This window comes from Schistocerca cancellata, chromosome 2 (assembly GCF_023864275.1).
Source record: "Schistocerca cancellata isolate TAMUIC-IGC-003103 chromosome 2, iqSchCanc2.1, whole genome shotgun sequence".
Taxonomy (NCBI): domain Eukaryota; kingdom Metazoa; phylum Arthropoda; class Insecta; order Orthoptera; family Acrididae; genus Schistocerca; species Schistocerca cancellata.
In genome coordinates, this window is record NC_064627.1 from 1,129,053,450 (window position 1) to 1,130,206,882 (window position 1,153,433).

General features: G+C 43.8%; 1 protein-coding gene across 1 annotated transcript; it reads right to left on the reverse strand.

Annotated features, from left to right (window-relative positions):
- Window positions 1-143,703: 143,703 nt before the first annotated feature.
- On the reverse strand, window positions 143,704-811,596 carry LOC126161269 (brain-specific angiogenesis inhibitor 1-associated protein 2). Its single transcript, XM_049917008.1, has 13 exons — window positions 811,333-811,596; window positions 565,136-565,211; window positions 426,355-426,447; window positions 333,999-334,060; window positions 267,251-267,322; window positions 247,511-247,711; window positions 240,950-241,144; window positions 231,587-231,794; window positions 225,103-225,237; window positions 221,448-221,550; window positions 172,697-172,949; window positions 158,457-158,671; window positions 143,704-143,838 (listed from the first exon to the last, which is right to left on the reverse strand). Exons 1-13 carry the CDS (start codon window positions 811,375-811,377, stop codon window positions 143,766-143,768), a joined length of 1,731 nt encoding a protein of 576 aa, XP_049772965.1. The 5' UTR covers window positions 811,378-811,596; the 3' UTR covers window positions 143,704-143,765.
- Window positions 811,597-1,153,433: the final 341,837 nt, after the last annotated feature.

Genomic DNA, 1,153,433 nt, shown 5'->3' on the forward strand with positions numbered 1-1,153,433 from the left:
TTTGTCTGTTAGGCTCATCGAGCTCGAGGCGCAGGCGTCGGCTCGTAGTGGCGTTGGGGCAACTGTGGTGAGACCTATGCCTACTTCGGTGGCCTTGGAATCACATGGAACCCCTGATGTCGCTGCGTCTTCCGGCAGTGAGCATCTTACCGGTCAGCCATCACTCCAGGGTGAATGGCGGACAGTGGTGGGCTCTCGCGTGCCTGGCCGAAAGGCGAAGGTGGGATCTGGCCGCGTGGCAGCTGCCTTACCCCTTTTCAACAGGTACGGGGTGCTTCCTAGTGGTGATGACATCGTTTCCGAGCCACCACAGGATGCCTCGCCTGTTGGGCCAGTGGCCGATTCTCCGGCAAGGTCCCGACAGTCACAGAGGGCGGGCCTATTAGTTATAGGGAGCTCCAACGTTAGGCGGGTTATGGAGCCCCTCAGGAAAATAGCGGGTAGGTCGGGGAAGAATGCCAGTGTGCACTCGGTGTGCTTGCCGGGGGGTCTCGTCCGTAATGTGGAGGAGGCCCTTCCGGCAGCTATTGAACGCACTGGGTGTGACCGGCTGCAGATAGTAGCACATGTCGGAACGAATGACGCCTGCCGCTTGGGTTCTGAGGCCATCCTTGGTTCCTTCCGGCGGCTGGCTGATTTGGTGAAGACAACCAGCATCGCACGCGGAGTGCAAGCTGAGCTTAATATCTGCAGCATAGTGCCCAGAGTCGATCGCGGTCCTCTGGTTTGGAGCCGTGTGGAGGGTCTAAACCAGAGGCTCAGACGACTCTGCGACTATAATGGTTGCAAATTCATCGACCTCCGTTATTGGGTGGAGAACTGTAGGGCCCCCCTAGACAGGTCAGGCGTGCACTACACACCGGAAGCAGCTACTAGGGTAGCAGAGTACGTGTGGCGTGCACACGGGGGTTTTTTAGGTTAGAGGGACCCCCCCTTGGGCGAAACGATAAAATACCTGACGGCTTACCAGAGAGGACATTATCATCGTTGATAAAGAACGTCCGTCCTCAGAGACCAAAAACAGGAAAAGTTAACGTAATATTGGTAAACTGCAGGAGTATCCAGGGCAAGGTTCCTGAATTAGTATCTCTTATTGAAGGAAATAGTGCGCATATAGTATTAGGAACGGAAAGTTGGTTAAAACCGGAAGTGAACAGTAACGAAATCCTAGACACAGAATGGAATATATACCGCAAGGATAGGATAAACGCCAATGGTGGAGGAGTATTTATAGCAGTAAAGAATTCAATAATATCCAGTGAAGTTATTAGCGAATGCGAATGTGAAATAATCTGGGTTAAGCTAAGTATCAAAGGTGGGTCAGATATGATAGTCGGATGCTTCTATAGACCACCTGCATCAGCAACCGTAGTAGTTGAGCGCCTCAGAGAGAACCTGCAGAACGTCGTGAAGAAGTTTCGTGATCATACTATTGTAATAGGGGGAGACTTCAATCTACCAGGTATAGAATGGGATAGTCACACAATCAGAACTGGAGCCAGGGACAGAGACTCTTGTGACATTATCCTGACTGCCTTGTCCGAGAATTACTTCGAGCAGATAGTTAGAGAACCAACTCGTGAAGCTAACGTTTTAGACCTCATAGCAACAAATAGACCGGAACTTTTCGACTCCGTGAATGTAGAAGAGGGTATCAGTGATCATAAGTCAGTGGTTGCATCAATGACTACAAGTGTAATAAGAAATGCCAAGAAAGGAAGGAAAATATATTTGCTTAACAAGAGTGATAGGGCACAAATCGCAGAATATCTGAGTGACCACCATCAAACGTTCATTTCTGAGGAAGAGGATGTGGAACAAAAATGGAAAAAATTCAGAAACATCGTCCAGTACGCCTTAGATAAGTTCGTACCGACTAAGGTCCAAAGCGAGGGGAAAGATCCACCGTGGTATAACAATCATGTACGAAAGGTACTACGGAAACAAAGAAAGCTTCATCATAGGTTTAAGAGTAGTCGAATCATAGCTGATAAGGAAAAGCTGAACGAAGCGAAAAAGAGCGTAAAGAGAGCAATGAGAGAAGCATTCAACGAATTCGAACATAAAACATTGGCAAACAATCTAAACAAGAACCCTAAAAAGTTTTGGTCATATGTAAAATCGGTAAGCGGATCTAAATCCCCTATTCAGTCACTCGTTGACCACGATGGCACCGAAACAGAGGACGACCGAAGAAAGGCAGAAATACTGAATTCAGTGTTCCGAAACTGTTTCACTGCGGAAAATCGTAACACGGTCCCTGACTTCAGCCGTCGCACGGACGCCAAAATGGAAAATATTGAAATAAACGATATCGGAATTGAAAAACAACTGCTATCACTTAGTAGCGGAAAAGCATCCGGACCAGACGAGATACCCTTAAGATTCTACAGTGATTATGCTAAAGAACTTGCCCCCTTTCTATCAGCAATTTATCGTAGATCGCTGGAAGAACGTAAAGTACCTAGCGACTGGAAGAAAGCGCAGGTCGTTCCCATTTTCAAGAAGGGTCATAAATCAGATGCGAATAATTATAGGCCTATTTCGCTTACGTCAATCTGTTGTAGAATAATGGAACATGTTTTGTGTTCTCGTATTATGACGTTCTTAGATAATACAAATCTCCTTCATCATAACCAACATGGATTCCGCAAACAGAGATCATGTGAAACTCAGCTCGCCCTATTTGCCCAAGAAATTCACAGTGCCGTAGACACTGGCGAGCAGATTGATGCCGTATTCCTGGACTTCAGGAAGGCATTTGATACGGTTCCGCACTTACGTTTAGTGAAAAAAATACGAGCTTACGGAATATCGGACCAGGTTTGTGATTGGATTCAGGATTTCCTAGAAGAAAGAACACAACATGTCATTCTTAACGGTTCAAAATCTGCAGATGTAGAGGTAATTTCGGGAGTACCGCAAGGAAGCGTGATAGGACCTTTATTGTTTACAATATACATAAATGACTTAGTTGACAACATCGGTAGCTCCGTGAGGCTATTTGCAGATGACACGGTTGTCTACAAGAAAGTAGCAACATCAGAAGACTCGTACGTACTCCAGGAAGACCTGCAGAGGATTAATGCATGGTGCGACAGCTGGCAGCTTTCCCTAAACGTAGATAAATGTAATATAATGCGCATACATAGGGGCAGAAATCCATTCCAGTACGATTATGCCATAGGTAGTAAATCATTGGAAGCGGTAACGACCGTAAAATACTTAGGAGTTACTATCCGGAGCGATCTGAAGTGGAATGATCACATAAAACAAATAGTGGGAAAAGCAGGCGTCAGGTTGAGATTCATAGGAAGAATTCTAAGAAAATGTGACTCATCGACGAAAGAAGTAGCTTACAAAACGCTTGTTCGTCCGATTCTTGAGTATTGCTCATCAGTATGGGACCCTTACCAGGTTGGATTAATAGAAGAGATAGACATGATCCAGCGAAAAGCAGCGCGATTCGTCATGGGGACATTTAGTCAGCGCGAGAGCGTTACGGAGATGCTGAACAAGCTCCAGTGGCGGACACTTCAAGAAAGGCGTTACGCAATACGGAGAGGTTTATTATCGAAATTACGAGAGAGCACATTCCGGGAAGAGATGGGCAACATATTACTACCGCCCACATATATCTCGCGTAATGATCACAACGAAAAGATCCGAGAAATTAGAGCAAATACGGAGACTTACAAGCAGTCGTTCTTCCCACGCACAATTCGTGAATGGAACAGGGAAGGGGGGATCAGATAGTGGTACAATAAGTACCCTCCGCCACACACCGTAGGGTGGCTCGCGGAGTATAGATGTAGATGTAGATGTAGATATCCTCCAAATTGGTTTTTCACTCCGCTGAACGATACAAACTTATCCTGCGTAAATGTATCTCCCTGAATTACACCGCTATCCCAACATAAACTCTCTTCCTCCTTACCTTATGTGGGATCATAAAGCGTAGGCCAGGTGCAAACAATTTCACACCGTCGACTTTCATCGGAAGAAGCAACGAACCTAGCTACGTCTACGGTGGTATTAATATCCAATTGTTGCTCCTGCAAGCGCGGACGTCCAGGGCGAGATCGTAGTGTTAATGGTATAGATTCTTCCGGATCCTGAGAGCAAAATGCTTGCAGTTTAGTTTTATGGGATTCCCCCGTTCTTTTTTTAATAAACCCTCTGTGAGCCGCGGCGCGGCTGGCTCCAGTGTTCTCGCACTTAGCATGGCATCGCTGCCATCGATTATAGGGTCACCATCTTTGCCTTCCGCGATTCAGGCTGGTGGTCGGGTGGTTAACGGAGAGATAAAAGAGACAGCGTGGCCTGTTGAAGTTCACCGTGATGCCTGTGGTACGACGCCTGTACGCTATGGGCAGGGTCAGCGAGAGATCCCGGCAGTGACTTGGTGGGACCTCGGGTTTGTTATCGCGGTGGTGCACCGTTGTGTTTCGGGGCTTTTCTGGTGCGAGGGCATGTATAGGTTCTTGTTACTGGCCATTGAAAATGAGATGTGTCTGTGGCGTGACGGAGGAAATGTGTGATGTTCGCCGCTGTTGCATGTGAAAACGCTTCGTCTGCCTTGTGTCTGTGCAGGAAATTATGTGAAGTAAATAGCTGATAGCACGGCGGCGTCTTGCTCTCACGCGTTGTTGAATATATTTCGGAATTACTGAATGGTGAAGACATCCCACGTGTAAAGCTAATGAAGCGATTTGCGCCATACTAAGGTACTGTTTTATTCTGCTTAAATCTATGTCAGTTACGTTGTTGTTGTTGTGGTCTTCAGTCCTGAGACTAGTTTGATGCAGCTCTCCATGCTACTCTATCCTGTGCAAGCTTCTTCATCTCCCAGTACCTACTGCAACCTACATCCTTCTGAATCTACTTAGTGTATTCATCTCTTGGTCTCCCCCTATGATTTTTACCCTCCACGCTGCCCTCCAATACTAAATTGGTGATCCCTTGATGCCTCAGAACATGTCCTACCAACCGATCCCTTCTTCTGGTCAAGTTGTGCCACAAACTTCTCTTCTCCCCAATCCTATTCAATCCTTCCTCATTAGTTATGTGATCTACCCATCTAATCTTCAGCATTCTTCTGTAGCACCACATTTCAAAAGCTTCTATTCTCTTCTTGTCCAAACTATTTACCGTCCATGTTTCACTTCCATACATGGCTACACTCCATACAAATACTTTCAGAAATGACTTCCTGACTCTTAAATCTATACTCGATGTTAACAAATTTCTCTTCTTCAGAAACGCTTTCCTTGCCATTGCCAGTCTACATTTTATATCCTCTACTTCGACCATCATAAGTTATTTTGCTCCCCAAATAGCAAAACTCCTTTACTACTTTAAGTGTCTCATTTCCTAATCTAATACCCTCAACATCACCCGACTTAATTCGACTACATTCTATTATCCGCGTTTTGCTTTTGTTGATGTTCATCTTATATCCTCCCTTCAAGACACCATCCATTCCGTTCAACTGCTATTTCAAGTCCTTTGCTGTCTCTGACAGAATTACAATGTCATCGGCGAACCTCAAAGTTTTTATTTCTTCTCCATGGATTTTAATACCTACTCCAAATTTTTCTTTTGTTTCCTTTACTGCTTGCTCAATATAGAGATTGAATAACATCGGGGAGAGGCTACAACCATGTCTTACTCACTTCCCAACCACTGCTTCCCTTTCATGTCCGTCGACTCTTACAACTGCCATCTGGTTTCTGTACAAATTATAAATAGCCATTCGCTCCCTGTATTTTACCCCCGCCACCTTCAGAATTTGAAAGAGAGTATTCCAGTCAACATTGTCAAAAGTTTCACTAAGTCTACAAATGCTAGAAACGTAGATTTGTCTTTCCTTAATCTTTCTTCTAAGGTAAGTCGTAAGGTCAGTATTGCCTCACGTGTTCCAGTATTTCTACGGAATCCAAACTGATCTTCCCCGAGGTCGGCTTCTACTAGTTTTTCCATTCGTCTGTAAAGAATTGGTGTCAGTACTTTGCAGCTGTGGCTTATTAAACTGATTGTTCGGTAATTTTCACATCTGTCAACACCTGCTTTCTTTGGGGTTGGAATTATTATATTCTTCTTGAAGTCTGAAGGTATTTCGCCTGTTTCATACATCTTGCTCACCAGATGGTAGAGTTTTGTCAGGACCGGCTCTCCCTAGGCCATCAGTAGTTCCAATGGAATGTTGTCTACTCCGGGGACCTTGTTTCGACTCAGGTCTTTCAGTGCTCTGTCAAACTCTTCACGCAGTATCGTATCTCCCATTTCATCTTCATCTACATCCTCTCCCATTTCCATAATATTGTCCTCAAGTGCATCGCCCTTGTATAGACCCTCTATATACTCCTTCCACCTTTCTGCTTTCCCTTCTTTGCTTAGAACTGGGTTTCCATCTGAGCTCTTGATGTTCATACAAGTGGTTCTCTTATCTCCAAAGGTCTCTTTAATTTTCCAGTTGGCAGTATCTATCTTACCCCTAGTGAGATAAGCCTCTACATCCTTACATTTGTCCTCTAGCCACCCCTGCGTAGCCATTTTGCACTTCCTGTCGATCTCATTTTTGAGACGTTTGTATTCCTTTTTGCCTGCTTCATTTACTGGACTTTTATATTTTCTCCTTTCATCAATTAAATTCAATATTTCTTCTGTTACCCAAGGATTTCTACTAGCCTTCGTCTTTTTACCTACTTGATCTTCTGCTGCCTTCACTACTCCATCCCTCAAAGCTACCCGTTCTTCTTCTACTGTATTTCTTTCCCCCATTCCTGTCAATTGTTCCCTTATGCTCTCCCTGAAACTCTGTACAACCTCTGGTTCTTTCAGTTTATCCAGGTCCTATCTCCTTAAATTCCCACCTTTTTGCAGTTTCTTCAGTTTTAATCTACAGGTCATAACCAATAGATTGTGGTCAGAGTCCACATCTGCCCCTGGAAATGTCTTACAATTTAAAACTTGGTTCCTAAATCTCTGTCTTACCATGATATAATCTATCTGATACCTGTTAGTATCTCCAGGGTTCTTCCATGTTTACAACCTTCAGTTGTTCAGTGTCAGTTATATGTGCATTTATATGCCCTTCTTTAGTTGCAGAAGTTATAGAAGTGTGAAAACAGAGAGCTATGTGGAAAGTGAAACCCTCCCAATAAGTGAGTACACTCGAACTCTGTATTACTGAAGGTGCCTTTCGATACCAGCACCTGCTTTGGGTAATAAGTGTTATTCAGAGGTTGTCATGGTACTGTAAGTAATTATTATACACAAAATTGTTTATTCCGATTATACTAAATTGGAGGTGTAAGATCGGTTGTGTGCTGCTGTAAATTACTATTGTCTCCTCTGTGTGGTAGCCTAGCACTGTCAGTGGCTTCAGTCATTATTCCTGTCATATTTCGAGTTTTGTATTCGCGGGTTTGCTTAAGCAGACACTGTTGAGTTGTAAGACCTATAAACAGGCAAGTCAGACTGAGTATTCTATGAGCTCAAGACGATATTCTATTACGTGGTACCTTAGTTCGTTATAGGTTAGAAGTATCTTACGTGTTATTAATACTCTGCTCTTTGCTTTATCTAAAGACGAGCTAGTTCTGTGATGTAGTCGTTTATATTTTATTTGTGTGTTACGCGTTGTGCCTTTTCGTGTTAATTGTTTTTAAGAAGCTACAAATGACTCTGTGCATGTTGCAGGTAGCCGAAACTGACATGTTCACTGGGGTCGCGTCCTGACGGGGTTGACAGTGGCCCTTTTTACTGCGGCACATCCGGCTATCACCGTTCAGTACATTTGTGTCGCTTGTATCGTTACTACGTTTGTCGAGTGGAATTAGGGCTTACTGTAATCACCTTATACGTTGAAGTTAAGTATCTCCCTTGCCAGGGCACGAACCTTCGTGGATATAGTCGTATTCTTATCTGTAAAGGTAGATAGTGTTATTCATTGGTTCTCGTCACATGTATATTATATTTAATGTCAGTAAAATGTAAGTGTTAGCGAGGTCCGAATTGGGACATTGCATTCTCCTCTTGTGGAAACAAATTTAAGTAATTTTATTCCTTTTTTAAGTAGCTTTTAGATGTGTACTGTGGTGTCACCGCCAGACACCACACTTGCTAGGTGGTAGCCTTTAAATAGGCCGCGGTCCGTTAGTATACGTCGGACCCGCGTGTCGCCACTATCAGTGATTGCAGACTGAGCGCCGCCACACGGCAGGTCTAAAGACAGATCCTAGCACTCGCCCCAGTTGTACAGCCGACTTTGCTAGCGAAGCTACACTGAAAAATACGCTCTTATTTGCCGAGACGATAGTTTGCATAGCCTTCAGCTACGTCAATTGCTACGACCTAGCAAGGCGCCATTACCAGTATATTGAGATTGCACTTACGTATCATCAAGACCGATGTTCTCCAATTATGGAATAAAGTTAAGTATTACATCAACTACGTACTTTATTTGCTATATTAACTACTTTACACTGTTCCAGACCTCACGCAAGCCTGCGTGAGCTAAGCGCGTGCATTTCAGCATCCTCGCTTAGTGACTTGGTTGTCTTGCCAAGTCACAACATGTACATTTTGCCTCCATGTTTGGTGTTTTTATGGCTTCCACGTTAATTAAAACTACAATGGAGGTAAATTTGGCAACGGAGGGTTTCGTCTATTTATTAGTTGCTAAGTGGATGCAAAGTTAAGTGCAGGAACCCTACCAGTCTGCATTTGTTTCTTTCAAGCGTTTTTTCACATTCATCAATTTCCGTTGCAGCTCTGTCATTTTATGCTCCCTGCCGTCAGAAATTAATTTTTTTTTTTGCAAGGCTCTTTACGGTCAAGTTTAGTACGAAGCTGAGAAATCTTCTCCTTGAACGGGTCATACACTGGCGTATGGCGTTTGGGTGCAATTGAAGAGGTGCCGATTTAATATTCATCTTCGCTCATTTGAATAGGTTGCATTTTCTGTGTGTTAGAACTAGAAAATTTAAAATTTTACTTAAAAATGGAAAATTAAGTCACTGATTTATCCGTGAAAAAATGTTACATTGGTTCTCCAACAAGTCACCCTGTGTTAAACGTAAATGTAGAAGTGTTTACGGAAACATAATCGACTTACATGAAGGACCCTTTTTCATTATCATTATCTATGTGCATAAGATCAGCTGACACAGAGGTTAAAGGATTTTCTTTTGTAGAAGATTACTCAGAGATTCTCGCCTGATCTCCATTCGTGCTTCTTGTTGAAGACTCTTTCTCCTGTAGTCGAAAATCGTGAAATGACAGTAATAAAATCATTAATTTGTTTGTTGTTTATTTAGTATGTCTTTTGTGCAAATTAGAATGTAATATTAAAGGTGACCTGGAGAAAGTAGGAGCGTCAAGTACAAACTCGTGCGGTGTTTGTGGAAGTTTCGCAGCGACATGACCAGCCCTGGATTAACACAGCTGTTGGCCATGTGCACAAGTAGTAGAGCAAACTGCTTTTGACTGAAGCAAAGTTTCAAATCTTTGCCGTGTCTGTTGCTGCCATTGGGAGATGGGGATACACTAATCATGGCCTTCACCCGAACAGAAGGGAGACAGAAAGTTTAACTGAGCATCTTGCAGAAAACGCAATGGGGGCTACAAGCACAAAAGACAAAACCCCTGTAATTGCTAGAGTCAACATAGCATACTTTTTAAATTAGAGTCAGGTAACAAACATACAATATTAAAATGACACTGGGACAGAATAAGGCCGTAATATAACAGTTTCCAAAAAAATAAATTAATTTGTTTCATAAGAACATTTGAGGGTTAGGAAAAAAAGATAGATCAGCTTCTTGCATGCCTAGAAGATGTGGAAAATTCTGAAGTAATAGATGTTCTGTGGCTCAATGACACCATGAAACCACAGGGCTGGAGGAGTTAAATATCATTTATGCATAAAGTTATCATGGAAAACGGAAGAGTTGGAATACACTTAGTACTTTTCCTTTTAAGGGCTTCTGCACTCTTCAGCTTGTTGCCCTGTATTCCCATTAGCCAAGTTTCACAATCAAGAGAGTCTTCCTCTTTCAGACCTCTCTTCCTCATCATTGTAATACTCTCGCTCTCCACGTCAATCTCGGCCGCCCACGCTTCCACCTTCCTGGCGACTACCATCCCAGGATTGCTTTTGGCCATTGCTCCATTCGCTGTACATGGCTCCATTCGTACTTGCTACATTCCCTGTACATGCCCTCAGTTGAAGAGTTCGACTTTCAGTTCTTTGGACGAATGGTTGTTCCATACCTATTATCTCCCTCAACTCCTTATTTCTTCTCCACTCTGTTATGGGTATCCTGGCTGCCCTCCTTGTTCCATCCATCTCCGCTGCCTGTACTCTGCTTCTCTGCCGCTCCTCCGGTGTCCACCATTCTGCACCGTATGTTAAAATACTTTTCACTACTGTTTGCAGAATCCTATTCTTTGTTTCTTTTGATATTGGCTGGCTCCGCAGTTCTCCATTTAGCATTTTTATTGCTCCTCTTGCCTGCTGGATCCTGCATTCCACTTATGCTTCACAACTTCAGGAGGAATGGATAACCAATCCTACATATTTAAACTGCTTTAGAGATTTAATAGTTCCTTGCAGCAGTACTATACTCCTTCCAATCCCTCCCACTACTCGATGTTCTGTTTTGCTTGTATTTGTTCTAAGCTTCCATTAACCTCTTTATCATAAATTTGACATCATCTCCACTTTGTGCTATTAGTACTTGATCATATGCAAATAAAAATGAGTAGTTACAACCACGCAGCAAAGACATTACGTTGACTGATTCCACCACTTCAGTACATACTGAATTAGAGATGGGGGATCCGCTCTTGAACTAATGCATAGAGTTGCATCTTTCAAAGGAGTGAACAATCAGTGATTCAGAAAAAAAGAACGGTAGCTCCAAACGTTTCCCACGGCAGAGAGAGAGAGAGAGAGAGACGGAGCATATCAGCAGCGCCTCTGCTGGTCAGAGCACAGTGCACGCCACACAACACAGCCAGCGCCGGCCTCTGCCCTGCTTCTACCTTGGCTGCCTGCATTGTGCAGTGCCCCATTGGATTTTGTGTTTCACATATGCCGTGCCGTCTCTGTGCGTCGTCTGCCGCCTGCAGTGTCTGGCGCAGCGTAACTTCGCATCGCACTCTGTCGGCGATCGTTTCAGTCGCACGTCCTGCCCTCTGGGCAGTTGATGCGAGCAACAGGACAGAGAACCACCTAGCGGATAACATAGGAACTACTTGCAACAACCTGCTAGCAAGGGAACGGACGATTTGTCTCGGAGTGGGTGAGTTCACCGCTCCCCCCCACCCTCGGAACTCGCCCGCTCACCGCTCGCTCCACCGTCTCGACTCTAGCCAGAGCGTTGAGAAAAGCGACTCAGGTGTCACTCTGGTCTCTGCGGTCTCAGCTCACGCAGTAATACAGCTCGCGGCTCGACTCAGCGCCTCTGCATCGGAGTTCGTCTCTACTGGATATTGTTCTTCGTAGTAATACCGCTATGTATATTACATTATTATGTTATGTATACATCAATTATTTTATTTTATTTTTCTTTGTTTAAACTGATTAGATTAGGTTCCTGACGACTCCTCTTACTATAGAATTTTTATTATGGACACTCGAATTTACGCTTTAATTACGAGTGAACCGATAAACGTATCGCAAAATGTGATACACCAATATTTTCCTTGTTTTATTCTGCGTAAGGCTATATGCAGCACTTTAGTTTTACAGTCAAATTTATATTTTTTTTTCTTATTCTGGTACGGATTTTGCGATTTTAGGCGTCTTTGGAAGGAAACGTTCACTTCAAAAATATATTGCTTGCGATGTATTTGTATGAGGTTAATGAAATTTTAATACATTATAGCCAAATATATTGTTAATGTAAATCTCAAGTTACAACATTTTCCGATCACCCAAAAAACCACGATAGTGCAAAATAAATCAATAATCCAAAACTTTGTCATATCGTGTAAATTTCAATAAACAATACAAATTTCTTACTCATTATTTGTGTTACTTCAAAATAGGATCAAATAAGATCAAAATACAGGTATAGTACTGGAATAAACCAAGTTTAAAGGGCAATGTGCCTTCCATTTATTTTCTATTGTAAATGAGTGGTGAGTCATGAAAAAGAGCTAATTCATTTCAGGGAGTGAACAGTTCTGATCCAATCTCTGAAAAGAACAGTTTTGCCCATCTCTATACTGAATACATATTTTAATCAGCGTCGGCGACATACTGAAGCCCTGTCTAAGTCCTTTCGATTTTTGGAATGCTTCACTCAATTTTCTCCCTACTGTAACAGCTGCGTACGGTTGGTGGTATGTTCTCGAAATTGGGGATATCTGTTGAGTTTGTTCATCTATATATTCCATCGTGTCCAATAGTGCACTGATGATGCTGTTCCTAAATCCACAAATACTAGGTGTACTTCCTGTTCTTCAGAGTACGCCTTCTCATATGTCCAAGGTTAAAAATATGATTCATACAAGATCGTCTAATTGTAAAACCTCCATATTTCTCTCGCATCTGCCCCTCAATCTCACTCTCCAACTTGTTTTTCTGTATAGCGCCAGAACATCTGCCGATAGATGCTGTAACACTAATTCCCCTATAGTTATTTGGATGCTTCTTGTTTCCCTGTTTATAGATAGCAGGTATGTATGATACACGCCACTCTCCTTGAAATTTCCTCCCCCTCTACAATCTGATTTAATAATTTGCATATAAGGCTCATAATTTGAAGGGGCCCATATTTTCACAGTTCCATCACAACTCGTTCTGGTCTACTTGCACTTTCATTTCTTGGACAGAAAGTCATAAAGAAAAGTACAAGGAGAGACATTAAAAAACAAGTAAGCCGCGGAAATTGATTTAAACGTCAGAGTAAAAGAAGATCCGACATTACTTGCATATGTCAAAGATAAACGTACGCCAATATTTTAAGGAAAGTCAAATGAAAACGTCCAGAAGTTTGCACATCGAGAGAGATATAACTTACACAGACATTGAAATGAAAACAATATGGTTTATTGTCAAATGGGAGTGAGGACAGCCAGTCAGTACACAAGATACCATTACAAGTAAACTAAATGACATCGTTGTGCCTGTTAATTCACAAGTTGCAAATACCTTTAACAATAAATTTGTAAATATTACAGCAAAAAATAGGAGTAAATGGTTCATTTTAAGAAGCAAGAGAATGTATACAATAGAAATGTCATTTCACAAAGCTTTAAGCGACTAGAGGTAGCACCATCATTCTACAGTGATAGTAATAGAATTATAAAACAATACAAAAAGTGCATGTATTGTTAATGGAATTCCAAACGGAATTCTGAAAAGTTGTTCAATCATAATAAGTAATGTCCATACTTATATACATAATGCATCAGTGGCAAAAGAAATTTTTCCAGGCATGTTAAAATATACAATTGTTAAACGTTTTCATTAGTAGGTTGACAAGACAGACTTAAACAATTATCAAAAAATTTCCATTCGAATAACATTTTCCAAAACATTCAAAATGCGATGTACTCAAGAGCATTTGCACACTTAGTTCCAAATAATTTAATCAGCACTTCATAGTTTAGATTCCAGAAGGGATACTAGACTGAAAAAGTTATTTATACATTCACTCAACAGATAGTAGAACCCATAAATAATAAAATATGGCCAGATGATATTTTTTGGGAACTTACCAAGGTGTTTGTGTAGATCATGTTACTCTTGTAGAAAAACTCATGTTTCATGGAACTGACTGCTCTATATACAGCTGGCTTGAATCATACTTATCAAACAGAGTACAAAAGGATGTGCTGAATAATTCAAACAATGTTGGAAGAACAGAAAATTTTAGTGACTGCAGAGTAATCACAAAGGAAGATGAGATGAGATGAGCGTATGGCATCGTTGGCCAGAAGACCCCATCCAGGGAAGTTCGGCGATCAAGTGTAAGTCTTATTTCAGTCGACGTTACATTGGGCACTTGCGCACCGGTGATGAAGATGAAATGATGATGAGGACAACACCCGGTCTCCGAGCGGAAAAAAAATCTCCAATCCGGCCAGGAATTGAACCTGGACCTACGTGCATGGGAGGTGAGCACACTGCCACCCTGCTAAGCAGGCGTGCATCACAAAGGGAGTGCCACAGGGATCAATTTCGTGTCCAATCCTATTCCTTATGTGTTAATGAGTTCCACTTAACATCCAACAAGCAGGATTAACATTTTTGTGGAAGATGTTAGTGTTGTAATAAATTCCTTTGAGAGACATCAATAGAAAATGCAGCAAAAGATATGTTCCTAAGACTTATAAAGTGGTTCTCAGAAAGTAGTCTCCTCCAAAATTTTGAAAAAAAAACCACAATACTCACTTCTCTACAGCAAATAACCATATGACCTTTGATTTAGCACGTGAACCGAATTCAGCAAATAGGATAGAATGCTCCAGAGTTGTAAATGTATATACTGATGAAAACTTGAACTGGAAGAAGCATATTACAGAACTTCTCCGCAATTAAGGTCATCTACTTTTGCTTTTAGTATAATTGTAATTTTGGGAACATCCTGACATATTTTGCAAATTTCCACTAAATAATGTCATAAGAAATAATTTTCTGGGGTAGCTCGTCACTTAGAAAAACGGTATTGATTACACATAAGCCATAAGTAAGATTAATACATGGTATTCACCCATGGACGTCATGTAGATGCTGCTTCAAGGTGATAGGCGCCGTCATTATACACATATTTGCTAAAGAAATTCGTCACAATTTGAGAAGAATAGTGATGTCCATACTAACAAATCTAGAGTGTAAAATGACTTATTACCGATTATTAGAACTGTCAGTGGCTCAGAGAGGAGATCAGTACGTACAAACAAACGTTTTTATCATTTTCTCATAAAGATAAAAATCTGACAAGTCGCAAAGGAAGTTTGAAATCTAACTTAAAATAATTTCTCCTGAATACCTCCTTTTCCACTGACGAATTTCTGCTTAAAAACTTGTAGCCAGTAAAAACACATTTGTTTTTATGTGTGCGTGCATGAGTAGGACTAAAACCGTTGTGTGTGGATTACTGTTCACACCAGTCAAGGTCCCGAGTTCGAGTCTCGGTCGGGCACACGGTTTTTATCTGCCAGGAAGTTTCATGTATACATATTTTGCATGCAGATTTGTTCCATATCATTTCGATAAAGGATCGTTCAAATGATCTGTAGAACATATAACTAAGTAACTAAGGGTGGCACTACACCTACAACGACTTTTTAGCGTCCTCTATCTTGCATAATTGAAGTAAAATGGAAAAGATATAAATAATAAAACTTGATTTGTACAGAAATAAATAAATGCTGTTAATAACTATCTGTAGAAGAAAGTACATTTACAATGCAAATAGTTTTCCTATGTATTTAATGGTTTTCTTAAATCTTTATTGAAACATTCTACTAATAAACATTTTATTTAGAAAACCACTCACCTATAACGGATTGATGCACAAAACTCAGAAACATATAACAAAAAACGGCATTCATACCAGTTTTCGAGCAGTAGCTCTTTTTGCATCGATAGTGCACACTTTGATACACACAACCACACAGAAACCCAAACGTACACCCACGTGGCTATGGAAAGCCTAATTATTCATGCTCGAGTCTTGAAAACATTTGCCTGATGGAGTTAGAAAGAGGGTAGGGAAAGACAGATGACTCGGCGCCCCCACAACAAGACGAAAAGACTCGTAGGAAGAGATAAAGGAGTTGGGGGCAGAGTAAGGATAAAAGAGGGGTCGGGGGAAAAGGGAGAGAAATGTGAAGACTAAGAAGAAGTGAAAAGAAATGGAAGAGAGAAATGACAGAGGATAAAAAGGGGAGAGGGGAGGGACAGAGGGGAGAGGGGCATATTTTCGCATATTGCTATTACTCTGTGACACCAACTTAAGGAATGCCTACACTGCAACAGAAACTCTTTCCCTCCGACAGTTGGAGCAGCATTCCTTGCATCAGGAAGGTATCCCAGTTACTCCTGTCTTATGCCAGCATGTAACTGCCTATAGCCAATAAAAAGCCTACCACTCTGATCCAACCCCTGTCAACCACTCACAATTGGCCGACCATGACTTGCACCACCTTCCACCTCCCAAAAGACTTTCCCCACCCTCCAGGAAAGACACTACCGCTGATCAGCCATTTTGTAACACTTTTTCCAATTTCTCTGCAGAAACTCTGACCTCTGCAGAAGTCTCAGTACTTTAAAACCATTACTTAATTTCAAACATAATGCACTAATTAAAAGCTTTTTTCCCTTTATTCGTGGTAACATTCTTCGTCATACACCCCACTGACAACAACCAACCAAAATTCCGTATAGAATTTGTTTACAACAGTTCCAATCAACCAACCGTCATCCTCCTCCCCATCCTTCCAGTCATCCCCTGGAAATCTTTCAAGAATTTCTCACTTCTAACCTGGCCTAGAAAGAGGAAGCCGCGAGGTAGAATTTTGCACAGAGCACAACTTAATCATAGCTAACACTTGGTTCAAGAATCATAAAAGAAAGTTGTATATATGGAAGAAGCCTGGAAATACTGACAGGTTTCAGATAGATTATATAATGGTAAGACAGAGATTTAGGAACCAGGTTTTAAATTATAAGACATTTCCAGGGACAGATGTGGACTTTGACCACAATCTGTTGGTTACGAACTGTAGATTATAACTGAAGAAAATGCGAAAAGGTGGGAATTTAAGGAGATGGGACCTGGATAAACTGAAAGAACCAGAGGTTGTACAGAGTTTCAGGGAGAGCATAAGGGAACAATTGACAGGAATGGGGGAAAGAAATACAGTAGGAGAAGAATGGGTAGCTTTGAGAGATGAAGTAGTGAAGGCAGCAGAGGATCAAGTAGGTAAAAAGACGAGGGCTAGTAGAAATCCTTGGGTAACAGTAGAAATATTGAATTTTATTGATGAAAGGAGAAAATATAAAAATGCAGTAAATGAAGCAGGCAAAAAGGAATACAAACGTCTCAAAAATGAGATCGACAAGAAGTGCAAAATGGATAAGTAGGGATGGCTAGAGGAGATATGTAAAGATGTAGAGGTTTATCTCACTAGGGGTAAGATAGATGCTGCCTACAGGAAAATTAAAGAGACCTTTGGCGAAAAGAGAGCCACTTGTATGAATATCAAGAGCTCAGATGGAAACCCAGTTCTAAGCAAAGAAAGGAAAGCAAAAAGGTGGAAGGAGTATACAGAGGGTCTATACAAGGGCGATGTACTTGAGGACAATGTTATGGAAATGGAAGAGGATGTAGATGAAGATGAAATGGGAGATACGATACTGCGTGAAGAGTCTGACAGAACACTGAAAGACCTGAGTCGAAACAAGGCCCCGGGAGTAGACAACATTTCATTAGAACTACTGATGGCCTTGGGAGAGCCAGTCTTGACAGAACTCTACCATCTGGTTAGCAAGATGTATGAGACAGGCGAAATACCCTCAGACTTCAAGAAGAATATAATAATTCCAATCACAAAGAAAGCAGGTGTTGTGAAAATTACCGAACAATCAGTTTAATAAGTCACGGATGCAAAATACTAACATGAATTCCTTACATACGAATGGAAAAACTGGTAGAAGCCGACCTCAGGTAAGATCAGTTTGGATTCCGTAGAAATGCTGGAACACGTGAGGCAATACTGACCCTACGACTTATCTTAGAAGCTAATTTAAGGAAAGGCAAACGTACGTTTCTAGCATTTGCAGACTTAGAGAAAGTGTTTGAGAATGTTGACTGGAATACTCTCTTTCAAATTCTGAAGGTGTAAGGGGTAAAATACAGGGAGCGAAAGGCTATTTACAATTTGTACAGAAACCAGATGGCAGTTAGAAGAGTCGAGGGACATGAAAGGGAAGCAGTGGCTGGGAAGGGAGTGAGACAGGGTTGTAGCATCTCCCCGATGTTGTTCAGTCTGTATATTGAGCAAGCAGTTATGGAAACAAAAGAAAAATTCGGACTAGGTATTAAAATCCACCGAGAAGAAATAAAAACTTTGAGGTTTGCCGATGACATTGTAATTCTGTCAGAGACAGCAAAGAACTTGGAAGAGCAGTTGAACGGAATGGACAGTGTCTTGAAAGGAGGATATAAGATGAACATCAACAAAAGCAAAACGAGGTTTGTGGTGTCACCGCCAGACACCACACTTGCTTGGTGGTAGCCTTTAAATCGGCCGCGGTCCGTTAGTATATATCGGACCCGCGTGACGCCACTATCAGTGATTGCAGACCGAGCGGGTCTAGAGAGACTTCCTAGCACTCGCCCAGTTGTAGAACCGACTTTGCTAGCGATGGTTCACTGACAAAATACGCTCTCATTTGCCGAGACGATAGTTAGCATAGACTTCAGCTTCGTCATTTGCTACGACCTAGTAAGGCGCCATTACCAGTTACTATTGATACTGAATCATGTACCGTCAAGAGCGACGTTCACCATTAATGGATTAAAGTTAAGTATTCCACCAGCTACGTCCGTTTTTTCTAAATTCTAATTTCCTTGTCCTGTTCCAGACCTCACGCCAGCCTGCGTGAGCTAAAACGCGTGCCTTTCGGCTACCTCTAGTAACACGGTGTTGGTTCTCCTGCCAACCACAACAAGGATAATGGAATGTAGTCGAATTCAAATTTTCAAATGGGTGTGAAATTTTATGGGACTTAACTACTAAGGTCATCAGTCCCTAAGCTTACACACTACTGAACCTAAATTAGCCTAAGGACAAACACGCACACCCATGCCCGAGGGAGGACTCGGACCTCCGCTGGGACCAGCCGCACAGTCCATGACTGCAGCGCCTAAGACCGTTCGGCTAATCCCACGCGGCTGTGGTCGAATTATGTCGGATGATGCTGAGGCAATTAGATTAGGAAATGACGCACTTAAAGTAGTAAAGGAGCTTTGCTATTTGGGGAGCAAAGTGACTGATGATGGTCGAAGTAGAGAGGATATAAAATGTAGACTGGCAATGGCAAGGAAAGCGTTTTTGAAGAAGAGAAATTTGTTAACATCGAGGATAGATTTAAGTGTCAGGAAGTCGTTACTGAAACCATTTGTATGGAGTGTAGCCATGTATGGAAGTGAAACGCGGACGATAAATAGTTTAGACAAGAAGAGAGTAGAAGATTTCGAACGGTGGTGCTACAGAAGAATGTTGAAGATTAGATGGGTAGATCATATAACTAATGAGGAGGTATTGAATAGGATTGGGGAGAAGAAGAGAAGTTTGTGACACAACGTGACTAGAAGAAGGGATCGGTTGGTAGGACATGTTCTGAGGCATCAAGGGACCACCAATTTAGTATGTGAGGACAGCGTGGAGGGTAAAAATCGTAGAGGGAGACCAAGAGATGAATACACTAAACAGATACAGAAGGATATAGGTTGCAGTAGGTACTGGGAGATGAAGAAGCTTGCACAGGTTAGAGTAGCATTAAACCAGTCTCAGGACTGAAGACCACAACACCACCAACAACAACAACAACAACCTGGCCTCACCTTCCTTTAATAAAATACTGCCTGTTCGTTCCGGCGTTACTCCTATGGGACACACTGCTATTCGTAACTTGAAAAATAATTCAGACATTATTGTTCTTTCTGCAGACGACTGCTCCACGACTGGTGTCATGAATGGTAGTGACAATGTGGCTGAAGGTCTCTGCCAACTTTCCGGCACCACTGCATACGAACCTAACAACAGTGATCATATTACAAGAGTCCAAACGATTTGAAAAAGCTTCTCGAGGCCTCAGGTCTATCGCAAAACCTCACACTTGAACCCAGCTGTATTTTATACCCTGTTCTTAACGTACTACCACCTCACTAAGTTAATTTAAATTACTGCTGTCACTGAGTTGCAGCTTTGCCTGACCATTAGCGGCGCTAGCAGCGCATATCGATATATCCCCTCTCGTAGCATCTTTGCTCGACTGCTATTACTTCCCGGTCGTTGTCTGTCGTAAGGGAGTTCGTCGCGAGTTCTGGTTGCGAGTTCGGGTCTGCCAGTCAGTTGGAAAGCGTCTGGAGCGCGGTCCGGGATTATAATACGGTACTAGTGCAGTCGGGTTAGAGCAGCAGTGAGGTCTTCGGCGACATGGCTCGCCCGACCATTGCCGCCGCGCATCACTTGACCCGGGCCACGGTCTTGGTGGAAAGTCGGTCGATCCTCCTATCGGAAGACGGGTCTTGGCTCGACCATCATTCATGAGTCGGCTGTTGCTGCTGCTGACTCCGTGTGGGTCACATTGCTGCTGCTCGCTGCTACTCTCGTTCGCCGCGCCAACATGTCTGGACGCCCGAAGGGAAGACGAGGAGAACTAGTTGCCGCGATCGTCAGCCTCCTGGGCCAAGCGCTCGGTCTGGACAGCAAACGGAAGAGGAAGAAACTTGTACAGTGCTTCCGCTGTCAGAAGCTGGAGCACTTCGCCGCGGACTGCACAGGAGTACTCCCGCGTTTGAAGTGTGCAGAGTCGCACCTCATACGCGAGTGCACGAAGCCTAGCGACGCCGCCGCTACGTGTTCCAACTGCCGCTGCCCACACGCCGCCAACCACCGTGGCTGCAGTTATCTCAAGAGCTGTGGCCGCGGGAAGGGGTGGCACACACGCCGACGGCGAATTACCGCGCAAGAAGAGGTGGCAATGAACCAAGAAGCGGTAAACGCTCCGTCCGCGCATCATGCCACTGGCACTTCTGCTGGTTGTTGATATACTTTCCGGGATGTGAGGTCATGGTCCAAGAACTTTTCTGCTCCTTACGTTTCGTCCAGGACAGCGCTGGACTTCCTCAGAGGCGCTGCTTCGCTGAGTCTTGCCGACTGACTGGTCGGGTGTCTGAGAGCGACTTGTATATTGTGAGAAAGGGGGGCGTGGTTCAGGTGACACGTGATGAGCAGTGATAATCCATAGCAAAGATAAGGTTGACTTTCGATTACCACCTTGTCAAAGATAAAAATTGTTAGCAATTTTGTAGAGCCAGTGTCCATATATCGCTAAGTTTCATAGCCTCCTCTTTCCTATTAAAATTATCGTGATGTTTATAAATTTCGATAGCTTCTCTATATAACCGTGGATAGTAATTTAACGTTGTAGATAAAACTTCGGTATCCGAAAACTTCACTTGGTGGTTGCCTGGTTGAAGAGCATGTTCCGCTACAGCTGACTTTTCTATTTTTCCAAGTCGACAAAGACTTTTATGCTCTTTCAGTCGCGTGTTTACGCTTCTTTTGGTAGTACCAATGTAAACTTTACCACAGGAACATGGCATTTTATACGCACCACATGTTGACAGGGGAGGGCGTTTATCCTTCACAGATCGTAGTACTTGACTTATTTTCTTTGTTGGTTTAAAGATCGGTTTTATGTCATGTTTTCGTAAAATCTTACCGATCCGATCTGTTACTTTTTTAATAAAAGGGAGAACTACTGTATTTTTCTGTCGTTGTGGTTCATTCTTATCTTTTGGGTTTCTGTTCCTTGGACGCAAAATTCTATTTATCTCTTTTCTTGAGTAGCCGTTTTTTTCAAAAGCCTGCTTCAGATGTTTCACTGCAGCATCCAAATGTTCAGGTGTACATATCCATTCCGCTCGATCGACAAGACTTTTTATGACACCTCTTTTTTTTGAGAATGATGATTAGAATTTTTATGTAAATATCTGTCCGTATGTGTTGCCTTCCGAAAAACTTTATATTCCAAGCTTCTATCGGACCGTCTCATAACTAAGACATCCAATAAAGATATTCTGTTATCCATTTCTATTTCCATGGTTAACTGTATTTTTGGGTGAATTTTATTTAGATAATCAAAGAAACCGTCCATAGCCTTTCTGCCATGGGACCAAACCACAAATGTGTCAACTACATATCGATACCAACGAGATGGTTTGTTATTAGCTTTGTCTAGGGCTGATTGTTCAAATTTCTCCATATAAAGATTGGCAATCGCAGGGCCTAATGGATTACCCATTGCTACTCCATCAAGTTCATAAAATCCATTATGGCACTGGAACTGACTTGATGTAAGACAATGTCTGTCAAATTTATAAACATAACGATAATTTTAATAGGAAAGAGGAGGCTATGAAACTTAGCGATATATGGACACTGGCTCTACAAAATTGCTAACAATTTTTATCTTTGACAAGGTGGTAATCGATAGTCAACCTTATCTTTGCTATGGATTATCACTGCTCATCACGTGTCACCTGAACCACGCCCCCCTTTCTCACAATATACAAGTCGCTCTCAGACACCCGACCAGTCAGTCGTCAAGACTCAGCGGAGCAGCGCCTCTGAGGAAGTCCACCGCGCTGTCCTGGACGAGACGTAAGGAGCAGAAAAGTTCTTGGACCACGACCTCACGTCCCGGAAAGTATATCAACAGCCATGTCACCCGGTCGTGAAAGCCTTCATTCTACTTCTTCCGGTGCCGGCGCGAGTGGAAAATGTGCTGCTGCAATCCCGACAGCATTCGCAAGATCGACGATGCTGTCGCCAACGCTGTTGCCGCCCTCAAATCTGCCGTGACAGTTGAGAGGGCTGCACTTGTGGACGAGGTGGACGAGGTACGCCTCCAGCTCGTGCAGCTCCGCGAGTTGCTGGCCTGCAAGTCTCGCAAAGAGCGAGACGTTACGACTGCCAGCATCACCACGCAGATGGACGCTCTCCCGGCTTCTGCGGTAACGCAGGGCGCTAAGGGCGTGCCCACTGGCATCGAAAAGCCCGCCCACCCTCCCGAGGACAAGGCGGAACAGACGCTGCTGGAAGATGAAGACACAGCTGCTGCGCCCATCCTAGACCAAGACACAGAAGAGGTAGTCAATAGGCCGCCAGCAGAGACAGACATGACTGCGCCAGGACTACTGAAGATGGTCGCAAAATCATTGCGTGAGAAGACGTACGCGCATCACAATACCCCGTACTCTTTTACCGATTCCAATATTCCTAAACCACCTCTACCCCATAAGCGTTATGATTTCGTTTGGGCAATTGCCGATCTAACCGCCGTCGTTCCTAAGAGGGAATTGCACTTTATAAACTGCTTCCCTATTTTTACTGCCGGCCGGAGTGGCCGTGCGGTTCTAGGCGCTACAGTCTGGAACCGAGCGACCGCTACGGTCGCAGGTTCGAATCCTGCCTCGGGCATGGATGTGTGTGATGTCCTAAGGTTAGTTACGTTTACTTAGTTCTAAGTTCTAGGCGACTGATGACCTCAGAAGTTAAGTCGCATAGTGCTCAGAGCCATTTGCTCCATTTGAACCTATTTTTACGGAACATGACTGGCAGCGCATAATCGCCGCTATTCCAAGAGTCAAGCAGGAACAGGAGAACCAGCCTTCCTCTTCCTCGCACCGCTAGTTTCCTAGCAATTACTGTATTTTATCGTGTCGTGCTCAGACAAGTTTTAGCCAATCCATTTTTCTCCCAGTCAATTATACCTTACGAGGTGCATTCAAGTTCTAAGGCCTCCGATTTTTTTTCTAATTAACTACTCACCCGAAATCGATGAAACTGGCGTTACTTCTCGACGTAATCGCCCTGCAGACGTACACATGTTTCACAACGCTGACGCCATGATTCCATGGCAGCGGCGAAGGCTTCTTTAGGAGTCTGTTTTGACCGCTGGAAAATCGCTGAGGCAATAGCAGCACGGCTGGTGAATGTGCGGCCACGGAGAGTGTCTTTTATTGTTGGAAAAAGCCAAAAGTCACTAGGAGCCAGGTCAGGTGAGTAGGGAGCATGAGGAATCACTTCAAAATTGTTATCACGAAGAAACTGTTGCGTAACGTTAGCTCGATGTGCGGGTGTGTTGTCTCGGTGAAACAGCACACGCGCAGCCCTTCCCGGACGTTTTTGTTGCAGTGCAGAATGGAATTTGTCCTTCAAAACATTTTCGTAGGATGCGCCTGTTACCGTAGTGCCCTTTGGAACGCAATGGGTAAGGATTACGCCATCGCTGTTCCAGAACATGGACACCATCATTTTTTCAGCACTGGCGGTTACCCGAATTTTTTTTGGTGGCGGTGAATCTATGTGCTTCCATTGAGCTGACTGGCGCTTTGTTTCTGGATTGAAAAATGGCATCCACGTCTCATCCATTGTCACAACCGACGAAAAGAAAGTCCTATTCATGCTGTCGTTGCGCGTCAACATTGCTTGGCAACATGCCACACGGGCAGCCATGTGGTCGTCCGTCAGCATTCGTGGCACCCACCTGGATGACACTTCTCGCATTTTCAGGTCGTCATACAGGATTGTGTGCACAGAACCCACAGAAATGCCAACTGTGGAGGCGATCTGTTCAACAGTCATTCGGTGATCCCCCTAAACAATTCTCTCCACTTTCTCGATCATGTCGTCAGACCGGCTTGTGCGAGCCCGAGGTTGTTTCGGTTTGTTGTCACATGATGTTCTGCCTTCATTAAACTGTCGCACCTACGAACGCATCTACGACACCTACGACACATCCATAACTCCTTCACCACATGTCTCCTTCAACTGTCGATGAATTTCAATTGGTTTAACACCACGCAAATTCAGAAAACGAATGATTGCACGCTGTTCAAATAAGGAAAACGTCGCCATTTTAAGTATTTAAAACAGTTCTCATTCTCGCCGCTGGCGGTAAAATTACATCTGCCGTGTGGTGCTGCCATCTCTGGGACGTATTGACAATGAACGCGGCCTCATTTTAAAACAATGCGCATGTTTCTATCTCTTTCCAGTCCGGAGAAAAAAAATCGGAGGCCTTAGAACTTGAATGCACCTCGTATATTCGTGGAGTAAATGTCAATAGACGGCACACTCCGATATTGCAGACCACCTCAGGGAAGGTTGTCCATACCAGAGAGCAGAGAGTGAGGCGGCTGTGTGTATGTGTGTATGCATCAAATCCCGATTTGTCTTCGTGCGTGTTTAGTTACTGTGTCGTATCGTTCAGGTCTTCGTGCAAGTGTTTGTCAGGTTGTGTGTGTAGTTGGCATTACTTCCACTGACGACTATTTTACATGTTGTCGGCATTCTGAAGAGGAGTCAGTCGGTTGTTGAGGACGAGGGAAGTTATCTCCGCACGGTGCAGTCGGCTGGGGCCACTGGCAGTCCTGCTCAGTGTTGGAGCGTGTGTGGAGCTGTCCGATCGCTACGAGCTTCGTGGGTCGCCGACCCAGTACGTCAAAGTTGAGCAGAGGTTTCAACAACCCAACCCATTCATGGTGTGGTGGTTCGTTCCGGTTGTTTCCTGTTGGGGAGGTTTTAGGTTTTCCTGTGAGCAACACCGAGTGTTTCTACTGCTGATATTCAGCCTCCATGCGGTGCAATTAACTATTTTGGTCGACTACGATTTGAGTGCACCAGTGGAATTTTCTGACTTGTGGCCGTTAGTGTTCTGGTTACCTGCCCTTGGCACTGACGTACAATTCAGGCAGTGTTCTTTTCAGTGATGTTAACTATATTACCGTGTTTCAAATTCAATGGGGTGGGATTTCGGGTCCCGCTGGATTGGTCAGGAGTCCACTACACACAGCAGGGGGCTACACGGGTAGCAGGGGTTGTGTAGCGCAGTCTGTTTTTTAGGTTAGATGGCCTCGGGAAAGTACACAAAGGGCAACAGCCTCAACGGGTGCGGGGCAAAGTCAGGACATGCGGGGACCGAGCAGCAATCGGTATTGTAATTGTAAACTGTCGAAGCTGCATTGGTAAAGTTCTGGAACTTCAAGCGCTGATAGAAAGCACCGAAGCTGAAATCGTTATAGGTACCGAAAGCTGGCTGAAGGCAGAGATAAATTCTGCCAAAATTTTTACAAAGGCACAGACGGTGTTTAGAAAGGATAGATTGAAGGCAATCAGTGGTGGCGTGTTCGTCGCTGTTAGTAGTAGTTTATCCTGTAGAGAGGTAGAAGTGGATAGTTCCTGTGAATTATTATGGGTGGAGGTTATACTCAACAACCGAGTTAGGTTAATAATTGGCTCCTTTTACCGACCTTCCGACTCAGCAGCATTAATGGCAGAACAACTGAGAGAAAATCTGGAATACATTTCATATAAATTTCCTCAGCATGTTGTAGTCTTAGGTGGAGTTTTCAATTTACCAGATGCAGACTGTGACACTCAGATATTTAGGACGGTTGGTATGGACAGAGCATCGAGTGACATTATACTGAGTGCACTATCCGAAAATTACCTCGAGCAATTACACCGAGAACCGACTCGTGGAGATAACATCTTGGACCTACTGATAACTAACAGATCCGAACTTTTCGACTCTGTAAGTGCAGTACAGGGAATCAGTGATCATAAGGCCGTTGCAGCATCCCTGAATACGGAAGTACATAGGAATATAAAAAAAGGGAGGAAGGTTTATCTGTTTAGCAAGAGTAATAGAAGACAGATTTCAGACTACCTAACAGATCAAAACGAAATTTTCTGTTCCGACACTGACAATGTTGAGTGTTTATGGAAAAAGTTCAAGGCAATCATAAAATGCGTTTTAGACAGGTACGTGCCGAGTAAAACTGTGAGGGAGGGGAAAAACCCGCCGTGGTTCAACAACAAAGTTAGGAAACTACTGCGAAAGCAATGAGGGCTTCACTGCAAATTTAAACGCAGCCAAAACCTCTCAGACAAACAGAAGCTAAATGATGTCAAATTTAGCGTAAGGAGGGCTACGCGTGAAGCGTTCAATGAATGCTAAAGTAAAATTCTGTGTACCGACTTGACAGAAAATCCTAGGAAGTTCTGGTCTTACGTTAAATCAGTAAGTGGATCGAAACAGCATATCCAGACACTCTGGGATGGTAATGGAATTGAAATAGAGGATGATACGCGTAAAGCTGAAATACTAAATACCTTTTTCCAAAGCTGTTTCACAGAGGAAGGCCGCACTGCAGTTCCTTCTCTAAATCCTCGCACAAACGAAAAAATGGCTGACATCGAAATAAGTGTCCAAGGAATATAAAAGCAACTGAAATCACTCAACAGAGGAAAGACCACTGGACCTGCCTGGATACCGGTTCGATTCTACACAGAGTACGCGAAAGAACTTGCCCCCCTTCTAACAGCCGTGTACCGCAAGTCTCTAGAGAAACGGAAGGTTCCAAATGATTGGAAAAGAGCACAGGTAGTCCCAGTCTTCAAGAAGGGTCGTCGAGCAGATGCGCATAACTATAGCCCTATATCTCTGACGTCGATCTGTTGTAGAATTTTGCAACATGCTTTTTGCTCGCGTATCATGTCATTTCTGGAAACCCAGAATCTACTCTGTAGGAATCAGCATGTATTCCGGAAACAGGGATCATGTGAGACCCAGCTCACTTTATTTTTTCATGAGACCCAGAAAATATTAGATACGGGCTCCCAGGTAGATGCCATTTTCCTTGACTTCTGGAAGGACTTCGATACAGTTCCGCACTGTCGCCTGATAAACGAAGTAAAAACCTACTGAATATCGGACCAGCTGTGTGGCTGGATTGAAGAGTTTTTAGCAAACAGAACACAGCATGCTGTTCTCAATGGAGAGACGTCTACAGACGTTAAAGTAACCTCTGGCGTGCCACAGAGGAGTGTTATGGGACCACTGCTTTTCACAATATACAGGGTTAGTCACCTCAAATTACCGCTGGATATATTTCGTGAACCACATCAAATACTGACGTATCGATTCCACAGACCGAACGTGAGGAGAGGGGCTAGTGTAATTCGTTAATACATACCATACAAAAAGGCACGGAAGTATGTTTTTTAACACAAACCTACGTTTTTTAAAATGGAACCCCGTTGGTTTTGTTCGCACATCTGAATATATAAACAAATACGTAATCAGTGCCGTTTGTTGCATTGTAAAATGTTAATTACATCCGGAGATATTGTAACCTAAAGTTGACGCTTGAGTACCACTCCTCCGCTGTTCGATGGTGTGTATCGGAGAGCACCGAATTACGTAGGGATCCAAAGGTAACGGTGATGGGCCTTAGGTGCAGAAGAGACAGGAACAGCACATTACGTCCACATGCTAACACCTTTTTATTGGTCTTTTTCACTGACGCACATGTACATTACCATGAGGGACGAGGTACACGTACACACGTGGTTTCCGTTTTCAATTACGGAGTGGAATAGCGTGTGTCCCGACATGTCAGGCCAATAGATGTTCCATGTGGTGGCCATCATTTGCTGCACACAATTGCAATCTCTGGCGTAATGAATGTCGTACACGCCGCAGTACATCTGGTGTAATGTAGCCGCAGGCCGCCACAATACGTTGTTTCATATCCTCTGGGGTTGTAGGCACATCACGGTACACATTCTCCTTTAACGTACCCCACAGAAAGCTGTCCAGAGGTGTAAGATCAGGAGAACGGGCTGGCCAATTTATGCGTCCTCCACGTCATGGTAATGTACATGTGCGTCAGTGAAAAAGACCAATAAAGAGGTGTTAGCATGTGGACGTAATGTGCTGTACCAGTCTCTTCTGTACCTAAGGTTCATCACCGTTCCCTTTGGATCCCTACGTAATTCGGTGCTCTCCGATACACACCATCGAACAGTGGAGGAGTGGTACTCAAGCGTCAACTTTAGGTTACAATTCCTCCGGATGTAATTAATAAAATTTTACAATGCAACAAACGCCACTAATTACGTATTTGTTTATATGTTCAGATGTGCTAACAAAATTAACGTGGTTCCATTTTAAAAAACGTAGGTTTGTGTTAAAAAACATACTTCCGTGCATTTTTGTATGGTTTGTATTAAACAATTACACTGGCCCTTCTCCTCACGTTCGATGTGTGGAATCGGTTCGTCAATATTTGATGTGGTTTACGAAATATATCCATCGGTAACGTTAGGTGACTCACCCTGTACATAAATGACCTAGTAGATAGTGTCTGAAGTTCCATGGGGCTTTTCGCGGATGATGCTGTAGTATACAGTGATGTTGTGGCATTAGAAAATTGCAGCAAAATGCAATAAGATCTGAAGCGGATAGGCACTTGGTGCAGGAAGTGGGAACTGACCGTTAACACAGACAAAGGTAATGTATTGCCAATACAGAGAAAGAAGGATCCTGTACTGTATGATTATATGATAGCGGGAAAAATACTGGTAGCAGTTACTTTTGTAAAATATCTTGGAGTATGCGTACGGAACGATTTGAAGTGGAATGCTCATATAAAATTAATTGTTGGTAAGGCGGGTGCCAAGTTGAGATTCATTGGGAGAATCCTTAGAAAATTTAGTCCATCAACAAAGGAGGTGGCTTACAAAACACTTGTTCGACCTATACTTGAGTATTGCTCGTCAGTGTGGGATCCGTACCAGGTCGGGTCGACAGAAGAGATAGAGAAGATGCAAAGAAGAGCGGCGCGTTTAGTCACAGGGTTATTTGGTAAGCGTGATAGCGTTACGGAGATGTTTAGCAGACTCAAGTGGCAGACTCTGCAAGAGAGGCGCTCTTCATTGCGGTGTAGCTTGCTCTCCAGGTTTCGAGAGGGTGCGTTCCTGGAAGAGGTATCGAATACATTGCTTCCCCCTACTTATACCACCCGAGGAGATCACGAATGTAAAATTAGAGAGATTCGAGAGCGCACGGAGCCTTTCCGGCAGTCATTCTTCCTGCGAACCATACGCGACTGGAACAGGAAAGGGAGGTAATGACAGTGGCACGTAAAGTGCCCTCCGCCACACACCGTTGGGTGGCTTGCGGGGTATAAATGTAGATGTAGATGTAGAATCTTGTTGATTTTTAAGATTTCTTGTTGTTAAACATTCTGACCTTCTGCCTTTAAAAGTCTATGGTAATATATTCTAAAATTTTGAAATTTGATTGTGTCTCTCAGCCATTTGTATTTCACTTTGCGTATCTTTGATGTTATTTTAGATTATTTTATTGCTATCGTAACTGGATTTTTATCTTGTTGATTTGTTAAGATTTCTTGTTTCGAGGCCTCCAGCCGTGAAAGAGTTGCATTCGGTAAAGGTCCGGCTATTTGCCACTTTGGTTGTAAACGTTATTAAATTACAATAAATGACAAGTAGAAGGAGAAACTGACCTCAACCCGCCGGCCGGAGTGGCCGACCGGTTAAAGGCGCTACAGTCTGGAACCGCACGACCGCTACGGTCGCAGGTTCGAATCCTGCCTCGGGCATGAATGTGTGTGATGTCCTTAGGTTAGTTAGGTTTAAGTAGTTCTAAGTTCTAGGGGACTTATGACCACAGCAATTGAGTCCCATAGTTCTCACAGCCATTTGACCTCAACCTTTTGCCCTTTCCACAATCCTATTACCTGTTCGGCCCAGACGCTTTAGCGGGCGTACCAAAGATTTTTGTGGGTGGACCACAAAAGATAACGATATACCCTCCATGACATTCTAGATCTTTTTGAGATATACAGTAGATTACTAGGCACAATGATGGAGCTCTTACGCTTTACACAGCGTGTTGCAAGAGAGGAAGCTGGCTGCAAACTTGTGTACTTTATATTCGTGTTTAAATAATTTCACTTGGTCGTATGATTATTAAATACGGCATAAATTGATCACAGAAACGTTACCAATAAAACTGAAAACACCTCATCTGAATAGGAACATTAGTTTTTGCGTGGTCGTGACACGGCCAGGAATTAGTAGATACGCTATTATTTGGAAGGATTAATCGAACTTACATGGAAATGAACTTATTAGGAAAGTGTTCACTATTAGACCTTTCATTTGGTAACAAATGGTACATGACTATCTTCATTCTAGAGTTTAGACATGTGAAATTTAGTTTATAAGATGAACCATCCTGAATGTAGTGCGACAGTAGTACACACCCTATGACACGAGGATCGACACATCGAACGACACTTACTGCCAAATCAGAAAATTGAACTAGTTGAAAGGGAGTTCAGCGAGGTAACAGATGAAATAGCTACGTACATACGTACACAGACTGCTAAAATCATATTATAAACCTCTTTCGGTTTTGACGTACTCGGGTAAAAATACAGAAAAATGAAAAGTTTTTGTTGTAAATATTGATTAAAACACTTTAATAAAAACGTGTTTTAGTTATAAAATGTATTAAACAATGTTTTTAACAGACGATTAAAACAGTTTGTTTTAAACATACCAACCCTGAGTAGTATTTGGAACGACAGACATACAGACGGACAGAACAGCACTGCGAAAATAGTATTGACCGTTTTGCCGAACCCCTCAAAAATTGACCTTTTATTTATAGGTTATACATTGTCATCGAAGCTTTATCACTGAACCATTACATACTTTGCAGATGAAAGACATTGTTCGTACCTTCCTTGGAACGGTATGATTTCGTAGCATTACAACTTCTGGATTTATATGATCACAAAGAGAGTTCTTGCCGGTGAATTTCATCTAAGAGGAACATTTAAAATCTTGTTGGCTCGTTTATATCGGCTTGTCAGCACACTACTTAACTTGCTCGTTGTACACTAGGCCTATATGATCAAAAGTATCCGCACACCTGGCTGATAATGACTTACAAGTTCGTGGCGCCCTCCACATCGGTAATGATGGAATTCAGTATGGCGTTGGCCCACCCTTAGCCTTGCTGACACTCTCGTAGTCATACGTTCAATCAGATGCTGGAAGGTTTGTTAGGTAATGGCAGCCCATTCTTCATGGAGTGCTGCACTGAGGAGAGGTATCGATGTCGGTCGGTGAGGCCTGGCACGAAGTTGGCGTTCCAAAACATCCCATAGGTGTGCTACAGGATTTTGGTCAGGACTCTGTGCACGCCAGTCCATTACAAGGATGTTATTGTCGTGTAACCACTCCAGCACAGGCCGTACATTATGAACAGGTGCTCGACTGCGTTGGAAGATGCAATCGCCATCTCTGAATTGATCTCCGATAGTGCGAAGCAAGAGGGTGCTTAAAACATCCTCCACCACAGGCCGTGCATTATGAACAGGTGCTCTACTGCGTTGGAAGATGCAATCGCCATCTCTGAATTGTCTCCGACAGTGAGAAGCAAGAGGGTGCTTAAAACATCAATGTAGGCCTGGGCTGTATAGCGCCACGCGAAACAACAAGATCCAAGCCTCATCCATGAAAGACACGACCACACCATAACACCACGGCCTCCGAATTTTACTGTTGGCACTGCACACGCTGTTATATGACGTTCACCGGTCATTCGCCATATGCACACTTTGGTATCTGATCGCCACATTGTGTACCGAGATTCGTCACTCCACACAACGGTTTTTCACTCTTCAGTCGTCCAATGTTTAGGCTCCTTCACCAAGTGAGGCGTCGTTTGGCATTTATCGGTGTGATGTGTGGATTATGAGCAGCCGCTAGTCCATGAAATCCAAGTTTTCTCACCTCCCGTCTAACTGTAATAGTATTTGCAGTGGAGCCTGATGCAGTTTGGAATTCCTGTGTGATGGTCTTAATAGATGTCTGCCTATTACACATTACTACCCTTTTCAACTGTCGGTGGTCTCTGTCAGTCAACACACGATGTCAGCCTGTACGCTTCTGTGCTGTACGTGTCCCTTCACGTTACCACTTCATTATCACATTGGAAACAGTGGACCTAGGGATGTTTAGGAATGTGGAAATCTCGCGTACAGATGTATGCGCAAGTGACCCCCAATCACCTGACCACGTTCGAGTGTCCATGAGTTCTGTGGAGTGCCCCATTCTGCTCTCTCACAATATGTAATTACTGTTGAGGTCGCTGATATGGAGTATCTGGCAATAGGTGGCAGCACAATGCACCTAATATGAAAAATGTATGTTTTTGGGGGGTGTCCTGGTACACATTAATCGCGACCACCAATCGGGTCCATATCATCACGTTAAGCGCAAAAGGCTTGTCAGACTGGGAAGTTTCTCCACTTGGGCACTGGGGTGAAAGTGATGTGGTGCATCCATGGACTCGGTTCCAATGGACTGGCAGTATTGAGGGCTTACAACGCACAGGCCATTCACCTTCGACAAGTGCATGGGATCATCGAAATCTACGACTTTTGAGTCAGTGGGTTGAATCCTCAATAACTGAATGCTCTAGAACTGATTCATCTTTGGAAGAGGCTACAGGAAGTCATATAACTCATAAAACTGCTATGATACGGTTGCATGATGGGAATGTCCATTCCCGATGAGTACGACGTGCACCAAGTCGTACGCCACAATACCAAGGACTCTTTCACAAATGGGTAGGAAATCATGCAGAATAGACGCCCAACCATGGTTTAAACTAGGATATGTAGTTATCCTAGTACGAACTGCATTCAAGTTCTAAGGCCTCTGATTCTTTTTCTCCGGACTGGAAAGAGATAGAAACATGCGGATTATTTTAAAATGAGGCCGTGTTCATTGTCAATACATCCCAGAGATGGCAGCACCGTACGGCAGATAGAGTTTTACCGCCAGCGGCGAGAATGAGAACTGTTTTAAATACTTAAAATGGCGACGTTTTCCTTACTTGAACAGCGTGAAATCACTCGTTTTCTGAATTTGCGTGGTGTGAAACCAATTGAAATTCATCGACAGTTGAAGGAGACATGTGGTGATGGAGTTATGGGTGTGTCGAAAGTGCGTTCGTGGGTGCGACAGTTTAATGAAGGCAGAACATCATGTGACAACAAACCGAAGCAACCTCGGGCTCGCACACGCCGGTCTGACGACATGATCGAGAAAGTGGAGAGAATTGTTTTGGGGGATCGCCGAATGACTGTAGAACAGATCGCCTCCAGAGTTGGCATTTCTGTGGGTTCTGTGCACACAATCCTCCATGACGACCTGAAAATGCGAAAAGTGTCATCCAGGGTGGGTGCCACGAATGCTGACGGACGACCACACGGCTGCCCGTGTGGCATGTTGCCAAGCAATGTTGATGCGCAACGACAGCATGAATGGGACTTTCTTTTCGTCGGTTGTGACAATGGATGAGACGTGGATGCCATTTTTCAATCCAGAAACAAAGCGCCAGTCAGCTCAATGGAAGCACACAGATTCACCGCCACCAAAAAAAAATTCGGGTAACCGCCAGTGCTGAAAAAATGATGGTGTCCATGTTCTGGGACAGCGAGGGCGTAATCCTTACCCATTGCGTTCCAAAGGGCACTACGGTAACAGGTGCATCCTACGAAAAAGTTTTGAAGAACAAATTACATCCTGCACTGCAACAAAAACGTCCGGGAAGGGCTGCGCGTGTGCTGTTTCACCAAGACAACGCACCCGCACATCGAGCTAACGTTACGCAACAGTTTCTTCGTGACAACAACTCTGAAGTGATTCCTCATGCTCCCTACTCAGCTGACCTGGCTCCTAGTGACTTTTGGCTTTTTCCAACAATGAAAGACACTCTTCGTGGCCGCACATTCACCAGCTGTGCTGCTATTGCCTCAGCGATTTTCCAGTGGTCAAAACAGACTCCTAAAGAAGCCTTCGCCGCTGCCATGTAATCATGGCGTCAGCGTTGTGAAAAATGTGTACGTCTGCAGGGCGATTACGTCGAGAAGGAACGCCAGTTTCATCGATTTCAGGTGAGTAGTTAATTAGAAAAAAAATCGGTGGCCCTAGAACTTGAATGCACCTCTTAATGTCAGTCAATGTGAATGTCTCCAGTACTATGTCCCATGTGTGCAACAAGATGGTGGGAATGTTCTGGGGTGGCATTACATAGAACGACTAAAAACCGCTGGTTGTTGTTGAGGGAAATCTCACTGCTCTGCAATACACAAACGAAGTATTCAACTAATAGTAGGATCGTATCAACAACATTTTGAAGATAGATTATACACTCCTGGGAATGGAAAAAAGAACACATTGACACCGGTGTGTCAGACCCACCATACTTGCTCCGGACACTGCGAGAGGGCTGTACAAGCAATGATCACATGCACGGCACAGCGGACACACCAGGAACCCCGGTGTTGGCCGTCGAATGGCGCTAGCTGCGCAGCATTTGTGCACCGCCGCCGTCAGTGTCAGCCAGTTTGCCGTGGCATACGGAGCTCCATCGCAGTCTTTAACACTGGTAGCATGCCGCGACAGCGTGGACGTGAACCGTATGTGCAGTTGACGGACTTTGAGCGAGGGCGTATAGTGGGCATGCGGGAGGCCGGGTGGACGTACCGCCGAATTGCTCGACACGTGGGGCGTGAGGTCTCCACAGTACATCGATGTTGTCGCCAGTGGTCGGCGGAAGGTGCACGTGCCCGTCGACCTGGGACCGGACCGCAGCGACGCACGGATGCACGCCAAGACCGTAGGATCCTACGCAGTGCCGTAGGGGACCGCACCGCCACTTCCCAGCAAATTAGGGACACTGTTGCTCCTGGGGTATCGGCGAGGACCATTTGCAACCGTCTCCATGAAGCTGGGCTACGGTCCCGCACACCGTTAGGCCGTCTTCCGCTCACGCCCCAACATCGTGCAGCCCGCCTCCAGTGGTGTCGTGACAGGCGTGAATGGAGGGACGAATGGAGACGTGTCGTCTTTAGCGATGAGAGTCGCTTGTGCCTTGGTGCCAATGATGGTCGTATGCGTGTTTGGCGCCGTGCAGGTGAGCGCCACAATCAAGACTGCATACGACCGAGGCACACAGGGCCAACACCCGGCATCATGGTGTGGGGAGCGATCTCCTACACTGGCCGTACACCACTGGTGATCGTCGAGGGGACACTGAATAGTGCACGGTACATCCAAACCGTCATCGAACCAGGAATGTGTCAATAAAGTTTCCCCTTCCTGGGACAATGAATTCACGGTGTTCTTATTTCAATTTCCAGGAGTGTATATGTTGCTCGCCACCTTCTCGCCATGGTAACCGTAAGGTGTTTGTACACAAAGACTTGTACAATTGCTCTCACGTAATGTTGCGAACAGACTCAGTCAAATCGCCTTTACAACCATCATATACGGGCCCATTTCAGGTGCTGAGTAGAAATAAGCATACCGTGGACATAATGTACAATGGCGTTCCGACAAAGTTATCGATTGAACGTGTCAAACCTCTGACACCACGCCTGTGCATCAACACATGATGGACGCGGAGCACACCCAAACACCGCTCAGTACATCGTCCAAGACAGGTGAATCACCACCACAAACAACAACGTCACCGCCCCCGAGACACCCGACGCACACCAGAGCTGGTCGTCGAATAAAATTCAAGTATCAAGATATCCCTGGGGCTCCGCACTTTAAGGGGGGGGGGGGGGGCTGTGTGGCAGTGATATTTTTCATGTCTGGTGTCTGGTGCAAAGTGAGATCAAAAGTGCGCGAGAGTTTTTTTTGGTCATGTGTTGTTTTTTATCTTTGCCGTAAGACTATAGGATTTCCTAGTTTTTGTTACTTCTCTGATGTTTTTAGTTTCTTCTCATTGTGAGTTTTCACGAATAAATATTACTTCGTTAACTCATTATACCGGACGGCTATGCAATTATTTGTTGTAGGCAAGTCGCCTACAGACTCTTTGCTAGTTGCAGATCGTTTATTAAAATTAACGCTACTGTTATCTCGAGGTGGCAACACTTTTCTTTAATCAAAATGAACAGTTTCGTCACACCGTACCACACGTACACAACACTTATGTTTTTTTCCTGTAAAAATATTTCATAAAAGTTGTTACGCTTCATACGTCAGCAGATAAGAATTTATATCACGTAAGATTCTGTTTGCATTCATAGAAAGCGATTTATTCACAGTCTAAATGATATTTATTATCTTACAGTGGTCTTCGGCCACTAGTACACAATTATTACTGCAGTTATAACCAACAACATTTAAGTCTGTATAGAAAATCAATTTAAAACTGCCACTGCAATATTTCACTAAGATGGCGGCTAATATGAGACAGTCACTTATCGCTTCTGCTTCAGGCTGAGCTTCACCCTTAATAAATAATATATATTAAATCTTTTCGCACCTTCGCTATATGCATTGACATTTGAAAATACTTCTCAATGTTACAAGACGCATTAATATTCACCATTGGCCAATAAACTGCGCTGTAGATCAATAGCGCTAATGGCTGCGTTCTTTGGTAGATGCGCAGAACACTGAATATTTATATAGGACGAGAATTACAATAAAATAAAACTCCAAACATAGAAGATTCATTTCAGTAATATATAAACTCTGTTTTGAAATATCGGTTAGCAACAAAACAATATTTTAGCACAGTTTTTTACACACCTTTGTATTAACAGCAACGGCCTTGCCGCAGTGGATACACCGGTTCCCGTCAGATCACCGAAGTTAAGCTCTGTCGGGCGTGGTCTGCACTTGGATGGGTGACCATCCAGCCGCCATGTGCTGTTACGATTTTTCGGGATGCACTCAGCCTCGTGATGTCAACTGAGGAGCTACTCGGCTGCGGTCAAAGAAAACAATCGTAACGACGGCTACGTGGGGTTTCCTACCGTGGGGTTTCCTACAAGGGTGCAGCAGGTACCGAAGCTGTCCCAAGCACCCGGTTCACTAACGAGGTGTTTGCGAACAGAACCTCCCCCACTGCTTTTCTACCACAGTCGCTCACCCGCAGTGCAGGTGTTGTCAACGTTTCTCAGACAGCGTCGTCGTCGATAGCTTTCATTCCGTGAGTTTTCCCGTACGACTTCTGTTCTGTGCAGTGTACACGATGGAAGTGATAACAACAACGAAAGGGAGGCCGTGTGTTACCAAGGATGACCATCGCTACCGTATTTATAGGAAAAATGAAGAATATACGAACTGTATATGCGTCAATTAGGAACGGAGTAGGCGCAAAGGTCGTTTAAAAATTGCAAATTATGAAATCGTTGCTCAACAGCAACGTTCTTGTCCACCTGACAAAACAGATGTGGAGATAAAGAATTCGTGGCTTATATTCCGAATTATGACAGCTCCAAGACTCAATTGCGTAAGGCGAGAAGAGGAGCTATTGGGACAACCCACAACCCTGTCTCCAGTTCGGAAATTCACCTTAGCGAAGACCTTTAGAAATTGACGGAAAGTAATAGTTTTTTGAAGATTGATGATGGCTCTGTTCCAGGCAAGAGACTTCTAGTATTTGCTTGTGAAGAAGCAGAGAAAATCGTTTGTGACAATGAAGCTGTGCTTGTGGATGGGACATTTCACAACTGTTCGAAACAGTTCAAACAATTGTACTTAATCCATGTCGACATCGTAAGTACAAAAGAGGCAAATGAGGTATTTCCTGATTTATTTGCTTTGCTGCCAGACAAAAGTAAAAATTCATATGAAAGACTTTTTTCTGGATTGGAATCTAAGATGCCTGCGTAGTCACCAAAAACTGCAGTGCTAGGTTTTGAAATGGCTACAATTAAAGCAATGAATTCACTCTTCCCTGAAACACAACTTTCCGGTTGTAATTTTCACTTTAACCAGTGTCTGTAGAAGAAGATACAGGAACTGGGATTAACGGAAGACTATAGGAATAGGGAGGAAGTCCGACTGTTTTGTCGTATGTGTGCTACAGTGGCACATCTTCCACTTAACACTGTCGACGAAGCGTGGATTTTAATAATGGAACAAATGCCCAGCGGAGAGAAAATCACAGCATTTGCAGACTAGATGGTTGATCAGTGGATGGAAAATCCTAATATACCTATCGGAATGTGGAATGTTTTTAACCAACGACACAGAACGACTAATGCTGTCGAAGGTTGGCATAGAAAACTGAACTCCTCAATAAATCAGAAACATCCAAATGTGTACTTTCTGATTCAAAAGCTGAAGGAGGAGGCAGTGAATGCTATTTTTGAAATTAAAAAATATTCCATTGGCCTGCCTCTTCAAAAAAGAAAGGAAAGGTACATAGATCTTGACATAAGATTAAAAGACATTATGAAAACGTATGAAGACTCTTCATATTTAAAAAGGTGTTTAAAATCTCTAGCCTTTTTACAAAAAATTGAATAAAAAATTACGATTGATTAAAAAAACGTTATCAGTTTGCTACTGTAATATTGAACAACAACAATAACAACAAAAACATCAAAAAAATAAACAACAACAACAACAACAAAAACAACAAAAAACAACAATAACAACAAAAACAACAAAAATAAATAAAATGGAAAAATGGAAAAAAAAACATTTAAACATGCCTCTGTACTACGTGCATAGCCAGTCCTAAGCCTGGATAAAATTTAAAGGGATGTTGTTATTTTCATGTCAGTCGGAAAGTTCACGGTTACGATATTTATTTGTAGTCGGAAACACGAACGTCATCACAGACGGGGTCTAGAGATTCGAAAAGTTGGATGATAAAAAATTTACCGTGGTGTTCTGTGTGAAAAATTCTAGGGTTTGCTGTGGGCCTTAAAAATATTGATATTTCAAAACGGTATGTGTAAATACAGCACACATTCTACCGGCATCAATAATTTCGCAAAGTTAACTTGCCGAATCTGGAGTTTCGTCATATATGTCACACGAAACTAATTATCTCATTAACAAAAGTACGCTTTTAACGGTATTTCTGAAGTTCTAATACAAAATCTGTTATTTATTGAATTTTTAACTCAACAAAAGTGAACACCTAAACTGGGAAGAACAAACAGTCACAGCTTGCCAGAAATCGCTCTCCTCCCTACATGCAATTCAAAAATTTAGAAAAATGTTTCCAACCCATGTTAAACAAAAATTAGTCCAAACACTAATCTTGCCTAATCTTTACTACTGTGATGTAGTTCAACACGGCACAAATAGTGAAAATTCGAGATGCCTCGAGCTAGTGATGAATGCTTGCGTTAGATACGTATGCAATATACGGTTGTATGATCATATCAGTCCTTCATACTCCCAGCTAGGTCGGATACGCCCACATAAGGCACGCGATCTCCACACGATGTGCTTACTTCATCGATTTCTTAGCCACTGGTGCCCCAATACTTATCTTCTCACATTAAACACCTATCATCATTCCACAACCGCAATACCAGATCGGATACGTCTAGCATCTTGGCTGTACCTTTACATAAAACAAAATCTTTCTCTGTGTCATTCTCCATCTCAGCCATACGACTATGGAACGCGCTCCCCTGTGATCTGCGTCTTATCCAGAACCACTTAACATTCAAGAGGGAACTCAAGACTTACATATTAGGGACGGTATAGCCACCATTGTCGTGCCCCTCTCATCTTTTTCTTTCTCCTCTCCATCATAGCTTCGAATTTTACCAATCTATTTCTCTTCCTCTAACCTATCTACTTCTTCTATATCTCTTTCACCCCATTCTATCGTCTTATGTCTCTGCTTGATGAGAATAACTCACAAGCTGCAAGAATATAACGAGAAAATTCCCAACTAGCAATAGGACTGACATTCATAAAAGAAAAAATATGTTTACTTTCCTATACATAGTCATTACCATTATTATTATTCTTGATTATTATAATTATTTTTTGATTGTTATAATTATAATTGTACTACTTTTATAATCTCTAATTTTTTCTGTAACATTAATACTGTATAACATGTTATATGTCCTTAATGTTCTGTAGAAACTGAAATTTGTTGAATCTGAGTATGCCTGGTTAGGTGTAAGAGAGGGCCTGAAGGCCCTAATCTTGCCGGGTAAAATAAATGCATAAATAAATAAATAAATTTCACTTGGTAAATTTCTTACATAACATGGTCACTCGTCCTGTGAAACTTCCAGAATTTTTTGTGAAGAAGGCGGAATGAGGACTCAGCCAGCTGGTTGCCCACTTTTCTGTCAGAGACTTTTAAACACGATCATATTTGCCTTTATTGTGCTCCAACAGGACCATTTTTCAGATGATTATTATGTAGTTCATTTTATAAAGATGAAATTCCAACTAGATGAACTTTGGTGGAGTTATCTATATTAAGCACCGAATTTTATCATCTGTAGACATCAAGAACAACATTCCAGTTATCGAGACTTTATACGCCGCATCTAACCATAAGAAAATATTCTGTAATTTCTTTCAGATGAACACACCCATTGTCGCGTAAATTTTTATCTAATTACTAACAGTAAACTCGGTGTTGCCCGGATATTTATTAATCCCAGTTTTATGTCAGTTCATCCCGTCTTCTCTCACCTCTCTTGTCCATTTAGTCTTACCGCGTCTCTCTATCCACCTCCTACTTCCGCCCACCTCCTTCATCTGCCCCCCTCTCTCACAACACTTCCTCCTCCTCTCCATCCTCTTCTCCATCCATCTTCCCATCTCTGTCCACCGCCGCCTCCGCGTTTTCTAATAGTACATCAAATTCACAATAACACCCCTAATTTATGTATTTATTACGGTGTTCCATTAGTCATTCACCACCTTCCCCCTTTCTCTGTTTACCTGCTGCTCCCTCTCTCTTTTAATCTTCTCTGGATGCACCTCCTCCCCCTTCCCTGCCCCCATAACGTTCTCCTCTCTCCGTATATCTCCTCCTCCGCCTCCGTCATGCCATCTCCCCTTTCCCCGTCTATGAAAAAATACGTATATCTGCCAACTTTCATGCTGACTGACGAAACTATGTCGAATTTATTTAAAGGTAGGCCAATCCTCCGCCATCCAGCATACGTTGGCTTGTATAAATGCCTTCATCACGAAAACATACATGCATGAGCCAACTCCCAAGCTGATCACTTAAACGGTGTGTAATTATGTTGTAAGGGACCCTCCGCCATACATCGTGTGAAATTTCACGTAGATGGTGAGGTTCCCCTTGTTTTGAAGATCAAATTTACAAAATTTCATCAAGATCGGAGCAACACTGTGGTTTTTGTTGAAATTCGTAAGTGAAGTACCCTCCACCACGCATTGAACGAAGTCTTATGTAGACAGTGACCTTCCTTTTGGTTTGGGAAATGGGGATTCATTTTTATACACTCCGCTCCCTCTATGCCGACTTAGTTGCGAAACATAAATAATAGATTCGAACAACAGCAATCATGTAATGATATCTGTCGTATAAGGGGCAACATAGCTATTAAATAATAGCAAAGAGATTACGAGAGCAGTGACTGTCAGTGTTACGCAGAATAACGTTATATCTTGTAAATTATCACGACACAAAATGACGATGATAAGCAATGTGGGACTTCCTTCCGTTTGCGTTTGAAACTCTCGGAGAACTCCAGTGCGGAGAGGAGGGTGGGAGGGGGCAGCAAGGGGAGCCTCAATTTGTGTTGCCGGCCCAGGCCTCTGACAGGTTTAGCGCGCCACTGCTCGTAGGAAACCCCACGGTAGGAAACCCACGGTAGGAAACCACACGACACCATAACGACTGGGAGAGCGGTGTGGTGACCACACGCCCCTCCTACCCATATACTCAGCTGAGGATGACACGGCGGTCGGATGGTCCCGATGGGCCACTTGAGGCCTGAAGACGGAGTGCTTTTTGTGTTAAGAGACATCAAGCACATTCGACGAGTTCAATAGTTCGAACAAGAAGACAGATTTTTCTACAGAATCATATATAACAAAAGATTAGGATTTTAATTATCTTTTTACATGGTTACTGTCGAAGCCACAAGTTTGTACAAACTATTGAATTATATCGTTGACAATAATTACTTATTATTTTACTAACGATGTAATCCTTTTTATTAGTATTACGAGAATAAGATCAAAGTTCAGGCACATACCACATACAATGCAGTCGTGAATATTATTTTGAATAAAATGTAGGCGTGGCTATTGCATTGTACACGGAGCGTTCAGTAAGTAATGCAAAACCTTTCCTGAAAGACGGTTGACTTTGTGCAGGATTCCAATACACCCCTTTTGGCTACAAAACCCTATTTCGCAATATAATCTCTGTTCAGTGTGACGGTCTTACGCCACTTTACTGGAAGAGCCTGTATATCCGCATTGTACCTGTTGTGGATTGGCAAGACAGCCAACCCACTAGGAAGAAGCCGAAAGGCACGCGTTTAAGCTCACGCAGGCTGGCGTGACGTCTGGAACAGTTAAAGGAATAGAGACTAGCAAAAAAGGTACGTAGCTTCTGGAATACTTAACTTTAATTCATAATTGGTGAACATCGCTCTTGACGGTACATGTTTTACACCACCAATAGTAACTGGTAATGGCGCCTTGCTAGGTCGTAGCAAATGACGTAGCTGAAGGCTATGCTAACTATCGTCTCGGCAAATGAGAGCGTAATTTGTCAGTGAACCATCGCTAGCAAAATCGGCTGTACAACTGGGGCGAGTGCTAGGAAGTCTCTCTAGAGCTGCCGTGTGGCGGCGCTCGGTCTGCAATCACTGATAGTGGCGACACGCGGGTACGACGTATACTAACGGACCGCGGCCGAGTTAAAGGCTACCACCTAGCAAGTGTGGTGTCTGGCGGTGATACCACAGTACCAATCCACTGGTCGACGACGAAGCCAACGTCTTACAGCATCAGTAACTTCCCCATCATCCACGTACTGCTTCCCGCGGCATGTATCCTTCACTGGGCCAAACGTATGGAAGTCGGAAAGTGCAACATCCGGGCTGTAGTATGGATCAGGAAGAACAGGGCAATGAAGTTTTGTGAGCTCCTCTCGGATGCGCAGATTTGCCTTGTGCTGTCATGGAGATATTTTATTGTGATCTGCCGATCATCTCGAACGAGAATGTCCGCACGTTCCAGCATTACAAGACTCAGCTGTTTGCGGCCGTCCAGCACGCGGGAGATATCGGACAGGTTCGCGCGACCTTGCGATGACGACCGACTCCGCGCCCAACGACTCACCGTGTTTTTTCCACTTCTAGGTCTCCGCAGACTTTCTGTTAAGTGCCTATGAATATCAGCCAAAACAAAATGACTGCTCTGCTTGGAAGGCACCTCCTCCTTTACAGACGCCGTACTGAAGGCTTCGTATAGCGTCGACACCTTGATACATTGAACAATTTTAATAAACATTTTTGGAACAGCGATCAAAAAATTTTAAAAATTTTTCTTTTTAAAATTCAGTCTTGATCGCACCACGTATGCTACAAGAACATAGGTCACCGGTTTCGGTCATATCACACGACCGTCATCAGACCCACGGCATCCTTCGACGATGGTAGGTGGAGCACTCTTCTCAGCTGCTGTGGAAATGGAAATGAGCGTTTGGCGTCATTGGCCGGGAGGCCCCTCGCGGGGCAGGTCCGGCCGCCTTGGCGCAGGTCTTATTACATTCGGCGCCACATTGGGCGACCTGCACGCCGGATGGGGATGAAATGATGATGAACACAACACAACACCCAGTCCCTGAGCGGAGAAAATCTCCGACCCAGCCGGGAATCGAACCCGGGCCCGGAGGACGGCAATCCGTCACGCTGACCACTCAGCTACTGGGGCGGACTCAGCTGCTGTGATGTCAACTGGTCTGTCCATCACAGTTGACACCACAGCAGCTGAGAAGAGTGCTTCGCCTACCATCTTCGAAGGATGCCGTGGGTCTGATGACGGTCGTGTGATATGACCGAAACCGGTCAGCTATGTTCTTGTAGCATACGTGGTGCGATCGAGACAGAATTTTAAAAAGAAAATTTTTTTACCTAGAGACTTAATGAGGGGCTGAAGTGGGAATATTGCACGATGTCCCATATCATATTCCATACCTTTTCGACCCAAATTGTCCGAGAAAAAATGTCTTGCGTTACTTATTGAACGCCTCTCGTCATGTCACAAATAAACCTTAATGCCTCACTATTAATGGCACACGGAACAGAAACGTTCGCTCTCCTATTTTGACGGCAACTGAAGTTTTTGACACTGTGGCTGTGTACAAAGTACAAGGTGATTGTTGCTGAGAAGGTAACAGCATCCGGCCACTGTTAATAGTGCTATTTATTTACAGAAATAGGCCCGTGTTACTGTTGAGAACCAGGAAATTCGTCTTCAGACGGCAGTTCACGCGTATATTGCATTCGTTGCTGGTTACATTATTGTTGTAAACAACAGCCAACACCTCTTTTTTTTGTAAGAATCAGCCTGTAAAAAAGAATGAGATTTTCGCTCTGCAGCGGGGTGAGCGCTGATATGAAACTTCCTGGTACATTAAAACTGTGTGCCGGATGGTGACTCGAACTCGGGAACTTTGCCTTTCGCGGGCAAGTGCTCTACCAGCTGAGCTACCCAAGCACGACTCACGACGCGTCCTCACAGCTTTAATTGCGCCAGTACCTCTTCTCCTACCTTCCAAACGTCACAGAAGCTCTCCTGCGAAACTGGCAGAACTAACACTCCTGGAAGAAAGGATACTGTGGAGACATGGCTTAGCCACAGCCTGGGGGATATTTCCAGATGGGAGTTTTCCACTCTGCAGCGGGATGAGCGCTGATATGAAACCTCCTGGCAGGAGTGCTAGTTCTTCAAGGTTCACAGAGGAGCTTCTGTGAAGTTTGGAAGGTAGGAGACGAGGTAATGGCGGAATTGAAGCTGTGAGGACGGGTCCTGAGTCGTGCTTTGGTAGCTCAGCTGGTAGAGCACTTTCCCGCGAAAGGAACAGGTCACGAGTTTGAGTCTCGGTGTGGCACACAGTTTTAATCTGCCAGGAAATTTCATCTTGTGAAAACTTTCTTATTGGCACCATGAACCAGTCAGTCTCTTGTTATGACGCTTAAGATATTCGTGATAAACTATTTATTATTTAATTAGTTTCTTTTTTGCGATGGTGCAGTGAACAGCATAGTTCTTTTGTATCGGAATATCTTCTCCGATTTTTGGGTACAAATCCATTACGTACGGCACATTTACGTTGTTCTTTTCATCCTCCTGACAGATGTGAGATAGAAAGTTCCCCATTTTCGCTCTTTAAAGATACAAATGAAAAAAGCAGACGAGGGATTCTTCGAACGCTACTGAAGGGGATGAGATACCTCTTGAAGTAAGGTTGTAATTTTGTAACTTTATTTTTAGGTGTAAGCGGAACTGATAGACTATAAAAGCGGGTTAAAAGCTGTGAGCTGTCTGGGGAAGTTAATCTTGCATTACTAAGCAACTGTTTCTCCAGGTATTTTGTCTAGCTTACCAAATTCCCAACCAGACGAACATTAATTATAATCTTTTAATAGTCATACGACAACCGGTGATATATATATATATATATATATATATATATATATATATATATATATATATATATATATAAAAGAGATAATTTAAATAAAAAGAAATAAATCAGTTTATATTTGGAAATTTATTTTAAGATTGATCATTGAAATTTGAGCATATTAAAATTGATTCCTAACTAAACTGGTGCCTTATTTAGGATTGTGAAAATGTGAGATTGCAATCTTACGGAACACATCAATTATGGAGCCAAGATTAGGAGACTACATACAACACTGCATTCATAAAACAACACACAAAGAACGTTGAAACATATGCAAGAAGAAATTAACCAAAACCAACCGATTCAAATTTTCACCCAAACAAATTACGTTTGTAGCACAATCCTGTCCGTCATGTAATTACCACACACTGGTATACTAAATTCATATTAACTCTTCGTGAAATCTTCGCGAAAAGAATAGCTGAGGGCTACTTTGATGATTACACCACATGCTTCACGTGGTCAACTTGGTTTACACAAAGAGTGTAACTCTACAATAATTTAGATAATTAAAATAAATTAGATCTAAAAGCAATTTACAAAAGAAAAACCTCGAACTGGTTACTAACGTCTTACTGTTAACCTGACGGGTCAAACAGTTATATAAGCACGTGGTACTGGTCTCGCAAAGTACACCCCACGTGGGTTGAACATAAAGAAAAGTTGCTATATTGAAAAATATTGTCAAGACGAGATATTATAATCACACAAGCATTCGCATTTAAGATTGATCTTAGTTAGAGTTACTGATCAACACGTGGTTCCACTTTACTCACAAAGTAGTGACAAAGCAACTACCGGAAAATAATCTGAACTTCACACGAGAATTACACTGACCTGCAATTTAAGATAACATTAGATATTTTAGAGCTAAACCTGAAATAAAGGTGATTAAATTTTCAGTTAGGCTGAACTTAAGAAATCCATTGTCCTACGGACTTAACAGACACGCGCTTAGCCGGAGATCTTACCACTTCAGACGCTCGCCACGGCCACACTGCAACTGCCCTACTGCCGAGCGTGCTTCCTGAGGGGTGGCTCACAAAGACCAACGGAAGTGGCCAGAGGGGCAGCTTCCTATACCAACATGACAACGGACGGACAGGACCATACTAAGGACAGAAACCTCTTTGCTTTTAGGAAGCGTAGCTACCTGTTCCGACGTTGGTCCTACTGTTCTCTAGCAGACAGCCTTGTCTGCTACCCTCAAGCATGCAACTAGAAATACATATGTTCATTCATCCTCTCACACAAAAGGGAAGGGGGATGACAGTATCTTATCATATACAGTATATAAAAGAAAGCGGATGTAGGTTCCGTATGAGACTGTGTGACATGAATTACATATAAGAATTACATATAAACTGTGCTTTAAAGTGTAGTAGTGTGATAGATCGTTCTTTTTTATGTGTAAAAGTAACACGTTCCACTACTCAGTCTCCTCCCAGATAGTCAGAAACGCCACAGTAAATTTAGAAAAGGAATTTATGCCGTAAATGACAACAGATTTAAGAAATCAACATGAAAGGAATCCAACAGAGACCTTTCAAGGTATGGCGAGTGACGTATAGCTTGTAACGCACTCTCTGGCGGACAGGACAGCGGTAGTACATCGGGACGGTCCACGTGTTTCCGCCGACAGAACATCGGAGAGCGGCTGGCGCACAGTGATCCACCCTTGCGGGGGTGGCGCGGCAGCCGCCGCAGCGGCAGCAGTTAGCGGCGATTAGGGGCCGGCGGCGGTCGCCGCTGCGGCGGCGCTGATCCCGCCTGCACGGAGTTCAGCAAGTCTGGCCGCTTTCACGCCCGAGATAGCGGCCAGGCCACGCGGAGCCGCTGGTCGCTATCGACCGCCGCATTGACTGCCCGCCTCTGTCCCGGCCACGCCCCCGCCTGCGGACTGACGCGCCCCCCGCAGCTGCCGAGCTGCAGACCCCACCGTCCTGGCGTCGAACCACGTGCCCGCTCGCGGGACCAACGCGGTAAACCCGATGATGCCACAAAACTGCTGCATTTACCTAGTTGTTGTTGTTGTGCTCTTCAGTCCTGAGAACTGGTTTGATGCAGCTCTCCATGCTACTCTATCCTGTCCAAGCTTCTTCATCTCCCAGTACCTACTGCAACCTACATCCTTCTGAATCTGTTTAGTGTATTCATCTCTTGGTCGCCCTCTACGATTTTTACCCTCCGCGCTGCCCTCCAATACCAAATTTGTGATCCCTTGATGCCTCAGAATATGCCCTACCAACCGATCCTTTCTTCTAGTCAAGTTGTGCCACAAATTACTCTTCTCTCCAATTCTATTCAATACCTCCTCATTAGTTATATGATCTACCCATCTAATATTCATCATTATTCTGTAGCACCACATTCCAAAATCTTCTACTCTCTTCTTGTCTAAACTATTTATCGTCACGTTTCACTTCCATACATGGCTACACTACATACAAATTCTTTCAGAAACGACTTCCTGACCCTTAAATCTATACTCGATGTTAACAAATTTCCCTTCTTCAGAAACTCTTTCCTTGGCATTGCCAGTCTACATTTTATATCCTCTGTACTTCGACCATCATCAGTTATTTTGTTCCCCAAACAGCAAAACTCCTTTACTACTTTAAGCGACTCATTTCCTAATCTAATTTCCGCAGCACCACCAGATTCAATTCGACTACATTCCATTATCCTCGTTTTGCTTTTGTTGATGTTCATCTCATATCATCCTTTCACGACACTGTCCATTCCGTTCAAATGCTCTTCCAGGTCCTTTGCTGTCTCTGACAGAATTACAATGTCATCGGCGAACCTCAAAGTTTTTATTTCTTCTCCATGGATTTTAATGCGTACTCATTTTTCTTTTGCTTCCTTTACTGCTTGCTCAATATACAGATTGAATAACATCGGGGATAGGTTACAACTACTGCTTCCCTTTCATGTCCCTTGACTCTTATAACTGCCATCTGGTTTCTGAACAAATTGTAAATAGCCTTTCGCACCCTGCATTTTACCCCTGCCACCTTTAGAATTTGAAAGAGAGTATTCCAGTCAACATTGTCAAAAGCTTTCTCTAAGTGTACAAATGCTAGAAACGTAGGTTTGCCTTTCATTAATCTATTTTGTAAGATAAGTCGTAGGGTCAGTATTGCCTCACGTGGTCCAACATTTCTACGGAATCCAAACTGATCTTCCCAAAGGTCGGCTTCTATCAGTTTTTTCCATTCGTCGGTAAAGAATTCGTGATAGTATTTTGCACCCGTGGCTTACTAAACTGATAGTTCGGTAATTTTCACGATTGTGTATACAAGGGTGATGTTCTTGAGGACAATATTATGGAAGAGGATGTAGATGAAGATGAAATGGGAGATATGATACTGCGTGAAGAGTTCGACAGAGCACTGAAAGATCTAAGTGGAAACAAGTCCCCGGGAGTAGACGACATTCCATTAGAATTACTGACAGCCTTGGGAGAGCCAGGCCTAACAAAACACTACCATCTAGTGAGCACCATGTATGAGACAGGCGAAATACCTTCAGACTTCAAGAAGAATATAATAATTCCAATCCCAAAGAAAGCAAGTGTTGACAAACACGGGCTTTGTGCTTCATATTATAATTTATGACGACACAGTGCTACAAGAATTAGCACTTTAAAAATGTGATAGCGATCCACATGAAATCACGGTGAAACCACAAATTTTACATACCGACTATAACTAAGGAAAAGAAGGTTTATAGCAGACAAATTTCATAGAGCTTAGATGATAACTATACTAGTTAACGCATGAGTTAGAAAACTTAGCTGGCTTTCTCGAATTTTCACGTAATTTAATTCCAGAAGAAAGAACCTGCAGTTAGTTTATAAATTATTGGAACTTGTGAAAGGTGTGATAGCAAGTTCACTACAGTGAACACATTTTAAAAGTAGTAACAATAATTACTAAACTTCAGGTAGAGAACACTTTGAAATCAAAAACTGAATGCAAAAATACAAAGTAACGTAAATCTCAGTCACACAGCTTTTTCAAACAGTTTCTACCATAGGAGCCAACGCATCTCATTAGAAAGAGTGGCAGTTCGAAGAAAAACATTAACTACACTCCTGGAAATGGAAAAAAGAACACATTGACACCGGTGTGTCAGACCCACCATACTTGCTCCGGACACTGCGAGAGGGCTGTACAAGCAATGATCACACGCATGGCACAGCGGACACACCAGGAACCGCGGTGTTGGCCGTCGAATGGCGCTAGCTGCACAGCATTTGTGCACCGCCGCCGTCAGTGTCAGCCAGTTTGCCGTGGCATACGGAGCTCCATCGCAGTCTTTAACACTGGTAGCATGCCGTGACAGCGTGGACGTGAACCGTATGTGCAGTTGACAGACTTTGAGCGAGGGCGTATAGTGGGCATGCGGGAGGCCGGGTGGACGTACCGCCGAATTGCTCAACACGTGGGGCGTGAGGTCTCCACAGTACATCGATGTTGTCGCCAGTGGTCGGCGGAAGGTGCACGTGCCCGTCGACCTGGGACCGGACCGCAGCGACGCACGGATGCACGCCAAGACCGTAGGATCCTACGCAGTGCCGTAGGGGACCGCACCGCCACTTCCCAGCAAATTAGGGACACTGTTGCTCCTGGGGTATCGGCGAGGACCATTCGCAACCGTCTCCATGAAGCTGGGCTACGGTCCCGTACACCTTAGGCCGTCTTCCGCTCACGCCCCAACATCGTGCGGCCCGTCTCCAGTGGTGTCGCGACAGGCGTGAATGGAAGGACGAATGGAGACGTGTCGCCTTCAGCGATTAGAGTCGCTTCTGCCTTGGTGCCAATGATGGTCGTATGCGTGTTTGGCGCCGTGCAGGTGAGCGCCACAATCAGGACTGCATACGACCGAGGCACACAGGGCCAACACCCGGCATCATGGTGTGGGGAGCGATCTCCTACACTGGCCGTACACCACCTGTGATCGTCGAGGGGACACTGAATAGTGCACGGTACATCCAAACCGTCATCGAACCCATCGTTCTACCATTCCTAGACCGGCAAGGGAACTTGCTGTTCCAACAGGACAATGCACGTCCGCATGTATCCCGTGCCACCCAACGTGCTCTAGAAGGTGTAAGTCAACTACCCTGGCCAGCAAGATCTCCGGATCTGTCCCCCATTGAGCATGAGCTCTGCTGGGGGGCTGGTGTGCGAGTATCGGCAGTGTGAGATGGAGTGACGTGGGACTGTGTTCGTTCGCAGCACGGCGAGAGGTCCAGTCGGCAAGACGTAGGATTGTGGGCAACCGCTATTGCGAGTTTAACCGTTACAATGCAAATCTTCGTCCTATGGTGACTGGGATTTCCTCGAGGTTGGAAGGGCAAGTTCCGTCGAGTTGGTTACAAGTTACGCAGGCCGAATGAATTGGAGTCGTCGAGCTGCTTCGGTGGGTGGTGTTCATGTTAACTAAATATTCCAGTGCACTAAAAACCATTTGGAATTGTTCCAGTTGCTTATCACTGAGTTTGGTGTCGTCACTTGGTACCTTGACAGCATTTAAGGAAGTGTAACGATGCCTACCAACCAGAAACGAAGCATGGCTAAACACATAGCTTGAAGTGTAACTAAGTAGTGCTTAAATCTGTGTTTGGCGTTCCAAGCTACGCTGAAGTATTTTTCCCATTCTACCTGATATGTCCTATTTTAGTCTGGCCTTTAAATGTGCGCCGAGATTATTCTTGCTATTCTAAATTTTATGCCATTATTTTAGTGATGGTTTTAAGGGGTTGACTAAGCAAAATTTAAGAACCGTGACTGCCCAATTAAGTCACGGAGGTTAATTCTGTTGGTTTCATTTGTGGAGTATATCAGTGAAAGATATTGATAATTAGTTGTGCAGTTAGGATTGTGTATTTCATGCCTCAGAATACTGTCTGCCGCTGATGTGTTTGATGTTGCAGATAACTGGTACGGCAGACTGATATAGAGTGATATTTAAGGCCCTCACCCCCCCCCCCCCTTCGTCTCGGGTGATGTTGTTACTGTCTTGTAATTCCATCCTTTCGGTGAAGAGTTATCGTTGCTGGAGCTCAATCGCAGTGCAAAGTTGAGTACCTTTTATTTCATTTCTGTGCCGTGGATTTCTTGTCTTGGTTAAAATCTTTTGGTGAGCTCGCGTCCATCACTAATTCTCCTGTGGAGTGGAGGCGGCCTGTGTTAAGTTTTTCTTGGCAATATCTTCTCGTTATAGTCAGGTAATGAAATCAAACGAACCTGGTATATGCAAGTAGTATTGTTCTAATTAATCAGAAGTTGGCCGAGTAAACTTTAAAAATTTTGTGGCTTGTTGAACTCAGAACTTTGATGTGAGTTAGTCCTATTTTATGAATCAGGATTTTATGAATATTGTATTACTTAATGAAAAGTTGGCCAAGTAAACCTTAAAATTTTGGTGTTTTTGAACTCAGAACTTTTATCTAAGATAGTTACGTTAGTCATTTTTACGAGCATGCTCTTATGAATATTGTCTGAATTATGAAACGTTGGCTAAGGAAGCCTAGATTGCTTTCTGTTCAACACTGGGTTGGTTATGTCAGGCAAATTTATCTTAATAACTGTTTTATGAATAGTGTTTCATTTAATGAAAAGTTGCCCGAGTAAACCTTAAAAATATTGTTGTTTGTTGAACTCAGAACTCTTATCTGAGCTAGGTGGGTCAGTTATATTTTACGAAGGATGCTTTTTATGAATTTTGTCTTTAAATCATGAGAAGTTGACCAACGAAGTCTTGGGTTTCCATGCAAGTGAAGATGTAGGTGTGATTTATTTGTCAGTCATATTGACTGAACCCCATGAACCATGGACCTTGCTATTGGTGGGGAGGCTTGTGTGCCTCTCAGCGATACAGATAGCCGTACCGTACGTGCAACCACAACGGAGAGGTATCTGTTGAGAGGCCAGACAAACGTGTGGTTCCTAAAGAGGGGCAGCAGCCTTTTCAGTAGTTGCAGGGGCAACAGTCTGAATGATTGACTGATCTGGCCTTGTAACACTAACCAAAACGGCCTTGCTGTGCTGGTACTGCGAACGGCTGAAAGCAAGGAAAAACTACAGTCGTAATTTTTCCCGAGGACAAGCAGCTTTACTGTATGATGCATGGAGAGTTGCATCAAACCAGTCTCAGGACTGAAGACCACAACACCAACAACAGGAACTCATTGAATCAATTACGGGTCCATGGACATGGTTTACATTAATGTGAGTGGTTGAAAGAAAACGATATGTGGAAGATACCGTAAAAGATTTTTGTGTTCTATAAGACAAGCTTTGTTTTAATTATGGTTCCTGTGAATGTATTATGAGCATGGTATTTGTAACAAAGAAGTGTGTGGCAACTACAACTGATTTCGACTGTCATTTCGGTGTGTCCGTAGGGACCACACACCAGTCAGTATTGCTTCGCTTTTTCCATCATTTCTCTCACACCCATACTGACCTTCCCCGAGGTTGGCATCAACGCATTTTTTAATTCTTCTGTAAATTATTCGTGTCAGCATTTCGCTATTTTGCAACTAGAACTTATTAAACAGATAGTTTTGGAATATTTGCACAGGTCCGCACCTGCTCTTTTCAGAACTGAAATTATTACATTATTCTTGTAGCCTGAGGATGTTTCCCCCGTCTGGTAAATCTTTCACTCAAGGTGGAATAGTTTTATCTTGGCAGCCTCCCTCAACATTGTCAGCATTCCTGAGGTTATGTCGACAATAATCAAATAACTTCGGTTTTAACAGTCATGTAAAACCATTCGCTTGACGAAAAATCCGTACAGAAAGACTCAAAGTTGCACTGATCACAAGAAAGGAAATATAAGCTAGCTGCTGAATTACAGATCCATATCGCCGACATCGGTTTGTCATAGGATTTTAAAATGTATACTGTGTTCCTACGTTATAAAATACCTATAAAGGAAGCGGTGTATCGAAACACAAGCAGCACACATTCAGAAAACTCACAATAGGCTCTTTATTTACACGACATAAAGAGTTATAAAGATAGAGGATCACAAGTTGATTCACATTTCTGAACACCTTTGACAGAGTTCTTGACAAGTGGCCTCCATTCAAACTGCATGCTTATGGTATATCGTTTCCGCTGTGCAATTGGAACTGTCATGTCCTGCCAGAATGGTCGCAGTTTGTAGTCAGTGACACCAAGTCATGGAGTGAACGAAGTTACGTATGCCATACCGCAAGTAAGAGTTGTAGACCCTGTATTGTTCTCAATCTATATGAACGATGTAGGAGACCATTGTTTGTTGGTTAGAGATGATACTATCTTAATATTTTTTTTATTTCAATCCATATCTGCATTTGTGTTTGCAATTATTCCTAGTTTCGTTCTATTTCAGATCTATTGCACGTGCAGAGCTACCCTTCAGTTACATGTGCGACTTATGGAACATGAGTACAGCATATGCAACTCATACGGTGCTATGCAATGGAACGAAAGCGGTAATAAAAACAAATGCGACTACAGACTGAAACGTAAAGAAATACAAAAACGAGACTTGGAAATTTAATAGTGGCAACTATTTATTTACAGCTCGTACTAAACAGATACGTGTTTCAAAGTCTTACTGAACTTTAAAGTAGTCACCATCATTGTGTATAACCCGTTGCCAGAGATGTGGAAGTCGTAAGATACTCTTAGCAGTGCCAGTTGTGTTGAAAGCTCGAGCAGCGCGATCTATTGCCAGACGAATTTGTAGCAGTTCTGAAGTGAATGCCGTGAAGTGTTTCCATCAGTTCAGAAATCGAGTTGAACTTACGAGGGCTTAAGTCAGGGGAGTGCAGTAGGTGGTATAGCACTTAGCAGCCCCATCAGTGAAACAAATCAGTAGCAGAATGTGATTTTCACTCTGCAGCGGAGTGTGCGCTGATATGAAACTTCCTGGCAGATTAAAACTGTGTGCACCGACCGAGACTCGAACTCGGGACCTTTGCCTTTCGCGGGCAAGTGCTCTACCAACTGAGTTACCGAAGCACGACTCACGCCCGGTCTCTCAGCTTTACTGAGATACTGGCAGAAGAAAAGCTGTGAGACCGGGCGTGAGTCGTGCTTCGGTAGCTCAGATGGTAGAGCACTTGCCCGCGAAAGGCAAAGGTCCAGAGTTCGAGTCTCGGTCGGTGCACACAGTTTTAATCTGCCAGGAAGTTTCAAATCAGTAACAGCTTGCACTGTACGTGGTTCAGCGTTGTCCTGCAAAATGTTGATAAGGTTCTGCAGAGAGTGTTACCATTTCTGTCTCTATGCTGCTCATTTTTGGAACTCAACCTACGAGCTGACTTGCGTAGGACCTCTATATCTATCAAAGGACTGTTATCAATTCTGTCGTGATGATGGGAACGTTGGTGCGATCCTAGTCGACAGTCGGGAATGGTGATAAGTTCAAAATGGTTCAAATGGGTCTGAGCACTATGGGACTTAACTTCTGAGGTCATCAGTCCCCTAGAACTTAGAACTACTTAAACCTAACTAACCTAACGATTCGAACCTGTGACCGTAGCGGTCGCGCGGTTCCAGACTGAAGCGCCTAGAACCGCTCGGCCACAGCGTCCGGCTGTGATAAGTACCATACGCATCTTCGAGCTTGCGTTTGAGCTTCTGGAGTAAAATGTGGAAGACCCCCTTCGCCTTTGTGGGCCGATTTCTGATGGGTTGAGTAAACTGTGGCTTGAACTCAGGAAGAACGTTTCGTCATATCTGTATGTAGGAGGATGCCGAGTGATCATAATCTATGATGGGCAACCAAGCACATGTTCTGTGTGTAGAAGGAGGGACACCAACGCTCGGCCTGCGTCCAGCGACGACTGGTGAAACTGCTGGTGGATGACCCCGCCCGACTTTGCGAATGACGGAGCTACTAGTGATTTATTTGCAGGCACTGCGCAACTAAGTGGGGGAAATCGCAGAAGGGCAACAGCAGTAGCGACCAACGGAGTCTACGAATAACAATGGGACGTCCCCCCACCCGTTCTTCCCAGCTCACCAGCGGCAGCGATTGGACCAACTTCGCTATCTACGGATGCATATCGCCCCCGTACGATCGGCGGCGACGTCAAATACGCCGTCTGCGTATGCGGCAGCACTGGCAGTAGGCGGGAGAAGTGACGACCAACCTGTGGATGTGGAGATGAGACAACAAAAACAACGTGCGTGAAGAAGGAGTAATAAACGGAGATTACTTTCTTCTAACGATCGTATCAGTCATGAGGGGTCGACGGACGACAACGATGATGTCGACCCACGCGCCGGTGGATAGCGAGTCTACAAAGCACGAGCCGAAGAGAGACGACAATCTGGATGTACGAACTGGTGGAAAGATTTCGGACGTACAGATGACGGACACCCCACACAATAGTAGCGCTGTCGCGGACTGTCATCTCCAGGCAAAACTGAAACATGTTGGGGGACAGGGCAACGGAAGTGGAACAACATCGAGGTGGTGAAGTTAAAGCAGAGGTATACGCAGTCCCTCCACACAACACGCCACAGGGGACTGGTACATGACGAGGCAATTGCGTGTGGAGAGGTTCAGCCGGAGGAATCGGCAAGGGAATGGCGTCCTGTTCGACAGCATCCTATGGTGGCATGCTGTACCTACTAATGGACCTACAACCAAGAATACCGAATTTCGAAGATCATTATAAATGATATACGGAGACTGCTTAAGATTCAAATACAGAAGGACACGTTGAAAGCGGCGGACGTGGACACTGCAGTCATGAAAGAAGTGCATTTCACGTTTCGGCCGGAATTTTATGATTACGAGCCACATTACTCAGTGTACGACGAAGGTGGATACGGTTCGGCGATTCTCATTTGGGAAGCTATACGAGTGGAGGAAACGATCTCCCTCCCTTCAGCACGAGGAATAGCTTGTTCTGTCGACGGTGTTAGCTGCATCAGCGTATATGCCCCGTCTGGTTGCACGAAAGGAGGGCAGACTTTTATGCCCTAGGCTGGTCGCGGTGGCCGAGCGGTTCTATGCGTTTCAGTCTGGAACCGCGCGACCGCTACGGTCGCAGGTTCGAATCCTGCCTCGGGCATGGATGTGTGTGATGTCATTAGGTTAGTTAGGTTTAAGTAGTTCTAAGTTCTAGGGGACTGATGATCTCAGATGTTAAGGGGTTCAAAAATGCCCTGTACTTGCAATGTTAAAATAACGCTTATAAATATTACATCTTTCCTCACAAAGTATTTGAGGTAGGAAGTTGAACTTTTTACAGATTATTTATTGGAATATGGGCTACAACTTAACACAGGGATTTTACAAAATTTTAGTTCAGTTATTAAAGATAATTTTTTTCAATTGTAATGAAAATGCACAACATCTTTTTGCAATTTTTTATTTATATATTCAAAAATATACAGTTATTTGGAGAAAGGCTGTGTTAAATTATGCAGAATGTACTGTGTAACATTTACTGAAAGTTTGAAACAAATATGTTTGGAAGATCCTTAGAAAACATGTAATTAGCATGAGAAAATAAAAGTTTTGGGAATCGAGCGACAAAGATTGGATTAACTTTTTAGTGCATTGCAGGTCCATAGGATGGATTATCTTCATCCTCTGCAAACTACTCCTCCATCTTCCTCTTGTTCCTCCTCCTGTTTACTCTTGCTTGTATTTCTAGACTCTTTACAGCCCTGTCTGCAGCCCGAAGGCATTCCTTGTCTAAAGCAAGCATCGCTCGTACCATGTTAGAACCTATCTTCATTCCCATATTTCTAAATACCTTGCACCTTACAATGTTGCCATCATTGAAAGTCGCAACAGAAACTTCACTTTTACTCATTATTATACTTCAACAAAACAGAGACTCAAGAAACAAAATTAATTACGAATATTTTCGAGATAACGACAGAGTAAATAAACATGAAACAATCGACAATCACACCAGCGATATATATTGAACCATCACAGGTTAGCCACAACACATACTTTATCTCACATCACTAAAATGTACCTGATGAACACGGACGTTAATAATAACACCATCTGACAGCAGTTTAACAGCGCCACAGTGGGTCACGCCCATGTAGAACAGATTTCAAAGAAAAAATTTAAAAATAGTTGTAGTCTTCGGAATTGAATAAATTATACATCTATTAAAAGGTAATAGTCTGCAGATTCAGAAAACGCAAAAAAGTAAAAATTGAACTTTTCATGATTTTGAGCCTTTCCGGAGCCCCTTAAGGCCCATAGTGCTCAGAACCATTTGAACCAATTTATGCCCTAGGCATAACGCCATTGTTCGCCGGACGATACGACGTCTGCGAAGTGGGAGGTGACTAAATTTGTGTCGTCGCCAGGAAGGATCAGACAACAATTCTCACTCAAATGCGAGGAACTGCGTACTTTGGTCACTGAGATGGTACCTTTAGACACCTGATAACTGCTACATGGTGACGATCTTGTCTATACTAATGTCATGGGACACTTGACGAGTAAGCTCGCTAGTGTGTACGCCACGCGCGGCCTACGAAGGGCGACTGCGCGCCGAAATCGGTTCAAATGGTTCAAATGGGTCTGAGCACTATGGGACTCAACATCTGAGGTCATCAGTCCCCTAGAACTAAGAACTACTTAAACCAAACTAACCTAAGGACATCACACACATCCATGCCCGAGGCAGGATTCGAACCTGCGACAGTAGCGGTCGCGCCGTTCCAGACTGAAGCGCCTAGAACTGCTCGGCCACACTGGCCGGCGCCGAAATCGGCCCACGGCGTTCACGGTATGCCTCAAGCGGAAGAAGATGTAGCGGAACTGGGGACAGTAGAAATTGAATATCACGCTACTGCCTGACGACGAAGGCTGACGTTACGTAGATGAGAACTGGGAAACCTGTGAATGGCGACGAGGGATGCACTCCTCAGTACTACGATGATCGCTCTAGTGTGTGAAACGAACTTTTTATGCGTTGCGGGTAAAAGAGATCTCGGTGGCATCGAACGACGGTTGACTTTTAGTTTACGCCCCTTAGAGAGTTGACGGTCCACCTTGCATCGCCGGAAGGGACGCCAGCATGCATAGAGTTCAAGCCCCGATTTTACAGTTAACGACGGAAGGAAGGGCTCGTGGTGAAGGCGAGGGTGATCAACGCCGTCGTTACAGAACCCCCTTGATGCATTCACGTCGTTCGAAGACGCCGACAACGCCGTAGGACGTTGATAAGGGAGGTCGACGCTCAAGACGGCAGGCTCTGCATGACAGCACGACGTTGCGCGAATGTTCACTGACCACTTCCGTCAGCATTATGGCAACGAGATTGTGGACCACGAGACAGTGCACGGAGTACGATGGTAAGTCAATTATTATCCGGAAGTTAGTTATATTTTTGTTTATTTTAATAGTACTGTCGTTTTACGTTGACGACTCGTACTTTATTTATTTGTTGTTATATCTTTGCAATTTTCAAGCTGCTGGGGTAGTTTCGTTATCGCTGCCGTGCTGTTAATCATGGCTGCTCCGCTGTCCATTTCCACCAAAGAAGAGCAACGTTCATTGATCCGTTTTTTGTGGTCGGAAGGTGTATCAGTGGTCGAAACTCATCGAATACTTTCGGAACAGTAAGGGAACAGTGTTTTGCTACAACGGAGTGTCTTCGAATGGTTTGAAAAATTCCGAAATGGTCGCACAAGTGTTACGCACGATGAATGAGCCGGACAACCGTTTACCGCCACAGATGAAGAAACCATTGCGCGTTCACGTGAAATGAGTCTCTTAGATAGACGATTAACTAATGACGAAGTGGTACATCGTCTGCAAATTAGTCGCGGTTCTGCATACGGAATCATCCACAACAGAGTTGGGTTTCATAAAGTTTGAGCAAGATGGGTCCTAATACAACTCACACAGTTGCATGAACAAACGCGCTTGGACATCTGCAAAAAACGTTTAGATTGATATGGTAACGAAGAGGAGAACTTCTTAGACAGGATCATTACTGGTGACGAAACATGGATTCATCATTACGGGCCGGAGAGTAAACGGCAGAGAATGGAATGGAAACATCCAAATTCACCGTGCAAGAAAAAGTTAAGGAACCAACCGTCCGCGGGAAAACTGATGATTGCGGTTTTTTGGGACGCACAAGGTCCGTACTGCAACATTATGGGGAAATGGGCGCAAAAATAAACAGTGTACGTTACAATGAGATACTTACTGCCTAGCTAATGCCTGCATTTCGAAGTAAACGACCGAGGATTGCTGTCAAAAGCTGTTTTGTTGTTGAACGACAATGCCCGTCCGCATACTGCTGCCCACACTGCTGAAACGCTCCAGAAACTCAAATTCGAAGTACTGGATCATGCTCCATATAGTCCCGATCTTGCCCTTTCTGTCACTTGTTTGGTCCACTCAAATTAAGGGGCTGTCGATTTGCCTCGGACGAAGGCGTGAAAGAAGCGGTGCATTCCTGGCTCGCAACTCAACCGAGAACCTCCTTTTATGAGGGCATCAGGGAGCTTGTACAACGATGGACCAAGTGCGTTGAAGCGCAGGGAGACTATGCCGAAAAATGATGTTCTTGTAAGTTTCCTATTTCATTACAATAAAATTTTATAACAACTTGGCGGATAATAATTGACTTACCCTCGTACTCTCCGATTTGCAGGCAGCGGTCTCCCACTGGAGGAGGAGACTTCCTTTACAGCCATCAAGCAAAACAAACTAACGGATGACATTTCTAAGGGGGCACAGAATAAATCGCCGCTGCAGGACTATTTATTTATTTTTAATTTTTATTTATTTATTGTTCCGTGGGACCAAATTAAGGAAATGTCTCCATGGTCATGGAACGAGTCAGTACATGAAATTATAACACGATTGTAGAAACAGATAAAATGAAATATAAGAAACATATTCAGGCGACAATTCGTAAGTTTAAATAAAGAAAATCAAAAGAGTTTGGGCTACTGCTAAGATTTTTGAGTTCTTGTCGTAGCTTATTGAAAATGGATGCAGCAGAATACTGCACTCTTTTCTGCACAAGAGTCAAGGAAGTCCTTTCCACATGCAGATTTGATTTCTGCCTAGTAGTAACTGAGTAAAAGCTGCTAACTCTTGGGAATAAGCTAATATTGCTAACAACAAACAACATTGAAGAAAATGCATACTGTGAGGGCAATGTCAGAATTCCCAGACCATTGAATAGGTGTCGACAATAGGTCCTCAAACTTACACCACATATAGCTCGAACAGCCCGTTTTTGAGCCAAAAATACCCTTTTTGAATCAGAAGTATTACCCCAAAAGATAAACCATGCGGCAGAATCGTATGAAAATATGCGAAGTAGACTACTTTTCGTGTTGAACTGTCACTTATTTCAGATACTGTTCTAATGGTAAATAAAGCAGCATTTAGTTTCTGAACAAGATCCTGAACATGGGCTTTCCACGACAGCTTACTATCTCTCCGAACGCCTAGGAACTTGAACTGTTCCGTCTCGCTTATAATATGCCCATTCTGTCTGATCAAAATATCGGTTCTTGTTGAATTGTGAATTAGAAACTGTAAAAACTGAGTCTTACTGTGATTTAGCATCAAATTATTTTCCACAAGTCACGAACTTATTTCATGAACTACATTACTTGATACTGTTTCAATATTACAGACAAGATCCTTCGCTACCAAGCTGGTATCATCAGCAAACAGAAATATTTTTGAATCACCTGTAATACTGGAAGGTATATCATTTATATAAATAAGAAACAGCAGTGGCTCCAGCACAGACCGTTGGGTATTTTATCGTATCTTGCTTATCTCAAGGGCCGCACATGGACTGCGATGTGTAATGAACTTCTGTCGCTGAATTTCGAAATGCCTGCAGAATATTCGGACGGTAACGTCACACCAGGTCAAAGTCATGACTAGGGGACTGCAGGGCGCTTACCCTCTTGAGTTGCGACTACAAGATCTCCATGTGCGTTCTTTCAGCCCGTATGAAGTCATGGTTTCGGATCGCTTGTGATCAATAAAACCTGCCTCGACTGTAGGAGTAGCATTCGCAGAGTTCTGGTCGGTTACCGTGACGCCATCGCACTGGCGACGGCTTGCCTACTACGAGCAATGTTGATGTCGGTCGATTTTGACCACACATTTCGTAGGGTCGATCACGTGTTCTTGGCGCAGTAATGGAAGGATTCGGGGGAGGACGCTCCGCTCACGTTGGTGCCAACCATTAAGTGGTTGCGCCGCACATTCCACGCTGATGTACAACGAACGGCTGCGGTTACCGGCGCCTCTTGAAGATGATACAGACTTTGTTACATCTGCAACGTTGACGAATGTTAGACCTGGTACAAAAAGTCGCCTAGGAAGATGCGTACTTGGCACCAAGATTCACACATGCAGCTCACATAGTACCTGGAAGGCGCACGACGACGATGACACTCCATAAGTGCGGGCCACCTCTTTAAAATCCAATACGCAACGCTCACGCTGCAACCAATCGAAGGTGGCGTCGGACTCGCGGACGTGTATAACAAGGTGCGGGCCTTATACGTCTACATGATGTTCTGCCTGTGGCGTGGGAGGCGTCACTACCTTGACATTCTTATATGCCGAAACATTGGCTCCCCCATCAGTGGTGGTAGCAACAGCTGTGGGTCATGTATCCCTCACTGCAAGACGTCTATCTGCAGCTAGGCTATGTTGGGTGGACAACCCAACAGCTCGATCTGCGACGTTGCGCAATGTGTACCACATCCTGCAGCGACGCCGAATGTTATGAAAAGGAAATACTCGGATAATAATTGGAGGCAGATGTAGCGCATATTACAAAACAATTACCTCCCGACAACGACTCGGTCATGGTGGTATGTGGTGGTTAATCGAAAATTCGCCACGAACCAACAGCGCCATGGGTTTCATTTGGTGGATTACCCATTACGTCTCGTCTGCATAACTGTCGACACTGATGGACACCGCTTAGTCTCCATTGGATCGGCCGATGTGTAGCATCTAGCACTGAAGATATCGGCTCCCCCCCCTCTTCCCCCCCACGCGATGTCACCTGATTTTCTTTGTTTTCCTCATGAGATATTCTTGGGTAAGTGGGATCTAGTCGGTTACGTACATACCGACTCGGTCAAGGATAAGTTAAGCTTTCGACCTTTTCTTCAGGAAGAAAACGCGCAGCTACAGGGTCGTTGAAGATAATACAGGCAAAACTTTGCTACCTATGATAATTTACCGCCCCGTCACACAAATGGGGTGTAGTGGGTGAGAGATGACCAAGGATTAAAAACGAAATACTTTTCTCTTTCGCCGACAGCTGTGACCGAGCGGTTCTAGCTCCTTGAGTCTGGAACCGCTACGGTCGGAAGTTCGAATCCTGTCTGGGGCATGGATGTTTGTGATGTAGTTAGGTTTAAGTAGTTCTAAGTTATAGGGGACTGATGACCTCAGATATTAAGTCCCTTAGTGCTCAGAGCCATATTTTTACTTTTTCGATCCTACACACGGGGCCCGAGTTTTTCATAACGTGAAGATAACCCAATCGTGCTTCCCTTCTGGCAAACGAGTCGGTAGAGGGTTCCTTGTTGTATCAGTTTATGGTAAGTGTGGGAGGGAGGAGGGTGATGGGGCGGCACAGCCCCAGAAATGAACGTTGCTTGCTGAAAACGTAGGTTTTTTGTTTTGTTCTACGCCCGCGGTTCTTATATTTATCTTTTCCTTCCCTGTCAGAAATTTGCTGGAAAAGTACATAGCCTTCAATGTTGGTACTACATTTATGTTTATACAACAAAAGTTTTTTTCTTTTATTCTTATTCACAACGTTGCCAAGTGATTGAGCTGTTGGATTTAGCTCACCTTTCTTTTTCTCTTTTGTCATTTCAATCAAGGACTTTTCCCTTAAAAAAATGTCGGTTGCGTACTAGCCCACAAAATGTGAAGGTCCCGACTTCGACTCGTGGTCGGAACACGTCTTTGATCTGTTAGGTGAAAAAGTCATCCTAAGATATTAAAAATTAAAGAATTATCTCGACCTAGCTTTGACACCAAGGGTATAAATGCTCCACTAGATTTAAAGATGTCTATTACCTTAAATACGACAATCAGTTCAAAAGGGAACTTACAGAATCCAGTATGATTTAGATCGCTATAAGAAACTAAAATCTTTTAGAAAAACCGGTATTCAAAAGGATTTAAGATTTATAGGACGGGTTTTTATATCTCATGAAAATTCTCTATGGTTAATGAAGAAGCAGTTTACTTATTAATGTCAATGTTTTTCCTTGTAAAAATCTTTGGTCTCGGTATACAAAGACATTGTTTATTGAAGAAAACATAGGAATGAAAGTTGGCCTTGTCATGGAGCAATCTTCATTTTAGTAAATTCATGGCAGTTCCTGGAGAACTACTTACACTTTTGTATCAAGTAAAAAGAATCTTTTCATTGGAAAGAACAAACGGTGAGGTCAGTTCAAGGATTCAGACCCGGAAGAAGAAGTCTTAGCTACAGTAACAGTAATTACAGAAATATCGGTACCAAATTACTTTACTCAAAAGGAACTATAGCATTTTCTGCCGCTAGCGTCTAGAACTAAAAGAGACAATTTCAACGGTGTTTCAGTGTTCAGATTCTGATACATAGTTTCAAAGAAAGTATAGCACATAGAATTTTCTTGTTCTGAAAATTATGCTCCGAAGCAAAGCCTTTAGAACAGTCACATGTCCCGTTGCGTATAGGTTATTCATATAGCATATTTTTTTAATTAAACACGACTTGTCTCCTTCCTTTTGCCAAATTTTTATTGTAGCTAGGCATAAAGTAAGATGTCTGATTGGTTTTATTCATACTGGATGAGAGGTCGTGGTTGTGAGTGTCAATGTTAAAAAATATATCGGCTCAACCACTTGATTATTGTGTAAAACACTAAGATTGACGCGTTTCGGAAATCAAGCTTCCATCATCAGAATAATAAAAAAATTAAAAGAACCTGTTAAAACTCGCTAAAATGGAATATGCACCAGGCACCATAAAATTGATAGTAAAATTAAAACATCGTAGCTACTTCCCTTGTTGCAACCGTGTCTTCCACGGTGCATCTCCACATAGTCGCCAAAATATAAAAAAACTCTAAAACTCTTTTACTTTTTTTATTATTCTGATGATGGAAGCTTGACTTCCGAAACGCGTCAATCTTAGTGTTTTACACTATAAACAAGTGGTTGAGCCGATATATTTTTTAACTTGTCTGATTGGCTTTTACACATTTGATAATATACTTGTGTAACGCAGAATTGCAATTAAAACTATTTTTTTAGTTGTGTAATTATAAATTTTTAAAATACAAACTTCATGATCCATTTGTCATACTTATATGCACCAAACTGGTTGCAGGTAACTGCCCCAGCGACGTGTAGGAGCACTTTCAGCCTGAAAATGACGGTAAAACGTGATACAAATGACCTTGCGAGCCACCGAAAAATTTGGGAGTCTTTCTGATCAATGACGTTCAAACGTGGCTCGCATCATTTCGCGGAGGATGGTTCAAAATGGTTCAAATGGCTCTGAGCACTATGGGACTTAACATCTGAGGTCATCAGTCCTCTAGAACTTAGAAGTACTTAAGGGGCTCCGGAACGCCCTATACTTGCAATGTTAAAATAACGCTTATAAATTACATCTTTCCTCACAAAGTATTTGAGGTAGGAAGTTGAACTTTTTACAGATTATTTATTGGAATATGGGCTACAAATTAACACAGGGATTTTACAAAATTTTAGTTCAGTTATTAAAGATGACTTTTTTTCAATTGTAATGAAAATTCACAACATTTTTTGCAATTTTTTATTTATATATTCAAAAATATACAGTTTTTTGGAGAAAGGCTGTGTTAAATTATGCAGAAGGTACTGTGTAACATTTACTGAAAGTTTGAAACAAATATGTTTGGAAGATCCTTAGAAAACATGTAATTAGTGTGAGAAAATAAAAATTTTGGGAATCGAGCGACAAAGATTGGATAAACTTTTTAGTGCATTCCAGGTCCATAGGATGGATTACCTTCATCCTCTGCAAACTCCTCCTCCAGCTTCCTCTTGTTCCTCCTCCTGTTTACTCTTGCTTGTATTTCCAGACTCTTTACAGCCCTGTCTGCAGCCCGAAGGCGTTCCTTGTCTAAAGCAAGCATCGCTCGTACCATGTTAGAATGTTATTATTTACAGTAATAACACATACCTTTGGCTTTCCAACATTTCTCCTTTTCTTAAAAGCCATCAGAGGATTTTAATAACTTTACTTTTACTCATTATTATACTTCAACAAAGCAGAGACTCAAGAAACAGAATTAATTACGAATATTTTCGAGATAACGACAGAGTAAATAAACATGAAACAATCGACAATCACACCAGCGATATATATTGAACAATCACAGGTTAGCCACAACACATACTTTATCTCACATCACTAAAATGTACCTGATGAACACGGACGTTAAAAATAACACAATTTGAGAGCAGTTTAACAGCGCCACAGTGGGTCACGCCCATGTAGAACTCATTTCAAAAAAAATTTAAAAATAGTTGTAGTCTTCGTAATTGAATAAATTATATATCTATTAAAAGGTAATAGTCTGCAGATTCAGAAAACGCAAAAAAGTAAAAATTGAACTTTTCATGATTTTGAGCCTTTCCGGAGCCCCTTGAACCTAAGTAGCCACAGCGGCCGGCGGAGGAAAGTCGGAGCTGTATCCAAGACTGGTACAATTCGCTCTATAGAATTCCAGCCTTGCTCAGTGTGACCTGCGACGCCACACAAGCTCAGTCTCCTCCATCGTGTGTTCCTTAATCTATTGCAAGTGCAGTTATGGGGCGATATGGTGGTGCAATGACTTGTTCCGCAACGCACAAGTTCCATCTGATGTTGTAAGTGAATAAACAGACGCACCATCATGTTTGTTAGCGACTGACAGTGGCATACATTTCAAGGCCCCGCTTTACCCTGTATAAACATTCCACCAGACGAGAATAATCACATGCGTGTACGGTGGGCCGCTGACGTACGCAGTGTATCGGCTTGTGTGGTTCGGCGTTTGCGCCTTTAGGAATGCGTAACGCAGTACTTCACTTCAAGCGATCCCCTTGCATAAAGCGACCAACGCGATTTTCCTGTCCCTATGCTTATCTCTGTTTCCTCTAATCTTCGGTGAATATAGGTACTCCTGTGGTGTGTTGATTTCTGTACACCATAGCACGGAGATTTTGGATGGTATGGTTTCTTGGACATTTTGTTGCACAGTTCGTGGTTTAGGGGGGAGCAAGTTTTCCTTATCTGTACGAGAATCCACAATTAAGTTTATTCTTTTCCACCTACGGTGATTAAGGCGAACGGCCAGGATGGTGCTTTTGGAAAGGTTGCAGTCACTTTTTTTCCAACCTTTTCCCATATGAGCTAGATATCTGTCTCTAATGGCCTTATCTTTGATGGAACTTGATTCTTCTTTTTATGTTCTTGTCCTCAGATATTGATATGGAGGGTGATTTTCTGCATTTCGGTAATTCTGCCTGCTTTTAAAATCCTTGATAGTCGATGGCAATCCCTACCATCAACACGTTGATATTCAAAGAAGGTGACTTTGGCTGTTGCGAGCTGAGGAACTCACGGTAAACGATTGATGCAGTGGCCCTTAGAAAAGTCAGTATTAAATACCCTGATGTAGCATGTCATGGCCGTGCTACGATAGACTATCGTGCTGAGGGCCAATACAACTTCCGTCATGCTTGGTACAAAAATGGTTCAAATGGCTCTGAGCACTATGGGACTTAACATCTGAGGTCATCAGTCCCCTAGAATTTAGAACTACTTAACCTAACTAACTTAAAGACATCACACACATCCATGCCCAAGGCAGGATTCGAACCGTCGACCGTAGCAGTCGCGCGGTTCCGGACTGAAGCATGCTTGGTACACTCTTCGTTGTAAGATGAGCTCGCGGTCTGTTCAATTGAAGCTTAGTTCAGATTTCATTTCTTTTGTCAGACATTCTTACTGTGTTGCATGCTGCCATGTGTGTCACTCAACGTTCTTAATTTTACTTGGTCAGTTTTGATACTTAAATCTGCAAGGCATTTTTCACGGAAACATTCTAAGCATTTATTCTTTCAAAATTCAGTTTGTAGTTTTACGCAGGCTTTTGTACTATTAATTCTGTGTGTTGCAATTGAAAGTCGAGTACTGTGACGTCACTTATTGTAACACTGTCCACTGCACTGTTACAGGATAGCTTCTTTAGTATATAGTTTTAAGTTTTCAGATCACTTTTAGTAAAAATTAATTTGAATACAATTACACTATTTCAGATAGATTTGGTTACTCTTTTCATCAGATAGCATTTACGTCAGCGCAAGTTGACAGATCGCTCACATTAAAATATATACACACTTGGGAGTTAAGAATAAAAGACCTGTAAACGAAACAGAACAAATAAAACAGTTACAACTTTGCAGAAAATTAAAAAGCAATGGTTTGTGACATATGTCACGTGTTCCTATGATGTTTTCAGATTTCAGAATTCCTCTTATGATTAATGATCTGAAAAGAATTTCCCATTCATTTTTCGAATAGTATCATTTTGGATGATAAGGAATGGAGCAAGGTTTTGTGGCGACCGCGTTTTGTGCTGTTGATACTGTTACAGACGGAAGTTGTGCAGTCTCCTAGAAGCTGTAACTGTAAGACAGACGTACAGTCCCCTAAGTCCATAATGCGGAAGTATTATTCGTTGAAAACTGCCTGTGACATATGTCTAATTTCAGATTATCATATTTACGCACCTATTAACAAGCAGGCACATTTGCTAAGGTAATCTGTGCCCACTAATCGATGTCTGCGGCGAAGACAGTCTTTGCTCAGCCGATATGCGAAGTCTAAATGACGATGGTGAATGTCTCAGCCGGTAGAAAATCTTCGTGCCTATCCCAGGGCAGCGTATTCGCTATTCGAATGGGACGCAAAGTAGTCTTGTCTGGTCTCATTCTATGGTAGTTTTGGTTTACGTGGACGGAGAGGTAGGCTGAAGGTTGCAGTTTGAACTTGTATCTGGAAACTTGCTGTGAGATTTGTTTCCTGCATTCTGCTGTTACGAGCTGCAAGTAGCGAGGTAACTAACTGCATAGAACTGCAAGGAGTGTTCTATTAGCGCAAAGAGTTGACGTCTTTCCTTAGCAATTGTGAGTCATATTATTCAATTTCTACTACGAGGCTGCCAGTCCCAATTCAAATAGACTAGAATTCGTTTTCTTTATATTGCACATGTGAACCATAGACAAACTGTATAAATCCGTTCGTCGCTTTCTTGAATACTTTGTGAATAAATTCTTTGCTAAGCAGTGGTACAGAATGCCACGTTGTTCATGCAACATTAAATATGTTCTTCCACTTAATGTGAGCTGTGGTTTTGAGTTGAAATAGTAACTTACACATGATCTCTCTGAACTTACTTACGCTCTTTGTCATTATTAAATTGATAGCACACGTTTAACGATTCTATCTAGTAAGCCACTTGCTCATGGGGTTTACAAAACATACGGTAGTGGGGATTCTACTACGATCACTTGACTTCAGAGAATGTGACTTGCACGTAGGTACGCATTTATTGAGCACAAAATTGCTATCAGCGTTTCCATATAATTCTTTCAGGCTGCTGAAGGTGAGTTTACGTCACGATCATTGGAGCAGTTAACCATATTCCAGGAACTACGCAGTATCTTGTATCAAGCAGTATTTTCAGTCTTTGTTTGGAATGGTATTTAAGACACACTTGTGGGCCAAGCATGCTCATACCACATGTTTCGACTACGAGGCCGAGCATGTAGACGTTTCGTAAGTCAACTGATTGATCCGTTGATAGGCAACTAGAGAAGCATTTAAATATTCATTTAAATCCATTGATTAACCATTGCACAGAGTAAGTGATTCCCGTGTTAGCTTGTTCTTAAAGTCAGACAGAAACAAAATAAAACTTTCATCAATCTGCGTTCACAGTTTACAAGTGGGAATTTTAATCAGGGAAACTGTCTGTAGACATTCTTACACGTACTCGGAGTTTAACAACAATCATGGCACTTGCAAATTTAAGTACTAGCGAGAAATCGCCACGATTTTGAAAACCTTTCGAAAATTGCGACTGTACAAAGGACAAGTAGTAGGTTAGAAGAAGTAAATGGCGCCTACAGACACATCAGGAGGTGGCCCAAAGAAGCACACAAAAGTTACGGCGGAGGGGAGGACATCCGGCACACTCCAGCTTGATTAATGGACTGCATGATAAATTGATTGATAAAGCAACTTTCAGATGTATTAATTATTCCTCGTCGTCGAAGTAAGGGGGAGTAAGGGACCGGATGGTACTACGGAAATACATTAGGGCACTGAGCGGCCGCCGGAAATGATTCCTATCGTCCGTAGCAGGCAGAGGAGATTAATTTGCTGGCAACTGAGACACACAGCTATTAGCCGACATAGAAATCAGTAATGTGACAGCAAAAATGTATATCTCCAGCTCTTTGACTTAGACACAGCACACAGCTTTTGTAAGTAGTGAGAGCCAAGCATGTACGTTAAATTTGTGAAGATGGCAAGCTGTACCACTTAATCCGTAATTCCCTCATCTAAACTAAGGAAATTAGCTAGGTAACAAAAAAAAGGAAAGCTCCCAGATTATAGGTATTAAGATAAGAACAAATTTATGGGGTTGAAATACTGACTGGCAGAGAAATAAAAAATTCACAAAGAAAAATTAATATAAGATATCAATCATCATTACGTCAGTAATGTTTCATTTCATGTATCACGTTCCGATGTTTATGTGGAATACGGGAAAACATTTCTGGCTCCGTTCATGTAAAGTGCCATGTTTCAGCAGATGCTGTATCTACTCCAGATATAAACGCACAGGTAATTCAAATATTTCAAACAGAATTCATTTGCAGATGACGGAAACTTAGAGGTTGGAAGCTGAAAAGTATAATATAGTAGACAATGTTGTTAGATGTCACATTAAATGCTCATTCAGTCATTAAGGAAAAACATATTTTGTGCTTGTTGCTGAAGATACATGGGAAGGTCTTGAGAGTCATATTTCTTGTTGGTCTGATTGCTTGAAAACCAGATTTTACTGAAACAATGATTACATACAAAACAACAATAATAATAATAATGATAATAAACCTTTGAAACGTATTGTGAATAAATAAATTTGGGCTTATTTCTTCTTCCCGAATTTCATTTCCTGCCTAATCTAGTATGCAACAGAAAAAAATGAAAACAGAAGGAAGCTGCTTCTAAATGTAGCTACAATTAGAGTTGAAAATAAATACCCTTCAAAAACAACACGTTAACCAATTTCCTTAATACGAAGATATTTGTTTATTCCACATGGTCGCAATTTTAGAAGTGTACTCAACTGCTCATGTATCCACATAGCTGACTAGAATAATATAAAGAGGACTGGAAAAAATGCAGGATGTGTTAGATGTCCATTAATTTTATTTTACGAAAGGTAAAGGGACCAGAGAGGCAGTTCTGACGTTGCTACTAATAATGGAAATAAGACCTAAGGAAAATGAAACACGTGTGTAGGATTTTTCGACCTAGAAAACACGTTCAACAATGTAAAACGGTGAACAGTTTCGAAATTCTCAGACAAATAGGTGTAAGAATTAGGAAAAGACGCGTGATATACAATATGTATAAAAACAAAGATGGAACTACAAGAATGGAAGACTGTAAGTAGGCTGTTTATATTTTCTTATTGGCAACGTTACGTAGCGCTCTGTATGAAAATCACTGACTGTGCTGTGTGCAGTCTGTGGCTAGTTAGCATTGTTGTCTGCCATTGTAGTGTTGGGCAGCTGGATGTTAACAGCGCGTAGCGTTTCGCAGTTGGAGGTGAGCTGCCAGCAGTTGTGGATGTGGGGAGAGAGATGGCGGAGTTTTGATAATTTTTAATACTGGATATCATATATTATGACTATTAAGGTAAATACATTGTTTGTTCTCTATTAAAATCTTTCATTTGCTAACTATCCCTATCAGTAGTTAGTGCCTTCAGTAGTTTGAATCTTTTATTTAGCTGGCAGTAGAGGCGCTCGCCGTATTGCAGTAGTTCGAGTAACGAAGATTTTTGTGAGGTAAGTGATTTGTGAAAGGTATAGGTTAATGTTAGTCAGGGCCATTCTTTTGTAGGGATTTTTGAAAGTCAGACTGCGTTGCGCTAAAAATATTGTGTGTCAGTTTAAACACAGTCATGTATACTTGTTCTAAGGGGATGTTTCATATGTCGACCCTTAGCCGAGGATACCTCACTGGAATCTTCTGATTTTTTTCTTGTAGTTTGTGTAATTAGTGTAGATTTTGTTTATTGCTAGCGCGTAATTGTAGAGAGAATCTCCTTTGTAGTTGCAGTCTTTCATTGTTGTTGTGGCATGCATGTAGATTTGCACCAAGTATTTCGCAGCTGCGCTTGCAATTAACGAGATATTATTTTCAGTGCTATGTTAATGTGTTCTCTTATTGTTGCTCTTCAAATTGTGTTTTTCTGTGTTATCGTGTGAAATATTGTGACAATATTGGGGTGTGAAAAACGTAATACTAGGCTCCAAAGTAAACTGAGAAATCACAGTGAAGACGAAAGCAGTGTGTTAGCGCCACCGAGTAATGAATTAACTAATGTTCAAAGTAGTAATTTGGTAATTGTACATAGGGAAATGGAGTGGGCTGCAAACAATGGTGTAGACAGTGAAACAATTAGTGAACAGGGAAGCATTATCGATCGATCGGTCGGCAACAGCTTGCCTCAGGAATCCGAAATGACAGGACACAATCTTGCAAATACTGTAGATTCAGGTTTTGCGTCCTCACCCTTTTCTCAAATAAGTCAAGACACATTTTCTGCTATTCAAACTGCGAATAATGCCGGTTCAAATGCGTTGCCGAATAGCACTGAGGAACATGTTTCAAACACCAGTGCACTGTTATTACAGTTAATGCAACAAATGGGACAAAGGCTACAAAAGTTAGACACAACGCTTGAACAAAATCAGAAACTAATGGGACAAAATCTTCAAAAGTTAGACAACAATGCTAACTAGCCACAGACTGCACACAGCACAGCCAGTGATTTTCATACAGAGCGCTACGTAACGTTGCCAATAAGAAAATATAAACAGCTTACTTACAAGACTAAGAACAATTTACTCGCATTAAAATGTCTCTAAGAGAGGGATGCAAGCTTCGCCTCTATTTATCACTTTACATCGAAGAAGCAATGCTGGAAACAAAAGCTGTGTTATGTACTGGGATTAAATTTTAGGATGAAATAATACTAACGATAGGATTCACTGGTGACGTTTCTCTCTTCAATGAAAGCAAAAAAGCAGTGAAATGAACAGTCTACTGTGCACATACTACGGATTAACCGAAGAAAGCCGAAAGTAATGAGGAGCAGAAGAAATGAGATTAGCGACAAACTTAACTCTAGGAGAACATCACTTAGACAAACTGAAGGATTTCTGCTGCCTTGGAAGCAGATTAACACATTACGTACAAAGTAAGGAGGACAGGAGAAGAACGCATTCCCGACCAAAAGAAGTCAACTGGTATTAAACTTTTGCCTTAATTTGAGGATGAAATTCCTCAGGATGTACGTTTAGAGCATAGCGTTGTATGAAAATGAATCAGGGGCTTCGAGAAAACCGGAAAAACATACGTGTTTACTAATATAGTATGGCGGCTGACGTACCATAGCCGGCTGGTGTGGCCGAGCGGTTCTAAGCGCTTCAGTCTGGAGCCGCGCGACCGCTACGGTCGCAGGTTCGAATCCTGCCTCGGGCATGGATGTATGTGATGTCCTTAGGCTAGTTAGGTTTAAGTAGTTCTAAGTTCTAGGGACTGATGACCTCAGATGTTAAGTCCCATAGTGCTCAGAGCCATTTGATTTGACGTACCGTAATACACTCTTGTGACGCATACTTTTGTGTGATGTGATAGAGGATTCGTGGTTCTGTGCAATCACAATGTAGACATGGCAGCTTACCCTATTTGTGTCAGGACTATGCACATAAGCCACGATGGTTCATGGCATTGACCACGCTTTGCGTGGTAGGTCAAATCTCACTTGTTATTTACTGTCCAGTCCATTCTTGAATCCAAACGTTGAATTCATCTTCCACAACGATCCTTGGGGATCGCAAAGGGCGGATTCGGTTATCGTTTACATGTTCAGTATCTTGATTTTTACTATCCTCGATCCTTCCGTACATATTCGTGAGAGCATTTAAGTGTCGTAATTGAGAAGGTGAAATGTGAGTTAGTACTGGTAGCTATTGCGTAGGAATTGATTTGGTACCTCTACAAATCATTATCATGGTGTTATTTAAGTCGAATTCTGTTTTTTTTCTGCATGTGGGTGTATGGTCAAACACTTGTTGGGAAGAAAAGACGCACAACAGAGAAACACAGGAAGGATGCCGATGCTTCCCAGGTTGAACCTCATAGTTTCTCGATGAGGCAGTTTCTTGTTTCCACTTTTCTGGTTGTTTATGTTAGAAACATTTGATACATGGTGCTACGGAATGAGGCTAAGAATTAGGTTGACTGATGAGAAATGAAGACGTTCTCTGAAGAATCAGCAACGAAAGGAACATGTGGAGAGCACAGACAGAATGATAGGACATGAGTTAAGACATCGAGGAATGATTTCCATGGCAGTAGATGGAAATGTAGATAGTGAAAATTGTAGGGAGAGGCAGACGTTGGAATATGTCCCAAAAATAGCTAAGAACGTCGGGCGCAACTACTACCGTGAGATGAAAAGGTTGGCACAGGGGAGACGTTCGTGGGAGGCCGCATTAAACCAGTCATAAGACTGATGACATTAAGCAGGAAAGGAAATGAAACAACTTCAAATAGTATATTCCACTCAATAAACGCTGTAAATGTTGGTCTCTATTTCATTACTATAAGTCGTAAAGACAGTATTATGTCAGATGATCCATATGCTTCCACAACCATCCGCAAATAATTACGCCAATCGTCGGGTTCGCCCTGCAACCCGCGTAATAAATTTATGTGCGAAAACTGCCTTCGCTTAAGCTGCCATTGCGTAGACAATTTTAATCGGTCTTTGTGTTTCTTGCACTTCGCATTTTTATGCGACGAAATTTGTGAACAATGTATTTGTTCACATATCCCTGTCTGTCTAATCTTTCTCGAGGTCAGCTTCTACTACTTTTCCTATTTTTCTGTCCTACTATTGGCAAAGACAGTTGCGTCATCAAAGATCCTGATCTACAACTTATAGAGAGTGTTATCATATGCGTTGATATCAAACATAGTAATAACATTATTCTTTACTTCTGGTCTGGCACTGGCCTCAGTCTGTGTCGCCTGGCCACCAAGAGCTGTTGCAGGACGATTTGATTCACGGATCCAGTTGTATGGCTCCTTCTGTGTATAGCGATTTTACGACTATGACGAGTGGGGCCTGAAGATGGCATCAATGTAATGCTGAAACTGGTAGCACATAGAAGTTCATAACATAAAATAAATTTCTACAATGCATACGACTGTTGGTAAATTATTGCATCAAGAAAAAAATATGAAGATAAGGTGGAAGATATAGTACTCCGGGAAGTGTTTTATAGGGCAGTGAAAGACCTAAATCGAAACAAGGCCCGACGTTCCGTCAGAACTACAGATAGTCTTGGGAGAGCCAGCCACGACAAAACTCTTCCATTTGGTGTGCAAAATTAAGCAGACAGGCGAAATAACATCAGAATTCAAGAAGAATGTAATATTTGCAATTCGAAAGAAAGCAGGTGCTAACACATGCGAATATTCCCGAATTATAAGTTTAATAAATCTTGATAGCAAAATGCTAAGATGAATTCTTTACAAAAGAATGGGAAGACCGGCAGAAGCCGACCTCGGGACAGATCAACTTGGATTCTGGAGAAATGTAGTAAAGGAAACCAAAGAAAAATTTGGAGTAGGAATTACAGTCGATGAAAACGAAATAAAAACTTTGGGGCTTGCCAAGGACATTGAAATTCTGTCAGAGACAGCAAAGAATTGGGAAAAGCAGTTGAACGAAATGGACAGTGTCTTGAAAGGAGGACGTAAGATGAACATCGACAAGTGCAAAGAAAGGATAATGGAATGTAACTAAATCAAGTGGTACAGAGGGAATTAGATCAGGAAGCCATATATTTAATGTAGAAAGTGAATTATGTTACTTTGGCAACAAAACAGCTGATGTTGGCCGAAGTAGAGAGGATGTGAAACAGACTGGCAACGGCAATAAAAGCGTTTTTGAAGAAGAGAAATTCGTTAACATCGAATGTAGATTAAAATTTACGAAGTCTATTGTGAAAGTATTTGTACCGAGTGTAGCCACTTATAGAGGTGAAACATGGGCGATAAACAGTTTAGACTAGAACAAAATAGAAGCTTTCGAAATGTGGTGCTACGGAAGAATACTAAAGTTTGGATGAGAAAATCACGTAACAAATGAGGAGGTACTGAACAGAATTGGCAGCAAAAGAAATTATTCGCGCCACGTGACTAGAAGAAGGGATCATTTGGTGGGACACTTTCTGAGACATCAAGAGATCAACAGTTTAGTATTGGCGGGAAGTAGGGAGACCAAGAAATGAGTACAGTAAGCAGATTCAGAAGGATGTATGTTGCTGTAGTTATTCGAATGTGAGAAGGTTTGCACAGGATAGAGTAGCATGGAGAGCTGCATGAAACCAGTGTTCGGTCTTAAGGCTACAACAACAACAACAACAACAAATGATCTATATTGCTATATTGCTGTCCCTGAGCATTTTTGTACTGCCTTCCTACTTCACGCAACGCAAGTATATCTTCAGTAACTTAAGGTTTCATCATAGCTACCTTCTTTGCATCTACGTTTGTCTGTTCACCATTTGTGATTCCCGAAGTACATACGAGTATTGTCATTCCTTAATACTTCAGTATCTCACTTCCTTTTACACTGATCCTTTCAGATAATTTTCTTGAACTTCTGTCTAATCTTCATCATCACTAAATTTTGACGTCCCCTGGGTACGCCTTGCTGTCCAATACCTGATTTCGAAACCTCTACCTGACCATGTGATCCACTTGGAATGTCCCCGTGTCTCTCGGCGTTTTCCATGTGTACCACTGCTCCTGTGATTCTTAAACAGAGAATTCTCTATTAGCACCTGAAATTTGTTGCATAACTCATTTAGTCTTTCTCCTTTCTCATTTGTACTGCCAAGCCCACATTCCCCAGTAATCCGTTCTTCTAATCCTTGCCGTGCAACCGCATACCAGTTCCCAACGATTATTAACATTCATCTCCTTTTACACGCTAAATTACACGTTGAATATCCTCATATACTTTCTCTATCTCTTCATCTTCTGCATGCGGCTTCGGCATATATACCTGACCCATCGTTTTTGGAAATGGTTCACTGTCGAATCTGATGAGGAGAGCCCTATCACTGAACTGTTCACAGTAGCCCTAATCCCCTATTTGTAACAAATCCTACTATTTTCTGCTACTGTTGACCAGAAATTCTTATCACTCTTTCCATTTCATTTCACTGACCACCACTATATGTAGACTGAGCATTTGCTTTTCCCGTTTTTAAATTTTCTTGCTTTGTTACTACGTTCAGACTTATAGCATTCCACGCTACGACTCGTAGACGTTGTCATTTCATTGGCTGTTCCATTTTTGCCTCATGTCACCTCCCCATGACATCTGAGGTCATCAGTCCCCCAGAACTTAGAACTACTTAAACCTAACTAACCTAAGGACAGCACACAACACCCTCCCCATGACAGTCTCCTCCCGAAGATCCGAGTGGGGAACTAATCAGGAATCTCCTGCTAACGGAGAGATCATCACGACTCTTTTTCAGTTACAGGTTCCATGTCCTGCAGTGATACATTATGTATCTTTAATGCGGTGGTTTTCATTACCTTCTGCTTCCTTTTGCCACTGGTCATTGATGACCGTTCCGCCTTTTAGGAAAGTTTCATACCGAAAGGGCAAGAGTGCACTGAACCTCTGTCCACTGCTCTGCCATCCTTAACATGGCCGTCATGAGGGTGACTCCTTATACCGGAAGAAAATTGCTGATGACTTTTATTCGAAGCTCAAGAAGGGTGGGTCCCTGGACGTTTTGATTACTAATTAAAGGAGATACCTCTGCACAAATGGTATACACCTTCTTTCATGTGGACAGTTAAGTCATACCTTGAAACAGAAGAAGGTCTTTTACAATGGAACACGTGGTATTTGCAAATTAATTGTGTTTCTTTAATGTCCTAACAATTCCACCTGTCTTGAAAACTTAAATTTTTCTTAGTGTAGAATAGCTTCTATTTCAGGGTGTAATTAATAACTGGTTTTTGATAATACTTCTGCTTAATCTGATGTCACTTACTTACACCTGTGTGTAGTGGAGTAATAATATAACAGTAGGATATTAAATAAAGTATTGACAAGATTATCTCGATTGCTACTATTTAAATTTCAATCGCATATTTATTGCTGGCTACGTTTCATATTCTACCGTGGAACGATATTTCACATTTGGAAAATATCTTAAATTTCCAGAATAATTTTTGTAATTTCATGAGTAGGCTGCCTCACATAGAAAGTGAATGTCATCTTTTAAAAATGGAATACGAAAATATATTAAACTTTAAATAAAGATTTGGCTTGAGGTGAAAGATGAAAAGTGTTCCACAGTAAAGCACTCTTCCCTACGACATTTTTCTGTTGGAAAGGCCTCAACGCTCCGTACAGGTTTAAAACAAGTCCAGATGAGGAGGGGTCTGTTCCAACGGTTCGAACGTACAGAAAATAATTAATACAAGGACAATTAAGGAGAACTACATGAGCTAAGTAAGAGTACCTGGGGAACGGCCGAAGAGAAAAAATGGCTCTGAACACTATGGGACTTAACATCTGAGGTCGTCAGTCCCCTAGAACGTAGAACTACTTAAACCTAACTAACCAAAGCACCTCACACACAAAACCATGCGCGAGGCAGGATTCGAACCTGCGACCGTAGCGGTCGCGGGGTTCCGGACTGAAGCGTCTAGAACCGCTCGGCCACAGAGGTCGCCCGTCTCAAGAGACCCGCCTAGCAGTAGTTGTAGGTAAAGGTTACAGCCATTTGCAGATTAAAGCTGACGTCGTTGGAAACGATGTCTCCAACTATTCTGAGGTCATAAATGGTTCTTTATGACGTCTGGCAGAGAACGATGAAACGGCTTGTCCACTGTGTTTATTTATTTATTTATTTATTTTAATCTCATTTTGTTCGCTTCCGCTCGTGGCATTGGCTCGGGGCGGATGCCGTAAGACATCCGTTTCAGTTCGTTGTTGATCGGTGCACTCAGTTTTTCATTACAGAGGGCAGCTAACCCTCTGACCGAACACGCTGAGCTACCGTGCCGGCGGTGTTGAGAGCTCATAGTCCACGATATTATTCTCTCAACTGATCCTGGAACGCTGACTGTGACCCGACTGAAGGAGCTGTACCAGCGATTTTGGCTTTCCTGTGTTGTAGGCCACACGCCCACACCATGGTAGAATGCTACGGGTGTCATAGACAAAGCTTTTTTCCTGTATCCAAGTGTCGTTAAAAGCGCTAGAGACTTTCTAGAGTTACAGATATTTTTGCATGCTACACGATTCCCACCCTACCAAAACCACTAACAGCGCTAGGAGTGTCTTACGGTCACTGTTATCTTATTTGAGTAATTGCGTACCAAATTTTTTTGAAGACTTCCCGAATTACGTCCAAACACTCACACTTTCATCCATCATGTATGTAATGTAGTCTCTGTGACGTTATAGCTTTTTAGCACAGTTTCACCTACTTTACAAGTTACTTTAGGTGAGACATCAGAAGATGTTATTTTCAAATTACTTGGTTGTCATCTGAGCTGAAAATAGTTAGCGAAATTTAATGCGATTCAGCACGTTGCAGGTTCCGGGACAAGCGACGCAATCAAGTTACCGCGGGAGGCATCAATTCTGGGTTAAGAATACGGAGGGCGGGGAAGAAGTGGGGGACTGGAAATCGATTACGAGGAGTAAAATTTATGCATGGGACGAGGAGCTCAACAAAGGGCTTAAAAGTTAGCAACAACGAAGCATAACAAACGACATCTGGGCAAGGGGGAGTCCAAGGCATAAATTTCGGTAACGTGACAGGCATCTCACTGTTTGCCATTCGTGTCTGCAGAAGCGCAGTTTTCCTTATGGGAGAAAGTCGTCTCGCGTTGGTCGTAAAGGAGACACGAGAAATGCCAGGGTTTTTAGAGGGCGGTAGTTGCACATAATACACGAAGTATGGAGCCGCAGCGAACTCGAGTATTTACGACGAGTACTCTAATTATTCAGTACAAGACGTGAATAAGGACATGCAATAGAAAATGTAACTAGTTGAAACGTCTCTGTGGAGTCGTTTCATAGACGCTTGTCTCAATGGATTCTGTGCATCCTATTCTGTCCACCGCAATTTATTAACTCTCCCAGAAACACTGAGCAATCAAGCTAAGGCTTATTAAATGATAATTATTATGTTTGATCTTTTGTGTTCCATAGGAAATCATGCCCTGTATTTATTACGTTTTTCCTTTCAGCCTACCCTGTGTGTGCGTGAATGTGACTGAATGAGTGTTTTTACGAGTGGTTCCGGGTTTCTTTTGTGGGGGACGCTGAGTTGGTTGTCGTCTGCTAGGAGCAGGTGATGTTTGCTTCTCGTTTGGAGGGCAGCGCAGGATGGCCAACTTAGGATCCCGGTACTTGGACAGCCGCACGGGATTAGCCGAGCGGTCTGAGGCGCTACAGTCGTGGACTGTGCGGCTGGTCCCGGCGGAGGTTCGAGTCCTCCCTCGGGCATCGGTGTGTGTGTTTGTCCTTAGGAATATTTAGGTTAAGTAGTGTGTAAGCTTAGGGACTGATAACCCTAGCAGTCAAGTCCCATAAGATTTCACACACATTTGAACATTTTTTGAGTACCTGGACAGAGAGGTTTACCAATTTTAGTCTGAGGTTGGTTTGTCTATCAGGTTGGTGGCGGAAGCCTACCCCTCTGGTAGCTTCCGTTGCACCTGTAGTTAGGCGAAGCTCGGTGTAGAAAGGACACTCTGCAGCTAGCGGTCGGTGAGTAGAGTTCGTAGCTCTTAGAGAGGGTTTCTGCGGTGCCGAGTTAATTTTATTTCGTGACGGCAAAATCATTCTGCTATTGCACCATTAAAATTTCTTACATTTGTACCTGGTTTAATGTCTAATTTCTGAACAGTTAACTCGTAATCAAGTTTACAACGTGTTGAAGTTCGGCTGTTCGTAAACGGCAGGCGCGGATTCCATGTCGTATATCTACTATACAAACCTTGCGAATCGGATAAACCTCTTTCCAAGCTAGTGCATGAGCATAATGGTGAGAGGTATCTCTCTGCACTATTTCTGTCGTGGGTATGTAGATGGAATGATTGAATTATTGTGTTCCACTTCCCTTTTCTGTGTTTTTCCTTTTTTTAATTGCGCTATTCTACCATTTTTTGGAAAATTATTTAGTTAAATTTTTCATTCAGGCACTAGTCACGTGTATTCATAGGATGTGCATCATATTCAGTAATGAAATAAATGTGCTACGTGAGTGATAAACTCTGCGTACTTTATCTTTCTCATTGATGCCAGTTTTCAAATTAATTTTCTATTCCCTGATTTCTTTAAGTTAATCTGCTTGCTTGTGATGAAAAAATGGGAGGAAAAATCAATTTAATTAAACAATCACATTGATATACGACATTCAATGCTGTTCGTCAGGGTAGTGTCTTTAAAAAAATTGCATTCTTATAATTAAATTCTTAATTTAATTGAACTGATAATTTCCAGTTCGGTCTTTTCTTAATTGTTAGGACGGGCTTCGGCTGGTGGCGAACCCTGTAATTTTTAAATTTATAATTGTCCTTGTGAGGTGGCTTAACCAGAATTGCGCACAAGGGTTACATCTCCATTATTCTTGGTATGTAACGTATGTCGAGCCTTGGCTACGATCCGTTTACAGTTCTACATACATACTTTACACAGTTTCTTTCTTTACTTTCTTGAGGTGCGTCTAAACGCTCTTTATTCATAAACAACGATATGTCTGTATCTTTGAAATTTTTGAGTAACTGGATGGCATACACAAGAGTCAATCAGCACACGAAAGACTACGAGACATCTACATCTACATCTACATCTATACTCCGCGAGCCACCTTACGGTGTGTGGCGGAGGGTACTTATTGTACCACTATCTGATCCCCCCTTCCCTGTTCCATTCACGAATTGTGCGTGGGAAGAACGACTGCTTGTAAGTCTCCGTATTTGCTCTAATTTCTCGGATCTTTTCGTTGTGATCATTACGCGAGATATATGTGGGCGGTAGTAATATGTTGCCCATCTCTTCCCGGAATGTGCTCTCTCGTAATTTCGATAATAAACCTCTCCGTATTGCGTAACGCCTTTCTTGAAGTGTCCGCCACTGGAGCTTGTTCAGCATCTCCGTAACGCTCTCGCGCTGACTAAATGTCCCCATGACGAATCGCGCTGCTTTTCGCTGGATCATGTCTATCTCTTCTATTAATCCAACCTGGTAAGGGTCCCATACTGATGAGCAATACTCAAGAATCGGACGAACAAGCGTTTTGTAAGCTACTTCTTTCGTCGATGAGTCACATTTTCTTAGAATTCTTCCTATGAATCTCAACCTGGCGCCTGCTTTTCCCACTATTTGTTTTATGTGATCATTCCACTTCAGATCGCTCCGGATAGTAACTCCTAAGTATTTTACGGTCGTTACCGCTTCCAATGATTTACCACCTATGGCATAATCGTACTGGAATGGATTTCTGCCCCTATGTATGCGCATTATATTACATTTATCTACGTTTAGGGAAAGCTGCCAGCTGTCGCACCATGCATTAATCCTCTGCAGGTCTTCCTGGAGTACGTACGAGTCTTCTGATGTTGCTACTTTCTTGTAGACAACCGTGTCATCTGCAATTAGCCTCACGGAGCTACCGATGTTGTCAACTAAGTCATTTATGTATATTGTAAACAATAAAGGTCCTATCACGCTTCCTTGCGGTACTCCCGAAATTACCTCTACATCTGCAGATTTTGAACCGTTAAGAATGACATGTTGAGTTCTTTCTTCTAGGAAATCCTGAATCCAATCACAAACCTGGTCCGATATTCCGTAAGCTCGTATTTTTTTCATTAAACGTAAGTGCGGAACCGTATCAAATGCCTTCCTGAAGTCCAGGAATACGGCATCAATCTGCTCGCCAGTGTCTACGGCACTGTGAATTTCTTGGGCAAATAGGGCGAGCTGAGTTTCACATGATCTCTGTTTGCGGAATCCATGTTGGTTATGATGAAGGAGATTTGTATTATCTAAGAACGTCATAATACGAGAACACAAAACATGTTCCATTATTCTACAACATATTGACGTAAGCGAAATAGGCCTATAATTATTCGCATCTGATTTATGACCCTTCTTGAAAATGGGAACGACCTGCGCTTTCTTCCAGTCGCTAGGTACTTTACGTTCTTCGAGCGATCTACGATAAATTGCTGATAGAAAGGGGGCAAGTTCTTTAGCATAATCACTGTAGAATCTTAAGGGTATCTCGTCTGGTCCGAATGCTTTTCCGCTACTAAGTGATAGCAGTTGTTTTTCAATTCCGATATCGTTTATTTCAATATTTTCCATTTTGGCGTCCGTGCGACGGCTGAAGTCAGGGACCGTGTTACGATTTTCCGCAGTGAAACAGTTTCGGAACACTGAATTCAGTATTTCTGCCTTTCTTCGGTCGTCCTCTGTTTCGGTGCCATCGTGGTCAACGAGTGACTGAATAGGGGATTTAGATCCGCTTACCGATTTTACATATGACCAAAACTTTTTAGGGTTCTTGTTTAGATTGTTTGCCAATGTTTTATGTTCGAATTCGTTGAATGCTTCTCTCATTGCTCTCTTTACGCTCTTTTTCGCTTCGTTCAGCTTTTCCTTATCAGCTATGATTCGACTACTCTTAAACCTATGATGAAGCTTTCTTTGTTTCCGTAGTACCTTTCGTACATGATTGTTATACCACGGTGGATCTTTCCCCTCGCTTTGGACCTTAGTCGGTACGAACTTATCTAAGGCGTACTGGACGATGTTTCTGAATTTTTTCCATTTTTGTTCCACATCCTCTTCCTCAGAAATGAACGTTTGATGGTGGTCACTCAGATATTCTGCGATTTGTGCCCTATCACTCTTGTTAAGCAAATATATTTTCCTTCCTTTCTTGGCATTTCTTATTACACTTGTAGTCATTGATGCAACCACTGACTTATGATCACTGATACCCTCTTCTACATTCACGGAGTCGAAAAGTTCCGGTCTATTTGTTGCTATGAGGTCTAAAACGTTAGCTTCACGAGTTGGTTCTCTAACTATCTGCTCGAAGTAATTCTCGGACAAGGCAGTCAGGATAATGTCACAAGAGTCTCTGTCCCTGGCTCCAGTTCTGATTGTGTGACTATCCCATTCTATACCTGGTAGATTGAAGTCTCCCCCTATTACAATAGTATGATCACGAAACTTCTTCACGACGTTCTGCAGGTTCTCTCTGAGGCGCTGAACTACTACGGTTGCTGATGCAGGTGGTCTATAGAAGCATCCGACTATCATATCTGACCCACCTTTGATACTTAGCTTAACCCAGATTATTTCACATTCGCATTCGCTAATAACTTCACTGGATATTATTGAATTCTTTACTGCTATAAATACTCCTCCACCATTGGCGTTTATCCTATCCTTGCGGTATATATTCCATTCTGTGTCTAGGATTTCGTTACTGTTCACTTCCGGTTTTAACCAACTTTCCGTTCCTAATACTATATGCGCACTATTTCCTTCAATAATGAGAAGTAATACGAATAGTATTTTCATCTATGTAGTAACAGCGTGGAAAAGGTCGCGGGCAGAGACGCTGTTTGGAGTTCTTGATGCTCGGCTCCTATTTCAGCTAGGAACGTGGGGTAAAAAGTTTTTAGTTTAGTCTGGAACTGTGGCCATTTTTATAGCCGTTCAAACATCCCTCTTACTGCAGCTCCGTTACAGTACATTAAGCAAGGCTTGAAAGACAAATCGGAGCTACAATCTAGGCAAAATGTACGAATCGATAATTTCTATTTCTAAAGATTTCAGGTGGTTTGAAATTAATGCTCAGCTAATGGCCCCATTTGTAAGTGCACCGTTCGGATTTTACGTGCGAAAACAGTAACTATCGTTTGAATTTCACGTAGAAAAACAGTCAACCTTAAATAACAGCGTTCTGCAGCGAGACTGGTGTTCCACATTTGGTCCACCGGTGTATCGAAACTTGCACTAAGACTTAACCGTTTGAAGAAATCTTACTTCGTTTGCCTTTAGCGTCTAAAAAACCGGTTTTTTGGGCTGTTTTTGAAGAACGCCACGCCTACACATTAAAGTTCTACCAATCGGTTCACACTTTGAAAGGTAAATAAACGGATAAAGAGAAAACGATTTTTTTCCATTCGATAATTTTTAACCGTTGTCGAGAAACAGTAGTTTTAATCGTTCTAAATACAGCACGTAAAACGTGAATTGAGTGCGCGGAAACGGTTTAAAGTGAATCAGACAAATAAAAAATGCATTTTTACGATAAAACTGAAAAGTAGGTCTCAAGAATCTAGTTTCATTCGGATTTTACGTGCAAAAACACTTTTTTGTAAGTTTTTTCACGTGAACCACTTCTATGTTTCAAACTCGTGCAGATTGGTTAAAATTTTGTAGACCAATACACGTAATTAATTGCCATATTGTTTTGTGAGAGCTTTATCCGATGCCACGATGTAAGCAACATGGTTCGAAAGACAATACAAAATCCTATACCGGATCAGTCGTCACCAGAGTCAACAAAAACCCACATTGGTTGCCAAACTGTGTCCAAATTATGGTAGACTAAGAGTTGGGAACTGGAATGAAAAATGCTGCCATCTTAATCCAAATAAGCGAATCTATCCTGGGCAGTGTTTGGAATGTAAAATTAGGGAGCTAGCTTTCCTACTTATCTGGAAGCTTCAAAGACATTTGAAACCAAACACCTTGAAATATTCGTGCTTTTTTCACGAGTTAACCCTACTTCCGCAGCGCAGTGAGTTCTCTTAGACCTACCCTGTGCTGCATGTATGGTGTGGTGTGTAAGAAGAAAAAAGACACAAATTTATTTGCTAATGGAGGGTGGGATTCGTCTACAATAGGAAGTATCCGAGAGCGGGGGCTCATCTGTAATAGGCAGTATCCCACAGAGGGGATGCATGCATCCTAAACTTTAATGATACATTGTGTCATACTGCACGACATGACAAATGCCATGTTGGGCGACATGATGGCATGTTTTACTTTATACGACATGGCAGCATGTGTCACGTTCCTTTACTTGACACGATGCATTATATTACGTGACATTTATACTGATACAAGTAGAAAAACGGTAATATGTTAAGCTGTTTTGTTTTAAAAAGTCTTTGTAGTTGGCAGATAAGGCTAAAAGGTAGTACCTTTCTTTTACAGCCCTCACTATGCCCAGGATGTATTTACGTTTTTTGTGCTACAATACGAGCATTTTTCTTTCTTGTCATAAACATAACTGAAGTAGCAAATAAAATGAGAAAGGATGCGTGCAAATGTTAAATACATGGTATTAATGTATAACCGAAAACGAAGACAGCTTTTCTTCCGATTCTTGATGCTCCACCACAGTGTGTACAGAACACCATTCGGTAACTCTGCACCACATTAATGAGGTCAGCAGTGCCATCATGAATGATCTTCTTAATTTGCGTCTTGTTTAAATGTGAAAGTTCCGTGTAATTTGAAAGTTATTACGTTCATGAGTTTACGCAAATACGTATATGTATCCAAGAGTACGTTTTAAATAAATATGTATGTTGCAAATACCTCCGCCTCCATATATTGCGCTTTAATAAACCGTAGACGTAAGAGGAATCATGTCGCCATGTCTCATTCCTGCGTTCAGTCTACACTAATACAGATTAATCTTAATGACATTATTAACCTGTAAAAGTAGCAGCTACAATTTCCGTTTTGTAAATTTGCTATGTATTTTCAAAATGATTTTAATAACCAGTTATGATTTTTAGACTTGCGCCTGAGAACGTCAGAAAAAACCGGTGGATATTTGCCATAATTTATTGATACTATTGTAAAAACGGAACCCCAATACGATCACTTTGTTGTCCATCTGTCTGTCTGTCTATCTGTCTGTCTGTCCCACAGTTACAAATCCATCTTCTCGGGAACAGGTAGACGAATCAGGCTGAAACTTATGCCACATACCGAGGTATATAGCCGTTTGGCGGTGTAGTAAATGTATACTTCTAAATCAGCGCAATCAAAAGATACGTATTTGGATACTCGCAATCTCAGTCATCAAAACAATAAAGTGCATTTGCCGTTGACCTGGAACCTTGAAACTTGCCAAGAAGCAAGGTTTCACAGTACAATTAACAGAATAGATTGGCAGACTATTAATTTGTCGTGATATGACAGGAAAAAAATTGTCATTTGTTATCCGACTCTTCTCTCTGGCCCTCCGTCTCTTAAGAAACCATTTGCACAAGAAGTGGTAGACGTATAAACGTGGAACTTGTTTGTTGGCGGTTAAATGAACGTCAGCTTCTAAGCGAATACAATGGTAAGATGGAGTCATTAATGTCACACTACTTATACTCGCAAATTCAGTCATTAAATCCTAAAGCATTCTTCACGTTGGTCTCTAATCTTGACATTTGGCAAGAAGAAAGACTTCACTGTGCAAGTAAATATAAAAATCCGAAATTGTCAATTTGAGATTATAACATAGGAGAAAATGTCTTTCTCATTTGTGATCCGACTGTCTGTCAGTCCGTCCGTTAAAACGCCGGTTTTTCTCAGGAAAGTATGAATCTCAAAATTTATGTCACATACTAAGGTCTAAGTCCCCCTGCTGGTGTAAAACAGCTGAACTTCTAAGTTAATGTTATCAAAAGGTACGGTCATTTACGTCACTACTTTGATACTCGCAAACTCATTCACCAAAAACTTATAGGGTTCCTTCAGTTGCCCTACCATAATGAAATCTGACCGAAAGCCAGGTTTATCAGAACAAGTAAAGAAAAAAAAACGGAAAAATGAAAATTTATAATTCCATCACACGAAAAAAATATTCCTTTTGTCATTTTTATTCCACATAAAATGCAAAATTAAAACAGTCTCGAAAGTCTAGGATTTTCCAGAACCGATGTCTCGCCAGTATCAGTGTCGATAACGGGCAAAACCCGAGGAAACTTTCGATTCACGGGATGGATCGACTGTTCATGTACAACGACAGGCAAAAACCGAGGAAGCTTTCGATACCCGGGATGAATGAACTTGTCATATATACAATTAACTTTGTACGGCATCTTCAGTGCACGAGTCCTACTTACACGTGATCAATTTTTGTATTTCATTAGGCTTCTTAGGGTAGTTTCAAGGAAAGCGCATATGAGGGATAGGGCTTTGACTCGATCAACAAGAAATGACATGCCTTGATGCTGAATTCATGGGATACCTCCCAACATCGTGTCGGGTCTCCTTTTGCACGGCGTAGTGCTGCAGCTCAAAGTGGCATGGAGTCAACAACTCGTTGGAAGTCCCCTGCAGAAATACTGAGCCATGCTTATTCTGTAACCGTCAATACACGCGAAAGTGTTGCCGGTGCACAAAGTGACCTCTCGTTTACGACTTATAAATATTCGATAAATTCATGTCGGCAATCTAGATGCCCAAATCATTCGCTCGAGTTGTACAGAATGTTCTTCAAACCAATCACGATATGACATCGTTGTTTGGGAACGTGAAGTCCATGAATAGCTGTAAATGACCTGCAAGTAGCCAAACATGACTATTTCCAGTTAATGATTGGTTCAGTGGATGAGGAGGCCCAGTCATTTCCGTGTAAACACAGCCCACACCCCATTATGGACCGACCACCAGTTTGCACAGTGCCTCGTTGACAACTTGGGTCCATTGCTTCGTGGAGCCTGCGCCACACTCGAACTAACCCAACTGAAATCGGGAATCCAGTTGTCTAAGGTCCAACCGATGTGGTCATGTCGTGCGTCTCGCTTCGATTTCTGATGCTATATCACGCAGTGTTGCTTGTCTGTTAGCACTGACGGCTCTAAGGAAACGCCTCTGCTCTCGGTCGTTAAGTGAAGGCCATCGGTACTGTGTTGTCCATGGAGAGAGATGATACCTGAAATTTTCTACTCTAGGCACGCTCATAGCACTGTGGGTCTCGGTATATTGAATTCTCTAACGATTTACGAAATGGAATGTCCCATTTTCATAGCTTCAACTAACACTTCGCGTTCAAAGTCTGTTATTTCCAGTTGTACAGCCATAATCATGTCGTAAACCTTTTCATCTGTACCAATGACAGCTCCGCCAATGCACTGGCCTTTCACAGCTTATGTCCGAGATACCATCGCTAGCTTTACATGTTGATATCGCAATCCCATGACTTTTGTCACTTCTCAAAATAGGATGGACGCCATCCATATTCCGTATACAAGTAAAAACTACGCAGGCGCTTCCTACTTCAGAAACAGCGTTTGATGCTTGTGAGAAGACTGTGTTATGCCTTGTGTAAGAAGAAGAAACGTCTACAAGACAGAGTTAGGACTGGCTTGTCGAGATGGCAGTTTCCCCTTCCACGATATTGCTGCTCGCGTCGGTGGGTATCATACAACTGCTATTAGAAAACAGAGACGTTGGGCTGAGGATGGGGACACTCAACGCCTTCTCAACAGCATCAGACAACTAACATACGCAGATCTGCGTACAGCATCACGATAGATGTATCCGGATATGTAGGCTCCGAGGAGAGCGAACATTGCTATACTGCATTAGTCATTGTCAAACTGGCTCACAACCTGTCACGATGGTAAGGGGTTCCAATGGGTACGTAACACGACCGCCTCTGATTCGCATAGCCGATAATTTCGACAGTAAGCGTTGTATTTCTGAAGTTTGGTGCTGTGTGCTATCTTCGACATATGCCTTGCGGTATATTTCAGTAAGACAACGTAAGTCAGTGTGTTACCTAGCATTATCCTGATTTGCCGGCCGCGGTGGTCTAGCGGTTCTGGCGCTGCAGTCCGGAACCGCGGGACTGCTACGGTCGCAGGTTCGAATCCTGCCTCGGGCATGGGTGTGTGTGATGTCCTTAGGTTAGTTAGGTTTAAGTAGTTCTAAGTTCTAGGGGACTTATGACCTAAGATGTTGAGTCCCATAGTGCTCAGAGCCATTTGAACCATTTATCCTGATTTACCTCGGTGTTCGAATTGTGCCTTGCATTTCTCCGGATCTCTGAACCACTGGAAACCTCTGGTCGTGGGCTACCGAGATACTGGCACACCACCGCTCGCCATCCGCCGTGACTGATAAGTGGCATAGAATTGGAAAGTTTAGTGCTTTTACTTGGCAACTGTGTGTGATAAGACATCTTACCTAAGGATCTTCCTTATTACCTTTACTGTATATTTTGTACACTTTAGCAGTATTGCCTCAGTGTATTGCTAACAATGTGAAACCTAGTGGACTAAATGCCACTCGCGGAGTCGCCCATGTACTCTGATCAAGAATAGCCTTTGCTATCCTACTTTTAAATACGAACATTAATTATGTAAAACTTCCTGGCAGATTAAAACTGTGTGCCCGACCGAGACTCGAAAACGGGACCTTTGCCTTTCGCGGGCAAGTGCTCTACCATCTGAGCTACCGTAGCACGACTCATGGCCGGTACTCACAGCTTTACTTCTGCCAGTACCTCGTCTCCTACCTTCCAAACTTTACAGAAGCTCTCCTGCGAAACTTGCAGAACTAGCACTCCTGAAAGAAAGGATATTGCGGAGACATGGTTTAGCCACAGCCTGGGGGATGTTTCCAGAATGAGATTTTCACTCTGCAGCGGAGTGTGCGCCGATATGAAACTTCCTGGCAGATTAAAACTGTGTGCCCGACCGAGACTCGAACTCGGGACCTTTGCCTTTCGCGGGCAAGTGCTCTACCATCTGAGCTACCGTAGCACGACTCACGGCCGGTACTCACAGCTTTACTTCTGCCAGTACCTCGTCTCCTACCTTCCAAACTTTACAGAAGCTCTCCTGCGAACCTTGCAGAACTAGCACTCCTGAAAGAAAGGACACTGCGGAGACATGGTTTAGCCACAGCCTGGGGGATGTTTCCAGAATGAGATTTTCACTCTGCAGCGGAGTGTGCGCCGATATGAAACTTCCTGGCAGATTAAAACTGTGTGCCCGACCGAGACTCGAACTCGGGACTTTGCCTTTCGCGGGCAAGTGCTCTACCATCTGAGCTACCGTAGCACGACTCACGGCCGGTACTCACAGCTTTACTTCTGCCAGTACCTCGTCTCCTACCTTCCAAACTTTACAGAAGCTCTCCTGCGAACCTTGCAGAACTAGCACTGCTGAAAGAAAGGATATTGCGGAGACATGGTTTAGCCACAGCCTGGGGGGATGTTTCCAGAATGAAACCTGTGAGTACCGGGCGTGTGTCGTGCTTGGGTAGCTCAGATGGTAGAGCACTTGCCCGCGAAAGGCAAAGGTCCCGAGTTCGAGTCTTGGTCGGGCACACAGTTTTAATCTGCCAGGAGGTTTCATATCAGCGCACACTCCGCTGCAGAGTAAAAATCTCATTCTGGAAACATCCCCCAGGCTGTGGCTAAGCCATGTCTCCGCTATATCCTTTCTTTCAGGAGTGCTAGTTCTGCAAGGTTCGCAGGAGAGCTTCTGTAAAGTTTGGAAGGTAGGAGACGAGATACTGGCAGAAGTAAAGCTGTGAGTACCAGGCGTGAGTCGTGCTACGGTAGCTCAGATGGTAGAGCACTTGCCCGCGAAAAGCAAAGGTCCCGAGTTCGAGTCTCGGTCGGGCACACAGTTTTAATCTGCCAGGAAGTTTCATATCAGCGCACACTCCGCTGCAGAGTGAAAATCTCATTCTGGATTAATTATGTAAATTAATTTCGATTTGTGTGATGCCATTTATTCTAAACTGAATCCGACTATTTGTAAATGCTACTGAATACAAGGAATAGCCATCAACAGTATACAGAATAGCGTCCCCATCAAGCAACTGCAAAACACAGGCTAGCTGTGGCCTGTTGACACTGTGCCCTGTCAGAAAACGCATGTACTGAACTATATAAAAAATTTTCAAATGAATACACATTCCTAATCCCATGTCAGAAGGTTTGTTTGGGTCTTAAAATTGTTTCTTACTTCCAACGAATAACTTTTCTGTTCTCCATCTGTTCGATCATAAGAATGTCAAGTGCTGCGCTACATGACACTGAATTAAATCACAGCGTGGCTAGTTGCCATATCATTTGTTTTAGTCTGCTTTGGCAGATGAGAATATTACAATCTTTCCAAAAAACGTAGCTAGTTGTCCAAGCAATCGTGCAAATCACAACGCGTGACAGTGCATTTGCGTTACGATTTGCGTTCGGATGGTAAGAATAAACTTTAGTGAAATGTTTGCAAATTAATGGATAAAGTTAAATTGACATTATATTAAGACACTTTTAATAAACAGAAGTGATGTAGGGAAGCAGCCTACTCACGCCTTATAAAATTCACATCAGTCTTTCCATTGTGTGCCAGCCAGTCCGCTGTAACTAGCTCTGACGTCATAAATGTTGCGCAATACTTTAAAAATCAAGTAAATAATCTGAAACGTTTCTACCATGTCAAGAGTAATACTAAATCAATATGTGTTGAATATCAGTTCCATAACTTTAACCATTTTCGAAATTTGGACGTTTTTCTGTAAAAATCATTGGCGCAACAGAAAAGAGCTAGAAACTTAAAAATTTATATTTAGATTCCTTTTGCATAATAATTTAGTAGAAACAGTATTCTGTATCTCACAAATTTTAGTTGAAATTCATGATTTTTCAGGTTTTTATCTTAAAAATTAAGGAAGCAAGATAGATTAAGTAGGCGAATAAATAAAGCTAGGATTATTAAATATTAGCAGAAGGGAGATCCGCTATAATCATAAAGATGTGAGAAGTTTCAACAGAATAACTATAAAACTATAGCTATAGTGTATCTCCAAAGAGCGAGTTCAGAGCTCTCCTACTGCATGTAGTGTAATTAAATTAATTCTCTCGCCCAAAATATTTGACTAAGCCACGTCAGAGTTTTATTATGATTACTTACTTGTGTGCTGATTGCACAATTAAATTGAAATCTTCATCGGCCATCAGCGAAGGAAGCAATGATTTATTCGATAACTTAAAGTGGTGCATTACTAGCCCAGCGGCTAGTCGGGAGAGCAGATTTGATTAGGCGTTCCCTTAGCCGTCCGCACCGCGGCTTTATATGTAAGAACGCTGCGCGAGAAGGAAAAAGGCCCCAGTTCTCTCCAGACGCTGATTAGCACACTACCTGTGCCGGGAGTCGCGTCGCGTCGGTATCGTTGATATAAACAGCCTCGGGTGCAGTAATAAGTTACTCGGGATACGCGTGACCATGAAATCGTTATCGAGTGAAATGTTAATTTTGGGATGACTTTAATGATCTATCTTTAGTTTGCGTATGTCGTATTTTCAAGTGCCGCTGCAGGACAGACATTCTACCATTATTAGCGTGGCGTTTGATGAACATTATCATCAAATTATGGCGAGCATTCACTTAAACATATAATTTGAACAGGTATAGCTGCACCAGCGCATTAGACTCTGAACTGCTCTGGTAGTTGGATTGTGTGGATTCTTTTTGGTCTGTGACTTTCAGAATATAGTGAACATTTTAGAGAGAATGGTTTTTGATTATGAATCCCAGACAATCCCCTAATTCCTCAGAGCTATAAGCTGTAGCTATAAATGTATTTCTCAGATGAAGTGGGCACTAGGAATTCTAATTACAGGCTTAACGTTTTGCTAATCCCTTTCTGGTTGCCAATATTGTAGTTAGAGAGCCAGTGTTGAGAACGACAAACAACAGCATTAAATAAATAATAGGAACATTAACAATTATTCCACCCGCCGCCCCACAGTGACTTGCACTAATACGAAACTACGATCTTTCCTTTCAGTCTCTTACACAATGAACACTTGATTCCGACAAGTAATCTCTCTGCTTTTCCTATAAAATACTTTTAAGTAGAAAAACGGTGACGAATAATAATTACTATTCTGAACACATGAACGATAATTCACCCTAGATACCAAACGTGTATACTGTTGAATAATAATCACACTACAATAATCACTCGGCTAGCCCTTGCAGCAAATAAACTCTTTTCATGTTACCTTTTGGTGTGTTGGCAGAGGAGCCAACACCGTATAGCTAGAGGAGGCCGAAATGCACGCGTTAAAGCTCACGCAGGCTGGCGTGAGGCCTGGAACAGTGTAAAGTAGTTAATATAGCAAATAAGGTACGTAGTTGATGTAATACTTAACATTAATCCACAATTGGTGAACATTGCTCTTGTTGATACATTATATAATCTCAATATAACTGGTCATGGCGCCTTGCTAGGTCGTAGCAAATGACGTAGCTGAAGGCTATGCTAACTATCGTCTCGGCAAATTAGAGCGTATTTGTCAGCGTAGCTTCGCTAGCAAAGTCGGCTGTACAACTGGGGCGAGTGCTAGGAAGTCTCTCTAGACCTCCCGTGTGGCGGCGCTCGGTCTGCAATCACTGACAGTGGCGACACGCGGGTACGTCGTATACTAGCGGACCGCGGCCGATTTAAACGCTACCACCTAGCAAGTGTGGTGTCTGGCGGTGACACCACACCTTTTCCCAAATGTGCTGCCACTCTGTGAGATTATCTAAACCTTATTCTCCTTCTTCAGTCACATCAGAGAACATCTCAAATAAAAATCGTCTTCTGTTCTGCACATCCCTCTTGAAAGTTCTTCACTCACTGACGAATCTCACTTTCTCGCTGGAGATTTACTCTCTGCCTTTCTACTAATACTACTACTACAACTACAACCTCTGGTTGCCACATATCATCCACGTGTTCAGGTAACCAAAGACATTCAAAATGGCGAGTATTCCAAACAAAACTTCTGTCACTCATGACATATAAACCTTTCGCGTTGAAGCTACATGCAAAGGTATACACATATCTGCCACCCAAAGTAAGTTCGATTCGTTATACAATTGGGTTTTCCAAACAAAACTTCTGTCACTCATGACATATAAACCTTTCGCGTTGAAGCTACATGCAAAGGTATACACATATCTGCCACCCAAAGTAAGTTCGATTCGTTATACAATTGGGTTAGAGCCATTTTTGCTGTCAGACATGTCAGCACTGAACTGGAAACATCGCACCCTGCCTACGTTCCCTGGAACATATAATCCAGTCATGTAATTTTGCTACTATTTATGCCCAACATGAAAAATTTCGTTTTCTATACTTCCTGGTGTTGCTATTTTAACGGCGTGCAGTAGTAAGGCAGGAAGTGCACCACATTCCTGCGAGAAACATTAGGTCTGTTATTGGCAGAAGTACCTTTAGGAACAAGGAGCAGAATGTGGTATCAGCAAGATGGGTGACCGGCACATTTTTCGCTGATGGCTAGAAATGAGTTGCGGAGACAATTTCCAAATCGTTTGATTGGACGCGGAGGAGATCTGTCGTGACCGGCTCGTTCGCCATACTTGGCGCCTCTGGATTTTTTTCTTTTTGGGAATTAGTAAAAGACATCGTTTATAAAGACGTCCAACTACACCTGAAGGTATAGGAGAGAGAACTGTCAGAGCATGTGCAGCGATAAGTGCCGATGTGATAAAGAATACCACTCAATCATCCCACGCCCGGGTTCCCGGGTTCGATTCCCGGCGGGGTCAGGGATTTTCTCTGCCTCGTGATGGCTGGGTGTTGTGTGCTGTCCTTAGGTTAGTTAGGTTTAAGTAGTTCTAAGTTCTAGGGGACTGATGACCATAGATGTTAAGTCCCATAGTGCTCAGAGCCATTTGCACCATTTTTGCACCACTCAATCAATGAGAGGAAGATTGCAGCTCTGCATTGATACCAATGGTCATCACTTCGAACACTTTCTGTAAATGGACGTTCATTCCACCTTTCTCATCTTCGTTGACCTTCACACATCATTGGATTCGTCTCGATAGTCGCTGTCAGAAACTAAGTACCAAATTACAGCATCCCTTTTAAAAAGAACTAAGTTGACCGTCATATCTCTGAAGAGGCCCCACTTTGCAACAAAAAACCACGTCATATTCTGGCCCCCTTTGTCCCATGCAACTTTTGTTCGACAAACGTTTAAGCTACTATCATACTTTCGGAGTTATTCTACGTAGCAGTATTTAGTGACTCACCCTGCATAAGCACGATATGTGGGGAAGGGACTAGTATGGCACTCCTGTCTCTCCAGCGTACGCGGAAATCTGAACTGCGGCGACGTTACTAACAGATAGACGTCTATCGAGAAAATGAAGAATGTGTGTGGGGCAGCATGTCTGTCGGAAACCACAGTTGTGGAAAACTACAACAAGGGAGACTGCTGCCTCTTACTAAGGCACGTCCCCAGATCACAAATGTCTTAATACACTAGTTATACCAACTGAAGTGGGTGACACTCGAGCACCCGTCCTATAGTCCAGATTTCTCCCCACGCGATTACTACACATTCTGACCGTTAGAAAAAAAGGCCTTGAATGGTCGACGATTGCTGTCGCATGAGAAAGTGCAGCAGGCAGTTACGGATTTCTTCACGGGAAACCACACTTTGTTTTACCAAACGGATATCTTCAAAAAATGTTCAAATGTGTGTGAAATCTTATGGGACTTAACTGCTAAGGTCATCAGTCCCTAAGCTTACACACTACTTAACCTAAATTATCCTAAGGACAAACACACACACCCATGCCCGAGGGAGGACTCGAACCTCCGCGGGACCAGCTGCACAGTACATGGATTTCTTCAATCTAGTGCGTCGATGGGATGAATGCCTTATTGTCTGCAGCGATTTTGTCTGATTTACATACCAATCCTTGACTCTACGGCCTTCAAACGGACGTTTTTGATCACCCGTTACAATATCTCTTTGACAGGGGTACTAACGGATTTGATCAGAGAAGGAATGAGGTGGTACCTTTTCCAGGAACCAACGCAGCATTCCTTGAAATGCTTAGGGAAACCACAAGAAACCACAATCTAGACGGTTCAGTGTAAGCATCTTTGACCAGTTAGTATCTACTAATGTCTACATTACTCTATGCGTTGCAGTTCTCCATGTTTATGAAAAAAAATGTTTTTTTTTCTTAAAAAAAACAGGAACAAAAGATTTTAAAGGTATACAATAAGTGAGAACACCGGGTGGTGTCGACTAAAAGAGCATGAGTAAAAGACTTTCAGAAGTGTAATCTCGATTGCTGTCTTATCCGTTCACACTGATTACCATTCTCCACCATTAAATTCATTACTTTCGGGCTGGCGAATGGTAAATTTCACAATTTGCTCTCTAACGCCACCTTCATACACTATACCTTCATCGTCTCATGACCGGTAGCAAAATACTGTGGAAAAGAACGTTTACACAAGCTGTGAACCAATTTTCGTACACAAAATCGGTTTCACTCAGGTACACTGTCTATGATAGTAGTGAAACACAAATTAAAGAGGAAGGGTAATATTTATCTTCACCAAGTTTTAATTAAAAATTCGTTTATAGAACTACTGCCGTTGTCCAGAACAAAATATATGTGATTGCATTTGAAATTAGCTTTGCTGTCACACTTTTATTTCTATTTGGTAGAGAAATGTTCTGATTGTATGTTGAACATTTGTATGAGTCTCTGAAGGCTTTAGTAATAAGGCAATTCAAACAACGTTTTTCTAGTGTCATAGGTACGTTTCTCCAGCGTTACAGTTATGCAGATTACCATTCGCCTCAAATTGTGATCAATTGTTTGTAACGGATTTCATTCTATGCGTGAAAATTATTGTGAGTAAGGACCACATATTACTTCCACTGCTCGCTTTTGTGCATTCAGTATTTCGTTTCTCCACGACGAGTTACGCCATTGAAATATAGTATAAGACATGGATGAGTGGAATTACGCAAAATGTGTTGGGATGTTTATTTGTTTGTTTTAGAATCCAGCAGTTACAATTAAAGCAGAAGTTGCTAAGGTTAACTGAGGCAGGTCTGGTGATTTCCCGTCAGAGAAGTCACAGTTTGTAGTAATTGACGGAAAGTCATCGAATAAAACAGAACAGATTCATGGCGTTCCTCAAAGTAGTGTTATAGGTGTTCTGCTGTTCCTTATCTTTATAAAATATTTGGCAGACAATCTGAGCAGCCGTCTTACATTGTTTTCAGATGATGCTGTCGTTTATCGTCTAGTGAACTCATCATGAGATCAAACCCAATTGCAAAACGGTTTAGAAAAGATATCGGTATGGTGTGAAAATTGGCAATTGAGCCTAAATAATGAAAAGTGTGAGGTCATCTCCACTAAAAGAAGTCCGTTAAACTTGGGTTACACGATAAATCAATCAAATCTAAAGGACGGAAATTCAACTAAATAGCTAGGAATTGCATTTACGAACATAGAAAATGTTGTGGGGAAGGCGTGCCAAAGACTGCTTTTCACTGGTAGAACACTTACAAGATGAAACAGTTCTACTAAATAGACTGCCTCCACCAGCCTTGTACGTCCTGTTTTGGAGTACTGTTGGGCAGTGTGGGATCGTTACCAGACAGGATAAACGGAGTACATCGAGAATGTTCAAAGACGGGCAGCGCGTTTTGTGTCATCGATGAATAGTGGTGAGAGCGTCACGGACTTGATACAGGATTTGGGGTGAAATTATTAAGACAAAGGTTTTCTTTGTTGCAGCGGGATCTTCTCACGAAATTTCAATCACTAACTTTATCCTCCGAATGAGAAAATATTTTGTTGACGCCGACCCAAATACGCAGAAACGATTGTCAAAATAAAATAAGACAGACCTAGCACAGAATGATATAGGTGTTCTTCTCTCCGCAAGCTGTTGAAATAAGTTCTTCAGCTTCCACCAATATCGTAATAGAGAGTTAGTGTGAAGATGGTTCGATGAACCCTCTGCCAGGCACTTAAGTGTATTATCCAGAGTACCCATGTAGTTGTATAGATGTTCAGTAATGTTGTGTTAGCAGAAGAGCCAACACCGTGTGGAGGCCAAAATGCACGCGTTTTAGCTCACGCAGGCTGGCGTGATGAGGGAAGAACTACACTGACGTGAGGTCTGGAACATGACAAGGAATGAGAATTCAGAAAGCGGACGAAATTAGTTTGATACTTAACTTTAATCCATTAATGATGAACGTCGCTCTTGACGGTACATGATTCACAATATTATCTGTTCAGAATACATTATTGAAATAATTCTAGTAACTGAATATGGCGCCTTGCTAGATCGTAGCAAATGACGTAGCTGAAGGCTATGCTAAACTGTCGTCTCTGCAAATGAGAGCGTATGTTGACAGTGAACCATCGCTAGCAAAGTCGGCTGTACAACTGGGGCGAGTGCTATGGAGTCTCTCTAGACTAGACCTGCCGTGTGGCGGCGCTCGGTCTAATCACTGATAGTGGCGACACGCTGGTCCGACGTATACTAACGGACCGCGGCCGATTTAAAGGCTACCACCTAGGAAGTGTGGTGTCTGGCGGTGACACCACAAGTAACATGTTTCTTTCATATCAAATTTTATTCCTCAAGCACGCCTAAAAAATAATATTTACGTAGTACTGTTCAAGTGCAACGTTATTTGTTAGCGTCATTCTTATGTTGTACGTATTTGAAAGGAATCGATTTGTAGTGGAACACCTATAAAATTCATGAAATGTGTTATTACCAAGTTCTGCTGTTCCTGTCTCTTTAATAAGATTAAAAAACCTTTATATACAAGGGTAATCCCAAAACTAAGGTCTCCTATTTTTTTATAAGTACATAGACCTGTTTATTTCTACAAAGGTTTACGTCAGTTTACAGCTTGAACATGTAGCTATTTTTCGATATAATCACCATTTCTGTCGATGCATTTTTGTAGACGCTGTGGCAGTTTTTGTATGCCCATGTCATACCAGCTCTGCGCCATGCTATTCAGAAGATTATGAACCTCTTATTCCACCTCGTCAACGGAGCTGAATCGCTTTCCAGCCAAATGTTCTTTTAACGTAGGGAAACGGGCGCCAAGTCAGGACTGTAGGATGGGTGGGTGATTTACGTTCCACAAAAAATTGTTGCAGGAGAGCAACGGTTTGGCGAACGATGTGTGGGCGATCGTTGTCGTGCAGAATGTGTACGCCCTTGCTCATCATTCCTCTTCTCCTTTTCTGAATTGCCCGTTTGAGTTTTCTGAGTGTCTCACAGTACCTATCAGGGTTAGTTGTGGTCCCAGCGATTCAGCTCCGACGACGGGGTGGAAGAAGAGATTCATAATTTCTGAACAGCAGAACGTCTAAAAAAATACATCGACAGAAATGGTGATTATGTCGAAAAATAGCTATATGTTCAAACTGTAAACTGATGTAAACCACTGTAGAAATAAACAGGTCTATGTACTTATAAAAATATAGGAGACCTTACTTGTGGGATTACCCTCGTAATTAGAAAAAAGACTAACTTTGCATTATGTATGTTCAGTGGAGGGTTATTTTCTGTGAACCATGTGCCAGACACTTCAGTTTGATTTGCAAAGTAGCCATGTCGATGTATCAGGTACTGGACTGGACAAAAAATTGGACCCTATTGGATACCACTGGAGATTTATTTCAACTTTCTTTCCTACGAACACAGTCTGATTTACTCAACACAACTTTCTATATTCTTTCAGTCGGTTGCAATTCGAGTCAGTACTTTTAGGCGTTATTAATTTTATTGAACTGAGTTCGTGGAACACGTACCTTTGCACTGTGAGAAAAGTTTGCAGTCTGGCTGACTACTCCGAATGTGTCTGACCTGTTGTTCGTGTGAACGAACAATTTTTCACCACTCTGTGTAAATCCAATTCAAGCCTTTGCTACGAAGGGCCACAGCTCGAACGGCTACCCTGTACCGACCACCCATCTACAGCGAAACCATGTCACAGCCGAACGAAGTACTGCCAGCATCGATGCAGGCGAAAGTCAAAGAGCACTCTGGTGGTGATAAACAAAGCAATCCAGAGACTGCGCAACCGCGGCCACAAATCCCGGCCTCCAGTATCGGGCCGATCGTAATCAACGCTCCCAGCAATGGCGAGCCGTAAGCGTTTAGCGCGGACGGCTTCCATTTCCTCGAACCGCGGCAAATCGACTTAGTACAAATTATTGAACAAGAGCAAAGCCGTGTTATCCTGGCGGGAGTCCAGGTTCGAGCCCGGGGGAGCCCCTTTGTGACGCGGCGCGCGCACGCCTCGCCGCGCACGGTCGCTTCATTAACACTTCATTACTGTCGCACAAAGGCCGGGAGCAGCCCGACGCACTGCCCGCCCCGTGAGCGCGTGCTTGTGCGTGTGCCAGTGCGTGTACACCTGTTTCGAAAGACCCGCCCCACTCGTTGCGTGTGAAGCACGGATTTGCGCGCGGCTACCAGAGTGGCTGCAGACGTCCGGCGTACAGGCCGTACAGGGACGAATCAGTCCGGCTTCCATGTGGTGTACCTCTCCTCCGAAGATTCGGCGTTCTACCAAAGGTGGAAGATACCTCGACAAAATATTGCAGGATGCCATTCCGCACCATTTTTACACTACTGGCCATTAAAATTTCTACACCAAGAATAAATGCAGATAATAAACGGGCATTCATTGGACAAATATATTATACTAGAACTGAGATGTGATTACATTTTCACGCAATTTGGGTGCATAGATCCTGAAAAATTAGTACCCAGAACAACCACCTTTGGCCGTAATAACGGCCTTAATACGCCTGGGCATTCAGTCAAACAGAGCTTGGATGGCGCGTACTGGTACAGCTGCACATGCAGCTTCAACACGATACCACAGTTCATCAAGAGTAGTGACTGGCGTATTGTGACGAGCCAGTTGCTCGGCCACCATTGACCAGACCTTTTCAATTGGTGAGAGATCTGCAGAATGTGCTGGCTAGGGCAGCAGTCGAACATTTTCTGTATCCAGAAAGCCCCGTACAGTACCTGCAACATGCGGTCGTGCATTATCCTGCTGAAATGTAGGGATCAAATGAAGAGTAGAGCCACGGGTCGTAACACATCTAAAATGTAACATCCACTGTTCAAAGTGCCGTCAATGCGAACAAGAGATGACCGAGACGTGTAACCAAGGGAACCCCATACCATCACGCTGGGTGATACGCCAGTATGGCGACGACGAAGACACGCTTCCAATGTGCGTTCGACAACCACGGATGCGACCATCATGATGCTGTAAACAGAACCTGGTTCAAATGGCTCTGAGCACTATGGGACTTAACTGCTGTGGTCATCAGTCCCTTAGAACTTAGAACTACTTAAACCTAACTAACCTAAGGGCATCACACACATCCATGCCCGAGGCAGGACTCGAACCTGCGACCGTAGCGGTCACGCAGCTCCAGACTGTAGCGTCTAGAACCGCATGGCCACTCTGGCCGGCAAAACAGAACCTGGATTCATTCGAAAAAATGACGTTTTGCCATTCGTGCAGCCAGGTTCGTCGTTGAGTACACCATCGCAGGCGCTCCTGTCTGTGATGGAGCGTCAATTGTAAGCCGCAGCCATGGTCTCCGAGCTGATAGTTCATGCTGCTGCCAACGTCGTCGAACTGTTCGTGCAGATGGTTGTTCTCTTGCAAACGTCCCCATCTGTTGACTCAGGGATCGAGACGTGGCTGCATGATCCGTTACAGCCATGCGGATAAGATGCCTGTCATCTCGACTGCTAGTGTTACGAGGCCGTTGGGATCCAGCACGGCGTTCCGTATTACCCTCCTGAACCCACCGATTCCATATTCTGCTAACAGTCATTGGATTACTACCAACGCGAGTAGCAATGTCGCGATACGATAAATCGCAATCGCGATAGGCTAAGTCCGACCTTTATCAAAGTCGGAAACGTGATGGTACGCATTTCTCCTCCTTACACGAGCCATCACAACAACGTTTCACCAGGCAACGCCGGTCAACTACTGTTTGTGTATGAGAAATCGATTGGAAACTTTCCTCATGTCAGCACATTGTAGGTGTCGCCAACCTTGTGTGAATGCTCTGCAAAGCTAATCATATGCATATCACAGCATCTTCTTCTTGTCGGTTAAATTTCGCGTCTGTAGCACGTCATCTTCGTGGTATAGCAATTTGAATGGCCAGTAGTGTATCGTTTACATTCAAGAATACACGCCTAAAGGTAAAATCTCCTTGGTTGTTAGGCCGTGCGATTATTCTACAAACAACTTCTCTTACTGTCTAGAGATCATGGCCGCCAACGGTAGCCCAGGATTTTCACCCAATAATCCTACTTCTCCAGCACAAGCGAGGGAAAATTCCCATTTATAAGAGAAGGCGGCACTGGTCTGCTGACAGTGCTCTGTCTGCAGTGGTCGCCGCAAAATCCTGAAGAAGATCGCAGCAGAGCGGTCGAAACGTCGATTGTTCGAAGAAATATGAAGCGGCCCCTAACTATCCAGAACATTTTAACTGCAGTGACAACTGCGACAAAAGCCTGCAGACTTACGTAATAGACGCTTACGTTGCGCCAGAGGGGGAGGGGGCACACTGTATGTTGATGTGACTGTTTGCGCACCCTCTACAGTGACGCGTATGTCATTTAGTGTGAATTTGTTGTCATATAACCTTACAACGATGAACTAGCTGCCAACTCATTTGTCAGTGAAATGACCTTGTTCATGAAATGCTGCATTATTTCCCGGTAGTGTAGTTACAGCTGAACAGAAAAAACTAAGCAAACATTAAACACTTATCCATGGCTGGTTACGTTAGAGACTAAGTATTTTGTGATTTTTACTGGGTAAAATATGGACGTTAATTTGTTAAGTTAGAAAGCATGGCACAGCAGCAGCTACACTCACCAAAACAGGTTTACTTACAGGAAAAACTCGGCGCCGTCATTGCATTTCCGACCAACGGCTATTTGCAACGTTTTGTTCGATTCCACACCCCCTCCCATGTTCTCACCTTCTTAGATTTTTCTCCTTCACCCTGAATACCGATTCTTGACCACTAATAAATTATCAGTACATGGGCACCATGGGCACATATTTGGTTGGAGGGGGCCCCAACGAAACCAAGTAAACAATTACATATCGGATTTCTAGTACATTATTATAGAATCTTAAACGTCACAGTTCATAGTTCAACTGAATTTTCTCGCACACTATTTACTAAAACACTCATGTCCAAAAGTTGTGGGATACACGCTATTCACAAAATGCAACACAGCGGTAATATACGCAGCTAAAGGCCCTCCTGCAACAATGGACAGAGTGATACGCAAACAAGGTAATCCAGACAACCATCCATGAGCAGGAGGCGGTCCTTTGAATTACTGTTCCTCCGCCAGTGGCATATCGAACGTCAGTACGGGATGTGGTTCCCTCGCTTGGCAGTACGGGATGCACAACGTTTCCGTATACGGTGTGTCAGGTTTTCCAGCACGGTTGGCAATGATACCTCCCCTCTGTTGTGGACATGTAAGGGCGAGAACGTTTCACAGACAATGATTTTTTCTTGCTGCAAGTAATCGTCCATCTGCCGAGCCGTGTTTAAAACTTATTTTTCGTTCCTTCCTTTTTTTCAGGTTAAACCGCCATACGCTCATGACCATGACACTATGTACTCGTAAATGTTATATATATATATATTCACAGTGGACGAGGTATTACAATCGCCGAACCAAACCACGACCCGCCTGCTTGTGACCAGAATGCTTGTGGTGCATCACTGAAACTATAAACCAAGTCGTAGAAACAGACAGCATACTGTGAAGAGTGTCCTTAGTTTCCAGCGCCCCAAAATGTTCTCCAATGTCGAATTATCGGTGCAAGTCACACAGCTGCATGCCGCTTTACTTCTGTTTGTTGACGTCACAGTATTGTCACAGGAACGTTCATTCTGATTTTGTGGAAGTTGTCGGCTTTACTTTCCGCCGTCTGGTGTGCTGCAATCCTCTCTGGTGAGCTGATTGGGCTTTAGGAGCTATTGGGTTGCTCGATCCTAATCGTAAACATGTATCACTTTACGGGGTGATTATTATTAACATTTAAAAAGCAGGTGACGTACCACGCCGCACGTGCAGTGGATGAGTCTACCTGTCTGTGGCACCAGACCATCCCAACCCAAGAAGGTATTCACATAGGTGTGGCTCCGCTCGAATGTGCGGCGGGGGTCAGGGTTCGAGCCACGCGTCTAGCAGGCAGTATCTTTTTCATTTCGTGAGACTATTATATATTGAAAGGTTTCTGGAAATTACTGGAACCAATGCCTTTTGTTTTGTTCTTCAATTTTTATTCTCCCATTACCGGTTTCGAAACGCCCAGCGATTCATCATCAGATGGTACGTATGTATTGATTGTCTGCAGCAGTGTGTGAGTCGTGTATCTGTGGTAAGAAATATAAATGAAACATCCAAGTGCTGTATGTGACAAGAATTATTCACGTTATGGGATCGATATACAATACGTGCAAGAATGAAGAGGGAACAGTAAGTCTGAACAACCAAGGACGCAGTGCTCGGATTAAAAAGGGCGTGAGACAGGGATGTAGTCCTTCGCTCCTACTCTTCACTTAAAACTTCCGGGCTGATAGGCCGTGGTCGAAGTATAAAACACTCTCCTGACGTTTCGTTTCCAACTACGGGAGTCTCCCGCAGTTGGAAACGAAACGTCAGGAGAGTGTTTTATACTTCGACCACGGCCCATCAGCCCGGAAGTTTTAAGTGAAGACAATACCGGCCGTGAAAGCTTACATTGTATGATCAGACGCCTTTACGGGGAGGATATGTCAGCATCGGTTCGACGATTTGAAGAAATGCGCAAGAAGAAAGCTCAACAACTGTGTACCCTCACCTTCCTGTTACGCTGCAGGGACACTTCGACGGTTCCGAAATTTCTGAAGGTGAAGAGGATGTTTCGCTCGGCCCAGGCACATCGTATTTACAACCGTATGGAGTCTGCAATGCTACGTCAGAGGATTCATCAGACGCGGCGAGCACTGGCGGTAACCAGCGGTAAACTTTTTCATCTCCACTTGTTTCTTAGTAATGCTATGCAGTGTGGTGATTGGAACAAGATTGACGGTCTAACATTCAAAACTATGGAAGTTGAAAGGTGGCTACACTGAGCCACAGCGCCAAAAATCGCGCCAGAGAGAGTATTGTTTCGCCGCCTCCACTGGGAGTGCGTGTTGAGAGGTAGTGGCAAGCAGTTCTTGCCGAGAGTTCTTGCCGAGCAGTTGTGGTGGACACTGCTTGTAGCGGAAGTTGAGATGAGATGTGGTAGTGCAGAGTGTTGTTCCATGTTTTATGCAGTGGTTTGATGGGAGAGATAGCAGATGTTGATCCAATGGAGATATTGTAATGATCTGAGTGCTTTTCGTCAATATAAATTAAGGTAACTAACTACTGTTCTTTATTTTCTTATTATTGTGTGTCCTGAATAATGTGCCATTACAGGTTCAGTCAACAAAGCATCTGGCTTGTGTTCTTGTATTAGAGTGTAATTCTGCTTTCCTTACGCAATTGTAGTATTTCTAATTTTCTTTTATCACGTCAGTATAATTGGTATTTAAAAATTCTTGTTTTGTTGAAGAAGAACCGTGCCAGATGTGCGTTGAGTCACACTACCACACACAGAACAGCTACACTTGTGCTAGGTTGGCTTCGTAGATTTTATAGTTGCTGGGGACTTAATTAATTAATTGTGTTAATGAAAAGTTTCATTTCATTCTTTGTTGTGGTTCTATGCAGTCAGATAGCGTAATAATAGTTGTCAGGGCCAGCCGTTTACGAGACTTGAGTAATCGGACATACAGCTACCAAAATTATGTGCATTAGCATTTTAATAAGCCCCCATGCACGTGGCGACCGCTGCTTCGGATCGTCCCTTGGAATCTTCTGATTGCAAAAATAGTAGACAGTAGTATTGTTGTAGTAATTTGTAGTTTGGTAATTGTAGTCCATTTTGCATGTGTAGACTTGGTAATTGGTATTCTTCTAATGGTATTTTTCAAAAGTTATTCATTTTTTTTGTTGTCTTGTCCACGGGTTTGATAATTTAGTGCAATTATTTCAATTGTTCGAGTAAACGTGTTTGAGGGAAGCATATCGTGTGAATGGTATTGTTGGTGATAACGTGTTAAATTCTCCGTAATTTTCATATAGTGACGAGTTTTGTATATTTTGTAAATGATTACGCGATCAATGAAAAAGGCAAAAATGATGGATAGTGAAAATGACGAAATTGTTAACATGGCGAACTCGCCAACACAGGAGAACAGTATGATGGATAATGAAGTGGAAAACAATGTAATAAGTCGGGAAAATAGTCCGGAACCAGTTCAAGGTTTTTCTCAATCAGAAAATTCACAGAATACGAGAGTAACGATAGAAGATTCTAGAATTGTATCGAACACAGATAGCCTTATGGCTATGCAGAAGGAAGTTAGTTTTGTGGGAAATGTGAGGGGTGAAAAGAATTTTGAAACAGTTACTTTGGAGCAGTTGATGAGTGCTATATTAAATATGGGAACAATGCATACTCAGTTTAGATCTGAATTAAAAACAGAGATAGGAACAATTAAAACTGAGATGGGAACTTTGCGATCTGAAATTAAAACAGATAGGGGAACAATGGAGCAGTTTCGATCTGAATTAAAAACAGATAGGGAAACAATGGAAACACGGTTAGACTCATTGGGATTACAGTTAGGATCTGAATTGAAAACGGTGGCAACACGGCTAGAAGCAGAGATGGAAACAATGGAAACACGGTTAGATTCACGAATAGGGACATGTTTCAAAAATATGAAAGATGAATTAAGGAAAGAAATTAGAGAAGAAGTACAACCGATTTTGAATTCTCACAATAATAGATTAATTGCAGTAGAGATTAGACAAAGGGAACAGGATAGAGAACAGGAAGAAAGAGATCGCGTGATAGTACAAAAATTTTCAGAGTTAAATTTACAACGTGCACACGATAAGGAGGAAATATTTGAGAGAATCGAGAAATCCGTACCAAATGACAGAATAAATAATCTAACACAACAGTATGAACAGTTAACTACTAAATGCGTTAATACTGAAACGCGAGTCGCGACACTTACGGAAGACGTAAATAAACAGAAAGAACAATTTGGTGATTTATCGGAAAGAGTTGAGGAGATTTCAGACAAATTGACAAATCTTAGTTTAAGTGGGGACAGAGATTCAGATGATACAGCACCATTGCCATTTGCAGAAACCGAAGAGTACCAGAGCATAAATAAACATGTTGAAAATCAGGGAAAATTTAATGAACGCGTTAAAAAGGAATCTGAGGCATTAGAAAAGCAAGTCAAACAAATTGTAGGCGAAATCGTAGGAAAAGACAGCAGAAGGAATTTAGAATCACAGATAGCAGAGGGGTTTGAAGAAAGTAATTTGTTTCATTTACGAGATGCAACAAGAGAGCGACAGGCGCGCGAACTTGACAATAATCGACATTCGGACTGGGACAGACGCGGTAGGTCTTTGTCGCCACGAGGCGAAAACTTTGACCATAAACACTTTTTGACTGTTCGGAAATTTAAGATCTTCCGTAATTCTAAGAATGAGATACATCCATGTTCATGGTTAGCTCAATTTCTGTACGCACTTCCGCTAAATTTGCCACTAAGTCACAAACTGAAATTAATGTGCAGCCATTAAAGTCCTCAGGGGATTCACTACTCTTAAGTGAATATGTGTCGTAGCGAGCATAGGGCCCCGAGCTGTAGTGGTGCTGTTTCTCTTTTAGTTTTCTGCACCGCTGCCTACTCTTTCACTATTCTTTGCATCTGTCAAAACAACTCTTCGACTATCGATCTATCTAGTGAGTAAGAAAACAATAACCGGATATGACTATTTACCTAAATGTGATTTCGTAAATTACCATTTGGACTTTACCTTCAGCGGCATTCATTCGTAGTTTAAATGAAATTTTACCTGTTTATCTTCGTAACAATAGTACTTCATATGTTGACGACATTCTTATTGCTAAACGTTCTTGGAGTGAGCACAACAGAATTTTGGATTCATTATTACGTATTTTTGCACGAGTTGGCATTACAGTGAACTTGGAAGATCTGAATTTGGTCGTTCTACGGTGAAATTTCTCGGTCACATTATTTCTACAGAAGGTATTCTTCCTGATCCAGAAAAAACTTGACGCTATTTGTAATTATGCTGTTCCTACCACAAAACGTGATGTTCGTAGTTTCCTTGGTGTCTGTAATTTTCTTAGACGCTTTGTTAAATTGGACAATTTGGCCACACCTCGTTTTTGCGATCTATCTGGAAAGTTCTTTTTAAACGAAAATCGGTCGACAACTCTGTTTGGTTAGTTTGTATTCCTGATGAGTGGGTTAATAAGCTGATTTGGTATACGCATTTCAGTTATGCACACTTTGGTCCCAGAAAATGCTTTCATAAATTACGAGAAAATTGCTACTTCAATAATATGGAAAAACGTATTCGATTTGTTCTTGCCAAATGCAAATTATGTCAAAAGGCTAAACCGCCGACAGTTTCTCACAGAGCACCGTTGTTTCCTATCATTCCAGCAAAATTAAAGGACATGGCTGCAGTTGATTTGTTCGGTCCAGTGGTTCGATCTACTAATGGTTTTGCGTACATTTTCGTAGCAGTGGAGTTGACATCAAAATATGTGTGTTTTACACCGTTACGCAAAGCAACAGCTCGTTCAGTATCTAATGCTTTCATTAACCATTTTCTTAAAGAAGTGGGTCATGTTGATAAGGTTATATCAGATAATGGATCACAGTTTCGTTCTAAAATTTGGCTTCGTACTCTACAGCGTCGTAAAATTAAACCAATTTTCATTTCACTTTTTCACCCCCAATCTAACGCTTCAGAGAGATGGATGAAGGAAATCAATAAATTTTGTCGTCTTTATTGTCATCAGAATCACAGAACGTGGGATCAGTATCTTCATATTTTTCAAAACATTCTGAATGAACTCCCTAATGATTCAACTTCTTTACCGCCTATACTGATATTAAAAAAACAAGCACCGACAAATCGGATTTCTGAAATAGTTCCTTTTCCGCCTACACGGAAACTGCGGCATTCTGAAGTTGTCAACCTGGCTCTACAAAATATTGCATCTGCGGCTGCTAGAAGAGAGAAATCAGCTAAGCGTCCTGGTCGTTCAAAAATCTTGTCAGTTGGTCAGAAGGTGTTAATTAAGGCTCATCGTCTGTCTCACAAAGGAAAGGGCTTGTGTCGCAAATTTTTTCTGCTTTATAACGGTCCATATAGAATTCGCAAAATTATTCATGATAACACTGTCGAAGTAGAAACTCTGAAATCACGACGCTCTAAAGGAATACATCATGTATCTAACGTTAAAATTTTTGTGGAATGATATACTTTTAAAATATTTTTTTAGGAATGACATACTGGTGAGAAACTAACAGCTACATGTAAACATGCGGGGTGAGAAACTAACAGCTACATGTAAACATGCGGAGAGTGCAGGGATGCCGCGCTGTGTTTTGGCGGCGGCGTATACTCAAAGCAACAGTCAAGTCTGCGCGCCGCAAAGGGCAGTCGTTGACCGCAAACAATCACTTCCTACGTCACGCGCCTACAGCTGATCGAGCGCTCAGTGCGAATGCACTGACAGCCGTAAATAAACACACAGTCTAATTTCTCCGACTAAATTCAGTATAAAACTATAGTTACTTGTTGAATTCTGTTATTAACATTCAGTATTTTTCAGGATACGGTTCTATAAGGTATTTAAGAACTTCAGGTAAATTCTGTGCGTGTCCGACGTTAAGACGACTTGCTATCGAGAAAATTTTAGGAAAAATGTCATTTCGAAGAAGAAAGTAATAAAACTAAAAAGGTAATTATTAATTGAGTTTATTTTTCAGGTAACATATTTCCACTTAGGTACGTACCTTAGACGTAATTTGCTGCGCGATTACGTGATTCATACTTTGTGCTAATTACATGTTCTATGAAATTACTTGTGAAGCGACGTGCTTGCATACGTTAACTGATTTTGACAATTTTTATTAATGTACTGGATTGTAACTTGTGTATACTATGCATCGCTTGGCTGCACTGCTTTTTCACTGATGTCATATTTTTAATTATGTGCCTGCTGTGCTTATTTATTTAAATTATAATTGTCACCTGATAAATTGTGCTGATGTGGTTAGGTATGTAAGTTATACTTTGTGATTTATCTGCTTGCGCCTTCATGTTTACTTATTTGCTTGCGCCTTCATGTTTATTTATTAGATTACATATGAACATTTATTGCTTACGGTTATACGATGCTGATGACCTGTTTATTACGTAAGATATGTTTGCTGCTATGCGTATGGATTGCACATTTACACATTTCTGCTTGTTGTCATAACTATACTTTAATTTGGTATATAGCAATGCTGATGTACAGTGTATGAACATAGAGTTTAGGTCACACTATTGTGTTAATTACAGATTGTTTGCTTGGCAGAGCCTCGTTGTAAGATTTGTGCTGCATCCACTTGTTCACATTCTGTTCTCTACTGGTATATTTACTCGCTATTGCTTGTTTTGCTTACGCTCAGTGCTTTATATTTTAACATAAGAAAATGAACTGCAGTCATTCGACGAGCGACTTTAGTACAAGAAACGTCATAGAAGCCACATGAGCTGGAGGTTTTATTAAAGCTGTATAAATGTATGCCAATAGGAAGGAAGCTAACGACATGACATACCAAAACTAGGTTTAGACCATTGACAGTTATTACACTGCATTTTTTTGTGAGCAATTGAAATAGGAAGTGACACTTGACACAAGAAATACTCCACATGTTTGCTTCTGTTTGCCATAATTCTTGAAGTGGTGTACACACTGTGAAATATTAGGATCATTCACACTCCGTAATCGTACTTAATTACTGAGAGTTATTCGAACTAAGTCTGTTAGAGGTCATGTATGCATTCTTTGTTTATAATTCATAATGAGTAGAAGAATTTGGTCAGATGGATTACACAGAGGTTGTGTGTTGACAGTGTGTCTTCGGATTGTATGGGATGAGGAGATTTGCATTAGGATTTTATCGACGATACTGACTAGAGGAAAGAGTTGTTATGGAAGTGAAATGATATTGGTGCTAAGGTTTATATGTCGACGTATTGAAGAGGTATTATGGAGGTATTGAGATTGTATGAAGTTGATTGGAGTATGGGTATAAGAGGTAAAATAAGTGAGGTGCATATTTTTTGTTGTTGTTGTTGTTGGTCTATATGGAACAAGGAGGATGAAGATAGCAGACTAGAACACTAAAATGGAAGGAAGATTGTCTACACACACTTTGTTAAATCACTAAGCAGTATGTATTTTTTTTTTTTTTTTTTTGAAAGAGGAAGTTGCATATCTTGGCACACTGACAGTTGTTCAACAACCGTACATTTTGATCTGGCTTGGCAAACATTGGTCTTGACATGATGACTATGACGTTGACTTAACTATTATTGATTGTTATACATTGCTGTCACTACTACTTGATACACATGATGAACATGAAATTCGACAGAAGTGGATTCAGACAGTTAACACTATACAATTACACAGTAGTACTTAATGTGGATGAAAGATGAGTGAGTGTGTTTTGTGTGTTTTCCTTTCCTAATCCTACCCACCTATCTCCTAAATAATATTTTATTTGTTTGTAGTGGCTTGCACTGACACCCATAATTATTAACTGATGTTTGTGTATTTGTAATAGTAATATAACAATTATCTGATATCATTTGTGTGTTGTTATGATTTGTATGTTTAGTGTAAAAGCATTGTAAAAGCATTTGTAAGTGTATTCAAACTATTGTTCATGCTTGAACTGTCTGAGTAGGGATGAAATTATGGACTGTTACTTGTACTGTTTCTACATGATTGGTGCCACTAGGACATGTTTAATTTGTGCTTAGGAACAGTGTAATCAGTGATAGTTGTTTAATGTCATTTGTTGGGGTCTGCATCTACTCCACAATGCTGGGTGCCATTGATGAACTGCTTCTACTGAGGAATGTGACTTGTTGCTGTGTGCACCTGTTCAACATTGCTGGGTGCCATTGATGGACTGCTTCTACTGAAATGATGTCACCTGTTGCTGTTTGCACCTGTTCCACAATGCTGGGTGCCACTGATGGACTGCTTCTACTGAAATGATGTCACCTGTTGGAGTCTGCACCTACTCCACATTCCTGGGTGCCACTGATGAACTGCTTCTACTGAGAAATGTGACTTGTTGCTGTGTGCACCTGTTCAACATTGCTGGGTGCCACTGATGGACTGCTTCTACTGAGATGATGTCACCTGTTGCTGTTTGCACCTGTTCCACAATGCTGGGTGCCACTGATGGACTGCTTCTACTGAAATGATGTCACCTGTTGGAGTCTGAACCTACTCCACAATGCTGGGTGCCACTGATGAACTGCTTCTACTGAAATGATGTCACCTGTTGGAGTCTGCACCTGTTCCACAATGCTGGGTGCCACTGATGGACTGCTTCTACTGAAATGGTGTCACCTGTTGGAGTCTGAACCTACTCCACAATGCTGGGTGCCACTGATGGAACTGCTTCTACTGACATGATGTCACCTGTTGGAGTCTGCACCTGTTCCACAATGCTGGGTGCCACTGATGGACTGATTCTACTGAGATGATGTCACCTGTTGCTGTTTGCACCTGTTCCACAATGCTGGGTGCCACTGATGGACTGCTTCTACTGAGATGATGTCACTTGTTGCTGTCAGCACCTATTCAACAGTGCTGGGTGCTACTGCTGGAACTGGGAACTACTTGTTGTGAATATTTGTATTAACTGATTTTTTGTGTATTACTGTTAGTGAAAAGTTATAAGACTCTTACCTGCTTATATTCGTCATTGCTGACGTTATCGATTGAATTGTTTAACCACATGAACTGATTTTTTGTGTATTACTGTTTGTGAAAAGTTATAAGACTCTTACCTGCTCATATTCGTCATTGCTGACGTTATCGATTGAATTGTTTAACCACATGATATTTCTGTAAACTATTATGTAAAGTCACATGTATGAAAGAATTTGTATTGCTTAGTGTATTTTATATATTAGGCTATTGAAAGGTCAGTGCAAAGCCAAAATTTTATCTAGTTATATGATATTTACGTATTAATATTATCTTTTATTTTTGTCTGTATTTTTTTTTGACGAATTTGGTGGTATTTTGACCACCAATGCTGGCAAAAATACCATCAAATTCTAGCCCGTGGAGGAAGGGCATATGAAAGGTGGCTACACTGAGCCACAGCGCCAAAAATCGCGCCAGAGAGAGTATTGTTTCGCCGCCTCCACTGGGAGTGCGTGTTGAGAGGTAGTGGCAAGCAGTTCTTGCCGAGAGTTCTTGCCGAGCAGTTGTGGTGGACACTGCTTGTAGCGGAAGTTGAGATGAGATGTGGTAGTGCAGAGTGTTGTTCCATGTTTTATGCAGTGGTTTGATGGGAGAGATAGCAGATGTTGATCCAATGGAGATATTGTAATGATCTGAGTGCTTTTCGTCAATATAAATTAAGGTAACTAACTACTGTTCTTTATTTTCTTATTATTGTGTGTCCTGAATAATGTGCCATTACAGGTTCAGTCAACAAAGCATCTGGCTTGTGTTCTTGTATTAGAGTGTAATTCTGCTTTCCTTACGCAATTGTAGTATTTCTAATTTTCTTTTATCACGTCAGTATAATTGGTATTTAAAAATTCTTGTTTTGTTGAAGAAGAACCGTGCCAGATGTGCGTTGAGTCACACTACCACACACAGAACAGCTACACTTGTGCTAGGTTGGCTTCGTAGATTTTATAGTTGCTGGGGACTTAATTAATTAATTGTGTTAATGAAAAGTTTCATTTCATTCTTTGTTGTGGTTCTATGCAGTCAGATAGCGTAATAATAGTTGTCAGGGCCAGCCGTTTACGAGACTTGAGTAATCGGACATACAGCTACCAAAATTATGTGCATTAGCATTTTAGTAAGCCCCCATGCAAAGTTAGTGCAGAAATGTCAGCAAAAAGGCAGAAGAAGAAGTTCAATAACTTACAGAACAACATTTCTGGAGGTTCAGTTGAGGACAATTCTCGAACTGTTATTAACCTGTCTGATAAAGGTCAAAAGTTGAAATTTCTGTACTAGCGAAAGGAGGCAATTTTGCTGTGACGCCCCAAAACGTACCCACAGAGGATATTGTAGCAAATATTGAGGCCGGTATCTGTCAGCTGCCACAGCAGTCCGCTGACGTAATTAGGATGGAAACGGCTAGGATTTTGCGTACGTGTAAGCCACCTAAAAGTAATTTGTCGCAGGCTCAAAGGAAGGCGCTGAGGGATATAAATGGAGATAAAAACATTATTGTTCTTAATGCAGATAAGGGTAATGCCACCGTCATACTGAACAGTGAGGACTATCACGGAAAAATCAAAGACATTTTGGTTCCCTCCAATTACAAAAAACTGCAGAAAGATCCGACTATGAAGATTTTAAGAATGACAAATCGACTGGTGAAAGCATCTTCATTTGGCTCCGAAGATAAGAATGTGCTTTGTAAAACAGAAGCATATCCACCTAGACTTTATGGCTTACCCAAAGTTCATAAACCTGGGATTCCGTTGAGGCCAATTGTCAGCGCTATAGGCGGACCAACACACGAGTTAGCTAGACACCTTTCCTCAATGCTGCAGCCTCATGTTGGTAGGACGGACAGTCATATTAAAAATTCAGCTCATTTCATTGACAAGTTAAAGGAAATGAGCGTGGGCCCGGATGATATCCTCGTCAGTTTTGACGTTGTGTCGTTAATTACCATGATTCCGGTAAACGAAGCTATCTGGAAGCTATCTTATGCATAGCGGATATTTTTCCTACCGATATTGTGGCATTATTCCGACACTGCCTCACCACAACCTACTTTCAATACAATAATAACTTTTATGAACAGATTGACAGTGGCTATGGGCCACTGGCTATGGGCTATGGCTATGGGCAGTCCTCTCAGTCCTGCTGTGGCTAACTTATTTATGGAGACTTTTGAACAACGGGCGTTACAGACTGCCAGTAAGAGACCAGCCAGATGGTATCGCTACGTCGATGACACGTTCGTAATACGGACAGACGGAGCAAAGGAGTTGGATGCCTTCCTGACACATTTAAACAGCATTAATCCGAAAATCCAATTCACTATGGAGACGGAAAGCAATGGGCAATTGAACTTCCTGGATGTGTCTGTGATTAAACGACGGGACGGAACGTTGGGCCATAAGGTGCATAGAAAGCCCACATATACTGATCGTTATCTACACAAAGAATCAAACTACCACCCTAGACAAGAAAGAGGTGTAATGAAAACTTTGGTAGACAGGGCGTACAAACTTTGTGAACCTGTTTATTTAAAATATGAGATTGAACATCTACGGCCAACGTTCGTGAAGAATGGCTATTCTAGCAAGGATATAGATCGAGCACTTCGCTCTAGGTAGAGAATCAGGAGTATCGACGAACAACAGTCGTCCAAGGGCAAAGTTTTTGTTCCGTTCATTAGTAATGTCACAGACCGCATTGGGAAAGTTTTACGCAAGTATGGGGTGGAAACTATTTTCAGACCCACCAGAAAAATAAAAGAATTTTTAAGGTCGGCAAAAGATGCACGAGACCCTTTGGCTACACCGGGGGTATATAAAATTCCTTGTAGTTGTTGACAGGTTTACATCGGTACTACAAAGAGAAGTGTGAACACCAGTCTTGTTGAACATAAGAGGAATTGCCGCCTGGGTCACAAGCATAAATCGGCCTAGCGGAACATGTTTACCAGGAAGGTGATCATGAAATAAAATTCAGCGAGACGAGCGTCGTATCAAAAACCTCGCATTATTATGCACGCTTGTATAGAGAGGCTATCGAGATTGATAAACATCGTAATAATTTTAACAGGAAAGACGAAGATGTTAAACTGGATAAAATTTGGATGTCAGCGTTGCACCGCAAGCGTGACGATCGATTACTTTCAATCGAGAATGTTGGCATTACCAGAGACAATCTCATAGCCGACGCAACGTGATCGACTGTGGCGCCCTCTGTACTGCCTATATAATCAGCGCTTCGTCGGGTACTCTTCGCAGTTCGCCGCTTTACCTCCGAGGATGTCTCCCGCAGTTGGAGACGAAACGTCAGGAGAGAGTTTTATACTTCGACCACGGCCTATCAGCCCGGAAGTTTTAAGTGAAGACAATACCGGCCGTGAAAGCTTACATTGTATTTCGCTCCTACTGTTCAGTCTGTACATCGAAGAAGCAATGACAGGAATAAAAGAAAGCTTGAAGTGTGGGATTAAAATTCAAGGTGAAAGGATATCAGTCGATATCAAAAACAACTACAGGAGCTGTTGAATGGAATGGATTGGGAACATATCGCAGAAAGACAAAAGTAATGAGAAGTAGCAGAAAATAGAACAGCGAGAAACTTGACATCAGAACCTAGGCAGCAACATCGCCCATGGTGGACGCAGCACAGAGGACATAAAAATGGCAGTTCTGGCGAAGAGAAGTCTACTAGTATCAACATTGGTCTTAACTTTGGGAAGAAATTTCTGAGTATGTACGTTGGGAGCACAGCATTACATGGCAGTGAAACATGTAGTCAGAAAACTAGAGCGGAAGAGAATCGAAGTATCTGAGACTTGGTGCTACAGAGCACTGTTGAAAACTGGGTGTATTGATAAGGAATGAGGAGGTTTTCCCACAGAATCGGTTAGGAAGGGAATATATGGAAAACACTGTCAAAGAGAAGGGACAGGACGATGGGATATCTGTTTAGACATCTGGTAGTTACTTCTGTGGTACTAGTGAGAGCTGTAGAGGGTAAAACTATAGAGAAAGACAGAGACTGGAACACATCCAGGAAATAATTAAGGATGGGGGTTGCAAGTGCTACTCTGTGGCGAAAAAAAAAATGGTTGGCATGGGAGAGGAAGACGTACGAGGCCGCGTCAAACCAGTCAAGAGACTGATGACTTAAAAAACAAAACAAAAAACAAAAAAAGCCATACTGCAGTTACATTAAGGACATTGGAGGCAGTAACAGAGAAGTGGATGAAATACAGTTGTAATCTACAGCCACGTTATTTAATCTCTACCTAGTGCAAGTTAGGAGGGAAACTAAGGATAAATTTGAGAACGAAATCCAACGTTTACACCGACTGTTTCTTCCCTGTTGCTTTATTCTCCACAGGCGTGAAATGACGGTAATGTCGACAATGAGCTCTCACGCCCACCCCTCGCTGACTGTGGCGGCCACTAATCTGCAAGTAAACTGGCCTGCACAGCGTCATCTCATTGTGTGCGCTGGGGTATTCTGCTTCCCTACAACAGGAGTACAGTGCTCCACACAAACATGCGATACACACAGAACATACTATTGAACACATTGTGCGCAGAAACCTGTTGCAGGCTCACTAAGTAGCCTCCGACTAGTGTACTGGCTATGCTCCATGACGTGTTTGAGTAACACCCCCGCCACAATAAGTACGACTATGAAGCAATGTGTATATTTTATCTCATTGGGAACTTTTTTAGACTCTCCTTCGACCGCAGGAAATTCCCATGTTGAGAGAAACCTGTCAGATCCCTCTCATATCTTTCTGCATTTCTTAGCTGTGCATTTGCTTTTGCCATATGATATCGGTGATTGCCATGTGGTATCAGTGATGGTGTCAACCTCTCGGAAAGAAAAGGGTCATTGTATTCTTTGTTTCCATGATTCACAAATAATGATGTAGAATCGCACTCCTAACTCCATTCCGAAAACACTAGTCAGGAAATCGATTGCAACAACGGATAACAAAAAGGTAAATTAGTAAAGGGAACATATGAAGATGCTGGTGTACGTCTCACTACTTGAACTTTGAGTGATACATGCCCCTGCTGTGATGAACAGTCGTTTGTTTCAATGTAAGCGCGAGCACAGCAAAAGGAACTGCAATCACCCTAGTAGCTAGGCCCCTTTTTACTGACATTTATACACTGAAGACCCAAAGAAACTGGTTCAGCTGCCTAATGTCAAGTAGGGCGAGCACGTAAAAGTGCCACAACACGACGTGGCATGGAGTCGACTAACGTCTGACGTAGTGCTGGAGGGAACTGACGCAATGAATCTTGCAGGGCTGCTCATATATCCGTAAGAGTACGAGGGGGTGGAGACCTCAACAGCACGTTGCAAGACATCCCAGATATGCCCAATAATGTTCATGTCTGGGAATTTTGGTGGCCAGCGAAAGCGTTTAAACTCAGAAGACTTTCCCTGGAGCCGCTCTGTAGAAATTCTGGACTTGTGGGTGGTCGCATTGTCCTGCCGAAATTACCCAAGTCCGCCGGAATTCTCAATGGACATGAATAGATGCTGGTAATCAGACAGATTGTTTACGTACGTGTCACCTGTCAGGGTCGTATCTGGACGTACCAGGGGTCCCATATCACTCCAACTCCATTACAGAGCCTCCACAAGCTTGAACAGGCCCCTGCTGACATGAGGTTGTCTCCATACCTGTACACGTTCATACGTTCGATACAATATGAAACGAGACTCGTCCGACTAGGAAACATGTTTCCAGTAATCAACAGTCCCATGTCGGTGTTGACGGGCCGAGGCTAAGCATAAAGCTTTTTGTCGTGCAGTCATCAAGGGTAAACGTGCTGGCCCTTGGCTCCGAAAGCCCATACCGATGATGCTTTGTCGAATGGTTCGCAGGCTGACACTAGTTGATGGCCCGGCATTGAAATCAGCAGCAATCTGCGGAAGGGTTGCACTTGTGTCACGTTGAACGATTCTCATTATTCGTCGTTGGTCCCGTTCTTGCAGGATCTTTTTCCGGCCGCAGCGTTATTGGAGATTTGATGTTTTGCCTGATTCCTGATATTCACGGTACACTCGTGAAATGGTCGTACGGGAAAATGCCCACATCATCCCTACCTCGGAGATGTTGTGTCCCATCGCTCGTGCGCTGACTGTAACACTACGTTCAGACTCACTTAAATCTTGATAACCTGTCATTGTAACAGCAGAAATCAATCTGACAACTACGCCACACACTTGTTGTCTTACATAGTCGTTGCCGATCTCAGCGCCGTGTTCTGCCTGTTTTCGAATACACATGACTGTACCAGTTTCTTTGGCGCTTAAGCATATATAACTAGAGAACCCGACAATGCTTCGCAATTGCTAAATACATCCTGTACATCTTCTTCTTCCTTCTTCGTTTACTAATGCCTTGGTCCCGCATTTTGCGGAGGATCGGCATGGTTAAGATCGGATTGGGCATGTTTAATTTTAAGGGGTGGCCAGATGCCCTTCCTGTCGGCCCCCATACCCCCCCCCCCCGGGATGGAATGGGTGTACCCAGCTGTCTCCGGCTGGTGTAAACCATGAAATAGTGTGAATGTTCTTCAAATGTCTGCAAGGCGTGCAACTGTCGCGGGATGTGGGGACCAGCCCCGTATTCACCTTGTGGGATGTGGAAAACCGCCTAAAAACCACATCCACGCTGGTTGGCTCATTGGCCCTCTCCGTTAAACCGCCAGGCGGATTCGATCCGGTGCCGGCACGCCTACCCGAGTCCAGGAAGCAGCGCATTAGCGTTCTTGCTAACCTGGTGGGTAAATACATCCTATATATCCTACATCCTAAATTTCTTGCTCCCCATCTCTCTGCCCATCTTCTAAACCCCCCTCTCTCTCCGTACACCTACTCCACACCGTGTGCATAGCCACCTCTCCCGCCTCTCTGCCCATCTTCTCTTCCTCCCGCTCTCCCTCTGTGTCCACTTCTGCCTAACTTTTCAGCAGATTATCGTGTGAACATTTGAAGTAAATCCGTCAACATCGTTACGAGATTTCTGTTAACAATGTGTCTTCTTTATATATTACATATGTATTTATATGTGTACTATATTCCACAAACATGTAGCCTATATATATATATATATATATATATATATATATATATATATATATATATATATATATGCTGATAATTTTTGCACAAATGGACACAGAGGGAGGGCGGGAGGGGGAGGAGATGGTCAGGGATGTGGGAGAGGAGGTTATGAACACTGAAATGGAGTGGAGTAGATGTATGGAGAGAGAGGGGGGGATAAGAAGACGTGCAGAGAGATGGGGAGAATATAGGGTGTTACAAAAAGGTACGGCCAAACTTTCAGGAAACATTCCTCACACACAAAGAAAGAAAATATGATATGTGGACATGTGTCCGGAAACGCTTACTTTCCATGTTAGAGCTCATTTTATTACTTCTCTTCAAATAACATTAATCATGGAATGGAAACACACAGCAACAGAACGTACCAGCGTGACTTCAAACACTTTGTCACAGGAAATGTTCAAAATGTTCTCCGTTAGCGAGGATACATGCATCCACCCTCCGTCGCATCGAGTCCCTGATGCGCTGATGCAGCCCTGGAGAATGGCGTATCGTATCACAGACGTCCACAATACGAGCACGAAGAGTCTCTACATTTGGTACCGGGGTTGCATAGACAAGAGCTTTCAAATGCCCCCATAAATGAAAGTCAAGAGGGTTGAGGTCAGGAGAGCGTGGAGGCCATGGAATTGGTCCGCCTTACCAATCCATCGGTCACCGAATCTGTTGTTGAGAAGCATACGAACACTTCGACTGAAATGTTGCAGGAGCTCCATCGTGCATGAACCACATGTTGTGTCGTACTTCTAAAGGCACATGTTCAAGCAGCACAGGTAGAGTATCCCGTATGATATCATGATAAGGTGCTCCATTGAGCGTAGGTGGAAGAACATGGGGCCCTATCAAGACATCACCATCAATACCAGCCCAAAAGTTCACAGAAAATCTGTGTTGATGACGTGATTGTACAATTGCGTGCGGATTCTCGTCAGCCGACACATGTTGATTGGGAAAATTTACAATTTGATCACGTTGGAATGAAGCCTCACCCGTAAAGAGAAGATTTGCACTGAAATGAGGATTGACACAGTGTTGGATGAACCATTCGCAGAAGTGTACCCGTGGAGGCCAATCAGCTGCTGATAGTGTCTGCACACGCTGTACATGGTACGGAAACAACTGGTTCTCCCGTAGCACTCTCCATACGGTGACGTGGTCAACGTTACCTTGTACAGCAACAACTTCTCTGACGCTGACATTAGGGTTATCGTCAACTGCACGAAGAATTGCCTCGTCCATTGCAGGTGTCCTCGTCGTTCTAGGTCTTCCCCAGTCGCGAGTCATAGGCTGGAATGTTCCGTGCTCCCTAAGACGCCGATCAATTGCTTCGAACGTCTTCCTGTCGGGACACCTTCGTTCTGAAAATCTGTCTCGATACAAACGTACCGCGCCACGGCTATTGCCCCGTGCTAATCCATACATCAAATGCGCATCTGCCAAATCCGCATTTGTAAACATTGCACTCACTGCAAAACCACGTTCGTGATGAACACTAACCTGTTGATGCTACGTACTGATGTGCTTGATGCTAGTACTGTAGAGCACTGAGTCGTATGTCAACACAAGCACCGAAGTCAACATTATCTTCCTTGAATTGGGCCAACTGGCGGTGAATCGAGGAAGTACAGTACATACTGACGAAACTAAAATGAGCTCTAACATGGAAATTAAGCGTTTCCGGACACATGTCCACATAACATCTTTTCTTTATTTGTGTGTGAGGAATGTTTCCTGAAAGTTTGGCCGTACCTTTTTGTAACGCCCTATATATATATATATATATATATATATATATATATATATATATATATATGAAATTATTAGCATTTCCGTCACCTCAATTCAGGATAGACGTAGGGCGTTCATATTCACAGGTCATGTACATTAGTAAGCTCTGCCGAAATGATTAGCATTCAGTCACCTCAATTCAGCATGTGTCCTCTTACATACACTATGTGATCAAAAGTATCCGGACACCTGGCTGAAAATGACTTTCAGGTTCGTGGCGCCCTCCATCGGTAATGCTGGAATTCAACACGGTGTTGCCCCACCCTTAGCCATGATGACAGCTTCCACTATCGCAGGCGTACGTTCAGTCAGGTGTTGGAAAATTTCTTGGGGAATGACAGCCCATTCTTCATAGAGTGCTGCACTGAGGAGAGGTACTGATGTCGGTCGGTGAGGCCTGGCACGAAGTCAGTGTTCGAAAACATCCCAAAGGTGTTCTATAAGACTCAGGTCAGGGCTTGTGGGGTCGCAGGTTATTACGCGATAGCATTCAGTGCAACATAACCCGCTGTATTGGAGCTGAGGCAGCTGCAAACTTGTGTCTTAGCCATGACTTCTAAGCACAGCTGTCGCTTCTAGGCAGCGTGGGAACGACTCCTGTGACACTTCGACCGACTGTATATTCACACCTCCTACGAATATAAACAAAACATGGGCAGATTATTGTCAAATTTGAGTGAGAGGCAGTTTGAACAAGAGTCGCTCTTCAGTTTCGGTCGCGGTAGGACATGTTAAATGTGCTGTTTCTCATTATGTGTAAGATGAAGAAATATTGTATTCCACGCTTTTAAAACTAGTTACGAACAGTTTGATGAAAGTTGGTTTTGGAATTTCTTTGTTGGAAAGTTTCGAGCAGTTGAACTTTCGGCCTTTCTGAACATTTCCGCGTGGCATGTTCCGTATTCATATATGAAGTATTTTGGTGAGCAGTTTCTCTTAAAGAAAACCACTGAAAAGGGCCGAATGTGAAACTCACTATTAGTAGCGGAACTGTGGCTTTGAGGTCTCGTAGTCAATCTGGCCGGAATTATTTGTATTTCTGACTGCTTTGCGTGTGAAGTTGTTGTATGAACTGAGAACTGAGAGTTGTAGATTCGTTAGTTAAGTAAATGTGGACTTGATGGCCGGTTTAAATGTGTGCTTCAGGAAATAAAAAAGACTTGGTTTCGAATTTTGAACAATTTCTAATGACTGAAGCACCAACATTACCACCCGATATGTATTATGAGATAATTGCAGGATAGCAGGCTACTAGAATTTAGGCGGACTTTACAACGTACGTATGAGTGACGTTTTCAACAACGCTGCTTTTCCGACGTCTAAATGGTATGTACGTTTGCAGAGAAAAGGGATGGTGAGCAGACGCCGTACTGAGGTAGGTGGAGTTTTGCAGTTGAACCGTGCACAGTACGACAAACGAACGAAAATTTAACTCGCTCCGCAGCAGACTCTGTGCAGGCCAGTCCATTACAGGGATGTTATTATCGTGTAAGCACTCCGCCACGGGTCGTGGGTTATGAACAGGTGCACGATCGTGTGGAAAGATGCAATCAACATCCCCGAATTGCTCTTCAACAATAGGAAGCAAGAAGGTGCTTTAAACATAAATGTAGGCCTGTGCTGTGATAGTGCCACGCAAAACAACAAGGGGTGCAAGCCCCCTCCATGAAAAACACCACCGCCTCCGAATTTCACTGTTGGCACTACACTAGCTGGCAGAATGAATTCCACCGGGCATTCGCCATAATCACACCCTGCAATCGGACCGCCACATTGTGTACCGTGTTTCGTCACTCCACATAACCGTTTTTCCACTGTTCAATCGTCCAATGTTTACGCTCCTGACAGCAAGCAAGGCGTCGTTTGGCATTTACCGGGGTGATGTGTATCTTATGAGCAGCCGCCTGACCATGAAATCCAAGTTTTATTACTTTCCGCCTAACTGTCACAGTACTTACAGTGGATCGCGATGTAATTTGGAATTTCTGTGTCATGGTCTCAATAGATGTCTGCCTATTACACATTACGACGCTCTTCAATTGTCGGCGGTCTCTGTCAGTCAACAGACGAGGTCGACCTGTACATTTTTGTGCTGTACGTGTCCCTTCACGTTTCCACTTGACTGTCACATCGGAAACAGTGGACCTAGGGACGTTTAGGAGTGCGGACATCTCGCCTACAGACATATGACACAAGTAACACCTAGTCACCTGACCACGTTCGAAGTACGTGAGTTCCGCGGAGCACCGCATTCTACTCTCTCACGATGTCTGATGACTACTGTGGTCGCTGATATGGAGTACCTGGCAGTAGATGGAGGCACAATGCACCTAATATGAAAAACGTATTTTTTGGGGGTGTCCGGATACTATTGATCACTTAGTGTAGCAGGCATAGGGTCCGCCATGGGCCCTGACAACTTGTACCACGCGTGACGGCATCAACGCGTATTAGGCGCAGGAGAGCTTCTGTAAAGTTTGGAAGGTAGGAGACGAGATACTGGCAGAAGTAAGGCTGTGAGGACCAGCTGTGAGTCGTGCTTGGGTAGCTCAGTTGATAGAGCACTTGCCCTCGAAATGCAAAGGTCCCGAGTTCGAGTCTCGGTCCGGCACACAGTTTTAATCTGCCAGGAAGTTTCATATCAGCACACACTCCGCTGCAGAGTGAAAATCTCATTCTCGAAACACCCCCCCAGGCTGTGGCTAAGCCATGTCTCCGCAATATCGTTTCTTTCAGGAGTGCTAGTTCTGCAAACCCCAAAATCATGGGGGGAAGTGGCAAAAAAACGACTATTCACGTTGGTGTGTAGAATATATGAGTCTGGCGATATACCATCTGACTTTCGGAAAAGCATCATCCACACAATTCCGAAGACGGCTAGAGCTGACAAGTGCGAGAATTATCGCACAATCAGCTTAACAGCTCATGCATCGAAGCTGCTTACAAGAATAATATACAGAAGAATGGAAAACAAAATTGAGAATGCGCTAGGTGACGATCAGTTTGGCTTTAGGAAAAGTACAGGAACGAGAGAGGCAATTCTGACGTTACGGCTAGTAATGGAAGCAAGGCTAAAGAAAAATCAAGACACTTTCATGGGATTTGTCGACCTGGAAAAAGCGTTCGACGATATAAAATGGTGCAAGCTGTTCGAGATTCTGAAAAAAGTCGGGGTAAGCTATAGAGAGAGACGGGTCATATACAATATGTACAACAACCAAGAGGGAATAATAAGAGTGGACGATCAAGAACGAAGTGCTCGTATTAAGAAGGGTGTAAGACAAGGCTGTAGCCTTTCGCCCCTACTCTTCAATCTGTACATCGAGGAAGCAATGATGGAAATAAAAGAAAGGTTCAGGAGTGGAATTAAAATACAAGGTGAAAGGATATCAATGATACGATTCGCTGATGACATTGCTATCCTGAATGAAAGTGAAGAAGAATTAAATGATCTGCTGAACGGAATGAACAGTCTAATGAGTACACAGTATGGTTTGAGAGTAAATCGGAGGAAGACGAAGGTAATGAGAAGTAGTAGAAATGAGAACAGCGAGAAACTTAACATCAGGATTGATGGTCACGAAGTCAATGAAGTTAAGGAATTCTGCTACGTAGGCAATATAATAACCAATGACGGACGGAGCAAGGATGACATCAAAAGCAGACTCGCTATGGCAAAAAAGGCATTTCTGGCCAAGAGAAGTCTGCTAATATCAAATACCGGCCTTAATTTGAGAAAGAAATTTCTGAGGATGTACGTCTGGAGTACAGCATTGTATGGTAGTGAAACATGAACTGTGGGAAAACCGGAACAGAAGAGAATCGAAGCATTTGAGATGTGGTGCTACAGACCAATGTTAAAAATTAGGTGGACTGATAAGGTAAGGAATGAGGAGGTTCTACGCAGAATCGGAGAGGAAAGGAATATGTGGAAAACACTGATAAGGAGAAGGGACAGGATGATAAAACATCTGCTAAGACATGAGGGAATGACTTCCATGGTACTAGAGGGAGCTGTAGAGGGCAAAAACTGTAGAGGAAGACAGAAATTGGAATACGTCAAGCAAATAATTGAGGACGTAGGTTGTAATTGCTACTCTGAGATGAAGAGGTTAGCACAGGAAAGGAATTCGTGGCGGGCCACATCAAACCAGTCAGTAGACTTGTAAGTAGGCTGTTTATGTTTTCTTATTGGCAAAGTTACGTAGCGCTCTGTATGAAAATGACTGGCTGTCCTGTGTGCAGTCTGTGGCTAGTTTGCATTGTTGTCTGCCATTGTAATGTTGGGCAGCTGGATGTGAACAGCGCGTAGCGTTGCGCAGTTGGAGGTGAACCGCCAGCAGTGGTGGATGTGGGGAGAGAGATGGCGGAGTTTTGAAATTTGTAAGACTGGATGTCATGAACTGCTATATGTATTATGACTTATGAACACTAGTAAGGTAAATACATTGTTTGTTCTCTATCAAAATCTTTCATTTGCTAACTATGCCTATTAGTAGTTAGTGCCTTCAGTAGTTTGAATCTTTTATTTAGCTGGCAGTAGTGGCGCTCTCTCTATTGCAGTAGTTCGAGTAACGAAGATTTTTGGTGAGGTGAGTGATTTGTGAAAGGTATAGGTTAATGCTAGTCATGGCCATTCTTTTGTAGGGATATTGAAAGTCAGATTGCGTTTGCGCTAAAAATATTGTGTGTCAGTTTAAACACAGTCATGTATAATTTTTCTAAGGAGACGTTTCAGACTGATGACCAAAAAAAAAAAAAAAAAGTTCTGCAAGGTTCGCAGGAGAGCTTCTGTAAAGTTTGGAAGATAGGAGACGAGATGCGGCGGCGCGGTTCTTTCCGTCCCTTTACGACGAACCTGCACCTACCTGTGAACATTGTCTCAGCAGATCATCAGTAGGGAAGCCGAGTGAAACCTACTGTACTTCGACGTGAACCAGGCTGCAATTAAAGTCACTAATCTACGTTTCGGGAGAAAGTTTTCATCTGAAATGAAAGGTTGGAAATTTTGTCCTCAATTAATAAATTCTGAAACTTAGGTGAACAAGTATCACTGCCACGCCCGTGCTAGTCTTAACACAGTCACTCACGATCCCTTTCACTCACGTTAGCAAGTTTATGGTGTTGCATTTCCCGGAAACGTAATAGCTACAAAAATACTGATTGTTTTAGATCGATAATGCTCGCCAAAAATTAAGTGTGTCTGTACCAAATGCAGTCAAAGTTCTTAGCCACCGACCTGCTCAATACGCCACGCGGAATATATGTCTTATCTCGTCACAAAATTCACTTAAAAATTCCGAAATTTCTACACACACGTCGGAATAATTATGCCGTCACTTTCCAACACTTTTGATGTATGAAACACTGCTATATCCGGCAACTTATCGTTTCCATCGGAATTACTACTACACACGTCCGATCTCTTTCATGGCTAGGCTTTGACTTCTCTCTAGAATACGCTAAGCCTTCTCTACCAGCAGAGAAAGGCGCGCGAAGAATATTGCTTTACCATTGGTCAGTTTACTTAACAGCCAATAGCAAAACAACATTCTCCCGCATCAGTCCGCGCTTTTCATCCATAACCAATCGCAAAATAGTAAACCTCACGACTGCACTTTTTACCGACGTAATTATCTAACACACTGAAGTTTTGCTTATGCATATAGTTATTTACTATTGTTATTTATACCCGGATTAACTTTCCCTTTACCATAAACTTACTTTACAAATCTATTCTACAAAAATCTCCTTTGTCCATATCCATACTTCTTCGAAATGTTCCCACACTAAATCCTACTGCATAATTCGTTAAACAATTATCTTCATATGAACCCTAAACCACACTCACGCATCATTCATACTACTAAAACACAATTATGACATTTTAAATACACAAAAAGACATAATAACACTTTATGAAAATACTAGAACAGTTTATGAAAAACGTACTATTACATCAGTGCACTCTACTGTGCACAATTGAAACTAAATCAGTCCCCTATCCAATACTGTCCTCTATCGGCTGATACATAAACTATGTGCGCATCCAATCTCGCGTCACCATCTGTCACTACACAGCTCTGAGACACATCTCCCACTTAACCGAGAAGTAAAGGTGTGAGGATGGGGTGTGAGGGTGTGAGTCGTGCTTGGATAGGTACTGGTACCTGGTACTGATTTAAGTTTTCCGTGAGTTCCCTAAAAAAAAAAAAAAAAAAAAAAAAAAAAAAAAAAAAAAAAAAAAAAAAAAGTTGGCAGAGCACTTGCCCGCGAAAGGCAAAGGTTCCGAGTTCGAGTCTCGGTCCGGCACATAGTTTTAATCTGCCAGGAAGTTTCATATCAGCGCACACTCCGCTGCAGAGTGAAAATCTCATTCTGAATGAAAAACGTCTTTGCATCAGTTTAATTAAAGTAAATTGGCCACATAATTGTCAGATGCAGTATTAATTGCTATCCCAACAAGACCTAAGTTTTATCTGTGAACTGGTACTGAAGGTTACGTTTAATGCAGTGTCGGAAAAATCATTAGGTATGAGTAGGAACTCGGTTTGTACAAGCGTGGAGAAATATTTTTCTCAGTGACACTGTACTGCATGGTTTAGATGGCCATACAGAAATTTCAATGTGAGGTCATTGCTTTACCGACTACACAATCTTGTTAATTAGCAAGGTAATAAAAACTTATTAAAAATGAAGTCCTTCGGGAAACTGAATTACGCACCCACAAAATCTGACCAGAATAACTGCCAACATCTCCAAGATCTTTTTATAAAATATCATGAGGCGTTTTAAGTAAACACATTTTCACACCTGTCCTCTAGGCAGACCTTAGATGCTTTTTCTTCAAGTTACTTACCTTGGAATGTTCCTCAAACACATTTTCACACCTGTCCTCTAGGAAGACCTTAGATGCTTTTTCTTCAAGTTACTTACCTTGGAATGTTCCTTTCGTCAGTGCATTATAGCTTTCATGGTATACTGCAAAATCACACTTGTGGCAATAGCCAGAGTCCACATACTGTCGGTGAAGTCCGGCATTTGAGATGACCTGTTTAACATACTGCTCCGCAGAATAATTGGAAGCGTTTATTAGTGGGCGCAGATTAACTCTACGCTCTACTACGCAAGTAAAATGAATTTAAATAAGCGTCGCCAGCCTCACATTAACAGGCGATGTAGGGTTAAGTTTATCACAACTTCAGCGTCAGTAATTAAGAGTCCTGTCGTTGTGTAACTACTCTCAGGAATGATTCTGTGATTCAACAATGGACTGGAATATTCACTGCTAACAGATCATTACAATGCCTTCAACTGACTAATAGGGACTCCTGACGATAATTGCAAAGAATTAAGCCTTTCTCGGCCTGACACCTTTGTGAAGTAATATATAAGCCGATCAAATCATTATTATTTATTCAAATAAAGAGGATTATGGCAGTCAATGCGTAGATCAAGTCATATTTATTATTCACCTTTTCGACCTGGTAACCGGGAATTGATGCATCTATGTATAATACTCGTTTGCAAACTGAAGCCGGAGCAGACAGTGGTAACAAAGAGCTAGGGGCAGTGACCGGCACTCCTTGCCCTGAAGCTCCCAGGGCACCCTTGAGGCAACTTGCAAGCGAGCCACCGACTGAGGGCGGAGGTATGCTGTGAGTGGTGTTGTGTTTGCGCCGCTTTGGCGGACAGAGCCGTCGACTACTGACAAATCTGGAAAGCGAAGAAATGCACGTGGTCGTGGTGCATACTCTAAAAAGATAGCCTGTGGTGGCTGCCTCCCGTATAGTGGACCTTTTATAATGTATACCTATCCGACAACATGTTATCTGCAGAGGGCATTGTGCATTTCCCACGCCCGGGTTCCGGGGTTCGATTCCCGGCGGGGTTAGGGATTTTCTCTGCCTCGTGATGGCTGGGTGTTGTGTGATGTCCTTAGGTTAGTTAGGTTTAAGTAGTTCTAAGTTCTAGGGGACTGATGACCTCAGATGTTAAGTCCCATAGTGCTCAGAGCCACTTGAACCATTGTGCATTGGCTGGCGAGTTCGTAGAAGGCAAGAGCAATGATAGAAAACTTTTCCTTCCCAAAGTCATGGAAAATATGCCTTGAGTGTTTTGAAAAGGATAGTTAAGAAACGGAGGTCATATACCACTTCCCAAAATCTTTTGAGGGGAGACTAATGACTGTGTAACACCGAAAATGCAGCATGCATGACACCTGTTGCCGATACATAATTTTTTTAATTGTATGTAAATATTTGCAATTAAAATGCTTTCTTTTTGATAAGTAAGGACATTGCTTCACTGTGTGTGTGTACATTTAGGTAGAAGTCTGTTGACGTTTAATTGTATTTATCTGTGTTCTACTGTGAAACTTATAAGCTCTGCAAAAAAGCCAAAGGAATTGTTATTATCATCGACTAACAGTGCTTGTGCGTTGTAAAATCTTTGGGTAGGGGGTTGATGCGCATAGCGCGCGGGGAGAGAGAGAGAGAGTGAGAGAGAGACGGGTTCCTGCGCTTGTAGTGTGCGGAAGTGTGGTGGTAAAGCTCTCGCAGTAGAGAGTACCATTTCGGCGCCATCATGTACGCGCGCCGACCAGATGACTAGTAGCAGGAGGAAGGACAGTGGACGGGCTCAAGAGTCTGTATTAATTACGATTGCCCGTTCCTGTAATTAGCCGTGGCCCCACAAGATGCTAACGTCTTCAACAACATCAGCAGTTCCAGCAACACAGATTCGTCGTTGGCTACGAGTTTCGTCGCACGCACAGCACTGAAGTAAGACTGTTCATTGGTAGAAAGTATTAACGGCTAACCCAGCAGCATATCTGAATGTGATTTGATTAATGAACTTTATTTAAATAATAATCACTTAAATTCAGGGCGATTGAGTCCTCATTGCCTCCAGACATTGTTACCAAGCAGGGTCCTTGTTCCCTTATATGCTAACCGAAGTTTGAGAATCTATCACTGGAAAAAAATACAAATCTAAAGAAAATGCACAAATTAAGAGTGCGGAAGTTTTATTTATTTTAACTATTGCTTGGAGCACGTGGCTGTTTGGTTTGGTACGTATTCTAGTATTTAATTCTGTTCAAGTCCGTAATAAAGGCTCAGTTGTTCAGACAATAATATGAAATACAATTTGAAAATTAAGAAACTGCAAAGTAAAAAGTGCTTGCCCTTCTCTAAATTTCTTTGATGACGTTGTTGAGGTCTCTGAAAATCATTGTTCACGTAACGAAGTTCAATACTAACATACAGTTTAAGTGGATATTTTCAAACCATTACTCGATTGCCTTTTTCAAAATTTAATGACAAACTTAACGTAAAAGTGACTTCTCAGTTTTCTTTATCATTACATACTCACTTAAAATTAGTGTCAAAAAACGTGACAATCTTTAGTTGCCACGTCAGTGTTTAATAATAAATGTTTTTCCTTCCCATTATCTTGTACAGGATTTTGGATGTAAATCGCCCTAGTGGGCTGGCGACCGTAATTATTTCCTTTCCGTTCGTTAGTGTAACTTTTGGATTCATGAGCAGTGGTACCACTTTTCTGTCCAGCGTTGTTCGTGAGTGAATGCACAAAACAGCTTCCATTTTTCCAAATTGTATCCTAGTTCGGTTTAATTAATTTTTTTAGTAGACTTTTCTATCAGTTGTACACTTTCTCCCTACTTATCGGTATTACTTCTTCGGGAAAGATAGCCTTATCCGATTAGAAAAATTCCATTCAGTATACACACGATCCCCGGTCATATTGTATATCGCAAGTAGGATAGGCCGATCAGTAAGGGGGAGGTTACAACTGGTCTTTAAATACATAGACTTTGACGTAGTCCCTCTTCCCTGTGATTCTCAGAATGATGCACATAGGAGAACGACGATTAGAGGATGATTTTTAGGATGTTTATGGTGTAAGTAGTTAGGAACTTAAAAATTACACGGTTGGCTAGCGCCAAGACAACTTTATGCTCATTGATGTGTGATGTTCTTTCGAGGGAAAATCTGAGCAATAAAACACAGGGGAGTTGTGCTGTGATTCACTCTTGTAGCATTCTCGCATTCATTCTCACAGTGCTCACTTTCGGAGCACATTGTGGCAGATTGAATTCGAGTAGCTGTTTTTCTCTCAGGTGGCGGACTTCACCTCTGGCAGCAGACGGCTTTTGGATGGATGACTTAGAAAGAGAGAGACAGAGTTTACTTGCAGAGCAGACTGGGCCAAGACATCCATTTGCAACAAGCAATCTGCACGTCCACACGCATATAATTGTGAGGATATCAGACGGTACGCTGGTTAAATATTAGAGTTAAATATTACCTAATGTTCCAGCAAATTCACAATAGCTTTTCATGAATAGGCAGAGGTAAAAGTTGCTTGTAAACTCACGTTCTCTTTCGACTTGACAGTGCAGTCACTGGTTTCACTTCGCTGCCATTTTGTAAATTATTTCCCTGTTACATTATTTTTGCGCCCTGTACCTTTCGATATTTTTCTGTGTGCCTCATCAGAAATCTTGTAATGTTCTTCATAAATTTGTACACAAGAAGATTTGTAATTAGTATTGATATTTACCGCGGCCAAACTTTTCATTTGTAGATAAATTTAGTTAGATGTAGATGAATTTAGTTAACAGTAAATTAGGCGAATTCAAAATTAAGGTCACCCTTTTGCACCAATTGTGTTCGTCAGATCCGTTGCCTGACTTATATTAAGCATTGAGTTTGGGGAAGCGATTTTCCACACGGGAGGCCGCAACTGATGCAGATCAATGAAGGCTCATGCTAGTATTTCGCATTATCACCACAACAGTAAAACAGGAATTCAGTATACAGTTCAAAGTCAATAACGAAAAAGTCCCACAAATACACGACACTCAAATTTATACGTAGACAAATGAAAATTATAGGTACCAAGTAACCTTAGACAGATTCGTTACTTTATCCACCTCTACCTCCAGCTGACTAATAGCTCGACGCTCAGCTCTGTGGCGTCTTTTCACTAATCTGCAACACTCACCGAGGAGAACAGGAAAGTTCGCCAAGTAGAATACGAGCGCCCGCACAAGGAAACTCACTTTCAAATACTTGCTTTCGCGTGCCAGAAAAGTAACATCATTGATCACGAAGAACTCAGAATTCCGAATTAACAACCACTTTGAAACATAAACTACGGCCCAGAGGTAAGCAAAAGTAAGCTTGTGTATCCATGTGCGCTGGAGTCGGGTCTCTTCTTCCTGTCTTCAGTGCTCTGCCTATTCTGAGTATTGGTGGTGTTGGTGTAGCTCTTGGCGGATGGAAGAGATTTTGAGGACTGTGGTTCCCGTTTTTAAGATAAGTGACTATTTTCATTGCTATATTTCGGTTATCTGTGGTATGTAAGGAATGGTATCAGACAAACGCTTCATGGTAATTTCGATTACAGAACGTCCAATATAACTAGATCCTACTGTGTGTTCGTCGTGCAGTACCAGTCTTTCAATATCGTCCAGAAGTAGTTTCAATTTTTAAATTACATTTTCTACTTCTAACTTACATTTAGAGGAAATGGCGGAAAACGATAAGAATGAAATAAGGTCGCCACCGAAGAGAATAGATTAAAGGCAGAAAAAATAATGTCTGAAAAGAGCTTGAAGATCGCTGAACTTAAATCGGAATTGAAAAAAGTAGAAAAAAACGGGAAAGTGTGGACGAAAACTGGACTTCACTTGAAATAATGGGCCAACAGAAGAGACTGAGAAGTGTATAATGTTTTTTCAGCCTTTCGAAGAAGACTGGGTGCTGTGTATACAGACTCGGCACATGTTGGATGTGTGGATCATGAGATTATTTTGTATTGGTGAACTGAGCTGAAATAGTAACAGTAAGTTCCAGTGCTTGCGTTCTCTCTTATTCTTCAATATGAATGAGTGCACTGTATCATTAACAAGCGATATTATCACAGAAAAGACAATACTTGATACTGAAAAATACTTTGTACATGTCTTGTAACTGTAGCTCTTTCGCTTACGATTTAATTAAGTACTTTAAATTGAAATTAAAAATCATTATACTGTTGTATTAATAGAATATGCCGTGACGTAAGAAAATGGTATATTAATATTCCGATTAACCTCGACAGTTACACAGTAAAGATAAAACACGCGAATTTTTTCGCCGGGAAATGAACAGTCAAATAATGCTAAAATGCAGCCATTAATTGATAGAGGAACTTCAGATAAATGTGTTAACTGCATTAGTTTGAGGTTCAATCATGTCATAATGAAGTACAAGAATATAACTGGTCGTAATTCACCTCAGTGTGTACGGAATATAACGCTCATCAGTGCGCAAGACTTGACCTCGTTCTGTAGCCCATTTAATCCACCTTTTCGCCAGAAGTTGACGTACTACAAATTTGTAAGGAAAGAAACCCGAGTGGAACTTATGCGTTAAAATGGCCGGGTCAGCCGTAATTTGTTGCTGCGTGACGGGCTGTAGCACATACTCAAGTACTTAGGTGAGTGGTCGTGAGTAGTACTGTGCCACCGGTCCTTTAACTGAAAGAAGACCGTAGAGTAGGACAAGACGACTGGGACTGGAAACAATGCCAGAGACACACTAATGAAAATGAGTTGGGCGGACTGAGTGTGGGAGAAGGGGCAACTGGGAGTAAATAGGTATGAGCGACTTACAACAATGGACTAGGGTGCCAGTGAGTTACTTTTAGAGGGGATTGTGGGAGTTAGAGGTGAGATGCATCTTAGAAAATACACACGAATATGTTCGAATGATTTTTCCTGCACCTCCGCCCACGCCGCGCCGCCGTGAACCATGCACCTTGAAATCGAAGGTCTTCTTACGTGTCTCAGCGATACTGATATCCTTGCCACAACGGAGAGGTATCTGTTGAGAGGCCAGAGAACTGTGTGGTTCCTGAAGAGAGGCAGCAGCCTTTTCATTAATTGCAGGGGTAACAGTCTGGATGATTGTCTAATCTGGCCTTGTAATATCTACCAAAACGGCGTTGCTGTGCAGGTACTGCGAAAGGCTGAAAGTAAGGGGAAACTACAGCTGTAATTTTTCCCAAGGGCATAATACTGTGTGGTCAAATGACGATGACATCCGCTTGGGTAAAATATTCCGGAGGTAAAATGGTCCTCCACTCAGGCCTCCGGGCGTTTTCGTAATAATTGTTGTTGTCTATGATTTATATTGGTCTTCTGTCTCTATTTTACACTACTCATATTATCATTGTTACTATGGATATGTGTTGTTTAGAGTCACTGATATTATTATTTACCCGTTTTCCCGATTTATAAAGTGAATTCGCCATAGAACACGAAACTAACAAAACAATTAACTTCCTCGACCTAACTATTAAGAACACTAACATAAACATTGCTTCCAAATTTATGGAAAGCCTACTACAACAGACTGTATTATCAATGCACACTCACGTCATCCAAAAGCCCACAAACTCGCATTCGTTCACACAGTGCTGAACAGATTAATAAACTTGCAACTGGAAGACGAAGCAATTCATAGGGAAATAAAAATCTTAGAATACATACCCCAGCAAAACGATTATGACCCTAATAAACACAACCTGAAAGGCACAATATACATAAAGAAATAACACTAACCATACATACAACGAAAAAGAAGGAAACAAAATACTTAACCACGACCTATCTATAAAACATCTCGAATAAAATTAACAAATCATTCAACAAAACCGACATCGCATTTGCATTTCAAAACACACACAGCCTCAAACACAAAATTCACAGAGGCATCTCGAAAATTCCCATACACAATAATAAAGGCGTTTACAAAATTTCGTGTAACACATGTCAAAAATTCTACATAGGACAAACTGGTAGAAACTTCAAAATTAGATATAAAGAGCACACCAGAGAAAGTGAAAATAACCCATCTACATTTTTTCAACATTTACAGGCAGAGATAGACTATGTAAAACCCATAAATGAAGCACTAGAAATCCCCCGTAGTACGCAAAAGGGAACATTGTTGGACATCCTTGAGGAAATAGAGATATATTCACATGTATAAAGCAACCCAACAAATGTACTGAACGAACAAACCGACCAAAAGCATAAAAAAGTATATAGAAAACTTTCTACACATTATAAATCGGGAAACGGGTAAATAATAATATCAGTGACTCTAAACAACACATATCAATAGTAACAGCGATAACATGAGTAATGTAAAACAGAGACAGAACACCAACATAAATCATAGGCAACAACAAATATTACGAAAAACTAAAAACGTGAAATAAAACTAATACTAACTTTAGGCAAAATCATAATTAGAAACAAACCTATATGAAAAAAATAATAATAAACAACTGAATTTCACACATCACTTATTGATAATGGTAACTATATAAACATGTAACATCGCTGACCCATTGTCAGCCAACTGTCAGAAAAGTAGCATATTTGGAAAACAAGTAACATCTGATATACGTCTCCACTCTACACCTGGGAGAATGTAATAATTCCAAAACAGACAGAACATCACAGCAACGATGTTACGTGTAAGGTAAAACACCTAATGATATATTATAAATTTTCAGATCATAATTACGAAACCATTACATTAAGACCATCGCTTATCTATGTACTTACAGAGCACCTGACGATGGCAATTTGCCGAAATGAGATCATTGTCAATGAGATAAAATATAAAACCTTACATAGCAGTGTAGCTGGACATTATTCATAAATAATCATGTCATTAAGAGACATATTTTGCACTGCGGTCCCCAAAGAACAAAAGTTTAAGGTAGTAGTTGACTTTTGCCACTCGGGCAGCAATATAACTGATGATGGCCGAAGTAGAGATGATATAAAATGTAGACTGGCAATAGAAATTCTGACTAAGAGAAATTTGTTATCACCGAATATAGATTTTCTGAGGGTGTATTTTGGAGTGTAGCCATGTACAGAAGTGAAACATGAATGATATACACTTTAGATAAAAAGAGAATGGAAGCTTTCGAAATGTAGTGCTACAGAAGAATGTTGAAGATTAGATGGGTAGACCACGTAACTAACGAGGAAGTAATGAATACAACAGGGGAGACAAGAAGTTTGTGGCGCAACTTTACAAAAAGAAGGGATTGGTTGATAGGACACATTCTGAGACATCAAGTGACCATAATTCAGTACTGGAGGGATGTGTGGGGGGTGAAAATCATAAGGGAGACCGAGAAATGATTACCGTAAGCAGATTCAGAAGGATGTAGATTGCAGTAATTATTCGGAGATGAAGAGGATCGCAAAGGATGGAGCATCATGGAGAGCTACATCAAACCCATCTTCGGAGTGATGACCACAACAGCAACAACGTACGCATACCAAAACTTTTGAGAAATTTTTTAAAGGTGCCGAGGAAGGTGGAAAGAGGCAGCTGGTACCACACTTTACAGTCAGAGTCTTCTAACAGGAACATTTTAACATTTTCTTTGTGGTCCGATAGGAGCATAGGATGTACGCTGGTAATTGCCTGTATTTTGCAGGGTTGATTGTTGCAACAGATACGCCACGAGCGGATTGTTGAGATGATGCTGGAGGGATTGTCGACATTAATGGAGGACTGATTGGCCGCAACATGGAAGGCGGCGTAGTCATCACACTGGAGTAGGTACACCTGATGGACTGTGCTGGCTGAGGTTATGCGGCGTTATTTATCCGCCTGGTACGGCTGGCGTATCCTTCCAGAACGCTCAGCTCCGTGACGCCGTTGATCTCCATCGTGCTCCACAGAGCTGTCTGCGTGATTCTTCATCAGACTTGCTGTCGCTATACTCAGAAACAATATTCAGGCCGTCTTGTCTACGTTCTATAGCACATGACGCAACATTGCTGAACGCTAGTGAAAGGTAATGTCTGCCATTCTGTGTATTCTGCCTATACTGCTGCCACAGACGTAATGTTTACTGTCGGGTATATTCGACGCCACACAAGAAATTTAACAGTAAGGAAGTGCAAACCAAGTTATAATTTTCTTGTCTTCCATTATTTCCTCATGAAATTGTTGACAGACTAGTGGATTCAAGTAAACACCCACGGGAATGGTTCACTTTAGCCATAATTTACTTTTTACTGGAAGTAGGTGGTATATTCCTAACCATTCTATGAATTTTAAATACTAAAAACTTTGTCTATGTCATCTTTTTTTAATTCACAATATCGTTACCCAGTTGGTAGGTTCTGTCGTCAGAGTCCACAGTCTCAAAGACAATAGCGTCTCATCTATAGACAATCTAAGATATTAGCTAATTAGTACATCAATATCTAAATCAATCATTTCAACTCTATTTTTCCGCAGACACCTATTCTGACGAAGCCCCACCCATGCAAGTTTGAAATTTGTGATAAAATTGTACTATGTATGGTCCGTGAACTACAGACGGTACCTAAGGCGCGGTTCTCACCAAGGAGATGCGGTATGATACGCAATGCCACTTACAGTACGATGCAGAAGCAACTCGCATGGATGGAGCGCATAAGGTTCACTGGCTCACTGTGTATTGTGCTGCTACTGTGAGTCTTTACTCCGAGGATCCAAAATGTATTTTATTATCTACTTATTAAAATAAAAGCAAATTTTATTTTAACACATGCATTATTCAAGCCTTCCAAATGACATGTGTTTGTTAACTTGGCTCTGTCTTTTGTAATATACAAATAATAACGTAAATATACAGTGTGCAATACACTTTGAGGTTTTTTTCCCATACTCCGCAAGCCACCTGACGGTGTGTGGCGGAAAGTATCTTGAGTACCTCTATCGGTTCTCCCTTCTATTCCAGTCTCGTATTGTTCGTGGAAAGAAGGATTGTCGGTACGCCTCTGTGTGGGCTCTAATCTCTCTGATTTTATCCTCATGGTCTCTTCGCGAGATATACGTAGGAGGGAGCAATATACTGCTTGACTCTTCGGTGAAGGTATGTTCTCGAAACTTTGACAAAAGCCCGTACCGAGCTACTGAGCGTCTCTCCTGCAGAGTCTTCCACTGGAGTTCATCTATCATCTCCGTAACGCTTTTGCGATTACTAAATGATCCTGTAACGAAGCGCGCTGCTCTCCGTTGGATCTTCTCTATATCTTCTATCAACCCTATCTGGTACGGATCCCACACTGCTGAGCAGTATTCAAGCAGTGGGCGAACAAGCGTACTGTAACCTACTTCCTTTGTTTTCGGATTGCATTTCCTTAGGATTCTTCCAATGAATCTCAGTCTGGCATCTGCCCTACCGGCGATCAACATTATATGATCATTCCATTTTAAATCACTGCTAATGCGTACTCCCAGATAATTTATGGTATTAACTGCTTCCAGTTGTTGACCTGCTATTTTGTAGCTAAATGATAAAGGATCTATCTTTCTGTGTATTCGCAGCACATTACACTTGTCTACATTGAGATTCAGTTGCCATTCCCTGCACCATGCGTCAATTCGCTGCCGATCCTCCTGCATTTCAGTGCAATTTTCCATTGTTACAACCTCTCGATACACCACAGCATCATCTGCAAAAGCCTCAGTGAATTTCCGATGTCATCCACCAGGTCATTTATGTATATTGTGATTAGCAACGGTACTATGACACTCCCCTGCGGCACACCTGAAATCACTCTTACTTCGGAAGACTTCTCTCCATTGAGAATGACATGCTGCGTCCTGAATTACATTGATTACATTTGTGTCTGTGCGTGTGTGTGTGTGTGTGTGTGTGTGTGTGTGTGTGTGTGTGTGTGTGTGTGTGCGTCTATGTATGTGTGTGAGTGTAACAAATCATACACACTGAAATGTATTCCATTAAAGTGTCTTTCAATCCTTAATTTTTACCAGTTATTTTGCTTTACGATCGAGGAATCTCTTTTGCGCTGTTTTAAAACTCTCTTCTAAGGATTACACAAGTGACAGTACGAAAACGCTTTCTTACCACTACATCCATGTTTTTTACGTTACTTTTGCGCAGCTATTTGACAACTGCACTTGGCACTGCGAGGTTTGTGTGAGTCGTAGTACTTTCTGTTACTTATTCAGTCTTTGAGAGTATTGTATGTAATATCACACTTATGTAACTTTTTATTGTTGTTGCTTATTTCCTAGTCAACGGCGTTGCTGCTGTAATAACACCGGTTCCCGTCAGATCACCGAAGTTAAGCGCTGTCGAACTTGGCTGGCACTTCGATGGGTTACCAACCGGGTCTGCCGAGAGCTGTTGGCAAGCTGCTGGGTGAAAACAGTCCTTGTGAGGCCAATTCAGAGGCCAGTTGATTGAGAAGTGGCGGTAATGGTAGAGTGGTGTGGTGGCGACGTGCCCCTCCGTGTCTAGTTTCAGTGTTACCTAAGGGCTGAGTATTACACGGCAGCCGGTCGGTACTGTTGGGCCTTCGAGACCTGTTGGGATGGTATTTTTTTTTCCCTCCTGTTCCATCCTCCAACTGAAGATGATCTGCAGTGGAGATTGTAACCGGTAGTTGGAAATAAAAAGTTATGATGCAGGCAGTATTAGTGTATTTATTATAGAGATGGAAATTATGCTTCCTAGGACATGGCGCCAATTATTATCCACATAATTTTTAAAAAATCATTAGTTGTATAGGCGTCCTTTCTGTATCTTGTGAGAGTTTTCAAAAATCGGGTGAACTTTTTAGTCTTCCGGAACTTCAAGCTCATCATATGTTTTAAACCATTCAGCTCAATGAAGTACTTTTTTCCGTTGGTTACAAAAAGACCTCCCTCGGCAATCGATGTTTCAGAAGTTTCTTTGATCGGCAAGAAACACGTAACAATTCTGAAATTCACGTGTAGCCTACATATCTGTACCGTCTCAAGGTATATGAATGACATGTTCTTAAATTAAATTAGTGCCTAAGTTCCATTTTTCTTCAAAGGGGCGTAATTTTCGCATTCGGAACAATGCTTTTCGCAGAGGACTAACCGGGAAAGTCCTTGGGCTCGAACAAACACAAATACACCAAAATCGTGTGAGAAATAATGTAAAGGTGTCTTATTGCACTAGTGATACTCCCGCATCTGCAAAACTCTGCAGTCGTCCGTTAGAGGCCTCTGCGTATGCCGTGCCGCATTGCACACTGACCTGCCGCTACGCCAGCGGGGACCAGTAGGGTGCCTCTGAAGTTGTGTTTTGTGGCATTATTTGTGTATTGAAGCGTCAGATGGCTCGACGATTGGTAATCAATTGCGATTGGTCTGGACATAAGGATGAACGAGTACTACTGGAAGCGTCTGGCGGAAAACACGTAGGTTTAAAAATCATTCCGCCTAAAACTACAAAATATGCACAACCTCTGGATGTGTATTTCTTCAGGCAATATAAAATGTATGCCAAGGGAATAACAGACTTCATTAAACTACGTTCCAGTAATATGCAGCCGAAATTGCACGACAGATTTTTTATCATGAATATGTATTCTGTCATTTACAATCAGTTATCTGCGGGAGTATGCAGACCAATGGTTCGTTACGCGTGGCAGAACGCTGGCTACGATATTGGTGAACCAGTGAAAAACTTCAAAAGTGTCATTGACGTGGCGTTTAACACTGATATGATAGAATGTGCAAATACGCCATGCGATCAACTTGCATTTCTTCACTGTGCGTTTTGCAGTCATTCGTATTGCTCGGAGCATTAGACTGACATTCCGCATTTACATTTATAGTTAAGACTGCAGCATTGCGTATGGCGTCTACAGTTACATCTACAGTGATATCTAGAGCATGACTGCAGAGTTTTGCAGAAAAACGACACCCACCAGCACATTCAGAGGTACATAATGGTCCTGTAGCCAAACGTTTATACACATCTGTTTGTTCGAGCCCAAGTACATTCCTGGTAAGAGAACTGGCTGAGTTCTTTATCTGAATTGGTTGGTCAGTGCTGCTGCTACAAGAGTGTTTATATATGAGATAAACTTTTATTAGGATATTTATTTACAGCTAATTTACAATTCAACAGTTTTCCTTAGCTGTAAACTGGAACACTTCCAGCCACTTACAATGTATTTAACCCTAAATGGTTTCTATTCCCTCTGCACCCTTTTTCTTCACGGTTCTTCGTCGCCTGTGTGTTGTAGGAATCTAATTTAAAAATATTTCCCTCTGAACCCTCCGCCTCACCCCGCCGGTGTCACGTACAGCCAGACGGGAACAGAGGGACTCGTTCTAGCGCATTCTACGTAATAGCTGGTCGGACTCGGAGAAAACAGCGAAGCTATGCAGCGCGGGACAGCCCCGCGGTTCTGCGGCTGGCAGGAAGAGAAACAGGGCAGGTGTGTGGTCGTGTGCGCCGCCTACAGGATGAGCGGGGCCGAGCGGTCGTTCGTCTTGGTTTTCCGCAGCTTCACCGTGGCGAACACGTTGCTCCTGCCGACAGACAGAAAGACGGGCGAGCCGTATGAGGCCACTCCATTTTTTACACATTTGCATGCTGCGTCACTGACACGCGCTGCATAAGCGAGAGACATTTATTTTATTTAAATTGCACTGCGGGAAAATTCGTACCCTGCAAGGCCACCTTCCATCTCTAGCATAAATTGCAGCAAACGAGAAAACATATGATGCAAGCTTGTACACATTACTTGGAAACCCCTGGAAAAGAAAATAGTGGAAGAAAAATCTTCTCTTATTCTATACATGGATATGGCGTGAGATAATTGCTAGCTTATATGTTTCTCTCTGAAGCACTATTGGTGTGCCGGCCGCGGTGGTCTAGCGGTTTTAGGCGCTCAGTCCGGAGCCGCGCGACTGCTACGGTCGCAGGTTCAAATCCTGACTCGGGCATGGATGTGTGTGATGTCCTTAGGTTAGTTAGGTTTAAGTAGTTCTTAGTTCTACGGGACTGATGACCATAGATGTTAAGTCCCATAGTGCTCAGACCCATTTGAACCATTATTGGTGTTATTTGCTTTCACGAATACGGGTGCTTTGAAATCTGCAGGTGAAGCTGCTCCAATGCTTTGAAAATAATGGAACAAAAATCTTCTCTTCTTCTATACATGGATAAGGCGTGAGATAATTGCTAGCTTATATGTTTCTTTCTGAAGCATTATTGGTGTGCCGGCCGCGGTGGTCTAGCGGTTTTAGGCGCTCAGTCCGAAGGCGCGCGACTGCTACGGTCGCAGGTTCGAATCCTGCCTCGGGCATGGATGTGTGTGATGTCCTTAGGTTAGTTAGGTTTAAGTAGTTCTAAGTTCTAGGGGACTGATGACCACAGATGTTAAGTCCCATTGTGCTCAGAGCCATTTGAACCATTATTGGTGTTATTTACTTTCACGAATACGGGTGCTTTGAAATCTGCAGGTGAAGCTGTTCCAACGCTTTCCCATAGTAGACCGCTCAACAAACGAAAGTTAGAAGAAAAAATTCTTGCTGTCTCAACCTGTTGTGCAGTGATAGGAAGGCGCGTCATGAACAACATACTGAATATTCTGACCGGTGCGGTGTGATCATGGGGGTAGAGGAAAGGGTGGAGCATTTAAAGGTCAGTTTTTTTACCTTTCTGCATACTTCCAGCAGGTGGGATGTCACGGAGCAGCAACTCTTATTCGCTATCTATTTATTCGTGTCAGAAGCGTTTACGATGTACAGGGTGTTTCAAAAATGACCGGTATATTTCAAACGGCAATAAAAACTAAACGAGCAGCGATAGAAATACACCGTTTGTTGCAATATGCTCGGGACAACAGTACATTTTCAGGCGGACAAACTTTCGAAATTACAGTAGTTACAATTTTCAACAACAGATGGCGCTGCAAGTGATGTGAAAGATATAGAAGACAACGCAGTCTGTGGGTGCACCATTCTGTACGTCGTCTTTCTGCTGTAAGCGTGTGCTGTTCACAACGTGCAAGTGTGCTGTAGACAACATGGTTTATTCCTTAGAACAATGGATTTTTCTGGTGTTGGAATTCCACCGCCTAGAACACAATGTTGTTGCAACAAGACGAAGTTTTCAACGCAGGTTTAATGTAACCAAAGGACCGAAAAGCGATACAATAAAGGATGTGTTTGAAAATTTTCAACAGACTGGGAACGTGACGGATGAACGTGCTGGAAAGGTAGGGCGACTGCGTACGGCAACCACAGAGGGCAACGCGCATCTAGTGCAGCAGGTGATCCGACAGCGGCCTCGGGTTTCCGTTTTCCGTGTTGCAGCTGCGGTCCAAATGACGCCAACGTCCACGTATCGTCTCATGCGCCAGAGTTTACACCTCTATCCGTACAAAATTCAAACGCGGCAACCCCTCAGCGCCGCTACCATTGCTGCACGAGAGACATTCGCTAACGATATAGTGCACAGGATTGATGACGGCGATATGCATGTGGGCAGCATTTGGTTTACTGACGAAGCTTATTTTTACCTGGACGGCTTCGTCAATAAACAGAACTGGCGCATATGGGGAACCGAAAAGCCCCATGTTGCAGTCCCATAGTCCCTGCATCCTCAAAAAGTACTGGTCTGGGCCGCCATTTCTTCCAAAGGAATCATTGGCCCATTTTTCAGATCCGAAACGATTACTGCATCTCGCTATCTGGACATTCTTCGTGAATTTGTGGCGGTACAAACTGCCTTAGACGACACTGCGAACACCTCGTGGTTTATGCAAGATGGTGCCCGGTCACATCGCACGGCCGACGTCTTTAATTTCCTGAATGAATATTTCGATGATCGTGTGATTGCTTTGGGCTATCCGAAACATACAGGAGGCGGCGTGGATTGGCCTCCCTATTCGCCAGACATGAACCCCTGTGACTTCTTTCTGTGGGAACACTTGAAAGACAAGGTGTACCGCCAGAATCCAGAAACAATTGAACAGCTGAAGCAGTACATCTCATCTGCATGTGAAGCCATTCCGCCAGACACGTTGTCAAAGGTTTCGGGTAATTTCATTCAGAGACTACGTCATATTATTGCTACGCATGGTGGATATGTGTAAAATATCGTACTATAGAGTTTCCCAGACCGCAGCGCCATCTGTTGTTGAAAATTGTAACTACTGTAATTTCGAAAGTTTGTCTGCCTGAAAATGTACTGTTGTCCCAAGCATATTGCAACAAACGGTGTATTTCTATCGCTGCTCGTTTAGTTTTTATTGCCGTTTCAAATATACCGGTCATTTTTGAAACACCCTGTATAAAGTGATGTGCAATACTTACATGTCGCGTGTATATATACAGGGTGTTACAAAAAGGTACGGCAAAACTTACAGGAAACATTCCTCACACACAAAGAAAGAAAATATGTTATGTGGACATGTGTCCGGAAACGCTTACTTTCCATGTTAGAGCTCATTTTATTACTTCTCTTCAGATCACATTAATGATGGAATGGAAACACACAGCAACAGAACGTACCAGCGTGACTTCAAACACTTTGCCACAGAAAATGTTCAAAATGTCCTCCGTTAGCGAGGATACATGCATCCACCCTCCCTCGCATGGAATCCCTGATGCGCTGATGCAGCCGTGGAGAATGGCGTATTGTTATCACAGCCGTCCACAATACGAGCACGAAGAGTCTCTACATTTGGTAGCGGGGTTGCGTAGACAAGAACTTTCAAATGCCCCCATAAATAAAAGTAAAGAAGGTTGAGGTCAGGAGAGCGTGGAGGCCATGGAATTGGTCCGCCTTTACCAATCCGTCGGTCACCGAATCTGTTGTTGGGAAGCGTACAAACACTTCGACTGAAATGTGCAGGAGCTCCATCGTGCATGAACCACATGTTGTGTCGTACTTGTAAAGGCACATGTTCAAGCAGCACACGTAGAGTATCCCGTATGATATCATGATAACGTGCTCCATTGAGCGTACGTGGAAGAACATGGGGCCCAATCAAGACATCACCAACAATGCCTGTCCAAACGTTCACAGAAAATCTGTGTTGATGACGTGATTGCACAATTGCGTGCGGATCCTCGTCAGCCGACACATGTTGATTGTGAAAATTTACAATTTGATCACGTTGGAATGAAGCCTCATCCGTAAAGAGAACATCTGCACTGAAATGAGGATTGACACATTGTTGGATGAACCATTCGCAGAAGTGTACCCGTGGCGGCCAATCAGCTGCTGATAGTGCCTGCACACACTGTACATGGTACGGAAACAACTGGTTCTCCCGTAGCACTCTCCATACAGTGACGTAGTCAACGTTACCTTGTACAGCAGCAACTTCTCTGACGCTGACATTAGGGTTATGGTCAACTGCACGAAGAATTGCCTCGTCCATTGCAGGTGTCCTCGTCGTTTTAGGTCTTCCCCAGTCGCGAGTCATAGGCTGGAATGTTTCGTGCTCCCTAAGACGCCGATCAATTGTTTCGAACGTCTTCCTGTCGGGACACCTTCGTTCTGGAAATCTGTCTCGATACAAACGTACCGCGTCACGGCTATTGCCCCGTGCTATTCCATACATCAAATGGGCATCTGCCAAATCCGCATTTGTAAACATTGGACTGACTGCAAAACCACGTTCGTGATGAACACTAACCTGTTGATGCTACGTACTGATGTGCTTGATGCTAATACTGTAGAGCAATGAGTCGCATGTCAACACAAGCACCGAAGTCAACATTACCTTCCTTCAATTGGGCCAACTGGCGGTGAATCGAGGAAGTACAGTACATACTGACGAAACTAAAATGAGCTCTAACATGGAAATTAGGCGTTTCTGGACACATGTCCACATAACACCTTTTCTTTATTTGTGTGTGAGGAATGTTTCCTGAAAATTTGGCCGTACCTTTTTATAACACCCTGTATATTTGCAAGGCAGTTATTTACAGTTTTGCCGCCTAGAAGTTAGCGACCTCTGTTCCATTTGGCGTTGCATGTAGCAGGTCTTCTGTTGTGCAAGTTGCTGGACATTGGGTACACTGGAGCACGTGGAGGGTCGTCTGCGTTGCTCCACGCTCACGGAGTGGCGGCTCCAGTAGGAAACCCCATTTAGTCAAATTGCTCTTACATTTCGTGACACCCGAGGGATCTCCATGTACTCAATTTCTCTGTGTAGCCGGGTGGTAGCCTTTTGCTTGGTGTAATCCATCCGACAGTACTGGTAAGCCTTGCACGCCATAGTTCGACTCGGCATTTCTGTGGCGCCCCAACAGTAAATAGTGAAGGCATGTCTTAGTCGCTTACGTTGGAAAACAACAACGACAGTAGGAAATAAAACGGAAGTTTAATCCATAAGTGACCATTTTAGGGTTAATACCAATTTTCGACCCAAGCTATGTAGAAGAAGTCAAAATTACAATGTATCAACACATCTGTTTGCGTTAAGTATGAGTGCAAAGTATAAATAGACTGCATATCGCCAAGGTTTGCAAAGTTGAAGGTACGTCCAAAACAACATTAAACAATGCCGATACATATACGTCCGGACCCAAGTGAACATTACTGAAGTTCGTTAATGAATGACACAGGCCAAGTTAGAAGCCACTGGGAGAACTACAGGAGGTGGCGCCTTCATCGGGCCCTGATTCTTTTATTTCTGGATATGTTGTTTCCATAGTAATCCACATTCTTACAACCAAGCAATAAACAAAATATGATTACACAACATAAATGGCTCATACACGTTTCTTTTTTAACCTTTTCGTCCCATCTTCGTTATCCACGTTCCTTTCCTTAACACTTTTATTTTTCCTCTTCCTGTTTCCCCTCCTCCCCTCCCCCCTTTATTTCCCCTCTGTTCTTCTCCTATCCCATCATCCTCCCCCCTCCTCCTATCCCTTTCTTGTAATTGTACTAACTGCCCATGAAAAAATGAAATGAGCATCTGGCATTGTTGGCCGGGAGGCCCCATGCGGGGAGATCAGCCGCCGTATTGCAAGTCCTTTTTGGCTGACGCCACTTCGGCGACTTCGAGTCAATGATGGTGAAGGACACACAACACCCAGTCCCCTGCCGGGAATTGAACCCGGGCCCATTACGTGATAAGCGGATACGCTAGCGCTACGCTACGGAGCCGGACTAATTGCCCATATTCTACTGTTAATATCATTACGGTATATTTTATTGGTTTATATGTTGCTGAAAGTGGTCTTGTTTTTGTATATGACTTTATACACGACCCGTATTGGTCTATTTTTACTTCAGTTAAATTGCAGAAATGTGTTTCTTTGTGAACATCTTTTATTTTCATACCAGTTTTGAAACAATTTTTTGTGCTGGTATGTTTTTTGCGCAATTATGGTACGAAGTAGCAACGCTGTGTATGCTACGATATGGAAGTGTTGTACATCGAACTTCCGACGACGACGTGTTGATATCTTTCACGTCTTACGACACTTGCGTCCTACCCTCTTTGGTTTTATGTTTTAGCACTCATTATTGCAAAGTATTTTATCTATGTAGATTAGTACACTTACAAAATCTGTGCATGTGCGACGTATGATGTGTAACTTTTGTATATCGCTTGTTTTTAAAATTCTGGATTACTGCAGAAATAACATTTCCCGAAGTAGAAGAATCAAGGCTCGATGAGGGCCTCATCTCTTCTAGTTCTCCTAGGAGCTTCTAAGTTGATCTCTATCATTCGTTAACGAACTTCAGTGATGTCCACTTTGATCCGGACATGCAAGTATCGGCATTGTTTAACGTTATTTTGCACGCACATTTAACTAGGCAAGTCTTGGTATGTACAGTTGACGATATGCAGCCCATTTATGCTTTGCACTCGCAGTTAGGGTAAACATGTGTTCAAAAAATGGTTCAAATGGCTCTGAGCACTATGGGACTTAACTAATGAGGACATCAGTCCCCTAGAACTTAGAACTACTTAAACCTAACCAACCAAAGGACATCACACACATCCATGGCCGAGGCAGGATTCGAACCGGCAACCGTAGCGGTCTCGCGGTTCCATACTGTAGCGCCTAGAACCGCTCGGCCACTATGGTCGCCTAAACATGTGTTTTTATGTTTTGTAACTTCGACTTTTTAGACATATAATGGTCCGAAATTGGGTGTTACCCCGAAACCGATAACCTACTGAAGAAATGCCTGCTTCATTCGCAACTCTGGCTGTCCTTTAGTATCATTTTACGTTTTCATTTAACAACCCGAAACTGCGGTCTCTAGCGAAAATGTTTTCAGGAACAAAATTAAACTACATTAAATTTCTTGAGAAATCTCCTGTTAATTTTTGGTTAGGACTAATAGTTTCCGCGTCCCATTGGATGAAAAATCGGACGTTATTAAAAATATTATTTAAATGATATAAAATTAGGTTCTATAGATGAATGAATTGGGTTAAGAACACTTATTAAATGGATGAATCACATCTAAATGGAATTTAAATGTATTGAAAAATTGTGTTCTGGGAGTGTAATGGTCTGGAGGAAGGTCGAGGATAGAATCGTCACGGAAGGCAGGTCACCACATTGTGGTCCTGCAATTATCTCCTTTGCAGGTCCGCGAGCTGAAGAACGAGCAGACAAGTCCCCACTCTCTTTACCCTACTACGTCACAAAACGCAACTACAGGCTGTTTCAGAAAGTTGTACTGGAATAAGAGCAACCTGGAACACACGTGGACAATCCCACATGCCTGTGTGCCGTGCTGAAGAGACAGATGACTTACAAATATCATTACTAGAAGATCCGCCGGATGGTGGCCACCAGGAACAACATCTTGACTGAACTAGTGGATAGTGAACGAGGAGCCAGGTCCGATGAATTCAGCATGAACATACAGATAAATTTGCTTAGACTTCGGATGAGTGCCACTCTCAACACGGTGCTTCATGCAGACCACAAGAGATTCCTTAGTACTTAACTGTTGTGAAATACAGAACATCGAACATCTTCATCAATGTCCCTACTACCCCACGAGATGTACCCTTGACGACCTATGACTTGACAAGGAAGAAGCGTTGGATGTAGCCCAATATTGGGCTGAAAAACTACTAAGAAATTTTCCGGACACGAAGAATGGAAACTAAAGTTTATATCTGAGACTATGTGATCAGCTAAATATGTAGCACCGTTCACAATTATTGTCTACTATTTGTGTGCTGTCACGGACTCCATTTTGGCCACAGTAACCGTACAGTCAAAAATTCCTTAATATTTACATTAAGGGTACTGCAGGACTGTTCGTTTCTTTACATTGAGAGTTAGCTGCCTTTCTATTACGCTTTCGTTTTCCGAAGACCTGATTAGTCATCGCTGCCATACTTTCTTACAAACATCTTCGGCATATGCAACTAGCCTGAGATGGCTACGAACACTAATGGTAAGCTTCATCGCATTTCCCTGTAATCTTTTCCCTTTTATTGTTATTTCTATTCTCTTGTCCCTCACAGCAGCATGTAGGCTGCCAGCAGTAATAAATAGGTCCTTCAGTTAGAAAGACTTTAAAAACTATAAAAGTGACTTAAAGACACTGGAATGTGTTGAATTACATAAGAATTACGAGCTCAAAAACCGTTTAATATCATGAAATTTTCTGTGAATGTAAAACCTTATTTTCTATTGATTACGTAGATAGAGCCTGATATATTCCGCTAATGGTGCAGGAATTTGCGAATGTCTGGAAGAAGGAATGGATGAGAAACAGGATTTGTTATTTTTATGAAGAAAGTGAGAAATAGAATGAGATTTTCACTCTGCAGCGAGGTGTGAGCTGATATGAAACTTCCTGGCAGATTAAAACTATGTGCCAGACCGAGACTCGAACTCGGGACCTTTGCCTTTCGCGGGCAAGTGCTCTACCAGAAGAGCAGAAGAGCTTCTGTGAAGTTTGGAAGATCGGAGACGAAGTACTGGCAGAATTGAAGTTGTGAGGACAGGTCGTGAGTCGTGCTTGGGTAGCTCAGATGGTAGAGTACTTGCCCGCGAAAGGGAAAGGTCCCGAGTTCGAGTCCCGGACCGGCACACAGTTTTAATCTGCCACGGAGTTTCAAGGTGAGAAGTACACAATGAGTATTCTTGTGGGCGAGTGATTTTGAACTAATGAGAAACTGAAACGTTGGGGATACAGGCACATGACGAAGCTGTTGGAAAGGAAGAAGAGTAGGTAGAAGAGTGACCCTGACGTAGAGAGGAAAATAGGAATTTTGTTGAAGCTTTAATGATAAGTAGATCCCTAAGTGTATTTCGTAGTCATGAAGGGAGTCAGCGGGAGATGGTTGGTATAGGATGCGGAGAGTGTGTACGTGTAAGGTTGGGAACATAGAAAATTATTAGAGTGCCATCAGGAATGAAACTATTGTGTAGTTCGTGTGAAGTTTCCCGGCAGATTTCAATTTCCCTGTGACACTTCCTAAATTATTTCAGTTTCTATGCGTGACCCCTCTCCGTTGCCTAGCCCACGCTTTCAAACTGTTGTTCAATGTCCCAGCGCTACGTACCCGTTGTACGCCTTGTATAACAATCCATAATGCATAATTCTACGTGGTCCGTGACCGACGGTGGAGCACGCCACAATGGCTCCATGAATAGAGACAAAGGCATATGCATCCGTTGCAAAAGGCATTATTGGAATTCCCATTTGTCTCGGATAGCAGCGATGGCCATATTCATATCAAGTGCTTGCTACATTTCCCTCTGTATTTTCGCGTGATTTAGTCAGCGTCTCAGTATTAGAAAGCGTAGAAGAATTCCATATAGACAGAAAAGTTAGAGAAAGTAGCGGAAAGTCCGCAGCTCGTGGTCGTGCGGTAGCGTTCTCGCTTCCCACGCCCGGGTTCCCGGGTTCGATTCCCGGCGGGGTCAGGGATTTTCTCTGCCTCGTGATGACTGGGTGTTGTGTGATGTCCTTAGGTTAGTTAGGTTTAAATAGTTCTAAGTTCTAGGGGGCTGATGACCATAGATGTTAAGTCCCATAGTGCTCAGAGCCATTTGAACCAAAGTAGCGGAAGAAAAGTTATGGCCAAAGCATAGGCGAAGAACTGCCGAAATAGACGAGAAAGGACAAATTGGTATAATATGAAGTAAGGCTTCCAGAATATTTGATTTGCTCCTCCGAAGAGAAGCGGAGGGAATGATCACAGAGCCGACTGAGACGCTGATAACTGATGGGACAGGATGAAGAGGACAGGGGAACTGCGATTGACTTGGTCAACCGTAGTGATACAACATAGAATGGATGGCTTCCTGCATCTAACCTGTTTATTATCAGAAACCAACTGGAAACAGTCAAACCCTAAAATAACTAAAAACAAAACAAAGTTCAAATAGATCTGCGGCTTATCAGCACTGTTGATTAATTAGCGTACCGAAGATGCAACGAGGAAAAAAAAAAAGACTGACAAGATACCATTTCTGACCGGAAGAAAACTCAGAAAGACAGCTGAAATAACTATCTACAATAACAGTGCTCCCATTTGCTTCAACAAGTGAAGTTCACCATTCGAAACGACTGCAAGCAAATAAATTGAATTAACATACAGATACATATTGCTGCACCACAAACTGAGGTCCTTGCATTTTTGTTGCATCGATTTCGAAGTTTCTTAAGACTGTATAGTCACGCATCGCTCTACAAAGTAACGAAGGAAGATGGGCCTTAATGTCCCGTCGACATCGACGTCATTAGAGATGGAGCACAAGCTCGGATTGTGCTAAGGATGGGGAGGGAAATCGGACGTGCCCTTTCAAAGGAACCGTCGCGGCATTTGACTGGAGCGATTTAGGGAAATCACGGAAGACCTAAATCTTGATGGCCAGACGCGGGTTAACCGTCCCCCCCCCCCCCCCCCCCCAATGCGAGTCCAGTGTGCCAACCACTACGCCTCCAAGCTCGGTGTCGCTGTGCAAAAAGTTATAAAAGGCTCTGAAACGCTAAATGTTAAAATACACTGATGTGTCACAACATCATGATTAACTGCTTGGAACGAAATTCAGAAGCGATTCTGCGTGGCATGGCTTCGACAAGACCTTGATAGGTTTCTGATGGTATGTGGCACCAGGTATCTACGTACAGGACATGCAATCCAATAAATTAGGGGTCAGTGGTTTCTGGGCGCGGAGATGGCGCCCTGTATGACCCCAGATGTGTTCCACCGGGTTAAGATCAGAAGAATATGGCGGCCAAGACATCAAGGTAAGTTGGCTATCATGCCCCTCAAATCAAGGTAGCACGATTTTCCGCTTGTAACGCGGACAGAAAGCATGAGCGTTGGGTAAGAGACCAAGCATGAAGGGATGGAGGTGGTCAGCAATAATGACCACGTAGTCCATAGCTTCAGTGGTGCCTTCGATTACTACCGCTGGTCTCATAGGAGCTCAGATGAGTCTCCCGAGGAGTATAACACTGCCTCCCCCCCCCCCCCCCCCCTTTCCCTAGGCCTGTGCTGATGGGGCGAGCATTTTTAACTCCATTTTTTATCTACACTCCTGGAAATGGAAAAAAGAACACATTGACACCGGTGTGTCAGACCCACCATACTTGCCCCGGACACTGCGAGAGGGCTGTACAAGCACTGGTCACACGCACGGCACAGCGGACACACCAGGAACCGCGGTGTTGGCCGTCGAATGGCGCTAGCTGCGCAGCATTTGTGCACCGCCGCCGTCAGTGTCAGCCAGTTTGCCGTGGCATACGGAGCTCCATCGCAGTCTTTAACACTGGTAGCATGCCGCGACAGCGTGGACGTGAACCGTATGTGCAGTTGACGGACTTTGAGCGAGGGCGTATAGTGGGCATGCGGCAGGCCGGGTGGACGTACCGCCGAATTGCTCAACACGTGGGGCGTGAGGTCTCCACAGTACATCGATGTTGTCGCCAGTGGTCGGCGGAAGGTGCACGTGCCCGTCGACCTGGGACCGGACCGCAGCGACGCACGGATGCACGCCAAGACCGTAGGATCCTACGCAGTGCCGTAGGGGACCGCACCGCCACTTCCCAGCAAATTAGGGACACTGTTGCTCCTGGGGTATCGGCGAGGACCATTCGCAACCGTCTCCATGAAGCTGGGCTACGGTCCCGCACACCGTTAGGCCGTCTTCCGCTCACGCCCCAACATCGTGCAGCCCGCCTCCAGTGGTGTCGCGACAGGCGTGAATGGAGGGACGAATGGAGACGTGTCGTCTTCAGCGATGAGAGTCGCTTCTGCCTCGGTGCCAATGATGGTCGTATGCGTGTTTGGCGCCGTGCAGGTGAGCGCCACAATCAGGACTGCATACGACCGAGGCACACAGGGCCAACACCCGGCATCATGGTGTGGGGAGCGATCTCCTACACTGGCCGTACACCACTGGTGATCGTCGAGGGGACACGGAATAGTGCACGGTACATCCAAACCGTCATCGAACCCATCGTTATACCATTCCTAGACCGGCAAGGGAACTTGCTGTTCCAACAGGACAATGCACGTCCGCATGTATCCCGTGCCACCCAACGTGCTCTAGAAGGTGTAAGTCAACTACCCTGGCCAGCAAGATCTCCGGATCTGTCCCCCATTGAGCATGTTTGGGACTGGATGAAGCGTCGTCTCACGCGGTCTGCACGTCCAGCACGAACGCTGGTCCAACTGAGGCGCCAGGTGGAAATGGCATGGCAAGCCGTTCCACAGGACTACATCCAGCATCTCTACGATCGTCTCCATGGGAGAATAGCAGCCTGCATTGCTGCGAAAGGTGGATATACACTGTAATAGTGCCGACATTGTGCATGCTCTGTTGCCTATGTGCCTGTGGTTCTGTCAGTGTGATCATGTGATGTATCTGACCCCAGGAATGTGTCAATAAAGTTTCCCCTTCCTGGGACAATGAATTCACGGTGTTCTTATTTCAATTTCCAGGAGTGTAGAATCACTCCATGAATTTTATGCACGCAGTTGAAGTTGGTGACATGCTCACTGAGGTGAGAAGAGCCATGGGACACCCCTAATATCTTGCCGGACCTTCTTTTGCCCGGCGTAGTGCAAGAGGTCTACGTGGTGTGGACTCAACAAGACGATGGAAGTCCCCTACAGAAATACTGAGCCATGCTCCTCCATTATTGTGAAAGGGCTGCCAGTGCAAGATTTTTTGCACGAACTGACATCTCCATCATGTGTCATAAATGTTCGGTGGGAGTCATGTCGGCAGATGTGGGTGGCAAATAATCCGCTCATATAGTCCAGAATATTCTTCAAAGCAATAGTGAACAGCATGGCCCGATGACATTGTGCGTTCTCATCCATAAAAATTCACTGTTGAATGGCTGCAGGTGGTCTCCACATAGCCGAACATAGCTGTTTCCATATGACTACGAAGTCTTTCGCAACGGAGTCCATGCATAAAAAGTTCTCGGTTTACTTGCCGCGTCAAATTTGGATAAAATCCCGAGCTTTCGATGACTACCTCCGTCATCTTCGTGAGGGGTAAAAATTACTGTCGTGGACCGGTGAGGTTTCCGCTTTTATAAGCAGTGGACGGCTTTTCATTAGCTGGATGACGTCACGGTGAAAACGGCGCGTACGGAGGTGGCAGCCTGTATGTCCATAGATTTTGTTTGCACGCTTTAGCGAGCATTGCTTGCAGCACCATCCATCGCAACAGGAGGAGAACGGCGAGGAATGTAATAAGTCTCCCTCTATGTGGAAATGATTTCAACAGAGACTCCGGATATGCACTCAGCAATGCATGGAAGCGCGCAGTTGATAAAGAAAGAGCGCATAGGGAGACTTCTTACATTCCTCGCCGTTCCGCCTGTTGCAATGGATGGCGCTATAAGCAACGCTGGATAAAGCGTGCAAACAGAATCTATGGACATAGAAGCCGCCACCTCCGTACGTGCCGTTTTCACCGTGACGTCATTCAGCCAATGAAAAGCCGTCCATTGCTTATAAAAGCGGAAGCCTCACGGGTCCACGACAGTCAGTTTTACCCCTGACGAAGATGACGGAGGTAGTCATCGAAAGCTCGGCATTTTATCCAAATTTGACGCGGCAAGTAAACCGAGAACTTTTTATGCAATAACTGTTTCCACTCAACTATCTGTTTAGACATAGCAGAAGATTCGGTCTATCCCATGCAAACACAGTTCACACCTCATGGAGCTATAACCTTGCACAGTGCATTGTTGACAACTTGGCTCCAGGGCTTCGTGAGGTCTGAGTCACACTCGAACTCTGCCATCATCTCTTACCAACTAAAATTGGGACTAATCTGATCAGGCCACGGTTCCCCAGTAGTCTAGGGTCCAACCGATATGGTCAAGAGCTCCGGAGAGTCACTATAAGTGACTTCGTATTGTCAGTAAAAGCACTCGCGTCGGTTGTCTGCTGCCATAGCCCATTAACGTCACATTTGGAAGCATTGTGCTAACGGATACTTGCGCCGTACGATTCACATTGATTTCTGTGGCCGTCTCAAGCAGTGTTGCTTGTCTGTTAGCACTAAAACCTTTCGGTTACCAATTGTAGGATGTAGGTCACTGCATTGTCCGTGGGGAGAGGTAAAAAAAAAATGGTTCAAATGGCTCTGAGCAGTATGGCACTTAACATCTGAGGTCATCAGCCCCCTGGAACTTAGAACTACTTAAACCTAACTAACCTAAGTACATCACACACATCCATGCCCGAGGCAGGATTCGAACCTGCGGGCGTAGCAGTCACGCGGTTCCGGACTGAAGCGCCTAGAACCGCACGGCCACCGCGGCCGGCGGGGAGAGGTAAGCTATAAATTTGGTATTTTCGGCAAACTCTTGATACTATGGATCTCGGAATACGAAATTCCTTGACGATTTCCGAAATGAAATGCCCCATGAGTCTGGCTCCTACTATCATTCCGCGTTCTATATCTCTTAATTCTTGGGGACTGATGACCTCAGATGTTAAGTCCCGTGGTGTTCAGAGCCATTTTAACCTTCTGTTAATTCCCGTCGTGTGGCCATGAGTCAAGGGAGTACAAATGAAAGCACCAATGGACTGTCCTTTTACAGTTTGTGTACGCGATGCTACCGTCTTCTGTACATTTCCACGTTGCTACCCCACGACTTTGGTCACCTCACAGTAAACAGATGAGGATTGTCGAGAGCCGATCGTGCTCACCTGACGCTGTCGTCGTCTGAGAAGTCGGCCTCCGGGGTGGGGTTGCTGAAGCCGCTGTCGTTGCTACTGTGCAGGCTGCTGGTGTTGGTGGCGCCCATGCGGAAGGTGGGCGGTAGCGGGGGCGGCGGCACGCGCCGCGGGACGGGCGCCGGCGGCAGCGGGGGCGGCGGGCCCGCTCGGCCCCCAGCCATCATCCCGCCCCCGCCCGTCGGCGTCTGCAACACACACATGCTCTGTTTCAGCTACGCGCCGATGCAGTCTACATCTTTGTTCACTCGAAGACCGGGAGATCCCGTTAACAGCAAATTTAAGGGCAGTCAAACGAAAACATGACAGACAGAAAAAATGTAAGTAAATATTTTGTAAGCGCATTATACTACAGCCGTCTGTAAGGCATACGGATGTCGATAGTCGCCACTCTGGTGAGCACAGCTTGCGACTGAAGAAGAGTGGTGGCTTTTCTTCAGAGGTGTGTCATCATGCAGTGTTGGTGCAGCCGCTACTGAACGCCATTTACATTAAATATGTCGAAGTAATTAGAAGTCTTTCCACGGCAGTTGTTCAAAAAAAATGTTCAAATGTGTGTGAAATCTTATGGGACTTAACTGCTAAGGTCATCAGTCCCTAAGCTTACACACTACTTAATCGAAATTATCCTAAGGACAAACACACACACCCATGCCCGAGGGAGGACTCGAACCTCCACCGGGACCAGCCGTACAGTCCATGACTGCGGCGCCCTGGACCACTCGGCTAATTCCACGCGGTGGCAGTTGTGTATTTGACGGTTCGGTATTGGTGATTTATGCGAGATTGAGCCGCGGTGGGTAGCCGCGTGGTCTGTGGTGCCTTGCCACGGTTCGCGCGGCTCCCCCCGTTGGAGGTTCGAGTCCTCCCTTGGGCATGGGTGTGTGTGTGTGTGTGTGTGTGTGTGTGTTGTTCTTAGCGATAAGTTAGGTTAAGTTATAATAAGTAGTGTGTAATCCTAGGGACCGATGATCTCAGCAGTTTGATGCCATAGGAACTTAACACACACACACACACACACACACACACACACACACACACGACATTGATGACTCTATAATTGAGTGTCATGTCGCGAGAACAACAATGAACCACGGAACAAATATTGTAAACTGAACAATTATTCGGGTGAACATTAAAGGTGACAGAGAGTCATGTAGGCACTTCGGAAATTCGCATTACAAAAAACTTCTCGTACTTGTAGAGGAGCGTAAGTGAGGGACAGGAAAAACCCACCGTGGTTCAACAACAAAGTTAGGGAACTACTGCGAAAGCAAAGAGAGCTTCACTGCAAGTTTAAACACAGCCAAAACCTCTCGGACAAACAGAAGCTAAACGATGTCATAGTTAGCGTAAGAAGTTCTATGCCTGAAGCGTTCAGTGAATTCAAAAGTAAAATTCTGTGTACCGACTTGACAGAAACTCCTAGGAAGTTCTGGTCTTACATTAAATCAGTAAGTGGTTCGAAACAGCATATCCAGACACTCTGGGATGGTTATGGCACTGAAACAGAGGATGACACGCGTAAAGCTGAAACACTAAACACCTTTTTCCAAAGCTGTTTCACAGAGGAAGACCGCACTGCAGTTGCTTCTGTAAGTCCTCGCACAAACGAAAAAATGGCTGACATCGAAATAAGTGTCCAAGGAATAGAAAAGCAAGTGAAATCACTCAATAGAGGAAAGTCCACGGGACCTGACGGGATACCAATTCGATTCTACACAGAGTACGGAAAAGAATTTGTCCCCCTTCTAACAGCCGTGTACCGCAAGTCTCTAGAGAATATCCAAAGAAGAGAGGCGCGTTTCGCCACAGGGTTATCTGGTAAGCGTGATAGCGTTACGGAGATGTTTAGCAAACTCAAGTGGCAGACTCTGCAAGAGAGGCGCTCTGCATCGCGGTGTAGCTTGCTGTCCAGGTTTCGAGAGGGTGCGTTTCTGGATGAGGTATCGAATATATTGCTTCCCCCTTCTTATACCTCCCGAGGAGATCACGAATGTAAAATTAGAGAGATTCGAGCGCGCACGGAGGCTTTCCGACTGTCGTTCTTCCTGCGAACCATACGCGACTGGAACAGGAAACGGAGGTAACGACAGTGGCACGTAACGTGCCCTCCGCCACACACCACTGGATGGCTTGCGGAATATAAATGTAGATGTAGATATGGAAGATTTTAAATAGGAACCAATGTCCGGACACGTAACGCTTCCGTTCTACGACGGTTTCCAGTCAAATGTTTAACTCATCCGCTTCTGCTTGAGGAATTGAATTAAACGTAAAGCAGTATAGTAATCAGTTAATAATTCGAAAGAAGAGGTAAAGAAACATCTATTTATTACTTAAGTACTTTGTATTAACATTTAAACATTATGTGTTCACAGTATTAAAAAACAATTGAAAAGAAAGAAAGAAACAGAGAACGAACGTACAGAACGGTATTGATTCCTTATAGCAGCAGCTCAATGTGACGACCACCAATTTCGTTATAAACATTACTCCTACGAGACATGTTCTGGTACACACTCTTCATCCCACCTGATGTCTCTTCAACTTTAGTATAGCAGCCAGAATCCGTGCCAGCAGATCTTCCTGTGTTTCTACAGGAGTCTCGTAAATTAAACTTTGCAGACGTTAAGTGACATTACACGATCGTCTGACGTTCTACACGTCATCCTGTCTATCATACTCCAAACAAGAACCAGCAACTCTGAGAATTTTCTCTTTCCCTCAGCGTACGTGTATGCGTTACACGTGCTAATTGAAACCGTCGGGGAAAGGAAACGATACGTTTCCGGGCATGAGTTCCTGTTCAAAATATTATCTAATCACTCCCCTCTGCATAGCCTAGAAGAATGAAACGGAATTTTCCGAACACACTGTATAGTCGGTTTGACAAAAATCACTAACGTAGAGACTTTTCATTCGGATATCGTATCACTAAATCATCAAACAGCTGCATCGCGATGGGACACGGGTACCTCGTGAAAATAACTAGTAACGCCACGATAAAGGCTTAATGCGAACTGCAAGAACTTTGGCACTCGTCTAAATTGATAAGAACTTACTTGAACGGTGTATTTTACGAGTATGTGTTTGTGCTCCAAACATTTCAACTGAGTGATTAATGTTTCGCAACTACAATGCAACATTTTAGGTGGCTGAAGTGCCAATGAATGGTTACGTCGATTATTTGATGTGTTAGTTGTGAACAGTGCAGGCCAGAATTGGTTGAGTATCTTCCGAAAACACAGTCACTGCAACATCGTACTTATCCGCCGGTACTGGGCAGCGACTTTCAATAAAAATGTCCTCCCCTGCTCGGGAATTACATAAAGTGTGTAACAGCACAGGTTGTGACACAGGAACGACGACATATAGAGGTTTGGGTCTCGCTGTGAAATCGTGCACGGGTAGACAAAGCGATTAAGGCGACCGCTCGCGCGATGTGCGAAGCCCGGGTTTGAGCACTGGTCCGACACAAATTTCTATACCCGTCATTCCCTTATACAGCTGATGCTTATTCGTATTCGCAACCGCAAATACATTTCATGTAGAGCTACTACAGCTTTGAAAAAAAAAAAAGTTCAAATGGCTCTAAGCACTATGGGACTTTACATCTGAGGTCAGCAGTCAAGTAGACTTAGAACTACTCAAACCTAACTAACCTAAGGACATCACACACATCCATGGCCGAGGTAGGATTCGAACCTGCAACCTTAGCAGCAGCCCGGTTCGAGACTGAAGCGCCTAGAACCGCTCGGCCACAGCGGCCGGCCCAGCTTTGTACGGAATAATGATAATCGGTAGGACACCAAGACAATATTTCACAGTGGTGGAGAACATCTTTATGGAGCTGAGATGTGGCCTCAAACAAGGAAAGTTATGGGGAGAATGAGAATAATGGAAATGGACTAAATGAGAAGATTGTTTGTTGAAGTTTTCCCGGTGGATCCAATATTCCGTCATTTTTCTGGAGTGCATCCCGGATGTAATTAACTCTTGTACTGACATTTTGGTTGACAACTTATCGCTCATTCTCGTACAGAATTTTGCTCAGTGGAGTAAGTGCCCATGCGTCAGAGATAACAACAGCGTCAGTCACAGATAAAATTTTGTGCTTCTAAGACAAAAACAAAACAAGCTTGAAGTAAGCGAATCCACATTGCTTAGAAGTATTTAACTGATTTATGGATGGCATATGTTGAAGTGTCATGCAGAGGAGATCTATAACAGTATTTCCTTTGAGAGCTCGAACGCAAAATGATTTATTTCCATGACATGTCGAGCTGAAAACCCTCGTTTCGGTTGAGCAGGTCGTCTGTTATGTGTATTTGCGCAGATTCCTTAACCATAGAGTTCCAGTGGGCTGAGGCTATGGCCAGTATCTTAACTCTCACGAAATCCATGGAATGGCAAGTGGGAATACAGCTTTCAACTGTTGCAGATTTGCTCGGCTGTAGTAGGCGAGTGAATCTCTGGAATTCAATGCAATATCCTTCTACAGTGCTTATTGTTTGTTCAATGCACCGTTCATTGCATGGATTACGGGAAAGCTTAGGTACTGGGTGCAGCCTCTTTCTACTGGGATACAAGTGGTCAAGGAAGCTCTGGAAATACAATCAGTAGGAAACCTGCTCAATCGAGACAAGAGCTTCCACCTCAAAAAGTCAATGGCACCCCTCGTTTCACGTCTGCGATCTCGAAGGAAGACAATAAGATCCTGAAAATAAATTATGAATATGTTTGTACTGACCTGGGAATCCTGTCACAACAGTTACCTTCCTGGGAGCTATCCCCAACGACGTTTAATATGGTGTCATTCACAAGGAACAAGGTATGCTCATGTTTAAAATAGAAATGCCATCATGGAAAGCTTGTGACAGGGATGCGAACCCAGCACCTAATCGGATTGTTAACGAAGTACGTAAAATCAGAAGTTAAATATCAAATGACGATAGAATTGTTTTTGCCTGGCTGGGATTCGAACCCAGCATCTAGCGCCGTCGTTTTCTATCCAGGAACAGACGATAAACAGCTATTGTTGGTTCACAAGTAGCGAGATGTGCGCATATTTAGCTAGACAACAGGCGACGAAAAGTTCTGTGCTGAATGGAATTCAAACCCCGCACACGTGGACATGAAGACACTTTAACTATCAAATTATTTTCCAATAATAGCTAGGAGTGGTATGTTTGTACTTTCAATGATGTGATGGAAAATACTCTGCTGGCTAGAAGTTGAATCCACAGCATATCGTCGTTGGTGATCATAGCGAACACAACGTCAAACACAAATCCGTTTTCGCCAGTAGGATGGAGAGGAATGTTTGAACTTGAAAAGATGTAAGGAAACGTTTGATCTTGTAATGTTGTGATAAAAAGTTAACCATGTGGCTGTGAGTTGAAACGAACACGTTACAGCTGACAACACACGAAGAGACGTTGAAAATGCAACTACTTTTCACTAGTAGTTCGGAGCACACATGCTAGGGCTTGAAATGAAATAATGAATATTTTGTGCTGATCAGGATTCGAAATCAGATAGTTGCCTTTCGAGAAGGCCTAGAAGAGTTTGCAATCTTGGGGAACACAGTGAAATCGAATTCGAATCCTAGTCCAGCACCACAATTTTCAACGTCTCAGTTTCAAATAAAGCAAGAGCCTTGTGAACTTACATGGCCATTGGTTCATTAAATACGTTTTCTAGTTTACGACGGCTTGCTGGTGACAGAGTTTCTGCCTTCCGGGGTTTCTCCATCTGTCACAGCTCAAACGAATGCCGTTCTGCCTCAGTTATCAGCGAAGGGATGTTATCTTTACTGCGGATATTGAACTACGGAGCTTACTGGCGTTCTGCACTTGGCGTTACTAGGGGAGCAGGAGAGTTACTTGTGTGTGTTAAAAATCTACGCCTGACGTGAGATGTGAACCTACACGTTTTACACATCAATACAAGGTTAATCCACCGGCAACAGAACCCCCTGCCAAGCACATAATTATGAATTGCAGAGGATTCATTTAGAGGTAGATGCAGATGTCAAGGGACGGGTAACAGGAAGGAGGGCGGGATCTGGGAATGAATAGAAGTGCAGAAGTGCAAAATATAAGCGTGAAATGAAGTATTGATTACTTAGATGTGTGCCACAGTTCGTTTCATCTTAGGACCGAGGGATAAGGAAGGACTGTTTCCAGAACGACGAATGGGTTATAGGGAAGGGGAGATCAAAGAATACGGTTTCATAGGTGTTGAGAGGAATGATAGAGGGTAAAGACAGCAGCAATTAAAAGAGAAAATGTAGCGTCAATAGAAACCGCTAGATTTGCTTATAAAGTCTTGGGGAATGGATTAGAAGGGCACTTGTGGCGATAGTGTCAGAGAGAGAGAGAGCGTGTGAGAGAGAATAGAGCAGATATTAACAACGAGTAAACAAAATATGAAATCGTTTGCGTTTTGTGTGGAGGACGCAGGGTTTAATCATGGATGGAGGGGAAGTAAGAGATTTTTTTGAAATAACAAAAACTACTGTGACACAGTCCATCTACGCTGATTAGTTTGTAAGTATCTAAACAGGATATAAATGAAATCAGAATAGAATATTTAACAAACTATATATTCAAAAGAAACCCATTTGAATTAAAAAGGCAACTGAAAGAAGAACTAACTCATATTGTATCTTTTCTGTTGCCACGCGATCTTCCGCTAACCCCCAATGAGGAAAAATGACGAAAAAGAAGACATAACAAAAGATTTTAAGGACTCTAATATTTTATCCAGAATCCTTCATTATTTTGTACTTGTATCATGCATAGAATGTATAATCCGTCGGACTTAACAGCCCGAAGAAGCAACTTCCTCCCAGACTTCCAGGACGCAGTCGCAAAGAGCATCCGCAGTAGTTGGTTGGTTTCGTGGCCAGTTCTCTGTTAATGTTCTGGCGACCTCAGCCCACATGTTTTCCATGGGGTTCATATCAGCCGCCCGTGGCGACCAGTACATGACGTTGACGCCAATCGTGGAGAGCCGCTGCTGCACAAATGCAGGCTTGTGAATGGGAGAATGGTCCTCTTGCAAAGTGACGTCCCCTTCTGCGTACAGCATTCGCACTGACGGAAGCATCACGTTTTCCAGTACGTGGGCACACTGCACGCTGTCCAGAGTTCCTTCTATCCTGTGAAGAATTCCCGCCCCTTTCGCAGAATTCCAACCCCAGCAGGTAACAGATAGCCGGCCACTTCTTCTCGTCGTGGTTACATATTCGGGTCGATGGCGAGTCACTTGCGGCCTGTAAACGATTCGTGGACCGTCGTTACTGCTAGAAAACATCTTCTCATCAGTGAAAATGACTTTGTCCCACGACGCCCTCAGATGGAGCTCCGCAAATGCTAGCCGGTATAAAACGTTGTCTTCGCTGAACTCTTGTTTCACGGCGGATCGTCGTGCGTGCAGTCCAGCGTCCCTCAGCCTTCGGCGAATCGTGTCACTGGAGCCGGGGAAGTTGGTCTCCCTTCGCAACCGCTTCGCGTTCAGAAAGGGATTTTCTCTCCTCCTAGACACTAGGTCCCTGTCTTCCTGCTGTGAGCTCACTCTCTTCCTGCCTGAGCCAGGAGCTCTGTTGATGGTGCCTCTTTCAAGGCAGGTCCTCCACCATCTCGTTGCAGTGGTATGCGGTACACCATACCGTCTGCCAGCTTCTCTGATGCAACATCGTCTTTCTTCAATGAGAGCGACGACTCTATCTACAGTAGACCTCTAGCAGTCAGCCATTACGGAAGACAGCCTGATGTGTATTTCTGCTTGCCGCTCTTGTACTGATTCCAGGAGAGGAGGTAAACATATTTACGTCAAACGGAGCGGCAGAGGCAGAGGCATGAGGCGCAGCCGTGCTGGCTCGTCCCGGGCTGTCGGCCCACCAACGCCACCGCCAGCTCGCTCACTTGCGTCTCGCCTCGGCCAGCCTGGCTGGCCCGTAGCTCGCGAGCCGCGGCTAGTACAGACCCGGGCCGCATGGCCACGATCACCCCTTGAAGGATCAAAAGTTACACCGAACCTACCCAACTCTGGAGTACAAACTAACGCAGCTACAGCTATTATGCTATAACCTGTGCAGGCATACCTACAGTTGACGATTCACTCAAATACACTCCTGGAAATGGAAAAAAGAACACATTGACACCGGACACTGCGAGAGGGCTGTACAAGCAATGATCACACAAACGGCACAGCGGACACACCAGGAACCGCGGTGTTGGCCGTCGAATGGCGCTAGCTGCGCAGCATTTGTGCACCGCCGCCGTCAGTGTCAGCCAGTTTGCCGTGGCATACGGAGCTCCATCGCAGTCTTTAACACTGGTAGCATGCCGCGACAGCGTGGACGTGAACCGTATGTGCAGTTGACGGACTTTCAGCGAGGGCGTATAGTGGGCATGCGGGAGGCCGGGTGGACGTACCGCCGAATTGCTCAACACGTGGGGCGTGAGGTCTCCACACTACATCGATGTTGTCGCCAGTGGTCGGCGGAAGGTGCACGTGCCCGTCGACCTGGGACCGGACCGCAGCGACGCACGGATGCACGCCAAGACCGTAGGATCCTACGCAGTGCCGTAGGGGACCGCACCGCCACTTCCCAGCAAATTAGGGACACTGTTGCTCCTGGGGTATCGGCGAGGACCATTCGCAACCGTCTCCATGAAGCTGGGCTACGGTCCCGCACACCGTTAGGCCGTCTTCCGCTCACGCCCCAACATCGTGCAGCCCGCCTCCAGTGGTGTCGCGACAGGCCACCCAACGTGCTCTAGAAGGTGTAAGTCAACTACCCTGGCCAGCAAGATCTCAGGATCTGTCCCCCATTGAGCATGTTTGGGACTGGATGAAGCGTCGTCTCACGCGGTCTGCACGTCCAGCACGAACGCTGGTCCAACTGAGGCGCCAGGTGGAAATGGCATGGCAAGCCGTTCCACAGGACTACATCCAGCATCTCTACGATCGTCTCCATGGGAGAATAGCAGCGTGCATTGCTGCGAAAGGTGGATATACACTGTACTAGTGCCGACATTGTGCATGCTCTGTTGCCTGTGTCTATGTGCCTGTGGTTCTGTCAGTGTGATCATGTGATGTATCTGACCCCAGGAATGTGTCAATAAAGTTTCCCCTTCCTGGGACAATGAATTCACGGTGTTCTTATTTCAATTTCCAGGAGTGTATTTGGCGAACAATACGTTCAAAAATACATTCATTTTAAACATAGCTACCACAAAAATATTTCCCCTAGCTAGCAATATCATGACGCAGGAAACTATTATTTCTTGTAAGTGCTCTGCATTAGGTGTAGCCTTAAGAAAACGTGTATTCAACCACGACAACTAAGCGGAATGTAAAAGTACGGTACGAGGGAAATTACTTTCTGCTGAGGCACTTCATTTACATCTCAATGATAAACGACTACTAGAGAACATTGGTCTTTACGGCAGTCAATCCACTTGTAAATTAACCTCATGATATCGCAGATATTAGGCAACACGTTACTAGGGATGAGAAAGCCCTTAAGCTTTGCAACTAAACATGCTACTCCTAGCTACTACTGAATAAGACTTTGATTATTAACGTGTCTTCATAACCATGTGTGCGGCGTTCCGCCCTGTTAGCATAGACGTTTTCGTCGCCTTATTTCTAGTTAAACGTGCGCACATCTCTCTAATGGTCGACCAACATTGGACATTTCTCGTCTGTTCCTGGTTAGACAACGACGGCGGCAGGCGCCGGGATCTAAACCCGCTCAGGCAATACAATTTTAGTCGTAATTGAATGTTACAACCTCACTATTGGAGACAAATTGTGATATCTACATTCTGATTTTACTTACTTATTCAACAATCCAACCAGATGCTGGGTTCGCATCCTTGTCACCAGCATTACATGATGGAATTTCAATTTTAAACATGTGCATCCTTTGTCCCTTGACACTGCAACAATATACAACGACTTTCGAGGTTAATTACCAAGAAGGTAATTGTCATGTTAGGGTTCCTAGTTTCGTACAAACATTACCGTCATTTACGTTCAAGGTGGGAATTAATAACTAATACTGATGCAAACGTCAATATTTGACGTCTCTTTCTGCCTAGTGATCGAGTCTAGATGGGGCACAAAGCTTTGCTTGATTAACAATGGCTTTATGTTATGGGTTTGCATCCAGATCCAGAAAAAGACGTTGGTCATGTCATTTAAAGTACAACTTCGTGTACAAGTAACTGTTGAGTAATGTGAACAATGATATTACTTGTGATTCGCTGTTAATGGTGGGATTTCCGTAGAGTGCTTGCCGCTGTTAATCACGTTTTCTTTTAACTGCTTAGTATTACATAAAGTTGATGCGAAACCACTCCCCGTTGAACGTTGAACGACGTTCAGCATGTGTTGGGTAAACCTTTTAGACAGCAAAGAACTTGTTTCCAACTGCCATCAATTGCCATACAACTTTATAAGTCCATATACTGTCTCAAATATTTAATTGCGCCCAAGGATTACGGAACGATTTATGTGACAAAATTAGTTGTCCCATAATGTTTGAAATGTCACTTATTGTAATCAAGTTTAGTTTACAAACGTCAAGGACTGCCCGATCTCTTCTGTACTATTGTGGTGTTACTTTACATCTGGATGGACTGTCATAAAGACCAGAGTCCTCTAGTAGTCTCTAGCAGTACCCATTGTGTATCTTACAACGACTGTACTGTGGAGGGTTGCGACGATGTGCAACACAGCTATTTTATGTTGGTTGCGTACATTCAGGTGAAGCCTACACGTAGGAAATCAGGCGCGACCCACTTTTTTGCTGTCAACTGTGTGTTTACCGAAATGTAGCCAAACACGGATGCGACCATCATGATGCTGTAAACAGAACCTGGATTCATCCGAAAAAATGACGTTTTGCCATTCTTGCACCCAGGTTCGTCGTTGAGCACACCATCGCAGGCACACCTGTCTGTGATGCAACTTCAAGGGTAACTGCAGCCGTGGTCTCTGTGTTGATAGTCCATGCAGCTGCAAACGTCGTCGAACTGCTCGTGCAGATGGTTGTAGTCTTGCAAATGCCCCCATCAGGGATCGAGATGTGGCTGCACAATCTGTTACAGCCATGCAGATAAGATGGCTGTCAAATGGTGCTCTGAGCACTATGGGACTTAACCTCTGAGGTCATCAGAACCGTAGAACTTAAAACTACTTAACCCTAACTAACCTAAGGACATCACAGACATCCATGCCCGAGGCAGGATTCGAACCTGAGACCGTAGCGGTCGCGCGGTTCCAGTTGTAGCGCCTAGAACCGATCGTCCACCCCGAAGATGCCTGTCATCTCGACTGCTAGTGATTCGAGGCCATTGGGATCCAGCACGGCGTTCCGTATTACCCTCCTGAACCCACCGATTCCATATTGTGCTAACAGTCATTGGATCTCGACCAACGCGATCAGCAATGTCGCGATACGATAAACAGCAATCGCGATAGGCTACAATCCGAGCCTTATCAAAGTCGGAAACGTGATGGTACGCATTTCTCCTCCTTACACGAGGCATCACAACAACGTTTCACAAGGCAACGCCGGTCAACTGCTGTTTGTGTATGAGAAATCGGTTGGAATCTTTCCTCATGGTACCACGTTGTAGGTGTCGCCACCGGCGCCATCATTGTGTGAATGCTCTGAAAAGCTAATCATTTGCATATCACTGCATCTTCTTCCAGTCGCTTAAATTTCGCGTCTGTAGCACGTCATCTTCGTGGTGTAGCAGTTTTAATGGCCAGTAGTGTATTTTGTTGACGCCGACCTACATGGGGCAGAATGATCACCAAGATAAAATAAGGGAAATTAGAGCTCGTAAGGAAAGAACAATTGACAGGAATGGGGGAAAGAAATACAGTAGAAGAAGAATGGGTAGCTTTGAGGGATGAAGTAGTGAAGGCAGCAGAGGATCAAGTAGGTAAAAAGACGAGGGCTAGTAGAAATCCTTGGGTAACAGAAGAAATATTGAATTTAATTGATGAAAGGAGAAAATATAAAAATGCAGTAAATGAAGCAGGCAAAAAGGAATACAATCGTCTCAAAAATGAGATCGACAGGAAGTGCAAAATGGCTAAGCAGGGATGGCTAGAGGACAAATGTAAGGATGTAGAGGCTTATCTCACTAGGGGTAAGATAGTTACTGCCTACAGGAAAATTAAAGAGACCTTTGGAGATAAGAGAAACATTTGTATGAATATCAAGAGCTCAGATGGAAACCCAGTTCTAAGCAAAGAAGGGAAAGCAGAAAGGTGGAAGGAGTATATAGAGGGTCTTCACAAGGGCGATGTACTTGAGGACAATATTATGTAAATGGAAGAGGATGTAGATGAAGATGAAATGGGAGATATGATACTGCGTGAAGAGTTCGACAGAGCACTGAAAGACCTGAGTCGAAACAAGGCCCCCGGAGTAGACAACATTCCATTGGAGCTACTGACAGCATTGGGAGATCCAGTCCTGACAAAACTCTACCATCTGGTGAGCAAGATGTATGAAACAGGCGAAATACCCTCAGACTTCAAGAAGAATATAATAATTCCAATCCCAAAGAAACCAGGTGTGGACAGATGTGAAAATTACCGAACAATCAGTTTAATAAGCCACAGCTGCAAAATACTAACACGAATTCTTTACAGACGAATGGAAAAACTAGTAGAAGCTGACCTCGGGGAAGATCAGTTTGGATTCCGTAGAAATACTGGAACACGTGAGGCAATACTGACCTTACGACTTATCTTAGAAGAAAGATTAAGGAAAGGCAAACCTACGTTTCTAGCATTTGTAGACTTAGAGAATGCTTTTGACAATGTTGACTGGAATACTCTCTTTCAAATTCTAAAGGTGGCAGGGGTAAAATACAGGGAGCGAAAGGCTGTTTACAATTTATACAGAAACCAGATGGCAGTTATAAGAGTCGAGGGACTTGAAAGGGAAGCAGTGGTTGGGAAGGGAGTAAGACAGGGTTGTAGCCTCTCCCTGATGTTATTCAATCTGTATATTGAGCAAGCAGTAAAGGAAACAAAAGAAAAATTCGGAGTAGGTATTAAAATCCATGGAGAAGAAATAAAAGCTTTGAGGTTCGCCGATGACATTGTAATTCTGTCAGAGACAGCAAAGGACTTGGAAGAGCGGTTGAACGGAATGGCTGGTGTCTTGAAGGGAGGATATAACATGAACATCAACAAAAGCAAAACGAGGATAATGGAATGTAGTCAAATTACGTCGGGTGATGCTGAGGGAATTAGATTAGGAAATGAGATACTTAAAGTAGTAAAGGAGTTTTGCTTTTTGGGGAGCAAAATAACTGATGATGGTCGAAGTAGAGAGGATATAAAATGTAGACTGGCAATGGCAAGGAAAGCGTTTCTGAAGAAGAGAAATTTGTTAACTTCGAGTATAGATTTAAGTGTCAGGAAGTCATTTCTGAAAGTATTTGTATGGAGTGTAGCCATGTATGGAAGTGAAACATGGACGGTAAATAGTCTGGACAAGAAGAGAATAGAAGCTTTCTAAATGTGGTGCTACAGAAGAATGCTGAAGATTAGATGGGTAGATCACATAACTAAAGAGGAAGTATTGAATAGGATTGGGGAGAAGAGAAGTTTGTGGCACAACGTGACCAGAAGAAGGGATCGGTTGGTAGGACATGTTCTGAGGCATCAAGGGATCACCAATTTAGTATTGGAGGACAACGTGGAGGGTAAAAATCGTAGACGGAGACCAAGAGATGAATACACTAAGCAGATTCAGCAGGATGTAGGTTGCAGTAGGTACTGGGAGATGAAGAAGCTTGCACAGGATAGAGTAGCATGGAGAGCTGCATCAAACCAGTCTCGGGACTGAAGTCCACAACAACAACTACAACAAGGAAAGATATAGGTGTTCATTCTTTCCGCGCGCTATTCGAGACTGGAACAGTAGAGAATTGTGGAGATGGTTCGATGAACCCTCCGCCAGGCACTTAAATGTGATTTGCAGAGTATCCATGTATATGTATATGTAGATGTAGATCCTATCCCGCACGATGTTCACGTGACGGTACAGGATATAAGGGACATCCCCAGGACAGGGATCGGCACGTGTAATACTGTGTAGGGAGCAGGTGGCGGGTAGCAGGTGCCGGGTGTGGTGTGCCCCAGGAAGCGGCTGCGCTGACCTGCAGTGGGGGCCGGCTCCTGGCAGGCGGCAGCGACGCGTGTGCTGGCGGCGCGCAGCGTCCCGTCAGCAGGGGCAGGCTGCGCGGCCCGCCGCCCACGCCTCCTCCCCCGCCGCCCCCACCGCCGCTGACGGAGCTGCCGGTGGGTGAGCCGGGCGTGGTGGCGCTGGCGGACGAGGACCCGGCGCCGCTGCTGCCGCTGCCGCCGCTGCTCACGCTCTGGCCGTCCGGCGGCCGCCCGTGCGTCGGAGACCTGCCACACAAAGGAGCCGAAGTCAGCACAGCTTGTAACACCGTAGCTTAGACACTACATACCTTTTGTTGATTCGTATAGCTTTCTGTTTTGTTCACCATCCCATCACTGACCTTCTGTGATTAGTGTATGATTAATTCAATACTGTAATGAAATGTAATCTCTGTAAAATGCACAATATGAGCAAATTATATGTTTTGTCTCCAGAATGAGATTGTTCTCTCTGCAGTGGAGTGTGCGCTGATGTGAAACTTCCTGGCAGATTAAAACTGTGTGCCGGACCCAGACTCGAACTCGGGACCTTTGCCTTTCGCGGGCAAGTGCTCTACCAACTGAGCTACCCAAACACTACTCACGCCCCGTCCTCACACCTTCTGCCAGTACCTCCTCTCCTACCTCCCAAACTTTACAGAAGCTCTCCTGCGATCCTTGAAGAACTAGCACTCCTGAAAGAAAGGATATTGCGGAGACATGGCATAGCCACAGCCTGGGGGATGTTTCCAGAATGAGATTTTCGCTATGCAGCGGAGTGTGCGCTGATATGAAACTTCCTGGCAGATTAAAACCGTGTGGAAGGTAGGAGACGAGGTACTGGCAGAAGTAAAGCTGTGAGGACGGGGGTGAGTCGTGCTTGGGTTGCTCAGTTGGTAGAGCACTTGCCCGCGAAAGGCAAAGGTCCCGAGTTCGAGTCTCGGTCCGCCAGCACAGTTTTAATCTGCCAAGAAGTTTCATATATGTTTTGTCTTTGTCATATAATCTCTTTGGTTATCTTTAATCATCATCATCATCATTTAAGACTGATTATGCCTTTCAGCGTTCAGTCTGTAGCATAGCCCCCCTTATACACTTCCTCCATGATCCCCTATTCAGTGCTAACATTGGTGCCTCCTCTGATGTTAAACCTATTACTTCAAAATCATTCTTAACCGAATCCAGGTCCTTCTCCTCGGTCTGCCCCGACTCCTTCTACCCTCTACTGCTGAATCCATGAGTCTCTTGGGTAACCTTGCTTCTCCCATGCGTGTAACATGACCCCACCATCTAAGCCTGTTCGCCCTGACTGCTACATCTATAGAGTTCATTCCCAGTTTTTCTTTGATTTCCTCATTGTGGACACCCTCCTGCCATTGTTCCCATCTACTAGTACCTGCACTCATCCTAGCTACTTTCATATCCGTAACCTCAACCTTGTTGATAAGGTAATCTGAATCCACCCAGCTTTCGCTCCCATACAACAAAGTTGGTCGAAAGATTGAACGGTGCACAGATAACTTAGCCTTGGTACTGACTTCCTTCTTGCAGAAGAGAGTAGATCGTAGCTGAGCGCTCACTGCATTAGCTTTGCTACACCTCGCTTCCAGTTTTTTCACTATGTTGCCATCCTGTGAGAATATGCATCCTAAGTACTTGAAACCGTCCACCTGTTCTAACTTTGTTCCTCCTATTTGGCACTCAATCCGTTTATATTTCTTTCCCACTGACATTACTTTCGTTTTGGAGATGCTAATCTTCATACCATAGTCCTTACATTTCTGATCTAGCTCTGAAATATTACTTTGCAAACTTTCAATCGAATCTGCCATCACAACTAAGTCATCCGCATATGCAAGACTGCTTATTTTGTGTTCACATATCTTAATCACACCCAGCCAGTCTATTGTTTTCAACATATGATCCAAAAATAATATGAACAACAGTGGAGACAGGTTGCAGCCTTGTCTTCCCCCTTAAACTACTCTGAACCATGAACTCAATTTACCGTCAACTCTAACTGCCGCCTGACTATCCATGTAAAGACCTTTAATTGCTTGCAAAAGTTTGCCTCCTATTCCATAATCTCGTATAACAGACAATAACTTCCTCCTAGGAACCCGGTCATATGCCTTTCCTAGATCTATAAAGCATAGATACAATTCCCTGTTCCACTCATAACACTTCTCCATTATTTGCCGTAAGCTAAAGATCTGGTCCTGACAACCTCTAAGAGGCCTAAACCCACACTGATTTTCATCCAATTGGTCCTCAACTAATACTCGCACTTTCCTTTCAACAATACCTGAGAAGATTTTACCCACAACGCTGATTAAAGAGATACCTCTGTAGTTGTTACAATCTTTTCTGTTTCCATAATTAAAGATTGGTGTGATTACTGCTTTTGTCCAGTCTGATGGAACCTGTCCCGACTCCCAGACCATTTCAATTATCCTGTGTAGCCATTTAAGACCTGACATTCCACTGTATTTGATGAGTTCCGACTTAACTTTATGCACCCCAGCCGCTTTATTGCACTGCAATCTATTGACCATTTTTTCCACTTCCTCAAATGTGATCCTATTTCCATCATCATTCCTATCCCATTCTACCTTGAAATTTGAAACATTACTGATCGCATTTTCACCTACATTGAGCAACTCTTCAAAATATTCCCTCCATCTGCCCAAGGCATCCACAGGATTCACCAGCAGTTTTCCTGACCTGTCCAAAATACTTGTCATTTCCTTCTTACCTCCCTTTCGAAGACTGCTAATTACACTCCAGAATGGTTTTCCAGCAGCTTGACCCATAGTCTCCAACCTGTTTCCAAAGTCTTCCCACGATTTCTTCTTGGATGCTGCAATTATCTGTTTGGCTTTGTTTCTTTCTTCAACATAACTTTCTCTGTCTACCTGGGTTCTGGTATGTAGCCATTTTTGATACGCCTTCTTTTTCCTTTTACAGGCTGCCTTGACTGTATCATTCCACCAAGCTGTTTGCTTCATCCTACTTTTACAGACTACTGTTCCAAGACATTCTTTAGCCACTTCTAGTACTGTGTCCCTGTACCTTGTCCATTCCTTTTCCAATGACTGTAATCGACTACATTCAACTAACTGGTACCTTTCTGAGATCGCTGTTATGTACTTGTGCCTGATTTCCTTATCCTGAAGTTTCTCCACTCTTATCCTCCTACATATGGACCTGACCTCATGCACTTTCGGCCTCACAATCCCAATTTCACTGCAGATTAAATAATGATCAGTGTCATCAAAGAATCCCCTGAATACACGTGTGTCCCTCACAGCCTTCCTGAATTCCTGATCTCTTATTATATAGTCAATAACAGATCTGGTTCCCCTGCCTTCCCAAGTATACCGGTGAATGTTCTTATGTTTAAAAAAGGAGTTTGTGATTACTAAGCCCATACTGGCACAGAAATCCAAGAGTTGTTTCCCGTTCCTGTTGGCCTCCATATCCTCTCCAAATTTACCCATAACCTTTTCATACCCTTCTGTTCGATTTCCAATCTTGGCGTTAAAATCACCCATGAGCAGAACACTGTCCTTGTCCTTTACTCTAACAACTACATCACTGAGTGCCTCATAAAAAGCATCTTATCTTGATCTGTCCCTTCACAATGCGAATATACTGACATAATCCTAATTTTCTTGCTAGACACTGTCAAATCTATCCACATCAGTTGTTCATTTACATACCTCATTGCAACTACGCTGGGTTCCATTTCTTTCCTGATGTAAAGCCCTACACCCCATTGTGCTATTCCTGCTTTGACTCCTGACAGGTAGACCTTGTATTCTCCCACTTCCTCTTCTTTCTCACCCCTTACCCGAATGTCACTAACAGCTAAAACGTCCAGCCCCATCTTACTTGCAGCCTCTGCCAGCTCTACCTTCTTCGCAGAGTAGCCCCCATTGATATTAATAGCTCCCCGTCTCATTACCATTTGTTTGCCAAGTCATATCTTAGGAGTCCCTGGTTTGTCAGTTAGAGGTGGGACTCCGTCACCTCCAAAGGTCCGAGGCATTTTGTTCTGCTTGTTGCCAGCATCATATTTAAAGTACCAGGGAAGCAGGTTGCTAGCCTTACTTGCCCCGAGTCCCATTGGGTTTTACCCCTAACGGCTGAGGGACTAGCCGGTGGATTTGGTAGTCTTTGCCGTATGAGCACAAAGGTGACCACGACTCAGAATATGTCCGAGATGCCCAGCCTTATTCCAAAGTAACTGGTATCCCGACTGCCGGGACCACTTACTTGGCCACTCATACGTTGCCCGAGGTTCATGAACTAGGACATGACTACAGGAACCCACACCATGAACCACTGTTATCTTTAAAATTAAATAATTTTATTTAAATAATTTTGTGTAGAACTACGAATATATGCAAATGGTCTGTTTTATTTAAAATGTTTGTTTGCTGTTATGAAAACTGCTGACCTCCACTTAGGGTTCTTAGTTATTTCGTATGTAAAAGTTGTTTTCCCCTCGCGAACGGAACTGTGTAGCGCGCTCTACTTTTGGTTGGCCTACGTAGAAAATGTGGAACCAAGAGTCAGTCGGGGACGAGCTACCAAACTGTCAACTGCTCATGTAAAAGTTGTGTATTGTGCTGGTGCTGAGAGAGGCTTTCCGTGCCGCTGTCCAATGCCTCGGATGGATGGATAAAGAGCTGGAACTATTCTGGAATTGATATGTATCATCGCCACCAAGAAATGACAGAGTCCAGCAGTTCTACCTGCAAATCTACCTACCAACTTGCAATCGCCACCACATTGCGCAATCACTGAAAAGGAACCAAGATATATGGTATAAATGTATGGTGAAGGATCAGCTTATTGCATGTTTTAGTGTACGCAAATATAAGGTAACTTAAACTCGAACTCTTATACCTACCCTGATTTTTTATCCCTAGTCACACAACCACTTAGGGTCCTTCTCATGTCAACAATGGTTATCGAGTGTCCATATTGTGAAAATAGGAAAGCCCAGTGTTTTACTAACTGATGGCACTTGAACATAGTAAAAAGAAAGTTAAAGTTTATGTAGCACAACTGAGTAATATAGTAAGTGACACTTGTTGAAAATAATTATTGTATTAAAACTGTGTATTAATATTTGTTGCCTACTTCTAACGTGAATGTTCTCAAAACTGTGGCTTATAAAGTTTTTGGAAAGTTATATACTCATGTTTGTTAAGTGCTTGTCTCTCTTATGTATTGGAAGTGCATATTAATTGTGTAACAGGATCCACAGTTCGTCTATTGTGCTTATGCTAGGTAACAAGTAACACAAAAACCACTATCTATGAAAACAGTAACTTCTTTATAAAAAGACAGTGAGAAGTAATTTGTTAGTGATCTCCATTTAATTTTCATTCTAAGTAAAAAGGTGTCTGGTAGTGAGAGAATTAATCTATGTGCAGTAACTAAATTTGATGTGAACCATATACATATTTCATGTCAGATAGGGATTTGTTTTAAAAGTAGTACTAAACCTATGTCCAACCTACGGTGAATATTAAGAGTAACGTTATTGAGACCATTCAGTTTGACTAAGTCCTCAAGGTAATAGTGTGTTTTGTTATCTGTTATGTTTATGCAAATAGTTTGTTCTGATATGTTAGCTCCAACCTTAACTTGAACATACTGTATGCAAGTGTCAGAGTTCATTGCACTCGCGTGTGGCAAAGTATAGGTTGTGTTTGTCCGTTGAAGTTACTCATACCTATTTTCTTGAACAAGAATGTCAATCATTCTCTTGCCTAATTAGGCTGGCGACCGTTTTCTTTATTCTTTGAACTGTTTAAATATTTACGTAATTCTGACTTTCATTTCCGATAAGCCACCTCCGTTAGGAACAACACAGTCAACATAACGAAATTCCTCTCAGAGGGTAACACTGCTCAGTTGCTTTATACCATAATTGCTTTAACAAGATTGTTTTATTTCACGACCTGCCTCCAATTTTAAGGTTATGGTATAGCAGTAGCGGACGGAAGTGTTATACGTGGCTTTTGCGTGACAGAACTATTTGCTCTGTTCGGGCATAGTACGTAAAATACCAAATTTGGTAATTGATTGCACAAGCTACGTAACACCGGTTGCAGTATTATAAGCTCTAACACAAACCCCGTGTATTCACTACATATTAAATGAAAAGCGACTCCATGAAGGTCTACATCGATCGACCATAGTCTTTAGCTGACTGCATAAATACGTGATTACAATAGTTATGGACACGTTAGCTACCTTCAACAAGAAAAAGTGGTAAATCAAAAGCGACAAGAGAAAAAGCTCAAATAATTCCTTATTCACTAGCACTGGTTTCAACCTTCCAATTACTGTGAGCAGCTGCACTATATTTACTGAAAGATATACTGGGTGATTCCGTCATGATGTTGCAAACGTTCAGGGACGAAACAGAAGGGGAAATAAGTCGATTTGAGATACGGAAACAACCGAGACGAAAGTTATAAGCGAAAATCGTTCTGAGACCTGTGACGGTGGAATTTGTGTCCCGGTGCCATTGTCACAAAGGCTTTAGGGTAGGTAACTTTCAAAGGAGGTATACAGGGGCTCTAAAATGCATACTTTAACAACAATGAGCACTAGTTCGTCTACGATACTGTGAAAGACATCACTTGTAGTGAAAAAAGTGCCCATAGCTCGTAAGGCATGCGTTTTGTAGCCCATGTTTTTAGTCTATAGTACCGTCTTCAAAAATACGGACACCAAAGAGCTTGTAGTACAAGAGAAGGGTCGAAGACAAACAAGTGATCACAGCTACTAAAGTATGCGTTTTAGAGCCGATATTTAATAGAGTATTTCGCTTGTTGTGGTCCCTATTATCCCCTCCGATAATTTCCCACCCTTTAGTAATAGCGGCAACAGTACCTTTGCATGTATTCCACTGTCAGACGTATCAGGACGATTTTCGATCATAAATTTCGACTCGGTCAGTTGCGGCCCAGGGTCCCTTACCTGAAATTGATACATTTACCCATCTCCATGATCTCTGAAAGTCTGTAACGTCATCACTGAATCACTCCGTATGCAGTCAGCGGTTGCGTAAATTGTACTGAGATTTGCTACTGGTCTATATGGAACATATTGTGACACTGGACCTAAAGCCGTTTTAACATTTTGCTTTCTAATGGATTAAACATAGTTCCCTTAACAATGAGTTCCACACACCAACATCGGTATTGATAGCAGTGGCATATGGTATGAATAACCGATCAGAAAGCAGGATGATAAAACATTATGTACAGCGCCAGAAGGTGGTCATGTAGACCTGAACTAACACCACATCGCAATAAAGTTCTCACCGCACGTGATATGTCTTTCATTAAACTTTGTACAATGTTACGTACCTTCACAAACTGACACAAGAGGGATTTCACTTTATTCGGTAGTAATAAGGTTCCCATGTAGATTGTTGTAAATAACTTTATGGAAGGCTACCTGAAGAACATGGAAACCGGCAGTAAATAATATAAAAAAATTCTGCTTCTCTTCGTGGTTTTGAAATACAGTTCTCGTTTACCTGAGTCAAACCGAGCGAGGTGGCGCAGTGGCTAGCACACTGGACTCGTATTCGGGAGGACGACAGTTCAGTCCCGTGTCCAGCCATGCTAATTCAGGTTTTCCGTGATTTCCCTAAATCGCTTCAGGCATATGCCAGGATGGTTCCTTTGAAAGGGCACGGCCGACTTCCTTTCGCATCCTTGCCTAATCTGATGAGACCGATAACCTCGCTGTTTGGTCTCCTCCCCCAAATCAACCCAACCCAAGCCGGGTCAATGTAAAATCGAGGTTGCATGGATAACCAAGAAAAACTAGCTCTTAACGTAAACTACTGTTTAATGACCAGAACGATTTTTTCACTCTCAAATGGAGTGTGTGCTGGTATGAAACTTTCTGGTGGGTTAAAACTGTATGCCGGATCCAGACTGTAACCCCGGACCTTTGCCTTTCCACTACTCCCTATTCACTATATTTGCAGAACATGCTACATGCCATTTCTGAATGGCCACTACATTACTTACGCTTTACCTGTCGGAAACTGACACTTCCTTACAAAATTACACTTCGAAACGACACTTTACTTCATATATTTTGCTTTTAGTTAATGTTCGGAATATGATCGTTCAATTTCTCCTGTTTCTGTTTTTCACTTCCTTTTTTCCTGATGCTTCGAAAGCTGGGTATGGTTCCACATCACCTTCCTGTGGTGAAGTACAACTCTAAAGAAAATGGTTCAAATGGCTCTGAGCACTATGGGACTTAACATCTATGGTCATCAATCCCCTAGAACTTAGAACTACTTAAACCTAACTAACCTAAGGACATCACAAAATACGCACTCATCACGAGGCAGAGAAAATCCCTGACCCCGCAGGGAATCGAACCCGGGCGTGGGAAGCAAGAACGCTACCGCACGACCACGAGCAGCGGACAGCACAATCTATACGAAAATATTTGTTCTAATTATAACATAAAACAATGTTTTTAAGTTTCTCTAAAATCGCTGAATTACCCAAGTACAATCCGCAAACAGGATTATACATGCCTGGATGATTAATAACTTATTGTACGTGGGATGTTCCGAAAGTAAGATCCTGGTCGCGAAATGGAAACCACTGTCAAAACCAAAAGTATTTTATTTGCAACAGTTAGCTACACCTTCCAGCTACTTCTCTCCGAGTGTGCCAAAATGTTGTCCTCACCGGCAGTCGTTCCTGTGAGCCAAGATGAAAATCAGAGAGAGCCACGTCCGCGCTTTATAGTGGGCGCTCAAAACCTGCAGGAACTTTTTCGTTGCCCCTATAGTGTGCCGCCGAGAATTATAATGAAGAAGGAACTTCATGACAGTTACATTTTGTAGGCTCATGAAATCAAGCGAAATCTTACGGCAGGCGCCCACACTTCGTGGGAGACACTACGTAACGCCGGAAATGCATATCCTCCTATTTCCATGTATTGTAGTATAATTTTTGTCCGTGTTTTGTTACCTCAAGATATGACATTTCTATCTCTTTATATATTGTAATTGTTTTACTGTTTGTATATATATATTTATGCATTTATGTCGATGTATAATTGGTTTGTTTTGTGAATATTATTTGTATTTATGCGCTGGGTCTTGCCTAGGGAAAACTATGCTATCGAACGAATACATCGATAGGTCGTGTGAAGAACCAGAGTGTTTAGGATCTTTGGGAGTGTTAACTCTGTCGCGTGGAGCGCGGGCAGAGGGGGAGGGAGGCTGGAGTAGCGAGTGGAGCAGGTGTGTTGTGTGACGCTCCCGCGAGTTGCCGCGCTTTCGGGGTTTGGCAGCATGTAATTGCGCTCGACTTGCGATGATAGTTTCTGACATGGTGTCGCGGGCGGGAAGCATTAGCTGGCGCACATCAAGAGCCCGTTTCGTCTGGTGACCGTGTCGAGAAGAAGGCGCGCCAACATCCAGCTTCTCCAACAGCGACGGCCGACAATGAGTGACTGTCGCCACCTCCTCGATCGACGGCTTCAAACCTCCAATCAACCAGCAAGGAAGACTGGAAGCAAGTAAAGTTTTAGAACTGTATGGCAGACCTCAGCTTATCAAACTTTTAAAATTGTTGCATCACAAAACTACAGCAACTTAGCATGAACGTTTGTTGCTCATTGCCCCAACTGCATTACCAAGCAGGGTCCCTTCCTTTTCCGAAATGAGCCCGAGTGCCGTTGAAATTCAAACGCCTGCATCATTCGATTTCACTGCTTTAATTTCAAAGTTCAGTTAAGGTATTCTTTTTTTTTTTTTTTTTTTTTAATGGACTTGTAGTCCGGGGTGATAGGTTACAATACAGCATCACCGGTCTATTGCGGTCTAACTGTGTTGGTGAGCCAGTAAATTTCCACTGTGCAGTGACTGCGTCACTGCAATTCACTTTGGAGGTGTGGCGGTGGGACTCGTGGTCCCGTACCACCCTCTGGCGGTGATAGTACTACATGAGTCAGGCAGAATTTATTGCCTAACATGTGCAGGTGAAGGTGTGGCGGTGGGACTTATAGTCCCGTACCGTGGGTGGTAAGGTATTCATAGCTGGCTACAATATTTAGATTGCACAAGCACAAATTAAGAGTGCGAGTTTTGTTGCCGTATTTTAGCTTACCTGTGACTGCAGCTAAGCTTGGTACGTACTAAATTTTACTATTGTTAATTGTTCAGAATCATTTAATTCAAGATCAAAGTTAAATCTCTTATTTCTAAATTGCGTAGATTCAAGTAGCTTTTGAAATGATTGTTGAGGTAGTCCAAGACTAACAGTATTGTACTGAATTTCGATGTGCTTCACAAAAAAAGCTCACTATTAACTTCAGTCACTAAATTAACTTTCGATTTTCCTGTTTTATTAATTCTTTTGCTAATTTAAGTCAGAGTGTAGCGATATTTATTACTTCTGACAAACTTTCAGTTTTCACACTGCACGTGTCAACCTTCAGTTGCCACGCTACTAGTGCTAATTATATGTGTAATAACCTTTCTTTTTCAGTTACTGTAGTAATTGTCCTGAGGACTGGCGACCGTAGTTTTCCCCAAATCTCAAATATCTAATTACCGCTAGTTAATTGTTAACGTAACGGCCGCACATTTACTTTCTTTATTAACTTTACCCCTTTTCAAAATTAATTTCCACCAGTTTCATTTGCATTTTTCCTTTCATTTAGATGTAACCCTTTCCTCCCTCTTTACCGACAGATTAACTTCGGTGACGATTGCTTTTCCCAAATTTCCATTAGGCACACGCGGTTTAATTTTTCACCGTCATTAAGGTCGATAAGTGAGGGGGAGGTTACAACTATTTTCTGGATATCTTGCTCACTGTGTGCTCAGAAGTTCTGAGTGGAGAACTGGAGAGGGCGGCGTGACGCGATCGGTGGGCATACGACAGACGTTGCCCAACACGTCTATGCAAAGCTTTGGGCCCGATCGGACCTTACTTTCTGAATAGCCCTTTGACATTAGATCAGGTCCTACATTGCGATTCCATCCATCTACCTTCTCTTCCTTTTTCAAATACTTACGAGCTGTAGAGAACCATCTGCAGCCAAAGACTTATGATTTGTGGTGGACCACCTGCACAAAATACCAACAGTTTTTGACGGATAATGACGATTTTGTTGTTGAACATGATTTTGATGATGATGACAATTGGGATGCTAACCTGCAACATCATCAGCGTCCTAATATAAAGTGAATGGAAACGAGTGTATTTCGGTTGAAAAAACAATAAGATCTAGAAGCATACGGCAGCAACATATATACACAATAAACAGGATCCAAAATACAATACTGAACAGAGAAAAAGATAAAAAATAATTCGAGGTACGGATAAGAAAAACGATGAATATCTGTTGATCAAATCCGTAATAAAATTGCAGGATAAATACAGGGTTCTGATTACTGCGACTACCTGACAACTTATTTACGCTAAAATGTCACTCAGGCTAAAATGGTTCAAATGGCTCTGGGCACTACGGGACTTACTATTTGAGGTCATCAGTCCCCTAGAACTTACAACTACTTAAACCTAACTAACCTGAAGACATCACACACATCCATGCCCGAGGCAGGATTCGAACCTCCGACCGTAGCGGTCACGCGGTCCCAGACTGAAGCGCCTAGAACCGCTCGGCCACAGCGGCCGAAGGAGGCTAGGCAACACGCAAAATATAAAATTCCCGTATCACACCCGCCTCATTGTAATTCACAACATTGAGCTTGTCGAGTGGAAGATACAGACGGGTCCTAAGCTGGGTGTATCTGCCCAACAGCAAGAAGGGTACTTTGCGGATTGATGCACATAAATTTCTTGACACGATATCCTCTCCGTTTTTTCCATGTTCTGACTGTAGCAAAAATTCTGAGTAATAGAATACAACTCAGGGAGCCGAAGTATGAGGCTGCTTCCAAAGAATACGACTGAGAAGAATTTCCCCTACTTGATTTCAATAAACACAAAAAAAGTGGTTGACGATTTAAAATCATGTAAAGTTTATTTAAAATAAATTAACTTAGGATACAGCCCATCATACTGCCAATCAATGTGTATTGTGCTGCTATGTTCACACACATGAGACCTCAGCTTGTCCTTTACACTTCACCACAGCTTTGAGGCTACTGGTAAGTTCATGTGATCGAGTGGAATGTGGATGCGTTTAGGTTGATAAACATCGCTAAATGATCCCCACCAGGCTCAAGTTGAACCCTTTATTTCTAGATCTGTCTCTGGAACTCATTATTAAAGTCAAGGTTATTACTAACCATCATTGCATCACTAGTATCAATATTTAATGTTTCCTTCGTAGGAGGTCGTCATGCAACATCCTCAACATATTGATTCAATGACACTAATTTCTGCCTCAGGCGTTGAGACTAAAATATAACAAAGCTGAGTTGTTGCTCTTCCAGAGGCCGTTGACGAACATCTACAACTATTTTCTAAAATTAGTGAAAATTATTCTGCTTCTGCGAAAGAGGTGGTACGCACAATACAGAATACACTGCAGAGCTCGTATAATGATTCTGGGTGTAATGTGTACGACGAAATGGATGTTTGCTGAAATGAGACAGCGAAATTTATGAACAGCCTTTCTGTACTTATTTCCCTTTATAATTTATTGTCTGTTTTATCTTGGGGAGAATTATTTATTTCTTTTGTTTGGAATACGCTATACACGGACAAAATGGAGGAATCAGTAACAATGAGAAAGAAAGGATTTTATTTTTTTTGTCGTGGTTAGTGGCACTGAAGAATTATCCCCGTTTGCCAGAGATTGGAAAGAGAAATCGGCCGTAGCAGTATGAGTTATAGACAGATACGGCCCGACCCCAAAACTTTAAGAAACAGACGCAGCCGTGCGCTTGCGACTTATTTCGGCGGTAAAGGAGGCGTGACAGCCAAGGGGGGGGGGGGGGTGCTCGTGCTAGTCTAGATTCACGAGGCGGCGGCAGCCATAGAGTCGTTGTGTTCGCTGGTAGATGGCGGTAGGTATGAGTCACCAGATTTCAGATTGGTGACTGGCGGAAACTGTAGCACGAGAATACCACGGCCGCAGGAATGCAAGCTTAACTACTGGTGTGGCACGTGACCTGTAAAAACCCGGCGGCGTTCTGCCATTGGGGCCATTTCCTAGGCGGAAGTAAAAGACTACTACATTGTCTAAATAAATCAATATTGTGCAAAACGGGAACCAAGCCGGGTATAAAATAACTAACAAGGGAACCTCCCCATCGCACCCCCCTCAGACTTAGTTATAAGTTGGCACAGTGGATAGGGCTTGAAAAACTGAACACAGATCAATCGAGAAAACAGGGAGAAGTTGTGTGAACTATGAAAAAAATTAGCAAAATATACAAACTGAGTAGTCCATGCGCAAGATAGGCAACATCAAGCATAGCGTCAGCGCAGGAGCGTTGTGGTCCCGTGGTTAGCGTGAGCAGCTGCGGAACGAGAGGTCCTTCGTTCAAATCTCCCCTTTTTTTATTTTCAGACAGTTATTATCTGTCCGTCCGTCCGTCCGATGCGAGGTAACTGCGCCTAGTATGGGGACGCTACACCTAAACAAACATCGAAACACACGACGTCAGTCGACTACAGCGCACGGAAGAGAGGTTATTCCTGCTAACGAGGCTCCCTGGCTGGCAATTGACTGTTCGCTACTTTGGACGAGAGTGCATGAAATACGTGAGATGTATTCCGTGGACAATATGTTTTCGGTTCCCATTGGAGACGCACGTCGTTTCGTCTACTAATCACACGGTTTTGCGGTGCGGTCGCAAAACACAGACACTAAACTTATTACAGTGAACAGAGACGTCAGTGAACGAACGGACAGATCATAACTTTGGAAAATAAAGAAAGTGAACTTCTCACTCGAGGGAAGACTTGAACCAAGGACCTCTCGTTACGCAACTGCTCACGCTAACCACGGGACCACGGCGCTCCTGAGCTCAGACTCTCCTTGATGTTGGCTATCTTGCACATGGACTACTCAGTTTGTATATTTTGCTATTTTTTTGCATAGTTCCACACAACTTCTTCCTTTTTTCTCAATTGATCTGTATTCAGTTTTTCAAGGCCTATCCACTGTGCCAACTTATAACTAAATCGGGGGGGGGGGGGGGGTGCGATGGGGAGGTTCCCTTGTAAGCAAATCTGCACAAAAGGGAAAATCAGACGAGTATGTGCATGTAAACGAACCCTCGATCAGACCAGTAGTTAGCAGTTTCGAAACTGCTTCGACCCTTAGGTCGAAAGCCAATAATCAAGCAGTCAGGTAAGTCACTCGGTTCACGCATTACGAGAACCACTACACTGTTTTCTGCCTCTCCGGACAGGCTGTGTGTCCCCTTCACTCTTAGTGCTGCCACCTGCCGTGTGTGAGTGGTTACTACACGTTGACGCCGAACTTGTTATCGGACCGTGCAGTTCGTACATAGCAAAAAGTCGTAATACAACGATTATACTGACAAAACTGTAATTTATGAGTGAAGTAAAAGGCTCAGCCAGAAAAACCAAAGACATTATCGGAAAGCTGAGAAAATTTAGATCTCGTTTGATATGTTTTATGTATGTTTAATGTAAGGTAAATGTTTATAAATTTCCTTCCCCCCATCTGCCTTAGGCATCTTCTTGTCTACTCTATAGTGCAGTGTTGAAGTGAGTGTTAAGTGTTGTGCGTCCCTTTTCATAAGTGCTGCAAACAGAAACCAGACTGTCCCCGTGTTTTTTAATTGTGCCTGTCTACTTACTGTGTGTCTTCATTAGCATCACCAACCATTTTGTTTTTATTTTAACCTCCACAACGTTCCACCATTTTACAGTTTTAAAAATTCGCCGTTCTATCGCCTGTTTTTATTTGTTTGTTATCTTCTCATTATGTTTTTAACTCTTCTGTAGGCCGAAGAGCGGCATATTAAGTTGCTGCCAGCCCGCCCATCTCCCTCTGGGGGGGAATCGAAATTCAGTATATGAAACAAAAATAAATTTCCTTATCTTTGACGATTTACAAATTTACAACCTTCTAGGATGTACTAGCTTACGACAGATATTCCATTTCCTTCCTCGTCGGTATTCTTCTCATTCCAAGTTATTCCAAGAACATCTATTGTAAAAGTTAGAGTACAATATGCATGCCGATAAAACTCAGAAACGAATGCCGGTACGATCAAGCGAGTTACACGGTGTGCTAGCCCTCTATCTCCTATCCGTGAAGAAGCTTCCCGTTTTTGCCGAAAGGGCGTGCTTTAGAAGATATAAGACTTGGGAAGTTTCACCCTTCACAAATTTGTAGAGCATTTCAGAACATTTGGCAGTATTCTAGAGCATTGCACAACATTCCACAATGTTCCGGAATGTTCAACAATAATCCAGGAAGTTCTGGAATGTTCGCGAATAGTTTGGAATATTCTGGAAGATTCCATAATTTTCGGGATCATCCCAGAATATCCCAGATCATTGTGGAACATTTAAGAACACGCGTGAATGTTGTGGAATGACCTGGAATATTATGGACCATTCAAAGCCTGTTTGGTATCTTCCGGACTTCGCCACTGGTGCGGCTATCCATTGGTAGAGGTACCCGTCGTGGGTTCTGACGTCAATTTCTTATCAGTGACGAAGGGAGGAACGGAAAAAGTAGTGCAGTGAGTGGATAAAAACGAGCAGTGAAGTGTGAGTATTCAAAGTGATACAGTGAATGAATATAAATCGAAGATATTTACTTGGACGCTCCAAGAGGCACCGGTAAAACGGTTCTAGTAAATCTAATGCTGGCAGCAATACGTACTGAACAACACATCACACTTGCACCGGCATCATCCGGCATTGCAGCCACACTTGTGGAAGGAGGACGAACTGCCCATTTCGCCCTACAACTACCTCTGAATATGGCCGAAGAACAATTCCCGGAATGTAAGGCATCTGGACGGGGTGAACTTCTAAGGCAAGCTGAAATTATCTTCTGGAACAAATGCACAATAGCAATAAAAATCACTCGAAGCCATGGACAGAACGTTACAAGACGTGCGAGGAAACTCTGAAGTGATGGGAGGAGCTCTATTCATAGTCTCAGAAGATGTTTAACTAACACTTCCAGTTATCCTCGAGTCAACACCAGCAGACGAGATCAGTGGATGCTTAAAAGAATCACATCTCTGGTCACAGACACAAATACACAAAAAGTATGAGAGTTGAAGTATAGAAAGACGAAACAGCAGCACATTTTGCTCAACAACTTTTACAAATAGACGAAGGCACATATCGTAATGACGAGACGACTGGCGTGTTTAAAATCAACAGATTTCTGCAGGGTAGCCTTGCGGAAGACGAACTCATCGACCAAATACATCGAAACGTTCTTGACACTATACCAATCCTAACTGGCTGTCTGAAAGGGCATTTTGTCAACTAAATATAATTTTGTCGATGATATCAACTATCATATTCAAAACAAAATTCCTAGTGAAGAGAGCATATAGAAATTGATCGACACGATGGTAAGTAGAGTCTGAACTTCCCTACAGAATTTCTAAACTCTTTGCGAGTTCCAGGGATGCTATTACACTGCTTTCCATTTAAAACTGCACCGTACTACTCAGAAATCTCAACTCACCAAAACCATGTATTGGAACAAGGATGATCGTCAAACAGCTATAAAATAACATCGTCTAAATCGAACTTATGACTGGAAATTACAAAAGATACACTCCATTTATCCCCAGAGTTTCACTGATGTCTACTGAACTGCCATTACAATTTAAAAGACTGCAATTTCTAATCAAATTAACGAAACGGAAGGACAAAGTTTAAAATGTTGCAGCATCAACCTCCATGACTTCTGTTTTTCTCATGGTCAACCATACGAAACTTGCTCTCGCGTATAAAATTATAAAAAAATGCATATACACTCCAGATAACAAAATGAAATATTTTTTTATGTCTAAGTATTTTAAAAAGTTAGCATGTTTTCAATAAAGTTGTTTGCCACTTATACTTTAACAAGTATTGAAAATAGTTAGAATATGTTTTAATAGCTTTTTACCTCATTTACTTTAAAAATTATTGAAAATATAATATGTTTTTAGTAAAATTTTTAACTCTTATTCTTTACAGTTTATTCTTTTATTCCATCTACCACACTATCTCATTTCAACTCCCTGAGCGAAGCCGGGTATCCCAAGTATTTCTTCATAAATGGCTTAGAATGTGTAACATAACTTCCTACTTTTCGTAAAGCTTTTCCATAACTTCCTTTTTTTTAGTATCATATGTATCCAATTGAATTTTAATACCTTTCAACAGCACTGTATTCCCAACTTTCTACTTTTTCCGTCACCAGCCACCCTTAGTTCACTTTAACTTCCACACTACACTTCCTTTCAGAAAAGAAGTTTCATACACTTATTTCTCAACTATTGACTATTTTGATGTATTTAAAATTGCCTGTTCATTTAACACTTTCATATCCTACATTGTTTTTCATTTTTAGTAGATCATGGTATTTATCTTTTCAATACTCTGAGTCTGCTACAATCAGTTTGCTTGGTCAGTAAAGCACTTTTCCGTGATTGTGGAACCAGTTTGTTTGCGGCCAATAGGAATTGTTCGCAGGTTGCAGTTCATGAGGTCCTTCTTGTATGAAAGGTAATTCGTCGTTACTTTATTTTCGAGTCTATGTGCTGTTCCGGGATGGTAGAATACTATTCGGTGGAGCTGTGTTTGGAGAGAAGACTTCATTTATGTTGCGGAGGTTCATGTTGTACGATTCTACAATGAATGAAGTTTTGGATGAGACCATTTCAGTTTACTTTCCGTGGTGATGCTTAGTTATTGTGGAGAGGTTAGACTGGCTCAGTACGTTTGCGATGACTTTATGAGTGGTTATCGGGCATGCGCTCACATAATAAAACGGATGGTCATTGGCTGCTCATACTTTGCTGAATGGGAGATGCTTATAGCTTCGTACATTATTTTTCACTTCGTCGTGTGGTAAATTCACACTGCCCCTCCTGAAGTACTCATTTAAGAATTGTCGGATGAGAATATCACGCTCCTAATGCTTGTCGTATATCCTAATCTTGTACTAGTAGGTTCGAGTACCCCTGCTAGGATGTGAAATCATTTCCGTTGGTTCAGTTACAACGTGCATATTGCTTATTAAGCAATTCTTGCCGATTTATTGCATAGTATACCTTATCATTCTTAGTATTATGCCACTGAACTGTGCCACATCGCAGGGGTACCATCTTGTTCAACCTTGCGGCATCACTTTAGAATCCACAAGACATTAATAAAAGCGTCTTTCCTTTGCATGTTGTTAGGCTTCAGGTACAGGTTGTAATGGTACTTGAATTACGTAACCATTACGGCACCTCAACTTAACTTCTCGATATCAGCAATATTCTATTATGTTTCTGTAAAGTAGTTAACATATTTCTGATACAACATTCAGATTTGATTTGATTAATGTAGAGGTGCTTTGATACATCGATATGTTTATATTGCAATGATATTATTTTTATTTGTTTTGTTTCTTTTGTCATTATGATCTTTGTCATACTTGTAACTCTGATTTTTGTGCGCGTAAGCGATTATTAGTTTGTTAGAGTGTCGGACCTAGGTAAGGTCAAGTCTTGAACGTCATATTGGAAAGACGCATATTGTAGTCAGCTTATAAAATGTGAACTTTAACAGTGAGGAAGATGTTTCCAAGTATGTTTTGTATTGTGAAGTGATGTTTTGTGTGTTACGTGATATTGCAACAAAACCAATAAAAAGGAAGTGTAACTTAAATTCGGAGTGCTGATTATTTTTTTACATCACCATCGCGCTAACTTTCTAAGGTTTAGTCTTCAAGAATGGTTTGTGAAAAACATCTATAAAACTTTTGAATATAGTAGAATAAAACCTAGGCCTCTTTGCATCCGAGCTTGGAATCATCACCACCTAGATTTTCGACGATTGAGCCATGATTTTACGAGACCAGCGTGGGAAACACGAAAAGATGAGTGCCTAGTTTTTTCATTATTACATGAAATGACTTTATTAACTGTGCTCTAATGACACCTGCCACATGATAACTTTGTTGTTGCCCGAAAATGCAGTATTTAGCAGCGTGAGTAACACCACAATCCTTATTAAATTTTGACCTTTGTTGTGGTAGGGATTTTAGAAGGTACAGTAATGGTAGGTCAAGGAGCTGTTTAAACGACTGCTGTCGATTATACATCGTGCGGATAGATTTCGCTGCGTAAAAGTGACATTCATAAATTAACTTTTGAGTAATATGGTTTACATAGACCTTATATTCTCAGGCAAAAATTGTAAAACGGAGGATACGTCTGGTGGACGCTGAAGGGAGAAAGCTAACACATGTTCAATTTAATTCACTGCCCTTCACGAATCAATCCGCTGTGTGAGATATTCAAGAATAACCAATGCAAGCCCCATTTAGGTTCCGTTTGCAGGGAAGCAGCCTACTCACGCCGTATAAAATTCACATCAGTCTTTCCATTGTGTGCCAGCCTAGTCCGCTGTAACTAGCTCTGACGTCATAAATGTTGCGCAATAGTTTAAAAATCAAGTAAATAACCTGAAACGTTTCTAGCATGTCAGGAGTAAAACTAAATCAATATGTGTTGAATGTCAGTTCAATAACTTTAACCATTTTCGAAATTTGGACGTTTTTCTGTAAAAATCATTGGCGCAACAGAAAAGAGCTAGAAACTTAAAAATTTGTATTTAGATTCCTTTTTCATACTAATTTAGTAGAAACAGTATTCTGGATCTCACAAATTAATATTTTAGATGAAATTCATGATTTTCTGGTTTTTGTCTTAAAAATTAAGGAAGCAAGATAGATTAAGTAGGCGAATAAATATGGCTAGGATGTTTACATTTAAGTAGAAGGGAGATCCGCTATAATCATAAAGATGTGAGAAGTTTCAATTGAATAACTGTAAAACTATAACGATAGCGTATCTCCAAAAGGCAAATACAGAGCTCGTCTACTGCGTGTAGGGTAATTAAATTAATTCTCTCGCCCAAAATATTTGACTTAGCCACGTCAGACATTTATTATGATTATTACCTGTGTGCTGAATGCACATTTAAATTGAGACCTTCATCGGCCATCAGCAAAAGAAGCGATGATTTATCCTATAACTTAAAGTAATGCATTACTAGCCTAGCGGCTAGTCGGGAGAGCGGAATTGATCAGGCGTTCCCTTAGCCGTCCGCACCGCGGCTTTATATATAAGAACGCTGCGCGAGAGAAAAAGGCCCCAGTTCTCTCCAGACGCTGATTAGCACACCACCTGTGCCGGGAGTCGCGTCGCGCCGGTATCATTGCTTTAAACAGACTCGGATGCCGTAATAAGTTACTCGGGATACGCGTAACCATGAAATCGTTTTCGAGTGAAGTGTTAATTCTGGGATGACTTTAATGATCTATCTTCAGTTTGCGTATGTAGTATTTTCACGTGCCGTCGCGGGATAGACGTTCTACCATTATTTAGCGTGGCGTTTGATGAACATTATCATCAAATTATGGCGAGCATTCACTTAAAAATTTAATTTGAACAGTTATGATTGCATCAGCGCATTAGACTCTGAACTGCTCTGTTAGTTGGGTTGTTTGGATTCTTTTTGGTCTGTGTCTTTCAGAATATAGTGAACATTTTTAGAGAATCGTTTTTGATTATGAATCCCAGACAATCTCCTAATTCCTCAGAGCTATAAGCTGTAGCTATAAGTGTATTTCTCAGATGAAGTGGGCACTAGGTATTCTAATTACAGGCTTCACGTTTTGCTAATCACTTTCTTGTTGCCAATATTGTAGTTAGTGAGCCAGTGTTGAGAACGGCAAAAGACTGCATAAATGATAGGAACATTTTTATAACAATTAATTCCACCCGCCGCCCCACATATGGTTAATCGACCGGGAAATGCATCCTTCCTACATTACACTCTACATTATTATTCTCAATCAATATCCACCCGCTGCCCCACATATGTTGCCAATCGGCCGGGAAAAACAAACAAAACATTATTTTAAATAACAATAATTCCACCCGCCGCCCCACACGTTGCACTGAATTTACGAAAGTACATATGCGTGTATAATTTCACGAATCAGACAGCATTTGAAATTGTACCGGGTGATCAAAAAGTCAGTATAAATTTGAAAACTGAATAAATCATGGAATAATGTAGATAGAGAGTTACAAATTGACACACATGCTTGTAATGACATGGGGTTTTATTAGAAGCAAGAAAATAGAAAAGTTCAAAAATGTCCGACAGATGGCGCTTCATCTGATCAGAATAGCAATAATTAGCATAACAAAGTAAGACAAAGTAAAGATGATGTTCTTTACAGGAAATGCTCCATATGTCCACCATCATTCCTCAACAAAGGCTGTAGTCGAGGAATAATCTTGTGAACAGCATTGTAAAGCATGTCCGGATTTATGGTGAGGCATTGCCGTCGGATGTTGTCTATCAGCATCCCTAGAGATGTCGGTCGACCACGATAAACTTGCGACTTCAGGTAACCCCAAAGCCAATAATAGCACGGACTGAGGTCTGGGGACCTGGGAGGCCAAGCATGATGAAAGTGGCAGCTGAGCACACAATCATCACCAAACTACGCGTGAAAGAAATCTATCACGCGTCTTGCAATACTTTTTTTGGTTCTAATAAACCCCCATGTCATTCCATGCATGTGTGTCAATTTTTACCTCTCTGTCTACATTATTCCGTGGTTTATAAAGTTTTCAAATTTATACTGACTTTTTGATCACCTGGTATTTCTGGGGAATGGGAATTATACATTTCACGTAGCGTGAAGGTTTCAGGAATTGATAATCACAGTTTACGGGAGTAATCTTTGCTTTTCATTTTTTATTAAAGGAATCTGTTACCTACACCAATATGTTTCACTTGTTTTCCTTGTTTCTACATTCTTGTGCTATCTTTATTCTTGACAGCTGTATTCATTAACGTCTTTGACGATGCATGCAAGTTCTTTTTTTGCTCATGAGGTCGTTAATGTCCTTTCTTGTGACTCGATAAAGTGATCTTTCTGTCGTTTAAGTAAATGCTACAAAATACATCTCCTTAACTTTCCTACTTATTTTCAATTTTAGGAACCCAACAAAGCAACGTGTTGCTCTTGCACATTTGAGTCGGAAATTTTAATTCATTTATGTGAGTGACAAAATAAAATATTCCCAGCAAAAGTAACGAAATACGACGTTCCCTTAAGCTGTTTTCATAAGTATCTCGTATCCGTCATATCCTTTGATTTCCCTGCTTTTAGACATGTGGTTCAAAAGGCTGTGAGCACTATGGGACTTAACTTCTGAGGTCATCAGACCCCTAGAACTTAGAACTACAGGGCTATTACAAATGATTGAAGCGATTTCATAAATTCACTGTAGCTCCATTCATTGACATATGGTCACGACGCACTACAGATACGTAGAAAAACTCATAAAGTTTTGTTCGGCTGAAGCCGCACTTCAGGTATCTGCCGCCAGAGCGCAGTGAGACAAAATGGCGACAGGAGCCGAGAAAGCGTAAGTCGTGCTTGAAATGCACTCACATCAGTCAGTCATAACAGTGCAACGACACTTCAGGACGAAGTTCAACAAAGATCCACCAACTGCTAACTCCATTCGGCGATGGTATGCGCAGTTTAAAGCTTCTGGATGCCTCTGTAAGGGGAAATCAACGGGTCGGCCTGCAGTGAGCGAAGATACGGTTGAACGCGTGCGGGCAAGTTTCACGCGTAGCCCGCGGAAGTCGACTAATAAAGCAACGAGGAAGCTGAACGTAACACAGCCGACGGTTTGTAAAATCTTACGGAAAAGGCTAAAGCAGAAGCATTACCGTTTACAATTGCTACAAGCCCTGACACCCGATGACAAAGTCAAACGCTTTGAATTTTCGGCGCGGTTGCAACAGCTCATGGAAGATGATGCGTTCAGTGCGAAACTTGTTTTCAGTGATGAAGTAACATTTTTTCTTAATGGTGAAGTGAACAGACACAATGTGCGAATCTGGGCGGTAGAGAATCCTCACGCATTCGTGCAGCAAATTCGCAATTCACCAAAAGTTAGCGTGTTTTGTGCAATCTCACGGTTTAAAGTTTACGGCCTCTTTTTCTTCTGGGAAAAAAACGTTACAGGACACGTGTATCTGGACATGCTGGAAAATTGGCTCATGCCACAACTGGAGGCCGACAGCGCCGACTTCATCTTTCAACAGGATGGTGCTCCACCGCACTTCCATCATGATGTTCGGCATTTCTTAAACAGGAGATTGGAAAACCGATGGATCGGTCGTGGTGGAGATCACGATCAGCAATTCATGTCATGGCCTTCACGCTCTCACGACTTAGCCCCATGCGATTTCTTTCTGTGGGGTTATGTGAAAGATTCAGTGTTTAAACCTCCTCTACCAAGAAACGTGCCAGAACTGCGAGCTCGCATCAACGATGCTTTCGAACTCATTGATCGGGACATGGTGCGCCGAGTGTGGGAGGAACTTTATTATCGGCTCGATGTCTGCGGAATCACTAAAGGGGCACATATCGAACATTTGTGAATGCCTAAAAAAACTTTTTGAGTTTTTGTATGTGTGTGCAAAGCATTGTGAAAATATCTCAAATAATAAAGTTATTGTAGAGCTGTGAAATCGCTTCAATCATTTGTAATAACCCTGTACTTAAACCTAACTAACCTAAGGACATCACACACGTCCATATCCGAGGCAGGATTCGAACCTGCGACCGCAGCGGTCGCGCGGTTGCAGACTGTAGCGCCTAGAACTGCTCGGCCACACCGGCCGGCTGCTTTTAGACACCCGTGTAATTTATATATATATGTGTGTGTGTGTAGTTACAGTATAGTTTTGAATTTCTGATAAGAAAATAGTTTTACAGGTTATACATGATTATTTTTGGAAGTATTACAGTTTCTAGAAGCAGAACTGTGTTCATTTACAGAGCTCTGAGTGACAAATTGTTCAGCTGTGAGATGTTCCATAGCTTTCGGGGTGCGGCGTCGATTATCGACCCGCCCATATTAGCACATGAGTTTTGAACGGTAGCGCAAAAGTGGCAACGAAACTGGTATGCCGTCCAAGTGTCGCATTCCGTGACGCAAAGTCTGACAAATAAAAAGTTGCTTTTCAACACTCGTTTCGGAAAACCGTGAATATTCAAGCGTAAAATAGCATTCGGTAGCCGTAGAGTCGCCGCTAGAACAACACGCCGCCCGTCACCCGTCCGCCATCCCCCCCCCCCCTTTTTTTCGCGCGCCACAGAGCAGACCAGACACTGAACAAACTAACGGGACGGCGCAACACGCCTCGCGGGACATGTGGAGACAGCCGCCGCGCGTCCGCATTTTTCGCATGTTTGTTAAATTTTATAGCGCAATTTTTTTTACCCTTTCCTCGTATTTGGCTGACACGAGCTGAAGGTCGCGCGCTCCGCTGAAATGTTCCTGCAGAAATGGTGCGGTTGAAAAAAAAAATTGCTACTGTCACATGTCGCTGCAGTACTATACTTTTCGATACCCTCTTTTTCCACGTAGATGCAACTGTCGCAAATTCTCCTCATATACAACAAATAACTAATGCGTATTTTCATCTTCCTTTTGTACCACTGTATTCAATGATTCCCGCGCGTAATGCTCTTGTCTACTATGTTTTGGCTCACAATAATACGAGAAGTAGTAACAAATTTTAACTATCACCTCGAGAAGAAGTTACATAATTAATTATTTTGTTTGCCTGCAGGTACATTTCTGCAGTGCTGGTGAACAGTGGAATGCCAGCGTACCGTTACACGACGCTAGAGTGAGTGGCCAAAACAAAATGAGACTGACCTCTGATGAAGTGGAGTATCGTGTTATAGTTAGTTTTCGGCAGCCGCGGAGAAGAGGTTACAAGACGAATGTCGAATAAAAAGTGAAGATAAGGGTAATGTAATGTAAATCTGTTGATGTTGTGGATTTTCAATTAGGAACGGAGACACTAAAAGCTGTAAACGTTATTTGCTATTTGGATACGAAAGTAAAGGACGACCTCAAAAGCAAAGAGGATATCAAAACAGACTTGCAAAGGTAGGCTAAGGAAATTTTTCCTGGGAAGGAGAAATATGTTAACATCGAATATAAATTTCAGTCTTACAGTGTCTTTTCTGAAAGTGTTTGTCTGGGAGTGATCTTGGAAGTGAAACGTGTGCCATAGGTAATATATTCAAGTAGAGAATAACAGGTTTCGAAATGAGTTGCTACAGAAGAATGTTCAATATTAGATGGGTAGATTGGTTAATGATGAGGTGCTAAATAGAGCAAGGAAAAGTAATTTAATAGCGCGACTTGGCTAGGAGATGGAATACGTTAATAAGACGTTTTCTGAGGCATCTAGGAATAATGTTTGTGACAGAGTGGTAACGCACTCTAAGACAAAGGAAAACGCACCAGGAAGGAATTACCCGAAAGGGACGCGAATTGGTAGATGTGACGTACCTGTACAAAAAAACGAATAATTACAGATCCAGAAATGGTGGATGATTTATTCAAGTTACAGAGCTTAACAAATTGAGCAACTCAGAAACGCGTTGATCCTCCTGTGGCTCTTATGCAACGTGTTATTCAGCTCAGCATTATTTGACAGCTTTGTTGGATGTCCTCCTGAGCTATATCGTATCAAATTCTGTTCAAGTGGTGCGTTAGATCGTCAAAATCTCACGCAGGGTGGAGAGCCACGACTGTAATGCTCCAAACGTTCTCCCAAAGTTTATCGGGGTCCCTTGGTTTGGAGCCGAGTGGAAGGTCACAACAAAGGCATCGTCGGCTCTATGTCGGTATTGGTTGCAGATTTCTAGACCTGAGTTGTCGTGTAGGGATTTCAAGGTGTCCCCTTGACAGGTCAGGTGTTGTTGTTGTTGTGGTCTTCAGTGCTGAGACTGGTTTGTTGCAGCTCTCCACGCTACTCTAATCTGTGCAAGCCTCTTCATCTCCCAGTACCTACTGCAGCCTACATCCTTCTGAATCTGCTTAGTGTATTCATCTCTTGGTCTCCCCCTACGATTTTTACCCTCCACGCTGCCCTCCAATACTAAATTGGTGATCCCTTGATGCCTCAGAACATGTCCTACAAACCGATCCCTTCTTCTAGTCAAGTTGTGCCACAGACTCCTCTTCTCCCCAATTCTATTCAATACCTCCTCATTAGTTATGTGATCTACCCATCTAATCTTCAGCATTCTTCTGTAGCACCACATTTCGAAAGCTTCTATTCTCTTCTTGTCTAAACTAATTATCGTCCACGTTTCACTTCCATACATGGCTACACTCCATACAAATACTTTCAGAAACGGCTTCCTGACACTTAAATCTATACTCGATGTTAACAAATTTCTCTTCTTCAGAAACGCTTTCCTTGCCATTGCCAGTCTACGTTTTATATCCTCTCTACTTCGACCATCATCAGTTATTTTGCTCCCCAAATAGCAAAACTCCCGTACAACTTTATGTGTCTCATTTCCTAATCTAATTCCCTCAGCATCACCCGACTTAATTCGACTACATTCCATTATCCTCCTTTTGCTTTTGTTGATGTTCATCTTATACCCTCCTTTCAAGACATTGTCCATTCCGTTCAACTGCTCTTCCAAGTTCTATGCTGTCTCTGTCAGAATTACAATGTCATCGGCGAACCTCAAAGTTTTTTTTTCTTCTCCATGGATTTTAATACCTACTCCGTATTTTTCTTTTTTTTTCCTTTACTGCTTGCACAATATACAGATTGAATAGCATAGGGGAGAGGCTACAACCCTGTCTCACTCCCTTCCCAACCACTGCTTTCCTTTCATGCCCCTAGACCCTTATAACTGCCATCTGGTTTCTGTACAAATTGTATATAGCCTTTCGCTCCCTGTATTTTAACCCTGCCACCTTTAGAATTTGAAAGAGAGTGTTCCAGTCAACATTGTCAAAAGCTTTCTCTAAGTCTACAAATGCTAGAAACGTAGGTTTGCGCTTCCTTAATCTTTCTTCTAAGATATGTCGTAGGGTCAGTATTGCCTCACGTGTTCCAACATTTCTACTGAATCCAAACTTATCTTCCCCGAGGGGTGCACTACACAAAGGAAGCAGCTACTCGGGTATCAGAGTACTTTTGGAGTGCACAGGAGAACTTTTTAAGCTAGGCAGCAGTTTGAAGTGCTCTGATGAACACTTACGAGTCGATATGCATCAAGTGAAGTCAAACGGCGTTCAGAATAAAGACAGGTCGACTGTCACAATTTTACGAGTAAACTGTCGAAGTATGGGACTTTAGACATGTGGTTCAAAAGGCTGTGAGCACTATGGGACTTAACTGCTGTGGTCATCAGTCCCCTAGAACTTAGAACTACTTAAACCTAACTAACCTAAGGACATCACACACATCCATGCCCGAGGCAGGATTCGAACCTGCGACCGTAGTTGCCGCATTATGAAAGTGTCATATATCACATACGTTATATATATTTCACATATAATTGTACATGTAGTTCATCTGCATCTGTAGCGAGTTTCATCCTCAGTTTCGGTTTCACCCAGCTCACTGTCTCTCTGACTTGTTATCTCCTGAACACTGTGGCGTACAATGGTACAATCTTACGGGTACATTCAGTGGAATATTATTATCCTGTCCGAGAAATGTGTTGCTAATAGAGACAGTAGTAAAAACATAATAAATTAAAACGTCGTACATGTTGCGGTAATTTTTCACGCATGTGAGTATTACAGGATCTTATCTCCTGAACTATGTCTCATGAAATGATGTAATTTGGTAATACATTCCGCGGTATATGTGGAAAACGTCGTGCGAAAAGTGTAAGTAACGGAGAAGTAATACATTTACACTTCATGTACGATGCGACAATTTTTGACGGGTGTCAGTGCGTATGAAGTCATATCTTCTGAAATATGTGTCGTGCAGTGATATAATTTAGTAGGAACATTCAGCAGCATCTGAATTTCCTCATCAATGCGATCAGTAGAAAAAAAAAGAATAAATTTAAACTCCATGTCTGATGAGGCAATTTTAGTGCATGAAAACCGAAAATGCAGTAAGCGATAAACATTTATCCTTTCGTCGTTTTGTGGGAGTTGTCAGTTTAAAAAGTTTGCCAAAGGTTAGAAATTATTTGAATAGTTTGTGGCAAGTCACTAAGAGATTATTCTCAAATACTGGATGAGTCTGGGTGGGTGGTCCTCTCCGCCACTGCGATCCTCTCCAGACATTGACTGATACGTTTACCAAGTTTGGTTTCAATCAGTCCATTGGTTTAGGAGATGTGGAACATAAGTAGATACATATACAGGGTGAGTCACCCAACATTACCGCTGGATATATTTCGTAAACCACATCAAATACTGACGAATCGATTCCACAGACCGAACGTGAGGAGAGGGGCTAGTGTAATTGTTTAATACAAACCATAAAAAATGCACGGAATTACGTTTTTTAACACAAGCCTAGGTTTTTTTAAATGGAACCCCGTTAGTTTTGTTAGCACATCTGAACATATAAACAAATACGTAATCAGTGCCGTTTGTTGCACTGTAAAATGTTAATTACATCCGGAGATATTGTAACCTAAAGTTGACGCTTGAGTACTACTCCTCCGCTGTTCGATCGTGTGCATCGGAGAGCACCGAATTACGTAGGGATCCAAAGGGAAGGGTGATGGACCTTAGGTACAGAAGAGACTGGAACAGCACTTTACGTCTACGTGCTAACACCTTCTTATTGGTCTTTTTCACTGACGCACATGTACATTACCATGAGGGGTGAGGTACACGTACACACGTGGTTTCCGTTTTCAATTACGGAGTGGAATAGAGTGTGTCCCGACATGTCAGGCCAATAGATGTTCAATGTTGTGGCCATCATTTGCTGCACACAATTGCAATCTCTGGCTTAATGAATGTCGTACACGCCGCAGTACATCTGGTGTAATGTCGCCGCAGGCTGCCACAATACGTTGTTTCATATCCTCTGGGGTTGTAGGCACATCACGGTACACATTCTCCTTTAACGTACCCCACAGAAAGAAGTCGAGAGGTGTAAGATCAGGAGAACGAGCTGGTCAATTTATGCGTCCTCCACGTCCTATGAAACGCCCGTTGAACATCCTGTCAAGGGTCAGCCTAGTGTTAATTGCGAAATGTGCAGGTGCACCATCATGGTGATACCACATACGTCGACGCGTTTACAGTGGGACATTTTCGAGCAACGTTGGCAGATCATTCTGTAGAAACGCGATGTATGTTGCAGCTGTTTGGGCCCCTGCAATGAAGTGAGGACGAATGAGGCGGTCGCCAATGATTCCGCGCCATACATTTACAGTCCACGGTCGCTATCGTTCTACCTCTCTGAGCCAGCGAGGATTGTCCACGGACCAGTAATGCATGTTCCGTAGATTCACTGCCCCGTGGTTTGTGAAACCCGCTTCATCGGTAAACTGGTAGAACTGCAACGCATTCTCTGTTAATGCCCATTGACAGAATTGCACTCGATGATTAAAGTCATCACCATGTAATTGCTGATGTTGCGACACGTGAAACGGGTGAAAGCGGTGACGATGCAGTATGCGCATGACACTACTTTGACTCAGTCCACCGGCTCTCGCAATGTCCCGTGTACTCAGCAGCTAACGCACCAACTGCACCCGCTTCTCCTGTGACGGGCCTGTTACGGACCCGTTAGCGTGCTACGACCATACCTGTTGCATACAGTTGGCGGTAGATGTTTTGCAATGTGCGGCACGTTGGATGCTCTCTGTCCGGGTACCGTTCTGCATACACCCTGCAGGCTTCAGATGTATTTCGTCGACACTCGTCATAGATGAGTATCATCTCCGCCTTTTCAGGGTTCGAATACACCATAGTCACAGTTCCTACAACACTACACTATCACAGACGTCTGGTAGCACGGTGTACTACAGTTGTCTGCGTGCGGAGACGAATGCAGAATAACAATAGCAGCAAGCGCTACATGCGGACACTGCGACAGCTAGACCAAACCACAACAGTGCACTACAGCCACACTCGTAAACACGGTCGTCATCGTAAACATGTCCCTGCAGATGCTGCTCGCCGACCGTGGCCCGTGTTTGTTACAACACGCAACTGAACGTCGGAGGTTTCAAGCGTCAACTTTAGGTTACAATGTCTCCGGATGTAATTAACATTTTACAATGCAACAAACGGCACTGATTACGTATTTGTTTATATGTTCAGATGTGCTAACAAAACTAACGGTGATCCATTTAAAAAAACGTAGGTTTGTGTTAAAAAACATACTTCCGTGCATTTTTGTATGGTTTGTATTAAACAATTACACCAGCCCCTCTCCTCACGTTCGGTCTGTGAAATCGGTTCGTCAGTATTTGATGTGGTTTACGAAATATATCCAGCGGTAACGTTAGGTGACTCATCCTGTATACATAAGTACACATGTCCAACCGTTTTAGTAATGTATATGGATGTTAATGTTGCATTGAAATGCAGTTTAATAATATATATTGTAAAAACTTTGACAACTACAGTATTAAAACTTGAGTTCAGAAAGCGGTGTAATGGGTATGTAGATATGCAGGGAATAAGAGGCTTCCACAGAGTAGGCTAGAGTGGAGCTCTGCCTTAGATCAGCAGTAATACTGAAGACCACAGCCTCTCGCACCTTCATCCCTTTTTGCAGATTTTGGGTTAGCAGGTCACTGTTGGTTTCTTGATTTCACTCACATGGCTCACTGACCACGTTCCGAGATCTTTTGACAGCTGCAGTTTTCACTGCCACCACTTTGCCTGACCCGTTCCACGCAGGTGCTCGCAGCCTAAGAATGATACACAAACGTGAGTGGCTACACGATATGAAAACAAAGCAGAGCAGTCTACGGCCACGTTACCAGAGCTCTCCTGCTGTAGGTCACCTGTGCGGTATGCTCAGCGACGTACGGAACGACCCAGAGCCACCAGCCAGAGGAACCTGACTGCGCCCTCGCCACAAACGTGCTAACCGCTTTAGCATAATACCTGGCGCCTCCATAAACAGAGCGCCGGCACCCGCCGCCCTTATCTGCAGCGGCGGCTGTCCTGCGGGCCCAGGGCCGGCCACCGGCCATTAGGTGGGACAACGGCGCGCGCCCTGTCCTCGCCCCTGGCTAATGGTCGCTCCGGAGTGCGGCCGCGAGGTCGTACACAGCCGCATTAATTCGGCGGCGACGGCGCGGCTCATACGCGGTCTGCCCTAAAGCGGACCCTACCCTCCCGTAACGAGCCATGAAGGGCGGCTGTCCGTGAAGGGCCGGCTGCCATTAGGCCCAGCGGTGCGACGCTGGTTGCTCTAGCCCGAATGGAGGACCTGACAGTCCTCCCAATGGCCCGTCGCTGACTGGCTGTCCAGGAGACAATGGCACGTCGTTGTTAGCGTACCGAAGCCACCCAGTCGTCTCTACGCATTGAGTGATGCAATGCGGTAAAGTTATACGATAGGCTATTTAGCGAAAGCAACCGTCTAGATCACTTAATATACTGTATGTCTTTCTTTATGACGCTGTTTCGGCCACTGCCATCGTCAGATCAATACGTAGCGCTTGTAAAAGAAGGGTTCACTGACAGTAACTATAAAACATATGCCTTAGCAAGGCTGAGTGACGCCCCACTAAGCCAGATCGTATACGTGGTTAGCATTCGTCTTTTGTTACGGAGGCGTAGCGCCGTATAACGATCCTGCCTTGGAGGCGGTTGAGTGGGAGATGTGTCTCAGAGCTGGAGAGTGACAGATGGTGACGCGAGACTGAATGCGCACGTAGTATACGAGGTGCATTCAAGTTCTAAGGCCTCCGATTTTTTTTCTAATTGACTACTCACCCCAAATCGATGAAACTGGCGTTAGTTCCCGACGTAATCGCCCTGCAGACGTACACATTTTTCACAACGCTGACGCCATGATTCCGTGGCAGCGGCGAAGGCTGCTTTAGGAGTCTGTTTTGACCACTGGAAAATCGCTGAGGCAATAGCAGCACGGCTGGTGAATGTGCAGCCATGGAGAGTGTCTTTCATTGTTGGAAAAAGCCAAAAGTCACTAGGAGCCAGGTCAGGTGAGTAGGGAGCATGAGGAATCACTTCAAAGTTGTTATCACGAAGAAACTGTTGCGTAACGTTAGCTCGATGTGCGGGTGCGTTGTCTTGGTGAAACAGCACACGCGCAGCCCTTCCTCGACCTTTTTGTTGCAGTGGAAGGGTGCACCTGTTACCGTAGTGCCCTTTGGAACGCAATGGGTAAGGATTACGCCCTCGCTGTTCCAGAACATGGACACCATCATTTTTTCAGCACTGGCGGTTACCCGAAATTTTTTGGTGGCGGTGAATCTGTGTGCTTCCATTGAGCTGACTGGCGCTTTGTTTCTGGATTGAAAAATGGCATCCACGTCTCATACATTGTCGCAACCGACGAAAAGAAAGTCCCATTCATGCTGTCATTGGGCGTCAACATTGCTTGGCAACATGCCACACGGGCAGCCATGTGGTCGTCCGTCAGCATTCGTGGCACCCACCTGGATGACAATTTTCGCATCTTCAGGTCGTCATGCAGGATTGTGTGCACAGAACCCACAGAAATGCCAACTCTGGAGGCGATCTGTTCAACAGTCATTCGGCGATCCCCCAAAACAATTCTCTCCACTTTCTCGATCATGTCGTTAGACTGGCTTGTGCGAGCCCGAGGTTGTTTCGGTTTGTTGTCACACGATGTTCTGCCTTCATTAAACTGTCGCACCCACGAACGCAGTTTCGACACAGCCATAACTCCATCACCACATGTCTCCTTCAACTGTCGATAAATTTCAATTGTTTTCACACCACGCAAATTCACAAAACGAATGATTGCACGCTGTTCAAGTAAGGAAAACGTCGCCATTTTAAGTATTTAAACAGTTCTCGTTCTCGTCCGCCGCTCGTGGTCTCGAGGTAGCGTTCTCGCTTCCCGAGCACGGGGTCCCGGGTTCGATTCCCGGCGGGGTCAGGGATTTTCACCTGCCTCGAGATGACTGGGTGTTTGTGTTGTCCTCATCATTTCATCATCATCCAGGAAAGTGGCGAAATTGGACTGAGCAAAGGTTGGGAAATTGTACGGGCGCTGATAACCACGCAGTTGAGCGCCCCACAAACCAAACATCATCATCCTCAGTTCTCATTCTCGCCGCTGGCGGTAAAATTGCATCTGTCGTACGGTGCTGCCATCTCTGGGACGTATTGACAATGAACGCGGCCTCATTTTAAAACAATCCGCATGTTTCTATCTCTTTCCAGTTCGGAGAAAAAAAATCGGAGGCCTTAGAACTTGAGTGCATCTCGTATGTGTCAGCCGATAGAGGACAATATTGGATAGGCGGACTGTGATTTTAGTTTCGATTGTGCCCACTAGAGTGCACTAAAGTAATAGAATATTTTTCATACACCGTTCTACTAATTTCATAAAGTGTTATTATGTCTTTTTGTGTATGTAAAATGTTATAAATGTCTTTTAGTAGCGCGTGAGTGTGGTTTAAGGTTAATATGAAGATAATTGTTTAACGAATTATGTAGTGGAATTTAGTGTGGGAACATTTCGAAGAAGTATAGATACGGACAAAGAGGATTGTTGTAGAATATGTTATAAATGTCTTTTAGTAGCGCGTGAGTGTGGTTTAAGGTTAATATGAAGATAATTGTTCAACGAATTATGTAGTGTAATTTAGTGTGGGAACATTTCGAAGAAGTATGGATACGGACAAAGAGGATTTTTGTAGAATATATTTCCAAAGTAAGTTTATGGTAAAGGGAAAGTTAATTCAGGTATAAATAACAATAGTAAATAACTTTATGCATAAGCAAAACTTCAACATATTAGATAATTACGTCGGTAAAAAGTGCAGTCGTTAGGTTTCAAAAATGGCTCTGAGCACTATGGGACTTAACATCTATGGTCATCAGTCTCCTAGAACTTACAACTACTTAAACCTAACTAACCTAAGGACATCACACAACATCCAGTCATCACGAGGCAGAGAAAATCCCTGGCCCCGCCGGGAATCGAACCCGGGAACCCGGGCGCGGGAAGCGAGAACGCTACCGCACGACCACGAGCTGCGGACTGTCGTTAGGTTTACTATTTTGCGATCGGTTATTAATGAAAAACGCGGACTGACGCGGGAAAGTGTTGTTTTGCTATTGGTGGTTGAGTAAACTGACCAATGGTAAAGCAATATTCTTCGCGCGCCTCTGTCTGCTGGGAGAGAAGACTTAGAGTATTCTAGAGAAGAGTGGGAGCCTAGCCATGGAACAGTCGGACGTGTGTAGTGGTAGTTCCGAGGGAAACGATAAGTTGCCGGATCTTGCAGTGTTTCATACATCAAAAGTGTTGGAAAGTGGCGGCATAACTATTCCGATGGGCGTGTAGAAATTTCGTGACGAGAAAAATATATTCCGCGTGGCGTATTGCGCAGGTCGTTGGCTAAAAACTGTGACTGCATTTGGTACCGGCAGACTTAATATTTGGCGAGCATTATCAATCAAAAACAATCAGTATTTTTGTAGCTATTACGTTTTCGGGAAATACAACACCATAAACTTGCTAACGTGAGTGAAAGGGATTATGAGTGACTGGGTTAAGACTAGCACGGGCTTGGCAGTGATACTTGTTCACCTAAGTTTCAGAATATATTATTTCAGGACAAAATTTCAAAACTTTCATTTGTGTGAAAACTTTCTTCCGAAACGTAGATTAGTGACTTAAATTGCAGCCAGGTTCAGGTCGAAGTACAGTAGCTTTCACTCGGCTTTCCTACTGATGATCTGCTGAGACAATGAAAGATTCGCGCCGCCGTAGTTACTGACACGAAACGCCGTTTCAAGAGTTCTAAGATTTGATGTGATGGTGGCGGCAGCCGGAAAGACGTTACAAATGAAGACACATGTTAAGTGACCAAAACGCTTTACACACTAATTATCCACAATGATCACAGACTCATTATTTTGTTTACGCATCCATACTAATACTATAACGAGCGATCAAAAAGTTTCCGTTCGAGGGTGTTGCAGCAGCTTATGAGCAACATAGAGCGAGTCTGATGCAGGTATGTAAACACCGACATGTAGCAAGGGAATAGTGTGGTATTCATGTCTTTCCGATGTGTGTGAGATAAACGCGAAGACGTGAACTATGTTGTTGTTGTTGTGGTCTTCAGCCCCGAGACTTGTTTGATGCAGCTCTCCATGCTACTCTATCCTGTGCAAGCTTCTTCATCTCCCAGTACCTACTGCAACCTACATCCTTTTGAATCTGCTTAGTGTATTCGTCTCTTGCTCTCCCTCTACGATTTTTACCCTCCACGCTGCCCTCCAATACTAAATTGGTGATCCCTTGATGCCTCAGAACATGTCCTACCAACTGATCCCTTCTTATAGTCAAGCTGTGCCACAAACTGCTCTTCTCTCCAATTCTATTCACTACCTCCTCATTTGTTATGTGATCTACCCATCTAACCTTCAGCATTCTTCTGTAGCACCACATTTAGAAAGCTTCTATTCTCTTCTTGTCCAAACTATTTATCGTCCGTGTTTCACTTCCATACATGGCTACGCTCCATACACATACTTTCAGAAACGACTTCCTGACACTTAAATCTATACTCGATGTTAACAAATTTCTCTTCTTCAGAAACGCTTTCCTTGCCATTGCCAGTCTACATTTTATATCCTCTCTACTTCGACCATCATCAGTTATTTTGCTCCCCAAATAGCAAAACTCCTTTACTACTTTAACTGTCTCATTTCCTAATCTAATTCCCTCAGCATCACCCGAGGTGTTATTGCATTATTCTTATCAATTAGAATCTTAATAATTTTACCATTTTATAATAAAACACCATTTCGAGGTATTCAATTCTATCCTATTAATTCGACTACATTCCTTTACCCTCGTTTTGCTTTCGTTGATGTTTATCTTATATCCTCCTTTGAAGACACTATCCATTCCGTTCAACTGCTCTTCCAAGTCCTTTGCTGTCTCTGACAGAATTACAATGTCATCGGCGAACCTCAACGTTTTTATTTCTTCTCCATGGATTTTAATACCTACTCCGATTTTTTTCTTTTGTTACCTTCACTGCATGCTCAATATATGAATAACATCGGGGACAGGCTACAACCCTGTCTCACTCCCTTCCCAACCACTGCTTCTCTTTCATGTCCCTCGACTCTTATAACTGCCATCTGGTTTCTGTACAAATTGTAAATAGCCTTTCGCTTTCTGTGTTTTACCCCTGTCACTTTCAGAATTTGAAAGAGAGTATTCGACTCAACATTGTCAAAAGCTTTCTTTAAGTCTACAAATGCTAGAAACGTAGGTTTGCCTTTCCTTAATCTTTCTTCTAAGATAAGTCGTAGGGTCAGTATTGCCTCACGTGTTCCAGTATTTCTACAGAATCCAAACTGATCTTCCCCGAGGTCGGCTTCTAACAGTTAACGCGAAACGTAGCGGCATTATTGCCACATCCGTCCAAACAGGACCAACTCGCTGTTGGTTTTTGCTACCTGCCGAAAGACATACACCGATAGAAATCCATTGGAAAATGAAGAATGTGTCAAAAACCGCCATTCTCGAATGGTGCATCAAGGCGTGTTGCTCCCTCGTATTAAAGGACGTCCCTATAAGACCAACGTCGTAATACAGTGGAAGTGCGAGGCCCCCGAGCGCCCGACCTATAGCCCTGATCTCTCCCCACACGATTATCACGCAGACAGTCTCTTAAGGTCTTGAAGTGTCGATGATTACTGTCAGAGGAGGATGTGCAGCAGGAAGCTACAGATTCCTTCATGTAGCACGACACTGTGTTTTTCCAAACGATATCTTCAACCTCCTGCGCCGATGGGATGATAGCTTCAACGGACACTGAGCTTTTATCTGACTGGCATAGCGATGCCGGACCATTTCTCTTGCGAACGGAAGCCTTTCGATCGCCGCTTGATTTGATTTTAACAGGGAAGCTAAAACAGCTTAGGTCTAACACGCCACTGCTCGCACCGAAACTAAGTTTATTGCGCGGTATCGCTCCCTGCCTATCTAGTAAAGCTAACCAATGCCCTTAAAAAGTGCAAGGAGCCCCTCTACCAGTTTTTTAGTAGACACAATTTATTCAGGTCTAGTTGTCCCGAAGATTCTGTATCTTTTACTCTCCAATGGCATGCATTCGAAGATTAGGTGTGACGCAGTATCTTCACCCTCATCACAGATCCTACATTTAGGGTCCTCTTCCGTTGTACCCATTGTGTGTAGGTGTTTTTTGAAATTCCCATGGCCGGTCATCAGTCCAGTCATGTGATATCTTTCCTGTTCAATCCCAGGATTACAGAGCTTCTTTTAAAACATGGCTTAGGTATCATTACCTTACCATGTTTTTGTTTAGGGACATTGGTCCAATATCTGGCTCCTAAGCCAGTACCGTAATTCTAATTTGATCATAGCCTTGGAGATTGACAGGAGAGGTTCCGGTCCAAAAAATGAACTTGTTACCCCCATCCCAGCCAATCTGTCGGCTTGTTCATTGCCACAGATCCTTGAGTGGCCAGGGACCCACACTAGGTTTACCCTATTCCTTCCCCCTAGCTCCACCAGATCCCTGTGACATTCTGTTACACTCTTAGATCTTGTTGCACGAGCTGCCAGTGATTTCACGGCAACCTGGCTGTCTGAACAGATGTAGATGCTACGGTCCTTGTAAGCCCTATGCATATTCTCCTCCACACATTCCCTGATTACAGTAATTTCAGCTTGGAATACAGAGGCCAGTTTTCCTAGGGAGATGATGCCCTCCAGTCTTGGCTGAACCCCGCACAACCCTGCCCCAGCGCCTTGGTCTATTTTCGACCCATCGGTGAACCAAACGATGTACCCCGTACGGTGTCGAACTGTTTTTTCCCACTACTCCCTGCTTTCAGTTATTATGTTGTAAGGCTGATCGAAGCAGTTGGGAGTTATTATACAGCCGACAGACATTTCCCCAGCCATTACTGTATTTACCTCAGTCATTATGTTAGTGTGTGGTTCTGGATATCCGTATGAGACCCAGTTTTTGCCGCTTTTAAGTCTGTGTGCTCCAGCTTACATAAAAGTGAAAGTAACTCTGTCTCTTACCTGACTAAATCGCTGAGCTTATTCCGAGGAAATCTGGTAAGGAAATAGCTTTATAGCATAGGAAAAACGTAGGCTAGTTTTTAAAGTGTGCGGTACAAGGCATTTATTGATTTTAAGAAAATAACGCGAATCACAAGAAATATTTCCTTTTTGAAACAGCTATTTACTCTTTTATCTTTGAACTTTATCATATTTCTGGAAATGCTTTTACTGGTTTATAACGTGGTTTACATAATACGATATTAAATAATCAATACGATGCGTATACAATCCTCTACGCATTTAATCAATACTTCCATAGTAATATTATTGAATGGGATAGTATCTCTGTTGCGTTTCCGGGACTAAACCGCTGACCCAATTTCAGCGAAATTTAGAATTGAGTTAGCTTGACCCTAAGGAAGAACATAGGCTACCTTAGAAAGTAGGGAAAAATAGGTCGCTGAGTGAGTGAAGTAAGGATTGGAGCGTCTTCTATTACACAGTGAACGTAAAACATTGTAAGATGTTTATATTTCTATTGTCTATTGTCAAACCACAATTTATGAAAGGTGTTCATATTTTATTAATAGGAGTAAGTAGGAATAATTAATATTTGTCATGTTAGAAATAATTGTGGTAGCAGGGAATGTCTGCACCAAAGTATTGTTGACAAGAGAGACCGCAAATTGATATAGTTTTAAAAAGGGCGGGAGAGACCGCATATGGATACATTTTAAGAAAAGAGCGGGAAGACCGCGCATTGATACATTTTGTAATGGTAGCAGGGATTGTCTGCGCCATAAAGCATTGTTGGCAGGGGAGACCGCACTTTAGCGTTCGTAGGAAGTCAGTAGTAAGCGAGACGTCAACCGAGTTGGTAGCAGGTCTGAAGCGAGAGGTTGAGAGGAGTAGTGTGCCTGCCAGCCACCAGCTACGATTTACAAGAGATTATAAACGGATGTACAGAGATATAAACTAACTATTATCATAAGAGGAACTAATATTATTGAATTATTTTCTTTGCGAAACTCAAGACTACTGAAGGTATGTTTGCGCAATGCTAGTGGTAAGATTATTGTAAAAAGTAAGTCCCATTTGAACGTTTGTAAAATCATTTCATTACCAACAGTAAATATCTGAAGCTTTTTCAGAATATAATTAATTTTTGCCAGCAATGTTGGAATGCAGATGATAATCCATACCAAAAACCATCAACGTAAAACTTTGCAAAATTTTATTGTTGTCAAGAAACTATGAATTACGTAACGTCAGTCAAATTAATTAAAGATAAATGTCAGCTTTGCTATTACAGAATAACGTCAGCTTTGATAATAAATACAGCCACTTATTATGACAGCCCACCAGCAGCTGATAGAGTACAGCAAAACAGAGTAAGTATATTCATGTCGCAGTTCGATGTAGCAGTCAGATGGCGATCCAGTAACAGTTAAAAAGGTGAGGCAAAGTTTTGGGTTATTGCAGATAACGACTGAGGGCCGCGACGACGACACATTCTATGTTTCGTCGAAATAATCAGAAAGCCACTTTTAATAAGCAGCAATTAAATTTGTATGCGAAGATTGAGAAAGAGAATTAATTTCAAACGGGAGATTTCATTCGTTATTATCAAGCAAGAGGTAGATATCCTGAGGGACAGTTTCATAGGTTACTGTAGAAGAGAAGGTAGCGTAACAAAAGAGATATAGATGAGACGGGAAGGTTTCACCATGTGCAAAAAATACTAAATTTGTTGAATAACGTACACGTTGTATAACGTATAGCTACTCGAATAGCACGTTGGTGAGATGCAAGTTTCTCCCCAAGCCCCTCTGCACGCATCACCGCTCAGCAGCTACACTGGGTGTGCTGCGGCGTCATGCTTTGGGGCAGGGTTAGCCGTGGCGGGGGGGGGGGGGGGTGGCGAAGGGGGCGAGGAGGATGAGGAGGGGGAAGGGGTCACGCACAACGAGCTGTGCTTGTCTGAACAGACATGTGGGGGACGCCTGACTGTATCGCACGTATGTACAGTGCTATTACAAATGATTGAAGCGATTTCATAAATTCACTGTAGCTCCATTCATTGACATATGGTCACGACACACTACAGATACGTAGAAAAACTCATAAAGTTTTGTTCGGCTGAAGCCGCACTTCAGGTATCTGCCGTCAGAGCGCTCGAGAGCGTAGTGAGACAAAGTGGCGACAGGAGTCGAGAAAGCGTATGTCGTGCTTGAAATGCACTCACATCGGTCAGTCATAACAGTGCAACGACACTTCAGGACGAAGTTCAACAAAGATTCACCAACTGCTAACTCCATTCGGCGACGGTATGCGCAGTTTAAACCTTCTGGATGCCTCTGTAAGGGGAAATCAACGGGTCGGCCTGCAGTGAGCAAAGAGAAGGTTGAACGCGTGCGGGCAAGTTTCACGCGTAGCCCACAGAAAATTTGCTCATGCCAGAACTGGAGACCGACAGCGTCAACTTCATCTTTCAACCGGATGATGCTCCACCGCACTTCCATCATGATGTTCGGCATTTCTTAAAACAGGAGATTGGAAAACCGATGGATCGGTCGTGGTGGAGATCATGATCAGCAATTCATGTCATGGCCTCCAAGCTCTCCCGACTTAACCCCATGCGATTTCTTTCTGTGGGGTTATGTGAAAGATTCAGTGTTTAAACCTCCTCTACCAAGAAATGTGCCAGAACTGCGAGCTCGCATCAACGATTCTTTCGAACTCATTGATGGGGACATGCTGCGCCGAGTGTGGGAGGAACTTGATTATCGGCTTGATGTCTGCCGAATCACTAAAGGGGCACATATCGAACATTTGTGAATGCCTAAAAAAACTTTTTGAGATTTTATATGTGTGTTCAAAGCATTGTGAAAATATCTGAAATAATAAAGTTATTGTAGAGCTGTGAAATCGCTTCAATCATTTGTAATAACCCTGTACGTATAGCAGCTTGCTAACTCCCCACCGCTCGTCATAACAGAAGTACTTAGGGCACCTCTGGGTAACAGCTCGTATATGATAAACGTAAATAATGTTAATGGTAAACAAAACAATGGATTTAATTAATTGTACTATGCTGCAAGGGCTATGCTCAATCTACAGCATACGAATTTGCGTAGTTGCATTACTTGTTTCAAGATTTGTCACATGGCAACGATGATTGCCTTTCGGTGTCTCGATGTCGGATGGAACTCTAGCTCATTGCTTATATATCAGCGTGCTATATATCAATGAAACAGATCTCAATGCTGTTATACAGGAGTATACAGCTCTGCCTGCCTACAGGTTGATGTGAGTACATAGAAAGAAAGATCCTCTATCATTTAGCTACAATGTAGCAGGTCAGCAACTGGAAGCAGTTAATTCCATAAATTATCTGGGACTAGGAATTGGGAGTGATTTAAAACAAATGATGATATGAAGTTGATCATCGATAAAGCAGATGCCATACTGAGATTCATTGGAAGAATCCTAAGGAAATGCAAACCGAAAACAAAGGAAGTAGGTTACAGTACACTTGTTCGCCCACTGCTTTAATACTGCTCAGCAGTGTGGGATCCGTACCAGATAGGGTTGATAGAAGAGAGAGAGAAGATACAACGGAGAGCAGCGCGCCTCGTTACAGGATCATTTAGTAATCGTGAAAGCGTTACGGAGATGATAGATAAACTCCAGTGGAAGACTCTGCAGGAGAGACGCTCAGTAGCTCAGTACGGGCTTTTTCGAGAACATACCTTCACCGAGGAGTCAAGCAGTATATTGCTCCCTCCTACGTATATCTCGCGAAGAGACCATGAGGATAGAATCAGAGAGATTAGAGCCCACACAGAGGCATACCGACAGTCTTTCTTTCCACGAAGAATACGAGACTGGAATAGAAGGGAGAACCGATAGAGGTACTCAAAGTGCCCTCCGCCACACACCGTCAGGTGGCTTGCGGAGTATGGATGTAGATGTTGAGGTAGGTTTTATGAAACACCCAACACCTACAAACATCACATGCAAATTTTCGTGTTCTCCCGCTCGCTAGGCGCAAATTATTAGTCGTACAGAAAAAAATGAACAGAAAGTTTTGGACCAAATTTAATGTGGTTAAATTTTGTACTGGGATATGTTTTCGCTGTAGACCACGGTTTTCGAGTTATTCAAGGACAACGCGTAGGGTCTTCTTGAATAATTCGAATACTATGGCCTCTAGCGTAAAAGTATCTCAGACAAAACTTGACTGCATTAAATTTCGTACAGAAAAGTCCTGTTCATTTTCTGTGTAGGTCGAACAGTACCCGCGGAGCGAGCCAGAGAATATGAAAATTTGCTCGTGGCATTTGAAGCCATTGCGGGTTGTATCAAGCCAATAGGTTTGGGCAGCTGAATCACACTGTATACAGGATGTTCGGAAAATCCCGTTACAAACTTCAAGGACTTGTAGAGAGGAGTGGGTATACAATATTTTGAATAGGAACCCCTGCCCGGAAACGTGCCGTTTTCGTGCTACAGCCGTTTGACAACATATTTCCTAGGTAGTTATGCAACAGGGTAGTCATGATGAGGAGATGTTACGTCGGATTCTATGACGCAATTTTTCTCTTGTCCTACGTCTCTGACTAGGTTCGAGCTTCGTTCATGTGTCTGTCAGTGTTAGAGAAACACAGTTGAGTACACATTTCCAGAATACACCGGCGCGACCCATCTGAACAGCGAACCTCATGAAGATGGAAAAGCTGCTCTTCGATCTCCACAACGTCCGACTCCACCGTATACCCTCCGCCACAATTACGCAGCGTCTTCGAGAAAAGGGTACCTTCAGCTCCAGCAGGCTTGACTTTGGTGCTCCAAGGAGACCCCGCACACCCGAATTGGAAGCGGCCGTACGGCATCACGTTGAAGTGAATCCGTCAACGAGAACACGAGCAATTTCTTTGGCTATTAATAAGTGGATTTGTAAAACAAGTGATGGAGTGGGTAACACCTAATCAGTTACATAAAGATGTGGTCACATTGTCAACAAAATGGTCGTATTACGGAAACGGTACGTATCCGCAAATGAATTCCAGTTCGAAGTATTATCTACTCACACCCCTCTACAAGTCCTAGAAGTTTGAAACGAGAATTTCCGAACATCCTGTGTAAAGTAAAACTTTTCCTCAAGAAAAAAATTCTACGAGAAATTGTCACTGCCTTCTGATGGTAGGCCTAGGCTGTATAGCTACAGTTTAGTTTTCCTTCAGTTGTATTAATCAGACAGTATTTTTCGACGTCGAACACGATGCTGGACTCGGAACGGCAAGACACGGAAGTGTTATAGTTTTTGACGAAGTACTCATTTCAATCTCACTTAAATATCTCAGCTACTATTAGACAAATCGGCGTCGTGGAAAAAAATAAAATAAAAAATAAAAACGGCGAGAGAAAGAGAGGAAAGGCTGAATTTTATGACGGTTCTACTTCCAGGAGTGCTAGTACTCCACTGTTTCAGAAGAATTTCTGTAATACCTGGAAGGTAGGAGGTGAGGAACTGGCTTTAGTAAAGCAGTGAGTATTGGTCGTGAGTCTTGCTCGGAAATCTCAGTCGTTTCGGCAACTGCCCGCGAATGGCAGAGGTCCCAGCTTCGAGTCTCCGTCAGGTGCACAGTTTTAATGTGCCAGAAGGTTTCAAATTAGTGCACAGTCGAGCGCAGAGTCAAAATTTATTCTTGACTGTATATGTTGCAACAGATGGCGAGCTTCAAGCATGTAACTCAAAGGTTCAGAAGCATGGGTGGCTCTCAAGTTTGAAAATTGAAAAATTCGTAGATTTATCAAAACGCGGAAATATGTGCCCTAAATATAACTAGAATATCGGGTGATAATGTATAGAGCGCAAAAATACCATTAACAATTAAAGTGGAATTGCCCTAATGGACCCAAAAATGAGCAGTAAATCTGAAAATACGAGCAATATAATTGACCTCGGACACCTCCTGCACTGTATGACGAGCCAGAGTACGGATGTTGACTTCACTGCTGCTGCTGATGGGGAAAACGTAACGGGGGCAGACCGAGGTCCACAAGACATATGCAAACAGCCAGCGGTGCAACGTAGCGGAAATGAACAACCGAATGGAAGCTACAATAAACTCAATAAATATGGACTATAACGTTACAGCAGTTGCAAATGCCACAAGTTACATAAAAAGAGAAAGTAGCAACAAACAACTTGAAAATAAAAATTGCAACTAACGCTGTAATTTATTTCCGGTTAATTACCACAGTTGCATATATATCAAACCATAATGTTCAATATTATGGACACAATGGGACTTCAAAAATGGTTCAAATGGCTCTGTGCACTATGGGACTTAACATCTGAGGTCATCAGTCCCCTAGAACTTAGAACTATTTAAACCTAACTAACATAGGGACATCACACACATCCATGCCCGAGGCAGGATTCGAACCTGCGACCGTAGCTGCAGCGTGGTTCCGGAGCGTCTAGAACCGCTCGACCACAGCGGCCGGCGCGATGGGATTCCGAGATACTACAGCAGAAACACTAGCAAGCGTAGTGTACGGCGTTTCCGAGAATCATTTTACACGATAAATGACTGCTCAGTGCATCGAAGACTAAAACTCTTTAACCATAATCCAAGAAATAATGATAAAGTACCACAAAAACAATATAGGACCAAGTCAATGGGAATACTTCGAAGAATTGCAGGATAATGTTATTCATTTGTGCTACAGCTAGAGGCGGCGCCAGTGTAGGTCCGCTGCATTCTACACATTCACAGTGCAGTTCGTTCGAAACGAGTGGGACCGCCTAACCTACTGAACATTAGTCTTTGTTTACACCATTTCGTGGAGTATTTTGTAACATTTGGGAATACGAAATTCAAGATACTTTGTCAAGCGGCTTGACCAAAACCAAAAGGTTTAAGAGAAGCCTAAAGGATTTACTGGTGGCCAACTCCTTCTACTCCACTGATGAATTTCTCAGTAGAACCAACTGATTTTCTGCAGAAATTTCATTGCACTAATGTGTTCATTGTAAATAAGTGTGTGTGTGTGTGTAAGTACGTACAATCTAACTTCTTCACCATTTCAGTGCTTCATTGTAAATAAGTATTATAGTAGTTCTATTACATGTTTATTACCTTATACATAAATAAAAACTTTTTTATTTTAAATTCAGTGCATTAGTGTTTGTAAAATAATTCTTTCATATGTTGTTGCTGTTGTCGTGGTCTTCACTCTAGAGAATGGTTTCATGCAGCTCTCCATGCTGCCCTATCCCGTGCAAGCTTCTTCATCTCCCAGTACTTACTGCAACCTGCATCCTTCCGAATCTGCTTAGTGTATTCATCTCTTGGTCTCCCTCTACGATTTTTACACTCCACGCTGCCCTCCAATGCTAAATTGGTGATCCCTTGATGCCTCAGAACATGTCCTACCAACCGGTTCCTTCTTCTTGTCAAGTTGTGCCACAAACTCCTCTTCTCCCCAGTTCTATTCAATACCTCCTCATTAGTTATGTCATCTACCCACCTAATCTTCAGCATTGTTCTGTAGCACCACATTTCGAAAGCTTCTATTCTCTTCTTGTCTAAACTATGTATCGTCCATGTTTCACTTCCATACATGGCTACACTCCATACAAATACTTTCAGAAACGACTTCCTGACACTTAAATCTAAACTCGATGTTATCATATTTCTCTTCTTCAGAAACGCTTTCCTTGCAATTGCCAGTCTACATTTTACATCCTCTCTACTTCGACTATCATCAGTTATTTTGCTCCCCAATTAGCAAAACTCCTTTACTACTTTAAGTGTCTCCTTTCCTAATCTAATTCCTTCAGCATCTCCCGACTTAATTCGACTGCATTCCATTATCCTCGTTTTGCTTTCGTTGATGTTCATCTTATATCCTCCTTTCACAAGTGTTCATTAAAAAAATGACGATCATTCCACTTGTGGACCTGTGGAACGTACATTAGCTTATTTGTTTCAGTTGTAAGTATTTGTCATGTATTATTGTTTTTCTGACATGTTCTACGTCCTGGAGGACCTCCTCATTACGGATCTATCGGAATGAAAGTAAATCTAATCTAATCTAATCTAATTCTAATCTAATCTACCTTGCTGTCTTAAGAGACACTCACTGAAATATTTACGTAAGTAAAATTTTGAAATTTGCTGTTCTTTATGTAGAAAATTATCTCAAAAAAAATTACGAACGACTGATGTTTTTGTAATTTTTCAGGTATTTTTTCTAGGTTAAATATTACAAATATTTAAGATGTAACACAATGATTTCGATACCACGTAGATCTAGGTAACTGGAATCTGATAAAGACTCTAGTGGATTTTTGTAATTTTTTTTATTGTTGCTTGGATTAAAAACAAGCATTTTTAAATAGCTGCAGGTACTAGTTGTATCTAGAGACGTACACTCTTCCCATCTTCATCATCATCATCATCATCATTTAAGACTGATTATGCCTTTCAGCGTTCAGTCTGGAGCATAGCCCCCTTTATACAGTTCCTCCATGATCCCCTATTCAGTGCTAACATTGGTGCCTTTTCTGATGTTAAACCTATTACTTCAAAATCATTCTTAACCGAATCCAGGTACCTTCTCCTCGGTCTGCCCCGACTCCTCCTACCCTCTACTGCTGAATCCATGAGTCTCTTGGGTAACCTTGCTTCTCCCATGCGTGTAACATGACCCCACCATCTAAGCCTGTTCGCCCTGACTGCTACATCTATAGAGTTCATTCCCAGTTTTTCTTTGATTTCCTCATTGTGGACACCCTCCTGCCATTGTTCCCATCTACTAGTACCTGCAATCATCCTAGCTACTTTCATATCCGTAACCTCAACCTTGTTGATAAGGTAACCTGAATCCACCCAGCTTTCGCTCCCATACAACAAAGTTGGTCGAAAGATTGAACGGTGCACAGATAACTTAGTCTTGGTACTGACTTCCTTCTTGCAGAAGAGAGTAGATCGTAGCTGAGCACTCACTGCATTAGCTTTGCTACACCTCGCTTCCAGTTCTTTCACTATGTTGCCATCCTGTGAGAATATGCATCCTAAGTACTTGAAACCGTCCACCTGTTCTAACTTTGTTCCTCCTATTTGGCACTCAATCCGTTTATATTTCTTTCCCACTGACATTACTTTCGTTTTGGAGATGCTAATCCTCCCATCTTCATTTGTAAAGCAATTAGGTCTTGAAAAACTACTACATGTCAGCAGACACTGTAACTGGGTCAATCTGTGCTACTTTATCTGATTTACAGAACGCTCTCGATAAATTTAACTGTTTGCACTGACCTCACAAGGGGAGGCCGCCAATTGTGAAATTCAGATTCGATTCATACTGCGCATAATAAAAGCTCATGGCCAGAGGTGTAATGTGGCAAAGCACCAAGATGCACTTCTCAGCCGTTGTCGAGGAAATCGACAGTTAAAGTAAACCGTTGCCATGAAATACTCTCTACGATTAATGATTTTCTACAGCGTCGTGGCGCAGCGGTAAGCGCCTGGGTTCGTAATCCGAAGGTCGCCGGATCGAATCTCGCGCCATGCAATTTTTTTATTATTATTTTATTGTAATTCATATATATATATATATATATATATATATATATATATATATATATATATATATATATAAACTATTAATGAATTGCTTATGCATGTTGGTGAGGGCGGATCGCTCTCCAATTGTACCGCCTCCATTTTTCCGTTTGTTTAACAGGGTGTACCAAAGCTCTCACGTCCGCACTGATTTTCGACGATGTTATAAGTTGTGCTAGGGACCGCATCTACCTTCTTTCGAAGTTAGCAGGCAACTACGCTGTTATGCGGCGGCTCGTTTCGGCCCATTCAGCATCTGTCCTTCAAGTGTAACGAGCGAGTAACGGAGTTTATATTTTATACCTGCCACAGAAAATTTGAGTTCGTGCGGTTTCTATTCTAATTCGAACGTTTGACTTACGCTATACGTATTCGTTTCGGAATATCGTTTCTACGTCTTCCGTTAACTATACATGGTTAACATTATGAAGACAATTAATAACATTTGTGAAATAAAACTTTGTTTGCGAAAAACATAATGATGTTCGAAGTCGCCAGTTTTTCCACGACAAACGACTTTCAACAACTTATTATATGCATCACTGCACCACGACGCTGTAGAAAGTTATTAATCGTAGAGAGTATTTCACAGCAACTGTTTATTTTAACTGTCGAGTTTCTCGACAACGGCTGAGAAGTGCATCTTGGTGCTTTGCCACATCACACCTCTGGCCATGAGCTTTTATTATGCGCAGTATGAACTGAATCTGAATTTCACAATTGGCGGCCTCCCCTTGTCAGAACAGTTTCAAATGTCACTCAGAGTATAGCGCTGTGTGGGGGAGTGCTGGAGACGCGCTGCCTACCTGTCGACGCCGTCCAGCAGCAGTTCTGTGTAGGCCAGCGGGAACCAGCCGGTGCACTGCGTCCGCAGGTTCTCGCCGAACTGCCACCCCTTGTTCCGTTCACCTGCCGACGATAACAGAGGAAAGACCAAAGTGTCGAAAATTAGCAAACTTGAAGGTTCCGTTGCAATATCACTAAAAGGATAGACTTTGGAATAAGTGAAAACTTTGAAGCACTTCACAGGCAGTTAGGTGACAGATAATGGAATCTTAGTGGAGGATGTAAGGAGGTAGACTGTCGATAGGTTATAGCGTTTTTACAAATGTAGCTTGGAGTATTGGACAGTAAAAAGCAAAGAAGGAAAATACACTGTCCGGCCATACTAATGTGACCACCAATCAAAAGCTTGAATAAGCAGCGCGAACCGCTGCGAGACTTGCAGGAAGAGAGAGAGTGAGGTTCTGGAAGGACCCGACAGGGATGTGGAGCCATGTCGACTTCAGCCTCGTGGCCAGGTGCGCTGGATTTTCCCAGCTGAGGGTCCATGGTGCGAACAACCTGATCGAGGCGGTCCCACACATTCTCGACTGGGTTTTAATCCGGGGAGTTTGGTGGCCAGGGGAGAACGGTAAACTCATCCATGGTGCTCTTTGAACCGCGTGCCTAGGCTGCGAGCTGTGTGACGCGTTGCAGTGTTCTGTTGACAGCCGCTCTCGTGCCTAGGGAAAACAAACTGATACTGATGGCTCCAAAATTCCGCAAGAAGAGTGTACAGGATGCGCTTTTTTCTGCCCTCAGATCCAGATCCGCAAAACCTTCAAACTGCCTACGAGCACTTCTATTTTTACGGCGGAGACAGTGGCAGTTTTGGAAGCACTTAAGTTTGTCTCTAGCAGTTCCTTCCCCAAGATATTGATAGTATCTGACTCGCAAAGCGTTCTTAAAATCATTCAGTACAGTCGATGGAACAAAACGACCAACAGTTATATCTTGGATGTGATATCTGAATATATTCGCAGCACACGCACGGGCCAGACGATCCATTTGTTGTGGGTACCTTCCCACTCTGGTATCGTCTATAATGATGAAGTCGATGCATTAGCCAAACAAGCGGCAACGTCAGGCACCGTACTGGATCTGCAGCTTCCTTATACAGACTACTTACGTGCAGTCAAGGATCACGCAAGACAACAATGGGAGGAAATGTGGAACGTTTCTCAACAGACAAAAGGCGGTTATTACGCAGTGCTACAACCTCGGATTCCTTCACAGCCATGGTTCATGAGGACACATCTGGACCGATCCACGATTTCTACCATCATAAGACTCCGCTTCAATCATGCCTCTTTCTCACAGCATCTACATCGGATCAACGTTTACAGTTCACCAGCATGTGAGTGTGATCCTGAGTCGGAAGCTGATGTCAATCACATCTTATTTATGTGCCCCAAATTTGACCGTGAACGGTTGGTCTTTTTGAAGATATTGCTGAGTATGGGCTACCATCTTCCTCAATCAGCTTCTTTTCTTTTGTGTACTAAAGACGTGCGTCTATATAAAGTGATCGTTAACTTCATCAAGAGTACTGGTCACAATCTGCAGGTTTCAATGGTGTACGTGAATTATAAATATGTCTTGCTGATGAAGATATTCCAGAACTGGTGTGAATTGTACGCCAAGACACTTTTAATTATTTTTCAATTCAATTCAATTTTTAAAACATTAAGTACAAAACTGTAACAGTTAAGCTTTTTATTCTTGTAAATATGCATTTCTGTATTTGTTAATTCAGTTATGTGTACATTGTCATTGTGTTGCCGATGGCTAAATTGAGTACACACTCAAAGGCCAAATAAAATAAATAAATAAATAAAAAAAACAAACTGCATGCAGGGGTGGTGTAGGACAGATGCGTACTCGTTATTTACTGTGTCTTCCTGAATGACGTCACCCAGGGAATGCCATGTAAACATTCTCCAGAATATAAGGCTTCCTTCTCCGGCCTGGACCCTTCCCATTGTTGCAAGGTGTTTGCTTTCAGACGTTTCACGCGTGAAGCATAAAACGTGATTCGTGTGAAAATGACACCTGTCACCGCTCAGTGGACGTCCAGTTCCAGTACGGGCTTGTACATTCCAGCCTTCGTCACCGATGAATAGCAGTCAGAATGGATGCTCGAACCAGGTGCCTGCTGCGCAGGTCCATACGCTGCAACGTTCACTGAATGGTCGTTGAGGAGACACTGTTCGTGGCCTCGTGGTTCATCCGGGCGGTCAGTTGCTGTCCGTCTGTACACATTTCCGCAGCCGTCGTTCACCCCGTCATCTACGGCCTGCGGTGAACCAGAACTGGCTCGGCAAGCAGTTTGGATAGCGCCATTTTGCCGTGCATGGTATGCTTTAGCCACGGCGGCACGCGACCAGTTTACAAACTTAGCCATTTTGGAAATGCTTCCACCCGTGTCCCGAAAGCCAATGATCATCCCTTTTGGAAGTCAGATAAATCGCCCCTTTTCCGCCTCATGGGGAGTCTCCATTGTCCCACGGATACGCTTCGTGTACCCTTCACTGATAGTGTTGCCAATTACCCTCTTTGAGTGGTTTTAGCACAATCCTATTTAGCTACAATATAGCAGGTCAGCAACTGGAAGCAGTTAATTCCATAAATTATCTGGGAGTGATTTAAAATGGAATGATCATATAAAGTTGATCGTCGGTTAAGCAGATGCCAGACTGAGATTCATTGGAAGAATCCTAAGGAAATGCAATCCGAAAACAAAGGAAGTAGGTTACAGTACACTTGTTCACCCACTGCTTCAATATTGCTCATCAGTGTGGGATTCGTAACAAATAGGGTTGATAGAAGAGATAGACAAGATCCAACGGAGAGCAGCGCGCTTCGTTACAGGATTGATCATTTAATAATCGCGAAAGCGTTACGGAGATGATAGATAAACTCCAGTGGAAGACTCTGCAGGAGTGAACGGGCTTTTGTTGAAGTTTAGAGAACATACCTTCACCCAGGATTCAAGCAGTATATCGCTCCCTGCTACGTATATCCCGCGAAGAGACCATGAGGATAAAATCAGAGATATTAGAGCCCACACAGAGGCATACCGACAATTCTCCTCCCCACGAACAATACGAGACTGGAATAGAAGGGAGAACCGATATAGGTACTTAAGGTCCCCTCGGCCACACACCGTCAGGTGGCTTGCGGAGTATGGATGTAGATGTAGATGAAGTGGGACATAGACGGTTGTCAGATCAATGCGACTGGACTGTGTATTTGAATAGTTTTGAAATGCAGTTGTGGAAAAAAAATGTTGAAAGTGAAATAGACTGGCAGAATGATGAATGAAGAAGTACTCCAAAGAAAAGGAGCGGAGAGAAAAGTAATGGAAATGAGGCAGGAAAACGGCTGCGACATATACTACAAAGATATTGCTAGTGACAAACAATTAGTGACGGTGTAGGATGAGATGGACAGGAAGAAGGACTGCCGAATGACACAAAAGCATACGAAATTAGCAGCAGATTGAGGAAGAAGTACAAGATAGAGGAAAGTGGAAAGCATTAGCCGGTGACTCTCTATATTGCAAGACAGATAATACCTAAGGAGAAAATTTAGTATATTTATTTACCGTCTGTTGGTGGGACTGTGGTGCACACTCACCTATGAGGGCGATGAGGTCGCCCTCCAGGAAGCTGAGCTGGTTGTCGCCGCTGGAGAGGTAGGCGTACAGCGCCCGCGCCAGCTGGTTGTCCCACCCAGACGCCACCGCCATAGACTTGGGTCGCGGCTCCGGCTCTGTGCATAAAAAGGTAGTCGCTGTACCACCACATTATGTCTCTGCATCCAAATCCACATCTACGCATGTCGGAGTGTGATGGAGGGTGCTTCGTGCACCACCGCTATTACTCTTCTTTCCTTTTCCATTCACGAATGGCGAATGGCTCATCAGCTTCGTGGGTGACTGACAGATTAGAAATCCGTAGGTCCAGCGTTCGATATATAGTGGGTCTCATGTTGATTTTTTCTGTGACTTATCGCCTATTTCATCATCAATATCGTCATCATTACTACTTACAGTCACGGGTTAGGCTCGAGGTACCTGTTCCAGCTTCAGCCACGTAGCTCCATTGTTTCACAGGCCGACCTACGGCTTTACCGCTCTGCGTAACTATTGCAAAGCTTTCCCAAATACTAGCTGTTACCCATATCTGCACTAGGGCATCAGTAAAATGAAATGAAATGTGCGGTTGGTCTTATTGGCTGGGAGACGCTGTTCGAGATGTTCCGCATGCAAATGCAAGTCTCTTTATTTGACGGCACTTCTACGACTTGCGAGTCGATATGTTAACATGATGATGACAACAACACACACACGGAGTCCCGAATGGAGTACGACCAGGCCAGGAATGGAATCCGGGGCCCTGCGAGCGAGGGTCAGAAATGCTAACCACAAGAGCACGAGATACCAGTAGTTTTGTTGTTATGACTGATCATGACGATATTAAAATAAGACGTTAAACAGAAGAAAGTACCGGTATATAACTTGTAGTTCAGTGCAGCAAAGTCGGCTGTCCCAACATGTCTTACCCGCGACTGTGTCCATGTATCAACCTCACTGAAAGCCTCCCAAATTGTAAGTGTAAACGCACGATATTTCTGTGTTTGTCGTACAGCTTTTAAACGGAGACGACCTAATGTGTCATCAAGGGTTTCAGAAGCTACAAGGATGGCATGACGCTCAGCAGTTAAAATGGCTACGGGCATGTGACTGATATTAGCATGGAAGTATGAATTAAAGACGGTGAGGGTTTTATAAGGACTGTATTCATTACAGAGAATCATATTAATATAGAACATATCAAACAATTAGGCATTTTCGCAGATACGATAAATTTAGAAATACAAAGAGTAAACAGCTTTTTCAGAAAGTAATTATTGTTCCATACTTCACGTTATATTCTTCAAATCAATAATATCTCGTACTACACAATTTCTAAATTAGCCTGTGTTCTTCTTCGGCGTTCGAGCTACCTATAAGCCAAATTCCATTAAAATTGATTCAGCGGTTTAGTGGTGAAAACATAACATGCAGAGTTCCTTACTGCTATGGATATGTCTTGTTGCATTCCGTTTACACCTATATTCTGCTTTGCATCCTTTAACTGATCTTTTGGATTTCATTTCTGGCTTAACTACCCGACTTGTGTCACAGAATTCCACATGTGTTTCTTTGCTTGTCTTTTGTTTAATGTTTTTTATTGTTTCACAGAAATCATTAAATTTTATTGTCGTATTCTTTGTATCTTTATTATAATCAAAACAAGTGTATCAGCTCAGGCAGTTAAAGTGAGGTTTTTTTTTTATTATTTCCTTTACTATCGCTATTTCTGAACGCATATGTAGCTTTCCTCGGGATATCATTACCTTTGCGTTTTCTACAGATGTTTTGAAGTTATAATTTTGAGCATCTAGTTTTAATTCTCACTTACCATATACCACAGCCTCTATCTGAAATACTCTTCTTACATCTTCCTTATTATTGTTTCTTCACTAATTTTTCATGGTGTTGATATAATGATGAAGGTTTAAATAACAAGTTATCATTAGATTAGTTATATTGTGCAAGAAACCGAAAATCTGTTTGGCGGTTTTCAACTGAGCGAAGGATGCCATTTTAGGTTCTGTGGGCTTTTCAGTCAGTTTTGGGACAACGGCGGTGTCCGATATTACCAAACAAACGATGTGTGCCAACCTTTGCGCATGGCATTTACCTCACCTGCCTGATTTCTGAATTTTACCTTCTTTTCAATGCTGTTTTTTCTGCAAACTATGAGTGTTGGTTAAAGCAAAGTCAGTGAGAGGAAGACAGCTTTCTCAGTTTCATCGATTGTGTTACATCACATCCATTACAAAGGATTGGTTTGTCCATTATCATGCCGATTATCATTACTGTTATTGTTAACTTTTAACTACTACATCGTTAATTATTGCACTACATGTGAAATTAATTGAATTGCTTTTGGCTTAAGTAACTTAAACTAGTTCAAATCATCTTGAACTCAAGTAATTTGGAGGAGACACTCTCCCACCCGGTTGATTTCTAATTCAACAGCAGAATGGTAGTCGTAGACACATTATAATTTATCTGAAGGGAGCAACGATTCAGCTTTACAGCTTTGATCAGATAACGACGGGAAGGATACGCAATATCATCTATTACACGTCCTCTTCACCGCTGTTTCTTAACATCTGATCAAGACTGCGAATTCTACAAATTCTTCAAATCCGTTCTTCAGTATCATTATTTCTGTTTAAGATATATTTATTCATCATTATATTTATTTAACCATGATACAGAAGTTATCTGTGTATGAAACGCTGACATAATTGATAGATAGACGGAAGACCCTCTTTCGATCAGCTAAAGGCAGAAAATTGAACTAAAATCATATATTCACCCTCTTTTAAGTTGCCAAAGTCGACAACCAGTTCTACTAAACATGATGATGAATCCAAAAACCAACGTTAATTTCAATAACCGAGACGGTTACATTTTGATACCGTGCCTAAGGGATTTCTGAGATTGGAAAGCACACTTTCCTCCATTCTTCCAGTACGTGCATGAAGCATAACAATCAATTATGACACTGCTAAATGTATGTTTCTGGGTACCCCGTGTTGTACGTTATGTATTTCTTGCAGTTTTATTGGTCTATCTTCTGCTACGACTCTCTCTGTCCATCTCATCTGCCCCCTCTCTTTCCATCTCCTTTCCCTCCTTCGCTCTCTCTATCTGCTGCTTCCACCTTTCTCTGTCTTCTCCTTCTATTCCTTTTCTCTGTCCATTTCCTCCTCTCGCTCTCTCTGTCCAACTTCTCCTTCCCTCATACCTCCTGAATTATGTGTAGTAAAATGATATAATTTTGTAGACATATTCAGCAGCATACGTGGATAATGCGATTAGAGTTAGTACAAACGAAGCAATAAATGTAAACACCATGACATTATGCCTGATGTGACAGTTTTACTGCACGGAAAACAAAAATTAGTGATAAAGTTATTTCTTTCATCATTTTGTGCATGTTATGAGCTAGAAAATGTTTCTTAAATATTTGAAATTATGTGTATAGTTTGTTGTAGGGTCAATAACTGCCCTCGGTCTTAAACATAGGATTGAATAAAATGTGCGTATTCGCGCATCGTGGCCTTTACTTCTTTTTACCGCCATCCCTTTGACTGTTAAGTGATTCTTACTCTCACTGTGATTCTTTCCAGACAGTAAGTTTGGTTGTAATCGGTCCAGCGGTTTCGGTGCAGATGTGGGACATACATACACACACATGTTTTTGTAATACGTATGAATATACACTACTGGCCATTAAAATTGCTACGCCACGAATATGACGTGCTACAGACGCGAAATTTAACCGACAGGAAGAAGATACTGTGATATGCAAATCATTAGCTTTTCAGAGCATTTACAAAACGTTGGCGCCGGTGCCGACACCTACAACGCGCTGACATGAGGAAAGTTTTCAACCGATTTCTCATACACAAATAGCAGTTGACCGGCGTTGCCTGGTGAAACGTTGTTGTGATGCCTCGTGTAAGGAGGAGAAATATGTACCATAACGTTTCCGACTTTGATAAAGGTCGTATTGTACCCTATCGCGATTGCGGTTTATCGTATCGCGAGATTGTTGCTCACGTTGGTCGAGAGCCAATGACTGTTGAGCGGAATATGGAATCGGTGGGTTCAGGAGGGTAATACGGAACGCAGTGCTGGATCCCAACGGCCACGTATCACTAGCAGTCGAGATGACAGGCATCTTATCCGCATGGCTATAACGGATCGTGCAGCCACGTCTCGATCCCTGAGTCAACAGATAAGGACGTTTGCAAGATAACAACCATCTGCACGAACAGTTCGACGACGTTTGCAGCAGCATGGACTTCCAGCTCGGGGACCATGGCTGCGGTTACCCTGCGCCTTCGATGGTGGACTCAACGACGAACCTGGGTGTACGAATGGCAAAACGTCATTTTTTCGGATGAATCCAGGTTCTGTTTACAGCATCATGATTGTCGCAGCCGTGTTTGGCAACATCGCGGTGAATGCACACTGGAAGCGTGTCTTTGTCCGCAGCTCGTGGTTGTGCGGTAGCGTTCTCGCTTCCCGCGCCCGGGTTCCCGGGTTCGATTCCCGGCGGGGTCAGGGATTTTCTCTGCCTCGTGATGACTGGGTGTTGTGTGATGTCCTAAGGTTAGTTAGGTTTAAGTAGTTCTAAGTTCTAGGGGACTGTTGACCATAGATGTTAAGTCCCATAGTGCTCAGAGCCATTTGAACCATTTTTGAAGCGTGTCTTCGTCATCGCCATACTAGCGTATCACCCGGCGTGATGGTATGGGGAGCCATTGGTTACACGTCTCAGTCACCTCTTGTACGCTTTGATGGCACTTTGAACAGTGGACGTTACATTTCAGATGTGTTACGACCCGTGATTCTACCCTTCATTCGATCCCTGCGAAACTCTACATTTCAGCAGGATAATGCACGACCGCATGTTACAGGTCCTGTACGATCCTTTCTGGATACAGAAAATGTTCGACTGCTGCCCTGGCCAGCACATTCTGCAGAACTCTCACCAACTGAAAACATCTGGTCAATGGTAGCCGAGCAACTGGCTCGTCACAATACGCCAGTCACTACTCTTGATGAACTGTGGTATCGTGTTGAAGTTGCATGGGCAGCTGTACCTGTACACGCCATCCAAGCTCTGTTTGACTCAATGCCCAGGCGTATGAAGGCCGTTATTACGGCCAAAGATGGGCGTTATTGGTACTGATTTCTCAGGATGTGCGCACACAGACTGCATGAAAATGTAATCACATGTCAGATCTAGTATAATGTATTTGTCCAATGAATACCCGTTTATCATATGCATTCTTCTTGGTGTAGCGATTTTAATGGCCAATAGCGTATTTTTTTTCGTCATCCGATTTTTATGAAATATGGTGTATGCGGTGCCCTTAACTACGCCGAAGTTACCCGTTAAAACCCCATAAAAATCCGTTTGCCGGTTTTAGAGATTAGCGTGTTCAAAGACCAACAGACGAGACAGTTTTACAGGCTTATTATAACATTATATATATATATATATATATATATATATATATATATATATATATTGTAAGTAGGCTGTTTATGTTTTCTTTATGTAAGTAGGCTGTTTATGTTTTCTTATTGGCAACGTTACGTAGCACTCTATATGAAAATCACTGGCTGTGCTGTGTGCAGCCTGTGGCTAGTTTGCATTGTTGTCTGCCATTGTAGTGTTGGGCAGCGGCAGCTGGATGTGAACAGAGCGTAGTGTTGCGCAATTGGAGGTGAGCCGCCAGCAGTGGCGGATGTGAGGAGAGAGATGGCGGAGTTTTGAAATTACATATATTATGACTTTTGATGATATTAAGGTAAATACATTGTTTGTTCTCCATTAAAATCTTTCATTTGCTAACTATCCCTGTCAGTAGTTAGTGCCTTCCGTAGTTTGAATCTTTTATTTAGCTGGCAGTAGTGGCGCTCGCTGTATTGCAGTAGTTCCAGTAACGAAGATTTTTGTGAGGTAAGTGATTTGTGAAAGGTATAGATTAATGTTAGTCAGGGCCATTCTTTTGTAGGGAATTTTGAAAGTCAGATTGCGTTGCGCTAAAAATATTGTGTGTCAGTTTAAGCACGGTCATGTACAATTTTTCTGAGGGGACGTTTTAATATATATATATATATATATATATATATATATTATAACATCAGACTTATTATAACATCAATGGATCACAAATTTTGCATTGGAGGGCAGCGTGGAGGATAAAAATCGTAGAGGGAGACCAAGAGATGAATACACTAAGCAGATTCAGAAGGATGTAGGATGCAGTAGGTACTGGGAGATGGAGCTTGTACAGGATAGAGTAGCATGGAGAGCTGCATCAAACCAGTCTCAGGACTGAAGACCACATCAACGACTACATTATCAGTAGAGATATCAGCTACAGAGTTTTTTCTCATTTTTAACCACATCTTTCAGGAACGTGTAACTGTCTGTTTACAGATTATATTTACACCCTGCGACGGAGTCCACCGCCCTACCTTGCTCGAGCGAGTGCGTGGAGGCGGCCAGGTTGAAGTCGGACTTGGCCCTGGACAGCGGCTTCATGGGGCTGTGGTTGACCGCCTCGCCGATGGACCGCATGTCGAGGCACGACGCGTCCATCGACTTGGTCTTCCGCAGCTGTGACGTCAGGGACAGCCTGTCGTCCTCCATGCCTCCCGGACTGTCCTCTGGCCAGAAGCTCACCTGCGGTCAGTTTGGAACATTGAGTCTGAGTACATCCGGTGATTAATCCTTATTGTCGGACGTTGCAGAGCAGATGTGGAGGAGATAATTCCACTGAAGCGGTTTTAGTTTTGAAACTGATTAAATAACATAGGTTTCGACGAAATAAATATCGGGTGAACAGCCTAGTATGAGTGTGCATAGGACACAATATTTCGGCAATCGACTACGTTGCCATCATCAGTTGCGCTGATGTACAGTACATCTGCGCACCCGATGATGGCAACGTGGTGCATTGCCGAAATATTGTGTCCTATGCACACTCATACCAGGCTGTTCACCCGGGTTTATTTCGTCATAAAATACGCCTGGTGAATTTGAAGGATCACAACACAGGTTTCGACTATCCCGACAAGAAAGCACTAAAAATGGCTTCTGTGGTTATCTGAGCAAAACTTGTAAGTGTAATTCAAGAAGGGATCCTAAGGATAAATACCATAACATAATTGCTCCTCGAAAACCTTAATCTTGGGTCGCCACTGCTCTTAAATATATGACTAAATGATTGCTTAGTTACTATTACATAAGTGGATGTAACAACTTTTCAGACACATTCGAACAATATTTCATATTGTGGCAGAACTCTGAAATAGTTTATTATGTGAAGTGACTTTTCCTAAGAAAGTACTCGAGTGTATCACGTTTTTTGTACATCGTGTTGACTAATTTTATTTTCAGCTTCTGTCAACCAAGAAAGCGATCAATTCATTGCATCCACAACTACTTACAAATTACTTTTGAATACATTATGGGAGTGACAGTGATCAATGTGTTACAAATATTTACTATTAAAAGCAGTCACTACACTAGTGATTCTCCAGCAGAAAGAGGTTCCTACTAAATGGTCTGAAGATGACCACAATAGTGGTCGAAATCGGTCATCTTAATAAATAAATCGTGATCAAGACTGCTTTTAATAGTAAATGTTTGCTTACAATTTGTTAACACTTCATTACAATGTAGTGTCCAAATCGCAATTTTTCTGCATAACTTTCCCCAATATCTGGTTTCTCGAATAACTAGTATGGATGTGTGTTCATCATCAGATTCATCTTGTCGTTATTACCCGACACAAACTATTCCATCAAGTATGCGATACAGCTGACATACTCAAGGGATTTATGTGAATTCATTCGACTGAAACTCCAGAAGAAAAATATTCCTGCTGAAAATTCTCACAGCGATGCGAGTAATGTATCTTTCTGGAACTTTCCTCAATGTGCACTTCTGCTGTGACGGAATCAATATGTGCATCCTCGAAATCATGATCCATCTACTTTAATTACAAAACTATGCCCTTCTTCAAGATGTCGCAGAGGCCTGATACTGCTTCACAGCCGTAGATTTCGCTGCATCATTGTCATCGTCTCTGAAAGTCCTGAAGTATGACAGGACTTGTTGAATGGAATGAATAGCCTTCTGGACCACAGAGTACAGACAAAAATTAATCACGGTGATACAAATGAGTTGCAGAGTAGCGTAAATGAGATTTGTGATAAATTTAACATCAAAACTGGAAAGTATGCAGGAGATAAAGTGAGGGAGACGTTCGGAAGATATACGAAGGAGCCTAGCATTTGCTATGAGAGCATTACTCGCTGAAAGATCTCTATGACTATCAAATGTAGCCGTTAAGAGAGAAATTTCAGAGAATGTACGTTGCGGTAACAGCACTGAATGGCAGTGAATCATGGAGTATAGGAAGACCGAAAAGGAAGAGAAGCAAAGAATCTGAGATCCAGTGCTAAAGAAGGATACTAAAGATTAGTAGCAAATTTTTCGATCGTACACTGAAACTTATGACAGACATTTTCATGTCATGATCAGAGCTGAAAATTGTCGAATAAGATTTTGAAGATGGAATAATAGAAATATTTTAGGGGAAAGACTTTTAGTTACAAAAAATGAAATAATAAGAAATAAATAAAAATATAAAATATTAAAAAGGCGTTTTGTTTCAGCTGTGAAATAGGTGGACAAAACGCTCACCATTCTGTAGTTAAAGATGATGAATAAACGACAAATACAACTGAAAATATTGGTTGTTCTCTTGTAGTCCTGGAGTCCAGTGATAGGGAGTGGTTTCACCAGCCAGCAGTGTCGGAATGTGTTTCTGACCAGCGCTCTTAGTGTCGGCACAGGTTTCTCTGCCACATTCAGCTACTGCCAACAGCTTCATAATACACTCCTGGAAATGGAAAAAAGAACACATTGACACCGGTGTGTCAGACCCACCATACTTGCTCCGGACACTGCGAGAGGGCTGTACAAGCAATGATCACACGCACGGCACAGCGGACACACCAGGAACCGCGATGTTGGCCGTCGAATGGCGCTAGCTGCGCAGCATTTGTGCACCGCCGCCGTCAGTGTCAGCCAGTTTGCCGTGGCATACGGAGCTCCATCGCAGTCTTTAACACTGGTAGCATGCCGCGACAGCGTGGACGTGAACCGTATGTGCAGTTGACGGACTTTGAGCGAGGGCGTATAGTGGGCCGGGTGGACGTACCGCCGAATTGCTCAACACGTGGGGCGTGAGGTCTCCACAGTACATCGATGTTGTCGCCAGTGGTCGACGGAAGGTGCACGTGCCCGTCGACCTGGGACCGGACCGCAGCGACGCACGGATGCACGCCAAGACCGTAGGATCCTACGCAGTGCCGTAGGGGACCGCACCGCCACTTCCCAGCAAATTAGGGACACTGTTGCTCCTGGGGTATCGGCGAGGACCATTCGCAACCGTCTCCATGAAGCTGGGCTACGGTCCCGCACACCGTTAGGCCGTCTTCCGCTCACGCCCCAACATCGTGCAGCCCGCCTCCAGTGGTGTCGCGACAGGCATGAATGGAGGGACGAATGGAGACGTGTCGTCTTCAGCGATGAGAGTCGCTTCTGCCTTGGTGCCAGTGATGGTCGTATGCGTGTTTGGCGCCGTGCAGGTGAGCGCCACAATCAGGACTGCATACGACCGAGGCACACAGGGCCAACACCCGGCATCATGGTGTGGGGAGCGATCTCCTACACTGGCCGTACACCACTGGTGATCGTCGAGGGGACACTGAATAGTGCACGGTACATCCAAACCGTCATCGAACCCATCGTTCTACCATTCCTAGACCGGCAAGGGAACTTGCTGTTCCAACAGGACAATGCACGTCCGCATGTATCCCGTGCCACCCAACGTGCTCTAGAAGGTGTAAGTCAACTACCCTGGCCAGCAAGATCTCCGGATCTGTCCCCCATTGAGCATGTTTGGGACTGGATGAAGCGTCGTCTCACGCGGTCTGCACGTCCAGCACGAACGCTGGTCCAACTGAGGCGCCAGGTGGAAATGGCATGGCAAGCCGTTCCACAGGACTACATCCAGCATCTCTACGATCGTCTCCATGGGAGAATAGCAGCCTGCATTGCTGCGAAAGGTGGATATACACTGTACTAGTGTCGACATTGTGCATGCTCTGTTGCCTGTGTCTATGTGCCTGTGGTTCTGTCAGTGTGATCATGTGATGTATCTGATCCCAGGAATGTGTCAATAAAGTTTCCCCTTCCTGGGACAATGAATTCACGGTGTTCTTATTTCAATTTCCAGGAGTGTACAAGCGAAGATCAGCTGTAAATCGACGTTACTCTTACCAAGTAGTAGATTTCAGGATATTCTCGTACAGATGCAGCGGTCCCTATTCCCCGTGCAGAACGGATAGGGACCACTAACCTCTTGACTTTGATACGTGGATAAGGTGTCATTTTGAAACACCGACATGCTAAAGGCTACATGTCATGTACCTTTTCGTGTTTCGTTACTTTTGATAAATTTGTCAGGCAGCACTAAAGTGAGGACGAGTGTTCTGTGACGTCTTAATAGCGTTAACGATGACCGTTTCTTTATTTCAGTAACTATTATTTTCAAAATTCGCGTTTGGGCGAGCATGCAGTATCTATTAATTACAATAGGGTACATTGGTGTTATTTCTTCCACCTGCCGTGGAGGATGTTGGGAGCTATAATGAGAGTATGCCTACATGTTATTGGGTTTGATAACTACGGCAATTCGTGTATAGATTGAAAGGGTCCTGTAGTCCCCTTTCATTATCATTTTATTTGCTTTCCAGTGATACAGAACTCTCTGGCATGCGTGAGTGGAGGAATGTGGGTGTCTTTCATTTTGCTATACAGTGGTTTAGTCTGCTACCGAGAATCAGCGGTAGTCGTACACTATGGCCAAGCGTTGCACTTTTCAGGTAGGCAAAGAGGTTTGTTCCCCCTGTGTGAAAGTTACCGGTGTTAGGTAGGTGGCGGAAACCTCATCTCTGTTTTTCCCTGGAGTGTGTGGGATGGTCAGTCTGCTTCCAGCTAGGCTAGGGTCTGCAGCCGAAGTCTCTTCGAAGAAGATTGAGTTGACTTAACCGTGTGGCGCGTTGTCTCACAGCAAGAGGGGAGCTTTTAGCTTTTTGGTCTCGCGTTTCATCTTATATAGATTAATTTGCTGGGTCGAAGCAGGGAATGCGCGGCTTTGGCTGACTTTTAGTTTGAGTCCTAATGCAGACTTGATTTTGATCCGTAAGAAGAACGTAGCACAAAGGTGTTGCATATGTTGAAGCGTCTTCGGTTCAGTGTGAATGTTTGCGTGCCTGCAACTGCGTATGTGTGTGCATTCTAGTCTTTTCAGACTCTTGGCAATTTTTGCTTCATTGTGAATTATCTTTGTCTCATTACTAGTCTTTTCAGACTCTTGGCAATTTTTGCTTCTTTGTGAATTATCTTTGTCTCATTACTTTATGTCCGGTGAAAACCATCCACATGGATTAATATTAGAGTTTGTTGGCCCTCTGGCATTATCCGTTGTCTATTCAAATGTGTCCTCTGTAAAATGTTAACTGATCGCGACTGCGTGGTTTTGTTGTTGTTGTGGTCTTCAGTCCTGAGACTGGTTTGATGCAGCTCCCCATGCTACTCTATCCTGTGCAAGCTTCTTCATCTCCCAGTATCTACTGCAACCTACATCCTTCTGAATCTGCCTAGTGTATTCATCTCTTGGTCTCCCTCTACGATTTTTACCCTCCACACTGCCCTCCAATGCTAAATTTGTGATCCCTTGATGCCTTAGAACATGTCCTACCAACCGATCCCTTCTTATAGTCAAGCTGTGCCACAAACTCCTCTTCCCTCCAATTCTATTCACTACCTCTTCGTTTGTTATGTGATCTACCCATCTAATCTTCAGCATTTTTCTGTAGCACCACATTTCGAAAGCTTCTATTCTCTTCTTGTCCAAACTATTTATCGTCCATGTTTCACTTCCATACATGGCTACACTCCATACAAATACTTTCAGAAACGACTTCCTGACACTTAAATCTATACTCGATGTTAACAAATTCCTCTTCTCCAGAAACGCTTTCCTTGCCATTGCCAGTCTACATTTTATATCTTCTCTACTTCGACCATGATCAGTATTTTGCTCCCCAAATAGCAAAACTCCTTTACTACTTTAAGTGTCTCATTTCCTAATCTAATTCCCTCAGCATCACCCGACTTAATTTGACTACATTCCATTATCCTCGTTTTGCTTTTGTTGATGTTCATCTTATATCCTCCTTTCAAGACACTGTCCATTCCATTCAACAGCTCTTCCAAGTCCTTTGCTGTCTCTGACAGAATTACAATATCATCGGCGAACCTCAAAGTTTTTACTTCTTCTCCATGAATTTTAATACCAACTCCGAATTTTTCTTTTGTTTCCTTTACTGCTTGCTCAATATACAGATTGAATAACATCGGGGAGAGGCTACAACCCTGTCTTACTCCTTTCCCAACCACTGCTTCCCTTTCATGCCCCTCGACTCTTATAACTGCCATCTGGTTTCTGTACAAACTGTAAATAGCCTTTCGCTCCCTGTATTTTACCCCTGCCACCTGTTATGTTACTGAAATTTCGCCACGGCAGGTAGAAAGTGTGTCTCAGCGAACCACGTGGGCACACGAGTCTGCTGTGGAACGTGTAGGGTTTTACAAGCGATTGTACTTAGTTACCAGGCAACAGCAGTTCTATAGATGCATTACTTCAATGTTTTAAGGAATAAATAATTTTGCCTCCAGTGTTATCCAGTGTATCGATGTTACGTCTCCGTTAAATACGCTATTTAGCTTGTAGTTTTCCTTGTTAGCCCATCCATAGAGTTTTCATGTGCACAGGTCCAATAAATAGTGTCCTTTTTTTTATTTAAAACAAATGCTCTAGAATAGATCTTGTTTTCAGAAATGTTGCTGCAAGCTGCACTTATGCACTGTTTTCGCGCACTCTTCACTTTATTCGATATTTGATTCACGGGAACAATGCCTGGATCATATTAATAATTACATCCCAGTCTTTATCAGTGACTTTACTATTAATGTTCTTTTGTTAGTTTTTATTATGAATACATTAAGTAATTTTCCGAATCAGCGTCACCTCTTATTTGTCGTGTGGCTAGATTTGGTGACGACCCAATTTTTTACGTTGATTTAAATGTCAGATAGCAATTACTTATTCAAAGTGCGCGTGGCTCTTTTAGCTATCAGGATACATTCAAAGTGCGCTTCACGCTTCTTACACATAGCAACATTATATTCACGCTACTTACTAGGTGAGTAAATAAAAATGATTGAAACTCAGGCAATAACAGCCGAAATTGACTATGTCCCTAGCATTTACTAATTAATGACTCAGCGCTAGACCTAGTTTTGTTGTCAGTATAGCTGGCTGATACTCACCTGGTTATTATTAACTGTATCCATCATTTAAGTGAAATGCAGAGACTAAGTCTGTTATCAGCAACTTACGTAATCAAGGTCACTCGTTTTCTATGTAACCGGGCAGTGCACGCCAGCTGAATCATTCCACTGTGAGCTCTATCTGCAACAGCGTTGAAGCACTATGCCTCGTTGACGTGTGTATCGTCACCGCCGCCACCCCATGCCAGTTTACAAACACATAATCTGCCTGGAATATAAACATGGAGGAAATGGCGGTTTGTTTATATGAAGAACAAAAGTATTCTTTTTTTTACTTGCCTCCGTATTTGATGCAGATAACAGGTATTGGATTAGAAGAAACATGAAGTGGTATGAAAACCGTGTGAGACTGCTAAAGAAGGGTTGGTTTATGTAGGCTGCTAATACAGTAAGACGTCCGAAGATGAACTACCAAACACAAAATGTAAGGGAAGAAAAAGAAAAACTCGGAAGTAGATGATCAAAAAATCAGCGACGATGTCTCACAAGGTTGGATTCGAATAGAAAAGACAACGAAAGCCTTATAAAGAAAGAAATAGATTGAACTTGTGAGACAGGCCTGTGATAGATGATGTTCTGAAAGCATTTCTCCAACTTATAGCAGAACTCAGATGGAAACCCAGTTCTAAGCAAAGAAGGGAAAGCAGAAAGGTGGAAGGAGTATATAGAGGGTCTATACAAGGGCGATGTACTTGAGGACGATATTATGGAAATGGGAGAGGATGTAGATGAAGATGAAATGGGAGATATGATACTGCGTGAAGAGTTTGACAGAGCACTGAAAGACCTGAGTCGGAACAAGGCCCCCGGAGTAGGCAACATTCCATTGGAACTACTGACGGCCTTGGGAGAGCCAGTCCTGTCAAAACTCTACCATCTGGTGAGCAAGATGTATGAGACAGGCGAAATACCCTCAGACTTCAAGAGGAATATAATAATTCCAATCCCAAAGAAAGCAGATGTTGACAGATGTGAAAATTACCGAACAATCGGTTTAATAAGCCACAGCTGCAAAATACTAACACGAATTCTTTACAGACGAATGGAAAAACTAGCAGAAGCCGACCTCGGGGAAGATCCGTTTGGATTCCGTAGAAACACTGGAACACGTGAGGCAATACTGATCTTACGACTTATCTTAGAAGAAAGATTAAGGAAAGGCAAACCTACGTTTCTAGCATTTGTAGACTTAGAGAAAGCTTTTGAAAATGTTGACTGGAATACTCTCATTCAAATTCTAAAGCTGGCAGTGGTAAAATACAGGGAGTGAAAGGCTATTTACAATTTGTACAGAAACCAGATGGCAGTTATAAGAGTCGAGGGACATGAATGGGAAGCAGTGGTTGGGAAGGGAGTAAGACAGGGTTGTAGCCTCTCCCCGATGTTATTCAATCTGCATATTGAGCAAGCAGTAAAGGAAACAAAAGAAAAATTCGGAGTAGGTATAAAAATCCATGGAGAAGAAATAAAAACTTTGAGGTTCGCCGATGACATTGTAATTCTGTCAGAGACAGCAAAGGACTTGGAAGAGCAGTTGAACGGAATGGATGGTGTCTTGAAGGGAGGATATAAGATGAACATCAACAAAAGCAAAACGAGGATAATGGAATGTAGTCGAATTAAGTCGGGTGATGCTGAGGGAATTAGATTAGGAAATGAGACACTTAAAGTAGTAAAGGAATTTTGCTATTTGGAGAGCAAAATAACTGATGATGGTCGAAGTAGAGAGGATATAAAATGTCGACTGGCAATGGCAAGGAAAGCGTTTCTGAAGAAGAGAAATTTGTTAACATCGAGTATAGATTTAAGTGTCAGGAAGTCATTTCTGAAAGTATTTGTATGGTGTGTAGCCATGTATGGAAGTGAAACATGGACGGTAAATAGTTTGGACAAGAAGAGAATAGAAGCTTTCGAAATGTGGTGCTACAGAAGAATGCTGAAGATTAGATGGGTAGATCACATAACTAATGAGGAAATATTGAATAGGATTGGGGAGAAGGGACGTCTGTGGCACAACTTGACCAGAAGAAGGGATCGGAAGGTAGGACATGTTCTGAGGCATCAAGGGATCACCAATTTAGTATTGGAGTGCAGCGTGGAGGGTAAAAATCGTAGAGGGAGACCAAGAGATGAATACACTAAGCAAATTCAGAGGGATGTATGTTTCAGTAGGTACTGGGTGGTGAAGGAGCTTGCACAGGGTATGGTAGCATGGAGAGCTACATCAAACCAGTCTCAGGACTGAAGACCACAACGACAACATCATAGCAGTGCTCCGGCTTTGATGCCTCCGACGTCGAGTGGTCCTCACCTGAACCGCCTACCCCTACGCACATGGCACTCACCTGGCGGAGCCTGGCGGTGAGGACGGCCTCGACGCCCTCCGGCAGCGCCTCCCTGGAGTGCGCCACGTCCTGCCACGAGTCCAGGCGCTCCTCCAGCGCCTGCTTGCCCTGCGTGTGGTGCAGCAGGTAGTGCTTCGCCAGCGAGCACTGGCGCTCCAGCACGAACCCGTAGCGCCTCCGCTCCTGCGTCATCGCCTGCAACACGTGCACCTTGTTTTCAGTGAGGTTAAATCACGCAGCACGGAACACAAAGGCATTGCGGTCACGTAACGTTGCTGAGCTAAAGATGTCTGCGTGCCACAATTTGCCGTCACCTTACTTGTTGCTATGATCTTCAGTCGGAAGGCGAATTTTGCTGTAGCTGTTCACGCTAGTCTATCCTGTGCAAGCCTCTTCATCTCTTCACAACTTACAGCCAACCGACTTTACTTACTGCAGCTAAGTCTATGTCTCGTTTCGCAATTTTATGCCCCACCCCCTCGCCCGTTCTCCCACCTCTTTTTTGAAACTGACGATTCTTTGATGTCTCAGAATATGTGCCATTAACTGATCTCTTCTTCTAATAAAATTTTCCCATAAATTTAGACTTCTTGATATAAATCGCTCAAATGGCTCTAAGCACTACGGGACTTAACATCTGAGGTCTTCAGTCCCTTAGAACTACGTAAACCTAACTAACCCAAGGACAGAACACACATCCATGCCCGAGGCAGGATTCGAAACTGTGACCATAGCAGCCGCGTGGTTCCGGACTGAAAGGCCTAGAACCGCTCGGCCACAGCGGCCGGCCTCTTGATATAAATAGTCTAGATGGCTGTAGTAGGTAACGTTGAAGACCAAATCCAAAAACACTTTTCTGAAACATTCTTCTGACCACGTGGAGGGAGTGTGGCGGGCAGACAAGAAATTCTACGCACAGTTTACTGTACCAGATTTCGCCTCCTGATATCCTAATTAATTCCTCCAATATTGGTTAGTAAATTTCAGATACTTTCCACTGTCCATATCTTACTTTTATTTATATACATTTTATAGTACATTTCCAAGACATTGCCCATAATTGTAATCCAATCTTTCAATTCCTTTGCTGTCTCTCACAGAATCACGTCATCGGCAGATCTCATCGTATTACTTTCTTCTCTCTGAACATCAATTCCTTTTCAATGATTCTTCTTGGCTTCCCTTACCACGTGTTCTACTTACAGACTGGATATCATGGAGGATAAGTTACGACTTATTTCATTCACTTCTCAACCAGTCTGTCTGTTTCGTGCCTTTCGAATCATCCCTACAGTCTCATTTCTCCGAAGGGTGTGCACAATCCTTCACTCCTTGTATTTTTTTCGAGATAACTAGTAACTTCAAATAGGCAATGCAGATATCATTGCGAAATCTTCTTATAAATCTCCAAATGCTATAAATGTAGGATCGCGATCCTTCAACCTGTCCTCTAAGACAAATCGTAGAGTCAGTATTACCTCACGAATTCATACATTTCTCCGGAATCCAACTGATTCTCGTCACGATTAGCTTCTGCATGTCCTACTATGGTATATGTAATTTGTGTTATTGGTTTCCATTTTTTATTAAGTCGGAAGTGTCTGTCAGAACCTGCCTTCTTTTGAATTGAGATTATTACACTCCCCTTGAAGCCCGAGGATATTTCACCTGTCTCATCAAGACTAGATGTCGGTTCAATCAGTTTTGTCATAACTGGTTAACCACCTATCTTAGTAATTACTTGGAGAAGTCGTCCATTCAAAATCTTTTGTTGCGACTGAGGTCTTCTAGCGTTGTGTCAAACTCGTGTCGTAGTATAGCATTCCCCATCCCATATTCATCAACTTCCTCTTCCCTTTCAGTAATACTGTAATTAATTTTACTTCTTTTCTATAGTCCCTCTCTACTCTCTTCTACCTTTCAGCCTTCTCTTCCTAGTTTAATACTAGCTTTCCATCTAAGCTACTGATGTGTATACACCTCAGTGTATTTTCTTCAAATAACTCTTCTTTGTTATTGTAAAGCATTTTACTACACTAGCCATTCCTGCTTTACCACTTTTCATTTATTGTTTATGCCAGTTTTAGGAGTTTATGTTCTAATAATGATACTTATACCTTTAAAACATAAACCAACTATCCAGTGCAAATATATATGAAAATGAAGTTCTGATTTACGATTGCATAAATAATTTGTAGAAAATGTCACAAAGACGAAGAACGTGTTCGTTTCCAGGCCTCAACATAATTTTTTTTACAGATGAGCATTCACAGTACCTTTAAAGTACATAGAAAAGGAAACAATAGGAATTTTATTACTTTAATGAAACGCCGTCTGGTTATGAAGATTCGTGTGGCTGTTACGAAAATGATTCATATCATTTGATAACATTTACCTTTAATGTAATTAAGTGCTCTATGAGAGGAATAATAATTTCCACAGTTAAAGAAATGAATGACAAACTGAAATTGATTGTTCATTATTAAAGTTAACTTAAGCTCTGATTGAAAACGTTTTATATTAAGCATAACAGTTACTTCTGTTGATATCAATTGACAGATATAAATAACTGTATTTAGTAACTTTATTTAAAATGCCACTACGCCTTTCGAAGTATATTACTACTTCATCGGGTGATTTTATTGAAATTTAAAGTAACAAAGATTTTCTGGTAACCAATGTGATGTTAATCCAGCGGTCACGGGATTACGCATACAACCGTCTATGTTATGCCGATTTTAAATGAAACTATGTGATGATACAAATGTAATCCTCCGAAACGCTTACAGGGAATAGTGAGTGACTGGTTATAATTACTCGCATGTCTCAATTACATTGACATCTGAAGGCGACGAACGGTTCTAAAACATAATTAAAAAATTCTTACGCATCAATCTTCTCCGCTGCTGCTCAGCTACGCGTTAAACATAAACTAGCCATGTACATAAACATCTTCACTCGCTATGTTTTCTTAGTTACTTCACTCTTCCTGTAGGCAGTTTAAATTTTTCCTGTGAGTATTTCTTTCTTCAGTTTGTCAGTTTATTAACTCATTTATATCGATTTCGCATTTTTACATATGTTGTTGACTTTATTACAACGTTACTTATACAGAGTGAGCCCGAAGTTACACAACCCGAAATTTAAAAAATTCAAACCTTTATTAATACATTCAAAATTTATTCACTTGCAATAGGTATTTTCTCACTATACATGCTGGAAATATCCTTCATATGCTCCTACACATATCTCAACACGTTTCTTGATGTTAGCTGCTACTTTTTGGATGGTCGCTGTACTTATCCAGGTTGTTTCGTTATCGATGTTGTGCTTCAGTTGGTCGATTGTGTGACGGTTGTTCTCATAGACATCGTTCTTCAGATGTCTCCAAACAGAAAAGTGCGTGCGGAGATAAACCTAGGGTTGTTGGCGGCATTGGTCACCTAAATGATGTGTTCCCCATAGAACTCAAACAACATTATCATTCTGCTATTCACCCTCACCACTGTTGCACCAAACTACTGCATTCAACAGTGTAGTTCGGCAGGCTCTAGCAACTCTAAGTATTGCATGATAATGCTTTGGTAACGTTCAGCTCTTCCCAATTCCGAAAAAACTAGGGCCTACTATTCATTTGCTCGAAACTGCACACCAACTTCAACCCTCTGTGAGTGCACTGGGGTCTCATAGAAAGTGAAAGGGTTTTCTGAGCTCCAAACTCTGTCGTCCTGCCATAGGTGAAACCTTGCTTTATCAGAGTAGAAAACATAGTCCTACACCGAAACACTGCTTCGAATAAAACGCAAATAAAATTGATAGTAAAGTAGTCGTTTTCCACTGTTCTCGAAGTTCATACAACGTGAATGCATTACGGACGGAGTTTGTCCTTTGTGGTTGTACAAAGACTCCCATAAGACATTCCAGTTTGCTGACACCGTTTTCGTGGCGACTTTCTTGGTTAAAGTAGCAAAGATGCGTGGATATTTTCCAGTAGGGCATAACTTAACGCCGAAAGTCAGCCGGAACGTCCACATACATTCGCCCTACTAGCTTCTCTGAGACAAGCGACTATCATCGATTTGATAGGCAACCTTGTTCCAGGAAAAGTTACCCCAGAGTCTTCTCGACATTTTTGCAGTCTGAGGTAACTTTCAAGGTTGAATACATGTTCAGACTGAGAAAAACACAGCTAATTCTACACTGAATCAAAACAGTGGGCAAGTGTTTGCATATCATTTGCTGTGCGTCTCTCACAATGTCATCCGTTGTCGACAGAAACATTACCGCCGGTAATCAACTCAGTTTCCTAAAACACAGAGCTGAAAGTCTACAGCCATCATCTGACTGGGGTCGCCAAACGATGATTTCATCAGAGGAGTCCAAAGGAAAACTATACGAAGGCTGAATAATGTCATGCTGAGAACGTAAAGGGAGCAATCTATGTTTTACTTAGGAAAAATCTTTCAATAGTCAACATCGCATAAAATAGTCTTCATCGTTCACAATCGGTTTCGACACTTGTAACTGTCATCTTCAGGTCTCTAAGATAAAGCGTAATGTATCTTCCATCAAAATTCATGAAAAAATATTTGAGAAAGGAAATTTTATTTCACGTTACAAATACAGAAATGGAAGCTGTACATTTACATATCGTCAAAAAATTTTGTTATAAAACATGTTCCACTGTGAATTAGTATCTCATGCCATGTTGTCATTATGGAGGATAAAGTGCAGCAAATTATACACAGGTCTGTCAAAAATAAAACCATTTACAGTTAAGAAGCATGTTGTGCACGTGCGTGCTTTGGCATACATACACTATGTGATCAACAATATCCGGACACCCCCAAAAACAAATGTTTTTCATATTAGGTGCATTGTGCTGCCACCTACTGCCAGGTACTCGATATTGGCGACCTCAGTAGTCAGACATCGTGAGAAAGCAGAATGGGGCGCTCCGCGGAACTCAAGGAGTTCGAATGTGGTCAAGTGATTGGGTGTCACTTGCGTCATACGTCTGTTAGCGAGATTTGTACACTCCTAAACATCCTCAGGTCCACTGGATCCTATGTTACAGTGAAGTGGAGACGTTAAAGGACACGTACAGTACCAAAGGCCGACCTCGCCTATTGACTGACATAGACCGCAGACGGTTGAAGAGGATAGTAAAGTGTAATAGGCAGACGCCTATCCAGATCATCACACAGGAATTCCAGACTCCATCAGAATCCACTGCAAGTACCATAGTAGTTAGGCGGGAAGTGAGAAAACCTGGTCGAGCAGCTGCTCATAAGCCACACATCACGGTACATGCCAAACGACTCCTCGCTTGGTAGAAGGAGGGTAAACATTGAGCGACTGAACAGTGGAAAAACGTTGTATGGAGTGACGAATCACGGTACACAATGTGGAGACCCGATGGCAGGGTGTGGGTATGGCGAATGCCCGGTGAACGTCGTCTGCCAGCATGTGTAGTGCCAACAGCAAAATTCATAGGCGGTGGTGTTATGGTGTGGTAGTGCTTTTCACGAAGGAGGCTTGCACCCCTTGTTGATTCGCGTCGCACTATCACAGCACAGGCCTACATTCATGTTTTAAGCACCTTCTTGCTTCCCATTGTTAAAGAGCAGTTCAAGGATGCCGATTGCATCTTTCAACAAGATCGAGCACCTGTTCATAACGCACGACCTGTGGCGTTGTGGTTACACGACAATAACATCCCTGTAATGGACTGGCCTGCGCAGAATTCTGACCTGAATCATATAGAACACCTTTGGGATGCTTTGAAACGCCAACTTCGTGCCAGGCCTCACTGACCAACATCGATAACTGTTCTCAGTGCAGCACTCTGTGAAGAATGGGCTGCAGTTCCCCAAGAAACCTTTCAGCACCAGATTGAACGTATACCTGCGAGAGTGGAAGCTGTCATCAAGGCTAAGGGTGGGCCAGCACCATACTGAGGTCCAGCATAACCGATGGAGGGCGCCACGAAATTGTAAGTCTTTTCAGCCAGTTGTCCGGATACTTTTGATCACCTAGTGTAGTACTTACAGAAGCTTGTTAATTCTCAAAACGCACTATGTAAATTTGTACATATGTTTAAGTCTGTGTGACATGTTACACAAATCGTGGCTCCATCTTGGCCAAAGTATACGGTGCAACTGGATGAAAGTAATCCAATTCGTTCATTTGGTGTTGACAAACTGAAGTAAGTGTAGAGCCAACTTCAGCACAGCTGTGCCGTATGCCTCAAGTGAACGGACTGCCCTTCGATGTTATATCTATAGTTTACTAGATGGGGAGGGTCCTGTAGGAGAAATTTCGTTTGGAGAATGGGAACAGCTGGCATAGGTGGACTGTAGTTAGCGAGAGTGATGAAGAAATGTGATTGAAACAAGTGGTAAATACAGAAGTGCTTGGCGGTTGAAAATTGCCACTTCAGATGTATTTGATGTAGGTGATGGTGGTGGACTGTTGCTATAATAAGTTCGACGACTACAGACAAAGTGGCTTGTTCGCGGCAGACTCGCAATGCCGATGATATCGCCGCCAGCTACTCACCGTCTTGAGGCTGGCCTCGCAGAAGGCGTCCAGCTTGGCCCGCTCCTCCTCCAGCGCCTGGAGGCTCTTCACCTCGCGGTCCAGCGCTACCGACGGCGGCTTCGTGCGCGTCTTCTTGCGCTGCTTCTTCACCGCCGCCGCCGCCTTGCTGTACGTCTCCGACCGCTGCTTGTGCTGCTGGAGAAAGCGCTTCTGCTCGCTCTGAAACACAGCGGGCACAAATTCCTAGTCTTCTCAACTTACGAAGCTAACATTACGAGGCATATACATCGAACTACAGACCTATATCATTGACGTCGGTTTGCAGTAGGGTTGTGGAGCATATACTGTATTCAAACATTATGAATCACCTCGAAGGGAACGATCTATTGATACGTTATTAGCATGGTTTCAGAAAACATCGTTCTTGTGCAACGCAACTAGCTCTTTATTCGCACGAGGTAATGGCCGCTATCGACAGGGGATCTCAAGTTGATTCCGTATTTCTAGATTTCCGGAAAGCTTTTGACACCGTTCCTCACAAGCGACTTCTAATCAAACTGCGGGCCTACGGGGTATCGTCTCAGTTGTGTGACTGGATTCGTGATTTCCTGTCAGGAAGGTCGCAGTTCGTAGTAATAGACGGCAAATCATCGAGTAAAACTGAAGTGATATCAGGTGTTCCCCAGGGAAGCGTCCTGGGACCTCTGCTGTTCCTGATCTACATAAATGACCTGGGTGACAATCTGAGCAGTTCTCTTAGGTTGATCGCAGATGATGCTGTAATTTACCGTCTAGTAAGGTCATCCGAAGACCAGTATCAGTTGCAAAGCGATTTAGAAAAGATTGCTGTATGGTGTGGCAGGTGGCAGTTGACGCTAAATAACGATAAGTGTGAGGTGATCCACATGAGTTCCAAAGGAAATCCGTTGGAATTCGATTACTCGATAAATAGTACAATTCTCGAGGCTATCAATTCAACTAAGTGCCTGGGTGTTAACATTACGAACAACTTCAGTTGGAAAGACCACATAGATAATATTGTGGGGAAGGCGAACCAAAGGTTGCGTTTCATTGGCAGGACACTTAGAAGATGCAATAAGTCCACTAAAGAGACAGCTTACACTATACTCGTTCGTCCTCTGTTAGAATATTGCTGCGCGGTGTGGGATCCTTACCATGTGGGATTGACGGAGGACATCGAAAGGGTGCCAAAAATGGCAGCTCGTTTTGTACTATCACGTAATAGGGGAGAGAGTGTGGCAGATATGATACGCGAGTTGGGATGGAAGTCATTAAAGCAAAGACGTTTTTCGTCGCGGCGAGATCTATTTACGAAATTTCAGTCACCAACTTTGTCTTCCGAATGCAAAAATATTTTGTTGAGCCCAGCCTACATAGGGAGGAATGATCATCAAAATAAAATAAGAGAAATCAGAGCTCGAACAGAAAGGTTTAGGTGTTCGTTTTTCCCGCGCGCAGTTCGGGAGTGGAATGGTAGAGAGATAGTACGATTGTGGTTCGATGAACCCTCTGCCAAGCACTTAAATGTGAATTGCAGAGTAACCATGTAGATGTAGATGTAGATGAAATAAATGCCGCTAATGAGCTGAAATGGAAAGATCGCATGGCACTGATGACGGGAGTCCCCATCCGGAGAAGTTGGGCCGCCGTGTTTCATGTCTTTTCGGTGGACAACTTGGGTGTCGATGATGATGAGGAAACAAAACACCAGTCCCCGAGCGATAAAAAATCTCTGCTAGGTTGACAGAAGAGCTTCTGTGAAGTTTGGAAGGTTGGAGAGGAGGTACTGGCAGAAATTAAGTTGTGAGGACGGGTCGTGTGTCGTGATTGGGTAGCTCAGATGGTAGAGCACTTGCCCTCGAAAGGCAAAGGTCCCCAGATCGAATCTAGGTCCGGTACACAGTTATAGTCTGCCGGGAAGTTTCAAAATCTCTCTGATCCGTCTGGGAATAAAACCTGGGTCAGATGCGCTGACCATAAGGCTACGGGATGTAACGCCGGAAATGCATATCCTCCTATTTCCATCTATTGTACTATTATTTTTTTTCCTTGTTTTGTTACCTCAAGATATGACATTTCTGTCTCTTTATATATTGTAATTGTTTTACTGTTTATATATATATATATATATATATATATATATATATATATATATATATGCACTTATGTCGATGTATAATTGGTTGTTTTGTAAATATTATTGGTAATTTTACGCTGGGTCTTGCCTAGGGAAAACTATGTTATCATACGAATACGTCGATAGGTCGTGTGGAGAACCAGAGTGTGTAGGATCTTTGGTAGTGAACTCTGCCGCGTGGAGCGCGGGCAGAGGGGGTCTGGCTGGAGTAGCGAGTGGACCAGGTGTGTTGTGTGACGCTCCCGCGAGTTGCCGCGCTTTCCGGGTTTGGCAGCATGTAATTGCGCTCGACTTGCGATGATAGTTTCGGACATGGTGTCGCGGACGGGAAGCATTAGCTGGCGCACATCAAGAGCCTGTTTCGTCTGGTGACCGTGTCGAGAAAAGGCGTGCCAACATCCAGCACCTGCAGCAGCGACGGCCGACAATGAGTGACTGTCGCCACCTCCTCGATCGACGGCTTCAAACCTTCAATCAACCAACAAGGAAGACTGGAAGCACGTAAAGTTTTAGAACTGTATGGCAGACCTCAGCTTTTCAAACTTTTAAAATTGTTGCATCACAAAATTACAGCAACTTAGCATGAACCTTTGTTGCTCATTGTCCCAATTGCATTGCCATGCATGGTCCCTTCCTTTTCCGAAATGAACCCGAGTGTTGTTGAAATTCAAACGCAGGCATTAACGGAATATAATTCAATTTCGCTGCTTTAATTTCAAAGTTCAGTTAAAGTATTCATAGCTGGCTACAATAGTTAGATTACACAAGCACAAATTAAGAGTGCGAGTTTTGTTACCGTATTTTAGCTTACCTGTGACTGCAGCTCAGCTTGGTACGTACTAAATTTTACTATTGTTAATTGTTCAGAATCATTTAATTCAAGTTCAAAGTTAAATCTCTTATTTCTAAATTGCGTAGCTTCAAGTAGCTTTTGAAATTATTGTTGAGGTAGTCCAAGACTAACCGTATTTTACTGAATTTCGATGTGCTTCAGAAAGAAAGCTCACTATTAACTTCAGTCACTAAATTAACTTTCGATTTTTCGGTTTTATTAATTCTTTTGCTAAATTAAGTCAGAGTGTAGCGAAATTTATTACTTCTGACAAACTTTCAGTTTTCACACTACACGTGTCAACCTTCAGTTGCCACGCTTCTAGTGCTAATTATATGTGTAATAACCTTTCTTTTTCAGTTACTATAGTAATTGTCCTTAGGACTGGCGACCGTATTTTCCCCCAAATCTCAAATATCTAATTACCGCTAGTTAATTGTTAACGTAACGGCCGCACATTTACTTTCTTTATTAACTTTACCCCTTTTCAAAATTAATTTCCACCAGTTTCATTAGCACTTTTCCTTTCATTTAGATGTAACCCTTTCCTCCCTCTTTACCGACAGATTAACTTCGGTGACGATTGCTTATCCCAAATTTCCATTAGGTACACGCGGTTTGATTTTTCATTGTCATTAAGGTTGATAAGTGAGGGGAAGGTTACAAATGAATCTTCATACGTTTGGACAAATACATGTTAATTAAATCTTCTGTTTTCTGTGATACTTGTTCACTAATCATTTCTACTCCTGTACAACTTTCCTACGAAGACAGTTGCTGCAGCGTTGTGTAGACAACCTCCGCTCACCGTTGTGTTTGCTGTCGTACACAAGAAATGTTCTGTTCAAATCTGATGTTATTCTGAGCAGTGGTTCTCTTCCTGTGTCTTGAAACCAGAAATTCAATTATGGACGCCCTTTATATAAGCAGCAGAGAAGAGACTAATGCGATATCATTCTCGTGACAGTACATGTCGTAGATTGGGAAATAACTGACACGGTAGTATCTCCGACACTTTTCAACACATAATGCTTCTCTTTCTGGCACAATAGCCATAATTAGGCACTTAGCAAATTAGCTATGCTACGTAACTTTTCTTCCTCTAATGAAATCGATTTCAGCACATAGCATCGTAAATTATTCATCTGTTACTAACAAATAAAAATGTAAGATGAGGTAAATAATTCTATTAAAATTTCGATGTAAGTTGAAGTGTTACACTAAAGGGACGTGACAATTGAGAATCTCGAATGTAAATTTAAGTGATCGGTTGCTTCTTTTCAGATACTGTCATAAATCACCTATTTAATGCGTATTCAATGTGATTTGTTTATTAAGATAAGTCAGTGTTTTCAAATATTTCTAGAGTAACGACAATATTTTTTAATCGTAAATTCTATCAACAGTGATGTTCTTAAAATACGTCAATGGGCACTTAACATGGTTTTCTTTCAAACTGAGTACACTCAACGTGGGTTAGCATTAAGTTACCACTGTTTACTTGCTGATTGTGTTAACGAAACAGCCGGCCAGGGTGGCCGAGCGGTTCTAGGCGCTACAGTCTGGAACCGCGCGACCGCTACGGTCGCAGGTTCGAATCCTGCCTCAGGCATGGATGTGTGTGATGTCCTTAGATTAGTTAGGTTTAAGTAGTTCTAAGTTCTAGGGGACTGATGGCCTCAGAAGTTAAGTCCCATAGTGCTCTGAGACATTTGTTAACGAAACATTACTTCAATACCTATTAAAAAATTTTATGAGGCCCAAAGTGTTTTAGTTCATGATACCAAGATTTGCATGACCAATTTTGTACTAATATGGTATAACAAACTTATAAATTAAAATTCATCCCAATATGTAATCAATTATATTATTGCCTTACTACAGCGTGTGAACAGTGTTATGGAGTATCCTTAACATTTCTTCCACCACTCTGTCATGTGTGTTCATGTAAATTATGGTAAGGGACACAACATTGTTTATTAGCTTAAATAATTATTCACTTTAACATTATTAGCAACACCTTTCAAAGAGCATTTGTATATTTTTTTTTCTTTTTTTTTTTGGAAATTTGTTGTAAGATATTATGAGAATAAAGTGCTGAGGTCATCGGTCCCTGAGCTTACACACTACTTAATCTAACTTAAACAAACTTACGCTAACGACAACACACACTCCCATGCCCGATGGAGGGCTCTAACTCTCGACGGAGGTAGCCACGCGGACCGTGACAGGACGTCCTAGACCGTGCGACGAAGCGCATTTGTGTTCAGGAAAATATTCAGCAGTTTTGGCTGAGTCGTAGTCATCTCTTTCACTCTCAGATGTGTAAAAATGGCCCCTTGAAAGCATTTTCCTGGCACGAACACAGCACACGTTACTGTTACTGGTAGTAGTGTTTCTGGTACACATCCTGAGAATGTCATCATTAGTGAGGACGACGGTTCAAACCCGCGTCGGGTCATCCTGATTTAGGTTTTCCGTTTCTTTCCCTAAATCGCTTCAGCTATTGCCAGGATGATTCCTTTGAACGAACACGGCCAGCTTCCTTCCCCATCACACCCCAATCCGACGGGACCGATGGCCAAGCTGTTCGGTCTCCTCTCCCAGATCATCCATCAAATGGTTCAAATGTCTCCAAGCACTATGGGACTTAATATCTGAGGTCATCAGTCCACTAGACTTAGAACTACTTAAACCTAATTAACCTAAAATCACACCCATCCATGCCCGAGGCAGGATTCGAACTTACGACCGTATCAGCAGTGCAGTTCCGGACTGAAATGCCTAGAACGGCTCGGCCACAGCGGCCGACAAATCATCCATCCATCCATTAGTGAGAATATAAGTTAGAAATGGAGCTGCCACTTCTCAATCTATAGCGGAACAGTCAACGCGCTATGCTCTAAATACAGGGTGTTACAAAAAGGTACGGCCAAACTTTCAGGAAACATTCCTGACACACAAATAAAGAAATGATGTTATGTGGACATGTGTCCGGAAACGCTTAATTTCCATGTTAGAGTTCATTTTAGTTTCATCAGTATGTACTGTACTTCCTGGATTCACCGCCAGTTGGCCCAGTTGAAGGAAGGTAATGTTGACTTCGGTGCTTGTGTTGACTTGCGACTCATTGCTCTACAGTACCGGCATCAAGCACATCAGTAAGTAGCATCAGGATGTTAGTGTTCATGACGAACGTGATTTTGCAGCCAGTGCAATGTTTACAAATGCGGATTTGGCAGATGCCCATTTGATGTATGGATTAGCACGGGGAAACAGCCGTGGCGCGGTACGTTTGTATCGAGACAGATTTCCAGAACGAAGGTGTCCCGACAGGAAGATGTTCGAAGAAATTGATCGGCGTCTTAGGGAGCACGGAACACTCCAGCCTATGACTCGCGACTGGGGAAGACCTAGAACGACGAGGACACCTGCAATGGACGAGGCAATTCTTCGTGCAGTTGACGATAACCCTAATGTCAGCGTCAGAGAAGTTGCTGCTGTACAAGGTAACGTTGACCACGTCACTGTATGGAGAGTGCTACGGGAGAACCAGTTGTTTCCGTACCATGTACAGCGTGTTCAGGCACTATCAGCAGCTGATTGGCCTCCACGGGTACACCTCTGCGAATGGTTCATCCAACAATGTGTCAATCCTCATTTCAGTGCAAATGTTCTCTTTACGGACGAGGCTTCCTTCCAACGTGATCAAATTGTAAATTTTCACAATCAACATGCGTGGGCTGACGAGAATCCGCACGCAATTGTGCAATCACGTCATCAACACAGATTTTCTGTGAACGTTTGGGCAGGCATTGTTGGTGATGTTTTGATTGGGCCCCATGTTCTTCCACCTACGCTCAATGGAGCACGTTATCATGATTTCATACGGGATACTCTACCTGTGCTGCTAGAACATGTGCCTTTACAAGTACGACACAACATGTGGTTCATGCACGATGGAGCTCCTGCACATTTCAGTCGAAGTGTTTGTACGCTTCTCAACAACAGATCCGGTGGCCGATGGATTGGTAGAGGCGGACCAATTACATGGTCTCCACGCTCTCCTGACCTCAACCCTCTTGACTTTCATTTATGGGGGCATTTGAAAGCTGTTGTCTACGCAACCCCGGTACCAAATGTAGAGACTCTTCGCGCTCGTATAGTGGACGGCTGTGATACAATACGCCATTCTCCAGGAGTGCATCAGCCCATCAGGGATTCCATGCGACGGTGGGTGGATGCATGTATCCTCGCTAACGGAGGACATTTTGAACATTTCCTGTAACAAAGTGTTTGAAGTCACGCTGGTACGATCTGTTGCTGTGTGTTTCCATTCTATGATTAACGTGTTTTGAAGAGAAGTAATAAAATGAGCTCTAACGTGGAAAGTAAGCGTTTCCGGACACATGTCCACATAACATACACTCCTGCAAATGGAAAAAAGAACACATTGACACCGGTGTGTCAGACCCACCATACTTGCTCCGGACACTGCGAGAGGGCTGTACAAGCAATGATCACACGCACGGCACAGCGGACACACCAGGAACCGCGGTGTTGGCCGTCGAATGGCGCTAGCTGCGCAGCATTTGTGCACCGCCGCCGTCAGTGTCAGCCAGTTTGCCGTGGCATACGGAGTTCCATCGCAGTCTTTAACACTGGTAGCATGCCGCGACAGCGTGGACGTGAACCGTATGTGCCGTTAACGGACTTTGAGCGAGGGCGTATAGTGGGCATGCGGGAGGCCGGGTGGACGTACCGCCGAATTGCTCAACACGTGGGGCGTGAGGTCTCCACAGTACATCGACGTTGTCGCCAGTGGTCGGCGGAAGGTGCACGTGCCCGTCGACCTGGGACCGGACCGCAGCGACGCACGGATGCACGCCAAGACCGTAGGATCCTACGCAGTGCCGTAGGGGACCGCACCGCCACTTCCCAGCAAATTAGGGACACTGTTGCTCCTGGGGTATCGGCGAGGACCATTCGCAACCGTCTCCATGAAGCTGGGCTACGGTCCCGCACACCGTTAGGCCGTCTTCCGCTCACGCCCCAACATCGTGCAGCCCGCCTCCAGTGGTGTCGCGACAGGCGTGAATGGAGGGACGAATGGAGACGTGTCGTCTTCAGCGATGAGAGTCGCTTCTGCCTTGGTGCCAATGATGGTCGTATGCGTGTTTGGCGCCGTGCAGGTGAGCGCCACAATCAGGACTGCATACGACCGAGGCACACAGGGCCAACACCCGGCATCATGGTGTGGGGAGCGATCTCCTACACTGGCCGTACACCACTGGTGATCGTCGAGGGGAGACTGAATAGTGCACGGTACATCCAAACCGTCATCGAACCCATCGTTCTACCATTCCTAGACCGGCAAGGGAACTTGCTGTTCCAACAGGACAATGCACGTCCGCATGTATCCCGTGGCACCCAACGTGCTCTAGAAGGTGTAAGTCAACTACCCTGGCCAGCAAGATCTCCGGATCTGTCCGCCATTGAGCATGTTTGGGACTGGATGAAGCGTCGTCTCACGCGGTCTGCACGTCCAGCACGAACGCTGGTCCAACTGAGGCGCCAGGTGGAAATGGCATGGCAAGCCGTTCCACAGGACTACATCCAGCATCTCTACGATCGTCTCCATGGGAGAATAGCAGCCTGCATTGCTGCGAAAGGTGAATATACACGGTACTAGTGCCGACATTGTGCATGCTCTGTTGCCTGTGTCTATGTGCCTGTGGTTCTGTCAGTGTGATCATGTGATGTATCTGACCCCAGGAATGTGTCAATAAAGTTTCCCCTTCCTGGGACAATGAATTCACGGTGTTCTTATTTCAATTTCCAGGAGTGTATTTTCTTTCTTTGTGTGTGAGGAATGTTTCCTGAAAGTTAGGAAGTTAGGCCGAACCTTTTTGCAACACCCTGTATAGTAACTGTTTCTCATCGCCGTGCCCCTTATCCATCCTTTGCAGTCGATATCTTCAATTCCGGCCAGACGTTGGCGAATTGCGCGGCTCGCCATCCTCTCTCAGGAGACATTCCTGCTGTCTTGATCGGAGAAACGGGGAAAACTAGAGAAGGGCTAGAGAACGGCGGTGCCTGTGAGGAATGGAGATGAAAGCACCCAGTGGAGAACAAAATGGATATCTCCCGGTGGGCGCGCACCATTTCGCAAATGCGATTTTCGGCTTTGTCTCGGCCCGCAGGCAGCAGGGTACGCACACAAGGAAGTGGACGGACGGCGGCGCCCCTCCCGGCGACAGCAGGTGTCACAGCCCGCGTGGGGCGCTGAGGCGGGCCGAGCAGCTGGCGGGCCGCCGGTAAGCGCCGTGGGAGGCGCAGCTGGCCAGGGGCTCAGCCACGCGGCCGGCAAACAGCGGCCTCTTAAGCGCGGCGCTCAGCGTCCATTACCTGTCCCAGCAGGGGGCGACGATCCGCCAGAGTGGACGCTCCTTCCCAGCAGCGAGCGCCACCTACACCGACCTTATCGATTCCGTCTTTGAAATACGTCCGAGCTTCGCAAAACGTAACTGCGCAAGGGTCTGTTGTAAACTCCACGAGGCCGGCCGCTGTGGCCGAGCGGTTCTAGGCGCTTCAGTCCGGAACCGCGTGCCTGCTACGGTCGCAGGTGGTTCGAATCCTGCTTCGGCCATGGATGTGCGTGATGTCCTTAGGTTACTTAGGTTTAAGTATTTCTAAGATCTGCTGAACGGAATGAACAGTCTAATGAGTACACAGTATGGTTTGAGAGTAAATCGGAGAAAGACCAAGGTAATGAGAAGTAGTAGAAATGAGAACAGCGGGAAACTTAACATCAGGATTGATGGTCACGAAGTCAATGAAGTTAAGGAATTCTGCTACCTAGGCAGTAAAATAACCAATGACGGACGGAGCAAGGAGGACATCAAAAGCAGACTCGCTATGGCAAAAAAGGAATTTCTGGCCAAGAGAAGTCTACTAATATCAAATACCGGCCTTAATTTGAGGAAGAAATTTCTGAGGATGTACGTCTGGAGTACAGCATTGTATGGTAGTGAAACATGGACTGTGGGAAAACAGGACACAGAAGAGAATCGAAGTATTTGAGATGTGGTGCTATAGACGATTGTTGAAAATTAGGTGGACTGATAAGGTAAGGAAATAAGGAATGAGGAGGTTCTACGCAGAACCGGAGAGGAAAAGAATATGTGGAAAACACTGGTAAGGAGAAGGGACAGGATGATAGGACATCTGCTAAGACGTGAGGGATTGACTTCCATGGTACTACAGGGAGCTGTAGAGGGCAAAAACTGTAGAGGAAGACAGAGATTGGAATACGTCAAGCAAATAATTCAGGACGTAGGTTGCCAGTGCTACTCTGAGATGAAGAGGTTAGCACAGGAATGGATTTCGTGGTGGGCCGCATCAAACCAGTCAGTAGAATGATGACCAAAAAAAAAAGTTCTAAGTTCTAGGGGACTGATGACCTCAGATGTTAAGTCCCATAGTGCTCAGAGCCATTTGAACCGTAAACTCCTCAAGAGAAGTTAGGCTCATGGCCACAGAGGATGATGCAACAGTTTTTGTAGCTAACGACTGGTTTTTGTTGCCCAGCGTAGAGAAGTAGTGCAAATGTACGCATTTTCTTTTTTGTAGTATGTTTATCAGAGCTGCATTACTTGACGACACTTGTTAGTTGTCATGAGGATCTTCCGCTCCGTGCGGCGGCGAATCCTGCAAGCGGTTGCCTCGAAGAGTGCCGGAAGTGTCGAGGGTGGGCAGTTTGTTGTGAGTCTAACAAGAAGATGGCACGACCGTGGGGTCGGGGAATTGTCCGAAATTTTGTGTGGTGAAAGAGGAACTCTAACACCCCACATGGTTAAAGTATTAGGACGCACTACTCAGAAAATCACGAGAAAAATCGATCCAAAGTTTCTTAGGTACCGTATGATAATAAAATGTTAGTCCGGTGCCGAGCCGCCGTTTGGCCTACGCGGTTAGCGCTCGGACCCTTACGCAAGAGGTCTCGGTTCGATTCCTCCTCCGGCACTTTTTTTTCTGTTTCTTGCAAAATTGCATATGCGGATGACTTAGTTGTGATGGCAGATTCGATTGAAAGTTTGCAAAGTTATATTTCAGAGCTAGATCAGAAATGTAAGGACTATGGTATGAAGATTAGCATCTCCAAAACGAAAGTAACGTCAGTGGGAAAGAAATATAAACAGATTGAGTGCCAAATAGGAGGAATAAAGTTAGGACAGGTGGACGGTTTCAAGTACTTAGGATGCATATTGTCACAGGATGGCAATATAGTGAAAGAACTGGAAGCGAGGTGTAGCAAAGCTAATGCAGTGAGCGCTCAGCTACGATCTACTCTCTTCTGCAAGAAGGAAGTCAGTACCAAGACTAAGTTACCTGTACACCGTTCAATCTTTCCACCGACTTTGTTGTATGGGAACGAAAGCTGGGTGGATTCAGGTTACCTTATCAACAAGGTTGAGGTTACGGATATGAAAGCAGCTGGGATGATTGCAGGTACTAGTAGATGGGAAAAATGGCAGGAGGGTGTCCACAATGAGGAAATAAAAGAAAAACTGGGAATGAACTCTATAGATGTAGCAGTCAGGGCGAACAGGCTTAGATGGTGGGGTCATGTTACACGCATGGGAGAAGCAAGGTTACCCAAGAGACTCATGGGTTCAGCAGTAGAGGGTAGGAGGAGTCGGGGCAGACCGAGGAGAAGGTACCTGGATTCGGTTAAGAATGATTATGAAGTAATAGGTTTAACATCAGAAGAGGCACCAATGTTAGCACTGAATAGGGGATCATGGAGGAACTGTATAAGGGGGGGCTATGCTCCAGACTGAACGCTGAAAGGCATAATCAGTCTTAAATGATGATGATGATGATGATGATGATGATGATGATTGCAAAATTACAGCGCATTGTTACAGGTGAATCGTGAAATTAATTCCCGGGAAGATTGTATAAAAATTCATTCTATAATTCACCATCAATTATCGTCACCAATATTCCGAGACATGATTCAATATTCCTGCTTTGCCTCAAAATTATCAAAAACTCAAAACATTTTCGTAAATGTCAAGGGGGCATGTTTTTGTACAGATTTATTACAAACACCCTGCAATTGTAAAAAATCCGCTTTTATATGTTGCGCAAGATGTCGCAAGAATTATTGCTTTGTTTGTTTCTACGATAATTACCACCGCAGTTCTTGTTTATAGTTATTATATGTATAAAAATTGAATGTTTCCCAATCGACTTTGTTATTCTGATTAAAAAGCCAATGTTTCTCCTCATATACTTTACAATGAAAAATGGAAACCCACCGCCATGAATTGTGTTATTGGACAAAAAGAAAATAATTTTTATTCGATAATGTAACTAATATGTTAAAGATAATGTAGGTTTGGGAAACGTTCTGAATAATTGGTGGAATAACAAAGGAAAATGAAACAGAAGAAAAAAAAAGTGCCAGAGGAGGAAACGAACCCGAGCCCTCTAGTGTAAGAGTCCGAACCCTAAACATCTGGGACAGACGGCCGCTCGGCAATGCACTAACAATTTATACTCTATGGCACCTAAGAAACTTCGGATCGATTTTACCCGGGATTTTCCGGGTAGTGCGTCCTAATAGTTTAACCACGTGAGGTGTGAGGGGTCCTCTTTCACCACACAAAATATCGGACAAATCCTCGACCCCACGGTCGTGCCGTCTGCTTGTAAGACCTAGAAGGTACTAGCAGTACTTGTAACATGCCGGCTGCCGTTAACTGGTGGAGTTACGGGAAGTGTACCGTGGTAGTTGTAGGAACGCTGGCTACTTTTTCTGCAGCTCGTCGTAAGGCATGTAATTATACCGGAATCCGGATTATCACCCAACACTGCATGATCTGTAATTATCTACGATACCTCGGAGTATTATACAAGTACAACTGAACATTCAGGAGGAGAAAATGCTACGTGAAAGGATATGGTTAGGCATAGCAAGGAATATGACATACAAGCGGTACATTTCTTCTATTACCTAAAGAGGTTTGTTTACTCTAGAGTGTCTACGAGAGTATTCCCGTTACTAGATTGTGTATTTCATACTGGCTCTCTGAGGTTTCGTTTCCTAACTCGTATAGTTGCATTTAAGTATGTAAACTGGTTCAGAGCTCTCAGGCGGCGCCTCTGGTGTGTGTGTGTGTGTGTGTGTGTGTGTGTGTGTGTATGTTTGTGTGTGTATGTTTGTGTGTGTATCTGTGTGTATGTTAATTCCTAAGGGATCAAAGTGCTGAGGTCATCGGTCCCTAGACGTACACACTATATGAACTAACTTAAACTATGTTAAGAACAACACACACCCATGCCCGATGGAGGACTCGAACCTCCGGCGGGAGAGGTCGCAAAATCCGTGACATGGCGCCTCTAATCGTGCGGCCATTCCGCGCGGCCCTTCGATTTAGTTGTGGCTGTTTCTGGCATAGCTAACTAGGCACAGTATCTCGTGTTTGTGAAGTTGTTACCTCTTTGGGTGTTAGGCGTCAATGTTCTACGAGCCAGCTCTAACGAGTGGTAACTTGACACAAATTTTACACTGGCCCTCCACGTGTTAAGCTGATTTAATATTCTGTGCCACAGTGACGGCCTGAGGGTGTGATGTAAATTTTTATGTATTATATTTTGAGAAGTATCTTTTAATGGTTAGCAACTCTGTCTTGTAAGTTATTTTATATCTACCAAGGTTTTGTTGGGGCTTTAGAATATAACTAGGCCTCTCCATAATGGTGTAATGGCTCCATGTGAGCCGGTACATGGCTTGACACCACAGTCATATACTCAGAACACACCTGAGTGTCCCTCCGACACTCAGGGAAGATCAATATAAGATTCATTATTCGAATTTGTGTTTAGTACAGATAATTACTAACATTATCATTCTTAGTATTGTCTGCAAGTGTGACTGCGGGTCGTCTGCTGATGTATGCGTGGACCGTCTGCTGTGGGTTCTATGAATGGATAGATGCAGTTTAGCCAACCATGGTATTAAGTGGAGTGCGACTGCACTGGAGGCCGGCCGGAGTGGCCGAGCGGTTAAAGGCGCTACAGTCTGGAACCGCACGACCGCTACGGTCGCAGGTTCGAATCCTGCCTCGGGCATGGATGTGTGTGATGTCCTTAGGTTAGTTAGGTTTAAGTAGTTCTAAGTTCTAGGGGACTTATAACCACAGCAGTTGAGTCCCATAGTGCTCAGAGCCATTTGAACCATTTTTGAACTGCACTGGACCAGAGAGATATAAGTTCCCCGCGCGTTAGGAGGTCCCGTTAAGTTGGCAAATAGCCGCTCTGCAGACTCTCTGAGCCCTTCTGGCAACCATGTGTGTGTGTGTGTGTGTGTGTGGGGGGGGGGGGGTGGATCCCGGACGAGGGGGGAGGGGAGACGGTTAGGCATTCCCTGCTAAGACTCTGGTGAGTATACACGCTCTGCGTGATGGCTCCTATAGTCATCTTGTGAGAGACAGTCAGATTGGATAAAATTGCTATTTTTATTTCGTATTACTTATGATGGGCCAGCATTCCATAGAATCGCACTATTAAGTAAAGTGAGTGATTATTATTTTCATGTTTTCTAGGAAATAAACGTTGTCGTTATATAGAATTCTTAACCTGGTTTCTCACAGAAACGCCATATTTCCGTCATCATTTCAATCAAGTTATTCAAAATTCAAACTTCAAGCGAACCACTGAGCAGAAATTTTGTGTGGTGATACTTGAGCGTAAAAACGGTCGTAGGCGTCTTTCGCAAAAGACACAGGTGTCATTTTCAAGTTGAGGACTCCTCTCAAGGCTTTGTGGAAAGCAAGTATCATGCAATAGTAATCTAATGTGGTGTTATTTTAACATGTATTACTGACATGCTTGTTAAATTTTGAGCCATGGTCTGAGTGGGTTTTGTTTTAAGGTATCTTCTCGAGTAAGTGATAATTATTTAATAAGGTGTGGTTTGTCGATTGTTAATGCATTTTGAAGAGTTTAACTTCCAATTGGGGCCGTTTTGTAACCTTTTTATGTACGGCGGGCTGGAAAGAGTCTGACAGCCACAGGCCACTGGACAACAACTGGCCAGTGGCAATACATTTTATTTTTCAGATGACATGAGTGACTTTGATATAGGCCTCCAGCCCGTAACAGAGTAGCCAGCATAGGACGTAAGTACTGACGACTTGCACCTTGTAGATGTGCCCTTGCCTAAGTAGTTACCAGAGCCACTTTTTGTATTACTGTGCTTATGTAAGTTGTTTCACTCTCTTCCTTGGCATACACGCTTTGTTTCTTTTAAAAAATATATTAAAAAGCCTTAAGCGTTCAGTTAATAAATGTTGGAGATGTCACTTTGCGCTTTAATAATCTAGACGTTGCTTGACTACACTCTTTGGTACTGGGCAGAGGTAAACGTTGTTACTGCGAACGATACCTTTGACGGTCTGTAGTTGTATTTGAAAGGCAGATTTAGACAATGGAACCGATACGAGGCGATGCATCATCGAATGGAAAGCTGCATATTTGTGGCTGTGTGATTGCTGGAATCTTGCAGGATTAGCGTATCTGTTTTTCTGTAAATGCTAAACAACTGCTAATATCTACGTTAAGGTTCAATAAACTTATAGAAGAATCACCCAGATAAATTGTAAACTGAATTTTCTTTTGTTAGGAATTTATATGTTGTAGTCGTGGTTCCGGTCCATAAACATATATTGTCAAATTGTTGTTTATTTTCGTAAGAAAAATTAAAGTCTCGTAACTACAAACCTGCATTTTGTCATACCAACAGCGAATCTAAATTTTTATTCAATAGTAAATACAAACTGGGTCCCTTGGTCCTGAGTAGTGTGTAAAAAATCACGTGCAAACACTGGAAAAGTCTGTATTGGTTAGTCAGGCAGAGCTGTGGTAGATACGTTGTTCGAACGTGAGACAAGCTGGAGATTAAGAAAGAAGGATTGCTGATCATCTTTTAACAAATCACTCATATGACGTAGATTATAAAGTTTTAAGTTGTTAAGAGAAGCAAATAGATTATACTACTGGTAATCAATAAACATATGTCACTGAATGCCAGCTTCGCAACAAATGACCACAGTCAGCTTCCTTCTTCAAATGGTTCAAATGGCTCTGAGCACTATGGGACTTAACAACTATGGTCATCAGTCCCCTAGAACTACTTAAACCTAAAAGTCTCGTAACTACAAACCTGCATTTTGTCATACCAACAGTGAATCTAAATTTTTATTCAATAGTAAATACAAACTGGGTCCCTTGGTCCTGAGTAGTGTGTAAAAAATTACGTGCAACCACTGGAAAAGTCTGTATTGGTTAGTCAGGCAGAGCTGTGGTACATACGTTGTTCGAACGTGAGACAAGCTGGAGATTAAGAAAGAAGGATTGCTGATCATCTTTTAACAAATCACTCATATGACGTAGATTATAAAGTTTTAAGTTGTTAAGAGAAGCAAATAGATTATACTACTGGTAATCAATAAACATATGTCACTGAATGCCAGCTTCGCATCAAATGACCACAGCAGCTTCCTTCTTCAAATGGTTCAAATGGCTCTGAGCACTATGGGACTTAACAACTATGGTCATCAGTCCCCTAGAACTACTTAAACCTAACTAACCTAAGGACAGCACACAACACCCAGTCATCACTAGGCAGATAAAGTCCCTGACCCCTCCGGGAATCGAACCCGGGAACCCTGGCGTGGGAAGCGAGAACGCTACCGCACGACCACGAGCTGCGGGCTTCCTTCTTCCGCTGTGTTAAATTAAGTTTTTGTTACAAATACCGGATTAAAACTGTAAGTTCAACTTTATTTTTCATCTGTTGTTAAGTGTATTTCCACATTATAAAACTTTGACTCCCTTTTGTCGATAGGTAACTACTTCTGCGTCTCAGAATATGTAAAGATTTCTCATGTAAACGCTTTACATTCATATTTGTATGTTCTGTATAAACAATAACTGTATATGTCGCACGTAACTTTATCTGTGTTTGCGATATTCAGTTGTCACCTGAAGATGGCCTAAGAAGCCGAAAGTCTAGAGTCACCAAATAAACATTGCAGAGCATTAGGAAGTGTTCCCTATCTAACAGTACTAAAATATTCTGAGAAGCACCGACGGAAAACTCATTTGTGTTGACTGTAAATGTTTTACGACGTCGTTGGCTGGCATGAACCACGGGGAGCGTTACTCCTCCTGTCGGAAGAGGTGTTCTTTCCCCGTGTCCATTGGCCCCTTTCCTTGTGGATGTATGAGAGCCGTGCCTTATGCGCGTTTCTAGAAGCTTGGTAAGCGTAATGGGTGAGTGTCATGTTATGTTTGTGTTTTATGACGATGAGAAGTAGAGGATGAAACACAGTACCGCCTAATAACCCACTCGCCTCGATTAGCACCCGTCGAGATTAACGTCCCACAAAAGTGTCAGATGCCTTCATTTCGTGAGACACTGCGGAAGGGGTTTTGTATTTAATCCAGGACATTGGCGCAAAGACTGGTGATCAGAAACTTTACGCCACCATATCTTCTATGATTGCTTTCCAAATACTGGCAGTGAACATTTCATCCACCACCAGGATTCGAACCAGCTAAACTCCGAGTCGCGTGCCACTGTACGGGTGTGTATACGGAAGATAATTCAGCAAGGAGCTAAAGACAGGCTGAGATGAGTTGTTACAGAACGCTGATCAGCAACCCACAGACCACGAAATCATTTCACGTGGCCCTGAGCACCAAAAGTGTTTTGCGAAGGACGACATTTCACTGGAGCTGAAGACGTCCAGTGACTGAGTGGTTCGAAAACAGCTTATTGTGCGGCGCAGTCCCACTACATGAGATTACATTTGAAATTATTGTAACTGTCTAGGGCAATAAATTATTGTCATAACGAAGTTGACAGTAATGAAACAGCTGAAAAAGTAGATTACGTGCACCTAGGTTTCCGAAAGGTACGATAATACGGAGTATTTTCGTGCATTTTTTTACCCAATCAGTGAGAAGTTAATCAATTCTAGAATATAGTTCCAGTATATTGAGTAACTGTCAAGTAGGCTTGACCTCAGACATCGGCTGAATTAACAGACACACCGCTAGGATGATTACAGGTCGGTTTAGCTCGTACGATAGTGCAACAGCAATTCTCGGGGGATATTAATAAGAACATTGGAAAAGACACAGCGAAGTCCACACGAAAGAATATTTGGTAAATTTAGAGAGCCTGTTTTCGAGGAAGACTGTTCGACACATATGCTGCATCCAACGTATATCTCGCTTAGGGATCATGAGAATGAAGACAGATTAGGCCACATACAGAACCATATAAACAGAAATTTTTTGTAGCTCAACACGTGATGGGATAAGGAAAAAATTTTTAATATTGGTCACATATACACTTCGTCGTGTACTGAACAGTGCTTACGAATTATATCGAAGTAAATATGAAGGTGTAGAACGGCCAGACATTTTATCCTTTCTTTCGTACAAGGAAACACATTTCGAAACAAACAAATAGAAACAGGGTCAGGTATTTGCAGTGTGGTCAGCGAGTTTAACTGTTGAAAATTAAACTGCGTTTGCTTTATTATTTATTGAGCAGATAGGCAACATCGGTTTTGTCGTGCTCTCCACAGCGTAAAGTCTAACATTACATACAAATCCTATTTGACAACTCTAACTGCATATATCCCTTTTTATAAACAAATTTCAAAATACAACGATTATCATCTGTGGTTTCACTCAGATTCAAGGTACCTAACCTGTAAAAGTTTATTTATTGCTGTAGGTTACAATCAGAAACGGCGCAAAGATTAGGTTTGAACATGTATAGGTAGGAAATCAGAAACATCCTCTATCAAGAAGCTACCGGAAGTATCCTTGCACGTGGGAACATTACGAATTTATTAAATAATATCGTTTTTCCTGGAAGGCTACTAATTTACACTTCAACATAGGTGCATTAGGACATTACTGGCCAGTGGAGCTATGCTAACAATGACAATAGAATTGTAAGACAGAGTCTTAAAATGATACGAAAACTCAATTGTCACAAAAACCCCGCAAACAACTCACTAAACGTCTCGCGACTGTGTGACGATGATGTTTTAACAGATATAAAGTGTAATACAGAATATATCCTAAAAGAAAGGCGTTTTCCACTATTTTAGTGGATTTGTCAGGATATTTAAATGCCTACTGTAGTTTTCTCATTTTTTTTCAAATTTACTTGCGAAGTAATCCGCAGGGGAGTGCTGGAATAGTTCGTTAACAAAGGCCAAAATCGATTCCCATCCCTCAGATGTCACTCAGACGCTAGTCTATACAAAACAAAGTCATTCATACTCTGAGATAGTGTCTGTAATACTGGAAAACACCTACTCTTAACATTCATCAGCTTGTCAAAAGTTTTCTGGATGTTATTTTCTACTTTAACAAAAAATGTGCGGATGAGATACAGAAACTCGTTTTACAATTGATGTAGCATACGGCTTTCTCCCAGAAAAGTTTCCCAGACTTGTGACTCGCTTTCCATGATCCAGAATCACAGCAAATGGGAAGAAAACAGTCTGTCAGATAGAGAAACAAGAAGCTCTTTTCCCTATACTAGCCCCAACCGTCAGTAATAAAGTTCCATTAAGTAATATATAGTCATGGTTTCGAAAAATTTAAGTTTTCTGATTCTGAGTAGAACTGAGACAATAAATATTAATAAAGTATTTATTTCACTCACCTGTACGACTTTGGTGTCCTTTTCGAGGTTAGTTTCCAGTGGGACGAGGAGGTCAACGTAGAAGGCTTTCAACTGTAACATAAGTAGAAACTATTAGCTAATAATTTGTATGCATTCATTTCATGAGTCTTTTGAATAATAAACAAGTAAGATGTAAGAATAGCGTTTGAATTTCCTAGGTTATTAGCTATCTACAATCGCATTGTAGTACCGTTTACTGACTAACGAATAATTTAACATGTATGAAATCATAGATTTCAGATTGATGCAGAAAGAGAATGAGAGAACAGGAACAAATAACGTAACTCTTAAGCAACTATGTGGTAAACGACTAATCCACGCTTACTGAACTGTGCGTTCCTTTCATTCTGCATCATATCCGCTCACATACGATTCATGAAAACGTATGTCACTGAAAATACACGTTCTGCTTGACTTTCAGCATAAACGTTAACGTTTTTGTCACCCTTCGAAGCTGGCTTACAACCGGAAGCAGTGTACTAGTAGACACAAAAAACAGGCTCAAAATTGGACTTTTTGATCATAACCTGCAGATCACTGAAGTCGAAGCTCTAACAGATTCTTGTAAGTTATCAAAACTTGTTTTCAGCGTAATGCATACAGTGTAATGATACATCCGTATTTACCAAATCTGTAATACTTGCAAACGGTGCTGTATCAGTGGAACAGCAAGACATGTACGTTAGCAGTCAAGCTGCAACAATATCGCTCCGTTTTAAGAAATATTACTTATTATGAATTCCAATTCGTAAATGGACAAAGTAAATGCGTGCAAAAAAGTTTGAGATACAACATTCTGGTTTTCATGTTTCCAAGATATAAGCTATTCAACATGCTGAATTGAAAGCTTAAAGGATTGTTAAGCGCTTTCAGGAATGAACCGCTAGAAAATGCCTTTTCCGATATCTATAAATATCGACAAATAACTAAGCATCACTAACGACGGTTAGAATTTCGTCTTGTTATGTATGGATATCATCTATCAATAGTTACGGTCAAAGGATTAAAGTAAGTAGTATTTTCATACAGTTGTCAATATTAGGACGAGAAGATACTGTTTTCTATTTCGTGCTACTGATTTTCTTAAATACAGAATACTCTATGTTACATATTCAATTGTTTGTAGCCTCCTACAATCCTCCTACTTTTCCTGACCTTCCTACAGCACATTCCTTTGCCTAGTTGCCTAATCCCAGATGCCTTAACTATGTCTCTTGTTCTTGTAGACTTATTCCCACATACGTTTGTTTCTTTATTTCTTGATTTCGCTTATTTATTATGTCAAGATCACCTCTTAATCGTTATTTCAGTTACCAGTGTCTGCTATGTGTTGCCATCTTCAGATGTGACAATTAATCCACTAACAGCTTCGTTGATATGTATAGAAGTTTAAGTTATGTGCTTTGAACACCAAGCAACGAAGTAGTTTAACTAAGTGATGACATGATGCATAATTCATTGACATATTACATATCCCTTTATGATGTTCAATGTTAATAACCTGAATTTTAATATATCATGACGAAGCTGTTAGTGGGTTAACCACATCTGAAAATCGATATAAAATACCGAAATCGCTAATATAAAATTATTATTATAAGGCAATAAAGACGTAATAACGTGATAGGGGAATGCTCACCAGATATGGTGGGTACCGGGGAAATAAAATACCCGGGGTGGACCAAAACTAGCAACTGCTGCCTTGTAGTATGATATTGGCTTATCAAAGGCTAAAGGAAGAAAACTTTGAGTAAAAATTACCTGGTCCTCTGGGTTGGGGGTTGTGCATTGGGCCAGCTCCTCACTCACATAAAAACATAAAAATGCTAAAAACCTAATAATATGCCTCGGAATAATTGGAACTTTGGACGACGAACTGGCAATGGGAAACGGAAAATGATGTTTGGATGCTGGAATGTGCAAGGTATTTCCACTAAGAGAAATTTACTACCTGCAGAACTTGACATGTTCAACATGGATGTTGTCGTACTCTCTGAAACAAAGAAGAAAGGTCAAGGAGAAGAAGAACTTGATAATTATGTACATATCTGCAGTGGGGTATCAAAAGCAGTAAGAGCCAAAGCAGGAATCTCCATTATGATAAAGAAATCATGGAAAGAAAGAATCACAAATTGGACATTCATCAATCAACGTATTATAACTGTTGAAATGACATTATCTGTTAGGGAAGTTGCGATTATTGGCGTATATGCACCCACGAACGACAGAAAAGATAAGGAGAAAGATACATTCTGGGACACCCTCAGGGAGACTATTGATAAAAATCCCTAGAAGAAAGGAGCTGATTATCATGGGAGATCTGAATGGAAGGTTAGGTATTAGAGAATCCTGTAGAATAGTAGGAAAACATGGAGAAGACGAATATAATGACAATGGGGAACGATTGATCGCAATTTGTGAACAATTTGATCTAAAAATTACCAACACTTTTTTCAAACATAAGGACATCCATAAATATACTTGGCAACAGAACACTAAAGAACTTCGCTCTATAATAGATTATATTATCATTAGGCAAACAAGTAGTTTCAAGGCAGTAGACGTCAGATCTTATAGAGGAGCCCAGTGTGGGTCAGACCACTATCTAGTAAAAATGAAGTCTTTCTGGCCATGGAAGAATGCAAGGAATGATACAAGTAATATAAATAAAATGAACCAAACTGAGAAAGATGAAAATTTACTTTTTAATATTGACAGCCTACAAGACGAAAGTATCAGAACACTCTTTGCGGCCAGGATAGAAAGGAAACTGGTTGAATCATTTGAAGGAAGTACTGAGGATATACACTCCTGGAAATTGAAATAAGAACACCGTGTATTCATTGTCCCAGGAAAGGGAAACTTTATTGACACATTCCTGGGGTCAGATACATCACATGATCACACTGACAGAACCACAGGCACATAGACACAGGCAACAGAGCATGCACAATGTCGGCACTAGTACAGTGTATATCCACCTTTCGCAGCAATGCAGGCTGCTATTCTCCCATGGAGACGATCGTAGAGATGCTGGATGTAGTCCTGTGGAACGGCTTGCCATGCCATTTCCAACTGGCGCCTCAGTTGGACCAGCGTTCGTGCTGGACGTGCAGACCGCGTGAGACGACGCTTCATCCAGTCCCAAACATGCTCAATGGGGGACAGATCCGGAGATCTTGCTGGCCAGGGTAGTTGACTTACACCTTCTAGAGCACGTTGGGTGGCACGGGATACATGCGGACGTGCATTGTCCTGTTGGAACAGCAAGTTCCCTTGCCGGTCTAGGAATGGTAGAACGATGGGTTCGATGACGTTTTGGATGTACCGTGCACTATTCAGTGTCCCTTCGACGATCACCAGTGGTGTACGGCCAGTGTAGGAGATCGCTCCCCACACCATAATGCCGGGTGTTGGCCCTGTGTGCCTCGGTCGTATGCAGTCCTGATTGTGGCGCTCACCTGCACGGCGCCAAACACGCATACGACCATCATTGGCACCAAGGCAGAAGCGACTCTCATCGCTGAAGACGACACGTCTCCATTCGTCCCTCCATTCACGCCTGTCGCGACACCACTGGAGGCGGGCTGCACGATGTTGGGGCGTGAGCGGAAGACGGCCTAACGGTGTGCGGGACCGTAGCCCAGCTTCATGGAGACGGTTGCGAATGGTCCTCGCCGATACCCCAGGAGCAACAGTGTCCCTAATTTGCTGGGAAGTGGCGGTGCGGTCCCCTAGGGCACTGCGTAGGATCCTATGGTCTTGGCGTGCATCCGTGCGTCGCTGCGGTCCGGTCCCAGGTCGACGGGCACGTGCACCTTCCGCCGACCACTGGCGGTCAGAGGAACTAGAGGTCCTTGTTAGAAAAAACGAAATGCGTTCCTTCAGTGGTTGAATGATAAATCAGAAGAAACAAGATCAATATACAAGGAAAAGAAGAATGAAGTCTTGAAAAAAATAAGGATGGGAAAAAATGAAGCATGGGAAAGAACATGTGCCAAGGTGAATAGCAAATTAGGATTTGGGAGAGCATGGTCAGTATTAAAAGGGATTCGACAGGATACGAAAAGCAAAACTAATCTCCAACTAATAACACAAAAGGAATGGGAAGAGTATTTCCAAAAATTATTAAATGAGGACAGAGAAGAATATCTAGAAGAAGGAACAGCTGAAGAAAAAGGACATGAAGTTGATGAGATCCAGATTTTAGAAAGTGTAGTACTTCAGGCGTTGAGAACAGGAAACAATGATAAATCACCGGGACCAGGCAATATCAATCTGGAGTGTCTGAAATATGGGGGTGACAAAATTCTGAAACTGATAACACAGCTCTTCAACAAAATGATACATGGAGCTTCAGTACCCAACGAGATGAAGCTAGGTTACATTAATACAATATTTAAGAAAGGGGATCGCAAAATTTGTTCAAACTATCGAGGAATTTGTGTTACAAACACATTAATGAGACTTTTTGCGAAAGTAATTAAATACAAACTGGAAAAAAATTTTAGAACTCAAGAAGAACAATGTGGATTCACGGCTGGGAGATCATGTGTAGACCATATTTTCACATTAAGACAGATTTTGGAGAAACATAGAGAAAAATCAAAAAGTATAGGATTAATTTTCATAGATCTAGAAAAAGCGTATGATACTGTTCCAAGAAAATCACTTTGTAGAGCACTACATATGGCAAACATAAACCCTTCCTTGATTAAAATAATACAACAGATGTATAAAGATAAAATTTGCCAAGTGAAAGTTGGTAATAAACTTTCACAGAAATTTAGAACAAGCAAAGGCCTTTTACAGGGCTGTCCCATGTCACCATCATTATTTAAAATCTATATAGATATTAGCCTTAGAACATGGTCTCGTAAATGTAACAGTATGGGATTAGAAATAAGAGATGGAGTTTACCTGCATCATTTATTGTTTGCTGATGATCAAGTAGTCGTAGCACAAGATGGAGAGGATGCTAACTATATGTGCAATCAACTAGCAGTAGCATACAAAACTTGGGGTTTGAAGATTAATTACCAAAAAACAGAATACATGACTAATGATTCAGATGAACTGTACATTGAAGGAAAGAAAATCAAAAAGATAAACACTTTTTGTTATTTGGGATCCATTTTAGAAATCGAGGGAAAATCAGAGTCAGAAATCAGTAAAAGAATTAGCAGCGGACGGAGGGTCATTGGGAAGCTTAACTCAGTCTTATGGAGCAGGAATGTAATGAGCAGAACTAAAAAATTAATATACAAATCCATATTAGAGAGAATGGAAATAAAAGAAAGAATATATGACGTTATGGATAGGAAGAAATTACACTGGTACGGACATGTACGACAAATGAAGGAAGCCAGAATACCAAAATTGATACTGGAGTGGGAACCGGAGGGGAGAAGGAGGACGACCTGTGACCATCTGGCTCCAGAATGTACAGCACACAACGAGGAGAATGGGCGCAGAGGAAGAGGACACACAAGATCGAAACACCTGGAGGAATATTTTTAAAATATAGTTTAAGAATGTTTATTGTTGTATTGTAATTTCCAAGTAAATTATTATGTTGGAGAGAAGCCTCTGTACTGAGGAAAGCTCAAAATAATAATAAATAAACGTGATATATCAGATTTATAAGTTCACATACTTTGATTTAATAATATATCAATTCTTAAATATTTTGATTTCGTATAAATTGATCTCTTAGTTTCCAATATATATCTGCCACACCACACCTCAAATTCTCAAACTTTTTATTTTGTCTTTCTCTCAACCCAAATCGAAGGAACCATTTCGTATTTACATGGTGTGGTATAGGGAAATCACAGAAAAACGGTACCCTTAAACACAGTGGAACAGATCTCTACCATAAACGATCCCATTGGGTTCCAGTGAGCTATATGTGATTAAAAGATATGTAACATATATATGCTACAGAAAAATCATGAGTTACATTTGAAGGCAGCATTGACATAAGAAATATACTATCGTAAAGTAGTGAAATTTGAAAACGAAAGATAGTTCTACAACTCCTTATGACGGTATCATCAAAAATTACCATTTAAGTGGATACGACAAACATCTCTATTATAGATGACAACAAAACAGATCCTTCTGTGTCAAAAATAACTCTGTAAGAGCCACACCTATTTTCTGCACCCATCAACTGCTTTAGAAGTGTTGAAAGAGTATTAGCATTTTCTAATGGGTAAGGGTTTCTTAATGAAAACGCTATCAGTAACTGACACAGTTTATCGTTTCAAATTCTAGCAGAGGAGCACTATTCTTACAGTATTTCTTTCAAGATAATGTACAATTTCGTTAATTAGTATAACTTTCTTCCAAACTCAATAGTGCGATTTCAAATTTCATGCTTAAATCCTCAAGATTAATTTGCAACATTTGATTAGATTTGAGTCCACCAGACTTAAAATCCATAAGATTATATCAGAAATCTCTTTATTTAGACGTTTAAATTTCGACTGAGGCTTCTTGTTGTTAAGTTACTCTAAATTATTAGGAATCACATTTACTACGCATCTTTTTAGCATCATCCATTCAAGCTCGTAATTGAAAGCAGTACGAACGCCAGCGTGCTAGAAATTAACAGCCAGGAGATCATTCTGAGAAGAATCTTGAGCGTCGTCGGATGTGCGCCAGTAGAGGCATGTCTCGTGCTAGGTTTTGTGCTCCATGGAAGTGCGGTGGCACCAGTAGCCTTAGCTGTCTCTAAGTTCATTGGTTAGGATTTAAATTACTTGGAGGGTGGATTTGCCCTTCTAGTTATTTAAATGCTTCAAATATCTCTCAGCACTACGGCACTTAACATCTCAGGTCATCAGTCCCCTAGAACTTAGAACTACATAAACTTAACTAACCTAAGGACATCACACACATCCATGCCCGAGGCAGGCTTCGAACCTGCGACAAATGCGGTCGCGCGGTTTCAGACTGAAGCGCCTAGAATCGCTTTAGTTATTTACTGTAAATGTAGCAGGATGGTATGATATAAGCTTATAGGAATAGGAAATAACATTTTCATGTGCTGACAAAATGACTTTCATAATAGCACGACAATACACGTCATCTTCGTTGTTAGAACTTTAGTATGAAAACCATTCGAGCTTTATTTCCTTATTTTCTAAGTGACAAAGCCTAGTGGTGACCCTTATGTTTAACATCAGTTTAACTAAAATATATTCCAGTGTCACCCTTTGCGTTGTAAAAGGGCCAAACAAACTCGCACACAGTAATATTGGGGCAGAGTGCGAGGGAAGTCAATGAGTTCAGAGGAGATATTAGACAACACAAGAAAACTGGTAACCACACATATGACAACTCTTACTAGGATGAATCCAGTAACCCGATACAACCTAACTGAACTTTCTTCATTCCCTTCCATGACTTTCAAAGAAGAACCTTATATTTGCTCTGTATCTGATAATGTGTTTCGTAAATGGAACTTCCATGGATAAAATGTATTAATTTTTATTTAATCTCTTTCTGACTATTTCTGGGTTTACAACCACATTTTGACATGCTCATTCTTATAATCAGCCAAGCTGTTCAAACTGCAAGCAATGATGACTCCAGATTCCAGCTAAGCTGACTCGCTGATTGCCAATGAAAATTTCTAAAAGCCTAACTAACCTGAACCTCTTTATCACATTCGCAGTTTCTCTTGTCTGTATGATTGACCCGCATTATATATTTTGCATTATTTATTTCCGGAGACGGACTCATTTTCTGTACTTACCGGGGCTTTTACAATTAAAGTGATTGAACTTTTCCTGGCATGAATCTCATTTTCGAGATGTGTGTCTCACTGTTAGTTATACATCCTGAACTCGGCAATAATTCTACTTCTCCAAACGGTTTTTACCACGATCTCATTTTCTGTAAGAAAGTGAAGTGTCGCTACTTTCCACGACCTGTACAAATGATCTGGGATGGTGTCTACGGCTCATTAAAAGTGAAACAAAGCGACACAGTTGCGCTTAGAAAAATCAAGCCATTAGAAATTTGTTTGGAAATGTATGAAATCTTGTGGGTGATCACCGATTTTTACAACAATTGATGTCTGAATCTAATCACAAATAAATATAAGGGAGTGTAACTAAATAGCGGAAATATTCGACACCGTTTCACTAAACAGTCGGCTGTTAGTAGCAACAGTAACAACTTTCAAGTGTTCGCACGGTTAGCACTAAATATCTAAGGCCGGACGACTTCACTGACGTACCGGTAACAGCTTGTATACATCAACATCTACATCTACATCCATACTCCGCAAGCCACCTGACGGTGTGTGGCGGAGGGTACCTTGAGTACCCCTCTATCGGTTCTCGCTTCTATTCCAGTCTCGTATTGTTCGTGGAAAGAAGGATTGTCTGTATGCCTCTGTGTGGGCTCTAATCTCTCTGATTTTATCCTCATGGTCTCTTCGCGAGATATACGTAGGAAGGAGCAATATACTGCTTGACTCTTCGGTGAAGGTATGTTCTCGAAACTTTAACAAAAGCCCGTACCGAGCTACTGAGCGTCTCTCCTGCAGAGTCTTCCACTGGAGTTTATCTATCATCTCCGTAACGCTTTCTCGATTACTAAATGATCCTGTAACGAAGCGCGCTGCTCTCCGTTGGATCTTCTCTATATCTTCTATCAACCCTATCTGGTACGGATCCCACACTGCTGAGCAGTATTCAAGCAGTGGGCGAACAAGCGTACTGTAACCTACTTCCTTTGTTTTCGGATTGCATTTCCTTAGGATTCTTCCAATGAATCTCAGTCTGGCATCTGCTTTACCGACGATCAACATTATATGCTTATTCCATTTTAAATCACTCCTAATGCGTAGTCCCAGATAATTTATGGAATTAACTGCTTCCAGTTGCTGACCTGCTATTTTGTAGCTAAATGATAAAGGATCTATCTTTCTGTGTATTCGCAGCACATTACACTTGTCTACATTGAGATTCAATTGCCATTCCCTGCACCATGGGTCAATTCGCTGCAGATCCTCCTGCATTCCAGTACAATTTTCCATTGTTACAACCTCTCGATACACCACAGCATCATCTGCAAAAAGCCTCAGTGAACTTCTCATGTCATCCACCAGGTCATTTATGTATATTGCGAATAGAAACGGTCCTATGACACTCCCCTGCGGCACACCTGAAATCACTCTTAATTCGGAAGACTTCTCTCCATTGAGAATGACATGCTGCGTCCTGTTATCTAGGAACTCCTCAATCCAATCACACAATTGGTCTGATAGTGCATATGCTCTTACTTTGTTCATTAAACGACTGTGGGGAACTGTATCGAACGCCTTGCGGAAGTCAAGAAACACGGCATCTACCTGTGAACCCGTGTCTATGGTCCTCTGAGTATACACCAACCTTCCTCGAGAGTCAGTCTACTTATTAGTGAAAATCTTGTCAAAATTCTTAAAGTACATCCTGAGATAGCTTCCACATACAGATTGTAAAACGCGTTGGAGAACTTTTAATTCATCATATCCAATCTGGATGAAACTTTTGTAAATCATTTACACAAAGCTGCCTCATGAAGAAGTGTAAACTTTATCAAAATCCCTATAGTAGTTTCTGAGTGTAGCATTCGCATACAACGGAATAAAAAATACTGCAGGGAAGGAACTTCCCGACAGAGTAAAAGAATGTGACTGACCGAGACTCGAACATCGGATATTCGCCTTTTGCGGGAAAGTGCTCTCGCGACTGAGCTACCTGAGCACGACTCACGACCTCTCCTCACAGCTGTACACTCGCAGTGCCTCATCTCCAAGCTTCCTAACTTCACAGCAGCTCTCCTGCGATACTTGTATGACTAGCACTCTTGGAAGAAAGGATACTGCAGAGTAATAATTTCATTCTGTAAGCATCCCCCAGGCTGTGGCTAAGCCTTGTCTCCGCAATATCCTTTCTTCCTGGAGTGCTAGTCTTGCAAGTTTCGCAGGAGATCTTCTGTTAAGTTCGGTATGTGGGAGACGAAGTATTGGCAGAACTAAAGCTGTGAGGAAGGGTCGTGAGTCGGGCTTGGGTAGCTCAGTCGGTAGAGCACTTGTCCACGAGACGCAAAGGTCCGGAGTTCGAAAGGTGGGCCGACACACAGTTTTAATCTGCCAGGAATTTTCTTATCAGCGCTCACACAGCTGCAGAGTGAAAATTTCATTCTGACTGTAAGGCATATTAATAACGTGTACAGCAATGTCTACAACGGTTTAAGATGGGATTACCACTTAAGTTTAGACTTGGTGAAGTCAGATGCATTGCTTGTGTTGGGTAGCGACATAGGAGCACTGCACATGTCGAACAAGAAAACTCGTAAACAAATACACTTTCGCGTACACCAGGTTATTTCCTTTTTTTGTTTGAGACATATTGTCGCAGAATCAAATTAAAAACACCGGATGGTTAAAATTAAAGTGCAGCTACTTGCAGGGGTCCAGTAGAGGCTGTAATGAACGGTTCAAAATGGCTCTGAGCACTATGGGACTCAACATCTTAGGTCATAAGTCTCCTAGAACTTAGAACTACTTAAACCTAACTAACCTAAGGACATCACACACACCCATGGCCGAGGCAGGATTCGAACCTGCGACCCTAGCAGTCCCGCGGTTTCGGACTGCAGCGCCAGAACCGCTAGACCACCGCTGTAATTAACGTATTGCAGCAAAATTGGATAGTGTTAATGCGGAATCGATTTACGCTGGATATAAATTAGTTCCGATTTTGGCGTACAGGTGCGAATCTGACGGTGCTTTGCATCCTGTCGAGGTCTCCGGTGCTCATATTGAACAAATTGCGTAAGCTGCGGTTCATAATAATATCAACATTAGGCCTTTCTCATTTGCTTGACATTTTATGTCCACGTCATGCTCCTAATCCATTACAAATGGAAATATTTCTATATTTTTTAAAATTAAGTACGGTTACTGTACCAGACAACTTAATCTAATGGAAGATGTTTTATTTCTACACGTTGTTCTTGCGTTCACAGCGCCAAATGTGCACCTCTTGGCCTAAATTGGAACCGACTCTTTTTTCTAATCATATAGCTGTTCCACATTAGAATATCTACGGCGTTTTGCTGCCATGCGATAATTACAGCCCACATTGGACCACTGTGAATAGCTGAACTGTTGTTATAACCACTTGGTAGCTCTCATCCTCGGTTCTCAGCAATCTATCCCGAGGTTTCCCTTGGTTGTAAGGCGAATACTGGAACTGGAAATCTCCTCTTATGTGTTCCCAACTGGACTAATAGGCTTACTGCGCTCCCGATTTCATCGCTTAGTGAGTTTGACGAAAAGGCACATGTTTCGATGTTTGTCCTCCTATCACCTTCTGGTAAAGGACTTTAACTCGCCGAGAAACACTACTGGTGGGTATTCCAAACTGAGACACCCATTACCATCTCCCCTAGTATTTGGTTGAAACGTCCCTGCCTCAACATGTAACAGTAATTGAACAGTTTCCTTTACCCAGAGAATGAAATTATACAGACTGTAAATTACAGCTGGTTAAAACATACCACAGTGGCGTAAGGGAAGTCGAGGAATTTAATGTGTACTCCTCTACATTTACAGACGTGCTAAGCAAGTCACCTTACGGTGCGTGGCAGAGGGTACCGTAACAAAACTAGACATTTACCTCCCTCTTCCACTCACGAATACAGCGAGGGAAAAACGAATATCTACATGCCTCAGTACGATCCGTGATGTCTCGAATCTTATATTCGTAGTCCTTGCGCTAAATTATGTTGATGGCACTAGAATCGTTCTTCGTGAACTTCAAATGCCGGCACTCTGGTATTCTACAATTTGTCAGTAGTATTTATGGAAAAGAACTACGCCTTTCCTCCAGTGATTCCCATTTGAGCTCCCGAAGCACCTCCGTAACTCTTGCGTGTCGTTCTAACCTACTGGTACCAAAACTAGCAGCCCGCCTCTGATTAGCCTCGATGTCTTCCGTTAATACGACTTCGTGCGAATCCCAAACACTCTTGCACTACTGAAAAACAGGTCTCCTTTACAGATGAAACAGACTTCCCCAAACTTCTCTCAATCAACCGATGCCGACCATTTGCCATTCCTACCACCATCTTCACATGTTAGTTCCATTATATCGCGCCATGCAACGTTGCGCCCAAATATTTAAACGAAGTAACCGTGTCAACAGGACACTATTAATGCTGTACTCGAACATTATGCATTCCTTCCTTCCTACTCGTCTACGTTAACTTACATTATTCTAAATTTAGGGCTAGCTGCCACAAAACTAGAAATTTTGTCAAAGTCCGCTTGTGCCCTCGTACAGTCACTTAACTACGACGTCTTCTCGTAAACCACAGAATCAACAGCAAAAAACTACATACTGCTGCGCACACAGTCAGCCAGATCATTTAGTGACCTACAAGTTCCTAAACAACCTCATACTATCCAACAATAGCCATCCAAGTAACGGTGCACGTGCGCCACGCGCAATTTTGAATATAGTCTCGCTCTCTTCTGCTAGCGACTGGGGTATTTCGTTCACATTATACACTGAAGCGCCAAAGAAACTGGCATAGGCATGCGTATTCAAATCACAGAGATGTGTAAACAGGCAGAATACGATGCTGCGGCCGGCAACGCCTATATAAGACAACAGGTGTCTGGCGCAGTTGTTAGATCGGTTACTACTGCTACAATGGCAGGTTATCAAGATTTAAGTGAGTTTGAACGTGGTGTTGTAGTCGGAGCACGAACGATGGAACACAACATCTCCGTGGTAGCTTTTAAGTGAGGATTTTCCGGTACGATCCTTTCACGAGCGTACCGTGAATATCAGGAATCGGCAAGACATTTAATATCCAATATCGCTGTGGCCGGAAAAAAGATCCTTCAAGAACGGGACCAACGACGACTGAAGATAATCGTTCAGTGTGACAAAAGAAAAACCCTTCCGCAATTTGCTGCAGATTCCAACGCTGGGCCATCAACAATTTTCAGAGTACGAACCATTCAACGAATCGTTATCGATTTGGGCTTTCGGAGCCGAAGGCCCACTCACATACCCTTGATGACTGCACGAAACAAAGCTTTACGCCTGGGCCCGTCAGTACCGACTTTGATGTTTACTGGAAACACAATGCCTGGTGAGCGAGTCTCGTTTCAAATTCTATCGAGGGGATGGATGTGTACGGGTATGAAGACGACCTCGTGAATCCATGGAGCCTGCATGTCAGTAGGGGACCGTTCAAGACGGTGGAGGCTCTGTAATGGCGTGGGACGTGTGCATTTGGAGTGATATTCGACCCCTGATACGTCTAGACACGAATCTGACAGGTGACACGTACGTAAGCATCCTGTATGATCACCTGTATCTATTCATTTGGGCAATTCCAGCAGGATAATTCGACATCCCACACGTCCAGAATTGCTACAGAGTGGCTCCAGAAACACTCTTCTTAGTTTAAACACTTCCGCTGGCCACCAGACTCCCTGGACATGAACATTATTGAGCATATCTCGGATGCCCTGCAACATGCTGCTCAGAAGAGAACTCCACCCCCTCGTAGTCTTGCGGATTTATGGACAGCCCTGCAGGAGTCATGGTGTGAGTTCCCTCCAGCTCTACTTCAGACAATATTCGAGTTCGTGCCACGTCGTGTTGCGGCATTTCTGCGTGCTCGCAGGGGCCCTAAACGATATTAGGCAGGTGTACCAGTTTCTTTGGCGTTTGTGTGTGTGTGTGTGTGTTTGTTTGTGTGTGTGTGTGTGTGTGTGTGTGTGTGTGTGTGTGTGTGTGTGTGTGTGTGTGTGTGTGTGTCATTTTGGGAATCAAGGACGTGGGTACGATCTTTTTCTGTCTGCGTTATTCCTCCGCCCACAAACTAGCGCTTTTCGTGTAAATTTGTTGGAGGGAGTCACGTGTTCTTTCACGCCGTGTTGCAGTCCCCAGCGCCTGCAGGGCGACAGCCCTCCAGACGTCACGGCGCCATCGGCAGCGTGCCTCACAGGCGCGGCCGTTAAGTAACGGAAACATCGGCGGCTCTGCCAGAGAGCACTCCAGTTAAGGGAAATAACTTCTCCATGCCCTACTCAGACACCAATCGAACGTCGGATGACATTATCTCGTCCGAAGAGCCAATTAGCGGGCAATTCGTCATCGCGACCTGTGGCAGCCAAACACGGGGAGGGAACATATCCTTCCGCGTGATATTGTAATCAGACCCGCCGAGCCTGTGCGTCAGTGCTTAGCGAGCCTGCAGCGGTAGTCACAGTGAACGTCACCGCCGACGATTTCCGGGACGTCTGCTCGGAAGTGTATTTGGTGGCTGGGCACTTACCATGGGGCTATGTCGGACTGTTTGTATCCGTCAGTGGTGAACTTACGTGCTAGGAGGGACTTGTTCCAGGAACGTTCATTTTATTCAATTCTTACGAGACTGAGTGAATAAATAGTTCTTAAACAGGTAGTAGTTCCTGCACAGTTGTTCCTGGGCAGTCGTATTGAGGCGATGTGCTACCAGACCGACAGCCACATCAAAACACTGTCAATTACTGTCATTCATAGTGAAATACCTGTATTACAAGGCGTTCGATACAGTTCCCCACAGTAGTTTAATGAACAAAATAAGAGCATATGGACTATCAGACCAATTGTGTGATTGGATTGAGGAGTTCCTAGATAACAGGACGCAGCATGTCATTCTCAATGGAGAGAAGTCTTCCGAAGTAAGAGTGATTTCAGGTGTGTCGCAGGGGAGTGTCATAAGACCGTTTCTATTCACAATATACATAAATGACCTGGTGGATGACATCGGAAGTTTACTGAGGCTTTTTGCAGATGATGCTGTGCTGTATCGAGAGGTTGTAACAATGGAAAATTGTACTGAAATGCAGGAGGATCTGTAGCGAATTGACCCATGGTGCAGCGAATGGCAATTGAATCTCAATGTAGACAAGTGTAATGTGCTGCGAAACAGAAAGATAGATCCTTTATCATTTAGCTACAAAATAGCAGGTCAGCAACTGGAAGCAGTTAATACCATAAATTATCTGGGAGTACGCATTAGGAGTGATTTAAAATGGAATGATCATATAATGTTGATCGTCGGTAAAGCAGATGCCAGACTGAGATTCATTGGAAGAATCCTAAGGAAATGTAGTCCGAAAACGAAGGAAGTAGGTTACAGTACGCTTGTTCGCCCACTGCTTGAATACTGCTCAGCAGTGTGGGATCCGTACCAGATAGGGTTGATAGAAGATATAGAGAAGATCCAACGGAGAGCAGCGCGCTTCGTTACAGGATTATTTAGTAATCGCGAAAGCGTTACGGAGATGATAGGTAAACTCCAGTGGAAGACTTTGCAGGAGAGACGCTCAGTAGCTCGGTACGGGCTTTTGTCAAAGTTTCGAGAACATACCTTCACCGAAGAGCCAAGCTGTATATTGCTCCCTCCTACGTATATCTCGCGAAGAGACCATGAGGATAAAATCAGAGAGATTAGAGCCCACACAGAGGCATACCTACAATCCTTCTTTCCACGAACAATACGAGACTGGAATAGAAGGGAGAGCCGATAGGGGTACTCAAGGTACCCTCCGCCACACACCGTCAGGTGGCTTGCGGAGTATGGATGTTGATGGATGTAGATGTAGATGAAACGGTGCTAGAACACAGGTGCAGGCTGCCTATATAATGCCTTGCAGAAACAGCAAAAAATTAATTTCCAGTAATTCATACAACATTACTGGGTAAGTTTGAAAATTTAAAATGTTATCATAAGCTTCCCATTAAGAGGTAGAATCTTACGTTAAAGCATTAACGCAATAAGTCAAATACTGAAATCTGAAACTGCCAACATGTCTTCAGCCAACATAACTTACTGCGCGCAAATTACACTCATTTTCATGCAGTATTTGAAAATGTGAACACTTAGTGACATGTTTTTTCTCTAACGGTTTGTTACTATGCACTACTTGCCAAAAAGGTTTTACATGAACATGTAAACGGGTTATCAATTTTTTGGTTTACCAGTTTCGATTTCGACTCTTTCAATTTTCTGTGGGTGAATAATATAAAATTAATAGAACCAGTATAATTAGGGTTTTGTGTGTTCAAGCATGAAGATTTCGAGATGCTTAATGTGAAATATTTGACATTAAGCATCTCGAAACCTTCATGCTTCAATACACAAAACCCTAATTATACTGGTTAAAATGATAAATATTTATCATTTTAACTCATCTGCAATCAGACGTTTGAATCTGTTTTACACATGAGATTTCGATTCTTTCAGCATTGGGTGGGGGTTTGTGGTTTAGAAGAAAATACGGTAGTCGTCGTTGCCGCAACTCATTTCGTCATTCTTTCCAGTCTCATAACTTGTCCTTGTTTCTCTTCACATTTCTAATTAAGCTGAGTAGCCCCCTCACGCTGCCTTTGTCCTTCTTCTTTGATCTTTTCTGGTGTCACGCTGTGGACTTCTGGTTCTTTGTGGGTCTTTAAAGAGTTTTTTGAATGCGCATCCTTGCGTTCCCTAAGTTTAAAGCAGCTACAAATTCTGCCTTACAAATGTTTCGCCATTCTCTCAACGATAAAACGCTCCTAACCCAAACTGTTTCACTAGTACTGTATAAACATGTTCCTGAACAGCTGTTGTACCGAATTTTTTGCGTTCAGACACATTTCCTCTCCTTCCCGTTTCTCGTTTTCCTTTTAAACATCGTATATAATGAAGGTCTTATGGAAACAGCTATATCTAAATGTCATGCTTCAAAAGGAGGACAAAATATCGATAGGAGTGAATGTTACCCTTAGATAAGTTTTGCCAACACAATCTCAAAAATATTTTGCTTGTTCATAGACAGTGAACAGTTGATCATAGTTTTCTGCTGCATACATAAAAACTATTCTCTCACCTTTCTAAGCATTTTTTTCAAATTTTCATTGAATAGTGATATTCACTGAATAGTGGTATTCGACATAAGGGGATTACAATAGTCCGTGAACGAGATTTCCATCATAATATGGCAGCAAAGTGCTTTTCTTCATTGTAAGCGTTTTAAAGGTATACAGAGCGAGTCTTTGATAGCTGACTTCACTTAGAGATTAAAGAAATTGTTACCAATTATAGTTAGAAAAAAGGACTACTTTAGCTGAAGGCTTAGGCATAGATTTTTGTGGCTGATACTCCACGTGAGAATCGCATGTCATCAAAATCGACAGTATTTTGTTTCTCTCGGTAAACGGTGCGATAATTCCTTACCTAATCTCACTGAATGCTCGTTTTTATATTGTTTCCTCATTTATTTATGTTTAGGGTGCATGTAAACAATACGATTGCGTAGGAAGAAAGTAGACTCCGTTAAGGTACGGGCGACATGACAAATCAGCCACAATCAGTTTTAAATATGTGTAAAAACTTTACATCTAGTAAACAATGTTTCGATTCTCTTTGGCGCTAATTCAAGTTTGCGTAAGATGTCAGGATTCAAACCATACAACAACTTTTCTGTCTTTGTTAATTTTTGTCACTGTTTTCTTCGTTTGGGAGATCAGGCTGCCGAAGAAAATCACACTACATTTTACGGTATTAATATTTCTTTTCCATCATCTTTTCTCCTATTATGACACTTATTACCACTTTTACATCTGCTAGGGATCAACACTACCCTACTGCATTTTGAGAACCACATATCCTCACCCAACTGCGTGCTGTCTTCAAATGAAATTTTATGGATCTGTACTACTTCGTACATTCTTGTACCGTCCTTCACAATTTGCAGTTTACTAGAAACGTCGGTAATAATCATATGAGTCGATATTCTAAACATGCTGTATGTGTTGTGACAGTGATCTGCAGAAACGGAGCGAGGTGGTGCAGTGGACTTACTTTCGGAAGACAACGGTTCAAATCCCCGTCCGACCATCCACATCTAGGTTCCCCATACTTCCCTTGAACTGCTTACGGCAAATTCCGGAATGACTCCTTTGAAAGGGTACAGCCGATTTCAATCCCCACCCTTCTCTAATCCTGGTTTGTGTTCCGTCTAATCATTTCGTCGTCGACGAGACGCTTAACCCTAGTCTTCGCTCTTTCCTTAATCTGCATGAGCAATATAAGTAGCCGCTTTCGGTGGTCTCCCGTTAGTAGGGGAAAAGTGTCGTGAGCAGTAACGATGTGAAAAGCTCTCAGATGAAAGGCATTCCTCATTATCAACACAGTGAGGCAAGTATTACAGCTAGAAACTGTGTATGTCTGAGACAGCGTAACTCACAGCGCCTAAATACCCAGACTATATTCATGAAGCGTCTGAGAATGAGAGCACACATAATACCAAACCTTTCCTAAATTTTTTCTCTCTTCTTTTCCTGACATCAACTACTGAACATATTAACTCATTTGTAAAGTAATCAGAAGTTTTATACGGGGCTATTCCGAAAGTAATGGCGAAATGGGAACCACCGTAAAAATCAAAAATGTATTGTTTGCAACAGTTAGCTACACCTTCCAGCTACTTCTATACGTTGTCGCCGCTCCGACTTAAACATTTGACATAGAATTACGTCAATTTTCCGATACGATCGTCACAGAAGGTAGGCGGCTGTCCTTTCCGACAATTCGCTACGCTGGTTTGCAGGTCGTTGTCTGTGCCAAAATGTTGTCCACACAGCCAGCGGTTCATGTGGGCAGAGATGAAAGTCGGAGGGAGCCACGTCGAGGCTGTACGGTGAGCAATCAAAAAACATCCCATCGAAAACACTGCAGGAGCGTCTTCGTTGCACCTTCAGTGTGTTGTCGAGAATTTTCATGGAGAAGGAACTGCGTGACAGTTACATTACTTGAGATGCATGAAATCAGGAGATATCTCATGGCCGGCGACAACAGTTGGCGGGAGATATTATTTTTCTAGGCATCTTAACGAGATAACTGTGCTCCTAGTTCTGAGTCACGTGATGCGACCGGTGGGGATACTAGAGAGATTGGCCAACACAGCTGTGCAAAGCTTCATCGGATTTTCAGTGTGGTTTCCATTTCACGTCCGTTCGGACCTTACTTCACGAGCAGCCCTCGTACATGGTGGTGCGATTCTTTAAAGAACCAGAGATTTACTGTTGGAATACTAGTAAGCGCCATTTCAAATGGCTCTGAGCATTATGAGACTTAACATCTGAGGTCATCAGTCCCCTAGAACTTAGAACTACTTAAACCTAACTAACCTAAGGACATCACACACATCCATGCCCGAGACAGGATTGTAACCAGCGGTCGCACGGTTCCAGACTGAAGCGCCTAGAACCGCTCGGCCACACCGACCAGCAAGCGCCAGACAAAACCTGTCTGATTCTCAAGTCATAATAGAGCCAACAAGACTTCAAATTTATGAGCGTTACAGAAGACATTGAGCTACCACTGTACTACATGTAGACATTGTTAACGAAACTACCTGAAGGATTAGGTATTAGTTTTTCCATGTGCAGATCCTGCTTGTTCAGTTGTTGAAGTGCCGCTGCAGTTGCTAATAAGAAATTTACTAAGTCCACGATCATTTTGCGACCTTCAAACGGACCTCAAAATGGTCTAACGTAAAGGCCAAAACCGCCATGTACTTAGCAGAATTATTATTAGCATCCGCTACGGCATCGCATTAATTGATGGCTTAGTGTTCCACATAAGAATCGAAACTGGATCATTTTGTATCGTGAGCAATGTTTTAACCAACCGAGCTTCCTATGACGACCACTTGTCGTGACTCAAAACTGCAGTAAGTCTGATCTTCCAAACTCCACAGTATTCCTCGTGCATACCTTGTTGTACTTGCACTCCTGATATTGTCCAATCAAATTCCGGCCTCAGCGTAGCAAACAATGACCATCTCTTCGATGATGTGCTCTTGTACGCCAGTAAAATATTGTTCTAGGTGAAAAAAGTTCATATATCTACGTGTATACTGGGTGTCTATATGACGAGGCAATTTTTATGGACAAATGAAATGTATTCTTTTGAGGTAGGGTGCCCTCGTCCTGAATCACATAGTCGACATTTATAAACGAAAATGAGAAGTTGTAAAATTTGCTATTGGTTTGCGGACGATGCCAAAAACTCAACTACATGAATTTCTATAATAACTTTGTTATAACCACAAGTGGCTACACTGATAATAATCCAGTGCCATACCTGTTCGAGCACCTCAGTGTTAATTGTGTCTCTTATTGCGGTCTACTGTAACATCTACCTAAGGGCTCCAACATTGAAACTTCCTGGCAGATTAAAACTGTGTGCCCGACCGAGACTCGAACTCGGGACCTTTGCCTTTCGCGGGTAAGTGCTCTACCAACTGAGCTACCGAGGCACGACTCACGCCCGGTACTCACAGCTTTACTTCTGCCAGTACCTCGTCTCCTACCTTCCCAACTTTACAGAAGCTCTCCTGCGAACCTTGCAGAACTAGCACTCCTGAAAGAAAGGAGTACTGGCAGAAGTAAAGCTGTGAGTACCGGGCGTGAGTCGTGCTTCGGTAGCTCAGTTGGTAGAGCACTTGCCCGCGAAAGGCAAAGGTCCCGAGTTCGAGTCTCGGTCGGGCACACAGTTTGAATCCGCCAGGAAGTTTCATATCAGCGCACACTCCGCTGCAGAGTGAAAATCTCATTCTGGCTCCAACATTCTTCAGTAAAGCACTGTACTACTGTTGTCGCGGGTTGTTTCCACTATCCTGGAAAACAATGGCCCAGAAAGAAAGATTTGTTGAGGGCCTACTGTCTTACGTATAGACAGCTGCCTCGTTCACAAAATATTATCTACCACCCGACAAGAAGAAATCAAAGGGAATTATATAAGGCAAAAAAACTGACAAGGAGAGAGGATCACTACTTCCTATCCAGCTTCTTCAAAACGCCTAATTGTCTGAGAGTAGTTGTTTACTAGCAAGATGCGCAAAGTGATCTCTAACAACTACTTTCACCTCAGCACTCGCATAGTCATTGCACACATCACGCCAACTTCACAGAATTAGTGGAAGTGCGTCACACGTTGACTACACTACAACATTCGCACCAAGTAATGGGCGCTATCGACAGGGGATCTCAAGTTGATTCCGTATTTCTAGATTTCCGGAAAGCGACTTCTAATCAAGCTGCGGGCCTATGGGGTATCGTCTCAGTTGTGCGATTGGATTTGTGATTTCCTGTCAGGAAGGTCGCAGTTCGTAGCAATAGACGGCAAATCATCGAGTAAAACTGAAGTGATATCAGGTGTTCTCCAGGGAAGCGTCCTGGGACCTCTGCTGTTCCTGACCTACATAAATGACCTGGGTGACAATCTGAGCAGTTCTCTTAGGTTGTTCGCAGATGATGCTGTAATATACCGTCTAGTAAGGTCATCCCAAGACCAGTATCAGTTGCAAAGCGATTTAGAAAAGATTGTTGTACGGTGTGACAGGTGGCAGTTGACGCTAAATAACGATACATGTGAGGTGATCCACATGAGTTCCAAAAGAAATCCGTTGGAAATCGAGTACTCGATAAATAGTACAATTCTCAAGGCTGTCAATTCAACTAAGTAGCTGAGTGTAAAAATTACGAACAACTTCAGTTGGAAAGACCACATACGTAATATTGTGGGGAAGGTGAGCCAAAGATTGACTTTCATTGGCAGGACACTTAGAAGATGCAACAAGTCCACTAAAGAGACGGCTTACACTACACTCGTTCGTCCTCTGTTAGAATATTGCTGCGCGGTGTGGGATCCTTACCAGGTGGGAGTGACCGAGGACATCGAAAGGGTGCAAAAAAGGGGAGCTCGTTTTGTATTACCGCGTAATAGGGGAGAGAGAGTGGCAGATATGATACGCGAGTTGGGATGGAAGTCATTAAAGCAAAGACGTTTTTCGTCGCGGCGAGATCTATTTACGAAATTTCAGTCACCAACTTTCTCTTCCGAATGCGAAAATATTTTGTTGAGTCCAACCTACATAGGTAGGAATGATCATCAAAATAAAAAAAAGAGAAATCAGAGCTCGAACATAAAGATTTAGGTGTTCGTTTTTCCCGAGCGCTGTTCGGGAGTGGAATGGTACGGAGATAGTATAATTGTGGTTCGATGAACCCTCTGCCAAGCACTTAAATGTGAATTGCAGAGTAATCATGTAGATGTAGATGTAGATTACTAAACAATTAAATACTATGAAAGTTTACTACAAAGAAGACAGTATGCTTCGCAGGTGATCCTGTTCCATATACAGTATTATCCCACAATAAGTGACAATGTTGAGTGTTTATGGAAAAAGTTCAAGGCAACCGTTAAATGCGTTTTAGACAGGTACGTGCCGAGCAAAACTGTGAGGGACGGGAAAAACCCACCGTGGTACAACAACAAAGTTAGGAAACTACTGCGAAAGCAAAGAGAGCTTCACTCCAAGTTTAAACGCAGCCAAAACCTCTCAGACAAACAGAAGCTAAACGATGTCAAAGTTAGCGTAAGGAGGGCTATGCGTGAAGCGTTCAGTGAATTCGAAAGTAAAATACTAGGTACCGACTTGACAGAAAATCCTAGGAAGTTCTGGTCTTACGTTAAATCAGTAAGTGGCTCGAAACATCATGTCCAGACACTCTGGGATGATGATGGCATTGAAACAGAGGATGACAAGCGTAAAGCTGAAATACTAAACACCTTTTTCCAAAGCTGTTTCACAGAGGAAGACCGCACTGCAGTTCCTTCTCTAAATCCTCGCACCAACGAAAAAATGGCTGACATTGAAATAAGTGTCCAAGGAATAGAAAAGCAACTGGAATCACTCAACAGAGGAAAGTCCACTGGACCTGACGGGATACCAATTCGATTCTACACAGAGTACGCGAAAGAACTTGCCCCCCTTCTAACAGCCGTGTACCGCAAGTCTCTAGAGGAACAGAAGGTTCCAAATGATTGGAAAAGAGCACAGGTAGTCCCAGTCTTCAAGAAGGGTCGTCGAGCAGATGCGCAAAACTATAGACCTATCTCTCTGACGTCGATCTGTTGTAGAATTTTAGAACATGTCTTTTGCTCGAGTATCATGTCGTTTTTGGAAACTCAGAATCTACTATGTAGGAATCAACATGGATTCCGGAAACAGCGGACGTGTGAAACCCAACTCGCATTATTTGTTCGTGAAACCCGGAAAATATTAGATACAGGCTCCCAGGTAGATGCCATTTTCCTTGACTTCCGGAAGGCGTTCGATACAGTTCCGCACTGTCGTCTGATAAACAAAGTAAGAGCCTACGGAATGTCAGACCAGCTGTGTGGCTGGATTGAAGAGTTTTTAGCAAACAGAACACAGCATGTTGTTCTCAATGGAGAGACATCTACAGACGTTAAAGTAACCTCTGGCGTGCCACAGGGGAGTGTTATGGGACCATTGCTTTTCACAATATATATAAATGACCTAGTAGATAGTGTCGGAAGTTCCATGCGGCTTTTCGCGGATGATGCTGTAGTATACAGAGAAGTTGCAGCATTAGAAAATTGTAGCGAAATGCAGGAAGATCTGCAGCGGATAGGCACTTGGTGCAGGGAGTGGCAACTGACCCTTAACATAGACAAATGTAATGTATTGCGAATACATAGAAAGAAGGATCCTTTATTGTATGATTATATGATAGCGGAACAAACACTGGTAGCAGTTACTTCTGTAAAATATCTGGGAGTATGCGTGCGGAACGATTTGAAGTGGAATGATCATATAAAATTAATTGTTGGTAAGGCGGGTACCAGGTTGAGATTCATTGGGAGAGTCCTTAGAAAATGTAGTCCATCAACAAAGGAGGTGGCTTACAAAACACTCGTTCGACCTATACTTGAGTATTGCTCATCAGTGTGGGATCCGTACCAGATCGGGTTGACGGAGGAGATAGAGAAGATCCAAAGAAGAGCGGCGCGTTTCGTCACAGGGTTATTTGGTAACCGTGATAGCGTTACGGAGATGTTTAACAAACTCAAGTGGCAGACTCTGCAAGAGAGGCGCTCTGCATCGCGGTGTAGCTTGCTCGCCAGGTTTCGAGAGGGTGCGTTTCTGGATGAGGTATCGAATATATTGCTTCCCCCTACTTATACCTCCCGAGGAGATCACGAATGTAAAATTAGAGAGATTAGAGCGCGCACAGAGGCTTTCAGACAGTCGTTCTTCCCGCGAACCATACGCGACTGGAACAGGAAAGGGAGATAATGACAGTGGCACGTAAAGTGCCCTCCGCCACACACCGTTGGGTGGCTTGCGGAGTATAAATGTAGATGTAGATGTAGATGTAAGTCTAGTTACATAATTTTGAGTCCAGACGTTTCCAGATGATCAGTTCGGTATCTGAAATTGATAACTTCCCCTTCTCCATCATATTTGAAAATCTGTATCATTAAAGCCACGACTTTTATACAAGCTAATCTCTGTATTTGTGCAAAGTGGTTTCACTCCACCTTCCTCCTTCTGTCCTTTTTTAAGGAGAGGGGAAAGGTGAGCGGTCGTCAGTCTCCTGACTACTTTGATTGGCCCATTTTAATTCCTCTTCCGTGCCAACTTGATTCATGTCGGAATAACACCATCACAAAACGTACTCATTTACGATCGCGTGCTGAAAAATTGTGTCTTCGAATTTTTCACGTCAAAACTCTGGAATACTTTAAAATAAAACTAACGCTATTAACATTCTACATCTTTATTTATCATGCCTACATACACTCCTGGAAATTGAAATAAGAATACCGTGAATTCATTGGCCCAGGAAGGGGAAACTTTATTGACACATTCCTGGGGTCAGATACATCACATGATCACACTGACAGAACCACAGGCACATAGACACAGGCAACAGAGCATGCACAATGTCGGCACTAGTACAGTGTATATCCACCTTTCGCAGCAATGCAGGCTGCTATTCTCCCATGGAGACGATCGTAGAGATGCTGGATGTAGTCCTGTGGAACGGCTTGCCATGCCATTTCCACCTGGCGCCTCAGTTGGACCAGCGTTCGTGCTGGACGTGCAGACCGCGTGAGACGACGCTTCATCCAGTCCCAAACATGCTCAATGGGGGACAGATCCGGAGATCTTGCTGGCCAGGGTAGTTGACTTACACCTTCTAGAGCACATTGGGTGGCACGGGATACATGCGGACGTGCATTGTCCTGTTGGAACAGCAAGTTCCCTTGCCGGTCTAGGAATGGTAGAACGATGGGTTCGATGACGGTTTGGATGTACCGTGCACTATTCAGTGTCCCCTCGACGATCACCAGTGGTGTACGGCCAGTGTAGGAGATCGCTCCCCACACCATGATGCCGGGTGTTGGCCCTGTGTGCCTCGGTCGTATGCAGTCCTGATTGTGGCGCTCACCTGCACGGCGCCAAACACGCATACGACCATCATTGGCACCAAGGCAGAAGCGACTCTCATCGCTGAAGACGACACGTCTCCATTCGTCCCTCCATTCACGCCTGTCGCGACACCACTGGAGGCGGGCTGCACGATGTTGGGGCGTGAGCGGAAGACGGCCTAACGGTGTGCGGGACCGTAGCCCAGCTTCATGGAGACGGTTGCGAATGGTCCTCGCCGATACCCCAGGAGCAACAGTGTCCCTAATTTGCTGGGAAGTGGCGGTGCGGTCCCCTGCGGCACTGCGTAGGATCCTACGGTCTTGGCGTGCATCCGTGCGTCGCTGCGGTCCGGTCCCAGGTCGACGGGCACGTGCACCTTCCGCCGACCACTGGCGACAACATCGATGTACTGTGGAGACCTCACGCCCCACGTGTTGAGCAATTCGGCGGTACGTCCACCCGGCCTCCCGCATGCCCACTATACGCCCTCGCTCAAAGTCCGTCAACTGCACATACGGTTCACGTCCACGCTGTCGCGTCATGCTACCAGTGTTAAAGACTGCGATGGAGCTCCGTATGCCACGGCAAACTGGCTGACACTGACGGCGGCGGTGCACAAATGCTGCGCAGCTAGCGCCATTCGACGGCCAACACCGCGGTTCCTGGTGTGTCCGCTGTGCCGTGCGTGTGATCATTGCTTGTACAGCCCTCTCGTAGTGTCCGGAGCAAGTATGGTGGGTCTGACACACCGGTGTGAATGTGTTCTTTTTTCCATTTCCAGGAGTGTATTTGAAGACCTATGCCACAAGAGAGCTGTGACTTTTAGCATGAAACATGACGGTGTGTAGATTTACTATCGGTGCGTGAGAAACTGCGTTCTGTAATCCAGTTTCAAATTCAAAGAGTTCATCAACACATGGATCACTCTCTCCTGCAACATGACAATGCCATACCACACACGAGTGCTGTGATATCTGCAACTATTCACTCTGAACGGTTACCCTCTATACAGTAACCACTTGGCCCCATCCGATTTACGTCTATTCCCAGAACTTAAAGAACAGCTTCGAGGATTTCACTTTGATGGTGACGAAGCGGCGAAAACAGATTTGACGTTTTGGATCACTCAACAAAGTCAAATATTCTACAGTGACGGTGTCGACAAACTGGTCTCTCGTTGGAAGAAATGTGTTCGTCGCCAGAGTGACTATGCTAACAAATAAATACATAGAGAAGAATAATAAAGATGTAGAATATTAATAACGTTTATTTTACTTAAAAATATCAAGAGTTTTCTCATAAAAATTGGAGGCTTTACTTTGCAGCACGCCCTCATACTTCTTGGAGACGTACCAAACGCAGCCTTCCCTTACGGTATATATTCTCCGCAGCTCCTATAGCACTATGGAAGTTGTTCCCTGATGTCTCAGTAACATGCCCTTTCATCTTATCTCTTCTTCTTGTCGTGTATTCTGTACGTTCCTCTCGTCCCCGATCCTGCGGAGAATATCGTCATTCCTTATCGTTCATATAAATTTCAAAATCCTTCTGTAGCACCACATCGAGACGCTTCGATTGTCGTCTTTTTCGGTTTTCCTACAATCAATGATTAACCTCAATAAAATGCTTTTCTTCAAACGTACATTCCTAGAAATTTCTTCCTCAAATTAAAGTCAATGTTAAATTTTACAGGATTTCTTTTGGCCAGGAATGCTCTCTTTACGTGTGGTAGTCTATGTCTGTGTAGTCTATGTCCTCCTTGTCTCGTCCGTTATATATTATTTTTTCCAAGGCAGTACAATTTCTTAACATCGTCTATTTCGTGATCACCAATTTTGGTATTAAACTGATCGCTAGTCTCATTGCTGCTACTTTTCATTACTTCCGTCATTTTTTGGATTCCTCTAAATCGATATGGTGTGTACATTACACTGTTCGTTCCGTTCAGCAGCTCCTGTAATCTTCTTCACTTTCATTGAGATGATGTCATCAGGGAATCTTATCATTGACATCTTTTCACCCTGACTCTTAATCCCACTCTTGAACCTTCCTTTTATTACTTTATTACTACTTGGATGTATAGATTGAATATTAGGAGCGAAAGAGGACATACTTGTCTTATAGTTTTTCCTATGCGAGTACTTCGTTCTTGGTCTTCCACTATTGTCACTATTGTCACTATGTCACTATTTTATACTGTAGGACGCTTTTCGTAGAGCGACATATTCTAGAAACATGTCACGGTTTTTCTTAATTCTTGCTGCAACCACTAAGCACGACATCAGAACTGCCTCTCTGTCGCCTTTAACTTCCCTAAAGCCAAACTGATCGTCTAACAGATCCTCAGTTTTCTTTGCTATTCTTTGGTACATCACTAATCATCAGCTTCGGTGAATGAGCTATTAACGCTGATTGTACGACAGTTCTCGCACTTATCTGCCTTTGCTATCTTCTGAATTGTGTGGCTGTTATTTCTCCGAAAGACAAATGGCCTTTGTCCAGACTCACAGATTTTACAAACTAAGCTGAATAGTAGTTTTGTTGCCAGTTCAGCCAAAGGCTTCAGAAATTCTGTACTAATGTTAGCCTATCACTGGCAGATAACTAGCAAATACACTACTGGCCATTAAAATTGCTACACCAAGAAGAAATGCAGATAATGAACGGGTATTCATTGGACAAATATATTATACTAGAACTGACATGTGATTACATTTTAACGCAATTTGGGTGCATAGATCCTGAGAAATCAGTACCCAGAACAACCACCTCTGGCCGTAATAGCGGCCTTGACACGCCTGGGCATTGAGCCAAACACAGCTTGGATGGCGTGTACAGGTACAGCTGCCCATGCCGCTTCAACACGATACCACAGTTCATCAAGAGTAGTGGCTGGTGTATTGTGACGAGCCAGTTGCTCGGTCACCATTGACCAGACGTTTTCAATTTGTGAGAGATCTGGAGAATGTTCTGGCCAGGGCAGCAGTCGAACATTTTCTGTATCCAGAAAGGCCCGTACGACACCTGTAACATGCGGTCGTGCATTATCCTGCTGATATGTAGGGTTTCGCAGGGATCGAATGAAGGATAGAGCCACGGGTCGTAACACATCTGAAATGTAACGTCCACTGTTCAAAGTGCCGTCAATGCGAACAAGAGGTGGCCGAGACGTGTAACCAATGGCACCCCAGACCATCACGCCGGGTGATACGCCAGTATGGCGATGACGAATACACGCTTCCAATGTGCGTTCACCGCGATGTCGCCAAACACGGATGCGACCATCATGATGCTGTAAACAGAACCTGGATTCATCCGAAAAAATGACGTTTTGCCATTCGTGCACCCAGGTTCGTGGTTGAGTACACCATTGCAGGCGCTCCTGTCTGTGATGGAGTGTCAAGGGTAACCGCAGCCATGGTCCGAGCTGAAAGTCCATGCTGCTGCAAACGTCGTCGAACTGTTCGTGCAGATGGATGTTGTCTTGCAAACGTCCCCATCTGTTGACTCAGGGATCGAGACTTGGCTACACGATCCGTTACAGCCATGCGGATAAGATGCCTGTGATCTCGATTGCTAGTGATACGAGGCCGTTGGGAACCAGCACGGCGTTCCGTATTACCCTCCTGAACCCACCGATTCCATATTCTGCTAACAGTCATTGGATCTCGACCAACGCGGGCAGCAATGTCGCGATACGATAAACCGCAATCGCGATAGGCTACAATGCGACCTTTATCAAAGTCGGAAACGTGATGGTACGCATTTCTCCTCCTTACACGAGGCATCACAACAACTTCTCACCAGGCAACGCCGGTCAACTGCTATTTGTGTATGAGAAATCGGTTGGAAAATTTCCTCATGTCAGCACGTTGTAGGTGTCGCAACCGGTGCCAACCTTGTGTGAATGCTCTGAAAAGGTAGTCATTTGCATATCACAGCATCTTCTTCCTGTCGGTTAAATTTTGCTTCTGTAGCACTTCAACTTTGTGCTGTAGCAATTTTAATGGCCAATATTGTGACTCAGTTACGTTGATTTCATATGGATACACAGAACAGTGGCGACGTATTGCGTAATATTATTGAGTCACTGATACAAGGTCTCTAGACCAAGCAAAGAGGCCTGATTGTATAAACACTGGCGCGATGCTGCATCACAGCTTTAGCTTTCCTCAGCTGACATCAGGCAGCAGGATGGAATCTAGGAGTGTATGGGCACGTAATCAATGCTCAGCCTGTTAGAGCGGCCAATGGAACCGTCTGATGACAATCGCCGGATCGGATCATTTACTCGCCGAGCCGCGGGTAATTCCACGCAGTTTGTTATGCGCGGCACAAAGCGGCCAGCGTGACACGGCAGCACACGCGCGTGCGTGCACGCACAAAGGGCGGCCCGCGGGGTAGGGCGGAGGGCGGAGGGCTCGTTGTCCCTCTCCGAGAGCTCTCGCCGGGCTTCGCCATCCGACGTACAGCTCTGTGTCGTGAACACACGCTGCCGCGCCACAGCCCTGCTCTGTCCTGACGATTACTAAGACTGTTCTACACGCCACTGATAGATCGCAGTCAATCCGTCTTTCACCTAAGTTAGTTGCCTTTATAATTAAGTGGCTTCATCGCGTTCGGTACAGTGTCTTTTCTGTGCCTGTATTGTCTCAATTTTTTCTCAAGCCAGAAAGGAAGCCCACGACGGGAACCGAGGTTCTGTCTTATTCTCCTTTTTATTGCATTTAATATTAATCATACTATGTATTTGGTTTACCTTTGCGGCAGAGGCCTGGAAACTTTCAACTTTCAAAGCTGGCTTTGGCTGCCGGTGCGTCGAGGCGTTGCCTCATCTGGATTTCGTAGCAGGGGATGCGGTTGGCTCTCTTACAATGTGTCTGTATGAAATTCACTTCACCGTTTTCAATCACATTAGTAGCTGTGTGTAGGGAACAACTAGGACTTCAACATACATAAACACGGAGACATAACACTCAACTGTAGCTGGCCGCAGTGGCCGTGCGGTTAAAGGCGCTGCAGTCTGGAACCGCAAGACCACTACGGTCGCAGGTTCGAATCCTGCCTCGGGCATGGATGTTTGTGATGTCCTTAGGTTAGTTAGGTTTAACTAGTTCTACGTTCTAGGGGACTAATGACCTCAGCAGTTGAGTCCCATAGTGCTCAGAGCCATTTGAACTCAACTGTATGAAACGTCCTCTTAGAACATTTTCTGGATTACTGTGCTGATAAACCTCTTACATTATTTGCTTTTCAAACAGCTGAGCAAAACTGAACGTACTCAAACATTCACTAAAGCGACACAGAATATTTTTAGCGCAACGCAATCTGACTTTCAAAAATCCCTACAAAAGAATGGCCCTGACTAACATTAACCTATACCTTTCACAAATCACTTACCTCACAAAACTCTTCGTTACTCAAGCTACAGCAATACAGCGAGCGCCACTACTGCCAGCTAAATAAAAGATTCAAACTACGGAAGGCACTAACTACTGATACGGATAGTTAGCAAATGAAAGATTTTAATAGAGAACAAACAATGTATTTACCTTAATAGTCATAATATATATAGCAGTTCATGACATACAGTCTTACAAATTTCAAAACTCCGCCATCTCTCTCCCCACATCCACCACTGCTGGCGGCTCACCTCCAACTGCGCAACGCTACGCGCTGTTAACATCCAGCTGCCCAACACTACAATGGCAGACAACAATGCAAACTAGCCACAGACAGCACACAGCACAGCCAGTGATTTTCATACAGAGCGCTACGTAACGTTGCCAGTAAGAAAACGTAAACAGCCTACTTACAACTGTTTTGGGGCAAGCTAGTTTGAAAATTTTAGGCGTTCATGTACACTCAAGTAACAAACGTCAAGAGAAAACGATGTGCTCATACAGGGTGGTCCATTGATAGCTACCTGGCCAAACAGCTCACGAAATAAGCGTCAAACGAAAAAACTACAAAGAACGAAACTTGTCTAGCTTGAACGAGGAAATAAGATGGCGCTATGGTTGGCCCGCTAGATGGCGCTGCCTTGGGTGAAACGGATATAACTGTTTTTTTTTTTTAAATAGGAACCCCCATTTTCGTGTAGTACGTAAAGAAATATGAATGTTTTAGTTGGACCACTTTTTTCGCTTTGTGACAGATGGCGCTGTAATAGTCACAAACATATAGCTCACGATTTTGGACGAACAATTGGCAACAGGTAGGTTTTTTAAATTAAAATACGGGACGTAGGTATGTTTGAACATTTTATTTCGGTTGTTCCAGTGTGAAACATGCACCTTTGTGTACGGGTGCAATCGATGTTGATGTAGCATTCTCAACACCGACTTTTTTGAGATTCCCGATTCTCGCGCAATTTGTCTGCTACTGATGTGCGGATTAGCCGCGACAGCAGCTAAAACACCTACTAGGGCATCATCTTTTTTTGCAGGTCGTGGTTGACGTTTCAGATGTGGCTGAACGCTTCCTGTTTCCTTAAATAACGTAACTCCCCGGTGAACGGTCCAGACACTTGGATGATGTCGCCCAGGATACTGAGCAGCATACATAGCACACGCCCGTTGAGCATTTTAATCACAATAGCCATACATCAACACGATATCGACCTTTACCGCAATTGGTGAACGGTCCATTTAAAAACGGGTAATGTATCACGAAGCAAATACCGTCCGCACTGGCGGAATGTTACGTGCTACCACGTACTTATACGTTTGTGACTATTACAGCGTCATCAATCACAAAGCGAAAAACGTGGTCCAACTAAAACATTCATATTTCTTTACGTACTACACGAATATGTATTAAAAAATGGAGGTTCCTATTTACAAAAAAAACTCAGTTGATATCCGTTTGAACTACGACAGCGCCATCTAGTGGGCCAACCATAGCGTCATCTGGTTTCCCGCTTCAATCTAGATAAGTTTCGTTCTTTGTAGTTTTTTTCCATTGACGCTTATTTCGTGAGATATTTGGTCCGGTCACGATCAGTGGACCACATATTGAGTACACAATGTATAAAATGGCAGTTCTTTGGCGGTGCTCTCAATTTTACTTAGGTTATTCATGCGCCAAAGGTTCCGAAGTGATTACAGCCGCGTGACGGGAATTAACTTACACTCCTGGAAATTGAAATAAGAACACCGTGAATTCATTGTCCCAGGAAGGGGAAACTTTATTGACACATTCCTGGGGTCAGATACATCACATGATCACACTGACAGAACCACAGGCACATAGACACAGGCAACAGAGCATGCACAATGTCGGCACTAGTACAATGTATATCCACCTTTCGCAGCAATGCAGGCTGCTATTCTCCCATGGAGACGATCGTAGAGATGCTGGATGTAGTCCTGTGGAACGGCTTGCCATGCCATTTCCACCTGGCGCCTCAATTGGACCAGCGTTCGTGCTGGACGTGCAGACCGCGTGAGACGACGCTTCATCCAGTCCCAAACATGCTCAATGGGGGACAGATCCGGAGATCTTGCTGGCCAGGGTTGTTGACTTACACCTTCTAGAGCACGTTGGGTGGCACGGGATACATGCGGACGTGCATTGTCCTGTTGGAACAGCAAGTTCCCTTGCCGGTCTAGGAATGTTAGAACGATGGGTTCGATGACGGTTTGGATGTACCGTGCACTATTCAGTGTCCCCTCAACGATCACCAGTGGTGTACGGCCAGTGTAGGAGATCGCTCCCCACACCATGATGCCGGGTGTTGACCCTGTGTGCCTCGGTCGTATGCAGTCCTGATTGAGGCGCTCACCTGCGCGGCGCCAAACACGCATACGACCATCATTGGCACCAAGGCAGAAGCGACTCTCATCGCTGAAGACGACACGTCTCCATTCGTCCCTCCATTCACGCCTGTCGCGACACCACTGGAGGCGGGCTGCACGATGTTGGGGCGTGAGCGGAAGACGGCCTAACGGTGTGCGGGACCGTAGCCCAGCTTCATGGAGACGGTTGCGAATGGTCCTCGCCGATATCCCAGGAGCAACAGTGTCCCTAATTTGCTGGGAAGTGGCGGTGCGGTCCCGTACGGCACTGCGTAGGATCCTACGGTCTTGGCGTGCATCCGTGCGTCGCTGCGGTCCGGTCCCAGGTCGACGGGCACGAGCACCTTCCGCCGACCACTGGCGACAACATCGATGTACTGTGGAGACCTCACGCCCCGCGTGTTGAGCAATTCGGCGGTACGTCCACCCGGCCTCCCGCATGCCCACTATACGCTCTCGCTCAAAGTCCGTCAACTGCACATACGGTTCACGTCCACGCTGTCGCGGCATGCTACCAGTGTTAAAGACTGCGATGGAGCTCCGTATGCCACGGCAAACTGGCTGACACTGACGGCGGCGGTGCACAAATGCTGCGCAGCTAGCGCCATTCGACGGCCAACACCGCGGTTCCTGGTGTGTCCGCTGTGCCGTGCGTGTGATCATTGCTTGTACAGCCCTCTCGCAGTGTCCGGAGCAAGTGTGGTGGGTCTGACACACCGGTGTCAATGTGTTCTTTTTTCCATTTCCAGGAGTGTACTTTGAATTCGGAATAGCAGTTAGAGCTAGGCGCATTGGATATTCCGTTTCTGAAATCGTTAGGAAAGTCAATACTCCGCGAGTTAAAGCGTCAAGAGTGTCCACGGACAACACTGTGGCCGACTGTTTTCACTTAACGACCGAGCGCAGTGGCATTTGCTAGGGTTATCAGTGCTAACACACAAGCGACACTGCGTGAATGACCGCAGAAATCAATGTGGGATGTACGACGAACGCATCCATTTGAATAGTGCTGTGATATTTTGCGAATAGACTAGGACAGCAGACGACCAACGCAAGTGCCTTTGCTAACAGCACGGCATCGACTGCGGCATCTCTCTCTGGTTCGTGACCGTATCGGTTGGACTCTAGACGACTGGAAAACCGTGGCCTGATCAGGCGAATCCCGATTTCAATTGATAAGAGCCGATGGTAGGTTTCGAGGATGCCGCAAACCGCACGAAGCCTTAGATTCAAGTGGTAAACACGGCACTGTGCAGGGTGCTAGTGACTGCACTCGGACTTGGTCCTCTGTTCCAACTGAATCGACAGTTGATTAGGAATGGCTGCGAAAAGTTAAATCAAATCACATTCAGCCGCCTAAATTTCCGCTTGATATTTTATTTGGGCAACCAGCTTCAGCGCTACATTACGCCATTTTCAGGCCAGGTGACCGACATGTAGGAAGAATCCCACCTCTGGTCCTGTGTAAATAGAGGCCAGAATTCAGTGACTGGTATCCGTAGGTATCTTTTTAACACGGCGATCTGTTTGATCAGCACTGGCGTAATGTAGCGCTGATACTGGTCGCAAAAAATTAAGTGACAACTGGAAAGGCCGGCCGCGGTGGTCTAGCGGTTCTGGCGCTGCAGTCCGGAACCGCGGGACTGCTACGGTCGCAGGTTCGAATCCTGCCTCGGGCATGGGTGTGTGTGATGTCCTTAGGTTAGTTAGGTTTATGTAGTTCTAAGTTCTAGGGGACTTATGACCTAAGATGTTGAGTCCCATAGTGCTCAGAGCCATTTGAACCATTTGACAACTGGAAATATAGAGGAAGAAGATTTTTTTTGATTCGACATTTTGTACTGAACAGCCGAGGTCCTGCAACCATCTTTATAAAAATGGACTTACAGAGGTAATGGATATATTCGGCTATTTGGAGACCGTTAGCATCCATTCATGGACTTCCAAGTTCCCAGACAACGACGGATTTTTTATGAATGACAATGCACCATGTCACCGGGCCACAACTGTTCACGATTGATTTGAAGAACATTCTGGACAGTTCGAGTGGAGATTTGTCCACCCAGATCTCCCGATATGAATGCCATCGAATATTTATGGGGCTCAGTCGAGAGGTCAGTTCGTGCGTAAAATCCTGCAGTGGCATCGCTTCCGCAATTACGGACGTTTATAGAGGCAGAAAGCCTCAATATTGGTGCAAGGAACTTGCAACGACGTGTTGACTCCATGCTACGGCGAGTTGCTGCTCGACGCCGAGCAAGAGGTGGTCCGACACGATATTAGGACGTGTCCCATGACTTTTTGTCATCTCGGTGTAGACCTCACATGGTCGTTAGCATTCAAGGAATCCGCAGCTGAGCGAGTAAGCGGGCAGTTTAATAACCGCGAGGTCTACAAATAGAATCACTCCCACGGTCCTTTCCTTTTTCATTCCACGTAATTCTAGCAAGGGATATGCGTGGTACGCGACGAAATTGTGGGAAGACGGAGAATTTCTCACGAATGTATACCAAGTTTGTTTTGCAAAAGACACATTCAAAAGACTGTACCCATGCAAAACGCAGCTTTCTATATGTGTGCTTTATGTCGCAATAATTATTTTCAGATGTTTCTATGATGAGTGTCACTTGGATTCGTACACCGCTCCATAGATTACACATTATATTCACAAATGTAGGTACAATAATACAAATAGAATGGCTACACTGATGTGATTGAAAATTCTTGTGTATCCTGTTTTTATACCCAATCTCCTCACAAAAGCTTCTGCTTCCTTTTTCCGGATAAATATTATGAAAATAATATATCAATTATTAAATATTGAGAATTTGCACTGTCATAATAAATTTTTTGTTAGAATAATCTGAGAATCAAAAACAGGATGTACCTGCAGCGAGATTCAACGCATAAATCTAACTAAATGCTTACTCGTTAGGCTTGGAACACCTTGCTTAATAGTGATCATAAAAGTACGTAAGGACTCCTAAAATTACCAGACTCAATTTTCTTCAAAACGACAGAGGGTTGCATATCCAGTTTACATATGCTGAAGTACTAGTATGAATCAAACCATTGAAGGGACATTCGTAAGGTCCCCTTGTTAGAACCAAGTTCACGCCTTCCTTCAAATTACAGACGATGAACCGATGAAAAATCGTTGAGAACGAGTAAACATGCCTCGTCGCTCCAGACTTTTTATTGGAGATGTCTGACACCACTAAAGAATTCGTCTTCTTGATTGGTTAGTTCGCCTCTACCAGTTTTTTTTTTTTTTTTTTTAATTTTGGGGAGGAGTTACTAGGTCGCGGAAGAGTCGGTTCGCAGGCGAGTCGCGGTGCTGGTAAGATGTGTTACTTCTTTGTCCACTATAACGGTAACTGTGCATGGTAAATCATTGGGAGTTTTCGAGTAATGAACTTTGCGTTACTTAGTTACACTCTAGGACAAAAACGACGACTACGATGGAATTTCCGAATGGGACAGAAATCGGCAGATGCACTGTATATTTGCAAACAAACAAATGATTACAATTTAAGTAAAACTGATTTATTCAGAAAGAAGAGTTTCTCACAGGAGTTTCAACAAGAGTTTCAAGTCAATAACTTGTCGGTTCAGCTCTGACCATTAAGCAAGCAATTAATCTGCTTGAAATTGATTAGTAGAGTTATTGGATGTCGTCTGGATGGATTTCGTAACAAATGCTGTCCAGTTGGTGAGTTAGAGTGTCAAAAACTCGAGTGGTTGGAGGCCCCTAACTATAAAGATTCCAACGTTCTCAATTGAGGAGAGAACCAGTGATCTCGTTGCAGAGGTATGGATTGGTAAGCACGAAGAGAAACAGTAGAAACTGTCTCCGTGTGCGGACGCGCGTTATCGTGCTAAAATGTAAGCCCAGGATGGCTTGCCATGAAAGTCAACAAAATGGGGCTTAGAATATCGTCCAATCATCGTTGTGCTGTAAGGGTACTGCGGATGACAACCAAAGGGGTCCTGCTGTGAAAAGAAATGGTATCCCAGACCATCCCTCCTAACTGTCTGGCCACATGGAGGGGTTCAGTTCGGTTGGTATCCCAACACTGTACGGGGCGTCTGCAGAAACCTCTTCGATAGTCGTAGGGGCTCAGTTCGAAGTGAGACTCGTCACTGAAGACATTTCTCCTCAAGTCAATGAGCATCAAGGCCGAAGAAGTGACTGCCACACTTTCTATAATAGACGAAGATTTAGCCGATCTGAGGAAGAAGTAGGAACTATTTACTGAGCATGGAAACGCTGAGATCGTGACTTTAATATCTGATGACTGACCCATCGTACTGGACTAATAAGCACGTAGACATTTCTTCGAGACAGTGTGTCACTACCTAAGCACATTACCAAGCCCTGTCGCCAAGGTGTCAGCCTGAAATACTGTAGTGAAAGATTCAGCTGGTGAGGTGTATAGAAAGAATCGCTGCTTAGCAGTGAAAGCAGCTTAGACGATTACATTAATTGTTGGGTTGTACTAACTGTCGGTTTAAGTGTTGGCGTCAACCAGAAGAACGGTATACTGTATAATGGATTGTAGCAGGCCGTAAAAGAGAGCGTTTTATCACATACGCTCACAAAATTTTACAAGGATTAAATAACAAAACCAGTTGGTGTTTACTACGACCTGTCTAAGGCATTTCACTGTATAAATCATAATAGTAACCGGTTTTCGGCTTACAAGGCCATCTGAAGATGGTCTTGTAAGCCGAAAACCGGTTAACAATAAAAATAATATTGTATAACAAAAGCAAATTGGTGCTTTTCATTTATTATAATGTTGTTCTACGAAGAACCGACGGAAGATTTTGTTAACATAATATTCTCCTGGTGAAACTGAAGTTTTATGCGATTGATGGTATAGCCAACCAATAGGTAACGTCATATCTAACCTAAAGTAGTCAGAAAGTTGACCTAAATAATTCAACCAATTTAATCGGCGGAAGTACTTAGAACTGCCGAGAAATTACGTATGAGATTGGCAAAGACTCAGTTTTAGCACTGATCTTGTCCCTCATGTAAATAAACGATCTTCCATCTAATAGACAAAGAGTGGACTTAGTTCTTTTTGTGGATGCCATTAGTATTGTAATCAATACCAGCATACATACAGCATAAGGAAGAAACGGTAAACAATGTTCTTAAAAGTATCGTTGGTCTTTAGCAAATGGTCTCATTATCGTTTTCAAACATTTACAACATACACTCCTGGAAATTGAAATAAGAACACCGTGAATTCATTGTCCCAGGAAGTGGAAACTTTATTGACACATTCCTAGGGTCAGATACATCACATGATCCCACTGACAGAACCACAGGCACATAGACACAGGCAACAGAGCATGCACAATGTCGGCACTAGTACAGTGTATATCCAACTTTCGCAGCAATGCAGGCTGCTATTCTCCCATGGAGACGATCGTAGAGATGCTGGATGTAGTCCTGTGGAACGGCTTGCCATGCCATTTCCACCTGGCGCCTCAGCTGGACCAGCGTTCGTGCTGGACGTGCAGACCGCGTGAGACGACGCTTCATCCAGTCCCAAACATGCTCAATGGGGGACAGATCGGGAGATCTTGCTGGCCAGGGTAGTTGACTTACACCTTCTAGAGCACGTTGGGTGGCACGGGATACATGCGGACGTGCATTGTCCTGTTGGAACAGCAAGTTCCCTTGCCGGTCTAGGAATGGTAGAACGATGGGTTCGATGACGGTTTGGATGTACCGTGCACTATTCAGTGTCCCCTCGACGATCACCAGTCGTGTACGGCCAGTGTAGGAGATCGCTCCCCACACCATGATGCCGGGTGTTGGCGCTGTGTGCCTCGGTCGTATGCAGTCCTGATTGTGGCGCTCACCTGCACGGCGCCAAACACGCATACGACCATCATTGGCACCAAGGCAGAAGCGACTCTCATCGCTGAAGACGACACGTCTCCATTCGTCCCTCCATTCACGCCTGTCGCGACACCACTGGAGGCGGGCTGCACGATGTTGGGGCGTGAGCGGAAGACGGCCTAACGGTGTGCGGGACCGTAGCCCAGCTTCATGGAGACGGTTGCGAATGGTCCTCGCCGATACCCCAGGAGCAACAGTGTCCCTAATTTGCTGGGAAGTGGCGGTGCGGTCCCCTACGGCACTGCGTAGGATCCTACGGTCTTGGCGTGCATCCGTGCGTCGCTGCGGTCCGGTCCCAGGTCGACGGGCACGTGCACCTTCCGCCGACCACTGGCGACAACATCGATGTACTGTGGAGACCTCACGCCCCACGTGTTGAGCAATTCGGCGGTACGTCCACCCGGCCTCCCGCATGCCCACTATACGCCCTCGCTCAAAGTCCGTCAACTGCACATACGGTTCACGTCCACGCTGTCGCGGCATGCTACCAGTGTTAAAGACTGCGATGGAGCTCCGTATGCCACGGCAAACTGGCTGACACTGACGGCGGCGGTGCACAAATGCTGCGCAGCTAGGGCCATTCGACGGCCAACACCGCGGTTCCTGGTGTGTCCGCTGTGCCGTGCGTGTGATCATTGCTTGTACAGCCCTCTCGCAGTGTCCGGAGCAAGTATGGTGGGTCTGACACACCGGTGTCAATGTGTACTTTTTTCCATTTCCAGGAGTGTATTTTGTTCTGCACATCTAGAAATACTACACCAACGATAAGTGTAGAAGATGGTAAAGGAAAATAAATAGCGTGGAAACAAAAAATTTCAGGATTCCATGTTCTTGAGATTTTAAATTGGAAAAGCACATTTTGGAACTACTCCAACAACTTGGTTCAGCCACACGGTACAGTGTTCGTGCTGATTATTATTTTCACTTGTGAGATATATTTTGACATTACATTGTCTAATTTAAAATTTGGTGTTTTTCAAAGGTTTTTGAGCCCAAAGTAGACCTTTGTGACACTTGTAGAGAATTTCCTTAATAGCGATGTCTGATCCAATTATTGGCGCCCTTCTAAATAAGAGTGTGTCTATGGTTTTCCTGAAATTTTACAGTTTTTTACGAAAATGTATCGACTCGTTGTTCATAGACGTCACTTCCTTCTTTTTGTAATTAGTTTTTCGATATACTCATATACTTACGTCAGTGTTTTCGTTAACACTGTTAATTGATATTTTATTAATTATTTGTTAGCTTTTAATATTAACAGCGTACATTACGTCTATGTCAATGACAAAGCACCGCAGAAGTGGTGACCTTGATTAACACAAGACGCGCCTCGCACAGAGCAAAGGTCGTTACTGTGGGCAACGCGAGGAAGAACGATGTCCTATTAAAACAGGAGTGGAGCGAACCACCATAAACACTGCCTGTTTGTCCTGTGCAGTACCTGACACCGTCTGCAGACAGCTCTGAATGGTGCTTCAGGACAGTCATAGACCTGAAGTGGGTCGCCCAGCCAAGTGATACCGTCTGCTCCAGCTCATGAAGTGTGGGCTGCGCCTGGGTCCAGTGCTGAACTGCTGCCTTGCAGCTGGAGAAACATCGACTGGTTGACTGCTGCTGCTGACATCAGGACGCCTACCTGGCGGTCCGCAGTTCACACCTGGGGCAGACCAGCTGCCGAGAAGTACGCATGGGAAAAACCGAACAGTTAAAACCGATACCGGTATTTCAGTTCTGTGTATAACCGCTATTTTTCGGTATTTGTTTGGTCTCGGTTATAACAGCTGTTTTTCTTTTTTTTACTGGTAACCGAGTAAAAAACTGAAATATCAATAAGCCATAGCAGCAGTGCCAAAACTTTTTGTTTCGGAGAAGAACTTTTTTAAATAAAGAAGTAATTTTTATTCGTAAAATTTGCCTTATTTTGAAGTGTTGCGTTATTGTAGAAAATGGGGAAAGCAATCAGGGCTATTCTAACAGCATTGCCGACAGAAACGCTCCACAAACGTGTCATAAGAATTGGCACAGCACTGCTGAGACTATTCCTCGTTGCCGTGTTTCGTGGCTAAAGATAGGGGTGTATATGCAGTGTCCAAGTCCTGTCCCCACCTGGACTCTACCGTAGTTTCGCTCTGTCGTCTACAGTCATACTTTGTATTGCAAAATTGCACCAAACCTAGCTTGGAAATACTTTTACGAAGTAACGTAGCAAAAAAATAAAGATTACAGATTTGTCCGCCACTTCTATGAAACAATAAAAGAGGAAGGAAATTATGGTAGCACTAAGAAATAAAAAAACTTAACAAATCACTCATAGCACAGAATAAAAATAGAAAGTAGCTGATATGCTGCCTCTGTCTACGTAATACATCTTTATTTGCTTGTAGAAAACGGTGAAATTATCACGAAAAGCAGAGTTCTTCAAATTCAGTTTTCACCATTTAGCACTGACTATCCGTAATATCCAAATAGTGCTGTCCAGTATTACAATATGATTTTTGAAAAGACTTTCAAAAGATTAGAATCAGTTGGGGAATGCTGCATTTTTTTCTGCAGGCCACTGTCGCTGTTTCCTGCCTGGCTCCGTCTGACCTGATCATCACAGATTTAATAGTCTTAGGTAAGCTTCAGACGGACCTGTCCTCAGTACCTGAGTAGCAACTATTCATGCGACGGCCTCTAGTTTCCGAGAAAATCGATGTTGAAGTTTCGAGCACACCTTGTTTACCTGTAACGTTAGTCGTTTTGGCCACGCACAGCTAGCGCCATGGCTAAGGTTCCTGACCGTTACGGTGGGATATAGGTTCAAATGCTACCCGTATACATCCTTTTCTTCTGTTTCATCGTACAGAATATCATTAAGTCATATATGTAGTGCAAAATTACTGAAAAATGGTCATTTTCACCATAGTAATTTCATTCACAAATCAATCATTATAGCAAACTTTCATCAAGTGTGCATGCCGTTTGTTACAGAATAGCCTGCAGAGTCCTCTTATCTTGGCTTGCGTCACTTGCTGTGCTAGGACAGAATTTCGGATGGTATTTGCCGTTGAAGTAATCGAAACATGATTTCGGAGAGCACCAAGCACATTTAATGTAAGCCACCGTCTTGCAGGCACACGGAGTTTTCAGAAGCGACGCCGGAAAAAAAAGAGTTCGTTTGGATACAAAAAATATTGTTCTTTCATCGGTAAATATCCGTGACTAGAACGCGTATTTTATCAACCCTGTGATAGCACTAAACTGGGGCAAAGTTAAATACTGCATTTTTGTGGAAAATTCACTCGAAGCGAATTCTCTATCAGTCTTTAGGAAGCTGGACATTTTCGTGAAAATTTTAACATCGCAATACTGTCAAAGTGATGTACATATCACTGAGATAATTTTTACGGTCCATGTCCATGCTTAACTTTCATCTACAAAGATCTGATCGTAAAGTATCTGATCGGTCTGCCCACCCCTCGACTCAAACAAACGTTGTCCAAATATTTGGAACTCTATATACGAACCACAAAATGGAATGTTCATTTCAAGAAGGCTTGCTAGTTGTAACGGTTGATGTACAGTGTTAATGAAAATATAACGGGAAAAATCAATTTTTTTCAGTCCTAACATCATGTCGGACCTCGTTTTGCCCGGCGTAGTGCAGCAACTGGACGTGGCATGGACTCAAGAAATCGTTGGAAGTCCCGTGCAAAATACTAAGCCTCCCTGCTTCTATAGCCGCCAATAATTGCTAAAGCATTACCAGTACAGTATTTTTTGAACAAACTGACCTTTCGATTATGTCCCATCAATATGCGATGGCACTCATGTCAGGCGATCTGGGTGGCCAAATCAATCGCTCGAATTGTCCAGAGTGTTCATCTAACCAAGCGAGAACAACTGTGCCCCGGTGACATGGTGCACTCTCATCTATAATTGTTCCATCGTTGTTTGGGGACATGAAGTCCACGGAAGGCTGCAAATGGTCTCCAAGTAGCCGAACATAACAATTTCCCATCAATGGTCGGTTCAGTTGGACCAGAGGACCCAGTCCATTCCATGCAAACACAGCCCACATCATCATGCTGTCGCCACCAACTTGCACAGTGGCATGTTGACAGCTTGGCTCCATGGCTTCGTGGGGTCTGCGCCACACCCGAACCCTACCATTGGCTCTGAACAGCTGCTTTTCAGTCATCTATGGTCCAACCGAAAAGATCACGAGCCCAGAAGAGGAGCTGCAGGCGATGTACCGCTGCTAGTAACGGTACTAGCGTCGGTCGTGTGCTGCCATAGCCCGTTAACGACAAATTTCGCCGCCCTGTCCTAATGGATACATTCGTCGTACGTCCCAGATGATTTTTGCGGCTATTTCAGGCAGTGTTGTTTGTCTGATGACACTGACGACTGCAACGCCGCTGCTGTCGGTCGTCATGTGAAGCCCGTCGGCCACTGCGTTGACCGTCATGGGAGGTAATTTATGAAATGTGGAATTCTTGGCACAAAAATGGCTCTGAGCACTATGGGACTTAACATCTGAGGTCATCAGTCCACTAGAACTTCGAACTACTTAAACCTGACTAACCTAAGGACATCACACACATCCATGCCCGACGCAGAATTCGAACCTGCGACCGCAGCAGTTGCGCTGTCCCGGACTGAAGCGCCTAGAACCACTCGGCCACCGCGGCCGGCAATTCTTGGCACACTCTTGACGCAGTGTGTCTCGGGATATTGCATTAGTTAATGATTTCCGAACTGGAATGGCCCATGCGTCTACCTGCAAGGACAATTCCGCGTTCAGAGTCCGTCGTGCGGACATAATCACGTAGGAAACCTTTTCAGACGAATCATCTGAGAACAAATGACAGCCCGGCCTGCCCTTTTATATTTGCGTACGCTATACTGCCGTCATCTCTGTACGTGGGTATCATTGTCCCATGTCTTTTGTCACATCAGTATACTATTTAATTATATTCTGTTCGATGAAACTGAAAAAAAAGACGAAAGAAAGTACACAGTTAGGTGTCACCGCCAGACACCACACTTGCTAGGTGGTAGCTTTTAAATCGGCCGCGGTCCGCTAGTATACGTCGGACCCGCGTGTCGCCACTATCAGTGATTGCAGACCGAGCGCCGCCACACGGCAGGTCCAGAGAGACTTCGTAGCACTCGCCCCAGTTGTACAGCCGACTTTGCTAGCGATGGTTCACTGACAAAATACGCTCTCATTCGCCGAGACGATAGTCAGCATAGCCTTCAGCTACGTCATTTGCTACGACCTAGCAAGGCGCCATGTTCAGTTACTATTGATATTGTAAATAATGTACAGTCAAGAGCGACGTTCACCATTTATGGATTAAAGTTAAGTATCCCAGCAGCTACGTACGTTTCTTGCTAAAGTCTAATTTCCATGACCTGTTCCAGACCTCACGCCAGCCTGCGTGAGCTAAAACGCGTGCCTTTCGGCTTCCTCTCATAACTGGTGTTGGCTCTCCTGCCAATCCACAACACACAGCATAATTTGTACCTGTACTGCCGACGTGACAATCATTAAACTGAGCCATTGCGCTACTGCTGCAAGGTGGAAACGTGTCTAACGGTTACAGGTATAGTAGGAAACCAGGGCCCGTTGCATGGAGAGTTGCTAGCCAGGTACTCGCTCTACAACGTACCTAAGACTCATGAAAATGCTGACCGCAGAAAAACATCGTGACGACTGTTGTACTTTACTCACGCAATAAATAAATGTTTTACTACGCCTATGAGTTTTCGCCAGAAATCCGCCTGACCTCACCTACTTGCTGCCCTACTAATCAACTCGCAACTCCATCGCAACCACTACAGGGGTACCTAAATACACGAGCCATCCTGACCCCTGCTACGCTATCAATATTATGTACGCCAATTGCATTTTTGAGTTTCTTTATTTTTGGCTGACGAGAATTCTTCCGGGTTGTATGGCCGCGGTCCATGGAACTCTTCTATCCCTGGCGTTTCGTCCAAAGCTACGTCGGACATCTTCCGAGGTGCTCCTGGTTGTGCTGAGTCTTGCCGACTGACGAGTCGGACGTCGGAGACCGGCCTAAATACCGTGGAAAGTGGGCGTGGTCTGGATTTCACGTGATAGCAGAAATGAACCTTGTCAAGGATAAAATATAACTATCGATCATAGTACGTCAAAGATAAAAACTTCTCATCGATTCTGGTACGTCGTGATTATGACGTAGAGATGGTCGATCAAACCACAAATTATTTGACACATACCCACACAGTACAATTGTTCTCGGGTCTCCAGCAGGGTGCAGCCGTCTTGGGAACGCGGTATTTCGACAGCGCGCCCTGACGTCATCTTCAGGTGATATCTTAGAGCAGGGCCGACCACGGCGTGCCAGATTTCACACGTGCATCATGTGCGGGCCATGTATAGGCCAACGTCCGGCCTGTCACTCGGCTTTGTTCGGTTGTTCTCGGAAGTACTCGGAAATGTGCGACAGTTCATTTAGCACTGCGGTGCGGCATTTTTCGGTCTGCAAAGTTCTCTGAGTTCGCCAGAATCGTGGTGTCATCGGTATATAAATGACCTGGGTGACAATCTGAGCAGTTCTCTTAGGTTGTTCGCAGATGATGCTGTAATTTACCGTCTAGTAAGGTCATCCGAAGACCAGTATCAGTTGCAAAGCGATTTAGAAAAGATTGCTGTATGGTGTGGCAGGTGGCAGTTACGCTAAATAACGAAAAGTGTGAGGTGATCCACATGAGGTCCAAAAGAAATCCGTTGGAATTCGATTACTCGATAAATAGTACAATTCTCAAGGCTGTCAATTCAACTGAGTACCTGGGTGTTAAAATTACGAACAAATTCAGTTGGAAAGACCACATAGATAATATTGTGGGGAAGGCGAGCCAAAGGTTGCGTTGCATTGGCAGGACACTTAGAAGATGCAACAAGTCCACTAAAGAGACAGCTTACACTACATTCGTTCGTCCTCTGTTAGAATATTGCTGCGCGGTGTGGGATCCTTACCACGTGGGATTGACGGAGGACATCAAAAGGGTGCGAAAAAGGGCAGCTCGTTTTTAATTATCACGTAATAGGGGAGAGAGTGTGGCAGATATGATAAGCGGGTTGCGATGGAAGTCATTAAAGCAAAGACGTTTTTCCTCGCGGCGAGATCTATTTACGAAATTTCAGTCACCAACTTTCTCTTCCGAATGCGAAAATATTTTGTTGAGCCCAACCTACATAGATAGGAATGATCATCAAAATAAAATAAGAGAAATTAGAGCTCGAACAGAAAGGTTTAGGTGTTCGTTTTTCACGAGCGCTGTTCGGGAATGGAATGGTAGAGAGATAGTACGATTGTGGTTCGATGAACCCTCTGCCAAGCATTTAAATGTGAATTGCAGAGTAGTCATGTAGATGTAGATGTAGGTGTAGATTTGCCCTTCGCTGTTTGTTCAAGGTATGAAGGACATTCACAGATCCAGTGGCTGTCTGGGTAAAGAGAAGCAGTTTAGCGATCTGTCTTCACAATCCTTTAAAATGAATGCCAATGACAGAAGAGAGGGATTAGAATTCACAATACGCATGAGCGACAGGTACTGCATATTTGTTATAAAACAAGATGACAACGTCATACAGAAAAAATTTAAAGATTTTGATGACAGTGAAACAGCAAAATATTACAATGATCGACAGATGGGATTCATTGTTCTGTACATCAATAAACACTTTGTCCTAAATTTGCAGGCATTGAGAGCGAGAACAAATTGGTGGTACGAACAGCAATCTTTCTGAAGTCGCACGCATTATACCATTGTCATTTGCAACGGTGTTCAATGGAGCGAATGAAGAGTACAGAGGCTTCATAAATTACTGCAAACTATGTTGGTTAAGTCAAGGGCCAAGCAAAGAACAATTTTTCGATTTAAAACTCGCTGTTGTTGAATTTATGGAGAAAAAATGAGTGCAGGATGAAAATTGGAATATTTGAAAATTGGAATATTTGGAATGGATGCCGGCCGCGGTGGTCTCGCGGTTCTAGGCGCGCAGTCCGGAACCGCGCGACTGCTACGGTCGCAGGTTCGAATCCTGCCTCGGGCATGGATGTGTGTGATGTCCTTAGGTTAGTTAGGTTTAAGTAGTTCTAAGTTCTAGGGGACTGATGACCACAGCTGTTAAGTCCCATAGTGCTCAGAGCCATTTGAACCATTTGGAATGGATTTGAGACTTCATATTTTAAGTGGACTTGACTGCACACTCTCCGTAGTAAGACATCACGTGTTACCTTCTTTCTGATTTGATGGAGACGCATTTAAAAAGGCAATCACGTTATACAAGGGACACACTCTGATAAAGACAATCCAGTTCCCGAAGCTCACTGCCGTTAAAGAAAACATGAGGTTTGAAGAATTGGTGGCTGGTGGTGTTGGTGTGTGTGAAATCTTATGGGACTTAACTGCTAAGGTCATCAGTCCCTAAGCTTACACACTACTTATCCTAAATTATCCTAGGGACACACACACACACACTCATGTCCGAGGGGGGACTCGAACCTCCGCCGGCACCAGCCGCACAGTCCATGATTGAAGAATTCGTTGTGTCATTGAAGGAGTTGAAATGACAGTTTTATAAAGGTCTTGGGGACACAGTCAATCTTGTATCTGTTTTCGACACCATTTTCTATGTAAGTCGAAAGCACCCCTGCCCATGGGCAGATGTAACTGGATGAACTGCAAAGTAATTCCACTTTTAATAACAAATATTTTTACATTAAAACTGTCGAGGGTGTCTACATTGCTTTCCTCACGTCAAGTTCCCAAGTCTCCGCAATGACCTGCAAAAGTACTACAATATTTCGATCGACATACGTGTGCAAAAGACCTTCATAGATTATGACATTAAATAAGTCACGATTATACGGCAACTTGAGTGCGAAACTTTGTGAAACTGTCTGTGTCTGTCCATATGCTGACAATTTGTACCAGATAAAAATTGTATTACGCCTTTAGCACACCAAAAATAATTAAATACAGGGCTATTACAAATGATTGAAGCGATTTCATAAATTCACTGTAGCTCCATTCATTGACATATGGTCACGACACACTACAGATACGTAGAAAAACTCATAAAGTTTTGTTCGGCTGAAGCCGCACTTCAGGTTTATGCCGCCAGAGCGCTCGAGAGCGCAGTGAGACAAAATGGCGACAGAAGCCGAGAAAGCGTATGTCGTGCTTGAAATACACTCACATCAGTCAGTCATAACAGTGCAACGACACTTCAGGACGAAGTTCAACAAAGATCCACCAACTGCTAACTCCATTCGGCGATAGTATGCGCAGTTTAAAGCTTCTGGATGCCTCTGTAAGGGGAAATCGTCGGGTCGGCCTGCAGTGAGCGAAGAAACGGTTGAACGCGTGCGGGCAATTCACGCGTAGCCCGCGGAAGTCGACGAATAAACCAAGCAGGGAGCTAAACGTACCACAGCCGACGGTTTGGAAAATCTTACGGAAAAGGCTAAAGCAGAAGCCTTACCGTTTACAATTGCTACAAGCCCTGACACCCGATGACAAAGTCAAACGCTTTGAATTTTCGGCGCGGTTGCAACAGCTCATAGAAGAGGATGCGTTCAGTGCGAAACTTGTTTTCAGTGATGAAGCAACATTTTTTTCTTAATGGTGAAGTGAACAGACACAATGTGCGAATCTGGGCGGTAGAGAATCCTCACGCATTCGTGCAGCAAATTCGCAATTCACCAAAAGTTAACGTGTTTTGTGCAATCTCATGGTTTAAAGTTTACGCCCCCTTTTTCTTCTGGACATGCTGGAAAATTGGCTCATGCCACAACTGGAGACCGACAGCGCCTACTTCATCTTTCAACAGGATGGTGCTCCACCGCACTTCCCTCATGATGTTCGGCATTTCTTAAACAGGAGATTGGAAAACCGATGGATCGTTCGTGGTGGAGATCATGATCAGCAATTCATGTCATGGCATCCACCCTCTCACGACTTAACCCGCAGCGATTTCTTTCTGTGGGGTTATGTGAAAGATTCAGTGTTTAAACCTCCTCTACCAAGAAACGTGCCAGAACTGCGAGCTCGCATTGACGATGCTTTCGAACTCATTGATGGGGACATGCTGCGCCGAGTGCGGGAGGAACTTGATTATCGGCTTGATGTCTGCCGAATCACTAAAGGGGCACATATCGAACATTTGTGAATGCCTAAAAAAACTTTTTGAGTTTTTGTATGTGTGTGCAAAGCATTGTGAAAATATCTCAAATAATAAAGTTATTGTAGAGCTGTGAAATCGCTTCAATCATTTGTAATAACCCTGTAATACTGAAAATTTGTTTTGTTTGTGGTCTATGTCGTTGAGAAATGTGAATCATAAAACCAAGTCGTATGCAGTGTGACTGCACTACCATTTACGAGGCGGTGCGTTCGCAGTTTTGCCCTCTTCCCCCATTAGGCGCTCAGACAGCATTCTGTGGTTGTCAGGGAAACGTGCTGCGAGGCTGAGCCCCTTGGCACTTGGGCAGAGGCATGGCTCATGAACCGCCACTGCCTTAGGAGTGTCTTCGCTACAGGCCGTTTCCTTTATAACGCAATCGCTCCCCAACCGTCTCCCCACTACCTGATCACACGACATGCCAACGTTTCGACGTGGGGATGGCATCGCCGAAGGCTGGGCAGCAACCCTGATCCCTCAGAGCTTCTTTAGCCCCCATCAGGAGTGAGAGTGACTCTCAGCCGACACTGTGCTTTTAGTTGGCTAGGTGCTGGGTTGCAAGCTTTACTTAGCTTGTAGCTACTGCTTCTGTTGATCAGCCGAAAGGTTACTCAAAATTCAATAGCATTTTTCAGAAACAGTCCCAACACGACCTGGCCTGTCTTAACACTTGCATTTCTTCATACAGTTGTTTAAGGGGCTCCGGAAAGGCTCAAAATCATGAAAAGTTCAATTTTTACTTTTTTGCGTTTTCTGAATCTGCAGACTATTACCTTTTAATACATATATAATTTATTCAATTCCGAAGACTACAACTATTTTTAAATTTTTTTTGAAATGTGTTCTACATGGGCGTGACCCAGTGTGGCGCTGTTAAACTGCTGTCAAATGTTGTTATTATTAACGTCCGTGTTCATCAGGTACATTTTAGTGATGTGAGATAAAGTATGTGTTGTGGCTAACCTATTTTCAGAGACTTAGCAGCAGCTGAACTGTTGAAAAAGTGTATTCACGGAAAAACTCAAAACCCCAATGAAAGTGTAAATTGTGTTATATGGTCGAGAATCCCCAAGACTGTATTTGTTGAAATAGAAACACTTCACTTTGGTGTGTATGATGCTGTTGCGACTTTCAATGATGGCAACATTGTAAGGTGCAAGGTATTTAGAAATATGCCAATGAAGATTGGTTCTAACATGGTACGAGCGATGCTTGCTTTAGACAAGGAACGCCTTCGGGCTGCAGACAGGGCTGTAAAGAGTCCAGAAATACAAGCAAGAGTAAACAGGAGGAGGAACAAGAGGAAGCTGGAGGAGAAGTTTGCAGAGGATGAAGATAATCCATCCTATGGACCTGCAATGCATTAAAAAGTTAATCCAATCTTTGTCGCTCGATTCCCAAAACTTTTATTTTCTCATACTAATTACATGTTTTCTAAGGATCTTCCAAACATATTTGTTTCAGACTTTCAGTAAATGTTACACAGTACCTTCTGTATAATTTAACACGGCCTTTTTCCAAAAAAACTGTATATTTCTGAATATATAAATAAAAAATTGCAAAAAAATGTTGTGAATTTTCATTACAATTGAAAAAAATGTTGTGAATTTTCATTACAATTGAAAAAAAAATTATCTTTAATAACTGAACTAAAATTTTGTAAAATCACTGTGTTAAGTTGTAGCCCATATTCCAATAAATAATCAGTAGAAAGTTCAACTTCCTACCTCAAATACTTTGTGAGGAAAAATGTAATTTATAAGCGTTATTTTAACATTGCAAGTATAGGGCGTTCCGGAGCCCCTTAATGAGACCGTTGTGGACGTGCAATGCTCTAATACAAAATATTTTGTTGGTCGTTTAAATTCAGTGTGATTCTGGTGTTCCTTGCACCTTTCCTCGATTGTCTGCACAATCAGTCCGATATATGTCTTACCGCATTTACATGGAATGTGCAAAATACCCGGCTTACAGACCCCACTTCTTCTCACACCACACCTAATAGTGCATGCAGTTTCGGACATGGATGGAAAACACATTTAATGTTACCTCGATCCAGGGTTCTGCCGATTTCCATATTCCTTCTGAAAAGGATACATTTGGCAGTTTGAACAGACAATCGAAGAAAGAAAAATGCCAAGGAAACAGAAGACACACTGAACTTCAACAACCAACAAAATCTGTCATTTCTGAAAATTGCATAGCCATAGACACGAAATGATGCACGAAGAAACTAAAGTGTTAAGACATATCTCGCCGTTTTCAGAGTGTGTTCTGAAGAAGGCTATTGAATTTCGAATGGTTGATGGGCTGATGAACAGAGACAGCGGCTAGACCCTAAGAAAAGCCTGGGACCTAGCGCTCAGCCGAATAAAACCTCAGTGTCGACCGAGACCTACTTCCGTGCCCGGTGGCAGCTGCAGGAGCACTGAAGGACTGGGGTTCGCGCCCAGTCTTCGAGAACGTCATCTGCCTATCTCTTCACCCAACAGGTCATGTGACCAGGTAGCGGGATGAGTGGGGTCGATCGCAGTACAAAGGAGGCGGGATGTAGCGAAGGCACTCATTCTGCAGGTATCACTGACTGGGCACCCGAGAACAGTAAAAACAGTAGATTCGCCAGGAAAGCTTAAGATCATTCTTAACATATACAAGCGACATCCACACGAGCCGTTTTAGCAAACAGCCAACAGATTATATCAAGACCTGGCTGACTTCCATACCTCACAGGCTTGAAAGTCATCTATCTTATGTGAAAACAATGTGTAAAACTTGCACATTCTGCCAACAGCAACAGCTATCCTGCCACACATTAGGTAACTGCAAATCGTTCTGCCTGTCTGATTTGACACGTGCCAGTAAATCCGTCTGCAGTTCACATCAAATGATGTTCGAGCATGACGAACAGTCTGACAGACATATTTTCTTGTGTCGGCGCTTCGTGGTAATAACAGCCGAAAGTGCGTCAGACGGGGATAAAATATCGCCAATCTCTTAAATTATCGCCGCTCTATAGAGATTAACAGAATAAAATTGGAGCACAGTCGTAAATTATCGCACAGTGACACGTAATACCCCTTGAGCGCAGAACCTGGTCCCCTGGCGGCAGTCGGCTGAGATTTAGTGCGGCTGGCGCCAATCGCGGGCCCGAAGCCGCGGGGAAGGGTACCGCCAGGGGGTAAAGGGGTGGGGTTGAAGGGGAAGGGGGGGGGGACGGGCAGGGCTGCAGCAGCGCACGGCGCCACGAGACTGCACTCGCTGCCAGGAGTGAATCGTTTTCTGCCATCGCCAGGTCAGAATGGTAGTTTACATCAAGGAACAGTAGGTTAGTGCATACGGAAGTTGCCTTTTTTCTTCTTTCTGGGACTTTTAGCTAGCAGACACAATAGCACCTTTCTTAGCAATAATATACAGGGTGTCCGAAAAGACTTTCCCTGATTACATAAATTGATAACTCAGGCTAGAGGTAAGATACAAATATGAAACTTGTGTCGAATTGTTTACAACTATCAAAGTTTTTTTTCTGTTTTAGGTTCGCAGTACGTAAGTAGTGGATGAGGTGCAGTGTCCAAGAACCCATGTTAACCAATCAGGAGAAGGCACAGTGTGTCCTGTGGTACCATGAGACACGATCACCAACCACAGTGCAGACACACTTCCAGGCAACATTCAGAAGGAATCCACCTGATGTCAAGAGCATTAAAGCCTGGTATGAGAAGTTCAAGAACACAGGATCGGTTGCTTACCTTCCGAGGTCTGGTCGACCAAGAACCTCATCAGACAGGGTGGAAGCTGTGAGGCAGTCTTTTCTGCGACGTCCGAAGAAATCGGTGCGCAGGTCCTCACGCGAGTTACAGATGCCAAAAAGCTCTCTCCATGACATTTTACACAAACTTTTATTGTTTCGTGCATACAAAATGCAAATGTTCACGCCTTGTTGCCCAATGACAGTACACGTCGATATGACTTTGCGGTCGAAATGCTGTCACGTATTGAGGACGATGATGGTTATCTCAGACGAATTGCCTTTTCCGACGAAGCGACCTTTTTTGTCAGTGGAGTAGTGAATCACCATAATGTGGGCATTTGGGGTTCACAATCCCCTCGCGGGGTCATGGAGTGCACCAGAGGCAGTCCAAAGGTGAATGTTTGGTGCGCGCTATTGCAGGATGGAATTATCGGGCCATTCTTCTTCGCTGAGGCTACCATCACATCTGCAGTGTATCTGGACATGTTGCAACTGTATACTGTTCCTCAGCTGCTTCAGTATCACCCCGATGTCTTGTTTGAGCAAGACGGTGCACCACCTCATTAGGGTTTGGACGTCCGTACCTATCTTGATATGACATTTCCTGGGCGATGGATTGGTCGTGATGGGCCAACGGTTTGGCCTCCACGCTCTCCTGACATAACCCCATTAGATTTCTTTTTATGAGGTTATGTCAAGGGCAAAGGTCTACCGAACACGTGTACCAGACCTTGAAACCCAGCGGCAACGGGTAACCACAGTCGTTGAATCGATCCCTCCAGTGATGTTGGCTAATGTGTGGCCGAAAACTGAATATCGCCTAGATGTGCTACGTGCTACCAAGGGTGCTCATGTGGAAGTTTACTGACGTTTGAAAAAAAACTTTGATAGTTTGTAAACAATTAGACACCAGTTTCATATTTGTATCTTACTTCTAGCCTGAGTTATCAATTAATGTAATCAGGGAAAGACATTTCGGACACCCTGTACAACCGCTCACTGTCGAAAGGTCTGTTCCTAAAGATTGGAATGTAGCACAGGTCACATCAATATTCAAGTAGGAAAATATGAGTAACCCATTGAATTACAGACCCATATCACTGACCACAATTTGCAGTAGGATTTTGGAGCATATACTATACTCGAACATTATGAATCACATTGAAGAAAATCACTTACTGATACATAACCAATACGGATTCAGAAAATATCGTTCCTTTGCAACATTATTTTGCAACACAGCTAGCTCTTTGTTCCCATGAAGTAATGAGTGCTGTCGAAAAGGGATCTCAGATCGATTCCATGTTCCTAGATATCCAGAAGGCTTTTGATACCATTCCTCACAAGCGAATATTAATCAAACTGCGTGCATATGGAGTATCTACATCTACATACATACTCCGCAATCCACCGTACGGTGCGTGGCGGAGGGTACCTCGTAGCACAACTATCATCTTGTCTCCCTGTTCCACACCCAAACAGAACGAGGGAAAAATGACTGCCTATATGCCTCTGTACGAGCCCTAATCTCTCTTATCTTATCTTTATGGTCTTTCCGTGAAATGTAAGTTGGCGGCAGTAAAATTGTACTGCAGTCAGCCTCAAATGCTGGTTCTCTAAATTCCCTCAGTAGCGACTCACGAAAAGAACTCCTGCTTTCGTCTAGAGACTCCCACCCGAGTTCCTGAAGCATTTCCGTAACACTCGCGTGATGATCAAACCTACCAGTAACGAATCTAGCAGCCGACCTCTGAATTGCTTCTATGTCCTCCCTCAATCCGACCTGATAGGTATCCCAAACGCTAGAGCAGTACTCAAGAATAGGTCGTATTAGTGTTTTATAAGCGGTCTCCTTTACAGATGAACCACATCTTCCCAAAATTCTACCAATGAACCGAAGACGACTATCCGCCTTCGCCACTACTGTCATTACATGCTTGTCCCATTTCATATCGCTCTGCAATGTTAGGCCCAAATATTTAATCGACGTGACTGTGTCAAGCGCTACACTACTAATGGAGTATTCAAGCATTACAGGATTCTTTTTCCCATTCATCTGCAGTATCGTCTCAGTTGTGTGACTGGATTCGCGATTTATTCTCAGAGAGGTCACAGTTCGTAGTGATGGACGGTAAATCATCGAGTAGAACAGATGTGATATCTGGCGTTCCTCAAGGTAGTGTCATAGGCCCTCTACTGTTCCTGATTTACATAAATGATATAGGTGAAAATCTTAGCAGTCCCCTTAGATTGTTTGCAGATGACGCTGTAATTTAGCGTCTAGTAAAATCAATCCCAATTACAAATTGATGTAGAGAGAATTTCTGTATGGTGTGAAAAGTGGCAATTAGCACTAAACGAATAAAAGTGCGAGGTAATCCACATGTGTACTAAAAGGAATCCTATAAATTTTTTGTATACGATAAATCGCACAAATCTAAGGGCTGTCAATTCGACTAAATACCTAGGAACTACAATTACGAGCAACTTAAATTGGAAAGACCACATAGATAATATTGTGGGGAAGGCGAAACAAAGACTGTGCTTTGTTGGCAGAACACTTAGAAGATGCGACAAAGCCACAAAAGAGACAGCCTCCATTACACTTGACCGTCGTCTGCCGGAATATTGCTGCGAGGTGTGGGATCTTTATCAGGTGGGATTGACGGAGCACAACTAGAAAGTGCAAAGAAGGGCGGCTCGTTTCGTGTTATCGCGCAATAGGGTTGAGAGTGTCACTGATATGGTAGGCGAGTTGGGGTGGCAGTCATTGAAACAAAAGCGGTTTTCCTTGAGGCGAGATCTATTTACTAAATTTCAATCACCAACTTTCTCTTCCGAATCCGTAAATATTTTGCTGACCCGCACCTACGTAGGGAGAAATGTTCATCATAATAAAATAAGGGGAATCAGAGCTCGAACGGAATGATTTAGGTCTACCTTTTTACAAGCGCCATTCGCGAGGGGAATGGTAGAGAAGTAGTATGAAAATGGTTCGATGAGCCCTCTACCAGGCAGAGAAACCATGTAGATGTAAATGTAGATGTTAATTATTACACAACCAAAGAAAATGAAATAGCAAACAGAAAGTAAAACAATCTTTTCTTTTTGAGGTTCATAGACGAGAAAAGTCAACGGCGTGGATCGGATCAACTGTATCGTACGCGACGGGAATACCGCAGCAGAAGGTTGTTTAACTTCAAGATTGGTCCATATTTACGAGGTGCATTCAAGTTCTAAGGCCTCCGATTTTTTTTCTACGGACTGGAAAGAGGTAGAAACATGCGCATTGTTTTAAAATGAGGCTGCGTTCATTGTCAATACGTACCAGAGATGGCAGCACCGTACGGCAGAGGGAATTTTACCGCCAGCGGCGAGAATGAGAACTGTTTTAATTACTTAAAATGGCAACGTTTACCTTACTTGAACAGCGTGCAATCATTCGTTTTCTGAATTTGCGTGGTGTGAAACCAATTGAAATTCATCGACAGTTGAAGGAGACATGTGGTGATGGAGTTATGGATGTGTCGAAAGTGCGTTCGTGGGTGCGACAGTTTAATGAAGGCGGAACATCGTGGGACAACAAACTGAAACAACCTCGGGCTTGCACAAGCCGGTCTGACGACATTATCGAGAAAGTGGAGAGAATTGTTTTGGGGGATCGCCGAATGACTGTTGAACAGATCGCCTCCAGAGTTGGCATTTCTGTGGGTTCTGTGCACACAATCCTGCATGACGACCTGAAAATGCGAAAAGTGTCATCCAGGTGGGTGCCACGAATGCTGACGGACGACCACATGGCTGCCCGTATGGCATGTTGCCAAGCAATGTTGACGCGCAATGACAGCATGAATGGGACTTTCTTTTCGTCGGTTGTGACAATGGATGAGACGTGGATGCCATTTTTCAATCCAGAAAAAAGCGCCAGTCAACTCAATGGAAGCACACAGATTCACCGCCACCAAAAAAATTTCGGGTAACCGCCAGTGCTGAAAAAATGATGGTGTCCATGTTCTGGGACAGCGAGGGCGTAATCCTTACCCATTGCGTTTCAAAGGACACTACGGTAACAGGTGCATCCTACGAAAATGTTTTGAAGAACAAATTCCTTCCTGCACTGCAACAAAAACGTCCGGGAAGGGCTGCGCGTGTGCTGTTTCACCAAGACAACGCACCCGCACATCGAGCTAATGTTACGCAAGAGTTTCTTCGTGATAACAACTTTGAAGTGATTCCTCATGCTCCCTACTCACCTGACCTGGCTCCTAGTGACTTTTGGCTTTTTCCAACAATGAAAGACACTCTCCGTGGCCGCACATTCACCAGCCGTGCTGCTATTGCCTCAGCGATTTTCCAGTGGTCAAAACAGACTCCTAAAGAAGCCTTCGCCGCTGCCATGGAATCATGGCGTCAGTGTTGTGAAAAATGTGTACGTCTGCAGGGCGATTACGTCAAGAAGTAACGCCAGTTTCATGGATTTCAGGTGAGTAGTTAATTAGAAAAAAAATCGGAGGCCTTAGAACTTGAATGCACCTCGTATGTCACCAGCTATTCTTTAGATTCTAGAAGGCCTCTAGGTCATAACGAGTGCCTTCCAGGCAAACTGAAATGTTTTGGTGTCTGGTTTCTAGAGTGGTAACACGCTATTGGTTATTATTTCGATGACCTATCATTTGCGCAGATGCATTTTGTGACAGTTTACCGTAGTACTCCGCTCCCAACAATGTTGACTTTATTTCATGCGAAACGTGAGGAAACACATGAGACTTTTTGCACATGTTTTCGCTGGGTAAGTATTCACTAGGTTTTCGCTCGGTACGTATTCACTACCAGCACTTCAGGCTACAGCAGAGTCTTTATTCTTACTGACACAAAATATCGACAGACATAGCATCTTGTACCATTGTCTGATTGTGATGCGATTCTGAATCATCAGTCTTCTCACTGGTTTAAGCAGCCCGCGGCGTATTCCTCTCTCGTAGCTACTTATTGACCTCAGAGTGCCGCTTACAACCTACATACTCAACAGTTTGTTGTGTTATCTCAATTTCTCTCTTTTTCCTGCGGGTTTTATCCTCTACATCTCCCTTTGATACCATTGAAGTTATTTCCTAATGTCCTATCCTGCTGTTCCCACTTCTTGTCAGTGTTTTCAGTATTTTCCTTTCTTCGCCGACTGTGCTGAGAACCTCCCCCTATTCAATCATCTCAACTGCTTCGATTCTCATTTTCCCCGGTTTTCCCAGAGTTCATGATTCAGTTTCAAGCAATGCTGTGCTTCAAACGTACGTTCTCAGAAATTTCCTCCTCAACTTTAAGCCTATGTTTGATACTGGTAAATTTCTCTTTGCCAGTAATGGAATCTTTGTTGTGTTAATCTGTCTTTTATGTCCTGCTTGCTTTTTCCGTTATGTGTCGTTTTGCTTCCAATGTGGCATAATTTTTTAATTTCATTTTCTTAGTCAAAAGGTTTGATGTTACGTTTATTGATACTCATTTCTACTATTCCGAATTACTTTCGTCTTGCTACTGGTCACCATTAATCTATATTCTTTACTCATCAGACTCTTCTTTCTAGCCATTTGGTCCTGTAATTCTCCTACACTTATGTTAAGGATAGTAATTTCATACGCGTATGTTGTCATTGATGTCCATTCGTCATTAATTTTAATCCGAGACTTCGTTCTTGGTCTTCCATTCTTATTGCTCCCCTCTGGTTTTGTACATGTTGTATATTACCTGTCTTCCCCTATACTTCTATTATTCTCAGAATTTTATAAGTCTTGCACAATTTTGCATCGTTGTGCGCTGTTTATACACTCCTGGAAATGGAAAAAAGAACACATTGACACCGGTGTGTCAGACCCACCATACTTGCTCCGGACACTGCGAGAGGGCTGTACAAGCAATGATCACACGCACGGCACAGCGGACACACCAGGAACCGCGGTGTTAGCCGTCGAATGGCGCTAGCTGCGCAGCATTTGTGCACCGCCGCCGTCAGTGTCAGCCAGTTTGCCGTGGCATATGGAGCTCCATCGCAGTCTTTAACACTGGTAGCATGCCGCGACAGCGTGGACGTGAACCGTATGTGCAGTTGACGGACTTTGAGCGAGGGCGTATAGTGGGCGTGCGGGAGGCCGGGTGGACGTACCGCCGAATTGCTCAACACGTGGGGCGTGAGGTCTCCACAGTACATCGATGTTGTCGCCAGTGGTCGGCGGAAGGTGCACGTGCCCGTCGACCTGGGACCGGACCACAGCGACGCACGGATGCACGCCAAGACCGTAGGATCCTACGCAGTGCCGTAGGGGACCGCACCGCCACTTCCCAGCAAATTAGGGACACTGTTGCTCCTGGGGTATCGGCGAGGACCATTCGCAACCGTCTCCATGAAGCTGGGCTACGGTCCCGCACACCGTTAGGCCGTCTTCCGCTCACCCCCCAACATCGTGCAGCCCGCCTCCAGTGGTGTCGCGACAGGCGTGAATGGAGGGACGAATGTAGACGTGTCGTCTTCAGCGATGAGAGTCGCTTCTGCCTTGGTGCCAATGATGGTCGTATGCGTGTTTGGCGCCGTGCAGGTGAGCGCCACAATCAGGACTGCATACGACCGAGGCACAGAGGGCCAACACCCGGCATCATGGCGTGGGGAGCGATCTCCTACACTGGCCGTACACCACTGGTGATCGTCGAGGGGACACTGAATAGTGCACGGTACATCCAAACCGTCATCGAACCCATCGTTCTACAATTCCTAGACCGGCAAGGGAACTTGCTGTTCAAACAGGACAATGCACGTCCGCATGTATCCCGTGCCACCCAACGTGCTCTAGAAGGTGTAAGTCAACTACCCTGGCCAGCAAGATCTCCGGATCTGTCCCCCATTGAGCATGTTTGGGACTGGATGAAGCGTCGTCTCACGCGGTCTGCACGTCCAGCACGAACGCTGGTCCAACTGAGGCGCCAGGTGGAAATGACATGGCAAGCCGTTCCACAGGACTACATCCAGCATCTCTACGATCGTCTCCATGGGAGAATAGCAGCCTGCATTGCTGCGAAAGGTGGATATACACTGTACTAGTGCCGACATTGTGCATGCTCTGTTGCCTGTGTCTATGTGCCTGTGGTTCTGTCAGTGTGATCATGTGATGTATCTGACCCCAGGAGTGTGTCAATAAAGTTTCCCCTTCCTGGGACAATGAATTCACGGTGTTCTTATTTCAATTTCCAGGAGTGTAGATCAAAAAATGCCATTAAGATTTTTTTAAAGTCTTGGTTCCGTTATGAACTGCTTCGTCAGAAATGCTTCTCTAGTGCCTCTATTCTTCCGAAAAAACCGATAGTCATCTAAAAGACTCTCCATTCTTCTGCATATCATTCTTGTTCGCAATTTCGAAGCATGGACTGTAAGCTCACTGTGTATTAGTTTTCGCAATCATCTGCCCTTGTTCTGTGTCCAAAGTCTGATGATATGTGTCCAGATCCTCAGATTCTACAAATGAGATTGAATAGTCATTTATTAGCCACTTCTCTCAATGATTTCAGAAATTCCGAAGGAATGTTTTGTGTATCTCCCGCAATATTTCACCGCAAGTCTTCAAAAGCTCGGTCTTCCATATCCACATTCGTTTCTTTTCTATCAATTCGTCGTCCTCATAGAGGTCTTCATTGTACAGTTTCCACCATCAGCTGTCTCCCTTGTGTTTATCGGTGGAATTTCCATTGCACTCTCAACGTTAACGCACTTGCTTTTAATTTCACCGAAGTTTATTGTGACTTTGCAGTACGCTGAATCATTCCTTCCAAATAATACTTTTTTGTTTTCAGAACGTTTTTTGCTGCTATTTCACCTTGGTTTTCCTGCACAACTTATTTATTTCATTACTAAGTGACGCACATCGCTTTATTCACATCTTTCCCTCTACATTTTTGTACTTCCTTCTTTCACATTTTCACATATTTGTTGAAGTACTTCTTCTGTTACCAAAGGTTTCTTTGCATTTACCTTCCTTTCCCTATATTTGTCTTTGCAACTACCGTGAATACCCTTCATAGAGACGTCCATTCGTCTTCAGCTGAATTATCTACTATCTACTGTGGTATTCATTACCGCAATCTCTATAGCCTCCGAGAACTTCAACTGGATCTCATCATTCTCCAGTACTTCAGTATTCCACTTCGCACGCTGATTCTTCTCGACGAATCTCTTCAAAATCATTACTAAATTGTGATCTTAGTATGTATCTCCTCCAGAGCATGTCATTGAGTGTAGTATCTGGAATCAAATTTTCACTCCGAGGCGGAATGTGCAGTGATAAGAAGCTTCCTGGCGCACTAAAATATATATCACATCAACAATGTGTTAGTCTCGTACTATAGCATGCCTCATAGTACTAACGGGAAGGTAAATGAAAGCCGGTCCTCGTCGACTCTGAAACAGGATGAAAAACAAGAGCACGTCACGTTACGTGATGATGCTCTATGGTGCTACTCGCTGCAGAATTACCAACGCATGTCTTCTGGTATCAATGTCGTTGCCTTTTGTAGTTCAATTCTAACAAAATAAAAAGAATTCGTGTTTCAACTTCTCCGGTCATGGATAGTCCAGCTGTTGTGTGGGCTATGGAACGTGACCCAGAAAACGTTTCAGAAGTATTGATGATAATAGGAGTTCTGTATGATGGCACAGATTAGTTCGGTGAAGTAGTGCCAAAATACGAGAACTGCCTTCTCACCGTCACCAAACAAGTAATGGAGGATGTGGCCGTATATATATGTCACAGAATTCGATTTTGCCTTCGAAAAATACACTCCATCCGGGAAGAGTAACGACTGTGCAGTTATCAGCGAGGAAATCAAACGTGTGAGGAAAGCCAACATCTGACGCACCAAATGCCAAACATCCTTCGCCGATCCGCAGAGCAGGACATGGTCATCCGTATCCATCACTCGGCAGGTGACACGCAATGGAGAGTCCGAGAGGTGAATTTGATCTAGGCGAGACTGGCATAACCGCTTCCCGTTAAGTGTTACGTACCAAGCGCACTGAACGTCCGTATCAAGGGAGGCGGCGCTCTCCGCCTGCCACACAACACGCCATTCTATGTGGGCGCATTTCCTTTCAATCGTATTCGGTGCCCTACTTAGTTCTTGTTGTCGTGTATCGCTCTCTCAGGTGCAGGGCATGTGGGTAACAGTGCAGTGTGGATGTAACTTATTTCAAGGAAGAGGTGGCTAATGTTTAAAAAGGCGCTGGTATGTCCAGGGAGGGGGAGGGAGGGGTCTGGAGGGAGGGGTGGGAGGGGGGGAGGGGGAGAGAGAGAGAGAGAGAGAGAGAGAGAGAGAGAGAGAGAGAGAGTAGCGTTCTCGCTTCCCACGCCCGGGTTCCCGGGTTCGATTCCCGGCGGGGTCAGGGATTTTCTCTGCCTCGTGATGGCTGGGTGTTGTGTGCTGTCCTTAGGTTAGTTAGGTTTAAGTAGTTCTAAGTTCTAGGGGACTGATGACCATAGTGCTCAGAGCCATTTGAACCATTTTTTTGAGAGAGAGAAAGAGAAATCGGCACTAAGGCCTCCTGCAGCAGGCTTGTAAGACATGTCGAACAACGTTACCACATCTTCATGTGAGAGCTTATAAGTAACGCCTTCACTTTGTCCTGAACATGACAAAAGACATCCTCTGCCCCTTTGGATGGTGAGCTACTCGTCCTGGATATTAAAAAGCATGCCCATACTAACAAAGGATCCCAAAGCCACCAGCATAATGCGGAGCAGAGATGGTAGAAACTGAAGTGTCTGCGCAACATAGGGAATGAGCGCTGACAAATAAAGGTTGGCATATCGCGTCCGTTGCAGACGCTAGGGTCCTAAGACGGTCATTAGTTAGAGCTGCTCTGATCTGGTTTAACAGACGCCTGCAGCTGATGGCTATCATGCGCCCAGGCAAAGCATCGTGTCAGTTACTCATATGGGGCGACGCGCATATCGGACTGCCCATTATCTACAGAAAGAGCATGTGATTTTTAGACGTTAACACTACTGCCCGATTGCACGAAAAAGTCACCACTAATTCCAAATCAGCAGTCGTCAGTGGCCACAGAGCAGCGTTTCCAAAGCGAAGGCGTATAATATCGCTGAAAGAGGACAGTCCTGTCTCTTCGAGCGCTGGATCAGGATCGGCGGCGTGGAACGGACGTTGTACAACACCCTGGACATCGCGTCATGAAGAAGACTCATCACTACCTCAACGATGGCGGCCGGGTACCCCACTTGCCGTAGCACTACCGTCGAAAGCGTGTGGCTAACTCTACCAAAAGCCTGGCTGAAGTCGAGGGAGGCCAATACCGCAGGCATTAGACGGGTCTTGGCATGTGTTATCATGTCGCGATACCGACAGATTGCGGTGAGGGTGTTTGGGTCACCTTGTAACACCACAGCTCTTATGCTGTATGGATTTATTTTGCTTTATTTAATGTTACATTGTTGATCTTCTGTAAATGTGTTTGAATCGATAACATAAAATTGTGTACTCTTTTCTTTGTCAAACCTTTGATGTCGTGATTTGATTCTATGCAAAGTAGTGTATCTGCAATTTACATTCTTTGTCCCATTTGGAGGGAACAAAACTTACTGTATATAATTGTAATTTTGTGTAAATAATTTTTTGTAGAAGTGTCAATATGTGAAAATGTTCTGATTTATTTAATGTATTTGTATGCTGTTATGTAAACTACTGACCTTCACTTAGGGTTCTTAGTTCATTTATATGTAAAAGGTGTAGTGGTTCCCCTCGGGAACGGAACTGTGTAGCGCGCGCAAATTGTGGTTGGCCTAGGTAGAAAAGGTGGAACTGATAGTCAGTCGGAGACGAGCTACCAGTCGGTGACAAGCTACGAGTCGGAGACGAGCAACGAGTCTGTGCACTGCCAAGTAACAGATGCATATTGTGATGGTTCCGAGAGAGGCTTTTCCTGCCGCTTTCCAATGCCTCGGAAAAATGGATAAATAGCTGGAAATATTCTGGAATTTGTATCAATCATCGCCACCAAGAAATGACACAGTCCAGCAATTCTGCCTGCAATTCCACCTACCAACATGCAGTTGCCACCACATTGCGCAATCATTGCAGCGTAATACTATAATGATGTACAGTGAAGGATCAGCTTAATGGATGTGCTAATGTGCTGAAATATAAGGTAATTTGTATCTGAATTTATGTACCTACCTTGATTTTTCTCCTCATCATAACACCTCTCAGGTTCCTCTCCGTTTGAGCTAAAGTGATATCCGAGTGTCCTTACTAAAAGAAATTAAAGCCTAGAGTTTTGCTAATTAATGCCTCTTGAACTTAGTAGAAAGAAAGTTAAAGTTAATGTGGCAATAGAGTGAGTTAAAGTAAAGGTTGTTTGTTGAAAATATTCCTATTAAAACTGCTTACTAAAGTGCTGTTGCCAACTTCAAACTTAAAAGTTCTTAAGACTGAGTCTTATAAAGTAAATGATCACATTGTTGTCTGTGGTAAATTCTAAAAGGTGAGTCAGTTTCTTGCAATTTTGTCAACATTGTGTTTCGCTGTAGTAAAAAGTGGGAAATTGCAATAGTAGAAAATTATACACTCATGTTTGCTAAGTGTTTGCCTCTCTTGTGTATTAGAAGTGCATATTAATAATAATGTTATAAAGACCATTCACTTTGTGTAAACCCTGAAAGTAATAGTGTGTTTCGGTATCTCTTATAATTTAGCAAATAGTTTGTGCTGCTCCAGTTGTTAGCTTCAATCTTAAAACATATGTGTGTCAGAGTTCATTGCAGTCGCGTGTGGCTAAGTCTAGGTTGTGTTTGTCCGTTATAGTTACTTATACCGGCTTTCTTAAACGAGAACGGTAATCTTTCTCTTGCCTAATTAGGCTGGCGACCGTTTCCCTTATTCTATAAACAGTATAGCTAGGCAAAATTTTGTTTGTTACTATTCAAATATTTACGTAATTCTGACTTTCATTTCCGATAAGCCACCTCCGTTAGGAACAACACGGTCAACATAACAAAATTCCTCTCAGAGGATAACACTGCTCTGTTGCTTTGTGCCATAGTTGCTTTTACAAAATAGTTTTATGTCACAACCTGTTTCTAGCATTGAGGTTATGGTACAGTAGTAGCAGACAGGAGTGTTATAACCTCCTAACGATGCCTGGCCCTGTGAAACGACATAACGGACCCTCCGCCTGAGACACACCGCCCGTAGCCGAGTGAAAGTCTTAACATCACTGCTGAGAAAGATCAACGACCGATAATCCCAGATCATGGGTCACCTTGTGGTATATGTGTGGGTACGAACAGTCCTTCAACGAAGGCTCCAGGGAGCTGCGCCATGGGGAACAGTAGATCGCTGCAGACGTTCGTTCAGGATGGCGCCATCAATTGCTATAAAGCCCAATAGAACTGTACAAAATAAACCATTTTTTCAGCCTTCAGTTGCAAGTTAATTTTTACTCGTTTACCTAGGTTTCGATTCCAGTAATAGAATCTTCTTCAGAACCTATAAATTAAACCACATACGGACATATATTACTCACTGAAATGCATCATCAGTCTAATGATTGAATAATAAAGAAATCGTGATACTTACAAAAAATTAAATTATTTTGAGAGCCAAACACTGGCACTGCGATACTGAATAGTGGGTTTATGTCTGGAATTTATAGTCAGGTCCGTAATGTGAAGTCTTTGAAATCATGCGCAATACTCCATGGATATACGAAAGTATCCAGGATTCAATGTAGCTATGTATTGATGCCAGCATCGAAAGTAAATGTGGGTATTTTGAACATATCGTGTTCGAATGAGTTGTTTGGACACTGATACGTCTAATTCTGTGTGGTTCATATGATTAACGTAGTATGGGGACTTGTAGAAAACTGAGTTTTACCTCGGAAAAAAGACACAATTTTTTCGATGGTTTAAGAGATTCAGATGTAGTGTACTCATATTTCACTATTCTCACTAACCAAAGCAAGTAAATTTGAATTTTAAGAGCAGATATTAGACCCACTATCTGCTATACGTAATGGCCTAAATGTGAACCTTATGTAGATGGGGTGGAAACAACCGACGTCAGTTAAGGAAAACAACATAATCTTGGTAACATAAATAGTGACTGTAAATGCCGGCCAGACTGGCCGAGCGGTTCTAGGCGCTACCGTCTGGAACCGCGCGACCGCGATGGTCGCAGGTTCGAATCCTGCCTTGGGCATGGATGTGTGTGATGTCCTTAGGTTAGTTAGGTTTAAGTAGTTCTAAGTTCTAGGGGACTGATGACCTTAGACGTTAAGTCCCATAGTGCTCAGAGCCATTTGAACCATTTTTTGACTGTAAATAAAGTGTTTTGGACCCATTTCAAATAAAATACTTTCATATCTGTTTGTGAGGAATATGTCCCTAACGTTTGGCTGGAGCTTTTGGTTACGTCTCGTATTTAATCGTGAAACTAATAAACTTGCCTGATCCTGATATATATTTTCATTTTTATTTTGCGATATTCATCGATTTTTCAACAAAAACAGAAATATGAAAGTTTGTTAATGCTTGTTATCGTAAAACGGTAATTGAGGTATCTAAAGTACTCTGTTATTCAAATTCACTAATTTAGCCAGTAACGTGTTTTTGTTACTTACAATATTCATCTGTTGCGCGTGAGTCTCCTTGTAGACGTCCACAATCTGCATCAACGCCGAACCTGCAAAGTAAAATAAACAGTACTGATTAATAAGGAAAAAAATTGTGCCATTTTATTAGGCGAACCAGATCTAGCACATTAGAAATGATTAGACTGTTACAGTAAATTAAATTGAGCCCTAAGAGATACTGATCTCTTCTCTGCATACGTTCATTACATGTAATTAAGGTACGAATCTTACAGGTGAAAGAAATTTTCATCTTCATTATTTGAGATACAAAGGGGAGGTGATTACGTGTTTTCTTCTATAACCGGATGATGCGCCACTGTTGGTTAAATCCCAAACGTCACACTTTCGTTACATGGATAAAGCGCATTTTGTGTCTTTGACTTCCACAAACCGTTTGATTCCAGTACCATATCAACGCGTATTAATGGAAGAACGATCATATAGGCGATCAAACGAAATGTGTGATTGGACTGAATATGTATTCGGTGGACGCTGCATGTTATCTTGCATGGAGAAGTAAGATTAAAGTTTAACCTACCGAAGTTTAACGTACCACGTCTTTTCCAAACGGCTTCAATACTTATCGTACAGATGTTGTACAGTTCACAGAACAGATTCGAATTTCCCACCAAGAACGTCAATGCACTTTTGAGCTCTAGCGATAACATGTTGTGTTGCATGTTCAGTTGCCTGTGCTTGGTTGCTAATCAATTCAGCCGCGTCCATGGTGCGACGAAGCAGTCCATCTCGTGTATTTACCTTCACTTTGTGCACTTCTGATTTCATCCAACCCCATTAACAGAAATCTAAATGTGTAAGTTCAGGTGATCTTGTAGGCCAGGCAATAGCACCGCCACTGCCAATCCACCGATTAGGGTAGGCGCGGTTGAGATGCTCCTTCACACGTAAGATAACATGTGGAGGGTCATCGTCATGTTCAAAGTACATTCCAGTTCGCTTGGCTAAAGGAACGTCTTTCAATAGTTCCACAAATGAATTTTCCAAAAGAATGCGGGTACCTCTCTCCCGTCAATCGCTGACTGATAATAGCTGGACGTATGAAAAGGTTACCAATCACGCCACACCAAACATTTATGGCAGAACGAACTTGGAAACTGGTATCCACTGAAGCGTGTGTATTTTCCAGTGACTATGGATGATTATTGCGTTTGTTGTTTATTCCATGTCGTGAAAACTGAGCTTCTTCAGTCAATTGTATGTACGAAAGCAAATGACTATTGTCAATTAGCCAGTGACAGAATTGAAGTCATTGGGCATTGCCACCAACGTGGAGATTTTGAACACGCTGTTACAGGTTTTCCGCATGTAATGTTTCCCATACACCTGTATGTGGGACATTCATACGCAGGGACATTCTTTGTATGCTCGTACCGGGACTTCGCTCAACACTTGAGATAATGTCTTCCTCTTCTTGCAATGTTTGTTGACGTGCATGCTCGGACGAAAAATGTCTACTTGGCAGAGAACCTATTGCACCCAAAGTGATAAACACTTTGGTTAAGATGGTTCAAATGGCTCTAAGCACTATGGGACTTAACATCTGAGGTCATAAGTCCCCTAGACTTAGAAACTACTTGAACCTAAATAACCTAAGGACATCACACACATCCATGCCCGAGGCAGGATTCGAACCTGCGACCTTAGCAGGTGCGCGGTTCCGTACCGAAGCGTCTGGAACCGATCGGCCACAGCGGCAGGCAAACACATCGGTAAACACCCTGCGATCAGGTAATCTTCGAGTCGGAAAGCACCTGTGGTATAGTTCTCCTGCAGCGGTAGCACTACCGCCGCAGAAACTATAAACGTACACCGTATCTGCGTATTCTTCACTAATGTAGACGTGTGGCATTGTTAACAGCGCTTTTACGAACACTGTTAACTCCATACACTACACAGGTAACCGATCCGTCGCCGGTAATTACTCAATGCCGCTTACACGGCACAACTGCGCAAACAACGGGAGATGATTGTACTACGTACGTCACATGGCCATAATACGTCGTAGGTTGCATAGCGTAAACATGAAATGCACTCTTACATTGTTTTCAGGAAAAGCTCGTTTCGGTGCAGTTGTATTGCATATACGTTCACGTTGTGCACATCAGTTTTGCAAAATTAAAGTTCCTTTCAATACCTATACCTCCCTAACGAAGCATGTGCGGACCTATGTTCATTTAAAATTTTTTGTTCAGAATTACTTATACTATCACTGTGTAAAATATTGACCTTTCCTCATCAAACACCCCATACACACACACACACACACACACACACACTAGTTAATGATTTATTAGCATCTAGTTAATATTCTGTAAGTGAAAATGAACTATGTACCTATTATTGTAGACGAGTGCGCTACACAGATATTAGGTTGGTGCATAAGTTCGTAGCGTTTTTGTTTTCATGTTGGTTTTCGGGTTGCTATGGTTTTATTCCACTCAACATTGTCAAAAGCTTTCTCTAAGCATTTGTAGACTTAGTGAAAGCTTTTGACAATGTTGACTGGAATACTCTCTTTCAAATTGTAAAGGTGGCAGGGGTAAAATACAGGGAGCGAAAGGCTATTTACAATTTGTACAGAAACCAGATGGCAGTTATAAGAGTCGAGGGACATGAAAGGGAAGCAGTGGTTAAGAAGGGAGTAAGACAGGGTTGTAGCCTCTCCCCGATGTTATTCAATCTGTATATTGAGCAAGCAGTAAAGGAAACGAAACAAAAATTCGGAGTAGGTATTAAAATCCATGGAGAAGAAATAAAAACGTTGAGGTTCACCGATGACATTGTAATTCTGTCAGAGACAGCAAAGGACTTGGAAGAGCAGGTGAATGGAATGGACAGTGTCTTGAAGGGAGGATATAAGATGAACATCAACAATAGCAAAACGAGGATAATGGAATGTAGTCGAATTAAGTCGGGTAATGTTGAGGGTATTAGATTAGGAAATGAGACACTTAAAGTAGTAAAGGAGTTTTGCTGTTTGGGGAGCAAAATAACTGATGATGGTCGAAGTAGAGAGGATATAAAATGTAGACTGGCAATGGCAAGGAAAGCGTTTCTGAAGAAGAGAAATTTGTTAACATCGAGTATAGATTTAAGTGTCAGGAAGTCATTTCTGAAAGTATTTGTATGGAGTGTAGCCATGTATGGAAGTGAAACATGGACGGTAAATAGATTGGACAAGAAGAGAATAGAAGCTTTCGAAATGTGGTGCTACAGAAGAATGCTGAAGATTAGATGGGTAGATCACGTAACTAATGAGGAAGTATTGAATAGGATTGGGGAGAAGAGAAGTTTGTGGCACAACTTGACCAGAAGAAGGGATCGGTTGGTAGGACACGTTCTGAGGCATCAAGGGATCACCAATTTAGTATTGGAGGGCAGCTTGGAGGGTAAAAATCGTAGGGGGAGACCAAGAGATGAATACACTAAGCAGATTCAGAAGGATGTAGGTTGCAGTAGGTACTGGGAGATGAAGAAGCTTGCACAGGATAGAGTAGCATGGAGAGCTGCATCAAACCAGTCTCAGGACTGAAGACCATAACAACAACAACATGGTTTTATTTATCGATGGTGATTTTTTTATCTGCAGTTCACTGAGTTTACATATTGTCATTTGCAGATAGTGAGTAGAGCTGTGGACGCTAGAAAATGGAGTGTCAAGTGGAGAAATCGGAACATTTTTCGACGTATGTCTCTGAGTTCAAAGGCCGCCAAAAACATGTGTGCGCCGTTTATAAAAATAATGCCACTGCACAGAGAACGGCAAGAAAATGGTTTTCTCGTTTTAAGGAGGATTGTTTTGACGTGAGGGACTCTCCACGTTCAGAAAGACCTCCAGAGTCTGGTGAAGATCGCTTACACGCATTAATCGACAATGATCCACGTGAGCGTTCTCGAAAATTGGCAGATGTGGTTCACTGTGAACATTCCCCTATCGTGCGGCTTTTGAGTGCAATGGAGAAGATCCAAAAACCGAGTGTGTGAGTACCGTAGATTCCAAGCAATAATCACAAAAAAATCTGCTGGTGTGACCATATGAACATCTCTGCTTGCTGGTCGTCTCTTGGATGCGAACAACATCCACTATTCCTATCCTGTATGACGCTGGTGACGAGAAATGGCGTCTTTATGCTAACATAAGGGAAAGAAAGCACTCTTTGAGCCCAAACAAAGCAGTAACTTTCCGTACTGAGACCTGCTTTCATCCACAACAGATCATACTATGCGTCTGGTGGACCAGTGACGGTGTGGTGTATTAAGAATTGCTTCCCTGAAGTGTAACGATCACTGCTAACTTTTACTGTCAACAACTGAGTTATCTAGCAGACGCAGTCCAATAATAACGGCCGTGAAGTGATGCTATGCCACGATAACATGTGCCTGCATTCTGCTACACTGACAGAAAACACCATACAGGAATTGATGTGGGAAGTCACCCTGCAACCACCTTATTCATCTATCCTCAGATTTTCATCTTTTCCGCCCTCTATTGCACAACTTCAAGGAACTACCTTTTCGGAAGAAAATTTGCTCCGAACACGCTTCGACGAGTTCTTCGCCTCAAAATGAACTCATTTCTACAGTCGCGGTGTCGAACAGTAAACCCAGCGTTGACAGATTGATGTAAATAGTGAAGGAGAATGTACTACTGATGACTAAAGTCTCTATTATGTGTATATGTTCTGTTTATTAAACTTATGGAAAAGCGCTACGAAATTTATGCACCAACCGAATGTATATGTGTATACTAGATATTTGACTTCAATGAAATTATCTCAGGTTTTGAATCCAAGGATGAATGTGAAGAGTGATCTAGAAAAAGAGTAACCTAAGCTCATCTATGCCGGGACACAACAAAAGAGGAAGTCGATGAAAAAGAAATGTGAAGATAATGTTACACAAAACAAATATTTACAAGGACATGGTACAAGGGCATGAAAGGTGGACAGTTCAATCTGCTGATTAGAGGTAATATAGTTAGAGATTAATTTTTAGTGCTTAAATCTTGTTGCATTATCACAAATAGAACGTAGTGGCGTAAACGAAGAATGATAAAGTTAACCTTCTATGATGAATGGACAAACTGTTCGTGTAGACACCTAACTTTCTTAAGGGCGATGGAAACTGAAGTTCATTAGTACGTGGAAAGCAGGAGACTTAAGTGAAAGCTGAGCAAAGTAAATCGCTATTAAACCGATAAGTGTTGAATTAAAAAGTGAACTGAGAAAAATTCTAAGTTGAGCGATGTAGTACAGGCTAGATTTCAAGTTTAGATCCAGAGTTGATCTGATGTTTTCCAGTTCGACTTGTTTAGCTGATTCGATTCCTTTAGTTTATCTTCAGGTCACTTGTTTGTTTCAACGAGCTTGATACAAGTAGAATCAGTATGAAAGAGTAAAAATGCGAAAAGACGCACTCTGAATTGTTCATGTTTGTGTGAAGGTGCTGAACCAGTAGACAAGAGAGCCACCCAGGACAATGTGAAGCAGAGGTGCGAGTGGAATTTGAGAGGTTATAATTACATGATTCGGTAGTGATAAATAATTCATTTTAATTCAGTGAAAGATGATCTGCGGTGGCGAGACAGTTGGAATGGTGGTCTAGGGAAATAATATTGTAGCCATGCGATATGAATCGCACGGGTTGATATACGCAGAACGTCTGTGTGAAAAGGTAGTTGCTAAGCTGTGGAGTAACTAGTAACTGAACTGACATTTAAGTGAAAGTAAGGTACTAAGCAACAAAAGATGTGTACATATGACGCAAGCAATAAGTGACATATACCTTAAAAATATCAATTTCACCTGGAAGCATGTGAAACTCAAGAATGTGTGCCTGTGTGTGGAAGCAGTCCCAGAAGTGAACGCGAACCCATACGTGTGTGAGAGAAAAACACTGTGCATAGTCCGCAGCTCGTGGTCGTGCGGTAGCGTTCTCGCTTCCCGCGCCCGGGTTCCCGGGTTCGATTCCCGGCGGGGTCAGGGATTTTCTCTGCCTCGTGATGACTGGATGTTGTGTGATGTCCTTAGGTTAGTTAGGTTTAAGTACTTCTAAGTTCTAGGGGACTGATGACCATAGCTGTTAAGTCCCATAGTGCTCAGAGCCACTGTGCATAACTCACACAAACACAATCGTAAACGAACTGAGGCTGAGCAGCGTGGGCGGAGCGGCAATCCAGGTTGCCAGCTGCCAACATTATTGATGTGACGTTATCAACTGAGGTGACAGAGTAATGGCATAGCGATATGCACATACACAAATGGCGGCAGCATCACCTACGCGAGATATAAAAGGGCAGTACAATGACGGAGCTGTGATACGTACGAGGGGCCTTTGAAAAGTCCGTGAAAAAATAAAAACACATGTTTGGGGTAAACCTTTTTTTTATTTTTAGACATAGTCTCCTTTTAGACCTATACACTTCGTCCAACACTGTTCTATTATGTTGATCCCTTCCGAATAATAGGAATTGTCCAAGTCTGCAAAATAAAATCTTTATGGCGCCAGCCATTTCTTCAAATTCGGGAGCAAATAGTAGTCCGAGGGAGCCAAGTCTGGAGAATAGGGGGATGTAACGAGTTTGAATCCTATTTTCAATAATTTTGTGACCACAATTGCTGAGGTGTTTGTTGGTGCATTGTCGTGATAGAAAAAGACATTTTTATGGTCCAATCGACGGCGTTTTTCTTGCAGCTCGGTTTTCAGACGGTCAAATAACGCTGGAAAATATGCACCTGTAGTAGTTTTACTCTTTTCCAGATAGTCGATGAGGATTATCCCTTGCGAATCCCAAAAGACAGTCGCCATAACCTGAAACGTCCCCTTAAAACAAATTATACATATGAAACGTCCACTTAGAACAATTATACAAGCCTGTGCTTAACCTGACACACAATATTATTTAGCGCAACGCAATCTGACTTTCAATAACCCCTACAAAACAATGGCCCTGACTAACTTTAACCTATACCTTTTACAAATCACTTACCTCACAAAAATCTTCGCTACTCAAGCTACTGCAAAACAGCGAGCGCCACTACTGCCAGCTAAATAAAAGATTCAAACTACTGAAGGTACTAACTACTGATAGGGATAGTTAGCAAATGAAAGATATTAATAGAGAACAAACAATGTATTTACCTTAATATTCATAATTGACATTCAGTCTTACAGATTATCAAAACTCCGCCATCTCTCTCCCCACGTCCACCACTGCTGGCGGCTCACCTCCAACTGCCCAACGCTATCTGCTGTTCACATCCAGCTATAGCAGTTCATGCCAACAATGGCAGGCAACAATGCAAACTAGCCACATACTGCACACAGCACAGCCAGTGATTTTCATACAGAGAGCGCTACGTAACGTTGCCAATAAGAAAACATAAACATCAAACTTACATAAAGAAAACATAAACAGCCTACTTACATAGCCCCCATGCTCCCCACAAAAATTTTTACAAATGGTGTTGGGCACTGGCCAATACAGATTTGACAAAAATTTTTCACAATTACAGTAACAAAGATATAAAATGCACACACTTATTTATACAATGTTGGTCAACAGCTAAAATTTTCTCACAGTCCATAAAGACAGTCCAGATTGTTCATCATAATAGTAATTACAGTTTTTGTTTTTCACAAAGTCTCATTAGTAAAAGAAATTGCACATAGAAGTAGTGGATTTCCATGCAGTCTTGAAGAAGTAGTGTTGTCCTTCCAACGGAAAGACAGTGCTGACTCTTGAAATGCTGACAGGTAATGGGCCACAATGGAGCAAACCCACAGCAGAGTCATTCGAAGTTCTGACGAATATTGGTAGGTAGGTCATCACTGAGCAGACCCACTGCAGTCCTGGTAGAGAGTATGGTATTGATGGGCCACCAGAGATGCAGACCCACAGTAGTCCTTGTAGAGATAATTGTATTGGTGGGCCATCAAAGATGCAGACCCACTGTAGTCCTCGTAGAGATGGCCAGCAGCCATCTGCTGCGACTGTGCAGGTGCACAATCACCATCGAAGAGTCTTGCAGAGAAGATAGCAAGTCCATAAACCACCACTTGTGCACGCACAAAGTTTTTTGGGAATTGTCCTTAGAACCAGCAATGCTGTTATCCAGTCCCTTGCTGAATTATTAACACACGTGCAAACACTAACAGTCCCTACTTCTCACATATTGTCCATATACTATGACCAACAGAAATGTGTGCAGTGAAATGAATGCTTACAAGTTACTGAATTTGAGTAACTGGTGTCAATTACAATTATATAACATAAGAATACAATTACAAAGATACAAAATACATCATTAAAAACATAACAATACAGATAATATTTGTAGTGCAGGCTTTACAAAACAATAGAAATAAACATATACATCAGTGTTACAGGAATGATGACATGAGTACATACATAAAAGATCAGAATCACTCTTAAAAATTCAACTTCACACATGAGCATTAAAACAAAACAGAATAAATAATGTCTAAGCATCTTTACAAAGAAAATAACAGAATATTAGAAAAATTCTACAACATAGCTCTCATCAGCTAAACACATAAAGACAGGAAAAACACAAATACACACGGGTACCCAAACACATAGTGGGATAACACAAAAGGAAAGGACAGGGTTTGTTTTCAGTGTAACATTTGGTACTGCAGTCCACCCCACAACTTCATTCGATAGATCTTTCGTCTTATTTCAACATTTGTTTCCACCAAAAAAATCCTATCCAAGCATGCTTTCTGTATTTATATGTTCACATATTGCTTACCTCATCATTTATTTCCAAGAAAATCCTACCTATACCTCCTTCCTGTATTCTATTCATATTTCTTTCAAAATGATTATTTCTGATTGTACAACACTCATTTGGGCCCAAATCTTTTTTCATGTAACCTTGCAATGCATACTTTACCTATTCTCCATAGTCAGTTTCTTATATAGTCTACCCCCTCTTAAGCTAACTTAAATCTACTGAGCTCAGATATATATACCAAGGGACGAGGCAATGCAGCATCACAACAAATCAACACAAACAGAAATGACAAAAAATGCAAATTGGCAAAGCTAGCAGCATAAATTAGCAAAAGTCAAATTCAATAACACTATGCCTTGCAAACAGCAGCAACTTATACCTAAACATGACATAGCTCAAGCAGAAAAAATATTACAGTAAAAACAACAATGCAGACAAGGGAAATGCATATTCACATCTTAATGTCTATGTAATTAAAGTGGTCATCTTAATGTCTATGTAATTAAAGTGGTGCACCATAACAACTTATTGTAAAAAAAATATTACCATGTACCTGAAAAGAAAATTAAGTGTTACTGTTACGAGTTACTTCTTATTGTTCTTTCCTTTCCAAGTGCTCCTTTTTTAAAGAATGTGGATTACAAAATTATCATTTAATAGATCTGTTGACAGAAAGAGTTCACATTAGCAAATGCATCTCATTTTATAAAAGCAATGCTGCAACACAGCTGGAAACCAGACATCAAATGAAATAAGCAATTACGCAAACCAAAGCATAAAAATATCATTCAATAGTCATGTGGCATTTCGTAAGTCAGTAGCACTCAACTCTCGGAGAAAGACACTTGTCATAATCAGGTGTGCAGATGTACGAATATTTCCCATCAATTCATAAGCATTTCAGTAATTAGCACAAAGTGCGAGTAATCATATGTTTTCAAGTAACGAGGGTGTCGCATTAGCGATGAAAGGCACACCCTAATGGCTTGTTCTCCAGGTGTTTGACACAGCTGTGTGCCCACAACGCATTACAAAACTCATATGTTTTCAAGTAACGAGCGTGTCGCATTAGCGATGAAAGGCACACCCTAATGGCTTGTTCTCCAGGTGTCTGACACAGCTGTGTGCCGACGACGCACGTGCAGGTGGTCACTTAACTTTCTTATGGAAATATTTACGACATTTTTCCGCTACAGAGACAGTCTCATATAAACATTTGACAGGTCGAGAATTTACGTTGCAAAAGTGTATAAACAAAATCCTATGAATATAACATTGTCCAAAAAAATTTTTCGCCGCCATTGTGATACATTCACGCATTTACACGCACATTTCATAACTCTTAAAGTACGATTCTCGGTTTCCAACATCCTTTTTCACAAGTCAAGAGTCCCTAACTTCTATTCATTATTCATATACATATAAACACGTAATCACATTCCTCATATATGGTAGCATCATCTTATTGACATAAACATACCTCAACAGCATAATACACATCGTCGTCGTGAAAATAACATCATAACACCTCAGTCAAATCTCAAAATCGTCGTAGCTTTCTGCAATAATTTCAAAACCTAAAGAAAATTCTCTGCTCATGTCAATAGTGTCATCTACCTCAAACGTACTTTAAAATCATGCTCCCTTACCAAATACATCATTCAAAGCTCTCATAATCACAATGGGTCTGAAAAAATATGAACAGTTCACAAAGTACAAACAAAATACAATTTCGTAAGTGTGAAGAAATCCAACTCTGTAATTGCGTAAAAATGTGTCACTGACCTAGTAAAAAGATGTTTGTTTCTCTGTTAAATGAACAGATAGCTGTGTAATTTATGTGTTAGAGAAACATGGTACCGATGTGTTAAATTGTATAAGCAAATACCATATTAGGTAGGGCTCCTTGTGCTTGCCAAACACATGGTACACAAAGTAAGCGTGTACCCCCCTGAGGTTTATTGTAATTGTATCCTCAGGTATAATAGCTTACAGCAATGGAATGAAATGTATCACGAAAAACTTTCTTTGTAATTCAAAAATCTCTAAAAATAAATGTTTTAAGTACAAAATTAATCATTCAAATACGTGTCCTGTAGCGCTAAATATGCGTCTTGCTGTAAGATAATCTCTGGGAAGTGTCGTAGTTATTGTCCTCCGAAAGCTAAGTTCTGCAGAAGTCAATGTACTTACCTCATGATACACAAAAGTGAAATGCTTTGCGTATAGATAACTTAGTTATTATGCTTATTGTTGCGATGAAGAAATTAGTGTGCTGTAAAGTATTGTTGTGCTACGGAAAAGGCTGTCTCATTGTAGCTATACCACAAAAGTTACTACTAAAACATAGTTTACTTTCCAGAATAATTCAGAAAAACTGTGCAGATAAAAAACAGATACACCACAAAAGCAACATTGTAAATTGTCACTCATTAGTAACGTCGTGATATAATCGTGTAGCTGTCACACAAACCAACCACTGTGTCATCTGGCATTTCACAGAAAGCACCTCAAATCCAGAATCCACTCGTAAGCAAACCAAAATGTTGCATGTTAACAGTTTCTTAAGTCTGACAAATTGTACAAGTAGCGTTAAGTGAAAATTGCAAAGACTAAGTTAAAAAGCAGATTATCTGTCAATAAATGGTTTTACATGAGAAATGTGGTGTAAACCTTTACTCTTCCTAGTACGCAGAGTTTCAACTTCAACGCAATTATCATGTGGTATACGTCGGATTCTGTAAGGTCCATTGTAAACTAGAAAGAATTTGTGACTCAAGTGTTTCTTCTTGTGTGACAATGAATGAGCTTTAATGAGAACTTTCTGACCAATACATAATTTCTTTGCATTTGCTTTACCGTGTAGTTTTCTCCTTTTGTCTGCTGCAGATTTTATATTTGTAAGAGCCAAATCAATTATGTCTTTGTGTCGAAGTTTACGTGTATTCGGGAAAGGTACAAGCTCTCTGATTCTGTTCGGAGGTTCTACATTCTTCAGTACAAGAGTAGGTGGTAAAGCAGTGGAATCATGAGGCATTTCATTCAGCACATTTTGAAATAAGTGTAAATATCTGTCCCAATGCTGATGCTTTCTGTGACAATAAAGTCTGCAAAGCTTATTGATTTCTTTCATAATCCGTTCAGACGGGTTACAGTGTGGTGAATACAATGAAATAAAAACAGGTTTGATTTTATGATTCCGAAGCATGCGTGACCAAACAGCAGATCTGAATTGCGGTCCGTTATCTGAAATGACTTTACTAACGTGTCCCACTTCACGTAAGAAATTTTTAACAAAGGCGTTGGATACAGACCGTCCAGTGGCTTTACGTAACGGAGTGAAAGAAACAAATTTTGAAGTAAGTTCAACAGCGACTAGAACGTATGCAAATCCATTAGATGTTCTGACAAGCGGTCCCAAGAGATCAACAGCAGCAAATTCTTTTAATTTAGAAGGAATGATTGGAAACAACGGGGCACGATGTGAGATAGTAGATGGTTTCGCCTTTTGACAAAGTTTACAAATAGACAAGACTCTTCGAATTCTCTTTTCCATATTGTTAAAATAACAAGTCGTTCGAAGAATATGATAACATTTTCGTGGGCCAAAATGTGCGTAGCTGAAATGAATGTACCAAATGAGCTTATTAACAAAATCGTCTGGAATGCAAAGTACCCATAGCTTGTCATCAACAGTGCAGCGTTTGAAGAGTATGTTGTTTCTAACCAGGTAATAATGCCGAATCTGAGTGTGTGTCTTTTCATGCCATTTACTTTTGATATCTTTCCAAATCGGATCTTTATCTTGTTCATGAGCAATGTCCTTTAAAGATGTGGTGATGAAGTTTTCAAAGGCGACTTTCTGAATGTAAAGAATACTGAAATTTTTCTCGAGGTTGCCTTCTGTGTTACTTTTCTCACGCCCAGCCGGTGCGCGTGACAGCGCGTCCGCAACAATGTTCTCCTTGCCGGGAATGTAGACTATTGTGAAGCGGAATTCTTGCAGAAACAATGCCCAACGTTTTAACCTATCATGATTTAATTTTGAAGACATAAGAAATTGTAATGCACGATGATCACTGTATACTTTTACGTGCTTACCAGAAAGAAAGAAACGGAATTTGTTAAATGCCCAAACGATAGCTAAAGCTTCTAATTCAGTAACGGAATAATTTTTTTCAGATTTTGTTAGCACTCGGCTAGCAAAAGCAATGGTTTTCTGTATGGTAGTGTCATTTTCTATGGCTTCTTGAAATAAATGGGCACCAAGACCAACTTTGGAAGAATCCGTGCTAAGGCAGAAATCTTGTGACAGATCTGGATGGGCTAGTATTGGCGCGTGAAGTAACGCTTCTTTCAAAGAATTGAATTCCAACTGTGCTTGTTCGTCCCAGTTCCAAATAGTATTTTTTCCAGTGAGAGAACAAAGTTTTGGTGTAACTAGAATTTGCATATTCAGAAAACGACGGTAAAAATTTACGAGACCTAGAAAACTGCGGACTTGTTTTTTTGTGGATGGAACTGGAATGGCTCTAATTGCTTCTAACTTTTCAGGATCCGGCTGAATGCCTTCAGAAGAAATAATATGTCCCAAAAACTTCACCTTTGTCCTACCGAATTCAGACTTTTCCAAGTTAACTGTAATTCCAGATTCTGCAAAAATACGTAACAAACTGTTGAGGATGCGGTTATGTTGTTCCCATGAGGCTTCTGCTATTAGAATATCGTCCACATATAAGGTGATGTGACGTTTTAAGAACTCAGGTAATATGGAATTTAACCCGCGAATGAATGCTGCTGAAGAAATGTTCAAACCAAAAGGAAGTTTCCGAAACTGATAACAAACGCCGAAACAAAGGAAAGCTGTGTATTTTCTACATTCTGGATGAAGTTCGATCTGATAAAAGCTGGATCTGAGATCAATGGAAGACAACACTTTTACACCATTAAAATTTTGAAGAAGTTCTTCCATCGTCTGCGGCCTGTCTGTTTCAGGAATAATGATAGTATTGATTTGTCTCGAATCTAAGACAAGTCTGATCGATCCATTTTTCTTCTCAACAACATGTAACGGATTGTTGTATGAGCTTACTGCAGGCTCAATAATGCCCTCGTCAAGCATAGATTGTATTTCTGTTCTAACACAGTCCCTATAATGTGCTGGAATTACGTATGGTCTAACACAAAATTTAGTATGCTCACGAACACGAAATTGGTATTGAAACCCCTTGATTGTTCCTGTTTTGTGAGTAAAAACTGTGGAATGTGCTTGTAAAATCTCAAAAAGGTCCTGCCTATCAGTGTCATTACAATTCTCAATTGTCTGAATTTTATTCTGAATTAACTCATTAATTTCAAATATGCCGTCGATGTCATCCCTGTCAGTACTTGCAGAGTGATTGTTAGTGTTTAGTTCCGTAGAAAATTCCGAACTGTTGTCTAACAGAACGTAAAGCCGATTAATTTCCTCATCATGGTTTGAGAGCCAGTCTTCAAATTTCAAAGCTATTGACTTACCTTCTTTCTCTAAACTTATTTCAGCATCGTGAAAGCTTAAGATTGCTTTATATTCATTCAAAAAGTCTACTCCCAGTATAATTTCCGTCGACAATAATGGAACAATAAGGAAGTTCATAGAGAAGCTGTGGCTTTGGCAAAAGAATTCTAAATTGGTTTGTTGGCGTACATCTACACTTTTTCCAAAGATTGCACCTTGTAATTTAATCTTACGTAACGGAAGTGTGGGGCAATCGTTCGATTTGTTGCATTTGCTAAAAGCTGTTTCACTAATTACTGAAATAGGACTGCCAGAGTCAAGTACTGCCGTAAATTTTACGTCATTTACAGTAATGTGGATCACAGGATATGCAATGTTGTTATGTTTTACGTCGTGTTCCTGGAGTAAGATGTCTCTAATGTCTTCCATTTTTACGTAATTACTAGCTACGGCAGCAGCGTCATCAGTTTCATAAGTACATATTGTGGCTGCCAGCGGTGTGAGTCATCGCCTATTGTCTCTTTGTTGGCGCGCGTCGTTATTGGGATTTGGAGACCTAACTTCCACAAATTCGCCTTGCCCAGAGGGCCCAGCTCTGTTTAAAACTCGCCAGTTCTGATGCAATTCAGGTCTGTCGTTACGATCATATCGTCTGTCGTCATGTCGGTAGGTTCGATAGTTTCTTTCTTGTCGGTCATGTGGTGGAGAATTTCTGCCTGAGTCGTAACTGCGTGCTGGACCGTTGCGTCTAAAGTTATTCTGTCTCCCTTGATAATAGTTATTTTGGTTCCCATATTGTCTGTTTCTCTGATTACCGCGGAAAGGTGATCTTTCCCTGTAACTATTACTCTGCCAGTGGTTATCATATGGGTGGTGTCTGTTTTGGTCACGATTTACGTTGTAAGAATAGGTTTGTCGTGGCCATTTATTGTTTCTGTCGTCACGGAATTGAGACGGATGTGACCTGTAGTGATTGTTTTCCTGTTTTCGCATCCCGCGACTGTCTGTGTCAATTTCCAGTTCTTGTAACAATCCCTGAAAAGCTTCAATGTCGTCTTTGCAACGTCCTGCCAAAATAATATGTCGTAAATGTTCAGGCAGTTTGATTAAGCAAATGCGGATGAGTTCTGAGGGGCTGTATGGGTTTGATAGGTACTGATTCTTGTGCAACATATCTTCAAAATATTTGACAAGACTGGAAAATTCAGATTGTTCAAAGTGTTTCATCATCATGATGCTATGTTTTACGCGATCTTGTGTAGCTTGTGACCAATATGCTGAGAGGAACGCATGGTAAAATTCTCCTTCACTGTGACAATCGTGAATGACCGATCGCATTCTTACAGCTGGTTCATTTTCTAAGTAGCCACACATAAATTCTAATCTGTGTTCTAATGACCAGTTGGGAGGAAAACAATGAGAGAATTGATGGAGCCACGCTTGTGGATGAATGTCGTTGGCAGAATTCTTGAATGTTTTGAATTTACGTGTAGTAATGAACAGCTTATAGTCAAAATCATCATGTCGGCGAGTCACATATCGGTCATTGTTACGTCGTTTCGGCGGTTCCATCTCAAAATTCGGTGTACCTTGCCAATTTCTTTCATAATTACCGAAATGCCCTGTGCTATTATTTTGTGGCTTTTCCGTATTTCTAAGTTCCTCTTCCCGTGTTGGAGCGCGAGTATCCTCTGAAATATGTAATTCTTGTATTACCTGTGTCAACTGATCTTGTACTTCCCGGATTTCTCTTTTGTACTGTGTATTGATTTGATTTTGATTTTGTTTGAATTTTCTAATTTGTTCATAGTCTTCTGTGTCAGTGAAGGCTACGGGTCTTGTGTCATTCAGATCATCATCTACCTTTGTAGATAAGTTAGTGACCTGATCCGAAAGTTCGGCTACTTTCTCCGATAGTGAACACATTTCCTCAGTGTGTTTTTCTGAACCAAGTTTCAGAGTGTCCATTTGTGTTGAAATCGAATCTACTGTGTTCTTTAAGTTTTCCTGAGTTTTTGCCAGTTGCGTAACCGAATCGGTAGATGCAACTGAGTCAATTTTAGCCCACAAGGTCTCATGATTTTCATGAACAATGGTTTGCAGCTCTTTTATGGCTGCTTCGTGATTCTGTAATACATTCTCATGACGCGAAAAAATAGGTTGGAAATGCTCACAAATTTGTGTTTTTACGTCATTACAGACTTTCTGACATTTCGATTCTATTTTATGTAACTCAGTAGTTAAATCTTCACGTGTTTGTTCAAGCATATGTTCCACTGAGTCTAACTTTTGAAGCTTTTGTTCCATTGTGTCTAACTTTTGAAGATTTTGTCCCATCTGTCTCTGATTTTGTTCCATTTGTTGCATTAATTGCAATAATAATGTATTAGTGTCTGGAATCTGTTTCTCTATGCTTTTTGGCAGTGCGTTTTCACCGGCAGCATTCACATTTTGACAAGCAGAAAATGTGTCTTGACTCATTTGAGAAAACGGTGAGGACGCAAAACCTGAATCTACAGTATTTGCAAAATTGTGTCCTGTCATTTCGGATTCCTGAGGCGAGCTGTTGCCGACCGATCGATCGATAATGCTTCCCTGTTCACTACCTGTTTCACTGCCTACGCCATTGTCTGACGCCCGCTCCATTTCCCTATGCACAGTTACCAAATTACTACTTTGAATATTAGTTAACTCATTACATGGTGGGGCCAACACACTGCTTTCGTCTTCACTGTCATTTCTCAGTTTACTTTGGAGTCGAGTGTTACGTTTTTCACACGCCATTATTTTCACAATATTTCACACGATAACACAGAAAAGCACAATTTGAATAGCAAAAATAAGAGAACACATTAACATAGCACTGAAAATAATATCTAGTTAATTGCAGCTGCGAAATACTTGGTGCAAATCTACATGCATGCCACAACTGTTTTACTGTGCAACAATGAAAGTCTGCAACTACCCAGGAGATTCTCTCTACAATTACGCACTAGCAATAAACAAAAGCTACATTAAATACACAAACTACAAGAAAAAATCAGAAGATTCCAGTGAGGTATCCTAGGCTAAGGGTCGACATATGAAACGTCCCCTTAAAACAAATTATACATATGAAACGTCCACTTAGAACAATTATACAAGCCTGTGCTTAACCTGACACACAATATTATTTAGCGCAACGCAATCTGACTTTCAATAACCCCTACAAAACAATGGCCCTGACTAACTTTAACCTATACCTTTTACAAATCACTTACCTCACAAAAATCTTCGCTACTCAAGCTACTGCAAAACAGCGAGCGCCACTACTGCCAGCTAAATAAAAGATTCAAACTACTGAAGGTACTAACTACTGATAGGGATAGTTAGCAAATGAAAGATATTAATAGAGAACAAACAATGTATTTACCTTAATATTCATAATTGACATTCAGTCTTACAGATTATCAAAACTCCGCCATCTCTCTCCCCACGTCCACCACTGCTGGCGGCTCACCTCCAACTGCCCAACGCTATCTGCTGTTCACATCCAGCTATAGCAGTTCATGCCAACAATGGCAGGCAACAATGCAAACTAGCCACATACTGCACACAGCACAGCCAGTGATTTTCATACAGAGAGCGCTACGTAACGTTGCCAATAAGAAAACATAAACATCAAACTTACATAAAGAAAACATAAACAGCCTACTTACAAACCTTTCCTGCCGAAGGAATGGTCTTCGTCTTTTTTTGTGCAGATTCTCCCTTGGTAACCCATTGTTTAGATTTTTGTTTGGTCTCAGGAGTATAGTAATGTATCTATGTTTCATCCACAGTGACGAAACGACGCAAACGACGCTTAAAGTCCTGCGGATTCTTCCTGAACAGCTGCAAACCATCCTTGTAACACTTTACATGATTCCGTTTTTGGTCAAGCGTGAGCAATCGCGGAGCCCATCTTGCGGATAGCCCTCTCATGTCCAAATGTTTATGCAAAATATTATGCACCCGTTCATTCGAGATGCCCACAGCACTAGCAATCTCACGCACCTTAGCTCTTCTGTCATCAACCACCATATCATGGATTTTATCAATGATTTCTGGAGTCGTAACCTCCACAGGGCGACCAGAACGTTCAGCATCACTTGTGCCCATATGGCCACTGCGAAAATTTTGAAACCACCTATAAACTGTTCTAATCGAAGGTGCAGAGTCACCGTAATGTTTATCAATCTCCTCTTTAGTCTCCTGAGGCATTTTGCCTTTCATAAAGTAATGTTTAATCACCACACGAAATTCTTTTTCGTCCATGTTTTGACAATCACTCGACTTCCTTGATTCACATGAATGCCAAACACAAAGAAATAGCCCAATATGTCCGAAACTTGGTGTGCGTTCTTTCCAAAGATGCTACTAACTAAATATGACGCTGATACGTGCCGGTGGTGCCATCTCTCGGACTTTGCACGGACTTTCCAAACGCCCCTCGTACGTAGGTAATTCACTTGAAAGGTTTCCGACGTGATTACGACTGCACCTTTGGAGGTAACAGAAGCTGAACGCGGAATAGTTGTTGGAGCTATATGCGTGGGATATTCCATTCCTGAATTCAGTATTCCGAGATCCACAGTGTCAATAATACCGTGCCGAGAATACGTCATTGAGGCGTAACCACCTCGTCAGATGAGTCCCGATTTCAGTTGGTAAGAGCTACTGCTGGGGTTCGAGTGTGGTGCTGATCCGAGCCAAGTTGTCGACAAGGCACTGTACAAGCTAGTGGCGGCTCCATAATGGTGTAAGCTGTGTTTGCGTGAAAGGGACTGCGTCCTCTGGTCCAACTGAACCCACCATTGATTGGAAATGGTTATGTTCGGCTACTTGTAGGCCATTTGCAGTCTTTCATGGACTTTATTTTTGTGGATTACTGTGCCCCATGTCACGGGACAATTGTTCGCGATTGGAAAAATTCAAGTGAATGATTAGGCCAGCCAGATCACCCGTCAAGAATCCCATCGACACTTATGGGACACAATCGAGAGGTTAGTTTGTGCACAAAATCCTGCGCCATCAACATTTACGCAAATATGTGTTGGTATCCAGGAGGTGTGGCTCAATATTGCTGTAGGGTTCTTCCAACAACTTGTTGAGTCCTTGCAGCATCCTTTTGCTGCTTTACGTCAGGAAAATTGGAGGTCCGAGACGATATTAGGTGGTATGCCATGAGTTTTGTCGCATTACAGCAGCGAATGTAATGCTTTACTATCCACAAATTCTAGCGAAAGGCAAGACTACAGAGACGCTGAATTATTGCTGTGTGTAAGTGGCGAATATTTACAAAACCAGAGAATTGAGTGGGGACCCAAGCCAAATGAGGAAACTGGTCTGGAAAGAAGGAGAACTTCGTGTAAAGTCATTAGAAATGTCCTTACGGACCGCTGACATCTAAAATTCATGATTGTAGGCTCTATGGTAGTGTCATTTTGAGATGAGATGTGGCAAGAGATCATACCTCTACCTCCTGTTTGTGTAATCGTTTCCATTATTTCTTCTTCAGAAAGCCCATAATTTTATGCCTGTTTAATTATTTTTCATACCCTTAGTTCACGGCCATCTGCGATCGAGGGCCAAGCAGTAACTTCGTCTTTGCTGAAAACCCTTGAGATGTCTTAACCAGTCACATCCTCAGAACAGCTTGCTCAATGCTACAAACTCAACTGACTGCCGATCAAGATTACTTACGCCGGCCGCGGTGGTCTAGCGGTTCTAGGCGCGCAGTCCGGAACCGCGCGACTGCTACGGTCGCAGGTTCGAATCCTGCCTCGGGCATGGATGTGTGTGATGTGCTTAGGTTAATTAGGTTTAAGTAGTTCTAGGTTCTAGGGGACTGATGACCACAGATATTAAGTCCCATAGTGCTCAGAGCCATTTGAATCTTTTTTTTTTTTTTAGATTACTTCAAGACAGCATATTTACCAAGCAACAAAACAAAGAGTAACTTACCTGTGAAAGCCTGTTAAAGACTAATGCAACAACGAATCGACTGATAAAACAAATAAATTCGGTAAAATTCCTGATGAACGAAAGTGTCACATCTCCGCTTAGCTATTAAAACGTGTCACACATGAGTATATAGGTATTGTAGTAAGGAGTATGTAAATATTTTGTGGATTGCAAACTACAATATCAAAGGACTTTTTCCAGAAGAAACTAAATCGCTTATTAAAAGAAACCTCATATTTAAAAATCTGAAATAATTTGAAGCATATCTTGGAAAGTAAAATAGTTCATTGTACAAGAAATGTCTCATGAGGTTGCAGGCGATTTTCAGTTTTGCTCAGTTTTCCGCGGAACAAGCCATAATGGGAAAGCATAAGCAATAAATATACCCCAGACAGAAAAAGCTGTCCAACCTCATTAGTAGAACGAGCAGCGATAACGCCAAACTTTTCAAATGTAACGAAATAACTAACAAAACTTTTCTGTGCTTTGTTCCACTATTGGAAATTTCTTGGACCTAATTTTGAAAACTCCAGACTATAAAACTCATTCACAAAATGATAAAAACTTGCGGTGGAAGAGAAATATTTGTTTCACTCTAAAGCCAAATAACAAACGGAAAAAATTATGTATCGTACGAAAATCTTTTCCTGAAACATGTATACTCAGCCAAGGTGAAACCATATTCAGACTCGAAATATATTTTGACTTGTAAAAGCAACTGGAATAGAATGGCGCCATACTTATGCAGTCGCCATTGAGGGTGATGTACAGTGAGGCGGCAAATGTGACGGTCCAGCTTCTAATACCATGCCGGACACACGTCTGCCCGGTGTAGTGCTGCAACTCAACGTGGCAGCGACTCAAGAAATCGTTGGAAATCCTCTGCAGAAATATTAGGCCATGCTTCCTCTGTAGCCGTCCATAATTGCGAGAGTGCTGCCGGTGGAGGATTTTGTGTACGAACTGACCTCTCTATTTTGTCCCATAAACGTTCGACGTGTGGCAAAATCTTTGCTCGAATTGTGCAGAATGTTCTTCAGACCAATTGCGAACAACTGTGGCCTGGTGACACGACGCACTGTAATCAAAAGTATCTATCGTTGTTTGGGACACGAAGTCCATGAATGGCTGCAAATAGGCTCCAAGTAGCCGAATATAATCATTTTCAGGCAATGATCGGTTCAGTTGGGCCAGAGGACCCAGTCGCTTCCATGTAAACACTGGCCACACCATGATGGAGCCACCACCAGCTTGCACAGTGCTTTCTTGACAACTTGGGTCCATGGCTTCGTGGTATCTGCGCTACATTCTAGACCTGCCTTCAGCTCTTACCAACTGAAATTGGGACTCATCGGACCAGGCCACGGTTTTCTGGTCGTGTATTAGAGATGGGCAACTCATTCATACTTGGGAGCTAGTTCACTGGTGATCGCTGTTTTTTTGGGAACCGTTCATTTTTACTCGTTCACCGTTCATATGAGCGTGTTATATGGTTTTTAGGAAAAATTGAAAATTAGTAGCATAGGTGACTGAAGATGGAAGGCGCCAAAAGGGGGCTCTTGTCTCCCCCCCTGGAGTGCAGAGTTTTTATTCAGTGCAGAATTCTCATACACTTGTAGAAATAATTTTCGTGATTCTGCAAAACCTCTCGTTTACCCAATTGTAGCGTTATGTGGCTGATCGTGGTGGAATAATAAAAGGTGATGCATGTAAAACCAGCCTCGAGTACAGACTAGCTCGCCAATAACGCACGATTTGTGACCGCCACGAGCAGAATAGATAAACATGTAATAATGGTTCAAATGGCTCTGAGCACTATGGGACTTAACATCTGTGGTCATCAGTCCCCTAGAACTTAGAACTACTTAAACCTAACTAACCTAAGGACCTCACACACATCCCTGCCCGAGGCAGGATTCGAACCTGCGACCGTAGCAGTCGCGCGGTTCCGGACTGAGCGCCTAGAACCGCTGGACCACCGCGGCCGGCTAAACATGTAATAAGTAGGCAGTAAAGAAATAACAAATAAGCTAATGCAAACAACAACTTCGAAACAATAGATGACGATTGGTGGGTGACAATGAGCAGTGTAGTACTCGGGGTCGATTTTTCGTGCGCCGCACTGCACCACTGAAATAATATTGCAGAAGTTATCACACTCTCTTTATAAAATGTGACACCAGACACACTATTATGGAGCGCGGGCTTCATTAGGTTGTAAGTCAGTCTGCCTGCTATAACAATGAACATGCTGTTTAACATTGGATGAAAAAAAGACGGAAAATGGCCACTCGTGTGTGCGATGCCGACTTCTTTTGCATGTGTGATAACAAAAAATGTCCCGTTTTTATAAACTGTTTATCGAACTAGTGAAGTAAGCTGATAACCCCTTTTGTTGCCTGAAAAGATGTATGTATTTTCATGGAATTTACGTAATTACAAAATACATTTTAGTTATTGGTCTTGGACGCTGAGTAGAATATGAAAAGAACCAGAAGTCCAGAGTTCAAGAAAGTTTCGAAACAGATCTAGAATGGTCGTGCGCAGCGAACGAAACGCACAGCCACTCGACACTAAATTAACTACGAGCAGTCGGCAGTGGAATTTCGGGAAGTGGCCACGCGAAGAAGGACAAGTCCGGCCGACAGAGACCGAGAACGAGACAGAAGCGAACGAGACCGAGGTTGGAATGAGACCTGCCAACGTGCCGTTGCGGGAACGAGACCGACCATTTCCCATTCCCGGGAACTGTAAGTACGGGGTTATTACAAATGACTGAAGCGATTTCACAGCTCTACAATAACTTTATTATTTGAGATATTTTCACAATGCTTTGCACACACATACAAAAACTCAGAAAGTTTTCTTAGGCGTTCACAAATGTCCGATATGTGCCCCTTTAGTGATTCGGCAGACATCAAGCCGATAATCAAGTTCCCCCCACACTCGGCGCAGCATGTCCCCATCAATGAGTTCGAAAGCATCGCTGATGCGAGCTCGCAGTTCTGGCACGTTTCTTGGTAGAGGAGGTGTAAACATTGAATCTTTCACATAACCCCACAGAAAGAAATCGCGTGGGGCTAAGTCGGGAGAGCGTGGAGGCCATGACATGAATCGCTGATCGTGATCTCCGCCACGACCGATCCATCGGTTTTCCAATCTCCTGTTTAAGAAATGCCGAACATCATGAGGGAAGTGCGGTGGAGCACCATCCTGTTGAAAGATGAAGTCGGCGCTGTCGGTCTCCAGTTGTGGCATGAGCCAATTTTCCAGCATGTCCAGATACACGTGTCCTGTAACGTCTTTTTTTTCGCAGAAGAAAAAGGGGCCGTAAACTTTAAACCGTGAGATTGCACAAAACACGTTAACTTTTGGTGAATTGCGAATTTGCTGCACGAATGGGTGAGGATTCTCTACCGCCCAGATTCGCACATTGTGTCTGTTCACTTCACCATTAAGAAAAAATGTTGCTTCATCACTGAAACCAAGTTTCGCACTGAACGCATCCTCTTCCATGAGCTGTTGCAACCGCGCCGAGAATTCAAAGCGTTTGACTTTGTCATCGGGTGTCAGGGCTTGTAGCAATTGTAAACGGTAAGGCTTCTGCTTTAGCCTTTTCCGTAAGATTTTCCAAACCGTCGGCTGTGGTACGTTTAGCTCCCTGCTTGCTTTATTCGTCGACTTCCGCGGGCTACGCGTGAAACTTGCCCGCACGCGTTCAACCGTTTCTTCGCTCACTGCAGGCCGACCCGTTGATTTCCCCTTACAGAGGCATCCAGAAGCTTTAAACTGCGCATACCATCGCCGAATGGAGTTAGCAACTGGTGGATCTTGGTTGAACTTCGTCCTGAAGTGTCGTTGCACTGTTATGACTGACTGATGTGAGTGCATTTTAAGCACGACATACGATTTCTCGGCTCCTGTCGCCAATTTGTCTCACTGCGCTCTCGAGCGCTCTGGCGGCGGAAACCTGAAGTGCGGCTTCAGCCGAACAAAACTTTATGAGTTTTTCTACGTATCTGTAGTGTGTCGTCACCGTATGTCAATGAATGGAGCTACGGTGAATTTGTGAAAACGCTCCAATCATTTGTAATAGGCCTGTAGAAAGCCAAGACCGAAGTGAACTATGAAAGACCGTGCCTTAGAATTCGTTCCTCGTTCTTTCTGTTCATCTTGGTGAACCATTCCTTCGGAACCGTCAGTACGCGAGCGACCCATCTCTATCGTGTACGGTCCAACCGATATGGTCACGAGTCAACGAGAGCCGCTGCAGGAGATGTTGCGGTGTTAGCAACGGGGATATCGTCGGTCGTCTGCTGCCGTAGTCCATTAACGCCAGATTTCGCCGCACAGTCCTATCGGACACGTTTGTCGTGCGTCCCACGTAGATCTCTGCGGTTGTTTCACGCAGTGTTTTGTTTCTTAGGACTGGCAATTCTACGCAAAGCATCGCTGCTCTCGGTCTTTAAGTGAAGGTGGCTGGTCACTGCCTTGTCCATGGCGAGAGGCAATGCCTCAAATCTGGTATTCTCACCACAATCGTGGCAGTGTGTGTAACGCCGGAAATGCATATCCTCCTATTTCCATCTATTGTACTACAATTTTTTTTCCTCGCTTTCTTACCTCAATATATGACATTTCTGTATCTTTACATATTGTAATTGTTTTACTATTTGTATATATATATACATATATATGCATAAATATAAATATATATATATATGCATAAATATATATATATATATATGCATAAATATAAATATATTTATATTTACATATATGCATAAATATATATATATATATATATATATATATATATATATATATATATATATTTATGTCGATGTATAATTGGTTTGTTTCGTAAATATTATTTGTATTTTTACGCTGGGTCTTGCCTAGGAAAAACTGCTATCGAACGATTACATCGATAGGTCGTGTGAAGAATCAAAGTGTGTAGGATCTTTGGGAGTGTTAACTCTGCCGCGTGGAGCGCGGGCTGAGCAGAGAGAGTCTGGCTGGAGTAGCGAGTGGAGCAGGTGTGTTGTGTGAAGCTCCCGCGAGTTGCCGCGCTTGCAGGGTTTGGCAGCATGTAATTGCGCTCGACTTGCGATGATAGTTTCTGACACAGTGTCGCGGACGGGAAGTATTAACTGGCGCACATCAAGAGCCCGTTTCGCGTGGTGACCGTGTCGAGAAGAAGGCGGGCCAACATCCAGCTTCTGCAACAGCGACGGCCGACAATGAGTGACTGTCGCCACCTCCTCGATCGACGGCTTCAAACCTTCAATCAACCAACAAGGAAGACAGGAAGCAAGTAAAGTTTTAGAACTGTATGGCAGACCTCAGCTTTTCAAACTGTTCAAATCACAAAATTACAGCAACGTAGCATGAACCTTTGTTGCTCATTGTCCCAATTGCATTACCAAGCAGGGTCCCTTCCTTTTCCGGAATGAACCCGAGTGTCGTTGAAATTCAAACGCCAGCATCAAAGCAATATTCTTCTATTTCACTGCTTTAATTTCAAAGTTCAGTTAAAGTATTCATAGCTGGCTACAATATTTAGATTATACAAGCACAAATTAAGAGTGCGAGTTTTGTTACCGTATTTTAGCTTACCTGTGACTGCAGCTCAGCTTGGTACGTACTAAATTTTACTATTGTTAATTGTTCAGAATCATTTAATTCAAGTTCAAAGTTAAATCCCTTATTTCTAAATTGCATAGATTCAAGTAACTTTTGAAATGATTGTTGAGGTAGTCCAAGACTAACCGTATTTTATTGAATTTCGATGTGCTTCAGAAAGAAAGCTCACTATTAACTTCAGTCACTAAATTAACTTTCGATTTTCCGGTTATATTAGTTCTTTTGCTAAATTAAGTCAGAGTGTAGCGAAATTTATTACTTCTGACAAACTTTCAGTTTTCACACTACACTTGTCAACCTTCAGTTGCCACGCTTCTAGTGCTAATTATATGTGTAATAATATTTCTTTTTCAGTTACTATAGTAATTGTCCTTAGGACTGGCGACCGTAATTTCCCCCAAATCTCAAATATCTAATTACCGCTAGTTGATTGTTAACGTAACGGCCGCACATTTACTTTCTTTATTAACTTTACCCCTTATCAAAATTAATTTCCACCAGTATCATTTACATTTTTCCTTTCATTTAGATGTAACCCTTTCCTCCCTCTTTACCGACAGTTTCTTCGGTGGCGATTGCTTTTCCCAAATTTCCATTAGGTACACGCTGTTTAATGTTTCACTGTCATTAAGGTCGATAAGTGAGGGGGAGGTTACATGTCGATCTCGGAGTATTGGATTCCTTGACGATTTGCGAAATGCAATGTCCCACGCCTCTAACTCCAACTACCATTCCACATTCAAAGACTATTAATTTCCGTCATGCGGCCGTAATCACGTAGGAAACCTTTTCACATGAATCACCTGAGTACAGACGACAGAGCCGCCAATGTACTGCCCCTTTTTTACCTTGTGTGCGCGACACTACCGCCATCTGAATGCGTACATGTCGCTGTCCCATGACTTCTGTCACTCCACTGTAACTGATCACGTTACGTGTAATTATTGCAATGTTTTATGTCTGCTTGTGCTCGAGCAGAGATCTGATGGCAGTATATGGGCGGGAATTTATGGTTTCTTGCCGTTATTCTTTTCAGCTCGCTAGAACAGTTAATGAATAAAATACGTATTCGCATATCAAAATACGCCATTCTGTCTCTCTCTGTAAAACCAGCGACTAGACGTCAAAAGATACTGTATCATTTCCATATTTACAGGGAATGTTCATGTGAACTTAAAAGTGACTTCGTCCCTGATTGCAAATAACCGAATTGTTTATATTAAGGGTAAATAGTCAATTGATGATTTCCAGTAAACCATCTAACTATTTTCTTTCGTGACACTGAAAGTGCAACTTCGGTAGAGACCTTTTTTTCCGAAGATTAACTTCATCTTAGTTTATGTAAAGTAAGATTTATTTACGAATTTTACTAGCAGGTAGGACAAGTACATAGCTGGCCATAAAAACTGATACACCACGAAGATGACGTGCTACAGACGCGAAATTTAACCGATAGGAAGAAGATGCTGTGATATGCAAATTGTTAGTTTTCCAGAATATTCACACAAGGTTGGCGCCGGTGGCGACACCTACAACGTGCTGACATGAGGAAAGTTTCCAACCGATATCTCATACACGAACAGCAGTTAAACGGCGTTGCCTGGTGAAAAGCTGTTGTGATGCATCGTGTAAGGAGGAGAAATGCGTACCATCACGTTTCCGACTTTGATAAAGGTCGCATTGTAGCCTATCGCGATTGCGATTTCTCGTATCGCAACATTGCTGCTCGCTTTAGTCGAGATCCAATGACTGTTAGCAGAATATGGAATCGGTGCGATCAGGAGGGTAATACGGAACGCCGTGCTGGATCCAAACGGCCTCGTATCACTAGCAGTCGAGATGACAGGCATCTTATCCGCAAGTCTGTAACGGATCGTGCAGCCACGTCTCGATTCCTGAGTCAACAGATCGGGACGTTTGCAAGAAAACAACCACCTGCGCGAACAGTTCGACGACGTTTGCAGCTGAAAGGACTATCAGCTCGGAGACCATGGCTGCAGTTACCCTTGACGCTGCATCACAGACAGGAGGGCCTGCGATGGTGTACTCAACGACGAACCTAGGTGCACGAATGGCAAAACGTAATTTTTTCGGATGAATCCAGGTTCTGTTTACAGCATCATGATGGCCGCTTCCCTGTTTGGCGACATCGCTGTGAAAGCACTTTCGAAGCGTGTATTCGTCATCGCCATACTGGAGTATCACCCGCGTGATGGTATGGGGTGCCATTGGTTACAAATTCGGTCACCTCTTGTTCGCATTGACGGCTCTTTGAATAGTGGACGTTACATTTCAGATGTGTTACGCCCAGTGGCTACCCTTCATTCGATCCCTGCGAAACCCTACATTTCAGCAGGATAACGCAAGACCGCATGTTGCAGGTCCTGTACGGGCCTTTCTGGATACAGAAAATGTTCTACTGCTGCCCTGGCCAGCACATTCTCCAGATCTCTCACCGATTGAAAACGTCTGGTCAATGGTGGCCGAGCAACTGGCTCGTCACAATACGCCAGTGACTACTCTTGATGAACTGTGGTATCGTGTTGAAGCTGCATGGGCAGCTGTACCTGTACACGCCATCTAAGCTCTGTTTGACTCAATGCTCAGGCGTTTCAAGGCCGTTATTACGGCCGGAGGTGGTTGTTCTGGGTACTGATTTCTCAGGATCTACGCACCCAAATTGCGTGAAAATGTAATCACATGTCAGTTCTAGTGTAATGTATTTGTCCAATGAATACGCGTTTACCACATGTATTTCTTCTTGGTGTAGCAATTTTAATGGCCAGTAGTATAGCATATAAACATTATCTGTTTGCACTTGCGTTGCACAGTGTATGACGGCATCATGACTTTCTATAAAGACAGTGTTGACTGCCCATTTTGCTGCCCCCCGCGAAAGGTTTTACATGGAAGTACGAGTGGATAAGTGTGCGTGCGTCCGTGTGTGTGTGTGTGTGTGTGTGTGTGTGTGCTGCGATACTGCTTGCTTCTCCTCCGCAGGCCGCGTTGGAACCTCCGCCCGCAGGCAGCAGCAGGCAGGGCAGGCAGACACAGAGAAGATGTCCGCAGCGGGCTTGCGGAGGCTCCCAAGTTTGCCGTCTGCGCGGCAGCGAGCGACCAGTCCATTAAGTTTACGATGGGAGCTGAGACGGGACGGGACATTGCGAGCACAGGCTGCCAATAAAGTTCTCTCCCAATCCGGGGAGCGCGCCGTTCCCGCCTAAATAAGATGGGGCTCGGTCCCTCCGTCTCCCCGCCAGGCAATAACAATAGCGGCCCGTTCCAGCAAGAGGACAAGCCTAGGCGCCATCTTCCGGTCCGCTCTCTCTCTTCCCTGTCTCCTCTATAGAATGAAATGGCCTGTATTACTGATACTTATTGAAGTAAACAAAAGCTGAACGGCCACGAGTCGCCCCTATGGAACAGTGGAAACTTCCTCTGACACAATGGACCATCGCTCGGCGTAAATTTCAGTGCTGTTCTACTTTAAAACTACGAACCGGTACCGGACGCGAATGGGAAATAACGGGTATAGAGGAAGGAAGGAAGGAAGGAAGGACGATCACAGCTTAATGTCCCGTCGACATCGACGTCATTCGAGATGGAGCACGAGCTCCGATTGTTTCTAGTGTGAGCGAGAGTATCGGCCAAGCCCTTTCAAAGGAGCCACCCTGGAATTTCCCCGGAGCGATTTAGCGAAATCGAGGAAAACCTAAATTTGGATGGCCGAACACGAATTTGTACTCTCAGCCTCCCAAATTCGAGTCCATTGTGCTAACCATTCCACAACCTCGCTCGGTGTGTTTAAAGGAATGCTTCACTAAACTCGCCCGAAGGACGGAGGAACGACTTCTAAGTACGGTTACGGTCCCTCGCCGTTCTCTTCAGGTATATCTCGTACCTGTCTCGGTATCGTTCGTTCTGTCCCGTTCCGTTTAGAGTAGTCAGGTGTTTCTCATTCACGTTCCGCCGTTTATTGCTCCAAATTCGATTTCATTTCTTTTGGGACCGTCAGTAATTCTTTTTTCCAGCCCCACCGTTCTTTATTCAGTATATAGATCCTTTCCTTCATTGGGATCTCTCGTTCTTATTCAACTTCAAACCCTTTACGGCTTCTGAACTTTTAGCTCATTTCGTACGTCGTTCGGCTTCCTGGACCAGTACCACCTTGTTTTAGTTATACATGAAAACTGAGACAAAAAATCCTATTGCGCTGCAACTCCTCTTTCGACATGATGGTCTGTGTTCTTGGAAACGAAGTGCCCGTCATCGTACTTTACCTTTCACAGATGATTTTGCCACTGACAACGTTTGAGTTTGTATATATAGGGTGTTTGTAAAATAATGTAAGGAATGAGATGGCTTATAGAATTGGTCATAACAAACACATTTCACGGGGCAACCGATATCTGCAGCCCTTATCGCACAGCACTAGGTGTCATTTAACAGCGTCGGGTGGGAGGATAGTTATACAACCCTTATGAAATTGGTGAATGTGTAAATTATCTTTATTTCATACAACCCAGGCCTTGGAAAAGCTCTCGAGCAACACTCTGCCCGTTGATGGCATGTTTGGCATCATTGCTGACGTCTTCTCTTAAAACTCTCGTGTACGCACTGTAGACTGACGACCACGTCCGTCCAGCCCTGGCAGCTGTATCACAAAATGAATGCATTGGGTTTTGAAGCAGGCGTTAAATGCACATGTACCATTACGAAACCTTGTCACTGGACAACTGAACCATAGTGCACCTGTCTCTCGTAGGGACTTATGGATGGCGGTGAACATGTGTGGACCTGCCACTCGACGATTCGGAAACAATTGAATGTACACCGTTGATCGGCAAGAGCATTTCCACCTTCGCCCATTAAGCACAGCGCACATCTGTCCTTTCCATCCACGAAAAGTGCTAGTTACCCGCCTGCTACGCACAGTATCAGACACAATAACGTTCTCGCTTGTTGAAAAGCTGATGCTGGCGAACCAGATTCTGTTGTGCGCTCAGTTGCAGCTGCTGTACACAGAATTCATGTCAAGCGCTGCCACGCATACATACATACACTCCTGGAAATGGAAAAAAGAACACATTGACACCGGTGTGTCAGACCCACCATACTTGCTCCGGACACTGCGAGAGGGCTGTACAAGCAATGATCACACGCACGGCACAGCGGACACACCAGGAACCGCGGCGTTGGACGTCGAATGGCGCTAGCTGCGCAGCATTTGTGCACCGCCGCCGTCAGTGTCAGCCAGTTTGCTGTGGCATACGGAGCTCCATCGCAGTCTTTAACACTGGTAGCATGCCGCGACAGCGTGGACGTGAACCGTATGTGCAGTTGACGGACTTTGAGCGAGGGCGTATAGTGGGCATGCGGGAGGCCGGGTGGACGTACCGCCGAATTGCTCAACACGTGGGGCGTGAGGTCTCCACAGTACATCGATGTTGTGCGGAAGGTGCACGTGCCCGTCGACCTGGGACCGGACCGCAGCGACGCACGGATGCACGCCAAGACCGTAGGATCCTACGCAGTGCCGTAGGGGACCGCACCGCCACTTCCCAGCAAATTAGGGACACTGTTGCTCCTGGGGTATCGGCGAGGACCATTCGCAACCGTCTCCATGAAGCTGGGCTACGGTCCCGCACACCGTTAGGCCGTCTTCCGCTCACGCCCCAACATCGTGCAGCCCGCCTCCAGTGGTGTCGCGACAGGCGTGAATGGAGGGACGAATGGAGACGTGTCGTCTTCAGCGATGAGAGTCGCTTCTGCCTTGGTGCCAATGATGGTCGTATGCGTGTTTGGCGCCGTGCAGGTGAGCGCCACAATCAGGACTGCATACGACCGAGGCACACAGGGCCAACACCCGGCATCATGGTGTGGGGAGCGATCTCCTACACTGGCCGTACACCGCTGGTGATCGTCGAGGGGACACTGAATAGTGCACGGTACATCCAAACCGTCATCGAACGCATCGTTCTACCATTCCTAGACCGGCAAGGGAACTTACTGTTCCAACAGGACAATGCACGTCCGCATGTATCCCGTGCCACCCAACGTGCTCTAGAAGGTGTAAGTCAACTACCCTGGCCAGCAAGATCTCCGGATCTGTCCCCCATTGAGCATGTTTGGGACTGGATGAAGCGTCGTCTCACGCGGTCTGCACGTCCAGCACGAACGCTGGTCCAACTGAGGCGCCAGGTGGAAATGGCATGGCAAGCCGTTCCACAGGACTACATCCAGCATCTCTACGATCGTCTCCATGGGAGAATAGCAGCCTGCATTGCTGCGAAAGGTGGATATACACTGTACTAGTGCCGACATTGTGCATCCTCTGTTGCCTGTGTCTATGTGCCTGTGGTTCTGTCAGTGTGATCATGTGATGTATCTGACCCCAGGAATGTGTCAATAAAGTTTCCCCTTCCTGGGACAATGAATTCACGGTGTTCTTATTTCAATTTCCAGGAGTGTACATGGCTTGGACAAAAATATGGAAACACCGTAACAAGTGCATGCGTGAACATAAATGCAGATTATAGCGATGCTTGCAGTTTGCGCAGTTGTATTTGAACCAGGACTGGCACCTGTGCCATGTCCAAATGGAAGTGTGGAAGTGTTAGTACTGCAGAGAACAGTGTTGTGTGTAACTGTGAATGCGTTTTGTTGGAGTTAATTGAATTAGAACGTAGCTACTAGTTGGTGGCTGTAGGTAAGTGCATCCATAACAAAAGTAGCTGGATTGTTTGCTGTTTTAGAGGCACCGCACGCACGCCAAAGTAGGAAACCTCATCCACTAAGTCCTAACGCAAAGAAAGTGTGACGAGTAATTGTGACAGATGGTCGTTGAAGAGGACTGTAACGATAACTAAGGCTACAGCTGAAAAATCACTGCGGAACTGGACGGCGCCCTCGAGAACCCTGTCAGTGCCAAAGTAGCAAGAAGGGCGCTCCAAAAGTAGGGAACTGAAAGGCGAGCTAGAATTACAAAACAACTCATCAATGATGCAAATGTCCATTACCTTAAAGCATGGTGCAGAAGTCATAAATGTTGGACTATGGAGCAGTGGAAGGATGTCATTTGGTCGAGTCTTTATTCACACAGTTTCCATCTTCTGAACTAGTTTACTTTCCAAGAGTGAAACACGGCGGACATTCATTGCCGATATCAGCAGCTACATCTAAGTATTCCACGGGCCCTGTGATTACTCTGCAAGGTCGCATTACTGTCAAAGATTATGCGATCATTTTGGCTGATCAGGTCCATCCCATGGCACAATGTTTGTTCTTCAATGGTGATGCTGTGTTCCACGACGGCAGCGCCTCTGTTCGCACAGCTCGCGTGGTCCAAGACTCTCATTGTGAGCACGAGGATGAACTGTGACATGTCCTCTGACCGCCACAGTCACCAGATCTCGAAACGATTCGGTTGGTCTACTTTGGAGAGATGAATGTGTCACCACTATCCATCACCAGAATCTTTACCTGGACTTTCCGCTATTTTTCGGAAAGAATGGTATAAAATTCCATCGAAAGCCATTTCGAGACGATTGGAAGCTCTTTTGAACGCTACAGGGGGACCTGAATGGAGACACCTCTATGTTGTCAGGATGGACAAATGGACCTGTAGAGCATCTTTATCTCTCAGCACTATGGGACTTAACATCTGAGGTCATCAGTCCCCTAGAACTTACAAATACTTAAACCGAACTAACCTAAGGACATCACATAATCCATTTCCGAGGCAGCATTCGAACCTGCGACCGTAGCGGTTGCGCGGTTCCAGACTGAAACTCCTAGAACCGCTCGGTCAGAACGGCCGGCTAGAGCATCTTTCGGTAGTAATGAAACATGATTTAAAAATTAACATTTATTCGTTCAGATTTACAGTTCTGTGTCGTTTGATCAGCCTCAGCTGATGCGCCCTGCTAGTGACACGATGGAATTCCACTGATTCCCTCCTGGGGAGCAGATCGGGCGCGTCTGCTGCAGTTCTATAGGGCTTTCGTCCGGTCGCGTCTTGACTATGGTTGCACCGTGTATGGGTCAGCAAGGCCGTCGTATCCGAAGATTTTTGATGCGGTACACCATGAGGGTATCAGGCTGGCCACTGGTGCCTTCCGTACCAGTCCCATCCCCAGCCTGTGTGCTGAGGCAGGGGAACCGCCGCTCGCCATCCGGCGGAAACTCCTCATGGTTCGACGGGTATGTCAATTCCTTGCCTGTCCTACCTCCCCTGCGTACCCTACCGTTGCCCGACCGTCTATGGAACGTCTCTTTTCCAGTCGTCCCAGGGCAACGAGACCATTTGGGATTCGTGCCAAGCATTTGCTTGCGTCCCTTGGTGTGGAGCGTGTGGCACCCCAACGACAAGGTTTTACTCGCCTGCCTCCCTGGTTGCTCCAGAGGCCCAGCGTCCTTTTAGACTTGTCGGAGTACCGGAGGAGTTGCACTCCTGCGTTTGTTTTTATCTCCTTATTTTATGATATTTTATACCAGCATCCCGACCATGTACCAGTATTTACGGATGGCTCTAAACAGGGGGACTCTGTTGGTTGTGCTGTTGCTTTCCCTGATAGAGTCGTCAAGTTGCGCCTTCCTGCGGCGTTTACCATCTTTGATGCCGAATTGTTTGCGATCTTGTGGGCATTGGAGCAGATGAGGTGTGTTCCCAGTCTTAAGTTCCTCATCTGTTTTGACTCCCTGAGTGCCCTACAGACCATGCAACACTTGTATCCAGCGGATACGGTCGTCCAGAACATCCATGATGCCCTCCTCCACCTGCAACGGCAGGGGAAGGAGGTGTCCTTCTGCTGGGTGCCGGGGCACGTGGGTATTAGGGGAAACGAACTGGCGGATGTGGCTGCCAAAGATGCATGTTCCCTCCCTCACGTTGTTGAATGTGCCGTCCCCCTCCATGCTGTTACCTCCCTCCTGCCTTTTGGTGTTATGCGTCAGTGGGAAGAGGAGTGGCTGGCAGTCGGTGACAATAAGCTGCGTCTGGTCAAGACTACCACGCGGCCATGGCGTACGTCCTACCAGTCATGCAGGCGGGATGAGGTTCTCCTCACTCGCCTCCGCATCGGGCACAGTCCCTTAACGCATGGTTTTTTACTTCGGCGGGAGGACCCCCCAATCTGCAGTTCTTGTGGCGTCCAGATTACTGTCCGCCACATTTTACTTGACTGTCTTTTATTCTCTGACCAGAGGGCGGTGGTTTCCTTGCCACCGGATTTGCCCTCTATTTTACAAGATGACGCAACGACTGTAGTTAAGGTCTTACGGTTTTGTGTCCTGTCCAATTTGTTGCCTCGGATTTTAGGGAGAGGGTTTTAATGTGCTGCTGGGTGACTGGCTCACCCAGGTTTTAGGTAAGAGGTCAGCCAGTCACGATTACCTCCTTGTTTCCCTTCGGTTTCTGTTCTCTTTTCCTTGTGTTTCCTTTCCTTTTCAGTGTGTCCCTTCTCCTCACGTTTTGCCTCTGTGTGTGAGGATTTGGAACTGCGTCAGGTCTGTGTGTTTTAGCTGTTCTCCTTGTTCGCTGTTTGTCTTAGTCCCTTCACTGCATGTGTTCCTGTTTTTATGCGTTTGGGCACTGATGACCACGTTGTTTAGCGCCCGTAAACTTCAAACACACACACTCCACTGATTCCTGTTGCCGGCAGCTCTAGCTGTTCGCCGAGGCCGCTATAACAGCTACTCGGCTGAAGTCTTGCGGGCTGCCGCCTGGCAGTCTGCAGGCGAACCCATAGGGTGAGAATATGCTCCCACAGGCAGTCTGCAGGAGAACCCATAGAGTGAGAATATGCTCCCACAGGCAGTCTGCAGGAGAACCCATAGAGTGAGAATATGCTCCCACAGGCAGTCTGCAGGAGAACCCATAGAGTGAGAATATGCTCCCACAGGCAGTCTGCAGGAGAACCCATAGAGTGAGAATATGCTCCCACAGGCAGTCTGCAGGAGAACCCATAGGGTGAGAATATGCTCCCACAGGCAGTCTGCAGGAGAACCCATAGAGTGAGAATATGCTCCCACAGGCAGTCTGCAGGAGAACCCATAGAGTGAGAATATGCTCCCACAGGCAGTCTGCAGGAGAACCCATAGAGTGAGAATATGCTCCCACAGGCAGTCTGCAGGAGAACCCATAGAGTGAGAATATGCTCCCACAGGCAGTCTGCAGGAGAACCCATAGAGTGAGAATACGCTCCCACACTGTTGGGGCATCCTCGGCCCCGGAAGATGAAACTGACCCGTGATGTCCCATCATGATGTTACATACTGCAGGAACTCGCGTAGTCGGCTGATGCTGTCCCCACCGTACAGGTAGGTCTGGGTCCCGGTAGAGCCTTTAGCGACAATCAGGTACAAAGGTACCGGATGCCCCTCTCACCCAACAGTGACGATGATGTCAGTGCAATAACCATCGTGAGACCTACAGCGTTGGAAGACACTAAGTCTGCCCATGAGCAATGTGGTAGGTGGTAGCCAATGCAACGTCACACGAGCTGTAGGTCATGGTTACTTAGATGTTATCATCTGTGGAATGGTAAGCAGTGTGTTCATGACAAAGTCCAGGAAAACTTACACACACACGTCACAGCACTTTAATAACAGGGTGCTTCAGTGTGAATGCGATCAGTCCTAATGACCAAATGAATTCAGAGCCGGAGAACTGCGTTATTTATGGAGACGGCCAGGAGGTAATTATGTGAGGCTCTGTTCGTTACAACCGAATGTGGGCCGCTTCTGTACTGGTGGTTAGCAGTCCTAGTTCTGCTGTGTTTGCTTAATAATTTGTTACTACATTTTAACTGCTTCAGATGTGTTATCACATCTGAATTAGTGCTCATGTATGCGACCAACTTACAGTGTTGGTTGTTTCTTTCTGCTGCAAAGCTCTGTCGCCGACTGAACCTCGTGTCGCCTGTCCTTAAGGTAGTGCGCACTAAAGAAAAATTTTAATTTCTTCCCTTCTTCTAGTCTGTGGTGTAACAATGCCAATTGGTTTCCTACACTGTTGTAAGTATGGCAATATGTTGTGCTTTTCTTGTCTCCATATTTTTGTCCAGTTTCTGTATGTATCAGTTGAGTCCCAACCTACAGCTAGGCAGAACATGTAATGGACACTGACAAGTAACAACTGCACCTAGAACCATCTCTCACGAAATCTCAAAGCTATTTCGCTTTTCACCACAAAACCAATATGAACTCCCCACCGCCTAACCACCACCCACCCTAGACCCCCTTCACTTCCCCAACTCGTATCTTGGATATGCTCTTAAAAACGGAACTGTGAATCAGTCAAACTTAATAGGTTCTAGAAAGGGCTGGCTATCAGTGAACTAGATCCCAAACATACTAGGTCACCCACCTATAATTCTCAAAATCTAAGATAATTGGAAGAAGTTGATACGACATAAGAACAGTGATAACAGGAACATCATAACTGACATGGCGTGGATACGAATATCACGCCTTGTCAGTGACAATTGCAAACCACTTTCCAAGTGAACATTGCGATGCGAAGTGCTTGCAATGAAAGTTTGGAGTCAGGCACCTTACAAAAGACCATTGCTCACAATGACACATTGAGCAGTACTTATTCCATTGTCCATACAAGACAGAAACTGGAGAATAGAAGACTGGAGGTATGGTTCAAATGATTCAAATGGTTCTGAGCATTATGGGACTTAACATCTGAGGTAATCAGTCTCCTAGAACTTAGAACTACTTAAATCTATCCAACCTAAGGACAGCACACACATCCATGCCTGAGGCAGGCTTCGAACCTGGGACCGTAGCTGGAGGCATGTAGTGTGGTGTGACGAGTCGCGAATTTGCCTCTTGCAAAGACATCGAGTGCACCGACAGTACAATGAGCCATTTAAACTATGGTATGAGGAGTATTTAGTTAAAGATAAAGGTGATTCTGTGGCGTTTATTTGTACCGTGACTTGAGCCGAATCGTTCAGATTTTTGCAAACATTCACACGCTCCTTGTTCGACGAATACTTAGTACCCTATACCCTATTGCAGATTGACTGGCTCACTAGATTACATGATTTCAGTCCCATAGAAAAATTTTAGGACGATTTGGAAAAGCAGGTGAAAAATAGCTACCAACCCAACCGCCAATAAGTTGCTTAGCTGGATGTAATCATCAATGTGAGACCACAGCTGGGTATGTAGTACCTGAAAATGTTTGATGACTCATCCCCACCAAACTGAGGCCACAATCAAGGCTAGAGTCGGTGTTACACAGCGTTAGTATGATGACACATGGCTACAGCTAATTTTTTGCCCAGTGTACTTACAATACCCCCTATAGATGATCTGGTTGAAATTATGGAAATTCTGAGCCACTCTGATGTGTGGTGGCTTCTTCATATTCCTTAACCCAACAACAACAGTCACTTTAACTAATTAACAGAGAATTGTCGTCGTGGAAGACATGACTCGAGAAGGTTCTTACTGACTCCAGGTCAGCAAAAGCAGTTTGTACAAGCTCACGTAGCAGTCCTGATACGAGCTACCTGACACTTGAATCAAATAACACACTATCTTACAGGGAGATTCAAAAAGGACTTCACAACTGTCAAAATTCATATAAATTTATTGAAGCAAGATACAGAGCTGGGTCTAGTGTTGTTTTGTAGGGAAACATATCAAGTTTTTTTTTTCTTTTTTACCTTATACTAAACATGTTGCCTGTGGCTTCCGCTGGTTATCATGCAAGCATCCCATGAGAAGTCAATTACTTCTCAAACTCACTGTACTATTGCAGGTGTAACTTGCTCAGTGTCGGCGTAAATTCCTGCTCTAAATTCAAGTAGAGAAGCCAACACAGGAGGAACAATCACGATATCTTCGATGAATCCCCATAAAAAAAATCGAGTGGTGTCACTTATGGGGAACGTGGGGGCCAGGCAATTGGCACATCACGACCAAGCCATTGAGCTGGAAAGCGGTCACTGAGAAAATCCCGGACGTCAGCCACGTACTGGGGAGGTGTACCATCTTGCGTGAAGTAAACATTTCGTTATTGGTCATCCTCGTCAATCGGTGGTACCAAAAATTGTAACATATGCAAGTACACTATCCTGTTGATTGTTCTCTCACGGAAAAAAGGAGCTGTACATTTTGTTCTTGCTCAGAGCACAAGAAACATTCAGTTTAGAGCTATCATGAACATGTTTCAATGTTTGATGTGGATTTTCACTGCCCCAAATCCCACAATTACGTGTATTTACCTTCACACTTAAGTGAAAAGTCGACAAGTCAGAAAAGATGGTTTTGTCCAAGAAATATTCATACTCATGTATTCGATTGAATATATCCGCACAGAAGATGTTGAGAGCAATTTTATGAATGTCTTTTATTGCTTGTACGATCGTCAGTTTGTACGGTTTCAAATGTAAACTGTCACACGCCGCACAGTCGTATGTGGAATTTGCAATTCGCTAGATGCAGCCCAGGTCGATTTCGTAGGGCTGTTGACAAAACGTTGTCTCACTCGCTCAACGACGTCGTCAGATGTGCTTGGACGGCCTGATGATTTCCCATGTCTTACCGAGCACCCTGTTTCTACAGAACTTTTATGCCACTCATAAACTATAGGCCTACTAGGAGGATCTTCATCGTATGTGATACGGAAATTACGCTGAACTGTTGTCGCTGACTTCGATTCTTCAAACCAAAACACACAGTATGCACGCTCGGGACCAGTGAAGGCAGCCATGTTTAACGAAACTGCCACTAGCGCTCCTTACGTTGCGATTCGGCACTAGTGAAGTACGCGAGACAAAACTTCATGTATTTCCCTAAAAACTGACACTACAGTCGCCTGTTTAGGTACTATGAATTAATTTATATGAATTTTCAAAGTTGGAAAGCCTTTATTGAAACACCCTGTATAATTCACTGCCTGAAAATTAGTCCTTAGAAAGTTATCTGAGGTCTGAGACACACGCAATTCAGACAATATGTAGTCCTTCCAAAGTCAACGGCTCGTGTCTGTTCGCCTACTAGGTAGTCTCTGTGGAACAAATGTGGCTCTCTTGTCAGGCTTCGCCGTATCAAGCCTTTAGGCTGTTCACTTAAACAAGCATATGTACAAAATGTTGAAATGGTTTTCCTCAACCCTTTATGGTACGCCAGAAGTTAGCATATTCGTACATTTCCATTCATGACTGTCCTAGTTGGCCTTGTGGCAGTGTAGTACAAATGTTTTACCAAGAGTAAATGCGTTTTGTCTCAGTAGCTACGCCTATGTTGTTCTTGTATATGACGACGGAAACTGGAATGAAGGACTCACACATAACATATGCTAAGGGTTTTGGGACATCTTCACAATTTTAGGCTAGAATTCCTAGTAGTTAACGTTTGATAGACTTTTGTATTATCATAAAATTTTTGTAAAAGACGAAGGAAATATTCGTGAATTCCAATCAAGAACAACTGCCAAGATTAGAAACATAAAAGTAGATACCCTCGGTGTAACAAAGCAGCTTAAACCACTTAATAAAGTAAGGCCTCCTGTCCACATTGTATACCAGTCAGGTTCCTCTCAGAGTATGCTGATAAAATAGCTATATATTTAGCAATTATATACAACCACTCGCTCACAGAAAGATACGTACCTAAAGACTGCAAAATTGCTCCAGTCACACCAATGCCCAAAAAGGGAAGTAGGAGTAATCCGCTGAATTACAGGCCTATATCACTAATGTCGATTTTCAGTAGGGTTTTAGATCATATACTGTGTTCGAACATTATGAAGTAGCTCGAAGAAAACGACTTATCGTCAGCACGGATTCAGAAAATATCGTTCTTGTGAAACACAACTAGCGCTTTATACTCGTGAAGTAATGACAGGAGATGTCAAATTGATTCCATATTTTTAGATTTCCAGAAGACTTTCGACACCGTTCCTCACAAGCGTCTTCTAACCAAACTGCGTGCAGGGAGCGTGGATGCGCGGCTATCCCTTCGCCTCAGTTGGCCGACTGGATTCATGATTTCCTGCCAGAAAGGTCTCACTTCGTAGTAATAGACGTAAAGTCATCGAGTAAAACAGAAGTAATATCCGGCGTCCGCCGAGGAAGTGCTATAGGCCCTCTATTGTTCCTGATCTATATTAACGACATAGGAGATAATCTGAGTAGCCGTCTTAGATTGTTTGTAGATGATGCTGTCATTTACCGTCTTGTAAAGTCATCATATGATCAAAACGACTTACAAAATGATTTAGATAAGATATCTGTATGGTGCGAAAAGTGGCATTTGACCCTGAATAAAGAAAAGTGCGAAGTTATTCACATAAGTACTCATGAAATTTCAATCACCAGTTTTCTCCTCCGATTGCGAAAACATTCTGTTGGCACCCACCTACTTAATGATAAATTATCATCACGATAAAATAAGAGAAATCAGGTCTCGCATGGAAAAATGTAAGTGCTCATTTTTCCCGCGTGCCGTTCGAGAATGGAACGGTAGAGAGACAGCATGAAGGTGGTTCATTGAACCCTCTGCCAGGCACTTTATTGTGAATAGCAGAGTAATCACGTAGATGTAAATGTTTTCGAGATTATATTTTAATTTTGGATGGTTTTCAGCACGACCTCATAGTTTTACGGGTGAGGCAGCGTGCTAAACAACACTAGCGATGTACGTATTTTGTCGTGAAATGTATCAACTCATGCGTAGTGGTTTTTGTGCATTATTTGATGTGTGTAATCGTTTTATTTAGTAACTTTGTTTCGTTTGTTGATAATGAGTATACAGGGAGGTTTCCTGATGGTACAAAGTCAGAAGTTTCAGGGATGCAGAAGAAGGGCAGGTGTATCAATTTGAGGCGAGGAACCCTTGACCGGGAAAAGAGCGATCGAAAGCTATAAGCAAAAATCAATGCACGTTCCGTGTTACCTTCGCTCGACGCTCAAAGTAATGGCCCCAACAACCCAACCCCGATCATGACTTGCAGACTTCCTGCTAAATACTCCCCTATACCATTAGATAATATCCGCTGTTGATGGACTAGTAATGGCGCATGTAACTTGATGTCGGAGAGAACTAAAATCCTACAGTACTTTAATAATGGATTCCGCTTACCAGCACAAGTTTCACACGCTATTATATGAACAACAGTAGTTCAAAATGGCGTCCTCCAATTCAGGCGTGGCATCGTCGAACAAAGTTCTCCGGTACCTGTTCTAATAACTCCGGTGCCGTTTGGGCACTGTCGCAGGCAGCGATAATTATTGCCAGCAGATCCTCTTCAGTCTCGAAAGGCATTTCGCGCACAAGACTTTTCACAAGGCCATGCAACAAGAAATCAAGTCAGGGAAGATCAGGTGAACGAGCTAGCCACGAAACAGGATCCCCTCTGACTATCCACTTTTCAGGGAATTTCTGATCCAGGCGTTCACGAAACCTCAGTCCAAAGCGAGGCGGGGCTCCATCATGTTTCAAACAAGTGGAATATGTTTCAGGAACCAGAATACGATACCGTTACATGTATTCCAATATCGTATCAGACCAATTTCGTCTAATGACTTTCGATTCAGTTGCTTCCCGTCGAGGGTACCTTACCTGAACATTTGAAGCATTTGCCCTTCGCCATCAACCTTGAAACTTCGTAACGTCATATGGGAATTACCCTGTATAAAATATAATTAGTATAAATTTTGGAAGATTTTTCATCTCTAGACGTGGGTATTTGTAAAATTTCGAACATATTTTTTTGTTTCTAAATAGTCTTCACGGGTCTGCCGCCGGATCACTTCGTGCAAATTCCACAATATTGCTCCGAGGAAATATTGTGAAATTTTCACAACGTGATCCGGCGGCAAAACCCGTGAAGACTGTTTACAACACATCCTCCGGGAAAGCTTGAAGAGTCGCATAGTTTTTGTTTCTCAGGTCGGTTTGCTCGCTTAGAATAATACTCGGATCTTTTTCCATGGCCGTAGTGATGTTTGTTTCTTCGATAGTGTTTAGATATCTGCCCTACTCCCCCGCTTTCGCTTTCTTTCTCTCCCTTTCTCTCTCTCCCTCGCTATTTCGTTCACAGTAATATACTTACTTTCCTTCACAAGTTCTTCAACTGCGACATTGTTCTCGTTCATCACAACTCGGTGTGCCTGGTCCGGGCGCTTTTTGTACCACTCGTACAACTGCTGCGGGACACACACGCACACACACACTCACGCACGAGTCACCGCACTGTCCTTTCATCCTGTGATAAATTACCGTAAGTTCAACAGCTTCTCGTATCATAAATCGCTGCACCATCGCGGCACAAGTCGACGGTGGAGCAGCCAACGTTGCACTGATGCAGTTTCCTTTTCTGTAATGCACCACATTATTGCTAACTGTTGGTCTTTTAACGGGATGCAACAATACCTACTGGTTGGTGCCGAATCAATAGTACAACTTTCGGGACTTTTATTTTAATTTTGGGGCTGTCATTTAACTCACCGTCATATTTATCAAACTTGACATCTACTTAAGGGGCTCCGGAACGCCCTGTACTTGCAATGTTAAAATAACACTTATAAATTACATCTTTCCTCACAAAGTATTTGAGGTAGGAAGTTGAACTTCTTACAGATTTTTTTTTTGGAATATGGGCTACAACTTAACACAGGGATTTTACAAAATTTTAGTTCAGTTATTAAAGATGATTTTTTTTTCAATTGTAATGAAAATTTACAACATTTTTTTGCAATTTTTTATTTATATATTCAAAAATATACAGTTTTTTGGAAAAAGGCTGTGTTAAATTATGCAGAAGGTACTGTGTAACATTTACTGAAAGTTTGAAACAAATATGTTTGGAAGATCCTTAGAAAACATGTAATTAGTATGAGAAAATAAAAGTTTTGGGAATCGAGCGACAAAGATTGGATTAACTTTTTAGTGCATTCCAGGTCCATAGGATGGATTATCTTTATCCTCTGCAAACTCCTCCTCCAGCTTCCTCTTGTTCCTCCTCCTGTTTACTCTTGCTTGTATTTCTAGACTCTTTACAGCCCTGTCTGCAGCCCGAAGGCGTTCCTTGTCTAAAGCAAGCATCGCTCGTACCATGTTAGAACCTATCTTCATTCCCATATTTCTAAATACCTTGCACCTTACAATGTTGCCATCATTGAAAGTCGCAACAGCAACTTTACTTTTACTCATTATTATACTTCAACAAAACAGAGACTCAAGAAACAGAATTAATTACGAATATTTTCGAGATAACGACAGAGTAAATAAACATGAAACAATCGACAATCACACCAGCGATATATATTGAACCATCACAGGTTAGCCACAACACATACTTTATCTCACATCACTAAAATGTACCTGATGAACACGGACGTTAATAATAACACCATATGACAGCAGTTTAACAGCGCCACAGTGGGTCACGCCCGTGTAGAACACATTTCAAAAAAAATTTAAAAATAGTTGTAGTCTTCGGAATTGAATAAATTATATATCTATTAAAAGGTAATAGTCTGCAGATTCAGAAAACGCAAAAGAGTAAAAATTGAACATTTCATGATTTTGAGCCTTTCCGGAGCCCCTTAATCGAATACTTCCAGCGACAAAGTTGAAACAAAAATTTGAACGTTATTTTCTATATTCAGAGCTCTATTAGAAAAAATTATGTTCAAGTAGGGTGTCATATGCTTTAACAATTCATCGATTTGTTGAGGAAAAGCCCAAAACAGTCTTCATCACTTGCTACACGCAGCTCGTTAATTAAAATTATCAGACCTGAAAGGGGTACTAGGACACGGAATGCGGTTACAAAATACTCTTCCACGATGCGATGCACTTAAGCGCCTTTAGAGGATTAATTATAGCCCTTACGTATAATCGCTCGACGGGTTTACCGCGTCCTGTCGGCTGGGGCACTCTTGAGAGTGCTGTTCGCAGTAATAATCCCCTTACAAGTGCGATAACATTAGGGATTACAAGGCGCTTAAATGTCGGAGTTTATTTCCAAGTTCCTCGTCGCAATTTTCTCGAGTTACTGCATTCATTATACGGGATTACTCTTTTAACCTCATTTCACGCTATTACTAAATTCCTATTATAAAATACACTGAACTAGAATTACCATGGTTATTACCATTTATTGACAAGCTTGATAAGTAAAAAGGAAATAGGTTGTTACTGCATACATGTTGAGAAAGAAATCTCTTGCCAAACACAGTTCCAATTCTTGTACACCAAGGTACGTCACTGGGGAACACAGTTCATGCTATACTGGTGCACGAGAGGGCCGGCTGTACCAGACATTTTTCTAGTATTCATGTTAGGCATCTTCTACGATATTTAAAAAATATTTAATGTTAGATATTTTCTTATGAGGCTTGTAGTGATTCTTCGGCAGTATTGTTTAAATTTAGCTATTTCTATCTATAGCCATACGGTTGCTTTTTTCTTTTCTTTTTACTTATATTCATTTTGTGTCCGGTTCATGCAACGATTTGTTGTTCTATATTCGCTAGATGCACATAGTAGATGTTTCTTCCAGTAAACATTTTTTTTTGCACGTAACCTGTACTATAGTGTACTGCACATGTCTGCACTGCTTGGTCACTTGCTTTAGAGCTGACTGATGGATCATGGGACCTGTACAAGAGGACCGTGGAGCGGGGTGGGTATGGAGGAAAAGGTTGGGTAGTGGGGCACCGTGTGTGTGTGTGTGTGTGTGTGTGTGTGTGTGTGCTTTGTGTTTTTATGTATTTATCTTTTTTATGGTAAATTGTGAATTAGTATGAATAATGGTCTTCTGTTATTGCTCTTTTGGCCACTAAGATCGTTTCCATTTTTATTTACGGCCTTCTGATTGAACTGTTCTTCCTGTAGAATAATCGCTCCCTTCCTTTTATTGTTATGAGATAAGACCGATATGTCTGTGTGCATCCCTCTGTGATGTAATTTTTTCTATCACGTGTTCAGCATTTGTGCCGTGGGTACATTCACTCTTCAGTGATCAAAAGTATCCGCACATCCTACAAAACATACGTTTCTCATATTACGTGCGTTGTGCTGCCATTTACTGCTAGGTACTCCATATCAGGGTCCTCAGTAGTCTTTAGACATCGTGAGAGAGCAGAATGGGGCGCACCGCGGAACTCACAGACTTCGAACTTGGATTGGATGCCACTTGTGTCATACGTCTGTACGTGAGATATCAACACTCCTATACATCTCTAGGTCCACTGCTTCCGATGTGGTAGTGAAATGGAAACGTGAAGGGACACGTACAGCACCAAAGAGTACAGGCCGACCTCGTCTGTTGACTGACAGAGACCGCCGGCGGTTGAAGAGAGTCGTAATGTGTAATAGGTAGACATTTATCAAGACATTTATAGCAGCATGGAATTCCAAACTGCAGCAGGATCCACTGCAAGTAATATCACAACTAGGCGAGAGGTGAGAAAACTTGGATTTCATGGTGGAGCGGCTGCTCATAAGCCACACATCACGCCGGTAAATGCCAAACGACGCCTCGTTTTGTGTAAGGAGCGTAAACATTAGACGATTGAACAGTGGAAAAACGTTGTGTGGAGTGACGAATCACGGTACAGAATGTGTCTATCCGATGGCGAGGTGTGGGTGTGGCGAATTCCCGGTGAACCTCATCTACCAGCGTGTGCAGTGCATAACAGTAAAATTCGGAGGCGGTGGTGTTATTGAGTGGTCGTGTTTTTCATGGAAGGGGCTTGCACTCCTTGTTGTTTTGCGTGGCACTATCACAGCAAAGGCCTACATTGATGTTTTAAGCACCTTCTTTCTTCCCACTGTTGAAGAGCAATTCGGGGATGACGACTGTATCTTTCAACACGATCGAGAACCTGTTCATAATGCACGACCTGTGGCGGAGTGGTTACACGACAGTAACATCCTTGTAATAGACTGGCCTGCACAGAGTCCTGATCTGAATCCTATAGCACACCTTTGGGATGTTTTGGAACGCCGACTTCGTGCCAGGCCTCACCGACCGAAATCGATACCTCTCCTCAGTGCAGCACTCAGTGAAGAATGCGCTGCCATTTCCCAAGAAACCTTCCAACACATGACTGAACGTATGCATACGAGAGTGGAAGGTGTCATCAAGGCTAAGGGTGGGCCAACACCATACTGAATTCCAGCACTACCGATGGAGGCCTCTACGAACTTGTAAGTTATTTTCTGCCAGGTGTCCGAGTACTTTTCATCGCATAGTGTATGTTCTTTGTACCTGATGATAAAATTTTTGTAGTGATCAATATATTTAAGGGTGCAGCTATTACAAGGTAAGTGATGTATTCTTCAGCGTATTTATCTCCCTCTTCTGTATCATTTTTTATTTTCTTTTGTATTGTGGTAGTTGTCTTGAAGGTTGTAATATTTTTATGTTTATTGATGATGTTACTAATCTTGTGTGTGAGTTGGCTGTGATATGTCACGGTGTGCCATTTTCTATTGTTCAGGGGTATGTCTCCTGGAGTGAGGATGCATTGTGTGTCGTTGTTATTTGATGATATAGCTAGACTGCTTTTAATTTTGCTGTCTGCTATATGCATTTTCTTTTTAATGGTGTCATGTGATTTGTGTAGCGTGCTGCTGCTGTTTTCATTGTCTTGTGCCATGTTAATGGTAATGTTTATTTCTTCTTGATAGTTCTTTTTGTCCAGAGGATTTTACACAGTTTGTATACGACTTGATTCGCTTCCAAAGAAATCTAAATTATGTCTGATGTTCATATTAAATGATTTTGAGGTCAAGGTAGTGTATTGTGTCTTCTGTTTCTGTTTCTATCGTGAACTAAATGTTCTACATCTACATCTACATGACTACTCTGCAATTCACATTTAAGTGCTTGGCAGAGGGTTCATCAAACCACAATCATACTATCTCTCTAACATTCCACTCCCGAACAGCGCGCGGGAAAAACGAACACCTAAACCTTTTTGTTCGAGCTCTGATTTCTCTTATTTTATTTTGATGATCATTCCTACCTATGTAGGTTGGGCTCAACAAAATATTTTCGCATTCGGAAGAGAAAGTTGGTGACTGACTATTCGTAAATAGATCTCGCCGCGACGAAAAACGTCTTTGCTTTAATGACTTCCATCCCAAATCGCATATCACATCTGCCACTATTACGTGATAATACAAAATGAGCTGCCCTTTTTTGCACCCTTTTGATGTCCTCCGTCAATCCCACCTGGCAAGGATCCCACACTGCGCAGCAATATTCAAACAGAGGACGAACGAGTGTAATGTAAGCTGTCTCTTTAGTGGACTTGTTGCATCTTTTTAGTGTCCTGCCAATGAAACGCAACCTTTGGCTCGCCTTCCCCACAATATTATCTATGTGGTCTTTCCAACTGAAGTTGTTCGTGATTTTAACACCCAGGTACTTAGTTGAATTGACAGCCTTGAGAATTGTACTATTTATCGAGTAATCAAATTCCAACAGATTTCTTTTGGAACTCATGTGGATCACCTCACACTTTTCGTTATTTAGCGTCAACTGCCACCTGCCACACCATACAACAATCTTTTCTAAATCGCTTTGCAACTGATACTGGTCTTCAGATGACCTTACTAGACGGTAAATTACAGCATCATCTGCGAACAACCTAAGAGAACTGCTCAGTTCATTTATATAGATCAGGAACAGCAGAGGTCCCAGGATGCTTCCCTGGGACACACCTGATATCACTTCAGTTTTACTCTATGATTTGCCGTCTATTACTACGAACTGCGACCTTCCTGACAGGAAATCACAAATCCAGTCGCACAACTGAGACGATACCCCATAGGCCCGCAGCTTGATTAGAAGTCGCTTGTGAGGATACCCCAGAGATTCCCCAGAAGTTGCCCACTAACGACTGTTCCATCTCAACAGCCATACATTCCATCAGCGCACAGCACACCTCGAGATTGAGTTTTTTTTTTTAAAGTAGAGGTTTATCTCGTTCTCGCAATCTGGGCAGTCAAGCCAATATCCCCGCTTCCTGAGACACACAACATTCCACTGCCACACGGTGCTTGCTGAAGTATGCCCACAGCTTACAGTGAAGGGGGATTGGTGGCACTTACCAGTCCGCAGCTCAGGAACCCCAGGGTTGCCAAGCCTGTACACAGCAAATCAATGCTGAGCCCCTGAGGGCGACAGTGGAGGAAGTTGCAGTTCTGAACAGAGACACTGCAGGCCTGCAGCAACTATAAACCCAGTTCTGAGTCGCTGTTGTGGAAGATGGAGCTCCCTTCCAGAGAAAAGGACACAGTAATTGGGATATTCACGGAAGCTACAAATGCATGTAGTGTAATTCAGTAGCTGCTGTTGGTGTCTGATAGGTAACAGAGGGACTCTAGCCTTGACTATTAGACTCTTCACAGGACTACTTCGGAAGGCTCCTGTCATAGGCCAGACCCCATAATGATGAATGAAGAGGGCTAGTACCCACATGTTGAGTGTGATGCTGAACCATACACATGTTGTGATCCATGTTATTTATCTGTCCTTGCAGACTATTTATATGTTCTTGTGATTCATCTATGAGGCACATATCGTCCACATATCTATAACAGAATATTAAAATATATTCTTTTTTTCTATTATTTCTGAAAAAATCTTGTTTTCAGTGTGATTCATTTGGATGTACGAGACTGACTTTCCCGTTGGCAGGCCTCCATATTTTAAATGGAATTAACTGTTAAACTGAAAGTAGTTTTGGGCTACAACAATGGCCTAGATCGAAATAATATTTCATTAATGAACGATTTTGACTTCATGTAGAGGTCATCTTAAAAAAGTGTGTATCACCTGTCTGCTGCTGGCACCTCCTCGGATGCTCCCGTGGAAACACAACCGCAAACTGCCAGATTGTGCTCGTCTGCTGAAAACGACTTCTATACGAAGTTGAAATCAGTCGTTAATAAAATATTGTATCGATCTAGACTGTTGTTTTAAACCAGTTGTATCACCAGATCGATGTTCCTTCTTTGTATCAAAAAAATGGTTCAAATGGCTCTGAGCACTACGGGACTTAACATCTGAGGTCATCAGTCCCGTAGAACTTAGAACTACTTAAACCTAACTAACCTAAGGACGTCACACAAATCCATGCCCGAGGCAGGATTCGAACCTGCGACCGTAGCGGGTGCGCGGTTCCCGACTGAAGCGCCTAGAACCGCTCGGTCACACCGACCGGCTCTTTGTATCATATTGTCTAAATGTATGGAAAGTAGTTTTGCTAATTGATCACTTCTGTGGGTTGTAAATGTTCTTCCATATGGTTTGTTTCGAGATTTTGGGTTTCCTGTCAGTTGCTCGCTTACTGTGTTAAGATTGTCATCAAGTGGGAAGAAGAGTGCAGTCTTTCACATCAAAAGAGATCATTTTTTCAGCCATGAGGTATGTTTATCTTGTAATTTTTGGAATAGCTCTAACGAGATTTCTACTTTCCTCTGCTTTTATAGCTATTGCCCCTGTTTCCAAAGTTTGCAGTTTATTAACTCAAATGTTAGTGCTACTTGGTTATCTTTTTTTGTTTCTTTGGATTACCTTGTTTCTTATGAAGCCATTTATTCGTTTTGATATCAGTTCAGTAATTAGTCCTGCATTTATGTCATTGTCTCAGTTTTTCTTCTTGTGCTACAGGTTTTTCTGTTTCTGTTATGATGTCCCTGATTTTAGTATTTGGTAGTTCAATCTTGTTAATGTTGTATTTAAGACTTTTTGCTAGCAAATTTGTTTCTGCTTCCCTCATTTGTGTGTCTGTGAAATACAACGTCCTCAGGTAAAATGTATGTGCCAGGTAAATTGTTATCTGCTGATCCAAACTGTACAGTTTTTTGTTTAGTTCAAGTTTAGTGCATTTTGATGCCTAATTTCATTATTTATCAAAAATATCTACCCTGTTAAGTTGGGTTTTTCACTGCATGAGAATCATTACTTTTCTTAAAATGAATACAGAAATTTCAGCATCAGGTAAAAGAACATACAAGGACACTGATGAGTGAATGTAACTACTCCACATCTGCTGAACACTCAATGAATAATAGTCACAATCACACTGGGACAAAAAAATTGTGGCAGTCTTATGCCATAACAACAGCTGAAAGGGAAGGCTCATTCTGCAGGAAGAACAGTTAATACTGATGACCTCAAATAAAAATGAAAACATTCACAGTTAACAAAACAACAAAAAACACGTGTCCAATATTCCAACTAATTTACAGTCTACGATAAAAAAATGGTAAGAGATAGATACACGAAAATAAAATAAAAAATTACACACTCACCCTTCCCCCAACCATACCTCACTCTCGCCTTCTACTGCTCCCATGATCGTTCAGTCAGCTCTAAAGCACAAGACGAAGTAGTGTATCCATTTGCTGTATGCTTTTGTATAGAGTATGTAAAAGGAAATGTTTCTGGAAGAAACCTGTGCTACGTGCATTTTGCATATATAAAACAAAAAATGTTTTCATGAACAGGGTACAGAACGAATATAAATAAAAAACACAACCATACTGTTATAGAACATGGTCGTTTTAGCGATACAGGCTTTATGGTGTGGGGAGACGCAATGTTGCATGGAATTACTGACCTCCAAATCTTTACACGTGGTACACTCACTGGGCAACGTTATTCTGGCACTGTACTCCTTCCCCAGGTGTGTCTTGTCAAGGGTGCAATCGGCCCTCCCTTCATTATTATGGATAACAATGCGTCACCGCATCGAACAGCGCATTGGAGAAGTTATGGGAACAAGAGGATATTCGGCGAATAAAATAGCCTCCCGGTTCCTCCCCCTCCCCCCCCCCCCATACACACAACGCCCCCTCCGCCGAACCGACTTTAATGCCATTGAGCACAATTATGGAATACGTTGTGGAGGCATACTGCGGCAGATTCACGTGCATCAATGACCATGCATCATACTGTCGCAAATGATAGAAAATAGAGTTAAAACTCTATTGAGATGTAGGCTTGGAAATTCTTGTTACCAGCGAGGCGGACGTGACAGGCTGTGGCTTATGTGTAATGTTGATTCTGCTAACAAGAACAGACTATGCCGCATCACGAGGCTTGACAGCCGTCGCAAGACGCAACCCTTGGCCATTACACAACTTCAATTTTTTTTTTTATCTCTATGTAAATGTTGCCCTTCATACACTTTTACTTATTCTACCCACTCTCCCACCCTTTTAGTGATACCGTAAGATACTTGTGACAAGCGGTTACTGTGTAGAAAATTAGTGGTCGCTGCATATTTGGATATACTGGGTGCCCCTCGGAAGAGATGTCAGGCGAATTTTCTCTAGTGTTCCTGTAGATATTTAGAATTTTGTTTTCGCCAGGAGTAGCTGTAGTCTGTCCAAGTAAATACTCTTCATCTCGTGTTTCATGTGACGCCCATTGTCAGCGCTTGTTTCCAGTTACAAACAAGGTGATTTTGTAAGAGGAATTTTTTACGTGTCCATTCGATAGAGCAGTCTCAAATTAGTTTTGTGCGACATTCGTTTTATCCATGTGTGTTAAGGGAGACATTATAAAACGACGAATAGCCAGTACTCCATCAGCAACAGCGCCACACTGGCCAGCACTTCGCCGGCAGCTGTGACCGAGCTGTTCTAGGCGCTTCCGTCCGGAACCGCCCTGGTGCAACGGTCGCAGGTTCGAATCCTGCCCCGGGAACAGATGTGTGGGATGTCCTTTGGTTACTTAGCTTTAAGTAGTTCTAAGTCTAGGGGACTGATGACCTCAGATGTTAAGTCCCATTGTGCTCAGAGACATTTTTGGCCAGCACTTTCAGCTACCGTCATACGGCAGCGGTGATCAGTCACTTTGGATTAATGGTTCAAATGGCTCTGAGCACTATGGTACTTCACATGTGTGGTCATTAGTCCCCTAGAACGTAGAACTACTTTAACCTAACTTGCCTGAGGACATTACACACATCCATGCCCGAGGCAGGATTCGAACCTGCGACCGTAGCGGTCTCGCGGTTCCAGACTGAAGCGCCTAGAACCGCACGGCCACACTGGCTGGCTTGGATGAATGATTATACTTTGTGTTTTACTGCAGCTGTTCATAAATATTGACAAAACTGATATTGCACTAGACTAATTCGGGAGCGCTCTATCAAACGTGTATATGAAATTGCACTTCAAAGACTTTTTTTTTTTTGTAACTGAAAAGAACCGACTTTTTTCGTCGACACTGGGCTTCTCATATTATACAGAGTGATTCAAAAAGAATACCACAACTTTAAAAATGTGTATTTAATGAAAGAAACATAATATAACCTTCTCTTATACATCATTACAAAGAGTATTTAAAAAGGTTTTTTTTCACTCAAAAACAAGTTCAGAGATGTTCAATATGGCCCCCTCCAGACACTCGAGCAATATCAACCCGATACTGCAACTCGTTCCACACTCTCTGTAGCATATCAGGCGTAACAGTTTGGATAGCTGCTGTTATTTCTCGTTTCAAATCATGAATGGTGGCTGGGAGAGGTGGCCGAAACACCATATCCTTAACATACCCCCATAAGAAAAAATCTCAGGGGGTAAGATGAGGGCTTCTTGGAGGCCAGTGATGAAGTGCTCTGTCACGGGCTGCCTGGCAGCCGATCCATCGCCTCGGGTAGTTGACGGTGAACCAATTTCAGACGATAAGGTTTCATAACTAACCTTTTTCGTAGGACTCTCCATACAGTTGATTGTGGAATTTGCAGCTCTCTGCTAGCTCTGCGAGTCGATTTTCCTGGGCTGCGAACAAATGCTTGCTGGATGCGTGCTACATTTTCATCACTCGTTCTCGGCCGTCCAGAACTTTTCCCTTTGCACAAACACCCATTCTCTGTAAACTGTTTATACCATCGTTTAATACACCACCTATCAGGAGGTTTAACACCATACTTCGTTCGCAATGCACGCTGAACAACTGTCGTCGATTCACTTCTGCCATACTCAATAACACAAAAAGCTTTCTGTTGAGCGGTCGCCATCTTAGCATCAACTGACGCTGACGCCTAGTCAACAGCGCCTCAAGCGAACAAATGTACAACTAAATGAAACTTTATAGCTCCCTTAATTCGCCGACAGATAGTGCTTAGCTCTGCCTTTTGTCGTCGCAGAGTTTTAAATTCCGAAAGTTGTGGTATTCTTTTTGAATCACCCTGTATATCTCATGTTATGAGCAGCAATTGTTTGGGCTGATGCCAGCTACTCGTAGCAGAAACTAAATTGAAAATACCAGCCGAAACTGCAGAGGTAATGCGCCTGACGAATCTTAGGGACACCCGATATGAATGAACACTGTTGTTCTGAGAGGTTGTTTTTTTTATCTTTGCGCCGGAGAGGTACTAACTTTGGAATGAAGTTTATGAATTCGCCGTCGTCCCTGTAGCGTCGCACTTCATTTTGTTGCTTCCAGTAGGCCACCGAGTTCTGAAACGCTGCGGTGACCGCCGCTCTCGTGCACATTCCACATTCCTCTCTCCATTTTACGGCTCTTCCTTTTTTAACAGCGCCCCCCTTTTTTTTCAGCTCGCAATGTACGTGACACGAGACGACGAGAAGCGGGCGGCGCGCAGCCCCGGACGTTCATTAGCACGCGCTCGCAGCGCCTCGGGCCGGAAAATTCGCGCCGCGGTGCCTCCCCAGCTGGGCGTCCACCATTTGCCAATACATAATTATGGCGCGTGATCTACGGTGGGCAGGCCACGGGCCGACAACCCTTTGTCCGGCGCCGGCCACCCTCCTCGCCGACGGCTGCGCGCGTCCTGGCACGGTCGCCAAACCCCGCGCCGCCACTGCCCTCCGAAAAAATTGCCTCTCCCGCTGCCTGCATTCCGTTTAAACGGTCTTCCGATACGCCTGTATAGGAGTACGCAGAGTGACTACTCTGGAGGTCGGTACAACTACAGGGTGTTTCAAAAATGACCGGTATATTTGAAACGGCAATAAAAACTAAACGAGCAGCGATAGAAATACACCGTTTGTTGCAATATGCTTGGGACAACAGTACATTTTCAGGCGGACAAACTTTCGAAATTACAGTAGTTACAATTTTCAACAACAGATGGCGCTGCAAGTGATGTGAAAGATATAGAAGACAACACAGTCTGTGGGTGCGCCATTCTGTACGTCGTCTTTCTGCTGTAAGCGTGTGCTGTTCACAAAGTGCAAGTGTGCTGTGGACAACATGGTTTATTCCTTAGAACAGAGGATTTTTCTGGTGTTGGAATTCCACCGCCTAGAAAACAGTGTTGTTGCAACAAGACGAAGTTTTCAACGGAGGTTCAATGTAACCAAAGGACCGAAAAGCGATACAATAAAGGATCTGTTTGAAAAATTTCAACGGACTGGGAACGTGACGGATGAACGTGCTGGAAAGGTAGGGCGACCGCGTACGGCAACCACAGAGGGCAACGCGCAGCTAGTGCAGCAGGTGATCCGACAGCGGCCTCGGGTTTCCGTTCGCCGTGTTGCAGCTGCGGTCCAAATTACGCCAACGTCCACGTATCGTCTCGTGCGCCACAGTTTACACCTTTATCCGTACAAAATTCAAACGCGGCAACCCCTCAGCGCCGCTACCATTGCTGCACGAGAGACATTCGCTAACGGTATAGTGCACAGGATTGATGACGGCGATATGCATGTGGGCAGCATTTGGTTTACTGACGAAGCTTATTTTTCCCTGGACGGCTTCGTCAATAAACAGAACTGGCGCATATGGGGAACCGAAAAGCCCCATGTTGCAGTCCCATCGTCCCTGCATCCTCAAAAAGTACTGGTCTGGGCCGCCATTTCTTCCAAAGGAATCATTGGCCCATTTTTCAGATCCGAAACGATTACTGCATCTCGCTATCGGGACATTCTTCGTGAATTTGTGGCGGTACAAATTGCCTTAGACGACACTGCGAACACCTCGTGGTTTATGCAAGATGGTGCCCGGCCACATCGCACGACCGACGTCTTTAATTTCCTGAATGAATATTTCGATGATCGTGTGATTGCTTTGGGCTATCCGAAACATACAGGAGGCGGCGTGGATTGGCCTCCCTATTCGCCAGACATGAACCCCTGTGACTTCTTTCTGTGGGGACACGTGAAAGACCAGGTGTACCGCCAGAATCCAGAAACAATTGAACAGCTGAAGCAATACATCTCATCTGCATGTGAAGCCATTCCGCCAGACACGTTGTCAAAGGTTTCGGGTAATTTCATTCAGAGACTACGCCATATTATTGCTACGCATGGTGGATATGTGGAAAATATCGTACTATAGAGTTTCCCAGACCGCAGCGCCATCTGTTGTTGACAATTGTAACTATTGTAATTTCGAAAGTTTGTCTGCCTGAAAACGTCCTGTTGTCCCAAGCATATTGCAACAAACGGTGTATTTCTATCGCTGTTCGTTTAGTTTGTATTGCCGTATCAAATATACCGGTCATTTTTGAAACAACCTGTATATGTTGAGTATGCAGTCACTGACAGCTGAAAGGTACAACGTCTCACGAGTATAAGTGAAGACACTTCTGTCCAGACACTCTGTGACCAAAATGGTACTGAAACAGAGGATGACAGACTAAAGGCCGAAATACTAAATGTCTTTTTCCAAAGTTGTTTCACAGAGGAAGATTGCACTGTAGTTCCTTCTCTAGATTATCGCACAGATGACAAAATGGTAGATATCGAAATAGACGACAGAGGGATAGAGAAACAATTAAAATCGCTCAAAAGAGGAAAGGCCTCTGGACCTGATGGGATACCAGTTCAGTTTTACACAGAGTACGCGAAGGAACTTGCCCCCCTTCTTGCAGCGGTGTACCGTAGGTCTCTAGAAGAGCGTAGCGTTCCAAAGGATTGGAAAAGGGCACAGGTCATCCCCGTTTTCAAGAAGGGACGTCGAACAGATGTGCAGAACTATAGACCTATATCTCTAACGTCGATCAGTTGTAGAATTTTGGAACACGTATTGTGTTCGAGTATAATGACTTTTCTGGAGACTAGAAATCTACTCTGTAGGAATCAGCATGGGTTTCGAAAAAGACGGTCATGTGAAACCCAGCTCGCGCTATTCGTCTACGAGACTCAGAGGGCCATAGACACGGGTTCACAGGTAGATGCCGTGTTTCTTGACTTCCGCAAGGCGTTCGATACAGTTCCCCACAGTCGTTTAATGAACAAAGTAAGAGCATATGGACTATCAGACCAATTGTGTGATTGGATTGAGGAGTTCCTAGATAACAGGAGGCAGCATGTCATTCTCAATGGAGTGAACTCTTCCGAAGTAAGAGTGATTACAGGTGTGCCGCAGGGGAGTGTCATAGGACCGTTGCTATTCACAATATACATAAATGACCTTGTGGATGACATCGGAAGTTCACTGAGGCTTTTTGCAGATGATGCTGTGGTGTATCGAGAGGTTGTAATGAAAAATTGTACTGAAATGCAGGAGGATCTGCAGCGAATTGACGTATGGTGCAGGGAATGGCAATTGAATCTCAATGTAGACAAGTGTAATGTGCTGCGAATACACAGAAAGATAGATCCTTTATCATTTAGCTACAAAATAGCAGGTCAGCAACTGGAAGCAGTTAATACCATAAATTATCAAGGAGTACGCATTAGGAGTGATTTAAAATGGAATGATCATATAATGTTGATCGTCGGTAAAGCAGATGCCAGACTGAGATTCAATGGAAGAATCCTAAGGAAATGCAATCCGAAAACAAAGGAAGTAGGTTACAGTACGCTTGTTCGCCCACTGCTTGAATACTGCTCAGCGGTGTGGGATCCGTACCAGATAGGGTTGATAGAAGATATAGAGAAGATCCAACGGAGAGCAGCGCGCTTCGTTACAGGATCATTTAGTAATCGCGAAAGCGTTACGGAGATGATACATAAACTCCAGTGGAAGACTCTGCAGGAGAGACGCTCAGTAGCTGGGTACGGGCTTTTGTTGAAGTTTCGAGAACATACCTTCACCGAAGAGTCAAGCAGTATATTGCTCCTTCCTACGTATATCTCGCGAAGAGACCATGAGGATAAAATCAGAGAGATTAGAGCCTACACAGAGGTATACCGACAATCCTTCTTTCCACGAACAATACGAGACTGGAATAGAAGGGAGAACCGATAGAGGTACTCAAGGTTCCCTCCGCCACACACCGTCAGGTGGCTTGCGGAGTATGGATGTAGATGTAGATGTAGATGTAGACTGGGTAGCAATATACCTAAGTATTTACATCATTTGTAGAATAATAATTATAGCCACTAGCCGAAAAACGCTCCTACTGGAGCATAAAAAATGAACATGTTCTTCTGTATTGAAAGACTGCGACGGAAAAGTAGGGTACCAACTGCCTCATTCCACCTTCCTCAGCACTTTTAAAAAATTTTTCGCAAGGGTACTGGCATGCGAATACATCTGCACTCTTTTCAACATGCATCTCACCTCTCATTCGCACAAGCTGCTAACTGTAACTCGCGTTCGCCCACTGGTCCAACGCTATATGTCTCGGGTGCCGATCCACTCCCAGTTGCCCATTCTCACACATTCACCCCAGCTCACTGTCATTATCTCTCCAAATATCACTGTCTCCTAGCCACAGTAGGCTTCGTCCTGTCCCACTACCACTGTCTGCTCTCACAGTCACTGTCTCCCTCTTGTTCTTTCTTATTGCTAATATCTCCTTTATTGAAGTTCCTGGCAGATTAAAACTGTGTGCCGGACCGAGACTCGAACTCGGGACCTTTGCCTTTCGCGGGCAAGCGCTCTATCGACTTTTTTTTTTTGATGGAAGGTAGGAGAAACAGAAAACTTTATTATTCACAAAATAAACATAGTACGTCCTGACACATGATAACTGTCCTGTTCAAGCCTGTGTTTTTCTTAGGTCGCATACTCGCATAGTGTTCTTAGTCGATCACATTACGTGGTCGGTTTCACAACGAAAGCACCGCCGCTCATCTTTGCGCACCGGCACACCCCAAGTATATGGCGGGTCCGCAAAAACCGTTACTACGAAATTGGCATACCAATCCTTGTACTTTTGTAGCCGTAATAGTTTTGTGTGTCCATCTTGAAAGTATTGCCAGTAATCCAGGACGTTCAGTACGCTCGTACGTGTTTCTCTATAGATGTGATGGACCGTCATACCTGTGATCCACGCCACTGCGTTCGCCTTATGACGCGGAAAATACGTTTCCTCTGGAAAAAGGACTATGTCAGAACAGACTGCTGTATAGATAGTGCGCCGCATGAACGCTGTTATCTTTCTTGCGAGAGTCCAGACAGCCAATGCCTCGCCGCAGACCAGCCGATGGTCGTCCGTATCCAGCACGCCGCATTGGTGACACAAGGGCGAATCCGCCAAATGTATTGTGTACTTTTTATCGTTTGTAGGGTATTTTCTGTTGACGACAATGTACTATGTTGATCTGACTGATGTAGGTAGGTGGGGGTGGTGGACCGTGCGCCACACCACGTGCCAATTAACAGCTGGATGTTTGCGTTCCACCCTATTCCGGGCGATCTGTCGAAGAAGCAGATGCTACACGTCCTTCGATGTCGACTGTCGGGTCGTCGGTAAACGCTCGATTTAGCTACCCAAGCACGACTCACGCCCCGTCCTCACAGCCTTAATTCCGCCAGTACGTCGTCTCCTACGTTCCAAACTTTACAGAAGCTCTCCCGCGAAACTTGCGGAACTAGCACTCCCAAAAGAAACGATATTGCGGAGACATGGCTTAGCCACAGCCTGGGGGATATTTCTAGAATGAAATTTTCACTCTACAGCGGAGTGTGCGCTGATATCCTTTCTTTCAGGAGTGCTAGTTCTGCTTGGTTCGCAGGAGAGCTTCTGTAAAGTTTGGAAGGTAGGAGACGAGGTACTGGCAGAAGTAAAGCTGTGAGGACGGGACGTGAGTCGTGCTTGGGTAGCTCAGTCGGTAGAGCGCTTGCCCGCGAAAGGCAAATGTCCCGAGTTCGAGTCTCGGTCCGGCACACAGTTTTAATCTGCCAGGAAGTTCATATCATTGCACACTCCGCTGCAGAGTGAAAATTTTATTATATCTCCATTATTCCTTCCCACTGCTATCGTCTCTTCTCACTGCCAGTATCTAGTTATTCCCCTTGTCATTGTCATCGACTCTGTATCTCATTATCACTGGCTCTCAACTGTTTCCAGTTCCTCCTACTCTTTACTCCTCTCCCACTCGCACTTATCCTTCACCCTTCTCCTACCACTGTTCTCTCACTGTCCATAATTTTTCACTGCCACTGTATTCCTCTCTTTCTCCCACATTTCCATTGTCTCCTTCGCTCTTTCTACACCACAACTACTGTCTACTATCTTCCAGTATTTATTACTTCTTTGTCTCTTTCACGCTGACCGCGTCTGCTTCTCATATAGCACAAGTAAGTGCAAACATGTTTGGATGCCAGTATTTTCGTGAAAATCTTTAAAGGTTCTTGGCAGGGACAATGAAGTAGGTGGTACCCCATTTTTCAGTCAGTCTTTTAATAAATAGGAGCACACTCGTCTTTTTTGTCCACTCATAGGAGTGTTTTACCGCTGAGTTTCTTCTTTCCATGCTATAGCATATGACAAGAACGTCATAGGGCAGCAAAATTTTGATAGTTTATCTGAAATTGTAAAAATCAAAACTGATTTTACACCTCAGACGAGTTTTACCTGCACTAAAATATCGCATGTACCTAGTATTACAACGTATAGTTCCCAGAACCCTTTTGGTGATAACGGAGACTTTTTACATCAAATTTCTCCATGAAACGTCACTTTATAAACTACATGTTCGCCTCCGCCGCATTTCACGTGCACAGATGTGGTGGCTTTGGAATCTGGTACGCATATCTAGAAAATTTTCTACGCTGTTTGAGGCCGGAATTTTAGAAACATAACGTAAAACGTTCATCCATTTGCTGTGCATGGTCATCTTTGAATCCTCAGCTGGGGTTTCGTCCGCTGCAGACGGCAGAAAGATGGTGAAAACGCCTTTTGAGTGGGGGGGGGGGGGGGGGTTCTCAGGAACTGTTCACGAATTTACGCTGATGCATCATTCATCCGTTCATTCATTCACTCATTCATTCAAGGGTACACCCATCACTTACAATAAATGACGGGTTTATCACGTCTACACCTCTCATCGATCCTCCTATTGTACTTTTACATGCGTATTTTACAAGAACGCGTAGGGTAAATTTTCACTCTGTATCTGGGAAACGGATAAAGATGTCAAGAAAATTTTCAAATCTGTTCGAGATCGGGGTCGTAGGCATTTATTGTAAAAGTTTGAGCCATTTCTGAGCACAGACGTCATGGAATCCTGGGCTGGGTTTTGGTCCGCTGGTGAGGCAAAAATATTGGGAAAAATACCTTTGGTGGGAGGGGGTTCCTAGGAACTGCCTATGAATCAATGGTGCCTCCATAAGGCCTATTATACCCATGTAGACCACATGAATCGAAAAAAGAACTACACGCTTTGCTCTATTTCCTTAAGTAGGGCGAAGTGTATAATACTCGTCCTTGACTCTGTACTGTAGGACAGTGTGGCTAAGATGGTTCTTCAGTCTGTTGTACAAATGGTACCTTGCCTAAGGGCTATCCAAAACATTTGACTAACTTTTTATAACCAATAGAATCTGAGGTATGAGCACCAGAAGATCACTTATTTATTAGTGGTGTTTTGGAACAGATTGATAAGTATGTTTACTGATTATAGATCGTATGTTTTTAGATAGGTTAGTATTTCTATGTACGTAGAGCGATAGCAAGCCGTCAGTGCTTTTATCGCCTGTGCAGCAGGAAAGGTGTTGAAGTGTGGATGTATGGACGCAGAACGGCTAATCTATTCTGACAGGCATTGTCCACTTAGAGGACGACCATGCAGAAAACATCAGGTCGTAAAAATTGTGACATTTTTGTGGGGAGGTTGTTCGACGCATTGAAAAACAACTAACACACTGACGTGTGTACATATTAAGGTACCACATATAGAAATGTCTACACTTATGCCCGTTACACTCTGCATTTAAGGAACATCAACACTGTATGTGGCACACGTTGTTTCCTTCCTTTTTAATTTACCAGTTAGTAACCGATTTCGGTCTGCACTGAAACATCTTCAAGGTATATACACTACTGGCCATTAAAATTGCTACACCAAGAAGAAATGCAGGTGATAAACGGGTATTCATTGGACAAATATGTTGTACTAGAACAGACGTGTGATTACATTGAAATGCAGTTTGGGTGCATAGATCCTGAGAAATCAATACCCAGAACAACCACCTCTGACCGTAATAACGACCTTGATACGCCTGGGCATTGAGTCATAAAGATCTTGGATGGCATGTACAGGTACAGCTGCCCATGCAGCTTCAACGCGATACCACAGTTCATCAAGAGTAGTGACTGGCGTATTGTAACGAGCCAGTTGCTCGGCCACCATTGACCAGACGTTTTCAATTGGTGAGAGATCTGGAGAATGTGCTGGCCAGGGGAGCAGTTGAACATTTTCTGTATCCAGAAAGGCCCGTACAGGACCTGTAACATGCGGTGCTGGATTATCCTGCTGAAATGTAGGGTTTCGCAGGAATCGAATGAAGGGTAGCCACTGGTCGTAACACATCTGAAATGTAACGACCACTGTTCAAAGTGCCGTCAATGCGAACAAGAGGTGACCCAGACGTGTAACCAATGGCACCCTATACCATCACGCCGGTTGATATGCCTGTTTGGCGATGACGAATACACGTTTTCAATGTGCGTTCACCGCGATGTCGCCAAGCACGGATGCGAACATCATGATGCTGTAAACAGAACCTGGATTCATCCGAAAAAATGACGTTTTGCCATTCGTGCAGCGTCAAGGGTAACCGCAGCAATGGTTTCCGAGCTGATAGTCCATGCTGCTGCAGACGTCGTCGAACTGTTCGTGCAGATGGTTGTTGTCTTGCAAACGTCCCCATCTGTTGACTCAGGGTTCGAGACGTGGCTGCACGATCCGTTGCAGCCATGCGGATAAGATGCCTGTCATCTCGACTGCTAGTGATACGAGGCCGTTGGGATACAGCACGGTGTTCCGTATTACCCTCCTGAACCCACCGATTCCATATTCTGCTAACAGTCATTGGATCTCGACCATCGCGAGCAGCAATAAAACCGCAATCGCGATGGGCTAAATCCGACGATCAATGGGGCATCATGCGAAACAATCTTTACAATATGGCCATTCCACGGCATACAAACATTTTCCAGAAGTCATGTATAAAATGTTCCCTGGCTGCGAGCAGAACATGAAAGACTCCCAGGGAATTCCGTCAGTTTCAGTGGAACGACGTCCAGACAACTTCGTGAAAGCGTTGTACAGTAATTTTAAGTACATGTGTGAGTATAGTTTTATGTGGTTTTCAGCTCTTTATATTTATATAGCCTGAAGATCGTCCAGTGTAGACAGAAATCGATTGGTGATGAATAAATAAAGAACTAGTTTATCTTTTGTGCATACAATTAAGCTCCTGAAATCTACTTACAACTCTGACAGTCTTTAAGAAATAGACAGTTACATATCAAAAACTTGCTCACAATACTAACTTACACACTAAGCTTGTAGAAATGCACTACATCAGGACAAACAGGCAAAATTGAAGATATTCACACATAGGAATAATTCATGTAAACAAAAAAACCTCTAATATATTATATTGTAACTAATATTTTAATGAGGTGATTTCCTAAAGCTGTCAGTAACGTGAAGAACTGAATGTTAGCCTTCAGCTCCTTGAATTACTCGTCATCCTTCATCGGTTTCGGTACTTGACCATCGTCACTGGGAGAGAAAGCAGAACCTGGATGGTAAAAACAATTCATGTTTCTATGAAAACTAAAGGTAGAGGTGGAAAGAAAGGAAAGGAAAGGGGCGAGAGCACTGGTGTCAGCTACATCGGGACATTACGCGGAATCAGCGACGACGAACGAAAATAGGACCGGACCGGGATTCGAACCCAGCATTTCCTCCTTACTAAGCAGGTGAGTCAACTACTGGGCCATCCGTGTCACAGTGTTCATGGGAACAGCAAACACTATGTCGGCATGCCTCACAGACGACCCACAGTCACACCTAGCGCCAACCATCCACAGTTCCCGTCCATTTCCTCCATGCTCGCTACTGTGAGATTCCCGTACGAGATCGTACGTATTTGTGCATCCGCAGTGAAGAAGGTGGATCCATTGCTCATCTAAGCGAATCAGATGAATACAAGCTGTCTGTGTTATTGGACATGTCCGAAAAAACAGACACCACGCATTCATATAATTTATCCTCCCTTTAGATGAACTGAAAGTCCTCAAAGTGACAAAATGTTTACAAAATCGAACGTAATGTGTTGTGACTCTAAACAACATAAAATTTGTCTTACAATAATTTGCAACTGCGTATGAAAGAAATAGCGTGTGGATTGATCTGATTTAAGACTTTCCTCACCCTATCTCTTTCATACTTGGTTATGAGTTTTTGCGAGACTAGCTTTATGCTATTTAGTCACGGTATGTTACGTACGGTTTTGGGAATATGATGCAACTTTGAAGACTTTCAGTTCATCTAAAGAAAAGATGAAATGGTTTCCCATCTGATGCATAGCGATTTTCTTCCTGTGCTGTTGGTCGGTACGACCAAAACCGTTAGAGAATAAAGCTATTGGTAAAATGCAGCTTTTCAAGAAAATGCATTGAATTGTATAATTGCGGTACATCATGCTGAGGAATATTTTCTGCTACCTGCATTTATAAATGTACAGGATGGCAGCCAGTGGAGGAATATTCTAGGGAATTAGTTTAAAAAATTTATTTGAAAGGCCCAGTGGAACCTTTACAAGTTTTCTCCCAGAGTAATTCACGCCGTGTCTACGTGACACAAGTCCCTTGCCTTTCAAAACCGAGGCAATTCTGTCCAGTTAAAGCTGCTGACAGGAGACACCCTGAGACCTCTGCTGAAACTGCTAGCAAATTCACGCCATTGGTTTTAGCCAATACCATGAACAGGTTACCGATCACGTGTATGGAAGCTGGAGTCTTCTGCGGTGCCGAACACAGTTGCTTCCCTCTCTTGTAATCCAGACCTCGAGCAGAACAGACGTCTTTTTGGAAGACAGAGCCTCTGGCTTTGCTCTTCGCGACCGGCCACCAACGTAAATCAACATGAACCGCTTCCCCTTCTGTTGCCCATTTGATTTAACTGTCCGACCTCCTAGACACGCTAATTTCCGACCCTAGGCGCATCCAATGCACTCCGTATATTGAAATATATCCTCTTTATTATACTTAACTTCCTCTTTTGTCATCTAACGGCAGCCATGGATGCCCACTATCAAATCCTGACAGCTCGGACTCCTGCACACTGCCGCCACGAGGCATATTCAACAACCTTCTTCCCCCTTCCCTGCCATCGAAATCAAAGTGCAGGACGTTTCTGATTTGTAGTCAACTGTGGTCTAGAGCTAGATACTTCGAATAGTAGTCAAAACATCCTGGGTCCCGAGTTCGAATCTCGTTGTTGCTTCAGTTTTGAATAAAAATTATCAGCAGTGGTGGTCGAAGACTCCCGACATAAGAGGTCACTCACTCAGTCAATGGCCTTATCGAAGATGACTGAGACACGGACAGAGGTTCAGTGCACTCTGTTTCCCTTGGGGTGGGAAACTTCCCCTAAAAGCAGACGAATTGTCAATGGTCAACGGTACGAGGATGCAGAAGGAAATGGAAACCATTGTATTAAAGATACATAATGCGTATCCACAAGACAAAAAATTCAAATGGCGCTGAGCACTATGGGACTTAACTTCTGAGGTCATCAGTCCCCTAGAACTTAGAATTACTTAAACCTAACTAACCTAAGGACATCACACACCTCCATGCCCGAGGCAGGATTCGAACCTGCGACCGTAGCGGTCGCGCGATTCCAGACTGTAGCGCCTACAACCGCTCGGCCAACCCGGCCGGCTATCCACAAGACACATGGATTGTAATTGAAGAAGTGTCAAGATGATCTCTCCATTGGCAAAAGATTTAGGACCAACCCCCATTTTGGTATGTGGGCGGGGATTGGCATAAAAGGGAGGTGACCTTGAGAAAAAGATTGAATAACCAAAGAATGGATAACGTTCTACACGCCAGGGCGTGGAATATCAGAAGTTTCAACATAGTATGGAAGTTAGAAAACTTGAAACGGAGAAAATTGCAGTTCAGTCTAGATATGGTGGAGGTCAGTCAAGTGGAATAGAAAGAAGACAAGGGTTTCTGCGTAGACGAGTGTAGTATCAACAGCAGCAGGACTCGTTACAAATAGGAAGGTAGGACAGAGAGTGATTTACTGCGAAAAATTTAGTGAGAGGGTTTTTCTGGTCAGAATCGACAGCAAACTAACAACAACAGCAACAATAGTGCAGTTATACATGAAGGAGTCGCAAACAGAGGATGAAGAGACAGAGAAAGTATGAGAGGAGATTGAATGTCTAATTCAGTATGTAAATGGATACGAAAATGGCAACAACCACTATTCACCTTGGTGTGTAGAATATATAAGACTGGCGAAATTAAACTTTCGGAAAAAAACATCATCCACACATCCACAGTATCTCAGCAAGAGCCGAAAAGTCCATGAATTATCTCACAATCAGCTAAACGGCTCATGCATCCAAATACTCACAAGAACAATATACAGTAAAAATGGAAAAGAAAAGTGAGGATGTGTTAGGTGATGATCATTGTTAAAATTCATGGTGAAACCTTCAGCTGTCCTTTATTTTGCCAATTCGCTACCAAGTTCGGTCAAAACACCATCGTCAAGCTAAGCTGGTATAAACGGCAGGAAAGTTATACGATTATTTACTTGGCCGCTAAATAGCCCCATCTACAAACATACTTAGATGACGCTCAGTTTCTTTAGGAAGATAGAGGCTCCAGTGAGGCATTTCTGACACTGCGTTTTATAATGAATGCAAGATTAAAGACAAACCACGTTCATAGCATTTGTCGACCTATAAAAAGCGTTCAACGCCGTAGAATGGTGCAAGATGCTCGCAATACTGAGAAAACTAGATTGAGCTATAGATAAAGACGGGTTACGTACAATATGTATAAAAACCAAGCGTGAACAATGAGACTGAAAGGCACAGAACGCAGTGCTCGGATTTGAAAGGATATAAGACAGGGATGCAGTATTTCGCACCTTCTGTCCAATCTATACATTGAAGAAGCAACGACAGAAGCAAAAGAAAGATTCTAGAATAGGATTAAAATTCAGGGTGAAAAGATATCATTGATAAGATTCACTGATGACACTCCTCAGTGAAACTGAATAAGAATTACAAAGATGTTGAATGGAATGAAGAATCTAATGAGTACAGAATATGGACTGAGCGTAAGAAACACGAAAGTAATTAGAAGTAGCAGAAATGAGAACAACAAGAAACCTGACATCAGAATTGGGGATACACGAAGTAGATGAAATTAAGGAAGCCTGCTACCTAGGCAGCAAAATAACCCGCGATGGACGGAGCAAGGACGACATGAACAGCAGACAAGGGCATTCCTGGCCAAGAGAAGGCTACGTAGTATCAAACATAAGGCTTAATTTCAGGAAGAAATTTCTGAAAATGTACGTCTGGAGAACAGCATCGTATGATAGTGAAATATGGACGAGGAACTTGGAGCATTTCAGAAGTGGTGCTATACAGGAATTTTGAAACTTAGGTGGTCTGGTAAGGTAAGGTATGAGGAGATTCTTCACTGAATCGACGAAGGAAGGAATAAATGGAAAACACTGACAATGCTAAGGGACAGTATGATAGGATAATTGCTAAGCCATCAGGGAATAATTTCCAGTGTACTAGAGGGAGCTGTGCAGGGTAAAAACTGTAGAGGATTGTTGAAGTTAATAAGCAACATCAGGCTGAAATTAATAATGTTAGCCGGCCGGTGTGGCCAAGCGGTTAAAGGCGCTACAGTCTGGAACCACGTGACCGCTACGGTCGCAGGTTCGAATCCTGCCTCGGGCATGGATGTGTGTGATGTCCTTAGGTTAGTTAGGTTTAAGTAGTTCTAAGTTCTTGGGGACTGATGACCTTAGAAGTTAAGTCCCATAGTGCTCAGAGCCATTTTTTAATAATGTTATTGATTATTCTTTATGTGACTTTTAGGTAGTTTTCGCATGTAGTGCTTGAGGATGCACGCCTTCCTCTTTCCCTGTTGACCTCGAACTATACACAACTTATTTTTATTTGCCATATAACAAACTGGCATGTGACACAAAGACAAAACTCAAACCCGAAAAGTAAGAGGTACCTTCTCCTATGGCATACGAAATGAAATCTGTTGTTAAGTTAGTTAAACATTTGTAGACAAAAAGTTCGACGGTGCACGTATGACCATGGTCAGGTGACAGGTAGAACTACCACGTTCATTGAGAGTAAAGCCAACCATCTTGCAACTGCTCATCGCTGCGGTACGGTAATTCATTTTATGCGCTCCACACAGGATTTTTTTACGCTCCCCGACGTAAACCAAGTGAAAAAAAATTGAGTACGGCGAACAAAGAGGAACTTTTTTGCTGATAAGGTGAAAGCAAGGGAACACGAGTGGACAGCCGGAGCAGACAGCTGTCTCTCTGCTGCAGCGCCACGGAAACGTGCGGGCAGCGCCGTGGCGAACTCCCGCGAGGGAGGGCTTGGTCGTACACACGAGCGGAATTCTCGTCTGTTTCTGGAGCGGCTGCACGCTTTCCGAAGCAGAAGACCAACACGTCACGCCCACTTCACTTCTTAATGTTTGAAGCAAGTATTCTATCTCCACGCGTTGCTGAAGAAGAGAAATTTGTTAACATCGAGTATTGATTTAAGTGTCAGGAAGTCGTTTCTGAAAGTATCTGTATGGAGTGTAGCCATGTATGGAAGTGAAGCACGAACGATAAATAGTTTAGACAAGAAGAGAATAGAAGCTTTCGAAATGTGGTGCTGTAGAAGAATGCTGAGGATTAGATGGGTAGATCACATAACTAGTGAGGAGGTATTGAATAGAATTGGGGAGAAGAGGAGCTTGTGGCACAAATTGACTAGAAGAAGGGATCGGTTGGTAGGACACGTTCTGAGGCATCAAGGGATCACCAATTTAGTACTGGAGGGCAGCGTGGAGGGTAAAAATCGTAGAGGGAGACCAAGAGATGAATACACTAAGCAGACTCAGAAAGATGTAGGCTGCAGTAGGTACTGGGAGATGAAGAAACTTGCACAGGATAGAGTAGCATGGAGAGCTGCATCAAACCAGTCTCAGGACTGAAGACCACAACAACAACAACATCATTGTTGGTCAGTAGTAATTTATTGTCACTAGTACTGTACTACAACTAGTACTGATTATCCAAGAAATTACGTGTACGCAAGAAAAAAATGTCCTAAGATTTTCTGCGTACGTTTCAGAGACAAACAGCATAGAAGGGCCGACATACAAGGCGATAAGTGCTTGCTTTCGTCATTTTAAAGAAATTGATAGTGTCAAAAATTTTAAACGCTTCAGAAAGCATCTACATGTACAACTACATCCATACTCTGAACGACACCTTCTGGAGCTCGTCGGAGGGTAATCTGCTACCACTGTCATTTCCCCACTTTCCCCTACCAGTCGCGCGTGGATCGAAGGAAAAGAAACTGCTTTTAAGTTCGCCCGATCGCTCGAATCTGCCTAATTTTTTCGTCATGATGTTTTCGCGACCTAACGTAACAGAAAACAATTTGCTGGTTGCATGTTCTAGGAAGGTATGCTCTCTGAATTTTATCAGTGAATCGCACTTTGATCCACAACGCCTCTCTTGTGCCGTTTGCCACTGGAGCTTGGTGCACACCTTTCTGACGTTTTTTCGCCTGCTCAAACGATAAAACGATACGCCCGGGCTCTAGTGATAGCGTCTCTGGCTATTAATTGAAATGTCTCGGGTTACAACCTAGACGCTCCTTTAATTCTGAATAAAAGTCATCAGCAAAAGCGGCCGAAGACTTCCAGGATAAGAAGTTACCCCCGTTCTGCTAAAGAGGGTGGAGGAGCAGAGAGAGATTCAGAGCACTCTGTTGACCTTGGGGTAGGTAACTGCCCCTAAAAGGCGGAAGAATCATCAATTATTAACGGCATGTTGACGCAAAAGGCAATGGAAAACGGTGCATTAAAGACACTTCATACGTATCCACAGGACAAGTGGCTTACACTTGAAAAAGTATCGTCATGACCTGTCCATTGGCAAAATATTCCAGAGTAGTCATCCAGCCGGATATCCATGAGGGTACTGCCCAGTGGGAGGTGACCATGAGAAGAAGATTGAATAGCGAACGTAAGTTTCTAGCCGACGGGAAGAAGGTTGGGCTGTATAGGGAAGCTAGGTTACCTGAAACGGATGTTGCTAAGGCTCAATCTAGATATAGTGGGCGTTAGTGAAGTGAAATGGTAAAGAGAAAAGGATTTCTGGTGAGGTGGGTACTGGGTAATATAAAAGCAGCAGAAAATGATATAACGGTAGTAGGATTCGTTATGAATAGGAAGGCAGGGCAGAGAATGAGTTGTTGTGAACAGAATTATTATTAGAATCATTCTCAACAGAATCGTCTGCAAACCAATATCAAGAACAATGGTTCAGGTATACACGCCGGCGTCACAAGCAGATGGTCATGAGGTGGAGAAATATGTATGAGGATACTGAATGACTAATTCAGTACGTCAAGACGGAAGAAAATCTAATAGCTAGGGGGGTTTGGAATGCACTTGTATAGGAAGAACTGAAAGGAGTTAGGGGAGAATATGGGCTTGGTAACAGGAATGAGAGAGGATAAAGGCTAATTAAGTTCTGCAATAAATTTCATATGTTAATAACCAATACTCCGTTCTAGGATCACAAGAGGGGGAGATATATGAGGTGCATTCAAGTTCTAAGGCCTCCGATTTTTTTTCTCCGGACTGGAAAGAGGTAGAAACATGCGCATTCTTTTAAAATGAGGCCGCATTCATTCTCATTACGTCCCAGAGATGGCAGCACCGTACGGCAGATGGAATTTTATCGCCAGCGACGAGAAAGAGAACTGTTTTAAATACTTAAAATGGTGACGTTTTCCTTACTTGAACAGCGTGCAATCATTCGTTTTCTGAATTTGCGTGGTGTGAAACCAATAGAAATTCATCGACAGTTGAAGGAGACATGTGGTGATGGAGTTATGGATGTGTCGAAAGTGCGTTCGTGGGTGCGACAGTTTAATGAAGGCAGAACATCTTGTGACAATAAACCGAAACAACCTCGGGCTCGCACAAGCCGGTCTGACGACATTATCGAGAAAGTGGAGAGAATTGTTTTGGGGGATCGCCGAATGACTGTTGAACAGATCGCCTCCAGAGTTGGCATTTCTGTGGGTTCTGTGCACACAATCCTGCATGACGACCTGAAAATGCGAAAAGTGTCATCCAGGTGGGTGCCACGAATGCTGACGGACGACCACATGGCTACCCGTGTGGCATGTTGCCAAGCAATGTTGACGGGCAACGACAGTACGAGTGGGACTTTCTTTTCGTCGGTTGTGACAATGGATGAGACGTGGATGCCATTTTTCAATCCAGAAACAAAGCGCCAGTCAGCTGAATGGAAGCACACAGATTCACCTCCAGCAAAAAAATTTCGGGTAACCGCCAGTGCTGAAAAAAATGATGGTGACCATGTTCTGGGACAGCGAGGGCGTAATCCTTACCCATTGCGTTCCAAAGGGCACTACGGTAACAGGTGCATCCTACGAAAATGTTTTGAAGAACAAATTCCTTCCTGCACTGCAACAAAAAGGTCCGGGAAGGGCTGCGCGTGTACTGTTTCACCAAGACAACGCACCCGCACATCGAGCTAACGTTAAGCAACAGTTTCTTCGTGATATCAACTTTGAAGTGATTCCTCATGCTCCCTACTCATCTGACCTGCCTCCTAGTGACTTTTGGCTTTTTCCAACATTGAAAGACACTCTCCGTGGCCGCACATTCATCAGCCGTGCTGCTATTGCCTCAGCGATTTTCCAGTGGTCAAAACAGACTCCTAAAGAAGCCTTCGCCGCTGCCATGGAATCATGGCGTCAGCGTTGTGAAAAATGTGTACGTCTGCAGGGCTATTGTGTCGAGAAGTAACGCCAGTTTCATCGATTTCGGGTGAATAGTTAATTAGAAAAAAAATCGGAGGCCTTAGAACTTGAATGCACCTCGTACTTGGAGAAGGGCGAGAAATAAGGGAAGATTTCAATTAGATTACATCATCGTCAGGCAGAGATTCCGAAATCAGATACTGGGTTGTAAAACGTACTCAGAAGCAGATAGAGACCCATATCACAAATGTGTTAACGATGAAGAGTAGGCTGAAGTTTAAGAGACCAGTCACGAAGGACCAGTGTATAAAGAACTGGCATACGGAAGTACTAAGGAATAAAGCCCGCCCGGTTGGCCGTGCGGTCTAAAGCACGGCTTTCCGGGCGGGAAGGAGCGCAGGTCCGCGGCAGGTAGCCGCCCGGCGGATTAGTGTCGAGGTCCGGTGAACCGGCCAGTCTGTGGATGGTTTTTAGGTGGTTTTCCATCTGCCTCGGCGGATGCGGGCTGGTTCCCCTTACACCGCCTCAGCTACACTATGTCGGCGATTGCTGCGCAAACAAATTCTCCACTTACGGGTACACCACCATTATTCTGCCACGCAAACATAGGGGTGACACTCGTTTGGTGTGAGACGTTCCCTGAGTTCGGTGTGGGGCGGCGGAGGGATGAAGTGGACTGCGGTAGTCGTCGTGGGGTTGTGGACCACTGAGGCTGCGGCGGGGACGGAGCCTCTCCGTCGTTTCTAGGTTCCCGGTTAACATAACACAATATAACATAACTAAGGAATAAAAAGATAAGCTCGAAGTTCTCTGAGGCTATAGATACTGTGATAATGAATAGCTCAGGATGCTGGACATCTCTAAAAGAGGCAGTCACGGAAGTTGAAAAAAGAACATGTTTACAGGGAAGGTAACTGAGAAGGAACAATGGGTAATAGAAGAAATACTTCAGTTGACTGACGAAAGAAGTAAGCGCAAAAATTTTCAGCGAAATTCAGGAAGTCAGCAACACAGGTCACTAAAAAATGAAATAAACAGGAAATGCAAGGAAGCTAAGGCGAAATGGCTGCATCAGAAATGTCAAGAAATCGAAGAAGGAATGATCATCGGAAGAACTGACTCAGCATATAAAAAGTCGAAACAACCTTCGGTGAAATTAAAAGCAAGGGCGGTAACATGAAGAATGCAACGGGAATTTCACTGTTGGATTCAGAGGAGAGAGCGGAAGGGTGGAAAGAGCACATTGAAGGCGTCTATGAGGGAGAAGATTTGCCTGATGCGACAGAAGAAGATGCAGGAGTCGATTTAGAAGACATAGGGGATCCAGTATTAGAATTTAAAAGAGCTTTGTAAGGCTTAAAATTCAGTTTAACAGCTCATGCATCCAAGTTGCTGACAAGAGTAATGTACAGAAGAATGGAAAAGAAAGTTGAGCGTGTGTTAGATGATGGTTATTTTGGCTTTAGGGAAGATGAAGGCACAAGAGAGGTAATTTTGACGTTGCGATTGATACTGGAAGGAAGACTGAATTCAGGAAAATCAAGACACATTCATAGGATCTGTCGACTGGATAAAGCGGTCGACATTGTAAAATGGTGCAGAACGTTCGAAATTCTGAGGAAGATATGAGAACCAAAAGAAAACCAAGAGGAAACCAAGAGAAGAAACTAAGACTGAATGACCAACAACGAAGTGCTCGAATTAAAAAGGGTGTTGGACAGGGATGTAGTCTTTCGCCTCTACCGTTCAATCTACACATCAAAGGAGCAATGACGGAAATAAAAGAAAGTTTAAAGAATGGGATTAAACTCAAGGTAAAATTGTGTCAAATATAAGATACCCTGATGACATTGTTATGCTCAATGAAGGTGAAGAAGAATTACAGGATCTGCTGAATGGACTGAAGAGTCTAATAAGTACATAATACGGATTGAGAGTAAATGGAAGAAAGACGAAAGCAATGAGAAGCACCAGAGATGATATCAGCGAGATCTTAACATCACAACAGGTGATCACGAACGAAAGGAAATTCTGCTACCTTGGAAACAAAATTATCCACAACGTATGATGCAAGCAGGACATAAAAAGTAGACTAGTACAGGCAAGGAAGGCATTCCTGGGCAAGAGAACTCTACTGTTATCCACATTGGCCTTAATTTGAGGAAGAAATTTCTGAGAATGTACCTTTGGATCTCAGCACTGTATGGCCGTGAAATGAAAATGAAGTGATCGAATGACATTGATGGCCGGGACTTACCACGCGCTGAAATTAGGCCACCGAGTTGCAAGTCTTCTCAGTTGACGCCACACTCTCCGACTTGCATGTTGATGATGATAAAATGATGATGCGGGTAGCACAATACCCAGCCAAGAGCGGAGAAAAATCTTCTACACGGCCGGGAGTCAAACCCAGGTCCGCTCATGGTCACCAACCGCACTGACCATTCAGCTAAGGAACGGACTGTACCGCAATGAATCGTGGACTTTGAAAAATCGGAACAGAAGCGATTCGAAGCGTTTAAAATGTGGTGTTAAAGAGGAATGTGAAACATCAGGTGGACTGATAAGGAGTGAGGAGGTTTCCCGCAGAATCGATGGAGGAAGCAACATACGTAAGGCACTAACTAGAGGAAGGAACAGGATGATAGGACACGTGTTAAAGCATCAGGAAATAATCTCCGTGGTACGAGAGTGGTTAAAAAGTATAGGAGAAGACAGGCATTTGATCATGTCCCACAAATAATTGATGACGTAGTGTGCTAGTGCTACTCTGGGACGAAGAGCTTATCGCAGGAGAAGAATTCTTTTCGTCAAACCATTCAGAAGACTGATGGCTCAAGAAAAAGTAGGGCCCTCTGGAAAAAAAAAATGTCATAAATTTAAATTCCTCGCATATAATCATTTTATACGTTTCCTTCTCTTCCAAACACATGACAAACCTCTCAGTACAGTCAGAGACAATCTTTACGAACGAAGTGCAGCGCAACAGCACAGAAGACCAAATATAAGTTAATTCCAAGCGCATGAGTGACGAGAATGGCGGGAGGAGATGGGGCTGTGAGGGTATAGGAATTGTTTATTCAAATGCAACGCGTCGTGTTCTACTCAGATATTTATATAGGATTGACACTTTTATTCGACAGTAACACGCCTACGCATTTGGCATAAGTAGCTGTTTACAGAGGTTTTTATTTGTTTGTGCTTGGCTCGCTAGCCCCGGTGATTTTTCTTGCCAAGAAGAGGTGTTGAAGTGAACGGAAATTTATGATAGAACTCTCTTATTTATGCTCTTACCCAATGAACTTTTCGAAGCACAGCCTCAACTCCAGCAGGACCTTCACTGTGATCTCAACGCAGCAAAGTCGTGTTTCTATGATAGCTTATCTTCCTTGGATATGACACCACGGAACTATTTGTAGACAAAACACTGCGCCTGCAGCATAAAGTAAGGAGTACCTACACTGTTGTGCCATATTCAGGGTAGCTGCTACTTCAAAGATATCTATGAGTCTTCTAACACGATCTCGCCAACGTGACAACAACGGACCTATCGATAAATACTGGAGTACCGATTGATGTTAATTACATAAATTTGTTTTTTCTAACTGGTAATTAAAATATTATGTCTAGCCCTTGGAAAGTGGGTATACTTTGTAGGCTGACCACTGAAAACAATACGGCCCTCTGAAAATGAGATGTGAAAGTATCACAGGAAAAGATATGTTTCGTAAATAATACGACTGTGAGGGCAACGTACGAAGGAATACATGTGGAAGCAGAGTCGCGTAGACATGCTCCGCAGTAGTTTTAAGATTTGTTGACGAAAGATGTCAGATCACCCATCATAGACCTTGCGGTCATATTGCTTGAGATATTCCAGGCGAGGAGGCTTTTGACAGCGGAAGCAGTGTATTATAAATCCTGTGTTTTGGATATGTTTAACTTATCTCCCTCAAATTCTGTTATTATATAGTGCTGTACATGAGCAACAAGTTGGAGTCTTTTTTTTTTTTAGTATAGATATAAATGTACTATGAGTGGGAGAGTAACTAAGCTGAACTGAAGAGATCAAACGTCAGAGTGAGGTATTGTAACTTATGTTGCCTCCTGTTTCTCTTCTGCCGTGTAATAATTGCGACACAGTTCAGCCGTTTTGCACTGGTAACTCACTGCCAGTGGGCAGTATATTAAGTCACAAGAGTGTTACGACATGTGGCGTTTCCCTCCATCCCCACGGTCGCTTTTTTTTATGTCAGCGCTGAATCACGTTATTTTATTGGTTCGTTTTAGCGCTTCGTCAACAACACGGACGTGAAGAGAGTAAGATTGCTTTTTGTTTGCGACTAAAAGACAGGCATTTGTACACAAACCGAATGAAATTATCGGTCTTTTAGGCATGTAATTCTTCATTTAACAGTAACTAGGTTAACTGGTAATATCAGAGGCGAACGAAGTTATCTCGATCTCATTTTAGCGTCACGTGATCAAATTACTGACGGAGGATCGCTTCCTCGGTACCCGGCAGTCCAAAAAACGTGATCCTCCGTACCATCAAGTGCAGATCGTGTAATGAAACGTGTGAAAAGTGTGGCTACACGATTCATTTTTTCAGTATAAATAATCGTTAGAAATGTTTTGTGTGCCTGTTTATGCAATTCAGAGGGTGAATGCTTAACCCGAAAATTATTTTTTACTTTATTTTGTTTTATTTAATCTTGTACCTTATTGCCCGATACGAATTTACTCAGTGGGCGGCTTGCGTGCAAGATGTCTTTGCATATCTCTGCTGTAGATGACTATAATCAGAGCATGTTAAGCGTAGCTTCGTGTTTGTCTATGAAGATGATGAGAGAAGGGAGAGGGGAATACCAGACATTGCAACAAATTTTATTCGACGCTGTACTCAGTGCTTACCGACTGCGTCGCAATGGAAGACTAATAATTCGACACCACTGCTACATTCTATACTGCCCAAATTTTAAATTCAGGCCCTTTGTGACGTCCTAATTTCTACGAACAGTTGTATACACTAACAAAACTGCAGCGTGTTAGTTAACGAAACAGTGGGACTTTGGTGAGTTTCTGTGTAGCATCTGTGTTACATTCCATATTTACATGCGAGCGGTTTCGATTATTTAGGCCATAGCTCCACATATTTGATAAACACACTCAGTTAAAAATGAAATTAAAGGTATTACGCTGACAAAAACATAATCTTTGTCAGCGGTGAAAAGTAATTAACGGTAAAATAGCTTCGTTGTTTTATTCGAACAACCACAGCAATAAATTAATGTTTTCCAGTATGCTACATTCGTTTTAATTCTCATGTATTTATTGTAACACAGTTAAAGAAGAACATCACATCGCTGCAACAAATTTTACACAAACTTTCGACAGATACTAAAATAATGAAACCTACGTCCACTATCGCCAGTTCATCAAATCATGTTGATTACATCGGCGCAGATAGACCGCAGTTAAGACAGTGAACACGTATTTACGTAAATACCTCATCATGTGTCGTGGTTCTAACTACCCGAAATCCCTCCTGAATGATTAAGGCGTGTGAAGCAATCCTTTTCTAAACTACACTCCAACCGACCCGTCCATAATCCGCATCTAGTGTGAGTAGGATTACGTATATGTAGTTGTCTGTGGTTGGTGCGTCCAATAAGTATCGCCTTGGGTCTGGAGGGGTTAAACTTAAGGAGCCAGTGATTACACCAGGAGGTAAACTGACAGATGGATTCGGATGGATCGTTGGGATTTCTGGAGCGTAGGACAGAGAGCGATGAAAACGGTTTCATCAGCATACTACAGGACGTGGACGGGAGGTGGTGGTTTGGGCATACCGGCATTGTATAAGAGGTAAAGAAGAAGGGAGAGAACGAAATCTTGGGATGGAAGGTATGGGGATTGATCTTGTTAACAATGTCATGAGATGCGCGACTGGAGACGAAGGATGAGATAAGGCGGATATAGTTGATTGGAAGTGCATAATCTGGAGTTTAAAAAGGAGACCGGAATGCCATACACGGTCGTATGCTTTCCCTAGGTCAAGGGCGATAAAGATGGCGGATTTATTATTGTTGAATTGTTGGGATATGAGATGGGTGAAGTTCAGGAGTTGATTATCAGCATAGAAGGAGAGACAGAAGTCACACTGGGTAATAGGAAACAGATGGCGGTGGATGCTTCGGAAGTGGATGGATTCAAAGACGTTGCTAAACGCTGAGGTGAGGCGGATGGGGCGGTAGGAGGACGTACCAGGGCTGTAGGAGGGCGTTCCAGTGGTGGGTTTGTTTGGTTTGGATGTTTTCCACACGTCTGGATTGTAGTCTGTGGAGAGAATGATGGTATACAGGGTTGCAAGAGCGATGAGAAAGAAGATAGGCCATTCTCTGAGGTGGAGACAGCTAATACGGACGTGACCACGAGATGTGTTGCGTTTTTTGTTAAGAACTTGCTTTACGTAGTGTGCTGTGATTCTGTTTCTGGTATGTTGTTCAAGTACCGTAAGTTAGGAGCCAGGGGTGGGACTGTGGAATCGGTGCGTCCATGATCAGTAGGGGAGTTGGAGTAATCAATGCGAGGGTCGTCAGGTATGGAGAAGAGGTCAGAGAGATAGGATGCAAAGTGACTGGCTTTGCTCAGGTCGTCAAGAAAGGGCAGGTTGTTTTGAAGGATCAGGTAGGGAGTTTAAATACGCGCGGGCTCATGCGTAATTTTATACAACAAGGGCTCTCTCTGTCGGAATGCACACTCGCGAAGTTAAAAAAAATAAAGGGCACAAATGGCTCTGAGCACTATGGGACTTAACATCTGAGGTGATCAGTCCCCTAGAACTTAGAACTACTTAATCCTAACTAACCTAAGGACTGAAGCGCCTAGAACCACTCGGCCACCTCGGCTGGATGCAAAGTTAAAATTCAGCTGTCAGAATTAATAAAATTAAATGTAGTTAAACGTGTCATTCGTCGTTTTCCTTCTGAAGAAATTAAATAAGTCACCGGGTCCCATGCCTAATCGAGTTGAAAGCCGCCAACACCATTAATAAGATCTGCGCTCAACGTATTTCTACCGATTCCTTAATAATTGAATCCCATAAGGATCTCATCGAGGCCAAGATTTCCGTGGCAGACTAATCCATAGCATTTCTTGTGGAGGTACAACGCTTGGCTATGGCTGACTTGCTCGGCGGCGAAAGGTGAGTGTGGCGGTCGCGTTCGACGCATCTTTCACGCACTGTGCGCATCGTCCTACCCATGTACGCTTTGCCACACTGGCAAGGTCTTCCCTAGATTCCAGCCTTCCGCAACTTCAGTTCGTACTTTGCCGAACCGAGAAAAGCACAAGACCTTGTAGATGGGCATAAGATTACTCTAACATGATGCCTTCTTAAGATTCTGCCTAATTTCAACGAAATACTGCCGATGCACGGGAGGAACGCCCGGGCAACGCTCCTTCTCCTTTTGATCTTGTGGTTGGTCATGTTCCTTCTCCCTTAAAACTGGGGTGATTTGGTGTGGAGAATATTTACTTCCTTTGAACAATGACTGTAAGTGTTCCACCTGCTCTGCAAGACTATCTCCGTCAGAAACAACATGTGCCCAGTGCACTAATGTTCGAAGTACGCCCATAGTTCGTGATGGGTGGTGGCAAACAGACTTCTGCAAATACAGGTCTGTTTGTGAAGGGTTACTGTAAATAGAATGCACCAATGATCCATCCACTTTCCATCTGACCAAGACGTCCAGAAACGGCAGGCAACCGCGCTTCTCCACTACAAACGTAAATTCTATATTCTCGTGGACTGAATTCAGATGTGACTGATATCCTTCACCTTGGGCCGCACTAAAAAAGTTGAAACTAAGTGGGACCTAAAATCATCACTCCTGCTTGTTAGGCCTTTTGGAAGGCGACAAAATGGTTCAAATGGCTCTAAACACCATGGGACTTAACATCTGACGTCATCAGTCCCCTAGACTTAGAACTACTTAAAGCTAACCAACCTAAGGACATCACACACATCCATGCCCGAGGCAGGATTCGAACCTGCGACCGTGACAGGAGCGCGGTTCTGGACTGTAATGCCTAGAACCGCTCGGCCACAGCGGCCATCTGCAAGGCGACAGTCAGGATGGTGTTTCACTGCTGTCTCATGCGCCTCCAGACATGTCTTCACTGGTGACTGGGCCTCAGTTCGAAGCAGTATTCCTCATTAAAGACAGTGGCACTCCGGTCAGTGAGATTCCAGGAGTCTCCCTGACTGCTGTAGACTTGTCTTCAGTTATGAGACCCACTTCTAACTGTGCCCCAGTCACCAGTGAAGACATTTCTGCTGATGACCCGAACACCAGTGGAATATCAACCTGTCGTCTGCCATACAGCCTGACAACCAGGAGTGATATTCTGGGGTACCATTTCATTGCAGGGCCTCTTTGCTTGTCATTTGCAGCACCCTTGCTGCACGGTGTACAGCAACGATATTTTGTGCCCCAGGTTGTTACCCTTCACTGCAAAACATTCTGGGCTTACAGTTCAGCAAGATAATGCCCGCACGCAAATGGGGAAAGTTTCTTCCGTTTTTCTTCATGCATACCGAACCTTGCCTTGGTCAGCAAGATCGCCAAACCTCTCTCCAAATGAGAATGTTTTGAGCATTATGGGCAGAGCTGTCCAACTATCTCTGGATTTTGCCAGTGTAGTACGCCAATTGGACAAACGTTTACACGCTATTCCTCATGAGAACATCCAAACATCAGTGATAAGTCTAATAACTGCTTGCATAAGGGAGAGAGGTGGACAAATGCGTTTCTGACTTGCTCAATTTGTAAAGCTCTTTCTCTTCAATACATGATCCAATTTGGCTGAATTGCAATCATTAGTTTGTCTGTGTGTTTATATGACATCTAGCGATTTTTGTAGCATTTGCCCAACTGTTTCATTGTGAGTAATTTTTTTCTTTAGAGTGTATATGAAGTAGAGGGTATGCGTGTATGTTTGGGATCTCCTCCAAAACCACTGATTGGATTGCAACCAAGTGCCACACAGAAAAAGCTGGCCTCACAAGTATCAGCACTGTGGCATTTATAGCCTCCTACCTCCTATAGAAGTGGAGAGGCAGACAAAGACATGTTTTACCCTCACTTTGGCATACATCATGCCCTGCATAACAGGCTTGTTGAGTGGGACCATATCGGCCTGCAAAAAGAACTTGCTTTGTATGGCAGCCTACATGTCAGGGGTAACAAACTGTTTTTGTGACCCCGACATGTAGCCTGTCCTGCATGACATAGGTGTTGTGGGACTGGTATTTGCTGTTTTATTGAACTGTATTGCAGGGGCTGCATGTGCCAGTGAATGTGGCTGGGGACAGGCTGAGATGGACATAGGAGGGCATGGACAGAGTGAATGGGAGGAGGAAATGGACAGAGGGATGTGAGGAGGGAAAGATGTATGAGGCAGCTGGAGAGTGTAGAGGAGTAGTGAGCTGGGGGAAAAGGAAGAGGGGAAGGCAGTGATGGAAAGAGAGAGGGAGAAGGCGATGTGTTCAGAGGGAGGGAGAGAAAGTTTTGGTCATTGGGAGGGTGTAAAGGAAATGGACAAAGAGAGGGGAGGAGCAGATGAGACAGAGAGAATGGGGAGGAACAGATAGCGGTGGCAGGAGGGGGGGGGGGGTGATGTGGATAGTCATAGGGAGAAAGAGTGGACACAATGAGAAGGACGAGGAGGTGTGTTCAATGTATCTGTTGAAAGTATGTGTGATGAAGCTGCAGGAAAAAGGCTAGTAATATATAAAGGGGAAACGTTGTTTTCAAAAATCCTGTGCTGTTCTTGAATTATTTACTTCAAATGTTTTCCCTACACTCTAATAAACATTCAGACAGACTAATGTATGTAAAGTGCAAAAATATCGAAATATTTTTCATTGCTTTACTTCAGATTTTTACATGATATTCTAATAAACGTTCTTAAGGACATTGGCTACAAAATTTTCCAGACATATCTGGTATGTACAGCCTATAAAGGGGAAGCGTTGTTAGCAATAATCTGAAAATTTCTTGACAGATGTACTTCAAAGTCTTAGACAATACTCTAATAAACATACAGAAGGACATGGGCTATATTTTTTAAAACAAATGTGTACAGGTTTTCTGTTAAAACCGACTACGTGGAAGAAAATGCTATCCTGTGCTGCGAAAATGTATGGTTTCGTTTTCTTTTTCTCAGTAGTTTTTAACTACTATAGCAGAGTATTTAAAACATTAGATAAATCGCTTGTTCAACATGTATTCTTTCTCATTGGATGTAATTTTACACAAAAATTGCATACACTGCAATATGGTGATTTGCTTTCTTCCTTGCAGTCGGTTGTAACAGAAAACTATGCGAAATACTGTCATTGAAGCTACCATCCTCACAGAAGCAGCAGCTTTACAGGTCTTCCACAAAATTTGTATCCCATTGAGCCCAACCGATATAGCCATTCATTTTATACGGCTTCAGTTCACAACTCAGGCTTCGTTTGCAGTAACACCAGGGTGAAGGTCATATAAGGGGAAAGAGGAGAGTGACATAGACGGGGCGAGGGAGACAGAAAATGAACATAGAAAGGGAGAAGAAGGACACAGAGAGACGAAGGAGCGGGAAATGGTAAGGGAGAGTGGGGAGGAGGCGATTGACAGGGAAACGGTGGAGTAGGTGATGGACAGAGGTAGAGGGAGCAGGAGACTAGGACGTATATCCAGTTCCCGTTCATATTTATCACTTGCGAAGCATTCTGTACCCGCAGGCTGTAACATAATATCAGTGTGATACATATATATTTTGTTGTGTTCTTACTTACACATTCGAATTTTCTGTCCTTCGCACAATTGACTTCCATACACTAAATAAATTTAGAAATCTAAGTTGATCTAGGTTGTACAAGTGAATTTTTGACGATGTACACCACAGACAAGAAAAGAGTAGATGCTTCTGAACCGTGTTGCAGAATATTATATGGCTGCATACATTATCTAATGAGGAACTCAATCGAATCGGGAAGAGATAAGGTTTGTGCCACAACCTGACTGAAAGATGTGATACATTCAGGCATCAAGGTGTGAAATAATAACAAATTTGGTGATGGAGGAAGCGTAGAGCGGAAGACAGTGGTATGTATGTGCCAGCCAGCCAGTTTATGGACAGGAGGACAAGGAAAGCGGGTAGAGGCAGGGATGACTGAATGACTAAGAATTTTTAATGTCAAAAACGAACATTCATTCTGAATCTTTATTCTTCATGTCTAGATATTTACAGGGTGTTTCAAAAATGACCGGTATATTTGAAACGGCAGTAAAACTAAACGAGCAGCGATAGAAATACACCGTTTGTTGCAATATGCTTGGGACAGCAGTACATTTTCAGGCGGACAAACTTTCGAAATTACAGTAGTTACAATTTTCAACAACAGATGGCGCTGCAAGTGATGTGAAAGATATAGAAGACAATGCAGTCTGTGGGTGCGCCATTCTGTACGTCGTCTTTCTGCTGTAAGCGCGTGCTGTTCACAACGTGCAAGTGTGCTGTGGACAACATGGTTTATTCCTTAGAACAGAGGATTTTTCTGGTGTTGGAATTCCACCGCCTAGAACACAGTGTTGTTGCAACAAGACGAAGTTTTCAACGGAGGTTTAATGTAACCAAAGGACCGAAAAGCGGTACAATAAAGGATCTGTTTGAAAAATTTCAACGGACTGGGAACGTGACGGATGAACGTGCTGGAAAGGTAGGGTGACCGCGTACGGCAACCACAGAGGGCAACGCGCAGCTAGTGCAGCAGGTGATCCAACAGCGGCCTCGGGTTTCCGTTCGCCGTGTTGCAGCTGCGGTCCAAATGATGCCAACGTCCACGTATCGTCTCATGCGCCAGAGTTTACACCTCTATCCGTACAAAATTCAAACGCGGCAACCCCTCAGCTACGCTACCATTGCTGCACGAGAGACATTCGCTAACGATGTAGTGCACAGGATTGATGACGGCGATATGCATGTGGGCAGCATTTGGTTTACTGACGAAGCTTATTTTTACCTGGAAGGCTTCGTCAATAAACAGAACTGGCGCATATGGGAAACCAAAAAGCCCCATGTTGCAGTCCCATCGTCCCTGCATCCTCAAAAAGTACTGGTCTGGGCCGCCATTTCTTCCAAAGGAACCATTGGCCCATTTTTCAGATCCGAAACGATTACTGCATCACGCTATCTGGACATTCTTCGTGAATTTGTGGCGGTACAAACTGCCTTAGACGACACTGCGAACACCTCGTGGTTTATGCAAGATGGTGCCCGGCCACATCGCACGGCCGACGTCTTTAATTTCCTGAATGAATATGTAGATGATCGTGTGATTGCTTTGGGCTATCCGAAACATACAGGAGGCGGCGTGGATTGGCCTCCCTATTCGCCAGACATGAACCCCTGTGACTTCTTTCTGTGGGGACACTTGAAAGACCAGGTGTACCGCCAGAATCCAGAAACAATTGAACAGCTGAAGCAGTACATCTCATCTGCATGTGAAGCCATTCCGCCAGACACGTTGTCAAAGGTTTCGGGTAATTTCATTCAGAGACTACGCCATATTATTGTTACGCATGGTGGATATGTGGAAAATATCGTACTATAGAGTTTCCCAGACCGCAGCGCCATCTGTTGTTGACAATTGTAACTACTGTAATTTCGAAAGATTGTCTGCCTGAAAATGTACTGTTGTCCCAAGCATATTGCAACAAACGGTGTATTTCTATTGCTGCTCGTTTAGTTTTTATTGCCATTTCAAATATACCGGTTATTTTTGAAACACCCTGTATTACTCAACATAGTCACCGTGGCGTCGAACACATTTCTCCCAACGAGAGACCGGTTTGTTGATACAGTCACTTAGAATGTTTGACTTTGACGGAGCCAGAACCTCACATCTGATTGCACCCCATCGTCGCTGTCGAAGTGATGTCCGCGAAGGCGTCCTTTAAGTTCTGGAAACAGATGAGAGTCAGATGGGGACAAGTCTTGACTGTAGGAGAGTGATCGATGACAGTGAATCCTAGGCGTCGGATTGTTGTAGCAATCGCAGGGCTCGTGTGTGGTCTGGTCAGCGCTGGAGCACATTGCAGAGTATACACTGCCGTCTGTGGTGATCTCACGTCCAATGAAGAACCGTGTCATGTCTTTTGTAATAACAATGGAACCAACATGAATCGCGGTGACTTCAGTGTAACTATTGTCTTTGACTAAAAGTGTCATTTCTGTTTGCCTTGTTGTGTTTTTCTTTCACTCCCCTTCTGCACTATACTGTAGCTATTCTTTCTGTGTATTGCCCAAGCTACATAGAGCAATGTTACATGGTTCTGACACAGCAGACACTTTCGTACCTAACTCTTGGACACCAGTGTATTTACTGTCGAGGTAGTTCATTGGCTTGATTTTTGTAACTGATAGCGTTATTTGTTTTCTCAGAGATGCACCAAATTTCGCATATACTGCTGCCCATTAAAACTGCAGCACCATGCAGGCGAAAGGCGACAAATGACAAACTGCATCATGTTTAATGCAAGCTTAGAAATGTAAATGAAATGAAATGTCATGTGGCTAGGGCCTCCCGCCGGGTAGAGAAATCGCCTGGTGCAAGACTTTTTTTAGTTGACACCACTTCAGCGACTTGCTGGGGATGATGAGGTGATGATCAAGGCAACCTCCGACCCAGCCAGGAATTGAACCCGGGCCCCTTTTCACGCCATTCCGTCGTGCTGACCACTCAGCATTCTAGCGCAACTGTCCCAAGAAGGTAGAAGTAACAACATATACTGATCTTCCAGAACATTATGACCACCGACATACTATCGTTATAAACCCGTCGAGGCGATGGCTGCGTCACCTGGCCTGCTGGTCAGACACACGAACGCTGCGTGTATTGCCGGTGAGCATGGTGCTCGTCTGTGGAAGGGGCAAGGCGCGCGATCTATATGAGTTTGAGCGAGGGCAGATTGTGATGGCACGGAGGCTCGGCAGGAGATGTGCTTGGTGAGTGACTTCAACGTGTGGCGAAACCGAGGTGGAACCACATCCACACGTCGGGGGGGGGGGGGGGGGCTGGACGGCCACACATCATTACAGATATCGGACGTCGAATGCTGGGCAGACTGGTAAAAGAGAACAGGCGGCTAACTGTGGAGTAACTAATATCAGACTTTAATGCTGGGCAGAGAACAAGTGTGTCTGAACACACAGTGCACTGGACATTGCTAACGATAGGCCTCCACAACCAACGAACCACGCATGCGCCATTATTAACACTACGACATCGGAAGGAGCGGTGCTTAGCGCACTGAACTCGTATTCGGAAGGACGACGATTCAAACCCGCGTGTGGCGATCCTGATTTCAGTTTTAAGTGATTTTGCTAAGGCGCTCGAGGAGAAAGCTGGGATGGTTCCTTCGAAACGGTACCGCAGATTTCCTCCTTCATCCTTCCCTCATCCGGGGTCGTGCTCCGTCTCTAATGACCTCGTTGTCGACGGGACGTTAAACACTAGTCTTCTCCTCCTATGACGACATCGGCAACTACTACTGAAATGAGCACGAGACCAACGGCACAGGACGATGGTGCAGCGGCTCAGCGTTGCATGGTCTGACGAATCCCGATACCATCTTCATTATACTGATGGAAGAGCGCGAATTCGTCCCCTTCCTGGAGAACAGCTCCTTGACACTTGTACTGCGAGGCAGAGACAAGCTGGCGACTGCTCCATTATAGTCTGGGGAACAGTCACGTAGGCATCCATGAGTCCAGTGGAGCTCGTGCAAGGCACCACGACGGCCAAGGAGTGTCATACACTGGTTACAGACCGCGTACACTCCTTCAGGTCGGTCATGTTTCCCAACGGCAGTGCGTTTTTCAGCAAGATAATGCGCCATGTCGCAAGGCCAGAAGTGTGATGGGGCTATTCAGGGAACATAGTGGCGAGTTCCAGTTGATGTACTGGCGCCCCAACTCACCATATCTGAACCCGATCGAACGCATCTGGGACTTGATTGAACCTGGACTCAGAGCTCATCGCACCCCTCCCCTGAATTTACGGGAATTAGGTGACTTGTAGAATCAGACGTGGTGCCCACGCCCTCCACTGACCTACCAAGGTCTCATTGCTCTCAGGCCACGATGCCTCGTCGCAGTTATCCATGCCAAAGCCTATTATCTCGGTGGTTATAACGTTCCGGCTGATCAGAGTGTATACATTCTGGGTAGAAGAACAGGCTATGCAAACTCACTCAGAAATAGCATTTTAATGCTGTTTGTTTGTGAGAGGATTGCGTTATGCCTCCTTTAAGGAGGAGTCTAAAAGCACGAGACAGAATTAGAAAATGGCAAGGTTGTGCCTTTTCAAGACTGAGATTTACGGTTCCTTTGGAATTCTGCTCACATTGGTCGAATTCACACGATGTAGATATGGAATCCGTGGATCCTGCAAGCCCATACTTAAGACCAATCAGGATTTCAGCGGCTCCCAGCATCTAGCACCTGAGAGGACAGGACAAACAGTCACTTGACCGTGCACGATCGTACAGCTACAATATGTACGAGGGCGTGCGGAAAAGAGATACCTCCGAATTTTTTATTCTGTTGCCAATATCGCTTGAAGTATTACACGCCATACTTATTACTCGGTCGACTCTCCCGCTTCGCTGACGCAAGTTGGAAAGCTGTTCCGCTAGGGAGTTCCGAATTGACGTGCATAAAGAAGCGGCTTGAACGCAACTATGTCGATGCGTGAGAGAGCCTCAGAAAACTGAAAGCACGAATTTAAAGAGTTGGTCCAGCCATGGAGCACCCTCTGCGCCAGCATTCTAATGCCAGAGAACACATGAGCCCTGCGATAGCTGCAACAATCCGCTAGCACGGTTGACAACTCTTGGACGGTGGGTGGTGCGTGCGGACGTTCGGCGATACGTCCCCCAACGCATACTACACGTGCTCGTTGGGATTTAAGACGGGCGATTGGACAAGCCATTCCATTCGTGGGCAGTTCTCTCGTTCCAAGAGCTCGTGCACAGGCGCTGTACGATTGTCATCAATAAAAATGAAGTCAGATCCGAAAGCATCCCTGGAAATAAGTAAATGTGGAGTATGTACAGTGGCAAAATAGCGTGGACCGGTCATTTTACCGTGTTCAAGGATGTGGAGGTCAGTTCTCCAAGGCACTGTTATGCCTCCCCACACCATAACACCTGAACCATCGAAAGATCACTTTCGACTGTGTTCCTGGGTGCATTACGTGTCCCACATCGCGTCATAAGGGAGTACCATAGCTGCGACATGAAGTCGCGAAGGGGAAGAATACACTGTGTGATCAAAAGTATCCGGACACCTGGCTCAAATTGACTTACAAGTTCGTGGCGCCCTCCATCGGTAATGCTGGAATTCAATACGGTGTTGGCCCACCCTTAGTCTTGATGACAGCTTCCACTCTCGCAGGAATACGTTCAATCAGGTGCTGGGAGGTTTCTTGCGGAATGGCATCCCATTCTTCACTCCGTGCTGCACTGAGAATAGGTACCGATGTCGGTCGGTGAGGGTGAGGCCTGGAACGAATTCAGCGTTCCAAAACATCCCAAAGGTGTTCTGTAGGATTCAGGTCAGGACTCTGTGCAGGCCAGTCCATTTCGGGGATGTTATTATCGTGTAACCCCTCCGACACAGGCCGTACATTATGAACAGGTGCTCGATCGTGTTGCAAGATGCATTCACCATCCCCAAATTGCTCTTCAACAGTGGGAAGCAAAAAGGTGCTTAAAACATCAATGTAAGCCTCTGATGTGATAGTGCCACGCAAAACAACAAAGGGTGCAAATCCCTTCCATGAAAACGCCCACACTGTAACACCACTGCCTCCGAATTTTACTGTTGGCACTACACATGCTGGCAGATGACGTTCACCGGCCATTCGCCATACCCACACCCTGTCATCGGATCGCCACATTGTGTACCGTGATTTGTCACTCCACACAACGTTTTTCCACTGTTCAATCGTCCAATATTTACGCTCTTTACACCTAGCGAGGCGTCGTTTGGCATTTACCGGCGTGATGTGTGGCTTATGAGCAGCCGCTCGACCATGAAATCCAAGTTCTCTCACCTCCCGCCTAAGTGTCAAAGTACTTGCAGTGGTTCCCGACGCAGTTTGGGATTCCTGTGTGATGGTCTGGATAGACGTCTGCCTATTACACATTATGACCCTCTTCAACTGTCGACGGTCTGTCAGACAACAGACGAGGTCGGCCTGTATGTTTTTGTGCTGTACGTGTCACTTCACATTTCCACTTCACTATCACATCGGAAGCAGTGGAGTTAAAGATGTTTAGGAGTGTAGAAATCCCGCTTACAGACGTATGACACAAATGACACCCAATCACCTTACCACGTTCGAAGTCCGTGAGTTCCGCGTAGCGCCCTACTCTGATCTGTCACGATTTCTAATGACTCCTGAAGTCGCTGATATGGAGTACCTGGCAGTAGATGGCAGCACAATGCATCTAGTGTGAAGAACGTTTTTTATCGGGGGTGTTCCGATATTTTTGATCAGATAGTGAATATACTCAGTCCACAGAGTGCTGAATAGGTGACAGGAAAAAATCATTGACCGAATGCAAACTGACTTTTTTATTCCAACATCAGGTACTGGACATCACCATCATCGGATACCCTGGAACATCATGTTGCACGTAGATACGAAAGTTGCACGTTGTTATAGCTGATCAGTCAGTTTAAGATGGTTACTGTTACAACATGTAACTTTTGTATACATGTATAACATGATGCTGCAAGGTTACCTGATGACAGAAATGTCAGAAACGCTTAATATTGGAATAACAAATTTAGCATGCTTACAATCAATGGCTTTTTACCCAGCAACTTGGCTGGTTCAAATGGCTCTGAGCACTATGTGGCTTAAATTCTGAGGTCATCAGTCGCCTACAACGTAGAACTAATTAAACCTAACTAAGCTAAGGACATCACACACATCCATGCCCGAGGCAGAATTCGAACCTGCGACCGTAGCGATCGCTCGGCTCCAGACTGTAGCGCCTAGAACTGCACGGCCTCTCCGGCCGGCTTACTCAGCAACTTACCCAGCATTTTGCATACTGCACATACACTATGTGATCAAAAGTATCCGGACATCCAAAAGACATACATTTTTCATATTAGGTGCATTGTGCTGCCACTTATTGCCAGGTACACCACATCAGCGACCTCAGTAGTCATTAGACATCGTGAGAGAGCAGAATGGGAAACTCCACGGAACTCACGGGCCTTCGAACGTGGTCATGTGGCTGGGTGTCATTTGTATCATACGTCTGAACGCGGGATTTCCACACTCCTGAAAATACCGAGGTTCACTGTTTCCGATGTGAGAGTGAAGTGGAAAAATGAAGGCACACGAACAGCACAAAATCGTACTGGCCGGCCTCGTTTGTTGACTGACAGAGACCGCCGACAGTTGAAGAGGGTCGTAATGTGTAATATGCGGACATCTATTCAGACCATCACACAGGAATTGCAAACTGCATCAGAATTCACTGCAAGTACTATGAAAGTTAGGTGGGAAGTGAGAAAACTTGGATTTCATCGTGGAGCGACTGCTTATAAGCCACACATCACGCCGGTAAATGCCAAACGACGCCTCGCTAGGTGTAAAGAGCGTAAATATTGGACGATTGAACAGTGGAAAAACGTTGTGTGGAGTGACAAATCACGGTACACAATGTGGCGATCCGAAGATAGGGTGTGGGTATGGCGAATGGCCGGTGAACGTCATCTGCCAGCATGTGTAGTGCCAACAGTAAAATTCGGAGGCAGTGGTGTTACTGTGTGGGCGTGTTTTTCATGGAAGGGATTTGCACCCTTTGTTGTTTTGCGTGGCGCTATCACATCAAATGTTTACATTGACGTTTTAAGCACCTTTTTGCTTCCCACTGTTAAAGAGCAATTTGGGGATGGTGAATGCATCTTGCAACACGATCGAGCACCTGCTGATAATGTACGGCCTGTGTCGGAGGGGTTACACGATAATAACATCCCCAAAATGGACTGGCCTGCACAGAGTCCTGACCTGAATCCTACAGAACACCTTTGGGATGTTTTGCAACGCTGACTTCGTTCCAGGTCTCACCGACCGACATCGATACCTATTCTCAGTGCAGCACGGAGTGAAGAATGGGATGCCATTCCGCAAGAAACCTCCCAGCACCTGATTGAACGTATTCCTGCGAGAGTGGAAGCTGTCATCAAGACTAAGGGTGGGCCAACACCGTATTGAATTCCAGCATTACCGATGGAGGGCGCCACGAACTTGTAAGTCATTTTCAGCCAGGTGTCCGGATACTTTTGATCACATAGTGTATGAAAATACGTCCAGGTGCTGTGATATCCGAAGGAATACTGTTTCTTAGTTGTCCTGACCTCCAAATCTTTCACCACAGCTCACCTGCCGATGTTCTTGTGACACTGTACTCCTTCCGCATGTGCGGCTTTTCAGGGGTTCTTTGGCCCCCGACTTCTTGCTTATGGATAATAATGTGCGACCGAATCGAACAGTTCAGTTGGAGGAGCTTTCTGAACGATATGATATTCGGATAACGGGCTGTTCTGCCCGTTCCCCCGACTTCAGCACTATCTAGAACGTGTGGGTTGCGTTGGGGAGACACACTGCATCACATCCGCATGTAGAAGCGACCAGCCAGTGGTTGTCAGCAGCGCTAGTGGAGGAACGGGAGGAGCTAACACAAGAAGTCCTTACCAACCTTGCGGCCACCATGGGAGCACGATGCAGAGCAAGAAATGAAGTCAGTGGTGATCACACACACTATTAAGTACCATGTCTCGCCTTTTATAATGTTCATGGGGCATCATGAATTGCGGTGACTTCAATATAATTAATGAATTTGAATAATAGCATCATTTCTTGTTGTCCTACTGTGTATTTCCTTCATTTACCTTCTGTAATGTACTGTAGCAGTTCATTCTATGTAAGGCCCAAGTTTAGTCGATGTACGTTGCTTGGTAGAGTGACACACCATGTGAGAGTACGTTTCGTCCTTAACTTTTGCTCAGCAGTCTGTGTAGTGGATGCGTAGCCTCTTAGCCTCGTTATCGTATTGGTCTCTAAACATGAAACTTTTATGACACAACGCGCGCACTCACCGACATCGGCGGAGGCTCCCCAGGTGCCCTGCTGCGCCTGCTTGGCCAGCTTGCTGATGGCGTCCACGTACAGCCGGGACGCCGCCGCAGCTCCTGAAACATTGAGGACACGCTGGTGAGATGGAAGGCTTGCAGTGTTCTCCCAGGCCGCCGTCTGCTGCCAGCCCGACACCAGTAACATCTCAGCTGGATGAGGACATCACCGACAAATGTAAAAACACTGTAGGACCGACAAAGTACGCAGTTGGAGCAATGATTTAAAATTATTTTACAGGATCCACACACTTATCGCTAAAGAATCTTAACGTGTTACCAACTGTATGCAAAACAGATTACAAAACTGAAAAAGAAAATTAGGAAGCATATATTAGGAGACAGAAATGTGTATGTAACCGCTGATGTTACAACAAATTTCATAAGCACAAGCTACTGTCATATAAATTCGAAGAGGGCTTTGTATATTTTTAGTACATTCGCGGCAAGACAGAAGCTCTTGTTCGTAGGTGTAATTTCATTTTCAAAAAAGGATCTGTAGTAAGACGTTTTCTGTGTTTTTAAGAAACTGCAGTAAAGCAGCAAGTGATTTACATCATCTTCCTTCTTCTGACCGTCTTGATTCCCTGATACCTGTCTGATGTAAGTAGAAATGGTTTGAACCAAGGTTAGTATGTGTTCATACCTGGATAACTATCAGCAGTGGCACCCGGCTCGCATAACAACGATGTCACTCTACGAATAAAAGCTTTTAAAACCAAAAAAATACGAGTCCAATTATGATCTTAAGTAATCAAACGAAAGTCATTAGAGTCATTAATAATCAAATTGGAATATATAATATAATAGTATCCTTTATTTTGAATTTTACGTTATTATAAAGTATTACCCACTATACAGCGTGCTTCATCTCATGGGTTTTATACAATTTGCAACACCTTCAAATACCACTCACATAATTTTCATATTCCGCCGCTCTCTACACGCAAACTATTAGTCCTACAGAAAAATGGTTCAAATGGCTCTAAGCACTTTGGAACTTAACATCTGAGGTCATTAGCCCCCTAGACTTGGAACTACTTAAACCTAACTAACCTAAGGACAGCATAAACGTCCATGCAGGAGGCAGGATTCGAACCTGCGACCGTAGCAGCAGCGCGGTTCCGGAGTTAAGCGCTTAGAGCCGCTCGGCCACAGCGGCCGGCCCTACAGAAAAAGACGATATTTTTGTAAGAAATTTAATGTAATTAAATTTTGTACTGGAATACGTTTCCGCCAGAGGCCCTATTTTCGAAATATTAAAAACATACATCGTTGTTACAGGTAGTCTGCCAAAATCAATTCATAGATATTCGCCACCGATGAATCATGCATACGATTAGAGTTAATCCCCTCAGCATCAGTTATGGACTGAAAATGGTGTAATGAAGCACCGAACTGGTAGCCATGCATTAGATAACATCTTAACGATAGCTGTAGGTGTCTCAGTTTGTTGTATACAAAAGTGACCTTAAAATGAGTCCTTATTGAATAACTCGAAAATCGAGGCGTCCAGCGAAAACGTAGACCAGGACAAAATTTAACAACATTAAATTTCCTGCAAAAAAGGTACTGTTATTATTTCTGTAGGTCTAGTAGTTTGCGCGTAGCGATCGAAGGAGTATTAAAATCTTGCTTGTGATTGTTTTGCATAAAACCGCTAAGTAGGGGCAGCTGAGTCACCCCGTGTATTACTACACGTTCTTCAGAAGACTAACTGCTGAAGCCAGATACAGACACTTAAAATATCTTTCTAGCTTCAACAGCTGCGAACTCTGAAATCACAGTTGCAAAATTAATATTTTATGTTGTTCCATGTTCGATAGCTAACATGGTAAGCCTGTTTAGCCTCGTGTTGCTTATTGTTTATCGTAAATATTTTTTGAATTAATTTTGATTTACTAAAACTCCTCTCACACGAAGCAACTGACACGCAAATTGCCGGGATTAACTTAGAGCGAGTTTGAGGATTGATGAGAGTCTGTAAAGTATAATTCCACGATGAATTTAAGGAAGTCTAGATATACCAAATTAGAAACTAGAACATTTTCCCCTTTTAAATGTGTTCTGAGCCTTGGAATAAAAAAGAGGAGTTCTGCTTCTGTTATTTTATCATGGAAAACCAGTAAGTTTTTAAAGATCTAATCTCAGCTCCTCCGTGTGTGACAGAAGAATGCCCCACAACGCAAGCGAGCACATACAGGGTGTAACAAAAACGTGAGTGACAAATTGCAGGACAAATTCCTCACACGTAGACGAAGAAATGAACACGTGTCTTAAATACTTTGTTTCCATGTTAAAAGAACAGAACGTAAGAATCACGGGGAACATGCATTCTTGGTCACGTCTAGTTACATTCGGTACCGCAACTGTTTTGATTTACATGTCCTTGTTGCCATGCGACGTATGTCATTCCTTGTTTACAGGTAACTTCAACCGTTCTAGTGATCAATACGACCGTTGCAAGCCCACGGGCTACTTCGTGAGGTTAATTACAAAAATGGTTCAAATGGCTCTGAGCTCTATGGGACTTAACATCTGAGGTCATCAGTCCCCTAGAACTTGGAACTACTTAAACCTAACTAACCTAAGGACATTACACACATCCATGCCCGAGGCAGGATTCGAACCTGCGACCGTAGCGGAAAACGACCGGGGGATGCCTAGAAGCACTAGGACACGGCAGCGGGATACGGCAATACTTCATGCAGCTGACGACGACCCTACGGATACATCATTCGATCCGAGAAAGAGTTGCCCGAGATATGCTTTGCATTCTATTTATGTGTGTTTCCAATGATCAATAAGTTGGATAAAATGAGTTGTAACAAGGAAACAAAGTGTTTCCGGACCCATGACTATATAACACAATTTCTTCGTCTTGGAGTGAGGAATGTGTCACGCAATTTCTCCTTACATTTTTGTTACATACTATATAGTGTCGTATAACGTGGCATGTTATGAAGATGACTACTACTGCAAGCAGTAAGCGTTCTGGTAATAATCTGACGTTAGGACGTTGTTGTTGTTGTTGTTGTTGTTGTGGTCCTCAGTCCTGACACTGGTTTGATGCAGCTCTCCATGCTACTCTATCCTGTGCAAGCTTCTTCATCTCCCAGTACTTACTGCAACCTACATCCTTCTGAATCTGCTTATTCATCTCTTGGTCTCGCTGTACGATTATTACCCTCCACACTGCCCTCCAATGCTAAATTTGTAATCCCCTGATGCCTCAGAACATGTCCTACCAACCGGTCCCTTCTTCTGGTCAAGTTGTGCCACAAACTCCTCTTCTCCCCAATTCTATTCAGTACCTCCTCATTAGTTATGTGATCTACCCATCTAATCTTCAGCATTCTTCTGTAGCACCACATTTCGAAAGCTTCTATTCTCTATCGTCCATGTTTCACTTCCATACGTGACTACACTCCAAACAAATACTTTCAGAAACGACTTCCTGACACTTAAATCTATACTCGGTGTTAACAAATTTCTCTTCGTCAGAAGTGCTTTCCTTGCCATTGCTAGTGTACATTTTATATCCTCTCTACTTCGACCATCATCAGTTATTCTGCTCCCCAAATAGCCAAACTCCTTTACTACTTTAAGTGCGTCATTTCCTAATCTAATTCCCTCAGCATCACCCGACTTAATTCGACTACATTCCATTATCCTCGTTTTGCTTTTGTTGATGTTCATCTTATATCCTCCTTTCAAGACACTGTCCATTCCGTTCAACTGCTCTTCCAAGTCCTTTGCTGTCTCTGACAGAATTACAATGTCATCGGCAAACCTCAAAGTTTTTATTTCTTCTCCATGGATTTTAATACCTACACCAAATCTTTCTTTTGTTTCCCTTCCTGTTTGCTCAATATACAGATTGAATAACATTGGGGAGAGGCTACAACCCTGTCTCACTCCCTTCCCAATGATCAGGACGTTACCTACTCGATTTCTGATCGGCTACATCCATAGTTTAATATCGTGATAATTCTACGACACATCAACAACTATTGAACTTGCAAATGGCCCTCAAGTCCGACACTGGCCAGTCTTATAACATACAATGAACTCAATAGTTATCGAAAAAAGCGGAGGTGAAAAGCTGCAAAATGTCCTTTAACAAATAGATAGCTTCGGTACACACCATGAAAAAAAAAAAGATTGTATTTTGAATCTCACTGAGGGGTATCCAATACTGTACGTTACTAAAAGCTACTAAAATTATGTGTTGTTGCTACTGTCAGTTGCCTAGATAGGTTTGCAGCTCAATTTTCTACAACAGTAGTACTATTATTATTAGTAGCAAGTAGCTGGTGGAGGTCCTAGGTACTGGACATAGATTATATTGCGATTATATTCATTCATTGTACTATGCTGAGTTGGCCATCCGAGTGTAAAGTTATATGGTAGAGAGTGTGAACATTCCATACTCTATTTGTTGTTCTTGCTTGGTATCAAATTCAGTTTGATGCTACTTAAAGGGTTTTCTTTTGTTTATTATATTATTGGCTGATGCACGCATGTCTGAAGGAACTTTGTTTAGTTATTCGGAATAACAAAGCCACTGCAACGTCGCATTTATCCGCCGACACCGCGCAAGCGACTTTCAAGTAAAAGGTCTCCTCTGTAAGGGAATACACACAATGGATGTAAGAGTACAGGCTGTAGACACATGGTTGACGACATATGGAAGGTTGGGTCTGGCCGTGAGTCGTTCAACGTCAGCGAAATGGTAAGACGATCAGTCGCGGTAAACAGGAAATCGGGGTTCGAGTGCTGGTCTGGCACAAATTTTCATTGTTATCATTTCATTATACAGCTGATGGTTGTCCACATTGTCAACTGCCAATACATTTCATGTATGACAGATGTTTTGGTAAAATGAGCCCACGTCTGCACGAACTCAACCTACACCCCACTCTACCAAAACCTAGTCCGTCCGAACAGGCTTCGGGAGGCCCAACGGTACCAACCAAACGCTGTGTCATTCTCAGCCGATAGGCGTCACTGGCTGCGGATATGGAAGGGCATATAGTCACCACATCGCTCTCTTGTCCGTTGACAGTTTTCGTGACTGGAGCCGCTACTTGCCAAGTAGCGTCTCAATTGGCCTCACAAGGACTGAGTGTACTCCGTTTGCCAAGGGCACTTGGCAGACTCTGACGGTTACCCGGCCAAATGCTAGCCAAAGCCGAGAACGCTTACCTTCGGTAACTCCTGGTCTTACCACTACGGCGACGACGCTGGCATCAAATCCCACGGTACTCCTTAATTATGCTGTCCCAGAAACGTTGCACAACGATACTGGTGTCATATTTCCTTCGATGTTCATATTCGCAGCACGACGACAGCTAATATCGTTGGTTGTTTTAATCCCTTGTTTCGCTCATTTTTCCCAGCTGTTCTCCTCTAGTGTTGGTATAGCCTGCTACACATCAGACAGCTCACGGGCGCAAGGAATTCCATATACACCGGGCTTTCGGGCACCTAGATCGTGTGTCGTGTTTAACATTAGACTTCTTATATGTATTGGTGCAAGTGATACAAACTGGATGCTATGTTCCCGTAGCGGTCTACTAACGTTTCCCGAAATTGGGCCCCCATAAGGCAGTCAAGCGACTCGTGTCTTTTCTTTTTTCTTTCTTCATCTCTTCTTCTTTAGATATTGATGAATAGATTTCAAATTCGGCCCAGTTTGTCATTTGCTTCGAAAGGCTGTTCGCACATGCTGCTTAATCATATATCTCCTTCTGCAAAAGCATTCGAGCCGTGTGGATCAGACTTTTATACCGACAGCGCGACTGCAGGGACTATCTCGCACACACCTCCCGCGAGACGCACATTCTCACCTTATATGTCCACACACTACATCCATAGTGTCCCTACCCAACACACTCACTACTCGTGGAAGACATTCTTACCAAGTCCCGTATGAGTTCGGCTAATATGTGTGCATCTGCACCGAAGAAGAAGGTCATGGTCGGTATTGCCAGAACCATATACTTATATGGATATGGTGTCTGTTCTTTCGGACATGTCCTAAAGAACAGACACCATATCCATATAAGTATAAACCTGTCATCTACGGTCTGCAGTGCACCCCAGCTGCCTCTGTGCAGGCTTTCGATAGAGTCATTTTGCCATACGTGCTATACTTTAACCACAGCGGTACGCCAAGTTTACATACTCTTGGTCTAAAGGAATTACACAACGACTGCACTGATTCTGCGTCCCCGTGTAAGCGTTTTGTCATACCGCTTGCTTGGTTTGTGGAGCATCTTTGCGGGTGCCGCGTTTTTACAGAGTCGAGCACGGGACACGGAGCTGTTACGTTGTGCTGTGGGCTCAAAAATGGTTCAAATGGCTCTGAGCACTATGGGACTTAACAGCTGAGGTCATCATTCCCCTAGAACGTAAGAACCACTTAAACCTAACAAATCTAAGGACATCACACACAACCATGCCCGAGGCAGGATTCGAACCTGCGACCGTAGCGGTCGCGCGGTTCCAGACTGAAGCGCCTAGAACCGCTCAGCCGCTCCGGCCGGCTGTGCTGTGGGTAGCTCTACATGTGCAAGGTATTATTATGGACATTCAAGTATTGCTACAAGTGCTATTACAGTGACGTGATGAGATATGGAAGCGAATTCAGTGAAAAGGGGTGCAAAGAAGTAATTAAATATGAGCAGTGCCGCCAATAACGTTTTGAGTATCCGTCCGTTTGCGTGTCATACGTGCCGTGTTCGGTCTCCTGGAATGAACTAATGTGAATCAGTAAAAATAGTTACCACAAAGAAGTGCAATCAAGTGCCAGTGTCTTGTAGCGAGCGTTCAGTCATCGCGTTTCATCAACGACAATCAGCCGCACGCTCGTGCAAGTGAGGACTGAGAACTGAAAATTTAACTGTATGAACAGTGTTATATTATTGCAAGTGTCAAGGAGGACTGGTACCAGATATCTGTGTATGCGTGACGCCCGTAAGAATTCTCGTTCGATTATTCGGCTTCCGCATCATGAACAATCACCCGCGTCCCTTCGGTTATGCGTACGCTCGTCCAAGTGATATTGTGGCCAGATAATCATCAAGAAGGTTAATTGGGATACACACTTATGATTTAGAATGTAAACAGTGCAACATGCGATTTTCTTATCGTATCAGAATATGGTAGTTCATACCAGACGTAGGGCAGTGTCGTGTTAAACGTTGAGTGGCTCGCCTAAACCCGCTTGCATATTTAGAAACATAAATTCAGGCAAGCTAGCAGCAGTGTGGAGCAGAACAATAGGACCGCCGCGATAGTATGAGGTACGTGGTGTGGACAGGGCGCACGGTCAAAAAGCGAGAAAAGAGTTTAAGGGACACCACCCATTTGTACCCCCGGACGTGTTACACCCGGACGCGATTTATATACCTCCGCTGCTGGTGCTGCCACCTGCCATGTGTGAGTGGTCATTGCACGGTGACGCCAAACGTAGGCGGAGTTCACGTAACGTCACTGGACTGTGTATAAAATTCCAAGTATTTTAGCTCAGCTCCTGTAAAACCGAAGAACTGGGCCGAATGTTACCTTACCATTCCCATTTACCAAAGCTCCAAAATGTATAAATAAAGTGCTATCAAACTCTCGTTTTACCCGCAAACAAGAAGTAAGGTAGCCCAAAGGCGATGAGACTTCCACCACACACCCACAAAAAAAGAAAAAGAAACACCACTTCACAGTCAGCAGTCACATGTCGGAAGAGCACATATGCTCATGAAGTTTAGATATCTAACGGTGCCTTGTCTTATACATGCTCGTGGGGTACTCGGTGTAATTCATGCGACAGGCCTGAAGATGACATCATCGGAACGTCGAAACTGGTTGCCTAATAGAACAATATCAAATAAATGCTGTTGGTACAGTATTATTACATTTCGTCGACCAGTCGCTGTGCCACTGTCCTCCGAGATGAATTTACATTTACTTCACAGTCTCGTCCGGACAGCCAGTACAGGTAACAACACAGCTATTGATACCTGAAAAAGAGGAAGAATATAATAATTTCAATCTCAAAGAAAGCAAATGTTGACAGATGTGAAAATTACCGAAGTATCAGTTTAATAGGTCACAGCTGCAAAATACTAACGCGAATTCTTTACAGACGAGTGGAAAAACTGGTAGAAGCCGACCTCGGGGAAGATCAGTTTGGATTCCGTAAAAATGTTGGAACACGTGAGGCAATACTGACCTTACGACTTATCTTAGAAGAAAGATTAAGGAAAGGCAAACCTACGTTTCTAGCATTTGTAGACTTAGAGAAAGCTTTTGACAATGTTGACTGGAATACTCTCTTTCAAATTCTAAACGTGGCAGGGGTAAAATACAGGGAGCGAAAGGCTATTTACAATTTGTACAGAAACCATATGGCAGTTATAAGAGACGAGGTGCATGAAAGGGAAGCAGTGATTAGGAAGGGAATGAGACGGCGTTGTAGCCTCTCCCCGAAGTTATTCAATCTGTATATTGAGCAAGCAGTAAAGGAAACAAAAGAAAAATTCGGAGTAGGTATTAAAATCCATGGAGAAGAAATAAAAACTTTGAGTTTCGCCGATGACATTGCAATTCTGTCAGAGACAGCAAAGGACTTGGAAGAGCAGTTGAACGGAATGGACAGTGTCTTGAAAGGAGGGTACAAGATGAACATCAACAAAAGCAACACGAGGATAATGGAATGTAGTCGAATTAAGTCGGGTGATGCTGAGGGAATTTAGATTAGGAAATGAGACACTTAAAGTAGTAAAGGAGTTTTACTATTTGGGGAGCAAAATAACTGATGATGGTCGAAGTAGAGAGGATATAAAATGTAGACTGGCAATGGCAAGGAAAGCGTTTCTGAACAAGAGAAATTTGTTAACATCGAGTATAGATTTGTCAGGAAGTCGTATCTGAAAGTATTTGTATGGAGTGTAACCATATATGGAAGTGAAACATGGACGATAAATAGTTTAGACAAGAAGAGAACAGAAGGTTTCGGGATGTGGTGCTACAAATGAATGCTGAAGATCGGATGGGTAGATCACATAACTAATGAGGAGGTATTGAACAGAATTATGGAGGAGTTTGTAGCACAACTTGCCAAGAAGAAGGGACCGGTTGGTAGGACACTTTCTGAGGCATCAAGGGATCACAAATTTAGCATTGGAGGGCAGCGTGGAGGGTAAAAATCGTAGAGGGAGACCAAGAGATGAATACACTAAGCAGATTCAGAAGCATATAGGTTGCAGTAGGTGCTGGGAGATGAAGAAGCTTGCACAGGATAGAGTAGCGTGGAGAGCTGCATCAAACCAGTCTCAGGACTGAAGACCACAACAACAACAACTGCCTTGTCTTATACATGCACGAGGGATACTCGGTGTAATTCATGCGACAGGCCTGAAGATAACATCACCGGAACGTCGAAACTGGTTGCCTAATAGAACAAGAACAACATAAATGCTGTTGGTACAGTATTATTGCATCTCGTCGACCAGTCACTGTGCCACTCTCCTCAGTCCAAGACGGATTTACATTTACTTCACAGTCTCGTCCGGACAGCCAGTACAGGTAACAACACAGCTAAAGTGCGCGTCATTTATGACGGTGGCCGAGTTTAGATTCGTTTTGAATATCTGACGTCACAAAACACAGTCAGCCAATGAACAGAGAACGACGTTGCCAGAGCACGGACGAGTGTCTTCAGTTTTAGAAACGTTCAGTCATAAATAAAGTAATTGAACAAAAGCAATGTCTTGATAGCAGACTTTCTTTTATAGAAAATTTGGAAAAAGCATTCTTTATACCAATTGCTTCATACTCTATTAATTAATTAAAACAAACAAGCAATAAATCTCCTAATTCAGGCGATTGCAAGGAAAGGTGTTTCAATCATTCTCACTAACCGCTTTTTCGCAATGAAGAACAGCGGTAATTGTTTATTTCCTATTGTACTTCGAGGAAACGTGAGTAATTCATAGTCATACCAACAGTGTTTGTCGGTATTTTGCGTGATATGTTAAAGTTCTCCGGGAGACATATTGAATGCCAACCTGGGTTACAAATAAAAAAAATAAATAAATAAATAAAATAAAATATGTTCAAACCTTGATCTAGCCGGCCGCGGTGGTCTAGCGGTTCTAGGCGCTCAGTCCGGAACCGCGTGACTGCTACGGTCGCAGGTTCGAATCCTGCCTCGGGCATGGATGTGTGTAATGTCCTAAGGTTAGTTAGGTTTAAGTAGTTCTAAGTTCTAGGGGACTTACGACCACAGATGTTAAGTCCCATAGTGCTCAGAGTCATTTGAACCATTTGAACCAAACCTTGATCGGTGATTAATATTTTAATTATTTTAAAAACAATATTGAAGTGTTTTACGTCATGAATTTTATTGATTTAAATGTAATTTTTTGAAATTTCTAGTGGCAACTAAAATCGACCATACGGAAAGTATACGCTATGGATAATTACCTCTGCAAAATTTCGTGCAATGGTTTACTACATCTAATGCTGCACAATAACTGCGTTGAACATCGAAACAAAATTAAGTCATTTATGGGGGGAAGGTATCAGTCAAGAAGATGTGTAAAAATCAAATTTTTGGTCCAAATAGTTTTTGTGAAATCGAATAATGAAGTGTGTCAAAGCAGTCGAAACACCATGCGTCTGTACAGGCGAGCAGTGCAATGATGACAAAATTGCGCACATCGCGGAATGCGGGAGCACGTCTCTGTAGCAGCGGAAGGGTTAATGCGGCCGTGGTGGCTTTACTTCATAAACTGCGCGCTCCCCCCTAAACGTAAGTTTGCGAACTGTACTATGGCGCTGCTTCTCTTGGTGCGTACAACTGGCAACGCAGCAATCTCCCGCGACTGGGCGGGCATGAGCGAACCGCCGAGATAAAAGAATTGAACTATAGTAGTACCACTGAGGCACTGCTTCTTACAATGATGCGTAAACGTTGCTTTCGTCGCCGTCGGCGAATGCTTATTTACAAATCACTTGTCAATGTGGACGGCACTCTAGGTGTCTCGACATCTTCTGGGAAGGGTAAAAAGAACGAAACTAGAGGAGTTGGTAAAACTACTCAGTTTATTCTTATTCATGGACCTACTTTATTTTGTGGTGCGAGGTTAAATTTTTCTTTAGTGAAAGTTTCTTCTTCCTCTAGTTTGGGTAACGGATGGCTAACTGTAGCTTTCGTTGCTTGTAACAATGCAGGTAGACCAGGTTTCGAATCCTTTGAAACTAGGGAAATCTTAGCTTACCGTACTATACCTGTTTCTGAGATTATTATTGGTAGTGAGGGTTCCTACCTTTTTCCGCACGGGAGTTTGTCTTTGTCTTGTCGTAGACGTTGTAAGATAAATTCTGATTGTAGCGTTCACTTGTGGGTGAAGCCAAGTGGTCCTTCTTCTTTGGAAGATTGTCGCATTGTGGGTGATTGTACTTTATATAACCACTGAGAGTAGTAGTTCTCAACAAAGGAGGAAGTATGGTGCGGAAAATGGAATCAACAGCTCGGACGAGCACCGAGACCTCGGAGTGAGGCGTGTGGCGGCAGCCAGCAGCTTCCCGTGACGTCACCGGGCGGACAAGGCGCCCCTTGACGGCCACCAATCACGTCCGGTGGGATAAACGACGACAGCGGCGCTCCGACCGGCGATGCCCCGGAAGAGATTTACAGGGCCGGCTTACAGCGCTACACGCGGCGCGGCGCGGGGTCGCGCAAACAGCTGTAAATTACAAGGGCGCGGGCGCCTCCCCCACTAACGGCAACAACAACAACACAGGACATCCATCCTGAGATTACATCTCCTGGCTTTAATTAAAACCGCGAGCAATTTTACAATTAGCCCTACCGGCCGCAGCGGAAAGCTGCCGCTAAGGCGCTTCGGCGTGCGCTACACGGCGCTGCTCCGTCGTGTTCTGTCCCGAGTCCTTCAGGTCGCCTCCGGTCGCCGGCGAGGTGTTGCCGGACCCGACGGGCCGACCTCGCCCTGTCCTTCACGCGGCACGGTTTCAATTACGGAGCTCCTCCGTCGCGCCTTTTGCTCAATTAGGCGCTGGAACGAAATTAATGCGAAAGATGTTTATCATCCGTGTAAGTTATTTGCCTCGTGTGCCTTAATTATCTTTCTAAGGTCGCGGCAAATCAGACCACTAAATAATGCCACCGAGGTAGGTGGCAAGGTGAGGGTCGCTGTGCGCCTCGCAGATTTCATTAAGACCCAAGTCTGTTGCTCTTCTTTGGCAAAATTTCTTATTGCGGAAAGGAGTAAATTTAGCTGCGACCGTTCAGCGACAGATTTACGGCCAGATCCCTAGTAAATTGCCTCTCGAGGAAAACGCTTCTTTCGAGTATTACCTTATTAATTATTCGCGTGACCGGTTTCGACACTTTTTCTGTCCATCTCTGTCACATAACCACCGCATCCTAAGAGAATCTTTGATTTTCAAAAATTGGCTGCACAGCCGGTTTAGGTTTTCACTTCCATTCTATATAATCTCACGTTCGCTACCTAGCATTCGGTATTTTTCTTTTTTTCTGGTTTTCACAGCGTCAGAACACACATGATTGAGATTTCCATTTTTTTGGGTTTTGGTGTAAGGCTTTAGTGAGTCGCCTCAGAATTTATTTAAAAACAATTTCTTGTAAGAAATGTGCAAATCTTGTAATAATTACACTACTGGCCATTAAAATTGCTACACAACGAAGACGTCGTGCTACAGGCGCGAAATTTAACCGACAGGAAGAAGATGCTGTCATATGCAAATGATTACCTTTTCAGAGCATTCACACAAGGTTGGCGCCGGTGGCGACACCTACAACGTGCTGACATGATTGTTGTGATGCCTCGTGTAAGGAGGAGAAATGCGTACCATCACGTTTCCGACTTTGATAAAGTTCGGATTGTAGCCTATCGCGATTCCGATTTATCGTATCACGACATTGCTGTTCGCGTTGGTCGATATCCAATGACTGTTAGCAGAATATGGAATCGGTGGGTTCAGGAGGGCTATACGGAACGCCGTGCTGGATCCCAACGGCCTCGTATCACTAGCAGTTGAGATGACAGGCATCTTATCCGCATGGGTGTAAGGATCGTGCAGCCACGTCTCGATCCCTGAGTCAATAGATGGGGACGTTTGGTAGACAGCAACCATCTGCACGAACAGTTTGACTACGTTTGCGGCAGCATGAACTATCATCTCGGAGACCATGGCTGCGGTTACCCTTGACACTGCATCACAGGCAGGAGCGCATGCGGTGGTTTACTCAACGACGAACCTGGGTGCAATAATGGCAAAACGTCATTTTTTCGGATGAATCCAAGTTCTGTTCACAGCATCATGATGGTCGCATCCATGTTTGGCGGGATCGCGGTGAACGCACATTGGAAGCTTTTATTCGTCATCGTCATACTGGCGTATCACCCGGCGTGATGGTATGGGGTGCCATTGGTTACACGTCTCGGTCACCTCTTGTTCGCATGGACGGCGCTTTGATCAGTGGACGTTACATTTCAGATGTGTTACGACCCGTGGCTCTACCCTTCATTCGATCCCTACATTTCAGCAGGAAAATGCACGACCGTATGTTGCAGGTCCTGTGCAGCTGCTGCCCTGGCCAGCACATTATTCAGATCTCCAATCAATTGAAAACGTCTGGTCACTGGTGGCCGAGCAACTGGCTCGTCACAATACGCCAGTCACTACTCTTGATGAACTGTGGTACCGTGTTGAAGCTGCATGGGCAGCTGTACATGTACACGCCATCCAAGTTCTGTTTGACTCAATGCCCAGGCGTATCACGGCCGTTATTACGGCCAGAGGTGGTTGCTCTGGGTACTGATTTCTCAGGATCTATGCACCCAAATTGGGTGGAAATGTAATCACATGTCAGTTCTAGTATAATATATTTGTCCAATGCATACCCGTTTATTATCTGCATTTCTTCTTGGTATAGCAATTTTAATGGCCAGTAGTGTATGTTGTGTAATACACAACTTTACTATTTCTTTTTTTTTAAATAATTGATTTCAGTCATAAATCTGACCATGCTCGGCTCCCGAAAAGGTATACAGTGATGCTCTGCACAGCTGCAGTGCCAAATGAAACTCCATTCTTCAGTTGCATATGTGTAACAGTGATGTGTCCTCGGAGTCTTTCGCGACGGCATACATGAATAAAACGTTCTTAGTTTTCCAGCTGCGTCAATTCAAATAAAATGCTCGAGCTTTCGATGGCCATCTCCGCCATCGCACGGTTGCGGAGCGTTGTACTGAGCACAAGCGCCATATAAAACAAAGGGAGCTTGACAAGTCGGCCACAGCGGAGCATTGCCTAGAAAACGGACATAAGATACAGTTCGATAGTACAAAAGTGCTGGCTCATGCTTCTACATATTGAGACTGAGTTATAAAGGAAGCGGCCGAGATTCGCCTGAACAGAAACAATTTCAACCGAGACCAGGTATACACACTCAGCAGGCCATGGGGACGTTCGTTGGACACCGAAAGAAAGCAGAGACAGATGCGCGACGCGGGAGCGGCAGTTTCAAACGTGGCGCCTGCCCCTGGCGCCACCTGACGTCACCGGTGCTGCCCCGAACTGCCCGGGTCGACTTACGCGCGCGCGCCACATTGGATCGATCTGATTGGCTGCTGATGATGTCATCATGCCTATATAAGCGAGAGACCGTAACAGCCCCAGCAGTCAGTGAACTCCTGACGACGATGGCGGAGATGGCCATCGAAAGCTCCAGCATTTTATGTGAATTGACGCTGCTGGAAAACCGAGAACGTGTAACAGTGATGTTCTACAAATATCTCTGAGCGTGCATTACGATCGTTATGACAGACTGAGTACACAACGCGGTGGGCAGTGATGTCGCTGGTGAAACTGGAGAACTCGGAATCAACTGTTGCCACGTTTGTCACAAGCCGTGGCCATCAGAATACTCGGTCGTCTTAGTTTTGCGCAAATGTTGAAAATGATGAGGTTCCACGAATTAACGAACTCGTATCCGCTATCATGGTTCACCAGGTTATCCACAGTGCGTATTTTCACGGATTCTGTAACAATGGATGTTACTGTGCCTAGAATTATTGTGGAGATAAAATTTTCAGCAATAACAGACTAGGAATTTTTGGCAAAAGGCGACTCCAGCAATGATATTCGCAGCAGCGTTCTACCATGGTGCTCGTGGTCTGTCCTATGTAAGCCGTACTAGACTGGCGAGGTATTTTGTAAATTCCGGACATGTGCAATGAGAAAGCGTCCTTCACTGATCGTAAAAATTCTGCTGTCCTAGGTGGTGGGTGTAAAACTATCTTAATCTGAAATTTACGGGGGATTCTGTCTTGAATGAAAAATTGACAGCAAAGGGAACAAATACTGGAGCACATCATTGCATGGAAGTAAATCTTGGATAGTGTGAAAACAGGAAAATAAAAGAATGTGACTGTTTCAGAAGTGATATTACACAAGGATGCTGGAAATTTAGTGGTCTTACACGATAAAAGCCGGAGTACAAATGTTGATGGTGTTAGGACAGCAGCCAGCCACAAATTTACTTTCATTTCCTTTATTCAAAGGGTACCGTTACCGGTTTCGAATCGTTGTGATTCATCCTCAGACGGTTTACACGCTTTCTTTATGACATGTGGTGAATTATAAACACGCCACACACAGATGGTTGCGTTACAGATTTTCGTTGCATGTGACTTACATGAAACGTCGGTTTGGAGTGTTTGTCTTCATAACATTCGTCCAACAGATGTGAATGCATTCCCACTGCATTCTTATTGTTGCACACGTAAATTGTTCTCACTGAACACTTTAGATTTGTCACTGAGAAGATTTCTACCACGCACCACGTGTTTTGATACATACAAAGAGCTTACAAACATATGAGTATCAAAGATGCTATGATATATTGTAACATTTGGCAATGATGTCCTATGTTTGGAAAGGATCATATATTCATTTACGCAACTGTAATGCCTTTTACACTAGTACAGAGACACTGAATTTTTGATGTAGAGGTAAAATAGTATATTATTTAATTACATTTAGCATCATGAAGGTTGGAAAATAATTTTTGGAAATTTTTCAGGAAAGGGGTGTTAGCTAACTCTGTTTCTTCGTTAAGGATATAGTCTGGGGTGCCGGAGTATCTCTGTGTAATCGTCGGAGTAATGATACGTAAAAAACACCGACTTGAGGACGTGACACGATGAAATGATATGTGCTAATAATTCAGGGAATAGTGCATGAGGAAGTAAGGAGACTGTGAGAAGCTTTCATACCTCGACCTTCCCTAATGGCAAGCTGATTGTCACCCAATTTCTTCACTGTTAATTAAGTGGCGGTATTTGAACTGAACTTTGTGACTATTTTTCAAAAAATTTTCCCTGTATTACGTGTTGCTGAAGCTGGAGAATCAGCCGATTGTAGTACTGTATTAATAACCCTGCAGAATAGTGGTTTATTTCGATATGGTGTTCTCAGCTGACACGAACTATGTTAGGTTTTTATACTATGTAGCTACAGCTGTACCTGCAATTCATACCCTTGTGTAGATGAAATTTTCAATGAAACTGGTACTCGTGTTTAGACTGTGGAGCAAAGGAGAGGAAGTGGAGCCGCATCAAGAGTTTCCCCGAAAAGCTGCGAGGAACAGCGCGTTGCATAGCCTCTGTAAATCATTTCGCCAAACAAGGTTCGCCGCCAGAGAATGACACATCGATGACCGGTGTTTGGCGGCGCAAGGCCGGAGCGCGCTCTTCCAGCTTATTTACCCTCTGCCACCCTTCCCCCACCCACCCCCGCGGCCTCGCCCACCCGCACCCCTACCCCATCCCACAACCCTGCTGCTATTTGCTCTGCCATATTTTCTGCGGGCGTGACGTATGGCGCTACACTGACACATTTATCCAGTTTTGTGACTCTGCATCGCAACTCAAACAAACGGTGTAATCTCAGTGTGCCGCTCCACTGCATTCGCGTATTTCATTAATTTTATTTCGCGTTAATATTTATTATGCTCTGCAACTAAACATATTCACTTCCATTAAACGAGAGTGATTCGCTGGCATGCCTCACACTGAAACCGTTTCGAGACGCGGTATCATTTTAACGAATCGCCATGGATGTGGCTGTTGACACATATGTCTCAGATTCGATACTTTGTCAAGGCTTCAGAGTATTTTTTTTTCATGAAAACGTCTGGTACGGGATGCACTCATGTCTATGAGGGCAGCTGAAAAGTTGCCGAAGTGAATGAACAGAGACAGTGACATACAAGGCGGCGAAATGAGACTCTCGCGCAACAGCATGCACCAGTCTTACAGCCATAATACACATTCTGAAACCATTGGAAGAAGATATCGAGAGTACTTACTGATACTCGTGTTTGGACTGTGGAGCAAAGTAGAGGAAGTCGACATTGACTGAAAATATTCCTGTTTTTGTATTATCAAGGAAATGACATACGATTGTCATCCAAAGTGTAGGAATCAGTCCAGTTGTATCAACTGGCTAATTTATATGTTGAAGTAGACGAAAGGAAAACACGAAGTAATAGTAGTAGTAGTACCAGTAGCAGTACGAGAAGAAAAAGTGGCATTGTGGAAATGAAGTGAATCATATTTCGCTAAAAATATTTCCTCATTTCCTGGTCTTTGAAGGTAAATAATACCTTACCACCTACTACAAAGAAGTAAGAGCCTCTGTGGGACGAATTAAGTGTAAATATTAAGAAAAAGGAAACGTAAAAGACGAGAGGCAGATAATGAACGTGAAGGCTAAGAACGATTCAGTAGATAAAAATATGACGGTACTTTTCTAATCAGGAAACGATACAAGAAAAGGAAGAAAGACATAAAAAGAACTACCACAGGGAAAGAATCATTATTTTGAACAAAACAACTGGAGTTATTGAACTGTGGTCTAGGATTAAGATTAAATATCCTTGAATAGCTTATTAAATTGTCAGTGTGAAAGCCGAAAGCTAACTACAGTGGTGTACTGAAGTGAAAAGAACTGAGGAAGAACAGCGTATACTAATAACACTAATTAAAAATAGTACCAACACCAACAACTATCTCCTAAGAAGTGAATAGATCTTCCCGTGAGGGAAGGGATATAGATTGAGATTCTTCATATATATACGATTGCATTTCTTCTTCTTTTATCACGTTAAGATATTTCTATTCAAAGTAACCAACAAACATAAAGTAAACCTGATCTTAGAATTTACTTCTTTGTCTTATTCATTATTCAAATGTACACTCCTGGAAATTGAAATAAGAACACCGTGAATTCATTGTCCCAGGAAGGGGAAACTTTATTGACACATTCCTGGGGTCAGATACATCACATGATCACACTGACAGAACCACAGGCACATAGACACAGGCAACAGAGCATGCACAATGTCGGCACTAGTACAGTGTATATCCACCGTTCGCAGCAATGCAGGCTGCTATTCTCCCATGGAGACGATCGTAGAGATGCTGGATGTAGTCCTGTGGAACGGCTTGCCATGCCATTTCCACCTGGCGCCTCAGTTGGACCAGCGTTCGTGCTGGACGTGCAGACCGCGTGAGACGACGCTTCATCCAGTCCCAAACATGCTCAATGGGGGACACATCCGGAGATCTTGCTGGCCAGGGTAGTTGACTTACACCTTCTAGAGCACGTTGGGTGGCACGGGATACATGCGCACGTGCATTGTCCTGTTGGAACAGCAAGTTCCCTTGCCGGTCTAGGAATGGTAGAACGATGGGTTCGATGACGGTTTGGATGTACCGTGCACTATTCAGTGTCCCCTCGACGATCACCAGTGGTGTACGGCCAGTGTAGGAGATCGCTCCCCACACCATAATGCCGGGTGCTGGCCCTGTGTGCCTCGGTCGTATGCAGTCCTGATTGTGGCGCTCACCTGCACGGCGCCAAACACGCATACGACCATCATTGGCACCAAGGCAGAAGCGACTCTCATCGCTGAAGACGACACGTCTCCATTCGTCCCTCCATTCACGCCTGTCGCGACACCACTGGAGGCGGGCTGCACGATGTTGGGGCGTGAGCGGAAGACGGCCTAACGGTGTGCAGGACCGTAGCCCAGCTTCATGGAGACGGTTGCGAATGGTCCTCGCCGATACCCCAGGAGCAACAGTGTCCCTAATTTGCTGGGAAGTGGCGGTGCGGTCCCCTACGGCACTGCGTAGGATCCTACGGTCTTGGCGTGCATCCGTGCGTCGCTGCGGTCCGGTCCCAGAACGACGGGCACGTGCACCTTCCGCCGACCACTGGCGACAACATCGATGTACTGTGGAGACCTCACGCCCCACGTGTTGAGCAATTCGGCGGTACATCCACCCGACCTCCCGCATGTCCACTATACGCCCTCGCTCAAAGTCCGTCAACTGCACATACGGTTCACGTCCACGCTGTCGCGGCATGCTACCAGTGTTAAAGACTGCGATGGAGCTCCGTATGCCACGGCAAACTGGCTGACACTGACGGCGGCGGTGCACAAATGCTGCGCAGCTAGCGCCATTCGACGGCCAACACCGCGGTTCCTGGTGTGTCCGCTGTGCCGTGCGTGTGATCATTGCTTGTACAGCCCTCTCGCAGTGTCCGGAGCAAGTATGGTGGGTCTGACACACCGGTGTCAATGTGTTCTTTTTTTCCATTTCCAGGAGTGTATTTCAGTATGATAACAGAAAAATTTAAAGAATGAATACGGACGAGAAGGAAAAGAGGGTAAAGCAAGTTCACTGATCACAGTTAAATTTGGAAGACGATAGGAAGGAAAAGCGTAAAATCTTGTAACGTTTTATATTTTCTTCAGAAATTTTTCATTTTTAACGTGTCGTTTAGTGGCACTCTAAGCTTGCGAAATTAAACTGATTCCGGAACTTGATTTGTAGAATAGTTACATGATACTGAAGTAAGGTACCGAGATAATATAATTTGTGCAACGGAGAAACAGCCAAAGTAGCAAATTTAATTTTATTTACTTAATGACCAGCTTCGGGCTGAGACCCATTTTCAGATCATCCAGATAGTCGTAATGATATTATGTAAGAACCATGTCAAGATAATAAACATATACATAAACAAAGTGCACTTTGATGTATGTACATGTTCGTTGTCTTGGCATGGTGCCTATATTTTGGGAAAAAACATTTTGACTATGTGGATGATTTGAAAATGTTTCCGACACGAAACTAGTCGTCAAGTATGTAACAGTGAAATTTCCATCTTAGGATGCTTTCCGTTATATTGATTAACACAAGTTGCTGCCCTGCAATTACTCCAGCCTCCTGAAAGTTCGTATAACATTTATAATTCCAGGTACTTCACAAAGTTAACAACCATTATATGCAGTTCCAAAGCGTTTTAATATCTATCGGCATGCGTATTTCTCTGTAAATTCCGTCCAAAAAGCTTCGAGATAGGATTGATAACGAAATCGAGAAAACTTAAGATGGTGGCTCTAATGCTTCAGGTGTTCTTTTCACCCTCACAGAACGTTCATAAAATGATGTGAAACTGTCAAAAATTTATTCTTTAGGATGTTGTGCAATTCACACGTCCGACTGATTTGAATTTACTTCATGACCAGCTTCGGGCCGAGACCCATTTCCAGATCATCCAGATAGCCGTAATGGTATTATGTAAGAACCATGTCAAGATAATGTGATCTTTCATATGAATTTCTGCACTTTGTCGTTCGCTGGTAGGTTCTTATTGGTAATACCAAGTCGACTCAGTAAACATGGTGTTCACAGAAAAGAATTCTTCTCTTTTCGTATTTGAATCAAGTCGCGGCAGGCGTCCACGCGTTGTTGTTTATGTGCGGGAGCCAAAGTTCACGGGACAAACTTTCAGAGACTTTTATCTTCTTCAAAACATTCTCAAAATTGTTTTGAACACTTGATTTAGAGATCACTTGTAAAATTTAATAGAACTCGTGCAGTCTCCTGTCAAACTGTGGGTTGGCTTGCTAAAGTGTGAATAACTTAGAAATTTACTGAATCTGCACTATGTTGCCTCAAGGTCCGATTTGCAATACGCGGCCTTCACGTATTTCAAGGCTACGACACGACTATATTACGTAACGTCTGGTACACGTAGAAATCTAGCTGCCAGGATAGAAACCTGGAGATGGTAGCGGAGTCAGACTGACACTTGATATCAAAGAAATAATAGTCCACTGGACAACCGATGTATAGCAAAAATCGTTTTGTATTCGCACTCAAGAAACCTATATAACCTGGAAGAAATGGCAGAGTAGAGCTTTGCGAATGTATCAGACCGTTTCAGGAGCAGTTTCTTGTCGGGAATGTAGAATTTTGTACATAAACAAAAATTTGCAACTGTGCATTTGGTTAGTTCGAATTCATGACGAGCGTCCAAATTCCAGCACCAAATCAGCGCGAGAAATCCTAATCACGAGGTACTCGTGAGAGCTTTTGTGGTTTCTGACCGTTTTGCATATCTTTTTTTCTCTTAATTGAGATATTTATTTCGCTACCCTAGATTTCTTTGTAGTTCCTGATTACACAGTTTTTAGGCGCTATTTCTCCTCAACTGAACTGCAATCTGTGTTATTCATTGTCGTCGGATCTACATCCTTCGAACGCACCTTATCATCAGTACCTCAATATCGTCTTCAACGTACGTTGACTCTTTCTCATGATTCTATTGAAGTTCAGCTTGCGCTTTAACATTACTAAAATGTTGGTTGATGTTCATGTGCTTCTGCACACAGCTTGCGATCCGATAACTGGTTTCGAGATACCTGTCTCATCATGATGTAATCAAGCTGCTATCCTTCCATGTTTTGAGGACTCTTCATGTGTACCACTTCCTGCTGTGATTCTTGAGCAGCGTATTTGCTGTTACTGGCCGTAGCTGTTTGGGAAACTAAAAGTCTCACTCTCCTACTTCGTTCCTACTGTCTATCCCTTACTCTCCGGTTTCATTGCCTGTTCCTATTCTGCTATAGCGTTCCAACCCCTTACGAATTACTATACTTCATCCCCCTTCATATATTCTGCCATCATCTGCCTGAGATGTTGGCATACATACCTGCTATATAGTTATAGGCTTTGCTGTGGATTCGATTATGATTACATTTATTCTGTCACTGAGCTGTTTTCAGTAACTTACTCTTTGCTTTTTCTTCGTATTCATAGCGAATCCTAAACCACTGATATCATTTTGCTATGGTACTGTTATTACTCAGTATTCGCCAGATTAAAAATACTTATTTTCTTTCCACTTCACTTCACTGACATCTAACGCATCTTTATTTAGACTGTATTATTCCCTCTTCAGATTTTCTAACTTTCTTACATCGTACAGACTTTGATATTCCGCGTTGCAAGGCGTAGGAAGTTACCCTTTCGTTAGTTTTCCGGTATATTTCTCATGTTTACCTTCCCCTTTGCGGTCCTCTCCAGAAGATACGAACAGGGGACCAAGAACTAATCTGGAAATATCATACCCTTTTTCAGTACTAGGGCACATTTGCTACGGCTTCATAGTATGTGTCTTTTATGCACCATTTTTCACTGCATTCCTTACCCTCATGCTTTTGATCGTTGTTGATTCCTCTGCCCTTGAGGGACGTTTTCCTACATGTATTCAAACAGTATCCATCGCTAGAACTTGTGAGATTGTTAGTCTACGGAAATGCCGTATCTCTTAACTGTGACAGTAGTACTAACACTATTAAAACTGAAATCCATGTCATTCTTTTCCTTAAGTTTATCTTTAGTTTACTGCTACTCACCAGCTATAAACGGCTATCAAGGTTCAAATTTTCTTTCACGAACAGGAGGCATTTTACCCGGAGTTACATTGTAATCCACAAAGAGGATTGTTCCTTGCCTAACACTTTCCTGGGATGTATTAATGGATATCAAGTACAATAATGGCCCACAGACACTATCTTCAGGGACATCTGTGTTATTGTATCTGGGTTTCTTAAAGGTTTTGTTAAAATTCTCTCATTTCTTTGAGGATTTTTGTTTTTTGTATTACGCAGTATTACGCAATTCAGTAAGTCTACGAAAGAGATCACTTACAAACCACCTGTGCGACTCATCGTAGAATATTGTTCAAGTGCGTGGGATCTGTACCAGATAGAGCTATCAGGGGATACAGAAGGTGTATAGAGAAGGGCAGTACCACTGTTCAGAGGTTTCTTTTGACTCGTGGGCGAGTGTCACAGAGATGTGAAAGAAAATAACGATGCGAACTATCCAGATCAAGCCTACTTACGTAGCGTCAAGGATCAGCTTTAAATGATGACATTAGGAATGTACTACACCCCCTACGTATCGCTTCCATTGGGGTGGTGAGGACAAAATTTGTTTAATTTCAGAGAGCACAAATGCATTTGAACAGCCATTCCTTCCACGCCCTATACGTTAACTGAAATGGAAAAAGAACTAATAATGGGTACAACGTGACATACCTTTTACACTACACTTTATGGTAGTCTGCACAGCATGGACGTACACGGTTGAATCACAGTAATGTGGTTATCAACTGTGTTCGACGTCAACGTGCAATAAACACTCACAAACGGTAGGCAGGCAATAGCAGAAGTGGAAGGTAGTGATTGGCGCTCCTACCGCGTGGCCACCCAGTGGCGAACAGTTTCCGCCAACGCGCAATGATTGGAACTGTTCCACTGACTGGCCCGACTGCACGTTGTGTATTACGGACACAATAATTTCATACACCTGAAGATGAGATTTTAAGTCCCGAAATTGGTCGTGGTTTAAATAAATACTAGTACAACTGTAACGGTAGGCTGCAACCTGTCTCCACTGTTGTTCATATTATTTATGGATCATATGTTGAAAAGAATAGACTGGCTAAGTCAGATTAAGATATGTGAACACAAAATAAGCAGTCTTGCATATGAGGATGACTTAGTTGTGATGGCAGATTCGATTCAAAGTTTGCAAAGTAATATTTCAGAGCTAGATCAGAAATGTAAGAACTATGGTATGAAGATTAGCATCTCCAAAACGAAAGTAATGTCAGTGGGAAAGAAATATAAACGGATTGAGTGCCAAATAGGAGGAACAAAGTTAGAACAGGTGGACGGTTTCAAGTACTTAGGATGCATATTCTCACAGGATGGTAACATAGTGAAAGAACTGGAAGCGAGGTGTAGCAAAGCTAATGCAGTGAGCGCTCAGCTACGATCGACTCTCTTCTGCAAGAAGGAAGTCAGTACCAAGACTAAGTTATCTGTGCACCGTTCAATCTTTCGACCAACTTTGTTGTATGGGAGCGAAAGCTGGGTGGATTCAGGTTACCTTATCAACAAGGTTGAGGTTACGGATATGAAAGTAGCTAGGATGATTGCAGGTACTAGTAGATGGGAACAATGGCAGGAGGGTGTCCACAATGAGGAAATCAAAGAAAAACTGGAAATGAACTCTATAGATGTAGCAGTCAGGGCGAACAGGCTTAGATGGTGGGGTCATGTTACACGCATGGGAGAAGCAAGGTTACCCAAGAGACTCATGGATTCAGCAGTAGAGGGTAGGAGGAGTGGGGCAGACCGAGGAGAAGGTACCTGGATTCGGTTAAGAATGATTTTGAAGTAATAGGTTTAACATCAGAAGAGGCACCAATGTTAGCACTGAATAGGGAATCATGGAGGAACTGTATAAGGGGGGCTATGCTCCAGACTGAAGGCTGAAAGGCATAATCAGTCTTAAATGATGATGATGGATGATGAACTGTAACGGATTCTCTCTAAGTCAAATATCGTGTCTCTCAGCTGCGGATGTCCTACGTTCCAAATCTTGAGCATTAAGGAACACATTGTTATTTTTGGTCCTACCAATGCCACTACACTTAAATTCGCCAGTGGAATAGAATGTGTTGCCCAGAAATTTTGTGTTACTGGGCAAATGATCAAAAATTTTTGTTGCAGCACACTGAACTCCTTTATGGGCCACTGACAGCACAGCTTTAAAAATGGGTAATGAAGGTCATTTTTGTCTCTAGTGTTGCAGATATCGACATCTCTGTCATTCTGTAACTGCAATAAGTTATTTATGACGTAATTCATTAGCGAATATACGTAGTGTGACGGCAGAGTTAAAACGCCCAGCACCTTGAAGATTTGCCTCCATAACGTCTGTGGGTGAACACTACATATTATTATTACTCCTCGCTTTCGTACAATCAATACTTTCTTTTTAAATGATGAGTTACGCCATAAAATTATTCCTCAAGACATTATTGAGTGGAAATAAGCAAAATATATCGCGAGGCTGATACGTTTGTTTCCAGGATACAAAATTTTACGAGATAAAAAGTAGATGATTTTTGGATTGTTTTGGGGATGGATGGGAAATCACGGAAAACCTAAATCAGGATGGCCGGACGCGGGATTGAACCGTCGTCCTCCCGAATGCGAGTCCAGTGTGCTAGCCACTGCGACACCTCGCTCGGCAAAAGTAGATGAACGTAGGTGTTTGAGAAGCTCAGTAATCTGCTTCTTCCATTTCAAGTTTTCATCAGTATCTGCACTCAAAAATTTAGAATATTCTATCCTATTTACTGATTACTGCTCATGTCCTATATTAAGTGTTGGTATGAATCTACGTTTTTCTTTTTTTTTCTTTTCTTTTTTTTTTTTTTTTTTTTTTTTTTACAAAAAGGAATGTATTCTGTTTTTTAAATTTTAGGAAGAGTTCATTTCGAGAGCACGACTTAATAATTCTCTCTAATGGGAGTTATTTTAACACTAGTACCGTCTGCAGAAAGCACCAATTTCGCTTGTTGAATTTTATGTGGAAGCTCATTCACGCATATAAAGAACAGGAGAGGACCCAAAATTGAACTTCGTGGGACTCCTTTTGTGATTTTTTTTTTCCCAGTCACTAAAGGTTTCTACCTTTCTGATACTGTCTGAATTATTATTAATTACCTATAACGGATAAGAGGTCGTTGTTGTTACAGTAGTGTTAAAATTTCGGCTCAGCTACTTGTTTACAGTGTAAAAAACTTAAATTTATACACGTCGAAGCTCTAGAAATTCTTCTGTTCAATGCTGATGATGAAGTCTTGACCTTAGAATGGTGTCAATTTTAGTGTTTTTTTACACTGTAAGTAAGTGGTTCAGCCGACGTTCTAACATTTCCACTATCGGTAATTAACCTGTGTTTCGCAGGGAAGTCTACATTTGTTGGGATCAGTACTGAGAAACTGGAACTGGCATAATCCTCACAACAGAAACTCCTACGCGTACATAATTTATCGGATTGGTGGCGCCGGAACTCCGGAAAATGGTTGTTAGCCGGCAGCGGCAGAATCTGCGACGAGATGTCAGGCGTGTCAATGATTGGCGCGTGCGGAGCGGGCTGCGGCGGCGGCGGCGGCGGCGGCGCCCCGCGACCCACTGACAGCTTCATTAAAACTTGTGCCGCTGGCCGGCGACTTAAGCAGCGGCCGCTGATTGCGGAGTAAAGTCCAATTTGGGCCGCCACACCTGGTTACCATTAGGACCGGCCGGGGGCGCTCGTAAAGCCAGCCGCGGCCCTGGATGCAGCGCCTCTCCGCGGCCAGTGGTGTACCACGCTGCCCAGACTAACTGTAAATAGCTGCTTCTCGACCGAGGCAGCAGCATCGGCTGGCGTCTCTCTTCATTAGGGTCTGTACAACATCTGGTGGTGCTTTCTTTCCCACGGGCCACACTTTCCCAAACAGGAACGTACTACGCTTCAGGGAGAGTATTTCAGGCTACTGTCGTAGTACGAAGAAAGGCATCATTACCATCAAGCTGTTTGCTTCGAGGAAGTAATTTCTGTATCTAACGCTCCCCTCCGTCTCATACCACTAATAATTTTCATTTAGCATTCGCAAATTTGAATTAAAGATGATTGTAAATTATTTAACTGTGGATGAGGAAGTTACAGACAGGAGAACGAGGGAAGGTTAAAAGATGTGACCATGTGTCTGCTACCAATCCCATGTCGTCCTTTCCCTTTTTTACTACTATTTAATGCGATGTTCAGAGTAAATTAATAAGTTATACCAGATGATTCCGCGTTGATGTTACAACTTTCAGGGATATTTGAGAATGGTAAAGGTATCGATCTGAGGTATTGGTCCCTGATCCGGAAATTAGCCAATGAGCAATTATAGGCGAAAATCGTGCATGTACCTCTGACAGTAGAATGCATATAACAGTACTACTGTTGCCAGATTGTAGGATAGGCAACTTTCAGAGGTGGTGGAGAGCTACTCGGAAAGTACACTACTGGCCATTCAGATTGCTGCACCACGAAGATGACGTGCTACAGACGCGATATTTAACCGACAGGAAGAAGATGCTGTAATATGCAAATGATTAGCTTTTCAGAGCATTCACACAAGGTTGGCGCCGGTGGCGACACCTACAACGTGCTGACATGAGGAAAGTTTACAACACATATTTGAAAGGAACTTGAAACGACCTGCCGACGTAACGTTCATCTGGAGGTAAGCAGAAGTGGAAAGTGACTAAAGAACACGTGAAACGTTTTCTAACTTCAGTCCTTGGTACTTCTGGAAGGTGGAGACGAGGTACTGGCAGAAGTAAAGCTGTGAAGACGGGCCGTGAGTCGTGCTTGGGTAGCTCAGTTGGTAGAGCACTTGCCCGCGAAAGGCAAAGGTCCCGAGTTCGGGTCTCGGTACGGCACACAGGTTTAATCTGCTAGGAAGTTTCATTAACAGCACTTGTCGGGTAGGTGAGATGTCCTCCACATTAGCGAAGATGAAAAGGTGCTCATAGCTCTTATGATGTGCACTTTAGACCCCATATTTACTGGGCTTTTTTTGTTTTGGTCCGTACTACCTCCTCCAATAGTACAGAAACCAAAGATCTGGAGTAGAAGACCCGCATTTACTGGCCTTTTCTTTTGGTCCGTGCTACCTCCCTCAATAGTACGGAAACCAAAAATCTCGAGTAGAAGACATGTGTTTCACAGTATCGAAGATGATCAAGTGTTCACAGCTCTTAAGGTACGCATTTTAGAGCCCATGTTTATTGTACTGTTTTCCTTATTTTGGTCCATAATATCACCTCACGAAGTTGCCTACACAAAATCCTTGCAACACCGGTACTGATGCGTATGTTCCACTGTCAGAGGTATCAGAATGACTTTCGCTTATAACTTTCGACTCGGTTGTTTCCAGACGAGGCTCTGTTACTCAAATTGATACATATACCCTTATCCATCGTCACGGATTCGTCCTGCATAGTGTATTTGGTTGCATTTAATAATTAAGTAACGGCACTAACAATTAAAGTCACAGTAACATCATAAGAACACTTTAACCTACAGTCAGACTCGTAATTTCCTTCACAAAACTATTTTTAGTCTGATTACTGTCACCCAGGAATATCCCCCGTGAATTTTCTGACAGTTACATCAGACTACCTCGTACTACGGCTCTGGGGTTCGTTCTGTAGGCACATCACAGACAACGTCAGAGAAGAGTCATTTCTGCTGTATGTAGTTGTGTGGATATTCATCCAGGGGCATCATATTTGAGTTCTGTTTTGTTAATAAACAGTATTTCTTTCAAAGTGTCTTAGATCACTCCTCAGGACGAGGATACTTCAATAATAATTAATATAACTTTGATACACACTATATTTTCTCTACCTCTGCTCACGACGCCCTTCCACACTGGGCTCCAACCAAATGACTACAGAAAATCTCAGCGCTCTCGGATCGAAAACTCACAATGTTGACAGGACATTGCCCCAAGAAAGTGCCCGTCCCCTAAAGAATGTGGCACCTCAGTATCATTTCATTAAGCACAGCTCGTCATTTCAAGTACAGCTGCAAAATAAAAACATACCAAAATAGAATAGAAATCAAAAATACAAAATTCTCTAGAACTGGACTGGATACAGTGTTTCAATATAAGTTGTAAATGTAATGAATGATCGATGGAATGTTTCACAAGATATAGCGAAATTATTTACAAATGGATCTAGGTGCATTCTCCTTATCACTACGTATCGAAAGTCACATGCCATACCCACTTACACATCGCACGGTCTTCAGCGGACACAACCTGAACTTTAACGGGCACGTAATATACACGGTGTATCATTAACAGCTTAAATTAACATATGTGGAAGCATATGTTTCTAGAAGCGATAGCCGTTCCAGTAAACATGGACCATACTGCTGCATCGAATGTCTTACATTGGCAGCAAAATACGCTAGTGTCCCAACAGGCATGTACCGCATTCTTCAACCACGGGACATAAATGACGTTCAAAACGAGTTAAATGGGGACTTTACCGAAAAGTTCCGCTCCAAATACAATTGTACTTAGGTGTGCCAGATTTCCTACTGAAGTCAGTTGCGACACACAACGAAACATTTGCAAATCTCTGGCTAATGGCTCGTTTCGTAACCACGTAGTGGAAAGATTTTGCTTGCATTACTGTGCACTTTCCCCGTGTCAGTTTTCACTACTAGTGTCGCCAGCAAACAATGAAGTTTTATTTCTTGTCGCTGAACCATAATTCCTTCCCACATTCCTTCCTAGCTGTTTGACTACTCACTCAATATGCAAATACACTAACAATCTATGTCATTCGTTATTTTTTTCATTACTATCTCCTTTTCGTGTCCTTCTCTCTTACTCTCGGGCCTGGTGGTCCAACAGAAATCGGAACGGTAATCATTGTGGTTCCGTCAGGGGCCTGTCCATCAGGGTGCGATTTGCCTTTTACCAGTGGGGGTGATGTCTTAGGGGGTTAGTAGAATTATATATGTTACTAGCTTGCACCGTGGCGTTACGCATGGTTAAACAGCTATTTATAAATAGATGTTAATGCAGAAACTCACTATTCACGCGTATGCACTATCAGAAAAGCCATCCCTTGTTATATCTTTAAAAGTACATTATAGGTAAAGTTTATTTACAAAATCATCTACATACAGGTATACGAGAGGAATTCAAAAAGTAGAGGCACATTTGTGAAAAGCTGTACTTATTCTGATGTTAGAAAACTGAAACATATTAATACTATTAATAGTAAGACTTACTAAAAACTTTCAGTGTTCGGCTCCACAAATTTAAATTATATGTAACGTTTTACTCCAGTGCGTAGGAAATAAACATCCCAGGTTGGGATGCATAAACTAAAACCAGAGGAGGGGATGGTCTGATGCAGAAGGGGGGAAATCCCCCCCATCCCACCCCCCCTGCAAATCGCACACTGCTGTCCATCCTCTACACCAAAAAACCGAGTGAAGTTTTCATCGACGAAATCTGAGAGGTGTCATGCGACATTCACTTAAAACTGCTAACGACAAGTGACGAAGCAACAGAGACAGATAGAATCGAAAAAAGAAAAAAATATCGATAAAGCGCGTGTCTGGACACTGAGTGATCGCGGGATCGAGTCCTGGAGGGACGACGGATTCTTCAGTCTACTTTTTAGCCAAGTCTTCGTCTCTCAAGGTTGTAAGAACTCGCCGGAAAAGTCACATGAACCGGATCATGCTACATTGTAGATGCCCTTCCCCCAGCCGAATAACTGAAGACTACATGTCGCCGATGTGCTATACAATTGAAATACTTTCACCAGAGCAGTAATCCACACGAAATTGTTATAATTATAGCTCTTAACATCTACAGGCTAGTTTCTGTACAATTTGCAGATTACCTTTCTCTCCCTGTACACTCTCCGTGTTGCCTTAATATTTTCAATCTGTGTATTCCAGTCAACATTGAAAAGCGTTTTCTAAATCTGTGAATGTTATGAATGTGACTCCGCTTCTATTTACCTTCTCGGATGTGTATAGGATCAGTACTGATACGCGTGTTCCTATATTTCTCTGGAACCCAAACTGATCTTCCGCTACATCGGCTGTTCTTCTATAGATATTGCTGTTAGTATTTTTCAGCCATGACATTAAACTAATGGTTCAATATACAATTGCCAGCACCTCCGTTTTTCTGAATTTGTATTACTACATTCTTCTCAAAGACCCAATATATCGCCTAGAACAGTGTAATCACGGCTGGTTCCTTCAGTCTATTTCCCTCTTGACTAATAGCATTGTCATCAACTAATTGTATATACCAATTCCCCCGACTCTTAACACATAAATGTCTACATTTCTTTGATCAGTGATACTTCATTATATGGCGCCAATCATCACTCTCTTGTGAAGTTTTCATCCAGTGATAACTCGTGTGAAGACATTTATGTCTCCGGCTTAACCAGATCAACTGGTTATTTATACAGTATATTCTATTCACAAGGGCCACTTTGACCTCGAACGTTCGGAACCACACGAAATCGTGCTTAGACTAACACTCAATCATAAGCACAACAGTGGTCTGTGTCATTTCCATGCAAGACTCCGCACTTGTCTGCTGGCGGCACCAGAGGGTGGCATGTTGTAATTGCACTAACAAGTACTCGACTTATGTTAATGGTATAGCTTCAATACGAATGTGTCTCTCCGAGTGTTCATATGTGGGTTGCTGTGCAAACTGTGGCATCATGAAGAGAAGTAATCCTACGGATGTGGACCAAATGTTAGGGACAAAGTTGCAAATTTCTGAATACGGAAACGAAATCGGGATCGAGGACAGAAAGTTAGCGGATAATTCAGAAATATAACGAGGATGACACAGAAATACATGATTTTTATGTTGGATAGATATACTGATTTTGAAGGACAGGAAGGACTTGAATCTGAAGTTTGCTACTCCAGTAGTACACGATGTTCATCTCCAGAGTAACACGCACTATCTCCAACCATATAGTCGAGTCCCAGTGTATTAGAAAATATTGGTGAAGGCGTAGTAAAGAACGTTTATGATGACTATTATAATCGTGACTTCAATTCCTGTAGCATGCCAATGAGGCGCTATAAGTGCATTAAAAGTAAATCAAATTGCATCTTAATTCTTAATTATGCGTCTAGCAAGAGGTTAGCAGGAGCTCGTTTCAGAAGAAACAGGCTGCCGCAATTAGAAATTATAAAAGAGCATCTAATATCGCAATTTGGAAGAGCAAGGTTATAAGGATCTACAGTTCACTATAGGCATCTGTAAATGTGGGCACTAGAGTCATGTAAGATGGTTGGTTTTGAAAATTTCAAAGCTTCGATTTCTTTTATTTAAAATCTTACGACTGAGTATGCTATTTCATTCTGACATATTACTAAATTTGTCGCACGAAAGGACGTAAAAGACGATAATAATATACGACAGTTTGTGGAGGAAGTGAACAGGCTGATAACAGGGAAGGGTGCAGGGTAAGGAAGTGTTTGGGACAGTGACCAGAGTCAATTCCAGCATGAAATGTCTTCATCATCAACACTGCCTCATAGAGCAGAGAAAACTGCAGATAGTGTGCTGTAGTCCGTACATACAGTAGCTCTAAGCCGCAGCTAAGCAATTTACATCTACATCTACATTTATACTCCGCAAGCCACCCAACGGTGTGTGGCGGAGGGCACTTTACGTGCCACTGTCATTATCTCCCTTTCCTGTTCCAGTCGCGTATGGTTCGCGGGAAGAACGACTGTCTGAAAGCCTCTGTGCGCGCTCTAATCTCTCTAATTTTACATTCGTGATCTCCTCGGGAGGTATAAGTAGGAGGAAGCAATATATTCGATACCTCATCCAGAAACGCACCCTCTCGAAACCTGTCGAGCAAGCTACACCGCGATGCAGAGCGCCTCTCTTGCAGAGTCTGCCACTTGAGTTTGTTAAACATCTCCGTAACGCTATCACGGTTACCAAATAACCCTGTGACGAAACGCGCCGCTCTTCTTTGGATCTTCTCTAACTCCTCCGTCAACACGATCTGGTACGGATCCCACACTGATGAGCAATACTCAAGTATAGGTCGAACGAGTGTTTTGTAAGCCACCTCCTTTGTTGATGGACTACATTTTCTAAGGACTCTCCCAATGAATCTCAACCTGGTACCCGCCTTACCAACAATTAATTTTATATGATCATTCCACTTCAAATCGTTCCGCACGCATACTCCCAGATATTTTACAGAAGTAACTGCTACCAGTGTTTGTTCCGCTATCATATAATCATACAATAAAGGATTCTTCTTTCTATGTATTCGCAATACATTACATTTGTCTATGTTAAGGGTCAGTTGCCACTCCCTGCACCAAGTGCCTATCCGCTGCAGATCTTCCTGCATTTCGCTACAATTTTCTAATGCTGCAACTTCTCTGTATACTACAGCATCATCCGCGAAAAGCCGCATGGAACTTCCGACACTATCTACTAGGTCATTTATATATATTGTGAAAAGCAATGGTCCCATAACACTCCCCTGTGGCACGCCAGAGGTTACTTTAATGTCTGTAGACGTCTCTCCGTTGATAACAACATGCTGTGTTCTGTTTACTAAAAACTCTTCAATCCAGCCACACGGCTGGTCTGATATTCCGTAGGCTCTTACTTTGTTTATCAGGCGACAGTGCGGAACTGTATCGAACGCCTTCCGGAAGTCAAGAAAAATATCATCTACCTGGGAGCCTGTATCTAATATTTTCTGGGTCTCATGAACAAATAAAGCGAGTTGGGTTTCACACGATCGCTGTTTCCGGAGTCCATGTTGATTCCTACATAGTAGATTCTGAGTTTCCAAAACCGACATGATACTCGAACAAAACACATGTTCTAAAATTCTACAACAGATCGACGTCAGAGATATAGGTCTATAGTTTTGTGCATCTGCTCGACGACCCTTCTTGAAGACTGGGACTACCTGCGCTCTTTTCCAATCATTTGGAACCTTCTGTTCCTCTAGAGACTTGCGGTACACGGCTGTTAGAAGGGGGGCAAGTTCTTTCGCGTACTCTGTGTAGAATCGAATTGGTATCCCGTCAGGTCCAGTGGACTTTCCTCTGTTGAGTGATTCCAGTTGCTTTTCTATTCCTTGGACACTTATTTCGATGTCAGCCATTTTTTCGTTGGTGCGAGAATTTAGAGAAGGAACTGCAGTGCGGTCTTCCTCTGTGGAACAGCTTTGGAAAAAGGTGTTTAGTATTTCAGCTTTATTATTATTTATGTGGCTTTACCAATAACAGGCAGACAAGCAAACAAGTTGTACATTTGTTTTCACTTTTGGGCCACATATTTGAAACAACCTGCCAACGTAATGTTCATCTGGAGGTAAGCAGAAGTGGAAAAATGGCTAAAGAACACGTGAAATGTATTTTAACTTCAGTCGTTGTCGCGCATGTGACATTTACGTGACTACTCTACTATTCCCAATAAACTGCCTGGCAGAGGGTTCGATGAACCACCTTCAAGCCGTCTCTCTACCGTTTCACTCTCGTACGGCACGCAAGAAAAACGAGCACTTAAATTTTTCCGTGCGAGCCCTGATTTTTCTTATTTCATCGTGATGATCATTTCTCCCTATGGGGGGTGGTGGTTAGTATTTAACGTCCCGTCGACAAAGAGGTCATTAGAGACTGAGCGCAAGCTCGGGTTAGGGAAGGATTGGGAAGGAAATCGGCCGTGCCCTTTCAAAGGAACCATCCCAGCATTTGCCTGAAACGATTTAGGGAAATCACGGAAAACCTAAATCAGGATGGCTGGAGACGGGATTGAACCGTCGTCCTCCCGAATGCGAGTCCAGTGTGCTAACCACTGCGCCACCTCGCTCGGTCATTTCTCCCTATGTAGGTGGGTGCCAACAGAATGTTTTCGCAATTGGAGGAGAAAACTGGTGATCGAAATTTCATGAGAACATCCCGCAGCAACGAAAAAAGCCTTTGTTTTAATGATTGCCACTCCCAATTCACTTATCACGTCTGTGGCACTATCTCCCCTTTTTCGCGATAATACAAAACGTGCTGCCCTTCTTTGAACTTTTTCGATGTCATCCGTCAGTCCAATCCGATGCGGATCCGACATCGCACAACAATACCCCAGAATAGGGCGGACAAAGGTGGTGTAAGCAGTTGCCTGTAATTCAAGGGATTACTGCTGTATCACTTTTTGGGTAATGGTGTGACTTGAGCAATTTTCCAGTCTTTAGGTATGGATCTTTCTGTGTGCGAACGGTTCTATATGACTGCTAAATATGGAGCTATTGTATCAGCATACTCTGAGAGGAACCTGACTGGTATACCATCTTGACCGGAGGCCTTGCCTTTATTAAGTGATTTAAGTTGCTTTGCTACACCGAGTATATCTACTTCTAGGTTTCTCATCTTCGCAATTGTTCTTGATTGGAGTTCGGGAATATATATCCTTCGATGAAGGAGTTTCGGAAAACCATGTTTAATAACTCTGCTTTGGTAGCATTGTCATCAGTGACTTCACCGTTGTTATCCCGCAGTGAAGGTATTGACTGCGTCTTGCCACTGGTGTGCTTTATATATGACCAGAATCTCTTTGGGTTTTCTGCCAGATTCCGAGACAGAGTTTCGTTGTGAAAATTAGTAAAAGCATCTCGCATTGAAGCAGGCGCTATATTTCGAACTTCTGCATATCTTGGCCAATCTTCGGGATTTTGCGTTCTTTTAAATTTGGCATGCTTTCTTCGTCGCTTCTGTAACAGCGATCTGACCCTTTTGTGTACCATGGGGGATCAGTACCATCACTTATTAATTTATGTGGTATATGCCTCTCAACTGCCGTCGATACTATGTCTTTGAAATCTTTCCACATCTTTTCTGCGCTTACATGATCAGAGTGGAGAGTGTCTCTTAAAAAGGTCTAAAGAGCATTTTTATCGGCTTTTTTAAACAGATGTACTTCGCGTTTCTTTTTGATGGTTGTAAGTGTTACGGTATTAAGCTTAGTAGCAGCTGCCTTGTGGTCGCTAAATCGTGGATTCGTCACAATACTCACTATTTGTCCAGGATTACTTTTTGCTACAAGGTCAAGTATGCTTTCGCAACCATTTACGCTTCGAGTAGGCTCATGAAGTAACTGTTCAAAATAATTTTCTGAGAAAGTATTCAGTACAATTTCGGCTGACGTGAAGGGAGGGGAAGAGTCTTATCTCCGGCAAACGGACTGAATAAAGAAGATGCAAGCTGAATTTTGTAACCGACACTGAGCTGTTCTAACTAAAATAAACAAATGACTGTACGGTACGAGGGTCGATACCTGGGTAAATAACAACAGCGGTATTGTATGCTACACTGTTATTAAAATTAAAGGTTGTGCCTAGTAACCACTGAAACACGTAATGAATTACAAATATAAACTAGTAACTACACAGATAATTGAAAATAAGTCGCTCCTGTTTGAAGCTCGTAAAACTACACTCCTGGAAATTGAAATAAGAACACCGTGAATTCATTGTCCCAGGAAGAGGAAACTTTATTGACACATTCCTGGGGTCAGATACATCACATGATCACACTGACAGAACCACAGGCACATAGACACAGGCAACAGAGCATGCACAATGTCGGCACTAGTACAGTGTATATCCACCTTCCGCAGCAATGCAGGCTGCTATTCTCCCATGGAGACGATCGTAGAGATGCTGGATGTAGTCCTGTGGAACGGCTTGCCATGCCATTTCCACCTGGCGCCTCAGTTGGACCAGCGTTCGTGCTGGACGTGTAGACCGCGTGAGACGACGCTTCATCCAGTCCCAAACATGCTCAATGGGGGACAGATGTTGCTGGCCAGGGTAGTTGACTTACACCTTCTAGAGCACGTTGGGTGGCACGGGATACATGCGGACGTGCATTGTCCTGTTGGAACAGCAACTTCCCTTGCCGGTCTAGGAATGGTAGAACGATGGGTTCGATGACGGTTTGGATGTACCGTGCACTATTCAGTGTCCCCTCGACGATCACCAGTGGTGTATGGCCAGTGTAGGAGATCGCTCCCCACACCATGATGCCGGGTGTTGGCCCTGTGTGCCTCGGTCGTATGCAGTCCTGATTGTGGCGCTCACCTGCACGGCGCCAAACACGCCTACGACCATCATTGGCACCAAGGCAGAAGCGACTCTCATCGCTGAAGACGACACGTCTCCATTCGTCCCTCCATTCACGCCTGTCGCGACACCACTCGAGGCGGGCTGCACGATGTTGGGGCGTGAGCGGAAAACGGCCTAACGGTGTGCGGGACCGTAGCCCAGCTTCATGGAGACGGTTGCGAATGGTCCTCGCCGATACCCCAGGAGCAACAGTGTCCCTAATTTGCTGGGAACTGGCGGTGCGGTCCCCTACGGCACTGCGTAGGATCCTACGGTCTTGGCGTGCATCCGTGTGTCGCTGCGGTCCGGTCCCAGGTCGACGGGCACGTGCACCTTCCGCCGACCACTGGCGACAACATCAATGTACTGTGGAGACCTCACGCCCCACGTGTTGAGCAATTCGGCGGTAAGTCCACCCGGCCTCCCGCATGCCCACTATACGCCCTCGCTCAAAGTCCGTCAACTGCACATACGGTTCACGTCCACGCTGTCGCGGCATGCTACCAGTGTTAAAGACTGCGATGGAGCTCCGTATGCCACGGCAAACTGGCTGACACTGACGGCGGCGGTGCACAAATGCTGCGCAGCTAGCGCCATTCGACGGCCAACACCGCGGTTCCTGGTGTGTCCGCTGTGCCGTGCGTGTGATCATTGCTTGTACAGCCCTCTCGCAGTGTCCGGAGCAAGTATGGTGGGTCTGACACACCGGTGTCAATGTGTTCTTATTTCAATTTCCAGGAGTGTATATAAGAAACGAACGGTGTACTCGCCTTATTAGCAGCAGGAACTCGAGGTGCCCTGTCACTGACGGTCTATCTGACACAGAGCTATTCTAACCAAACAAACAAAAACCTGTAAAAAGAGAAAAAAGCCTATTCCTCTCTGATTCCTAGTCCGGCTATACCGATTGTACCCTTCTAGCTGCAAATTTTCCAAACAAAGGTGTTATGGCGAAGATATTTCCACCGAAAACAGAAAAATATTGCCAACTCCTTGATGTTTGCTTCTTTTGGCAATATAAGCTCTATATCAGAAGTATTGACTAAAATGTGCCAAACCACAAGCGAAGACACATGATCGTTGTTTTATCATGAACTCGTCTATGTGATGTTCAATCAATTTTCTGCACCAAAGTATATGCTTGTATCACAATATGCTTGATAATAGACAGGTTACGACACAGACATACCGATATCATCATTTGAAAAGTGTAATTTGTGTGAGTTTTGGTACTGGGCTGTTAGAATGCGAAAATGATTTTGACTGTAAAATCGTGGTTTTAGTGAGACATGCACATTGTTCTCTTCCACATTGTTTTAACCATTTCACCGAAATCCCACTTCTGCATTATGGGGACTAATACAAGCACTATCAGGCGTGTAGGATATTTGTGTTTAGCGCTATTATAATTACTTTAAGCAGAGGGTTTTTGGCTCCGTTCGTTGAAAACGTAACGGTACACTGACGTCACTGAATTAAGCACATTTTCCCTCCAGTGGTATTGATATCGATTTACTTTGTTAATCTCTATTAAAATGACAGTTGTTGTGGAATACAAAGCTTAGCACAGAAATGGCACAGACCGCTGTTTTTTATGATCGACTGTTATTCCAAGCATGGTTTCGTGCGTTTGAGAGCGTTCGAGGTCAAAGGTGTCCCTTGTCAGCTGTTTCTCTAGCCCTTAAGTCTGCCACATCATTCACGAGCTGAAACAGCACGCTGTCAGCAATTATCGCCTTGTTAAGTAGCAGATCCCAGAAACATCGCTACAGTGGAACACCAGCTCGGGCGCATTTAGCTGTTTGCTCCGGGACGACCGACGGCTCATAGCCTAAGAGGTCTCTGGCGAACAGGCGGGACTGGCTAATAGGAAGGGCGCTGCTAGCGGAACCAATACAGACATCTATGACTGATTAACGTGGTATTACCGCCGTGGGAAGCGGATCACTCGCCGCCAGTGAGAAACCCATATCACGCGCTCCACATGATACGCTACAAGTTGCCTGCCGGAATAATAGCAGATACAGTCTACGATTCTGGATGCACAACGTGAATAACATTGAATGAAACCGTATACTTTTTACGAATAAATGTTTTCACGGGACATGTGAATCGTTACTGGAGTGAGGATTTCACGTGGGAGATAACATGATAGTATAACAGGGTTGCAAACGAAGACACCCCCTTCTTGCAGCGGTGTACCGTAGGTCTGTAGAAGAGCGTAGCGTTCCAAAGGATTGGAAAAGGGCACAGGTCATACCCGTTTTCAAGAAGGGACGTCGAACAGATGTGTAGAACTATAGACCTATATCTCTAACGTCGATCAGTTGTAGAATTTTGGAACACGTATTGTGTTCGAGTATAATGACTTTTCTGGAGACTAGAAATCTACTCTGTAGGAATCAGCATGGGTTTCGAAAAAGACGGTCATGTGAAACCCAGCTCGCGCTATTCATGTTTGGTTTGTGGGGCGCTCAACTGCGTGGTTATCAGCGCTCGCGCTATTCATCCACGAGACGCAGAGGGCCATAGACACAGGTTCACAGGTAGATGCCGTGTTTCTTGACTTCCGCAACGCGTTCGATACAGTTCTCCACAGTCGTTTAATGAACAAAGTAAGAGCATATGGACTATCAGACCAATTGTGTGATTGGATTGAGGAGTTCCTAGATAACAGGACGCAGCATGTCATTCTCAATGGAGAGAAGTCTTCCGAAGTAAGAGTGATTTCAGGTGTGCCGCAGGGGAGTGTCATAGGACCGTTGCTATTCACAATATACATAAATGACCTTGTGGATGACATCGGAAGTTCACTGAGGCTTTTTGCAGATGATGCTGTGGTGTATCGAGAGGTTGTAACAATGGAAAATTGTACTGAAATGCAGGAGGATCTGCAGCGAATTGACGCATGGTGCAGGGAATGGCAATTGAATCTCAATGTAGACAAGTGTAATGAGCTGAGAATACACAGAAAGATAGATCCTTTATCATTTAGCTACAAAATAGCAGGTCAGCAACTGGAAGCAGTTAATACCATAAATTATCTGGGAGTACGCATTAGGAGTGATTTAAAATGGAATGATCATATAATGTTGATCGTCGGTAAAGCAGATGCCAGACTGAGATTCAATGGAAGAATCCTAAGGAAATGCAATCCGAAAACAAAGGAAGTAGGTTGCAGTACGCTTGTTTGCCCACTGCTTGAATACTGCTCAGCAGTGTGGGATCCGTACCAGATAGGGTTGATAGAAGATATAGAGAAGATCCAACGGAGAGCAGCGCGCTTCGTTACAGGGTCATTTAGTAATCGCGAAAGCGTTACGGACATGATAGATAAACTAGTGGAAGCCTCTGCAGGAGAGACGCTCAGTGGCTCGGTACGGGCTTTTGTCAAAGTTTCGAGAACATACCTTCACCGAAGAGTCAAGCAGTATATTGCTCCCTCTTACGTATATCTCGCGAAGAGACCATGAGGATAAAATCAGAGAGATTAGAGCCCACACAGAGCCCACACAGAGGCATACCGACAATCCTTCTTTACACGAACAATACGAGACTGTAATAGAAGGGAGAACCGATAGAGGTATTCAAAGTACCCTCCGCCACACACCGTCAGGTGGCTTGCGGAGTATGGATGTAGATGTAGATGTAGATAAAGACAGGAAATAAAGACAGGATCACAAGTGTTGAAGTTCTATGTAAATGAATCCAGTTGTGAAGTTTCGTTTTTATGTAAAAGTGGAAAAAATAGCAGTACCTTTGGTGTACTCCCAAAAGACTGCGGTTTACTGGCAGAAAACTTACAAGGGAAACTTTCTATTGTACCCTGTCAGATTTAGTGATAAGATGGCTCAGTCGACAGCACGTTGAAAACTGAACACAGATCAAGCATGAAAGCAAGAAGAAGGTGTACTGAACCGCGCAAAAAAAGCAAATTAGAAACTGTGAACAGTCGAATAACAAGAAGTAGAATATGGAGCAGTCAGTGACATCAATGTCGTTGTGGCTAAGTGTTCACTGTGTTGAAGTGCCGTGCGTGCGACCCGGTTTCAAACCTCGATAGTGCTGTTTCCTTTTTCCCGCCGGTCGCCGTATTCAAATTTGTATCTGTGTAGTGGTGTAAAGTCCGTTTGCAAAAGCGAGGTGTAAGGAAGGGACCTATAATGACAGATGATTCTCCAACGCTACTCTATCAACCACCGAAATAGAGTGGCTTTAGAATGGGGACCGCATACGTTTGATGTCAAGGTGACAAATCAACGGAATCCTCCACCGAAAAACACGGCTGGTATGTAATACACGGCACTAGTGATAGTACGTGAGTCATATGGCAGCGGTCTCTTACCGGCGCATCTAATTTGTACGTCTTCTGAGTGACTAGGATATGCCGCCTTGTCCAATTCAGGTGTTCGTATGATTTTGTTCACTCTCAAGGAAATAGTTTGTCATACAAGCTGCAACAAATTAACGTAACAGTTTCACAATCACACAGTTTCTCTGTGCTCTGCCAAAACATATGTTTCTAGTGTTTTTGCCGGCCGGGGTGGCCGAGCGGTTCTAGGCGCTTCAATCTGGATCCACGCGCGCGACCGCTACGGTCGCAGGTTCGAATCCTGCCTCGGGCATGGATGTGTGTGATGTCCTTAGGTTAGTTAGGTTTAAGTATTTCTAAGTTCTAAGGGACTGATGACCTCAGATGTTAAGTCCCATAGTGCTCAGAGCCATTTGAACCATTTTTTTCTAGTGTTTTTGAAGTTGTGTTACGTTTTGGAAGTTTTGACTCCTGAATTTCTTTGTTTTAACATAGTTCACACCCGTCTAGTCGTTGTTTTTATTTCTGCAAAAAGTCTATGTGATATCTCTCCTGTTCTCACTATTCAATACGTTCACTTGCGACGGTAACGTATACTTACCACATGACTTATATTGTATAACTAGTGTATATTACGACAACTACCAAGACTACAGAAAGCAAACAAACATTTCACTTTCCGGAAGGACAGTTCATAAGTTTGGGAAAAAATAAATAAATAAAAAGCACGAGAGAGGTCAGAACATGGTTCACACGCACGGTAGTCGAACATCGTAGCAACTACACATGGCGCCGTTATGTTCCCGGCTGCTCTCTATTGGACTTCTTATACTTCGGCCGTTCACTGTTTCTATTTTTCTTAATTTTCACCGTTCAGTATATCTTCTTCCTGTTTTCATGCTTAATCTGTGTTCAGTTTTTGGCGGGCTATCCACTGAGACATCTTACGACATAATCTGAACTGGGTGTGATGGGGAATTTCCTTTGTTAGAAGATGTAACAGTTCCACTAGAGGGACTGCCTACACTACGCTTGTCCGCCCTCTTCTGGAAAACTGCTGCGCGGGGTGGTATCCACAACAGACAGGATTGACGGTGGAAATTGAGAAAGTTCAAACAAGGTCAGTTCGTTTTGTATTATCGCAAAATAGGTGTAAGAATATCACGAAAATGAAGCGCAAGGGAATATAAAAATGGCGTTTTACGTTCCGGCGTAGTCTCTTCAAGAAATTACAGTCACCAACTTTCTCCTCCGAATGTGAAAATATTTGGTTCACTCCCACTTACGTAGGCAGAGATGATCATCACAAAGAACAAGAGAAATCAGAGCTCCCACGGAAACACGTAATTGTACATTTCTCCCGCGAGCTGGCGACCTGTTGGAGAATGGAATGATGAGATAAAAACTTGAAGGTGCTTCGATTAACCATCTGCCAGGTACTTCCGTGCAAACTGCAGACTAGGCATGTAAATGTAAATGTTTTCACCGATATTAGCCAATATGAACTATAACAAAAACTTCTGTCAATAAATTATGTTTATTCCCACCTCCCCCACGCGTGTCATCCAACCACAATTGAACTCAATTACGCTCCTGACAAACTTACTCTGCGAGCAGGAGGAACTTACACTACATAGGATTTCTATGCTGCTCAAATAGTAAACACACCACCCTGATGAAGACCACTTGCAACAGTGGCTGAGACGTCTACTTAGGAAACATGAAGATGCGATCACATAATCGGGAAAGAAGGACAGCTGAAGCCATCACCTGAACGGTTTTCACGTGTTACAAATTTTCTAAACTGCGGAAACTGAGATCAGTAATCGCGGAATAGAAAATAAAATGAAATCGCTCTTCAGTGAAATAGCAACTGGATCGGGTGAGATGCATATGAGGCTCTACAGAGAATATCCCAAACAATTTGCTCCCCTTCTTGCAGTAGTATATGGTAGAAACGAAGATACAGAAGGACATTTTTCTCGTCTTCTGACTGGTCTGATACAGTCCACCACAAATAACTCTACCTAGCGATCCATGAAAAAGTTTAAAACATCGCTGTTTTCATGAAGTGAAGTCCAACCGAAGCACATATTATGTGCAAATATTAGAACGCAGCATGTCATTCTCAATGGAGAAAAGTCTTCCGAAGGAAGAGTGATTTCGGGTGTGCCGCAGGGGAGTGTCGTAGGACCGTTGCTACTCACAATATACATAAATGACCTTGTGGATAATATCGGAAGTTTACTGAGGCTTTTTGCGGATGATGCTGTGGTATATCGAGAGGTTACAACAATGGAAAACTGTACTGAAATGCAGGAGGATATGCAGCGAATTGACGCATGGTGCAGGGAATGGCAATTGAATCTCAATGCAGACAAGTGTAATGTGCTACGAATACATATAAAGAAAGATCCTTCATCACTTCGCTACAATGTAGCAGGTCAGCAACTGGAAGCCGTTAATTCCATAAATTATCTGGGTGTAGGAATTAGGAGTGATTTAAAATGGAATTATCATATAAAGTTGATCGTCGGTAAAGCAGATACCAGACTGAGATTCATTGGAAGAAAAGCAAAGGAAGTGGGTTACAGTACACTTGTTCGCCCACTGCTTGAATATTGCTCAGCAGTGTGGAATCCGTACCAGATAGGGTTGATAGAAGAGAGAGAGAAGATCCAATGGAGAGCAGCGCGCTTCGTTACAGGATAATTTAGTAATCGCGAAAGCGTTACGGAGATGATAGATAAACTCCAGTGGAAGACTTCGCAGGAGAGACGCTCAGTAGCTCGGTACGGGCTTTTGTTGAAGTTTCGAGAACATACCTTCACTGAGGAGTCAAGCAGTATATTGCTCCCTCCTACGTATATCTCGCGAAGAGACCGTGAGGAAAAAATCAGGGAGATCAGAGCCCACACAGAGGCATACCGACAATCTTTCCTTTCACGAACAATACGTGACTGGAATAGAAGGGAGAACCGATAGAGGTATCCAAAGTACCCTCCGCCACACACCGTCAGGTGGATCGCGGAGCATCGATGTAGATGCAGATGCTTCGGTTGGAGGTCACTTCATGAAAACAGCGATCACTGACGACAATCTGTTGTAGAGCTATGGGACATATTTTACGCTCGCCTATTATGACTTTTTGAAGGACGAAAATCTCCCGTATTCCGCAAACGGAGAACTTAAGAAATTTACTCGCTCAGTTCGAGCACAATAACAGAAGAGCTGTAGAAAAACGACGCAGAGGTTCATGCCTTATTCCTTAACTTCTTGAAGGCGTTCGATACATTTCCGACCTGTTGTTTAGTGGAAAGTATACTAGCTTATCGACTATTGGATCATATTTTGATTCAGCATTGCCTTACATATGGAATTCAACGTGTTGTTCTCAGCTGAGCTGTACCACTAGACGTAAAGGTAGTTTCTTGAACACCACAAGAGAATGTTATTGGTCCACTACATTTTAGAATTTATATTAATGATCTTGACGGATAAAGTTGGAGGGTGCCTGAAACTATTCGCGGAAAATGCTATTATCTTTGGGAAGGCTGCAACGACAGGAAACTGAAGCGAAACGAATTAAGACTTGCTAAGGATTGACAACTAGAGCAGGGTTGACAGTTGACTCTGAACTAAATAAGTAAACGTGTTTTGTGTAAATACGCCAAAAAAACTGCTACAGTTCGATTACGATAAGTCGACAAACGGCTATACGAAAATGACTACCACAAAACATGTAGCAGTAGCTATTCAGAGAATCTGTCTTTGTAACTGAGTGATCAGAGCAGCTGAATACCAAGCGGGGAACCCGACTTCGTTTTTCGGTACCACCCAGGAATTTTCCTTGGCTAGATGACTAGTATGGGCTGCACTAACCGTCATAAGGCCAACGAATAGTAGCTGCTCCAAGGTCAAGAAACCCGACACTAGCGGAAGAGAGGAGAGCTGACCTCATGCCCCTCCATACCGCTTCCGATGACGCTATTGGCAGAGGATGACATGGCGGTCGGTCGGTCCCGAGTGTCCAGACTAGTACCGGATCGTGGAACTATCCAGAGAGGCGTAAACTAGGATTAACACGTAAAACAAAATATAGTGAAAGTTGATGCCAGGATGAGATTCCTTAAGAGGACTGTATACACTAAAGAGGTTTCATAATAATCACTTGTTCAACTGATACTTGAGTATTTGTCATGTCCAAGATCTCTTATTAAACAGGATTACTGGAAGCAATAGAGGAGATCGATGAGATCACAGGGTTTTGTGACGAGAGCGTTTAATCGACACGAGAGCGTTAAGATGACCTAGAAACTTAGAAAGGCAGATGTTACAAGAAAGTTATTGTGGATTATGGAAATGTTTATCATTCAAATTCCGAGATCGTACATTCGAAGAACAGTCCTGCGAAATGACCGCCATATAGAAATGAAAATCCGAGAAATTATTTGCTAGTACGGTGGTTTAGCGACACCCATTCTTCCAAGATACCATTCGTGAATGGAACAGGGAAAAAAGAGAGTGATAGAAGTTTCTTTTCGGAATATAGATATAGATGTAGTTGAAGCAGTAAGTATCTTGCCTACTTTCGGGAACTGTACCAATTTATAAAATCGGTTCGGTGTGTAACCTATGTCTTTCCTGTTCTCGAGGTGTGAATAACGTCGCCTCTTCAACGTGCAGCGACCGTGACTACTGGCCTCCGCTCTACCTGCGATGCAGCTCCGTAATGTGGGTTGCCGGCTTTCAGGCGCGGTGAGGCAGCTTGTTGGTCCGCGGCGAACCGGAACTGGGCACGTGCCAGGCCGCGAGAATTCACGGAGCTGGTGTGAAAGCTGCGCCGGTATTTATGTGCTTCACTACACGTGCTGCCAGTTTTTAAATACAGAACGGCTGCGTGTCGTTGGCGATTGGCTTGTACTGACTGCGGAGGCGAACACAACGGTGAACCTCGTTCCAGCAGGCAGGCTGTTCTGTCAGAAAGCCAAAGCTGATGCATGCACTCCGCAACTCAGTGGAGACAGCTGTGTCGGTGACGGCGTAAGCCTATATTCAAATGATGGGTGAGGTACACGCTCCGCGTCATGTTGCGGTCGCGCACCGCGAGATTTGCATGGAACAGTTACTGCGTCTGGTTACACTGGCGGGAAAAATGGAATGCAGCCTGTTTGATACAAATGTTCACGCGAGAAACTTGTGGATGTATTCGGGGATTCAGTTTAGTGAACATTATTATATTACAGATAAAAGACATTTAATACCTATTTAAATAGACGCTTTGAGGTTGGTAAATAGGTAACTGCGAGATTACAAAACATTTTAACATTACTATTTGTTACTGCGTTAACGTATCAGACACTAAGCTGTCTGCTTAATGTACTGGTCGATATATTATGTGTGTGTGTGTGCATGCATGTGCTCTCGCTTTATAGTTTGATGATAAATTTGGTGAAGCTGATGTCGGCGAGTATATTTGAGCTGAAAGGAAGGTGTATTAATGGGGTTGAGAAAAACAGATGACGATCGTAGTGTATTAATGGCTGAAATACAAGTAAAGAATATGAAAAGTAAACGATACACTTAAAGAAGGTAGTACAAAAAACTTCAGAATGACAGGCAAAGATGTGCTCAGAAAGTGTGAAGTAAACTACTGGAACTGAATGTAGAAAAAGAAATTGTATTCGTCATATATTTACGAAGCGTAGAAAGTTCATAAAAGATATAATATTTATATACTTATTATCAGTTTAATACTAACGTATTTCTTTCGAAAAAGATAGAGGACGTAGGAGTATTGTTCGGAAAGAACTATACGGCAGAATGACAGAAGTTTTTACGATATGAAAATTTCTAGCATGATACCTATCCTTAAATCTCTTCTTCGCATTCTAGAAGCAAGTAGCAACAACTGAAATCATGTTTTGTAGACGACATAATTTTTAAAGTATTTGTAGCTCTCATACCAACCTAACTTAACGCTTATTCAAATTCGAAGGAGTTCCCCATTTTTATCGTGAAAGGCGTGCACTTACCTTTCCCAGGGGTGATGACTTTTTTTAAATGTCTCCTCCGATCCAAAAGAACAAGTTTTTTGTCAGTAGCGGTCTATGGACAAAAGATTCGTGGCAGCGTAGTGTTGCTGTTTTTGCGTAAAGACATCCTGCAGGCTGTGAAAGGATTTTATTTGTGTTTCTGGTTAACATGTTATGATCAACATATAACACTCAAGGAACAATACTTGAATACTTTTTGCATCGACTTTGCCGCTACTTGTAGTGCTGACACCGTGATTCCGATATGTCAGCGCCGTAATCAGATTTCGTTTACACATACTTACAAATGTAGATGTATACAAAGAGGGAGGAACACCTTATAACCGGACCGTCAGCGCCTTTTTGTATGTGTGAGAAATGATGGAGTCAACCACGGTTCTGATTCCACATTCAACACTATATCTCCTCTAAAATTGACTGGCTGATACCGAAGTAATGACACCTCTAGTGATCGAAAGGTCTGGTCGTCACACTATTAACAACCCAGTAGAATTTATCGGAATCAAATTTTATCGGAACCTCAGTGCACAGAACCATTTCAAACATACTGACATACACACAATATTACAAAACAAACGATTACTGCTCTTTCATCCCACCAAGGTTGTCGTATAACATTTGGCTGTGACTGGTGAAGTTCTGCTGAAAGTACTTGCGGTTCTCGTTCCCACAAGCGCAATAACTACAGCGTTGGAGACCGTAGATCAGGCAGCCGATAACCGCAATCTGTGATGTGTGGAGCAGTTAACGTGAAGAGAAATGGCTTACACTCGTCTCTCTGGTTATTTGTCCTGTCCGTGTATAGGCCAGTGCACAGTATTTGCCTCTCCCTCTAGGGCACGAATGAATGTAACTCGAAAGTCGGCACTCTGGTAGCAGAACTAAAACATTATCATCGACAGATTAGAACTTATATTTGTTTATGCTACGAATGTTTTCAGGTTCCACAGTGGTCGTCGTCTCAGTGACGTATTTATTTCTTCAGCTTTATCAAGTTCGGGTACTAGCTTCCAAGTTAATCTCTCATTGTTTCAATGGGGTAAATACACTGCGGAAAAAAATCGCAATACCAAATAATAATTAATGTAGAGTAACGAAACTTCTGGAATACGTTGGTCTAAGTAAAATATTTAACTGATTAACATTGCAAAATCACAGGTTAATACAAGGGCGAGTTAAGACATTGCAGAAGTGAAAAGCTGGTACATTAATAATCGACGTAGCTGGCAGAGAGTTGAATCTAAGCAAACAAACGTGCATGCAGTGTGTTGTGCAGGTGTCGGATGTCATTTTGTGCAATGGCGTTCCACACCAGTTGCACTTGGCCGGTGAATTCTAGGACGGTTATTGCGGTATTGCGGTTTGTGGATGACGTTGTATTTGTCACCCAATGATGTGCCATATATGCTCGACTCGGGACAGAACTGATGATCAAGCAGGCAAGCATGCTGGGTTACAACATCGGTATTTGTAGAAGCGTTATATACACTCCTGGAAATGGAAAAAAGAACACATTGACACCGGTGTGTCAGACCCACCATACTTGCTCCGGACACTGCGAGAGGGCTCTACAAGCAATGATCACACGCACGGCACAGCGGACACACCACGAACCGCGGTGTTGGCCGTCGAATGGCGCTAGCTGCGTAGCATTTGTGCACCGCCGCCGTCAGTGTCAGCCAGTTTGCCGTAGCATACGGAGCTCCATCGCAGTCTTTAACACTGGTAGCATGCCGCGACAGCGTGGACGTGAACCGTATGTGCAGTTGACGGACTTTGAGCGAGAGCGTATAGTGGGCATGCGGGAGGCCGGGTGGACGTACCGCCGAATTGCTCAACACGTGGGGCGTGAGGTCTCCACAGTACATCGATGTTGTCGCCAGTGGTCGGCGGAAGGTGCACGTGCCCGTCGACCCGGGACAGGACCGCAGCGACGCACGGATGCACGCCAAGACCGTAGGACGTCGCATTATTATACACGTATGTATAGAGAGGCAATTGAAATCCACAAACATCAATACAATTTTAATCGTAAAGAAGAAGGATTAAAATTGGATAAGATATGGCGGTCGACGTTGCATCAATCACGTGACAATCGATTGCCTGCAATCGAGAGAACAGACGATAGCCAGAGATAGCTGCACATCGACGCCACGTGACGTGCGGTGGCGCCCCCTACGATATTCATATAAGCGGCGGCCCCAGCTCCTAGCAGCCAGTCGTCGACTCACCTCGGAAGATGTTCTCCGTAGTTAAGAACGAAACGTCAGGGAGAAGAAGTTCTACAGATCGACCACGGCAACTTAGCCCGGAAGTGTTTACTGATGAAGACGCCGGCCGTGAAAGCCTACATGGAATGACATATCGTCCGCTTCGTTGTACAGGATCGTTCAGCCACGTCACGTACCTTCAGTTAGGGAACGAACTTGTTTGGAGCAAGACAAGTATCGATACACCTACTTCTACATCTACATGATTACTTCGCACAGTGTGACGACTTCTCGAGCACCGCGCTATCAGTATAGTGACCATTCCTGTGGCTTTCCTTAACGCGACATCAGACACCTGCTTGCTGAATGTGGTCTCCCAACGACAACACTGGACAAAGCATTGAGGTGCAACGCGTGATCTTTTCAGACGAGTACCGATTCTTCGTACACCTACAAGACGGACATTACCGCGCGACAAAACTTTGAGGAGAAGGTAAACGTTGCCACCTTGCATTCATCGTAATACGGGTCCATCGCCTGGACTTGTGGTACCTTTGGGTACACGACACGATCACCTTTGAGTTGCATAGCTGGCAATTTAGACAGCAGGAGCTACGTTTAGGTCGTGTTAAGATCGAGAGCTCTGCCCTACCTTCGAGGTTTCCGCGACGTTACCATTTAACACGATAACTCATGATCGCATTGTATCAATGCTGTCCAAACCAGTCTGCTTTGGCCATACATTCTACAGATCCCTCACCCGTTGAATATGTCTGGTCATGGGTTTTCGAGAGACTGGCACCAAATTATTTGCCTGCCACCACGACTGATAAAGTTGGCAGCATGAAGCGACGTGCCCGTATCATCATTCAGGTTCAGGTCGAACCGATTTCCACTTGAGTTACAACAGTTGTTGCTGCCAGGGGTGGCAACTCTCTGTACTAAATTTCCTAATCATTGCGCTCAAAATCAACGACGAATTCGTTAATTCTTCCTTGAGAACTGTATACCCACAATAAGTAAATTTTCATTATTTTCCACCCTCGCTGTAATTGATTTTTTAATATGCAACGCTGCTGTATGACAGAATCATTTATAGCTTAATTTTTAGAGCTAATCATTATCCGTAAATGTCTTGTTATATCCTCCGATTATTAATGAGATCGAGAGATCGTCCTAGAAGTCGAAGAATGTATTCACTGTGTTTCGAAATACTCTACGTACGCCCGTTTAGGGAAAATCCGCTATCAGTTCAAAAAAATGGTTCAAATGGCTCTGAGCACTATGGGACTCAACATCTTAGGTCATAAGTCCCCTAGAACTTAGAACGACTTAAATCTAACTAACCTAACGACATCACACACACCCATGCCCGAGGCAGGATTCGAACCTGCGACCGTAGCAGTCCCGCGGTTCCGGACTGCAGCGCCAGAACCGCACGGCCACCGCGGCCGGCTATCAGTTCAAGTTCTGTGAGTTTACAGTGTCTTTGAAAAAAAAAACTCCCGCATCTCTTCTTATTGCTCTTAAAATCACTCAGGATCGAATACTTACTTCTCCGACTCCTCATTTCTATTGAATTGCGTTCTGCCACCAAAATTAAGGTTTTCCATGGTTTCTGTGAGTCACGAATACAGATGTGCTGGAAGTCCTTTGAAAAGAATTATAAGGCCGATTTCCTGCAAGGTTTTCCAATTCGATCTCTTCGTCGACGGAACGTTAGACACTGCTTATTAACTCATTAATCTTTCATTTGGTGCAAATGTCAGTTTTTTAATTAATGTACTATATTTGTTAAACGCTATATTTAATCAATATACGGCTGCAGCTACATCTATATTGCACAAGACACCGTACGGAGTGTTGCGAAGGTGTCCGTTTAAAAACCTTGCACTGCTTTGTACTTCAACACTTAATTTCGTAATAGACTACGCTCCTGATTTTTAATGGCCTGAAAGATTACCCCGTTGCAAAGAGTCCGACCCACGTCTGAATAAACGCAGACTGAGTTTGCTTTTAAAATTTTTAGTGTAGAAATGTTTCTCATTGCGCAACGGATTAATTAAAGGCGGGAGAAAGTATTCAGGATTTAAACCAAAACCAAAACGCTTACAACAGATCTCATGCAGCTACCCGACTATATGTGTTTGCATGTAGAGATATGGTACACATGACAGGTTAACTTGAATGAATATCAGTCGGATGAAAAATCTATTATTGTTGACTGATGATCGCGAAATAGGGGAGAGAGTACCACGAATATGATACGCGAATTGGGGTAGTAGCCATTAAAAAAAGAAAGCGTTTTGCGTTGCAGCAGGATCTTCTCAAGAGATTCTCCGGCTTTAGCCAGCTTCCAGTGCCTACAACGATTTGATCATCAGTGCTTTCTTTTAGCGCTTGGAGCTCTAGTACTTTTGCTACACAGCTACGACAATTTACAACTGTTATATCGATGGTTTCTAGATCTACGTTCTTTCTGTGTTCGACCTGCACCCTTTGAATTCTTTGATGAGGCGTAGATGTATCCTACGTCATTCTCACGAATGTATCTACAACTACATCTAAGTGATTACTCTGTAATACACAATTACGTGCCTGGCAGAGGGTTCATCGAACCACATTGAAAGTATTCCTCTACCGTTCCGTTCTCTAACAGCGCGCCGGAATAACGAACACTTAAATGTTTCGGTGCAAGCTCTGATGTCTCTTATTTTATTATGATGGTCACTTCTTGCTGTGTAGGTGGGCACCAACAAAATATTTTCCCACTCTGGAACGAAAGTTGGAGTGTCTTAGTAGTGAAGAACAAATGTATTAAAACATATGTGGTGCGGCATTTTTTCACGCATCCCAAGGATTAGCAAGTCATATATTTTAACTATATGTCGTACAATGATAGGTAAATCCAGAGGTATATGTGGATACTGTCTGTGAAATACTCTGCGAATACAGAAGCAAAGAAGTAATAAATCTACGTCATGCACGATGAGGCAATTTTTCACCCATCTCAATGTTTATGACGTCATATCTCCTCAATTATGTATGGTACGATGATAAAAAAATTTTGCTACATTTAACGGCATATTTGGATACTGTTTGAGAAATTCATTGCGAATATAGTACCACAGAGTTAATAAATTTAAACGCCATTCATCATGAGACAGTGTTTCACGGATCTTGTTTATGCCGTCCTATCTCCTGAATTATGATAGGTATGTGGTGTTAACTTCGCCTCGATTGCTGCCTGACGGTAAGGCATGTGTGTATTAAGTTTGGTTGAAATCGGCCCATTGGTTCAGGAGGAGATGTGGAACATACACACATACATACATACATTTTTGTGATACGTACGAATGTATGGATTATGTAGTCACACCAAGTGTGAGAAATGATGAAATTCACCTGGTCTCTCACGAAAAATTGTAATGGTTGTCGAAAATCCCATAGATACGAAATGTGCTGATATTTTGCATCCAAGAACGTTCTGGAAAGATCCGCGGTTTACGAACGGCAGTTCTGCAAACCAGTTGGGCAATTTCCAGCTTCGCCCCAGTTCCGTGAGCTGCAGCGGGGAATTAGTTGAGCAATTTATAGCGGAAATCCAGGACTAGACTCCAGATTAAAACAGTGAACGGCTGCTGTGTAAACAATCCGTAATCCGACAGAATCCGTCAGAGCGCCACAGGAAGTCTGGTCTAAGCAGAGTGGGGAGGCTCGGGTCACTTTAATTTATTACCTGTGTTTAAACGGGGAGACACGGTCCTAATTGCGGTGCTCTGGGACTACAGACCTGCTAAATCCTAACACTAAATACCGACTGCACTACTACCGAAAAGTAGAACTGTCCCGCTTGTCTTTACGAACCATAATTTAATTCGGTTCTTTGGTTTTGTATTGACGTAAACGTTCACTTCAAATGGTTTGTAGATTTAGAAACTGGCCGGGACCAAAATATTTACGTATCCAATAGCTCGATAAGAATACTGCAGGCTGAATTTCATCCGACAATGTTCCCAATCATCTACACGTGTACAGCAAAGCCGCTTCCGAACAACCAGAGTTGCTGACGCTAGCGGTGCACGAATCCACAAAGTAAACTGAAATATACACAATTCTGCCATGCTGGTTTAAGACGTCAACTGGAAAATACAAAGCCATAGCCTCGTACACAGTAGGAATTTTGAAAACTGATGTACTGCATTCCCGTGGGAGGCTGGGAAGACTACAAGGATAGATATATAATTCTTATAACTGCTGCTCCTCTGTGTCAGTATTTTAAACTTCTAAATGAGAAGTAAGCGAACGGTTTTATGTTCGGATGTTCTACCCAGAGGGTATACCTTTATATGTTCAAATGGTTCAAATGGGACTTAACATCTAACGCCATCAGTCCCCTAGAACTTAGAACTACTTAAACCTAACTAACCTAAGGACATCACACACATCCATGCCCGAGGCAGGATTCGAACCTGCGACCGTAGCAGTCGCGCGGTTCCAGACTGAAGCGCCTAGAACCGCTCGGCCACATCGGCCGGCACCTTTATAGTTCCAAAGACAATCCTGATGCAGAAATTGAGCTACATGTCCACCATTCCTATGGTCAACAGTTCCAAAACGTTATTATCTCCGTAACAAAGAAAAGGAGGGACGAAAAACTAGGTAGATTAAGGTTAAACGTCCCGCCAGAGATGATGACCGGTCTCGAATAGGACAAAAAATGGGAAAGATGCAAAGTACGTACGTTTTAAAGAAACCAACCCGGCATTGATATTAGGCTATGGTAAGAAAACGACAGAAAACTTTATCTAGATTGGCAAAGGTGAATGTCAACTCTGCTTTTCCTTAATGCGAGTCCAGTGTTTTAACCACTCTGCCATTGCGTTCGCTAAGTAGTACAGTACTATTTTGACTGCTGAAATTCTACAGCATTTAATTTACACGTCGATGACACATTTAAGAAACTAAGATGGTTCGAATGGCTCTAAGCACTATGGGACTTAACATCTGATATCGTAAGTCCCCAAGACTTAGAACTACTTAAACCTAACTTAACCTAAGGACATCACACACATCCACGTCCCAGGCAGGATTCGAATCTGCGACCGTAGCAGCAGCGCGGTTCCGGACTGAAGTGCCTAGAACCTCTCGGCCACAGCGGTCGGTCAGGAACTAAGGAAATCATTATAGGAACGAAGAGCAACGATAAGTTTGAAGAGTACCATTTAGGGAAATCACGGGCGTACGTTGCCACGACGTCGTTGATTTTAAGATGGCGCCACTTCCCTTTGTGGTGGCGATCATTATTGAAGGTTCTCAGCTGAAAAAGACGTTCCTCGTGCCATGTCTCCCACACATCGTGTTAGTCAATCTTCAACTTTTATTGAAGTAACTTATATAAAGAACAGACATTATATGACACAATATCGACAGCTTTTTGTGGCGAAATTCTTGAGTAAAATTTTCTCTGTGTTCATACCGCGTCAAGTCTGAGTTATAGCTCAAATTATCGAAGATAATCATTTTCGTATTCAGAAGATGACGAAAGGTGTTGATTATCTTCGATAGCTTGACACAAATTAGGCGTGGTGTGGCCATCGAGAAATTTTATACATCATGTGCCATACACAAATTACGGAGTCGCAATAGAGGTGACCTGTCCCCAGAATTATTTTGGCCGACCATCTTACAACTTTAATGAAACGACGACTCCCTTTACGCTTCTGGAGCGCGGGTGCTGTGCGCCGTGTAAGTAATGAAGATCATACACCTTTCTAAACTTATTTTTACCGGTTGTATTTCTTTATTTCATTTTCAGAGGACCCTGATATATTCCAGGAACAACCTACAAACTAAAGAGCTCGTGGCCAGTATGTGACGAATCAGTATATTGACAGATAAATCCTGGGGTCCTGTATACTTCCTCGTACACCATCCCAAAAAAACATCGTGTTATGGTCCGTTAACTCAAAACACCAGCTTCAACGAGACCTTGAATTCTAATTCTCCTTCCTTCCAGCAAAAGGAAACTAATGTCATGAAATTAAGACTAACGCGTGTCGGTAAACATCTACCGTGTATTTACCTCATTGAGTTACTGTTTCGCGAAACATTTCACCGAAAACAACAAGGAGTGTCTTTTCAAGACGTGTCAAATGCCTCGAAAACAAATATTTCATCCCATTAAAGTAAAAACAAACAATACCTTATTGCTCCTGTTTCTCAATAGATAAAAATCAACAGTGAGTACAATGAGTTTAAAAAACTGATTTGCTAAATACAATTTGCTGAAGACTTTATATGAATATCTTGAGCCCCTTTTAAAATATTCAAACGTCATCGTCAAATGTAACTCCTGCATACAAAAACCAGAGACAACCGGAATCCATGTTTCAGTCTTTCATGTATGCTTACAGGACGAAATTATATTTGCTCTCTTATATTTATTCCTCTTTCAAGTATACCAACATCTTACGTTTACAGAACTTCACCATATGCACCAGCCTGCACCACTAATCTATTGCTCTCCATTTAAAGTACGTAATCACACAAGTCGAACCTCTCTCTTTTTTTTTTTTTTTTTTGTCCTTCAGAGAGGGGACTATGTGACCCCCGCACTGCCGTCGCGTGCAGCGTTCGCAGTCATCTGTCACTGCGTTTTCCAACCTATTAAGTGGATTTCTCAGGAAGTAGGGGGAGCTTTATGGCTTTACATTCTACACGGAGCAAGTATGGCTTGTCGTTCGCCACAGTAACACAGGGTACATCGTTTCCAAACACAACGAACCACTTAGTGGGAGTAATCTCTTTAGACCGACACACGGTGGATTAGTTCTTGTTAGATGTTTCCCAATTCGTAAACTGTGTTTAGAATAACTATGATATCAGCCGATGGAGATTCCATTATCATAGCATGTAATGTAAGGCAAACCATCTTCACGAGACGTTCTTGCCATATCATACAGTAGAAGAGACAATATTCACAATTACATTTCCATCACACTGGTTAGAACAACAAAGTACTGGTGGAAACAAATACTCTACGCACAATTAAACTAGGTTTGTGAGTTTACTCGCTTATTTTTGTATCCCTATGGTACATACGACCAATAAAATGGTTGTTTTCGTTTGTAAACTGCTACATTAATACAGAAGTTGCAAACTAGGAGTCAGATCAAAGGGTTCTCTCCACACAGGAAAAATGCCTGTCTCAGTGCGTGGGTCATCAAACTCTACAAGGTATCCCGAGCCCTAAATGTAATGATAATACAGACCTTCGAGATCACTAAACATCTATATCTACATCACTACTCTGCAATTCAGACTTGTGGTACAAGATTCACAGAAGCACTTTATTTTTCATTCGTTCCACTATCGAACACCACATGGCGAAAATGAGTACCTACATCTTTCCATATTACAATAGTCATTGCTCCCTGTGGAGGTGGTAGTCAACGAAATATTTTCAAATTCGAAGAAGACAGTTAGCGATTGAAGTTCCGTGAACATATTTGACCGCAAAAAAAAAAAAAAAAAAAAAAAAAAAAAAAAAAAAAAAAAAAAAAAAAAAAACCAAAATTATAATAAATAAATAAAAACACTTTAATTGAATCAACTGTGTGTTCTTGGTGAAACATTGTAAATTAAATAAACAAACACTGTGAAACAAGACTGAAAACAGCGTTTGTTTAGTTAAAAAAACACTTTTGTTTAAATTATTGCCACCATAACTCTCGTATCATATCCAGCGCACACTCTCCCCTATTATTTTTATTGTTATTATTTTGAGATTTTACACATTACAGAGGCTTATCTCCAACATAATAATTTACTTGGAAATTACAATACAAACAATAAAAGTTCTTAAACTATACTCTCAAAATATTTCTCCAGGTGTTTCGATCTTGCGTGTCCTCTTCCTCTGCGCCCATTCTCCTCACTGTGTGCTGTACATTTTGGAGCCAGGTGGTCACAGGTCGTCGTCTTCTTCTTCTCCCCTCCGGTTCCCACTCCAGTATCAATTTTGGTATTCTGGCTTCCTCCATTCGTCGTACATGCCCGTACCACTGTAATTTCTTCCTATCCATTACGTCATATATTCTTTCTTTTATTTCCATTCTCCTTATTACTTCGGTGTTCCTTATCTTTTCTTTCCTGGAGATTCTTGCCGATCTTCTCCAAAAGTTCATCTCTAGAGCTTGTAATTTTTTAATGTTCTTCATGTTAATTGTCCAGGTCTCCGTTCCATACAGAACCACACTCTCTAATATGGATTTGTATATTAATTTTTTAGTTCTGCTCATTACATTCCTGCTCCATAAGACTGAGTTAAGCATCCCAATGACCCTCCGTCCGCTACTAATTCTTTTATTGATTTCTGACTCTGATTTTCCCTCGATTTCTAAAATGGATCCCAAATAACAAAAGTGTTTATCTTTTTGATTTTCTTTCCTTCAATGTATAGCTCATCTGAATCATTAGTCAAGTATTCTGTTTTTTGGTAATTAACCTTCAAACCCCAAGTTTTGTATGCTACTGCTAGTTGATTGCACATATAGTTAGCATCCTCCCCATCTTGTGCTACGACTACTTGATCATCAGCAAACAATAAATGATGCAGGTAAACTCCATCTCTTATTTCTAATCCCATACTGTTACATTTGCGAGACCATGTTCTAAGGCTAATATCTATATAGATTTTAAATAATGATGGTGACATGGGACAGCCCTGTAAAAGGCCTTTGCTTGTTCTAAATTTCTGTGAAAGTTTATTACCAACTTTCACTTGGCAAATGTTATCTTTATACATCTGTTGTATTATTTTAATCAAGGAAGAGTTTATGTTTGCCATATGTAGTGCTCTCGAAAGTAATTTTCTTGGAACAGTATCATACGCTTTTTCTAGATCTATGAAAATTAATCCTATACTTTTTGATTTTTCCCTATGTTTCTCCAAAATCTGTCGTAATGTGAAAATATGGTCTACACATGATCTCCCACATTGTTCTTCTTGGGTTCTAAATTTTTTTCCAGTTTGTTTTTAATTACTTTCGCAAAAATTCTCATTAATGTGTTTGTAACACAAATTCCTCGATAGTTTGAACAAATTTTGCGATCCCCTTTCTTAAATATTGTATTAATGTAACCTAGCTTCATCTCGTTGGGTATTGTTTCTCCATGTATCATTTTGTTGAAGAGCTGTGTTATCAGTTTCACAATTTTGTCACCACCATATTTCAGACACTCCAGATTGGTATTGCCTCCCCTATTTCGCAATAATACAAGACGAGCTGCCGTTCTTTGAAGTTTTCCGATGTCCTCTGTCTACCCTATCTAGCATGAATCCCCTATCCAGCAGCAATACGCCAGAAGAGGATGGACGAGATTGGTGCAAGCAGTTACGTAAGAAGACCCGTTGCATGTTCTAGGTTCAAATGGTTCAAATGGCTCTGAGCACTATGGGACTCAACATCTTAGGTCATAAGTCCCCTAGAACTTAGAACTACTTAAACCTAACTAACCTAAGGACACCACACACACCCATGCCCGAGGCAGGATTCGAACCTGCGACCGTAGCAGTCCCGCGGTTCCGGACTGCAGCGCCAGAACCGCTAGACCACCGCGGTCGGCGCATGTTCTAGGTGTTCCGCCAAAAAAAGGCAGTCTCTATTTCGCTTTCCCTACAACATTTTATCTGCGTGGTTCAAATTTAAGTTGTCCGTATTGGTATTTATCTGAATTAATATCATCTTTATTGTTTGGCGTAATTTGCGACGTTTAGCACCACTCACCAACTGAGTAGTTTCAGGTCAAATTTCCGGATGTATGAGGTATTGAATGGGCATAACTTGTGAGACACGCATTTGTAAACTAATAACGTTTCCTAACAAAAAAGTGGTTACCATGAAGACGGTGGTAGAGTTACATCGAAATTTAGCAGACAATCGTCTGCGACGCGTCCAGGCTGATATCTACGTTATTCATGGAAATGCATTGAAAGCCTCTATGAGGGGGAAGATTTTACTGATGTGATAGAAGAAGAAACAGGAGTAGATTTGGAAGTGATAGGGGATTCAGTACTAGAACCAGAATTTAACAGAGCTTTGGAGGAGTTAAGATCAAATAAAGCACTAGGGAGAGATAACATTCCATCACAATTTGTAAAATCATTGGGGGAAGTGGCAACAAAACGACTATTCACATTGTTGTATAGAATGTATGACTCTGGTGACATACCATCTGACTTTCGGAAAAGCATCATCCACGCAATTCCGAAGACTGCAAGAGGTGACAAGTGCGAGAATTATCACACAATCAGCTTAACAGCTCATGCATACAAGTTGCTGACGAGAATAATATACAGAAGAATGGAAAAGAAAATTAAGGATGCGCTATATAAAAATTAGTTTGGTTTTCGGAAAGGTAAAGGCATGAGAGAGGCAATTTCACGTTTCGCTTAATAATGGAAGCAACACTAAAGAAAATCAAGACACGTTCATAGGATTTGTCAACCTGGAAAAAACGTTCGATAGTGTAAAATGGTGCAGGATTTTCGAAATTCTGAAAAAGGTAGGGTAAGCTATTGAGAGAGACGGGCCACGTGCAATTTATACAACAATCAAGAGGGAATAATGAGAGTGGGTGACCAAGAAAGAACTGCTTGTATTAAAAATGGTGTAAGACAAGGATGTAACCTTTCGCACCTACTGTTCAGTATGTACGTCGAGGAAGCAATGTTGGAAATAAAAGAAATGTTCAGGAGTGAAATAAAAATTCAAAGGATGACATTACTATCCTAAGTGAATGTGAAGAAGAATTAGGTGAGCTGCCGAACCGAATGAACAGTCTAATGAGTACAGAGTATGGACTGAGAGTAAATCGAAGAAAGACGAAGGTAACGAATTGTAGTAGAAAAGGGAACAGCGAGAAACCTAACATCAGGATTGATGGTTATGAAGTCAATGAAGTTAAGGAATTCTGCTACCTAGGCAGTAAAATAACCAATGACGGGCGGAGCAAGGAGGACATCAAAGGCAGACTCGCTATGGCAAAAAAGGCATTTCTGGCCAAGAGAAGTGTACTGATATCAAACATCAGCCTTCATTTGAGGAAGAAATTTCAGAGAATGTACGTCTGAAGTACAGCATTGCATGGCAGTGAAACAGTTGACTGTGGGAAACCCGGAACAGTAGAAAATCTAAGCGTTTGTGATGTGGTGCTACAGACGAATGTTGAAAATTAGGTGGACTGATAAGGTAAGGAATGAGGAGGTCTGCGCAGAATCGGAAGGAAAGGAATATGTGGAAAACACTGATAAGGAGAAGGTACAGGATGATAGGACGCCTGTTAAGACATCATGGAACGGCTTCCATGGTACTAGAGGGAACTGTAGACGGCAAAAACTGTAGAGGAAGACAGAGATTGGAATACATCCAGCAAATAATTGAGGACGTAGATTGCAAGTGCTACTCTGAGATGAAGAGGTTAGAACAGGAGAGGAATTCGTGGCGGGCCGCATCAAACCAGTCAGAAGACTAATGACAAAAAAAGAAAAAACAGCATAGCACTCAAAAAGTTGAAAAGGACAAAAGTTCATAATAGAAATGTATCACTGTGGATAGATGCTTATTTCCACAAATTGGGTGGTTTAACTTCCAAGCTGTTGGTCTAATTGCTCGGCAAATATTTTCACTAAAAAATTTGAGAAGACGGACTCATACAGTCTGGGAGAAGATTTCCAATCAGTATTCGTCCACGTGCGTGTAATATTCATACTGTAGAAAATCAGGCATGAAAAGTACTGCAGCAAAAGTTGTTACAACTGTATAACAAACAGCATAGCACACAAAAAGTTGAAAAGGACAAAAGTTCATAATAGAAATGTATCAATGCGGATAGATGCTTATTTCCACAAATGGGGTGGTTTAACTTCCAAGCTGTTGGTCTAATTTCTCGGCAACTATTTCCACAGAAAAATTTGAGAAGACGGACTCATACAGTCTGGGAGAAGATTTCCAATCAGTATTCGTCCACGTACGTGTAATATTCATACTGCAGGAAATCGGGCATGAAAAGTACTGCAGGAAACGTTGTTACACCTGTATAATAAACAAGAATTCTCCCGAAGATGACAAGGGTAGATAAGTGCGAGAAATATCTCAAACAAGCTTAACAATTCATGCATCAAGTCGCTAATAAGAATAATACACAGTGGAATGGAAAAGTAAATCGAGGATCCGTTAGCTGACGATCACTTTGAATTTATGGAAAGTAACGGCACCACAGACGTGGTTTGGCGTTGCGTTTGATGACGGAAGCAAGGCTTAAGAAAACTCAAGAGTCGTTCATAGCTTTTGTCCACCTATGAAAAGGTGTCGACGATTTAAATGGTGTCATATCAATAGCTGCGAAATCAGGAGTAAGCTATAGGAAAAACAGGTAATATTCAGTATATACATGAACCAAAAAGGAACAATACGAATGAAAGATTAAGAATTTTTCACATTATAAAGAGTGTAAGACAGGGATGCAGTCTTTCGCCCCTACTGTTCAATCTATACCTAGAACAAGAAATACGGAAATAAAGAATAAGTTCAAGAGTGGGATAAAAATTCGGGGGACGGGACATCAGTATTAAGATTCGCTGATGACACGGTTATACGCAAAGAAAGTGAATAGTAACTGATTCTGTCGAATGTAATGAAAAGTCTAGTGAACACACACAGTGGACTGAGATTAAACCACAGGCAGGCGAAAGGATGGTGTTGTAGCAGAAAGAAGATTTGCGATAAACTTTGCATCAACACTGTTGATACTCGTGATGGCTGGGTGTTGTGTGATGTCCTTAGGTTAGTTAGGTTTAAGTAGTTCTGAGTTCTAGGGGACTGATGACCATAGATGTTAAGTCCCATAGTGCTCAGAGCCATTTGAACCATTTGAACTGTTGATACTACACACAGGATCACAAGGAATTAGGATACCTTGAAACCAAAGTAACAAGTGAGATACGAAGCAAGGGAGTCATGATAGGCAGACTGGCACTGGGAAAGATGACATTTCTGAGCAAAAGGAGGCTACTAGTGTCAAATATTAGCCTTAATTTGTGACGATTTTTTTTAGAATGTACGTTTAAAGCACAGCACTCTATGGCAGTGAATCTTTGAATATGGGAAAACCGGGAAAGAAGAGAATATAAGCAGATGATATGTGCTGATATATATCTCTGTCTTTCCAAACATTTATCCCGACTTGCTGGGTCTGCTGGTTAATCGGATGTGGCATGCTTTCTTTTCTTCCTGTCGCCACCTCGTACCCCCCGGGAAGGACTTAGTGGACCCAAACTGTCTGCGTCTAGTATAATCCATGGAAGAGTGCGAATATGTTCAGATGTCGGCGAGCCGTGTAACTGAAGCGGAACGTTGGGACCAGACCGATATTCACCTAGCGGGATGTGGAAAACCGCCTAAAAACCACATCCAGGCTGGTCAGCACACCGGCCCTCGTCGTTAATCCGCTGGGCGGATTCAATTTAGGGCTGGCGCGCCCACCCGAGAACAGGAAGCAGTGCAATAGCGCTCTCGGCTACCCTAGTGTTTGATATGTGGTGCTACATGATTACATTGAAAATTGGGTGGACTGATAAGATGAGGAAAGGCGAGGCTCTCCGTGTTCTCGACGAAGAAAGGAACATACGGAAAACACTGACAAGAAGAAGGGGCACGACGATAAGTTAAAATTTCAGGGAGTAACTTTTCTGGAAATCGACGGAGTTGCAAAGGTGAAAACTCTAGGGGAAGACAAAGACTGCAATACATCCCACAAAAAATTGAGGGCATCGGGTGGTAATACCACTTTGAGAGGAAAGGGTTGGCATAAGAGAGCAATTCGTATGAGGCCACATAAGATCATCAGAAGAATGAGACCTGAAGAAGAAATGACGTTACAATGCTTACATAGAGATTCGCAGTAACCACCTTAAGACTTACCATAATTTGTGCATATAACGTTAATTCTGACAGGTTTCAGATAGATTATATAATGGTAAGACAGAGATTTAGGAACCAGGTTTTAAATTGTAAGACATTTCCTGGGGCAGATGTAGATTCTGACCACAATCTATTGGTTATGAACTGCAGATTGAAACTGAAGAAACTGCAAAAAGGTGGGAATTCAAGGACATGGGACCTGGATAAACTGAAAGAACCAGAGGTTGTAGAGAGTTTCAGGGAGAGCATTAGGGAACAATTGACAGGAATGGGGGAAAGAAATACAGTAGAAGAAGAATGGGTAGCTCTGAGGGATGAATTGGTGAAGGCAGCAGACGATCAAGTAGGTAAAAAGACACGGGCTAATAGAAATCCTTGGGTAACAGAAGAAATATTGAATTTAATTGATGAAAGGAGAAAATATAAAAATGCAGTAAATGAAGCAGGCAAAAAGGAATATAAACGTCTCAAAAATGAAATCGACAGGAAGTGCAAAATGGCTAAGCAGGGATGGCTAGAGGACAAATGTAAGGATGTAGAGGCTTGTCTCACTAGGGGTAAGATAGATACTGCCTGCAGGAAAATTAAAGAGACCTTTGGAGAGAAGAGAACCACTTGTATGAATATCAAGAGCTCAGATGGCAACCCAGTTCTAAGCAAAGAAGGGAAAGCAGAAAGGTGGAAGGAGTATATAGAGGGTTTATACAAGGGCGATGTACTTGAGGACAATATTATGGAAATGGAAGAGGATGTAGATGAAGATGAAATGGGAGATAAGATACTGCTTGAAGAGTTTGACAGAGCACTGAAAGACCTGAGTCAAAACAAGGCCCCGGGAGTAGACAACATTCCATTAGAACTACTGATGGCCTCAGGAGAGCCAGTCATGACAAAACTCTACCATCTGGTGAGCACGATGTATGAGACAGGCGAAATACCCTCAGACTTTAAGAAGAATATAATAATTCCAATCCCAAAGAAAGCAGGTGTTGACAGATGTGAAAGTTACCGAACTATCAGTTTAATAAGTCACAGCTGCAAAATACTAACGCGAATTCTTTACAGACGAATGGAAAAACTGGTAGAAGCCGACCTCGGGGAAGATCAGTTCGGATTCCGTAGAAATGTTGGAACACGTGAGGCAATACTGACCTTACGACTTATCTTGGAAGAAAGATTAAGAAAAGGCAAACCTACGTTTCTAGCATTTGTAGACTTAGAGAAAGCTTTTGACAATGTTGACTGGAATACTCTCTTTCAAATTCTGAAGGTGGCAGGGGTAAAACACAGGGAGCGAAAGGCTATTTACAATTTGTACAGAAACCAGATGGCAGTTATAAGAGTCGAGGGACATGAAAGGGAAGCAGTGGTTGGGAATGGAGTAAGACAGGGTTGTAGCCTCTCCCCGATGTTATTCAATCTGTAGATTGAGCAAGCAGTAAAGGAAACAAAAGAAAAATTCGGAGTAGGTCTTAAAATCCATGGAGAAGAAATAAAAACTTTGAGGTTCGCTGATGACATTGTAATTCTGTCAGAGACAGCAAAGGACTTGAAAGAGCAGTTGAACGGAATGGACAGTGTCTTGAAAGGAGGATATAAGATGAACATCAACAAAAGCAAAACGGGGATAATGGAATGTAGTCAAATTAAGTCGGGTGATGCTGAGGGAATTAGATTAGGAAATGAGACACTTAAAGTAGTAAAGGAGTTTTGCTATTTAGGGAGTAAAATAACCGATGATGGTCGAAGTAGAGAGGATATAAAATGTAGACTGGCAATGGCAAGGAAAGCGTTTCTCAAGAAGAGAAATTTGTTAACATTGAGTATAGATTTTAGTGTCAGGAAGTCGTTTCTGAAAGTATTTGTATGGAGTGTAGCCATGTATGGAAGTGAGACATGGACGATAACTAATTTGGACAAGAAGAGAATAGAAGCTTTCGAAATGTGGTGCTACAGAAGAATGCTGAAGATAAGGTGGGTAGATCACGTAACTAATGAGGAGGTATTGAATAGGACTGGGGAGAAGAGAAGTTTGTGGCACAACTTGACTAGAAGAAGGGATCGGTTGGTAGGACATGTTCTGAGGCATCGAGGGATCACAAATTTAGCATTGGAGGGCAGCGTGGAGGGTAAAAATCGTAGAGGGAGACCAAGAGATCAATACACTAAGCAGATTCAGAAGGATGTAGGTTGCAGTAGGTACTGGGAGATGAAGAAGCTTGCACAGGATAGAGTAGCAGGGAGAGCTGCATCAAACCAGTCTCAGGACTGAAGACCACAACAACAACGTTAATAGCGATCCCAGCAATGCATTGCACATGCTAAATTTGTATGGGTTGTGGATATATGTCTTAATCTCCTTTGCCCCTTCTCTCTGCCCATCTACTCTTCCTCTTTATTTTTCCATCTCCTGCTTGTCCTCTCTCTCCGTCCATCAGTAGCTGCCCCCTCTCCTTGTCTCCTCCTACTCCCTATGTCTCACTACCTTCTCCTATACCCTCTCGAGGTCTAACTCCTCCTCCCTCCCCCCTCTCTAAGTCCATTACCTTCCGTCCTCTCTCTTCATGTATTTCCCATCCTCTCTCTCTCTCTCTCTCTCTCTCTCTCTCTCTCTCTCTCTCTCTGACCTTTGAGCCTTACTTTTTGTTATTAACAATGAAACTTTGATGGGAATTTATGTAGCTTCAAATGAATGGGTAAATCGCTTGGGATTATTTGATACACGAGGCATGAGAGACCGCTCCTGCTGCTGATAATCTGTGAAGACAGTAGCTTCGATGACAGCACTTTGCACAGTTTTACTCTGCAAACTTCTGAACTACAAAGTTTCGGACCATTCAGATTCCCTAATAGTTTTCTATTAACAAAAAAATGGTTCAAATGGCTCTGAGCACTATGGGACTTAACATCTGTGGTCATCAGTCCCCTAGAACTTAGAACTACTTAAACCTAACTAACCTAAGGACATCACACACATCCATGCCCGAGGCAGGATTCGAACCTGCGACCGTAGCGGTCACGCGGTTCCAGACTGAAGCGCCTAGAACCGCACGGCCACACCGGCCGGGTCTAATCACACGCCGATGAGCCTTAAATACAACTTCTCTGCTTTCTGCTAAAAACCACTGCAGGAAGAAGAAAAACAGCACATAGTTGTTATACAATTTTCGTTTAAAATTGTATATAAGGAGTAAGAACATACACTCCTGGAAATGGAAAAAAGAACACATTGACACCGGTGTGTCAGACCCACCATACTTGCTCCGGACACTGCGAGAGGGCTGTACAAGCAATGATCACACGCACGGCACAGCGGACACACCAGGAACCGCGGTGTTGGCCGTCGAATGGCGCTAGCTGCGCAGCATTTGTGCACCGCCGCCGTCAGCCAGTTTGCCGTGGCATACGGAGCTCCATCGCAGTCTTTAACACTGGTAGCATGCCGCGACAGCGTGGACGTGAACCGTATGTGCAGTTGACGGACTTTGAGCGAGGGCGTATAGTGGGCATGCGGGAGGCCGGGTGGACGTACCGCCGAATTGCTCAACACGTGGGGCGTGAGGTCTCCACACTACATCGATGTTGTCGCCAGTGGTCGGCGGAAGGTGCACGTGCCCGTCGACCTGGGACCGGACCGCAGCGACGCACGGATGCACGCCAAGACCGTAGGATCCTACGCAGTGCCGTAGGGGACCGCACCGCCACTTCCCAGCAAATTAGGGACACTGTTGCTCCTGGGGTATCGGCGAGGACCATTCGCAACCGTCTCCATGAATCTGGGCTACGGTCCCGCACACCGTTAGGCCGTCTTCCGCTCACGCCCCAACATCGTGCAGCCCGCCTCCAGTGGTGTCACGACAGGCGTGAATGGAGGGACGAATGGAGACGAGTCGTCTTCAGCGATGAGAGTCGCTTCTGCCTTGGTGCCAATGATGGTCGTATGCGTGTTTGGCGCCGTGCAGGTGAGCGCCACAATCAGGACTGCATACGACCGAGGCACACAGGGCCAACACCCGGCATCATGGTGTGGGGAGCGATCTCCTACACTGGCCGTACACCACTGGTGATCGTCGAGGGGACACTGAATAGCGCACGGTACATCCAAACCGTCATCAAACCCATCGTTCTACCATTCCTAGACCGGCAAGGGAACTTGCTGTTCCAACAGGACAATGCACGTCCGCATGTATCCCGTGCCACCCAACGTGCTCTAGAAGGTGTAAGTCAACTACCCTGGCCAGCAAGATCTCCGGATCTGTCCTCCATTGAGCATGTTTGGGACTGGATGATGCGTCGTCTCACGCGGTCTGCACGTCCAGCACGAACGCTGGTCCAACTGAGGCGCCAGGTGGAAATGGCATGGCAAGCCGTTCCACAGGACTACATCCAGCATCTCTACGATCGTCTCCATGGGAGAATAGCAGACTGCATTGCTGCGAAAGGTGGATATACACTGTACTAGTGCCGACATTGTGCATGCTCTGTTGCCTGTGTCTATGTGCCTGTGGTTCTGTCAGTGTGATCATGTGATGTATCTGACCCCAGGAATGTGTCAATAAAGTTTCCCCTTCCTGGGACAATGAATTCACGGTGTTCTTATTTCAATTTCCAGGAGTGTATATGGGAGAAACCATTTGTCTAGCGTTTTACATGCCCTGCCGCTGTAGTTAAAACTGTGTGCGGGGAAGAAAACGAAATCAAGCATTTTCACATCATTGCATTTTCTTTCTTGCAGTTATTTGTAATAGACAACCTGTACATTGTTGTTTGAAATATATGTAGATCCCATCCGCATCCGAATGTTTGTTAAAGAATCGTGTAATCATTTGAAAGAAGTCAGTCAAGAACTTTTCGAGATTTCTGCTGAAAACTTTTCCATATAATGTATTGTAGGCCACGTCCATCCGAAAGTTTATTAGAGCACTGCGTAAAAACTGGAAGTAAATCGTCAGGGACTTCTTTGAAATATTTGCTCACAAAATTTCCACTTTACATACCGCATACATTCAAAAAATACGTAGCCTATGTCCGTCGGAACATTTATTAGAGTATCGTGTCAAAATACGAAGTAAATCTGTCAAGGACATTTCGGATTTTCGTAACCACGTTAAACACCGTCTTGTCTTTATATAGTAGAACAGATACAGATTTGCGTAACAATTGGGCGGGGGGGGGGGGGGGCGTGGTAGTTGATCATTAATTCCTTATCTCAGAATACTCGGTTCAGATGCTTTACCATTAGAATAATTCGACGTTGAGCAATTAACACAACAATCTGTAGAACTGTTTTAGAATGTAATTTACTATCTAGAAAGATGATTACCAATAGTAGGATCACAATCGACTTGTAGCAAGAGATATTTCATGTTATCATTATTCTGCTGTTAATTTCTGTGGCTCTGTGGCAACGTCGTTGCATCTGACCGCCTTGTCCGTTGCAGAGGTGCTTACCTTGAGAAAAGAGGTCTCGGCTCGTAGCACGCCGACGAGCAAGCTTCCTGATGCATTAGCTTCAAGGTCAGGTCTGGTTGAAATCGATCCAGTGGATTAGGATCAGATGTGGAACGCTCATCCATTTTCATGTATGGATATAGACAGATGTAGGTGAAATATTTCAGTGCAATTTTTTTTTTTAACTGTTAGTGGTGAGACTTGGAGAGGAAGAGGAAAGGGGGGAGAAGTGCTCAAAATTCTATCGTCAAAGAAGCTCCCTTGGATCATCCAAGTGGACGATGCCATCCCCTTTGGAAACCATTAGCCCAGTTATAGATGGTATGATAAGGGCGTGCAGAGTGCTGTGTTTATGTTGTTGACGGGGGGCACAGTGGGGGTGGGCGAGGAGCGCAGTGGCGCCGTGCAGCGTCCGCCTCTCAAATTACGGCTCGGGGTCGTCGAGCTTATCGCTTGACATGAATAATGCGGCTCTTTAAACCCTAACGATCCTCTCAACTTCATAGCAGAGCAATTTCTCTCGTGTCCGCAGGGCCCATCAACAAACCGCGAACTGTCGGGTACGTCATCATGAGGGACAAAAATTACTGTCAATGGTCGAAGTGCAGAGCTCGCCGCCTGTTCCAGAAGAGATTCTACAACGGCTGCATAAACAGCCTGTCACCATGTTAACCTAACACGAAATAAGGACGCAGCTAACTAAAGAAATCGTATTCTCTGAACTGAATCATAATTCCATATCAAATACTTCTTACACACGAAGTTCACACGCCATCGTGCTATTGGGTGCGCAGCGTATGTGATACCTTTACTCTTATTTTGGCCTGACCATACTAACGAAGAGGTTGAAAAGTAGACGCAATAACATAACGAGAAATGTCTGATCTTAAATAATCAACAGTAATTTGCACCCTCTCATTATATTTGTATCTCTAAACTTTTTCCTTTCTTTTTCCACAAATATATTTCGGTTTAGTACGTCATCTCTTTCCAGCTAGTGCTAATGTTTTCACTCTTGTTTGCAAGTGTTGGTACAATTCTTCCTCCTTACTGCTCCGTCCACTGTGCAAGTAATTCTTCTTGAATGCCTATAAGCTCCCCTCTGACAGTTTTCCTATTCCGTTTTTCTCATTGTCCATGATTCGCTTTCTCACAATACTCAATTAGAGACATACTATTTCTAGAAAACTTTCCTAAGCCACTTATCAGTAACTGTCAAGAATACGGCCATACTGTTGAAGAAATATTTGTTTGCCCATGTCGATCTCCTTCTGTCTGTCTTCTACAGTCCTGCATCTTATGTAGAAAATATTTCACTACTTTTGCTGCTACTTTTGGTTTTCTTTAATTAGTAATTTATCTTTCACCCCGCTGATCAATGGTGCTTGTATTCGATTCACTTGCACTTATCTGCACTGGCACTTGATCCCCTCCAATTTTCGTTTCTTTTTAGGTACACAGATTTACTTTTCTACTTTCCGGTGCTTTTATAACTTCATACGTTGGCGTACGTATTTCCTTGTACTTATTTGAGCTGAAACATGCAAGTATTCATCAGATTTTTTCAGCAATACCAATCACTTATTTCTTCCACATTAACGCCTTCCTCTCTACCGCACTTTGGAATAACGTTTCCATTGTAAGTAATTTTGAACGTCCAGCTGACTCACACCTTTTTTCTGGGCTTAATAGGGTATTACCCCGTAAGCTAATAACATACAGATTTAATTTACCGGAAAGTGCGTTTAATCAACTAGTACAATGCCTTACGTTAATTTTTTTTCAGGTATTTCCATCTCAGTTTCTCTCTTCCTGTTAATGTCGATAAGAGATTTCTTTCACTTTTTCTAACGTCTTCCACAGTTTTCAAGTTTACCACGCCAGATTTTACTAGTACTCTTCATCACGTTCTTCTTTGCTTTACTCTAAGCCCAATGTACACGGGGTTGGACAAAAATATGAAAACTTTGCGGAAAATGCAGTCCTGAGTATAAACGCAGATTCAAGCCAATCCTGCAGGTTTCACTGTTGTATTTGACCACGAACGGCATCTGTGGTATGTCCTCAAAACGTTGCAATTGTCAGTTACGGTCAGAACAGTGTCCTGTGTAGTTGTAAGTGCACTATGTAAGAGCTAAGTGAATTCGAAAGTGGGAAAGTTGTTGGTGTTCGTATGGTGGGAGCTTCCATAACGAATGTAGCCCAAGTGTTTGGTGTTTCAAGAGGCACCGTATGGACTATTTTACATGGAAATCGGTTCAAAATGGTTCAAATGGCTCTGAGCACTATGGGACTCAACATCTTAGGTCATAAGTCCCCTAGAACTTAGAACTACTTAAACCTAACTAACCTAAGGACATCACATACAGCCATGCCCGAGGCAGGATTTGAACCTGAGACCGTAGCAGTCCCGCGGTTCCGGACTGCAGCGCCTAGAACCGCTAGACCACCGCGGCCGGCTGGAAATCGGAAATACATGATTCACTCAGTCACTACCCGAAAGAAAGTGTCTGTTGATAGCGACGGACGGTTATTGAAGAGAATTGTGGCGAAAAGTAAGAGGCTGATAGCTGGAAAAATCGCTGTCGAACTGAATGTCACTCTTGCGAACCCTGTCAACACCAAAACAACACGAAGGGATCTCAACCAGCGCGAGCTGGATGTCCAGCACCACTCATCAATCATGCAGATGCACGTAACAGGACAACGTAGTGCCGAAGACATAAAACTTGGACTACGGAACAATGGAAGGATGTCACTTGGTCGAATGAGTGGCTGAGTTAACGTCCTAAGAGAGAGACATCTCCTGAAGAGAACGGACAAGTGTAGCGTAGGCACGCTCTTTCGTACACCTGTAGCGTATTCTAAGTTCAAATGGTTCAAATGGCTCTGAGCACTATGGGACTTAACATCTGTGGTCATCAGTCCCCTAGAACTTAGAACTACTTAAACCTAACTAACCTAAGGACATCACACACATCCATGCCCGAGGCAGGATTCGAACCTGCGACCGTAGCGGTCGCGCGGTTCCGGACTGAGCGCCTAGAACCGCGTATTCTAAGTGCTACCAGTATAGCGGAGTCTTTGGTTCACTTTCCTCACATTGTTGTCTATGCGATCGTTCTAGTTTAAGTTATTCATAATTATAATCATAAGTATTTAGTTAAATTAACAACTTTTAGATATGTGATTTATCCAGTACCTGAAATTTAGCGGAGTCCCTTTAGTATGGCACTCCTGTAGATGACTACATACTTTTAATTATTTTTTGTGGAGCCAACTGCCAAATTTCGCACCTTACAGATATGTTGTCTAAACCATTTTGCAATTTATTGATCGTCTGATGATTTTATAAGGCGGTAAATGATAGCATTCTCTGCAAACAATGTAAAAGGGCTGCCCAGATTGTCTCCGAAATCATTTATGTAGATCAGGAACAGCAGACAGCATTTATAACTTTGTTAGTGAACATCAGATATTACTCGTTTTACTCGATGACTGTGACATTTTTGAAAGAACAACACGAATCCAGTCGCACAACTGCGACAATACACCGTAGGCATGCAGTTTGGTTGGAATTCTCTTGTGAGGAACCGTGTTAAAAACTTTCTGGAAATCTAAAAATATGGAATCAATTTGACATTCGCTTTCGAGAGCACTTATTATTAGTATGAATGAAGAACAAGTTGTGTTTCACCAGAAAGATATTTTCTAAATCCATCTTGGCTGTTTGTTAGGAAGCCGACCGTTATGGCCGAGCGTTTCTAGGTGTTTCAGTCCGGAACCGCGCTGCTGCTACGGTCGCAGATTCGAATCCTGCTTCGGGCATGGTGTGTGATGTCCTTATGTTAGTTAGGTTTAAATAGTTCTAAGTCTAGGGGACTGATGACCTCAGATGTTAAGTCCCATAGCGCTTAGAGCCATTTCAACCATTTGTTTGTTAGGAAATCGTTTTCTTCGAAGTACTTCATAATGTTCCAAAGGAACAGGCATTGCGTCGAGTAGACTACAGCAGTTATGAAATACATTAAATGTATTTGCAACTACGAATATGGACAACCAAAAAAAAAAAGAGCTCTGAGCACTATGGGACTTAACATCTGAGGTCATCAGTCCCCTAGAACTTAGAACTAATTAAACCTAACTAACCTAAGGACATCACACATATCCATGCCCGATGCAGGATTCGAACCTGCCACCGTAGCGGTCGCGCGGTTCCAGACTGAAGCGCCTAGAACCGCATGACCACTGCGGTCGGCGAATATGGACAACCATCAGCTGTCGAATGGAATGACGATAATTAAAATTTGTGCCATACCCAGACTCGAACCCGGATTTCCCGCTTATCGCTAGCTGTCCTTGCCATTTGTCTATCCCAGACCTAAAGGTCCAGATTATGTCAGCCATGCGTCTACATTATAGACGTATATTACCGTACAGGTGAGACATTTTACATGAAATTCGCTTGTTCGGTGTTGATGGATAAATAAGATATTTATTGTGTCTTGCTACTAGTGTACATTACATACGACCAGAATCTTTGAATTTTCTCCCAGATTTCGATACAGAGTTTTATCATGGGAATTATTAAAATAATCTCGATTTGAAGTTAGCTATAAATTTCGAGTTTCTGTAAAACATCGCCAGTGTTGAGGGTTCTGGGTTCCTTAAAATGTGACAAGCTTTATTCGTTGCTTCCACAACTGCCCTCCTTTGTGTACTATGGAGCATTTTTACCAGCCCTCGACATTGTTCCTTTGAATTTAAAGCACATTGGCACCACACTGTTTCAGAGGTTGGCCAGCCGCAACCAAACTTTTCATGGCGAATAAAATCTTCCGCACTGGATGTTAAAATACTTTTATTGAAAAGTCACGACCGGTTTCGCATCAATGGTGATGCATCTTCAGGTGGTCTGTATAAGAATGTGAAACAGTAAAGAATTACAATGGTTTTAAAAAAGACAGGATTCAGGAATTTCAATATGTCTAACAGGGTTCTTATCACTTATAGACGCAGCACGATCCCAGTCAGTCTAATAATAAACAACCGTTTATAGCGTGATGGTGGTTGAACGATGGGACTTGGCTCTAAGCAATCACTTTGACGTACCATTATTATTTAAAAAGTAACGTGTGGGTACTTGGTTGTCATTGATATATGGAGCTTTATGGTAGGACACATTGTAATTCTTTAATACTTCAATTTCTTGCACAGATTACGCGAACATGCATCTCCTCTCATGCACTGATGCGAAACCGATCGTGACTTTTCAATAAAAGTATTTATGCAGAATCTGAGGGGAGTCAAAGGGGTTGCCTGCTCATAGACACCTAGAAATCGGTCAAAGGTTTCCTCGGTACAGGTGCTCAACAAACGTGTGAGGGTACCACCGACGGCGTTGCTGGCCAGGTGGTTTTAAATAGACCCTTAGCCGCGTTTTATTCTTCCATGTGTCAATGTCACTAGTCACCCCCCCCTCCCCCTAATTAATGACACCAGATAACATAGCAACATATGGGAGCTGAAAAATTATACACAGGCTTTGCAGCTGAAAGTATCTAACCAAAATTGTTTCATTTTTTATTTGTGAAAGTATCAATGATAAAATTGTTCCAAATTAATTATTCAACCAACCTGCATCTGACTGTGTCTGCAAACTTGTTTCTTGCACTCCTCTATTTTGACAGTAATGAAACATGTATTTAACTCAGCAACCAAGTTTAAGAGACTAAGGCCGTTTGTGCAGTGGCATTAAAATGGTACTCAAAAATTAACTTTTGGCCCTGATGTTTAATTAATGAAATTATATCTTGGCTTGAATAATGCCAGTTGTCCAACGGCGTAAAATTTTTTATTTGAAATAACTTTGCTCTGATAACTTTAGTTATATCAAAATCGATTTCAAACCATGAACTACACGTATGTTTTTGTCTATAGGCCTCATTTTCTTTACGTTCTTTCATTGGTGGGTAACTTTACTTTATTACTCATTTTCATATTGAATACAAGCAAAGGATGAGGATTATGATTCAGGCTGTTAGATTTAAACACAATGTTGATCTCAATATACAGGATGAGTCACCTAACATTACCGCTGGATATATTTCGTAAACCACATCAAATACTGACGAATCGATTCCACAGACCGAACGTGAGAAGAGGGGCTAGTGTAATTGGTTAATATAAACCATAAAAAAATGCACGGAAGTATGTTTTTTAACACAAACCTACGTTTTTTTAATGGAACCCCGTCAGTTTTGTTAGCACATCTGAACATATAAACAAATACGTAATCAGTGCCGTTTGTTGCATTGTAAAATGTTAATTACATCCGGAGATATTGTAACCTAAAGTTGACGCTTGAGTACCACTTCTCCGCTGTTCGATCGTGTGTATCGGAGAGCACCGAATTACTTAGGGATACAAGGGGAACGGTGATGGACCTTAGGTACAGAAGAGACTGGAACAGCACATTACGTCCACATGCTAACACCTTTTTATTGGTCTTTTTCACTGACGCACATGTAGATTACCGTGAGGGGTGAGGTACACGTACACACTTGGTTTCCGTTTTCAATTACGGAGTGGAATAGAGTGTGTCCCGACATGTCAGGCCAATAGATGTTCAATGTGGTGGTCATCATTTGCTGCACACAATTGCATTCTCTGGCGTAATGAATGTCGTACACGCCGCAGTACATCTGGTGTAATGTCGCCGCAGGCTGCCACAATACGTTGTTTCATATCCCCTGGGGTTGTAGGCACATCACGGTACACGTACCCCACAGAAAGAAGACCAGAGGTGTAAGATCAGGAGAACGGGCTGGCCAATTTATGCGTCCTCCACGTCCTATGAAACGCCTGTCGAACATACTGTCAAGGGTCAGCCTAGTGTTAACTGCGGAATGTGCAGGTGCCCCATCTTGCTGATACCACATACGTCGACGCGTTTCCAGTGGGACATTTTCGGGCAACGTTGGCAGATCATTCTGTAGAAACGCGATGTATGTTGCAGCTGTTTGGGCCCCTGCAATGAAGTGTTTGTTACAACACGCAACTGAACGTCGGAGGTTTCAAGCGTCAACTTTAGGTTACAATATCTGCGGATGTAATTAACATTTTACAATGCAACAAACGGCACTGATTACGCATTTGTTTATATGTTCAGATGTGCTAACAAAACTGACGGGGTTCCATTTAAAATAACGTAGGTTTGTGTTAAAAAACATACTTCCGTGCATTTTTGTACGGTTTGTATTAAACAATTACACTAGCCCCTCTCCTCACGTTCGGTCTGTGGAATCGGTTCGTCAGTATTTGATGTGGTTTACGAAATATGTCCAGCGGTAACGTTAGGTGACTCACCGTGTATATATTGTTAAAATTATAAGTAATACACAAAAGCTATCATTTCCAACATTATTGTAGCACGAACCACTCTTACAAAAAATTTTACAAACTGCTTACATCGTCGAACCTTGGACATACAAATCATAACTCTGAACATTATCTAACAAAAACTATTTTGAAATCATTATATGTCTTCTCTCATTTTCGTGCTAAAGTTTGCTCAGTGTTAATTGCGCACCGCTAGTCCTACCTTAAAGCTGTCACCACACGTCTGCTTCCTCCGGGCACCTAGCTGCGACTCCCGAGTTTTTTACTGCGCACGCCCGGCTCTCATAACCATCAAAGATCCTCCTTCTCATATTGTACTCATTCCACCTTGCGGTTGGCAACTACCGACTTCATTTTCTGGATCTACCCTGATCATACCTTAGCACATACCTTTCACAGCGTCAGATCACGTTCACATTTCGTGATTTTGGGCTGTGCCCTCTATAGCAGAGCAAAAATTGCAGTCAGATGACGTTCAGTGTTGCTGAACTGGGGGGGGGGGTCACAGGTGAACCCTCAGCACTATTATTCGTACACGTGTCAATGTCAACCGCCACGACACCGCCCCTTGATCACGTGACATAAGATTCCAAAATATGACGGCTGTAAAAGCATAAACACTCTTTGCTGCGTCAGACCACGTAGATATTCCGTCGAATGGTTTGGTCAGTCCCTATTGGTTCCATCATTCGTGGCGGAGCAAAAATTGCAGTCATGCTACACTGATCACGTTCACATGGGTCACAGAAAAATGACGTCCTTAGAGAAATATTGAGTCGCCTGGGGGTGTCAGCAGTGGCAAAGTCTGTTGATTGTAGAATGAAGGCTTTCACAACCGGGTGACATGGCTGTTGGTCCAAGAACTTTTCTGCTCCTTACGTTTCGTCCAGGACTGCGCTGGACTTCCTCAGAGGCGCTGCTCCGCTGAGTCTTGCCGACTGACTGGTCGGGTGTCTGAGAGCGACTTGTAAATTGTGAGAAAGGGGGGCGTGGTTCAGGTGACACGTGATGTGCAGTGATAATCCATAGCAAAGATGAGGTTGACTATCGATTACCACCTTGTCAAAGATAAAAATTGTTAGCAATTTTGTAGCGCCACTGTCCGTGTATCGCTAAGTTTCATAGCCTCCTCTTTCCTATTAAAATTATCGTGATGTTTATAAATTTCGATAGCTTCTCTATATAGCCGTGGATAGTAATTTAACGTTGTAGATAAAACTTCGGTACCCGAAAACTTCACTTGGTGGTTGCCTGGTTGAAGAGCATGTTCCGCTACAGCTGACTTTTCTATTTTTCCAAGTCGACAAAGACTTTTATGCTCTTCCAGTCGCGTGTTTACGCTTCTTTTGGTAGTACCAATGTAAACTTTACCACAGGTACATGGAATTTCATACACACCACATGTCGACAGGGGAGGGCGTTTATCCTTCACAGATCGTAGTACTTGACCTATTTTCTTTGTTGGTTTAAAGATCGGTGGCTCTACAAAATTGCTAACAATTTTTATCTTTGGCAAGGTGGTAATCGATAGTCAACCTCATCTTTGCTATGGATTATCACTGCTCATCACGTGTCACCTGAACCACGCCCCCCTTTCTCATAATATATAAGTCGCTCTCAGACACCCGACCAGTCAGTCGGCAAGACTCAGCGGAGCAGCGCCTCTGAGGAAGTCCAGCGCAGTCATGGACCAAACGTAAGCAGCAGAAAAGTTCTTGGACCACGACCTCACATCCCAGAAAGTATATCAACACCCAAAAGCTGTAGAGATTGTTTTTCTGTTGCTAATGGCACTGTAAAATATCGTTTTCGACAGGAAAAAGTGTTCAGTGAATACCCCAAGAGCAGGGGTGGTTTCCTTTACGGCTTTCCTGTCGCCTCCTTCAGCCTTTTCTTTTCGATTCTAAACAGCGCTGTGTCTGAAACGCTTTGCTCGGCCACTTATAAGAAAACCGCCTAATTTCGACGCTGCCCTTCACCGTTCTGACCTCCATGGCAGAGGCACCAAGAGAACGGGTGAGAGAAGGGTAAGCGGGGCTGTGACGAACTTCGCATCATGTGACACGTCAACGGAGAGCTTGCGGCGGTGCGGTTCTTTCTGTCCCTTTACGACGAGCCTGCACCTACCTGTGAACATTGTCTCAGCAGATTATCAGTAGGAAAGCCGAGTGAAACCTACTGTACTTCGACGTGAACCAGGCTGCAATTAGAATCACTAATCTACGTTTCGGGAGAAACACGAAATGAAAGGTTGGAAATTTTGTCCTCAATTAATATATTCTGAAACTTAGGTGAACAATATCACTGCCAAGCCCGTGCTACTCTTAACACAGTCACTCACAGTCCCTTTCACTCACGTTAGCAAGTTTATGGTGTTGCATTTCCCGAAAACGTAATAGCCACAAAAGTACTGATTGTTTTTGATTGAGAACGCTCGCCAAATATTAAGTCTATGCCGGCCAGTGTGGCCGTGCGGTTCTAAGCGCGTCAGTTTGGAACCGCGTGACCGCTACGGTCGCAGGTTCGAATCCTGCCTCGGGCATGGATGTGTGTGATGTCCTTAGGTTACTTAGGTTCGTTAGGTTTAAGTAGTTCTAAGTTCTAGGGGACTGATGACCTCAGTAGTTAAGTCCCATAGTGCTCAGAGCCATTTGAACCATTATTAAGTCTGTCGGTACCTAATGCAGTCACAGTTTTTAGCCACCGACCTGCTCAATACGCCACGCGGAATATATGTCTTTTGTCGTCACAAAATTCAATTAAAAATTCCAAAATTTCTACACGCTGATCGGAATATTTATGCCCTCAATTTAGCACACTTTTGATGTATGAAACACTGCTAGATCCGGCAACTTATCCTTTCCATCGGAACTACTACTACTGCACAAGTCCGATCTCTTTCATGGGTAGGCTTCGACTCCTCTCTAGAATACTCTCAGTCTTCTCTACCTGCAGAGAAAGGCGCGCGAAGAATATTGCTTTACGATTGGTCAGTTTACTCAACAGCCAATAGCAAAACAACATTCTCCCGCGTCAGTCCGCGCTTTTGATCCATAACCAATGGCAAAATAGTAAAACTAATGACTGCACTTTTTATCGACGTAATTATCTAATATGCTGAAGTTTTGCTTATGCATAAAGTTATTTACTATTGTTATTTATACCTGAATTAACTTTCCCTTTACCATAAACTTACTTTACAAATTTATTCTGCAAAAATCTCCTTTGTTCATATCCATACCTCTTCGAAATGTTCCCACACTAAATCCTACTACATAACTCGTTAAACAATTATCTTCATATTAACATTAATCCACACTCACGCATTATTCACACTGCTGAAACACATTTATAACATTTTACATACACAAAAAGACGTAATAACACTTTTTGAAAATACCAGAACAGTTTATGAAACACATTCTATTACTGTAGTGCACTCTAGAGGGCACAATCAAAACTAATTAAGTCGCCTATCCAATACTGTCCTCTATCGGCTGATACATGAACTACGTGCGCGTCCAGTCTCGCGTCACCATCTGTCACTATCCAGCTCTGAGACACATCTCCCACTTTACCGCCTGCAAGGCAGGATCGGTATACGGCGCTACGCCTCAAGCTGGGCGGAATTGTGATGCCAATGTGACATCATTAACCCACCATACAGCTCACATGAACGTCTGAACTCGCCCCCCCCCCTTTTCCTTTGCTCTTTCTCTCTCTTTATGTCTCTCTCTCTGCTTTCTTTTTCACCATGTGTAGGACCCTTGCGGATAAAGAACTGGAAATACCGGCATTGAAATGTAGGACGCCACGAACTTACACCGTTACTGGTGAAGGTCGTAGGCACCTTTGAGCCAAATTTTAAACTTAGGCGTCGCTATGGGAGACATGGGGGGGGGGGGGGGGTTCGAAGAAGTAGCCCTTTAATTCTTTTCTGCAGTTTAGGTCTCTGCGAAGTTATCGACTGCTTGTAGAAGTGTGTCGTATTTAAGAGTGAGTAAGTAGAAATGAACAAACGACACAACCAGGTTTCATTGTCGAATCTCTACTTTTTTCGAGGTGATAATTAGAACTTTATGTCACGCCTGGAGGGTTGTGTAGGAGAGTGTAGCTAACGTCGTAACACAGTGGCTTTCCCTCGAGAGAGATCGGAGGCGCAGCGAGCGGCAAGTACACGGGCAGCCGGGGTCTGCCCCGCGAGGGATCGTCTTCCGGAGCCGCGGCAGGGTGGAGTGCGGTGCGGTGCGGTGCGCTGCGGCGAGCTGGCTGCGCCGGCGGCGCTGAGCGGATTAAAGTTGGAATTCCTTTGTGGCGCGCTCCGGCTTAGCGTTTAAAGCCTCATTAATTTCATTTAGAGTCACACGTGAGGCTCTTTAATTACGGCGGCCGCTAAACTGCCCGCTGTCGAGGCGGCGGCCGCGACGCGACGCGAACAGACAGCCCGGGGTGTGGCGGCGCGAATTAATGAGAGCTCCTCGCTGTAATAAGAACTCGTCGAGGAAAAGCACCTCGTTATGGGCAATTTTCTTTCAGACGAACGTGGTCTGAGGTGCCTTTCTACACGGTTCCACTCCCTGAAAATTCGTGTACTTTATTTTAAACCGTTCTCTCCTTAATGTGAGGTATGAATTAGAACCTGCGTCATCTCTTAAATTTATAACCTTTAACGCTATCTCCATTGCAAAATATTTTAGCCCCTGTGCTGTCGGTCGTGTCTTCCTCTTGTAAGGACCATCAAAATGATCTTTTGGATAGGGCGGTTAGCAATGTACGGCTGTTTGCTGATGATGCTGTGGTGTAGGGGAAGGTGTCGCATTTGTGATTGGTGTAAAGAATGGCAGCTAACTGTAAATATAGATAAATGTAAATTTATGCAGATGAATAGGAAAAAGAATCCTGTAATGTTTCAATACTCCATTAGTAGTGTAGCGCTTGACACAGTCACGTCGATTAAATATTTGGGCGTAACATTGCAGAGCGATATGAAGTGGGACAAGCATGTAATGGCAGTTGTGGGGAAGGCGGATAGTCGTCTTCAGTTCATTGGTAGAATTTTAGGAAGATGTCGTTCATCTGTAAAGGAGACCGCTCATAAAACACTAATACGACCTGTTCTTGAGTACTGCTCGAGTGTTTGGGATCCCTATCAGGTCGGATTGAGGGAGGACATAGAAGCAATTCAGAGGCGGGCTGCTAGATTTGTTACTTGTAGTTTTGATCATCACGCGAGTGTTACGGAAATGCTTCAGGAACTCGGGAGGGAGTCTCTAGAGGAAAGGAGGCGTTCTTTTCGTGAATCGCTACTGAGGATATTTAGAGAACCTGCATTTGAGGCTGACTGCAGTACAATTTTACTGCCGCCAACATACATTTCGCGGAAAGACCATAAAGATAAGATAAGAGAGATTAGGGCTCGTACAGAGGCATATAGGCAGTAATTTTTCCCTCGTTCTGTTTGGGAGTGGAACAGGGAGAGAAGATGCTAGTTGTGGTACGAGGTATCCTCCGCCACGCACCGTATGGTGATTGCGGAGTATGTATGTAGATGTAGATGTAGAAAACGTGTACCGAAGAAGGCGGTGCTGCATAAGTGAGGTGTTTCTAACCTTACACTTGCAAGCAATGGAATTATAAATAGCTGTTACCTCAGGTAATGGGATACATCGGCAAGTCACGTGACTGAGACGACGCCAGATTTAGTATTAGCCAACAGCGTGAGAGTCAAGGGCAGAAGGGAGAAACGAGGCGACATCAGCGTTGTTGACTGTGGGCATAATTAGGGCATCAGATTCATATGTCACACCACCTACGTGACGAGCAAAGAAAGGAGTTTTAAAAAATCACTGTGTCAAAGAAAATCAGAGGGCCAGCTGATGTAGGAAAAGTGTTGGTGACAATATCTGCAGTAGACTGTATCGGAAAGTGACGAAGGTACACACTCAGCATGATATAGCAACTTACTCTATGATCATGTGCATCGATTTCTCGTCTACCTGCCCATATGGCTTAATGCACTTTTCGCAGATTTTATCGGGATGGACATGAGACTAATTTAAAGGTCATAAAACATGTCAGAAGACCTCAGTCACAAGGAGGACTTCTGGGACGCCATTGACCGAGATGTGTGCGCCTCTGAATTTTTTTTCAGATGGTACATCTGGAGCATATCATTTATGAAACGCATTCACGGACTTAGGGAGAAACGAAAAAAAAAACAGAAACAACGTTTGAGGTACGTGCTTCTTAAGAATGTTAAAAATTATGTGCACCTATATGCAACTATCTCAGTATCCTGCGATGACCATTGATCGTGATGGGCCAAATATCTCACGAAATAAGCGTCAAACAAAAATACTACAAAGAACGAAACTTGACTAGCTTGAAGGGGGAAACCAGATGGCGCTATGGTTGGCCCGCTAGATGGCCCTGCCATAGGTCAAACGGATATCAACTGCGTTTTTTAAAATAGGAACCCCCATTTTTATTACATATTCGTATAGTACGTAAAGAAATATGAATGTTTTAGTTCGACCACTTTTTTCGCCTTGTGATAGATGGCGCTGTAATAGTCACTAACATATGGCTCACAACTTTAGACGAACAGTTGGTAACAGGTAGGTTCTTTAAATTAAAATACAGAACGTAGGTACGTTTGAACATTTTATTTCGGTTGTTACAATGTGATACATGTACCTTTGTGAACTTATCATTTCTGAGAACGCATGCTGTTTCAGCGTGATTACCTGTAAATTCCACATTAATGCAATAAATGCTCAAAATGATGTCCGTCGGCCTCAATCCATTTGGCAATACGTGTAACGACATTCCTCTCAACAGCGAGTAGTTCGCCTTCCGTAATGTTCGCACATGCATTGACAATGCGCTGACGCATGTTGTCAGGCGTTGTCGGTGGATCACGATATCAAATAACCTTCAACTTTCCAAACAGAAAGAAATCCGGGGGAGTGAGATGCTTCAACCGCACGCGAGCTATGTGCCGGACATCCATCATGTTGGAAGTGCACCGTCATTCTGTCATGCAGTGAAACATCTTGTAGTAACATCGGTAGAGTATTACGTAGGAAATCAGCATACATTGCACCATTTAGATTGCCATCGATAAAATGGGGGCCAATTATCCTTCCCCCCATAATGCCGCACTATACATTAACCCACCAAGGTCGCTGATGGTCCACTTGTCACCACCATCGTGGATTTACCGTTGCCCAATAGTGCATATTATGCCGGTTTACGTTACCGCTGTTGGTGAATGAGACTTCGTCGCTAAATAGCATGCGTGCAAATAATCTATCATCGTCCCGTAATTTCTCTGTGCCCAGTGGCAGAACTGTACACACGTTCAAAGTCGTCGCCATGCAATTCATGGTGAATTGAAGTATGATACGGTTGCAATCGATGTTATTGTAGCATTCTCAATACCGACGTTTTTGAGATTCCGGATTCTCGTGCAATTTGTCTGTTGATGATGTGCGGATTAGCCGCGACAGCAGCTAAAACATCTACCTGGGCATCATCATTTGTTGTAGGTCGTGGTTGACGTTTCACATGTGGCCGAACACTTCCTGTTTCCTTAAATAACGTAACTATCCGGCGAACGGTCGGGACACTTGGATGATGTCGTCCCTGATACCGAGCAGCATACACAGCACTCGCCCGTTGGGCATGTTGATCACAATAGCCATACATCAACACGATATCGACCTTTTCCGCAATTGGTAAACGGTCCATTTTAAGACAGGTAATGTATCACGAAGCAAATCCCGTCCGCACTGGCGGAATGTTACGTGAGACCACGCACTTATACGTTTGTGACTATTACAGCGCCATCTATCACAAAGCGAAAAAAGTGGTCCAACCAAAACATTCCTATTTCATTACGTACTACACGAATATGTAATACAAAATGGGAAGATCCTATTTAAAAAAACGCAGTTATTATCCGTTTCACATGTGGCAGCGCCATCTAGCGGGCGAACCATAGCGCCGTCTGGTTTCCCCTTTCAAGCTAGACGAGTTTCGTTCTTTGTAGTTTTTTCGTTTGATGCCTATTTCGTGAGATATTTGGCCCGTTCACTATCAATGGACCACTCTGTATATGTTTTTATTCAGATCTTCAATTAGTCAATCTCTTCCTCCCCTCTGTCCTTCTCCTCCGCGTTGTCTCTCTGCTTATCTCCACTTCTCCCTGTTCCTCCCCCCTTTCGCTCTTCATATCCTCCTTCATTCTGTCGCTGTCCATCTCCTGCTCTTTTCTTTCTCTGAGTATCACCTCCTCACCCCTCCGTCTGTCCATCTCATTCTCTTCCATTTCTGTACCTATTTCTTCCTGCCTTCCTCCCTCCCACTCTGCCTGTCTTCTCCTCCCCCTCTCTTAGCCCATCTCTTCCTCACACTGTCTGTGTCCACCACCTCCTCTTTCGTTTTTCTGTACATCTCCTCCTCTTCCCTTCCTCTCCACTCCCCTCCCCCCATTCACACCTTCTCACTATCCGTGTCTTCCTCCCTCATATCAGTGTCCACCCCCTCCCATCCCTCTTTGTCTGCCCATCTCCTCCTCCTCCTCCTCCTCCTCCTTCTCTCTTCACGTTATCACCGCCACCCCAGTAAGGGGCTGGTGGTTCTTACTGCTACAGTATTTCTTTCCAGACCATAAATAATATGTGTACCAAATTTGGTTGAAATAGTTCCAGGGGCTTACGACGAGCTTTTTATCCTTGGTTTTGCCCGCATACGTACATTTTAGATATATTTCACACATATTTCACACGTATTTGTACACGTCTCTAGTGAATTTCGAAATCAAGTGGTATACTGGGAAATGCGAATACAGTTAGAAGCAAATAAACAATAAATTTAAACGATATGCATGCTGCGACATTTTTTCACAAATCTCAAAGTTTACGACATCATGTCTCCTGAACTAGGTCTCGTACAATGGTTTTTCTGGTACATACCGTGGTATATGTAAATTCCGTCCGCAAAATTTTTTCCGAATACAGTTAGCAGTAAAGAAGTGATAAATTAAAACGTCATACTTAATGCGGCAGTTTTAAGCCTGAACAGCGAAAATGCAGTAAGAGATGAACATTTTTCCTTTCATCATTTTGTGTGGTTTATCAACGTGAAAATGTCTCGTAAATGTTTGAAATTATATGTAAAATTTGTTGCAAGTCAATAACTCCGCTCCTCCTCGAATACTGCATGAATCAAGTATGGATATTCGCACGTCATGGGCTATGCCGCTTTTTCGCTCTCACCCACATCCGTGTAATACGTAGGTGATTCTTAAACCCACAGCGACTCTTTCTAGACAGTAAGTGATATTTGTACCAAGCTTCGTTGAAATCCGAGCAGTCATTTAGGAAGAGATGTGATATACACAAAGACACATACATTTTCAAGATGTATGGATGAGAAGGTTCTCTACAAAAACGGGGAGGAGAGAACTCTATGTAAAGTGTTAAGAAAAATAAAGCACACAATAGTAGGATATATGATACATCAGGTAGTAACTTCAATGGTGTCAGCGAGAACCGCATGTGGCAAACACTGTAAGGGATAACAGAGACTCAAATGTATCCAACAAATAATAGAAGTCGTTGAGTTTTCTTTTCTGAAATGAAGAGGCTGTCGCAGAAGAGGAAATCGTTGAGGTCCGCATCAGACCAGTCAGAACACTGAAGAAGATCTCTCACGAATCTCTTAATGCCTCGTAAGGAATAGCGCAGTAGGCAGTACAGTTGAAGAGGAATGGACATCTCTAAAAAGGGCCATCACAGAAGCTGGGAAGGAAAACATAGGTACAAAGAAGGTAGCTGCGAAGAAACCATGGGTAACAGAAGAAATCCTTCAGTTGATTGATGAAAGGAGGAAGTACAAACATGTTCCGGGAAAATCAGTAATACAGAAATACAAGTCGCTAAGGAATGAAATAAATAGGAAGTGCAGGGAAGCTAAGACGAAATGGCTGCAGGAAAAATGTGAAGACATCGAAAAAGATATGATTGTCGGAAGGACAGACTGAGCATACAGGAATGTCAAAACAACCTTTGGTGACATTAAAAGAAACGGTGGTAACATTAAGAGTGCAACGGGAATTCCACTGTTAAATGCAGAGGAGAGAGCAGATAGGTGGAAAGAATACACTGAAAGCCTCTATGAGGGTGAAGATTTGTCTGATGTGATAGAAGAAGAAACAGGAGTCGATTAAGAAGAGATAGGGGATCCAGTATTAGAATCAGAATTTAAAAGAGCTTTGGACGACTTACGGTCAAATAAGGCAGAAGGGATAGATAACATTCCATCAGAATTTCTAAAATCATTGAGGGAAGTGGCAACAAAACGACTATTCACGTTGGTGTGTAGAATATATGAGTCTGGCGATACACCATCTGACTTTCGGAAAAGCATCATCCACACAATTCCGAAGACGGCAAGAGCTGACAAGTGCGAGAATTATCGGACAATCAGCTTAACAGCTCATGCATCGAAGCTACTTACAAGATAATATACAGAAGAATGGAAAAGAAAATTGAGAATGCGCTAGGTGACGATCAGTTTGGCTTTAGGAAAAGTAAAGGGACGAGAGAGGCAATTCTGACGTTACGGCTAATAATGGAAGCAAGGCTAAAGAAAAACAAGACACTTTCATAGGATTTGTCGACCTGGAAAAAGCGTTCGACAATATAAAATGATGCAAGCTGTTCGAGATTCTGAAAAAAGTAGGGGTAAGCTATAGGGAGAGACGGGTCATAGACAATATGTACATCAAGCAAGAGGGAATAATAAGAGTGGAAGATCAAGAACGAAGTGCTCGTATTAAGAAGGGTGTAAGACAAGGCTGTAGCCTTTCGCCCCTACTCTTCAATCTGTACATCGAGGAAGCAATGATGGAAATAAAAGAAAGGTTCAGGAGTGGAATTAAAATACAAGGTGAAAGGATATCAGTGATACGATTCGCTGATGACATTGCTACCCTGAGTGAAAGTGAAGAAGAATTAAATGATCTGCTGAACGGAATGAACAGTCTAATGAGTACACAGTATGGTTTGAGAGTAAATCGGAGAAAGACGAAGGTAATGAGAAGTAGTAGAAATGAGAACAGCGAGAAACTTAACATCAGGATTGATGGTCACGAAGTCAATGAAGTTAAGGAATTCTGCTACCTAGGCACTAAAATAACCAATGACGGACGGAGCAAGGAGGACTCGCTATGGCAAAAAAGACATTTCTGGCCAAGAGAAGTCTACTAATATCAAATACCGGCCTTAATTTGAGGAAGAAATTTCTGAGGATGTACGTCTGGAGTACAGCATTGTATGGTAGTGAAACATGGACTGTGGGAAAACCGGAACAGAAGAGAATCGAAGCATTTGAGATGTGGTGCTATAGACGAATGTTGAAAATTAGGTGGACTGATAAGGTAAGGAATGAGGAGGTTCTACGCAGAATCGTAGAGGAAAGGAATATGTGCAAAACACTGATAAGGAGAAGGGACAGGATGATAGGACATCTGCTAAGACATGAGGGAATGACTTCCATGGTACTAGAGGGAGCTGTAGAGGGAAAAAACTGTAGAGGAAGACAGAGATTGGAATACGTCAAGCAAATAATTGAGTATGTAGGTTGCAAATGCTACTCGGAGATGAAGAGGTTAGCACAGGAAAGGAATTCGTGGCGGGCCGCATCAAACCCGCCAGTAGACTGATGACCAAGGAAAAAAAAAAAAAAAAAAAAAAGGAGTCCACGACATGATGCGTCGCTACCATCTTTTAGACGAAACGGCTTACCACACACAATGCTGTGTGTGTCTTTATCATTTTTCATGAGGTTACACACGATCCAGTCACAACAATGAGACCATCTGCCAAAAGCATGGATAGCCACCTTTCGCAGCGTGGACAGGCAGCAACAGAATTAGTGAGGTTCTGGAAGTTACCGATAGAGATATGGGGCCATGGCCGCTCCATCCATGGCGCGAATATCCCAGTCGAGATGGTCCCACACATTCTCGACTGGGTTTTAATTCGGTAAGTCTGGTGGAAATTGGAGTACGGTATCTCATCCTGGTGCTGTTCGAAACACGCACGTGCACTGCGAGCTGCGCAAAACGTTGCATTGTCGCGCTGGCAGATGCCATCTCGCCGAGGAAAAGCAAACTGCATTTAGGGGTGGACATGACCACTAACGACAGATGAATTCTTCTCTTGCTCCACTGTGCCTTCCGGAATAACGAGACTACCCTGCGAGGCCCATGAAAACGTTTCATAGACCATGACACTCCCTCTTCCGACGATTGTTGCAGGGCCGTACAGGCCCACGTCTGTCTTTCTGCTGGAGCATAACAAGTGGTTCATCTGAAAAAGGGACCTTCCGTCACTCTGTGGACGTCCAGCTACGATGCTGACGTGCAAATTCCAGCCTTCGTCGCCTATGAACAGCGGTGTGTATCGGTGCTTGAACCAGCCACCTGTTGCGGAGGCCTGTATGCAACAACGTTGAGGAGACCCTGTCGGTAGCCCTTTCATTCATCTGGGCGGTCGTTTGATCATTAGTTACACGTATATTCGCAGGCAAACATTTCGATAGCCGTCTTTTACCCCTGTTGTCTGTTGTGGATTGGCAAGACAGCCAATCCACTATGACAGGAAGCCGAAGGCACGCGTTTAAGCTCACGCAGGCTGGCGTGAGGTCTGGAACAGGACAACGAATTGAGACTAGCAAAAATACACTCCTGGAAATTGAAATAAGAACACCGTGAATTCATTGTCACAGGAAGGGGAAACTTTATTGACACATTCCTGGGGTCAGATACATCACATGATCACACTGACAGAACCACAGGCACATAGACACAGGCAACAGAGCATGCACAATGTCGGCACTAGTACAGTGTATATCCACCTTTCGCAGCAATGCAGGCTGCTATTCTCCCATGGAGACGATCGTAGAGATGCTGGATGTAGTCCTGTGGAACGGCTTGCCATGCTATTTCCACCTGGCGCCTCAGTTGGACCAGCGTTCGTGCTGGACGTGCAGACCGCGTGAGACGACGCTTCATCAAGTCCCAAACATGCTCAATGGGGGACAGATCCGGAGATCTTGCTGGCCAGGGTAGCTGACTTACACCTTCTAGAGCACGTTGGGTGGCACGGGATACATGCGGACGTGCATTGTCCTGTTGGAACAGCAAGTTCCCTTGCCGGTCTAGGATGGTAGAACGATGGGTTCGATGACGGTTTGGATGTACCGTGCACTATTCAGTGTCCCCTCGACGATCACCAGTGGTGTACGGCCAGTGTAGGAGATCGCTCCCCACACCGTGATGCCGGGTGTTGGCCCTGTGGGCCTCGGTCGTATGCAGTCCTGATTGTGGCGCTCACCTGCACGGCGCCAAACACGCATACGACCATCATTGGCACCAAGGCAGAAGCGACTCTCATCGCAGAAGACGACACGTCTCCATTCGTCCCTGCATTCACGCCTGTCGCGACACCACTGGAGGCGGGCTGCACGATGTTGGGGCGTGAGCGGAAGACGGCCTAACGGTGTGCGGGACCGTAGCCCAGCTTCATGGAGACGGTTGCGAATGGTCCTCGCCGATACCCCAGGAGCAACAGTGTCCCTAATTTGCTGGGAAGTGGCGGTGCGGTTCCCTACGGCACTGCGTAGGATCCTACGGTCTTGGCGTGCATCCGTGCGTCGCTGCGGTCCGGTCCCAGGTCGACGGGCACGTGCACCTTCCGCCGACCACTGGCGACAACATCGATGTACTGTGGAGACCTCACGCCCCACGTGTTGAGCAATTCGGCGGTACGTCCACCCGGCCTCCCGCATGCCCACTATACGCCCTCGCTCAAAGTCCGTCAACTGCACATACGGTTCACGTCCACGCTGTCGCGGCATGCTACCAGTGTTAAAGACTGCGATGGAGCTCCGTATGCCACGGCAAACTGGCTGACACTGACGGCGGCGGTGCACAAATGCTGCGCAGCTAGCGCCATTCGACGGCCAACACCGCGGTTCCTGGTGTGTCCGCTGTGCCGTGCGTGTGATCATTGCTTGTACAGCCCTCTCGCAGTGTCCGGAGCAAGTATGGTGGGTCTGACACACCGGTGTCAATGTGTTCTTTTTTCCATTTCCAGGAGTGTAGTATGTATCTGTTGGAATACTTAACTTTAATCCACAATTGGTGAACATCGCTCTTGACGGTACATGTTATACAGCATCAATAGTAACTGGTAATGGCGCCTTGCTAGGTCGTAGCAATTGACGTAGTTGAAGGCTATGCTAACTATCGTCTCGGCAAATGAGAGCGTAATTTGTCAGTGAACCATCGCTAGCAAAGTCGGCTGTACAACTGGGGCGAGTGCTAGGAAGTCTCTCTAGACCTGCCGTGTGGCGGCTCTCGGTCTGCAATCACTGACAGTGGCGACATTCGGGTCCGACGTATACTGACCGCGGCCGATTTAAAGGCTACCACCTAGCAAGTGTGGTGTCTGGCGGTGACACCACATTGTCTATGGCCCGTAGAGCACCACAGTTCCCTCATCGCCGGTTCCGGACAGCTCCAGTTTGCCAGGCGCCGTATACTTTAAACGCAGCGGCAGGTGAACAGTTTACAAACTTATCCTCTTAGAAAATGCTTCCATCCTTGGCCCAAAAGCCAATTATTTGACTGCAGACAAATTTCTCCATTTCTGCATTACGACAACGACAGTATTTCTTTCCTCCACTGCTAGTGCTGCCACGTGCCGCCTGTGAGTGGTTACTGCGCGCTGACGTCGAACATAAGCGGTGGTCACATTAACGTGCCTCGACCGTGTATTACCAGTTAAGACCTGAACAGCCAAAACAGTATGACCACTGCCCATCGGGACGTTAGATGCCAGCCAGTGGCTTTGCAGGCACGAGACGCGGTAAAAAAAGTAGTATATAAGCGGAGGAGACACCGATGTGGGATCACTGAGCCGTGGCAAATTTGCTGTTTTGAAGAGCGCGCCGCAGCGCGTTGTGTGAAGCAGCCGCTTTCCGTTTCTGGCGGTGGCTCCGCTGTGACAATCGCAGCTTTGGTGTCTCCCTCTGGTGGGAAAGGTAGCCTGTTCACGTTCATTTAAGGGGCGCTATAAGCTCGCTAGCGGGGCACCTCACCTGGACCCCTCATCTCCAGACCATCCAGCAGAAAGCCCATTCCCGCCTCCGCCTTCTGAAACTCCTGTCTGGCCGGACATGGGGATTGCATCCTTCTACCATCCTCCACACCTACAAATCCCTCATCCGTCCTATCCTCTGTTATGCCAGCGTTGCCTGGATCTCCGCCCCCACCCGCTTTTACAAGGCCCTCCAAATCCTTGAACGCCATGCGCTCCGCCTTGCCTTCCGTATCCGCCTTCCTTGCCCCGCACGGCTCCTGTATGAACTGTTCCCCTTCCCCCACCTCCTCCTGTTCCTCCAACATCTCCGCATCCTTTACATTGTCCGCAGGCTTGATCCCCGCCACCCTCTGGTTTCCTCCTTCCTCTCCACCCTACGCCCGTTGCCGCGCCTCTATCGCTGTATCCCTCCCTCTCTCCACCTCCACACCCTCCATCTCCTTCATCAGGGCAATTTCCAACGCCTCCCCCTCCCGGATAACGAACTTCGCCATGACATCTACCCTTCCTTCCAACCATAACCTGGCCTTGTTCCCCCCCCCCTCCCCACGGCTCCCTTTTTACCTCTTCCCTCCTTCTCCCAGAGCGGACTTTCCTCCTTCCCCCCCCCCTCCCCTGAGACCGTGCACCCCATACTTGCCTCTTTCCTTCCCACATCCCTCCCTACCTGGCCCTCTACAGCGCCCCCCCCCCCTAACGCTCATCTCCCCCATTTCTTCCCCTCCCTCCCTCCCTCCCTCCTTCCAGTCTCCCTCATCTCCTTGCACCTGGCAGATCCTCTGTTTTGATCATCGTCAGTGTGCCACATCAGTGTTGTGTTTAGTGCTGTTTCTCCTGTGTGTCAAGAGGTGTGATTTTAATTGTGTACTGCCTTGAGGTTCGCCGTCATTGTTTGTTATGTGCTACACCATCCGTCGATACCTTTCATGCTCCAGTCATACTGTGCCTAGTGTCCTTTTAATTGTTGCAGTGTGTGGCTTTTTGTGTGTGCTACTTTTAAACAGTTTTTTATCTCCATTTTACAGTCGCCCCTGGTTTTGTCTATTGCCTTCCATGGTGTTCCCCCTTTTTTATATCTATGTTCACCATATTCTTTCCTTTGTTCTTTTTAAATGTCTTCTCTTGTTTGTTCTATGTCTTTCAGCTGAAGAGCAGCGCATATGCTGCTGCCAGCCCGCCCCGATGGGGAACTGAAATACAATAAAAGAGAAAAAAAAAACTCGCTAGCGGCGAGTCTGGTCAGTTGGTCAGCCGGGTCAGTGTGGGGCAGTCAGTGTCTGTCTGTCGTCCGGAGTGCTAGTATGTGTTAGGCCGCCAGTCTGCTCGAGTTGGCTCAGGCAACGGTCATTGGCGGTTGGATCGATCGGTTGGTCGGTCGCGCACTGAGACACAAGATCACTTGTCCGTCTTGAGCGTCGGCGCATGTGAGGTCGCCACTACAGTCCAGTGGGCCGCGCCGTATAGCGAGAGGTAGTGGCTTCGCGGCCGACACGAGAGCAACAGGAGTCAACCCACGACATCGGGCTGGCCGGTGCGAACTGCGACGCCGTGAGACGGGAGATCGGCGCGCCTTCCTGCGTCCGTTGAAGCGGCTGGCAGCGGACGGTTCGGGAGAGCGTTTTGGGGCTGATGCACCAGGTCTTCGCCAGAAATCGCAGTCTATTAGAAGTTAAGTGATTCGTAATATGTTCTTTCATTTACTTGTTAAATTCTACTTCTTTTCTTGGTCAGTCATCGTCCCCAGCTTGCTCGTCTGTCTCTCGTCCGCATTTGTTAGGCAGTTAGTGTCTGTCTGTCTGTCTGTCGGTCAGCCGTACGTTAATAAATGGTTCAAATGGCTCTGAGCACTATGGGACTCAACTGCTGTGGTCATAAGTCCCCTAGAACTATGAACTACTTAAACCTAACTAACCTAAGGACATCACACACAGCCATGCCCGAGGCAGGATTCGAACCTGCGACCGTAGCAGTCGTGCGGTTCCAGACTGTAGCGCCTTTAACCGCTCGGCCACTCCGGCCGGCCGTACGTTAATAGCTGCCTCTGTAATGCTTGTCGGATTCGGTGTTAACGAATTTATTGCTTGAATTGTAACGGCCGAATTCCTGAAATATGTTTTTGTTTGCCTATCATCTTCAGAGGCGGTATATGTGTAATGTATAGCATGTTTGTATATTTTATGTAAGACTGAAATTCATGGGTTTTATTTAAATGGTCATTTTAGTATATAAAGTTGCCGCCCTTCCACCGTTTTTTTTAAATCAAGTTGCACCTTCGGTGGCAAGTTAATTTTTTTAATGTTAGTGTTTTGTACCATTTCCATCCCTCCTACGGGGTCCATAGTTTATGTTCTTGTGTGAGTTATTAAAATTTTTAGTTTAAAGTAATTTGGTGTGCTGCAGAATTTACACCAGTGTAGTGTTTCAGAGGTTGCTGTGAGCGGTCGTGACTACAGCCGCGTCAAAAGGTAGCGGCAAGGTTCTCAGGTCAAAAGCTCATACTGTCAATATTTGTTCTTTCTGCCTCTGAATAAAATTGTGACTTGATATTTTTAGGGTACATTCTGATTATAATTTTAAATCTGTTTTTAAAAAATGCTTTTAGGAATAAAATATCCGTTTGTTGAAAGAAATTTTATTTGTTTTCATCAGTCACCCACTGGCAACTACTTCCACGCTTACATAGTGTGATTAAATGTGTTAATGTTCTTGATGAATCGCTGGTAAATAATGTATATTCTTAAGAAAAAGTTTTGAAAGTAAATTCACGGTTCAATCACCCTAACGAAGATACGGGGAAATCCATTGAGATCAACGACTACACTCCTGGAAATGGAAAAAAGAACACATTGACACCGGTGTGTCAGACCCACCATACTTGCTCCGGACACTGCGAGAGGGCTGTACAAGCAATGATCACACGCACGGCACAGCGGACACACCAGGAACCGCGGTGTTGGCCGTCGAATGGCGCTAGCTGCGCAGCATTTGTGCACCGCCGCCGTCAGTGTCAGCCAGTTTGCCGTGGCATACGGAGCTCCATCGCAGTCTTTAACACTGGTAGCATGCCGCGACAGCGTGGACGTGAACCGTATGTGCAGTTGACGGACTTTGAGCGAGGGCGTATAGTGGGCATGCGGGAGGCCGGGTGGACGTACCGCCGAATTGCTCAACACGTGGGGCGTGAGGTCTCCACAGTACATCGATGTTGTCGCCAGTGGTCGGCGGAAGGTGCACGTGCCCGTCGACCTGGGACCGGACCGCAGCGACGCACGGATGCACGCCAAGACCGTAGGATCCTACGCAGTGCCGTAGGGGACCGCACCGCCACTTCCCAGCAAATTAGGGACACTGTTGCTCCTGGGGTATCGGCGCGGACCATTCGCAACCGTCTCCATGAAGCTGGGCTACGGTCCCGCACACCGTTAGGCCGTCTTCCGCTCACGCCCCAACATCGTGCAGCCCGCCTCCAGTGGTGTCGCGACAGGCGTGAATGGAGGGACGAATGGAGACGTGTCGTCTTCAGCGATGAGAGTCGCTTCTGCCTTGGTGCCAATGATGGTCGTATGCGTGTTTGGCGCCGTGCAGGTGAGCGCCACAATCAGGACTGCATACGACCGAGGCACACAGGGCCAACACCCGGCATCATGGTGTGGGGAGCCATCTCCTACACTGGCCGTACACCACTGGTGATCGTCGAGGGGACACTGAATAGTGCACGGTACATCCAAACCGTGAGCGAACCCATCGTTCTACCATTCCTAGACCGGCAAGAGAACTTGCTGTTCCAGCAGGACATTGTACGTCCGCATGTATCCCGTGCCACCCAACGTGCTCTAGAAGGTGTAAGTCAACTACCCTGGCCAGCAAGATCTCCGGATCTGTCCCCCATTGAGCATGTTTGGGACTGGATGAAGCGTCGTCTCACGCGGTCTGCACGTCCAGCACGAACGCTGGTCCAACTGAGGCGCCAGGTGGAAATGGCATGGCAAGCCGTTCCACAGGACTACATCCAGCATCTCTACGATCGTCTCCATGGAAGAATAGCAGCCTGCATTGCTGCGAAAGGTGGATATACACTGTACTAGTGCTGACATTGTGCATGCTCTGTTGCCTGTGTCTATGTGCCTGTGGTTCTGTCAGTGCGATCATGTGATGTATCTGACCCCAGGAATGTGTCAATAAAGTTTCCCCTTCCTGGGACAATGAATTCACGGTGTTCTTATTTCAATTTCCAGGAGTGTATGTCAAAGGGTAGATTATTATTATTATGCAGAGGCTGTGAACGAGTATCTCGAAAACGGCGTAGCTGGTTGAATATTCTCGTGCTTCTGTCGTGAGCATCTACGGGAAGGGGAAGGACAGTAAAGCTACCACTAGGCCTCAAATATTTGCACGTCCACGACTCTTTACAGAAAGTAGAGTTCGGAGGCTTGTCTGTTTTGTAAAGTAGGACAGGTGGTGACCTGCGTCATCTCTACCGAAAGAGCACAATGCTGGTGCACTCTCAAATGTCGGAACACCCCGTTCGTAGAACACTGTTGAACAGCTGTGCAGCAGACCACCCCTAGGTATCCACATGTTCACCCAACAATATCGTCAGTTACGATTGCATCGGGGGTTCAACTGTCGATCGATGGAAACGTGTCGGCCCTTGCTACACAAGGTCGATGCTCTTTTCCACAAACGCTGTCATCGAGATGAACGGCGACTCGAAACATCGAGCGCGCCACTGACGCAGGCTGACAGGAGCAGTATTATGCTATAGGAGACATTTTTCTGCGCTTGCATGGGACCTGTGGTAGTAATTAAAGACGCGCTGACAGCTGCGAACCAACTGCATCCCTTCACTCTTGTTATCTTCCCTGACGGTGATGTCACCTTCCAGCAGTATAATTGTCCGTGTCTCGGAGACAGAACTCTGCTACAGTGGTTTGAAGGGCATTATACTGAACTTATGTTGATGTCTCGGCGACCACATACTCCTGATGTAAATCCTATGAAATCAATATTGGTCGCTATCCGGCCGCATCAGCGCGTAAGCTGCTTAGCAGCCCGTTATATACGCGAATTACATGACCTGTGCGTAGACATCTAATGTCGTGTACCTCCACAAACATACCAACAAACTGTCGGATCCCTGATATGCAGAATCGGCGACGTGTTTCGTTCCAAAATTTGAAAGACAAGCTATTAAGCAGGTGGTTATAATGTTTTGCCTCATATTCAATTTTCAAAAATTTTCCGGCTATTTTGACTGGATACACAATTTTTAAAAAAGTCTTCCATATTTTGTACTCATAAGCAGATGGAGCTGTAACTGACGTACAAAGAGAGCTGTAACATATGATAGCTTGTCGCACTCTTTAAAAAAAGAAAAGAACAAAAAAGTGACTACAACTGTTTGAGTTCCACGGACAACAAACCTCCATCACTGTGTACAGTTCTACAGATACGTTATATATTTTACTGATTTTAGAGCCGCCCGCGGTGGCCGAGCGGTTCTAGGCGCTTCAGTCCGGAACCACGCGCATGCTTCGGTCGCAGGTTCGAATCCTGCCTCGGGCATGGATGTGTGTCATGTCCTTAGGTTAGTTAGGTTTAAGTAGTTCTACGTCTAGGGGACTGATGACCTCAGATGCCGCGCGGGATTAGCCGAGCGGTCTGGGGCGCTGCAGTCATGGACTATGCGGCTGGTCCCGGCGGAGGTTCGAGTCCTCCCTCGGGCATGGGTGTGTCTGTTTGTCCTTAGGATAATTTAGGTTAAGTAATGTGTAAGCTTAGGGACTGATGACCTTAGCAGTTAAGTCCCACAAAATTTCACACACATTTGAAGATTTTTGACCTCAGATGTTAAGTCCAATTGGAACTGATTTTCGTTTATTTCATTTATTTATTTATCTTTACCTACGTTTCTAACATTTATAGACTTAGAGAAAGCTTTTGACAATGTTGACTGGAATACTCTCTTTCAAATTTTGAAGGTGGCAGGGGTAAAATACAGGGAGCGAAAGGCTATTTACAGTTTGTACAGAAATCACATGGCAGTTGTAAGAGTCGAGGGCATGAAAGGGAATCAGTGGTTGGGAAGGGAGTGATACAGGGTTGTAGCCTCTCCCCGATGCTGTTCAATCTGTATATTGAGTAAGCAGTAAAGGAAAGAAAAAAAAAATTGGGAGTAGGTATTAAAATCCATGAAGAAGAAATAAAAACTTTGAGGTTCGCCGATGACATTGTAATTCTGTCAGAGACAGCAAAGGACTTGGAAGAGCAGTTGAACGGACTGGACGGTGTCTAGAAAGGCGGGTATAAGATGAACATCAACGAAAGCAAAACGAGGATAATGGAATGTAGTCGAATTAAGTCGGGTTATGCTGAGGGAATTAGATTAGGAAATGAGACACTTAAAGTAGTAAAGGAGTTTTGCTATTTGGGGAGCAAAATAACTGATGATGGTCGAAGTAGAGAGGATATAAAATGTAGACTGGCAATGGCAAGGAAAGCGTTTCTGAAGAAGAGAAATTTGTTAACATCGAGTATAGATTTAAGTGTCACGAAGTCGTTTCTGAACGTATTTGTATGGAGTGTAGCCATGTATGGAAGTGAAACATGGACGATAAATAGTTTAGACAAGAAGAGAATAGAAGCTTTCGAAATGTGGTGCTACAGAAGAATGCTGAAAATTAGACGGGTAGATCACATAACTAATGAGGAGGTATTGAATAGAATTGGGGAGAAGACGAGTTTGTGGCACAACTTGACTAGAAGAAAGGATCCGTCGGTAGGACATGTTCTGAGGCATCAAGGGATCACCAATTTAGTACTGGAGGGCAGCGTGGAAGGTAAAAATCGTAGAGGGAGACCAAGAGATGAATACACTAAGCAGATTCAGAAGGATGTAGGTTGCAGTAGGTACTGGGAGATGAAGAAGCTTGCACAGGATAGAGTAGCATGGAGAGCTGCATCAAACCAGTCTCAGGAGTGAAGACGACGACAACAACAACATTTATTTCCAGCTAGTTCTGGGTTCACTGCACCCTTCTCAAGCTCTCATTCTTGCAATCACCCAACCTGTCAAACCGGAACACCCGACTCCCGGGACCTACTGTGACTATTGATGATGCCAGCTTGGTTGTTTTGTGTCATTTGAATAAGAATGAACGGATGCAGATGGGGCTACGATCCCGAAACTGGTCGCAAAGAAAGAAAAATAATGAAAATGAAAACAGTGGAGAGTGTGTGTAGGACTGGTGTTCTCAGAAAAATACTTTATCAGCTACTGATCGAGAAAGAAAATTGTGCTTGTATAATCAGGAAGAAGAACATGAATAGATTCGCTATTCATTTCTATCATCTGTGGAAGGAACATTTGAAATTTTCCTTGACGAAAGAAGGAAGTTCCTGAGTACTATTTGTGGTATTTCATTTTCTCGTAAACAATTGCAGGTGTTCATCCGTGTCTCTTAGGGACAAACACGACAAAGCAGCGAGCCTCGCCGTCCGCGTGCTGCCTACTTGTTCCCGCGCTCGTCGCACAGTGGTCGCGCAGTAGCGACGCAACAAAGCGACACGCGGCGCTCACAGGGAAGGCCGGCGGGGCTACACGGAGCTCGGCGCTTGGCGCGCGTCTATAATTAACAACAAACACTCGCCCCGGGGACGAAACAGGGCGACCGCAAGCCGCCAAGGGGAGGAGTGTGCGCGTGCGTTTGTACGACCCCATAAACACTGCGCGCGGGGGCTGATTTGCAGGCTCGGCCGGGATAAATTGAGGTCCGTGTTACGACGCGACTCGACGGCGCAGACCGTAATTCAGACTGGCAGTAATTCGTCCGGAACACAGCTTCTAACCAATATGTCGCGTATATTTTGAATTCGGCAAGCGCGCTCAGGCCGTGCATCGCGAGTACGTGTTATAGCCCACACTGGCACGCCGCATCGGCACATATCTGCATGCGCTCACTACGTCACGTACTTCAAAATAATTTCTGAATTTTAATTCCGGCAAACATTCCCCTCTCCCCCCCCCCCCCACCTCCCACCCCAGTTTGTGCATATACGCCGCGCTGTATCCACGGCGTGATTTCTAATGGTCCGTTGATTTTCTTTTGCATCCACGCTCACAAAACCTTTAAACTGTGTAAGTATGCGACCTTGTTCTTTGGTTTTCTTTATCCGTCTTGCTTTCTCTACGTTGTCAGACATCCTTGTTACAAAAGTACGCTTTCCACCAAGTATCACGGCCCCTAAAGTGGGAACGTTCATGAAACTGACAGAAAATGGCAATTTTCAATATATTCTTTATTAATCAGTAGAACTCATGGACAATAGCTTCCAAAGTTTCCGTGACAAAATCACTTCTAAAGTGTCTGAAAAAAATAAATGAACTTCCCATTCATCATCTGTGCCACATAAGCTGGTGTAAATGTCTACCGGCTCAGATGGATAATAACCCCTACGTTCACTAGGAGAGGCTTCCAAATTGTATACTGGGTGTTGTAAAGCCCACTTACAGGCTTCTGGCCGATCCTGCACTTCTAAACGAGCGTGTTTAAGGCAAATTCCAGAATCCAACCGAGTCTCTAAATTCACTCATATGAAGACGACGCCCTAAAACCACATTTTCATCTGCAACAGTTGTCAGAATTGCAACTTATGATGACGTCCTTGTATTTAATGACGGGAATTTAGAGAGGATGAAAGTATTAGAGAGAAGGGGCTTTAAGATAGGAAATTTCACTCGAGATATCTTGAGAAAAATGGATTTACAGCGCCTCTATGTACCTGGAAAGTCAGATGAGCACCTGGTAACGGAAAGAAGGCGGAAAACAATAAACCGAAAGAGATGCCTCGAAAGGAAAGCGGGGCCTCAGTGCAAATCTGGGGCCTTCTCAAGATGTGGAATAAATTTATTATTTTTTGAAAATAAAATTTAAATGAAAAAGTAAAATGTCTACAATACAAGGAACTTAACAGTAAACGTGTTAATTTCTTCCAAGCGTGGTACAACATTTTATTACGGTATTTTCAAAATTGTGGATTTGGTGCACTTTTAAAAAGTGTGTGGTTTTCATTAACATCGCCACATAAAGCGGTCAAGGCGAGTGATGACTCAGTTGTGTCTGCATATGTTAATCGGTACGTCTCGAATGAAAAACAGCCCACAGCTGCACTAAATTATGTTTATTTTAAACCTTGACCATGGTTTCTGTAGATTGCATCACTGTTCTAGTTATTTTGATCATTTTTAGGACTTCTGAAGAAGGCTATATTATTATAGCAGAACCGATGTTCGAGGTTTAAAATAAAGATAATTTAGTGCAACTGTGGGCTGTTTTTCATTCGAGACAATTTCGTAACAGTTGCTGTTGTCGCTGCCATGATGAAAATAATCAATCGGTTCGGTTTGGAGCCACTGTTTAACACCCGCCTCCGTAGCCAAGGTCGCTGACGCAAGCGTGTGCGGTGGCGCCGAGTTGGAGATACGTCAGTTCGACTTTTGATGAAGGTGGTATTTGACCGGTCAGGGGAGGAATGTTGGTGGCGGTAAATTCCCAATCATCAGTCTATGCACCAATGTTCTGGAATAAATTCCAAACCTCTCCGCTGCCACTCCTGAAGTGAGGGCAGGTGACACTGTCGTCGGTGATCCAACCGTCCGACGGGGACGTAAGGTTCGGTTGGGTTGCTTGGGGGAACAGACCAAAAAGCGAAGTCATCGGTCTCATCGTATTAGGGAAGGACGGGGAAGGAAGTCGGCCGTGCCCTTTCAGAGGAACCATCCCCGTATTTGCGTGGAGCGATGTAGGGAAATCATGGAAAACCTAAATCAGGATGGCCGAACGCGGGATCGTCGTCCTCCCGAATGCGACTCCAGTGTGGGGACGTAAGATTCGATGGGTTGGAGAGGAGTCGGATATGTGCCAGCAGTGCGTTTCACCCTCGGCCGTTTATCATCATTATCAACATAAACGTATCACTAGACTGTGCACGCATCTATTTCGTATATACTCTACGTTATTCTACTTTGGAGGCGATCTAGATTGAAATGAAAATATGAGGGGCAGTTAAATGAAAACCGAACACCCGCCACAATGGGACCATGGAATGGTTCCATTCAAAACTAATCAACATACGCTTTAAGACATTTGTCCCTCTGGGAGATGAGATGATCGATTTCTCTTTCGCAGAACACGGTCGGCCGCTGTCGGATCCACAGCCGCACCCACTCTTGCACTCGCTCGTCCGACTGAAACCGTCCTTGCATGTCTTTCTTCAGGTCGCCAGAGATGTCAAAACCGCAAGGTGAAAGATACAGGCTGTACAGAGGACGCTGCAGACTTTCCCAACCAAATCGCCCAAGCATAGCCTTCGTCTGGCTGTGGTTCCACACCCGGAGAACTTGTTTCATATGACCGCCTGAGGCCGTGTTGCAGGTGGGCGAGGAATAGAGGCCGGCCACGGTGGCCGTGTGGTTCCAGACGCTTCAGTCCGGAACCACGAGACTGCTACGGTCGCAGGTTCGAATCCTGCCTCGGGCATGGATGTGTGTGATGTCCTTAGGTTAGTTAGGTTTAAGTAGTTCTAAGTTCTAGGGGACTGATGACCTCAGTCCCATAGTGCTCAGAGCCATTTGAAGCATTTTTTGAGGAATTGAGCCCATTTCTGCAACACATCTGTCAGAAGGGTAGTGGAATCAGAGGCGCTAGCCGGACGATACCATGACAGCTGAAAAAACACACTAGACCAGTCCGCCAACTTCGAACGTCAAACCCATCTGCCTTCAAATGGTTCAAATGGCTCTGAGCACTATGGGTCTTAACATCTGAGGTCATCAGTCCCCTAGAACTTAGAACTACTTAAACCTAAATAACCTAAGGACATCACACACATCCATGCCCGAGGCAGGATTTGAACCTGCGACCGTAACGGTCGCGCGGTTCCTGACTGGTAGAGGGTTCATCGAACCATTTTCATAGCACTTCTCTACCATTCCACTCTCGAATGGCGCGTGGTTAAAAGGAACACCTAAATCTTTCCGTTCGAGCTCTGATTTCTCTTATTTTATTATGATGATCATTCCTCCCTACGAAGGTGGGTCACAACAAAATATTTTCGCATTCGGAACAGAAATTTGGTGATTGAAATTTCGTAAATAGATCTCGCCGTAAAGAAAACCGCGTTTGTTTCAGTGATTGCCACCCCAACTCGCTTATCGTATCAGTAACACTGTCACCCCTATTGCACGACAACACGAAACGGGCTGCTCTTCTTTGCACTTTTTCGATGTCCTCCGTCAATCCTATCTGGTTCAAAATTGGTTCAAATGGCTCTAAGCACTATGGGACTTTACATCTGAGTTCATCAGTCCCCTAGACTTAGAACTACTTAAAGCTAACTAACCTAAGGACATCACACACATCCATGCCCGAGGCAGGATTCGAACCTGCGACCGTAGCAGCAGCGCGGTTCCGGGCTGAAGCGCCTAGAACCGCTCGGCCACATTGGCCGGCAATCCTATCTGGTAAGGATCCCACACCGCGCAGCAATATTCCAGCAGAGGACGGACAAATGTAATGTAGGCTGTCTCTTTAGTAGGTTTGTCACATCTTCTAAGTGTTCTGCCAACAAAGCGCAGTCCTTGTTTAGCGTTCCCCACAATATTATCTATGAGGTCTTTTGAATTTAAGTTGCTCGTAATTGTAATTCCTAGCTATTTATTCGAATTGATAGCCCTTAGATTTGTGCGACTTATCGTTTAACCCATGTGGATGACCTCGCACTTTTCTTTGTTTAGTGCCAATTGCCACTTTTCGCACCATACATAAATTCTCACTAGATCATTTAGTAATTGGAATTGATCGTCAGATGATTTTACTAGACCGTAATTTACACCATCATCTGCAGACAATCTAAGGGGGCTGCTCAGATTATCACCTAGATCTTTTATGTAAATAAGGAACAGCAGAGGGCCTATGACTCTACCTTGCGGAACGGCAAATTTCACTTCTGTTGTACTCGAAGATTTACTACGTACTGTGACCTCTCTGAGAGGAAATCACGAATCCAGTCACACAACTGAGACGATACTCCATATGCAACGCAATTTGATTAATAGTCGCTTGTGAGGAACGGTATCAAAAGCCTTCTGGAAATCTAGGAGTATAGAGTCGATCTGAGATCTCTTGCCGACAGCACTGATTACTCCTACTAAGCTGTGTTGCACAAGAACGATATTTTCTGAATCCGTGTTGGTTATGTATCAATAAGCCATTTTCTTCAAGGTGATTCATAATGTTCGAGTAGAGTAATGCTCCAAACTCCTACTGCAAATTTAGGTCAGTGATATGGGTCTGTAATTCAATGGGTTACTTCGATTTCCTTTCTTGAATATTCGTGTGACCTGTGCTACTTTGCAGTCTTTAGGAACGGACCTTTCGTCAAGAGCGAGCGGTTGTATATGGTTCCCTGAGAAAGGTGCTATTGTGTCTGCATACTCTGAAAGGAACCTGATTGGAATACCATCTGGACCAGAAATTGTGCCTTTCTTAAGTGATTTGAGTTGTTTCGCAACACCTAAGATTCAGGGTCTTGGAAGTCAGTCCGAAAAGGCTGTCGCAATGGCTGCTGTTGCCCTGCAGCCGCTAGCTCCGGGTCGCGGTCGGGGACACGTGGCACTTTGCAGAAAGATTTCGTCTCGCAGAGGATTAGGACGGCGCTATCGGGGGAGTCTGCAGGTGTCAGGGGTGCGGCCGACCCGTGTAAATCTTGTATTGAGGCCGCGCGACGAGTATTGGCGTCGCGGAGGGGGTGTCGCCCGGAGCCGGCGGCGGGATAAGCCAGACAATAGGAGGGGCGCCGTGATGTATAGCGCCGAAATGTGTTAAGAGCCCTCCCGCTGCTCCCTCCCCTCTACTCCCTCACTGCGGAGACGGGGGTGGCGTGTCATTAACATTTCCAGCCACCCCACCCCGCAGAGATGCATTCATCCGCGGTTCGCGTCTCCCGTTCCTGCGGCGCAGAGTAACATTTTTCAATTTGTTGTCCTTGAGAGTTCGAGGGGCGGCCTCGCTTCAGGAAAAATGCTGCTCAAATAACTGTGGGATGTGACTGACACACCCCATGACTAACACGTTTACAGGGCATAGTGACAGTGCTGTTTCTCAACAGTTCAAACTAATGTGACTCTGGACTTTATCTGGCGTAATGAGTATAGCATGAGGTTTCGGGATTGAAACTGGATGACGTCTTCATCTTGCCTTGATGTTTCGGCTGACGACAGTTCACTCGTCCTCAGGTGAGAGTTTTAAACTGGAGATTGCTTGTACACGACGTTTAGTTTGCACCGAAAATTGGCGCGAAGGCGAATGCGGGTATGTTACTGCTGCGTGAGCGCCCTCTGTCGCGTATTGACAACGGCTTTCAACTTGATAAGGTGGTGATTTACTTAAGGGGCTCCGTAAAGGCTCAAAATCATGAAAAGTTCAATTTTTACTTTTTTGCGTTTTCTGAATCTGCAGACTATTACCTTTTAATAGATATATAATTTATTCAATTCCGAAGACCACAACTATTTTTAAATTTTTTTTTGAAATGTGTTCTACATGGGCGTGACCCACTGTGGCGCTGTTAAACTGCTGTCAAATGGTGTTATTATTAACGTCCGTGTACATCAGGTACATTTTAGTGATGTGAGATAAAGTATGTGTTGTGGCTAACCTATTTTCAGAGACTTAGCAGCACCTGAACTGTTGAAAAAGTGTATTCACGGAAAAACTCAAAACCCCAATGAAAATGTAAATAGTGTTATATGGTCGAGAATCCCCAAGACTGTATTTGTTGGAATAGAAACACTTCACTTTGGTGTGTATGATGCTGTTGCGACTTTCAATGATGGCAACATTGTAAGGTGCAAGGTATTTAGAAATATGGGAATGAAGATAGGTTCTAACATGGTACGAGCGATGCTTGCTTTAGACAAGGAACGCCTTCGGGCTGCAGACAGCGCTGTAAAGAGTCTAGAAATACAAGCAAGAGTAAACAGGAGGAGGAACAAGAGGAAGCTGGAGGAGGAGTTTGCAGAGGATGAAGATAATCCATCCTATGGACCTGGAATGCACTAAAAAGTTAATCCAATCTTTGTCGCTCGATTCCCAAAACTTTTATTTTCTCATACTAATTACATGTTTTCTAAGGATCTTCCAAACATATTTGTTTCAAACTTTCGGTAAATGTTACACAGTACCTTCTGCATAATTTAACACAGTCTTTTTCCAAAAAACTGTATATTTTTGAATATATAAATAAAAAATTGCAAAAAATATTGTGAATTTTCATTACAATTGAAAAAAATCATCTTTAATAACTGAACTAAAATTTTGTAAAATCCCTGTGTTAAGTTATAGCCCATATTCCAATAAATAATCTGTAAAAAGTTCAACTTCCTACCTCAAATACTTTGTGAGGAAAGATGTAATTTATAAGCGTTATTTTAACATTGCAAGTATAGGGCGTTCCGGAGCCCCTTAATATACTGAGAAAGAAAAAAAATTAGGGCTACTGACACGTTTAGCGACGGTTAATTTTACTATTTTGAGGCCTGAATCTTAACTCCGCGGGCCCGAAATTTGACAGTCGGCACAATTACGGATGGGCCTACATGCCTCAAATGGAACAATATTCGTTTTGTTAATAAAAATCGAATTTCCTTGATTCAATGTATTTTATTTCTTCCAGAAGCGCTAAGCCTTTTTCTTTAAGGTATCTTCAGTGTACTCTAGAATGATACAGTTTTGTTTTGATACGCGAATTTGTAGATCCGATAGAGGGCGGTAACTCGTCAGAGGGAGCTTTGCACATGCGCCTCCGTGCAAATTTTTGGTGTAAACTTAGCGATGAATTTTCATTACAATTGAAAAAAATCATCTTTAATAACTGAACTAAAATTTTGTAAAATCCCTGTGTTAAGTTGTAGCCCATATTCCAATAAATAATCTGTAAAAAGTTCAACTTCCTACCTCAAATACTTTGTGAGGAAAGATGTAATTTATAAGCGTTATTTTAACATTGCAAGTATAGGGCGTTCCGGAGCCCCTTAATATACTGAGAAAGAAAAAAATTAGGGCTACTGACACGTTTAGCGACGGTTAATTTTACTATTTTGAGGCCTGAATCTTAACTCCGCGGGCCCGAAATTTGACAGTCGGCACAATTACGGATGGGCCTACATGCCTCAAATGGAACAATATTCGTTTTGTTAATAAAAATCGAATTTCCTTGATTCAATGTATTTTATTTCTTCCAGAAGCGCTAAGCCTTTTTCTTTAAGGTATCTTCAGTGTACTCTAGAATGATACAGTTTTGTTTTGATACGCGAATTTGTAGATCCGATAGAGGGCGGTAACTCGTCAGAGGGAGCTTTGCACATGCGCCTCCGTGCAAATTTTTGGTGTAAACTTAGCGATGAATTTTCATTACAATTGAAAAAAATCATCTTTAATAACTGAACTAAAATTTTGTAAAATCCCTGTGTTAAGTTGTAGCCCATATTCCAATAAATAATCTGTAAAAAGTTCAACTTCCTACCTCAAATACCTTGTGAGGAAAGATGTAATTTATAAGCGTTATTTTAACATTGCAAGTATAGTGCGTTCCGGAGCCCCTTAATATACTGAGAAAGAAAAAAATTAGGGCTACTGACACGTTTAGCGACGGTTAATTTTTTGAGGCCTGAATCTTAACTCCGCGGGCCCGAAATTTGACAGTCGGCACAATTACGGATGGGCCTACATGCCTCAAATGGAACAATATTCGTTTTGTTAATAAAAATCGAATTTCCTTGATTCAATGTATTTTATTTCTTCCAGAAGCGCTAAGCCTTTTTCTTTGAGGTATCTTCAGTGTACTCTAGAATGATACAGTTTTGTTTTGATACGCGAATTTGAAGATCCGATAGAGGGCGGTAACTCGTCAGAGGGAGCTTTGCACATGCGCCTCCGTGCAAATTTTTGGTGTAAACTTAGCGATGCGCAACAGTAGTCTCCAGACTAAAACACTGACTCGAAGAAGACTGCAAGTTTGTCAGCCGAAATATATTGAAAAGACATCGACACCATCCGATTGCAATGCAGAAGAGGTCATCAAAACGTTTCCTGCAGACTATGTACATGGGCAGGAAGAGGGAATAAGATGGTTCCATCCTGCTTATGATGATAATTTACAGGAGGTCGAGCGGTCAGGACTTGTGAGGGGGCAAACAGCGTTGCCGTTAAGTGGTAGAACAGAAAATTAGGTAAAAGAAACAGAATATATTTGAATGTACGGTTTAAATGGGGCGCGCCTAGGGAAAAAGTTAACAGGTGTAGGCCAGCGTAGGAGGATGAGCAACTAAATAAATGGGCAACGAAAGGGGAGTCGGTTCATGTTAACTTATGTTGGCGGTCGGTAACCGGGTGCAGGAGCTGAGGCTCTGCCTCCCAATCAAGACATCTGTGCTAATGAAGGTCTGGATCACAACACAGCGAAGTAAGTGTGTGCTGCATTGCATCCAGAGTCCACACACGTGACACCTATCTATCCCACGCACGCTGTTGGCTAAAACCGATGGCGTGAATTCGCTAGCTGTTTCAGCAGAGGGCTCAAGGCGTCCCTTGTCGGCAACTTTAACTGGACAGAACTGTCCCGCTTCTGAAAGGCAAAGCAACGCTTGTCGCACAGGCACAGCCGAAGTTTCTCTGGGAGGAAACTTGTAAAGATTTTGCTGGGCGTTTAAAATAAATTTTTTAAACCATTTCCCCAAAATATTCCTTGACTGGCTGCCACCCTGTACAGGTATACAGGGTGTTACAAAAAGGTGCGGCCAATCTTTCAGGAAACATTCCTCACACACAAAGAAATAAAATATGTTATGTGGAAATGTGTCCGGAAACGCTTACTTTCCATGTTAGAGCTCATTTTATTACTTATCTTCAAATCACATTAATCATGGAATGGAAACACACAGCAACAGAACGTACCAGAGTGACTTCAAACACTTTGTTACAGGAAATGTTCAAAACGTCCTCCGTTAGCGCCCGCATCTCGTGGTCGTGCGGTAGCGTTCTCGCTTCCCACGCCCGGGTTCCCGGGTTCGATTCCCGGCGGGGTCAGGGATTTTCTCTGCCTCGTGATGGCTGGGTGTTGTGTGCTGTCCTTAGGTTAGTTAGGTTTAAGTAGTTCTAAGTTCTAGGGGACTGATGACCATAGATGTTAAGTCCCATAGTGCTCAGAGCCATTTGAACCATTTTCCTCCGTTAGCGAGGATACATGCCCTTCGTCGCATGGAATCCCTGATGCGCTGATGCAGCCCTGGAGAATGGCGTATTGTATCACAGCCGTCCACAATACGAGCACGAAGAGTCTCTACATTTGGTACCGGGGTTGCGTAGACAAGAGCTTTCAAATACCCCCATAAATGAAAATCAAGAGGGTTGAAGTCAGGAGAGCGTGGAGGCCACGGAATTGGTCCGCCTCTACCAATCCATCGGTCACCGAATCTGTTATTGAGAAGCGTACGAACACTTCGACTGAAATGTGCAGGAGCTCCATCGTGCATGAACCACATGCTGTGTCGTAAAGGCACATGTTCTAGCAGGACAGGTAGAGTATCCCGTATGAAATCATGATAACGTGCTCCATGACCTACAATGCCTGCCCAAACGTTCACAGAAAATCTGTGTTGATGACGTGATTGCACAATTGCGTGCGGATTTCGTCAGCCCACACATGTTGATTGTGAAAATTTACCATTTGATCACGTTGGAATGAAGCCTCATTCGTAAAGAGAACATTTGCACTGAAATGGGGATTGACACATTGTTGGATGAACCATTCGCAGAAGTGTACCCGTGGAGGCCAATCAGCTGCCGATACTGCCTGCACACGCTGTACGTGGTGCGGAAACAACTGGTTCTCCCGTAGCACTCTCCATACTGTGAGTGCTCAACGTTACCTTGCACAGCAGCAACTTCTCTGACGCTGACATTAGGGTTATCGTCAACTGCACGAAGAATTGCCTCGTCTATTGCAGGTGTCCTCGTCGTTATAGGTCTTCCCTAGTCGCGAGTCATAGGCTGGATTGTTCCGTGCTCCCTAAGACGACGATCAATTGCTTCGAACGTGTTCCTGTCGGGACACTTTCGTCCTGGAAATCTTTCTCGATACAAACGTACAGCGCCACAGCTATTGCCCCGTGCTAATCCATACATCAAATGGGCATCTGCCAACTCCGCATTTGTAAACATTGGACCGACTGCAAAACCACGTTCGTGATGAACACTAACCTGTTGGTGCAACGTACTGATGTGCTTGATGCTAGTACTGTAGAGCAATGAGTCGCATGTCAACACAAGCACCGAAGTCAACATTACCTTCCTTCAAGTGGGCCAACTGGCGGTGAATCGAGGAAGTACAGTACATACTGACGAAACTAAAATGAGTTCTAACATGGAAATTAAGCGTTTCCGGACACATGTCCACATAGCATCTTTTCTTTATTTGGCCGTACCTTTTTGTAACACCCTGTATACAACGTAGCGTGACTGCGAAGCGGAAATGCATGGTGGTCGGAAAGAGTTTGAAGAGCTTTGTGAGGATGGCTGTTTGAGAGTAGGCTGTGCTGAGACAAAATTCTTAAGTGAAAATTCGATACGCTGCGTCGTCTGCCAGTTAATTAGCTTTGAAATTACACAAACAGGCCGTTGTACATACACACACACACACACACACACACACACACACATTCAAGCGGCCCGCCAGAGACGGTGATGTCAGACTCGTTTTTCGTGTGGTTTTTTTAAAACCAAACAAAAGAGCAGTACAGAAACTGGACTTGGGATGGTAGTAAGGATCGAAGCTAAGCCACAGTCTGAGCAGTCTCGTACGCTGTATCCTACGCTGTCAGTGCTCAGCCAAGATGCCCAGTGGAGACCTATCTTGAGACGCTCCGGACAAGGGTGGGGTATCAACCTGATTGGCACCCTGTCATACTGCCCTGGGGAGCCATTCCTTTTCACAGATCTTTCCCTTTGGTTGTCATCAGCGTCCCCGTTACAGCACAGCAGTAGGTCGACGATATTCTATGCCCCATTTTGTTGCCCTTCGAGTCATCCTGGGCTTATATTTCAGCAAGATAATGGCCGCCCAAACACGGTGTGAATTTCGATATAACGCGCCAATTGGACAGAATTTGGCACCATGTCCCTCAAGAGGACAGCCAACACCTCGCAAAGCCGAATAACTGCTTGCGTAATAACCTGTTGTGGACAAACGCTTCATTGTCTTGCTCAATTTGTCAAGCTGTTTCTCTTGAATAAACTATCCAGTTTTTATGAAATTGTATTGTTTGTCTTTACATGCATATTACATCTGCCGATTTCTGCACCATTAGTTTTTTTATTAGTATTATTGTTGTAGTGTACGTTCACCCAGACTGAAAACAAATGGTTTCTGTATCTCTTGTGACTGAATATCGTCACTGTTTTTCTGCGGTTGTTAGTCTCATGTGAAATCATCTTTCTCCGTGTTCAGTAAGTATCACTTCCTATCCAATTTTTTTTTAACTTCTGAACTTTTGAACCGCACGGGTATAAACGATAGCAATTGCTGTTGAGCGAAGGTATTTTGCGCTGTACGACCTTAGGTCAAATAAGGTAGAAGCAATAGACAATATTTCATCGGAGTTTATAGAATAATTGGTGAAAGTGGCGAACAAAATACGTATTAGCCATACAGTTCTGAAGTTAGCAAGGTCAGATAAGTGCGAAAACTAACGCACAATTAGCTAAACATCTCATGCATCTAAGCTGCTCACAAGGATAATTCACACAGGAAGAGAAAAGAAAACTGATGATCTGTTACATGACTATCAGTTTGACTTCAGGGAAGATAGAAACACTAGATAGGCAGTGTGACATTGCGCTTAATAATGAAAGGAAGACAGGGAAAAAAATCGAGTTTATTGGCTATGTCGACGTAGAAAAAGCGTTCGACACTATAAAGAAGTGCAAGATCTTTGAAATTCTGAGAAAAAATGGGAGTAAGCTATAGGGGAAGGCAGGTAATTGGGCCGTGCACGATAGTGCATGGTCCCAGTATGTTCCAAATTGCCGAGCGCGAAAATGCAGCTCTTTAGGCGGTAATACATCAGGTTCCATTGATCACATAGATATGGGGTCGGAGTGCTTAGGACAGCCCTTGGCCTAGTGACGATTTATGCATAGTGTAGCAATCCCACTTCCTTCAGCCCAAGTAAATTGAGCAAATTGCTTGGTCCTTTTGCATTAGATGTGACTTTTGGGTGCCAAAAGTAGCAATTGTGTGGACAGCCACTTCTCTAATTTGTATTGAGGGCAAATCGTTAATATTTTTATCATGTATTCTTAAGATGATGTTCTCGAGAAACCTTGAAATTTTTTCGATATCTTTATTCGTTACCGAGATCCACAGTTTCAAATTTACCGTTGTTATTCACGTAACCTCCAGTCTGAGGCGTAAATGCAGTTATGCCTGACGTGTTGAAGACATGAGAAGCGTTCTGGGGCCGCTGCAAGAGTTCTGAGGTCTCCAAACGATATTTGTAGTCGACATTCTTTCATCAATAAAACTTTATGACGCGCATATAATAGGCACTTCGCACTTGACCTGGAAATTATTCTCTGATGCCACCTGGTGGCGTAGAGACCTTACAAAAAAACTGTTTTGTCACACGAAATCCTTTGTATTTGCTAATCAAACACCCCATTTTTGTGCACTGTAGGTGTATCCTAAATATGTTGTACATTTCAAAGTAAAATAATGTGAAGGCAACTTATATTGGATGGGAGTCGATTTTCTTCAACATTTGTTATCCATTCCTACTTGTTGTTTATTGTGTCAAACTACGTAATTGTATCGTAGTATAAAAAATAAACTGTCAAAACTTACTGATCTTCTAAATTGGTTTGATATGAGCAGCACACCCTGCTGTAACAGGGAGAAGAAGGAAACCAGCTATGGTGCTCTTTAAAAGACTCTGATAGAACAGAGGGAAACCAGATGCTTCGATCCTCATATCACCCTCCTCCGCAAAAGTTTTGGCAAGCGAAAATATTCGCGCATTTTTATGCTGAAAAAGGGTAGCACACAGTATCATACAGACAGTCACAGTGGAAGAGCGAGTAGAGAGTGCCAGTAGGAGAGAAAGAGGGATGAGACAGTGATGGAGAGAGAAAGTGACAGTGGAAGAGAAAGAGAAATGGATGAAAACAATAGCAGTGGGAGCCAAAGAGATAGGAAATAGTGATAGTCAATGAGAGACAGTAGGAGGAAAAGAGGATGAGAGGGAGATAGTAGTAGTAGGAGCAAAAGAGAGAAGAAAAAATGAAAAAAAAGAGATGAGTGGAGACACATACAGGGTAATTCACGAAGATATGCAAATATTTTAATATGTTATTCTACAAGTGAAACTAAAAAAAAGTTAATATAAACATAGGTCCGCAAATTTTTTAGTTACGGAGTAATCGCTAATAAAAGATTTTGCCTGAAATTTAGCAACTTCGCTAATATGAAGCCATCGCAAAACTGTACGAGATTACAGTAAAGCACATTTATTTTGTTGTTATTGGTTTGGTGAATCTAAGAAAACATGTCCCAGACGTGTATTTGAAGAAAATAAGAACAACCCTGTGAAACTGAAACGAGCAACAAAATCTGTTCATACGCAGGCAGCTAAATGTATTGAAACCGGTGGAGGCATTTTGGAACATTTATTGTGAAATTGTATGTACAATGTACAACTTCCGTACCCACTGAGCTTTGTTTTTCCGGTTTAACATAAATTCAAGTGTACTATTGTATTAACAAAAGCTGATTCACACAGTTTCCGTTAACGTTATTGTCATAATTTTTCCAAAATTAAATTCTCTATAGCTTCTGTTCAAAACATTGTGCAATTTTCTGGAATTTAAAAAGCAAATTGGGCCAAACAGTTAACAAATAAAAAAAATTACAAAATTACTTCTTTGCTTCTCTGGATGTTCTGGAAAACTACTTCAGATACACGTCTGGCACACGTTTTATTAGATTCACAGATCAGTAACAACAAAATAAATGGAAAAGATGCTTTACTTTAACCTCGTACAGTTTTTCGATGGCTTCATGTTAGCCAAGTTGCTGAATTCCGGCAAAATCTTCTATTGGCTCTGAGCACTATGGGTCTTAACATCTGAGGTCATCCGTCCCCTAGAACTTAGAACTACTTGAACCTAACTAACCTAAGGACAGCACACACATCCATGCCCGAGGCAGGATTCGAACCTGCGACCATAGCTGTCGCGCGGTTCCAGACTGAAGCACCTAGAACCGCTCGGCCACACCGACCGGCTAAAATCTTTTATTAGCAGTTACTCCGTAACAGAACATTTGCGGACCTATGTTTATATGAACTTTTTTCTTTAGTCTTAATTGTACAATAACATATTAAAGTATTTGCGTATCTTCGTGAATCACCCCGTATAGCTTTGACGTGTCTGGATACCCACCACATACCCTCTCCCACACCCCTCCAAACCGCCCCTCCCCCACTCCAGTCGGCGAACTGTAACACGAGAAAAATTGTTCACTATCCCCTATACCCACCTGCTAAATTTATTTATTTAGCTTATGGCATGTAACACATCATATAAAAAAAAGACATAAAAATCATAAGACACAGAAACAAAGAGTAGTCACAGTGTATAATATATAGTTGTAGATATAAAAGTGTTTAAAATAGTGTATATAACAAACAAAAGTTCACAAACAAACATCCACATTTGTGACATAGTCTATTGCACTTTCAGTCGCGGTCAGAAACTCATTGGGGTCTCCTGCAAAACGTCTCAGAGGGCAATCTTCCACGATGTGACGAATCGTCTGCCGGTCCGCACCGCAGTCACATCTCGGGGAGGTGATTTTACCCCACCTGTGGAGGCTGTCTGCACATCTGCCGTTATTTGTCCGAATTCGATTCAAGGTCGTCCAAGTTTTCCTTGGAAAATTGAATCCTGGTGGTTGGACATTGATACATGGCATATTCTGCAGGTTTTGGGGCACAGATTCTCTCCACCACGTTTTCCAGAGGTTACCATAATCCGGGTTGAGAGGATGCGTATTTTTTGCCTTTTTTAAAGGGGAGTGTCTGGAGCGCAATCTGTTCATCTCCAGGGGAGGAACATCCTTATGGATTGGCAGTTTCTCGTTGTTCAGCACTTTTCCATACTCGCGTAAGAGAGCGTTCTGTCTGCGCAGGTCCGGTGGGGGAATGTTGCTCAGTATAGGTAGCCAGTGTAAAGGCGTTGGCTTTATTGTTCCTGATAGCATCCTCATTGTGTAGTTTAGTTGAGCATCGATCAAGCCTGTGTGTTTACTGTTTAGCCATACCGGTGCGGCATATTCTGCTGTTGTGTAGACAAGTCCCAGAGCCGAAGATCTCAGTACAGCCGCGGAAGAGCCCCATGTAGTCCCACATAGCTTCTGTATGATATTATTTCGAGTTTTAAGTTTTGCGGCTGTATTACGTAGGTGTTCCTTGAATGTTAGGGTTCTATCAAAGGTGACGCCTAGATGTCTGGTGTAATTATTATGGTTTGGCAGCCTGTTTTCGAAATGAACGTTGAGCTTTCTTTTTGCTTGGGCATTGTCGAGGTGAAAGCATGTCACCTCCGTTTTTGTCGCGTTTGGCCGTAATCTCCACCTTCGGAAGTAATATCCCAGCTTTGTTAGATCCGCAGTTAATGTGTTTTCCGTTGCCTCCATTGATTTGCCTCTTGCAGCTATTGCCCAGTCGTCGGCATATCCGAATTTTTGAGAAGTGGTTTCAGGTAAGTCAGATATGTAGAGGTTAAACATCAATGGCGCCAGAACGGAGCCTTGTGGTAAACCATTGTTGAGCTTCATTTGGTCACTTTTTAAGTCGCCCATTATGACTCTGAAACTTCTATCTGTGAGCATGTTATCAATGAGGTTGGCCAGCTTGTTACATGGTATGACCCGCAGCAACTTAAATATCAGGCCTTGTCGCCAAACGGTATCATAAGCGGCTGATAGGTCAATAAAGGCTACTGATGTTTTGAGTTTTTTCTGAAAGCCCGCCTCTATGTGAGTTGCTAGGGAGAGGATCTGGTCGGTGCAACTGCGGTTGGGTCGAAAACCTGCCTGTTCAATCGGTACCATTTCAAGAATTTTTCCGCTTATTCTGTTGTAGATGATACGTTCCAGCAACTTATAGACACAGTTCAGCAGAGCGATAGGGCGGTAATTTTGGGGCATGTCATTAGGTTTGCCTGGCTTTAGTATCGCTATAACCTTTGCTCGTTTAAGCTGGTGTGGGATATTACCCGATTCTAAAATATCTGTTAAGAAGTTTGCGAGCCATGTTCTAGTATATTTTCCACAGTGAAGTAGGAATTCCGGGTGGATGCCATCGAAGCCGGGAGCCTTGCCACTTTTGATTTTTGACACGGCTGCTGCAACTTCTTCCGCTGTGATAGGCTGGGAAAATTCGGAGGTAGGCGATGCCCTTTGTTTTAAGGATCTTAATTCACGTTTGACGGTCGTGGTGTGTGTTCTGTCCCTGCTAAAGTTTTCTGGTCTAGGAGCCAAAACCTGGGGCAAAGCATCCCAAAGGACAAGTGTAAAGAGGAGACAGTATTGGTTGAAGAGGAATGCACAACTCTATATGCGAGAAAGAAAGAAAGAAAGAAAGAAACAGTGGCGATGAGAGAGAAAAAGAATGGGTACAGACAATGTCAGTGGGACAGATAGATAATGAAAAGGGAGGGAAGGAGACGTTGGTAAAGAAGAGCGAAAGAAAAGTGACACTGTGAGAGGCAGACAACACGGGAGGAAAAGGAGACAGTGATATGGTGTGAAGAAAAATTAGCGCAATTCCTCACTTATTAGCACTGCAAATACGTATGCCAAAGAATTTCGTCTTGCGCATATTTCCGACAGTAAATGGACGTTGAAGACTGGCAATCTGGCAATACTCTAATCACACGTACAGTGGAAAGAGAGAACCTGTCTCCCGAAAGCGAAGCTCCAGACGAGGGAAAACATTTTATCTGGATTACGTCGACCAGTACATCTAGCAGCGCATCCACGACTGTCTACACCAGTCCAGTTACCAGGCGCTCCAAGACCAGAATTATATTCACATATTCATCGTTTGTGTATGTCATACATCTGCCACATTGTTTTAGAATAACATAAGAAGAAATTACGATATGTCTAGGGATGTATATAGAGGCTGTCACACACGTTAGTGCGCTACCAACTAGTCCTTGTCTGGTGACCAGCACATACAGTATAAACACCTAATTAGTGGCAGCGGGCTGCTCCACATAACGCGCATTACCTGTCTTACAGCTTTTGTTCTGCATGATTCATCCCGTTACTGCTAACTCTGAAATGTTCGTTTTCGAATTACACTGTTTCCCTAGCGGTAGGGACGTGATGTTTCCACATTTTCATCGATAATAATAATAATAATATTAATATCCCCCATGGACCATGAACCTTGCCATTGGTGGGGAGGCTTGCGTGCCTTAGCGACACAGATAGCCGTACCATAGGTGCAACCACAATGGAGGGGTATCTGTTGAGAGGCCAGACAAACGTGTGGTTCCTGGAGAGGGGCAGCAGCCTTTTTAGTAGTTGCAGCGGCAACAGTCTGGATGATTGACTGATCTGGTCTTGTAACACTAACCAAAACGATGTTGCTGTGCTGGTACTGCGAACGGCTGAAAGCCGCAATTTTTCCCGAGGGCATGCAACTTTACTGTATGGTTAAATGATGATGGCATCCTCTTGGGTAAAATATTCCGGAGGTAAAATAGTTCCCCATTCGGATCTCCAGGCGGGGACTACTCAAGAGGACGTCGTTATCAAAATGGTTCAAATGGCTCTGAGGACTATGGGACTCAACATCTTAGGTCATAAGTCCCCTAGAACTTAGAACTACTTAAACCTAACTAACCTAAGGACATCACACACACCCATGCTCGAGGCAGGATTCGAAACTGCGACCGTAGCAGTCCCGCGGTACGTCGTTATCAGGAGAAAGAAAACTGGCATTCTACGGATCGGAGTGTGGAATGTCAGATCTCTTAATCGGGCAGGTAGGTTAGAAAATTTAAAAAGGGAAATGGATAGGTTAAAGTTAGACATAGTGGGAATTAGCGAAGTTCGGTGGCAGGAGGAACAAGACTTCTGGTCAGGTGAATACAGGGTTATAAATACAAAACCAAATAGGAGTAATGCAAGAGTAGGTTTAATAATGAATAAAAAATAGGAGTGCGGGTAAGCTACTACAAACAGCATAGTGAACGCATTATTGTGGCCAAGATAGACACGAAGCCCACACCTACTACAGTAGTAGAAGGCCCCGGGAGTAGACAACACTCCATTAGAACTACTGACAACCTTGGGAGAGACAGTCCTGACAAAACTCTACCATCTGGTGAGCAAGGTGTATGTGACTGGCGAAATACCATCAGACTTCAAGAAAAATATAATAATTCCAATCTCAAACAAAGCAGGTGCTGACAGATGTGAAAATTACCGAACTATCAGTTTAATAAGTCACAGCTGCAAAGTACTAACGCGAATTCCTTACAGACGAATGGAAAAACTGGTAGAAGCCGACCTCGGGGAAGATCAGTTTGGATTCCATAGAAATATTGGAACACGTGAGGCGATACTGACCCTACGACGTATCTCAGAAGATAGATTAAGGAAAGGCAAACGTACGTTTTTAACATTTGTACACTTAGAGAAAGCTTTTGACAATGTTGACTGGAATACACTCTTTCAAATTCTGAAGATGGCAGGGGTAAAATACAGGGAGCGAAAGGCTATTTACAATTTGTACAGAAACCAGATGGCAGTTATAAGAGTCGAGGTACATGAAAGGGAAGCAGTGGCGGTTGGTAGAACTTGTTCTGAGGCATCAATGGATCACCAATTTACTATTGGAGGGCAGGGTGCAGGGTAAAAGTCGTAGAGGGAGACCACGAGATGAATACACTCAGCAGATTGAGAAGGATGTAGGTTGCAGTAGGTACTGGGAGATGAAGAAGCTTGCACAGGATAGAGTAGCGTGGAGAGCTGCATCAAACGAGTCTCTGGACTGATGACCACAACAACAACAATATTAATATTAATAAGAATAATAGTAATAATAACAGTAATGCATGGAGATACTAAAAGAATACGCTTATCAGACTCGATGCTGAAAGGCACAATTAGTGATTCCATGGCGGTAATACATGCAAATAGTAAACGAGTTTGGAAATTATTTGCAAAGGAAGTTGCTAGCCCTAATAGTGGCGTAAGGTGCTAACGAAATGTAATGGACCTGAACTGGTAAAAATAATAGTCGGTACTAATCGACGGGACCACAGAAGGAGGATACAAAGATAAAAGGTTTGGAATATAGTTGATACAGTGGTGCGAAACAATTCGCGTCCACGACGTGCAAACGGGTTCTTTAAAAGCTGACCACCGAAAAGATTCTACTTCCATTCCTACGTTTGTAGTGCGTAAGTGCAAATATTTTGTAGAAGATCCACTGTAATCGCTGTATGACGATTAAGAGGACAAAGGCCGTACCATGCAAACAACATTTAGCAAACAAAAACAAATACGCCTAGATCCAGAATCTAACCGTCGGTCTCGTAGATGCTAAACCAAAACGCTAGCCGCTGCACAAACTGTACAACATTACTCCTATATGGTGAAGGAGATAGTCACCGTAAATGTATTTAAGGTGTTGCCAGAGTGGCAATGTTTAACGTCTATTTACTGTCGGAAATATACGCAGGAAGAAATTTGTGAGAGACTTTTTTCTATTGCTGGTATGTGGGGAATCACGCTGAGAAGTCCGAGTGCGCGAATGTTTCTTCACTCTGTATAGCGGCAGTGAGAGGGGGATACTGAGTATGAAGGATTCACTACAAAGATAGAATGGGAAGAAGTTGCAGAATCTGCTGCGTTGAAAGACTGCGAATACGTTCGCACTCCAAAATTTTTAGTGAGGGAGGTGGAATGAGGATGGAAGCAGCTGATTTCCTTTTTTCCTGACAGGTTTTTTTTAAAGAGCAGCGTATTCGCCGTTTACGTACGGCGACAGGAGCATTTTTCAGCTGAACATAATATGTGCAAGAACTAAGAGGGAACAATAAGACTGGAAGACAAAGAACGAAGAGTTCTGGTTCAAAAGGGTGTAAGAAGGGATGCAGTCTTTCATCCTTATTGTTTAGTCTATGCAATGAGGAAGCAGTGACGGAAAGGAAATAAAGTTCCAAGCGTCGAGTGAAAGTTGAAGGTGAGAGGATTTCAATGATAAGCTCCGCCGACGACATTGCTACTGTCAATGCAAACTAGTAAGAATCATAGGATCTGTTGGATGAAAAGTATAGTCTAATGAGTGCGGTATATGGTCTGAAAGTAAACTGGAGAAAAATGAAAGCAACCTTGAGTAAGATATCGAAGAAATGATAACAGCGAGAAGAACGAAAATTGGTGGTCATGGTGTAGATGTAGTTAAGGGATTCTGCCACCTAACAAGCAAAATAAGTCATGACGGACGGAGCAAAGAGAACACAAAAAGCAGGCTAGCACATGCAAAGATGGCACTCCTGCAAGAAAAGTTTACTGGCATCAAAGATGAGCTTTAATTTGAAGGAGAAACTTCCGGGGGTTTATGTTTGGAGCACTGCGTTGTATGGTATCATGAACAGTGGGAAAACCAGACACAGCAGAATCGAAGGATTTGAGATGTGGTGCTACAGAAGAATATTAAAAATTAGGTGGAATGATAAGAACTGAAGAGGTTCTCCGCAGAACCGATGAAGGAAAGAACATATGGAAAACATTGTCAAGAAGAAAGGACAGGATAGGGGAAAACCTCCATGGTACTAGAGGTAACTGTAAAAGTTACAAACTGTAGGGAAAAATGGAGACTGGAATACACCCAGCAAATAATGGAGGACAAAGAGTGCTAGTGCAATTCTTGGTGGGCCGCCTCAAAGTAGTCAGAAGACTGATCATGCAAAGAAGTTGCTGACATGTCACTAACACAAATATTAAATACTAGTGATGCAGGTTCAGCGAGAAAATGGATATATGACTCAATGAAATTACATGGATAATAAACAGGTAACTTAAAAATTACGCTGCCACCACAGTTTATCTGGTTATGCCACCTCAGCCACGACTAACAGGCAGGTTTGCGAGTGTGAAAGAAATTCCATGACCATAACCCACCGCAAAACTAGGCTTCCCATACGAGCAGAAACCTCTGCCACAACGTCTGCTGAAGTTCTGAAAAGCAATTTGGTAAAATATCAGAAAACCAAACTTCAGCATTAGTAAAATGTAGAGTATGAGATGGGCAACAATTAGTTATGTATCGAAGATCCTGTACAAGAACTCCCAGGAACGAATTTCCCTACAAACGCGTGGAAAAGCTGAACACGGCCGTTGTAGCCGAGTGGTTGTAGGCGCTACAGTCTGGAACCGCACGACCGCTACGGTGGCAGGTTCGAATTCTGCCTCGGACATGGATGTGTGTGATGTCCTGAGGTTAGTTAGGTTTAAGTAGTTCCAAGTTCTAGGGGACTGATGACCTCAGCTGTTAAGTCCCATAGTACTCAGAGCCATTTGAACCATTTGAATTTTGAAAAGCTGAACAGGCCAAGCGCGATGCAGCTCCAGCTCAGGTAGGTAGGGTTTATCAACTCCTGCGGCGTGTGATTTTCGGTAACCTGAGCAAACAGTGGACCGCATAATGCGAAAGTGCCCAGCAAGAATATATCAAGGAACTATGGGAGTTCTAATCGAAGCAATCGATTCATAGCCAGGTTGATAGCAGTGGACTTACAAATCTGAAACGAAATTGCATAGCTTCCAGTAATATATTGTATGTTGTATTTTTAAGATTTTATATTTGTATATTTTCAGATTTTATGTACTGCTGCCAGCCGCGGTGGTCGAGCGATTCTAGGCGCTTCAGTCCGGAACCGCGTGACTGATACGGCCACAGGTTCGAATCCTGCCTCGGGCGTGGATGTGTGTGATGTCCTTAGGTTAGTTAGGTTTAATTAGTTCTAAGTTCTAGGCGACTGATGACCTCAGAAGTTAAGTCGCATAGAGCCATTTGAACCTTTTTTTTTTTTTTTTTTTTTTTTTTTTAATCATATGTACTGCTACTGTGCACTGCCAAACATAAATGACTTCGTCTCCAGACATTTCGTAGCCATAAAGGCGAAGGATGGACATACCCTGTATTAATGCCCAGTAATAGGTGTCTACATACTTTTATTCAGACAGTGTAGTTGCCTGCCGTCTGCAGTACAGCTATTACAGATAACAGTAATTTCTCTAGACCACATTGCTTATATGGAGCGAAAAAGTTGAGCCTGAAATAAAAATGTTGTGTTTGGCTTTTTTGCCGTTCATTAATGTTATTGTTATCTTACTGCTATTAATGCGTTATTATTTTCTGCGTAAACAGTGCTATGTTAATTATCCTTCAACTTTTATTAGATTACTGTAATTGTTCGTTGTGAAGGCTTTGTAAATTCGTGTGTAGGTGCAGGTGGTATACCTGCTTTTACTTACTTTTTGTGGTTTTAACGTTGGCTGTGAAACTGTACTCACAAACACACACTGTCTCACTGTTTACGAAATGTTCGGTCATCTCATTTTACGTTTTCCGGGAGGATATTTCGTACTCTGTTTTGACAGCATCATGCTTTGAAGTTTGTGTGTGTGTGTGTGTGTACGAGTGCGTGATAGAGAGAGAGAGAGAGAGAGAGAGAGAGACAGAACTTCAGTTTTGTTTTGTGTTATATGAGTTTGGATCTTCTGACAGTTCTTTGAGAGCAGACAACAGAGTACCATTACAGAGAGGCGTGTATTCATTTATTTGATTCTCTGCTGTTATGACTTTCTGTATGTGGCAATTTTCGTCAGTTATTAAATTCTATGGAGGGCTGTTGCTGAATTTAAGAATTTGTAAGTCAGTGTTAATGTCTGTTGACTCGGCGTTCATGTCCATAAGCTGCTATGCAAATGCTGAATAACAGCTGTTGCTATTTAGTGGCCTTCTGTGTTCTGTGTTTCTAAGAGACTGTTTGATATAAATCGCTTTGTAGTTTTAACATGTGACCTGGTAACTGCCGGATATATTGTCTTCGTCGGTATTTATTAAATACGTCCTCAGTTCCTATGGTATTGACTTATCTATCCAGTAGGCTATTTTCCGTCCTTGTTTTGTGAGGATGTTGCCAGCTCTGTGTTTGTGTTCTGTGTATTTATGTTATAGTTTCCATATTCGCTTATTGGCAACGTTCTATTTATTTTTGTTCTTCAGGTGTCCATTTCATCTTTGTTTTAATTTTGTTGTTCGCTTTTCGCATCACGTTAGTTTCATATACATTATCAACAGCTATTTGTCTGTATGTAGGTCTTTTTTACAGCTCTTCTCATTGAGTAAAGTTTTATTCATTATGCGTAAGATGTATTGGAAATTGGCTTCACAGAGGATACTTGAATTTCCATTGTACTCTGTGACTAGGCATTGTTTGCGATGTCCCAGCAAACAGCTCCAAGGGATTTATTTGTTTACCACTTTCCCTATTATTATTATACTAACATATTTTCAAAACAAATTGCGATAGCGCATGCCTCATATTAATCTGCAGTCTAGATTTTGTTGCATACCATATTTTTCTAATTCAGTGATTAAATTTTCTATAAAACACGACTTGTCTGCTGACTGTGACTATCATTCAGATTTCTATACTCTGGAAGCCATCCTTCTGTGTCTGGTAGCTTAAACATGTCTCATATTTTGTCTCCTAACATAGAGTGTAATCTTGTGAGTCGGTTGTTATTGGAGAAGTCGTAATTCCGATGAATGGTTTGATGCAGCTCTCCACGCTTCTCTATCCTATGAAAGTCTCTTCGTATCCGAATAACTTCTGCAACCCACACCCATCTGAACCTATTGTTAGTATCCTTATACAATTTTTATCTTCTACACTCTGTTCCAGTATTAAAACTGATAATTCCTTGATGTCTCAGAATGTATCTTGTCAAGCAATTCCTTCTTCGAATCAAGTTATGCCCCAGATTTATTTTCTCCCCATTTCTATTGAACACTTCCTCATTAGTTACGCGACCTACTCATCTAATCTGTAGTATTCTTCTGTAGCACCACATTTCAAAGGCTTCTTTTCTTGTCCGAATTGCTTATTGTCCTTATTTCACTTCCGTATAAAACTATATTCAATACAAAATTCTTCAACAAACACTTTCTAATATTTAAATTTTTAATCAGTGTTGAAAAATTTCTCTTTTCCAAAAAGGCTTTTCTTGCCATTGCCAGTGCAAATTTTATCTCTTCTCTACTTAAGCTAGGATGAATTATTTCGCTGCTGATCTGCTACTTCTACTGCCTCCTTTGCTAATGTGATTCCCTCAGTATCATCTAATTTAATTCGACTACATTCTGTTTCCTTTGTATTGCTGTTGTTGATGTTCATCTTATATCTTCCGTTCAAGAAACTGTCGCTTCCGTTCAACTGCTCTTCTAAGTCTTCGCTGCCTCTGACAGAATAACAATGTCATCGACGTACCTCAAAGCTTTTCTTTGTTCTCCCTCAACTTTAATTTACCTCTTATTTCCTCTACTGCTTGCTTATTGTAGAGACTGAATAGCATTTGGGATAGGCTACAACCCTGTCTCACTTCCTTCTCAACCACCGCTTCCCTTTAACATCCTTCGACTGTTATAACTGCCTCCTGGTTTCCGTACAAGTAGTAACTTACCTTTTACCTCTGTATTTACTCCTGCTATCTTTAGAAGTGCAAAATGGCTAAGCAGGGATGGCTAGAGAGCAAATGTAAGGATGTAGAGGCTTATCTCATTAGGGGTAAGATAGATACTGCCTACAGGAAAATTAAAGATACCTTTGCAGAAAAGAGAACCACTTGTATGAATAGTAAGAGCTCAGATGGAAACCCAGTTCTAAGCAAAGAAGGGAAAGCAGAAAGGTGGAAGGAGAATATAGAGGGTCTATATACTTGAGGACAATATTATGGAAGTGGAAGAGGATGTAGATGAAGATCAAATGGGAGATACGATACTGCGTGAAGAGTTTGACAGAGCACTGAAAGACCTGAGTCGAAACAAGGCCCCCGGAGTAGACAACATTCCATTGGAACTACTGACGGCCTTGGGAGAGCCAGTCCTGACAAAACTCTACCATCTGGTGAGCAAGATTATGAGACAGGCGAAATACCCTCAGATTTCGAGAAGAATATAATAATTCCAATCCCAAAGAAAGCTGGTGTTGACAGATGGGTAAATTATCGAACTATCAGTTTAATAAGTCACAGCTGCAAAATACTAACGCGAATTCTTTACATACGAATGGAAAAACTGGTGGAAACCGACCTCGGGGAAGATCAGTTTGGATTCCGTAGAAATATTGGAACACGTGAGGCAATACTGCCCTTACGACTTATCTTAGAAGAAAGATTAAGGGAAGGCAAACCTACATTCCTAGCATTTGTAGACTTAGAGAACGCTTTTGACAACGTTGACTGGAACACTCTCTTTCAAATTCTGAAGGTGGCAGGGGTAAAATACAGGGAGCGAAAGGCTATTTACAATTTTTACAGAAACCAGACGGCAGTTATAAGAGTCGAGGGGCATGAAAAGGAAGCAGTGGTTGGGAAGGGAGTGAGACAGGGTTGTAACCTCTCCCCAATGTTACTCAATCTGTATATTGAGCAAGCAGTAAAGGAAGCAAAAGAAAAATTTGGAATGGCTATTAAAATCCATGGAGAAGAAATAAAAACTTTGAGGTTCGCCGACGACATTGTAATTCTGTCAGATAGTCAAAGGACTTGGAAGAGCAGATGAACGGAATGGACAGTGTCTTGATAGGAGGATATAAGATGAACATCGAGCAAAGCAAAACGAGGATAATCGAACGTAGTCGAATTAAGTCGGGTGATGCTGAGGGGATTAGATTAGGAAATGAGACACGTAAAGTAGTAAAGGAGTTTTGCTATTTGGGAGCAAAATAACAGATGATGGTCGAAGTAGAGAGGATATAAAATGTAGACCGGCAATGGCAAGTAAAGCGTTTCTGAAGAAGAGAAATTTTTTAACATCGAGAATAGATTTACGTGTCAGGAATTCGTTTCTGAAAGTATTTGTATGGGGTGTAGTCATGTGTGAAAGTGAAACGTGGACGATAAATAGTTTGGACAAGAAGAGAATAGAAGCTTCGGAAATGTGTTGCTACAGAAGAATGCTGAAGATTAGATGGGTAGATCACATAGCTAATGAGGAAGTATTGAATAGAATTGTGGAGAAGAGGAGTTTGTGGCACAACTTGACAAGGAGAAGGAATCGATTGGTAGGACATGTTCTGCGGCATCAAGGGATAATCAATTTAGTATTGGAGGGCAGCGTGGAGGGTAAAAATCGTAGAGGGAGACCAAGAGATGAATTCACAGCAGATTCAGAAGGATGTAGGTTGCAGTAGGTACTGGGAGAAGAAGAAGCTTACACGTGATAGAGTAGCATGGAGAGCTGCATCAAACCAGTCTCTGGACTGAAGACCGTAACAACAACAACATCTTTAGAATTTTGAAAAATGTATTCAGGTTTTTTCCAAGTCTATAAATGCTATAAATGTGCATTTGCCTCTCGTTAACCTATCCTATAAGACAGTGGTTCCGAACCTGGGGGTACTTGCCCCCTGTGGAGTAAAATTAAATTTTCTGAGGGGTAAAATCTAAACGTTTCGATTCTGTTTCACACATGAAACTAAATTATTTTCAATATATCATTACTATTATCACCATTTTATAAGGCTCTAATACAGATTACATAAGTAATCGATAATTACTTTTTCTCGGTTAGTAACATTAATGCGATGCAGATAACAGGTTTCTCACTATGCCCACGAACTACACACATAAGCTTAGTTTTGCCCTGTACATCCATGACGAGAAAAGTGAGACAAATACCTAACAAATGCTAAGTACCAAAAGAAATTGCTGCAGTACTCGCTTCGAGCGAGGTAAATGAAGTAATTGACAGCACAGCACAGCTGTAATTACATTAGGGCTACATAGTGCTGTACACAATATTATTATTATTATTATTATTATTATTATTACTATTACTGGGAGTGTTCAGACACAAAGCATTAACATCCTGAAGTCTTTTAATTTCCGCCAGTACGGAAGTAAGGAGTGCAGCAGTCGTGATTTAGGAACGGTAAGTATGGCGCACACATTTTAACTTTGTTGATTTTAAATGGCGTAGCAGTGTGCAGGTCAAGAATGTGCCGCAATGGAGAGTAATAATGCAGGAGTAGTATGTTACGTAACAATGGTCTACTTTCACTCTGGGTAGCTTTCTCATCTGAGAAGCAGTTTTGACTAGCACTTGCAATGTACCAGTAATTCCTTCGCCGCTCATTCTAGTATACACACATACAAACTAAATATCATTCACATTTCATCATTTTAAAAATAAAAGTGTTCCAGGAAAAGTCTTTCATTCTACAGTTAGGTACTAAAGTTGGTGATAATGTTGGGCAGGGGAGGGGCCATAGTCAGTGGGAGGGGGGGGGGGCAGAGCGGACAAGCGCATGAGTACTAACTAACGTCTAATTGCACTCAGGGTAATGGTCTAAGGAAGGGTGGGAACCACTACGTTAAGGTAAGTCGTAGGAACATCATTACTTCACATGTTCTTACATATTCCGGAACTGGTCTTCCCCGAGGTCGGCTTCTACCAGTTCTTCCACTTTTCTGCAGATAAATCGTGTCAGTGTTTTACAACCACGACTTATTAAACTGACAGTTCGGTAATATTCACACCTGTCCACAACTGCTTTCTTTGGAACTGGAATTATTACGTTGTTTTTTTTACGTCTGAGGATATTTACCTTCTCTCGTATAGGATGAATTAATTTTATCACAGAGTACTCTCTCAAGGATGTCAGTAGGTCTAAAGGAATGTTGTCTACTCCTTGGTCCTTGTTCCAGATTCTCTTTCAGTGCTCTGTCAAATTCTTCTCGCAGTATCGAATCTCCTACCTCATCTACTTCCTCTTCCCTTTCTATAATATTGCCTTCATTTCCCTTACAAAGACCGTCTATATACACATTTCACCTTCCAGCTTTCCCTTATTTGTTTAGCACCTGTTTCTCATCTGAGTTCATGATATTCATGAAGTTTAATTTTCTTATAGGCAGTTAGCTATTTGTTACATTCTGTGAATGTCATTTTTAGATGCCTGTCTTCGCTTTCATCTGCTTCAGTGGCAGTATTTTTATGTTTTCTCCTTTCAACAATTAAATTCAATATATGCCTTGATATCCAAATACTTCTACTAGGCCTTGTCTTTTTACCCATGTGATACTCTGCTGCCTTCATTATTTCATCTCTCATTAGCCTAAGAAATATAAAAAACTAAATTGAAGAAGGAAATAAATTAAAGAAAATAACAAAAAACAGCTAGTAACACTCCACTAAACGACTACACCCTTCCTGAGTTCCACTGCAGGGCGCTGTTCTCACCGAGACAACACGACATCGGGAAGTACAGGGTGTTTCAAAAATGACCGGTATATTTGAAACGGCAATAAAAACTAAACGAGCAGCGATAGAAATACACCGTTTGTTGCAATATGGTTGGGACAACAGTACATTTTCAGGCGGACAAACTTTCGAAATTACAGTAGTTACAATTTTCAACAACAGATGGCGCTGCAAGTGATGTGAAAGATATAGAAGACAACGCAGTCTGTGGGTGCGCCATTCTGTACATCGTCTTTCTGCTGTAAGCGTGTGCTGTTCACAACGTGCAAGTGTGCTGTGGACAACATGGTTTATTCCTTAGAACAGAGGATTTTTCTGGTGTTGGAATTCCACCGCCTAGAACACAGTGTTGTTGCAACAAGACGAAGTTTTCAACGGAGGTTTAATGTAACCAAAGGACCGAAAAGCGATACAATAAAGGATCTGTTTGAAAAATTTCAACGGACTGGGAACGTGACGGATGAACGTGCTGGAAAGGTAGGGCGACCGCGTACGGCAACCGCAGAGGGCAACGCGCAGCTAGTGCAGCAGGTGATCCGACAGCGGCCTCGGGTTTCCGTTCGCCGTGTCGCAGCTGCGGTCCAAATGACGCCAACGTCCACATATCGTCTCATGCGCCAGAGTTTACACCTCTATCCGTACAAAATTCAAACACGGCAACCCCTCAGCGCCACTACCATTGCTGCACGAGAGGCATTCGCTAACGATATAGTGCACAGGATTGATGACGGCGATATGCATGTGGGCAGCATTTGGTTTACTGACGAAGCTTATTTTTACCTGGACGGCTTCGTCAATAAACAGAACTGGCGCATATGGGGAACCGAAAAGCCCCATGTTGCAGTCCCATCGTCCCTGCATCCTCAAAAAGTACTGGTCTGGGCCGCCACTTCTTCCAAAGGAATCATTGGCCCATTTTTCAGATCCGAAAAGATTACTGCATCACGCTATATGGACATTCTTCGTGAATTTGTGGCGGTACAAACTGCCTTAGACGACACTGCGAACACCTCGTGGTTTATGCAAGATGGTGCCCGGCCACATCGCACGGCCGACGTCTTTAATTTCCTGAATGAATATTTCGATGATCGTGTGATTGCTTTGGGCTATCCGAAACATACAGGAGGCGGCGTGGATTGGCCTCCCTATTCGCCAGACATGAACCCCTGTGACTTCTTCCTGTGGGGACACGTGAAAGACCAGGTGTACCGCCAGAATCCAGAAACAATTGAACAGCTGAAGCAGTACATCTCATCTGCATGTGAAGCCATTCCGCCAGACACGTTGTCAAAGGTTTCGGGTAATTTCATTCAGAGACTACGCCATATTATTGCTACGCATGGTGGATATGTGGAAAATATCGTACTATAGAGTTTCCCAGACCGCAGCGCCATCTGTTGTTGAAAATTGTAACTACTGTAATTTCGAAAGTTTGTCTGCCTGAAAATGTACTGTTGTCCCAAGCATATTGCAACAAACGGTGTATTTCTATCGCTGCTCGTTTAGTTTGTATTGCCGTTTCAAATATACCGGTCATTTTTGAAACACCCTGTACATGTTTAAGTAAAGGTCGCACCATACCACAGTTACCCGCGTGACACTCGTGTACCCACAGGAGTGATGCGGTAAGCAACAACACACAGCAGACGGCAAGAGCTTTGCGAGTATTGAGCCATTGCCAGCCTCGTCGCGGACAACTTCCAAATACGTCAAGCACTTAAAAAAGAGTCTGGATATGTTAGCTACATTTGGTATCCGGTATTGTATGACCTAAAATGCACCAATCGTAAACTAGCCGGCGACTACATTTTCTACTGCAAACTTTTCAAAATATGCGCTGTGCTTTACTTCATTTCGAAGTAAGTTATCACAATAGATGTTTTCAATAGCGAAAGGAAAACCAGTTCATTATCAAGCTAACTAAGATGCAAAAGAGATCAATTTTTAACTCGGGAATTGCGCAACGTATTGCACTTTTTCTTAACAATTATTTCTCAGTACTATCTCTTCTGCAACGCATGCTTTTATGGGTGATAGTGTTGGTGATTCGGAAGAACCTTATCCGACATACAGCTGTTTGAACGTCACAGGCGTCGTTCACATGTCCTGCTTCCCCAGCACACACATACGAATACAACGAAAGTGAAATTAAGCTGCCCTATGTTGTCTTTACTGAGAATTTCAATGCGCACTTCACTTGCGTAGGGCGGGTCGACAATTCCTTCAAGTCGGCACGTTGTTTACCTAATGTCTTAGTACTACAGTGTTGTTACGTGTACAGTCAAAATAGTACGGGTCAGTGTAGCGAAAATGCCACAGCTCTTCACACATGCGGAGTATGCTCACATGATCGTTGCCTATGGGTTTTGCAATGGGACTTTGTAATCTCCCTCACCCCCTTCCTAATTCCAGTTATTGTCCACAATAATCAAAGTCTTTTATGAAAAATTTTTGAGGAGCGAAGATTACAATAAAATTTCTAGTTTACTTTGGTTTTCGTGTAGAGTTGGCTCCAGTTATTCTTGTCAAGGGGTCTGATTCTTCAAGCTGAAATTCTCACATTTTAGATCATCGTCGTTGAACTGATCTAAATAAAATTGAAGATTGTTGTTGCAGAATTTTTCTTGTTACGTTAATATAATTTGTCATCTTTTGGTATAACGTACAGTCTTTTGAATTTTCACATTAACAAAACCGAAATTACACTGTTCACACAAAATACAAAAACACATCCTATCACATCAGAGGCATGCTTACTACTACTTCACTCTACGGTAATAACTATATTCCAAAGAGTCTACTATTTTTGTTGACAAATGAATTTCTGTTAGTTTCGATTATTATTCCATAATTCCATAAAGAAATCGAGAAATAAAAATAGTAAACAGTAGATTGGATTATTAGTAATAGATATTTTAAGTTTAGCAAATAATTCGTAATTTCAAATGTTTCTACAAAAAAATAATTTTAACTGTACATCAGAGCTAGTACTTATCGATTGTAACATCGAAAATAAAGTAGTTCCTTGTCATAAATATTAGCTTGAAATATATCATATATAAAATTATATAAAATTTTTCAGAAAAGCAACTGAAATAATGTTTACCTGTTCAAAATTGGAAAAACAATTATCGTATCGAGAACTACAGTTGAGGAAAAGTAATGCCAGAAGAGGATGTCCCGTTCCAACTTCCAAAACCACTGAGCTCAGATCAGTAACACAGCAGCTGTCTGCAAGAGCTGCAAAATGCACTGCAGTTGACGGTGGACTTTTTGAACTCCTTTTATGAGGAAATGTACACAATCAAATGGAACATTACATCACATTGTTTCATTTGCTATCACCAGCATTTACCCTGTTCCCCATTGTTTTCCTCAGTTTGCTCGGAAACCGTTAGGAACAGATATTTATATGAAGATTTTCGTTCAGAATTACAAAGACTATCACGTCTCAAAGTATGTACCTTTCCTCCTGACTCATCCCGTATAAGAACTTAATTCAGAATAAATTCAGTGATTGCGAATATCTTGGCATCAGTTCCGTTAAGTATATATGTGTATTACTATCTATTGGTCACATGAAAATTTGTATTGGATTGGGACTCGAACCCGGATTTCTCGCTTATCGCAAGCGTTCGTCTTTATTTCGGACTGCTGTCAATTGTCATTAACGTCTGTTCATCCAGACATGCACGTAAAAATGTAAGAATACTGTGTACACCCGCGCTGTGGAGAAATCTGATATACTCTTGGCTGTAAATCCTCTCACGTTGAATGAAGATCAGTCTGATTTGGCACTGAAGTTATCCAGTCAGGACCTCGCGCGCGTTAACTCAATCATATGTACGCGCTAAAATGGGATAGTGGCAGACGTATGTTGGTCCATAAGCTGCGACTCTTTGAAACGCACATTATCAGTTAAAATGAGCATCTTTCGCAAGCGATAAATTTAAGCTAGGTGAGCAACAGATACGTCGGTTTTGTTTGAGGAAACCAAACGAAGAAAGCGTTTGGCGGCACAGTCTCCAGCAAGCTGCTTGGATTCGCGCGCGCAACGTCGTCATTGGCTAGCTTCAGTGACAAATAACGCGGGAACGTCGCAACGTGTAATGAGAGCAGAGCAAAAACGCAGTCGGGGTACCTCTTACAGGTGGCGCACAGAAAATATGGGGAGATAATTCGGGCGCGGTAGGGGTGTGGCGTCGGCCGCGTGGCACAGCTCATAAAAGTGGAGGTGCCTCCCGCCCAGAAAGATGTATTCGAGGGGGCGCCAGCGCGATTAAGGCAATTAATCCTGCGAAGCCACGGGGAGCGCCGTAACTCTCCAGCCCTGGAGTTATGCTCCAGCCGGAGCGACGGAGAGCACACTCCCTGGAGCGACGGCGGGGCGCCGCCGAGAGGTGCTATTAACTCCCGGGGCGGCCTCTGGAGCGCTCCTGGAGAAGCGCTCTATCGAAACTTAATTCTGCGCAAAAAGAAAACCTCTACCTCGCGGAATGTAGTAAACCTTCTCAGGAGAAATAGCACCTCGCGAAGGTAGATGAATGAGGCAGTCCGGACCAAATTACAGAGTAATTTATGCAGCAGTAGTTTCCTTCTCGCCTATTTAATTAAATGAGGGTGCAAGAGGTCTATGTAGTGTCACTTTTTCAGCGATTATCATATTTTTTCTGAGGCGAGAATAAGATCATCTTTGTCCCAAAAAAATTTGATACGCCTGACGCAGTAGTTTCACGAAGCGTCTCGATCGGTTGTTACAGATGTTTCGCGGATGATGCTGTAGTATACAGAGAAGTTGCAGCATTAGAAAATTGCAGCAAAATGCAGGAAGATTTGAAGCGGATAGGCACTTGGTGCAGGGAGTGGCAACTGACCCTTAACATAAATGGTTCAAATGGCTCTGAGCACTAAGGGACATAGCATCTGAGGTCATCAGTCCCCTAGAACTTAGAACTACTTAAACCTAACTAACCTAAGGACATCACACACATCCATGCCCGAGGCAGGATTCGAACCTGCGACCGTAGCAGTCGCGCGGCTCCGGACTGAAATGCCTACAACCGTTCGGCCACCGCGGCAAGCTGACCCTTAACATAGACAAATGTAACGTATTGCAAATACATAGAAACAAGGATCCTTTATTGTATGATTATATGTAGCGGAACAAACACTGGTAGCAGTTACTTCTGTAAAATTTCTGGGAGTATGCGTACGGAACGATTTGAAGTGGAATGATCATATAAAATTAATTTTAGATAAGGCGGGTGCCAGGTTGAGATTCATTGGGAGAGTCCTTAGAAAATGTAGTCCATCAACAAAGGTGGTGGCTTACAAAACACTCGTTCGACCTATACTTGAGTATTGCTCATAAGTGTGGGACCCGTACCAGGTCGGTTTGACAGAGGAGATAGAGAAGATCCAAAGAAGAGCGGCGCGTTTCGTCACAGGGTTATTTGGTAAGCGTGATAGCATTACGGAGATGTTTAGCAAACTCAAGTGGCAGACTCTGCAAGAGAGGCGCTCTGCATCGCCGTGTAGCTTGCTGTCCAGGTTTCGAGAGGGTACATCTCTGGATGAGGTATCGAATATATTGCTTCCCCCTCCTTATACCTCCCGAGGAGATCACGAATGTAAAATTAGAGAGATTCGAGCGCGCGCGGAGGCTTTCCGGCAGACGTTCTTCCTGCGAAACATACGCGACTGGAACAGGAAAGGGAGGTAATGACAGCGCCATGCAAAGTGCCCTCCGCCACACACCGTTGGGTGGCTTGCGGAGTATAAATGTAGATGTAGACGTAGAACAGATTCGCCCTATGCTGTTGGCTGCTGCAGTGCGACTAAGCATTCACAGTGTCGATCACAAGAGGATGCACAGATGGTTTGCAGAATATGTACGAGGACTGTAGAGCGCTCTTCGTATCTTCTGAGAAGAATCCATCTATGGCAGTACTGAGCATCAAATCAGGAATTGCTAAAAGTAGTATATATAATTTTGAAGTACACGGCCTGAAAAAATGGGGGACGCACCCTGAAAACATGGAACATAGTCGGATGTCAAAGCAAACCTTAGGCGGGATTGTAAATGATTATATTTGCAACCATTTATGATAGACAAAACGAACAGCAGAGTACTTTAATGTTTTTCGTGTTTAGTGTTGCTACAAGGCCTAGAAAGGTGTTAAGGAGGGTGAACAGCGTCAGATATTGAGTAAAAAGAAATGTCGTCTGACTGGGGCCTCCCGTCGAGTAGACCGTTCACCAGGTGCAAGTCTTTCGCTTTGACGCCACTTCGGCGACTTGCGTGTCGATGGGGATGAAATGATGATCATTAGGACAACACAACACCCAGTCCCTGACCGGAGAAAATCTCCGACCCAGCCGGGAATGAACCCGTGCCCTTATGGTTGACAGTCTATCGCGCTGACCATTTTTTTTCTTTCTTTTTGGTTTTACAAAAATATTAGAAAAACATTAAATACAACAAAATAGAAGATATTCTGTGTTTATTTTATTTATTTATTTATTTTTCTTTATTTGTCGATGCATGAGAGCGTGGATAAGGGTGTTGCATCATGTGACGGGTAGGCATGGCACACCCCAACTTTGAGGGGCTCAGGGAAGACGCTGCGGAGATAACCAGCAAAAATTTGTCGGTAAGATAGTTTTCGGGTTAGGGTGCTATGCGCGGTCACAACTTTGTGCCAGAAGTCGAGGACTGTAAGCGGACCACTCTGAAAGAGGTATTCTAAAGCCTGTCCTCAAAACCAGATGAGTGTTTGGTGCTTTGCAAGAGGGTACTGAAATGTCTGAGGCAACAAAAGAAATCTGGGGTTACCGACGTTGGCGGGGCACGGAGGTAAAAGCCCAAAAGCCCACGATTCGTTGGATGAGGAGCCATACGTTTCGTTTCAGGGGCACGTAAGACGGTGCTCGTCAGTGTCTTCGAGCTGACAGTCAGGGCAGAGTGGGGAGGTGGTCAGTTCTATGCGATGAAGTCGACTATTAGTCGGGAATTTGCCATAGACTAAAAGATACCAGAGTGCAGACAGTAAAAAGGGTGCATGCACACACCCCCAAACCGTTCGCCAGTTAATGTCAGGGCGCTGTAGCACCATGGGGTCGCAAGTGTTGGACAGCATAAACAAACGATAACAGTCTTTTGTACAGGGAAGACGGGTGACTGGAAGATCGGCCCGAGCGTAGCTGAATTCTATGAAACAATTGGCGACGTGGTACAATAATGTAGAAATAGGTGCCACATTGATCGGTGGATCGAGAGAAGCTGGTCGGAGGATATCTAAGAGACTGCGTGTTAGAACGGGACCGGTCCCCGCCAGTGCCGCAACAGAGTGTGGACAGAGAGTGCAGAAGCTCGTGCCCGCACGTTGACGAGTCCGAGGCCACCTTTTGCAGGAGGCAGCGTTAGAGTGTTGTAGCGGACTTTGAAAATTAACCCTGCTGACATGAAATATCGAAAGGCTGATTTGATGCGGCTGTCAAGGAGTAACGGCATTGGGAGGATCTGGGTGACGTGTACCAGTTTTGGGGCGACATACATGTTGACATAGGAAACACGTTGAAGTTGGTTTTAGTTACGGTCCACTTGACCGCGGACATGGTGCCGAATCGACAGCAAAAGCCACCGGTAAGCGAGGTTCACTGTGCGGTGTGGAGAGCTCGTAAAAACTATACACGAGTAACGAAGGATAGCACTGACTGGGAGTGGGGTCGGCACCATAACCGGGAGGCCGCGCCCAATGTGCACCATAGTCGATTTGCGGACATTGAGAACGCTACCCGAAAGACGCCCATACTAGTGGATCCATTGGATAAGACCGGTGACCCTGAATGTTTGAGTCAAGCCTAATGGTTAAGGCGAATGTCCACGTACCACTCAGCTACCGGGGGTGGACAGATATTGAGTGATCACAAATTATTGAGCAACGGGGATTCGAGGAAACGGAGTTATTCCAATGAGATGGCGTTATCAGTACATGAGATAGTTTGAAAGTCGCCTCATCGTGGGTCTCCTTCTGAACGCCTTACGGCAAAGTAGTCTTACTCCCGGCGTTATGATGCGGGGAACGATAGGCGATAGGGTACGATCTCAGATCGTACCTGGTAGTGATTTAGAGACATTTGACGGCACATCGGTACGTCACAGACACCTTGCGTCTTCATATACACTCCTGAAAATTGAAATAAGAACACCGTGAATTCATTGTCCCAGGAAGGGGAAACTATATTGACACATCCTGGGGTCAGATACATCACATGATCACACTGACAGAACCACAGGCACATAGACACAGGCAACAGAGCATGCACAATGTCGGCACTAGTACAGTGTATATCCACCTTTCGCAGCAATGCAGGCTGCTATTCTCCCATGGAGACGATCGTAGAGATGCTGGATGTAGTCCTGTGGAACGGCTTGCCATGCCATTTCCACCTGGCGCCTCAGTTGGACCAGCGTTCGTGCTGGACGTGCAGACCGCGTGAGACGACGCTTCATCCAGTCCCAAACATGCTCAATGGGGGACAGATCCGGAGATCTTGCTGGCCAGGGTAGTTGACTTACACCTTCTAGAGCACGTTGGGTGGCACGGGATACATGCGGACGTGCATTGTCCTGTTGGAACAGCAAGTTCCCTTGCCGGTCTAGGAATGGTAGAACGATGGGTTCGATGACGGTTTGGATGTACCGTGCACTATTCAGTGTCCCCTCGACGATCACCAGTGGTGTACGGCCGGTGTAGGAGATCGCTCCCCACACCATGATGCCGGGTGTTGGCCCTGTGTGCCTCGGTCGTATGCAGTCCCGATTGTGGCGCTCACCTGCACGGCGCCAAACACGCATACGACCATAATTGGCACCAAGGCAGAAGCGACTCTCATCGCTGAAGACGACACGTCTCCATTCGTCCCTCCATTCACGCCTGTCGCGACACCACTGGAGGCGGGCTGCACGATGTTGGGGCGTGAGCGGAAGACGGCCTAACGGTGTGCGGGACCGTAGCCCAGCTTCATGGAGACGGTTGCGAATGGTCCTCGCCGATACCCCAGAAGCAACAGTGTCCCTAATTTGCTGGGAAGTGGCGGTGCGGTCCCCTACGGCACTGCGTAGGATCCTACGGTCTTGGCGTGCATCCGTGCGTCGCTGCGGTCCGGTCCCAGGTCGACGGGCACGTGCACCTTCCGCCGACCACTGGCGACAACATCGATGTACTGTGGAGACCTCACGCCCCACGTGTTGAGCAATTCGACGGTACGTCCACCCGGCCTCCCGCATGCCCACTATACGCCCGCGCTCAAAGTCCGTCAACTGCACATACGGTTCACGTCCACGCTGTCGCGGCATGCTACCAGTGTTAAAGACTGCGATGGAGCTCCGTATGCCACGGCAAACTGGCTGACACTGACGGCGGCGGTGCACAAATGCTGCGCAGCTAGCGCCATTCGACGGCCAACACCGCGGTTCCTGGTGTGTCCGCTGTGCCGTGCGTGTGATCATTGCTTGTACAGCCCTCTCGCAGTGTCCGGAGCAAGTATGGTGGGTCTGACACACCGGTGTCAATGTGTTCTTTTTTCCATTTCCAGGAGTGTAGCTTCAGGAATGAACTGTGGTTCAAAGTTCCCATTCACCAACTACAATGTTTATGATCGTCGCTGAAAACTATTTCCCTTCTGAAACTGAGCAGGTTTCTGCAATCGGTGAAAACTTTACAATTAAGCTGAGCGTCTCGCTTGATGACTGGAACTCGTGTCGGGTGATGGCAAAACAGCAACATCGTAATCGGCCAACAACTTTTCGTCTCATAACCTGTCTGCCTGAGTTAATGAACTGAGTTGTCACAAACGTTCCCAAAGATCAACTGTCTGCGAGCTCTGTTGATCACTTTTCTGTACACTACCCACATGTTTCGTGGAGAAGACGTTTTTCCATGACACAATTTTTCTGTATAGAGAGAAAGCTACCATGAAACGTCTTTAATTTTAAGAAATATCTGAAGTACAGAGAGAGTATGTCGCTGGCAATGCTCTTACAAGCCATATCTCATTCCAGCATCCTATGTTCATTCCGCCGGTATCATTTTCCTACCTCTACGATCTTCGCAGAAGCGTACCTAAGGATGTTGCTCGAAAACGAGATTTCAGTTAGCCGCTTTATTATTTTTTGCAGAATACCTGTAGTGTAAATGAGAAACCAGATTTTGTTTCATTTAATTTCGTCTTAATCGCTGTCTTGTGAATGTTCACCACAAATTTCATTTTCTATATTTATCTTCATGTTAAATTTATGCATTACTAAATTGCGGTATGTCGAGTTAAAAATTGAGAGATTCGAAGCGATTGAGTTTTATAACATGTACAGTATCTTACTAGAAGATTTTATCTTAGTATTTAAAGAAGGAGAGACCTCCATTACTCACCATGCAGGGCTTTGAGGTATGCCTTTCCAGCCTGAATCAACTGTCTCGCTCCAGGGTTGAACTTGTCAAGGATATTCTGGAACAAACAATATCTTCCTTTTATTTCCGTCCTATTAAAGATTATAATTAGTGAATGTACTACTTACAAAAAATCGCATATACATGTACAACTCGTGGACAAAAGGGTTTATTCAAATAATTTACGGGTTTGCTGCCGGGTGACGTCGTCGACCACCGCCGATATTTCGAGAGGAGCACACCTTGCCACTTTCAAGGCACAACTGCAAGGTGGAGGCAATGTGCAAGGGAGTTTAATACCTCGGTTCACAGAGCAGAAACAAGGAAGATACCACACACAGAACAAGTAACCGCAAAGTCAACACACAACCAAAGATAACCAACATCAGAAATAGCGGTTATCTTTGGTTTTGTGTTGACCTTGCGGTTACTTATTCTGTGTGTGGTTTCTTCCTTGTTTCTCCTCTGTGAACCGAGGTATCTAACTCCCTCGCACATTGCTTCCTCCTTGTGCCCCCCCCCCCCTAAATTCTATAAGTCCCTCCAGATCCTTGAGCGTCATGCAGTCCCTCTCGCCTTCCGTATACGCTTCCCATCCCTCACGCAGATCCTCTACGACCTCATTCCCTTCCCCCATCGGCTCCTATTCCTCAAACATATCCACATACTCTACACCTCCCGCCGCCTTGATCCCTCTCACACCCTGGTTGCTCCTCTCCTCTCCTATCTCCACCCCCTGCCACGTCTTCACTGTTGTGTCCCCCCAACCCTCCAACTCTACACCCTTCATCTCCTTTCCCGAGGTGGCTTCCATCAACTCCTCCTCCCGGATGATGCCCTCCCTTCCTCCATTTATCCCTCCTATCAACTCTGATCCTCACTCCCCCTCCTTTCCTCTGTCCTTTTCCCGGGCTCCCTCTCCCCCCTTCCATCCTCTTTTTTCCCCGCCTCCCCTCTCTCTGCCCCCTTCTCTCCCCCGAGTCCTTTTGCATTTCCCTCCTCTGCCTCTTCCCATTCCCTCTCGCGTCTGCCCTGCCCCTCTCCCCCCTTATGAGTCCTCTCCCTCCTTTGGTTCCCCTCCCCCACACACATTTTCGTTATTTCCTCTCCTCCCTCCTTGTTTTCCCCCTCCTCCAGGTCACCCACCCCCCCATCTGCCCTTGGCTAGGGAGTGTCATCTTTGTGCCAGCATTTCGTGCAGTATTTTACAGTGAGTGTTCCGTGTTGTGTGTCTTTTGGGAAGTGTTGCGAACAGCCATCGTACTAACGCTGGGTGTCATTTTTTATCTGTTGCGAACAGAAAGCAGACGGTACCATGTTTTTTAATTGTGTGTCTACTATGTTACTTGTCTGATTCCTGTGTATTTTATTAACATTGCCAACCCCTTTGCTTTCTGTTTTAACTTTCCACAATTTCCCGCCATTTTACACTTTAAGTCACCGTTTTATCGCCTGTTTTTCTTGTTTCTTCCGTTTTTTAAAAAAGTTTGTAGGCTGTAGAGTAGCGTACTAAGCTGCTACCAGCCCGCCCCCTTCGGGGGGAATTTAAATTCAATAAAGGAAAAAAAAACTTCCTCCTTGCAGTTGTGCCTTGAGAATGGCAGGGTGTGCTCCTGCCGAAATATCGGCGGTGGTCGACGACGTCACCCGGCAGCAAACCTGTAAATTATTTGAACATTCAACTCGCCGGGAAAAGTTAAGGTCTCACAAAGTGGGTTTATATTTTCGTTCAGCTCTTGTTGGGGCAAGTTTCCTTTTAAATCTCTAACCGCATTCCAAAGACAACACACAACTTGAGAAAGGGGATACAAAAGACTCTTTCGTACTGCTGTGTGAAGCGTGTCGGTTCCTATCCGTTTTGTGGGTGGTTAGAGTCTTTTACTGTTACTAAGCAACAGCTTCGCGCGTGTCGCGACAAATTGTGTGCGCGTCGAGTTCCCAGCCGTTTACAGAGGTACCGGACTCGCAAACTGGAGCGTTGGTCTGGTGGTCAAGAAGCAAAGTAGTGACTTTCACCTACAGGCGGATAAGGTGAGGAGGGCGTGACTGAGTCCATGAGCTCTGCGCCGGCTCCGGCGTGAGCGTGCGCGCACGAGGCGTAGGCGGCAGCTGATACACTGACGTGACAAAAGTCTTGGGCTACCGATATGCACAAATAAAGTTGGTGGTAGTATCGCGCACACAAACTAAAAAAGGCCGGCGCTTTCTACACCTACATCTACATATATACTCCGCTAGCCACCAAGCGGTGTGTGGCGGAGGGCACAATTCGCGCCAAAGTCAGTTCCCCCCCCCCCCCCCCCTCTCTGTTCCACTCGCGGATCGCGCGAGGGAAGAACGACTGTCTGAACGCCTCAGTACGAGCTCTTATTTCCCTTATCTTTTAATGATGATCATTACGCGATTTTAAAGTTGGTGGTAATAATATATGCTCTACATCCTCGGTGAAGATCGGATTTCGGAATTTAGTGAGCAGCCCCTTCTGTTTAGCGCGTCGTCTATCTGGTAGTGTGTCCCACTTCAAACTTTCTATGAGATTTGTAACGCTCTCGCGATGGCTAAATGTACCAGTCACGAATCTTGCCGCACTTCTTTGGACCTTCTCAATCTCTTGAATCAGTCCCAACTGGTAAGGGTCCCATACAGACGAACAGTACTCCAAACCTGGACGAACTAACGTATTGTAAGCTATTTCCTTTGTTGAAGGACTGCATCGCTTCAGGATTCTACCAATAAACCGCAATCTAGAGTTCGCCTTACCCGTTGCTTGTGTAATCTGATCATTCCATTTGAGATCATTTTGAATAGTCACACCCAGATACTTGACTGATGTTACCGCTTCCAAAGACTGATCATTCATTTTGTACTCATACATTAATGGGGATTTTCGCCTTGTTATACGCAGCAGGTTACACTTACTAATATTGAGAGATAACTGCCAGCCACTACACCACGCATTTATTTTCTGCAAATCCTCATTGATTTGTTCACAATTTTCGTGTAATACTACTTTGCCGTAGACTACAGCATCATCGGCAAACAGTCTAATGCCGCTGTCAATACCATCAACCAGATCGTTTATGTAAATCACGAAAAGCAGCTGACCTATTGCGCTGCCCTGGGGCACACCTGAAGTTACGCTTGTTTCTGTTGAAGTCACCCCGTTCAGGATGACATACTGCTCCCTGTCTGTTAGAAAACTTTCTATCCAACCGAATACGTCACTGGATAGACCATAAGCGCGCACTTTTTGTAGCAAGCGACAGTGCTGAACTGAGTCGAACGTCATTCGAAAGTCGAGAAATATGCCATCATCCTGAGAGCCGGTATCTAGAGCCTGTTATATATCATGCACAAAGAGGGCCAGCTGTGTCTCGCATGACCGATGTTTCCTAAAACCATGCTGGTTTCTGCAGATGTTCTTCTCAGAGTCTAGGAAGGGCATTATCTCTGAACACAAAATATGTTCGATGATTCTACAACAAATCGATGTCAGTGAAATTGGTTGGGGGTTGGGTTGGGTTGTATGGGGGAAGAGACCAAACAGCGAGGTCATCGGTCTCATCGGATAAGGGAAGGATGGGGAAGGAAGTCGGCCGTGCCCTTTCAAAGGAACCATCCCAGCATTTGCCTGGAGCGATTTAGGGAAATCACGGAAAACCTAAATCAGGATGGCCGGACGCGTGAAATTGGCCGGTAATTATGTGCATCCGATTTTCTACCCTTTTTATAGATTGCTATGACCTGGGCCTTCTTCCAGTCCCGTGGAGCTTTCATTTGCACTCACACTCACGTGATTCATGTCAAAAAGTTTGAGTCGTCATTATGGTCGCACGGTTACAGAAAGATGCCGAAAATTAGTTAAGTAATGAGGATGTCCTCTACAGTGTCATAGAGGGAAGAAATAAATACAGGGTTTATGGTGATAGGACGTGTAATTAGATGTTGTTGTTGTGTTGTTGTGGTCTTCAGTCCTGAGACTGGTTTGATGCAGCTCTCCATGCTACTCTATCCTGTGCAAGCTTCTTCATATCCCAGTACCTACTGCAACCTACATCCTTCTGAATCTGTTTAGTGTATTCATCTCTTGATCTCCCTCTACGATTTTTACCCTCCACGCTGCCCTCCAATACTAAATTGGTGATCCCTTAATGCCTCAGAATATGCTCTACCAATCGATCCCTTCTTCTAGTCAAGTTGTGCCACAAATATCTCTTCTCTCCAATTGTGTTCAATAACTCCCCATTAGTTATGTGATCTACCCATCTAATCTTCAGCATTCTTCTATAGCACCACATTTCGAAAGTTTCTATTCTCTTCTTGTCTAAACTGTTTATCATTCACGTTTCACTTCCATACATGGCTACGCTCCATACAAATACTTTCAGAAACGACTTCCTGGCACTTAAATCTATACTCGATGTTAACAAATATCTCTTCTTCAGAAACGCTTTACTTGCCATTGCCGGTCTGCATTTTATATCCTCTCTGCTTCGACCATCATCAGTTATTTTCCTCCCAAATAGCAAAACTCATTTACTACTTTAAGCGTCTCATTTCCTAGTGTAATTCCCGCAACATCTCCCGATTTAATTCGGCTACATTCCATTATCCTCGTTTTGCTTCTGTTGATGTTCATCTTATATCCTCCTTTCAAGACACTGTGCATTCCGTTCAGCTGCTCTTCCAGGTCCTTTACTGTCTCTGACAGAATTACAATGTCATCGGCGAAGTTTTTATTTCTTCTCCATGGATTTTAATTCTTACTCCGAATTTTTCTTTTGTTTCCTTTACTGCTTGCTCAATATACAGATTGAAGAACATCGGGGATAGGCTACAACCCTGTTTCACTCCCTTCCCAACCACTGCTTCCCTTCCATGCCCCTCAACATTAGGATAATGCGGCAAATTTTGGCGTTGATGGGCTATTGCAGCAGACGACCGACTCTAGTGCCTTTGCTAACAGCACGAAATCATCGCCTGCAGCGCCTCTGCTGCGCCTCGCTACCATTTCGGTTGGACCCTAGACGACTGGAAAAGCGTAACTTGATCAAATGTGTCCTGATTTTAGTTAGTTAGAGTTGATGATAGGGTTCGAAGCTGGCGCAGACTCCACGAAGCCAAGGACCCACGTTATCGACAAAGCACTGTGGGAGCTTGTAGGGACTCAATTTGAACCGATCATTGACTAGAAACGGTTATATTCGGCTACTTTGGGGCCATTTTGAGCCATTCATTGACTTCATGTTCGCAAACAACTGTGTAATTACACCGGACCAAAATTGTTCGCGATTCATTTGAAGATCGTTGTGGACGATTCGAGCGAAATCACCCGATATGAATCCTATGGAACATTTACTTGACATAACCGAGAGTTCAGTTCGCGCCCAAAATCCATCAAGGGCTTTTTCGCAATTATGGAGGTCTATAGTGGTTACGTGGCTCAATACGAATATTTCTGCAGAGGACTTCCAACGAACTTTTTGAGCTCTCGCCACGCCCAGTTGCTGCACTACGCCGGATAAAAGGACGTCCGACGCGATGTTAGGACGTGTCCCATGACTTTTTCCCCTCAGTGTATACTAAGGAAGAAATTGCCGGCTCGCGGCAGGTGGCCACAGCGTGTACTAAAGGTCATTTTGGGGTAGCCGCTGTTCAACTCAAAGATCTATACCCGGTGAGCATGTTTCAGGACTCTGCCTGCCATAGTGTGTTTGTGTCTCGAAGCTGTCTTTCAAATATAGTACAATCTGTGTAAGTAGGCTGTTTATGTTTTCTTCATGTGAGTAGGCTGTTTAGGTTCTTATATTGGTAACGCCGCCGCCACGTAGCGCTCTCCGTATGAAAACCACTGGCTGTGCTGTATGCAGTCTGTGGCTAGTTTGCATTGTTGTCTGCCACTGTAGTGTTCGGCAGCGGCAGCTGGATGTGAACAGCGCGTAGCGTTGCGCAGTTGGAGGTGAGCCGCCAGCAGTGGTGGATGTGGGGAGAGAGATGGCGGAGTTTTGTAATTTGTCATGAACTGCTATATATATTATGACTATTAAGGTAAATACATTGTTTGTTCTCTATTAAAATCTTTCATTTGCTAACTATCCCTATCAGTAGTTAGTGCCTTCCGTAGTTTGAATCTTTTATTTAGCTGGCAGTAGTGGAGCTCGCTGTATTGCAGTAGTTCGAGTAATGAAGATTTTTGTGAGGTAAGTGATTTGTCAAAGGTATAGTTTACTGTTTGTCAGGGCCATTCTTTTGTAGGGATTTCTGATAGTCAGATTGCGTTGCGCTAAAAATATTGTGTGTCAGGTTAAGCACAGTCTGTCAGGTTAAGCACAGTCTTGTCTAAATTGTTCTAAGGGGACGTTTCATCTGTTTAGTGCTATTTTCCAAACCTTGTTTCCATTAAGTGCAGTCACCTTTTACTTAGTGGTTAATACTTGTCGACAGCCTGGAAGGCAGTGGACTATTTTTCATATTAAATGGTTTCCACCCATTGTAAGTTTTTTTAACCTTCCTGTTGGAATTAGATGTTTTTTCTTACGATTTAAATTGACCATTTATCAGTTTGTGTCCCAGGGTAAATTATGAAAAAAAAAATAGTTTGATACAGCTGATCTGGTCTTTCTTAGTGTGTCTGGCTCTAAATTTTGGTAATGTGGTTTTGTTAATTTGTTTTATTTGGCGCTCTGCTAGGCATAATGTTATACGATTAGTCTCCCATCATTTTCACTGTCTTTACAAGTTTCAAGCTAGCTGTGTTACTGTTGGTCCATGTTCACCAGGACTCCCCATTTAACTGTTCAAGAGTTTACAGCCATCGCCATAAATTATAGCTGTTAGTGTTTCAACGTATCCCTGTTTTTTTAAGTATTATTTAAAAAATGCCGTCAGACAGAAGCACTGCTTGAAATTATCCTGGTTTTTATTTGTATTCAAGTACTTGTTGCTGATGCTTGGCTACTGCAGAGTTAGCAGCTGCTGTCGTAACGTACAAGCAGTGTTTAAATTATTTAATTGTGTGTTGAATGATTATTACAAAATTTTTTCTGAATAGATGCAATGCAGTCTGTAATTTTGGCGAATTTAGAAGAAGAGTTCGCTTTGTAAACAGATTTTTTTGTTTACGTTAAGTACATTCCTATTTTACGTTTCAGAAGTATCATTAACTGCGCTACTTAGGCCGATTTTGTAGTACAACCAATTTAGTATTGTGAACTGGTGCCAGCTTTGAGTCCTGCCCACATTTATATTATTGTAATATCTGATTTATTGAGCATCAGCTGGAACTGAATAGTATTGTTATTTATTGTTGTGCGCAGTGCTGAGAAACTTAAATAAAATTTTCTTTATTGTGGGAATAATATTTGAGGGCTTGTAACCACTCCTTAACTAACTTGCTCTTCGACCGTTTCACTATGAATTTATCTTACTTTCGCCAACAACGTTTATCAGAGAAAGGTGTGGTTCAAATGGTTCAAATGGCTCTGAGCACAATGGTACGTAACTTTTGAGGTCATCAGTCCCCTAGAACTTAGAACTACTTGAACCTAGCTAACCTAAGGACATCACACACATCCATGCCCGAGGCAGGATTCGAACCTGCGACCGTAGCGGTCGCGCGATTCCAGACTGTAGCGCCTAGAACCGCTCGGCCATCCCGGCCGGCAGAGAGGTGTGCTTGAGGCTGCAGATCTCTGGCTTTCTAAATGACTTAGAGAACACAGTCCTCAGAGCAACCTTCAGTCTTATTATTTTAACACAGTGGGGTATTATTAGAGATAAGATTCGCACCTACTAGGATAAGCTACATCAGAACGCTCAAGATCGTGAGATGAGAAGTGGTACCTTAACGACCATTGATCTGGTACAACATCCACCCAGAACATAAGGTTTGGATAGATTGTTTAAGCAAATGCTGGGATGGTCGCCAATCTCAGCTTCAGATAATATGATGTGTAGGGTCAACCGTAAGCACCTCTGTGGTTACAAAAGACGAATACGCGAAAACTACAAACCATACCGAAGAATGGAATATATCACTGGTTAGAGCATATCTTCAAGTTTCGATTCTGCATTACAACCCGTATCGATATCTAACTCGATCACATTGTCAAGTACAGCCTCATTCAAGTTTAAAGTAGTGTACGTTGGGATGATGCAGTGATTGCGAAAAGTATTTTCGCAGGCAGTTGCAGTGACAAACTTTTGAACTCATTAAATATGTTGATGATGAGAAGAAGAAATTAATGGCACTGCAAAACAAAACGTGTAAAAATGTTTGAAAATTGAGGAAGGAGTGGTTTATTGCCAAGGATCGAGGTATTCAAGTATCTGCTGCAAAGAAGAAGCAAAGTGCACACAGTTTTTGCTTGGCCGTATGGATAAATGTGTTATTAGCCAGCAATTTCTTCGGTATTATGAACCACAGGAGAGAAAACCAACATCGAAAGAGCTTCACTGCTTTTGGTGCACAGAAATGGGGTTTCATTCCGGATCCATTCTCAGATGCAACGCGAAAAACACACCTTCACTACATCATTCAGAAACGAATTGCGGAAACTTCTTGTAAGTATAGTCAAGCTTTCATAATGAAGCTTATCTCAACATACAGGTGAATACACGATCTTCTACTACGACTTTTCCTTGGTTATGGGCCACAGTCGTTGTAATTCGTCATATGCATGGCCACGCCATCGTTGCCGAGGGAACAAGTAGAGGCAGACGTGTCAGAACATTAAGACAAATCACCCACTCCGTCTTGTCACATCGAATTAATTTCCGCCTGCGGATGGGCGTCCCAATGAAAATATTTCCAAAGCAATCAGCTGTCACTGTGCTTTCCGGCCAGCAGTAGCATCGACGTGTGGTGCGTAGCAAGCAGTGTCCATATTGGGCACCTGTAATGGGAGTCAAAAACATTTAAAACACGCTCTCTCCATCGACACAGAGCGTCCAGCGAAGGAGTCCCTAAATTTCAAAATTAGATATTTCGAAAACTAAGATCGATAGCCGAGTGTATCAAACGGTGCGTTTATTGTGAAAGGTGTGAGAATTTTATACAGAAATTTCCAAATAGTTTGAAAAGCTGGTAACAGATGGTGCTGAACGCTGTGCAGCTCGTACAGTATCAGTGTGCATAAATAAACCCACCCCTGCAAGCATTCTTCACAATCACATCACAATCTTTCAGAAATGTCCACCACTAGCAGTATGGGTGTGGCGAAAACCGACAAATTTTGCCATATTTGCTGTAGTGAATTAACGGATTTAGATGCCATGCAAACCGCCGATTCAAGCACGCCCAGGACGGTGGGATGGTTTCGGTAGGCAGTGTCTTAATGTGCTCCACAAAAAGTGGTCACAAGGAGTCAGATCAACAACACTGTCAGAAATTGAGTCCACCTTGATGCAAAACACCTTGTTATTCGTTTATTTCTTTATCTTCCCAACCTAGTTTCGGCGACAAATATCACCATCATCAGTGGGTTTTTTAATCTAAAACATACAGAAATTAGCATGGTTATAAAACACATTTTTACTATTCGTTTTCTGAAATATAGTTTTCTATGGATATTTTCATACTACCTTATTTATTGTATGTTACGGCATGTTTATGAGAATTATTGTCGCTGTTTCCGACATATTTTCTGTGCTCTTTTTTTTGTTGCCATTTTAACTCAGCGAACATCATATCACCTGCAACAGTGTGAGTGGCTGTTAGTAAACAAAATACTAAAAGGTGAACTTCGTATGTCAGCAATATACACTTGAGGTTGCGGTAGTGTTGTGGAATCCATTTATTTGGTGTGTACTGAGCTGTTATTTAGCTATTCGTATACTCACGTTCGTTGGATGGTATGTATCTGATTCTATACACATAAAAATGAAACTTTCGAACTTTGTTTATGATCAAGAATATTACGCCATCTTGTTGTTTTCGTGTGTCGCGAGAGGTGTATCGCAGGTGGCGAGAAAGGCTATGAAAATTAGGGCGCGAATTACGATGACTTCTGTTCCTTATTTATGTCTCCGTGTGTGATGCGGAAGTGGTTCTTTTGCTTGTGTGTGCTTTCTGTTCTGTGTCCTTAGTTCTCTCAGAGCGGTAAGGAGTGTGTTGTTGCAAAGTCTTGTGTTTTCGTTTATTACATTTTCAGATGGGGCAAACATCAACAAAGTGATGCCCCTGTTAGGTGTGATGTTGCCTGGCCCATTCTTCGATGAACTACTCGGTGCCTGGTCGATCCCACAGCGCTAGCTGAGTGTCAGCATTTTTTCTTCAAAATTGCAATATAACGTTGATAGTTTCTATCACGAAAAACGTTGAAATAATGCCTCTGCTCCATACTGGAGCCCAAACAATAACTTTGTGGGAATGCTGTGGTTTCGCTTCGCTAAAAATGGAATTTTTGGAACCCCATTCTGGTGGAAGTGTGCTGCACCTGTGATCCAGTTGCATCAACATGAAATCCTTCATTATCAATCAATAATGTGGTTCGCATGGCAAGCCCTCTCTCGCACAACTAATGCCGGTGGAACAAGCTGGCTTTACATTTTGAACTGGAAACCTGTATAGGCTATGTCTCAGTATTTTTGCATGCTGGAACGTTCCAAACCAGTCTCTGCTGCAATTCTTCGGACGGCTTTCCTTAGATTTTGCTGAATAACTCTGCAAACCATGGCGACGTTGTTAGGTGTACAGCAGTCGGCCTACATTCTCCGCTAGATCATTGGCCACGCTGTCTGTGCGTTGGAATCTGGCGAAGAGCCTGTGAATGGTTTTCGCATCAGGTCCTTTTGTAACATCAAATTGTGCTTGAAAACTGCGCCCCGTTGCCACAGGACTGTGTTCTAACGTTTTGTATTTATAATTTAATTCTCTTAATGTTCTACTATAAAGAAGAATTCAATTTTGTGTGCATATATTGTTCTAACTGTGTAATAGTTCTGACAATGTTTAAATTATTACGTAACGGAAACTACATTACATTATCAGATAAATGTTACTTATCTTTCAAAGTCTGTCTCAGTGCCTGGGTTGGCTTCATTGTTCCTATATAAACTGTTACAATATACGGATTAGGTCTTTTCAGCTAAGGAAATCGCTGGAATATTATGTTGCTTTTAAAGACAGTCTTCATTTATTTCTATGTTATTTACACACTTTTTACAACACAACTTCTCAAAAATACATTGTGCTACATTCTTGAACTGTAAAAAGAACTTGGTCATCAGAGAGAAACACGTACCAACCTTATTATCTGTTAAACCCATTCTCTTCATCTTAAGATATCTGAAACAACTGTGATGCACTTGGAGCCAAAATCTCTACAAGTATTATGAACCTAGGTTACATCACCTACTAGAACAGGAGGTAGTACAAATTAATATTAACATGACTGTCTTAATTGAAATTATTTTTTCATATTTAATTTGTATAGTGTTTTCTGAAAATAATTATTTACGTAAAGATTTATAATAAAGATTAAAAATTTCGACAATATGGAGAATAGCAGTTTCCTGCAATTTTATCAGATCGATTTAATTATCGATAGTGAAATTAGAGAAATTATAAACATTATTATGTACTAATTATATTTATTTTATATATATTGTTATATACTACACATTTCATGTATATATTAACTATAAAATTTGAAAAAGTCAAAAACCTCGATATAATGAAAACTTAAGCATGTTAATATTGTCTTTACTGTAGATTGGTTATTAGATCAATTAGGCGGACAACTATGATTACTAATTTTCGTGGTTCAAGATCGACATTACGAAATGGATCGTTCTGAATAATAAAAAAATATATTATCAGAATAATAGTCTTATGGTAATCAAATGACTTCAAAAACATCTTCAAATGTGGAATATTTCGTTTAATTGTGAAAATTCACCCAAACCTGGCCAGAATCTGTACGAAATCGAACACTTTAATTGATGTATGCAAGTTCCAACGAGACAAGATTCATTACATATTTCAGTACCAGAAAAACGCTTTGTAGCGGAGAATACATTATTTAAACCTCTTCCTTCTTTACACCCTCATTTCACGTTTCAGCGGTGGAATTGATCGTTCTCGTCTTATAGACACCACATATTGCGGTTAACGCGCCACCTTTTAGCAGCTTTTCGAATTATTTCGAAACTTCTGATTAAATTCTGTGTAAAATTGTTACAGCTATCTCAATAAACACCCTGTTTGTTGCACTCATCTATCGATATCATTTTTCGAGATATCTAATTTTGAAACCAGGGCTCCCTTCGCTGGACACGCTGTACGTCTATTTCCCGCATGTGTTGTACTTTTGGTGCAGTTGTATTCCGAAACACCAGAGGTACTTATGAATAATCTACATCTACAGTCATACTCCGTAAGCCACCCGACCGTATGTGGCGGAGGGTACCTTGAGTACCTCTACCGGTTCTCCCCTTCTATTCCAGTCTCGTATTGTTCGTGGAAAGAAAGATTGTCGGTATGCCTCTGTGTGGGCTTTAATGTCTCTGATTTTATCCTCATGGTCTCCTCGCGAGATATACGTAGGAGGGAGCAATATACTGCTTGACTCCTCGGTAGCCGGCCGGAGTGGCCGAGCGGTTCTAGGCGCTTCAGTCTGGAACCGCACGACCGCTACGGTCGCAGGTTCGAATCCTGCCTCGGGCATGGATGTGTGTGATGTCCTTAGGTTAGTTCTAGGGGACTGATGACCTCAGATGTTAAGTCCCATAGTGCCCAGAGCCATTTGAACCATTTGGCTCCTCGGTGAAGGTATGTTCTCGAAACTTCAACAAAAGCCCGTACAGAGCTGCTGAGCGTCTCTCTTGCACAGTCTTCCACTGGAGTTTATCTACCATCTCCGTAACGTTTTGTGATTACTAAATGATCCTGTAACGACGCGCGCTGCTCTCAGTTGGATCTTCTCTTCTATCAACCCTATCTGGTATGGATCCCACACTGGAGAACAGTATGCAAGCAGTGGGAGAACAAGTGTACTTTCAGCTATTTCCTTTGTTTTCGGTCTGCATTTCCTTAGGATTATTCCAATGAATCTCAGTCTGGCATCTGCTTTACCGACGATTAATTTTATATGGTCATTCCATTTTAAATCACTCCTAATGCCTACTCTCAGATAATTTATGGAATTAACTGCTTCCAGTTGCTGGCCTGCTAAATGATAAAGGATCTCTCTTTCTATGTATTCGCAGCACATTACACTTGTCTACATTGAGATTCAATTGCCATTCCCTGCACCATGCGTCAATTCGCTGCAGATCCTCCTGCATTTCAGTACAATTTTCCATTGTTACAACCTCTCGATATACTACAGCATCATCCGCAAAAAGCCTCAGTGAACTTCCGATGTCATCCACAATGTCATTTATATACACTGTGAACAGCAACTGTCCTACGACACTCCCCTGCGCCACGCCTGAAATCACTCTTACTTCGGAAGACTTCTCTCCATTGTGAATTACATGCTGCGTTCTGTTACCTAGGAACTCTTCAATCAATCACACAATTGGTCTGATAGTCTTATGCTCTTACTTTGTTCATTAAACGACTGTGGGGAACTGTATAAAACGCCTTGCAAAAGTCAAGAAACATGGCATCTACCTGGGAACCCGTGCCTATGGCCCTCTGAGTCTCGTGGACGAATAGCGCGAGCTGGGTTTCACACGATCGTCTTTTTTTAAACCCATGCTAATTCCAACAGAGTAGATTTCTAGTCTCCAGAAAAGTCATTATACTCTAACATAATATGTGTTCCAAAATTCTATAACTGATCGACGTTAGAGATATAGGTCTATAGCTCTGCAGATCTGTTTGACGTCCTTTCTTGAAAACGGGGATGACCTGTGCCCTTTTCCAATCTTTTGGAACGCTACGCTCTTCTAGAGACCTACGGTATACCACTACAAGAAGGGGGCCGCGTTCCTTCGCGTACTCTGTGTAAAATCGATCTGGTATCCCATCAGGCCCAGCGGCATTTCCTCTTTTGAGCCATTTTAATTGTTTTTCTATCCCTCTGTCATCTATTTCGATATTTACCATTTTGTCATCTGTGCGACAATCTAGAGAAGGAACTACAGTGCAGTCTTCCTCTGTAAAACAGCTTTGGAAAAAGACATTTAGTATTTCGGCCTGTAGTCTGTCATCCTGTGTTTCAGTATCATTTTGGTCACAGAGTGTCTGAACATTTTGTTTTGATCCGCCTACCGCTTTGACGTAAGACCAAAATTTCTTAGAATTTTCTGCCAAGCCAGTACGTAGAACTTTATTTTCGAATTCGTTGAACGCCTCTCGCATAGCCCTCCTCACACTACATTTCGCTTCGTGTAATTTTTGTTTGCCCGCAGGGCTTTGGCTATGTTTATGTTTGCTGTGAAGTTCCCTTTGCTTCTGTAGCAGTTTTCTAACTCGGTTGTTGTACCACAGTGGCTCTTTTCCATCTCTTACGATCTTGCTTGGCACATACTCATCTAATGCACGTTGTACGATGGTTTTGAACTTTGTCCACTGATCCTCAACACTATCTGTACTTGAGATAAAAATTTGTTGAAGCCGTCAAGTACTCTGAAATTTGCTTTTTGTCACTTTTGCTAAACAGAAAAATCTTCCTACCTTTTAAAATATTTCTATTTACCGATTAAATCACCGATGCTGTAACCGGATTATGATTGCTGATTCCCTGTTCTGCGTTAACTGTTTGTCACCAGAAGGTCTAATATGTAACGGCCACGAGTCGGTTGTCTGTTTAACTGCTCAAGGTAGTTTTCAGATAATGCACTTAAAAGATTTCACTGTATACTTTGTCCCTGCCACCCGCTACAAACGTTTGTGTCTCCCAGTCTATATCTGGTAAATTAAAATCTCCACCCAAAACTATAACATGGTCGGGAAATCTACTCGAAATATTTTCCAAATTTTCGTTCAGGTGTTCTGCCAGAACAGATGCTGAGCCAGGGGGCCTATAGAGACATCCAGTTACGACGTTTGAGCCTGCTTTAACCGTGACCTTCACCCAAATTATTTCACATTTCGGATCTCCGTCAATTTCCTTCGATACTATTGGACTTCTTATCGCTATAAACACGCCTCCCCCTTCACAGTCCAACCTGTCTCTGCGGTATACATTCCAATCTGAGTTTAGAATTTCATTACTGTTTATATCTGGTTTCAGCCAACTTTCCGTCCCTGGTACTATGTGGGTATTGTAACCGTTTATTAATGAGAGCAGTTCTGGGACCTTTCTATAGACGCTCCTGCAATTTACTATTACTACATTAATATTGTCATTCGCTGTTGTGTTTTGCCTACTGATACCTTGTCGCGTCTCGGGAGGCGTCTCGTCGGGCCTAGGGAGGGAATTCTCTGACCTAAAAAACCCACATGTGCACTCCACACGTACTCAGCTACCCTTGTAGCCGCTTCCGGCGTGAAGTGCACGCCTGACCTATTCAGGGGGACCCTACATTTCTCCACCCGATAGCGGAGGTCGAGAAATCTGCACCCCCAGATCTCCGCAGAATCGTCTGAGCCTCTGGTTTAAGCCTTTCACTCGGCTCCAAACCAGAGGACCGCGATCGGTTCTGGGAACAAATAGCTCAGATTCCACCCCGCGAGCGAGGCTTTCCGCCTTCACCAATTCCGCCAACCGCCTGTACGAACTGAGGATGACTTCTGAACCCAGACGATAGGAGTCATTGGTGCCGACATGAGAAACAATTTGCAGTCGGGTGCACCCAGTGCTCTCTATCGCCGCCGGTAGGGCCTCCTCCACACCTCGGATGAGACCCCCCGGCAAGCAGACAGAGTGAACACTGGCCTTCTTCTCCGACCTTTCCGCTATTTCCCTAAGGGGCTCCATCACCTGCCTAACATTGGAGCTCCCAATCACTAATAAACCCCTACCGTGTGCCGAAATTTTATTACTCTACATTTATTATTTTTTGGTATTGCGATTTTCTTTCTGTCATTGTATGTATCGCATATTTATTTACAAGAGCGACAAATTAATCCTTCTCTATCAGTTGCTGCAGTACTGGTTAGTGTGTTCCGCTGCTTACGTCTTAGCACTGGTAGCCACAAACAGGTCAGACTCGGTGGATACCAGGTGGCCGCTCTTCCGCCACGGAGTCGGGAGAGTGAGTTGCCGGCGGATGAAAAGTGAGGAGCGGAGTTATTGGGATGCGCAGAGCCGTGTATCTCGCGGCGGATGATGGATTCGCGAGGTCGTGGGAACGGCTGCCGGTGTCCGCGGCTGCAATCAATCAGCGCAGCGCAGCCGGTGGGCGGCAACCTGTTCCTCTGCTCCTCTGGTCTGCCTGCCAGCTGGCCACGTGGCAGGCCGCCAGCCAGGACCCTGAGTGTGTCCGGGGCTGCAGGGGTCGAGGCCCGGCACACGTCTTCCTGCCGGCCTGAGGAACACTCAGAGTGAAATACACCGTAGCCGCTGCGTGGGCTCTTGCAACACCGGAAATGCATGTCCTCCTATTTCCATCTATTGTACTATAAATTTGTTTTCCTTATTTTTGTTACCTGAATATATAACATTTCTGTGTCTTCGTATATTGTAATTGGTTTACTATTTGTATATATATATTTATGCATTTATGTCGATGTATAATTGGTTTGTTTCGTAAATATTATTTGTATTTTTACGCTGGGTCTTGCCTAGGGAAAACTGCTATCGAACGATTACATCGATAGGTCGTGTGAAGAATCAAAGTGTGTAGGATCTTTGGTAGTGTTAACTCGGTCGCATGGAGCGCGGGCAGAGCAGAGGGGGTCTGGCTGGGGTAGTGCAGTGGAGCAGGCGTGTTGTGTGACGCTCCCGCGAGTTGCCGCGCTTTCGGGGTTTGGCAGCATGTAATTGCGCTCGACTCGCGATGATAGTTTCTGACATGGTGTCGCGGACGGGAAGCATTAGCTGGCGCACATCAAGAGCCCGTTTCGCCTGGTGACCGTGTCGAGAAGAAGGCGCGCCAACATCCAGCTTCTGCAACAGCGACGGCCGACGATGAGTGACTGTCGCCACCTCCTTGATCGACGGCTTCAAACCTTCAATCAACCAACAAGGAAGACTGGAAGCACGTAAAGTTTTAGAACTGTATGGCAGACCTCAGCTTTTCAAACTGTGCCATTTTCGTAACTATAATTACAGCAACTTAGCGTGAACATTTGTTGCTCATTGTCCCAATTGCATTACCAAGCAGGGTCCCTTCCTTTTCCAAAATGAACCCGAGTGTCGTTGAAATTCAAACGCCAGCATTAAAGTACTATAATTCGATTTCAGTGCTTTAATTTCAAAGTTCAGTTAAAGTACTCATAGCTGGCCACAGTATTTAGATTGCACAAGCACAAATTAAGAGTGCGAGTTTTCTTACCGTATTTTAGCTTACCTGTGACTGCAGCTCAGCTTGGTACGTACTAAATTTTACTATTGTTAATTGTTCAGAATCGTTTAATTCAAGTTCAAAGTTAAATCTTTTCTTTCTAAATTGCGTAGATTCAAGTAGCTTTAGAAATGATTGTTGAGGTAGTCCAAGACTAACTGTATTTTACTGAATTTCGATGTGCTTCAGCAAGAAAGCTCACTATTAACTTCAGTCACTAAATTAACTTTCGATTTTCCTGTTTTATTAATTCTTTTGCTAAATTAAGTCAGAGTGTAGCGAAATTTATTACTTCTGACAAACTTTCAGTTTTCACACTGCACGTGTCAACCTTCAGTTGCCACGCTTCTAGTGCTAATTATATGTGTAATAACCTTTTTTTTCAGTTACTATAGTAATTGTCCTTAGGACTGGCGACCGTAATTTCCCCCAAATCTCAAATAGCTAATTACCGCTAGTTAATTGTTAACGTAACGGCCGCACATTTACTTTCTTTATTAACTTTACCCCTTTTCAAAATTAATTTCCACCTGTTTCATTAGCATTTTTCCTTTCATTTAGATGTAACCCTTTCCTCCCTCTTTACCGACAGATTAACTTCGGTGACGATTGCTTTTTCCCAAATTTCCATTAGGTACACGCGGTTGAATTTTTCACTGTCGTTAAGGTCGATAAGTGAGGGGGAGGTTACACTCTCTTCATGAAAAGTTCAAGTGTAGTCATTCAGTTTCCGGTCATACTTAATTTTGTTCTAGATGAACAACGACTAACGTTTATATATGTACATCAACAAGCATATTTCGCAGGACACCGTATGGTGCGTGACGGAGTGTACCGTGTACTAGTACTAGTCATTTGCTTTCCTGTTCCACTCACAAATAGAGTTAGCGAAAAACACTATCTATATGCCTAATCTTTCTAATATTACCATCGTGCTCCTTACGAGAAACGTACGTTGGTGGCAGTAGAATCGTTCTGCAGACTACCTCAAATGCCGTTTCTCTAAATTTTCTCAATAGTGCTCCTCGAAAAGAACGACGCCTTCCCCAGTGATTCCTATTTGAGTACCTGAAGCTTCACCGTAATACACTACTGGTCATTAAAATTGCTATACCAAGAAGAAATGCAGATGATAAACGGATATTCATTGAAAAAATATATTATACTAGAAATGACATGTGATTACATTTTCACGCAATTCTGGTGCATAGATCCTGAGACATCAGTACCCAGAACAACCACCTCTGGCCGTAATAACGGCCTTGATACGTCTGGGCATTGAGTGAAACAGGGTTTGGATGGCGTATACAGGTACAGCTGCCCATGAAGCTTCAACACGATACCACAGTTCATCAAGAGTATAGACTGGCATATTGTGACGAGCCAGTTGCTCGGCCTCCATTGGACAGACGTTTTCAATTGGTGAGAGATCTGGAGAATGTGCTGGCCAGGGCAGCAGTCGAACATTTTCTGCATCCAGAAAGGCCCGTACGACACCTACAACATGCGGTCATGCATTATCCTGCTGAAATGTAGGGTTTCGCAGGGATCGGATGATGGGCAGAGCCACGGGTCGTGACACATCTGAAATGTAACGTCCACTGTTCAAAGTGCCGTCAATGCGAACAAGAGGTGACCGAGACGTGTAACCAATGGCAACCCATACCATCAAGCCGGGTGATAAGCCAGTATGGCGATGACGAATACACGCTTCGAATGTGCGCTCACCGCGATGTCGCCAAACACGGATGCGACCATCATGATGCTGTAAACAGAACCTGGATTCATCCGAAAAAATGATGTTTTGCCATTCGTGCACCCAGGTTCGTCGTTGAGTACACCATCGCAGGCGCTCCTGTCTGTGATGCAGCGTCAAGGGTAACCGCAGCCACGGTCTCCGAGCTGATAGTCCATGCTGCTGCAAACGTCGTCGAACTGTTCGTGCAGATGGTTGTTGTCTTGCAAACGTCCCATCTGTTGACTCAGGGATCGACACGTGGCTGCACGATCCTTTACAGTCATGCGGATAACATGCCTGTCATCTTGACTGCTAGTGATACTTGGCCGTTGTGATCCAGCACGGCGTTCCGTATTACCCTCCTAAACCCACCAATTCCATATTCTGCTAACAGTAATTGGATCTCGACCAACGCGAGCAGCAATGTCACGATACGATAAACCGCAATCGCGATAGGCTACAATCCGACCTTTATTAAAGTCGGAAACGTGATGGTACGCATTTCTCCTCCTTACACGAGGCATGACAACAACGTTTCACCAGGCAAAGCCGGTTAACTGCTGTTTGTGTATGAGAAATCGGTTGGGAACTTTCCTCATGTCAGCACGTTTTCGGGTCACCACCGGCGTCAACTTTGTGTGAATGCTCTGAAAAGCTAATCATTTGCACATCACAGCATCTTCTTCCTGTCGGTTATCGCGTTGTAGCACGTCATCTTTGTGGTGTAGCAATTTTAATGGTCAATAGTGTACTTGCATGTTGTTCGAACCTATTGGTTACAAATCTAACAGTCGCTTCTGAACTGCTTCGATTTCACTTAAACAGTGCTCAACTGTCGGTCACACTAGTGTCTCACACGCAGTCTCCTTTACTATACTTTCCTAAAATTCTCCGAATAAACAGATACCCCAATACAATCCTTACTTGAGCACTCAATTTCACATTCCTTAGCAACGTTATAGCTGGATTTTTCATCGATGTGACTGGGTCAAAATGGTTCAAATCATGCTGAGCACTATGGGACTCAACATCTTAGGTCATGTCCCCTAGAACATAGAACTACTTAAACCTAACTAACCTAAGGACATCACACACACCCATGCCCGAGGCAGGATTCGAACCTGCGACCGTAGCAGTCCCGCGGTTCTGGAGTGCAGCGCCAGAACCGCTAGACCACCGCGGCCGGCAATGTGACTGGGTCAAGCGGGACGCTACGAAGCGCTTTATCCCATCTTTAAGGATTTGTTTTTCCTGCTCATCTGCATTAACTTACATTTTTCTATATTTAGAGCTAGCTGCCATTCATCACATCAACTATAAATTTCATCTAAATCATCTTGTATTCTCCTGCAGTCATTCAACGACGACAGCTTCCCGAACGCCACAGCATCATCAGCAAACAGCCGCAGACTGCTGCTTACCCTGTTTGCCAAATCATTTATGTACACTGATGAGCCAAAGCATTATGACCAGCTACATAAAAGCTTGTCTGCCCCATCTTTGGAACGAATTACACCGCTGATAGTGCGTATTGGATCCGACAGTTTGTAGCTAGTTTTGTGGAGATATGTGGCATTAGATGTCTACCCACAGGTCATGTAATTCGCGTAAATAACGCGCCGCTGATTTGCTTACGTTTGATGTTGCTAGATAGCGATTCAGACGGGTTGCACAGGATTTACATCAGGTGTGATTTCGTAGCCGAGATACCCAAGTAAATTCACTATAATGCTCCTCTAACCACTGTAACACGATTCTGGCTCCGAGACACGGACAATTATACTGCTGGAAGATGACATCTCCGTCGGGAAGACATCAAGCGTGTACTCATGCAGGTGGTACGCAGCTGTCAGCGTGTCTTCAGTTACTAGCACAGGTCCCATGGAAGCACAGGAGAATGTCTCCCACAGCATACGAGGTGCGGCTAGAAAAAAACCGGACTGATGCTGGAAAAAACATTTATTTACAATTATTTACAATTTCATGTTATCTCCTTCAATGTACTCTCCTCCTCGGTCTCTACACCGCTCCATACGAATTTTCCAGTGTTCATAGCAATGCTGCAGATCATTTTCGGTAAGTCCATACATTACTTCCGCTGCTTTTTCTTTTACTGCTTCAACAGTCTCAAATCTAGTTCCTTTCAAAGCTGACTTGACTTTAAGGAAAAGAAAAAAGTCACAGGGGGGCCAAATCAGGTGAGTAGGGTGGATGATCTAAGATGGGAATGTTGTGTTTTGCCAAATACGTCTTCACTGACAACGCACTGTGAGGTGGGGCATTGTCTTGGTGAAGGATCCATGACTTTTTTCTCCACAAATCGTTCCGTTTTCTCCGTACTCGCTCACGTAGCGTAGCCAGGACGCTAATGTAGTAATGCTGATTCACTGTTTGTCCCTCTGGTACCCAATCAATGTGCACAATGCCTTTGATGTCAAAAAAAACAATCATCATTGCCTTGAATTTCGATTTTGACATTCGTGCTTTTTTTTTGTCGTGGAGAACCAGGAGTTTTCCAATGCATCGATTGGCGTTTAGTTTTGGGATCGTAAGTGAAAAACCACGATTCATCGCAAGTAATAACATTTTGTAAGAAGGTGGGATCACTTTCAATGTTTTCCAGGATGTCAGAACAAATCATTCTTCGGCGTTCCATCTGTTCAATTGTGAGACACTTTGGAACCATTTTTGAACACACTTTGTTCATGTTGAAACTTTCATGAAGAATCTGCCTAACACTTTCCTTGTCAACTCCTGTTAACTCAGACACTGCTCTGATTGTTAAACGGCGATCTTGTCGAACAAGTTTACCGATTTTTTCAATGTTTGCATCAGTTTTTGCTGACAATGGTCTGCCAGTGCGAGTGTCATCACTGGTGTCTTCGCGGCCATCTTTAAATCGTTTAAACCACTCAAACACTTGTGTGCGCGATAAACAATCATCGCCGTACACTTGTTGTAACATTACAAACGTTTCACTTGCAGATTTTCCTAGTCTGAAACAAAATTTGATGTTAACACGCTGTTCTTTCTGTACACTCAACATTTGCCGACGCACAGACAAAACGTCAACTACTTAAAACAGACGCCACGGGCAGACTGAGTGCAGGAGGCAGATGAAACTCGAGCAGTAGGCGGAGCGAGAGTCACGTGACAGGCCACGCGACTTTCAGCCTTATTGCATTCGTTTTATTGTTTCACCAGTACCATTCCGGTTTTTTTCTAGCCACACCTCGTAGTACTGGTCCCACCAGCCCGCGTCCGTGGCGAGCTGCGCATTTCCAGTCACCGTTCACCTCGGTGACGGCGTTTGTGAGGCGACCACCTACCTGGTGCAACACAAATGTGATTCGCCCTGAGAGGCGACACGTTTCCATTGATCGACGGTCGAATGCCGATGGTCCCGTGTCCACTACAACCATAACTGACGATGTCGTTGGGTCAACATGTGAACACATAAGGGTGGTCTGCTTCGTAGCTCCGTGTTCAATGTCCTACAATGAACGGCGTGCACCAGCATTGTACTTTCTCGACAGAGATGCCACAGATCACAGTCTATTCTACTTCATAGGGCAGACTAGCCTCCGAACCCCACGGTCTGTGAAGAGTCGTGGACGTCCATCCATTTAGCGTCTAGTGGTAGTTTCACCTCCTTCATCTTTCCGTAGATGCTCACGACAATATTCGATCAGCTTAATCGTTTTCGAGATACACGTTCACAGGCTCTGTGTAATAATAATCTGCCCTTTGTGAAAGTCTTTTATCTCAGTGGATTTCCCCATTTTCACCCCATATCTTTGCTAGCGTGATCCCCCATTCGCGTCTGCTCCGCTTACATAGTTTTTCTATCGCGCCACGTGCTCGCTACACCACCAGGTGGCATCCGACGTTGCGGTGGGCAGTGGTCAAAATGTTTGTCTTATCAATGTATACAGATGATAACAGCAGTTCTACCACACTACCCTAGGCCACTCCTGACGCTCCATAACTAGAGATAGAGACATTTTCTCATGTACTTCCAAGACGGCAGGCCCTCTGGCTTCTTCATGCACTTATTAAGGGCTATAAAACCAACCCATCTTCCATTTCTAAAATCTGAATTTGCATAAATGCAAATTAACGTTATTTGGCTACTGTATTACACTGTCATGCACGGTAGGTAATCGGATGCTATGTACCAAGATGTTGGTTGTAGGATGCATGCATATCATAATTCTGTTCATTTCATGTTGGAGACGAGAGAGAACTTCTGGACCAACCCGCTCACTATAGCAGTGAGTGATCAAAAGGCAGAGAAACATCTGGTCGCTGGGAATTTGCAGACGGACTTCCGATCCGTGGCTGGCGTCTTTCTCCTTTGATGTCAGGTCTCAGGGGCCAGAGCTACGGACGATCGCTATTTTTACAGTGGCTAGGGCAATTTAATCGCGAAAGCTTCATGTTTTTTGGCAGGAAGGCGTCAGCTCTGTGGCACATCTGCGCTCCCGTTTTGGAAGTTTCGGATAAATGGTCCTCGCTCCACGGGATAGCCGACAGACCATCGTCACCTGTATCACCCCAATTATCATATTGGCACCCATCGGCAGACAGCTTCTCGCACAACGTCCTTGCAGTGGCTGTGATAGGCTGTAAGGCCGTAATTGGCGAAAACTTCGTTTATCGCGGCGATTGGCCGAGTTATGCGCACAAGCGGAGCAGTCGCTCTCTGGGCGCAAGCGGAAGAGATTTTTGAGGAAGTTGGTTCCTGTATGCCACACGAGTCGGTCGCGTACTTTGCCGCCCTTGCTGCACAGTAGTTTCATTCGCAGTTTCACTTGTCTGGCCACCCGGACAAACTCTTAGAGTTTCTCCGTGCTTGCGCTTCGATTGCTGTCCAAGTGGGAGCCCACTTCCACGTACGGGAGGCGATCTCGAGTAGCAACTGTCGTCAGCACACCGCCTTGCGCCACACTGATAGTAAAATACTCAGCTCCGGTCTGTAGGGTTTCAGACGATTTTTCAGCCAGCCAAAATTCGAATTGAGGTTGCTCTGCGGTGACATCCATAGTACTACTTTGCCTCCTTACGTGATATCATGGTACTGCATCCGATTACTCACTTATTTTTCGATACTACACATTTTAACTGGTCTCTTAGATCCACCTTCTCGTAGCAGAGAAGCACACTAGATTCCGTGCAGTGTCGTTTGTACTAGGTTCTTCCCAGCACCTCTATCAGGTGAGGCTATTCACACATTTCGTTTACGTTAATATATGTGATTGTTACTTGTGCAGATTCGTGCCAATTTTGTGTTCCATTTAAAGAAAGTAAACGTAACTGTAATTTTTTGGGATGACATTTATCTGTTAAGCAATCACACTCACCATAATCCTTTCCTATCGTCATTATTGGAGAGTAAGTCCTTCAGTTAATTTAATGAATAAATTATATGAAAGGCTAGCCTCCCACATAGCACTTATATCAGGGCCATTAAAAGATTGCGTTATACACTTTGTGCAGATTAAAAAAAACCACTTAGATGTGATTAGTGTAACATCTTGATTCTGCCCCCTTCATTGCTTGTCAGTTGAGGGTCCCACGGTAACAAACACGTGGGCAGTTTCCGTACGAAAGAGTTTCATGTTGCAGCCAGGTGCGTCCTCAAAAATGGCTCTGAGCACTATGGGACTTAACATCAGTGGTCATCAGTCCCCTAGAACTGAGAACTACTTAAACCTAACTAACCTAAGGACATCACACACATCCATGCCCGAGGCAGGATTCGAACCTGCGACCGGAGCGGTGCGTCCTCACTCTGACATAAAACTTGTCCAGAAAGCCTCTTTACAGTTTCAAAAATTTACGACAAAAGCAATTGTTCAGATTTCATTTGTGAAATTCACGTATCCTGTTGATCGATGAGATACTATGAAACGAACTCCATAATTGGCTTCTCCTGAAGAGAAGGCTTTATGCGTGTGTGTCATTTTTTATTGAAACAAAATCGGACACGCAGACTCAGCGAAACTTCAGAACACAGTATGAAAGAGCTCCACACTCGCGCTCATCAATTCTAACATGGCACACGAAATTTATGGAGACGGAGAGAATGGGAAAAGTGGACGGCCATGAATGTCTGAGGAAAACTTCATGTAAGAAAAGAGGATCATTCTCCGAGAAAGTCACACCGTATTGCTGTCAGGCAGTTACAGCTACAGCTTTAAACAATCTACAAAGTCCTGCACCAAAATTTGTGATTCTGCATTTTTAATGCGTCACTGTTAGAGGAATTTGTGCCTACTGATAAACTAAGACGGAAAGAGTTTGAAGTAAACGTGCTGGAATGACTATCCACGCGTGAAATATTTCTCACCCAAGTTCGTTTCACTGATGAGGCAACCTTTTGTCTTTCGCACTGTGAGAACCCGGGAATTAGAAAACACCAGTGTAGAAAGGGAACTTCAGCGATGTAATAAACATGCGTGTAATCACACCATTGGCCCTTTTTTTCGGTGAGATGTCTGCAAATATTCATCGGGAACTTTTTTAACACATTACGAGACGCCAGAACTACATGATTTTCAACAGACCATCATTTTCCAGTTTGATAAGGTTCAAAATGGTTCAAATGGCTCTGAGCACTATGAGACTTAACTTCTGAGGTCATCAGTCGCCTAGAACCTAGAACTAATTAAACCTAACTAATCTAAGGACATCACACACATCCATGCCCGAGGCAGGATTCGAACCTGCGACCGTAGTGGTCGCTCGATTCCAGACAGTAGCGCCTAGAACCGCACGACCACTCCGGCCGGCCCAGTTTGATGAGGAAGCATTGCATTATAGAATGCATGTTAGTGAGTTCATAAATAAAACACATTTCCATATCAGTGAACTGGAAGCGTAGCCCAATGCCCTAGTTACCTCGTTCACCTTACATCACTCCTTTCTGTGGGGTTGTGTTAAATAAATACTGAACTTAAGCACAGGATTACAGATGCCATTGCCAAAATTGTTGAGCATCTGCTACAGCGAACATGGCAGGAAAACGAATATCGTACTCATGAACTTCGTCCATCTAACCGTGCCTATATTGAGGTGTAACGGTTATGGTCAGAAACCTTAACACATATAAATTTCTTTTCATTTTCCTGTGTAATGAGTTTTTGAATATGAAAAGAGACTTCACGCATGTCTTGTATTTTCTCTGTGTGAGGTATATGTCCTAAAAATTTCTACATACCTTTTTGTTGTAACTTGTAAATTATTGACGAGTCACCTATCACGAAAGAGGAAAATCTAGACACAGAGTATATTCCTCACATACAGAATTACGATGACTGTCATATTTTTAGATTGTCCATACGTTCCACTAACCATTATCACCTCTGTCGAGTTTGTTCTTCCCACAAGACTCTGCAAAGAGTTTGGGTTGTTACCCATGACATCGTAAAATAAATATCTTCTACTTGTTCTACGTCTGCAAAATAAAGTCATCGACGTACATAGCAGTAACATATAAGTAGCTTAATATACAGGGTGATTCAAAAAGAATACCACAACTTTAGGAATTTAAAACACTGCAACGACAAAAGGCAGAACTAAGCACTATCTGTCGGCGCATTAAGGGAGCTATAAAGTTTCATTTAGTTGTACATTTGTTCGCTTGAGGCGCTGTTGACTAGCCGTCAGTGTCAGTTGATGCTAAGATGGCGACCGCTCAACAGAAAGCTTTTTGTGTTATTGAGTACGGCAGAAGTGAATCGACGACAGTTGTTCAGCGTGCATTTCGAACGAAGAATGGTGTTAAACCTCCTGATAGGTGGTGTATTAAACGTTGGTATAAACAGTTTACAGAGAATGGGTGTTTGTGCAAAGGGAAAAGTTCTGGATGGCCGAGAACGAGTGATGAAAATGTAGCACGCATCCAGCAAGCATTTGTTCGCAGCCCAGGGAAATCGACTCGCAGAGCTAGCAGAGAGCTGCAAATTCCACAATCAACTGGCGCCACCACATTGGCACTTATCTGTCCGTAACTACCTGAACGTCAACTATCCGAGGCGATGGATCGGCCGCCAGGCAGCCCGTGACAGAGCACTTCATCACTGGCCTCCAAGAAGCCCTGATCTTACCCCCTGCGATTTTTTCTTATGGGGGTATGTTAAGGATATGGTGTTTCGGCCACCTCTCCCAGCCACCATTGATGATTTGAAACGAGAAATAACAGCAGCTATCCAAACTGTTACGCCTGATATGCTACAGAGAGTATGAAATGAGTTGGAGTATCGGGTTGATATTGCTCGAGTGTCTGGAGGGGGCCATATTGAACATCTCTGAACTTGTTTTTGAGTGAAAAAAAAAAACCTTTTTAAATACTCTTTGTAATGATGTATAACAGAAGGTTATATTATGTTTCTTTCATTAAATACACATTTTTAAAGTTGTGGTATTCTTTTTGAATCACCCTGTATTGTTGATATGGAGGTCATTACCGTATTTCACTAAAGCTGCTGGACTGCGATGGGGAATGGCTGTTTAAAAAGCCGTATCAGTAGGGGAAAAAACCATAGCCTAGACATCAAAAAATGCTATATCGAAACGAAAGTTTTTGCTGATATAGTGAAGATGGAAAGCCTCACGGCTACGGACACATCACAAACTGTGATTAACGGTTGAAGCCGCGTCTACTTTTCATTAATATGACTGTAAATTTAACGCATTCGTACCTACAGTCCCAGCCAGTTTGATAGCAGCATCAGCACAGGCTAAACGAATTCAGACCCTAATTAACTGGTAAACGGTCAAATTTAACTATCAAAATGTATCACGGATACCTGCCTCTGTCCTGTGTACGAAGATCTTTGTAAAATGTTACAACCGTATCACTTCCACAGTGCACGTGACACAAACCCCCTCCTCCTTTCACTAATCCCTCTTGTTCTCCTACGTGACTGCTTATTGGTTAGGCCAATTAGCCCGCATCCGGGAGGAGTGGGGTTCCGGAGTTCAAGCACTGGTCCGACGATCGGGATTTAGGTTTTGAGGGGTTTCAGTGACGTCGAAAGCCGCGTGGCTCTTTTAAAGAAGACAAACACTCGCTGGCTTACTTCCACACTATCGCCACGTCCGTGTTCAGTTTCTGAAGCTCACGTCGCAGATGGAATGTTAAGCACTAACCTCCCCTGCGTCATTTGCCGCGCTCCTCGTTCTTCTACTTTTCTCTCCTCTGCTGGTCATTCATTAAAGAAAATAATACGTGAGAGAATCGTGCATGGAATTTAACACAGCTGAGAAAAAAGATTGATTCTGAAAGTTTTGTTTCGTTTTAGTTAAATGAATTGTTCGAGTGTCATTATAACCCTAAATTCCTTTTGTGTTGGTGGAACACACATTACTCCCTTTAGCTTCAATTAGATTTCCTATTCACATCTTTCGTTAATTTCATATGGTATTCCATAGATTCTTCTTCTACAGATTTATTCTTCTGTTCACTAGTATATAAAGTTGCTAATGATGAGAACTGATGTACTTTCTATACTATTTTGCTTCACTATTAATGAATCGAGCTTATTTGATACCACATTTGGACGTCCCGAAAAGGACCTTTCAAAATTTATCGAAATGTCACCTCATTTCATAGCATAAGTCAGCATTCTGTCCGGAAAGAAATTTATTCAAGACGAAGCTATTGTGTTAAATGCTTATTCGGCCCATATATTAAATTGTTTTAATACTTTTGTGATCAATGGCGTTTTTAAACGCAGCTCTCCCGTCATATTCTAACGCGTACTTATTCACTCTTTCTGCTTTGTATTACGCATGAAACCTATGAAGTTTAGAGGCTCGCTGTACTCTTACCAAATCGTTACTTTACTCTCCTTCTCCTACCCACGAAGTCTCCTGCTTTCAAGTAATCAAACTTAATGGGGGAAAAAATTCTGTAGATGCAATTACGTAATGGATGCGCACTGTTGCTAACGTCAGGACGACTTAGTATACTGTATAGGTTTGAATGGCTGCTGGGAAAGCGTAATTCATATGAAGCAGATTCCTTCTGCTAACTTCACTGCTGTTCATTCCTTAGCTCTGATACACACATCAGACTCAGCAAAAAGGAGGAAATGGAGCTGAAAGCACCTTCAAAGCAATAATACCGCTTGCTACAGATATCAATGATAAAAGAACAGTAAAATAAGCAATCATCTTGCGAAACTTTGTTGCTTAAAAGTTTTAATTACGTCTTTTATCCACGTAAGGGGCCTGAGACCAAGTACGTTGAGAATTTTTTTACAGTTTTAGATTTAGAAGAACAGCTTAAAGCTCGAGTGCAATGCTACGTTTAAAAACAAATCCGGCAAAGAGTTCAAGGGTCGAAGAAAAACGATTTACATAGATATAGTTATGTAATAAACAAATCATATGTGTCTCGAGGACAATGTAGTGGAGTTTAAAACTGAGGAACCTGCTCTAAGTAAAGTCCTTCTTCTCTGCTGAAAAGTATAATGGTCGAGATTCTTAAGACAATTGTATTTAAAAGCAATATACTTCATAGTCATCATTTAATGAAGGTAATGCCGTGTAGATTTCGTATTAACAATCTAATATAATAATTTACGTCTTTGAGACATTTGCTGTATTGAACCCAAAAGGCACATCTTCGAACATCAAGGGAACATATCTATGGGACCCAAAGTATACTACCATCTAACGGAATTTGATGTAGGAGTGAGAAAACGATCCTAATGCCATAATTTATATCTTTGAGATATTTGCTATATTGAACGCAAAGGGCACATCTTCGAGCATCAAGAGAACATATCTATTGGACTCAAAGAATACTCCTATATAATGCAACGTTATGTAGGAGTGAGAAAAGGATCCTAATATCATAATTTATATCTTTGAGACATTTGCTATATTGAGCGCAACAGGCACATCTTCGAGTATCAAGAGAACATACATATGTGGCCCAAAGAATACTACCATATAATGCAACGTTATGTAGGAATGAGAAAAGGATCGTGTTGGCAGGAGATTCGGTTCATCCGTTGACATATTGCTTAGTGAATGCCAATGTACTAGAAGGTAAATAAATCATTGTACACTGTTTAATGTCGTATGTGTGTGGATATTAATAGAGGCGAAACTGAAAAATTGCAAATAATAACAATGATACGGCTTAGTATTCACGTACAGAGACAATGTCCAAAACTTTTTCGTAACTTTCTCCATTGCCGAGACGTGCTAGCTTGTGATCAGTTTTATATATCTTCGTTGCAGGAATCTGAAATGATATCTCTTACAGCATTCTTCCAGTATATCACTCTCTTTTGAGTTAATGTTGTCCTAATCATTTCATCATCATTCATGAAAGTGGCGAGATTGGACTGAGCAAAGGTAGGGAATTTGTACGGGCGCCAATAACCGAGCAGTTGAACGCCCCACAAATCAAAACATCATCATCATCATCATCTTTTGATGTTCGTTCGATTTCGTCTCTATTAATAGCATTTCACGATCTGAACTGAACATTTCCACCTCCAATTAACTCATTGTCTTACCCACTTCAACGCCACAGATCTCTGACAGTGAATATCTGTAGTTGTGCTGCATCAGACATTCGGAAAATTAATCATTGCCCATATAACACAAGCATCAAAAGTTTCGATTCTCTTCATGTTTCATGTTTACGAACTATGTCCCATAAATTCTGGATGGGATTCATAGATGGACCTGGCTGGCCAAATTATTCGCTCGAGTTGGGTTGTTTTGGGGAAGGAGACCAGACAGCGAGGTCATCGGTCTCATCGGATTAGGGAAGGATGGGGAAGGAACACAGCCGTGCCCTTTCAGAGGAACCATCCCGGCATTTGCCTGGAGTGATTTAAGGAAATCACATTATTCGCTCGAATAGTCCTGAATGTTCTTCATACCAATCGCGAACAGTTGTGGCCCGATGAAATGGCGGATTGTCATCCATAACCGTTGTTTAGAAACATGAAGTCAATGAATGGCTGCAAATGGTCTCCAAGCAGCCGAACATAATCATTTCCTGTCAGTGCCCGGTTGAGTTGGATCAGGGGACCCACACAGTCCATTCCACGTAAACACAGCCCACACTATTATGGAGCCGCTACCAGCTTCCACAATGTCTTGTTTACAAGGGGTCTGCACCACATTCGACACCTACCACTAGCTCTTACCAACTGAAATCGGGACTCACCTGACCAGGCCACGATTTTCCAGTTCTCTAGGTCCCAATCTAAATGGTAACGAACCCGGGAAAGGCACTGTGGGCGATGCCGTGCTGTTAACAAAACTACTCGCGTCGGTCGTCTGCTGCCATAGATTTCTAACGCCGTATTTCGCCTCACTATTCCAATGGAAACGTTCGTCGTACATCCCACGTTATTTCACGTGGTGTTGCTTGTCTGTCAGCACTGAAAACTCTACGCGAATGCCGTTAATCTTGGTCGTTAAGTGAAGGCTGTTGGCCACTGCGTTGTCCGTGGTGAGAGGTAATGTTTGAAGTTTGGTATTCTCGCCACACACTTGACATTGTGGATATTTGAGTGCTGAATGCCCTAACGATTCCAGATATGTACCCTACCATGCGTCCAACAACTACTCCGCGTTCCAAGTCTTTTACACTCCTGGAAATGGAAAAAAGAACACATTGACACCGGTGTGTCAGACACACCATACTTGCTCCGGACACTGCGAGAGGGCTGTACAAGCAATGATCACACGCACGGCACAGCGGACATACCAGGAACCGCGGTGTTGGCCGTCGAATGGCGCTAGCTGCGCAGCATTTGTGCACCGCCGCCGTCAGTGTCAGCCAGTTTGCCGTGGCATACGGAGCTCCATCGCAGTCTTTAACACTGGTAGCATGCCGCGACAGCGTGGACGTGAACCGTATGTGCAGTTGACGGACTTTGAGCGAGGCGTATAGTGGGCATGCGGGAGGCCGGGTGGACGTACCGCCGAATTGCTCAACACGTGGGGCGTGAGGTCTCCACAGTACATCGATGTTGTCGCCAGTGGTCGGCGGAAGGTGCACGTGCCCGTCGACCTGGGACCGGACCGCAGCGACGCACGGATGCACGCCAAGACCGTAGGATCCTACGCAGTGCCGTAGGGGACCGCACCGCCACTTCCCAGCAAATTAGGGACACTGTTGCTCCTGGGGTATCGGCGAGGACCATTCGCAACCGTCTCCATGAATCTGGGCTACGGTCCCGCACACCGTTAGGCCGTCTTCCGCTCACGCCCCAACATCGTGCAGCCCGCCTCCAGTGGTGTCGCGACAGGCGTGAATGGAGGGACGAATGGAGACGTGTCGCCTTCAGCGATGAGAGTCGCTTCTGCCTTGGTGCCAATGATGGTCGTATGCGTGTTTGGCGCCGTGCAGGTGAGCGCCACAATCGGGACTGCATACGACCGAGACACACAGGGCCAACACCCGGCATCATGGTGTGGGGAGCGATCTCCTACACTGGCCGTACACCACTGGTGATCGTCGAGGGGACACTGAATAGTGCACGGTACATCCAAACCGTCATCGAACCCAACGTTCTACCATTCCTAGACCGGCAAGGGAACTTGCTGTTCCAACAGGACAATGCACGTCCGCATGTATCCCGTGCCACCCAACGTGCTCTAGAAGGTGTAAGTCAAATACCCTGGCCAGCAAGATCTCCGGATCTGTCCCCCATTGAGCATGTTTGGGACTGGATGAAGCGTCGTCTCACGCGGTCTGCACGTCCAGCACGAACGCTGGTCCAACTGAGGCGCCAGGTGGAAATGGCATGGCAAGCCGTTCCACAGGACTACATCCAGCATCTCTACGATCGTCTCCATGGGAGAATAGCAGCCTGCATTGCTGCGAAAGGTGGATATACACTGTACTAGTGCCGACATTGTGCATACTCTGTTGCCTGTGTCTATGTGCCTGTGGTTCTGTCAGTGTGATCATGTGATGTATCTGACCCCAGGAATGTGTCAATAAAGTTTCCCCTTCCTGGGACAATGAATTCACGGTGTTCTTATTTCAATTTCCAGGAGTGTATTTGAATGTACGGTTTCAATGGGGCGCGCCTAGGGAAAAAGTTAACAGGTGTAGGCCAGTGTAGGAGGATGAACAACTAAATAAGTGGGCAACGGAAGGGGAGGCGGTTCATGTTAACCTATGTTGGCGGTCGGTAACAGGGCGCACAAGCTGTGGCTCTGCCTCCCAATCAAGACATCTGTGCTAATGAAGGTCTGGATCACAACACAGCGAAGTATGTGTGTGCTGCATTGCATCCAGAGTCCACACACGTGACACCTATCTATTCCACGCACGCTGTTGGCTAAAACCGATAGCGTGAATTCGCTAGCAGTTTCAGCAGAGGGCTCAAGGCGTCCCTTGTCGGCAACTTTAACTGGACAGAACTGCCCCGCTTCTGAAAGGCAAAACAACTCTTGTCGCATAGGCACAGCCGAAGTTGATCTGGGAGGAAACTTGTAAAGATTTTGCTGGGCGTTTAAAATAAATTTTTTAAACCAATTCCCTAAAATATTCCTTGACTGGCTGCCACCCTGTACAGGTATACAGGGTGTTACAAAAAGGTACGGCCAAACTTTCAGGAAACATTCCTCACACACTAAGAAAGAAAATATGTTATGTGGAAATGTGTCCGGAAACGCTTACTTTCCATGTTACAGCTCATTTTATTACTTCTCTTCAAATCACATTAATCATGGAATGGAAACACACAGCAACAGAACGTACCAGAGTGACTTCAAACACTTTGTTACAGGAAATGTTCAAAATGTCCTCCGTTAGCGAGGGTACATGCATCCACCTCCGTCACATGGAATCCCTGATGCGTTGATGCAGCCCTGGAGAATGGCGTATTGTATCACAGCCGTCCACAATACGAGCACGAAGAGTCTCTATATTTGGTACCGGGGTTGCGTAGACAAGAGCCTTCAAATGCCCCCATAAATGAAAGTCAAGAGGGTTGAGGTCAGGAGAGCGTGGAGGCCATGGAATTGGTCCACCTCCACCAATCCATCGGTCACCGAATCTGTTGTTGAGAAGCGTACGAACACTTCGACTGAAATGTGCAGGAGCTCCATCGTGCATGAACCACATGTTGTGTCGTACTTGTAAAGGCACATGTTCTAGCAGCACAGGTAGAGTATCTCGTATCAAATCATGATAACGTGCTCCATTGAGCGTAGGTGGAAGAACATGGGGCCCAATCAAGACATCACCAACAATGCCTGCCCAAACGTTCACAGAAAATCAGTGTTGATGACGTGATTGCACAATTGCGTGCCGATTCTCGTCAGCCCACACATGTTGATTGTGGAAATTTACAATTTGATCACGTTGGAATGAAGCCTCATCCGCAAAGAGAACATTTGCATTGAAATGAGTATTGACACATTGTTGGATGAACCATTCGCAGAAGTGTACCCGTGGAGGCCAATCAGCTGCTGATAGTGCCTGCACACGCTGTACATGGTACGGAAACAACTGGTTCTCCCGTAGCACTCTCCATACAGTGACGTGGTCAACGTTACCTTGTATAGCAGCAACTTCTCTGACGCTGACATTACGGTTATCGTCAACTGCACGAAGAATTGGCTCGTCCATTGCAGGTGTCCTCGTCGTTCTAGGTCTTCCCCAGACGCGAGTCACAGGCTGGAATGTTCCGTGCTCCGTAAGACGCCGATCAATTGCTTCGAACGTCTTCCTGTCGGGACACCTTCGTTCAGGAAATCTGTCCCGATACAAGCGTACCGCGCCACGGCTATTGCCCCGTGCTAATCCATACATCAAATGGGCATCTGCGAACTCCGCATTTGTAAACATTGCACTGACCGCAAAGCCACGTTCGTGATGAACACTAACCTGTTGATGCTACGTTCAGAAATGGTTCAAATGGCTCTGACCACTATGCGACTTAACTTCTGAGGTCATCAGTCGCCTAGAACTTAGAACTAATTAAACCTAACTAACCCAAGGACATCACACACATCCATGCCCGAGGCAGGATTCGAACCTGCGACCGTAGCGGTCACGCGGTTCCAGACTGAAGCACCTTTAACCGCACGGCCACACCGGCCGGCTTGATGCTACGTACTGATGTGCTTGATGCTAGTACTGTAGAGCAATGAGTCGCATGTCAACACAAGCATCGAAATCAACATTACCTTGCTTCAAGTGGGCCAACTGGCGGTGAATCGAGGAAGTACAGTACATACTGACGAAACTAAAATGAGCTCTGACAAGGAAATTAAGCGTTTCCTTACACATGTCCACATAATATCTTTTCTTTATTTGTGTGTGAGGAATGTTTCCTGAAAGTTTGGCCGTACCTTTTTGTAACACCCTGAATAATAATACATGTAAGAAGCTGAGCTGCGGATAATGTGCGCTCGCGCGCGCGTGTGTGTGTGTGTGTGTGTGTGTGTGTGTGTGTGTGTGTGTGTGTGTGTGTGTGGGCGTGTTTGCGTGCTCATAAGGCTACAGAGCCGTGCGAGAGAGCTGTCAAGCCGTGGTGTAATTAATGTGACTTGGCTTACACGCGGCGCACGTCGAGACGGCGGCGTGATACGCTCGAGGCTGCTTGCGCATCATAAACACGAGTCGGCAAGAAGCTGACACCGGCGAGGCTACACCTCAGGAAGCAGCTTGGAGGGAAGGCGAGTGTCAGGAAGAGGAATCGGCGAGCAGCCAGGCCTAGGTTACGCGCTACCTTGCTACGTTTCACAGCACGTTGACCGTCTTTAAAATTAATAGCACCGCTCTAAATGAAAGAACACTACTATATCCACACATACGTTCCACATGTTGCTTTACAGCGTTTATAGGAGTGGTACTTGAGGTTGTAATGGTGCTTGAATTACGTAACCACTACGGCCCCTCAACTCAACCTCTCGATACCTGTAATATTCTACTGTGTTTCTGTAAAGTAGTTGACATATTTCTGAGACAACATTCAGATTTGATTGCATTAATGTAGAGATACTTTGATACATCGATATGTTTATGTTGCAATGATATTATTCTTGTGTGTATTCTTTCTTTTGTCATTATGATCTTTGACGTACTTGTAACTCTTGATTTTTGGGCGCGGAAGCGATTATTAGCTAGTGAGTTGTTAGAGAGTCGGACCTTGAGAAGGTCAAGTCTTGGACGTCATGTTGGAAAGATGCATATTGTAGTCAGCTTCTAAGATGTGAACTTTAACAGTGACTGTGAGGATGATGTTTTCAAGTATGTTTTGTGTTGTGATGTTTTGTGTGTTACGTGATATTGCAACAAAAGCAATAAAAAGGAAGTGTATCTTAAATTCGGTGTGCTGATTATTTTTTTACATCACCATTGTGCCAGCTTTAATAGGTTTAATCTTCAAGAATGGTTTGTGAAGCGCATCTACAAAACTTTTGAATATAGCAGAATAAAACCTAGGCCTCTTTGCATCCGAGCTTGGAATCATAACCACCTAGATTTTCGACGATTGAGCCATGATTTTACGACGAGACCAGCGTGGGAAACACGAAAAGATGAGTGCCTAGTTTTTTTTTCATTATTACATGAAATGACTTCATTATCTGTGCTCTAATGACACCTGCCACATAATAACTTTGTCGTTGCCCGAAAATGCAGTATTTAGCAGCGTGAGCAACACCACAATCATTAAATTTTGACCTTCGTTGTGGTAGGGTTGTTAGAAGGTCTACAGGAAAGAGTACAGAAATGTGGAAATACCGTGAGAATAGCATGCTGGAATACATTAGTTTAGTTGGTGAATAAGTTCGTACCTCTTTACTGTAAGTTTAATAAACACAACAGATACATATAACAGAGATTTCAGTCATCAGTTTTATATTCTCCTTCACTATTTACAACAGTCTGCCAACGCTGGGGTAACTTTTCGATTGTGCAACTATAAAAATCATTTGGTTTTGAGGCTAATAACTTGTCGAACCACGTTCGGAGTGCACTTCCATCTGGAAAGGAAGTTCCTTGAAGGCTGTTTGACAGAGAGGGAAAAAGGTGAAGATCTTAGGCCGTAATACCGAGCGAAGTGACGCATTGGTTAGACACTGGACTCGCATTCGGGAGGACGACGGTTCAATCCCGCGTCCAGCCATCCTGATTTAGGTTTTCCGTAATTTCCCTAAATCGCTCCAGACAAATGCCGGGATGGTTCCATTGAAATGGCAAGGCCGTCTTCCTTCCCCGTCCTTCACTAATCCGATGAGACCGATGACCTCGCTGTCTGGTCTCCTTCCCCAAACAACCCAACCCCAACTACCTTAGGCCGCAAGATCAAGTGTACGAGGTCGCTGCCGAATGACTTCTCAGCCCAACACCTGTTCAGTGTTCTTTGTCAGTCTAGCAGAATGCACGTGGGCCGCATCACTTCACGCTGTGTTCCTGGTCGTTGTTCTTCGACAGCGTCTGCAAGGCGTCTCAGTTGTTGGCAACAAATGTCAGCAATGATGGTTGCATCTCGGGGAAGCAATTTGTAGTACACCACACCGTCACTGTTCCATCAGAAGAATTACGTCATCTTTTGTGGGTGCAAGCACGACTTTGTACGCGGATTTTCTGCTTTGTTCGGGCTCAGTCATTCCTTTCCTTTCATTAAGTTAGCATAAAGACACCGTTTCTCGTGACTAGTAACGATACAGCACAAGAATGATGGATGTTGCTCAGGAACCAATCGATGACGAGCAATCAGAAATGTCCGTGTTGCAACCCGCTGACATTGTCGTTTGGCTTAGAGGATGCAGTATTAATACATCTGATTTTAGAACCTTCCCATGTCGCCCGATAGTATGTTCACAGTTCATCACATTTGCCATTTCTAGAGTACATTAAGTTGGATCATTGAGGATTAATGCGTTTAAACGATCATCTTCAAATCCGTAACGTCTTCCTAAACGCGGAGAGTCACTAATGTCAAAACGAGCCTCCTTTAAAAAAAAGAAAAGGCATTACCTTGCCGTGCTCTGTTTAGAGACATTATCCAAACACACACAGCGTAAATGTGTCTGCCTCCGCTGGTGTCACTCCTCTATTGATCTCAAACACAATATATACGAAACATTCCGATTTCTCCAGTTGGAACTCAATTTTCTAGCGTCCACGCCTCCAGTCAGTCCCTCCAAATACGTAAACTCAAACTACAACAGTGAACTACAAATAAAAAACAAAAAGCGATAAATAAACCCATAGCAAATCAAAAACGCTAAGAACTTACGCATCAACAAAATAAATACAGATGCTAACCTAGTCTTCAAGTTGCACCACGAGCGGTATCCAAACAAAGTTCTCAATACAACACGAGTTGTAAGCGTATTATTCGAACCTCAGTGAAGTCCAAATTGGGAAATTTGGGGAGGGCAGCTCATTTTGCAACATTACGAAATAGATGATGTGATACAGACACGATTCTCGAGGTCGGGTGACAGTCAACAAACAAAGAAGTTTTTCGTTGCGACGAGATCGTTTCACGAAATTTTAGTCACCAAATTTCTCCACAGAATTAGAAAAAAAATCGCATATTGCCGACTCCCACCCTAATACTAATAAGAGAAATTGCTACTCAGTCGGGAAGATTTTGGTGCTCGTTTTCCCCAGGTGTTATTAGAGAATGGAACGGTAGGGAAACAGCATGGAAGTGGCTCTATGAACCATCTGCAAAGTGCTGCAGTGTAAATTACAAAATGGTTCAAATGGCTCTGAGCACTATGGGACTTAACGTCTGAGGCCATCAGTCCCCTAGAACTTAGAACTACTTAAACCTAACTAACCTAAGGACATCACACCTATCCATGCCCGAGGCAGGATTCGAACCTGCGACTGTAGCGGTCGCCCGGTTCCAGACTGAAGCGCCTAGAAGTGCTCGGCCACACCGGCCGGCAGTGTAAATTACAGCGTGGTATATAATTCAGAAAACGCATAAGAAAGCGAATAAACAGTATGTAGAAAGTCAGGGCCTTCAGATTCTAGCTGCAGCAAAACTGGTGTGTGGGGACACCAGTTCCGCCCACGTTACTGGGAACTGGCGCAACGACAGGTTCCCAACTTGAAAGCCAGAGAGCGGAGCTGCCGACCTGCTGAAAACAGCAGCAACAGTTGTCGCTACTACCCACAGTCAAGTTGGCTACTGGAATCTCGTCTATCGGAGGACGCACATTGCTGTGTTCCATCCGAGTTTACAAAAGCACAGAAAATGCTCTCCGGAATCCATTCTGCTGCCGTTCTTGGTGGGCTTCAAGGCGTTATTAGTAGTAGTGCGGGACATTATTGTAGATGGGCTGGTCTCCATCGCCTTGGACGGACCCACGTGCAGACTCAGTTAAAAAAAAAACTTGGTTCTGAGCACTATGGGACGTAACTGCTAAGGTCATCAGTCCCCTAGAACTTAGAAATACTTAAACCTAACTAACCTACGGACATCACACACATCCATGCCCGAGGCAGGATTCGAACCTGCGACCGTAGCGGTCGCGTAGCTCCAGACTGTAGGCCTAGAACCGCTCGGCCAGTCCGGCCGGCAGACTCAGTCATAGTTAAGATGTTTTGTGGTAGAGCTCTCATGGCGACTTTACTCTTGGTTTTTATGCGGTTACGTCGATTGCACCACGAGGAGCCGGAGTTGCGCTTTCGTAACTATTTAACTGTTTACACGGTAAGTTTTGTCGTGTTGCTCCCGTCCAGGCGTTCATATTACGAAACTTCTTATGGCTGTGTTTCGTGATTTTCACTTCCCAGAAGTCATCTCGGTTTTCTGGTTCCCTCTCTCTCTGTCTGTCTGTCTGTCTCTCTCTCTCTCTCTCTCTCTCTGTCTCCTTTCGGGACGGTACGCGTTATCTTTTGTTTCTGATTGTTTCCTACAGAAGTACGGCGGCCTTTTGGTTGATTAAGTTCCAATTTATGTGACAAGACTACCTCCGATGTAAGATGATGTTATCATCAGTATAGACTAACAGAAAAAATCCCAACACCAAAGAGTTGTGCGAAATAAATGAAAGTTGGCACGTGTGTTCCTACATCTGAAAGATGATGTCTATTGACGTTGCGCCAGTAGCGTTGCTACGAGGAAGCAAATCATAGGCCGGCCGGTGTGGCCGTGCGGTTCTAGGCGCTTCAGTCTGGAACCGCGTGACCGCTACGGTCGCAGGTTCGAATCCTGCCTCGGGCATTGATGTGTGTGATGTCCTTAGCTTAGTTAGGTTTAAGTAGTTCTAAGTTCTAGGGGACTGCTGACCACAGATGTTAAGTCCCACCGAGCGAGGTGGCGCAGTGGTTGGCACACTGGACTCGCATTCGGGAGGACGACGGTTCAATCCCGTCTCCAACCATCCTGATTTAGCTTTTCCGTGATTTCCCTAAATCGTTTCAGGCAAATGCCGGGATGGTTCCTTTGAAAGGGCACGGCCGATTTCCTTCCCAATCCTTCCCTAACCCGAGCTTGGTCTCCGTCTCTAATGACCTCGTTGTCGACGGGACGTTAAACACTAAACACCTACATACCTGTTAAGTCCCATAGTGTTCAGAGCCATTTTTTGAACCAAGCAAATCATGTTTACTTTACATACGCGCTGTACCGGTGGTCAGCGTTAGTTACCTCTGAGACTGGATGTAGTGAGTTTATGTTAGTCAAGAATGCGTTTAAGGCGACGAAGTCGACGTTAACAACAGCTCACTGAGTTTGACAGGGATAGTGTAAAACAGTTACGAGAACGTAGATGTTCCTTCGCAGATATTGCAGAAAGACTTGGCAGGAATGTAGCCACTGTAAACGATTGGTGGTAACGGTGGTCACGGGAAGGGACGGTCCCAAGAAGACTTGACGCCGGACGGCCTCGTGGCACTTACGGAGACGGAAGACCGTCATTTCCGGTGTATGGCTTTGGCGTATCATACTGGGACTGCAGCAGCAATTGGAGAAGCAATTGGCACCACAGTGACACAACGAACTGTTGTTGTTGTTGTTGTGGTGGTCTTCAGTCCTGAGACTGGTTTGATGCAGCTCTCCATGCTACTCTATCCTGTGCAAGCTTCTTCATCTCCCAGTACCTACTGCAACGTACATCCTTCTGAATCTGCTTAGTGTATTCATCTCTTGGTCTCCCTCTACGATTTTTACCCTCCATGCTGCCATCCAATACTAAATTGGTGATCCCTTGATGCCTCAGAACATGTCCTACCAACCGATCCCATCTTCTGGTCAAGTTGTGCCACAAACTTCTCTTCTCCCCAATCCTATTCAATACTTCCTCATTAGTTATGTGATCTACCCATCTAATCTTCAGCATTCTTCTGTAGCACCACATTTCGAAAGCTTCTATTCTCTTCTTGTCCAAACTATTTATCGTCCATGTTTCACTTCCATACATGGCTACACTCCATACAAATATTTTCAGAAATGACTTCCTGACACTTAAATCTATACTCGATATTAACAAATTTCTCTTCTTCAGAGACGCTTTCCTTGCCATTGCCAGTCTACATTTTATATCCTCTCTACTTCGACCATCATCAGTTATTTTGCTCCCCAAATAGCAAAACTCCTTTACTACTTTAAGTGTCTCATTTGCTAATCTAATTCCCTCAGCATCACCCGACTTGATTCGACTACATTCCATTATCCTCGTTTTGCTTTTGTTGATGTTCATCTTATATCCTCCTTTCAAGACACTGTCCATTCCATTCAACTGCTCTTCCAAGTCCATTGCTGTCTCTGACAGAATTACAATGTCATCGCAAACCTCAAAGTTTTTATTTCTTCTCCATGGATTTCAATACCTACTCCGAATTTTTCTTTTGTTTCCTTTACTGCTTGCTCAGTATACAGATTGAATAACATCGGGGAGAGGCTACAACCCTGTCTTACTCCCTTCCCAAACACTGCTTCCCTTTCATGCCCCTCGACTCTTATAACTGCCATCTGGTTACAAATCGCTTATTACAAGGACAGCTTTGTAACGTGCATTCCACTGACCCCAAACCACCGCCGTTTGCCACTTCAGTTGTGTCAAGCGAGAGCTCATATGAGGGCGGAGTGGAGGTGTGTTGTGTTTCCTGATGAGAGTAGTTCTGCCTCTGTGGCAGTGATGGCCGTGTGTTTGTTCGAAAGAGACCAGGCGATCGCCTGCAACTAACCTCTCTGTGGCCTAGACGTACTGGACTTATACCTGGAGCTATAGTCTGAGATGAGATTTCATGATATCAGGGGCACTCTAGTGGTTATCTCACGCACGCTGACTGCAAATTCGTACGTTAGTCTAGCAATTCGACCTGTTGTTATGCCATCCACGAAAAGCATTCCAGGGGATGTTTTCTTACAAGATAACGCTCGCGCACATAACGCTGTTGCAACCCAAATTCCTCTGCAGAGTGTTGACATGTTGCCTTGACCTGCTTTACTGCCTGATCTCCTTTCAATTGAGGGCGTATCGGGCATCGTCGGATGACAACCCCGGCGTCGTCCACATCCTGTATTGACCGCAAGTGCAACAGGCATGGAACTTCATCCCACAAACTGACACCCGGCACCTGTATGTCACAATTCATGCTCTTCGCAAGCCTACATTCAACATTCTGTTGGTTACACCGTGTGAGTAAACGAGCATTTCTCTCTCATTAAAATATATAGCCGAAAGAGTCAGCCTACAGGAATTGTGAAACGAACCCTATCGTCCAGGATCGCGTACCACAAAGGGCGCAGATTCACCACGAGATGAGGGAAACTCACAGGCGTCTATTGTCTATTGAGGCCTAAGCGCTGTAGCGTGCGAGTGAGGCAGACGAGAACCTACGTCACAGGGAAACCCAGTAGAAGCCGCTTGTGGCCAAGGAGACGTAGTAGTGTTAAATATGGCGGACCTAAGTTCAGCCACAGTGGCAAATATTTATGGAAACTACACTCCTGGAAATTGAAAAAAGAACACATTGACACCGGTGTGTCAGACCCACCATACTTGCTCCGGACACTGCGAGAGGGCTGTACAAGCAATGATCACACGCACGGCACAGCGGACACGCCAGGAACCGCGGTGTTGGCCGTCGAATGGCGCTAGCTGCGCAGCATTTGTGCACCACCGCCGTCAGTGTCAGCCAGTTTGCCGTGGCATACGGAGCTCCATCGCAGTCTTTAACACTGGTAGCATGCCGCGATAGCGTGGACGTGAACCGTATGTGCAGTTGACGGACTTTGAGCAAGGGCGTATAGTGGGCATGCGGGAGGCCGGGTGGACGTACCGCCGAATTGCTCAACACGTGGGGCGTGAGGTCTCCACAGTACATCGATGTTGTCGCCAGTGGTCGGCGGAAGGTGCACGTGCCCGTCGACCTGGGACCTGGCCGCAGCGACGCACGGATGCACGCACAGACCGTAGGATCCTACGCAGTGCCGTAGGGGACCGCACCGCCACTTCCCAGCAAATTAGGGACACTGTTGCTCCTGGGGTATCGGCGAGGACCATTCGCAACCGTCTCCATGAAGCTGGGCTACGGTCCCGCACACCGTTAGGCCGTCTTCCGCTCACGCCCCAACATCGTGCAGCCCGCCTCCAGTGGTGTCGCGACAGGCGTGAATGGAGGGACGAATGGAGACGTGTCGTCTTCAGCGATGAGAGTCGCTTCTGCCTTGGTGCCAATGATGGTCGTATGCATGTTTGGCGCCGTGCAGGTGAGCGCCACAATCAGGACTGCATACGACCGAGGCACACAGGGCCAACACCCGGCATCATGGTGTGGGGAGCGATCTCCTACACTGGCCGTACACCACTGGTGATCGTCGAGGGGACACTGAATAGTGCACGGTACATCCAAACCGTCATCGAACCCATCGTTCTACCATTCCTAGACCGGCAAGGGAACTTGCTGTTCCAACAGGACAATGCACGTCCGCATGTATCCCGTGCCACCCAACGTGCTCTAGAAGGTGTAAGTCAACTACCCTGGCCAGCAAGATCTCCGGACCTGTCCCCCATTGAGCATGTTTGGGACTGGATGAAGCGTCGTCTCACGCGGTCTGCACGTCCAGCACGAACGCTGGTCCAACTGAGGCGCCAGGTGGAAATGGCATGGCAAGCCGTTCCACAGAACTACATCCAGCATCTCTACGATCGTCTCCATGGGAGAATAGCAGCCTGCATTGCTGCGAAAGGTGGATATACACTGTACTAGTGCCGACATTGTGCATGCTCTGTTGCCTGTGTCTATGTGCCTGTGGTTCTGTCAGTGTGATCATGTGATGTATCTGACCCCAGGAATGTGTCAATAAAGTTTCCCCTTCCTGGGACAATGAATTCACGGTGTTCTTATTTCAATTTCCAGGAGTGTATTTAATTCTGTAGTACTTCAGGGAATAAAGTCAGAGCAATTTTAATCTGCCACCCTCCATAAATTTTCATGGTGGATCCAATAAAAGTTGAATATTGATCACATCTGTAATAGTTTAGGATTTACTCTTTAAGTGAAATTAACAAGTTTTGTAACAAAGACCTGAATGCTAAAATCTGAACGCTTTGGTCTATCTTAACGAACGACATTTCACATAGGAGAGCATCATTAAAGTGACAAACGTTGTAAGTATTAACTCTGTAACTTTATTTCGTTAAAAGATACAGTAAATTTAAATTATCAGTATTTACAGTTAAGCGTCAGATCGTCATTTCCTCCACACAAAACACGTTGAACAATGACAGCATGACAGTACATAATAGAATATTTGTTGTAAAGTTTACTGCATAATAGTTACTTTTGTTCTTTATTTATTTATCAGAAAGCACATTGGTGCCAGGCTACTGGCCGCGAAATTCAAAGTTAAGAAGGAAATTGTATTGGTTTTATGTAAAAGAATTTAACGTTTATTATGTAATGGACATTATTGTTACTTCATTAAGAACATAAAAGTGCTCAAGTTTTGATTATTTAAATATGTTAAAATGTGAAGTAATATAGAATAAGCTGTACCCAATCAGACTGACGGCTTCAGGAAACGGAACTGCCCTAGTCAGTTGAGCGAGGATACTTGGCGCTCGGGAAACGCGGCCGGGGACGGGCAGAGGGAGTGCTGGTGCAGACGCGAAAAAGGACAGTTCGGCTGGAGACACCGAAGTGGACAGTTCGGCTGGAGACATCAAGGGGTACAATTCGGATTGAGACGCGAAAGCGGACGGTCGGTCTGTAGGCAGCTACGAAGTGAAACGACTTAGAAAATTTCGCGTTGTGTGGTATCGCCGGACTTAGTCTCTGAGCGGTGAGCAGCCTCGCGCCTCGTGTGAACTCTTAACTTTTCGCGTAGATAAGGGTTGGGTTGGGTTGTTTGGGGGAAGAGACCAAACAGCGAGGTCATCGGTCTCATCGGATTAGTGAAAGACGGGGAAGGAAGTCGACCGTGACATTTCAAAGGAACCATCCCGGCATTTACCTGGAGCGATTTAGGGAAATCACGGAAAACCTAAATCAGAATGGCCGGACTCGGGATTGAACCGTCGTCCTCCCGAATGAGAGTCCAGTGTGCTAACTGTTGTGGGTTGGCAGGAGAGCCAACACCGGTATGAGAGGAAGCCGAAAGGCACGCGTTTTAGCTCACGCAGGCTGGCGTGAGGTCTGGAACAGGACAAGGAAATTAGACTGTAGAAAAAACTGACGTAGCTGGTGGAATACTTAACTTTAATCCATAAATGGTGAACATCGCTCTTGACGGTACATGTTTTACAGCATCAATAGTAACTGGTAATGGCGTCTTGCTAGGTCGTAGCAAATGACGTAGCTGAAGGCTATGCTAACTATCGTCTCGGCAAATGAGAGCGTATTTTGTCAGTGAACCATCGCCAGCAAAGTCGGCTTTACAACTGGGGCGAGTGCTAGGAAGTCTCTCTAGACCTGCCGTGTGGCGGCGCTCGGTCTGCAATCACTGACAGTGGCGACACGCGGGTCCGACGTATACTAACGGACCGCGGCTGATTTAAAGGCTACCACCTAGCAAGTGTGGTGTCTGGCGGTGACACCACACTAACCACTGCGCCACCTCGCTCGGTTCGCGTAGATAACTTTTATTTCTCAATGAGATTGTGAATGATCGAACTCTGTCAAATGGATATGCCCTCGAGTGTAACAGTAACTCTAAATAGACCACTTTCGCTATTAGTTTGCTTTCTGAATAAAAATTATTTTCATCAAATCGCAACTGTGTAGCCTACATCATTTACAGGTCGGTAATTTAGTTTCCGATATTATTATTATTACTGTTATTATATGTTATGTTAACTTTATATATCGCAAAATTACCATTAGCCAGACAATTTAACCAAAGGGTCACAAGAGTCTAATTTAGGGCGTGTGATGCGACACGTGCAGTTCAACCCCTAGACGAGTTTGAATCAAGACATTTCGACGAAGAGGAACCGCATGTGAGCCCGAACATCTTTGGGATGTTAGCTCGCAAGTACCAGCATTTCGCACTTGCAATGGCTTTCCTCGCGCTTACGTTAACTTGTGATCCTGAAATGTGAACTGCTGCTATGTTACTGCTGCTATGTTAACTGTAGAAAAGTATTGCCGAAATTTCTCTACTCTACATTAATTACTTCAGGGTGTTGGAATTTTTTTCGTCAATTTATTTTATTCATTCTCATTTGACTCCCTGTAACTAGTCTGCATTTTTGTCTCTGTCCCCTTCATTAATTATGTTACTAACCGGTCTGATAGAAACATCTACCGTAGGAGAAGACGTCTGATGTCTCCACGGTCAGGGGACAGAAGATTGGCAGGTGGGAGTACATTTATCTGCTAATAGGAAAACTGTGATAGGCAGCGCGTCTTATTTCCACCCAATCAATAAGGACCCCCCCCCCCCCCCCCAACTAGATCGATTGTTTACAACTGTGTAGCTAATTAATGCTAAATAGTTTCAGCATTCCAGCAGAAAGCCCATTTGTTACAATCCAAGAGAAGTATTTTAGTATTAGTTGAAAACAGTCTTGGTTGCAATTTTAGTTTTTTATTTATCAACTACGCGTTTCACCTTACTTAGGCATCTTCAGGCTGATCTTAATTTGGTTTTTCTTACAAGGGAACCTCCCCATCGCACCCCCCTCAGATTTAGTTATAAGTTGCACAGTGGATAGGCCTTGAAAAACTGAACACAGATCAATCAAGAAAACAGGAAGAAGTTGTGTGGAACTACGAAAAAATAAGCAAAATATACAAACTGAGTAGTCCATGTGTAAGATAGGTGACATCAAGGAGTGTTTGAGCTCAAGAAAGCCGTGGCCCCGTGGTTAGCGTGAGCAACTGTGGAACCAGAGGTCCTTGGTTCAAGTCTGCCCTCGAGTGAAAAATTTTAATTTTTTATTTTCAGACAATTATTATCTGTCCGTCCGTTATGTTTACATCACTTTTTTGGGAGTGATTATCACATCCACAAGAAGTCCTAAATCGGGCAAGATAGAAGAATCTTTTTACCCATTCGCCATTCGACAACATATTCCTGTCATGTTACGCACATGCCGTCACCAGTGTCGTATAGAATATATCAGACGTGTTTTCCTGTGGAGGAATCGGTTGACCTATGACCTTGCGATCAAATGTTTTCGGTTCCCATTGGAGAGGCACGTCCTTTCGTCTACTAATCGCACGGTTTTGCGGTGCGGTCGCAAAACACAGACACTAAACTTATTACAGTGAACAGAGACGTCAATGAACGAACGAACAGATCAGAACTTAACGAAAGTAAAGATAGTAAACTTATCACTCGAGGGAAGACTTGAACCAAGGACCTCTCGTTCCGCAGCTGCTCACGCTAACCACGAGACCACGGCGCTCCTGTGCTCATACTGTCCTTGATGTTGCATATCTTGCGCATGGGCTACTGAGTTTGTATATTTTGCTTATTTTTTTTTCATAGTTCCACACAACTTCTTCTTGTTTTCTCGATTGATCTGTGTTCCATTTTTCACGGCCTATCCACTGTGCCAACTTATAACTAAATCTGAGGGGGGTGCGATGGGGAGGTTCCCTTGTTAGTACGATCCTGTAGACAATGTAGCTAAAGGACATCGTCGAGTACATCAGGCCAACATTGCCTTTGTTAACCTCAGTAAATACTTTCTAGATGGACACGAGTGTCTCCAAAACCTGCATAACGCGTTCACGTTCACAGGAGCGTTAAGATCAGCCTGAAGATGCCTAAATAAGCTGAAACGCGTAGTTGATAAATAAAAAAACTAAAACTGCAGCCAAGACTGTTTTCAACTAGTACTACCAAACACTGGTTTGGTGATTCATGCCACAGATGGATTGCAAGAAGTATCTTAGTCAGTAGATTACGTGCTACACCAATATTAGATTAATTTCCTACGGACCAGCACCATATTATATTGCGGCATACGTGTGCAATTTAAGCAGGACGTCACCTACGGAAATAGTTCATAGAATAGGTGATAAGTCTCCTACTACCGGAAGGTTAAGCGTGGTTGCCGCACCAGGCTTGCAGCTTACAGTTCCTGGAAGATGTATGGGAGGAACACGCAACTCAGCCCACCGCCTCTGATCGACTGGGGTCGGAGGCCCAGAGCAAACACGCCTTTAATCACACCGGCGCCGGTGCTGGCGCTGAAATAAAAACAGGTAACGAATAAACATTTGCTCGCTACTCCAATATCGCGTACAGATATTCGCGTTGTGTACACACGCGGGAACCTGTGGCGCGTAGCGTCCATCAAACGGATCATCATTTTCAGGATCCTCTGGTTGTTTCAATAAATACCGAGTCGTGCCGGGAAGGATTTTTTTTTTTTCATTTCGCTGCCATATGTCTAATAAGGTACCGACGAGCAGGTACGTATTTTTACTGCCGTAACATTTTCTGAAGAAACAGATTTTTATCAGCTGCTCTCATTGCCTTTGGTTATTTCTCAGTCTGCTGATACTGAATTTCACACGATATTCTCAACTGATCGTGAGTCCCAAATTGTTATAGCATGCAATATAAAATATACTGACAATGGTTTGTCATCACTACTAGGTTACATCCGGGTGAGATTATAATAAAATAGAGATAAATTTGTGTATAGTAGTCCACGAAATTATAAGAAATATAGCGAAAAAAATCGGGTGCTAGCCGCCTGCCGCTGTGGCCGAGCGGTTCTAGGCACTTCAGTCCGGAACCGCGCGATTGCTACGGTCGCAGGTTCGAATCCTGCCTCGGTCATGGATGTGTGTGATGTCCTTTGGTTAGTTAGGTTTAAGTAGTTCTAAGTCCTAGGGGACAGATGACCTCTGATGTTAAGTCGCATAGTGCTGAGAGCCATTTGAACCATGAGTGCTAGCCGATTCATATATTATGACGATGAATGTATTTTCGTAGTTGTTTTGTAATTTACTTGTATAAATTGCAAATGCTATTCGGAACTCAAGCGCTCTTAACCGTAGTAAAGCACTTCACGGAAAGACATTTGTTAAATCTTTCATAGAAGGTGCACTTCTTTAACAAAACGAATCATAGTATAATCCAATACTTAACAGTTTTTTTCCTTCAGCCTCTTGCTTCAAGATAAAAATAAAGCAATTCAATTGTCAAATACAATGCATGTACAATATTAGTAAAATCTAAAGCGAAATGTATCAGAATAGGTGCATAGTGAATATACGTACGTAATTAAAAGTGTGGTGTCACCGCCACACACCACACTTGCTAGGTGGTAGCCTTTAAATCGGCCGCGGTACGTTAGTATACGTCGGACCCGCGTGTCGCCACTATCAGTGATTGCAGACCGAGCGCCGCCACACGGCAGGTCTAGAGAGACTTCCTAGCACTCGCCCCAGTTAGACACCCGACTTTGCTAGAGATGGTTCACTGACAAATTACGCTCTCATTTGCCGAGACGATAGTTAGCATAGCCTTCAGCTACGTCATTTGCTACGACCTAGAAAGGCGCCATTACCAGTCACTATTGATGCTGTAAAATATGTACCGTCAAGAGCGATGTTCATCAATTATGGATTAAAGTTAAGTATTCCAGAAGATACGTACGTTTTTTGCTAGTCTCAATTCCTTGTCCTGTTCGAGACCTCACGCCAGCCTGCGTGAATTTAAACGCGTGCCTTTCGGCTTCCTCATAGTGGATTGGCTGCCTTGCCAATCCACAACAAAATGAAATATAAAGAAATAAGAAAACGGTAACTTTGCCATGGAGAAGCTTTACGAAGCACAATCAAAGAAAATTATACAGTGTCATAACTGATTGCTACACTGTCCAATCATATTAAGTTGATGACCTGTCAAAAGCCTGAATAGCCCCCTTTTATAGCGCGAGACATGCAAGAAGACAGTCGATGAGCTTCTGGAAGGTAGCCATGGCGACTCCAGCACTGTAGCCACCTGTATTAGGTTTCCCGGTCGAGAATTCATGGTGCAAACAGCTCGACTGATGTGGTTCCACAATTCTCAAATCAGTTTAAATCCGGGAAGTTCGGTTATCAGGTGAGTATGGTAAACTAATCCCGCTGCTCTTCTAACCATACACGTATGCTGCGAGCTGTGTGGCATGTTGCATTGCTCAGCTGCTAGATACCGTCATACTAAAGAAAACAAACTGCATGTAGGCGTGGACACTGTCCCCAAAGATAGAAGCGTACTCTGGTACCGAGCGCCACGGGTTTCGAACCCGCGCCAGACAGCATGGACCTCGATTACCAGTAGAGGTCTCTGCAGCCATCGCGCCTTAAGTCGTGGCTGCACGCGCTCCAGGGCGCCACGGTGGAGCACGTGGTCCCAGCGGCTAATAGCGACGTACCCTATCATGTATTTAAGCGCATGCCCCTCGCTCAGGCAGAACGTACCCTCCAAACCCACCTTGACCAAACCAGCGCTTGGTGAAACCAGTGGTTCCTCCGTATCAACCCCTCCAAGACCCAGGCGATCATCATCGACCGCACCATCTGCTCCTTCCATCTCCATGATTTCTACCTCACCATTTATGGCCATCTATCCACCTCACTGACCATCATAATAGAAGAAGTAGAGTCTGCCATTGCTGCAATGAAAAATGGCAAAGCAGTAGGTACAGATACAATACCGGGAGAAATACTAAAATGCTTGAACCACAATGGAATAAGAGAAATATTGAGGTTATGTAATAAAATATATGACAGTGTTGAATGGCCTGAGGACTTTTTGACAACAGTAATGATTCCATTACCGAAAAAACAAGGAACCAAGAAATGCAGCGAGCACAGGACAATCAGCCTCATTTCACATGCAGCCAAAGTGATGTTAAGAATAATTAATAAAAGACTTGAAAAAGTAATAGAGGAGAATCTCGGCGAGAAGCAGTTTGGCTTTAGACGGAATACGGGCACCAGAGATGCAATAGTGCTCCTACGAATCTTGGGAGAAAGGTTTATTGAAAAAGGAAGAAACCTATATATGTGCTTCATCGATTTAGAAAAGGCATTTGATAATGTGGTTTGGGACAAGCTGACGACTATTATGAGGGAAAAGAGAGTGGACTGGAAAACCAGAAGATTTATAAACTCATTATACCTTAATCAAAAAGTTTCAGTTAAAGTGAGAGGAGAAAGTACAAACTGGATCAGACTAGGGAAAGGAGTAAGACAAGGATGCTGTTTATCACCTACTCTTTTCAACCTGTACTTGGAAACTATGATTGACCAATGCTCATTAGATGACAAAGGAGTAGAAATTGGAGGAAGAAGAGTAGGGTGCTTGAGATTTGCTGATGACATGATCCTTCTAGCCACAGGGGAAAAAGAATTACAGGATATGGTGGACACCATTGCAACTAACGGAAAAAATATGGAATGAAAATTAACACAAATAAAACAAAAGTATTGGCAATAGGAGGAAATAAGGAAATAAAAATTGTGCTGAATAGAGAAACACTAGAACAGGTGCAAAATTTTAAGTATCTTGGAAGCAGGATAGACACCGACTGGAAGTGCACCACAGAAATTACAACAAGGACAGCAATGGCGAAAGAGGCGTTTTATAAGAAAAGGAGAATCTTCTGCAGCAGTCTGGACAGAGAACTCAGAAAGAGACTCATAAAATGTCTTGTATGGTGTGTTCTTCTATATGGCGCTGAAACATGGACTATGAGGAAAAAAGACAGAGAAAGGCTGGAGGCTTTTGAGATCTGGGCATGGCGGAAGATGGAAAGAATAAGTTGGATGGACAGAGTAAAAAATGAAGAGGTACTGAGAAGAGTTGGAGAGAAAAGACAGTTACTAGATGTAATAAAGAGAAGAAAAGGAAATTGGATTGGCCATATATTAAGAAAGAATGACGGACTGATAAAAACAGTTTTAGAAGGTTATGTAGAAGGGAAAAGGAAGGGAGGAAGGAAGAGATTCCAGATACTGGATGACATGATGGACGGTACAACATACAGCAGCCTTAAGAAGGAAGCAATGGATCACAGAAAATGGAGAGGCAAAGGACCTGCTAATATAGCAGATAACTGATGATGATGATCCACCGTCACTCCTACCCTCAAATACCTTGTCCTCAGCCTCGACCGCCACCTCACCCGGACTCCCCATCTCCTTATCATCCAAAACAAAGCTCACAATGGGCTCCATCTCCTGAAACTCCTGTCCAGCTAGACGAGGGGTCTACGTCCTTCCACCATCCTTCACACCTACAAAGCCTTGATCCATCCCATCCTCTTTTATGCCAGCGTAGCTTGGATTTCCGCCCCTCCCCTGTTCTATAAAGCCCTCCAAATCCTCGAACGCCATGCGCTCCGCCTCGCCTTCCGCATCCACCTTCCGTGCCCCATGCGCATCCTCTACGACCTCATCCCCTTCCCCCACCTTCTCCTTTTCCTTGAACACATCTGAACACTATATATTGTCCGCCGCATTGATCCCCCACATCCCCTGGTGTCTCCCTTCCTCTCCACCCCTAGCCTGTTGCCGCGCCTTTACTGTTGTGTCCCTCCCTCTCTCCATCTCCACACCCACCATCTCCTTTCCCAACGCAACTTACACCGTCCACCCCTCCCGGATGATGAGCTTCGCCCTGACATCCACCCTTCCTACCAACTCTAAGCCCATCTTCCTCCTTCCTCCTCCTCAGGGCTCCCTCTCCTCCCCCTCCCTTTCCCCTCCTACTCCCCTTCAGTGTCTCTGCACTCCCTCCTGCCTTGCCTTCCCTCTTCATCTCCCACCCCACGTGTTTCCTGCCTCTTAGTGTACCCGCTGACGCCCCTCCTCTCTTCATCCCACCACTTACCCTCCTGCCCCTTGCTCTCCCCTCCTTTTCCATCCTCCCCGGCCTCTCCCTCGGCAGGTCCCAGCCGGCAGTTTTATTCTTCATCATGTGTCGTCCAAGTGGGTTTTAAGTGTGTTGTTCTGGAGTGTTTTTAATACTGTGGCCGACTTTTAACCTGTGTGTACCTTCAGTGTCCTCTTTGTGTTTCAAGAATCGCCAACTGTGTTTTTTTAACTTCATGTCGACTTTTTTAATAGTCCACCCATGAACGTCTCCATGTCAGTGTATTTTTACCTCCATTATCTCCCCTTACTCTGTTTTATGTTTCCCTTTTTTGATCGCCTTATATATGTAACATTTTATTCTTGTCTTAGTTTTCACGTCACTCGGCTGAAGAGCGGCAGATTGCGCTGCTGACAGCCCTCCCCTGCCCATATGAGGCGAGGGAATGAAATCACAATAAAGGGGGGGAAAAAGCTCAGGGAGGCAATCTGATATTCGCGAGAGTCTATCGAGAGCGTGTCTACTTTACTTTGTTTCTGTGTACGAGTGGGCGTTATTGATTCGTGAGGTTTTCGTTCCCGTTGCTTCTTGCATTTTGTTGTTCGTAAGGTCTTGCTCGGTCGTCCGTCGTTGTTCGTGTCAGTCTTTTCCCGTTCGTTTTGTTTGTTCGCGGGTCACTCCCATTTGGTCCCACCGCGCTTTCGTTCTTGGGAAACACCGCGACCGTTCCGGTCTCTTGTCTCTTGATCCAGTGTGCCTTCCAGGATGACGATATCACCCACGGAATGCCACTGAAACATTCCCCAGACCATAACGCTCCCTCTATCACACTCTATTTGGAGCTGCTATACTGGTGCACAAATTCCAGTCTTCGTCGTTTCCCGCATAACCACGACGATTGCACTCTTTTCGCGTCCTCCCTACACGCTTTATACGCTCCACTGTCAGTGCCACCACCTGCCGTCCTTGAGTGGTTATTGCACTTTGCCGTCGAGCATAGGCGGTGGTTCCTTTAATGCGATTGGACCGTGTATCACCACTTACGAGATAATACAGTGAACAGCCGAAACATTACGACCACGGCCCACAGCGGCCGTGTATACCACCTGGTGGTGCTGCGGGCGTGTGACGCGGTAACAAAAGTACATAACCGGAGCAGTCACTGACGGGGAATAACTCTAATAAAGATATGGGGAAATTCATTGAGATCAGCCACTTTGACAAAGGAATTTCATAGTAGGAAAAGGAAAAGAAGGAAAAGTAGTAGGTGAATATGGACTGGGGGAAAGGAATGAAAGAGGAAGCCGACTGGTAGAACTGTGCACAGACCATAATTTAATGACCGCTAACACTTGGTTTGTTGTTGTTGTGGTCTTCAGTCCTGAGATTGGTTTGATGCAGCTCTCCATGCTACTCTACCCTGTGCAAGCTTCTTCATCTCCCAGTACCTACTGCAACCTACATCCTTCTGAATCTGCTTACTGTATTCATCTCTTGGTCTCCCCCTACGATTTTTACCCTCCACGCTGCCCTCCAATACTAAATTGGTGATCCCTTGATGCCTCAGAACATGTCCTACCAACCGATCCCTTCTTCTGGTCAAGTTGTGCCACAAACTTCTCTTTTCCCCAATCCTATTCAATACTTCCTCATTAGTTATGTGATCTACCCATCTAATCTTCAGCATTCTTCTGTAGCACCACATTTCGAAAGCTTCTATTCTCTTCTTGTCCAAACTATTTACCGTCCATGTTTCACTTCCATACATGGCTACACTCCATACTTTAAGAATCGTGAAAGAGGTTCGTATACGTGGAAGAGACCTGGAGACATCGGAAGTTTTCAGACTGATAATATAACGGTAAGACAGAGATTTTCGAAGCAGATTTTAAACTGTAAGACTTTCCAGGGACAGATGTGGACTCTGATCCCAATTTATTGGTTATGAGCTGTAGGTTAAAACTGAAGAAATTGCAAGAAGGTAGGAATTTAAGGAGATCGGACCTGGATAAGTTGAAAGAACCAGAATTTGTGGAGAGTTTCAAAGGGTGCATTAGAAATGGTTGACTACAAGAGGGTAAAGGAATACAATGGAAGACGAATGGGTAGATTTAAGAGGTGAAATTGTAAAGGCAGCACAGGCTCAAATAGGTAAGAAGGCAAGGCCTAGTAAAAAATCCTTGGACAACACAGGAGACACTGGATTTAACTGATGAAAAGAGAATATATAAACATGCAGCAAATGAAGCACCTGAAAGGAAATACAAACGTCTAAAAAATGAGATTGATAGGAAATGCTAGATAGATAAACAGGGATGGCTGGAGAACAAATGTAAGGACTTCGAAGCATGTTTCACTTGAGGGAAAATAGACACACGCCTACAGGCAAATTAAAGAGACTTTTGGAGAAAAGAAAAGCAGCTGTCTGAATATCATGAGCTCAGATGGGAAACCAGTGTTAAGCAAAGAGGGGACAGCTGAAATTTGGATGGAGTATACAGAAGGTCTAGCCAAGGAAGATGAATTTGATGGTAATATTACAAAAATGGAAGAGGACGTACATGAAGATGACTTAGGGGATATGATACTGCGAGAAGAATTTGATTCAGCACTGAAAGGCCTAAGTCGAAACAAGGTCATTGGAGTTGACGGTTTTCCGTCAGAGCTACTGATAGCCTTGGGAGAGCCAGCCATGACAAAACTCATCCATCTGCTGGGCAAGATGTATGAGACGGGCGACATACATTCAGATTTCAAGAAGTATATAATAATTTCAATTCGAAAGAAAGCGGTTGCTGACAGGTGTGAAAATTACCGAACTAGCAGTTATAAGTCATGGTTGCAAAATACTATCACGACTTATTAACAGAAGAATGGAAAAACTGGCAGAACCCGTCATCGGGGATGATCAATTTGGATTCCGAAAAAATCTAGAATCACGCATGGTAATGCTAACCCTACGACATACCTTAGAAGCTAGGTTAAAAAAAAAGGCAAACGTACGTTTAGAGCATTTCTAGTCTTAGAGAAAGCTTCTGACAATTCTGGCTGGAAAACCCTTTTTGAAATTCTGGGGTTGCACGGGTAAAATACAGGGAGTGAAAGACTGTTTACAACTTTTGTAGAAACCAGGCGGAAGTAATAAGAGTAGAGGGACATGGTAAGGAAGCTGTAATTGAGCCTATGTTATTTAATCGGAACATGGAGCAAGCATTAAAGGAAACCAAAGGAAAATTATGAGTGGGAACTAAGTTCAGGAAGAAGAAATAAAAATAAAATCTTGATGTTTGTCAATGACAGTGTAAATCTGTCAGAGACAGCAAAAGAACTGGAAGAGCAACTGAATGTAATGGAAAGTGTCTCGAGAGTGGATACAAGATGAACATCAACAAATGCAAGACAGTGATGATAATAAAATGTGGTGGAATTAAATCAGGGGATGGTGAGAGAATTAGATTAGGAGACGAGACATTTAAAGCAGTAGATAAGCTGTGTTATTTGGGCATCAAAATAACTAATGAGGGCTCAAGTAGAGATGATATATGGTTCAAATGGCTCTGAGCAATATGGGACTTAACATCTGAGGTCATCAGTCCCCTAGAACTTAGAACTACTTGAACCTAACGAACCTAAGAACATCACACACATCCATGCCCGAGGCAGGATTCGAACCTGCGACCGTAGCGGTCACGCGGTTCCAGACTGAAGCGCCTAGAACCGCTCGGTCACTACGGCCGGCAGAGATGATATAAAATGTAAACTGGTAATGGCAGGAAAATCGTTTCTGAAGAAGAGAAATTTGTTAACGTCGAATATAGACGTCAGTGTTAGAAAGTCTTTCCCGAAGGTACTTGTCTGGAGTGTAGCCATGGATTGAAGTGAAACATGGACGATAAACAGTTTACACAAGAAGAGGATAGCGGTGAAATGTGGTGTTATAGAAGAATGCTGAAGTTTAGATGGGTATATCACGTAATTAATGAGGAGGTACTGAGCGGAACTGACGAGACAAGAAATTTGTTGCACAACTTGATTAAAAGAAGGGATCCGATGATAGGACAATTCTGTGACATCAAGAGATCACCGATTTAGCACTGGAGCGAGCTGTTGGTAGTAAAAGTCGTAGAAGGAGACCAAGAGATGATTACAGGAAGCAGATTTAGAAGGATATGGGTTGCAGTAGTTATTCGGAGATGAAGATGCTCATACAGGATAGATAAGTATGGAGAGTTGTGTCAGACCAGTCTTTGGACTATGGACCGCAGCATCATACAGGCTGATGTAAATAATTTTTTTACCTGATGATGAACAGGATGATGGGAAATACTTTACTTTAAACGATGAGGCCGAAAGGAAAACGTACCGAACCAAGGTTCCGCTTCCATTGAGTTCTGTTTCCTGGTGTCTACATCCCATCAACCTTTATGGCGACCTGCAGCAAGTCCCCATGCATTATGTCTCTCCACTTTTCTTGCGTCTGTCTAGGCGTCTTCTTCCGAGGTAGTAAACTCCATGAAATTCAGAATTTATCGGTGTTTCTTCATCCGAGCTATGGCGCGGCACGTTACTTTTTACCGCCCTGCCAGTGTCCAGCGATTTTCATTTGTCTAGCTAAAAGCTGTAGTAGAAAATACTAGACCACTACTGTCTACTGCAGGTCGCAACATACATAGAATTGTCCGGTAAACGGGATGTGGCCAGCTACTGAAATAAAAGTTTTAACATGGCAATGTAAATTTTCAGGTGTATTTTTACGATAAAGATCACAGTTAATACTGCGAAGTCCGTACTAAGTGGTTACACAATGTAAAGTTCCCTCGCACACCACACTCACACACGTAGCCAGTTTATGGTATTAACACCCGCTACCGAAGTTAATAGAGTTCACCGGATCGTTTAGTTATGAAAATGCTCGCTCAAATGTTGTGCACTCTGCTCTACACGTAATACCTGTTTCAGTCTTAAATCGCACAACACGCCACACGGTTTTAACTAACAGTCAAAAGCAATAATTTTGATATTCCGTCCGAAATTCCACACAACTTCCACTATACCGTTCACTTAAATACGCTTTGTACTACTTCGCGAACTCGTGATTAGCAATTTTCCGCGATTTTATAGTACTTTCGTCGGAGCTGCTTTCAATGACATGTTACTAGTTCGAACCCTCAGCCCTGACTTGACTAGATCACACCAAAGGCTTTGTTCCCAGCATAGATTGGCGCGAGCCTGCATTTTTCTGATTGGCTGATATCACAAACAGCAAATCAGATTGCAATATTATCCCGCGCTAACCCGCACTTTACTTCAATGGCCAATCATAGTAAAACATTTCTTTCTATGGCAATTGCTAAATAAATAAATTTAGAAAAGTATCAAATATAAAATTACTGCTTCCGAAATTACCGATTAATTTGTGTTCTTCTCACGATTTATTACTACCATAAACTGAGTGCACATTTAATTATAGTATCCCCTATATAGTTTAACTGGTACATCGTGAATAAACAAAACGATTTTCATTTACTTCTGTTCTTCTTCACTCATACAACACTCACACTGCTAATTACTACACATATAAAACAATTATAATTATGCAAATACATTAAATATTAGTCAAACATAACTTTACAACATTGCTTTGACTACGACTGCTAGCACTGTCCGTCAGTTGCTGACCTCTGCCGCCTACTTGTACAACTACGTGCAGCTCTGTAACTCAGGTCCATGTCAGCTGGTGACATCTGTCGATGACTCATGCCTATAACGATATCGTGACAGGGGCGATGGGAAGGCGCTACGGCTCAGAGCAACAATTCCCTGCCCATACCTGCCGTTTGCTTCTCATCAGAGCTGCAATGTTTAATATTTTGTGTATATCATCCAGCACATCTTGTACAAGGCCATAGATCTTCCTCAATACTTTACCCTCGAAAACGAGAAGCCTAGTTAAGTCTTTTTTTTTTCAAGTTTCGCAACCACATAGCCTCACGGATTGGATCACTGTTCTGTACAGCTGGAATATGAAATACCTTGAGAGACTGCGTTATTTAAAAAAATGACTGAGTCTAAAGTACGATCGGTTTGCTGCTTGGCTTGCCTCGCCCTGGGCATTGCCCTACCCTGCCGCCATCACAGCCCGAGACCCGCCCTTCAGCCTTCCTGACGCGTTTCCCACGCCCGCCCACCAGAAAGGGAGTGGGCCATGCCAAATATCTTTAGCGGACTCAAGTTACCGAAACAATAAAAATGTGTTTAAACGGGAAAGGAGTAGTCACCCATAACCTAGATCTTGCACTAATGGAATATTCGGGCGTTGTGCTGTACACTCCGACTGAAAAACGTCAGTTGCAAACGAAACACATACCGAGATTTCTTTTATTTTTGCACAAGTTTATTGATTTATACGGTCAACAGCTTCGAACGAATCTAAAAGCTTGCACGTAGAGGTAGAGAATCTGTGAAACAATTTAAAAGTGTGGTACAGTATCCACATACACACTACCTGACCAAAAGTATATGGACGCCTGTCAGGGGAGTTTACCATCGCACGTGTCGACCATTCGCCACTTACGAGGAAGTGTCTGTCTCTCGGTGGAGAAATGACTGCCCATTCTTCCTCAAGAGTGAAACCAGAGAATGTAGCGATGGCCGCTGGCGGCAGGAGTGAAGCCGACGTTCTGACTTATCCCAAAGGTGTCCCATCGCAATTTTACAGTTTTGCTCCTGTGCTTTCCCTCGTAAAACAGCGTAATTTGGTTCGGGTGGTGACTCTGGGCAGGTCAGTTCATTTCTGTAATGTCCACAAACCATTACGTCACAGATGCTGCTTCACAACAGGACGCATTTTCATGTCGATACCAACAGTCGTCATCTCTGAACTGTTCCTCTACTGTACGCAATAAACGATGCTGTAATCACGTCCGTATCCTTTGATATATAGTATTTTCTTAAGCGCAACAAGTGAACCGCACCCTAACTAGGAAAAACACTCCCTCTGTACCGTAACACCGCTTTCTCCGTACTTCACTCTCAGGATCACACGTGATGGTGGGTAACGTTCTGCGGGCATTTACCAAATCCAAATCTTACGTAGCGTAATTCATCATTCCAAGTACAGGCCATCTTCTGTGCAGAGTGGGTAGCAGCGACGGGTTGTAGCAGAGATGCTGGCCGATGGCAGCTCCGAGGAAAGATGAAATGCCTGGGCTAGCAGGACAGAGCGGATTAGGTTGTGGAAAGGGGCCAAAATAAGTTTCTGTCAGTTGCACTCAACATACAAACTTTCTTTATCAACACACAATATTACAACAAGGACGCAAAACACTCAAAACTTTAATCCACCTCCTTTGATTAACTTTAGATCGGCTGAAGGACACACTCAAAATCAAAGACGCAAGGCCTAAGCAAGAAATTGAAATACAAGGTTCTTCTGGAGGTTTATATGAAATACCTTGAGAGACTGCGTTATTTAAAAAAATGACTCAGACTAAAGTACGATCGGTTTGCTGCTTGGATCCTCGCTTTCATTTCTGGCGCATACGATGTGTTCTTTGTGAAGATTACCCCCAGATACTTAAAATTACGAACTCTTTTGTAGCATCGGTCTCCGACTACCAGTGGTGAATAAAGTTTTTCATGAGCAGCTCTTGTCGCATGTTAGCAGCTGTGCTGTATCACCTGCAGCAAATCGTGTTGTCGAACCGATAACTTCGCCTGTTAGTGCCGTAAGGCAACACGACCATCTAGTAGAGCGAACGCACAGCTGTAGAAACGGGTAGAAGCGAAGATGGCGCGGTGTCCGGCGGGTGGGACTCGGCAGGGTCGAGCAAGTGGTCGAGGGTCGCGAGTGTCCGCAGGAGAGCAAACAAGGGGGGCGCCGCCTCATTCGATTTCCGGCGGAACGTCTCTCGCAAAGTGGACCTGTCCGCGCCACGCCGGCTTTCACGTAAAGCGCCTCTCCGGAAGGCCATTTCCAGTAATCGTAGGCTTCTGTTGCGGCTGCGAGACAAACGTCTCTCACACGGCAAAGTGTAGATGATGAAGTTTCGCAGTTGTCCCACTGACGACGACACCTATTCCAGCGCTTATTGTCGTGGTAGCACGTTCCGGCCTATAAGGGGCGCCGAAAATTTCTCACAAGAACTGAACCACCTTTTACAAAGTAGGTAGCTTTAAATGAACGATTTCCACAGATCTCACGGCATCTCCGAAACAACTTTATTCATTTCCAAATCTGCGGAGTGGTCAGGAACAGTCTGTTGTTGTTGTGGTCTTCAGTCCTGAGACTGGTTTGATGCAGTTCTCCATGCTACTCTATCCTGTGCAAGCTTCTTCATCTCCCAGTACGTACTGCAGCCTACATCCTTCTGAATCTGCTTAGTGTATTCATCTCTTGGTCTCCCCCTACGATTTTTACCCTCCACGCTGCCCTCCAATACTAAATTGGTGATCCCTTGATGCCTCAGAACATGTCCTACCAACCGATCCCTTCTTCTGGTCAAGTTGTGCCACAAACTTCTCTTCTCCCCAATCCTATTCAATACTTCCTCATTAGTTATGTGATCTACCCATCTAATCTTCAACATACTTCTGTAGCACCACATTTCAAAAGCTTCTATTCTCTTCTTGTCCAAACTATTTACCGTCCATGTTTCACTTCCATACATGGCTACACTCCATACAAATACTTTCAGAAAAGACTTCCTGATACTTAAATCCATACTCGATGTTAACAAATTTTTCTTCTTCAGAAACGCTTTCCTTGCCATTGCCAGTCTACATTTTATTTCCTCTCTACTTCGACCATCATCAGTTATTTTGCTCCCCAAATAGCAAAACTCCTTTACTACTTTAAGTGTCTCATTTCCTAATCTAATACCCTCAACATCACCCGACTTAATTCGACTACATTCCATTATCCTCGTTTTGCTTTTGTTGATGTTCATCTTATATCCTCCCTTCAAGACACCATCCATTCCGTTTAACTGCTCTTCGACGTCCTTTGCTGTCTCTGACAGAATTACAATGTCATCGGCGAACCTCAAAGTTTTTATTTCTTCTCCATGGATTTTAATACCTACTCCGAATTTTTCTTTTGTTTCCTTTACTGCTTGCTCAATATACAGATTGAATAACATCGGGGAGAGGCTACAACCCTGTCTTACTCCCTTCCCAACCACTGCTTCCCTTTCATGCCCCTCGACTCTTATAACTGCCATCTGCTTTCTGTACAAATTGTAAATAGCCTTCTGCTCCCTGTATTTTACCCCTGCCACCTTTAGAATTTGAAAGAGAGTATTCCAGTCAACATTGTCAAAAGCTTTCTCTAAGTCTACAAATGCTAGAAACGTAGGTTTGCCTTTCCTTAATCTTTCTTCTAAGATAAGTCGTAAGGTCAGTATTGCCTCACGTGTTCCAGTATTTCTACGGAATCCAAACTGATCTTCCCCGAGGACGGCTTCTACTAGTTTTTCCATTCGTTTGCAAAGAATTCGTGTTAGTATTTTGCAGCTGTGGCTTATTAAACTTATTGTTCGGTAATTTTCATATCTGTCAAACCTGCTTTCTTTGGGATTGGAATTATTATATTCTTCTTGAAGTCTGAGGGTATTTCGCGTGTTTCATACATCTTGCTCACCAGATGGTAGAGTTTTGTCAGGACTGGCTCTCCCAAGGCCGTCAGTAGTTCCAATGGAATGTTGTCTACTCCGGGGGCCTTGTTTCGACTCAGGTCTTTCAGTGCTCTGTCAAACTCTTCACGCAGTATCGTATCTTCCATTTCATCTTCATCTACATCCTCTTCCATTTCCATAATATTGTCCTCAAGTACATCGCCCTCGTATAGACCCTCTATATACTGCTTCCACCTTTCTGCTTTCCCTTCTTTGCTTAGAACTGGGTTTCCATCTGAGCTCTTGATGTTCATACAAGTGGTTCTCTTGTCTCCAAAGGTCTCTTTAATTTTCCTGTACGCAGTATCTATCTTACCCCTAGTGAGATAAGCCTCTACATCCTTACATTTGTCCTCTAGCCATCCCAGCTCAGCCATTTTGCACTTCCTGTCTGTCTGTAAAGCTTGTAAAGTCGTTGCAGGGAAGGTTGTGATGAGAAGTAACTGTTAAGAAAAAATTCAATGCGTTTCGTCGTTCTGGAGTGAATTACCATTGAAGTCACACCTTTCCGCATGCAGATTTTAGCGGCACGTCAGATACTATTACTATCAGTTGTTCACATAGCGCACGAGGCTGCGCAGCCTTTGTCTCGGGTTCGATCCTTACTACCGTCGCATGTTAGATTATTGTATCGCTCTCTTGCTCCGTGTTAGGAAACCAAATAAGAAAAAGTTTGGCGAAATCTTCTCTGGTGGGCTGCTTGAATTTGCGCGCCCAACGGCCTGACTGGTTAACTTCTTCGGTAATTAACTTGGAAACGGTGCAACCTATCGAATTTTTTTCTTAACAGTTATTTCTGAGCACAACCTATCCTTACGAATATGTCAGACTATTGCTGACCAAGCTGTACATCTACAAGGTTACTCTGCAGTTCACACCTAAGTGCTTGGTAGAGCCGGCCGGAGTGGCCGAGCGGTTCCAGGCGCTACAGTCTGGGACCGCGCGGCCGCTACGGTCGCAGGTTCGAATCCTGCCTCGGGCATGGATGTGTGTGATGTCCTTAGGTTAGTTAGGTTTAAGTAGTTCTAAGTTCTAGGGGACTGATGACCTCAGAAGTTAAGTCCCATAGTGCTCAGAGCCATTTGAACCATTTTGATTGTTAGAAGGTTCACAGAATCACGTTCAGACTATTTCTCGTCCGTTCCTCTCGACCAGCACGTGGCCGATGTGAAGATCTAAACCTTCCGAAGTGAGCAATGATTTACATCACTTTTAAGTGGCGGTAGTTTCTTCTTTTTTAGGGGGAAGGTAATAAAATATTTTGGGATTTGAAAGAGAAACTGTCCGACTGAAATTTAGTGAAAATGTCTCACAGCAATGAAACATGCCTTCGTTTTAATGATTGCCACTCCTAATCATGTCCGTGAATCTGTTGCCCCTATTTTGCAATAAGGCAAAATGAGTTTCGCTTCCTTGAACTTTTTCAGTGTCCTATATCAGTCTTATCTGGTAAGAATCCCACACCGAACAGCTGTACTCCAGAAGAGGACGGACAAGCGTGGTGTAGGAAGTCTCGTAATTAGATTTGTTGCAGCTTTTAACTGTTATGCTAAGAAAAAAACAGTTGTTTGTTCTCCTTCCCCATGCAATTTTCTATGTGAAAGTCCCAAATTAAGTTCTTAGTAACTGTTTTAGGTCAAATTTCACATGATTAATCGTGTAATCGAAATTTAATGAATTTTGTTTTAGTATTCAGATGGAGTACCTCACACTTTGTATTGCTTACGATCAACTGGCACTTTCCGCACCGTCCAGATAACTTGTCTAAATCATTTTGTAATCCATTTTAATCTTCTAACGACTTCATGAGAGGATAGACGATAGCATCATCTGCAAACAATGTAAGAGGGTTGTTTCAGATTGTCTACCTTGTTCCCTTGGTAACTCCACATATCACTTCGGTTGTAATAGACGACTTCCCTTAAAACACAACTGTGCCCTTTATAACAGGAAATCACAAATCCAGTCACTAAACTGAGATGATACTTCACAAACACCCAATTTGATTAGAAGCCTCTGGTAAATAACGGTGTCAAAAGCCTTCTGGAATGCAATAAATACGGAATTAACTTGAGATACCCTGTAGATAGAGCCCATCACTTCATTTGAATAAAGAACCAGTTGTGGTTCACTCAAACGATGGTTTGTAAATTTCAGAAACGTTATCGACTGCAGCCTACTTGCAGACAAAAACTGTGTACCAGTTTGGGACTGTAACATAATACCTTGCCTTTGGCTGGACATGCTGCTACCTATCACGACCTACCCTCACAGCTTCACTTCTGCTAGTACCTCCCTACTACCTTCCATACCAGGCGTTAGCTCTTCTTCATACCTAGCGGATACCTCGAATTTGAGGCTCTGGGTTCGAGCCCCGGCCCTACACACATTTTAAATCTATCATCAAGTTTCAAAACAGCGTACTCAGCGTTGCAGAGTGAAAGATTCACTCTGCATTACCGATTATAGGTTTTCTGTAAATAGTCTGTCACACGGGAAAATACGTATCTCATTCAGTTCGGTTACAGAATGGAAAGTGGAAAATAAGTATGTAAAACTGGATATTCATAAATCACTGTGAGCGTTAGGAAAGTTAGAAGAAACAAATGGAAGGTGGAGTGAAGCCCTGTGGACTGTGGATTCAGGAAGGCTAACGAGATGACAGAGACAAGACACTGCATTGGCATTTGCAAGAACGACCGTTCAGACCGCTCTCCGATAATCGACATTTACTTTTTCCGTGGACCCCTAAGGCAAAAGTCGATGTGGTCTCTTTATAAAGGAGAAAATACGATTCCATTCACATCCTTCCCCAATTCGTCCCTGTGCTCCGTCTCTGATGTCCTCGTCGTTGATAGGACGTCAAATCCTTGGTACGGGATATGTGCAGAGTGTGGTTTGGGCTAGGGTTTGTGCAAGTAGAATGACATGACCATAAATGATTGGTAGTTAGTAAGAAATCGACAGTAGAGCACTTGCCCGCGACAGGCAACGGTCCCGAGTTCGAGTCTCGGTCCGGCACGCAGTTTTAATCTGCCAGGAAGTTTCATATCAGCGCACACTCCGCTGCAGAGTGAAAATCTCATTCAAGAAATCAACAGAAGTAGCTCTTGTGTAAAAATAGCACACCAGTCGATTGTGTCAGTCAGTTGCAACAGACGCAGAGGTTAATATCAGTGAGGGCACTCGTAGCCGTATTGCACAAATAACTATTGTTAATGTTAATTGTTAATGAGAATGGACGTGTCAGCCCAAACACGGTAACCACTGCAACAGAATTTTGTATCAGTTTTACTGAGACAGGCGAAATAGAAAATTATGCAGTTTGCTCATCGTAAATATTGTGTTAGAACAAAGGAGTCATAGCTGTTCGCATAATTGAGTATTTGTTTCTGTTTTCATCTGTGCTATCCTGTAGCAGTTCTTTCTATGTGTGGTTAAAGTTTAGTCGAGCTATGTTACTTGGCAGTGCCTCATCATGTGAAAGTTGCTTTCATCCTTAAGTTCTGCAGAGCAGTGCAACACGTATAACACTAATCTGATTCAATATTTGCGACGCACGACAAGGTACCAATCGAGAACAGCAGAGTAGCAATCACCGTCTTCACAATTTCAGCCTGCAGTACGTTATGGTAGGAAAATCATAATAACACAGCGCAATAAATGAATAAAATCGCATCAGGAGCAAGAACCTGTATCAGCTACTCACTGCTGTTGCAGTGGACAGGACCGCACCAGGCTACTCAAACCACCTAATCTATAGAGAACAACATCAATACAAAATTCAGAAAACTTATGAACAACATTTGAACAATCCTTCAGCACGAAAATTAAATACGCTACAGAACATACGAGGGTCACTCCAAAAGAAATGCACAATATCTATTTTTAAATCCATCTTTTATCCTACGTGTCTGAAAGTTTTACAGTGTATAGATACATCCTTTAGGAAGAATATTTTCATTTCTCCACATAATTTCCATCCCTCTCAACTGCCTTACGCCATCTTGGAACCAGCGCCTGTATACCCTCACGGTAAAATTCTGGACCAACGTGTTGGAGCCACTGTTTGGCAGCGTACAGAAGGGAGTCATCATCTTCAAACCGTATTCCACGAAGAGAGTCTTTCAGTTTCCCAAAGAGATGATAGTCACATGGAGCCAGGTCAGGAGTGTAAGGCGGGTGTTTCAGTGTTGTCCATCCGAGTTTTGTGATCGCTTCCGTGGTTTCTTGACTGACATGTGGTCATGCATTGTCGTGCAACAGCAAAACACCCTGCTTTTGCCGATGTGGTCGAACACGACTCAGTCGAGCTTGAAGTTTCTTCAGTGTCGTTACATATGCATCACTAATTCGTTAACTTTCTGCACATTGTCTGGAGTGTGTGTAGTACGAGGCCTGCCGCTGCGAGGACAGTCCTCAATATTGCCGTGCCCACTTTCATCACGTAAGCTGCTTGCCCACCGACTAACTGTACTACGATCGACAACAGCATCTTCATACACCTTTTTCCACCTCTTTTGGATGTTTCCCACTGTCTCGTTTTCACAGCACAGGAATTCTATGACAGCACGTTGCTTGTGACGAACGTCAAGTGTAGCAGCCATCTTGAAGACATGCTGTGACGACGCCACTCACGGGAACAGGTTGAACTAAGTTTTAAAACAAGCGGGAAGGATGTATCTACACACTGTAAGACTTTCACACATACAGAATGAAAACTGAATTTTTACAAAAACAGTGTGCATTTCTTTTGGAGTGACCTTCGTACATTCTCACGCCCACATGGCAACGACGTACAATATAGCACTATAATGAACACGTCATATTCAAACCGACACCATTCAATGGCTTGATTGAGTGTGCTTAGTGTCAGCAGCTCGTGGTGTAGTGGCCAGCGTTGCTACCTCTGGATCAAGGGGTCTCGGGGTCGGTTCCCGGCCGGACTGGGGATTTTCTCTGCCCAGAGACTGGGTGTGTGTGTTGTCCTCTTCATTTCATCATCATTCTCATCATTCGTGACAGTGGCTAGATTGGACTGTGAAAAAAAAAATTAACTTCAAAATACTGGGAGTCTGTAGAGGCGCTGAAGACCGCGCAGTTGAGCGCCCCACAAACCAAACATCATCATCACCATCAGTGTACACAGTACAATAACATCAGCCTGACACTTACCAGCAGCCAACCAACCACTGTTGACATCCAAAGCACACTCCTAGGATTCGGTACACTACAGCAGTAACACAGCTCCGCTGTTCCCCGTCTCTAGCTGCTGGCCCAATTTTCTGGCATCCGGGAGAAGGCACAGTCTGTTCTCCAGATAGTCCATGGCCACACCCCGCGCTGATAATCATGACAGGCTGCTCCGCTCCGCAGTACGCTAGGTTACGGACAGGAACTTCCGTCACGGTTGCTTGTCACCAATCATATCTGGCCTGTCCTAACTGTGGCTCGCAACAACAACGTGGGCCGCCACGATACACCCGAAGCAAACCGTGGCAGCACCCCACAGCACGACCGGCGCTGCTGCGTGACTCATCCGCTGCCAGCCTCTGCGATTTCCAGCAGTGGCTGTGTTGTTGTTGTTGTGGTCTTCAGTCCTGAGACTGGTTTGATGCAGCTCTCCATGCTACTCTATCCTGTGCAAGCTTCTTCATTTCCCAGTACCTACTGCAACCTACATCCTTCTGAATCTGCTTAGTGTATTGATCTCTTGGTCTCCCTCTACGATTTTTACCCTCCACGCTGCCCTCCAATGCTAAATTTGTGATCCATTGATGCCTCAGAACATGTCCTACCAACCGATCCCTTCTTCTAGTCAAGTTGTGTCACAAACTTCTCTTCTCCCCAATCCTATTCAATACCTCCTCATTAGTTACGTGATCTACCCACCTTATCTTCAGCATTCTTCTGTAGCACCACATTTCGATAGCTTCTATTCTCTTCTTGTCCAAACTAGTTATCGTCCATGTCTCACTTCCATACATGGCTACACTCCATACAAATACTTTCAGAAACGACTTCCTGACACCTAAATCTATATTTGATGTTAACAAATTCCTCTTCTTGAGAAACGCTTTCCTTGCCATTGCCAGTCTACATTTTATATCCTCTCTACTTCGACCATCATCGGTTATTTTACTCCCTAAATAGCAAAACTCCTTTACTACTTTAAGTGTCTCATTTCCTAATCTAATTCCCTCAGCATCACCCGACTTAATTTGATTACATTCCATTATCCTCGTTTTGCTTTTGTTGATGTTTATCTTATATCCTCCTTTCAAGACACTGTCCATTCCGTTCAACTGCTCTTCCAAGTCCTTTGCTGTCTCTGACAGAATTACAATGTCATCGGCGAACCTCAAAGTTTTTACTTCTTCTCCATGAATTTTAATACCTACTCCGAATTTTTCTTTTGTTTCCTTTACTGCTTGCTCAATATACAGATTGAATAACATCGGGGAGAGGCTACAACCCTGTCTCACTCCTTTCCCAACCACTGCTTCCCTTTCATGCCCCTCGACTCTTATAACTGCCATCTGGTTTCTGTACAAGTGGCTGTAGTGGCTGTAGTAGCTGTGGCTGTAGTAGCAGCTATATCTCCACCTCCCACTGCCCAAAAAGTCCAGGCTCAGACCGCCAATACAGATAACCCCAACCACAGCGGAGATCGTTAGCCCCGACGAGATTCCGCAGGCTTGTCTCCCGCGGCTTTCACCACAGCGGAGGTGCTGGCTTCCAGATGAGGTTGTCGTCACCACTCAGTGCAGATGACTAGTGTCTCCCGTGTCGCGCCTAGGGATGGGAAAAACCAACTGGTTAAAGCGGATAACAGCATCTCACTTCTGAATAATCGGTATTTTTTCGGTACGTGTTTGGTCTGGGTGACAACAGGTTTTTTTTAAATTTTTTACTAACAACTGAGTAAAAACAAACAGTCATACCAATTTTCCATAACAGTGGTGTTAATTTCTTTTGTTTTTAAATAAAACATTTTAAAAGAAAACGAGTAATGTTCATTCGTAAAATTTTCGTTGCTCCGTAGTATTGGATTATTACAGATATAGGAGAAAGAGATCTCCACTGTTTTAATAGCAACGGCTAGCGTTAGAAACTGGTAACAAGCACCATGCCAGTGACAGTAAAGTACTTGTTGCCGTGTGGCGTGCCCTATTAGGTGTTAAGCATGTACACTCCTGGAAATTGAAATAAGAACACCGTGAATTCATTGTCCAGGAAGGGGAAACTTTATTGACCCAATCCTGGGGTCAGATACATCACATGATCACACTGACAGAACCACAGGCACATAGACACAGGCAACAGAGCATGCACAATGTCGGCACTAGTACAGTGTATATCCACCTTTCGCAGCAATGCAGGCTGCTATTCTCCCATGGAGACGATCGTAGAGATGCTGGATGTAGTCCTGTGGAACGGCTTGCCATGCCATTTCCACCTGGCGCCTCAGTTGGACCAGCGTTCGTGCTGGACGTGCAGACCGCGTGAGACGACGCTTCATCCAGTCCCAAACATGCTCAATGGGGGACAGATCCGGAGATCTTGCTGGCCAGGGTAGTTGACTTACACCTTCTAGAGCACGTTGGGTGGCACGGGATACATGCGGACGTGCATTGTCCTGTTGGAACAGCAAGTTCCCTTGCCGGTCTAGGAATGGTAGAACGATGGGTTCGATGACGATTTGGATGTACCGTGCACTATTCAGTGTCCCCTCGACGATCACCAGTGGTGTACGGCCAGTGTAGGAGATCGCTCCCCACACCATGATGCCGGGTGTTGGCCCTGTGTGCCTCGGTCGTATGCAGTCCTGATTGTGGCGCTCACCTGCACGGCGCCAAACACGCATACGACCATCATTGGCACCAAGGCAGAAGCGACTCTCATCGCTGAAGACGACACGTCTCCATTCGTCCCTCCATTCACGCCTGTCGCGACACCACTGGAGGCGGGCTGCACGATGTTGGGGCGTGAGCGGAAGACGGCCTAACGGTGTGTGGGACCGTAGCCCAGCTTCATGGAGACGGTTGCGAATGGTCCTCGCCGATACCCCAGGAGCAACAGTGTCCCTAATTTGCTGGGAAGTGGCTGTGCGGTCCCCTACGGCAGTGCGTAGGATCCTACGGTCTTGGCGTGCATCCGTGCGTCGCTGCGGTCCGGTCCCAGGTCGACGGGCACGTGCACCTTCCGCCGACCACTGGCGATAACATCGATGTACTGTGGAGACCTCACGCCCCACGTGTTGAACAATTCGGCGGTACGTCCACCCGGCCTCCCGCATGCCCACTATACGCCCTCGCTCAAAGTCCGTCAACTGCACATACGGTTCACGTCCACGCTGTCGCGGCATGCTACCAGTGTTAAAGACTGCGATGGAGCTCCGTATGCCACGGCAAACTGGCTGACACTGACGGCGGCGGTGCACAAATGCTGCGCAGCTAGCGCCATTCTACGGCCAACACCGCAGTTCCTGGTGTGTCCGCTGTGCCGTGCGTGTGATCATTGCTTGTACAGCCCTCTCGCAGTGTCTGGAGCAAGTATGGTGGGTCTGACAACCGCTGTCAATGTGTTCTTTCTTCCATTTCCTGGAGTGTATAAAAATTCCATTTTTGTTTGACATCTTGAAGTCCTTGAACGGCTACAAATGGTCTCCAAGTAGCCGAACATAGCCAGAGAACCCAGTCCATTCCACGTAAACACCATTATGAAGCCACCACCAGCTTGCACAGTGCCTAGTTGATAGCTTGACTCCATGGCTTCGTGGGTTCTGCGCCGCAATCGAACCCCACCGTCAGCTCTTACCAACTAAAAACGAGACTCATCTCATCAGGTCACAGTTGTCCAGCCATCGAGGGTCCAACGGAAATGGTCACCCTTCCCAGGACCACGATACTAATCTATAAAAATTCCATTTTTGTTTGGGAACTTGAAGTCCTTGAACGGCTACAAATGGTCTCCAAGTAGCCGAACATAGCCAGAGAACCCAGTCCATTCCACGTAAACACCATTATGAAGCCACCACCAGCTTGCACAGTGCCTAGTTGATAGCTTGACTCCATGGCTTCGTGGGTTCTGCGCCGCACTCGAACCCCACCGTCAGCTCTTACCAACTAAAATCGAGACTCATCTCATCAGGTCTCTGTCGCCCAGCCATCGAGGGTCCAACGGAAATGGTCACGAGCCCAGGACCACGATACTAATCTATAAAAATTCCATTTTTGTTTGGGAACTTGAAGTCCTTGAACGGCTACAAATGGTCTCCAAGTAGCCGAACATAGCCAGAGAACCCAGTCCATTCCACGTAAACACCATTATGAAGCCACCACCAGCTTGCACAGTGCCTAGTTGATAGCTTGACTCCATGGCTTCGTGGGTTCTGCGCCGCACTCGAACCCCACCGTCAGCTCTTACCAACTAAAATCGAGACTCATCTCATCAGGTCACTGTCGCCCAGCCATCGAGGGTCCAACGGAAATGGTCATGAGCACAGGATGACGATACTAATCTATAAATATTCCATTTTTGTTTGGGAACTTGAAGTCCTTGAACGGCTACAAATGGTCACCAAGTAGCCGAACATAGCCAGAGAACCCAGTCCATTCCACATAAACACCATTATGAAGCCACCACCAGCTTGCACAGTGCCTAGTTGATAGCTTGACTCCATGGCTTCGTGGGTTCTGCGCCGCACTCGAACCCCACCGTCAGCTCTTACCAACTAAAATCGAGACTCATCTCATCAGGTCACTGTTGTCCAGCCATCGAGGGTCCAACGGAAATGGTCACGAGCCCAGGACCACGATACTAATCTATAAAAATTCCATTTTTGTTTGGGAACTTGAAGTCCTTGAACGGCTACAAATGGTCTCCAAGTAGCCGAACATAGCCAGAGAACCCAGTCCATTCCACGTAAACACCATTATGACGCCACCACCAGCTTGCACAGTGCTTAGTTGATAGCTTGACTCCATGGCTTCGTGGGTTCTGCGCCGCACTCGAACCCCACCGTCAGCTCTTACCAACTAAAATCGAGACTCATCTCATCAGGTCACAGTTGTCCAGCCATCGAGGGTCCAACGGAAATGGTCACGAGCCCAGGACCACGATACTAATCTATAAAAATCCCATTTTTGTTTGGTAACTTGAAGTCCTTGAACGGCTACAAATGGTCTCCAAGTAGCCGAACATAGCCAGAGAACCCAGTGCATTCCACGTAAACACCATTACGAAGCCACCACCAGCTTGCACAGTGCCTAGTTGATAGCTTGACTCTATGGCTTCGTGGGTTCTGCGCCGCACTCGAACCCCACCGTCAGCTCTTACCAACTAAAATCGAGACTCATCTCATCAGGTCACAGTTGTCCAGCCATCGAGGGTCCAACGGAAATGGTCACCCTTCCCAGGACCACGATACTAATCTATAAAAATTCCATTTTTGTTTGGGAACTTGAAGTCCTTGAACGGCTACAAATGGTCTCCAAGTAGCCGAACGTAGCCAGAGAACCCAGTCCATTCCACGTAAACACCATTATGACGCCACCACCAGCTTGCACAGTGCTTAGTTGATAGCTTGACTCCATGGCTTCGTGGGTTCTGCGCCGCACTCGAACCCCACCGTCAGCTCTTACCAACTAAAATCGAGACTCATCTCATCAGGTCACAGTTGTCCAGCCATCGAGGGTCCAACAGAAATGGTCACGAGCCCAGGACCACGATACTAATCTATAAAAATCCCATTTTTGTTTGGTAACTTGAAGTCCTTGAACGGCTACAAATGGTCTCCAAGTAGCCGAACATAGCCAGAGAACCCAGTGCATTCCACGTAAACACCATTACGAAGCCACCACCAGCTTGCACAGTGCCTAGTTGATAGCTTGACTCCATGGCTTCGTGGGTTCTGCGCCGCACTCGAACCCCACCGTCAGCTCTTACCAACTAAAATCGAGACTCATCTCATCAGGTCACAGTTGTCCAGCCATCGAGGGTCCAACGGAAATGGTCACCCTTCCCAGGACCACGATACTAATCTATAAAAATTCCATTTTTGTTTGGGAACTTGAAGTCCTTGAACGGCTACAAATGGTCTCCAAGTAGCCGAACATAGCCAGAGAACCCAGTCCATTCCACGTAAACACCATTATGAAGCCACCACCAGCTTGCACAGTGCCTAGTTGATAGCTTGACTCCATGGCTTCGTGGGTTCTGCGCCGCACTCGAACCCCACCGTCAGCTCTTACCAACTAAAATCGAGACTCATCTCATCAGGTCACAGTTGTCCAGCCATCGAGGGTCCAACGGAAATGGTCACGAGCCCAGGACAACGATACTTATCTATAAAAATTCCATTTTTGTTTGGCAACTTGAAGTCCTTGAACGGCTACAAATGTCTCCAAGTAGCCAAACATAGCCAGAGAACCCAGTCCATTCCACGTAAACACCATTATGAAGCCACCACCAGCTTGCACAGTGCCTAGTTGATAGCTTGACTCCATGGCTTCGTGGGTTCTGCGCCGCACTCGAACCCCACCGTCAGCTCTTACCAACTAAAATCGAGACTCATCTCATCAGGTCACAGTTGTCCAGCCATCGAGGGTCCAACGGAAATGGTCATGAGCCCAGGACCACGATACTAATCTATAAAAATTCCATTTTAGTTTGGGAACTTGAAGTCCTTGAACGGCTACAAATGGTCTCCAAGTAGCCAAACATAGCCAGAGAACCCAGTCCATTCCACGTAAACACCATTATGAAGCCACCACCAGCTTGCACAGTGCCTAGTTATAGCTTGACTCCAAGGCTTCGTGGGTTCTGCGCCGCACTCGAACCCCACCGTCAGCTCTTACCAACTAAAATCGAGACTCATCTCATCAGGTCACTGTCGCCCAGCCATCGAGGGTCCAACGGAAATGGTCACGAGCACAGGACCACAATACTAATCTATAAATATTCCATTTTTGTTTGGGAACTTGAAGTCCTTGAACGGCTACAAATGGTCACCAAGTAGCCGAACATAGCCAGAGAACCCAGTCCATTCCACATAAACACCATTATGAAGCCACCACCAGCTTGCACAGTGCCTAGTTGATAGCTTGACTCCATGGCTTCGTGGGTTCTGCGCCGCACTCGAACCCCACCGTCAGCTCTTACCAACTAAAATCGAGACTCATCTCATCAGGTCACAGTTGTCCAGCCATCGAGGGTCCAACGGAAATGGTCACGAGCCCAGGACCACGATACTAATCTATAAAAATTCCATTTTTGTTTGGGAACTTGAAGTCCTTGAACGGCTACAAATGGTCTCTAAGTAGCCAAACATAGCCTGAGAACCCAGTCCATTCCACGTAAACACCATTATGAAGCCACCACCAGCTTGCACAGTGCCTAGTTGATAGCTTGACTCCATGGCTTCGTGGGTTCTGCGCCGCACTCGAACCCCACCGTCAGCTCTTACCAACTAAAATCGAGACTCATCTCATCAGGTCACAGTTGTCCAGCCATCGAGGGTCCAACGGAAATGGTCACGAGCCCAGGACCATGATACTAATCTATAAAAATTCCATTTTTGTTTGGGAACTTGAAGTCCTTGAACGGCTACAAATGGTCTCCAAGTAGCCGAACATAGCCAGAGAACCCAGTCCATTCCATGTAAACACCATTATGAAGCCACCACCAGCTTGCACAGTGCTTAGTTGATAGCTTGACTCCATGGCTTCGTGGGTTCTGCGCCGCACTCGAACCCCACCGTCAGCTCTTACCAACTAAAATCGAGACTCATCTCATCAGGTCACAGTTGTCCAGCCATCGAGGGTCCAACGGAAATGGTCACGAGCCCAGGACCACGATACTAATCTATAAAAATCCCATTTTTTTTGGTAACTTGAAGTCCTTGAACGGCTACAAATGGTCTCCAAGTAGCCGAACATAGCCAGAGAACCCAGTGCATTCCACGTAAACACCATTACGAAGCCACCACCAGCTTGCACAGTGCCTAGTTGATAGCTTGACTCCATGGCTTCGTGGGTTCTGCGCCGCACTCGAACCCCACCGTCAGCTCTTACCAACTAAAATCGAGACTCATCTCATCAGGTCACAGTTGTCCAGCCATCGAGGGTCCAACGGAAATGGTCACCCTTCCCAGGACCACGATACTAATCTATAAAAATTCCATTTTTGTTTGGGAACTTGAAGTCCTTGAACGGCTACAAATGGTCTCCAAGTAGCCGAACATAGCCAGAGAACCCAGTCCATTCCACGTAAACACCATTATGAAGCCACCACCAGCTTGCACAGTGCCTAGTTGATAGCTTGACTCCATGGCTTCGTGGGTTCTGCGCCGCACTCGAACCCCACCGTCAGCTCTTACCAACTAAAATCGAGACTCATCTCATCAGGTCACAGTTGTCCAGCCATCGAGGGTCCAACGGAAATGGTCACGAGCCCAGGACCACGATACTAATCTATAAAAATTCCATTTTTGTTTGGGAACTTGAAGTCCTTGAACGGCTACAAATGGTCTCCAAGTAGCCGAACATAGCCAGAGAACCCAGTCCATTCCACGTAAACACCATTATGACGCCACCACCAGCTTGCACAGTGCTTAGTTGATAGCTTGACTCCATGGCTTCGTGGGTTCTGCGCCGCACTCGAACCCCACCGTCAGCTCTTACCAACTAAAATCGAGACTCATCTCATCAGGTCACAGTTGTCCAGCCATCGAGGGTCCAACGGAAATGGTCACGAGCCCAGGACCACGATACTAATCTATAAAAATCCCATTTTTGTTTGGTAACTTGAAGTCCTTGAACGGCTACAAATGGTCTCCAAGTAGCCGAACATAGCCAGAGAACCCAGTGCATTCCACGTAAACACCATTACGATGCCACCACCAGCTTGCACAGTGCCTAGTTGATAGCTTGACTCCATGGCTTCGTGGGTTCTGCGCCGCACTCGAACCCCACCGTCAGCTCTTACCAACTAAAATCGAGACTCATCTCATCAGGTCACAGTTGTCCAGCCATCGAGGGTCCAACGGAAATGGTCACCCTTCCCAGGACCACGATACTAATCTATAAAAATTCCATTTTGGTTTGGGAACTTGAAGTCCTTGAACGGCTACAAATGGTCTCCAAGTAGCCGAACATAGCCAGAGAACCCAGTCCATTCCACGTAAACACCATTATGAAGCCACCACCAGCTTGCACAGTGCCTAGTTGATAGCTTGACTCCATGGCTTCGTGGGTTCTGCGCCGCACTCGAACCCCACCGTCAGCTCTTACCAACTAAAATCGAGACTCATCTCATCAGGTCACAGTTGTCCAGCCATCGAGGGTCCAACGGAAATGGTCACGAGCCCAGGACCACGATACTTATCTATAAAAATTCCATTTTTGTTTGGCAACTTGAAGTCCTTGAATGGCTACAAATGTCTCCAAGTAGCCAAACATAGCCAGAGAACCCAGTCCATTCCACGTAAACACCATTATGAAGCCACCACCAGCTTGCACAGTGCCTAGTTGATAGCTTGACTCCATGGCTTCGTGGGTTCTGCGCCGCACTCGAACCCCACCGTCAGCTCTTACCAACTAAAATCGAGACTCATCTCATCAGGTCACAGTTGTCCAGCCATCGAGGGTCCAACGGAAATGGTCACAAGCCCAGGACCACGATACTAATCTATAAAAATTCCATTTTAGTTTGGGAACTTGAAGTCCTTGAACGGCTACAAATGGTCTCCAAGTAGCCAAACATAGCCAGAGAACCCAGTCCATTCCACGTAAACACCATTATGAAGCCACCACCAGCTTGCACAGTGCCTAGTTGATAGCTTGACTCCAAGGCTTCGTGGGTTCTGCGCCGCACTCGAACCCCACCGTCAGCTCTTACCAACTAAAATCGAGACTCATCTCATCAGGTCACTGTCGCCCAGCCATCGAGGGTCCAACGGAAATGGTCACGAGCACAGGACCACAATACTAATCTATAAATATTCCATTTTTGTTTGGGAACTTGAAGTCCTTGAACGGCTACAAATGGTCACCAAGTAGCCGAACATAGCCAGAGAACCCAGTCCATTCCACATAAACACCATTATGAAGCCACCACCAGCTTGCACAGTGCCTAGTTGATAGCTTGACTCCATGGCTTCGTGGGTTCTGCGCCGCACTCGAACCCCACCATCAGCTCTTACCAACTAAAATCGAGACTCATCTCATCAGGTTACAGTTGTCCAGCCATCGAGGGTCCAACGGAAATGGTCACGAGCCCAGGACCACGATACTAATCTATAAAAATTCCATTTTTGTTTGGGAACTTGAAGTCCTTGAACGGCTACAAATGGTCTCTAAGTAGCCGAACATAGCCAGAGAACCCAGTCCATTCCACGTAAACACCATTATGAAGCCACCACCAGCTTGCACAGTGCCTAGTTGATAGCTTGACTCCATGGCTTCGTGGGTTCTGCGCCGCACTCGAACCCCACCGTCAGCTCTTACCAACTAAAATCGAGACTCATCTCATCAGGTCACAGTTGTCCAGCCATCGAGGGTCCAACGGAAATGGTCACGAGCCCAGGACCACGATACTAATCTATAAAAATTCCATTTTTGTTTGGGAACTTGAAGTCCTTGAACGGCTACAAATGGTCTCCAAGTAGCCGAACATAGCCAGAGAACCCAGTCCATTCCACGTAAACACCATTATGAAGCCACCACCAGCTTGCACAGTGCTTAGTTGATAGCTTGACTCCATGGCTTCGTGGGTTCTGCGCCGCACTCGAACCCCACCGTCAGCTCTTACCAACTAAAATCGAGACTCATCTCATCAGGTCACAGTTGTCCAGCCATCGAGGGTCCAACGGAAATGGTCACGAGCCCAGGACCACGATACTAATCTATAAAAATCCCATTTTTGTTTGGTAACTTGAAGTCCTTGAACGGCTACAAATGGTCTCCAAGTAGCCGAACATAGCCAGAGAACCCAGTGCATTCCACGTAAACACCATTACGAAGCCACCACCAGCTTGCACAGTGCCTAGTTGATAGCTTGACTCCATGGCTTCGTGGGTTCTGCGCCGCACTCGAACCCCACCGTCAGCTCTTACCAACTAAAATCGAGACTCATCTCATCAGGTCACAGTTGTCCAGCCATCGAGGGTCCAACGGAAATGGTCACCCTTCCCAGGACCACGATACTAATCTATAAAAATTCCATTTTTGTTTGGGAACTTGAAGTCCTTGAACGGCTACAAATGGTCTCCAAGTAGCCGAACATAGCCAGAGAACCCAGTCCATTCCACGTAAACACCATTATGAAGCCACCACCAGCTTGCACAGTGCCTAGTTGATAGCTTGACTCCATGGCTTCGTGGGTTCTGCGCCGCACTCGAACCCCACCGTCAGCTCTTACCAACTAAAATCGAGACTCATCTCATCAGGTCACAGTTGTCCAGCCATCGAGGGTCCAACGGAAATGGTCACGAGCCCAGGACCACGATACTTATCTATAAAAATTCCATTTTTGTTTGGCAACTTGAAGTCCTTGAACGGCTACAAATGTCTCCAAGTAGCCAAACATAGCCAGAGAACCCAGTCCATTCCACGTAAACACCATTATGAAGCCACCACCAGCTTGCACAGTGCCTAGTTGATAGCTTGACTCCATAGCTTCGTGGGTTCTGCGCTGCACTCGAACCCCACCGTCAGCTCTTACCAACTAAAATCGAGACTCATCTCATCAGGTCACAGTTGTCCAGCCATCGAGGGTCCAACGGAAATGGTCACGAGCCCAGGACCACGATACTTATCTATAAAAATTCCATTTTTGTTTGGCAACTTGAAGTCCTTGAACGGCTACAAATGTCTCCAAGTAGCCAAACATAGCCAGAGAACCCAGTCCATTCCACGTAAACACCATTATGAAGCCACCACCAGCTTGCACAGTGCCTAGTTGATAGCTTGACTCCATAGCTTCGTGGGTTCTGCGCTGCACTCGAACCCCACCGTCAGCTCTTACCAACTAAAATCGAAACTCATCTCATCAAGTCACAGTTGTCCAGCCATCGAGGGACCAACGGAAATGGTCAGCAGCCCAGGGGAGGCGCTGCAGGCGAATTCATCCTGTTAGCAAAGTCAGTCGCGTCGGTCGTCCGCTGCCATAGCCCATTAACCTTAAATTTCTCTGCAATTTCAAGCCGACACGTTCTTCTTACGTCCTACATTGATTTCTGCAGGCGGGCCGCTGTGGCCGAGCGGTTCTAGGCGTTTCAGTCTTGAACTGCGCTGCTGCTACGGTCGCAGTTTCGGATCCTGCCTCGGGCATGGGTGTATGAGATGTCCTTAGGTTAGTTAGCTTTAAGTAGTTCTAAGTCCAGGGGACTCATGACATCAGATGTTGAGTCCCATTGTGCTTAGAGCCTTTTGAACCAGTTTGATTTCTGCCGTTATATTGCGCAGTGTTGCTTGTTTGTTAGCATTGACATCTCTACCTAAACGCCGCTGCTCTCGATCGTTAAGTGAAGGCCGTCGGCCACTGCACTGTCCGCGTTGAGAGGTAACGCCTGAAATTTGATATTCTCGGCACACTCTTGACGCAGTGGATCTCAGAAAACCGAATTCCCTAACGTTTTCCAAACTGGAATGTCTCATACGTCGAACTCCAACTACCATTCCGCTTTCGAACCCTGTTAAGGGGCTCCGGAAAGGCTCAAAATCATGAAAAGTTCAATTTTTACATTTTTGCGTTTTCTGAATCTGCAGACTATTACCTTTTAATAGATATATAATTTATTCAATTCAGAAGACTACAACTAGTTTTAATTTTTTTTTTTTTTTTTTTTTTGAAATGTGTTCTACATGGGCGTGATCCACTGTGGCGCTGTTAAACTGCTGTCAAATGGTGTTATTATAAACGGCCGTGTTCATCAGGTACATTTTAGTGATGTGAGATAAAGTATGTGTTGTGGCTAACCTGTGATGGTTCAATATATATCGCTGGTGTGATTGTCGATTGTTTCATGTTTATTTACTCTGTCGTTATCTCGAAAATATTCGTAATTAATTCTGTTTCTTGAGTCTCTGTTTTGTTGAAGTATAATAATGAGTAAAAGTAAAGTTGCTGTTGCGACTTTCAATGATGGCAACATTGTAAGGTGCAAGGTATTTAGAAATATGGGAATGAAGATAGGTTCTAACATGCTACGAGCGAGGCTTGCTTTAGACAAGGAACGCCTTCAGGCTGCAGACAGGGCTGTAAAGAGTCTAGAAATACAAGCAAGAGTAAACAGGAGGAGGAACAAGAGGAAGCTGGAGGAGGAGTTTGCAGAGGATGAAGATAATCCATCCTATGGACCTGGAATGCACTAAAAAGTTAATCCAATCTTTGTCGCTCGATTCCCAAAACTTTTATTTTCTCATACTAATTACATGTTTTCTAAGGATCTTCCAAAAATATTTGTTTCAAACTTTCAGTAAATGTTACACAGTACCTTCTGCATAATTTAACACAGCCTTTTTCCAAAAAACTGTATATTTTTGAATATATAAATAAGAAAATTGCAAAAAAATGTTGTGAATTTTCATTACAATTGAAAAAAAATCATCTTTAATAACTGAAGTAAAATTTTGTAAAATCCCTGTGTTAAGTTGTAGCCCATAATCCAATAAATAATCTGTAAAAAGTTCAACTTCCTACCTCAAATACTTTGTGAGGAAAGATGTAACTTATAAGCGTTATTTTAACATTGCAAGTATAGGGCATTCCGGAGCCCCTTAACCTTAAATTTCTCTGCAATTTCAAGCCGATACGTTCTTCCTACGCCCTACATTGATTTCTGCAGGCCGGCCGCTGTGGCCGAGCGGTTCTAGGCGTTTCAGTCTTGAACCGCGCTGCTGCTACGGTCGCAGGTTCGGATCCTGCCTCGGGCATGGATGTATGAGATGTCCTTAGGTTAGTTAGCTTTAAGTAGATCTAAGTCTAGGGGACTGATGACATCAGATGTCAAGTCCCATTGTGCTTAGAGCCATTTGAACCAGTTTGATTTCTGCCGTTATATCGCGCAGTGTTGCTTGTTTGTTAGCACTGACATCTCTACCTAAACGCCGCTGCTCTCGATCGTTAAGTGAAGGCCATCGGCCACTGCACTGTCCGCGTTGAGAGGTAACGCCTGAAATTTGATATTCTCGGCACACTCTTGACACTGTGGATCTGAGAAAACCGGATTCCCTAACGTTTTCCAAAATGGAATGTCTCATGTGTCTAATTCCAACTACCATTCCGCTTTCAAACCCTGTTAATTCCCGTCGTGCTTCCACAATCACGTCGGAAACCTTTTCACATGAATCACCTCGGAATAAATCCGCCAATGCACTGCCTCTTCATACATTGTCTACGCAATGCTACCGCCATCCGTGTTGTGCATATTGCTATCCCGTAACTTCGCCACCTCAGTGTACGTTTATTTACAAAATTACAATTTTAGACTCATTTACAGGCGTACGAGATGCAAAAGATAGTGACTTACACACGAGACTGCCCAGTAGTGTTATGTAAATAAACACTGTTATCAATAAGTCTTCTGTAATGATGGCTCTCGATCTTTCACCATAACCGAGTCCATCAACATGAGGTAGCAAATATGAGGTAACCAAGGAGGTGGAAACGTGGGTTCTACTACACAAAGATTCCTTGGTAGCTACAACAGGAAAACACAATTAATTATCAGCAGTACAAAATAAGAAAGTGTTTATCACTTAACTTGGTTGTAGCCCATGATCTGTTGGTTGACAATTATAGAAGACGCGACTAGACTAAACGTCTGTAGAATGACATAATTTACAAGTCACAAATCTTTCAGTGACGAAGTAATCTCTCGTAATCTTGAATGTCGAATCTGGTGAGTTTGAAGACTGGCTGCAAAATACTAACACGAATACTTTACAGACGAATGGAAAAAGTGGTAGAAGATCAATTTGGATTTCGTAGAAATGTTGGAACACCTGAGGCAATACTGACCCTACGACTTACCTTAGAAAATAGATTAAGGAAAGGCAAACGTACGTTTCTAGTATTTGTAGACCTAGAGAAAGATTTTGACAGTGTTGACTGGAATACTCAATTTCAAATTCTGAGGGTGGCAGGGGTAAAACACATGGAGCGAAAGGCTATTTACAATTTGTACAGAAACCAGATGGCAGTTATAAGAGTCGAGGGGCATGAAAGGGAAGCAATGGTTGGGAACGGAGTGAGACAGGTTTGTACCCTATCCCTGATGTTATTCAATCTGTATATTCAGCAAGCAGTAGAGGAAACAAAAGAAAAATTCGCAGTAGGAATTAAAATCCATGAAGAAGAAATAAAAAATTTGAGGTTCGCCGATGACATTGTAATTCTATCAGAGACAGCAAAGGACCTGGAAGAGCAGTTGAACGGAATGGACGGAAAGGACGATATAAGATGAACATCAAAAATAGCATAACGAGGATAATGGATTGTAGTCGAATTAAATCGGGTGATGCTGAGGGAATTAGATTAGGAAATGAGACACCTAAACTATTTTAAACATAGCTGCGCAACAGCAACGGTTCCACGTAATAAGACTAAAAACAGCCGACCAGTTGCAATGGATAAAGAAATCTTTACCTAGGTTTCGACAGATTTAAATCTGTCTTCTTCAGAAGGGGGCAATTTTACATTAATATGGAATCCAGAATGAGATTTTCACTCTGCAGCGGAGTGGGCGCTGATATGAAACTTCCTGGCAGATTAAAACTGTGTGCCCGACCGAGACTCGAACCCGGGACCTTTGCCTTTCGCGGGCAAATGCTCTACCATCTGAGCTACCGAAGCACGACTCACGCCCGGTACTCACAGCTTTACTTCTGCCAGTATCTCGTCTCCTACCTTCCAAACTTTACAGAAGCTCTCCTGCGAACCTTGCAGAACTAGCACTCCTGAAAGAAAGGATATAGCGGAGACATGGCTTAGCCACAGCCTGAGGGATGTTTCCTGAATGAGATTTTCACTCTGCAGCGGAGTGTGCGCTGATATGAAACTTCCTGGCAGATTAAAACTGTGTGCCCGACCGAGACTCGAACCCGGGACTTTTGCCTTTCGCGGGCAAGTGCTCTACCATCTGAGCTACCGAAGCACGACTCACGCCCGGTACTCACAGCTTTACTTCTGCCAGTATCTCGTCTCCTACCTTCCAAACTTTACAGAAGCTCTCCTGCAGCTCTGCAACATCCATGTACTAATTTCTATTTACATGACAAACCCTATTTTCAGGGCTATATTTTAATTTGGAATAATGGATCTATGCAGATATTTGTAAAAACGACGATGATACATCGTTCCATATTAATGTAAAATTGCCGCCTTTCTTAAGAAGACAGATTTAAATCTGTCGAAACCTAGGTAAAGATTTCTTTATCCATTGCAACTGGTCGGCTGTTTTTAGTCTTATTACACCTAAAGTAGTAAAGGAGTTTTTCTATTTGGGGAACAAAATAACAGATGATGGTCGAAGTAGAGAGCAAATAAAATGTAGACTGCCAATGGAAACGAAAGCGTTTCTGAAGAAGAGAAATTTGTTAACATCGAGTATAGATTTAAGTGTCAGGAAGTCGTTTCTGAAAGTATTTGTACGGAGTGTAGCCACGTATGGAAGTGAAACATGGACGATAAATAGTTTGGACAAGAAGAGAGTAGAAGCTTCCAAAATGTGGTGCTACAGAAGAAAGCTGAAGATTAGATGGTTAGATCACATAACTAATGAGGACATATTGAATAGAATTGGGGAGAAGAGGAGTTTGTGGCACAACTTGAAAAGAAGAAGGGACCGGTTGGTAGGACATGTTCTGAGGCATTAAGGGATCACCAATTTATTACTGGAAGGCAGCGTGCAGGGAAAAAATCGTAGAGGGAGACCAAGAGATGAATACACTAAGCAGATTCAGAAGGGTGTCGGCTGCAGTAAGTACTGGGAGATGAAGAAGCTTGCACAGGATAGAGTAGCATGGAGAGCTGCATCAAATCAGTCTCAGGACTGAAGACCACAACAACAACAACAACTTGGCTGATGGCAGCAATGACTGAGCTGCAGACGATGACTGACTAACATCGGCGCTGGCAGGCCACTGAGTCTACACAGTACACAGTCTACGAACTGTAGACTGGCACAACTGCACTGCTCTCCTGCTGCACATGAAGTGGCCAGCGGCGCCTCGCGGCGAGCATAAGTACTGCGACTGGCTGTGTACTCTCTGACTAGCACAGCCGTTCTTCTGTTCCGTTTATCGAGAGAATCGCATCCGGCGGATCGATTTCTGTGACGGCGGTGTGGTCGTATGAGTGATGGCATCACATGTAGAAACTCAACGATTCGTGGCAGTCCTAAGAATATCGTGTATCCAAATCCCGTTTTGTACAGATATTTCAGTTTCTGCAAAAAATAGTGTATTTGTGTTAGATTACCAGAAGTGAAAAAGCTGAATGTTAAATGTTTATTAGTGTCAGCGCTAGCTGGGATCAGCGGAGTAGCTGACATCATCGGTGACGCTAAATTATCGCCTTTGCGGGCGAGAGTATTGGGAAGCACGCGCTCGTTTGAAACCAGTGTACACGTGCGCGTAGCCTTGGGGTGTGTTTGCATAATTACACAGGAAACCATATTTCACTGCGGCTGCTGGTGTGTTGCGACACCAACGCACGGCGTCCACCCATCGCACGTCGCTAATTAACACTATCAACCCCTTGTTTATTTTTTAATAAGGTCAGTTTCGCTCTCAGAGTTATGTACTTTGATGATAATTTTGAAGAGTTGATCACTCAGTGATGGGCGTATTCAAGGAATACCTACTTGTAGAACTCGGAGTGTGCCTCTTTCGTATGTCTAGACGAGATGTAGATCACTTAAAGAGAGCTGTTTCTTTTATTCTTCTCTTTGCTGTTTAGTTGTATGGAATAACTTCCTATGCAGTATATATCACGGTCACAATACTGCAGCTATTATCGATATATTGGGGGGGGGGGGGAGGTGGTGCGATCAGAAGTGACTCAAGTAGAAGAAGTTGTTTGGCTGAAAATTAGGGTGAAGCCGTAAATTTTTTTCTTAGTACCTCTCTTCGTTTGAATCAGACGTTTTCAGACAATGGTATCCACATCACTTGGACCAAATTTAAATGCGTTACGTGGGTCTTCCTTCGTGGACAACAAGATTATGCAAAAATGCTAAAGCAAACCAGGCAGGAAAAATAGACTGGCACATGTGGAGAAAGCTTCCACATGTAAAAGAGTGGATGCTGTCCAGGGACACCAGTGGACTCCTGGAAAGCATCCTCCAGCAGAGGAATCGAAACATCGAGCATTGAAGACTTCTGAACAGGAGTACGATGACGCGGCATAGCGATTCAGAAGGTTTTACCATCGACATCAGTTATTTGTTTGGTACATTCCAATCTTTGTCTCCCTCTACAGTACTTTCCGTTTTACGATCTCTATAGAACTATGGAAGTTATTCTCAGAGTTCACTACACTTCTCATCCTGGCCTCGTTTCTAGTCGTCGTTTACTACATATTTTTCTTTCGTCAAAAATTCTGCAAAGAGCCTTGTCTTTTCTTTCACTATCGCTGCATTTTCAGCTTCTTCATGTAACACCACATCTCAGACGCTTCGATTCCCTTCGTTTCTGGATTTTCCCACAGTCTAATTTTCACCTCCACATATCATCTAAATCTTCATGTACATCTGTTCACCACAAGTAACCTTACGGTGCTTGGCGGAGTGTACTTTGTCTACGACTGTAACTTCCCCATTTTCCTGTTCAAGTCGCGAGTGGTTCGCAGTGTAATATTACTAGATTTCAGGCACTTTGGATATGAGATATTTGTCATAAAAGAAAAGGACAATCAAGATGCAAGATGCAAGGAATCACAGCGCGAGAATAAACAGGCGAAATATTTTTATAATGTGCGCCTATACCATGACGCGCGTCCAGCGTTTAAATGCTTTAAATAAACACTATGACCCGCTGGGTGCAGATATTTAAAATCATTGCCGCAGCGCTTGATAGCAAGAAGCTGCGAAACAGAATAAAAACAATCTATCATTTGTTAAGAAATATTCTAGAGACTTCATTATCCTTCGTACTTTTGGTTCAAATGGTTCAAATGGCTCTGAGCACTATGGGTCTCAACTGCTGTGGTCATAAGTCCCCTAGAACTTAGAACTACTTAAACCTAACTAACCTAAGGACATCACACACATCCATGCCCGAGGCAGGACCGTACCGGTCGTGCGGTTCCAGACTGTACCGCCTTTAACCGCTCGGCCACTCCGGCCGGCTACTTTTGGTCGCCGACATGTTAACACGTACTACAAAGCATTGCTACAAACTGTATTTTTATTTTGTGTAAAAACTATGTGAAACTACGAGCAAACGTTTCGGTAACTCGGGTGAAGATATAATTTACTTACGCACACGCAAGGACATTTAATTTTAGGAAGGAACGGACTGACAAAGCAGCGATTATTGGACTGCGCCATTTACAAAAGAAATATCAGACGTAAGTCATGTTTTCATTGTATATTTGTCAATGTCTAGAAGTTTAAAGCCAATTTGTTCAAAATATATTAATATTTCACGATGCAGTAATTTTCTTCTTATTCTTTTCTTTTACTAACCAAAAATTATGTTCAAATTGTATATGAGCTTTGTTACAGGTTCGCTCTTTATCGCGGTGTATCGACTGTATTTGGGAGACCACTAGTGTGTTCAACTTACAATCTGTTAATCTTTTTCCTGCGAAATTCCACTAATTGGCTTTCATTTCCATTTTAATATTCAAATAGGTCCTTTAGGTATTTGCATCGAAGATTCTAATTGCGTGAAGGCAATCCGGGTCAAAAGATCAATTAAGAAAACCCTTTCACGTAATCAATCCGTAAGTCTCCTGAACACAATCGAGAACCGACGCATCAGTGATCAATTAATAATCTCTCTCTCTCTTTTCAAGTCGTGCTAAAAAAACGGCCACACAGGACAGCCGTAAGTACGCAATCTAGTGTTAGGTTGCATTTTGCCAGTAAATATTACCAACAAACAGTGACAGCATCACTATTATTATTCACTACTATTTCTGATACAGAATATGCAAATCCTAACGCCAGAGCAGGAAAAACAACTGATTGTTAACCTCCGTGTGGGTTCAAGTCTTTCCAACTTTACCTCGATGGTATTTCCGCGAGATATACGTTGGAGGAACAGAATATTGCTTGAGGCTTCAAGGAACGTACGATATCGGAATTTCAACAAAAAACCACACCGTGATGCAGAACGCCTCTCTTGCAGCGTCTGCCACTGTAGTTAACTGAGCATCTCCGTGACGCTTTACCCAGTAACGAAACGTGCTGCTCTTCTTTGGATCTTCCCTATTTCCTATATCAGTCTAATCTGTTACGGATCCCAGATTGACGGGCAATATTCAGGTATTGGTAGGATGAGTGTTTTGTAGGCTACTTCCTTTCCTAATTAACTACGTTTCCTGAGGATTCGCCCAATGAATCTTAGTCTGACATCTGCCGTTCGCGCGATTAGCTTCATGTTGTCTTTCACTTCAAATCGCTCCGCGAGCATACTCCTAGATATTTCATGGACGTAACTACTTCCAGTGATTGATCTGCAATCGTATGATCACAATAAATTTCGTGCTCAAGACGTTCGTCGTCAGATATTTTGTCTTCCAACTCAGGTCTGTTTAACAACAGTAAACTTCTTTTACTGTGGAATATCCACTTTGGGTATTCTAGTCTGCTTATTATGTCTTACTTGCAGTTTCTCCCAATAGAATCTCTTCAGTCTGCTGTACGGCCCCCAGTTCTGAGGTTTTTTGTCACCTATCTTATTTTTGCTACTCCAGGTTACTTTCTTGGGTTTAATCGTAATACAAATTCTGTGCTCATTAGATTGTTTATCCCAGTCAACAGGCCGTGTGATACTTTCTCAATTTCATTGAGGATAACATTATCATTGGCTAATCTAATCACTGATATCATTTCAAATGGCTCTGAGCACTATCGGACTTAACATCTGAGGTCATCAGTCCCCTAGAACTTAGAACTACCTAAACCTAACTAAGGACATCACACACGTCCATGCCCGAGGCAGGATTCGAACTGCGACCGTAGCGACTTTTAATCCGAAAGCTAAACCTACACTTCACTTCGTCAGTATTTCTTCCATACACAGGTTCACCAACGTGAGAGGCAGACGCCATCTTTGCCTTACATCAGTTTTAATCCGAGCACGTTTCTTTTGGTGCTTCATTGCTACTAAGCCTTATTGACCACATTCAGGTACCTAAGGAAGAATAGATTGATTCGAAAGCCATACGTAAACAGAAACCATTTTATGAGTGTATTTACATTATTTTGTTCAATTAAAGTACAAAGAGTATCAAATATAGGTCACAACCTATGGGGGTGGGGAAAGGGGGAGGGGAAGATTTCTCACACAAAACAGGAACAAAATCTTATATAAACACATGCCCCCTACCACACTTCTTCTAAGAATGTATCAGATTGCGCAGAGGCAAAGACTGTGCCACAACAAGATCAAAGATTGTTTAACAGTAACGTAAACCATATACAGTAATCTTGTTTATTATTAATGTCATTAAAATATCAGAAGTAGATATGTCCTTCGCTTGCTTCTACACATGTATGCTCCATTTCAGACACCGCCGGGTAGTATCGAATACTTTCACAGGCTCATTGGTGGGTTGTTATGATACACTATGTTATCAAAAGTATCCGGACTCCCCTAGAAACATACGTTTTTCATATTAGGTGCATTGTTCTGCCACCTACTGGCAGGTACTCCATATCAGCGACCTCAGTAGTCATTAGACGTCGTGAGAGACCAGAACGGGCCGCTCCGCAGAACTCACGGGCTTCGAACGTGGTCAGGTGATTGAGTGTCACTTGTGTCATACGTCTGTACGCGAGATTTCCACACTCGTAAACATCCCTGGGTCCACTGTTTCCGATGTGATAGTGAAGTGGAAACGTGAAGGGTCACGCACAGCATAAAAGCGTACAGATCGACTGCCGACAGTTGAAGAGGGTCGTAATGTGTAATAGGCAGACATCTATCCAGATCATCACACAGGAATTCCAAAATGCGTCAGGATCCACTGAAAGTACCATGACAGTTACGGGGGAGTTGAGAAAACTTGGATTTCATGGTCGAGAGGCTGCTCATAAGGTGCACATCACGCCGGTAAATGCCAAACGACGCCTCGCTTCTTCTAACGACCGTAAATATTGGACGATTGAACAGTGGAAAAACGTTGTGTGAAGTGACGAATCACGGTACACAATGTGGCGATCCGATGGCAGGGTGGGTATGGTGAGTTCTCGGTGAACATCATCTGCCAGGGTGTGTAGTGTCAACAGTAAATTTTGGCAGCGGTGGTATTATGGGGTGGTCGTGTTTTCCATGGAGGGGGCTTGCACCCCTTGTTGTTTTGGCGGGACAGCATAGGCCTACATTGATGTCTATGCACCTCCTTTCTTCCCAATGTTGAAGAGCAATTCGGGGATGGCGATTGCATCTTTCAACACGATCGAGCACCTGTTCACAACAATAACCTCCCTGTAATGGACTGGCCTGCACAGAGTCCTGACCTGAGTCCTATAGAACATCTTTGGAATGTTTTGGAACGACGACTTCGTGCAAGGCCTCACCGACCGACGTCGATACCTCTCCTTAGTGCAGCACTCCGTGAAGAATGGGCTGCCACTCTCCAAGAAACCTTCCAGCACCTGATTGAACGTATGCCTGCGAGAGTGGAAGCTGTCATCAAGGCTAAGGCTGGGCCAACACCATACTGAATTCCAGCAGTACCGATGGAGGACGCCACGAACTTGTAACTCATTTGATCACATAGTGTATATGCTTTAGGAATGCCTGCTGAGTAAATGAATTGTTTCAGATGCCCCAAATAAAACATCCAAAGAACTAACGTTTGGAGGATGAGCAGGTCTTGTCACAAGGTCCTCCCGTACCTACCCATGAGCCACAGTATATTGCTGCGAGAGAATCTTGAACAAAATGTCTGAAATATGCTGAAGCCATGTCTCACAACAGTTACACGTATTCCACTCGTATCCTATGATTCTCATCCTGTGGTAAATACGGAAGAATATTCTACATAAAGCAGTTGTCGACAGTGCCTACAAGATGTGCAGAGAAACCGTAAGGACTTACCCGACAGTTATAACGCGGCCCTTGAGTGTTGGCTATTCTTTAGCTAAACAGTTGGCACCAGTTTCATTGCCGGCCGGAGTGGACGAGCGGTTCTAGGCGCTACAGTCTGGAACCGCGCGACCGCTACGGTCGCAGGTTCGAATCCTGCCTCGGTCATAGGTGTGTGTGATGTCCTTAGGTTTAAGTAGTTCTAAGTTCTAGGGGACTGATGACCTCAGAAGTTGAGTCCCATAGTGCTCAGAACCATTTGGACCATTTTTTGAACCAGTTTCATTTCTAAGTCTATGACTGTTTAATATGACGATCCCTGCCAGTTGCAAAGAATTTGCAGCAGAATTTGCTCTCTCAAACGGGAAAGAATTCACAAGTTCACAGATTAAAATTAAAGAGTAATCACATGATTACTTTGTAAAGTTTTTAAATACCGTGCCATGAAATGTACTACTGTTTTAAATAATCCAGTTCTTGGGCTGAACATGGTGCAACGTGACACATACGCCTGCAATTCATGCCCATACTTCAACCTACTGCTGTCGTGTGGTGAACTGTAAAATGATAATTATCATCCAACTACGACATTAAGTTAGAGTCGATTTATATGTAGAAGAAAATGGAGGAGTTCTGGACATTTGTTACGAATTTATAATTTGATGACTCTGTAAAATGATCTTTCACTAATAAGGGTTTTCGGACTTACTGTTGCATGGACTTTTGTTCTTGCTTTGGTGTGAGGAATCCGCCTTGAAAACTTATAATGACAGAAGTTATACAAGACAATAAGTCTCTGATACGTCGAAATTTCAGTGGCTTGCGTCACCGAAGCAACGTGTTTAAACACACCACTCCAGAATATTTAGCATTCGTGGGTAGCTTGTAATTGTTGGTTACTCTGCGGTGTGATACACCAATTAAAATATCCACCAGTAATTACTTCGACTGCGATTGGGCGTTAAACTCTGACCACACAAAGTTGAGGGAGTAACGTTTCGGTTTTAATTTGCATTTTTAACTGTAACTTTAGCGTTATCGGTTTGAAAGCGCATATTGTCAACGAGCGATTGAAAGATAATTTCAGTGCTGACTAATTACCCGAAAGGGGACCACATGTTTTCATTGTATCTGGGAAGAGTAGCGACTTGATTCTGTGACGAGGTGATTACTGAGGGCTTCGCAGATTAGCGTCTGTCATACAGGTAACACATGCGATTCAGTTAACAGCAAACTTATCACTGACTCCTGCATGGATTCCCAGTATTGGCTATACTCATTGCTATCGCTGTCCCGATTCTCTCTCTAACTCATCCCAAGGAAATAACTTCAAGAACACCAGATTCCTAGAATTGTTAGCGGAGGAGCGGTACTCAAGCGTCAACTTTAGGTTACAATATCTCCGAATGTAATTAACATTTTACAATGCAACAAACGGCACTGATTACGTATTTGTTTACATGTTCAGATGTGCTAACAAAACTAACGGGGTTCCATTTAAAAAAACGTAGGTTAGTGTTAAAATACTTCCGTGCATTTTTTTATGGTTCGTATTAACCAATTACACTAGCCCCTCTCCTCACGTTCGGTCCGTCGTCAGTATTTGATGTGGTTTACGAAATATATCTAGCGGTAATGTTAGGTGGCTCACCCTGTATATCGTTACTCATCTAGTAGAAAGCTCGTTCTTTCTGTGTCCATCGGTCTCTGGACACAACAAGAGTCCTCGCCAAACTGAGGCCATTAGTGAGGCTAGAGGCAATGTTACACTTTATCGGCGAAATGCATCCTGTTGGTAATGATTATCTTGGGCATGTATAATACGACAGTGGCAATAAGTTGCAAGTTTGCTACCCCTACTTCCGCGTACTCAGTTACGACGATTGGAATACGACAAAATAGGTTAAAATAAAGAATTTGGACTCCTCATTCACTGTATCGCACCATTTCTGCCCTGTCTGTGAATTCACAAGCCGTCAGCTCGTACATGTTGCCAGAGTCAGTTCACAACTATCCTCAACCGTAGGGAAAGACAGAGATTTGAATGCGTTCAACAAATAAATAAGGACGTTGTCCGTAAGGGCTACACTCATACGAAGAGGTTGGCATAGGAAAGGAAGTCGTAGCGGGCGCAGATAAAAAAGTCTCTGACATCTCTGACAAAAAAAAAAGAAAAGAAACGGGACAAAGTCTTTGACTGTTAGTACATTATGTAACTGCGCTTGTTGCAGTTTCGTGACTTTACAACAGCAACAGCGGGAAAAATGTCCGCGTTACAATGGCAAAGTTGTATAAGAGTGGTATGAGGAGTACGCTAATGAATTTAATTTGTGCTCCTTGCTCAAACCTTGCTTAATTCGAAACCTATTGGGCACTTTTGGAATCCTATAGAATGCTATCACAGCGACCGATTCTTGTTATAGTTTACAGATAGAGCTCTACTTTGGCTGAACGTTTAAAATTAACTATACTAGGGGAACACCAAAGAGTAGTAGAATCCATTTCACGACCACACACGCGATTGTTGAGAGTCAAAAGTGGATAGCTCTATTACACATAGGCGGTCATCACGTTTTGACTGATCAGAGTAAACTCAAATATGCTGTGACGTTCCTTCATTACCAAAACATATTCGTTATGACGTCAATACGAAAAGGAAATTAATGACCAGTAGCGCAACAAAGTCAACGTTTTAAAAAGATTTACCGTATCTTACTGACAAAGGGGGGCATTTAAAGTAGCGTGCGGAAGAAACACAATTACTTACAGAAATGAGTTAATGGATGTATGACATGCAAATACATTATCGAAATGTACCACTCAGCAAACTGGCAGCGAGAGTGTAAGATCATTTACATGATTTAAATGCGCCCTCATTGAACCAGCTCCATTTGCTGTGCTAAACATTCGAGTACCAGTAATGAATATGAGAGAAAATCAATACACATTTGCAACCATGAGGCTGAAATTTGCTCAAAGTACCTGTTTGTGCTCCAGTGTGAGTGCACGAGATCGAAAGACTTGTTACGCGAAATGTTAATCTGAACTGCGTTTGCAAAGTACTCACGAATCTCTGATATGACGGTCGGCAATTCCATTGCAGTGCGTTAACTCTGTGTGAAACTGCGCGCGAGACATGGATGGGAACGTACCAGCGTACAATTACTACTGTGTGACAAGAACAAAAACGGATCCAATGTTAATTCCTGTGGTACTGCTACAGAGATAATTCACCATTCTGAATCTACAACTTTCATTTCCTGTCATAATTTTCCTGAATTCGCTAGATAAATAAAAATTCACGCTTCATGATAACCGCGATCAGTAATTCAATCTTGTTTCTTCCATAGCGCAATTGGCGGCGTCAGCTGCGTAATATTTCGTTACTGAGAATGAAGGCTTTTATCATTATTTCTTTCACTCGCTGTATTGTTTTAATTTATTTGTTGTTGGTTTTGAAGCAACTACGCCTTCATCTTGAAGCACTTCAGCACTGTGATCGAACTGATATACCGCAGAAAGAGTATCCTGTTAGTGTCTTCTAAACTCCTCTAGTTGTGGCAGCTGTAAAAGGTCTAATACAGTAGTTACCACTCTAAATAATGCAAGGTGAACATTAACAGGTAATAATTACGGTGCTATACAGCATCGACCACAGTGCTAATGTTCCTTCGAATCAAACAGTTTAAAGAAGACTGGGATTCAAGAAAACAATCTTTCAATTTTTATCGACTCATTCCACAATACGAAGAACTGCAAGCGATAAAATTAAAGTGCACATTAAGGGATATAAGGTCTCAATAATTGACGAAACGAAACAAAAGCCTCGCACAGGAAGTTACGCTGCTATTTCATGACAGCTGTGTGTTTTGTATTTTAAGTTTCTGTGAGGAATACAGGCTTACAAGCAATCAATGATAATGATGAAAATAGTAGGCTCATATTTATCTCTACTACTAAATGTCAGACGTTCATCGAATTCTACAGGCCTCTGCAGCCTATATTCATTACAGATAACGATTGCTAGAATGGCAAAGCGTTTAAGAAGGGGCTAGTGAACAGTCACTCATCATACGAGGGCAGTTCAATAAGTAATGCAACACATGTTTTTTCTCGGCCAATTTTGGTTGAAAAAACCGGAAATTTCTTGTGGAATATTTTCAAACATTCCCGCTTCGTCTCGTATAGTTTCATCGACTTCCGACAGGTGGCAGCGCTGTACGGAGCTGTTAAAATGGCGTCTGTAACGGATGTGCGTTGCAAACAACGGGCAGTGATCGAGTTTCTTTTGGTGGAAAACCAGGGCATCTCAGATATTCATAGGCGCTTGCAGAATGTCTACGGTGATCTGGCAGTGGACAAAAGCACGGTGAGTCGTTGGGCAAAGCGTGTGTCATCATCGCCGCAAGGTCAAGCAAGACTGTCTGATCTCCCGCGTGCGGGCCGGCCGTGCACAACTGTGACTCCTGCAATGGCGGAGCGTGCGAACACACTCGTTCGAGATGATCGACGGATCACCATCAAACAACTCAGTGCTCAACTTGACATCTCTGTTGGTAGTGCTGTCACAATTGTTCACCAGTTGGGATATTCAAAGGTTTGTTCCCGCTGGGTCCGTCGTTGTCTAACCAAACACCATAAAGAGCAAAGGAGAACCATCTGTGCGGAATTGCTTGCTCGTCATGTGGCTGAGGGTGACAATTTCTTGTCAAAGATTGTTACAGGCGATGAAACATGGGTTCATCACTTCGAACCTGAAACAAAACGGCAATCAATGGAGTGGCGCCACACCCACTCCCCTACCAAGAAAAAGTTTAAAGCCATACCCTCAGCCGGTAAAGTCATGGTTACAGTCTTCTGGGACGCTGAAGGGGTTATTCTGTTCGATGTCCTTCCCCATGGTCAAACGATCAACTCTGAAGTGTATTGTGCTACTCTTCAGAAATTGAAGAAACGACTTCAGCGTGTTCGTAGGCACAAAAATCTGAACGAACTTTTCCTTCTTCATGACAACGCAAGACCTCACACAAGACTTCGCACCCGAGAGGAGCTTACAAAACTTCAGTGGACTGTTCTTCCTCATGCACCCTACAGCCCCGATCTCGCACCGTCGGATTTCCATATGATTGGCCCAATGAAGGACGCAATCCGTGGGAGACACTACGCGGATGATGAAGAAGTTATTGATGCAGTACGACGTTGGCTCCGACATCGACCAGTGGAATGGTACCGTGCAGGCATACAGGCCCTCATTTCAAGGTGGCGTAAGGCCGTAGCATTGAATGGAGATTACGTTGAAAAATAGTGTTGTGTAGCTAAAAGATTGGGGAATAACCTGGTGTATTTCAATGCTGAATAAAACAACCCCTGTTTCAGAAAAAAAAATGTGTTGCATTACTTATTGAACTGCCCTCGTAGTATGGTATCACATTACTCGCGAACTTCTCAAGCGAATGTTGTAGACTTCCTGCAGAGTGACCACGAGTGTTGTTCATTACTTGCAGTCTATGAGAGTGCGCCTAATATGTAGCCAGTTTAAATCAGTAGGCATTTGGCAACTAGTGGTCTGAACTGCTCTCGCCTCCAATCCAACAATAGCAGCTAGTATTGTTATCTGCCACTGCGGTGGCGTTCCCGCTGCGCAAGGCACTGGGTCTACCATTTCTAAAGGAGGATACGTTTCCGGACGTGAAACGTCGATATTTCAAGAACGAAACGCAGCTCCGACCCTGATTAAAAATGAGAACAGGTTTTACAGATGTTGCGACAAAGATTAAAGTAAATGAGAATTTCAAGTTTTTACACAATTTTTGTGGGATACACGGAAGGAAAACTTCATATTTCTTACGATTTAAATACTGATAAAATTGCTAAAACCGCCACTTTCCGAAATTTATACAAATCAAACGCACTGCGATAAAAAAATTTTGAAGGCTTTGTTCAATAGTTGTCCAGATAGGAGGTGATTAGTCTGAATTTGTTTCACAGGAATGAGAATTTCACGCACTTCAAAAACAATACCATAATTCTGGTACAAATTAAAATTAGGAACGCATTTTTGACATACTTTCAGATCTTTTACGTGCTTTTTGCAAGAGTATAGTCTATATGCGCTTTATCCACACAGTAGTTGTAGTACAGGCACCATGTTGTCAGAGACTCCGGAACCAAAACTGCCCAATGTTTGGGGGTAAATTAAAGTTGGAAGATCAGAACTGAAAATAATAATTATGTCCGTAGGGTTGTGCAACACTAGAAATAATGGATCATCGACAAAAAAAATTGTGTATTACTAAACGTCTGAAGAATACAATGACTGTAATTTTACTTTATTGACCCACATTTTACGTACTACAAAATTTCACAAGTGGTTTAGTTACAGGTTCCTTTGTCGTCTGTTGTGTATTAATACGAACTTGTGTCACAATATTGTCATCAGATGTTGTTCGGTTTACTTTGTGGCCTAAAATCACATGGTAGTGGAAATGGAAACCACTTACGTGCTATTTGTTCACAAAAGCCGCACGCGATTAGCCGAGTGGTCTGAGGCGCTGCAGCCATTGACTGTGCGGCTGGTTCCAGCGGAGGTTCGAGTCCTCCCTCGGGCATGGGTGTGTGTGTGTTTGTTCTTAGGATAATTTACGTTAAGTAGTGTGTAAGCTTAGGGACTGATAACCTTAGCAGTTAAGCCCCATAAGATTTCACACACATTTGAACATTTTTTTTTGTTCACAAAACATGTTTACACTGCTACTATGTTCTCTGTACTCTGCTATATATCGCTAGACTTATTCCAAGTGACAGTCATTGATAAAATGTTTGACACATTCACTAATAAAAGGCGCATGCTCTTTTTGCCAAACAGTGTTCCCAGTAGAGTTCCAGTTTCCAAAAGTTAAGGTCTCATGGGGTTGGTGTGAAGACAGAACACGGAAGTTTTTGGTGAGTGGGCATATCTTTTTGGGCTGCGATAGAGATTTTACAATTATAAAGAAACGGAGAAAAGTAAGCAAAGTCTTTGTGTCAATGGATTCACCCAAGATTGTTCAGTTAGCTAAAGCTATGAACTCATTCCGTGTAATTCCAGTGCATCCAACTGACTTCTTTGACTTAAAGATGCTGCTGAAACACTGTTGCCAATGCAGGCTTGTAAGGTCTCCAAATCCAGTGTGATCAAAGTGTCTCGTTCTCTTTCATCTCAAACAGCTATACAAAAATTCTTACTCTGAAACAGAAGAATGAAATACGTCAACGTATTCAAAAGAGAGAAGACCAAGATTAATGAATGCCATGCCGTACTCCAACTGAAAGACCAGCCATGTTTGTCAGTTGCCCTTGAGTTGACAAACACTAAAGAATTCCCGCTTTCACATCCTTTAACTCTGCAGTGGCTGCGCTACTTACCTCTTTGGCCCCGAGACGGAGCCAACGAGATTTACAAGACCTGAAACGACCTTGTGATGCCACACTAGTCGTCTTCGAGGCCCACGAGAAAGACACAGGCAGCGGTGCATACGTCACGAAGGTAGGCCTGCGCTCGCTAACTCGCTCAACTCAGCAGAAATACTGCGTTTCTACGCATGTTAAGAGGTAACTAGGTGTGTACGTACAAATTGCATCTCCGACTGGAATCCGTTATTGTGGAGACTTACTGTTATTAGTCCTACAGGGATCGACAGTCCATACACCTACTTATAACTTGTTACGGATGTACAGGGGCAGCCGGCCTCTGTGACCGAGCGGTTCTAGGCGCCTTAGTCTGGAACCGAGCTGATGCTACGGTCGCAGGTTTGAATCCAGCCCCGGACATAGATGTGTGTGATGTCCTTAGGTTAATTAGGTTTAAGTAGTTCTAAGTCTAGGGGACTGATGACCTCAGATGTTAAGTCCCATAGTGTTTAGAGCCTGCATGGGGGCTTAATTATATATTATGCAATTAATTTTAATTTTTCGTCGCTGTCTGTCCGGTTACGCAGTCTCGTAACCGGTTGGCCCTGACCAGTATTAGTACGCAATCTGACTGCTTAGAATAACAACAAGGAATGAAACAAAACTTCCGTTAACACAATTAATTAATTTAAGTCCCCAGCAACTATAAAACCTACGAAACAACAAAACACAAATGTAACTGTTCTGTGTGTGGGAGTGTGATTCAACGTACTCATCTGGCACGGCTCTTCCTCAATAAGACAAGATATTTTAAATACCAATTACACTGAATTAATTAAATAAAACTGAAATACTATAATTGCACATAGAAACCAGAAATACAGTCTAATACAAGAACACGAGCCAGATGCTTTGTTTACTGAACCTGTGACCAAGAGGCATTATTGTTTAAGACATTGAAATAATAAAAAAAAGTAATTTTTTTACCTTCATATATATTGACGAAAAGCACATTACAGCATCCCTAATCCAACAACATCTGGTGTCTAGCCCATCAAAACAATATGACAACATCTCCACAAGCACTCTCTCCCACCGCTTCTCGACAAGAACTCTCCACTACGACATCACGACAAGCACTGCCTACCACCGCTTCTGAACAACTACTGCCTGTGGAGGCGGCTGAATAATACTCTCTGGCGCAATCTCTGGCGCTGTGACCGAGTGTAGCCACCTTTCAAGCCATTTGAACCATTTGAATTTTGTACGGGGTACAATATAATTAAAATCATGCCAAAATGATTATCAGTTGCATAAAGCACCCCTTCTTGTCTCAAAGCAGGACTGTTAAACAGAAGAGACTAAATGCTATAAACAAGCTGTTATCCATTTTGATCGAGTATTGGTCTTAAATTAAAATTTTTTGTAGTACTGTTAATCATTGAGACTTTATAGTAGCAGATACCAGTGGAAGATGCAGTTCTCGTTAGTACTTACACGCCCAGCTGCGAGTTAACAGGTTTAGAAACGCATTTCGTCTGCGAGCTGAGCGATCGCGCGAGTTCAGACCTACCTTCGTGACGTAAGCGCCGCGGCCTGTGTTTCTCTTGGGCCGCGAGTCGCCTTGTCCGCCACACTTCGCGAACGATCGGCTCCGTGCAGGGTCCACGTGAAATCACGAAAAGGTATCCACTTTAGATCTTAATTTTGTCGTGTGCTAACGAGAACTTAAATGCAACTAAAGGCGCATTTAATAATTGTTAAACTAGTTTGAAATAGTTACTCGCTCTCCGTTGGAGACGGCTGCTGGTACTCGTAAGATCTTCATTGTCACGTGCTATGACGTACGCCACACAGCCTGCCTTTCTTGTGAGCGTCGCCCTGAGGCAACCGACCAACATTAATTAGTTCATGGCCGACCTCACCACGTCCTTTAAAATTGAGCACGTTCAAAGGGTCCTGCAGCCACCTTTCATTAGACTGGTAGCCTATTTTCACTAGCATTTCTCTTTCTTTTCCTTGTTTCTCTTTCCTCAGAACTCTCATAGTGGTGTGATTGACTGAATGTGGTTGCGTTTCACGTTGCTAGACGGTGGCGTAGTCTGCTGCAGAAAGTCTGCGATAGTCACACAGATTCACCAGAAGTTGTACAGAATAGCCAACTCTGGTAGTGGTCAGGTAGGCAAAGAGGTTTGCGCTACTTGAGAGAAATCCACCTGCGTTAGGTTGGTGGCGGAAATGGCATCTTTGGGTTTTCCGGGCCACGCGGAGCGTGGAGGAGGCTGGAGATGAAAAAGGGAGGCAGTCTGCCGCCGGTACGGGAAGCGTCCACAGCTGTGCCCCAGTCGAAGAAGGGTGAGTTAGACTGACCGCGTGGCGCGTTGTTACTTGGCGAGGGTAGAGCTGTTACCTTTTGGGCTCGCTTTTCAACTGTGAAAGATTGCTTTGCCCTGTCGCAGCAAGGAATGCAAAACTCTGGCAGATTTTTCTTTTAGTAAATTTTTATAGCAGACTTGGATCCGCCGGAAGAGAGCCACACAAAGGTGTCGATAAGAAGAGAGCACTCGCTTCTGTATGAATGTCTGTTTGCCTTCAGCTGTGCCTGTATAAGCTTTCATTTTTCTAAATATCAATAGCTTTGCCTTCTCGTAAATTTTCCTTGCTTTATGTATCTTTCGTTCGTTGGGAGCCAACCACATGGTTGAACATTAGAGTTTGTTGGGCTACCGCCATCACTAACTGTCCGATCTCATGTTTGTTTTAAAGAATGTTAACCGTTCATGATTGTGTGATGTGATATTGTTGTAACTTGACCACAATACCAAGAAATTGCGTCTCCACAAACCACATGGGCACGCGGGTGTACTGCTAAATGTGTGCCGTTTCACGAGTTATTGCGATCAGTTATCAGGCAACGGCAGTTGTATGAATGATTCACACTAATGGTTTTTGGTGTAGATTATAACGGTGAATGTATCGATGCTTTTCTTTAATGTTTTAGGAATTATTGTAATCAGGAATTGTGTACATGCCTCACATCCATATCGTAGGATAAATGATTTTATCTACAATTTTCTCTTGTGTTCCCAGGTTACGTTTTTGCACCTAAGCCACTCACCTCGTAGCTTTCCCGTTAGCACATCCAACGCGTTTCCTTACGCACAGGTCCAGTGATTAGTTTACCCTTTTATTTTAGAACAAATGCTTTAGATTAAGTCTTGTTTTCATGTGTGTTGCTGGGAGCTAACCTTATGCACAGTGTTCATGCATTTTCCATTTTATTTTAAATGTTTGATTCTCGTGAACAGTGCACGGGCAATACTGTTAATTACATCGCATCCCTATGAGCGACATCACAACGTATGCATTTTTATGAGTTTTTGTTCTGTGATCAAATTAATTTATTTTCCGACTCCGCCAAACCTTTGGTTAGTTTGTAAGTAGGCTGTTTATATTTTCTTATTGGCAACGTTACGTAGCGCTCTGTATATATTTTCTTATTGGCAACGTTACGTAGCGCTCTGTATGAAAATCACTGGCTGTGCTGTGTGCAGTCTGTGGTTAGTTTGCATTGTTGTCTGCCATTGTAGTGCTGGGCAGCTGGATGTTAACAGCGCGTAGCGTTGCGCAGTTGGAGGTGAGCCGCCAGCAGTGGTGGATGTGAGGAGAGAGATGGCGGAGTTTTGAAATTTCTAAGACTGGATGTAATGAACTGCTTTATATATTATGACTTTTGATGACTATTGAGGTAAATACAGTGTTTGTTCTCTATTAAAATCTTTCATTTGCTAACTATGCCCATCAGTAGTTAGTGCCTTCCGTAGTTTGAATCTTTTATTTACCTGGCAGTAGTGGCGCTCGCTGTATTGCAGTAGTTCGAGTAACGAAGATTTTTGTGAGGTAAGTGATTTGTGAAACGCATAGGTTAATGTTAGTCAGGGCCATTCTTTTGTAGGGATTTTTGAAAGTCAGATTGCGTTGCGCTAAACAATATTGTGTGTCAGTTTAAGCACAGTCATGAACAATTTTTCGAAGGGGACGTTTCAAGTTGTATGGTTAGAGTCGGTGGCGACGTTAATCTTAACGTAATAACCCGTAGGAACAGGTTAGTTACAACCTCTTAAAATAATACTGTCTGTATTAAGTGCTTAGGGCGGCCGCTGTGGCCGAGCGGTTCTACGCACTTCAGTCTGGCACCACGCTGGTGCTACGGTCGCAGGTTCGAATCTAGCTTCGGGCATGAATGTGTGTGATGTCCTTAGGTTAGTTATGTTTACGTAGTTCTGAGTCTAGGGGACTGATGACCTCAGATGTTAAGTCCCATAGTGCTTAGAGCCATTTGAACCATTTTTTTCTGAAGTGTTATTGTTTATTAGTGAGTAGGAGAACTACACTCTTAAGAATGTCTTAAGGTTAGTTGACCATTCCGGATTCCGCTGTTAGTTGCTAGATGCATACTATCAAAAATACAGCTTAGAACCGCGGGCCGCACCATTACTTGATTTGGGCCGCAAGCGGCCTGAAGTTTAAGGGGCTCCGGAACGCCCTATACTTGCAATGTTAAAATAACGCTTATAAATTACATCTTTCCTCACAAAGTATTTGAGGTAGGAAGTTGAACTTTTTACAGATTATTTATTGGAATATGGGCTACAACTTAACACAGGGATTTTACAAAATTTTAGTTCAGTTATTAAAGTGGTTTTTTTTCAATTGTAATGAAAATTCACAACATTTTTTTTGCAATTTTTTATTTATATATTCAAAAATATACAGTTTTTTTGGAAAAAGGCTGTGTTAAATTATGCAGAAGGTACTGTGTAACATTTACTGAAAGTTTGAAACAAATATGTTTGGAAGATCCTTAGAAAACATGTAATTAGTATGAGAAAATAAAAGTTTTGGGAATCGAGCGACAAAGATTGAATTAACTTTTTAGTGCATTCCAGGTCCATAGGATGGATTATCTTCATCCTCTGCAAACTCCTACTCCAGCTTCCTCTTGTTCCTCCTCCTGTTTACTCTTGCTTGTATTTCTAGACTCTTTACAGCCCTGTCTGCAGCCCGAAGGCGTTCCTTGTCTAAAGCAAGCATCGCTCGTACCATGTTAGAACCTATCTTCATTCCCATATTTCTAAATACCTTGCACCTTACAATGTTGCCATCATTGAAAGTCGCAACAGCATCATACACACCAAAGTGAAGTGTTTCTATTCTAACAAATACAGTCTTGGGGATTCTCGACCATATAACACTATTTACACTTTCATGGGGGTTTTGAGTTTTTCCGTGAATACACTTTTTCAACAGTTCAGGTGCTGCTAAGTCTCTGAAAATAGGTTTAGCCACAACACATACTTTATCTCACATCACTAAAATGTACCTGATGAACACGGACGTTAATAATAACACGATTTGACAGCAGTTTAACAGCGCCACAGTGGGTCACGCCCATGTAGAACACATTTCAAAAAAAATTTAAAAAATAGTTGTAGTCTTCGGAATTGAATAAATTATATATCTGTTCCCAGAATGAGATTTTCACTCTGCAGCGGAGTGTGCGCTGATATGAAACTTCCTGGCAGATTAAAACTGTGTGCCCGACCGAGACTCGAACTCGGGACCTTTGCCTTTCGCGGGCAAGTGCTCTACCAACTGAGCTACCGAAGCACGACTCACGTCCGGTACTCACAGCTTCACTTCTGCCAGTACCTCGTCTCCTACCTTCCAAACTTTACAGAAGCTCTCCTGCGAAACTTGCAGAACTAGTACTCCTGAAAGAAAGGATATTGCGGAGACATGGCTTAGCCACAGCCTGGGGGATGTTTCCAGAATGAGATTTTCACTCTGCAGCGGAGTGTGCGCTGATATGAAACTTCCTGGCAGATTAAAACTGTGTGCCCGACCGAGACTCGAACTCGGGACCTTTGCCTTTCGCGGGCAAGTGCTCTACCAACTGAGCTACCGAAGCACGACTCACGTCCGGTACTCACAGCTTCACTTCTGCCAGTACCTCGTCTCCTACCTTCCAAACTTTACAGAAGCTCTCCTGCGAAACTTGCAGAACTAGTACTCCTGAAAGAAAGGATATTGCGGAGACATGGCTTAGCCACAGCCTGGGGGATGTTTCCAGAATGAGATTTTCACTCTGCAGCGGAGTGTGCGCTGATATGAAACTTCCTGGCAGATTAAAACTGTGTGCCCGACCGAGACTCGAACTCGGGACCTTTGCCTTTCGCGGGCAAGTGCTCTACCAACTGAGCTACCGAAGCACGACTCACGTCCGGTACTCACAGCTTCACTTCTGCCAGTACCTCGTCTCCTACCTTCCAAACTTTACAGAAGCTCTCCTGCGAAACTTGCAGAACTAGTACTCCTGAAAGAAAGGATATTGCGGAGACATGGCTTAGCCACAGCCTGGGGGATGTTTCCAGAATGAGATTTTCACTCTGCAGCGGAGTGTGCGCTGATATGAAACTTCCTGGCAGATTAAAACTGTGTGCCCGACCGAGACTCGAACTCGGGACCTTTGCCTTTCGCGGGCAAGTGCTCTACCAACTGAGCTACCGAAGCACGACTCACGTCCGGTACTCACAGCTTCACTTCTGCCAGTACCTCGTCTCCTACCTTCCAAACTTTACAGAAGCTCTCCTGCGAAACTTGCAGAACTAGTACTCCTGAAAGAAAGGATATTGCGGAGACATGGCTTAGCCACAGCCTGGGGGATGTTTCCAGAATGAGATTTTCACTCTGCAGCGGAGTGTGCGCTGATATGAAACTTCCTGGCAGATTAAAACTGTGTGCCCGACCGAGACTCGAACTCGGGACCTTTGCCTTTCGCGGGCAAGTGCTCTACCAACTGAGCTACCGAAGCACGACTCACGTCCGGTACTCACAGCTTCACTTCTGCCAGTACCTCGTCTCCTACCTTCCAAACTTTACAGAAGCTCTCCTGCGAAACTTGCAGAACTAGTACTCCTGAAAGAAAGGATATTGCGGAGACATGGCTTAGCCACAGCCTGGGGGATGTTTCCAGAATGAGATTTTCACTCTGCAGCGGAGTGTGCGCTGATATGAAACTTCCTGGCAGATTAAAACTGTGTGCCCGACTGAGACTCGAACTCGGGACCTTTGCCTTTCGCGGGCAAGTGCTCTACCAACTGAGCTACCGAAGCACGACTCACGTCCGGTACTCACAGCTTCACTTCTGCCAGTACCTCGTCTCCTACCTTCCAAACTTTACAGAAGCTCTCCTGCGAAACTTGCAGAACTAGTACTCCTGAAAGAAAGGATATTGCGGAGACATGGCTTAGCCACAGCCTGGGGGATGTTTCCAGAATGAGATTTTCACTCTGCAGCGGAGTGTGCGCTGATATGAAACTTCCTGGCAGATTAAAACTGTGTGCCCGACTGAGACTCGAACTCGGGACCTTTGCCTTTCGCGGGCAAGTGCTCTACCAACTGAGCTACCGAAGCACGACTCACGTCCGGTACTCACAGCTTCACTTCTGCCAGTACCTCGTCTCCTACCTTCCAAACTTTACAGAAGGTAGGAGACGAGGTACTGGCAGAAGTGAAGCTGTGAGTACCGGACGTGAGTCGTGCTTCGGTAGCTCAGTTGGTAGAGCACTTGCCCGCGAAAGGCAAAGGTCCCGAGTTCGAGTCTCGGTCGGGCACACAGTTTTAATCTGCCAGGAAGTTTCATATCAGCGCACACTCCGCTGCAGAGTGAAAATCTCATTCTGGAAACATCCCCCAGGCTGTGGCTAAGCCATGTCTCCGCAATATCCTTTCTTTCAGGAGTACTAGTTCTGCAAGTTTCGCAGGAGAGCTTCTGTAAAGTTTGGAAGGTAGGAGACGAGGTACTGGCAGAAGTGAAGCTGTGAGTACCGGACGTGAGTCGTGCTTCGGTAGCTCAGTTGGTAGAGCACTTGCCCGCGAAAGGCAAAGGTCCCGAGTTCGAGTCTCGGTCGGGCACACAGTTTTAATCTGCCAGGAAGTTTCATATCAGCGCACACTCCGCTGCAGAGTGAAAATCTCATTCTGGAAACATCCCCCAGGCTGTGGCTAAGCCATGTCTCCGCAATATCCTTTCTTTCAGGAGTACTAGTTCTGCAAGTTTCGCAGGAGAGCTTCTGTAAAGTTTGGAAGGTAGGAGACGAGGTACTGGCAGAAGTGAAGCTGTGAGTACCGGACGTGAGTCGTGCTTCGGTAGCTCAGTTGGTAGAGCACTTGCCCGCGAAAGGCAAAGGTCCCGAGTTCGAGTCTCGGTCGGGCACACAGTTTTAATCTGCCAGGAAGTTTCATATCAGCGCACACTCCGCTGCAGAGTGAAAATCTCATTCTGGAAACATCCCCCAGGCTGTGGCTAAGCCATGTCTCCGCAATATCCTTTCTTTCAGGAGTACTAGTTCTGCAAGTTTCGCAGGAGAGCTTCTGTAAAGTTTGGAAGGTAGGAGACGAGGTACTGGCAGAAGTGAAGCTGTGAGTACCGGACGTGAGTCGTGCTTCGGTAGCTCAGTTGGTAGAGCACTTGCCCGCGAAAGGCAAAGGTCCCGAGTTCGAGTCTCGGTCGGGCACACAGTTTTAATCTGCCAGGAAGTTTCATATCAGCGCACACTCCGCTGCAGAGTGAAAATCTCATTCTGGAAACATCCCCCAGGCTGTGGCTAAGCCATGTCTCCGCAATATCCTTTCTTTCAGGAGTACTAGTTCTGCAAGTTTCGCAGGAGAGCTTCTGTAAAGTTTGGAAGGTAGGAGACGAGGTACTGGCAGAAGTGAAGCTGTGAGTACCGGACGTGAGTCGTGCTTCGGTAGCTCAGTTGGTAGAGCACTTGCCCGCGAAAGGCAAAGGTCCCGAGTTCGAGTCTCGGTCGGGCACACAGTTTTAATCTGCCAGGAAGTTTCATATCAGCGCACACTCCGCTGCAGAGTGAAAATCTCATTCTGGAAACATCCCCCAGGCTGTGGCTAAGCCATGTCTCCGCAATATCCTTTCTTTCAGGAGTACTAGTTCTGCAAGTTTCGCAGGAGAGCTTCTGTAAAGTTTGGAAGGTAGGAGACGAGGTACTGGCAGAAGTGAAGCTGTGAGTACCGGACGTGAGTCGTGCTTCGGTAGCTCAGTTGGTAGAGCACTTGCCCGCGAAAGGCAAAGGTCCCGAGTTCGAGTCTCGGTCGGGCACACAGTTTTAATCTGCCAGGAAGTTTTATATATCTGTTAAAAGGTAATAGTCTGCAGATTCAGAAAACACAAAAAAGTAACAATTGAACTTTTCAAGATTTTGAGCCTTTCCGGAGCCCCTTAACGACCACTGCTCTGCATTACACTTTTACGCGGTTAAAACATTCTACTGACTCTGCTAGAAGGTAGGCACTAGCAGCCGCAGCAAATGGGCCGCTGCTCCCGCCGGTGTGCTGAGAGGCGCTTTTAATTGAGCCTGCCCTCGGCGCGCGGCCGTCGCTCTCGCGCACGACCAGCTGAGTGGAGTCGCCGCTCGAGCACGACCGCCGCCTGGGGGCTGGCCGTGCGGCGTGCTGAGCTGGCTCTCGGGCCGCGGGTGCCGCGTGAGCGTTTTCTTTTTCGAGCGCGTGGCGGCGCCACTGCTGCCGCCGCTCGTTAGCCTCTTAGCGGCGCCCGTAAGCCGCATCGCGAGGCTTCGGGTGACGTCACTGCGAGGCGCGGGTTTTTCAGGGGTTTCCTCGCCGACCCAGGGGCTTCGTCGTACTCGCTGAAGCGGGAGTAAGCGGCCAATACGCGCCGAGCCGCGGCGGATAAGTGCCCCAGCCGAGAGTAGTGACCTACTCCCGAACAGCGTGGCACACTTTTCTAGTACAGACACTCGCCTCGCCTATGTAATCAATAGTCCCGGAGTACTCTGGCTGTTGCGTTTTTAACTTCGGACAACGAGCGAAGCATTTTCAGTGGTGGGGCAACATCACAAACTATTTTACTAAAATCCGGTACAAATAGCAACCTTTTACGAGAACTTTACCAATTTCAGGCACATCAAAGACTTTTTCTCAGACTCCTCTTATGTACAAATCACGTGTTAGAGGAGATGGCTAAAAGGAGAGTATGAGAAAAGTAAATGCATACGAGAGTCGTTCAAAAAAAATAATGCCCCACATTTTTCTTCTCTTTCTTTCCTAGACATATTGATTCTTAAGAGAATTTCAGGACAATATCAGCGACAATTTCTTTTACATGTTGCAAGGTGACTAGGTTTTAAATGAACTATAATCCTGGAAGTATCACAAAAATAATGTGATGCCCTCCAAAATAATGCATAAGGAAACTTATATCTAATAAAACACCATGTCATTCCAAGCATGTGTGTCAATTTTTACCTCTCTATCTACATTATTCCGTGGTTTATTAAGTTTTCAAATCTATACAGACTTTTTGATCACCAGGTATGTTCCTAAGATCTATTTTCCTCTATTTCCAGCCGCGATTCCGTCTCAGCAGTTTGTCGGTTTTATTAACGTCCACCTTATATAAATCACTGCAGTAGAGATGCGACGTAGTGACACTGGCAGTATTAGCTGCAGTATAGGGAGCTAATCGCCCGCGCCACAGCTGTCGGACAGATTGCCTTTCAGCAAGAAACGCTCGCCGACGCGCAGGCACCGGCCGGCCGGCTACCTTTGTGGGCGCAGCCATCCCCACAGCTGCGCTGCGCCGGCTCCCCCCGGGCCTACACTTTGTGCCCCGTCCGGACGGCCTCTCTCCTCTCTTTCCAGGGTGCAGCGCAGCGCAGCCCCGCGCACCAGCTGCCGAGGGACGGCCACCGCCACGTGCCTTCGCCTCTGGGGTTCATCGACGTGCGTGCGTGCGCCGCTAAAAGGGCGCGTTAGCGCGCGCGGCAACAATAAGCACCGGCCGCATTGTCCGTCGCAAAGGGACGGCCGCCCCGCCAGCTGCTGTGGCGCTTCAAACGGTATCTGTGTCGGGAGGAGGCAGCTGGCGGAGAGGTGGCATTCTAGCCTGTCTCTCCCCTCTCCAGCACCACACATAGTGACACAGCCACTGTGGATTCGACAGACAGAACGGAGCAACTTAAAGCTACCATCAACCTTCATGTACATCCGTCACTAGTGTGTATGTAGACTACAGGAACTCAGTTACCACAAGAAATCAGAGGTTTGCTGAATTGTTACGACACAGAATACTAAGGGAGAGATATTAGAAAAATTTTACACACTACTGTAATAACCACGACCTCTTATCCGTTATAGACAATTATAAAGAATTCAGACAGTATCGGAAAGGTAGAAACTTTAGTGACTGGGGGAAAAAATAACAAAGTGTATCCCACAATGTTCAATTTAAGGTCCACTCCTATTCTTTATATGCGTGAATGAGCTTCCGCGTAAAAATCAATAAGCAAAATTGATGCCTTCTCCAAACGGTACTAGTGTTATAATAACTCCCATTAAAGAGAATTAAACTTTGAAGTAACACATTCAGTTCTATTGATTGGCGACTCCATGTTGTCTTGTGCGCTACGACCAGATAAAAGGTATACTTGAAGAAAGACACAGCATTGGTCGTATATTTTTTACTATCGCAAAATCGATTTTCTGTCACTGAGTGACCATCTTCAGTGCTGTATTGTATAACTTAAATTAGGATGCACTGTTGTCACTAAGCTTACGGCAATCACATAGTCTATGAGATTGCCGTAAGCTTAGTGACAACAGTGCATCCTAATTTAAGTTATACAATACAGCACTGAAGATGGTCACTCAGTGACAGAAAATCGATTTTGCGATAGTAAAACATATACGACCAATGCTGTGTCTTTTTTCAAGTATACATTCAGTTCTGTACAACAAATACACTATTGGCCATTAAAATTGTTACACCACGAAGATGACGTGCTACACAGTCGAAATTTAACCGACAGGAAGAAGATGCTGTGATATGAAAATGATTAGCTTTTCAGAGCATTCACACAATGTTGGCGCCGGTGGCGACACCTACAACGTGCTGACATGACGAAAGTTTCCAACCGATTTCTCATACACAAGCAGCAGTTGACCGGCATTGCCTGGTGAAACGTTATTGTGATGCCTCGTGAAAGGAGGAGAAATGCGTACCATCACGTTTTCGACTTCGACAAAGGTCGGATTGTAGCTTATCGCGATTGCGGTTTATCGTATCGCGACATTCCTGCTCCCGTTGGACGAGATCCAATGACAGTTAGCAGAATATGGAATCGGTTGGTTCAGGAGGATAATACGGAACGCCGTGCTGGATGCCGACGGCCTCGTATCACTAGCACTCCAGATGACAGGCATCTTATCCGCATGGCTGTAACGGATCGTGCAGCCACGTCTTGATCCCTGAGTCAGCAGATGTGGACGTTTGCAAGACAACAACCATTTGCACGAACAGTTCGACGACGTTTGCAGCAGCATGGACTATCAGCTCGATGACCATGGCTGAGGTTACCCTTGACGCTGCATCACAGACAGGAGCGCCTGCGATGGTGTACTCAACGACGAACCTGGCTGCACGAATGGTAAAACGTCATTTTCTCGGATGAATGCAGTTTCTGTTTACAGCATCTTGATGGTCGCATCCGTGTTTGGCGACATCGCGGTGAACGCAAGTTGCAAGCGTGTATCCGTCAACGCCATACTGGTGTATCAACGGACGTGATGGTATGGGGTGCCATTAGTTACACGTCTCGGTCACCTCTTGTTCCCATTGACGGCACTTTGAACAGAGACTTTACGTTTCACATGTTGTACGACCCGTGCCTTTTCCCCTTCATCCGATCCCTGCGAAACCCTACATTTCAGCAGGATAATGCACGACCGCATGTTGCAGGTCGTGTACGGGTGTTTCTGGATACAGAAAATGTTCGACTGCTGCCCTGGCCAGCACATTCTCCAGATCTCTCACCAATAGAAAACGTCTGGTCAATGGTGGCCGATTAACTGGCTCATCACAACACGCCAGTCGCTAATCTTGATGAACTGCGGTAGTGTTGAAGCTTCATGGGCAGCTGTACCTGTACACGCCATCCACGCGTATCAAGGCCGTTATTACGGCCACAGGCGGTTGTTGTGGGTACTGATTTCTCAGGATCTATGCACCCAAATTGCGTGAAAATGTAATCACATATCAGTTCTAGTATATTATATTTGTCCAATGAATACCCGTTTATCATCTGCATTTCTTCTTGGTGTAACAATTTTAATGGCCAGTAGTGTATATTTTTGTAGTATTCTTGTGTGAGGATCGTCATTTCTTGCCCTCCATGACGCCTGGATTTTAAAACTACTATCAGCCTTCGTGTACATCCGTCAGTAGAGTGTATGTAGACTGCAGGAACTAAGTTAGAACAAGAAATCAGAGGTTTCCTGAATTCACTGCGAACTGTTACAGCACAGAATACTAAGGGATAGAAATTAGAAAAATTTTAATAAAGTTCTCATTGCCTTAGGAAAATTCAAGTCCTGCCAGAGACACAGTCCTGCCTCGTGCATGGATGTGTGTGATGTCCTTAGGTTAGTTAGGTTTAAGTAGTTCTAAGTTCTAGGGGACTGATGACCTCAGATGTTAAGTCCCATAATGCTCAGAGCCAGTCTGTTGCAAGTAGGTCAGATCGACGACGCTGTCTGCTGAATAAGGTTACGCATCCAGCAGAAAGTAGACTGCGACAGAAATACAAAGGAAGCCAGACAAGCATATTCGTTAGCTCCTGAGACATGTTTCGGGAGACTCGGTCTCTTTCGTAAGACACATAGCGAGGAACCGACACAGCAGCTAACAGCCTGTGAAATGAATACACAATGAGGAGGACAAGTTCGGTCATAACGGAGGGAGACATTTTACTTTCTCTCATTCTAGCTTCTTTTAAATACTCCAGCTCTACACATCTAACGATGAGTTATCTCTGTGATCGATGGCATTCTCATTAATTGCATTCAATGCCATGATTGCGATACTGCAGTGAATCTATGTGCTAGATGCTCCAGAACGCCGGCCGTAGTGGCCGAGCGGTTCTAGACGCTACAGTCTGGAACCGCGCGACCGCTACGGTCGCAGGTTCGAGTCCTGCCTCGTGCATGGATGTGTGTGATGTCCTCAGGTTAGTTAGGTTAAAGTAGTTCTAAGTTCTAGGGGACTGATGACCTCAGATGTTAAGTGCCATAGTGCTCAGAGCCATGCTCCAGAACAAACAATGAACTAGCCGAAGATATACTCAAGATGATGGCTTTCACCTGAAAAAGTTCACGCTACTCGCTGCCTACCATACTGCCAAACTGATTATCTTTCGAGAACATGGGATCGCAGAGAGCTGCCAATACCGGAATTCAACCCGGAAGCATGCAACAGGGACACTTGGGGCTCACGTTCTTGTTCAACATTCAGGCCCCTTCGGGTCTTGATATCTCCTAAGGGTAGGGATGAGATCAACCGACCACACGACTGCTGACTCGAGGAACATCGCAGGTGGGTGGGTCAACAGCGATCATCGCAGATTCTTGGAGTGAGACTGCAGCGGCTGCTCGCCGGCATTACGCCGCGGCGCCAGGGTGGCTGACGTCTTCTGCTAGTGGTGCAAATGCTGATCTGACTCGACGGGACGTCAGATGGAATCCAACACACAGCTGGCTGAGCAACAGCCGAAGCTGGTGCGGAAGAACGACGACTTGTAGACGTTGTGAGTAAATAACTGCTCTCCAACAATGTTGTACTAGCGTCGCTGATGCTTCATAGGTTCAAAACAGCTAGCCTGACTTCACGCAGAGGTGCCTACGTTTGGCCCTCTGTAGAATTAAGCAAGCAATAGTCTCAATCCCCTTTCTTTCTTCTGGATGAGGAAGGCATGTAGAAGACAACTTAAAAAAAGAGAACTTACGAGGAAAAAACCGTTCCTTTCACCCACTCGCCTTTTGAGACAGTAGCCTATACTGAACAATATCTCCAGTATAAAATCACTGTCTGGATGTAGGTGGTGGTGAAGAAAAGAATTGAAATATACAACCGGAACAGAAAAACCACAATTATATTGAAACGTATCTAATACTGTGTGAGGAAGAACTAAGTAAGCTGTTACTGTTTGTTCTGTTCAGGAATCAATTACAAGGTTGGTCAGATGGCTCAAATGGCTCTGAGCACTATGCGACTTAACTTCTGAGGTCATCAGTCGCCTAGAACTTAGAACAAATTAAACCTAACTAACCTAAGGACATAACACACATCCATGCCCGAGGTAGGATTCGAACTTGCGACCGTAGCGGTCGCTCGGTTCCAGACTGTAGCGCCTAGAACCGCACGGCCACTCCGGCCGGCTACAAAATAAGGACTACATCCTATAAGCTGTAGGCTGATTGCAAACTATCTCTTATTTAAAAGACGATTTGCACCACGGAACTGTCATAAGAAACAATGCCCCTCACATATACAATGACTGATGGCCTTACGTATTTCATATTCAAGTACCATGGTATTAATTAGTTACAGAAGTATAATCAAGAGGAATTCGATTATTAGACTTTTTTTTTTTTTTTTTTTTTTACAAAGATCTGCCTACATGGGACAAACTAAACGTGGCGAACGTCTTCGCTGAAAAATAACAAGAAATTAATAAAGTATTAAGTGTGTCAGATACAAGTAACGGGCATATAGTGGGTCCCTTAGGTACTGGGATACACGGTGTACAAGAAGCGTTACTTTCAGACATCGCGACTGAATCGACTTTTAATGATGCGGCAGAAACAGTTGCATTACCCATCGTATTACGGAGACGTTAGACATTCACCATAGTTAATACGTGCACAAGGTGAGTTAAAGAGCAAGTCTTTTCAACTCAAGCCTTACTGTAACAAGCGTCAAGCCCCCAAATCACAAAAGAATTGAAATGAAAAATGAAGAAACATGGTTGTGGCTGTGAAATAACTCTAAATTGACAGCTAGGTTCCTAAACTTCACAAGTGCCTATTTCTGTTAAATTATAACACTACATCTCGGATGCTCACTATTCTGGCTGCTGCCACGTATCTCGAATGAACGGAAACTACTCTCCATCGACCTCAGAACCAGAAAGTTTCTGCCCTCCGTCGATCTCCCATATCAAAAGTTGTGTCCACCACTCTCCAAAACCAAATCTTCTCTCCGCCTCTCTCCAAAACCGAATCTTCTCTATAGTGCTCTCCGAAACTGAGTGTTCTCTCCAATTTTTCGCTTCTCAGACTCTGGCGTCTCACCAAAAACAATTTTGCCATAAACACTAGTCAACCAGAGATCGTGCTTATTTGTTTCACCAACCAGAAGGGAGAAATTTTTCCAAATGAGTCCCCTCCTCTAGTCTTATGATGGTCAGAAAGGTGCACATCACATATTAGTGGCCTATGAAACCCGAGTAAATGTTCGTTTCGCCTTCTGCCAATCTCAGTAGTTTTAAAAACCGTCTTAACTTTTCCCACGGTTTTCGTAAACACCTTTGATATCGGTACGTCTGCCGAGGGCGCAACTTCCCACTTAATCAGCAGACTATCAACTTTCGAAGGGAACCATAGTGTCGCTGGGAGGCGTAAGCGGTCATCAGTTACTGAGCAATCTCTTCCTGCAGGAGGCGTGTCTTCACGTCTAATCAGTGATGTATTCCTCCATGGCGCATACCACCGAGAACAGACCCTGACAAGCCCTTACCGGGCTTGTAAAGTGATCGCCTGGGCAGCAGCTCTGCTGTATATACATTACTTGGAGCTCTCTACTGTCCTTAAGGCACAAGGGGCCGTGAAGGGTATCCTAATACTTAATCTTAATTATGAAAGGTAAACTATTAAGGGGGTATCTTCACAGTTAATTGTGAGTCGTTAACTTTCGCATTAGTGTAACTGTCGTGTGAAAGGAATACAGTAGGATGTACCCTAAATAAGACTTGGATGAAGCATGGAGTGTGATTTCAGCAGGTGAGCGTAACCACAAACTCTGACAAAAGAACACTTGTTTGATTTGGTAAATTTAATTCCATACATGAATACGTACAGTAAGTAACGTGATGGTTGCTGTTCCCTGCGATATACTACGTTGTATATTAATGAAACCTGGAACTTTACTTCGGAGCCCCCTCCAAGATTTATACACTCCTGGAAATGGAAAAAAGAACACATTGACACCGGTGTGTCAGACCCACCATACTTGCTCCGGACACTGCGAGAGGGCTGTACAAGCAATGATCACACGCACGGCACAGCGGACACACCAGGAACCGCGGTGTTGGCCGTCGAATGGCGCTAGCTGCGCAGCATTTGTGCACCGCTGCCGTCAGTGTCAGCCAGTTTGCCGTGGCATACGGAGCTCCATCGCAGTCTTTAACACTGGTAGCATGCCGCGACAGCGTGGACGTGAACCGTATGTGCAGTTGACGGACTTTGAGCGAGGGCGTATAGTGGGCATGCGGGAGGCCGGGTGGACGTACCGCCGAATTGCTCAACACGTGGGGCGTGAGGTCTCCACAGTACATCGATGTTGTCGCCAGTGGTCGGCGGAAGGTGCGCGTGCCCGTCGACCTGGGACCGGACCGCAGCGACGCACGGATGCACGCCAAGACCGTAGCATCCTACGCAGTGCCGTAGGGGACCGCACCGCCACTTCCCAGCAAATTAGGGACACTGTTGCTCCTGGGGTATCGGCGACGACCATTCGCAACCGTCTCCATGAAGCTGGGCTACGGTCCCGCACACCGTTAGGCCGTCTTCCGCTCACGCCCCAACATCGTGCAGCCCGCCTCCAGTGGTGTCACGACAGGCGTGAATGGAGGGACGAATGGAGACGTGTCGTCTTCAGCGATGAGAGTCGCTTCTGCCTTGGTGCCAATGATGGTCGTATGCGTGTTTGGCGCCGTGCAGGTGAGCGCCACAATCAGGACTGCATACGACCGAGGCACACAGGGCCAACACCCGGCATCATGGTGTGGGGAGCGATCTCCTACACTGGCCGTACACCACAGGTGATCGTCGAGGGGACACTGAATAGTGCACGGTACATCCAAACCGTCATCGAACCCATCGTTCTACCATTCCTATACCGGCAAGGGAACTTGCTGTTCCAACAGGACAATGCACGTCCGCATGTATCCCGTGCCACCCAACGTGCTCTAGAAGGTGTAAGTCAACTACCCTGGCCAGCAAGATCTCCGGAACTGTCCCCCATTGAGCATGTTTGGGACTGGATGAAGCGTCGTCTCACGCGGTCTGCACGTCCAGCACGAACGCTGGTCCAACTGAGGCGCCAGGTGGAAATGGCATGGCAAGCCGTTCCACAGGACTACATCCAGCATCTCTACGATCGTCTCCATGGGAGAATAGCAGCCTGCATTGCTGCGAAAGGTGGATATACACTGTACTAGTGCCGACATTGTGCATGCTCTGTTGCCTGTGTCTATGTGCCTGTGGTTCTGTCAGTGTGATCATGTGATGTATCTGACCCCAGGAATGTGTCAATAAAGTTTTCCCTTTCTGGGACAATGAATTGACGGTGTTCTTATTTGAATTTCCAGGAGTGTAATCTATATTAGAGGAATGATCAAAGGATGGTTTTACTCACGAACAGTTACATTCACACGCACTTGAGAGACTAACAGGAAGGAAAAGAACTAAAAACCTTCACTACAGCACACGTGGCTAGCAAGAGCGGCTATTTCCATGATTTTAATACACGGAGTGAAATAACAAAATTGCTGTTAAAATGACTTTCTAAAAAGTGTAGCATAAGTAAGAATCACAATTAACTCTGATACTCCATTGGGTAAGATCATTGGTGCTATGGCACTGTAGACTTTTTCATTAAAACACGACCACGTGGTCCTCACAAACAAAACCGTGCACAATATAAGTATGAAATTTTAAATGAAGCAATGAGTTTGCACATAATTCGCTATGAGGAATCACACGACATTAAGGCTCTTAGATCTAAGCACTGACACGCAGGAAGAAGAACACGCAAATACTGAAGGAGAAAATTATCATGCGAGACGGATTGCAGAAAATTCAGTCCTAACGGCGCGGAAATCATTGGCAACATAGATGAGCTAGCGAAAGCAACAATAAACTAAATGAAATGTATCACAAATAGACTTAACACGGCTCCACTTGTTAGAGTAAACGGTTGAACAGAACAATAGCCTATACAGCCCGTAGATTCAAATGCATTTAACACTCCAGAATTAGAAAGTAAAATTTCTCATACACGGCAATAAACTATAAGCGACGAAAGGAATTACTGACTTTGACTACTTTTCAAAACTTACATGAAACACGACATTAACTTAGTACTGAAGAGGAACTCTTCTACGCAGCCGGCTGTGCCCATCTCGCATCCCTCGAAAGAGTGGCGAGATCGTGCTCCGAGAAACGGGGTTTGTCCTCCAACGGAAGTGACCAGAGAACCAGCTCTTTGTAGTGTGTCAACCAACAGGAAAGGTTTGACTAAGGCAAACTGAACCCTCTTAGCTACCCATTACCTGTCTCCTGAAGATGGCTATACTGTCACAATAGCAGACTACCTCACTTCCGCGAATACACACATTGATATCTTACTTACAGACTTTCATTCATAAGGTAAATTTTTCAGATAATTCAGAGAAAAGGACAGGTACAGTGGAATACATAACAAACATGTGTTTGGGCCTCCGAGAATCAGCAGTAACTTAACGAACTTCTCATTAGTTCATCTGGATCGGACGATTAGCAGACGAATATAATGTGAAATACGGAACATACGTAAATTGTGGCAGATACGAAAGCACTCATCTGCTCACTCTTGTTTTATCTCGGAGGTAACTGATTGACTGCACCGAGAATGAAGGTGCCAGAGGTATAGAAATGAAGTAATTGTTATTGCAAAATCATGAAGAGGCTCACATTGAAATCCTTCAGCCATCATTCGAATGAGAGACTTGCGTGTTGCGTGTCCTTTTAAGAGCAGTATCAAACTCTCTGTCTAAGTTCTGTTAAAAGGAGCTAATCACGAGGGTGACAGCAATTGTTTCTGCTCTGCTTACGCACACAGTGAAATTGCTGGTGGAAACCAAACTTAACCGACTTTTAATCACAGCAGGTGGACGTCTCTATCAAAATGCAAGTAGTGAGACATCCGTAATCATATTCCCATGTTCCTTTTATTAATCTACCTCTTTGTCGTCTGTTCAAATGGCTCTAAGCACTGTGGGACTTAACATCTTAGGTACTCAGTCCCCTATACTTAGAACTACTTAAACCTAACTAACCTAAAGACATCACACATAGGCAGGATTCGAACATGAGACCGTTGCAGCATCGCGGCTCCGGACTGAAGCGCCTAGAACCGCTCTGCCACAGCGGCCGGCTTGTCGTCTGTTGTCAGATTGTTTTCGTAGTAGTTTGATTAGGAAAGGAGCTAGGATTGCGACCCATACATTTATCAAACACGCGAACTCAAAGAAAACAATGGTACACTTCTCTCCGAGAGGTTGATTATATTCACAAACATTTATAAAGTGGCAAAAGTCAAAGACCAGTTTGGAAAAAAAAGAGATATGTGTGGGTTGTGACAGATTTCTCGCATGATATAAAAGACAACAAATACGGAAATCATCATATTTGGTGGGGAGCTAGTTGGGTTCTATTGTTATGTGCAGATGGGAAGGAGGAAGAAAGGGAAAAAGACGGGGCAGCACGCCGTTTCTTTAACACAATACGATGCAATGGGAAGGATGATTAGAGTTTAAAATCGCATTGGCAACATGGTCATTAGAGACACAGCGCAGGCTGCTCAGATTACCAAAGAATGCGGAAGGGAATCAACCGCGTCCATTTCATAGAAACTATACCGGCATTGGATGGGAGCGATTTAAGGAAATCAGAGAAAACCTAAATCGTTTTCCCGAATGCGAGCACGTCATGCTAACCACCGGTCCCAAATTACTCTAGTGCAATACTCGTTTTATAAATATTCATTAATAGGGACATGAATAATATTCAGTATTTCAGCGGTGACAGCACGGCTGTAGTCCGCAGTGGCTGCTATTGCCTTACAGCAGCCTAAATGTTGACAAGGCTGTTTCGAGTACGCTGCAAGAGTTTCTCTGGGAGACGCTTACACATCTTCCAAAGTCTTGATCGGTCCCCATGCGATTTCCATTTATGTGGAGCGCAGGAGAAGGACATTCGTCGCCGTCGGCTTGCTTCGGACGAAAAGCTACAGGCCTGGATATAATCATACTGAAAAAGGAAACGCAAACATTTTTCATGAATGCATTAACCGTCCTGCTCTCAGCAAGAAATGTGTTAACCATCACGGCGATTACTTTTGAAATGATAGACAGTCTATTTACTTCTTTTCCGTCTTTCGCTTCCATTTGACCGTCTCTTGTACCTGTATACACTGAAGTGCCAAAGAAACTGGAATATGCATGCGTATTCAAGTACAGAGATACGTAAACAGGCAGGATACGGCGCTGCGATCGGCAACAACAAGTGCCTGGCGCAGTTGTTACATCGTTCACTGCTTCTACAATGATAGGTTATCAAGATTTACATGAGTTTCATCGTGGTGTTATAGTTGGCATAGAGTGAGGGGACACAGCATCTCCGATGCAGCCATGAAGTGGGGATTTTCGCGTACGATCATTTCACGAATATACCGTGAATATCAGGAATCCGGTAAAACATCAAGTCTCCGACATCGCTGAGGCCGGTACAAGATCCTGCAAGAACGGTACCAATGACGAATGAAGAGAATCGCTCAACGTGACAGAAGTGCAACCCTTCCGCAAATTGTTACCGGTTTCAATGCTGGGCCATCAACAAGTGTCAGCGTGCGAACCAATGAACGAAACATTATCGGTATGCGCTTTCGAAGCCGAAGGTCCACTCGCGTATCCTTGATGACTGCACGAGGCAAAGCTTCATGCCTCAGCTGGGCCCGTCAAGATCGACAATGAACTCTTGAAGACTGGAAACACGTTGCTTGGTCGGACGAGTCTCGTTTCAAACTGTGTCGAGCAGATGGACGTGTACGGATATGGAGACGACCTCGTGACATAAAAATGACAGACCTATTACCTTTATATATTTCCTTTAAACAGTTCTATATGGTAAGTTGTATTCGTCTTTTATTTTATCACAATTGTTTTCTATATTAGCAATCAAAATTTAAAAGTCTGCTAAAGGTATTTAACCTAATGTATTTTGATCATATTATGGTTTTTACGTAAATGAAGAATACATCTAATTCCACAGTACCGACATCTGTAAGCATGTAGTCAAACATATTTCTGGTAGCTACTGCACTTCACTAAGTTTTGTACAGTAACGTCAGTTGCAAAAGGACTATGTGGACGTTGTGGCCTATCTTGCGCCATATTTTAGCTCTATATGTATGTTTTGACGATGCCATTACGGCTTTATCACGTTAGGACAATGTATAGAACAGGTACGCTTTACCTTATTTTATCTGTATATTTCCCAGTTTGTATGAGATATATCGTGATATGAAATGCTATATTGTTTTGAAAGATAGACTGCCCAGTAGGTGCATATTTTTTTATATTGTAGATCTGAAGATGGTCTTTACTGACTGAAACCGGTAATAGTCGAAGGACTTTATATTGTGATCAAAGACTGGAATAAAAAAACATTTGACAACCTCATGAATCCATGAACCGTGTATGTCAGCAGGGGACTGTTCAAGCTCGGGAGGCTCTCTAATGGCGTGGGGCGTGTGCAGCTGGAGTGACATGGGAACCCTGATACATCTAGATACGACTCTGACAGGTGACACGTACGTAAGCATCCTGTCTGATCACCTGCATCCATTCATGTTCACTGTGCATTCCGGTGCACTTGGGCAATTCCAGCAGGACAATGCGACACCACGCAAGTTCAGAATTGCTACAGAGTGACTCCAGGAACTATTTCTGAGTTTAAACACGCTGGCCACCAAAACTACAGTCTTGAACGTTATTGAATATATGTAGGATGCCTTGCAACGTATTGTCCAGAAGAGATCTCCACCTCCTTGTACTCTTACGGATTTATGGACAGCCCTGCAGGATTCATGGTTATCAGTTCCCTCCAGCACTACTTCAGACATAAGACGAGTTCACGCCACTTCGTGTTGCGACACTTCTGCGTGCTCGCGGAGTCCGTACACGATATGAGGCAGGTGTACCAGTTGCTTTGGCTCTTCAGTGTATGTTAAAAGTTCAACTACAAATAAAAGTCAATGATATGGATGGCGCCGATGGTACCTACAATCCTCCTGTATTTTAGTTCTGAAGATGGCCAAGCTCGGCTGAAACGAACGATTAAAATTTTTTCATCACGTAATCTTGACTGTATTTTGCTCATAAAAAAGAAACTGGAATTTCAGAGGAAGGAAGCTTAGAATGTAATGTATCTGAGACAGAAAGAAGCAAATCTGTCGAATAGGAAGGGATTTATACCTGCCTGTGTCATTCACTCTGCAGAAGCGATTAAGGGAAGCTATGGAAAATCCAATACGCAATTTGAACTCCACTCTTCCCGAATATGGGTTCAGTCCCTTACACACTGTACCATGCGGTGCAGCAACATAATTAACAGTAATTTTTATTAGGTATTTACAACTGCGAGAAATTCTCTCTTCACATGAACTCCGTTTTTCAGATTTTCGTCATCCGAAGGTGGAAACCTGGGAAATCTGAATCTGCACGTCCCTGTCTATTCCACTTTTTTTTTTTTTTTTTTTTTTTTTTTTTACTGTCTCTAAAGCGCTGAGTAGAACGAGCCATCACCAAACCCTCAGCGGGGCAGCAACTTTAAATTTACTCCTCGATAGGATTGGGAACTTGGAAAGTTCTTTCTCGTGCGGATACTTATCGAGACGCTTTAATTGGATCTCCGAAGCCGTTCAGCGAGAGAGGAGGCTTACACTGAGCTCCATTTAAACGGAAACGGACAGTTCCCAGTGCTCGACGGTGCGTGCAGTTGCCGAGCTTTATCATTCCGTGGAACAGTCCGCGAAAAAGGCGCTGCAGTCTTTACCGTAGCACTGCCTGCCATCTACTGAATCCAATGAAAGAGGGAAGCTTTAACTCCAGCTTAATGATAAATTTAAAACTTCATTCGAAGCTTCAGAATAGTACATACAGAGTGCGTTCCTTAAGTAATGCGACCAATTTTTTTTTCTGACGCAACGGTACACCACAGCGTGGTGTAACCGGCTCGGTTAAGTGGAGGGGGAAGTTATATTCAAAACGTTCTTGGTCTCATTCGGCTACGAGCTGCCGGAGAGTCAGGGCGTGCGTTTCCGTTCAGATGGTTCAAATGGCTCTGAGCACTACTGGACTTAACTGCTGAGGTCATCAGTCCCCTAGAACTTAGAACTACTTAAAGCTAACTAACCTAAGGACATCACACACATCCACGCCCGAGGCAGGTTTCGAACCTGCGACCGTAGCGGTCGCGCAGTTCCAGACTGTAGTGCCTAGAACCGCTCGGCCACTTCGGCCGGCTGCGTTTCCGTCAACCTCGTTTTGAGTTTATGTAACACGGCACAATGGATCGTTCCGTAGAGCAACGGTACGCTATCAAATTTTGCATTAAACTTGGGAAGTCCCCCACCGAAACGTTTCCATTACTTCTGCATGCCTTTGGGACTGACTGCTTGTCCAAATCACAAGTTCTCCGATGACAAAAGTCGTTCATGGAGGGCCGAGTGGAGACCACCGACGAACCTCGCAGTGGACGGCCATCAACCGCACGAGTCGACGAAAATGTGGCGCGTGTTCGTGATTGTTTGAACTCTGACAGACGGCTGAGCCTTCAATTGATAGCACAAACTCTAAACATGTCAAAAAAAACAACCATTTTTGGCATTGTGAACGAAGATTTGAACATGAGAAAGGTGTGTGCCAAACTCGTCCCAAAAGTGTTGACCGACGAACACAAGCACATGCGAGTGCTTCGGTGCCGAGAAATGTTGGAAATGTGTGAAAATGATCCTCATTTTTTTTAATCTCAGTTATCACTGGTCATGAGAGGTGGATTTTTGAGTACGACCCTGAGACAAAAAGGCAGAGTTCAGAGTGGCACACCTCATCGCCGCCCCGTCCCAAGAAGGCACGCATGGCAAGTCCAGGATCAAAACCACGCTCATTGTCTTCTTTGACGTCAGAGACGCTGTCCACCACGAATTCGTACCCACCGGGACTACAGTGAACTCAGCTTTCTACTTGGAAGTGCTCAAAAGACTGAAAAGGAGGGTGTCGCTCTGCCGAATCGACATCAAGGACACGTGGAAAGTTCACCACCACAACGCGCCGAGTCACAACGCCTTCATTGTCAACGACTTCTCGGCCAGGACCAAGACCCCATTGGTTCCCCAGCCTCCCTACAGTCCTGACCTGGCTCCCACTGACTTTATTTTCTGTTTCCTGGGTTAAAAGTAGTCATGAAAGAAAAACATTGGGACACGATTGAAAGCATTGTAAGTAGGCTGTTTATGTTTTCTTATTGGCAACGTTACGTAGCGCTCTGTATGAAAATCACTGGCTGTGCTGTGTGCAGTCTGTGGCTAGTTTTGAATTGTTGTCTGCCATTGTAGTGTTGGGCAGCGGCAGCTGGATGTGAACAGCGCGTAGCGTTGCGCAGTTGGAGGTGAGCCGCCAGCAGTGGTGGATGTGGGGAGAGAGATGGCGGAGTTTTGATAATTTGTAATACTGGATATTATGAACTGCTATATATATTATGACTATTAAGGTAAATACATTGTTTGTTCTCTATTAAAATCTTTCATTTGTTAACTATGCCTATCAGTAGTTAGTGCCTTCCGTAGTTTGAATCTTTTATTTAGCTGGCTGTAGTGGCGCTCGCTCTATTGCAGTAGTTCGAGTAACGAAGATTTTTGGTGAGGTAAGTGATCTGTGAAAGGTATTTTTTAATGTTAGTCAGGGCCATTCTTTTGTAGGGATTTCTGAAAGTCAGATTGCGTTGCGCTAAAAAAAATATTGTGTGTCAGTGTAAGCACAGTTTTGTATAAATTGTTCTAAGGGGACGTTTCAGCATCCAGTAGCATGTTACATCAGCTCTAAAGGACATTCCGGAAAAGGCATTCCAGGATGCCTTCCAGGCATGGAAACACCGCCTCCAGAAGTGTATCGACGCAAGAGGTTGCTATTTTGAAATTTTTTTATTATTTGTACGAATATATTCAATAAATGGTTCAAAAGGTTCAAATGGCTCTGAGCACTATGGGACTTAACATCTGAGGTCATCAGTCCCGTAGAAGTTAGAACTACTTAAACCTAACTAATCTAAGGACATCACACACATCCATGCCCGAGGCAAGATTCGAACCTGCGACCGTAGCAGTCGCGCGGTTCCGGACTGAGCGCCTAGAACCGCTCGGCCACCGCGGCCGGCCAATAAATGGTTTTTTTATGAATTTGGTAGCATTACTTATGGAACGCACCTTGTATATAAGTAAAGTAAAGAATCCATAAGTGACTTCTACGAGAAACGTGGTAATTTCTGTAATACTCTAATCGCATCAAACGGGAAACTCATTTGGAGGTATGGGTCTAATAACACATTACCGCTACCAATGCTGATATCGTTCACGGACGATTAAAATCTGAAATATCTTAGAATAACTGGAAACGAGTAATTAATAGTCTTTCCCACGAGTACCGAACAGTCATTTTAAAATATTGAAAAAAATTCTGTATAGAATAATGGAAAAACTGGTAGAAGCTAAGTACGGCGAAGATCAATTTGCGTTGCGAGGAAATGTGTGAACACACGAGGTAAGGCTCACCCTCCGTCTTTTCTTGGAAGGTAGGTTAAGGAAGGGCAGAGCTACGTGTGTAGCGTTTGTAGTTATAGAGAAAGTTTTTGACAGTGTTGGCCGGCCGCTGTGACCGAGCGGTTCTAGGCGCTTCAGCCCGGTACCGAGCTGCTGCTACGGTCGCAGGTTCGAATCCTGCTTCGGGCATGGAGGTGTGTGATGTCCTTAGGTTAGTTAGTTTTAAGTAGGTCTAAGTGTAGGGGACTGATGACCATAGATGTTAAGTCCCATAGTGCTTAGAGCTATTTGACAGTGTTGGCCGGAATAAAATGTTTGAAGATTTGAATGTAACAGAGATATGAGCTGACAGCTATCTACAGTTTGTACAGAAACCAGACTTCTGGCACTGCAAGCAAGTACCAGAAGTAGTTGTTAAGAGGCTCCGGAACGCCCTATACTTGCAATGTTAAAATAACGCTTATAAATTACATCTTTCCTCACAAAGTATTTGAGCTAGGAAGTTGAACTTTTTACACATTATTTATTGTAATATGGGCTACAACTTGACACAGGGATTTTACAAAATTTTAGTTCAGTTATTAAAGATGATTTTTTTCAATTGTAATGAAAATCACAACTTTTTTTCAATTTTTTATTTATATATTCAAAAATATACAGTTTTTTGGAAAAAGGCTGTGTTAAATTATGCTGAAGGTACTGTGTAACATGTACTGAAAGTTTGAAACAAATATGTTTGGAAGATCCTTAGAAAACATGTAATTAGTATGAGAAAATAAAAGTTTTGGGAATCGAGCGACAAAGATTGGATTAACTTTTTAGTGCATTCCAGGTCCATAGGATGGATTATCTTCATCCTCTGCAAACTCCTCCTCCAGATTCCTCTTGTTCCTCCTCCTGTTTACTCTTGCTTGTATTTCTAGACTCTTTACAGCCCTGTCTGCAGCCCGAAGGCGTTCCTTGTCTAAAGCAAGCATCGCTCGTACCATGTTAGAACCTACCTTCATTCCCATATTTCTAAATACCTTTGGCTTTCCAACATTTCTCCTTTTCTTAAAAGCCTTCAGAGGATTCCTAATAACTTTACTTTTACTCATTATTATACTTCAACAAAACAGAGACTCAAGAAACAGAATTAATTACGAATATTTTCGAGATAGCGACAGAGTAAATAAACATGAAACGATCGACAATCACACCAGTGATATATATTGAACCATCACAGCCACAACACATACTTTATCTCACATCACTAAAATGTACCTGATGAAGACGGACGTTAATAATAACACCATTTGACAGCAGTTTAACAGCGCCACAGTGGGTCACGCCCATGTAGAACACATTTCAAAAAAAATTTAAAAATAGTTGTAGTCTTCGGAATTGAATAAATTATATATCTATTAAAAGGTAATAGTCTGCAGATTCAGAAAACGCAAAAAAGTAAAAATTGAACTTTTCATGATTTTGAGCCTTTCCGGAGACCCTTAAGGAGGCTGTGACACAGGGTTCTAGCCTATTCCCGATGTTATACACCGAGGTTGCAAAAGTCATGGAATTCCTCCTAATATCGCGTCGAACCGCCCTTTGCCATGCATAGTGCACCAACTTGGTGTGGCATGGACTCAACAAGTCGGTGGAAAACCCGTGAAGAAATCCTGAACCATGCTGCCTCTGCAGTCGTCCATAATTGCGGAAGTGTTGCCGGTGCGGCATTTTGTGCTCGAACTGAGCTCTCGACTGTGTCCCAGTCGACAGCACTCACGTCGGGCGATCTGGGTGGCCAAATCATTCGCTCCAATTGACCAGATGTTCCTCAAACCAATCGCGAATATGTTATGGCCTGGTGACATGGCTCATTGTCATCCACAAAAACTCCGTCGTTGCTTGGGTACACGAAATCTGTGAATGGCTGAAAATGGTCTCCAAGTAGCCGAACGCTGCCGAGGACTCAGTCCATTCCATGTAAATACAGTCCACACCATGACAAATTGGGTCCATGTCTCCCTAGCTTCTGCGCCACATCCTAAATCTTACCATTAGCTTATACCAAATGAAATCGCGAATCATCTGATCAGGCCACGATTTTGAAGAAGTCGTCTATAGTCTGCCTAGGAGACACCCTGAAAGCGATTTCGTGCAGTTAGCAAAGGAACTCACGTCGATCGTCTACTGCCATAGCCCATTAACGCCAAAATTCGGCACATTATCCTAACGGATAGGTTCGTCGTACGTCTCGCATTGATTTCTGCGGCTATTTCAGGCAGCGTTGTTTGTCTGTTGGTGCTAACAACGCTACGCAAACATTGTCATCCACAAAAATTCCGTCGTTGCTTGGGTACACGAAATCTATGAATGGCTGAAAATGGTCTCCAAGTAGCCGAACACTGCCTAGGACTCAGTCCATTCCATGTAAATACAGTCCACACCATTACGGAGCCATTACCAGCTTGCAGTGCCTCGTTGACAACTTGGGTCCATGTCTCCCTAGGTTCTGCGCCACATGCTAACTCTTACCATTAGCTTATACCAATTGAAATCGCGAATCATCTGATCAGGCCACGATTTTGAAGTCGTCTATAGTCTGCCTAGGAGACACCCTGAAAGCCATTTCGTGCAGTTAGCAAAGGCACTCACATCGATCGTCTACTGCCATAGCCCATTAACGCCAAAATTCGCCACGCTATCCTAACGGATAGGTTCGTCGTACGTCCCGCATTGATTTCTGCGGCTATTTCAGGCAGCGTTGTTTGTCTGTTGGTACTAACAACGCTACGAAAACATCGCTGCTCTCGCTCGTCAAGTGAAGACTGTCGGCCACTACGTTGTCCTTGGTGAGAGGTAATGCCCGAAATTTGGTATTCTCGGCACGCTCTTGACACTGTGGATCTCGGACTATTTCCGGAATGGGATCTCCCATGCGTCCTGCGCCAACTATTGGACCATTCCACTTTCAGAGTCTGTTAAGTCCCTTCGTGCGGTCGTAATCACGTCGGAAACCTTTTCACGTTTATCACCTGAGTACAAATGACAGCTCCACCGATGCACTGGCCTTTTGTTCTTTGTGTACGCAATACTAGTGCCATCTGTACATGTGCTTATCGCTCTCCCATGACTTCTGCCCCTCAGTGTACAGCAGTAACTGCGGATGCATGATGAATCTGAAACCATCAACATGACATCAGTTTTCATGTACGAGAATTTTCACAATCAACACGACGAATGTCGAATAGAATGTAACGAATTTTGGAGACAGAGACAGGGTCTTCACTTTTTTTCTTCCAACCGTATGTGGTCGCATCAAATCGACTGGAAAGCATATAATTCTCATTAATGTAAAAATTCTTATATACTGAGCTAGATAGCAAAGCAAGCAACCATTAACATGAGACTATAACGCAAATTTACAAATACGAGGGCGTGCTGAAAATTAATGACTCCGAATTTTTATGTGAAAGCTCTTAAACATTTTTAGGTAAAACAAACGTTATTAACATTCAGACTTTATTCTTTACGTCTACTTACCTCACCTGGCGACGAACAAATTTCTCCCAAGGAGAGACCAGTTTGTTGTCACCGTCAGTGTAGAATGACTTTGTTGACGGAACTACAACCTCACCTCTGCATGCGCCGCTTCATTACTATCAAAGTGAAGTCCTCAAGCCGACCGGTGTGGCCGTGCGGTTCTGGCGCTTCAGTCTGGAACCGCGTGACCGCTACGGTCGCAGGTTCGAATCCTGCCTCGGGCATGGATGTGAGTGATGTCCTTAGGTTAGTTAGGTTTAAGTAGTTCTAAGTTCTAGGGGACTGATGACCACAGATGTTAAGTCCCATAGTGCTCAGAGCCATTTGAAGTCCTCAAAGGTAGCCTTTAAGCTCTGTAAACAGGTGAAAATCGGACGGGACAAAGTCAGGAGTGTGCGGAGGATAACAGTGAAGCCACGGCGTCAGATTGCTGCAGATGTCGCAGGGCACGTGTCTGGTCTGTCACTGTCACGATGAAGGACAGGCTGCTCCACGTTCCCTGCACAGCCTTTCAACAGTGAGAGCATTGCAACGTACTTCCCCATACACAAGGTGAGTGTCAGTGAGTTCTGCGAAACTGTGCCGGTACTGCTCCATCATGTTCTGCTGTACGTTTCTTAATAGCACCGAGTAATGAATGAGTCTGTCGTTGATTCATAGCACGTTATGTCACGGGAAAATGTACACTCCTGCAAATTGAAATAAGAACACCGTGAATTCATTGTCCCAGGAAGGGGAAACATTATTGACACATTCCTGGGGTCAGATACATCACATGATCACACTGACAGAACCACAGGCACATAGACACAGGCAACAGAGCATGCACAATGTCGGCACTAGTACAGTGTATATCCACCTTTCGCAGCAATGCAGGCTGCTATTCTCCCATGGAGACGATCGTAGAGATGCTGGATGTAGTCCTGTGGAGCGGCTTGCCATGCCATTTCCACCTGGCGCCTCAGTTGGACCAGCGTTCGTGCTGGACGTGCAGACCGCGTGAGACGACGCTTCATCCAGTCCCAAACATGCTCAATGGGGGACAGATCCGGAGATCTTGCTGGCCAGGGTAGTTGACTTACACCTTCTAGAGCACGTTGGGTGGCACGGGATACATGCGGACGTGCATTGTCCTGTTGGAACAGCAAGTTCCCTTGCCGGTCTAGGAATGGTAGAACGATGGGTTCGATGACGGTTTGGATGTACCGTGCACTATTCAGTGTCCCCTCGACGATCACCAGTGGTGTACGGCCAGTGTAGGAGATCGCTCCCCACACCATGATGCCGGGTGTTGGCCCTGTGTGCCTCGGTCGTATGCAGTCCTGATTGTGGCGCTCACCTGCACGGCGCCAAACACGCATACGACCATCATTGGCACCAAGGCAGAAGCGACTCTCATCGCTGAAGACGACACGTCTCCATTCGTCCCTCCATTCACGCCTGTCGCGACACCACTGGAGGCGGGCTGCACGATGTTGGGGCGTGAGCGGAAGACGGCCTAACGGTGTGCGGGACCGTAGCCCAGCTTCATGGAGACGGTTGCGAATGGTCCTCGCCGATACCCCAGGAGCAACAGTGTCCCTAATTTGCTGGGAAGTGGCGGTGCGGTCCCCTACGGCACTGCGTAGGATCCTACGGTCTTGGCGTGCATCCGTGCGTCGCTGCGGTCCGGTCCCAGGTCGACGGGCACGTGCACCTTCCGCCGACCACTGGCGACAACATCGATGTACTGTGGAGACCTCACGTCCCACGTGTTGAGCAATTCGGCGGTACGTCGACCCGGCCTCCCGCATGCCCACTATACGCCCTCGCTCAAAGTCCGTCAACTGCACATACGGTTCACGTCGACGCTGTCGCGGCATGCTACCAGTGTTAAAGACTGCGATGGAGCTCTGTATGCCACGGTAAACTGGCTGACACTGACGGCGGCGGTGCACAAATGCTGCGCAGCTAGCGCCATTCGACGGCCAACACCGTGGTTCCTGGTGTGTCCGCTGTGCCGTGCGTGTGATCATTGCTTGTACAGCCCTCTCGCAGTGTCCGTAGCAAGTATGGTGGGTCTGACACACCGGTGTCAATGTGTTCTTTTTTCCATTTCCAGGAGTGTAAATACGATACAACAGAGCCATCACATGGACAAATAAAGTAACCAAAACCTGCGTCATGACTGGCTACTAATCAGGTTGGTCTTCCTTGTTTCCTTGCAGGAAATAAAGAATGTACCTGAAAATAAACAGTAACAGTAAGTGCAAACTTATAGCCAGCCGCTATGGCCGAGTGGTTCTAGGCGCTTCAGTCCGGAATCGCGTTGCGGCTACGGTCGCACGTTCGAATCCTGCCTCGTGCATGGATGTGTGTGATGTCCTTATTTTAATTAGGTTTGAGTAGGTGTAAGTCTAGGGGACTGATGACCTCAAATATTAAGTCCCAAGGTGCTTGGAGCGATTTTTTGCAAACTTTTACACATGTTAGCTGTAAATAAGCTGGAAAACAGTAATTCTATACAAAGTGGTAGCCAAATTTATTTCCACATCTCCGTAAGCTGGCTTCTCTCACCCCTGATTCCCTACATCAAACTGTTTAGTGGAGCATTCTTTATGTCCTGTTACATTTTTGCACGCTCTTACCGAAACACCCTTTGTATCCAGTAACGATAAATACAACAATCTGTAACAAGTACAACCACTGATCCTTTTGATGAGGATGTTTTTGCAGGTTTCGAAACCTAGATCAAATGACTTCTGCAACTGGTTGTCTGTATTTCACTTTGTCCTTACTAAGATATTTTAAACACTACTGGTACAAAGAAATCAGTTTACTACATTTAGTTGTACAATTTCTGTCACGAATTAACGACTCACACTGCAGTTAAAGTCCCTTTCCGTTTGCCAGCGCTGCTCTTGCAGAACTGCAAAATAATCAAGCACAGTACCACGGTGTGGCTAGGGCCAGCCTTGAGTTGCAGCGGAGAGCATTCTGGTGTGGAGCAAGGAAGCAAGGAAGAGTCAGAGCAGAAGGCCATGGCTAGCAATGGCTGAGTAAGACTTTGCATGCAGCGCCATGTCATCGATGGCGCGCCGATCGATCTTCTCTAAGTCCTGAAATCATTGGTTCAGGGAAGTGGCTGGCAAGCAGAAGCGTCTGGGAAGACAGGTGATGGTTGCTGCAAGCAACTGGTGACAGCGGCTCTGTGTATGTAGAATACGAGATGGCTGCCGTTGTCACGATGACTGTGAGCTAAGGGAGACAAATAGTATGCCGAGAGCCATAACGGAAGCATTACAAGCGAGCAACCAAGATGAGGTCATCTGTGTGAATGGAGTGGCACGTTCGCTTGGCCAGCAGTGGGGGCTGCACTGTAGAGTCTCGGCCTGGGCTGTGCAGCGACTTTTTATAAACATGAGGCATCAGTTCCTGTTTTGGGGAAGCAGTTGATGATTAGCATCTTTGCTCCATGGTAGGTCATGCTAACTAGACACATAGGTGAGCCATAATGTGTGTTGTTGACTGGCAGCATGTAAAAATGGTGGTATACAAGCTGTGTTTGGCGGAAACATCAGTGTGCAGTCAAATGTGTCTAGCTGTGTTTCAGCTTTGGATGTTTCGGTTGTTCTGTTGTCATAACTGTGGGAATATCGTTATTGGAAATAAAGATTCTAGGAGAACTAGACACTGGGACTGAACTTAATTTACTGGTGATTAACTGGTTTATGTTTCTGACATACGAATCACACGCCTTGTTTCAAAGCACTGGTCCGATTTATTTGGTCCTTTTGCCAGTGTTGCGCATATTGATTCTCGTTTCCCTTATTGTCTATTTACTATTATCTATCGTTCATTAGACGAATTTTGAGCACTTTGGATCATTTATGTGTTGGCTCTAGTTGGTCATTTGCATATTGTCTCATGAGTTAGTGCCTTGCATTTTATTTTTCTTGCCATTTCTTCTGTTTGGTAAAATCATTAATGGTAGGATTACGTGTTGTTTTTATCCTCCTTTTTCTTGAGGAGCAACCATTTTACCATTTTGGCGTGTGTCGTTAGGTATCGAGCTAGTGTGTGTTGAACTGAGCACTGGTCATTTTCTTTAGTTTTAATTTTGCACTCACAATCTGATTTTGTTGAACTACGCTATTAATAAATGTGTTTAAAACTTCTTAGGAATTAACGACATCATAACGCCCGCACTTTCCATTCCCACTGTTTCCTGCGGCACAAACTGTTAATATACGTGTACTATTGTTCTAGTCAAAAATTAGTCCACATGCATCAACCCTACAAACAAACGTATAGGCCTATATCTAAACTCTTCAACAGCAGAAATAAGAAAGTCCTTGTGTTAATATCTACATCTGTAAGCATACTTCCGAAGCCACCTTACGGCGTGGCGGAGGGTACTTCGTTTATAACTGTCACTTCTCCATTCTCCTCTTTCATTCACGAATGGTGCACGGAAAGAACGCCTTTTGACAGACGAGTATGTGAGTTTAAATCTCTCTTAATTTTGCAGAGGGAGGTCAAAAGTTTTGATATGAAGGTGATGCTGAGGCGTATATGCAACCCAGCGTTACTCCAAAGCGGGCATATAAGCACTAACATGTAGGCAAGCGGTTAGTGGGGTATTTGTGCATTTCTAACGGGAGTGCGGTAAAGGCGGAAACGTGAAGTATGCCTGCATTATTACCAAATGTGTCCAAACAGAACCAACGTGCTCTTATATGAAGATGGTATCTGTTCTTTCGGGACTCAGTCGCACTATCCTTTGTGCCCTCGGTGGCTCAGATGGACAGAGCGTCAGCCATGTGAGCAGGAGAGCCCGGGCTCGAGTCCAGGTCGGCGCACACATTTTCAACTGTCCCCGTTGATGTATATCAACATCTGTCGACAGCTTAGGATCTTGATTTCATTATCATTTCAACGTGCTTTTATTCTTTGCTTGACTGCCCAAGGACAAACACCTATAGACGTCCAAGGCAAAATGAAGAAAGTGTAAGGGGCAGCATGTCTGTCGAAAATCACCGTCGTGGAATGTTGCGCCAAGTTCCGTGATGGTCGCAAGTGAAGACAAGACGCCGGTGGATCTGGTACGCCAGCCTCATCCATTGTGGACAGCAACAAGCGGGTGGTTGATGGTGCGATCAAGGCAGACCGCCGCAGAACCATTCGTGCGCTAGAAAAAGATCTCAACATCAGTTTCGACACCGTGCAACACGTTACCCGGCAGAAGTAGTGTCTGCAGACAGTGGTTAACCCGTTCGTTGAATGCTTGAAACAAGCAAATCGGATGGTTGTTTGCCTGAACTGCCTGGTACCTTTCAGTGTTGAAAGTTACACGTTCCTTTAGTGCATTGTTGCAGGCGACGGAAGCTAGTGCCACTACTGGGAACCGGAGTCGAAAGCGTCGGCGTTGTAGTGATGTCAACCATCGTCCCCTCTTCGCAAGAAGTTCAAGAGCCAACCATCTGCTGGAAAGCTGATGGTCGCCCTGTTCTTTGACTACTGGGGCCCAGTGCTTGTTTATTTCAAGGGACCTCGTGTCTCCGTTACTAGGGAAAAGGAATGCTCTACGCCGGAAAAATTGCGGTGTGCAATTAAGGTGAAACATGCAGGAAAATTGCCACAAGGGGCGCTTCATGATAACGCAAGTTCCCGTATCTCAAATGCCGTAACGCAGAAGTTACCCCAACTCAGGTGGGAAACACTTGAGCACCAGAGTCCTGATCTCTCCCCATGCGATCATTACGCCATTGGTCTCTTAAAAATGGTTCAAATGGCTCTGAGCACTATGGGACTTAACATCTATGGTCATCAGTCCCCGAGAACTTAGAACTACTTAAACCTAACTAACCTAAGGACAGCACAAAACACCCAGCCATCACGGGGCAGAGAAAATCCCTGACCCCGCTGGGAATCGAACCCGGGAACCCGGGCGTGGGGGTCTCTTAAAGAAAAGGCATTGAAGGTCAACGATTCGTATTGGACGAATATGTGCAGCAGGGAGTTACGGACTTCATCACGCAGCAGGATACGGTGTTTTACCAGAAAGGTATTTTCAACCTGGTGTGTCGGTGACATGATTGCTCATTGTGTTTTTTCCTGATTTGCATACCGATTCTGGATTATACGGCCATCGAAAGGAAACGTTGTCATCGCCTCTTATACCTTTCATAATCTGTTTGAGAGGTATATGTAGGAAGAGTTAATATATTTCTTCTAGGGATGTACGCTTTTGGCATACAGTAACAGGTAACATTTTACATTTGTTTACGTTGAGGATCAACTGTATAATCCTGTGCCAAACCTCGATCCTCTTCAGGTCTTCCTGCATTTCGCTAAAGTTGCCTAGCAATGTACCTTCTCATCATCCACGGAAAACGTCAGCCGCGTGGCGTGGCCGCGCGGTCAGAGGTGTCATGTCACTAATCGTGCGGCCCCTCCCACCAGAGGTTCGAGCCATCCCTCGGGCACGAGTGTGAGTCTTGTCTTTAGCGTTAAATTAGTTTAAGTAGAGTGTACGTCTAGGGGACGACGACCTCAGCAGTTTAGTCCCTTAGGAATTCACACACATTTGAACATTTGAGAAACCTCATGGAGCTTCTGATGTTATCCGCGGGATGAGCAGTGATGCTCCTTGGGGTAAGCGCGACGTAAGTTTTTTGTCTGATGTTTCCTCTCAGACCGAAATGCTATATTCTATTTGTTGGCAATTCCTCACTTCAGCCACAAAGATGATCGTATTTTCAGTATGCTCATATACGAGGTGCATTCAAGTTCTAAGGCCTCCGATTTTTTTTCTCTAATTAACTACTCAACCCAAATCGATGAAACTGGCGTTACTTCTCGACGTAATCGCCCTGCAGACGTACACATTTTTCACAACGCTGACGCCATGATTCCATGGCAGCGGCGAAGGCTTCTTTAGGAGTCTGTTTTGACCACTGGAAAATCACTGAGGCAATAGCAGCACGGCTGGTGAATGTGCGGCCACGGAGAGTGTCTTTCATTGTTGGAAAAAGCCAAAAGTCACTAGGAGACAGGTCAGGTGAGTAGGGAGCATGAGGAATCACTTCAAAGTTGTTATCAAGAAGAAACTGTTGCGTAACGTTAGCTCGATGTGCGGGTGCGTTGTCTTGGTGAAACAGCACACGCGCAGCCCTTCCCGGACGTTTTTGTTGCAGTGCAGGAAGGAATGTGTTCTTCAAAACATTTTCGTAGGATGCACCTGTTACCGTAGTGCCCTTTGGAACGCAATGGGTAAGTATTACGCCCTCGCTGTCCCAGAACATGGACACCATCATTTTTTCAGCACTGGCGGTTACCCGAAATTTTTTTGGTGGCGGTGAATCTGTGTGCTTCCATTGAGCTGACTGGCGCTTTGTTTCTGGATTGAAAAATGGCATCCACGTCTCATCCATTGTCACGACCGACGAAAAGAAAGTCCCATTCATGCTGTCGTTGCGCGTCAACATCGCTTGGCAACATGCCACACGGGCAGCCATGTGGTCGTCCGTCAGCATTCGTGGCACCCACCTGGATGACACTTTTCGAATTTTCAGGTCGTCATGCAGGATTGTGTGCACAGAACCCACAGAAATGCCAACTCTGGAGGCGATCTGTTCAACAGTCATTCGGCGATCCCCAAAAACAATACTCTCCACTTTCTCGATCATGTCGTCAGACCGGCTTGTGCGAGCCCGAGGTTGTTTCGCTTTGTCGTCACACGATGTTCTGCCTTCATTAAAGTGTCGCACCCACGAACGCACTTTCGACACATCCATAACTCCATCACCACATGTCTCCTTCAACTGTCGATGAATTTCAATTGGTTTCACACCACGCAAATTCAGAAAACGAATGATTGCACGCTGTTCAAGTAAGGAAAACGTCGCCATTTTAAGTATTTAAAACAGTTCTCATTCTCGCCGCTGGCGGTAAAATTCCATCTGCCGTACGGTGCTGACATCTCTGGGACGTATTGAAAATGAACGCGGCCTCATTTTAAAACAATGCGCATGTTTCTATCTCTTTCCAGTCCGGAGAAAAAAAAATCGGAGGCCTTAGAACTTGAATGCACCTCGTACTTTTCATTAATCGAAAGTTGGAGCTGTATTGTACGCCTTCCGAAAGTCAGTGATCAAGCCATCAACCTACGTGCCGGTAGCTTTAGTGTCTCGTGGGTGAAAAGAGCGATCGTTGTTTGCAGAATCTATGTTGTTTGCTGCGACGGAGATTTTCAGCCTACAAAAAGCAAAATTCCACAGCGGATTGACGTCGGAGATATAGGTGTGTGAGTCTGAACACCTTCCTTGATACCAGGAGTGAGCCGCGCATGTTTCCAATCATTTGGAACGGTTTTTTGCTCCATCTACCTACGGTATATACTGCTGGAAGAGGAGAAATATCTTTCGTATTCTCTGTTTACAATCGTACTGGTGTGCTATCAAGTTCAGGCGCCTTTCGTCTTATGAGCGAGTTTAGTTGACTTTCTTATCCCGCAGTCATTCACATCTGTCATTTTACTAAAAATTACAGTGTACCGGACATGGGACTTGATCCTAAATTCAATAATGGTTCAAATGCCTCTAAGCATTATGTGACAACATCTGAGGTCATCAGTCCCCTAGACTTAGAACTACTTAAACCTAACTAACCTAAGGACATCACACACATCCATACCGGAGGCAGGATTCGAACCTGCGATCGTAGCAGCCGCGTGGTTCCGGACTGGATCGCCTAGAACCGCTCGGCCACAGCGGCCGGCTAATCCTAAATCCTTAGCCTGTTGTAACAAGTACTCTGTTGACTGAGCTATCCAAGCATGGTTCGCCTCCATCCTCACTGCTTTACTTTCACGAGTACCGCCCGCACTACCTTACAAACTTCATAGAAGGTATCCTGCGGTACTTAGTGGGACTAGCACTCCTGTACATTGGATCACTGAAAGGTGTAGAACAATTTTACTCAATGAAACAATTTCAGAGAAATAAATGTATTATTTCAGCGCTTTCTGTGTCATCAGCCGTTTCGATGCCGTTTTGGTCATTGAGTATCTGGACAAAAAGCTTTGTTCCGTATGCTGAGTTAAGAAAGAGATTTTACGTCGGCTAGGATTTTCAAACCGTTGAGGGCTTCACGCATGGCTCTCCTTACACTACTTGTTTGTCTTCTTCCTCCTTCACTGTAAGTGGAATGAGCAACGGAAATCAGTACATCTTTTTCTGATCGATAGCAAAAATATAACATAATAAATAAAAAAAATTATAACCGAATGAGCTTCAGAAATGAGCAAATAGTATCATGTCCCAATTTGTGTCGGCGATATTATAAATTTCAACAAAATGGCGTAAAACAGAGAAAAAAATTGAATCTGAAACGCTTTTATTCGACTGTTTCGATCGCAAATTGATGCTCATCAACGTTAGTCGAAAAGATACAAAATTCGTCCACTCTGCATACATGTGAATGAATTTTAATGCGTTATTGTCGAATTTGTTACTCATACCACGTTCGGATATTTTTTACTCGTAATATGTCTTCAGCCACAGTTATTGTTCCTGTTGATGTTCAACATGTTTCAGATGTTCAACTACATTTCCAAGAAATACATTGACGTTTTTGGCCGTTATATTTCCTTCAGTTTGTTACTCGCGTCTGGTCGTAAATGGTATGTGTTTTGTACTGGAGAAAAAGCCGCACGTATTCACTTGACTGAACATGTTTATGACTGCAGTCGACAACACAGCTGTGCTACGTTTGCACCGATGCCGAAGACGAATGTTTTGTTGCGGACGATAAACTGAAGCAGATTTAAAATCACAAAAGATCAATAAAGCCCTGGAAAACGGAGCTGCAGCTCCGATATTCGGTGGACTTCAATAGAAAAATAAACGTTTGCGGTTAAAGACGGCATATTATCAGTAAAAAATACATGCAACAGAAGCTACAGTCACGGACAGCTCAACTCGAACTGTTTGTTAACAACGTTGCCCGTATTATTAATGTTGTAAGTTCTCCATTCATGTAAAAATTTGTATTAATTTACAAATACGTTTGTCAGTTATTACTACAGCAACTGTTGAAAACATGTTGGTCGAGGGGTGTGAAGTGTCATATATATATACAGGGTTATTACAAATGATTGAAGCGATTTCACAGCTCTACAATAACTTTATTATTTGAGATATTTTCACAATGCTTTGCACACACATACAAAAACTCAAAAAGCTTTTTAGGCATTTACAAATGTTCGATATGTGCCCCTTTAGTCATTCGGCAGACATCAAGCCGATAATCAAGTTCCTCCCACACTCGGCGCAGCATGTCCCCATCAATGAGTTCGAAAGCATCGTTGATACGAGCTCGCAGTTCTGGCACGTTTCTTGGTAGAGGAGGTTTAAACACTGAATCTTTCACATTACCCCACAGAAAGAAATCGCATGGGGTTAAGTCGGGAGAGTGTGGAGGCCATGACATGAATTGCTGATCACGATCTCCACCACGACCGATCCATCGGTTTTCCAATCTCCTGTTTAAGAAATGGCGAACATCATGATGCAAGTGCGGTGGAGCACCATCCTGTTGAAAGATGAAGTCGGCGCTGTCGGTCTCCAGTTGTGGCATGAGCCAATTTTCGAGCAGGTCCAGATACACGTGCCCTGTAACGTTTTTTTTCGCCGTAAACTTTAAGCCGTGAGATTGCACAAAACACGTTAACTTTTCGTGAATTGCGAATTTGCTGCACGAATGCGTGAGGATTCTCTACCGCACAGATTCGCACATTGTGTCTGTTCACTTCACTATTAAGAAAAAATGTTGCTTCATCACTGAAAACAAGTTTCGCACTGAACGCATCCTCTTCCATGAGCTGTTGCAACCGCGCCGAAAATTCAAAGCGTTCGACTTTGTCATCGGGTGTGAAGGCTTGTAGCAATTGTAAACGGTAAGGCTTCTACTTTAGCCTTTTCCGTAAGATTTTCCAAACCGTCGGCTGTGGTACGTTTAGCTCCCTGCTTACTTTATTCGTCGACTTCCGCGGGCTACGCGTGAAACTTGCCCGCACGCGTTCAACCGTTTCTTCGCTCACTGCAGGCCGACCCGTTGATTTCCCCTTACAGAGGCATCCAGAAGCTTTAAACTGCGCATACCATCGCCGAATGGAGTTAGCAGTTGGTGGATCTTTGTTGAACTTCGTCCTGAAGTGTCGTTGCACTGTTATGACCGACTGATGTGAGTGCATTTCAAGCACGCTTTCTCGGCTCCTGTCGCCATTTTGTCTCACTGCGCTCTCTGGCGGCAGAAACCTGAAGTGCGGCTTCAGCCGAACAAAACTTTATGAGTTTTTCTACGTATCTGTAGTGTGTCATGACCATATGTCAATGAATGGAGTTACAGTGAATTTATGAAATCGCTTCAATCATTTGTAATAGCCCTGTATATTAAATTTGGGTGACTTTAAGGACGCTACTGAGGTTAGGCTGCACGTTTGTAGTAAAACACACTTCCTTTCCCAGCGCGCCGCCGCCCATTGTGTGTGAGACAATGCCGCGGCGTTCCCAGCCATACTTCCCGCACACCCGCTAATTACTGCTCTCCTTGTGGTGCACCGTGCATCAGAATGCGTGCCCGCGCCGGATATTGACGGCCTGCGATGATCCTCGCCCAGATATGACGGCGGGGCTGCTCCCGATCTGTGGTGTGCTACTTCCTATGTTGGATTCTCATTCAAGATTCCCCAGCACTCCGCTGCGTGGAATAATTTCCAGGTAACTGCTACACACTGGGGCGACGTGGTGGTACACGTCCACGTCAATTGCAAAACAAAAGGTTCGGCATTCGATGCCGGGTTAGTCCTAACATTTACTGTTTTGGCACGTAATAAAATAAGTGGGCTGCAATCAGATACGCGTTTCCTTAGAATATACCTACTAAGGAGAATACTGCTGCGCCGTGTGTGATCCTTAGGAGATAGGACTGAGGAGTGCATTGAAAAAGTTCAAAGAAAGGCAGCACGTTTTGTATTAACCCGAAATATGGGAGAGAGTGTCACAGAAATGATACAGGATTTGGGATGGGCATCATTACAAAAAAAGGCGTTTTTCGTTCAAAAATGTTTCAAATGGCTCTGAGCACTATGGGACTTTCATCTATGGTCATCAGTCCCCTAGAACTTAGAACTACTTAAACCTAACTAACCTAAGGACAGCACACAACACCCAGCCATCACGAGGCAGAGAAAATCCCTGACCCTGCCGGGAATCGAACCCGGGAACCTGGGCGCGGGAAGCGAGAACGCTACCGCACGACCACGAGATGCGGGCGGCGTTTTTCGTTGCGACGAAATCTTCTCACGAAATTCCAATCACCAACTTTCCCCTCCGAATGCGAAAATATTTTGTTGACACCGACCTACATAGGAAGGAACGATCACCACGATAAAATAAGGGAAGTCAGAGCTCGTACGGAAAAATATAGGTGTTCATTCTTTCCGCGCGCTATACGAGATTGGAATAATAGAGAATTGTGATGGTGTTTCGATGAACCCTCTGCCAGGCACTTAAATGTAATTTTCGGAGTATCCACGTAGATGTAGGTGTAGATAGCGTTTATGTTTCAAGGAGAGAATTTGAGGATCTGCGTGGAACATCTCGCCCTAACCTTGTTTACGTGGTGCTAGCTGTAACTCATCTTGTTGTTAGTGCTAATAAAGGAGACATCGACTCATGTTTGGGAGTTACATGGCGTGTACTGCTTACAGAAGCATATTACGAGGCAAACTGGACTGGGATCTGCTCACTGTGGTAGCACTTTCGTTTCTACCACCGATAAACTGGGAAGGGTACACTCTAGTATTTTTACAACCATCCTCTACACTGCCGATATAATCCCGTCCCCCTATGTACCTCATCCACTACCTCGGCGACAGTACTATACCAACCACCCTGAAATCCCAATGACTCTTTCAACTCGATATCAACAAGTTTACTCTCTGAAATTACAAATAAATCAATACCATTAGCTGCTTACGGGCGTTGATATACGTCAACGGGGACAGTAAAAATGTTTGCCCCGACCTGGAGTCGAACTCGGGATCTCCTGCTAAAATGGCAGACGCTCTATCCATCTGAGCCATCGAGGGCACAGAGGATAGTGTGACTGCAGGGATTTTTCGCCGGCATGCTCCCCGTGAGACCCACATTCTCAACTTATAGTGCAAAGACTACATTCGTAGTGCCCCTGCCGCTTACTCTCTGGTGCAACCAGAGTCTCATCAAGGTAGTCCCTCTCAAGACCCAGGCAATAACTACAGTGCTGGGAAAAAATTAGTACATCCCATTTAAGGGTTTCCAGTTCATTAAAGATTTTATGCTTATCCATTACGGATAGTTCTGAACCGTGACTGTACGTAGAATGTAAATAAGTTATACAAAACTGCAACCGGTCTTTTTTTTTAATAATTATGTTTTATTCCATGAACCGGTTTTCGAACCTTGCGACAGCCAGTACCCAGCATTATGCTAGGAATAATGATGTAACTTCCTGAAACCATCTGAAGATGAACCTGAAAAGGTTCGAAAACCGGTTCATGGAATAAAACATGATTATTCAAAAAAGTGACTGGTTGCAGTGTTGTATAACTTATTTGCATTAAAGATTTATTGATGAAACAGTCCATATGGAGTACATGAAATGATTACATTTACATATCGCTAGCAAAAGCGGTTCTGAGGCACAGGGTATCAGCCCATGCTGAAGCACCCGTCTTATTAAGTGCTGCACTGTCCATGGGACTGCAACGCATGCGCTGACCCTGGCTTCCAGTCGGTCGTTCTTCTTTTTGGTCATCAGTCTACTGACTGGTTTGATGCTGCCCGCCACGAATTCCTTTCCTGTGCTAACCTCTTCATCTCAGAGTAGCACTTGCAACCTACGTCCTCAATTATTTGCTTGACGTATTCCAATCTCTGTCTTCCTCTACAGTTTTTGCCCTCTATAGCTCCCTCCAGTACCATGGAAGTCATTCCCTCATGTCTTAGCAGATGTCCTATCATCCTGTCCCTTCTCCTTATCAGTGTTTTCCACATATTCCTATCCTCTCCGATTCTGCGTAGAACCTCCTCATTCCTTACCTTATCAGTCCACCTAATTTTCAACATTCGTCTATAGCACCACATCTCAAATGCTTCGATTCTCTTCTGTTCCGGTTTTCCTACAGCCCATGTTTCACGGCCATACAATGCTGTACTCCAGACGTACATCCTCAGAAATTTCTTTTTCAAATTAAGGCCGGTATTTGATATTAGTAGACTTCTCTTGGCCAGAAATGCCTTTTTTGCCATAGCAAGTCTGCTTTTGATGTCCTCCTTGCTCCGTCAGTCATTGCTTATTTTACTGCCTCGGTAGCAGAATTCCTTAACTTCATTGACTTCGTGACCATCAATCCTGATGTTACGTTTCTCGCTGTTCTCATTTCTACTACTTCTCATTACCTTCGTCTTTCTCCGATTTACTCTCAAACCATACTGTATACTCATTAGACTGTTCATTCCGTTCAGCAGATCATTTAATTCTTCTTCACTTTCACTCAGGATAGCAATGTCATCAGCGAATCATATCATTGATATTCTTTCACCTTGTATTTTAATTCCACTCCTGAACCTTTCTTTTATTTCCATCATTGCTTCCTCGATGTACAGATTGAAGAGTAGGGGCGAAAGGCTACAGTCTTGTCTTACACCCTTCTTAATACGAGCACTTCGTTCTTGATCGTCCACTCTTATTATTCCCTCTTGGTTGTTGTACAAATTGTATATGACCCGTCTCTCCCTATAGCTTACCCCTACTTTTTTCAGAATCTCGAACAGCTTGCACCATTTTATATTGTCGAACGCTTTCTCCAGGTCGACAAATCCTGTGAAAGTGTCTTGATTTTTCTTTAGCCTTACTTCCATTATTAGCCGTAACGTCAGAATTGCCTCTCTCGTCACTTTACTTTCCCTAAAGGGAAACTGATCGTCACCTAGCGCATTCTCAATTTTATTTTCCATTCTTCTGTATATTATTCTAGTAAGCAGCTTCGCTGCATGAGCTGTTAAGCTGACTGTGCGATAATTCTCGCACTTGTCAGCTCTTGCCGTCTTCGGAATTGTGTGGATGATGCTTTTCCGAAAGTCAGATGGTATATCGCCAGACTCATATATTCTACACACCAACGTGAATAGTCGCTTTGTTGCCACTTCCCCCAATGATTTTAGAAATTCTGATGGAATGTTATCTATCCCTTCTGCCTTATTTGACCGTAAGTCCTCCAAAGCTCTTTTAAATTCCGATTCTAATACTGGATCCCCTATCTCTTCGAAATCGACTCCTGTTTCTTCTTCTATCACATCAGACAAATTTTCACCCTCATAGAGGCTTTCAATGTATTCTTTCCACCTATCTGCTCTCTCCTCTGCATTTAACAGTGGAATTCCCGTTGCACTCTTAATGTTACCACCGTTGCATTTAATGACACCAAAGGTTGTTTTGACTTTCCTGTATGCTGAGTCTGTCCTTCCGACAATCAGGTCTTTTTCGATGTCTTCACATTTTTCCTGCAGCCATTTCGTCTTAGCTTCCCAGCACTTCCTATTTATTTCATTCCTCAGCGATTCTGTATTCCTGATTTTCCAGGAACATGTTTGTACTTCCTCCTTTCATCAATCAACTGAAGTATTTCTTCTGTTACCCATGGTTTCTTCGCAGCTACCTTCTTTGTACCTATGTTTTCCTTTCCAACTTCTGTGATTGCCCTTTTTAGAGATGGCCATTCCTCTTCAACTATACTGCCTACTGCTCTATTCCTTATTGCTGTATCTGTAGCGTTAGAGAACTTCAAACGTATCTCGTCATTCCTTAGTACTTCCGTATCCCACTTCTTCGCGTATTGATTCTTCCTGACTAATGTCTTGAACTTCAGCCTACTCTTCATCACTACTATATTGCGATCTGAGTCTATATCTGCTCCTGGGTACGCCTTACAATCCAGTATCTGATTTCGGTCGTACAAATGGTAAATACTGTCATGGGGTATGATATCCCACGCTTGTTCGATCTGTTCACGTAGTTCTGTAAGAGTTGTCGGCTGACGAGTTGCACGACTCACATCTCGTCGCATCCTATGCCACAAGGGCTCGATTGCAGGTACAGTAACTCCAGGGAGATGGTACCGGCTGAAGAAGTTGCTGCACGTCTTACAGAGCACATTCAGCTTCACGTGTAGTGCGTGGGTGAGCATTACATTGTTGGAACAACACATCACCTTCCTGCTGCAAGAACGGCAAAAGAACAGGTCCAATAACATTCTGCGTTTGCCGAGCGCTGGCTAGCGTCCCACCCGGAAACACAAAAGGTGAACGAGGGTGGTAGCTTGTCGCACTCCAGACCATGAGTCCTGGGGTGGGAACAGTGTGTCATAGACGAATGTACTCAACGAGTTGGCGCTCATCACGCCTAAATCTACTCGCAAAAGGACCACCACTTGCGTATACACAGAATCTGGTTTCATCGATGAAGACGACGGCGCGTCATTACATCTTCCAAGTGATCCTCTAACGGCACTAGTCGAACAGTGCACGTAGATGCTGTGGTGTGACTGAAAGACGGGCTACGGGTGTGCGTTCCCGTAGTCCCACTGCTAATACGCTTCCCGCGCCCGGGTTCCCGGGTTCGATTCCCGGCGGGGTCAGGGATTTTCTCTGCCTCGTGATGACTGGGTGTTGTGTGCTGTCCTTAGGTTAGTTAGGTTTAAGTAGTTCCAAGTTCTAGGGGACTGATGACCATAGATGTTAAGTCCCATAGTGCTCAGAGCCATTTGAACCATTTGAACCACTGCTAATAACCGAATCGCAACAGTTCATGTTGACACATCTGGTCTTACAGGCCTTCCTGTCTGTGCTATGGTAATGTACGATACCACTGCTGCTCTTACAGTACGACGATCCTGGCAGATGTCTGTTCTGGGTGGACGTCCAGAACTACATGTGTGAGAACGTTTACGTGACACTGATACCAGCATCTTTTGCACAACTGACGCAGCGCTTCATGTTGTCTGTCAGGACTCCAAGAAGACCATCCCGCCACTCGGAAAGCCACAATTTAACGACTTTCAAACTCGCTCGGTTTTCTGTAGGAAGCACGAGCGTCTACTCGCTTCACACTTTTGCAGCACACTGGGCCTCCTGGGTGTGAGGATTAACTACTGCCGGCCTCTGTGACCGAGCGGTTCTAGCCACTTCAGTTCGGAACCGTGCTGCTGCTACGGTCGCAGCTTCGAATCCTACGTCGGGCATAGATGTGTGTGATGTCCTTAACCTCAGATGTTAAGTCCCTTAGTGCTTAGAGCCATTTGATTAACTATTACAGGGTAGATACAAATGGCGCTCTGCTAGCTACGCCACTACGCTACCTGTTGGCAGATGTTAAAATTATTATCATTACATCTACTATACTAACACGAATTCTTTACAGACGAATGGAAAAATTAGTAGAAGCCGACCTCGGGGAAAATCAGTTTGGATTCCATGGAGGTATTGGAACACGTGAGGCAAAACTGGCCCAACAACTTACCTTAGAAGCTAGATTAAGAAATGGCAAAGCTACGTTTCTAGCGTTTGTAGACTTGGAGAAAGCTTTTGACAATGTTGACTGGAATACTCTCTTTCAAATTCTAAAGGTGGCAGGGGCAAAATACAGGGAGCGAAAGGCTATTTACAATTTGTACAGAAACCAGATGGCAGTTATAAGAGTCGAGGGACATGAAAGGGAAGCAGTGGTTGGAAAGGGAGTAAGACAGGGTTGTAGCCTCTCCCCGATTTTATTCAATCTGTATATTGAGCAAGCAGTAAAGGAAACAAAAGAAAAATTCGGAGTAGGTATTAGAATCCATGGAGAAGAAATAAAAAACTTTGAGGTTCGCCGATGACATTGTAATTCTGTCAGAGACAGCAAAGGACTTGGAAGAGCAGTTGAACGGAATGGATGGTGTCTTGAAGGGAGGATATAAGATGGACATCAACAAAAGCAAAACGAGGATAATGGAATGTAGTCGAATTAATTCGGGTGATGCTGAGGGAATTAGATTAGGAAATGAGACACTTAAAGTAGTAAAGGAGTTTTGCTGTTTGGGGAGCAAAATAACTGATGATGGTCGAAGTAGAGAGGATATAAAATGTAGACTGGCTATGGTAAGGAAAGCGTTTCTGAAGAAGAGAAATTTGTTAACATCGAGTATAGATTTAAGTGTCAGGAAGTCGTTTCTGAAAGTATTTGTATGGAGTGTAGCCATGTATGGAAGTGAAACATGGACGGTAAATAGTTTGGACAAGAAGAGAATGGAAGCTTTCGAAATGTGGCGCTACAGAAGAATGCTGAAGATTAGATGGGTAGATCACATAACTAATGAGGAAGTATTGAATAGGATTGGGGAGAAGAGAAGTTTGTGGCACAACTTGACCAGAAGAAGGGATCGGTTGGTAGGACATGTTCTGAAGCATCAAGGGATCACCAATTTAGTATTGGAGGGCAGCGTATAGGGTAAAAATCGTAGGGGTAGACCAAGAGATGAATACACTAAGCAGATTCAGAAGGATGTAGGTTGCAGTAGGTACTGGGAGATGAAGAAGCTTGCACAGGATAGAGTAGCATGGAGAGCTGCATCAAACCAGTCTCATGACTGAAGACGACAACAACAACAACATCTACTATCTCCCACACAGCATATGACGTCATCAGATTAGTTTCTTTCTGGGCGTACTTTTTTTCCGGCAGTGTACATGTTGAATTACCAGCAGCTTTGGTCCCCCTCCCCATGACCTTTACTTCGCTATCTACACTAGACCTATCCAAGTAAATAACGCTCTACAGTGCCTCGCACTAACACTTGAGAGTCAACCAACCGCACTTACTCCAACAAAATAATCTCACAACAAACTAAACTGCTAACAATCCTTCTACCATACTCCACACCTACAAAGCCTTAATCCGATCAGTTCCCTCTCTATCCATGTCTCCTGTGTTCCGACTCCTCCGTAAAGTTACCATTGCCTCCAATCCTTCGAACGCGCACTCCATTTCGACTTCCGTGCAACTCTCCCTTCTCTCACAAGGCTCATGTATAAACTTTGTGCCGGTAGGAGTGGCCGAGCGGTTCTAGGCGCTACAGTCTGGAACGGCGCGACCGCTGCGGTCGCAGGTTCGAATCCTGCCTCGGGCATAGATGTGTGTGATGTCCCTAGGTTAGTTAGGTTTAAGTACTTCTAAGTCCCAGGGGACTGATGACCTCAGAAGTTAAATCCCATAGTGCTCAGAGCCATTTGAACCATAAACTTTCTCTTCTTGCCTCTGCTACATTGAACACCTTCGGATTTCCTACACTTACGACAGTCTTCAACCGCCCTATCTTTTAATCCTAAATTAGTAAGACTTGTACTGTACTACGACTAACCAACACATCCCTCCTGCCTCACACTCTTACGGACTGCACATCATACTCAACGAAACTTGGACCACCTGCTCCTTCCTGACCACGAGATCCGGCCAGAAATATACCAATCCTTTCTCTAACAGAATACGAAATGTTGTCTAACTCTTTTCTTTCAGAGCTTTGTCTTTGTGGTATCAACGTTCGATACGACACTTGTTAGGGGTTGCAGTTATCGACCCGGTCCGTATTAGTATCGTTGGACCCGCGAGTCGCGACCAGCTCCGCTAGCGCCGCTCCGCGGCTTGTATAAAGTTCCTAGCGAGCTCTCGTCCACTCTTGCTCGGGACGTCAAGTAGTAAAGTAGCATAGCTTTCAGCTGACAGGAAGCAAACTCTATAAAGGCGCTTAGTAACGTATAGCCTAAGTGAGGCTTCAATAGCTATGTGCATAATTATGTGTCTGTAGCCAAGAAGAATCCTTTACAACCATTTAAGTGCAATAAATATTATTTTTTACCTACGACTTCTACTTATTTTAGTCATTGCAGATCCAGACCATGCAGCCAGCACCTTATCCACGTTACTGACAAACCTGCTGTGATTTATATATTTCTACTTAGCATTGGCCACCAGTCAATATTGGCAGCGACTCGTTCGTCGTCATCAGAACAGTCTTTCCATCCATTCTCTGTACATTAGATGCTCATGCCACATCACCAGGTAGCCTTTTTCCACAAGTGAGTTACTAGTTATTCACGAGGTCGTCTCTTTCCTCAAGTGAGTTACTAGTTATTGCAGCAGAATCACATCTGAAACGTTTAAATACTTCAGGAAAATGCCGGGATGGTTCCCTCATTGCGGTCACTTTCCTTTTCCTCCTTCGTCTTTGCTGTCTCGAGATCTTGAGATGGACGGAGCATTAGTCTATCCCCTCTTCGTTTCGACTTGCTTTCATCGTTCTACATGTCATGTATCAAAATCCATTTCTCAGAAAATGTGTCAGTAACAAAGAGGTTCCCAATGGCAGCTGAAGATCAGGACATGAAGAAGAGGAAGAAGGAGAAGAAGAGACAGAACGAGAAGGAGGAGGAAGAGGAGACGGAGAAGGAGAAGGTGAAGAACAGGGAGAAGCAAGAGGAAGAAAACTAATGAGAAATAAACGTAAAAAAGAGATATTCATCAGATCAATGTAGCAATAATAACGGGAATTAGGCGATTCGAAGACTGAATATGTAACAGCTTTCAAGGACTGGCTGGGCTGACGGTAAAATGGAAGATTGCTCAACTCTCAGTATTCTGATGCCAACCAATTTCCATTAAAGCTTTGGTTTGAAAATGTTAAATGAGGAACGCAATATGTAGGAACATACTACGTATTCTTACGTTAAGTGACCGTGTTAGCAGCAAAGAACTGGTATTAACTATATTACAATGAAATGAATACCCCTAGCTGCATACAGGCGTTGACATAAGTCGACGGGGACAGTTGAAAATGTGTGCCCCCACCGGGATCTCCTGCTTACACGGCAGACGCTCTATCCAGCTGAGCCACCGAGGACACAGAGGATAGTGTGACTGCAGGGACTTATCCATGGCACGCCTCCCGTGAGACCCACATTCGCAACTTATTGTGCCACACTGTATTCATAGTGCACCTACCCATTATACTCATTACTCGCGGCTGTACTGCCGATTCCAAAAAATGGCTCTGAGCACTATGTGACTTAACATCTATGGTCATAAGTCCCCTAGAACTTAGAACTACTTAAACTTTACTAACCTAAGGACAGCACACAATACCCAGTCATCACGAAGCAGAGAAACTGCCGATTCCCTTAAGAGTTCGGGCACTGTGGATCAGTACAAAACAAGATGATCAAATGGCCGGTGAGCCTTTTATATATGGTATCTGTTCTTTCGGACATATAAACTTTATTAATTGATTGTGAATCAGTTAAGCACTTTCGTTAGAAATGTCTTCTTCGTTTAAAATATGCCGTCAAGCATCTAGAAGAACTGCATTTTAAAACTGATGCTTTTCATAGTGCGCGTTATTTTAGTTCTTCAATCACTTTTTTACCGCCACTGAACAAATAAATTCTTTGCGTTGATAGAATGTCGAGACCAGACCGAATGTTCCGCTAAAAAGTTTAAAAAAGTTAATCATTTTGTGGGCGCAGTACAGTTCTCTCTATACATTTTAAAAACTCTCTGCAGAGAAATGCGTTGTATCCACTTCATATGATGCTAGTGCGACCAGAGTGACATTTCACGCGTTAAAACACAGAACTTGTTATGTTCGCGTACAGTAATGGCTTTTGAAATTAAATATTTACGCACAGAGACACTGTGTTTTTAAATTAAAATATGGCGAGAATCAGTTTGCTGTGGTCGGTAAACCTCTCTCACGCAGCTGTTTAGTACGACAGCTTTTTCTGCTCAGTCCAGTTTTGCGCTTGTATGCATCACACCGTTTTCAGCACGCGAAAAGTCTATTATCCTTTATAGAGGTGGGACTTAATCACATCCACTATAGAAGCCCCTCTTTAAGATTTGAGACTTCCGGAAATCGAGAAACAATTATAAAATTTACATAGAGGAAAAACAGTTTCGAAAAAAATTGTTCTTGGTGAAGTATGTTCTGTGTTGATTACGTGCAGTTGAATCATGTTATGGTGGCAAACTCGTCGTACCAAGAGTAAGAACAGTCTGCGGCACACACAGATTTATAGGTGTTGCAGGTGACTAGATCTACTCAGTCCACACCTTCAGCTACATCAATACTTCACAAATCACCTTACAGGGAAAGTACCACTTTCTTCTTCCCCTTCGTAGATTTCTGGCGTGTGGGAAGAGTACTGGTTGGTAAACATATTTATTAGCTCTTAATATCTTGCATTTTCTCGTTGTGGTCCTTTCGCTAGACGTATGTGGAGAGAAGTGAAATGTTGGCCGACTCTTCCCAGAATGTACTCTTTCAGAATTTCAGTAGTAAACCTCACCGTGATGGACAGCACCTCTCTTGTAGAATCTGAGTTTGTTGAGAATCTCTTAACGCTCTGGCCCCGACAAAACGATCCGTGACGAAACGCGCCGCTCTTCGTTGGATCTCTTCTATCAGTCCTACCTAGAAAGTGTTCCATATTTTTGAAAAAAACTCAAGAATCGGTCGAAAAAGTGCCCTGTATGACACTTTTTTCATAGGTGAATTACATTCCCATCAGAGTCTTCCAATATATCTCGATCTGGCATCTACTTTTCCAACAATCTGTTATATGGGGTTGGTGCGCAAGTTCGGAGCGTTTTCCGTAAGTTCAGCAAACAAAACAGATTCTCATAACAGAGACTTCAGTCATGACTAACACATTCTCCTTCACTATTTACCATAGTCTGCCAACGCTGGGGTAGCTTTTCGATTTCTCGACCGTAGAAATCATGTGGTTCTGAGGCGAAGAACTCGTCAAATCATGCTCTCTAGTCTCTTCTTTTCCTGCTTCTTTTTTTTTCTCAATCTATGATATACTACCTAAAAATGCTGTGCTCCAAACGTATATTCTCAGAAATTCTTCCTCAAATTAAAGCCTATTTTTTATGCTAGCCGTCTTTTCTTGGCCAGGAATTCGCTCCTTCCCTTTGCTAGTCTACTTTTTAGGTCCTCCTTGTTTCATCTATCATATGTCATTTTGCTTCCAAGATAGCAGAGTTCAAGATTTTAAAGATGGCTGAAACAGCAACTGTTGAAATTCTTCACGGTAAATGGTAACAGCCAAACAGTTGCAGGATAAAGATTTAACAGATTCTCATAACAGAGACTTCAGTCATGAATAACATATTCTCCTTCACTATTTACCATAGTCTGCCAACGCTGGGGTAGCTTTTCGATTTCTCGACCGTAGAAATCACGTCGTTCTGAGGCGAAGAACTCGTCAAGTCATGCATGCTCTCTATTCTCTTCTTTTCCTGGTTCTTTTTTTTTTCTCAATCCATGATATACTACCTAAAAATGCTGCGCTCTAAACGTATATTCTCAGAAATTCTTCCTCAAATTAAAGCCTATTTTTTATGCTAGCTGTTTTTTCTTGGCCAGGAATTCGCTCCTTCCCTTCGCTAGTCTACTTTTTAGGTCCTCCTTGCTTCATCTGTCATATGTCATTTTGCTTCTAAGATAGCAGAGTTTAAGATTTTAAACATGGCTGAAACAGCAACTGTTGAAATTCTTCACGGTAAATGGTAACAGCCAAACAGTTGCAGGATAAAGATTTATTAAAATTCTTGACCACGGTTAACAGAGACTTTAGTCATGAATAAGATATTCTCCTTCACTATTTACATTAGTTTTCCAACGCTGGGGTAGTTTTTCGATTTCCCGACCGTAGAAATCACTCGTCGAGTCATACTCGGCGCGCATTTTCATTCGTAAAGGAAGTTCCTTTAAAGCTGTTAGATAGAGAGCGCAAAAGTTGAAAATCTGAAGGCGCAAGATCAGGTGAATAAGGTGGATAAGGAATGACTTCCCAACACAACTCCTGTATCGTGTTTTTCGTAAGTGCAGCAGAATACTGGCTGGCGCTATCGTGGACTAGTATCACTTCACGCAGTCTTCCTCGTCGTTGTCCTTGAACTGCGTCTCCCGGTCTAAGGCGCTGCAGTCATGGACTGTGCGGCTGGTCTACATCTACATCTACATCTACATCTACATCCATACTCCGCAAGCCACCTGACGGTGTGTGGCGGAGGGTACCTTGAGTACCTCTATTGGTTCTCCCTTCTATTCCAGTCTCGTATTGTTCGTGGAAAGAAGGATTGTCGGTATGCCTCTGTCTGGGCTCTAATCTCTCTGATTTTATCCTCATGGTCTCTTCGCGAGATATACGTAGGAGGGAGCAATATACTGCTTGACTCTTCGGTGAAGGTATGTTCTCGAAACTTTGACAAAAGCCCGTACCGAGCTACTGAGCGTCTCTCCTGCAGAGTCTTCCACTGGAGTTTATCTATCATCTCCGTAACGCTTTCGCGATTACTAAATGATCCTGTAACGAAGCGCGCTGCTCTCCGTTGGATCTTCTCTGTATCTTCTATCAACCCTATCTGGTACGGATCCCACACTGCTGAGCAGTATTCAAGCAGTGGGCGAACAAGCGTACTGTAACCTACTTCCTTTGTTTTCGGATTGCATTTCCTTAGGATTCTTCCAATGAATCTCAGTCGGGCATCTGCTTTACCGACGATCAACATTATATGATCATTCCATTTTAAATCACTCCTAATGCGTACTCCCAGATAATTTATGGTATTAACTGCTTCCAGTTGCTGACCTGCTATTTTGTAGCTAAATGATAAAGGATCTATCTTTCTGTGTATTCGCAGCACATTACACTTGTCTACATTGAGATTCAATTGCCATTCCCTGCACCATGCGTCAATTCGCTGCAGATCCTCCTGCATTTCAGTACAATTTTCCATTGTTACAACCTCTCGATATACCACAGCATCATCTGCAAAAAGCCTCAGTGAACATCCGATGTCATCAAAAAGGTCATTTATGTATATTGTGAATAGCAACGGTCCTATGACACTCCCCTGCGGCACACCTGAAATCACTCTTACTTCGGAAGACTTCTCTCCATTGAGAATGACATGCTGCGTCCTCTTATCTAGGAACTCCTCAATCCAATCACACAATTGGTCTGATAGTCCATATGCTCTTACTTTTGTTCATTAAACGACTGTGGGGAACTGTATCGAATGCTTTGCGGAAGTCAAGAAACACGGCATCTACCTGTGAACCCGTGTCTATGGCCCTCTGAGTCTCGTGGACGAATAGCGCGAGCTGGGTTTCACATGACCTTCTTTTTCGAAACCCATGCTGATTCCTACAGAGTAGATTTCTAGTCTCCAGAAAAGTCATTATACTCGAACACAACACGTGTTCAAAAATTCTACAACTGATCGACGTTAGAGATATAGGTCTATAGTTCTGCACATCTGTTCGACGTCCCTTCTTGAAAACGGGAATGACCTGTGCCCTTTTCCAATCCCAGCGGAGGTTCGATTCCTCCCTCGGGCATGGGTGTGTGTGTTTGTTTAATTTAGATTAAGGAGTGTGTAAGCTTAGGGACTGATAACCTTAGCAGTTAAGTCCCATGAGATTTCATACACATTTGAACATTTTTTTGAACTGCGTCTCCAAGAATTTTCAGTTGTTGACAGTAAATGTCAGCCGTGATGGTTAAACCTCTTGGAAGCATTTCATACTACTCCACACCGTCGCTGTCCCACCAGATGCTTAATATTATGTTTTCTGCCGGCCGGAGTGGCCGAGCAGTGCTAGGCACTACAGTTTAGAACCGCGCGACCGCTACGGTCGCAGGTTCGAATCCTGCCTGTCTCGGGCTTGGATGTGTGTGATGTCCTTAGGTTGGTTAGGTTTAAGTAGTTGTAAGTTCTAGGGGACTGATAACCTCAAAAGTTAAGTTCTATAGTGCTCACAGCCATTTGAACCTTTTTTGAATAATTTTTTCTGGATGCGAGCAGGTCTTTGTAACGGGAGTTGCTGCTTCGTTTTGGGTCAGCCATTTCTTTCCTTTCCTTAAGTTACCATAAAGTCAAAATTTCTCGCCATCTGTAACGGAGCAGTGTAAGAACGGTCGGTACTATTCACGAGCCAATTGATGACGAGCTAGCAGAGATGCACATATGGTCATCTGTTGATTTTTGTGACTTTGGCTTAGAGCATGCGATACCCATACACCCGATTTTTGAACCTCATCCAATGCATGCTAACGTCGCACGATGGTGGAATGATTACAATCCATCATATTTGCCAGTTCTCGAGTACACTGACGTGGATAATTGAGGATTAATGCATTTAAATATCCTTCATCAAACCCCGAAGCTCTTCCTTTACTTTGAGAGTTACTAATGTCAAAAAGATCCTCCTTAAAACGATAAAATCATTTTCTTGCCATATTCTCCTACACTGCCCCAACTCTTGTGGTTACCTCCGCTGCTGTCACCTCTCTAATAAACTGAAATAGAAGTAAATGAAGAAAATGTGCCGATTTCTCCACTTGGCACTCCATTTTCTAGTGTAGACAGCCCTGCTCACTAACTCCAGATCACAAACTGACAATATGTAAACACAAACAGCAACAGTGAACTATAAGTACAAACTGACAATCGATAAATAAACCCTTAGCGGCCGGAATACCAACAAGCAAAAATAGCTCTACGAATTTACGCAGTAACGTAATATTTGTTCATTCTATTTTAATTCCCATCTGATGATTACTCTTAGATATTTTACGGTGGTAGCTCTTTCCAATGATTCGTCGTCAATTTTGCAATCGCAAAGCAGTGGATTTTCTCGGCTATTAACGCGCAGTATGTTTACGTCTACATACATTCAGGGTCAACTGCCACACACTGCTCAAATCAACGTTCCTCTGAAGATATTTCTGCAATTCGCTACAGCGTCCTGGCGTTGCTACCTTCTTACAGACGCGTACATGACCTCTGAACAGCCTTCCGACGTTACCCACTGTATCTTTTACATACATTGTAAACACTAAAGGCCCAATGGCACTTCCTTACGATACCCCCTTAACTACCTTTACATCTGTCGATTTTGTTCCGTTAAGAGCGCCGTGTTGAGTTCTATATGCAACGAAGTTTTGAATCGAGTGGGGTAGAGCACCAGATGCCTGCCTGACATCAAGAAACACGGCATCACCTTACGATGTTTACTGCCTTCTGTTTCTTATGGCCGGCCGCTGTGGCCGAGCAGTTCTAGGCGCTGCAGTCCGGAACTGCGCTGCTGCTACGATCGCAGGTTCGAATCCTGCCTCGGGTATGGATGTGTGTGATGTCTTTAGGTTAGGTGGGTTTCAGTACTCCTTAGTCTAGGGGACTGATGACCTCAGATGTTAAGTCCCATAGTGCTTAGAGCCATTTAAACCATCTGTTTCTTATGGGCGAACAGAGAGAATCCAATACTGCAGGATGTCTGTTTGTAGAATCCGCGTTGTCTTTTGTTGAAGAGATTTTCGTTCTCCAAAATCTTCACACAGTACGTGAGCATAAAACGTGTTACATATATAGTGTCGTACGGCTGTGAGGCCACGTTGTAGGCTGTACCTGCGTAACGTCGTCGATAAGACCTATGTCCACGAAAGTGTTACGCTTTCACGAAATTTCAACAAAAGTCTTTTCAGACAGCAACAGGCATTACAACACCAATGTTGGCTTAGTTGCAGTAGCAGTACGCATTGCTTTTGGAAGAGGCTCACTTCAAAGTACTTTACAATGATAGCATTAGCTGCCCAATTTTTTTTTTTTTTTCGTCGTAAGTCTTCTGACTGGTTTGATATAGCCCGGCAACCTCTTCATCTCAAAGTAGCACTAGCAATCCATATCCTTAATTATATGTTGGATGTATTCCAATCTCGCCTTAGCCTACAGTTATTACCCTCTACAGCCCTCTCCATTACCGTGAAAGTTATTTCCTGGCATCTTAATACCTGTCCTCTCATTTTGTCCCTTCTTCTTGTCAATATTCTGCATATATTCTTTTCCTCGCCGATTCCGCGAAAAACTTCCTCATTCCTTAGGTTACCTGTCGGCCTAATTTTCAACATTCGTCTGTAGCACCACATCTCAAACTCTATTCTCTTCTTTCCCTGGTTTTTTTTTCAAAATCAATGATATACTACCTAAAAATGCTATGCTACAAACATAGGTACATTCTCAGAAATGTCTTCATCAAATTAAAGCGTATTGTTGATGTTAACAGTTTTTTGTTGGCCAGGAATTCGCTCCTTCCCTGTACTAGTCTGCTTTTTAGGTCCTCCTTGCTTCGTCCCTGATATGTCATTTTGCTTCTAACGGAAGCAGAATTTCTGAACATCGTCAGCTTCATAGTCTCAAATTTAGAAGTTGAGTTTGAATATTATCCGTCTTTCCCGACAGCTTACTCTTATTTTTCTCAGAATTTCGAACATCTTGCACCGTTTCACATTGCCGAGCGCTTTTCACAGATCGACAGATCATATGAACATATCTTGATGTTTCTTAAATCTTTCTTCCATTAACAATAGCAAAATCGGAACTCCCTCTCAGGTGCCGTTACCTTCCAGAAAACAAACCTTGTCGTCATTTATCACATCTTTTGCATTCTGCAGTGTATTATTGTTGTCATGAAACGTTAAGCTGATTGTTCAGTAGATTGTTGTTAGATAACTAAGCATGCTATTTTTTGGGATTCTGTAGAAAACATTTTCCGATCTTCTGATGTCTCTAGTCTCATAGATTCCGCAAACCATCTTGAATAGTAGCTTGGTTCCCACGTAATCCAATGATTTTAGAAATTTCGGAAGAATGTTGTCTCTTCTTTCCGTCTTGTTTGGTCGCAAGTCTTCCAGTGCTTCCGTGTTCAAGTCTGAGTCTAATACTGGATCCCCTACGGCTTCCTTATCGACTCGCATTCCTCCCTCAGTTACATTGTAAAACAAGTCCTCCACCTCGAAGAGCCCTTCAGTATAGTCTTTCTAACAGTTAGCTCTCTTCTCTGCACTTAACATTGGAGAGCACATTGCATTCTTAATGTTGATGTCCTAGTTTTTAATTTCACAGTAGAGTGCTTTAACTTTCTTGTATTCTGAATCAGTCCTTGCGATAACTATTTTTATTTTAGATATCTTTGCATTCCTCCCCCCTCCCCTCCCAGCCATATTGCCACATTGCCATTTGACTTCCTAAGTGACTCATATTGGTTGCCTTACCCTCAACATCTTTTGGCTTCCTTCTTTCGTCGATCAGTTGTAACATTTCATCTATTAGCCAGCGTTTCTTCGCAGTTCCTTTGTTCTACCTAAAATGGTTTGTGGAGTTCTTTGATTTTTATAGAAGTCAATTGGTCTTCAACTGAACTGCCTACTGAGCTTTTCGCAGTATCTATAGTCTCAGAGAACTTTAAGCGCATCTCGGTGGCCAAGCGGTTCTAGACGCTTCAATCCGGAATCGCGCTGCTGCTACGGTCGCAGGTTCGAATCCTGCCACAGTCATGGATGTGTGTGATATCCTTAGGTTGGTTAGGTTTAAGTAGTTCTAAGTCTAGGAGACTGATGACCTCAGAAGGTAAGTCCCATTGTGCTTAGAGCCATTTGAACCATTTGAACAACAATGGTCGTATTACATTTCCCTTGAGCACACAACAAGTCACTGGCCGTAGACGACCATCCATACAAAATGAGGTGCTGCGCCCATCGTACCAGGAAACGTTCGATCCAGTCGTAGATCCGTTTACCTATTCCATAGCAACATATTTTCTTTAGTAGCAACTGCCGTGATAACTGAAAAGGAGGCCGTACGAACTTCCACTCAGAAATTTGATTCACATTGACAAGATGACTGGGGCACGATTAGGACTTCAACGCATGTAAACATATCTGTTGTTGGAATGAAAAGGAAAATGTACCGGCAACGATATTTGATTCACAAACATGCACTTAAGAATCCAAGCGCTTACTCGCACTGTTTTTGACTTCTTGAATGCTAGAGACCACACAAAGCATATAAGCACCTCTAAAATTTTTGATCTTCATCCCCTCGAAAAGGGGTGAAATTTGCATACGTATGTTGAAGTCCTAGCCGTGGCCTAAATATCGTGTCAATGTGAATTCAGTCGGTGACGGGAAGTTCGAATGGTCCCATTGCGAGCGAAAAAATCGGGTTTTCTCTAACTATGGGACTTTGGATACCGTTTGATGAGTGTCGCATGATTGGTGTTTTCGGGCTGATTCCGTTGGAGAGAGTTATTAGCTTTCTCTGTACTATCTACGTCGAAAATCAAAGTTTTCGATCAAGTCACAAACGTAATTAGATATTCCATAGCGACGTATTGTTTTAGGTACTGCAGGTTCCATCATGCAGAAAACTATTAGTTCTCATGTGCATAAATTATTCTATGTCCCACTCACTAGCTGAATGCAACCTCAGCAGTGTCTACGTTCACAGGAGATGCTGTACGCGAAAATTTCCAAGTTCACTCCTCTAGAAAAATATTCTAAGCTCTCGCCAATGACATTCCACGAATATTTTACAAGTCCGAAGTGAAAACCTTGCGATTGTTCTTTCACCCACGAAATACGACTGTCTCACCAATCATGTGGATCAAACCACCACAGACCTTCCCTCACCTAGGTCCTAATCACGTCTGTCTCTTTCAAAATGGCCAAGTACTTATAAATCCTCATATTGACGTGAGTCAAAAGAAATATTAGTATCACATCAAAATACTAAAAACCGTAATTTTGAGACTTTATATACACATTATACATCAAATAACAAGTATATTTCGTTAGCTCTTCGCAAAACATATTTTTCATTTCTTATGTCTGTAAGAGCTTACTTACAAATAATGATTTTGTGTTGACTATTCTCAGGTTTTACAGAGTAAATACCGGCGGTTGTGGCCGAGCGGTTCTAGACGCTTCAGTCTAGAACCACGCGAGTGCTACGGTCGCAGGTTCGAATCCTGCCTCGGGCATGGATGTGTGTGATGTCCTTAGGTTAGTTAGGTTTAAGTAGTTCTAAGTTCTAGGGGACTGATGAACTTAGATGATGTTAAGTTCCATAGTGCTCATAGCCTTTGAACGTTTTTTTTTTTTTTTTTTTTTTTTTTGTACAGAGTAAATCACTATATAAACAAGTACAATTCACCATGTTGATATTCTCCACTTACGGCTAGTCTTGGGCTTTTCTAAACTCTTGAAAGACTAAAAAAAAAAACCATGCCAGTTAGAAAATCGGGCGCCAAGTTTTGCATGATAAAAATGATCTAGGAATCTACACTGTTTTCCATGGAGGACGCTACTGGCGTATTCTGTACTGCCTCGTTTGGAACCACAGACTCCTCAGCGTTCAGCGCCACGGCCGTAGCGCGCGCTCCCCCTTGAGACCGAGGCAGTAACCTCCAATCCCAGGCGCGCCCCCTTCCGCTACGAACCGTACTTGCACAGTGTGGTCCCTGGCGCACGCGTGCGTGGCGGGACCGTGCCAGTAATGCGGAAGGCAAACAGCCGCGTCGACAGATATTGCCTGCGGGACGGGCTGTGGGCAGACGCGGCATAATGCCCGCAGGAACAATGGCCGCCGGCCGGCCGCTGTCCTCTGCTAAGAAAGGGGCCGGCTGCCTCGCCATCAATATGCCCCGTCCCGTCCAGCGCCGTGCAGTACACACACCACACGGGGCAGCCGCCGCCGGCCGCAGTCTCCGCGCTCCTCACCGGCCCATCCGTTTACCTGAGCGCGCCACGCCCACTGCAGTCGCGTCTCTGTCTCCCACTCCATCCTGTCTCCATCGTTCTGCACACAACTCCCTGCCGCATCAACCCCTACCAATTTCTGATCCCACTCCCCATACTTTCCTCAAAGTTGAACATCATTATACAGAGTGATTCAAAAAGAATACCACAACTTTAGGAATTTAAAACTCTGCAACTACAAAATGCAGAGCTAAGAACTATCTGTCGGCGAATTAAGGGAGCTATAAAGTTTCATTTAGTAGTACATTTGTTCGCTTGAGGCGCTGTTGACTAGGCGTCAGCGTCAGTTGATGCTAAGATGGCGACCGCTCAACAGAAAGCTTTTTGTGTTATTGAGTACGGCAGAAGTGAATCGACGGCAGTTGTTCAGCGTGCATTTCGAACGAAGTATGGTGTTAAACCTCCTGATAGGTGGTGTATTAAACGTTGGTATAAACAGTTTACAGAGAATGGGTGTTTGTGCAAAGGGAAAAGTTGTGGACGGCCGAGAACGAGTGATGAAAATGTAGCACGCATCCAGCAAGCATTTGTTCGCAGCCCAGGAAAATCGACTCGCAGAGCTATCAGAGAGCTGCAAATTCCACAATCAACTATATGGAGAGTCCTACGAAAAAGGTTAGTTATGAAACCGTAACTACCTGAACGTCAACTAACCGAGGCGATGGATCGGCTGCCAGGCAGCCCGTGACAGAGCACTTCATCACTGGCCTCCAAGAAGCCCTGATCTTACCCCCTGAGATTTTTTTTTATGGGGGTATGTTAAGGATGTGGTGTTTCAGCCACCTCTCCCAGCCACCATTGATGATTTGAAACGAGAAATAACAGCAGCTATCCAAACTGTTACGCCTGATATGCTACAGAGGGTGTGGAACGAGTTGGAGTATCGGGTTGATATTGCTCGAGTGTCTGGAGGGGGCCATATTGAACATCTCTGAACTTGTTTTTGAGTGAAAAAAAACCTTTTTAAATTCTCTTTGTAATGATGTATAACAGAAGGGTATATTATGTTTCTTTCATTAAATACACATTTTTAAAGTTGTGGTATACTTTTTGAATCACCCTGTAATATGTCTGAAGCGTTTTTACATTTTTGCTGTATTCTCACAGGGCTTTGCACAGACTCAGAAAACAATAAAAGGTTATATACTACTGGCCATTAAAATTGCTACACCACGAAGATGACGTGCTACAGACCCGAAATGTAACCGACAGGAAGAAGATGCTGTGATACGCAAATGATTAGTTTTTCAGAGCGTTCACACAAGGTTGGCGCCGGTGGCGACACCTACAAGGTGCTGACATGAGGAAAGTTTCCAACCGATTTCTCATACACAAACAGCACTTGACCGGCGTTGCCTGGTGAAACGTTGTTGTGATGCCTCGTGTAAGGAGGAGAAGTGCGTACCATCTCGTTTCCGACTTTGATAAAGGTCGGATTGTAGCGTATCGCGATTGCGGTTTATTGTATCGCGACATTGCTGCTCGCGTTGCTCGAGATCCAATGACTGTTAGCAGAATATGGAATCGGTGGGGCCGGCCGAGTTGGCCGAGCGGTTCTAGGCGCTACAGACTGGAACCGTGCTACCGCTACGGTCGCAGGTTGCCTTACCCTCAGCATCTTTTGGCTTCCTTCTTTCGTCCATCAGTTGTAACATTTCATCTATTAGCCAACGTTTCTTCGCAGTTCCTTTGTTGTACCTACAATGGTTTGTGGAGTTCTGTGATTTTTATAGAAGTCAATTCGTCTTCAACTGAACTGCCTACTGAGCTTTTCGTCATCGCAGTATCTATAGTCTCAGAGAACTTTAAGCATATCTCGGTGGCCAAGCGGTTCTAGACGCTTCAATCCGGAATCCCGCCGCTGCTACGGTCGCAGGTTCGAATCCTGCCTCGGGCATGGATGTGTGTGATGTTCTTAGGTCAGTTAGGTTTAAGTAGTTCTAAGTTCTAGGGGACTGATGACCACAGCAGTTAAGTCCCATAGTGCTCACAGCCATTTGAATCGATGGGTTCAGTAGGGTAATATGGAACGCCGTGCTGGATCCCAACAGCCCCGTATCACTAGCAGTCGAGATGACAGGCATGTTATCCGCATGACTAACGGATCGTGCAGGCACGTCTCGATCCCCGAGTCAACACATGGGGACGTTTGCAAGACAACAACCATCTGGACGAACAGTTCGACGACGTTTGCAGCAGCATGGACTATCAGCTCGGAGACCATCGCTGCGGCTACCCTTGACGCTGTATCACAGACAGCAGCGCCTGCGATGGTGTACTCAACAGCGAACCTGGGTGCACGAATGGCAAAACGCCATTTTTTCGGGTGAATCCAGGTTCTGTTTCCAGCATCATGATGGTCGTATCCGTGTTTGGCGACATCGCGGTGAACGCACATTGTATATTCGTCATCGCCATACTGGCGTATCTCCCAGCGTGATGGTATGGGGTGCCATTGGTTATACGTCTCGGTCACCTGTTGTTCGCCTTGACGGCACTCTGAACAGTGGATGCTACATTTCAGATGTGTTACGACCCGTGGCTCTGTCCTTCATTCGAGCCCTGCGAAACCCTACATTTCAGCAGGATAATGCACGACGTATGTTGCAGGTTCTGTATGGGCCTTTCTGGATACAGAAAGTGGTCGACTGCTGCCCTGGCCAGCACATTCTCCAGATCTCTCACCACTTGAAAACGTCTGGTTAATGGTGGCCGAGCAACTGGCTCGTCACAATACGCCAGTCACTAATCTTTATGAACTGTGGTGTCGTGCAGAAGCTGCATGGGCAGCTGTACCATCCAAGCGCTGTTTGACTCAATGCCCAGGCGTATCAAGGCAATTATTGCGGCCAGAGGTGGTTGTTCTGGGTACAGATTTCTTAGGATCTATGCACCCAAATTGCGTGAAAATGTAATGTCATGTCAGTTCTATTATAATATATTTGTCCAATGAATACACGTTGATCATCTTATATATATATGGTATCGACAGAAAAACCAGGGCACTTATACAACAGACGCTTACAGACACTACCTCCAAGATTAAGTTCATGGGAGAAATTTCGGAACCCTTCCACATACACACAGGTGTCCGACAAGGAGACGGGCTGTCACCAATCCTGTTCAACATGGTGTTAGACAAAATTATCAAGCAGTGGGAGGAACAAGTTAAAGGAATACAGCTGAGAAGAACACGTGAAACCAAAACAATCATAAAATGTCTGGCATTTGCAGATGATATAGCCATACTCAGCAATAATACACAGGAGGCAAAGGAAGCACTGGAATGCTTGCATGAAATAGCTGCCAAAACAGGTCTGCAGGTATCTTACGAGAAGACACAATATATGGAACGACAGACCAACAATATACACACCATGCATACTGTATATGGATCCGTAGAAAGAGTCGAAAAATTTAAGTATTTAGGGGAGTACATACAAATGGGAGGATCAAACAAGGCGGCTAACATGGAACGAACGAAGAAACTCCAGAAGGCATACAAACTCACATGGTCACATTATAATAAGAAAAGCATATCGAGGCAGGCCAAACTTAGGCACTACAAAACAATTGTATTACCAGAAGCATTGTACGCGTCAGAAACAACCACAATTGGAGCATCAGGCATCATAGACACAGAAAAAATAGAACGCAAAATTCTCAGAAAAATATTTGGACCAATTCACAGAGATGGCATATGGATGAAGCGACCTACCAAAGAGCTGTACCAGCACACTGACAGACTAACAGACGCGATCAGAAAACGCAGATTAACTTTCTATGGGCACATACAGAGAATGGACAACAACCGACTTACAAAGAAAATTTTTGATGTAGTAAACAGCTGAAGCAAGAAAACAAATTGGTATCATGAAATAGACGAAGACTTAAGGCAGATAGGGATCAACAGGCAAATGATAGGAGACAGGACATACTTCAGAAACAAAGTTAGGAGTGCAAAATTTATTGTAAAGGAGAGGAAGAAGACAGGAACATTATGGACAGAGCAAAGGAAACAGGAGCACAGCCAAAGGATGAAGAGATTTTGGGAAGAGAAAAGGAAGAAAGGAAAGAAGTGAAAATTGTGTCATCATGTGATTTTCGAGTTCAAACACTGTCCATAAGGGCAACAATGAAATGAATGAAATAGATATGTGGTGGGTCTGACACACCGGTGTCAATGTGTTCTTTTTTCCATTTCCAGGAGTATATATATATATATATATATATATATATACTCCTGGAAATGAAAAAAAGAACACATTGACACCGGTGTGTCAGACCCACCACACTTGCTCCGGACACTGCGAGAGGGCTGTACAAGCAATGATCACACGCACGGCACAGCGGACACACCAGGAACCGCGGTGTTGGCCGTCGAATGGCGCTAGCTGCGCAGCATTTGTGCACCGCCGCCGTCAGTGTCAGCCAGTTTGCCGTGGCATACGGAGCTCCATCGCAGTCTTTAACACTGGTAGCATGCCGCGACAGCGTGGACGTGAACCGTATGTGCAGTTGACGGACTTTGAGCGAGGGCGTATAGTGGGCATGCGGGAGGCCGGGTGGACGTACCGCCGAATTGCTCAACACGTGGGGCGTGAGGTCTCCACAGTACATCGATGTTGCCGCCAGTGGTCGGCGGAAGGTGCACGTGCCCGTCGACCTGGGACCGGACCGCAGCGACGCACGGATGCACGCCAAGACCGTAGGATCCTACGCAGTGCCGTAGGGGACCGCACCGCCACTTCCCAGCAAATTAGGGACACTGTTGCTCCTGGGGTATCGGCGAGGACCATTCGCAACCGTCTCCATGAAGCTGGGCTACGGTCCCGCACACCGTTAGGCCGTCTTCCGCTCACGCCCCAACATCGTGCAGCCCGCTTCCTGTGGTGTCGCGACAGGCGTGAATGGACGAATGGAAACGTGTCGTCTTCAGCGATGAGAGTCGCTTCTGCCTTGGTGCCAATGATGGTCGTATGCGTGTTTGGCGCCGTGCAGGTGAGCGCCACAATCAGGACTGCATACGACCGAGGCACACAGGGCCAACACCCGGCATCATGGTGTGGGGAGCGATCTCCTACACTGGCCGTACACCACTGGTGATCGTCGAGGGGACACTGAATAGTGCACGGTACATCCAAACCGTCATCGAACCCATCGTTCTACCATTCCTAGACCGGCAAGGGAACTTGCTGTTCCAACAGGACAATGCACGTCCGCATGTATCCCATGCCACCCAACGTGCTCTAGAAGGTGTAAGTCAACTACCCTGGCCAGCAAGATCTCCGGATCTGTCCCCCATTGAGCATGTTTGGGACTGGATGAAGCGTCGTCTCACGCGGTCTGCACGTCCAGCACGAACGCTGGTCCAACTGAGGCGCCAGGTGGAAATGGCATGGCAAGCCGTTCCACAGGACTACATCCAGCATCTCTACGATCGTCTCCATGGGAGAATAGCAGCCTGCATTGCTGCGAAAGGTGGATGGATATACACTGTACTAGTGCCAACATTGTGCATGCTCTGTTGCCTGTGTCTATGTGCCTGTGGTTCTGTCAGTGTGATCATGTGATGTATCTGACCCCAGGAATGTGTCAATGAAGTTTCCCCTTCCTGGGACAATGAATTCACGGTGTTCTTATTTCAATTTCCAGGAGTGCATATATATATATATATATATATGTGTGTGTGTGTGTGTGTGTGTGTCTGTGTGTGTGTGTGTGTGTGCATGTGTGGGTGTGTGTGTGTTTGTGTGTATTACAAGTGCTCCATATGTCACTGCCTCCTCCCGCCCCCCTCCCATAGTGATTCTACAAGTCGTAAACAAAACTGACACTCATACAACACGGACACAGTGTTGGGCAAGTTAGATTCCGTTTGTTGACAGCTCAGGTTGCTTAGCGAGTCTATTTTTACAGACGAACATAGACAACAACATCAGCTGTAGATATTGGTTGCATGTACGTTATATATGGCGAATGTAAGGAGTGTGTCAGAACTCTCCATTACATTGAACCAACTTAACGCTACTCTTCGGATTGTGTGAGCACTCAGATATCGATAGTAACAACCTGAGGGCGAAACATGGGAGCGTGATTCTGAGCTTTGTTGCGAGACGAGGTCTGTTCGCGAGAGTGGGAGTAGTAGTCTCGGTCGAGAGCTCTCAGACAGAAGACGTGTCACGCTGCCCTCACGTCGGTGATGGGCTATCTTACCACACTCAATGCCTGGTTTCATTTATATAGCCAAGAGAGATTTAGATGGCTTAACTATGCTTGAAGATGGAATTCAAGGTAAAATTCGCTAGCATAGCGCAAAAGCAACTGCAGGGTTAGGTTCGTAATTGTTATTCCGACTTTGCAATAATCCCATGTTTAACTTGTCAGTTAAAGAAGCCTCCTTATCCTACAAACAATAATTATTATTCTCCACATCTAAATAATATGTAAATGCTGTGGTTATTAAATGTTAACGTAACTTTGAAATTGAAATAATTTGTTAATCTGGCACTCAGCCATTATTGATATCTATGTCATTGTAATTGTCATTGTCTATTATTGGTTATGGGTTATGATGATTCTGAAGTTTTAAATAGACTTAATTTATGAAATCCCTTCTAAAAGTTATTTAGTAGTTAACAGAATCCAAAAAGCTCCTTTTTATGAAATTCTCTCTTAAGTAACAATAAGCTTTAGCCGCTGCTGCTGCTGCGAATTGCTGTAAACCACATGGCAAAAAGGCAGTCATCTAAAGAGGTGAGTGCAAAACTTACGGCCAAAACAGAGACACTGACACACCAGAACATGTCGTGTACTCTAATCCAGTAAATTCCGTTGCACAAGTCAGTCCTGTATCACTTGTACATTCTTATTCAAAACGCAGTCAGATAGCTTAGGTATTCATTGATACAAGTTCATTTGTTCCTGTTGTTTTTCGTATTCAAATACGCCGTCAGATAGCTTATCCAAATGTTGGTTTTAAGTTTTTCATGTAACGATCAGTTGAGGGTTTAAAGGACAGTAAAACCGACACTCATACAACACACAGATAGTGTTACGCAGATCAGATTCCGTTTACTGATATCTCAGGTTGCTTATCGAGTCCATTTTCACAAACGAACATAGGTATATTGGTTGTAGCTTCGTTACATATTGGTTGCATATACTTTACAAAGTGCAAGGTTATTATAAATGACTGAAGCGTTTTTACAATTTTGCTGTATTCTCACGAGGCTTTGCACAGACACAGAAAACAAGAAAGTTTTTTTTGGTATATTACTCCCCCCACCTCCCCTACTGATGCTACAAGTCGTACACAAGTTTTTCTCGTGTTCGGCGCAGCATGTCCCAATCAGTATGTTCAAAAGCACTATTGATGCGAGCTCACGGTTCTGGTAGGTTTGTTAGTAGAGGAGATGTAAACACTGAATCTTTCACATAAACCCTACATAAAAAAATTGGAGGTAAGTCGGAAATGCATTTCAAGCACAACGTATGCCCTCTCAGCACTTGTCACCATCTTGCCTAATTGCTCACTGCTGCGCTCTCGTGGTAGAAATCGGAAGTGCACCTGAAACAGCGCAAAATTTTATAATTTTTGTATATAAGTGTTGATTTTCGTGACAGTATGTCAGTTAGTGTAGCTACAGTGATTTTTTGATATAGCTTCAATCATCTATTTGTGAGAGAGGATACTGCAGTCATTAATTTGGAGGTTGAGAACTAAGCTGCATCACTAATGGATTTTTAGGTCTGTGCATCTTGCTCCTGCCCGCAGTGAGTCTGGTCTTCTCTGGAAAGCTTCTAAGAAAGTGGTTCCTAAATTTTTTGAGGTCATCATCCCCGTACGTGATCACAAATAAGCTGGCATCCTGAACAAAATTTAGCTCCTAACATGTGCATCCAAAAGAATAAATCTATATTGAAGGTGGCGAGGGGAGGGGAGGGGGGGGGAGGGGGAGAGATCAATGGAGAAGATTCTAAATTCTTAATATTTTGTGTAACTAATGTGACTGAGCTACCACCCAAATTAGTTTAAAATAGTTTAATTCAATAATGAAACTGATGTAGTCTTTATAATCTGTTTCACAAATCTACGTATTTTGGTTTTTAGTTCAACAGATACAGTTGTTTATTTACCAAGCATATTTAACTGTAACAGCAAGTCATACTCTTATAACGGAGAGATAATACACTCCTGGAAATTGAAATAAGAACACCGTGAATTCATTGCCCCAGGAAGGGGAAACTTTATTGACACATTCCTGGGGTCAGATACATCACATGATCACACTGACAGAACCACAGGCACATAGACACAGGCAACAGAGCATGCACAATGTCGGCACTAGTACAGTGTATATCCACCTTTCGCAGCAATGCAGGCTGCTATTCTCCCATGGAGACGATCGTAGAGATGCTGGATGTAGTCCTGTGGAACGGCTTGCCATGCCATTTCCACCTGGCGCCTCAGTTGGACCAGCGTTCGTGCTGGACGTGCAGACCGCGTGAGACGACGCTTCATCCAGTCCCAAACATGCTCAATGGGGGACAGATCCGGAGATCTTGCTGGCCAGGGTAGTTGACTTACACCTTCTAGAGCACGTTGGGTGGCACGGGATACATGCGGACGTGCATTGTCCTGTTGGAACAGCAAGTTCCCTTGCCGGTCTAGGAATGGTAGAACGATGGGTTCGATGACGGTTTGGATGTACCGTGCACTATTCAGTGTCCCCTCGACGATCACCAGTGGTGTACGGCCAGTGTAGGAGATCGCTCCCCACACCATGATGCCGGGTGTTGGCCCTGTGTGCCTCGGTCGTATGCAGTCCTGATTGTGGCGCTCACCTGCACGGCGCCAAACACGCATACGACCATCATTGGCACCAAGGCAGAAGCGACTCTCATCGCTGAAGACGACACGTCTCCATTCGTCCCTCCATTCACGCCTGTCGCGACACCACTGGAGGCGGGCTGCACGATGTTGGGGCGTGAGCGGAAGACGGCCTAACGGTGTGCGGGACCATAGCCCAGCTTCATGGAGACGGTTGCGAATGGTCCTCGCCGATACCCCAGGAGCAACAGTGTCCCTAATTTGCTGGGAAGTGGCAGTGCGGTCCCCTACGGCACTGCGTAGGATCCTACGGTCTTGGCGTGCATCCGTGCGTCGCTGCGGTCCGGTCCCAGGTCGACGGGCACGTGCACCTTCCGCCGACCACTGGCGACAACATCGATGTACTGTGGAGACCTCACGCCCCACGTGTTGAGCAATTCGGCGGTACGTCCACCCGGCCTCCCGCATGCCCACTATACGCCCTCGCTCAAAGTCCGTCAACTGCACATACGGTTCACGTCCACGCTGTCGCGGCATGCTACCAGTGTTAAAGACTGCGATGGAGCTCCGTATGCCACGGCAAACTGGCTGACACTGACGGCGGCGGTGCACAAATGCTGCGCAGCTAGCGCCATTCGACGGCCAACACCGCGGTTCCTGGTGTGTCCGCTGTGCCGTGCGTGTGATCATTGCTTGTACAGCCCTCTCGCAGTGTCCGGAGCAAGTATGGTGGGTCTGACACACCGGTGTCAATGTGTTCTTTTTTCCATTTCCAGGAGTGTATTAATGAAAAATGCATTTAATATTAAAATTTATGTTGCTGTTGTATAGGTATTACTGCGTAACAGTATCAGTGAACACTTATTGTCAAATTCATATGAACTCCACGTGCATCATTTGAAGCCATCACACAAGGCTCATTTTTTAAGCTCGGATCGTGTTTTTTTTATTTTTATAGTTTAACTTGTAATGTTTGCGATTTAGAGATCTGTCGTTCTGTAAGTACGCGTACGAACGGGAAAAAAGAAGATAAAAAATGAAAATGCAAGGCTACGCACGCCACAATAACGCAGCGTGGCGGCTAAAAGATTCTGCTTGTAAAATTTGCTAGCTAAAACGTTAGTTTATACACCTGGTAGGTAAAGTCGTTTGATACTGACACTGAACCTTGTGTTTGTAGAACCGTCCATGTGATAGTGGTCCGTGAATAGCACGGTAGCAAAGTTCGGGAATTGTGGCTGGAGTACGTTTTGTTGCAAATACCACTACGCGAACTATATCCATCGTGGACTTTCTGCTCCCTGGTGTGGATGGAGGCGGTGTTCATGTGTCCACACGACACTTTTACTCGTCTGTATCGTCCGTGCCACCTGTCGAGTGTTGGTGGCTGGGTGGTCTTCGAACATTGTCAGCGATTCCTCCAGTAGTGTTCGAGCCTAAAGTTGACGACCCGCATCACGTATCAGCACCTACCGGACGACAACCAGTAGACTGTGGATAGTATTCGCAAGTGTGAACACAAATTGCTACTGCTTTAGTGTACAATAGACACACTTCAGGCAGAAAATATCTACGTGCAACATTCTGGTTTCTCTGAGACGCATCTCGATGGCCGCGCACGTGTAATGATGTGAGTTACGTCTGTTTGGAAAACTTACCGCATACAATCTTGCAGCAAATCTCCCATTGCAATCCACTTCGCCGTGTGCAAGCACTATGTCGGTCATTTCCGCAAATCGTCACAACGTTTAGTTCTCAGACGTCGACGTTGTCCAGCGCCCGAGGAGTGCGTTTACTTGATATGGATTCCTTCTTGAAAACCGATCAATGTGCCTTCCTCCACGACATGCTAAGCGTTGAGCGTTGGTGTTTTTCGAGACACACTGTATAAAGTACTTAGATCCACAAAATTTAACGACTTATGAATTATAGCTGGAAAATATCCTCAAAACTATTATTCAAATTAGAAATAAATATTGGTTATGCACGGAATACTAAAAGTCAAAATATAAAAAAGACAAAACTATTGACAAAATACAGGGTTATTACAAATGATTGAAGCGATTTCACAGCTCTACAATAACTTTATTACTTGAGATATTTTCACAATGCTTTGCACACACATAGAAAAACTCAAAAAGTTTTTTTAGGCATTCACAAATGTTCGATATGTGCCCCTTTAGTGATTCTGCAGACATCAAGCCGATAATCAAGTTCCTGCCACAGTCGGCGCAGCATGTCCCCATCAATGTGTTCGAAAGCATCGTTGATGCGACTTCGCAGTTCTGGCACTTTTCTTGGTAGAGGAGGTTTAAACACTGAATCTTTCACATAACCCCACAGAAAGAAATCGCATGGGGTTTTGTTGGGAGAGCGTGGAGGCCATGATATGAATTGCTGATCATGATCTCCACCACGACCGATCCATCGGTTTTCCAATCTCCTGTTTAAGAAATGCCGAACATCATGATGGAAGTGCGGTGGAGCACCATCCTGTTGAAAGATGAAGCCGGCGCTGTCGGTCTCCAGTTGTGGCATGAGCCAATTTTCCTCGGGCTACGCGTGAAACTTGCCCGCACGCGTTCAACCGTTTCTTCGCTCACTGCAGGCCGACCCGTTGATTTCCCCTTACAGAGGCATCCAGAAGCTTTAAACTGCGCATACCATCGCCGAATGGAGTTAGCAGTTGGTGGATCTTTGTTGAACTTCGTCCTGAAGTGTCGTTGAACTGTTATGACTGACTGATGTGAGGTTATTTCAAGGACGACATACGCTTTCTCGGCTCCTGTCGCCACTTTGTCTCACTGCGCTCTCGAGCGCTCTGGCGGCAGAAACCTGAAGTGCGGCTTCAGCCGAACAAAACTTTATGAGTTTTTCTACGTATCTGTAGTGTGTCGTGACGATATGTCAATGAATGGAGATACAGTGAATTTATTAAATCGCTTCAATCATTTGTAATAGCCCTGTACAATGAACTCGACGAATCATAGAAAGTCCCCTACAGAAATATGGAGCCGTGCTGCCTCTATTGCCGTCCATAACTGCGAAAGCGTTTTCGCTGCAGGATTTTGTAAAGGAACTGAACTCTCGATTATTCTCATGAACGTTCGATGGGATTCATGTCGAGCGATATGGGTGGTCAAATCATTCTCTCGAATTGCTCAGAGTGTTACTCAAACCAATCGTGAATAATTGTGACCTGGTGCCATGGCGCATTGTCGTCAATTAAAAATCCATCATTGTTTGGCAATATGCACGAATGGCTGCAAATGTTCTCCAAAGAGCCAACATAACCAGGACGCAGTCCATTCCACGTAAACACAGTCCCCACCAGCTTGCGCTTGGCCTCGTTGACGTCCTGAGTCCATGGCTTACTGGGGTCTGTGCCACACTCGAACCCTACCATCAGCTCTTACCGACTGAAATCGGAGCTCATCTGACCTGCCACATATTCCAGTCGCCTAGGATCCAACAGGTATGGTCATGAGCCTAGGAGAGGCGCTGCAGGCGATGTCGTGCAGCTAGCAAAGGCACTTGCTTCAACCATCTGCTGCCCATTAACTCTAGGTTTCGCCGCACTATCCTAACCGATATATTCGTCGTACATCCCGTGTTGATTTCAAGCAGTGCTGCTTGTCTCTTAGCACTGACAACTTTATGCAAACGCCGCTGTTCTCGGTCGTTTTGAGAAGTCCGTCGACTTCCGCGTTGCCCGTGGTGCGAGTTTTTAGCAAACAGAACACAGCATGTTGTTATCAATGGAGAGACGTCTACAGACGTTAAAGTAACCTCTGGCCTGCCACAGGGGAGTGTTATGGGACCATTGCTTTTCACAATATATATAAATGACCTAGTAGATAGTGTCGGAAGTTACATGCGGCTTTTCGCGGATGATGCTGTAATATACAGACAAGTTGCAGCATTAGAAAATTGCAGCGAAATGCAGGAAGATCTGCAGCGGATAGGCACTTGGTGCAGGGAGTGACAACTGACCCTTAACATAGACAAATATAATGTATTGCGAATACATAGAAAGAAGGATCCTTTATTGTATGATTATATGATAGCAGAACAAACACTGGTAGCAGTTACTTCTGTAAAATATCTGGGAGTATGCGTGCGGAACGATTTGAAGTGGAACGATCATATAAAATTAATTGTTGGTAAGGCGGGTACCAGGTTGAGATTCATTGGGAGAGTCCTTAGATAATGTAGTCCATCAACAAAGGAGGTGGCTTACAAAACACTCGTTCGACCTATACTTGAGTATTGCGCATCAGTGTGGGATCCGTACCAGATCGGGTTGACAGAGGAGATAGAGAAGATCCAAAGAAGAGCGGCGCGTTTCGTCACAGGGTTATTTGATAACCGTGATAGCGTTACGGAGATGTTTAACAAACTCAAGTGGCAGACTCTGCAAGAGAGGCGCTCTGCATCGCGGTGTAGCTTGCTCGCCAGGTTTCGAGAGGGTGCGTTTCTAGATGAGGTATCGAATATATTGCTTCCCCCTACTTATAGCTCCCGAGGAGATCACTAATGTAAAATTAGAGAGATTAGAGCGCGCACGGAGGCTTTCAGACGGTCGTTATTCCCGCGAACCATACGCGACTGGAACAGGAAAGGGAGGTAATGACAATGGCACGTAAAGTGCCCTCCGGCACACACCGTTGGGTGGCTTGCGGAGTATAAATGTAGATGTAGATGTAGATGTAGGTAACGTGTAGATGTAGGTAATGTTCTCGACACACTCTTGATACTGTGGATCTCGGAAAACTCAATTCTCTAACGATTGCCGAAATGGAATTTCCCATGCTTCTTGCTACAATTACCACTCTGCATTCAAAGACTGTTATTTCGCACTGTGCGGCCACAATCACGTCAGAAACCTTATCACGTGAATCACCTGAGTATAAACGAGAGCTACGCCAACGCACTGCCCTTCTACACTTTGTGTAAGCGGTACCACCGCCGTCCGCGTATGTGCGAATCGCTACCTCACGACTTTTATCACCTCGGTACGTATATCAAAATAGAAATCACACATTTGCCACATCTGGCTGGACGTATCAAGCGGTTGCGGCACATGTTGAGCACATTGTATCGTTGGTGTGCCGCCGCTTTCAGCACTATAGACAGATTCTGGGTGTCCGAATAGGCCCGCATCTCGTGGTCGTGCGGTAGCGTTCTCGCTTCCCACGCCCGGGTTCCCGGGTTCGATTCCCGGCGGGGTCAGGGATTTTCTCTGCGTCGTGATGGCTGGGTGTTGTGTGCTGTCCTTAGGTTAGTTAGGTTTAAGTAGTTCTAAGTTCTAGGGGACTTATGACCACAGCAGTCGAGTCCCATAGTGCTCAGAGCCATTTGAACCATTTTGTCCGAATAGAACAGATGCATATCAATATCGACGCGTTACGAGACTAGCAGTGACCAGGGAAAGAAATGTGGGCACATGTTGCCTCTCATGTGTCACCGAGGACCACTGGACAAAGTCTGGTTGTGACGGCCGCTGTGACCGAGCGGTTCTAGGCGCTTGAGTCCGGAACCGCGCTGCTGCTACGGTCGCAGGTTAGAATCCTGCCTCGGTCATGGCTGTGTGTGATGTCCTTAGGTTAGTTAGGTTTAAGTGGTTCTAAGTGTAGGGGACTCATGACCTCACATGTTAAGTCCTATTGTGCTCAGAGCCATTTGAACCATTTTTTGAAAGTCTGGTTGCAGCATTACTAAGGTCTAGCCAGGCTACTACTGGCACCGTGACAGGCACGGCTACCTTGGTGTCGAGAGAGAGCCGACTAGGGAATGAAATGGCACTGTGTTATCTTAAATGATAGGAGTAGGTTTCTGTATACATGCGGGCGATGGTCGTTCACCTGCTGAGTGGTGTATTCCGGAGTGCATTCGCCAGCGGCACACAAGTCCCATTGTAACAACAACGACGCTGTACTATTGTACATATAAGTAATTTTTTCCATCTGATTTTTCGATAAACTTGTGTAATTGATGTTCTGATTTCAATTTTTTTTTCATGCCATTGTGTTAAGAAAACTGTAAATAAGTTTCAATGTGAATATTAATGTTTATGTCAAATGTCAAGTAATATTGTAATATAATTGAAATGTAACAAATGTTGAAACTGTTGGAAGATGTTTAAAATTGTAACTGTGCGTCTGGTCCATACGTAGGCAATGTGTTAGGATATGTAGAATGCAAAACATCGGGGGAATACCCGGTCAGTCAGGGAGCGGTAAAAGGTGGATGGCAGGCGAGCGCGGGAAGATGCGCGCGGGCACTGCACGGCACAACGGGCACAGTAGTAGTTGGAGTTTGGCACTGGTTTGAGCAACACCTTCTGGAGCGAGGAGGCTCTCCTGGAAGACATAGCTTCACTGAGCCTCGGGTTTGCTGTTCCAACGCCCACACAGCATGTCAAAATTTCATAGGCACTAAATGGAAAAGTATTGTGGCGCTAAGAAGAATTAAAGTGCCGATACATCAAGAGCCATAGCTATGGTTGTATGTCTGCTCTGTGCCTCGCCATCTCGCCACCCGCCAACCGCCGCATCGATACTAGCAGGTTGAAACTTTTAGTACTGTATTCGTGTGGATCAGAGAGTGAGCTGTGTTTGTTTATTGCAATAATAACTTAAATTTTACCAGAACTTTTCCATCATTTAATTATCCTCACTACTAACCTATACAGGGTCGTTTCCAAATGTTGCGCAATCCGAGTGTCCCGAAACGAAAATTAAAATTTGTGATAATATTAATTATTTGCAGAACTAGCTATGTTAGAATGGTGTTTAAAGAAATGTTTTGTTAATGAACCAGTAAATGAATAACGAAGGTCTAACGAAGCCGAAAGATAACTTTGTGTATTGATATAGTAATGAAATTTATTATTTCGAGACAGATTTAAAGGCATTTAAATGAGCAGTAAATAAGATGAAAAGAGCAGTAACTTATTTACTGGAAATCTTGAACGCATAATAAACTCAGTTAGCAATTTTTTAAATACAGCGATCATAACAGTTTCAGAGTGCCTCCTCATTCATTTGAATTCTGAAGTGTTCTAAATTGGTTTGACCAGAAAAAGTTAAGTCAATACAAAAGTCAAAATTTATCAGTGTTTTATCTTTATCAAAATTGACATTTTGTGTGTGGCACGAAAGTGCAATTTCTAGGGTAACCTATGCCCGATTTTAATCAGGTTAATAGACAGTATAAAGTTTTGTAGTATACATTATAGTGTAGTGTTATGTATTCATCCACATCAGTACAGTACGTGAAACTATCCAATAGATTTTCTGATTCTAAAATTCTACTGTATTATGCAGTGTTACAACTTGTTGTTTTGCATGAATAGATACCAACTCGTATAGGGAAGAAACTCCGTTAATGCCTAATTAGGCTGGCGACCATATTATTATCTAATTGGTAGCATCTTCTGGGTTGCTTTTGGTCCATCCTGACGTGTCATTGCATTTCGAACTTACTTGACGGATCATTGTTATTAGAGAATGGATGTAAGTCTGATTTGCCACCATTCAGGTATATGCGGTCGATAACTGTACGAAAATCCTTTCTCATAAGGTGAATCCCGCTCACTTACCATAGCACAGGCTTTAACGAGTACTGTGTCAGGGATTACACCATCCCAGGCTTCATGGTCTTGGGGCGGGGGGCATCATTTACAATTCGCGGTCACATTTCCCGTTTCTGAAGGGTAAAGTAACAAGTGACAGCTACATTGCACAGGTTGTTATCCCCATGCTGCTCTCATTTCTTCGAAAGGAAGGTGATGTGTGTTTTAGCAGGACACTGTACGTCCGCGTACGGCTGGTGCAATGCGATGTGTTGTTCGTGGTGCCGAACAACCGCCAGTAAAATTATCAGATCTCTCGCCAGCTGAACAGGTACTCTACATGGTGAAGCGGGGACTACTACCTATCCAGAGCTTGCAACAACCACTGCCGAATTGCAACAAAAGGTGTAAGGTGCTCGGGACAATCCATCTCCCGGAGCCATTCGACACCTTTACGATTGTTTGCATGCGAGAATACACTCCAGTGATGCCGCCAGAGGGCGGTTTCCTGTGTACCTCGTGCACTGATGCCATTGTTTGGGTACCCTTTACTGTGGCGTATCTGTTTCATTTGGTCTACATTTATCACCTACTCCTACACTGAAGAACTGCCAGTTACATCACTTGTAATTAAAATGGTCTTGTCCTTGTGGGTGTTGCAATTTTTTTTTCCAGTAATGCAAATTACGATGCACAAGTATGGTTGCTCATTTACTGATGGGGCTCAAGTTTAAGAGGTTAGTTCTTGACTGAGGTTGCATGTTTCTACACACACTTAATGGCAAAATAGAGAAAAGAAAAAGTAGGAAAGAAACTAAAATATACAGGGTGAGTCACCTAACATTACCGCTGGATATATTTCGTAAACCACATCAAATACTGACGATTCGATTCCACAGACCGAACGTGAGGGGAGGGACTAGTGGTTGGTTGGTTGGTTTGGGGGGGATTAAAGGGACCAGACTGCGACGGTCATCGGTCCCGAGGGGCTAGTGTAATTGGTTAATACAAACCATAAAAAATGCACGGAAGTATGTTTTTTAACACAAACCTACGTTTTTTTAAATGGAACCCCGTTAGTTTTGTTAGCACATCTGAACATATAAACAAATACGTAATCAGTGCCGTTTGTTGCATTGTAAAATGTTAATTACATCCGAAGATATTGTAACCTAAAGTTGACGCTTGAGTACCACTCCAAAGCTGTTCGATCGTGTGTATCGGAGAGCACCGAATTACGTAGGGATCCAAAGGGAACGGTGATGGACCTTAGGTACAGAAGAGACTGGAACAGCACATTACGTCCACATGCTAACACCTTTTTATTGGTCTTTTTCACTGACGCACATGTACATTATCATGAGGCTTGAGGTACACGTACACACCTGGTTTCCGTTTTCAATTACGGAGTGGAATAGAGGGTGCCCCGACATGTCAGGCCAATAGATGTTCAATGTTGTGGCCATCATTTGCTGCACACAATTGCAATCTCTGGCGTAATGAATGTCGTACACGCCGCAGTACATCTGGTGTAATGTCGCCGCAGGCTGCCACAATACGTTGTTTCATATCCCCTGGGGTTGTAGGCACATCACCATACACATTCTCCTTTAACGTACCCCACAGAAAGAAGTCCAGAGGTGTAAGATCAGGAGAACGGGCTGGCCAATTTATGCGTCCTCCACGTCCTATGAAACACCCGTCGAACTTCCTGTCAAGGGTCAGCCTAGTGTTAATTGCGGAATGTGCAGGTGCACAATCATGCTGATACCACATACGTCGACGCATTTCCAGTGGGACACGGTCTATTCCACTTCGTAATTGAAAACGGAAACAACGTGTGTACGTTTACCTCACCCCTCATAGTAATGTACATGTGCGTCAGTGAAAAAGACCAATAAAAAGGTGTTAGCATGTGGACGTAATGTGCTGTTCCAGTCTCTTCTGTACCTAAGGTCCATCACCGTTCCCTTTGGATCCCTACGTAATTCGGTACTCTCCGATACACACGATCGAACAGCTTTGCAGTGGTACTCAAGCGTCAACTTTAGGTTACAATATCTCCGGATGTAATTAACATTTTACAATGCAACAAACGGCACTGATTACGTATTTGTTTATATGTTCAGATGTGCTAACAAAACTAACGGGGTTCCATTTAAAAAAAAAGGTAGGTTTGTGCTAAAAAACATACTTCCGTGCAGTTTTTATGGTTTGTATTAACCAATTACACTAGCCCCTCCCCTCACGTTCGGTCTGTGGAATCGATTCGTCAGTATTTGGTGTGGTTTACGAAATATATCCAGCGGTAACGTTAGGTGACTCACCCTGTATATTTCGTAGGTAGTTTGAGTCTGGATATTTCAATCGATGTCCGCTTAGCTTGGCCAGTACGCAAAGCTTGCTGAATTTAATATATATATATATTCCGAACCTCTATCAGTGGAGGTAATTCAGTTTTTTTCCGCTATCCTGTGTCGTGGTAATCAATGCATTTCAGAGCGAAAGGGTTCCACGGAGGAATATCTCTATGTAACGTTTGTTGTGCAGAAAAACAAATTGTGGGTGCCAGCGCTGCAGCGGCACTAGTAAAATCTACATGTGATGAAAACGATTGTTTGAAGTTTTGCCGCATAAATCTGCGCAAGTCAGGTTGGCGATCAATCTGAAATTCAATTTCGTATGCTAATCTATTTCTGCTGCGCGTGGCCCTACACGGCTCTACTCCACGCTCCCCCTCCACAGCTTGCCGGTGGCTGCGTTCCCACATCCCAATGTGCTCCCCCCACCACCACCCCACCCTCTTTCTGTCATGCTGCTACAACCCAGTCCCCCTCTACTGCTTTGTGTGACGAATCTAACTACACTAACATAAGTCGATGTTCTCTGTAGGAGAACCAGTGGCGTTGGTGTTGCCACACCTACAGCGTCTATACTTGCAACTGACATTCTTAAAACCAGTATCTCCGATATACCAGCATTTTCTACAAACCTGATTACTATAAAACTGCACAACATATTTTATAATACGCTATCTGTCAGAGGCAGCTAAGGCCTTGCAAGAGCAGTTCACCAGAATAGAAAGTGTCTTGAAAAGAGGGTATGTGGTGAACATCAATAAAAGCAAAACGAGGAAAATGGAATGTATTGAACTGAACCAAGTGATTGTGAAGGAATTAGATTAGGAAACGAGACATCTAAAGTAGTAGACGGGTTTTGACATTTAAGCAGAAAAATAACTGATGAAGGTTGAAGTAGAGAGGATATAAATGTCAATGGCAAGAAAAGAATTTCTGTGCAAGAGAAATTTGTTACCACTGAATATAGATTTAAGTGTCAGGAAGTGTTTTCTGAAATGGTTATAAAGAATCCGCCTCGACTGCAAATTGAAACCGGATGTTGACTAGGTTTCGGCGCGGATAACCACGCCTTCTTCGGAACACACTAAAACTACAAACTGCGTAAAGAGGCATGGTCCAACATTAATACAGAATGTTTTAATGTTGGACCATGCCTCTTTAGGCAGTTTGTAGTTTAAGTGTGTTCCGAAGAAGGCGTGGTTATCCGCACCGAAACCTAGGTCGACATCCGGTTTCAATTTGCAATCGAGGCGGATTCTTTATAATCATTAAATTATTCACGATTTCTGACGCTCTGCAATGTTTAAAATTCTTATTTTCTGAAAGTTTTTGTATGGTGCACAGCAATGTATGGAAGTGAAACATGGACGATAAACAGTTTAAATCAGAAGTGAATAGAAGCTTTCGAAATGTGGTGCTCCAGAAGAATTCTGAAGATTAGATGGGTAGATTCACAATATCACGTAACTAATGAAGAGGCAGAAAAATACTTGTGGCGCAACCCGATTAGAACAAGGAATCGGTTTGTAGGACACATTGTGAGAGATCACGGGATCAGTAATTTAGTGTTTGGAGGGAAGGTTCTGGGGTAAAAATCATGGACGGAGACCAAGAGATGAAATAGTTAGCGCATACAGGATGATGTGGGTTGTAATAGTTATTTAGAAAGGAAGAGGCTTGCACAGGATACAGTAATATAGAGAGTTGGATCAAACCAGTCTTTGGACTGAAGACGATAACACAAACCGTTGTTATTGTCGACGCCATAACACCTACACAATTTTTTCTGGCTTTCAGAAATGCAGGGCCTTTCAACAAAAAGCTGTGCTTCGTCTAGGGATCCATACAGCTTAGTGAGCGATACATTGTTGTGTGCGATTTTCAGGGAAACGTGTGCTAGTTGTTCCGTCCTATTCTAGTTCTGTTCTAGTTCTGTCACAAAATTTTATTTTCCCATGTTCGGACCTCCCGCTTATAAGTTTTCCCCAACTCGATAAATTTCTTGTTTCAATTTTTATTCAACTGAGTCCTAAGACAGACTTTCGAAAATGATAAACGCATCAGTATTACTAATGATTTTTTTTTAAATTGCTGGAGAAATTTGGTTATTTCCATTACTTGGCACAGTGCAGGAGGCTATCATACTTATTTTATTCCTGAGAAAGGAAGCATAGCAGGCTTAACAACTGGAAGAGGTAAATCTTACTTTCCCAATTTCATGTTGCATGAAATGGTTTATATATCGCACTCTGGTGGTCGTGCTAAATTATAATCGTCTCATTTTCAACAATAACTGCGAACTTGTATCTGTATGACAATACTTCCCTTGTTTATGGCACCACGACCAATGTTTCGGCATAAACGTTAACCACGGCAACCGTTTTTCAGTGAATAGTAGAACTACAGAATTCCTCTGCGTTGTACGCTAGGTGACATATATCACCTGTTCATGGACTAGTGCGCGGAGAAGAATAACTTGATCAAGATCCAGAGCTTGCAAGCTGTCGATCATGAGCTCTACATCACGTGATTACTCCGCTATTCACAATAAAGTGCCTGGCAGAGGGTTCAGTAAACCACCTTCAAGCTGTCCCTCTACCGTTCCACTCTCGAACGGCACGCGGGAAAAACGAGCACTTAAATTTTTCTGTGCGAACCCTGATTTCTCTTATTTTATCGTGATGATCGTTTCTCCCGATGTAGGTGGGTTCCAGCAGAATGTTTTCGCAGCTGAGATGGAAGTGATGTTGATGCACAGACACTTTCCCCGCATTTCTCGCAACTAAACACACAGTTGCGGCTCTGGAACTGTTTTGGAGTTAGAACACAATCTCACGGCCCCCGGCATAATAATACCAGACAGGCGAAATCCGCTTCTTCGTAATAGCTCTGCATCACGCGCATCGAGTAACTCAATTTTACATACAGTACTGCTGTGCTTTTGGAAATAAAAAAAAAAAAAATGTGCACGCGTGCTGGGCACCAAATATGAAATGTTCCCTCTTAACCGACGGGAAAAAAAACGAAATGAAAAAAAAATCAAATTTCAAAGGCTGCACGTGACGTCGCGTCCGGGCCTGTCTCCTAAAACAGACAGCGGCGTACAAATTTGCGTCCAACCAGCAGGAAGTAAATTGCGTGGCACAACTGTCAATCACTGAGCAGTAACTGTCAGCCCGAATTGTTAGCTTCTGGTGGTCCAAAGTGAAATGAAACGGCCCCGCCGGCCAAATGAGTGATGCGGGTGCCGCTGCACACGACGTTACATTAAAGCGCAATCACGCTCTCATTGCGCCAGTTTCCTGGAAAACAGAGCGCCTGTCACAGCTGGAACGTAAGTCTTGCACAGTGTTAAAACACAAAGCTAACTGCCCTTTCAGAACACCAAAACGTTTGGTAACAAATGATAAACTTTGTCAGCGCTTTACGTAAGCAAACTCTGATCCGCCTTCCGAAAATCAGTTTTTTGACCTATATAAGCAGCTTTAAGCGATAGATTCAGAACCGGACACAATTTTGATGATAATGAGATGAGCACTGAATCTGTCATCGATGAGTTTATTGTTTGCACTAAACGACACGGTTCTCAAAAGTAAACCTTTGGATATGATACGACAAACAAAAGAATTGACATAACAACACGAAAGAAACAACCAGAGTTTAAACGTGGGAATCGCTCTATGAACGTTCTGTATGCCATGAATTAAATTAGAGAATTATGAATTACCATTTCGTCTAGGATCCATAGATTTTGAGCTTCCCACAGAGTCTCAACCAAATCTACTATCAAATGGTTCAAATGGATCTGAGCACTATGGGACTTAACTGCTGCGGTCATCAGTCCCCTAGAACTTAGAACTACTTAAACCTAACCAACCTAAGGGCATCACACACATCCATACCCGAGGCAGGATTCGAACCTGCGACCGTAGCGGTCGGGCGGTTCCAGACTGTAGCGCCTAGAACCGCTCGGCCAAAAAAATGGTTCAAATGGCTCTGAGCACTACGGGACTCAACATCTTAGGTCATAAGTCCCCTAGAACTTGAACTACTTAAACCTAACTAACCTACGGACATCACATACGCCCATGCCCGAGGCAGGATTCGAACCTGCGACCGTAGCAGTCCCACGGTTCCGGACTGCAGCGCCAGAACCGCACGGCCACCGCGGCCGGCAAATCTACTAGCATTTCATATTCTGTGCACTACAACACGTTCGACTTCGTCCCTGTTATACCTCACAAACTATGACCCTTTAAATGCATTTTACTGGTACAACGTACGTATAGTATTCTACCAGACATTAGCGAACGACCGAAACTAAATCATCTAATTATGTCGAAGGGTATGATCCACACTCTGAAATGCAACGAACGGTATACTGATTACCTTTGCCAGTTCATTACAAGGAGCGACTACAAGTATATCCGAGAAAAATATGGAACACCTGAACATATACTGATACAGCGCCTCGACCAACGAATCAGTCGATGAAGACACCATTGTAATAAAACGGTACATAGCGAGCTCACACAAACCAGCCACTGAAACTGCATCGTCTATAGAAATTTGCTTATGGAGCTGATCAAGCCCTGCACTTTACCAACAGTCTGTCACGGAATTTGTCTGAAGAAGCTACGAATACTTTGCAGTAACAGCTCATTGCCGGTCCTACTTCAATTTTGTACACTGAGGTACCAAAAGTCAGCAGGCCGTGGTGGCCGAGCGGTTCTAGGCGCTACAGTCTGGAACCGCGAGACCGTTACGGTCGCAGATTCGAATCCTGTCTCGGGAATGGACGTGTGTGATGTCCTTAGGTTGTTAGGTTTAATTAGTTCTAAGTTCTAGGGGACTGATGACCTAAGATGTTAAGTCCCATAGCGCTCAGAGCCATTTGATAGCGATATGCTTATATACGGATTCCGGTAATAAAGCGATACATAAGGTATAAAAGGGCAATGCATTGGAGGAGTTGTCATGTGTATTCAAGTGATCCACGTGAAACTGTTTCCATCGTGATAATGGCTGCGCTACAGGGAATTAACAGATGTTGAATCCGGAATGGCAGCTGGAGCTACACTCATGCTCATAAATTAAGGATAATGCTGATACATGGTGAAACAACGCTCTGGTGGGCGGTTTGGGGTTTTAAATCACCTCGGGGTATGACCGTGCGGTGCCTTTGACCTGCGGTTGTCGCACGGTGGCGCTGGCAGCAGTCCACATACGAAGAGGTATGTTGGTGCATGTGAGAGTACGACGCAGCGAGTAAGTGTGCAAACGTTTTCAGACGTCCCAATGGTGACTGTGTGTTGAAAATGGCTCAAAGAACACATATTGATGACGTTATGAGGGGGTGTGCCACAAAGTGTGATCTCAAGATTATGGCAACGATTCCAGCAGACAGGAAACGTGTCCAGGCGCTACAGTACGGCACGTCCACAGTGTACAACACCACAAGAAGACTCATATCTCACCATCAGTGCCCGCAGATGGCCACGGAGTATTGCAGGTAGCCTTGCTCAGGACCTTACCGCAACCACTGGAACAGTTGTCTCCCGACACACAGTCTACAGACGACTGAACAGACATGGTTTATTAGCCTGGAGACCTGCAAGGTGCATTCCACTGACCCCTGGTCACAGGAGAGCCCGTAAAGCCTGGTGTCAAGAACACAGTACGTGGTATTGGAACAGTGGTCCCAGGTTATGTTCACGGACGAGTCCAGCTATAGTCTGAACAGTGATTCTCACCGCGTTTTCATCTGGCGTGTACCAGGAACCACATACCAACCCTTTAATGTCCTTGAAGGGTCCTGTATGGAGGTCGTGGTTTGATTATGTGGGGTAGGATTATGATTGGTGCACATACACCCCTGCATGCCTTTGACAGAGGAACTGTAACAGGTCAGGTGTATCGGGACGTCATTTTGCACCAGTATGTCCGCCTTTTCAGGGCTGCAGTGGGTCCCACCTTCCTCCTGAATGATGATAACGCACGGTCCCATCGAGCTGCCATCGTGGAGGAGTACCTTGAAACAGAAGATACCAGGCGAATGGAGTGGCCTGCCTGTTCTCCATACTAAACCCCATCGAGCACGTCTGGGATGCTCTCGGTCGACGTATCGCTGCACGTCTTCAAACCCCTAGGAAACTTCAGGAGCTCCGACAGGCACTGGTGCAAGAACGGGAGGCTATACCCCAGCAGCTGCTCGACCACCTGATCCAGAGTATGCCAACCCGTTGTACGGCCTGTGTACGTGTGCATGGTGATCATATCCAATATTGATGACGGGGTACACGCGCAGGAAACAGTAGCGTTTTGTAGCATATGTGTTTCAGGACGGTTTTCTCAACTTATCACCAATACCGTGGACTTACAGATCTATGTCGTGTGCGTTCCCTATGTGCCTATGCTATTTAGTGCCAGTTTCGTGTAGTGCCACCTTGTGTGGCACCACATTCTGCAATTATCCTTAATTTATGAGCATGAGTGTAGACACATGTGATATTTCATTTCGGAAATCGTTACTAAATTCAGTATTCCGTGATCCACAAAGTCAAGAGTGTGGCGAGAATACCAAGTTTCAAGTATTACCTCTTTCCACGGGCAACGCAATTTCGACGGCCTGCGCTTAACGACCGGGAACAGCATCGTATGCGCAGAGATGTCAGTGCTGACAGACAAGCAACACTGCGTGAAATAGCCGCTGATATCAATGTGGGATGTACGACCAAAGTATCTGTTAGTGTAGTGCAGCAAACTATGGTGTTACCGGGCTGCGGCAGCAGACAACCGACGCGAGTGCGTTTGCTAACAGCCTGCACTGCTTCTCCTGGAGTCGTCACTGTATCGGTTGGACTCTAGACGACTGGAAAACCGTGGTCTGGTGAGATGAGGTTCGACTCCATTTAGTAGTGGATTGTAGGGATAGAGTTTTGCGCAGACTCCACGAAGCAGTGGACACAAGTTGTTATCAATGCACTGTGCAAGCTAGTCATGGCACTATAATCGTGTCGGGTTCGATTCCCGGCGGGGTCAGGGATTTTCTCTGCCTCGTGATGGCTGGGTGTTGTGTGCTGTCCTTAGGTTAGTTAGGTTTAAGTAGTTCTAAGTTCTAGGGGACTGATGACCATAGACGTTAAGTCCCATAGTGCTCAGAGCCATTTGAACCATTTTTTATAATCGTGTCGGCTGTGTTTACATTGAACGCATTGGGTCCTCTGGTCCAGCTGCTGCTTGGAGACCATTTGCAACAATTTATGCCTTCATGTTCCCAAACAACGATGGAACTTTTACGGATGACAATGAATCATCTCACCGAACCACAACTGTTTTTTCAACTGGTTTGAAAAAAAAAAACTTTCTGAACAATTGGAGCGAATGATTTAGCCACCCAGATCGCCCGACTTTGATCCATTCGAACATTTACGGGATATAATCGAGAGGTCAGTTCACACAAAATCCGGCATCGGCAACACTTCGGCAACTATGGACGGCTACAGAGGCGAAAATGGTTCAAATGGTTCTAAGCAATATGGGACTTAACATCTGAGGTCATCAGTCCTATAGACTTAGAACTACTTAAACCTAACTAACCTAAGGACATCATACACATCTATGCCCGAGGCAGGATTCGAACCTGCGACCGCAGCAGCAGCGCGGTTCCGGACTGAAGAGCGTAGAACTGCTCGGCCACAACGGCCGGCCAGTACATTGCTCAGTATTTTCAAGGGGAATTCCAACTACTTTTTGAGTCCATAACACGTTGAGTTTTGCACTACGTTGTGCAAAAAGAGCTCCGACACGATATTAGAAGACATCCAAAGACAACTCAGTATACAGCCGATCATTTTACAACTCTGGCCCTTATATCTGGCATCAGGCTCCAGCGATTATTGCCGCCTGTCTTCGTTTCAGTTAACTGGGTACCTGGTACAACGTCTCGTTATATTCTGTCACGTTTTATGAGTCAGAGTGTACTGCGTTAGCGAGTATCGTAAGAACGCACTGCGAGTATTGTTATCTGTGATCCTGCAGTCACTTTTCCATTCCACATGGTCTGAACAAAAAGAAAAGAGATAATGGTGATTCCATGCTATTCGATTGTAATTTACACCCTGAATGTGTCGTGCTTTCCACTGCTCATCGTCAAGAAACTGCTACCAAAAACTGGTGATTTCATACGATCATTGAGCTCTTCTCAATACTTAATTGCGAAACTAATGCTTTTTTGACATTTCATATAACTTGTGTGGTTCTGTTTTCTTTTTGCTGGCTCTCGGTCAGGCGAGTGAGAACCTGCAGTCTGCGGCCTTGTTTTGACTAACTTAAAATTTAAAATAAAAAGAAATACGTATACTTATCACTGCCCATTAGCTATGCAGAAATGTCGCGTATAGAACCGTGCGCGATTCTAATCTGGCCACCAGGTACAAAAGATCTACTCTAATATTGAAACCATTCACAATTAAATGTTTTACACTTGAAGATTTAATTTGGAAGCAGACTTAATATTGTTTAAAGTGTGTCTAACATGAAATAAGGCGCACTTAAATGTTGTTAGAAATTACTCACCTATTCAAATCTTAAATTAGATAGGATATCTGTCAGAGTGTAAAATTAGTTTACATGTTTTTAAAAGTATAAATCATCATCATCATCATCTCAGCCTTTTCCCACGTCATGCGTGGTCGGCGTTGCTTCACTGGATCCTTCTCTTCCATAGATGCCTCTCCAGTGCTTCTTCTTTAAGTCATCCTTTCTCCTGTAGGTCCCCTGCTACCTTGTCTTTCCACCTGAGTTTCGGTCTTCCTCTTCTCCTTAATCCTTCTATTTCTAGGTCTTCAATTCTTCTCCCCACTTAGCACTCCCCTCTTCTCTACACATGTCCATACCATCTTAGCCTGATTTCTTGGATCTTCTTCCCTATGGGCCCCACTTTCACAGTTCCCCTGATGTACTCATTCCTTAGTCTATCCTTTCGTGTCTCCCCACTCATCCACCTTAACATTCTCATTTCTGCCACTTCCATCTTTTTCTCTTGGGCTTTGCTAATTGGCCAAGTTTCTGCACTATGCAGCATCGCAGCCCTCACCACAGACTTGTAAAGCTTTCCTTTCACTCTGCAGCTGACCTTCTTATCACTCATTATTTCGCTCAGTTTCCTCCAGTTCATCCATCCACTATTTACCCTGTACTGTATTTTGGCCTCCAGTCCTCCATCGCTTTGCATATAAGAGCCTAGGTATTTAAATATCTTGACCAGCGTCAGTTGTTCTCCTTGCAGGTTAATATATAGGTCTTTGGCATCCTTTGTACACATTGTTTTTACTCTGCTAATTCTCATTCCCCTTTCCTCTAGAGCTTTTCTCCATTGTTCAAGCTTGTCTTGAAGTGCCTCCTGGGTGGGTTCACAGATTACAACATCATCGACAAACATCATGCTCCAAGGTGCCCTTTTTTCACACCTTTGACTAGTACATCCATGACAAGGTCAAAGATATATGGGCTGAGAGCAGATCCCTGATGAACACCTGCACAGCTCCTGACTTGTGTCATTGCACCTTCATACATGTCTTCTACCACCCTGATATATTTTTCTGGCAGGCATTTACTTCTGAGACACCTCCAGATCTCTTGCCTCGGTACTCTGTTATATACCTTCTCAAGATCGATAAAGGGCATTTGCAGTTTGGCTTGTACTTCTCTACGCCTTATTGCAAAGATTGCGTCGGTTGTTCGTCTCCCTGCATAAATCCAAACTGTTCTTCACATATTTCTGTTTCTAGACGCAACCTCTTCTCAATTATTCTTTCCCAAATTTTCATTGTGTGGGACATAAGTTTTAACCCTCTATAGTTGCCACAGCTTTGGATATCCACTTTTCCCCTTATATATTGGAACCAGTATATTGCTTCTTCACGCATGCGGCATTCTTTCTCCTTTCCAGATCTTCTGCATTAGATCCCAGAGAGTATCAGTTCCCTTTCTCCCAGATTTTTCCATGCTTCTATTGGGAGCTTAAATACAGACTACAAATTATAAAGCATGCTGACACCAACAGTATATTCCTTCAAAGTAGTGTGTTAGAGCCACCAAATTTGACAGAAATTATACCAGGTGCCCTAGATTTGTATAGCCACACCCACAAATATGGATACTACATATGTCTTACACCCCACGGTATTTGTCTTCTGGTACTAACGTGGAGACTGGCCTTCTCGTCATCACCGATTTCGTCCAAATTTATGGTATATTAAATAAAAGCGACAGAAGTGGCCAAGCGTTTGAGAAAATATAGCGTTCCGGCAGCTATCGGGGGAGTCATAAGCCGATTTCGTTAGTGTAGTTTCCAGGGACCGGTTGGCGCAGCAGAAAGAGTAGAGAACAGTAATGCGGAAAGATCATTTTCCTTCTCATATTTTTAAATTTTACGTCACCTACACTGCTAATACACCAAAATAATGCTCAGTATATAGTATTTATGAATATTTTCATAAAAGGTGTGAAGGAAACGCCAATGGAAATATAGGATTGCAAAAAATTTTTCAGAAAGGCATCGTAAGGCGTGCTTGAGAACTTTGGGTAAAATATTAGATACAGCGGATGGTGAGAGGTGCTAGTATGTATTGATCTTAAAAACAGGGAAAGAAGTAACTGTTTTGCCATGTTGCACCCGTTATACACGCCGCGTTTTAAGAACTACGTGGTGGTTTTAAAGTATCTACAGAAAAACAGATTCGGTTTATTAATAAAATATTCTCTCCCACCGCACAGTGTGGCAGCAAAAAATGCGTAACGCATCATTTCAGCAAGTATTGGAAGTGGAATATAATCTGATGCAGTCTTCACGGGATGTGATTTCTCTTTCTCTCTCGATGAGATAAGAGCTTTTGGATCAAACTCTTTAGCTGACGATAAAAATAGATATCGAAGGGTGGTGGAGGCGAAGGGGTGAAATCGCTTTAATACTGAAATGAAAAATATCTTCGTATAGTTACAGATTTCTTTTTTCTCTTTTCTCCCCACGAGTCACTCAAGAGAAGGAATTTATTCTCTTGCACGTAAGGCTTCATCACACGAGTCAGAAAATTTTCCTTTAAGGTTGCTGCAAGTGCCCCAGGGTTTGATGAAGCAGTGACGACATTCCTTTATTTTTCCACGTATTCCTCCCCCAAATTTTCCTTCTCATTTTCTTTTCACACTTTTATGAAGTGTTAGTAAATACAAAATACTGAGCATTTTTTCGATTTATTTGCAGTGTAAGTAACGTAAAAATGGAAAATAAAACCAATAAGTTGCTGCACAGGGACTCTACCCAACGACCCTTGGATTACCGTTCCCTACTCCGCAATAACACGAAAGGATCATGCAGCGCCATACCCGCGCCAAAGATGATATTCTTTCTAAACTCTTAGCCAACCGGAGCTTCCATTTCCAGTTTCGTCACTTCACGCAGACGTAGGCCCTGTATTGCGTAAACATGTTGTGTGTGTGTGTGTGTGTGTGTGTGTGTGTGTGTGTGTGTGTATGTGTGTTTGTGCGTATGTGTGGTGTAAATATACCGAGAAGCCAAAAGAACTGGGAAGAAACAGGTTGTGACTGATTTTCGAACAGTCCTTGTAGAAATGAATTCCTGACAACCTGACGCCACTTCCACCAAGATTTCAGCCTCTTCATCTCCCAGTACCTACTGCAACCTACATCCTTCTGAATCTGCTTAGTGTATTCATCTCTTGGTCTCCCTCTACGATTTTTACCCTCCACGCTGCCCTCCAATACTAAATTCGTGATCCCTTGATGCCTCAGAACATGTCCTACCAACCGATCCCTTCTTCTGGTCAAGTTGTGCCACAAACTTCTCTTCTCCCCAATCCTGTTCAATACTTCCTCATTAGTTATGTGATCTACCCATCTAATCTTCAGCATTATTCTGTAGCACCACATTTCGAAAGCTTCTATTCTCTTCTTGTCCAAACTAGTTATCGTCCATGTTTCACTTCCATACATGACTACACTCCAAGCGTTCTCGCTTCCCGAGCACGGGGTCCCGGGTTCGATTCCCGGCGGGGTCAGGGATTTTCACCTGCCTCGAGATGACTGGGTGTTTGTGTTGTTCTCATCATTTCATCATCATCCAGGAAAGTGGCGAAATTGGACTGAGCAAAGGTTGGGCAATTGTACGGGCGCTGATAACCACGCAGTTGAGCGCCCCACAAACCAAACATCATCATCATCATCACTACACTCCATACAAATACTTTCAGAAATGACTTCCTGACACTTAAATCTATACTCGATATTAACAAATTTCTCTTCTTCAGAAACGCTTTCCTTGCCATTGGCAGTCTACATTTTATATCCTCTTTACTTCGACCATCATCAGTTATTTTGCTCCCCAAATAGCAAAACTCCTTTACTACTTTAAGTGTCTCATCTAATCTAATTCCGTCAGCATCACCCGACTTAGTTCGACTACATTCCATTATCCTCGTTTTGCTTTTGTTCATGTTCATCTTATATCCTCCTTTCAAGACGCTGTCCATTCCATTCAACTGCTCTTCCAAGTCCTTTGCTGTCTCTGACAGAATTACAATGTCATCGGCGAACCTCAAAGTTTTTATTTCTTCTCCATGGATTTTAATACCTACTCCGAATTTTTCTTTTGTCTCCTTTACTGCTTGCTCAATATACAGATTGAATAACATCGGAGAGAGGCTACAACCCTGTCTTACTCCCTTCCCAACCACTGCTTCCCTTTCATGTCCCTCGACTCTTATAACTGCCATCTGGTTTCTGTACAAATTATAAATAGCCTTTCGCTCCCTGTATTTTACCCTTGCCACATTTAGAATTTGAAAGAGAGTATTCCAGTCAACATTGTCAAAAGCTTTCTCTAAGTGTACAAATGCTAGAAACGTAGGTTTGCCTTTCCTTAGTCTTTCTTCTAAGATAAGTCGTAAGGTCAGTATTGCCTCACGCGTTCCAGTGTTTCTACGGAATCCAAACTGATCTTCCCCGAGGTCGGCTTCTACTAGTTTTTCCATTCGTCTGTAAAGAATTCGTGTTAGTATTTTGCATCTGTGGCTTATTAAACTGATTGTTCGGTAATTTTCACATCTGTTAACACCTGCTTTCTTTGGGATTGGAATTATTATATTCTTCTTGAAGTCTGAGGGTCTGGTTGAAGTCTGGTCAAATAATGGCTCCATATTTAGGCCATACCCAGTATCAGGCCCTTGTTTTGGTCCCTCGGTATATACACTTCGGAAAAAATAGTGCACCCTTTCAGACATTTCCAATTCACTCGAGACTTATTGTTGCAACAGTGCACATGGAGTATATGAAATGATTACATTTATACTTCAATAGCACGATCAGTTCCGAGCTACGAGGTATCTTGCCACATTGAAATACCCATATTACTATGTGGTGTAGCCTCCAGAGGCGGCTATGCAAGCGCAGACTCTAGTATCCAGTCGATAGCGCAGAAGGGAATGCTCTCCTGCTCTACCTATTCATGTACAGGGTGTTTATAAATAGATATCGGGGTTTTAATGCTTTAAAATATTTATTACATTAAACTTATAGCTGTAAATGATATGTCAAATGAAAGAGCAACTCAAACAATTGTGTTTGGCACCACTGCGCAGCGCGCAATGTTTCCGCCGCAATCCGTTAGACAGCGATAGTAGCGAAGATGGCGACTAATGAACAGAAAGCGTTTTGTGTTTTGCAATTTGCAAAGACCGAATCTGTAGTGACTGTGCAAGGTGCGTTCCAGCTGAAGTTCGGTTGTGATCCTCCAAGTGATAACATTCGTAGATGGTATCATCAATTTGAAGATACCGGCTGCCTTTGTAAAGGGAAGAGCAGAGGACGACCAAGAGTCAGTGAAGAGACTGTTGTGCGAGTGAGAGAGTCTTTCACTCGTAGTCCAAAGAAATCAGTCCGGAAGGCTAGTCGCGAATTACAAGTTCCCGTGTCGACTGTTTGGAAAGTTTTAAGAAAACGCGTACAACTGCGTCCTTACCGTTTACAGTTATTACAGGCTCTAAAGCCTGCAGACCATGGATTATGTGCCAAGTTCGCGAACGAAACGTTATTTCATGGCGATGAAGATTTTCTGGATCATGTTGTCTTCAGTGATGAATCGACCTTTCACCTTAGTGGACATGTTAACACTCACAATGTGCGCATCTGGGGCTCAGAAAATCCTCACGAGGTGGTACAAACGCAACGAGATTCCCCTAAAGTGACTGTTTTTGTGCCGTATCCTGGCAGAAAGTTAATGGGCCTTTCTTTTTTGGCGAACCTACTGTAACTGGCACTTATTACCTTGATTCACTAGAGCATTGGCTGTTCCCTCAGTTGGGAGAAGGTGAGCCAGAGAACTTCATTTTCCAGCGAGATGGTGCGCCACCTCACTAGCAAATCGAAGTACGCGATTCGTTGAACTTCACTGTACCCAAGTGCTGGATAGGCCGCAAGGGGCCCAATGACAGGGCTTGCTTTGCAAGGCCTCCACGTTCACCCGACCTAACGCCATGCGATTTTTTCCTTTGGGGCTTCATCAAGGATCGTGTGTACGTGCCTCCGCTACCAGCAGACCTCCCTGAATTGAGAAACCGGATTGAAGCAGCCGTTGCTGCAATCACTGAAGAGACACTTATCAACGTTTGGGAAGAACTCGGTTATAGACTTGATGTGTGCCGTGTGACAAATGGTGCTCATATTGAACATTTATAAGGTTCGCAGGAGAGCTTCTGTAAAGTTTGGAAGGTAGGAGACGAGGTACTGGCAGAAGTAAAGCTGTGAGTACCGGGCGTGAGTCGTGCTTCGGTAGCTCAGATGGTAGAGCACTTGCCCGCGAAAGGCAAAGGTCCCGAGTTCGAGTCTCGGTCGGGCACACAGTTTTAATCTGCCAGGAAGTTTCATATGAGCGCACACTCCGCTGCAGCGTGAAAATCTCATTCTGGAAACATCCCCCAGGCTGTGGCTAAGCCATGTCTCCGCAATATCCTTTCTTTCAGGAGTGCTAGTTATGCAAGGTTCGCAGGAGAGCTTCTGTAAAGTTTGGAAGGTAGGAGACGAGGTACTGGCAGAAGTAAAGCTGTGAGTATCGGGCGTGAGTCGCGCTTCGGTGGCTCAGATGGTAGAGCACTTGCCCGTGAAAGGCAAAGGTCCCGAGTTCGAGTCTCGGTCGGGCTCACAGTTTTAATGTGTCAGGAAGTTTCATTTATAATGTTCTTGGTAAAACTATTTGAGTTACTCTTTCATTTGACATTTCATTTATAACTGTAAGTTTAATGTAATAAATATTATAAACCGTTAAAAAACCGATATTCATTTCTAAACACTCTGTATTTCTGTTAGAGTTGTTGGTTGATGAGTCACACAACCAACTTCTCGTTCCATCATATTTCACACGTGCTCGATTTGAGACAAGTCCGGTGATTGTGCTGGCCAGAGAAGTTGCTGCATGTCTTGCAGAGCGCGTTGAGCTTCACAGGCAGTGTGTGGGTGAGCATTGTGCTGCTGGAACAACACGTAATCTTCCTGTTGCAAGAATGGCAAAAGAATGGGTCTAACAACATTCTACACGTACCGAAGGCTGGTAAGCGCCTCCAGAAAGATCGCTGGTAAGCGCCTCCAGAAAGATCAAAGGTGAACGAGAGTTGTAGCATCTCACATCTCAGACTCTAAGGCCTGGACTGGAGCCGTTGTGCCTTGAACGAATGCACTCTACGAGACAGCGCTCATAAGGGGCTACATACGCGCAAACGACCATCAACTGCGTGCACCAGAATCATCGCTGAAGACCACGGAGCGCCATTCCATCTTCCAAATGATCCTCTGACGGCACCAGTCGAGTCGTGCGCGTCGATGCTGTCGTTTGAATAGAAGACAGGCTAAAGTTGACCGTGTCCGTAATCCCACTGCTAATAACCGGTTCGCAGCACTTCGTACTGACACGTCCGCGCTCACAAGCCCTTCTATCTGTACTGTGGCAGCCGTACGATCTGCCGTTGCTGCCCCTACAGTACGATGATCCTGGTGGACAACTGTGCAGCGCTGACTTCCGTAAGCTCGTCTATGGGTGTGAGAATGTTCACGTGATCACTGGTACCAGCATCGCTGCGCAACTGACGCAGCACGTCTCCGAAAGCACCATCCCACCAACCGCAAGGCCACAGTTTGACCCCTTTCAAATTCGTTCCGTTGGCTGTAGGAAGCACAGGTGCCCCGCCGTGGCATTATTGCTTCCGTGCTTCACATACAGGGTTAGTACAAATGATTGAAGCCATTTCACAGCTCTACAATAACTTTATTATTTGAGATATTTTTACAATGCTTTGCACACACATACAAAAACTCAAAAAGTTTTTTTAGGCATTCACAAATGTTCGATATGTGCCCCTTTAGTAATTCGGCAGACATCAAGCCGATAATCAAGTTCCTCCCACACTCGGCGCAGCATGTCCCCATCAATGAGTTCATAAGCATCGTTGATGCGAGCTCGCAGTTCTGGCACGTTTCTTGGTAGAGGAGGTTTAAACACCGACTCTTTCACATAACCCCACAGAAAGAAATCGCACGGGGTTAAGTCGGGAGAGCGTGGAGGCCATGACATGAACTGCTGATCATGATCTCCACCACGACCGATCCATCGGTTTTCCAATCTCCTGTTTAAGAAATGCCGAACATCATGATGGAAGTGCGGTGGAGCACGATCCTGTTGAAAGATGAAGTCGGCGCTGTCGGTCTCCAGTTGTGGCATGAGCCAATTTTCCGCGGGCTACGCGTGAAACTTGCCCGCTCGCGTTCAACCGTTTCTTCGCTCACTGCAGGCCGACCCGTTGATTTCCCCTTACAGAGGCACCCAGAAGCTTTAAACTGCGCATACCATCGCCGAATGGAGTGAGCAGTTGGTGGATCTTTGTTGAACTTCGTCCTGAAGTGTCGTTGCACTGTTATGACTGACTGATGTGAGTGCATTTCAAGCACGACATACGCTTTCTCGGCTCCTGTCGCCATTTTGTCTCACGGTGCTCTCGAGCACCCTGACAGCAGAAACCTGAACTGCGGCTTCAGCCGAACAAAACTTTATGAGTTTTTCTACGTATCTGTAATGTGTCGTAACCATATGTCAATGAATGGAGCTACAGTGAATTTATGAAATCGCTTCAATCATTTGTAATAGCCCTGTATTTGTTCCACACTGAACCGTCTGGCAGTAAGCACTCCCGATGAAAGGTTAGACACAGATGGCGCTGTAGTAGCTTCGCCACCACGCTATGTGTGGACGGACGACGCTGAAATCAATATCAGTACACCTACTGCCCCCCAGGTGACATACGCCGTCATCGGATCAAAATCGGCACAAGAAAATACGATAACACACTTGAGCCGTGCTGGCCCCGGCTGATGTATTGGTTTAAACCTTGACTGTTACTCTGCATTTGGTTTCCCGCGGGTATTGCGGTTACCCGTGGTTCTTCGTCTTTCTACGTGTGGCAGCAGCGGTGTGTATCGATATTCGGACCTTGTACTATCTTTGGTCTGGTGCTTATAGTCTCCAGCTACCCGTTGTGCGGCAGTTGGACGGTTGGTGTGGATCAGCCCGGAAATCTCCGCGCGGCGCAGTGGGCCGGGCCCGCTGGCGGTCTCTACGCAGTGTCGGAGTGTGTGGGAGCTGTTCCGATTGCTACGAGGTTCGTGGCTCACCGACCCAGGACATCAAGGTTGAGTGGTGATCTAATTACAGAAGCCAGACTGTTCAGATTGTCCCGTTGGTTTTCGTGGTTCGCTGTTGGGGGTATTCCCGTGAGCAACAGCGAGTGTTGGAGCTGGCGAAAGTTTGGCCACCATCCGGCGGTGTTTAACTGTATTTTGGTTATTTGAAGTCCAAGTGCACCAGCGGAATTTTCTGCCTTCTGGTCGTTACCGTTCCGGTTACCTGCCCTGCCCGCTGACACAAAATTCAGGCAGTGTCCTTTCCTCACCGCGTTGTCGCTGTCCAACACGTGTTTGTAGTTTTGACAGCTTATGTATACACGCCTGTGAGCTGCTACGCCATTTACGTTTTGGCTTTGGAGTTCCTTGTGTACTGGTTGGGTAGCAAGCAAGTCATCTTGACGGTAGGTCCGTTGACTGTCTCTTTGTTGGGTTGCAGGTGGGAAGATATAGCTGGGCCGACTACCTGTGTCCCCTAAGCGAAAGTTAATATTTCAAGTGCAGACCGACCCCCGGAAACTTCTGAGCTCCACTGGCTGTACTGCCTTTTCTCATTGGTATTTGATTGTATATGTTAATGGCTCATAGGCGATGGTTTGAATTTGTATGCCTTTAGTTGTGTTTTAAATAATGGGCCTTCGTCTGATTTAAAAATTAAAGAGGTTGTGCCCTTAAGCCATACGACTGTGTGACATATTCGGTTGATAGTTAAGCTCGGAAATTTGCGCTGTAATGTTTGCGCTACTAAATAAAGGTATATGTGTTTGAGTGTAACTGACAGCCGCTCATTTTTGGCCAATTACCACAATTCCAACTACCTGTTCTGTCCTGCGGATTTATTCAGGTGTTTCAACACTTTCTTCCGTCCGCCCCCGGTAGCTGAGTGGCCACCACAAAAAAACAATGTCATCTTGTGGCTATTAGGAAATTTTGTCAATTATGTTGTCAACAACAAAGGAAATGACAATCTACAAGAATATCGAGAATATATGAAAGACCAATACTTCAAAATATACCGGAACAAAGACCATAAAAAGAAGTTCGGGAATATGATGCAAATTTTGTTTCAGAAACAAGGCTTCGGTTAATACCTGAATAATAGGAAATCGACGGAACAAGATAGACTGCCAAAGTAGGGGATTTCTGTTGAGGGTGAAGTACGGTGGGGACTCCGTGTGCCCCTGGGCCGATACGGTAGCCGTGAAGGCCTCAACAGAACCCCGAAAAAGCATGTTTTCCCAAAAAGTAACAGGAGTCTGGCCACAGCACAAGAATAGTTCGGACAAACTGTTCTAATGCATAAGACGTGCATCACTGAAGAAGTTTAATTTCCTCTCTTAATTTTTACTTTTGCTTCTCTCTCATTTTTGTTTCAATTCTAATGGAAGAATATTTTGCGTTCCATTAATGCAGTCAACAGTATTATAGAGAGAGTTATTTTCACGGCAATCTATTCGGATTGCAATTTTCTAACATTGTCTTCAAGATGCAATTCAGTTTCATAACCTATAAAAAAAAGTGCGGCATTAAAGCTCGCCGAAGAAGGCGCATGAAGGAGAGCGAATGGAAGGGCTAGAAGGGGAGACGGGAGGCCCTTAAAAAAGAAAAAAAAGTGAAAAAAAGAGGTCAGCGTGACACAATGTCAATCTTAAGGGCCCCGGTTCGATTCCCGGCTGGGTCGGAGATTTTATCCGCTCAGGGACTGGGTGTTGTGTTGTCCTAATCATCATCATTTCATCCCCATCGACGTGCAAGTCGTCGAAGTGGCGTCAAATCGAAAGACTTGCACCAAGCGAACGGTCTACCCGACGGGAGGCCCTCGTCACACGCCATTATTATTATTCGTCATCATCATCATCATCAGTTATCTGCTATATTAGCAGGTCCTTTGCCTCTCCATTTTCTGGGATCCATTGCTTCCTTCGTAAGACTGCAGTATGTTGTACCGTCCATCATGTCATCCAGTATCTGAAATCTCTTCCTTCCTCGTTTCCTTTTCCCTTCTACATAACCTTCTAAAACTGCTTTTACCAGTCCATCAGTCTTTTTTAATATATGCCCAATCCAATTTCAGGCCGTAGTGTACGTAGGCTGTTTAGGTTCTTATATTGGTAACGCCGCCGCCACGTAGCGCTCTCTGTATGAAAATCACTGGCTGTGTTGTGTGCAGTCTGTGGCTAGTTAGCATTGTTGTCTGCCATTGCAGTGTTGGGCAGCTGGATGTTAACAGCGTGTAGCGTTGTGCAGTTGGAGGTGAGCCGCCAGCAGTGGTGGATGTGGGGAGGGAGATGGCGGAGTTTTGAAATTTGTAACACTGGATGTCATGAACTGCTATATACACTCCTGGAAATGGAAAAAAGAACACATTGACACCGGTGTGTCATACCCACCATACTTGCTCCGGACACTGCGAGAGGGCTGTACAAGCAATGATCACACGCACGGCACAGCGGACACACCAGGAACCGCGGTGTCGGCCGTCGAATGGCGCTAGCTGCGCAGCATTTGTGCACCGCCGCCGTCAGTGTCAGCCAGTTTGCCGTGGCATACGGAGCTCCATCGCAGTCTTCAACACTGGTAGCATGCCGCGACAGCGTGGACGTGAACCGTATGTGCAGTTGACGGACTTTGAGCGAGGGCGCATAGTGGGCATGCGGGAGGCCGGGTGGACGTACCGCCGAATTGCTCAACACGTGGGGCGTGAGGTCTCCACAGTACATCAATGTTGTCGCCAGTGGTCGGCGGAAGGTGCACGTGCCCGTCGACCTGGGACCGGACCGCAGCGACGCACGGATGCACGCCAAGACCGTAGGATCCTACGCAGTGCGGTAGGGGACCGCACCGCCACTTCCCAGCAAATTAGGGACACTGTTGCTCCTGGGGTATCGGCGAGGACCATTCGCAACCGTCTCCATGAAGCTGGGCTACGGTCCCGCACACCGTTAGGCCGTCTTCCGCTCACGCCCCAACATCGTGCAGCCCGCCTCCAGTGGTGTCGCGACAGGCGTGAATGGAGGGACGAATGGAGACGTGTCGTCTTCAGCGATGAGAGTCGCTTCTGTCTTGGTGCCAATGATGGTCGTATGCGTGTTTGGCGCCGTGCAGGTGAGCGCCACAATCAGGACTGCATACGACCGAGGTACACAGGGCCAACACCCGGCATCATGGTGTGGGGAGCGATCTCCTACACTGGCCGTACACCACTGGTGATCGTCGAGGGGACACTGAGTAGTGCACGGTACATCCAAACCGTCATCGAACCCATCGTTCTACCATTCCTAGACCGGCAAGGGAACTTGCTGTTCCAACAGGACAATGCACGTCCGCATGTATCCCGTGCCACCCAACGTGCTCTAGAAGGTGTAAGTCAACTACCCTGGCCAGCAAGATGTCCGGATCTGTCCCCCATTGAGCATGTTTGGGACTGGATGAAGCGTCGTCTCACGCGGTCTGCACGTCCAGCACGAACGCTGGTCCAACTGAGGCGCCAGGTGGAAATGGCATGGCAAGCCGTTCCACAGGACTACATCCAGCATCTTTACGATCGTCTCCATGGGAGAATAGCAGCCTGCATTGCTGCAAAAGGTGGATATACACTGTACTAGTGCCGACATTGTGCATGCTCTGTTGCCTGTGTCTATGTGCCTGTGGTTCTGTCAGTGTGATCATGTGATGTATCTGACCCCAGGAATGTGTCAATAAAGTTTCCCCTTCCTGGGACAATGAATTCACGGTGTTCTTATTTCAATTTTCAGGAGTGTATATTATGACTGTTAAGGTAAATACATTGTTTGTTCTCTATTAACATCTTTCAATTGCTAACTATCCCTATCAGTATTTAGTGCCTTCTGTAGTTTGAATCTTTTATTTAGCTGGCAGTAGTGGCGCTCGCTGTTTTGCAGTAGTTCGAGTAACGAAGATTTTTGTGAGGTAAGTGATTTGTGAAAGGTATAGGTTAATGTTAGTCAGGGCTATTCTTTTGTAGGGATAAAAGTCAGATTGCGTTGCGCTAAAAATATTGTGTGTCAGTTTAAACACAGTCATGTATAATTGTTCTAAGGGGACGTTTCAGTAGTCACACGACATTTTTGTATGACCCTTTCTTCCGACAATGAATTATTTTCTTTATTCAGTACATGACGCTGGGAAGTGCTTAGTTCGCCTTAGGCGTTTTCTAGGAACTGAAAGGAATTATTGGCCATTCTGACAACGGCGTCGTTTAGTTTCTGTTGGGACACAACACTTGCAGCTCTCAAACATTCACTACAGCCATCGAGCGAGGGGTTTCGGAATGCAAGACGATAATACGCGGAAGGAGAAAGCGTCAGGCATTATTAGCTGGCCATCCCCCTTTCGCGATGAAATAATTCTCGGTAACGACAATGCAAGCAAGGCGCGGAACAGGGGAAGCTACGTCCAGGGGAGGAGCGCTTGTCGTTTCGAAAAGGGGCGTCCACCCTCCGACGTGGCCGGCTGGCGCCACGTCGTTACTGCAGTAATAGAATCTTGATGCCCGGCGTCCTCCCACCACCCGCCGTCGCCAGCGCGGGAGGCGGCGTCGGCGGCGGAGGCGGCGGGGGCGGCGCCGTCTCGCGCAGTCGGCGCCTGAGCAGGCGGCCCGTTCTCGGGGAACTTGTTCTAATTAACAGCGTCGTGTAGCAGTGGCGGGCTGCGTAAACAGCCGCCACCACCCCCTGGTTAATTAGTGCGGCCACGCCCATGGCCCTGACCTTGGACGACGTCTCGCACCAGCAGCGAAGACGGAGAGCCACTGTCTGTTCTGCAGGTGCAGCTACGGCAGGCCGTAACGAGTGCCTCGTAGCGCGTTGTTCCAGAAAAGGAAGAATACGATTGTGCGGTGTAAGGCAGTGTAGGGAGCTGCAAATGACGGTCGGCACGGCGGGGCAAATGCCCCGGTTGTCTGAGCCGACCGTAGAGGTCGGCCCGTAGCGGACAACCAGCTGGTGGGAACGCTCATTTATTCTGTATGTATAGTACTTGTTGTTGTTGTTGTTGTCTGCAGTCCTGACACTGGTTTGATGCAGCTCTCCTTGCTACTCTATCCTGTGCAACCGTCTTCATCTTTCAGTACCTACTGCAACCTACATCCTTCTGAACCTGCTTAGTGTATTCAGCTCTTGGTCTCCGTCTACGATTTTTACCCTCGACGCTGCCCTCCAATACTAAATTAGTAATCCCTTGATGCCTCAAAACATGTACTACCAACCGATCCCTTCTTCTAGTTGTGCCACAAACTCCTCTTCTCCCCAATTCTATTCAATACCTCCTCATTCGTTATGTGATCTACCCATCTAATATTCAGCATTCTTCTGTAGCACCACATTTCGAAAGCTTCTATTCTCTTCTTGTCTAAACTATTTATCGTCCACGTTTCACTTCCGTACATGGCTACACCCCATACAAATACTTTCAGAAACGACTTCCTGACACATCTATACTCGAGGTTAACAAATTTCTCTTCTTCAGAAACGCTTTCCTGGCCATTGCCAGTCTACATTTTATATCGTCTCTACTTCGACCATCATCAGTTATTTTGCTCCCCAAATAGCAAAACTCCTTTACTACTTTAAGTGTCTCATTTTCTAATCTAATGCCCTCAGCATCACCCGATTTAATTCGACTACATTCCATTATTCTCGTTTTCCTTTTGTTGATGTTCATCTTATATCCTCCTTTTCAAGACACTGTCCATTCCGTTCAACTGCTCTTCCAAGTCCTGAATTACAATGTCATCGGTGAACCAAAACTTTCTATTTCTTCTTCATGGATTTCAATATCTACTCCGAATTTTTCTTTTTTTTTTTTCGTTTACTGCTCGCTCAATATACAGTTTGAATAATATCGGGGATAGCCAAGAACCCTGTCTCACTCCCTCCCCAACCACTGCTTCCCTTTCATGTCCCTCGACTCTTATAACTGCCATCTGGTTTCTGTGCAAATTGTAAATAGCCTTTCGCTCCCTGTATTTTACCCCTGCCATCTTCACAATTTGAAAGAGAGTATTCCTGTCAACATTGTCAAAAGCTTTCTCTAAGTCTACAAATGCTAGAAATGTAGATTTGCCTTTCCTTAATCTATCTTCTAAGATAAGTCGTAGGGTCAGTATTGCCTCACATGTTCCAATGTTTCAACAGAATCCAAACTGATCTTCCCCGAGGTCGGGCCGCGGCTTGATGCAACGAATAATAAGGAAATTATATGCCGTCTGGATTACTTTTGAACGTACTGTTGGCTTCGGTCTGAGAAATTTAGACATTTGCAGCAAAAATTGTTGGATTTGAGGTCCGCCAGTTATGCAAAACGCCGTTTTTTCTCAGTACCCAAACATGTTTCGGCACCACTGTACCATCATCAGTGGGTTTCCGTTTTTATTTATTCTGCAATGTTGACATTTTTGTTAAATAGTTATAAAATTATGTGCATCTTTATTTCAAACAACAGATCGTTTCTTTTTGTAAATACCTTTTACATTTGGTGTGCATGAATTACTTTTGCGTTAATTACTACAGGTACACCAAATTTAAAGGTATATACAAAAAGAAAGGATCTGTTGTTTGAACAAAAGATGCACATAATTTTATAATCATTTAACAAAAATGTTCACATTGCAGAATAAATAAAAACGAAAACCCACTGATGATGGCACAGTGGTGCCGAAATATGCTTGGGTACAGAGAAAAAACGGTGTTTCGCATAACTGGCGGACCTCACATCCAACTATTTTAACTGCAAACACGGCCAATACAAGGAGCAGAAGAATCAAAATGATGAATATTTGCGGCAAAGCGCCTACACTGCTTGCTATTAATATTGTTAATCCATCCAGGGAGCATACAACGAGTGTCAAATTGGCATGAAGTGCAATAGCAACAACTGAAAAAGACTGAGAATAACATCGTCTGCATTCTTTACTCAGGATGATTTTGCTAAATGGCGGGTAAACTGCAGGATAAGATAAAGAGAAAGAATGGTGAAATCCACATATGGACGGAAATGCGTTCCAGGAGAGGGACACCATTCGAAGGTGGAAACAGAGAATCTTTGATCGTGTAGGTGCCAGTCATTGAGAACACGCATGAGAACACGCCAGAAAAGTTTAAATATTCTGCCTGTACGAGCTAGCTCCACACTCAAGACAGCAGTGAGCTGAACCTCCATCGTGTACCAGTCACAATATCCTTTGTGCCGTCAAACGCTCGTATTCCAGCAGGGAATGTGGCGTTACTTACACGAAGTACAGATACGCTGCCTTTGTTAGGCGTTGTAGGAGGATGGCCGGTCCCATGAGGCAGCCAGTTGCCGACGTTGCCTAGGTGTGTCTTCAAGGAACTAGGCATTTTAACTGCACGGTCACAATACATTTTGGGAAGAACAGTGAGGTTCATACCTATAACACTAAAGGGAAAATGACCTTTGTTACCAATTACTACAGGTATCAGTGGCTCAGAAAGGAGATAAATATGCAGCAAAAGGAATATTTGATCATTTATCCGGTAACATAAAACGTGTGATAGGTAGTAAAGCAAAACCTGTAGCTACATGAATAGCACTAAAAAAGAAGGAAATGTTCTTTAAGACCAATCAAGTATACAAACCTGTTCGACCTCATTTCGATTAAAGAATCGAGCAAATGATGTATGAAACATGTAACTAATTAACTAACTAACCAACTAGCTAGCTGATAGTCCTATAGGTATATTTCCGGATAGAAATGTTTGTTGAGATATGGGTCATTCACACCTACGATAACAATCAGTCTTTTTGATTCAACAGGAGGTGTTCAATTTGCTTTTCGCTGATTCTTATATACTAACCAACCTTCCTCAAAGAATCAAGAATTTTTGCCAACATTTCTTGTGCCACCTGACAGATTAAAACTATGTGCCGGACCGAGACTCGAACTCGGGACCTTTGCCTTTTCTGGGCAAGTGCTCTACCAACTGAGCTACCCAAGCACGACTCACGACCCTTCCTCACAGCTTCAATGCTGCCAGTACCTCGTCTCCTACCTTCCAAACTTCACAGAAGCTCTTCTGCGAACCTTGCAGAACTAGCACTCCTGGAAGAAAGGATATTGCGGAGACATGGCTTAGCCACAGCCTAGGGGATGTTCCCAGAATGAGATTTTCACTCTGCAGCGGAGTGTGCGCTGATATGAAATTTCCTGACGGATTAGAACTGTGTGCCGGACCGAGACTCGAACTCGGGACCTTTGCCTTTCGCGGGCAAGTGCTCTACCAACTGAGCTACCCAAGCACGACTCACGACCCTTCCTCATAGCTTCAATTCTGCCAGTACCTCGTCTCCTACCTTCCAAACTGAGTCTTGCTTGGGTAGTTCAGTTGGTAGAGCACTCGCCCGCGAAAGGTCAAGATCCCGAGTACGAGTATCGGTCCGGCACACAGTTTTAATCTGTCAGGAAGTTTCATATCAGCGCACACTCCGCTGCTGAGTGAAAATCTCATTCATTTCTTATGCCACTTGGCTATGTCCCCATGCATGTGGCACATGCTTCTGTAATGTGGGCATGTTATCGATAGATGTGGAATGTAGCAAAGCCTTTAAACCGACACGTAACCAGAAATCTAAGGGTTTTAGGTGATGTGTATGGGAGACAACGATACTGGATTTTGCAGCCATTTAAAGTTTGCATTGTTACTGTATCATTAGACGAAGAAACTGGAGTATTTCCCCATCATCCAAAAGTCACAACCGTTGTCATTTTGCAGTGGTAACGCTTTTCAAAGGAGCAGGTAACTAACGATGTACACTACTGGCCATTAAAATTGCTACACCACGAAGATGACGTGCTACAGACGCGAAATTTAACCGACAGGAAGAAGATGCTGTGATATGCAAATGATTAGCTTTTCAGATCATTCACACAAGGGGGGTATCGGTGGCGACACCTACAACGTGCTGACATGAGGGAAGTTTACAACCGATTTCTCATCCACAAACAGCAGTTGACCGGCGTTGCCTGGTGAAACGTTGTTGTGATACCTCGTGTAAGGAGGAGAAATGCGTACCATCACGTTTCCGATTTTGATAAAGGTCGGATTGTAACCTATCGCGATTGCGGTTTATCGTATCGCGACATTGCTGCTCGCGTTGGTCGAGATCCAATGACTCTTAGCAGAATATGGAATCGGTGCGTTTAGGAGGGTAAAATGGAACGCCGTGCTAGATCCCAAAGGCCTCGTATCACCAGCAGTCGAGATGACAGGAATCTTATCCGCATGCCTGTAACGGATCGTGCAGCCACGTCTCAATCCCTGAGTCAACAGATGGGGACGTTTCTAAGACAACAACCACGGGCACAAAATGTTCGACGAGGTTTGCAGCAGCATGGACTATCAGCTCGGAGACCATGGCTGCATCGCAGACAGGAGAGTCTGCGATGGTGTACTCAACGACGAACCTGGGTGCACGAAAGGCAAAACTTCCGTCTACAACATCATGATGGTCGCATCCGCGTTTGGCGACATCGTAGTGAAAGCACATTGAAAGCGTGTATTCGTCATCGCCATACTGGCTTATCACCTGCCGTGATGGTATGGGGTGCCATTGGTTACACGTCTCGGTCACCTCTTATTCTCATTGACGGCACTTTGAACAGTGGACGCTATATTTCAGATGTGTTACGACCCGTGGTTCTACCCTTCATTCGATCCCTGCGAAACCCCACATATCAGCAGGATAATGCACGACCGCATGTTGCAGGTCCTGTACGGGCCTTTCTGGATACAGAAAATGTTCGACTGCTGCCCTGGCCAGCACATTCTCCAGGTCTCTCACCAATTGAAAACGTCTGGTCAGTGATGGCCGAGCAACTGACTCGTCATAATGCGCCAGTCACTACTCTTGAACTGTGGTATCGTATTGAAGCTGCGTGGGCAGCTGCACCTGTACACGCCATCCAAGCTCTGTTTGACTCAATGCCCAGGTGTATTAATGCCGTTATTACGGCCAGAGGTGGTTGTTGTGGGTACTGATTTCTCGGAATCTATGCACCCAAACTGCGTGAAAATGTAATCACATGTCAGTTCTGGTATAATATATTTGTCCAATGAATACCCGTTTATCATATGCATTTCTTCTTGGTGTAGCAATTTTAATGACCAGTAGTGTATTTCCATCGAGAACAGTTAAGAAGATTAGGTTACTAGTTTTACTTTTCATCGCAAAGCGATATATGTGATGGTGTTATCACACGGGAGAATTAAGCTGAAGCGGTCCTGCCCCAGTTGTCACGGGCAGATGTTGTTGTTGTTGTGGTCTTCAGTCCTGAGACTGGTTTGATGCAGCTCTCCATGCTACTCTATTCCGTGCAAGCTTCTTCATCTCCCAGTACCTACTGCAACCTACATCCTTCAGAATCTGCTTAGTGCATTCATCTCTTGGTCTCCCCCTACGATTTTTACCCTCCACGCTGCTCTCCAATACTAAATTGGTGATCCCTTGATGCCTCAGAACATGTCCTACCAACCGATCCCTTCTTCTGGTCAAGTTGTGCCACAAACTTCTCTTCTCCCCAATCCTATTCAATACTTCCTCATTAGTTATGTGATCTACCCATCTAATCTTCAGCATTCTTCTGTAGCGCCACATTTCGAAAGCTTCTATTCTCTTCTTGTCCAAACTATTTACCGTCCATGTTTCACTTCCATACATGGCTACACTCCATACAAATACATTCAGAAATGAGTTCCTGACACTTAAATCTATACTCGAGGTTAACAAATTTCTCTTCTTCAGAAACGCTTTCCTCGCCATTGCCAGTCTACATTTTATATCCTCCCTACTTCGACCATCATCAGTTATTTTGCTCCACAAATAGCAAAACTCCTTTACTACTTTAAGTGTCTCATTTCCTAATCTAATTCCCTCAGCATCACCCGACTTAATTCCACTACATTCCATTATCCTAGTTTTGCTTTTGTTGATGTTCATCTTATAACCTCCCTTCAAGATACCATTCATTCCGTTCAACTGCTCTTCCAAGTCCTTTGCTGTCTCTGACAGAATTACAATGTCATCGGCATACCTCAAAGTTTTTATTTCTTCTCCATGGATTTTAATACCTACTCCGAAATTTTCTTTTGTTTCCTTTACTGCTTGCTCAATATACAGATTGAATAACATCGGGGAGAGGCTACAACCCTGTCTTACTCCCTTCCCCACCGCTGCTTCCCTTTCATGTCCCTCGACTCTTATAACTGCCATCTGGTTTCTGTACAAATTGTAAATAGCCTTTCGCTCCCTGTATTTTACCCCTGCCACCTTTAGAATTTGAAAGAGAGTATTCCAGTCAACATTGTCATAAGCTTTCTCTAAGTCAGATGCCGTACGGTTAATTGTCGAGGCCCAGCGTGGAGAGAGAGGCGCCATGGCCGACAGCCGGCGGCAGGTCCGCCCCCGCCTGTCCTTGCCGCCTCCGCCGCCCAACCCCCAGGCGGCGGCTGTCACGGCGGTGAGTTGTGGCGAGGGGCGGCCGCCACCAATCCAACTTAGGCCGCTCTTATAATTGTCCCGCGGCCCTCAGGGGCGGCACCAAGGAGCGCGCCGGCTACGCGACTGGAAATATTTATTTCTCGCCGCCGCGCCGCCTCGAAAGCGATTTCCGAGCTACCGTCCGTCAGTCCGAGTCGTCGGGTGCGGCTCCTACTTAAATTGAGATGCGGCGTCTATTTAAATTTACTCGCCCCCTCGTGCCATTCCGAGGAATAGTACGAATCTTTATTTTCCGTCGACGTCTTTAGGGGACAAGTCGTTTCGAGAACAGGTGTCAGCAAAGAAAGACCCTTCTGTAAACTGCGTGCATCCACCCTGCTGAAGAACACATCTCGCAGGTTTTCGTCTTGTTTGAACCCGCGTTTCTTTACTATGCATTTGTGTTTCTTCAGTTACACTTTAATTTTGTATACTTGACAAGACAAGCAGTAATGTTGATCCACGTGTTCCACACTCGCATGATGTAGAATAATAACCGCTAACAGTCTTAATGTTCTTGTTGCTGTGGTCTTCAGTCCAGAGACTGGTTTGATGCAGCTCTCCATGTTACTCTATCCTGTGCAAGTTTCTTCATCTTCCAGTACCTACTGAAACCTACATCCTTCTGAATATGCTTAGTGTATTCATCTCTTGGTCTCCCTATACCATTTTTACCCTCCACGCTGCCCTCCAATACTAAATTGGTGATCCCTTGATGCCTCAGAACATGTCCAACCAACCGGTACCTTCTTCTTGTCAAGTTGTGACACAAACTCCTCTTTTCCCCTATTCTATTCAATACCTCCTCATTAGTTATGTGATCTACCCACCTAATCTTCAGCATTCTTCTGTAGCACCACATCTCAAAAGCTTCTATTATCTTCCTTGTCCAAACTATTTATCGTCACGTTTCACTTCCATACATGGCTACACTCCATAAAAATACTTTCAGAAACGATTTCCTGACATTTAAATCTATACTCGATCTTAACAAATTCCTCTTCTTGAGAAACCCTTTCCTTGCCATTGGCTGTCTACACTTTATATCCTCTCTACTTCGACCATCGTGAGTTATTTTGCTCCCCAAATAGCAAAACTCCTTTACTACTTGAAGCGTCTCATTTCCTAATCTAATTCCCGCAGCATAACCCGATTTAATTCGACTACATTCCATTATCCTCGTTTTGCTTTTGATGTTCATCTTATATCCTACTTTCAGTACAGTGCCCTTTCCGTTCAGCTCCTCTTCCAGGTCGTTTGCTGTCTCTGAGAGAATTTCAATGTCATCGGCGAACCTCAAAGTTTTTATTCCTTCTCCATGGATTTTAATTCCTACTCCGAATTTTTCTTTTGTTTACTTTACTGCCTGCTCAATATACAAATTGAATAACATCGGGGATAGGCTACAACTCTGTCTCACTCCCTTGCCAACCACTGCTTCCTTTTCATGTCCCTCGACTATTATAACTGCCATCTGGTTTTTGTACAAATTGTAAATAGCCTTTCGCTCCCTGTATTTCACTCCTGCCACCCTCAGAATTTGAAAGGGTGTATTCCATCAACACCGTCAAAAGCTTTTTCTAAGTCTATAAATGCTAGAAACATAGGTTTGCCTTTCCTTAATGTATCTTCTAAGATAAGTCATAGGGTCAGTATTGCCTCACGTGTTTCATTTCTACAAAATCCAAACTAATCTCCCCCGAGGTCGGCTTCTACCAGTTTTTCCATTCGTCTGTAAATAATTCGCGTTTGTATTTTGCAGCCGTGACTTATTAAACTGATAGTTCGGTAATTTTTACATCTGTCAACCCCTGTTTTCTTTGGGATTGGAATTATTATATTCTTCTTGAAGTCGCTTCCATATTATGTCTGCGATAAAGTGGTAGCACTTTAGGTTTTAGTAACTGCAGAAGCACATCCATTCGCGAGATCCAAACGCGTTTACATTGGAAAAAAGAAGTTATGGTCAAAGAGCTTCGGTCAGAGGAGTACAGAGATATTAACCATACAGATACATAACAGAAATTACAAATTATGAAAATGAAATTTTACACAACTATATAACAGTTCCTTTTCCATGAAGCCATGCGCCATGGTCGACGCGACACAGAGAGAGAGAGAGAGAGAGAGAGAGAGAGAGAAAGAGAGCACGGCTAGTGAGAAACACTGGACCACAGCCGTCGTCTCAATTGCTTTGAAGGATTGTGTAATGAAAAAGGACGGAGAGGTGATCTTTGACCGCAACTGATGGTCCCATCTAAGGCAGAAGTGGGCGAGATCGTGGAGATAAGCAGCAACAATTAGCATGGTGACTAAAATGCAATTAACATGTAAGAAACGAAATATTTTTGTAAAAAAATGTAATAAGTGTAATGTTAAAACGATTGGAGACGGAAGCAACATGTAAGTGCTATAATATTTTACATGTCACGTAGCCACTTCCAGAAGTTTGATTTGTGTCTATTGTGTCATTATCACATTGTTTGTTTTTAAATTAAACTGCGTTCTCCAACACTGTGTACGGAAACATGTACATGAATGTAAACTGTGGTATCACGTATTGATACTGTTGTGACTTGGCAAGACAGCCAAGTCACTATGCGAGGATGCCGAAATGCACGCGTTTAAGCTCACGCAGACTGGCGTGAGGTCTGGAACAGTTAAAGGAGTTGAGTCTAATAAATAAAGTACGATGCTCTTGGAATACTTAACTTTAATCCATAATTGGAGAACGTCGGTCTTGATGATACATAAGTGCAATCTCAATATTAACAGGTAATGGCGCCTTGCTAGGTCGTAGCAACTGACGTAGCTGAAGGCTATGCTAACTATCGTCTCGGCAAATGAGAGCGTATTTGTCAGTGTAGCTTCGCTAGCAAAGTCGGCTGTACAACTGGGGCGAGTGCTAGGACGTCTCTCTAGACCTGCCGTGTGGCGGCGCTCGGTCTGCAATCACTGCCAGTGGCGACACGTGGGTCCGTCGTATACTAGCGGACCGCGGCCGATTTAAAGGCTACCACCTAGCAAGTGTGGTGTCTGGCGGTGACACCACAGATACCACCCTACCGGCATCTTATAGTGGGCAACAGAACTGCAAGTTTCCGTCAGTCGCCGACAGCAGTCGTGTGGGATGTGGCAGACCCAATGGTGCCCGCCTGCTGCGCCACTCGTCCAGCAACTCAGGACTGTGGGCGTCCTCTGCCGCCGCAATATACGATGGCCGGCGGCTGCCACAGAGCCCAGTCTCACTCGGAGCCAATTCGCTACGCGACGCTACACAGACGCCGCCTAGTCGCGGCTGTGACACCATCGTTCGTGCTTTAGTGTCTCATCCTTGTTGTCATTGTATTAGTTGGACTCTACCTCTTGCTGCATTATTTGAAATGAGCCTTCTCACAGTTGGCAGAAATACAAATCAAGTAAATCTTCTGTTTACTTTGACGACTTGTTCGTTTATGCTCGTGTTCAGCTTTCTTACGACAACAGTAGTCACACCACTCTGTAGTCCAGCTCTCCTTACCGTTGTGTTTGAAGTCGTACACAACATAAACTCCTGAAGATGGGTACAGGCCCGAAACCACTCATATGTTAAATAAAATTCCCTTACATTATGATTTTTGATTGGAATACTCTCTTTCATATTCTGGAGATGGCAGGAGAAATACAGGGAGCGAAAGGCTATTTACAATTTGTACAGAAACCAGATGCCAGTTATGAGAGGCGAGGGGCATGAAAGAGAAGCATTGGTTGGGAAGGGAGTGAGACAGGGTTGTAACCTATCCCCGATGTTACTCAATCTGTATATTGATCAAGCAGTAAAGGAAACAAAAGAAAAAACCGGAGTAGGAATTAAAATCCATGTAGATGGAATAAAAACTTTGAGGTTCGCCGATGACATTGTAATTCTGTCAGAGACAGCAAAGGACTTGGAAGAGCAGCTCAACGGAACGGACAGTGTCTTGAAAGGAGGATATAAGATGAACATCAACAAAAGCAAAACGAGGATAATCGAATGTAGTAGAATAAATCGGGTGATGCTGAGGGAATTAGATTAGAAAATGAGACACTTCAAGTAGTAGCTGTGTTTTCCTGTTAGGGTAGCAAAATAACTGATGATGGTCGAAGTAGAGACGATATAAAATGTAGACTGGCAATGGCAAGGAAAACGTTTCTGAAGAAGAGAAATATGTTAACATCGAGCATATGTATAAATGTGAGCAAGACGTTTCTGAAAGTATTTGTAATGAGTGTAGGCATGTATGGAAGTGAAACATGGACGATAAATAGTTTAGATAAGAAGAGAATAGAAGCTTTCGAAATGTGGTGCTACAGAAGAATGCTAAAAATTAGGTGGGTTGATCACATAACTAATGAGGAGGTACAGAATAGAATTGGGGAGAAGAGAAATTTGTGGCACAACTTGACTAGAAGAAGGGATCGGTTGGTAGGAAGTGTTCTGAGGCATCAAGGGATCAGCAACTTAGTACTGGAGGGCAGCGTGGAAGGTAAAAATCGTAGAGGGAGACCAAGAGATGAATACACTAAGCAGATTCAGAAGGATGTAGGTTTCAGTAGATACTGGGAGATGAAGAAGCTTGCACAGGGTAGAGCAGCATGGAGAGCTGTATCAAACAGGTCTCTGGACTGAAGACCACAACAACAATGTGGAAGCACCAAAAATTAGCGTGTAAGAAACGGAATACTTTTGAAAAAATGTGATGAATGTAATGTGAAAATGATATGTGTACACCAGCTACAGGTAAGTACTATAATATTTAACAAAACATGTCGCTTATCAACTTCCAAATGTTTCATTTGTTTCTATTTACTCATCATCACATTATTTGTTTTTGAGCTACACAGTGATGCCAACGGTAGTATGGGAAAAGCTACATTAATGCAAACCAGCTGAAGATGGGCACACGTCAGAAACCGGCCAAGTATTAAATAAAACCACCTTCAGTTGTGACTAGCAGTAGTCTTCATTCTACACCCTATAAAGTAACAGTCACGGAGTTCAACTGCATCCATTATGGATAGAATACACTCATCATAGAGTTTATGTTTATTCGCTTGTTATATTTCCAGCAACAGACTCACAAGGTGTTTCTTGCTGGACAAAATACCCAAATTCGTATCAGTATCTTACTGATATTGGTTTTCTTCTTTACGTGACTTCTCTTCACTTGAAGATAGACAGTATCCTCGGGAAACACGAAGAGATCCTCTGCCCTCCTGTGAAGACTGCAGGCCTACTCGCCACTGCGAAGGATGACTTGTTGCTTCGAAAGACTCCTCGTGAAAGTTGTGGTAGTTCAGATATTAGCAAAATAACACAAACCACTCGGGAGAGGCGCGATGGTCACCAACCGTAGACTCACTAGCTACAGTGAAACAAGTCAGAAGTGGTGGAACATTGCACAGATATGAGCCACTCTATGGAGTCTAGCTTGCACTTCACCGTCTTGGGACTATGTGTTTGAGGAGGCCGTGGAGATTCGATTGGTAACACAATCAGTAAATCACATTAGTATTCTTGATTTGGACGAGATTGTAATCGGGCCCCCACTATAATTAAATCGCAGAGAACTCAAAACTGTGTTGCCCCATAGGGAATTCCGTGTATCGGGCAATAACTCAGCCATCTGAGCGCTTTCTCCATCTGCCACAGAGGGTACGCAGCTACAAGGTATACCTCTGTCCAGCCTCTGTGGCGCCGACGGGCATGCAGTGTGCCGAGAGCAGTATGAGTAAGCTGCAAATTTCGAGTGAGTCATCGATTTTACTTTGCATGCAAATACGCGAAGTTTTGTACAGGGCTATTACAAATGATTGAAGCGATTTCATAAATTCACTGTAGCTCCATTCATTGACATATGGTCACGACACACTACAGATACGTAGAAAAACTCATAAAGTTTTGTTCGGCTGAAGCCGCACTTCAGGTTTCTGCCGCCAGAGCGCTCGAGAGCGCAGTGAGACAAAATGGCGACAGGAGCCGAGAAAGCGTATGTCGTGCTCTAAATGCACTCACATCAGTCAGTCATAACAGTGCAACGACACTTCAGGACGAAGTTCAACAAGATCCTCCAACTGCTAACTCCATTCGGTGATGGTACGCGCAGTTTAAAGCTTCTGGATGCCTCTGTAAGGGGAAATCAACGGGTCGGCCTGCAGTGAGCGAAGAAACGGTTGAACGCGTGCGGGCAAGTTTCACGCGTAGCCCGCGGAAGTCGACTAAAAAGCAAGCAGGGAGCTAAACGTACCACAGCCAACGGTTTGGAAAATCTTACGGAAAAGGCTAAAGCAGAAGCCTTACCGTTTACAATTGCTACAAGCCCTGTCACCCTATGACAAAGTCAAACGCTTTGAATTTTCGGCGCGGTTGCAACAGCCCATGGAAGAGGATGCGTTCAGTGCGAAACTTTTTTCAGTGATGAAGCAACATTTTTTCTTAATGGTGAAGTGTTTAAACCTCCTCTACCACGAAACGTGCCAGAACTGCGAGCTCGCATCAACGATGCTTTCGAACTCATTGATGGGGACATGCTGTGCCGAGTGTGGGAGGAACTTGATTATCGGCTTGATGTCTGCCGATTCACTAAAGGGGCACATATCGAACATTTGTGAATGCCTAAAAAAACTTTTTGAATTTTTGTATGTGTGTGCAAAGCATTGTGAAAATATCTCAAATAATAAGGTTATTGTAGAGCTGTGAAATCGCTTCAATCATTTGTAATAACCCTGTATTTTTTGTCTGTGACATATTTGTCCAGAATTAATACGAGGGGCGCTCAACAAATACTGAACCATTTTTTTTCCGAAAACAGGTTGGTTTTATTCATGATTCTAGTACACCACTTTACTCGAAACTATTTTTCCTACAAAACCTATTTTTTCAACATAATTTACGGTCAATGCAACGGCCTTACTCCACCTTACTGGCAGGGTCTGCACGCCCGCGTGGTACCACTCTACTGGCTGACGTCAGAGCCTACGTCTTGCTGCATCAACAACCTGCCTGCCACCCACGTACTCCTTCCCGTGAAGTGCTTCCTTCATTGGGCCAAACAGATGGAAGTCGGATGGTGCGAGATCCGTCCTGTAGGCTGGATGAAGAAGAACTGTCCAATGAAGTTCTGTGAACTCCTCTCGGGCGCGCAGACTTGGGCGAGGCCTCGCGCTGTCACGGAGAAGGAGAAGTTCGTTTGCATTTTTGTGGAGACGCAGGCGCTGAAGTGGTTTCTTCAGTTTCACGCACCTTTTAAGTAACCCAGTTGCTGGATGTGTGTGCCTGCACCGCCAGCAGAGACGACCAGCTGTGCAGGGAGGTGTTGACTGTCATCTGTCGATCACTTTGAATGAGAGTGTCCACACGTTCCAACATTGCAGGAGTCAGCCGCTTTGCGCGACCTTGTTGCGATGGTGACAGACACCTCGCCTAACGACTCGCCGTGCTTTTGTACACTGCGAGGTCTCCCCAGACACTGTGCAAGCGCCTATGAGTACCTGCGCTGCTCTGCTTTTCCGCCGACAGCTCCGACTGGAACGCACTTCCGTTACCGACACCATTTGGAAAGCTACGTGTAGTGGCGCCATCTATCGGAACTTCGGGAAACTGTAGGGACTGAAGCTGGTATATTCCACGATGTCCCACAAGTAATTCTGCATTTTTTCCAACCGAAATTGACGGAGAAAAAAATGTGGTGCGTCACTTATTGAAAACCCCTATTAGCCCTTGTTCCTGTTTAACGTTTTTTTGACGTTTCTCATGGTCATGAGGCAAATGCTGGAAATAGAAGTCCACTGCCCCCTTCGAATTTCCAACCTTCTCTATGCCCCGCAACACGTCTACATCTGACTGACGAGACCCTCGCTCACCAGGATGGAACGGTTACACCAGAGACGTTGCTGGCAAATAGCGAGTCGATGAGAACGTGGCCGTCATGGAAAGTGGTCTGGAACAACAGCCGCAGTCCCTATCTCTGGAGCACGCGTTCCACTTTCTGGTAATCACAGCACAGAATAAACGCTACTTATTTGATAGATAAGCATTATCTCACCAATGAGACGACCCATTGTCAAGACTCTATAGCGCGCGTTTATCGCACATCTCTCCTTTGCCGGAAATGGCCGGTTCCCTAGAGTATCAATCCTTCGCACATGGAATGAGTAAAATCCGGTAGTTTTGTAAGTAAACGGACATCTGCCAACGAACATCGCTAGTATCATATAGGATTCGGACTGTAGTTCACGCCAAGATGTGAACCAGTACCGCTAACGGCTTTCCCAATGTTTACCGCCTGTTAGTGTGGTGTTTATCCAACATACTGTTTGTGTTTGTGAGACTCCTCTTCCAGCGTGTGACGAGTAAGCATCGAGGCCACCAGTGCGAGCTTCTACTACACTGTTAGGTCATCTGAGATTGTCCTGTACCCTTCCTCGAAGGCGCGAAGAGGGATTTGGTAGCATGAGGCCGTCTTTAACGGGTAATCGCTGTGCAGTTGTCATGGCTGCAACGTGGCCATGCTCATAGGCGATGGAACTCGGTTGCTAGTTAGTCCCAAGTTGAGAAGCGTTACCCGACTCCTCCAACGATGGTCCGGGCCAGTTACACGGTTCCTTGGACCTATCTGGGACTACCTGTTCCTTGTATTCGGTAGCTATCCTCCACTGGGACGGGCCCACGCCAGTCACTTATTCAATTTATTCGCAGCAACCTCCCACTACAGCAGGCCAGGCCTGGTACCTATGCATGAGCTATGCCATAGCTGAAATGGATCTTACAGACAGCCCATAGGTTCTGGCATAGCACTGCCTGTTCAGGACATTCAGCAGGAGCCCTTTATTTCAAGAGGCCCTCAGAGTCACAGTGCCTAATAAGTCTGCAGCCGCCTATTGATACATGTTCAGCAGTAACCTCCTGGTACGAGAGGCGCCTACTGCCCCCCCCCCCCCCCCAATCCGCCAATCGAGGACCCCAGTATTTGCGTGGCACGCAGCTGGTCCTGGTGCAGGCAAGTAGGACCCCGACTCTCGAAAAAGGTCCTATAGGGAGGCCTGTATAGAATGGCACACCTAGAACCACCTCAAGAAATATCGTTACCAAGCTACCAACCTCTATTGACTAATGTATAAGAAATATTCCAGTTTTGTTCTTTCTGTATCTACAGACGTTTCCAGAAACTTTCTAATTACACTTATGAGATAATAATTTGTCTTTATCTTTGTGTCTAACACTTCCAGCATACTGTACCGGCAAAATTACGGGTCTTGACTATACATGAGTTTTTCATGATAATGTAAATGTTACACGATGATACAATATATTTCATTTAGAACGTTCGTACTCCAGTCGTTTGAAAGGACATCTCTTGTGGATCTTGCCATAGGACGGCCGATTTCCATGCAGCTGACGTCAGTTCAGAGCAGCGTGTATTGCACCAGAAGCGGATATGTCCGAAAGACTGAGGGGTTCAAATTGTTCAAATGGCTCTGACCACTATGGGACTTAACATCTGAGGCCATCAATCCCCTAGACTTAGAACTACTTAAACATAACTAACCAAAGGACATCACACACATTCATTCCCGAGGCAGGATTCGAACCTGTGACCGTAGCAGCAGCGCGGTTCCGGACTGACGCGCCTAGAACCGCTCGGCCACATCGGCCGGCGATTGACGGGCGATCTCTTTAAAATACTGTGTATTATCGGCTTTATTCAGCTCGATATTGTGCAGCAAACAAGAGAATTTGCTTTATATCCAGATGTAGAGGGAAAAAATCGCAGTAGTAGGAACTAATTAATGTATAGTAATCAAATTTCGGGAATACATTTGTCTTTGTAACAGATTTAAGTGATTAACATTTTAAGATCACAGGTAATTTTAACTTCAAGAAAAACCATTGAAAATCTGAAATCCTGGTACGGTAATAACCGGTGTAACCGCCAGAATGTTGGCTGCTTGGCTGCAATGTGTTTCACCGGTTCCAGCCGGCCGATGTGGCCGAGCGGTTCTAGGTGCTACAGTCTGGAACCGCTCGACCGCTTCGGTCGCAGGTTCGAATCCTGCTTCGGGCATGGATGTGTGTGATGTCCGTAGGTTAGTTAGGTTTAAGTAATTCTAAAGTCTAGGGGACTGATGACCTCAGATGTTAAGTCCCATAGTACTCACAGCCATTTGAACCATTTTTTTAACGGGTTCCAGTTGTCGGTTTGTGGGATGGAGTTCCACATCCGTTGCACGTCGTCGGAGAATACATGGATGGTTAGTGCTGTGTTTGGATGGCCCTGGAGTCGTCGTACAATTATGTCCATATGTTGTCGAATGGAGACAGACGTGGTGACCGAGCAGACCAAGACAACACGTCGATACACTGTGTAACATGTTGGATTATAAATGCGGTATGTGCGGCAGCACTGTCCTGTTAGAAAAAAAAAATCCCCTGGAATGCTATTAATGAACAGCAGCTCCTCAGGTCCACTGAAGTACAAAATTATAAAAGTCCTGGCAGATTAAAACTGGGTGCCCGACCGAGACTCGAATGAGATTTTCACTCTGCAGCGGAGTGTGCGCTGATATGAAACTTCCTGGCAGATTAAAACTGTGTGCCCGACCGAGACTCGAACTCGGGACCTTTACCTTTCGCGGGCAAGTGCTCTACCATCTGAGCTACCGACGCACGACTCACGCCCGGTCCTCACAGCTTTACTTCTGCCAGTATCTCGTCTCCTACCTTCCAAACTTTACAGAAGCTCTCCTGCGAACCTTGCAGAACTAGCACTCCTGAAAGAAAGGATACTGCGAAGACATGGCTTAGCCACAGCACTTGCCCGCGGAAGGCAAAGGTCCCGAGTTCGAGTCTCGGTCGGGCACACAGTTTTAATCTGCCAAGAAGTTTCATATCAGCGCACACTCCGCTGCAGAGTGAAAATCTCATTCTGGATACAAAATTATAGTCAGGCTGCGTGGGATAACCACGAAAGTCCTCCTGCGTCATACGAAATCGCACTCCAGACCGTAACTCCACATGTAGCTCCAGTGTGTTCATCACGAAGACACGATGGTTGCAAGCCGACAACTGCCCTCCTTCTAACCAACACATGATCATCACTCGCCCCGAGGAAAAAAACCAGCTTTCATCAGTGAACACAAAAGATCTCCACCACGCCCTCCAACATGCTTGACACCACTGAATTCGCAAATGGCGGTGGTCTGGGGTCAGTGGAATGCGTGCTACAGGACGTCTGGCTCAGAGCTGTCCTTGAAGTAACCGATTTGTAACAGTTCGTTTTGTGACTGTGGCGCCAACTGCTGCTCGTATTTCTGCTGCATATTGCAGTACGATGCGCCACAGCCGTATGACGCCGAACTTGATCGTCTTCGCTGCTGGTACCGCCACGTGGCCGTCCGGAGCCCGTTCTTCTTGCGACACACATTTGAACATTTTGTCACTTACGACAGGTTGTGTTTCAATACGTCATCATGATACGCGTGCCCTAATATAGTTACACTATTAGCGTCATGTAATGCGTCAAGATTAAGCATGTTTTTTTATATGTTAATGATTTCCGCTATGTGTCTTGTTAATACATTAATATGTCCTAGATATCAGTCCCCCTGTATCCCACACAACACTATTCGTGTGTAACAAACACGGAAAGCCCGAAGTACACTGCGAACATCACACACACAATTCCAGGTCTTGACACATTTTCGTACTAAAATCCCTCGTATACTCGCTTTTCTGTAAACTACCTTCTGCGATTTGACTTACTAGGATAGTAATTGTAACTAAATTCAGTGTATGAATTTCATATATGTCAGCAAAGCTGTTTAAATACATTTGAATGTTATAATTGATAGCTAAAAATTGCGAAGAACAAAATAAAATAAAGAAAATGGCAACAACGAAAATCGCACCTGGGTTGACAGGGTGCCAATCAGTGCACCAGAGATCTAAACCTTAGGAACCGTCTTATCTGTGATATGATTTTCCCTGATATTTGTAGTACCTTGGTATTACTTTACATCTTGAGTTATTGCGATACAGAGCAGTGTTTTCTAGTGGTGACTTGTTGGAACCATTTTCAATAGTCAAACGATTGTACAGAGGGGCGATTAGAGGATCTGCTAGACAGCTGCGCTATGTGGGTTGCATTCGAATCAGGCGAACTCCAATTCAGGTCATGCGGATACTTTTGAGCACGACTGTACATGTACATCACATATACGGATATCGGTTGCATTGGGACAGTTCCTTCCTGGTGCATCGTATTTATTTGTTTAATTATTTTGTGTGGCACGTGCCATCCTAGACATCTCTGATGCCAAAACTTCCAGAAAAGCCTCAAGCCCACGTTTCCTACCTTCTTGTAGCAATACTTTTTTCACCTCCTTGTTCTGCATTAACTCATAAGTCCGTACATTTAGTTTCCTGATCTTTTTCTATGAAATCCTCAACCGGTTCATTATGCCTCTTGGAGACAATACTCAACTGCTCACAGAAAAACAGTGCTCTGCTCTACTTCCTAAACCATTTCTGTAGCTCTTGTCTGAGTCGGCCAAATGTCTCGCAATGAACATAACAACTCCTCGGTGCACTGTATAAACGACTTTTCTTTCCGTGTTACCTGCATTCTTCGTATCTGTAACAACTGTTCATCAGACAAACCCCGTATGTTATAGCGTGCATTTAAAGCAAACCTGATTTACATCCTCATATTGGTGCTACAGGTGCCACTCTTCTGCGACTCACAAAAAATTTGCATAGGAATCATCTTTCAGATGTAGAGTCATTGTAAGCGTACTGTCATATCGCTGGCTTAGTTGTGGAGTATCTTTGCGGGCAGCCACGCCTACAGAGTCGAGTGCGGGACGCGGAACTGTTGTGTTGTGCAGTGTGTAGCTCTGCATGTGAGAGGCATTGCTAGTATGGAAGTTGATATGTTGCTGCAAGTGCTATTACAGCAAAGAGATAAAATAAGTAAATGATTCAGAGGAAAGTGGGTAATGACGTAATTAAAAGTGAGCAGTTCCACAAATGACGTATTTGTGTATCCTCTCGTTGCGCGTCGCATCGTTCATCAATCATCCGCGCCGTGTTCGGTCTCCAAGAATGAACTAATGTGAATCAGTAATACTATTTACCACAAAAGAGAGCATTTAAGTTCCAGGGGAGAGACTGTGACAGATATGATACGCGAATTGGGATGGAAGTCATTAAAGCAAAGACGTTGTTCGTCGCGGCGAGATCTACTTACGAAATTTCAGTCACCAACTTTCTCTTCCGAATGCGAAAATATTTTTTTGAGCCCGACCTACATAGGTAAGAATGATCATCAAAATAAAGTAAGAGAAATCAGAGCTCAAACAGAAAGGTTTAGGTGTTCGTTTTTCCCGCGCGCTGTTCGGGAGTGGAATGGTAGAGAGATAGTATGATTGTGGTTCGACGAACCCTCTGCCAAGCACTTAAATGTGAAGTGCAGAGTAGTCATGTAGATGTAGATGTAGTGTCTTGTAGCGAGCGTGAGGACGTGCGTTCGGTAATCGCGTTTCCGTATCATCAACAATCAGCCGCGCCGCGACGGTTACGCGCACGCTCGTACAAGCGAGAACTGAGAACTGAAAAATTAACTTTACGAACAGTGTTATATCATTACTAGTGTCAAGGAGGACTACTGCCAGATATCTGTATGTGTGACGAGCGTAAGAACTTTCGTTCGATCATTCGGCTTTTGCATCATCAAAAATCATCCGCGTCGTGTCGGTTACGCGTAAGCTCGTCCGAATGATTTTGTGGACTGTTAATCATCCATTAATTGGGATGAAAGTTATGAATCGGAATGTAAACAGTGCAACCCGCTATTTTCCTTTAATCGTCTCAGAATATAGTTGTTCATACCAGACGTCGAACAGTGTTGTGTTTTGACATTGAGTGGCTCCCCTAAACCCACTTGCATATTTCGATAGATAATTTCAGGCAAGCCAACAGCAGTGTGGAGCAGAACAGTACGACCGCCGCGGGATTACCAGGTACGTGGTGTGGACAGGGCGCACGGTCAAGAAAAGCAGAAACGACAAACAGTTTAAGGGTCCCTCCCCACCCCCATTAGCACTCCCGGGCGTGTTACAACGTGTATACCAACTTTCGTTGATGTCGCACAACTTCTTTTTGGTGTTGCACCATTTTTCCGTCACTGTACTGTGCTACAGCCAGGCAGATGTTATGCCCTTACCTCAACGTAAACATGAAATTCGCATTAACTGAAATTGAGTGAAACAGAATGAAATTTATCAGTCGTTATGAAAACACCTAATAGATAATCAATCAAACGCTCAAAAACACTCTGCACTGTAGCATATACGTTGTGCCAGCTCTGGGACTCTACATCTACATCTACATCTACATGGATACTCTGCAAATCACATTTAAGTTTTGGTAAACATTTTTGGAATACAGTGATCGATATATTATTATATTTTGACTAAAGTTCAGTCTTGATCACACCAGTTATGTTTCAATGACATAGGTAACCGATTTCGGTTATTTTTACACAACCATCATCAGACCCATGGCTCCCTTAGGATGGTATGCGGAGCTCTCCTCAGCTACCATCAGTTGACTTCGTAGCAGCTGTGAAGAGCTCCGCATACCATCCTAAGGGAGCCATGGGTGTGATGATGATGGTTGTGTAAAAATAACCGAAACCGGTTACCTATGTCATTGAAACATAACTGGTGTGATCAACACTGAACTTTAGTCAAAATATCACATTTAAGTGCCTGGCAGAGGGTTCATCGAACCACATTCACGATTCTCTATTATTCCAATCTCGTATAGCGGGCGGAAAGAACGAATACCTATATCTTACCGTACGAGCTCCGATTTTCCTTATTTTATCGTGGTGATCGTTTCTCCCTATGTAGGTCGGTATCAACAAAATATTTTCGCTTTCGGAGGAGAAAGTTGGTGATTGGAATTGCGTGAGAAGATTCCGTCGCAACGAAAAACGCCTTTCTTTTAATGGTGTCCAGCCCAAATCCTGTATCATTTCAATGACACTCTCTCCCATATTCAGCGATAATACAAAACGTACTGCCATTATTTGAACTTTTTCGATGTACTCCGTCACTCCAAGCCGGTAAGGATCCCATACCGCGCAGCAGTATTCTAAAAGAGGGCGGACAAGCATAGTGTAGGCTCTCTCCTTTTTTTCTGTTTGGCATCATTTTGGCGATATGTTCCAGATGTCTTAAGCGTAACTGTTTCTTCGCGATGGTGACTGTAACGAGGGTGTATATAGTACATCCTCAAGTTAACGATGGTATTATGCCATGGAGAGCGAAAACACGCTGCCAACAAACATGATAATATTCTTAAGCAGAACAAATATGTCTTTCGCCGTTAACTTCATCATTCAACGGTCTGTGTACCATTAACAGCGTTTGGTTTTTAAACAAGGACCTAAGAGAAACGTCTGTTGATGGTAACATACTACTTCGTGACCATATACTCCAGATGAAAATTTGTCCTTCCATCAAGATTCGAACATGAAACCTGCATCACCTCTGCTACAGACGGCGTAATCTGATTGCGAGAGCGTATGACAGACGCTTTAATCCATGCAAACATATAAAGAGACTGGGAGGCGTCTCTTCCCAGAGTACGACCGTCTCGTCAAGAAGATTAAAAGCAGCGTGTGCGTAACATAACAGCGCTCCTGCAGACAAAAGTTCTTTCAGCAGAGCAAGAGCTCAATCAACGACATCGTAATTCTTCATCGTTCCATTTAAGGGGCTCCGTAAAGGCTCAAAATCATGAAAAGTTCAATTTTTACTTTTTTGCGTTTTCTGAATCTGCAGACTATTACCTTTTAATAGATATATAATTTATTCAATTCCGAAGACTACAATTATTTTTAAATTTTTTTTGAAATGTGTTCTACATGGGCGTGACACACTGTGGCGCTGTTAAACTGCTGTCAAATGGTGTTATTATTAACGTCCGTGTTCATCAGGTACATTTTAGTGATGTGAGATAAAGTATGTGTTGTGGCTAACCTGTGATGGTTCAATATATATCGCTGGTGTGATTGTCGATTGTTTCATGTTTATTTACTCTGTCGTTATCTCTAAAATATTCGTAATTAATTCTGTTTATTGAGTCTCTGTTTTGTTGAAGTATAATAATGAGTAAAAGTAAAGTTATTAGAAAGGCTTTTAAGAAAAGGAGAAATGTTGGAAAGCCAAAGGTATGTGTTATTACTGTAAATAATAACATTCTAACATGGTACGAGCGATGCTTGCTTTAGACCGCCTTCGGGCTGCAGACAGGGCTGTAAAGAGTCTAGAAATACAAGCAAGAGTAAACAGAAGGAGGAACAAGAGGAAGCTGGAGGAGGAGTTTGCAGAGGATGAAGATAATCCATCCTATGGACCTGGAATGCACTAAAAAGTTAATCCAATCTTTGTCGCTCGATTCCCAAAACTTTTATTTTCACATACTAATTACATGTTTTCTAAGGATCTTCCAAACATATTTGTTTCAAACTTTCAGTAAATGTTACACAGTACCTTCTGCATAATTTAACACCGCCTTTTTCCAAAAAAACTGTATATTTTTGAATATATAAATAACAAATTGCAAAAAAATGTTGTGAATTTTCATTACAATTGAAAAAAAATCATCTTTAATAACTGAACTAAAATTTTGTAAAATCCCTGTGTTACGTTGTAGCCCATATTCCAATAAATAATCTGTAAAAAGTTCAACTTCCTACCTCAAATACTTCGTGAGGAAAGATGTAATTTATAAGCGTTATTTTAACGTTGCAAGTATAGTGCGTTCCGGAGCCCCTTAATATGGGTTTCAGGAACAGTTGAAGGAGATATGTAAACGATTATTGCAATGTGAAAGCGTTCCAAGGAAAACACGTTCAGGAAAATCGTAAGAAAGTTAACTGGTGTCTTATCTAGAATATTATGCGAAGTTCATTAGAGATCTCCTCCAACACGAGTATTTATCTATACTTATAGTCTAATCAGTATTTCTCTGAATGTATCTGTGGTCAGTATTAGCTCGTCCTGGAAGAGGTATTTATTTCTATGACTTCTCTCCTGTCTGCTACCACAACGTTTTATCTTAACATAACATGTAACCGAAAGCGGTTAATTTTTTTATGAAATTCATACTGTCAAATTTGCACCACGTGTTAATTCTCTTTATGACGCAGAAATGGGGAACAAGTTCGTGATTCTTGAAACACCAATGGAATCGGTCCTCAAATTAAATCCGAGTTAGCTTGGAATTTAATGTCTCCTGGCCGTCTTGGTTATCCGAGGAAAAAAAAAAAAGAAACATAGTTCGTCCTAAGTGAGATAGAGTTGGAGAATTCAGGGAAATTTTAAAGTACGAAAATCGAAAGGGGATATGATCTTCGCTCCTTCTAAACACGTCATGTGTTTGAACCACATGACTTTTCTATGTATAAATAAACCCGGTAAATATTTTGGATGAAACAATTTTGGATATTGGGGTGTGTCAATGTAAATTACTAAAACAACTAAATGCCGACGTTTCGACCGACTTGCTGCAGTCCACATCAGGCCGTTCACTGCTGTACACTGGTGAATATCTTCCCTTATGTACTATCATTTCAGTTATCTGGTGACTACCAACGTCGAATATCTTACATGACATTGCACAGTTTCAGGAGTTTGTTGCGGAGAGGGTATAAATATTGATCACACAATTCATCAAAATTAAGGCATAATTTTTGTCGAAAATAGAACTTCGGCTGGATTCACGTTCAAGACTTGAGAAGCAAACACTCCAAACAAAGCTAAAAGCTTCTCTTCTAATTACGAACACCTTAAAACCGCCCAGAAGGAGCTAAGTGCCATACTTTAATCAATGCTTTTACCTACGAACTGTCAGGTCCCTACTAAATTTGTTGGTATTCAGTGTACATAAAGTATCGCCAGCGCTAAGCCTCGACTAGAATTTCAGTATCGCAGAAGTCTACACACGAATTCAATTCACTCTCCGTTGCATATCTATTGATAAGTTCAGACTTTGACAAAACCCGCTTTAAGTACGTTCATAATTGCTCACACACTTCAGACCAGCTGCTTCTAGCTTGAAGGGCACAGACCAGACAGGAAATTCTGGGGGCTTTATTTGGTTCTACCTTATCAGAGGCAACAGCGTCATCTGCAAACATCCTAGAGTTTAGCGTTGAGCCATTAACACACATTACAAACAAGTGGCCCTCTCACGAAACCCCGAGGCACACTTGCTGTTATCTCAGAGGCCGTTGGGAACTCTCTCTCACTCCACACGACGGCGCCGTATTCTGCCTCCCGCGGAAGTTTCAGTCCCGTTACATAAAGATTCAGTCACATTACATTCACCTATCCTTTCTTCAGTGGATGTGTGTGAAGTACTGACGCAGACGCTTTACATAAATTGACCGCGACGGTTCCACATCACATGACTGGGAACTCTGAAGAGCATAGCAGAATGTGAATTAACGTATTCTGAAATAGATTGCGTTTGCTGACGGATATGACCTGTTGCCGTTCTTGTACACGAATTTTTCAATCTTGTTGGAGAGTTATCTTCTCAAGGGCAGTTGCACTTTTCTTTTTTAGTTTCAATTTATTGGCCCATTCACCCACCTCAAAAACGAAAAGATACCCGGCCGCGGTGGTCTCGCGGTTCTGGCGCTGCAGTCCGGAACCGCGGGACTGCTACGGTCGCAGGTTCGAATCCTGCCTCGGGCATGGGTGTGTGTGATGTCCTTAGGTTGGTTAGGTTTAAGTAGTTCTAAGTTCTAGGGGACTTATGACCTAAGATGTTGAGTCCCATAGTGCTCAGAGCCATTTGAGCCAATAACGAAAAGATAATACGACAGTGTACTTGAGACGATTTTCATGTCAGTTATGATGACACTAACGTAAGGATAATACAACATCCAATCCCCTAGAGGAGATTCTACTTTAGTTGGCTGATGGAAGAAACGTTAGGGTTTATCGTCCCCTCGGCGTCGAGGTCATTAGAGATGGAGCTCATCTTCGAATTGGAGAATGATAGGGAAGGAAAGCAGTCGTGTTCTTTTCAAAGGAATCATCTCAGCATTTGTGTGCAGTAAACGACAGGAAAACTAAATCTGCATGTCTGGACGGAGATTAATGCTGCCGTCCTCTTAAGTACTAGTCCACTGAATTAACCACTGAGTCACCTGGCTCATTTTTCATTTGCATGATTTTTATGGATTGAAACAGACATTCTAGTCTTTTTGCGTCTTCAGGTGCCTAACTGCGTCTTACACTGAACTACACTTTCACTTGACGTAGAAAAAAAAATGGTTCAAATGGCTCTGAGCACTATGGGACTCAACATCTTAGGTCATAAGTCCCCTAGAACTTAGAACTACTTAGACCTAACTAACCTAAGGACATCACACACACCCATGCCCGAGGCAGGATTCGAACCTGCAACCGTAGCAGTCCCGCGGTTCCGGACTGCAGCGCCAGAACCGCTAGACCACCGCGGCCGGCGACGTAGAAACTTGCAACAGCCGTTTGTATGAGATTCAGATATTCGCATCGTACAAGGTGCCACAGTGAATGAGAAACTTATTCAGCAGGAGTGACCTTAATATTCTTATCTGGCTACCTACACTTATTTTTTTCAATGCCGTCATTAATAATTTCAGGTTAATAGCAAAGTGGTTTCTTCATGGGTAATACAGCATATTTTCCCACTCCCTCCTTCCTACCTCCCTCCCCATATTTGTCTAAATGAGTTAGGGCCCTCTGTCTAATGACTTTGATGGAAATGAGCGTTTGGCGTCATTGGCCGGGAGGCCCCTCGCGGGGCAGGTCCGGCCGCCTTGGCGCAGGTCTTATTACATTCGGCGCCACATTGGGCGACCTGCACGCCGGATGGGGATGAAATGATGATGAACACAACACAACACCCAGTCCCTGAGCGGAGAAAATCTCCGACCCAGCCGGGAATCGAACCCGGGCCCGGAGGACGGCAATCCGTCACGCTGACCACTCAGCTACTGGGGCGGACAATGACTTTGATGAATATGGTTGATAAGCGGCCATCCACAACCAACCATTGAGACTGTGCTTACAGACAAGGTTCAGTACCAAGCTGCAACTCCTACCACACAGAAGTAGTATATTCTGAAGCCATTAAGATGCAAACGCATCGACTTTTGCAGAACGCTATGCGATAACAAAAGTGATCACAGAATAAGTGAGACAAGTAAAGCACTCCTGAAAAGAACATACGGTGATATGGTCTTTGTTTTCGGTTCCATGTGGGTTGGAATGTCAGAAGATGTGGCAAAGATGGAGGACATTTTTTTTACCAGACTTTATGACCAAAAGTCGATCGGTAAAATAGGCCGACAGACCGACCACGTTGTGACGAAGCCCTTTACCTGTTGATCGTGAAGATGATCCACTAGACAAAACTACAATTATATCCCGGTCATGTGGAAAGTGCTGCCAAATAAGTTCGCATTTGCGATGTTGTTGCCGGCCAGAGTGGCCGAGCGGTTAAAGGCGCTACAGTCTGGAACCGCACGAGCGCTACTGTCGCAGGTTCGAATCCTGCCTCGGGCATGGATGTGTGTGATGTCCTTAGGTTAGTTAGGTTTAAGTAGTTCTACGTTCTAGGGGACTTATGACCACAGCAGTTGAGTCCCATAGTGCTCAGAGCCATTTGAACCATTTTGCGATGTTGTTGGCGGAGTGCGTGCGTGAGGTCATTAAATTTCACTATAAAGATTATCAATCAATGCTGACATATATTTGGTTTATCACCATAGCTTTATACAGTGTTCCCCAAAGTTGGATTGTTTATTGATGTTGTCCCGTACTTCTAGACCTTGGACAGAAATGCCTTACGATCGGTAAATGCTTCGACTCATTAGTAATTTTCAGTAGCCCACAATGCTTCTTGGCAGATAGCTGTGTCTTAACGTATTGGGAGGGAACATCTTTTCAAGGCGCCTACTAGAACTCTCTCTTAGTAATCAGTATTATCAGTACAGTGGGCAGCACTTACAAGTGTTGTCCTTAATACAAGTTTCTGTGAGACAAACACTTTTCCCTCAAATTATGAGTTACCCCAGAATGCTAGATGCGATAAGTCTCATGGCATAAGACATTAGTGAATGAAAATCGAAAACGTAAGTCAAATTTTAGACATTTTCATTTTGAGAAGAATGGATGCCGTTACGAATAAAACAGTTATACAGTGTTCCCCAAAGTAGGATTATTTATTGAGGTTGTCCCGTACTTCTAGACCTGGGACAGAAATGCCTTAGGATCGGTAAATGCTTCGAGGACGGCTGTCGCAATTTCCAAAAGCCATCTAGACTCTCTTTCGTTACTCCCCAACAGTTCCCAGCGCTAGTGGTGCGTTCTGCAATGGATCCTCATTCGGTGAGAGGAACATCCCGCTTACCAAAGTTCGATGAAATGGCGTCAGCCTCTCGCAGTTCTCAGAAAAGCTTTATACCCTTTTCGCTTCATGTGGCGCGCTTACGGAAATAGCTTGTGAACGATAAAATGGGGTACACTTTTGCATCCAACCCATAGAGTTGTGTAAACGTCATGCGTAACGCATCTATTGTGAGTCATATAACGATATACGGCTCCAATAGAGATTATTGCGCTCCTCATACGAGGCAGTAACAGAGAGATGGCGCAATGGTTAAGCGAAACGACTCGTAAACCGGAGGAGCGTCTTCCGAATCCCGAGGCTGCCACCTAGATTCGTATGTGTGGCGATTTCCATAGATTAAAGCGAACCCCAAAGCTTGAAATCGGCAAGGGCTTTTTCCGGCTTGTTCGTTCCGCAGTTTAATTAGTTCTACGTCTACAGCGACTTCCTTCTTTCTCCTTCATAAGAGAAAAAATCAGTTTTCACACATTATTAAGATTTATAGCATCTCCACAGGGGCGAACAATGTGCGATGATGTATACTTGTTTTGTTGACATTGTTTCCTTACTAACTTTTGGACTTTTTTTTGTCATGTCAAGTCTTCCATATCCCTATTTATGTTAATATTTTTCTACGGCTTTGACATTTTACTTCAAATGTGCCACGATATCCACTTGTTTTCTTACTATCTTTTGGACATTGCTTTCAAGTCATGTCAAGCCTTTCCTATCCGTATTTAGGCTAATATTTTTCTACGGCTTTGACATTTTGCTTAAAATCTCCTTCTCTTTCATCTGAAATTACGTTTTCTTCTTCCATTCCCGAATGGTACATGAAAAGAACGACTACCAATAGTTCTGGCGCTGCAGTCCGGAACCGCGGGACTGCTACGGTCGCAGGTTCGAATCCTGCCTCGGGCATGGGTGTGTGTGATGTCCTTAGGTTAGTTAGGTTTAAGTAGTTCTAAGTTCCAGGGGACTTATGACCTAAGATGTTGAGTCCCATAGTGCTCAGAGCCATTTGAACCATTTTTTTTTACTACGAATAAAGGTCCGTATCAGCTCTAATTTCTCTGATCTGCTATTTGTGATCATTTCGCGAGACATATTTGGGAGGAAGTAATATTTTGTTCCACGCTTCTTGCAACGTATGTTCTGGGAGTTTCGCAATTAAACCTCTCCGTGAACCACAACGCCTTTCTCGAGGTATCTCCCACTGAGTTGAACATCACCCTGACGCTTTCCCAATTACTCAACGATGCCATGATTAAATTCGTCTCTCTTCCTTGCATCATCTCTGCCGTAGTGCCCGAGACAGCAGGCGCAGACGGCAACACGCGCAACACAGTTGCTCATCGTGTGGGGTTATAGCAAACTTAGCCCCTACAGTTCGGATGACGCGGAAGTTCACAACTCCGGAAATCAAGAGGCCAGGCCAGCAGAGGGCATCAACAACGCCCCAGCGAGGAAACCAGGCCGATTCGCGGGTCGATGGAAGGCATGTTGTTGTTGTTGTGGTCTTCAGTCCTGAGACTGGTTTGATGCAGCTCTCCATGCTACTCTATCCTGTGCAAGCTTCTTCATCTCCCAGTACCTACTGCAGCCTACATCCTTCTGGATCTGCTTAGTGTATTCATCTCTGGGTCTCCCCCTACGATTTTTACCCTCCACGCTGCCCTCCAATACTAAATTGGTGATCCCTTGATGCCTCAGAACATGTCCTACCAACCGATCCCTTCTTCTGGTCAAGTTGCGCCACAAACTTCTCTTCTCCCCAATCCTATTCAATACTTCCTCATTAGTTATGTGATCTATCCATCTAATCTTCAGCATTCTTCTGTAGCACCACATTTCGAAAGCTTCTATTCTCTTCTTGTCCAAACTATTTACCGTCCATGTTTCACTTCCATACATGGCTACACTCTTCTTCAGAAACGCTTTCCTTGCCATTGCCAGTCTACATTTTATATCTTCTCTACTTCGACCATCATCAGTTATTTTGCTCCCCAAATAGCAAAACTCTACTACTTTAAGTGTCTCATTTCCTAATCTAATACCCTCAACATCATCCGACTTAATTCGACTACATTCCATTATTCTCGTCTTGTTTTTGTTGATGTTCATCTTATATCCTCCCTTCAAGACACCATCCATTCCGTTCAACTGCTCTTCCAAGTCCTTTGCTGTCTCTGACAGAATTACAATGTCATCGGCGAACCTCAAAGTTTTTATTTCTTCTCCATGGATTTTAATACCATTTTAATACGTACCCCGAAGGCATGGAAGACATGTAGACGGTTAAAGGCTAATGTAACTGTGCTGTGTCCAATCCAGTCTTTCAGTCGATGTCTCTTCCTTAACAACTGCAGCAAAATTTCAGCGTTGCTGTTATATAAGTTACTCATTCCAAAGTGACAGACAGGAACATTCAAATCATCGTCGTGTTGCTGAAAGAAGGCCAAGATGTCGTGGCTTCTCGACGAGAAACAATTCACGAAGCTGTTCGTGTTTCAGATAGTAAACATAAATTAGTAATTGAAAGGGATGGCATACTGGTTATGGCAGTAAATTTTTCAATCGCGCAGAGTAGGCTTCAGATCTACTTTCGACCTGTGAAATTTAAGGCTCTACAGCTTCCTAAAACCACATAAAGGCAATACTGAAATTGGACCAGTGAAAAGGGAAGAGGAAAGAAAGGCTGGGGTACAACAGCCGGTCGACGATGCGGTCATTAGTGGCTGAATACGAGCTCGGACAAGAAAGAGGAGTCGGTCGTTACCTTGAAACGAACTATCCTAGCATTTGCCTAAAACAGATTAGAAAAATCACGGAAAACTTATATCTGTACGCCGGATGTGGATCTGAATCCCCGTTCTTCGAAATATTTTACTGTTCTGTGAAAAAACTTTGGTTCGCAATTGTTCATTCAGCCTAAAATCTTTTTTTTTTTCATTTATGCATGTGAAAGAGAAAGGTAGCTGAAAATCACAACTGTAGTAAAGACACCCTGCTACTGTGAAATTTCGTCTTGACATCTTAGCCGCAGGTATATGAGCACCTTACGGCGAGTTATTTGGACATACACCACTGGCCATTAAAATTGCTACACAAGGAAGAAATGCAGATGATAAACGAGTATTGATTGGACAAATATATTATACTACAACTGACAAGTGATTACATTTTCACGCAATTTGGGTGCATAGATCCTGTGAAAGCAGTACCCAGAACAACGACCTCTGGCCGTAATAACGCCCTTAATACGCCTGGGCATTGAGTCAAACAGAGCTAGGATGGCGTGTACAGGTACAGCTGCTCATGCATCTTCAACACGAGACCACAGTTCATCGAGAGTAGTGACTGGTGTATTGTGATGAGCCAGTTGCTCGGCCACCAGATGTTTTCCATTGGTGAGAAATCTGGAGAATGTGCTGGCCAGGGCTGCAGTCGAACATTTTCTGTATCCAGAAAGGCCCGTACAGGACCTGCAACATGCGGTCGTGCATTATCCTGCTGAAATGTAGGGTTTCGCAGCGATCGAATGAAGGGTAGAGCCACGGGTCGTAACACATCTGAAATGTAACGTCCAGTGTTCAAAGTGCCGTCAGTGCGAACAAGAGGTGACCGAGACGTGTAACCAAAGGTACCCCATACCATGACGCCGAGTGATTCGCCAGTATGGCGATGGCGAATACACGCTTCCAATGTGCGTTCACCACGATGTAGCCAAACACGGATGCGACCATCATCATGCTGCAAACAGAACCTGGATTCATCCGAAAAAATGACGTTTTGCCATTCGTGCACCCAGGTTCGTCGTCGAATACACCATCTGTGATGCAGCGTCAAGGGTAACCGCAGCCACGGTCTCCGAGCTGATAGTCCATGCTGCTGCATACGTCGTCGAAGTGTTCGTGCAGATGGTTGTTGTCTTGAAAACGTCCCCATCTGTTGACTCAGGGATCGAGACGTGGCTGCACGATCCGTTACAGCCGTGCGGATAAGATGCCTGTCCTCTCGACTGCTAGTGATACGAGGCCGTCGAGATCCAGCACGGCGTTCAGTATTACCCTCCTGAGCCCACCGATTCCATATTCTGCTAACAGTCAATGGCTCTCGACCAACGCGAGCAGCAATATCGCGATACGATAAACGGCAATCGCGATAGGCTTCAATCCGACCTTTATCAAAGTCGGGAACGTGATGGTACGCATTTCTCCTCCTTACACGAGGCATCACAACAACGTGTCACCAGGCGACGCCGGTCACCTGTTGTTCGTGTATGAGAAATCGGTTGGAAACTTTCCTCATGTCAGCACGTTGTAGGTGTCTCCACCGTCGCCAACCTTGTGTGAATGATCTGAAAAGCCAATCATTTGCATATCACAGCATCTTCTTCGTATCGGTTAATTTTCGCGTCTGTAGCACGTCATCTTCATGGTGTATGTAAGGGTTCTATAGCCAAAAATTGATGTACTTGCATTGACGAAATACTACAGCAAAACAACAAAGAGGTGCTTTCTGGTTCTATATTTTTCTCGCCAGTCACTTCGTAGTGGGTAACAAGCGTCACACCAACAATTTTCGTAACTGTCGAGGTTAGTTAACTAGGTGTAACGACAGTAGCACTCGCACCTTTTGTGTGGTTGGTGGTGAGTAAGGGAGGAAATGAGGGGGAGGGGAGGATAGTGGTAAAGGGGGTGAGGGGGCGGGGGCAGGAGGTGATCGCGGAAGTAGAAGGATGAGAAGGCAGAGAAGGTACAAAGTCGAATTTATGTAAGTGTGTGTGTGTGTGTTGTGTGTGTGTGCGTTCTTGGCTGGGTGTGCGTGTTCGTAGCGGGCAGGAACACAAAGCATATCATGTGCTTTTGACACCAATGAGATGTGGGTGGTGAAAGGGGGAGGCGAGGGGACGGTGATGTCAGTTGCTCCTTGCACACTCGCCGTCGCGCGGTTCAGCAGAATTGAGTTTCGACGCCCGAGCAAGGGTGACGGAGGAAACCTGCTAACGCTCCCCCCTGCGCCCTGACCCCCTCGGGCTTCCACTTGAGCACATTCTGGCGCCCCACCTGCTGCGGCGGCTGCATTACAAACACGAGGTACCCCACAATGGACCACTCTTGCATGCGATGACGTACTTCTGAGGAGCATGTTCGTATGTGCTTGCCGTACTATTTAATTCACTCATATATTCCGTTAAAGAGGCGGACGCCTCACTGCAATGTTACATAACTGGTGCCCATTACATAAAGAACAGGAATGTTGGAGCAGTCGTTTTGGCAACACCTACGAGGGTTATTCGAAAAGTAAGGTCCGTATGGTCGAGGAGTGGAAAGCACAGTGAAAATCAAAAATGTTTTATTTGCAACGCTTAGCTACACCTTCTAGCTACTTCTCTACATAATCGCCGCTCTCGATGAGACACTTCTCGTAGTATTGTACCATCTTTGCGATATCCTAGTGCCGGCCGCGGTGGTCTAGCGGTTCTAGGCGCTCAGTCCGGAGCCGCGCGTCTGCTACGGTCGCAGGTTCGAATTCTGCCTCGGGCATGGATGTGTGTGATGTCCTTAGGTTAGTTAGGTTTAAGTAGTTCTAAGTTCTAGGGGACTGATGACCATAGATGTTAAGTCCCGTAGTGCTCAGAACCATTTTTTGATATCCTAGTCACAGACGGCAGTAGCCTTTGCTTTCTGCCAATTCTCTAGGCTGATCTGCAGTTTGTTGTCTGTGCCAGCGGTTCATCTGAGCATACATCAAAATTGGAGGTAGCCAAAGCCGGGCTGCACAGTGGGGGACCAAACACTTCCCACTGCAAACACTGCACGGGTGTCCTCATTGGCTCTACAGTGTGCGGCCGAGTATTGTCACGAAGAAGCGAATGCATCTCAGCTACGTTGTGTGGGCTGCGTTAAATCAGGCGAAATCTCTCACAGGCACTCATACTTGGTGGAAAACTCTATTTTCTTGGTACCTTTATGTGCCCACTAATGAGCGACATGACGCGATCGACAGACATACTAGAGACACTGTCTAACACACCTATGCAAGGTGGTGTTTGTGGGAAGAGACCAGACAGCGAGGTCATCGGTCTCATCGGATTAGGGAAGGACGGGGAAGGAATTCGGCCGTGCCCTTTCAGTGGAACCATCCCGGCTCTTGCCTGGATTTAGAGAAATCACGGAAAACCTAAATCAGGATGGCCTGACGCGGGATTGAACCGTCGTCCTCCCGAATGCGAGTCCAGTGTGCTAACCACTGCGCCACCTCGCTCGGTTCTATGCAAGGTTTCATCTGATTTTCGCTGTGGTTTCCACGGCACCAACTCACCAACTGGAGATGGTGATAAGCGTCAGTACACAAGAAGGCGTTTTTTTCGTAGATGGACAAATGTAAAGTCGTTTCTGTAGTTAATTGTTTAATAAAGCACAATGAACAGTTAGTAAGCCAAAGGAGTTAACAGTCTCAAAGAGCGCAGTGATGATTATATACTACAAATCGACATTATGCGGTAGAAATGTGATGCATCGCCGGCCGGAGTGGCCGAGCGGTTCTGGGCGCTAGAGTCTGGAACCGCGCGACCGCAACGGTCGCAGGTTCGAATTCTGCCTCGGGCATGGATGTGTGCGATGTCCTTAGATTAGATAGGTTTAAGTAGTTCTAAGATCTAGGGGAATGATGACCTCAGAAGTTAAGTCCCATAGTGCTAATAGCCATTTCATCCATTTCTGATGCATCGTCTACGAAATACTCACCAAATCTCACTGAGATTATGTTCTTGCTGTTGCACCTCTTAAAGTAGGTATTACTTCCAAACCCCGAATGAGGTGACGCATTAGTCAAGGCACGAAATTTTTGTTGTGGATGACCAGGGATTAAAAAGGAGTCTCGACTGCCAGATTTATAATTTCCATTTTTTATGCCCATTGACGATCATTCTGTGATGTTTGCTTTGAAAAGCATCCATTGGCTACCTTTAGCAACATTCTTCTACGAGGGTAATCCCAAAAGTAAGGTCTCCTATTTTTTTATAAGTACATAGACCTGTTTATTTCTACAACGGTTTACATCAGTTTACAGCTTGAACATTTAGCTATTTTTCGACATAATCACCATTTCTGTCGATGCGTTTTTGTAGACGCTGTGGCAGTTTTTGTATGCCCATGTCATACCGCCACCATGCTGTTCAGAAAGTTATGAAACTCTTCTTTCACCTCGTCGTCGGAGCTGAATCGCTTTCCGGCCAAATATTCCTTTAACCTAGGGAACAGGTTAATTTGTGCGCCATGCTTTACGATGCCTCACAGCATAAACACAGGTTTAATTGTAATAGTTGGGTTGTTGTGTTAAATTTTTAACATAAGGCTGTACCACTGAATGCTGATACTACGACATTATTCTAAATTTTTAAATTCGACCTATCATTACTTGAAATATTGAAAATTACATGTTTGTTACCCCCGGAAGCCGTCAGATAGGCAACATGCAACGGAGATGGTGTTCGCGGTTACTCGCCTTGTATAAGGAGTGTTCAAATGAAAAGGTACGAAACATCATAACAACCAAACCGGTTGATACTTGCATATACCGCTCCGGGGTATATCTAGGGACGTGAATCTAGTGTATGTCATGTCTAAAAAAATTCGGAGCTGTGCCCTCAGCAGGCAAGGTGACGCTCACTGTTTCTTTCGACGTCGCAGGTCCGATACTCATTGAATTCCCCGAGCACGGAAAACTTATTAACGGTGACTTGTACTGTGAGCCTATGCGAGTCCATAGAGGGCTAAGCTATAGGGAGAGACGGGTCATATACAATATGTACAACAACCAAGAGGGAATAATAAGAGTGGACGATCAAGAACGAAGTGCTCGTATTAAGAAGGGTGTAAGACAAGGCTGTAGCCTTTCGCCCCTACTCTTCAATCTGTACATCGAGGAAGCAATGATGGAAATAAAAGAAAGGTTCAGGAGTGGAATTAAAATACAAGGTGAAAGGATATCAATGATACGACTCGCTGATGACTTTGCTATCCTGAGTGAAAGTGAAGAAGAATTAAATGATCTGCTGAACGGAATGAACAGTCTAATGAGTACACAGTATGGTTTGAGAGTAAATCGGAGAAAGACGAAGGTAATGAGAAGTAGTAGAAATGAGAACAGCGAGAAACTTAACATCAGGATTGATGGTCACGAAGTCAATGAAGTTAAGGAATTCGGCTACCTAGGCAGTAAAATAACCAATGACGGACGGAGCAAGGAGGACATCAAAAGCAGACTCGCTATGGCAAAAAAGGCATTTCTGGCCAAGAGAAGTCTACTAATATCAAATACCGGCCTTAATTTGAGGAAGAAATTTCTGAGGATGTACGTCTGGAGTACAGCATTGTATGGTAGTGAAACATGGACTGTGGGAAAACCGGAACAGAAGAGAATCGAAGCATTTGAGATGTTGTGCTATAGACGAATGTTGAAAATTAGGTGGACTGATAAGGTAAGGAATGAGGAGGTTCTACGCAGAATCGGAGAGGAAAAGAAAATGTGGAAAACACTGATAAGGAGAAGGGACAGGATGATAGGACATCTGCTAAGACATGAGGGAATGACTTCCATGGTACTAGAGGGAACTGTAGAGGGCAGAAACTGTAGAGCAAGACAGAGATTGGAATACGTCAAGCAAATAATTGAGGACGTAAGCTGAGATGAAAAGGTTAGCACAGGAAAGGAATTCGTGGCGGGCCGCATCAAAACAGTCAGTAGACTGATGACCCAAAAAAAAAAAAGAGCAAACGGCCAGCGCTGCTCATGGAGGGAGTGCTCCTGCTACACGATAAAGTGCGTGCGCGTGTTTCCAAGGTCACACACTGTGCAAGCAGTGGCAAGCAGCTGGAGCACTCGCCCTACAGACCGGACATGTAGTCCTGCGACCTCCATGTGTTTAGTCCGCTAAAACAACATCTCAAAGGGAAGCGTTTCAACTCGGACCACGAACTGAAGGACACAGTTGAGGAATGGCTCCTGTCACAGCCACAGGAATTCTGGAAAATTCTTCGGCTCGTGAAATAGTGTGGTGGTTGTGCTCAGACCTCTGGAATTACATTCTGAATAAATACTTCAGTTATACCTAAGGCGCTGTTCCGTGCCTTTTCTTTTGAACACCCCTCATAATGTAGATCAGGAGCCTCCTGACGCTAAAAATACTGAACTGTCTATACAGCCAAAGGACGTCTATATTTCGTGGTAGAGCGTCTTGGAAAAGTATTTTGCGTTTATTTCTTACAATAACATTTGCGAAAAAAATGGCTCTGAGCACTATGAGACTGAACTTCTGACGTCATCAGTCCCCTAGAAATTGGAACTACTTAAACCTAATTAACCTAAGGACATCACACACATCCATGCCCGAGGCAGGATTCGAACCTGCGACCGTAGCGGTCGCGTGGTTCCAGACTGTAGCACCTAGAACCGCTCGGCCACCCCGGCCGGCAACATTTGCGAAATAATATTGTTGGCCTGACCAGTTTCGGCCGCTAAAACTAAAATTCTAGTCAGCACTTGTGTCAGAATGTACCGAACCCCAATCCTGATGACTGGCTCCTCATTAAAATACTGTGTTCAGTGTTGAGGTGGCCATTTACATCGATTAAAGTGAATCATTTCACGGCAGTCGTGGCGTACAGAGCTGAAGATGGCCTGTAATGTTCGATACCCGTCATGATCACCTGTATCTTCTGCAAATGTGAAAAAAATTGGTTTCAACTTGTAAAATCGCTCAGACAGAATTTGTTAGGACATACTCGATTTAATTTCAGTTCATAAATCCTTGCTAGGAGGGACCCTAGGACGACAGCCGGTATATATATATTCACCAGTAAATGACTCAACAGCTTTATTGCCGGTCGGAGTGGCTGTGCGGTTCTGGGCGCTACAGTCTGGAGCCGAGCGACCGCTACGGTCGCAGGTTCGAATCCTGCCTCGGGCATGGATGTGTGTGATGTCCTTAGGTTAGTTAGGTTTAATTAGTTCTAGGTTCTAGGCGACTGATGACCTCAGAAGTTAAGTCGCATAGTGCTCAGAGCCATTTGAACCATTTGAACAGCTTTATTTTCATAAAATTGGAAGGAAAATCAGCATTGGCCATATTTTGTTGTTTTATTGTCAGCAAAATTGATTTTCGGTCACTTAGTGACCATCCTCAGTGCTGTAATATACAATTAAAGTTGGTAGGCACTGGTATCAAGCTATAACCACAAGCTTAGAGCGATCACATAAAATGCCGTGCACTTTTGGCAAGGGGGGTGCACCCAGCCCTTGTGAGGCAAAATGAGGAGCTACTTCATTAAAAAGTAGCGGCTCCGGTCTCGTAAACAGACATACGGCCGAGAGAGCGGTGTGCTGAGTTAACTTATCTCTTTATTTTCATCTCTGGTTTACGCCAGACGCAACCGGTTTCGGCATTCCATTACGCCACCATCAGGCCATCTATGGAAAATGGTGGCTGACTTCATATTAACAGACAAAATATCATGCAAAAGCGAATCATTATCCGGACTAGCATATGTAAGACGGCTATACACTCGTAAACAATATGCGCGATGTTTTGTTTCACAGTATTGTCATGATGCGCAAAGTATCTCTTAAAAAGCCAACGGCCTTGCCGCAGTTGTAACACCGGTTCCCGTCAGATCACTGAAGTTAAGCGCTATCGGGCTGGGCTAGCACTTGGATGGGTGACTGTGGTGTCACCGCCAGACACCACACTTGCTAGGTGGTAGCTTTAAATCGGCCGCGGTCCATTAGTACATGTCGGACCCGCGTGTCGCCACTGTCAGTAATTGCAGACCGAGCGCCACCACACGGCAGGTCTAGAGAGACGTACTAGGACTCGTCCCCAGTTGTACGACGACTTTGCTAGCGACTACACTAACGAAGCCTTTCTCTCATTTGCCGAGAGATAGTTAGAATAGCCTTCAGCTAAGTCCATGGCTACGACCTAGCAAGTCGCCATTAACCATATCTAGAGAGAGTCTCACTTGTATCATCAAGAACGCCGTATACAAATGATGAATTAAAAGTTAAGTATCCCAGCAGCTACGTACTTTTCTTTATAGCATTCATTACGTATCCTGTTCCAGACCTCACGGCCGTCTGCGTTAGATTATAGCGTGCATTTCGGCCTCCTGTATCTACAAGGTGTTGGCACATTTGCCAACACATCAGTGACCATCCAGTCTGCCGAGTGCTGTTGGCAAGCGGGTTGCACTCAGCCCTTGTGGGGCAAACTGTGGAGCTACGTGATTGAAAAGTAGCGGCTCCGGTCTCGCAAACTGACATACGGCCGGGAGAGCAGTGTGCTGACCACATGCCCCTCCATATCCGCATCCAATGTCGTCTATGGTCTGAGGGTGACACGGCGGCCGGTCGGTACCGTTGGGCCTTCATGGCCTCTTCGGGCGGAGTTAAGTTATCTCTTAACGAGAACAGATGTGTTCTTGTCTGTCTCCGTAGATGGAACAACGGTGACGACCGTGGCAAGGAAGGACAGGACCACTGCCTGAAACGCAGACCAGGTTCGAATTCTGGCCTTGGTACAAATTTTCATTCGTCCCTTCGGTCAGCATATATGCATCATAGATGTCTGAGACTTGGAAAGGTCTCTGGAACCACACAGGTTGACTTGAAATAAATATTTTAGCTTATCGCCGACATGTCATAATAATTTGTGGTTCCAAAATATTGTCAATAGTGACTTATCTCGGCAATTCTTTCTTGAAAGTAACGTAAATTTTTCACCTGAACACACCTGAAGATGAGAGTTTGTGGTGTCACCGCCAGACACCACACTTGCTAGGTGGTAGCTTTTGAATCGGCCGCGGTCCGCTAGTATACGACGGACCCGCGTGTCGCCACTGTCAGTAATTGCAGACCGAGCGCCACCACACGGCAGGTCTAGAGAGACGTACTAGCACTCGCCCCAGTTGTACAGCCGACGTTGCTAGCTATGGTTCACTGAGAATTACGCTCTCATTTGCCGAGACGATAGTTAGCATAGCCTTCAGCTACATTTGCTACGACCTAGCAAGGCGCCATTACCAGTATAGATATTGAGATTCTATTAATGTATCATCAAGAGCGATGTTCTACAAATGTGGATTAAAGTTAAGTATTCCAGAAGCTACGTACTTTTCTTTATAGCATTCATTACGTATCCTGTTTCAGACCTCACGCCAGCCTGCGTGAGCTTAGCGTGCAAATCGGTCTCCTAAAACAAAAAAGTGTGGGCACTTCTGCCGACACTTCAGAGTTACTTTCTGAAACATGTACTATGAGAAATAAACCTAATCGATGCCAACCATCCCAAGTGGGTTTATCATCATTTTCGTGTTGAGTTTGTATATGTTGGAATTATTCAGACTGACAATGCACTGAGGTCAGTTTGAGCCTCTTCGGACGAGAACAACGATGATCCCTGCTGTAACAACAGTACGAATGCGTGATGAGGAGTAATGCCTTCGAACTTTTTATGTGAAAACTCTTAAAGCTTTTCAAGTAAAACAAACTTTATCAGTATTGTACACCTTTATTCTTCATGTCGACATATACGCAACCCTCTGCCGTTAGGGGACTCTAAATTGTAGCGTGTGACACGACGCTGTTTAACGTAACTACGTCGGTGCGTAAAAAATAGCATCCTTTATTCGAGTATCGAATTCTAAGAGACCGTCCACACGTAGAGCGCCCTCTCTTTCACCATGGCGGTCCCAAACCACACACGAGCCTGAGACATCTGCAACAATCCGATGCCTTGGTTCACCGTCATCGATCATCCTCGACTTGGCCCCATCCGATTTTCATCTTCTTCCAAAAGTTAAAGAACGCCTTCGATAATTTTACTTTGGTAGTAATGAAGCGGCGCAAGAGACGTGAGGTTGTGGCCCCGTCGACAGACTCAAACATTCTACAGTGACGGTATCAATAAACTGTCTAGTTGGGAGCAATGTGTTCGTCGCCAGAGTTACTATGTTGACAAATAACCTAAATATGTAGACACGAAGATAAAGATGTAAAATGTTAGTAGCGTTTTGTTTTATTTAAGAAGCTTTAAGGGTTTTCACATAAAAAGTTCGGAGACATTACTTTTCAGCACGTCGCAGTATGAGCTCCCACGTTCTGGCGGCAGCGGGAACATCCGGCTACGACACACACAGTCGTTCGTGGAACTTGGACGAGGATCCTAAGGGACTCATTTCTTGTTACAACTACATCTTCTTAACGGCTCTTGCAGCGAACTTCGCGCAGTATATTTGCAATAGTAGGTGGGCACCATTTGCAGCTTCATGCATTCTTCAGACTTTCGCCTCTGATTATTATCCACAAATTTCCCAAGAGGCGCATAAAGAATTCCTCGCACGTGTTATACATTTCACGGTATTAAATTAGCTCCGAGAAAAGCGTGAATAATGTAGAATGAACTTCTGCCATTCAAAGAAGATGAGAGTCAATTGTGCCAGAGTAATTCTTAGGGCTGCTTTTCGAGAGGGGAAGGGGGGGGGGGGGAAGTGGCCTATTTCATTGCAAAAGACTGAGAGACAGCGAAGAAATCTCTGATTTATTTACATATCTGCAATGGTTTTGTGTCTATCGTTTTAATCCTTCTCGAGAAACCTTCTTAGGAATTTGCGTTGTCGATAATGAGCGGAAACTGTACATTAAATTATGTATAAAGAGCTTCCAGTTTCCCTTAAGAAAACTTCCTGTCGTCTGGTAATTTTCATTTATTTAAAAAGCAATAAAAGCCAGTAATCAGACATTTTATTTTAGTCCTACCTTCAGTTGTTGAAGGCATACACTCAAAATAATAAGGTAACCTTTATATCTTAGTCTTCCATTACGTGGTCATCGAATCTTATGATCTTGTAAATATTATAGAAATTCGATTTTCTTGTTTGGTTTTGTGATGATATCTTGAGGTGTTGATGTCAAACTCCGTTTAACAATGGTCTACAAGCATTCAGATAGGAAATTTTAGGTATCAGCCAAAGATTCGAGGCTAACTCCCCTCAATCTTGCTCTATGACGACATAAAAAAACACCTTTCAAAAGTTGTGGTCACAAAATAGTTTGGAAAAAAAGAAGCACACATCAATAATAATCAGTTTATGGTACATTTAGAGACGGATGTGAAACAGAAACAGCAATTACGTTTTCTTTTCACTGAGTTGTTGCCATTGTCTTCTGTGATATTATCTAGATATAGGAAAGAAATATAGTTCATCAGCTAGCTGTAATGCATTCTGAAATCCACGTACCATATTACACAAATTTATACCACTAGAAGGGCATCGTTATAAATCATCTAGAAAAATCACACTTTGCGTCCCTTAATATATTAAAAACAAGTATTAAACACACATCTAAAGGCACTCCTGTACTTTATAGAAAGTGCTTTCAGCCACAGTTACAGATTTGCAACGTTACTCCATTTCGTCACTCGTGATAAGCCAGAAACGATTAAAACAGCTAGACTACCATATCTATGAAAACTGTGTGACTATTTTTTTCCACAGTAGGAGAACGATGTGACACACCTTCCAGAGTCTAGCAGCCGTTGAGAACACACAGCAATTATCTTCTTCACACATCAGCACCTCCTTTTTTTTTTCTTCACATCATTTAATTCGGTTCCCAGTTAACTCACTAAACTATTTCCGTTTTTCCTAAATTAAAATTGAAGAAGATGTATATCCAGTCGTTAGATTGTTGCATTTAAATAGTCCATTGCTGTTGCTTTTGATGGTTTATAAACGTAAAGTTCAGAATAAAAGTAAGTGTACTAAAACTGAAAATATAGTTTAGAAGTCGGCATTTCATTTTATCCAATTATCAGGATAATAAAAGAACGTGTGACTACGTCCGCTTTAACGCGAGAAATTTGAAAAAGCTGGGAACTTTACTGCGTGTTCGATCTTTATTAGAGCGGATCAAAACAGTAAAAACCACCGTCTCTGCGACATTTTTAACAATGCTGCACTTTAATTGCTTTTCTGTCAGTCGTTTACCCTGATGCACTTATGATGTTTCGCATCCGGAAGAGCAAGTAGCACAAAATAACAGAAGCTGATAGGCTAACATTTCGTATAAAACTGTACTATATAATGTGATGTTGGCTGGATTGTATGTGCATCAAATGCCAATGAGAATCAGATCTTACTTATTCTGACGCCTTAATCACCCATTACCTTATCGTTCCTGAGAAGTTGAAACGAACGAGAAGAATATTAAAATCGTACACATAAAGAGAAGTTTTTGTGCAAAACAGTGGTATTTTAAATCATGAATTGAGAGAAGCAAAGATAATGTATAGCAATTATGGTGGTATTCACGGCAAAGCAGCTAATTAAATTGGTCCCCCAATACAGAATCCCAGCGCCACTGAATGAAATGAAGAGATCATGAGACACACACCAGAAGCCGCTTTCGAGACACATTGCACTGTTATTTAGCCCGGTGTTTCATGGATTAAGTGACCAGTGACTTCTGCAAAGTGAGAAGAACTAGCGTAACACGACAATAATGTCTGCTTTAATTTTTGTTCTACAGCAGGACATTAAGGGAACAGTATATGACAATAATGAGAGTTATACTAAGATGCTAGGCAACTCGTCGTTCTGTATCGGATCGAACCCGGTACCGGTGTGTCCAATGATCTGCTCATCGCGCACTGTACCAGTAGAGCTGCTTGCCAGATTGATCATAGACTACATTTTTTTTCTGTTATTTCACACTGAAATGTAGACAGCAACAATGGAACCTATCGCGAGAGTCCTTAGAGAGAGTGGTAACAAGTTTATCCGCGCACAGTGGTCACTTACCTTGTAGATGCCGTCGACCAGCTTCGTTATCTCTTCCGTCTCCATGGCTGGTGTCCGTCACTTCAGAATCCGGAGTAAGTCATCGTGCGGAGAAAAATAAGGCGGCGAGACTACAGCGAAGCGCACTCGACCTGACTCAACGCGGCCGCGGTTCGCGCGCTCCCAGACCCCGCCCAGCTATCGGCTGCCGACGGCAGAGTGTCGGGCGTCCGCGCAGAGGGAGGGGCAGCCAAGTGGTGGCTCCGCCGATGTGCGCGGGTTGGCGGTCCGCGCGCGACTGCTCGCCCGCCCGAGGCGCGCCGCGTCCACAGTCGCCGCAGTGCGCAGGCGCGAAGCAGGGCCCCGACGCGCTCACGCACTTCTTCGATTTCTCCTAAGCGAGCATAGTGTGGGCACTCTTTGCTCCCCATCCCTTTCCTGGAAGGCTCCCCGTTTTAATCGACTCTACCCTCTGAATCATTGTTTACACTGTTGTTGTTGTTGTTGTTGTGGTCTTCACTCCTGAGACTGGTTTGATGCAGCTCTCCATGCTACTCTATCCTGTGCAAGCTTCTTCATCTCCCAGTACCTACTGCAACCTACATCCTTCTGAATCTGCTTAGTGTATTCATCTCTTGGTCTCCCCCTACGATTTTTACCCCCCACGCTGCCCTCCAATACTAAATTGGTGATCCCTTGATGCCTCAGAACATGTCCTACCAACCGATCCCTTCTTCTAGTCAAGTTGTGCCACAAACTTCTCTTCTCCCCAATCCTATTCAATACTTCCTCATTAGTTATGTGATCTACCCATCTAATCTTCAGCATTCTTCTGTAGCACCACATTTCGAAAGCTTCTATTCTCTTTTTGTCCAAACTATTTACCGTCCATGTTTCACTTCCATACATGGCTACACTCCATACCAATACTTTCAGAAACGACTTCCTGACACTTAAATCTATACTCCATGTTAACAAATTTCTCTTCTTCAGAAACGATTTCCTTGCCATTGCCAGTCGACATTTACCAACCGATCCCTTCTTCTAGTCAAGTTGTGCCACAAACTTCTCTTCTCCCCAATCCTATTCAATACTTCCTCATTAGTTACGTGATCTACCCACCTTATCTTCAGCATTCTTCTGTAGCACCACATTTCGAAAGCTTCTATTCTCTTCTTGTCCATACTAGTTATCGTCCACGTTTCACTTCCATACATGGCTACACTCCATACAAATACTTTTCCATACATGGCTACACTCCATACAAATACTTTCAGAAACGACTTCCTGACACTTAACTCTATACTCGATGTTAACAAATTTCTCTTCTTCAGAAACGATTTCCTTGCCATTGCCAGCCTACATTTTATATCCTATCTACTTCGACCATCATCAGTTATTTTACTCCCTAAATAGCTAATCTCCTTTACTACTTTAAGTGTCTCATTTCCTAATCTAATTCCCTCAGCATCACCCGACTTAATTCGACTACATTTCATTATCCTCGTTTTGCTTTTGTTGATGTTCATCTTATATCCTCCTTTCAAGACACTGTCCATTCCATTCAACTGTTCTTCCAAGTCCTTTGCTGTCTCTGACAGAATTACAATGTCATCAGCGAACCTCAAAGTTTTTACTTCTTCTCCATGAATTTTAATACCTACTCCGAATTTTTCTTTTGTTTCCTTTACTGCTTGCTCAGTATACAGATTGAATAGCATCGGGGCCCGCCATACTTGTTTTACCTCGTATACCTATTTTTTATTACTTTGATTTCAGTATGAGACACCATAACTCTTCTGTTCCTCACAAATTCAGTAGTAGCCATCTGTCCCAACATTAGACTCCGAAGACTCCACCTGATGTGTCGTATGTAACGAGAGGCTGTGCATTTGACAAAAGACAAACTCTCATTGGAGACACTGCCATAACACCAGGCTGAAAACTAGTCCACGGAATAACATCTTGAAAAAGCTGACATCCACCGCCTGGGGAGAAAGTCCTCCCGCCCTTAGAATTTCGGCTCTTCCTTTGTGTGTGTCCGCTGCAGAGTATGCTTCACCTGTGTGCAGTGCAGCCACTCACACCAAATCGGTTGATATTGCAATCAACTGGAATACTTCTAGATAAGCACAAGCACTATGGTATGAATGGGACAGTGCTCAAATGGTTTAAGTCGTACCTAACTGGAAGAGTGCAGAAAGTTGAAATAAGCAGTTCACATATGCAAAAAACTGGTGATTTCTCAAACTGCGGAATAATCAAGAATTGGGCGCCGCAAGGTTCGGTCTTGGTTCCTCTGCTGTTCTTAATATATATTAATGGCTTGCCATTCTATATTCACGAAGATGCAAAGCTGGTACTTTTTGCCGATGATACAAGTATAGCTGTCACACCCAACAGACAAGAATTAACTGGTGAAATTGTAAACGATGTTTATCAGAAAATCATTATATGGTTCTCTGCAAATGGGCTCTCATTAAACTTGGACAAAACACAGTATATACAGTTCCACACAGTAAATGGAATGACACCATTAATATATATAGACTTCGATCAGAAATCGGTAGCTAAGGTAGAATATTCAAAATTTCTAGGTGTATGCATTGTTGAGGGATTGAACTGGAAGAAACACACTGAAGATCTGCTGAAAGGTTCGAGTTCAGCTACTTACGCTATTAGGGTCATTGCAAATTTTGACGATATAATCTCAGTAAATTAGCTTACCACGCCTATTTTCATTCTCTGCTTTCGTATGGCATCATATTCTGGGGTAACTCACCATTGAGTAAAAGTGTGTTCATTGTACAAAAGCGTGCAATGAGAATAATTGCTGGAGCTCATCCAAGATCATCCTGCAGACACTTATTTAAAGAGCTAGAGATCTTCACTGTAGCCTCACAATATAGGTATTCACTTATGAAATTTGTTATTAACAATCCGAACGAATTAAAAAGTAATAGCAGTGTACATGGCTACAACACTAGGAGAAAGGATGATCTTCACTACTTAAAATTAAATACAAATTTGGCTCAGAAGGGGGTAAATTATGCTGCCACAAAAGTCTGTGGTCACTTACCTAATAGCATCAAAAGTCTGACAGGTAGCCATATAGCATTTAATAGTAAATTAAAAGAATTTCTTAATGGCAACTCCTTCTACTCATTAGATGAATTTTTGGATATAGTAAGTGGGTAATTTCCCCAACCCCCCCCCCAGAAAAAATATATATATTGAAAAAATTAGGTGTCGTAATATTTTGTGTAATGTAATATCTTGTATAGACACCTTTTATTAACCTGACACGTTCCACATCATTCCGAAGTGTCGTATTCTTGATCTATGGAACAAGTACTAATCTAATCTAATTTAAATTTAGACCGTCCGAATCTTGTCGGGATGTATGAAGCCAACTCCAGTCGATAGAATCCACCAAATTGTTGGAATAGCTCCCCCCCCCCCCACACACACACACACACTATTAGAAGGGCTGTTGCTGCTGATGTAGAGAGGGCTAAGCAAACTTATGATCTCCGACATCCACTGCATCATCATCCGGCTGTAGTCCGGCGACTGAAGTCGAGAAAGAGCTTCATCGCCAGGACTCAACCACTAGAGAGAACACCAGAGTCTAACGACATCACCAGGTGGAAGAGCAAGCTACCACCTGATATCCCTGTAAAGGAAGAGCTAGCTCCAGAAAATGACTTGCCCTACCCTATTTGGAGGTCGCTCAATCCTCTTAGGGTGGCCGTTCCTCTGTGCAAGACCAACATGCGAAAACGGGGCATTCTTCCAGCTGATGGAAGTACATCCTGCGAGTGTGGAACAACACAAGACCCGACTGGCCTGCTAATTTGTCCTCAACCTGAACAACCCTGCACAACACAGGATCTGATCGAGGGAAACAACAAGGCTATCGGAGTTGCTACCTTCTGGAAATGCTGATCGGACACGGAAATGAATGAATGAATTGGAGACTGATATCTTTTCTGTTGTGACTTGGCAAGACAGCCAAGCCACTATGATTGGTAGCCGAAAGGCACGCGTTAAGCTCACGCAGGCTGGCGTGAGGTCTGGAACATTTAAGGAAGTTAGACTTAAGCAAAAAAGGTCGTAGCTGTTGGAATACTTAACTTTAATCCATAATTGGTGAACATCGGTCTGACGGTACATGCATCACAAGATAAATAGCAAATGATAATGGCGCCTTGCTAGGTCGTAGCAAATGACGTAGCTGATGGCTATGCTAACTATCGTCTCGGCAAATGAGAGCGTAATTTGTCAGTGAACGATCGCTAGCAAAGTCGGCTGTCCAACTGGGGCGAGTGCTAGGAAGTCTCTCTAGACCTGCCGTGTGGCGGCGCTCGGTCTGCAACCACTGACAGTGGCGACACGCGGGTCCGACGTATACTAGCGGACCGCGGCCGATTTAAAGGCTACCACCTAGCTAGTGTGGTGTCTGGCGGTGACACCACATTTTCGACAAAGGATGTCAATAGATACGGGGTGCAACCTCGCATAGGGTATCGATATCAGCGATGTCCTTTCCCAACAAAACAACCCCTGCATTGAAGGTTATACAGTGCCAGAAAAAAATTACTACACCTGGCAAAAGATGATGTTGATTCTGATCCGATGACGCCATTATGCCACCTGGGGGATACTAGATGTACTGATAATAGTTTCGCTCGCATCTCGTGGTCGTGCGGTAGCGTTCTCGCTTCCCACGCCCGGGTTCCCGGGTTCGATTCCCGGCGGGGTCAGGGATTTTCTCTGCCTCGTGATGGCTGGGTGTTGTGTGCTGTCCTTAGGTTAGTTAGGTGTAAGTAGTTCTAAGTTCTAGGGGACTTATGACCACAGCAGTTGAGTCCCATAGTGCTCAGAGCCATTTGATTTTTTTTATAATAGTTTCAACGTCGTGCACGAACAGTTAACATAGTGTCATAGCTACCAGAGCGTCATCTGTGTCTAGTCTTTAATGGGGAATGCTCACAGCCAGAAGGTTCAGAGTGGTACAAACGTGTGAAGCAAGCAGGCAACCCTACCATCGTGACGCACTCGTACTTCCTACAGCGGCCTGAGCGAGTTTGGTCAGATTGTGGCCTTTCGAGTTGTGGGATTGTCCTTGAGGAGAAGCGTCACACAATTTGGACGTGCTGCGTCAGTTGTGTAACGATGCTGGTATCAGTGGTCACGTGAACATTCTCACACCCGTAGACGAGGTATTAGACGTCCACCAAGAACGGACACCCGCCAAGGTCATCGTATTGTAAGGGCAGCAGTGACAGATCATACAGCTATCACAGTACAGGTAAGAGGACTTGTGATGCCAGATGTGTCAACACGAATTGTTGCAAACGGCATTTACGGTCACGTACACCTCTGGCCCGTCTTACGAGGTGCATCCAAGTTCTAAGGCCTCCGATTTTTTTTTCTCCGGGCTGGAAAGAGATAGAAACATGCCCATTGTTTTAAAATGACGCCGCGTTCATTGTCAATACGTCCCAGAGATGGCAGCACCGTACGGCAGATGGAATTTTAGCGCCAGCGGCGAGAATGAGAACTGTTTTAAATACTTAAAATGGCGACGTTTTCCTTACTTGAACAGCGTGCAGTCATTCGTTTTCTGAATTTGCGTGGTGTGAAACCAATTGAAATTCATCGACAGTTGAAGGAGACATGTGGTGAAACATCCCCTTAGAACAATTATACACGACTGTGCTTAAACTGACACACAATATTTTTAGCGCAACACAATCTGACTTTCAAAAATCCCTACAAAAGAATAGCCCTGACTAACATTAACCTATACCTTTCACAAATCACTTACCTCACCAAAAATCTTGGTTACTCGAACTACTGCAATACAGCGAGCGCCACTACTGCCAGCTAAATAAAAGATTCAAACTACTGAAAGCGCTAACTACTGATAGGCATAGTTAGCAAATGAAAGATTTTAATAGAGAACAAACAATGTATTTACCTTAATAGTCATCAAAAGTTATAATATATACAGCAGCTCATGACATCCATTTTTGCAAATTTCAAAACTCCGCCATTTCTCTCCCCACATCCACCACTGCTGGCGGCTCACCTCCAACTGCGCAACGCTACGCGCTGTTAACATCCAGCTGCCGCTGCCCAACACTACAATGGCAGACAACAATGCAAACTAGCCACAGACTGCACACAGCACAGCCAGTGATTTTCATATAGAGAGCGCTACGTGGCGGCGGCGTTACCAATATAAGAACCTAAACAGCCTACTTACATAGCCCCCATGCTCCCCACAAAAAAATTTTACAAATTGTTTTGGGCACTGGGCAATACATATTTGTTAAAACTTTTCATAATCGTAATTACAATAACAAAGAAATCAAATGCACACACTTATTGATACAACGTTGGTCAAAAGCTAAAATTTTCTCTGATAGGCATAGTTAGCAAATGAAAGATTTTAATAGAGAACAAACAATGTATTTACCTTAATAGTCATCAAAAGTCATAATATATACAGCAGCTCATGACATCCATTTTTACAAATTTCAAAACTCCGCCATTTCTCTCCTCACATCCACCACTGTTGGCGGCTCACCTCCAACTGCGCAACGCTACGCGCTGTTAACATCCAGCTGCCGCTGCCCAACACTACAATGGCAGACAACAATGCAAACTAGCCACAGACTGCACACAGCACAGCCAGTGATTTTCATATAGAGAGCGCTACGTGGCGGCGGCGTTACCAATATAAGAACCTAAACAGCCTACTTACAGTGGTGATGGAGTTATGGATGTGTCGAAAGTGCGTTCGTGGGTGCGACAGTTTAATGAAGGCAGAACATCGTGTGACAACAAACCGAAACAACCTCGGGCTCGCACAAGCCGCTCTGACGACATGATCGAGAAAGAGGAGAGAATTGTTTTGGGGGATCGCCGAATGACTGTTGAAGAGATCGCCTCCAGAGTTGGCATTTCTGTGGGTTCTGTGCACACAATAATGCATGACGACCTGAAAATGCGAAAAGTGTCATCCAGGTGGGTGCCACGAATACTGACAGACGACCACATGGCTGGTCGTGTGGCATGTTGCCAAGCAATGTTGACGCGCAACGACAGCATGAATGGGACTTTCTTTTCGTCGGTTGTGACAATGGATGAGACGTGGATGGCATTTTTCAATCCAGAAACAAAGCGCCAGTCAGCTCAACGGAAGCACACAGATTCACCGCCGCCAAAAAAAATTTCGGGTAACCGTCAGTGCTGAAAAAATGATGGTGTCCACGTTCTGGGACAGCGAGGGCGTAATCGTTACCCATTGCATTCCAAAGGGCACTACGGTAACAGGTGCATCCCATGAAAATGTTTTGAAGAACAAATTCCTTCCTGCACTGCAACAAAAACGTCCTGGAAGGGCTGCGCGTGTGCTGTTTCACCAAGACAACGCCCCCGCACATCGAGCTAACATTACGCAACAGTTTCTTCGTGATAACAACTTTTAAGTGATTCCTCATGCTCCCTACTCACCTGACCTGGCTCATAGTGACTTTTGGCTTTTTCCAACAATGAAAGACACTCTCCATGGCCGCACATTCACCAGCCGTGCTGCTATTGCCTCAGCGATTTTCCAGTGGTCAAAACAGACTCCTAAAGAAGCCATCGCCGCTGCCATGGAATCATGGCGTCAGCGTTGTGAAAAATGTGTACGTCTGCAGGGCGATTACGTCGAGAAGTAACGCCAGTTTCATCGATTTCGGGTGAGTAGGTAATTAGAAAAAAAATCGGAGGTCTTAGAACTTGAATGCATCTCATATAATAACTCCACAGCACTGTGGTACACGGCTCGACTGATGGTGTCAGTGGATCGATTGCAAGATGCAATGGCGCGCTGTGGTCTTCAGCGAAAACAAAAATTCGATTCTGCCTGCACGCAAGTGACGGTTATTTCCACATACGACATATGCCTGGTGAGTGCTTCTCGTAGAGTATATTAGTTCGAGACACACCGGCCATACCCCAGGCCTTATGGTCCGAGGTGCGTTGAGCTACTACTCTCGTTGGTCTTTCTGAAGGGGCGTCAACGAGCGCTCGGTATGTACGAGGGGCGTCCAGAAAGTAAGTTCCGATCGGTCGCGAAATGGAAACGACTATGAAAATCCCATAAAGCTTTGCACAGATGTGTTGGGCAGTGACTCTAGTATGACCCCAGATGGCATCACGTCGCTCTTCTAGTTTCTGAGCTCACAGTGAGCGCGTAAATATGTCTAGAAAATAGTATCTCCCGCCAAGTACGAGGGCCTGGTGGGAAATTTCGCCTGAAGCTATGCAGCCAACATTACATAACTGTCGTGCTGTTTCTGCTTCAAGATAATTCCCAGCTGCATTCTGCAGGGGCAATGAAGATGCTCCTCCATCATTTTCAATCAGAAATGTTTGATTACCCACAATATAGCCCGTAATTGTTTCCTCTGAGTTTGATCTCTGGTCACATGAACCACTGTCTATGAAGACAATATTTTGGCAAATAAAATATTTCTGATATTCACTGTGGTTTCCATTTCACGATCAATCGGAACTTACTTTCTGGACAGGCCTCGTACAAGACGTTTTTACATCATCTTTTGCCGTTCTTGCAACAGGAATGTTTTCTTCCAACAGGATAAGACTCGCCCTCACACTCTCTGTGTAACTGGACGTGCTCTGTAAGACATGCAGCAACTTCCCTGGGTAGCACTATCTCCTGACTTGTCTCCAATCTATCAAGAGTGAGATATGATGGGACGAAAACAAGTCGTGCGACTCGTCAACCAACTACTCTTTCGTAACTACATGAACAGGTGGAGCAGGCGAGGCATTACGTATCCCAGGACAGTATTCGACATCTGCACGATCGACTTGATACCAGAGTCAACGCCTGCATTGCTGCCCGTAGAGGCTACACGACGCATTAATATGGGTGTACTTCAGAGCCGTTTCTGCTATTGACCTGTAAATGTTATCATTCTGTGTACTCCATATACACTGTGCAGTAATAAATACAGAGTGAAATGGATACCCCTAAAATGATGTATATATTTTGTCCGGTGGATTATTCAGTCACAATGTTTATGGTTAACTAATTATAGGCCTATAATGTTGCCATATTTGTGAAGCATTGTAAGCCACTGGTGCTCAACTTCAGGCATCGAGAATAAAATATGCCTTAATATTACTTGTGTCACTAAACTTGTGAATGGATTATCTCTAGTTTCTTGTGAGGATCTTCGTTAGTTTGAGACTGTATACCTCCCTGCATAGAAAGAGAAAAAAATCTAGAGTACATAGTGTATACTATAGCACAGTACAGTGTATCGCTCAAAAGTGACGATGCCGAAATATTGTCTGAGATATTTTGCTGGGTGATTTACTACATCAAAGACGGGCGTTCAGAAAGTAATGTACAATATCTTTTCTTTTTTTAAGCAAATTGATTTTGATTTGTTTGTGGCTACCATATAGAACTTAATGTAGAACAGTTATTAAATTCGAAAATTTACGACTTGGCTCGTTATGGTTATGCCTACCATTAACTAATACTACGTGGAGTACTGTGTTTGTGTTTGTTTGTTTGTGTGTGTGTGTGTATGTGTGTGTGTGTGTGTGTGTGTGTGTGTGTGTGTGTGTGTAAGTGTGTGCGTTTGCAATATGTTTCACTTACTTTCGCCGGATTCCCCATTTTCTTCACTGTGAAGGCCTGCATTAAGGAACTTTTCTTGTCACTGGTTACAAACGATAGAAACAAGAAGGAGGGCATCTGAACATTGAATGCTTTGTGGTTGGGAGTTTTGAATCTTGGTGGAGTGAATCTTGGCGGAGTGAGTCTTGGCGGAGTGTGTCTGTCATTTTGTATGTGTGTGCGCGTGTGTGTTTGCGTGCGTGAATGAGAGCGTTAGTGGATGGGTGTGAGTTTTATTTATTTAATTAGTGCTTTTTCATTTAACTTTATTCGTTTATGTATTTATTTTATTTTTATTTATTTTTTTAATTGTATGTGTATGTGTTCCATTGAGGGGACGTCTATATTCATTTATTACTTATTTTCCTTCAACTCTGGATTTTTGTATTTGATAGTTTTCTTGAGTTATCAGTTTTTGCGCGTAGGTGTTGCTTCTTTTGAGAATTTTATGGTCAGTGTTAATGTTTGTTGGGCTATTTTTTTATGTCCATAAGGTTTTTAGCAAATTTAAAATGACAGCTGTTACTTTTTAATGCTCTTCTGCGCTTGGTGTATCTGGTATTAAAGTTTCTACTTGTCTATCCTATATAGAGCGATTTTCAGTCTTGGCATATCAGCTGGTAAATGCCAAATTATTGTGTTTGTCTGTGCTGGTGTTGGTTGCTCTTAGTTTTCTCTGTATTTAGTTGTCTGTCCTGCAGGCTATTTTTAGTCCTTGTTTTTTGAATATGTTGCCTATTCTATGGACTGCTTTGTTGCTGTAAACGAGAGTGTGCTGTCTGATTCATATTATGGGTGTTCCTTGTTCATGTGTGCTTGTGAGTGTATTCTGTGTCATACTGTTAAGTGTGTTTATGTTCTGTGTGTCAGTATTTGTAAGTTTGTGACAGGTTCTTTTTGTGTGCTGAGTGTCCTCTTTATTTTTGTTTTAGTTTTGTGATTCAGTTTCTCTACAATATTTGTATCATATTAGTTGTCTGTAATTCATTTTCTAAGTTGTCATCAGTGTTTTTACTGTATGTGCAGCATGTACTGGAAACCAGCTAGTTTTTGCACAATTGAATGATTAGAGTTTAGTTTATGGCTGCGCTGGAAGTGGTGAATTTAGTGAATATGGAGAATTTAACATTTTCTCATTTTCTTTTCTAAATATACAAAACCCAAATAAAAAATATAAAAAATTAAATTAAATTAAAGCAATAATTAAATAAACATTGTTTCGCCAATGGATACACACACACACATACACAGATTGCTGTAATCTGTAACACCTGAGGGTATAATTACATTAATCCTCAGGGGGTACACGCCTACATTGTGTACTATGTGTTACGCAAGCACAATGAGCCCTAGCTAATATGGTATTTGCTTATACAACTTTACACATCGGTACCATTTTTCTCTAACACAGAATTACACAGCTATCTGTTTATTCAACAGAGAAACAAAAATTTTTGTACTATATCAGTGACACATGTTTATGCAATTACACAGTTGGATAATTTCACACTTATGAAATTGTATTTTGTCTGTACTTTGTGAACAGTTCATATTTTTCGGAACCATTGTGATACTATGAGAGCTTTGAATGATGTATTTGGTATGGGATAATGACTTTTAAAGTACGTTTGAGGTAGATGATACTATTGAAATTAGCAGAGAATTTTTTTTAGGTTTTGAAATTATTGCAGAAAGCTACGACGTTTTTAAAATTTGGCTGCGTTTTTATGATGTTATTATTATGATGACAATGTGTATTATGCTGTTGAGGTATGTTTATGATCAATAAGCTGATGCTATATGAGGAATTTGATTATGCTATGTATTGATTATGATGAAATATTGAAGTGTCGCCGGAAGATTGACATGTCGACGAATATGTATATGTGTAATAAGGTAAGGAGTAATGAATAGTGGTTAGGGACTGTAATATGTGAAAAAGGATGTTGGAAACCAAGAATCGTACTTTAAGACTTATGAAACGTGTATACATGCGTGAATGTATCACAATACCACCGAAAATTTTGTGGATACTGTTATATTTATAGTATTTTGTGTCTACAGATTTGTACGCAAATATTTCGACCTGTGAAATTTTATTTGTATCAAACTGTCACTGTAGTGGAAACTGATGTCGTAAATATTTCGGTAAGGAAGGTAGGTCACCTTGACGTAATGCACTGTAAGCACCCAGCTGTGCGACAGTCGCCTGGAAAAAAGCCATTAGTGTGTGCCTTTCAGAGGCACAGGTGGAGCAAAAAGAGGCCATTAACCTCGCTATTGACATTCCTTTGTAGAAAGCATCGCAAATATGACACACTCAAACTTGAAAACATGATTACACTGTAGGCTTCTTAATTTATGATATTTACTGAAATGAAATGATGAGAAACATTTCACATCTATTGTCTTGCTAGTTGAAAGATTGTTTATTACATTATGAAATGCCATATGGCTAGTGAATACGTTTCACGCCTTGCTTTGCCTATTTTGTTTAATATCTAGTTTCCAGCTGCACTGTAGCATTGGTTAAAATAAAATTTTGTAGATGTGCTAATATAAATATTTTCTGTCTACAGATCCAGTAAATAATAATTTTGTGATATACTTCCAAAAAAATGAGGGAGCACAAAAAGATATTTCCTTTCACAGGAACTGCATACATAATTTTCTTTTCAAGTACTTGGTAATTTATTTCATAGAATAGGTTTTTGTGGTGCACCACTTTAATTACATAGACATTAAGATGTGAATATACATTTCCCTTATCTGCATTGTTGTCTTTAGTGTACTATTTTTTCTGCATGTGGGTTTGTCATGTTTAGATATAAATTAATGCATTTGATGCTGCTGTTTGCCAGGCATAGTGCTACTGAATTTCACTTTGTATTACTCTGTTAAGCCAGTTTTACTACTGAGTTATTTTTCTTGTTGCTGCACATTGGCTCATATTATTTGTAATATTGCATGTTAATTTAGATTTACTGCTGCTTGCTTTGCCAATTTGCATTTCTTTGTCACTGCTGTTAACTGTTCTGTGCTGCTGCATTGCCTCGTCCCTTAGTTTAGCATCTGAGCTCAGTAGATTTAAGTTAGCTTAAGAGGGGGTAGACTATATAAGAGAATGAGTTGCAATGAATTGGAAGAAATGCATTGAGAAGTTATACGAGAAAAGCACAGAAAGCATGTATAGATAGGACTTTTTCGAAATAATGAAGAACGAAGGGAGATCTCCTAGAAGTAAAGAAAGTTTTGTTTGCAAAATACTGCAGTCAAACAAACCCTGTCCTTTCCTTGTGTTATCCCACTATGTGTTTGTGTACCCTTGGGTATTTGTGTTCTTCCTGTCTTTATGTGTTTATCTGATGAGAGTTACATTGTAGAACTTTTCTGATAATATGTTATTTACTTTGTAAAGATGTTTAGACATTATTTATTCTGTTTTGTTTTAATGCTCATGTGTGAAGGTGATGTTTCAAAAGTTATTCTGATCTTTTATGTATTTACTTATGTCATAATTCCTGTAACACTGATGTATATGTTTATTTCTATTCTTTTGTAAAGCCTGTGTTACTACAAATGTTATCTGTACTGTTATGTTCTTTAATGATGTATTTTGTACCTTTGTAATTGTATTCTTATATTGTAAATTTATAATTGTATAGACACCAGTTCTTCAAATTAAGTATCATTTCACTGCACACGTTTCTGTTGGTCATAATATATGCACAGTATGTGAGAAGTTGGGACTGTTTGTGCTTGCACGTGTGTTGATAATTCAGCAAGGGACTGGATAACAGCATTGCTGGTTCTCAGGACATTTCAAAAAAAATTTTTGTGAGTGCACAAGTGGTGATTTATGGACTTGCTATATTGTCCGTAATACTCTTCAATGGTGATTGTGCACCTGCACGCTGTAATCGTTCCAGACGCAAAATTCAGCCATGTTATTTTAGGAAACTAAAGACGTTTTGTATGAGCTGATACATGCGCTTATATGCGTTACGTAACGTCATACCTGCATACATACATACATTAATCCTTGTTCCATAGATCATGTATACGACATTTCGTAATGATGTGGAATGTGTCACTTTAACATACGTTTTCTTTACACAAAATAATTAATTAATTAATTAATTTTTTACTACTTTATATCTAAGAATTCATCTATTCAGTAGAAGAAGTTGTCATTCAGAAATTCTTTTAATTTGCTTTTAAATGTTGGTTGGCTATCTGTCAGACTCTTAACACTATTTGGCAAATGACCAAAGATTTTTGTGGCAGCATAATTCACCCCTTTCTGTGCTAAAGTGAGATTTAATCCAGAATAGTGAATATCATCCTTTCTTCTAGTGTTGTAGCTATGCACTTCGCTGTTATTTTTGAATTGGGATGGGTTATTAATGACAAATTTAATAAGTGAATATCCCAAGTTCCTTAAATAAATGTCTGCAAGGTGATCTTGGGTTGGCCCCAGCTATTATTCTGATTACACGCTTTTGTGCAATGAATACTTTCTCACTTATTTGCGCATTGCCCCAAAATATGATGCCATATGAAAGCAGTGAATGAAAATAGGCATAGTAGTCTAATTCACTGATATGTTTATCACCAAAATTTGCAATAACCCTGATAGCATAAGTAGCAGAGCCTAGCCGTTTCATCGGATGATCGATGTGTTCCTTCCAATACAATTTCTCTTCAATGCACACGCCCAGAAGTTCTGAATATTCTGCCTCAGCAACAGACTTCTGTTCATAGTCTACATTTATTTTCTGTCGAATGGAGTGGTACAGTTGCGTAGTTGTTTTGGTGAAAGCATCCGGCCATTCATGTTAGGGTTTTCTTGACTAACCTGAATCTGTTAAATGGTTCATTCGAGTATGCAACGACCTGTTGCCCTTTTCATACTTGTCAGTTTAAACAAGTGATCCATGGCTAATAACTACGCCATCGACAGGCGACAGTACTTTACACGCCAAGATTCCTTCCGTTTTAATGTTCCATTAAAAACACAATTTCACGAAGACTCTGTAATGGGCTTTAAAATGTGCTGAGAGCTAAGGATGATTACTTCCTCCTTGTTCGCTGCAGTAAACTTCCTGGGAGTAAGACATGAAAGTCGCGTTTTCCTACGATCATTATCGGAGATTCACATAAAAACGTGTGACGGCACCGTTCTAAGTGCAGTGGGAAAGCTGTCGTACTTACTCCGTGCTCCATGAAGCTCTTGGGTATTCTCTGTGACTGACGAACAACGGCTCGACGGTCTGTTATCAAGATTACCACCAGCGTTACCGCTGGCTTGTCTCCAGACATGAATTATGTAGAACACCTAATACGAGTAAATATTCCAGACCGTAAGTGACAAATCTTCCCTGTTTCCGACACTCATTAAAATTTAAAAACCGATCGACCTCATTATTTTATAAGGAGAAGCTGTGGTCTGGTATATCCAAGGAAAAACCTACAGAAGTGGAAGCGGGAGAAATGCACTGCGTTATTTAAAGAGAGAATACGGTGGGATAATGCTCAACGTCGCATACCCGCTCTGTTTAAGGTGTTACTGAGGCTTTTTCATGCCATCTTTTTCTGATAATAGATCGAAATTTATTGACAGTGTCAGGACGGACTATGTACCAGTAGGCGAGTGACGTAACAAGAAATATATAGTGTCAAATGGGGCTCAAGGAAAAAAAAAATCTTTAATTGTGCTCTTAATTTTTTCTTGCAACTTTCGGTTTCATTCTGCATTGTTGGCAAGCTACTCGTTGTTAACAAACACCAGTTATCTTTAATAAATTCCTTTTGGCTGCGCTGCTACTGTAAAGCTGTGAGGATGGGGCGTGAGTCGTGTTTGGGTAGCTCAGTTGGTAGAGCACTTTCCCGTGAAAGGCAAAGGTCCCGAGTTCGAGTCTCGGTCGGGCACACAGTTTTAATCTGCCAGGAAGTTTCATATCAGCGCACACTCCGCTGCAGAGTGAAAATCTCATTCTACTTAACGAAATATTTGCAAGCAGGTTTTAGCAATACCGTATACCCAGCATTGTTCTTAGAGGCCAGACCAAATTAAACGATACTTTGTAAAACTTAACATGAGTCAATAAGATATGTCGGTCTTTATGATACCTTGCTTTCGATACATGGCTGACTGCTTGCGTTTTTAGACAATCATTTGTTGAGGTGCAGTAGTGCACGTTGTGACAAGTTTCATAAAAAATCCATCTACCAAGTGGCAGTACTCGAATTTCCTTGTTGCTTTAGTTATATTTAGATTTCACATCATGGAAAAATTTAAACCATCCTCCTACATCGCTAATTTCACAATTCAGGTATCCTATCAAATAATCCTTACGCTTCCTTTACAAGTGCAAATAAGGAATCGATCTACTTCGTATTTCCCTAGACGACAATTTCAGTTATTTCTGTAGTTATACTGAGTCCAGTTTGCATCTCTTAGTTTTTTCGTTCTACAACAGCACAACTTCCCTATCAAACTGGATATGGTACACATTCCTTCACATTAGAAGCATAAGAATGGATAGTTCCCTGATCTAAAAGAAGCCTGGCATAGCTTGAAATGCTGTTCACATATCGTGTAAACATGCGACAATTATATACCACACGTTTGTTTAACACAAATCCGATGTTATTTGCTGTTATGTGAAATGTGTCCGCAGTTGCGAATATAAACAACCACCAGTTCTATAATGGAATGACGACAACGAAAAACTGTGTTCGACCCGGACGCGAGCCTGGGTTTCCTCCTTATCGCCAATCGGTTACCTTACAATTGGGCTATCTGAGCACGTCTACGGCCATACCAAACCTTTCATATGGCGTCAATCATGTGTCAACAAACTCCTCTCATACATACATTATGTACAGGGTGTTTCAAAAATGACCGGTATATTTGAAACGGCAATAAAAACTAAACGAGCAGCGATAGAAATACACCGTTTGTTGCAATATGCTTGGGACAACAGTACCTTTTCAGGCAGACAAACTTTCGAAATTACAGTAGTTACAATTTTCAACAACAGATGGCGCTGCGGTCTGGGAAACTCTATAGTACGATATTTTCCACATATCCACCATGCGTAGCAATAATATGGCGTAGTCTCTGAATGAAATTACCCGAAACCTTTGACAACGTGTCTGGCGGAATGGCTTCCAATGCAGATGAGATGTACTGCTTCAGCTGTTCAATTGTTTCTGGATTCTGGCGGTACACCTGGTCTTTCAAGTGTCCCCACAGAAAGAAGTCACAGGGGTTCATATCTGGCGAATAGGGAGGCCAATCCACGCCGCCCCCTGTATGTTTCGGATAGCCCAAAGCAATCACACGATCATCGAAATATTCATTCAGGAAATTAAAGACGTCGGCCGTGCGATGTGGCCGGGAACCATCTTGCATAAACCACGAGGTGCTCGCAGTGTCGTCTAAGGCAGTTTGTACCGCCACAAATTCACGAAGAATGTCCAGATAGCGTGATGCAGTAATCGTTTCGGATCTGAAAAATGGGCCAATGATTTCTTTGGAAGAAATGGCGGCCCAGACCAGTACTTTTTGAGGATGCAGGGACGATGGGACTGCAACATGGGGCTTTTCAGTTCCCCATATGCGCCAGTTCTGTTTATTGACGAAGCCGTCCAGGTAAAAATAAGCTTCGTCAGTAAACCAAATGCTGCCCACATGCATATCGCCGTCATCAATCCTGTGCACTATATCGTTAGCGAATGTCTCTCGTGCAGCAATGGTAGCGGCGCTGAGGGGTTGCCGCGTTTGAATTTTGTACGGATAGAGGTGTAAACTCTGGCGCATGAGACGATACGTGGACGTTGGCGTCATTTGGACCGCAGCTGCAACACGGCGAACGGAAACCCGAGGCCGCTGTCGGATCACCTGCTGCACTAGCTGCACGTTGCCCTCTGTGGTTGCCGTACGCGATCGCCTTACCTTTCCAGCACGTTCATCCGTCACGTTCCCAGTCCGTTGAAATTTTTCAAACAGATCCTTTATTGTATCGCTTTTCGATCCTTTGGTTACATTATACCTCCGTTGAAAACTTCGTCTTGTTGCAACAACACTGTGTTCTAGGCGGTGGAATTCCAACACCAGAAAAATCCTCTGTTCTAAGGAATAAACCATGTTGTCTACAGCACACTTGCACGTTGTGAACAGCACACGCTTACAGCAGAAAGACGACGTACAGAATGGCGCACCCACAGACTGCGTTGTCTTCTATATCTTTCACATCACTTGCAGCGCCATCTGTTGTTGAAAATTGTAGCTACTGTAATTTCGAAAGTTTGTCCGCCTGAAAATGTACTGTTGTCCCAAGCATATTGCAACAAACGGTATTTCTATCGCTGCTCGTTTAGTTTTTATTGCCGTTTCAAATACACCGGTCATTTTTGAAACCCCCTGTATATTCCCGTACAGGGACATTTTAGTTGAAAGTCGTTTGCCCGGTGTTCGCGGATGGGTGTGGTATTTGAGTGCATATGTTGTTCAGAAGTGCGATGCAACGTACATGTCCGAAGCAACATTTTATCGTACTTTGAACTACACAAGCACTACAGTATCGTATTATTATCTGTTGGTTGACAGTTTCCGTCCACGAAAATCCATTTGGTAAAATCTTCCTCGTTTCGGACACAGCTGCGAATAGATATTTCAAATTGAAATTTGTGTTCCACATGATGAATCATTTCTGAAGAAATAAAATAAGGATTTATAGTGGAATAATTATGCTGCTTTATATTTTTTTAAGATGACATCTGCACATAGCGCAGCTGGGGTTCAACTGACAGAAATTTGCGATATCGAGGCTGGATATCAGGAAGAAAGTATTCTGTTCATTGGATAATGAACACGAAGCTGAAACATACGAAACTTCAGTTTCTCCCCGCGTGTAAAATATTCAGACCAAATACGGAAATACCGACAGGTGACATCTTTCACGAGCGGTGATATTATAACAGGTGTACATCCCGTCACATTTTAAATCATAAATACAACCGGAGTGCGCTGTGCAAGGAAATTTAAACTGTGGAAGGAAATTTAAACCCTCGATAGGTGGGGCTACGCCGAACCATAATGCGACATACGCAGAAAGACAACATGCACAACATAAAAAACTAGCGCCAACAGACAACTAAAAATAACCAAACGTTATAAGTTATCGATAATGAATATTACTTAGCAACGGCTGAAGAAGCAGCACTAACTTTGTCCCTCTGCTGTTTGGCAAAGGAGAGAGCAGGTTATCAAGCAGAAATTAAGCTAAAACCTCCGTCTTCATTTATAAGGCGATTTGCTAATTTAATCTCAGCTACGTCCTTATTATCACTAGCCCAAGTGCACTTTTCTATTATATTCGATATGACGACCTGCACCAAGACAACCAAGAGAACCAAGACAATGTTCTGCAATAGCAGATTAACTCTATAACAGGTCCTCTACGGATGATGTGACCTATGTAAGACTTGCCATAACTGTAAGGGCTATGGTAGACACGCTTTACACAAACCAAGGTCATTCTTTCCTAAATGAGCCCTAATCTTAGCTGGTGGTTGAAAAGCACACTTCACATCGTGTTTACCCAGTACGCTGCTACTCCCTTTGGAAATGCTACTCGCTCAAAGTACAGTAGGTTCAAATGGCTCTGAGCACTATGCGACTTAACTACTGAGGTCATCAGTCGCCTAGAACTTAGAACTAATCAAACCCAACCAACCTAAGGACACCATACACATCCATGCCCGAGGCAGGATTCGAACATGCGACCGTAGCGGTCGCTCGGCTCCAGACTGTAGCGCCTAGAACCGCACGGCCACTCCGGCCGGCCAAAGCACAGTAGGCCGTAGTCTTAAGAGTCACATTGTTAGTTTTATCACTCATCCGATTCACTGTTGGCTGATATCGCACCATGTGACTGACCTGGCTTTCACTAGAACCATTTTGGATAAACGTGACGTCGAAGTGGGCTATCTCAGCTGACAAACTTTCAAAGTCTTCGATGATGTAGTTCCAATTGAATGATGGTACGATGTACCCCTCCATGCTAAGCCAGATAGTGACACCTATCAGCCTAAAGACACAAATCCGAGAAAGTAGATGCCCAAAAACAACAAAGAACGGTTTTCCTTCCTTATGACCAGCACGACAAGAAAAGGAAGGAAACCATCCTTTTTCTACCTGTACAGTGAAGCGAATGTTCGATTGGATTCAACTTAGATGCTGTAAATGTCCGTTCAAATTTCCCCTGTCACGAAGCAAAACAACAGTATCGACTCCATACACTACCTTATCAAAAGTATCTGCAAACCTGTTAGTGGGCATTAATATGGGAAGTTTCCACCCATCATCTATGTTACGGCCCAGCGTGTGCAGAGTAGACTTCCAGTGGGGTGTCTGAATATCTGTGGGACAATAACTCCCCATTGTTCCTCAAGAATCGAATCCAGGGAAAGTGATGCAGAGTAACCCACCGCCTTGAAATGCAAAGTAGGTCGGATACTTCCATATCTAACAGCAAACACTTCTTATTATTAAAATCTTATTGATACACAGTTGTCAAAGCCTTTTTTAAAATAATATAGAGAGCATAATATATAAGAATTTCTCTAAGGTTACAGAGAATTTAATGGTTAACAGTTGTTAAAGTCGTTGTATATGATTTGTTTCTGCTTAGTTGATGAGTGTATAATTAACGTAATACATATGTCAAATAAAAAAATTAATGTAATAAGTGTGGTGAAAATAAGTTACAATATGTAGAGGGAAGTGATATACTATATTTGGATGAGTAATATAGTCTGAGAAGCTTGTTGGTTGATAATAGCCTATTTCAACCTATTTCAGGTGAGAAGGTCTCGGCAGAACCTCGAGCTATTCTCATTTGAAATCGTTTGTGTTTACGTATGTTTGTTATGTTTATGTGTATTGATATATTACTTGGAGTGTCACATGTCTGAACATTACATGAAATTCAATAAATGTTTGTTTGTCTTATTGTCGGTAGCTTTATATTCTATGTAATACTATAGATATGTTAGTTTATTTTGAATTCTTGACTGAGGTACGCAAGCAGAGACATCAAATGCTCAGTCAGTATTTAATCTACATAATATCAGGTGATATTATGTAGATTAAATACTGACTGAGCATTTGATGCAAAAAACTCACTATTGACAATATTTTGGAACCACAAATTATTATAACATTTCGGCAATGAGTCATACAAGTAAGCTAAAATACTGATTTCAAGTTAAACTGTTTGGTTCCAGAGAGCTTTTCAAGTCTCGAACATCTATAATACATCACTGACTGAAGGGACGAATGAAAATTTGTACCAAGGTCAGGATTCGAGTCTGGTGTGCGTTTCAGGCAGTATCCTTTGATGCCACGGTCGTCACCATTACTCAGTCTACCGAAAAGGAGAAGAACACATCTGTTCTCATTAAGTGATAACTTAACTCCGTCCGAACAGGCCTTGGAAGGCCCAACGGCACCGACCGCCCGCCGTGTCATCATCAGCCACAGGCGTCACTGGATGCGGATATGGAGGGGCTTGTGGTCAGCACACCGCTCTCCCGGCCGCATGTCAGTTTACGAGACCGGAGCCGCTACTTCCCAGTCAAGTAGCTCCTCAGTTTGCCTCGCAAGGGCTGAGTGCAGCCCGCTAGCCAACAGCACTCAACAGACCGGATGGTCACCCATCCAAGTGCTAGGCCAGCCCTACAGCACTTAACTTCAATGATCTGACGGGAACCGGTGTTACCACTACAGAAGGGCCGTTGGCATTAGACACATGAAATGAATGAATTTTAGCATTACATGAAGAATGTTACTGGACATATAATGTAAAAAAAATGGCTCTGAGCACTATGGGACTTAACATCTGAGGTCATCAGTCCCCTATAACTTAGAACTACTTAAACCTAAGGACATCACGCACATCCATGCCCGAGGCAGGATTCGAACTTGCGACCGTAGAAGTCGCGCGGTTCCGGACTGAAGCGACTAGAACCGCTCGGCCACAGCAGCCGGCATGTAATGTAGTTCATTGCTACTTAATAAAGAGAAAATGATGTTGAACGCCGGGATCTGGAGCGAAATCGACGTTCAACCTCGTCCTAAAGGTGTTCCATTGGGATCACGGCTGCACTCTGGGCAGAATAGTCCATTTCTGCAATGTTATTGCCGGCCGCTGTGGCCGAGCGGTTCTAGGCGCTTCTGTCCGGAACCACGCGGCTGCTACGGTCGCAGGTTCGATCCTGCTTCGGACATGGATGTGTGTGATGTCCTTAGGTTAGATTTGTTTACGTAGTTCTAAGTCTAGGGGACTGATGACCTCAGATGTTAAGTTGCATAAGGCTTAGAGCCATTTGAACCATTTATGTATTGTTATTCTCAACAATGCATTGCCTCATTGACACTGTTTATGACGTGGTACATTGTTATGCTAATACACTCATTGTCTCCGAACTACTACTTTACAGCACTCAGTACACAATGTTTTAAAATGTGCTCATATCCTTTCGCATTCAGCGTTTTCTAAGTAAAATAAGCACGGAAAACTACACTCCTGGAAATTGAAATACGAACACCGTGAATTCATTGTCCCAGGAAGGGGAAACTTTATTGACACATTGCTGGGGTCAGATACATCACATGATCACACTGACAGAACCACACGCACATAGACACAGGCAACAGAGCATGCACAATGTCGGCACTAGTACAGTGTACATCCACCTTTCGCAGTAATGCAGGCTGCTATTCTCCCATGGAGACGATCGTAGAGATGCTGGATGTAGTCCTGTGGAACGGCTTGCCATGCCATTTCCACCTGGCGCCTCAGTTGGACCAGCGTTTGTGCTGGACGTGCAGACCGCGTGAGACGACGCTTCATCCAGTCCCAAACATGCTCAATGGGGGACAGATCCGGAGATCTTGCTGGCCAGGGTAGTTGACTTACACCTTCTAGAGCACGTTGGGTGGCACGGGATACATGCGGACGTGCATTGTCCTGTTGGAACAGCAAGTTCCCTTGCCGGTCTAGGAATGGTAGAACGATGGGTTCGATGACGGTTTGGATGGACCGTGCACTATTCAATGTCCCCTCGACGATCACCAATGGTGTACGGCCAGTGTAGGAGATCGCTCCCCACACCATGATGCCGGGTGTTGGCCCTGTGTGCCTCGGTCGTATGCAGTCCTGATTGTGGCGCTCACCTGCACGGCGCCAAACACACATACGACCATCATTGGCACCAAGGCAGAAGCGACTCTCATCGCTGAAGACGACACGTCTCCATTCGTCCCTCCATTCACGCCTGTCGCGACACCATTGGAGGCGGGCTGCACGATGTTGGGGCGTGAGCGGAAGACGGCCTAACGGTGTGCGGGACCGTATCCCAGCTTCATGGAGACGGTTGCGAATGGTCCTCGCCGATACCCCACGAGCAACAGTGTCCCTAATTTGCTGGGAAGTGGCGGTGCGGTCCCCTACGGCACTGCGTAGGATCCTACGGTCTTGGCGTGCATCCGTGCGTCGCTGCGGTCCGGTCCCAGGTCGACGGGCACGTGCACCTTCCGCCGACCACTGGCGACAACATCGATGTACTGTGGAGACCTCACGCCCCACGTGTTGAGCAATTCGGCGGTACGTCCACCCGGCCTCCCGCATGCCCACTATACGCCCTCGCTCAAAGTCCGTCAACTGCACATACGGTTCACGTCCACGCTGTCGCGGCATGCTACCAGTGTTAAAGACTGCGATGGAGCTCCGTATGCCACGGCAAACTGGCTGACACTGACGGCGGCGGTGCACAAATGCTGCGCAGCTAGCGCCATTCGACGGCCAACACCGCGGTTCCTGGTGTGTCCGCTGTGCCGTGCGTGTGATCATTGCTTGTACAGCCCTCTCGCAGTGTCCGGAGCAAGTATGGTGGGTCTGACACACCGGTGTCAATGTGTTCTTTTTTCCATTTCCAGGAGTGTATTCCATACCGTGACACCACCTGCTGCGTAGGGCACGGTTGGCACTTACATCATGGCAGGTAATGTTCTCCATGAATTCGCCAAACCAAAACTCTTCCATTGAATTGCCACAGGGTATAGCGTGATTCTCACTCCAAATCACTCGTTTCCAGTCGTCCACTGTCGCTCTTTACACCAGTCGCTTAGCATTAACTGCAGATATGTATGGCTTATGTCGAGGTGCTCGACCATGCACCCCATTCTCTTTAAGTCCCTACACGCAGCCACTGTGATAGCTCGACTGCTGGTAGCACTATTTTAACTCACTAGTGACTCTATCCGCTAATTATATGCGAATTTTTACAACAACCCTCGTCAGGGGTTGAAGATCCGTGTACTGTATACCCTGTATATAGTTGTGGTTGCCACTTCACAGTCACGTCACCAACAGACACTTCAGTAGGGTTGAAATGTCCTTAAAGGATTTGTTAGGCAGGTGACATACAAAGACCATGGTCGAAGTCGCTGAGCTCTCTTGACCGACACATTCTTCTGTTGTTGCTACCGACAACACAGCACTCCCCGACTCTTTATGAACTGGAGTGTGCGCCTCACGCGATATCTAATGGTCAATTAAACATTATACAATTATATCTCGATTCTTTTGATCGGATACTGTATCTAACAATAAATGCACGTATGCGACACCTACGGTTGGTTTCTGTTTCTTGGAACTTCATCCTGTCGTTATACAGGATCATTCAATGACGATGTTAGGAATTTTCCAGGGATGATGGGGAGGGTTAAATGTGTCAATTTGAGCTAAGGGACTCTGAGCCAGAAACGACGAAAGTTATAAGTGAGAATTGTTCTGATGCCTGTGACAGTGCTATTCGTGTACCGGTACTGTTATTGTTAAGATTGTAGGGTAGCCGACTTTTAGAGTGCTAGCATGGACCACAACAAGGAAGAACGTAAACATGGTCTCTGAAATACATCCTTGTTCAGCTTCGCTACTGTGAAACAAGTCTCTTCTACTGAACAAGTGCCTGTAGCTCTTAAGGTATGCATTTTAGATCCCATATTTGCTTGACTTTTTTCTTGTTTTCGTCCATGCTACCTCCTCTAAAAATATGGAAACCAAAGAGCTTGCAGTAGAAGATATTTGTTCCACAATATCAAATATAAACAATTGCTCAGAGCTGTTGAGGTATGCATTTTAGAGTCAAAGTTTTCTCTTGTCTCGGTCCTGACTAACATCTCTCAAACTTGCCTACCCTGGAATCATAGCAACAATAGTACCGCTACATGTATTCTACTGTCAGAGGTAGCAGAACGGTTTTCATTTATAATCTTCGACTCGGTCGTTTCTGGATCAGGGTCCACTACCTCAGATTGAGATATCATCTCTGGAAATTTTTAACATCATCAAGGACTCATCCTGTGTTTGTGGCTTGGAAACGACAGCGTGCTGACTTGTCGAAATATCATTGGTTGTCTGCTTTAACGTAAGCTGTTTGTACAGTCCGCAAAATCGTGATCCGGTTACGCAGTACAAAAACGTATTTGGCAACAAACTAGAACGTATATATACTGGGTGATCAAAAAGTCAGTATAAATTTGAAAACTGAATAAATCACGGAATAATGTGGATAGAGAGGTACAAATTGACAAACCTGCTTGGAATGACATGGGGTTTTATTACAACCAAAAAAATACAAACGTTCAAAAAATGCCCGACAGATGCCGCTTCATCTGATCAGAATAGCAATAATTAGCATAACAAAGTAAGACAAAGCAAAGATGATGTTCTTTACGGGAAATGCTCAATATGTCCACCATCATTCCTCAACAATAGCTGTAGTCGAGGAATAATGTTGGGGACAGCACTGTAGAGCATGTCCGGAGTTGTGGTGAGGCATTGGCGTCGGATGTTGTCTTTCAGCATCCCTAGAGATGTCGGTCGATCACGATACACTTGCGACTTCAGGTAACCCCAAAGCCAATAATCACACGGACTGAGGTCTGGAGACCTGGGAGGCCAAACATGACGAAAGTGGCGGCTGAACACACGATCATCACCAAACGACGCTCGCAAGAGATCTTTCATGCATCTAGCAATTTTTTTTTTTGTTCTAATAAAACCCCATGTCATTCAAAGCATGTGTGTCAATTCTTACCTCTCTATCTACATTATTCCGTGGTTTATTAAGTTTTCAAATTTATACTGACTTTTTGATCACCCAGTACATCAATATGAACAAAAGAAAAATGCAGTTACAATTAGTAACATGTCCACGCACTCGCAGCATCGATAATTGCTTGGCATCTCCGAGGTATGCTTGAAATCAAGTTTTCCGCTTATTCTCTTGGAAGAGACATCCAAATTCGTCGAATCTGCCTTAACAGCTGTTTCAGAGTGAATTTTGCTTACACTTGACGCAATGTTAAGAATGGGTTTCCGGTAAAAAGATTATTAATCATTTTTTTCCTCTTTCGGAGTCACCTTACCGACTGAGCCACGTTCTTCAACGTCATCCGCTTTCTTAACAAATTTATAGCTTGTTACCCGCCGTTGTACAAATGTTTGGACGCCATGGCAAGGCTTATTTTCGGACCTTTCGGGTAGCTACAGAGTAACACAGCCTCAAAACGCGATGTGTAAGCTGTACTCATGTCTCTGCTTGCGTACCTCAGTCAAGAATTCAAAATAAACTAACGCTTTACGGACATTGCATGAAGGACAAAGGTTCCCTCTATTGGGCTGTGAAAGAAATAAGTAATACCGACCACGCTCTTACTTCACAGACTGTACATGCTGAAACGTGTTTGGGAATTAAAAAGGACAGCTGTTCATATAATAGGCGGATCCCACACAGTAAACATGTTTCACTTACAACTGTACACTGACCTGCCAGAATATTATGATCACCTATGTAATAGCCGGTATGTCTAACTTTGACACTGTTAACAGCGGCGATGAGTCGTTTCATGGGACCAAGGGGGCATTGGAAGGCCACTGGAGTTGGCGCCATGTCTGCACACACAAGTCACCTAATTCCAGTAAATTCCGGGAAGGGGGGTAATGAGCTCTGATGCCACGTTCAATCAGATCCCAGATGTGTTCGATCGGGTTCAGATCTCGCGAGTCGTGGGGCCAGTACATGACTCGGAACTCGCCACTGTGTTCCTCGAACCCCTCCATCATACTCCTGGCCTTGTGACATGGAGCATTATCTAGTTGAAAAATGCCACTGCTGTCCGGAAACATGGTCGTCATGAAGCGGTGTGTGTGGTCCTTGGCAGACATAGTGACTTTGCGAGGTGCCGGGGCTAGCAGTGTATTTAACACTAAATTCTAGAACCTACATATGTAAATGATGCTCTAAGCCCCCCCTATTCTAACTCCGACTTTTGCTGTTGCACAAGGATTAAAAAAAAAATACGCGAACTGACTGTACTCAACCCTGCCAGTGGAGTAGAAGTGAGTTTGGCACCCACAATAATTTAATTTGATAAATAAGTTAAATAAACAAAGGTTTCATTAACATAGTGAGGAATGATAGGGTTGCTCTACCGATTAACAGAATGAAAGTTCTGTCCAAAATAACAATATGATTGCCGTTGGATAAGCAGCTGAGCAGCAAGTCGTATACTCCTAGCTCACTCATTTGTTACATAGTTTAATTCTTAATTTCTTTGCGTGTTTTTGGTTCTTGCATTGTTTAATTCATAAATTTCGGGCGTATTAGTATTTGAGAGTGTAGCATCGTGTTTTAGTACCTGAATAGTGTAAATTCGCGTAGTCGTTTGTCTACTGTTTTGTTTTGAACGGCCAGTGTCGGTTGGTCGCAGTCAGTGTGCTCCCTGCCGCCGTTGGATAAGCAGCTGAGCAGCAAGTCGTATACTCCTAGCTCACTCATTTGTTACATAGTTTAATTCTTAATTTCTTTGCGTGTTTTTGGTTCTTGCATTGTTTAATTCATAAATTTCGGGCGTATTATAGTATTTGAGAGTGTAGCATCGTGTTTTAGTACCTGAATAGTGTAATTTCGCTTAGTCTCCTTCCGCCGCCGAGCAGTGTCAGCAGTGCGCATTACTGCATTTACTAGGCAATCTTGTATTTTAATAACCGTTTAAATTTTGTCGATTTGTTTACGCTCTCTGTAGATTAGTTCAGACGTTCTTAGCAAAACAGTTTTTAGCATGGATAGGGACTGCAACTGCTGTGTTCGGATGCAGGCTGAGTTGGCATCCCTTCGCTCCCAGCTTCAGGCAGTGTTGGCTTCGGTCACACAGCTTGAGGCTGTTGCCAATGGGCATCACTGTGGGGGTCGGGATGGGGGTTTGTCGGGGACGGCCAGCTCGTCCCACGCATCCCCTGATCGGACTACGACTGTGGTTGCCCGGGATACTGCCCGCATTGAGGCTGATCCCTCACCTGTGGTAGAGTGGGAGGTCGTTTCAAGGTGTGGCAGGGGGCGAAAGACATTCCGGAGGGCTGAACGGAAAGCCTCTCCAGTTTGTCTGACGAACCGGTTTCAGGCTCTGTCTCAGGCTGATACTGATCTTCGGCCTGACATGGCTGCTTGTCCTGTTCCAGAGGTTGCCCCTCAGTCTGCAAGATCCGGGCAGTCGCAGAGGGTGGGCTTACTGGTAGTTGGGAGCTCCAACGTCAGGCGCGTAATGGGGCCCCTTAGGGAAATGGCAGCAAGAGAGGGGAAGAAAACCAATGTGCACTCCGTGTGCATACCGGGGGGAGTCATTCCAGATGTGGAAAGGGTCCTTCCGGATGCCATGAAGGGTACAGGGTGCACCCATCTGCAGGTGGTCGCTCATGTCGGCACCAATGATGTGTGTCGCTATGGATCGGAGGAAATCCTCTCTGGCTTCCGGCGGCTATCTGATTTGGTGAAGACTGCCAGTCTCGCTAGCGGGATGAAAGCAGAGCTCACCATCTGCAGCATCGTCGACAGGACTGACTGCGGACCTTTGGTACAGAGCCGAGTGGAGGGTCTGAATCAGAGGCTGAGACGGTTCTGCGACCGTGTGGGCTGCAGATTCCTCGACTTGCGCCATAGGGTGGTGGGGTTTCGGGTTCCGCTGGATAGGTCAGGAGTCCACTACACGCAACAAGCGGCTACACGGGTAGCAGGGGTTGTGTGGCGTGGGCTGGGCGGTTTTTTAGGTTAGATGGCCTTGGGCAAGTACAGAAAGGGCAACAGCCTCAACGGGTGCGGGGCAAAGTCAGGACATGCGGGGACCAAGCAGCAATCGGTATTGTAATTGTCAACTGTCGAAGCTGCGTTGGTAAAGTACCGGAACTTCAAGCGCTGATAGAAAGCACCGAAGCTGAAATCGTTATAGGTACAGAAAGCTGGCTTAAGCCAGAGATAAATTCTGCCGAAATTTTTACAAAGGTACAGACGGTGTTTAGAAAGGATAGATTGCATGCAACCGGTGGTGGAGTGTTCATCGCTGTTAGTAGTAGTTTATCCTGTAGTGAAGTAGAAGTGGATAGTTCCTGTGAATTATTATGGGTGGAGGTTACACTAAACAACCGAACTAGGTTAATAATTGGCTCCTTTTACCGACCTCCCGACTCAGCAGCATTAGTGGCAGAACAACTGAGAGAAAATTTGGAATACATTTCACATAAATTTTCTCAGCATGTTATAGTCTTAGGTGGAGATTTCAATTTACCAGATATAGACTGGGACACTCAGATGTTTAGGACGGGTGGTAGGGACAGAGCATCGAGTGACATTATACTGAGTGCACTATCCGAAAATTACCTCGAGCAATTAAACAGAGAACCGACTCGTGGAGATAACATATTGGACCTCCTGATAACAAACAGACCCGAACTTTTCGAATCTGTATGTACAGAACAGGGAATCAGTGATCATAAGGCCGTTGCAGCATCCCTGAATATGGAAGTTAATAGGAATAGAAAAAAAGGGAGGAAGGTTTATCTGTTTAGCAAGAGTAATAGAAGGCAGATTTCAGACTACCTAACAGATCAAAACGAAAATTTCTGTTCCGACACTGACAATGTTGAGTGTTTATGGAAAAAGTTCAAGGCAATCGTAAAATGCGTTTTAGACAGGTACGTGCCGAGTAAAACTGTGAGGGACGGGAAAAACCCACCGTGGTACAACAACAATGTTAGGAAACTACTGCGAAAGCAAAGAGAGCTCCACTCCAAGTTTAAACGCAGCCAAAACCTCTCAGACAAACAGAAGTTAAACGATGTCAAAGTTAGCGTAAGGAGGGCTATGCGTGAAGCGTTCATTGAATTCGAAAGTAAAATTCTATGTACCGACTTGACAGAAAATCCTAGGAAGTTCTGGTCGTACGTTAAATCAGTAAGTGGCTCGAAACAGCATATCCAGACACTACGGGATGATGATGGCATTGAAACAGAGGATGACACGCGTAAAGCTGAAATACTAAACACCTTTTTCCAAAGCTGTTTCACAGAGGAAGACCGCACTGCAGTTCCTTCTCTAAATCCTCGCACAAACGAAAAAATGGCTGACATCGAAATAAGTGTCCAAGGAATAGAAAAGCAACTGGAATCACTCAATAGAGGAAAGTCCACTGGACCTGACGGGATACCAATTCGATTCTACACAGAGTACGCGAAAGAACTTGCCCCCCTTCTAACAGCCGTGTACCGCAGGTCTCTAGAGGAACGGAAGGTTCCAAATGATTGGAAAAGAGCACAGGTAGTCCCAGTCTTCAAGAAGGGTCGTCGAGCAGATGCGCAAAACTATAGACCTATATCTCTTACGTCGATCTCTTGTAGAATTTTAGAACATGTTTTTTGCTCGCGTATCATGTCATTTCTGGAAACCCAGAATCTACTATGTAGGAATCAACATGGATTCCGGAAACAGCGATCGTGTGAGACCCAACTCGCCTTATTTGTTCATGAGACCCAGAAAATATTAGATACAGGCTCCCAGGTAGATGCTATTTTTCTTGACTTCCGGAAGGCGTTCGATACAGTTCCGCACTGTCGCCTGATAAACAAAGTAAGAGCCTACGGAATATCAGACCAGCTGTGTGGCTGGATTGAAGAGTTTTTAGCAAACAGAACACAGCATGTTGTTATCAATGGAGAGACGTCTACAGACGTTAAAGTAACCTCTGGCGTGCCACAGGGGAGTGTTATGGGACCATTGCTTTTCACAATATATATAAATGACTTAGTAGATAGTGTCGGAAGTTCCATGCGGCTTTTCGCGGATGATGCTGTAGTATACAGAGAAGTTGCTGCATTAGAAAATTGTAGCGAAATACAGGAAGATCTGCAGCGGATAGGCACTTGGTGCAGGGAGTGGCAACTGACCCTTAACATAGACAAATGTAATGTATTGCGAATACATAGAAAGAAGGATCCTTTATTGTATGATTATATGATAGCGGAACAAACACTGGTAGCAGTTACTTCTGTAAAATATCTGGGAGTATGCGTACGGAACGATTTGAAGTGGAATGATCATATAAAACTAATTGTTGGTAAGGCGGGTACCAGGTTGAGATTCATTGGGAGAGTGCTTAGAAAATGTAGTCCATCAACAAAGGAGGTGGCTTACAAAACACTCGTTCGACCTATACTTGAGTATTGCTCGTCAGTGTGGGATCCGTACCAGGTCGGGTTGACGGAGGAGATAGAGAAGATCCAAAGAAGAGCGGCGCGTTTCGTCACTGGGTTATTTGGTAACCGTGATAGCGTTACGGAGATGTTTAATAAGCTCAAGTGGCAGACTCTGCAAGAGAGGCGCTCTGCATCGCGGTGTAGCTTGCTCGCCAGGTTTCGAGAGGGTGCGTTTCTGGATGAGGTATCGAATATATTGCTTCCCCCTACTTATACTTCCCGAGGAGATCACGAATGTAAAATTAGAGAGATTAGAGCGCGCACGGAGGCTTTCAGACAGTCGTTCTTCCCGCGAACCATACGCGACTGGAACAGGAAAGGGAGGTAATGACAGTGGCACGTAATGTGCCCTCCGCCACACACCGTTGGGTGGCTTGCGGAGTATCAATGTAGATGTAGATGTAGATGTAATAAACAAAAACACATGAAACATTTACAATACATCAAATTGGCTCAAATTGGATACTCAAACAAACGCTGTGAATGTGAAGTTGTCCCTAAACTAGATTGTGAGGATTATGACGAAGTGGTATGTGGAGCCAATTCCTTGCAACTCAAATCTTAAGAGAAAAACACATAGCCAACCCAACATTAATTGTTGCTACCCAAGACAGAACAAAGTTAGAAAAAGACGAACAGGCGCGCTCTGCTGAGCTCTGATTATCACCTAGGAAAATCACTGTCTGCCGGTGCTGCGGACATACCTTACCAATCTGTCTTCTTAACTGCAAGAACACGATTTGGCATACCGGAGGCGATGGCTGGTTGCTTCGACGTCCTCGACCGAAAGGCGAGAGCCGACTACCCCGAGCACCCGTACAGGCCGAACACACAACATTCCCGCCCCCACGACAGTGGCCGTGGTTAAACGTTCCAATCAGCAACTCGAAAACCGGCGGAAAATTCCACTCTATTGCCGGAGCACTACCATTCCACCAATGGAGATTCTTGGCGCCAATTTCTGCGCTGAATTTGCTACGTCACGGAGCTATGCCCAGAGCAAGCCAACCACAGTTACTATTTTGCAGAAAGCGCGGGAATTTTCCCGCCACAACTGCCTGGGTACACAAGTCCTTCCCACGCCTCGCTGGTAGCCCGCCAGAAAGTGTTTTCCCTAAGTTTCTGCGATGTAACGGAACCTCTAGTCCAGCCACTACTTCAGACACCTCCGGGCGTGTCTTTTGACAATGTCGGCGTCTGCAAAGCATTCACTCGACTTCCTCACACCCGTCGGCTTAACCCTTTCCAGATCAGCAGAGCCCGCCTGTCACCGGACCACCCGGGTGACGAGAGACGCTGCGTGGGAAGTCAGCGTGTGAAGGAATAGCGACTTTTCACTGCATGCAATTAGTGAGGAAAGTCGTAAGATAGAAAATGAGAGGGGGCTCATGCTACCTCTCAACTTGCACGAATATAGGTGTCAAGGAGCTGTTCTCCTACAAGACGAGGGATTCGCGCCCTCCTGTCTGCGTGATGAAGGTGGTACCTGGATTCATCAGACCATGTAACGAACTGCAACTGCGCCAACGTGTGTTTGTGAACTCCTAAGGGACCAAACTGCTGAGGTCATTGGTCTCTAGACTTACACACTATTTAAACTAACTTATGGTAAGAACAACACACACGCCCTTGCCCGAAGGAGGACTCGAACCTCCGGCGGGAGGGGCAGCGCAATCCGTGACACGGCGCCTCAAACCGCGCGGCCACTGCGGGCGGCCTGCGCCAACGTCCATTGCCGATGGTCACGTGCCCATTTCAGTCGTGGTTGCCGATGTTGTTGTGTTGACATTGGATCGTCAGCTACGGAAGTCTATCGTTAGGAGTGTTCATTGCACTTTGTGTTCAGACATACTCGTACTCTGCCCACCCATTAAGGTCCGGTGTTAGTTCCGCCACAGTTAGCTTGGCAGACAGGTAAAGCAGGACAGCTTTACCTGTCTGCCAAGCCTACGACATCAGCCACTTGTAATGAGGGGTGGCCACCCACCCGCACGACGTCTACACGTGGGCTTGCTCTGAACTTTAAAAAAAAACAGAGTACATCCAATTTTCAGCTGCAAAAAGTAGAGTTCCTTCAATAAATATAACACATCATCACAAGTCAGTAGACAGGGTAGAGCATACTAAGTTTTTGGGTGTACATGTAGATGAGAATCTTAATTGGAAAATTCACATTTTGGATCTTCTAAAGCGACTAGGGTCAGCAACTTTTGCAATCAGAATAATTGCCAATCTTGAGGATATAGAAATTAGTAAGCTAACACACTTTGCATACTTTCACTCTATGATGTCATACGGATTAATATTTTGGGGTAACTCAACATTTAGACAAAAAGTATTCACTGCTCAAAAGAAAGTGGTTAGAATAATGTGCGGGGTTCATAGTCGCACATTTTGTAGGCATCTTTTTAAAAGATTGGGGATTCTTACAATAACCTCATTGTAAATTTACTCACAAATGAAATTTATTCTCAACAACATGGACCAGTTTAAAAACAACAGTGACATTCATGATTACAATACCAGAAAAAAGAAAGACTTACACTATCTTTTACTCAACCTATCTTCGGCACAGAAAGGGGTAAATATGCTGCTATAACAATTTTTGACAAATTACCAGGTGAAATAAAATGTCTGACAGACAGCAGTTATAGCTTCAAAAAAATTGAAATCATATCTCCTTGACAACTCCTTCTATACCATAGATGAATTCATGAATACGAATATATATATATGTATATACATGGTGGTCAGAAAATCTGTGAAATACTTGTAGGGATGTTACAGGGCAGGTTGTACTGAGACATAAATGTTAAGAAAGAAATTCGATACGTTGCTCCGAGTTATTTAGCGTAGAATTTAGCCAATCGGGGCGTCGCGCGCTCACATTGAAGCGGCCTACCAGGGGTGGCGTTGCCGAACGAGTGCTTTGTCTCGTTAGCTGAAACTTGAATTTACGCGTGCGACGATATGATTGGCTAACTTCAATGCTAAATAACCCGTAAACGGCGCAACATTGTAACATTCATATCTCAGGACAATCTGCCCTACAACATCCCTACAAGCGTTTCAGACATTTTCTCACCACACTATATGTACAGGGTGTTACAAAAAGGTACGGCCAAACTTTCAGGAAACATTCCTCACAGACAAATAAAGAAAAGATGTTTTGTGGACATGTGTCCGGAAACGCTTAATTTCCATGTTAGAGCTGATTTTAGTTTCGCCAGTATGTACCGTACTTCCTCGATTCACCGCCAGTTGTCCCAATTGAAGGAAGGTAATGTTGACTTCGGTGCTTTTGAAAGCTCTTGTATACGCAACCACGATACCAAATGTAGAGACTCTTGGTGCTCGTATTGTGGACGGCTGTGATACAATGCGCCATTCTCCAGGGCTGCATCAGCGCATCAGGGATTCCATGCGACGGAGGGTGGATGCATGTATCCTCGCTAACGGAGGACATTTTGTACATTTCCTGTAACAAAGTGTTTGAAGTCACGCTGGTACGTTCTGTTGCTGTATGTTTGCGTTCCATGATTAATGTGATTTGAAGAGAAGTAATAAAATGAGCTGTAACATGGAAAGTAAGCGTTTCTGGATACATGTCCACATAACATATTTCCTTTCTTTGTGTTTGAGGAATGTATCCTGAACGTTTGCCGTACCTTTTTGTAACACCCTGTATATATATATATATATATACGGTTGAACGCGTGCGGGCAACTTTCACGCCTAGCCCGCGGAAGTCGACGAATAAAGCAAGCAGGGAGCTAAACGTACCACAGCCGACGGTTTGGAAAATCTTACGGAAAAGGCTAAAGCAGAAGCCTTACCGTTTACAATTGCTACAAGCCCTGTCACCCGATGACAAAGTCAAACGCTTTGAGTTTTCGGCGCGGTTGCAACAGCTCATGGAAGAGGATGCGTTCAGTGCGAAACTTGTTTTCAGTGATGAAGCAACATTTTTTCTTAATGGTGAAGTGAACAGACACAATGTGCGAATCTGGGCGGTAGAGATTCCTCACGCATTCGTGCAGCAAATTCGCAGTTCACCAAAAGTTAACGTGTTTTGTGCAAACTCACGGTTTAAAGTTTACGGCCCCTTTTTCTTCTGCGAAAAAAAAAAACGTTACAGGACACGTGTATCTGGACATGCTGGAAAATTGGCACATGCCACAACTGGAGACCGACAGCGCCGACTTCATCTTTCAACAGGATGGTACTCCACCGCACTTCCATTATGATGTTCGGCATTTCTTAAAAAGGAGATTGCAAAACCGATGGATCGGTCGTGGTGGAGATCATGATCAGCAACTCATGTCATGGCCTCCACGCTCTCCCGACTTAACCCCATGCGATTTCTTTCTGTGGGGTTATGTGAAAGATTCGGTGTTTAAACCTCCTCTACCAAGAAACGTGCCAGAACTGCGAGCTCGCATCAACGTTGCTTTCGAACTCATTGATGGGGACATGCTGCGCCGAGTGCGGGAGGAACTTGATTATCGGCTTGATGTCTGCCGAATCACTAAAGGGGCACATATCGAACATTTGTGAATGCCTAAAAAACTTTTTGAGTTTCTGTATGTGTGTGCAAAGCATTGTGAAAATACACTCCTGGAAATGGAAAAAAGAACACATTGACACCGGTGTGTCAGACCCACCATACTTGCTCCGGACACTGCGAGAGGGCTGTACAAGCAATGATCACACGCACGGCACAGCGGACACACCAGGGGCCGTCGAATGGCGCTAGCTGCGCAGCATTTGTGCACCGCCGCCGTCAGTGTCAGCCAGTTTGCCGTGGCATACGGAGCTCCATCGCAGTCTTTAACACTGGTAGCATGCCGCGACAGCGTGGACGTGAACCGTATGTGCAGTTGACGAACTTTGAGCGAGGGCGTATAGTGGGCATGCGGGAGGCCGGGTGGACGTACCGCCGAATTGCTCAACACGTGGGGCGTGAGGTCTCCACAGTACATCGATGTTGTCGCCAGTGGTCGGCGGAAGGTGCACGTGCCCGTCGACCTGGGACCGGACCGCAGCGACGCACGGATGCACGCCAAGACCGTAGGATCCTACGCAGTGCCGTAGGGGACCGCACCGCCACTTCCCAGCAAATTAGGGACACTGTTGCTCCTGGGGTATCGGCGAGGACCATTCGCAACCGTCTCCATGAAGCTGGGCTACGGTCCCGCACACCGTTAGGCCGTCTTCCGCTCACGCCCCAACATCGTGCAGCCCGCCTCCAGTGGTGTCGCGACAGGCGTGAATGGAGGGACGAATGGAGACGTGTCGTCTTCAGCGATGAGAGTCGCTTCTGCCTTGGTGCCAATGATGGTCGTATGCGTGTTTGGCGCCGTGCAGGTGAGCGCCACAATCAGGACTGCATACGACCGAGACACACAGGGCCAACACCCGGCATCATGGTGTGGGGAGCGATCTCCTACACTGGCCGTACACCACTGGTGATCGTCGAGGGGACACTGAATAGTGCACGGTACATCCAAACCGTCATCGAACCCATGGTTCTACCATTCCTAGACCGGCAAGGGAACTTGCTGTTCGAACAGGACAATGCACGTCCGCATGTATCCCGTGCCACCCAACGTGCTCTAGAAGGTGTAAGTCAACTACCCTGGCCAGCAAGATCTCCGGATCTGTCCCCCATTGAGCATGTTTGGGACTGGATGAAGCGTCGTCTCACGCGGTCTGCACGTCCAGCACGAACGCTGGTCCAACTGAGGCGCCAGGTGGAAATGGCATGGCAAGCCGTTCCACAGGACTACATCCAGCATCTCTACGATCGTCTCCATGGGAGAATAGCAGCCTGCATTGCTGCTAAAGGTGTATATACACTGTACTAGTGCCGACATTGTGCATGCTCTGTTGCCTGTGTCTATGTGCCTGTGGTTCTGTCAGTGTGATCATGTGATGTATCTGACCCCAGGAATGTGTCAATAAAGTTTCCTCTTCCTGGGACAATGAATTCACGGTGTTCTTATTTCAATTTCCAGGAGTGTATCTCAAATAATAAAGTTATTGTAGAGCTGTGAAATCGCTTCAGTCATTTGTAATAACCCTGTATAACTAGGTCTGTGGTCATAAAGTTCTGACTTATCAGCGTATTCGTACAGCTTTAGTGTCTGACGTAGCAGCGGCTCTCACCGGCGCAGCAGCCGACACAGTAGGTGTGTGGCGGCAGGTGCTGCCCTGAGTTACCGCGGCGGCGGTGGGCGGCAGTCGGCGATAGACGGCCGCCAGTGGCTCCGGCCAGGCCCGGCTTCCCACGCGCCGCGGAACCCGCCGCAATAAAACAGCCGCGCAGCGGCCGCCCGCCACTGCCTGCCATTGTCCGGGCGAGGTCGCCGCGCTCCCAGCCGTCATAATTCTTGCGGAAACGGCGCGGCCGGCGAGGAATTCCAGGCGAGCCGATGCCTTTCTGCCGATAGCGCAGAGTCGCTTTCCACCGAGTTCACTTCTTTACTAGAACGCGAGTATCTGAGATGTTTCCGCAAAACAGTTAATCAGTATCTGGCGAGGGCTGTGTCAAGTTACTTCGCGATGGTAGCTCTAAATCGAGGAAGGAAACGAGAGAGTACTGTCCACGATCTTCAAAGAATTGTCTCAGAACTAGCCCAAAATATGTAAGACGTTGCGAGTAAAGAATGTTTTCATAATTGCATGTAACAACCCTGTACTTCTCTGCTCTGAAACATAAGTCTGTTAAACATCCTCTTTTTTGTTACTGTTTTGTTATTTGTGCACATTTTAAAAAATTTGAGTTACTATACTGTGTATTAATACCGTTCGTCCAACGGCATCAAAGTCAACGAAGATTCTACACCCCAACCTTAGCCGCCTCCTCTCCCAATCGCCCTTTTCAGTGCAAGTACGCCTCTCTAATCTGACATTGTAGTAACTATATGTTCAGGTTGTAAAGGGTAAAACTGCAGATATTTTTATATGTGGTACGTTAGTACGTACACAATCAGTCATCATCATCATCATCGTCATCATCATTTAAGACTGATTATGCCTTTCAGCGTTCAGTCTGGAGCATAGCCCCCTTATAAAATTCCTCCATGATCCCCTATTCAGTGTTAACATTGGTGCCTCTTCTGATGTTGAGCCTATTACTTGAAAATCATTCTTAACCGAATCCAGATACCTTCTCCTTGGTCTGCCCCGATTCCTCCTACCCTCTACTTCTGAATCCATGAGTCTCTTGGGTTACCTTGCTTCTCCCATGCGTGTAACATGACCCCACCATCTAAGCCTGTTCGCCCTGACTGCTACATCTATAGAGTTCATTCCCAGTTTTTCTTTGATTTCCTCATTGTAGACACCCTCCTGCCATTGTTCACATCTACTAGTACATGCAATCATCCTAGCTACTTTCATATCCGTAACCTCAACCTTGTTGATAAGGTAACCTGAATCCACCCAGCTTTCGCTCCCATACAACAAAGTTGGTCGAAAGATTGAACGGTGCACAGATAACTTAGTCTCGGTACTGACTTCCTTCTTGCAGAAGAGAGTAGATCGTAGCTGAGCGCTCACTGCATTAGCTTTGCTACATCTTGCTTCCAGTTCTTTCACTATGTTGCCATCCTGTGAGAATATGCATCCTAAGTACTTGAAACCGTCCACCTGTTCTAACTTTGTTCCTCCTATTTGGCACTCAGTCCGTTTATATTTCTTTCCCACTGACATTACTTTCGTTTTGGAGATGCTAATCTTCATACCATAGTCCTTAAATTTCTGATCTAGCTATGAAATATTACTTTGCAAACTTTCAATCGAATCTGCCATCACAACTAACTCATCCGCATATGCAAGACTGCTTATTTTGTGTTCACATATCTTAATCTCGCCCAGCCAGTCTATTGTTTTCAACATATGATCCATAAATAATATGAACAACAGTGGAGACAGGTTCCAACCTTGTCTTACCCCTGAAACTACTCTGAACCATGAACTCAATTTACCGTCAACTCTAACTGCTGCCTGACTATCCATGTAAAGACCTTTAATTGCTTGCAAAAGTTTGCCTCCTATTCCATAATCTCGTAGAACAGACAATAACTTCCTCCTTGGAACCCGGTCATATGCCTTTTCTAGATCTATAAAGCATAGATACAATTCCCTCTTCCACTCATAACACTTCTCCATTATTTGCCATAAGCTAAAGCTCTGGTCCTGACAACCTGTAAGAGGCCTAAACCCACACTGATTTTCATCCAACTGGTCTTCAACTTGTACTCGCATTTTCCTTTCGACAATACCTGAGAAGATTTTACCCACAACGCTGATTAAAGAGATACCTCTGTACTTGTTACAATCTTTTCTGTTTCCTTGTTTAAAGACTGGTGTGATTACTGCTTTTGTCCAGTCTGATGGAACCTGTCCCGACTCCCAAGCCATTTCAGTTATCCTGTGTAGCCATTTAAGACCTGAAATTCCACTGTATTTGTTGAGTTCCGACTTAATTTCATCCACCCCAGCTGCTTTATTGCACTGCAATCTATTGACCATTTTCTCCACTTCCTCAAATGTGATTCTATTTCCATCATCATTCCTATCCCATTCTACCTCGAAATCTGAAACATTACTGATCGTATTTTCACCTACATTGAGCAAATCTTCAAAATATTCCCTCAATCTTCCCAAGGCATCCACAGGATTCACCAGCAGTTTTCCTGACCTGTCCAAAATACTTGTCATTTCCTTCTTACCTCCCTTTCGAAGATTGCTAGTTACACTCCATAATGGTTTTCCAGCAGCTTGACCCAGAGTCTCCAACCTGTTTCCAAAGTCTTCCCAAGATTTCTTCTTGGATGCTGCAATTATCTGTTTGGCTTTGTTTCTTTCTTCAACATAACTTTCTCTGTCTACCTGGGTTCTGGTATGTAGCCATTTTTGATACGCCTTCTTTTTCCTTTTACAGGCTGCCTTGACTGTATCATTCCACCAAGCTGTTTGCTTCATCCTACTTTTACACACTACTGTTCCAAGACATTCTTTAGCCACTTCTAGTACTGTGTCCCTGTACCTTATCCATTTCTTTTCCAATGACTGTAATTGACTACATTCAACTAACTGGTACCTTTCTGAGATCGCTGTTATGTACTTGTGCCTGATTTCCTCATCCTGAAGTTTCTCCACTCTTATCCTCCTACATATGGTCCTGCCCTCCTGCACTTTCGGCCTCACAATCCCAATTTCACTGCAGATTAAATAATGATCAGTGTCATCAAAGAATCCCCTGAAAACACGGTCAGTGTGTTGGTTTTTTTTTTTTTTCTCTGCATCGAACAGTCTTGCCATAGACACGTCACAAATTTTACTTTTTGGATAACATGGTTGTGGAGAAGAAGCAGCGATTAGTATGATTAATCCATTATTCAAAAACAGTTTAATGGAAATGGTTCAAATGGCTCTGAGCACTATGGGCCTTTACTGCTGAGGTCATCAGTCCCCTAGGACTTAGAACTACTTAAACATAACTAACCTAAGGACATCACATACATCCACTCCCGAGGCAGGATTCGAACCTGCGACCGTAGCGGTCGCGCGGTTCCAGACTGTAGCGCCTAGAACCGCTCGGCCACTCCGGCCGGCAGTCTTAAGCGCATTTTTTATTGTTATTATTATTATTATTATTATTATTATTATTATTATTATACCGTCACTCGGTTTCATCCCGACGTAGGGGTCATCTTCTGGGCGTTTACACTGTGAAATTATAGACATCCGTCAGAAAGACTCTATTATACAACAGCTAAAATTACGTAAATCTAAAATATGTTACCCACTGGTCGACTGCTGGTTGGTATTACTCCTGTCTACAGAACGGCAGGAAACTATGCGAGACTAACCCTTCGTATGGGCTTAAATAGCGTACTAAGATCACATGAATAGACGGCAACGCCCCCAGCGGCGATCAACGGCATTTCATACAGTTTATTATATGTAATTCCCAGTCACCTTGGTTTAACATAAATTTGAGTGACAGTAAATAACACAAAACGGAACCATTCCATTTAAAAAGAGTTACAATTATAGTGTTAATTATTAAAGGAATAACAAATGTTCCGTAGTCAACTCGTAACATTCGTAAAAGTATATTACATTACGTGCCATAATATAAAGTAAAACAAGTTGTGACACACAAAAACTGGTGTCGTCTTGTATTACAATATATCTATTCGTACATTTACGTGGAAAACATTCCAGTCAATTTACTAAAACCGAGCGAGGTGGCGCAGTGGTTAGACACTGGACTCGCATTCGGGAGGACGACGGTTCAATCCCGCGTCCGGCCATCCTGATTTAGGTTTTCCGTGATTTCCCTAAATCGCTCCAGGCAAATGCCGGGATGGTTCCTTTCAAAGGGCACGGCCGACTTCCTTCCCTAATCCGATGAGACCGATGACCTCGCTGTCTGGTCTCCTTCCCCAAAACAACCAACCAACCAATTTACTAAAACGGTTAATATGGAAGGACTACAACGCCCCCTACTCCTTGTGCTGAGGACGCCGTTGCCATGGGTTACACAGCGTATATCAGGCGCCCTCTAGTCTGTGTAGCGAGGACGCCGTCGTCATGGTAGCAGCTGGTGTGTTCATATGGAGTTATCTTTGCCCTGGCCACGGCGTCCTCTGCCGTGGTAGCGGTATGTCATGGCTCTTCATCCACAGAGAAGTGGCCTGATGTTTTCTGCATAGTTGTATAGTTGTAACTGCACCACTATGTAGAAAAGGCCTGTCTGTGCAGACTAGACGTTTTGCCTCCGCACGTCAACACCTGACTTGTTGCCTAGGGGGAAGTAAACAGTAATGGCTTGCTCTTGCCACACATACTTGGAGCCACTAATGTCCTCAAAGACTGACCATGAAGAGGGAAGAAGAAACATCCGTGCCGAGCTGCCTGCTTGTTACAACGCTGATGGAGGTGACTTCTTGTCAAAGGTATTCACATTCGATGAAATATGACACTGCATGAAGTCGTACGACATAACGCCTCCTTCGAAGAAGAGGTTTAAAACATTACCTTGTACCGGTAAAGTCATGTGGTTAGTCCTCTGAGATTCTAAAGGGGTTGTTCTATTCAACGTCCTCCGCCATGATCAAACGATCAACTCTGAAGTTTGTTGTGAGATTCTCAGGTAATTGAAGAATCGATTACTGAGTGTTCGTGACCACAAAAATTGGAATGCACTTCTACTCCATGATAATGTAACGCCGTACACAAGTCGTTCTTCCGCCTCCGTCGTACAACACCTTCTGAGTTCCATCTCTTTGGCACATCGAAGGCTGGACTCTGCAGGCATCACAACGGCAATGACGGGAAAGTTATTGATGCAGTAAGAACTTGGCAGGCATGTAGACCTGTAGAGTGATAGCATGACGGTATCGAGGTTCTCTCATGAAGGTGGCATAAGCCCACAGAACTGAACGGAAATAACGTTGGCAAAAGGGTTAACAGATAAAGAATTGGGAGAAATATGTGCATTTAAATCAGGAATAAGACCATCTGGCTTTTAGGAAAGAATCGTTTTGCATTATTTATTGAACGGCCTTCGTATATGTAGTCACTCAGATAAAGTGGTAAGGGTTTTTAAACAACTTTTAGTTCACTCACAGGTGGTGGAGAGACTAGGCTGTACTAGAAAGCCAGTAGCTTTGTCTCAGCAGAAGGGAGGGGGGGGGGGTGTAGTCAGTATGGATGGAGCTGGCCGATACAGACGGCTTGCTTCAGCAGGCTGACCTACGCGCTTGGGGCGTGGCAGCGACAGGTTTAGGCAGCCAGCTGACCACAACTGTCTTCTCAGGAGTCGCATACGTTGTCCTGGTCGACTGCAACACGGGCCTTTTGTCTCAGTTCACATTGCCTGGGCCCTGAGAGCCACCCATTTAACACCCGGCTGTTGTCACTTGAACTATTTTGTAGTAGTCAACCTGTGACGCTACAACGCAGTCCTTGCTATGAAGTTTTTCGTTTACTCAACACATGAAACTGTTTGTATACGATGTATTGTCTAGTGTAAATATGTATTGTAAGTACTATGTTTAAATTATGTAATATTTAACACTGGCAAGTCAGGGCATGTTTAGTTAGCGTTGAAGTCAGAGAGGTTGTTTTGTAGCGCCGCTGGGCGCGGGAGCGCTCCAGCGGGCAGTGGTAGCAGTGACGCCGTGCTCGGAGTAAGACGTACAGTCGAGTGCTGCTAGTCCTAGCTGTGTTACGTCTAACGGCTAGTGTGTGGATCTAAGTACGACGGGAAAGTAATGGTCGGCATATCTGGAAGCATGGCCGGGCAAGTTATTATGGATTAATGGGCATAGTGCTGAAGAAACGAGGGCTTAAATGTGAAGCGCACTGTGGGCCCAAGTCGCAACAGTAAAAGCCCGCTGCCACATTGTGTCGCCGCCGTGGAATTCCGTCGACCCACCGACAACGACGGAAGTAAGATCTACGTAATTTTTGTAGGATAAAATTGTAGAAGGCTTGCCAGTGACTGTGCTTTTCTCTGAAGTTGAACAATTAATAACACGCTACGGTCGCAGGTTCGAATCCTGCCTCGGGCATGGATGTTTGTGATGTCCTTAGGTTAGTTAGGTTTAACTAGTTCTAAGTTCTAGGGGACTGATGACCTCAGCAGTTGAGTCCCATAGTGCTCAGAGCCATTTGAACCAATTAATAACAAGCACTTTATAATCGAAGTGTTGCAGTTACAGTTACATTCCGACAATAACACCAAGTAGGTTCCTTCCGATCCTTAGCTTATTTAACCGAGTGTGTCACGCCATTATCATGAGAAAATATATTAATTAACAAACTATTTGCATAGACTGTGAAGAGTAAATTTGAACGATTGCTTATCGTAGTTAATTGTTGCACTTAATAAGCTTACGCCAACCGTAGTAACTTAATAATAGACTGAAGTAATAATTTGATTATTAAGATTTATTTCAATGCATATTCAGCTGAAGTTAGTTCAAGGATATTTCATGAAACTATAATGCTTATTCCACCTGACAATCGCCCAAATAATTAATTATTATCATTATAAACATAGTTAATCAATTATTCGCAATATATTTCATCATCAGTAGATTAAACTGTGCAAAGTACGTAATTTTAAAGACAGAACGACAGTCCATTATTCAAAATCTCGATAGATAATTATCTGTGTTGTCAGCTTTGCACTTAGCTGATAAATTATGAACAAAATAATTATCAAAATACTTATTGAAAGTTAACCATTAATGTTTAAGTGTAGTTAGATTGTTATTACATTATTTTATATGACTACTGAGCCTGACACAGCGCTTACGTAAAAGTTCCCGTTCCACCTTCTGCGCTACAAACAGGTAAAATTTATTTTTGACACAATTATTCACGTACTTAACAGTAATGTCGCTCATCAGTTGAGCTGGCGACCGATTTTTTTTAATTGCTTTTACAACTTAATCATTTCATTCGGCAGAATTTACACTGGAAAAATTTATTTCCAAATTATTTCCATTATTTCATTTACCGATTGTTATTGAATGAAATTACTCATTCAATAACGATCAAGTTATAACGTCTCCTGTTTCACGTGAAATAATCATTATTTACTTCGGATTCGGATGCCTTATTCCGACACAGGTCAAAATTCATAATTCACGGTCATTGTTAACTTGTAATTTCGCAAATCCCGGGAAGCAGTGGGGAGTTATAAACCTATTTAGCCACTATAGTTTGACTATCATTAAGGCATTCTCGTCCTGAATTGCAGGCAACATATGGTCTATGATGGCTCAGTTCTAAGGTAACGTCACTCAGGCCACAGGTTTTTAGTCACATTCATTTATAGTCCATATACTGTACAACTTTAATCATCAAAAAATGGTCTCCTTAGAACTATATTTCTCCGAGCTGCCTTTGTTTCAAAGGGGCACCGCTTGAATTAAGGAACGTCTTTCACTAATAAAGTTTCATGACAATAATACTTAATACAATGTATAAAATAAAAGTTTCCCTCGATCATAAATCAATAACGAACACCAAAGTAAGGTACTTTACATTGTTCAGTTTTAATCAATGGATACCGCTCTATTTCCTCTTAATTTTCTTTTTTTTCTGTATAGAAATAGGGAACTACCACCTCCTGGACTTCTGTACTTAAACGAAATCTATTAGAAAGCTGCATTTCTGTTTTAGGTACTACTTTTTTTTTCTTCACAAGTTATCCGTCTCTGAATTTTCAAGAGTTTCTGACTGAAATGGAAGTGAAATATCGACACAGTTCAACTGGCTGTCAACTCGTCGTGCGTTCTCCAGTGCGTAATTTCTTCAGATGAATGTAGTGTTGTGCACATCGTATCTTCCTCCAAGCTGGTCAGACGAGACGGTTTAATATGCTGGCCTCTGGTGAATTCTTAATTACTTTTAATATCATCCAGGTCTATCCCTTAACTTATATTCTGCCTTATTCTGGCTGTTCAACTTTTTTCCCTTCCGTTTGAGTTCTCTTCTTCATAATTTTAACTCAGTATCTTCCATATTTGGAGTCACATGACTTCCTCTAACCTTTGCATGAGTGAAGCTGGTGCATTGCTGTGAAGAAGTTGACTCTTACTAAACTGCTGGCGTCATTGAGTGTCAGAATAGTGCGAGGGCTTGCATTCACTGTGTTCTGATTAAATGAGTCAACTCAAGCTAACTTAGTTGGCGGGAGGAGTTCAGTGTCACAGATAAATCCTCTGATTTTTTTATTTATTTTTTGGGAGGGGGGAGTTGGGCGGCTTTAGTTTGCCGGTTATGCCCAGTCACGTATGACAGTCACCTGCAAAGTGCTTCCTCTCTCAAGAGTAATATACCTCATTCTGTTTCCACTCTTGCCACTTACCCAGCCCACATGGGGACACAATTAGGTAACCGCGGCTATTTATTTCTACTCCATCAAGCCACTCCTAGCTATTTTTATAGCTCATAAAGAACAGTACTTCTCTCCTCTCTTCCCTCTCAATTCACACAGTGTAACTATCAGTACTGTGACAGTCCTATACAATCTAATCTATAAAAAAAGGTACCCGGACCATTCACAAACCACACGGAAAAAAGACATTGACTCACTCTTGGAACTATACTATTATTTAAAGTCAGCTGGCCCTACACTTAGTAATAACAACTTCTAAGAGTAAAGATATAAATCCGAAAGGGAAGGACAGTTTTATGTTTCCAATGTTCCAAATTCATTTCTCCATTCTACTATCAGGATCAACTACTGTATGCAGGAATGATGGCCCAGGAGCTTTCTCACCCTGTAGAGGCCGTCGCACAAAGGTAAAATTTGGATATCTTCTTTTCGACAAGGTCAGACCAAAGACGGTTTCAGACCAGCACCAAGTGTCCTATTTTAACTGTTGGCTTCTTTAAGGTCGTGCCGTTCCCTTCTCCATGCTTCTTTTCTCATCAAAAATTCTCCCTAGGGAACTGTTAATTTTGTTTCTAAATCAACACAGGGAAGGGAGATAACCTCATTACTTCTCTTACTGGCAAGATTACGGGTCTGCATATCAGTTAGGATGGGAAATAACCACTTACGTCATGTATCAGTTTGATATTTATTTCTTCAAATTAAATAATATATTCTACTCATTTCTTACACACTCCTGGAAATTGAAATAAGAGCACCGTGAATTCATTGTCCCAGGAAGGGGAAACTTTATTGACACATTCCTGGGGTCAGGTACATCACATGATCACACTGACAGAACCACAGGCACATAGACACAGGCAACAGAGCATGCACAATGTCGGCACTAGTACAGTGTATATCCACCTTTCGCAGCAATGCAGGCTACTATTCTCCCATGGAGACGATCGTAGAGATGCTGGATGTAGTCCTGTGGAACGGCTTGCCATGCCATTTCCACCTGGCGCCTCAGTTGGACCAACGTTCGTGCTGGACGTGCAGACCGCGTGAGACGACGCTTCATCCAGTCCCAAACATGCTCAATGGGGGACAGATCCGGAGATCTTGCTCGCCAGGGTAGTTGACTTACACCTTATAGAGCACGTTGGGTGGCACGGGATACATGCGGACGTGCATTGTCCTGTTGGAACAGCAAGTTCCCTTGCCGGTCTAGGAATGGTAGAACGATAGGTTCGATGACGGTTTGGATGTACCGTGCACTATTCAGTGTCCCCTCGACGATCACCAGTGGTGTACGGCCAGTGTAGGAGATCGCTCCCCACACCATGATGCCGGGTGTTGGCCCTGTGTGCCTCGGTCGTATGCAGTCCTGATTGTGGCGCTCACCTGCACGGCGCCAAACACGCATACGACCATCATTGGCACCAAGGCAGAAGCGACTCTCATCGCTGAAGACGACACGTCTCCATTCGTCCCTCCATTCACGCCTGTCGTGACACCACTGGAGGCGGGCTGCACGATGTTGGGGCGTGAGCGGAAGACGGCCTAACGGTGTGCGGGACCGTAGCCCAGCTTCGTGGAGACGGTTGCGAATGGTCCTCGCCGATACCCCAGGAGCAACAGTGTCCCTAATTTGCTGGGAAGTGGCGGTGCGGTCCCCTACGGCACTGCGTAGGATCCTACGGTCTTGGCGTGCATCCGTGCGTCGCTGCGGTCCGGTCCCAGGTCGACGGGCACGTGCACCTTCCGCCGACCACTGGCGACAACATCGATGTACTGTGGAGACCTCACGCCCCAAGTGTTGAGCAGTTCGGCGGTACGTCCACCCGGCCTCCCGCATGCCCACTATACGCCCTCGCTCAAAGTCCGTCAACTGCACATACGGTTCACGTCCACGCTGTCGCGGCATGCTACCGGTGTTAAAGACTGCGATGGAGCTCCGTATGCCACGGCAAACTGGCTGACACTGACGGCGGCGGTGCACAAATGCTGCGCAGCTAGCGCCATTCGACGGCCAACACCGCGGTTCCTGGTGTGTCCGCTGCGCCGTGCGTGTGATCATTGCTTGTACAGCCCTCTCGCAGTGTCCGGAGCAAGTATGGTGGGTCTGACACACCGGTGTCAATGTGTTCTTTTTTCCATTTCCAGGAGTGTATTTCATGAAAGTGTATTCTTGCTAGCTTTCCTAGTTCTGAGAACCGCCTCTCTCTCTAGTGTTCGTGGATAACAGTCTTTTAAAGTAACTTTGGCGACAGAAGCTGTTGCAGCTGGTGGTGAACTCTCCCTTGCGTTTTGCGATACATCGTGCTGCTAATGGTTTGATTTGTATTTCCTTCACTTTTTAAATTGTTCCGACATAACATCGTCCATGGACGAACTGGATAAAGATGAAATGATAGCGTTGTAGAACCATAGGGAGAGGATGTAGAAAACGACAACGGACGGAAGTTGATTAACTTTTGTAAGGTTCAGAAGTGTACTGTTATGAGAGGCTAATTCCAGAAAAAAAGAAATACGTAGTTCTCCTGGCCCAATCCACACGGAACCTAAAATCAATTACAGATTATGTAACAGTCCAGAAACAGCGGGTAATTAAGGTGCGAGATGTACGTGTAAAAAGAGGAATAGAGTCTAGCTCCCACCATTTTATAGTTACTTCAAATGTTAATTTTCTGATTAAGACCAAAATAGGAGGAAAAAAGAGGACGATGCTGGAAACATAGGATATATTTGCTACAAGAAGAAAGAGTGAAAATTTGTATCAGCAAAGATTAAAGCTAAGATTGGATGTAATGGAGGAGGACTGAAGTGTTAATGACCTGTACAATTTCCTGAAGCAGTTATTTAAGGAAGCAGCGGAGTAGGCTTTAGGGAGGGAAAGAGAGAGAAGAACAAGAACTGAATGCATGACCACGGAACTGACAGAAGTTGTTGAGGAAAATAAGATACTATATCATATATGGTTTAGCCAGGAAATGGAGTACTGGAATAGGGACAAGGTATATATATATGAAGAGGAATACGGAAGGAAGGAATATGTGAGGCAATAGATCGGCAGAGGCACGGAGGATGATAAGGAAGATGAAAATAGCTAGCGATCTTGCACCTACAATACAGCCTATATGCATTAGGGAAAGCAAAATGAACTTTGAAGAAATTCTGGTAGAAAAACAAAAGACAACGTGACAGAAGTCTAACAGTACGTTAAGTAATGTAGAACCTATTCTAGAGGAAGAAGTAAAAGAGATGTTGGAAAAGGCATGAAATGGAAAAGCAAGTGGATCTAGAGGAGTTTTAATAGAATTGTTGAAATACAGGCTTCCTCAAGTGGTGAGACTTCTTTCTAACTTGTTCAGTCAGATTGTGGAATAGGAAAGGAAAGAGGCATGGAGGATGATAAGGAAGATGATAAGGAAGATGAAAAAACTAGCGATTCTGCACCTACAATACAGCCTATATGCTGGTGTGTCTCATACATATCTACTATCTTCAAAAAAGAAAATAAGACGCTCACACATCATTATAGGGGATGGCTTGTACCAGCAGACTTTGTAACCCTGTGCTGAAAAACAGATTGGAGAATGAAACTGAGGGAAAGATGTGAGGGGAATATTCAGTTTTCTCGATTGGATGATCTTGTAAGGATCATATTTTTAGCCTTAGACAAATAAGTGAGGAGGTGTATTCTAAGAGTCAGGAAGTTCACCTAAAATTTGTGCATTTAGAAAAAGCGTATGATTCTGAACCCTTCAACTAACTATGGGAAGAAATGGAATATTCAAGTTCAGAAACACAAAAAAATTATCCGATTTGAAAATATCATGATTATATTATTTGAGATCCCCCCCATGAACCATGGACCTTGCCGTTGGTGGGGAGGCTTGCGTGCCTCAGCGATACAGATGGTCGTACCGTAGGTACAACCACAACGGAGGGGTATCTGTTGAGAGGCCAGACAAACGTGTGGTTCCTGAAGAGGGGCAGCAGCCTTTTCAGTAGTTGCAAGGGCAACAGTCTGGATGATTGACTGATCTGGCCTTGTAACAATAACCAAAACGGCATTGCTGTGCTGGTACTGCGAACGGCTGAAAGCAAGGGGAAACTATGGCCGTAATTTTTCCCGAGGGCATGCAGCTTTACTGTATGATTAAATGATGATGGCGTCCTCTTGGGTAAAATATTCCGGAGGTAAAATAGTCCCCCATTCGGATCTCTGGGTGGGGACTACTCAAGAGAATGTCGTTATCAGAAGAAAGAAAACTGGCGGATCGGAGTGTGAAATGTCAGATCCCTTAATCGGGCAGGTAGGTTAGAAAATTTAAAAAGGGAAATGGATAGGTTAAAGTTAGATATAGTGGGAATTAGTGAAGTTCGGTGGCTGGAGGAACAAGACTTCTGGTCAGGGGAATACAGGGTTATAAACACAAAGTCAAATAGGGGTAATGCAGGAGTAGGTTTAATAATGAATAGGAAAATAGGAATGCTGGTAAGCTACTACAAACAGCATAGTGAACGCATTATTGTGGCCAAGATAGACACGAAGCCCACGCCTACTACAGTAGTACAAGTTTATATGCCAACTAGCTCTGCAGATGACGAAGAAATTGAAGAAATATATGATGATAAAAAAGAAATTATTCAGATAGTGAAGGGAGACGAAAATTTAGTAGTCATGGGTGACTGGAATTCGAGTGTAGGAAAAAGGAGAGAAGGAAACGCAGTAGGTGAATATGGATTGGGGCTAAGAAATGAAAGAGGAAGCCGCCTGGTAGAATTTTGCACAGAGCAAAACTTAATTATAGCTAACACTTGGTTTAAGAATCATGATAGAAGGTTGTATACATGGAAGAACCCTGGAGATACTAAAAGGTATCAGATAGATTATATAATGGTAAGACAGAGATTTAGGAACCAGGTTTTAAATTGTAAGACATTTCCAGGGGCAGATGTGGACTCTGACCACAATCTATTGGTTATGACCTGTAGATTAAAACTGAAGAAACTGCAAAAAGGTGGGAATTTAGGGAGATGGGACCTGGATAAACTGAAAGAACCAGAGGTTGTACAGAGTTTTAGGGAGAGCATAAGGGAACAATTGACAGGAATGGGGGAAAGAAATACAGTAGAAGAAGAATGGGTAGCTTTGAGGGATGAAGTAGTGAAGGCAGCAGAGGATCAAGTAGGTAAAAAGACCAGGGCTCTTAGAAATCCTTGGGTAACAGAAGAAATATTGAATTTAATTGATGAAAGGAGAAAATATAAAAATGCAGTTAATGAAGCAGGCAAAAAGGAATACAAACGTCTCAAAACTGAGATCGACAGGAAGTGCAAAATGGCTAAGCAGGGATGGCTAGAGGACAAATGTAAGGATGTAGAGGCTTATCTCACTAGGGGTAAGATAGATACTGCCTACAGGGAAATTAAAGAGACCTTTGGAGATAAGAGAACCACTTGTGTGAACATCAAGAGCTCAGATGGAAACCCAGTTCTAAGCAAAGAAGGGAAAGCAGAAAGGTGGAAGGAGTATATAGAGGGTCTATACAAGGGCGATGTACTTGAGGACAATATTATGGAAATGGAAGAGGATGTAGATGAAGATGAAATGGGAGATACGATACTGCGTGAAGAGTTTGACAGAGCACTGAAAGACCTGAGTCGAAACAAGGCCCCCGGAGTAGACAACATTCCATTGGAACTACTGACGGCCTTGGGAGAGCCAGTCCTGACAAAACTCTACCATCTGGTGAGCAAGATGTATGAAACAGGCGAAATACCCTCAGACTTCAAGAAGAATATAATAATTCCAATCCCAAAGAAAGCAGGTGTTGACAGATGTGAAAATTACCGAACCATCAGTTTAATAAGCCACAGCTGCAAAATACTAACACGAATTCTTTACAGACGAATGGAAAAACTAGTAGAAGCCGACCTCGGGGAAGATCAGTTTGGATTCCGTAGAAATACTGGAACACGTGAGGCAATACTGACCTTACGACTTATCTTAGAAGAAAGATTAAGGAAAGGCAAACCTACGTTTCTAGCATTTGTAGACTTAGAGAAAGCTTTTGACAATGTTGACTGGAATACTCTCTTTCAAATTCTAAAGGTGGCAGGGGTAAAATACAGGGAGCGAAAGGCTATTTACAATTTGTTCAGAAACCAGATGGCAGTTATAAGAGTCGAGGGACATGAAAGGGAAGCAGTGGTTGGGAAGGGAGTGACACAGGGTTGTAGCCTCTCCCCGATGTTATTCAATCTGTACATTGAGCAAGCAGTAAAGGAAACAAAAGAAAAATTCGGAGTAGGTATTAAAATCCATGGAGAAGAAATAAAAACCTTGAGGTTTTCCGATGACATTGTAATTCTGTCAGAGACAGCAAAGGACTTGGAAGAGCAGTTGAACGGAATGGACAGTGTCTTAAAAGGAGGATATAAGATGAACATCAACAAAAGCAAAACGAGGATAATGGAATGTAGTCGAATTAAGTCGGGTGATGCTGAGGGAATTAGATTAGGAAATGACACATTAAAAGTAGTAAAGGAGTTTTGCTATTTGGGGAGTAAAATAACTGATGATGGTCGAAGTAGAGAGGATATAAAATGTAGACTGGCAATGGCAAGGAAAGCGTTTCTGAAGAAGAGAAATTTGTTAACATCGAGTATAGATTTAAGTGTCAGGAAGTCATTTCTGAAAGTATTTGTATGGAGTGTAGCCATATATGGAAGTGAAACATGGATGGTAAATAGTTTGGATAAGAATAAAAGCTTTCGAAATGTGGTGCTACAGAAGAATGCTGAAGATTAGATGGGTAGATCACATAACTAATGAGGAAGTATTGAATAGGATTTGGGAGAAGAGAAGTTTGTGGCGCAACTTGACCAAAAGAAGGGATCGGTTGATAGGACATGTTCTGAGGCATCAAGGGATCACCAATTTATTATTGGAGGGCAGCGTGGAGGGTAAAAATCGTATGGGGAGACCAAGAGATGAATACACTAAGCAGATTCAGAAGGATGTAGGTTGCAGTAGGTACTGGGAGATGAAGAAGCTTGCACAGGATAGAGTAGCATGGAGAGCTGCATCAAACCAGTCTCAGGACTGAAGACCACAACAACAACAACATTATTTGAGATATGTGTGTGCACAGTGTACTAATGGAAAGAGTAGACACTCGAGTTTTACATGGTTCCCGCTAGGTAGTTGCAGCGTGAGCCAACTTCAGTTCTAGGAAAAATGGTGTCGGGACAACAGAAAGCATTTTGTGTTCTACGTTTTGCGCAGTGCGGGTGAATAGTAACTGTTGAGTGTGACTTCCTCCGACAACACAGAGCACTAGACGATGGCATTAACAATTACGAGAAACAGGTTGTTTGTGTAAAGGCAAGCAGTCGGGCCGTCCCCAAGTGTCTGACACATACACCGAACGCATCATAAAGAGTTCGTAGAAATCCGTTCGCCGTGCAGCTCGACAGCGCAATATGCTCCCGATGTCCGTCTGGCGTCGACGTTTACACACGAAATCATACAAAACTGAGCTACTGCAAGCTCTTCATGGAGGTGACAAACAACAACGTGTGGAGTTCTGTAATTACGTTTTTAGCAGGATGGGGATTTACAGTTTTCCTACAGTGTTTAGTGACGACGCAACATTCCATTTAAAAGGAAAGGTGAACCGTCATAATGTGAGAACATGTACACTACTGGCCATTAAAATTGCTACACCACGAAGATGATGTGCTACATACGCCAAATTTAATCGACAGGAAGAAGACGCTGTGATATGCAAATGATTAATTTTTCAGAGCATATACGTGCTGACATGAGGAAAGTTTCCAATTGATTTCTCATACACAAACAGCAGTTGATCGGCCTTGCCTGGTGAAACGTTGTTGTGATGCATCGTGTAAGGAGCAGAAATGCGTACCATCACGTCTCCGACATCGATAAAGGTCGGATTGTAGCCTATCGCGATTGCGGTTTATCGTTGGTCGAGATCCAATGACTGTTAGCAGAATAAGGAATCCGTGGGTCCAAGAGGGTAATACGGAACGCCGTGCTGGATCACAACGGCTTCGTATCACTAACAGTCGAGATGACAGGCATCTTATCCGCATGGCTGTAACGAATCGCCGGCCGGTGTGGATGAGCGATTCTGGGCGCTACAGTCTGGAACCGCGCGACCGCTACGGTCGCAGGTTCGAATCATGCATCGGGCATGGATGTCTGTGATGTCCTTAGGTTAATTAGGTTTAAGTAGTTCTAAGTTCTAGGGGACTGCAGTGCGGGATTTGCCGAGCGGTCTAGGGCACTGTAGTCATGGACTGTGCGGCTGGTCCCGGCGGAGGTTCGAGTCCTCCTTCGGGCTTGGGTATGTGTGTTTGTCCTTAAGATAATTTAGGTTAAGTAGTGTATAAGCTTAGGGACTGATGACCTTAGCAGTTAAGTCCCATAAGATTTACACACATTTGAACATTTTCTAGGGGACTGATGACCTCAGAAGTTAAGTCCCATAGTGCTCAGAGCCATTTGAACCATTTTTGAAGCGTGTATTCGTCATCGCCATACTGGCGTATCACCCGGCGTGATGGTATGGGGTGTCATTGCTTACACGTCTCGGTCACCTCTTGTTCGCACTGACGGCACTTTGAACAGTGGACGTTACATTTCAGATTTGTTACGACCCGTGGCTCTACCCTTCATTCGACCCCTGCGAAACCCCACATTTCAGCAGGATAATGCACGACCGCATGTTGCAGGTCCTCTACGGGCCTTTCTGGATGCAGAAAATGTTCGACTGCTGCCCTGGCCAGCACGTACTCCAGATCTCTCACCAATTGTAAACGTTTGCTCAATGGTGGCCGAGCAACTGGCTCGCCACAATACGCCAGTCACTACTCTCGATGAACTGTGGTATCGTGCTGAAGCTGCATGGGCAGCTGTACTTGTACACGCCATCCAAGTTCTGTTTGACTCAATGCATAGGCGTATGAAGGCCGTTATTACGGCCAGAGGTGGTTGTTCTGGGAACTGATTTCTTAGGATCTGTGTGCCCAAATTGCGTGGAAATGTAATCACATGTCAGTTCTAGTATAACATATTTGTCCAATGGAGATCCGTTTATCATCTGCATTTCTTCTTGGTGTAGCAATTTTAATGGCGAGTAGTGTATTATGGAACACCCATATGAAATTGTACAGTATGAGAGGGACTCTCCTAAATTTATGTGTTTTGTACAGTTTCACGGAAAAAGGTGTATGATCCGTATTTGCCGGCCGCAGTGGCCGTGCGGTTCTAGGCGCTCCAGTCCTGAGCCGCGCTGCTGCTACGGTCGCAGGTTCGAATCCTGCCTCGGGTATGGGTGTGTGTGATGTTCTTAGGTTAGTTAGGTTTAAGTAGTTCTAAGTTCTAGGGGACTGATGACCAAAGCAGTTGAGTCCCATAGTGCTCAGAGCCATTTGAACCATTTGATCCGTATTTCTTTGCTGAGAACATTGTTACAGGAAGCACATATTTCGATACGCTTAAGAACGTCCTTTTCCCGCAACTGAACTGGAGGCTGCTTCGAACGATTTCAGTTACCAACAGCATGGGGCACCGCCACACCGACATTTGGACTTGCAGGGATATTTAAATCAAAGGATTTCTGAATGATGGATCAGTCACACTGGACCAAATCATTCAGCCTTACATTACCGGACCTGATGTATTTGATTATTTCTTGTGTGGATTTATAAAAGACTCTGTTTGTGTGCCTCTGTTACCAACAACACAGAATGAACTGAGACATGGCGTAACAGCTGCTGTGGGAGCTGTAACTTAAGACATTCTCGCTGCAGTGTTGAAACAATTTGAATACCACATTGACACATGGCGTGCATCTCAAGGGGGGCATATCGAACACCTATGAAAAGGTATAAAAAAACTTTTTTTGTTTGCTGTTCAACAAAAAACAAAATTCTTCATATATGTTTATTAGTTTCAGAAATAAAGACGTGCCAAATCGGACGATTCTTTTTTATACATCCCGTATGTCTGCAGTATGTATTGGAACGGTGAATCACTCATGTCGTGGTATGGGAATTCCAGCTACGCGCTGCTAACGATCAAGTAGTGATAGCACAAAGTAAAGAGGATGTCAAAGAAGATGATAAAGAAGTTAACAGAAGCATTTGAACGAGGCGGGATTAGAATGAATAGGAGGAGATGGAAGGAATGTAGTCCTTCCACTAGGAACCATTGAAACTGTAAATCAGTTTAAACATTCAAGATCGACGATCCATTCCTCTGAAAGCTGCGGAGTAATGTGAAACGCAGGATCCAGCAGGCAAGAGGAGCAGTTAAAATGCTAAATGGAAATCTGTACAGGCGAGAAATATCAAAAGAAATAAAGAAGAGGATTCTGCAAACAGTAGTGGCAAGCATACTAACGTACGATTAAGAAGGATGGACCCCGAAGAAGCAGCACAGAAGCAGATTACAGGCAGTAGAATGGATAAATAAGGAGAGCAGCCAGGATACCAAGAAAAAAAGAGGAGAGGAAATGAGGAAATTAGGGAGATAAGGGATGTGGAACAATCACTCACACAAAGAAATGTGAATAGAGCTCCTCAGTGGTACGGCCATGTGCAGTGAATGGAGCAAGGACGATGGCCAAAATCAATCCTGGGAGGGTCACCAAGATTAACATGAAGAATGGGAGTAACTGGAATGATGAGAAGAGACATCTGAAAGAGAAGGAATGCCATGATCGTGAAAGCTGGCGCATGAGAATACAGGGCAACTGCTGAAGAGTGGAGAAGCCCTTAAACGTAAGTACCAACATAACATTCGTGTTGGTTGTTTTGTCTGTAATTAGCATTCTGATTCGTTTCTGACTGGTTATTTGTTCGACTTTGGCGGCCGGTGGTTTGTGAGCAGTTATTACCGCGACCTTCATCTTCGCTAAAGGGGTTACGACGGTTCCGTTCCGCTTCGAAGTCGTCCAAGGTAGCGAGGGTTTACTGGACTGTTTTATATGGAACAGGAGGACGGTCCGCAGCTAGTGGTCTTGCGCTTCCCGTGCATGGGGTCCCGCGTTCGATTCCCGGCGGGGTCAGGAATTTTTCTGCCTCTAGATGATTGTGTGTTGTGTGTCCTTCGTCATCATTTACTTGCAAGTCGCCGAAATGGCGTCAATTAAAAAGGACTTGCAATAAGGCTGACGAACTCCTCCCCACGAGGCCTCCCGGCCAACAATGCCATACGATCATTTCGTTTCATTGTGGTATTATTTGACATATCATCAGAAACATCTTTTCTGGTCTTGTTGGTGGGTCCAGATGAAGAACTGCCGACATTTCGCAAAGAAAGGGGTCTCTAAGAGTTCTGCAACTGGGACTGAACACTAGGCCAGTCATTAAAGATTCTCTGCTGATGCGCCTGGTTCCACTATTAGTCAAGCAACTGTCGGCTGATTTGTACGACGTTGAAACATTACCTCTTGGCGGTTTACCTCCAAGGAAAAAGGTTGAGAGTCATTTACCATTGGAAGTGTGACAGTTCCTCGTCAGCCGAATGTTGTTTTTTGTACCCGGTGAAACCATTGTAGTTCTATTCGCCAAAGTACGCAATCCAATCTAGTTTGCTCTCATTCCTCAGGGGCCATTACGAAGGGGGAAACTGCATTGAGAGGTTCAGTTATGGACACAGGCCGCAGCTGTTTTGCGCGCGAGACACAGTCTGACGAAGGCACTGAACCCGGTGCCTTACATAACGCGCACCGCTCTGCTTCGGCTTGTTGCTGCTTGAAACAGCCTCCTGCGCGGTGGGAACTGCCGGGGGAACCAACAACAGAGGCGTAACTGCACAGAGACGCGAAACTCGTTGGTCAGCTACCACACTTAAAATTTCACGAAATATACTCGGAAATTGCGGTTACGGTACCACCACAGCTATACAATTTACTGGAAACAAATGAAAGTTTGTGCCGGGCCGGGACTCGAACCCAGATATCCCGCATTACTATTCAAGCACACTTCAGGTACGGACCCAAGCTCCCATATGTGCCAATGTCTGCTTCCCGTAATGCTCACACAGCTATATGATTCCCGCACAGGGGGCTTTACACACAAATTGGATCTTTTACGAAACTTGTTCTCGTTGACAACCGCCACAAAATGATGAAAGGAAAAAAGTTTATTCTACCCACATTTTAGCTGTTCATGCAGTAAGACTGCCGCATCAAGCATGACGTTTAAATTTATTACTTCTCTACTACTAACACTGTTTGCAACAAATTTCGCGCCACGCGTAATGGTCGCGCGCTTTGAGGCGCCATGTGATGGATTGCGCTGCCCCTCCTGCCGGGGATTCCAGGCCGCCCTCGCGAATGGGCATGTGTGTTGTTCTTAGCATAAGTTAGTTCACGGTAGTTCAAGCAGTGTGTCAGGGACCGATAACCTCAGCAGTTTGGTCTCTTAGGAATTCACACACATTTGAACAAATTTCGCAGACAGTATCAAAACACGCCACTGAATGCACCTACAAAATTATGTCATTGTTCAGGAGATACAGCTTCACAAAGATTGAGATGCCTGAAAATAAACTGCAGGGCGAAATTCCCTACAGTTACAAGTGAAATATGTGTACAAATATGTGTGAGATAGTTAAATGTGTATGTTCTGATTCAACGTACCGCAAAATCGATAAGGATCCCACGAGTAGAGTAGCGCGAAAAACAGCAGAACTTTTATCAAATAGTTCTCTACCGAAGGAGGTCATCAAGAGACTGAAACCAAACACTTCAGTTCCACCTAGGCTATATGGACTGCCTAAGATCCACAAGGAAAATGTGCCATTACGTCCAATTGTGAGTAACATTGGAGCAGCCACCTACGACCTAGCAAAATTCTTGGCATCTCTGCTCAAACCAGTGATAGGCAAGTGTGCACATCACATAAAGAATTCTGGTGATTTTATGAGTCGACTTCGGTCACTACAACTGCAAAGTAGTGATTTGTTGGCCAGTTTGGATGTGGTTTCACTGTTCACAAAGGTGCATCTGGTGGACTCACTACACCTCATTGGCAATATCTTTGGTGCAGACATTACAGCGTTGTTTGAGCACACTCTCTCCTCTACATATTTTATATTTAACAACGAATTTTACGAACAATCTGATGGTGTCGCCATGGGGAGTCCTTTGTCTCCCCTGGTGGCCAATCTTTTTATGGAGGATTTTGAGGAGAGAGCACTCGACTCTGCCACTTTTAAACCAACAGTATTTTGGCGGAACGTTGACGACACTTTTATAGTGTGGCCTCATGGTCTAGACCGTCTCCAAGAATTTTTACGTCACATGAACTCCGTACATGAAAACATAAAATTTACCATGGAGATAGAGAGAGATGGTTGTCTGCCATTTTTAGACGTCTTGGTACGACGGAAGAGTGATGGCACACTTGGTCACTCGGTGTACAGAAAGCCCACTCATACAGACCTGTATCTACAAGCTACTAGTTGCCACCATCCAGCACAAACAATGGGCGTTCTCAAAACCTTGGTCCACCGTGCCCATACTATCTCTGACGCCGACAGTCTTCAAGCGGAACTAGAACACCTGCAAAAAGTATTTTTGAAAAATGGCTTTTCACCTAGGCAAGTGAACAGAGTGATGAAGACCTACAAACGACGGAACAAGGAAGAGGAAGAGGCCTTCAGGTCGACTGTTTATCTACCATTTATTGGGAATATTTCTTCACAGATAGGCAGAATATTGAGAAAGTATCAAGTAAGAGTCATCTTTCGCCCTCCTTCCAAAATTTCATCACTGGTGGGATCCGTTAAAGACGACCTGGGCCTGCGTAAACCAGGTGTTTACAAAATTCCGTGTGAATGCGGCAAATCATATATAGGGCAAACAACACGAACTGTGCAGGAACGCATTGTGGAACACCAACGGCATACTCGCCTTCTCCAACCCACTAAGTCCGCAATAGCCGAACATTGTATTTCCACAGACCATTCCATGAATTACGACGACACAAAAATTTTGGCCCATACATCAAACTTTTGGAGCTCGATTATCAATGAACCTGTGGAAATAAGATTGTCTGACAACGAGACTCTCATCAATCGAGATAGCGGTTATCAGCTGAACTCTGCTTGGAATCCTGTTATAGAGAAACTTCGTAGTCGACGTAGTTATCTGCATAAAGATGGAAATCGACCTGACACCGATACGCCAGGCTTTCGCAGTGGAGGGCGCGAGGCGCAGCGCACGGAGCCGTTATGAACGCGCACGCTGAGCAGCGCATGCGCAATGTCACCTCAGAAGGCTTTAAATAGCGGAGCTCAGCGCGTACTCGCCAGTACTACTACAGTGGCATTCACCTGAAGATGGCCAGAAGACTCTGCGCCGAAATATCCGGCAGTTCTCCCGTGTTTTATGGAACAGTTAAATGTGCACTCGTGTTCAGAGAAAAATAGAACACCATGAACGGCTGGAGATAAGAAGTTCATGCTCGAGGGCATGTACACTAGTATGTTCTGCAGAAATGATTACATTTGAAATGTGTCTGCCCACGTGTTCAAGGACAACAACGATACTGCAGCTCAACACCGCCTGTCGGTGAAATTTGCATGCAGTTCTCGTTGTCACAATAGACCGAAGGCAATGGATCAGAGTGACTTGAGTAGATGTGCAGGATACCTCGCAGACTTATGTGCAAACCGTACCATAAAGTCAGTGAGTTACGAAGACCACGCGTTATTGGCATGAGAGATTGTGGTGCATTCATCCGGGAAATTGCTGCTCTCGTGAGACGGAGTGCTTCGGCAGTGCAACAGGTGTGTGCAGAATGGTTCACGGAAGGCCGTAGAACACGAGGATATGGGTCAGGTCACATCACCCAGACTACTCCCCGAGAAGATACACAGGACGGATCTGAGTCCTCCTCGACTCTGGCGCAACAATGGGACAGTATAACGCGTCGTACATTGTCAGGGCTGACAGTCCGTCGCCGTTTACGAGGATCACTCCAAAAGAAATGCACACTATTTTTGTTAAAAACACAGTTTTCATTATGCATGTGTGAAAGTTTTACAGTGTGTATATACATCCTTCCCGCCTGTTTTCAAACTTAGTTCAACCTGTTCCCGTGAGTGGCGCCATCACAGCATGTCTTCAGGATGGCTGCTACACTTGACGTTCGTCGGAAGCAACGTGCTGTCATAGAATTCCTGTGCTGTGGAAACGAGACAGTGGGAAACATCCACAAGAGGTTGAAAAAGGTGTACGGAGATGCTGATGTCGATCGCAACACAGTTACTCGGTGGGCAAGGAGGTTACGTGATGAAAGCGGGCACGGCAATATTGAGGATTGTCCTCGCAGCGGCAGGCCTCGTACTGCACACACTCCAGAGAATGTGCAGAGAGTTAACGAATTGGTGACTGCTGACAGACGCATCACAGTGAACGAATTGTCGCTCTACGTTGGGATAGGGGAAGGAGGTGTTGGCAGAATATTGAAAGTGTGGGTGTTAAAAAAGGTTCGTGCCAGGTGGGTTCCCAGGATGATGACAGTGGCTCACAAAGATACAAGATAAAAGGAATGCAACGAACTTTTGGAACAGTACGAGAATGGTGGAGATGAATGTCATGGAAGAATTGTGACAGGTGATGAAACATGGCTCCATCATTTCTCACCAGAGACGAAGAGACAATCTATGGAGTGGCATCATGCAAATTCACCCCCCCCCCCAAAAAAAAATTCAAAACCACACCTTCTGCTGGAAAACTTATGGCTACGGTGTTTTTCGATTCCGAAGGCCTCTTGCTTGTGGACATCATGCCAAGTAGAACCACGATAAATTCTGATGCGTATGTGACGACACTGAAGAAACTTAGAGCTCGACTTAGTCGTTTTCGACCACATCGGCAAAAGCAGGATATTTTGCTGTTGCACGACAATGCACGGCCACATTCAAAAAACCATGGAAGTGATCACAAAACTCGGATGGGCAACATTGAAACACCTGCCTTACAGTCCTGACCTGGCTCCATGTGTCTGTCATCTCTTTGGGAAACTGAAAGACTCTCTTCGTGGAACAAGGTTTGAAGATGATGACTCCCTTGTGCACGCTGCCAAACAGTGGCTCCAACAGGTTGGTCCAGAATTTTACCGTGCGGGTATACAGGCGCTGGTTCCAAGATGGCGTAAGGCAGTTGAGAGGGATGGAAATTATGTGGAGAAATGAAAATATTGTTCCTAAAGGATGTATCTACACACTGTAAAACTTTCAAACATATAGAATAAAAGATGGATTTAAAAAAAAATAGTGTGCATTTCTTTTGGAGTGACCCTCGGTATTACGGCACAGGTTACGTGCACGTCATCCACTTGTCTGCCTGCCTTTTACGACTGTGCAGATACATGTTAGACGGTAATGGTGTATGGAACGACGTCACTGGGGACATGAACGGCATCAGATAGTGTTTTTGGAAGAATTCAGGTTCTGTTTGTTAGAAAATCATGGCCGCATTTTGGTTCGCCGCAGACAGGGGGACCAGCATCGCAGTGACTGCATTTCCACAAGACATACAGCACCAACTCAAGATCTTGTGGTCTGGGGTGCTATTGGGTACAACTAAAAATCACAGTTGGTGCATGTCTGGGACGCTGTTCCGAGAGTGTAACGGTTTAGAGACAGCTTGAAGGTGGTTCATTGAACCCTCTGCCAGGAACTTTATTGTGAATAGCAGATTAATTACTTAGATTTAGATGTAGATGTGACCCACGTGAATGACATCCTACGACCATTAGCAATACCCTTCCTGCACAACACCCTGGACGCCATTTTTCAGTTGCTGCACAAGCACATGTCTTCTTAGTGTCACAAGATGTCAGCCTTTTGCACTGGTCTGCCCAGATGGCCATACTTGTCGCCAATCGAAAATATGTGAGATATGGTGAAACGACAGTTGCAGAGCTGTGAACAAATACCGACCACAACAGATGAATGGAAGCAGGTGAATGCAGCATGGATGGCTACAGCACAGGATGCCGGTCGCGCCTTATACGCACCGATGTCATCACGCATGCAACAAATTATCAGTGCCCATGGTGGATCCTGTGTCTGCTAGGCAAAAAAAAAAATGGTTCAAATGGCTCTGAGCACTATGGGACTTAACTTCTGTGGTCATTAGTCCCCTAGAACTTAGAACTACTTAAACCTAACTAACCTAAGGACATCACACACATGCATGCCCGAGGCAGGATTCGAACCTGGGACCGTAGCAGTCTCGCGGTTCCGGACTGAGCGCCTGAACCGCTAGACCACCGCGGCCGGCGTCTGCTAGGCAAAAGGACACATGCAGAACCGAGGCAACTGAAATGCTTATCATTTCTGCAGAACATACTAATGTACATGTCCAGTGAATATGAACGTCCCATCTCTAGTCAACAAGGTGTTCTGTTTTTTTGTGAACATGAGTGTACATGAAATATATGGGACATGTAAATACTCGGCCAAAGCCTTGGGTAAAAACAACCTCCTGTACCACTGCATCTATTTCAACCAAATTTGTTACACATATTACGTACTATATGGAAATAAATACTGTTAGACAACCTGCGACATCGTCGCGAAGAAATAGTGACCCGTAAATGTAGTAAGTTTCCTTTAATGTACGTCTACGGTCACAAAATTTTTGTTGACAGATTAATTTCTGTCTTTAATGACCATTATCAGATCTGTTTTTATGAAACAGATCTGTTTTTATGAAACAGATCTGATGATGGTCATTAAAGACCATCAACAAAAAGTTGGTGACCATAGACGTAAATTAAAGGAAATTAAATACTGTTAGGTTGATGGGAAGTGATAACTTGGTGGTAGTGAGAGAAGGTGGAGGGGGGGGGGGTAGAGATGGACAGAGAGGGGAAGGAGGAGATGGACACTGATAGAGGGGAGAAGGAGAAGGGGAGAGAGAGGAGGGACCAAAAAATGAAAAGAGGAGGGGAAAAGATTGAGATGGATGGAGAGATAGGGGAGGAGGACAGAGAGAAGAGGTGGAGGATATAGACAGAAAGAGAAGCAGTAAGGAAATTGACAGAGAGTAGGGAGGAGAGGATTGACATAGAGAGGGAAAGGAGTTGAATGTAGAGGGGAAAAGAGGAGACGAATGTAGAGCAGAGAAGAGGCGATCTACTTAGAGGGCAGAAGGAGGTGATGGACAGAGAGTGAGAGAATGGAGGAGGAGATGGTCAGAGAGAGGGGGAGGAGCACATGGGGAGGGAGATGCAACTGATGGACAGGGAGAAGGGCAGGAAGAGATAGACAGAGTGTGGGGGTATTAGGAGATCGAGAGAGGGAAGAGGAGGAGGTGGGAGTAAGAGACGATGGGAAGAAATGTATAATCTGGCAATGCGTGGTACCCAGCTAGTTTCATTATATTTCACTTCCCTTTTCAAATAATATTCAAACGTTTGCATCATACAGGTTCGTTCTTAATGTCAAGGATGTTTGTTGCTTGTACAAAGTAGTGTACATACTGCCACCATATAAATGGTCCGAATTCGAATGGAAACTGGTTGCCAGCAATATGCAATACCATTAATATTCCAGAGATAAAAATGTTATCTGCTTCATATTACGACTTAGCTATGAGTCACTTTAATTTCACATGTGATTTTACTTAAGCAGAAGAACGGTAATTTCATATTTGACCAGTACATCCGACAACTCTTAAAATACGGTGGTTACTGGTATCAATGCAGATATTGTTGTTGGCTGAGGACCGTGTACTGAACAACATTACATCACTATTTACATCATTTGCAGACAAGTACACTACTGGCCATTAAAAGTGCTACACCAAGAAGAAATGCAGATGATAAACGGGTATTCATTGGGCAAATATATTATACTAGAACTGAAATGTGATTACATTTTCATGCAATTTCGGTGCATAGATCCCGAGAAATCAGTACCCAGATAAACCACTTCTGGCAATAATAAATAACTGCCTTGATACGCCTGGGCATTGAGTCAAACAGAGCTTGGATGGCGTGTACAGGTACAGCTGCCCATTCAGCTTCAAAACAATACCACAGTTCATCAAGAGTAGTTACTGGTGTATTGTGACGTGCCACCATTGACCAGACGTTTTCAATAGGTGAGAGATCTGGAGAATGTGCTGTCCAGGGCAGCAGTCGAACATTTTCTGTATCCAGAAAGGCCCGTACAGGACCTGCAACACACGCTCGTGTATTATCCTGCTGAAATGTAGGGTTTCACAGGGATCAAATGAAGGATAGAGCTACAGGTCGTAACACATCTGAAATGCAACGTCCACTGTTCAATGTGCCGTCAATGTGGACAAGAGGTGACAGAGACGTATACCCAATGGCCCCCCGTACCATCACGCCGTGTGATGCGCCGGTATGGCGATGACGAATACACGCTTTCAATGTGTGATCACCGCGATGTCGCTAAACACGGATGCGACCATCATGATGCTGCAAACAGAACCTGGATTCATCCGAAGAAATGACGTTTTGCCATTCGTGCACCCAGGTTCGTCATTGAGTACACCATCGCAGGCGCTCCTGTCTGTGATGCAGCGTCAAGGGTAACCGCAGCCATCGTCTCTGAACTGTTAGTCCATGCTGCTGCAAACGCCGTCGAACTGTTCGTGCATATTGTTCTTGTGTTGACTCACGATAAACCGCAATCGCGATAGGCTACAAGCCGACCTTTATCAAAGTCGGAAACGCGATGGTACGCATTTCTCCTCCTTACACGAGGCATCACAACAACGTTTCACCAGACTACGCCGATCAACTGCTATTTGTGTATGAGAAATCGGTTGGAAAATTTCCTCGTGTCAGCACGTTGTAGGTGTCGCCACCGGCGCCAACCTTGTGTGAATGCTCTGAAAAGCTAATCATTTGCGTATCACAGCATCTTCTTCCTGTCGGTTACATTTCGCGTCTGTAACACGTCATCTTCGTGGTGTAGCAATTTTAATGGCGAGTAGTGTATAGATTCTAATTGAGAAGATGATCAGCTGGGTGTTATATCTTTCAGCCATGCAGTCATAGTGATATTTAAATGCTAAATTAGCATGACTGAATTGTATTTCATATCTAAATCATTTTTCACACTATCCAGATATATATTAAGAACTTAATTTGAAAAAAAAAAAACAATCATCATGTATATGCGTTATCACCCTGTTACAGCTCTCTGGTTTTCTGCCTGGAAACATGTTTGTCGTCTGTTGTAGTGTCTATATGTCTTTGGACTTGGGATAAGTTCCTCTGAATGTAGGGGCAGCTGTGTGCGTACCAGGGACGGAGGACGTTTTGATTAATAATCAGAGGTGGTATCCCATTTATTTCCTATTTTGTTCGTCACTGTTCATTGCATGTTGTCTGGGCGTCGCACCACACTCTAAGTTCATCGTTGAATCCTATATTCAGTTTTTTCTTTTTTTCTAATTATGGAGGGGAGCAAGCTCTTTAACAGAATACGCTGAGCTACCATGCTGGCATCCCTAGGCCACGCGAATACAAACTGAAATTTTCCAAAAGCGGAAAAGTTAGTGTTTACAGATAGGTTACACAAAGGAGGAACTAGAAAGGGTGAGGACGGTTAAGGGCGCTGAGGAATGGGAGCTGACAGTTGGTGAGAGGGCAACTAGGAGGGGGAGCTATTCAGTTGTACTAGGCGTATAATCAATAGAAAAAAATGGCTCTGAGCACTATGGTACTTAACATGTGTGGTCATCAGTCCCCTAGAACTTACAACTACTTAAACCTAACTAACCTAAGGACATCACACACATCCATGCCCGAGGCAGGATTCGAACCTGGGACCGTAGCGGTCGCGAGGTTCCAGACTGTAGCGCCTAGAACCGCTCGGTCACCCCGGCCGGCTATAATCAATTGATTTGACCAACTGTCACAGCTGAGTGGAGAGGAGCCTCTTGTAGCTGTAAGTGTAGGGAACATGCAGCAGGAAGCGTACGGGAGTGAGTATCAGGTCATCAGCATTGTGAACCCTAATGCAGTGTTAGCCCAGGTGACTGTTAACATAAGGGTTAGGAAGGAATTTTACGAAAGAGGATGAGTTAGTGATTGTGGATACAACTGGGAGTAGTCTTGATAGGGGCATAGAGTATGATGTAAGTGGTGACCTGGTAAAAGTAGCTACTCAAACTGGTGCCACTAACGTGCACTTCGTGCAACTATTTCAGCGTCATGATTGACCTCATCTTAAAGCTGCTGGTAGGCGTGTTAACATGAGGCTGGAGAAGGCAATGGTGGTGGAGGGCATGTCTCACATTGCAGGGCTGCCAGGTGAGTCTATCAATTGATCAGGTTCCATTAGGAATGGCCTGCACCTCAATAGATATTGGAAGGGGAAGCTGGCAAAGCTCATAGGTGACAGTGTAGTAGGTGGTGGTGGGATCACTCATGGAAAAATTCCTGTAGTAGTTGCTGTTAGAGCTACATCTTTTTTTTATATTGAAGTCAGTTGATAGGTATCCCTTCTTAAACGAATTCCCTCTAAAAAGGGAATCACCTACGGAGCTGGTCAGGTACACAAGTAGTGAAGGAATTATCATAGTTCATCAAAATATAAGAGATATTAGAAATAAAGTTAATGAACTGCTTACAGATGTTGACTCTGACATTACTGGTATATCAGAGCACCACTTTAGTAATTTGACAATTCAGAGGCTTCCTTTACCAGTATACAGATTAGCTGGCTGTTTCTCAAAGGAGTTCTTTGTGGACTAGTGGAGTGGCAATGTACATAAAGTATTCTGTTTGCGTCTATAGACGTTTCACAGCATTGCACTGAACGATTATTTGAATGTTGTGCAGGAACTAAACTCCTAATGGTCCCCTAATTCTGGCTTCAGAGCGCTTCTACTCAAGCTAGAGAGGGTTCTAGGTTCACTATATAGGAAGTAACACAGATTAGTTAAATGTGGTGACTTCAATGTCAATTTTATATGTTATTGTGCAAGAAAAAGGATGTTAGAAGATCTCCTAAATTCTTATGATCTGATACAGACTCTGTTTTTACGACCAGCATGTACAAGCACAGCCGTAGACAATATTTTTATTCATTATTCACTACTAGATGGGCATTCTGTGAGTTACTGGGTGAATGGCCTTTCATACAATGATGCACAAATTTTAACACTAAAAGGTTTTTGTGCTCAAACAAACGTTGTATATAATTACAAGCTGTGTAGAAAAGCTAATCCGATGGCAACAGAGAATTTTTTAAACCTCGTTAAGGAACAGGAGTGGCAGGATGTTTAGAGTGCCAATAACATAAATGACAAATACAATGCTTTGCTTAATACATTTCTCATGCTCCTTGAAAGTTGCTTTCCATTAGAACGTTCTAAACATTGTACGAGCAGTAAAAGGCAGCCTGGGTGACTGACTACTAGGACAAGGATATCATGAAGAACAAAGTGGGAATTGTATCAAAATGTTAGAAGTAGTCACAATGAAGTTACAGTAGCGCATTACAAACAGAGTTGTAAGACGCTTAAAAATGTTATCACGAAGGCAAAGAGTATGTGGTACGCAAATAGAAAAGCTAATTCACACGTTGAAACTAAAACTGTATGGTCAGTCACCTAAGACGAAACAACGCCCCGGGAGTAGACAACATTCCATTAGAACTACTGACAGCCTTGGGAGAGCCAGTCCTGACAAAACTCTACCATATGGTGTGCAAGATGTATGAGACAGGCGAAATTCCCTCAAAGTTCAAGAAGAATATAATAATTCCAATCCCAAAGAAAGCAGGCGTTGAAAGATGTGAAAATTACCGAACTATCAGTTTAATAAGTCACAGCTGCAAAATACTAACGCGAATTCTTTACAGACGAATGGAAAAACTGGTAGAAGTCGACTTCGGAGAAGATCAAATTGGATTCCGTAGAAATGTTGGAACACATGAGGCAATATGACCCTACGACTTATCTTACAAGAAAGATTAAGGACAGGCAAACCTACGTTTCTAGCATTTGTAGACTTAGACAAAGCTTTTAACAATGTTGACTGGAATACTCTCTTTCAAATTCTGAAGGTGGCAGGGGTAAAATACAGGGAGCGAAAGGCTATTTACAATTTGTACAGAAAGCAGATGGCAGTTATAAGAGTCGAGGGACATGAAAGGGAAACAGTGGTTGGGAACAGAGTGAGACGGGGTTGTAGCCTCTCCCCGATGCTATTCAATCTGTATATTGAGCAAGCAGTAAAGGAAACAAAAGAAAAATTCGGAGTAGGTATTAAAATCCATGGAGAAGAAATAAAAACTTTTAGGTTCGCCGAAGACACTGTAATTCTCTCAGAGACAGCAAAGGACTTGGAAGAGCAGTTGAACGGAATGGACAGTGTCTTGAAGGGAGGGTATGAGATGAACATCAACAAAAGCAAAACGAGGATAACGGAATGTAGTCGAATTAAGTCGGGTGATGCTGAGGGAATTAGATTAGGAAATGAGACACAGTAGTAAAGGAGTTTTGCTATTTGGGGAGCAAAATAACTGATGATCGTGTAAGTAGAAAGGATATAAAATGTAGACTGGCAATGGCAAGGAAAGCATTTCTGAAGAAGAGAAATTTGTTAACATCGAGTACAGATTTAAGTGTCAGGAAGTCGTTTCTGAAAGTATTTGTATGGAGCGTAGCCATGTATGGAAGTGAAACATGGACGATTAATAGTTTGGACAAGAAGAGAACAGAAGCTTTCGAAATGTAGTGCTACAGATGAATGCTAAAGATAGGATGGGTAGATCACATAAGTAATCAGGAAGTATTGAATCGAATTGGGGAGAAGAGATGTTTGGAGCACAACTTGACTAGAAGAAGGGATCGGTTGGTAGGACATGTTCTGAGGCATCACGGAATCACCAGTTTAGTATTGGAGGGCAGCTTGGAGGGTAAAAATCGTAGAGGGAGACCAAGAGATGAGTGCACTAAGCAGATTCAGAAGGATGTAGGCTGCAGTACGTACTGGGAGATGAAGATACTTGCACAGGATAGAGTAGCATGGAGAGCTGCATCAAACCAGTCTCAGGACTGAAGACCACAACAACAACATGGTCAGTCATGAGGGAAGTGTCTGGTCTGCAGCACAAGGTCGACGAGATGAAGTCAGTTCGTAGTAAAAATATCTATGTTACTCATAAGTACGATATTTAACAATCTCTTTCTGACCATTGCTGGTGAATTAAATAAAAACTTAATTTCTATAGGGAATCACATAACTCTCTTGGAAAGTGCCTTTCCCAGGTTGATGTCTGAAATACTCCTCTGTGATACTTACATTGAGTCAATAATTAAGTCACTGAAAACTAAGGACTCTCATGGATATAATGATGGGCCTAGAAGAATATTAAAGTACTGTGCTGTACGTGTTACCCCTGTACTTAGCCATATTTGTAATTTTTCCTTTAAAAATGGTCTGTTTCCTGAACGACACTCAGCAGTAAAGCCGCGCTATAAAAAGGGAGAAAGAGACAATGTAGACAATTTTAGACCTACTTCCACGCCATTAGTGTTTGCTAAAGTTATTGAGAAGGCTGTGTATGTAAGGGTAATTGATGATTTTATTTACCATAATTTGCTGCCAAATGTAGAGCTCGGTTTTAGAAGTAGTTTAACAACTGAAAATGCAATATTCTCCTTTCTCATTGTGTTACTGTATGGATTAAACAAAAGGTTTCCAACCCTAGGCACCTCTTTTTTATTTAACTAAGGCGGTTGATCGTGTTGATCACAAAATATTGCTCCAGAAGTTGGACCATTATGGAATACGGGGAGTAGCTCACAGTTGGTTCACCTCTTGCTTCATCAGACAGCAGAAGGTTTTTGTCCACAGTCCTGAGAACGGCTACGACGTGGGGTCTGAGTGGGGCAGGTCAAATGTGTTGTGACCTAGGGATCAATGCTGGGGCCACTCCTCCTCCTTATTTATATAAATGATATGCCCTCTAGCATACCAGGTTACTCTAAAATATTTCTGTTTGCTCATGACACTGGCTTGGTAGCAAAGGATGTTGTGTGCGACACTGGTACTGTTTCAGATAGTGCAGTTCATGACATAAGATCATGGCTTTGAGAAAATAAACTAACTCTGAATCATAGTAAGACTCAGTTTTTACAGTTTCTAACACACAGTTCAACAAATTCCGACGTTTTAATTTCATAGAATGGGCATATGATTAGTGAGACTGGACAGTTCAAATTCCTAGGTGTTCAGACAGATAGTAAACTGTCGTGGAATGCCCACGTTCAGGATCTTGCTCACAAGCTTAATGCTAGCATTTTTATTATTCGAACGGTATCTGAAGTAAGTGATAGCTCGACACAAAAAGTAGTCTAATTTGCTTAATTTCATTCGCTTATGACGTATGATATTATTTTTTGGGGTAACTCTTCCCATTATAAAAGGATATTTTTGGCTCAGAAACGGGCGTGTCGAGCAATAAGTGTTGTTAGTTCGCGAACCTCTTGTCAACCCCTGTTCGTTAGTCTGGGTATTCTGACTTTAGCTTCTCATATATATATTCTACTGTCGTTTCTTGTCAACAATGTCAGCTTATTCCCAAGAATTTGCAGCTTTCACTCACTTAATACTAGGTAGAAATCCAATCAGCAGTTTGATCGCACTTCCTTCACCGTTGTGCAGAAAGTTGTATAGTATGCTGCTGCATCCATTTTCAACAAGCTACCACAAAAATTCAAAGACTTTAACAGTAATCCACGCGCTTCCAAATTAAAACTGAAAAATTTCCTCGTGGGTCATTCTTTCTATTTCTTGAAAAATTAAGTTGATTCCTGTGTTACATTGTTGATTGCGTTTACATAAACTTATGGCACGTCTTCTTCGGGTTCGTAAATATTTTATTTTTTCTGTTAACATTTTTATGTTGTAATTTCAGGCTCTGACACGTTCCATGTCGTTAGAGATTTGCTCTTCAGTTTGGTCGTACGTAACTAGACGTGTAAAATAAAAATAAACTGAATAAAATCTAGTTATAGTTTTTGTACTAGTATGTGTTGACTGATCACTACACAGTGTAACGAATGCATAAAGTTGTAGGGTTTATCTATATGGCTGTATGACCATATAACTACGAGATAAAAGTAGATAAACTGTGTAGTGTGGGGGTATGCTTCCAGTCAACACTCTAAAAGTGTTACCTGCAGATTTATGAAACTCTGAGACATTATTTTGGGATTACACGGATCGCTAAACCTTAATGTTCACAAAAGGTAATTGCAGTAACAGTATCTGTAACGTGAAGAATGAGTATGCGTGATTAATATTTTATTTTGCGTATGGACCAATGAAAGTGCAAAGTTTCAGAAATGAAAAAAACAAAAAATTTCATTCCTTAAAATACATGAAACTGCAGATGAATAACCAATTGGCTGAACGTCTTAACTCCAAATTCTATATTTTTCCGCACTCTTTCATGTGGAGTACAGGGAAGCGACTTTGCAATGTCACCAAAGCATATTTTGCAAAAAAGAGACTCTTTAATACGCTCAAATTCAGTTCAAAATCTAAAAGTACCGGTGAGTATTCCTTTCGTATCTTGTGACAAAAGTAAGAAGCTAGATTTCAGCTGTGGTACTAGTCGCAAACTGCCGAAATTCCTGTCGTTTATCTGCTCAAAGGTTTAAGCCAAGTTCATTCCATTATGTCAAACTATAAAGATGAATATGAAAGCTTGTACAAATTCCACGATATTTTCAACGGATTTAGCCTGTGCTACCAATGTCTATGACATTCAGATTCTACAGAGTGGTTACGGAAAGACTTCACGCTGTACTAAGGCAACTGAAATTCTAAACCAAAATATGTGGGCAAAGAAGATTCGATTATGCGCTTCTGAATGCTCAGTCTGTAGATATTCGTGCTTTGTGTGAGTGGCACGTCATTTTATCAGTTGTTGCGACATTCACTTAAAACTGATAGCGTAAGTAGTCGAAAAGGGGTTCGTGACCAAGTTGTTGTTGTTGTGGTCTTCACTCCTGAGACTGGTTTGATGCAGCTCTCCATGCTACTCTATCCTGTGCAAGCTTCTTCATCTCCCCGTACCTACTGCAGCCTACATCCTTCTTAATCTGCTTAGTGTATTCATCTCATGGTCTCCCTCTACGATTTTTACCCTCCACACTGCCCTCCAGTACTAAATTGTGATCCCTTGTTGCCTCAGAACATGTCCTACCAGTCAGTCCCTTCTTCTTGTCAAGTTGTGCCACAAACTCCTCTTCCCCCCAATTCTATTCAATAACTCCTCATTAGTTATGTGATCTACCCATCTAATCTTCAGCATTCTTCTGCAGCACCACATTTCGAAAGCTTCTATTCTCTTCATGTCCAAACTATTTATCGTCCATGTTTCACTTCCATACATGGCTACACTACATACAAATACTTTCAGAAACGACTTCCTGACAAATCTATACTCGATGTTAACAAATTTCTCTTCTTCAGAAACGCTTTCCTTCCCACTACCCGTCTACATTTTATATCCTCTCTACTTTGACCATCATCAGTAATTTTGCTCCCCAAATTGCAAAACTCCTTTACCACTTTAAGTATCTCATTTCCTAATCTAATTCCCTCAGCATCACCCGACTTAATTCGACTACATTCCATTATCCTCGTTTTGCTTTTGTTGATGTTCATCTTATACCCTCCTTTCAAGACACTGTCCATTCCATTCAACTTTTCTTCCAAGTATTTTGCTGTTCTGACCTCTGACAGTATTATAATATCATCGGCGAACCTCAAAGTTTTTATTTCTTCTCCATGGATTTTAATATATACTCCGAATTTTTCTTTTGTTTCCTTTACTGCTTGCTCAATATACAGATTGAATAACATCGGGGAGAGGCTACAACCCTGTCTCACTCTCTTCCCAACCACTGCTTCCCTTTCATGTCCCTCGACTTTTATAACTGCCATCTGGTTTCTGTACAAATTGTAAATAGCCTTTCTCTCCCTGTATTTTACCCCTGACAACTTTAGAATTTGAAAGAGAGTATTCCAGTCAACATTGTCAAAAGCTTTCTCTAAGTCTACAAATGCTAGAAACGTAGGTTTGCCTTTCCTTAATCTTTCTTCTAAGGTCAGTATTGCCTCACGTGTTCCAATATTTCTACGGAATCCAAACTAATCTTCCCCGAGGTCGGCTTCTACCGGTTTTGCCATTCGTCTGTAAAGAATTCGTGTTAATATTTTGCAGCTGTGAGCTATTAAACTCATAGTTCGGTAATTTTCACATCTGTCATCACCTGCTTTCTTTAGGATTGGAATTATTATATTCTTCTTGAAGTTTGAGGGTATTTCGCCTGTCTCATACATCTTGCTCACCAGATGGTAGAGTTTTGTCAGGACTGGCTCTCCCAAGGCCGTCAGTAGTTCTAATGAAATGTTGTCTACTCCCGGGGCCTTGTTTTGACTCAGCTCTTTCAGTGCTTTGTCAAACTCTTCACGCAGTATCATATCTCCCATTTCATCTTCATCTACATCCTCTTCGACTTCCAAAATATTGTCCTCAAGTACATCGCCCTTGTATAGGCCCTCTATATACTACTTCCACCTTTCTGCTTTCCCTTCTTTGCTTAGAACTGGGTTTCCATCTGAGCTCTTGATATTCATACAAGTGGTTCTCTTCTCTCCAAAGGTGTCTTTAATTCTCTTGTAGGCAGTATCTACCTTATCCCTAGTGAGATAAGCCTCTACATCTTTACATTTGTCCTCTAGCCATTTCTGCTTAGCAATTTTGCACTTCCTGTCGATCTCATTTTTGAGACGTTTGTATTCCGTTTTGCCTGCTTCATTTACTGCATTTTTTATATTTTCTCCTTTCATCAATTAATGTAGTTGGAAGAAAACCAGGTTAATATAGTGCAAAACATGTACAGAGAAACAAAATATTGCAGTTTCATAAAAAAAACTGGATGATTTACTCAGGAGAGCTTCAGAACGTGAGCAAGGCAATAACCCGCTACTCCACCTCTGGACCTAAACTTTCTCAAATGGGGAGAGATTTAGCGACGTTGCTGGCCAAGGTAGCTCTTGTAAGCACGAACACAAAGAATAGAAATTCTCGCCGCTTTCGGGTGGGCATATCGTACTGCAATCTAAGCGTAGGATGGCTTGTCGTGAAAGACAACGAACTGTGGCACAGAATATCGTCGACCTACCGCTGTGCTGTAAGGTGCCGCGGATGACAACCGAAGCGGTCGTGTGAGGGAATGAAACGGCACCCCATTCCATCATTGTTGATTGTCGAGCCGTATAGCGGGCTACATGATACCGCAGTCATACCGTAGTCTGGGGCACCCATCCACACGTTTTCGCTGGTCATCAGGACTCAGTTCGAAGACAATTCTATTCCAGTCAACGATATTGCAGGCCGAATGTGGCCAACACCATTGCAAGTCGGCTTGTTGGTGTACAGAGGTCACTGGTAGTCGGAGCAAGGGGGCAGCGTGAGCACAGCTCCCTTTCTGGCTGTGGTCACTGCAGCATGTGACGGTACAAAATCCCGTTACTAGATGAATAGGTCTGGTATGCACGGATTGCTTTGTGGAGAGCGAGCGAGCTACATGGTGCGCGATTCGCGGAAGCGCGTGGCGCGCCCGCGCAAGATTTGCAACGGTCGCCGAGCGGCCACGTGCCCTGCAGCTTGGGCCACTGTTTGGGTTTTCGCGCATTACGCGAAAACTATGTAACTTACGGTGAAGAGCGATGCAGCAGTGGATAGTGGTCAGCAATATGCACCTTCTGAAAGATCGATCTTTATTTCAAGTCACGAGACGCAAAACTTACTGTAACCTCAAAATCGGTTAATATCACGAATACTGAAAGATTAGTAAAAATAGTAAATAACAACTTAACAGGGATTAAAAACGTCTCGTCATAGCGGATCGAGTGCCGTAGTCATAGGTTAAGATTCATAAATAATTAAGCTCGTAAAGAACAATAAACAAATTGTGATTGAAAGTTGTTTATAAAATTCAATAGAAAATTCATGACGTAAAGGACGGCACTACATAATGTTTTGAGTGGCATCACACGTATTTTAAACTAGTTAAGTTTTACTATACACTTAACATGCAAAAATTTTCATTGTTTCCAAATTATTATTAACTTTTATCGCCCATAATGAATTAATTATTACAGATATGAAGATTTTGAGCAGTGCAGTGTGTAGATCGCTATAGATTACGTCTAAAAACGGAGTTATATGCAGTTCTATGTTAAAACTTTGCAGCACAGATGTCAACAAACAAATTTGCGCTAAGTGGCGAAATTTTGCAAAATCTATAACTTGATTTACGGGCGATAGAATAATCCTAGAAATTAATGTAAAATAGTAGATACAACGAACTTTTTAGCGCGGTTCCGATGGTATACTTATTTCTGTCGAGGGATGTATGTATCAAAATTTGTAACCTTAACTGGTGAGATTGGTACTTGCATGACCAGGGGGTTGACGTCCGAGCATATATAAGCGAGCGACCATCTTGGCAAGGGGTCAGTCGTTGGTCAGTCGTTTTGGAGGGTGGGTGCGAGCAAGCCACACTTGAAGGTGGCACATGTGGTCGTTTGAGAATTCTTTTTGTCGTCGATTTATTTCGACAAATAGCATTGTGTAATAGTGCAAGTGTGTAAGCATATACCGTGTGATCAAAAAGTCAGTATAAATTGAAAACGTAATAAACCACGGAATAATGTAGATAGAGAGGTAAAAATTGGCACAATGCTTGGAATGACATGGGGTTTTATTAGAACAAAAAAAATACAAAGTTCACAAAATGTCCGACAGATGACGCTGGACAACAAAACGTCAGTAACTGCGCATGACAATCGTGTATGTTACAGAATCGCATCATCCCCAGCCTGGCTGATAAACACCTGATGGAGCGTAAGATGTTTATGTAGGACGGCTCTCCACCCCATATAGCTATACAGGTGAAAGATCTCTTGCGCGCGTCGTTTGGTGATGATCGTGTGCTCAGCCGCCACTTTCGTCATGCTTGGCCTCCCAGGTCTCCAGACCTCAGTCCGTGCGTTTACTGGCTTTGTGGTTACCTGAAGTCGCAAGTGTATCGTGATCGACCGACATCTCTAGGGATGCTGAAAGGCAACATCCGACGCCAATGCCTCACCACAACTCCGGACATGCTGTACAGTGCTGTTCACAACATTATTCCTCGACTACAGCTATTGTTGAGGGATGATGGTGGACATATTGAGCATTTCCTGTAAAGAACATCATCTTTGCTTTGTCTTACTTTGTTTTGCCAATTATTGCTATTCTCATCAGATGAAGCGCCATCTGTCGGACATGTTTTGAACTTTTGTATTTTTTTTGTTTCTAATAAAACCCCATGTCATTCCAAGCATGTGTGTCAATTTGTACCTGTCTATCTACATTATTCCGTGATTTATCCAGTTTTCAAATTTATACTGACTTTTTGATCACCCGGTATTTGGTGAACTGGAAGTGCTACGATTATTTGTGTGAGTGCGAATTACGAGGTATACGTCTGCGTAAGTGAACATGTGGCGAACTGTGATTTCGCGCCAAAACTGTTAGAACAAAGAGGGCGGTGGGACTTGCGGTTCTGTTCGAATTGTTTGAATAATTTTTCGTTTGTAGCAGATTACATTACTGCTATTGGGGGCTCGGAGTCAAATTATTATTGAAGTAAAACTGTAAACCGTCTCACCAGTGCTAATTTCATTGTGTGAAAGAAAAGGACAACGCCAGTTAATAGTGAGTGAACTGTGTCTTGAAAAACTGATTTTAGTACAATAATTGCGTGATTCTTGTTCCCTAGCCCAAACTGTACTTATGTCTGAGTGAATAATTAATTCAGTAAGTATAACAAATGCGCGGGTCTGGAAGTGTGCTAATGCACCAAGTGTGGAAATCATCCCCTGACACTTACGTGAGAGCCAAAAATTTGCAATAACATTTTTTAACCAACATTTGTATATGCACATTCATGAAAACGCTGCAACCGCTCTTCTCACTTTATTTACCGCCCCATCGCAAGCACCAGTTGCACGCCGGATCCGTGATAGTGGTGAATCCGGGGCTTTGAGTGCCTTTCTGACGGTTACTAGTTTCTCGATCTCTGTCGTCTCTCTGGGTCTACTACTCCCTTTTTGACACCATGTTCGGCCACGGTTCACACATTCCTGCCAACATCGTCTAAGAGTCACTTCACTCCTGTACAAATGTCGAGCGATTCACCGATTATTCCAAGCGGTGTCTTTGAGTCCAGATACGTCCTCTGCCGAATGTTGACATCTGCGTGTATTGTTCACGCGCCTGTTTGCAACGCATATTTACTGTTCAACAGAGTATGTAAAGCCGGAAATGCATATCCTCCTATTTCCATCTGATGTACTATAATTTTTTTTCCTTATTTTGTGTTACTATATATATATATGACACTACCAAAGATGATCAACACTTTGGTACTCCACACGACCTATCGATGTAATCTTTCGATAGCATAGTTTTCCCTAGACCAGACCCAGCGTAAAATACAAATAATATTTACAAAACAAACCAATTATACATCGACATAAATGCATATATATATATGCATTTATGTCGATGTATAATTGGTTTGTTTTGTAAATATTATTTGTATTTTACGCTGGGTTTGGCGTAGGGAAAACTATGCTATCGAATGATTACATCGATAGGTCGTGTGGAGAACCAAAGTGTGTAGGATCTTTGGTAGTGTGAACTCTGAGGCGTGGAGCGCGGGCTGAGCAGAGAGAGGAGTCTGGCTGGAGTAGGGCGGTGGAGCAGGTGTGTTGTGTGACGCTCCCGCGAGTTGCCGCGCTTTCGGGGTTTGGCAGCATGTAATTGCGCTCGACTTGCGATGATAGTTTCTGACATGGTGTCGCGGACGGGAAGCATTAGCTGGCGCACATCAAGAGCCCGTTTCGCCTGGTGACAGTGTCGAGAAGAAGGCGCGCCAACATCCAGCTTCTGCAACAGCGACGGCCGACAATGAGTGACTGTCGCCACTTCCTCGATCGACGGCTTCAAACCTTCAATCAACCAACAAGGAAGACTGGAAGCACGCAAAGTTTTAGAACTGTATGGCAGACCTCAGCTTTTCAAACTGTTAAATTTTTCTCACTAAATTATAGCAACGTAGCATGAACCTTTGTTGCTAATTGTCCCAATTGCATTACCAAGCAGGGTCTCTTCCTTTTCCGGAATGAACCTAAGTGTCATTAAAATTCAAACGCCAGCATTAAAGTAATATCATTCCATTTCACTGCTTTAATTTCAAAGTTCAGTTAAATTATACATAGCAGGCTACAATATTCAGATTACACAAGCACAAATTAAGAGTGCGAGTTTTGTTACCATATTTTAGGTTACCTGTGACTGCAGCTCAGCTTGGTACGTACTAAATTTTACTTTTGTTAATCAGAATCATGTAATTCAAGTTCAAAGTTAAATCTCTTATTTCTAAATTGCGTAGATTCAAGTAGCTTTTGAAATGATTGTTGAGGTAGCCCAAGACTAACCTTATTTTATTGAATTTCGTAGTGCTTCAGAAACGGAGTTCACTATTAATTTCAGTCACTAAGTTAACTTTCAATTTCCCGGTTTTATTAATTCCTTTGCTAAATTAAGTCAGAGTGTAGCGAAATTTATTACTTCTGAGAAACATTCAGTTTTCAGACAACACGTGTCTACCTTCAGTTGCCACGCTTTTAGTGCTAATTATATGTAAATTAATCTTTCATTTTCAGTTATTATAGCAGTTTTCCATAGGACTGGCGACCGTAATTTTCCCCAAATCTCAAATATCTAATTAACGCCAATTAATTGTTAACATAACGACCGCACATTTACTTTCATTATTAATTTTACCTTTTTCTCAAAATTAATTTCCACCAATTTCATTTGCATATTTCCTTTCATTTAGATGTAACCCTTTCCTCCCTCTTTACCGACAAATTAACTTCAGTGACGATTGCTTTTTCCAAATTTCCATTAGGTGCACGCGGTTTAATTTTTCACTGTCATCAAGGACGATAAGTGAGGGGGAGGTTACAAGTACACGGAATGAAATTCGGTAAGAGTTTATGCCCTGGTATCGACATGTTGCCTGTTGAATATCCTTGCCAGATGTGTGGTGAAATTGCCCTGCAGCATCACACGTTCATCCGCGAGGCGCCGATGTTTACAGTTTTTCATTTTCCGTTGATAAATGTATGGATACAAGTTTGTGGACAATTTGCCTAACTCCTTTGTGGTGCCTCACTTGTCTTAGAGCGTATTTTTGCACAGGTACAAGTGATTCACTTGAACGAGTGAATGTGCTTTAGAAGCAGCAGAAATAGCCCTTACAGCAGATATTTTAAGTAGTTTGTCGTTACTAATACGGGACCTGTCGGGCGCAGCTGACTCCACGCTACGCCTGCTGGCCTGTACGGACATAACGTGGAGCTGCTGCGCCCATCACTGCAGCTCGGTATTGCGTCCGCCGCAGAGGCAGGTACCGCGAACTTTGAGATTGTGTTATCTCACCTCTGACGGGCTGGCTCGCGGATACAGACCCAGCACCGGCGTCCCTGAACTTGTTACCGTTGAGCCGTTTCACTGGAGACTGCGTCCGTGCTGGTGAACCATCACATATTACAGGTAAAACTCATTCCAATACAGGAAACGTGGGGCAAAGTAGAGCTTCAGCCACGGCAGAACATTTCCAGAAAGCAATAATTCAAATGGTGTTCCAAATTTTTGTTGTATTTGTATATATCAGTTGGAGCTTAACTGAAATAATACGTGTGTAAAAATTTAAAGTTATCACAACGAAAAAATCTTTCTATGGTCTCCATTCCGATTGTGCGCATATACGTATGCTAGTCCGTGCTGCGAGAGTGTCTTCATGTCTATAGAAAAATTGGAAAAATGAATTTAGATAATCAATTTTTTTTGTTTAATATAAGCGTAGGCTTCGGTGGCCGTTCTCACTGTCAATAAAATTCTTTTCGGCTGTTGACCATATTATCAATATACAGGGTGAAAAGTATTTAAACCGATAAACTCTGGGAGGTTGTAGGGGACATCAAAACAAATATTTTCCCTAATGTCATTTTTTCCTATGAGGATTATTTAAACAGTTGCAGGCCGTATTACACTCTTCAGTTGATAGAGGCCATATTACGATCTTCAGTAGTTAGAGGGCCTATTACGCTCTTCAGTTGTAGGCAACTGCTGTCCACCAGTGTAGTAGCGCATTGTCTCTGTTTACTAACTAGAGATGGGGGATCCGCTCTTGAACTAATTCATAGAGTTGAATCTTTCAAAGGAGTGAACAATCAGTGATTCAGAAAAAAAGAACGGTAGCTCCAAACGTTTCCCACGGCAGAGAGAGAGAGAGAGAGAGACGGAGCATATCAGCAGCGCCTCTGCTGGTCAGAGCACAGTGCACGCCACACAACACAGCCAGCGCCGGCCTCTGCCCTGCTTCTACCTCGGCTGCCTGCATTGTGCAGTGCTCCATTGGATTTTGTGTTTCACATATGCCATGCCATCTCTGTGCGTCGTCTGCCGTGTGCAGTGTCTGGCGCAGCTTAACTTCGCATCGCACTCTGTCGGCGATCGTTTCAGTCGCACGTCCTGCCCTCTGGGCAGTTGATGCGAGCAACAGGACAGAGAGCCACCTAGCGGATAACATAGGAACTACTTGCAAAAACCTGCTCGCAAGGGAACGGACGATTTGTCTCGGAGGGGGTGAGTTCACCGCTCCCCCCACCCTCAGAACTCGCCCGCTCAATGCTCACCCCACCGTCTCGACTCTAGCCAGAGCGTTGAGCAAAGCGACTCAGGTGTCACTCTAGTCTCTGCGGTCTCAGCTCATGCAGTAATACAGCTTGCGGCTCGACCTGCTCGACTCAGCGCCTCTGCATTGGAGTTCGTCCCCACTGGATATTGTTCTTCGTAGTAATACCGCTATGTATATTACATTATTATGTTATGTATACATCAATTGTTTTTATTTTATTTTTATTTGTTTAAGCTGATTAGATTAGGTTCCTGATGACTCCCCTTACTATAGAATTTTTATTATGGACACTCGAATTTACGCTTTAATTACGAGCGAACCGATAAACGTATCGCAAAATGTGATACACCAATATTTTCCTTGTTTTATTCTGCGTAAGGCTATATGCAGCACTTTCGTTTTACAGACAAATTTATATTTTTTTTTCTTATTCTGGTACGGATTTTGCGATTTTAGGCGTCTTCGGAAGGAAACGTTCACTTTAAAAATATATGGCTTGCGATGTATTTGTATGAGGTTAATGAAATTTTAATACATTATACCCAAATATATTGTTAATGTAAATCTCAAGTTACAACATTTTCCGATCACCCAAAAAACCACGATAGTGTAAAATAAATCAATAATCAAAAACTTTGTCATATCGTGGAAATTTCAATAAACAATACAAAATTCTTACTCATTATCTGTGTTACTTCAAAATAGGATCAAATAAGATCACAATACAGGTATAGTACTGGAATAAACCAAGTTTAAAGGGCAATGTGCCTTCCATTTCTTTTCTATTGTAAATGAGTGGTGAGTCATGAAAAAGAGCTAATTCATTTCAGGGAGTGAACAGTTCTGATCCAATCTCTGAAAAGAACAGTTTTGCCCATCTCTATTACTAACGGAGCGATACACCTGGAGTGAGTACGCTGGTATGGTTGGTGCATACTACGTAGCGCACCACAACGGACGAGCTGCACAGCGGATTTATCAACAACAATATCCTAATCGCCGTATCACGCATCATACGACATTTGATGCTGTGTACCAACGCCTGCATGAGATCAGGTCATTTAGCAGATTACCTGAACAGGGATGCCGTCGCACGGTAAGAACGCTGCAATTTGAGGAAGCTGTCTTGCAGCATGTGGAGTGGGATCCTTCAATCCGTACTCGTGCAATTGCACGTCACATGGGGACGAATCAGACGACTGTAAGAACAGTCCTTCGAGAGAAATTGTTACGTCCATTTCACTTACAGCGTGTCCACAACCTTGAACCAGTTTATTATCCACCCACAGCACAGTTTTCGCAGTGATACCTGGAACAGTGTGAAATGCATCCTAGATTTACGTCGTCTGTGTTGTTTACCGATGAAGCAACGTTCGGGCGTGATGGAGTCTTCAACATGCACAATTCGCATGTTTGGAGTGAGGATAACCCACATGCCACAATTACTAGCGGTCATCAAGTGCGGTTCATCGTTAATGTGTGGGTCGGTGTTGTTGGAGACTGTTTAATTGGGCCATTTAATTAATTTGTCGTTTAATTAATTTGCCGCCAGAGAAATCTTCCTCTACATGTTTAAATACTCCTCATAGGAAAAAATGACATTATTGAAAAATATTTGATTTTGATGTCCCCTACAACCTGTTGTGGGTTGGCAGGAGAGCCAACACCGGGTATGAGAGGAACCCGAAAGGCACACGTTTTAGCTCACGCAGGCTGGCGTGAGGTCTGGAACAGGACAAGGAATTTAGACTTTAGAAAAACGGACGTAGCAGGTGGAATACTTAACTTTAATCCATTAATGATGAGCGTCGCTCTTGACGGTACGTGATTACAGTATCAATAGTAACTGGTAATGGCGCCTTGCTAGGTCGTAGCAAATGACGTAGCTGAAGGCTATGCTAACTATCGTCTCGGCAAATGAGAGCGTATTTTGTCAGTGAACCATCGCTAGCAAAGTCGGTTGTACTACTGGGGCGAGTGCTAGAAAGTCTCTCTAGACCTGCCGTGTGGCGGCGCTCGGTCTGCAATCACTGACAGTGGCGACACGCGGGTCCGACGTATACTAACGGACCGCAACCGATTTAAAGGCTACCACCTAGCAAGTGTGGTGTCTGGTGGTGACACCACACAACCTCCCAGAGTTTGTCGGTTTAAATACTCTTCATCCTGTATAAAACTGACCGACGTTTCGGCCGCTATTGCATGTGACCTTCTTCAAGGCTGTGCTGAGCTGACTGCTGGGAGAGAGAGACTTTCGATTCTGTATAGCAGCAGAGGGGGCTGTTTACGCGATTTTATAGGGTCCTTGAGGATAGGAGGAGGGGTTGTGGGGCGGCGGTTAACTCGTGATAATTAAAATTGCTGTATACATGCTTGCATGTTGAATCAGTTTCAGGCTTTTAGAACGTTATTAATGCTGTCTTTCGCCGTTCTCAACACTGGCTCTCTATTTACTTTTTAGCACCCAGAAAGTGATTTAACAAAACGTGAAGCCTGTAATTAGAGTTCCTAGTGCCCACTTCATCTGAGAATACCATTATAGCTGCAGCTTATAGCTCTGAGGAATTAGGAGATTGTCCGGGATTTCTAATCAAAAACGATTTTCCAAAATAGTTGAGTATATTCTGAAATTCACTGATAAAAAACAGAAGTATCTCTACAACCTAACTAACAGAGCAGTTCAGAGTCTAATGCGCTGATGCAACTATAAATGCCCGAATTAAATGTTAAAAAGAATGCTCGCCAAGATTTGATGAGAATATTTCATCAAACGCCACGCTAAATAATTGGTAGAATGTCTGTCCCGCGACGGCACGTGAAAATACGACAATACGCAAACTGAAGCTAGATAATGAAAATCATCCCAGAATTAACCCTTCACTTCAAATGCTTTCATGGTTCCGCGTATCTCTAGTAACTTAATACGGCACCCGAGGCTGTTTGTAGCAGTGCTACCGAAGCGACGCGACTCCCGACACAGCTGACGTGCTATTCAGCGTCTGGAGAGAACTGGGGCCTTCCTTCCTCACGCAGCGCTCTTATATATATAGCCGCGGTGCGGACGGCTAAGGGAACGCCTGATCAAATCGGCTCTCCGGACTAGCCGCTGGGCTAGTGACGCACCACTTCAAGTTACATAATAATTTATAGCTTCTTTTGCTGATGGCCGATGATGCTCTTAATTTAAACGTGCATTCAGCACGCAGGTAAGTATTGATAATAAAATTTTGACGTGGCTAAGTTAAATATTTTGGGCGAGAGAATTAATTAAATTACACTGCACGCAGTAGATGAGCTCTGAACTGGCCCTTTTGAGATCCGCTATCGCTATAATTTTATAGGTATTCAAAAGAAACTTTTCACATCTTCACAGTCATAGCGGACCTCCAACCTATTTAAATCTAAACATCCTAGCCTTATTTATTAGCCTACTTAATCTATCTTGCTTCCTTCAGTTTTGAGATGAAAACCAGAAAATCATGAATTTCCACTAAAGTCTTAATTTTTAAAATCCAAAGTACTGTTTTTATTAAATCATGAAAGATGAATCTAAATATAAATTTTGAAGTCTCTAGCTCTTTTTTGTTGCGCCAATGATTTTTTTAGAAAAACGTCCAAATTTCTGAAATGGCTGAAGTTATCAAACTGATATTTAACACACATTAATTTAGTATTATTCCTGACATGCTAGAAAAGTTTTAGGTCATTTGCTTGATTTTTAAGGTATTGCGCAACATTTATGACGTCAGAGCTAGTTACAGCAGACTGGCTGGCACATAATGGAAACTGATGGGAATTTACTACAACGTGAGTAGGCTGCTTCCCTACAGGGTGTTAGGCGTTCTTTATTGGTATTTATGTCGTTCCTTGTCACTGATGGATTAAGACGTGCTTGATTAGCATGTACATAATTTCTTGCCTTTGGTGGAAACAGGCGAATTAGAAACGAGCGCTAGCTGTGATGTAGCTCTGTTTACTTGTTGCCAGGTGCGGGCCCTGGCGTAGTTGAGCTCGCTGTGTGTACATACGACCACCGGGGTCTCCTGTGCGCCTGTGTGAGTTGCTTTGCGTTCGCTGTCATCCCGTACTCCTGTTACTACTGGCAGCCAGGACCCCGGAACCCTGCTGCCGTCCTCTCTATTCACGTTGGCGGATCTCTTGGCTATTTCTACCGCCTCTCTAAACTTCATCCTTGAAGTGTTGGCAGAAGAGCCAACACTGTGTTGCTAGAGGAGGCCGAAATGCACGCGTTTAATTACACGCTGACTGGCGTGATGTCTGGAACAGTTAAGGGAATTAATAGTAGCAAATAAAGTACGTAGTTGATATAATACTTAACTGTAATCCACAATTGGTGTACATCTCTCTTGTTGCTACATAAGTACTATCTCAATATCTATACTGGTAATGGCGCCTTGCTAGGTCGTAGCAATTGACGTAGCTGAAGGCTATGCTAACTATCGTCTCGGCAAGTCAGAGCGCTATGTGTCACTTCCATCTCTAGCAAAGTCGGCTGTACAACTGGGGCGAGTGCTAGTACGTCTCACTAGACCTGCCGTGTGGCGACGCTCGGTCTACCATCACTGACAGTGGCGACACGCGGGTCCGTCGTATACTAGCGGACCGCGGCCGATTTAAAAGCTACCACCTAGCAAGTGTGGTGTCTGGCGGTGACACCACATTCCTCCCCCGCAAATCGGCGAACGGTAGTGTTATAAGGCTTCTCCCGCCGTGGGGAGGACCCCATGTTGACGTATGCGACGAGGTGGGGAGCCTAACAACAGGCGAGGCTGTGCCACCCGCACCCGGCCATTCGGTCCGAGGGGAGCTAGGAAACGCCTGAAAACCTAGTCCAGGGTGCACGCCAACATGCGGTGTATGCGCCCATAGATAGTCAGGAGGGGCCGAAGGGTCGATCTCCATCGAGTCGGAGCACCCGACTGGCGAAGACGACATATGGTCCGGAGCGAGCAAGAGTTCCATGGCGCCCAGGGAGGCGCCCGGCGGTTGCAGCGACGCGTCCACTGCGGGCGTCGCCGGCGGGAGAACAGGCAGCGGCGGCGGCGGCGGCGCGTTGCCATGGGGCAAAATGGAAGGCAGCGTCGGTAACACCTGGGGATGAGGCGAGCCGGTAGATGGGTCCCCAGGGCGCTGACCGGACGGCACCGTCGCAGACGGGGAGCGGCAGAACCCGGGCGACGACAGAGGCGCAGCTGATTGAGATGCCGACGCACCTCACCAGAGGCCCCCAAAACCAGATACATCGCGCGGCCGAGGCAGCGAAGAATGCGCCCTGCGAGCCAACGCCGTGAACCGCGATAGCTGCGAAAGTGTACAACGTCGCCTGGAGCAAAAGCAGGTGGCTGCCGCTGCACAGGAACCTGATGCGGCGGATGCAGCAAAGACATCAAGGTTCGATGAGGACGACCATGGAGCAACTCAGCCGTCGAGCTACCATCGCGGGGCTGAGACCGATACGAGGACAAAAAGAGCAACAATGCGTCCTCCCGAGAATGCGACTCTTTCAACTTCAACATCTGTGACTTGAAAGTCCGGACCAAACGTTCAGCGGCACCGTTTGACTGAGGCGAAATCGGCGCGGACGTCAGATGTTGAATACCATTGGCCTTGCAGAAGGACTGAAATTCTGCGGACATGAATTGTGGGCCATGGTCGGAAACAATAGTCTGTGGAAGACCTTCAATGCAAAAGATAGCGGACAACGCTTGGATGGTGACAGAAGACGTCGTGGAAGACATCCGGACAACAAAAGGAAAATTACTGAATGAATCGACCAGAACCAACCATCGAGCATTCCAGAATGGACCAGCAAAATCGATGTGTAAGCGTTGCCAAGGGGAAGTGGCTTTTGGCCATGCAAAGAAGTTCCGCGGTGGTGCGGATTGTTGTTCGGCACACGCCATGCAAGAAGAGCACATATTCGTAATCGCAGCATTGATTCCGAACCAAGTACAGTGCTGACGAGCAAGTTGTTTCGTTCTCACTATACCCCAATGTCCTTGGTGGAGAAGCCGTAATACAGAGGACTGTAACGAACGTGGGACCACGACCCTGGTCTGATCATTATCAGAACACAACAACAAAACACCACGTCGTACAAAAAGTCTCTCCTTGTGAGCAACACATCGGCGAACCAACGGATCCTCGATCCGTGACTTTGACAAGAGCCATTGCGTAGCAACAAAACGCAAAACGGCAGCAAGGACAGGGTCAGCAGCTGTGGCTGTAGGTACACGACGAAAATCAATCGGAAACAATTCGACCACATCATCGGTTTCCGAATCAGTGAACATGCAAGCAAGTTCGGAAGAATCGAATGCTCTATCCTCAGCAACAGGCCAACAGGACAACCGATTGGCGTTTCCGTGCTTAGCCGTGGACCGGTACAAGATATCGTAGCGGTACTGCGAGAGGAAAATAGACCAGCGAATGAATTTCTGCGCTGTACGCGGAGGTACAGGCTTGTTCGGATGAAAAAGCGATGTCAAAGGTTTGTGATCTGTGATGATGGTAAAGTGACGACCATACAAGAAGTCATGAAACTTTGTAACACCAAATACGAGAGCCAAAGCTTTTTTCTCGATCTGTGAATAATTTCTTTGCGTTGACGAGAGCAATTTGGACGCAAAGGCAATAGGGCGATCATGCGAACCATCTTTGTGCGCAAGCACAGCACCGATCCCGAAATCCGATGCATCTACCATCAACAAAAGGGGTTTCTGGTGATCGAATGGCGTAAGGCAAGTATTGGAAAGCAACGCCGACTTCAACTGGCGAAAGGCGTGTTCGCATTCCGTCGTCCAGACGAACGGAACACCCTTACGGCGTAAGCGATGAAGCGGAGCTGAAATGGAAGAGCCATGGGGGATATATTTGTTGTAATAATTAATTTTTCCCAGCACACTCTGTAGCTGCTTCAAATTCTGCGGCGAAGGCAAGTCTTGTATGGCACGGAGGTGCTCTGGAGCGGGATGTATGCCTTGGGCATTGAGTACATGTCCCAGATATGGCAAATCACGAGCAAAAAACACACATTTGTCCTTCCGCAAGCGAAGACCATTTTGTCGCAAGACCTGAAATAATGTTCTGAGGTTGGCTAAATGTTCTTCTTCCGTCTTTCCGGAGATCACAATATCGTCCAGATAGATTGCTGCAGTAGGGACCGACGCACAAACAGTTTGTAAATATTGCTGAAACAATGCAGGGGCGGATGCACACCCGAATGGCAGTCTTTTGAATCGGTACAAACCAAGATGCGTGTTAACCACCAACACGCGCTGGGATTCTTCGTCCACCGTTATTTGCAAGTACGCAACTGCTAGGTCCAACTTTGAAAAATATTTACCAGGGCACAGTTTGTCAAAAAGATCTTCCGGGCGGGGTAAAGGAAAAGTTGCAGTCACTAGTTGTGGATTCACCGTTGCCTTGAAGTACACATAAAGTCTCAATGTGCCGGAAGGTTTTTTCAAAATTACTAAGGGTTATGCCCAGAGAGAAGCCTGCACACGTTCAATTACACCCTGTGATTCTAAATCGTGTAATGTTCGTGCGACCTCATCACACAATGCGTGGGGAACATTGCGCGCTCTGAAAAATTTCGGTTGCGCGTTTACTTTCAGTTCCAAAATGTGCTGCATAGTTCTTAGCGCGACCAAGGCCCGGAGCAAAAATGTCTGCAAATTCTTCACATAGACGAGAAACACTGGCTGAAGGCACAGTCTGGTTCACTGATAGGACCTGATGTACTATAGACAAGTTAAACAACTGAAATAAATCTAAACCAAACAAGTTCACTGCAGAAGAAGAATGAAGGACATAAAATGACACAAGTGTTGTTTGTCCCTTGTATGTGGCAAGAAGGCTGCACTGTCCAAACACAGGGATCTTGTGACCTGAATATGTAGTTAGCTTAACATTTGCGGCACGCACCGGCGGTTTGCCCATCTGTTGGTACGTGTCGTGATTGAGTAGTGAAACTGCAGCTACGGTATCGAGCTGGAATGGTATCACGTTTCTGTCAAAGTCCAAATCTACAAAAAGTTTATTGTCCTGCTGATGACAAGAGCGACTGTCTCATGCACGTGAACAGACACCAGTACAGAATCACTTGCGACTTGACGGGATTTCCGTCGATGTCGACGCACACTTTTTGTGGGACAAACACAGTCACTGTTAGAGAGAGAAGCACTGGGCGGAGTGGAATTAACTACATGAATGTCAATGGGCGAAGGTTCACGAGCCCGAGTATTCGTGGTTTGATTCCGGCGCGAAGCAAAGGGCCAGGAATGGGTGTGAGTGTCCGTTCTGAGCTTTGTCTGGCAAACACTTTGAACATGACCTTTTTTATTACAGACAAAGCAAATAGCTTGGCGTGACGGGCAATTCTCACGCGAATGTCTAGTTGCACACTGCGGGCATGGTTTTAGCACTGCATTTGCTCGCTTTCACGGCACACGTGGCTGTGCGGAAGGGCGCGAGGGCTGTTTATAGTTCCGTGCAGCTCGCCCGGTGGGCCGGTTAATGTGACACACGGCTGGCGAAGTTTCAAATGATTCCTGAGCAAAGTCAAGTGTGTCTTGCCCATCCAATGTGTCCATCACTTGTTGAAGGGAGGGATTGACAATTTTCAAAATCTGTTCCCGTATACGAACATCAGAAACGTTCTGTGCAATTGCATCACATACCATAGTATCTGAATAAGGGAGTACACATTCACACTCAAAAGCACAAGCCCTAGTAAGGCCTTGCAAAGTCGCAACCCACCCCCTATTAGTCTGACCGGCCGTACGTTTTGTACGAAAGAATGTATACCTTTTTGCAACCACATTGACTGATTCTTTGAAATAGGCATCCAATGCAGACAAAATTTCTTCGTAGGACAGAGTTGCTACATCGCGTCGGGGAAACAATTTCACTATCACACGGTAGGTGGACACACCTGCACAAGAAGGGAGATGAAGCTGCCGCTCGTTACCCTGAATTATGTAGGCGGCGAGATGAAATCCAAATTGGCATGACCACTCCTTCCAGCTTTCGAGAGCAGCATTGAAATGACGAAAAGGTGGTGCAACAGCGTGTTGTGGCTGCTGTAGCGGTGGAGCGGCGGCGGCCGCATCGTGTTGCATTGCACGTTGACCCTGGACGAGCTGTCCAAGGGCATCCAATAAGGCCTGCGTCTGCTGATTCTGCAAGCGATAAAATTTGGACAGTACATCTGGACATTGTGGCGAAGCCATGACACAAGTAAATCAGGGCAAGTATAAAGAACAAGACCCTTTTTATACTCGTCCCATATGAAGTGTTGGCAGAAGAGCCAACACTGTGTTGCTAGAGGAGGCCGAAATGCACGCGTTTAATTACACGCTGACTGGCGTGATGTCTGGAACAGTTAAGGGAATTAATAGTAGCAAATAAAGTACGTAGTTGATATAATACTTAACTGTAATCCACAATTGGTGTACATCTCTCTTGTTGCTACATAAGTACTATCTCAATATCTATACTGGTAATGGCGCCTTGCTAGGTCGTAGCAATTGACGTAGCTGAAGGCTATGCTAACTATCGTCTCGGCAAGTCAGAGCGCTATGTGTCACTTCCATCTCTAGCAAAGTCGACTGTACAACTGGGGCGAGTGCTAGTACGTCTCACTAGACCTGCCGTGTGGCGGCGCTCGGTCTGCCATCACTGACAGTGGCGACACGCGGGTTCGTCGTATACTAGCGGACCGCGGCCGATTTAAAAGCTACCACCTAGCAAGTGTGGTGTCTGGCGGTGACACCACAATCCTTAATGTATTTAATGTAAATGGCTGTTTCGCCAGTACGCAGGATCACGGAATATTATTTCTTATCCGCCACCACTGACGTTGTGTTTGCCCGGACAGGTATATCTCTAATGCTGAAACGTCGAACAGTTCTATATATTGAAAATGCGGTCAACAGCTCAGAAGAATTTTACTGACAATTTTGTTTTTAGAATGAGATTTTCACTCTGCAGCGGAGTGTGCGCTGATATGAAACTTCTTTCTTTCAGGAGTGCTAGTTCTGCAAGGTTCGCAGGAGAGCTTCCGTAAAGTTTGGAAGGTAAGAGACGAGGTACTGGCAGAAGTAGAGCAGTGACGACGGGGTGTGAGTCGTGCTTGGGTAGCTCTGTTGGTAGAGCACTTGCCCGCGAAAGGCAAAGGTCCCAAATAAAGTGCTTTCTCCTCTCGCCTCAAATACTGAAGTGTGTCTTCTTAGTGAAATCAGTGATACAAAGTGCTTCTCACCTAACATCTGTCATGCTCGCGGTCAAATCAGTGTCAAATGCATGCCCAGTTGTACTACCAGTGTGTTTTTTTTTTCGTTATTTTACTGTATTGTTTAGGATACAAGCACTACTTAGTGGAAAGTGCCAACTACTCATAATATTTTCTTAAATGATTTCCGTTACTATGTGCCCTATAAAATTTATGTTATTTACTCACACTTTCCTCTCTGCTTCTCTTATCTAATATGACATAAATTTCTCTCTTCTTCAATTTGTGTACAATCTGTTGTATATGTAAAAAAGTCTCTCCCACTTCTGCTCCATCTATCGTGGTGATGTTTCGCTCATACTGCCCCCCTAACAGTGCAAACTAGAGGAAGGGATCAAACCATAATACACAATGTGCCTGTGGCAGCACAAGTGCATGACATACAGAACAACATGAGCTCAAAATCAACGTGTCGATGGTACATATAAATTATTATGCCTGTCCTGCAATGTTTTACCCAAAAAAAAGGTGACAAAGGGTTAAAGGAACAACAATAAGAGAAAAACGAAAAAAAAGAATATACAAACGAAAACCTATAAAATGACAGTAATGTTAACCAACACTAGGAATATAATAGGTTACTAGAATAAAATGTTTTTAATGTATCGTTAATATATTTAATTAAATATAGATGCTTACAAAAAAAAAAGGTTCAAGTCTCGGTCCGGCACATAGTTTTAATCTATCAGGAAGTTTCAATTTTTTTTTATTTGCATTCGAGATACATTCATACTGAAGTCTTCTTTGTACCTATGTTTTCCTTCCCAACTTCTGTCATAACCCTTTCTAGAGGTGTCCATTCCTCTTCAGCTGTACTGCCTACTGAGATATTCCTTATTGCTGTATCTATAGCCTTAGAGAACTTCAAGCGTGTCTCTTCATTCATTAGTACTTGCGTATCCCTCTTCTCTGCCTATTTCTTCTTCCTGACTAATGTCTTGAACTTCAGCCTACTGTTCATCACTAATATGTTATGATGTGAGTCTATATCTGCTCGTGGGTACGCCTTACAATCCTGAATCTAATTTCGGGATCTCTGCCTGACCATGATGTAATCTAACTGAAATCTTCCTGTATCACCCTGCCTTTTCCAAACATACCTCCTCCTGTTGTGATTCTTGAACAGAGTAGTGGCTATTACTAGCTGAAATTTATTGCAGAACTCAATTAGTCTTTTTCCTCTCTCATTCCTTGTTAAAAGCCCATGTTTTCCTGTATCCTTTTCTTCTACTCCTTTCCCTACACCTGCATTGCAGTCCCCCATGACTATTAGAGTTTCATCTCCCTTTATGTATTGTAATACCGTTTCAGTATCCCCATATACTTTCTCTATCTTTTCATCTTCAGCTTGCGACGTCGGCATATATACCTGAATTGTCGCTGTCGGTGTTGGTTTGCTGTCGATTCTGATAATAATAGCCCTATCACTGTACTGTTCACAGTAACACATTCTCTGTCCTACCTTCCTTTTCATAAAGATTCTTGTTCCCATTATACCATTTTCTGCTGCTTTTGATATTACCCTATACTCATGTGACCAGAAATCCTTGTCTTCTTCCCATTTCACTTCACTGACCCCTTATATCTAGAGTGAGCCTTTACATTTTCCTTCTCAGATTTTCTAGTTTCCCTACCACTTTCAAGCTTCTAACATTCCACGCCCCGATTCGTAGAACGTTATCCTTTCGTTGATTATTCAATCTTTTTCTGATGGTAACCGCCCCCTTGGCAGTCCCCTCCCAGAGATCCTAATGGGGGACTGCCAGATGTCCTCTGGATACACGTTACGTGTCTTTAATGCAGTGGTTTCCATTGATTTCTGCATCCTCATGCCGTTGATCAATGCTGATTCTTCCGCCTTTAGGGACAGTTTCCCACCCCTAGGACAAGCGAGTGCGCTGAACCTGTCCATTCCTCAGTCCTCTTTGACAAGGCCGTTGACAGAATGAGGCTGACTTCTTATGCCGGAAGTCTTCGGCCGCCAATGCTGCCTCAGTAGCCGTCCATAACTGCGGAAGTGCTTCTGCTACAGAATTCTGTGCACAAACCACAAATGTTCGATAGGATTCGTTTCAGGCGATGTTTTTCAAACCAATTGCGAACAATTTTGACATGGCTCATTGTTGTTGTTGTTGTTGTTGTTGTCTTCAGTCCTGAGACTGGTTTGATGCAGCTCTCCATGCTACTCTATCCTGTGCAAGCTTCTTCATCTCCCAGTACCTACTGCAACCTACATCCTTCTGAATCTGCTTAGTGTATTCATCTCTTGGTCTCCCCCTACGATTTTTACCCTCCACGCTGCCTTCCAATAATAAATTGGTGATCCCTTGATGCCTCAGAACATGTCCTACCAACCGATCCCTTCTTCTGGTCAAGTTGTGCCACAAACTTCTCTTCTCCCCAATCCTATTCAATACTTCCTCATTAGTTATGTGATCTACCCATCTAATCTTCAGCATTCTTCTGTAGCACCACATTTCAAAAGCTTCTATTCTCTTCTTGTCCAAACTATTTACCGTCCATGTTTCACTTCCATACATGGCTACACTCCATACAAATACTTTCAGAAATGACTTCCTGACACTTAAATCTATACTCGATGTTAACAAATTTCTCTTCTTCAGAAACGCTTTCCTTTCCATTGCCAGTCTACATTTGATATCCTCTTTACTTCGACCATCATCAGTTATTTTGCTCCCCAAATAGCAAAACTCCTTTACTACTTTAAGTGTCTCATTTCATAATCTAATACCCTCAGCATCACCCGACTTAATTCGACTACATTCCATTATCCTCGTTTTGCTTTTGTTGATGTTCATCTTATATCCTCCTTTCAAGACACCATCCATTCCGTTCAACTGCTCTTCCAAGTCCTTCGCTGTCTCTGACAGAATTACAATGTCATCGGCGAACCTCAAAGTTTTTATTTCTTCTCCGTGGATTTTAATACCTACTCCGAATTTTTCTTTTGTTTCCTTTACTGCTTGCTCAATATACAGATTGATTAACATTGGGGAGAGGTTGCAACCCTGTCTTACTCCCTTCCCAACCGCTGCTTCCCTCTCATGCCCCTCGACTCTTCTAACTGCCATATGGTTTCTGTACAAATTGTAAATAGCCTTTCGCTCCCTGTATTTTACCCCTGCAACCTTTAGAATTTGAAAGAGAGTATTCCAGTCAACATTGTCAAAAGCTTTCTCTAAGTCTACAAATGCTAGAATCGTAGGTTTGCCTTTCCTTAATCTTTCTTCTAAGATATCTCGTAGGTCAGTATTGCCTCACGTGTTCCAGTATTTCTACGGAATCCAAACTGATCTTCCCCGAGGTCGGCTTCTACTAGTTTTTCCATTCGTCTGTAAAGAATTCGTGTTAGTATTTTGCAGCTGTGGCTTATTAAACTGATTGTTCGGTAATTTTCACATCTGTCAACACTTGCTTTCTTTGGGATTGGAATTATCCATAAATCCATCTTTGCGTGGGAACATGAAGTCCATTAAGAGCTGCAAATGGTCTCAAGGTAACTGAATATAATCATTTACGTTAATTATCGGTTCAAGTCGACCGGACGACCCAGTGCATTTCTCATAAACACAGCCCAACCCATTAGACGAACCCCCACCACCTTGCAAAGTGCCTTATTGACAACCTGGTTGATGGCTTCGTGGGGCCGGCGCCACTCTCGAACCCTACCGTCAGCTCTTACCGGGACATATCTGACCAGGTCACTAATTTCCAGTCGTCTACGGTTCAACCGATATACTCACGAGCCCAATAGAGGCGCTGAAGGCGTTGTCGTGCTGTTAGCCAAGGCACGGAAAAATCTAGATGCAGGACGGGAATGCCGAAACAGGTACTGGCAAAATCTAATACGTTAAATCCTTATTGGAAACAAAGATAATAATGGAACACTACAATAAAAATCAAAGCAAACGTGGTCTGTTCCTTATCTCACCCATATACAGGGTGGTCCATTGATCGTGACCGGGCCAAATATCTCACGAAATAAGCGACAAACGAAAAAACTACAAAGATCGAACTTGTCTAGCTTGAAGGACGAAACCAAATGGCGCTATGGTTAGCCTGCTAGATGGCGCTGCCATAGGTCAAACGGATATCAAGTGCGATTTTTTTAAAATAGGAACCCCCATTTTTATTACATATTCGTGTGGTACGTAAAAGAATATGAATGTTTTAGTTGGACCACTTTTTTTGCTTTGTGATAGATGGCGCTGTAATAGTCACCAACATATAGCTCACAGTTTTAGACGAACAGTTGGTAACAGGTAGGTTTTTTAAATTAAAATACAGAACATAGGTACATTTGAAGATTTTATTTCGGTTGTTCCATTGTGGTACATGTACCTTTGTGAACTTATCATTTCTGAGAACACGTGCTGTTACAGCGTGATTACCTGTAAATACCACATTAATGCAATAAATGCTCAAAATGATGTCCGTCAACGTCAATGCATTTGGCAGTACGTGTAACGACATTCCTCTCAGCAGCGAGTAGTTCGCCTTGCGTAATGTTCGCACTTGCATTGACAATCCGCTGACGCATGTTGTCAGGCGTTGTCGGTGGATCACGATAGCAAATATCCTTCAACTTTCCCCACAGAAACAAATCCGGGGATGTGTGATCCGGTCAACGTGCGGGACATGGTATGGTACTTCGACGACCAATCCACCTGTCATGAAATATGCTATTCAATACCGCTTCAACCGCACACGAGCTATGTGCCGGACATCCATCATGTTGGAAGTACATCGCCATTCTGTCACGCAGTGAAACATCTTGTTGTAACATCGGTAGAACATTACGTAGGAAATCAGCATGCATTGCACCATTTAGATTGCCATCGATAAAATGGGGGCCAATTATCCTTACTCCCATAATGCCGCACCATACATTAGCCCGCCAAGTTCGCTGATGCTCCACTTCGTGGATTGTCCGTTGCCCAATAGTGCATATTATGCCGGTTTACGTTACCGCTGTTGTTTCTCTTGTGCCTAGTGGCAGAACTGTTCACGACGTTCAGAGTCGTCGCCATGCAATTCCTGGTGCATAGAAATACGGTACGGGTGCAATCGATGTTGATGTAGCATTCTCAATAGCGACGTTTTTGAGATTCACGATTCTCGCGCAATTTGTCTGCTACTGATGCGCGGATTAGCCGCGACAGCGGCTAAATCACCTACTTGGGCATCATCATTTGTTGCAGGTCGTGGTTGACGTTTCACATGTGGCTGAACACTTCCTGTTTCCTTAAATAACGTAACTGTCCGGCGAACGGTCCAGACACTTGGATGATGTCGTCCAGGATACCGAGCAGCATACATAGAACACGCCCGGTCCATTTTAACCCGGGTATTCTATCACGAAGCAAATACCGTCGGCACTGGCGGAATGTTACGTTATGCCACGTACTTACACGTTTGTGACTGTTACAGCGTCATCTATCACAAAGCGGAAAACGTTGTGCAACTTAAACATTCATATTTCTTTACGTACTACACGAATGTGTAATAGAAAATGGGGGTTCCTATTTTTAAAAAAGCAGTTGATATCCGGTTGACCTATGGCAGCGCCATCTAGCGGGCCAATCACAGCGCCATCTGGTTTACCCCTTCAAGCTAGACGAGTTTCGTTCTTTGTAGTTTTATCGATTGACGCTTATTTCGTGAGATATTTGGCCCGGTCGGTATCAATGGACCACTCTGTATTAAAAATAGGGCAACGGACCACGGAAATATGTGAATATGGAGTCTAGGAATGTATCAACAGACTAAATGTTATGCGTCAAGACATGAATTCCTTGGATAGCAACATAGTAAGAAATTAGTGGCACAAGCTTTAGTCGCTGACAGGCAAAGTATCAATTTACAAACTGCAAGTCTACATCACCGAGGGACTAGCAGATTTTGAAGACGAGATGCTGCAAGGCGCAGGCCCGCATTTTTGTTCAAATGGCTCTCTGAGCACTATGGGACTTAACTTCTGAGGTCACCAATCCCCTAGAACTGAGAACTACTTAAACCTAACTAAGCTAAGGACATCACACACATCCATGCCCGCGGCAGGATTCGAACCTGCGACCGTAGGGGTCGCGCGGTTCCAGACTGTAGCGCCTAGAACCGCTCGGCCACTCCGGCCGGCTACCTGTTAGTAATTGTACGACTAAAATACTACGAAAATGTTAAGTATTTTGATGAAAATTTCGTGATAAATTATATAAAGACAAACATCTTGTAGATAACTGTTTTATTGGATAACAAATTTCGACCGTATTTAGGTCATCCTGAGACCAATTAATTACGATTTGCATGAGGTGATGACTCTGAGAATTACCTGAATATGACCGAAATTGGTCTTCCTCGTCATCTGCATTAGGGGTTGGACGTTTCGGTCTGCTCCGTCTACTTCAAAACTGGTCAAGCCATCTCTTCATTGATCGCCTTAGTGGCCTTTTGTCTCTTCGTTGTGATGTAACGGGCGAGTTGAGGCGAAAAGTGGGGGAGTGCTGAACAGGGCACAGGGGAGTGCCGGATGGGAAGCAGCCTCGGACAGTCGCGGGAAAGACTTGAGAGTGGGGCAGTTTGCGCGTGGTCGCGGCAGATAGAAATATTTCGTATGGCCGACTTGTGTACTTGTGAGGTTTCCGAGGCTTCTGCAGTGAAGACGTAGTATGCGTTTATAAGTGAATATCTCGCGAGCTGTGATGTTGTTCATAACTAATTACGTTATTATATTTTATTTAATTGCTGGACTATCGACACCGGTAAGTGTTACAGAGTAATAAAGTGCATTCTTAAAGGTACTTCTGCTATCGTACTCAACATTTAAAGTCGTTAAAAATTGTACCTGCTGAATTTCTTTAATTGCAATCTTTTATTTATAAATGTCTATGTTACGTTCAAAATTCGCAATTGCCGAGTGACAGGAACTTTCGACCATTAGATTCGGGTGTCTATTCGTATTATATACTGTAGACTCAGCAGTATTTGGCTTGTAATGCGGCAACTACGTATCCCAGCCCTTAGACAACGAAACCAGCCAAAACTTTTAATATTTCAACTCTGAGTCAGAGGATACGTAGTTGATGGCCACTCATCACACTTTCTATTTAAAAGCCCGCATGGTTCATATTGTTTTATGCCTTTAGTGATTCCTGCAACTGACATACGGTGTGCGAGTATGTGTTCTTTCCATGTTAGCTGATGTTGTTTCATTGTTTCAATTATGTTTTACACATTCAGTTCAGCTCGAACGTCGTCATTTTTCTTTTATGCGCTAAAGTATATTCAGTCTCGCATCTAAGGAAATTCGTTTCATATTCGTCTACTCTCATTTCGTCTCTCTTTTTAAAGATCCATAGAACAGTGCAGGTATAGCCTTAACCTTATAGAGCATCAGCAAAATATCTCTGTGGACTTCTTTTCCCGATGTCCTGCTTGCAGATCCACAGAAATAGTTGATTGTATAACCTGTTTTTTTTTTTTATTATGAGTCACACATACAATGTTGTTGTTGTGGTCTTCAGTCCTGAGACTGGTTTAATGCAGCTCTCCATGCTACTCCATCCTGTGCAAGTTTCTTCATCTCCCAACACCTACTGCAACCTATATCCTTCTGAATGTGTTTAGTGTATGCATCTCTTGGTCTCCCTCTACGATTTTTACCCTCCACGCTGCCCTCCAGTACCAAATTGGTGATCCCTTGATGCCTCAGAACATGTCCTACCATCCGATCCCTTCTTCTAGTCCCTTGATGCCACAGAACATGTCCTACCAACCGATCCCTTCTTCTAGTCAAGTTGTGCCACAAACTCCTCTTCTCCCCAATTCTATCCAATACCTCCTCATTAGTTATGTGATCTACCCATCTAATCTTCAGCATTCTTCTGTAGCACCACATTTCGAAAGCATCTATTCTCTTCTTGTCTAAACTATTTATCGTCCATGTTTCACTTCCATACACTCCATACAAATACTTTCAGAAACGACTTCCTGACACTTAAATCAATACTCGATAGAAACGACTTCCTGACACTTAAGTCAATGCTCGATGTTAATAAATTTCTCTTCTTCAGAAACGCTTTCTTTGTCATTGGCAGTCTACATTTTATATCATCTCTATACCTCGACCATCATCAGTTATTTTGCTCCCCAAATAGCAAAAATCCTTTACTACTTTAAGTGTCTCAGTTCCTAATCTAATTCACTCCGAATCACCCGATTTAATTCGACTACATTCCATTATTCTCGTTCATCTTATACCCTCCTTTCAAGACACTGTACATTCCGTTCAACTGCTCGTCCAAGTCCTTTGCTGTCTCTGACAGAATTACAATGTCATCGGCAAACCTCAAAGTTTTTATTTCTTCTCCATGGATTTTAATACCTACACCGAACTTTTCTTTTGTTTCCTTTACTGCTTGCTCAATATACAGATTTAATAGCATCGGGGAGAGGCTACGACCCTGTCTCACTCTTTTCCCAACCACTGCTTCTCTCTCATGTCCCTCGACTCTTACAATAGCCATCTAGTTTCTGTACAAATTGTAAATAGCCTTTCGCTCCATGTATTTTACCCCTGCCACCTTCAGAATTTGAATGAGAGTATTCCAGTCAACATTGTCAAAAGCTTTCTCTAAGTCTACAAATGCTAGAAACGTAGGTTTGCCTTTCCTTAATCTTTCTTCTAAGATAAGTCGTAGGGTCAGTATTGCCTCACGTGTTCCAACATTTCTATGGAATCCAAACCGATCTTCGCCGAGGTCAGCTTCTACCAGTTTTTCCATTCGTCTGTAAAGAATTCGCGTTAGTATTTTGCAGCTGTGACTTATTAAACTGATAGTTCGATAATTTTCACGTCTGTCAACACCTGCTTTCTTTGGGATTGGAATTACTATATTTTTCTTGATGTCCGAGGGAATTTCGCCTGTCTCATACATCTTGCTCACCAGATGGTAGAGTTTTGTTAGGCCTGGCTCTCCCAAGGCTGTCAGTAGTTCTAATGGAATGTTGTCTACTCCCAGGGCCTTGTTTCGACTTAGGTCTTTCAGTGCTCTGTCAAACTCTTCGCGCAGTATCATATCACCCATTTCATCTTCATCTACCTCCTCTTCCATTTCCATAATATTGTCCTCAAGAACATCGCCCCTATATAGACCCTCTATATACTCCTTCCACCTTTCTGCTTTCCCTTCTTTGCTTAGAACTGGGTTGCCATCTGAGGTTTTGATATTCATGCAAGTGGTTCTCTTTTCCCCAAAGGTCCCTTTAATTTTCCTGTAGGCAGTATCTATTTTACCTCTCGGGAGATAAGCCTCTACATCCTTATATTTGTCCTCTATCCATCCCTGCTTAGCCATTTTGCACTTCCTGCTCGATCTCATTTTGGAGACGTTTGTATTCCTTTTTGCATGCTTCACTTACTGCATTTTTGTATTTTCTCCTGTCATCAATTAAATTCAGTATCTCTTCTGTTACCCAAGGATTTCTACTAGCCCTCGTCTTTTTACCTACTTGATCCTCTGCTGCCTTCACTATTTCATTCCTCAAAGCTACCCATTCTTCTTCAACTGTATTTCTTTCCCCCATTCCTGTCAATTGTTCCCTTTTGCTCTCCCTGAATCTCTGTACAACCTCTGGTTCTTTCAGTTTATCCAGGTCCCATCTCCTTAAATTCCCACACAGATAATACTGCTTCCAAAATATTTAAATGTATTAACTTTCTCTTCGATCTGCTTATCAGTTTCGAAACTGATTATCCAATATAATAAAAAAGTGTCTTGGACGATATTTCTTCTCATTTGAAGTGGCCATGCTGCCTTGTGGACGTAACGTCTTCATTTACACCATGACAGATTCATTGGCGAAGCCACCAGTACTGTATAACTCGTCTTTCAGGAGCTACAGGTTTATTGGATATTAGCACAATTCTCTGTAAATTCATTAACCTGACACACAAAATGTTGTGTTTGGCAGGAGAGCCAACACCGTGTTACTACAGGAGGCCGAAAGGCACGCGTTTTCGTTCACGCAGGGTGACGTGAGGTCTGGGACAGGACAAGGAAATTACAATTTAGAAAAACGGACGTAGCTGGTGGAATACATAACTTTAATCCATTAATGACGAACGTCGCTCTTGACGGTACATAGTTCACAATATCAATAGTAACTGATAATGGCACCTTGCTAGGTCGTAGCAAATGACGTAGCTGAAGGCTATGCTAAACAATCTTCTCGGCAATTGAGAACATATGTAGGCAGTGAACCATCACTAGCAAAGTCGGCTGTACAACTGGGCGAGTGCTAGGAAGTGTCTCTAGACCTGCCGTGTGGCGGCGCTCGGTCTGCAATCACTGATAGTGGCGACACGCGGGTCCGACGTATACTAACGGACCGCGGCCGATTTAAAGGCTACCACCTAGCAAGTGTGGTGTCTAGCGGTGACACCACACAAACTACAAAAATTAAAAATGAAATGTCATGTGATAACTCCTGAGAAATTCTAATATCTTTCCTCATTATCGGCACAGCTGAAAAATTACGCCAAGGGTAGAACCGAAAGAAACATTAATTACTTAATTAATCACCGAACATTTCAGTTAGAATGAGCTTATGGAAACACACAACAGCATGTAATGGAATAAATACTGAAGTAGATTAAGAAAAAATAATTTGCAAACATTTTCGTGTATTGATTGGATTTACGGGGTTTAATTATTAGTGAAGTTAATTCTGCTAATTACTCAGATGCACCACGAGTTCCACAAATTTCACAAGTACAACTTGAAAGACGAGCAAAGACCGTTGAGTATGATGTGCCATTCATACTGTAGTGGTGTTTTCTTTTACGTAGTTAAAACTGAGAACTGTGGCACATCTGCAGTTAATCGTTTTAATTAAAATATTGATGAACTACTAGTTGTTAATACTATTTTTATCTTCAATCAAATGAGCAACTAAAGATGGACGCACATTTTGTATTCTAATGTTAGTCTAGGGTATGGTGAGAAGATGATTACGAGCTGACAATTGGAGGGGGTTGTTTGCGACCGGGAAGAGATTTGGAGCAATTTCTGTGATCTTGCAGCGGTCAGTGGCTGCATGCGGAAAGTTGGTGAATTCTGGACGGCACGGGTACCGTACAGTCTTCTCGACGTTTAGCTGGTCAGAGAGTCGGTTAATACTTGGTGGTGACTTGCCGCAGAACTTGGGTTTGTCTGCTCGCTTTTGAGACTGGGTACTGTTGTGAAATTTGCGAAATATTTTTGCAACTGACCTGTCAAGTGTCTAGCCTAAAAGGTTAACTGCTCGAGTTATTCTATTCTAGTTTCATTGATCGTGGAAAAGATGAAAGCTATTTTAATAAACAAAATATAGTGATTTGATCAGATTTTTTAGAACGTTATTCGAAGACACAAGTCCTAAAGCTCCCAAATTTAACTTCACTTTACAGGTGTTACTGACGTTTGGTTTTCATTAAGGGCCTCACGTACCTGATCACGCCCAGAGAATAGGTGTCGCCTTTGCACCTGATTCATATTAACAATGGAAATATATTTCCTGTATGAGTCCAATATTATTGCATGTTGTGACCGAGACTGTCTAGATCGCTAAACGACTTTTTTCTATTTATTAAGCCGTTTCTGCGTTAACAAAGAGTTGCGATTATGCCAACTTTCTTTTATACTGAAATTAAGGCGGCTGTTGTATAGACATTATTAAAAGATTCAGTGAATAGTTGTTATTACGTTTCGGTGATTTCCTCGTAGGCTAATTGTCATCATCTGCAAAAGTAATGTCGTCAGTACAAAACTATATTCATTCAAGTCATGTTTTGTAATTTGACTATGTATGTTCTCCATTCCTTTAAAGTAAGTCTGTCCTTTTATAAGCATGAAGTGTGAACTAAAAACAGAATAACAATAAAATGAGTGTAAACTTTGAAGACAACGTCCCCCACATTGTCGCCATCTGCCAACTATAAGTAGAACTTATTCTTTGTATAATTTTGAACAGGTCTTTGGCTGACTCCTTGATCAGGCGTAGGTTTTGATATTGACACTGGACTTGTTTCGCAAGTTAAAAGTTTTTTAAGTGAGTGATCCTTCCAAAAGATTTTGCTAATTTTTCAGTTTTTTCCAGCTTGATGCTTATAAAAAAAATCTTATCACTCTTTATGTTCCTTTAATCTTAAGTGCGGGAGAACGGCAGTAGCAGCAAATGTGCAAGAAATGAAAAGAACTATTTAACAATCTAGGCGATTTTATTCATAAAATAAATGACTGCAAGTAAAGTAATGGCGGACAGGTTGCCGCTTGAAGATATGCTTTATTGCGATGGTTGCTTCCGTTCACTGATCTGACAGGCTTCTGTTTTAAAAATTTGTAGATATGACACTGACTCCCATAACAAATTGTAACACCTTAACTCGAGTCAAAGTAACGCTTATCATCGATCTGCGGGAACTTTCTGAACTTCGTTAGTTACGAAAAGCCCAGCTGTGAGTGACGTATCTAGTTGATGTACGTAGATATGCAGAATGCATGTTCCCTCTTTCTGTAATCACACTGACCGATTGCGCTGTTAAGAGTATTGTGCATTACTATATGTTGTGACCAACTATTTTTAGCTGTATACCGTGTGAACCTGAACTCCAATGACAAAATTTTCAAGATTGCCCAGGTAGATTTTCTGAATATTTCGATATAACGGATCTGCGGTGTTCGGTAGCTCGTTACAAATAATGTAATTCTGATTTATTCGGTTTGTTACTCCAATTACCTTTGTTTCTCTGTATATAGCTTCACAACATGCAATATCTATCATCAAAAAGATCAATGTAATACAAAGAGTATGGTAACAACCCCAAAACATACACAAAACTGCTGTGATGTAACTATCGCTGCGGGAACAGCTCAACAAACTGTCGTTCTGCCGGACTTCCATTCCGTTCGGTGAACCTAAACTGCGTATTTGACAACTCGGAATTGGGAAACATATCGATACTGTTGTGTAACGCACACCTAATACTGCCTGAAAAAGAAATCCGAAGTAGACCCAAGCACCGAGCAAGTTTGGGCGGAAGGGGGGCGGGGGGGTGGAGCTTGCCAACAGCAGTTACCGTGAGTGTATGGAACAAGTTTGTTTCCAAATAAGACACGCAGAACATACCGTAGACACATGGACTGTTGCGTACATATGTGCAGCGCAGCACAGATACAAGGATAAATGCAGCTAATTAATAAAATAAAATGCAGTTACTCTGTAACGCGCCACAAGATACGATGGGTCTTTCATAACAAAATGTTCATTACAGATCCCTGAGCAACAACAGAGATTTTGGCAGTGGAATCGTCTTGTAGAAACCGTCAGCATCCTACACTCATCACTATTGCCGGATGGGTATGGACCTTGCACTGAATTTTTGTACTACAGAAATGAGAAATTACAGTATGAAATGAATGATGGTTTCTTTAAAGGAAGTGGGATACTGCCATCGGCTTAATGATTAAAAGAGCTCCACCGTAAATGTAACATCACACAGTAAATAAAGCTATGTAATGTATAATAGTGTTATGCCGATTTCAAATTAAAGAACGTGTATGCAAACCGCTGGCGATGCCATGTCGAATAAAGAGAAACATGTGGGGACAAAAAGCTGCATTATTAGCATTTGTATAACGAAGCCACAAGCAAGAATAATTTATACAGCAGCTGCGGACATGACCGTCACACCGATGAATATATATCGGACAAACAGGAAACCCGCTGGAATGCATGAGCGCCTGCCGCCCTCTTACAAAGGAAATGTACCGTTTGCTAATCGCCTCTCATTCTGTAAGGTTCAATATGCACCCATGTTATATTGTACTGGCCCCAAATTTGTTTGTAATGGAACTGCAAAATACCTTAATTTCATGTAACTGGTTAAAGTAACCCTCATTAGTTTAACGGCAAATTTTACAGTAGCAACATGTATTGTTAAACTTCTACATCTACATCTACATCTACATCCATTCTCCGCAAGCCACCTGACGGTGTGTGGCGGAGGGTACCTTCAGTACCTCTATCGGTTCTCCCTTCTATTCCAGTCTCGTATTGTTCGTGGAAAGAAGGATTGTCGGTATGCCTCTGTGTGGGCTCTAATCTCTCTGATTTTATCCTCATGGTCTCTTCGCGAGATATACGTAGGAGGGAGCAATATACTGCTTGACTCTTCGGTGAAGCTATGTTCTCGAAACTTCAATAAAAGCCCATACCGAGCTACTGAGCGTCTCTCCTGCAGAGTCTTCCACTGGAGTTTATCTATCATCTCCGTAACGCTTTCGCGATTACTAAATGATCCTGTAACGAAGCGCGCTGCTCTCCGTTGGATCTTCTCTATCTCTTCTATCAACCCTATCTGGTACGGATCCCACACTGCTGAGCAGTATTCAAGCAGTGGGCGAACAAGCGTACTGTAACCTACTTCCTTTGTTTTCGGATTGCATTTCCTTAGGATTCTTCCAATGAATCTCAGTCTGGCATCTGCTTTACCGACGATCAACATTATATGATCATTCCATTTTAAATCGCTCCTAATGCGTACTCCCAGATAATTTATGGTATTAACTGCTTCCAGTTGCTGACCTGCTATTTTGTAGCTAAATGATAAAGGATCTATCTTTCTGTATATTCGCAGCACATTACACTTGTCTACATTGAGATTCAATTGCCATTCCCTGCACCATGCCTCAATTCGCTGCAGATCCTCCTGCATTTCAGTACAATTTTCCATTGTTACAACCTCTCGGTACACCACAGCATCACCTGCAAAAAGCCTCAGTGAACTTCCGATGTCATCCACCAGGTCATTTATGTATATTGTGAATAGCAACGGTCCTATGACACTCCCCTGCGGCACACCTGAAATCACTCTTACTTCGGAAGACTTCTCTCCATTGAGAATAACATGCTGCGTCCTGTTATCTAGGAACTCCTCAATCCAATCACACAATTGGTCTGATAGTCCATATGCTCTTACTTTGTTCGTTAAACGACTGTGGGGAACTGTATCGAACGCCTAGCAGATTAGAACTGTGTGCCGGACCGTGACTCGAACTCTGGCAGTAAGTCTCATATCAGCGAACACTCCGCTGCAGAGTGAAAGTTTCACTCTGGAAAGTTGTTATTAAGCTGTTCCCATTTTGTCTATTTTAGAAACACTTGCAACGTTATCGAAACACACTGAATCATGTTACGTGACCATCGTACTCAAGTGCCCCTTTCAGCCGGCCACTGTGGCCGAGCAGTTCTAGACGCTTCAGTCCAGAACCGCGCTGCTACTACGGTCGCAGGTTCGAATCCTGCCTCGGGCATGGATGTGTGTGATGTACTTAGGTTATTTAGGTTTAAGTAGTTCTAAGTCTAGGGAACTGATGAACTCAGATGTTAAGTCCCGTAGTGATTAGAGCCATTTGAATCATTTGCCCCTTCAGATACCGTGAGTGGAATTCGATTAGGTATTGATATCTAACAAGACGTTGGCCAACTCATTCGCTATATAGCAATGTATTCACTCCCGAGAGCCGCTTCTACACTCCTGGAAATGGAAAAAAGAACACATTGACACCGGTGTGTCAGACCCACCATACTTGCTTCGGACACTGCGAGAGGGCTATACAAGCAATGATGACACGCACGGCACAGCGGACACACCAGGAACCGCGGTGTTGGCCGTCGAATGGCGCTAGCTGCGCAGCATTTGTGCACCGCCGCCGTCAGTGTCAGCCAGTTTGCCGTGGCATACGGAGCTCCATCGCAGTCTTTAACACTGGTAGCATGCCGCGACAGCATGGACGTGAACCGTATGTGCGGTTGACGAACTTTGAGCGAGGGCGTATAGTGGGCATGCGGGAGGCCGGGTGGACGTACCGCCGAATTGCTCAACACGTCGGGCGTGAGGTCTCCACAGTACATCGATGTTGTCGCCAGTGGTCGGCGGAAGGTGCACGTGCCCGTCGACCTGGGACCGGACCGCAGCGACGCACGGATGCACGCCAAGACCGTAGGATCCTACGCAGTGCCGTAGGGGACCGCACCGCCACTTCCCAGCAAATTAGGGACACTGTTGCTCCTGGGGTATCGGCGAGGACCATTCGCAACCGTCTCCAAAAAGCTGGGCTACGGTCCCGCACACTGTTAGGCCGTCTTCCGCTCACGCCCCAACATCGTGCAGCCCGCCTCCAGTGGTGTCGCGACAGGCGTGAATGGAGGGACGAATGGAGACGTGTCGTCTTCAGCGATGAGAGTCGCTTCTGCCTTGGTGCCAATGATGGTCGTATGCGTGTTTGGCGCCGTGCAGGTGAGCGCCACAATCAGGACTGCATGCGACCGAGGCACATAGGGCCAACACCCGGCATCATGGTGTGGGGAGCGATCTCCTACACTGGCCGTACACCACTGGTAATCGTCGAGGGGTCACTTAATAGTGCACGGTACATCCAAACCGTCATCGAACCCATCGTTCTACCATTCCTAGACCGGCAAGGGAAATTGCTGTTCCAACAGGACAATGCACGTCCGCATGTATCCCGTGCCACCCAACGTGCTCTAGAAGGTGTAAGTCAACTACCCTGGCCAGCAAGATCTCCGGATCTGTCCCCCATTGAGCATGTTTGGGACTGGATGGAGCGTCGTCTCACGCGGTCTGCACGTCCAGCACGAACGCTGGTCCAACTGAGGCGCCAGGTGGAAATGGCATGGCAAGCCGTTCCACAGGACTACATCCAGCATCTCTACGATCGTCTCCATGGGAGAATAGCAGCCTGCATTGCTGCGAAAGGTGGATATACACTGTACTAGTGCCGACATTGTGCATGCTCTGTAGCCTGTGTCTATGTGCCTGTGGTTCTGTCAGTGTGATCATGTGATGTATCTGACCCCAGGAATGTGTCAATAAAGTTTCCCCTTCCTGGGACAATGAATTCACGGTGTTCTTATTTCAATTTCCAGGAGTGTATTATATCCGTTAATCTCCTCTTTCTCAGAGACGAAGTCTCTCTTCCAGACTGTTTTGTGAGTTCCAACAGTCCACGGATGTACTGAAAACTAAACCAAACTCCGAACCGGCTCTGGAGGGCCCAACGGTACCGACCGGCCGCCGTGTAATCCTCAGCCCATAGGCGTTATTGGATGCGGATGCATGTGGTCAGCACACCGCTCTCCCGGCCATATGTCAGTTTACGAGACCGGAGCGCCTACTCCTCAGTCAAGGAGCTCCTCAGTTTGCCTCACAAGGGCTGAGTGAACCCCGCTTGCCAACAGCGCTCGACAGACCGGATGGTCCCCCATGCAAGTGCTAGCCCAGCCCGACAGCGCTTAACTTCGGTGATCTGACGGGATATGGTGTTACCACTGCGGCAAGGCCGCTGGCTGGCTCCACGGATGAACTACCGGTCCATGATGTCCAAAGGGCTCAATACACTGCGGTGACAAAAGTCACGGGATACCTCCTAACTTCGTGTCGAACCTCCTTTTGCCCGTCGGAGTACACCAGTTCAACGTGTCATGGACGCAGCACGCCGTTGGAAGTCCCCTGCAGAAATATTGAGCGATGCTGCCTCTACAGCCGTCCGCCATTGCGAAATTGTATCCGGTACAGCATTTGCGCATGAACTGACTCTCAAGTTCCATAAATGTTCGATCGGGTTCATGTCGGGCGATCTGGGTGACCAAATCATTCTCTCAACTTATTGAGAATGTTCTTCAAGTCAGTCACGAACAATTGCGGTGAGGAGACATGGCGCAATGGTCATCCATAAAAATCCACGACTGTTTGAGAACATGACGCCCATGAATGACTGCAAATGGTCAGAAAGCAACCGAACATTACCATTCATAGTCATTGATCGGTTCTACATCTACATCTACATCCATACTCCGCAAGCCACCTGACGGTGTGTGGCGGAGGGTACCTTGAGTACCTTTATCGGTTCTCCCTTCTATTCCAGTCTCGTATTGTTCGTGGAAAGAAGGATTGTCGGTATGCCTCTGTGTGGGCTGTAATCTCTCTGAATTTATCCTCATGGTCTCTCCGCGAGATATACGTAGGAGGGAGCAATATACTGCTTGACTCCTCGCTGAAGGTATGTTCTCGAAACTTTGACAAAAGCCCGTACCGAGCTACTGAGCGCCTCTCCTGCAGAGTCTTCCACTGGAGTTTATCTACCATCTCCGTAACGCTTTCGCGATTACTAAATGATCCTGTAACGAAGCGCGCTGCTCTCCGTTGGATCTTCTCTATATCTTCTATCAACCCTATCTGGTACGGATCCCACACTGCTGAGCAGTATTCAAGCAGTGGGCGAACAAGCGTACTGTAACCTACTTCCTTTTTTTTCGGATTGCATTTCCTTAGGATTCTTCCAATGAATCTCAGTCTAGCATCTGCTTCACCGACGATCAACATTATATGATCATTCCATTTTAAATCACTCCTAATGCATACTCCCAGATAATTTACGGTATTAACTGCTTCCAGTTGCTGACCTGCTATTTTGTAGCTAAATGGTAAAGGATCTATCTTTCTGTGTATTCGCAGCACATTAAACTTGTCTACATTGACATTCAGTTGGACCGGGGGACGCTTTCCATTCCATGTAAACACAGCCCACGATATTATGGAGCCACCACTAGCTCGCACAGTGCTAGGTCCATAGGTCGGTGGTGTCTGCGCCACACTAGAAAGTGACCATCAGTCCTTACCAACTGAAATCGAGACTTATCTGACCAAGCCACGGTATTCCAGTGGTCTAGGATCCAATCGATACGGTCACCAGCCCGAGAGAGGCGCTGCAGGCGATGCTGTGCTGTTAGCAAAAGCACTCGCGTCGGTCGTCTGCTGACACAGCCCATTAACCCAACATTTCGCCGCACTGTCCTAACGGATACATTCGTCGTACGTCCCACATTAATTTCGGGGACATTTCATGCAGTACTGCTTGTCTGTTAGCACTGACAACTCTACCCGAACGTCGCCGCCCTCGGTCGTTAAAAGTAGGCCGTGGGTCACTGCGTTGTCCATGGTGAAAGGTAATGCCTGAAATTTGGTATTCTCAGTACATTCTCGAGACTGTATATCTCTGAACTGAATTCCTGCGTGATCGATAGATAACGCTACGGTCCCTTGTAGAACGTATTTGCATTAGGAGGGAGTAATTCGCGAGGAGATCGTTGGCGAGAGGGTTGACAGTGAGACAGGGAAGGTAAAAGCGTTCCCTCCCGAGTTCGAACCTGGCGGCGAGGCAAATAGTGTGCCGGCAGTCGATGGCTAGTACAAGTTCGGCAATTAACTGTCACCAGCGACACCAGGAAGAGACACTCAGGCGGGTTCCTGGATCGCAAACCATTATTACCTCGGTTGAGGCAGGCTGCAAACTTTTGGATGTGGGAGGTGGGAGGAGTGAGGAGAGGGGCAAGTACCGAGGTAAGGAGCGTGTTATGTGTTTCAGTGATCGACCGGAGCTGGAAGCGGACGGCGGACCGCCGCTGTGTGGAAGTTGTGTGTGTCGGCTCCACGTTTTCCTTCCTGGATCGTTGTACGAATATATCTGGTGAGCTTCCTGTACGGTTTATCGGATGCCAGCATCGGCAGCAACCATAGCTATAATCACCATTTCCTGTAGCAGCACTGTGACTGTTTAGTTCGGCAGTTTTCTGGTTCTTTCTTTGAGGTACACATTCGTTCCCTATCAGACTTCTGCTTATTGATCCCGCCTCAGTCTCTAGGCAGGAAAGTTGTGCGTATATTCCCATAAAACTGCTGAATTTTATTTCTCGATTTAATCCTTTAGTCTGCGTGTTACTTGCCAAGTTCGGTCTCAAGTTCGTAGTTGGCTGCTATAAGGTGTTGGATTTATATATTTTGTATTCTATATATATATATATATATTTTGAATGCATTACGGGAACAGCAGTGATCAATGTCTTGTAAATAATTACTATTAAAAACAGTCTTGATCACGATTTATTTAACAAGGTGACCGGTTTCGACCACTACTGTGGTCATCTTCAGACCATTGAGTAGGAACCTCTTTCTGTTGGAGAATCTCCAACAGAAAGAGGTTCCTACTCAATGATCTGAAGATGACCACAGTAGTAGTCGAAACCGGTCACCTTGTTAAATAAATCGTGATCAAGACTGTTTTTAATAGTAATTATATATATATATATATATATATATATATATATATATATATATATATATATATATTAAAATTGGGTTCATTTCACGTGCCACGTCCTGTGTGTACTATTACTGGAGCGTCCAATTTAATATTTTGTCTGATTGGGTGTTTATATTACCATGTTTGACTTTGATGAATTCTCCTCGGGTTGTCAGCCGAGTGGTGGCGTCGTCTTGTCGCAACGTTTCAATGAGTTTCGTACCCATCATCTTCTGGCGAAGTGTCGGGATGCTGCTGCTCTCATCTATTACTTTCCCCTCTTTGGGGAAGTGTGAGGGGGAGTTTGTAGCCTTTCGGCTTTTACTCCCCTGTGTACATGTGTGTGTGATTTTTCTATATATTTTTGGTGTCTGTGATATGTGATGAATTGTTGTGAGTGTGTCTGGTACTTGCCTGAGGTAGGCGAGATGATTGGTGTTATATGGGAAGGAACTGGATTAGGGATTGGGTATTGGGATTTTCTCTTCGACTTAATCGTCGAAGATCGTCATAGGGCGCTTGTGCTTATCGCGGGACATGTCATACCGACCTAGGGAGTGGATGAGTGCATTTCCGGATCTGGAGGAACCCTCATAGAAGGCCCTTGCCAGATCCTGGAAACGCTCTCTCAGGAGTGGGATTTCGGCTGCGGCGTGCAGGTCGTCTGAGGGGAATCCAAGAGGCAGATGCAGTGCCCTTCTGAGGGCGCGGTTCTGCAGCCTCTGGAGTTTGTCCAGGTGCTGCTTTGCCGCTTATCCCCAGACAGGGCACGCATACTCCATTACCAGCCGGATCAGGGCCTGGTACACATTTACTGCTACTGGGCAGGGAAGGGAGCTGGTTGTGTTCAGGATAGGGTATAGGATGGACATTCTGGCGCAGACCTTCCTGTGGACCTCGTCTATGTGGGATTTCCACGTAAGACGAGAGTCCAAGGTTACGCCAAGGTACTTGGCGGTTCTCGCCAGTGGAGTTGGGTTCCATTTAGGTGGAGGTGGAGGGGGTGACGTTGAGGAGGTTCGCGCCTTCCGAGCCTTCGGGTAATCAGCATTGCCTGTGTCTTCTCAGAATTGATGGTGATGCGCCAGCGACGGGCCCAGGTTTCTGTGTCGTCTAAAACCCTTTGTAGCCTACGAATGACCAGGTCCTTGTTCGCATTTCTTGTGTAGAAGGCTGTGTCGTCTGCGTACTGCGTGGTGTGCACCAGGGGAGCCGTTGGAGTGTCTGCAGTGTACAAACTGTACAATACGGGCCCCAGGACCGATCCCTGTGGCACCCCGGCACGAATACGCCTTCTGGTGGAGGTGGCAGTTTCTACTTTGACGGAGAAAGTCCTATTCGTGAGGTAGCTCTTTATCAGCTGAACTATGCTCCCGGGAAACCCTTGTGTGTACAACTTGTAGAATAGCCCTCTACGCCATACTGAATCAAAGGCTTTGGCTACGTCTAGTAGCACTATCTCGCAGTAGCCTCTGTGGTTGAAGCCCTCTGTGGCTGCTTCAACCATTCTCATGACCTGTTGTGGGGCAGAGTGGTTCTGCCGGAATCCAAATTAGAAATCCGGCAGAAGTTGCTCTCTGGTAATATGTTCCTGTATGGGTCTTAGCAGGAGGCGCTCATAGATCTTGCTGAGAGTTCGCAAGAGGCTAATCGGCCTGTAGTGCTGCGGGAATAGAGGGTCTTTCCCTGGTTTGTGTATCGCGACCACTTCCGCGTGTTTCCAGCAAGCTGGGAACTCGCGGGAACGAGTAATCTCGTTGAGGACGTTCGCGAGGTGTGTGATCACTGTGGGTGGGAGTTTTTTGACTAGCTGGTTTGTGACACTATCGTGCCCTGGCGCCTGTTTTGTAGGGAGGGCCCTGATTACTCTTGCCACGTCCTCGGGGGCAAAAAGTATGGGTTCGTCCTCTGGGTCCTCCTCAGCGTTGAGGAAGACGGGGTCGGGATGCTGTGTTCTGCATATCTATATAGCTCCTTAGCCGTCGTCCGCTACTGTAGGCCAGCCAATCACGCTCCTCCGGAAGGGGGTACCGCGTCGTTGTTGGTGGGGGAGGGGGGGGGGGGGACGCCGCGGCGTGGTCCGGCGTCGAGACCCGGTGGATATCTAGTCTGTCTGCGGACGCCGCTGCCTTCATATCGGAGCGACCCTGACGTATTTTGTCAATTGTTAGATTCCACGTTGCACTGAGCTGAATATCGCTATCCCTGTTTACTAAATTGTGTGCAGACGTATCTCCACTGCTTCTTTGAAGATCGATTCCCAGAAACCGTGGGCGATGCACAACTTCTTCGTTTTCTCGAATTCGAAGGTGTGTCCCTCGATAATGCTATGTTCTGCTACCGCGGACTTGTTTGTCTTTTGTCTGTCTATTGTAGTGTGTCCCAATGGCAAGGAAAAACTACAGGAGTTCCTACGACATCTCAATGGCATACATGACAGCATCAAATGCACCATGGAGGTAAAAGAGAATGGCTGCCTTCCCTTCTTGGATATTTTGATCAGGAAAAATCCGGACGGTACGGTGGGACACTCGGTCTACAGGAAGAAGACACACACGGACTTATCTCTCAATGCTCGGAGCTGCTACCATCCAGCACAACGTAACTCAGTACTGAACACCTTAGTACAAAGAGCCAGATCGATCTGTGGCCGGCCTACAGTAGCGGACGACGGCCAAGCAGCTATGTAGATATGCAGAACACAGCATCCCGACACTTCACCAGAAGATGGTGGGTACGAAACTCACTGAAACGTTTCGACAAGACTACGCCACCACTCGGCTGACAACCCGAGATGAATTCATCAGTGGAATACGGCGAGAAAGACTGAAATCACATATATTTCGTTATTTTTTGTAAGGGCAGGGTATCTCAATCTTAACTATTAAATCATGGTTACATTCCGGTTACATTCTGTCTCCTGTTAGTCAGGGGTTCGTTAGCGAACCGAAGGCGTTAGCACTCCGTTCCGCGAGCCGGTGCTATTTTAGCCCTCGCCAACGTTGCGCGACGTTGGTACAATTTGTGGTTGGCAGTCTAACTTGCTGCTCCGTCACTGTATTAGGAACTGTGTTTGGATTGTGGCCGCCTTACAAGTGTCATCGATTTGATTCTGAAAGATTATTTACTTGCCAAGACAGGGTTGTATAGCACATCAATGTATTTAATTGTCTCTTAGTCATTGCGCACCTACTGAGCCTCTCATTTTTTTTAAATTAATTGCTCACGTAAATTGTTGCCGTAATGTGCGGCGGCATTCGGTCTATAGTGCGTACAAGGAGTAAGATTAATAACCATTCAGTTGGCCGATCCACACTTCCATAAACACGTTTAAGTAAACAAATCTAGTAACCACTCAATTGGCCAATTAGACGGTTAACACGTCAACAATTTACAATAGTTAAAAAGATTTAAAAGGAGAGCTGCAGTACTCGCGCAATGATTAAAACACAAATGCACTCCTGGGAATTGAAATAAGAACACCGTGAATTCATTGTCCCAGGAAGGGGAAACTTTATTGACACATTCCTGGGGTCAGATACATCACATGATCACACTGACAGAACCACAGGCACATAGACACAGGCAACAGAGCATGCACAATGTCGGCACTAGTACAGTGTATATCCACCTTTCGCAGCAATGCAGGCTGCTATTCTCCCATGGAGACGATCGTAGAGATGCTGGATGTAGTCCTGTGGAACGGCTTGCCATGCCATTTCCACCTGGCGCCTCAGTTGGACCAGCGTTCGTGCTGGACGTGCAGACCGCGTGAGACGACGCTTCATCCAGTCCCAAACATGCTCAATGGGGGACAGATCCGGAGATCTTGCTGGCCAGGGTAGTTGACTTACACCTTCTAGAGCACGTTGGGTGGCACGGGATACATGCGGACGTGCATTGTCCTGTTGGAACAGCAAGTTCCCTTGCCGGTCTAGGAATGGTAGAACGATGGGTTCGATGACGGTTTGGATGTACTGTGCACTATTCAGTGTCCCCTCGACGATCACCAGTGGTGTACGGCCAGTGTAGGAGATCGCTCACCACACCATGATGCCGGGTGTTGGCCCTGTGTGCCTCGGCCGTATGCAGTCCTGATTGTGGCGCTCACCTGCACGGCGCCAAACACGCATACGACCATCATTGGCACCAAGGCAGAAGCGACTCTCATCGCTGAAGACGACACGTCTCCATTCGTCCCTCCATTCACGCCTGTCGCGACACCACTGGAGGCGGGCTGCACGATGTTGGGGCGTGAGCGGAAGACGGCCTAACGGTGTGCGGGACCGTAGCCCAGCTTCATGGAGACGGTTGCGAATGGTCCTCGCCGATACCCCAGGAGCAACAGTGTCCCTAATTTGCTGGGAAGTGGCGGTGCGGTCCCCTACGGCACTGCGTAGGATCCTACGGTCTTGGCGTGCATCCGTGCGTCGCTGCGGTCCGGTCCCAGGTCGACGGGCACGTGCACCTTCCGCCGACCACTGGCGACAACATCGATGTACTGTGGAGACCTCACGCCCCACGTGTTAAGCAATTCGGCGGTACGTCCACCCGGCCTCCCGCATGCCCACTATACGCCCTCGCTCAAAGTCCGTCAACTGCACATACGGTTCACGTCCACGCTGTCGCGGCATGCTACCAGTGTTAAAGACTGCGATGGAGCTCCGTATGCCACGGCAAACTGGCTGACACTGACGGCGGCGGTGCACAAATGCTGCGCAGCTAGCGCCATTCGACGGCCAACACCGCGGTTCCTGGTGTGTCCGCTGTGCCGTGCGTGTGATCATTGCCTGTACAGCCGTCTCGCAGTGTCCGGAGCAAGTATGGTGGGTCTGACACACCGGTGTCAATGTGTTCTTTTTTCCATTTCCAGGAGTGTAAATAAATCTACGTGCTATACAACCCTGTTTTGCAAAGACATAGTGTCTAATGAATGCCCTTACTACTTAAATCGATTTTGCTGAAAGTCTTAAGTTACATGAAATCAGCCTATTAAAATCTCTGGTGGAGCCCTTCTTCTTAATATTCAGCGGCTGGCTTGCTAGAAAAGATCTTCACATACGTTATTATTATTAAGCGCTGCATTCAGTTGGGGAGAAAGTCGATCGTTTTGAACACTTCGTTCAGTTTACGACAGATCTAAAATTTCAGATGTGGACGAAGCCTTTTTGGACGATTTCAATAAAACTCAGAGATTGCAGGCTCTCTTCGTCACAGCTGAAACTTCCCAATTAATTACAGGCCCCAGACAATCATCAACAATACAGACAGAGAACGCATTCATCATTCACTCTAAAATGAAATGGTCACAAACCTTATTTCTGAGGAAAATTGTATATTGAATTCATTTCCGTACATGTTCCGTTTCCGTGGATTTTTAGTTTCATGAAATTTACTTTTACAAGTCCTTCTTTCTCTTTGTCTACCCCGCTAGCGGCACAAACTTTCCTGCCTCGCTTTATCGCGAAGAAGAGTAAATAAATCTCCTTTTGCAATACGAAAATCTTCCAACCGATACTTTCCGAAGCTGTTCCTTTCTCTCTCTTTCTATCTCTCTTTCTATATCTATAATGACCATGGAGCATACACCTGTGTACCTCTGTTGTTCCAAAGAATAAACGTACTCGAAAAATACCTTGGCGTCGACGAGCTGTCGGCGCATATATTACTAGAAAATCTGCTCAGATACTTTTCATACGTAAATAAATGTGGATGATTTGATTGACCATTATTAATTATTGCGTGGTAGAGGGTAATTTTCCGTGGGGAGATTACAATGCCCCTCGCAGCGAGCGAAGTTTGTGAGGTCAATTTTTATTCACCGAACACACTTCGCGAGCTATCTATTAGCGTGGATAACCCGGAAGTGATGATTGTCAGTCCTCCGACTGAAAAAGAATATTATGTTTGAACTAGACGAAGAAAAGAAATGTTGAAGACAGAAGAAATGAAGAGACCGGTACCGCGGCTGTATTACTTTTACGTGCATCTAGGTGTTATGTTTGCTGTGCACAACCAAGGAAGATGATCTTTCATGAACGTATGTCAGGGTCTACCCATTCGGGAACTTTCTTAAGCAGGGAAACCTTGGAAAACCTCTTAAGCTTAGACCCCCAGCCTACGGTACATAGAAGATAGGAAAGCCTATAGAAGAACAAAAATAATTTTGAAATTTATCTCTAAAGGAAAGATAGGGCCTAATTAGTACCACGATTTGGAGAAGAGTAGTTTGTGCCTCTAGCAAAAAAAAGAAAACGTTTTACAATAAATAACGTGAATTTGCGTTTTACAATCTTGCTTCTAGGACAATATATCTTGCGGTGCTAAACTCCCCCGGGTCCTGCATGTCCCCGACGTCCACAGTTGTAGTCGTTCTTCTATGCGGCCCCCTCTGTCGTTGATCTTCTACGCGGCCCACAATGGGAAGAGTAGAAGGGACAGGGATACTCGAATTCACATGCAACATTCATTCCAAAAGGATTAGCAATGACCAAAAGGGAAACTCTTCCTGTAAGAGAACTGATTAGGTAGCACCGTCCAAGATTCTCCTTTTTGAAAGCAAAATCCTTGTGGCTTCATGGATCCTTTTTGTTACGACATACTTCAAGGAATTCAACTCTTAATTAATGATGTTGCCAAAAGCATCATCCGATTTTCTCTCGTTTGAATACTCCTTTTGACTTTGCCTCCCCACTTGTGCTTATAAGTCCAAAAGTTTTAACAGATTTTCTGTGACTGATTTGTTCTTCGTAATTTAAAGGATTCATGTAACTGACTATAGATTTTGGATTCAAATTATCGAATAATGGAAAGTGTAGTTCATTTTATTTCAAGACATCATCCATATTTCTTTGATAAGTCATATAATTTAGCTATACTCAAAAAAAACCTTTTTATTCTAAATACATATATTTCTACACTTGAGTGCTGAAATGTAGAAGTTATTAGCATTGAAGAATGCGGATTCACTTCTTTCATTTACTCTCTGATTCATACGGCGTTCATCCATGCTCATATATGGAAATGGATTTTTCACACAAAATTCCCTAATGAACACGAACCATTAAATTACTAGTGGATCTATGAATACTACTTTCTTTAATCATTCAATAAAAAATTAAAACTCTTAGCTTCTAATTATACCACCTATTCCTTTTAAAGTTCAACATGAATCAATTTATCCTTGCGTTTGGTGCGAGTCTCTTACAAAGAATATCTGTATCGTCTATATCGATTCTAATTCTCGCGCTGACGTCAACTGTTTTGCGCGGGAAATAATCGTTGCGGCGTTAACCGTCACTCACGATTCACTACCACAATTCACATATTTACACATTTAAGCGTTCACATGAGATTATATACGAATCTTCACTCGAACCTCTTTAGATTATTCAGCGTCATTTGCGGGGAAACATTTTATTCTTCTTGAAGGTCAGTCAGATCCTTTATACATCTTGATAACATTAGCAATGCTAAAGTTCTATGTTCACCCAAACCACAGGTGAAGCCTATCTGCACTATCTTTTTTACAACACTTAATAGTACTAATTAGTCACTATTTCTATACTCTATGTCACTGACTAACTATTTCAATTTAAAGGCTTTTAACACTACACACACACAGTTTATTGTCATATTTCTTACGAGCGTTCATCTCTGTCACTCGGAACACCATTCCTCCCTATCTTCTAATCTTCATTATATCTTTTTAAGTCGTTATGAGGAAATAACCCTTTTATTTTGTTCGATCCCGGGTATGCTAACAGATAAGCTCCAGGATACGGAATTTGTAGGATAATGTATGGTCCAGTATATAGTAACTCCCACTTCTTCTTCTTCCTGCATAAATGAAAGCTGTATATTTCCTCGATACCTCATCCAGCTTGACTTGCCAATAAGAACTCCGCAAATCGATGCTCGTCAAATATTGGACATCCTGGAACCGTTGTATCAGTTCGTCTATGTTTTCCGGGTGTGTCCTCACTGGAATTATAATTTTATTTATTTCCCTGGCGTCGAGTACCAGTCTCACAGTGGCACAACCAACAATGGGGAGCAGTATGGGCTTGTAGAGGGTTCGATCAAACCCCATTTCAACATGCGATCTATTTCCTTTTGAACTTGAGCCTTTAACCTCCAGGGAACAGGATAGAAAGCTCTACAATACGTTTCGTGCGGCTTAACGTAGAGATGGCATATGTATCCTTTAATCACTCCTGGCCTTTCATCAAACACGTTTTCATACGCTGATAATAACCCTTTGAGCTGCTTCTTCTGATCTTCCGTGATGCAGTCGGATTCATTTAACTTCTCATCCACTAATTGACCGAAATCTCCTTTGACTTTGAACTCATTATTCACGTGCTGTTTAGAATTTCGTGCAGTCCTGATTACTTGCACACTGATCCCACTATTATATTTTCTGGTAAGGCTTTCTTTTTTCAACAAGTCCAATTCAATTTCTTGTTTATTTACATCTAACCAAATTTTTCCTGTTTTAAAATCTATTCTGCATCCGTACTGACGCAGGCTGTCGACTCCGATAATGCAGTCTACCACCAAACTTTTCACCACAAGGAATGTGCTTAATATTGCTACATTTCCTACTTCTACACTAAGTAGTGACTGCACTTTTACATTCGCCGATCGAGCCCCAACGGCGCCTATTATTTTGCAATTTTGAACTGGAAAAATTGGTACTCGTCTTATATTTCTGATCTTGTTGAATAGAGCCTCCGAAATGACATTTGTGGTTGCAGCTGTGTCTAAAACTGCCCCTATAGGTACAGTTTCCAAAATGACTTGCACTTCGGCTACTGCCACCTGTTCCCTATTCTCATCTTGGGGTTCTAAGTCCTCGGTCAATTCATCTGCCAGTAATCGTCCATCATTATACGTTAGCATGGGTATACATATCCTGTTGCCCCTCAACCTATTGTTGACCGCTCCTCCGGGGCACGAGTGGGTCCTTACAAGTTTGTTGGATTTTGATTCACCTGGTGGTTGACCTCATCCGTCACTTCGGTAATTACCGGTTGATTCGCGGATGTCCGTCCCCACTGATGTTGGTTATTTGAGTTTGTTCCCCCCGGTTGGTTCCACTTTCTATTACTGTTATTGTTCCAAGCTTGTGGTCTGAAATTCCTTTCGTTCCCCCATACGGGATTATATCGTTTCCCATTCCTGTTGTTCCTTGGATAGCCCCTCGCAAGACTATTGCCGGTTTTATTATTGAGATTTTGAGGGGTTTCTCCACTATTTATCGATCTCTGTGCGTTCCCTTGCCTACCATTTGGCGGAGGTTCTATCTCCCGATATTGGAATCTGTTGTTACGGGCTTTCTGGTTGTTCTCTTCTATAATATCTATATGATCTAACGTCGTGAGGAACGACTCCAGGTCTTTATCGTTGCCGTAAATTAATTGATTCCGGATGCTCGTTGGTAATCTTGCTTTAAGTATGTTTATTATGTCTGGCAAAGGCATAGGTCTGTCCCAATATCTAGTTTTATTTATATATTTTTCAAAATACTTCCTAAGGCTTCCTTTCGAAAAGGAGAAAGGCTCTGGGTAGAGCACCTCCTGCCTTAGGCGTTCCTGTACTCCTTCTGACCAGAACTTTGCTAAAAACGCTTTCTCAAAATCGTCATAGGTCGAGCAAACAGAAGTCATATCCGAGGCCCATATCGCCCCCGAACCTTTTATATACCCAGTAACGAAACTGATCTTCTGCCACTCCGACCAATTTCTGGGTAGAACTCCTCTAAAACTTCGAATAAAAACAATCGGATGGACCCCCCCTTTTGTCAGTATTAAAAATCTGAAATTGCCGATGCTTTATCATTTTTTCTTCGGCATGGCAAAGGCTTTCGTAATCTCCGTCAGATAAAACTTCACGCGAACAACTAGCTCGTAGCAATTTAATATTTGAGTTACTCACACAAGCCGGTATTGTGTGCGAATGTGCAGTAACTGGCTCTATAGTCGCTGGCAACTTCTGCTGCTGGCCGGTATTCATTTGTTCTGAGCCTTGTTGTGAAACGCGTATCGACTCTGCTATCGTTTGTTTGCAATGCTCGAGATCAGCCCCTAACTGCTGTCGCACTTCCTCTAGTCCTTTCGCAAACAAATTCTCTTCCTGTTTGCCGCACAGACTCTGGAATGCTTCTTTAACATTATGCTCAACGTTTTCACACATTAGCCTTTTGTTTTCTAATGTGATTTCGGATAATTTACCCGTTAATACATTAATCTGGTGGTCTATAACGTCTTGACGTTCTGTCAGATGTTCCACACTTTCCTTTATGTTCGTCTGCGTACGTGCCAATTCAGGAAGTTGCGCAATTGCACACGACATGGCATCTTGCTTTTGTACTAATTGCGGAACCATTTCCACCTGTTCGTGTACGGTATCTATCTTAATAGCCACGTACTCCTTCATTTCTACACGTACGCGGTGAGTAGATTCCTCACATTGAGCTTTAACCAATTCGATTTGTGCAGTTAATTTTCGTTCCGTCTCTTCGGCCTGATCTTTAAGTTCCTTTGTCTTCGCCTCTATCCGTTGTTCTAATTCGGAAAAACTGTCGTGTAATTGCTGCTTAATCTCAGCTTTCAGCTTTTCCTGCCCTTCCGTAACTGATGCTAACTTCGTATTCAAATCATTTTGCCCCTCAGTAACTGAGGCTAACTTCGCATTCAGATCATTTTGCCCTTCATTCACTGCGGCGAACTTCGCGTTAATGTCGGTTTTCAAATTTTCTTGCCCTTCAGTAACTGAGGCTAATTTTGTATTCAAATGGTTTTGCCCTTCAGTAACTGAGGCTAATTTCGCGTTAATGTCAGTTTTCATATTTTCCTGCCCTTCAGTAACTGAGGCTAATTTCGCGTTAATGTCAGTTTTCATATTTTCCTGCCCTTCAGTAACTGAGGCTAATTTTGTATTCATATTATTCACGGTCTCCGTTAACATCTGCATCTGCCTCATGATAATGACCAATGGGTCTAATCCATGTTGCGTACTGGCTGATACATCTCCCGCCGTGTCTACCGGGCGTTCTATTGCGCTATCTGTAGCGATCGGTTCTACATCTACATCTACATCTACATTGATACTCCGCAAGCCACCCAACGGTGTGTGGCGGAGGGCACTTTACGTGCCACTGTCATTACCTCCCTTTCCTGTTCCAGTCGCGTATGGTTCGCGGGAAGAACGACTGTCTGAAAGCCTCCGTGCGCGCTCTAATCTCTCTAATTTTACATTCGTGATCTCCTCGGGAAGTATAAGTAGGGGGAAGCAATATATTCGATACCTCATCCAGAAACGCACCCTCTCGAAACCTGGACAGCAAGCTACACCGCGATGCAGAGCGCCTCTCTTGCAGAGTCTGCCACTTGAGCTTATTAAACATCTCTGTAACGCTATCACGGTTACCAAATAACCCAGTGACGAAACGCGCCGCTCTTCTTTGGATCTTCTCTATCTCCTCCGTCAACCCGACCTGGTACGGATCCCACACTGATGAGCAATACTCAAGTATAGGTCGAACGAGTGTTTTGTAAGCCACCTCCTTTGTTGATGGACTACATTTTCTAAGCACTCTCCCAATGAATCTCAACCTGGTACCCGCCTTACCAACAATTAATTTTATATGATCATTCCACTTCAAATCGTTCCGCACGCATACCCCCAGATATTTTACAGAAGTAACTGCTACCAGTGTTTGTTCCGCTATCATATAATCATACAATAAAGGATCCTTCTTTCTATGTATTCGCAATACATTACATTTGTCTATGTTAAGGGTCAGTTGCCACTCCCTGCACCAAGTGCCTATCCGCTGCAGATCTTCCTGTATTTCGCTACAATTTTCTAAAGCAGCAACTTCTCTGTATACTACAGCATCATCCGCGAAAAGCCGCATGGAACTTCCGACACTATCTACTAAGTCATTTATATATATTGTGAAAAGCAATGGTCCCATAACACTCCCCTGTGGCACGCCAGAGGTTACTTTAACGTCTGTAGACGTCTCTCCATTGATAACAACATGCTGTGTTCTGTTTGCTAAAAACTCTTCAATCCAGCCACACAGCTGGTCTGATATTCCGTAGGCTCTTACTTTGTTTATCAGGCGACAGTGCGGAACTGTATCGAACGCCTTCCGGAAGTCAAGAAAAATAGCATCTACCTGGGAGCCTGTATCTAATATTTTCTGGGTCTCATGAACAAATAAGGCGAGTTGGGTCTCACACGATCGCTGTTTCCGGAATCCATGTTGATTCCTACATAGTAGATTCTGGGTTTCCAGAAATGACATGATACGCGAGCAAAAAACATGTTCTAAAATTCTACAAGAGATCGACGTAAGAGATATAGGTCTATAGTTTTGCGCATCTGCTCGACGACCCTTCTTGAAGACTGGGACTATCTGTGCTCTTTTCCAATCATTTGGAACCCTCCGTTCCTCTAGAGACTTGCGGTACACGGCTGTTAGAAGGGGGGCAAGTTCTTTCGCGTACTCTGTGTAGAATCGAATTGGTATCCCGTCAGGTCCAGTGGACTTTCCTCTATTGAGTGATTCCAGTTGCTTTTCTATTCCTTGGACACTTATTTCGATGTCAGCCATTTTTTCGTTTGTGCGAGGATTTAGAGAAGGAACTGCAGTGCGGTCTTCCTCTGTGAAACAGCTTTGGAAAAAGGTGTTTAGTATTTCAGCTTTACGCGTGTCATCCTCTGTTTCAATGCCTTCATCATCCCGTAGTGTCTGGATATGCTGTTTCGAGCCACTTACTGATTTAACGTACGACCAGAACTTCCTAGGATTTTCTGTCAAGTCGGTACATAGAATTTTACTTTCGAATTCACTGAACGCTTCACGCATAGCCCTCCTTACGCTAACTTTGACATCGTTTAACTTCTGTTTGTATGAGAGGTTTTGGCTGCGTTTAAACTTGGAGTGGAGCTCTCTTTGCTTTCGCAGTAGTTTCCTAACATTGTTGTTGTACCACGGTGGGTTTTTCCCGTCCCTCACAGTTTTACTCAGCACGTACCTGTCTAAAACGCATTTTACGATTGCCTTGAACTTTTTCCATAAACACTCAACATTGTCAGTGTCGGAACAGAAATTTTCGTTTTGATCTGTTAGGTAGTCTGAAATCTGCCTTCTATTACTCTTGCTAAACAGATAAACCTTCCTCCCTTTTATTATATTCCTATTAACTTCCATATTCAGGGATGCTGCAACGGCCTTATGATCACTGATTCCCTGTTCTGTACATACAGATTCGAAAAGTTCGGGTCTGTTTGTTATCAGTAGGTCCAATATGTTATCTCCACGAGTCGGTTCTCTGTTTAATTGCTCGAGGTAATTTTCGGATAGTGCACTCAGTATAATGTCACTCGATGCTCTGTCCCTACCACCCGTCCTAAACATCTGAGTGTCCCAGTCTATATCTGGTAAATTGAAATCTCCACCTAAGACTATAACATGCTGAGAAAATTTATGTGAAATGTATTCCAAATTTCCTCTCAGTTGTTCTGCCACTAATGCTGCTGAGTCGGGAGGTCGGTAAAAGGAGCCAATTATTAACCTAGTTCGGTTGTTTAGTGTAACCTCCACCCATAATAATTCACAGGAACTATCCACTTCTACTTCACTACAGGATAAACTACTACTAACAGCGATGAACACTCCACCACCGGTTGCATGCAATCTATCCTTTCTAAACACCGTCTGTACCTTTGTAAAAATTTCGGCAGAATTTATCTCTGGCTTAAGCCAGCTTTCTGTACCTATAACGATTTCAGCTTCGGTGCTTTCTATCAGCGCTTGAAGTTCCGGTACTTTACCAACGCAGCTTCGACAGTTGACAATTACAATACCGATTGCTGCTTGGTCCCCGCATGTCCTGACTTTGCCCCGCACCCGTTGAGGCTGTTGCCCTTTCTGTACTTGCCCAAGGCCATCTAACCTAAAAAACCGCCCAGCCCACGCCACACAACCCCTGCTACCCGTGTAGCCGCTTGTTGCGTGTAGTGGACTCCTGACCTATCCAGCGGAACCCGAAACCCCACCACCCTATGGCGCAAGTCGAGGAATCTGCCGCCCACACGGTCGCAGAACCGTCTCAGCCTCTGATTCAGACCCTCCACTCTGCTCTGTACCAAAGGTCCGCAGTCAGTCCTGTCGACGATGCTGCAGATGGTGAGCTCTGCTTTCATCCCGCTAGCGAGACTGGCAGTCTTCACCAAATCAGATAGCCGCCGGAAGCCAGAGAGGATTTCCTCCGATCCATAGCGACACACATCATTGGTGCCGACATGAGCGACCACCTGCAGATGGGTGCACCCTGTACCCTTCATGGCATCCGGAAGGACCCTTTCCACATCTGGAATGACTCCCCCCGGTATGCACACGGAGTGCACATTGGTTTTCTTCCCCTCTCTTGCTGCCATTTCCCTAAGGGGCCCCATTACGCGCCTGACGTTGGAGCTCCCAACTACCAGTAAGCCCACCCTCTGCGACTCCTTACTACATCATTATCATCAGTGCTCACAGCTGAAGGCTGTTGCGTATTGCTCTGCTCTGCTTGACTCATCTTAAACATTGCCCTCGTTAAAACCATATAAATGTTCTACCGTCAAGATATATATATATCTCCCTTCACACGAATACTTCTGTGGCTATTTTGTTATGGTACTTATACAGGTAAATGCAACTAGGGCAAGTGAATCAAACTACTTCTGTTATGAACACAATTAGAAAATGTTCAAATCTACGACTACTTCCTCAATACTATCAAGTAAATTATAGATCTGGCCTGTTTTCTGCGTCCAGCGTGCTGCTTTTATTTGTCGATGAAATAATGCGCCTGCGAGTATTTCTTCTCTTTTCCACGTTAAGTTGTCTCGTCGTAGTTCACATGAAACAAAGAACAAAATTATTTTAACAACGTCCAAAAACGTGTCCTGTCACGGATTGGCCATTCTAATGAATGCCCTTACTACTTAAATCGATTTTGCTGAAAGTCTTAAGTTACATGAAATCAGCCTATTAAAATCTCTGGTGGAGCCCTTCTTCTTAATATTCAGCGGCTGGCTTGCTAGAAAAGATCTTCACATACGTTATTATTATTAAGCGCTGCATTCAGTTGGGAAAAAGTCGATCGTTTTGAACACTTCGTTCAGTTTACGACAGATCTAAAATTTCAGATGTGGACGAAGCCTTTTTGGACGATTTCAATAAAACTCAGAGATTGCAGGCTCTCTTCGTCACAGCTGAAACTTCCCAATTAATTACAGGCCCCAGACAATCATCAACAATTCAGACAGAGAACGCATTCGTCATTCACTCTAAAATGAAATGGTCACAAACCTTATTTCTGAGGAAAATTGTATATTGAATTCATTTCCGTACATGTTCCGTTTCCGTGGATTTTTAGTTTCATGAAATTTACTTTTACAAGTCCTTCTTTCTCTTTGTCTACCCCGCTAGCGGCACAAACTTTCCTGCCTCGCTTTATCGCGAAGAAGAGTAAATAAATCTCCTTTTGCAATACGAAAATCTTCCAACCGATACTTTCCGAAGCTGTTCCTTTCTCTCTCTTTCTATCTCTCTTTCTATATCTATAATGACCATGGAGCATACACCTGTGTACCTCTGTTGTTCCAAAGAATAAACGTACTCGAAAAATACCTTGGCGTCGACGAGCTGTCGGCGCATATATTACTAGAAAATCTGCTCAGATACTTTTCATACGTAAATAAATGTGGATGATTTGATTGACCATTATTAATTATTGTGTGGTAGAGGGTAATTTTCCGTGGGGAGATTACAAGTGGCCTCGGAAAGATTAAGTGGTGCAGGACCCGCCTAGCCATTCGATCGAGCACGGGCTTAGCTTCGCTTTCAGACTCTGCGCCTGCTCTATCAACCAGACAGATTTCAACCAAGTTCCACCAAAATACATACAAATGGTAGCCTAATTATCACACAAATGCGGATGCATTTGCATGGGTGCTAATATTAAGACTGCAGTGGTAATTTAGTGGTAACGGCAGAAGAGAGAGCTGATAGGTGGAAAGATTACATTTTAGGCCTGTGTGAGGAGGAAGGTATATATGACGACGTGGTAGAAGATAAAACATGAGTTGGTATAGAAGAGATAGAGGATCCAGTATTAAAATCAGAATTTAAAAGAGCTCTTGAGGGAGTAAAACCAAATAAGACAGAACGTGTAGATAATATTCCATCGGAATTTCTAAAATTGGCAAAATACCGACTATTCATGTTGGTATGTAGAGCGCATGAATCTGGCGAAATAACATCAGACTTTCGAAAAACAATATCATCAACACAATTCCGCAGGTTGCAAAAGCTGACAGGTGCAAAAATTATCGCATCGAAGTTGCTGACAAGAATAATAAAAAGAAGAATGTAAAACAAAATTTAGGGTGTGTTACATGACGATCAGTTTGGCATTAGGAAGGATAAGGGCACTAGGAAGCAGTTCCAATAAAAGCAAGTGGAAAGAAAAATGAAGACACGTTCATAGGATTTGTCGACCCAGCAACGGTTTCGACACAGTTCAATGGTGCAAGATGTTTGAAACTCTGAGGAAAATAGGGGAACTTATAGGGAAAGACGCATAACGTACAATATGTATAAGAACCAAGGGGGGACAATAAGAATGGAAGACTAACACCGAAGTGCACGGATTAAAAAGGTCATAAGACAGGGACTTAATCTTTCGCCCCTACTGTTCAGTCTGTACATCTAAGGACCAGTGACGAAAATAAAAGAAAGGTTCAAGAGTGGAATTAAAACTCAAGGTGTAAGGGTATTAAGGGGCTCCGGAAAGGCTCAAAATCATGAAAAGTTCAATTTTTACTTTTTTTGCGTTTTCTGAATCTGCAGACTATTAACTTTTAATAGATATATGATTTATTCAATTCCGAAGACTACAACTATTTTTAAATTTTTTTTGAAATGTGTTCTACATGGGCGTGACCCACTGTGGCGCTGTTAAACTGCTGTCAAATGGTGTTATTATTAACGTCCGTGTTCATCAGGTACGTTTTAGTGATGTGAGATAAAGTATGTGTTGTGGCTAACCTGTGATGGTTCAATATATATCGCTGGTGTGATTGTCGATTGTTTCATGTTCATTTACTCTGTCGTTATCTCGAAAATATTCGTAATTAGTTCTGTTTCTTGAGTCTCTGTTTTGTTGAAGTATAATAATGAGTAAAAGTAAAGTTATTAGAAATCCTCTGAAGGCTTTTAAGAAAAGGAGAAATGTTGGAAAGCCAAAGGTATGTGTTATTACTGTAAATAATATCATTCTAACATGGTACGAGCGATGCTTGCTTTAGACAAGGAACGCCTTCGGGCTGCAGACAGGGCTGTAAAGAGTCTAGAAATACAAGCAAGAGTAAACAGGAGGAGGAACAAGAGGAAGCTGGAGGAGGAGTTTGCAGAGGATGAAGATAATTCATCCTATGGACCTGAAATGCACTAAAAAGTTAATCCAATCTTTGTCGCTCGATTCCCAAAACTTTTATTTTCTCATACTAATTACATGTTTGCTAAGGATCTTCCAAACATATTTGTTCCAAACTTTCAGTAAATGTTACACAGTACGTTCTGCATAATTTAACACAGCCTTTTTTCAAAAAACTGTATATTTTTGAATATATAAATAAAAAATTGCAAAAAAATGTTGTGAATTTTCATTACAATTGAAAAAAATCATCTTTAATAACTGAACTAAAATTTTGTAAAATCCCTGTGTTAAGTTGTAGCCCATATTCCAATAAATAATCTGTAAAAAGTTCAACTTCCTACCTCAAATACTTTGTGAGGAAAGATGTAATTTATAAGCGTTATTTTAACATTGCAAGTATAGGGCGTTCCGGAGCCCCTTAATGGTACGGTTCGCTGATGACACTGCTATCCTCATTGAAAGTGAAGAAGAATTACAGGATCCGCTGAATGGAATAAACAGTGTAATGGTTCAAATGGCTCTGAGCACTATGGGACTTAACATCTGAGGTCATCAGTCCCCTAGAACTTAGAACTACTTAAACCTAACTAACCTAAGGACATCAAACACATCCATGCCCGAGGCAGGATTCGAACCTGCGATCGTAGCGGTCGCGCGGTTCCAGACTGAAGCGCCTAGAACCGCTCAGCCACACCAGCCGGCACAGTCTAATGACTGCAGAATATGGACTGAGGGTAAATGGAAGAAAGACAAAAGTAACGGGAAGTAGCAGAAATTAGATCAGCGAGAAACTTAACATCAGGATTGGTGATCAGCAAGTAGATGAAGTTGAGGAATTATGCTATCTAGGCGACAAAATAACCCCTGACGGATGGAGCAGGGAGAACATAAAAAGCAGGCTAGCACTGGGAAAAAGAGCATTCTTGGCCAAGAGAAGTCTACCAGTATCAAATATAGGTCTTAATTTGAGGAAAGAATTCCTGAGAATTTACGTTTGGAGCACAGCATTGTATGGTAGTGAATCAATGTCAGTAGGAAAACCGGAACAGAAGATTCGAAGAATTTGATATGAGATACTACAGGAGAATGTTGAAAATTAGGTAGACTGATAAGGTAAGCAATGAGGAGGTGTTGCGCAGAATCAGAGAGGAAAGGAATACGTGGAAAACAGTTACAGGATGGTAGGACACCTGTTAAGACATTAAAGAATAAATTCCATGGTATTAGAGGTAGCTGTAGAGGATAAAAATTGTAGAGGACGACGGAGATTGGAACAGATCCAGCAAATAATACAGGACGTAGCTTACAAGTGCTACTCTAGTATGTAGAGCTCCAAACATATTAGGTAACTTTTGATGAAATGCTAAACACTTGTCTTTCTCCTGCGTCTGTGTCTACATTCCTCAAGTCACCTTTCGGTGTATAATGTAGGATACATCATGTACCACTACCATTCCTGACCCCCCACCCCACCCCCCACCCCCACCTCCCACTCAAGCCTCCGCCAAGATAGCTTGCTTCTCCAGTGTACGAGTATCAACACTGTTTTAACGGAATTTAGATGACAGTATGATATATGCCCAGGAAATAGAACAGAAGCTAATAATTTCCGCACATATAGATACTGAATGTCTCTGGAGGAATGTCAGCCAATTCTTCCTCAAGAGCCGAAATTACTGGAGATAGCGATGTTGGAATCTGGGTCTGGAGCGAAGTCGACCTACCAACTGTTCCTAAAGATATGCTACTGGGTTGAGGCCACATTTGGGGCTCTGAAACGCAATATGGGGTCCAACTGCTCGCCAAGGAAAGGTCCTCCATACCGTAACTGCACCTCCTCTGTATTTCACACTTGGCAATACACCTGGTGGCAGGTAACGTTATCCGGACATTCGCCAAACCCAAACATTTCCATAGGATTTTCACGGGTTTCAGCGTGATTCATCACTCCAGTCCCTCGTTTCCAGTCATCCACTGTCCAATGCGCAGTTCTTTATACCGCCTCAAGCGTTGTTTAGCATTGACTTCAGAAATGAGGGACTTCTAGGAGCTGCTCTACTATAATGCCCCATCTTTTTAAGTCCCAACGCATAGTCATTGTGCCAGTTTGACTGCTGGCAACATTTTGAACCTCATGAGTGAATTCTCACGCTGATGTCATGTGAATTTTGGAGCCATCCTTTGCAATGCACGACAATCATTGTACATGAGGTCTGCATGGTTCAGACACTCCACTTCTTTTCTCTTTCGTCAGACATCAGCAGAAACGCATGTGAGTGCATGAACGTCTATAGAATAAATAAATGGAGTAACGGGTGGACCCTTACTGTATGTCAGAGCACAATGTTGTTTAGGCTGTACACAGATTGGTTTTTAATGCAGAATTATTGTCAAGGAAATACACGAATTTACATAGGTTCTGATGTGACAATGTTGGGACAGTTGTTAAGGTAACGCATTTCGTCCTCAGTAATCTAAATAGCTCTAAACACAACAATATCAAATTTCTTACCACAAGTTTCTTTACAAAATTATTCTTACTACTAAATCTTGAAGTTGGCCAATATTACAACAAATCATCTGGTTCCAGTACTATTTAGGATGACAATCAAGTCTACAGAGGATGATTAGTTTTTTGTGACAAGCTGAGCAAAGATTACTCAAGGTTGCTCGAATTTACAGTGGACGCAATCTGGTGAACCAACAAGTTTACGCCTCTGCTCACGGTATTTACCTTAGCTGCGATGAGCTGTTGGCTGTATGTCTGCTCTCGTCCTCTTAAATTCCTGTAAAAGCTAATCAAAACCTTTACTGATTTTATCGGCAGAAACTCTCCTATGTTTCTCGTTAGGAGAAAACATGCCCTCATCCCTAGTCTTGAAATATGGTGATAAGCACATGCATGGGTGGAGCAGCGTGCATATACAGTAACAATGCCCTCTCAGTTCTCACAAGAACAATTAACTATGTGGCTGGTTCGTTTGTCTGCTGGAGCTCAACGATGCTACAGCTAATATCTAGCTGAATGTCATCTGCTGTGAACACAGTGTTCACACAAAATTCCTCCTCTGCGTTATGCACCACCTTCTGCATTTGATGCCAGTTCAGAGGAAAGTCCTCGAAATTTTCGGTATTGTCTCTCTCGTAGCAAAACTGTCCCCCACTTGGGTCCTTTCGTGCTCCACGTCACGGCTTTTTCTGACCAATAGGAGCATTCCTGCTACGAGGGCAGTTCAATAAGTAATGCAACACATTTTTTTTCTCGGCCAATTTTGGTTGAAAAAACCGAAAATTTCTTGTGGAATATTTTCAAACATTCCCGCTTCGTCTCGTATAGTTTCATTGACTTCCGACAGGTGGCAGCGCTGTACGGAGCTGTTAAAATGGCGTCTGTAGCGGATGTGCGTTGCAAACAATGGGCAGTGATCGAGTTTCTTTTGGCGGAAAAGCAGGGCATCTCAGATATTCATAGGCGCTTGCAGAATGTCTACGGTGATCTGGCAGCGGACAAAAGCACGGTGAGTCGTTGGGCAAAGCGTGGGTCGTCATCGCCGCAAGGTCAAGCAAGACTGTCTGATCTCCCGCGTGCGGGCCGGCCGTACACAGCTGTGACTCCTGCAATGGTGGAGCGTGCGAACACACCCGTTCGAGATGATCGACGGATCACCATCAAACAACTCAGTGCTCAACTTGACATCTCTGTTGGTAGTGCTGTCACAATTGTTCACCAGTTGGGATATTCAAAGGTTTGTTCCCGCTGGGTCCCTCGTTGTCTAACCGAACACCATAAAGAGCAAAGGAGAACCATCTGTGCGGAATTGCTTGCTCGTCATGTGGCTGAGGGTGACAATTTCTTGTCAAAGATTGTTACAGGCGATGAAACATGGGTTCATCACTTCGAACCTGAAACAAAACGGCAATCAATGGAGTGGTGCCACACCCACTCCCCTACCAAGAAAAAGTTTAAAGCTGAAGGGGTTATTCTGTTCGATGTCCTTCCCCATGGTCAAACGATCAACTCTGAAGTGTATTGTGCTACTCTTCAGAAATTGAGGAAACGACTTCAGCGTGTTCGTAGGCACAAAAATCTGAACGAACTTCTCCTTCTTCATGACAACGCAAGACCTCACACAAGTCTTCGCACCCGAGAGGAGCTCACAAAACTTCAGTGGACTGTTCTTCCTCATGCACCCAACAGCCCCGATCTCGGACCGTCGGATTTCCATATGTTTGGCCCAATGAAGGACGCAATCCGTGGGAGGCACTATGCCGATGATGAAGTTATTGATGCAGTACGACGTTGGCTCCGACATCGACCAGTGGAATGGTACCGTGCAGGCATACAGGCCCTCATTTCAAGGTGGCATTGAATGGAGATTACGTTGAAAAATAGTGTTGTGTAGCTAAAAGATTGGGGAATAATCTGGTGTATTTCAATGCTGAATAAAACAACCCCTGTTTCAGAAAAATAATGTGTTGCATTACTTATTTAACTGCCCTCGTATTTTTTGGTAACTCTCTCTGCCAATTGCAAAGGATCTACCATTAAACTGCGTCGAAATTTCGGCACTTTACTCCTTCCTAGTTCGTGTCACCCACTCAGACATATTGTGGCCACTCCAGACGCCAAAAGTTACATGTATACATCAGCATACCATGCGCATTTCACGTGATCTACTCCATCACTGGTTTGTTCATATCCATCTGGAAATTCACCAATGCAGTTTTCTAAAGCTTCTTTCCACACCAGTCCAGTGGTCTGCTACTTGCCCTCCTGGATGAGTGACCTGCTCCTTCGTTGTCTCTCGCCGCAGGTCGCTTGTACTCCACCTGGGGTGCCGCCACTTTCGTCTACTTCCGAACAAAACGTTTCCTCCAGCAGCTTGTTTCACATCTTGCTCATTGAGATGCTGGATATAGGTTCGGTGTGGTAATACGATCGATTGAGTGTCATCCATTTGCGTAGCATACTGTACATTTTAATATGCTAATCTGCTCGTCTTCACTGAAGTACATCAGGTGACATATTCACCTTCCCATTAAGATGTATAAAAAATCTCATGTATGGTGCGAAATTGACCTTCATTTAGTCTACCACCTTACATATCCTCTCCTTACGTGTTCAATTTTACGCTGGGTCAATCAATGCTCGAGAAATTGATTGTAATCAGTGCAAAATTGTTTTCAACTGCTGACTGTAGCAATTGACATATTTATTGATTAACTTCCTATTTTAATATATGGTATAATTAAACAGTGGTTTGCTCTGGTCTCCTTATCATTATTTTACAGTGCAATTGATTTCATGCATATTACTGATTTGAGCACTAATGTAATGTTTTTCCCAATTTTAAAATGTTCTTTCTAATTTTCTGATTTAATACAATTATTTAACCAATCTGAAGTCTTTTCTTTCTATATGGTTGTGTATGTTTTAATTTTAATTTAAATTCAAACAGACCTGAGCTTCTCTTTAAATTTGTACCATTCCATTTGAGACTTGTTTAATTTTGACTTTAAGACTTATGTTAAATGATGATGGAGATGCACTGAAGTTGAGGAAACCTTCATTTAACATTATCCTCCCCTTTTTCGATACTTATTGTCTGTTCTCAATGCTTCATGTTAATTATAATTTAAGAAAGTTTCATTTCTTACAATACTTTCTTGATTTATTTTGAACTTAACCATATCATCCTCATAACTTTATGAGCATAATCCTATTCACAAACATATTTATAGCACAGAAAAATCTTAAGTTTATGCATTATAACTTTGCAAAAATTTTAAATTTGACTTTTACAGACATATTAAATTTATAATCCTACTAATTACTTTGCAAATATTAAATTAATATCATGTAAATGCAAAACCCATTGATGTATATATATCGTATATTTTAACAAACATATTACATATTAGAATCTTAACCTCTCAAGAAAATGATAACATTTGGTTTTCTTAACTTAGACATGTTGAAAAATATGAAATACAAGGAAATATTAATATGTTAAGATTAAAATTTTAAAAGCATTCATAATAAAAAGCTATTGCTGACATACAAGACTCTTCAAAAATTAAATATTTTTAAACAACAATAAATTTTGGATGTTTGTACATTTGTTCTTTTTTTTAGTTTAATCGGATACTAGTCTACAATAAACAGTTCTTTCTCCTATATCTCCAGCATGGTTCATTGAAGTAGTCTCTCTGTTTTACACGCATCTCGACAAGTCCCCACTGCGCATGGAATGACTGTCAGCCACGTGCCTTAACGTGTCTCCGATGAGTATGGAATGACGGTCGGCAGAGATGAAGGTTGCTGAAGGTCTGAGCGTGTCGTGAATGCTTAGTTTCCATTTTTCCATCCAACGTGTGGACATGGTGAAATTGTATTAGAGATCTATTCTTGGCAGCATAAAAATTATCGTCATCATTCTTCAAATCTTTATGCCAATTCACCATTGGTCAATTCGACTCCTGTTTTCTATATGAATTGTCATCTCTCATCTCTCGGTATGACATCTGAAAGTGTTGCAATTTGCCATAAGGAATATCGGACATTTGTACTGCTAGAATAGTTAAAATTGGCTTCTTTGTTGGTAGGTAAATGCAATAAGGGATTTGGGAAGGTTTCTTGATCTCTTCTGGTCCAGGCTTTTATTTCTTCCAAATCTTCTGCATTGCATCTTCTGTTCTTGTAGCATCTTGCTGTCTTCTCACTTGTGTCCTCGTTCTTCTGTGGACCAGGAATTGGGATTGAAGATCTATTTAACTTGGCTGTTGTTTAATCAGTCCTTATGGCGGCTTCCTTCAAATTGGTGTGTACCCCTTATTGTATCAGGTTGTTCATCAAAAGTAGGTTGGACAGCCTTCCACTGTTTTCTTGCTTACTCCCATGAGGGTTCAGAGAATGTTTCGCAGTCATTGAATTCCGTATAGCATGATCACAGTTTTAGCTATTCTGAACCTCGAGTTACAGAAATGCGCCTCTTCTTTTTCAAGTGAATTTCAACACCTGCTCGTCCTTGAAGTGATATGTCCGCCTCCATTCTGGTTCGGTGGACATCCACCACCTCTACTTATGCTACTCTAAACAGTTTGCGATAGAAGTGCTAAGTACCTAACACTTTCGCAAAACCGTTGTTACAACGATTGCTTGTGGTTTTCACATGAATAAAGCTCTCGTTATGGTACATGTTGATCGTATCCAGGATGCATTGATGCATTGCAGATCTCCAAACTTTTCCACACAGTTGTGGACTGTTGCTTTCACCATGGCCTCTTCTTTTGTCATCTCGTAGGCTGACGCACCAGGCACTCACATTCAGTGGCCCATCCTCTCATGCCTAACTGCTCTCGTCACTTCTGCTGTCGATCTGGCTGCAATAAAGCTGCATCATGCTTGACGACGTTATGTATCATACTATATTGTCCAACTTCTGTCTGTCATTCTTTTCTTATATATCTTCACACATTCCCTAATTTACATGATATTATGATCTATCTTATCATAATCTTTATTCCCTTAAAATACGTTACAAGCTTTACAAATATTAAATTCTCAATATACTTTAAAAAGTCTTTATTTAAACTAGACAATTTTTTTTCTTATTACCATTTTTTTTAGTTTGCGTTTCTTATCCCCATTCTACGTAACATTTTATTAGTATAAAGATCATGGTTTCCCATCTTCATCACGATGGATAGTAAGAGTGAAATCGACGGTGATGAAGGTTAGTAAGTTCCTTCCCCTTTTTTTTCTAACTGCAGGTACTTCATATTATTATGAAAACTTCGCACCCTGACTACGACTCGAGCGTCTTTTTCTCTGTAATCTCTTCTTTCCGACATTGCCTGTAACAGAGCTTCAAAATACAGTAATTTATCCCCCTTTTTTTCAAAACCTTTCTCTATTGTTCTACTGTCTTGTTCTAGAGCTTATTTTTCTTAGTTGTACTTATTATTTTTCTTAGATGTACTTATCGCTATCTCCTTTTCCTAAACAGTAAACTTTTATATTCCTTTCTTCCCCTATCATACTCCTCTCATTGAAATCTTCTCTGGGTTAAACTTACATCCCTCTATCTACCTACTTCCGCGGAATAACATGTTTCTCGCTTAGCTTAATAATTCAGTTCTCTCTCTTAATTCTTACCTCCTAACGACCTTTCATATTTATTTCCCTCATATCTCCATTTTAATGTCAACTTGTGGTACCTTCCGCAATTGATATATACTTCTCATTTTCCTCCAAAATATCTCCTCAACTACATCTTCACTGTCCTTCCTACTTCGGGCCTTCCTTTCGTCCACAAAAAAAATCAACTTCTATTTTTACTTTACACTATCTTTTTAAGAGAGAATCTACTACTATTTCGTCAAAGCATCCACATGCTGAGCTCTATCTTCCTCCTTGCTTTCTACTCTTTCCCCACAACACATTTCGTTTGCAGAAGAGTTACTTTAGTTCTCACTTTACTGTTTTTCCTTCTCAATTATTCTTTCAACTTACTGTGAAATTGTTCTATTTATTCAAATGAGATAAGTACAAATAAAAAATACTATCTGTGTGCATTTTCTTAGCTTTCCTACTCTTTGACTTTTAGATATTTGATACAAATAAACTTTCTTGTGGAGTTAATTATTTATTTTGTTTTACCCTTTATACAATTTCAAATGACTCACATGGTGCAAACCCAAAGATTTTCCTGTTTTTGGATTAATCAATTCGACTGCATTACCATGGACTACTTTACTTACTTCCATAGGGCCTTTGTATATTGTGGCTTTGATGTTTTTTCCTGCTAGAGAGATGGTGGGTTATTACAAGTAACTCTTAACCTAGTGAAAAAACTCGTGAGATTGCCGTTTTGTCTGCTCGGTTCTTTCTATTTAACGCACAGTCTTCAGATTTCTCAGTGATAATTTTAATACATGTTGATGTTCCTCTTGGCATACCGTTTCTCTCTCAGTTTCGTATAAATGAACTAGGTCCTTCACAATTTGTTCATCAACAGTTTTTGTATCACTGTTCATATTAACTGTTAACAACTTTTGTTCCTCATCATCGGTCGATTCCAGTCAATTGTTTCCCAGCATGCTGGTGTTTGTATCTGATCACCCCCTAAACCTACTTCCAAATCTTGTTGATCAAAGCTAAGTCTATTTACATGTTTACTTATAAAATCAACTTCATTTGGGGTTGAATCACTTGTGACTGGTCTTTGTACCGTTCATCTCGACAATTCTGTCTTTTACCAGGACCGGCCGCGGTGGCCGTGCGGTTCTAGGCGCTTCAGTCCGGAACCGCGGGACTGTTACGGCCGCAGGTTCGAATCCTGCCTCGGGCATGGATGTGTGTGATGTCCTTAGGTTTAAGTAGTTCTAAGTTCTATGGGACTGATGGCGTAAGATGTTACGTCCCACAGTGCTCAGAGCCATTTGAACCATTTTTTTTTCTTTTATCAGGGTTTGGTAGCCTCAACTCGACTTCCTGTACCGTTTCATTTCGGGCGTTTTATCCTGCTGAAGTCTGATTTTCCCAACATTTTTGGGTTCTAGGCATCCCAGTTCCACCTGAAGAACTTGGGTTTTGTGGTGGAAAACTCCTAAATCTTCCTGTTTCGTTTGCACGGTGATCGCACCACAGCTTATAGTTACTACCATAGTTTTTGGGATCAAAGCCATTATTGTAATTCCGCGGCTCACCAAAACCATAGCTATTATTATCACATGAGCGATTACTATTCTCCCCAAAACTATTAACTTTCTGTAAGTTATTATTTCCATTGTAAGCATTATTAAAGCCTAATCGGTTGCTATTATCCCTCCTACCACTGTTTTCTCTTACTGTACGTTGTTCCTTCGCGTCATCTTCACTGAAGATGAATTCAAGTTCTGTTAACTTGCCTTGAAATGCCTGTATATTATCTACTGCTCTGTAAACCAACGATTCCTGATGACGCAACCGTCACTTCATTGTGCACATATGTATCAGTTCCCCATCACTGTATGGATTTTCTAAACACTGATGCTTTCTTGTCATTTCTTCAAAAAATCTAACTGGCCTCTTTTCTCCCGAATTTTCGAATAACTCTTTTTGTAACAATTCATATTTCATCCCATTTTGGGTTTCCGTGGACCGGTATCACTCCAAGAATGCTGATTTAAATTGTTCATACGACTGAGAGTTTGCAGCGACTCTCTGCATGGTTTCCGCTATTGCGCCTTCCATGTGACCACAAATGAAGGCAAGTTTATGGCCAAGTGGCCAATGCTCTGACAAACCGATCTGGAATTGATGTATAAATGTGTGGGGGTGTAAGCCGTTCGCGCTTTCTTTGTACTGTTGGAATTTTCTGACTGTCAAAAAGTGATAATTGTCAAATTTTTCTATTGCACCATATGGCGTTTGTGTTTCCGCAACCTGTTCCGTTCCCTTCAACTGCGTCAGGTTTCTTTTGTTTGTCCTAGCACATCTGGATCCTGAGATGGCATATTTGAGTCCTATCTATCATCGCATCTACGCTGTGGTGTACAATTGTCTAAACCGTACCGTTCCTCGTGTATCGGACTGAAAGATAGGTTTACATTTCCGGTTACTGGACCAGTGTTTTGTCTTTGTATTTGGTTCATATTGACCTGCGGTATATGACCTGTTGTACTGTAACTCGGAAATTGAGAATTTGGTAAATCGCCGTAAATTGCTCTGTTATCGCATCATTCGCGTACGTTCGGAGGGTCTGCTGCCACTCTGTTGGAATGCGCGCAGTTACCGCTTCTAGCATCATTGTCTGCTATGAACGCACATTACCTGCTTCGGTCACCTGTCTGAACTGTTCTCCTCCCACTTGCTTCTGTTTCGGTTAGGAAAATACCGATGCAACCTCTTGTGGACATACAAGTAGAATCCCGTGACTTTTTTTGTGTTTCCGCTACTGCCACGGATGATCGCATAACTGACTTGGTTACCTCTGGATTTTTCTCCACCACTATGTCGGATGATACTACCGATTCCGTTGCCCCACTACTATTTTCTGTACGGTTCTCGATACACTGCTTCAGTTCTGTACGAAGCTGTTCAAACTGTTGCCGGTTTTTCAAGACGATGTTTTCAATGCGTGTATCGAGTCTTTTTAATGCGGCTCGCGTGAATCGTTTTCTGGCACTGAGTTCTTCCACGATCTGTTGCGCCTTACCAGACATCTTACGTGCTAACTTATCAACTCTTTGGTTAACATTAGACACTGCGTCCTGTACCTGGTCAATGTCAGAACGCATCTTTTTCTTGTCAGCCATTACCGATTGAATTAGTTCTGCGCGAGTCTCTCGCCTCTTTCCGGATTTTGGTAGACTGTTCATTCACTTGCGTTCGCAACTTTTGCTGATCTTTGCGGACTTTTTGAAGCCAGCATCTGTTTCAAATTCGAGACCATTTAAGGCGGCGTTTGGGGCCGATAATTCTGCATTTGTTTCCGTTTTTAAGTCCGCTAACCCTACATTTGTTTCGGTTTTTAAGTCTTATAATCCTGAATTTCTTGCTGTTTTTAAATTCGCCGTTTCGGTTTTTAAATTCGCCGTTTCAGTTTTTAAATTTGTCGTTTCAGTTTTGAAGTCTGCTAACCCTGCATTTGTTTGCTTTACGACTATAGTGAGTTGCTGCAATATTGTGAACATATTATCAGATTCTTCGCCATCGTCACCTGTCACCATTTGGCGTAAATTTTGCCGTTCGCGTTTTTCACGTGACGTCTCACCGACATCTGTACATAGTGCTGATGCACTTACACACACTCTTTCCGTGTGGAACTGTCCCGTTTGATTCAGAATTACAACATTTCGTTCAACGTACCGAAGTTGCTCGTCCTCTGATTCTACTTTTAACCCGCTAGACCCGTCATTTGTTCGTTTTGGTGCAGTCTCAGACTGTGATACCAATCGCGAAACTGCCACCCTTCCCTCTGCATTGTCACTTTGCTCGGTTTCGTGACTTGTCCTGGATACTTTTTGTTGTACGCCAGTTTCTATCCTATCAAGATCTTCAGTTTGCCCTATATGCGATGTTCGCCGTCCTTCCGCCATCTCCGACTGTCTAACTAATGTCTGTCTTTCTCGATTTGTTCGACCCTGAGCTCTAATCAACATGAAGTTATATGACCTGACACGTCTCCAAAATCATGGAAAGTTCCTTAGAGTATGAACACATCATTAGCAACGCCGTTTGTGGACATTCAAACGAACTCAGAAAAGCCGTGAATAACTTCGCGCGCTCCAGCAAAGTCACGCTTGAGCTACTTTTACACAAACACAAAACTTTATATTTACTCATTAATACAACTTCTTCTACTCTGTGGATCAGACATTTACAGCATTCTGACCATTATGTAGACACATACATTGAGTAACCTTGTCACGAAAACAAAAATTTTTTGTTTCCCCTTCTTTTCAATACTAAACTTTAATTTCTCTTTCTAATTTCACTAAATGCCATCCTGGCAGACCAATTGCCATCCTGGCAGGGTCGCCATCATCTGACACTTCACTCCTTTTATTTTTCGTCAGACATCAGCAGAAACGCCTGTGAGTGCATAAGTGTGTATAGAATAAATGACTGGGGTAAGGAGTGCAGTGTACTCCATCTGGGACGCCGCCACTCGCATCTTCTTCCAAATGAAACGTTTCCTCCAGCAGCTTGGTTCAGCTCTTGCTCATTGACATGCAGGATATACCTTTGGTGTGTTAATACCATCTTTGCATGGCATACTGTACATTTTAATAGGCAAATCTGCTCATTTTCGCTGAAGTACGTCAAGTGACATTCACCTTCCCATTATGATGTACAAAGACTCTCATGGAAGGTGCGAAATTGACCTTGATTTAATCGGTCACCTGACATGGTCTAGTTTTAGCAGTTGTTTTTAATTCCTCTGTGTCTAGAAGGTTCTTTCCACAGCTGACGTTTAGTTAATGAAAATGTATTTCAGTTTTCTTTGGAGCTTTAACATGTTCACAGGACCGGTTTCAACCTTTATACTAGGCCATTGTCAAGTGCATCTGAAAGGGCCACTTGTTAATACGTAATATGAGGGGCATACAGATACTTCTGTTTCTGTACAGTAGGAAATGCGGGACAATGCTTGTATATGTACGGGACAAGGGCAGGAATAATGTACAAGTGTCGATATGCTGTAGAGAAGCAACAGGAGAAACCAAGTTAATTCAAAAAAAATTCGCGGCCAGTGACTTAATAGGAAAAATGGGCAAGTGGTAATCATAAAAACTGTACAATCCGATACATAAAAGCTGTTAACATGGTTTCGCCTAAAAAGTGTAATTCTGATGTTTTTCAGAATTACTATGTCTTTCGGATAAAACGCTTAAAGTAAACGACAGCATAAAGTAAAGTCAAGTAGATGTATTAACATGTGTCAGTTTCAGATGCACTTGATAGTGGTCTAATACAAAGGTTGAAACCGTTCGTGTGAACTTCGTGAAGTTCTAAAAAAGCAAATTGAGCGGCTTTTCATTAATTAGCTGTATTTGTTCCTTCGTTTTTTACTTCACTGTCACATGAACAAGAGTCAACTTGGGCAGGTTTAGAATCGTTGAAGTACCCCTAATGGACATCTTCAACTTTTATAATCCTGTCTTCCTCAGTTGCGTGTAATATTACGGTATATTAATAATTTTTACTTATGGACCGTCTGACAGCAACTGAAACCAAAACATTGCTTTAAAACAAGCGTTCAGTGCATAGTGTTGTGGAATGGGAGAAAAAACCGCAAATTGGCGTTCGTAAGAAGAAGAACAACACCAAAAATGCAACAGGAGCGTAATATGTAGGAAATTGTCCACGCAACCTGCCACTGATGATGCCTTGCAGAAAATACAGGCGAAACGCGTATGGCACTAAAATTGTGTTTTATTCAGTTGCTGTCAGACGGTCCACAAGTAAAAATTATTAATATACCGTAATACCCCTAATGGATTTTGTTACACAGGTGACATCCGATGACTAGTCCACGTTCGAAGTGACTGAGCTCTCCAAGCCGACCAGTTACGATGTTACCACCTCTCAAGCACAAACATAATACCCACCGCGTCCATTCCAGATTACATAGGCGTGTCCAGAGACGTTTTATCAGATACTGTGCAGCCGCATCGCGCCGGTAAACCCCTTCGTGTCTCCGCCACAAGACTGAATTTGTATGAAGTGAGGTGAAACGGCGACAGTGAGTCAGTACATTAGTGTCTGCGAATAGGGAAATTGGAACTGGTTTCTCACGAAAAGTATTTTGCGATGTGTGTGACGGTTTGAAGAGCCTACGGTTCTCACGTCGTTGTGTCTGTAAATCTGAACGAAAGTGATGCCACACTGTTTATATCAATTCGATCAAAAGCAGTGTGTACGGCACTTGCCAGAAACCCTTAGGAATTGTCGTACGAATAATGTGACTAACAACTAATGGGACAGTATCATCTGCGCCGTCTCCACGAACCGCCCGTCAGTACGTGTTGGACTCCAAGTCGCATCGGCGGCCTTCCTCACGGCTACGCAAGCACAGACGTCGCACCAACTGCCGACGACGACCCAGCAGGCTCAAGGTGAGCACGGCGCTGACAACGCATCCGGGTGCAGCGGCAGCATGCCGAACAGGTAAACAAACGTGCCACACTGTTCAGAACAGCCGGAAGCGGAAATAGATGAAGCGGCCGTCAGGCCTGCGTCACAGAGCGCACTTTACGAGCGGATGGTTGGGTGATCAATTAATGAATGCTAGAAAACTACTTGTTTAGACAAACGAGTTGCAGAAAAAGGGGTCACAGTAGGTTGTAGAGCATACTTCAGTGATTGATAGTGGAACTCGTGAAGTGAACAGAAAATTGACTTCCGGACGTGAATCCTATGCCAGTCTGTCTCCCTCAACTGTAGGAGTACCAATAGCTGGAAAATTAGAAAATGTACTGGCTAGAAAAATTATAAACTTTTTTCCCTCATTGGTCCTCGGCCTATTGACCATCTTCACGCAGCAACTGACTAGAGTCTCAGGTAACCAAACATTATAAGGCAAGATAAAATCCATTTGCACAGGATGCAATGGACAATAAACAATTAAAATATATAATATTAAACTATTTCAGGTTATATGGTTATGGTGCCACGGTTTGTGAGGTCGTGACATGTGTTAAGAACTCTCTAACTGAGCCCTAGTCACTTACGTTGTGCAGCAAACAAGTTTTACAAATTCTAAATTACATTTTAAACACAGTACGTCATTAAAATTCACAATGTCACGGTATTACTGGTTACATTGTTGTAACGTTCAAGTTTGTGAGTTAAGGGAGATAAGGAACATGAAATTCTATTGTGTTTTAATTTTGTGTAGCTGTATGGGTCATTCAGAAGGTCTGTGGGTATGTGGCAGCTTGATTTCACCAAAAAAAAAAGGTTCAAATGGCTCTGAGCACTATGGGACTCAACTGCTGAGGTCATCAGTCCCCTAGAACTTAGAACTACTTAAACCTAACTAACGTAAGGACATCACACACATCCATGCCCGAGGCAGGATTCGAACCTGCGACCGTAGTGGTCGCGCCAGCCGCAAAGGCCGTGCGGTTCTAGGCGCTCCAGTCTGGTCGCAGGTCGCAGGTTCCAATCCTGCCTCGGGCATGGATGGGTGTGCTGTCCTTAGGTTAGTTAGGTTCAATTAGTTCTAAGTTCTAGGCGACTGATGACCTCAGAAGTTAAGTCGCATAGTGCTCAGAGCCATTTGAACCATTTGAACCGTAGTGGTCGCACGGTTCCAGACTATAGCGCCTAGAACAGCTTGGCCATTCTGGCCGGCTTGATTTCATCACGTGAAGCTTAAACGTGGGGATATGCTCAGCTGTAATTGATCATTTAGACCAAGCTTGGGATTTTGAGCTAAATGTATGGAACCTCAGATACTTCTAACATGATTAGTTTTCTTCCTTTTTTGGCTATGTGGTGTACTTCCCTGCAGACTTGGTGTCTGTATCCTTTCTTTAGAACATGTTCTGCGAAGGTGGAGTCTGGCAAATGTAACCTCCGGCTGCGTTCGTGTTCAATCAGCCTAGTTGCTCTAACTATGCCTGTTTGAACAATATACAATAAATTGCAGTCATTGTAATTGACTTTATAAACACCTATGTTACTTAATGAATCGATTTTGTCCTTGTTGTTCAATAAGATATGAGCTGTAGTGCCTCTTGCATCAAATACTGCAATTACAAAACTTCGTCTTATTTATGAGGCACTACAGCGCCTAACTTATTCAATAGCAGTGACAAAACAGATTTATTAATTATAACTTCATTCATCAGACAACAAATACGTCAAAATGAAGACGCAAATATTCATAAAATTTGTAAATCCAAAGGAAGATAGAATTAAGATCCGAATGCGCGACCGTCACGTAGTGAATTAGAAAAATCGCAGAAGAAATTGACATACAGATTGTCTATTATCAGGGAGACACGCTAGAAAAAGGAAAATACTCTCGGTCACAGCAGCTGTATAGATCATATCTCGAGGACCAGACACTGTTTCTGCAATCATAGGTTTTAGGGCACACATTAAAATTACAAAATCGGTCGGTTGCTGGGGAACCTCCGTGTAAGTACATAAATAAGAGATTGATTCAGATGTTACCAATATACAGGGTGCAAATAAACTACTTGGACACAATTTTAAAGTTTACGGAAGATAAAAGGAAATACTTTTTATGCGACAATCACGGTACAGATGCACTTTTCCCAGCTAGGGTTCCATAAAATTTTTGACGCTAGCGAAGTTCAGAGACAGTGTTCAGAGTTCCATGTAATGCGTGTTGTTTTAGAGATGTTGCTGTAAATTCGTCCGTAGATATTAATGCACACCTGGTACCACGGGTCGTAAGCTAGTGTCAGGATTGTCCTACGTTCACTGTAAGATAGCTTCGTCAGGCTGAACAGTTCACACACTGCGCGGTCATCTAATCTCCCGTAAGACTGGTCTAAGGTATTCTGTTTTACGAAGATTCCCGCGAACACTTTGAAATATGACACGATTTGTTAGCCTCCCTGGAAATCGCTCTACAAGCAGGCGTCTTCCACCGTGCCTCCTTATACGTGAGATGCACGTCAGCGAAGTCGGTTAAAATGTGATCAGCCACAAATAACCTTTAAACATCAATAGAGAATTTTGCGTAACTACGTTAGAACACGAACAATAATAATGTAATTGAATGTCTATACACAGGGACACTGCAGGCAGTAATGAAAACTTAACCCTCCTAGCAGTAAGATATAATTGCGTTACAAATCAAATCCCAGCGTCAACGTGTTCCGTGTGATGCAATTAAAACAACTGTGAACGTCGGTCAAAGAGAAGTGCGCAGTCAAATCTTTCAAGTACCCGTAAAGGAGACAGAGTGTATCTGTGACGTTTGTGCCACATACTAAAAGTGTTTCATTCTATCTTCTAGGATTATTATACAGATTTATACAAGCAGTTTTGTTACACTCTGTGTATTTTTAATATTCTCATTACATATAGATATGTTTGGAGAAACGAAAAGCTACCGCGATCATAGGTGGAACCGACAAAATACTCTACACTGCAAAACAACATTAAAGGATCATTTATCTCAAACCCCGTAATTGTCTCCCATTGCGACACATAAGTTTAGAATTTGGTTCAAAATGGTTCAAATGGCTCTGAGCACTATGGGACGTAACATCTATGGTCATCAGTCCCCTAGAACTTAGAACTACTTAAACCTAACTAACCTATGGACATCACACACATCCATGCCCGAGGCAGGATTCGAACCTGTGACCGTAGCAGTCGCGCGTTTCCGGACTGAAGCGCCTAGAACCGCTCGGCCACCGCAGAGGTGCCTACAAACTATCTCCGTACTGGTGCAAAGGACCGCCTCCACCGATGTCACCTTCGGGTTCGACGACGGTTTAAATCGCAAGGTGTCGACACATGTGAAAAGTCACAACTTAAAAGATCATACCAGCTCTAAGGTGAGTTCATGATGTCACACTGGCACCAAATTTCGCCACAGTTCTTCCAAACGCCACCGTAGATACGTAACATCCAGTGTAGAAATCACGTAGTTTTCGTATGGGTGCCCGAAGAAAACATTCCATATACATCGCCGCTCGGAAGCGAAATGAAAAGATCTCAAGGAGCAGGGCAAACGGTGTCAATGAAACCACCTCTTCCCTCAGTGCGTTGATGCCCATATATTTCGCGTTAGAAAACGTCTGTTCGCAAAGCGATGAGCAAGAGTATGACGCCCTCTGGTCGTTTCAGCCCTACTCCAAGGACATCGCGCTGCTGCAGCCCAGGTCAACATGATCTCATCCCTTTGGAGTGTAGCGTAGCAACAGTTTTTGCTGTACCATACAGGGTGGAACCACTAGGGAACGCTCAAAATCATTCCGCGAAATTTGGACGTGATGCAACGCAGTAAAGTGTTTTTACGCCTTTTCATCCCTCCTTCTTCGCGCCCTCATTTGGCGTATGACAAAGGCTTCGACATTGACGCATGCATTGATAAAATGGCAAAATGTCCCTCTATAATCACCCATTTCGGCAACATCCTCGGTGCCGCCCACACACCTTTCCTGAGCAAGCTAAAAATGTATATGTCAGAAACTTCATTTCAGCTTAGCGGCTGCCGTGGCAACTGAGAACTAGGCAACCCTGTCGACACTCTTCTGTGAATTTTGCCTTTGCCTACCTTCAGGCGCTAGAGCAGCGCGAGACTGAACTTGTCTCGTAGTTTCTGAAGGTACATTTGCACCGGGCTCAAGAAATGTGCAGGGGTGACATCGAGTGATTTACCCAACTGGGTGGTCTTAAAGTAACAGTTTGTCACGTGTCAATATGGAACCCTCCCGTGATAACCTCACAAGAGAACGTTAAAAAGAAGGAATGAGAAATCAAAAAATCACTTTTCTGCTTCGGATCACCTTCAGTTTTCGTCGAATGGTTTTGAACAGTCCCTAGTAGTTCTACCTTGTGCGCTACAGCAAGAATATACTGTCACGATACACTACAAGGGTGTGAGATCACGTTCAATGGGGTTACAGCCCCGTAATGTCTATAGAGTAGGGTTGAAACGACCACGGGCTTGCAACAGTGGCCAGATTTGACTGGAAAATCGCCCTCTTGCCCATCGCACTTTGAACTGTCGTTTTCGACAGTAAAATATGTGGCAATCAAAGTGCCAAGTGAAGGGGTAGTTTAATTTACGCCCTTTATTCCACCCCCTGAGACCTTTTCGTGTAGATTCTGAGAGACGGTGTGTCAGAAATGTCTTCCTCCACCACTCATACGAAAACCACGCGATGCTGGGTGTTTCGGTTCTGGCCTCAACCGCAGAGGTGTCAAAATAAGGGGAGAAATGTGTATAAGAAGTGGTGTGCCGACCTCACCATTATGTGGCACATCCGCAGTGTTGTTGAGGAGAACTGTGATCAGTTCGCGTGCCAGTGTGGCATCATTAACCTGCCTTACAGCTCGCTGCAACTTCTGAGCTGTCGACTTCTTTTCACGTGTGTCAACACCTTGCTGTTTGGATCGTCGCAAAGCCAGAGTATGAAGTCGCAGGCTTCTACGCTTTTGCACCGAGGCAGGTTGCAGACACCAAATTTCAAACTTATGCGTCGGAATGCAAGACAGTTATGGGATTTCGAAAAAGTGCTCCTCTAACTTTGTTGCTCAGTGTACTACATAAACGAAAATCGTTGTTTAACGTTGATACCAAAAATATCGAAAAGTTGTAGAACAATTTACTATAGGGGGAACCTCGGCCGGCCGATGTGGCCGTGCGGTTCTAGGCGCTTCAGTCTGGAACCGCGTGACCGCTACGGTCGCAGGTTCGAATCCTGCCTCGGGCATGGATGTGTGTGATGTCCTTAGGTTAGTTAGGTTTAACTAGTTCTAAGTTCTAGGGGACTGATGACCTTAGAAGTTAAGTCCCATAGTGCTCAGAGCCATTTTTTTATAGGGGGAAATGTTTAGAAAAAGTCTCGAAAAATTCTTCGCCGATTTACTTCAAATGTTTTACACAACTCTAATTAAGATATGGACAGGAATACATACCTTTTCAACATATATATATTCAAATGATAATTAATTCGAAACCCTTAGCTGCCGTCAGTTGTTGTTGATACACAGGGTGTCCCAGCTATCTTGTCCAACCAAAATATCTCTGGAACAATAACAGCTATTGGAAAACGACTTTCACCGGTATCAATGTAGGGCTGGGGCCCATGAATGTACATATTTGGAAACATTCTAAAACGAAAGCATATGTAATTTTTAACACAAACTTATGTTTTTTTTAAATGGACCTCCTATATTTTTTCTTCAGCAATCCATAGCATGACAAAGCACATACACAATGGCATTGATTGCATCGCAATATTACCATTACATTCCGAGATATTGAGACGCGAAGTTGACGCTTGAAACACGCGATGGTCCGAAACGAATAATACGGTCTGCTGCCATCCTCTTGATAAGTATGGAAGTGTGATTACACATGTCAATCTCATCGCGATTACGGGCAGCATGGGGTTCACGCCTGAGCCTCAGGACGTGCGCTAGCAGCGCATGTCGGGTGTTTCAAGCGTCAACTTCGCGTCTCAATGTCTCGGAATGTAATGGAAATATTGCGATGCAATCAACGCCATTGTGTATGTGCTTTGTCATGCTATGGATTGCTGAAGGAAAAATATGGGAGGTCCATTTAAAAAAAAACATAAGTTTGTGTTAAAAACACATATGCTTTCGTTTTAGAATGTTTCCAAATATGTACATTCATGGGCCCCAGCCCTACATTGATACCGGTGAAAGTCGTTTTCCAATAGCTGTTATTGTTCCAGAGATATTTTGGGTGGACAAGATAGCTGGGACACCCTGTATATCAATGGGGACAGCAGAAAATGTGCAGCCCGACCGGGACTCGAACCCGGGATCTCCTGCTTACATGGCAGACGCTCTATCCATCTGAGACAGTGAGGGCACAAAGGATAGTGCGACTGCACGGACTTATCCGTTGCACGCTCCCCGTGAGACCCTCACTGCTAACTGTCCACAACCTACATTCGTAGTGTTCCTTGTCGGCAGCTAAGGGTTTCGATTTAATTATCATACCATTCTTGAGAAGCTGCACGGTCATCAATTGTATCTGTTCTTTCGGGAACAGATACCATCTTCATATAATTAAAGGCTAACCGGCCATTGACCTTCTTCTGTGCGAATGCGCACGCTTTGCCCGATCTCTTACTGGACTTGTCAGCTTAGTATGGCGCGAGTAATTGGTGAATGGGCAGATATCTATTAGGAACACTACGAATGTAGGTTGTGGACAGTTGGCAATGCGCGTTTCACGGAGGAGCGTGCACGGGATAAGTCCCTGCAGTCGCACTATTCTCTGTGCCCTCGGTGGCTCAGATGGATAGAGCGTCTGCCATGTAAGCAGGAGATCCTGGGTTCGAGTCCCGGTCGGGGACATATTTTCAGCTGTCCCCCATTGATATATATCAACAACACCTATCGGCAGCTAAGGATTTCGATTTAATTATCATTTCATTCTAGAGAAGCTCCACGGTCATCAATGGTATCTGTTCTTTTGGGAACAGATACCATCTTCATACACAGGGTGAGTCACCTAACATTACCGCTGGATATATTTCGTAAACCACGTCAAATACTGACGAATCGATTCCACAGACCGAACGTGAGGAGAGGGGCTAGTGTAATTGGTTAATACAAACCATAAAAAAATGCACGGAAGTATGTTTTTTAACACAAACCTACGTCTTTTTAAATGGAACCCCGTTAGTTTTGTTAGCACATCTGAACAAATAAACAAATACGTAATCAGCGCCATTTGTTGCATTGTAAAATGTTAATTACATCCGGAGATATTGTAACCTAAAGTTGACGCTTGAGTACCACTCCTCCGCTGTTCGATCGTGTGTATCGGAGAGCACCGAATTACGTAGGGATCCAAAGGGAACGGTGATGGACCTTAGGTACAGAAGAGACTGGAACAACACATTACGTCCACATGCTAACACCTTTTTATTGGTCTTTTTCACTGACGCACATGTACATTACCATGAGGGGTGAGGTACACGTACACACGAGGTTTCCGTTTTTAATTACGGAGTGGAATAGAGTGTGTCCCGACATGTCAGGCCAATAGATGTTCAATGTGGTGGCCATCATTTTCTGCACACAATTGCAATCTCTGTCGTAATGAATGTTGTACACGCTGCAGTACATCTGGTGTAATGTCGCCGCAGGCTGCCACAATACGTTGTTTCATATCCTCTGGGGTTGTAGGCACATCACGGTACACATTCTCCTTTAACGTACCCCACAGAAAGAAGTCCACAGGTGTAAGATCAGGAGAACGGGCTGGCCAATTCATGCGTCCTCCACGTCATGGTAATGTACATGTGAGTCAGTGAAAAAGACCAATAAAAAGGTGTTCGGATGTGGACGTAATGTGCTGTTCCAGTCTCTTCTGTACCTAAGGTCCATCACCGTTCCCTTTGGTTCCCTACGTAATTCGGTGCTCTCCGATACACACGATCGAACAGCGGAGGAGTGGTACTCAAGCGTCAACTTTAGGTTACAATATCTCCGGATGTAATTAACATTTTACAATGCAACAAACGGCACTGATTACGTATTTGTTTATATGTTCAGATGTGCTAACAAAACTAACGGGGTTCCATTTATAAAAACGTAGGTTTGTGTTAAAAAAACATAGTTCCGTGCATTTTTTTATGATTCGTATTAACCAATTACACTAGCCCCTCTCCTCACGTTCGGTCTGTGGAATCTGTTCGTCAGTATTTGATGTGGTTTACGAATCATATCCAGCGGTAACGTTAGGTGACTCACCCTGTATATGTATTGAGCCGATCAGCTGTCGATATTTAAAGGTATAGGGGCAGGCGGAGGCGGGTTCGTACGCACGGTTATGTCACATCCAACGAATGCAAGAGCGAGTGAGTCTTTTAAGACCGTTGAGAGCTCTTCGCACATGTTGATGTCGCAGCTATTCCTTGGACGGAAGTTCGGCGGAAGCATTTGTAACAGCGTCATTTGCATGTGGAGTTCGAGTGAAATATGACTTTTAAACTCAGATTTGACAGGAAGGTGATTCGCTTCCCGGACAGGATAATTCACCGTCGACATTACGAGTGTCTGTGCGGCTGAATGCCTGTTTTAGTTGAAGCTGAACAGGCGCAGCGAGTATAGTACGTGAAATCCGGTAATTTGGCCGCGTGTCACAGTATTGCTTGTGGATTTTCATCGTGTCAGTGGAAGGAGAAGGCAAACACATAAACGGTGAGCGTTGCAGTTTGACACGCCAACGTTTTGTCAGCTTTGATATTAATGTACACCTGCGATTAATCTTGTTTAAGAGTCTCGCGTTATCGACAACATTCCACTCTCTATTATGAGTGGTATACTCTGTACCCAGATAGTTCGCCGATTTTTTAATTATATTTTCTTATGACATAAATGTGAGTAGGCCGCTAACCTTGCCAAGTGTTTATTCTTTAAATTGTTTTAAAAGTAAACATATTTTCTAGTTCTGTTCTTGGTTAAAATTAGTGATCTGTTGCCATCAGAAAGAGAGAGAGAGATTTTGGCTAAACTGTGATTCGTGTCAAGACAAGTACTTTCGAAATAATTTTGTGGCAATATTGTTTTACTCTTTTAATGCCTGATATTTGTCTGAACGTAGGTAAAATTTTGTTATTTAAATAACAGTTAAGAGCAGCATTTTATTCATTGAAGCTCCTGATTTAAGATTTTTTTTTTTTTAGTTCCGTTACTTGCTTTTCAGGTTATACAGGGTGAAAAGTATTTAAACCGACAAACTCTGGGAGGTTGTAGGGGACATCAAAACAAATATTTTTCCCTAATGTCATTTTATATGAGGATTGTTTAAAACAGTGGAGGCCGTATTACGCTCTTCAGTTGTTAGAGGCCGTAATACGATCTTCGCCCGCATCTCGTGGTCGTGCGGTAGCGTTCTCGCTTCCCACGCCCGGGTTCCCGGGTTCGATTCCCGGCGGGGTCAGGGATTTTCTCTGCCTCGTGATGGCTGGGTGTTGTGTGCTGTCCTTAGGTTAGTTAGGTTTAAGTAGTTCTAAGTTCTAGGGGACTGATGACCATAGATGTTAAGTCCCATACTGCTCAGAGCCATTTGAACCATTTTGAATACGACCTTCAGTTGTTAGAGGGCGTATTACGCTCTTCAGTTGTAGGCAACTGCTGTCCACCAGTGTAGTAATGCATTGTCTCTGTTTACTAACGGAGCGATACACCTGGAGTGAGTACACCGATATGGTTGGTGCATACTACGTAGCACACCACAACGGACGAGCTGCACAGCGGGTTTATCAACAACAATATCCTAATCGCCGTATCCCGCATCATACGACCTTTGCTGTTGTGTACCAATTTCTGCGTGAGAGCAAGTCATTTAGCAGATTACCTGGGCAGGGACGCCGTCGCACGGTAAGAACGCTGCAATTTGAGGAAGCTGTCTTGCAGCATGTGGAGCGGGATCCTTCAATCAGCACTCGTGCAATTGCACATAACATGGGGACGAATCAGACGAATGTAAGAATAGTCTTTCTAGAGCAATTGTTACGTCCACTTCACTTACAGCATGCCCACAACCTGGAATCAGTTGATTATCCACCCAGAGCACAATTTTCGCAGTTGTACTTGGAACAGTGTGAAATGTATCCTACATTTCCATCCTCTGTGTTGTTTACCGATGAAGCAACTTTCGGGCGTGATGGAGTCTTCAACATGCACAATTCGCATGTTTGGAGTGAGGATAAACCACATGCCACAGTTACTAGCACCCATAAAGTGCGGTTCTTCGTTAATGCGTGGGTCGGTGTTGTTGGGGACTGTTTAATTGGGCCGTATCTGCTACCTAGGACATTAAATGGCAGGCAGTATTACAAAAATTGTCGCCAGAGCTTTTCCAGAATTGCTGGAAGACGTCTCGCTCCCTACAGGACAACACATGTGGTTCCAACATGACGGGGCGCCGGCAGAGTTCAGTCGTCGTGTGCGTCGATTCCTGGACCGACGGTTCTCAGAAACATGGATTGGCAGAGGTGATCCTGTTCCGTGGCCTGCTCGATGCCCAGAAACGTCCCCTCTGGATTTTTTGTGTGGGGACAGATGCGCAACCTTGTTTTCGCAGCTCCTGTTGCATCAGAAGAGGATCTGGTTGCTCGGATGGTAGCAGCAGCAGGAACAATTCAGAATACCCCTGGGGTTTTTGCCCGTGTCAGACAGAACATGATCCGAATGTGTAACCTTTGTTTATGTGTCAATGGAGGCATTTTTGAAAATCTACTGTAATTGAAATTGGGTTGTGTTAATGTGTTGTCTCTTGGTCATAAAAGAATGGAAAAGTGTTTGTTTGCTTAATTAATTTGGCACCAGAGAAGTCTTCCTCTACCGTTTTAAATACTCCTCATAGGAAAAAATGATATTAGGGAAAAATTTTTGTTTTGATGTCCCCTACAAACTCCCAGAGTTTGTCTGTTTAAATACTTTTCACCCTGTATTAACCACGGAAGTGTTCTCCTCTTTATACTGTAAAGCACATGGTGGATTGTTTCATTTTACGATATGTGACGTAACTGTTTCTTACGTGCGTTCCACATTACTAAAGAGTATGATTCCCTATGTATCTGAGACAGCCCACTGCATTTTGGGAGGCTACATCCGGCCGTTATTTCGAAGCTGTTACGAGTAGTTGGATTCCACAAAGGAATTGTGTCTAATTTTATGTTTGCATTGTACATGTCTTAAGTAATAATTGTTTCCCTGGTGACTTTTATACTTACTTTTTTTAAGCTGGCCGTTTTAATTAGAGTTATTTGATATAATACATTTTTTTTTAAATCCTGTTCATTTTTAATTCTCGGTATGTGCGTCTGGGTCCTTCCACTACGGAACTGCCTGTTCTATCTTGTAGTAATTTTAAGAATGCTCATAAATAATAGAGAAGTACTGTTAGCAAAGATCTCAAAGTTATTGAACGATTTAATTCAATTTTTTACACAGTTCTCTAATAAACATTTGTAAGTGTAGAGGCTATACATAAGGAAACGTCGCTGTCAAAAATCTCTAAAAGTTGACCAGTTTACACTTCAAATTTTTGCAAGATGCTCTAGTAAACAATGGGACCGACTTAGACTATATACACTTGTAGGGAAGCAACCTACACATGCCGTATAGAAGTCATTTGCTTTCCATTGTGTGCCAGCCTGATCCGCTCTAACTAGCTATGACATCATGAATGTTGCGCAATACCTTACAAGTAAAGTAAATAATCTGAAAAGTTAATAGCATGTCATGAGTGATGCTAAAATAATAATGTGTTAAGTTTCGGTTTAGTATCGTTAAAAGTTTTCGAAATTTGGACGTTTTACGTAAAAATCAGAGACGCAACAGGAAGGAGCTAGAAACTTCAAAATTTATATTCGGATTCCTTTTTCATTTTAATTTAATTGAAACAGCATGCTGGATGTCACAAAGTAATATTTTGGTTGAAATTCATGATTTTCTGTTTTTGTGTCCTAAAAGTGCAGAAGCAAGATATGTTAAGTAAGTGATCAGATAAAGCTAAGATGTTTAGATTTAGGTACAATGGAGATACGCTATAATATTAAAGATGTGAGAAGTTTCCACAAGGTAGCTATAAAACCGTAGCTGTAGCGTCTCTCCAAAGGGCAAGTTCAGAGCTCGTCTATTGCGTGCAGTGCAACTAAAATAATTCTCTCGCCAAAGGTATTTAGCCTAGCCACATCTGAATTTTATTACAGATATTTACCTGCGTGCTGATAGCACAATTAAATTGAGAGCTTCATTGGCCTTCAGCGAATGAAGCAATTAATTATTTACTAATTTGATGTAGTGTTCTGCTAGCCCCAGCTGCAGTCCGCACCGCGGCTATATAAATAAGAGTGTGCGAGCTAGAGTAAGACGCCATGCTCTCCGCCTCGCCTATCGCATCCGTCTCCCCTCCCCCACGCGGATCCTGTACGATCTCATCCCCTTCCCCCACCTCCTCCTTTTCCTTGAAAGGATTCGGATCCTGTACGACTCCCGTAAACTCGATCCTCCTCACCCGCTCGTCTCCCCGATCCTCTCCCACCTCCGCCCGCTGCCATGCCTGTATTCCCATGTCCCACCCGGTCTCCATCTCTCCACCCTCCTTACTCTCTCCCAAGGTGGCTTCCGCCAGCTCCCTCTCCCTGATGATGCCCTCCTCCCCTCCATCTACCCCTCCTACCAACTTTGATCCTCCCTCCCTCTTCCTGTATCTGTTCCTTTGGGCACCCTCCATCCCTCCTCCCCTTCACCCCACTCCTCCCCCGGGCCTCCCCTCCCCTGTCCTTCTCCTCCCATCTCCTGAGCCGTTGGCATCTCTGTTCTCCCCTCTCCACCCTCTCCACCCGCCCTCACCCTTCTTCCCCTCTTGGCAGGTCCCCAGACTCGCACACGCTACGTGGACTTTCGCGCGCCGGAGATCATCGCCATCTGTGTCTCGTGTGTGTGCCATCGTTCTGTGATTTTAGTGTTCGCCGTCCCGCTTCTACGTTCACTTGTGCCGTCAGATTCATCAGTGTTATGTGCGCCGTGTCAACGTGTTTTCAGTTTTGTTATCGTCGCGTGTGAACGGCTCCGTGTTTTTTTGTGTCTCTGTGACCACTATTTTTTGCCCATCACTCTATTCATTTTAATTCTCCGTTCTTGTACTGTTATTGTCACCACTATGGCTGAAGAGCGGCGTAGTGTGCCGCTGCCAGCCTACCTGGTTGTTCAGGTGTTAAAATAACAATAAAGTAAAAAAAGAAAACTAGAGTAAGGCCCCAGTTCTCTTCTAGATTCGTATCAGCGCGCACTCCGTGTCGGAAGCCACGTCACGTCTGTGCAGTTGCAAGGAACAGCCTTGGATGCCGTATTATGTAACTCGGCGTGCACGTAACAATGAGTTCACATTGTGGTAAAGTGTCAATTGCGGAACGACTTCAGTTATTTATTCTCAGCTTGCGTATGTAGTCCTTTCACGTGTCCCTGCAGGACAGATCTTCTACCATTAGTAGCATGGCATTTGATGAGTGTTAACATTAAATTTTGGCAACCATTCACTTTGAACATTTACATCGATAACGATTATTGAACAAATTCGTTATCTAGGGATAACAGTATCCGTGCAATAGACTCTGAACAGCTCTGATAGTGCAATAGCTGATAGTAGCATTGCTTGGCTAAACATTTTTCTGAAATTTTACGCTTTATCATTTTCAGAATACAGTGAAAATTGTTAGAGCAAACTGCATTTTCTATGAATCCCAGACATCATCCTAAATCCTCAGCGTAATGAACTTCAATGACCAATAACTTTATTTCTCCATCAGAGTGGGCACAGTAAACTTTAATTACAGGCATCACGTTTATGATGATCACTTTCTGGTTGCCAACATTGTAGTAAGAGAGCCTGTGTTGAGAACGGCAACAAATAGAAAAATTTCTCCACTTGCCGCCCCACACGCCCACGGAAAAAGATCGCAGTGCCAAAAATTAATTAATAGAGTAATGAAATTTCAGGAATACATCTGTCTAGGTAACACATTTAAGCGATTAACGTTGCAAGATAATTGGTGAATATAAGGGCGAGGTAAACCGTTGTAAATGCGAAATTCTGGTAGAATAAAAACCGGTGTAATCGCCAGAATGTTGAATGAAAGCATGCAAACGTGCGTACATTGTGTTGTACAAGTGCTGTATGTCAGTCTGTGGGATGGAGTTCTCTGCCTGTTGCACTTTGTCTGTCAGTAAAGGGACGGTTAATGTTGTTTGTTGATGACGTTGGAGTTTTCGTTCCATGATGTCCCATATTTGCTCGTTTGGTGGCAGATCTAGTCGAGTACGCCAAGGCAACATTTAGACCCTCTGTGGGACTATCTTTGACCACGTTCGGAGGACTGCATGTAGGGTCTGTCAGTGTCACCCGTCCACAGGAATCTGCTGGATAACGATCGGATTTACTATTCCAGTTTTATGGCACCATTCGATAAGATTGTTAATACGATAATAGCGAATGGGGCCCGAAGATGGCAATATTGAGTTGCCAAAACTGGTAGCATTTGAGATATAAAATAAAATAAATCAAAAAGTACGACTGAACCGTGAGGTTACTTTCAAAACATTTTCTTAAGAATTTAATTTATTTAGTAACGATTCATCAAAAACATTAACACATTTAATCACACTATGTGACAGTGGAAGTAGTTGCCAATGGGTAACTGATGAAAACAAATTAAATTTCTTTCAACAAATGGAAATTTTATTGCTAAAAGCCTTTTTTCTTTTTAAACAGATTTAAAATTATAATCAGTAAGCACCCTCAAAATATCAAGTTACAATTTTATTCAGAGGCAGAAAGAACAAATATTGACAGTATGAGCTTTCGGGCTGAGAACCTTGCCACTGCCTTTTGACACGGCCGTAGTCACGACCGCTCACAAACAACTTCTGAAAGACTACACTAGTGCAAATCTGCAACACACCAGATTACTTTAAACTAAAAATTTTTACAACTCACACAAGCACATAAACTATGCACCCCGTAGGAGGGATGGAAATGGTACGAAACACTAACATTACAAAAATTAACTTGCCACCGAAGGTGCAACCTGATTAAAAAAAAAAAAACTCTTTTGGTGGAAGGGTGGCAAATTTATATACTAAAATGACCATTTAAATAAAACCCCTTGAAATGCAGTTTTACATAAAATATACTAGCATGCTCTACATTACACATATACCGCCTCTCAAGATGATAGGCAAGATAAAAAGATATTTCAGGAAATCGGCCGTTACACTTCAAGCAATAAATTCGTTAACACCGAATCCGACAAACATGAGAGAGGCAGCTATTAACGTATGGCAGATTGACAGGGAGATTACTGAACAACCCGAACCACAGGTTAATCTAACCCGCCCCTACTCCACAAGGGAAAAACGGACCACACAATTCATAAATAACCACCTTCCCGCGGGTGGGCAAACGGAGAAGAATGGTGGGACGACCCCAAAACAAAGCGGCTGGTGACCTCACCAAGAAAACAAGTAGAATTTAACAAGTAAATGAAACAACATATCTCCAATCAAATAACTTCAAATAAACTGCGATTTCTGGCGAAGACCTGGCGCATAACCCCCAACGCTCTCCCGAACCGTCCGCTGCCAGCCGCTTCAACGGACGCAGGAAGGCGCGCCGATCTCCCGTCTCACGACGTCGCAGCTCGCACCGACCAGCCCGATGTCGTGGGTTGACTCCTGTTGCTCTCGTGTCGACCGCGAAGCCACTACCCCTCGCTATACGCCGCTGCCCACTGGACTCACGTGGCGACCTCACATGCGCCGACGCTCAAGTCGGACAAGTCATCTCGTGTCTCAGTGCGCGACCGACCAACCGATCGATCCAACCGCCAATGACCGTTGCCCGAGCAACTCGAACAGACTGGCGGCCTACCGCGCAGACCCAGATGCAGAAAATCAGCCCAGACCGGGCGACCACACGCTGAGTTCTCTTACTGGCGGAGTGGCAAGACTCTCATTTGCTGGCTTTAAAGTTTGATCCAAACGACAGACATACCAGCACTCGGACGACAGACAGACACTAACTGCCGCACAAATGCGAACGAGGGACAGACCAGCAACTGGTGACGCGAGACTGACCCAGACTCACTCCGACTGACCTGGAGAGCTCATAGTGCCCCTTAAATGCACGTTAACAGGCAACTTTTCCCCTTTCCCACTAGAGGGAGACACCCAGATCATAACTGCAGGTGCATCTTGCACGCAGACAGGTTGACTGCAGGCCCTCAAGAGGTCTGCTTCTAATCAACATACGAGGTGTGGCTAGAAAAAAACGGACTAGTATTGGTGAAACAAAAAACGAATGCAATAAGGCTGAAAGTCGCGTGGCCTGTCACGTGACTCTCGCTCCGCCTACTGCTCGAGTTTCATCTGCCTCCTGCACTCAGTCTGCCCGTGGCGTCTGTTTTAAGTAGTTGACGTTTTGTCTGTGCGTCGGAAAATGTTGAGTGTACAGAAAGAACAGCGTGTTAACATCAAATTTTGTTTCAAACTAGGAAAATCTGCAAGTGAAACGTTTGTAATGTTACAACAAGTGTACGGCGATGATTGTTTATCGCGAACACAAGTGTTTGAGTGGTTTAAACGATTTAAAGATGGCCGCGAAGACACCAGTGATGACACTCGCACTGGCAGACCATTGTCAGCAAAAACTGATGCAAACATTGAAAAAATCGGTAAACTTGTTCGACAAGATGGCCGTTTAACAATCAGAGCAGTGTCTGAGTTAACAGGAGTTGACAAGGAAAGTGTTAGGCAGATTCTTTATGAAAGTTTCAACATGAACAAAGTGTGTTCAAAAATGGTTCCAAAGTGTCTCACAATTGAACAGAAGGAACGCCGAAGAATGATTTGTTCTGACATCCTGGAAAACATTGAAAGTGATCCCACCTTCTTACAAAATGTTATTACTTGCGATGAATCGTGGTTTTTTACTTACGATCCCGAAACTAAACGCCAATCGATGCATTGGAAAACTCCTGGTTCTCCACGACAAAAAAAAGCACGAATGTCAAAATCGAAATTCAAGGCAATGATGATTGTTTTTTTTTTTTTGACATCAAAGGGATTGTGCACATTGATTGGTTACCAGAGGGACAAACAGTGAATCAGCATTACTACATTAGCGTCCTGGCTACCCTACGCGAGCGAGTACGGAGAAAACGGAACGATTTGTGGAGAAAAAAGTCATGGATCCTTCACCAAGACAATGCCCCAGCTCACAGTGCGTTGTCAGTGAAGACGTTTTTGGCAAAACACAACATTCCCATCTTAGATCATCCACCCTACTCACCTGATTTGGCCCCCTGTGACTTTTTTCTTTTCCCTAAAGTCAAGTCAGCTTTGAAAGGAACTAGATTTGAGACTGTTGAAGCAGTAAAAGAAAAAGCGACGGAAGTAATGTATGGACTTACCGAAAATGATCTGCAGCATTGCTATGAACACTGGAAAATTCGTATGGAGCGGTGTAGAGACCGAGGAGGAGAGTACATTGAACGAGATAACATGAAATTGTAAATAATTGTAAATAAATGTTTTTTCCAGCATCAGTCCGGTTTTTTTCTAGCCGCACCTCGTACAGCCATCACTGACACGGAGGCAGAACCATCTTTCATCAGAAAACACAATAGACCTCCACGCATCCCTCCAAAGGGTTCTCTCTTGACACAAAAATGATGTCACAAATTTCTGTGGTTTGGAGTCAGTATAATGCACGATACAGGGCGCCTGGCTCGGAACTGCCCTTGAAGTAACCGATTTTTAATAGTTGTGTCACTGGTGTGCAAACTGCTGCTCAGTTTGCTACTGCAGACCAGTATGATGCGGAAGAGCCATAAGCCGAAGACGATAGTCTTCCCTCTCGGTAATGCCACGTGGTCGTTCGGAGACCAGTCTTCTTGCCAGCGTATACAGGGTGTCACAAAAAAGGTACGGCCAAACTTTCAGGAAACATTCCTCACACACAATGAAAGAAAATATTTTATATGGAAAAGTGTCCGGAAACGCTTACTTTCCATGTTGGAGCTCATTTTATTACTTCTCTTCAAATAACATTAATCATGGAATGGAAACACACAGTAACAGAACGTACCAGCGTGACTTCAAACACTTTGTTACAGGAAATGTTCAAAATGTCCTCCGTTAGCGAGGATACATGCATCCACCCTCCGTCGCATGGAATCCCTCATGCGCTGATGCAGCCCTGGAGAATGGCGTATTGGATCACAGCCGTCCACAATACGAGCACGAAGAGTCTCTACATTTGGTATCGGGGTTGCCTAGACAAGAGCTTTCAAATGCCCCTATAAACGAAAGCCAAGAGGGTTGAGGTCAGGAGAGCGTGGAGGCCATGGAATTGGTCCGCCTCTACCAATCCATCGGTCAAAAATCTGTTGTTGAGAAGCGTACCAACACTTCGACTGAAATATGCAGGAGCTCCATCGTGCACGAACCACATGCGGTGTCGTACTTGTAAAGGCACATGTTCTATCAGCACAGGTAGAGTATCCCGTATGAAATCGTGATAATGTGCTCCATTGAGCGTAGGTGGAAGAACATGGGGCCCACTCAAGACATCACCAACAATGCCTGCCCAGACGTTCACAGAAAATCTGTGTTGATGACGTGATTGCATAATTGCGTGCGGATTCTCGTCAGCCCACAAATGTTGATTATGAAAATTTATAATTTGATCACGTTGGAATGAATCCTCATCCGTAAAGAGAACATTGGCACTGAAATGAGGATTGACACATTGTTGGATGAACCATTCGCAGAAGTGTACCCGTGGAGGCCAATCAGCTGCTGATAGTGCCTGCACACGCTGTACGTGGTACGGAAACATTCTCCCGTAGCACTCCCCATAGAGTGACGTGGTCAACGGTACCTTGTACAGCAGCAACTTCTCTGACGCTGACATTAGGGTTATCGTCAACTGCACGAAGAATTGCCTCGTCCATTGCAGGTGTCCTCGTCGTTCTAGGTCTTCCGCAGTCGCGAATCATAGGCTGGAATGTTCCGTGCTCCCTAAGACGCCGATCAATTGCTTCGAACGTCTTCCTGTCGGGACACCTTCGTTCTGGAAATCTGTCTCGACACAAAAGTACCGCGCCACGGCTATTGCCCCGTGCTAATCCATACATCAAATGGGCATCTGCCAACTCCGCATTTGTAAACATTGCACTGACTGCAAAACCACGTTCGTGATGAACACTAACCTGTTGATGCTACGTACTGATGTGCTTGATGCTAGTACTGTAGAGCAATGATTCGTATGTCAACACAAGCACCGAAGTCAACATTACCTTCCTTCAATTAGGCCAACTGGCGGTGTATCGAGGAAGTACAGTACATGCTGACGAAACTAAAATGAGCTCTAACATGGAAATTAAGCGTTTCCGGACACATGTCCACGTAACATCTTTTCTTTATTTGTATGTGAGGAATGTTTCCTGAAAGTTTGGCCGTACCTTTTTGTAACACCCTGTATTCTCGTGACCACCGCTGCCCTCGAACATGTATAATGCCTAAATTTCTGCCAAGTCTTCCTGTAGTATTGCAGAAGCTTCTCGTTAGCCTATTACACGACCTCGTTCAAATTCTGAGGCCTTGACAATGGCGCCTTTGTCGCCTTAAAGGCATTTCGACTAACATCAACTCATCGCGTCCAGTGTCAACGGTAACTAACTCTTACGACAGTCACAATATGAATTCAAAGTTATCCGTATTTGCATGGTTCTAGTGGCCCTACTAGCGAAAGTTAAATAGACATCATGTTCCAGCTTTCGTTTATATCACACAACTACTTACTGGTGTTGTGATTTTTTTCCGCCTGTGTATTTTTAATACATGTGATAAATAAAGATGTGTATATTACACATAAAATGGATAAGCTGCTAGAAAAAAAAATGAAATGTTTCTGACGGATATCCTACAAACTTTTAGCGATACTATACGGCGCGTTTCGTCGCAGGGTTATTTGGTAATCGTGATAGCCCTACGGAGATGTTTAGCAAACTCGAGTGGCAGACTCTGCAAGAGAGGCGCTATGCATCGCGGTGTAGCGTGCTGTCCAGGTTTCGAGAGGGTGCGTTTCTGGATGAGGTATCGAATATATTGCTTCGCCCTACTTATACCTCCCGAGGAGATCACGAATGTCAAATTAGAGAGATTCGAGTGCGCATGGAGGCTTTCCGACAGTCGTTCTTCCCGCGAACCATACGCGACTGGAACAGGAAAGGGAGGTAATGACAGTGGCACGTAAAGTGCCCTCCGCCACACGCCGTTATGCGGCTTGCGGAGTATAAATGTAGATGTAGATGTAGAAATATTCGATCGGGCACAGGCTACATATTTTTATGCAATGTATAACATGGAAAAGTTGTTAGCAAAAAGCTCGAAAGTTCTTGCTCGATGACTTCATTTTTTTTTACGTTACTCTCATAAACATTTGGATGTGCATAGGCTACGTACTACCTAATACACACAATTTACAAATATACGTGGTGTCTCTCTCTCACGGGTGGTCAGGCGCATCTTCTCTGGTGTTTCTGCAGATAACTGAATGTCTTCTCTGCAGTTTCTAGCTGGGGGCAGCTCAAACAAACATTGATCATCGAGTCTTTCATCCGGCGCCCAGTGCCGACAGAAAACGTCAGTTTGTTTCCTATTCCAAGCAAAATGGCTTTTTAAAACAGAATTTTAAGTGCCCATTCGATTGAGCGGTCGTAAATTAGTCCAGTGCGATGTTCGTATTATCGCAATGTACTAATAGGGATAAAAACACGAGGAATAAACAGTTCTCCAGCAACTACAGCACAGCCCTGCTGCCTCCACGCAGCAAAGCTGATTCATTAAGTGATGCAGGAGCAATGGTTGTCCTTCGTGCTTTGCTGTCCCTGTTAATACATTTCCACAAAACTAATACCGCGCTAGACTAATTTGGGATCGCGCAATCGAGTGGGCACTTAAAATTGAGCGTTAAAAATCATTTTGTTTGTAACGGGAAATAGACCTACACTTTCCGTCGTCAATAGTAGTCGCATGAAATACTTTACGAGCGGCATTTGCTTGTGTTGCCTCCATCTAAACACTGCTAAAAAGACACTGCCGATATCTACCGAAACACCAGAGAATTTGCCCCTGACAACTGTTAGGAGAGACACGCTGTATATTATCTACACTATTAGGCATTAAAATTGCTACAACAAGAAGAAATGCAGATCATAAAAGGGTATTCATTGAACAAATATATTATACTAGAACTGACATGAGATTACATTTTCACGCAATTTGGGTGCATAGATCCTGAGAAATCAGTAACCAGAACAACCACCTCTGGCCGTAATAACGGCCTTGATACGCCTGGGCATTCAGTCAAACAGAGCTTGTATAGCGTGTACAGGTACACCTGCCCATGCAGCTTCAACACGATACCACAGGTCATCAAGAGTAGTGACTGGCGTATTGTGACGAGCCAGTTGCTCTGCCACCATTGACCAGACGTTTTCAATTGGTGAGAGATCTGGAGAATGTGCTGCCCAGGGCAGGAATCGAACATTTTCTGTATCCAGAAAGGCCCGTACATGACCTGCAACATGTGGTCGTGCAATATCCTGCTGAATTGTATGGTTTCGCAGGGATCGAATGAGGGTAGAGCCACGTGTGGTAACACATCTGAAATGTAATGTCCACTGTTCAGAGTGCAGTCAATGCAAACAAGAAGTGGCCGAGACGTGTAAGTAATGGCACCCCATACCATCACGCCGGGAGATACGCCAGTACGGTGATGACGAATACACGCTTCCTACGTGCGTTCACCGCGATGTCGCCACACACGGATGTGACCATCATGATGCTGTAAACAGAAACTGGATTCATCCGAAAAAAATGACGTTTTGCCACTCTTGCACCCAGGTTCGTAGTCGAGTACACCATCGCAGGCGCTCCTGTGTGTGACGCAGCGTCTAGGGTAACCGCAGCCATGGTCTCCGAGCTGATAGTCCATGCTGCTGCAAACGTCGTCGAACTGTTCGTGCAGATGGTTGTTGTCTTGCAAACGTCCCCATCTGTTGACTCAGGGATCGATACGTGGCTGCATGATCCTTACAGCCATGCGGATAAGATGCCTGTCATCTCGGCTGCTAGTGGTACGAGGCCGCTGGGATCCAGCACTGCGTTCCCTATTACCGTCCTGAACCCACCGATTGCATATTATGCTAACAGTCATTGGATCTCGACCAATGCGAGCAGCAATGTCGTGATACGATAAACCGCAATCGCGATAGGCTACAATCCGACCTTTATCAAAGTCGGAAACGTGATGGTACGCATTTCTCCTCTTACACGAGGCACCACAACAACGGTTCACCAGGCAGCGCCGGTGAACTGCTGTTTGTGTATGAGAAATCGGTTGGAAACTTTCCTCATGTCAGCACATTGTAGGTGTCGCCTCCGGCGCCAACCTTGTTGTGTGAATGCTCTGAAAAGCTAATCATTTGCATATCACAGCATCTTCTTCCTGTCGGTTAAATTTCGCGTCTGTAGCACGTCATCCTCGTGGTGAAGCAGTTTTAATGGCCAGTAGTGCATGTTACTTGAGAGTGAGACACGCTGCGTACTTTAGAGTCGTCCTGAAGTTTTTCACATCAGTGCATTATATTCGACACATTGATAAACAGACGAGCCCCCCACGCCTGCTGCCCGTCTGTCTGGCAGCTGCGTCGCCGATCACTGTGCCGGGGCTGTGCTGTGCTGTGCCGTGCTCGGCTAGGGTCGGCCGTAGCCCAGGGCTGCCAGGGCGCGGCCGCCGTGATGGGCCGATAACTCGCCGTAATGAGGCAGGCAGCTGCGGCCAGCGAGCCATTCCCTCTCTGTCTGCCCGCCGCAGGCCGCGCCGCCTAGCCTACAGTGTCGCAGGCAGGTCGGCGCAGCTGCAGGTGAGACGCTACGCAGCCGCTACAGATCCAGGTGCAGCAACCAACTGAAAGACTGATGATGAAGAAGAAAAAGCTGATGTTCTCCCACATCAAATACTCTGAAGTGCCAAAGAAACTGACATAAGCATACGTTTTCAAATACAGAGATACACTCCTGGAAATGGAAAAAAGAACACATTGACACCGGTGTGTCAGACCCACCATACTTGCTCCGGACACTGCGAGAGGGCTGTACAAGCAATGATCACACGCACGGCACAGCGGACACACCAGGAACCGCGATGTTGGCCGTCGAATGGCGCTAGCTGCGCAGCATTTGTGCACCGCCGCCGTCAGTGTCAGCCAGTTTGCCGTGGCATACGGAGCTCCATCGCAGTCTTTAACACTGGTAGCATGCCGCGACAGCGTGGACGTGAACCGTATGTGCAGTTGACGGACTTTGAGCGAGGGCGTACAGTGGGCTTGCGGGAGGCCGGGTGGACGTACCGCCGAATTGCTCAACACGTGGGGCGTGAGGTCTCCACAGTACATCGATGTTGTCGCCAGTGGTCGGCGGAAGGTGCACGTGCCCGTCGACCTGGGACCGGACCGCAGCGACGCACGGATGCACGCCAAGACCGTAGGATCCTACGCAGTGCCGTAGGGGACCGCACCGCCACTTCCCAGCAAATTAGGGACACTGTTGCTCCTGGGGTATCGGCGAGGACCATTCGCAACCGTCTCCATGAAGCTGGGCTACGGTCCCGCACACCGTTAGGCCGTCTTCCGCTCACGCCCCAACATCGTGCAGCCCGCCTCCAGTGGTGTCGCGACAGGCGTGAATGGAGGGACGAATGGAGACGTGTCGTCTTCAGCGATGAGAGTCGCTTCTGTCTTGGCGCCAATGATGGTCGTATGCGTGTTTGGCGCCGTGCAGGTGAGCGCCACAATCAGGACTGCATACGACCGAGGCACACAGGGCCAACACCCGGCATCATGGTGTGGGGAGCGATCTCCTACACTGGCCGTACACCACTGGTGATCGTCGAGGGGACACTGAATAGTGCACGGTACATCCAAACCGTCATCGAACCCATCGCTCTACCATTCCTAGACCGGCAAGGGAACTTGCTGTTCCAACAGGACAATGCATGTCCGCATGTATCCCGTGCCACCCAACGTGCTCTAGAAGGTGTAAGTCAACTACCCTGGCCAGCAAGATCTCCGGATCTGTCCCCCATTGAGCATGTTTGGGACTGGATGAAGCGTCGTCTCACGCGGTTTGCACGTCCAGCACGAACGCTGGTCCAACTGAGGCGCCAGGTGGAAATGGCATGGCAAGCCGTTCCACAGGACTACATCCAGCATCTCTACGATCGTCTCCATGGGAGAATAGCAGCCTGCATTGCTGCGAAAGGTGGATATACACTGTACTAGTGCCGACATTGTGCATGCTCTGTTGCCTGTGTCTATGTGCCTGTGGTTCTGTCAGTGTGATCATGTGATGTATCTGACCCCAGGAATGTGTCAATAAAGTTTCCCCTTCCTGGGACAATGAATTCACGGTGTTCTTATTTCAATTTCCAGGAGTGTATGTAAACAGGCAGAATACGGCGCTGCGGTCGTCAATGCCTATATAAGAAACAAGTGTCTGATGCACTTGTATACAGGCGATCATCATAGGCCGCACCACCCGCTCCTTCCGCCTCCATGATTTCTACCTCACCGTTTATGGCCGTCCTATCCGCCTCACTCCTACCCTCAAATACCTTGGCCTCGCACTCGACCGCCACCTCACCTAGACTCCCCTTTTCCTTATCATCCGAAACAAAGCTCACAACCGCCCCCGCCTCCTGAATCTCCTGTCCGGCCGGACGTGGGGTCTCCATCCTTCCACCATCCTTCACACCTACAAATACTCGATCAGCCCCATCCTCTGTTATACCAGCGTAGCTTGTATTTCCGCCCATACCCGGTTCTACAAAGCCCTCCAAATCCTCCAACGCCATGCTCTCCGCCTCCGTATCCGCCTTCCGTCCCCCACGCGCATCCTCTAAGACCTCATCCCCTCCCCCACTTTCTCCTTTTCCTTGAACACATCCGCACACTATATTTTGTCCGCCGCGTTGATCCCCCTAACCCCCCTGGTGTCTCCCTTCCTCTCCACCTCCAACCAGTTGTGTCCCACCCTCTCTCCATCTCCACACCCACCATCTCCTTTCCCAACGCAACTCCCACCGTCTACCCCTCCCAGATGATGAGCTTTGCCCTGACGTCTACCCTTCCTACCAACTCTAACCCCATCTTCCTACCTCTTCCTCAGGGCTCCCTCTCCTCCCCCTCCCTCCTCCTGAGCGGCTTCACCCTCCTACTCCCTCTCCCTCTCTTGTGCCCCCTTTCAGTGTCTCTGCACTCCCTCTTGCCATGTCTTCACTCTTCATCTCCCACCCCACGTGTCTCCAGCCTCTTCGTGTACCCGCTGACGCCCCTACTCTCTTCATCCCACCGCTTACCCTGCTGCCCCTTGCTCTCCCCTCCTTTTCCACCCTCTCTGCCCTTCCCCTCGGCAGGTCCCATCTGGCAGTTTTATTCTTCGTCGTATGTGCTACAAGTGGGTTTTAAGTATGTTGTTCTAGAGTGTTTTTAATACTGTGGCCGACTTTTAACCTGTGCATGTCCATTCAGTTTCTTCTCTGTATTTTTAAGAATCGTCAACTGTGTTTTTTAATTTTCTGGTGACTTTTTTAACTGTCCCCAATGAACGTCTACGTGCCAGTGTATTTTTACCTCCATTTTCTCCCCTTACTTTGTTTTGTGTTCCCCTTTTTATCGCCTTATGTATGTAACATTTTATTCTTATTTTAGTTGTCATGTCACTCAACTGAAGAGCGGCAGATTGTGCCGCTGACAGCCCTCCCCTGTCCGTATGGGGCAGGGGAATGAAATCACAATAAAAAAAAAAATTCACTTGTATATCGTTCACCTCACTCGTCTCCTCTCCGAACAGCTCAACTCCCGTCGCTCCACCATCTTCCTCTCCCTCGACCCTGAACGCGCTTACGACCTTGTATGGCATTCCAGTCTCCTCTTTGAGCTCGAAACCTTCGCCCTTCCTATCAACTACGTCCGTCTGATCGGGTCCTTTCTTTCCCAACGTCCTTCCAATGTCACCATCCATAACACAGATTCCTACACCTTCTACCCCTCTGTCAGTGTGCCCCAAGGTTCCGTCCTCTCCCGTCTTCTATACCTTCTGTATACAGCGAACATCCCCCCGCCTTTCACCCCCTGTCCACCTGTTAAAATACGCCGAAAGCCCCCATCCTGCAACGATCCCAACACCTTCTTCAATCCCATCTTGACCGGTTCACTGCTTTTTGTAACCAGTGGTTGCCCAAGGTCAATCCTTCCAAGCATACAATGAAGGCTTTCACGACCGGATGGTACTGTTGTTGATAATTGTTCTGGGTTATATGACCGTGGTCCATGGAATTCTTCTATTCCTAACGTTTCGTCCAATACTACGTTGGACATCTTCAGAGGTATGGCTGGTCCTGCCAACAGGACTCAGCAGGGCCAGCCATACCTCTGAAGATGTCCAACGTAGAATTGGACGAAAAGTTAGGAATAGAAGAATTCCATGGACCATGGCCATATAACCCGGAAGAATTATCAACAACAATCCTTCCAAGACCCAGGCGATCATTGTAGGCAAAACCACCCCTTCCTTCCGTCTCCTCGACTTCTATATCACCATTTATGGCCGTCCTATCACCCTCACTCCCACCCTCAAGTACCTTGGCATCACCGTTGACCATCACCTCTCCTGGACCCCCATCTCTGCACTATCCAAGCCAAGGCAAGCTCCCAACTTTGTCTCCTCGAGCTCATTTCTGCCCACACATGGGGTCTGGACCCCTCCACCATCCTCCACACCTATAAATCCCTCATCCACCCTATCCTCTGCTACGCTCATCCCGCCTGGCTCTCCACCCCTCCTACCTTTTACAAATCCCTTCAAATCCTACAACACCATGTGCTGCGCCTCGCCCATCGCATCCGCCTCCCATCCCCCGTGCAGATCCTATATGACCTCATCCCGTTCACGCACTTAGTCCTTTTCCTCGAACAGATACGGGTCCTCATTACCTCCTGCAAACTTGATCCCCCTCACCCGCCTGTCTCTCCCATCCTCTCTCACCGCCAACCGCTGCCGCAACTGCATTCCCACATCCCACCTGCTCTCCATCTCTCCACTCTCCATACCCTCGCCCAAGGTGGCTTCCACGAACTCCCCCTCTCTGTTGATGCCCTCCTCCCCTGCATCTACCCCTCCTACCAACTTTGATCCTCCCCATCCACCCCCTGTGTTTTTTTCCCCCAAGGGCACCTCTCTCCCTTCTCTTCCTCCTCCCTTCCTCCCTCCCTCCTCTATCCCAGGCCTCCCCTACCCCCCCACCTTCTTTCCTCCCCCTCCCATCTCCTCTGTCAGTGGCATCTACACCCTCCCCTCTCCCTCGTCCCCCGCCTTTCCCCTTTTTGGCAGGTCCCCGGACTCGTACACGTATAGTGAACTTTCGCGCGCCAGATACCATCGCCTAGTGTGCTGTCGTGTTCATGCTCCAGTGTTTCAGTGTTTCATCATTTATGCTCCATCGTTCACGTGTGTCGTCTCTGTCATTTCTGTGCATGTCTACGTCTCTGAACGTTTTAGTTTGGACACTGCGCTCGTGAACGGCTCCATGTGTTTTAAATTTGTATGTCTACGTTTGTATATCCATCCCGTCTGTTTTTCGATTGTCTCCTTTTGTATCATTAGTCATATCTGTGGCCGAAGAGCGGCCTACCAGTATCAGGTGTGAAAATAACAATAAAGGGAAAAAAATGGCGCACTTATCAGACCGGTTACTACTGCTAAAATGACAAGTTATCAAGATTTAAGTGAGTTTGAACGTGGTGTTATAGTCAGCGCACGGGCGATGGGACACAGCATCTCCGAAGTAGCGATGAAGTGACGATTTCCCCTTACGAACATTTCACGAGTGTACCGTGACTATCAGGAACCCGTTAAAACATCAGCTCTCGGATATCGTTGCGGCGGGAAAAAGATCCTGCAAGAAAGGGACCAACAACGACTGAAGAGAATCGTCCAACATGACAAGAAGAGTAATGATTCAGCATATTGCTGCAGGTTTCAATGCTGGGCCATCAACAAGTGTCAGGTGCGAATTGTTCAAAGTAACATCATCGATGTCGGCTTTCGGAGACGAAGGCCCGCTCCTGTACCATTGATGACTGCACCACACAAAGCTTTACGCCTCGTCTGGGCCAGTCGACACCGACACTCGACAGTTGATGACTGAAAACATGTTGCCTGGTCGGACGAGTCTCGTTTCAAATTGTATCGAGCGGATGAACGTGTACCAGTATCGAAACAGCGTCATGAATCCATGGACAGTGCATGTCAGCAGGGGACTGTTCAACCTGCTGGAGGCTCTGTAATGGTGTGGGGCGGTTACTGTTAGAGTGATACGGGACCCCTGATACGTCTAGACACGACTCTGACAGGTGACACATATGTAAGCATCCTGTCTGATCACCTACATCCATTCATGTCCATTGTGCTCTCCGACGGACTTGGGAAATTCCAGCAGCACAATGCGACATCCCACTCGTCCAGAATTGCTACAGAGTGCCTCCAGGAACACTCTCCTCAGTTTAAAAATTTCCGCTGCCCACCAAACTCTCCACACATGAACATTATTTAGCACATCTGGGATGCCTTGCAACGTCCTGATCAGAAGAGATCTCCACCCCTTCGTACTCTAACGGACCTAGGGACAGCCCAGCAGGGTTCGTGGCATCAATTGCTTCCAGCAGTATTTCAGACATTAGCCGAGTCCATGCCCCGTCGTGTTGCGGCGCTCTGCGTGATCGCGGACCCTACACAATATTAGGCAGATGTACCAGTTTCTTTCGGTCTTCAGTGCAAAATTAATGTACACAATACCAAGACCTGCAAAATTTTTATATTTTTTACATAGTTGTTGTGTCGTTCTGCTGCTCGTCCTGAATAAGTTTATTATTAGTTCCAATACATTTGTTGTGAATATACAGCCACCTTCAAACATTTTAGCAGTTTTTATAATTTATAGATAGCAGTTTTTCGAAACGTTAAAAATTTATAAAATTTGCCAATACCTTCACAGCCAGCTTTATGTTTACGTGGTACTGCACCACTAAGTAAATATAATCACCGCCCAAATTTCGCCTGCGATTTACATTGTAAATAAATTATATTGTTTTTCCAACATAAGAGTATCAAGCCTTTAAACTGTGTTGATTTTTATATGTACACATGAATCTATTTTTTTGTTCGTTTTTGCCGCCATTTTTTCGATGTGCAAAAGATACTTTCCTACTTCGATTTTTCGCAAATATGAAGTAAAATAATTACTGAAGCTAATGTGCAACAAATTGGGTTGTTCAGTTACGTTTCTGCAAAGTGGAAATAAACTCTTAGTGGTATATGAAGTAACGTGACAGTGGAATTACGATTTTCAGTTTACTAACTACTAGGTTTGAGTTATACGTATTTTATCGCGTCTCCCTGTACATCGGCTGGCTACAGTTAAACTGACGATGTTCAGAGGGCTGTAGTGCAGCCTGTATACACCCAGGACGCTGAACCATCGTAGGTGTATTCACTAACTGGTGACTCTCGGAATATGCTGAAAAAAATGAGAGTTCCACATTCTGCTAACAGGGGAAAATATAGCGCTGTAAGCACGAAGATCAGTTTGGTTTTGGAAAAGCTAAAGGCAACAGAGAGGCAATTCTGACGTTGCGGCTAATAATAGAAGCAAGACTAAAGAAAAATCAAGATACGTTAACAGGACTTGTCGACCTGAGAAAAGCGTTCGACAATGTAAAATGGTGCAATAGGTTCGAAATTCTGAGCAAAATAGGGGTAAGCTATAGGGAGAAACGGGTTATATACTGTGCGTACAAGAGCTTAGAGGAATAATAAGAATGGATGGTCAATTACGAAGTTCTAGGATTAAAAAGGTTGTAAGACAGGGATGTATACTTTCCCCCCTACTGTACATCTGTACATCGAAGAAGCAATAATGGAAATAAAAGAAAGGTTCAGAAGCGGAATTAAAATTCTAAGTGAAAGAATATCAATGATACAATTTGCTGATGACATTACTATCCCGAGTGAAAATGAAGAAGATCGACACGATATGCTGAATGGAATGAACAGTCTAACGTGCACAGATTATGGATTGAGAGTAAATCGAAGAAAACGAAAGTAATGAGAAGTAGCAGATATGAGAACAACGACAAATTTAACATCAGGACTGATGGTCACGAAGTAGATGAAATTAAGGAATTCTGCTACCTAGGCAGTAAAATAACCAATGACGGACGGAGCAAGGAGGACATCAAAAGAGGACTAGCACTGGCAAAAAGGGCATTCCAGGCCAAGAGAAGTCTACTAATATCAAATATCGGCCTTAATTAGCGGAAGAAATTTCTGAAAATGTACGTCTGGAGCACAGTATTGTAAAGTAGTGAAACTCGGACTGTGAGAAAACTGGAACAGGAGAGAACCGCAGCATTTTAGATGTGGTGCTACAGGCGAATGTTGAAAATTAGTTGTACTGACAAGGTAAGGAATGACGAGTTTTTGCGCACAATCGGAGAAGAAAGGAAAATGTGGAAAACACTGACAAGGAGAAGGGACAGGATGATAGGACATCTGTTAAGACATCAGGGAATGACTTCCATGGTGCTGGAGGAACCTGTAGAGGCCAAAAATTGTAGGGGTAGACAGAGACTCGAATATATCCAGCAAGCAATTGACGACGTAGGTTGCAAGTGCTACTCTGAGATGAAGAGGTTGGCACAGAAGAGTCATTCGTGGCGGGCCCCATCAAACCAGTCAGCAGACTGATGACCCAAAAAGAAGAAAAAAATAGCACTCAGATAGTGATTTGGGTGCAGGAAAAGGGGAGGAATGATGAAGCACATAATATCGACGATTCTGAAACGTTTGTTAGGGTACGATCAAATGTTACAACATGTATTCAATATGGTCTCCCGACTCAGCAAGCAGCATGATATGTCGTCATATGCTATCTTTCAGATCAGGAAGAGTGCAGATACAGCCCTGATAGGCATAATCTTTCAGATACGCCCACAACCAGAAGTCACAAGGATTTAGGTTGGAGGACCTAGAAGGCCACATATCTTTAAAGTGCCTGAAGATGATGCGGTCGTTGATGAATGTTTCTCGGAGCAAATCTTTCACCTGGAAAGCGATTTGTGGTGACGCCCCATCTGCAGTGAAAATAATTATGGGGAAACGGTTGCGTTCTTATAAAGCTGGAATCATGAGTTATTCATGGAGGTCCTTATAAAGTGCAGTTTTTCCTGTGTGCCTAAGAAGTCCGCGAGGTGTCGTCTTCTCGAAGAAAAACAGACAAAGAATGGACGAGCTTGTGAAATCACATGACACAGACACATAAACTGAGTGCAGTGGACGCTCCCGCACAACATGTGGTGGAGTGGAAACCCATATGCGACAGTTCCATGCACCCATGGCACCTTGCGGAGTAAAATGTGCCTCGTCTGTCCAAAAAATATTCCTCACGAACATGAAGTCCATTTCGATGTATGCCAAAAAAAAACTAAGGGCAAAGTCATGGCGTTGTAGTCTGTATTAGGGCTTCATTTGGTGCACATTCTGAATCTTGTAGGAATGCGAGCGCCGCAAAATCTTATGCACTGTTGGGTAGTGGAGAGAAATTCCCGTGACACAGTTCGCGTCCTGGCTGCCGACTTTGAGACACTTGCTGCAGCAATTTCATTAACAACTGCCATGGGAATGGTCCTCTTCCCTCTCTTTGCTGCATCACTTAATTTACCAGTTTCTTAAGATTTCTTGGTTCTAGGCGCTTCCCTCCGAAACCACTCGGCTGCTACGGTCGCAGGTTCGAATCGTGCCTCGGGTATGGATGTGTGTGATGCCCTTAGGTTACTTAAGTTTAAGTAATTCTGAGTCTAGGGACTGATGACCTCAGATGTTAAGTCCCATAGTGCCCAGAGCCATTTGATTTCTTGATCATGTTCTTTTGCTCATTTATTGGCATAGGGCCTCTTCGCAGTTGTTTCTGTCTCCGGTATTACCGTAGTGCAGCGCTGCGGTTGCTGCCGTTCTGACAAAACAACTTTACCAGCAGTGCATGTTTTTTCTTCTCAAGAGCTAGTGCATTTCGTACGGAAAACTTCAACATTCTTAATTCTTTACACCAACTGCCACTTTACAGCAAAAATCTGAAGGTGTCGGAAGCAAACAGCTGCATACTGATGTCAAAACATTAAATATTTCATATTCTGACTGCTAACAGTGCCATGTTTTCACCTGGTAGCAGAAAGTACAGCTACATTTTTTTCAGCTAGCTCCACGAGCTCACCGAACACTTTACTTAAAACAAACTTAATACACAATGTAGAGATGTATGAGTCATAACATCCCCAGTCAGGCACGAGCCCGCAGATTGTTGGCTCAGGGCCTAGAGCTGCCATGCCAAGCCTGTAGAGTGTAGGAGGTACTGACATGGTTGCTCTCTCTCCACCAGATGCCTCTGCGCCTTGCGTATACTTGTTAAGGCAGCTTCTGATTAGGGAACCACACTTTGCTAGAGGCAGAGAGAAAGGGGGAGGGAGAGAGTGTGTGTGTGTGTGTGTGTGTGTCTGTGTGTGTGTGTGAGAGAGAGAGAGAGAGAGAGAGAGAGGGGGGGCAGGGAGGGGGAGAGAAGGAGATCGGTTTGTCCGTGTATCATGTGCCTTGGCTGTTCCATACTGTCGCTCTTATAATTACTTGTAATGCTCAGATTTGGTCTTTCATTAATAAATAATGAACTGAAAACTGTCCAGTAAAACCACGATCGTCATCCAGTGCCTCACGCGCACACATCCTGCAACTTCAATTTTCTCTCATTTCTTTCATTATTCCTTCGATGTATAAGTTGGACAACAGTGGTGGCAAAGTTCAACCTAAACTAATGCACTCCTTAAGCGAACTTTTTCTCTCGATATTTATTTCATGTTTCTGCCCCTTGAGGGTTCTAGATCTATATTACTCGTTTTCCTCTATACCTCAACCCAATATTCGATGGAATGCGGTCATCCTGGTCTACTTCACACTGTCTAACGCTTTCTCTAGGCCCATAAACGTTAGGTAAGTACCCTGATTTATTTCCAGTCTGCCAACTTAAGAATTGCAAAGGCAAAATATTATTTATTTCAGCCACAGTTGCTTTTTCTCACAGGAAATAATCGGTTTCAGCTTTATTTATTTATTCATCTATTTTGATTTTTTTGTTTTGTCAACGGTCTTCTGAAATGGTTTGATACTGCCAGCCACGAATCCCTTTAATCTGGTATCATCTTCATCTCATAGTAATACTTGCATTCAACATCCTCATTTATTACATGGATATATCCCTATTTCAGTCTTCCTCTACAGTTTTTCCCTCACGTACTTTGATGTCTTAACACGTTTCCTATCATCCTGTCCCATCTTCTTGGCAATGTTTTCCCAAAAGCTCCTCAGTTCGCTGATTCTGCTAAGAACGTCCTAATTTCTTATCTTACCAGCCCATCTAATTTTCAACATTCGTCTATTGCACCACATGTAAAACGCTTTGTTCCCTTCTTGTCTACTTTCCCCCAGTTCATGATAGACTTCTTAAGGAGATGAAGTCGACACATTACACTGTAACAGCTGAAAGGATGTGAATATCGCCGAAAACAGTCTAATCGATGATCATCTATATTAAATCGCAACTGTGACTGAAATAAAGTTACGATGTCATAATTGTGCTTTTTCCCTTCTTGAAACAAAACTGATCATCGTCATTACCTCTTTAATTTTTTCTTTCTATTCTTTGATACGTTATTCTGACCAGGTTTTGACAAGCATGTCTTGTCGTACTAATCGTCCTATAGACACCATTCGCGATTTTTTGGCATTATGATGGTGATACTTTTCTGTATATCTGCTGCTAAGTCAATTTCCGATACGAATTCAAATACTTTCTTGTTCGTCCACCCCCATGCAGATTAAGAAATTCCGAAGGTACATCATCGAATTCTGCTGCCTTATCTGAGAACGTATCATTTAACTTATTCTGAGCTCACTTTAACTTATACTACCCTGAAACTAAAACCAGTACTATGTGGTAGTATAAAGAATACATTCATGAATCGCTTCTGGAATGAATACATAGACTGAAGAAAAAAAGAAACAGCCAAAGCCAATAACAGTGACTCACAATGAAATTTTTTTCTGGTGGGTAAAGAGCTCTTCAGGAGTATTTTTGGGGGCTAATTTCAGGTAAAGTACATCAAACGTTCAGTCACATAAAGTTTTGACACAAATTAATTTCCATGAGGTACTGTGAAAAATATAGCTTTTTGATCGTTATAATAACTTCATTATTGTGTTGTGATGTTTTCCAGTGTAAGAGACTGCAAAAATATGTTTTATTTTATAATACATAATGCAGTTATCTCTATATTTCTATACAGTTTTCCAGGCCAAAAGCATCTGAAACGGGAGATACATCGTCTTGCGTCTAATTTTGAGGATTACACGGCTTCAAGAGGTTGTATTCCTTCTCCAGGCCGTATCTGTTTTATCCGTGCAGAACTCAGTGAAATTGCAGCAGCAGACAGTCACAAAGTTTATCAAAAAAATGTGTTTTGCGTAGTTTGGAGTAACTGTTGCTGTTCAGGACAGATAATGAGCTCTGTATCGATAGTTCAGAAGTACTCAGCATGTGGTGGGAGCACATGGCGAAATCTTTCCGTTTTCATGTGCCGGAGTTGTGGAGGAAGCCTCCAAACAGCAGCGTTGATAATAGCCTTTGTTTCTGTAACAAGCAAGGTCACAGCTCAAAACCGAAGAGGTAATCTGTTACTCGAACATTGAATATGCGTTGCATCCGTGCCGCATTGTCCCGATATTCTTGTAACTTCGCTGTCTGATAGGCTCTGTGATGAACTTTAACTTTCAGGAAATGAGACACACGACGGTTATGGTGAAGATTATGAAGTCTAGGACTGCTGTGAGATACAGTCATTTTGACAAACCGAACTGAACGATTTATCCTGAGACATGTCCCTCCTAAAAGATCTCGTACAGTTGGTACCTTCTAGACTGCAGAAAACAACTTATTTGCACTGGAACTTCCTTCTGTAAGTCCACATATAGTGGAAAAGATTTCGTACCTAACTTTTCTCACAACGATCCTCTTGTGTAATTCTCGCATGTTGCTGGTTTGACGCATTTGATTGGATTCCAGGGTGAGTCACAAGGTAATCATTGATTCTTCAAAGTGAATGCTACACAGCGGCAACAAACGTGCTTCATAGTTATTGGACATTTAGTATATTTCAAAGAGAAATGTGAGTGTATAGGCCTTATTCTGAATAAACAATAAACGTGAGCCACTTGCGGGGACCTGGAAACTACTGTACAGTCGTGCTCAAAAGTATACGAACGACCTGAATTGCATTTCGCCTGATTCGAATGCAACCCCCATAGCGCAGCTGTCTAGAAGGGCCTCTAATCGCCCCTCGGTACAGTCGTTTGACTATTGAAAATGGTTCCAACAAGTCACCACTAGAAAACACTGAACAGTATTCCAATAACTCAAGATGTAAAGTAATACCAAGGTACTACAAATATCAGGGAACATCTTATCACAGATAAGACGGTTCTTAAGGCTTGTAAGCTCACATTTAACACAAACAAAAGACATACATGAAATGTTACCACACTCATAATTACGTCAGATAGGTAATTCACGTAGTAAGTTCGCCGTATTCATGATTTCCTCTTCAAAATAACATACCGTACTTATTATTTAACACAAAATGACATTAAGAATTTAGGTTATTCACGAGCAGATAGTTGAGAATATGTATGAACTTCAAATGACACGACGAACCGTCTCGTTCTGCATATGGATTCAAACCCACATCATGCAGACTAAGCAAAGACTTCGTGACTGACGGAAACTAACAGTCATTCCTGACTAGGCATACAGAGAGTGATATACCTCGATTTTAGACAGTTATCAGTTATCAAATATCAACTTTAAATTACATAACGTAAACATTTTTAACGGACGCGAATTCCTACCCAGCATCTATTGTCCTTGTTAACGAACTACGACAGATGTTAAATATTGCTTCTTCACAAGTAACTTACTTGAAATGCCGTGAGGTAAAACATTGTGTTGGACAGGGAGTCGAACACAGAACCTAATTGGATTGTCATCGAAGCACAATCAACTGTGACATATCGGATTTTCTCGGCAGTAGCTAGATGTTCTAATTGAAATGACGAGACGAAACATTAATTTTTTCTTTCCCAGGACTCCAACCTGGCACCTATCGCTGTTATATTCTAGAGAAAACGAACGTTAAAAATGGGTTTGTTACACCATAAACGACACGTGAGCATGTTTGAACTAGAAATAATATGACTAAGAGTTCACTTTTGACAAGGGAATCGATCCCCACACGATCCCCACACATATCGTTGTTGACGTCAGCTACCGAAGTTTTCTCCACCAGCAGCTCGGAATAACATCCCTAAATTTACAATGATTTCGCTAACAGTTCTGTGTCTCACTGGGACTCAAAAACGACAGATATCGTTAGTGTTGACAGCGAGTGTAAATACATTAAAAATCAAAATTATTACCCACCAGCAGATAGGTGTTCTCATGCTAGAGCTTGATAATACATAATGAAAAACAAGTGAACTTTGAGGCTTAATTCCGTGCACACCAGGAAGTAAATTGTCGATCACAGAGTTGCCAAATATACCTTGCCTTGTTGCCAAATCTCAGTTACATTACCAGCAGGAAGAAGACGAACCGATGTGATACTCCAGTGGGTTGGGAAGTGACCATGGCTGACGTCTCAAAGACACGGCTGCTACGGCCTGGAATACGTAATTCGTCTGACTCATATTTCTGTAACTGGGTTCAGGGACTGGAGAGTAATTACTAATAATACTCAGAACTGATTGCAAACTGAGCTTCATAAATCAGAAACTCTTATAGTTGTTTTTATGTATCTTTCGTAAGTGTACTCAAAACTAAGAAAATCATTGACGAACGTTTTCGTGCCTTGCAGATAGTCGAGCACAACAAACAAATAAAAATAAAAAATGGAAAAAAGACTCTGTGTGTGTGTGTGTGTGTGTGTGTGTGTGTGTGTGTTGTGTGTAAGAGAGGGAGAGAGAGAGAGAGAGAGAGAGAGAGAGAGAGAGAGAGAGAGAGAGAAAACTGTTGCAAAGAAACTGAATCATGGTATGTAAAGAAATCTTTCATTAAAATGACACGTTCCACATCATGACCAAATGTCGTATTCATCATCTACGGAACAAGTATTAATCTAATCTAATAATATTGCTGACTAGTCATGAAGAGGCACGAATTACAGAAATTTTCGCCAATATCAGTAACCTAATCTAAACTTGAAAATAAAAGACGACAGTTTTTGTAATAAACTGGGACTCCTGTAAAGACTCTTTCGTCCCTATTAACTAACCACGAAAGATGTGTGATATGCCTCCATTCAGAAGGAACAAATTGTTCATGCATTTAAAGATGAAGCGCATGATGTGAAGTTCTGTGACGGAGATACGAACGCAACACGCAATCGGATTCTTAACTAAGTAAAATCAAATGTTACGTATCGGCTTTTCTTACCAGCTGCTAGATGTTTGAATCTAAAATAAGGATACAAATTTTTGTGCCTGAGCGACAATCGAACCGTACACCTACCGTCCTTCTTTATCATCCACGAACATAGTTTAAGTAACACTTGCTTACTCACCAATAGTAAGATGTTTGCGTGTTTGACCATAAATAAGTACACCTATTGCGATTGTTGGCAACACATGAACAGACATTAAAAATGCACGTTAATTTTCCCTAGCAGACTGGTATGCACGTTATAGAGCTTGAAATGAAACTATAAATATTTTTGTACCAGATCAGGGTTCGGACCCACATACTTACCTTTGGAGGTGACCTAGAGAAGATTGCAGTCTTGGGAAAAGGAATGACATGAATGAACTATACTGTTCCGAGAGATTCAGATCCTCGAAAGATGAGATACGAATCCGAATCACAGTCCAGCATCAAATTTTTCAGCGCCTCTAGTTCAATGAAGTACAAGAAAAGTAAGATCCCTGTTCCTTTAAATGGATATTGTTTCATCAAATAAAATAAAATTTTGTAATGTAAGTAAGTTTACTGGAGACAGTATTTCTGTTTACCATGACTTCCGCCTATGTCATTTCCCAACGTAAAGCGGCTCTGCCCAATTGGTTATGAAGGAACGTGATGTTTAATGTGGATTCTGGATTATAACGTCTTTCTCTTGAAGTTACCAGAGGTAAAGTAAATCTGTTTGTGCCTCTTAAAAGTAAATGCCTGAACCCACGCATTGCACCTGTGATATTCGTTCCACCAGACCATTGCGGCCACGTTTCCCAGGCCCAGGAGTGTGCTGTAACGGATGATGTGCTTAGCTTACAAATTTAGTCACGGTGGAAAAATGCGAGTCTATTAAATGGTTAAGCAGAAGCAATCTTCTGACATAGAGATTATGCTATTTTCATGTCCGCAAGATGTAAAGACTCTTTTAGGCATCATAGCCTCGATGTGAAGCCATTTTGAAATATTCACTAATTCAGCAAATTTCTTAGTTCGAGAAAATCCACTGTGAAGTGTGAAGTTACCGGATAATTCGATTATTACCGTCATTGTTACTATCATTTTCTTCATACCGTTGCTGGAACACATGTGCTTGGAGATCATTTGATGCCTTTTGGTCATTATAGAAGAAGTTGCCCAAGAAGAGGTTCTTTCCCTGTCTACGGAGTCATTTTCATGTTAAGATCAAACATCAGCAATTACTCGCAGATTACTTTAAAACTAAAGTAATTGATGAAGACGTTACTTGATAACAAAAACGCCCTGCCTTTCTTAATTTACTTGCGCCTAGAAATGGCTGTCGAATACTGCCAAACCAAAAGCCAAGGGATCTTACTGCCTTCCGTTATACGTCGCTGTCAGTTCTTCCACATCATTTGGTCGACGTGACCAGTTTCAAGTTGTGTATGGCAGAGAATGTTTTAGAAAATCAATTGTTTTCCTTTGCAATAAACAGAAAGATTTTCATTGTAAGCTATCCAAGTTCAAAATTTCCGCATTATTAGTTCAAATTTAATATTCGCTTCTATAATGTATGAAAGTATTTCACAGTTGCAAAAATCGCATCCGACTCATTGACCTTATACTTAGTTACTGACCATAAATTCTGGCTCAGTGTGTCACTAGTTTAAGTAACCTAATGTAGCGAAGATCGTTTGCCAGTGCTCTTTTTCACCGGAAAATATGCAATTCACTCATTGGGCTCCAATAGTACACTGTAACAGTAATTTCTGTGTGTATGCAATGTATGCGGATTGTGGAATTTAGTGGTGCTCTCTCTTCCACTTCTGTATACAATATGCCTGACCTAAACGGTCCCTTTATCATTATAGGCCCTGGGCAGTGCTACATCATTCTGATAACAGTAATGTGCTTATACTGACAGCCTCACTGTACGTTTTAGCTGATTTTGTAATCATTTAAATAAAACACCATGATCTTCCAGTGGGAGACATTTCGTCCCCCTTTTCCTTGTGTGAACTTTGTCAGTGAGTTTTTTCCCTTCCAACCAGCGAACTGTGCCAAAGTACAGCCAGTAAACGATTCACAAACCACGATTTAGTGCCGTTAAGACGATTTCTTTAAACATTGTCGTAACTGAAGAAATTTAGTTTCTTCTTAAATCGTGCAGCAACGTTCGCAGATTACTCAAATAGGAAAAGCTCTCTGTCCAGGTACGAAGGTTGTGAGACAGACTTCCCACAGTTTGTGCCAGGTTGATCTTTTTGTCTGACAGCACTGCATAAGTATTTTGTCTAAGAGGTATCACAAGTAGTGTTCCTGTAGCTGTGGGAATCAGTGGTTGAAAACGAGTTTACCACCGATGGGTACAGCACTGTCAAATACTCAAAATGATTATCAACCTAAGTCTGAGTTCATCCACAAACTGAGGCGTATTTATAATACTGTAGCTAGACTGTGTATCCTTGTCTTCTTTGAGTGGGCATTGGAAGACATTTACACACACGTATACAATACTATGAATACTTCGAACCCTGTAGCTAACGTTGCTCTCAAAAGTAATTTTAGTAGATGGGAGGATACAAAGAAACAGTCAGACTCATGGGTGTGGATCCACTTCATCATTAGAAGACTAAACAAGAGGGAAACAGTACGAAAACAAAGAATAAGCTGATGAGTATACATTATTTGTATAGATCGGAAGATGAAAAGGCGCAGATCTGCACTTTACTTTCTGTCTTAATTGGCATGATTTTTAGTTTCTTCTCTCCTGAATTTTCAAATGAATGGATTTTTTACATGGCACAGAATAATTAGTGAACTGTGTTCCTTACAGCTTCCATTCGCACCAACGTTTTTCTACATTCACGTTAAATTCATGAAATTCTACCTGTATTCGAGGATCTGAATCTCTTGGAATAGTATAGTTCAATCATATCATTCCTTTTCCCAAGACTGCAATCTTCTCTAGGTCTCCTCCAAAGGTAAGTATGTGGGTCCAAACCCTGATCTAGTGCAAAAATATTCATAGTTTCATTTCAGGCCCTATCACGTGCATACCAGTCTGCTAGGGAAAATTAACGTGCATTTTTAATGTCTGTTCATGTGTTGCCAACAATCGCAATAGGTGTACTTATTTATGGTTAAACACGCACACATCTTACTGTTGGTGAGTAAGCAAGTGTTACTTAAGCTATGTTCGTGGGTGATAAAGAAGGACGGTAGGTGTGCGGTTCGATTGTCGCTCAGGCACATAAATTTGCATCCTTATTTTAGATTCAAACATCTAGCAGCTAGTAAGAAAAGCCGATACGTAACATTTGATTTTACTTAGTTAACAATCCGATTGCGTGTTGGGTTCGTATCTCCATCACAGAACTTCACATCATGCGCTTCATCTTTAAATGCATGAACACTTTGTTCCTTCTGAATGGAGGCATATCACACATCTTTCGTGGTTAGTTAACAGGGACGAAGGAGTCTTTACAGGAGACCCAGTTTATTACAAAAACTGTCGTCTTTTATTTTCAAGTTTAGATTAGGTTACTGATATTGGCGAAAATTTCTGTAATTCGTGCCTCTTCATGACTAGTCAGCAATATTATTAGCTTAGATTAGATTAATACTTGCTCCATAGATCATGAATACTACATTTGGTAATGATGTGGAACGTGTCATTTTAATGAAAGATTTCTTTACATACCATGATTCAGTTTCTTTGCAACAGTTTTTTACTCTCTCTCTTTCTTTTTTATTTTTATCTCTCTCTCTCTCCCTCTCTCTCTCTCTCTCTCTCTCTCTCTCTCTCTCACACACACACACACACACACACACACACACACACACACAGTCTTTTTTTATTATTCATTTTTATTTGTTTGTTGTGCTCGACTATCTGCAAGGCACGTAAACGTTCGTCAATGATTTTCTTAGTTTTGAGTACGCTTACGAAAGACACACAAAAACAACTATGAGAGTTTCTGATTTTTGAAACTTAGTTTGCAATCAGTTCTGAGTATTATTAGTAATTACTCTCCAGTCCCTGAACCCAGTTACAGAAATATGAGTCAGACGAATTACGTATTCCAGGCCGTAGCAGCCGTGTCTTTGCGACGTCAGCCATGGTCACTTCCCAGCCCACTGGAGTATCACATCGGTTCGTCTTCTTCCTGCTGGTAATGTAACTGAGATTTGGCAACAAGGCAAGGTATATTTGGCAACTCTGTGATCGACGAGTTACTTCCTGGTGTGCACGGAATTAAGCCTCAAAGTTCACTTGATTTTTCCTGTCATTTCCATTGAATAATCTGAGTTATTATTAACGCTTGAGCTGTAACAAAAGATTATAAATTTACGGTTTTCAGCCCAGGAAAGTCGTTGCACGTGAAAATCGCATCTAATCTCATCCTTTAAATAGCGGTTTACGAGTTCTAGCCACTACTGGTATCTTAAGAGGAACAACACTCGCAAGCCTCTTCCCTAGCTCTCTGGAAACGTGCTGACTTGTGAGAAAGCGTCTGTAATGGTTTGCGGTTCCAGTCTTGCAGATTGTAATGTTTTTATCCCTTCTGTGAAAGAGCTACAAGCAGTCAGATCACACATCGATAAGGAAATCACAAGAAAATACTTTCGGCTCATAGTGCAATGGTGAAAAACTTACAATGCTGCACAACAGGTAACGCCTCTTTCCGCTGCTGACAAGCAAATTTTGGGTTTCTAGTAATACATAAGTTTATTTATGAAATGCCACATTTGCATACCACTTGAGTACGACACAGCATACCAATCAAACACAGACCCAATCGAAATCTAAGTGAGTAGTATTTTACTAATTCGTGCCGACAGAGGCACGCTTGTGCACAGATACTCAGTTTTATCAAAACAGACTTTCGACGTAAGGTTATCGTGGGTATTTTTATTTCATTTCTTATAATACAGAGCACAATTTTCGTGTGGTTTCTTTTAGTGTAGTTAAAACATTAGTTAACACGAGAGAGAAATTAATCATCAACGATATATGCGAATTCTCCGATGTTAGCTATAACAGTCTGACAATGCACACGTAGTTTATTGATTACATGCATGTAGAAAACTTGTTCTGAGTTGAAGCTGTCAAACAAGATTTTATGAAGAATAATATGCCACTGCCACACGACAGACAATGTAGAAAATAATTTTCTGACGTATTTTGGCACGATGCGCTCTCCCCATACATAATACAAAAGTTTCGAGATGCATCTGCAGCCTGGCCATCTATTAAACCTGAAAAGAACAAAATGTCACAAAAGTTAGCCCTTTTTCCACATGCGACTATTTTGGGTTGAGAAGTGAAGGGAATTATGTTCAAAGTTCCGTTAGATCGATAACTTCAGCAGACAGCAGTAAGGCGTTTTAAAAAAATTTGCAGTGAATGTACCCAAACTCGCGACGTCTTAACAACAGCGCGTGACACTTACCATTACGCTACTAGCTGACACATACCTGCAACACCTCCCGAACTCAGTAACAATTCCTCCAGAACTTCCGCATTGCACAGTAATGTGAGATAATGCATATGGCCGGATCTAGACTTTTGAGACACAGACAGTTACAGCTTTTCTTTTGCACTGCACGACGTTTTTAACAAACAGATAGCGCAATAGAGTAGCTCAAGTTGAAAGAAACACTTCCTATTTAAGTTTCTGCATTCTGCACTGTTGGCAGTTCTGAGTAAGTGTCAGTTACCTGATTTTATTTCGGTGATTACAAAACAGAGTCGAATGTATGCACTGGGTAGCCGAGGCAGATAGTTCATGGCGATTCGGTCAACCAAGTAAATGAATGTACTGAACATGCTGCAAACCACTACAGGGAGCCTGTGCGTCAGAATTCTCATCCAATGTGGCGCAACATTGTTCTGATAGAAAAAGGAGTGACACAGCAGAGAATTTGGTGGTCTCTATGATTGATGCTGGGTTGATATACTTATGGTCTGGGTTTGATTCCAACTTCTGCTGATGATTTTTTATAAGGAGAGACAGATTCTGTTCTCTTCTGGCTGCGCCAAGTGAAGATGGTATAATGGCATTGTGGTCTGACATTCATGTTAAACATGATATTCCTTCTCTACCAGGTAGATGTTAGGTTGAACCACAATAAAGTCAGGAGTCGCGACACGTAGAAACTCTATCAACAGTAACCTTTCGTATACTAGTTATTTATTTCTAGTGACGAAACAAACGCTATGTATGGTCACAGGACACTTATTCCATCTTTTATTTGAGCTTCTGTACGTCGATAAAATTTGTCCTGAACTGGGAATGCAACTCAGACCGCCCTCAAGGCGGAATTTGTCCCTTCGTGACAATAAAACTCGACTGCAATTTGTTGTTTGTTCAAAACTGCAGATTCCTCAACATCTCCACATATTGCGCGTGAAAGGGTTCGAATCCTGGCCCGGCACTAAGGCTTTCATTATGTATTATCAAGCTCTAGCATGAGAACACCTATCTGCTAGTGGGTAATAATTTTGATTTTTAATGTATTTTCATTCATTGTCAACAATAACGATATCTGACGTTTTTGAGTCCCAGTGAGACACAGAACTGTTAGCGAAATCATTGTAAATTTAGGGATGTTATTCCGAGCTGCTGGTTGAGAAAAATTCGGTAGCTGACGTCTCTTCGAGTGCAGTCAACAACGATATGTGTGGGGTTCGATTCCCAGACAGCACTGAGCTCTTCGTCATATTATTTCTAGTTCAAACGTGCTCACGTGTCGCTGCTGGTGTAACAAACCCATTTTTAGCGTTCGTTTTCTCTAGAATATAACAGCGATAGGTGCCAGGTTGGAGTCCTGGGAAAGAAAAAATTAATGTTTCGTCTCGTCATTTCAATTTAAACATCTAGCTACTGCCGAGAAAATCCGATATGTCACAGTTGATTGTGCTTCGATGACAATCCAATTAGGTTCTGGGTTCGACTCCCTTTCCAACACAAAGCTTTACCTCACGGCATTTCAAGTAAGTTACTTGTGAAGAAGTAGTTCGTAGTTCGTTAACAAGGACAACAGATGCTGGATAGGAATACGCGTCCGTTAAAAATGTTTACGTTGATATTTGCTAACTGATAATGTCTAAAATCGAGGTATATCACTCTCTGTATGCCTAGTCAGGAATGACTGTTAGTTTCCGTCAGTCACGAAGTCTTTGCTTAGTCTGCATGACCTGGGTTTGAATCCATATGCAGAACGAGACGGTTCGTCGTGTCATTTGAAGTGCATACATATTCTCAACTATCTGCTCGTGAGTAACTTAAATTTTTAATGTCATTTTGTGTTTAATAATAAGTACGGTATGTTATTTTGAAGAGGAAATCATGAATACGACGAACTTACTACGTGAATTACCTATCTGACGTAATAATGAGAGTGGTAACATTTCACGTATGTCTTTTTTTATAATAAATGTGAGCTTACAAGCCTTAAGAACCGTCTTACCTATGATAAGATGTTCCCTGATATTTGTAGTACCTTGGTATTACTTTACATCTTGAGTTATTGCGATACAGATAAGTGTTTTCTAGTGGTGACTTGTTGGAACCATTTTCAATAGTCAAACGACTGTACCGAGGGGCGATTAGAGGACCTGCTAGACTGCTGCGCTATGGGGGTTGCATTCGAATTAGGCGAAATGCAATTCAGGTCGTTCCGATACTTTTGAGCACGACTGTACATTGCTATTTGGAGTCCCTCTGCTCCATGTGTGAATGGGACAGCCATGCAACAGACAATCATTGGAGTCAGAAAACCTTGCCAAGTAGAGCGCAAAAAGGAGGGAAAAAACGCACTAATCTCTTCTTTGTTGAACCCAAAGAACTACCACTGTCCGTATTTCACATAAAACTTGGTATTATGAAGGAGTTTCATGTATGTGACTAGTAAGTTTCCGTGGCTGTCAGAAGGAAAGTTGAAAGAATTATATTTCGTCGGCCCTGACATTCCGAAACTAATGAGACATGAAAAATTTGAAGACAAACTTAGTCATCTTTAAAGATGTTGTCAAAACGTTCCTCGGCAACTATAAAGAACATGATTACGAGAATATAGTTAAAACGATGCTCGATAACTTCGAAGTATTGGGTGCCCCAGCAAACTTGGTACTGCGTTCTCTGGACTCCCACATCAGCTATTTGTCGGAAAATCTAGGTTCTGTGAGTATGGAACAGTGATAAAGAATATGTCAAAACATTAAAGAAATTAAATTGTGGCATGCCTCCCCTCTATCTGCATTGTACCGCAGGTCACTGGACGAGAGAAGGGTCCCTAGTCATTGGTAAAAAGCGTAGAGCATTCTCATATTCCAGAAGGATCGCTGAACAGAATCACAAAAGCAATAGGCCAATATCTCTCACGTCGGTCTGTTGTAAAATTTTGGAACGCGTTTCATGCTCGAGTATTATGGAATTTCTGGAGACTGAAAATCTACTCTATAAGAGTCAACATGGGTTGCAAAAACAATGATCAAATTCGTTCATCCACGAGGCCCAAAAAGGCATAGATAGAGGCTATCTAAACGGTTCATCCGCTTTTGTCGATCGACAAGTATTTAGAAAGCTGTTGGTGTGAACCTAAACTGGTATGAATTACAGGCATGTAACCTGAATAGTACATGAGTTATTGGAGGTCAAAGTGGCCAATTACTATTGGTCGGGTCAGGCCATAAGTACTCCACAGTTACACGAAAAAACGGTAGCAGCGTGCTTATAAATATCATTATTAGTCTATGTCTTTGTTTATATCCGATATGTACGATTCATGAAGAAACTGGTTATATATTTACTGTGTTTTCGAAAGCACAGAGACATTCGGCTACTGGCCTACCTTTTGTTTCTATACCTTTCATAACTGTTTATTTGATTTGTTTATGTATTTAATAATGTGTGTTAGAGCGTGTTTATGGTCCAGCCGTAGGAATATTTGTTTGATTTCAAGTTATTTAAATGAAAATCCAGTATTTCGTATGTGTTTCAATATGTTTGTGAGTGTACGGTGGCTTGAAGATATGGCGGGAGCACTCTAGCTAATCACAGCCCTCGTTAGTGGGGAGACTGGATGGAAGTGCTGCAGAAGCGAGCACTGAACAGGACGGCGCAGCGTACGGTCGCACAGGGCATAAGAGGTAGTACTGGATGGGAAGGTGCTACGGCAGTCGCGTGGAAGACTTGGAGAGTGTGGAGCAGTTTGCGCGTGGTCGTGGGAGATAGAAATACTTCGTAGTGCCGACTTGTGCACTTGTGAGATTTCCGTGGCTTCTGCAGTGAAGACGTAGTACGCGTTTAGAAGTGAATATCTCATGACATATGTTGTTGATCATAACTAATTACGTGAGATAGGAATCTATTGTTTCCCTGTCATTCAACTCATATTTTACGAGGGCAGTTCAATACGTAATGCAACACATTTTTTTTCTGAAACAGGGGTTGTTTTATTCAGCATTGAAATACACCAGGTTATTCCCCAATCTTTTAGCTACACAACACTATTTTTCAACGTAATCTCCATTCAATGCTACGGCCTTACGCCACCTTGAAATGAGGGCCTGTATGCCTGCACGGTACCATTCCACTGGTCGATGTCGGAGCCAACGTCGTACTGCATCAATAACGTCTTCATCATCTGCGTAGTGCCTCCCACGGATTGCGTCCTTCATTGGGCCAAACCTATGGAAATCCGACGGTGCGAGATCGGGGCTGTAGGATGCATGAGGAAGAACAGTCCACTGAAGTTTTGTGAGCTCCTCTCGGGTGCGAAAACTTGTGTGAGGTCTTGCGTTGTCATGAAGAAGGAGAAGTTCGTTCAGATTTTTGTGCCTACGAACACGCTGAAGTCGTTTCTTCAATTTCTGAAGAGTAGCACAATACACTTCAGAGTTGATCGTTTGACCATGGGGAAGGACATCGAACAGAATAACCCCTTCAGCGTCCCAGAAGACTGTAACCATGATTTTACCGGCTGAGGGTATGGCTTTAAACTTTTTCTTGGTAGGGGAGTGGGTGTGGCGCCACTCCATTGATTGCCGTTTTGTTTCAGGTTAGAAGTGATGAACCCATGTTTCATCGCCTGTAACAATCTTTGACAAGAAATTGTCACCCTCGACCACATGACGAGCAAGCAATTCCGCACAGATGGTTCTCCTTTGCTCTTTATGGTGTTCGGTTAGACAACGAGGGACCCAGCGGGAACAAACCTTTGAATATCCCAACTGGTGAACAACCAACAGAGATGTCAATTTGAGCACTGAGTTGTTTGATGGTGATCCGTCGATCATCTCGAACGAGTGTGTTCACACGCTCCGCCATTGCAGGAGTCACAGCTGTGCACGGCCGGACCGCACGCGGGAGATCAGACAGTCTTGCTTGACCTTGCGGCGATGATGACACACGCTTTGCCCAACGACTCACCGTGCTTTTGTCCACTGCCAGATCACCGTAGACATTCTGCAAGCGCCTATGAATATCTGAGATGCCCCGGTTTTCCGCAAAAAGAAACTCGATCACTGCCCGTTGTTTGCAAAGCACATTCGTTGCAGACGCCATTTTAACAGCTCCGTACAGCGCTGCCACCTGTCGGAAGTCAATGAAACTATACGAGACAAAGCGGGAATGTTTGAAAATATTCCACAAGAAATTTCCGGTTTTTTCAATCAAAATTGGCCGAGAAAAAAAATGTGTTGCATTACTTATTGAACTGCCCTCGTATTTACTTGCTGGACCATCGACACCAATAAGTGTTTTGTAGTAAGAAATGGCATTCTTATAGGTACTTCTGCCATCGTACTCGTCATTTAACGTCGTTAAGAATAGCGCCTGCAGATTTTATTTAATTGCAATCTTTCTTTTATAAATGTCTGTGTTCCATTCAGAATTCGCAGTTTCTGAGCGATAGGAACCTTCGACCATTCGATTTATGTGTATATTCATACTCTATACTGTAGACTCAGCAATATTTGGCTTGTAATGCGGCAACTACGTATACCAGCCCCTAGACAATAAGACCCAGCCAAAACTTTTAACATTTCAACACAGAGTCTGAGGGTACGTAGTTGAGGGTACCTCATTTTTATTTTTTGAAAGCCCACAACAGGGAGTGTCACTAGGCAATGCGGAAAACTTCGAAACGGAGCTCTGAGGAAAAAGAGACATTATGATTCGTGCTTCTATGTTATTACCAAATAACATCATAATACAGGGCTATTACAAATGATTGAAGCGATTTCATAAATTCACTGTAGTTCCATTCATTGACATATGGTCACGACACACTACAGATACGTAGAAAAACTCATAAAGTTTTGTTCGGCTGAAGCCGCACTTCAGGTTTCTGCTGTCAGAGCGCTCGAGAGCGCAGTCAGACAAAGTGGCGACAGGAGCCGAGAAAGCGTATGTCGTGCTTGAAATGCACTCACATCAGTCAGTCATAACAGTGCAACGACACTTCAGGACGAAGTTCAACAAAGATCCACCAACTGCTAACTCCATTCGGCGATGGTATGCGCAGTTTAAAGCTTCCGGATGCCTCTGTAAGGGGAAATCAACGGGTCGGCCTGCAGTGAGCGAAGAAGCGGTTGAACGCGTGCGGGCAAGTTTCACGCGTAGCCCGCGGAAAATTGGCTCAGAACTGGAGACCGACAGCGCCGACTTCATCTTTCAACAGGATGGTGCTCCACCGCACTTCCGTCATGATGTTCGGCATTTTTTAAACAGGAGATTGGAAAACCGGTGGATCGGTCGTGGTGGAGATCATGATCAGCAATTCATGTCATGGCCTCCACGCTCTCCCGACTTAACCCCATGCGATTTATTTCTGTGGGGTTATGTGAAACATTCAGTGTTTAAACCTCCTCTACCAAGAAACGTGTCAGAACTGCGAGCTCGCATCAACGATGCTTTCGAACTCATTGATGGGGACATGCTGCGCCGAGTGTGGGAGGAACTTGATTATCGGCTTGATGTCTGCCGAATCACTAAAGTGGCACATATCGAACATTTGTGAATGCCTAAAAAAACTTTTTGAGTTTTTGTATGTGTGTGCAAAGCATTGTGAAAATATCTCAAATAATAAAGTTATTGTAGAGCTGTGAAATCGCTTCAATCATTTGTAATAACCCTGTACTTTATTGTAATGTTAGGAGTGTATTATTTTACCATGTTTCTACGAAACTTTTTTATGTTTCTGTTTTGTACGATTTTTCTCGATCTTTTGACATAAGAGTTTTCTGAGTATGGAACAGGTTCATAATGCCGGACAGACCATCAGAGACAGAGCACCTCGTGTTCCTGCCGCTAATAATACGAGTACACCATTCGTTTGTTTTATATATTTTTGCGAGTTTCAAACAGGAGAGAACTGCAATAATGGATAGGAACTGTGATTGCTGTGTACAGAGGGGACCTGAGCTGGCGACCCTTCGCTCACAGCTCCAGACTGCATTGGCTTCCGTCACACAGCTTGAGGCTGCTGCCAAGGGGCGTCACTGTGGGGGGTCGGACGCCGGGATGCGAGGGACATCGAGCACGTCCTACATGTCCCTCGATCGTATCACTGCTATGGCGCCCCAGGTTCTGCCTGCACTCAGGTTGACCCCTCACCAGTGGATGAGTGGCAGATCATTCCAAAGTCTGGCAGGCAGCGGAAAACTTTCCAAGGGGCCGATCGTAGGGCCTCCCCGGTTCGTGTGACGAACAGGTTTCATGCGTTGTCTGTGGCTGACGATGTCTCAGTCGTCCACCGTGTTCCAGAGGCAGCTTATCGGCCCACAAGGTCTGGGCATTCACAGAAGGTGGATCTGCTGGTAGTTTGGAGCTCTAATATTAGGCGCCTAATAGGATCCCTTAGGAACATGGCTGCCAAGGAGGGGAAGGAAGCCAGTGTGCACTCCGCGTGCATGTCAGGGGGATTACATCCAGGTGTGGAAAGGATGCTTCCGGATGCCATGAAGAGTACACGGTGCAGCCAACTGCAGGTGGTTGCTCATGTTGGTACCAATGACGTGTGTCGTTTTGGATCAGAGGAGATTCTCTCTGGTTTCGGGCGGCTAGCGGAAATAGTAAAAACTGCCAGTCTTTCTTCCGAGATTAAGGCGGAGCTCACCATCTGCAGCATCGTCGATAGCACCGACTGTGGTCTTTTGGTGCAGAACCAAATTGAGTGTCTGAATCAGAGGCTCAGGCGGTTCTGTGACTGTGTAGGCTGCAGATTCCTTGACTTGTGCCATCGGGTGGTCGGTTTCCGGGTTCCGCTTAATAGGTCAGGAGTCCAATACACACAGCAGGCGACTACGCGGATATTGGGGAGCTGTGTGGAAGGCACTGGGATTTTTTTTTAGGTTAGAGGGTCTCAGGGAACCACAGAAAGGGCGTCCGTCTAAAAGCAGGCAGGTAAAACACAATAAAGCAGTTGTACAAACAATCGATATTGTAATTGTAAATTGTCGTAGCTTTGTTGGGAAAGAACCAGGGCAATCCCTAATAGAAAGCACTGAAGCTCGAATAGTTATAGGTACAGAAATCTGGCTAAAGCCAGAAATAAGTTCAGCCGAAATTTTTTCAAACAATCTGCCAGTATTCAGAAAGTATGGATTTAATACAGTTGGTGGTGGCGTATTTATTGCTTGAGTCTCATTTATTGCTTGAGTCTCATTCTAAATAGGTGCCCCCACTCATGCAATTACAGTCGGTGGTGACTTCAATCTACCATCGATATGCTGGAAAAATTATACGTTTAAAGTCGGCGGCAGGCTAAAACGCCATCCGAAATTGTATTGAATGCTTTGTCAGAAAACTGTTTTGAACAATTAGTTCATGAGCCTACTCGAAGCGTAAATGGTTGCGAAAGCATACTTAACCTTCTAGCAACAAATAATCCTAGACAAATAGTGAGTATTGTGAGGAACACAGGGATTAGCGACCACAAGGCAGTTGCTGCTAAGCTGACTACAGTAACACCTACAACAATCAAAAAGAAACTCAAAGTATATCTATTTAAAAAAGCTGAGAAAAATGGTTTAACGCATTTTTAAGTCAGTCTTGACTCCTTCCGATCTGATCACTGTAAGCGTAGATAGTATTGACATCAATAGAGAGACATGTACAACGTAAATAAATAAGAGATTGTACTGATCCCCCTTGGTACACAAAACGGGTCAGATCGCTGTTGCAGAAGCAGCGAAAACAGTATGCCAAATTTAAAAAAAAACGCAAAATCCCCAAGATGGACTAAGTTCTGCAGAGGTCCGAAATATAGCGCGTACTTCAACGCGAGATGCCTTTAATAATTTCCACAACGAAACTCTGTTTCGAAATCTTGCAGAAAACCCAAAGAGATTCTAATCATACATAAAGCAACTTCCTGGCAGATTAAAACTGTGTGCCCGACCGAGACTCGAACTCGGGACCTTTGCCTTTCGCGGGCGGTAGCTCAGATGGTAGAGCACTTGCCAGCGAATGGCAAAGGTCCCGAGTTCGAGTCTCGGTCGGGCACACAGTTTTAATCTGCCAGGAAGTTTCATATCAGCGCACACTCCGCTGCAGAGTGAAAATCTCATTCTGGATACAAAAAGCACACCAGTGGCAAGACGCAATGAATACCTTCACTGCGCGATAGCAGCGGTGAAGTCACTGATGACGGTGCCACTAAAGCAGAGTTATTAAACACGGTTTTCCGAAACTCCTTCACCAAAGAAGACGAAGTAAATATTCCTTAATTCCAATCAAGAATAACTACCAAGATGAAAAACATAGTAGTAGATATCCTCGGTATAGCAATGCAGCTTAAATCACTTAACAAATGCAAGGCCTCCGGTCCAGATCGTATACCAGTCAAGTTCCTCTCAGAGTATGCTGATACAATAACTCCATAAATAGCAATTATATACACTCCTGGAAATTGAAATAAGAACACCGTGAATTCATTGTCCCAGGAAGGGGAAACTTTATTGACACATTCCTGGGGTCAGATACATCACATGATCACACTGACAGAACCACAGGCACATAGACACAGGCAACAGAGCATGCACAATGTCGGCACTAGTACAGTGTATATCCACCTTTCGCAGCGATGCACGCTGCTATTCTCCCATGGAGACGATCGTAGAGATGCTGGATGTAGTCCTGTGGAACGGCTTGCCATGCCATTTCCACCTGGCGCCTCAGTTGGACCAGCGTTCGTGCTGGACATGCAGACCGCGTGAGACGACGCTTCATCCAGTCCCAAACATGCTCAATGGGGGACAGATCCGGAGATCTTGCTGGCCAGGGTAGTTGACTTACACCTTCTAGAGCACGTTGGGTGGCACGGGATACATGCGGACATGCATTGTCCTGTTGGAACAGCAAGTTCCCTTGCCGGTCTAGGAATGGTAGAACGATGGGTTCGATGACGGTTTGGATGTACCGAGCACTATTCAGTGTCCCCTCGACGATCACCAGTGGTGTACAGCCAGTGTAGGAGATCGCTCCCCACACCATGATGCCGGGTGTTGGCCCTGTGTGTCTCGGTCGTATGCAGTCCTGATTGTGGCGCTCACCTGCACGGCGCCAAACACGCATACGACCATCATTGGCACCAAGGCAGAAGCGACTCTCATCGCTGAAGACGACACGTCTCCATTCGTCCCTCCATTCACGCCTGTCGCGACACCACTGGAGGCGGGCTGCACGATGTTGGGGCGTGAGCCGAAGACGGCCTAACGGTGTGCGGGACCGTAGCCCAGCTTCATGGAGACGGTTGCGAATGGTCCTCGCCGATACCCCAGGAGCAACAGTGTCCCAAATTTGCTGGGAAGTGGCGGTGCGGTCCCCTACGGCACTGCGTAGGATCCTACGGTCTTGGCGTGCATCCGTGCGTCGCTGCGGTCCGGTCCCAGGTCGACGGGCACGTGCACCTTCCGCCGACCACTGGCGACAACATCGATGTACTGTGGAGACCTCACGCCCCACGTGTTGAGCAATTCGGCGGTACGTCCACCCGGCCTCCCGCATGCCCACTATACGCCCCCGCTCAAAGTCCGTCAACTGCACATACGGTTCACGTCCACGCTGTCGCGGCATGCTACCAGTGTTAAAGACTGCGATGGAGCTCCGTATGCCACGGCAAACTGGCTGACACTGACGGCGGCGGTGCACAAATGCTGCGCAGCTAGCGCCATTCGACGGCCAACACCGCGGTTCCTAGTGTGTCCGCTGTGCCGTGTGTGATCATTGCTTGTACAGCCCTCTCGCAGTGTCCGGAGCAAGTATGGTGGGTCTGATACCCCGGTGTCAATGTGTTCTTTTTCCATTTCCAGGAGTGTACCACCGCTCGCTCACAGAAGGATACGTACCTAAAGACTGGAAAATTGCTCAAGTCACATAAATACCCTGAAAGGGAAGTAGGAGTAATCCGCTGAATTACAGGCCCATATCACTAACATCGATTTGCAGTAAGGTTTTGGAACATATGCTGTATTCGAACATTATGAAGTACCTCGAAGAAAACGATTTATTGACACGTAGTCAGGACGGATTCAGAAAATATCGTTTTTGCGAAACACAACTAGCTCTTTATACTCACGAAGTAATAAGTGCTATCGACAGGGGATGTCAAATTGATTCCATATGTTTAGATTTCCAGAATGCTTTCGACACCGTTCCTCACAAGCGTCTTCCAACCGAACAGCGTGCCTACGGAGTATCGCCTCAGTTGAGCGACTGGATTCCTGATTTCCTGTCAGAAAGGTCGCAGTTCGTATTAATTGACGGGAAGTCATCGAATAAACCAGAAGTAATATCTGGTGGTCCCCAAGGAAGTGTTATAGGCCCTCTGTTGTTGCTGATCTACGTATATTAACGACATAGGAGAAGATTTCAGTAGCATTCTTACATTGTTTGCAGATGATGCTGTCATTTACCGTCTTGTAAAGTCATCAGATGACCAAAATGAATTGCAAAATGATTTAGATAAGATATCTTTATGGTGCGAAAAGTGGCAATTGACTCTGAATAAAGAAAAGTGTGGAGTTATTCACGTGAGTACTAAAAAAAATCCGCTAAATTTCGATTACTCTATAAGTCACACAAATCTGAAGGCTGTAAATTCAAATAAATACTTACGGATTACAATTACAAGTAACCTAAATTGAAATGATCATATAGATAATGTTTTGGGTTGTTGTTGTTGTTGTGGTCTTCAGTCCTGAGACTGGTTTGATGCAGCTCTCCATGCTACTCTATCCTGTGTAAGTTTCTTCATCTCCCAGTACCTACTGCAACCTACATCCTTCTGAATCTGCTTAGTGTATTCATCTCTTGGTCTCCCCCTACGATTTTTACCCTCCACGCTGCCCTCCAATACTAAATTGGTGATCCCTTGATGCCTCAGAACATGTCCTACCAACCGATCCCTTGTTCTGGTCAAGTTGTGCCACAAACTTGGGTAGAGCAAACCAAAGACTGCGATTCATTGGCAGAACACTTAGAAAGTGCTACAGGTTTACTAAAGACACTGCTTACACCACGCTTGTCCGCCCTATTCTGGAGTATTGCTGTGCGGTGTGGGATCCGCATCTGGTGGGACTGACTGATGACATCGAAAAAGTGCAAATAAGAGCAGCTCGTTTTGTATAATTGCGAAATAGGGGAGATAGTGCCACAGACATGGTACGTGAATTGGTGAATTGGAGTGGCAATCAATAAAACACAGGCGTTTTTCGTTGCTACGGGATGTTCTCATGAAATTTCAATCACCAGTTTTCTACTCCGATTGCGAAAACATTCTGTTGGCACCCACCTACATGAGGAGAAATGATCATCACAATAAAGTAAGAGAAATCAGAGCTCGCACAGAAAAATTTAAGTGCTCGTCTTTCCCGCGCGCCATAATAGAGTGTAACGGTAGAGAGACAGCTTAAATGTGGTTCATTGAACCCTCTGCCAGGCACTTTATTGTGAATAGCAGAGTAATCACGTAGATGTAGATAGCTATAGCTGAGAAACCAACGTTTCCGCCACAGTTACAGTAGCCTTCTTCAGGGTCTATTCTGTTGAATGATTCCTGTGAGTACAGGTTATTGTTGCGTAGGCTTCCACGTATAGAGTCAGTTGACATAACTGTTTCCTGAGTGCAGTACCACGTCATACTGTAAAAAAACTATACTAGAGAAGCCAACGTTTCAGCCACAGTTACAGTAGCCTTCTTCAGGGTCTATTCTGTTGTATGATTCCTGCACATGCTGGTTGGTAACACAATAAGGAAGGCTTCTGGGTCCAGAGTCAGTTTTCATAAGCCGCGCGGGATTAGCCGAGCGTTCTAAGGCGCTGCAGTCATGGGCTGTGCGGCTGGTCCCGGCGGAGGTTCGAGCCCTCCCTCGGGCATGTGTGTGTGTGTTTGTACTTAGGATAATTTAGGTTAAGTAGTGTGTAAGCTTAGGGACTGATGACCTTAGGAGTTAAGTCCCATAAGATTTCACACAGTTTACATAAAAGTTTTCTATGTATGGTACCGCATCATGCTGTAAAAAACTATACTGGAGAAACCAAAGTGTCGGTCACGTGTCTTCTAGGTCTACTGCATCCGTGGCCAGTATAGTTTATTACATTATGACGCGGTACCATATTTATAAAACTTTTGTGTCACCTCTAAGTGGCAGAGGAAAGCTACGCAACTATATTTCTCGATCTTCAATATTATTTTCTACATCTACATCTACATTTATACTCCGCAAGCCACCCAACGGTGTGTGGCGGAGGGCACTTTACGTGCCACTGTCATTATCTCCCTTTCCTGTTCCAGTCGCGTATGGTTCGCGGGAAGAACGACTGTCTGAAAGCCTCTGTGCGCGCTCTAATCTCTCTAATTTTACATTCGTGATCTCCTCGGGAGGTATAAGTAGGGCGAAGCAATATATTCGATACCTCATCCAGAAACGCACCCTCTCGAAACCTGGCGAGCAAGCTACACCGCGATGCAGAGCGCCTCTCTTGCAGAGTCTCCCACTTGAGTTTGTTAAACATCTCCGTAACGCTATCACGGTTACCAAATAACCCTGTGACGAAACGCGCCGCTCTCCTTTGGATCTTCTCTATCTCCTCCGTCAACCCGATCTGGTACGGATCCCACACTGATGAGCAATACTCAAGTATAGGTCGAACGAGTGTTTTGTAAGCCACCTCCTTTGTTGATGGACTACATTTTCTAAGGACTCTCCCAATGAATCTCAACCTGGTACCCGCCTTACCAACAATTAATTTTATATGATCATTCCACTTCAAATCGTTCCGCACGCATACTCCCAGATATTTTACAGAAGTAACTGCTACCAGTGTTTGTTCCGCTATCATATAATCTTACAATAAAGGATCCTTCTTTCTATGTATTCGCAATACATTACATTTGTCTATGTTAAGGGTCAGTTGCCACTCCCTGCACCAAGTGCCTATCCGCTGCAGATCCTCCTGCATGTCGCTACAATTTTCTAATGCTGCAACTAATTTGTGGGGAAAGCCTTACGTGATGGAGACAAACCAGCACTTCTGAACTGAGCGAATCAAGGAACATTAGGAATGCCTAAGACGAAAAAAATTGCGAAGTATAAATTTGTAGATCTGTGCAATTATTCAGGCTACCCGGAAGAAGGCTCCAGTAGTAAACTGCTTAACTTAATAAAGTGTACTGTGATAACAACAAACATCTGTCATGCAGAATTAGAATTGGGAGATGTTACGGTTTGCGTGCAGCACGCGACGGTGTGGGATCCACGTCCGGGGACGGCAGTCATCAGATATGTACACATGGCGAGGTGTGTTGTAGTCGGCGAGGAAATTAATTACGACGATTGAGAGAGTGTGTACACTGTACGTCAGGAAACTGTATTTGGGGATCCTGTTAGCAAATGGATCTATGCAAATGGCGACGAGCTACGGGCTTCCGAGGGGGCGCCACCAGCTGTTGCTCCGTAACCGCGGCAGAACACACGAAAGCCGCGGCATACGTTACAAAGAAATGACACTACTAGGATCAGCGTCATCAACGAACGGTGGTTAAAAGTCCGAGGTATAATTTATACAAAGGCGAAGAGACACCTCGTTCGAAAAATCTCTGTGCTGCTCTCTGCCTCGCTCAGAATCCAATGACCGACGCTGCGATAATTCTCACTCGCAGAAACGCTAGAGACGATCCGCATAACAACCTCTTTCATAGAAAAAACTCAGCCGCTTGGTGCAACCAGTGGTTCCTCCGTGTTAATCCCTCCAAGACCCAGGCGATCATCGTAGGCTGCACCACCCGCTCCTTCCGCCTCCATGATTTCTACCTCACCGTTTATGGCCGTCCTATCCACCTCACTCCTACCCTCAAATACCTTGGCCTCACACTCGACCGCCACCTCACCTGGACTCCCCATCTCCTTACCATCCAAAACAAAGCTCACAACCGCCTCCGCCTCCTGAAACTCCTGTCCGGCCAGACGTGGGGTCTGCATCCTTCCACCATCCTTCACACCTACAAATCCATGATCCGCCCCATCCTTTGTTATGCCAGCATCGCTTGGATTTCCGCCCCTCCCCAGTTCTATAAAGCCCTCCAAATCCTCGAACGCCATGCACTCCGCCTCGCCTTCTGCATCCGCCTTCCGTCCCCCACGCGCATCCTCTATGACCTCATCCCCTTCCCCCACCTTCTCCTTTTCCTTGAACACATCCGCACACTATATATTGTCCGCCGCTTTGATCCCCCTCACCCCCTTGTGTCTCCCTTCCTCTCCACTCCCAACCAGTTGCCGCGCCTTTACCGTTGTGTCCCACCCTCTCTCCATCTCCACACCCTCCATCTCCTTTCCCAAAACAACTTCCACCGTCTACCCCTCCAGGATGATGAGCTTCGCTCTGACATCTACCCTTCCTACCAACTCTAACCCCCACTTCCTGCCTCCTCCTCAGGGCTCCCTCTCCTCCCCCTCCTTCCTTCTGAGCGGCTTTCCCCTTCTACTCCCCCTCCATCTCTTGTGCCTTCTTTCAGTGTCTCTGCGCTTCCTCCTGCCCTGTCTTCCCTTTTCCTCTCCCGCCCCACGTGTCTCCTGCCTCTTCGTGAACCCACGGTTGCCCCTCCTCTCTTCATCCCACCGCTTCCCCACCTACCCCATGCTCTCCCAACCTTTCCATCCTCTCTGACCTTTACCTCGGCAGGTCCCACCTGGTAGTTTTATTCTTCATCGTGTGTGCTCCAAGTGGGTTTTAAGTGTGTTGTTTCGGAGTGTTTTTAATACTGAAGGCCAACTTTTAACCTGTGCATGTCCATTCAGTGTCTTCTCTGTGTTTTAAGAATCGCCAACTGTGTTTTTTAACTTTCTGGTGACTTTTTTAACTGTCCCACATGAACGTCTACATGTCCATGTCTTTTTACCTCCATTTCCTCCCCTCACTCTGTTTTATGTTCCCCTTTTTTTCTCCTTATGTATGTATTATTTTATTCTTGTTTTAGTTGTCGTGTCACTCGGCTGAAGAGCGGCGGATCGTGCTGCTGACAGCCTCCCCTGCCCATATGGGGCAGGGCAATGAAATCACAATAAAGAAAAAAAAAATAGAAAAAACTCATTGTAGGTGTTCTGATAATGAACGGCATTCCATCTCATTACACACCGATGAGCGTGATGTAGATGAGATAAGGTCATACCACCATAATCAAAACGCCACCTATTTATGAATATTAGAATATTTCGCAAGTGTCGTGGAATTGTCATTCATAATGTAAAAATATTCTAACGAGAACTACCCGAAAAGTCAGTTAAAACTATCCATTTTATTTGGGTCTGGCTTATGTAAGGCCCACTGCCTCGCGGCAAAAGGCATCTATCATCCCATATTCCGCCTCTGAAAGTATAGTCGTCTTGATCGAATCTAGTGAGCAATTTACCTGTTTCAATTCTTTCGAGCCGTTATTTGAATCCGCATCTTGTTGCTAAAGTAACACGTCAGATGGTCGTCTTGTGACCGATTAGGTCATCTGAAACCGCGTGACTAAAGTGACGAAGATACACGCTAGATGACTGACGTGTTACTTTCGTAAGAAGCTGCTGGTTCTCACGATTATTCGTAGGAGTCGAAGCAGGTAGAGTTACAAATCTAGCAAATGTGACAGAGACAAATGTATCTCAAATATCAGTAAAATTCTCGCTTATTTCCGTTATCACGATGTTGTAACACGTGCAAGAACAAAATAAAACTGGCGAAATATCCTATGTCCTCATTTCACGCGGGCAGCAACTACGTAAACTGCCGCCCCCCACCCCTGCAAAAACGTAGAGAGGGATCGGATTAAATGACTTTCTCAAAGGCCATCATTATACTGTTAGGTTTAATGCGGCCCACCATGATTGCGTCTCTTGCATCAATCCCTTAACAGAGTCGCGCAGGCCTCCGGTATATTCAGTTGCGTACGCCATATATTGTATGACGTGTTACCAAATATCTTATCTTCCTGATCCTTCTTATAGGTAATTGTTTTCTACATATTCGTCCCCTCGCCGATTCTACGGAAAATTCATCGTGGTACCTAATTTTCACCATCCTTTTCGAACACTAAATTTCAAACTTTTTCCGTTTTTGAACAGCCTATAATTCACTTCATCTAAACGCATATTCCTAGAAATTTCTTTCTCAAATTAAGGCGTGTGTTTCAATGGATATAAGTAAACCTTTTTTGGAGAGCATTGCTCTCTTTGCCTATGCTGTTCTGTTTTTCATCCCTTCCTTGCTTTGTGCCTCATGCGCTATTTTTATTCCAAGGTGACAGAGCTCCACACCTTCCTCTACTACGTGGTCCCCAATTTTGGTGTGGAGTTTTTAACTATTACTGCCCCAGTATCAAGTCGTGTTTACTAACTTTTGTGACTGTGCTTCAGCCTTGAGTCAACACAGATGCGTAACCTTTTCAGGTAAAAGAAGCAAGGAATCTTGCAAAATGACATTGTGACACCATTGATGATCAATTTTACTGGAATTATTACCGATTTAACTGTAACTTTAATTATTTTAATTTTGGAAAACCAAATACAGGAAGATTCAACGCCCCGTCGGCAGCGCAGTCATTAGAGGCGGAGCACAGTGTCGGATTACGAAGGGACGGGGAACCATCCCAGCATTTACTTGGAGCGGTTTAGGGAGATCACGAAAAGAAGTCATGGAAAACCTAACTCTGCATGAGCCAACAGCGATTTGAACCTCCGTCCTCCCGAATGCGAGTACACTGTGCTAACCACTTCGCCATCTCGCTCAGTTTTTAATTCTTAAAAGGACTAACCGTATTACAAACCTGCCAAATCTATTACAAACGCTATCGTGACTTTTTTAAGTGACAGATGGGTATAATGTAGCTCATCGACAAACCAGTTTTCAGTAACATTACATTGTTTGCTTCAGTTATATTTTGGATAATTTTATGTTATCCAACAAAGAACAGTGCCAGTATTCAAATCTGGGACAGAAATCAGTATTACCTTACCTCTTTGTGTAAACACAAATAATATGGAAAAAAAGGTCGCCAGTCCTGAAGGGACAAATTAAAAATAATTTTTGATAACGACTAAAAAGTTATTGGATGAACCTGGTATGAGATTTAAAACGTTTACTTTAGTGGAAGCTCTTTTTTTAACACTTCTTACTCAGAATTATTGAACCTCTTCATAATAAACCGTAAACCTTTAACTGCTTCAGATTAAGTTCCAAGACATTAAAAGTCTATTAAACATCAAAATATTAACATTACGACCATTCTTTGTAAGTACGCAAATCTAGTAAATATTGTATCAGTTGCAGCTTTTGAGATATTTTAAAGGATCTATAGAATGGTTATAGGCAATAGAAAGTCGATAGGCCGTATTTGCTTTATGAAGAGTGCACTGAATTAACATTTACGTTGTACAACACTTATTTTTCTGTTCAAATACTAATCAACACTTATAATAATTTTCAGAGCAACCCCTAAGAATAAGAGGAAATGATTAGTCCACAGTGATTAACAATGACAGTATGATAGTTTTTTTATAAAACAATGTTTTCAAAAACATAAACGCAAGTACAGCTGATTTCCCTGTTACAGTTCCACAGAAATGAAAATATTGATGCATTTCTGATGATGCACAAGTGTATGAACAGTAATTAGGCGACACACTCGTGTATTATCACTTATCTTAGAACAGATATACATCCAGATCGTCATATTACTTTTCTATAGCTATTATTCTTGTTGAATTTTTGGGGTGAGCAATATTTAACTATTTATAGCCTCAAAACTCTTGCATCCGAGGCTACAAAACAAAATACACTACTTCTAAAGTTAACCACATCTGAACCCTCCGATAAACACCGTGCAGAGCAGATCAATTAGCATCAGCACTGCTCGTTAAGGGCGTTTGCCCAAGACTTCACTATCTTCTGCTGACGACTCACTAATAAATTCTCACCAACGAAATAAAGGATGCAGAAGTAAAATTATGGTACTAACCCTTCCCGAATGGTATAAGATCACGTTCAGAAACAGTTTTGTGATCCATCGGGTAGTTTTGTGATCCATCGGATCAGTTCTCTAAACCTACATTTTCTATTTTGCACAAAATTAACAACCTTTTTTTATTTAATACAGGAAACATTATCTTGGCGAAACGTATTATACACTTATATTATCTCATCAAAAGCATCCGAACACCTATTAATGAACTTTAATATGGGATGTGTCGACCCTTCGCCTTTATGACGGCTTGAATGTTGCTGGGTACGCTTTCAGTGAGGTGTATGAATGTCTGCGGAGGAATGACAACCTATTCTTCCTCAAGAGCTGTAACAAGAGGAGGTCGGACACTGAGTGCTGGAGCGGTGTCGGCAATCTCGTTCCAAAGGTGTTCCATTCGGTTCAGATCGGGACTTTGCGCCGGGCAGATAGTTTCAAGAACAGTACTGTCCACAAACCATTACCTGACAGACGCCGTTTTAAGAAAAGGTGCATTGTCAGGCTGTCATCTACATCTACATCCATACTACGCAAGCCACCTGACGGTGTGTGGCGGAGGGTACCTTGAGTACCTCTACCGGCTCTCCTTTCTAGTCCAGTCTCGTATTGTTCGTGGGAAGAATGATTGTCGGTATGCCTCTGTGTGGGCTCTAATCTCTCTGATTTTATCCTCATGGTCTCTTCGCAAGATATACGTAGGAGGGAGCAATATACTGCTTGACTCCTCGGTGAAGGTATGTTCTCGAAACTTCATCAAAAGCCCGTACCGAGCTACTGAGCGCCTCTCCTACAGAGCCTTCCACTGGAGTTTATCTATCATCTCCGTAACGCTTTCGCGATTACTAAATGATCTTGTAACACAGCGCGCTGCTCTCCGTTGGATCTTCTGTAGCTCTTCTATCAACCCTATCAGGTACGGATCCCACACTGCTGAGCAGTATTCAAGCAGTGGACGAACAAGTGCACTGTAACCTACTTCCTTTGTTTTCGGATTGCAATCCCTTAGGATGCTTACAATGAATCTCAGTCTGGCATCTGCTTTACCGACGAGTAAAGCAGATGCCAGTCATCGCCTCCGGACTTTTCGTCTACTGTGCAGAGTACGCCACATTATAAATTATTTGATATCCTTCCGCGAGTACGGTTTTCTTAAACGCAACGAGGGGATCGCGCCATAACCACGAAAACACACCCATACCGCCGTATCACCTTCTTTATACTTCGCTATCATGTCAGGTAAGGTTCTGCTGACATTCGCCATACACAGCCCTTTCCATCGAATTGTCACAGGATACAGCATGATCCTTTACGTCACATCACTCTTTTCGAGTCACCCACTGTCGCTCTTGACACACTAGTTCAAGCGTAGCTTAGCATTGTACCCCATTTTTTGTAACTCCGTCCGCACAGTCATTACGCTAGTTGGACTACTGCAAGTAGGTTATAACTCACAATTATTTCTTCCGCTCATTTCATGCGGACCAGCCTCCACAATGTCCGTCGGTTCATGTCAGTCCGTACATAAGGTTCAGAATGTCCAAACCAGTCGCGAATTATCGCCGGTGATATGGCGCATTGTCGTCTATAAAAATTCCATCGTTCTTTTGGGAACTTGAAGTCCATGTCTGGCTGTTCTCCAAGTATCCGAGAATAACGATTTCCAGTCAATGATCGGTTCAGTTGGATCAGAGGACTCAGTGCATTCCATGTAAACGCAGCCCACACCCATATGGAGACACCGCCAGCTTGCACAGTGCATTACTGACCACCTGGGTCCACGGCTTGGTCTGGTCTGTGCCATACTCGATCCCTACTGTCAGTTCTTAGCAAAATGGTTCAAATGGCTCTGAGCACTATGGGACTTAACATCTATGGTCATCAGTCCCCTAGAACTTAGAACTACTTAAACCTAACTAACCTAAGGACAGCACACAACACCCAGCGATCACGAGGCAGAGAAAATCCCTGATCCCGCCGGGAATCGAACCCGGGAACACGGGCGTGGGAAGCGAGAACGCTACCGCACGACCACGAGATGCGGGCAGTTCTTAGCAACTGAAATCTGGACTCATCTGACAATGCCATGGTATGCCTGTCGTGTAGAGTCCAACCGGTATGGTCACGTTCCCAGGAGAGGCGTTCAGATGATGTCCTGTTATTAAGAAAGGCACTCGCGTAGGTAGTCTGTTCCCATAGTCCATTAACGCCAAATTTTGCCGTAGTGTCCTAACGGGTACGTTCGTCATAAAGTTTGACACTCATTTCTGCGGTTATTTCAAGCAGCGTTGCTTGTCTGTAAGCACTGACTACGCTAACGCCAATGCCCTCGGTAGTTAAGTGAAGCCCGGAGGCCACTGCGTTGTACGTGGTGAAAGATAAAAACAGAAATTTTGTATACTCGGCACAATCTTCACACCGTGGATACCGGAATACTCCATTTCGTAACGATTTCCGAAATGGAATGTTCCAAGCGTCTAGCTCCAGCTACCATTTCGTTCAAAAATGGTTCAAATGGCTCTGAGCACTATGGGACTCAACTTCTGAGGTCATAAGTCCCCTAGAACTTAGAACTACTTAAACCTAACTAACCTAAGGACATCACACACATCCATGCCCGAGGCAGGATTCGAACCTGCGACCGTAACGGTCTTGCGGTTCCAGACTGCAGCGCCTTTAACCGCACGGCCACTTCGGCCGGCTACCATTCCGTGTTCACAGCCTGTTAAATAGGGTGGTGCGTCCATAATCACGTCGGTAAACTTTTCACGTGTATCACCTGAGTACAATACGACGGCTCCGCGAATGCACTGCCCTTTTATACCTAGTGTACGCAATACTACCATCATACGTCTATAGGCACATCGCTTCCCATGACTTTCACCATCTCAGTGTATATGGCTTCATTGTACAGCGAAAGGAGTCTACTGAGGCACTTTTGTGTGTGACACCCGAATGTGATTTTATAGACGATGTATGTCTTTGATAGGCTTTATACGAGGGCTATCCACAAAGTACATTACGTTTTGGAATTAAAAATAAATAAAGTATTCGATTTTTTAAAATTATATACAGATGAAAGGCACACTTAAATACTACTTTTCTACATACAGGGTGTTTCAAAAATGACCGGTATATTTGAAACGGCAATAAAAACTAAACGAGCAGCGATAGAAATACACCGTTTGTTACAATATGCTTGGGACAACAGTACATTTTCAGGCGGACAAACTTTAGAAATTACAGTAGTTACAATTTTCAACAACAGATGGCGCTGCAAGTGATGTGAAAGATATAGAAGACAACGCAGTCTGTGGGTGCGCCATTCTGTACGTCGTCTTTCTGCTGTAAGCGTGTGCTGTTCACAACGTGCAAGTGTGCTGTGGACAACATGGTTTATTCCTTAGAACAGAGGATTTTTCTGGTGTTGGAATTCCACCGCCTAGAACACGGTGTTGTTGCAACAAGACGAAGTTTTCAACGGAGTTTTAATGTAACCAAAGGACCGAAAAGCGATACAATAAAGGATCTGTTTGAAAAATTTCAACGGACTGGGAACGTGACGGATGAACGTGCTGGAAAGGTAGGGCGACCGCGTACGGCAACCACAGAGGGCAACGGGCAGCTAGTGCAGCAGGTGATCCAACAGCGGCCTCGGGTTTCCGTTCGCCGTGTTGCAGCTGCGGTCCAAATGACGCCAACGTCCACGTATCGTCTCATGCACCAGAGTTTACACCTCTATCCACACAAAATTCAAACGCGGCAACCCCTCAGCGCCGCTACCATTGCTGCACGAGAGACATTCGCTAACGATATAGTGCACAGGATTGATGACGGCGATATGCATGTGGGCAGCATTTGGTTTACTGACGAAGCTTATTTTTACCTGGACGGCTTCGTCAATAAACAGAACTGGAGCATATGGGGAACCGAAAAGCCCCATGTTGCAGTCCCATCGTTCCTGCATCCTCAAAAAGTACTGGTCTGGGCCGCCATTTCTTCCAAAGGAATCATTGGCCCATTTTTCAGATCCGAAACGATTACTGCATCACGCTATCTGGACATTCTTCGTGAATTTGTGGCGGTACAAACTGCCTTAGACGACACTGCGAACACCTCGTGGTTTATGCAAGATGGTGTCCGGCCAGATCGCACGGCCGACGTCTTTAATTTCCTGAATGAATATTTCGATGATCGTGTGAATGCTTTGGGCTATCCGAAACATACAGGAGGCGGCGTGGATTGGCCTCCCTATTCGCCAGACATGAACCCCTGTGACTTCTTTCTGTGGGGACACGTGAAAGACCAGGTGTACCGCCATAATCCAGAAACAATTGAACAGCTGAAGCAGTACATCTCATCTGCATGTGAAGCCATTCCGCCGGACACGTTGTCAAAGGTTTCGGGTAATTTCATTCAGAGACTACGCCATATTATTGCTACGCATGGTGAATATGTGGAAAATATCGTACTATAGAGTTTCCCAGACCGCAGCGCCATCTGTTGTTGACAATTGTAACTACTGTAATTTCGAAAGTTTGTCTGCCTGAAAATGTACTGTTGTCCCAAGCATATTGCAAAAAAACGGTGTATTTCTATCGCTGCTCGTTTAGTTTGTATTTCCGTTTCAAATATACCGGTCATTTTTGAAACACCCTGTAGTTGCCATTTAAATTAAGGCACTTATCGTAGCGATGGACGAGCTTGGAAATTATTTCGTCGTAAAATTCGGCCGCCTGCGCCTTCAACCACGTGGTTACCTCTTCTTGAAGCTGTGGGTCGTCATCAAAACGCTGTATAGCCAACCACTTCTTCATTGCTGGGAATAAGTGGAAGTCGCTCGGTGCCGGGTCGGGACTGTACGGCGGACGAGGAAACAACTCCCACTTAAAAGATTCGAGAACTTCACGAGTGGCATTTGCCGTGTGGGCCCGGGCGTTGTCGTGAATCAGCAAGATCTTTGAGCCCAACTTTCCCCTGCGCTTGTTTTGTATTGCTCTTCTGAGGTTGTGCAGAGTTTGGCAATACCTTTGAGAGTGCCGGCCGGAGTGGCCGAGCGGTTAAAGGCGCTACAGTCTGGAATCGCGCGACCGCTACGGTTGCAGGTTCGAATCCTGCCTCGAGCATGGATGTGTGTGATGCCCTTAGGTTAGTTAGGTTTAAGTAGTTCTACGTTCTAGGGGATTTATGACCACAGCAGTTGAGTCCCATAGTGCTCAGAGCAATTTGAACCATTTTTGAATCTTTGAGAGTTTATTGTAGTGCCTCTTTCCAGGAAATCCACAAAAATAACACCTTTTCTGTCCCAAAAGAAGAGGTAACCACGTGGTTGAAGGCGGAGGCGGCCGAATTTTACGACGAAGGAATTTCCAAGCTCGTCTATCGCTACGATAAGAGCCCTAATTTAAATGGCAACTATGTAGAAAAGTAGTATTTAAGTGTGGCTTTCATCTGTATATAATTAAAAAAAATTTCCAATACTTTATTTATTTTTAATTCCAAAACGTAATGTACTTTGTGGATAGCCCTCGTATTTCTGACTGTGTAAGACATCAGACCCAAAGATACTGCTTCTGGTCTGGTCTGAGATTATTATAGCGTTGGAGTAAGTGAGCGCTAGGCGCACAGTTGTGGGCAGCTGTCTGTGAGCGAAAGACTATGGCGTCGGCAGTTTTTGTGGTGTGCTGTGTGAAGCCACCAAGTGTTAGATTAATTTAGTTATGTCAATATTGTTGCACATGGAAGCAGAAGTCTTCAAGCAAGCAAGGTAAAGATGTTAAACAGTTATTATGATGATGTTTGGTTCGTAGGGCTCTCAACTGCGCGGTCGTCAGCACCCGTACAAATTCGCAACCTTTGCTCGGTCCAATCCCGCCACTTTCGTGGATGATGATGAAATAATGAGGACAACACAAACATCCAGTCATCTCGGTTAAATAATTATGATTTTTGTTTTTGCCAGCGTGTTAGTATAGATTAGTTGACTCACAATTTATAATTGTTGTTAAATGAAACAACAAGTTCACTGTTACCAGTCACCGTTTTATTTATTTCCATGACGCGTTTCGAAGGTTTAAACCTCCATCATCGGGTGGATTTACATTAGTAAGTATTACATTTGTGTGTGTCTTGTGTTACGATTTTTGGAGGAACTTGTGGCACTGCCTTTAGTGGTCACAGGTTCCTTCTGCTGTCGTAACACATCACACTTATACTGTCACATTTGTAAACTGTTGAGCAACCCCAGAATGTACGCAAACTGTTTTGATATAAAGGCTAGTTGGATATTTCATTTTTGTAATGCTTCTAAGATTTGTTAACAGAGCTATATGTAATTTTATTATTTGCATTGATGTTGGATTAGTAAAGTTAGATAATACTTGCCGTTTAAATCTCATTCTTTGTCAATAGTTGAGAGTAATATAACTTCATTTGTCAGATGTTTTTGAAAAGACAAACTTAACTTGCAATGTAATTTGGCTAAAAAACAAAGAAACCTCAGTGTTTGTAATTCACCATAATCGGTACCGCCTCCCTGTCCAGGTCATATATGTTTTTAAAGACGTTGGATTTTCTTAAATGTCCTGGTTTATCAGCCAAATGTGCATTTCAAGTATTATGGTGAGCATTGCACACTGCTGAACCTGTAGCTAGCATATTTTTGTTTTTCATGGGATACCAGAATATATCGCTTTACTCCGTTGCTGCTTTGGAGGTAAGACAATTTAATTTATTTGTTATGTGCTCAGGAGCCAAAGTTATTAGTATTGAACAGAGCCAGACGTTTCAGTACCTAAGGCGTTAAATGTATTTTGCAGTGACTGTATTTCTTTATTGGTAATGCGAGTTCGCTTTGTGAAATCTTTGCTGTTAAAGTAATCAGATATCAGTATATTCTGTTCTCTCAACCACTCTGTAACAATAATAGCAGTCAGATATTTTTTTGACGCAACGCACTTTTTAACTTGTACAAAATTTTTTCCACAGTTTATCGGCATTCTTATGCTCTGCATTGTTTTCCATTGACTTGACTGTACAATATTTTTTTTTGTCTTTGGATTTGCACCCTGTATGTGATTTACGACGCGGCGCGAAAATGTTAAGGTTCCGGCGCGTAATCTGACAATTAGAGCTACGGAAATAGATTATTTTCCGATTATTGTCAACAATGTTGAGAATGGTAGTAACCATTTACGATCTGCTAAAACTCGATTTCGGCATTGCGGATGACGCTGAGGTAGATATTGGTAACACGCAGATGTCAGAATAAGGGTCTTTACCGAATCATGTCCATGAACTTCCCAATTCTTGTACTGTCTATAAGAATGCCAGTAGTGTGTCAGGGGACAAGTAGTGCAAAGTACTCAGTCTGCTTTTTTTTTAATATCACATTTCATTAACGGTAATTATGCAGATAATTCAACAAACGAGACGTCCGTGGTTGTAGATGATGTGTCCACATCACAAAGCACAACACAGGCTGACATTAGACACTTCAACTCAATGTACTATGCAAGTGATGCTTCAAACTCTCATTCAATTGAATGAAGTGAATGGTTTAATGAAATGGATGAACAGTTCGCTAACATACGAGAAAAACAAGATGCCTCCACTGCTCAGATCAATGAGCGATTTAATAAAAATGATGAACAGTTCGCCAGCATATGAAAACAACTACATGACGACACCTCACAGCTCAATGAACAATTTTCCCTCATCCGTGACGAGCCTAAATCGTACATAGAAACGACTGCAAACCATTTTAAACAGGTAGATACAGATATAAAGACCACTGAAAATAATTAGGTAGAGCCCGTTACAGACGTTGCCACGATGCAAATCTCACATCCTACTGAAAATTACATCGACAGTACAGAGCAAAATTTTACTGAAAAAGTAAACATGATCTCTATTAAGTGGCAAGAAATCGTCAGTTTTTCCTCCGACGCTACGTGACCGTCAGCGACAGCAGATCATCTCGGAAAACATTAATGAACCCATTGTGCCTACCAAATCTGATAACAAAGCTAAGTTTCCCACGTCAGAAATTTCATTACATTTCATTGATGCTAACAATACATTCTGGAATGCCGCTCACGACCTCCCTGTTGATCCCCCCATGCCGTCTGAAACGGTTTACAGTGAACTTATCAAGTCTCATATTAAGCGCGATGACACTAACAGTAAAGAAGTTTCCCGTCAACCCAAAAATGATACACACAAAGCCGCCTTATGTCATGAAAACCTTCCCATCGCACCATGGCTTTCCGCTTCATCGTATGCCAACACTTCTACTTCAGTCGACCTTTGTGCTGATAAATGCAATTCCCCACCGATCGATTTGCAGACTAGATTCATACGGCAAAATCAAACCTGAACAAATAACTTTTATTTCCGTCAGATTAATGATGCAAACAATCAAAACATCAGACGCCACATTCAGTCTCAACACAGAAAAGACTTCGTTTCCTTCAGTGAAGCATACCAGAAATATTAGATTGTCACAAGGCTATATTTTTTGAAGGACAAGACGGTTACCCGTACACTGAATCTTTGAATTGTGCAACTAATTTTGGACAAAAGCAAACTACGTATACCGCTTCTCCCCCCCCCCCCCACCCTCACAGCCCACTGACATACTTAGCAGCCCATTCTCAGAAGCAAAATTTTTGTAACAACACTTCTGTTCGATCTACTATTACTACAGATTTCTGTCAAACCACGCAATATATCACTATTGGGGGACTGATGACCTTAGCTGTTTAGTCCCCCTTAAACATCCTAACAACCACCACCACCTATATCACTATTCTATTTTATCTCTTTCAAAGCAGCTACGTATAATCATGACAGCCTACAGTCAGAAAGCGAAATTAACAGCTACAAAAAGACGATGCCAATTACTACAGCAGCTTCGTGGAAGTCACATTCAGAATTTCAGCACGGATGCAGGTGTTATTTTGAGCAAACAAAGTTTTATTATCGACAATAAGCCACCTCAGTCTGATGTCACAGATCGTAAGAATCATGGTCGCAACAGTTCGAATTTATTTCAACAACCTACTTCTAATTCTAACGAACAGCATATTCACTCTTGATTACGTCAGAGAACTTCAATTGACAGCGAATTTATTAAAAAAAAAAGACCTTCTGGCACAGCTAACATTACACTGTCAAGCAACATTTGTCATACTTCACATAATATTTGTGAAATTGCTCACAGTAATACTTTCAGCACCAGCACGGAAAAGCCTAAGCCGCGAAAGCAACGTCGTAGGAAGTATATTCAGAAGACCAGTAGGTACGCAGATGTCATTTTGTCTTAAAAAAAAAAAAAATGCTCTGAGCACTATGGGACTTTACTACTGAGGTCATCAGTCCCCTAGAAAATATTTGATATTCAACCCACCGTTTATTTCATGTAAGCAAACACACACATTCCGATACACCGTCCCCGCACAGTTATCCTATACAAACTGCAAACACCTCTGATAACGCTAAGATTTCTCAAATGTTGCAAACTAGTCAAGGTCAAGGGCAATGGGTAGTACAGCCTATCGAAAACATAGAGGCCACGGACAGAGAAAGTGTGGTATCAGCTACAGGGAAGTGGCATGCCGTCCTTGAAACCATCAGCAGCGCAGTCAACAATACCGTCGGGACACACGACAGCACGCCACAGCTTACATCAAAGCAATGTAGCGCTACGCCGACCAAAACAAAACTCTGCTCCACACTTCTCAAGCCCACTGTCGTCAAAGTTACTTCCTTTTACTCGCGAAGCCAATCTGATTTAACAGCAGTGAAATTAACTGCAAAATCATCAGCAGCAAATCAGACCACAGTAAAACAACCGAGGGTCAATATCACGAGCACCAAACTGTCAAGCATATTTATTTGAAAACATCGATTTCAACTAATCGCATCTACATTCATCTCAAAAATATTATGCCACGTCAAACACAGAGGTGCATCAGTTACATTGCGCTATGTAAATACAACATAGCAGATTCTTGCATCACATAAATTACTTTCTATACGATTTTGCTTTCCCGGACTGCGACGTTACGCACGATTTTGACACTGACACACTGAATTTGTCCTTTTTTTACGTCTTTTGCAGTTATGCATTACCTGAATATGTACTGAATTTCAATTTCCATCGTATAGCAATAATGAGAAATTACTAAAATACCAATAAGGAAAGTTTTAGCGCCAAAAGAAAACGGCTGCGTTTTGTGAAAGAAATTATACGCATGCTTATTTCGGCAGCAAGAATTTCTGAAGAAACTTTTACGGCATTTATTCTACGAAATTTCTATGCGACCAGCTACGTTATTTACACTACTGATATGCACCAATTTTGACGACATAAATTATTTCTTGCATTCTGAAGACATTACACTACTGCTATTTATATCTTTTTAACACTTTTCATCGTTGTATAAATTTTTTTGCTAGTTTTCAGGAAATATGATACTTGACATTTGTCTTGCAGAAGTCGTTTTGGCATTAACAGTAAATCTCAGCGTACGCTTATTTTGGTTCTACACGAGAATCCACATACCTATAAAAGACACCAGACTGTTTACTTGACGCGATCACATCCTTTGCTTGGTCAGACCGTTGCAAACTGTAACTCAAAATTTTTTTCATATTAAGAATTTGTGTCATTTTCTATATTGCCTCTCTATATCTTATGTTTCGCGTCGTGCGAAAAGTAAAATCAAGAAAAATCATGACTGGTAGCAGAAGATTTATTCATTAATAAACAAACCTATTATGTTCATTTATTTCTGATGCTATTTTGTCTTTACTGATGACATGAAATGGGCCATTTTTTATGATGTTACGCTACTCCACTTTCCCATTATTGCACACCTTATGCAAGATGATTTTACTACTGACATTTATGCAGTTGTCTCATGAATTATAACTAAATTTTTGGTAAGGTTAGTCATTCTTTGTAATCTGTAATGTTGCCATGTCTTATTTATGCCTAGTCTTGTGCTATATTGCTATATATCTCTTGCACTTCATGATGTCACTAGTTTACTTCCTTTCACCTGTGTAGATTTCAGAAATCAATGTACCATGTAACTGTTATCCTTTGCGTATACTCATCTATTTTGTATATTTTGCAGAACCAATGTGCCAAAGTCTCATTGTACCCAAAGGAGACATTTTGCTCATAAACAGAGGCACATGAAAGTGTGAAATGTGCCAGTCGCAAGGGTGTCCAAGAAGTGCATTACATAGAAAGTATGACATAAGCAACTTATATCGAATACTAAACATCATTGACACTACTCACGCTGCTTCCTGGCAGCCTTTTATAACCATTATCCTATTGGTGTACTAGGGAAATTAGGCAGTTTGCCTATAAAGATTTAGGATTAAAGATACTTTCTCTCTGCATTTTGTATTAGGTATAAGAGTATTGTTAGATGAGAGTTCATTCTCTGAGCTGCACTCCAATAATGAGGATTATATTGACATATTGATGATCTTCCTATAATGATATTTTATGATGTTAGTATGTATTTTGTGTATGTTGTGTCCTTTCTAGGAAAATCTGTCTTACCTTGTGCCAAATGATTGGACGTGTTTGTGGGGGACCGTCACAGAAACTTTGCACCTAAAAACATTTTTCCACTATTCTTTATGATACTGCATATGATACTGCCCTCTTATGTTAGTATGTATGACCGCTTTTTTTTTCAGGTTAATAATCACATTTTCGTGTTCCACTACTTCTGCAGTTTATTCGCATCATTGCATATTTGTCTCATGATTTACTGTAATATGTTAAATTTCCATAGCCAGTAAGCTATACTGCACTTAGTACTCCTGTCTTTATGCTTGCATATAATATATCTCATTTTTCGTTGCTTTAGCCGTAGTAGTTCTTGACTCAACACGAATGTCGATAGACTGTTAATAATTTTCTTTACACATAAAGTGCACTGCCCTTATCAATCATTCCCATATCCTTTCCCCATAGATACGCACATAGTTAGAGATATAGGTAATTTAACAGACTGAAAATTATGAATCCCCGAGGGTGCTACACAACCTATAAATATGTCTTTACTCACATAATACCATACTCTGATTCCATGATTCTATTTGTCTGACATGTACTCAGACAGGCCATACAGAGCTGTACTTTTATATAATACTGCTATTTGTGCACTTTGTTCTTGTAAAAGCCATGTCGAGTTATATATTCTCATTATGAATTGTGCATAGGCCTCTGAATGCCATATAAAGTGATAGGTAAATGATATTTTATCAAACTTTCTCAGCTTTGGTGTGTATACTATGTAAAACTAGGCCACCTTGAACCAGAAAGATGTCTTCTGTCACAATTTGCTATTAGGTTTAGCATTTATTTCAGGTAAAACCAGGCCACTGTGAGCCTCAAAGAAGATTCTTGTCACTTTTTAGTTATTAAGGTAAGCAATTATTTCATGTAAAACTTGGCTACTTAAAGCCCCAATCACTTTATAGGTATTAAGATCAGCATTTATGTATGTAGAAAGGCCACTTGAAGCCTCTGATATTTTCTCTAAAATTGTTTTAGTTACTAAGATTTGCATGTATTCCAACTACAAGGCCATCTGGAGCCACTCAATTCTCGATTTAACTGTTAGGTTTCATTGAGTAATTATGTCTCAATGTTGCATGTACAAGGCCACTGAGAGCCACAGCGTAATGTTATGAACCAGTGATGTTGTGTGTAATGTTTGGTTGTTCTGTGTTTAATTGGCAGCCTGATTTCACAATTATCGATGTTGTCTTATTCAGAATTCACTTTCACTTTTGCTATTCACTCTGATGTAATGCATTGTTGCTTCATCCAGTCTATAATTTAATCAGGATACTGAACCTTTTCTGACCAGATAGATTACTCGATGTTGACATAGGTAGAAATGGTTATGTTCCACTACCTTACCTTTGCTACTTTTTTGTACCTTCCATTATCCAGGCTCCTACCTCTCTTCATGGTATTGGAGCAACTTATTACTAGCTTCCATACTTCAACATAAGTGACCATATATGTCTTTGGATCTCAGAAGAATCTCCACTATGAAGAGCAGTGATGATGCTGGTCATCACATTACTGACATTATGACAATCGCCAACTATGGTTGTTGGTAATTCGTTGCCGAGTACCTCTTGTATCTTTGGAGATGATTGAGGAAAATTATATGGAGTTCAGACGTATTGGTACACTGAAAGCAACCCACACTGGTCACTGCTAAGTTATTGAATCTGCACAAAATAAAAAAGAAACGGACTTTGTGATGCAGTCACTTCAATATGCTCATAGGCTTCACCCATGATTCTTCCTTTCCCTTGCCCAATCCAATATCATTATCTTGACGGTTAGGATTGTGTGCTGATTTTGCTTTACATGATTTATTTGTCAGCAACTTTGTTTGTGAAACAATTTACTCATATTATAACGAAATTATGATTTATGCTAGTGCAACAGAGCACTATCAATTCTTTCGAGTTTAATGACGTTCTACAGTTAAATACTTCCAAATATGTGTCAAATTCTACAAACCCCGCTGGAAGGTTGTGAAAGGAGTCTACTGGGGCACATTTTTACGTAGCACCCGACTGTGATTTTATAAACGATGATATGTCTTTGAGAGGCTTTATATTGCTGACTGTGTAAGACAGCAGACCAAAAGATACTGAGATTAATATAGTGTTGGAGTAAGAGAGCGCTTGGCGCACAGTCGTAGGTAGCTGTCTGTAAGCGAAAGGCGATAGCATAGGCAGTTTTTGTGGTGCGCTGTGTGAAGCCACCAAGTGTTAGATTGGTTTAGGTATGTCAGTATTGTTGAACATGGACGAAGAAGTCTTCATGCAAGCAAGGTAAAGATGTTAAATAATTATGATTTTTGTTTTTGCTAGCAAGTTAGTATAGATGAATTGGCTGATAATTTATAATTGCTGAGTAACCCCAGCATGTCCGTAAACTGTTTTGATGAAATGAAATGATCGTACGGCATTGTTGGCCGGGAGACCACATGAGGGGTGTTCGCCCGCCGAAATTGCAAAGCCTTTTTAGCTGACGCCACTGCGGCGACTTGCGAATCAATGATGATGAAAGACACACAACACCCAGTTATCTCGAAGCAGAGAAAATCCCTGACCCCGCCGGGAATCGAACCCGGGACCCCGTGCGCGGGAAGTGAGAACGCTACCGCAAGACCACGAGCGGCGGACACTGTTTTGATAAAAAGGCTGGTTAGATATTTCATTTTTGTAATGCTTCTAAGATTTAAAAGTTGTTCAGGCTTTCGTGGCCAGTTGTTGACAATTTGCTTCTGTCTCGGGTTCTTCGGCCGATGTTCGTCTGATGATTTTAGTGACGTTTCGCCAGCACGAGTGGCTGTCTTTGTCAAAGGTTCAACCTCCACTGCCGGTGGTGAACTGAAGCCGAGCTCGCGGCCGCAGACTATATGTACCTGGCGTGCCAACGTCCGAGGGCTTCTCCGCGGAGAAGTAAAATCATCAGAGGAATGTCACCGAAGAACCCGAGACATAAGCAAATAGGCAGTGTGTCTTCTAAAATTTGTTAACAGAGCTATATGTAATTTGGTGATTTGCGTTGATGTTGGATTAGTGAAGTTAGATAATACTTGCTGTTTAAATGTCATTATTTCTTTAAAAGACCGTCACAACAGAAGGCCTTTACATAAGACGTAATCGATATGATAATTCAACGACAACGTTGAGAGACAACATACATACATACACAACAAGATAGCAACGTCATCAGCAAGACTATTGAAAAGCTAAACAGGCCACGAACGATCAACGGTACCGATCGGCCGCCTTATAATCCACGGCCCACGAGCGTCACTGGATATGATATGAATGGGTATGTGGTCAGCAAACCGTTCTCCCGGCCGTATATCAATTTACGAGACCGAAGCCGCTACTTATGAATCAAGCAGCTCTTCAGTTTGCCTCACAAGGGCTGAGTGCACCCCGTTTGCCAACGGCGCTCGGCAGCCGGATGGTCGGCCATCCAAATGCTAGACCACCAGGGAGCAAGGCTGTTGGAGATGGGATATCAACGATCTCCTTCACGTTTCTATTATGACCTCCATTGCTTCAGCAATGTACAGGTGAAGCCCCTGCTTTACACCCGTTTTAATACGAGAACTTCTGTCTCGGCCTTCCATTTGTAAGGGGTCCATAGGCCCTTACTATAACTTTGCACTTGGCACAGGTCGATAGGACGAACAATCGATTGTGACGTGTTGAGAGAAAAAAATGGTTCAAATGGCTCTGAGTACTATGGGACTCAACATCTTAGGTCATAAGTCCCCTAGAACTTAGAACTACTTAAACCTAACTAACCTAAGGACATCACACACACCCACGCCCGAGGCAGGATTCGAACCTGCGACCGTAGCAGTCCCGCGGTTCCGGACTGCAGCGCCAGAACCGCTAGACCACCGCGGCCGGCCGTGTTGAGAGAGCGAGTGTCGAGATGCGCCAGTGTGGTTGGCGGGTATATGTGTGTGAAGGCCATTGTTGAAATACAGGGCTTTAACGGAGAAGGGTGTCGCCATCGCCTTGGTTAGACCCCTATGTAATAGATTAATACCGGGAAAGTGAAGAAGTATCACTATGAAAGTGATCAGTGCCGATATTTGGATTCGCGTCTACCGCGCCAGCCTAACCTAGGATTGCAGTGTTGGATGCAGTGATGGATTAGCGTGTGACGATAATGGAAAATGAAGAAAGCCTGTGCTGAGATTAGCCGTAATTAGATATGTGTGGCGAAGGCAGTGGCTGTCTCCTTTTCTGTGTTTTGAGAAGAATATAAGTTCGTAATTAGTAAAACTGTATTGGTGTTCCTCATTACCAGACATTCAGTATTATAGTATTGAGCAGAACGAACTGGAAAGTAACAACTTCCGTGGCAGTCAATTCTGATTGCCAGCCCCATTATGTTCACGGTCATGTTAATAATAAATATTGGACTGCTATTCGATCAGATCAGGTTGTGATAATAAACGGAGGTGTTACACATTGGACTTCTTCAGTGGTCTTCAGTCCAGAGACTGGTTTGATGCAGCTGTCCTTGCTACTCTATCCTGTGCGAGGTTCTTCATCTCCCAGAACCTACTGAAACTTACATCCTTCTGAATCTGTTTAGTGTATTCATCTCTTGGTCTCCCTCTACGATTTTTACCCTCCATGCTGCCCTCCAATACTAAATTGGTGATCCCTTGATGCCTCAGAATATGCCCTACCAACCGATACCCTCTTCTAGTCAAGTTGTGCCACAAATTTCTCTTCTCTCCAATTCTATTCAATACCTCCTCATTACCTATGTGATCTAACCATCTAATCTTCAGCATTCTTCTGTAGCACCACATTTCGAAAGCTTCTATCCTCTTTTTGTCTAAACTATTTATCGTCCACGTTTCACTTCCATACATGGCTACACTCCATTCAAATACTTTCAGAAACGACTTCCTGACATTTAAATCTATACTCGACGTGAACAAATATCTCTTCTTCAGAAACGCTTTCCTTGTCATTGCCAGTCTACATTTTATATCCTCTCTACTTCGACCATCATCAGTAATTTTGCTCCCCAAATAGCAAAACGCGTTTACTACTTTAAGCATCTCATTTCCTAATCTAATTCCCTCAGCATCACCCGAGTTAACTCGACTACATTTCATTATCCCCGTTTTGCTTTTGTTGATGCTCATCTTATATCCTCAAGACACTGTCCATTCCCTTCAACCGCTCTTCCAAGTCAGTTGCTGTCCCTGACAGAATTACAATGTCATCGGCGAAACTCAAAGTTTTTATTTCTCCTCCATGGATTTTAATTCATCAACACATATGTTTGTAGAAAGGCCACTTGGAACCTCTAATTGATATTTTCTCTAAAATTGTTTTAGTTACTAAGATTTCCATGTATTCCAACTACAAGGCCACCTGGAGCCATCCAATTCTTGATTTTACTGTTAAGTTTTATTTAGTAATTACGTGTCAGATTGCATTTACAAGGCCACTGGGAGCAGTATAATGTTATGAACCAGTGATGTTCTATGTAATGTTTGGTTATTCTATGTCTAATTGGCAGCCGATACCACACTTATTGTTGTTGTCTTACTCAGAAATCTCTTTCAGTTCTGCCCATTCACCCTGAGGTAAAGCATTGTTGCTTCATCCAGTCTGTAATTTCATCAGGATACTAAACTTTTGCTGATTAGATAGATTACTTTATGTTGACGTAGAAATTGTCGTGTTCCACTACCTTACCTTTGCTACTTTTTTGTACTTTCCATTATCCAGTCTCTGCCCTCTGTTCATGGTATTGGAGCAATTTACTACTGGTATTCATACGTCAACATAAGTGATCATGTATGTCTTTCGATCTCAGAAGAATCTCCACTATGAAGAGCAGTGATGATGCTGTCCATCACATCACCGACACTATGACAACGCCAACTATGGTTGTTGGCAATTTGTTGTTGCCGAGTACCTCTTGTATCTTTGCTCATGATTGAGGAAAATTATATGGAGTTAAGATATATTGGTACACTGTTATACACACTGGTCACTGCTATGTTATTGAAAATGCACAAACCAAAAAGAAATGGACTTTATGATGCAGTCGCATCAACATGCTCGTAGGCTTCATGCATGACTCATCCCTTGCCCAGTCCTATACCATTATCTTGACCGTTAGGATTGTATACTGAGTCTGCTTTACAAGATTAATTTGTCTTGCTTTACCTTGCCCAATCCTATACCATTATCTTGACCGTTAGGATTGTATACTGAGTCTGCTTTACAAGATTAATTTGTCTGTGATCTTGTTTATGAGACAGTTTATTCATATTATAACCAGATTATGGTTTATACTAGTGCACCTCAGCCCGACCATCATCAGTAATTTTGCTCCCCAAATGGCAAAACTCGTTTAGTACTTTAAGCGTCTCATTTCCTAATCTAATACCCTCAGTATCACCCAATTCGACTACATTCCATTATCCTCGTTTTGCTTTTGTTGATGTTCATATAATATCCTCCTTTCAAGCCATTGCCCATTCCGTTCAGCTGCTCTTCCACGTCCTTTGCTGTCTCTGACAGAATTGCAATGTCATTGGTATCGGTCTGAAGCTGGTTCGACGCGTAGCATGTCCCTTTGCGCCGTGCAGCCACCGACATTTCCTGCCGGCGGCAAGTCTGGCACGTTGTTTTTTTTTTCGTCTTTATTGTTATATTCAAACCCGTACAAACAGGCAGGCTGTCAGCAGCATGTTACGCCGCTCTTCAGCCATAGAGTGGATAAATAAAGAACAGAAAGAATACACAGATGTGACATAACGGTGGCTAATAAAACAGTAGACACATAAAGACAAACACGGAGCCGTTCACACTCGACGATAATCCACACTACAAACTGTTGTCAAGATGCACTAACACTGAAGATGGCGATGGCACAGGTGAACGATGGAGTGTGACAGAAACACTGAACACTAAACATGACGGCACACACGAGACACTGATGGCGATGATCTCCGGCGCGCGAATGTCCACTGAGCGTGTGCAAGTCCGGGGACCTGCCAAGAGGGGAAGAAGGGTGAGGTGGGGGAGAGGGGAGAACAAGGATGCCAATGGCTGAGGAGAAGGGGGGAGGAGGAGAGGGACAGGGGAGGGGAAGCCCGGGGGAGGAGTGGGGAGAAATGGAGGAGGGAGGGAAGAGGGAGAGAAGGGTGGGAGGGTGCCCAAAGGAGCAAAAAAAACGGAAGAGGGAGGGAGGATCAAAGTTGGTAGGAGGGGTAGATGGAGGGGAGGAGGGCATCAGCAGGGAGAGGGAGCTGGCGGAAGCCACCTTGGGAGAGGGTCTGGCTCGGGCTTTTTTTATTTTCTTTATTGTAATTTTTATCACCTTACACAAGGCGGGCTGTCAGCAGCTGAGTACGCCGCTCTTCAGCCTTGAGATTTACAATAAAATAGAGGGGACACAGAGAATACAATCAAAAATGGTGGGCATAACAATGTAGACACCAAAAAACAAAAAAACACAGAGCCGTTCACGCCTGACGAAAAAACATCACTGACACTAGTTGACGTGGCGCACAATACACGGACGGCTGCGACGGAACACGTGAACAGAGGAGGCGTGACGACGAAAGAACACTAAACACAGACGAAGGCACACACACGAGACACTGATGACGACGATCTCCGGCGCGCGAATGTTCACAGAGCGTGTGCGAGTCCGGGGACCTGCCAAGAGAGGAGGAGGAGGAGGGGGAGTGTGACAGGGAGAGGGGAGAGCAGAGATGCCATGGGCAGGGGAGAGTGGGGGAGGGGAGGGGGGAGGGGAAGCCCAGGGAAAGAGAGGTGGAGGACGGGGGAAAAAGGAAAGAGAAGGGAGGGAGGGTGCCTAAAGGAAAGGAAACAGGGAGTGGGGGGGAGGATCAAAGTTGATAGGAGGGGTAAATGGAAGGGAGGAGGACATCATGAGGGAGGGGGAGCTGGCGGAAGCCACCTCGGGAGAGGGTAAGGAGGGTGGAGAGATGGAGACCGGGTGGGACGTGGGTATACAGGGGCGGCAGCGGGCGGGGGTGGGAGAGGAGCGGGGAGACGAGCGGGTGAGGAGGATCGAGTTTGCGGGAGGTGTACAGGATCCGTATCCTTTCAAGGAAGAGGAGAAGGTAGGGGAAGGGGATGAGATCGTAGAGGATCCGCGTGGGGGAGGGGAGACGGATGCGATAGGCGAGGCGGAGAGCATGGCGTTCAAGGATTTGGAGGGATTTGTAAAAGGTGGGGGGGGCGGAGATCCAAGCCGGATGGGCATAACAAAGGAGAGGGCGGATGAGGGATTTATAGGTGTGGAGGATGGTGGAGGGGTCCAGACCCCACGTACGGCCGGAGAGGAGCTTGAGGAGACTGAGGCGGGAGCGTGCCTTGGCTTGGATGGCTCGGGCCGCGCTGCAGAATATATACTGGTTGGTGTCTGGCCGTTGGCTGTGAGCTTCGCGCCGCGCCGCCTCGCGGCTGGCTGCCCACGGCTCTGGATTAGCCGGGCCGCCGGCGCGCGGGGATAAATCGGTTATCGCGGAGCGTTATCTGGCCGCTTATTGCGTCATTACGGGCCGCCGGGGATCGAGTTAAAACACGGCGCCGCCACCGGCGACACCCGCTCTGTAGCTGCCGTGTTTGGTTTAGTTATCTGCCTCTCCCGTCAACCGCATTTGCGACGGCGCGCCATGACGTGAAACGTGTCGGGAGGTTTACAAATAAGCTCGCAGACAAAATACACTACTGACTATTAAAACTGCTACACCAAGAAGAAATGCAGATGATAAACGGGCATTCATTGGACAAATATATTATACTAGAAATTACATGTGATTACATTTTCACGCAATTTGGGTACATAGATCCTGAGAAATCAGTACCAAGAACAACCACCTCTGGCCGTAATAACGGCCTTGATACGCCTGGGCATTGAGTCAAACAGAGCTTGGATGGCGTGTACAGGTACAGCTGCTCATGTAGCTTCAACAGGATACCACAGTTCATCAAGAGTAGTGAATGGTGTATTGTGACGAGCCAGATGCTCGGCCACCATTGACCAGATGTTTTCAATTGGAGGGAGATCTGGAGAATGTGCTGGCCAGCGCAGCAGTCGAACATTTTCTGTATCCAGAAAGGCCCGTACAAGACCTGCAACATGCGGTCGTGCATTATCCTGCTGAAATGTAGGGTTTCGCAGGGATCGAATCAAGGGCAGAGCCACGGGTCGTAACACATCTGAAATGTAACGTCCACAGTTCAAAGTTCCGTCAATGCGACCAAAAGGTGACCGAGACGTGTAACCAATGGCACCCCACACCATCACGCCGGGTGATACACCAGTATGGCGATGACGAATACACGCTTCCAATGTGCGTTCACCGCGATGTCGCCAAACACGGATTCGACCAACATGATGCTGTAAACAGAAGGTGGATTCATCGAAAAAAAATGATGTTTTGCCATTCGTGCACCCAGGTTCGTCGTTGAGTACACAACCGCAGGCGCTTATGTCTGTGATGCAGCGTCAACGGTAACCGCAACCATGGTCTCCGAACTAATAGTTCATTCCGTTGCAAACCTCGTCGAACTGTTCGTGCAGATGGTTGTTGTGTTGCAAACGTCTCCATCTGTTGACCCAGGGATCGAGATGTGGTCCGTTACAGCCACGCGAATAAGATGCCTGTCATCTTGACTGCTAGTGATATGAGGCCTTTGGGATCCAGCACAGCGTTCCGTATTACCCTCCTGATCCCACCGATTCGATATTCTGCTAACAGTCATTGGATCTCGACCAAAAATTTAAAACCTTTCATTTCGTGTGAAAACTTTCTCCCGAAACGTAGATTAGAGACTTTAATTGTAGCCTGGTTCACGTCAAAGTACAGTAGGTTTCGCTCGGCTTCCCTATTGATGATCTGCTGAGACAATGTTCACAGGTAGGTGCAGGTTCGTCGTTACAAAGAGACGGAACGAACCGAGCCGCCGCAACTGTTAGCAGAATATGGAATCGGTGGGTTCAGGAGGGTAATACGGAACGCCGTGCTGGATTCCAACGGCCTCGTATCAATAGCAGTCGAGATGACAGGCAACTTCTCCGCATGGCTGTAACGGATTGTGCAGCCACGTCTCGATCCCTGAGTCAACAGATTGGGACGTTTGCAAGACAACAGCCATCTGCACGAACAGTTCGACGACGTTTGCAGCAGCATGGACCATCAGCTCGGAGACCATGGCTGAGGTTACCCTTGACGCTGCATCACAGACAGGAGCGCCTGCGATGGTGTACTCAACGACGAACCTGAGTGCACGAATGGCAAAACGTTGTTTCTTCGGATGAATCCAGGTTCTGTTTACAGCATCATGATGGTCGCATTCGTGTTTGGCGACATCGCGGTGAACGCACATTGGAAGCGTGTATTGATCATCGCCATACTGGCATATCACCCGGCGTGATGGTCACATCTTGTTCGAATTGATGACACTTTGAACAGTGGACGTTACATTTCAGATGTGTTACGACCCGTGGCTCTGCCCTTCATTCGATCCCTGCGAAACCCTACATTTCTGTAGGATAATGCATGACCGCATGTTGCACGTCCTGTACGGGCCTTTCTGGATAGCGAAAATGTTCGACTCCTGCCCTGGCCAGCACATTCTCCAGATCTCTCACCAATTGAGAACGTCTGGTAAATGGTGGCCGAACAACTGCTCTTGATAAGCTGTGGTATCGTGTTGAGGCTGCATGGGCAGCTGTACCTGTACTCGCCATCCAAGCTCTGTTTGACTCAATGCCCAAGCGTATTAAGGCCGTTATTACGGCCAGGGGTGTTTGTTCTGGGTACTGATTTGTGAGGATCTATGCATCCAAATTGCGTGAAAATGTGATCACATGTCACTTCTAGTATAATATATTTGTCCAATGAATACCCGCTTATCATCTGCATTTCTTCTTGGTGCTGCAATTTTAATGGCCAGTAGTGTACGAATGTGTGGTGTCTATTCTTTTGTTCATGTCCGAAAGACCAGACACCACACATTCATTTAAAGGACCATTCTTCATCATTTGACGTCTTCAGTACAGTACTATAATTTCAGTAGTCCAGAGGCCGGTCGATACTAGTATCACCGAGTGACATCCTCAGCGGCATAAAGCTGAGGCAGCAGTTGCTCGCGGCAGCCAGCAACCTTGTTTGCAGACCGCCTTGCCATCTTGGAGCCTTAAGACCAAACGAGGCGAAGTACCACCAGCGCCCTGTGACACTGGCTGAAAGTGGACCGGGCCGTTCTTCGAACCCAGGATCCTCAGAGACTGGTTGGTGTATCAGGCGATGGTGCCCACTAAGCTATCTCACCGAAGGACATCAAGTTCGAAGCCCAGAAACCCTGCGACTTATAGACCATGTGCTTCATCCAATCACTGACGCTGCTCGATGAGGCTTGAGTAGCTTAGCTGTACTTGTGATTGATCAACAGTCCAGAGAGTGCATCAACAACCCAGAGACTGCATCAATCTAATTCATGACACCAGTATAATCATGCTACACTCCCTGACATGTTGTGTTATGACTTACGACCAGTTCCATACCTCGATCACACATCCAGCGGTGGAAACACCCTATTCTGCTGCATAATGTAGCAATATAGAGAACCAGTGACTGCAGAACACCATGTCACAGACTGCTGTGCCAGCTCTATTGCTGCGTGCAACTAAAGAATTACGTCAGTGGCTGGCCCACATACCTGTTCCTTGATTGCCTGAACCTCAGCCCACTGTAGAGAAAAAATGGTTCCAGGAAGTCGTGTCAGATTCCATCGCTGAAGTAAGTGACCTATGGGCATGTGCACACGCACATGTCGATTTTTAGTATGCAGAACTTCTTTGGCTTTTGTTACCTAGCTACGGCTTGTCTGGCATCTCAAAAGATGGAGGACTTATAGCGCCTCGGGCGTGGTTTCTGAATAGGTACACCTACGCTATAGGCCAGGGCCGGCCAGAAATTCTGCACGCGTGCGGTGCTCTTGCACATGTGCAACTTCCGGGTCACAGCGTGCACGCCGCAGCCGTCAGCGTTCATGTAGTGCATGTTTCTACGCACAGATGTCGCTCCTCTGTTACACAAAGTGCGTTATCGACACGTCGTATGTATATCACAACCTGGGCGGTATCTGTAAGATCTGTTGCTTCATCGAGCGCAACAGAGAAAGTAACAAAGTTTTTAGCCTTATTTATTAGCTGCCTGTGCAGATCGCCGGCCATAGCACTGATACGTCTGGTCACTGTTTGTTTGAATAGACTGATTTCTTGAAACCTGATAACGTTCGTGGGATACACAAGTTCTGCAGCATCAATCAGACACCCTTTCACAAACTCCCCTTCGGAAAAGGGTTTCCCAGATTGTGCAATTCTTAGTGCGATTTTAAAACTTGCTCGCAGTGAAGATTTAGTGTGGTTGTCATTCTGGAAAATTGAAAACGGTACATTGTACAGCGTACAGTAAAACAGACATAAATGTAACACAAGAAACTAAGAGTTCAAGAAGTATCAGTTACTCTGACGTACAGTAAAATCGAGCTGATGTGTCTCATCCATTTTCTGAAGGACATTTAATTTTGCTTGTTGAGTACACTACACTCGTCTTTGTGATATGTATTGTCTTTCAATTGAAAACTTATGCTGGACGCCTATTATTCGGCGGCACAGCAAACACTGTGAGTTTTCACCAACGGCTACAAAAAAGAATTGCAGTTCCCAGTCATTTTTTTTAAACGACAGAGAACATTGATCTCCCGTCCTCTGCTTTTTCACAGTACTTGCCATTTCTCAGTACTTCTCTGTTAAGGTTACGGTCACCAGGGGTAAACGAGACTGGGTATGTTGCGCTCTTGCTTGTACCACATAAACAAGGAAGTGGAGCCGCCGCAGTGCATTTAGGACACATGTCTAATAACAGATGTCGCTGTGGCACACGTGCGCACATGTGCAGCACTTCCGCACGTCTGCACACTGTGCAGCGTTTGGCCGGCCCTGCTATAGGTCTTCTGTGGAATGAGTGTCAGTACAAGAATCTTTCTGGAACGCGGCCACAGCTAACAGTGTAGGTCCGTTTTCTGCATTTGGATGATGGGAACATGCCTACGTCTACTGCTCGATCGCCGCTTCCCTCTGCTTTGCGGTTGAGTATTTGTCTAGGGCTGTTTCTTGCTACCTTCATTGGCGAATGTGGCCGCATATACCGACCTTCATTCTCCCGGGCCCGTCGCAGGGACAAACAGTGGGCACCATGTCTTTGAGGCGGTAACTCTAATCTTCCGAATAAAGGCACTACATGTATGAAACCAGGACCGGCCACGACGTATCATGCCTCACCCGTGCAGTGTGTGCGAGCCACGTGCAGGCCAAACCCTGCCATGTCATTCACCCTTGCTCGGTCTTTCCCGAAAGTGCTCGGTGCAGCGAGACATTTCGTTTAGCATTGCGGTGTGTCATTTCTCCATTGGCACAGCTCTCTGAGTTCGGCAGAATTTTGCTGTCGGCCCCGTTTAACTTTCACTACTTGTTGGTAGTGTGAAAAAAGTTCACAGGTCCAGTGGCTGTTTGCACAAAAAGAGTCAGTATAGCGATCTATCGTCGTAATCCATTAAAAGGAACGGAATGAGGGATGGAAATCCTCAATTCACATAAGCGACACGCGCTGCATATTTGCTATGAAACAACCTTAAAAAACCAAGCAGTAAGAATTTAAAGATTTAATTGATAATGAAAGAGAAAATGAAAAGAAATCTGTCAGATCAAGAGTCCAGAAAATCGAGACGGCGTTTCAGTTAACAAAAAACATTTACAACAAAAAGAGTCTCTCGTGGAACTGCAAAATACGACACTACACAACAGTAATTAGACCCGAAGCTCTCTACGCATCTGAGACACTAAACCTTCAACACAGAACACTAAAAGAGGAATTAGAAGTGAAAGAACGTAAGATAATGATGAAAATCCTAGGACCAAGAACTAAAGATGGGGTACATTATCCAAAACCCAATGCAGAAATATATAAAAATATCTCCAAAATAACAGACACAATGCGCATGAGAAGAATCCAATTCATGGGGCACCTAGAAAGAATGGACTCAAACAGGTTAACGCACAAAATCCATACATTTTTAAAGAACAAAATTACAAGACCGAACTGGTAAAAACAGACGGAAAAAGACCTGAGAGAATTAGGGTCTCCAAATCTACATGATAGAAATGAAATCAGAAAAATCACAAACACACGGGGTTTTGAGGAAGAAGAGAGAAAACTAACCGACATACATGGTCTACGCAACGCAAGCTAGCCCATTCCTTGTTTATGAAGGAATACTGGGAGAAAAGGAAGGCCAACAAATGTTGATTACGCGTGGTCCTAAGTGATCCATCCGCGAAGAAGAAGAAGAAAGAGCAAAACAATTTCAACGATCAACAGACGGGATTCATTGTTCTGTACATCAAAAAGCAGTTTATGGTAAATTTGCAGGCCTGGAGCACGTGAAGAAACTGGTGATACGAATAGTACAATTTCCGAAGTCACAAGCACAATTCAATTGTTATGAGCAACATTTCTCACTGTAATCGAGCGAAACGCATGGGGACCTCATATAACTGCAAAGTACGCTGATTAAATCAGGGGGCATGCCTGGAAAGATTTTGTATTTGAATATCGCTATTAATGAATTTTTTATGGCTCCCATGGTCTGTGGGTAACGCCTTTCATTGTTAATCAAAACGTCCTCGTTCCGGTTTAGAATCCTGCCACCACCTAAATTTTGAATAAAAATTATTAGCAACGGTGGCTGAAATCTTCCGACCTAAGAAGTCACCCTCATTCTGCCAGCGGCATTATCAAAGAGAGCGGAGGAGCGGACAGCGGTGCAGGGCACTCTCCTGCCCTTGAAGTAGGAAACTGCCCCTAAAGGCGGAAGAATCAGCAATGATCAACGCCACGAGTATGCTGAAGGCTATGGAAACCACTGCATTAATGACACATAATGTTTATGCATAGGACATGTGGCCAGTTCTTGAAAAAGTGTCGTGATAATCTCTCCATTGGCATACAGTTCCCCCATTCGGTTCTGCAGGAGAGGACTGCCAGGGGGTGCAGGTGACCATGAGAGAAAGATTGAATAACGAACGAAAAGATAACGTACTACGAGTAGGGGTGTGGAATGTCAGAAGCTTGAACGTTGTAGGAAAGCTAGAAAATTTAAAAAGGGAAATGCAAAGGCTCAATCTAGATATAGGGTCAGTAAAGTGAGGTGGAAAGAAGATAATGATTTCTGGTGATATGGGTGTAGTGTAATATCAGCAGCTGCGGAATATATTGTAACGGGTTTGGTATTCGTCTTGAGTCAGAAGATAGGGCAGAGAGTGAGTTACTGTGAAGAGTTCAGTGATAGAGTAACTCTCATCAGAATCGATAGCAAACCAACACTGACAACGATTGTTCAGATATACATGCAACGTCGAAAGCAGAAGATGAAGTGACAGGGAAAGTATATGAGGATACTGAACGCCTAATCCAGAAAGTAAAAAGAAATGAAAGTCTATCGGTCATGAGGGACTGGTATGTTGTTGTAGGGGAAGGAGCAGAAGAAAGTGTTACGGGAGAATATGGGTTTGCTACTAGGAATGGGAGAAGAGTAGAACTAATTGAGTCCTGCAATTTATTTCACCTAGCAATAGCTAATACTCTGTCTGACAATCACAAGAGGAGGAGATATACTTGGAAAAGGCCGGGAGATCCGGGAAGATTTCAGTTATATTACATCATGGTCAGGCAGAGATTCCGAAATCAGATACTGGATTGTAAGGAGTACTCTGGAACAGATAAAGATTCATATCACAATTTAGTAGTGATGAATAGTAGGCTGAAGTTCAAGAGATTGGTCGAGAAGAATCAATGAACAAAGAAGTGGGATGCAGAAGTACTAAGGAATGAACGAATACGCTTGAAGTTCTCTGAGGCTATAGATACTGCGGTAATGATTAGCCCAATAGCCAGTTTGGTTCAAGATGAATGGACGTATCTAAATAAGGCACCCACAGAAGCTGGAGAGAGGAACATATATACAAGGGATGTAACAGTGAAGAAACCGTGGGTAACTGAAGAAATACTTCAGTTGATCGACAAAAGAAAGAAGTACGAAAATGTTCAGGGAAATTTAGGAATACTGAAATACAAGTCACTTAGAGAATGTACGTTTGGAGAAGAGCGTTCTATGGTAGTGACACACAGACTGTGGTAAAATTGGAACAGAAGAGAATCGAAGAATTTGGCATGTGGTGCTACATCCAGTAAATAACTGAGGACGCAGGTTGCAAGTTCTATCCGAGAGAAGAGGTTGTCACAGGAGAAGAATTCGTGGTGGGCGCATCAACCTGTCATAAGACTGGTGACTAAAAAAATTGAATTTGTGAAGAATAAAGGAGTCCAGAAACGAAAATTATAACATCCAGAATGGAGTGCAGACTTCGCATTTTAAGCGGACTGGACTGCCCACTGCCCACAGTAAGGCACTGTAAGGTAACTTCTTTTTGACTTTGTGGGGGTGCATTTAAAAAGAAAATCACGTTGTAGAAGGGACACATTCTGACAGAAATCATCCAGTTCCCTAAACTCACTGGCGTTAAAGAAACGCGAGGTTTGAAGAATTCATTTTAGACTTTAAAGAAGGATAGTTTCATAAAAATTTTGAAGGCACCGTCAGTCTTACATCGGTTTCAGAGCTGTTTTCGAGACTGCTTGCCGTTTCAGTTGAAAGCGCCGCTGTGCACGTCCAGATGTAAATAATTGACCTGCAAGGTAATTCCGGTTTTGATGAGAAGTCTTTTCACGCTACACCTGTTCAGGATGTCTACATTGCTTTCCTTAGGTAGATGTTCCTAGACTCCTTAATGAGACTCAGAAAATGCTACAATATTTCGATCTACATATTTGTGTGAAAGACCTTTTTCCTATTATGAAACTAAACAAGCCACGACTAATGGCAACTTGAGTGCAAAACTCTGTAAAATTGTTTGCGTCTGCCAACATGCCGAGACTGCTCAGGCACGCATTGAGCGCAAAGAAATGGGATGCGGAATTTCTACCAGGTAGAATTTATATTAGGCCTTCAAAGCAGCACAAAAAAATATACGGAAAATCTATTTTGTTTGTGACCCAAGTTGTTGAGAAATGTAAAAATATAAAACGGAGTAGTATGCAGTGCAACCGCACTGCCATTTAAATGGGGCGCGTTCGCAGTTTCCCCCGCTTCCCCTCCTCTTGCTCAGGCAGTACCGCATTGTGGTTAGGGAAATGTGAAGCTGAGGGCTGGATATGGCCCGCAAGCTGAAATCTTGACCGCCCCAGCCTGCAACCATTCAATAAATAAACTGGCTGCTGCAACTGCTCTTACAGTTGCTGTAGATGGATGATGTATTAAACAGGCTTTCATTTTACCAAGTCCTGCTTTACGTGAACCTGATTTACGGAGATTCGTTCTCATCTGCACTACTGAAGGATATGTTTTTTAAGTTTAGTTATCTTTAATATTTTTAGAAAAAACGTATTTGTGCCATCAGTTGTACAATTTTGTGTTTATTTTCTATCATTTTCGATTGTTACAGTGATCTTCAAGGAGAAAAACGTTTCACATCAAAGGATCCATCATACATTTCTGTGATGCATATGCCATACAAGTCTTGAACATATATATGACAAATGTATGGTTTATTCAATTTTACTGTTAACCTTAAGGTAACTGTTGGTGATATGCACTCAGTTAAAAAAAATGTGTGTGAAATCTTATGGGACTTCAGGGGCTCCGGAACGCCCTATACTTGCAATGTTAAAATGACGCTTATAAATTACATCTTTCCTCACAAAGTATTTGAGGTAGAAAGTTGAACTTTTTACAGATTATTTATTGGAATATGGGCTACAACTTAACACAGGGATTTTACAAAATTTTAGTTCAGTTATTAAAGATGATTTTTTTCAATTGTAATGAAAATTCACAACATTTTCTTGCAATTTTTTATTTATATATTCAAAAATATACAGTTTTTTGGAAAAAGGCTGTGTTAAATTATGCAGAAGGTACTGTGTAACATTTACTGAAAGTTTGAAACAAATATGTTTGGAAGATCCTTAGAAAACATGTAATTAGTATGAGAAAATAAAAGTTTTGGGAATCGAGCGACAAAGATTGGATTAACTTTTTAGTCCATTCCAGGTCCATAGGATGGATTATCTTCATCCTCTGCAAACTCCTCCTCCAGCTTCCTCTTGTTCCTCCTCCTGTTTACTCTTGCTTGTATTTCTAGACTCTTTACAGCCCTGTCTGCAGCCCGAAGGCGTTCCTTGTCTAAAGCAAGCATCGCTCGTACCATGTTAGAACCTATCTTCATTCCCATATTTCTAAATACCTTGCACCTTATAATGTTGCCATCATTGAAAGTCGCAACAGCATCATAAACACCAAAGTGAAGTGTTTCTATTCCAACAAATACAGTCTTGGGGATTCTCGACCATATAACACTATTTACACTTTCATTGGGGTTTTGAGTTTTTCCGTGAATACACTTTTTAAACAGTTCAGGTGCTGCTAAGTCTCTGAAAATAGGTTAGCCACAACACATACTTTATCTCACATCACTAAAATGTACCTGATGAACACGGACGTTAATAATAACACCATTTGACCGCAGTTTAACAGCGTCACAGTGGGTCACGCCCATGTAGAACACATTTCAAAAAAAAATTTAAAAATAGTTGTAGTCTTCGGAATTGAATAAATTATATATCTAGTAAAAGGTAATAGTCTGCAGATTCAGAAAACGCAAAAAAGTAAAAATTGAACTTTTCATGATTTTGAGCCTTTCCGGAGCCCCTTAACTGGTAAGGTCATCACTCCCTAAGCTTACACACTACTAAACCTAAATTATCATAAGGACAAACACACACACCCATACACGAGGGAGGACTCGAACCTCCGCCGGGACCAGCGGCACAGTCGACGACTGTGGCGCCCTGGACCGCTCGGCTAACCCCGCGCGGCTGCACTCAGTTGTCCACCCTCATTTTCCGTCATAGTTGCCATTTTTTTTTATGAAGATATAATGTGTTATCTATATATATATATGTTTTAGAATCTGTACTGAATCGAGCAATCGTTTTGAGCGTGGGCCGACTTCAAGCTTTTTGTAGCGCTTTAGCTAATCCATGTGTCTCAACCTCTTTATTTGCTTTCAATTGGTCCTTGCTTGCAGTTGTGAATAATTGCTTACACTTATTAGTTTGCCAATGCTCCCTTTCTTATATGAAATGTAATGCAAAAGGCACATATTCTAATATTCTACTATCTTGAAGTTTTTTATGTTCGAAGTGTGGTTATTTTAATACTGATTTTCAAGTAGCTAAAGGAATTGTTAAATTCACTGAATGTCCCTGCGGAGATTTTCTAATGTTTATAAGTTCAAAGGTTTTGCTTTGTTAAAATTAAAAAAGAGAATTCCCTGACGTATTCGAGGAATAGTAACTTAAAATTTTCTCATCTTATTTTGGTTTTCCATTGAGCTTAATTGTTCGTCACTGTTAAAGTTAAATTTGTCCTCTGTGGCAAATAAATGTTGATTGCCATTGTTTCTATTACATTTAGCCTCTGTGACAAATAATTACGTTGTAAGCGATTATCATCTTCATGCTCAGCACCTTACCGCTTCCAGACCCAAGCTCTCTTCAGTAGTTGATGGCACTGACGTGGTGCATCAACGCCAGTCAACTGTATGAAATTAGAACTATATGGTAGGTCGACATGGAAACGTGACAAATGGCAGAAAAGTGTTATGGTGTTGGCAGGTGACCATAACCACTCCGTCGACTGCAGACGAATGTCACGCCTTCTAAACAACAGTCAGTCGCAAGCCCGACAGGAATTGTTGTTGTAAGTGAATGCGAGGTTTATCTCAACCCTTTTCCATACGGACATTTAGAACTGACTACAGCTGAGTTAGGTACCGCGTAAAAGACCATTTATGACAATAGCATATAATTACCATGTCTTCAATGGGCCAAATGACACAGAAACTCGACAGTATCCGAAAAAGAGGAATTTTTGTAGCTATTAGTTGTACATACACAACTTTATTCTTCAGTGGTTTCGGCTTTTACAACCATCATCAACAAGTACGATGGCTATTCGGAAAGCGAGGAACGATCGGTCGCGAAAATGAAAGAACTGCGGAAATCCAACGAGGCTTTTCACAGACGTTTTGGGCAGTGTCTCTAGTATGCCCGTCGATCGCATCAAGACTCTCTTTTCAGTTGTAGCTCACTGTGAGCGAGTAAAGGTGCCTAGAACAACAATCTCTCCCGCCAAGTTGGAGGGCCCACTGAGAGGCTTCGCCTTAATGAATGCAGCCCACCTGACACAACTGCCACGAAAATCTCAGCCGCACTCTGCAAGGGCAGTGAAGACGCTCCTCCGGCCTTTTCGATGAGAAGTGTTCTGTCACCCACAACACAGCCCTAACTGGCTCGTCCTGAGTATCATCTCTGTTCACATGAAAGGCTGGATACGAAGACAACTCTTGGGCGCAGGCTAGGCGCTATAGATCAGCGTAGAGAATTATCGGAAAGCACAGGCGGGTGCCTTCTGCGACGATGATGTTGGAAAATTGGTATAACGCTCCGACAGATGTCTAGGTCGGAGCGGTGACTGTGTAGAGAAGTATCTGGAAGGTGTAGCTAAATGTTGTTGTTGTTGTGGTGTTGAGTCCTGAGACTGGTTTGATGCAGCTCTCCATGCTACTCTATCCTGTGCAAGCTTCTTCATCTCCGAGTACCTACTGCAACCTACATCTTTCTGAATCTGCTTAGTGTATTCATCTCTTGGTCTCTCTCTATGATTTTTACCCTCCACGCTGCCCTCCAATACTAAATTAATTATCCCTTGATGCCTCAGAACATGTCCTACCAACCGATCCCTTCTTCTGGTCAAGTTGTGCCACAAACTTCTCTTCTCCCCAATCCTATTCAATACTTCCTCATTAGTTATGTGATCTACCCATCTAATCTTCAGCATTCTTCTGTAGCACCACATTTCGAAAGCTTCTATTCTCTTCTTGTCCAAACTATTTACAGTCCATGTTTCACTTCCATACATGGCTACACTCCATACAAATACTTTCAGAAATGACTTCCTGACACTTAAATCTATACTCGATGTTAACAAATTTCTCTTCTTCAGAAACGCTTTCCTTGCCATTTCCAGTCTACATTTTATGTCCTCTCTACTTCGACCATCATTAGTTATTTTGCTCCCCAAATAGCAAAACTCCTTTACTACTTTAAGTGTCTCATTTCCTAATCTAATTCCCTCAGCATCACCCGCTTAATTCAACTAAATTCCATTATCCTCGTTTTGCTTTTGTTGATGTTCATCTTATATCCTCCTTTCAAGACACTGTCCATTCCGTTCAACTGCACTTCCAGGTCCTTTGCTGTCTCTGACAGAATTACAATGTCATCGGCGAACATCAAGGTTTTTATTTCTTCTCCATGGATTTTAATACCTACTCCGAATTTTTCTTTTGTTTCCTTTACTGCTTGCTCGATATACAGATTGAATAACATCGGGGAGAGGCTACAACCCTGTCTTACTCCCTTCCAACCACTGCTTCCCTTTCATGTCCCTCGACTCTTATAACTGCCATCTGGTTTCTGTACAAATTGTAAATAGCTAAATGCTAAATGTACAAAGAAAACAGTTTTGATTTTCGCTGTGGTTTCCATTTCGCGACCGATCGTTTGTTTCTTTCCGAATAACTCTCGTACAAGAGCCAACAGGGAATTATAAAAGTCAAAGACCAAGAACGAAGTGCTCGGATTAAAAAGGGTGTAGGACAGAATGTACCCCTACTGTTCACTCTATACATCGAAGAAACAGTGACGGAAATAAAAGAAAGATTGAGGAGTGGAATTAAAATTCGAGGTGAAAGGATATGAATGGGACGATGTGCTTAGGGCATTGCTACCCTGTGAAATGAAGAAGCATTATATGATCTGCTGAATGGAAAGAACAGTCTAATGAGTACAGAATATGTAATGAGAGTGAATAGAAGAAAGGCGAAAGTAATTAGAAGTAGCATAAATGATATTAGCGAGGAACTTCGCTTCAGGTACTTCGAGTCCATGAATCCTGACGTTATGGTATTCTACTACGTAGGCAGCAAAATAACCAATGACTGCTGGAGCAAGGAGGACTCCAGAAGCAGACTAGCACCGGCAGGGAAGTCTGCTGGTATGAAACACGGATCTTACTTTGAGGAAGAAATTTCTGAGAAAGTACGTTTGGAGAATAGTATTGTATGAACTGGAACAGAAGAGAATCGAAGCATTTGAGATGTGGTGCTACAGAAGCATGTTGAATATTAAGTGGACGGATAAGGTAAGGAATGTTTGTTTTAGGTCCCAAAAACAACTATGGTTATAAGGAAGGTAGGGAATGTGGAAGTTCTCCGGTGAATCTGTGAGGTAAGGAATATATGGAAAACACTCACAAGACGAAGGTAGAGGATGGTGGAACATCTGTTAAGACAATAGGGAATAACTTCCAAGGTACAGAGGCTGGAATATATCCAGCAAATAAATGAGGAAAGAGTTGCAAGTGCCACCCTGAGACGAAGAAGAATGCGTGGCGGGTCGCATTAAGCCAGTCAGAAGACGGGTGACTCAAAAAAATTTAAGATGACTGGAAGAAAACCGGCGCATCAGGTTTTCTTCGAATGATGGTGGCTATAAAAACTGGTATACAATGAAGCAGTATGTGTACAGCTGATCGCTATAAAAATGTTACTTAAAATCCGTCTTGATTGCAATTTTTTTTTATTATTCATATGACCGGTTTCGGTTCATTCAGAACCATCTTCAGATCGGCATGACGTAGCATATGAAAGTTGCTGGATTTAGACGGGTTACTCCTGTAACTGAAATATCAGATCTGAAGATGGTTCTGAATGAACCGAAACCGGTCATATGAATAATAAAAAAAAAATTGCAATCAAGACGGATTTTAAGTAACATTATAAAATCAGTGATTGCTGTTGATCCCATAAGACATTATGTCTGTTTTTGCTATAAAAATGCTTTACCTACATAAAGTGCTGCGATGTTACCTTGTCTGTTATCAAATGTTGCAAGGCGTCGAGACACCGACAGCCCTCTGAGGCATTCTGTGGTCCATATAGTTCAGGCCGGAGGTTATTCTTTGATATTTTGGGGGTGTTTTTCGCACCACGGCTTCGACCCACTCATTGAAGTTATCGTGAGCAATAACTCTTATGTTCATTGTAACGTTCTTAGAAAAAAAAGTGTTTCCCTTTCATCTGTACCTCCGTGATGTGTATGCTGCGGACATTATTGTCTTACAAAACGACGGCATCTGGGCTGACAGGACTGCACGCGCAGGTAGCTATTTCGACGAAAATTCAAGCATCCTATCGCCGCCCAGCTTAACGTCCCCATCCCACGGACGGATCACTAACAGCAGCGTCACATGAGTCAATAATGGTTAGAATGTCTGTGTGTACACAGTGTCTGTATCATGCATGCTTGCATGTCTGAAGGAACAGACACAACTCTTGACCATTACAGCTACGGTAATTATTACGCGATACATTTGCATCTTGCGAATATGTACTGACATCAACTGTCTGCAACACATGAATATTTGTCCCGGCTTGGGACTCGAACCCGTATTTCATACCAGTCGCAAACGGTCACGTTAATCAATTTGGCTCTCTAAGAACGCCGACACAAACGTCCATAAGCCACAGAGTCCATAACGTTTTCCTTCGTGCATGCCGTGAATCCCACACTTGGAGGGACAAATACACTACTGGCCATTAAAATTGCTACACCAAGAAGAAATGCAGATGATAAACGGGTATTCACTGGACAAATATATTATACTAGAACTGACATGTGATTACATTTTCACGCAATTTGGGTGCATAGATCCTGAGAAATCAGTACCCAGAACAACCACCTCTGGCCATACTAACGGCCTTAATACGCATGGGCGTTGAGTCAAACAGAGCTTGGATGGCGTGTACAGGTACAGCTGCCCATGCAGCTTCAACACTATACCACAGTTCATCACGAGTAGTGACTGGTGTATTGTGACGAGCCAGTTGCTCGGCCACCTTTGACCAGACGTTTTCAATTGTTGAAAGATCTGGAGAATGTGCTGGCCAGCAGCAGTCGAACATTTTCTGTATCCAGAGAGGCCCGTACAGGACCTGCAACATGCGGTCGTGCATTATCCTGCTGAAATGTAGGGTTTCGCAGGGATCGAATGAAGGATAGATCCACGGGTCGTAACACATCTGAAATGTAACGTCCACTGTTCAAAGTGCCGTCAATGCGAACCAGAGGTGACCGAGACGTGTAACCGAAGGCACCCCATACCATCACTATGGGTAATACGCCAGTATGGCGACGACGAATACACTCTTCCAATGTGCGTTCACCGCGATGTCGCCAAACACGGATGCGACCCTCGTGAAGCCGTAAACAGAACCTGGATTCACCCGAAAAAATGAAGTTTTGCCATTCGTGTACCCAGGTTCGTTGTTGAGTACACCATCGCAGACGCTCCTGTCTATGATACAGCGTCAAGGGTAACCGCAGCCATGGTCTCCGAGATGATAGTCCATGCTGCTGCAAACATGGTCGAAGTGTTCGTGCAGATGGTTGTCGTCTTGCAAACGTCCCCATCTGTTGACTCAGGGATCGAGACGTGGCTGCACGATCCGTTACAGCCATGCGGATAAGATGCCTGTCATCTCGACTGCTAGTGATACGAGGTCGTTGGCATTCACCACGGCGTTCTGTATTACCCTCCTGGACCCACAGATTCCATATTCTGCTAACAGTCATTGGATCTCGACCAACGCGAGCAGCAATGTCGGGATACGATCAACCGCAATCGCGGTAGGCTACAATCCGACTTTTATCAAAGTCGGAAACGTGACGGTACATATTTCTCCTCGTTACAAGAGGCATCACAATAACGTTTCACCAGGCCACGCCGGTCAACTGCTGTTTGTGTATGAGAAATCGGTTGGTAACTTTCCTCATGTCAGCACGTTGTAGGTGTCGCCACCGGCGCCAACCTTGTGTGAATGGTCTGAAAAGCTAATCATTTGCATATCACAGCATCTTCTTGCTGTCGGTTAAATTTCGCGTCTGTGGCACGTCATCTTCGTGGTGTAGCAATTTTAAAGGCCAGTAGTGTATTTTTTCGTAATATTGTCCCATCGAGGCATTGATACATCAATGATGGTCCGAACCTCTTCGTTTATGCAGTGTCTGTATCTTTAACATTACAAAATGTTATTCACACAAGTGTCCAAGAAGTTTGGGTCTGTCCTGGAGGAGTTCACAGACAGCCAAAGTGGTTAAGGCAACCGCTCGCGATAAGTGGGAAGTACGGGTTTTCATGAGTCGCAAAAGCTGACGTCAATACGTATTCACTAACAGCGAATCTATTTCGTAAAGTTTCACGTGCCCTGGCTTTTTTGAGACACTGTGGAGAGAGTTGGGATTTAATGCATGACAATAGCTGAAAAGGCTGGTGATCAGCAACGTCCTCAACTCCCGTCGGCGACCAAATATTGGTTTCCTCCATCAAACTTCGATGCGGCTGCTTCAGAGGCGACAGCCATCGCACAACCGTGTGATAGTGACATCTGCGGAGGCTCGTAGAATGGGTAAGTAATCTCTACGCATTCTCCGATTTTTCGAGTTATGAAGTCCCCGGTCGATGCTATTTTATTTGGCTGGCTGTCATTCTCCATCAGTAGGATTTAGTGAACGTTTAGAGTAGATTAGATTTACTTTCATTCCAATTGATTCGTAGTGAGGTGGTCCTCCAGGATGTATAACGTGTCAGAAAAACAACAACACATGACAAATATTTACAACTAAAACAAATAAGTTAATGTACCATTCCACAGGTTCCAAGTGGGATGATCGTCATTTTCTAATGAACACTATATGAAAGAGACATTTTACAAATACTAATGCACTGAATTTAAAGTAAAAAAGTTTTTTTTACTTATTTATGAGGTAACAAACGTGTAATAGAACTGCTATAATACTTATTTACAATGAGCACATTACTGCACTGAAATTGTGCAGAAGTTATATTGTACTTATACACACACACATATATACACAAATGAGTTGGTTTACTGAGAAATTCATCAATGGAGTAGAAGGTGTTGGCCACCAATAAATCCTTTAGGCTTCTCTTAAGGGGCTCCGGAACGCCCTATACTTGCAATGTTAAAATAACGCTTATAAATTACATCTTTCCTCACAAAGTATTTGAGGTAGGAAGTTGAACTTTTTACAGATTATTTATTGGAATATGGGCTACAACTTAACACAGGGATTTTACAGACTTTTAGTTCAGTTATTAAAGATGATTTTTTTCAATTGTAATGAAAATTCACAACATTTTTTTGCAATTTTTTATTTATATATTCAAAAATATACAGTTTTTGGGAAAAAGGCTGTGTTAAATTATGCAGAAGGTACTGTGTAACATTTACTGAAAGTTTGAAACAAATATGTTTGGAAGATTCTTAGAAAACACGTAATTAGTATGAGAAAATAAAAGTTTTGGGAATCGAGCGACAAAGATTGGATTAACTTTTTAGTGCATTCCAGGTCCATATGATGGATTATCTTCATCCTCTGCAAACTCCTCCTCCAGCTTCCTCTTGTTCCTCCTCCTGTTTACTCTTGCTTGTATTTCTAGACTCTTTACAGCCCTGTCTGCAGCCCGAAGGCGTTCCTTGTCTAAAGCAAGCATCGCTCGTACCATGTTAGAACCTATCTTCATTCCCATATTTCTAAATACCTTGCACCTTTCAATGTTGCCATCATTGAAAGTCGCAACAGCATCATACACACCAAAGTGAAGTGTTTCTATTCCAACAAATACAGTCTTGGGGATTCTCGAGCATATAACACTATTTACACTTTCATTGGGGTTTTGAGTTTTTCCGTGAATACACTTTTTCAACAGTTCAGGTGCTGCTAAGTCTCCGAAAATAGGTTTAGCCACAACACATACTTTATCTCACATCACTAAAATGTACCTGATGAACACGGACGTTAATAATAACACCATTTGACAGCAGTTTAACAGCGCCACAGTGGGTCACGCCCATGTAGAACACATTTAAAGAAAATTTAAAAATAGTTGTAGTCTTCGGAATTGAATAAATTATATATCTATTAAAAGGTAATAGTCTGCAGGTTCAGAAAACGCAAAAAAGTAAAAATTGAACTTTTCATGATTTTGAGCCTTTCCGGAGCCCCTTAAACTGAATTTCATTGGTTGTTAATGTATAGTATCACAGGCTGTAAACACTGTACCTAAACACTTTATAGTGTAATACAGTAGCAGTGTTTGCGCGGGAGAGAAACAGAGGGAGAGACGGGAAGAGGAAGCAGAACATAAGGTAGTTCGCAAGAGGATGAAAGGTGGACACGCAGCATCGCGACGGTAAGGTGAAATTGTGCCCCAACCGGTCCCCCAGATATTTTTTCATAGGCCCGCAGCGCCTCGCATTTCCCGGTAAGGGACGGGGTCACACGGAGAGGGTGAGAGAGAGAGAGTCGCGACCAGGGGATTGTATGCGACGGCATAAATTTGGCGCAGAGGAAGAGGCGCAACATATTGGGCGCCGGCAGGAGCGGATGCTGGCAGCGCCGAGTGGAAATCATGGCCGGCGCCGCCGCGCGCCACCTCGTGGAAATATTGCCAGGGCTGCGGCCGCGGCTGCGGCTGCGGCCCATTCCCACGTTCCGCGCAGGTCCGGTCTCCGGCCGGACACCACTCTCTGGGCCAGGCGGTATCTCCGCAACATCCCGCTTCTGGGGGCGACGCCGTCTACCACCACAAACAACACACTACGAGAAGTCGTACAGTCTTGAGTGTCCCCTTGAAAACATCGAGCTGCGACAATGAAATTGAGTGACAGTGTACATGCCGCGTCAATTCAGTATGAAACTTGTAACGTCTCTTAGTAAAAGACATATTATGTGATAAAGAGAAAACATTGTGTATCATATTTTGTTATTGTATAAAATTATGTATTTTTTTTTAATTATATATTTTAGATAATATCTGTGTCGGCGAGTAATGAAACCGCCACAGACGATAAATATCAAACAAAGACGAGAATATGTGACTAGTATAAATAATACATAACGAACATTAATTTCTCTGTCTTCTTCTTGGAGTTACGTGAGAAGGATAGCCTGTGACGTGATATTGTATGCTAGCGTAGCATTCTTTTGTCAAGTTTGTAAGAGGGACGCCATTAGGCAAGATTGTTAAAAAGGTGCGTACTACTCAAATTGTTTAAATGTTTGAATATAGTTATTTAGTGAGACCTTGCATTATGATTCATGTCAAGCTTGCCTGGTATTTTATCCCATCCCTTTAAGACATTTTCAGTTGTTTAAATATTATTCGTGGTGCAGAGCGGCGCTACGAACGACCCAGCCGCTGCCGCGGTTCATTTAAATTGCAGTACATGAAACCTATCATACCGCAAAGAAGTGGTCAAGTAATAGTGAAGTGAAAAATTATTTCTTTCAGCTTTCGAAGTTGCATAGCAGAACAGCAGATTTTATTATGTGTTTTACAGGCTGACGCGGGCTGCTGATAATATAGTACTAATAGTGAAAAGAGATAATTTATTCATCACATGAAAGAAATCTTGCCGTGCGTAGTTCTGGTCTGGCAACCTTATAGTAAAAACATTATTTTTCTCCGATAATAGTCTCATGTTCTCGGGTTAGCCGTGGTACTTATTGTTGTTTTACTATTAACAAAAATCCACTGCAAAATTATGATGCTGAACAATCATTGTGTACTATAACTGCTTTAAAAGAAAGCCAGATACAGAACAATAGGAACATAATACATTTTCTTTTGTTGAAAATTAGTAATCCAAAGAAAGGCATAGCACAGCACCGCTAAAAGGTATTTCGAGTCTCTTTTCGTAGTAAAGTATCTCATTTAATAAATGAGTTGTTACGCGAATAATAATAATAAGAATAAGAATAAAAACAAAGCAAATAAATAAAAAAGGAGACCAGAGAAGTGAAAAACTCCAAGCTTTCGACCACTACCTCCGTGGTCGTCGTCAGGGCTAAAACTGACTGTCGTGAACTATTTTTTTTTCTTTATTGAATTTCAATTCCCCCCGAAGGGGGCGGGCTGGCAGCAGCTTAGTATGCCGCTCTTCAGCCTACAGACTTTGTTAGAAAGATGAAGAGAAGAAATAATAAAAACAGGCGATAAAATCGGAGACTTAAAGAGTAACATGGCGGAAAGAAATCGTGGAACTTAAAACAAAGAACAGAGGGATGACGATGCTTATAAAATACATACGAAGCAGACAGGTAAAACAATAGACAGACAATTAAAAAAAAACACGGCGATAGTCTGGTTTCTGTTCGCAAAAGACATAAAATTCACACATAGCGACAGCATGGTTTCTGTTCGCAACACGAGAAAGACGAACAACACTGAACAGTCACTGGAACACTGCACTAAAAAGTTGGCAAATGTGACATAGCACAGCCGAGAGCAGGTGGGGGGAAACTGGACAGATGATGGGAGTATAAAAAAGGGGGGAAAGGAGAGTAAAAGCGAAGGGGGGGGGGGCCGGGAAAGAAGCTGATGGAGGATAAGGACCCATAAGAGGGGTTGTCGTCAACTAGCGATGTTCCCACTTTTATATGCCAAGGACGGCTTCTGATTGGCTGGAATACGCCATAGCAACAGCGATATGGCGCGTAGTGAAGTGGTGCCCTCTACTTCCATAGATGTAGTTTCTATCCCGCGTTGCTCGCAGCGCCATCCCTTGAATCAGGAGGTAAAGTGCGGGAAGTTTTCCTCTGCGATTTTTCTTTATCCAGTGCACTCTCCCAAGTGTTGCTAAGTGCATAGCCGTTGTCTCTGTTAAAGTTACTATCGCTAAGTCTAATTTCGATTGCTTCCAGGATCATAGAGTCCCAGTAATTCGATGCGTGGGCTATTACTCTGGTTTCTTCACATAAAATCTTATGCTTGTTAAGCACCGCTGATTTTTCCAAATACCTGTATTTTAGGTGGCGCTGGTGCTCGATGCAGCGGTCGGCAACGGTTCTCTGTTTTCAAGAGGAATGGTTATTCTGACGGTGAAATTAAATCAGTATTGTCCAAGAAAGTAAGACACGATGCCAGCCATATACAAGAAGAGGACCAACACATAGCGCGGCTTCCTTTTTGGGGTGCTACAACGAGCAAGACAGCCAGACTCCTGAAAATGCAAGGAATAAAACCAGTTTTCCGACCACCTAGGAAAATTAAGGAAATGTTGAGATCAGTCAAAGATAGTCTCGGCTTAAGAGTGCCGGGAATTTATAGTATTCCTTGCGAATGCGGCAAGAATTACGTGGGCCAGTCTGTAAGAACCGTTGCCGACCGCTGCATCGAGCACCAGCGCCACCTAAAATACAGGTATTTGGAAAAATCAGCGGTGGCTGAACATAGCCTGCTTAACAAGCATATTTTATGTGAAGAAACCAGAGTAATAGCCCACGCATCGAATTACTGGGGCTCTGTGATCCGGGAAGCAGTCGAAATTAGACTTAGCGATAGTAACTTTAACAGAGACAACGGCTATGCACTTAGCAACACTTGGAAGAGTGCACTGGATAAAGAAAAATCGCAGAGAAAAACTTCCCGCACTTTACCTCCTGATTCAAGGGATAGCGCTGCAAGCAACGCGGGATAGGAACTACATCTATGGAAGTAGAGGGCACCACTTCACTACGCGCCATATCGCTGTTGCTATGACGTATTCCAGCCAATCAGAAGCCGTCCTTGGCATATAAAAGTGGGAACCTCGCTAGTTCACGACAGCCTCCGACTCCCCAAACTCCTCTCTGGCCGGACATGGGGGTTGCACCCCTCTACCATCCTCCACACTTACAAATCCTTAATCCGTCCCATCCTCTGTTATGTTAGTCCTGCCTGGATATCTGCCCCCCCCCCCCAAATTCTATAAGTCCCTCCAGATCCTTGAGCGTCATGCACTCTGTCTCGCCTTCCGTATACACCTCCCGACCCCCACGCGGATCCTCTATGATCTCATTCCTTTCCCCCATCTGCTCCTATTCCTCGAACATATCCGCATCCTCTACACCTCCCGCCGTCTTGAACCCCCTCACCCCCTGGTTGCTCCTCTCCTCTCCCATCCTCGCCCCCTGCCATGTCTTCACCGTTGTGTCCCCCCTACCCTCCATCACTACACCCTACATCTCCTTTCCCAAGGTGGCTTCCATCAACTCCCCCTCCCGGATGATGCCCTGTCTCCCTCCATTTATCCCTCCTATCAACTCTGATCCTCACTCCCCCTCCTTTCCTCTGTCCTTTCCCTGAGCTCCCTCTTCACCCCTTCCCTCCTGTTTTCTCCCCACTAAACCTCTCCCTACCTCCCTTCTCCCGCCCCCCCCCCCCCCGAGTCCTTTTGTATTCCCCTCCTCTGCCTACCCCACTCCCTGTCGCGGTTGCCCAGCTCCCCCCGCCCCTCTTATGGGTCCTCACCCTCCATCAGCTCCTTTCCCGGCTCCCCCCCTTTTTTATTTTCCCATCATCTGTCCAGTTTCCCCCCACCTGCTCTCGGCTGTGGTACGTCACATTTGCCAACATTTTAGTGCAGTTTTCCAGTGACTATTCAGTGTTGTTCGTCTTTCTCGTGTTGCGAACAGAAATTATGCTGTCGCTAGATGTGAATTTTATGTCTCTTGCGAACAGAATCCAGACTGTCGCCGTGTTTTTTAATTGTCTGTCTATTGTTTTACCTGTCTGCTTCGTATGTATTTTATTAGCATCATCATCTCTCTGTTCTTTGTTTTCAGTTCCACGATTTCTTTTCGCCATGTTACTCTTTAAGTCTCCGATTTTATCGCCTGTTTTTATTATTTATTCTCTTCATTTTTCTCACAAAGTCTGTAGGCTGAAGAGCGGCATACTAAGCTGCTGCCAGCCCGCCCCCTTCGGGGGGAATTGAAATTCGATAAAGAAAAAAAAAATAGTTCACGACAGTCAGTTTTAGCCCCGATGACGACCATGGAGGTAGTGGTCGAAAGCTTGGAGTTTTATCCTGAATTGACGCGGCATGTACACCGAGAGATTTTTATTCAAGAAATACGTCGCGAAAGACATCTTAGCCAAATTGAGTGACAGTTTTAGTCCTTCTCTACGACACGTTAAGAGCGTGGACGTGGGGAGTATGGCGTGCTGTTGGTTTTACTGAACGTAAATTTCCACTCATCATTCACTGATAAACAGACTATCAGCGTATTATACATTGCGGTAAGACGAATTACAGAATCATTGACCGTAGCACATTTGCTACATAAAAAAATTAAAGCAGTAAAAACATTTACAAGTTAGTTCTCGATTTATTTTCAAACCACTCTGAGCCGTGGTAAAAATTGCTGTTTTGAAGAGCGCGCCGCAGCGCGTAGTGTGAAGCAGTCGCCCTCCGTTTCTGGCGGTGGCGCCGCTGTGGCAATCACACCTTTGGAGTCTCCCTCTGGTGGGAAAGGGGAAAGGTTGCCTGTTCACGTGCTTTAAGGGGCGCTACGAGCTCGCCAGTCGGTCAGTCTGGGTCAGTCTCTCGTCCACAGCTTGCTAGTCTGTCTCTCGTCCGCATTTGTTTGGCAGTTCGTGTCTATCTGTCGTTCGGAGAGCTAGTATGTCTGTCGTTCAAATCAACCATTAAAGCCGGCAAAATGAGAGTCTTTCCACTCCGCCAGTAACAGAACTCAGCGAGTGGTCGCCCGGTAGGGGCTTAATTCCTACATCTGTAGTCTGCGCGTTAGGCCGCCAGTCTACTCGAGTTTGCTCAGGCAACGGTCATTGGCGGTTGGATCGATCGGTTGGTCGGTCGCGCACTGAGACACAAGATGACTTGTCCGCCTTGAGCGTCGGCGCAAGTGAGGTCGCCGCGTGAGTCCAGTGGGCCGCGCCGTATAGCGAGGGGTAGTGACTTCGCGGTCGACACGAGAGCAACAGGAGTCAACCCACGACATCAGTCTGGCCGGTGCGAGCTGCGAAGCCGTGAGACGGGAGATCGGCGCGCTTTCCTGCGTCCGTTGAAGCGGCTGGTAGCGGACGGTTCGGGAGAGCGATTTGGGGGTGCTGCACCAGGTCTTCTCGAGAAATCGCAGTTTATTAGAAGTTGAGTGATTGGTGATATGTTGTTTGATTTACTGTTGTTAAATTCTACTTGTTTTCTTGGTGAGGTCACCAGCCGTTTTGCTTTTGGTTGGCCCCGCCATTCTTCTCCGTTTTCCCACCCGCGGGAAGGTGGTTGTTTATAAATTCGGTGGTACGTTTTTCCCTTGTGGAGTAGGGGCGGGTTAGATTAACCTGGGGGTCGCGTTGTTCGGTAATCTCCCTATCTATCTACCGTACGTTAGTAGCTGCCTCTGTCATGTTTGTCGGATTTGGTGTGTTAAGGAATTTATTGCTTGTAGTGTAACAGCCTAATACCTGAAATATGCTGATCTTTGGAAACTTTGATATTATTGCCTATGATATTGAGAGGCGGTATCTGCGTACCGTAGAGCATCTTAACTATTGCTTGGCCAACCTTGTAGAATTTTATATAAGATTGCGTTTCATGAGCTTTTATTTAAATGATCATTTTAGTATATAAAGTTGCCATCCCTTTCACCGTAAGACTTTTCTTAGAAGTTAAAACCATGTTGCACATTCGGTGGTAAGGTTAATATTTTAATTGTTAGGTTTTGTACCATTTCCATCCCACCTACGGCAGTGCATAGTTTGTGTGCTAGTGTAAATTGTCAAAACTCTTAGTTTAAAGTTATCTGGTGTGTTGCAGATTTGCACCAGTGTAGTCTTTCAGAGGCTATTGTGAGTGGTCGTAACTATGGCCGTGTCAAATGGGAGCGGCAAGGTTCTCTGCCCGAAAGCTCATACAGTCAAAACTTGTTTCTTTCTGCCTCTGAATAAATTCTAACTTTGATATTTAGAGGGTGCTTTCTGATTATAGTTTTACATCTGTTTCTTTTAAAAAATGCTTTTAGGAACTATTGAAGTGAATAAAATTCCCATTTGTTAAAAGGAATTTGGTTATGATTTCATCAATTACTCTCTGGCAACTACTTCCACGCTTACATAGTGTGATTAAATGTGTTAATGTTCTTGATGAATCGCTAGTAAATAAAATAAATTCATATGAATATTCTTTGAAAATAAATAACGATTCACACTCATTGACAAACAACTCTCAAACGTACATAACACATATTAATTAACACAACATATATACGGTCCACTCACATTAATTTGACCACCACTCACATTCCACATCAACGTGCAATAACCACTCATGGACGGCAGGTGGCAACACTAGCAGTGGAGGTTATATGAAGCTAGTTTTTGTGTGTGTGTGGAGGGGGGGGGGATAGTGCAGGGAGGGGGATAGTGCAGTCGTTGTCATAAGGTGGAAACGGAGCAGTTTATCTGACGTCGAGAAGGGCATAATATTTGGCTTTCGGAACGAAGGTGAAAGCGAAACAGCTAAGTTTGTAAACTGTTCGCGTACCGCAGTGGTTGATTTGTATTGTACATGTCATAATGGCGCCATCCAAAACTGGCGCCGGGGCAACTGTGATGTACCATGGGCGGTAGATGACGTAGGTGAATGGCGCTTGAAGAGATATGTACGAGCGAGTAGACGTGCAACTATTGAGCAACCGACTGCCGAGATGAACCAAGGGGCTGCCAGCAGCGTCTCCTCAATGGCCGTCCAGCGAACGTTGCCGCGTATCGGCCATTACAGAAGGTGCCCGGTTCAAGCTTTAACCTCCCCCTCACTTATCGACCTTAATGACAGTGAAAAATTAAACCACTTGTACCTAACGGAAATTCGGGAAAAGCAATCGCCACCGAAGTTAATCTGTCGGTAAAGAGGGAGGAAAGGGTGACATCTAAATGAAAGGAAAAATGCAAATGAAATTGGTGAAAATTAATTTTGAAAAAGGTAAAGTTAATGAAGAAAGTAAATCTGCGGTCGTTACGTTAACAATTAACTGGCGCTAATTAGATATTTGAGATTTGGGGAAAATTACAGTCGCCAGTCCTATGGACAACTACTATAATAACTGAAAAAGAAAGGTTAATGCACATATAATTAGCTCAAAAAGCAGGTTGACACGTGTTGTGTGAAAACTGAAAGTTTGTCAGAAGTAATAAATTTCGCCACACTCTGACTTAATTTAGCAAAAGAATTAATAAAGCCGGAAAATTGGAAGTTAATTTAGTGACTGAAATTAATAGTCAACTTTGTTTCTGAAGCACTATGAAATTAAATAAAATAAGGTTAGTCTTGGGCTACCTCAACAATCATCTCAAAAGCAACTTGAATCTATGCACTTGCATGGGGGCTTAATTAAAATTAAATATGAATGAAAATATATATATATATATATTTTTGTTGTATGTCCGATTACGCAAGTCTCGTAAACGGCTGGCCCTGACAACTAATTGTTACGCTATCTGACTGCATAGAATAACAACAAAGAATGTAAGAAAATTTCTGTTAACACAATTAACTAATTAAGTCCCCAGCAACTATAAAATCTACGAATCCAACAAAGAACAAGTGTAGCTGTTCTGTATGTGGTAGTATGACTCAACGCACATCTGGCACGGTTCTTCTTCAACAAGACAAGAATTTTTAAATATCATTTATACTGACGTGATAAAAGAAAATTAGAAATACTATAATTGTGCAAGAAACCCAGAATTACACTCTAACACAAGAACACAAGCCAGATGCTTTGTTGACTGAACCTGTAATGACACATTATTCAGGACACACAAATAAATAGACAACATAATATTTATTACCTTCATATATATTGACGAAAAGCACTCTGACCATTACAATATCTCCATTGGAATAACATCTGCTCTCTCTCCCATCACATAGCTGCATAAAACATCGAACAAACACTCACTACTACCCCATCTCATTCCAACTTCAGCTACAAGCAGTGTCCACCACAACTTCTCGGCAAGAACTGCCTGTCGCTGCGTCTCAATGATCACTGCCAGTGGAGGCGGCGGAACAATACTCTCTGGCGCGATTTTTGGCGCTGTGGCTCAGCGTAGCCACCTTTCATATGCCCTTCCTCCACGGGCTAGAATTTGATGGTATTTTTGCCAGCATTGGTGGTGAAAATACCACCAAATTCGTCAAAAAAAAAATACAGACAAAACTAAAAGATAATATTAATACGTAAATATCATATAACTAGATAAAATTTTGGCTTTGCACTGACCTTTCAATAGCCTAATATACAAAATACACTAAGCAATACAAATTCTTTCATACATGTGACTTTACATAATAGTTTACACAAGTATTATGTGGTTAAACAGTTCAATCAATAGCGTCAGCAATGACGAATATGTACAGGTAAGAGTCTCATAACTTTTCATAAACAGTAATACACAAAAAATCAGTTTATACAAATATTCACATAAAATGTTTACACAACAAGTGGTTGACAGTTCCAGCAGTAGCACCCAGCAATGTTGAGTAGGTGCAGACTCCAACAGGTGACATCATTTCAGTAGAAGCAGTCCATCAGTGGCACCCAGCATTGTGGAATAGGTGCAGACTCCAACAGGTGACATCATTTCAGTAGAAGCAGTCCATCAGTGGCACCCAGCAATGTTGAAGCGGTACAGACAGCAAGAAGTAACATCATTTCAGTAGAAGCAGTTCCATTTGTGGTACCCAGCAATGTTGAAGAGGTACACACAGCAACAAGTCACATTTCTCAGTAGAAGCAGTTCATCAATGGCACCCAGCATTGTTGAGTAGGTGCAGACAGCAAGAAGTAACATCATTTCAGTAGAAGCAGTTCCATTTGTGGTACCCACCAATGTTGAAGAGGTACACACAGCAACAAGTCACATTTCTCAGTAGAAGCAGTTCATTAATGGCACCCAGCAATGTTGAGTAGGTGCAAACAGCAACAGGTGACATCATCTCAGTAGAATCAGTCCATCAGTGTCACCCAGCAATGTTGAGTAGGTGCAGACAGCAAGAAGTAACATCATTTCAGTAGAAGCAGTTCCATCTGTGGTACCCAGCAATGTTGAAGAGGTACAGACAGCAAGAAGTAACATCATTTCAGTAGAAGCAGTCCATCAGTGGCACCCAGCAATGTTGAACAGGTGCTACAGCAACAAGTGACACCATTTCAGTAGAAGCAGTTCCATCAGTGGCACCCAGCAATGTTGAACAGGTGCAGACACCAACAAGTGACATTATTTCAATAGATGCAGTCCATCAGTGGCACCCAGTAATGTTGAACAGGTGCAGACACCAACAAGTGACATCATCTCAGTAGAAACAGTCCATCAGTGGCACCCAACAATGTTGAACAGGTGCTACAGCAACAAGTGACATTATTTCAATAGATGCAGTCATCAGTGGCACCCAGCAATGTTGAGCAGGTGCAGACATCAGTCCATAATATTCACTATCACTAATCACACTGTTGATCAGAGTTTATCAGCAGAAATGAAACATGTCCTAGTGGCACCAATCACGTAGAAAAAGTGCAAGTAACAGTCCATAATATTCACTATCACTAATTAGACAGTTCATCAGCAGTAATTAAACATTTCCAGGTGGCACCCATTATGTTGAACAAGTGCAGGTAACAGTCCATAATATTCACTATCACTAATCAGACAGTTCATCAGCAGAAATTAAACATTTCTAAGTGTCACACATCATTTTGAACAGGTGCAGGTGTGAACAACAGTTTGAATGCACACACAATTGCTTTTACAATGCTCTTACACTAAACATACAAATCATAACAAACACACAAATGATATCAGATAATTGTCATATTACTATTACAAATACACAAACATCAGTAAACCTATAATATTTATGGGTGTCAGTGCAAGCCACTACAAACAAATAAAATAATATTGAGGAGATAGGTGGGTAGGATTAGGAAAGGATAACACACCAAACACACTCACTCATCTTTCATCCACATTAAGTACTACTGTGTAATTGACTAGTGTTAACTGTGTAAATCCACTTCTGTCCAATGTTTGCCAAGCCAGATCAAAATGTACGGTTGCTGAACAACTGTCAGTGTGCCAAGATATGCAACTTCTTCTCTCCAAAAAAAAAAGTACATACGGCTTAGTGATTTAACAAAGTGTGTGTAGACAATCTTCCTTCCATTTTAGTGTTCTAGTCTGCTATCTTCATCCTCCTTGTTCCATATAGACCAACAACAAAACAAAAAACAAAAAATATGCACCTCACTTATTTTACCTCTTATACACCATAACTCCAATCAACTTCATATAATCTCAATACCTCCATAATACCTCTTCAATACGTCGATACATATAAACCTTATTGCCAGTATCATTTCACTTCCATAACAACTCTTTCCTCTAGTCAGTCTCCTCGATCGAGTACAGATAAAATCCTAATGCAAACCTCCTCATCCCATACAATCCGAAGACACACTGTCAACACACAACCTCTGTGTAATCCATCTGACCAAAATCTTCTGCCCATTATGAATTATAAACAAAGAATGCATACATGACCTCTAACAGACTTAGTTCGAATAACTCTCAGTAATTAAGTACGATTACGGAGTGTGAATGATCCTAATATTTCACAGTGTGTACACCACTTCAAGAATTATGGCAAACAGAAGCAAACATGTGGAGTATTTCTTGTGTCAAGTGTCACTTCCTATTTCAATTGCTCACGAAAAATGCAGTGTAATAACTGTGTTGGTATGTCATGTCGTTAGCTTCCTTCCTATTGGCATACATTTATACAGCTTTCATAAAACCTCCAGCTCATGTGACTTCTATGATGTTTCTTGTACTAAAGTCGCTCGTCGAATTACTGCAGTTCATTTTCTTATGTTAAAATATAAAGCACTGAGCGTAAGCAAAACAAGCAACAGCGAGTAAATATACCAGTAGTGAACAGAATGTCAACAAGTGGATGCAGCACAATTTCTATAACGAGGCTTCGCCAAGCGAACAATCCTTAACCCATACCACAGCGTAACCCACACTCCATGTCCGTACACTGTACATCAGCATTGCTATATACCAAATTAAAGTATAGTTATGACAACAAGCAGAAATGTGTAAATGTGCAATCCATAGGCATAGCAGTAAACATATATCTTACGTACTAAACAGGTCATTAGCATCGTATCTTAATAAGTAAACATGAAGGCGCAAGCAGATAAATCACAAAGTATAACTTACATACCTAACCACATCAGCACAATTAATCAGGTGACAATTATAATTTAAATAAATAGGCACAGCAGGCACATAATTAAAAATATGACATCAGTGAAAAAGCAGTGCAGCCAAGCGATGCATAATATACACAAGTAACAATCCAGTTCATTAATAATCATTGTCAAAATCAGTTAACGTACGCAAGCACGTCGCTTCACAAGTAATTTCACTGAACATGTAATTAGAACAAAGTATGAATCACGTAATCGCGAGCAGCAAATTACGTCTAAAGTACGTACGTAAGTGGAAATATGTTACCTGAAAAATAAACTCAATTAATAGTTACCTTTTTTTAGTTTATTAGTTTCTTCTTGGAAATTACATTCTTCCTGAAAATTTCTCGATAGCAAGTCGTCTTAACGTTGGACACGCACAGAATTTACCTGAAGTTCTTAAATATTTTAGAGAACCGTATACTGAAAAATACTGAATGTTAATAACAGAATTCATCAAGTCACTATAGCTTTATACTGAATTTAGTCGGAGAAATTAGACTGTGTATTTATTTACGGCTGTCAGTGCATTCGCACTGAGCGCTCGATCAGCTGTAGGCGCGTGACGTAGGAAGTGATTGTTTGCGGTCAACGACTGCCTTGTGCGGCGCGCAGACTTGACTGTTGCTTTGAGTATATGCCACCGCCAAAACACAGCGTGGTATCCTTGTACTCTCCGTGTGTTTACATACAACTGTTAGTTTCTCAAAAGTATGTCATTCTACAAAAATTTTTCAAAAGTATATCATTCCACAAAAATTTTAACGTTAGATATATGATGTATTCCCTTAGAGCGTCGTGATTTAAGAGTTTCTACTTCGACAGTGTTATCATGAATAATTTTGCGAATTCTATATGGACCGTTATAAAGCAGAAAAAATTTCCGACACAAGCCTTTTCCTTTGTGAGACAAACGATGAACCTTAATTAACACCTTCTGACCAACTGACAAGATTTTTAAACGACCAGGACGCTTAGCTGATTTCTCTCTTCTAGCAGCCGCAGATGCAATATTTTGTAGAGCCAGGTTGACAACTTCAGAATGCCGCAGTTTCCGTGTAGGCGGAAAAGGAACGATTTCAGAAATGCGATTTGTCGGTGCTTTGTTTTTTAATATCAGTATAGGCGGTAAAGAAGTTGAATCATTAGGGAGTTCATTCAGAATGTTTTGAAAAATATGAAGATACTGATCCCACGTTCTGTGATTCTGATGACAATAAAGACGACACAATTTATTGATTTCCTTCATCCATCTCTCTGAAGCGTTAGATTGAGGGTGAAAAAGTGAAATGAAAATTGGTTTATTTTTACGACGCCGTAGAGTACGAAGCCAAATTTTAGAACGAAACTGTGATCCATTATCTGATATAACCTTATCAACATGACCCACTTCTTTAAGAAAATGTTTGATGAAAGCGTTAGATACTGAACGAGCTGTTGCTTTGCATAACGGTGTAAAACACACATATTTTGATGTCAACTCCACTGCTACGAAAATGTACGCAAAACCATTAGTAGATCGAACGACTGGACCGAACAAATCGACTGCAGCCATGTCCTTTAATTTTGCTGGAATGATAGGAAACAACGGTGCTCTGTGAGAAACTGTCGGCGGCTTAGCCTTTTGACATAATTTGCATTTGGCAAGAACAAATCGAATACGTTTTTCCATATTATTGAAGTAGCAATTTTCTCGTAATTTATGAAAGCATTTTCTGGGACCAAAGTGTGCATAACTGAAATGCGTATACCAAATCAGCTTATTAACCCACTCATCAGGAATACAAACTAACCAAACAGAGTTGGCGACCGATTTTCGTTTAAAAATAATGTCATTGCGAACTAAATAATGCTGTCTAATCGCTACGCTTTCCTTTCTCTTCCACTTCTCCTTAATGTCCTTCCAGATTGGATCCTTATTTTGCTCCTTAGCAATGTCCTGGAGCGAAGACGAAATAAAGTTCTCAAACGCAACACCTTGAATATACATCAAACAATAATTGTTTTCCTTGCAGTCCTCTTCAGCACTTTGTTTCAAACCCATAGGTGCACGTGATAAAGCATCAGCAACAATATTTGAAGAACCCTGTATGTAAACAATACTAAAGCCAAATTCCTGTAAGTACAACGCCCATCGTGACAATCTGCCATGAGTTAATTTTGTCGATATAAGAAACTCAAGAGCTCGATGATCGGTGTAAACCTTAGTATGTCTGCCAAACAAAAATGTGCGAAATTTTGTAAAAGCCCAAACAACAGCCAAAGCTTCAAGTTCCGTAATCGAATAATTCTTTTCTGATTTAGAGAGAACACGACTTCCAAATGCAATAGTCTTTTGTACTACAACGCCGTTTTCTTCTATCTCTTGAAATAAATGTGCACCTAGTCCTTCGTATGATGAGTCCGTCGCCAAACAAAAATCTTTAGATAAATCCGGGTGTGAAAGAAGTGGAGCACCAACTAAAGCATCACGGAGTTGTTCAAATTCTGACTGAGCTTCCTCATCCCAACACCAATTAGATTTCTTTCCAGATAGTTCACATAAACGAGGTGTGGCCAAATCGTCCAATCTAACAAAGCGTCTAAGAAAATTACAGACACCAAGAAAACTACGAACATCACGTTTTGTGGTAGGAACAGCATAGTTACGAATAGCGTCTAATTTCTCTGGATCAGGAAGAATACCTTCTGTAGAAATAATGTGACCGAGAAATTTCACCTGTCAACGACCAAATTCAGATTTCTCCAAGTTCACAGTAATGCCAACTCTTGCAAAGATACGTAACAATGAATCCAAAATTTTGTTGTGCTCACTCCAAGAATGTTTAGCAATAAGAATGTCGTCAACATATGAAGTAATATTGTCACGAAGATAAACAGGTAAAATTTCGTTTAAACTACGAATGAATGCTGCTGAAGATACCGTAAGTCCAAACGGTAATTTCCGAAACTGGTAACAGTTACCAAAGGCTAAAAAGGCAGTATATTTTCTACAGTCAGGGTGGAGTTCTATTTGCCAAAAACTTGCGCGCATATCAATCGTGAATAAGACTTTAATTCCATGGAAATGTTGAAGAAGTTCATCTAAATTTTGTGGACGGTCAGTTTCAGGAATGATGATATTATTTATCTGTCTGGAATCCAGAACCAAACGAATTGATCCATCCTTTTTCAGAACAACGTGTAATGGGCTAGTATAAGGACTGACTGCAGGCTCAATAATGCCCTGATCTAACATGTACTGAAGTTCATTCTTAACCTTGTCTCTGTAAGCCAAAGGAATAGCGTACGTTTTCCCGCGAAATGGTGTGTGTTCTTTTACTTTAAATAAATATTGTAAGCCTTGTATAGTTCCTGTGTGATGACTAAATACTGTAGCATGTGAAGTCAAAATGTGGTGCAGCTCTTCTCTTGCAACGTTATCTGGCACTTCAGCTTTCTTAACCTTTTCATTAATTAATTCTTCGCTATTAATTATATCATCCATCGCGTCTCTGTATCTATTGTCATTGTCATGAATAAACACATTGTCGTCATAATGCTCAACGAAAACATCAGAAGTAAGAAACCTTAAACATTTTGTATCTGACTCAGATCTTGTTAAACACTCGAAAAATTTCAAACATATCGGCATTCCGGCAATAGTCAAATTCACACTTCCTTCTTTAAAGTTCAAAATTGCCTTATGTGCGTTAAGAAACTCCATACCTAATATAATTTGTGTACTGACTAATGGAACAATAATAAAATTAGCAGAAAATTCGTATCCTTGACAATTGAAATTTAGATTGGTCTGTTGTTTAACTTCTACACCTTTTCCAGAAATCGCTCCTCGAATTGTAGTTTTAGAAATAGGTAACACAGGACAGGCAATAGTCCTTTCACATATACGAAAAACTGATTCACTAATGACGTTCAATGGGCTCCCAGAATCTAAAACTGCAGTGAACTTATTCTTACCCACACATACTTCAATAACAGGATGTAAAAATGCGTCTACATTATTTTCCTTTTCGTCTAACAAAATGTCTCTCATGTCTTCCAGGCGTACGTAGTGTAAAGCCGTAGTGTCATTACTTTCTGAACCGTCTATATTGCTGCCAGAAGCCGAAGCTGCTAGTCATTGTCGATTGTTTGCGTCACGTCTTTGATTATTTGCGTCATTTCGCGGATCCATTTCTACGATTTGCACTTGTCTCTCTGAAGTTCTGTCACGTGGAGGATGCCAATTAGGTCCCTCCTGTCTGTTAGATACAAATTCTTGGTAGTGTCTGTTATTAAAATTTCTGTTTTCCTGTCTGTCTGCATAACTACTTCTTGTGTAATTTCGACTGTCACTTCTGAAATTATTGTGGTATCTACTACCCTGATTATTTCTGTAGTAAGAATTTCTATTACTGTTTGAACAATTTCTGTCTTGATAATACCGATTACTGTTTCCGTATGATTGATCATTCCGGTACGAATTACCGTTATTATAATTGTCTGTGTAATTTCTGTTAGAACGTCTGTTATTGTCATAAGGCTGGTATCTATTGTCCTGTCTGTTACGTCTGTCATTGTCAAAATTACCCATATAACGCTCGTTCCGATCACTATCCCTTTTCTCTGAAAATCTATTGTAATTACTGCTACTGAAAAAGTTACAAGAAGTCCCGTCGTCGTTGTCATACTCAAGTTCTTGCAACAAAGTCTTAAAAGTCTCGATGTCGTCTTTACATCTTCCAGCTAAAGCAATTTGTCTTATGGATTGTGGCAGCTTAGTTAAACAAATGCGAATTAATTCAGTCGGACTATAAGGGTTGGAAAGGAACTGATTCTTTCGAATCATGTCTTCAAAATATTCTGCTGGCGTGCGGAACTCAGACTGTTTGAAATTACGCTGCATAATAAGACTGTGTTTGACTCTGTCTTGCGTGTTTTCGGACCAATATGCCGATAGAAATGCATGATAAAAATCATTTAGGCTATTACAATCTCTAATGAGTGCGCGCATCCGCGTCGCCGGTTCGTTTTCTAAATATCCACACATAAATTCCAGTTTGTGACTTAGTGGCCAATTTGGTGGGAGTGCGTACATAAATTGATCTAACCATGAACATGGATGTATGTCATTCTTAGAATTGCGGAAGATCTTAAATTTCCGAACAGTCAAAAAGTGTTTATAGTCAAAGTTTTCGCCTCGTGGCGACAAAGACCTACCGCGTCTGTTCCAGTCCGAATGTCGATTATTGTCTAGTTCGCGCGCCTGGCGCTCTCTTGTTGCATCCCGTAAATGAAATAAATTACTTTCTTCAAAGCCCTCTGCTACCTGTGATTCTAAATTTCTTCTGCTATATTTTCCTACGATTTCGCCTTCAATTTGCTTGACTTGCTTTCGTAATGCCTCAACTTCCCTTTTAACGCGTTCATTAAATTTTCCCTGATTTTCAACATGCTTATTTATGTTCTGGTACTCTTCGGTTTCTGAAAATGGCAATGGAGCTGTGTCATCTGAATCTCTGTCCCCATTTAAACTAAGATTTGTCAATTTATCTGAAATCTCCTCCACTCTTTCCGATAAGTCACCAATTTGTTCTTTCTGTTTATTTACGTCTTCCGTAAGTGTCGCGACTCGCGTTTCAGTATTAACGCATTTAGTAGTTAACTGTTCATACTGTTGTGTTAGGTTATTTAGTCTGTCATTTGGTACGGATTCCTCGATTCTCTCAAATATTTCTTCCTTATCTTTTGCACGTTGTAAATTTAACTCTGAAAATTTCTGTACTATCACGCGATCTCTTTCTTCCTGTTCTCTATCCTGTTCCCTTTGTCTAATCTCTACTGCAACTAATCTATTATCGTGAGCATTCAAAATCGGTTGTACTTCTTCTCGAATTTCTTTCTTTAATTCATCTTTCATGTTTTTGAAACATGTCCCTATTCGTGAGTCTAACGGTGTTTCCAAAGTTCCAATCTCTGTTTTAAATTCAGATCCTAACTGTGATCCCAATGAGTCTAACCGTGTTTCCATTGTTTCCCTATCTGTTTTTAATTCAGATCGTAACTGTGATCCCATTGTTCCCATCTCAGTTTTAATTGTTACTATTTGTGAGTCTAACCGTGTTGCCACTGTTTTTAATTCAGATCCCAAATTTAATATTGCACTCATCAACTGCTCCGTGTTAAGTTGTTCGAAATTCTTTTCGCCCCTAACATTTCCCACAAAACTAACTTCCTTCTGCATAGCCATAAAGCTATCTGTATTCGATACTATTCCAGAATCTTCTGTCGTTAATCTCTGGTTCTGTGAATTTTCTGATTGAGAAAAATTTTGTAATGGTTCCGGACTATTTTCCCGACTTATTACATTGTTTTCCACTTCATTATCCATCATACTGTTTTCCTCTGTTGGCGAGTTCGCCATGTTAACAATTTCGTCATTCTCACTATTCATCATTTTTGCCTTTTTCATCGATCGCGTAATCATTTACAAAACATACAAAACTCGTCACTATATGAAAATTACACACAATGACACTTTATCACCAACAATATCAATCACACGAAATGCTTCCTTCAAACACGATTAACGAACAATAGAAGAATGACAATTACCAATCTACACATGCAAAATAGACTACAATTACTAAACTACAAATTACTACTACAATACTACTGTCTACTATTTTTACAATCAGAAGATTCCAAGGGACGATCCGAAGCAGCGGTCGCCACGTGCATGGGGGCTTAATTGAAATTAAATATGAATGAAAATATATATATATATATATTTTTGTTGTATGTCCGATTACGCAAGTCTCGTAAACGGCTGGCCCTGACAACTAATTGTTACGCTATCTGACTGCATAGAATAACAACAAAGAATGTAAGAAAATTTCTGTTAACACAATTAACTAATTAAGTCCCCAGCAACTATAAAATCTACGAATCCAACAAAGCACAAGTGTAGCTGTTCTGTATGTGGTAGTATGACTCAACGCACATCTGGCACGGTTCTTCTTCAACAAGACAAGAATTTTTAAATATCATTTATACTGACGTGATAAAAGAAAATTAGAAATACTATAATTGTGCAAGAAACCCAGAATTACACTCTAATACAAGAACACAAGCCAGATGCTTTGTTGACTGAACCTGTAATGACACATTATTCAGGACACACAAATAAATAGACAACATAATATTTATTACCTTCATATATATTGACGAAAAGCACTCTGACCATTACAATATCTCCATTGGAATAACATCTGCTATCTCTCCCATCACATAGCTGCATAAAACATCGAACAAACACTCACTACTACCCCATCTCATTCCAACTTCAGCTACAAGCAGTGTCCACCACAACTTCTCGGCAAGAACTGCCTGTCGCTGCGTCTCAATAATCACTGCCAGTGGAGGCGGCGGAACAATACTCTCTGGCGCGATTTTTGGCGCTGTGGCTCAGTGTAGCCACCTTTCACAATTTAGAAATAAGAGAGTTAACTTTGAACTTAAATTAAATGATTTTGAACAGTTAACAATAGTAAAATTTAGTACTTACCAAGCTGAGCTGCAGTCACAGGTAAGCGAAAATATGGTAACAAAACTCGCACTCTTAATTTGTGCTTGTGTAATCTAAATATAGTTCTGCTTGTTTATTGTAGCCAGCTATGAATACTTTAACTGAACTTTGAAATTAAAGCAGTGAAATGGAATGGTATTACTTTAATGTTGGCGTTTGAATTTCAATGACACTCGGGTTCATTTCGGAAAAGGAAAGGGACCCTGCTTGGTAATGCAATTGGGACAATGAGCAACAAAGGTTCATAGTAAGTTGCTGTATTTTAGTGATGGAAATGGAAGAGTTTGAAAATCTAAGGTCTGCCATACAGCTCTAAAACTTTACGTGCTTTCAGTCTTCCTTGTTGATTGATTGAAGGTTTGAGGTCGTCGATTGAGGAGGTGGCGACAATCACTTATTGTCGGCCGTCGCTGTTGCAGAACGTGGTTGTTGACGGGCCTTCTTCTCGACACGGTCACCAAGCGAAACAGGCTCTTGATGTGTGCCAGGTAATGTTTCCCGTCCTCGACAGCGTGCCAGAAAACTATCATAGCAAGTCGAGCGCAATTACATGCTCCCAAAGCGCGGCAACTCGCGGGAGCGTCACTCAACACACCTGCTCCACCGCCCTACTCCAGCCAGACTCTGCCCGCACACCACGCAGCAGAGTTAACACTACCCAAGATCCTAACATTTTGGTTCTCGACACGACCTATCGATGCAATCGTTCGATAACATACTTTTCCCTAGGCAAGACCCAGTGTAAAAATACGAACCTGGAAATTGAAATAAGAACACCGTGAATTCATTGTCCCAGGAAGGGGAAACTTTATTGACACATTCCTGGGGTCAGATACATCACATGACCACACTGACAGAACCACAGGCACATAGACACAGGCAACAGAGCATGCACAATGTCGGCACTAGTACAGTGTATATCCACCTTTCGCAGCAATGCAGGCTGCTATTCTCCCATAGAGACGATCGTAGAGATGCTGGATGTAGTCCTGTGGAACGGCTTGCCATGCCATTTCCATCTGGCGCCTCAGTTGGACCAGCGTTCGTGCTGGACGTGCAGACCGCGTGAGACGACGCTTCATCCAGTCCCAAACATACTCAATGGGGGACAGATCCGGAGATCTTGCTGGCCAGGGTAGTTGACTTACACCTTCTAGAGCACGTTGGGTGGCACGGGATACATGCGGACGTGCATTGTCCTGTTGGAACAGCAAGTTCCCTTGCCGGTCTAGGAATGGTAGAACGATGGGTTCGATGACGGTTTGGATGTACCGTGCACTATTCAGTGTCCCCTCGACGATCATCAGTGGTGTACGGCCAGTGTAGGAGATCGCTCCCCACACCATGATGCCGGGTGCTGGCCCTGTGTGCCTCGGTCGTATGCAGTCCTGATTGTGGCGCTCACCTGCACGGCGCCAAACACGCATACGACCATCATTGGCACCAAGGCAGAAGCGACTCTCATCGCTGAAGACGACACGTCTCCATTCGTCCCTCCATTCACGCCTGTCGCGACACCACTGGAGGCGGGCTGCACGATGTTGGGGCGTGAGCGGAAGACGGCCTAACGGTGTGCGGGACCGTAGCCCAGCTTCATGGAGACGGTTGCGAATGGTCCTCGCCGATACCTCAGGAGCAACAGTGTCCCTAATTTGCTGGGAAGTGGCGGTGCGGTCCCCTACGGCACTGTGTAGGATCCTACGGTCTTGGCGTGCATCCGTGCGTCGCTGCGATCCGGTCCCAGGTGGACGGGCACGTGCACCTTCCGCCGACCACTGGCGACAACATCGATGTACTGTGGAGACCTCACGCCCCACGTGTTGAGCAATTCGGCGGTACGTCCACCCGGCCTCCCGCATGCCCACTATACGCCCTCGCTCAAAGTCCGTCAACTGCACATACGGTTCACGTCCACGCTGTCGCGGCATGCTACCAGTGTTAAAGTCTGCGATGGAGCTCCGTATGCCACGGCAAACTGGCTGACACTGACGGCGGCGGTGCACAAATGCTGCGCAGCTAGCGCCATTCGACGGCCAACACAGCGGTTCCTGGTGTGTCCGCTGTGCCGTGCGTGTGACCATTGCTTGTACAGCCCTCTCGCAGTATCCGGAGCAAGTATGGTGGGTCTGACACACCGGTGTCAATGTGTTCTTTTTTCCATTTCCAGGAGTATATATATATATATATATATATATATATATATATATATATATACATGCATATCTTCAGGTAATAAGGAAAAAATTTATAGTGCAAATGATGGAAATAGGAGGATATGCATTTCCGACGTTACAATGCAGCCATGGTGAATGCTGATCATTGGCGATGAGGGCTGGGATTTGCACGACAACACCGTAACTGGACGTCCACTGAGTGCGACAGGTGGGCGTTTCAGATGGATCACTTTTTATGCAACATCGGATAGATGGCCCATGACGTGTATGGTGAGAAACGTCCAAAATAAACATCGTGCATATGTTATAGTTTGGCGAAAGTTTTCGTGGCATTCCCTAGAGATCTTGTCATTCTAGAAGTCACAGTGGATCGACAAAAGTACGCATCTTTCCTCGGGGACCATGTTCACCCGTACATGTAGTTTGTTTTTCCTCGGAACGATGGCATCTACCAGCAGAACAATGCAATGTGTCACACAGCTCGCAGTTTATGTACATGGTTCAGAGAACATGAGGGCGAGTTTACCGTACTACCTTGGCCAGCAAACACCGCGTTACCAGAGTATGCTTCTATCTTTGGGGACAGTGTGGACAGTGTGCACGCCTACACGCAGTTTGTTTTCTTTAGTACGACGGCATCTAGCAGCTGAGCAATGCAACATGCCACACAGCTCGCAGCGTACGTGTGTGGTTAGAAGAGCAGTGGGATGAGTTTACCATACTCACATGGTAACCGAACTTCCCGGATTTAAACTGATTTGAGAATCCGTGGGACCACCTCGATCGGGCTGTTCGCGCCATGGATCCTCAGCCGAGAAGCCTGGCGCAGCTGGCCACGACATCGGAGTCGGCACGGCTCCACATCGCTGTCGGTACCTTGCAGAACCCCACTGTCTCTCTTCGTGCACGTCTCGCAGCAATCCGCGCTTTTTACAGGTGGTCACTGGACAATCAATTACACCCCTCATGTAGCCTTAGCGCCATTACTGTTCTAAACCCTAACACAGTTAAATGGTGGCAGTCTTGCATCAATAGTTCTCACAAATATTCCACCATCTGCCGTACAACCCAGGCACTACCAGTGAAGTAAGTAGTTAAAAGCAAGAAAATCGTACCAGATGTCATTAATTAAACTTCCTATCGAAAGTAATACTGCTTTCCATTACTTAAAAGACACAATGTGTAGTGTTGTGGAATAGTAAAGAGCTGGAAATGTGTTTCGTTGCCTATGCCGAGAGCCAGAGGCAGTAGGTTAGCCAAGAGGTAAGAGGATTGCACATGTGTCGTCACGCACGGGCAATGGCCTGGTTACACATGACAGGCGAGAGAGAATTGCTTAGCATGCGGGTTTGTGTTAGACAAAGACTTCCGTAGAGTGTAAGACAGAGGTATAGCGTCAGCTGTACTGCATTTCACAACTTCGCGTAAGTCTGCCGTAACAACACGTAACTCTGTCGCAAGAACTCCTAAGGGGCGAGTACTACAGATGAATCAGCAGTATAAGTGGAACGAGTGCGTTCATTACAAACGAGCATGACGTCAGGACGTCGCTCGTGCTTCCTTTAAATACGCCATCTTTGATAGCAACAAGGCACTCGCAGTTAGACTTGCAGTTAGGTGTGTACTGGGACGCTGCGTAGCGCTCAGCTCGGTGATCGACATGTTAATCTTTATTAAGGAGATGTTGCAGTAAGGGCGGCCCATCCAGCAGCAGACGTGAAGGGACAGTACCAGCTCTGGTCTTCTCTGCTGCCGCTGTCAATCATCGACCCAGGATTAGCAGACATCACGGCAGACTCGCTCGCCGCCAATGCTGCCCACATCAGAGAGCCGTCGTCGAGATCGTGCGGGGCCTAGGCCCTGTGCATCCGCCGTCACAACCGGGTGGGCCGTCAACATTGGGGGACTGCAGCCCGTTCCGACCGTCCACCGCGGACGAGCCACCAGGAGGAGCAGGGAAGAAGACGGGGTGGGATAGAGTGCACCCCGCACTACGAGAACGCCTCTCGTGCCGACTGCGCCGGGACTCCAACCCGGAGCCTGCTGTCCGCCGCCAGCCATGCTCGGCCGAAGTAAGGACATTCCTTTGCTACGTCACAGCACGCGGCGCTGTGCTAGCAAGACTGGTGCGGCCCAGAGCTGGTGTCAGCGCTACAAGTCAGCGAGAACTCAGGGAAGGTCGTTGATATCACCAAGCTCAGCCAGCCCTGTGTTATGCGGGCCACATTGGACTCGGCAGGAATAAAGGTGTTATGAATTAATAATGTTACTTTGCCGTTTCTGACGCGTCCACAGTCATTTCCTAGCATCCTGACAACTGGAAAGGTCACCGCTCGGCTTCCAGTCCACTGTAGGCGACCGGGACCACCGGGGCGCCTACAGATTTGCTGTCAGAAGTCCTCGCACCCACCGCCTACAAATGCTATATAACACATGCAATCAATGAAAACCAAACTTAATACTAATTTTAATCAAGGGTGAACGGGGAAAGATCTTGCCATCTGAAAGCAAAGCTGGTACCTATCAGTGCCGTAAGGTTGCCTAGAAGTGGAAGGACCGTGCCAAGTAAGGGTTGAACATAATTCATGTGATGATTTTTATTAACACTTGCCAGCAAAGTAATTTTATTAATTAGGCCAACATAATCTTGATGTATTCAGACAAATATGTTAATCTCAATAAAATTACTTAAAATCAGTTACTAATAATCTATCAACAATTTATCAAATATTTCAGCGAGCTTATACAACAAAAGGCTATATTGTTAATTCAAATACTTGCTCTCGACTCTCCAAAAGTCATTCATGGAACATGAAATACGAAAATTTAAATTTACAACATATATTATTCTCTTTCCAAAAATGCACAAATCTTGTGTGCCACAGAAGAAAAATTATGTTTCAGCAATTTAAGTTAATTTAAATTTCAATAAATATTATTCTCTTTCTAAAAATGCACAAATTTTGTGTTTCATTGTTACTATTGTTCAAAAAGTTACCGTAAATTTTGATAAGAGAAGCAAGATAATATTTCAGGAACTAATTTTACATAACAATCCTTTGAAAGGTTCTGAAAAAACAGTCTTCAAATAAGTAGTCCACAAATATTTCTTGAATGTGTTTCACTAAAATACAACAAATTACTGAGGTTTACCTGAAAAGAGGTTCACTGAAAGTGAACAAAAACAGTTAAAGCTCATTAATGTGAAACAACCACACACGCCGGGCATGTGGTCCAGACAAACAGATCCTAAATTACTTTGGGGCGACCCCGTACGTTGCTTACCACAGTCTGTTTCTAAGCAACCAGTGGCAACACGCTCCAAAAACACAAACATACAATTATAGCTTGAAATTAGTAAAAACATAAGTCGTAAGAGTACACGCTAACACTGAGAACAAAACAGTTGTCAAAAGTTTCTAAAAGATAAGGTAACAGGTCAAGGCAACCACTCCCACTTACACCTGATAGTGGAGAAGTTCAACGGCCAACCGACATTCTACTTAAAATCACGCCAGGTGTAGGAAACGGTTAACTAAAGATAGCAGATTGGTGCACACCATACCAGACAAACAAATACTTTGAACGTCCTAAGTAATGACACATGACACATTAAGGGAATTTACAGAACCTCAATAATTTAAAGCACACCATCAAAAAACATCTCACGAGAATTATCAAATGAAAGCTATTATGTTTTGATACGAGCGAGACGCTCCCCAAATTGCCTGTACAGACGCAAGAGAAGGGAACAACAACAACAGAAGTCTGAAACGAGTCCGATATAGAAGCAGCAGCGCACAGACTCGAGCAGGAAACGAACCAGTCACCACTCTCACAGCTCAGGGTAAGATCAGTCTTTACGAATGCCATGTGGTCTCGGCACTGAAGCAACGAACTAAAAGTAGCTCACCGAGCACACAAAACCATTGCGCGATGACAGACAGTGGAAAACTCGGAACCGCCAGAAGATGTGTGGATGACGACGAACCATCGCTGGCCTCCAGAGCTGATCGGCCAAAGGAATAATGTGTCCACTCCCATTTCCGGTGCAGGTCCTCCCCGTCCGTAAGATGTTCAGCCAAGCCAGCCTGAAAGTCACACGGGCGACACAACAAACAGCCGGCCCGTTGTCCCCCAGACCTGCACTGTCCTTCATACCTTAAGCCATCGGCACACGGACCGTGCATCCAAACGTTGAGCGTGCATCCAAACGTTGAGCGTGCATCCAAACGTTGAGCGTTGAGCGTGCCGAGTTTCTGACGTCAATAGCACGTTCAGGAGTCTTTCCGAACGTGCAGAGCAATATCTGGAGCGTCAAATATTCTGAGCGTGCGTCTGAGCGTAGACCAATGAGATGGCAGAACGCCACCTACGTCACACGCACGCCGTCTCCCTTCAGTACAGAGTTGTGAGGCGCCATATTGGCATTCATTTCAAGCCTATATGTATATATGCCGTTTCGAAGCACAGCAAATTGAGAATCGCTGGAAAACCCATTGTTAACTGTGTTATTCGTTCCGATAAAATAATGAAAAACATCACATTCGTGGCAAAAGAATTATTGTAAATTGCGTATTATGAGAGTATGCTATTTGAAGGCAGCGACACACTGAAGATCCACCCAAAACGCATTGTTCTTGGTACAAATTATTACAGTTAAATTTCAATTAGTAACATAATTATCTACGATTAACGTTTTTAACGTGGGGTAACACAATAAGGCTAAAATGTAGGCGCGTGTTGTTGGTTTAGCGTAATGAGTAGTGTCTCTGTCCACTCATGACTTTTAGTTGGGGCGGTGGTTCGCGTTTTAATACTTCCAATTTTTTTCCTAATATTCGCGTTTTTATTAGGTTCTGACACTTTACTATTAGTTTAATATAAGTATGTGTTATATTTGATGTTATGTAAATATAAGCTCACTTTTCTTTGAGGGGTGACTTTGTTCGATTCCCTAAATGTACAGGACATCTTGCGCTACTTGTATGAAGATATTTTGCTCCTTTTTCTTTTACGCTTCGTAATTCACACGTTGCAAAGACTCTGCTACTGCGTAGGAACAGTGATCAACTAAGCCTGACCTTGCAGTTTTACTAAAATGTGTGAATGATGAAATAACGTTTATCTTATGCGGAGAAGTATTCCAAATTTGTACCGCACTGTTTGTAATGGAACTTTTATAAACCTGTGTCCTTATTGATTGGACATGGTACTTTCGTTTTTGTGGACGATGAAGGAAATGTGCATTTTAATACAGCTAACATGGGAATTTTACGCGCGCCCGTTGAGTAAACAGTGTGACTTACGACCTAGAAACATCCCTCAACTGCCGCTGGAGTTAGTTCCGATCGCGTATACCACGTTGGGACCCACGTACCGTATGCACAAGTCGCATCGTTCCTGAGCGTTCAGCAGCACGTTGAACTTGGCACGCTCAGCGTTGTCGTTAGACAGCACGGTCCGTGTGCCGACGGCTTTACACACTGCCTCTACCCGGAAAACGGCCTCAACGGCACTCGGGGACAGCGTGGCACGCTCCCTTCACGCCAAAAATCGTGTTTCAGGAATGTGGCGCGAGCTATCGTTCACGCAGCGATTCAAAAGCCTGCACTTATACTGGGGACAAATACACTACAGTTTAACAGGACACGAGCCCGTCATAAAAGGCAGCACTACAGGGGCGTAATGCCTGACAAATGCATGATGCAAAAGACACAACTAGAAGGACAACGCCACAAAAATGGTTCAAATGGCTCTGAACACTATGGGACTTAACGTCTGAGTTCATCAGTCCCCTAGAACATGTTGTTGTTGTGGTCTTCAGTCCTGAGACTGATTTGATGCAGCTCTCCATGCTACTCTATCCTGTGCAAGCTTCTTCATCTCCCAGTACCTACTGCAACCGACATCCTTCTGAATCTGCTTAGTGTATTCATCTCTTGGTCTCCCTATACCATTTTTACACTCCACGCTGCCCTCCAATACTAAATTGGTGATCCCTCGATGCCTCAGAACATGTCCTACCAACCGATCCCTTCTTCTGGTCAAGTTGTGCCACAAACTTCTCTTCTCCCCAATCCTATTCAATACATCCTCATTAGTTATGTGATCTACCCATCTAATCTTCAGCATTCTTCTGTAGCACCACATTTCAAAAACTTCTATTCTCTTCTTGTCCAAACTATTTACCGTGCATGTTTCACTTCCATACATGGCTACACTCCATACAAATACTTTCAGAAATGACTTCCTGACACTTAAATCTATACTCGATGTTAACAAATTTCTCTTCTTCAGAAACGCTTTCCTTGCCATTGCTAGTCTACATTTTATATCCTCTCTACTTCGACCATCATTAGTTATTTTGCTCCCAAAATAGCAAAACTCCTTTACTACTGTAAGTGTCTCATTTCCTAATCTAATACCCTCAACATCACCCGACTTAATTCGACTACATTCCATTATCCTCGTTTTGCTTTTCTTGATGTTCATCTTATATCCTCCCTTCAAGACACCATCCATTCCGTTCAACTGCTCTTCCAAGTCCTTTGCTTTCTCTGACAGAATTACAATGTCAGCGGCGAACCTCATCGTTTTTATTTCTTCTCCCTGGATTTTAATACCTACTCCGAATTTTTCTTTGCTTTCCCTTACTGCTTGCTCAATATACAGATTGAATAACATCGGGGAGAGGCTGCAACCCTGTCTTACTCCCTTCCCAACCACTGTTTCACTTTCATGTCCCTTGACTCTTATAACTGCCATCTGGTTTCTGTACAAATTATAAATAGCCTTTCGCTTCCTGTATTTTACCCCTGCCACCTTTAGAATTTGAAAGAGAGTATTCCAGTCAACATTGTCAAAAGCTTTCTCTAAGTCTACAAATGCTAGAAACGTAGGTTTGCCTTTCCTTGATCTTTCTTCTAAGATAAGTCGTAAGGTCAGTATTGCTTCACGTGTTCCAGTATTTCTACGGAATCCAAACTGATCTTCCCCGAGATCGGTTTCTACTAGTTTTTCCATTCGTCTGTAAAGAATTCGCGTTAGTATTTTGCAGCTGTGGCTTATTAAACTGATTGTTCGATAATTTTCACATCTGTCAACACCTCCTTTCTTTGGGATTGGAATTATTATATTCTTCTTGAAGTCTGAGGGTATTTCGCCTGTTTCATACATCTTGCTCACCAGATGGTAGAGTTTTGTCAGGACTGGCTCTCCCAAGGCCGTCAGTAGTTCCAATGGAATGTTGTCTACTCCAGGGGCCTTGTTTCGACTCAGGTCTTTCAGTGCTCTGTCAAACTCTTCACGCAGTATCGTATCTCCCATTTCATCTTCATCTACATCCTCTTCCATTTCCATAATATTGTCCTCAAGTACATCGCCCTTGTATAGACCCTCTATATACTCCTTCCACGTTTCTGCTTTCCCTTCTTTGCTTAGAACTGGGTTTCCGTCTGAGCTCTTGATGCTCATACAAGTGGTTCTCTTATCTCCAAAGGTCTCTTTAATTTTCCTGTAGGCAGTATCTATCTTACCCCTAGTGAGATAAGCCTCTACATCCCTACATTTGTCCTCTAGCCATCCCTGCTTAGCCATTTTGCACTTCCTGTCGATCTCATTTTTGAGATGTTTGTATTCCTTTTTGCCTGCTTCATTTACTACATTTTTATATTTTCTCCTTTCATCAATTAAATTCAATATTTCTTCTGTTACCCAAGGATTTCTACTAGCCCTCGTCTTTTTACCTACTTGATCCTCTGCTGCCTTCACTAATTCATCGCTCAAAGCTGCCCATTCTTCTTCTACTGTATTTCTTTCCCCCATTCCTGTCAATTGTTCCCTTATGCTCTCCCTGAAACTCTGTACAACCTCTGGTTCTTTCAGTTTATCCAGGTCCCATCTCCTTAAATTCCCACCTTTTTGCAGTTTCTTCAGTTTTAATCTACAGGTCATAACCAATAGATTGTGGTCAGAGTCCACATCTGCCCCTGGAAATGTCTTACAATTTAAAACCTGGTTCCTAAATCTCTGTCTTACCATTATATAATCTATCTGATACCTTTTAGTATCTCCAGGGTTCTTCCATGTATACAACCTTCTATCATGATTCTTAAACCAAGTGTTAGCTATGATTAAGTTGTGCTCTGTGCAAAATTCTACCAGGCGGCTTCCTCTTTCATTTCTTAGCCCCAGTCCATATTCACCTACTACGTTTCCTTCTCTCCCTTTTCCTACACTCGAATTCCAGTCACCCATGACTATTAAATTTTCGTCTCCCTTCACTATCTGAATAATTTCATTTATTTCGTCATACATTTCTTCAATTTCTTCGTTATCTGCAGAGCTAATTGGCATATAAACTTCTACTACTGTAGTAGGCGTGGGCTTCGTATCTATCTTGGCCACAATAATGCGTTCACTATGCTGTTTGTAGTAGCTTACCCGCATTCCTATTTTCCTATTCATTATTAAACCTACTCCTGCATTACTCCTATTTGACTTTGTGTTTATAACCCTGTAGTCACCTGACCGGAAGTCTTGTTCCTCCTGCCACCGAACTTCACTAATTCCCACTATATCTAACTTTAACCTATCCATTTCCCTTTTTAAATTTTCTAACCTACCTACCCGATTAAGGGATCTGACATTCCACGCTCCGATCCGTAGAACACCAGTTTCCTTTCTTCTGATAACGACATCCTCTTGAGTAGTCCCCGCCCGGAGATCCGAATGGGGCCGTAGTTTCCCCTTGCTTTCAGCCGTTCGCAGTACCAGAACAGCAAGGCCTTTTTGGTTATTGTTACAAGTCCAGATCAGTCAATCATCCAGACTGTTGCCCTTGCAACTACTGAAAAGGCTGCTGCCCCTCTTCAGGAACCACACGTTTGTCTGGCCTCTCAACAGATACCCCTCCGTTGTGGTTGTACCTACGGTACGGCTATCTGTATCGCTGAGGCACGCAAGCCTCCCCACCAACGGCAAGGTCCATGGTTCATGGGGGACCCTAGAACATAGAACTACTTAGAACTAACCAACCTAAAGACAACACACACATCCATGCCCGAGGCAGGATTCGAACCTGCTACAGTAGCGGTCGTGCGGTTCCAGACTGTAGCGCCTAGAACCGCTCGGCCACTCCGGCCGGTGACAACGCCATAAGAAACGACAATAACAAAACAACTTCGGTCGTCAACCACAATGTCTGCCAAAGAACGTGACTCGAAAAGTAACCAACGTAAATGGCTGCATGAAATGGAATCACATTTTGTGAATATGTATTGGCGTCAGCTACTTGTGACAAATGAAAATTAGTGCCAGACCGGGACTCGAAATCAGATTTCCTACTTGTCATGAGCGGCCGCCTTAACAACTCCGGCTGTCCGAGCACAGCCCAAGTTCCCTCCAAACCTCCAGGTAGTCACAATCCAAACACTCGCACACTCGTCCAACTAATGTTCAAAATGTTCAAATGTTTGTGAATTTCTGAGGGACCAAACTGCTCAGGTCATCGGTCCCTAGACTTACACAATACTTAAACTTACTTAAACTAACTTACGCTACAGACAGCACACACACCAATGCCTGAAGGAAGACTCCTCCAGCGGCAGGGGCCGCGCAATTAGTGAAATGGAGCCTCTAACCGCGTGACCACTCCGGGCGGCTGTCAAACTAATTAGAGGAAGATAAATGTTATTTTTGTATTGTCATTTTAGCGCTATCAGGCGTGATTATATCATTAACGGCGGTAATGTCTGTGTTTACACAGCAGCTACACTTATTGGACATTGTATCGTAATCATAGCAGTTGTTCCATGAACAGAAATTTCGTCGCCATTAATGACGATAACTACGAAACGTCACTGGAACTCTGATGAACTGCACTGTATGTACACATCACACTGTTGTAGCAGAACACAACAGTAAAGGAGAAAGCAAGCTATTTAACTCTCATGAGACCAGAACGCAAATTCAAAATGGTTCAAATGGCTCTGAGCACTATGGGACTTAACATCTGAGATCATCAGTCCCCTAGAACTTAGAACTACTTAAATCAAACTAACCTAAGGACATCACACACACACACACATCCATGCCCGAGGCAGGATTCGAACCTGCGACCGTAGCAATCCCGCGGTTCCGAACTGAAGCGCCTAGAACCGGTCGGCCACCGCGGCCGGCAGAACGCAAGGTAAGCCACGACCAGCGAACAATAACTTCATTCCAGCAATTACTGGTGTAGTGGCTACCTGTTCTCTTGCAACTAAAGCTGAGTACCACATTACTATGATTCCATCAATTTCGCTTCAACGCTCATCGGAACGTGACAAGGCACCCACCACACCCCCTATTAAGTCGGCAAGAAGGCAGCAGCCAGGCAGTCAGCGCTCGTTGCCTGGAGCTCTGCGACGTCCATTTAGACGCCGTATTCCGTACAGAGAAGCGAGGAGAGGCAGGCAAACATCATACAAGCATTGCCTGTAGCTGGGCACAGGCTGCCGACTGTGTGTTCATCTACTCGCTCCCTGGCAGACTCGGCGAAACTCCACAGTCTTTAGACTCCCTCCTTAAGTTACGTTGTGCAAGACGCGACAGTTGGCTGCGACTGCGACGCTGCCCCCTCCCCTTTTCACACCCTGGCAGACGGCGACACGGCCGCAACACGACTCGAGTCGTCGCTGTTTCCCAAGCTCCGGTCGGCGGCGGCGGATTCAAATACACAAGAAAAATAAGAATTCCGATTTTCTTGCTGTAAAAAATACTGTATGTTAATGCAACGAAGTTACATCTGCTCCCAGAGTTAGGTTTTCGATACAGATTCTCCTTTTACTTTAAAAAACTGAAAAGTATCTCTTCCGGTTATGCGTGTTTTTTTCGCTGTATATTACTTCTCTATCAATTAAGAGGAAAGTAAAAGGCACAAAAAATTGATGTTTGCCTGTCTTACAGTTCCACATCACAGCTTGATAATGAGATGTCTATTTTTCCGATATTCGTCACAGTTATTCCGATACTTAATTTACAAGTAACCTACTGCATAAAATTTGATTTGTGTACAGTGAAAAATGTGGTCGCTGGCTACGTTACGTATGGTTCACGTTAGGTCATACATCGTTGCCGATGAAAAGAAGCTAACATATCGAAATTATTTTTAAAGTTGAGATCAGAATGATATCGAACTCCGTTACCGAGATTTGGGCTCATATATCTCCGGGAGCGTCGCGACTAGCCGCCAGTTCTGTAGACGCGCAACGAGAATCGTGTGGTCATCACACGATAGAGAATGCATTTGTTTTGTTTCGCTGATACATTTGGACCTAATGAAACCATTTTATGTCATATATTTCTCCGGTATCAGTTACTAATATTTCTCCATATGCTCTTGACAATTTCATTTAAAATGCCACGAAATGTAGGTTTCTTAAAGCCAAGTGATCAAACAGAACCCATTTTCTTGGTTTTGCTGAGGCATCTGAACCTGTTCCAAGCTTTCTTTCTCGTTTATTTCTCTGATACGAGTCCCGAATATTCCTCCATCTGTTTTTGCACATTTCACCTAAAATTCCAATGAAAGATAAGTTTATTAACAATAAGCGCACGCTAGCGTCATTGCATTGTTTCAAGTTCTTGACAACAAGATAGGGTTACACCTTAAACATCTCTAGAATTTTCATTCTGAACGTCTACAGTATACACTGGCACAAATGTGGAAGAAATAATGTCCATGCTTGTTCACAAAATTTCCCCAAATTATACTTGTCAGTTTCTCCCATGCAGAAACTTTTGGAACAAGCTAAGGCAACTTTCATAGCCGACTGACTCTTTATTCCCATCCAAATGATGTTGCGAGACCAGCTCACAGAGCATCACATCCTGTGAGTGGCTCATTTCAGTTTTCCTTGACTGGCTCGACATCTTTCTGGCAGCCATACGTCTTTGTGTCGTCCGACTTCCGTCGCAACACTGCTCACTGGTGCAGTGCTACGGCAGCTGCCGCAACAGTCGCGCGTCGCATCCCAAACTCGAACTGCGCATGCGCCAGCAGGCAACTTCTGACGTCACGTAGCGACCCGTCGCAGTCGCTAGTATGCGTCGCGTCTTGGACAATGTACCTTTAGCCACCAATAACACGAGCTACACCAGTCTCTCTGACAATCAGAGATATTTCTGGAACAGTTCACTCTACATTTTCACCCTCCAATGCGACACTTTCTCACGTTGAAGAAAGGCATGGCAGAGACCGTAGTTTTACGACTCTGAATTCTGAGTTGTCCTCAAAGCGTTCCATCTCGAAAAATCACGACGTCCTTCTGGAAATAAGTGCACGTAATGGTATTTTCAATCGAAGAAACTCTCTGGGTGCTCTCAGTAGAATGTTGGGACGTGTGGGAGGGGGGGGGGAGAGGGGTTTGGCTAAACTTGATATTCAGACGTATTACAAAAGTGTATGTATGTATGTTCATATTTCCTCCTAAATCGCTGGACCGATTGCAACCAAACGTGGAGTACATATCACTGACTGTCTGGAAAGAATTGCTGTCTACGTATCAAAGGTATGGGAATGGGGGTGAAAAAGTAGTGTAGTAGTGTAGAGCATGAAGCGAGAATCCCCATACTTTATTTACTCAGTACCTAAGAATGAGAACTCTTTTCTCGGAGACGAACCCACAAAATGATGAAGGAGAAAATTTTATCGTTTACATTTTCGCTGTTTACGTAGTAAAGCTGCAGCATGATACAAGACATTTTAATTAACTATTTCTTTACTATTAACCGTATTCGGATACATTTTGCATATAGTATTCATATGTATCGCTGAATGTAGCTGCAAAATTATATCATTGTATGACAGATAATTCGAGAGATATTACATCATAAACACTGAGCTGCACGAAAATGAAATTTCGGGGTGAAACTGGGTAGAGATACAGCTGAAATATGGGTGCAAGCGCTTGTGAAATATATTAAATATATGTGAAATATATGAGACATGTGCGTACGTGAGCAAAGTCACAGGTACAAATCTCGTCCTTAACCCCCAGATCGGTCTGAGCCAAATTTGGTACACACATTTCTTACTATCTGGGAAGAAATTCCGAGTGGTGGTGATAACGTGGGGATGGAAGGGGGAACGAGGAGATGGACAGATGGAGAGTGGGAAGGAGGAGATGGAAAGAGGGAGGAGCAGATGGACAGAGAGAGGGAGAGAGGAAAATGGACAGAGAGAGGGTAGGAGATACACAGAGAGAGGGGAGAGGCGAAAACGGAGAGGAGAGAGAGACACAGATACAGAGGCAGGAAGAGGTGGACAGGGAGATGGGAAAGAGGAAATGGGCAGACTGATGGTAAGGAGAGCAGAGAAGGGAGAGGATATGGACAGAGACAGGGGATATGAGAAGGAAAGAGAAAGGAGGGAGGAGAAGATGGATAAGGAGAGGAGAGAAGAGGAGATGAACAGGGGTAGGGAGAGATGGACTGGGTGAGGGGGGGAGTTGTTGCACAGATGGGGGAGGTGCAAATGGACAGAGAGAGAGGCTGGAGAAGGTAGAGACAGAGACGGCCAGAAAGAGATGGACAGAGAGTGGTGCTGGAGAGGGTGGACAGAGAAACGAGGGTAGGAGGAGATGGACATAGAGACAGGGAAGGAGAAGAGGGACTAATTGTTATTGGTTCTTTATTGTTTTTCGGCCTTCTCGCCGGCCAACTATCTTACATATACATATTTACGTAACACACGTTGAGAATATCAAGATTTATTAACGTGCTGAACTGGTCGCACAATGACAAAGAGCGTTTAGATTCAACTTTTACAGTAGTAATATAATTATCATTGATAAAATACCGTAAACACTGCAGTCACAATTTTTCAGTCATTGGTGTTAATTTTTTTCTGCAAATGTGTGGCCCAGAGAATTAGGTTTTTTTCTAAAGATGTGTAACCCACGGAATTGGCTGGGCTATCGTCATGGAACACATACACTCCCTTCATGAGCTTCCCATTACCCATCGCATGATAGCAAAAATGTTCAAATGTGTGTGAAATATTATGGGACTTAACTGCTAAGGTCATCAGTCCTTAAGCTTACACACTACTTAATCTAAATTATCCTAAGGACAAACACACACACCCATGCCCGAGGGAGGACTTGAACCTCCGCCTGGACCAGCCGCTCAGTCCATGACTGTAGCGCCTCAGACCGCTCGGCTAATCCCGCGCGGCCGCATGATAGCCTAACTTAACCTCGGCAGGAGGTTTCAACAGTGTATTCTCGTTAGGGTTTGCCCCTTTCGATCAAAATCTGTTAGTGCTGTACCATTGCAATTACAAGATGACCTTGCCCCATGATGACTGGGTCTTTGCCTTTTACGACTACTCCACTTAAGGCGTGGCTCCTTATATCGCTCCTGTCTAGAGCCTATGTATCGGGAGAATGACTCATGCGTGTACAGTGATAATAATGATAATAGATGGTCTGAAGCAGGTTCAGTCGAGTATGTAGTTCTAATTTTCATCTGCTAGAGGACAGTAGCGGACAGACGCATTAAAGAAACAGGTCAAGAGAATGTTTTTGTGAATTGTTCTGTTTATTTCTTGAAGGCTTCTTCGTTCATTTATGTTTGTAACGTTTCGCATGCGCTTTTAGTAGTGTGAATGGTGCTTGAACGTGGTCTAAAGTAAATGTGTAGATCATTGTTCTAATGATAAAAGCTGTAAGAACTAGCGTGATAAATTTTTTAAGACAATGTGAACGCAGACGATGGGAAATTTTGTGTCATAATATGTTAAGTAAGTTTATGGTAAAAGGAAAGATAATGCAAGTGCAAATGAAAATAGTTAATAACATAAAGCATAAACAAAATATCAGAATGTTAATTATTTATTTCGAGAAAAGGTACAGTTTGAAAGACTGTTATTTGTTGATTGCTTAGTCATGAAGAGCGCGGACAAACGCGGGAGAATAATGTTTTCCTAATGGCCTCAAAGAAAACTGACCAGTCAGAACGAAGTATTCTTCGCGCGTCTTTTCTCTTGGACATAAAGAATGCTTACAGCAGTCTAAACTATTCGGAACTCAGCCTTTCAATGGCACGGTCGTGTGTAGTATGAGCGCCGAAGGAAGTTACAGTTTGCCGGTTTTAATTGTGCTACGTGACTCAAAAGTGCTTTAATGTGAAGGGATACTTATTCCAGCGTGGTTTTTAGAAAGTACGGATTTTTAAGTAATTTTGTTTATGAGAAAAGACAGTAATTCCGCTTGGCATATTGAGCAGATCGGTGACTAAAACTTGAGTGCATTAGACACTGATAAACTTAATAGTGTGGCGAGCATTTTCATTTAAGAACAATGCGTGCCTAGTAGCTGTTCAGGTTTCGGCAAATATGTTACCATAAACTTGATAACGTGAATGAAAGGATTTGTGCATGACCGTTTAGCACGGGCTTGGCAGTGGACTTCAGAATATACAAAAGTTTTACCAGTATTTGCACCCTTCAGAATTAAGACAAAATTAAGACCATTTCCCGATTTTTAGAATAGTTACGTTGTATGCAGCCTGGTGCGAGTTGCAGCACGGTAGGTTTCTGCTTGGCTTCCCTACCGGCGATCTGCTGCGACGAGTTCACAGGTATGTTCAGGCAAAAGGACGCAAGGAATCTCGCCGTGCGGCTGTAGCTTGCACCACACGGAAGTACCGTAGAGGTGCCCAGTGTGAACACAGCTGAAAACAGGTTCACTCGTACCCACAAGTTGAGAAAGAGGCATCCAACCTAGACGCTTGCCTCTGCTTGCGTGAGGAGAAAACACAGTCGCATGGTGACTAGGCGCGAAATGCATAGGCGTAAACGTACCTTTAGTGAAACTTCCAGCCTGGTGATAAGGCACCTCATGACTATGTTGGCCTAACACAACTGCAACTTTTCTGATGAAAGGCACTGTGTATTTGAGTGGTTCAGAAAGAGTGAGCCGCGTAACAAGCCAAAGGTTACAATGACAATGTACTGTTACTTGATGGAGGAAAACATCCATGCTAGGGGCAGGCGACCATTCAGATTTGGTGCAACTTTGAAGTAAAGCATTGTGCGAAGAAAACCTTTCTATATTTCAAAGTTGTGACAGTGTACTGTATAAATGATAAGCCATTATTGTTTTTTGGGTGGACTGAATCAGCTACTGTGACGTAAGTTGCAAAAACAGAAGTGTTTTACTTTTTTTTCTTTTGGTAGCTAATGCTTGTTAAAACGTAAAATTGGTTATGAAAACGCATAAAAAAAATTTTGTGTCAAAGTTATTCGCGAGAGCGTGGGGTCATAAGTCTGACACATGTCTCGGAAACGATCGAGCTGCATTGTGGTATTCCGTGAGTTAATGTGATTCCAGGCACCGTAAAAAGTATGTACCTGACATTAATAACTGTATCATGTAGCTGAACATTACAACTGTGCAAATGCGAATTGCACTGTTCTACAATAAAACTTTTTTCTGTTTCTTTTCTTGAGAGAAGAGAATAGAATGTCAGAGGTCAATCCAAATCTGTTTTCAGCTTTTTCCCATCAGGGGTAGTTTAACCATAATGTCTCTATTTACCTAATGTGTGTGCTATACTTTTATAAAGGAGTCTATGTGTATGTGTGTATGTCTGGAATCTCCTCTCAAACCTCTGGATAGATTTCAACAAAATTTGGCAAAGAAATAACATGCTTCACAACTATCAGCACTGTAAGATTTATAGCTTCCTAGCTCCAGTAGGAGCAGAAACGCAGGCAAAAGCGTGTTTTTTCGTGTCCCTGGCGCATAAGTTGGGCTGCATGACAAGCATATTGTGTGGAACAGTATCGCCCTGCCAAATCAATCTGCCTTGCAGGGCACCACGTCAGGACCCCAAAGTGTAGGCTGCCCTGCTTGGCATGGTTGGGGACAGGTTGAGATGGACAGAGAAGGGATAAGACAGGGAGGACGAAATGGACAGAGAGAGGGGAGGAGGTGGTGAGGCAGGTGGAAGGTGTGCAGGGGTGGTGAGCAAGTGGAAAAGGAAGATGGGGAGGAAGATACGGCCATAAAGGGTGGAGGAAACGAATAAAGGAACAGGGAGGAGGAGATAAAGAGGCCGAGAGAGTGGAGAGGAGGACATGGCCATAGAGGGGTGGGAGGATGGGCTGGACAGACAGAGGGAGGAAGAGGTGGACACATAGATGTGGAGGAGGAGATTTGTTGAATATGTGTGTCGAATACAAACGGGGATTAAGCCATAGGGAAAGGGCTAGTTATTAAATAAATCTGAACTTATTTCTAGGAATTGAAGAATAATAAGATCAAGTATTTCAGATGAGTGATCTAACTCTGACATATTAGAGAACTCTAGTGGTTTGAGGAGAGTTTTATTCTCAAAAGCATTCATTTTCTATTAGGTATTTTAAAGAAAAGTATACGGAAGAAGAAAAAATGTGTCCTTCTTGTTTCGTATGGTGCTCCAGTAACAGTCGACCAGCATTCTAGTTATCCACTTCCTTTCGTAGCATTTTTCCGTGCTAGATATGTGTTTATGGAATTTTTCTCCGTGCTGGTGAGATACAGCACTGTAACTCTACAGGGAGACATCACTGTGAGAGTCCAGGAAATGGACTTTCAAAGACGTGTTGCAGCTGAGATCTTGATTCGCTACTTCCTTGTAATTTGCAGCTCTTCTCCTTCCAAGGATGTTCCCTCATACTTTCTTGAAACACTTTCATGCTCAAGCTTGTGTGTCAGTCAGACGCGTTTCAGCATTTTCATATAGATGACTCCCTGAAATGAGGGCCCACAAATAACCCTTCTTTTATTTTTGCTGCCGAAAGAATAAATGTTACAGCGATTCAAACTCTCTGCCAGATTGATCCATTACCTTTACAAATTGTTTAATTAAACCAAGTTTGTTCTGAAGGGATGGAAGAAGGAAATCTTCAATTTGATGCTGAACTTTTTTTTTCACCCACTTTCCAATTTCTTTAAGCTCACTTACTTTTGATTTAGTGAGATTTTGTGTCACAACTACCACACTAGCATAGAAAACAAGCTTATTTTGTCTGTCCTTGTTGCATTTGCAATAAAAATGCAATCACTTTTTAATTATTTTGAGAACATTTTCTAAAATTTCGTAACTTTCTGTAGCCAAACTAGCATATGCAACTGGGATAGAGGGCAGTTTACTTCCATTCTTGAGCACAACTCTCTTTTCTTCACTCCTGTGGATTGTATTTCAAGTAGAGTACTTTCATGAAGCCTACAGCATCGTTGCAAAATCCGCCCGGGGACTGGGTGTTTGTGTTGTTCTCATCATTGCATCATCGCCATCATTCATGGACGTGGTGAGACTGGACTGAGTAAAGTTCGGGAATTTGTATGGACGCTGATAACCGCGCAGTTGATTGCCACACAAATCATCGTCATCATCGTTGCAAAACGCCAGTGCTTCTCGCTTGTGAAGTAAGAAACAGAGGTAGGTTCTCTGTGTCTGCCGCGCGTAGTGGCCGCGCGGTTCTAGTCACCATGTCACGGATTTCGCGGCCCCTCCTGCAGGGTGTTGGAGTCCCCCTGCGGGCATGCGTGTGTTTGATGTTCTTAGCATAAGTTAGTTTAAGTAGTGTGTAAGTCTAGGGAGCTATGACCTCAGCAGTTTGGTCCCTTAGGAATTCACACACATTTGAACATCTCTGTATGTGGAGAAAATTATATTTCTCTAACATCGAATCAAGCATTTATATCTGTTGTTTATTAAGTACTATGTCATGCACTAAATAGTTGGAATCTCCCTTTGTTAATGTGTGTGGTGTTCAACTATTACTTGTGTCCTGGTTCAGGGAATCATATCTTTCAGGAGAGTTTATCATATCTTCATTGACGTCAATTTTAATATCACTATCGTTTCCTTCATCTATTTGCCTTGAAAGACTGTCAGAGTAAGGCACTGGCCTTCTTGACGGAGGCAGGTCCGGACAAGCAATGTATTTCTTTGATTTCTTGCTTGTACATCCACGAATATTCGTCAAACAAATGTAACAACCTGAGATATGTTCTTTTGGTTCTCTCCATACCATAGGTACGTTAAATAACATAGTGATTTCCTTTCCTTCCATCGGTTAATTAATTTACAAGAACACGTACACTTGGCACTCATTCTTTACCCTGATCTTCAACGGCTATCGCAAAATAATGTTTTGTATGATTTCTTCATACAGAGTGATATTCTCTTTCTATTTCTTGAAAATGTGAGTTTCCCGCAAAACATAACAGAAATGCTCAGAAACGTATCGACAGATCTGCCGACTAGGCATATTCTGGAAACATCAAGAATATGTTAGTATCCCCTTTAACTACTATCAGTCCCTATATAAAGCCACTAGTACTTATTCCCGTTTTCTTTATTGAAATGCTTACTTCTTACTTCGTGTATTCCAAAAAAATCAGATCTAAAGACTTCAAACACATTGACAATTGAGGTTTCCTGATATTGACTATGAGATCAGATTTGGTGATATCCGTGTCTATGGTGATACACAACCGAGACGGGAGCACCAACATACGAATACTAAAACAGTTGTCGTAAATACTATAGCTGATGTTGCCAACAATTATGTACGAAATGTTTATATATTTAGCGCAAATAATGGCTTTCGTAATATACACTACTGGTCATTAAAATTGCTACACCACGAAGATGACGTGCTACAGAGGCGAAATTAAACCAACAGGAAGAAGATGCTGTGATATGCAAATGATTAGCTTTTCAGAGCATTCACACAAGGATGGCACCGGTGGCGACCCCTACAACGTGCTGACATGAGGAAAGTTTCCAACCGATATCTCATACACAAACAGCAGTTGACCGGCGTTGCCTGGTGAAAAGTTGTTGTGATGCCTCGTGTAAGGAGGAGAAATGCGTACCATCACGTTTACGACTTTGATAAAAGACGGATTGTAACCTACCGCGATTGCGGTTTATCGTATCGCGACATTGCTGCTCGCGTTGGTCGAGATCCAACGACTGTTAGCAGAATATGGAATCGGTGGGTTCAGGAGGGTAATACCGAACGCCGTGCTGGATCCCAACGGCCTCGTACCACTAGAAGTCGAGATGACAGGCATCTTATCCCCATGGCTGTAACGGATCGTGCAGCCACGTCTCGATCCCTGAGTCAACAGATGGGGACGTTTGCAAGACAACAACCATGTACACGAACAGTTCGACGACGTTTGCAGCACCATGAACTATCAGCTCGGAGAACATGGCTGCTGTTACCCCTGACGCTGCATCACAGACAGGAGTGCCTGCGATGGTGTACTCAACGACGAACCTGGATGCACGAATGGCAAAACGTCATTTTTTCAGATGAGTCCAAGTTCTGTTTACAGCATCATGATGGTCGCATCCGTGTTTGGCGACATCGCGGTGAACGCACATTGGAAGCGTGTATTCGTCGCCGCCATGCTGGTGTATCACCCGGCGTGATGGTATGGGATGCTATTGGTTACACGTCTCGGTCACCTCTTGTTCGCATTGACGGCGCTTTGAATAGTGGACGTTACATTTCAGATGTGTTACGACCCGTGGCTCTATCCTTCATTCGATCCCTGCGAAACCCTACATTTCAGCAGGATAATGCACTACCGCATGTTGCAGGTTCTTGTACGGGCCTTTCCGGGCACAGAGAATGTTCGACTGCTGCCCTGGCCAGCACATTCTCCAGCTCTCTCACCAATTGAAAACGTGTGATCAATGGTAGCCGAGCAACTGGCTCGTCACAATACGCCAGTCACTACTCTTGATGAACTGTGCTATCGTGTTGAAGCTGCATGGGCAACTGTACCTGTCCACGCCATCCAAGCTCTGTTTGACTCAATGCCCAGGCGTATCAAGGCCGTTATTACGGCCAGAGGTCGTTGTTCTGGGTGCTTATTTCTCTGGATCTATGCACCCAAATTGCGTGAAAATGTAATCACATGTCAGTTCTAGTATAATATATTTGTCCAATTGTGGTCTTCAGTCAGAGACTGGTTTGATGCAGCTCTCCACGCTACTCTATCCTGTGCAAGTTTCTTCATCTCCCAGTACGTACTGCAGCTTACATCCTTCTGAATCTGCTTAGTATATTCATCTCTTGGTCTCCCTCTACGATTTTTACCCTCCACGCTGCCCTCCAATACTAAATTTGTGATCCCTTGATGCCTCAACACATGTCCTACCAACCGATCCCTTCTTCTAGTCAAGTTGTGCCACTAACTCTTCTTCTCCCCAATCCTTATTAGTTATGTGATCTACCCATCTAATCTTCAGCGTTCTTCTGTAGCACCACATTTCGAAAGCTTCTATTCTCGTTTTGTCCAAACGAGTTATCGTCCATGTTTCACTTCCATATATAGCTACACTCCATACAAATACATTCAGAAACGACTTCCTGACACTTAAATCTATACTCGATGTTAACAAATTTCTCTTCTTCAGAAACGCTTTCCTTGCCATTGCCAATCTACATATTATATCCTCTATACTTCGACCATCATCAGTAATTTGATCCCCAAATAGCAAAACGCCTTTACCACTTTAAGTATCTCATTTCCTAATCTAACTCCCTCAGCATCACCCGACTTAATTCGACTACATTCCATTATTCTCGTTTTGCTTTTGTTGATGTTCATCTTATATCCATCTTTTCAGACACTGTCCATTCCGTTCAACTGCTGTTCCAAGTCCTTTGCTGTCTCTGACAGAATTACAATGTCATCGGCGAACCTCAAAGTTTTTACTTCTTCTCCATGGATCCCTTACCGCTTGCTCAAAATACAGTTTGAACAACATCGGCGAGAGGCTACAACTCTGTCTCACTCGCTTCCCAACCACTGCTTCCCTTTCATGTCCCTCGACTCTTATAACTGCCATCTGGTTTCTGTACAAATTGTAAATAGCCTTTCACTCCCTATATTTTACTCCTGCCACCTTAAGAATCTGAAAGAAAGTATTCCAGTCAACGTTGTCAAAAGCTTTTTCTAAGTCTACAAATGCTAGGTTTGCCTTTTCTTAATCTAGCTCCTAAGGTAAGTTATAGGGTCAGTTTTGCCTCACGTGTTCCCATACCTCTATGGAATCCAAACTGCTCTTCCCCGAGGTTGGCTTCTACCAGTTCTTCCATTTGTGTGTAAAGAATTCGCGTTAGTATTATGCAGCTGTGACTTATTAAACTGATAGTTCGGTAATTTTCACATCTGTCAACACCTGCTTTCTTTAGGATTGACATTATTGTATTCTTCTTGAAGTCTGAGGGTATTTCGATGGTTTAATACATTTTGCTCACCAGATTATAGAGTTTTGTCAGGACTGACTCTCCCAAGGCCGTCAGTAGTTCTAATGGAATGTTGTCTAGTCCCGGGGCCTTGTTTCGACTCAGGTCTTTCAATGCTCTGTCAAACTCTTCACGCAGTATCATATCTCCCATTTCATCTTCATCTACATCCTCTTCCATTTCAATAATATTGTCCTCAAGTACATCGCCCTTGTATAGACCGTCTATATACTCCTTCCACCTTTCTGCTTTCCCTTCTTTGCTTAGAACTGGGTTTCCATCCGAGCTCTTGATATTCATACAAGTGGTTCTCTTTTCCCCAAAGGTCTCTTTAATTTTCCTGTAGGCAATATCTATCTTACCGCTAGTGCGATAAGGCTCTACATCCTTACATTTGTCCTCTAGCCATGCCTGCTTAGCCATTTTGGACTTCCTGTTGATCTCATTTTTGATACGTTTGTATTCCTTTTTGCCTGCTTCATTTACTGCATTTTTATATTTTCTCCTTTCAACAATTAAATTCAATATTTCTTCTGTCCCGATTAGCCCTCGTCTTTTTACCTATTTGATTCTCTGCTGCCTTCACTACTTCATCCCTCAAAGCTACCCATTCTTCTACTACTGTATTCCTTTCCTCCATTCTTGTCAATTGTTCCCTTATGCTCTCCCTGAAACTCTGTACAACCTCTGGTTTAGTCAGTTTATCCAGGTCCCATCTCCTTAAATTCCCACCTTTTTGCAGTTTCTTCAGTTTTAATCTATAGTTCATAACCAATAGATTGTGGTCAGAGTTCATATCTGACCCTGGAAATGTCTCAATTTAAAACCAGGTTCCTAAATCTCTGTCTTACCATTATATAATCTATCTGATACCTTTTAGTATCTCCGGGATTCTTCCATGTATACAACCCTCTTTTGTGATTCTTGAACCAAGTATTAGCTATGATTAAGTTATGCTCTGTGCAAAATTCCACCAGGCGGCTTCCTCTTTCATTTCTTACCCCCAGTCCATATTCACTTACTACGTTTCCTTCTCTCCCTTTTCCTACTACCGAATTGCAGTCACCCATGACTATTAAATTTTCGTCTCCCTTCACTATCTGAATAATTTCTTATATTTCATCATACATTTCTTCAATTTCTTCGCCATCTGCAGAGCTAATTGGCATATAGACTTGTACTACTGTCGTAGGCGTGGGCTTAGTGTCTATCTTGGCCACAACAATGCGTTCGCTGTGCTGTTTGTAGTAGCTTACCCGCATTCCTATTGTTTTATTCATTATTAAACCTCCTCCTGCATTACCCCTATTTGATTTTGTATTTATAACCCTGTATTCACCTGACCAAAAGTCTTGTTCCTCCTGCCACCGAACTTCACTAATTCCCACTATGTCCAACTTTAACCTATCCATTTCTCTTTTTAAATTTTCTAACCTGCCTGCCCGATTAAGGGATCTGACATTTCACGCTCCGATCCGTAGAACGCCAGTTTTCTTTTTCCTGATAACGACGTCCTCCTGAGTAGTCCCCGCCCGGAGATCCGAATGGGGGCTATTTTACCTCCGGAATATTTTACCCAAGAGGACGCCATCATCATTCATCCATACAGTAAAGCAGCATCGCCTCAGGAAAAGTTACGGCTGTAGTTTCCCCTTGCTTTCAGCCGTTTGCAGCACCAGCACAGCAAGGCAGTTTTGGTTAGTGTTACAAGACCAGATCAGTCAATCATCCACACTGTTGCCCCTGCACTACTGAAAAGGCTGCTGCCCCTCTTCAGGAACCATACGTTTGTCTGGCCTCTCAACAGACACCCCTCCGTTGTGGTTGCACCTACGGTACGGCTATCTGTATCGCTGGGCACACAAGCCTCCCCACCAACGGCAAGGTCTATGGTTCATGGTGGGGGGAATACCCGTTTATCATCTGCATTTCTTCTTGGCGTAGCAATTTTAATGACCAGTAGCGTATAGATATCCAAATTAAAGAAAAACTATCCTGATAACGCAATTCTCATTCCGATCTGAATTTCTCATTAAAATTCACATAGAATTACACACTTTTAACCAGAAATAAAACTGTTGTTCAACAGTGCTACTCCTGATCAGCCTACATGCAGCAGGAGCCGCCACATGGACTATGCGCTTGCATTTTAACACTGGCGGATGTTGTTGCTTTCTGCACGGTCATGCTACACCTGTCAGTAGAGACTAACTGTTTTGTGTCCACGTCCACACTTTTCACTTGTCCAGGCTACGACAAGTAATAATGGCTTGCTCTTGCCATATGTATTTGGAGATACTTACCAACTTAAAAGCATACGACTTCTATTGACTTAATTATTACTCTGCAAATGACGTCAGTACTGATGTAACATTGTGTTGTGCACCGTCCTCAATCACCAATACCATTACATCCTGTATGATGCCAAAGAAACAACAGAAAAAGACGTAGAAAGATAGGGAGCTATTATAGTGCAAATATCTGCCCGTGAAACAGACATTAATAACATAACCAAGGTTTCGAAGCAGCTGCCTCAGGTCGAGAGCCCCCTGCGACTTCGGTAACGGATGCTGGCGGAATAGCCAGACAAAGAAGTAGAAATTATGTTTCTGCGAAAGGGGCCAAAACGAGAAATTTCAACAAAAGACGCGAAGGAGTCCGTAAGGTCCATGGTTTCCAGAAAGCGATAGCAGGCCTCTGAGGAACAGCGAGTAGCCACTTTCGGAAATTACTTTTCCGTGGCCCGTTGGAAGAAGGCAGAGATTGCTCTGTGCGCTCTCTCTCTCTGTCTCTCTCTCTCTCTCTCCCTCTCTCTGTCGCTTACTTTTACGTTTTCAGAAGAGTCAACTCTTTCTTCTGGGCTCCATTTCTAGTTGTTTATCGACAGTAATTTTTTTTATCTTCTCTGTCTGAAACTACGTGATAGGCTACGCCAACTGAGTTCTTCTCTCACTTTGCGAGGTACTATCAGTGCACAATTTATTGTTTTCAAATATCACTGAGTCGCAGGGGCAGGCACTCACAAAATAATTGTCTCGCATTTTTACTTTCTCAAGTAGGCCGACCACTAATTTCCTCACATGTGGGTCTGTGAAGACCCATTCTGGGTAGTATTATCTTTTTTCTCTTCATTTCTCTTTTTAAATCATGACAATACAGGAATATTATATATATCTTCGTCCGTTTAGGTCTTTGTTCTATAGCAAAAAGTATAGATCTACATCGCTCTTATTACGTTGTTGTTGATGTTGTTGTCATCTTCAGTCCAGAGACTGATCTGATGCAGCTATCCACGCTACTCTATCCTGTGCAAGCTTCTTCATCTCCGAATAACTACTGCAACCTACGTCCTTCTGAATCTGCTTACTGTATTCATCTCTTGGTCTCCCTCTACGATTTTTAGCTTTCGCGCTTCCCCCTAGTACTAGATTGTTGGTCCCTTGATGCCTCAAAACATGTCCTGCCAACCTATCCCTTCTTCTAGTCAAGTTGTGCCACAAACTCCTCTTCTCCCCGGTTCTGTTCAGTATCTCCTCATTAGTTGCGTGATCTACCCACCTAATTTTGAGCATTCTTCTGCAGCACTACATTTTGAATGCTTACATTCTCTTCTTGTGTAAACTTTTTATTGTCCATGTTTCACTTCCATACGTGACTACACTCCACACAAATACTTTCAGAAAAGACTTCGTGACACTTAAATCTACACTCGATGTTAAATTTCTCTTCTTCAAAGACGCTTTCCTTGCCACAGCCAGTCTACATTTTATATCCTCTCTACTTCTACCATCATCAGTTATTTTGCCCACCCCCCCCAAATACAAAATCTGATTTACAACTTTAAGTGTCTCTTTTACTAATCTAATACCCTTAGCATCACCTGATTTAATTCGGCTACATTATGTTATAGTAGCGATATTTGGATATATAATGTTTTTTATTTTGTGTAAATCTTTGTAGAATTTTACGAAATGTAGTAGGTAAAATGCGCTGCATTGCGAGAGGGAGAGAGCGAGTGATATATCGATAGTCGGAGAGTCAAACAGTGGTGTGCGAAAGAGTTCGTGTTTGCGCAGAGACATATTAGTGGGTCAGTGTCGTTGGGGAATAAAATACGTGAGAAGTGGGGCCCAATATTTACATTAAGAATACTGTATAGTCTTAGTATTACAGAGAACATTGTATGAAATAGTTATTAGACTGCTTCAAACAGTGTGAACCTCGTTAAGTAATATTGGGTGTACTGACAATGTACACTGACGAGCCAAAATATTATGACCACGTGCTTAATAACTAGTTGGTCTGTCTTTGGAAAGCAAACCCTCACCGTCTGCGTATCACGGATTCGACAGGTTTTTGGTAGGTTCGTGGAGGTATGTCGCACCAGATGCCCACGCACAAATCATAAAATTTCCTCAATGAGCGGGCCGTTGATTTGTTGCCCTGTGATGGCACCTGACAGCGACCCATATAGGTTCCACTGGATTCAGATCAAGCGAATTTCGTAGTCAAGACATCAACGTGAGTACACTATCGTGCTCCTCAAACAACTGTAGCACGTTTCTGGCTTTGAGATAAGGACGATTATCCTGCTGGAAGATGGCACTGCCGGCGGAAAAGGCATAAGGGATGAAGGGGTGCAGGTGGTCAACAGGTGTCAGCGTGTCTTCGTTATTACTACAGGTCCAAAAAAAGCCGCAGGGTCTCTCCCACAGCACAATACTGCTTCCACCAGTGTCCGTGCTTGGCGCGGTGCCCAAAAATGGTTCCAATGACTCTGAGCACTTTGGGATTCAACATCTGAGGTCATCAGTCCCCAAGAACTTAGAACTACAGGGCTATTACAAATGATTGAAGCGATTTCATAAATTCACTGTAGCTCCATTCATTGACATATGGTCACGACACACTACAGATACGTAGAAAAACTCATAAACTTTTGTTCGGCTGAAGCCGCACTTCAGGTTTCTGCCGCCAGAGCGCTCGAGAGGGCAGTGAGACAAAATGGCGACAGGAGCCGAGAAAGCGTATGTCGTGCTTGAAATGCACTCACATCAGTCAGTCATAACAGTACAACGACACTTCAGGACGAAGTTCAACAAAGATCCACCAACTGCTAACTCCACTCGGCGATTGTATGCGCAGTTTAAAGCTTCTGAATGCCTCTGTAAGGGGAAATCAACGGGTGGGCCTGCAGTGAGCGAAGAAACGGTTGAACACGTGTATCTGGACATGCTGGAAAATTGGCTCATGCCACAACTGGAGATCGACAGCGCCGACTTCATCTTTCAACAGGATGGTGCTCCACCACACTTCCATCATGATGTTCCGCATTTCGTAAACGGGAGATTGGAAAACCGATGGATCGCTCGTGGTGGAGATCATGATCAGCAATTCATGTCATGGCCTCCACGCTCTCCCGACTTAACCCCATGCGATTTCTTTCTGTGGTGTTATGTGAAAGATTCAGTGTTTAAACCTCTACCAAGAAACGTGCCAGAACTGCGAGCTCGCATCAACGATGCTTTCGAACTCATTGATGGGGACATGCTGCGCCGAGTGTGGGAGGAACTTGATTATCGGCTTGATGTCTGCCGAATCACTAAAGGGGCACATATCGAATATTTGTGAATGCCTAAAAAAACTTTTTGAGTTTTTGTATGTGTGTGCAAAGCATTGTGAAAATATCTCAAATAAGCGCCTAGAACCGCTCGGTAACAGCAGCCGGCGTACAGTGCTCACTTCGAACCGCTTTTCGCATGGATGACGGCGTTTGTGGACCATCGACCATGTGTAGCAAAACCGTCTTTCACCAGACGAGGCGATACGTTTGGATTGATCCACGGCCCAACATTCGACGATCCCGTGGCCACCGCAATCGGATTTTCAGTGGTCAGCATATGAACACGCAGGGGTCGTCTGCTGCGGAGCTGGGTTCCCGGGTTCGATTCCCGGCGGGGTCAGGGATTTTCTCTGCCTCGTGATGACTTGGTGTTGTGTGATGTCCTTAGGTTAGTTAGGTTTAAGTAGTTCTAAGTTCTAGGGGACTGACGACCATAGATGTTAAGTCCCATAGTGCTCAGAGCCATTTGAACCTTTTTTTTTTTTTTTTTTTTTTGCTGCGGAGCTCCATGTTGAGCAGTGTCCAATGAACGGTGTGCTCCGAAACGCTTGTGTGTGCACCGGCATTGTGCTCTTCAGGCAGAGATGCCACAGATCGGCAGCTATCCTGCTCTACAGAGCAGGTATGTCTCCAGATCCAACATTCTACAGCTACATTTATACTCCGCAAGCCACCCAACGGTGTGTGCCGGAGGACACTTTACGTGCCACTGTCATTACCTTCTTTTCCTGTTCCAGTCGCGTATGGTTCGCGGGATAACGACTGTCTGAAAGCCTCCGTGCGCGCTCTAATCTCTCTAATTTTACATTCGTGATCTCCTCGGGAGGTATAAGTAGGGGGAAGCAATATATTCGATACCTCATCCAGAAACGCACCCTCTCGAAACCTGGCGAGCAAGCTACACCGCGATGCAGAGCGCCTCTCTTGCAGAGTCTGCCACTTGAGTTTGTTAAACATCTCCGTAACGCTATCATGGTTACCAAATAAACCTGTGACGAAACGCGCCGCTCTTCTTTGGATCTTCTCTATCTCCTCCGTCTACCCGATCTGGTACGGATCCCACACTGATGAGCAATACTCAAGTACAGGTCGAACGAGTGTTTTGTAAGCCACCTCCTTTGTTGATGGACTACATTTTCTAAGGACTCTCCCAATGAATCTCAACCTGGTACCCGCCTTACCAACAATTAATTTTATATGATCATTCCACTTCAAATCGTTCCGCACGCATACTCCCAGATATTTTACAGAAGTAACTGCTACCAGTGTTTGTTCCGCTATCATATAATCATACAATAAAGGATCCTTCTTTCTATGTATTTGCAAAACATTACATTTGTCTGTGTTAAGGGTCAGTTGCCAATCCCTGCACCAAGTGCCTATCCGCTGCAGATCTTCCTGCATTTCGCTACAATTTTCTAATGTTGCAACTTCTCTGTATACTACAGCATCATCCGCGAAAAGCCGCATGGAACTTCCGACACTATCTACTAGGTCATTTATATATATTGTGAAAAGCAATGGTCCCATAACACTACCCTGTGGCACGTCAGTGGTTACTTTAACGTCTGTAGACGTCTCTCCATTGATAACAACGTGCTGTGTTCTGTCTGCTGAAAACTCTTCAATCCAGCCACAGAGCTGGTCTGATATTCCGTAGGCTGTTATTTTGTTTATCAGGCGACAGTGCGGAACTGTATCGAACGCCTTCCGGAAGTCAAGAAAAATAGCATCTACCTGGGAGCCCGTATCTAATATTTTCTGGGTCTCATGAACAAATAAAGCGAGTTGGGTCTCACACGATCGCTGTTTCCGGAATCCATGTTGATTCCTACATAGTAGATTCTGGGTTTCCAAAAACGACATGATACTCGAGCAAAACACATGTTCTAAAATTCTACAACAGATCGACGTCAGAGATATAGGTCTATAGTTTTGCGCATCTGCTCGTCGACCCTTCTGGAAGACTGGGACTACCTGTGCTCTTTTCCAATCATTTGGAACCTTCCGTTCCTCTAGAGACATTCTGTGGAGGGTCGTGGACGTGCAATTACTTATAGCCCAGTGGTAGTTTCACTGTCGTCCTACCACTTTCCATAGATGCTCACTACAGTAGGATGTAAGCATTCGACCAGCTACGCCGTTTTCGACATACTCGTCCACAGACTATGAGTAATAATAATATCACCTTTGTCAGAATATTTCTCCATTTTCGGCCCGTGTAATCGCTAAAATGATTCCCCGTCAGTGTCTGATCCACTTATGTACTTTTATTACCGTGACAAGTTCCCGCAACTCCACCAACCTCGCGGTAGGCAGTGATCATAAGGTTTCGGCTTATCAGTGTACACTCGGGTAAGCCGTTGTAGATCCACGGGATATGGGAGATGACTACGACGAGTAGCCCCACGATCCTAATACTCTGAAGAACAATATTTATTTAAGTTACAAGCTTGCACAGAGAAGCAGCTCAAAACTGAAGTCATCAGGCTGACTGCTTGTCAAAGATTCTATTGTGCTGGAGCCATATCGACAGCCAGCGACATTGATCGCCGTCAGTCCCCACCTGGGGAAGTTCGAATTGCAAGTCTTATCAGCTGACGCCACACTGGGCGACTTGCGTATCCATGATGAAGAAATGATAATGAGGGCAACACAACACTCAGTCCTCGAGCCGAGAAAATGTCTCACCCGGCCGGCAATCGAACACGGGCCCGCTGCATGGCTATCAGACATGCTGACTACTCAGATGTGCATTGCAAAAATAGTGAGTTTCATACTTTTTATTTGAAAGCTAATGCGACTTCTCGTGCGTTAAGATAGTAAAAGTGGCTATAAAACCAGTTATACAATTTTTCCATGCGTGAATGTTATCTGCCAGATTGAGTTCGTGGGTGAGACATGTGATGCAAAAACTGCGTTACCATATTCCACGAGTTGACATGATTATGAAACTTTTTCTGGAAAATTGACAATAACAGTTGCAACACGTGGCAGAAATATCGTTGTTGTGCAGACAAGAACGTCAGTGAAGTCTGATACAAGTTGCTTGCGACCAATTCATATCCAGTGAATGTCGACGGAGGAATTTTATCGCCGTCATATGGATTATCCACACGTTAAAAGGATGTAACAGCTGCATTTTAACGTTGACGAAATTACTGCAACTCACCAAACTCCCGACAACGACGACGACATCATCGATCATGCACAGATAATCTGCAGTACCTGCTTTACCTCTCTTTGCTTTTTTTATATATATATTTAAGTATCTTATGCACCAGCATATGAATTTTAACTGATGTTGTTACTAAAATTTGCATATTTGTATGCTGTAATCATATGGTAAAATTTGTGCAAGTTCTGGTGCAGGTCATTGTGTTTCTAGCTCCTACCAATCAGAATAATGAAGATTGTTCCCCACTGATGCAAGATCTAAATACAGAGGGAAATTTATATGCAACGGCTGTATGATGACTGAAACTTAAGTTTACGTTCTGTTCACTCATCACTCTGCAACCTGCCTGAAATCGTCGGCGAAGAGGGAAATTTATATGCAACGGCTGTAAGATGACTGAAACTTAAGTTTACGTTCTGTTCACTCATCACTCTGCAACCTGCCTGGAATCGTCGGCGAAGAGGGAAATTTATATACAATGGCTGTATGATGACTGAAACTTAAGTTTACGTTCTTTTCACTCATCACTCTGCAACCTGCCTGAAATCGTCGGCGAAGAGGGAAATTTATATGCAATGGCTGTATGATGACTGAAACTTAAGTTTACGTTCTGTTCACTCATCACTCTGCAACCTGCCTGAAATCGTCGGCGAAGAGGGAAATTTATATGCAACGGCTGTAAGATGACTGAAACTTAAGTTTACGTTCTGTTCACTCATCACTCTGCAACCTGCCTGGAATCGTCGGCGAAGAGGGAAATTTATATACAATGGCTGTATGATGACTGAAACTTAAGTTTACGTTCTTTTCACTCATCACTCTGCAACCTGCCTGAAATCGTCGGCGAAGAGGGAAATTTATATGCAATGGCTGTATGATGACTGAAACTTAAGTTTACGTTCTGTTCACTCATCACTCTGCAACCTGCCTGGAATCGTCGGCGAAGAGGGAAATTTATATACAATGGCTGTATGATGACTGAAACTTAAGTTTACGTTCTGTTCACTCATCACTCTGCAACCTGCCTGAAATCGTCGGCGAAGAGGGAAATTTATATGCAACGGCTGTAAGATGACTGAAACTTAAGTTTACGTTCTGTTCACTCATCACTCTGCAACCTGCCTGGAATCGTCGGCGAAGAGGGAAATTTATATACAATGGCTGTATGATGACTGAAACTTAAGTTTACGTTCTTTTCACTCATCACTCTGCAACCTGCCTGAAATCGTCGGCGAAGAGGGAAATTTATATGCAACGGCTGTATGATGACTGAAACTTAAGTTTACGTTCTGTTCACTCATCACTCTGCAACCTGCCTGAAATCGTCGGCGAGCTTTTTTACTTTTCAGTTATTATTGATCCTACATTTACATTTATATCATACTCCGTAAGCCAACTAACTGTGAGTTACGGGTGGGAGGGGCGGGGGGGGGGGGGACTTCCGGTACCCCTAAGTGATGCTCCCTTCCCGTTCCACTCATGAATGCCGAGTGGGAAGAGAGAACGATTGTCGATAAGCCTCAGTATTAGCTCTAATTCCTCAAGTTTTGCTGTATGTTATACGGCTGAGGTGGTTTTCATTGATCATTACAAATCTGAGAGCCGTGGTGCTCAACACGATCAAGACTACTTTTCAGTTCTCTATATGTCCATCTTTTTAGTGATGGTCCGTGGACGCGGCTCTTCGATAGAGAATGTCAAATTAAACACTTTTCAGCCGTCAATTTTCAATCTTATTTTACTTGGCAACCAGTTTCAGCGTTCTACTACGCCTTCTTCAGGCCCCTGACTGACGTCTAGGAATAATCTACCTCGCTTGTGATCGAAACAGGGATCAGCAAAGCTGGTATTAGTAGATATTTGCTACAACGACCACTTCAAACATCACCCGCCGACTGTTAGTTAAATCTAATCTGAAACTGGTTGCCTAGTATAACAAGGTTGAAAATTGACGGCTGAAAGGTGTTTGACATCCTGTACTTTTCAATTATTTTTGGGTGATATTGAAAGGGTACAGTACCGCCCGACATTGAATATAGGTACAACATACTTCATTATTTTTGTCAGAACAACAAATTTTGTTTGTAAAATAACTCAATTTCAATTAATACAGCGAAGCCGGATACCAGTGTAGAAATGAATGACAATTTATTTATTTAATTTATCGTATGTGCACTCCCACAAAATAAATCCCTACATCCAGTTTGGTGAGATCTTTTGAAATGAATGAATGTATGGTCGTCTGCTAACCGCAGATAGTGAATGTGAATAAATGATCATCTTTGAGTCGATCCTTTGGCCACCTTTGGTGGAACCAAAGAGATGAAGTTTACCAGAGCTTTGAGCGCCTGAAATGTAGCTGGCCAATAGGGTAGAAAGGTGCTCCCCCACTTCAGCAGAGGTGGAGAGGACCTCGAAAACGGCCATGTTTTAGGCACTCTGCCGCTGGATCCTGTGCTGTTAACACCTGTTTTAGATGTGCTCCGTAATGACGAAAGAGTGGAGGCATGGTATGCATGTGGAATATTTAAGAGTAGTTTGAAATAATAATTTCTCTATTTCAGGAACTTTTGTGGGGAGAATTAAATGTCAGGCAGGTAATATTAATGGGATTGTAGTAATCTTCGGAAGTGACCAACGGTCACAAAGAAACCACGTGTAGCAATAAGTTGAAATACTTCCGTGTGCTTAGCTAAGCTGAATTACTAGCGTGTGTACAATAAGTTGAAATATTTAAGAAATAGCTTGTGTACCATAAGTTGAAATATTTAAGAAATGGCGTGTGCAGGACTTGAAATTAGAGACGAGTACTTCCACGTGCTGAGTACAGTGTGAGTCTCAATCTGTGTATGAGACAAAGGATAAAGAGAAGTACTCGTCCATGGTATCAGTTGAGGATTCGCGTGTGTGATGAATACATTAATATTACATTGCGTGTGACGCTAGATTCAAACTCTGAGAGAGTAGCAAGGTGAGTCGGCCGTCCATCCAGCAACGCCACATGGCTTGCATTGCACAGGAAGAAGTGCATTTATCTCCAGAGTTCACAGTAGGAAAGTAGAATTACAAAGTGGGGCAGTGTCGTGTGAAACTGGGATCAATATTAATTGAAGTGGGAAAGCTGAAAGTGATAATGTTGTAACCATTATCTGTGTAGTATCTCATATTGTTGTGTGGTGTATGTCATGTAATTTGGGTATGTGTGGTTTCCATGGGTGTGTAGCGAAGTAGTTTCAAAAGATTAGTGGGTTATGCTTGTTCCTTCTGTACCGCTCGGTCTGGAGGAAAGTTTCGTGATGATGATTGTGAGAGTCGAAGTGTGAGGTATAATAAAAGATCCACCAACCTATCCAGAAAGTGCACTGTAGCGTTAAATAAATTACGAGACCATAATATAGAGATTCACTAATGTAAAGCCATGCCCACTGGGCGGAATTTCTCATATGTTATTGTTGTAGGTTATAGAATTTGTGTGTTTAGGTTAGGGAATTTATCGGAATAAATCAGATAGTGAAAAGAAAGAGATTGGTAGACTATTCCTTCAAATTGTATGTTGTCATAATGTCCCGAATTTATAATGTGTGCGCCATTCATATTCAGTGGGATGGCCACGTGTTAATAAAAGCCGTCAAATAAAAGACAAAAAGAAAATGTGGTACTGCCAGTGCGTAGTGTACAGTCAGAGTTCTGTAAATCACTGATAGTCAGATATGCGTTTCCGTTGCGTAGTAATCATATAGGAGGATAACTTGTAACTTAAGTGAGAGTACTAGAGCTAATATTACTCGATAACTAAGAATGAATCCACTCGCTTGGCAGACCACTCATCTTGCAGGCCTGACTGCTTGATGCCACAGTATGAGCAAGGCATGTGGGTGCCTCTCAATATTACGATTTGTCTATTTTGCAAATTTAATAATGAGATTTTCACAATTTATATATTTTTTCAGTTTTGTTTTGTGAACGTGACTTTTACACATAATTTTGGCATCGAAACGGACTCTTAATTGACTTAACGTCGCTTTATTACTGTGTCGAATTAAGTACTTAGACACATTCAGGATCTAAATTCGATATCGTTTGTGCCGGTTTCGTTACGGTATACAGATGAACATAATTACATTATGGAGTACATTACTGGCCAGTTTCAGCTTGTGCCAATTTTCAGATGGCTGCAATTTGAAATATTTACGAGCTCATAGAATGTGAAAGACCCTAAAACGTTTTTTAACAACGTTAATCTCTGCAAATTACATCTGATTTTGCATTGCTTACAGTTGCGTCCATGATATATATGTCGTTTATTTATATTTAAAAATATACAGACTGAATAGAGAGATTATGGGAATGCGAGCACTTCTTTCGCAGTTCTTCGTAGGTAGACAATGTGAACTCTACATCCAACTACACAGGACAACTCAGGTGGATTGTATCATCTTTCGAAAATTACTGGAAAAAGGAGCGACACCTATTGCCTTCCTATCTGCTGGCTCCTTGAGATATTCTCCCTGAAAAACAATTCCTTCCTTGCAGCTAATAACAGCTTTAGTGGAGCCGCAGCTGACTACAGCGGAGAGAAACACTCTTTGTAGACCAACAGATGCGTTCCGAAAAAAAACTCTTCAAACAGTCAATACACGAGAGTGTTGACATTCAGAGCCTGTACTCGCCTTAGTTTTATAAACTGATACAGAACGTGTAGGTTAAGTCGGTAAAATTCATTTAAGAGGTCATTCTATAGTAGGAGTTAGAAAATCTAAAGCTCATTAATATGAAAAAAATCAACTCTGCATGCGATTGTATACATCGAGTTTACCCGAGAAACAGCTTAGGAAGATCACAATGCTTCAGCTACTCGGCAACATTTATGGTCAGTAGTTGAGTAGTTTCTTCATAAGTCCTCAATTTAGCATGATGAAGAAGTTTATAAATCGATACACAACAAGGTTTCCAAGGCAGAGCGTATACCAACGCAATGAAGGTGTCATTCAACCATGTCATTCCCTCACTAAGACTCTGCTGTGGCCGGCAAGTGGCGTAGCGTCCATCTCTAGTTGCTATAGGCTGCTTTAGACTCGACGAAATGACTCAGTGTTTCCCTTTTTTTGTCTTTGTTACAGCTTAATACTTTTTTTAACATATCCGTATCCTTCCCTAAGTGAAATCTTGAATTCGATGCTATACAATATGTCAAAATATCTACACTGCAAACTTAAAACGAAGGGTAGGTAATGTGAACAAGAATTACAATATTTAGTAAAATAATTAACTTCATAACTACTTCCTCAAACTGAAAGATATTTCTAAATGGGCACAGGGAATGCTCGCTGTATATGAAATACACAATGCCAAGTACAGCAGTGTCTGTTGCACAGAAAAACGCTATGAGAAACCTAGAAGAATTAGGAAATCTAAGTCACACGGAGCCAACCTCGTTCGAGCGTACGCAGCATGGAACGCTGCGCACGGGTGACCAATAGTAGAAAATGCGGCCGAGTACAGAATACCTCAGCCCTCCAAGGCTGGTTAATATACCAGGCGCCCAGCATGGAATGCAACCATTTTTAACTTTATGATACATTATTCTGTTTAATAAATACAGCAAATCAAATGCTTGTAACTATGGACAGAAAAGATGAAGAGACTTGAGATATGAAAAATCAAATTAGCTCTCATGGGGTTGGGGATGCATCAATCGCCATTTCATGTGCCTGCGAGTAATGACTAATTCCCTATGTACCCTAATTAGTTCCATCAACCAAAAATCACTTTAGGTCTGTAATGTTTCAAAGTGCAAATTCTTTCTTACTTCAAAAAGATTCTAACTAACAGCCATTATCATGGGGTTCACAACGAACTCTAGGTGGGCCATGACATACATGTACGAATTTTTTGGTCTCATGTGATAGCCTTGCTTATCTTTTTTTCTGTATTTACTAGGATCAAGTCTCCTCTTTAAACCTAGTGAGTGAGACATGAGCATCATGACTGAACTTTCTTTCTTTGACGCGTTTCTTTATATTGTTTCCCGCTTATGCCTTTTTTTCGTTCAAACATGTACCCTGTAGCACAGGAAACTGACTCATTGAAAATAAGGCTCAGTGTGCCTGTTCACCTGTCATCAACCCCCTGCGGGTTCAGGGGTCGGTCGTAAGAGGCGACTAAAAGGAGTCTTAAATGTTTCGGCCTTATGTGATGGTCCCCTGTCGGGTTTGACCTCCAAATCTCAAAATTTTTCCTAAGAGCGAGCCGATTAGGGAACGGCGCCTTACTTGGCGCATTGCGTCCATCTTACGTTGAGAACTTTCGCCAGCTTGGTCGTCGTTGCATTGCAGTCCTGCCTGCTCTCCATCTCTTGGGCATGGATACGTTCTTGCGTGCACTTTCCGCCATGCAATGTGCAATGCCACTTTCTGCACTGACGGCGACCATGGACTACATGACACCTAAAACACAGTACGGTAGCCAGTCCGTTGTGGTGGGGCCGCCATGTACCCTATTGGTAGTAGCCCCTGACAACACAGGGATCGCTCTACTGATGCCTGCGCCGTTAACTCTCCATGAATGCCAAGCATGTATGCCAAGGAGTAGATGCCCCTCTCCCTGGGGCATCGGGACTCCCGGCAACAGCCATCCTGCCAGGTGGCCCTTGCCGTGGCTGGGTGGTGCCCATGGGGAGGACCTTTGGTCAGAGTAGGTGGCATCAGGGTGGATGGCACGCAATGAAGCGTGGCACATCATCTCTTGCTGGTGGCCAGCCACCAGCAGTCTCTAAGCGTTTGAGGGCTCATTTTAAAGCTAATGTGTATGACCCCAAATCGTTCCCCTCCCTGGCCACACCATGGGAGGAACGAAAGGTTATTAATGACAGTGAAACTTATATAATTGCGTAGGCTTCCGCGGCCAGAGTCAGTCGACATAAAAGTTTTATGGGTTTGGTACCGCGTCATAATGTAAAAAAACTACTGCTGCTATAGAAAAGCCAACGTTTCGGCCACGATTGCAGCGGCCTTCTTCTGGGTCTAATGGTGCGTTCTAGCTATGCAGTGTCCTTTATATTTGTTGTTAGTGTCCACTGCGCATGCCATTACGTCATAATTTTAAAAAGGTAGTTGGTTTATTGGTCACTTAAGGAAGAAGGAAAGGGAACTTTATTTTAATAGGTTATTGCGGTGGAGGGAGAACATGACCTCTGTTGTCCATTGGCTCATGTGTTATGTGCCATGATTGGTGGCCACCGTCGAATGAGAAGTTTGCTGTGTGTTTACCAGCTGCTGGACGTCGGCCGCGCGGCGGCAGTTACTCGCCGGTAGTGCTCGTGCCTCGTGTTGACAGTGCGGTCTGTTGGGCTCTGATTGCTGGCAGCCAAGATGGGGCAAGCCTGAGTCCATCCTCCCTGTTCATGTTGTTAGGGTGTTTGAGAATTTCTATGGCCTCTCTGATTTTGCGTTTCGTCTTGGTTGGCTGCTTGGCCAACACACAGGCTTCGCTGAATTTTATTTCTTTTCCGCAGTCAAGGTGATGTTCTGCCACTGCGGATTTATTGTGTTGCCCTAGACGAATGTAACGCTCGTGCTCCCGAATGCGCGTTGCTATTGGCCTACCAGTCTCGCCGATGTATGCCCCTCCACATTCGCATTCCACCTTGTAAACACCTGCAGTGTGTAATGCATCCACCTTGTCCTTGGTGGAGCCTAGCACGTCCTGGATCCTACGACCACTATAGAAGACAGGCTGCACTCCAGCGCGGCGAAGGTGTTTGCCTATTCGGTCAGTGACGTTTTTAACATACGGTAAGCGTTCTGTTGGCTGCAGTTTGTCTATTTCCTGCTTATATTTCTTGCTTGTGTTGGTCGACAAGGCTGTGTTTATCGACTTATGGCTGTAGCCATTGGCTAAAAACGTTGTGCGTAACCTTTTGAGCTCAGGTGTGATGTTTTGAGCATCACTTAGGCGCTGACCACGGATTGCCAAAGAGCGGATGACAGAGTTCTTCTGCGCTGGGTGGTGGTTGGATTGGGCGTGCAGATACCTGTCGGTATGTGTAGGCTTACGATATACTCTGTGCCCCAGTGTGCCCTCCGTTCCCCTGTACACTTCGACGTCTAGAAACGGGATAGTACCATTCTTTTCTACTTCCAGCGTGAACTGTATCTTCCCGTGCATACTATTCAGATGTTCGTGGAACTTGTGTAGCTCCGTTTCACCATGAGGCCATATAGCGAACGTGTCGTCCACGTATCTAAACCAGCAACGTGGTCGTAAAGGAGTTGAACCTAGGGCCGTTGCTTCAAAGGCTTCCATGAATATGTCGGCCGCCAGCGGAGATAGGGGAGACCCCATTGCTACGCCGTCTGTCTGCTCGTAGTATTTTCCTTGCCATTTGAAGTACGTTGAAGTCAGGCACAACTCAACCAGGTCGCATATGTCTGGCGGGACATGCTCCTGAAGGATGTGGATGGTTTCATCTACTGGCACGTTCGTAAACAGTGATTTCACGTCAAAGCTGACCATGATGTCCGTAGGTAAAATTGTTTCTCCTTTTAGGCGTTCTATAAAGTGTGTCGAGTTCTTCACATGAGAGTCCGTCTTGCCAACTAGACGTCTTAGCTTGCGGGCTAGGTACTTTGCCAAGTTGTAAGTGGGCGAATTGATCCCATTCACTATTGGCCTCAAGGGGCAACTTTCCTTATGTATCTTTGGAACACCGTAAATTCTAGGAGAGACTGGTACTCTGGGAATAAGACCCTTGGCTGTGTCAGCGTCAATTCTCGAGTCCTTAATCGCGGCCTGCGTCTTTCGAATTATCTTCGCCGTAGGGTCCGCCCTTAGTTCTTTGTAGATGGGATCATTTAATAATTCTTTCATCTTGTCTTCATACTGCAAAGTGTCTAAGATGACAGTAGCATTGCCTTTGTCTGCTGTTAATATCACAATTTCATCGTTGTTCTTCAGTTCCCTGATAGCTGCTCTTTCCTCTCTGTTAAGGTTGTGTTTCTGTGGCTTGGCACGTAGTAGGACTCGAACAGTTTCCTGTCTAATGTTCTCAGCTTCTATCGCAGATGTGTGCCGGAGTGCTGTTTCCACGGATTCGATAATTTCTTCCGTGGGAATCCGCTCAGGTGTGACGGCAAAGTTTAGTCCTTTAGCTAGTGCTTCTGTAGCTGCGTTGCTGATGGGATGAGAAGAGAGGTTCACCACTGTTCGAGACGTATCCAGTCGAGGCGTAGTGTTCCGTGTTGACTTTGCTAGCTGCTCAAATTTCTTCTTCTGGCGGATGGCGGCGGTTTCACTAGCTGCATACGCTTGCAGGTGAGTGATTCTGTCGACGTTATTCTAGTCGGTTGGCGATAACGTAGATGCTAGCAGAAGATGTATTTGCAGCAACTGTTTGTTCTTGAAGTCAAGTTCTTTCCGCACCTGCTGAATACGCTCCTTCAGAAGAGATTTACTTGCTCGCCTGTAGATGCTTCTTGCTTTGTGAGTGTCGATATTAAATTTGAACTGAAGAAATTTAGGTACAATGTCCTGAACCCGACACCTCTTCAAGTAGATAAGATCGTTGAGAAGTTTCCCTTTCTTCTTCCTGAATGTTTCCAGTTTGCGGATGTTGCTGTGTGTTTCCTGCCCATACAGGTTGCTAATATAATTGCGTAGGCTTCCGCGGCCAGAGTCAGTCGACATAAAAGTTTTCTGGGTTTGGTACCGCGTCATAATGTAAAAAAACTACTGCTGCTATAGAAAAGCCAACGTTTCGGCCACGATTGCAGCGGCCTTCTTCTGGGTCTAATGGTGCGTTCTAGCTATGCAGTGTCCTTTATATTTGTTGTTAGTGTCCACTGCGCATGCCATTACGTCATAATTTTAAAAAGGTAGTTGGTTTATTGGTCACTTAAGGAAGAAGGAAAGGGAACTTTATTTTAATAGGTTATTGCGGTGGAGGGAGAACATGACCTCTGTTGTCCATTGGCTCATGTGTTATGTGCCATGATTGGTGGCCACCGTCGAATGAGAAGTTTGCTGTGTGTTTACCAGCTGCTGGACGTCGGCCGCGCGGCGGCAGTTACTCGCCGGTAGTGCTCGTGCCTCGTGTTGACAGTGCGGTCTGTTGGGCTCTGATTGCTGGCAGCCAAGATGGGGCAAGCCTGAGTCCATCCTCCCTGTTCATGTTGTTAGGGTGTTTGAGAATTTCTATGGCCTCTCTGATTTTGCGTTTCGTCTTGGTTGGCTGCTTGGCCAACACACAGGCTTCGCTGAATTTTATTTCTTTTCCGCAGTCAAGGTGATGTTCTGCCACTGCGGATTTATTGTGTTGCCCTAGACGAATGTAACGCTCGTGCTCCCGAATGCGCGTTGCTATTGGCCTACCAGTCTCGCCGATGTATGCCCCTCCACATTCGCATTCCTCCTTGTAAACACCTGCAGTGTGTAATGCATCCACCTTGTCCTTGGTGGAGCCTAGCACGTCCTGGATCCTACGACCACTATAGAAGACAGGCTGCACTCCAGCGCGGCGAAGGTGTTTGCCTATTCGGTCAGTGACGTTTTTAACATACGGTAAGCGTTCTGTTGGCTGCAGTTTGTCTATTTCCTGCTTATATTTCTTGCTTGTGTTGGTCGACAAGGCTGTGTTTATCGACTTATGGCTGTAGCCATTGGCTAAAAACGTTGTGCGTAACCTTTTGAGCTCAGGTGTGATGTTTTGAGCATCACTTAGGCGCTGACCACGGATTGCCAAAGAGCGGATGACAGAGTTCTTCTGCGCTGGGTGGTGGTTGGATTGGGCGTGCAGATACCTGTCGGTATGTGTAGGCTTACGATATACTCTGTGCCCCAGTGTGCCCTCCGTTCCCCTGTACACTTCGACGTCTAGAAACGGGATAGTACCATTCTTTTCTACTTCCAGCGTGAACTGTATCTTCCCGTGCATACTATTCAGATGTTCGTGGAACTTGTGTAGCTCCGTTTCACCATGAGGCCATATAGCGAACGTGTCGTCCACGTATCTAAACCAGCAACGTGGTCGTAAAGGAGTTGAACCTAGGGCCGTTGCTTCAAAGGCTTCCATGAATATGTCGGCCGCCAGCGGAGATAGGGGAGACCCCATTGCTACGCCGTCTGTCTGCTCGTAGTATTTTCCTTGCCATTTGAAGTACGTTGAAGTCAGGCACAACTCAACCAGGTCGCATATGTCTGGCGGGACATGCTCCTGAAGGATGTGGATGGTTTCATCTACTGGCACGTTCGTAAACAGTGATTTCACGTCAAAGCTGACCATGATGTCCGTAGGTAAAATTGTTTCTCCTTTTAGGCGTTCTATAAAGTGTGTCGAGTTCTTCACATGAGAGTCCGTCTTGCCAACTAGACGTCTTAGCTTGCGGGCTAGGTACTTTGCCAAGTTGTAAGTGGGCGAATTGATCCCATTCACTATTGGCCTCAAGGGGCAACTTTCCTTATGTATCTTTGGAACACCGTAAATTCTAGGAGAGACTGGTACTCTGGGAATAAGACCCTTGGCTGTGTCAGCGTCAATTCTCGAGTCCTTAATCGCGGCCTGCGTCTTTCGAATTATCTTCGCCGTAGGGTCCGCCCTTAGTTCTTTGTAGATGGGATCATTTAATAATTCTTTCATCTTGTCTTCATACTGCAAAGTGTCTAAGATGACAGTAGCATTGCCTTTGTCTGCTGTTAATATCACAATTTCATCGTTGTTCTTCAGTTCCCTGATAGCTGCTCTTTCCTCTCTGTTAAGGTTGTGTTTCTGTGGCTTGGCACGTAGTAGGACTCGAACAGTTTCCTGTCTAATGTTCTCAGCTTCTATCGCAGATGTGTGCCGGAGTGCTGTTTCCACGGATTCGATAATTTCTTCCGTGGGAATCCGCTCAGGTGTGACGGCAAAGTTTAGTCCTTTAGCTAGTGCTTCTGTAGCTGCGTTGCTGATGGGATGAGAAGAGAGGTTCACCACTGTTCGAGACGTATCCAGTCGAGGCGTAGTGTTCCGTGTTGACTTTGCTAGCTGCTCAAATTTCTTCTTCTGGCGGATGGCGGCGGTTTCACTAGCTGCATACGCTTGCAGGTGAGTGATTCTGTCGACGTTATTCTAGTCGGTTGGCGATAACGTAGATGCTAGCAGAAGATGTATTTGCAGCAACTGTTTGTTCTTGAAGTCAAGTTCTTTCCGCACCTGCTGAATACGCTCCTTCAGAAGAGATTTACTTGCTCGCCTGTAGATGCTTCTTGCTTTGTGAGTGTCGATATTAAATTTGAACTGAAGAAATTTAGGTACAATGTCCTGAACCCGACACCTCTTCAAGTAGATAAGATCGTTGAGAAGTTTCCCTTTCTTCTTCCTGAATGTTTCCAGTTTGCGGATGTTGCTGTGTGTTTCCTGCCCATACAGGTTGCTAATATAATTGCGTAGGCTTCCGCGGCCAGAGTCAGTCGACATAAAAGTTTTCTGGGTTTGGTACCGCGTCATAATGTAAAAAAACTACTGCTGCTATAGAAAAGCCAACGTTTCGGCCACGATTGCAGCGGCCTTCTTCTGGGTCTAATGGTGCGTTCTAGCTATGCAGTGTCCTTTATATTTGTTGTTAGTGTCCACTGCGCATGCCATTACGTCATAATTTTAAAAAGGTAGTTGGTTTATTGGTCACTTAAGGAAGAAGGAAAGGGAACTTTATTTTAATAGGTTATTGCGGTGGAGGGAGAACATGACCTCTGTTGTCCATTGGCTCATGTGTTATGTGCCATGATTGGTGGCCACCGTCGAATGAGAAGTTTCCTGTGTGTTTACCAGCTGCTGGACGTCGGCCGCGCGGCGGCAGTTACTCGCCGGTAGTGCTCGTGCCTCGTGTTGACAGTGCGGTCTGTTGGGCTCTGATTGCTGGCAGCCAAGATGGGGCAAGCCTGAGTCCATCCTCCCTGTTCATGTTGTTAGGGTGTTTGAGAATTTCTATGGCCTCTCTGATTTTGCGTTTCGTCTTGGTTGGCTGCTTGGCCAACACACAGGCTTCGCTGAATTTTATTTCTTTTCCGCAGTCAAGGTGATGTTCTGCCACTGCGGATTTATTGTGTTGCCCTAGACGAATGTAACGCTCGTGCTCCCGAATGCGCGTTGCTATTGGCCTACCAGTCTCGCCGATGTATGCCCCTCCACATTCGCATTCCACCTTGTAAACACCTGCAGTGTGTAATGCATCCACCTTGTCCTTGGTGGAGCCTAGCACGTCCTGGATCCTACGACCACTATAGAAGACAGGCTGCACTCCAGCGCGGCGAAGGTGTTTGCCTATTCGGTCAGTGACGTTTTTAACATACGGTAAGCGTTCTGTTGGCTGCAGTTTGTCTATTTCCTGCTTATATTTCTTGCTTGTGTTGGTCGACAAGGCTGTGTTTATCGACTTATGGCTGTAGCCATTGGCTAAAAACGTTGTGCGTAACCTTTTGAGCTCAGGTGTGATGTTTTGAGCATCACTTAGGCGCTGACCACGGATTGCCAAAGAGCGGATGACAGAGTTCTTCTGCGCTGGGTGGTGGTTGGATTGGGCGTGCAGATACCTGTCGGTATGTGTAGGCTTACGATATACTCTGTGCCCCAGTGTGCCCTCCGTTCCCCTGTACACTTCGACGTCTAGAAACGGGATAGTACCATTCTTTTCTACTTCCAGCGTGAACTGTATCTTCCCGTGCATACTATTCAGATGTTCGTGGAACTTGTGTAGCTCCGTTTCACCATGAGGCCATATAGCGAACGTGTCGTCCACGTATCTAAACCAGCAACGTGGTCGTAAAGGAGTTGAACCTGTAGGCTTACCGACAGGTATCTGCACGCCCAATCCAACCACCACCCAGCGCAGAAGAACTCTGTCATCCGCTCTTTGGCAATCCGTGGTCAGCGCCTAAGTGATGCTCAAAACATCACACCTGAGCTCAAAAGGTTACGCACAACGTTTTTAGCCAATGGCTACAGCCATAAGTCGATAAACACAGCCTTGTCGACCAACACAAGCAAGAAATATAAGCAGGAAATAGACAAACTGCAGCCAACAGAACGCTTACCGTATGTTAAAAACGTCACTGACCGAATAGGCAAACACCTTCGCCGCGCTGGAGTGCAGCCTGTCTTCTATAGTGGTCGTAGGATCCAGGACGTGCTAGGCTCCACCAAGGACAAGGTGGATGCATTACACACTGCAGGTGTTTACAAGGAGGAATGCGAATGTGGAGGGGCATACATCGGCGAGACTGGTAGGCCAATAGCAACGCGCATTCGGGAGCACGAGCGTTACATTCGTCTAGGGCAACACAATAAATCCGCAGTGGCAGAACATCACCTTGACTGCGGAAAAGAAATAAAATTCAGCGAAGCCTGTGTGTTGGCCAAGCAGCCAACCAAGACGAAACGCAAAATCAGAGAGGCCATAGAAATTCTCAAACACCCTAACAACATGAACAGGGAGGATGGACTCAGGCTTGCCCCATCTTGGCTGCCAGCAATCAGAGCCCAACAGACCGCACTGTCAACACGAGGCTCGAGCACTACCGGCGAGTAACTGCCGCCGCGCGGCCGACGTCCAGCAGCTGGTAAACACACAGCAAACTTCTCATTCGACGGTGGCCACCAATCATGGCACATAACACATGAGCCAATGGACAACAGAGGTCATGTTCTCCCTCCACCGCAATAACCTATTAAAATAAAGTTCCCTTTCCTTCTTCCTTAAGTGACCAATAAACCAACTACCTTTTTAAAATTATGACGTAATGGCATGCGCAGTGGACACTAACAACAAATATAAAGGACACTGCATAGCTAGAACGCACCATTAGACCCAGAAGAAGGCCGCTGCAATCGTGGCCGAAACGTTGGCTTTTCTATAGCAGCAGTAGTTTTTTTACATTATGACGCGGTACCACCCCAGAAAACTTTTATGTCGACTGACTCTGGCCGCGGAAGCCTACGCAATTATATTAGCAACCTGTATGGGCAGGAAACACACAGCAACATCCGCAAACTGGAAACATTCAGGAAGAAGAAAGGGAAACTTCTCAACGATCTTATCTACTTGAAGAGGTGTCGGGTTCAGGACATTGTACCTAAATTTCTTCAGTTCAAATTTAATATCGACACTCACAAAGCAAGAAGCATCTACAGGCGAGCAAGTAAATCTCTTCTGAAGGAGCGTATTCAGCAGGTGCGGAAAGAACTTGACTTCAAGAACAAACAGTTGCTGCAAATACATCTTCTGCTAGCATCTACGTTATCGCCAACCGACTAGAATAACGTCGACAGAATCACTCACCTGCAAGCGTATGCAGCTAGTGAAACCGCCGCCATCCGCCAGAAGAAGAAATTTGAGCAGCTAGCAAAGTCAACACGGAACACTACGCCTCGACTGGATACGTCTCGAACAGTGGTGAACCTCTCTTCTCATCCCATCAGCAACGCAGCTACAGAAGCACTAGCTAAAGGACTAAACTTTGCCGTCACACCTGAGCGGATTCCCACGGAAGAAATTATCGAATCCGTGGAAACAGCACTCCGGCACACATCTGCGATAGAAGCTGAGAACATTAGACAGGAAACTGTTCGAGTCCTACTACGTGCCAAGCCACAGAAACACAACCTTAACAGAGAGGAAAGAGCAGCTATCAGGGAACTGAAGAACAACGATGAAATTGTGATATTAACAGCAGACAAAGGCAATGCTACTGTCATCTTAGACACTTTGCAGTATGAAGACAAGATGAAAGAATTATTAAATGATCCCATCTACAAAGAACTAAGGGCGGACCCTACGGCGAAGATAATTCGAAAGACGCAGGCCGCGATTAAGGACTCGAGAATTGACGCTGACACAGCCAAGGGTCTTATTCCCAGAGTACCAGTCTCTCCTAGAATTTACGGTGTTCCAAAGATACATAAGGAAAGTTGCCCCTTGAGGCCAATAGTGAATGGGATCAATTCGCCCACTTACAACTTGGCAAAGTACCTAGCCCGCAAGCTAAGACGTCTAGTTGGCAAGACGGACTCTCATGTGAAGATCTCGACACACTTTATAGAACGCCTAAAAGGAGAAACAATTTTACCTACGGACATCATGGTCAGCTTTGACGTGAAATCACTGTTTACGAACGTGCCAGTAGATGAAACCATCCACATCCTTCAGGAGCATGTCCCGCCAGACATATGCGACCTGGTTGAGTTGTGCCTGACTTCAACGTACTTCAAATGGCAAGGAAAATACTACGAGCAGACAGACGGCGTAGCAATGGGGTCTCCCCTATCTCCGCTGGCGGCCGACATATTCATGGAAGCCTTTGAAGCAACGGCCCTAGGTTCAACTCCTTTACGACCACGTTGCTGGTTTAGATACGTGGACGACACGTTCGCTATATGGCCTCATGGTGAAACGGAGCTACACAAGTTCCACGAACATCTGAATAGTATGCACGGGAAGATACAGTTCACGCTGGAAGTAGAAAAGAATGGTACTATCCCGTTTCTAGACGTCGAAGTGTACAGGGGAACGGAGGGCACACTGGGGCACAGAGTATATCGTAAGCCTACACATACCGACAGGTATCTGCACGCCCAATCCAACCACCACCCAGCGCAGAAGAACTCTGTCATCCGCTCTTTGGCAATCCGTGGTCAGCGCCTAAGTGATGCTCAAAACATCACACCTGAGCTCAAAAGGTTACGCACAACGTTTTTAGCCAATGGCTACAGCCATAAGTCGATAAACACAGCCTTGTCGACCAACACAAGCAAGAAATATAAGCAGGAAATAGACAAACTGCAGCCAACAGAACGCTTACCGTATGTTAAAAACGTCACTGACCGAATAGGCAAACACCTTCGCCGCGCTGGAGTGCAGCCTGTCTTCTATAGTGGTCGTAGGATCCAGGACGTGCTAGGCTCCACCAAGGACAAGGTGGATGCATTACACACTGCAGGTGTTTACAAGGTGGAATGCGAATGTGGAGGGGCATACATCGGCGAGACTGGTAGGCCAATAGCAACGCGCATTCGGGAGCACGAGCGTTACATTCGTCTAGGGCAACACAATAAATCCGCAGTGGCAGAACATCACCTTGACTGCGGAAAAGAAATAAAATTCAGCGAAGCCTGTGTGTTGGCCAAGCAGCCAACCAAGACGAAACGCAAAATCAGAGAGGCCATAGAAATTCTCAAACACCCTAACAACATGAACAGGGAGGATGGACTCAGGCTTGCCCCATCTTGGCTGCCAGCAATCAGAGCCCAACAGACCGCACTGTCAACACGAGGCACGAGCACTACCGGCGAGTAACTGCCGCCGCGCGGCCGACGTCCAGCAGCTGGTAAACACACAGCAAACTTCTCATTCGACGGTGGCCACCAATCATGGCACATAACACATGAGCCAATGGACAACAGAGGTCATGTTCTCCCTCCACCGCAATAACCTATTAAAATAAAGTTCCCTTTCCTTCTTCCTTAAGTGACCAATAAACCAACTACCTTTTTAAAATTATGACGTAATGGCATGCGCAGTGGACACTAACAACAAATATAAAGGACACTGCATAGCTAGAACGCACCATTAGACCCAGAAGAAGGCCGCTGCAATCGTGGCCGAAACGTTGGCTTTTCTATAGCAGCAGTAGTTTTTTTACATTATGACGCGGTACCAAACCCAGAAAACTTTTATGTCGACTGACTCTGGCCGCGGAAGCCTACGCAATTATATTAGCAACCTGTATGGGCAGGAAACACACAGCAACATCCGCAAACTGGAAACATTCAGGAAGAAGAAAGGGAAACTTCTCAACGATCTTATCTACTTGAAGAGGTGTCGGGTTCAGGACATTGTACCTAAATTTCTTCAGTTCAAATTTAATATCGACACTCACAAAGCAAGAAGCATCTGCAGGCGAGCAAGTAAATCTCTTCTGAAGGAGCGTATTCAGCAGGTGCGGAAAGAACTTGACTTCAAGAACAAACAGTTGCTGCAAATACATCTTCTGCTAGCATCTACGTTATCGCCAACCGACTAGAATAACGTCGACAGAATCACTCACCTGCAAGCGTATGCAGCTAGTGAAACCGCCGCCATCCGCCAGAAGAAGAAATTTGAGCAGCTAGCAAAGTCAACACGGAACACTACGCCTCGACTGGATACGTCTCGAACAGTGGTGAACCTCTCTTCTCATCCCATCAGCAACGCAGCTACAGAAGCACTAGCTAAAGGACTAAACTTTGCCGTCACACCTGAGCGGATTCCCACGGAAGAAATTATCGAATCCGTGGAAACAGCACTCCGGCACACATCTGCGATAGAAGCTGAGAACATTAGACAGGAAACTGTTCGAGTCCTACTACGTGCCAAGCCACAGAAACACAACCTTAACAGAGAGGAAAGAGCAGCTATCAGGGAACTGAAGAACAACGATGAAATTGTGATATTAACAGCAGACAAAGGCAATGCTACTGTCATCTTAGACACTTTGCAGTATGAAGACAAGATGAAAGAATTATTAAATGATCCCATCTACAAAGAACTAAGGGCGGACCCTACGGCGAAGATAATTCGAAAGACGCAGGCCGCGATTAAGGACTCGAGAATTGACGCTGACACAGCCAAGGGTCTTATTCCCAGAGTACCAGTCTCTCCTAGAATTTACGGTGTTCCAAAGATACATAAGGAAAGTTGCCCCTTGAGGCCAATAGTGAATGGGATCAATTCGCCCACTTACAACTTGGCAAAGTACCTAGCCCGCAAGCTAAGACGTCTAGTTGGCAAGACGGACTCTCATGTGAAGAACTCGACACACTTTATAGAACGCCTAAAAGGAGAAACAATTTTACCTACGGACATCATGGTCAGCTTTGACGTGAAATCACTGTTTACGAACGTGCCAGTAGATGAAACCATCCACATCCTTCAGGAGCATGTCCCGCCAGACATATGCGACCTGGTTGAGTTGTGCCTGACTTCAACGTACTTCAAATGGCAAGGAAAATACTACGAGCAGACAGACGGCGTAGCAATGGGGTCTCCCCTATCTCCGCTGGCGGCCGACATATTCATGGAAGCCTTTGAAGCAACGGCCCTAGGTTCAACTCCTTTACGACCACGTTGCTGGTTTAGATACGTGGACGACACGTTCGCTATATGGCCTCATGGTGAAACGGAGCTACACAAGTTCCACGAACATCTGAATAGTATGCACGGGAAGATACAGTTCACGCTGGAAGTAGAAAAGAATGGTACTATCCCGTTTCTAGACGTCGAAGTGTACAGGGGAACGGAGGGCACACTGGGGCACAGAGTATATCGTAAGCCTACACATACCGACAGGTATCTGCACGCCCAATCCAACCACCACCCAGCGCAGAAGAACTCTGTCATCCGCTCTTTGGCAATCCGTGGTCAGCGCCTAAGTGATGCTCAAAACATCACACCTGAGCTCAAAAGGTTACGCACAACGTTTTTAGCCAATGGCTACAGCCATAAGTCGATAAACACAGCCTTGTCGACCAACACAAGCAAGAAATATAAGCAGGAAATAGACAAACTGCAGCCAACAGAACGCTTACCGTATGTTAAAAACGTCACTGACCGAATAGGCAAACACCTTCGCCGCGCTGGAGTGCAGCCTGTCTTCTATAGTGGTCGTAGGATCCAGGACGTGCTAGGCTCCACCAAGGACAAGGTGGATGCATTACACACTGCAGGTGTTTACAAGGTGGAATGCGAATGTGGAGGGGCATACATCGGCGAGACTGGTAGGCCAATAGCAACGCGCATTCGGGAGCACGAGCGTTACATTCGTCTAGGGCAACACAATAAATCCGCAGTGGCAGAACATCACCTTGACTGCGGAAAAGAAATAAAATTCAGCGAAGCCTGTGTGTTGGCCAAGCAGCCAACCAAGACGAAACGCAAAATCAGAGAGGCCATAGAAATTCTCAAACACCCTAACAACATGAACAGGGAGGATGGACTCAGGCTTGCCCCATCTTGGCTGCCAGCAATCAGAGCCCAACAGACCGCACTGTCAACACGAGGCTCGAGCACTACCGGCGAGTAACTGCCGCCGCGCGGCCGACGTCCAGCAGCTGGTAAACACACAGCAAACTTCTCATTCGACGGTGGCCACCAATCATGGCACATAACACATGAGCCAATGGACAACAGAGGTCATGTTCTCCCTCCACCGCAATAACCTATTAAAATAAAGTTCCCTCTCCTTCTTCCTTAAGTGACCAATAAACCAACTACCTTTTTAAAATTATGACGTAATGGCATGCGCAGTGGACACTAACAACAAATATAAAGGACACTGCATAGCTAGAACGCACCATTAGACCCAGAAGAAGGCCGCTGCAATCGTGGCCGAAACGTTGGCTTTTCTATAGCAGCAGTAGTTTTTTTACATTATGACGCGGTACCAAACCCAGAAAACTTTTATGTCGACTGACTCTGGCCGCGGAAGCCTACGCAATTATATTAGCAACCTGTATGGGCAGGAAACACACAGCAACATCCGCAAACTGGAAACATTCAGGAAGAAGAAAGGGAAACTTCTCAACGATCTTATCTACTTGAAGAGGTGTCGGGTTCAGGACATTGTACCTAAATTTCTTCAGTTCAAATTTAATATCGACACTCACAAAGCAAGAAGCATCTACAGGCGAGCAAGTAAATCTCTTCTGAAGGAGCGTATTCAGCAGGTGCGGAAAGAACTTGACTTCAAGAACAAACAGTTGCTGCAAATACATCTTCTGCTAGCATCTACGTTATCGCCAACCGACTAGAATAACGTCGACAGAATCACTCACCTGCAAGCGTATGCAGCTAGTGAAACCGCCGCCATCCGCCAGAAGAAGAAATTTGAGCAGCTAGCAAAGTCAACACGGAACACTACGCCTCGACTGGATACGTCTCGAACAGTGGTGAACCTCTCTTCTCATCCCATCAGCAACGCAGCTACAGAAGCACTAGCTAAAGGACTAAACTTTGCCGTCACACCTGAGCGGATTCCCACGGAAGAAATTATCGAATCCGTGGAAACAGCACTCCGGCACACATCTGCGATAGAAGCTGAGAACATTAGACAGGAAACTGTTCGAGTCCTACTACGTGCCAAGCCACAGAAACACAACCTTAACAGAGAGGAAAGAGCAGCTATCAGGGAACTGAAGAACAACGATGAAATTGTGATATTAACAGCAGACAAAGGCAATGCTACTGTCATCTTAGACACTTTGCAGTATGAAGACAAGATGAAAGAATTATTAAATGATCCCATCTACAAAGAACTAAGGGCGGACCCTACGGCGAAGATAATTCGAAAGACGCAGGCCGCGATTAAGGACTCGAGAATTGACGCTGACACAGCCAAGGGTCTTATTCCCAGAGTACCAGTCTCTCCTAGAATTTACGGTGTTCCAAAGATACATAAGGAAAGTTGCCCCTTGAGGCCAATAGTGAATGGGATCAATTCGCCCACTTACAACTTGGCAAAGTACCTAGCCCGCAAGCTAAGACGTCTAGTTGGCAAGACGGACTCTCATGTGAAGAACTCGACACACTTTATAGAACGCCTAAAAGGAGAAACAATTTTACCTACGGACATCATGGTCAGCTTTGACGTGAAATCACTGTTTACGAACGTGCCAGTAGATGAAACCATCCACATCCTTCAGGAGCATGTCCCGCCAGACATATGCGACCTGGTTGAGTTGTGCCTGACTTCAACGTACTTCAAATGGCAAGGAAAATACTACGAGCAGACAGACGGCGTAGCAATGGGGTCTCCCCTATCTCCGCTGGCGGCCGACATATTCATGGAAGCCTTTGAAGCAACGGCCCTAGGTTCAACTCCTTTACGACCACGTTGCTGGTTTAGATACGTGGACGACACGTTCGCTATATGGCCTCATGGTGAAACGGAGCTACACAAGTTCCACGAACATCTGAATAGTATGCACGGGAAGATACAGTTCACGCTGGAAGTAGAAAAGAATGGTACTATCCCGTTTCTAGACGTCGAAGTGTACAGGGGAACGGAGGGCACACTGGGGCACAGAGTATATCGTAAGCCTACACATACCGACAGGTATCTGCACGCCCAATCCAACCACCACCCAGCGCAGAAGAACTCTGTCATCCGCTCTTTGGCAATCCGTGGTCAGCGCCTAAGTGATGCTCAAAACATCACACCTGAGCTCAAAAGGTTACGCACAACGTTTTTAGCCAATGGCTACAGCCATAAGTCGATAAACACAGCCTTGTCGACCAACACAAGCAAGAAATATAAGCAGGAAATAGACAAACTGCAGCCAACAGAACGCTTACCGTATGTTAAAAACGTCACTGACCGAATAGGCAAACACCTTCGCCGCGCTGGAGTGCAGCCTGTCTTCTATAGTGGTCGTAGGATCCAGGACGTGCTAGGCTCCACCAAGGACAAGGTGGATGCATTACACACTGCAGGTGTTTACAAGGTGGAATGCGAATGTGGAGGGGCATACATCGGCGAGACTGGTAGGCCAATAGCAACGCGCATTCGGGAGCACGAGCGTTACATTCGTCTAGGGCAACACAATAAATCCGCAGTGGCAGAACATCACCTTGACTGCGGAAAAGAAATAAAATTCAGCGAAGCCTGTGTGTTGGCCAAGCAGCCAACCAAGACGAAACGCAAAATCAGAGAGGCCATAGAAATTCTCAAACACCCTAACAACATGAACAGGGAGGATGCACTCAGGCTTGCCCCATCTTGGCTGCCAGCAATCAGAGCCCAACAGACCGCACTGTCAACACGAGGCTCGAGCACTACCGGCGAGTAACTGCCGCCGCGCGGCCGACGTCCAGCAGCTGGTAAACACACAGCAAACTTCTCATTCGACGGTGGCCACCAATCATGGCACATAACACATGAGCCAATGGACAACAGAGGTCATGTTCTCCCTCCACCGCAATAACCTATTAAAATAAAGTTCCCTTTCCTTCTTCCTTAAGTGACCAATAAACCAACTACCTTTTTAAAATTATGACGTAATGGCATGCGCAGTGGACACTAACAACAAATATAAAGGACACTGCATAGCTAGAACGCACCATTAGACCCAGAAGAAGGCCGCTGCAATCGTGGCCGAAACGTTGGCTTTTCTATAGCAGCAGTAGTTTTTTTACATTATGACGCGGTACCAAACCCAGAAAACTTTTATGTCGACTGACTCTGGCCGCGGAAGCCTACGCAATTATATTAGCAACCTGTATGGGCAGGAAACACACAGCAACATCCGCAAACTGGAAACATTCAGGAAGAAGAAAGGGAAACTTCTCAACGATCTTATCTACTTGAAGAGGTGTCGGGTTCAGGACATTGTACCTAAATTTCTTCAGTTCAAATTTAATATCGACACTCACAAAGCAAGAAGCATCTGCAGGCGAGCAAGTAAATCTCTTCTGAAGGAGCGTATTCAGCAGGTGCGGAAAGAACTTGACTTCAAGAACAAACAGTTGCTGCAAATACATCTTCTGCTAGCATCTACGTTATCGCCAACCGACTAGAATAACGTCGACAGAATCACTCACCTGCAAGCGTATGCAGCTAGTGAAACCGCCGCCATCCGCCAGAAGAAGAAATTTGAGCAGCTAGCAAAGTCAACACGGAACACTACGCCTCGACTGGATACGTCTCGAACAGTGGTGAACCTCTCTTCTCATCCCATCAGCAACGCAGCTACAGAAGCACTAGCTAAAGGACTAAACTTTGCCGTCACACCTGAGCGGATTCCCACGGAAGAAATTATCGAATCCGTGGAAACAGCACTCCGGCACACATCTGCGATAGAAGCTGAGAACATTAGACAGGAAACTGTTCGAGTCCTACTACGTGCCAAGCCACAGAAACACAACCTTAACAGAGAGGAAAGAGCAGCTATCAGGGAACTGAAGAACAACGATGAAATTGTGATATTAACAGCAGACAAAGGCAATGCTACTGTCATCTTAGACACTTTGCAGTATGAAGACAAGATGAAAGAATTATTAAATGATCCCATCTACAAAGAACTAAGGGCGGACCCTACGGCGAAGATAATTCGAAAGACGCAGGCCGCGATTAAGGACTCGAGAATTGACGCTGACACAGCCAAGGGTCTTATTCCCAGAGTACCAGTCTCTCCTAGAATTTACGGTGTTCCAAAGATACATAAGGAAAGTTGCCCCTTGAGGCCAATAGTGAATGGGATCAATTCGCCCACTTACAACTTGGCAAAGTACCTAGCCCGCAAGCTAAGACGTCTAGTTGGCAAGACGGACTCTCATGTGAAGAACTCGACACACTTTATAGAACGCCTAAAAGGAGAAACAATTTTACCTACGGACATCATGGTCAGCTTTGACGTGAAATCACTGTTTACGAACGTGCCAGTAGATGAAACCATCCACATCCTTCAGGAGCATGTCCCGCCAGACATATGCGACCTGGTTGAGTTGTGCCTGACTTCAACGTACTTCAAATGGCAAGGAAAATACTACGAGCAGACAGACGGCGTAGCAATGGGGTCTCCCCTATCTCCGCTGGCGGCCGACATATTCATGGAAGCCTTTGAAGCAACGGCCCTAGGTTCAACTCCTTTACGACCACGTTGCTGGTTTAGATACGTGGACGACACGTTCGCTATATGGCCTCATGGTGAAACGGAGCTACACAAGTTCCACGAACATCTGAATAGTATGCACGGGAAGATACAGTTCACGCTGGAAGTAGAAAAGAATGGTACTATCCCGTTTCTAGACGTCGAAGTGTACAGGGGAACGGAGGGCACACTGGGGCACAGAGTATATCGTAAGCCTACACATACCGACAGGTATCTGCACGCCCAATCCAACCACCACCCAGCGCAGAAGAACTCTGTCATCCGCTCTTTGGCAATCCGTGGTCAGCGCCTAAGTGATGCTCAAAACATCACACCTGAGCTCAAAAGGTTACGCACAACGTTTTTAGCCAATGGCTACAGCCATAAGTCGATAAACACAGCCTTGTCGACCAACACAAGCAAGAAATATAAGCAGGAAATAGACAAACTGCAGCCAACAGAACGCTTACCGTATGTTAAAAACGTCACTGACCGAATAGGCAAACACCTTCGCCGCGCTGGAGTGCAGCCTGTCTTCTATAGTGGTCGTAGGATCCAGGACGTGCTAGGCTCCACCAAGGACAAGGTGGATGCATTACACACTGCAGGTGTTTACAAGGTGGAATGCGAATGTGGAGGGGCATACATCGGCGAGACTGGTAGGCCAATAGCAACGCGCATTCGGGAGCACGAGCGTTACATTCGTCTAGGGCAACACAATAAATCCGCAGTGGCAGAACATCACCTTGACTGCGGAAAAGAAATAAAATTCAGCGAAGCCTGTGTGTTGGCCAAGCAGCCAACCAAGACGAAACGCAAAATCAGAGAGGCCATAGAAATTCTCAAACACCCTAACAACATGAACAGGGAGGATGCACTCAGGCTTGCCCCATCTTGGCTGCCAGCAATCAGAGCCCAACAGACCGCACTGTCAACACGAGGCTCGAGCACTACCGGCGAGTAACTGCCGCCGCGCGGCCGACGTCCAGCAGCTGGTAAACACACAGCAAACTTCTCATTCGACGGTGGCCACCAATCATGGCACATAACACATGAGCCAATGGACAACAGAGGTCATGTTCTCCCTCCACCGCAATAACCTATTAAAATAAAGTTCCCTCTCCTTCTTCCTTAAGTGACCAATAAACCAACTACCTTTTTAAAATTATGACGTAATGGCATGCGCAGTGGACACTAACAACAAATATAAAGGACACTGCATAGCTAGAACGCACCATTAGACCCAGAAGAAGGCCGCTGCAATCGTGGCCGAAACGTTGGCTTTTCTATAGCAGCAGTAGTTTTTTTACATTATGACGCGGTACCAAACCCAGAAAACTTTTATGTCGACTGACTCTGGCCGCGGAAGCCTACGCAATTATATTAGCAACCTGTATGGGCAGGAAACACACAGCAACATCCGCAAACTGGAAACATTCAGGAAGAAGAAAGGGAAACTTCTCAACGATCTTATCTACTTGAAGAGGTGTCGGGTTCAGGACATTGTACCTAAATTTCTTCAGTTCAAATTTAATATCGACACTCACAAAGCAAGAAGCATCTACAGGCGAGCAAGTAAATCTCTTCTGAAGGAGCGTATTCAGCAGGTGCGGAAAGAACTTGACTTCAAGAACAAACAGTTGCTGCAAATACATCTTCTGCTAGCATCTACGTTATCGCCAACCGACTAGAATAACGTCGACAGAATCACTCACCTGCAAGCGTATGCAGCTAGTGAAACCGCCGCCATCCGCCAGAAGAAGAAATTTGAGCAGCTAGCAAAGTCAACACGGAACACTACGCCTCGACTGGATACGTCTCGAACAGTGGTGAACCTCTCTTCTCATCCCATCAGCAACGCAGCTACAGAAGCACTAGCTAAAGGACTAAACTTTGCCGTCACACCTGAGCGGATTCCCACGGAAGAAATTATCGAATCCGTGGAAACAGCACTCCGGCACACATCTGCGATAGAAGCTGAGAACATTAGACAGGAAACTGTTCGAGTCCTACTACGTGCCAAGCCACAGAAACACAACCTTAACAGAGAGGAAAGAGCAGCTATCAGGGAACTGAAGAACAACGATGAAATTGTGATATTAACAGCAGACAAAGGCAATGCTACTGTCATCTTAGACACTTTGCAGTATGAAGACAAGATGAAAGAATTATTAAATGATCCCATCTACAAAGAACTAAGGGCGGACCCTACGGCGAAGATAATTCGAAAGACGCAGGCCGCGATTAAGGACTCGAGAATTGACGCTGACACAGCCAAGGGTCTTATTCCCAGAGTACCAGTCTCTCCTAGAATTTACGGTGTTCCAAAGATACATAAGGAAAGTTGCCCCTTGAGGCCAATAGTGAATGGGATCAATTCGCCCACTTACAACTTGGCAAAGTACCTAGCCCGCAAGCTAAGACGTCTAGTTGGCAAGACGGACTCTCATGTGAAGAACTCGACACACTTTATAGAACGCCTAAAAGGAGAAACAATTTTACCTACGGACATCATGGTCAGCTTTGACGTGAAATCACTGTTTACGAACGTGCCAGTAGATGAAACCATCCACATCCTTCAGGAGCATGTCCCGCCAGACATATGCGACCTGGTTGAGTTGTGCCTGACTTCAACGTACTTCAAATGGCAAGGAAAATACTACGAGCAGACAGACGGCGTAGCAATGGGGTCTCCCCTATCTCCGCTGGCGGCCGACATATTCATGGAAGCCTTTGAAGCAACGGCCCTAGGTTCAACTCCTTTACGACCACGTTGCTGGTTTAGATACGTGGACGACACGTTCGCTATATGGCCTCATGGTGAAACGGAGCTACACAAGTTCCACGAACATCTGAATAGTATGCACGGGAAGATACAGTTCACGCTGGAAGTAGAAAAGAATGGTACTATCCCGTTTCTAGACGTCGAAGTGTACAGGGGAACGGAGGGCACACTGGGGCACAGAGTATATCGTAAGCCTACACATACCGACAGGTATCTGCACGCCCAATCCAACCACCACCCAGCGCAGAAGAACTCTGTCATCCGCTCTTTGGCAATCCGTGGTCAGCGCCTAAGTGATGCTCAAAACATCACACCTGAGCTCAAAAGGTTACGCACAACGTTTTTAGCCAATGGCTACAGCCATAAGTCGATAAACACAGCCTTGTCGACCAACACAAGCAAGAAATATAAGCAGGAAATAGACAAACTGCAGCCAACAGAACGCTTACCGTATGTTAAAAACGTCACTGACCGAATAGGCAAACACCTTCGCCGCGCTGGAGTGCAGCCTGTCTTCTATAGTGGTCGTAGGATCCAGGACGTGCTAGGCTCCACCAAGGACAAGGTGGATGCATTACACACTGCAGGTGTTTACAAGGTGGAATGCGAATGTGGAGGGGCATACATCGGCGAGACTGGTAGGCCAATAGCAACGCGCATTCGGGAGCACGAGCGTTACATTCGTCTAGGGCAACACAATAAATCCGCAGTGGCAGAACATCACCTTGACTGCGGAAAAGAAATAAAATTCAGCGAAGCCTGTGTGTTGGCCAAGCAGCCAACCAAGACGAAACGCAAAATCAGAGAGGCCATAGAAATTCTCAAACACCCTAACAACATGAACAGGGAGGATGGACTCAGGCTTGCCCCATCTTGGCTGCCAGCAATCAGAGCCCAACAGACCGCACTGTCAACACGAGGCACGAGCACTACCGGCGAGTAACTGCCGCCGCGCGGCCGACGTCCAGCAGCTGGTAAACACACAGCAAACTTCTCATTCGACGGTGGCCACCAATCATGGCACATAACACATGAGCCAATGGACAACAGAGGTCATGTTCTCCCTCCACCGCAATAACCTATTAAAATAAAGTTCCCTTTCCTTCTTCCTTATGTGACCAATAAACCAACTTCCTTTTTAAAATTATGACGTAATGGCATGCGCAGTGGACACTAACAACAAATATAAAGGACACTGCATAGCTAGAACGCACCATTAGACCCAGAAGAAGGCCGCTGCAATCGTGGCCGAAACGTTGGCTTTTCTATAGCAGCAGTAGTTTTTTTACATTATGACGCGGTACCAAACCCAGAAAACTTTTATGTCGACTGACTCTGGCCGCGGAAGCCTACGCAATTATATTAGCAACCTGTATGGGCAGGAAACACACAGCAACATCCGCAAACTGGAAACATTCAGGAAGAAGAAAGGGAAACTTCTCAACGATCTTATCTACTTGAAGAGGTGTCGGGTTCAGGACATTGTACCTAAATTTCTTCAGTTCAAATTTAATATCGACACTCACAAAGCAAGAAGCATCTGCAGGCGAGCAAGTAAATCTCTTCTGAAGGAGCGTATTCAGCAGGTGCGGAAAGAACTTGACTTCAAGAACAAACAGTTGCTGCAAATACATCTTCTGCTAGCATCTACGTTATCGCCAACCGACTAGAATAACGTCGACAGAATCACTCACCTGCAAGCGTATGCAGCTAGTGAAACCGCCGCCATCCGCCAGAAGAAGAAATTTGAGCAGCTAGCAAAGTCAACACGGAACACTACGCCTCGACTGGATACGTCTCGAACAGTGGTGAACCTCTCTTCTCATCCCATCAGCAACGCAGCTACAGAAGCACTAGCTAAAGGACTAAACTTTGCCGTCACACCTGAGCGGATTCCCACGGAAGAAATTATCGAATCCGTGGAAACAGCACTCCGGCACACATCTGCGATAGAAGCTGAGAACATTAGACAGGAAACTGTTCGAGTCCTACTACGTGCCAAGCCACAGAAACACAACCTTAACAGAGAGGAAAGAGCAGCTATCAGGGAACTGAAGAACAACGATGAAATTGTGATATTAACAGCAGACAAAGGCAATGCTACTGTCATCTTAGACACTTTGCAGTATGAAGACAAGATGAAAGAATTATTAAATGATCCCATCTACAAAGAACTAAGGGCGGACCCTACGGCGAAGATAATTCGAAAGACGCAGGCCGCGATTAAGGACTCGAGAATTGACGCTGACACAGCCAAGGGTCTTATTCCCAGAGTACCAGTCTCTCCTAGAATTTACGGTGTTCCAAAGATACATAAGGAAAGTTGCCCCTTGAGGCCAATAGTGAATGGGATCAATTCGCCCACTTACAACTTGGCAAAGTACCTAGCCCGCAAGCTAAGACGTCTAGTTGGCAAGACGGACTCTCATGTGAAGAACTCGACACACTTTATAGAACGCCTAAAAGGAGAAACAATTTTACCTACGGACATCATGGTCAGCTTTGACGTGAAATCACTGTTTACGAACGTGCCAGTAGATGAAACCATCCACATCCTTCAGGAGCATGTCCCGCCAGACATATGCGACCTGGTTGAGTTGTGCCTGACTTCAACGTACTTCAAATGGCAAGGAAAATACTACGAGCAGACAGACGGCGTAGCAATGGGGTCTCCCCTATCTCCGCTGGCGGCCGACATATTCATGGAAGCCTTTGAAGCAACGGCCCTAGGTTCAACTCCTTTACGACCACGTTGCTGGTTTAGATACGTGGACGACACGTTCGCTATATGGCCTCATGGTGAAACGGAGCTACACAAGTTCCACGAACATCTGAATAGTATGCACGGGAAGATACAGTTCACGCTGGAAGTAGAAAAGAATGGTACTATCCCGTTTCTAGACGTCGAAGTGTACAGGGGAACGGAGGGCACACTGGGGCACAGAGTATATCGTAAGCCTACACATACCGACAGGTATCTGCACGCCCAATCCAACCACCACCCAGCGCAGAAGAACTCTGTCATCCGCTCTTTGGCAATCCGTGGTCAGCGCCTAAGTGATGCTCAAAACATCACACCTGAGCTCAAAAGGTTACGCACAACGTTTTTAGCCAATGGCTACAGCCATAAGTCGATAAACACAGCCTTGTCGACCAACACAAGCAAGAAATATAAGCAGGAAATAGACAAACTGCAGCCAACAGAACGCTTACCGTATGTTAAAAACGTCACTGACCGAATAGGCAAACACCTTCGCCGCGCTGGAGTGCAGCCTGTCTTCTATAGTGGTCGTAGGATCCAGGACGTGCTAGGCTCCACCAAGGACAAGGTGGATGCATTACACACTGCAGGTGTTTACAAGGTGGAATGCGAATGTGGAGGGGCATACATCGGCGAGACTGGTAGGCCAATAGCAACGCGCATTCGGGAGCACGAGCGTTACATTCGTCTAGGGCAACACAATAAATCCGCAGTGGCAGAACATCACCTTGACTGCGGAAAAGAAATAAAATTCAGCGAAGCCTGTGTGTTGGCCAAGCAGCCAACCAAGACGAAACGCAAAATCAGAGAGGCCATAGAAATTCTCAAACACCCTAACAACATGAACAGGGAGGATGGACTCAGGCTTGCCCCATCTTGGCTGCCAGCAATCAGAGCCCAACAGACCGCACTGTCAACACGAGGCACGAGCACTACCGGCGAGTAACTGCCGCCGCGCGGCCGACGTCCAGCAGCTGGTAAACACACAGCAAACTTCTCATTCGACGGTGGCCACCAATCATGGCACATAACACATGAGCCAATGGACAACAGAGGTCATGTTCTCCCTCCACCGCAATAACCTATTAAAATAAAGTTCCCTCTCCTTCTTCCTTAAGTGACCAATAAACCAACTACCTTTTTAAAATTATGACGTAATGGCATGCGCAGTGAACACTAACAACAAATATAAAGAACACTGCATAGCTAGAACGCACCATTAGACCCAGAAGAAGGCCGCTGCAATCGTGGCCGAAACGTTGGCTTTTCTATAGCAGCAGTAGTTTTTTACATTATGACGCGGTACCAAACCCAGAAAACTTTTATGTCGACAGTGAAACTTATTCGCCCCGATATCTCGTCTGTACCCGAGCTGATGGTGAATCCTTTGTATCTGTGAAGCCTCAGTTCTTTGTAGAGCATTTAGAGGACAAGTTTGCGGAGGTGGAGGTCTTGTCCAAAATGCGGTCCAGATCAGTCTTGATTAAAACAGCATCCCCTGCGCAGTCACGGGCCTTGATCACTTGTAAGAAGCTGGGGGATGTTTCAGTTAATATCACGCCACATAAAAGCTTAAATGTAGTCCAGATCATCATTTTCCACTGGTATCTCCTTTGACAGTCCGCTGACGAGCTGCGCGCTAACTTAGAGCGACGAGGTGCCCATTTCGTCCGGCGCGTCCACCAGGGTCCGAGGGATCATCAAGTTGCCACCGGTGCCTTCATCTTGGCCTTCGAGGGTGACACATTACCTGAGAAGGTCAAGGTGATGGTCAAGCCATATATCCCTCCCCCGATGCGATGCTTCAAGTGTTGGAAGTTCGGCCATATGTCTTCACGTTGTGCTTCCAGCCTCGTATGTCGTGATTGTGGTCGACCATCCCATCCTGATACTCCCTGTGCCCCGCCTCCCATCTGTGTCAACTGCGGAGAGCACCATCCTTCTTGCTCGCCGGACTGTCCGATTCTGCAGAAGGAAAGGAAAATAATGGAAATCAAGACCCTGGACTGACTGACCTACACGGAGGCTAAATGGAGATTTGACCGGCTTCATCCCGTGCGCATGACGTCTTCTTATGCCGCCACAGTCACTCCTGCTACAGTTACATCAGCTGCAACACATCCAATCAGCTCTCAGAGTCTAAGGACCACACCTGCCCCCTTGATGGTGGGGGACACTTCACTCCCTGTTGCTCCTGCTCCATCTACTTCAGGAGCAACACCACACCAACCATCGGGGACTCTGTTCCCCCCCTCCAAGCCGGAGAAGCGTCAGAATTCTTCGGCTCCTCTCGCCAGGAAGGCGTCCCTTGGGAACCTCCCTTCGCAAGTTCCGACCAGCAGAACCGCGGATACCCGCAAGTGGCTGAAACACCCACCGGTCGCTCTGGTCGTAGGGCCTCACGGTCGTCGTCCGTCCCTGAGACTCATCCAGGGAAGCCCTCCCAGCCTGAACCACTGAAGGCACAGCGAGAGAAACAGAAGAAGAAAAAGGTTCAGAAGAACCACGATAGTGCGGTGGCGCCCGTCCCACCACTTCCTGCAAGCTCTTCTCTGCGTATGAGGATGAGGTCGAGATTCTGGCGTCTGCTGAAGACCTGGATCTCAGCGGACCCTCGGACGCAATGGATGTCACTCGCACAGGTACTGAATCAGTGGCAGCTAGTGACCCAGTGGCTAAACTGCCTCCTCAGTCCCTTCAAGCCTTTCTCAGCCATGGACACTACCATCCTTCAGTGGAACTGCAGCGGTTTTTTCCACCATCTAGCTGAGCTCCGACAACTTATCAGCCTTCACCCTTTCCTCTAATTGCTCTACAAGAAACTTGGTTTCCGGCGATGCGAACCCCCACCCTCCGTGGCTATCCGGGTTATTATAGGAACCGGGCCGCTTATGAAAGGGTATCTGGTGGCGTCTGCATGTATGTCCTTCACTCCCTCCACAGCGAGTCTGTCCTTTTGCAAACACCTTTAGAGGCTGTCGCTGTTCGGGTGTGGACGCCACAGGCTGTTACCGACTGCAGTCTTTATCTTCCGCCGGATGGTGATGTCCCACAGCATGTCCTGGTTGTGCTGACAGCCGAATTGCCGTCGCCTTTCCTGTTACTGGGCGACTTCAACGTCCATAGCCCTCTGTGGGGTGGGTCAGTGGCAACAGGTCGAGGCGCCACTGTTGAGAATGTATTGACACAGCTAGACCTTTCGATTTTAAATGATGGTGCCTTCACACATTTCAGTGTGGCGCATGGCACGTACTCCGCCATCGACCTCTCGATCTGCAGCCCTAGCCTCTTACCTTCTGTTCAATGCAGTGTGCATGATGACCTGTGTGGTGGTGACCACTTTCCGATCTTTCTGTCACTGCCACAGCGTCACTCTCCTGGGCGCCTTTGCAGGTGGGCTATGAATAAGGCTGACTGGGACTTGTTCTCCTCCACTGCCGCTATTGAACCTGTTTCTCATGAAGCCATTGATGCGGTGGTTCACTCAGTCACCACCGGCATCGTTACTGCCGCAGAATCTGCCATTCCCAGTTCTTCTGGGTCCCTTCGGCGGAGGACTGTGCCTTGGTGGTCGCCTGAGATCGCCGAGGCGATTAAAGATCGCCGGTGGGCGCTCCAGCGTCACAAGCGACATCTCTCCATAGACCACTTCATTGCCTTCAAACGGCTGCGTGTGCGGGCCTGTCACCTTATCCGCCAACGCAACCAGGAGTGCTGGGAGCGGTATGTCGCCACCATTGGCCTCCATATGTCTCCATCGCAGGTCTGGGCCAAGATCAGACGCCTCTATGGCTGTCGGTGTTGTGGGGTGGCAGGAGAGCCAACACGGGTATGAGAGAAGCCGAAAGGCACGCGTTTTAGATCACGCAGGCTGGTGTGACTTCTGGAACAGGACAAGGGAATTAGACTTTAGCAAAAAAGGACGTAGCTGTGGAATACTTAACTTTAATCCATAAATGGTGAACGTCGCTCTTGACAGTACATGTTTTACAGCATCAATAGTAACTGCTAATTGCGCCTTGCAAGGTCGTAGTAAATGACGTAGCTGAAGGCTATGCTAACTATCGTCTCGGCAAATGAGAGCGTATTTTGTCAGTGAACCACCGCTTGCAAAGTCGGTTGTACAACTGGGGCGAGTGCTAGAAAGTCTCTCTAGACCTGCCGTGTGGCGGCGCTCGGTCTGCAATCACTGATAGTGGCGAAACGCGGGTCCGACGTATACTAACGGACCGCGGCGGATTTAAAGGCTACCACCTACCAAGTGTGGTGTCTGGCGGTGACACCACAGTCGGACCCCTGTCAGCGTCCCTGCGCTCTCACTGAATGGAGCAGTTTGTACTGACTCCGACGTAATTGCAAACCGCTTGGCAGCGCATTTTGCTCTGAGTTCCGCTTCTGCGAATTACCCACTGGCCTTCCGCTCCATTAAAGAGCGGATGGAACGTCGGAGCCTTTCATTTTGCACCCACCATCCTGAATCCTACAATGTTCCACTCAGTGAGTGGGAACTCCACAGTACCCTAGCCGCTTGCCCTGATACAGTTCCCGGGCCAGATCGCATCCACTGTCAGATGCTGAAACACCTTTCAGTCGACTGCCAGCGACGCCCCCTCGACCTCTACAACCGTATTTGGGTCGAGGGTGAGTTTCCGTCGCATTGGCGGGAAAGCATTATTATCCCCGTTTTGAAACCTGGCAAGAACCCTTTGGAGGTGGACAACTACCGCCCCATTAGCCTCACCAACGTTCTGTGCAAGTTGCTTGAACAGATGGTGAGCCGGCGGTTGAGTTGGGTACTCGAGTCTCGGGGCCTTCTGGTTCCGACTCAGGGTGGGTTCCGTAAAGGCCGCTCTGCCGCCGACAATCTGGTGAGCCTGGAGTCAGCCATCCGTATGGCCTTTGCCCGCCGTCAGCACTTGTTCGCTGTCTTTTTCGACATGCGGAAGGCGTACGATACGACATGGCGTCATCACATCCTCTCTACGCTTCATGGCTGCCGATTTTCATCCGAAATTTTCTGTCGTATCGTACTTCCGCGTGCAAGTCGCGGCCTCCCATAGTTCCTCCCGAGTCCAGGAAAATGGGGTACCACAGGGATCTGTCCTCAGTGTCTGCCTGTTTTTAATTGCAATAAACGGGCTCGCTGCAGCGGTGGGAACGTCTGTCTCAGCTTCGCTGTATGCTGACGACTTCTGCCTGTACTACAGCTCCATTGGCATTGCTGCCGCTGAACGTCAGCTGCAGGGCGCTGTCCACAAGGCGCAGTCTTGGGCTGTAGCGCATGGTTTCCAGTTTTCGGCTGCCAAGACCTGCGTTATGCATTTCTGCCGGCGACCAACAGTCCACCCTGAGCCGCGGCTTTATCTTGCCGGCGAACTTCTTGCTGTGGTGGAGACCCGTCGTTTTTTGGGTGTGGTTTTTGATGCCCGGCTGTCTTTGCTCCCACATATTCGGCAGCTTAAACAGATGTGTTGGCGGCATCTTAATGCTCTGCAATGCTTGAGCCACACCAGCTGTTGCGCCGACCGCTCTACCCTCTTACGGCTCTACCAGGCGTTAATCCAGCCCTGTATCGATTATGGGAGTCTAGCTTGTGGTTCAGCATCCCCATCTGCGTTGCGTGTGCTGGACCCAATCCTTCACAGCGGGATCCGACTTGTGGCCGGTGCTTTCCGGACCAGCCCTGTGGACAGCATACTTGTGGAGGCAGGTGTCCCTCCACTGCAGTTACGGCGCCAACGTGTACTAGCCGCTTATGCTACGCATGTTTGTAGCTTGCCCGGGCATTCTAATTATCGTCTCCTGTTCCCGCAGTCGGTCGTCCGTTTCCCAGAACCTCGGCCCCGATGGGGTTGTACGATCGCCGTCCGCGTCAGAGAGCTTCTCTCTGGGCTTGGGGTTTTCCCTCTTCCACCTCCTTTCCGGGCCCCTCTGCGTATACCAACGTGGTGTGTGCCCCGCCCTTGCCTTCTGCTCGATTTGGCACAGGGCCTGAAGGACTCAGTCCCTCCGGAGGTCTTTCGCCGCCGCTTTTATTCCATCCTAGCCATGTATCAGGGCTCTGGCGTTTTTTACACTGACAGTTCGATGGTTGCTGGTCGTGTCGGTTATGCTCTGACTCCAGGGGACCATTCCGAACAACATTCATTGCCGGCTGGCTGCAGCGTTTTCACTGCTGAGCTGGTCGCCATATTTCGTGCTCTAGAGTATATCCGCTCCTGCTCAGGTGAGTCCTTCGTTCTCTGTAGCGACTCCCTGAGCAGTTTACGAGCTATCGACCAGTGCTTCCCCCGCTCTCGTCTGGTGGTGGCTGTCCAGGAGTCCCTGCATACTCTTGCCCGTTGCGGCCGATCTGTGGTCTTCATGTGGAGCCCAGGCCATGTTGGGATAACCGGCAATGAAAATGTTGACCGCCTGGCGAAAGAGGCCACCAGTAAACCATCTCTGGAGATTGGCCTCCCGGTGACTGATTTGCGGGCAATCTTACGCCGCAAAATTTTCGAACTATGGGACACTGAATGGCGCAACCTGCCCATGCCAAACAAACTCCGTCCTATCAAGGAGACGACGAATGTGAGGCGTCATCCATGCGGGTCTCCCGCCAGAGTCTATTGTCCTCTGCCGGCTGCGCATTGGGCACACTCGGCTGACGCATGGCCACTTATTGCGCCGTGAGGACCCACGTCTATGTCGCTGCGGCTCCGTTTTGTCTGTCCACATTTTGTTGGAGTGTCGCCTTTTAGCTGTGCTCAGGCAGACGTTAGCGCTGTCTGATACGCTCCCTGCCCTTTTACCAGATGACTCTGCCATGGCGGACTTAGTTTTGCGTTTTATTCGGGCAGGGGGCTTTTATCACATGATCTAAGGGTTTGTCTATGTGTCGATTCTGGCCTGTGGCCTCCGGTTTTAGTCTGAATTTTTAATGTGTTCTCGGTGGTTGGCGTTTCCTTTTTTGTGTCTATGGTCGGCCAACCACTGTCACATTCTGTGAGATTTTAATTCGTTCTGTCTGTTCTTTGTCTGAGTTTTTCTTGTCCTGTGTCGTCTGTTGTCTCCATTATCCGTTTTTTACTCTGTGTGGGTGTTTTTAAGTTTTGAAACAAGGGACTGATGACCGTTGCAGTCTGGTCCCTTTAATCCCACAAACCAACGAACCTGTCATCAGCTCACATGGTATAAAGCCAGTAGCTCCATGTCTTATATCGTTTACAATCTACTCTAACTGCTCTGGGTTGTCTGCTCATGTAGTGTATCTGTGAGACCACTAAGTGTTACACAGCCTCTTTAGTTCATGTGCTACCTGCTGCCATATACAGGGTTATTACAAATGATTGAAGCGATTTCACAGCTCTACAATAACTTTATTATTTGAGATATTTTCACAATGCTTTGCACACACATACAAAAACTCAAAAAGTTTTTTAGGCATTCACAAATGTTCGATAGTGCCCCTTTAGTGATTCGGCAGACATCAAGCCGATAATCAAGTTCTTCCACACTCGGCGCAGCATATCCCCATCAATGAGTTCGAAAGCATCGTTGATGCGAGCTCGCAGTTCTGGCACGTTTCTTGGTAGAGGAGGTTTAAACACTGAATCTTCCACATAACCCCACAGAAAGAAATTTCATGGGGTTAAGTCGGGAGAGCATGGAGGCCATGACATGAATTGCTGATCATGATCTCCACCACGACCGATCCATCGATTTTCCAATCTCCTGTTTAAGAAATGCCGAACATCATGATGGAAGTACGGTGGAGCACCATCCTGTGGTACGTTTAGCTCCCTGGTTGCTTTATTCGTCGACTTCCGCGGCCTACGCGTGAAACTTGCCCGCACGCGTTCAACCGTTTCTTCGCTCACTGCAGGCCGACCCGTTGATTTTCCCTTACAGAGGCATCCAGATGCTTTAAACTGCGCATACCATCGCCGAATGGAGTTAGCAGTTGGTGGATCTTTGTTGAACTTCGTCCTGAAGTGTCGTTGCACTGTTATGACTGACTGATGTGAGTGCATTTCAAGCACGACATACGCTTTCTCGGCTCCTGTCGCCATTTTCTCTCACTGCGCTCTCGAGAGCTCTGGCGGCAGAAACCTGAAGTGCGGCTTCAGCCGAACAAAACTTTATGAGTTTTTCTACGTATCTGTAGTGTGTCGTGACCATATGTCAATGAATGGAGCTACAGTGAATTTATGAAATCGCTTCAATCATTTGTAATAGCCCTGTATTTCCTTTTGGAAAAGATGCTAAGATTTTTATGTCATGAACGTTGTTATTATTTAGATGCTTTTCAAATTTTTTCTGATACAAATTATGACCCACAGTCTCAAAGAATATGAGCTAGCACACCCATTTTCAAGAAATTAGTATTTGTCTTTTTACTAGGAAGATTTCATATAAGTGCCTATTAAGACGGAAAAGTACGCAAAACCTCCCCAACCAGAGACAGATAATGGCCCAGATAAATCCACATCTACTAACTCCATTGGCTCCTGAGGCTCTATTGTATGCATATCGCCTTGGATGATAACATTATTTGCCGTCAATGTTTTGGCATAAAACACAGGTGACAAGTCTCTTAGCTATTCTTCTATGCATATTGTTAAAGATCACACTCCCATTTATTGTAGCTACACACTTTTAAACTTCATAATGTGTACTTTTCTCGTGAGCATATTCAATGAATAAATACACATGTTCAGTTGGCAAGCACACTTCCCTTTTCCGTCTTTGTAACAGTACATTCCTACACATTGAGCAATCTTTGGGTACTGAGGACTTGCAAGGTTGCTATTTATGACTCTCGAATTATCTTCTTTATTCTGTTCCATTCTCATATTTTTTATGTATTTCTCTTCCTCTTTTATTTGTTCTATCAACCTGGGTATTTGCGTTGTATTTCCGTTAGTATTCAGGTCTCTCGGAAATTGACGCAATTCTGCGTTCCTCAACAGCCCATACGCTACCATGTTTTCTTTTTCTATATGAAATGTATTTCAGTGTCAAACTGCCCACTTCTCAACATTGTGTTCTTTAACCCATATGTTCCAAGAACGTGCCGGCCTTGTAACTACTGTAAACCATGGCACAGTGTCCAAGCAAACAGTGCTCAATTTTTTTAAAAACGAGAACACTATAGCGTGTGCCTCCTGGTCTGAAATACAATAATTTCTTTCATCAGGATGCAGAGTGGTTTACACGCAAGCTAGGAAAACTTTGAAAATGTAGTTTCATCTTCACACACAAAGAAGTAAGAGAATTCCTGATTATGAAACCCACGTATGTGTATAACTAACAATTCAAGAAAAAGACTTGCCTCTTCAACCTCTTGTTAGTAGGACTGATAGTTCCTCATGTATTTTGTGCAAAAAATGCAATTATTTACTCACCAAATACTACAAATGTACAAAGAATACACGATAATTAATAAGCAAATAGAATATTCTGATATTCCTAACAGTAAATTGGTTTCTTTATATATTACTAATATTTGTATAAATATTCACATTAAGGACACTATATATACATAAATTAAATCTTAACTACAAACAAGAACCAATGTTCAATTATAATTAGCTTTCTGAACTGTATATAGTCGCTACTGGACAGGGAACAGGGAACAACATGACAGGAGCGTTTTCTGACATATTCATTAGAAATATTGAAGAAATCTGTTTATGAGAAATTTAAACTGAAATCTGATAACTTCATTTAGTGTAAACGCTAAGTCGATGACGCTATAGTGTTGTTGAATGGTTCAGAACAGAAGATTGCTAACGTACATTCACAACTAAAGAGCTCACAAGATAAGATCAAATTAACCAATGAAGTCAAAGTACATAACTCTATTAACTCTCTGGATCTTACAATCAGGGAAAAGGATTCAGTGCTAAGATTCGGAATTTTTTGGAAAGCATCAACTACTATGGACTAATTAATGAGTCGATCATGCATCCATAAATCCACCAAGAGGCATATTTACACGAAATATTACGGAAAACAATAAATCTTCAGTTTTATGAAGAGATTAACAAAGAAATAACAATCTTTGAAAATTTAGAGAAAGTCAACAATTTTCAAGCATAAATGATTAAAGAAATATACAAACGAAAGTTGAAAATTAGGCATAAGACAACCAAGGACATTACCCTGCAGAGAAATGGCTAAACAAGAGGACTCTTTCACATCTCCTGTATTAAGGTGACATTTCAAACTTTTAGATATATGAACATCAGAATTGGATTTTTGTTTAACATTACATTAAAAGTACTACAAGACTCACCACCCATAGAACATAACTCTTAAATAAACATAAATAAATATAAAATTAAATGTGATGGTTGTTACATATCGTACACTTAGCAAACCGGAAGGAATTTTCGGATTATCTCGAAAGAACACACGAAATCTAATGAAAATAATCGAATTGCATTTACAGTACATTTCATAGAAAACAAACACATATACCTGAAACATTTATGATAAACAAAGATTCCTTCACCACGCAGAGAAAGGGAAGAAAAAGAATATTCTAGAAGATCAATTTTTTAGTCACTTTAGACATGAACCAGATGCTCTTGTCAACGAAAAAACTGAACTTAAAATCGGATCTATCTCGACAATTTTACTGGTAATCTTCTTAAAGATAATCGAAACCAAAATAGCATAATTATTCATAGTCCCCATTCGACAGATAGGATAAATCATCCATAATTTCCCCACTAAGAAATAGGATTATTCCTACTGCCTATATACTAAGTAAAATTTCAGATTTTCGACGGTGTTTCCCTAAGCCAGCATATAAGATTTTCTTCAGACTCGTCAGCTGTGTCGTACACAAGTCTTTTCAAATTACCCCACAAGAAAGAAATTAAGTGGCGTCAGATCTTGTGAAGGACTGCAGCGAGCAATCGATGAACGTGTTAGAGAGCAAGTGATGCGAAGTGAGCTGAGCCTCAGTCATGGACTCACACACGTGCCCGTAGACCCAGCCATCCACAGAGTTTCCCTCAAGACGTACACCTACACATTAGCCTGGTTTGCTTACACTACAACGCTAGCAACTACTTACTTAGTATTGCCGCGAAATGCAAAGATTCCAGGTTAGTGTCTCGGTGTGGCACAATTCTTTAATGGGCCAGGAAGTCTCAAATCAGCGGACACTCTGCTGCAGAGCGAAAATTCACTCTGGACACACACGTAATAAATAAGTTTATTACATTATACACTCCTGGAAATTGAAATAAGAACACCGTGAATTCATTGTCCCAGGAAGGGGAAACTTTATTGACACATTCCTGGGGTCAGATACATCACATGATCACACTGACAGAACCACAGGCACATAGACACAGGCAACAGAGCATGCACAATGTCGGCACTAGTACAGTGTATATCCACCTTTCGCAGCAATGCAGGCTGCTATTCTCCCATGGAGACGATCGTAGAGATGCTGGATGTAGTCCTGTGGAACGGCTTGCCATGCCATTTCCACCTGGCGCCTCAGTTGGACCAGCGTTCGTGCTGGACGTGCAGACCGCGTGAGACGACGCTTCATCCAGTCCCAAACATGCTCAATGGGGGACAGATCCGGAGATCTTGCTGGCCAGGGTAGTTGACTTACACCTTCTAGAGCACGTTGGGTGGCACGGGATACATGCGGACGTGCATTGTCCTGTTGGAACAGCAAGTTCCCTTGCCGGTCTAGGAATGGTAGAATGATGGGTTCGATGACGGTTTGGATGTACCGTGCACTATTCAGTGTCCCCTCGACGATCACCAGTGGTGTACGGCCAGTGTAAGAGATCGCTCCCCACACCATGATGCCGGGTGTTGGCCCTGTGTGCCTCGGTCGTATGCAGTCCTGATTGTGGCGCTCACCTGCACGGCGCCAAACACGCATACGACCATCATTGGCACCAAGGCAGAAGCGACTCTCATCGCTGAAGACGACACGTCTCCATTCGTCCCTCCATTCACGCCTGTCGCGACACCACTGGAGGCGGGCTGCACGATGTTGGGGCATGAGCGGAAGACGGCCTAACGGTGTGCGGGACCGTAGCCCAGCTTCATGGAGACGGTTGCGAATGGTCCTCGCCGATACCCCAGGAGCAACAGTGTCCCTAATTTGCTGGGAAGTGGCGGTGCGGTCCCCTACGGCACTGCTTAGGATCCTACGGTCTTGGCGTGCATCCGTGCGTCGCTGCGGTCCGGTCCCAGGTCGACGGGCACGTGCACCTTCCGCCGACCACTGGCGACAACATCGATGTACTGTGGAGACCTCATGTCCCACGTGTTGAGCAATTCGGCGGTACGTCCACCCGGCCTCCCGCATGCCCACTATACGCCCTCGCTCAAAGTCCGTCAACTGCACATACGGTTCACGTCCACGCTGTCGCGGCATGCTACTAGTGTTAAAGACTGCGATGGAGCTCCGTATGCCACGGCAAACTGGCTGACACTGACGGCGGCGGTGCACAAATGCTGCGCAGCTAGCGCCATTCGACGGCCAACACCGCGGTTCCTGGTGTGTCCGCTGTGCCGTGCGTGTGATCATTGCTTGTACAGCCCTCTCGCAGTGTCCGGAGCAAGTATGGTGGGTCTGACACACCGGTGTCAATGTGTTCTTTTTTCCATTTCCAGGAGTGTACATATAATGAACCGTAGGTTCTCATATTCTACTCTGAGCGGAGTTCTTTATCCGGCTTCGTTGTATTCGTCTCGGTCGCTTCCGACGCAGCATTCTTTATTTGAGGTTAGTATGTTTG

What these genes read in the sequence shown, in the direction of transcription:
- LOC126161269 (XM_049917008.1), bottom strand. Translation starts at nt 811,377, where the DNA reads ATGGAGACGGAAGAGATAACGAAGCTGGTCGACGGCATCTACAAG. An exon ending in GGGAGCCTCCGCCGATGTCG is followed by an intron (nt 334,061 to 426,354) that starts GTGAGTGCGCGC and finishes TTTACTTTGCAG; the next exon opens with GTTCGGCGTTGATGCAGATT. An exon ending in GGAGCCGGCCCCCACTGCAG is followed by an intron (nt 158,672 to 172,696) that starts GTCAGCGCAGCC and finishes TGTGTGTTGCAG; the next exon opens with ACGCCGACGGGCGGGGGCGG.